This window comes from Dendrobates tinctorius, unplaced genomic scaffold (genome assembly GCF_039654945.1).
Source record: "Dendrobates tinctorius isolate UK_male_01 unplaced genomic scaffold, ASM3965494v1 ptg000126l, whole genome shotgun sequence".
NCBI classification, from domain to species: domain Eukaryota; kingdom Metazoa; phylum Chordata; class Amphibia; order Anura; family Dendrobatidae; genus Dendrobates; species Dendrobates tinctorius.
The window spans coordinates 3,330,016-4,440,224 of NW_027361794.1; the positions used below are offsets into that span (position 1 = coordinate 3,330,016).

Consider the following 1,110,209-nt stretch of genomic DNA (forward strand, 5'->3'; position numbering starts at 1 on the left):
GTGTTAGGGTGGCAGAGGACACTATTATGGGTCTGGGGCAAGGGAAGCACTCAGCCGAATGGTACAGCTCCGAATTCCGTTGATGGTCCACTGAGGTGTCCTGGGACGACTCCGCACTGAGATGTCTGTTCAGGAAGGGACTGTCGGATTGCTTGAAGGACACTCTGGCTCTCCATCCACCTCCCAGCTCATTGGAAGAGGCGATGACTCAGGCTATCCGTATGGATCGGAGACTGCGGGAGAGAGGTGTTACTCAGCGAGAAAAAGAATGCCTCGATTTTTGAGAACTGAATAAAATAACCATAAGAAACGCCTACCCTCTCCCACTGATACCTGATTTGTACAATCAATTGTCGGGGGCCAGGTGGTTCTCTAAGTTGGACCTCAGGGGAGCATACAATCTCATCCGTATGCGGGAGGGGGATGAATGGAAAACTGCGTTTCTCACCTCTGAGGGTCTATTTGAAAATTTGGTTATGCCCTTTGGTTTGACTAACGCACCAGCGGTATTCCAGAATTTCATTAACCATGGTTTTTCTGATTTTATTGGACGCTTTGTAGTTGTTTATCTTGATGACATACTCATATATTCTTCTGATAGACAAAGTCATATGGGTCATCTTCATGCTGTTCTCCAGAGGCTCAGGGAGAACTCACTCTTTGCCAAATTGGAGAAATGTTCATTTTTTACTCAAGAATTGTCCTTTCTAGGGGTCATCCTGTCCGCTGAGGGGTTTCATATGGACCCTAGGAAGGTACAGGCCATTGTGGATTGGGTGCAACCCAGAGATCTCAAGGGTCTTCAGCGATTTCTGGGTTTCGCCAATTATTACAGAAAATTCATCAAGGGGTTCTCTCAAGTGGTCAAACCCCTCACTGATCTCACCCAAAAGGGGGCGGATCTCAAAAACTAGTCAGCTCCAGCTGTGGCGGCGTTTTCTTTGTTAAAAGAACGTTTCATGACTGCTCCGGTACTGGTTCAACCTGACTTATCTAAACCATTCATCATAGAAGTGGATGCCTCTGAGGTGGGAGTGGGGGCTGTGTTGTCCCAGGGGCCCACCACCTTAACTAACTTAAGACCCTGTGCCTTCTTTTCTAAAAAATTTTCCTCTGCTGAAAGAAATTATGATGTGGGTAACCGAGAGTTGTTGGCCATTAAATTGGCTTTTGAAGAATGGAGGCATTTTTTGGACGGGGCTGTCCATCGTATCACTGTCATTACAGATCACAAGAATCTGTCTTACATCGAATCCGCCAAACGTCTGACTCCGAGACAGGCAAGGTGGCCACTTTTTTTTCCCCAATTTCAGTTTTCCATCACTTTCAGACCAGGTTCCAAGAATGTGAAGGCGGATGCCTTGTCTCGCAACCTAGATCCGGTATCGCCTCCTGAGCCTCCTTCCTCCATTCTTCAGCGCGGGGTGGTGGTGGCTGTGGTGTCGCCGATATTGGAGCAAGAGATTTGTGAGGCCCAATCTCTTGCTCCTCCGTCCATACCTTAAAATAACCTCTTTGTGCCTGTCCAGTATCGGTTAAGGGTGCTTCGGGAGTTCCACAACTCAGCTCTGAGTGGGCATCCTGGAATCTCGGCCACTCGTAAAGTCATCGCTAGGCTGTTCTGGTGGCCCTCGTTGACTTCTGACGTCACTGGTTTTGTGTCCTCCTGTGAAATTTGTGCCCGCGCTAAACCCTCCCACAACTAGCCAGCCGGGGAATTGGTGCCACTGCCAATTCCGGATAGACCGTGTACTCACCTGTCCATGGATTTTATCACCGATCTCCCACCCTCTATTGGCAAAACCGTGATCTGGGGAGTTGTGGATAGGATCAGTAAACAAGCACATTTTGTACCCTTAACGGGCCTTCCTATTGCTGAGACTCTATCTAAGCTATTCATTGAGCATGTGATTCGGTTGCATGGTGTGCCTGTCAGTGTGGTGTCTGATAGAGGGGTGCAATTCATGGCAAAATTCTGGAGAACTTTTTGTAAAAGGCTGGGCATCAGTCTGACCTTTTCATTGGCCTACCATCCCAAGACCAATGGTCAGACTGAAAGCACCAGTCTTTGGAGCAGATCCTGTGGTGTCTTGTCACATCCAGACAGGATGATTGGTGCTCTGTGATACCTATAGCGGAATTCGCCTTCAATAATCGTGTCAATCAGTCTACTGGTACTTCTCCTTTCTTCTGCAACTATGGGTTTCACCCTCATTTTGGTGAATTCTCCAGACTAGATTCGGAGTGTCCAGTGGCTGATTCGGCCTTTTTGCGGTTGGAGGAGGTTTGGAGGGAGGTTCAGAGAAACATTGGGGAGGCTCAGGGCAAATATACATTTTTTGTGGATAAACGACACTCGGTGGGGCCGACTTATCAGGTGGAGGATAAGGTATGGTTATCCATCAAAAACATAAGGCTGAGAATTCCCTCTGCTAAGTTGGGTCCCAAGTTTATTGGTCCGTATGAGATTTTAGAGGTGATTAATCCTGTGGCCTTTCGCCTGCGTTTGCCTCCGTCATTACGGATTCCTAATGTCTTCCATAAGGTGCTTCTGAAGCCGTCGTTGCCTTCCTCTGATGAGTGTCCCTCGCACCCGCCACCTGTTATGGTAGATGGTTAGACCGAGTACGAGGTGGAACAGGTGGTGGATTCTCGTATGCTCCGTCGTCCACTTCAGTACTTGGTCCATTAGATAGGATACAGTCGTGAGGATCGGTCATAGGTGCCAGCGCGTTCGGTCCATGCGGATCGGTTGGTCCGGGCCTTTCACACTCGTCATCCAGGGAAGCCTGGGGGTCCAGTGGCCCCCCCATTGTAGAGAGGGGTACTGTCATGGTCCAGTCCGGAGTTTATCTTCTGCTGTCTTCACTCTGGACTGGTCATGTGGGGGTTAATCTCCTCAGCCTCGTTCTGGGGCTAGCTGTGCTATTTCAATCTCTCACAGCCTGCTGACCAGTGTTAGTGATAGCTCAAGCTTGCAGTTTAGAGCCTCTGACCCTTGTACCTTGGTGATCCTCCTGCCTTTGACTGATATTCACGTGTATGACCCGGACTGATCTCTGACCCCGTCTCTTGGTATTCGTCTCTGCTGTTACGTTCCCTCTCTGGCATCTGACTCCCCGGTTTGTACCCCAACCACGTATTTTGCCTCACGTTTTGGACCCCATGCTCATGTTCTGGCTTTCTGACTCTCGGCTTTGGTATTTTGACTGCGTGTATTGCTGCTCCTTCTGATACGTCTGCTCCTGCTAGTTTCTGACTCGGTTCGTCTGACTATTCTCTCTCGTCACCTGTGGCACCTGTGCTGTTGCTCATGGTTGCTGCTCTTAGTGTGTAACCTCTCTTCCCTCACCAGCTCCCCCTGGTGGAGGTTTCACTACAATATAGTTATCTATCAGATTAACTCCAGCAAAATCAGTTCTAAATGCAAGCTGCCTCTGTCATCTCGGGAAATATCTACATCTGCAAGGAGTTTGTATGTTCTCTCCCTGTTTGCGTGGGTTTCCTCCGGGTACTCCGGTTTCCTCCCACATTCCAAAGACATACTGATAGGGAACTTAGATTGTGAGCCCCATCGGGGACAGTGATGATAATGTGTGCAAACTGTAAAGCGCTGCGGAATATGTTAGCGCTATATAAAAATAAAGATTATTATTATTATAAACATAGTCGGCTCATCGTATGTTTTTTGAGCTTGTCACCACCATTGAATTGAACTTACTCTACTGTTTGATCTGATTTAAAGAAGAAAAATGTCCTGACAGTGTATCAATCATCCAAATAGATTCTGCTATGTGTGTGGTTTTTTTACACCAAAAGGCCAAGTACGTTCGATCACTCATGATATTAAAAAGATGTACCAGATTTACTTTAAGTATCCACTTGATCAAGACAAAAGTTGGGCCCCTCATGTGATATGCTCAAGTTGTTCAAATGGTCTTCGTGACTGGTGGAATATGAGGAAAGTGGCTATGCTATTTTCTGTTCCCATGATTTGGAGAGAATCCAAAAATCATAGTGATGACTGCTACTTCTGTTTTGTCAAGCTGAAGGGCTTTTCTACAAAGAACAAGCATAAGATTAATTACCTTGAACTTGAATCTGCAATTAGGCCACATGATGGTACCTTGTCTGTCCCTGTACCATCGTTGTCTGGATTGGATGAAAATGAAGTACAATATGAAGACTATGGAGCTGAAGTTACTGGAGACATGGAGACCTCAAGTCAAGATGAGTATGTACCTGATGGAGGCAGTTTAGAGCCTCTGACCCTTGTACCCTGGTGATCCTCCTGCCTTTGACTGATATTTACGTGTATGACCCGGACTGATTTCTGACCCCGTCTCTTGGTATTCGTCTCTGCTGTTACGTTCCCTCTCTGGCATCTGACTCCCCGGCTTGTACCCCGACCACGTATTTCGTCTCACGTTTTGGACCCCATGCTCATGTTCTGGCTTTCTGACTCTCGGCTTTGGTATTTTAACTACGTGTATTGCTGCTCCTTCTGGTACGTCTGCTCCTGTTAGTTTCTGACTCGGTTCGTCTGACTATTCTCTCTCGTTACCTGTGGCACCTGTGCTCTTGCTCGGGGTTGCTGCGCTTAGTGTGTAACCTCTCTTCCCTCACCAGCTCCCCCTGGTGGAGGTTTCACTACATTATCACTAACCAATACATTTAAACGGGATTTTGCACTTTTTTTTCTTTGGTCATGGATCTGCTGCATAACTTGGCAGATCAAGTGTCCAGTTTGACGCAGATGGCGCAGGACTTTTCTGTGAATCATCAGTCCCTTGTCATGTCTCATACCCACTTACAGAAAGAACTGACTGAGACTATTAAGACCATGCAGGGAAACACCTCTCATATTGTTTGTCCACCAGGTGACTCTGTAGATGTTATTTTGCACTCTCCTGAACCCTCAGTTAAACCTCCTGACACATTTTCTGGCGAAAAGGATAAATTTCACATATTCAAGGAGAGTTGTAAATTATGGTTTTCTCTTAGACCCCGATCGTCTGGGGATGAGACACAGCGGGTGGGGATTTTTATCTCCTTAGAGAGGGTCCCCAATCCTGGGCTTTCTCGTTGCCCCCTACTGCCCCTGAACGGATGTCAGTAGATAGGTTCTTTGAGGCCCTAGGACTTATCTATCACGAACCGGACCGGTTAGGGTGGAAGAGGACACTATTATGGGTCTGGGGCAAGGGAAGCACTCAGCCGAATGGTACAGCTCCAAATTCCGTTGATGGTCCACTGAGGTGTCCTGGGACGACTCTGCACTGAGATGTCTATTCAGGAAGGAACTGTCGGATTGCTTGAAGGACGTTCTGGCTCTCCATCCACCTCCCAGCTTATTGGAGGAGGCTATGACTCAGGCTATCCATATGGATCGGAGACTGCGGGAGAGAGGTGTTACTCAGTGAGGGTTTCCGTTTTTCCCTGCTAACCCTGATGTTTTGCTTCCATCTGAACCTATGGAGGTGGGAGCCACCAACCCCCAGGAGAAGGAGAGGAAACGGCGACGTGATGGAAAGTTGTGTTTTTACTGCGGAGATCCCGGACGTGGGAAAAAAGACTGCCCCTCCTGTCCTCCGACTAACAAGTGGCTGAGTCTGGGTGATAATCGTGGAGGTCACCCAGACTCTCAGGTACCTTTTTCTTCATTTTCAAAGATACTGCTAAAGGTGGAACTTGGTGTTGAGAACGGCTTTTTCCATATGTCGGCTTTTGTAGACTGTGGGTCATCCCTGAACCTGATTGAATCTAAGCTGGTGGCTCGCTGTAGATTAGGGAACATTAGGTTGGGCACTCCTTTAAAAATTGTGGCTATTGACTCTACACTTCTCACTAAGGATGGTCTCCATTTCATTTCTAAAGAGTTCACCCTCAGGGTGGGGGCCCTACACCAGGAGCGCATGTCATGCTTTGTTTTGGATAACCTCCCTGCTGGCCTGGTGTTAGGGTTTCCCTGGTTGCAACGGCATAACCCGGTTATTGACTGGGGGTCCCGGGATATTGTTAAATGGGGACCTGGTTGTTCTGAAAATTGTCTTGCTACTGTGTCTATGTCATCCGTCAGTCTGGAGAGTATTCCGGAGTACCTGAAGGATTTTGAGGATGTGTTCTCCAAAAAGGAGGCTGAGGTTCTACCACCACACCGCCCATTCGATTGTGCCGTGGATCTTGTTCCCGGTGCCAAATTGCCCAAAGCCCGGGTGTACAATCTCTCCAGCCCTGAGCGGTCTGCTATGAAGGAGTATATCTCTGAGAGGGCATATACGGCCATCTGTCTCTCCCGTGGCAGCGGGGTTCTTTTTTGTAAAAAAAAAAAAGGATGGTGGTTTACGCCCATGCCTCGATTTTTGAGAACTGAATAAAATAACCATAAGAAACACTTATCCTCTCCCACTGATACCTGATTTGTACAATGAATTGCCGGGGGCCAGGTGGTTCTCTAAGTTGGACCTCAGGGGAGCATACAATCTCATCCGTATGTGGGAGGGGGATGAATGGAAAACTGCGTTTCTCACCTCTGAGTGTCTGTTTGAAAATTTGGTTATGCCCTTCGGTTTGACTAACGCACCAGCGGTATTCCAGAATTTCATTAACCATGTTTTTTCTGATTTTATTGGACGCTTTGTAGTGGTTTATCTTGATGACATACTGATATTGTTGTGAACTCATTTTCTGGTTTACCTCTGGCTTCTGGTGAGGGTGGTGGAGATGGCTGTGTTGACAGAGGAGTCGTGAGTTCTCTATCCGGGCTCCCTCTGGTGGTGACAGCAGGTAATGAAGCTGATCTAAATTGCAGAGACCTGCCAAATGAGGAGGAGGACTGTGATTGGACATCAGGAGTCTCTGACTGGATTTAAGACAGCCGACTCCCTAATTATGTGCTGGTGATTTTCTCCTGCCCTGAGGTTCTGGTTTCCAGTTGTGTTCCTGCCTTCTCAAGCTAAGTGTGCTCTGCTATTTTTCACATGAGATTTGGTCTGGTTTACTCAGTTTTTGTGGTCAGCCAGCCCCTGCTGGGGCTGTGCTGAATTTCCATTCTTATATCTCTGTTTATGCCAGTTTGCTTTTTGTCCCTGATCAGATTGTTCTCTTTTTGCTCTGTCTTCAGAATATACCAGAGTGCTGATATAGGGAATTGAAGTCTAGCGACTTCAGTGTTTTTGTTATCAGAAAGTGTTGGACATTTTTTGGCAGGGTTTTGTGCGTGATTGCAGACAGCATCTTTCCTTTCCTGTCCTTTCTAGTTAGTGTGGGCCCCATCGTTTGCTCAGCCTATTTTTCTATCTGTGTTTGTGTTTTCATCTTGTCTCACCGACAATACATGTTTGGGGGGCTGTCTATTGCTGTGGGGTCTGCTCTTGGGCAGTTTAGATTTCCCCTTTTCTTCCTTTAGGCTTATTTAGTTCTCCGGCTTTGACGAGGCATCTAGGATCATCGTAGGTACGCTCCACAGCTACTGCTAGTTGTGTGGATAGGATCAGGGGTCTGCAATCCGCTTAGTTACCAACCTCTCTGGTTTTCTGGGGCTTAGCTTGTTTTTGTTTTTCCTCCTCGGTGACTCATTCATAACAGAATCACCAGCCATACCGCAGATTGTAGAGTACTCAAAAGCAGGAAAACAAATTGTAAAAAAAAAAAAAAAAAAAGTGTCAGAATTTTTTTTTTTATATGTATTTTTTCCTCTTTTTCTCTTGGGCCATAGGAAGATTTTTTCCTTAATGGAGATTAAGCAATTGTCTGATCGTGTGGATCGCTGCTGAAGTGCGGGGAATTTCCGCCTATCTTGCTCAATCACATGCTGTTGAATCAAAAGTCCCTACTCCTGATGTGTTTTCTGGGGATCGGTCTAAATTTTTGAATTTTAAGAATAATTGTAAATTATTTCTTGCCTTGAAGCCTAACTTATCGGGGAGCTCTGCGCAGCAGGTTAAAATTGTCATCTCCTTGTTGCGCGGCGATCCCCAGGATTGGGCGTTTTCTTTGACACCTGAAAATCCTATTCTGACTAATGTGGATGCATTTTTTCAAGCCTTGGGGTTGTTCTATGATGAACCTAATGCTATTGATCAAGCTGAGAAAGCCCTATTGGCATTGAACCAGGGTCAGGATTCTGCAGAGTTATATTGTCAAAAATTCAGAAAGTGGGCGGTCCTTACTAAATGGAATGATGATGCCCTAGCAGCTCTCTTTCGGAAGGGTTTATCAGAAACTGTAAAAGATACTATGGTGGGATTTCCTGTTCCCTCTGGTCTTGACGATTCTATGTCATTAGCCATTCAAGTTGATCGGCGTTTACGTGAACGTAAAACTACACGAGAGGTGTTGCCACCTTTTCAACAAATGTCTGAACCTATGCAATCAACAGCCGCGGAGACACCATCACATGTTTCTCAACGCAAGCAATGACTAGCCAGGTCTTTCCCCGGGAAGGAACAACCACGGGAAGGGCAGTCTCCAATGAAGGAAACCACCTATGCCAAAACATGGTATCCATCCACAGACAGCTGTTTCGGGGTATTGCCCCTCATCAGTGTGGAGTAGGAAACTGGCTAGTAGGAGCAATGCCTAGTGAAAGGCTATGAACATAAGGATGAGTGACCTCATGGAGATCAACATCCAACACTGCGGAGACACCATCACATGTTTCTCAACGCAGTGATCTAGAGCAATGCCCCCATCCCTTATGGGAAATATGCAAAAGCATGTAAATCAACAGCCGCGGAGACACCATCACATGTTTCTCAACGCAAGCAATGACTAGCCAGGTCTTTCCCCGGGAAGGAACAACCACGGGAAGGGCAGTCTCCAATGAAGGAAACCACCTATGCCAAAACATGGTATCCATCCACAGACAGCTGTTTCGGGGTATTGCCCCTCATCAGTGTGGAGTAGGAAACTGGCTAGTAGGAGCAATGCCTAGTGAAAGGCTATGAACATAAGGATGAGTGACCTCATGGAGATCAACATCCAACACTGCGGAGACACCATCACATGTTTCTCAACGCAGTGATCTAGAGCAATGCCCCCATCCCTTATGGGAAATATGCAAAAGCATGTAAATCAACAGCCGCGGAGACACCATCACATGTTTCTCAACGCAAGCAATGACTAGCCAGGTCTTTCCCCGGGAAGGAACAACCACGGGAAGGGCAGTCTCCAATGAAGGAAACCACCTATGCCAAAACATGGTATCCATCCACAGACAGCTGTTTCGGGGTATTGCCCCTCATCAGTGTGGAGTAGGAAACTGGCTAGTAGCCAGTAGGAAACTCCTACTAGCCAGTTTCCTACTCCACACTGATGAGGGGCAATACCCCGAAACAGCTGTCTGTGGATGGATACCATGTTTTGGCATAGGTGGTTTCCTTCATTGGAGACTGCCCTTCCCGTGGTTGTTCCTTCCCGGGGAAAGACCTGGCTAGTCATTGCTTGCGTTGAGAAACATGTGATGGTGTCTCCGCGGCTGTTGATTTACATGCTTTTGCATATTTCCCATAAGGGATGGGGGCATTGCTCTAGATCACTGCGTTGAGAAACATGTGATGGTGTCTCCGCAGTGTTGGATGTTGATCTCCATGAGGTCACTCATCCTTATGTTCAGAACCTATGCAATGTGATAGAGTTTTGCCTAGGGTGCAACGTCAGGAGTATAGAAGGCGCAATAAGCTGTGTTTTTTCTGTGGAGATGCCTCTCATATTATTTCTGTCTGCCCTAAACGAGAGAAACGTTTTGCACACACATTTGCTGTGGGTGGCGTACAACCTAAGTTTCTTTTGGCAATTACTCTGATCAGCTCCTTATCCACATTTTCCGCCAAGGCTTTTGTGGATTCAGGAGCGGCTTTGAATCTGATGGATTTGGATTTTGCTAAGCGTTGTGGTTTTCCCATGATACCTCTGCGGACGCCTATTCCTTTGAGGGGTATTGATGCTACTCCTTTGGCGGAGAATAAACCTCAGTTTTGGACCCAGGTGATAATGCAGGTGGCCCCCAGGCCACCAAGAAAATTGTAGATTTTTGGTACTGCATAATTTGCATGATAATATTCTTGGTTTCACCTGGTTGCAAATCCATAATCCAGTTTTGGATTGGAAATCTGTGTCTGTGGTGAGTTGGGGCTGTCGGTGTGCTCTTGGTGACACTCCTGCTTTCTCCACCTCTCCCCAGTCTCATGATTAGTGTTGAGCGATACCATCCGATATCGTGAAATATCGGATCGGATTGAATCGGACCGATACCCAAAAAGTATCGGGTATCGCCGATTCCGATCCCGAAAGCCCCATTCATGGGACAGAAATATCGGAATTAAAAAACCCCTTTCTATCTTTGTAGGTTAATTCTACATGAAGAAAAACAACTAAGAATAATGTAGAATGTATTGGGGGAGGTGGAGGAGACATTAAAGGCATAGAGGTTTAGCCCAATCAAATGGAATAGCGGGAATTAATTTTTTTTAAAGACGTTCGGAGTTACAAAGATATTGACTATGTTAACCTTTTTTATATTTTGTCAGATATGTATGTTTCACTACTTCCATGCTCTTCACCTTCTTTTTTACTTCTCCCACACTTTCTCCTTCATGATCCTCAGCAGCAGCCGCATCTTTTTCATCAACTTCTTCTTCGCCTTATTCATCTTCTTCTTCTTCACCTTCTTCCTATTATTCTTTTTTTGTACATTTTTCATATTCTTCTTATTCAACGATTATTCTTCTTCATATTCTACTTCTTCATCTTCTTCCTATTCTTCTTCTTCATCATATTCTTATTTGTGACAGGCATTCCTGTTGTTGTTATCTATAAAAGTTTGAAGATTACACCTTCCGTTCTGCCTGTCACAAAAGATTTACAACAGGATTTGTCCGCGTTCAGTTTGGCCTGCAGTAGCAGGCATTTTCCAGGGGCACCACGAGGAGGAACGGACTCACCCCCATACACTGCTTAGTCTTCTTCTGCTTATAATTTAGATAATATCTTTTGCTCTGATTTTTAGTCTTATGCTTAAGGTTCTTCTGCTTTTGGTTCTTCTGCTTTTTGTTCTTCTGCTTCTTGGTCTTCTGTATCTTGTTGTTCTGCATCTTGGTGGTTGTCTTCATCTTCTTTGTCCTCTTGGTCATCTTCTTCAGGGTCATCTTTTTGGTCTTCTTCGGTGTGGTCTTCAGGGTCGTCGTCTTCAGGGTCGTCGTCAGGGAGATCCAGAGTGAGAACCAAAAACCATTTCCACAAGCTTGAACTTGGAAAAGTAGCAGAAGGTACAAGAAGGCTGAGGAACTGTCGAGAACCAGCTGACGGTACTGGAACCCGGATGGGTAGCAGAAGGAACAAGAGCAAATGGAACTAGCGAGGACCAGCTGACGGTGCTGGAACCCGGAGGGGCAGCAGAAGGAACAAGAGCCAATGGCACAACCGTGGACCAGCTGACGGTGCTGGAACACGGTTACTAAGCAGGAGGTACCTGTGCTAGAAAGCACTACCAAGGTCCAGCAGACGTTGCTGGAACTCGGAAACCGAGAAGGAGGCACCTAGGCCAAAGGCACTGCCGAGAACCAGCTGTCGGTGCTGGAATCTGAATGGGTAGCAGAAGGAACAAGAGCAAATGGAACTAGCGAGGACCAGCTGACGGTGCTGGAACCCGGAGGGGCAGCAGAAGGAACAAGAGCCAATGGCACAATCGTGGACCAGCTGATGGTGCTGGAACATGGTTACTAAGCAGTAGGTACCTGTGCTAGAAAGCACTACCAAGGACCAGCAGACGCTGCTGGAACTCGGATACCGAGAAGGAGGCACCTAGGCCAAAGGCACTGCCGAGAATCAGCTGACGGTGCTGGAATCCGGATGGCTAGCAGAAGCTGCAAGAGCAAATGGAACTAGCGAGGATCAGCTGATGGTGCTGGAACCCGGAGGGGCAGCAGAAGGAACAAGAGCCAATGGCACAACCGTGGACCAGCTGACGGTGCTGGAACATGGTTACTAAGCAGCAGGTACCTGTGCTAGAAAGCACTACCGAGGTCCAGCAGACGTTGCTGGTACTCGGATACCGAGAAGGTGGCACCTAGGCCAAAGGCACTGCCGAGAACCAGCTGACGGTGCTGGAACCCGGATGGATAGCAGAAGGAACAAGAGCAAATGGAACTAGCGAGGACCACCTGATGGTGCTGGAACCCGGAGGGGCAGCAGAAGGAACAAGAGGCAATGGCACAACCGTGGACCAGCTGACAGTGCTGGAACACGGTTACTAAGCAGGAGGTACCTGTGCTAGAAAGCACTACCAAGGTCCAGCAGACGTTGCTGGAACTCGGATACCGAGAAGGAGGCACCTAGGCCAAAGGCACTGCCGAGAACCAGCTGACGGTGCTGGAATCTGGATGGGTAGCAGAAGGAACAAGAGCAAATGGAACTAACGAGGACCAGCTGACGGTGCTGGAACCCGGAGGGGCAGCAGAAGGAACAAGAGCCAATGGCACAACCGTGGACCAGCTGATGGTGCTGGAACATGGTTAATAAGCAGTAGGTACCTGTGCTAGAAAGCACTACCAAGGACCAGCAGACGCTGCTGGAACTCGGATACCGAGAAGGAGGCACCTAGGCCAAAGGCACTGCCGAGAACCAGCTGACGGTGCTGGAATCCGGATGGCTAGCAGAAGCTGCAAGAGCAAATGGAACTAGCGAGGATCAGCTGATGGTGCTGGAACCCGGAGGGGCAGCAGAAGGAACAAGAGCCAATGGCACAACCGTGGACCAGCTGACGGTGCTGGAACATGGTTACTAAGCAGCAGGTACCTGTGCTAGAAAGCACTACCGAGGTCCAGCAGACGTTGCTGGTACTCGGATACCGAGAAGGTGGCACCTAGGCCAAAGGCACTGCCGAGAACCAGCTGACGGTGCTGGAACCCGGATGGATAGCAGAAGGAACAAGAGCAAATGGAACTAGCGAGGACCACCTGATGGTGCTGGAACCCGGAGGGGCAGCAGAAGGAACAAGAGGCAATGGCACAACCGTGGACCAGCTGACAGTGCTGGAACACGGTTACTAAGCAGGAGGTACCTGTGCTAGAAAGCACTACCAAGGTCCAGCAGACGTTGCTGGAACTCGGATACCGAGAAGGAGGCACCTAGGCCAAAGGCACTGCCGAGAACCAGCTGACGGTGCTGGAATCTGGATGGGTAGCAGAAGGAACAAGAGCAAATGGAACTAACGAGGACCAGCTGACGGTGCTGGAACCCGGAGGGGCAGCAGAAGGAACAAGAGCCAATGGCACAACCGTGGACCAGCTGATGGTGCTGGAACATGGTTAATAAGCAGTAGGTACCTGTGCTAGAAAGCACTACCAAGGACCAGCAGACGCTGCTGGAACTCGGATACCGAGAAGGAGGCACCTAGGCCAAAGGCACTGCCGAGAACCAGCTGACGGTGCTGGAATCCGGATGGCTAGCAGAAGCTGCAAGAGCAAATGGAACTAGCGAGGATCAGCTGATGGTGCTGGAACCCGGAGGGGCAGCAGAAGGAACAAGAGCCAATGGCACAACCGTGGACCAGCTGTCGGCACTGGAACATGGTTACTAAGCAGCAGGTACCTGTGCTAGAAAGCACTACCAAGGTCCAGCAGACGTTGCTGGAACTCGGATACCGAGAAGGTGGCACCTAGGCCAAAGGCACTGCCGAGAACCAGCTGACGGTGCTGGAACCCGGATGGATAGCAGAAGGAACAAGAGCAAATGGAACTAGCGAGGACCACCTGATGGTGCTGGAACCCGGAGGGGCAGCAGAAGGAACAAGAGCCAATGGCACAACCGTGGACCAGCTGACAGTGCTGGAACACGGTTACTAAGCAGGAGGTACCTGTGCTAGAAAGCACTACCAAGGTCCAGCAGACGTTGCTGGAACTCGGATACCGAGAAGGAGGCACCTAGGCCAAAGGCACTGCCGAGAACCAGCTGACGGTGCTGGAATCTGGATGGGTAGCAGAAGGAACAAGAGCAAATGGAACTAGCGAGGACCAGCTGACGGTGCTGGAACCCGGAGGGGCAGCAGAAGGAACAAGAGCCAATGGCACAACCGTGGACCAGCTGATGGTGCTGGAACATGGTTACTAAGCAGTAGGTACCTGTGCTAGAAAGCACTACCAAGGACCAGCAGACGCTGCTGGAACTCGGATACCAAGAAGGAGGCACCTAGGCCAAAGGCACTGCCGAGAACCAGCTGACGGTGCTGGAATCCGGATGGCTAGCAGAAGCTGCAAGAGCAAATGGAACTAGCGAGGATCAGCTGATGGTGCTGGAACCCGGAGGGGCAGCAGAAGGAACAAGAGCCAATGGCATAACCGTGGACCAGCTGACGGTGCTGGAACATGGTTACTAAGCAGCAGGTACCTGTGCTAGAAAGCACTACCAAGGTCCAGCAGACGTTGCTGGAACTCGGATACCGAGAAGGAGGCACCTAGGCCAAAGGAACTGCCGAGAGCCAGCTGACAGTGCTGGAACCCGGATGGGTAGCAGAAGCTGCAAGAGCAAATGGAACTAGCGAGGACCAGCTGATGGTGCTGGAACCCGGAGGGGCAGCAGAAGGAACTAGAGTCAATGGCACAACTGTGGACCAGCTGATGGTGCTGGAACACAGTTACTAAGCAGGAGGTACTTGTGCTACAAAGCACTACCAAGGACCAGCAGACGTTGCTGGAACTCAGATATCGAGAAGGAGGCACCTCAGCCAAAGGCACTGTCAAGAACCAGCTGACGGTACTGGAACCTGGATGGGTAGCAGAAGGTACCCATGAAAAACAAAGTTGCAAGGCCGCGAGCCAGCCGCAGTTACCGAAACCCACAGTCCTACAGGGGGTGCTTGTCCTATTGGCACTAAGGAACCAGCCTTTATTACCAGAATCAGCAGCCCACATAGGAAGCACCTAAACTGCAGGCACCATAGACTCGGCTAACCCGACCGCAACACGACAGGACAACGTATTGGTGGCAAAGTGACGTTGACACTACCCAGAAACAGCAGGTGTGCTGGAACCAGGCTGGACAGGAGGGAGTACCCGTGCCAAAGACACTGCCGAGAACCAGCTGACAGTGCTGGAACCCGGATGGGTAGCAGAAGCTACAAGAGTCAATGGAACTACCGAGAACCAGCTGACGGTGCTGGAACCCAGAGTGGCAGCTGACGGAGCAAGAGTCAATGGCACAACCGTGGACCAGCTGACGGTGCTGGAACATGGTTACTAAGCAGTAGGTACCTGTGCTAGAAAGCACTACCAAGGACCAGCAGACGCTGCTGGAACTCGGATACCGAGAAGGAGGCACCTAGGCCAAAGGCACTGCCGAGAATCAGCTGACGGTGCTGGAATCCGGATGGCTAGCAGAAGCTGCAAGAGCAAATGGAACTAGCGAGGATCAGCTGATGGTGCTGGAACCCGGAGGGGCAGCAGAAGGAACAAGAGCCAATGGCACAACCGTGGACCAGCTGACGGTGCTGGAACATGGTTACTAAGCAGCAGGTAGCTGTGCTAGAAAGCACTACCGAGGTCCAGCAGACGTTGCTGGTACTCGGATACCGAGAAGGTGGCACCTAGGCCAAAGGCACTGCCGAGAACCAGCTGACGGTGCTGGAACCCGGATGGATAGCAGAAGGAACAAGAGCAAATGGAACTAGCGAGGACCACCTGATGGTGCTGGAACCCGGAGGGGCTGCAGAAGGAACAAGAGGCAATGGCACAACCGTGGACCAGCTGACAGTGCTGGAACACGGTTACTAAGCAGGAGGTACCTGTGCTAGAAAGCACTACCAAGGTCCAGCAGACGTTGCTGGAACTCGGATACCGAGAAGGAGGCACCTAGGCCAAAGGCACTGCCGAGAACCAGCTGACGGTGCTGGAATCTGGATGGGTAGCAGAAGGAACAAGAGCAAATGGAACTAACGAGGACCAGCTGACGGTGCTGGAACCCGGAGGGGCAGCAGAAGGAACAAGAGCCAATGGCACAACCGTGGACCAGCTGATGGTGCTGGAACATGGTTAATAAGCAGTAGGTACCTGTGCTAGAAAGCACTACCAAGGACCAGCAGACGCTGCTGGAACTCGGATACCGAGAAGGAGGCACCTAGGCCAAAGGCACTGCCGAGAACCAGCTGACGGTGCTGGAATCCGGATGGCTAGCAGAAGCTGCAAGAGCAAATGGAACTAGCGAGGATCAGCTGATGGTGCTGGAACCCGGAGGGGCAGCAGAAGGAACAAGAGCCAATGGCACAACCGTGGACCAGCTGTCGGCACTGGAACATGGTTACTAAGCAGCAGGTACCTGTGCTAGAAAGCACTACCAAGGTCCAGCAGACGTTGCTGGAACTCGGATACCGAGAAGGTGGCACCTAGGCCAAAGGCACTGCCGAGAACCAGCTGACGGTGCTGGAACCCGGATGGATAGCAGAAGGAACAAGAGCAAATGGAACTAGCGAGGACCACCTGATGGTGCTGGAACCCGGAGGGGCAGCAGAAGGAACAAGAGCCAATGGCACAACCGTGGACCAGCTGACAGTGCTGGAACACGGTTACTAAGCAGGAGGTACCTGTGCTAGAAAGCACTACCAAGGTCCAGCAGACGTTGCTGGAACTCGGATACCGAGAAGGAGGCACCTAGGCCAAAGGCACTGCCGAGAACCAGCTGACGGTGCTGGAATCTGGATGGGTAGCAGAAGGAACAAGAGCAAATGGAACTAGCGAGGACCAGCTGACGGTGCTGGAACCCGGAGGGGCAGCAGAAGGAACAAGAGCCAATGGCACAACCGTGGACCAGCTGATGGTGCTGGAACATGGTTACTAAGCAGTAGGTACCTGTGCTAGAAAGCACTACCAAGGACCAGCAGACGCTGCTGGAACTCGGATACCGAGAAGGAGGCACCTAGGCCAAAGGCACTGCCGAGAACCAGCTGACGGTGCTGGAATCCGGATGGCTAGCAGAAGCTGCAAGAGCAAATGGAACTAGCGAGGATCAGCTGATGGTGCTGGAACCCGGAGGGGCAGCAGAAGGAACAAGAGCCAATGGCATAACCGTGGACCAGCTGACGGTGCTGGAACATGGTTACTAAGCAGCAGGTACCTGTGCTAGAAAGCACTACCAAGGTCCAGCAGACGTTGCTGGAACTCGGATACCGAGAAGGAGGCACCTAGGCCAAAGGAACTGCCGAGAGCCAGCTGACAGTGCTGGAACCCGGAGGGGTAGCAGAAGCTGCAAGAGCAAATGGAACTAGCGAGGACCAGCTGATGGTGCTGGAACCCGGAGGGGCAGCAGAAGGAACTAGAGTCAATGGCACAACTGTGGACCAGCTGATGGTGCTGGAACAGTTACTAAGCAGGAGGTACTTGTGCTACAAAGCACTACCAAGGACCAGCAGACGTTGCTGGAACTCAGATATCGAGAAGGAGGCACCTCAGCCAAAGGCACTGTCAAGAACCAGCTGACGGTACTGGAACCTGGATGGGTAGCAGAAGGTACCCATGAAAAACAAAGTTGCAAGGCCGCGAGCCAGCTGCAGTTACCGAAACCCACAGTCCTACAGGGGGTGCTTGTCCTATTGGCACTACGGAACCAGCCTTTATTACCAGAATCAGCAGCCCACATAGGAAGCACCTAAACTGCAGGCACCATAGACTCGGCTAACCCGACCGCAACACGACAGGACAACGTATTGGTGGCAAAGTGACGTTGACACTACCCAGAAACAGCAGGTGTGCTGGAACCAGACTGGACAGGAGGGAGTACCCGTGCCAAAGACACTGCCGAGAACCAGCTGACAGTGCTGGAACCCGGATGGGTAGCAGAAGCTATAAGAGTCAATGGAACTACCGAGAACCAGCTGACGGTGCTGGAACCCAGAGTGGCAGCTGACGGAGCAAGAGTCAATGGCACAACCGTGGACCAGCTGACGGTGCTGGAACACGGTTACTACGCAGGAGGTACCTGTGCTAGAAAGCACTACCAAGGACCAACAGACGTTGCTGGAACTCGGATACCGAGAAGGAGGCACCTAGGCCAAAGGCACTGCCGAGAACCAGCTGACGGTGCTGGAACCCGGATGGGTAGCAGAAGCTGCAAGAGCAAATGGAACTAGGGAGGACCAGCTGACGGTACTGGAACCCGGATGGGTAGCAGAAGGTACCCATGAAAAACAAAGTTGCAAGGCCGCGAGCCAGCCGCAGTTTCCGAAACCCACAGTCCTACAGGGGGTGCTTGTCCTATTGGCACTACGGAACCAGCCTTTATTACCAGAATCAGCAGCCCACATAGGAAGCACCTAAACTGCAGGCACCATAGACTCGGCTAACCCGACCGCAACACGACAGGACAACGTATTGATGGCAAAGTGACATTGACACTACTCGGAAACAGCAGGCGTGCTGGAACCAGGCTGGGCAGGAGGGAGTACCCATGCCAAAGACACTTCTGAGCAGCATCTGGCGATGTTGGAGCCCAGGGTCAATCAGGGTGTAGGCTGAGGCCTAATTTCATCAAGTTTATTATCTGTTGTAGGCTACTACTGATTTTAAACGTGCTCCAATTAGACCTCTGGCTCCACTCTGTCTCTAGTATTTCCCCTGGCCTCCAACACCGCCAGTTGCTGCTCAGAAGTGGCGTCAATCATGCAGTAGGCTGAGGCCAACTTGGAGCAAGTTGAAAATGTGATCTAGTTTGAATGTGGAGGCAGCAGGAGATATTGCCTTCCACACAGCAGGGGAGCAGCTGGAGTTACTGAACCCCACTAACACAGGAGCTAATGTTTTTCTCTGTGCGGACGGCACTTCCGAGTAGTAGCGGACGGCACTTCTGAGCAACAACTGGCTGTGTTGAAGCCCAGGGATTACAGTTCAGGTGGTAGAAACATGAACACAACAGGAGACCTGGATACTGTTACCAACCAATTATTTATTCTGGAAGAGGACTGGCAAATTCTGGCGAGATCCAGGCCTTGTTCATTTTCAGAAAAGTAAGCCGGTCAACGTTATCGGAGGATAGTCGCGTGCGACGGTCTGTTAGTACACCACCTGTGGCACTAAAGATGCGTTCCGATAATACACTGGCAGCAGGGCAAGCCAGCACCTCCAATGCATACTGGCTAAGCTCTGGCCATGAATCCAGCTCGGAGACCAAAAACTTGAAGGGGGAAGAGCCGTCTGGGAGTACACTGACAGGGCAAGACATGTAGTCTGTCACCATCTGACGGAAACGTTGCCTCCTGCTGACTAGAGTCATCTGTGATGGTGTAGACATTTGTGGCGGGCACACAAAACTTTGCCACATTTGGGCCATACTGGTCTTGCCTTGTGCTGAGGCGCTGCCGCTGCTCCCTCTTTGTGCAGAGCTTCCTCCACTGCCTCGACGCACAGAGCTGCTTTGTAAAGCACTAGCAGCACTGCTCTCGGGTGGAATGGAGAACATGATGGAATGCACCAGTGTCTCTTGGTACTCCCGCATTTTACGCTCCCGGTTCAACGGTGTTATGAGGCTTTGTAAGTTGTCCCGGTAGCGAGGATCTAGGAGGGTGTACACCCAATAATCAGCCGTGTTGAGAATGTGGGCGATGCGGCGGTCATTTCTCAGGCACTGCAGCATGAAATCAACCATGTGCTGCAGACTCCCAACTGCCCAAGAAACGCTGTCCCCTGCTTGAGGCGTCATCTCTGCCTGCTCTGCATCACCCCACCCTCACTGTACATACTGACTAGAGCATTGTGTACCTCCCTCCTCTGGAGAGATGTCTTCCTCCTCCATTGACTCCTCCTCATCCTCCTCACAAAGTGTCCACTGCCTAGGCCTTTGTGAGGAACCACGTAGCGCAGACTGTCCAGAAGCAGATGGCATTTGTGACTCCTCATCCTCCACCTCTTCCAAAACCTCCTCCCTTAGAGCTTGCTGTGTTTTTTGAAGCAGGCAGATAAGGGGGACAGTCATGCTGACTAGTGCATCCTCGGCACTCGCCATCCGCGTGGAATCATCGAAGGCACGCAAAACGAGGCAGATGTCCTTCATAGAGGCCCACTCAGTGGTGCTGAAGTGTGACCGGCGCACAGTGCGACTTGTTTGCGCCTGATGCAGCTGGTACTCCATTACTGCTGCCTGCTGCTCACACAACCGCTCCAACATATGTAACGTTGATTTCCACCTGGTGGGTAGGTCACATATGATGTGATGTTCCGGAAGGCGTAATCGGCACTGCAGAGCTGCAGTGCGCGATCTTGCCGTGCTTGAACGCCGCAAGTGAGCGCACTCTATGCGGACCTTGTGCAGCAGTGCATCAAGATCCGGGTAGTCCCTCAGAAAGCTCTGCATGACCAAGTTGAGCACATGTGCCAGACATGGGATGTGAGTGAGGTTGCCTAGGCCCAGACCTGCCACCAGATTTCGGCCATTGTCACACACTACCAAGCCTAGCTGGAGATTCACTGGCAGAAACCACACGTCGCTCTCCTGCTTGATGGCATTCCAGAGCTCCTTCCCTGTGTGGCTTCGATTCCCCAAAGAAATTTATTTCAGTACGGCCTGTAGACGTTTGGCCACGGCTGTGCTCATATCGGTCATAACAGGCTCCTGCAGCGCTGATTCTGAGGAACTGGAGTATGAGGAGGAGTCAATGTGTACAGACTGGATTACTGCAATCCTTGGAGTTGGCAGAACACGTACAGCGCCACTCTCAAGATCTGTACCCGGCTCTACAACATTGACCCAATGGGCAGTGAGGGAAAGGTATCATCCCTGTCCATGGGTACTGGTCCACGCATCGGTGGTCAGGTGGACCTTGCTACTGACGGCGTTTAGTAGCGCATGTTTAATTTTTCCCTCCACATGCTTTTGCAGGGCAGGGACGGCTTGCCTGCTGAAATAAAAGCGGCTGGGCACGGTGTATTGTGGGACTGCCAATGCCATGAAGTTCCGGAAGGTGTCAGTCTCCACCAGCCTGAATGAGAGCATTTCAAGGGCCAGTAATTTGGCAATGCCAGCATTCAGAGCCTGTGCTCGGGGATGGTTTGCTGAGTATGGCCGCCTTTTCTCCCATGCCTGTGCTACTGATGGCTGTAGAGTGGCCTGGGAGTGTGAGGATGAACGGGAATGTGGTGCTGTGGGTGGAATGTCACTGGGTCTCTGGACAACAGTGCCAGAGGTTCTTCCATGGCGATCCTGTGAGGAAGCCGAACCAGCTGTGTGTGAGCTGGAGGAAGAAGCTACAACACGAGCTGAAGAGGTGGTAGGTGGTGCTGTAGGTTGGCCTACGTCTTCAGTGTGACTTTGTAACTCCACCACGTGCTTGGTCCGCACATGTTTCCACATATTTGTGGTATTGAGGTTGCTGACACTTTTCCCTCTTTTGACTTTCTGATGACACAGCTTGCATTTGACAAAGCAAATGTCATCTGCAACTGTGTCAAAAAAGGACCACGCACTGCAAGTCTTGGGAGCGCCCGTTTTGGCTTTTGGAAGAGGAATGCTCCTAACGGGTGCCGAAGTGGAGGCTACAGGCAACCAAGTCTGCCCCCTCCATCCTGTTTTGGCCGTTCGGGGAATCTCTTCCTCAGAGCTGCTCCCACCACCTTCCTGTTCCTCACGCCATCATCTACACTCCCCTCTTCAAACACCTGCTTCTCCTGGGTAGTCTTGCCAGCACCGTACGCACCAGAAAGTGGCACCTGAGTCTCGTCATCATCTGATGCGTACTGAGGTGTGCTGACCATAGGCACTGGCCCACTCGCCTCTTCAGATTCAGAGGGACAAAGCAGTTGCGCATCACTGCATACTCCCTCTTCTTCACATTCTTGAATTCTGCTTGGCTGGCTCCCTCTTTCCAAGCCAACAGATTCAGAGAACAGAAGTAGAGACTGTGATGGCTCCTGTACAGGGCTCTCTGACTGCCTGGGCAATTTGGCAGGTGGTGAAGAGACAGATGGTTGCTCTTCAGTGCTCTGGCCCTGAGAGGACATGGAAGTCATTGAAGTCGATGCGTTAGCTGCCATCAATCCGACAACGGCTTCAATTTGTTCCTCCCGCAGCAGTGGGGTACGGCGAGGTCGTACAAAGCTGCGCATAAAGGACTGTTGCCTGGTAAAACTGGGGGATGCTGACTCACTGGTGCCCGCAGCAGGCACAGAATCCCCACGTCCTCTCCCTGCAGAATCCCCACGTCCTCTCCCTGCTGAAACTCCACGCCCACGTGCCTTACTCCCTGCCTTCTTCATCTTGGCAGACTGATAAAGATAGGCAGAAAAGCACAAAGGGGGGGCTTAGTGTGCTTATTCCTGAACAGCTGCTAACAGGTATAAGAAATACTAATTTTATAAAGTGTGTGGACTACACTTTAATATGTCAAATGGAGTGTTTGGTGAACTTTATTTTGTTTTGTTTTTTCAAAAAAACAAAAAGGATGTGACCAAAGATTTGAAAGCGAGAGTATCACAAACTTTTTGGAGCTATTACAATGCAGGAAGGTAACCTACAATGCAAAAGATGAGGCTCCAAAAAATAGGGTAATACTAATCTGGCTGCGGCTGAAGGGCACAAGCCAGAAAAAAGGCTCCTCTATCTACTCCTATATAGTGTTTGTAACCAACCAATGTAGATGGATACGGATGGATGCACACTAATAGGAGAATGAAAGATGAGCTGCAGTAAAAGAAAAATATGTATGAGGCAGTGACGCACGATGAGCAGCCTACAACCAGACGTAGCTGCAGGACACACTACAGCGTGAGCTGCACTCACACACAAAGACCTCTCAGACAGCCGTGTACAGTGCAGATAACTGGGCACTAGCACTGAAAGGCTACAAGGAGGCTCTGCTGTCTACTCCTATAGTGTTTGCAACCAACGTATATGGATACGGATGGATGCACACTAATAGGAGAATGAAAAATGAGCAGCAATAAAAGAAAAATATGTATGAGGCAGTGACGCATGCTGAGCGGCCTACAACCAGACGTAGCTGCAGGACACACTACACAGCGTGAGTTGCACTCACACAGACCTTGCAGACAGCTGTGAACACTGCTGCAAGGCAAAAGAAAGCTACAGTGGTGGATTATGTAGCCTGGGTAAAGCACAATATGATTTGGAAAATTGCTATCTCTAACTGTCCCTCAGAGTCTTGAACAGAAGCCTGTCCCTAACTGAATTCACAGCAGAGTGAACCCGAAATGGCAGTGACGGCTTTTATAGTGCATCATGACATCATTTCAGCAGCCAATCACAGCCATGCCATTACTTAACATGCATACATGCCTAACAGGATGTGCCCACACTTCTGAGGATTGTCATTGGCTGAATCAAATCAAACTGGCTCATAGCATTATGGGAACTTCCGATTCCGGTATTCGATATGCTAAAAGTATCGGAACTCAGCATCGGAATTCAGATACCGCGAATATTGGCCGATACCCTATATTTGCGGTATCGCAATGCTCAACACTACTCATGATGATCCTGACTATTTGGCTGATTTTTATGATGTATTTAGTGAGAGTAAGTCTGCGTCCCTCCCTCCTCATAGGAGTTATGACTGTGCAATTGAGTTGAGGCCTGGTTGTAAATTTCCCAAGGGTCGGCTTTTCAACTTATCTGTACCTGAACATGAGGCTATGCGATCTTATATTAAGGAGTCATTGGAGAAGGGTCATATTAGACCATCTTCTTCATCCTTAGATGCTGGGTTTTTTTCTCGTGGCTAAGAAAGACGGTTCATTAAGGCCGTGTATTGACTATCGTTCCCTTAACAATATTACGGTTAAATACCAGTATCCGTTACCCCTGATTTCTGATTTATTCTCCAGAGTTAAAGGTGCCTGCTGGTTTACTAAGCTTGACCTCAGGGGGGCGCATAATCTTATTCGCATCAAGCATGGAGATGAAAGGAAGACGGCGTTTAATACTCCGGAGGGACATTTTGAGTACCTGGTGATGCCTTTTGGGCTCACTAATGCCCCTTCTGTCTTCCAATCCTTCATGAATGATATTTTCCGGGACTTTGTGGATAAGTTTTTGATCATCTATTTGTATGATATTCTGATCTTTTCCAGTGATTGGGATTCTCATGTGGAACATGTTCGGACTGTGTTCCGGATTTTGAGGGAGAATTCCCTGTATGTTAAGGGATCGAAATGCCTTTTTGGTGTACAGAAGATTTCATTTTTGGGATTTATTTTGTCTCCGTCAACTATTGAAATGGACCCGGCCAAGATGCGGGCCATTTATGATTGGGTTCGGCCCACTTCTTTGAAGGCTCTCCAGAAGTTTTTGGGTTTTGCTAATTTTTAGCGTGAATTTATAGCTAATTTTTCTGGTATTGCCAAACCACTGACAGATCTGACAAAGAAGGGCGCTGATTTGCTGAATTGGTCTCCAGAGGCTGTTTTGGCATTTCAGGAGCTGAAGCGGAGGTTCACTTCTGCTCCGGTTTTACGGCAACCTGATGTCTCACTTCCATTTCAGGTAGCGGTAGATGCTTCGGAGATTGGTGCAGGAGCTGTTTTGTCCCAACAAGATCCAGTGACTTCTAAAATGAATTCCTATGCCTTCTTTTCCCGAAAGTTCTCCCCATCTGAACGCAACTATGATGTGGGGAATCGGGAATTGTTGGCCATGAAGTGGGCATTCGAGGAGTTGAGACATTGGTTGGAGGGAGCTAGACATCAAGTTGTGGTCCTCACTGACCACAAAAATTTGATTTACCTGGAGTTGGCCAAACACTTGAATCCTAGACAGGCTAGGTGGGCCTTGTTTTTCACGTGTTTTGATTTTGTGGTCTCCTTTCTTCCGGGCACTAAGAATGTTAAGGCAGACGCCCTTTCTAGGAGTTTCTTTGCTGATTCTCCTATTGTGACCAAACCTACTACCATCCTAGGTGAGGGGGTAGGTCTTTCTGCCATCTCGTCCGATTTGAAACGTGCCCTGGAAGAATTTCAGGAGGACAAACCTGAGCGTTGTCCTATGGGAAAATTGTATGTTCCTGACCAGTGGAGGAAGAGAGTGATGTCTGAAGTTCATTGCTCCGCGTTGGCTGGTCATCCAGGTATTTTTGGTACCAGAGATTTGGTGAGTCGGTCTTTTTGGTGGCCCGTCTTATCTCATGATGTCAGGAATTTTGTGCAGTCTTGTGGTACTTGTTCCCAGTCTAAACCCTGTTCTCGTTCTAGTGGGTTGTTGATGCCCTTGTCGGTGCCCAAGAGGACATGGACCCATATCTCAATGGATTTTATTTCTGATCTTCCTGTCTCTCAGTGAATGACTGTTATCTGGGTGATTTGTGATAGATTTTCTAAGATGGTCCATCTTGTACCACTCCCAAAGCTGCCATCTTCCTCAGAGTTGGTGCCCTTGTTTTTACAACAGGTGGTTCGGTTGCATGGGATTCCTGAGAACATTGTGTCGGACAGAGGAGTCCAGTTTGTCTCCAGATTTTGGAAAGCCTTTTGTTCCAAGCTGAGAATTCAGTTATCCTTCTCCTCTGCGTTTAACCCACAGACCAATGGGCAGACTGAGAGAACAAACCAGACTTCGGAGTCCTATTTGAGATGTTTTATTTCTGCTGATCAGGATGATTGGGTCTCATTTTTGCCCTTGGCCGAATTCGCCCTAATTAATAGAGCTAGTTCTGCCACATTGATGTCGCCCTTTTTCTGTAACTTTGGGTTTCATCCTCGATTTTCTTCAGGACAAGTGGAATCTTCAGCCTGCCCAGGTGTTGACACTGTGGTAGAGAGAATGCAGCAGATTTGGGACCAAGTGGTGGATAAGTTGTCCCTCTCTCAAGAAAAGGCCCAGCGGTTTTCCAACCGGCATAGGACCATTGGTCCCCGGTTTAAAGTGGGTGATATGGTTTGGTTGCCGTCAAAAAATATCTCTATGAAGATTGCGTCTCCAAAGTTCAAGCCAAGATTTATTGGGCCTTATAGGATTTTGGAGATTCTTAACCCAGATTCTTTTCGATTGGCTCTTCCAGTTACGTTCAAGATCCATAACGTGTTTCATAAGTCTCTGTTGAAGAGGTTTGTTGAGCCAGTGGTTCCTATGGCGGCACCTCCTGACCCTGTGTTGGTTGAAGGTAATGTGTCATATGAGGTAGAGAAAATACTGGATTCTCATCTGGCTAGATGGAGACTCCAGTATTTGGTCAAGTGGAAGGGTTATGGCCAGGAGGACAATTCTTGGGTCTCTGCCTCTGACATTCATGCCGATAGATTGGTTCGTGCTTTTCACCGGGCCCATCCTGATCGGTCTGGTGGCGTGGATGAGGGTTCGGTGACCCCTCCTCAAGGGGGGGTACTGTTGTGAACTCATTTTCTGGTTTAGCTCTGGCTTCTGGTGAGGGTGGTGGAGATGGCTGTGTTGACAGAGGAGTCGTGAGTTCTCCATCCGGGCTCCCTCTGGTGGTGACAGCAGGTAATGAAGCTGATCTAAATTGCAGACCTGCCACCTGAGGAGGAGGACTGAGTGGACAACAGGCGTCTCTGACTGGATTTAAGACAGCCGACTCCCTAATTTTGTGCTGGTGATTTTCTCCTGCCCTGAGGTTCTGGTTTCCAGTTCTGTTCCTGCCTTCTCAAGCTAAGTGTGCTCTGCTATTTTTCACGAGATTTGGTCTGGTTTACTCAGTTTTTGTGGTCAGTCAGCCCCTGCTGGGGCTGTGCTGAATTTCCATTCTTATGTCTCTGTTTATGCCAGTTTGCTTTTTGTCCCTGATCAGATTGTTCTCTTTTTGCTCTGTCTTCAGAATATACCAGAGTGCTGATATAGGGAATTGAAGTCTAGCGACTTCAGTGTTTTTGTTATCAGAAAGTGTTGGACATTTTTTGGCAGGGTTTTGTGCGTGATTGCAGACAGCATCTTTCCTTTCCTGTCCTTTCTAGTTAGTGTGGGCCCCATCATTTGCTCAGCCTATTTTTCAATCTGTGTTTGTGTTTTCATCTTGTCTCACCAACAATACATGTTTGGGGGCTGTCTATTGCTTTGGGGTCTGCTCTGGGGCAGTTTAGATTTCCCCTTTTCTTCCTTTAGGCTTATTTAGTTCTCCGGCTTTGACGAGGCGTCTAGGACCATCGTAGGTACGCTCCACGGCTACTGCTAGTTATGTGGATAACAGTTGTGTGAAAATTTTTTGTTTCTGATGAAGGTCAATTGTATGACCGAAAACGTTTAAAGAAGTAAAAGAAGTATATTTAACTGGATGCCTTTTACAATAAAGGAACTGTCAAATCAATTTTTCTTTTGAGTGCCAAGTTTTTGTACTACAGTATCGGTTAAGGGTGCTTCGGGAGTTCCACGACTCAGCTCTGAGTGGGCATCCTGGAATCTCGGCCACTCGTAAAGCCATCACTAGGCTGTTCTGGTGGCCCTCATTGACTTCTGACGTCACTGGTTTTGTGTCCTGTGAAATTTTTGCCCGCGCTAAAGCCTCCCACAACCGGCCGGCCGGGGAATTGGTGCCACTGCCAATTCCGGATAGACCGTGGACTCACCTGTCCATGGATTTTATCACCGATCTCCCACCCTCTAATGGCAAAACCGTGATCTGGGTAGTTGTGGATAGGTTCAGTAAACAAGCACATTTTGTACCCTTAACGGGCCTTCCTAATGCTGAGACTCTATCTAAGCTATTCATTGAGCATGTGATTCGGTTGCATGGTGTCTGGTAGAGGGGTGCAATTCGTGGCAAAATTCTGGAGAGCTTTTTGTAAAAGGCTGGGCATCAGTCTGACCTTTTCATTGGCCTACCATCCCGAGACCAGTGGTCAGACCGAAAGGACCAATTAGTCTTTGGAGCAGATCCTGCGGTGTCTTGTCACATCCAGACAAGATGATTGGTGCTCTGTGATACCTATAGCGGAATTCGCCTTCAATAATCATGTCAATCAGTCTATTGGTACTTCTCCTTTCTTCTGCAACTATGGGTTTCACCCTCATTTTGGTGAATTCTCCAGACTAGATTCGGAGTGTCCAGGGGCTGATTCGGCTTTTTTGCGGTTGGAGGAGGTTTGGAGGGAGGTTCAGAGAAACATTGGGGAGGCTCAGGGCAAATATATATTTTTTGCGGATAAATGACGCTCGGTGGGGTCGACTTATCAGGTGGGGGATAAGGTATGGTTATCCACCAAAAACAGAAGGTTGAGAATTCCCTCTGCTAAGTTGGGTCCCAAGTTTATTGGTCCGTATGAGATTTTAGAGGTGATTAATCCTGTGGCCTTTCTCCTGTGTTTGCCTCAGTCATTACGGATTCCTAATGTGTTCCATAAGGTGCTTCTGAAGCCGTCGGTGCCTTCCTCTGATGAGTCTCCCTCGCACCCGCCGCCTGTTATAGTAGATGGTCAGACCGAGTACGAGGTGGAACAGGTGGTGGATTCTTGTATGCTCCATCGTTCACTTCAGTACTTGGTCCATTGGAAAGGATACGGTCCTGAGGATCGGTCATAGGTGCCGGCGCGTTCGGTCCATGCGGATTGGTTGGTCCAGGCCTTTCACGCTCATCATCCAGTGAAGCCTGGGGGTCCAGTGGCCCCCCATTGAGAGGGGGGTACTTTCATGGTCCAGTCCGGAGTTTATCTTTTGCTGTCTTCACTCCGGACTGGTCATGTGGGGGGTTAATCTCCTCAGCCTCGTTCTGGGGCTTGCTGGGCTATTTCAGTCTCTCACAGCCTGCTGACCAGTGTTAGTGATAGCTCAAGCTTGCAGTTTAGAGCCTCTGACCCTTGTATCTTGGTGATCCTCCTGCCTTTGACTGATATTCACGTGTATGACCCGGACTGATCTCTGACCCCGTCTCTTGGTATTCGTCTCTGCTGTTACGTTCCCTCTCTGGCATCTGACTCCCCAGTTTGTACCCCAACCACGTATTTTGCCTCACGTTTTGGACCCCATGCTCATGTTCTGGCTTTCTGACTCTCGGCTTGGTATTTTGACTGCGTGTATTGCTGCTCCTTCTGATACGTCTGCTCCTGCTAGTTTCTGACTCGGTTCGTCTGACTATTCTCTCTTGTTACCTGTGGCACCTGTGCTGTTGCTCATGGTTGCTGCTCTTAGTGTGTAACCTTTCTTCCCTCACCAGCTCCCCCTGGTGGAGGTTTCACTACAATATAGTTATCTATCAGATTAACTCCAGCAAAATCAGTTCTAAATGCAAGCTGCCTCTGTCATCTCGGGAAATATCTACATATGCAAGGAGTTTGTATGTTCTCTCCCTGTTTGCGTGGGTTTCCTCCGGGTACTCCGGTTTCCTCCCACATTCCAAAGACATACTGATAGGGAACTTAGATTGTGAGCCCCATCGGGGACAGTGATGATAATGTGTGCAAACTGTAAAGCGCTGCGGAATATGTTAGCGCTATATAAAAATAAAGATTATTATTATTATAAACATAGTCGGCTCATCGTATGTTTTTTGAGCTTGTCACCACAATTGAATTGAACTTACTCTACTGTTTGATCTGATTTAAAGAAGAAAAATGTCCTGACAGTGTATCAATCATCCAAATAGATTCTGCTATGTGTGTGGTTCTTTTACACCAAAAGGCCAAGTACGTTCGATCACTCATGATATTAAAAAGATGTACCAGATTTACTTTAAGTATCCACTTGATCAAGACAAAAGTTGGGCCCCTCATGTGATATGCTCAAGTTGTTCAAATGGTCTTCGTGACTGGTGGAATATGAGGAAAGTGGCTATGCTATTTTCTGTTCCCATGATTTGGAGAGAATCCAAAAATCATAGTGATGACTGCTACTTCTGTTTCGTCAAGCTGAAGGGCTTTTCTACAAAGAACAAGCATAAGATTAATTACCTTGAACTTGAATCTGCAATTAGGCCACATGATGGTACCTTGTCTGTTCCTGTACCATCGTTGTCTGGATTGGATGAAAATGAAGTACAATATGAAGACTATGGAGCTGAAGTTACTGGAGACATGGAGACCTCAAGTCAAGATGAGTATGTACCTGATGGAGCAGCCGAGCAGCCAGAACGCTTTACTCAACATGAATTAAATGATCTCATCAGAGACCTTTCATTGTCAAAAGATAAAGCTGAACTTCTTGCATCTAGGTTGAAATTGAAGAGTCTTCTTCATGATGATATCAATGTGTGTTATTACCAAAACAGAAGTAACACTTCCACAAAAACTTTCACAGTTGATGGACTAATGGTGTACTGTAACAATATGAATGGCCTCTTTGAAGATCTGAATCAAGAGTATTTTGTTGCAGATTGGCGATTGTTTATTGACTCATCCCAGAGAAGTTTGAAAGCAGTGTTGCTTCACAATGGAAATATAAAACCATCATTCCCTATTGCTCACTCATGTCGTCTAAAGGAAAGTTATGAAAATCTGTCAGTTGTTTTGGATGCTATACGATATAAGCATCATCAATGGAATATCTGTGGAGATTTGAAAGTTATTGGTCTGCTAATGGGAATGCCAGGAGGTTTCACAAAATATTGTTGCTTCTTGTGTTTATGGGACAGTAGAAATACAGTAGAGCATTAGGTTTGTCTTGTTAGGGAGAGAAACATCTATGCTCCAGGTAAAGACAATGTTCAGCATAATCCTTTAGTTGCTCCAACAAAAATCTTTCTTTCTTTTTGGTTCTCTGAAAACTTCTTAAGAAAAAAAATTCTCCAGAATATGTTGAAGGTGTTGAGGAACTGCTAAATGCATAACAGTGTCTGGGATGTCGCATGTCTCTGAAAATGCACTTTTTTGCATTCACATTTAGATTTCTTCCCTCAAAATCTTGGGGATGTAAGCGGTGAACAAGGCGAACAGTTTCACCAGGACATTAAAGTAATGGAGCACCGTTACCAGGGTTTTTGGAATGACTCAATGATGGCAGATTACTGTTGGTTGTTATATAGAGACAACCCTAAAAAATCATATCGACAACAGTCTAATGTCAAGCATTTTTAATTTCTGCTCATATTTTGGTTTCCGTTTTGAATGTGAAATTATTTTGGTTCAATAAAAACTGTTTTGTAAGGTGAAGCATTTTTTTCTGATATGTAGATTACTGTTTTCTTAATGTCGCCAGTATATTTCCTATACCTTATAATAATGATGCTGCTCCATGGAAACTATACGCGCTACAGAAAAACTATATACTGTACATTTCTGAAATCAGGACAAAAAATGATTCAGAAAAGTACAAAGTCACTTGCGACGATTATAAAAAAAAATTTTTTGTAGACCTATGTTATCGGTTAAAACATTTATAACATTACAAAGAAGAGAAAGGTTTTTCCATGTGTGACTACTTTGAAGTTTATTAAGAATTGATTTATGTTTAAACATTTTTCATATTAAGAACAAGAAAAATGCTTCTTCCCTATGTGACTGCTCTGGTGACTAAGAAAAGATGATTTCTTCACAAAACATTTCCCACATTGTGAACAGATAAAAGGCTTTTTCCCTGTGTGACTTCTCTGATGTTTAATAAGAGCTGACCTGTCTACAAAACATTTCTCACATTCTGAACATGGAAAAGGCTTCTCCCCTGTGTGGGTTCTCTGGTGTATAGCAAGATTCCATTTATGGTTAAAATATTTCCCACATTCTGAACAGGAAAATGGCTTCTCCCCTGTGTGAATTCTAAGGTGGCTAGCAAGATTCCATTTCTGGTTAAAACATTTCCCACATTCTGAACAGGAAAATGGCTTCAACCCTGTGTGACTGCTCTGGTGACTAAGAAGAGATGATTTCTTCACAAAACATTTTCTACATTCTGAACAGGAAAAAGGCTTTTCCCCTGTGTGAGTTCGCTGATGTGTAACAAGATTTGATTTATTTACAAAACATTTCCTACATTCTGAACATGAAAAAGGCTTCTTCACTACATGTGTTCTCTGGTGTCTATCAAGATGTGCTTTCCGATTAAAACATTTCCCACATTCTGAACAGGAAAAAGGCTTCTCCCCTGTGTGAGTTCGCTGATGTATAACAAGGGCTGATTTATCTAGAAAACATTTCCCACATTCTAAACATGAAAATGGCTTCTCCCCTGTGTGAGATCGCTGATGTATAACAAGAGTCGATTTCTCTGTAAAACATTTCCCACATTCTGAGCATGAAAAAGGCTTCTCCCCTGTGTGAATTCTCTGGTGACTAAGAAGATTTGATTTCTGTACAAAACACTTCCCACATTCTGAACAGGAAAAAGGCTTCTCCTCTGTGTGAGTTCTTTGGTGGCTATCAAGATTCCATTTCTGGTTAAAACATTTCCCACATTCTGAACAGGAAAATGGCTTCTCCCCTGTGTGAGTTCTCTGGTGACGAACAAGATTTGATTTCTGGTTAAAACATCTCCCACAGTTGGAACAAGAAAATCTATTCTCTGCTGTGTGAATTATTTGATGTTTAAGAAAAGATTTTTCTAACGGAAAACTATTTCCATATTCTGAAGTTGAAAATCGCTTCCTTGCTTTAAGAGCAGTTAGTTTTTTAATGCTTATGTTGTGACTTTGATTTTCCTTAGTAGTTGATAATGAATCAGAAGACAGGACTTGTTTCAAAGGATCAGAGGACAGATCTTTGCTGTGAAGGGATGATTGTCTATGCGGAGTAATGGCTTTCACCTCAATTGTATCCTGTGTGATCTCAAGATCATCTGATTTAAAAATTGAAGAAGTCAGCTGTCCCTCTGATCTCCTGGTACAGTCATCTGTTAGGAATAAAACAAATTATAATTTATGAATAAAATATCCTTGAATTTTATGTTTTTTAACATTTCTACTTAAACTGTAAGTAAAAATGACAAGTTATGTAAAAATATTGGATTATTCACCAAAACAATGACAGTTCACAGTCTAATCGAAAAAACCATAGCATGAAACAGTGAAGTGTGGTGTTCAACTGCTTGTTCATTCTGCATTACACATATGGAATAAAAAGCCACCAATATTTAGGTGAAAATAATGGCAATAAATACTTTTTTATTTCTATTTTTCCATTAGGGTTAGAGTTGGGCAAAAGTTAGCATTGGGCTAAAGTTAGGGTTAGGCTAAACTTAGGGTTAGGTTTGGGCTAGGGTTAGGGTTAGAGTTGAGCTAAATTTAGGATTGGAGCTAGGGTTAGGGTTGGGCTAAAGTTAGGGTTGTGCTAAAGTTATTGTTGGGCTAAAGTTAGGGGGTGGGCTAGGGTTGTGGTTATGGTTGAGATTACGGTTATGGTTGGGATTAGGGTTAGGGGGGTGTTAGGGTTAGGTTTGTGGTTAGGGTTGGGATTAAGGTTGGAGTTAGAATTGGGGGGATTCCACTGTTTAGATACATAAGGGGGTCTCCAAACGTACATGGCACCACCATTGATTCCAGCTAATTTTGCTTTCCCCCACATACGGGGTATTGGCATACTCAGGAGAAATTGCAAAACAGATTTTATGGTCCATGTTCTCCTGATAACCTTGTGAAAATAAATTGGTTCCAAAGTAATTTTTTGTGAAAAAAGTAAAATGTTTATTTTTTCCTTCCACATTGCTTTAGTTTTCGTGAAGCACCTGAAGGGTTAATAAACATCTTGAATGTGGTTTTGCACACCTTGATGGGTGCAGTTTCTAGGATGGTGTCACTTTTGAGTATTTTCTGTTAGATTGACCCCCTAAACTCTCTTCAAATGTGACGTGGTCCCTAAAAAAATGGTTTTATAAATTTTGTTGGAAAAATGAAAAATCGCTGGTCAACTTTTAACCCTTATAACGTCCTAACAAAAAAAATTGTGTCCACAATTGTGCTGATGTAACGATGACATGGGGAAATATTATCTATTAACTATTTTATGTGACACCACTGATTTAAGGGTACAAAAATTAAAAGCTTGAAAATTACAAAATTTTCAAATTTTTTGCCTAATTTCCATTTTTTTCATAATTAAACGTAAGTATTATCGAAGAAATTTTACCATTAACATGAAGTACAATATGTCCTGAAAAAACATTCTCAGAACCAGTGGGATAGATTGAAGCATTCTAGAGCTATCACCTCATAATGTGACAGTGATTGTAAAAATTGGCTTGATCATTAAGTACCAAATTGACTCTGTCAATAAGGGGCTAATGTACGGTGTGTTTGTCTCCTGGAGCACAATGTGGACACTATGTGTTGGGCAATAAAATGGAAAATGTGTCATTTTCACCCTCCAACATCCATTGGTTGTTAATTCCAGAAAGTGCAGGTGGAGTCAAAAGTCACTGAGGGTAATAATTTTCAAAATGGAGTCACTTTATTTCTACTGGTCTAGTTTTCTGCCATTTTGACAAATTAGGGCTTCTCCAAATACTGTAGTTTTTCACATCTTCTCTGGGATTGGCTCCTGTGACATCTGCTTGTCATCAGGCACCACCTTATTCATTCTGCAGGTGGCGCTGGTAATGGAGGAATTGTCGGAACCAGAAGCTCTGTCCAGCCACTAAGATTAAGATGCCTGTGACCTGTAGTACCATCCAGTCTAGAAGTATAGGCGTGTGCTGTCCAGCTGCAGTAATCTGCTCCCTGTTTCAGCCATTTGGAAATCACCACACCCTACTAAAGCTCAAAGCATATTGCTGGAATCTGCCAGATACAGCCTTGTCTTGTGCATTTGTTTCCTGTTGTGATCCCGTCCCGTTTATGGACTACTCTTGCGTCTTCTGAATTTGTATTTTCTTTGGCCTCTTGGTTCTGACCCGCCTACCTGAATATTTTTCTTGCCATCTCATACCACAAAACAGCAGTTAACACAATGGTCCAAGCCTAGAGGTCTCTGTGTAAGTTCTGAACATTGTAGTAGAGTTAAAAGGTAAAGAGCAAGGCAATCACTGGTATCTGAAAAACGAAGAAGATAGTGCCAAGCCTGTTCGTGGTGGCCAACGTTTGAGCTGCCAGGTGACCATGAACAGTGCCCAAAATACATTGTGTCTGCAAACTATTCCAGCAAGATCTGCATTCAAATAGCTAAATGGCGCTCCTTCCCTTCTTTACCCTGCCATGTGCCCAGACAGTAGTGTACAATCGTATATAGGGTATTGTCAGATTCAAGAAAAGTTAGAAAATAATTTGTAAGGTCCATCTGTTTCCTATTATCCTTTGTAAAGAATTCCAAAGTTATCACAAAATAAAGTGACACAAGTCAGAATTGAAAAATGAGGCCTGATTAGGAGCACAAAAGTGGCTGCGGGAAGAGGTTAAATCATAGTATTTTGGACACTAACTACTGTAAGCAAAAATTGAATGTCGACAACAACACATCTACTGAAATGATCAAACTCAACAGTCTTCTTCAATAAAAAATGAGTAACTAGAGGTGAAACCTCTCTGGGGTAATTAGTGTAAGTGGCTCTTGGCTATCTAAACTATCGTAAGGGTAAATATTTTCTGTCAGAATTTCAAGAAGAAATATTAGACATTTAAAAAGAACTTTTTATAATAGTGCAGAGCTGAGGTGTCTTAAATTTAGATCTCATTCATTTGGCAGAGGAAATGGAGACCTTTTTTAAATATACCAGGGAGTTATAGACTCACATAAGTGAGGCAGGCCAATCCCACCACCATCGAACTATATACAGAATGAACCTGTAAGAACAAACAGAATAATGTTTGAGGGGGAGAGCTCCAACATTAAACCGGAGTAGCATTTATTTATGGTGGACGACTGGAGCTACCACGAGTCCTGATCAGAAGAGTGGAGAAAGTATTATTGCTCCCATTTCAGGAGAGATTGTGCAGTAATCTGAATTCCTTAGGACTGAAAACATAATGGAATTTATGACATGGAGTGAAACCATGAAACCAGGGCTCGAGCCTTGCCAACATATCTGCAGGCGTGAATAACTATATATTACAGCCATCAGTCACATACACTGTGTTCCAAATTATTATGCAAAAAATATTTCCTCACATTTTCTCTAAATTACCTATATGAATTGCAGTCATTGTTATTTTCCAGTCATCTAATATTCTAGTATAATTGCAATGTTTTTGAACAAACTGCCTATGAAAACAGTATATTTTTAAAAATAAGAAACACTCAAAATGCTTGTTCCAAATTATTATGCACAGCAGAGTTTTCAACCTTTTTATTTTTATTTTGAACAAAAAAATGGTCAATTGTGAAATTATAAGCATGATCAGCTTATTACAAAATGAAATCAAACAGTTTTCAAGTCAAAACTTTATTCTATGTGATGTTACATTTGCACATAGGACCCCTTGTTCGAAAGAAGCTTCTGGACTCTCTCGTCCATTGAATTTGTCAGTTTTCGGATGGTTTGTGCTTCAATTGTTTTGCATGTGGACAGAATACCCTCCCAGAGCTGTTGCTTAGATGTGAACAGCCTCCCGCCATCATAGGCACTCCTGATGATGCTCCAGAGGTTCTCAATGGGGTAGAGGTCAGGGGAAGATGGTGGCCACACCATAAGTTTGTCCTCTTTTATGCCCATAGCAGCCAGAGATGCAGATGTTCTATTTGCAGCATGAGACGGTGCATTATCATGCATGAAAATGATCTTGCTGCGGAAAGCACGGTTCTTTCTCTTGAACCATGGCATGAAGTGCTGTTTTAGAAACTCCACATAGATTATGGAGTTCATCTTTACCCCTTCAGTGATCCTAAAGGGGCCGACAATCTCTCTCCCCATGACTCCAGCCCAAAACATTACTCCACCTCCGACTTGTTGGCGCCTTAGCCGTGGTTTCATGGGGTGTCCATCAACCAGCCATCCCCCACTCCATCCATCTGGACCATCGAGCGTTGCACGGCACTCATCGGTGAACAAAACAGTTTGGAAGTCAGTCTTCATGTATCGTTTGGCCCACTGGAGCCGTTTCCGCTTGTGTGCAGTGGATAGAGGTGGTCGACAGGATGGCTTACACACAGCTGTAAACCTCTGAAGGACCCTGCATCTTGCTGTTCGGGGGACGTTGGAGGCACCAGCAGCTTCAAAAACTTGTCTGCTGCTATGACAAGGCATTTTTGCAGCTGCTCTTTTAACCTGACGCAATTGCCTGTTGGAAAGAGTCCTCAATTTTTCCTTATCAGCACGCACACGTGTGTGCTGGGAATCAGCTACATACTTCTTGATTGTGCGATGATCACGATGAAGTGTCTTGGCAATGTTGATTGTAGTCATGCCTTGACCTAAATACTCCACAATTTGTTGCTTCTCAGCAGCCGACACATCCTTTTTCGTTCCCATTTTGGCAAAAAATGTAGGCTGCTTAATAATGTGGAACAGCCTTCTTAAATAGTCTTGCCTTTATTTGGACACACCTGCCAAAGTAATTTGCACAGGTATCTGCAATTGCTTTCAGTGATATAAAGAGCCCTGACACACATCACCATCAATGAGTTTAAATGACAAACAAGAAAATTCTAATCTTATCACTCCTAAACTCTTTTTGCATAATAATTTGGAACACAGTTTACAGCTCAGAAATTTATCATGGCACAGGGGTAATGTTTATCGCAATCCTCCTTGAAGTTAGTCGGTTTGAAAAGAAAATTAAGTCAGTATAAAGGAAAACTCTTGTGATTGTACAAAATTCACATTTGGCCTCACTGTATATTTACTGTTGTTGATCATTACAGTAAAGTTTGGCCAGAAAGACTGGTCCTGGTCTTGTAGGGACCATATGAGCACATTCAGCAGCACAGAAGGGAGAGAAGGGAGATTCATCCAATAAAATATCATGGTTCTAGAAAGTCAGCAGCATCATTACCCTCCGCTTTCTTTTACAGGCCAATCATAATATTTTTCTTCAAGTAATTTTCTAACTTGTCAGCACATTCAATGTACGCTGTCATTTAACTTTGTAGTTTACAGTTCTGGGCAGGTAATGCAGATCAGCATCTTTTTATTTCAGTTGGTAGGTGGATCTGCCAGCTTGTAAGTTCTATAGAAAAGGGCTTTCAATGCCTAAAGTCATTTGAACCCTTTTGGGTAGTTGAATATGTCGTAGTCTAGACGCAAAATGCTGATCATACGATTGCGATGTAAGGGGGTGAAGTACAGAAGGAGCCGAGGAAGGGTTGCCTCCACTGCTCCATGCCCGGAAGCATTGAGCAGGGCAGCAGGTTCCCCAGGGAACACTTTAGGTTCAGCAGCCAGGAACAGGAAGGGAGGAGAGCTGAGAGTGGGAAAACAGAGCGCGCTTTCCTCAGAGCAGCGCAGACATCAGACAGGGGAGGACGCTGACGCAGGCGGGGAGAGAACTCTGGCACAGCTGTTAGGCTATGGGCCCACGTTGCGTGTTAAAACGCACACTAAAAACCGGACTCCTTCCCAGAAATCGCGCGGTTTTTTCCGCGCGATTTCACCGCGATTCTGTTCACGATTTTGCCGCGATTTTCTCAAGCACTTTCCAAGCGATTTGAAGCATCGCTTCAAAAAAAAATTTTTTTTTACAGGGGTATGGTACCCAGAGCCTGGAGGACAGTCTCCTCTCCTCCACACCGTTGGTACCAACCACACATGAGACGCTTAACTTCCCGCATGGTGGGCATAGCCACATGCGGGAAGTAAGCGATTCTCATGCATTCCTATGGGTGCGGAATCGCGGCAATTCTTTGCGATTCCGCACAAAAGAATGACCATGCTGCGATTTTTTCCGCGATGCGATTCCGCCGCGGAAAAAAGTGCAGCATTAGCACAGCATGTGCGGAATGCCATAGGAATGCATGGGGGGCGTTCTGTACACAATTTTTAAACGTTTTCGCAGCGTTTTTGCGCCGAAAATCGAGGCAAAAACGCTTAAAAATCGCATCGTGGGCACACAGCCTCAGAGTCAGAGAGACCGTAGACAAAAACTGCAGTCCGTGAGTACGTGAAGCCTGGGACTGCAGTGTCAGGAAGGTTGCGCACTCCCCCCTGTGACAAGACGCTCCACCGCAGAGAGACTGTATTATGTGAAAAGACGCTTCCCTGCAAAGAAGCTGCATTCAGTAATGGAGCTGTGACCTGTTTAGAGAGACTGAGCCACGTACAAGGTTGCGGTGACTTATGTGTTAATGCAGAGACCCTGATTCCGGTGAGAGAGCACCGCTGCGGAGTAAGAGAGAAGGACTTGGAGCAAAGGGGATAGCGTCAGTCTCATACCCCTCTGGCTCCCGCATTAACCCCTCGTACCCCGGCTGGACAACTTTAAAGGCCCAGGACACAGCGGACTACGGACTACAAGCACAGCTGGTGATTCGGCTCCAACGTTGGAGAAGAGTGACCCCTTCAATCAAGATCCCTGCAGACTGATACGTTTTCACCATAGGAAAATAACTTTTATTACCATTGAATTCTGTTTATGCTTTTCGGCTGTTTGCTAAACTCGTTCACATTATATTAATTTCTATACTGTTAACTTTACCAATATTATTCCCTGTAAATAAACCTCCCCTTTACCTGTTGGTCCGTCTGCTCCGTGGTGACATACCTATTCCTGCACGCTTCTTACATTTGGTGTAGTCAGCAGGATGTCACATGAAGGCACGGACGGAGCAGACCAAGCAGTCAGGGAAGGCCCCAAGAGTAGCATTTCCCTGGGAGCCATGTTGAATAATCTTCCGAGGTTTACGGTGGAGCAATGTGATGTTGTGGAACTGGACTGAGAGAATTCAGGGGTTACTGCAGATGCACCCCTTGGCACCAGCACTAGAGGCAGAGATAGCAGTGATGGCCCTAGAGGGGGAGGCACGGGACTCTGTCATGCATAGACCCCCCTGGGAAAGAAATACTCTGGACAAGGTGCTGCGTATTCTAGAGGAGACACATGGGGACCCCACTGACGCAGGGGAACTCTGTATTCGACTGTTTCATCGGGTGCAAAGAGAGGGGGAGACCGTGACTCAGTTTATGAACGCCCTACAAGAGCTCTACACTGCTATTAAACAGAAGGACGGGGTAGGCGTAGGGTCAGTAGACGTGGTGCTCAGAGATCAGATGGTGACGGGGCTGCATGACGGAATGATGAAGCAGGCTATGCGAGAGCACCTGCGGGTAAAGCCAGACATGACCTTCTCTGAAGTTGGTAGTGAGGCGCGCACGCGCAAGCAAGAACAGGACGCGACAGGGTCAGTAGGAAAGGTGCGGAGCGGGGAGGCAACCACTACTGCAGACAAAGTCCCCCGATGGGTAGAAGACCTGAGAATGGAGATCAGTCAGTTCCGCAAAGAAATGGCGGCTTCAAGGAGGACTCAGGTTGAGAGGCCCGATTCACTGGGGTGAGATAGAGGAGCTTTTCCCCAAAGAGAAGTGGCAGCCACACAGAGGAGACGTCCCCTCACCTGCTATACTTGTGGAGAGCCTTGTCATATTGCCCAGCAGTGCCCCCAGTGGAGCCGACCATCCCCGCTGCCTCTGTGAAACTAGGTGGCTCCGAGCATGAGGGACATTGCCCAGAGCATGAAGAGCAGAAGAGGAGTGAAAAGAGTCCCACCAGACTTGTTTCCATGTGCCCCCTCATCTGGGCCGAAATCAATGGGAGAGCTGTGCAGTGCCTGATAGACACCGGTTCGCAAGAGACCACCATACCCGAAAAATTTTTTCGTAGACAATTCACGGAGGCGCTGTGGCCTGAATGGGGCCCAGTCATTAGGCTTACGGCGGCCAATCACTTGCCTTTCCCGGTCGCAGGGGTGGTATGGCTGAACATAGAAGTCTGTGGAAAAGATGTGGGGAGAAAAGGAGTAGTGTTGGTAGATGGAGAAGCCGCTAGGGATCATACCGTAACCCTGGGTATGAACGTTCTTAAAGACCTCAGAAGAATGCTTCTCAATGAGTCCTCAGACTAATTCCTATGACAATGGAGCGACCAGACCCCACAGAAGAGGGTTTTTCAACAGCTGATTCAGACAGACCAGGTCCGGGAAATATGCAGCAGCGGAAAAGAACTAGGCAAGATCATGGTCCCCGCTTCTTTGTATCGAGTGTTGCCCCCTGGACAGACCATGCTTCCCCTGCCTGTGTGAGCGGGTGTCCCTCTAGATTGAGTGGAGGTACAAGTGGAGCCCAGCCAAGCTGATCAATTGCCATCAGGGATACTGGTCGCACGGACCTTGGCCACTGTGCGGGACGGCATCGTTCTCGTACGCTGTGTGAATTTGGGAGAGACTGACGTGACTCTGCCCCCCCAGAGGGGAAGTGGCCCACATCCTAGGTGTACCAGACGAGCTGGTGCCCTCCAAAAAAGTACATCTGACTGCAAAGCCAGAAGACTTGTGGCTGGTGACTGTAAAGGCAGAAACCACCCCAGATCCCAGGTTGCTGCAAGAAGGCCAACGGATTCTAGAACAAATGCGGGCAGAACTCTCAGAACTGCCTTCTCATCAAGTTCCTCAGGTGGAGGCCTTGTTAGGAAAGTACCAGGAGGTGTTCGCAAAAGATGAAGATGATTTTGGGCGCACGACGGCCATCACCCACGAGATACCCACTGGGGATGGGGCACCGATACGAGAGATATCGCCAGATACCCCCATAAATGTATCAAGAGGTAAAGGGAATGCTGTCGCAGATGCTGAAGAAGGGAGTGATCCGTGAGAGCCAGAGCCCGTGAGCTGTTCCCATTGTCTTGGTGCGAAAGAAGGATGGAACTTTACGCTTCTGTGTGGATTACCGCCGGCTCAACGCTTGTATGGTGCGAGATTCATATCCACTGCCACGGATAGAGGCATCCCTGTCGGCGCTGGGAAATGCCCATTATTTTTCTACGCTGGACCTGGCCAGCGGTTAATGGCAACTACCCATGTCTGAACAAGATCGAGCCAAGACAGCTTTCATTCTTCCGATGGGATTATATGAATTCGTCCGCATGCCTTTCGGGCTAGCCAACGCTCCGGGAACATTTCAGCATCTCATGGAGAGATGTCTAGGAGACTTGAACTTCAAAGTCAATCTGATTTACCTAGACAATCTCATCATCTTTGCTCCCACCGTTGAAGAACATCTACGAAGACTGGAGCAAGTTCTGAGTCGGCTACAAAAGTACGGGTTGAAAGTGAAACCCCAGAAGTGCCACCTCTTCCGGACTCTAATCGATTATCTGGGGCATGTTGTCTCTACCGAAGGAGTGAGGCCCTCTCAGGAGAAAATCGCTGCGGTGCAGGAGTGGCCAACCCCAAAAAACGTGAAGGATGTGCGAGCATTCCTGGGATACTTCCGGCGCTTTGTAAAAGATTTTACCCGCATCACAAACCCCCTCCTGAAATTGTTGAAAGGAGTACCCTCATGTGCGAAGAACAGGAACGTACATTGGGGAGAGCAACAGGAGAAAGCATTTCTGAAGAAAGGCCTGACCGAGGCCCCTGTGTTTGCCTTTGCTGACTTCACGCAGCCGTTTATCTTACATACTGATGGAAGTCTACAAGGACTCGGGGCGGTATTCTCACAGATGCAGGATGGAAAGGAGCATGTCATCGCATACGCCAATCGCTCCTTATATGACTCGGAAAGGAATCTGGATAATTACAGCTCATTCAAGCTGGAGTAGTTGGCGCTGGTGTGGGCAATGACTGAGAAGTTTGCTCGGAAGTCCACATGCGGACGGATAACAATCCGTTGGCTCACCTCGAAAAAGCAAAGTTGGGGGCCCTAGAGCAACGATGGGCAGCACGAATGGCAAAATTTCAGTACAAGATCTCCTACAGGAGGGGAGTGGAGAATACTCATGCTGACGCCCTTTCCAGAGTAAATTACCATCCGCCAGCGCCCAGTCGGGATGAAGAGTTGGAGGCTGTAGAGGTCCCAGTTTGGAGGAACTGCCAGGACAGTGGCAGTGACGCGGGAAACAGTTCAAGAGAGGACACAGGAGAATTTGTTGGAACAACCCCGTGATGAGTGGGTCCGAATACAGCAGGAAGATCGAGAGGTAGCTCAGCTGAGACGGTGGCTCGTAGCCGAACAAGTGCCTGGCCAGAGTGAGAGGACAGCTATGTCCCCTGAGATGTTACGGATGCTGCGCCAGTGGGAGTAGCTACAGTTGCGGGATGGTATCCTGTACAGGAAAGTGTACCTACAATCTGAACTGAGTTTCGTTTGGCAGACGATCATCCCCTCGTCCCTGGTAGAACAGGTGGCTAAGGAGGCGCATGAGAAAGGAGCACACTTCGGGCCAGAAAAAGCATTCCAGTGGCTGCAATGTTTATTCTATCATCCCCACTTGAGGAACATCGTGGAGCGAGTATGTCAGCAGTGCCGGAATTGTGAACTAGTCAAACCGCCGGAACAGCGAGCCCCCACAGAGACAGTGAGATCCTCTGCTCCCATGGAGCTACTGGCCATAGACTACTTGACGATTGGGCCAGCGCATCAGGGCTATGAGCATTGCCTAGTGATGATCGACCACTATTCCAAATTTGCTGTGGTCACACCCACTCGGGACCAGACTGCTGAGTCTGCGGCCTATGCTATCTATAAACATTTCATCCAAGTGTACGGGTGTCCCAAGCGAATCCATTCTGATCAAGGAGCCTGCTTCCCTGGGAAGGTTATGGAAGAGTTACATCAGCTGTACAAAATCGATAAGTCTCGGACCACCCCTTACCATCCACAGGGGAACGGAGCTTGTGAGAGATTTAACCGCACACTGATTCAGATGCTGAGGACACTAGAAAAAGACCAGAAAGTGCACTGGAGTCCGTCTCCGAATTAGTGTGGGCGTACAACAACAGTAAACACAGTACCACAGGATTCACACCCTATTCACTGTTCTTCGGCCGGCCTGAGAAGGGACTGACTGAATTGGTGCTGGAGCCTGAAGAGGACTACCTGCGGACAGGGGTGTACTCCTGGGTTCGAGAACATTGTCGTCGGCTACGGACCATTCAACGGCTGGTGCAAAACCGACTCCGTGAATTGGAACACCCTCAGGTCACTCCCCAGAAGGGGACAGCCCTATGATCGGAGGATTGAGTCTTAGTAAGGGAGATGCGCCCCCACAACAAGTTGGAGTTTCGGTGGGAGAAGAGCTCGTATAGGGTGATGCAACGGCTTGGTGGACGGGGACCCATCTATGAGGTTCAACCTGAAGCAGGTGAAGAGCATCCCACCCGTACACTATATCAGAATATGCTGCGTCCCTACTTGACTCGAGACCCTCCGGTGGTACCATCTACCCCAGTATCCCCGGCAGCTGAACCAATGATCGCTGCTGATGACGAAGATGAGGGAGACTCTCTACCCCTTCAGGGAAACCCAGAAACAGGGCTGGTGCCTGAAACTACGGAAGTAACCAAGGAAACCTCAACTTCCACATTCCCAGTGGCTGATTCCACAACCTCTACTGATCTAAGAAGCTCTGATTGGTCAACGGCAGGTGTACCCCCCATACGCTACAACCAGGACGAATTCATCTGGAAGCAAATTGTACAATGGAATGTACGTGGAATGGCGAGCTCACAGAGAGGGGGAATGTAAGAGGGTGAAGTGAACTTCCTGTTCCGGCGCCGCCATGTGCAGACACATGTGAGGGAGCTCCTGCTGACCACCGCAAATACTCTGCATTTACACAGAGCCCTGACTCACAAAAGGTACTGGGATAATCATGAGACCATCCGGGACCATCCGCAACATGGATCGGTTTGTCACGAGAGGCGCAGGGAAGGAGCAGAGGGAAGAAGAGGTCGGTGGAGGCCTGCAGAGTGGGAGCACAATAATGGTGACGGAGACACAGGCACAAACAGGGCAAGCACATGAGGAGATAGAATGGGAGGAGGAAGCCCCAGAGAAAGAAGGAAATTTCAGCCAGGGGGAGACAGTGGAGGCAAGAGGCACACTGAAAACGCAGCTACATGCTCATGGCTCATTAAACTTTAAACAGCTAGCAAAAGAAATGGCATCATACCTTGCTGAAGACTTTAAGCAGGCAGTGGCTGACATGATCCAATCTATCACTAAAGAGCTGCAAAGCAAGATGACTCATCAGGAGCAGAAACTGCAGGAAGCCGAGCAGAGAATCTCTGAGGCAGAGGACAAAGTTATTCAGCTTGAAAAACAAGTCAGTGACTTAAAGAAACAAGCTTCCTACACTGTGGATAAACTAGAGGATCTGGAGAATAGGTCCCGCAGAAGTAATCAGAAAATGATAGGCCTCCCAGAGACAATAAACACACAGCAGATAAATGATATCTATGAGGTGGAATTGCCAAAAGCACTGGGACTGTCACATAACTGCAGAGTGGAGCATGCACACAGGATAGGCCCCCCCAGAGAGGCCTCTGAGACTGAGAGGGGCAGGAATAAACAGAATAACAAGGAAGCTCAGAGACCACGCCAGGCAGTGGCAAAGTGTTATGAATGAGTCACCGTAGGAGGCAAAAACAGAAATACTAGCTAAGTCCAGAAAACGAGAGAAGTTGGCAGCTATCGGATTGCAGACCCCTGAACCTATCAACAACAACTAGCAGTAGCCGTGGGGGGTTCCTACGGTGCCCTAGACCCCTCGATCACAACCGGAGAACTAAATAGCCTAAAGACAGAAAGGGAAATCTAAACTGCCCCAGAGCAGACCCCAAAGCAATAGGCAGCCCCCAACATATAATGACGGTGAAGCAAGATGAAAAAACACTCACACAGATAGAAAGATAGGCTGAGCAAATGATGGGGCCCAAGCTAACTAAATAGGACAGGATAGAAAAGCTGCTGTCTGCAATCCGCCAAAAACCCTATCAAAACAAGAGCCAACAGACTGATAGGGAAAAAAGCCCTGAAGATGCTAGGCTTCAAAAAGACTATATCAGTACTCAGGTATTTTCTGAAGACAGAGCAAAAAGGAATTCAGCTCACCCCAGCAGGGAATGGCAGAAATCCAGAAAAACAAGGCAAAACAAAATCAAAACAAATGCAAAAAGCAGAGCAGAAAACTTAGCTTTTGAGGAGCAGGAATCAGACTGGTCTCCTAGAATCCCTCAGAGAAATCACCCGCAAGGCAGAAGGGCGTCGGCTGCCTTATATCCAGTCAGCAATTCCAGTCACCCAGTCATCATCATTCTGCTCAGGTGCTTGGTAATCAGCCTCACTACCTTCCTTCACCAGAAGAGGGAGTTCATCAGACCTCAATGGTCAAGGGGAAAATGAACTCACAACAGTACCTCCCCCTTGAGGAAGGGTCACCGAACCCTCATCCACGCCACCAGGGCGATAAGGGTGAGCCCGATGAAAGGCACGCACCAATCTTTTGGCATGAATATCAGAGGCAGAGACCCAGGAATTATCCTCCTGACCATAACCCTTCCACTTAACCAAATACTGGAGTCTCTGTCTAGCCAGACAGGAATCCAGTATCTTCTCTACCTCATATTCCATGTTACCTTCAACCAATACAGGGTCCGGAGGTGCCACCCCAGGAACAACTGGTTCAACAAACCTCTTCAACAAGGACTTATGAAACACATTATGGATTTTAAATGTGACAGGAAGAGCCAAACGAAAAGAGACCGGATTAATAATCTCCAAAATCTTGTAAGGTCCAATAAATCTAGGCTTAAACTTAGGAGAAGCCACATTCATAGCGATATTTTTTGATGATAACCAAACCATATCACCAACCTTAAACTGGGGACCAATGGTCCTATGTCGGTTGGAAAACCGCTGGGCCTTTTCCTGTGAGAGAGATAACTTATCCACCACTTGGTCCCAGATTTGGTGCATTCTCTCCACTACAGTGTCAACACCTGGGCAGGCAGAAGGCTCCACATGCCCTGAAGAAAATCGAGGATGAAACCCAAAGTTACAAAAAAAAGGTGACATCAAAGTGGCAGAACTAGCTCTATTATTTAAAGCAAATTCGGCCAAGGGCAAAAATGAAACCCAATCATCCTGATCAGCGGAAATAAAACATCTCAAATACGACTCCAAGGTCTGGTTTGTTCTCTCCGTCTGCCCATTGGTCTGAGAGTGAAAAGCAGAGAAGGACAACTGAATTCCCAGCTTGGAACAGAAAGTCCTCCAAAATCTAGACACAAACTGAACTCCTCTGTCAGATACAATGTTCTCAGGAATCCCGTGCAAGCGAACCACCTGTTGCAAAAACAGGGTCACCAACTCAGAGGAAGATGGCAACTTAGGGAGTGGTACAAGATGAACCATCTTAGAGAACCTATCACAAATCACCCAAATAACAGTCATTCTCTGAGAGACAGGCATATCAGAGATGAAATCCATTGAAATATGGGTCCATGGCCTCCTGGGGACCGGCAAAGGCATCAACAACCCACTAGAGTGAGAACAAGGTTAAGACCGGGAGCAAGTTCCACAGGACTGCACAAAATTCCTGACATCACGAGACAAGGCGGGCCACCAAAAAGACCGACTTACCAGATCTCTAGTGCCAAAAATACCTGGATGACCAGCCAATGCAGAGCAATGAACTTCATACATCACTCTCTTCTTCCACTGGTCAGGAACATACAACTTTCCACTGGGACAACGCTCAGGTTTGTCCTCCTGGAACTCTTCCAGAGCATATCTCAAATCGGGCGAGATGGCAGAAAGAACTACCCCTTCGCCTAAGATGGTAGCACGCTTGGTCACCACAGGAGAATAAGCAAAGAAGCTCCTAGAGAGGGCGTCTGCCTTAACATTCTTAGTGCCAGGAAGAAAAGAGACCACAACATCAAAACGTGTAAAAAACAAGGCCCACCTAGCCTGTCTAGGGTTCAAGCGTTTGGCCGACTCCAGGTAAATCAAATTCTTGTGGTCAGTGAGGACCACGACTTGATGTTTAGCTCCCTCCAACCAATGTCTCCACTCCTCAAATGCCCATTTCATGGCTAACAGTTCCCGATTCCCCACATCATAGTTACGTTCAGATGGAGAGAACTTTCGGGAAAAGAAAGCACAGGGATTCATTTTAGATGTTACAGGATCCTTTTGGGACAAAACAGCTCCTGCACCAATCTCAGAAGCGTCCACCTCTACCTGGAACGGGAGTGAGACATCAGGTTGCCGCAAAACCGGGGCAGAAGTGACCCTTCGCTTCAACTCCTGAAAGGAAGAAACAGCCTCCGGAGACCAATTCAACACATCAGCACCCTTCTTAGTCAGATCAGTCAATGGCTTGGCAATACTAGAAAATTTTGCTATAAATTTCCGATAAAAATTAGCAAAACCCAAAAACTTCTGGAGGGCCTTCAAAGAAGTGGGCTGAACCCAATCATAAATGGCCTGTACCTTGGCCGGGTCCATTTCAATAGTTGACGGAGACAAAATAAATCCCAAAAATGAAATCCTCTGTACCCCAAAAAGGCATTTCGATCCTTTGACATACAGGGAATTCTCCCTCAAGATCCGGAACACAGTCCGAACATGTTCCACATGAGAATCCCAATCCTTGGAGAAGATCAAAATATCATCCAGATAGATAATCAAAAATATATCCACAAAGTCTCGGAAAATGTCGTTCATGAAGCACTGGAAAACAGAAGGGGCATTAGTGAGCCCAAAAGGCATCACCAGGTATTCAAAATGTCCCTCCGGAGTATTAAACGCCATCTTCCATTCATCCCCATGCTTAATGCGGATAAGATTATGCGCCCCCTGAGGTTAAGCTTGGTAAACCAGCAAGCACCTTTAACTCTGGAGAATAGATCCGAAATCAGGGGTAACGGATACTGATATTTAATAGTAATTTTGTTGAGGGCACGATAATCAATACAAGGCCTTAATGAACCATCCTTTTTGGCCAAGAAAAAGAACCCGGCACCTAAGGGTGAAGAGGATGGTCTAATATGACCCTTCTCCAACGCCTTCTTAATATAGGATCGCATAGCCTCGTGCTCGGGTACAGATAAATTGAAGAGCCGACCCTTGGGAAATTTACACCCCGGGCTCAGTTTAATTGCACAGTCATAACTCCTATGAGGAGGCAAAGACGCAGACTCATTCTCACTAAATACATCATAAAAGTCCGCCAAATAGTCAGGAACATCATGCGACTGAGGAGAGGTGGAAAAAACCGGAGCCTCACTAAGGGCACACCGACAACCCCAACTCACCACAGACACAGATTTCCAATCCAAAACTGGATTATGAATTTGCAACCAGGGAAACCCCAGAACAATGGTATCATGCAAATTATGCAACACCAAAAATCTGCAATTTTCTTGATGGTCTGGGGCAACCCGCATTACCACCTGGGTCCAAAACTGAGGTTTATTTTTCGGCAAAGGAGTAGCATCAATCCCCCTCAAAGGGATAGGCGTCCGCAGAGGTGTCATAGGAAATCCACAACGTTTAGCAAAATCCAAGTCCGTTAGGTTCAGGGCTGCTCCCGAATCCACAAAAGCCTTGGCGGAAAATGTGGACAGGGAGCAGATCAGAGTAATTGCCAGAAGAAACTTAGGTTGAACACCACCCACAGAAAACGTGTGTGCAAAACGTTTCTCTCGTTTAGGACAGACAGAAATAATATGCGAGGCATCTCCACAAAAAAACACAGCTTATTACGCCTTCTGAACTCCTGACGTTGCTCCCTGGACAAAACTCTATCACATTGCATAGGTTCAGACACTTGTTCAACAGGTGGCAACACCTCTCGTGCAGTCCTGCATTCATGTAAACGCCGATCAACCTGAATGGCTAATGACATAGAATCATCAAGACCAGAGGGAACAGGAAATCCCAACATAGTATCTTTTACGGCTTCTGACAAACCCTTCCAAAAGAGAGCTGCCAAGGCATTATCATTCCAGGTAGTAAGGACCGCCCACTTTCGGAATTTTTGACAGTACAATTCTGCAGAATCTCGACCCTGGCTCAATGCCAACAGGGTCTTTTCAGCCTGATCAATAGCATTAGGTTCGTCATACAACAACCCCAAGGCTTGAAAAAAATGCGTTCACATTAGTCAGAATAGGATCATCTGGTTTCAAAGAAAACGCCCAATCCTGAGGATCGCCACGCAGCAAAGAGATGACAATTTTAACCTGCTGCGCAGAGCTCCCTGACGAGTTAGGCTTCAAGGCAAAAAATAATTTACAATTATTTTTGAAATTCAAAAATTTAGACCGATCCCCAAAAAACACATCAGGAGTAGGGATCTTTGGTTCAGCAGCATGTGAATGAGCAAGGTAGGCGGAAATTCCCCGCACTTCCGCAGCGAGCTGCTCCACACGATCAGACAATTGCTTTATCTCCATTGAGAGAAAAAAATTCCCCCTACGGCCTCAGAGATATAGAGGAAATAATATACACATTTTTTTTTTTTTACAATTCTTTCCTGCTATTGAGTACCCTAGGATCTGCGGTATGGCGGGTGATTATGTTATGAATGAGTAACCATAGGAGGCAAAAACAGAAATGCTAGCTAAGTCCAGAAAACCAGAGAAGGGAATGGCAGAAATCCAGAAAAACAAGGCAAAACAAAACCAAAACACAAATGCAAAAAGCAGAGCAGAAAACTTAGCTTTTGAGGAGCAGGAATCAGACTAGTCTCCTAGAATCCCTCAGAGAAATCACCTGCAAGGCAGAAGGGCGTCTGCCCTTATATCCAGTCAGCAATTCCAGTCACCCAGTCATCATCATTCAGCTCAGGTGCTTGGTAATCAGCCTCACTACCTTCCTTCACCAGAAGAGGGAGTTCATCAGACCTCAATGGTGAAGGGGAAAATGAACTCACAACAGCAAAGTACTTGAACTTTAAAGATAAGGAAGAAATACTCATGGCTTTTAAAGGAAGAAGGCGACCACTGATAATTCAGGGACATAAAGTCCTATTATTTGGAGACTATTCAGCAGAGGTGACACGGAGAAGAAGGGCATTCAGCGAAGCATGCACTCTGTTGTTTAAACGCAACATCAGATTCCAGCTAAACTACCCAGCAACGCTGCGTTTTAGGACAAGAGATGGTGTGGTAAGGTCATTTACAGATCCCAAGGAGGCCATGAAAATTATGTCCCAGCAGCAACCTTCATCTGACCAGCAATCACCTGAAAATACCAGCCCGCCGAGAGAGGAGACGGGGAGATACTGAGGACGAGAGGGGGAGACCCTATCCGGATAGCCTGAGTTCAGAATTGCATCTGGAAGGAGATAATGAAAGAGAGACAATGGCTAAGGAACAAAGAACCCCAATGACAAGGGCATTCAGGAAGAACCAAACAAGACAGAATACCAAATGATCTAATGCTTATGAGATTGCATCAAGATATATCCTGGGGTCAGCATAAGTGAAAAGTATGACTGGAATACCTCACATGATAATATGAAGATGAAAGGGAGAAAATTTTGTGGTCCAGGTTGAGCTACAGAAAGACTACTTACACGCCTAATCACCTAAAATAGGAAGTAACAAGGGATATCATCTGTGAACCACATGGTGGTGTATAAAACTTACAAATTTACAGGTATATTCACCCGACCGGGTCAATTTCAGACGGAACTATGTATGTTCAAGGAAGACTACAGGACAGCTGGTGGAAAGATCCCCCCTTCTCCTATTTCTTTTTTTTTTCCCATCTTACTTCTTTTCACAGGTTCTGTTGGACTGAATGTAGAATTTGGGATGCTGATTTAATTGGTCTACAAGCTGATCATACTGGCTGATGGTGAATTTGTGACTTCCCGGTTTATGGACATTGTGAGGTTTTCACAACAAAAAGACATATGTAAAGTTGGGATAATGATGACCAGATGTGATGTATATACTAGGTAGAAGACAAGATCTTCATTGAATGTTGATGGGAATATTTTGTGTTAAATTAAGATATCTTCCAGGGGGAAAGTTTCATACAAATGCTAGGCTCACATTGGGAGATATTGTTTGGGAGGATGAAGGGGTGGGAGTGAAGTATTTTTATACCTCTCTGACATCAAAAAGGAGAGATGGAGAAGGACTTTAAGATAATATGGTTGTGAATATTAAGATGTTAGGAAATTGATATGATAAATTAAGGGAAATGGATGTTGATCTAAGATTTTCAAGGTTAAATGAGGGTCAGAGCTCAGATAGAAAATGGATATAAAATAGGTACAACATGATAAATATGGGATAATAGGCGGGCGGGAAATTGTTTCTCTTTTGGTTTGGATAATGGCGGAAAAAAGAGGAGTCAACAAAGAGGTTGATATATGGAGAGAGGGTGAGATGAGAAGGGGGAATAAAGGGAGGGGGGAAAAAGGGAGGGAGGGAAGTTAAAGTTCATGAGCCCACTGCTATTGTACTAATTAATTTATTACTGACTGAGATGACATTGACTGGCAGTCCATACCTGAGAGGGAGAAGCTTCACACGCCCTCGCAGAAGAAACCATTTTGCAATTAATAATGGTTAGATTAATAACATGGAATATAAAAGGGTCGCGCTCACCACATAAAAGGATGATGATTCTTCGTCACCTGAAAAGATTGAAAGCAGATATAGCCTTGCTTCAGGAGACACACTTGGGTAAAGAAGACTTTTTTAGAATAAAGAAATTATGGGTGGGAGAAGTTTATGGTTCTAGCTCGGTAGACAGAAAAGCCGGAGTCCTAATACTGATACATAAAGCATTGGTACATAAAGTTTCATCCGTAGAAATGGACCAGGAGGGTAGGGTCATCCGTTTGAAATTAGAGATAAATAATGTAAGTATTACCCTGCACAATATATATGCCCCGAACATAAACCAAAAGAAATTTTTTATGTCCTTACAGAACAAAATACTGGCTGATAATGGTAACAACATAATCATAGGAGGAGATTGTAATGAGGTGCTTACGGAGGAAGAGGACAGGAAAGGGAGCTTAATAAGATTAAATCCAGGAGAAGGGAAGAGATAGGGGGAAAAAAGGTTATTTGGAAGACATGATATCGAATTGGCAGCTGAAAGATGCGTGGAGAACGTCACACCCTATGGATCGGGAATTTTCACATTACTCTCATGCACACAAGACCTGGTCGAGAATAGACATGTTCTTTGTGTCAGATAAGATACTACACAAAATGTGTGATGTCAATGTTGAGGACATGGTGATATCTGATCATAGTCCTATTATCTCTAGACTTAGCTGACGCACATCAGAAAGGGACGGACTATCTATGGCGATTCCCAGGAAACATGACAAAAGAGCAAGATTTTGTGAAACGGATGGGGGAATGGTGGACAGAGTTTGCAATGTATAATGAGGAGCACAAACCTAACCCTAGACTATATTGGGAAACAGCAAAGGTGGTGATAAGGTGAAACATCATGGCTTACACGCAGAGAATGAAAAAACGAATAAAAGAGCAGTACTTAGCAGCAAGCAGCAAAGTTAGGAGCACCTATACAAAATTTAAGGACTCACATTGTGAAGCTCACTGTTTGCCACATGGGATTTTTTTGCCTTCATCTGGATAAACATGTTAGGGCAGGTTAGGATAGGATATGGGTTGAACTAGATGAACTTGAAGTCTCCCTTCAACCTTAATAACTATGTTACTACTGCATGAGGATAAAGATAAATGGATGTGGGCCAAAAAAAATTTTGAAGAATGGGCGGAAAAAAGAACAATTATATAGAAATCACTGGGAGGTAGAAATAAATAGGTATGGTGAGAAAGCAGGGAGAATACTGGCTAATTTGGCTAGGGGGAGATATGTAGGTACATCTATAATGGCAATTAGAGATAAAAAAGGACAACGACTGACTAATCCCAAAGATATAAACAGAGTGCTGGGCAAATTCTATGCTAGGTTATACAAGGATGAGGATCATCAAGATGTAGCGGGAGAGACATGGCTGGGTAGAGTTGAGATCCCTAAACTGACGGAGGAGGAATTACAGGATTTAAATGGCTGCATCACGGAGGAAGAAATTAGTATGGCAATAAAAGGACTGGGGGCCAATAAGGCTCCAGGGCCTGATGGATTTAATGGTTCATTTTATAAGGCGCTGAGTGAGAAAATAGTTCCCACGCTTAAAGATTTATATAATCACATTTTGCAAGGGGAAGCTATGTCAGAAGGGATGAATACGGCCTACATAAAGCTTCTCCTGAAGGGAGGGAAGGATTTGGAAGACCCTTCAGGATATAGACCGATATCATTAATAAATCAAGATGTTAAACTTCTCTCACAAATAATGGCAGACAGGCTGGCTAGGATACTGCCTAGACTGATATCAAAGCAACAAACAGGCTTTGTGAAGGGAAGATCAGCCGTTACTAATATAAGGAAAGCCATGATATTGCTAGACAAGATTAGAGGGAAGCATTTGGATAAGGGAGGGGATCCAGCTATGGTCACACTGGACGCAGAAAAAGCGTTCGATAATGTGAGGTGGCCATGGTTGGGTCAAGTGTTGAATAAAATAAATCTGGTAGGTCCGTTTAGACAATTTTTGGCAGTACTATATCAGAATCCCAAAGCAAGGGTATACACGCCGGGATATCTCTCAGATGCCTTCGAGCTGAAAAAGGGAATGAGGCAGGGGTGCCCGCTGTCCCCCTTACTGTTTAATTTGTCGATAGAACCTATGTCGAGATATTTAAGTGATTGCAGTTCCTACAAAGGGATAAAGGTGGGAAATGAGACAGTCAAAAATGCCCTATTTGCAGATGACATAATTCTGTTCATGAACAACCCAGAGGAAGATCTCCCTATGTTGCTGCTTGAAATTGAAAAGTTTGGAAAATTCTCGGGCTTTCGTTTAAATAAGTCTAAATGTGAGATTCTGTTCATGAGGAGTGAGGTAAAATGTGGCCAGGAGAGTAATATAATGGGTATCCCGAAAGCGACAACATCTATAAAGTACTTGGGAATTTATTTGGGGAGAATGCCGAAACAGATTTATGATCTCAATTATAAGCCTATCATAGACAAAATAGAGAAGGAGTCGGAGAGTTGGGGAAATCTACCCCTCTCGCTGCTGGGTCGCTGCCACCTAATCAAGAGGACAAGCTTTGCAAGATTACTGCACCCAATGCAAACTATCCCAATGTTAATTCGTCACGCAGATGTTCTCAGATTAAACAGGGCCTTTTCTAAATTCATCTGGAGGGGTAAAAGGGCGAGATTGGCTATAAGAACTCTAATGCACGCAAAGGAGGGAGGGGGAGTGGGATTGCCAAATATTAGGGGATATAATTTATCGTGTTTAAGGAGGAATGTAATGGACTGGATTAAAAAAACGGGGCGATATACTGACTACAAATTGGAAATGGAATTTTGTAGTTTGTGGGACCTGATGGCACTGCTACATACGCCGCTGTCACATATACCGCCAAACATTAAATATTCGGTAATATGTAAGATACCATTGCCACATGGAAGGCAGTAAGAAAAAAACTAAAAATGTCGTGGAGAGTGTCGAAACACCTGAATCCTTGGGCATTTCCTGCCTTTAGATTAGGAAGAGAAAATAAATTATACACAGAGCGGTTGGGGAAAGGTATACAGACGTTAGGGGACTTACTACATCTACAAGAAGGTCGCTGGTTGACGGGATTGGAGGTGATAGACAAATATGAGCAGCCGAGATTTCATCTGATGTTATATAGTCAATTAAAGCATTATGTATTAGACCTCCTTCAGGATGTGAGGTGGGTCGCCCCCCCCAGGGCCGTTGGGTACTCGGTACCGGGCCGGTATCAGTGGGATGTGACACAGAAGCGGTGACCCGGACCGTGGCCCTGGGCACCCAAGTAATAGGAAGATGTGAATGGTGGAATGTAGTTAATGGAATAGTTCGTGACGCCACCTGTGGTGTTCGGCAAGGGAGGTGTTAAGCCGACGCTGCAGACAAATCCTCTGGGACAGATGGTGTGGTGCAGCAATGATGTTATAGCCCTCCACAGGCAGGGCTGTTGTCCCAGGGCAGGATAGGTGAAGAGACACTTAGATGGTGTAGTGTCCGGCGCAGGGGATGTAGCAGTGCCAGGCGGACGGACGCAGGATGGAATGGAGGACACCAGGGCATGTAGTTCCAAAGCTTTACTCACAGTCTGTAGTGCCTGCTTCTGTGCCGTGTCCTCCGGGTCAGGGACTCAGTCAACCTCCAGGCAAGATGGAATGCTCCCTTCCATGCTCAGCCATCTTATTTGCCTTTTCTGAACGTCTGATCTATAGCGCCTTTAAGTGTGAAGATCTCCTAGTACTGAGTTACATTGGAGTTCCTCCTGACAGATGTTCCCAAGAACTCTACTTGTACGGCAGACAGCTGTAGCCTGCTTCGGGGACTCTCTACCCCTAAGTCCTGGCTCTCTATCCGTGTTGCTGTTGTGCCCTCAAGTCTTAGATGGGAGTAGTGCATTTACAGCCCACTACTCCACCGGTGTCTGCTGCAGAACCATTAGTGTCCATACAACCTCGGGGACCGGGTCCCGGCCTTGCGCTTAGAACTTCTAGGCAGGGTTCTTCCTCTAACCCACGTCCTCTGTGTTCCCTTTCACTCCTACGTTCCGTACTTGTCTTTCTCTCCTGTGGAAGCTCAGGCTTTGGTTCAATGTCTTTCTCCTTCTTTCCATTCCCGTGCCAGCTGGCTCAGATCACTGAGGCAGCTGCAGCACTCCTTCCTCCATCCCTCTTCCAGGGATCCCCACTCCTCTACGAGTGGCTTCCTCTCTCCGACTCCCCTACTCACTGACTGACAGACTGACCTCTCTCCTAAACCATCCCGCTCTTTTATGTATTCTCAATTCCACCCACCTCCCAGCACGTTTAGTGTTCCAAGCAGGGAACCACCAAAGGTGCTCTGCTTCTCTCTAAGCAAGGAGCCGCAATGTGGTTTTGCTGAACTACTCTATTGTGTGGGGTGCGAGTGTTGGAGCATGGTCAGGAGTCCCCAACTTACCTGGATGGTGGGGCACTACACCCTAGGAGAAGGTGCAGTACCTCTGTGGCGACTAAGCCTCAGGGGCGCCCCAGAGGATGGAAATCGATTCAGAAATATGGGAGGACTTGGTTACCAAAGACATTGGAGAAATATCTATCACTTCAATATATGGGATGCTGAGGGACATATTACACCCTTCAGGGAAGGGCAAAATATTTCACAAATGGGAAAAACATATACATGATGAAGAACTTGAGCATAAGATTCTGCGGGACTGGGAATTGGTAAGAAAGCATATCATCAATGAACAATGGAGAGATAGTCAGTTCAGAATAATGCATAAAACAATATGTGGCTTCAATATACCTCCGACTCTGCAGAATCCTGATAGGCAGACAAGCTGCCCAAAATGTACAATGCCCAAAACAGACACAGAACATGGATTGTGGTCATGTCCCAGGACACAAGAACTCTGGTTAAAAGTCCAGGATATGTATCTGAAGATATGTGGGATATGGGTAGAAGTAGATCCATTGTGTTGGTTGTTTCACTTTACGACGGGTAAAACAAGAGGGGGACGGCTACATGACTTGTGTCACACCATTGCGATGGTGACAAAACGTCTAATTCTGCAACACTGGCTAGCTAAAACACTCCCAGGGATAAAAGAGATCAAGGAAGGTTTAACATCGGTCTTATTTTTGGAAAAAAGAGAAACAGAAAGAAATAAAGATAAAATGACGAAAAAATTTTTTTTTAAAAAATGGAGAGTGTTTATAGAAACGTCACTGACCACCAGAGAAACTCAAGACTTACTGAGTGCCATTGTGGATTCGGATTGGTATCTATTAGAGGATTTGAGTGGTAATCTGGGTAAACTGAAATGTGTTATATGAGCTATATGGAGGATAAGGTGGAGCTGGAGATAAGGTGTCTGATTTCAGTCAATGTAATCTATGAAAATGTGGATGTAAGGGGGTTCGATAATTTTATGTTTGTTAAGTTTATTTTTGCTTCTATTCAGGCTTAGGTGATAAGCATGGTTAAATATGTTCTTTGTAGCAATTCAATGCAACGTTTATAACTTGTAATATGCAACTTCATTACAAAATCAATGAAAATGAGGTTTAAAAAAAAACAGAGGGTGAAGTACAGAAGAAGCCGAGGGAGGGTTGCCTCCTCTGCTCCGTGCCCCGGAACCATTGAGCAGGGCAGCAGGTTCCCCAGGGGACACTTTAGCAGCCTGTTCAGCAGCCAGAAACAGGAAGGGAGGAGAGCTGAGAGCAGGAAAACAGCGCACGCTTTCCTCCGAGCAGCGCAGACATCAGACAGGGGAGGACACTGATGCAGGTGGGGAGAGACCTCTGGTACAGCCGCCAGAAAGACTTTTTGGACAAAGACTATAGACCGTGAGTACGTGAAGCCTGAGACTGCAGTGTCAGGAAGGTTGCGCACTCCCGTCTGTGATAAGACGCTGCCCTGCAGAGAGACTGTGTCCTGTGATAAGGCGCTACCCCTCAGAGAGACTGTGGCAAGACGCTTCCCTGCAAAGAGGCTGCATTCAGTAACGGAGCTGTGACCTGTTTAGAGAGATTGAGCCACGTACAAAGTTGCGGTGACTTATGTGTTAATGCAGAGCCCCTGATTCCGGTGAGAGAGCACCACTGCGGAGTAAGAGAGAAGGACTTAGAGCAAAGGGGATAGCGTCAGTCTCATACCCCTCTGGCTCCCGCATTAACCCCTCGTACCCCAGCTGGACAACGTTAAAGGCCCAGGACACAGAGGACTACGGACTACAAGCGCCGCTGGTGATTCGGCGCCAACGTTGGAGAAGAGTGACCCCTTCAATCAAGACCCCTGCAGACTGATAAGTTTTCACCATAAGAAAATAACTTTTATTATCGTTGAATTCTGTTTATGCTTTTCGGCTGTTTGCTAAACCCGTTCACATTATATTCATTTCTATACTGTTATCTTTACCAATATTATTCCTTGTAAATAAACCTCCCCTTTAACTGATGGTCTGTCTGCTCCGTGGTGACATATCTATTCCTGCACGCTTCTTACAGCGATACAGACGGACTACACCAACGATAAAGCAGCCACAGCCGGTGACTGAGAAGAATCTGTGACTTCCCTGTATTTAGTGGTTACTACTCACCTGGGTAGTCATATGTAGGAATCTCCTCTTTACACCGTGCATCACCCCTCACATATGTCTCTGTAGTATTAATATGGGTCAGATCTTCACCCTGAAACAAATATTGTAAAAGTCACAGACAGATGGAGAAGTCACATCTATGATCAGCTCTAATCCTGCCATCTCCACCGCTCTCATTACACAAGTATAAAACATACAATACTGGTGGATAAAACAAGACTGAGCACAAGACCTTCACAGCCGTCTACACATCATAGGGGAGATCTCATGACACCTTCTCTCCATCTACCTGATGATCCTGAGGAACATTGGGATCTTCTTGTTTATAGTCCTGTGAGAGAAGAGGACGGAGACATCTCTCTGGTGTTGTCCTCTTACTGGATAGATCTGGAGGAAACACAGACAGGGACTGAATTCATTCTTTACATAGAGATAATTATAGGCCATGTGTATTTAGTCCTGTCTATTACCTGGTGATGTGAGGGGCTGTGGAACCTCCATCATGACATCCTTGTACAGATCTTTGTGTTTTTCTAAATACTCCCACTCCTCCATGGAGAAATAGACGGCGACATCCTGACACCTTATAGGACCCTGACAGATACAATGATACCGTCAATCCCCCGATCCCTTCATAGCATTACTATATGATGTCCCAGAATTCCCAGCAGTGTCACCTCTCCAGTCAGCAGCTCAATCATCTTGTAGGTGAGTTCTAGGATCTTCTGGTCATTAATGTCCTCATGTATCAGGGGGTGAGGTGGAGGTCCCGTGATTGGGCTCAGGGGTCTTCCCCATCCCTCAGACACAGGGTCCTGACAGCGCTCACTAGAAGTCTTCTTCACTACTATGTAATCCTGGTAATGGAGAGACACATTAATAAATCTCACTACAGACATTTCCAGAGTCCTCACCTCTCCAGTTCTGTCCATCTGTTATTCCCACAGATAAGAATGATGTAATGTGACGTCATCAGAATCTCTCACCTCTCCAGTAAGCCGGAAGAGGATCTCTAGGGTGAGGTGTAATATCCTCTCCGCCATCTTGTCTCTGTCCATATCCATCTTTGATGGGTAAATTAGGAAAATTTTCTTATATGGAAGATCTTCACTGAGAGAATCTGATATTGTAGGAACCTGAGTGAGAAGAAGTCTATATGAATGTTTCCCGTCTTCCCGCACTGTAATCTTCTATCACGTTAGATCTTACTTAGGCTGGTTTCAAGCGTACCGGAGCTGTGCGGAAGGCTGCGTACTTCCTCCCTGAAGCGCCACCCAATTTCGCACTTCTTCTGTTTAGGTCCACCTACTTCTGTATGCATCCTGCGCAAAATGCAACTTTTTGCGTTCCCGTGAGGTCGACGGGCACGTCAAAACAATGCATCTTTATACATCCGCATGTCCTGCTTACCCAATGTTAAAGAGAGGTACAAAGGATGCATACAGAAGTAGGCGGACCTAAACGGAAGAAGTGTGTAAGTCGGCGGAGCTTCAGGGAGGAATTACACAGCTCTCCGCAGAGTCCCGGTATGCTAATGTGAATCTAGCCTTAGAGCTCATGTCTGATTCACACACAGAAGTTTGAGGCTTTTATTAAAGCTTTTTTGTTTGCACAAACACCGAGGACAGAAATTATTAAGCCTCCATGTACAGAGTATTATGGAGATTATTGCTGGCCTTAGACTTTCCTATATTACAGGAAAAACACCAGAAAAAGCAGATATTAAAATGTTTCTAAAGAAAATCGGCTCCAACAATTCTTGTAAAAAGAAAAAAACAAAACAGCAGAAGACACAGTTTGTTATTTTTTTTAAAATATTATACATTTCCACAGTGCTCGTACTGACGTCATATACTGTAGGTGAAGTGAGTTCATTGATAGTGAATTCGCAGGAACAGTGAGATGACACCAAGAGCAGAACTTTCTCACACTCGCGGTCCTGTCAGACAGGAAATAGCAGTTCACAGAGAGACGCTGAGCACATGGTGCTCAGTGATTACTGGATGACAGGCTGCATGGTCGCATCATGCAGCCTGCCATCTAGATGTAGCAGAGCTATACCCGTCGTGGGACTAAAGGATTATCTTCATTTCTGCAGAAAGGTGAGGTCTTTTGTTGTTTGTTTTTTACCTATTTTGCAGATGACGAGGGCATCGGTGGAATTAGGCGAGGTTGGAAGTATGGTTTAATTAAGATTATTAACCCCTTAACCCCCGAGGTTGGCCAATTTTTACAATTCTGACCACTGTCCCTTTATGAGGTAATAACTCTGGAACGCTTCCATGGATCCTGGTGATTCTGACATTTTTTTTATGACATATTGTACTTCATGATAGTGATAAAATTTATTTGATATGACTTGCGTTTATTTGTGAAAAAAATGGAAACTTGGGGAAAATTTTGAAAATTTTGCAATTTTCCAAATCTCCCAGAAAATTCAGATACAAACCAGACAGGCCTAAATGCATCTGCACTAATACAAGGTGCAGCGGACCCAAGTAAAATGGCAGCTGCACAGGTGCATAAATACCAAATGAAACAGCCAGCCTACAATCAGGGATTGGTCGTGTGGTACACCAGTGCAGAAGAAATAATCCGCATGTGGCAGTGTTCACACAGGGAATGCAGGGCTTCTGGTTCACAACCTCTTAGAAACACCATATAGGGGGGCTGCCCAGTGCCAACTAGAATGCATCCCGTGTGAACAGAGACCACAAGTTTGCAGAACCATTTGGGCCCAACTGCACCCCGAAAGAAATATAAAAAGTGCACAAAAAACATATCAATATATGTAAGGTATTGGTTGATCTTAAGGCCTTAATACGGAAGCTGGCAAACTGCGCCAAAGTTCCTTACACTTGCCAGTCCTACTCTAACATGAAAACCTCAAAAAGAGGAAAAAATCCTCCAGAAAATTCAGATACAAACCAGATAGGCCTAAATGCATCTGCACTAATACAGGGTTCCAAATCTGAATTTTTATGCCCTTAAATCACAGCGATATGGCACACAAAAAACTTAATAAGTAACATTTCCCACATGTTTACTTTACATCAGCACAATTTTGGAACCAACTTTTTTTTGTTAGAAAGTTATAGGCGTTAAAAGTTAAACAGTGGTTTATCATTTTTAATTTCAAAAAAGCTTTATTTAAACATTTTAAAATTGAAAATACAACTGTGCTTGAAAATATTTTCCTTCACAGGGGAAATTCAAATTTTCACAACAGAAACAAATATAAATCTGACATGGGGGAGACAAGACAAGGACAATGGGAGGGCAGAACAATAGGGAAGAAATGTCAAATCCGCAGTATCTAATTCAACAGTAGCTACATGTGCTCATTACCTTAACCTCAAAATTTGCTCTAGTCTGATCATATCTAGGTTGTAAGTCTAAAACAAGCAAGGGATAAATGTCTCCACCACCCCGAAGCACTATGGAGAGAGACGCAAAATTTGTTCCAGTTGTGCATTCGACTCTAGCTCCATCCAGGGGCTCCAAATCCTAAAAAAGGGATCCCACCTATCGCTCCTAGTAGCCTCAATGTGTTCATATAGCATAATACTATTAATTCTTTCTTTAACAAGCAATAGTGAAAGTGAGGGAGATTTCCATTTTGCAGCAATATGGATTTTGGCAGCCATAAAGAGAAAGTTTACCAATTTGTGAGGACCCTTAGAATGTAAAGGGTGTTTTGTTCCTAGGAGGAAGACAGCGGGATCCAAATCAATTTTCCTGCCTATCATCTGATCTACTAAGAGTTTCACTTTTTGCCAGAGATCCAGGATCACTGGGCAAGTCCACCAGATATGTTTCATATCCCCTTGTAAATTACATCCTCGAAAACATTGAGCAGAGATGTTTGGGTATATGCTATGAAGTTTAGTCGGAACGAGGTAGGTTCTGTGAAGAACCTTCAATGAGGTTCTCCACAAAAGATGATTGGTGGCTGCCCTTGGACAATGTATCACAGAAAAATCTCCAATCCTCTAATGACAAGTTGAAACCCATTTCTTCCTCTGATTGTGTCATGTATTTCAATTTTTTCTCATCATGAGGAGGGTTATTAATTGAGTATATCAAAGATATTGTGCCTCTTCCCATAGGATCATTTATGCATTTTTGTTATAAACTTGAGCTACAAAGAGGGTTTATATTAGGGAGGAGTCACTTAGCAAAATGAAATATTTGGTTCATGCGCATGAACTCTCTGACCGGAGGTTCATATTTTTGAACAAACTCATGTTTGTCTAGTAGTATGTTGAATGCAGAGCATAGATGTTTTAGTGTAGAGATCCCCTTTAAAATCCACCACGAGAAATGGCACGAGTCAAGACCAGGAGTGAACTTCGGGTTACAAAAGAAGGAGATCAGTGGAGAACGTACAGACTGCAATTTAAATTTAAATCTGGCCTTCCTCCAGAGAATTAGGGTCCCGTTTCACTTAGCGATGCACCAGCGATCCCTACAACGATACGACGCTGGTGCATCGCTAAATGGTCGCTAGTAAGCTGCCAAACAGGAAGATCTCTTCAGCGACGCAGCAACCGTCCAGCAATCCTCGCCGGTCATTGGTACCTTGTCACACAGCAGCTTTTTAGACGATTCCCGACAGTGTCCCTGAGTTCTGTGGTGCCGACGAGGTCGCTCGTCGGTGTCAAACACAGCGATGCGCGCTGGCTAGCAGGACGCCGACGATGAAAAAATGGCCCAGGACATTCAAGCACGACCAGTGATATCCAGCGGGGGGGCCGGTTACCGCTGTGTGTCACATGTAGCGAGATCGCTGGCGAGGTTGCTGTTGTGTCACAAAATCGGTGATGCTTCAGCGATCTCGCTATGTGAGAAGGGGGCTTTAGAGAATGGGCTGTAAAGGGTGCTGTAATATTTACACCTTTTGGGATCTTCTCTGTAGACCACATTAGGCCAGGTAGTGAAAGTGGTTTAAGGAAAAAAGTTTCCAAGTGAATCCATCTCGGTTTATTGTTGTGTAAACATATATTTGTTAATTGAGCTATTTGTGCAGATATTAAAGTACAATGCGAAGTTCAGTTGTGATACACCCCATAGTCTCCTATGGAAAAACATAAGCTTTTGTGAAATTCTAGATTTCTTTCCTTGCCATATGACTCAATATATTACGGTATGTATCCTAGAAAATGTTTTAGTTGGTATTGCTAGTGATCGAACTGGTATACGAAGCGGGCAATGACACCATTTTTATGGAATGTAGTCTACCAAGTCAGGATAGATTTGATGAAGACCATCTAATTAGATAAGCTTGGAGGCTCTGGATAAGTGGAATATAATTACGAGCAGCTCGGTGGCTCAGTGGATAGCACTGCAGCCTTGCAGCTGGGTTCAAAATCCCACCAAGGACATCTGCAAGGTGTTTGTATGTTCTCCCAGTGTTTGCGTGGGTTTCCTCTTGGTACTCTGGTTTCTTTCCACATTCCAAAGACATACTGATAGGGAATTTAGATTGTGAGCCCCATCTGGGACATTGATGATAATGTGTGCAAACTGTAAAGCGCTGTGGAATATGTTAGCGCTATATAAAGATTATTATTAGAAATAGTTTCAAAATCATCTGCAAAAAGACTGACCTTGTCAGTCCATCAGGTCACCTTCCCTACATACTGATCACCTAAGCCTGTGGGTCCTGTGATATTTGGATTTTTCCTAATGGTTTCCGCGAGGGGTTCCATAGCTAGTGCGAAAAAAGCCCGGGACAGCAGACAGCCCTGTCTGGTGCCTCATTGTATGTTTACAGGGATTGGCTGCACTGTTGGGAGCTTTAGGTATGCTGTCGGGCAGTCATATAGTAGTCTAAGACACAAGATAAGTTTAGGAGGAAATCCAAATCTAGAGAGAACCGAAAATAAATATGGCCATGATAATGAGTCAAAGGCCTTTTCAATGTCTAGGGCCAATCGTAGAAGTTGTTTTTGGCGCAAATTTGCTGAATGAATAATATTAAGATTTCGTCTAATATTGTCTGGTGCTTGCCTCGCAGGTATAAAGCCTACTTGGTCATGGTGGATAAGAGAAGGTAGTAAATTGTTCAGCCTACTAGTCATAATTGATGTGAACATTTTTAGATCGATGCTTAATAGAGAAATGGGCCTATAATTTTTTGTCAAGAGATGGTCTCTTTTAGGCTTGGGTATTACAGTGATGTGTGCCACGTAAAACTCTGGGAGCATTTGAGAATCATTTAGGAGGGAATTACAGAAACTTTTTATGTGGGGTGTAAGAGTCTGGTTACATTTTTTATAATAAATTGCTGTTAGGCCGTCGGGACCGGGAGCCTTTCCTTTTTTTAAGTTTTTGATAACTGATATTATCTCTTCTTCAGAAATGTTTGAATAGAGTTGTTGGGCCATAGATTCAGAAATTTTGGGCAGACGGAGGTCTCATAGGAAGTCATGCACGAGTTGTGGTGGTGGTGGTTGTGGCGTAGAATAAAGATTCTGATAATAGTTATGGAATATATTATAGATGGTGTCTGGGTATACAGACACCCGTCCTATAGAGTCGTTTATAGAGAAGATAGTACTGAACGATTCTCTCGTTCGTAGTTTACGTGCTAACATCCTACTCGGTTTACTGGCGTATTTATAAAAAGTAGCTTTAGTCCAAGTTAGGGCTTTTTCTGTCCTAGTGGTGAGAGTAGCATCTAACTGTAGCTTAGTTTCCTGAATTTGTTTGGAAAGGTAGAGAGATGTGGACAATTGATTTGCTAATTCTAGCTTTACGAGTTTATTTTCTAATGTAGTTTGGAGGGTGGTTCTAGCTTTTTTTTTGCTAGCTGCCAGTTTAATCAGAGAGCCAGTGATGTATTTTTTATGCGCTAGCCAGACTATTCCAGGGAAGGAGTCCTTTGTATTATTGATTTCAAAGTGTTTGGTAATATCTTCTTTGATTGCATTAATGGCTGCACGGTCTATTCATTTAGTCTCCATCTATATAACCCGGAAGTAGTGACATCAAATTTAAAAACCGAGATGGTAGCATCATGGTCAGACCAGGCTGAATGGACATGACATGACGTGTATATAAAACTGTTGGAAGTGAATTGACTTTTGTCATCTGGAGATCAATTCTGGAGTATGTTTTGTGTGCTGGAGAAAAATATGTATATTCCCTAGTACTCCCATGCAATTCCCTCCATATGTCAACCAGATGGTGCTCTTTCATAAGGCGGAGAATTTTTTCCTTTCTGTTTTGGTGATGTCAAAACGTCTCAGCGCACTACTATATAAAATTGGGTTTGTGGTAAAGTTGAAATATCCACACCAAATTAAATTATGAAATGAAAGCATATCAAGTTTAGACAATATTAATTGAAAAACTGAAAATTGTGGCGATGCAGGAAGATAACTGTTCACTATGCATACATTTTGTCCTTGCAGGGAGCCTTGTAATATAATGAATCTTCCTCCCTTGTCTAATATAGAATCAACAATTTGAAGTGGGAAGCTGTTTTTAACAAAAACAGCCACCCCTCTTGTCTTATTGTGACCATGATGATATAAAGAAACGGGACGTAAGGAATTAGAGAAGTGAGTTTCCTGGAGGCAGATGAAATCAGGATTCTGCTTCATATAATCGAGAAAGGCTTTTTTACGTTTTAGAGAATTGAATCTTCAGACATTATGAGATAGTACTTGTTAGGGACGGCGGAACGCACTAAATAATAAATAATAGTAAGTGTGTTCGCCGCCCGGGGTCCATCGTGCAGAAGGTGTTACTCTGCTGCTATCTAATGGCAGACGCACAATATGGCGGTATAATGCACGCGGGTTGAATGTCACCCGGAGTGCGCTGGGCGGTCTCTGTTGCTTCACAGATTTGTCGAAGTGTTAAACACAAATGTCGAACCTGCTGACGTCACAGGACTCAGCGGAATGCACGCACTGTATATGGTTACAGGACTCGGGCCCAAGACACAGGATCAGCGTCCTTCTAGACCTAACGTGCGCGCGGCGTCGCAACCGTGGACGCCAATAAGTGCTGCTGACTGCAGCATGGCGACAGACAATGCTGCTGTACGACAATGCCCGGTAGCAGGCATACTGTTGAACGCTAGTACCGTGGATGATATGCACTGTGGCCTGTAGCTTGCCACTGACTGGCACTGACTCTATCACTAGTTCCCTATCCACACACATACTATCAGAGGGAGGGGAATCTTAATGAGTCAGTTTCAAGTCCATGCATCCGTCATCATTCACACAGGTGGCAACTAGAGTCTATACTAGCGCATGGCCGAGAGGCCATGCAAACCTTTTATAGCCGGGACCTTCCGGAAGCTTCCAGATCCCTGAGATGGACCAATCAGATCTGGAGCTGGACCTGTGCATGTGACTCCCGATCTCCAATGGGAGATCGTCTCGTGAGCATGCTCAGTGGAGCGATGGAAGGACTTAGCCTCTGGAGTGGCTTGCTGCTGAGCAGCCTGCGTTGCTATTGCTGGCCCAGAGGTGACAGCAACAGCCAGACCCACAGAGCAGGTCTGAGCAGAGCATCGGGAACGACGGGGCTGCTGAGCAAGCTCCTCTGCGGTCGATGGAGAATGGGAGACCGCTGAATGCAAGGCTCTGGATTCCTGCTGTGCCGCTGCAGGAACCCAACGCCTAACATTACCCCCCTCCTAGGGCCCCGTCCCCTCTGAGCATCGCTACTCTCAAATGCCGCGATAAGGAGTGGGGCATAGATGTTCTCCACTGGTTCCCAGGTCCGGACCCCTGGACCATGACCCTTCCAATCCACCAAATAAAACTTTTTACCACGCATCACCCTGCGTCCCACAATGGTGTTGACCTCAAACTCATCCGAAGACAAGTCTGATGTCCCGGCAGATGACTCGGAAAACCGGGACATGTGAACAGGTTTGAAAAGGGACACGTGGAAGGCGTCGGAGATGGCCAAGTGTGGTGGAAGAGCAAGACGGTAGACCACCGAGCTGATCCGCTCAAGGATTTAGAAGGGACCAATGTATCGCAGCGCGAACTTGGTGGACTCGACCCGTAGCCTGATATTTCGGGCAGAGAGCCACACTAAGTCGCCAGGGGCAAAAGTAGGAGTGGGGCGCTGATGTGTGTAGGCGGACGCCCTCATTCTCTCCTTAGAGGCTAGAATGGCATGCTGGGCATGATCCCAAATGTCGCGAACCTCCACTGCCCGATCTGCCACCGGCAAGGGATACAGTAACCCAGCCGGCCTCAGCCTGGAGGACCTGTTCCAAGCACAAGAGGTGCATGCCTGAATGTATTCTTTCGTGTCCCGAGCCCTGTGGGGCCACCAATAAGACCTTGCCAGGAGTTTTGTGGTCCGCTTGTAGCCAAAGTGACCACCCACCCTGGACGCGTGTGCCCAGGCGAGGAGGGACAGAGGATCTTGCCCGGCGGCACTGACTCGAGGGCGACCGGAGCCACGGTCCTCAGATTCTCTGTGGGGGGTGCGGAACGATACGCGGGCATCTCCGCAGAGGCTACTTGGACGCTGCCCCCCATGCACCTTCCCACACAGTCCTTGCTCCATCCCAGTATTCTCCCCGAGGACCACTCTATATGAGGGGAATGGCAACGGAGCCAGGGAACTCCGAGGAGCACTTGGTCGATGCCCTCTGGCATAATGAGCAGAGACAGCATCTCATGGTGAGATGGTGGGATTGAAAGCCTAAGGGGTGCTGTCTGGTGGGTAATCTGGGACGATAAGGTCGAACCGTTGACCACCCTGATGGGCACGGGGTGAGGGAGTGGCACCAACGGGATTGCGTGCTGTTGGGCGAAGGCTGAGGACATAAAGTTCCCTTCTGCCCCGTAGTCCACCATGACCTCTACCTCCCAGGAGGAAGCACCGCTATCTAACGTCCCTCGGAATACTGGTTTAGGGGAGAAAGTCTCCATATCAAATAGACCCCCACCAACTACCACTGGACGTGATCGTTTTTTCGACCGCTGCGGGCACCTGTTAGCCAGGTGACCAGACTGTCGACACTGGTAACAGTGTGTAGAGATTTGTGCCAGGCGCGGCTTAGGACCGGGGCGAGACACCTCCATGGGCTCTGGAGGTATAATTTCCAGATCGGGAGGTTCAAGAGGTACAGAGAAGTCGGAAGCCAAGCTAACCTTCTGCCTGGATTGAGCACGCTCCAACCCGCGCTCTGAAAAACGGAGATCAATGCGGGTGGAAATAGCAAGCTCGCGGGGACTCCCTGCAGCCTCAGTGACGTCAGTGGGAGTCCCCGCAATTTAATACAATGAATTAACCCCTTAAATGAACCCCTACAACTCCAAAATTTTACCCACAAGCGCTCATATTATTAATAGTGATAGACATAAAAAAACACATGAAATGAAATGGTTAACTATATGTAAACCATGTGTCATTTCATGTCGGGCAGGAGAATGTTATACAAAAGCCGGCTAATGTTTCAGTGGCTATTCTGCAATTAAGAACTGTATGAATTAGAAATATATATATAAATGTGTCTCTATGACATGTATAAAATATATATACAGTATATATATATATATATTTTATACATGTCATATATATATATATATATATATATATATATATATAGAAATATGAGGAGATTGGGATCCAGCAAAAGATTGGAACAAACCAATTAAAAACATCTGAGTAGATGGTTGAAACTCAGTTCAAAAATGTTGCCATTTTTTTTTTTTTGAGAAGGAGGAAAAGAGGAAAGGGAGAGGAAAAGAAAAGGGATAGAGTTCATGTATGAATTTATAAAAGATTATATCTTTATCTTAAACCTACTCTATGACATTATACCTTCTGAGAGTTATTTTTGTGATTGTTTCTGATGTTTAGATCATGCCTACTATATGATGCATCTTTTCATATATGTTTATATATTGTTGCTTTTTGTGGCAGTTATTCCATATTATTGTTGATTCATTCCTAAATGTTTATATCATTTGTCTATGTATAAAACATGTTCAATATAGGTATTTTTCTGGCAACATTTTTGAACTGAGTTTCAACCATCTACTCAGATGTTTTTAATTGGTTGTTCCATTGTTTTTAATTAAGGGTCATTTGAATATGTTCCACAAAGGAGGATATATTGTTAGTGTTGGAGCTCAGTTCAAATAGGACTGTGAGGAAGGCACATAGTGCTGAAACATGTAGTCCCTTGCTGGAATGCTACTAATTGATTGGAGTTCCTCATACTTTTTATGACATAATGGATTAATAAAGAATACGTTTTTACAAATCTGGTGAACTTTCATCCTTTTGCTGGACCCCAATCTCCTCATATTTCTATTTGTTGGGGCATACTCCCTGCCTGGATCCGTGCAAAGCATAGGGTGAACACCGATCACTGCATCAAGAGGAACTCCTTTATGGTGAGCTGGCTATATGTTTTTCACATTGTTTGAATATATATATATATATTTATTTAATGTGTCTAGATCTATTAATTTGTTTCTTTATTTAACCGGACACTGTGATTTTACTGTATTTTGGAAAAAAAAATGCCGGCTTTTGGTGCGATTTTATCGCAACTCACACATCGGGTCCGTTTGCAATCCAATTTTTTCTCGCCCCCATAGACTTGCATTGTCGAATCCGATCCGAAAATCGGTGACAATCGCAGCATGCTGCGATTGTCTCGGTCCGAGGATCGGATCCGATCAAAAATCGCATGATGGGAGCTGCCCCATAGAATAACATTGGGACGAATGCAATGCGATTTTTTTATCGCATTGCATTCGTCCGTTTTAATCGCCAGTGTGACCCCGGCCTAAGTCCCTATCCACACACATAATATCAGAGGGAGGGGAATCTTAATGAGTCATTTGCAAGTCCATGCATCCCTGAGATGACCAAACAGATATGAAGCAGGACCTGTGCATGTGACTCCCAATCTCCAATGGGAGATCGTCTTGTGAGCATGCTCGTTGGAGCGACGGAAGGACTTAGCCTCTGGAGTGACTTGCTGCTGAGCAGCCTGCGTTGCTTTTGCTGGTCCAGAGGTGGCAGCAACAGCCAGACCCACAGAGCAGGTCTGAGCAGAGCATCGGGAACGACGGGGCTGCTGAGCAAGGTCCTCTGCGGTCGATGGAGAATCGGAGACCGCTGAATGCAAGGCTCTGGATTCCTGCTATGCCGCTGCAGGAACCCGACGCCTAACAGTACCTTACAAATAATCAAAAGGGTTTACTCTGCTATAGTAAAACTCACCACTAGTTTCCCCCCCATTGGCATAAATCCAAAGACACGATGCGACGTGAGCTCCAAAATCACTGAGAATGAGAATATAATAGGTATACACATTGTTGTGGTTAAACAGTAAGGGGAAGGGGGGCAGGGAAAGACACACATAACATACAATTACAATCAAATGGGTAAACTGCCCAATTAACATAGTGAACTGGAGACCCATATTAAAGGGGTGATCCAGGAATCACTAGAGCTAGGCAACATGAATGAACCCTGAGAGCCAAACCCCAGCTTGTATTGAATGTCTACGATGCTCAAGACCAGACAAAACTGTTGTGACTTGAATAATGCTCAACATTGTAGATGATAATGCATGAATAGTATTAGTGGAACTATAATATAATCATTTGAAAAATTATAAAAACCAGTAACTCCAATCCCACTTAACCCGTTCAATATAGAAGGCACATTAGACAAACTTGTTAATCTGTGACCCATTAAACAGGGGCCATATTCCCAAATAAGATCTAGATACTAACATCCCCGGGCCCAGAAGTTCCAGGCGCATATTCGAGGTAGGGTCTACAAGCCGAAAGTCAATCAGGTAACATTCGTACGCTGGCTTCTTGTTCTGGGGACTTCTTTCCACTCACTGGTTGGTCTTGACTTTCGTGATGGCAGGGAATGGATAGCTTCCAGGACCGAAATGCCAGCCTGATCCAAAATATGTTTGCCTTCATCCAAAAAGCACCACACAAAGATATTATTATTATATAAGGATAGGGCGAAGGGGAAACCCCAACAATATTTTATTTGTGCTGCTTGCAGGGCCATAGTAATTGGCCTACTGATAAGCATGGCAGGTGCAATGTCTGCAAAGAGGTGGACCGATTCTGGCAAGCCAGGCAGGGCTGGAGATTCTCGTGCAGCAGCCAGAATTAAATCTCTGGTTTATTCGTAGTGCAGCTTAAGCACCACATCTCTAGGGATGTCATCTGATCTTGGCTCACCCAGAGTTCTGTGTATAATGGTTATATGCAGCAAGGCTGGGTCTGTCAGTGGGAGCAGTGCTGTGAAAAGAGTGGTTGCTGTATCTTTAAGGGCTAAAATGTTTTCTGGGAGGCCACGTATGCGCAGATTGCCTCTGCGTGATCTATTTTCAAAGTCCTCACATTTAAGCTCCAGATCATTAATACGTTCCATGTGCTGCTTTATAATGTCCTGATCGTCCTCCAGTACGTCAGCTACTGAGTCCATTTTTTCCTCCAGTGAAGAGGTGCGCTGTATAATGTCCTGCAATTGTGATGTGACATTCTGCATGGCTGAGGTGAGCTCTGATCTGAAGGTCCCTGGAGTGTTTTTATTAATGCTGTCGTGGGCACTATGGCGTCCCCCTGAGAGGAGAGATCATCTCCTTCTGCAGCGGTATTCATCTGCATTGCAGGAGAGGAGTTGGCTGTTGTAGTGGCGGCCATTTTGGTGTTGACATCTGCGATGGAGCTGTTAACCGGCTGTGCAGGGCCTCCCCTCTTTGGCATTGTGGGTTGTGGGGTCCCCGGGTGAGTAGAGAGCTCACAGTTGGCAGCTCCAACACGATCCATGCGGTGGATGGTGCTATTTTTAGCGCAACAGGGAGCGGAGCTCAGTGCCACACGACCGCCATCATCGAGCCCCGAGCATACGCCAGTTTATCATTTTTACAACATCAGTCACTTTGAGGGGTCTATATGATAGAAAATGCCCAAAAGTGACACCCCAAGCTGTCAGATTCAGCAAGTCTGGTTATCAAGAAGAGAGAGGTCCCCACGCTGTTTTTTTTAAATTATTTTTGATGAGAGCCATGTTCAGCACCCGACCCCGGGGAACAGCGCTTACTATATTGCTTCTTCCCCGGCTCCGATGCGTTTCACATGGATGACATCCATGTGTGTTATGCGTATGCACGTGTGCTGGATGTTTTGTGACCCGTGCTGACATTTAAAAACGGACATGTCAGCTTGTTTTGCCCACGGACGCACAGTCCGTGGAAATACACTGAGATGTGTACAGACTTGAATAGGCAAATAGCGCTCCATTCCTTCCGAGTATCTCCGCATGGCTAAGTAGCCCTGTACAGCCACATATGGGGTATTACCACGTTCAGTAGAAATTGTGGGACACATTTTTGTGCCATTTTTACCCACTTCTTGTGTGAAAATATAAAATATTTGGCTAAAACAAAATTGTGGTGGTAAAAATGTAGTTATTTTGTCCTCACTGCCCAATGTTATAAAATTCTGTGCACACCCATCGGGTCAATATGATCACTGCACCCCTAGATGAACTCATTGAGAGGCGTAGTTTGTAAAATGGGGTCACTTATGGGGGGATCTGCTGTTTTGGCACCTCATGGGCTCTCCCAGTGGGTCATGGCATCTGCAAACCATGACAGTAAAATCTGGCGCTTCTTCCCTTCTGCGCACATATGTGGTATCAGCGTACTCAAGACAAATTGCACAATAATTTTTGTCATCCAATTTCTCCTGTTACCTTTGGGAAAATAAAAAAATTGGGGGCAAAAAGATAATTTTTGTGAAAAAAATATGATTTTTTATTTTTATGGCTTCACGTTATAAACTTCTGTAAAGCACTTGGGGGGTTCAAGTGTCACCACACATCTAGATAAGTTCCTTAGGGGGACTAGTTTCCAAAATGATGTCACTTGTGGGGGGTTTCCACTGTTTAGGCACATCAGGGGCTCACCAAATGCGACATGGCATCCAATCTTAATTCCAGCCAATTTTGCGCTGAAAAAGTAAAACGGCGCTCCTTCCCTTCTGAGCTTTGCCATGCGCCCAAACAGTGGTTTACCTCCACATATGGGGTATCAGCATACTCGGGACAAATTGCACAACAACAATTGAGGTCCTATTTTTCCTGTTACCCTTGATAAAATTAAAAAAATGGATCTGAACTAATTTTTTTGTGAAAAAAAGTTAAATGTTCATTTTTTTTAAACATTCCAAAAATTCATGTGAGGCACCTGAGGGGTTAATAAACATCTTGAATGTGGTTTTGAGCATCTTGAAGGGTCTAGTTTTTAGAATGATATCACTTGTGGGTACTTTCCTCAAAGTCACTTCAAATGTAATGTGGTTCCTAAATAAATGGTTTTGCAAATTTTGTTGTAAAAATGAGAAAATTGCTGGACAACTTTTAACCCTTATAACTTCCTAACAAAAAAAAAATGTTTCAAAAATTGTGCTGATGTAAAGTAGACATGTGAGAAATGTTATATTAACTACTTTGTGTGACATGATTTAAGGGCATAAAATTTAAATATTTGAACATTTCAAAATTTTCACCTACTTTCCGATTTTTTCACAAACATAAGTCAAAGAAATGTTACCACTATCATGAAGTACAATGTTTCATGAGAAAACAATCTCAGAATCACCGGGATCCATTCAAGCTTCCAGAGTTATTACCTCATAAAGTGACAGTGGTCAGAAATGAAAAGATTGGCCGGGTCAGGAAGGTGCAAACAGGCTTCGAGGTGAAATACACTCTATAGTGCAGGGGTCCCCAACCTGTGGATCAGGAGCCACATGCGGCTCATGACTGGCTGTCTTGGTGCATTAGCATCAGATCTAGCAAACAACTATGAAGAGCAGGTCTCCACATAATGAATTTTAGTAGTAGCCCAGTACAGAAGAGCTGATCTAAATGAGTATATTCTGGCCTTGGGAGCGTTACTTCTAATCCAGCTATAGCAACACTTGCTGGTCAGCAGCGAACAACTCCAGGGACTAAGTCCTCCTTTCAGTCCACTGAGCATGCCCGTGGGACGATCGCTCACTGGAGATCGGCGGTCACTTACTTAGGTCCTGATTGGATCATCAGGAGGGTCCCGGAAGGTCGTGGCTATAAAATCCTCGCATGGCCGCCCGGCTATGCGCTATGATAGACATTAGTTCTTATGTTTATAGTGGTGTGTGTGATGATGGATGGGAGATAGGTGAATGACTCATTATGAAACCCCTTCTGTTGTGAGCTCATTTTCGGGCTTGCCTCTGGCTTCTGGTGAGGGTTATGGAGCTGGCTGTGCTGACAGAGGAGTAGTGAGTTCTCTATCTGGACTCCCTCTGTTGGTGAAGGGAGGTAATGAAGTTGATCTAAATGGCAGAGACCGGCCACCTGAGGAAGAGGACTGTGATTGGACATCAGGAATTTATGATTGGATTTATGGCAGCCGACTCCCTAGTTTCTTGCTGGTGATTTCTCCTGACTGTAGCTTCTGGTTTCCAGTTTGGTTCCTGCCTTTTTAAAGCTAAGTTTTCTCTGCTATTGTTCATATGAGTTTTCGTTTGGTTTACTTAGTTTTTGTGTTCAGCCAGCCCTGGCTGGGACTGGGCTGAATCCCCATTTTGTCTCTGATCAGTTGATCTCTTTTGCTCTGTCTTCAGAATATACCTGAGTGCTGATATAGGGAATTGAAGTCTAGCGACTTCAGGGCCTTTTTCTATCAGACGTGTTGGACATTTTTTGGCAGGGTTTTTTGCGTGATTGCAGACAGCAGCTTTTCTTTCCTGTCCTTTCTAGTTAGTGAGGGCCCCATTGTTTGCTCAGCCTATCTTTCCATCTGTGTTTGTGTTTTCATCTTGTTTCACCGACAATACATGTTGGGGGCTGTCTATTGCTTTGGGGTCTGCTCTGGGGCAGTTTAGATTTTCCCTTTCTTTCTTTAGGCTTATTTAGTTCTCCGGCCGTGACGAGGCGTCTAGGACCACCGTAGGCACGCTCCACGGCTAATGTTAGTTGTTGTGGATAGGATCAGGGGTCTGCAATCCGCTAGTTACCAACCTCTCCGGTTTTCTGGGCTTAGCTTGCTTTTTGTTTTTTCCTCCTCGGTGACTCATTCATAACACCCTTCCCTTTGATACATGTGTTAGTAGGGTTTAGAGCACTTAGTACTGGTACTGCCTAGTGCTGCAGTGCATTCAGCGCACTCATCCGTTAGCGCCAGTGGGCGTCAGTCTGACAAAGATATAGAATAAACGGGCACCATCCACAATGTCAATTTAGGTGCATGTGGGGGTGCACGCATCACAGAAGCAAAGCGTCACGAAGATAAGCGTCGGGATACAGCAGTTATTACATGGCAGTTAGTCAGGGCTGGAGTCAGGTAACCCACACTCTGCTCTCCCTTTTAACCATGTGCTTTATTCCTATCCTCCTATGTTCTCTTGCAATCCACTTTCACCGACCAATCCCCCCTCCATCACAACTCGCATACATCAGCTCCTCTCTCTTTCCTTCTCCCATGTACAGCTCCCATGCACTTCTCACCTTCTTAAAAAACCTCAGCCCATCTTGCCCAAACACACTGCACAAAAAATCTTCATACAATTCCAAAAACTACTTGCTCTTTATCTTCCTGCTCCTACTGATTTCAGGGGACATCTCCCCCAACCCCGGTCCACCATCCCCCAACCTCAACCCCTACCCTACCTCACATCGAAACCTTAATAATCTTACTAATATTATTTGCACTCCTTCATCTCCTTCTTTCAATTGTGCCCTTTGGAATCCACGGTCTGTATGCAACAAGCTTCCTTTCCTACACAATTACTTTCTGAAAAACTCTCTGAATCTGTTGGCCCTCACGGAAACCTGGATTCAGGATTCTGACACTGTCTCTCCTGCTGCCATTTCCCATGGTGGCTTACAATTCTCCCATTCCCCGAGACCGACAAACAGACCTGGTGGTGGAGTCGGCATACTCCTGTCCCCACAATGCACTTTCCAGGTCATCCCCCCAGTTCCATCACTCTCATTCCCTTCTTTTGAAGTCCACACCATCAGGCTCTTTCGTCCCCTCTCCCTCAGAGTAGCGGTCATATACCGGCCCCCAGGCTCACCCACCCACTTCCTGGACCATTTCTCTGCCTGGCTGCCGCACTTCATGTCCTCAGAACTACCAACCCTTATCCTGGGAGACTTCAACATCCCCATTAACAGCCCCACTTCCACATCTGCATCCCAGCTTCTATCACTAACCACTTCTCTAGGCCTCTCTCAGCTCTCAACCTCTGAAACACACAAAGACGGTAACACCCTGGACCTGGTTTTCGCCCGGCTCTGCTCAATCTCCTACCTAGATAACTCACCGCTTCCCCTCTCTGACCACAACATTCTCTCCTTTACACTCACAAATCCTCGCTCACCCCAGCACCCTCCTACCTACCATTCAGTCAGAAATCTACAAGCCATTAACCCTCATACACTTTCAGACTCCCTACACTCATCACTGTCCCCAATCTCTTCTTTGTCCTGTCCTGATCTGGCTGTACATCACTTCAATGACACTCTTAGAAGCACCCTTGACCAAGTAGCTCCCCTCACCCTCAGAACCTCCAAACACAGAGTGAAACAGCCCTGGCTCACATCGCAAACCCGATTTCTCCAGCGATGCTCTAGGTGTGCTGAACGCTTATGGAGGAAAACACGCACACCAGAAGACTTCATACACTTCAAATTTATGTTAAGGACATATAACTCTGCCCTTCACCTCGCCAAACAGACCTACTTCACCACCCTGATCTCCACACTATCCAACAACCCCAAGAAACTTTTTGACACCTTTCACTCCCTCCTCAGGCCAAAAGCACAAGCCCCTATCACAGACATTTGCGCTGATGACCTTGCCTCCCACTTTATAGAGAAAATAGACAATATCCGTCAGGAAATCCGCTCCCAATCACCAAATTCAGTGACTCCCATCCCTCCCTGCATTTCCCCTGGCTCACTCTCCACATTCGATCCCATCACAGAAGAAGAAGTCTCCAGGCTCCTCTCCTCTTCTCGTCCGACTACATGCACAACCGACCCCATTCCCTCACATCTCCTCCAGTCTCTCTCCCCAGTCGTCACAACTCACCTAACTACAATCTTTAATCTCTCCCTCTCCTCTGGCATTTTCCCCTCCTCCTTCAAACACTCTATCATTACTCCATTACTAAAGAAACCCACCCTCGACCCATCCTGCACAAACAACTACAGACCAGTCTCCAATCTCCCCTTCATCTCTAAACTCTTGGAGCGCCTGATATACTCACGCCTTACCCGTTACCTCTCCACTCACTCCCTCCTAGACCCTTCACAGTCCGGTTTCCGCCCCCTACATTCGACAGAAACTACACTCATCAAAGTGACCAATGACCTTCTGACAGCAAAACGTAATGGTGACCACTCTCTGCTCATTCTTCTCGACCTTTCTGCAGCTTTCGACACTGTTGACCATCCTCTCCTACTCTCTAGGCTCCAGTCACTAGGCATTAAGGACACTGCTCTTTCCTGGTTCTCCTCCTATCTTTCCGACCGCTCCTTCAGTGTTCTGTTTTCTGGCTCCACTTCATCTCCTCTTCCTCTCACTGTTGGGGTACCTCAGGGCTCAGTCCTTGGCCCCCTTCTCTTCTCTCTCTATACGGCCCCAATTTGACAGACCATCAGCAGATTTGGCTTTCAGTACCATCTTTATGCTGATGACACACAACTGTACACATCATCCCCTGACCTTACCTCCGCTGTACTACAGAACGCCACTGACTGTCTGTCTGCAGTCTCCAACATCATGTCTGCTCTCTATCTGAAACTCAACCTCTCCAAAACTGAACTTCTTCTGCTCCCACCATCTACCAACCTCCCTAAATCTGACATTTCCCTCTCTGTGGGTGGCACCATAATAACACCCCGACAGCAGGCACGCTGTCTGGGTGTTATGTTCGACTCCGATCTCTCCTTCACCTCCCATATACAATCTCTTGCCCGCTCATGCCGCTTACACCTAAAGAACATCTCTAGAATCCGCCCTTTTCTCACCATGGAAACAACAAAAACTCTCACTGTCGCCCTGATCCACTCCCGCCTGGACTACTGTAATGCTCTATTAATTGGCCTCCCTCTCACTCGACTCTCCCCTCTCCAGTCTATCCTTAATGCAGCAGCCAGGGTTGTCCATCTGGCTAATCGTTACTCAGACACGTCCGCTCTTCGCCAGTCGTTACACTGGCTGCCAATTCATTACAGGGTACAATTCAAAGTACTTGTTCTCACCCACAAAGCTCTCCACAGTGCGGCACCCCCTTACATCTCCTCCCTCATTTCTGTCTATCGGCCTAACCGACCGCTGCGCTCTGCAAATGACTTTCGACTAACCTCTGCCCTAATCCGTACCTCCCACTCCCGACTCCAAGACTTCTCCCGTGCTGCGCCAATCCTCTGGAATGCTCTACCCCAAGATATTAGGATCATCCACAATTTGCATAGTTTTAGGCGCTCGCTCAAAACACATTTGTTCAGAGCGGCGTATCACATTCAGTAATCAAAGTCATGTTATGTTTGTGTGTGTGTAGCCCATTCACTATCTCCATCTAACCCCCACCCCCTGAAGATGGCTGGACCGTCATTGTAAATACATCATTGTAAATACAAACCTATGCTTTGTATCTCCCCCACCTCATTGTAGATTGTAAGCTCCACAAGCAGGGTCGTCTTATTTCGCTTTAATTATTGTATTGTTAACGTTGTTACTTATGACTGTTGTGTTTGAAACTGTTCAACTGTAAAGCGCTGCGGAATATGTTGGAGCTCTATAAATAAAGATTATTATTATTATTATTATTAGGTGGGATCACCTAGTGCATATAAATGGATTGACATGAAAACACATAAAGAAAAAAAGTATATGCACACAAATAGGGATCACCACAAGGATATGATAATCAAAAAGTATCAATTTTATTAATGGACACAACAAACAGACACTTTGTTTAAAAACAATTAAAAAGTCTGAACAACCAGACACTGATAACAAAACAAAGACAATGGGTCATTTTGATAAATAGTTAAATGCTATGGGTCCCAAGACCAACCATTCAGTATAATGCCAGGTATCTGCTAGTTACCATAACCTAGGGTCTATCAAATCAATTGTAATGACAATCATGACCTTGGATCAAAAACACCATATTATCAATAACTACTATGGTTACATAGAAATTCTACATATGCCATGAATAGAAAATTGAATGCTTATCATGTTGCCAACACAAATAAACATACATTAACAAGTCCCTTTCCCTAGCATGATATCACCTGGTTTCTGAGGATGAACAAGCTACCGGGTAGGTTAAATGGGACCCCCAAACCCACGTGCATCAACACAGTGATGTGTCTTTCTCAAGGTCAAGTGGGCGTCAGTCAGCACAGGCATCACAGTACCGCATATGTTGCAGTATCCATCTGTACGGCGCCGTGCACAGATAGTGTGCTTTCCAGCACTAAGCTCAGGCTGGTTAGTGGCGACCGCAAGTGCAGACGCAGTACACGCTCAGAGCAGTAGGGTAATACTTGCTGCACCCTGTGACATTTAACAGGGCACAGCGTTCCAGGGGGAACTTTCCCTGGCTCCGCAGTAGCGGTTCCAGGCGCTAGTGGGTCTAGAGGGGCACGCTTCTCGTGTATCAGAAGCAGTGTCCTGTGACCTCACGCTAGCGCTCCTCTAGCCGTAGCCTATAACAGGCTTCGGCATTGGTTTCTGCGGACTCTGTGCAGTAACAGAGCCCGTTTCCTATCACACCGGGTCAGTGGTTACCCACCGGCGTCAAGCGAGCATTTTACTACTCGCTGTCCATGGTTGTACAGCAGCAGTATACCATCTCTGCACGGTGGACCCCTGGTTGTGATTGCACCTTTTCATAATTTATATTTGGTGGGATCCACAAACCCTAACAGGGGGTTTGGAGATATGGTAATTTCAGTATGGTAAGCTGGAGACCAGGTGATGTGAAGTGTCAAGAGGAGATGCTTAAAGCTGGATGCCAGTGTGGTGGCGATGATTGATGCAAGAATACTGAAGGAAGGTCTTGTAGAAACCTCTGGCTCTTGGTAAAATGCTTGTGTCTAATTTCTATGGAAAAATGTTGGCTATCGTTATACCAGTAATGCGGCAATGTGTCGATATATAGTGAGGTGGGTGGGAGCTGCAGGTGGCTCGTGACCCTCTCTATAAGCTTAATGTGACTCTCAAGGCAGAAAGTTTGGGGATCACTGTATAGCGCCACATGAAAGACACTAAAGGATACAACTTGATAATACTTAGGGGGCTGACAATAATCTAAGTGCTCCCTCCTATAACAACTCCCCGAGCGGCCTCCTGAGGACGGTGTGCCGAGCATCGCGTCACTGGGTCTTCTATGAACCCGATAACGTGATGCGGCCGGACAGTCACAGTAATGTCAGGAGCCAACATGGCCCCAGTATTACCGTGTATGGGGGCAATCCCCGCATGGTTATTGGCTGGGCACTCGAGCATGGCGCTCCATCACCTGCTATAATCGAGTAACAAGCTTGTCCGCGCTCCCGATGCCTGATCGAGTAGTGGAGAGCGGCTCCCTCATCACTAGTGTCTACATTACTGTGCTGGAGCGGAGCGAGGAGAGAATCACATTGTGGGAGAACTTCTCTGGGCTTCTGTCCTCTCATCCTGCAGTTGTGTAAATGGGTCTAATGTGGAGCCGGGAACCAGCGAAGCCGCATTCTGTCCACAGCTGTTACCTCACTGTTCACACCACACAGAGAACCCAAAAGGGCTTCAGAAGGAGTTAATGTCCCTCGCGCCCAGTAATGGGGAATCTCTAGCACCTACCTCCTCCCGCAGAGCCGCACTCTACATATATGGCTGCTCTGTGCACACAGGACCTGTGATGAGGTCACAGGAGGGGAGGAGTCAGGGGTCACATGATCAGGGCCTCAGTGTATACAGGACTCTGCTGTGCTGTATTCCACTCCTCTGCTGCTGTTGCTCCTTTAAGAACAGGTAACATTGTGAACAGTAGAACAATTCCCCCCATTAAGTGATTGGAACCCCCCAGATCTTAGTGATATTACAGACAGGAGTTTTATGGTAAAACAATAATGTAACAATTTATTAAGATTACATCAGGTAATATCAGTTAATTAATTTCATGTGAATCATACAATTAATATGAATTATAGTACATAGAGAAATAAGCATCAATACATTACCAAGTATTGTAACATCATTTCTCCACTGCAGGGACCACAGTATCAGCGAGAAGGAAATACTCTGGTCTTGTCATCACAGAAACCGTGCATCCACGATACCTTCTGGAATGTCCCTACCTCGCTGACACAGGGTCCCTTTTTAATACACAGCCTCCACATCCTCCCCTATCACATCTGTGCAGTATGTTTAGGCCGAATCATCAGTATCTTGCCATTGCGCAATAGGTTGTCTTCTAACAATAGCACAATGCTTCAAGGTTGTTTGTTACTGATTACAACCCAAGATTTATTTGCCACTGGCATGTCTTCTAACAATAGCACAATGCTTCAAGGTTGTTTGTTACTGATTACAACCCAAGATTTGTTTGCCACTGGCATGTCTTCTAACAATAGCACAATGCTTCTAGGTTGTTTGTTACTGATTACAACCCAAGATTTGTTTGCCACTGGCATGTCTTCTAACAATAGCACAATGCTTTATGGTTGTTTCTTACTGATTACAACCCAAGATTTATTTGCCACTGGCATGTCTTCTAACAAAAACACAATGCTTCAAGGTTGTTTGTTACTGATTACAACCCAAGATTTGTTTGCCACTGGCATGTCTTCTAACAATAGCACAATGCTTCAAGGGTGTTTGTTACTGATTACAACCCAAGATTTGCTTGCCACTGGCATGTCTTCTAACAATAGCACAATGCTTCAAGGGTGTTTGTTACTGTTCAAAGTTCAACATATGTTGCTTGTCACAAAGTTAACTCTTCATGATCATAGCATAACGCTCTAAGATGGTAGCATATGGGCAGTATGACTTCCATAATCACCTATTCTGAAAACTGGATACCTATCGTGACCCAGGCACACACTCATACTTGTCTCATTTGTATCACAATCGGTCCTTGATTATTGATGTCATGCATGACCATTGCTACATGAGACCATCCAAACATTTCGGTCTCCCTAGTCTCTGAGCATCACACTATCATTGAACACATGACTTCCTTGTTCAAGCAACATAAATATTCACTATCTGTACGGTTGTTATTTTTCCTATTGTTTTTGTAATTTTTTCTAGCACATGTGTAAGAATACACCACACAACTCTTACCCCTATATATATTAAAATACCACACAGAATAAGTTGGAAAGCTCCTTGTAGATTTCCCATCATCCACCCCCCAATTCCTTTAAACCAATTGGCAGGGTTTAGAAAAGAGAAAGTAGTCCCCCCACCAGCTATCTTTATTTTCATCATTATCTTTTTGATATTTTTCCCTTAGCTTTTGTATACTGGCCAATTTTATTTGCAATTGTAATTCTCCTTGGGGATCTATGTAATGACAGCAGGCAGGTCCAATTATTTGACACGTCCTCCCTTGAGCAGCCGTAAGATAATCTAATACTAATGTATATTGATTAGTAACTGTCACTAATTGTTGTTGGACTGGTATTGTTGTATTGCGTATATCCCATATCTGGAAAATGTGCTCATCTAAATAATCTGTAGATTCTACCAATTGATCCCGCATCTGCATAATCATCTATAATAATAAATGCGCTAAGCAGCTTCCGGGTTGTAACAACTTCTGTCCAGTTGTAACTGGTGACGTCACAGCACACCTCTTGCCATGTTAACCCTCAACACACCACTCCTCCTCAACACACACACCTCCTCAACACACACTCCTCTCACCTTTCACCATCTCCACTCACGTCCAGTCACTCTTTCACTCCACATATGACCCTTTCTCTCACTCCGTCTCTCATACTCACGCCGTCATCGCCGTTGCTCCACGATACCGGACATCTTCCGCCGGCGCCATCATGGATCCAGATGTTGTCCACGCCAGCGACATGTTCTTGCGGCGACGCCAACTTGAGTATCGCGGGATTTCACGATACTCAAGATGGCGTCGCTGCAAGAACATGTCGCTGGCATGGACGACGTCGGGATCCAAAATGGCGTCAGCGAAATCTCACGAGATTTCGCTGACACCATTTTGGATCCCGACATTGTCCACGCCGGCGACATGTTCTTGCAGCGACGCCATCTTGAGTATCGCGGGATTTCGCGATACTCAAGATGGCGTCGCCGCAAGAACATGTCGCTGGCGTGGACAACATCTGGATCCAGGATGGTGCCGGCGGAAGAAGATGTCGGGGATCGTGGAGCAGCGGCGATGACGGCGTGAGTATGAGAGACGGAGTGAGAGAAAGGGTCGTATGTGGAGTGAAAGAGTGAGTGGAGATGGTGAAAGGTGAGAGGAGTGTGTGTTGAGGAGGTGTGTGTGTTGAGGAGGAGTGGTGTGTTGAGGGTTAACATGGCAAGAGGTGTGTCACTATCCTCCCGATGCGATAGCATCGGGCCTTAATCTAGTTGGATATATAAATAGAGTACTGGAAATCTTATTTGCAGTTCCCATTTGCACCACATGAGGTTGTCCTGACTCCCAAGGGAATATCATGTGTTTTGGTAATACCTTAGCATCTAACTGAGAATAGGGTACAATAGAGGTAGCTGGGGTTTACCAAGCTAATGCACATGTCCCTTGGATTCCCACAGGAAGCCATTTATATGCATTTTCCCCACCTACCCAATACATGTTATGTGGAAGATCCCACAATGCTGAATGTTGCAATACTAATCAATGAACTAAATCAATAAATAACACACACCAACTAGGACTTTGTCCAATAGGACTACAATAACCCACATCTGGATCGCCACAGGTTTCCTGTCCTGGCGTATATTCAGATGACTCATTACACATCACATTCCCTCGTCTATTACTATGAGATTCAGCAGTCCCATTCACAAACATCTTGGCAAATGTCCAAGAACTATTGTGAACTGATCGTTCCAGCAATATAGGGTTAAAAGCGTCCGCCGTGTTTAAGGTTGATTAGAAACTTATTTGTATGATGTCCATGGGTACAGTTCCCAATTTAGTTAATCCTACTTTATTTCTTGGCACCCATGATCCTCCTTTGAACGCCAAGTATTGTAAGCTTCCTTGCCACCAAGGAAGGTTTACCCATCCTACAATACGGATACAGTATGGGTGCGATCACGTTCCATATCCGAGAATTCCAAGTGTCATTGTTTGCGAAGGTATTGGAACAACTGTTCCATGTTAAAATATCCTCCATTGCCACAGGGATAGCTAGAAAAGGAATACTGGGGGCTGCTACCGGAGAATGGGTGCATAGCCAGCAATCCGTCTGTTGGCTGCTGTTCAGTGCCTCAAAAATCACTTGATGATGTTTTAAGAATCGAATGGCCATTGGCTCCTCCTTGTAGAAATGCTTCCATCATCCGCAAAAGGGAACACCATGACCCATAGCCACCACATCTCATACTTCACTTTCTAGATTGGCCAATAACTCTGCACCAAGGAGTCCATAAACTGACACAAGCATTATTCCCGCAAATAGCATTTTTCTTGGGGAACATACTCCCATTTCTCAACCCCCGGTTTCACTACTAATAGGGTAGGAATGACCTCAGCCTCAGAAGGTGCTCCTTGAACATTTTGGATCCAGATTTTGGCACCAACATTCGTGATATTTGAGGACCCAAAACCCTTGTCCCCTCTAAGGGCTCATTCAGTAGGAGTGCTTCCCTCCCCAGCCTGGGCTAAAGATACAGGTGTCAGCAGCATCTGGGCCATTCGCCGATCCTATGCAATGATCAGAGGCTCCTCTCCCATATTGATCATTATTACCTTAATTTCACCTTGATGATCTGCATCAATTACTCCACCCATCACCATGGCTCCTCTTAAGGCAAGACTAGATCTTGTAGCTATTTGCCCAGAGTGTCCTTTTGGAATCTGACGTCCCAAACCTGTGGGCATGACTCCCACCTTACCTGGTGCTATTAACCCAACCTTAGTGGAATGAAGATCCCATCCAGCAGAAAGAGGGGTAGATCGCTCTGGTACTACTGCTCCTCATCAGTTTCCAATACATGACGGTATCTATCACGTGTGCTGAGATTTGGTGTCAGCATTCTCCTCACTGCTGTCATGGAGTCAGTGGTTGGTCTGTTGTTAATAATCTGTAATGCTTCACTTACATTCTCTCGCCATTGCCCATATGGTGAATCAGATCCCGGATTTCATTTTCTCAGCATGGATTTTAATAATCCGTTCATTCTTTCCACCAAACCAGCGGCTTAGGAATAGTATGGCGCATGAAATGCCCATCTAATGTTATTCTGTGATTCTTTCTATCTAATCTTTCTAGCTATTCCCTCTTTCTATCTGTTCTTTCTATCTATTCTTTCTTTATATCTATCTATTCTTTCCATATATTATTTCTTTCTATCTATTCTTTCTCTCTATCTATTCTTTCTTTCTTTCTATTCTTTCTTTCTATTCTTTCTTTCTTTCTTTCTTTCTTTCTATTCTTTCTTTCTATTCTTTCTCTCTATCTATTCTTTCTATCTATTCTTTCTTTCTATTCTTTCTTTCTTTCTTTCTATTCTTTCTTTCTATTCTTTCTTTCTTTCTATTCTTTCTTTCTATTCTTTCTTTCTATCTATTCTTTCTATATATTATTTCTTTCTATATATTATTTCTTTCTATCTATCTATTCTTTGAATATATTATTTCTTTCTTTCTATCTATTCTTTCTCTCTATCTATTCTTTCTATCTATTCTTTCTTTCTATTCCTTCTATCTATTCTTTCTTTCTTTCTATTCTTTCTTTCTATCCTTTCTTTCTATCTATTCTTTCTATATTATTTCTTTCTTTCTATCTATTCTTTCTATATTATTTCTATCTATTCTTTCTATCTATTCTTTCTATTCTTTCTTTCTATTCTCTTTCTTTCTTTCTTTCTTTCTATCTATTCTTTTTTTCTATTCTTTCTTTCTTTCTATCTATTCTTTCTATCTATCTATTCTTTCTATCTATACTTTCTATCTATTCTTTCTTTCTATCTATTCTTTCTTTCTATTCTTTCTATCTATTCTTTCTTTCTATTCTTTCTTTCTATTCTTTCTATCTATTCTTTCTCTCTATTCATTCTTTCTATCTATTCTCTTTCTTTCTTTCTATCTATTCTTTCTTATCTTTCTATCTCTTCTTTCTATCTATTCTCGTTCTATCTCTTCTTTCTATCTATTCTTTCTTTCTATTCTTTCTTTCTATTCTTTCTATCTATAGTTTCTACCTATTCTTTCAATCTATTCTTTCTTTCTTTCTATTCTTTCTTTCTATCTATTGTTTCTATCTATCTATTCTTTCTATCTGTTCTTTTTATCTATATGCTATCTATTCTTCCTTTATTTCTATCTATTCTTTCTATCTATTCTTTCTATCTTTTATTTCTACGGATCCGTCAAAAAACGGATGAAATGGATGAAAAGTTGGATTTATCGAAAAAACGGATCCATCGCATCAGTTTTTCACAATCTGCGAAGGATCCCTCGAGCCGATGGATTGTGACTGACACCAAAAAACGGATGTGTGAAAGACGCCTTATTATAACGGCTCTTCTGTAGCTCTCTGCTGACATCATGTGGCGTATTCGTGTAACCACATCTCTATTTCCAAGTATAATTGATTATATCTACACAAACTGCGACAGCACTTTAATGGTCTTCACTATACCCTACTCTGCTATAAAGTTCCTAGAGCACAGGAATACCCGCATGCAAGAGAAAACAGACATGTAAGACACTAATTCTACTGCCCGGCAACAAAAAATAAGTGGGGCCACGCACTATTCCTTCCCCAAAACTAATGGGGAAAAAGACATCCGGGGGAAAAACTGGATCTCTGCAGACCTCATCAATTCTGGGACTTTAGACAACTTCCTCCGTAGACTTGACAACTCTCAAGGTAGGGAATCACTCCAAGGCGCTCCTCCAAGCGGATTAGCTCACTGACACGCCCTTCTAGTGCGCCGCTAAACCTTTCTCAGGACGGTCTCGAAACCTTGACGTCTTCTTCCACTGCAAAAATTACAGGTCCAACGACCCCAGGTATCATTGAAAAGGGGTGCAACAAAATTCCACCAAACATACAGCATGCTCTAGCTTCTCAGCAAGGGGGACCCTGAGACAGTGATACCTCAAATCTCTCTCCCTCCGCTCTGGAATTAACCCATTATTGGACAAGCTATGTCAGAAATCTGTCTATCTTCAACCGAAATAACTGGAAACCCTATGGCAGCAGAATCTCTTGATTCCAATATCCCTCCTAAACCACAAAGACCCCCATCAAAGGGTGTAAACTCTCCAAACCGAACTGTGTCCCCGGGAGACCTAGGGACTAGCCCATCCCTCTTTGGCCTTATGGAGGAATCTGAGTCAGGGAACAGTAACCTTGGCTCCACTTCTTCCATTACTAATTCTACATTAAAACCATCTTTTTCCGAGGAAACACATGCCTACGAGCAACATTAACCCACTCGTTTATAGGGGTAGGAACTCAATCCGGCTTATTTAACTTCGGCGCCGGAATCAACTCTAAAACGCGAATTCTACATTCCTAAAGAAATTTCTCCCTCTATTTTCTTACATTATTTCAATATATTTAAATTAAGCACTTTGCCTCATCATTATTCCACGGTCTACAGACCTCCGTTCCATCCTCCTTCGAGAGACTATGCAAGAACAGTTCAACAAGAGGTTGAATATCTAGTAGTTCCAATATTCTACCGGCTCCAGACACCTAATCCCTAACTAGACACTGTTGTATGCTCAAATGGGAGGAATAGCTGGGTCAAACACTGCCCATGGTAGAGTGGAGAAAGGCTTGGAGCAGAGCAGCCCAGACTGCATCTTGTATTTCATACAAAGAAAATCAGTACAAAATCCTTCATCTCCGCTACCACATGCCTGAATTTTTGCACAAAATGGACCCATCTATTCCTTCCCTTGCTGGCTTTGTGTCCTGTCGAGAGATTCTATATTTCACACTTTTTGGGACTGTCCACTGATTAAACTGTTTTGGGTGATAGTCCAACTCCTCACTAAGGCCGGTTTCACATTTGCCCTTCAGGGCACAGCGACGGCCTGAGCACGGCCGCCGCTAAGCCCCGCCTCCGCCAGTAGCTCCGCCTCCGGGCGCATGACGCTGCATGCGTCATGCGTCCCCTATCTTTATCAATGAGGACGCTGGCCATGCGCAGTATGCGTTTGGCAGCACCTGCGTCTTTTTGACGGTGCGCCGAGCGCAACCAAATTGCAACAGGTTGCGTTTGGCACTGGTCGGCGCACCGTCAAAAGCAACTTTTTGGAGTGGATCTCCCGTTGAGTCCTCGGCTCTTTCTATTAAATATTTTCCCTGAATCTATATCCAAGAGATCCATTAGATTGCTTTTACATATGTTAACAGCAGCACGCTGTGTGATTGTCATTGGAAGTAAACCTCTCCACCTTCCCAACTAGATCTATATTCTCGTATCAAGGATATCAGGAGCTTTGAATACTGCGCAGCCCTTAATGACAATACTTTAGAGAGATTTAACCTTGTTTGGTCTCCTTGGGATTCCTTTTGGTCCATGTTAAAAATATGACCTCTATGAGATGGATATTACTAGGTCATAACATTCCACCCCCCTTTCATTTTGTCTAAGGGCCCCGTCACACAAAGCAACTCACCCGCAATCCCGACAATGATATCAACTTGTCAGGATTGCTGGTGAGTCACTACATGATCGCTGGTGAGCTGCCAAACAGGCAGCTTCACCAGCGATCAGCACCAGCGACGACGAGCACGCGCGTCGCTGTGTACCTTAGATACCAGCGCGCTGGTGCAGGGAGCTGGTAACCAAGGCAAACAGCGGGTTTCTAAGCACCGTGCGGCTCTTAGAAACACGCTGTTTACCTTGGTTACCAGCTCCCTGTATCAGCGCACTGGTAACTAAGGTACACAGAGGGTTTCTAAGCGCCACACAGCGCTTAGAAACCTGCTGTTTACCTTGGTTACAAGCTCCAGCTCGCTGATCGCTGGTCTCTCCCGCCTGCCACACGCAGCGATGCATGCTGGCCAGCGGCAGATCAACGATCAAAAAAATGTCCAGGGAATTCCACAGCGATCAGCGATACCCGGCAGGGGGGCCGGTTGCTGATAGCTGTCACACACAGCGATCTCGCTGGTGAGTTCACTGTTGCATCACAAAACTTGTGACTCAGCAGCGATCTCGCTAGCGACATCGCTGTGCGTGATGGGGGCTTAAGTCTGTGTGTTTGTTTGTAAAATTTTACTCTTTATCTCCTAGAAAATGTTGAACTATTATAGTATGAGATTGGTTGTTATTGATTAGTTGTTAAGATTGAATGTAATTGAAAAATCTAAAATGCCTAATTATTTTCTTTTCCTGTAAAATTTGAAAAATTTCAATAAAAATTACTTATTTAAAAGAACTCTAGAATCATTGATGCACACACAAGGGAGGATATAAGTGAAGGGAATGAGGATGTCGAGTCCATATGGGTTGAAATAAATGGAGGAAAAACAGTAACAAAATTCTCATTGGGGTCTGTTACAAATCCCCAAATCTAATGTATAAAGGGGGGGTGGTGTGTGTATGTATGTCCGGGATTGGCATCCGCACCGTCACAGCTACAGCCACAAAATTTGGCACAGTCACACGTCTGGACCCCGAGAGCGTCCTAAGCTATGTTGTGAGGCAAAATTTTAACCCCGCACGTTCCAATTCACCAAACAATTTTGCCCCTATCTACGTAATGGGGAAAAAGTGAAAGGAAAAGTGTTGGAGGCAAATTGACAGCTGCCAGATGTGAACAAGGGGGACTTAAAGAATGAGAGCAATGGCGCCAAAGAGTATATATCATACAGTTGCTAAGGTGGGGCCCTGACATGGGATACTCACCACACACAGGGATATGAACACACACACAAAATGCGCCACACACTACCACGTACTTCAACACATATACCACCCTCAGTACACATTCCACCACACATACACCAACCTCGCCACATAAAAGTCAAAACACAAAAGTCGCCACTCAAAACTCGCCACGCTGTCCCAGAGCTGTTTAAAAGATGAAAAATAATCAGTGATTGCTTGCTATCAGCAACAGTTTTCTTTGTAGACAGTTGTGGTAACTGAGGCCTATTATTCTTATCATTTCTATGGTGTTATCGTCCTTCTGTAAAGCTGGAAATAACACAATTTATTACCGTGCCAACACAGACCATCCTCTGACACAGACTGCAGGGGGAGCCCAGTATCACACCGGATAGGAATAGATACATAGCTCAGCAGGCAGTATCACACAGGAGAGGATTAGATACACAGCTCAGCAGTCAGTATCACACAGGATAGGATACACGGCTCAGCAGTCAGTATCACACAGGATAGGAATAGATACACGGCTCAGCAGTCAGTATCACACAGGGAGAGGATTAGATACATGGCTCAGCAGTCAGTATCACACAGGATAGGATTAGATACACAGCTCAGCAGACAGTATCACACAGGATAGGATTAGATGCACGGCTCAGCAGTCAGTATCACACAGGATAGGATTAGATACACGGCTCAGCAGACAGTATCACACAGGATAGGATTAGGTACACAGCTCAGCAGTCAGTATCACACAGGATAGGATTAGACACACGGCTCAGCAGTCAGTATCACACAGGAGAGGATTAGATACACGGCTCAGCAGTCAGTATCACACAGGATAGGATTAGATACACAGCTCAGCAGACGGTATCATACAGGAGAGGATTAGATACACGTCTCAGCAGTCAGTATCACACAGGAGAGGATTAGATACACAGCTCAGCAGTCAGTATCACACAGGATAGGATTAGATACACGGCTCAGCAGACAGTATCACACAGGAGAGGATTAGATACACAGCCCAGCAGTCAGTATCACACAGGAGAGGATTAGATACACGGCTCAGCAGTCAGTATCACACAGGATAGGATTAGATACACAGCCCAGCAGTCAGTATCACACAGCACAGGATAGGATTAGATACACAGCCCAGCAGTCAGTATCACACAGCACAGGATAGGATTAGATACATGGCTCAGCAGACAGTATCACACAGGAGAGGATTAGATACACAGCTCAGCAGTCAGTATCACACAGGATAGGATTAGATACATGGCTCAGCAGTCAGTATGACACAGAATAGAATTAGATACACGGCTCAGCAGTCAGTATCACACAGGATAGGATTAGATACACAGCCCAGCAGTCAGTATCACACAGGAGAGGATTAGATACACGGCTCAGCAGTCAGTAACACACGATAGGATTAGATACACAGCTCAGCAGAAAGTATCACACAGGAGAGGATACTTTGGTAATCATTTAGCTAATTTGTGTTACAAATCTGTAGTGTTGAATATATGATGTGAAATGTTTTTATGTGCAATATAATCATTATAATTTGTTATAACTAACCACAGTTGGTTACTATGCCCGGGCAACGCCGGGCTCTTCAGCTAGTATACACAGAAATCATGGAAAGTCTACTACTAAGGCAGATAGATTAAGCTGCAACCCATAATGAGGTCCTTGCTATGAGGGACTTTAACTACCTGGATATTAACTGGTAATCAGAGACCTGCAAAACCAGGGTGGATAAAAATCAATGTTTTTTTAAAAAAAATCAAAAAAATCGGATTTTTTTGATTTAAATCGGATTTTTTTCAATAAACTGCTTTTTGAGGAAAATATTTTACCATCCAAAGGTTCTTCCATCATGAGATAAAGCTGAGTTGTTTAACTCAGTAGAATAAAGGCTGTATATGTGTAACATTCACAATGCCATGCTCTTCCAGAGGTTTCTGTAGGATTAGTGGGCAGTTTCTCTCCTATATTATCACAGACGCTCGCTTTACTTACGCAGTTCTCAAAACTGAATTTGACTCCGCAGAGGTCCCAGCCTCTTCTTCACGGCAAAAATCTTACAACATGAACAGAGTTGAGAAAAAGACCTTAATCCTATTGTTCTACAAACCTATGAATACAGAATAAACCCCTTCAGTGGCAAGTCCAAGAAGTTAGACAATATGTTTCTGATTGTTTGGAGTGGAATAGATCTGCACAACACAAGAAGAATGTGAATCTAAGTGTGAGGAGGAAGGGCAAGCAGACAAGAAAATGAAAGTGAAACTTTGAGCACAATACTGCAGCATAGCCACAGACAGACAAGTCTGGATCTGTTTGTGTGTACGATCTGAGGTTTATTACATTCTTTCCTTATAATGGCAGCAGGCCGTAAAAGAGACCCAGTTTGGGAATATTTTAATGAAGCTCCTTCGCCTATCGGTAAGGCAGGCATGCGTGCAAAATGCAAACGATGCAACAAAGAGATGCAAGGCCTGGTGGCGCAAATGAGGCAACATCATGAGAAGTGCGGTGATGAAGATGACCAAAGAAACACTTCTGAACAGGCAGGATCTTCAGGTTGGTAAACATTTTTATTGAATCCTATTTCTAAAGACTGAACTGTCATGTGTGAGAAAAATTATATTTCTTATTATTACTGCATGTTACTGTCATTTGGTACACTTATGAAGAAAAACAAATATTCCTTTTGGGGCAGGGGCAGTGATGTGTTGTGTACAATAAGCAGAAATTGTATAAACAATAAAATAACAGCATTGACATTTTTTGTTTAGGGGAATTCATGGATTCTGGAAACTATCCACCTCCAAGATCACCATCATCCTGTTCTACAGTTTCAGAGTTATCCATCCAGGATAGTGCTTCATTAGCAGCAGCAGCATCATCATCAGACACCCACAGCCACATATCACCATCACCCAAAAGGAAGAAAAAACCTTTACCTCCTGGAACCACCATAGATAGGTTTGTGATAAGAACTAGCAGATTAGAAAAAGAGTTGATTGATGAAAAAATTGCCCAGTTTATTTATGCAACGAACTCTTCTTTCCGTCTGACTGAGAACCCACATTTCATTAATATGGTTTAGTCACTGAGACCAGGATACAGTCCACCCAGCAGAGCTGATGTTGCAGGGAAACTGCTGGATCAAGTGTATGACAGAGAAATGGAGCAATGTGCAACAGCTCTAGAGGGTAAAATTGTTAACCTAAGTATTGATGGGTGGAGTAATGTCCACAATGATCCTATTGTATGTGCTTGTATAACAAACGAAGAAGGTAAAGTCTTCCTTGCACAAACAACTGATACGTCAGGAAATGCACACACAGCAGAATACTTACAAGAAGTGGCAGTAAAAGCTATAACGACATGTGAACAAAAATTCAAATGTCTAGTATGCAGTTTGGTCCAAGATGAGAAGAGATTTAGAAGAGCAGGGAGGGAATACAAAGCTGCTAATAACATATGGTTGCAGTGCTCATTTGCTGCACCTCTTAGCCAAAGACTTAATTGTTCCAGAAATAAAGGCTAATGTTGTTGAAATTGCTAAATACTTCCGTAATAATCATTTTGCTGCAGCAGCTCTGAAAAGGATGGGTGGAACCAAGCTAACGCTCCCACAAGATGTTAGATGGAACTCTGTGGTGGACTGTTTTGAGCAGTATATCAAAAACTGGCCTATTCTGATGACACTTTGTGAAGAAAATCGAGATAAAATAGATGGCACTGTCACGGCCAAAATCCTCAACATTGGGCTTAAGAGAAATGTTGAACATATGCTGAGCTTCCTGAAACCCATCTCTCAAGCTTTAAACAAAATACAGAAAAATAGCTGTTTTATTGCGGATGCTGTTGAAATTTGGAAGGAACTGAGTGAACACTTAAAAACAGAACTACACATGGACAGAATTAAATTACAAGCAGTAAACAAACGAATGGGACAAGCACTGACTCCAGCTCATTTTTTGGCAAATATTGTCAATATCCAATATCAGGGTCAAAACCTAAGTGCTGAGGAAGAGGAGTTAGCTATGACATGGGTATCCAGCAATCATCCATCTTTAATGCCAACTATAATAAACTTCAGAGCTAAGGGGGAACCATTCAAGAAATATATGTTTGCTGAAGATATTTTAAGGAAGGTCACACCAGTAAACTGGTGGAAGTCACTTAAGCGCTTGGATTTAGAGACTGTTCAAGTAATGATTTCACTTTTAACAGCAGTAGCTTCTTCTGCAGGTGTTGAAAGAATATTCTCTTCCTTTGGACTCATTCATTCTAATTGAGAAATCGGTTGGGACCCAATAAAGCAGGAAAGCTTGTTTTTCTTTTCCAGATTATGAATAGGAACAAAGAAGAAGATGATGATGAAGATGACGACAAGTGAGCTACAGAGGACAGCAGGGACAGTAGTATTTAAGTTTTTCATGTGTCGGCTGGGCTGACAGTCTAAGTTTCTTAAAATATATATATATTTTGTTTATCCAAATTAGTTAACAAACATGGATGTTTGTTTAAGCAAATAACTTATGCTGTAATGTTGTTATTGTTTCAGTTGAATAAATCTATTTAAATTGTTATTAAGGTCAGGATTATTTTTCTCCTTCCTAAGTACAACAGAACAGTGGTGTCCAAATATGAATGATTAACCCATTAAACTGGGGAGAAAAAAGTAATATAAAAAGTGATTCTAAAAATCTTCATCTACTTGCATGTTAAAGTAGCAAGAACTAGTTTAGATAGAAACTTTGATTTAAATCACTGATTTAAATCAAGCCTTACTGACTAGTGATTTAAATCGTGATTTAAATCGTGATTTAAATCAGTTAGATTTAAATCAAATCCATCCTGTGCAAAACCCATAAAGGCAACAGGTTTCTGCTAATAGCCAAGAATAATTATCTTTCACAATTGGTGCAGAATCCAACCAGAGGAGCAGCACTTTTAGACCTAATACTATCTAACAGACCTGACAGAACAACAAATCTGCAGGTTGTTGGGCATCTAGGAAATAGCGACCACAATATTGTACGGTTTCACTTGTCTTTCGCTAGGGGGACTTGTCAGGGAGTCACAAAAACACTGAACTTTAGGAAGGCAAAGTTTGACCAGCTTAGAGATGCCCTTAATCTGGTTGACTGGGACAATGTCCTCAGAAATAAGAATACAGAAAATAAATGGGAAATGCAAAAAGCATGCTTTTTTCCCCTATCTTTTGCATAGGAGCGCATACACATGCGTTTGTACGCGTTTGTATGCGCATGCGGTTTTTTGTAGTGTGCGCTCGGGCGCACAAAATGCATCCTGTTACATTTTTTTGTGCGTCCGACTTGCCCCAAAAAAACACATGCGCACGCAATGCGTTTTTTTACAGCCAAACACCGATTTTAGTCTATGGGTGCGCATACGTGCGCAGGGTAATGTGCATGTTTGCGCAAAAAATGCATGTGTTTTTTTTTTTTTTAAAATGCACCCAAACCCGCAAAAAACACGCACAAATGCATGATGCATTTTTATGTGCGTTTGCACTGCGCACGGTGCACAGCGCAAGAAAATGCAAGTGTGAAAGTAGCCTAAGAGGGGCAATTAACAGTAAAAAGAAAGTAAAGAGAATCTGTCACATTTTTGGCCTTTAAGCTGCTGCCACAGCCATCAGGGGCTTATCTACAGCATACAGTAATGCTGTAGATAAGCCCCCAATGTAACCTGAAAGATAAGAAAAAGAAGTTAGATTATACTCACCGGGGGGCGCGTGCGGTGGGTGTCGTGGCCCGGTCCGGCGCCTTCCATCTTCTAGAGATGACATCTTCCTTCTTACTTCTGCTGCGGCTCCTGCGCAGGCATCCTATATCTGCCCTGTTGTGGGAAGAGTAAAGTACTGCAGTGCGCAGGCGCCGGGAAAGGTCAGAGAGGTCCAGCGCCTGCGCACTGCAGTACTTTACTCTGCCCTCAACAGGGCAGATATAGGACGCCTGCGCCGGAGCCGCAGCAGGACTAAGAAGGAGGACGTCATCGCTAGAAGATGGGAGGCGCCGGACCGGACTGTGACACCCATCGGACCGAACCAGACGCCGGGGTGAGTATAATCTAACTCGTTTTTCTTATCTTTCAGGTTACATCGGGTTCCTATCTACAGCATTACAGAATACTGTAGATAAGCCCCTGATGGCTGTGGCAGCAGCTTATAAGCCACAAATGGGGTGACAGATTCCCTTTAAACTACTAAAGCAGGATGGCACCGTTGAAGCTCTAAAAAAAACTATAGCAAGAAAAATACTTTATCTAAAAAACTAATTAAAGCTGCCAAAAGGAAACCGAGAAGCACATTGCTAAGGAAAGTAACACTACTCCCAAACTGTCCTTTAACTACATCAATAGTAAAAGAATCAAGTGAAAGTGTAGGCCCCTTAAAAAATTGTGAGGAAAGTATGGTTGTAGATGATGAGGAAAAAGCCAATATATTAAACACCTTCTTCTCCACGGTATTCACGGTGGAAAATGAAATGCTAGGTGAAATGCCGAGAGACAAAGAAAACCCTATATTAAGGGTCACCAATCTAACCCAAGAAGAGGTGCAAAACCGGCTAAATAAGATTAAAGTAGATAAATCTCCGGGTCCGAATGGCATACACCCACGAGTAGAGTTGAGCGAAACGGGTCGGTCAGATTCAAAAGTCGCCGACTTTCGCTAAAGTCGGGTTTCGCCGAGCGAAACCCGACCATAGCGTTAAGTCGGCCATGCGGTCGCCAACCTGAGCGCCAAAGTCGCGTTTCCCATAATGCTTTCAGGCAACTTTTCTCTGCCAATGAGGAAGGACACACACTGTGGGCAACGCGATGACATGGGCAGCGGCCACCACCATCTTATAGAAGGGCATTGCAGTGATTGGCTTGCTTTGTGTGGCGTCACAGTGGCTATAAAAGCCCTGACCTCCGACCGCCATTTTACTTCTGCCAATCTTAGCATAGGGAGAGGTTGCTGTCGCTGTTTCTCATTAGGGAGAGTGTTTGTTAGGCAGGAAAGAAAACAGATAGGCAGGAAAGAAAAAACATTCTGTGCTTCTGCTGATTGCAATTGTGCGGCACAGTTAGTGTGCAGTGACAGGGGAGGATTTTTTTATGTGCAGCAGCGCTGGTTATTAGGCTGCCTTGCTGTGTGCACAGCAGACTACTTTTTTACACAGCACTCATACTTTTATTCTTTTGTTCTGTACAGTTACCGAGCGTTCATTTTTTCCCACACCGTCTAGAACTGTACGCTCCTCACACACTGCCGTGTACCGGCTGGTATCACGGACAAATACATGCTATCTGTGTGTGACTCTGGAAATAAATACAGAGATTTACATTTTTCCATACACCGTATAGAGCTGTCCGCTTCTGATACAGTACCGTATATCTGCTGTTTGGATTACGTTCAAATCCATACTGAGACAGTGTGTGAGTGTGACTCCGGAAATAAATATATGTAGATTTACATTTCCCCCTACACCGTATAGAGCTGTCCGCTTCTGATACAGTACCATATATCTGCTGGTTGGATTATGGTCAAATACTACATACTGGGAGAGCATCTGTGGCTAAGGAAATATATACGGAGATTTAAATTTTTCCTTACACAGCTGTACGTTTCTGATACTGTACCGTATATCTGCTGGTTGGATTACGGTCAAATACATACTGGGAGAGCGTGTTAGGCGTTGGGTTCCAGCAGCTGCACAGCAGAAATCCAGAGCCTTGCATTCAGTGGTCTCCCATTCTCCATCGACCGCAGAGGAACCTGTTCAGCAGTCCCGTCGTTCCCAACACTCTGCTCAGACCAACTCTGTGGGTCTGGCTGTTGCTGCCACCTCTGGGCCAGCAATTGCAATGCAGGCTGCTGAGCAGCAAGCCACTCCAGAGGCTAAGTCCTTCCGTCGCTCCACTGAGCATGCTCATGAGACGATCTCCCATTGGAAGTCGGGAGTCACATGCACAGGTCCTTCTCCAGATCTGATTGGTCCATCACAGGGATCTGGAAGCTTCCGGAAGGTCCCGGCTGTAAAAGTTTCGCATGGCCGCTCGGCCATGCGCTAGTATAGACTCTAATTGCTACCTGTGTGAATGATGACGGATGCATGGACTTGCAAATGACTCATTAAGATTCCCCTCCCTCTGATATTACATGTGTGGATAGGGAACTAGTGATAGAGTCAGTGCCAATCAGTGGCAAGCTACAAGCCACAGTGCATATCATCCATGGTACTAGCGTCCGACAGTGCGCCCGCTACCGGGCATTGTCATACAGTGGCAGTGTCTGTTGCCACTCTGCAGTCAGCAGTACTTATTGGCGTCCACGGTTGCGATGCCGCATGCACGGTAGGTCTAGAGGGACTCTGACCCTGTGTCGTGGGCCAGAGTCCTGTGACCATATACCGTGTGTGCATTCCGCTGAGCTCTGTGAGTTCAACAGGCACGGCAGTTGTGTTTAACGCGTCAGCATCTCTGTGAAGTAACAGAGTCCACCCAGCACACACAGGTGACGTTTAGTGTTGAGCGATACCATCCGATATCGTGAAATATCGGATCGGATTGGATTGGACCGATACCCAAAAAGTATCGGTTATCGCCGATTCCGATACCGGAAACCCATGCAAGTCAATGGGGCACAAATATCGGAATGAAAATAAACCCTTTCTTTCCTTGCACATCCAGTTCGGGAGGGGGGAAGAGTGTGGGCGGTGCGTGGATGGACACTGTGCGTGTCTGTGTGTGTGGGCGGGGTCTGTACGGGCCTCTCGGGGCTAATTGGCTAATGTGTCAATCACTGTCATTGTAGCAGGCATAGCCCGATGGGACTTGTAGTCCCATCGGACGATGCCTGTACACACGCACGCCCGCACAGACCCCCGGCAGCCCGCACAGACCCCTGGCAGGCCCGCACAGACCCCCGGCAGCCCGCACAGACCCCCGGCAGGCCCGTACAGACCCCCGGCAGGCCCGCACAGAGCCCCAGCAGCCCGCACAGATCCCGAAAGCCCGCACAGACCCCCGGCAGGCCCGCACAGACCCCCGGCAGGCCCGCACAGACCCCGGCAGGCCCGTACAGACCCCCGGCAGGCCCGTACAGACTCCCGGCAGGCCCGCAGAGACCACGCATCATGATGACATCATTTCAGCAGCCAATCACAGCCATGCCATTAGTTAACATGGCTAACACAACTGGCTCATTGCATTATGGGAACTTCCGATTCCGGTATTCAATATTGCTAAAATATCGGTACTCGTTATCGGAATTCCGATACAGCGAATATCGGCCGATACACGATATTTGCAGTATCGGAATGCTCAACACTAGTGACGTTCAACCCGCGTGCGTTATACCGCCATATCGAGCATCTGCCATTACGTAGCAGCAGCGTAACACCTCTGCACGGTGGACCCCGGGTGGCGAACGCACTTACTATTATTTATTATTTAGTGCTTCCGCCATCCCTAACATTATACTAGCTCCAGGGTCTGGATAGTAATTACAGACCAGCAGCAGCTACTGCAGTACATTCGGCAGCTGGAGGGCAGGTTGGCGGCTCTCGAGAGTCCCACCTCAACTGCGAAGGTTACTGCGGCTGCTGCCCAGGCAGTCGCAGAGGCTGTCTCTCGTGTGTCCATGTCCACGCCTGCACCCACAGTATCCCTTCTCCCTTTGCCTGATAAATTTTCAGGTGACAGCGCCACCTGTAGGGGTTTCATGAGCCAGTGCTCTATTCAGCTTGAGTTACTGGCCACGCGATTCCCTACAGAGCGGGCTAAGGTGGGGTTTATCGTCTCCCTCCTGTCAGGCAGGGCGTTAGAATGGGCCACGCCGCTGTGGGAACGTGGTGACCCCATGGTTCTGAGCGCTGGTCAGTTTTTGATGTCCCTAAAGCAGGTCTTTTTGGGGCCACGGGTCACTCACGACACCTCTCTCCAGTTATTAGCGCTAACACAGGGATCCCTCTCGGTCAGCCATTACGACGTCCGTTTTCGGACACTGGCTTCCGAGCTGGAATGTCCTGATAAGACACTCATCCCTGTGTTCTGGAGGAGTTTTGCGGAGCATGTCAAAGATGTTCTAGCTAGCAGGGAGGTTCCCGTAAGTCTGGAGGAGCTGATTGCTATTTCCACCCGCATTGATCTCCGTTTTACAGAGCTTGGGCTGGAGCGTGCTCAATCCAGACAGAAGGTTAGGTTGGCTCCCACCTTCGCTGAACCTCTTGAACCCCCCAATCTGGAAATTATACCTCCAGAACCCATGGAGGTGTCTCGCACCGGACCAAAGCCGCTCCCGGTACGAAGCTCCGCACACTGTTACCAGTGTTGACAGTCTGGTCACCCGGTTAACAGGTGTCCACAGCAGTCGAAAAAACGATCACGCCCAGTGGTAGTTGGTGGGGGGGTCTATCTGATATGGGAACTTTCTCCCCCAAACCAGTATTCCGAGGGACGTTAGATAGCGGTGCTTCCACCTGGGAGGTAGAGGTCACGGTGGACTCCGGAGCAGAAGGAAACTTTATGTCCTCGGCCTTCGCCCAAAAGCACGCAATTCCGATGGTGCTACTTCTTCACCCTGTGACCATCAGGGTGGTCAACGTTTTGGCCTTACCATCCCAGATTACCCACCAGACAGCACCCCTTGGGCTCTCAATCCCACCATCTCACCACGAGACGTTGTCCCTTCTCATTATGCCAGAGGGCATCAACCAGGTGCTTCTCGGAGTTCCCTGGCTCCGTTGCCATTCCCCTCATATAGAGTGGTCCTCGGGGAGTATACTGGGTTGGAGCAAGGACTGTGAGGGAAGGTGCATGAGGGGCAGCATTGAAGTAGCCTCCACAGAAGTGCTCACTGATCTCTCCGCGATTCCCAGTCACTACCAGCAGTACGCGGACGTCTTTTCTAAAAAATTGGCAGAGACGCTTCTGCCGTATCGCCCCTACTACTGTCTGATAGACCTTTTGCCAGGCGCGGAAGCTCCTAGAAGCCGCGTGTATCCTCTATCTCTCCCGGAGACGGAGGCCATGTCACAATATATCCGGGAGAACCTGGCAAGAGGGTTTATTAGGAAGTCGGTGTCGCCAGCAGGGGAAGGGTTCTTCTTTGTACAGAAGAAGAGTGGAGAGCTGCGTCCCTGCATTGACTACAGAGGTCTCAATGCTATTACAGTGAAAAACAAGTACCCTCTTCATTTGATGTCTGAGTTGTTTGAAAGGTTGTGAGGGGCCTGGATCTTTACTACGTTAGATGTACGGGGGGCTTATAACCTGATCCGCATACGCGAAGGAGACGAGTGGAAGACAGCCTTTAATATCAGGGATGGCCACTACGAGTACCTGGTCATGCCTTTTGGCCTCTGTAATGCACCTGCTGTCTTCCAAGACTTCATAAATGACGTCTTTCATGATATGCTCTCCACCTCGGTGGTGGTCTATCTGGATGACATCCTCATCTTTTCTCCAGATTTGACCTCTCACCGGAGAGATGTCTGCAAGGTCTTCGACCGTTTTCAGGCGAATTCTCTCTTCGCCAAGTTGGAGAAGTGCCAATTTGAGCAGGAGTCCTTGCCGTTCCTGGGCTATATCATCTCGGCCCAGGGGTTGGCTATGGATCCCGCCAAACTGCAGGTGGTAATGGACTGGCAAGAGCCCCATTCTCTTAAAGCGGTGCAGTGCTTTTTGGGGTTCATTAATTATTACCGTCAGTTCATTCCCCATTTCTCCACGCTGGTAGCTCCTTTGGTCGCCCTCACCAAAAAAGGAGCCAATCCCAAGGTTTGGTCAGAACAGGTCTGCGCGGCCTTCTCGTCTCTTAAAACCCATTTTGCTGGCGCTCCTATACTCCACCGTCTCGATGTGGATAGGCCCTTTATCCTAGAGGTGGATGCCTCGTCTGTCGGTGCAGGAGCAGTCCTTTTCCAGAAGGATGCTCAAGGTCGGAAGCATCCCTGCTTCTTCTTCTCAAAGACCTTCTCACCGGCGGAGAGGAACTACTCCATCGGGGACAGGGAGTTGCTGGCAATGAAGTTGGATTTTTCTGAGTGGAGACATCTCCTGGGGGGAGCCCAGTTCCCCTTTCAGGTGTACACTGACCATAAAAATCTGGTCTATTTACAAACAGCCCAGTGCTTGAATTCTTGTCAAGCTAGGTGGTCGCTCTTCTTCTTCCGCTTCCGCTTCACCTTCATCTGTCCGGTGAGAAGAACGTCCAGGCTGATGCTCTCTCGCTCGGTGGAGGAGGAGGAGGCTGAGCCTCGGTTAATCATCCCCACTGAGGACCGTGGCTCCAGTTGCTCTTGAGTCAGTGCCACCGGGCAAGACCTTTGTCCCTCCTCGCCTGTGGCCCAAGGTTCTCGCGTGGGCACACGTGTCCAGGGTGGGTGGTCACTTTGGCAATAAGCGGACCACAGAACTCCTGGCAAGGTCTTATTGGTGGCCGCACATGGCTCGGGACACGAAAGAATACATTCAGGCATGCGTCTCTTGTGCTCGGAGCAGGTCCTCTAGGCCACGGGTCCCCAACCACCGGTCCGCGGCCCAGCACCGGGCCGTTGCAGTGCCCGTGCCGGTCCGCGGACACAAGGAGAGCGGGCGGTGGTGCAGAAGCTGATACTCACCTAGCGGTCCCTGACGGCGCGGCGGCTTCATCCAGCGCTGAGCTGTCAAGTGTACCGCTCATTTAAGGTCATGAATATGGACGCCACTCATCTCCCATAGGTGTGGCGTCCATACTCATAGACCTTAATGAGCGGTAGCACGTGACCGCTCCGCACAGGAGCTGAAGCGCCGCGAGATGCAGGGAGGGAAGTTCAGCGACGGGAAGGAAGGTCAGCGATGTGAGGGTAAGTATGATGGGGGAGCCGAGCAGAGCCATATATACAAGGGAGGGAGAGTGGGAGCGGAGCCATATATACAGGGGAGGGAGCGGAGCCATATATACAGGGGAGGGAGAGTGGGAGCGGAGCCATATATACAAGGGAGGGAGCGGAGCCATATATACAGGGGAGGGAGAGTGGGAGCGGAGCCATATATACAGGGGAGGGAGAGTGGGAGCGGAGCCATATATACAGGGGAGGGAGAGTGGGAGCGGAGCCATATGTACAAGGGAGGGAGCGGAGCCATATATACAGGGGAGGGAGAGTGGGAGCGGAGCCATATATACAGGGGAGGGAGCGGAGCCATATATACAGGGGAGGGAGAGTGGGAGCAGAGCCATGTATACAGGATGGGAGGGTGGGAGCAGAGCCATGTATACAGGATGGGAGGGTGGGAGCAGAGCCATGTATACAGGATGGGAGAGTGGGAGCAGAGCCATGTATAAAGGATGGGAGGGTGGGAGCGGAGCCATGTATACAGGATGGGAGGGTGGGAGCAGAGCCATGTATACAGGATGGGAGAGTGGGAGCACAGCCATGTATACAGGATGGGAGAGTGGGAGCGGAGCCATATATACAAGGGAGGGTGGGAGCGGAGCCATGTATACAGCATGGGAGAGTGGGAGCGGAGCCATGTATGCAGGATGGGAGAGTGGAAGCAGAGCCATGTATACGGGATGGGAGGGTGGGAGTGGAGCCATGCATACAGGATGGGAGAGTGGGAGCAGAGCCATGTATACAGGATGGGAGAGTGGGAGCGGAGCCATGCATACAGGATGGGAGAGTGGGAGCAGAGCCATGTATACAGGATGGGAGGGTGGGAGCAGAGCCATGTATACAGGATGGGAGGGTGGGAGCAGAGCCATGTATACAGGATGGGAGGATGGGAGCGGAGCCATGTATACAGGATGGGAGGGTGGGAGCGGAGCCATGTATACAGGATGGGAGGGTGGGAGCGGAGCCATGTATACAGGATGGGAGAGTGGGAGCACAGCCATGTATACAGGATGGGAGAGTGGGAGCGGAGCCATATATACAAGGGAGGGAGGGTGGGAGCGGAGCCATGTATACAGGATGGGAGAGTGGGAGCGGAGCCATGTATGCAGGATGGGAGAGTGGAAGCAGAGCCATGTATACGGGATGGGAGGGTGGGAGTGGAGCCATGCATACAGGATGGGAGAGTGGGAGCAGAGCCATGTATATAGGATGCGAGAGTGGGAGCAGAGCCATGTATACAGGATGGGAGAGTGGAAGCAGAGCCATGTATACAGGATGGGAGAGTGGGAGCAGAGCCATGTATACAGGATGGGAGAGTGGGAGCAGAGCCATGTATACAGGATGGGAGAGTGGGAGCAGAGTCATGTATACAGGATGGGAGAGTGGGAGTAGAGTCATGTATACAGGATGGGAGAGTGGGAGCAGAGCCATGTATACAGGATGGGAGGATGGGAGCAGAGCCATGTATACAGGATGGGAGGGTGGGAGCAGAGCCATGTATACAGGATGGGAGAGTGGAAGCAGAGCCATGTATACAGGATGGGAGAGTGGGAGCAGAGCCATGTATACAGGATGGGAGAGTGGGAGCAGAGCCATGTATACAGGATGGGAGAGTGGGAGCAGAGTCATGTATACAGGATGGGAGAGTGGGAGTAGAGTCATGTATACAGGATGGGAGAGTGGGAGCAGAGCCATGTATACAGGATGGGAGGATGGGAGCAGAGCCATGTATACAGGATGGGAGGGTGGGAGCAGAGCCATGTATACAGGATGGGAGAGTGGGAGCAGAGCCATGTATACAAGGGTGGGAGCAGAGCCATGTATACAGGATGGGAGAGTGGGAGTAGAGTCATGTATACAGGATGGGAGAGTGGTAGCAGAGCCATGTATACAGGATGGGAGGATGGGAGCAGAGTCATGTATACAGGATGGGAGAGTGGGAGCAGAGCCATGTATACAGGATGGGAGGGTGGGAGCAGAGCCATGTATACAAGGATGGGAGCGGAGCCATATATACAGGATGGGAGAGTGGAAGCAGAACCATGTATACAGGATGGGAGAGTGGGAGCGGAGCCATGTATACAGGATGGGAGAGTGGGAGCGGAGCCATATATACAAGGGAGGGAGAGTGGGAGCGGAGCCATGTATAGAAGGATGGGACAGGGGGAGCCACAAAGAGCTGGACAGGACGGAGGGAACCACACATACATTTTCTGATGATTAGAAAATAATCAGCATGTACAGTACTCCAGTACAATTGTTCTTAAGTGCTCAGTGCTCCATTTCCTTGTAGGTTCCACTCATCATTAGCAGTGACGGTCATCAGTAGAAGTAGCCCGGTGCTCCCACTGAAACAGGGAAACAAGCCAGGTGCTCCCACTCATTCAAAACCTATGGTGAGTGGAATCACATTATAAATGTTATAACTAAATGATAAGTATGCACTGCTAAACTACAGCTGCGTCCATAGCCCCGCCCCCTTATGACCAAATCCCCGCCCCTGTCACACCTCCATCCCCGCCCTGCCGGGCCATGGAAGGATGGTCTTGCTTGAAGCCGTTCCCTGGTGCAAAAAAGGTTGGGGACCACTGCTCTAGGCAGTGGCCGGCTGGGTTACTGTATCCCTTGCCGGTGGCAGACAGACCCTGGGAGATGGTAGGCATGGATTTTGTGGTTGACCTGCCCAAATCCGGTGGCAGCACGGTCATCTGGGTGGTCACCGATCATTTTTCTAAAATGGTGCATCTGGTGCCACTTGCGTGGCTGCCTTCTGCTCGTGGTCTCACCGCACTGTTCATAAAGCACGTATTTTGTGTGCACGGTATGCCGGACAAAATAGTGATCGAGGTCCACAATTTGAGTCTTGGTTTTGCAGTCTACTCAGTATCGAGCTAAGCTTGTCCGCCTTTCATCCCGAAACGAACTGGTTGGTTGAGAGAGCCAACCAAACTCTGGTCACGTACCTGCGACATTTTGTCTCGGCCAGGCAGGATGACTGGACATCCTTACTACCGGGGGCCGAATTTGCCCTGAAAAATGGAGTGGCTGATTCCACTGGTCAGACTCCGTTTCTCCTTAATTACGGTCAGCATCCGCACGTCCCCATCCCAATGCCAGTGTCTTCCACTGGAGAAAATGAGGGCGTCCGCCGACACACATCGGCGCCCCGCTCCAACGTTTGCCCCTGGCGACTTGGTGTGGCTTTCTGCCCGAAATATCAGGCTGCAGGCTGAGTCCTCCAAGTTCCGCCACGATACATTGGTCCCTTCAAAATCCTCTAGCGGATCAGCTCGGTGGTCTACCGTCTGGCTCTTCCACCACACTTGGCTATCTCTGACGCCTTCCACGTGTCCCTTCTCAAACCTGTTCACATGTCCCGGTTTTCCGAGTCATCTGCTGGGACATCAGACTTGTCTTCGGACGAGTTTGAGGTCAACGCCATTGTGGGATGCAGGGTGGTGCGTGGCATAAAGTTTTATTCGGTGAATTGGAAGGGTCAAGGTCCAGAGGTCTGGACCTGGGAACCAGTGGAGAACATTCACACACCGCTCCTTATCACGGCATTTGAGCGTAGCGAGGATCAGAGGGGAGGGGGCCCTAGGAGGGGGGGTAATGTTAGGCATCGGGTTCCTGCAGTTGCACAGCGGGAATCCAGAGCCTTGCATTCAGCGGTCTCCCATTCTCCATCGACCGCAGAGGAACCTGCATTTTTTTCCACCGGGGACCCGGATCTCCTACACTACACGCACCAGGCCGACGGGCCCCCAAGACAGCATTGGCCACAGCACCCGCCGGAGTGCCGCAGTAATGTACCTTATATGCTTGTGTATAAGCCGACCCGTGTATAAGCCGACCCCCCCTAATTTTGTCACAAAAAACTGGGAAAACTTACTGACTCGCATATAAGCCTAGGGTGGAAAATGCCGAAGCTACTGGTAAATTTCAAAAATAAAATGGGCCCCATAAGATGCTCCATAAAGTTCATGATGGGTTTCATAAGATGCTCCATACAAAAATATGCCTAATAATGCTGCACAGTGAATAATGGTGGCCCTATAACATGCTCCATAATAACATATGCCCCATATAATTCTGCAGTGATTGGTGGCCCCTTATAATGCTGCACAGTGATTGGTGGCCCCTTGTAATGCTGCACAGTGATTAATGGCCCCTTGTAATGCTGCACAGTGATTAGTGGCCCCTTGTAATGCTGTACAGTGATTAGTGGCCCCTTGTAATGCTGCAGTGATTGGTGGCCCCTTATAATGCTGCACAGTGATTAGTGGCCCCTTATAATGCTGCACAGTGATTGGTGGCCCCTTGTAATGCTGCAGTGATTGGTGGCCCCTTGTAATGCTGCACAGTGATTATTACCCCCTTGTAATGCTGCAGTGATTATTGGCCCCTTGTAATGCTGCACAGTGATTATTGGCCCCTTGTAATGCTGCAGTGATTAGTGGCCCCTTGTAATGCTGCACAGTGATTGGTGGCCCCTTGTAATGCTGCATTGATTAGTGGCCCCTTGTAATGCTGCACAGTGATTAGTGGCCCCTTGTAATGCTGCACAGTGATTAGTGGCCCCTTGTAATGCTGCAGTGATTAGTGGCCCCTTGTAATGCTGCACAGTGATTGGTGGCCCCTTGTAATGCTGCAGTGATTAGTGGCCCCTTGTAATGCTGCACAGTGATTACTGGCCCCTTGTAATGCTGCACAGTGATTAGTGGCCCCTTGTAATGCTGCACAGTGATTAGTGGCCCCTTGTAATGCTGCACAGTGATTAGTGGCCCCTTGTAATGCTGCACAGTGATTAGTGGCCCCTTGTAATGCTGCAGTGATTGGTGGCCCCTTATAATGCTGCACAGTGATTAGTGGCCCCTTATAATGCTGCACAGTGATTAGTGGCCCCTTGTAATGCTGCACAGTGATTAGTGGCCCCTTGTAATGCTGCAGTGATTAGTGGCCCCTTGTAATGCTGCACAGTGATTAGTGGCCCCTTGTAATGCTGCAGTGATTAGTGGCCCCTTGTAATGCTGCACAGTGATTAGTGGCCCCTTGTAATGCAGCACAGTGATTAGTGGCCCCTTTTAATGCTGCACAGTGATTAGTGGCCCCTTGTACTGCTGCACAGTGATTACTGGCCCCTTGTAATGCTGCACAGTGATTACTGGCCCCTGGTAATGCTGCACGGTCATTAGTGGCCCCTTACAATGCTGCTGCCGCTGCCTCAATTAAAGAAAAAAAACCCCCTATATACTCACCTCGTCTCTGCAGCTGCAGCTGCTGCTCCTCAGCGTTGCCGGCCCTGCACAGTGACTGTTCAGGCAGAGGGCGCCTGGTAACTACGTCATGGCGCCCTCTGACCTGAACGTCACTGCCAGAGGAAGCAAGACAGCAGAGCGATGCACAGCGGTGGAACGGGGGACAGGTGAATATGGCTCCCTCCATTATACTCACCTCTCCTAGCATGTGTCTTGCAGCCCCCGTGCTTATTTAATCTCAGCGCTGCTCTTCCTGCTTTCAGTGTCCACGTGGTGCCGCTCATTACATATGCGCATATGTAATGAGCCGCTCATTACATATGCGCATATGTAATGAGCGGCCACTGAAAGCAGGAAGAACAGTGCTGAGAATATGGAATAAGCGGGGGGCCTGCAAGAGACATGCAGGAGAGGTGAGTATGTACTTAATTGCACTACCCGGGTAGTGCCAATCGGAGCCGGGGACCCGGGCCCCTATATAGGCCGGGCCCCAAAGCAACCGCTTCGGCTGCTACCCCGGTAGTTACGCCAGTGTCAGGAGCTCTCCAAAGGCAACATGACACCCGCAGACCATTCCATCAAAGTCTGCATTCCAAAACGTCACTACTTCCCTTCCGAGCCCTGACATGTGCCCATACCCCATATGTGGGAGAAAAATACTGTATCAGCGTACTCAGGACAAATTGGACAACAACTTTTGGGGTCCAATTTCTCCTGTTACCCTTGGGAAAATAAAAAAATTGATGACTAAAAGATCATGTTTGCGGAAAAAATACGATTTTTTTATTTTCACGCCCGGGCATTATAAACTTCTGTGAAGCACTGGGGGGTTCAAAGTGCTCACCACACATCTAGATAAGTTCCTTGGGGGCTCTAGTTTCCAAAATGGTGTCATTTGTGGGGGGGTTTCACTGTTTTGGTACATCAGGGGCTTTCCAAACGCGACATGGTGTCCGATCTCAATTCCAGCCAAAAACGTCAAATGGTGCTGCTTCCCTTCCGAGCTCTGCCATGCGCCCAAATAGTGGTTTACCCCCACATGTGAGGTATCAGCGTACTCAGGACAAATTGCACATTACCTTTTAGGGTCCTGTTACCCTTGGGAAAATAAAAATTGAAGGTGAAAAGATCATTTTTGTGGAAAAAATATGATTTTTTAATTGTACGGCTGTACGTTATAAACTTCTGTGAAGCCCTTGGGGGTTCAAAGTTCTCACCACATATCTAGATAAGTTCCTTGGGGGGTCTAGTTTCCAAAATAGGGTCACTTGTGGGGGGTTTCCACTGTTTAGGTACATCAGGGGCTCTCCAAACGTGACATGGCGTCCGATCTGAATTCCAGCCAAATTTGCACTGAAAAAGTCAAACGGCGCTCCTTCCATTCTGAGCTCTGCCATGTGCCGAAACAGTGGTTCCCCCCACATATCAGGTATCAGCGTACTCAGGACAAATTTCACAATAACTTTTCCAGTCCAATTTCTCCTGTTACCCTTGGTAAAATAAAAAAAAATTGAACCTGAAGTATTTAAATGTGAAAAAAGTTAAATGTTCATTTTTTTTTTTAAATATTCAAAAAAATTCCTGTGACGCACCTGAAGGGTTAATAAACTTCTTAAATGTGGTTTTGAGCACCTTAAGGGGTGCAGTTTTTAGAATGGTGTCACTTTTGGGTATTTTCTATCATATAGACCCCTCAAAGTGGCTTCAAATGTGATGTGGTCCGTAAAAATAAAATGGTGTTGCAAAAATGAGAAATCGCTGGTCAACTTTTAACCCTTATAACTTGCTAACAACAAAAAATTTTGGTTCCAAAATTGTGCTTATGTAAAGTAAACATGTGGGAAATGTTATTTATTAAGTTTTTTGTGTGCTGTATCTCTGTGATTTAAGGGCATAAAAATTCAAAGTTGGAAAATTGCAAAATTTTCGCCAAATTTCCATTTTTTTCACAAATAAACGCAAGTTATTTGAATGAAATTTTACCACTAACATGAAGTACAATATGTCATGAGAAAACAGTGTCAGAATCACCGGGATCCATGGAAGCGTTTCAGAGTTATTACCTCGTAAAGGGACAGTGGTCAGAATTGTAAAAATTGGCCCGGGAGTTAATGTGCAAACCACCCTTGGTAGTGAAGGGGTTAATATTATCATACCAGGATCATGGTGGTTACCCACCTCTTTTTCTGTACCTGTGGTACCTGTTTGGTCTTTTATCTTGTGATTTTTCTTAATAAAGATTTATTTTTAATTTTATTTTGCCTTGTGTGAAGTTTTGCTGTTGAGCTCTGAAATATGGCAAAACTGGTGTCAAATGGCATCTTGGCAGCTTCATGCTTGATTTTCCTCAATTCATGGGCAGTTATTTTGAGCCTTTTTTATCAACATGCTTCTTGCGACCCTGTTGGCTATTTGCCATGAAACGCTTGATTGTTCAGTGATCACACTTCAAAAGTTTGGCAATTTCAAGACTGCTGCATCCCTCTGCAAGACATCTCACAATTGTTGACTTTTCAGAGTCCGTCAAATCTCTCTTCTGACCAATTTTGCCAAAGGAAAGGAAGTTACCTAATAATTAAGCACACCTTATATAGGGTGTTCATGTCATTAGACAACACCCCTCCTCATTACAAAGATGCAAATCACCTGATTTATATAATTGACAGTTGGCTTTCAAGCCTATACAGCTTGGAGTAGGACAACATGTATGAAAAGGATGATGTGATCAAAATACTCATTTGCCTTATAATTCTGCACACAGTGTATAGGCCCATCATACACTGGAGCATCATCCATTGGGCCTATCATATACTGCAGCATCATATGGGGCCCATTATATATGGAGCATTATATAGGCCCATCATACAATGGAGCATCATCCATTGGGCCCATCATATACTGGAGCATCATATGGGGCCTATCATATACTAGAGCATCATATGGGGCCCATTATATATGGAGCATTATATAGGCCCATCATACAATGGAGCATCATCCATGGGGCCCATCATATACTGGAGCATCCTATGGGGCCCATCATATACTAGAGCATCATATGGGGCCCATTATATATGGAGCTTTATATAGGCTCATCATACAATGGAGCATCATCCATGCGGCCCATCATATACTGGAGCATCATATGGGGTTCATTATTTATGGGGTATCATAAAGGGTATGGAGCATTATATGGAGCACATATGGGGCCTATTCTGTATGGAGCATTATATGGAGCCCATTCTGTATGGAGCAATATATGGGGCCCATCATATACTGTATGGAGCTTTATATGCGACTCATTATACTGTATGGAGCAATATGTGGGGCTCATTCTACTCTATGGGGACCGTCCTATACTGTATGGCACATTATATGGAGACCATCATATACTGTAGCATTATGTGGAGCTCATCATATTCTGTATAGAACATTATATGGGACCAATTATTCTGTATGGAGCAATATATGGGGCTCATTATTCTGTATGACGCACTATGTGGTGGCCATAATATTGTATGGAGGAATATACTGTCTGGTTTTTGAGCTATTGTAGAATTTAAAATAGATATGAGTGATGTAATGTAAGAAGTGAAGTATTTGTCATTGCACTATACCAATATTTCTCTGCCGTATCGGAGCATCATGAATTGTGGTATCTGTTAAAGGGGCCCACTGACACTCTTTCACCCGGGGCACACGAAAACCTGGAGCCAGCCCTACCCCCCCACAACTTTAGCCAAATAACCCCCAGTTTTCAATGCGTAACTATTATTATAAAGTAAATTAAGGTTGACAAGCTTAAGTAATAAGAATTGATGTTGTTGGTATTGAAATGGGCACTGTAGGTGTATTTACTGTCCTCCTCTCCCTGATGACTTTGCTTCCCCATTGACTTGCATTGGGTTTCGTTTTTCAGTCGGACCTCCGACTTTTCCCGATAGTCGGCCGATTTCGTTCGACTCGACTTTTGAGAAAGTCGGGTTTGATGAAACCTGACTCGACCCTAAAAAAGGCAAAGTCGCTCATCTCTACCCACGAGTACTGAGAGAACTAAGTAATGTAATAGACAAACCATTATTTCTTATATTTAGGGACTCTATAGCGCCGGGGTCTGTTCCACAGGACTGGCGCATAGCAAATGTGGTACCAATATTCAAAAAGGGCTCTAAAAGTCAGCCTAGAAATTATAGGCCAGTAAGTCTAATCTCTATTGTTGGTAAAATATTTGAAGGGTTTCTGAGGGATGTTATTCCGGATTATGTCAATGAGAATAACTGTGTAACTCCATGTCATCATGGGTTTATGAGGAATCGCTCCTGTCATGCCAATCTAATCCATTTTTATGAAGAGGTAAGCTATAGACTGGACCAAGGTGAGTCATTGGACATGGTGTATCTTGATTTTTACAAAGCATTTAATACCGTACCACACAAGAGGTTGGTACACAAAATGAGAATGCTGGGTCTGGGGGAAAATGTGTGTAAATGGGTAAGTAACTGGCTTAGTGATAGAAAGCAGAGGGTGGTTATAAATGGTATATTCTCTAACTGGGTCGCTGTGACCAGTAACGTAGGGGTGGGTGTTGGGACCTATTCTCTTCAACATATTTATTAACGATCTGGTAGAAGGTTTACACAATAAAATATTGATATTTACAGATGATACAAAACTATGTAAAGCAGTCAATACAAGAGAAGATAGTATTCTGCTACATATGGATCTGGATAAGTTGGGAACTTGGGCCAAAAGGTGGCAGGTGGGGTTTAACTATGATAAATGTAAGGCTATACACATGGGAAGAAGAAATCAATATCACCACACTGAACGGGAAACCACTGGGTAAATCTGACAAGGAGAAGGACTTGGGGATCCTAGTTAATGATAAACTTACCTGGAGAAGCCAGTGCCAGGCAGCGGCTGCCAAGGCAAACAGGATCATGGGGTGCATTAAAAGAGGTCTGGATACACATGACGAGAGCATTATACTGCCTCTATACAAATCCCTGGTTAGACCACACATGGAGGACAGTGTACAGTTTTGGGTACCGGTGATCAGGAATGATATAATGGAACTGGAGAGAGTGCAAAGGAGGGCAACAAAATTAATAAAGGGGATGAGGGAACTACAACACCCAGAGAGATAAGCAAAATTAGGATTATTTAGGCTTCTTTTACACTTGCCGTGTTTTGCTGGCCGTTTTTGCGGCCCCAATGCATTTCTATGGGGGTGTAAAAACGTTTGGCCTGCAAAAATTAGTATGAAGGCCATGCTCCTTATGGCCGTGAGGGCCGTATTTGTGGCCGTGAAAAAATATTGAGCTTGGTCAATATTTTTCACAGCTTACGGACACGGCCGCAATGCATTTCAAAGATACAGCAAAAACAACGATAAGTTATATTTGCGGTACATCGTATTTGCGGATCGCTGTTTTTTTCCCTGCTATTTTTTTATAACAGGGAAAAACGGTGATCCGAGAAGGTTTTTTGTGGCCCGTTTTTGCGGAATACCGTGAAAATCATGGCAATATGGCCCGCAAAAATGGGCCACAAAAGACCCGGCAAGTGTAAAAGCAGCCTTAGTCTAGAAAAGATGACTGAGGGGCGATCTAATAACCATGTATAAGTATATAAGTGGACAATACAAATATCTCTCTGTGGATCTGTTTATACCAAGGAAGGTGACGGGGGCATTCTCTGCATCTGGAGGAGAGAAGGTTTTTCCACCAACATAGAAGAGGATTCTTTACTGTTAGGGCAGTGAGAATCTGGAATTCCTTGCCTGAGGAGGTGGCAATGGCGAACTCAGTCGAGGGGTTCAAGAGAGGCCTGGATGTCTTCCTGGAGCGTAACAATATTGTATCTTACAGTTATTAGGTTCTTTAGAAGGACGTAGATCTGGGGATGTATTCTGACGGAATATAGGCTGAACTGGATGGACTAATGTATTTTTTCGGCCTTGCTAACTGTGTTACTAGGTTACTAATATCAACAACGACAAATTGGTATCTGGAATCCGCAATAACCATGAAAGTTATTGAATAAAACTTTATAATTATAATACAGGGATCCACTATTGACAGGTTTCTAAATGCGGATTCGTTTCCTGTCCAAAGCACCAATGCAACTTGGTTGAATCTTTCAGCAATACTAAGCCACTGAGCAGAAGTTGGTTGTGGTTAAACGAGTGGCTGCAACTTCTCCCAAATAACCTCAACCCAACTGACAAATAGTTGGAATTCCTATGTGAAATTGATAATGTAGTGAGGTGAAGCTTTCTCCAGTAGCCAGGTGTCTATGACAAATATGAAAGGAATTATGCCACAAAAAAATAAATAAATAACAAAATGGCCGTAAATGGATGTGAATTTAATCTAATCTACTTCATTCAAGTGACAGATTTATAGTAAATTGCATGTGTTGGAAATTACAATATCAAAAAATTGTTACAAAATACTTTACCACATTGTAACTTCTAATCGTTGCTCTGGACTAATGCTTTTACGAAACGTTGTGTCCTGTTGCTGAATGTATTCATGTATATGGGATAACAGAGCATTAAAGGTTTCAATGGACATTCGAAGATCATTTTCAAATTTCTCCAGAAAAAAAAAATCACAATTGGTAATAAAGGGTGTGGAAAACACCATATCTTTGATGCACAGAGTTCACTGGATGCACCCAAGTTTGCCTTCTTCCACGACGTCTGATCTGCCTCCGACGCAATTACATTAAGCGATATTTCACAAGCAGAGACACAATTATGTTGCTGCTCGCAACCATTCCACCTGTTCAAGAATGTCTACCCTACTCTGACAAGAGAAATAAATAGCCACAGACACTGGTTAGTACCAGTTTAAAAAAACAACTTTATTATCCTATTAATAAAAGGGGACAAATGTATTGGATTACGTTTAAAGTACCGTATATGATTTTTTAGCTGACAAGATAAATATAGAAAAATTTCATACTCCATTTGACAGATATTTTTAACTTATATGTTAGACAGACTGCACTAACGTAATGTGAAAATACCCTTAGAGTTCGACTTTGCCAATTTCCTTCTTCTTCAGTGTCTAGGGTGCACAACAGCTCAAATACAATATGGTCACCAGAGACCCCACTATGATGTACCACCCAGAGCTCTCTTTGCAGTTTGGTCACCTCAGACTCCTATACAGTATGATGTTCCCACAGCCCCCATACAGTATGATGTCCCTACAGCCACCAGTATAATTTCTCCCACAGCCATCTTTACAATATGATTTCACCACAGCCCCCAGTATAACATCCCCCACAGATCCTTATACATTACGATGTCACGACAGACCCCAGTATAATTTACCCCACAACTCCCAGTATAATGTCCCCCAGAAAACTCTATAGTATGATGTCCCCACAGTCAAGGTACAATGCTAGTAATGTACACTAATTATGTGCAAGACTAGTGTGATGTAACAACCTTATGTGAGCCCCGGGAGTGCATGTCCTAACACCGCTGGAATGGCACCAGTATGGGAGGTATGAGGGGTTTTATTTTATTTAGTCCAAACATGAGGAATGACAAGGGGATGTCTTAGTTGTAGACAACCCTTTGAGAAGATTTTCAATAAATATTTTCCATCATTCTGAACATGGAAAAGGCTTCTCCCATGTGTAACTTCTCTGATGTTTATTAAGAGTTAATTTCCAAGTAAAATATTTTCCACTTTAAGAACATGAAAAAGCCTTCTCCTCAGTGTGAGTTCGTTGATGTTTAACAAGATTTGATTTCTGGTTAAAACATTTCCCACATTCTGAACATGAAAAAGGCTTCTCCCCTGTGTGGATTCTCTGGTGTTTAACAAGAGTTGATTTATCTAGAAAACATTTCCCACATTCTGAACATGAAAAAGGCTTATCCCCTGTGTGGATTCTCTGGTGGCTATCAAGATAGGCTTTCCAGTTAAAACATTTCCCACATTCTGAACATGAAAAAGGCTTCTCCCCTGTGTGAGTTCTCTGGTGTTTAACAAGAACTGATTTCCATAAAAAACATTTCCCACATTCTGAACATGAAAAAGGCTTCTCCCCTGTGTGGATTCTCTGGTGGTTATTAAGAGAGGCTTTCCGGTTAAAACATTTCCCACATTCTGAACATGAAAAAGGCTTCTCCCCTGTGTGAGTTCTATGGTGTTTAACCAAATCTGATTGCTGGTTAAAACATTTCCCACATTCTAAACATGAAAAAGGCTTCTCTCCTGTGTGTGTTCTCTGGTGTTTAACAAGAAGTGATTTCCATAAAAAACATTTCCCACATTCTGAACATGAAAAAGATTTCTCCCCTATGTGAGTTCTCTGGTGGCTATCAAGTTGCTCTTTCCGGCTAAAACATTTTCCACATTCTGCACATGAAAAAGGCTTCTCCCCTGTGTGGGTTCTCAGGTGCTTAACAAGATCAGATTTCTGGTTAAAACATTTCCAACATTCTGAACATGAAAAAGGCTTTTCCCCTGTGTGAATTCTCAGGTGCTTAACCAAATCTGATTTCTGGATAAAACATTTCTCACATTCTGAACAAGAAAATGGCTTCTCCCCTGTGTGACTTCTCTGGTGTCTAACAAGATGTGATTTGTGTTTAAAAACTCTTCCACACTTGGAACAAGAAAATCTATTCTCTGCTGTGTACATTTTTTGATGTTTAAGAAAAGACTTTTCGAGGGGAAAACTATTTCCATATTCTGAACTTGAAAATGGCTTCTTTGCTTTAGGAGCAGATTGTTTTTTAATGACTATTTTGTGACTATGATTTTCCTTAGTAGTCAGTAATGAATCAGAAGACAGGACCTGTTTTAAAGAATCGGATGACAGATCTTTGTTGTGAATGGATGATGGCATATCTGGAGTAACGGAATTCAATCCAATTGTATGCTGTAGGATCTCAAGATGATCTGATTTACAAATTGAAGATGTCAGTTCTCCTTCTGATTTCCTGGTACAATTATCTGTCAAAATGAAACCAATTATTATTTTTTAATAAAATATCCTTGAATTTTATATTTCTGAACATTTCCACTTAAGCTGTACATAAAAATTACAAGTTATGCAAAAATATTGAATTAATCACCAAGGCAATGACAGTTCACAGTCTAATAGAAAATGTCATAGGATGAACCCGTAGAGCGTGGTGTTCAACTGTTTGTTCATTCTGCTTCCCAAATATGGAATAAAAAGTCACCAAACAATGTTATGTAGGTGAAAATAATATCAATAAAAACTTCTACTCATCTCACAAAAAATAAATCCCCAGTAAGGTCAATTGTCTCTAAATGGAAAAACAGGTTTCCACATTATTAGTGTCTCAAAGGCTCCTGAAAAGTAACATGGCTTTCATAAACCAATCCATCAATATCAACGCTCTCCCAAAAGTCAAATCTCCCCCTTGCTTCTGAGTCTTGCAGTATGCACAAACCACATTTAGCAGCCATGTGTTTGGCATTACTAAATTGAGAAGAACCCACTTAATTTACGGTGGGTGTATCTCCTGGAGCACAATCTGAGCACTATGTGTAGTGTAATAAAACAGCAAATGTGCAATTCTCACTCTCCAACATCCACTGCATGCTAATTACCGGAAAGTGTCTGTGGAGTAAAAATATTCCCTACTTCGAATTCATTGAGGGTTACAATTTCCAAAATGGAGTCACTTTATAAAGGTTTTCTACTGCTGTAGTTTTCTGCCCTTTTGTCATATTAGGGCTTCTGCAAATAGTGTGCCAACTCCTTTAGGATCTGCTCTTGCAATGTCTGCTTCTGTCACCAGGAGCCACCTTATTAATTCTGCAGGCGGCTCTGGAAATGAAGGACTCTTGGGAACCAGAAGCCAAGGGAAGCACAAGGTCTGTCCAGCCAATAAGATTAGGGTGCCTGGGACCAGTAGTATCATCCAGTGTGGCAGCGCGGGTGTATGTGTGGAGCCCCTGAGGGTTCAGTCGCCACAGAGGTGGGCGCTACCTGTCTGGAGGAGTTATCGGAGGGCCTGGGAGCTGAAGCTACGCTCCTGCCTGTACCTGGCGCGGCTGCGCAGGTCCCACTGGAGACCCCTGCGGACCCGGAGCCGCCATGTGCTCCACCACCATCTCCAACCTTGGACCGGGCAGCCTCCATCACCACCGCTGCCACCGGTAACCGTCCAGAGCCTGCACCGGAGCCGATATCACCATGCCAGGAGGCTCCAGGTATGACCCCTGCCCCTGCACCCGGGAAGGCCTCGGGGCACACAGCTGTTGCAGCGTCCGGGCAGGTCGTGCTAGACCTGGTCTGGGACCGGGACTCGAGTCCTTGGGGGGAGGGGACACCTGACCCCCTAGCAGTGGTGCCACTGTCCACAGTGGGTAGAGGCCGATCCCGGGAGGAGGAGGAGACAGAGGCCAGATGCCAAGCGATCATCCGCCAGCTGGCAGCCGAGCAGAGAGAACGGGAACAGCGGAGACTGGCAGTGCTAGGCCCTGACCTGGACCGGAAGGAGAAGGTCTGTGCTGGTCACTATGGTCCCTGGGACTCAGCAGGATGGGGTCAGGTCCTGAATGTCAACCATGAGCGGGGGTTTGGTTTCATCTCAGACCCCCAGAGGATCTCTGACCTCTTCTTCAGCAGGACGGACGTGGAATCTCTCCTCCGGAGGGGACACCCTGCTCGTGATCTGCAACCGGGAAAATACGTCACTTTCACCCGGCATGAGGGGCTACGGGGCTGGTACGCTATGAACGTGCACCGTATTCCGGAGGATTTTATATCGGCTTATAAGAAAGAAAAAGCCTATGTTCCCCTGGCAGGAATACCTCCCACAGTGGTAATCGTACCTGCCAATGCACAGCAAACCACATCCACTCCAGTGCAGCACCCCATGGTACAGGTTGTGACCCCTGCTATACCACAGGCAGCAGTTACCCCAGTTGCCACTTCAGGAAGAGGATGTCCACAAGTTCTCTCCTGGAAGCAGCAAAAGAAACCAGCTTCCACCACCCCAGGAGGAGACCACTATTAAAGAACATGCCCAAACTAACTAAACTGTTACCCAGGAGGGTATTGGCACCGTCGTGCCCCATTGTTTACAATTATGTTCCAGTTTTTGACTAGTTGTGTTGGCAGCATTTTTACTGAACTGCATTGATCATGAACTTGGGAGTGAATCACAAACTTTCTTGTATATAGTTGCGCCTCTTTAGGTGCCCTTTCTTGGTTTTACGTAGGCTTTCTAAGAGTGAAGACTACCTCAACCTGGAGCATTGCTCCAACCTGAGCACACTGCAAGAAATCCCGGCTGGGAGCGGTGTCCAGCACTTACAAGAATTGTGATGTCTTAATATGAAGACTTATATAATGTGTCTTATGAGAGTATTCATAGTTATAGAATAGCTTTTATATAAAGTTTAAACTGATAGTAATGACTAAGTATCTGATTAGGAGTAAAGAAATAAAAATTTAAATAAAGAATATTCCGGTGACGAACCAGGTACCAGCGGTTGTCACTTATGGTTAAGAACAAGTGGAAATGTGAAATGTGATAAAGGGTATTGAATAGCACTTTAAAATAAGGTAATGCAATAAATCATAGTTAGTTAAGTTGTTTGCAAGGTTCATGAGTGAGTGCCTCTCACATTGGGAAGTTTAGATAAGAATTGTTTATCAGCATACCAAAAATTTTTGTATGTTCCCTTGTTTGTCTAACTTTGTTCACTTGCAGCCCGCGGATGTGCTGTGTTTAACGGGGGGGTATGTGGCGCTCCTGAGGGTTCAGTCGCCACAGAGGTACTGCACCTCCTCCTGAGGTGTGGTACTCCACCATTCAGGTAAGGTGGAGAAACCTGACCACACTCCAACACCTGCATCCCACACAACATAGTAGTGTAGCAAAGCACCCTTTGGTGGCTCCCTGCTTGGAACACGAAGAGTGCTGGGAGGTGGGTGGAGCTTAGTCTGCACAAAAGGATTGGGAAGAGTTTAGGATTGGGTCAGTTTGAATAGGTCAGTCTGGGAGAGAGATCCCCTGAGTGGGATGGATGAAGGAAGTGCTGCAGCGGACCGCAGTGAACTGGGTCTGCTGGCACAGGAAAGAGACATAGATGGAAAGCCTGACTCTTTATAAGAAAGATAGATTTGAACGGAATGTAAGGAGAAGAGGAGGACTGAAGATTAGGGTTAGAGCAGAACCCTTCCCAAGTTCACAGCGCAAGGCCGGGGTCCAGTCCCCGAGGTTGTATGGATACTAATGGTCCTGCAGCAGACACCGGAGGAATAGAAGTTGTCACCACTTTATTCCCACACAAGACTTGGGGGCACAACAGCAACGTGAGTGAGCCGGGACTTAGTAGCAAGGAGTCCCCGAAGCAGGCTACAGCTGTCTGCTGGACAAGTAGAGTTCATAGGAACATCTGACAGGAGGAACTCCAGTGTAACTCAGTATTGAGAGTACTTCACTATAGGCGCAAAAGGGAGACGTTCAGAAAAGGCACATATGTTAGTAGAGTGTTGGAACGGAGTACTTCATCTTGCCTGGAAGTTGGCTGAGCTCCTGACCCGGAGGACACGGCTCGGATGCGGGCACCTGTATGCACAACAGACTGAGTAAAGCTTTGGAACTACATGCCCTGGTGTCCTCCGCTTATTCCTGCGCCAACACCCTCAGCACTGCTACATCTCTGTGCCTGACATTGCACCATCTACGTCTCTCCCCTATCCCTTCACCTACACTGCCCTGGGACTGTTGCCCTACCTGTGGAGGGCTACAACATCATTGCTGCACCACACCATCTGTCCTAGAGGATGTGCCTGCAGTGTCGGCTTAACACCTTTATTGCCGAACACCACAGGTGGCGTCATGAATCATTCAATGAACATTTCCGCCATTCACAATGGACGCCCAGGGCCACGGGCCGGGTCATAGCTGCCGTGACAACAGAAATCCCCCTCTTGGAGATCCGCGGGCCCGGTACCGAGTACCCCACAGCCCTGGGAGGGCGACCCATATGTGCTGTCCAGATGAAGGAATCTGCTCCCTGCTTCAGTCAACTGGAAAGCACCACACTCTATTAAAGCATATTACCAGAAACTGCCAGATACAGCCTTGTTATCCTCTGGTTCATTCCTGTGCGCAGCTCCTGGCTTGTGTCTTTGTTTCCTCTTGTGACCCTGGCAGGTTAATACTTTTGCATCTTTTGATTTTGTATTTTCTCTGCCCTCCCAGTTCTGATCCAGCTATTATTCTTGACATCTCACGCCACTCTAGAGCACATAACACCATAGCCCAAGCCTAGCGCTCTCTTTCTAAGTCCAGATCTTTGTAGAGAGGTTAAATGGTGATTAACAAGGTAATCTCTGGGATCTGCAAATCAGGGTAGAAAGCACCAAACATGTTCATGGTTGCCATCTTTAGAGCTTCCAGGTTACCATGAACACTGCTCCCAATACATTGAGTCGGATTTCTGCATTTACTCAGCAGGGATCCAGATCCTCACATTGTGCACTCTCCTCCTATTTTTCCACTGCAGAGGAGATTGCCTTGCAGCAAATCTCTCCTGAGGCTAAGTCCTTCTGTCCTCCTACTGAGCATGCTCATGGGACGATCTCCCATTGGAGATCGGGAGTCATGTGCTCAGGTCCCGCTCCAGTTCTCATTGGTACATCTCAGAGATCTGAAAGCGTGCAGAAGATCCCGGCTGCTATAAAAGGCGCGCATGGCTGTTCTGCTATGCGCTAGTATAGACTTACTTGCTGCTGTGTGTATGAGGATGGATGTATGATTCTGGTGACTGACTCATTTGAAACCCCTTCCCTCTGATATTACGCATGTGGTTAGGGACTGAGTTAGAATCAGCGCCAGCGCGCCTCTGCTGCAACATCCACAGCTGCTAGCGTCCGACATTGCGCTTGCGCCTTGCCTTTGTCGTTTAGCAGCAGTGCCCACGACGCGCTGCAGTAGCAGCTCTCCTTTGCATTCGCAGTTGCAACACCGCGCACACGGTAGGTCTAGACGGACGTAGTGCCGCCGTATTGGGCTACTCCTGTGACCGTATACCGTGTGTGCGTTTTTTACTGAGTACTGTGACTACAACAGGCTCAGTCATTTGTGTTTGTACTTTCTGGCATCTCTGTGAGTTAACTGAGATTGCTCTGTGCACCTGGGTGAAGTTTAACCCTGTATGCAGTTCCGCCATATTGCTCCTGCCACCACTTACCAGCGGTTATATCACCTACTGCACGGTGGACCCAGAGTAGCGAACGCACTTTATTATTATTTTTATTTAGTGCGTTCCGCCGTTCCTAACAGTCTGCAAACTTATCCAGAAAGATCTGCATTCAAATAGCAAAATGGCGCTCCTTCCCTTCTTAACCCTGCCATGTGCCCAGACAGTAGTGTACCACCGTATGTAGAGTATTGTCGGATTCAAGAGAAGTTGGAAAATAATTTGTAAGGTTCATTTGTTTCCTATTATCCTTTGTGAAGAATTCCAAAGTTATCACCACATAAAGAGATACATCAGATTTAAAAAATGAAGCCCGATTAAAAACACAAAATTGGCTGCGGGAAGAGGTTAAATCAGAGTATTTTGGGCACTAACTACTGTAGTCAAAAACTGACTATAGACAATAACACATCTACTGAAATTATCAAACTCAACAGTCTTTATCAGTAAAAAATGAGCAATTAATGGTGAAACCTCTCTGGGGTAATTACAGTATGGGGCTTGGTGGCTTTTGGCATTCTAAACTATCGTAAGGGCCAATATTTTATATCAGATGAGTTTCAAGAAGAAATATTAGACATTTAAAAGAGAACTTTTTCTAATAGTGCAGAGCTGAAGTGTCTTAAATTTAGATCTCGGGCATTTGGAAGAGGTAGTGGAGACCTTTTATTAAATACTATCAGGGAGTTACAGACTCACACAAGTGAGGCAGGACAATCCCACCACAATCGAACTATCATAAAGATTTAACCTGTAAAAATAGATGTAGAATTGTAGAATAAAAATACAAGTTAGATCTCCAACAAGAAAGTATATATGAGGGGAGAACTCCCATACGAAACTGGAGTTGCACTCATTTATAGTGAGCCATTGGAGACAGTCAGAAAACTAAGCAGAAGAGTAGAGAAAGTATAAGGCTGGGTACTGTGAGAATCATGTGGGAATAGTGGATGAGGGCAGGTATATCTCGCCCAGATACCTTTCCTATGTGGCCTAGTCTGGTCAGTATCTCACCTGATTACTAATGAATAATGGGAGGGCGGATACAAAAGGATGCCAGGTGGTTGTGTGAGTGTTTCAGCCTGGGAACACAGAGAGCCTGTCTGTGTGAGAGACACACGTGAGTGAAAGCAGTGCCCACGGTAACTGTGGTTTGACTGGACGGGAGAAGCCCACCAGTTGGTAGTTAGGTTGTACTTTGTTTAGTTAGTGCCAGACAGGCAAGGATTTGTTTTATGTTTTTTTTCTTTATGCATTGCTTTCACCTTTAATAAACCTGACTCAGTGTCAGTTATACCCAGACCCCGGCTGTGCGCCTGAGTTTCATGCTGAACGCACGTGACCTTTGACCCCAGCAAAGGCGATCCCGGAGTGTTTTATCACATTGTGGTGGAGAACGCGGGCATCACATGGGAAGCATGAGCATGGAGGACGTGGTGAAAGCGCTGGTACAGTCCACCGCCGTCCAGCAAGAAGCTAATCGGGTGATGATGGCCCAGCTGAAGGAGTTGGTGGACATGACAGCTACCGATCGTTCGCTTCTCCAGCAGGTGGCGCAGCACCTGGCAAGCTTACCTGAGGTTAACCTGGAAGCAGAGTCGAGAGTGATTCACGTGAGTCGGTACTGGCAGAAGATGACGACCGAAGATGACGTCGAGGCATACCTGACCACGTTTGAACGGACGGCGGCGTGAGAAAAATGGCCGAAGGCACGATGGGCCGGCCTGATTGCCCCGTTTCTTTCCGGTGAAGCCCAAAATGCTTATTATGACTTAGAACCTGAAGCCGCGCAGGACTTTGACAAACTGAAAGCCGAGCTCTTGGCCCGGCTAGGAGTGACGACCGCTGTCCGTGCACAGAGAGTGCATCAATGGACTTATCAGCCGGATAAACCACCGCGGTCACAGATGTTCGACCTGATCCACGTGACGAAGAAGTGGCTACAACCCGAGGTGTTGACAGCGCCAGAGATAATCCAGAGAGTCGTCATGGACAAATACCTGAGAGCCCTACCGCCAGCCCTGAGGAAGTGGGTAAGCCATGGAAATCTTACGACGGCAGATCAACTGGTGGATCTGGTTGAACATTACTCCGTGGCGGAAGGACTCCGAGACGACGCTACCCCACCTCGTTCTTCATCATCTCCACGTGGATCCGGTAAGACTGTTCCAGGGAGTAGGGGAGAAGGAAAAATCCCTAAGACAGTGGGGGAGGAAAATGGGACTGCCAGCACTGCGAGGACGAGAGTAATGAACTATGGTCTAAGCAAGGGGCCCGTTAGGTGTTTCCGCTGCCAAGAGATGGGACACATTGCTGCGAACTGTCTGGTCACTACTGAACCCATGCAGTGCGACGTTACAGACTCTAAAAACAGCATGTCTATGGTTGCACGGGTAGTGAGTGTGAATGCTGGTCAGAAGGATGTGGAAAAACACTTGTGTGATTTAACTGTTGATGGCAAAAATGTGGTGGCATTGTTAGACTCGGGAAGTGTGGTGACTCTGGTGAAGGCCAGTCTGGTGTCAGTCCCGACTGGACCATCAGACAAATTTTCTGTAACGTGTGTGCATGGAGACACCTGCTCGTACCTCACCACGGTCATATGCATTACTACTTCCTATGGGTCTGTGCAACATAAAGTGGGACTCGTCCCTGCGTTATTGCATGATGTTATCTTGGGCCGGGATTTTCCCCACTTCTGGCAATTGTGGGAGAATCAGTTGATACCCCAGGGTAATAGTGTACATGATTCTTCTCCCAGGGTGCGTGTGGGTCCCGAACCCCTGTAAGAGGTCTCCCCGGAAGACTTGGGGGAAGAGTCTGCTGGAAATGACCTGCAGTTCCCGTTTTCAGTCATGGCGGGTGATACGGAGGAGACCGGGGAAGAGGAGGAGGCCGACAGCCGTCCACCTCCCCGTTTGCCGGATTTGGAAGTTCAGAAAGATGACTTCCAAAGCGAGCAAATAAAGGATCCTACCCTTTCTCAGGCTAGGACAAATGTAAAAGTGATAAGTGGGGTACCCGTAGAACCTGGCTCTAGGCTGGCATATCCTTACATGGTCCTGGAGAATGATTTACTCTATCAGATAGAGAAAAAGGGGGAAGATACGGTGCAACTATTAGTTGTGCCAAAACCCTACCGGCGGCAGGTGCTGGACCTGGCCCACGGACGTGATGGGAGGTCACCTGGGAGTTCAGAAAACCACCGAAAGGATATTACACTGTTTTGTTTGGCCAGGCATGCATCACGATATTCGTGTATATTGTGAGTCTTGTCCTGACTGCCAAGCCTCTGCGCCTAAGCCCTGGTTCTGTAGCCCTTTGGTACCCCTACCTATTATTGAGGTCCCGCTTGAGAGGATTGGGATGGATTTAGTTGGTCTCCTTCCACGGTCTGCACGTGGACACCAACATATCCTGGTCCTCTTGGATTATGCCACTCATTACCCGGAGGCCATCCCTTTGCATAACACGGCCACCAAGACGATTGCCAAGGAACTGGTGCATGTGTTTAGTCGGGTCGGTATACCAAAACAGATACTCACCGACCAAGGGACTCCCTTTATGTCCAGGGTAATGAAGGAGCTCTGCCGGTTGTTACAAATCGAACCGTTACGCACATCCGTGTATCACCCTCAAACAGACGGGTTGGTCGAACGGTTCAATAAAACTCTGAAGCAGATGCTGAGAAAGGCGATAGACAAGGATGGGAAGAACTGGGACTATTTACTTCTGTATTTACTTTTTGCTATCAGGGAAGTGCCCCAGTCTTCCATGGGATTCTCGCCTTTCGAGTTATTGTACGCCCGATGTCCTCGCGCACTGTTAGACATCTCCAAAGAAACCTGGGAGGGTCAGGTCACTCCGTTTAAAACGGTGATAGATCACGTATCCCAAATGCAGGACCGTATTGCGGCTGTTATGCCTATTGTCAAAGAACATGTGATGCAGGCTCAAGGAGCCCAAAAAAGAATCTATGATAGGGGTGCCAAGATCCGTACGTTTGCACCCGGAGATAGGGTGTTGGTCCTGGTTCCCACGGTGGACAGTAAGTTCCTAGCAAAGTGGCAGGGCCCCTTTGAGATTAAGGAAAGAACTGGTGAAGTAAACTACAAAGTATACCAGGCAGGTAAACGGAAACCTGAACAGGTTTATCATGTAAATCTGATAAAACCCTGGAAAGATCGGTCTGCCTTGTCAGCGGAGCTGGCCCGTCCCATCTGCTCACATACCGTACCGGAGGTACGGGTTGCAGAGACTCTCTCGGAGCGGCAAAAGACTGAGGTCAGGCAGTTTCTACTTCACAACCAAAAGTTTTTCTCAGAAAAACCCGGGCAGACTATGCTAATGAAACATGACATTGTAACGGAACCTGGTGTCACAGTTCACGTAAAGCCCTACAGAATTCCGGAAGTGCGCCGTGAAGCCGATTCCCGAGAAGTGAAGGTAATGTTAGAGTTAGGTGTCATTGAGGAATCGCACAGTGCTTGGTCCAGCCCGATTGTATTAATTCCTAAACCGGACGGCACCATCCGGTTCTGCAATGACTTCAGGAAACTGAATGCGGTCTCAAAATTTGATGCCTACCCTATGCCCCGGGTCGACGAGTTAATAGATCGGTTAGGAAAAGCCCGGTATATTACGACCCTAGATCTAACAAAGGGGTATTGGCAGATCCCTCTGGCGGAGGCTGCCAGAGAAAAGACGGCATTTGCTACGCCGGAAGGTTTATTTCAGTATGTGTACATGCCGTTTGGACTGCACGGGGCACCGGCGACCTTCCAGAGACTGATGGATCGAGTCCTGAGGCCACATAGGCAGTACGCTTCGGCCTATTTGGATGACATTGTCATTTACAGCTTGGACTGGGAGACTCATCTCCAGAAAGTACAAGCTGTGATTGACGACCTGTGGGAGGCAGGTCTAACCGCGAACCCCAAGAAATGTCATATCGGGCTAGAAGAAGCCCGGTATTTGGGATATGTAATTGGGAGGGGTATTGTTAAACCCCAGCTCGATAAGATTCAGGCGGTTCAGGACTGGCCGCAACCTGTCAACAAGAAGCAGGTGCAAGCCTTCCTGGGGATCGCCGCTATTATCGCCGGATCATACCCAATTTTGCAGCCATCGCTACCCCCCTGACGGATCTTACAAAAGGGAAAGACTCCGTCATGATTAAATGGAGTTTAGCGGCTGAAGAAGCCTTCCATAGCCTAAAACAGGCACTTTGCTCTCAACCAGTACTGGTGACTCCGGACTTCTGCAGCGAGTTTGTGGTCCAAACGGATGTTTCGGATACCGGTATCGGGGCCGTACTGTCACAAGTGAGGGACGGAGTGGAACACCCAGTCCTCTATCTCAGCAGGAAGCTGAATAAACATGAGCAAAAGTATGCAGTCGTAGAAAAAGAGTGCCTAGCCTTTTAGTGGGCTCTAGAGGCCCTCAAATATTACCTGGTGGGCCGAAAGTTCAGGCTGATCACTGACCATGCCCCTCTCAAGTGGATGCACTTGCACAAGGAACGGAATAGCTGGGTGACCCGGTGGTTCCTTGCCCTGCAGGCCTACACTTTTACGGTGGAGCACCGCCCAGGGGTACAGATGAGGAATGCAGATGCCCTGTCCCGAGTGCACTGTTTGGCGGCTGTCATTGCTCGACCGAAGTGATCTGAGCAGAGGGGGGGGATATATGAGAATCATGTGGGAATAGTGGATGAGGGCAGGTATATCATGCCCAGATACCTTTCCTATGTGGCCTAGTCTGGTCAGTATCTCACCTGGTTACTAATGAATAATGGGAGGGCGGATATAAAAGGATGCCAGGTGGTTGTGTGAGTGTCTCAGCCTGGGAACACAGAGAGCCTGTCTGTGTGAGAGACACACGTGAGTGAAAGCATTGCCCACGGTAATTGTGGTTTGGCTGGACGGGAGAAGCCTACCAGTTGGTAGTTAGGTTGTACTTTGTTTAGTTAGTGCCGGACAGGCAAGGATTTGTTTTATGCTTTTTTTCTTTATGCATTGCTTTCACCTTTAATAAACCTGACCCAGTGTCAGTTATACCCGGACCCCGGCTGTGCGCCTGAATTTCATGCTGAACGCATGTGACCTTTGACCCCAGCAAAGGCGATCCCGGAGTGTTTTATCACAGTACCCATTGCGTTATGGCCATGTATTTAACACATCTGTTACTTAGCGGCACTAACACTATGTAACGGATGCGTTAACGCACCCATTGGCCGCCATTATAATAACGCATCCAAATTTGGCATGCATTAGCGATGATGCGTTACTTTGTGACACACCCTCGAACACGGTCTACGGACACGTTCGCTGTGCATAGACCTGTACGGCTAACACATTGTAATGAAATGCTACCGTGCGTTAGCGTATACGTTAGCGCTAGGGGTAAAAAAAAATGTAAAAAATGACATCAACGCTGGCGCATCCATTTAACAGATGCCACTAACGCAATGGAAACCTAGCCTTAGTGCACCCCATTTCAAGAGAGATTGTGCAGTAATCGGAATTCCATATGATCAAACATTTAATGAAATTTGACATGGAGTGAATCCATAAAAGGATAAGGGAAAATCTGTGGTTATTGTACAGAAATTCACACTTGGCCCTCACTACACATTTTATGTTGTGGATTATAAAAGTGAAGTTTGGTCAGAAAGACTGGACCTGGACTTGTAGGAACCATATGAGCACATTCAGCAGCACAGAAGGGAGAGAAGGGAGATTCATCCAATAAAATATCAGGGTTCTAGAAAGCCAACAGCATTATTACTCTCTGCATTGTCTTACAGGCCCATGAAAATAATTTTCTTCAAGTGATTTTCTAACTTATCAGCACATTCTACATATGCGGTCATTTGGCTTTGTAGTTTACAGATCTGAACAGGTAACGGTCAGCATGTTCTAATCCCGGGGGGGGGGGGGGTTGGTGGATTTTCTCCAGGTTATAAGTTGTATAGAAGGGCTTCAATGCCTAGTCATTAGAACAGGTTTGGGTGGAGCACAATATTGTGCTCAAGGGGCAAAAATGGTGATCACACAATTGTGATATAGCTGGACTACACGACCGATAAGGCAGCCACAGCCGGTGACTGAGAAGAATCTGTGGCTTCTCAGTATTAAGTGGTTACTACTCACCTGGGTAGTCATATGTAGGAATTTCCCCTTTACACCGCTCATCACCCCTCACATATGTCTCTGTAGTATTGATATTGGTCAGGTCTTCACCCTGAAACAAATATTGTAAAAATCACAGAGGGAGAAGTCACATCTATGATCAGCCCTGATCCTGCCATCTCCACCGTTCTCATTACACAACATATAATACTGGTGGATAAAACGAGACTGAGCACAAGACCTTCACAGCCGTCTACACATCATAGGGGAGATCTCCTGACACCTTCTCTCCATCTACCTGATGATCCTGAGGAACACTGGGATCTTCTTGTTTAAAGTCCTGTGGAAGAAGAGGATGGGGACATCTCTCTGGTGTTGTCCTCTTACTGGATAGATCTGGAGGAAACACATACAGGGACTGAATGCATTCTTTATATACAGATAATTATACACCGTGTGTATTTAGTCCTGTCTATTACCTGGTGATGTGAGGAGCTGGGGAACCTCCATCATGACATCCTTGTACAGATCTTTGTGTCCTTCTAAATACTCCCACTCCTCCATGGAGAAATAGACAGCGACATCCTGATACCTTATAGGAACCTGACACATACAATGATACCGTCATCACCCCAGTTCCCTTCATAGCGTTACTGTTTAATGTCCCATCATTCCCAGCAGTGTCACCTCTCCAGTCAACAGCTCAATCATCTTGTAGGTGAGTTCTAAGATCTTCTGGTCATTGATGTCCTCATGCATCAGGAGGTGAGGTGGAGGCCCCGTGATTCGGCTCAGGGGTCTTCCCCATCCCTCAGACACAGGGTCCTGACAGCGCTCACTAGAGGTCTTCTTCACTACTGTGTAATCCTGGTTATGGAGAGACACATTAATAAATCTCACTACAGACATTTCCAGAGTCCTCATTTCTCCAGTTCTGTCCATCTGTTATTCCCATAGATAGGAATGATGTAATGTGACGTCATCAGAATCTCTCACCTCTCCAGTAAGCCGGAAGATGATCTCTAGGGTGATGTGTAATATCCTCTCCATTTTGTCTTTGTCCATATCATCCATCTTTGATGGGTAAATCAGAAAAATTCTTTTATATAGAAGATCTTCACTGAGAGGATCCGATATTGTAGAGACCTGAATGAGAAGATGAGCCGATGTAACATCATAAAAATCCTGTGTAATATAACTAATGATGAACAAACACTAAAATGCTTGGGTGCTCGTTGCTTGGGTCAAGCAAATTGGAATACTCGGGTACTAGCCCCGAGCAACAAGACCAATGTAAGTCTATGGGAAACCTGAGCTTTTTTGCTGCAACCTTCCCCCCCGGAGGTCTTTCTAGGGTATATAAACAGTGGAAATATTTGAGAACAGTGCACAAACAACATGGAAGCATCATGGGGAAGGCCTCTGGAAACATTTCTGACTCCTAGGTCACTTCTGTGAACTATGTTGTCAGAGTGTGATGCCACTTTTAAAGTCTTACTCTAGCACACTAAAACATACAAAAACAAAACCAAAATGGATTTTCCAGGGAAATATGTTAAGGGACATCCATTCCAGGGTAATAATCTGTATGTAAGGCAAAAGAAATAACCCCCAAAAATGCTCCTCCACCACTTGGGCTATGTTCACAAGTAGCGTTTTTGATTCATTTTTCAACCAATACAAATGTATTCACTGGCAAATGTCATATTAACATTTAAAAACCTTATTTGGCCATGTGGTGTGTGACACATCATCAGACACATCCTGTTTCATTTATGAAGGAGGGACCCTGAAAGTCACAAAGCCTATTTTTATAGGGCCATCAGTCGGCATTACTATTCTTAAAGGGTCATTATTAAACAGTGGGAATCCTATATTGTTATTGCCTAGGCAGTGAGTGGCTGGTCTGCCAAAAATTAGGATGCACCCCAGTACCCCTTTGCTGAGATGTACAGGAGGGCCTCATGAAAAAATGTTCCCATTATGAGAAAATGGGTCTCCAATAGTGTTAGCCTATGCATTGAATGCAAGGCCTGGCCTGCACCAAAGTAACACGCACCCCAATAAGACTTGGAATCCACGTACTGGATGTCCACATGAACACCAAGTTCCAAGTATTCATTTGGTACTCCCATACTGTTTGCTTATGCATTGAATGCAAGGCCTGGCCTGCTCCAAAGTAACACGCACCCCAATAACCCTTTCAACAGATGTACTTGAAGGCATCATGACAATTTTTTTTCCATTAGAAGAAAGCGTGTCTCCCATACTTTTTGCTTATGCATTGAATGCAAAGCCTGCCCTGCAAAAAAGTAACACACACCCCAATAACTCTTGGAACACTTGTTGAGTTCAGGAGTTGCAGAGGTTGTGTTTGTAAGAAAGGAAGATGCAGTTGGTACCTACAAAAAATACTACAACAGATACCTAGATGGACAACCAATGAAAGGCAATCTTCCTTTGAATGGTAGTGTGATAACATCAGAACAGCCCATACTTCTAACATCAAATTTTTTTTACATTTTTTTTACAGGCATCATAAAAACCCTTGCAAAAAAACTAGAGTGGCTGTTGCATCATGGAATACGTTCACCCTCGTGTTATAGTGGTGGTGTCTGAAGAAACATGGAGGAAGTCCTCCTATGACTCCTTTCCCAATTTAAAGGAGCGGGTCTCCTATACTTGGAGACAAACATTTCCCACTGCGGGGTAACCTTTTTTTTTTTTTAATTTTTTTGCGGGCATCATAATCACCCTTGCAAAAAGCTAGAGTGGCAGTAGCATCACGGAACATGTTCACCCTCGTGTTCTAGTGGCTGTGGATGATGAGGATGAGGCGGATAACACCAAACAGCCAAAGTCAGGAAGCGTATACCCATGAGGGGGTGTGAAGAGGTGCATGGAAATACACCTCTCAAAGAAAGACACTGTATTGGAGGTTAAGTTTCGCTGTTATCATTCGGTGGTTTAGAGAAGTCTGGCCCAATCCAGACCTTGTTCATTTTCATAAGAGTTAGCCTGTCTGCATTTTCAGTTGACAGGCAAATGCGCTTATCAGTTATAATTCCACCAGTGGCACTAAAAACACACTCTAACAAAACGGAAGCAGCAGAGCAGGCCAGGACTTCCAAAGCATAGAGAGCCACTTCAATGCCACATGTCCAGCTACCCAATAAGTAAAAGGCACAGAAGAATCACGGAGGACATTGGTACGGTCAGCATGGTACTCCCTCAGCATCTACCAAAATATTGCACTCCTTGTGACAGTACCCAGCGTCTCTGGGCCAGGGCGATGGGAGGGTCTGAGAAAACTCTCCCAGAACTTTGCCAGTGTTCCCGTGCCTCTGCTGGATTAGAGTTGTGTACTCCTTGGTTGTCCAACAAGCTGTGACGTCTGCTGCCAGCATTTTCAGATGGGCATTTTTTTAATAATACCGCAACAAGGGCCCTCTGATACTGCAACATTTTAGTAGACCTGTCTGCCTCTGGAAGAAGAGATTGAAAGTTATCCTTGTAGTGTGAGTCTAGAAGTGTCACCAACCAGTAATGAGTGTCACCAAACATTTTCATAATGCAAGGGTCATGGGATAGGCAGCACAACATAAAGTCAGCTATGCATTCCCGACTGCTAATAGGGAAGACTTCGGTGTCCTCACCAACAGGACAACTGACCATACTGTCTTCCCCCTCCTCCTTGTTCTCAGGCCATCCAGGCTGAACAGACGGTACGATAGTTGTGCTTGTAGAACCATCTATAGCGCATGAAAGTAGCTCCTTTTCTTCCTCCTCCTCTTCCTCATTGTCAACCAATCCACATTGGAATGTCATGAGGCTGGACTGTGTGTAATCTCCCTGTATGGTTCATTGCTCCATGTCCTCATGCTTCGTTTGCAATTCATCTTCTTTCATTGTGAGCAAAGAGCTTTTCAGAATGCAGAGAAGCGGGATGGTGATGCTAATTATGGCATCATCACCGCTCACCATCTTGGTGGAGTGTTCAACATTTTGTAGGATGGTACATATGTCTGACATCCATGTCCACTCCTGAGGTCTTATGTGTGGAGTCTGACCTGAATAATGACAGCCTTGTTGATGCTGTTAGTCAACAACTACCCTCTTCTGCTCACAAATCCTTTCCAGCATATGCAGTGTAGAGTTCCAACGCGTGGGGACATCACACACTAGTCAGTGAGCCGGAAGCTGCAAACACTGCTAAAGCACAGCAAGGGCAGCTGAAGCTATAGCTGACTTTCTAAAATGTATGCACCTAGGCGGCATACTTTCACACGCAGATTTGGCAGCTCCAGGTAGCTTTTGAGAAACCATTGAACAACGTGGTTAAGCACATGGGCCAGGCATGGAATGTGTGTAAGAGGGTCAGGACCTAGCCCTTTAAATGTTGATACGACTGTTTACTTGTAGATAATTGCTATATTTGAATGTGTCGTATTTACGTATCTGTACATTATGTGTAAGCTGTATATACGTGTTTATTGCCATATTGCTATATGTAGGTTAGGGACAGTGCAGTTAGGGAAAAGGCCACTAGATGGGGCACTGATTACATTACATAGGAAAGCATAGTTGTAGGACACTTTAGAGGTTAATTGTAGGAGTGGTAGCTGGGGAATAAGGTAGACAGATTTCCTGGTTATAGTCAGACAGGGGTAGACCCCTGGTGTGCTCAGATGGACTTGGGGCCCGAGCTGCTTAGCTGTCATACAAAGTTCCCAAGTAGAGAAACTCAGCCATCCATATAAAGGAGTGGAAGTACTCAGGAAGAAGGGAAGCGCGCAGTGCATGGTATTCGCAGCAGTGTAGTGAAGAAGCCAGTGAAGAAGTCACTGATGAAGTTACTGACAAAGTTTGGGTGCTGAAGTAGAAGAGTGGGCCACCAGCTAGTGCATGGGCAGGATAACCAAAAGGGGGTGGATGACTTAGTAGATGATTATTTCCGTGTCTGGGCTGAAGTTGGTTCCAGAGAAATAGGTTGAAGTGCCGTTTTCACCGGGCTCCTCGTTCCCATTATATCTTTGTGGCCTATTACTGTGTAGTAAAAGACGTCAGGGAAAGACGAAGAATAATGCATTGCTGGTACTGTGACAAGTGTGCTGGAAGTGTTATGGATGTGCTGTGTCCTGAAGAGAATAAATCCGTTATGTTTAAAGTTGCTTTGGACTCTGCCTCCTGTCCTTTAACTGAACAGAACGTGGAACACAGCAGGGAAGAAGCAGCTGACAGCACAGTGAGTATGGATTGTGCTGACAGGTTGACCACTCGGCCGTAGTTTTACAAGTGGCATAGTCGGCAGGATCTCACTGCCCCATATGGCGGTGAAAACAGCAGCGGAGGTGAAGAAAGAAGTGAAAGTGATTACAGTGACCCGTAGTGACCTGATTGAAGATTGTGACAATGAGCAAATAATACTGGACATGACTACTACACCGGATTTGACAAAAGAAGAACTGGGAAGTGACTTTGTGAACCCCAAGATGGCGACCGCCAAGATGGAGAGTTGTGGCGCCAAAAAGGACTGTCCCTGTCAACAAGGTGTGCTTCGTGGGCATGATAGTGTCTGGATGGCGCCAAAGAAGAGTTGTCAACAATGTCGGGTCCGCCCCTGGAGGGAGTGGTATGTACAGGTGGACGCCCTTTCCCACCTAATGCACAAAAATGGGTGGGAAGGCCCGAGAGGGCCCCACCCTGGAAAGCGAGTGGCTCTGCAGAAAGTGCTGAGTGCAGCTGTCTGGCATCAGTATGACATGGGACGTCGGACACGATGTATCGGTGCAGCTGCGGAGGTGTCGGGCGAACGGAATGGCAGTGGCGGCAGGACGAGGAATCCAGACGCCCCACCTGTAGTTGGGGAGAAATGCAGGTGCACACTGGCACTTACCTGGAGGGAAGATCCTGGACAGAAGATGGTACTCGTAACAGCCGGGCCCGCCGAGCCGGAGCCTGATAGCACACCAGAAAGGCATCCGCCCGCAGCATTGGTCTTATCGGAGCCACGGAGGGATGAAGCACCGCTGACTTCCCCCGAGGAACCAACGAGCCCGGAAGCTGTGCCTGTCGGACCGCTGGAGATGGAACACAAGTGCACCCCAGAAACAATTACCAGCAGTGACCGCGAGCTGATGGAGCCCACCCGACCAGAGGAGGACACCGCTGCCATGTCCGAGAGTGCTGCTGACATCATGAGGAAGTAGAGCCGGGAGAAACCCTGGCCTCCTGCATGAGGCAGTACCTGCAAAAGAGATGAGGGGCAGTCTGATCGGGACAGGGAGATCATTAGCAGTGAGTGAGCCTTTACCCCCAGTGAAAGACGGGTCACACAACTCCTGCACCATCGCTTACCTGGGGCAGCGCCGATGCTAGGCCCAGGATCACGCCACCTCACCCCCACACTCCCGTCAGGCGTCCGTAGAAGACACCTCTTACCCATCCGTGTGGATCTCGGATATTAGTGCCCAGAAAAAGGCCAGGGAGTATAGATATGGGCCCTCCTACACCAGAAGGGAGAGGACGCCATGTCTGCACATTGTACCTACGGTCAGCTCGTTTACACCAACGTCGAGCGGGGCTACGGCTTTATTGAGGAGGCCGACACTCACGACAAAGTGTATGTAAACGCCGCTTCTATCAAACATGGTAGAGCTTTGCAGCTCGGGGACTGGATCTCCTTCTAGAAAGAGGACTGCCCACGAGGCTACTATGCCGTGGCTGTTGTCTTGTGCCCACCCACTGGGGATGAAACGGATCCACGTACAGAGGCAACCGATGACACCTCTGTCCTTGACCATGCTTATCATCCCGGAGACTCTGCGGCTACAGAGTCCCCTTCAACACATGCCAGGGGCCGGGCATCAAGTGGAAAAAACGTGCAGGATGCGCGCCAATGAACTGACTGTGCTTTTCCCTTCAAGTGCCAGTGGCACATTTCAGGGACTGTTCCGCGTCCCCTCAGGATAAGGGAACCCTGCTACGCTCTATAAGAGAGCTGAAGACGGTCCTCAGGACCTGCTGAAAACTGTGTTTTTGTTGCGCCTGTTGCGCCCCCTTCTGCTGGATGGCAGAACTATGCCTGAAAAGATGGACTGTCTCGTGATGTCGGAGTGGAGCGTGTAAATATGATGTGCTCCCCTCAAAGGAAGGGGGAGGCACTTTTTTGTAAGAAGTTTTGATATATGGACACGTGTGTTGTCATACTAAAGAAGTGTGGACATTGCTGATTGCGGATTTCTACCCCATATTGAGAAAATGGACATTATCACTCCCTGTGTGGAGTATCCTTGTAAAATAAAGATAGTTTGATATGTTAATATATATGCTAATATAATAGCATAAGAGCGATTAATTCATTTCAAATAGAATGTTTAGAACCTTATCGGAAGTAAAAGACCGGTAAGGTATTTTGCAGGCCATAATGCAAAAATTAGAGCATAATAAAACTGGAATATAATAAATTAATAATTAAACTATATGCTTACACAACCTGCTTGCTAGAAATTCCTAAAAAGCATATAATTCAATATCGTGGTTAAGACCTTTTGGTTCTAGGCTGTCCAGCACAAAGGTCCATCTGGACATCTGTTTGAGAAAGTCACCACCCCTGAAGTTTTGGCAGACCAGCTGGATGCTGCGGAAGGAAACCCCCAAACAAGAGCGATTATGAATATCGCAAAAGTGGCAATAAAATGTTTCAAAAGAAAATTGGCTCCAACAATTCTTGTAAGAAGAAAAAAAACATGCGAAAAGAAGAAGACACATTTTATTAATTTTTAACACGCTAAACATTTCTTTAAAAAAAAAAAAAAAAACCCCTTTGGGCCCCAGAATATAGACGTACACCGCAGGGACGGCAGCGGTGTGACTGCAACAAAAACCCTGGCAGTTTAATCACTTGCTGCTGTCAAAAGCAAACATGGTACCTAAGAAGGTGTGATAGAGATCGACTCAATGCCCTACGCCCCCAAGCACTCGATAGTATGGGCTGGCCTAGTTACTAGGATACTTACATGCTTATTAATGGTGTCTGGGCCTGCAATGTACGAAGGTCTATTAGGCCGGGCCAGAGGCAGCGTCCAATAAGTTACCTTTTAACGCCCCCATACACATTAGACTAAAGTTACATGAAAGCACTGATTTTGGGGGTTTTGGGCGACCATATAATGTATTTGGGGGCCTCCCGACAGATGATGTCAGGGCAGAGAAGGATCTGGCATCCTGAATTTCAGAGGATAATCCGTTTGTTCTTCCTGTAGATAATCCTCCACTAGAGGAGTCTGGAGGCGACTCTCATACAGACCACAGGAAAGCTGAAATATTTGTGTGTATGGGGGAGTCGGGAGAGATAGCCGTCTGCCAAATGACCGTTCAGCCAACACTTATCTCATGTGTATGGGCTGTTGCTGAGATGTGTCATTACAGCTCCTCTTAGCTCCCTGTTGACCTGTCAGGACTAGTGATGAGCGAGTATACTCGTTGCTCGGGTTTTCCCAAGCATGCTCGGGTGAGCTCCGAGTATTTTGGCGTGCTCAGAGATTTAGTATTTGTGGACACAGCTGCATGATTTGCGGCTTCTAGACAGTCTGAATACGTGCGGGGGTTCCCCATTTGCCTGAATACATGTGTGGAATTCCTAACAATCTAGAAGCCGCAAATTATACAGCTGCGTCGACAAACACTAACTCTCTGTGCACGCTAAAATACTCAGCGATCACCCGAGCATGCTTGGGAAAAGCCGAGCAATGAGTATAATCGCTCATCACTAGTCAGGACCTCATTGGCTGAAGTGCATTGGTACGATTCCTCCCTAGTCCATTCCATGAGGGTCACACACTCCTTGCTGTGGCAATGCATCTTCAGCGCTCTGCAGGAGAACTTTTGTCGCAGTTTGGTGACGCTGTAGCTTTCTCTCTAAGGGCCCCGTCACAAATAGCGACTCACCAGCGATCCCGACAACGATATCAACTTGTCAGGATCGCTGGTGAGTCGCTACATGATCGCTGGTGAGCTGCCAAACAGACAGCTTCACCAGCGATCAGCGGCGTCGCTGTGTACTTTAGTTACCGGCACGCCGATGCAGGGATCTGGTGACCACGGTACACATCGGGTTTCCAAGGGGCGTGCGTCACTTAGAAACCCGATGTGTATCTTGGTTACCAGCTCCCTGCATCAGCGCGCCGGTAACTAAGGTACACATTGGGTTTCTAGGCGCTGCGCGCCCCTTAGAAGCCCTGCCTTTACACTAGTTACCAGCTCCTGGTCGCTGGTCTCCCGCCTGTCACACGCTGGCCAGCGGGAGACCAGCAACCCCAAAAATGTCCAGAGGTTTCCACAGCGATACCCGTCAGGGGGGCCGGTCGCTGATAGCTGTCACACACAGCGATCTCGCTGGTGACATCGCTGTTGCGTCACAAAACTTGTGACGTAGCAGCGATCTTGCTAGCAAGATCACTGTGTGTGACGGGGGCTTAACATAGACAATTGTTTGTCTATCGAATCCTTCCTTGTCTTAATCCCCTTTAATTAGGTCTTCTGCCCACCTACGACATTGTTCTGTACCCTTTAAATAGGCCTCCTGGCATGAGCTAAGGACTTCACCCTGCTGCTTTCTTTTACAACTTCCTATCTGACACTCCCTCCTGGCGCACAACTCCATATTAATTCAAGGCTGCTACCACATAGACCAAAGAGGAAACCTACAACACAACATGGGTCAAAAGCCCAAAGGAAAAGTTTTTTTCTGTGCCGTAATAAAACTTCTCACATATGAAGTGCAAAAAGTAATTATTTATTAACACACACATACACTCACTGGCCACTTTATTAGGTACACCTGTCCAACTGTGTGTTAAGACTTAATTTCTAATCAGCCAATCACATGGCGGCAACTCAGTGCATTTAGGCATGTAGACATGGTCAAGACAATCTCCTGCAGTTCAAACCGAGCATCAGTATGGGGAAGAAAGGTGATTTGAGTGCCTTTGAACGTGGCATGATTGTTGGTGCCAGAAGGGCTGGTCTGAGTATTTCAGAAACTGCTGATCTACTGGGATTTTCACGCACAACCATCTCTAGGGTTTACAGAGAATGGTCCAAAAAAGAAAAAAAATCCAGTGAGCGGCAGTTCTGTGGCCGGAAATGCCTTGTTGATGCCAGAGGTCAGAGGAGAATGGGCAGACTGGTTCGAGCTGATAGAAAGGCAACAGTGACTCAAATTGCCACCCGTTACAACCAAGGTAGGCAGAAGAGCATCTCTGAACGCACAGTGCGTCGAACTTTGAGGCAGATGGGCTACAGCAGCAGAAGACCACACTGGGTACCACTCCTCTCAGCTAAGAACAGGAAACTGAGGCTACAATTTGCACAAGCTCATCGAAATTGGACAGTAGAAGATTGGAAAAACGTTGCCTGGTCTGATGAGTCTCGATTTCTGCTGCGACATTCGGATGGTAGGGTCAGAATTTGGCGTAAACAACATGAAAGCATGGATCCATCCTGCCTTGTATCAACGGTTCAGGCTGGTGGTGGTGGTGTCATGGTGTGGGGAATTTTTTCTTGGCACTCTTTGGGCCCCTTGGTACCAATTGAGCATCGTTGCAACGCCACAGCCTACCTGAGTATTGTTGCTGACCATGTCCATCCCTTTATGACCACAATGTACCCAACATCTGATGGCTACTTTCAGCAGGATAATGCGCCATGTCATAAAGCTCGAATCATCTCAGATTGGTTTCTTGAACATGACAATGAGTTCACTGTACTCAAATGGCCTCCTCAGTCACCAGATCTCAATCCAATAGAGCATCTTTGGGATGTGGTGGAACGGGAGATTCGCATCAGGGATGTGCAGCCGACAAATCTGCGCCAACTGTGTGATGCCATCATGTCAATATGGTCCAAAATCTCTGAGGAATGCTTCCAGCACCTTGTTGAATCTCTGCCACGAAGAATTGAGGCAGTTCTGAAGGCAAAAGGGGGTCCAACCCGTTACTAGCATGGTGTACCTAATAAAGTGGCCAGTGAGTGTATATCATATTAAAAACATCATATCTGAATGAGTATAAATCTGGTGAAAGGTCAAGGGCAGAAATAGTGTACATAAAGCCCCAAATAGTAATCACAATATAAAGTCCAGAGGACATTGGTATGATAGGGATAAGTACAAAAGGGTTTTTTAGCTAATTACAATATGGCAGCAACACATAATTGTAATAGTACTGCTGTCAGCACAGTAATAGACTATAGAGGAAGAAGAGCCTGCGTAACAGTATAGAGGCGGTGCAAAGCCTCATATGCTAAGTATATTACAAAATGAGCACCCCCACTCAGTATAGAGGCTCTTAAGGGGGTTTTACACATAGCGATATCGCTAAAGCGTCACTGATTTTGTGACGCAGCAGCGATATCGCTATGTGTGATACTTAGGCTGGTTTCACATTTGCGTTTTTTTGCGCTGTAAAAAAACGCATACGTGCGCATGCGTTTTTTCCCCTATATTTAACATGGGTGCGCATACCTGCGCGCTGGTAAGCGCATGTATGCGATTTTCATGCGCTGCGTTTTTTTGGGGTGTGCGTTGGTATTTTCCAGACGCAGCATGTTGCATTTTTTGGCCCTGGAAAAAAGCGCATGCGCACGTATGCGCACGTTTTGCGCTAAAAATGGCCATTATAGACTATGGATGCGCATACGTGCGCACTGGCATGCGCATGTATGCGTTTTTTTAGCGCTGCGTTTTTTTGGTGGTGTCCACTTGTTGTCCTAGTTATAATCTTCTAAAGTCAAAAAAAAAAGTCTATATAAAGGAGGTGCCTGCCAAAACTCTGCCACTACTACACTGACAGATTGAAGAGCAGACAGTCAACCAAGAACCCATTATATCAGCGAAGAATGTGAGTATATTACATTATATGCCTGTCCTTTTAAATTATGTATGTACTAATGATTTTTATTATTTTTACATGCAGTATGTCTTCAGAATCCGAGTATTCCCCATCGCGGCAGGAATTGGCGCAAGCAGACCGTGAGGTGATTATTTTAGTGCATCTGGTAAGTATATCTGCTGCTTCTCCAAATCTCTTACGTTTTTTTCAACTTTTTTAAGACATCGTCATCATCATCTTCTGCGGACGGGACTAGTGAGGGCGAAGAGCAGGAGCAGCGAAGCCAAGTCCCGGTGGTGATACGGAATGTAAGTATCAAATGATTTGTAATGTTCTTTATTTTTTATCTTCTATTTTTACTCTTTTTTATGTTTATTTTTTTGTAACTTTTTATTCAATTTAAATTGGATTATTCTAATGAATGTGTTTTGTCTAGGTTCCACAACGGGATGAAGACGTCTACCTGGATAATGAGCAGCTCATCAGCCTGGTCCAGGAGCGTTCGCCGTTGTGGGACAGCCGTGACCGGCTGCACAAGGACATTGTGGTGACCCGGCGGCTATGGAATGAGGTGGCCGCAGCGTTGATGGATGGCTGGGACAGCGCCACAGCATCCTCCAAAAAGGCGTTTAGTGAGTATTTCCCTGCTCTGTATTGTGCCGCAGTGACTGTTGTCCTTGACGGCACTGTTGGGTTTCGTGCTAGGCGTATTCTAGCAGGAAACCCAACAGTGTCATCGGGGTCTACAGTGACTGCTTTGAGTATTGTATTGCTACATTGTGCCGCAGTGACTGTTGTCCTTGACGGCACTGTTGGGTTTCTTGCTAGGTGTATTCTAGCAGGAAACCCAACAGTGTCATCGGGGTCTACAGTGACTGCTTTGAGTATTGTATTGCTACATTGTGCCGCAGTGACTGTTGTCCTTGACGGCACTGTTGGGTTTCGTGCTAGGTGTATTCTAGCAGGAAACCCAACAGTGTCATCGGGGTCTACAGTGACTGCTTTGAGTATTGTATTGCTACATTGTGCCGCAGTGACTGTCGTCCTTGACGGCACTGTTGGGTTTCGTGCTAGGTGTATTCTAGCAGGAAACCCAACAGTGTCATCGGGGTCTACAGTGACTGCTTTGAGTATTGTATTGCTACATTGTGCCTCAGTGACTGTTGTCCTTGACGGCACTGTTTTTTTTTATCAACAGTGGACAAAGTCCGAACACGTTGGCGTTCGATCAAGGACCGCTTCAACAGTGATGTTCGTGCTGAGGGCCAGGTTCGCAGTGGATCTGCGTCAAGGACCAGAACTAGATACCGTCACTATCACGCGTTGCAGTTCCTAAGACCGGTCCTTGCCACGAGATCGTAAGTATTATAAATTTAGGGTTTTTATTTTTATTAATCTGTGTTTTTCTAATCCACAGCTGATGCTTCTTGTAAAGGCATGGTAGTAATGATTTTCCTTTCTTCCACAGCACCTGGAGCAGCACCCTGCAACCTGGCCCTGGAGCGGTCCTTCCTCGGACGTCCTCTGACCCGTCTCAGCCATCCGACAGCCAGGAAGCACCTTGCAGGTCAACCACACACACAGCTGGTGACCAGGAAGCTGGGCCATCAGGTGTTCCCCTGTCCCAGGTCTCTGCCACTGGTTATGCGGGCACTACCCGCCAGCGGCAGAGGGCCTTGGACAGGAATGTCTTGCCCGAGTTTATGCATTTGAGCGAGACATTTAATTCCAGCCTCAAGTCACTGTCCGACAGAGTTGAAAGCGGTTTTGCACTCATGGAACGTGGTTTTAACCACTTTGAACACCGCTTCAATTCTGTAGAACAGCGCCTTGACCGTCTGGAGGCCGACCTCAACAGACCAGCACACCATTTTTTTAGTAAGATTGAAAAGGGCATGGCGGAACACCTTAGTCCTGATCAACAGCTGAATGTGCTGCAGGCCTGCAACAATGCTTTCTTGCAGGCTATGCAGCATAATCGGTACGGTCAGCAGTCAGTGGTGTCCTTTCCACCTGTGCCACCATTGACTCGCTTCACCTCACTACCGACTTGTGCTGCATACCACTGCACGGACACCTCTATTCAAAGCCAGGACACCCACCGTTACACCACCACAAGTCTGAGTGCAGCTGGTCACTTCACCGACACCACCATGGCAAGCGCTGCTCCTGTCTGGAGCACCACCGCCACTCCCATGCATGCGTGGAGTTCAGCCACCACTAGGCAAACATGGAACAGCCCTGCCGCTACAACAACATGTAGTAGCCCTGCCACCACCACTCTGCAAACCTGGACCATCACTGCCGCCACCAGTCCTCCTGCAAGGACGAGCACTGACAACGAAGAGCAGCAGCAGCAGCCACCTCAGCAGCAGCCACCTCAGCAGCAGCAGCAGCCACCTCAGCAGCAGCAGCAGCAGCCACCTCAGCAGCAGCAGCAGCAGCCACCTCAGCAGCAGCAACCACCTCAGCAGCAGCAGCAACCACCTCAGCAGCAGCAGCAACCACCTCAGCAGCAGCAACCACCTCAGCAGCAGCAGCCACCTCAGCAGCAGCCGCCACCTCAGCAGCAGCCGCCACCTCAGCAGCAGCAGCCGCCGCCACCTCAGCAGCAGCAGCAGCCATACCAGCAGACGGGGGACCTACATTCAATATTTGCCCCTAGTTCAAGGCGAAATCTATCAAGGCGGGCATTGGGCCAAAGTCGGTCCAGGCACACAAGCCTACGGCGACATGCCATTACAACTAATGTACCTGAACAGATTTCCTCTCCTCCAAGTGTTCCTAGTTTAATTCCCTTAACTGGACTACCTTCCCCCACAAGTTTTGTTGCCCCTTCCCCTCAAACACCGTCTTCAACTGCAAGTGTTGCATATTCCCTGCACACCCCCAAATTGAAACCATCTGCCCCCAAACGCCGGAAAAAATAATTTTTTGGTTTATTTTTGTGATAAAAAATAAATTTACATTTGTGGTTCACCATTACTAAGTTTCATTAATGTTGTTTGCGCCGCTCACACACACTGATGGGTAAATACATGTTAAAAACCAACCCAAGGCCTAGTATAGTCATATGTGAAATAACACGGACTAGTATAGTCATTCCAAGGCCTAGTGTAATAACTCTAGTTTTACCAACTTGGATCTGGTTTCATGAAAAACAAACTGTTGAAACTTGTCTTAAAAATAAGTTTCTTTCTAGTTTCACCAGTTTGTTTTTTGTGAAACAAGATGCTAGTTGTTAAAAATCGAGTTATTACAGTAGGCCTTGGTATGACTATACTAGGCCGTGGTATTTCACATATTACTATACTACTAGCCCCAAGGCCTACTATACTCATATTTGAAATACCACGGCCTAGTATAGTCATTCCAAGGCCTAGTGTAATAACTCTAGTTTCACCAACTAGAATCTGGTTTCATGAAAAAAAAACTGTTGAAACTTGTCAAGTTTCACCCGTTTGTTTTTCGTGAAACAAGATCCTAGTTGGCAAAAATCGAGTAGGCCTTGTTATGACTATACTAGGCCGTGGTATTTCACATATGACTATACTAGTAGGCCCAAGGCATACTATACTCATATTTGAAATACCACGGCCTAGTATAGTCATTCCAAGGCCTAGTGTAATAACTTGTAAGTTGGAATGGAGCAGATTACATTCAGCCACTCAATGCTGACTTGTATTCCCCATGGACTTTCATTGGGGTTGGGTTTTGAGGGTTGTGTTTTGAGAAAATCACATACTTTGTTTTCAACTAGTTGCACAATTTTCTCTTGAAAAAAAATGGTTTCCTGATTCATGGCCTGCAGCTTTGCTCGTTCCAATATATTTCACGCAGACTAGCAATGCTGCATTTTAACTCATATGTGTATTTACCTGCCCAGGTGTGTGAACATCAAAAAATTCAGTTATACATGGGAAGTTTTTTATTTAATTGGAGTTTAAAAAATATAGTGCACTCAGTAATGGTATCAAATAAGGTTTTTTATTACCATAAACAAACAAAAACATTCTTACACCATTTCATCTTGCCAGTGCACCCGTCCTACATCAGAAATAAAGTAGGCCGCAAATTGGTCCCTCATTTGGCCAACTTCAACGGATGACCTGAGAGTGTGCTGAGTGAATTCAGGCAATGGGTTAGGAGCATCATCGTCCAGTTCAAAGGTCGGGTGCTCTTTAGCCATCACAAAGTTATGTAGAACCACACAGGCCTTCACCACCTCATCGACTGTTTCAAGTTTAAGATTAATGGCCGTGCCCAGAATTTGCCATCTGGAAACAAGAATCCCAAAAGCACACTCGACAGTTCTTCTGGCCCTGGTCAGCCTGTAATTAAATATTTTTTTGGTGTGGTCCAAGTCCCGGCTGGAGTAGGGTTTCAGTAAGTTTCCGCACATTTGAAAAGCCTCATCGCCAACCATTACAAAGGGCAGTGGCGGAGCTTCGGTGTGAGGAAGAGGCCGTGGCATAGGGAAATTAAATTGGTTGCCATACAACCTCCGGCCCATGTCTGAGTTTTTAAAAGCCTGTGAGTCATTACCACGGCCAAATGCTCCAATGTCCACTGCTACAAACATACATCCGGCATCCGCAATCGCCATGAGTACTATTGAAAAGTACTTTTTGTAATTATAGTACTCAGATCCCGTTCTTTGGGGTTTGATGATCCGTATGTGTTTACCATCAACAGCTCCCAAACAGTTGGGAAAATTGCATACTGTCCAGAATTTGTCAGCAATTTCCATCCACTTTTCAGCGGTGGGCAGGGGCATAAATTCTGGGCAAAGAACATTCCAGAGAGCCCGGCAGGTGTCAGCAACAATTCCAGACAAGGTAGAGATTCCAATACGGTACTGGAAGTGTAGTGAAGATAGGGTTTCTCCAGTCGCCAGGAATCTGTGAACAGACAAAGAAGTAAAATTAATATTTATGTATATTATTTTAAAAAACTATAAAATAAAATATTAGTACATTCACGAAAAATAATTACCCAAGGTTTTGAATACTAAATTTAAAAAAAAAACATCAGACCGCACCCCTTGGTTTTTAAAACATACCGTAATGTCACCAGTAGCCGTTCCTCAGGAGGAATCGCACGACGGAGCTGTGTGTCCTGTCTCCGGATGGATTGTTGGACACGAGCAAGCAAATCCATGAAACTTTCGTGGGACATCCTGATATAATCTGTAAATTTCTCCGGGTTTGCCTGGAGCTCGCTGTAGAGGGTGTGGTATGCCCCACGGCTCTCCCGGCGTTCAACAATCGGATGTATCCACATACGCCGCCGTCTTCGCTGCCTCTCTCTCTTCCTTTGTTCATGGCAAGCAACTGCATACGCCTGAGCCATCGCGATGTCCAAATCCAAGTTGAAGTGAAAACTCTTCCAGCGCAGATCCATGGTCACGAGAAGAATCAAGCAAATGTGAAGAATACTGTAGACAGGGTCTATATATTAACATACCACACCCACAATGAAGTCCCATTGGTCTTGTGTGTTGTTGAATGGTTGTTTTTTCATTTTTGTGGGGTTTTTCCAAAATCTGTAAAAAAACGCAAACGCACAAAAAACGCATACAAACGCACAAAAACGCTGCGTTTTTTTCCTGCATGCGCATAAAAATGCTTGAAAAAAACGCAGCGTTTGTATGCATTTGTATGCGTTTTTTTAATGCGTTTTTTTGCGGGAAAAACGCGCTGCAAAAAAAAGCAAGTGTGAAACTAGCCTTACCTCCGACCGGCTCCCCCGCTGTCTGTCGCTGATCGCGCGAGATCGTGCAGCTCCATTTCTCGTCAGGCGCTTCCTGCTGGCGCCGATGAGCGACGCGTGGACGCGGGCGGGAGGACGTCAGGATCGCCGCATCTGAAAGGTAAGTAACGACCGCTGCTGCGTCGCTGCGAGATCTGCCTGTGTGGCAGCTCACTAGCGACCATTTAGCGATGCACCAGCGATCCTGACCGGGTCTCATCGTGGTCGGGATCGCTGGTGCATCGCTAACTGTAAAGGGGCCTTTAGGCTGGATTCACATCTCGTTATGGCCGTGCGTTTAATGCATCTGTTACTTAGCAGCACTAACGCTATGTAGCGGATGCGTTGACGCACACATTACCCGCCATTATAGTAAAGCATCCTAACGCATGACAAATTTGGCATGCATTAGGGATGAGGCGTTACTTTGTGACGCACACTTCAACGTTAGACCTCACGCGTTGTAGGGTGCGTTAGCTCTAACGCACAGCGAGCGGATGCGTTCGCTGTGGATAGACCTGTACGGCTAACGCATGGTAACAAAATGCCACCATGCGTTAACCCCTAGCACTGACGTATGCGCTAAAAAGATGTCAAAAATTACATCAGCGTTAGTGCATCCATTTAACGGATCCACCTAACGCAATGTGGTCCAACCTTGCAGTCCACCACAGCCCTACACTCAGTGTAATGGCCCACACCAGCCATTCATTCAGGATGAGAGTCCCACAGCTCTTCACTTAATATGATGCCCACACAATTTCTGACATTTAATAAAAAAACACACACTCCCGAGGTGCACTGTGCGGTGTGAGCACCGAGGCTCCATACTGCAGGTGTGATGTGGCCTGCAGTGCTCGGAGTCTCAGACTCACAGGCGAAGGCTGAATGGTGGATCAGGAGCTTTCTACTACATGATTCACTATTCCATTCAATGGTTACACCGTCACGGGAATGTGGATATCACTGAAATTTTGAAGAGCAGGTGACCGATGCCGAGCCGCACGAGCCCTCTCAATTCACATGCGGGCCATTCCATGGTAACTTACGTTACATTCACAAGCCAAAAACTGAGTAAATAATGGCTACAGACTGTTCTTTAAAGGCAGGCACAAAAATGAGTGAATGTATAATGTACATTACACTATTCTCAATAGATTTCAACACAGTTTGATTTTTTTCAACAATACAAAAATTAAATACCAAATACAGTGTTATTACTTGGTAACTTACGTTACACAAAAAGGAAAGGCAATTGCCAATTTCATGAGACTGCCAAATTTTCTGTTCTGGTAAACAGGGGGAAGCACTATTTTTATTGTATTAAAACACCATAGTCCAAGCAACTTTAACAAATTTATTTTAACCTCTCAAGCTAAATGCAACAGGTTTTATTACAAGAAATGTAGGTACCCTATATACTCGTGTATAAGCCGAGATTTTCAGCCCATTTTGGGGGGGCTGAAAGTCCCCCCCCCTCGGCTTATACACGGGTCATATACCTGGGGGTCGGCAGGGGAGGGGGAGTGTCAGAGATCATACTCACCCATCCTGCCGCGGTCTCTGCAGTCTCACTTCTCCACTGTCTCCCTTCCTGTCTTCAGCGGTCACGTAGTAGCGCTCATTAGTCATGAATATGCGCATATTCATGACTAATGAGCGGTACCGCGTGACCGCTGAAGACAGGAAGGGAGACAGTGGAGATGCAAGGCTGCAGAGACTGCGGCAGGATGGGTGAGTATATCGATATTCACCTGTCCCCGGTCCATCACTGCTCACCACTGTCTCTGCTGCATCCTGTGTCAGTGACATTTAGGCAGCAGGGGGCGCAGTGAAGTGATTAATGCGTGCCACCCCTCTGCTGGCTGAACAGTCACTGACACAAGAAGCAGCAGACAGTGGCAATGGACCCAGGAGAGGTGAGTATGGCGTTATTTTGCAGCATATGGGGGCATATTCTATGGAGCAGCATATCGGGGCATAATCTATAGAACAGCATATGGGGGGCTTATTCTATGGAGCAGCATATGGGGGCATAAACTATGGAGCAGCATATGGGGCATATTCTATGGAGCAGCATATGGGGCATATTCTATGGAGCAGCATATGGGGGCATATTCTATGGAGCAGCATATGGGGGCATAATCTATGGAGCAGCATATGGGGGCATATTCTATGGAGCAGCATATGGGGGCATAATCTATGGAGCAGCATATGGGGGCATAATCTATGGAGCAGCATATGGGGGCATATTCTATGGGGTAGCATATGGGGCATAATCTATGGAGCAGCATATGGGGGCATAATCTATGGAGCAGCATATGGGGGCATATTCTATGGAGCAGCATATGGGGGCATAATCTATGGAGCAGCATATGGGGGCATAATCTATGGAGCAGCATATGGGGGCATATTCTATGGGGTAGCATATGGGGCATAATCTATGGAGCAGCATATGGGGCAGCATATGGGGGCATAATCTATGGAGCAGCATATGGGGGCATAGTCTATGGGGCAGTATATGGGGGAATAGTCTATGAAGCAGCATATGGGGGCATAGTCTGGCGCAGCATATGGGGCATATTCTATGGGAGCATATTCTATGGAGCAGCATATGGGAGCATATTCTATGGAGCAGCATATGGAGGCATATTCTATGGAGCAGCATATGGAGGCATATTCTATGGAGCAGCATATGGGGGCATATTCTATGGAGCAGCATATGGGGGCATATTCTATGGAGCAGCATATGGGGAATATTCTATGGATTCCACTCTCGGCTTATAGACGAGTTAATAAGTTTTCCCAGTTTTTTGTGGCAAAATTAGGGGGGGGGGTCGGCTTATACACGGGTCGGCTTAAACACGAGTATATACGGTAACTTACGTTACAACACAATATAGTAACGTATGTTACAAAACAAAGAATGTGTTCAACTTTGTCAGTGTTCATATTTGAGAAGGCAAACTGACTTTATTTAGACAAAACATAGGTTGCATGTGAATTCATTGGTGTGAACTTCAAATGTAGGCTAAAATTTTGTATAAAAATGTAACCAATCAATATTCATACTTCTTTTGATTACAAAATATGACCGTTGATCAATTACATAATGTAGACTAAATTTTAATCTAGGCCTACATATGTGGTCCAGTCCAATGAAGTCAGACACAGTCTGATCTCTGATTACTACTGAGCATGTGCATAAAGTGCAGCACAGATTCATCTCAACCACAACTCCCCAACACTGGCCACTACTGAGCATGTACATAAAGTACAGCACAGATTCATCTCATCTATGACTCCACAGCACTGGTCACTACTGAGCATGTACATAAAGTGCAGCACAGATTCATCTCATCTATGACTCCACAGCACTGGTCACTACTGAGCATGTACATAAAGTGCAGCACAGATTCATCTCATCTATGACTCCACAGCACTGGTCACTACTGAGCATGTACATAAAGTGCAGCACAGATTCATCTCATCTACAACTCCCCAACACTGGTCACTACTGAGCATGTACATAAAGTGCAGCACAGATTCATCTCCACTACGACTCCCCAACACTGGTCACTACTAAGCATGTACATAAAGTGCAGCACAGATTCATCACTACGACTCCCCAACACTGGTCACTACTGAGCATGTGCATAAAGTGCAGCACAGATTCATCTCCACTACGACTCCACAGCACTGGTCACTACTGAGCATGTGCATAAAGTACAGCACAGATTCATCTCATCTATGACTCCACAGCACTGGTCACTACTGAGCATGTACATAAAGTGCAGCACAGATTCATCTCATCTATGACTCCACAGCACTGGTCACTACTGAGCATGTACATAAAGTGCAGCACAGATTCATGTCATCTATGACTCCACAGCACTGGTCACTACTGAGCATGTACATAAAGTGCAGCACAGATTCATCTCCACTACGACTCCCCAACACTGGTCACTACTGAGCATGTACATAAAGTACAGCACAGATTCATCTCATCTATGACTCCACAGCACTGGTCACTACTAAGCATGTACATAAAGTGCAGCACAGATTCATCACTACGACTCCCCAACACTGGTCACTACTGAGCATGTGCATAAAGTGAAGCACAGATTCATCTCCACTACGACTCCACAGCACTGGTCACTACTGAGCATGTGCATAAAGTGCAGCACAGATTCAGCTCCACTACCACTCCACAGCACTGGTCACTACTGAGCATGTGCATAAAGTGCAGCACAGATTCAGCTCCACTACCACTCCACAGCACTGGTCACTACTGAGCATGTGCATAAAGTGCAGCATAGATTCATCTCATGTATGACTCCGCAGCACTGGTCACTACTGAGCATGTATATAAAGTGCAGCACAGATTCATCTCATCTCCGACCCCACAGCACCAGTCACTACTGAGCATGTACATAAAGTGCAGCACAGATTCATCTCATCTATGACCCCACAGCACCGGTCACTACTGAGCATGTACATAAAGTGCAGCACAGATTCATCTCATCTCCGACCCCACAGCACCAGTCACTACTGAGCATGTACATAAAGTGCAGCACAGATTCATCTCATCTCTGACCCCACAGCACCAGTCACTACTGAGCATGTACATAAAGTGCAGCACAGATTCATCTCATCTATGACCCCACAGCACTGGTCACTACTGAGCATGTACATAACGTGCAGCACAGATTCATCTCATCTATGACTCCACAGCACTGGTCACTACTGAACATGTGCATAAAGTGCAGCACAGATTCATCTCATCTATGACTCCCCAGCACTGGTCACTACTGAGCATGTGCATAAAGTGCAGCACAGATTCATCTTATCTATGACCCCACAGCACTGGTCACTACTGAGCATGTACACAAAGCGCAGCACAGATTCATCTCATCTATGACTCCCCAGCACTGGTCACTACTGAGCATGTGCATAAAGTGCAGCACAGATTCATCTCATCTATGACTCCCCAGCACTGGTCACTACTGAGCATGTACATAAAGTGCAGCACAGATTCATCTCATCTATGACTCCACAGCAATGGTCACTACTGAGCATGTACATAAAGTGCAGCACAGATTCATCTCATCTATGACTCCCCAGCACTGGTCACTACTGAGCATGTGCATAAAGTGCAGCACAGATTCATCTTATCTATGACCCCACAGCACTGGTCACTACTGAGCATGTACACAAAGCGCAGCACAGATTCATCTCATCTATGACTCCCCAGCACTGGTCACTACTGAGCATGTGCATAAAGTGCAGCACAGATTCATCTCATCTATGACTCCCCAGCACTGGTCACTACTGAGCATGTACATAAAGTGCAGCACAGATTCATCTCATCTATGACTCCCCAGCACTGGTCACTACTGAGCATGTGCATAAAGTGCAGCACAGATTCATCTCATCTATGACCCCACAGCACTGGTCACTACTGAGCATGTACACAAAGCGCAGCACAGATTCATCTCATCTATGACTCCCCAGCACTGGTCACTACTGAGCATGTGCATAAAGTGCAGCACAGATTCATCTCATCTATGACTCCCCAGCACTGGTCACTACTGAGCATGTACATAAAGTGCAGCACAGATTCATCTCATCTATGACTCCACAGCACTGGTCACTACTGAGCATGTACATAAAGTGCAGCACAGATTCATCTCATCTATGACTCCCCAGCACTGGTCACTACTGAGCATGTACATAAAGTGCAGCACAGATTCATCTCATCTATGACCCCACAGCACTGGTCACTACTGAGCATGTACATAAAGTGCAGCACAGATTCATCTCACCTATGACCCCACAGCACTGGTCACTACTGAGCATGAACATAACGTGCAGCACAGATTCATCTCATCTATGACTCCACAGCACTGGTCACTACTGAGCATGTGCATAAAGTGCAGCACAGATTCATCTCACCTATGACCCCACAGCACTGGTCACTACTGAGCATGTACATAACGTGCAGCACAGATTCATCTCATCTATGACTCCACAGCACTGGTCACTACTGAACATGTGCATAAAGTGCAGCACAGATTCATCTCATCTATGACTCCCCAGCACTGGTCACTACTGAGCATGTGCATAAAGTGCAGCACAGATTCATCTTATCTATGACCCCACAGCACTGGTCACTACTGAGCATGTACACAAAGCGCAGCACAGATTCATCTCATCTATGACTCCCCAGCACTGGTCACTACTGAGCATGTGCATAAAGTGCAGCACAGATTCATCTCATCTATGACTCCCCAGCACTGGTCACTACTGAGCATGTACATAAAGTGCAGCACAGATTCATCTCATCTATGACTCCACAGCAATGGTCACTACTGAGCATGTACATAAAGTGCAGCACAGATTCATCTCATCTATGACTCCCCAGCACTGGTCACTACTGAGCATGTGCATAAAGTGCAGCACAGATTCATCTCATCTATGACCCCACAGCACTGGTCACTACTGAGCATGTACACAAAGCGCAGCACAGATTCATCTCATCTATGACTCCCCAGCACTGGTCACTACTGAGCATGTGCATAAAGTGCAGCACAGATTCATCTCATCTATGACTCCCCAGCACTGGTCACTACTGAGCATGTACATAAAGTGCAGCACAGATTCATCTCATCTATGACTCCACAGCACTGGTCACTACTGAGCATGTACATAAAGTGCAGCACAGATTCATCTCATCTATGACTCCCCAGCACTGGTCACTACTGAGCATGTACATAAAGTGCAGCACAGATTCATCTCATCTATGACCCCACAGCACTGGTCACTACTGAGCATGTACATAAAGTGCAGCACAGATTCATCTCACCTATGACCCCACAGCACTGGTCACTACTGAGCATGAACATAACGTGCAGCACAGATTCATCTCATCGATGACTCCACAGCACTGGTCACTACTGAGCATGTACATAAAGTGCAGCACAGATTCATCTCATCTATGACTCCACAGCACTGGTCACTACTGAGCATGTACATAAAGTGCAGCACAGATTCATCTCATCTATGACTCCACAGCACTGGTCACTACTGAGCATGTGCATAAAGTGCAGCACAGATTCATCTCCACTAAAAGCCGAGATCCTCAGATCAGGAACAGAACAGACATTTATAGGACATTTCATAACTTTCCCAAATTCTTATGAAAATATTTACAGCACTTCCTGCGTTGTATACTTTCATCTCTTCATCTTTTCAGCTGGTGTTAAAGGGAATCTGTCACCTTATTTTCATGAGTTGTGGCCACCGCCATCAGGGGCTTATCTACAGCATTCTGTAATTCTGTAGATAAGCCCTCAATATAACCTGAAAGATAAGAAAAACGAATTAGATTATACTCACCCGGGGGTCCGGTCTGGTCCAATGGGTGTCGCGGTCCGGTCCGGCTCCTCCCATCTTCATACGATGCTGTCCTCCTCCTTGCTTCTGCTGCGGCTCCGATGCAGGCTTACTTTCTCTTCCCTGTTGAGGGCAGAGTAAAGTACTGCAGTGCGCCGGACCTCTCTGACCTTTCCCGGCGCCTGCGCACTGCAGTACTCTGCCCTCAAAAGGGGAGATAAAGTACTTCTGCGCAGGAGCAGAAGTAAGGAAGAGGACATCATCTCTAGAAGATGGGAGGCACCGGACTGGACTGCGACACCCACCGCCCCCGCCTTCCCCCCCCCCCCCCGGTGAGTATAATCTAACTTGTTTTTCTTCTCTTTCAGGTTACATTGGGGGCCTATCTACAGCATCACAGAAAGCTGTAGATAAGTCCCTGATGGCGGTGGCCGAATCTTATAGGCCAAAAATGGGGTGACAGATTCCATTTAATAGCATTGTGACTCTAAAAATACAAAGAATGACCTTACAATATAAAGTAAAATGAACATCAAGATTATGATAGTATTTAATTATTTCAAAAAACTGACTGTAAGGCTGTATGCCCACATAAGCGTTTTTTCATGCAAAAACGCTTAAAAAACGCATGCATTAAGCATCCCATTCTTATAATTCATTCTGCAATTTTTGTGCACACGATGCGTTTTTTCTGCATAAAAAAAATCGCATCGCGGTAAAAAACGCAGCATGTTCATTCATTTTGCGGTAAAAAAAAAACGCATTTCCAACTATATTCTATGAGACTGGGCATGCTCCGGGAAAAAAAGCATAATAAACGCGCGGAAAAAAAATGCATTTTTCCTGGGAAGGAGTCCGGTTTTTAGTCAGGAATTTTATGCATACGTGGGTCATAGCCTAAGCGTTGTACAAAAATTGAAAGGCAGGTAACTTACACTGAAAAGCTGAAGTAACTTACGTTACAATAAGTTTACTTCATGCAGAAACTGTGAAACTTTTAGCAGCAACATGAAACTTAGTGAATCGTTAATACATTATGCAACATAAGAACTCTGCAAGTTACAACTTAATTTATGCTTAGTTCTCAAGCCTACAAAAACTTTTTATCTTTTTGGCAACTTACGTTAGGGTAAACAATAATCTTACAGAACCAAAGATATTATAGTATTTTGGTTTCCTAACAGTACTTCTTTTATAGTTACTGAACTTAACTTATGCATGTTGCTAGTTAATAGTAATCCACTTACCAATATCGCCTGTTGCCACCTTATGCCATGTGTAATGAAGTACCAACTTACAAAATATTAACTATTTCCAAAATATTTGAAAATATTCCTTCTCAGCATGGAACTGCCCATGCATGATAATGGTCGTGTGGGCTGCCACTATGGATGATACACCCCTGACTATCCAACTATTGTGTGGTAAATATCTCATAGGTGTAGGGGCCAGGACTGTGGGAAAACCCCACTAAAATAAAATGTTAAACCATTATATATCTTGCTGTGGATGTATAGAAACAAATGGAAACAATGACGTTGAATAATTGATACAATCATTACCTTACCTGATCCCGTACCTAAACAAAGCTGATACTGCGCAACTTCAGAGGTTGGCACCCTAAGGATTGACAATGGCGCCCCCGCTCACTGGTGGGTGTCCCTTAGAAGCCCTAGATACCCTGATATATATAGGACCAGATATGTCTCAGGGTGAATATAAAGGAAAATGGCTTCTGTCCTCTCATCCTGCAGTTGTCTGAATGGCTCTAATGTGGAGCTGGGAACCAGCGAAGCCGCATTCTGTCCACAACTGTTACGCCACTGTTCACACAGAGACCCCAAAAGAGCCTCAGTACTGAAGGGGTTAATGTCCCCCACAAGCTCAGTAATTGGGAATCTCCACATATATGGCTGTTCTGTGCGCACAGGACCTGTGATGAGGTCACAGGAGGGGAGGAGTCAGAGGTCACATGATCAGGGGCCTCAGTGTGTACATGATTGGCCAACAAATATGGTAGGAGGCCACAGACTGTTTGCACTAACAGGACGGTTATCAGATAACTAACAGTGAGTGCATGGTATATACACCTCCACAATGTATATACCCCCGTACAATCACCGCTAACTCCCCAATAACCCCAGGCTACTCGATGACACAACCAGTCGTTTCTACAGGCACACTGGAGGCCTGGTTCTGGTAGCCCATGGCTCCGAGGTGCGGATACAGAACAAAACAATACAGCATATACAGTTACAGAAAATAAAAGCAATAAAACAGAAGAAACTTACTGCGCCACTCGCAGAGATGAGTCAGCTAGCGGATGGAAGTAATCCTGTTGAAAGCGTCTTGTTAGCTGGATCAACCTTACACTGTATCTTCCTCAGCACTGAGCACAGATCATAATTTGTCTTGACCTTTTATCAGCCCCTGAGTTACACACACACTCCCGCCACCCCCATGATTACCTCACGTGGGCTGGGCTGTGGGTGGTCCTCAGCCCTCCAGGATTTCATGAAATCCCAACTTCTGCTATAACTTCACTCCTGATGGTCACAGAAGTTAGAGATTGCCGCCATATTTTCCATCGGGACTTTAGCTTTCCATAGATAGTAAACATGACATAGCTGTTGTCAGTTATCTGTCCACTGTGGATTTGTGGCTCATAGGCAGGGCTCACAGATATGAAAAATTATGCATCTTGTTCCCTTGTTAGCCCCAGTGCTGAAAATGTACATTCCATCAATATTGGATTTATACTGATTTCGATATTTAATATTTCCTTTCGGAGACATTATGTCTGAGTGAAGCTGCTCTGATGAAAGGAATGTGTATACTGGGTGACAATAGCTCTAACAGGTGTGAGGTGTCTGCTTTAATCCACTCAAAACTTAAGACAGATAAGGCCCTTTAACTATTTGTCCAATCTGCATCTCTTTGTCCACACACAATGGACGTCCTCCTTAGTATGCCAGAGTCTATTGTAAATCTGAGTCTTTTTTACAGAAGCCATCTTCTTTCAGTCATCCAGGACTTCATGCACCCTAATTAAAGGTCCTGTCACACTAAGCAATCTCGCTTGCGAGATCGCTGATTTTGTGACACATCAGCGATCTCGCCAGCGACATCGCTGTGTGTGACGGGGATCAGCGACAGGCCCCCCTGCCGGTTATCGCTGATCGCGCTCCAGCGGCCTGGGCCGTTTTTCGATCGCTGGTCTCCCGCTGGCCAGCGTGCATCGCTACGTGTGGCAGCAAGAGACCAGCGATCAGCGACGCTGGACGCTGGTTGCTAATGTAAACGTTCACACTGGTTTTCAAGGTAAACCTTGGGTATCCAGGAGTCGCGCGGCTCCTGGATACCCGACGTTTACATTAGAAACCAGCGTCCAGCGTCGCTGGTCCTGATCGCTGGGGCTGTCTCTGTGACAGCTCACCAGCGATCAGCCTAACGATGTCCCAGCGATCCCATCATGTCGGATCGTTGGTGGGATCGCTGGGACATCTTTTAGTGTGACGGGGCCTTAAGATGGTTCACATCTCTTTGTCTACTGTATAATCCTGTATCTAAGAGTGTCAGCTGGTGGTCTTACTGGGAAACTCTGTGAGGTGTCTGCTTTACAAAGGGCGGCCTGTATGATAATTAGGCTGGCTCACTTCTCACTATAGGTAATTTGTACAGTCTATTGTCCAAGTTTAGGAGACTGTCAGCTTTTTGCCTCCTCTCTGGAAATTGGTTTGAGGAAAAAGGAGAGAGGGGGGTGAGAGGGGTCTTAGATATTAATATTTTCTATTACACCAATTTTCTATGACAATCAGCCTTTGGGGTAAATGGTTTTCTAACCTTGACCTTAGAGGGTCTTACAATTTGATACACATCATGAAGGGTGATGTTTGGAAAATATTTTTACCGTCTGAGGATTATTCGGAAATCTCGTCCGGCCATTCGGAGTCTCCAATGCACCAACAGGATCTCACAACTTTCTGAACGATATTTCTCTGATTACATTGGGAGATTTCTTGTGATTTACCTTGATCATCTGTGATTTTCTCTCCCGACTTGGATTCTCACCAGGAACATGTCCGTGTAGTATTACAAAGATTAGGGGAGAATTCTTTGCTAAAAATGAGAAATTTATTTTTTCTGTTCAGGAAACTTCATTCCTGGGGTTCATTTTATCGGCATGACTAGTATAGGATACCCACTCTGTAAGAAGGTGGACCGGACTGTGGGTACCTGCATGCCTGGTCCGGAACTGAAAGGGCTGAATCCTCAGTTTCCGGGGGGGAAGCCTGAGCAGGGGTGAGCCTAGCCTCTCTGCTGCCTGAGGCGAACAGCAAAATGACCACCCCCCCCCCGCACACAAAGTAAATTTTCATATCTATCTTGTAAAACTGAGTATAATAGTGGACATTTTGATTTAGATAAATAGAAAAAAAAGATGTCCAAACAAAAGGATGTCAGCGCCATCACACGCACATACAAGAACAACACAGAAGTATCCAGAACAAGGGTCATTAATGGCAATGGTAGGCCTGGCACAGGGCCGGACTGAGACAAAAATGCAGCCCTGCCACACAAATCCCACCAGCCCACAAACTATAAAAGTCCTCACCCCGATCAGTGAAGTTTTGCTATACTTTGTCGTCCCCTCATCACTCTCTTATAGGAGTTATTTGAAGAGCCACATGTGAATGGCGCCATAGTGCGTATGACTGACCATAGCTCCATTTACATGGTGCTCTTCAAAGCTATGTTTCCCAGGATCATGGGGGTCCCAGCGGTCAGATGCACAACAAACAGAAAGTCATCCCCTATCCCCACATAATGCTCCATACAGTATTATGGGCCCCATATATTACTGCATACAGTATTATGGGCCCCATATAATGCTCCATACAGCATATTGGGCCCCATATATTACTTCATACAGTATATCGTCTTTGAAGACAATGGAGTCTCCGAGACAAGGGTGAGAGGAAAAAAGGAGGGGGGTGCAGATCTAAGTGCAGAGTTTTAACTGCTTGGACCATTGCATTTTAATGGATTTATGAATAAAAAGACAATTTTTTTTAACAGCATCCTGGATTGCTCACGTTATTGCTAGACTTTGCTTTGCCGTTGTTCACATTTGTATGGATGGACTCCTACATCCAGATCCGGGCACAACGGAGTTAACCAGGTCAGCTGAGGTTCCAGGTGGTTCACAGGAGTGAGCTGGTCTACATTGTTGGATTTATATATATACATATATATATATATATATATATATATATATATATATATATATATATAATGTGTATGTATATATATAAATCATAGAATCATAGAATCGTAGAGTTGGAAGGGACCTCCTGGGCCATCTGGTCCAACCCCCTGCTCAAAGCAGGATTCGCTAAATCATCCCAGTCAGATGTCTGTCCAGCCTCTGTTTGAAGACTTCCATTGAAGGAGAACTCACCACTTCTCGTGGCAGCCTGTTCCACTCATTGATCACTCTAACTGTCAAAAAGTTTTTTCTAATATCTAATCTGTGTCTCCTCCCATTCAGTTTCATCCCATTGCTTCTAGTCTTTCCTTGTGCAAATGAGAATAAAGTTGATCCTTCTACAATGTGACAGCCCTTTAGATATTTGTAGACAGCTATTAAGTCTCCTCTCAGTCTTCTCTTTTGCAAACTAAACATTCCCAAATCCTGCAACCTTTCCTCATAAGACAGGGTTTGCAGACCGGTCACCATTCTGGTCGCTCTTTTCTGAACTTGCTCCAGATTGTTGATGTCTTTTTTAAAATGTGGTGCCCAAAACTGGACACAATATTCCAGATGAGGTCTGACCAAAGAGGAGTAGAGGGAAATAATGACTTCACGTGATCTAGACTGTATGCTTCTGTTAATACATCCTAGAATTGCATTTGCCTTTTTTGCTGCTGCATCACACTGTTGACTCATATTCAGTCTGTGATCTATTAGTATACCCAAGTCTTTTTCACATGTGCTGTCACTTAGACCTATTCCTCCCATTCTATATATGCTTTTTTCATTTTTATTGCCCAGATGTAGTACTTTGCATTTCTCCCTGTTAAAAACCATTCTGTTAGTTGCTGCCCACTTCTCCAGTTTATTTAAATCTTTTTGAATCCTCTCTCTCTCTTCTCTAGTATTAGCTATCCCTCCTAGCTTTGTGTCATCTGCAAATTTAATCAGTTTACCCTCAATTCCTTCATCTAAATCGTTGATAAAGATGTTGAACAATACAGGGCCCAGGACAGAGCCCTGTGGTACCCCACTTGAGACATTCTTCCAACTGGATGTGCAGCCATTTACGACCACTCTTTGGGTCCGATCACTAAGCCAGTTATGAATCCACCTAACAGTTGCCTTGTCCATTCCATACTTAGTCATTTTTTCAATAAGGATTGTATGAGAGACTTTGTCAAATGCTTTGCTGAAGTCAAGATATACTATATCTACAGCATTTCCTTGATCCACCCAATCAGTGATACCGTCATAGAAGGAAATTAAGTTAGTCTGACATGACTTATTAGTTACAAACCCATGCTGACTCTGTTTAATCACTTCAGTCTTATCCAGGTATTGACATACATGTTGTTTAATAATTTGTTCAAAGATCTTTCCTGGTATAGAAGTCAGACTCACCGGCCTATAGTTGCCTGGGTCCACCTTCTTCCCCTTTTTGAAGATAGGAACAACATTTGCTCTTCTCCAGTCTTCTGGCACTTCTCCTGTTCTCCAAGAATTTTCAAAGATTATGGAGAGGGGTTCAAAAATTTCTTCTGCTATCTCCTTCAGTACTCTGGGGTGTAATTCATCTGGACCTGGAGACTTGAATTCATTTAGGTTAGCTAAGTGTTTCCTCACTATCTTTCTGTTTATAGATATCCTGGATTCTTCTATTCCCTTAATAGGACAGTGAATAACAGTTGATGTTGCATTTCCTTTCTGAGAGAAAACAGATGCAAAATAGGAATTTAAAAGTTCAGCCTTCTCAACATCCTGTCTTACCATTTCATCATTTTCATCCTGTAAAAATCCTATAGCATCTTTGACTTTTCTTTTACTTTTGACATATCCCCAAAATCCTTTAATATTGCTTTTGACATCTCTTGCAAGCCTCAGTTCATTTTCAGCTTTAGATAATCTGATTTGTGCCCTGCAGGTTCTGCAGACAGCATTATATTCTTCTTTAGATATGCCTCCCTCTTTCCATTTTATAAACATTTTTTTCTTCCTTTTTAGCATGTGCTTAAGTTCTGTGTTCATCCATCCTGGTTTCCTTAAATGCTTCCTATTCTTCCCTCTTTTCAGAATTGTTAACAACTGTGCTTTGAGAATTTCATTTTTCAAGATTTCCCATCCTTCCTGGACATTTTTGTCTTTAAGGATATCCAGCCATTGGATCCCTCCAATTCTCTTTCTGAATCCCTTAAAATCTGCCTTTCTGAAATCTAACCTTGACGTCTGAGTCTTCACAGGTCTTCCGCCTGTGTATGTATGTATATATATATATGCGCATGTGTGTATATATGTATATATACATGTGTATATATATATATATATGTATATATAATTTAAAAAAAATTCTTTTATTTATCTCTTATAATCATTTCCCTGTTAGAGTACGGGGATTTTGCAATCGTGTTAAAGAAAGGAGAATTATATGAATAATTTTACCTAATAAAAAAAAAAACCTATAGAAAATGAGGTTTTTATTAGATTCCAAGTAATATAGATTCCACTTAAACTAGCCTCCCAACAGTTTGGAGAGGTGTGCATGTGTTTTTAATTGATGATAATCGATTGAAGGGTTGAACCCCTTTTTTTGCTCTATGTAAATGTGTCTTTTAAAGAAATGAATGATTTTACCTGATGAAGGCTAAATTTATGTATAGCCGAAACGCGTTGTATGGCTGACAATAAACTGGATATTCCTTGAAATATTCGGAGTAATTAATGAGTCAACTGGAAGACTGGAAGCGCTCCTTGACAAACTGGAAATCCTTTTCTTCATACAGTATAATGGGCCCCATATATTACTTCATACAGCATAATGGGCACCATATATTACTTCATACAGTATAATGGGCCCCATATATTACTTCATACAGCATAATGGGCCCCATATATTACTTCATACAGCATAATGGGCCCCATATATTACTTCATACAGCATAATGGGCCCCATATATTACTTCATACAGTATAATGGGCCCCATATATTACTTCATACAGTATAATGGGCCCCATATATTACTTCATACAGCATAATGGGCACCATATATTACTTCATACAGTATAATGGGCCCCATATATTACTTCATACAGCATAATGGGCCCCATATATTACTTCATACAGCATAATGGGTACCATATATTACTTCATACAGTATAATAGGTACCATATATTAATTCATACAGTATAATGGGCACCATATATTACCTCATACAGCATAATGGGCACGATATATTACTTCATACAGTATAATGGGCACCATGTATTACTGCATACAGCATAATGGGCACCATATATTACTTCATACAGTATTATGGGCCCCATATATTACTTCATACAGCATAATGGGCCCCATATATTACTTCATACAGCATAATGGGCACCGTATATTACTTCATACAGTATAATAGGTACCATATATTACTTCATACAGTATAATGGGCACCATATATTACTTCATACAGCATAATGGGCACCATATACTACTGCATACAGCATAATGGGCACCATATATTACTTCATGCAGCATAATGGGCACGATATATTACTTCATACAGTATAATGGGCACCATGTATTACTGCATACAGCATGATGGGCACCATATATTACTTCATACAGTATTATGGGCCCCATATATTACTTCATACAGCATAATGGGCCCCATATATTACTTCATACAGCATAATGGGCACCATATATTACTTCATACAGTATAATAGGTACCATATATTACTTCATACAGCATAATGGGCACCATATACTACTGCATACAGCATAATGGGCACCATATATTACTTCATGCAGCATAATGGGCACGATATATTACTTCATACAGTATAATGGGCACCATGTATTATTGCATACAGCATAATGGGCCCCATATATTACTTCATACAGCATAATGGGCCCCATATATTACTTCATACAGTATAATGGGCAACATATATTACTGCATACAGCATAATGGGCACCATATATTACTTCATACGGCATAATGGGACCCATATATTACTTCATACAGTATAATGGGCACCATGTATTACTGCATACAGGATAATGGGCCCCATATATTACTTCATACAGTATAATGGGCACCATGTATTACTGCATACAGCATAATGGGCACCATATATTACTTCATACAGCATAATGGGCCCCATATATTACTTCATACAGTATAATGGGCACCATATACTACTGCATACAGCATAATGGGCCCCATATATTACTTCATACAGCATAATGGGCACGATATATTACTTCATACAGTATAATGGGCACCATGTATTATTGCATACAGCATAATGGGCCGCATATATTACTTCATACAGCAGAATGGGCCCCATATATTACTTCATACAGTATAATGGGCACCATGTATTATTGCATACAGCATAATGGGCACCATATATTACTTCATACAGCATAATGGGCCCCATATATTACTTCATACAGTATAATGGGCACCATGTATTATTGCATACAGCATAATGGGCCCGATATATTACTTCATACAGTATAATGGGCACCATATACTACTGCATACAGCATAATGGGCCCCATATATTACTTCATACAGCATAATGGGCACGATATATTACTTCATACAGTATAATGGGCACCATGTATTATTGCATACAGCATAATGGGCCCCATATATTACTTCATACAGCATAATGGGCCCCATATATTACTTCATACAGTATAATGGGCACCATGTATTACTGCATACAGCATAATGGGCACCATATATTACTTCATACAGCATAATGGTGTTAGGGACGGCGGAACGCACCAAATATAAATAATAGGAGGTGCTTTCGCCGCCCGGGGTCCACCGTGCGGTAGGTGACTAGACCGCTGCTGGACAATGGCAGATGCACCAGAAAAAGAAGTAGTGCGCACGGGTTAACGTCAACCGAACGCTAGGAGCGGTTCTGTTCAGACACAGAGTCACTGGTCATACATAAATGTAACGCCGCTAGCCCTGTTAACGTCACAGGAGCCGGTGTGTGGCGTCGCAGCCGCGAACACCAATAGCTGAGGTTAATGCAGCGTAGCGGCAACTATAGCCGCAAGCGTCGGCGCCGTGAACCAGGCACCGACGGACGCTAGTGTAGGCGTGGAAAGCACAGTGGCGTGTAGCTTGCCACAATCTAGAGCTGACTAACCCAACACACAGTCACCATTCGTAATATCCAAGGGAAGGGGTTTCATAATAAGTCAGACACCAGCCCATGCATCCATCACCATACACACACAGCATAATATGCTACACTAGCGCATGGCCGAGCCGCCATGCGGGCTTTTTATAGCCATGCGCTTCCGGGACCTTCCAGTACCCTGGAAAGGACCAATCAGATCCGACACAGGACCTGAACATGTGACTCCTGCTCTCCAGTGAGAGGTCACCTTGCGGGCATGCCCAGTAGCACGGCATGAGGACTTAGCCTCTGGAGCGGTTCCCTGCAGAGCAGGTTGCGCTACCATTGCTGCACCAGAGGTGGTAGCAACACCCAGGCTGTCAGAGCGAGTCTGAGCAGTACGCCTGGCTCGCCATGATTGCTGAGCAACACCCGGAGCGGTCGGAGGAGAATGGGAGACTGCCGGATGTCTGGCTCTGGATTCCTGCTGTGCAGAGTCAGGAATCCGACGCCTAACATTACCCCCCTCCCCACTGCGCTCAAAAGCCGCGATCAGGAGCGGTGTGTGAATGTTTTCTACCGGTTCGAGCCCCGGGCCCATGACCCTTCCAATCCACTAAATAAAAATTTTTGCCACGGACAAACCTGCGCCCTACGATGGCATTAACCTCAAACTCGTCAGATGATAAGTCTGACGACACGGCCGCTGACTCAGAAAACCGGGCCATGTGAACTGGTTTGAGGAGGGACACATGAAACACGTCCGAAATGGCTAAATGTGGAGGAAGAGCCAAGCGGTAGACCACCGAGCTAATTCGCTCAAGGACCTTGAATGGTCCAATATATCGCGGCGCGAACTTAGGGGACTCGACCCATAGTTTGATGTTTCAGTTGGAGAGCCACACCATGTCGCCAGGGGAGAAGCTTGGAGCGGGTCGCCGATACGTGTCGGCGGACGCCCTCATCCTTTCCTTAGAAGCACGGATAGCATCCTGAGTGCGATCTCAAATGTCCCGGGCCTCCACTGCCCAGTCTGCCACCCTGGAGTCAGTGGAGGACACTGGCATCGGAACAGGAACGCAAGGATGTTGACCGTAGTTTAGGAGGAAGGGCGTCTGACCAGTGAAATCAGCCACCGCATTGTTTAGGGCAAATTCAGCCCAAGGTAGCAAGGATGCCCAGTCATCCTGCCTGGCAGAGACAAAATGCCGCAGGTAGGTAACCAAGGTCTGATTGGCTCTTTCGACCAAGCCGTTCGTCTCGGGATGGTAGGCAGAGGACAGATTTAGCTCGATGCTGAGTAAGCTGCAGAGCTCCCTCCGGAACCGAGACGCAAACTGGGGACCGCGGTCACTCACGATTTTGTCCGGCATGCCATGTAGACGGAACACGTGCTTTATGAACAAAGTGGCAAGACCACGGGCGGAAGGCAGCCGTGCGAGTGGCACCAGATGCACCATTTTGGAAAAATGGTCGGTGACCACCCAGATGACCGTACTGCCACCAGACTTGGGCAGGCCAATTATGAAATCCATGCCAACCATCTCCCACGGTCTATCCGCCACTGGCAGGGGATATAACAGCCCCGCCGGCCTCTGTCTAGAGGGTCTGTTCCGAGCACACGAAATGCATGCCTGCACGTATTCCTTAACGTCTCGAGCCATATGTGGCCACCAATATGTCCTTGCCAAGAGTTCGGTGGTACGTTCATTGCCAAAATGACCACCTAACCTGGAGGCGTGTGCCCAGACGAGGACCTCCGGCCGTAGCTGAGGAGGAACCAAGGTCTTGCCTGGTGGCAGTGACTCGAGTGAAACTGGAGCCACGGTTGTAAAACTGTCCGATGGGAGAATAAGCCGAGGCTCAGCCTCTCCCTCTTCCGCCGAAACCACTGAGCGTGAAAGAGCATCCGCACGGACGATCTTCTCTCCGGAGAGATAATGCAGGGTGAAGTGGAAGCGGGAAAAGAAAAGCGACCACCTAGCCTGACGGGAGTTCAGGCGCTGGGCCGTTTGCAAATAGACCAGATTCTTATGGTCCGTGTATACCTGGAAGGGAAACCGAGCCCCCTCCAGGAGATGTCTCCACTCAGAAAAGGCCAACTTCATGGCCAGCAGCTCCCTGTCACCGATGGAGTAATTCTTCTCCGCTGGTGAGAAGGTCTTTGAGAAAAAGAAGCAAGGATGCTTCCGACCTTGAGCATCCTTCTGGAAGAGGACTGCTCCTGCAGCGAAGGAAGAGGCATCTACCTCCAGAATAAATGGCTTGTTCACATCGGGACGATGTAAGATGGGAGCGCCAGCAAAGTGGGATTTGATAGACAAGAAGGCCTTGGAGACCTGTTCTGACCAAGCATTAGGGTTAGCTCCTTTCTTGGTGAGAGCAACCAAAGGAGCCACCAATGTGGAGAAGTGCGGTATAAACTGGCGGTAATAATTTACGAACCCTAAGAAGCGCTGCACCGCTTTGAGTGAATGGGGTTCTTGCCAGTCCATCACCGCTTGAAGTTTGGCCGGATCCATAGCCAATCCCTAGGCCGAGATGATATAGCCCAGGAACGGCAAGGACTCCTGCTCAAACTGGCACTTCTCCAGCTTAGCGTATAGAGAGTTCGCCCATAAACGGTCGAAGACCCTGCATACGTCTCTCCGGTGAGTGGTCAAATCTGGCGAGAAGATGAGTATATCATCCAGATAGACCACCACCGAAGTAGACAGCATATCGCGGAAGACGTCATTGATGAAGTCTTGGAAGACAGCTGGCGCATTACATAGGCCAAAGGGCATGACCAGATATTCACAGTGGCCATCCCTGGTGTTAAAGGCTGTCTTCCACTCGTCTCCCTCGCGAATGCGGATCAGGTTGTATGCCCCCCGTAGATCTAGTTTTGTAAAGATCCGGGCCCCTCGCAACCTGTCAAACAATTTAGAGATCAACGGAAGAGGGTACTTGTTCTTCACTGTTATGGCATTGAGACCTCTGTAATCAATGCAGGGACGTAACTCTCCGCTCTTTTTCTGAACGAAAAAGAACCCTGCACCAGCCGGCGACACCGACTTCCTGATGAAACCTCTAGCCAGGTTCTCCCGGATGTATTGTGACATAGCTTCTGTCTCAGGGAGTGATAATGGGTACACACAGCCTCTAGGAGGTTCTGTGCCTAGCATGAGATCTATCGGGCAATCATATGTGCGGTGTGGCGGAAGCGTCTCCGCAGATTTTTTGGAGAAGACGTCCGCGTACTGATGGTAGGGTTTAGGAAGTGCGGAGAGATCCGCAGGCACTTCAGTGGAAGCCACCTGAAGACTGCCCTTCAGACACTTTCCCTCACAACTTTTGCTCCTGGCCAGTATTTTCCCTGATGCCCACTCAATATGAGGAGAGTGGCAACGGAGCCATGGAAGACCAAGTAGCACCTGGTCAATACCGTCGGCAAAATGAGCAGGGATAAGATCTCTCGATGGGACGGAGAGATAAAAAGCCCGAGTGGGACTGTCTGATGGGTCACCTGGGTAGGCAAATGCGCCCCATTAACCACCATGATGGTCAGTGGTTGAGGCAGCAACACCTGAGGGATAGCGTGTTTCTGGGCGAAGGTTGAGGACATAAAATTCCCTTCGGCCCCGGAATCCACGATAACCTCCGCCTCCCAGGTGAGGGGACCACTGTCTAAGGTACCCCGGAATACCGGTTTGGGTGAGAAGTGTTTCATGCTGGACTGACCACCTCCTATGACCACAGGACGTGGGCGTTTTTTCGCCCGCAAAGGACACGTGCTGGCCGAGTGTCCAAGTTGTCGACACTGGTAGCAACGTACATAACTACGCACCGGTGGTGACTTAGAGTCGGTGCGGGACACCTCCATAGGTTCGGAGGGTACAGGCTCCTCTGCGGGGTATCTCAGCGGCTCGGTGAAGGTGGGAGCCAAATTAACCCTTCGTCTGGATTGTGCACGTTCCAGCCCGCGCTCCGTAAACCGGAGGTCATTGCGGGTGGAGACTGCAATCAATTCCTCCAGACTTGTGGGAACCTCCCTGGTAGCTAGAGCGTCTTTAACGTGCCCAGCCAACCCTCTCCAAAACACCGGGACTAAAGCTTTGTCCGGCCACTCTAATTCGGAAGCCAATGTCCGGAACCGGACGGCATAATGGCTGACCGAGAGTGACCCCTGTGTTAGGGAGAGTAATTGTAAAGAGGTGTCGTGCGTGATCCGCGGTCCCAAAAAGACCTGCTTCAGAGCCGCAAGGAACTGGGCAGCACCCTGAACCACCGGATCATCACGTTCCCACAAAGGTGTAGCCCACTGTAATGCCCGGCCAGACAAGAGTGACACAATAAAGCCCACCTTAGCCCGCTCTGTAGGGAACCGTGCAGCCAGCAGCTCGAGCTGAATTGAGCACTGGCTCACGAATCCCCTACAGGTGGCGCTGTCACCCGAAAACTTGTCGGGAGGCGGGACAGTGTCGGCGTGGGCAAAAGAGTAGGCACACGTGAGACAGCCTCTGCGACTGTCTGAGCAGCAGCCAGCGTGGTATTCGCAGCTGAGTTGGCGCTCTCAATAGCCGCCAACCTGCTCTCCAGCTGCCGAATATAGCGCTGCAACTGCTGCACGTCTGCCATTGCCAGCCAGACCCTGGCGCTAGTGTAATGTTAGGGATGGCGGAACGCACCAAATATTAATAATAGGAGGTGCGTTCGCCGCCCGGGGTCCACTGTGCGGTAGGTGACTAGACCGCTGCTGGACAATGGCAGATGCACCAGAAGAAGAAGTAGTGCGCACGGGTTAACGTCACCCGAACGCTAGGAGCGGCTCTGTTCAGACACAGAGTCGCTGGGCATACATAAATGTAACGCCACTAGCCCTGTTAACGTCACAGGAGTCGGCGTGTGGCGTTGCAGCCGCGAACACCAATAGCTGCTGTTAATGCAGCGTAGGGGCAACTATAGCTGCAAGCGTCGGCGCCGCGAACCAGGCACCGACGGACGCTAGTGTAGGCGTGGAAAGCACAGTGGCGTGTAGCTTGCCACAATCTGGAGCTGACTAACCCAACACACAGTCACCATTCGTAATATCCAAGGGAAGGGGTTTCATAATAAGTCAGACACCAGTCCATGCATCCATCACCATACACACACAGCATAATATGCTACACTAGCGCATGGCCGAGCCGCCATGCGGGCTTTTTATAGCGATGCGCTTCCGGGACCTTCCAGTACCCTGGAAAGGACCAATCAGATCCGACACAGGACCTGAACATGTGACCCCTGCTCTCCAGTGAGAGGTCACCTTGCGGGCATGCCCAGTAGCACGGCATGAGGACTTAGCCTCTGGAGTGGTTCCCTGCAGAGCAGGTTGCGCTACCATTGCTGCACCAGAGGTGGCAGCAACACCCAGGCTGTCAGAGCGAGTCTGAGCAGTACGCCTGGCTCACCGTGATTGCTGAGCAACACCCGGAGTGGTCGGAGGAGAATGGGAGACTGCTGGATGTCTGGCTCTGGATTCCTGCTGTGCAGAGTCAGGAATCCGACACCTAACAAATGAGCCCCATATATTACTTCATACAGTATAATGGGCACCATGTATTACTTCATACAGCATAATGAGCCCCATATACTACTTCATACAGTATAATGGGCCCCATATATTACTTCATACAGTATAATGGGCACCATGTATTACTGCATACAGCATAATGGGTCCCATATATTACTTCATACAGTATAATGGGCCCCATATATTACTTCATACAGTATAATGGGCCACATATATTACTTCATATAGCATAATGGGTCCCCATACCCGGCTGCTCTGGTCTCCTCAGTGTATTCTGATCCTCCGTACTGCTTGGCACAGGGACAACATTAACTTTACGTATATAACTGTCCACTTGGAGTGATAGTAATAGTGATTTGTTTGTACCCTGTTGTCTGGGGCTGGCCCACTTTATGGGGGTGCTCAGAGCATATGATTATACACCAGTAAAAAGTATGAGAGGCTCAATGTGACCAGTGCCACCTAGTTTCCTACCCTTCTTATTCTACTGGTACTGTGGGCACAAGATTAGAGAGAGAAAGAAAGAAAGATTCTATAAAGATACTAGCCCAGCTCCCATTGTAATGCCCACCTGAGCCTCCCGATGTAGGACATATCATGATCCGCTCACATGGCTGGCATCCCCGAGTCCAAGGCGATCCCGCTGTCCGCACTGTTGGAGGAGGACATGGTGATGGATCTGAAGCATTCCCTGAAGTGCCTCCATGGGTCCGTCACAATCTCCTCCCGAAATTACCTCATTTCCGGTCAGCTTCTAGCACGTCACTTCCGGTGGAACATCACGTGCGAATTTTAAAGTGCTCCTCTGGGCTCCACCGTGTAGTCCTGTGTCCGTTGGAAAAGTAAGCTCCTGGCTGGGGCAGACTCTCTCTCAAAATCGGGACTGCCCCGCTGGGAGGTATGAATGCTCCCCACCATACATCTTGTACACGTATGGCTCCGCACACCTCATACACACAAGGTTCCACTTTTTATGCCTCATACACACATGGCTCCGCTCTGTACACCTCGCACACACGGCTCCACTCAGTACGCACATGGCTCCACTCCGTAAACCTTGTACACATGCGGTTTGCTCAATACACCTGGTACACACGCGGCTCCGCTCTGAACACACTGCTCTGCTCCACTCCGTACATACAGGGCTCCGTTTTGTACGCCCCATACACATGCGGCTCCGCTCCATTCACCTGTGGCTCCGCTCGGTACACATCTGTGCTCCGTACACCTCGTATACGCGCAGCTCCACTCCGTACACCTCGTACACGCGTGGCTCTGCTCCGTACACCTCGTACACACACAGCTCTGCTCCGTACACCTCGTACACACGCGGCTCCGCTCCGTACACCTCACACACAAGCGACTCTGCTCCGTACACCTCACACACGCGCGGCACGGTTCTACACACATGGCTCTGCTCCATACACCTCGCACACGCGCGGCTCCACTACATACACCCTGTACACACATGGCTCTGCTCCGTACACCTCACACACGCGGCCCCACTCTATACACCCTGTACACGGGCGGCTCTGCTCCGTACACCCTGTACACACATGGCTCCGTTCCGTACACCTCACACACAAGCGGCTCTGCTCCTTACACCTCACACACGCGCGGCACGGCTCCGTACACCTCGCACACGCGCGGCTCCACTACATACACCCTGTACACACATGGCTCTGCTCCGTACACCTCAGACACGCGGCTCCACTCTGTACACCCTGTACACGGGTGGCTCTGCTCCGTACACCCTGTACACACATGGCTCCGTTCCGTACACCTCGTACACACAAGCGGCTCTGCTCTGTACACCTTGTACACACATGGCTCTGCTCCGTACTCCCTGTACACGCGCAGCTCTGCTCCGTACATCTTGTACACACATGGCTCCACTCCGTACACCTCACACACAAGCGGCTCTGCTCCGTACACCTTGTACACATATGGCTCTGCTCCGTACAACTCACACACAAGCAGCTCTGCTCTGTACACCTTGTACACACATGGTTCTGCTCCGTATACCTTGCACATGTGGCTCTGCTCCACACACCTCGTGCACACGGCTCTGCTACATCCACCCTGTAAACCCCCCCCCCGACCCCACACATAAACTTACTGATCCAGCACCATGACAACCAGCACAGCAGAGTCCTGCACACACTGAGGGCTGTGCCACAGGACCTGTGATGAGGTCACAGGAGGGGAGGTCACATGATCAGGGTGCCCTGACTCCTTCCCTCCTGTGACCTCATCAATTACAAGGCTCTGCACGCTACTGCAGCATGTGTGTGTATGTGAGTACTCACATACACACACAAGTATTCACATACACACACACGTACTCACATACACACACACGTACTCACATACACACACACGTACTCACATACACACACACGTACTCACATACACACACAAGTATTCACATACACACACACACGTACTCACATACACACACACGTACTCACATACACACACACATACTCACATACACACACAAGTGTTCACATACACACACACGTACTCACATACACACACGTACTCACATATACACACACGTACTCACATACACACACAAGTATTCACATACACACACACGTACACACACTTCCCTCCCAATGCGATAGCATCGGGCACACCTCTAGTTATAAAATAAAACAGAGCAGGACGCGTAAATCTGAAAATTTAACAGGTAGAGTAGAAACAAGCCCTCAACAATTCCTGTATTCGGGGGAAAATTAGGTTACACCCGAGTTGTATTCTTTGAATGTTGAAGCCAGAGCTTCCAGTCCAATAAGATGGCTTGAACTAGATCAGAGATTAATTCTTCCAGAATCTAAATCGGGGCTATGGAATGGAGGGTGAGTGGAGGAGAAGAAAATTTCTTGTGAAATAAATCCCAATTGGAGATTAAAGAAACTGTAGGGGATAGGGCAGGGTAGGGTCTTCTGGTGGCAATTAGGGAGGAGCAGAGAAGGGCCATCACACTTTTGGAATGTGTGAAATGTGATTCAATCTGTGTCCAGTGGCAGGACCCTTCTCCCTTATACCAAGATTTAATTTGATCTAGCTGAGAGGCTATGTACTAGTCCTACAGATCCACGAGAGTTAAGACCCTCAATTGTTTTGAACACCTCAATAGCCTGCTTATGGGACAAGTTTTTTTTCCCCATACAAACAAAAGAATGTGATTGATTGATTGTATGGGCAGGTGTCTTTTATACAGGTAATGAGTTCTAACAGGCGCAATTAATGCAGGTAATGAGTGCAGAGTAGGAGGGCTTCTTAAAGAAAAACTAACAGGTCTGTGAGAGCCAAAATTCTTGCTGGTTGGTAGATGATGAAATAATTAAATTGCATTTTGTTGCATAAAATAAGTATTTAAAATCATACAATGTGATTTTCTGGTTTTTATTTTTAGATTCTGTCTCTCACAGTTGAAGTGTACCTAAGATAAAAATTACAGACCTCTCCATTCTTTGTAGGTGGGAAAACTTGCAAAATTGGCAGTGTATCAAATGCTTAATTTCCCTACTGTATATAGGTTCTCCCTATCTGAGTTATTTCTGATGGTCAACAAAATAAGATTTTTCATTAATTAATTTTTCTCACTCTAGATATGATAATGTCTTCTCTCTGTGTGCTATTTTTTATGTTTAAAGGGAATTTCCACTACTTGGACGTCCCCTTCCCATTCCTCATGTTTGGTCCTGTTGAAATAAAAACAATTAAGCAAACCTCCTATACCGGCGCTGTTCCAGCACTGTTGGCATTTGCGTGCCCAGGGTTCACATGAGGATCTTACGTCATGTGAGCCTTGCGCCCAATCAGGGCTGATGACATGGTCCCAACTTTCAGACAAATCTAACATCATGAGTAGTGTTGAGCATTCCGATATTGCAAGTATCGGGTATCGGTATACTTAGTTCCGATACTTTTTTCATATCGAATACCGGAATCGGAAGTTCCCATAATGCTAGGAGCCCGCTCGATTTGATTCAGCCAATGGGGATCCTCAGAAGTGTGGGCACATCCTGTTAGGCATGTAAGCATGTTAACTACTGGCATGGCTGTGATTGGCTGCTGAAATGATGTCATGATGCACTATAAAAACCGCTGCAGCCGCCATTTCTGGTCACTCTGCTGTGAATTCAGTTAGGGACAGGCTGCTGTTGAAGACTGTGAGGGACAGTTAGAAATAGCGATCATCAAAAATATCTATTGCTCTACCCAGGCTACATAATCCACCACTGTAGCATTTTTGTAGCCCAGAAGTGCTGTTTTAATAGCTGTCTGCAAGGGCTGTGTGAGTGCAGACCCACGCTGCGTAGTGTGTCCTGCAGGCACGTCTGCTTGTAGGCCGCCCAGCGTGTGTCTCTGCCTCATACACATTTTTCTTTTATTGCTGCTTTTTTTTTCTCCTCTATAGTGTGCTTCCATACGTATCCATATACGTTGGTTGCAAACACTAAAGGAGTGGACAGCGGAGCCTTTCAGCAGCCTTTCAGTGCTATAGCCCATTTCTCTGCACTGTTTTTGGCTGTCTGATAGGTCTCTCTGTGTGTGAGTGCAGCTCACGTTGCAGTGTGTTCTACAGCCACCGCTAGCTGTAGTCCGCTCAGCATGCGTCACTGCCTCATACATAGTCCTTTTTTTGCAGCTAATTTAGCCAGATTTTTGCTCCTATATTAGTGTGCTTCCAACCGCATCCATTGTCATTGGTTGGTTGCAAACACTATATAGGATTAGATAGAGGAGACTTTTTGCTGGCTTGTGCCCTTCAGGGCCAGCCAGACTAGTATCACCCTATTTTTTGGAGCCTCATCAATTGCATTGTAGGTTAGCTTCCTGCATTGTAATCGCTCCAAAAAGTTTGTGATACTATAGCTTTCAAACTTTGGTCACATCCTTTTCCTTTCCCCCCCAAAAAAAAAGGATATAAAGTTCACCAAACACTCCACTTTACAGTTGTGTAGGCCATATTAGATCATATTAAAGTGTAGTACACACACTCTTAGCCAAATTAGTGTTTCTTATACTGTTAGCAGGTGTTCAGGAATAAGAACACTAAGCCACCCCTTTTTTACTTTTCTGCCTATCTTTATCAGTCTACCAAGGTGAAGAAGGCAGGGAGTAAGGCACGTGGTCGTGGAGTTTCAGCAGGGAGAGGACGGGGGATTCAGCAGGGAGAGGACGTGGGGATTCGGTGTCTGCTGCGGCCACCAGTGACCCGGCATCCCCCACTTTTACCAGGCAACAGTCCTTCATGCGCAGCTTTGTAGGACCTCGCCGTACCCCACTGCTGCGTGACGAACAAATTGAAGCCGTTGTCGGATGGATGGCAGCTAACGCATCCACTTCAATGACTTCCGCATCCTCCCAAGGCCAGAGCACTGAAGAGCAACCATCTGTCTCTTCACCACCTGCCAAATTGCCCAGGCAGTCTGAGAGCCCTGGACAGGAGCCATCTCAATCTTTACTTCTGTTCTCAGAATCTGTTGGCTTGGAAAGAGGTGGCCAGCCAAGCAGCATTCTAGAGCGTGAAGAAGAGGGAGTATGCAGTGATGCGCAACTGCTTTGTCCCTCTGAATCTGAAGAGGCGGGTGGGCCAGTGCCTATTGTCAGCACACCTCAGTGCTCATCTGATGATGATGAGACTCAGTTGCCAATTTCTGGTGCGTACGGTGCTGGCGAGACAACCCAGGACCAGCCGGTGCTTGAAGAGGGGAGTGGAGATGATGAGGTCCTTGATCCATCATGGCGTCAGCCACAGGAAGGTGGTGGGAGCAGCTCTGAGGAAGAGATTCCTCGAATGGCCAAAAGAGGAGGGAGAGGGCGGGGGCAGACTTGGTTGCCTGTAGCCTCCACTTTGGCACCCGTGAGGAGCAATCCTCTTCCAAAACACAAAACAGGCGCTCCCAGGACTTGCAGTGCGTGGTCTTTTTTTGACACAGTTGCAGATGACATTTGCTTTGTCAAATGCAAGCTGTGTCATCAGAAAGTGAAACGAGGGAAAAATGTGAGCAACCTCAATACCACAAATATGTGGAAACATGTGCGTACCAAGCACGAGGTGGAGTTACACAGACACACTGAAGATGTAGGCCAACCTTCAGCAGCACCTACCACCTCTTCAGCTCGTGTTGGGGCCTCTTCCTCCAGCTCACACACAGCTGGTTCGGCTTCCTCACTGGAACGCCATGGAAGAACCACTGCCACTGTTGTCCAGAGACCCAGTGAAATTCCACCCACTCAACCACGTTCGCAGTCATCAGCATACTCCCAGGCCACTCACCAGCAATCGGTAGCACAGGCATGGGAGAAAAAGCGGCCATACTCGGCAAACCATCCCCGAGCACTGGCTCTGAATGCCGGCATTGCCAAACTACTGGCCCTTGAGATGCTGTCATTCAGGCTGGTGGAGACTGACACCTTCCGGAACTTTATGTCATTGGCAGTTCCACAATACAATGTGCCCAGCCGCTTTTATTTCAGCAGGCAAGCCGTCCCTGCCCTGCAAAAGCATGTGGAGGGAAAAATTAAAAATGCGCTACTAAACGCCATCAGTAGCAAGGTCCACCTGACCACCGATGCGTGGACCAGTAGCCATGGACAGGGACGATACCTTTCCCTCACTGCCCATTGGGTCAATGTTGTGGAGCCGGGTACAGATCTGGAGAGTGGCTCTGTACGTATTCTGCCAACTCCAAGGATTGCAGGAATGCAGTCTGTACATAGAGTCCTCCTCCTATTCTAGTTCCTCGGAATCAGCACTGCGTGAGCCTGTTAGGCCAGATATGAGCACAGGTGTGGCCAAACGTCAACAGGCCATCCTTAAATTAATTTCTTTGGGGAATCGGAGCCACACAGCACAGGAGCTCTGGAATGCCATCAAGCAGGAGAGCGATGTGTGGTTTGTGCCAGCGAATCTCCAGCCAGGTTTGGTAGTGAGTGACAATGGCCGAAATCTAGTGGCAGCTCTGGGCCTAGGCAACCTCACTCACATACCATGTCTGGCACACGTGCTCAATTTGGTTGTGCAGAGCTTTCTGAGGGACTATCCGGATCTTGATGCACTGCTGCACAAGGTTCGCCTAGAGTGTGCTCACTTGCGGCGTTCCAGCATGGCAAGATCGCGCATTGCATCTCTGCAACGACGATTCCGCCTGCCAGAACATCGCATCATATGTGACCTCCCCACCAGGTGGAATTCAACATTACATATGTTGGAGCGGCTGTGTGAGCAGCAGGCAGCAGTAATGGAGTACCAGCTGCATCAGGCGCAAACAAGTCGCACTGTGCGCCGGACACACTTCACCACCACCGAGTGGGCCACTATGAGGGACATCTGCCAAGTTTTGCGTGCCTTCGATGACTCCACGCGGATGGCCAGTGCAGATGATGCACTAATCAGCATGACTGTCCCCCTCATCTGTCTGCTTCAAAAAACCTTACAAGCACTAAGTGAGGAGGTTTTTGAAGAGGTCGAGGATGAGCATTCAGAAATGCCATCTGCTTCTGGCAAGTCTGCGCAACGTGCTTCCACACAAAGGCCCAGGCAGGGGACACTTAGTGAGGAGGATGACGAGGAGTCAATGGAGGAGGAGGAACACATCTCTCCAGAGGAGGGAGGTACACAAGGCTCTAGTAGTCAGTGTGTACAGCGAGGGTGGGGTGATGCTGAGCAGGCAGAGATGCTGCCTCAAGCTGGGGACAGCGTTTCCGGTCCAGTTGGCAGTCTGCAGCACATGGTTGATTTCATGCTGCTTGTTAAATGACCGCCGCATCGCCAACATTCTCCACACGGCTGATTATTGGGTGTACACCCTCCTAGATCCTCGCTACCAGGACAACTTACAAAGCCTCATACCACAGTTGAACCGGGAGCGAAAAATGCGGAAGTACCAAGAAACACTTGTGCAGGCCATCATGTTCTCCATTCCCCCCGTGAGTGTTGCTGGTAGTGCTTTTCAAAGCAGCCATGTGGGTAGAGGCAGTGGAGGAAGCTCTGCACAAAGAGGTAGTAAAGGCAGTGCCGCAGGACAAGGCAAGGCCAGTATGGCCCAAATGTGGAAAAGTTTTGTGGGACCGCCACAAATGGCTACACCATCACAGACGGCTCCAGTCAGCAGGAGGCAACGTTTCCGTCAGATGGTGACAGACTACTTGTCTTGCCCTGTTAGTGTACTCCCAGACGGCTCTTCCCCGTTCAAGTATTGGGTCTCTAAGCTGGATACATGGCCAGAGCTTTCCCAGTATGCATTGGAGGTGCTGGCTTGCCCTGCTGCCAGTGTATTATCGGAACGTGTCTTTAGTGCTGCAGGTGGTGTGGTAACAGACCGTCGCACGCGACTATCGGCCGATAATGTTGACCGGCTTACTTTTCTGAAAATGAACAAGGCCTGGTTCTCACCTGAATATGCCAGTCCTCTTCCAGAATAAATAATTGGCTGGCAACAGGATCCAGGTCTCCTGTTGTGTTCATGCTTCTACGACCTGAACTTTATTTCCTGGGCTACAGCAACGCCCGAAGTTGCTCAGAAGTGCTGTCCACACAGACAAAACACTCGCTCATGTGTAAGTGGGGTTCGGTAACGTCAGCTGATCCCCTGCTGTGTGTATGGCAAAGTGTCCTGCTCCCTCCACAGTCAAACAACCTCAGATTTACACCTGGCTCCAAGTAGGCCTCGGCCTACTACCCGATTTTCCCTGGGCTCCGACCCCGCTAGTTGTTGCTCAGAAGTGCTGTCCGCACAGACAAAACACTCGCTCATGTGTAAGTGGGGTTCGGTAACGTCAGCTGATCCCCTGCTGTGTGGAGGGCAAAGTGCTGCTGCCTCCAAATTGTAACTACTTCAGATTTAAACATTCTCTGATTTGGCCTCTGTCTCCACTCTGTCTCTAGTATTTCCCCTGACCTCCAGCACCGCCAGTTCCTTCTCACAGTTGCCGTCCGCGCATTCCACACGTGTTCTTGTGTTACTGGGGTTCTGTAACGTCAGCAGATCCCCCAATGTGTGTCCGTCACTGTCTCCTGCACTGTCCAAGCAGTGGGAATGTGGACAGAGCAGGAGACAGTGGCAGACACACATCAGGGGATCTGCTGACATTACAGAACCCCAGTAACACAGGAACACGTGTGGATTGGGGAGACGGCTGCTGTACGCATAAACTGGCGGTGTTGGTGGTCACGTGAAATCCTGGAAACAGAGTGGAGACAGATGCCTAATTGGAGCACGTTGACAGTCTGTTGTAGCCTACAAACAATCTAAAACTGCCACCAAGTAGGCCTCGGCCTGCACCATGATTGTCCTTGGGCTCCAACGCCAGTTGGTGCTCGGCAGTGTCTTTGGCACGGGTACTCCCTGTTGCCCAGCCTGGTTCCAGCACGCCAGCTGTTTCCGGGTAGTGTCAAGGTCACTATGCCACCAATCCGTTGTCCTGTCGTCTTGCGGCCGGGTTAGCCGACTCTACGGTGCCTGCAGTTTAGGTGACTCCTATGTGGACTGCGGGAACTGGCACTGAAGGCTGGATCCGTAGTGCCAATGGGACATGGACCCCCTGTAGGACTGTGGGTTTTGGTAACTGCGGCCGGCTTGCGGCCTGGCTACTTTGCTTTGAATGGGTACCTTCTGCTACCCACCCCGGTTCCAGCACTGTCTGCTGGTTCTCGCCAGAGCCTTTGGCCTAGGTGCCTCCATCTCGGTATCCGAAGTCCAGCACTGTCAGCTGGTCCTTGGTAGTGCTTTTTAGCACAGGTACCTCCTGCCTAGTAACCGTGGTCCAGCACCGTCAGCTGTTCCTCGGTAGTGCCATTGGCTCTTGTAGCTTTTGCTACCCATCTGGGTTCCAGCACCGTCAGCTGGTTCTCGGCAGTGTCTTTGGCACGGGTACTCCCTGTTGCCCAGCCTGTTTTCAGCACGCCTGCTGTTTCCGGGTAGTGTCAAGGTCACTATGCCACCAATCCGTTGTCCTGTCGTCTTGCGGCCGGGTTAGCCGATTCTACGGTGCCTGCAGTTTAGGTGACTCCTATGTGGGCTGCGGGAACTGGCACCGAAGGCTGGATCCGTAGTGCCAATGGGACATAGACCCCCTGTAGGACTGTGGGTTTCGGTAACTGCGGCCGGCTTGTGGCCTGGCTACTTTGCTTTGAATGGGTACCTTCTGCTACCCACCTGGGTTCCAGTACTGTCTGCTGGTTCTCGCCACAGCCTTTGGCCTAGGTGCCTCCATCTCGGTATCCGAAGTCCAGCACCGTCAGCTGGTCCTTGGTAGTGCTTTCTAGCACAGGTACCTCTTGCCTAGTAACCGTGGTCCAGCACCGTCAGCTGTTCCTCGGTAGTGCCATTGGCTCTTGTAGCTTTTGCTACCCATCTGGGTTCCAGCACCGTCAGCTGGTTCTCGGCAGTGTCTTTGGCACGGGTACTCCCTGTTGCCCAGCCTGTTTTCAGCACGCCTGCTGTTTCCGGGTAGTGTCAAGGTCACTATGCCACCAATCCGTTGTCCTGTCGTCTTGCGGCCGGGTTAGCCGACTCTACGGTGCCTGCAGTTTAGGTGACTCCTATGTGGACTGCGGGAACTGGCACTGAAGGCTGGATCCGTAGTGCCAATGGGACATGGACCCCCTGTAGGACTGTGGGTTTCGGTAACTGCGGCCGGCTTGCGGCCTGGCTACTTTGCTTTGAATGGGTACCTTCTGCTACCCACCCCGGTTCCAGCACTGTCTGCTGGTTCTCGCCAGAGCCTTTGGCCTAGGTGCCTCCATCTCGGTATCCGAAGTCCAGCACCGTCAGCTGGTCCTTGGTAGTGCTTTTTAGCACAGGTACCTCCTGCCTAGTAACCGTGGTCCAGCACCGTCAGCTGTTCCTCGGTAGTGCCATTGGCTCTTGTAGCTTTTGCTACCCATCTGGGTTCCAGCACCGTCAGCTGGTTCTCGGCAGTGTCTTTGGCACGGGTACTCCCTGTTGCCCAGCCTGTTTTCAGCACGCCTGCTGTTTCCGGGTAGTGTCAAGGTCACTATGCCACCAATCCGTTGTCCTGTCGTCTTGCGGCCGGGTTAGCCGATTCTACGGTGCCTGCAGTTTAGGTGACTCCTATGTGGGCTGCGGGAACTGGCACCGAAGGCTGGATCCGTAGTGCCAATGGGACATAGACCCCCTGTAGGACTGTGGGTTTCGGTAACTGCGGCCGGCTTGTGGCCTGGCTACTTTGCTTTGAATGGGTACCTTCTGCTACCCACCTGGGTTCCAGTACTGTCTGCTGGTTCTCGCCACAGCCTTTGGCCTAGGTGCCTCCATCTCGGTATCCGAAGTCCAGCACCGTCAGCTGGTCCTTGGTAGTGCTTTCTAGCACAGGTACCTCTTGCCTAGTAACCGTGGTCCAGCACCGTCAGCTGTTCCTCGGTAGTGCTATTGGCTCTTGTAGCTTTTGCTACCCATCTGGGTTCCAGCACCGTCAGCTGGTTCTCGGCAGTGTCTTTGGCACGGGTACTCCCTGTTGCCCAGCCTGTTTTCAGCACGCCTGCTGTTTCCGGGTAGTGTCAAGGTCACTATGCCACCAATCCGTTGTCCTGTCGTCTTGCGGCCGGGTTAGCCGACTCTATGGTGCCTGCAGTTTAGGTGACTCCTATGTGGGCTGCGTGAACTGGCACTGAAGGCTGGATCCGTAGTGCCAATGGGACATGGACCCCCTGTAGGACTGTGGGTTTCGGTAACTGCGGCCGGCTTGCGGCCTGGCTACTTTGCTTTGAATGGGTACCTTCTGCTACCCACCCGGGTTCCAGCACTGTCTGCTGGTTCTCGCCAGAGCCTTTGGCCTAGGTGCCTCCATCTCGGTATCCGAGGTCCAGCACAGTCAGCTGGTCCTTAGTAGTGCTTTTTAGCACAGGTACCTTCTGCTTAGTAACCGTGGTCCAGCACCGTCAGTTGGTCCTCGGTAGTGCCATTGGCTCTTGTTCCTTCTGCTACCCATCCGGGTGCCAGCACTGTCTGCTGGTTCTCGCCAGAGCCTTTGGCCTAGGTGCCTCCATCTCGGTATCCGAGGTCCAGCACCGTCAGCTGGTCCTTGGTAGTGCTTTTTAGCACAGGTACCTTCTGCTTAGTAACCGTGGTCCAGCACCGTCAGTTGGTCCTCGGTAGTGCCATTGGCTCTTGTTCCTTCTGCTACCCATCCGGGTGCCAGCACTGTCTGCTGGTTCTCGCCACAGCCTTTGGCCTAGGTGCCTCCATCTCGGTTTCTGAGGTCCAGCACCGTCAGCTGGTCCTTGGTAGTGCTTTTTAGCACAGGTACCTTCTGCTTAGTAACCGTGGTCCAGCACCGTCAGTTGGTCCTCGGTAGTGCCATTGGCTCTTGTTCCTTCTGCTACCCATCCGGGTGCCAGCACTGTCTGCTGGTTCTCGCCAGTTTCTCAGCCTTCTTGTACCTTCTGCTACATTTCCAAGATCAAGCTTTTTGAAATTGTCTTTGGTAATCCTTATTGATCTCCATGACGACGACCCTGATGACGACGACCCTGAAGACCACACCAAAGAAGACCAGAAATATGACCCTAAATAATAAGACCAAGAGGACAAAGAACATGAAGACAACCACCAAGATACAGAACAAAAGATAGAAGAACAAGAAGCAGAAGAAGCAAAAGCAGAAGAACAGAAAGCATAAGACTAAAAATCAGCATAGAAGAAATCAAAATTATAAGCAGAAGAAGACTAAGCAGTAAATGGGGGTGAGTCCGTTCCTCCTCGTGGTGCCCCTGGAAAAGTCCTGCTGCTGCAGGCCAAACTGAACGCGGACAAATCCTGTTGTAAATCTTTAGTGACAGGCAGAACGTAAGGTGTAATCTTATAACTTTTATAGATAAGTACTACAGGAATGCCTGTCACCATAAGAAAATGAAGACAAAGAAGAATAGGAAGAAGATGAAGAAATAGCATATTAAAATTAATAATAGCTGAATAAGAAGAATATGAAGAATGGAAAAAAAAATTAATGGGAAGATGAAGAAGAAGAAGATGAATAAGGTGAAGAAAAAGTTGATGAAAAAAATGCTACTGCTGCGGATCATGAAGGAGAAAGTGTGGGAGAAGTACAAAAGAAGGTGAAGAGCATGGAAGTTGTGAAACATACATATCTGACAAAATATAAAAAAGGTTAACATAGTCAATATCTTTTTAACTCCGAACGTCTTGAAAAAAAAATTGGAATGAATGCTATGCCATGTGATTTGAATAAACCACTATGCCTTTAATGTCTCCTCCACCTCCCACAATACATTCTACATGATTCTTATCTGTTGTCAATTATGTAGAATTAGCCAACAAGGAAATAAAGGGCTTTTTTAAATTCCGATACCAGAAGTCCCATTGACTTGAATGGGACTTCCGGTATCGGAATCGGCGATACCCGATATTTTTTTCGTATCGGGCGATACCATCCGATACGATATTTTTGGGTATCGAACGGTATCGCTCAACACTACCCAGTTGTTGACCCGGATTGGCATCCATTGGGAGAAGAGGGTGCCGCTGGCAACAGCTCAGAAGAGGAGAAGAATCCGCAGCAGGCATCGCCATCACAGCAGCGATTATCTGGAAGGCCCGTAGCTGTCCAAAACGTGGTAAAAAAACAAAAAGAGTTGCAGGACAGCTTGGCCAGACGGTCAAATTAGCACAGCGTGCAAGCCCTGAAAATTTATACCATAGTAGGAAGAGTGCAGTGCGGCACTTTTTTGACCAAAATCCTATTGACGAGGCAAAGGTTATCTAAGAAGTGTGGAAGGACCTTTAGCCGAGGGAAAAATCTCCGAAATTTGAATACTGGTTGCATGCTTAGACATTTAACCACCATGCACTTGCAAGCATGGACGGACTACAAAACCTCACGTAGCACAGCAACGCTCTATCGCTTCCCCCACTGTAAGCCCACCAGTAAGCACACCACCAGGAAGAAATGTTGAGGTGTTGTTGCAAGGCCAAAGCAGTCAGGGAATCACAATGATATTTTTGGGTATCGAACGGTATCGCTCAACACTAATCATGAAGAAGTCAGGTGTCAGCCATAGCCCTGGCTTCCAGTTGATGTTCAATGAATCCGAAGACAGTGAAGTAGGCACCGATTAGGCGCAAGGCTAGGGTGATGTTTCAACCTCATGTAAACCCCAGAAACAAGAGTTCCTGCACCGCTGCAAGGGGACCAGCACGGGAGTGATGTAGGAGTGTTTTTATTTTAACAAGGCCAAACATGGGGAACAACAAGGGGTACTCCTAGTAGCGGACAACCTGTTTAAGAAGATACAATTTTCAGTTAAAACATTTCCAGACTTCCTGTTCCGGCGCCACCATGTGCAGACGCATGTGAGGGAGCTCCTGCTGACCGCCGCAAATACTCTGCATTTACACAGAGCCCTGACTCACAAAAGGTACTGGGATAATCGTGAGACCATCCGGGGCCGTCTGCAACATGGATCGGTTTGTCACGAGAGGCGCAGGGAAGGAGCAGAGGGAGGAAGAGGTCGGAGGAGGCCTGCAGAGTGGGAGCACAGTAATGGCGATGGAGACACAGGCACAAACAGGGCAAGCACATGAGGAGATAGAACGGGAGGAGGAAGCCCCAGAGAAAGAAGGACATTTCAGCCAGGGGGAGACAGTGGAGGCTAGAGGCACATTGGAAACGCAGCTACATGCTCATGGCTCATTAAACTTTAAACAGCTAGCAAAAGAAATGGCATCATACCTTGCTGAAGACTTTAAGCAGGCAGTGGCTGACATGATCCAATCTACCACTAAAGAGCTGCAAAGCAAGATGACTCATCAAGAGCAGAAACTGCAGGAAGCCGAGCAGAGAATTTCTGAGGCGGAGGACAAAGTTATTCAGCTAGAAAAACAAGTCAGTGACTTAAAGAAACAAGCCTCCTACACTGTGGATAAACTAGAGGATCTGGAGAATATAGGCCTCCCAGAGACAATAAACACACAGCAGCTAAATGATATCTATGAGGTGGAATTGCCAAAAGCACTGGGACTGTCACATAACTGCAGAGTGGAGCATGCACACAGGATAGGCCCCCCTAGAGAGGCCTCTGAGACTGAGAGGGGCAGGAATAAACAGAATACCAAGGAAGCTCAGAGACCACGCCAGGCAGTGGCAAAGTACATGAACTTTAAAGATAAGGAAGAAATACTCAGGGCTTATAAAGGAAGAAGACGACCACTGATAATTCGGGGACATAAAGTCCTTTTATTTGAAGACTATTCAGCAGAGGTGACACGGAGAAGAAGGGCATTCAGCGAAGCATGCACTCTGTTGTTTAAACGCAACATCAGATTCCAGCTAAACTACCCAGCAATGCTGCGTTTTAGGACAAGAGATGGTGTGGTAAGGTCATTTACAGATCCCAAGGAGGCCATGGAAATTATGTCCCAGCAGCAACCTTCATCTGGCCAACAATCACCTGAAAATACCAGCCCGCCGAGAGAGGAGATGGGGAGATGCTGAGGACGAGGGGGGAGACCCTATCCGTATAGCCTGAGGTCGGATTTGCATCTGGAAGGAGATAATGAAAGAGAGACAATGGCTAAGGAACAAAGAACCCAAATGACAAGGGCGTTCAGGACGAACCAAACAAGACAGAACACTAAATGATCTAATGTTTATGAGATCGTGACGAGAAGATATATCCTGGGGTCAGCATAAGTGAAAAGTATGACTGGAATACCTCACATGATAATATGAAGATGAAAGGGAGAAATTTTTGTGGTCCAGGTTGAGCTACAGAAAGACTACTTGCACTCCCAATCGCCTAAAATAGGAAGACGTACAGTAATAAGGGATATCATCTGTGAACCACATGGTGGTGTACAAAACTTACAAATTCACAGGTATATTCACCCGACCGGGTCAATATCAGTTGGAACTATGTATGTTCAAGGAAGACTACAGGACAGCTGGTGGAGAGATCCCCCCTTCTATTTCTTTTTTTTTCTTTTCCCATCTTATTTCTTTTCACAGGTTCTGTTGGACTGAATGGAGAATTTGGGGTGCTGATTTAATTGGTCTGCAAGCTGATCATACTGGCTGATGGTGAATTTGTGACTTCCAGGTTTATGGACATTGTGAGGTTTTTACAACAAAAGACATATATGAAGTTGGGATAATGATGACCAGATGTGATGTATATACTAGGTAGAAGACAAGATCTTCATTGAATGTTGATGGGAGTATTTTGTGTTAAATTAAGATATCTTCCAGGGGGAAAGTATCATTTTCATTCTCTACTCAACCCAAGAGTACAGGACCCAACCACGAAGCTCCGAGCTGATGATCTGGCCAATTATTTCAAAGAAAAAATTGGACCAGAATCGACAGGAAATTATCTCCAAATCACCTCATACCATGCACTGTCCTCCCTCCCCCACTGCATCTAGCTCACTCTCTGATTTTGAACCAGTCACAGAAGAAAAAGTAAGCAGGCTCCTTGCATCTTCTCGCCCAACCACTTGCATCAGTGACCCATTTCCGTCACATCTCCTCCAGTCCCTTTCCACTGCTGTCACCCCTCACCTAACTAAAATATTTAACCTCTCTCTCTCCTGGTATCTTTCCCTCCTTATTTAAGCATGCCATCATACATCCACTACTTAAAAAGCAATCCCTCGACCAAAACTGTGCCGCTAACTATAGACCTGCCTCTAATCTTCCCTTCATCTCTAAACTCCTGGAATGCCTGGTCCACTCCCGTCTTATCCGCTATCTCTCTGATAACTCTCTTCTCGACCCTCTCCAATCCGGTTTCCGCTCTTTACACTCTACTGAAACTGCCCTCACTAAAGTCTCTAATGATCTACTAACAGCTAAATCAAATGGTCATTACTCCATGCTAATTCTTTTGGATCTCTCTGCAGCATTCGACACTGGGGATCATCAGCTCCTCCTCACTATGCTCCGTTCCATTGGCCTCAAGGACACCGTTCTCTCCTGGTTCTCCTGCTATCTCTCTGACCGCTGCTTTACTGTATATTTTGCCGGTTCCTCCTCCTCTCACCTTCCCCTTACTGTTGGGGTTGCTCAAGGATCGGTTCTAGGCCCCCTCCTCTTGTCCTTGTACACTGCTCCTATTGGTCAAACAATCAGTAGATTTGGTTTCCAGTGCCATCTCTATGCTGATGACACCCAATTATACGCTTTTTCTGCTGACATCATGCCAGCCTTTCTAGAAAACACCAGCGATTGTCTAAACGCTGTGTCTAACATCATGTCCTCACTATATCTGAAACTGAACCTGTCAAAGACTGAATTACTTGTGTTTCCTCCCTCTACAAATGTACTTATACCCGACATTGCCATTTCTGTGTGTGGTTCCAATACTACTCCCCAGCAACATGCCCGCTGTCTTGGGGTCATACTTGACTCCGAGCTTTCCTTTGCACCCCACATTCGATCACTGGCTCGCTCTTGTCATCTGCACCTCAAAAACATCTAGAATTCGACCTTTTCTTACTTTTGACTCTGCAAAAACTCTTACTGTTTCTCTTATTCATTCTCGTCTCGACTATTGTAACTCTCTTCTAATCGATCTCCCTCTTACCAAACTCTCCCCTCTCCAATCTGTCTTGAATGCAGCTGCCAGGATCATACTCCTCACCAATCGTTACACCGATGCCTCTACCTTGTGCCAGTCATTACACTGGCTACCCATCCACTCAAGAATTCAGTATAAACTTTTCACCCTCACCCACAAAGCCCTCCATGGCTCAGCACCACCCTACATCTCCTCCATTGTTTCAGTATACCACTCTACCCGCGCCCTCCATTCTGCTGATGACCTAAGGTTAGCATCCTCAATAATCAGAACCTCCCACTCCCGTCTCCAAGACTTTGCACGTGCTGCGCCAATTCTTTGGAATGCACTTCCCAGGTCAATACGATTAGTCCCCAATCCCCACAATTTTAAGCGTGCCCTGAAAACGCATTTATTCAGACTGACCTATCGCCTCAACACATTAACCTAATCTATCACTGTGTGGCACAGCCAAAAGTTTTACCATAACCAGGCTCCCCGCATCATGTTCCCACATGCTTTATGCATCCATTAGCCCTCTGTGTCTGTACTGTTACACACTTAACATTATGGCTGGTCCATACAATCAGGGCAACTGTTACCACCCACCTTTCATGTCTACCTCTTTCCTCATAGACTGTAAGCTTGCGAGCAGGGCCCTCATTCCTCTTGGTATTTGTTATAATCTATGTGATTATTGTTATGCTGTAACGTCTATTGTCTGTACAAGTCCCCTCTGAAATGTAAAGTGCTGCGGAATATGTTGGCGCTATAGAAATAAAATGTATTATTATTATTATACAAATGCTAGGCTCACATTGGGAGATATTGCTTGGGAGGATGAAGGGGATGGGAGTAAAGTATTTTTATACCTCTCTGACATCAAAAAGGAGAGATAGAGAAGGACTTTAAGATAATATGGTTGTGAATATTAAGATGTTAGGAAATTGATATGATAAATTAAGAGAAATAGATGTTGATCTAAGATTTCGGAGTTTCAAGGTTACGTGAGGGTCAGGGCTGATAGAGAATGGATATAAAATAGGTACACCATGATAAATATGGGATAATAGGCGGGCGAGAAATTGTTTCTCTTTTGGTTTGGATAATGGCGGAAAAAAGAGGAGTCAACAAAGAGGTTGCTATATGGAGCGAGGGTGAGATGAGAAGGGGGGAATAAAGGGAGGGGGGAAAAAGGGAGGGAGGGAAATTAAAGTTCCTGAGCCCACTACTATTGTACTAATTAATTTATTACTGACTGAGATGACATTGACTGGCAGTCCATACCTGAGAGGGAGAAGCTTCACACGCCCTCGCAGAAGAAACCATTTTGCAATTAATAATGGTTAGATTAATAACATGGAATATAAAAGGGTCGCGCTCACCACATAAAAGGATGATGATACTTCGTCACCTGAAAAGACTGAAAACAGATATAGCATTGCTTCAGGAGACACACTTGGGTAAAGAAGACTTTTTTAGAATAAAGAAATTATGGGTGGGATAAGTTTATGGTTCTAGCTCGGTAGACAGAAAAGCCGGAGTCCTAATACTGATACATAAAGCATTGGTACATAAAGTTTCATCCGTAGAAATGGACCAGGAGGGTAGGGTCATCCGTTTGAAATTAGAGATAAATAATGTAAGTATTACCCTGTACAATATATATGCCCCGAACATAAATCAAAAGAAATTTTTTATGTCCTTACAGAACAAAATACTGGCTGATAGTGGTAACAACATAATCATAGGAGGAGATTGTAATGAGGTGCTTACGGAGGAAGAGGACAGAAAAGGGAGCTTAATAAGATTAAATCCAGGAGAAGGGAAGAGATATAGGGGGAACAAAGGTTATTTGGAAGATATGATATCGAATTGGCAACTGAAAGATGCATGGAGAACGTCACACCCTATGGATCGGGAATTTTCACATTACTCTCATGCACACAAGACATGGTCGAGAATAGACATGTTCTTTGTGTCAGATAAGATAGCACACAAAATGTGTGATGTCAATATTGAGGACATGGTGATATCTGATCATAGTCCTATATCTCTAGACTTAAGGCCACGTCACACACAGCGAGATCGCTGCTGAGTCACAAGTTTTGTGACGTAACAGCGACCTTACAAGCGATCTCGCAACGTGTGACATGTAGCAGCGACAAGGCCCCCGCTGTGAGATCGCTGGTCGGTTCTGAAAAGTCTGGACATTTTTTTGATCATTGAGGACCCGCTGGGTAGCATGCATCGTTCTGTTTGGCACCAAGCCAACGACCTCGCTAGCGACTTGATACGAGAAACAATAGGTGTGTTAAAGCGGTGCCTTTTCCGCGCCCCTCGGCTCAGATTGATGGTTACTACTACATTCTGATTGGCGCCCTTGTCCTAATAAAGTTTACACAGTGGCGCTTTTCTTCAGTGTTCCTGACCTCGTGAAGAAGGCAGCATAGCAGCGTTCTACTTTCTTGCTGATCACACATCAAGTACAGTTCTCTGGGTGCGATTCCACAATGCTACATCAATTCATCAATGGTTCTCCTGATCACAGTAGGTATCATTTGTGGTCTCTACAGCGTTTCCATTTTCACAACTTTACAGAACAGTACAAGTTATAAGCTTTCATAGCTCTTTTTGGAGGGAGGGTGTGGTTTCTTTGTCTGTGCGTATGTTTGCCTGGTCTGCCATTTTAGGTGGTCTTTTGTGTGCATGCACCCAACCCCCAACAAAACAACTATTGTATTATTTTTTTCTTTTTCAGCTTGCACCTTCCTGCTGGTCACAGATCAACCGTTCTCTGGCTGCGATTCCACACTGACCTTTCTATTCATCAACGGTTCTCCTGATCACAGTAGGTATCATTTGTGGTCTCTACAGCATTTCCATTTTCACCACTTTACAGAACAGTGCAAGTTATAAGCTTTCATGGCTCTTTTTGGAGGGAGGGTGTGGTTTCTTTGTCTGTGCGCATGTTTGTCTTGTCTGCCATTTTAGGTGGTCTTTTGTGTGCACGCACCCAACCCCCAACTTAACAACTAATGTTTTTTTTTTGTTTTTTCCAGTTTGCACCATCATGAATAATGCAGAGTGTGCTGTCGTGCAGGAGAGGCGTTCCAAAAGAAAGCGTCGCATGTGGACAAGGGATTGGCTGCAGAAGAGGTCCGAATTGTCTCACATGCAGTTGGTGAAAGAGCTTCAGGAAAAAAATCCGCATGATTTCCGGAATTATCTGCATATGTCAGAGGAATCTTTCGCATTTTTACTGGACAAAATTACCCCACTTATCCAATGCAAGGATACAGTCATGCGTACTGCCATCCCAGTAGATGAGAGATTGGCTGTCACGCTGCGCTACCTGGCCATCGGACGCTCCTTGCAAGATTTGCATTTTTCCAGGCCGCTGTTGAGCGTTCTCATTCCGGAAATGTGCAAGGCCATTTTTACTTGTCTTCGCAGCTATATGGAGTTTCCCAGCACGGAGGCGGAATGGAGCAAGATCGCCAATGATTTTGATCTTTTGTGGCAGTTCCCAAACTGTGGTGGGGCCTTGGACGGAAAACATGTCCGTATTACTCAGCCCCCCAACAGCAGATCATATTTTTACAACTATAAGGGCTATTTTAGCATCATACTGATGGCCCTTGTAAACGCCAACTACGAATTTTTGTATGTTGATGTTGGAATGAATGGTAGGGTTTCCGATGGTGGGGTTTTGGAGAATACGTTTTTTGGAGAGCGCTTGTTTAACTCCGAACTCCACCTGCCTCCCAACGCAAACACAACTGGAAACATGAACTTTGTGTTTATTGGCGATGAGGCCTTCCCGCTTCATCCAAATCTAATAAAACCGTTCCCTCAAAAAACTCTGACACCAGAACGGAGAATTCACAATTATCGGTTATCAAGGGCACGTCATGTTGTGGAGAATGCCTTTGGGATTATGGCTAATCGCTTTCGGGTTCTGCACACACCCATCAACCTCAAACTGGACTCTATTGACTATTTAGTTTTGACATGTTGTGTGCTTCACAATTACCTTCGCCGCCGGGATTCTAATTCATATTGTCCGCCCGGTTTTGTGGACTCTGTTAACCAGAATGGAGAACTTCAGCTTGGCGAATGGCAGTCAAACGAACAATCAATTGCTGGCCTTCGGCCGTTGGGACCTGGAAGAAGCACACAGGATGCGAAGACCTGCTGATGCACATCAGAAAGGGGTGGACTATCTATGGCGATTCCCAGGAAACATGACAAAACAGCAAGATTTTGTGAAACGGATGGGGGAATGGTGGACAGAGTTTGCAATGTATAATGAGGAACACAAACCTAACCCTAGACTATATTGGGAAACAGTGAAGGTGGTGATAAGGTGAAACATCATGGCTTACACGCAGAGAATAAAAAAACGAATAAAAGAGCAGTACTTAGCAGCAAGCAGCCAAGTTAGGAGCACCTATACAAAGTATAAGAACTCACTACTGGATGAGGATAAAGATAATTGGATGCGGGCCAAAAAAATTTTAAAGAATGGGCGGAAAAAAGAGCAATTATATAGAAATCACTGGGAGGTAGAATTAAATAGGTATGGTGACAAAGCAGGGAGAATCCTGGCTAATTTGGCTAGGGGAGATATGTGGGTACATGTACAATGGCAATTAGAGATAAAAAAGGACAACACTGACTAATCCCAAAGATATAAACAGAGTGCTGGGCAAATTCTATGCTAGGTTATACAAGGATGAGGATCATCAAGATGTAGCGGGGGAGACATGGCTGGGTAGAGTTGATATCCCTAAACTGACGGAGGAGGAATTACAGGATTTAAATGGTTGCATCACGGAGGAAGAAATTAGTATGGCAATAAAAGGGCTGGGGGCCAATAAGGCTCCAGGGCCTGATGGATTTAATGGTTCATTTTATAAGGCGCTGAGTGAGAAAATAGTTCCCACGCTTAAAGATTTACATAATCACATTTTGCAAGGGGAAGCTATGTCAGAAGGGATGAATACAGCCTACATAAAGCTTCTCCCGAAGGGAGGGAAGGATTTGGAAGACCCTTCGGGATATAGACCGATATCATTAATAAATCAAGATGTTAAACTTCTCTCAAAAATAATGGCAGACAGGCTGGCTAGGATACTGCCTAGACTGATATCAAAGCAACAAACAGGTTTTGTGAAGGGAAGATCAGCCGTTACTAATATAAGGAAAGCCATGTTATTGCTAGACAAGATTAGAGGGAAGCATCTGGATAAGGGAGAGGATCCAGCTATGGTCACACTGGACGCAGAAAAAGCGTTCGATAATGTGAGGTGGCCATGGCTGGGTCAAGTGTTGGATAAAATAAATCTGGTAGGTCCGTTTAGACAATTTTTGGCGGTACTATATCAGAATCCCAAAGCAAGGGTATACACGCCGGGGTTTCTCTCACATGCCTTTGAGCTGAAAAAGGGAGCGAGGCAAGGGTGCCCGCTGTCCCCCTTACTGTTTAATTTGTCGATAGAACCTATGTCGAGATATTTAAGTGATTGCAGTTCCTACAAAGGGATAAAGGTGGGAAATGAGACAGTCAAAAATGCCCTATTTGCAGATGACATAATTCTGTTCATGAACAACCCAGAGGAAGATCTCCCTATGTTGCTGCTTGAAATTGAAAAGTTTGGAAAATTCTCGGGCTTTCGTTTAAATAAGTCTAAATGTGAGATTCTGTTCATGAGGAGTGAGGTAAAACGTGGCCAGGAGAGTAATATAATGGGTATCCCGAAAGCGACAACATCTATAAAGTACTTGGGAATTTATTTGGGGAGAACGCCGAAACAGATTTATGATCTCAATTATAAGCCTATCATAGACAAAATAGAGAAGGAGTCGGAGAGTTGGGGAAATCTACCCCTCTCGCTGCTGGGTCGCTGCCACCTAATCAAGATGACAAGCTTTGCAAGATTACTGCACCCAATGCAAACTATCCCAATGTTAATTCATCACGCAGATGTTCTCAGATTAAACAGGGCCTTTTCTAAATTCATCTGGAGGGGTAAAAGGGCGAGATTGGCTATAAGAACTCTAATGCACACAAAGGAGGGAGGGGGAGTGGGATTGCCAAATATTAGGGGATATAAGTTATCGTGTTTAATGAGGAATGTAATAGACTGGATTAAAAAAACGGGGCGATATACTGACTACAAATTGGAAACGGAATTCTGTGGTTTGTGGGACCTGACGGCGCTGCTACATACGTCGCTGTCACATATACCGCCAAGCATTAAATATTCGGTAATATGTAAAGATACCATTGCCACATGGAAGGCAATAAGAAAAAAACTAAATGTCATGGAGAGTGTCGAAACACCTGAATCCTTGGGCATTTCCTGCCTTTAGATTAGGAAGAGAAAATAAATTATACACAGAGTGGTTGGGGAAAGGTATACAGACGTTAGGGGACTTACTACATCTACAAGAAGGCCGCTGGTTGACGGGATTGGAGGTGATAGACAAATTTGAGCAGCCGAGATTCCATTTAATGTTATGTAGTCAATTACAGCATTATGTATTAGACCTCCTTCAGGATGTGAGCAAGGAAATCGATTCAGAAATATGGGAGGACTTGGTTACCAAAGACATTGGAGAAATATCTATCACCTCAATATATGGGATGCTTCAGGGAAGGGCAAAATATTTCACAAATGGGAAAAACATATACATGATGAAGTGAAGAACTTGAGCATAAGATTCTGCGTGGCTGGGAATTGGTAAGAAAGCATATCATCAATGAGCAATGGAGAGATAGTCAGTTCAGAATAATGCATAAAACAATATGTGGCTTCAATATACCTCCAACTCCGCAGAATCCTGATAGGCAGACAAGTTGCCCAAAATGTACAATGCCTAAAACAGACACAGAACATGGATTGTGGTCATGTCCCAGGACACAAGAACTCTGGTTAAAAGTCCAGGATATGTATCTGAAGATATGTGGGATATGGGTAGAAGTAGATCCATTGTGTTGGTTGTTTCACTTTACGACGGGTAAAACAAGAGGAGGACGGCTACATGACTTGTGTCACACCATTGCAATGGTGACAAAACGTCTAATTCTGCAACACTGGCTAGCTAAAACACTCCCAGGGATAAAAGAGATCAAGGAAGGTTTAACATTGGTCTTATTTTTGGAAAAAAGAGAAACAGAAAGAAATAAAGATAAAATGACGAAATTTTTTTTCAAAAAAATGGAGAGTGTTTATAGAAACGTCACTGACCACCAGAGAAATTCAAGACTTACTGAGCGCCTTTGTGGATTCGGAGTGGTATCTATTAGAGGATTTGAGTGGTAATCTGGGTAAACTGAAATGTGTTATATGAGCTATATGGAGGATAAAGGCCCCTTTACATTTAGCGATGCACCAGCGATCCCGACAACGATACGACCCGGTCAGGATCGCTGGTGCATCGCTAAATGGTCGATAGTGAGCTGCCACACAGGCAGATCTCACAGCGACATAGCAGCAATCTAACGGTCGTTACTTACCTTTCAGATGCGGCGATCCTGACGTCCTCCTGTCCGCGTCCACGCATCGCTTGTCGGCGCCAGCAGGAAGCCCAGCAGGAAGCACCTGACGAGAAATAAAGCTGCGCGATCTCGCGCGATCAGCGATGGACAGCGGGGGAGCCTGTCGGAGGTAAGTATCACATATAGCGATATCGCTAGCGATATCGCTGCTGCGTCACCAAATCGGTGATGCTTTAGTGATATTGTTAGCGATATCGCTATGTGTAAAACCCCCTTAAGGTGGAGCTGGAGATAAGGTGTCTGATTTCAGTCAATGTAATCTATGAAAATGTGGATGTGAGGGGGTTTGATAATTTTATATTTGTTAAGTTTATTTTTGCTTCTGTTCAGGCTTAGGTGATAAGCATGTTTAAATATGTTCTTTGTAACAATTCAATGCAACGTTTATAACTTGTAATATGCAACTTCATTACAAAATCAATAAAAATGAGGTTTCAAAAAAAAACAAACATTTCCAATGGTCTAAACATGAAAAAGGCTTCTCCCCCTGTGTGACTTCTTTGATGTTTATTAAAAGTTTATTTCCAAATAAAACATTTCCCAGATTATGACTATAAATCGGCTTCTACCCTGTGTGACTGCTCTTGTAACTAAGAAGTTACAACATTTCCTACATTCTAAACATGAAAAGGGCTTCTTCCCTGTGTGGGTTCTCTGGTTGCTATCAAGACGGTCTTTCCGGCTAAAACATTTCCGACATTCTGAACATGAAAATGGCTTCTTCCCTGTGTGGGTTTTCTGGTGTCTATCAAGATCCTGTTTCCAGTTAAAACATTTCCCACCAGGGGCGGACACTGACAGCTTGGGGCCCCTGTGCAAAAAATGTGTCTGGGCCCCCTCCTTTTATGGCGACAAAGCTACGTACACTCCCTGACAGAAGTTCTGTCGCTTATCCTTGTTATGTAAATAAAAGCTTATAACCTGACGTTAAATTCATCCATTGGTTGTATAAATTATTCTTTTGAAAGCTGAAACCCTCCGAAATGTGGTTTAGGTTAAGAAAATAAATTGCCATCAATGCAGAAATATTGATCATTTATTGGACACAGAATGGTCAGATTTTGGCAAGAAAAAAGTTTTGTCGGCCGCAGAAAGTAATGTGTGTCATGATCCAGGATGGGGTTTGTCTTTGGCCCATCCTGGTCAGACAGGGGTTAATTGTTTCTGCCTCTCTCTGGCAGAGGGCGGCTATTTAATGCCCACTCGACCTAGGTCCGGTGTCAGTTATACTCCTGCCCTCGGCTGAGTTAGTTGACCTTGTGCGTACGTGTGCCTTGTGACTGTGATACTTTATGCTTGTTTGGTTTTGACCCGGTTCTGTCCCTGTTACGAGTTCTGCCTGCTCCTTTGGTACTGCTCTGCTATTCCCGTGTATGACTCTTTTGCCTTGGACCTGACTACTCTCTGACTGCCTCCGTTGTACCACGATTCTATCTCTGTGTATGACTCATTGCTTACGTTCTGACTATTCTCTGCTTGCACCTCTGGTATCACTCTGCCCTCTCTGTGTATGACCCCCCGCTTGTCTGACCTGAGTTCCCCTAATCTTCTCCAGGATTCCTGTAATAGAATCCTACAGTCATCTACTGCAGCAGGATGCTAAGCCACACCCCCTGTGGTCACATGATCGTAGGTCCTGGTACTCTATACTACCTTTAGTGTCGCAGGTCCCGTGCTCAGAACTTTCACTACAGTATTGGACCCCGTGCTCTCCCATAGTGTGGGTAAGTCACCCTGCTCTGCGTGGCAGTTTGCTGACGCTGACAGGGTCCTGACGTTAGAGTCCTGATAATGTGACATTCAAACAAATAATTAACTTAAAATACAAATATATGTTGCATAACATTGGTGAATGAAGTTGTGGAGCTACTAGAGTCATATTTAATATTTTGTGTGACTTTCATGAGCTTGAAGGATCGCATCTATGCGGTTTAACAATGATTCATACAATTTATTAATGAAGTCATCAGGAATAGCAAAGAATGCAGTCTTACATGCCTCACAGAGTTCATCTGGATTCTTTGATTTTGTCTTCCAAGCTTCCTCTTTCATCCTACCCCAAACATGCTCAATGATGTTCATATCTGGTGACTGGGCTGGCCAGTCCTAGAGCACCTAGATCTTTTTTGCCTGGAGGAACTTTGTTGTAGAGATGGGTGTATGAGATGGAGCACCATCCTGCTGAAGAATTTGACCCCTTTTATGATTTGGAATATAAGTGTGACATCCATCTGGTGCATGTCTGAGCTGCAAGTAAGACAGGACCCCAAGAAACCCAGAGACCCTTTACCCCTATACAGGGATCTGGAATTACAGTGGAGCCCAAGGGGTAGCTGCCTATGAGAGCAGCCGACCAGAGCAGGATGGTCACCAGGAAGGGATTAATAAACAGGACCGAAAGTGTAGTCAGGAGTCCAAGGCAAAACCGGGCGGGCAGCAGAGGTACAAAATCGGCAGCTGAAGAAAAGTTGAAAATCCAGGCTTAAGGTCAGAGTCACAATAGCAATATAAACACTAGCACACTGGGGAAACCAAGACTATATCTGGCAGCCTGCAGGACAGGGTCCAAAGTAATTTGAAGTATACGGCTATCCCTCACAGGCTCACAGTCTGATGACCTAAACAGGACCTCCCCCAGAACCAGGCCAGATGGCGATGCACCAACCCCTTCACCTCTGACAGAAGAGCGATGCCTGCGCCCACCAGACGCCTGCACAGGGGACCCTTCTCTGTCACCACCATCACCCACAGGAGAGACACGGCGATGCCCAATGACAGAGGCATGCGTCAAAGGAGCGGGACCACGTGAGGACATAGTCCTATCGCCGGCACCACCTGTCAAAGGAGTCCGGCGCCTCCCAGCGACCAAGGCAGGAACACCAGCCCCCGAGTCCGATGGCGACGTGACAGTCCGGCATCTCCCAGTGGCCGAGGCAGGAACACCAGCCCCCGAGTTGGACGGCAACGTGACAGTTCGGCGCCTCCCAGTGGCCTAGTCAGGAACACCAGCCCCTGAGTCCAACGGTGATGTGACAGTCCCCCCCTTCTTAGAGGCGCCTCTGGACCCTCAAAACTCAGTTTGTTGGGATGAAGGAGATGAAACTTCCTGATCAAACCTTTGGCATCAACGCTACTGGCAGGCACCCAGGACCTTTCCTCTGGACCGTAACCCTTCCAGTGCACCAGATACTACACGGAGCCTCTCACTAAGTGGGAGTCAAGGATTCTTTGGACTTCGTATTCCAAGGCACCCCTGATCAAAACTGGAGGCTGGAGGAGGAGGGGACTGGACAGGATGAATCGGAGAGCAGTACAATTTGAGAAGGGACTTATGGAATGCATTAGGCAGTTTAAATGATTGAGGGAGTTTCAGACGAAAGGCTACTGTGTTAACCACCTCAATAATTTCATATGGACCAAGAAACCTGGAACCCAGTTTGGCAGATGGCACTTTGAACTTAATATTCCTGGTAGAAAGCCAGACTTTGTCTCCAACTCCTAGTTGCGGGCCCTTGGAGCGCCATCTATTAGCAGAAGAAGCTTGTCTAGCCTGAGCCCCCTTTAAATTTACATTGACTTCTGACCAGATAGTTTTTAACTGATGTATGGATCTTTCTACCCCAGGAAGCTCTGACATCTTAGAAGAGAATGAACCAAAGCGCGGGTGCAGCCCATGATTACAGTAAAAAGGGGTAGTCTTGATAGACTCCTGGTAAAGATTATTCATGGCAAACTCTGCTAACGGCAGGTGTTCCACCCAATTGGACTGATGATCAGAGACACAACAATGGAGATACTGTTCAAGAGCTTGGTTGGTGCGCTCGGTTTGACCATTGGTTTCAGGGTGATAGGCAGAGGAGGACAATTCAATTCCAATCCGTTTACAGAATGCCGTCCAAAAATTCTAAACGAACTGGGTACCCCTGTTGGACACAATATTCACAGGAGCACCATGCAGTCGTACAACCTGAGTAATGAACAGTTTACTCAGGGTCTCGGAATTAGGTAATCCAGACAGAGGAACAAAATGACACTGCTTACTGAATCTATCCACCACCACCCAGATACACGTCTTCCCTTCTGAGAGCGGTAAGTCAGTACTAAAGTCCACGGAGATGTGAGTACAAGGACCCTCAGGGGTAGGCAAGTTGTGTAGCAACCCGACAGGGCGATTATGTGGGGACTTAGTGCGAGCACAGGTTTCATATGCCAGTACATAGTCCTTACAGTCCTTTACTATAGTTGGCCACCAAAAATTCCTGGTTACAAGTCTGATGGTGTTATTGATACCTGGATGCCCTGCAAGGACAGAATCATGCGATTCCTTCAGAACTTGAAGGCGGAATGTGGCCGGGACAAATAATTTTTTGGGAGGAGTAGTGTCAGGGGCTTGTGTTCTGGGGATCTACGGATTAGTTCCAGACGATCCGAAGACACAGCCGAAATAACAATCCCGTTAGCTAATATTGGAGTCGGTTCAGAGTCCTCGACCTGTGAGGGGCAAAACTTTGAGAAAGGGCATGAGCCCTTAAATTCTTAGTACCTGGTTGAAAGGTGAACACAAAATCAAATCTAGAGAAGAACAAGGCCCACCTTGCCTGTCTAGAATTCAGTCTTTTTGCTGACTCCAAGTAGGTCAGGTTCTTGTGGTCAGTAATTACGGTGATCTTATGTTTGGCACCTTTGACGAAGTGGCGCCTTTCCTCAAAGGCCCATTTGATTGCCAATAATTCCCTATTACCTATATCATAATTCCTCTCAGTGGAAGAGAATTTTCGGGAAAAGAAGGCACATGGACGAAGTTGATTGAGGGATGCAGTGCTTTGCGATAGCACTGCTCCTACTCCAACTTCAGAGGCATCTACCTCTACAACAAAGGGGCGGTCCAGATCAGGCTGAACGAATATCAGGTTAGAGGAGAAACATTCCTTAATACAGAAAATGCATGGAGTGCTTCAGGCTTCCAGGTAACCCCATCCGCCCCTTTCTGAGTCAAATCAGTGAGTGGTTTGGCTATCTCAGAAAAACCTGTAATGAATTTGCGATAGTAATTGGTGAAACCTAGAAATCGCTGCAGCGCCTTTAGGGACTTGTGTTGTACCCATTCCTTAATGGGTTGAATCTTAGCAGGATCCATGCGAAACCCTTTAGCTGACACAATGTATCCCAGAAACTGTACCTCCTCAGCCATGAAAACACATTTCTCTAGTTTGGCGAATAGAGAATGCTCTCTAAGTCTCCGGAGGACAGAACAGACATGTTGGACGTGCGTCATAAGGTCAGCAGAATAAATCAGGATGTCATCCAAATAAACAACTAGATATACCACACAGATGTCTCTGAAGATGTCATTCACAAAATTCTGAAACATTGCAGGTGCATTACTGAGCCCGAACGGCATTACGAGGTACTCAAAGTGGCCAAGGGGCGTGTTAAACACGGTCTTCCACTCATCTCCCTTTCTTATACGAACAAGATTATATGCTCCTCGGAGGTCAAGCTTAGTAAACCTATGGGCTCCCAACAGCTGATTAAGCAGATCAGGTATGAGTGGTTTTTCACAGTGATTGCGTTTAACTCACGGTAATCAACACAAGGTCTGAGACCACCATCTTTTTTTTCCACAAAAAAGAACCTGGCCCCAACTGGTGAGGTGGATGGTCTAATAAACCCTTTTCGTAAACTCTCTACTATGTAGTCTTTCATGGCCTGACACTCTGGACCAGAGAGATTAAATATTCTCCCCTTTGGGAGACGAGAATCCGATATCAAGTCTATGGGGCAATCGTACTCTCTGTGAGGGGTTAACTTCTCTCATTCTGATATAGAAAAGACATCCTCCTAATCCCTGAAAGCATAAGGTACAAAGGGGGGTTTGACTTTAACTTGGTTCACTGATAGTGATATACAGTTGTCCTGACACTTTGGGCTCCAGCGCACGATATCACCCAAGTGCCAGTCAATGACTGGATTGTGTTTGCATAACCATGGTATACCCAGAATAACAGCGGATGATAAATTATCGATAACAAAAAATGACACATGTTCAGCATGTAATGACCCCACTGACATTGATATTTCCACAGTGACAAACTCCACTCCACCCTGGACAATAGATGTGCCATTAATCGCAGTGGTTTTAATGGGGGCATTAAGGTTTAGCAGTGGTACGCAAAGATTCCTTGCTACCAGGAAATCTATGAAGTTCCCTTCAGAACCACTATCTACATAAGCCTCCAAACACACAGATTTCTTAAGGTAGGACAAAGAAACAGGTAAAAAGACTTTGGCCGCATCAGCGGGCAATACCTGGGCACCTGGGGAGGTATGACCAGAACTACCCAGGTGCTGATGTCCCGGGAGTGAAGACTTCTGACATCCAGCATTTTCCCAGAGGTCTCCAGACTGTGGCTTGTGCAGCATGTTAGTGCAAAATGATGGGAGTGATCCTCCACAGGGCTGAGCAATGAAGCTGGACACAGCTGTTTTAGCCACAGAATCAACTCAGAGAAAGCGAGGCAGGAGAGAAAATAAAATTCAGGGAAAAGGTAAGGTAAGGCTTTTACATATATGCTGGATATATTAAAGCGATTTTTGAGCCAGATATAATGTGACGTCCGTCTGGTGCAAGTCTGAGCTGCAAGTAAGACAGCACCCCGAGAAATCCAGAGACCCTTTAACCCTATACAGGGATCTGGAATTACAGCGGAGCCCAAGGGGTAGCTGCCTATGAGAGCAGCGGACTTGAGCAGGGCGGTATCCAGGAAGGGATTAATAAACGGGACCGAAAGTGTAGTCAGGAGTCCAAGTCAAAATCGAGTGGGCAGCAGAGGTACAAAATCGGCGGGCTGTAGAAGGGTAAAAAATCCAGGCTTAAGGTCAGAGTCACAATAGCAATATAAACACTAGCACACTGGGGAAACCAAGACTATATCTGGCGGCCTGCAGGACAGGGTCCAAAGTATTTGAAAGATACGGCTATCCCTCACAGGCTCACAGCCTGATGACCTAAACTGGAATGCCCCCAGAACCAGGCCAGATGGCGATGCACCAACCCCTTCACCTCTGACAGAAGAGCGAAGCCTGCGCCCACCAGACGCCTGTGCAGGGGCCCCTTCTCTGTCACCATCATCACCCACAGGAGAGTCACAGTGATTCCCAACAACAGAGGCATGCATCAAAGGAGCGGGACCACGAGGACATAGTCCTCCTATCGTCGGCACCACCAGTCGAAGGAGTCCGGCGCCTCCCAGTGGCCGAGGCAGGAACACCAGCCCCAAAAAGTCTGACGGCGACGTGACAGTCCGGCGTCTACCAGTGGCTGAGGCAGGAACACCAGCCCCCGAGCCCGACAGCGACGTGACAGTCCGGCGCCTCCCAGTGGCCGAGGCAGGAACACCAGCCCCTCCGAGTCCGATGGTGACATGACAATAAGAGGTAGCTAATACTTCTTGATATTTTAGGCTATTGATATTGCTTTCCACCTTGCAAATGTTTCGCACACCCCCATACTGAATGTAACCCCAGACCATGATCTTTCTGGGTGTGTTTTGGATCCATACGGGCTCCAGTAGGTCTCCTTCAGTATTTGCGGCGGCTGTGGTGTAATTCTACTGAAGATTCATCAGTGAAATCCACCTTCTGCCACTTTTCCAGTGTCCATCTGTTTAGCAGGCTGTTGGACTTTGCAAATGCCACACAGTTTTTTATTTGCCTTTTGTTTAGGGCTGGCTTCTGGGCACTGACTCAACCATGGAGGCCATTTCAAGACAGAATCCTACAAACTGTTCTAGTTGACACATGGACTTGAGGTGACCAGGCCTGTTGGAGCTCTGCTGCAGTGGAAGAGGGGCTAGGGGCTTGCTTTGGATTTTCTAACCAACAAACGTTCCTCCTGAGCAGTTGTCTTGCAGGGTCTGCCGGACCTGGGCTTGTCAAACACATCTCCAGTCTCTTTGAATCTTTTTTTAATTCTTTGTACTTGACGCTGAGACACATTGAAGGTGCCAGCCACCTCTGCAGTGGATCTAGTCTTCAGCCTATTGATAATCCAAGCTTTGGTCGAGGGGGTGGCTTTTTCCCGTGTTGTCAGAGCTCAAGTTGCAGCTCAAGTGAAGGTCTGGGGTGCTGGGTTTCCTTTTATACACACCCACTAATTAACCGATCATTTACTGAGCATAGGTGAGGATGTAAACTAGGATTGGGTGAATTATATGACCAGGCGACAAAACTTTTGTCTTGCCAAAATCTGACCATTCTGTGTCCATTAAATGATCAATATTTCTGCATTGATGGCAATTTATTTTCTTAACCTAAATCACATTTTGGAGGGTTTCAGTTTTCAAAAGTATAATTTATACAACCAATGGATGAATTTAACGTCAGGTTATAAGCTTTTATTTACATAACATGGATAAGCGACATAACTTCTGTCAGGGAGTGTATATATATCCACACACACATACATGTACAGTATATATATTATATAGTCTCCTTTATTATGTATATTGCTGCCCCTTATACAGTGCACTCTCTTGCTATGAACAGCACCGTCCCTTACATATTGGATTATATAGAGCCCTGTTTTTTATTACATACCATCCTCTCATGTTAGATATATAATGCAGTGATGGCTGATGGAGCATGGGGAAGCTTCTTTTCTAATGGAGGAGCTGATGGACTGCTAGTCTGGTCACTGGCTCCTCCATCAGCAGTCATTTTATATCTAACAAGAGAGCGGACTATGTAATAAAAGATGGCACAGTGAATAACAATAATAACAAGGATACACTTTGTAAGAGACAGCACTGTACATAACAGCAGAGGAAGCTGTATAAGAAAGGACAGTACCATATATAACTAGAGAGGATGGTATGTAATAAGGGATGGTGTTATACATGATAAAAGAGGAAACTATGTAACTAAGGATGGTGTTATACATACTAAGTGAATACACTATATACTAAGGGACTGTGTTAGACATAATAAATGAGTACACTATATACTAAGGGACTGTGCTATATATAAAAAGTGACTACACTATATACTGAGGGACTGTGCTATACATAATAAGTGTACACTATTTACTAAGGGTCTGTGCTATGAATAATAAGTCAGTACACCATATACTAAGGGACTGTGTTAAACATAATAAGCGATAATAACTTCCTCCACCTCCCCCTCTTCCTAAATCCATTATAAATCCCCCTTCCTTCCCAATCCCCCACACTCCTCATTGTCCTCCTCCCTCCTCTTCCCATTATTGTCCTCTCCCCAACCCCATCATTGCTTTCTCCCCAGCACCCCCATCATTGCCCTTTCCATCACCTCTATCATTGCTTTCTCCCCACCACCCCAATCATCACCAATTCCACCACCTCCATCAGTGCCTTCTCCCACACTACCCCCATCATTGCTCATTCCACCACCTCCATCATTTCCACCTCCCCTATCACCCCATCATTGCCCTTTCCACATTGTCCTTTCCACTACCACCATCATTGCCTTTTCCCCCACCACCCCATCATTGCCCATTCCACTACCTCCATCATTTCCTCCTCCCCCAGCACCCCCATTAATGCCCTTTGCACCATGACCATCATTGCCTTTTCCCCACCACTTCATCATTGCCCATTCCACCACATTCATCATTTCCTCCTCTCCAACACCCCATTATTGCCCTTTCAACCACGACCATCAGTGTCCTTTCCACCACCACGATTGCCTTTTCCCACCCCATCATTGCCCATTCTACCACCTCCATCATTGCTTTCTCCCCCACCACTCCATCATTGTCCTTTCCACCACCTCTATTATTGCTTTCTCCCCCACCATTCCATCATTACCCTTTCCATCACCTCCATCATTTCTTTCTCCCCACCACATCATTGCCCTCTCCCCCACCACCCTATCATTGCCTTCTTCACCACCACCTCCATCATTGCCCCTTCCCCACCATTGTCCTTTCCACTGCCACCATAATTGCCTTCTCCCCACCACCCCATCATTGCCCATTCGACCACCACCATCTCCTCCTCCCCCATCATCCCCATCATTGCCCTTTCCACCACCATCATCATTGCCTTTTCCCCACCACCTCATCATTGTCCATTCCACCTCCTCCATCATTTCCTCCTCCTCACCACCCTATTATTGTCCTTTCCACCACCATCACTGTCCTTTTCACCATCTCCATCATTGCCTTCTCCCCCACCATCCCATCATTGCCCATTCTACCACCTCCAACATTTCCACCTCCCCGCCTCCATTATTGCCCTTTCCACCACCTCCATCATTGATTTCTCCCCCACCACCCCCATCATTGCCTTCTCCCCATCACCCTCCTCCACCTACCCACACACACAGCACCATTCACATCTCTGCAGGTTCCCCCACAGCGCTATGTGCACACACACACCACCACTCATCTCTACCACTCACACGTACATACACACACCCACACACACAGCAGACAGCACCTCTCAATTCTCCGCATGCTCTCCTGCAGCCACAGCATCTCCTTCGCTGGCAGCTTCCTCTCACTGGCACAGCGCTCAATGATGATGTCATCCAGCCACACCGCTAACTGCTGTGTGAGACAGGAAGCGCGGGCAGGAAGCAGGACGAATCGCTGAAGCTCCAATGCCATTTTCTCTTGTAGGCAGCAGAGCTGCAGGTATCTCTACCTGCCTGCTGCACATGAGGGCAATTTGGACAGGGGCCCCCCCGGAGCCTCTGGGCTGTATAAACAGGTCAGATTTCCCTCATTATTAGCCACCCTGCAGGGGCCCCTGGAGTCTCTGGGCCCTGGTGCAGATGCACCAGCTGCACATGCGGTATGTCCACACCTGCAATTCTCATTTAATATAATTTGGGCTGTGATCCACATCCACAGTATTGGTAAGACCAATGTATGAAAGGATGCTGAGCAGAAGAAAAGTACATGTGTGTATGAACCGGAAGCTGCTAAAATAAAAATGCATATTAAAATCATAAAAACAATAACAGCAGACATATAAAGTGACTGTTCTGTCTCCAACATCTAATTTGCAATCTTTGATTATCTGTTTGTTAATATTTGCAATAATTTACCAGTAGAATATAGAGAAACTTACATTTTGTGAGGTGCCAAGGGGAGAGGTACTAGAAAACAGGTATATTTCTCCCCGTTTCATTTCATATGTCTCCCTGTACTGATGATGAAGCCAGTTTATTTCACTGTAATCCAGTCCTGGTTTTCTTAGTGATCAGCATGGAAAGGACTGGTAGTTCCCCCTCCACTTATTCAATCAAGGTTTTGGTTTCCTGACTGGTCCAGCTGATATAATCAGGAGGAGCTGGGATCTCTCAGTCTATCTCGTCTGCTGAGCTGGGAGCTGACACAGTAAGATTACATGGACTTGTTTGCTGTTATATAGGTTTATTTTGTAGTTAGCCTGCTATTGTTAGTTAGTGGCCAGGCGGCCTTAGATGTTTTATTTCATGTTTGGCATGTGTAACATTGAATAACAAGTGTGCACAATAAATATGCCATGTCCATATTCATGTGGAACTTGCCAGTCTGCTGAAGTGACTTCATTGCCACACGCTTGTGCCAAAGCAAAGATCCCAGCTGAGCTATCTATTCCCCACAATTTACATAGACTCTATTTGTTTGCAGTGTTCTGGCTCCCTCTAGTGGCCAGTGTCACATTTGCAGTCTTATCTTCGTATTTTCCATTTCAATGTCTGAATCTCCTTCCTTTTGCAAAGCATTATGGTAGCTTTCCCTCCACTTTCCCCCATTTTTTTCTTCAGCCTGTATCCAGGAAGGATCTCATTTATCTTTCCCCTTGTGATTGCATCGCCGGTGTGTACTCATGCTTTCTGTAGCTAATTCCTGTCCTAATATTAGCCCAGTTTAGTCAGTCCTGCTCCCTGGTCAGCTACTAGTGTGCAAATGTTCATTCATAATGTATGTTATGCATAAATGTATTTCTGCTGTACCCTGTCCTGATTATGCGTATTGTTTGTTTATAGTTTCATGGCGCCAATATATCAAGTTCAATAAAAGCACAGATTCAATCACAGTCTCCTTATTGGACCCCAGTATAGCGGTTTAACTGTCTGTATAGCTGCAAAAGTTTGCTTAATTCAGTGAGGACAGAACAGTGAATCGGCGGCCATCCAGCTAGAGGGATTTAGTGAAATGACAACCATCCAGCGTGCAGGAACTAGTGAAACTGCAGCCATCCAGCTAGTGAGATTCAAGTCAATGGCTACACAGAGACTTAATACAGCTGCAGCAATCTCTGCACAGCCAAGCATTCCCCAAGATACCATGTCCCACAAATCACACAGGACAAAATCTGTTACTTCCATCTCCTCAAAGACTACATCCATCAGCAGCGCGGTGGCCATTGCCCGCGCAAATGCTAAAGCCACCAAAATGCGAGCAAGCTTTGCTGAAGAAGAGATGCAACTTAAATTAGAGAAAGCACGCCTAGAAGACCAAGAGAGAAGGTCACGCATAGAGAGGGATGATCAAGAGAGAAGGTTACGCGTAGAAAGAGATGAGCAAGAGAGAAAGACGCAGTTAGAGAAGGCACGCGTGGATGCCGCCTTAGAGAGCCTAGCAGCAAAAAGAGAAGCTGCCGCAGCCCTAGCTGAAGCAGAATCGCTAGAAGCCGTGCAAAACCCTGAGCTGCATAGCAGAAGCAGTACGTCAAGTTTGGAATTTCCACTGCAAGATTCACCACAGCGCACATCCCAGTATGCTAATGAACTTCCTGATCCAAACTATAACCCTGAACCAGCATTGGAACAAGAACACGACATCTCCAGTGAAGCAAGCGAGAGTCATCATGATGCTCAGCTCCAGGAAAACGTGGAGCAAAACAACTCTGCTAATGACTACATTGCCCCCCACCAGGTAACCAATGTGAATCACCTTGCTGACACATCGCATGTGAGACCAAAGCAATATGACACCGGCTGGCGCCACCCAGAGGATACTAACAGGTACGAACGCACCTCACATCACTATCAGAGCGACCCATCACCAGTATACTCTGCTGACAACTGGTTCACAACAGAATTTGCTAAGTTCTTCACACAACGTGAACTGGTTACCCAGGGACTCATGAAATTCACTGACCAAGCTGAAGGTTACAGAGCTCAGAAAGCTTCCTTGCATAATGTCGCTAGAGACTTGGGGCTACAACACAGGGAATAGATAGACCTCTTAGTCAAATACCTGGGAGAAGAGTCAGTCAAACACGCAGTAAGGATCAGAGACATTAATATAAACAGCACTGAGACTGGCCTCAAAGAGATCTGGAAGAGGCTGGATGAGTGTTAGGCTCAGCAGGGGTAATAGAGAAAGCCTTGCACAAAAGAATCAATGACTTTCCTAAAATATCTAACAAAGGTCTCCAGAAACTTAGAAAACTAAGTGACCTGCTAAAGGAAGTCCAAGTTGCAAAATGTGAAGATGACCTACAAGGACTTACATTCCTTGACACAGCCAGAGGTGTTAACCCTATAGTCCAAGAGTTGCCCTACAATCTACAGGAGAGGTGGATCACACATGGTTCCACGTACAAATACAAACACAGCATTCCATTCCCTCCCTTCACCGTTTTTGTATACTTTGTACACCAACAAGCGAGAATTAGAAGTGATCCCAGCTTTGACTTTGCAATGTCATATGACACACTGTGACCAGCTGCAAATCCACGCAGAACGTCTGTGGCAGTGCACAAGACTTATGTTTCTTCTCCAGGTTCCACTAACAGGTCTGCTGGCTGCTCCCAATCAGAGACAAAGGTGCAAGACACTGACAAGCAGTGCTCGCTCCATCAGAAGCCTCATCCTCTCCTGAAATGTAGAGCCATCAGAGGAATATCTATGCCAGATTGCAGAAGCTTCCTGAAAGAGAACGGTATCTGCTACAAGTGCTGCCCATCCACAACTCACCTAGCCAAGGATTGCAAGGTCAGTGTAAAATGCTCAGAATGTGGTACCACAGGTCAAAACACTGCTCTACACCCTGGCCCAGCTCTATGGAGTACACAAAACACGCCAGCTGACAGTGAGCATGGCGTGGAGGAAAGGAACACGGAGGGATCCAATGGCTGGATATCCTTAAAGACAAAAATGTCCAGGAAGGATGGGAAATCTTGAAAAATGAAATTCTCAAAGCACAGTTGTTAACAATTCCGAAAAGAGGGAAGAATAGGAAGCATTTAAGGAAACCAGGATGGATGAACACAGAACTTAAGCACATGCTAAAAAGGAAGCAAAAAATGTTTATAAAATGGAAAGAAGGAGGCATATCTAAAGAAGAATATAATGCTGTCTGCAGAACCTGCAAGGCACAAATCAGATTAGCTAAAGCTGAAAATGAATTGAGGCTTGCAAGAGATGTCAAAAGCAATAATAAAGGATTTTGGGGATATGTCAAAAGTAAAAGAAAAGTCAAAGATGCTATAGGATTTTTACAGGATGAAAATGATGAAATGGTAAGACAGGATGTTGAGAAGGCTGAACTTTTAAATTCCTATTTTGCATCTGTTTTCTCTCAGAAAGGAAATGTAACATCAACTGTTATTCACTGTCCTATTAAGGGAATAGAAGAATCCAGGATATCTATAAACAGAAAGATAGTGAGGAAACACTTAGCTAACCTAAATGTATTCAAGTCTCCAGGTCCAGATGAATTACACCCCAGAGTACTGAAGGAGATAGCAGAAGAAATTTTTGAACCCCTCTCCATAATCTTTGAAAATTCTTGGAGAACAGGAGAAGTGCCAGAAGACTGGAGAAGAGCAAATGTTGTTCCTATCTTCAAAAAGGGGAAGAAGGTGGACCCAGGCAACTATAGGCCGGTGAGTCTGACTTCTATACCAGGAAAGATCTTTGAACAAATTATTAAACAACATGTATGTCAATACCTGGATAAGAATGAAGTGATTAAACAGAGTCAGCATGGGTTTGTAACTAATAAGTCATGTCAGACTAATTTAATTTCCTTCTATGATGGTATTACTGATTGGGTGGATCAAGGAAATGCTGTAGATATAGTATATCTTGACTTCAGCAAAGCATTTGACAAAGTCTCTCATACAATCCTTATTGAAAAAATGACTAAGTATGGAATGGACAAGGCAACTGTTAGGTGGATTCATAACTGGCTTAGTGATCGGACCCAAAGAGTGGTCGTAAATGGCTGCACATCCAGTTGGAAGAATGTCTCAAGTGGGGTACCACAGGGCTCTGTCCTGGGCCCTGTATTGTTCAACATCTTTATCAACGATTTAGATGAAGGAATTGAGGGTAAACTGATTAAATTTGCTGATGACACAAAGCTAGGAGGGATAGCTAATACTAGAGAAGAGAGAGAGAGGATTCAAAAAGATTTAAATAAACTGGAGAAGTGGGCAGCAACTAACAGAATGGTTTTTAACAGGGAGAAATGCAAAGTACTACATCTGGGCAATAAAAATGAAAAAAGCATATATAGAATGGGAGGAATAGGGCTAAGTGACAGCACATGTGAAAAAGACTTGGGTATACTAATAGATCACAGACTGAATATGAGTCAACAGTGTGATGCAGCAGCAAAAAAAGGCAAATGCAATTCTAGGATGTATTAACAGAAGCATACAGTCTAGATCACGTGAAGTAATTATTTCCCTCTACTCCTCTTTGGTCAGACCTCATCTGGAATATTGTGTCCAATTTTGGGCACCACATTTTAAAAAAGACATCAACAAACTGGAGCAAGTTCAGAAAAGAGCGACCAGAATGGTGACCGGTCTGCAAACCCTGTCTTATGAGGAAAGGTTGCAGGATTTGGGAATGTTTAGTTTGCAAAAGAGAAGACTGAGAGGAGACTTAATAGCTGTCTACAAATATCTAAAGGGCTGTCACATTGTAGAAGGATCAACTTTATTCTCATTTGCACAAGGAAAGACTAGAAGCAATGGGATGAAGCTGAATGGGAGGAGACACAGATTAGATATTAGAAAAAACTTTTTGACAGTTAGAGTGATCAATGAGTGGAACAGGCTGCCACGAGAAGTGGTGAGTTCTCCTTCAATGGAAGTCTTCAAACAGAGGCTGGACAGACATCTAACTGGGATGATTTAGCGAATCCTGCTTTGAGCAGGGGGTTGGACCAGATGGCCCAGGAGGTCCCTTCCAACTCTACGATTCTATGATTCTATGATTCTATGCAGCTATGCCAGAGATCACTTCATGATGTACTGAAGTCTGTAAAGGGACAATAGACAGTAGGTCCTGTTCAAAAATATGCCTTGTCAGAGTGTACCCAAAGGGCCATAGAGACAAAGCTGTAAGACTGTATGCTATCTTGGATGATCAAAGTAATCGATCCTTGGCTAGATCAACATTCTTTGACCTATTCAACATCAAAGGGACAAGCACTCCTACTCATTAAAGGTGTGTGCAGGTACTGTGACAACAGCAGGCAGGAAAGCTACTGACTACCAAATCGAGTCCTTAGATGGACAATTCTGCCTACCACTACCTACAATCATTGAGTGTAACCAGATCCCTGACAACAAATCTGAAATACCTACGCCAGATGTGGCAATCCATCACGCTCACTTGAAACGCATAGCACACCTTATACGCGACCATCAGGCCCAGATAATACTGCTGTTGGGAAGAGATATCCTACAGGTTCATAAAGTGAGACGTCATAGAATCATAGAATCGTAGAGTTGGAAGGGACCTCCTGGGCCATCTGGTCCAACCCCCTGCTCAAAGCAGGATTCGCTAAATCATCCCAGTTAGATGTCTGTCCAGCCTCTGTTTGAAGACTTCCATTGAAGGAGAACTCACTACTTCTCGTGGCAGCCTGTTCCACTCATTGATCACTCTAACTGTCAAAAAGTTTTTTCTAATATCTAATCTGTGTCTCCTCCCATTCAGCTTCATCCCATTGCTTCTAGTCTTTCCTTGTGCAAATGAGAATAAAGTTGATCCTTCTACAATGTGACAGCCCTTTAGATATTTGTAGACAGCTATTAAGTCTCCTCTCAGTCTTCTCTTTTGCAAACTAAACATTCCCAAATCCTGCAACCTTTCCTCATAAGACAGGGTTTGCAGACCGGTCACCATTCTGGTCGCTCTTTTCTGAACTTGCTCTAGTTTGTTGATGTCTTTTTTAAAATGTGGTGCCCAAAATTGGACACAATATTCCAGATGAGGTCTGACCAAAGAGGAGTAGAGGGAAATAATTACTTCACGTGATCTAGACTGTATGCTTCTGTTAATACATCCTAGAATTGCATTTGCCTTTTTTGCTGCTGCATCACACTGTTGACTCATATTCAGTCTGTGATCTATTAGTATACCCAAGTCTTTTTCACATGTGCTGTCACTTAGCCCTATTCCTCCCATTCTATATATGCTTTTTTCATTTTTATTGCCCAGATGTAGTACTTTGCATTTCTCCCTGTTAAAAACCATTCTGTTAGTTGCTGCCCCCTTCTCCAGTTTATTTATATCTTTTTGAATCCTCTCTCTCTCTTCTCTAGTATTAGCTATCCCTCCTAGCTTTGTGTCATCAGCAAATTTAATCAGTTTACCCTCAATTCCTTCATCTAAATCGTTGATAAAGATGTTGAACAATACAGGGCCCAGGACAGAGCCCTGTGGTACCCCACTTGAGACATTCTTCCAACTGGATGTGCAGCCATTTACGACCACTCTTTGGGTCCGATCACTAAGCCAGTTATGAATCCACCTAACAGTTGCCTTGTCCATTCCATACTTAGTCATTTTTTCAATAAGGATTGTATGAGAGACTTTGTCAAATGCTTTGCTGAAGTCAAGATATACTATATCTACAGCATTTCCTTGATCCACCCAATCAGTAATACCGTCATAGAAGGAAATTAAATTAGTCTGACATGACTTATTAGTTACAAACCCATGCTGACTCTGTTTAATCACTTCATTCTTATCCAGGTATTGACATACATGTTGTTTAATAATTTGTTCAAAGATCTTTCCTGGTATAGAAGTCAGACTCACCGGCCTATAGTTGCCTGGGTCCACCTTCTTCCCCTTTTTGAAGATAGGAACAACATTTGCTCTTCTCCAGTCTTCTGGCACTTCTCCTGTTCTCCAAGAATTTTCAAAGATTATGGAGAGGGGTTCAAAAATTTCTTCTGCTATCTCCTTCAGTACTCTGGGGTGTAATTCATCTGGACCTGGAGACTTGAATTCATTTAGGTTAGCTAAGTGTTTCCTCACTATCTTTCTGTTTATAGATATCCTGGATTCTTCTATTCCCTTAATAGGACAGTGAATAACAGTTGATGTTACATTTCCTTTCTGAGAGAAAACAGATGCAAAATAGGAATTTAAAAGTTCAGCCTTCTCAACATCCTGTCTTACCATTTCATCATTTTCATCCTGTAAAAATCCTATAGCATCTTTGACTTTTCTTTTACTTTTGACATATCCCCAAAATCCTTTATTATTGCTTTTGACATCTCTTGCAAGCCTCAATTCATTTTCAGCTTTAGATAATCTGATTTGTGCCCTGCAGGTTCTGCAGACAGCATTATATTCTTCTTTAGATATGCCTCCCTCTTTCCATTTTATAAACATTTTTTTCTTCCTTTTCAGTATGTGCTTAAGTTCTGTGTTCATCCATCCTGGTTTCCTTAAATGCTTCCTATTCTTCCCTCTTTTCGGAATTGTTAACAACTGTGCTTTGAGAATTTCATTTTTCAAGATTTCCCATCCTTCCTGGACATTTTTGTCTTTAAGGATATCCAGCCATTGGATCCCTCCAATTCTCTTTCTGAATCCCTTAAAATCTGCCTTTCTGAAATCTAACCTTGACGTCTGAGTCTTCACAGGTATTCCGCCTCTAGTTATCCAAAATTCTAAAATAGCATGGTCGCTACCTCCTAGGGTCCCAGCCACTTTTACCTCCTCAACCATTTCCTCCCTGTTTATAAGGATTAGATCCAAGGTAGCAGTTCCCCTTGTTTTCTCCTTTACCTTTTGGAAGATAAAGTTGTCAGCAAGAGAGGATAAGAATTTCCTTGACCTGTTAGTTTTGCCTGAGAGAGATTCCCAACAAATGTCTAGATAGTTGAAATCTCCCATGACAACTATGTCATATTTTTTGGAGAACTTGGCCATTTGATGCATAAAGAGTTCATCCATATCTTCAGCTTGCACAGGCGGCCTGTAGTAAATGCCTACAATGGTGTCCTTTCCATTGTTCTGTCCTTGTATTCTTACCCAAACAGTTTCCACAGAACTCCCAGTCTCTGAAGCTTCAATCTCTGTGCAGATATACGCATTTCTAACATACAATGCGACACCCCCTCCTCGTTTATCAAGTCTGTTTCTTGCAAATAAGTTGTATCCTTCTAGTCTTGTATTCCAATCATGTGTATTGTCCCACCAAGTTTCAGTGATTCCAATGACATCATATTTTTTTTCCTGTGTTAGTAGTTCCAATTCTCCTTGTTTGTTGCCCATGCTTTGTGCATTAGTATAGAAACATTTTAGTTTGTGATTGGTTTCTCTTTCTCCAATATTTTTATTAATTAGAATCTTTCGTCTTTGTTCTTCCTTTCCACTTCTAATAGCAGAGTTCTCAATAGCATTTGTCAGGTGTATGGCTTTTTCTGGTCTTTTGCTTCCCTTCCCATGTTGTTCTAGTTTAAAGCTCTCCTTACAAGTGTAGCAAGGCGACTTCCAAATACCTGCTTTCCAGTCTTCATAAGGTGCACCCCATCTCTAGCAAGTAGTCCATCGTATAAGTAGTTCACTCCGTGATCCAGAAATCCAAATCGTTGCTGACGGCACCATCGACATAGCCAGTTGTTCACCTGCAGAATCTTATTCCACCTCCTTGTTCCATGGCCATCCACTGGGAGGATGGAAGAGAAGACCACCTGCGCTCCCAGTTCTTTCACTTTCTTGCCTAAGTCTTCAAAGTCTCTGCAGATGGTTTCCAGGTCGTTTCTTGCTGTGTCATTTGTCCCCACATGTAGTAGCAGGAATGGGTATTCATCTGTAGGTCTGAAGAGTCCTGATATCCTGTCAGACACATCTTTAATTTTTGCACCTGGAAGACAGCACATTTCTCTTGAAGTTATATCCGGTCTGCAGATAGCGGCCTCTGTTCCTCTCAACAGGGAATCCCCCATGACCACCACTCTCCGTCATATCAATGGACTCCGCAATGCCCCCTATGCCCAAAAGTTAGACCTAGGATGGGTCATAATAGGAATCGTATGCTTGGGACGCATGCACGCCCCATCTTCTGTGACAAATACATTGGAGAAAGGACCCCCATCTCTGTTTCAACCTTGTAACAATGAGTTCCATGTCAGAGAACTACCACACAGCATCCAACTGCCCAATCATTTAATAGACATTACCCACAATAGCAGTATAGTGTCAGGAAGCTGAGGACCAGTTAGGGTGCACAGTGTTCCAGAGAACTAAGCAAGACAACCAAGTGGCAATGTCGGTAGAGGGCAAGCTGTTCTTAGAGGTAATGGACAAGGGACATGTTAAAGATGAGACCAAAAGCTGGGTCGCACCTCTCCCCTTCAGAACCCACAGACCACGTCTACCGAACAGCAGAAATCAAGCATTAAAACATTTCTCCCCTCTCAAACACAATCTGCAAAAGAAACCAGAGATGAAAGATCACTTTTTCTCCTTCATGGCAAAGATTTTCAAAAACTGCCATGCAGAGCTAGTTCCCACTCTTAAAGACTCTGAAGAATGCTGGTTCCTACCAGTGGCGGATTAAGTGGCCTATGGGCCCGGGGCTGTTCATAAAACCTGGGCCCCTGTACCCCCCTTCCCAGGAAAACATTTTCTGTCCACATTTTGTGGCTCTTCTCACAAAAACACTGCATATGCTGATATTTAGGGGCGGTGAATGGCCTGCTCGGATGCGGGGTCTGGAAAGGAATAAAATGGCCGCGCTTGGGAGGGGGTACCGCCGGCCTGGCCGGCTACTGGTTAGGGATGTTAATGATTAATCACACAGTCACCTGCCTCCATGCTCTGCCAGGTCTGCCTCTCCCCAGCCTCCCTGGCTGCTCCCTCCAATGCATTATGCGGCTGCCTCCATGCTCTGCCTCTCCCCAGCCTCCCTGGCTGCTCCCTCCAATGCATTATGCAGCTGCCTCCATGCTCTGCCTCTCTCCCCAGCCTCCCTCGAATGCATTATGTGACTGCCTCCATGCTCTGCCTCTCTCCCCAGCCTCCCTCCAATGCATTATGTGGCTGCCTCCATGCTCTGCCTCTCTCCCCAGCCTCCCTCCAATGCATTATGTGGCTGCCTCCATGCTCTGCCTCTCTCCCCAGCCTCCCTCCAATGCATTATGTGGCTGCCTCCATGCTCTGCCTCTCCCCAGCCTCCCTGGCTGCTCCCTCCAATTTGGAGGCAGCCGCATAAATTGCATAATGCATTGGATTGGAGTGGAGGGAGCAGCCAGGGAGGGAGGCTGGGGAGAGGCAGAGCATCCTCCAGTCCTCCCAAATGGTGACGCCGACGGTGAGTGTCAGGGACCCACCTGCCCTGCGCTAGCCGCTGCCAAAATCTCCTGGGCTGAGCGAGTCCTCCTCACTGTGCACTGCCAGTCGGCGCCGCCGCCTCCACGCTTCTCAGTCCCGGCCGGGCCGCCCACAGCACACAGAGAGAGGAGGAACTTCTGCTCTGCCTCCTGCCGTGCTGCGCCGCCCCCACACACGTGCTGCCTGGGACTGCCCGCCGCCCCCCTTCCAAGTTCCTACGCCACTGGGCGGCGGCGGGCGGCTGAGCGGCTCACACAGTGACAGACTGACAGATCATATGCGATGCCGACCGACCGATTGGCCCCTGCCCTGGGCCCCCTAAAAACCTTGGGCCTGGGGCGACCACCCCATCCGCCCCTATTAAGATCCGCCATTGGTTCCTACCCATGTTTGGAGTATACCACTCTAAGAAACCAGGTCAGATTAGAGTGGTGTTTGATTCCAGTGCTAAGTTTGATGATGTCTCCCTGAATGACCTTCTACTGACAGGACCAGACATCAATAACAAACTGCTGGGAGTACTTATGCATTTCTGCATCGCTTACATCCAGAAAATGTTCCATTGTTTCCTTGTGAGAGAGAGACAGGAACTTCCTAAGATTCATCTGCTACAGAGACAATGATCCTACTAAAGAAGTCACAGAGTATCACATGACAGTACACATCTTTGGCAACAGTACTTCACCTGCAGTCGCCAGTTATGGACTCAAAAGGTTGGCTCGAGAAGGAGAAACAGAATATGGAGCAGATGTCAGACAATTCATAGAAAAAGACTTTTATGTTGACGACTGTCTGAAAGTCATGTCTTCAAATGAGACTGCCATCAGTCTCCTCAGGAGAGCCCAAGAAATGCTTGCTTGCTCGAACCTCAGGCTTCAGAAAATAGCATCAAACAGCTAAGAACTAATGGAAGCATTCTCTTCTCAGGACTTATATAACGGTCTCAGAGACCTGGACTTGGGATCAGACCCTGCACCAATGCAACGCAGCCTCGGGCTTCCCTGGAATCTACAGACACTTTCACCTTTCAGGTCAGCCAGGAAAAAAAGTCTTTCACATGCAGAGGTGTCCTGTCTACCATCAACAGTCCGTATGATCCCTTGGGATTTGCAGCTGCTGTTACTATACAAGGCAAAGCCTAAGAGACTTAACTTAGGAAACATCTGACTGGGATGCACCTCTGCCACCTGATAAGAGAATCCAGTGGGAAGTATGGAAGAATTCTTTAGCAGCCCTCTCCAACCTGAACATGCCAAGACCATACACCCCTGTGCCGTCTACAGAAATTCAAAGCCAAAGACTGTACGTATTTGCAGATGCTTCTGTCAAAGCAATTGCCACTGTTGCCTATCTCAAAACTGTAGACTCCAAATGTCAGAGCCACACTGGGTTTGTTATGGGGAAGGCCAGACTTGCTCCACAGCCAGAACACACTATACCCAGGTTGGAACATTGTGCTGCAGTCTTAACCATTGAGTTAGCAAAGTTCATCGCATCCAAGATGGATATCGACCTGACACAAGCCAAGTTCTACTCAGACAGCAAAGTAGTCCTGGGATACATCCACAATGAAACTAGATGATTCTATGTTTATGTCAATAACAGAGTGCTACGAATTAGGAGATCACTTCATCCAAAACAGTGGTATTACCTTCCCATGGACAAAAATCCTGCAGATCACGCAACTAGAGCAGTTGATGCAAGTCGACTAGGAAGCACAACATGGCTCTCACGACCAAAACTGTTGTACACTGAGGAACGTTCTCCAGACACCTTTGAACTAGTAGCAGAGGACTCAGATGCTGAAATCCGCCCTCAGGTGTCTACACTTCATATAACGACCTCTGCTGTCCAGCTAGGATCTCACAGATTCAACAGATTTTCAAGTTGGAAGTCATTTATTCAAGCCATTAAGTGCCTGACTCATATAGCTCACTCATTCAGGACCCACAGAGCTTGTGACACAGAAAAATGTAAAGATTGGCATTTTTGTAAAAATACCTATGTTACCTCCGACTTAGAATTCTCTAGAAACCACATCATCATCACTGTTCAAAGAGAAACCTTCTTTGCGGAAATCCAATGTCTTATTAACAAAGCACCAATACCAGCGAGCAGCGTAAGGAGAATTCTTGACTCTATTCTTCTTCAAGAAGGAATAATTAACCAAGGAAGAAAGGGACTCAAACCCAGAGTGACAAAAAGTGGAATATTAATTATTTAAACAAGGTAAATCAAAGTATAAATAAAGTAAAATACCACGTTAATTGAGCACTACTGCGAAAAATGGACCATAGTAAAAATTGGACAATCGGAAAGTGACCAACAAAACCAAGAATCAAAAGAACCGACTAAAAAATGCCAAAATATTGCGAGTATAAAATATAAATTTTATTAGTATATCAGGATTAAAAAATGGTATGAGATCAACATGGCATAAATAATAATATAAATCTGTATACTATAAAAAGATGGGGAGCAACTATCCAGTAGTATAAAATTGACGTGGATATCTCTAATAGTACAAGGATATACAGTAGTTGTCAAAAACCATATAATATATTTAAAGTAATATAAAAAGATATATATAAAAATGTATATAAGATATACACTCACTGGCCACTTTATTAGGTACACCTGTCCAACTGTGTGTTAAGACTTAATTTCTAATCAGCCAATCACATGGCGGCAACTCAGTGCATTTAGGCATGAAGACATGGTCAAGACAATCTCCTGCAGTTCAAACCGAGCATCAGTATGGGGAAGAAAGGTGATTTGAGTGCCTTTGAACGTGGCATGATTGTTGGTGCCAGAAGGGCTGGTCTGAGTATTTCAGAAACTGCTGATCTACTGGGATTTTCACGCACAACCATCTCTAGGGTTTACAGAGAATGGTCCGAAAAAGAAAAAAAATCCAGTGAGCGGCAGTTCTGTGGCCGGAAATGCCTTGTTGATGCCAGAGGTCAGAGGAGAATGGGCATACTGGTTCGAGCTGATAGAAAGGCAACAGTGACTCAAATTGCCACCCGTTACAACCAAGGTAGGCAGAAGAGCATCTCTGAACGCACAGTGCGTCGAACTTTGATGCAGATGGGCTACAGCAGCAGAAGACCACACTGGGTACCACTCCTCTCAGCTAAGAACAGGCATCTGATGGCTACTTTCAGCAGGATAATGCGCCATGTCATAAAGCTCGAATCATCTCAGATTGGTTTCTTGAACATGACAATGAGTTCACTGTACTCAAATGGCCTCCTCAGTCACCAGATCTCAATCCAATAGAGCATCTTTGGGATGTGGTGGAACGGGAGATTCGCATCAGGGATGTGCAGCCGACAAATCTGCGCCAACTGTGTGATGCCATCATGTCAATATGGTCCAAAATCTCTGAGGAATGCTTCCAGCACCTTGTTGAATCTCTGCCACGAAGAATTGAGGCAGTTCTGAAGGCAAAAGGGGGTCCAACCCGTTACTAGCATGGTGTACCTAATAAAGTGGCCAGTGAGTGTATATATACTAGCTGAAGAGCCCGGCGCTGCCCGGGCATAGTAACTAACTGTGGTTAGTTATAACAAATTATAATTATCCTACATCCCATAGGCCCGTGCCCATATACCCATCATACATATCCTCCATCCCATAGTCCCGTGCCCATATACCCATCATACATATTCACCATCCCATAGGCCCGTGTCCATATACCCATCATACATATCCTCCATCCCATAGACCCATGCCCATATACCCATCCTCCATTCCATAGGCCCGTGCCCATATACCCATCATACATATCCTCCATTCCATAGTCGAGTGCCCATATACCCATCACACATCCTCCATCCCATAGTCCCATGCCTATATACCCATCACACATCCTCCATCCCATAGTCCCATGCCCATATACCCATCATACATATTCGCCATCCCATAGTCGAGTGCCCATATACCCATCACACATCCTTCATCTCATAGTCCCATGCTCATATACCCATCATACATATCCTCCATCCGATAGTCCCGTGCCCATACATGTGAAAAGGGGAAATATAGATAAGTATAATAAACATGTGTAAGACATGGGACACACAAGTACATAAGGAGAGGGGACCCTGCCCGCGAGGGCTCACAGTCTACAGGGATGGGTGAGGATACAGTAGGAGAGGGTAGGGCAGGTCATGCTGTGGTTCAGTAGACCGAGGATCATTGCAGGCTGTAGGCTTGTCAGAACAGGTGGGTCTTCAGGTTCTTCTTGAAGTTTCCGTTGATGGTGAGAGTCTGATGTGTTGCGGCAGAGTTCCAGAGTATGGGGGAAGCACGGGAGAAGTCTTGTATGCGGTTGTGGGAAGAAGAGATAAGGGGAGAGTAGAGAAGGAAATCTTGAGATGATCGAAGGTTGCGTGTGGGTAGGTACCTGGAGACCATGTCACAGATGTATGGAGGAGACAGGTTGTGGATGGCTTTGTATGTCATGGCTAGGGTTTTAAATTGGAGCCTCAGGGCATTAGGAAGCCAGCGAAGGGTCTGGCATAGGGGGGAGGCTGGGGAATAGCAGGGAGACAGGTGGATTAGTCGGGCAGCAGCGTGTAGGATGGACTGGAGTGGTGCCAGAGTGCTAGAGGGCAGGCCAGAGAGTAGGAGGTTGCAGTAGTCGAGACGGGAGATGATAAGAGCATGCACTAGTGTTTTTGTGGTTTCGTGGTTGAGGAATGAGCGGATCCGGGAAATATTTTTGAGTTTGAGGCGGCAGGAGGAGGCGAGGGCTTGGATATGTGGTTTGAAGGAGAGCGCAGAGTCGAGGATCACCCCAAGGCACCGAGCGTGCGGGACTGGAGAAAGCGAGCAGCCATTGATATTGATGGATAGGTCTGGTGGAGGGGTAGAGTGAGATGGGGGAAAGATGATGAATTCTGTTTTGTCCATGTTCAGCTTGAGAAAGCGAGCAGAAAAGAAGGTTGAGATAGCAGACAGTCATTGTGGGATTTTGGTCAGTAAGGAGGTGAGGTCGGGTCCAGATTGGTAGATATGCGTGTCTTCGGCATAGAGGTGATACTGCGAACCATGGGATTTTATGAGCTGTCCCAAGCCAAAGGTGTAGATGGAGAATAGTAGGTGTTATGAGGGGGAAACCGAGGAGGAAAAAAGACAACAAGCTAAATCTCAGAAAACCAGAGAAGTTGTTAACTATGCAGATTGCAGATCCCTGATCTTAACCGCACAACTAGCAGCAGTCGTGGAGCGTTCCTACGTTGGTCATAGACGCCTCATCACAACCGGAGAACTACATAAGCCTAAAGCAGGAAAAGAGGAAAACTAACTGCCCCAGAGCAGCAGACCCCAAAGGAAAGACAGCCCCTCACATGTATTGACGGTGAAACAAGATGAAAATACAAAGGCAGGAAAATAGGCTGAGCAAACGATGGGGCCCGGCTAACTAAAAAGGACAGAAAAGGAAAGACACTGTCTGCAATCTGCCAAAAAAACCTACAAAAATATTGTCCAACACTTCTGACAGCAAAATTAACCCTGAAGTCACTAGACTTCTAAACCTATATCAGCACTCTGAAATATTCTGAGACAGAGCAAAAAAAGAGGCCAATCTAATAAGGGACAAAAAGCAGATTGGCAAATACTGAGTAATAGGAGTGGAATTTCAGCATAGCCCCAGCAGGGGCAGGCTGATTACACAAAAAACTGAATTGACCAACAAGCGCAAGTGTGAACAATAGCAAAAAACAAACTTAACTTGAGAAGGCTGGAAGAGAGCTGAAGTCCATGACCTGAGAAGCAGACTGAATCACCAGCACCCGGATAGGGCGTCGGCTGTCTTATATCCAGTCTGATACTCCAGAGATCCAATCGTTATCTTCCTCATCAGGTGGCAGATCACTACCACTTAAATCACTGCCCCTCTAAGGCTACTTTCACACATCAGGTTTTCGGCGTCAGGCGCGATCCGGCGTCATGCCGGAGCGCCGGATCCGGCAAATATTTCGTAAAACCGGATGTGACGGATCCGTTTTTCTGCCGGATCCGTCTTGTTCTTGACAGACAAAACCGGATCCGTCTCATCCGGTTCATCCGGTTTTTGTTCCGTTTTTCGACGGATTACGCCGGATCCGGTTTTTAAAATCGCCCCTTGTGGCCTTCCGAACGGGATTGGCTACTGAAAAACTATATATAGCGTGTTCCTACAGCCCTTCTTTGACAGGTTGTAGAGGAGAAAGTGCAGGTTGGAGAGAAGAGCAAGTTACTGGCGAAGATGGATGTTGTGATTGGAAATATTTTGAAGAATTTGGCGGATTTTACAGCACAGGCGAATCGTTTGAGGGTGATTGTTCTGGAGGAGAGAGCGAGACAGCAGCGCATCAGGCATCGTAGACGACGTTTGTGGATCCACCCCATCACAGCCAAGAGAATGACGCGTGGGGTCTATTCTACACTCTGCATGGACCTTAGACGAAACCCGGATAAATTTTTTGGATATGTTCGGATGAAAATGGAGAATTTTGATTACTCGGTGGAGCGCATTGCACAGCTCATAAGAAAAGCGGACACCTATTGCCGCTTCTCTGTTTCACCCGCAGAGCGTCTGATGGTGACTTTAAGGTAAGCCACATTTATTGGATGTGCTCGCATCAGAGCACACTTTCACTGCAATCTTGTTGGTGGTAGTTTGTATCTCCAAGTGTTATAGCTGAGTTTTGGTATGTAATGCTGTGATTTTAAACTAATTGTTTTTTAATTCCCCACAGATTTCTTGCAACTGGAGAATCCCTTTCGTCACTGCATTTCCAGTACAGACTCGGGATTTCCACCATATCTGGAATAGTGAAGTACACATGCCGTGCACTGTGGGACTCCTTAGCTGAAGAGTTTTTACCAGAGCCCACAACAGAGAGGTGGATTGAAATTTCAGAAAAGTTTCAACAGATATGTCAGTTTCCGAACTGCTTGGGCGCTGTGGACGGGAAACATATCCGCATTGTAAAGCCAGCCGGATCGGGATCGGAATATTTCAATTACAAGATATATTTTTCAATTGTCCTCATGGCCATCGCTGACGCGGAATACAAATTTATTGCTGTTGATATTGGGGCCTATGGCCGCTCCAATGACTCTCAAGTTTTCAAACTGTCTGCCATGGGGAGTAAACTGTATGGAAACACCTTCCAGTTCCCACCCCCTAGACCGCTGCCGCAAACATCTGGTCCACCTATGCCATTTGTCTGTGTAGGAGATGAAGCCTTCCAGCTGTCAGAACACCTTTTGAAACCGTACGGTAGCAGAGGATTGTCAAGAACAAAACGCATTTTTAATTACCGCCTCACAAGAGCAAGAAGAATGGTTGAATGTACCTTTGGTATTCTGACAGCCAAATGGTGGGTCCTATTGACTGCGATCAACCACAAGACAGAAGAGGTGATCAAAGCTTGCGTGGTACTCCACAATTTTGTTATCTGCAAGGAACCCATTTCCATTGAGGACACCTCTGAAGAAACCACCTTGCAAGATTACCATGACATTACCACTAGAAGTTCTGTGACGGTTTCAGTAATGAGGGACAATTTTGCACTATACTTTATGTCACCTCAAGGCAGAGTACACTGGCAGGATGACAGAGTGTGAAAGATTTGTGCCCTTAACCAAACTTGTGTACCTTCTGTACCAACAGTATATACCTTTGCCAACCAAACAAAGGTGTACCTGGTTGTGTTTTATGCAAAGTATTTCACCTTTTAACAAAAGTTGTGTACATTGTTAGGAAATCACCAACAATAAACACAACTTTTTAGGTGAAATACTTTGCTTCAAACACAACCAGGAACACAACTGTGGCAAAAAGCTAAAATGTACCCACAGTTACATACCTGGTTTTGAATACCTTTTTACCTTTGAAATACCCTGTATTTAACCTTTTTTTTTAAACATAGCTCGCCGCAGAAAGAAATGACAGACAACCATTGTGAAACGATAATTTAACTTTTATTTAAAATTTTTTTTTTTTTTGTAAAATGTTTTTAATGTGCAAAAAACTTTTTTAATAAAGGTTTTAAACCCAATGGGCATTTTTATTAAAAAACACATTATAAATCTGTGTAGTGTGGGGTGGAAACACTGCTGGAGGGGCTGCGGGACACTTCGACACTGGGAGTGTGGAGAGAGGACTGGGATCGTGGTGGGGAAGGAACAGTTAGAGGTGAAGGTGTGGAAAAAGCTACAGAATGGGTGGACATTAAGGTAAAAAAAGAAAATTTTTTCAGCTCACCCCAAAGAAGACAGCTATAAGTCCGATCGGTGCACGGAATGTGGAAACAGGATCCCTCTGCAGCAAAGCGTAATATGGAAAAAAATTCCAGCATCCAGATCAGTAATTAGGTTAAAAAATTTTTTATTCCTTTATTCCAAAATTTAAAAAAATCATAAGATTCTCCATCATGATAAGAGACGCATCAGGACGTGTAGTTGGACGCGTTTCGGACAAAAAACCAGTCCTTATTCTAAGACAACACATAATACATCTGAACACATGCTTATAAAGGGAAACAAAGGAAGTCAAGGAACAATCAAGACTAAACATAGCCAGCTGATTAATAGGAGGTAGTAAGTCAAAATCACACTTACAAAACACTCAAAATCTCATTCCTAATATTCATACCTGTTGGAACTCTGCTTTGTAACAATAACATCCATTTTGCCTCTCGGCGTAATAATAAATCATTTAAATTTCCACCTACCCTTTTTGTCTGCACCTTCTCTATGGCATTAACCCTAAAGTTGCTGAGATCTCCTTTATGTATATGCAAAAAATGTCGAGAAGCAGCAGACAAACCTAATTACTGATCTGGATGCTGGAATTTTTTTCCATATTAAGAATGGGTGGACATGTGGGAGGCAGAAGAGGTGGTGGGCGGTGGAGAGGAGGGTTGGGCAGGGACTGTAGGAGCAGATGATGTTGATGGCAAGTTGTATGGGGAAGGAGTTTGGTACGGGGAAGGAGTTTGGTACGGGGCTGGTTGCTGGAAGTGGGGAGATGTCTGGTACTGGGGAGGTTGCTGGTACTGGGGAGGTTGCTGGTACTGGGGAGGTGGATGGTATGTAATAGGAGGGGGAGGATGGAAAGTGGCTGGAGGGGGTGCAGGTGGAGGAACTACTGTGGTGGGAGGAGGAGGTTGGGAGGTAACGTGCTGGAGAGCACCGTGGCATGAATGCATTACATGCATCTGCTGGGTAGGAGAGAGCGTTTCCATGCGCTCCACAACAGACCTGAAAAAGGTGGGGTTTGGCGAAGATCTTGCTTCTGAATGCATGGTTTGCAGAAGTGTCTTCACCTCCAGAATGCTGGAGTTGATCTGCTGAAAGCCTGCGGAGATTTGCTCGGACAAGACTTTTAGACAGTTCTGGAAAGATGCATTCAGATGCAAGAACTCTGGCGCATAAGTCTTTTCCTGACCCCTCTGCCGCTGCCGCCCAGTACCCGCAGGTGTACTAGAGGTGGCAGGGGCAGAAGGGTGGGGTAAAGGGAAAGCGATCTCCTCACCAGCAGCTTCATGTAATGTAGGCGGCCACGATGCTCCTGTGCTGGTGGATGGGACAGATGGGTCGAATGTGTGGGAAGGCTGGGAAGGTGCAGATGTACCGGGGCGGTCGAAGTGTCCCTCGGTGCCGGTCTCCTCAGGGATCGCCTCAGAAGGGTCCAATCGTGCAGGCTCCCGAGTGCTGCTCACCGTGCTGTGGAATAAAGAGAAAAAAAAAAACAATTAAAATAGTGACATGGCATGGCCCTGGCTGAAAAAAAATTGTTACATCTGAACATTTTTTTTCACATGTGGTGTGTAATATTTACCTTCTGGTGACCATTGTATCCCGGAGGAACGACAGGGCTCGTGCGTAATTGTACTTGCTCCTGCGTCCTCCAGATCCACTCGGGGCCCGCATCTCTTTATTGAACTCCTTCTTGAAACGATCCCTCACAGACCGCCACCGCTTCACAATTCTGTCCCCTGAAATGAGAAAGAACAAAGTGGTTAGTATACAACATCAGTGTTTCCCAAACTCCAGTCCTCATGGTCCCCAGGGGTCATGTTTTCAGGATTTCCATAGTAAATAGAAATCCTGAACACATGATCCGTGGGGACCACGAGGACTGGAGTTCGGGAAACACTGCTTTACATCAAGCAACCGGTACTGTATATACTTACGCTCTTTAATCTGGGCCCGAGCATCGAGGTCCTCCCAGCGGTCCACAAGGAGCGAACAGATTTCCTCTCATCGGGTAACGTTCAGGTCAGCATGGCGGCGGTCAGCCATATTCCATAGCAGCTCCCTTTCTCTGACGAGATCGATGAGGTGGTCCACATCAATTCCTCCATCCTCACCGTCTGAGTCGGGAGCACGCTGTGATGGCTGTTAAAGTAAAAGAGAAAAATGTCAAAATTAGTCACCACACTTAAGACATGAAATAAAAAGTGTACCAAAATTTCACTTAAATATTATACTTACACGCTGGTGACCGCCGCGTTGCTGTCGCCGACGACCCTGGGAGGCACTGCGAGGACCTCTTGGCCGAGCACCAGATTGGGAAGACTAGAGAAGAAAAGAAAAAAATTTATGTGTTTGGATGTAGGCATTTGTTTGCTGTGTGTGGTCTGCAGAATATTGTTTTCTATGTGTTGTGTGTAGCGTGATGTTGTGTTTCTGCGTTTGATGCAAAAAACTTACCAATTATGAGCCCACTCCAGGTGTCTGTCCACCCCTTCCTTCTTCTTCTGGGAGCTCCTCTTCAGTTTGTGATTCCTGTTTTGAAATAAAAGGCAATGAATAGACATACAGTTGTGGCCAAAAGTATTGACACCCCTGCAATTCTGTCAGATAATACTCAGTTTCTTCCTGAAAATGTTTGCAAACACAAATTCTTTGGTATTATTATCTTCATTTAATTTGTCTTAAATGAAAAAACACAAAAGAGAATGAAGCAAAAAGCAAAACATTGATCATTTCACATAAAACTCCAAAAATGGGATAGACAAAAGTATTGGCACCCTCAGCCTAATACTTGGTTGCACAACCTTTAGCCAAAATAACTGCGACCAACCTCTTCCGGTAACCATCAATAAGTTTCCTACAGTGCTCTGCTGGAATTTTAGACCATTCTTCTTTGGCAAACTGCTCCAGGTCCCTGATATTTGAAGGGTGCCTTCTCCAAACTGCCATTTTTAGATCTCTCCACAGGTGTTCTATGGAATTCAGGTCTGGACTCATTGCTGGCCACCTTAGAAGTCTCCATTGCTTTCTCTCAAACCATTTTCTCGTGTTTTTTGAAGTGTGTTTTGGGTCATTGTCCTGCTGGAAGACCCATGACCTCTGAGGGAGACCCAGCTTTCTCACACTGGGCCCTACATTATGCTGCAAAATTTGTTGGTAGTCTTCTGACTTCATAATGCCATGCACACGGTCAAGCAGTCCAGTGCCAGAGACAGCAAAGCAACCCCAAAACATCAGGGAACCACCGCCATGTTTGACTGTAGGGACCGTGTTCTTTTCTTTGAATGCCTCTTTTTTTCTCCTGTAAACTCTATGTTGATGCCTTTGCCCAAAAAGCTCTACTTTTGTCTCATCTGACCAGAGAACATTCTTCCAAAACGTTTTAGGCTTATTCAGGTAAGTTTTGGCAAACCCCAGCCTGGCTTTTTTATGTCTCGGGGTAAGAAGTGGGGTCTTCCTGGGTCTCCTACCATACTGTCCCTTTTCATTCAGACACCGACGGATAGTATGGGTTGACACTGTTGTACCCTCGGACTGCAGGGCAGCTTGAACTTGTTTGGATGTTAGTCGAGGTTCTTTATCCAACATCCGCACAATCTTGCGTTGAATTCTCTTGTCAATTTTTCTTTTCCGTCCACATCTAGGGAGGTTAGCCACAGTGCCATGGGCTTTAAACTTCTTGATGACACTGCGCATGGTAGACACAGGAACATTCAGGTCTTTGGAGATGGACTTGTAGCCTTGAAATTGCTCATGCTTCCTCACAATTTGGTTTCTCAAGTCCTCAGACAGTTCTTTGGTCTTCTTTCTTTTCTCCATGCTCAATGTGGTACACACAAGGACACAGGACAGAGGTTGAGTCAACTTTAATCCATGTCAACTGGCTGCAAGTGTGATTTACTTATTGCCAACACCTGTTAGGTGCTACAGGTAAGTTACAGGTGCTGTTAATTACACAAATTAGAGAAGCATCACATGATTTTTTGAACAGTGCCAATACTTTTGTCCACCCTCTTTTTTATGTTTGGTGTGGAATTATATCCCATTTGGCTTTAAGACAATTCTTTTTGTGCTTTTTCATTTAAGACAAATTAAATGAAGATAATAATACCAAAGAATTTGTGTTTGCAATCATTTTCAGGAAGAAACTGCGTATTATCTGACAGAATTGCAGGGGTGTCAATACTTTTGGCCACAACTGTATATTACAGAGATGATGGATTTTGGAAATAAAAACTTACCGTCAAACACTGACGATGCGAGGGAGGGCTCCCAGAAGAAGATGTGCTGTCTTCCTGCTGGCCAGACTCCATGCCTGTGGGTGGTGTTACTGCTGCTGCCAGTGCTGCCAGTGCTGCCACTGTTGCTGCATCTCTTGGGTGGCTGTTGAATAAAGAGAAACAAAGGGCCAATGAATATCTTGATATTCCATGGCCCTAGTTTGGAGGAATGGGGGATTTGATAATTACCGTCTCTCATCTGCTGCTGGACTCCCCTCCCGTTGTTCAGCATGCTGCTCCATTTGGGGTGGTGGTGGTGCTGATGGTGCTGCTGCAGGGGTCTCCTGCCTTCTCCTGCACCTGGTTGCTGTCTTGGGTGGCATGTTGGGTGTGGCTGAGGGTCCCACTGTCATGCTTTTATATATGTGTCTTGTGGGCAGAGCTACTGAGCATGCTCAGACCAAAAAAAACGGATCCGGCCACCGGATCCGGCGCATTGCGGCGCTCATAGGCTTTCAGTGGCTCGATCCGGCTCTAATGCAAGTCAATGGGGGGGAACCGGATCCAGCATTGCATTTCGCCGGATCCGGTTTTTGTCAAAAGTGCCGGATCGCGCCTGACGGCGAAAACCTGATGTGTGAAAGAGGCCTAAGAGCGACTCTTTGGGCGCTGTCCCTCTAAATCTTTAAGACCTTTTGGGCAACAACTGTTGTTTTGCATTTGGTGGCCAAATCTCTTGAAGAGATGATATTTTGAGTTTTAATGTTAGGACGCCTATCTGTTGGTAGCATAGGGGTGAATCTGGGAGTAACAGAATCCAACCAGATTGCCCGGTGAGAGTGCTCCTTTAAAGCGCTATGTTGACTGAAGTGTATTATGGGTCAATTATATATATGCACTCAGACAGTAATGATGGTCCTCACAGGCATCCACAAATGGTATGACTGTTCTCACAGAGCCCCACACATGGTATAATGGTTCTCAAGGGCCCCTATACACAGTATAATCCCCCACAACACCCCAAAAAGTATTATGGTCACCACAGCCCCCTATATAGTATGAGTCTTCACATGCATAGCCATTTATATACACTCACAGCCCCCTATATACCGATGAGATCCCACACACGAAAGAAAAATACTCGCCTTGTTCCCATTCTCCACAGCAGACGCAATGTAGTGACATCAACACATCTGCTGTCAGTCGCTTGTGCCGAATATTGGGAGGAGCCAGTGGCTGCCTTCTTCTCCAATAGATTTACACAGGAAGGGTTGTCTCCTCCACCATATATTGGGACGCCTCCTCTCTCTCTCTCTATATACTGTATATAATGGGCCATTTATATGGATACACCTAAATAAAATGGGAATGGTAGGTGATATCTTCCTGTTTGTGGCAAATTAGTATATGGGAGGGGGAAAACTTTTCAAGATGGGTGGTGACTAGAGTTGAGCGAAACGGGTCGAAAAATTTCAAAAGTCGCCGACTTTTGGCAAAGTCGGGTTTCATGAAACGAAACCCGACCCTAGGATGAGGTCGGCCACGAGGTCAGCGACTTACGTGCCAAAGTCGCGTTTCAAAAGTTTGTTTTGCGCTCTTTTTCAGCCAATCAGGATCCACGGACACTGTGGGCAACGTGATGACATAGGCAGGGGTCACCACCATCTTTCAGAAGGGCATGCAAGTGATTGGCTTGCTTTGGTGGGCGTCACAGGGGGTATAAAAGGGCGTGCACGCCGACCGCCATCTTACTTCTGCCGATCTCAGTATAGGGAGAGGTTGCTGCTGATTCTGTAGGGAGAGCGTTAGGCAGGGAAGACAAAAAAACTGCTTCTGCTGCTAGCGATTTGGCCTGCACAACACACCAGTCACTGTGTGTGCAGTGCAAGGGGAGGCTATATAGTGGTGTATCAGTGGTGTTGGTTGTTGGGCTGCCTTCTAAGGCTTCCTGACATTCCTGCATTGCTGTTTACCCACTGCTCCGCAAACTGCTTTTTTAAAAGCAATCCCAACTTTTTTTTTTGTCCTGCTGAGAAGAAAAAAAAACTGCTTCTGCTGCTAGCAATTTGGCCTGCACAACACACCAGTCACTGTGTGTGCAGTGCAAGGGGAGGCTATATTGTGGTGTATCAGTGGTGTTGGTTGTTGGGCTGCCTTTTAAGGCTTCCTGACAGGCTGGCATTGCTGTTTACCCACTGCTCTGCAAACTGCTTTTTTAAAAGCAATCCAATCTCCCTTATCCTCTAGTCACTTTTGTCACAGCTGTGCCATCGAGCCTGTGACATAGCGCTCAGATATCAGTGGGCCTCACACAATCCAAAAGTGTCCAGTGTCCACAAGTGTCTGCAGAAATTCAAAATCTCCCTTATCCTCTAGTCACTTTGGTCACAGCTGTGCCATCGAGCCTGTCACATAGCGCTCAGATATTCATTGGGCCTCACACAATCCAAAAGTGTCCAGTGTCCAAAAGTGTGTGCAGAGATTCAAAATCTCCCTTATCCTCTAGTCACTTTGGTCACAGCTGTGCCATCGAGCCTGTCACATAGCGCTCAGATATTCATTGGGCCTCACACAATCCAAAAGTGTCCAGTGTCCAAAAGTGTGTGCAGAGATTCAAAATCTCCCTTATCCTCTAGTCACTTTGGTCACAGCTGTGCCATCGAGCCTGTCACATAGCGCTCAGATATTCATTGGGCCTCACACAATCCAAAAGTGTCCAGTGTCCAAACGTGTGTGCAGAGATTCAAAATCTCTCTTATCCTCTAGTCACTTTGGTCACAGCTGTGCCATCGAGCCTGTCACATAGCGCTCAGATATTCATTGGGCCTCACACAATCCAAAAGTGTCCAGTGTCCAAAAGTGTGTGCAGAGATTCAAAATCTCCCTTATCCTCTAGTCACTTTGGTCACAGCTGTGCCATCGAGCCTGTCACATAGCGCTCAGATATTCATTGGGCCTCACACAATCCAAAAGTGTCCAGTGTCCAAAAGTGTGTGCAGAGATTCAAAATCTCCCTTATCCTCTAGTCACTTTGGTCACAGCTGTGCCATTGAGCCTGTCACATAGCGCTCAGATATTCATTGGGCCTCACACAATCCAAAAGTGTCCAGTGTCCAAAAGTGTGTGCAGAGATTCAAAATCTCCCTTATCCTCTAGTCACTTTGGTCACAGCTGTGCCATCGAGCCTGTCACATAGCGCTCAGATATTCATTGGGCCTCACACAATCCAAAAGTGTCCAGTGTCCAAAAGTGTGTGCAGAGATTCAAAATCTCCCTTATCCTCTAGTCACTTTGGTCACAGCTGTGCCATCGAGCCTGTCACATAGCACTCAGATATTCATTGGGCCTCACACAATCCAAAAGTGTCCAGTGTCCAAAAGTGTGTGCAGAGATTCAAAATCTCCCTTATCCTCTAGTCACTTTGGTCACAGCTGTGCCATCGAGCCTGTCACATAGCGCTCAGATATTCATTGGGCCTCACACAATCCAAAAGTGTCCAGTGTCCAAAAGTGTGTGCAGAGATTCAAAATCTCCCTTATCCTCTAGTCACTTTGGTCACAGCTGTGCCATCGAGCCTGTCACATAGCGCTCAGATATTCATTGGGCCTCACACAATCCAAAAGTGTCCAGTGTCCAAAAGTGTGTGCAGAGATTCAAAATCTCCCTTATCCTCTAGTCACTTTGGTCACAGCTGTGCCATCGAGCCTGTCACATAGCGCTCAGATATTCATTGGGCCTCACACAATCCAAAAGTGTCCAGTGTCCAAAAGTGTGTGCAGAGATTCAAAATCTCCCTTATCCTCTAGTCACTTTGGTCACAGCTGTGCCATCGAGCCTGTCACATAGCGCTCAGATATTCATTGGGCCTCACACAATCCAAAAGTGTCCAGTGTCCAAAAGTGTGTGCAGAGATTCAAAATCTCCCTTATCCTCTAGTCACTTTGGTCACAGCTGTGCCATCGAGCCTGTCACATAGCGCTCAGATATTCATTGGGCCTCACACAATCCAAAAGTGTCCAGTGTCCAAAAGTGTGTGCAGAGATTCAAAATCTCCCTTATCCTCTAGTCACTTTGGTCACAGCTGTGCCATCGAGCCTGTCACATAGCGCTCAGATATTCATTGGGCCTCACACAATCCAAAAGTGTCCAGTGTCCAAAAGTGTATGCAGAGATTCAAAATCTCCCGTATCCTCTAGTCACTTTGGTCACAGCTGTGCCATCGAGCCTGTCACATAGCGCTCAGATATTCATTGGGCCTCACACAATCCAAAAGTGTCCAGTGTCCAAAAGTGTGTGCAGAGATTCAAAATCTCCCTTATCCTCTAGTCACTTTGGTCACAGCTGTGCCATTGAGCCTGTCACATAGCGCTCAGATATTCATTGGGCCTCACACAATCCAAAAGTGTCCAGTGTCCACAAGTGTGTGCAGAAATTCAAAATCTCCCTTATCCTCTAGTCACTTTGGTCACAGCTGTGCCATCGAGCCTGTGACATAGCGCTCAGATATTCATTGGGCCTCACACAATCCAAAAGTGTCCAGTGTCCACAAGTGTGTGCAGAAATTCAAAATCTCCCTTATCCTCTAGTCACTTTGGTCACAGCTGTGCCATCGAGTCTGTCACATAGCGCTCAGATATTCATTGGGCCTCACACAATCCAAAAGTGTCCAGTGTCCACAAGTGTGTGCAGAAATTCAAAATCTCCCTTATCCTCTAGTCACTTTGGTCACAGCTGTGCCATCGAGCCTGTGACATAGCGCTCAGATATCAGTGGGCCTCACACAATCCAAAAGTGTCCAGTGTCCACAAGTGTCTGCAGAAATTCAAAATCTCCCCTGTCCTATAGACACCTTGTACCTTGTTTTACATTACTATATAGTTTGTTGGATTTTGTCTACATTTCTACCAAAAATGAGGAAGGCTGGTGGAAGAGGCCGTGGAATTGGGCGGGGGTTGGCAGCTGGTAATGATGGTGTTGGTGGTGGATCTGATGGTAGTGGCAAGAGCAAAATAGGACCGAATGCAGGAGGTGTTTAGCCTGCGTCATCGTCTGGCTACATAAGGCCTTGAACGCTTAGTTTTCTAGGAGTTGGCAAACCGCTTTTAAAGCCAGAGCATCAGGAAAAAGTTTTGTCTTACATTGCTGACTCAGCCTCCAGCTCTATCGCCTCCTCTTCTTCAGTTGTAAAAAGTAAAAGCACTGAGTCGTCATTGGAGGCTCATGTTCATGAACCACACCTTTCCTTGTGTCCTTCACCCCAACCAAGATTGAAGGATGACGCAGGCCATACTACTGATTACTCCATGGAGCTGTTTTCACATACCATGCCTGGATTATCAAGTGAAATGGTGAATTACCCAGGCCAAGATGAATCTGACATGGAGTGCACTGATGCACAGCCGCTGATGGATGATTCTGCTGGTACATTCACTCAGAGCACTACATTGTCCTCGCAGTGTACAGAGCCAGATTCTGACCCTGATGAGACTCAGGTGCCCCTTCCCGCACACTATACCACCATACACGGTGACACAGAGGAAGGTGCACATGACATAGAAGAGGAGGTGATGGATGACCCAGATTGGCATCCATTGGGGGAAGAGGGTACTGCTTCCAATAGCTCAGATGAGGAGCATCCACAGCAGACATCGACATCGCAACAGCTGTTATCTGGCAGGCCCGGAGCACTCCAAAGACAGGTTCCAAACATCAAAAGAGTTGCTGGACAGCTTGTCCAGAGGGTCAAAAGATCACAGCGTGCTAGGCCGCAAAATGTCTGCCAAAGTAGGAAGAGTGCAGTGTGGCACTTTTTTGAACAAAATCCTCATGATCAGGCCAAGGTTATCTGTAAGAAGTGCGCAAAGACCTTTAGCCGAGGGAAAAATCTGAAAAATTTGAATACCAGTTGCATGCTTAGACATTTAACCAGCATGCACTTGCAAGCGTGGACACAACACCAAACCTCAAGTGCCACATGTGCAACTGATCACAACGAAGGTAGTCAGCAACGCTACATTGTTTCCCCCACTGTAAGCCCACCGGTTAGCACAGCAGCAAATGTTGAGGTGTCGTTGCAAGGCCACAGCAGTCAGGGAATCCCACTGTTATATCAACGAAAGACTGATTCTAGGCCATCAGAAAGAACACCAACTCCATCACCATCATCAACCCTCTCTCAGTCCGCCCTGTCCACCGCTACTTCCACCATATGCAGCTCTCAAGTCCAGCTCACCCTCCCAGACACTATGAGTAGGTCAAGAAAGTACTCAGTCTCTCATCCGCGTACACTGGGTTTGAACGCCCACATTGCCAAACTAATCTCGTTTGAGATGATGCCCTTTCGCTTGGTGGAAAGCACAGCTTTCCGCGAACTCATGGCCTATGCAGTACCACGCTATGACCTACCCAGTCGCCACTTCTTCTCTCACAAAGCCATCCCAGCCCTCCACCATCATGTGAAAGACCGCATTGTCCATGCACTCAAGCAGTCAGTGAGCGGAAAGGTGCACCTCGCAACTGATGCATGGTCCAGTCGGCATGGCCAGGGCCGTTACGTGTCCATCACTGCGCACTGGGTTAATGTGGTGGATGCAGGGTCCACAGGGGCCAGCGGTGGTGGGACAGTGCTGCCTAGCCCACGGTATAGGAAACAGTTGGCTGTAGGCGTTTGACCTTCCTCCTCCTCCTCCAGAAGCGAAAGCTCGTCCACAGAGCGCAGTCGTACGAGCACTCCATCTGCAGCTGCCACTGTTGCACACGATGTGTCCCCCTATCGAGCAGCTAGTGGAAAGCGTCAGCAGGTTGTGTTGCAGATGATGTGTTTGGGCAACAGACACACCGCCGAGGTGCTGGCCGAGTACTTGAAGCGACAAACTGAGTCATGGCTGGGCAGTGTACATCTTGAGGCAGGCAAGGTAGTTAGTGATAACGGCCGTAATTTTGTGGCAGCCATAGCCCTTTCAAAACTCAGCCACATACCTTGCTTGGCTCACACCTTGAACCTGGTGGTGCAGTGCTTCCTCAAAAATTATCCGGAGTTAACAGCCCTGCTCCAGAAGGTGCGAAGACTGTGCGCGCACATCCGCCGGTCGCCTGTACACTCCGTTCGTATGCAGAAGCTGCAGCGATTGCTCCACCTTCCCAACCACCGCCTCATTATCGACATTGCAACAAGGTGGAACTCCACCCTGCACATGGTGGAGCGGCTGTGCGAGCAGAGGCAGGCCATAATGCATTTGTGGGAGGATACACGGCCAGGCACTTTGAGAGCAGACATGGAGTTGACAGGTGTGCAGTGGTCGAAGCTGAAAGACCTCTGTAAAGTCCTTCAGTGTTTTGAGGAATGCACACGGCTGGTAAGCGCAGACGACGCCAACCTAAGCATGAGCATCCCACTTATGCGTCTGGTCATGCAAACTTTGACGCACCTTAAGGAGCAGGCGTCTGCAGCCAATGTTGATGAGGAGGAAGAGGAGGAGGGAATCCTTGATGACATTCAGCCATTGTCTGCTCAGGGACCTCTCCTGGACGAGGTGGAGGAAGAAGAGGAGGAGGAGGAGGATGATGGGGATGATTACTTAGGGGAGGAGGATGCATCTCGTGGGGCAAGTGAAAATGTTGGCGTGGCAAGGTCTGGTACATGGTTTGTGCATGACTGGAGGGATGTGGATTTGCCAGAAAGTGCTCCTCCAACCAGCACTCGCAGTGCATCATTGACACCGGGAACATTGGCCCACATGTCAGATTATGCCTTGCAGATCCTAAAAAGGGACCCACGCATTGCCAAAATGATGAACGATGACGACTACTGGTTGGCCAGCATCCTGGATCCACGCTATAAAGGCAAATTACAAAACATCATGCCACAGGAGAACCTTGACCTAATATTGGCTAATAAACAAGCAACTCTGGTAAATCGGTTGCTTGAGGCATTCCCAGCACACAGCAGCGGTGATGGTTCTCACACGAGCCATACGGGCCGGGGGCAGCTTGGCAGAGGTGTTCGTGGTGCACACAGCAGAAGTGGCGTTGGAGACAGGGGTTTCATGACAATGTTGTGGACTGATTTTTCAAGTACCGCTCACACAACTGGTAATACTGCATCGATGGAAAGTGACAGGAGACAGCAGTTGTCAACTATGGTTACAAACTACTTTTCCTCCCATATCGATGTTCTCCCACACAGGTCATTCCCCTTTGACTATTGGGCCGCTAAACTGGACACCTGGCCTGAATTGGCACAATATGCCTTACAGGAGCTCGCTTGCCCAGCTGCAAGTGTGCTATCGGAAAGAGTCTTCAGTGCAGCTGGATCAATCCTGACAGAAAAAAGGACCCGTCTGTCAACCCAAAATGTGGATGATCTAACCTTCATTAAAATGAACCACGCATGGGTTTCCAAGGATTTTGTCCCACCTTCCTCTGATGACACATAGGGTGACAGAAAAATGGCTTGCTTTGGTCCACCTCTTCCTGGGACTTGACCTATTTCACCTTTTGCATCAGCTGAATGTCCAACATCAACATATGCCACTTTCTAAAACTCCCTAACTGTGCTGCCTCCCCCCCCCCATGGCCGGGGTCACCACCTAGCGCACGACACCGTGCGAGTGCCGTTGCCCTGGACAGGTGGGTAGGCCGACTCTTGGGCGCGGTCCTTCATAGTGCAATCAAGTGTCTCTGACAGTGGTGGTGCACACCCGCCGTCAGACACACCGCCGTACTATGAGGGGCCCAGTGCCAGTATCGACGCCCACGAGTGGGCCCCCCTTGCTTGGGCAGGGCCCCAGCATTTGCAATCTTTACCTCTCCCTGCTCCTCCGCTGTGTAGTCTGGGCCGTCAAATCCATACTGTGCCTGACACCGTCTGAGCCTGCCTCCTGATGTATAGACATATATTTTGAATGTGTACACTATCCATACATGTTATCCGGGGAAACGGTACCCTTTCTAACCTTTGTGCAATCACGTGCAATCCATACTGGGCCTAACACCGTCTGAGCCTGCCTCCTGAGACATATATTTTGAATGTGTACGCTATCCATACATGTTATCCGGGGAAACGGTACCCTTTCTCACCTTTGTGCAATCACGTGCAATCCATACTGGGCCTAACACCATCTGAGCCTGCCTCCTGATGTATAGACATATATTTTGAATGTGTACGCTATCCATACATGTTATCTGGGGATACGGTACCCTTTCTAACCTTTGTGCAATCACGTGCAATCCATACTGGGCCTAACACCGTCTGAGCCTGCCTCCTGAGACATATATTTTGAATGTGTACGCTATCCATACATGTTATCCGGGGAAACGGTACCCTTTCTAACCTTTGTGCAATCACGTGCAATCCATACTGGGCCTAACACCGTCTGAGCCTGCCTCCTGAGACATATATTTTGAATGTGTACGCTATCCATACATGTTATCCGGGGATACGGTACCCTTTCTAACCTTTGTGCAATCACGTGCAATCCATACTGGGCCTAACACCGTCTGAGCCTGCCTCCTGAGACATATATTTTGAATGTGTACGCTATCCATACATGTTATCCGGGGAAACGGTACCCTTTCTCACCTTTGTGCAATCACGTGCAATCCATACTGGGCCTAACACCGTCTGAGCCTGCCTCCTGATGTATAGACATATATTTTGAATGTGTACGCTATCCATACATGTTATCTGGGGATACGGTACCCTTTCTAACCTTTGTGCAATCACGTGCAATCCATACTGGGCCTAACACCGTCTGAGCCTGCCTCCTGAGACATATATTTTGAATGTGTACGCTATCCATACATGTTATCCGGGGAAACGGTACCCTTTCTAACCTTTGTGCAATCACTTGCAATCCATACTAGGCCTAACACCGTCTGAGCCTGCCTCCTGAGACATATATTTTGAATGTGTACGCTATCCATACATGTTATCCGGGGAAACGGTACCCTTTCTCACCTTTGTGCAATCACGTGCAATCCATACTGGGCCTAACACCGTCTGAGCCTGCCTCCTGATGTATAGACATATATTTTGAATGTGTATGCTATCCATACATGTTATCTGGGGATACGGTACCCTTTCTCACCTTTGTGCAATCACGTGCAATCCATACTGGGCCTAACACCGTCTGAGCCTGCCTCCTGATGTATAGACATATATTTTGAATGTGTACGCTATCCATACATGTTATCTGGGGATACGGTACCCTTTCTCACCTTTGTGCAATCACGTGTAATCCATACTGGGCGTGAGAATGGCTGGCGAGCTGTTAAGCAAGCTACAGCACCTGTGGTTTGCACACGTAAGTTTTTCATTTTTTCAGGAATGACGGTTAGGCCTAATTCCGGAACTGCGGTTGACCTGCACTTACTGGGAAATCATTGTTCGCGGGTAATAATTGTAATCAGTGATCCCCATCACTAACGTTGTTCAGCGGGTTATCTGCACCTGTAAGCGACAAACGCTGGCCTTTTCAGTGTAGCGCACATGCAGCCACGGACATGTAAGGGCATGACACACCAGTTATTGGCCAATCTCATGTGCCAGAGCCTCACGTGTCCCTCTAGTAAGCCGGACTCGGACCACGGGGCATGACGGAGTCTCGTTCGTTAACGGAATTAAGCTTGCAATGTGTGCATCTGTTCTGTAGCTGGCATGGTTGAGGTTTCCCAGGTGGAGTCGAATTTAACCGTAGGCTCCACTCCTGGTGGTGCCCTTCTGGACATTCCTTTAAGGTTCAGCTTTGCAACCATACTGCCCACGTAAAACAAACACTTTGCCTTCATGAACGCTGTTTGGAGGGTCATGACTCGTGGGAATAACGCCGCCCAATCAGTTAACCTGCTAGAGAGATCCTTCGTTGCTCCCAAGCATGACATCACACTCTCTAGGAAGAAGGTAATGCCACTGTGGCGACCGTACTCCTGGGGGCGACACAAGTGCACTGATGCCCAGCCACTGCTCGATGAATCTGCTGGTACATTGACCCAGACCACTACATTCCCCTCGCACGCTACACGACCTGAATCTGACCCTAATGAAACTCAGGTTACCCTTCCCATATACAGTTCCATCTTACACGGTGACAAAGAGGAAGCTGCAGATGAAAGTGCAGGTTCGGCCCACCCGCCATCAGACACACCACCGTACTATCAGGGGCCCTGTGCCAGTGCCGTCGCCAATGAGTGGGCCCCCCCTGCTTGCACAGGATCACAGCACTTGCAAAGTTGAAATACTGTGCAGTGAGATGGAAGATGGGGACGACGAGGAATCCAGACAAGTACAGGGATTCCCTAGCGAGGAGACTTATTTGATTGTTTTCAATGTTGGGACAGCAATTTTTGGGGAGCACTATACTCTGGAGAATGATAGATGGGGCCCACCATACACTGGAACATTCCAAAGGTGGACATCAGACACTGGAGCAGCATTTACAGGGCCCATTATACACTAGAGCATTAGAAATGGGGCCCATTATGTTTGGAGCATTATTTGGGCCCATAAGACAGTGGAGCTTCATCCATGGGGACCAACATATACTGTAGCATTATGTGGAGCTCATCATATACTGTTTCAAACATTATATGGGACCAATGATTCTGTATGGAGAAATAGATGGGCCTCGTCGTGAGATGTAAAAAGTGAGGTATTTTTCATTGTACTATACCGCTATTTCTCTGCCGTATCGGAGCATGATGAGTTGTGGTATGTGTTAAAGGGGCGCTCTTTCGCCCAGGGCACATGAAAACCTGCAGCCAGCCCTCCCCCCCCACAACTTTAGCCAAATAACCCCCATTTTTCAGTGCGTAACTTGTATTATGAAGTTAATTAAGGTTGACAAGCTTAAGTAAGAAGAATTGATGCTTTTGGCATTCAAATGGGCACTGTAGGTGTGTTTCCTGTCCTCCTCTCACTGCCGACTTTTATTCCCCATTGACTTACATTGGGTTTCGGGACGACCCCGACTTTTCCCTATAATCGGACGATCTTGCTCGATCCGACTTTTGGAAAAGTCGGGTTTCACGAAACGAAACGCGACCCTAAAAAACCAAAAGTCGCTCAACTCTAGTGGTGACCATGGTGGCCTTTTTTGAAGTTGGCCATTTTGGATCCAACTTTATTTTTTTCAATGGGAACAGGGTCATGTGACACATCAAACTTATTGAAAATTTTCACAAGAAAAACAATGGTGTGCTTGGTTTTAATGTAACTTCACTCTTTCATGAGTTATTTACAAGTTTATGACCACTTATAAAATGGGTTCAAATTGCTGCCCATTGTGTTGGAATGTCAATGCAACCTTCTTCTCCCACTCTTGACATACTGATAGCAACACCGCAGAAGAAATGCTATTCTAAAGGGTCAGACTCCCAGACTCAATGGGCAGCACTTTGAACACATGGCAAAAATTTTTAAAATTTTGCAATTTTTAAACTTTTAATTTTTATGCCCTTAAATCAGAGAGATAAGTCACAAAAAATAGTTAATAAATAACATTTCCTACATGTCTACTTTACATCAGCACAACGTTGTAACCAACATTTTTTTTTGTTAGGAAGTTATAAGGGTTAAAAGTTGACCAGCGATTTCTAATTTTTCCAACAAAATTTACAAAACCATTTTTTTAGGGACCACCTCACATTTGAAGTGAGTTTGAGGGGTGAATATAACAGAAAATACCAAAAGTGGGGGTAAACCACTATTTGGGCGCATGGTAGAGCTCAGAAGGGAAGCAGCGCCATTTGACTTTTTTGGCTGGAATTGAGATCGGATGCCATGTCGCGTTTGGACAGCCCCTGATGTACCAAAACAGTGGAAACCCCACACAAGTAACACCATTTTGGAAACTAGACCCCCCAAAGAGCTTAGAGCTTATCTAGATGTGTGGTAAGCAATTTGAATCCCCAAGTGCTTCACAGAAGTTTATAACGTAGAGCCGTGAAAATAAAATACCGCTTTATAAGACGCACCTGTTTATAAGACGCACCCCCAAATTTGGTGAAGAAAAAGGCAAAAAAATTTTTTTTATGTTAAATGGAGGTGTGTCTTATAACGCTAGTGGCCGTCTTTCAAATCATATACCGTATATGTCCCTCATCCTGGTATCTATATAACCCCCATCTTGGCACATTGCCCCCTTGTGCTGGCACATAGCCCCCCCCGTCCATCCTGGATATTCCCCCTCCGGTCACTACATACCCCCTGCTGGCATTCATATGGCCCCCCTCTCTCTATATGCCTCCCTGCTGGTACGCACATGGCCCCCGCGTCCCTATATAACTCCCTGCTGGCATTCACATGGCCCCCCCCTGCTGGCGCACATTGTCCCCCCGTCCCTATAGTCTCCCCTGCTGGCACACATTGTCCCCCCGCCCATATATTCCCCCCTGCTGGCACACATGGCCCCCCGTCCATATATTCCCCCCTGCTGACACAAATTGTCCCCTTCGTCCCTATATTCCCCCCTGCTGGCATTCACACGGCCCCCCGTCCATATATTCCCCCCTGCTGGCATTCACACGGCCCCCCGTTCCTATATTCCCCCTGCTGGCACACAATGTCCCCCAGTCCATATAGTCCCCCCTGCTGGCACACATTGTCCCCCCCGTCCCTATATGCCCCCCTGCTGGCACACATGACCCCTCGTTCATATATTCCCCCCTGCTGTTACACATTGTCCCCCCCGTCCCTATATTCCCCCCTGCTGGCACACATGGCCCCGTCTCTATATTTCACCCCTGCTGTCAAGCACATGATAAAATAACAAACACTTAAGGCTAAGTGCACACGTACCGGAACTCTCGCGGAAATTACCACGAGAATTCCGGAATTCCATTCCGCGGGAAAATTGCATTTTAAATTCCCGCGATTTTCCCGCGGAAAAACTAGCATTTTGCAAGCGTATTTAGCTTGCAAAATGCTAGCGTTTTCCAAGCGATCTGTAGCATCGCTTGGAGAACTGATTGACAGGTTGGTCACACTCGTCAAACATAGTGTTTGACGAGTGTGACCAACTTTTTACTACTGAGGCCGCCTATGCGGCATCAGTAGTAAAAGATAAAATGCAAAAAAAAATAAAAAATGGTTTTATTCTTACCTTCTGACGTCCCGCGCAGCCGTTCCCAGTAATCCTTTGCGAAAATGCCCGCGATGACGTCAGTTCTCGCGGGATCGCGATGTCTCGCGGTAATTCGTGATGACGTCGCGCAAATGACCGCGAGACTTCGCGATCCCGCGAGAACGGACGCCATCGCGGGCATTTTCGCAAAGGATTACTGGGAACGAGAGCGTGGAGAGAGGCGGGAATGCTGCGCGGGATGCCGGAAGGTGAGAATAACAATACTTTTTATTTTAAATTCTATTTTTTACAGGGATATGGTACCCAAAGCCCGGAGGACAGTCTCCTCTCCTCCGGACCGTGGGTACCATCCACAAATGTTCTGCTTACTTTCCGCATGGTGTGCACAGCCACATGCGGGAAGTAAGCGGAACAATGCATTCCTATGGGTGCGGGATCGCCGCGATTCCGCAAAATTAATGAGCATGCTGCGGTTTTTACCGCGAAGCGATTCCGCCGCGGTAAAGACCGCAGCATTAGCACAGCATTGCGGAATCCCATAGGAATGCATGGGATGCTTATTTTTCGCGTTTTCGCGGCAAAATCGCGCAGTTAAAACCGCCGCGGAAACGCGAAAAAAAACGCCAAGTGTGAACTCAGCCTTACTCAGCTTCCGATGATGGCTCCTGCTCCCAGCTCCCCCGTGGCTTTCCTGTGTCTGTGCCAACATCCTCCTCCTGCAAGGGTGCGCGCAGGAGCTGCTTATTCAGGCATCTCATTGTAGCCACAGGACCTTCCATGATGTGACCAATAGGACCTGTGGTCACGTGACTCGCAGTGCACACTGGGAGTCACGTGACTACAGGTCCTATTGGTCACATCATGGAAGGTCCTGAAGCGATGAACTGCCTGAATGAGCAGCTGCTGCATGCGCCCTGCATGAGGAGGATCTCAGCAGACACAATAAAGCCACGGGGGGAGCTGGGAGCAGGAGCCATCATCAGAAGGTGATTATAGTGACGGGGCTGGGGGGAGAGTGCAGGCACCTGTCTACCAACTCGGCGCAGCTTCAGCACCGAGGTGATGGACAGCAGGTGCAGTGAATATTACATGAGCTTAATAAGCGGGAGCACAGGATCTCCCACTATCTCTGCACCCCACAGCCAGCCCCCTGACACCACTCCAGAGCCGTCCTCCCTCTATAGCACAGCAGCACAGATTATAAGACGCACCCCCCACTTTCCTCAAAAATTTGGGGGAACAAAAGTGTGTCTTATAATCCAAAAAATACAGTAATCATTTTTTTCCACAAAAATGATCTTTTTGCCCCCAAATTTTTATTTTCACAAGGGTAACAAGAGAAATTAAACCCCAAAAGTTGTTGTGCAATTTGTCCTGAGTACCCTGATACCCCATATGTGGAGGGGAGCCACTGTGATCGCCTTACTGCGATCTTTGGGAGGCAGAATGAACAAATCCACAAAAGAATTGGTTTTATTTTTTATGCTGTTCCTCGTGCAGTATTAGTGATATGGCGACTTTATTCCTCGGGTCGGTGCGATTACAGTGATACCAGATTTATACTTTTTTTCATGTTTAGCTTCTGTCACACACTAAAAGACGCCTTTTTTGGAAGAAAATTTTGCATCACCACATTTTGAGAGCTATAATTTTTCCATATTCCGTCCGACAGAGTCATGTGAGGGCTTGTTTTTTGTGGGACGAGCTGATGTTTTTATTGGTACCATTTTCAGGCACATATTTCTTGAACGTTCTATTCTGATTTTTGTGGAGGCAGAATGAACAAACACCAGGAATTCAGGAATTGTTTTTCTTTCTCCATTTCGCGTGTGGTAAAATTAGTATGGCAGCTTTTTTTCTTCGGGTCACTACGATTACAGCGATATCTCATTTATATCTCTTTATGTTTTGGTGTTTTTTTCCACAATAAAAACTTTTATAAATTAAAAAAAAATATTTTTGCATCACTTTATTCTGCGAGCTATAACTTTTTTATTTTTCCGCTGATGGAGCTGTATGGCAGCTTGTTTTATGCGGGGCAAGATGACGTTTTCAGCGGTACCATGTTTATTTATATCCGTCTTTTTGATCGTGTGTTATTGCACTTTTTCCAAGTCGTATGATGATACCACTTGGAAAAAGTATAATTTGCTACTTTTTTGTGCTTTTCTTCTTACAGCGCTCACTGAAGGGGTTAACTACGGTGACACTTTTATAGATGGGATTTTTACAGATGCGGCGATACCAAACATGTGTACTTTTTTAAGTTTATTTAATTTTTTTTTACATAAAAATTGTATTTTTAAAAGAATTTTTTTAATTCTTTTTTAAAAAATTTTTTCTTACATATTGCAGGTATAATACATTGCACTGCTCCAGCATTGCAATGCTTTATACCTTTGGAGAAAGCTGCTGAGACCATGCTGTGAGCATGGTCTCAGCGGCTTTCCGTAGCTGGATGACCTGGAGGTTGTGATGAGCTACGTCAGAGGGAGCCCCCAACCCTCTGCCTCTCACTGAATGCTGCAATTGCGCTCAATCGCAGCAGTCAGGGGGTTAACAGTCATCGGGCAGGAGATGCTGAAATTTCAGCATCTCCTGCCCAATTGTGCTGTGTTTGGTCAGATTGACTAACCAATCACAGTGTTCTGGTCGTGGGGACTGACTGCAAGGGTCCCCGCACCACATCCTGTGCCTGTCAGCTGTCATAGACAGGAGATGCAATTATCACCTGGGCAATACTAAGGAAATCCTGAAAACATGACCTGTTGGTGGGCCTTGAGGACCGGAGTTGGGGAACCCTGAACTATAGGATTAATGGATAGGTGTCTTATTTACACCTCACCATTGCTAAACTGGGCTTGATGTCACCTTACAAAACAAAGGTGACATCAACACCCCAAGTACTATCCCATATGCCACCTCTACAGGGCAGTGGGAAGAGAAAGGCTAAGTGCCGGAATTGGGGCAGTCTAGAGACGCACCATTTCTGGGGCGGTTGTGAGCTGGTGTTTGTGGGGTGACCAATAACCATGGTCCCTTCCTAGGTTATGAATATCAGCCCACAGCTGTCTGCATAGTCTTTTCTGGCTATTAATTATAGGGGGACCCCATGTCATTTTTTTTGGGGGGTCCCCTATTTTAATAGGCAGTAAAGGCTAAATATACAGCTGCGGGCTGATATTCATAGACTGGGAAGATCCATAGGTATTAACTCCTTCCTAGGCTATAAACATCGGCCCCAGTCACTGGCTTGGAAAATTGTGCTGGAGCCCACGCCATTTTTTTTTTCTCCAAAAGAATCTTTTATTAAATACTGTGAGGTAGCGCTGTCATTTGCTTAGGGAATTCTCGCTTGCAGTGAACAAAAACCAGTTCCGGCACGGATTTTCCATCAAATCATACAGTCCTTGCGGTTTATTCACGCCTCATAAACCACAGCAGCAACAGAAAGTTCACTTAATAGCATTACCAGCATAGCGTCCATTATAATGCTTCACTCTTATTATCAATGTCCTGTACGCAGGCTCACTTAGCCTCACAATTATCTCACCCACGTCAGGGTTCCTCATGCGGCTGCAGCATTCCACACAAGTTCGTTCCCTCCAGGGAACTCTCAGGCACACATCGCCATTGCTCCCAGCCACTTCACACGTGCTGTCTGGGAGGAAGCTCCATCTCTGCAGGACCTTCCACACTGGACCAACCAGGTCCCAGCATTCACCCCATTTGACCTACCCTGGCCACATTATATGGTCCATAGTCACGCCCTTTGAGATACACAACCATCCTTCAGGATTCTGCCACTCATCCTCTCCCTTGGAACCTCCACACAGTGCCCCCTAGCGGACATAGTGGTTACTACACCACATACCTCGCCCCTCTGTTCAAACTTGTGGGGTTGAAAACACAACATTACATCAGGCTCTCGAGACCGGGCACTCATCACACCTTGCCCTACAGGTCGAGAGAACCTTTTCCACCTTTCATACGGCCTCCTCTCTACATTAGGCCTCCCCCGCCCCCAGCGGTCAGAATATCGGTCCTGCTCTTTGACCCTCCAGTTATAGTCTGTCTGCGTCATCAGACACGGTCCAGTCACCACCTTCCTCTCTCTGTTGTTCTGTTCCCTGACCAGCTCCCCCGGTTGGTACGGTCATCAGTCCTAATCAGGCCTACTGTCTGGCCTGAGTCTGATTCATTCAGGGTCTCACAGGAACTACGGTCTCTCCACGTCATCCTGCCAGTCGAGCTACCACTTGCTGACATCCTTCGGCCATCTGCCCTGTCACTTCTTGGTGGCACTCTTCGGGTCCTTACATCTTGTTGGGTTGCAGGCGGCCGCCACCTGGTATTCTGTACTTCTTTATTAATTCGCCGGCGGTCCTGCCTCAACTGCTCGATCTCTTGCAGGTACCTCACTCGATACTCCAAGAGCATCTGAAAGTCTCTCAGGCTCTCCCCGGAGGCAACCACCAGGATGGGAATCCTACCCAGCTCATTGGATACTTGGTTTTCATCATCAGGAGGGATCCTCACTCTCACCACACCGGAGATATTCACAAGGTCTTGCATTACTTTCCCGGATTTTCCAATGATCCTCCCAATCAGAGCTTTGGGTACCGGCACCACATCTTTCCGCAAACCCAGCTGATCCATAGCCTCCCTTGCTAACTCTAGGCGTCGAGCAGCCTTCACATTACTCTGCCTGACCCGCTGTTTGGTGTGGAGACATTGTAGATGCATCTCTTTCAGGACAGCTACTCGGTTTGATGTATCTTCTCTGTCCGATACTATCACCAACTGCTGAGTCTAAGGTGCCCAGCGCACCTTACACGGTTTGACCGCTTCTTTGAAAGCCTCATACACACCTTCCTCCGCACAGGCTTCTTGCATGTCCTCTGGTACATCAATCGCAAACTGGAAGGTTGTGGTCTTGCTCTCTTCCTGGACTGAATGCTCTAGCTTTACCACGGACACTTCCCTTACTGCCATTGACCCGACCGGGTGACTGTCTTCTTCCGTTCTTAACTCATCAACTTCATGACTTGGTCCATTCATGACCCATTGCCCCGAGGGCTACTGGCCGTTCTGTCCTGTTATCACTTGCGCTCACCCGCGGTAAGTCTTCATCCAACTTCTCCCGCAGAAGACTTTTAACTACTCCTTTGAGTTCTTCCATTTCTTCTGTAAGGGTCTTGTTCACATTTTGCCACGTTGACAGGTGTCTTCTGAGCACCAAGACTTCTTTCTCAAGCCCTACCACATCCTCTCTTAAGGTGTTGTTCACACTGTGCCACGTTGACAGGTGACCTCTGAGGTTCAAGACTTCTTTCTCGAGCTCCTTCACTCTGTGCTCGGCCGTTTGTCTCATCACACTTTCACGTTCGAGATGATCCCTTACTGTCTCTTTTATTGACTGTATCTCCTGCTCTAGTTCTCTTTTGGCCAGTATGTGTTTAACTACTACTTCTTTAATCATATCGTCAAAAGGTAACCCTGGGTTAGTCCCGTCAGTCGAGTGAACCCCCCAGTTACCCTCTGACTGTGTCTCTACTCCTGTTATCTTCTCGACCAGGTTACCATCCATCCTGTCATGAGTTTCAGTCAGCACAGCACTAGATTCTGTCCTAGGGGTGGCTACTGGTAATAACACGTCACAGTCACACCACACCGTCCGGTGAACCCTCAAGGAAATCTCTTTCCGTGTGTCAGCTCTGCTCTTTTGGTTTACCACCTGTTACAGAACCACTCAGCACCCAGAATATGTTGTGCAGTTATATGGATGTATAAAAGGTTCTATGAAAGATGCATGTCCCTAATGTATCAGCATTCCCCTTTTGTCCGCCCTCCCCCCACCTTTGTAATTTCCACAGTAAACATGGCAGGCTCCGGTCACCTGCGGATTTTGTAATGCATGTCTGGCCTGCCCTCTGTATCTGTGTGATATATTCTGTGTCCTGTGAGTAAAGTGTTGTCAGACTGGAAATACATGGAGAAGCAGTGATGTTTTATATGTGTCCATGTAACCCAGGGATTCCAGCCAGCGTCATTCATTCAGACTCCAGCCAACGCAGAGCGGACCTCCGAAAACACGGGGTGGTACTAGAAGAGGTACCCCAGCTTGGTAGACCCCGTTACACTGGTGGCAGACAGCGGGATTTGATACCCCTTCTACAGGAGGAAAGGAATGAATGGAAAATAACTACCAGAAGTTAAAGAGGACTACATTAAAAGATCTGGTCAAAGCCTGAGGGTTGATCGCCAGCAACAAAACAAAAGCGGATTTGATAGCAGCCATCATGGAACACGCCAGTGCAGCGCCCCCCAATGTGAACATGGAGGAGACCGAATTCCAGAGGGAGGTAAAGAACAGACTGGTGTTCTATGGCCCAAACCCTGCGGTAGAGATCATACGAGAGGTGATGGCTGACGTGCGTACTGATCTGAATGAAAAGATGGCCGAGCGGACCAGGATAGAGCTAGCCAAGATGGAGATGCCAGAGCGGACCAAAGTGGAGCTGGCCAAGATGGAGATGGCAGAGCGGAGAGAGGAGAGCCAGCGAGCAGGGGGAGCTCTGGCCTTCGACCAGGTACCTTCAACAGTAAGCCACAAAAAGATCCAGTATAATGCCTTCCGACAGTTGGGGGAGGCAGAGGAAGACATTGATGGCTTTCTGCAGGACTTTGAGCGGCAGTGTGCCCTTCATCAAGTGAAGCCGGAGGAACGGGTTCAGATTCTGGCCAGCAAGCTGACAGGCCGGGCAGCGGACGCCTATCGCACGGTACCTGATGAGGACTGTATGGACTATGAGCGGATCAAAGAAGTGATCTTGGCCCGGTATGCGCTGACACCAGAGGCCTATCGCCAAAAGTTCCGCGGACTTATAAAATGCGTAACCGATACCCACGCTGAATGGGCCTGTAAATTACGGCGGTCACTGATACAGTAGGTACAAGGGAGCCAAGCAACCACTAAGGAGGACATCCTCCAGCTATTCCTGTTAGAACGATTCTTTAATGGACTAAACCCCGAGACACAGGAATGGCTTCGGGACAGGCGGCCAACGACTCTTGAGGAAGCCGCTCGTCTGGCCGATGAACATCATGATGCCAGGAGGCCGCAGTTCTCCGGATCAAAGTTGGTCACTAGGGTCCCACCCATGGACCTGGAGGGCCCCAAACCACTGAAGATTGTACGGGGATCAGCTAGAAACCCGGCCTACCACAGTCCCCCTGGGGCGCGATGCCACACTTCCCGTCAGCTGGGCCACCTGCAAAGACAATGCCCCAACCGGACTCAGCATACCCAGTGGCCAAAGGCGGGAACAGATACCTTCAGCCGGGCTGCTGTACACTGCTACCAAGGTGAAGCTGACCCGGCATTGGGGGCTACGACTAACCAAGGGGTGGAAGAGATGGAGGAAGTGCTGCATGAAGTAGACCCCATGCAGGCAGCCCGGGCAGATAATCGACAACAGCATCGACAGGTCGTGTGAGTTAATGGGAAACGTATGCAGGGACTAAGAGATTCCGGAGCAACTTTGACCCTTGTGAAGCCTCATCTCGTCCAGGACCAAGAGAAGACGGACCGGACAGTGGCAGTCCGTGTAGCAGGGGGAGCTATACATCGACTACTGTTATGATTGAGTCAACGTAGGAGGCAAAAACAGAAATGCTAGCTAGTCAAAAAAAAGGTGACATCAAAGTGGCAGAACTAGCTCTATTATTTAAAGCAAATTCGGCCAAGCGCAAAAATGAAACCCAATCATCCTGATCAGCGGAAATAAAACATCTCAAATACATAGTAACATAGTAACATAGTTATTAAGGTTGAAGGGAGACTTTAAGTCCATCTAGTTCAACCCATATCCTATCCTAACTTGCCCTAACATGTTGATCCAGAGGAAGGCAAAAAAAACCCATGTGGCAACAGTAAGCTTCACATTGGGGGAAAAAATTCCTTCCCGACTCCACATACGGCAATCAGACTAGCTCCCTGGATCAACGCAATATTAAGGAGACTAGTGTATATACCCTGTAATATTATACTTTTCAAGAAAGGCATCCAGTCCCTTCTTAAATTTTAGTAGTGAATCACTCATTACAACATCATATGGCAGAGAGTTCCATAGTCTCACTGCTCTTACAGTAAAGAATCCGCGTCTGTGAGTATGCTTAAACCTTCTTTCCTCCAGACGTAGAGGATGCCCCCTTGTACCTGTCACAGGTCTAAGAGTAAAAAGATCATTACAAAGGTCTTTGTATTGTCCCCACATATATTTATACATTGTAATAAGATCACCCCTAAGCCTTCGATTCTCCAAACTAAATAACCCCAAGTGTAATAACCTGTCTTGGTATTGCAGACCCCCTAGTTCCCTAATAACCTTGGTCGCTCTTCTCTGCACCCGCTCCAGTTCAGCTATGTCTTTCTTATACACCGGAGACCAGAACTGTACACAGTATTCTAAGTGTGGTCGCACTAGTGACTTATATAGAGGTAAAATTATGTTCTCCTCATGAGCATCTATGCCTCTTTTAATGCATCCCATTATTTTATTTGCCTTTGCAGCAGCTGCTTGACTCTGGCCACTAAATGTGAGTTTGTCGTCCACCCATACACCCAGGTCTTTTTCAGTGACTGTTTTGCCCAGTGTTTTACAATTAAGCACATAATTATACAACTTGTTCGTTCTACCCAAGTGCATGACCTTACATTTTTCCCAATTAAAGCTCATTTGCCATTTATCAGCCCAAGCTTCTAGTTTACATAAATCCTCCTGTAATATAAAATTGTCCTCCTCTGTATTAATTACCCTGCAGAGTTTAGTGTCATCTGCAAATATTGAAATTCTACTCTCTATGCCCCCTACAAGGTCATTAATAAATATGTTAAAAAGAAGCGGGCCCAAAACTGACCCCTGTGGTACCCCACTGCTAACCGTGACCCAGTCCGAGTGTGCTCCATTAATAACCACCCTTTGTTTCCTATCCCTGAGCCAGCTCTTAACCCACCTACACATATTTTCCCCTATCCCCATTGTTCTCATTTTATGTATCAACCTTTTGTGTGGCACCGTATCAAAAGCTTTTGAAAAGTCCATGTACACCACGTCCACTGCATTCCCTTGGTCCAGTCCGGAACTTACCTCTTCATAAAAGCTTATCAGATTAGTCTGACAGGAACGGTCTCTTGTAAACCCATGTTGATATTGGGTCATAAGGTTATTCTTCTCCAGATACTCCAGTATAGTATCTCTTAGAAAACCCTCCAGGATTTTACCCACAGTTGAGGTTAAACTTACTGGCCTATAATTTCCAAGTTCAGTTTTTGTCCCCTTTTTGAATATTGGCACCACATTTGCTATACGCCAGTCCTGTGGTACAGACCCTGTTATTATGGAATCTTTAAAGATTAAAAATAGTGGTCTATCTATGACTGTGCTTAATTCCTGCAGTACTCGGGGGTGTATCCCATCCGGGCCCGGGGATTTGTCAATTTTAGTGATTTGTAGACGCCGCCGTACTTCCTGCTGGGTTAAGCAGGTGACATTTAATGGAGAATTTTTATCCCTGATTATGTTATCCGTCATGGGATTTTCTTGTGTAAATACTGTTGAAAAAAAGTCATTTAGCATATTGGCTTTTTCCTCATCCTCATCCACCATTTCACCCAGACTATTTTTAAGGGGACCAACACTATCATTTTTTTAGCTTCTTACTATTTATGTAGTTAAAGAATATTTTGGGATTATTTTTACTTTCTCTGGCAATGAGTCTCTCTGTCTCAATCTTTGCTGTCTTGATTTGCTTTTTACAGAATTTATTTAATCTTCTGTATTTATTTAATGCCTCATCACTACCTACTTGCTTTAATTCTCTAAATGCTTTATTTTTATCTCTTATTGCGCCCCTTACAGCTCTATTTAGCCATAGTGGTTTCCTCCTATTTCTCGCATGTTTATTCCCATACGGTATATATTGTGCACAGGTCCTATTCAGGATGCTAATAAATGTCTCCCATTTTCTTTGTGTATTTTTATGTCTCAGGATATCGTCCCAGTTAATTGCACCAAGATCATCTCTCATCCGTTGGAAATTTGCCTTCCTGAAGTTTAGTGTCCTTGTAACCCCTCTACTACACATCTTATTAAAGGATACATGAAAACTTATTAATTTGTGATCACTATTACCCAAGTGACCCTCAACCCTTACATTTGATATGCGGTCTGGCCTGTTGGTTAATATTAGGTCTAGCAGTGCCCCCCCTCTTGTTGGGTCCTGAACCAGTTGTGAAAGGTAATTGTCTCTCATCGTTGTCAGAAACCTATTACCTTTGCTGGAACTGCAGGTTTCGGTTCCCCAATGTATTTCAGGGTAGTTGAAGTCCCCCATAATAATGACTTCTCCTTGAGTCGCTGCTTCATCTATTTGCTTTATGAGGATATTCTCTGTAGCTTCCATTATTTTTGGAGATTTATAACAAACCCCTATCAGTAATTTATTATTTTTCCCCCCTCCCCTTATCTCTACCCACAGGGACTCTACATTTTCATTAGATTCATATATATTATCACGAAGGATGGGTTTTAAGGATGATTTTACATATAAACACACGCCTCCCCCTCGCTTATTTGTACGGTCATTTCTGAACAGACTATAGCCCTGTAAATTAACAGCCCAGTCATGGCTCTCATCCAGCCATGTCTCAGATATCCCCACCATGTCATAATTATGTTCCAACAACATTAACTCCAATTCCTCCATTTTGTTGGCGAGACTTATGGCATTAGTATACATGCACTTTATGTATCTCTCTGTACCTCTATTCTTTCTTAAATTATTAACTGTTCTAACCCCACCCCCCATGCCACCTCCACACCCAATGTCATTATTTGTGCCCAGGTCTCTATCTGCACTGTCTTCCCCTCCTATAAAAGGAATACCCTCCCCCCCGTCCCTAGTTTAAACACTCCTCCAACCTTCTAGCCATTTTCTCCCCCAGCACAGCTGCACCCTCCCCATTGAGGTGCAGCCCGTCCCTAGCGTAGAACCTGTAGCCAACTGAGAAGTCGGCCCAGTTCTGCAGGAACCCAAACCCCTCCTTCCTACACCAATTCCTGAGCCACTTATTAACCTCCCTAATCTCCCGTTGCCTCTCTGACGTGGCACGTGGTACAGGAAGTATTTCCGAAAATACCACCTTGGAGGTCCTTGCTTTAAGCTTACAGCCTAATTCCCTGAAATCATCTTTAAGGACCTTCCACCTACCTCTAACTTTGTCATTTGTGCCAATGTGCACCATGACCGCTGGATCCTCTCCAGCCCCTCCCAGTAATCTGTCAACCCGATCAGCGATCAGTAATCTGTCAACCCGATCATACGACTCCAAGGTCTGGTTTGTTCTCTCTGTCTGCCCATTGGTCTGAGGGTGAAAAGCAGAGGAGAAGGACAACTGAATTCCCAACTTGGAACAGAACGTCCTCCAAAATTTAGACACAAATTGAACTCCTCTGTCAGATACAATGTTCTCAGGAATCCCGTGCAAGCGAACCACCTGTTGCAAAAACAGAGGCACCAACTCAGAGGAAGATGGCAACTTAGGGAGTGGTACAAGATGAACCATCTTAGAGAACCTATCACAAATCACCCAAATAACAGTCATTCTTTGAGAGACCGGCATATCAGAAATGAAATCCATTGAAATATGGGTCCATGGCCTCCTGGGGACCGGCAAAGGCATCAACAACCCACTAGTGCGAGAACAAGATTTAGACCGGGAGCAAGTCCCACAGGACTGCACAAAATTCCTGACATCATGAGACAAGGTGGGCCACCAAAAAGAGTGACTCACCAGATCCCTAGTACCAAAAATACCTGGATGACCAGCCAATGCAGAGCAATGAACTTCAGACATCACTCTCTTCTTCCACTGGTCAGGAACATACAACTTTCCACTGGGGCAACGCTCAGGTTTGTCCTCCTGGAACTCTTGCAGAGCAAGTCTCAAATCAGGCGAGATGGCAGAAAGAACTACCCCTTCGCCTAAGATGGTGGCAGGCTTGGTCACCACAGGAGAATCAGCAAAGAAACTCGTAGAGAGGGCGTCAGCCTTGACATTCTTAGTTCCAGGAAGGAAAGAGACCACAAAATCAAAACGTGTAAAAAACAAGGCCCACCTAGCCTGTCTAGGGTTCAAGCGTTTAGCCGACTCTAGGTAAATCAAATTTTTGTGGTCAGTGAGGACCACAACTTGATGTTTGGCTCCCTCCAACCAATGTCTCCACTCCTCAAATGCCCATTTCATGGCCAACAGTTCCCGATTCCCCACATCATAGTTACGTTCAGATGAAGAGAACTTACGGGAAAAGAAAGCACAGGGATTCATTTTAGATGTTACCGGATCCTTTTGGGACAACACCACTCCTGCACCAATCTCAGAAGCATCCACCTCTACCTGGAACGGGAGTGAGACATCAGGTTGCCGCAGAACCGGGGCGGAGGTAAATCTACGCTTCAGCTCCTGAAAGGAAGCAACCGCCTCCGGAGACCAATTCAACACATCCGCACCCTTCCTGGTCAGGTCAGTCAATGGTTTGGCAATACTAGAAAATTTTGCTATAAATTTCCGATAAAAATTAGCAAAACCCAAAAACTTCTGGAGGGCCTTCAAAGAAGTGGGCTGAACCCAATCATAAATGGCCTGTACCTTGGCCGGGTCCATTTCAATAGTTGACGGAGACAAAATAAATCCCAAAAAAGAAATTCTCTGTACTCCAAAAAGGCATTTTGATCCTTTGACATACAGAGAATTCTCTCTCAAGATCCGGAACACAGTCCGAATATGTTCCACATGAGAATCCCAATCCTTGGAGAAGATCAAAATATCATCCAGATAGATAATCAAAAATTTATCCACAAAGTCTCGGAAAATATCGTTCATGAAGCACTGGAAGACAGAAGGGGCATTAGTGAGCCCAAAAGGCATCACCAGGTACTCAAAATGTCCCTCCGGAGTATTAAACGCCGTCTTCCATTCATCCCCCTGCTTAATGCGGATAAGATTATACGCCCCCCTGAGGTCAAGCTTGGTAAACCAGCAAGCACCTCTGACTCTAGAGAATAGATCCGAAATCAGGGGTAACGGATACTGATATTTAATAGTAATTTTATTGAGGGCACGATAATCAATACAAGGCCTTAAAGAACCATCCTTCTTGGCCACAAAAAAAAAACCGGCACCTAAGGGTGAAGAGGATGGTCTAATATGACCCTTCTCCAACGCCTCCTTAATATAGGACCGCATAGCCTCGTGCTCGGGTACAGATAAATTGAAGAGCCGACCCTTAGGAAATTTACACCCCGGGTTTAGTTCAATTGCACAGTCATAACTCCTATGAGGAGGCAAGGACGCAGACTCATTCTCACTAAATACATCATAGTAGTCCGCCAAATAGTCAGGAACCTCATGCGACTGAGGAGAGGTGGAAAAAACCGGAGCCTCACTAAAGGTACACCGGCAACCCCAACTCACCATAGACACAGACTTCCAATCCAAAACTGGATTATGAATCTGCAACCAGGGAAACCCCAGAACAACGGCATCATGCAGACCATGCAATACCAAAAATCTGCAATTTTCTTGGTGGTCTGGGGCGACCCGCATGACCAACTGGGTCCAAAACTGAGGTTTATTTTTAGCCAGAGGGGTAGCATCAATCCCCCTCAAAGGGATAGGCGTCTGCAGAGGTGTCAACGGAAATCCACAACGTTTAGCAAAATCCAAGTCCATTAGGTTTAGCGCTGCTCCCGAATCCACAAAAGCCTTGGCGGAAAATGTGGACAGGGAACTGATCAGAGTAATCGCCAAAAGAAACTTAGGCTGAACCCCACCAACAGAAAACGTGTGTGCAAAGCGTTTCTCACGTTTAGGACAAACAGAAATAACATGTGAGGCATCACCACAGAAAAAACACAGCTTATTACGCCTTCTGAATTCCTGACGTTGCGCCTTAGACAAAACTCTATCACATTGCATAGGTTCAGACGTCTGTTCAACCGGTGGCAACACCTCTCGTGTAATCCTGCGTTCACGTAAACGCCGATCAACCTGAATGGCTAAAGACATAGAATCGTCCAGACCAGAGGGAACAGGAAATCCCACCATAGTATCTTTTACGGCTTCTGACAAACCCTTCCGAAAGAGAGCAGCCAAGGCACTATCATTCCAGGTAGTAAGGCCCGCCCACTTTCGGAACTTTTGACAGTACAACGCTGCAGATTCTCGACCCTGGTTCAATGCTAACAGGGTCTTTTCAGCCTGATCAATAGCATTAGGTTCGTCGTACAGCAACCCCAAGGCTTGAAAAAATGCGTTCACATTAGTCAGAATAGGGTCATCTGGATTCAAAGAAAACGCCCAATCCTGGGGATCGCTGCGCAGCAAAGAGATGACAATTTTAACCTGCTGCGCGGGGCTCCCTGACGAGTTAGGCTTCAAAGCAAAAAATAATTTACAATTATTTTTGAAACTCAAAAATTTAGATCGATCCCCAAAAAATACATCAGGTGTGGGGATCTTTGGTTCAACAGCATGTGAACGAGTAAGATAGGCAGAAATTCCCCGCACTTCAGCAGCGAGCTGCTCCACACGATCAGACACTTGCTTTATCTCCATTGAGAGGAAAAAAAAATTCCCCCTACGGCCTCAGAGATATAGAGGAAAGAATATACACACACCCTTTTTTTTTTTTAAACACAATTCTTTCCTGCTATTGAGTACCCCAGGATCTGCGGTTTGGCGGGTGATTCTGTTATGATTGAGTCACCGTAGGAGGCAAAAACAGAAATGCTAGCTAGTCCTGAAAACCATAGAGGTTGGCATCTATCAGATTGCAGACCCCTGAACCTATCAACACAACTAGCAGTAGCCGTGGGGGGTTCCTACGATGACCTAGACCCCTCGATCACAGCCGGAGAGATACATAGGCCTAAAGAAGGAAAGGGGAAATCTAACTGCCCCAGAGCAGACCCCAAAGCAATAGGCAGCCCCCCACATATAATGACGGTGAAGCAAGCTGAAAACACTTACACAGACAGAAAGACAGGCTGAGCAAAGACGGGGCCCAAAAACTACCTAGATAGGAACGGATAGGAAGGCTGCTGTCTGCAATCTGCCAAAACCCTAACAGAGACAAAAGCCAACAAGCTGATATAAAAATGGCCCTGAAGCAACTAAGCTTCAAAAACTAAATCAGCACTCAGGTACCTTCAGAAGACAGAGCTCTGGGAACACTGCACACTCCAGCAGGGAGTGGCAGAATCCAAAAAGCAAGAAAAACAAAAACAAATCTTAGATGCAAAAAAGGCAAAACAGAAAACTTAGCTTTAGGAGAGCAGGAATCAGACTGGTGTCCACAGAGAAATCACCCGCAGGGCAGAAAGGGCGTAGGCTGCCTTAAATCCAGTCAGTGACTCCACTCAGCCAATCATCTTCATTAGTCCCAGGTGCCTGATAATCAGGCTCACTACCTTCCTTCACTAGAATAGGGAGTTCACCAGGCCTCAGTGACGGAGGGGAAAATGAACTCACAACAGACTACCCACTGCCAGGATTCACCTGAACTGGGGAGTCGGGGATGGCCTTGTTGAGGTCGGCTTGATGGAGGATTTGCCTGCAGACGTCTTGCTGGGAAATGACTAGGGGCCCATGTTGTCTGCATTCTCGGTGGCCCCTCAGGCTGAGACCTATCCTGTGACCACCCGCAGACAAGCTCGAGCTGCGGAGGCGGAATCACACTCAGAGGAGGCCCAGGTAAGATATCCCAGCCCTGCACATATTCCCATAGCCAGACACATTTCTTGGGCCACCCCAGATGAATTTAAGAGGGAGTTACTTGAGGATCCTTCATTAGAGGGATATCGTGGGAAGGCACAGGAGGGGAGAGGAGTACTGGAAGGGGAACAGTTTGTATGGAAGCAGGGACTCCTCTACCGGATCACAGAGCAGCACCACACAGGGACGAGCCCCACTATAAAACAACAGCTGGTAGTTCCCAAGAAGTATAGGCAGGAGCTACTGCGAATCTCTCATGATATACCCTTGGCTAGGCACTTCGGCGTCAGTCGCACCAGGCATCGTCTAACACAAAACTTCTTTTGGCCGGGGGTATCCTATGATGTTCGTCAGTACTGCCAGACCTGTGACAGTTGTCAGCGCATTGGCAAGAGGGGAGATCGATGCAAGGCCAAATTACGCCCCCTCCCCATTGTGGAGGAACCATTTAGCCGAGTAGCGGTCGATCTGATAGGGCCGTTAGCCAAACCCAGTCCGTCTGGGAAAAAGTATATATTGACAGTGGTAGATTATGCCACACGGTATCCAGAGGCGGTTGCGTTACCTAACATACTGGCAGAGACGGTGGCGGCCGCCCTGCTCCAGGTTTTCTCACGGGTTGGATTTCCCCGGGAGATTATCTCGGACCAGGGTACCCAGTTTACAGCAGAGGTGACCAACCAACTGTGGAATCTGTGCGGCGTAAAGTCCATTAGAAGCTCCCCGTACCACCCGCAAACCAATGGGTTGTGTCAACGCTTTAACGGGACATTAAAACAGCTCATTGGGACTTTTACCAGGACCTACAGGGACTGGGAGAAATTCTTGCCACACCTCCTGTTTGCCTAACGGGAGGTGCCCCAAGAATCCACGGGATTCTCCCCGTTCGAGCTGGTATACGGGAGACAGGTAAGGGGACCCCTAGACTTAGTGCTGGAACACTGGGAAGGGGAGGGCCTCATAGAAGGGGTACCTATTGTACCCTATTTGCTGGAATTCCGGGACCGCCTACAGGAGCTGACTCAGGCTGTACGTAAGAACATGCAGGCGACCCAGCGGCGCCAGCGCATATGGTACGATCGGAAGGCCAGAGAGTGCACTTTGGAAATAGGACAGAAGGTCCTGCTGTTAGAGCCCACTAAACAGAATAAGTTTCAAGCTGCATGGCAGGGGCCCTACCAGGTAGTGGGGAAAATAGCCGACACAACCTATAATGTAGCCGATTGTGACGACCCCAGGGTTATCCGCATGTTCCACGTGAATATGCTGAAGCCCTACCGGGAGCGCCCTGAAGAGGTAGTGGCCATCTGTGCACCTGAAGCAGAGGATTAAGCCGGAATTCCCTTGCCGGATGTCTTAGGGGAAAGGACTCAGTCTAAAACATGGGACCAGGTACACTTGGGTGAAGACCTAGGCCCCCGGGAGAGACAGCAGGCGGAGGCGTTGTTGAGGCTGCGACAGAGGATGTTTTCAGAGAGACCGGGGTACACTCGCCTGGCACAACACAAGGTTGAGACCCAGGATCAGACCCCCCTGCGACAAAACCCCGTCCGCGTCCCTGAGTCTGTACGAGAGGGGATGCGACAAGAGATACAAGAGATGTTGCGTTTAGGGGTCACTGAAGAGTCAGATAGTCCCTGGGCATCCCCCGTAGTGTTAGTGCCCAAGAAGGATGGGACTACACGGTTTTGTGTAGACTATCGTAAGCTCAATGAGAAAACAGTGACGGATGCATATCCCATGCCGCGTGTGGATGAGTTGTTAGACCGGCTGGCGGGGGCAAAGTATTTGACCACCATCGATCTATGCAAAGGCTACTGGCAGATTCCCCTTAGTCCTGACGCTATTCCCAAGTAGGCATTTGTCACCCCGTTCGGCTTATTCCAGTTTCAAGTTATGCCATTCGGGATGAAGAATGCCTCGGCGACCTTCCAAAGGCTGGCTGACCGGCTTCTGGATGGTCTCCAGGACTATGCTTGTGCCTACCTGGATGATATCGCCATCTACAGTGCGACATGGGAAGAGCATCTAAATCACCTAGAGACGGTATTGGACAGGATCCACCAGGCCGGAATCACCCTGAACCCAAATAAGTGTCACGTGGGCAAAGCAGAGGTTCAGTATTTAGGGCATTGGGTGGGAAGTGGGAAACAGCGACCAGAACCAGCCAAGATTGAGGCCATAGCCAAATGGCCCATCCCACGCACTAAAACCCAGGTCATAGCGTTTCTAGGGACAGCGGGGTATTACAGGAAATTCGTTCCCAATTACAGCAGTGTAGCCAAGCCCCTCACTGATTTGACCCATAAGAACCAACCCCGCCAGGTAACCTGGACCTCAGAGTGTGAGGAAGCCTTCCGCCAACTTAAGGACGCCCTCACCAATACCCCTGAATTGGCCGCACCCAATCCAATTAAACATTTCCTGGTTCACACAGATGCTTCTATGTTTGGATTGGGGGCAGTGCTGAGCCAAGTCGGGCCGGACGGCCAAGAACACCCGGTAGCTTACCTGAGTCGGAAACTACTGCCCCGTGAAGTAAGCTATGCGGCCATCGAGTCGGAGTGCCTGGCGGTAGTATGGGCACTCAAGAAGTTGCAACCATATTTGTATGGACAACAGTTTTCCCTCCTAACGGACCATAATTCCCTAGTCTGGCTTAATCGGGTCTCCGGAGACAACGCCAGATTGCTGCGGTGGAGTTTAGCCCTACAACCTCTGGACTTCACCATCCACTACAGACCCGGCAAACAAAACAGTAACGCCGATGGACTAAGTCGACAAACGGAACTTGTACCAACCCCATAAACTTCGGTCATCCCCAAACCGATCCGTTGAGGATCAGACTGTGTATGCCGATCGCGTCGCTGAAAAGGGGGAGCCGTGTTACAGAACCACTCAGCACCCAGAATATGTTGTGCAGTTATATGGATGTATAATAGGCTCTATGAGAGATGCATGTCCCTTTTTTTTTTTTAAACCAGTTATTTTTATTTAGGTTTCAAAAGATTTTAAACAATAAATAGTGGATATCAATATACATGTAACAATTCACATATCTTGTAGTAATACAATCAAAGCCATCCCCCCCTCCCCCCTCCCCCAATACTCCTTATGCCGGGTATACTTGAGAGTCTTAGCAATCATATCACCGCCATCCAGGCGGACCATATTTTTTCGAAAGTTCTTTCACCATGCCTTCGCCTGTAAATGCTTTCCTCTAAATGCATTACCGTACGTGTCTGAGCAATAAATTCCCTCCTAGTGGGGGGCTCCGAATCCTTCCATTTTCGTGCTATTAGTTTGCGTGCCACATACAGCAACCTCGCTATTGCCACTTTGTAATGTTCTGAGACAGGTATCCCATCCACCTCCCCCAAAACACACAGCACTGGATTCCTGTCGAGTGTACATGCATAAGCTCTCTCAATTTTGTTCATAACGACCAGCCAGTATGCCACCAGCCGCGGACACGACCATAGCATGTGTAACAGTCCGGCCTCGTCTGTGCCACATCTAGGGCAGCTAGAGTCTCCCCTCAAGCCCGCCTTGAATAGGACCAGCGGTGTTTTGTATGTTCTATGCATTACATATAATTGGGAGAGCCGTGCCTGCTCGCTTAGAAAGATCTTCGGGACATATTCAAGAATAGCCTCCCATTGTTCTGTTGTGAGGGTACCCACCTCCCTCTCCCATTTACTCTTTGCAGTGAGGTGATTGTCCCCCAGATAGGAGTGTAGTAGATCATGATATATGCTCGATATAACTCCCCTCGTCCCTCCCTTCATACACACAAAGTCTAGTACAATGTCGCCCTGAACCGTCATGGCTCCCAATCTACACTGTGCCCTCCAAGCATGTCGAAGCATATAGTATTGAAACCCCCATACCGAAGGCAAATCAAATTCCTCTCTCAATGTCTCAAAGGTCTTCAGGTCCGTTCCACTCTGCAGCTGGCACACATATCTCACTCCTTTCACCTTCCAATTGCCCATTTGACGCAGTTTATTAAGTTCCGGCAGATGCTCATTGTCCCACACCGGTGAGTACCTAGTCAGCTCATCCACCCCTCTGATCCTTTTAATGGTGTCCCATACCTTCTGAATCATGCCTATGGTAGGATATGGTGCTCCCAGTTTCTTAAAGGTACCATCCTCTAGACCCTGGATAAGTGGGCGTCTCCCCGTCACATGTACCAGCACCCGGTGAGCTGCTCCTCCACAATCGAGCTCTCTCCATCCCCTGACATGCTGGCCCTGTACTGCCAAGAAATAGACCCATGGATTTGGTGCGGCCAGTCCTCCCTCTTCCTTTCCTTTTTGCAGAGTTCCAAATTTAATCCGTGCCTGCTTCTTGCCCCATATCAAGGATCTGAAGATAGAATCAATGCCCCGAAACCGTTTTTTTGGTAGCCATATCGGCGAATTGTGCAAAACATACATTAGTTGTGGCATAAGGACCATCTTAATCAGGTTAGTTCTACCCGTTACCGTTAAAGTCAATTTGCACCAAGCACCTATTTTCCCTTTAAATTTCTCTAGCAGAGGAACCAAATTCAGACCCGTGAATTGGGACAGTGGAAGAGCTACCCATATCCCTAGGTATTTAAACTGTGAAACTAGCTGGAGTTGTTTCCCCCTCTCATCTATCTCCTCCGCTTCTATTGCTCTATCCACAGCCATGACATAAGACTTGTGCCAATTTATCTCCAGTCCCGAAATGCACCCAAATTGTGTAATTACATCCATCGTGCACCCCAGTGTCTCTCCTGCACTTTCCAAAAACAACAGGATGTCGTCGGCATACAATGATATTTTTTCTTCCAGCTTCCCAAATTTAAATCCGACCACTCCCCTCTCAGCTCTGATCTTGGCCGCCAGGGGCTCCACTGCCACCGCGAACAATAGCGGGGACAGCGGACACCCCTGCCTTGTGCCCCTATGCAAGTCAAACATCCCGGACTGTTCTCCATTCACCTTAACTACCGCCTTTGGGGATGAGTACAATAACTTCACCCAGGCCATGAACGCGGGGCCGAATCCCATCAGTTCCATGATTTTCCATAAGTATTGCCATTCCACGCTATCAAATGCTTTCCTAGCGTCCAATGACATCACTATTCTCCTGCCACCATTATCAGCAGGCAGTTGCATATTAAAAAATAATCTTCTTAAGTTAACAGCCGTGGTGCGGTTAGGCATAAAGCCCGACTGGTCCTCGTGTATAATGGTATGCGCAACCCCGGTGAGCCGGGTGGCCAGGATCTTAGCGAGTATTTTGACATCCGTTGTCAACAACGAAATGGGCCTGTACGACTCCGCATCCATGGGATCTTTTCCCTCCTTCGGCAGAACTACTATCACCGCTTCCTCCATTGATCTCGGCAGTGCCCCCGTCACTAAAGCCTCATCAAACACAGATTTCAATTTCGGAGCCAGCAGTTCCACTAACTCCCTGTACACATCCCCAGGTAGACCATCAGCTCCCGGTGATTTGTTATTGGGCATAGACAGTATTGCACATTCCACCTCCTCCACACTCACAGGTTCTTCCAACCTCAACCTATCTACCTCAGACAATTTAGGTAGTGAAATGCCTTCCAAAAATTTCTCCACATCCCCCTCTGTGTCCCGTGCTCTCGAAGTGTACAGTGCCATGTAATATGCCTTGAAGACCTCCAGTATGTCCTTTGTGTCTGTCAGAGTCGCCCCTGTTTGATCTCTCAGTTTATACACCCTGGAAGACTCCCTTTGTGCCGCAGATATCACCGCCAACAAGTGACCCACTCTCTCTCCTTCTTCAAAGAATTGGGCTTGCTGAAATGCCCTTTTCCTCTCAGCTTGCATCATGTGCAGTTTATCAACTGCCTCCTGAGCCAATTTTAGTCTATTGTGAGCTTCACTCGTTGGCGCCAAAATCATGTCTGCCTCCGCTCTTGTCAGGTCATCCTTTATTTGTTGATCTGCCAATTTAGTTTTGGTCTTACACCTCGCAATCTTACTTATAAAAAGTCCCCTCGTAAACGCCTTCATGGCATCCCATACCGTTGTGGCCTCAGTACTCCCTTCGTTCATTTGGAAGAAGTGCTCTAGCTCTTTGGTTATGCAACCCATGTCCACCACTTTAAGCCACGTCGGGTGAAGACGCCAACCTCCCCTCTGACCCTGAGCAGATCTCACCAGAAGCGTGACCACCATAGGACCATGATCCGAGAGAGTCCTCTGTAGGTATTCCACCTCCCCCACCATCCCGTCCATATGAATGAAAAAGTCCTCTTACCCTCATTTCGTACTCTCCACAGATCTACCAGCCCAAGTTCCCCTACATACTTGCCAAAGGCAGTCATCCTGTCCTGTCCAGCTTCCGTACCTGCTGGTCTTACTTTATCCCAATAATCATTCATAGTGTTGTTAACATCTCCCATAATCAACAACGGAGTATCCCCCCATCTGCCCGTCAGTTCCAGTACTGCTTGTAATTTCTTTTTAGAGTAAGGTGGAGGGATATATAAAGCCACTAAAATCATTTTGTGTCCGAACAATCTGCAAGCAATCCATACATACTGCCCTTCACTGTCTACATGCACTTCCAGCTCTTCATAATGTGTGTTTTTGTGTATTAGGACTGACACCCCCCTGGAGTACGAGGAATAAGTAGAATGATATGTCTTTAGTATCCAGGCTCTTGACAACCAGTGCATAGTGTCTCTAGTGAGATGTGTCTCCTGCAAGCACACGATCATAGGTTCACAGGATTTGATATGATTCAGAACAGCCGCCCTCTTAACCTTATCAGATATACCACGCACATTCCAACTTAACATCCGAACAGTACGGTTACTCATTGTGCATTAGAAAGAACAATCCATCATCATCAAGTAACATCATTATATTGTGGTCCCAATCATACCCGGTCAAACAGCATGAAAACCCCCATCTCTCTACAAATCCGCCCCACCCACCTCCCCCCATCCCTCTCCGCTTCCCCTCCCCCCACCCTTCCCCTTTTGCAGTTGTCACTCTCTCCCCAACGTGAGAGTGGGAGCTCAAAGAACCTGAGCAACTTCTCAGTATTTCGCACTTCAACATGCGTCGTGTCCTCCTCCATCATTGGCAGCCTCTCCGCTATATTGTCAACAGTATGCATAGTCCCGAACCATTAGTCAAACAATTAACCATAATACGTAGATCCCAGTGGGGAGTTCTCCCCCTCCTCTGCGCTCCTATTTCGCAGAGTAAAGCCGCGCCACAACCCTGTCCAGTGAACAGTCTAGCAGGGTCATGTGGTCATATTGCCATTATCTTCTCTCAATTTGCTCCGGTTGCGCTCCAACCATGAAGCAGCCTCAACCGGTGATGGGAAAAAATGACCTTTCCAAAAGCTTCCACTCTTAGTTTAGCAGGATAAATTGTAGAGTATTTCAAATGCAAAGAGCGGAGCTGTTTCTTCACTTCGCCATACCGCAGTCGCAACTTTTGCACCTCGGCTGAGTAATCCGGGTATATTTCGATTCCTTTGCCCTCCAGGTTAAGATCTGTCAACTTTCCAGCCTTTCGTAAGATAGTGTCCCTGTCTCTGCAATTCAGGATTCTGGCTAGCATCGTGCGAGGTCCATCTCCCGGCACTGGGGGTCTCATGGGTACGCGATGGGCCCGCTCCACCGCAAACACTCTTGACAAGTTATCAGCACCAAACTTGTCCAGCAACCAGGTTTCAATAAAGGCTGTGGGGTCAGCACCCTCAGCTCTCTCAGGGATGCCCACAATGCGCAAATTGTTCCTACGTGACCGGTTTTCCAGGTCATCATTTTTATTGGCTACTACCGTGATCCTCTGAGTGTGCTGTTGTTGTGTCTTTTGCACTGAGGTTAAGTGATCTTCTGTTACACCAACTCTGTCCTCCACCTCAGTTAATCTGGCTGTAACTTTCTGCATAGATGTTTTTATGCCTCCCATTTCTTCTTTCAAGCAATTCACCTGCTTTGTTAGAGAAGTTAAGGCAGTCTTGCAGTATAAGACAGCTTGGAATACATCCCGCAGGGTGGGCTCTGCTACATCTGCACTTTCAGCTAACTGCACAGTGTCACCATCCCCCTCTTCCTCCTGCTCCAGCTCTGCATTCAGCACAGGCATCTCCTCATCGTCTTCCTCCTCATCTCTGTGCTTCTCACTCCCTCCATTTCCTTCTTCATCTGTCTCTATGCCCCTCACATACCTGTTTAGCCGGGCTGAGACTTCCAGCCTCTGTGCAAAGGCTGTGTTTCTTCTTCCCGCCTCCTCCTCTCTCTCAGCACCATCTTGAACTGAGGCACTGCTGCAGGCTCCGACATCTTCCTGCCTTTTGCGGCCCATGTCTGTCTCTCTGAGTCTGGCAGAAGCTCGCCCCTGACTCCTGGGACCTTCAGACATCTGATCCTGGTAAAGGAATTAGCTGGTTCGGGCTCTGTGCAGGATAATTGAGGCTAATGGTGGCAGAGAAGCACAGCCACCCGACTTCTCACATCAAGAGCTAGGCCCCGCCCCCCGAGATGCATGTCCCTAATGTATCAGCATTCCCCTTTTGTCCGCCCTCCCCCCACCTTTGTAATTTCTACAGTAAACATGGCAGGTTCCGGCCACCTGCGGGTTTTGTAATGCATGTCTGGCCTGCCCTCTGTATCTGTGTGATATATTCTGTGTCCTGTGAGTAAAGTGTTGTCAGACTAGAAATACATGGAGAAGCAGTGATCTTTTATATGCGTCCATGTAACCCAGGGATTCCAGCCAGCGTCATTCATTCAGACTCCAGCTAACGCAGAGCGGACCTCCGAAAACACGGGGTGGTACTAGAAGAGGTACCCCAGCTTGGTAGACCCCGTTACACCACCCCCTTCTCCTTCGCACTGAGGTACCCTTCAGGTGACGTCAGGTCAGTAAATTCGTCCGACGCCATCCTTTCTCCGGTTGCCCCTACGTCTGTCCTGTCCACATTAGGAGGCATCAGCGTCTCAGTGTCTGCTAGCCCTTCAGTAGACACGTCTCTATCCTCCTGCCCCACATCATCAAATATGACAAAGTCCCGGCGTCTCTCAAAGGTATGCACTAAGTTTGGTGGCATACTACCACCCCCTTTCGGGATCTCCCCATGTCCGTTAAACCGGTCTTCTCAGACCACAGTTCACACAACACAGTTTATGACTTAACGACACCACACAAGTCCTTGTTGGCACCACCACAGCTCCTGCTGTCACCGATCACCGACACCACCGGCTGCTGTTCACACACACAGCGGCTGGAGTCACTGCAGCTCCTGCTGCGCCGTTTTCGTGGACCCACCGATCCACCGGAAGCCGCTTGTCACCTTCGTAACCCGCGCCGAGTTACCGGAAGCCGCTTGTCACCTTCGTGACTCCACTGAGCCACATCAAGCCGCTTGTCACCTTCTTGACTCCCACTGAGCCACCGCAGGCTGAGTTGAGAAAAGAAGAAAAGAAAAACACCACATAAAAACTCAAAAAACTCACGTGTCCTTTCTGTGTGCTATTCAGGACGTACCGTCTCCGCCTGAGACCGTCCAACACACAGGGCGCACCGGGTGCTATTCAGGGAGTGACCCTCCTCCCAGGGTTTCCCAACACGCCGGCCACACCAACACAAAACTCACGTGTCCTGTCTGTGTGCTATTCAGGACGTACCATCTCCGCCTGAGACCGTCCAACACACAGGGCGCACTGGGTGCTATTCAGGGCCGACCCTCTTTCCAGGGTTTCCCAACACACCGGCCTCACCAGGTCCAGGGGCATAGCGGGTGCTATTCAGGACATCCTTCTCGGCCTGAGACTGCCCAACACTTACGCTTCACCAGGTCCAAGGTCAGACCACATGCTCCAGGGCTCTTCCCAACACTGACCCTCCAGGACCTTGCTCACTGAACCCTCCAGGAACAGTCTTTACCACTGACCCAGGTCAGTACCACACGAACACCAGTCCGTTGCCTGTGTCGTCCACACAGGTTCTCGGTTACCTCTTATCCGCAGAGGCACCCTACAGCAATCCACAGTCTCTTTCTCACTGAGGAAACGGCAGCACTGGGCTCACCAATTTGGAGAGTGCCTTACTCACTAGGCCACCCCACGGTTCCAGAACCACAGCCGGGCAGTGGCTTCCTCGTCAGCCTTCCTGGCTCAGCGTTGCCAGCACTGCAACATGCACTTTTTGGAAACCGTTGCCCTTAGCAACAGACTTTGCAGTCCTCTTCCGTTGCTCCCAGCAGCAAGGCTACAACAATGCCCATAGCTTTCTCCACCAAATGTGAGGTAGCGCTGTCATTTACTTAGGGGATTCTCGCTGGCAGCGAACAAAAAGCAGTTCCGGCACAGATTTTCCATCAAATCATACAGTCCTTGCGGTTTATTCATGCCTCATAAACCACAGCAGCAACAGAAAGTTCACTTAATAGCATTACCAGCATAGCGTCCATTATAATGCTTCACTCTTATTATCAATGTCCAGTACGCAGGCTCACTTAGCCTCACCATTATCCGGCCTTGGTCAATTATCTGCATAAGTTTCTTCAGCTTAAAAAAAAAAATCATGGCCAGCTTAAATTTTTTTTACAGACAGGTGAAAAAAAATTGCCATGTTTTCATAGACTGTCCTGGAACTTCTGGACGGTTGACAACCTTGGTCGCCAGGAGGACAACTGCACGGTGCAACCCGTGAGCCGCAATTTTCAGGCCCTATGGCGGCCTCAGTCCACATGCCAGACAGGAACAGCCAGAGGGCCGAATCTCCAGCGTGCTGCACTATGCCCAGGTCTAATGTATACTATGTACATAGATTTGAGTTACTGCAAATTATGTCAATCTTGGCTAAAAATACTCTTCAAAATTATTAAATGGAGTATTAGGAGTATATAGGAAAAAATATTTTTTATAAAATGAGGTTCTTACAGTCCGTATTTACGGTAGCTAACATGGGGAGTGGTGGATTAGAGGTCACAGGCGGCCGGGTCGGTGATGCACGTAACCAGCAGAGGCGGTGCTGCAGGCCCTGGGTGGGAGGAGAAAGTGTCCCAGTGCTGCAAGGCTGCAGGTCCTGGGAAGGAAAAAGTGGTCCGGCTTCAGGAAGATGGCCATTTCAGGTGGAGCGTGCGCAGATTGGGATCTCGGCTGAGGTCCTTCAGCCTCGTCCCACTTCTGCTGCTGGCTTCCTGCATCAGGGACCCTGCCTCTTGTGACCCTGCTCCACAACTGTGCCACCCATAAGCTATATTCGGACTATATGACACACCATAATTTTCCTCCCAAATTTAGATGCAAAAATTGCCTCTTCTAGTCAGAAAAATATGCTAAATGCTGCTGAGGACAGGAAATAGAGAGCTGAACAATTTAGTGTGGGTCTACTGGTGAGGACTTTGCTGCATATTGTTTCCCCAACAAAATTGCAATGAGTGAAAATACCCTGAACTTTAGAAATGAAAATTCAACCCATAGTTCAAAAACAGTTTTATTAAAAACATACCGTATATACTCGAGTATAAGCAGCAACCTGAGGCCACTAATTTTACCACGGAAAACTGGGTAAGTTTATTGACTCGTGTATAAGCCGGATATGCATTGTCCCCTCATTCCTGTCCTGGTATGTGTGGCTCCCCCTGCTGTATGCATGGCTCCTGCGTCCTCCCCCTATTGTATGCATGGCTCCTCCGTCCTCCCTCTGCTGTATGCATGGCTCTGCGTCTCCCCCCCCCGTATGCATGGCTCCTCCGTCCTCCCTCTGTTGTATGCATGGCTCTGCACCCCCCCCCCCCCGTATGCATGGCTCCTCCGTCCTCCCTCTGTTGTATGCATGGCTCTGCGTCCTCACCCTGCTGTATGTATGACTCCTCCATCCTCCTCCTGCTGTATGCATGGCTCCCCTGTCCTCCCCCTGCTGTATGCATGGCTCCCCTGTTCTCGCCGTCATACTCACCCCCTCCTGTCGCGGTCTCTGCACTTCCCTGCTTCTCTGATCGTCTCCGGCGCCAGCTGCTCTTCCTGTGTTTAGCGGTCACGTTGTACAGCTCATTAAAGTAATGAATATGCGCTCCACGCCTATGAGAGTGGAGTTGCGTGCATATTTATTACTTTAATGAGCAGTACGTGACAGCTGAACACAGGAAGAGCTGCTGGCACCAGAGACCATCGGAGAAGCAGGGAAGTGCAGAGACCGCGCCAGGAGGGACTGAGTATGATGTGACAGCCGCCGACTCCTGCCACTTCCCCTCCCCTGCCGACCCCTGGGACAGTGACTCGTGTATAAGCCAAGAGGGAGATGTTCAGCCTAAAATAATGGGCTGAAAATCTTGGCTTATACTCGAGTATATACGGTAAATAAGTCTAACAAAAGGAGAAATATAAATTTATACATACAAGTCTATAGCAACAAACTTTACAAAACAATATGTAGAACTAAGCTGCGTTAGAGATAACAAAAAGCACACGAGTGACAGGACCCTCTTCCCCCCTCACAGCACGAACTGTTAGGAGTGGCGGAAGGCACTAAATAAAAATTATAAATAAAGTGCCTTCGCCACCCGGGGTCCACCGTGTGGCAGATGGTAAGTCCGCTGCTAGGAGATGGCAGAATATAAGGCGATAGAATGCACGGGCAAGCTCAATTAAACTCACAGAGCTGCCAGCATAAATGGAGAAATAGAAAAGCGCTGAGTCTGTTTAGCTCACAGGGACTCAGCGACACAGACACGGTAAATGGTCACAGGAGAGGTGAAGGCTGACGGCACCATCTCCGTCTAGACCTACCGTATAAGTCTGTGGCAGAGACGTCGCAACTGCGGACGTACACTGCAACTGCAGCGCGGCAGGAATGCAGCCGCAAATAGGACGCTGCTATCAGGCAAGCGCAATACTGACGCTAGGCTGCTGTGGCAGGGATGAGCTGGCGCTGTAACTGACTAGATCGACACTCTGTCACCATTCGTATTAACCAAGGAAAGGGGTTTCTTAATGAGTCAGTCACCAGTCCATGCATCCATCACCATACACACACAGCATAATATGCTACACTAGCGCATGGCGGAACGGCCATGCGCACATTTTATAGCGCACGGGACCTTCCGGAAATCTCCAGGAGTCCAGGAAGAGCCAATAGGATCCGGAGCGGGACCTGAGCACCTGACTCCCAAAGTCCAATAGCAGCTCGTCCCGTGAGCATGCCCAATAGATGGAATAAAGCCTCTGGAGACAGTTGTTGTGAGACAGTCTCCTCAGCAATCCCTTCTGCTTCAGCAGATGGGCAAGAGACTGCAGCATGTGAGAATCTGGGTTTCTGTATAGACGTGTCAGAAACCAGATTCTTAACACGAACATTCAGCTTCACGAGTGACATTGCCCACTTGCCAACACAGCCACACAAAATTTAGTGGAGAAAATCCAGCTTTTTGAAAATTGCTAAATTTATTGGAAAATAGATAAAAAATGAAAGCATGCTAAATTGCAGAGACAGCATAGAAACAGCCCCTCATCATCCCCCTTTTCCACACAACCCATCATCCCACCATTCCCCACACAGCCTCTAATCATCCCCTTCCATAGCCCCTCATCATTCCCCCATTCTCCACACAGCTCATCATTCCCCACATTGCCCCTCATCATTCCGCCAATTCTCCACACAGCTCATCATTCCCCACACTGGCCCTCATCATCCCCCCCTTCTCCCCACAGCTCCCCTTCACCCCCCCTCTCCTCTCATAATCCCCCCCATTCTCCACACAGCCCCTCATCATCACCTTCACTATGCAGTTCCACTCTAGTAACATCAACCATTTCCAAACAACATCCTCAGAGCACTCACACCAAGTTCTGGTTCCTCATTCACATTTGTACAAGGGTCCATGGTGCAGCCCCTCGGTCCTCTCCTCACACAGCTCCATGGTGCAGCCCCTTAGTCCTCTCCTCACACGGCTCCATGGTGCAGCTCCTTGGTGCTATCCATCTACAGCTCTATGGTGCAGCCCCTCGGTCTTCCCCTCACACGGGACCATGGTGCAGCCCCACGGTCTTCCCCTCACACGGCACCATGGGGCAGCCCCTCGGTCTTCCCCTCACACGGCACCATGGGGCAGCCCCTCGGTCTTCCCCTCACACGGCACCATGGGGCAGCCCCTCGGTCTTCCCCTCACACGGCACCATGGGGCAGCCCCTCTGTCTTCCCCTCACACGGCACCATGGTGCAGCCCCTCGGTCTTCCCCTCACACGGCACCATGGTGCAGCCCCTCGGTCTTCCCCTCACACGGCACCATGTTGCAGCCCCTCGGTCCTCTCCTCACACGGCACCATGGTGCAGCCCCTCGGTCCTCTCCTCACACAGCTCCATGGTGCAGCTCCTCGGTCCTCTCCTCACACGGCTCCATGGTCCTCCTGCTCTTACAGCTCCATGGTGCAGCCCCTTGGTCCTCTAATCTCACACAGCTCCATGGTGCAGCCCCTCGGTCCTCTAATCTCACACAGCTCCATGGTCCTTTCCTTTTACGGCTGCATGGTGCAGCTCCTCGGCCCTCTCCTCACGGCTACATGGGGCAGCTCCTCGGTCCTTCCCTCACACACGGCTCCATGGTACAGCCCCTCAGTCCTCTCCTCACACAGCTCCATGGTCCTTTCCTTTTACAGCTCCATGGTGCAGCCCCTCGGCCCTCTCCTCACACAGCTCCATACTGCAGCCCCTCGGCCCTCTCATCACGGCTACATGGGGCAGCCCCTCGGTACTCTCCTCGCACGGCTCCATGGTCCTTTCCTTTTACAGCTCCATGGTGCAGCCCCTCGGCCCTCTCCTCACACAGCTCCATACTGCAGCCCCTCGGCCCTCCCTTCACGGCTACATGGAGCAGCCCCTCGGTCCTCTCCTCGCACACGGCTCCATGGTACAGCCCCTTTGTCTTCTCCTCACATGGCACCATGGTGCAGCCCCTTAGTCCTCTCCTCACACAGCTCCATGGTGCAGCTCCTCGGTCCTCTCCTCACACGGCTCCATGGTCCTCCTGCTCTTACAGCTACATGGTGCAGCCCCTCGGTCCTCTAATCTCACACTGCTCCATGATGCAGCCCCTCGGTCCTCTAATCTTACACAGCTCCATGGTGCAGCCCCTCGGTCCTCTAATCTCACACGGCACCATGGTGCAGCCCCTCGGTCCTCTAATCTCACACGGCTCCATGGTGCAGCCCCTCGGTCCTCTCCTCACACGGCTCCATGGGCCTTTCCTTTTACAGCTTCATGGTGCAGCCCCTTGGCCCTCTCCTCACAGCTACATGGGGCAGCTCCTCGGTCCTCCCCTCACACACGGCTCCATGGTACAGCCCCTCAGTCCTCTCCTCACACGGCTCCATGGTCCTTTCCTTTTACAGCTCCATGGTGCACTGCAGACCCTCGGCCCTCTCCTCACGGCTACATGGGGCAGCTCCTCCCCTCACACACGGCTCCATGGTACAGCCCCTGAGTCTTCTCCTCACACTGCTCCATACTGCAGCCCCTCGGCCCTCTCCTCACACAGCTCCATGGTGCAGCTCCTCGGTCCTCTCTTCACACAGCTCCATGGTCCTCCTGCTCTTACAGCTCCATGGTGCAGCCCCTCGGTCCTCTAATCTCACACGGCTCCATGATGCAGCCCCTCAGTCCTCTAATCTCACACAGCTCCATGGTGCAGCCCCTCGGTCTTCTAATCTCACACGGCACCATGGTGCAGCCCCTTGGTCCTCTCCTCGCACACGGCTCCATGGTGCAGCCCCTAGGTCCTCTTCTCACACGGCTCCATGGTCCTTTCCTTTTACAGCTCTATGGTGCAGCCCCTCGGCCCTCTCCTCACAGCTACATGGTACAGCCCCTCAGTCCTCTCCTCACACGGCTCCATGGTCCTTTCCTTTTACAGCTCCATGGTGCACTGCAGCCCGTCGGCCCTCTCCTCGCGGCTACATGGGGCAGCTCCTCGGTCCTCCCCTCACACACGGCTCCATGGTACAGCCCCTCAGTCCTCTCCTCACACGCACACGGCTCCATGGTCCTTTCCTTTTACAGCTCCATGGTGCACTGCAGCCCCTCGGCCCTCTCCTCATGGCTACATGGGGCAGCTCCTCGGCCCTCCCCTCACACACAACTCCATACTGCAGCCCCTCGGCCCTCTCCTCACGGCTCCATGGTCCTATCCTTTTACAGCTCCATACTGCAGCCCCTCGGTCCTCTCCTCGCACACGGCTCCATGGTACTGCCCCATGGTCTTCTCCTCACATGGCACCATGGTGCAGCCCCTCAGTCCTCTCCTCACATGGCTCCATGGTGCAGCCCCTCATTTTCCGCTTTTCCTCCTCTCCAGCAGCCTCAGAACAACGCAGCTTCTTGCTATCAGGTCTTATATGGACGGAAGGAGGCTCCTCCCCTTCAGGTGACATCTTTCCTGAAAAAATCAACTCCATTCTAGTCTCTACCCAAGATATTAGTGATGGGCAGTCCGGCTCTTTTTAGTGATCTGGCTCACTCGGCTCCGCTCACCAAAAAGAGCCGGCTCTTTTTGGCTCAAAAAATGTCTCTTCTTGCAAAAAGTGCTACTTTCCCCACTTTTATCACTCCAGTCTCTTAACTGTAAAGCCTGGGCCTCATTATACAGCTGTACAGGGGTCTAGTGAAGGCTTTTAAGCCCTTTCCTCAGACTGTAGCTCCTGGAAAAACAGGCCCTCACTCCTGTCCCTTCACTATAAAGCCTGGGCCTCATTATACAGCTGTACAGGGGTCTAGTGAAGGCTTTTTGGCTCTTTCCTCAGACTGTAGCTCCTGGGATCAGGCTCTCACTCCTGTCCCCTCACTATAAAGCCTGTGTCTCATTATACAGCTGTACAGGGGTCTAGTGAAGGCTTTTTAGCCCTTTCCTCAGACTGTAGCTCCTGGGATCAGGCCCTCACTCCTGTCCCTTCACTATAAAGCATGGGTCTCATTATACAGCTGTACAGGGGTCTAGTGAAGGCTTTTAGCCCTTTCCTCAGACTGTAGCTCCTGGGAACAGGCTCTCACTCCTGTCCCTTCACTATAAAGCCTGGGCCTCATTATACAGCTGTACAGGGGTCTAGTGAAGGCTTTTTAGCCCTTTCCTCAGACTGTAGCTCCTGGGAACAGGCCCTCATTCCTGTCCCTTCACTATAAAGCCTGGGCCTCATTATACAGCTGTACAGGGGTCTAGTGAAGGCTTTTTAGCCCTTTCCCCAGACTGTAGCTCCTGAGATCAGGCCCTCACTCCTGTCCCTTCACTATAAAGCCTGGGCCTCATTATACAGCTGTACAGGGGTCTAGTGAAGGCTTTTTAGCCCTTTCCTCAGAATGTAGCTCCTGGGATCAGGCCCTCACTCCTGTCCCTTCACTATAAAGCATGGGTCTCATTATACAGCTGTACAGGGGTCTAGTGAAGGCTTTTAGCCCTTTCCTCAGACTGTAGCTCCTGGGAACAGGCCCTCATTCCTGTCCCTTCACTATATAGCCTGGGCCTCATTATACAGCTGTACAGGGGTCTAGTGAAGGCTTTTTAGCCCTTTCCCCAGACTGTAGCTCCTGAGATAAGGCCCTCACTCCTGTCCCTTCACTATAAAGCCTGGGCCTCATTATACAGCTGTACAGGGGTCTAGTGAAGGCTTTTTAGCCCTTTCCCCAGACTGTAGCTCCTGGGATCAGGCCCTCACTCCTGTCCGTATTGCTGATTTGTGTTCTCCTCTAATATCTGACATTTGTCCATGTGGTTTCTACATTAGTCAGTGCTGTGACATCTGCCGGCACTGATTATTCTAAGGCTATGTGCACACGTTGTGCATCCACAAGTGATTTACAGTACAATGCTATTCTATGGGGAAAAAAACCCGCTGTGTACATGCTGCGGAAAAATCCATGCGGAAACGCAGCAGTTTATTTTCCGCAGCATGTCAATACTTTGTGCGGATTCCGCAGCGTTTTTACACCCATTCCATTATAGGAATCCGCAGGTGTAAAAACGCAGGTCAAGTCCACACAAAATCCACAATAAATCTGCATAAAAACCGCACGGATTTAGACCTGCGGATTCTGCCAAGATATGCAGATTCCGCACAGAAAATTCCACACAGCAATCCGCAACATGTGCACATTCCCTTATAAGTAAATCCTTGGAGACATGTTCCAGGTTCTTACAGAGTAACTCTGATATCTGCACCACACATGGCACCCCTTACCTACCAATTCTGGTATGCATGGTCCTCGCATCCCCAATCCTGGTATGCATGTTCCTCTCAACCCCAATCCTGGTATGCATGGTCCCCTCACCCCCCAATCATGGTATGCATAGTCCCCTCACCCCCCAATCCTGGTATGCATGGTCACCTCACCCCCCCAATCCTGGTATGCATGATCCCCTCATCCCCAATCCTGGTATGCATGGTCCTCTCTCACCCCCCAATCCTGGTATGCCTGGTCCCCCCTCATCCCTATCGTAGGATGCATGGTCCCCTCATCCCCAATCCTTGTATACATGGCACCCCTTACCTACCAATTCGGGTATGCATGGCCCCCTCACCCCCCTATCCTGGTATGCATGGCCCCCTCACCCCCTATCTTGGTATGCATGGCCCCCTCACCCCCTATCCTGGTATGCATGGCCCCCTCACCCCCTATCCTGGTATGCATGGCCCCTTCACCCCCCTATCCTGGAATGCATGGTCCTCTAATCCCCCTATCCAGGTATGCATGGCGCCACAACCCGCCCTCTACTGACTTCAAGGTGAATACCTGATCGGTAATCTTTTGTGCCGTGATGTGAGGGCAGGTTGTTGGGCCGGAATTCCGCTCTTTCTGGCGCCATTTTCTTAAAGACACACTGCAGTGTCTTCCACAAAATGGCGCCGGAAAGCGCGGACTGCGCATGCGCCGATTCCGGCCCAACAACCTGCCCTCTCCTGTCATCACCACCAGATGCAACAACCTGCGGCAACACCGAATCGGTAAGCTGTTGTGCTGGAGATCGCGGTAAGCATTCAGTGCTTACGCATACCGCGATCGCCTGGGGGGAGTGCGTCTACCGTGATCTCGTGGGGGGGGGCATCACTCTGTCTGGAGCCAGACTGCGCAGGTGCGTCGCACTTGTGCAGTCTATAAAGGCTTTGGACAGAGTGATGCTTAGAGCATTATGTTATACATATACCCGGATCTGTCCAGAGTTTCTCTGCCTCAGATTTATATTATTACTTTCCCACTGTAGAGCAGCAGGAACTACAGAAAATAATGAGAGGGATAAGATGGCTCTCAGTGCCTGACCTCAGCGCCTCTGCTCATCCTGCAGCTGCCGGACATCCACTGTTATGTCAGTGACAGTCTGTGTGACTGCACATTGTGATTTATCACAGATCATGTGTGTGCACTCACTGCACTGAGCAGCCAATCACAGTACAGCTATGTGTCATGTGGGAGGAGCCCAGTCGTAAGTCAAAGCCTTGCCAGTCACTTCCCACTTGAACTCACTGCTTTACGTCTCCTCCTCAGCTCCTCCCAGCCCCCAGCCAGGCAGGAAGAAGCTACACAAACAGCAGAGGAAAAAAAAAAAAATTGGCTCAGCTCCCAGTGGTGAGCCGACTCCCATCGGTCACATGAAAGAGTCGGCTCTTTGTCTCGGTTCGTTCACGAACGACACATCACTACAGGATATTGTGTTGTGCTGAAGGAGCTGGTGAGTAGACTATTGAGAGGCCGCACAATGTATACAGCAGGGAGTGAGGACACAGGACTCGGTGTGAGGAGAGGAGTGAGGGGCCGCACACTGTATACAGCAGGGAGAGAGGACACAGGACTCGGTGTGAGGAGAGGACTGAGGGGCCGCACAATGTATACAGCAGGGAGAGAGGACACAGGACTCGGTGTGAGGAGAGGACTGAGGGGCCGCACAATGTATACAGCAGGGAGAGAGGACACAGGACTCGGTGTGAGGAGAGGACTGAGGGGCCGCACAATGTATACAGCAGGGAGAGAGGACACAGGACTCGGTGTGAGGAGAGGACTGAGGGGCCGCACACTGTATACAGCAGGGAGAGAGGATACAGGACTCGGTGTGAGGAGAGGAGTGAGGGGCCGCACACTGTATACAGCAGGGAGAGAGGACACAGGACTCGGTGTGAGGAGAGGACTGAGGGGCCGCACAATGTATACAGCAGGGAGAGAGGACACAGGACTCGGTGTGAGGAGAGGAGTGAGGGGCCGCACACTGTATACAGCAGGGAGAGAGGACACAGGACTCGGTGTGAGGAGAGGACTGAGGGGCCGCACAATGTATACAGCAGGGAGAGAGGACACAGGACTCGGTGTGAGGAGAGGAGTGAGGGGCCGCACACTGTATACAGCAGGGAGAGAGGACACAGGACTCGGTGTGAGGAGAGGACTGAGAGGCCGCACAATGTATACAGCAGGGAGAGAGGACACAGGACTCGGTGTGAGGAGAGGAGTGAGGGGCCGCACACTGTATACAGCAGGGAGAGAGGACACAGGACTCGGTGTGAGGAGAGGACTGAGGGGCCGCACAATGTATACAGCAGGGAGAGAGGACACAGGACTCGGTGTGAGGAGAGGACTGAGGGGCCGCACAATGTATACATCAGGGAGAGAGGACACAGGACTCGGTGTGAGGAGAGGACTGAGGGGGCGCACACTGTATACAGCAGGGAGAGAGGACACAGGACTCTGTGTGAGGAGAGGACTGAGGGACCGCACACTGTATACAGCAGGGAGAGAGGACACAGGACTCGGTGTGAGGAGAGGACTGAGGGGCCGCACAATGTATACAGCAGAGAGAGAGGACACAGGACTCTGTGTGAGGAGAGGAGTGAGGGGCCGCACAATGTATACAGCAGGGAGAGAGGACACAGGACTCGGTGTGAGGAGAGGAGTGAGGGGCCGCACACTGTATACAGCAGGGAGTGAGGACACAGGACTCGGTGTGAGGAGAGGAGTGAGGGGCCGCACAATGTATACAGCAGGGAGAGAGGACACAGGACTCTGTGTGAGGAGAGGACTGAGGGGCCGCACACTGTATACAGCAGGGAGTGAGGACACAGGACTCGGTGTGAGGAGAGGACTGAGGGGCCGCACAATGTATACAGCAGGGAGTGAGGACACGGGACTCGGTGTGAGGAGAGGACTGAGGGGCCGCACAATGTATACAGCAGGGAGAGAGGACACAGGACTCGGTGTGAGGAGAGGACTGAGGGGCCGCACAATGTATACAGCAGGGAGTGAGGACACGGGACTCGGTGTGAGGAGAGGACTGAGGGGCCGAACAATGTATAAAGCAGGGAGAGAGGACATAGGACTCGGTGTGAGGAGAGGACTGAGGGGCCGCACAATGTATACAGCAGGGAGTGAGGACACGGGACTCGGTGTGAGGAGAGGACTGAGGGGCCGAACAATGTATAAAGCAGGGAGAGAGGACATAGGACTCGGTGTGAGGAGAGGACTGAGGGACCGCACAATGTATACAGCAGGGAGTGAGGACACAGGACTCGGAGTGAGGGGCCGCACTGTATACAGCAGGGAGAGAGGACACAGGACTCGGTGTGAGGAGAGGACTGAGGGGCCGCACACTGTATACAGCAGGGAGAGAGGACACAGGACTCGGTGTGAGTAGACTATTGAGAGGCCGCACAATGTATACAGCAGGGAGAGAGGACACAGGACTCGGTGTGAGGAGAGGACTGAGGGGCCGCACACTGTATACATCAGGGAGAGAGGACACAGGACTCGGTGTGAGGAGAGGACTGAGGGGCCGCACAATGTATACAGCAGGGAGTGAGGACACATGACTCGGTGTGAGGAGAGGAGTGAGGGGCCGCACTGTATACAGCAGGGAGAGAGGACACAGGACTCTGTGTGAGGAGAGGACTGAGGGGCCGCACACTGTATACAGCAGGGAGAGAGGACACAGGACTCGGTGTGAGTAGACTATTGAGAGGCCGCACAATGTATACAGCAGGGAGAGAGGACACAGGACTCGGTGTGAGGAGAGGACTGAGGGGCCGCACACTGTATACATCAGGGAGAGAGGACACAGGACTCGGTGTGAGGAGAGGACTGAGGGGCCGCACACTGTATACATCAGGGAGAGAGGAAACAGGACTCGGTGTGAGGAGAGGACTGAGAGGCCGCACAATCTATACAGCAGGAAGAGAGGACACAGGACTCGGTGTGAGGAGAGGACTGAGGGGCTGAACAATGTATACAGCAGAGAGAGAGGACACAGAATTCGGTGTGAGGAGAGGACTGAGGGGCCGCACAATGTATACAGCAGGGAGAGAGGACACAGGACTCGGTGTGAGTAGACTATTGAGAGGCCGCACAATGTATACAGCAGGGAGTGAGGACACAGGACTCGGTGTGAGGAGAGGACTGAGGGGCTGAACAATGTATACAGCAGAGAGAGAGGACACAGAATTCGGTGTGAGGAGAGGACTGAGGGGCCGCACAATGTATACAGCAGGGAGAGAGGACACAGGACTCGGTGTGAGTAGACTATTGAGAGGCCGCACAATGTATACAGCAGGGAGTGAGGACACAGGACTCGGTGTGAGGAGAGGAGTGAGGGGCCGCACTGTATACAGCAGGGAGAGAGGACACAGGACTCGGTGTGAGGAGAGGACTGAGGGGCCGCACACTGTATACAGCAGGGAGAGAGGACACAGGACTCGGTGTGAGTAGACTATTGAGAGGCCGCACAATGTATACAGCAGGGAGAGAGGACACAGGACTCGGTGTGAGGAGAGGACTGAGGGGCCGCACACTGTATACATCAGGGAGAGAGGACACAGGACTCGGTGTGAGGAGAGGACTGAGGGGCCGCACAATGTATACAGCAGGGAGTGAGGACACATGACTCGGTGTGAGGAGAGGAGTGAGGGGCCGCACTGTATACAGCAGGGAGAGAGGACACAGGACTCTGTGTGAGGAGAGGACTGAGGGGCCGCACAATGTATACAGCAGGGAGAGAGGACACAGGACTCGGTGTGAGTAGACTATTGAGAGGCCGCACAATGTATACAGCAGGGAGAGAGGACACAGGACTCGGTGTGAGGAGAGGACTGAGGGGCCGCACACTGTATACATCAGGGAGAGAGGACACAGGACTCGGTGTGAGGAGAGGACTGAGGGGCCGCACACTGTATACATCAGGGAGAGAGGAAACAGGACTCGGTGTGAGGAGAGGACTGAGAGGCCGCACAATCTATACAGCAGGAAGAGAGGACACAGGACTCGGTGTGAGGAGAGGACTGAGGGGCTGAACAATGTATACAGCAGAGAGAGAGGACACAGAATTCGGTGTGAGGAGAGGACTGAGGGGCCGCACAATATATACAGCAGGGAGAGAGGACACAGGACTCGGTGTGAGTAGACTATTGAGAGGCCGCACAATGTATACAGCAGGGAGAGAGGACACAGGACTCGGTGTGAGGAGAGGACTGAGGGGCCGCACAATGTATACAGCAGGGAGAGAGGACACAGGACTCGGTGTGAGGAGAGGACTGAGGGACCGCACAATGTATACAGCAGGGAGAGAGGACTGAGGGGCCGCACAATGTATACAGCAGGGAGAGAGGACACAGGACTCGGTGTGAGGAGAGGACTGAGGGGCCGCACAATGTATACAGCAGGGAGAGAGGACACAGGACTCGGTGTGAGTAGACTATTGAGAGGCCACACAATGTATACAGCAGGGAGAGAGGACACAGGACTCGGTGTGAGGAGAGGACTGAGGGACCGCACAATGTATACAGCAGGGAGAGAGGACACAGGACTCGGTGTGAGGAGAGGACTGAGGGACCGCACAATGTATACAGCAGGGAGAGAGGACACAGGACTCGGTGTGAGGAGAGGACTGAGGGGCCGCACAATGTATACAGCAGGGAGAGAGGACACAGGACTCGGTGTGAGTAGACTATTGAGAGGCCGCACAATGTATACAGCAGGGAGAGAGGACACAGGACTCGGTGTGAGGAGAGGACTGAGGGACCGCACAATGTATACAGCAGGGAGAGAGGACACAGGACTCGGTGTGAGGAGAGGACTGAGGGGCCGCACAATGTATACAGCAGGGAGAGAGGACACAGGACTCGGTGTGAGGAGAGGACTGAGGGGCCGCACAATGTATACAGCAGGGAGAGAGGACACAGGACTCGGTGTGAGGAGAGGACTGAGGGGCCGCACAATGTATACAGCAGGGAGAGAGGACACAGGACTCGGTGTGAGTAGACTATTGAGAGGCCGCACAATGTATACAGCAGGGAGAGAGGACACAGGACTCGGTGTGAGGAGAGGACTGAGGGACCGCACAATGTATACAGCAGGGAGAGAGGACACAGGACTCGGTGTGAGGAGAGGACTGAGGGACCGCACAATGTATACAGCAGGGAGAGAGGACACAGGACTCGGTGTGAGGAGAGGACTGAGGGGCCGCACAATGTATACAGCAGGGAGAGAGGACACAGGACTCGGTGTGAGGAGAGGACTGAGGGGCCGCACAATGTATACAGCAGGGAGAGAGGACACAGGACTCGGTGTGAGGAGACTATTGAGAGGCCGCACAATGTATACAGCAGGGAGAGAGGACACAGGACTCGGTGTGAGGAGAGGACTGAGGGACCGCACAATGTATACAGCAGGGAGAGAGGACACAGGACTCGGTGTGAGGAGAGGACTGAGGGGCCGCACAATGTATACAGCAGGGAGAGAGGACACAGGACTCGGTGTGAGGAGAGGACTGAGGGGCCGCACAATGTATACAGCAGGAATAGAGGACACAGGACTCGGTGTGAGGAGAGAACTGAGGGGCCACACAATGTATACAGCAGGGAGAGAGGACACAGGACTCGGTGTGAGGAGAGGACTGAGAGGCCACACAATGTATACAGCAGGGAGAGAGGACACAGGACTCGGTGTGAGGAGAGGACACAGGACTAGGTGTGAGGAGAGGACTGAGGGGCCGCACACTGAATACAGCAGGGAGAGAGGACACAGGGCTCGGTGTGAGGAGAGGACTGAGGGGCCGCACAATGTATACAGCAGGGAGAGAGGACACAGGACTCGGTGTGAGGACAGGACTGAGGGGCCGTACAATGTATACAGCAGGAAGCGAGGACACAGGACTCGGTGTGAGGAGAGGACACAGGACTAGGTGTGAGGAGAGGACTGAGGGGCCGCACACTGAATACAGCAGGGAGAGAGGACACAGGACTCGGTGTGAGGAGAGGACTGAGGGGCCGCACAATGTATACAGCAGGGAGAGAGGACACAGGACTCGGTGTGAGGAGAGGACTGAGGGGCCGTACAATGTATACAGCAGGAAGCGAGGACACAGGACTCGGTGTGAGGAGAGGACTGAGGGGCCGCACAATGTATACAGCAGGGAGAGAGGACACAGGGCTCGGTGTGAGGAGAGGACTGAGGGGCCGCACCCTCTATACAGCAGAGAGAGAGGACACAGGGCTCGGTGTGAGGAGAGAATTGAGGGGCCGCACAGTGTATACAGCAGAGAGAGAGGACACAGGACTCGGTGTGAGGAGAGGACTGAGGGGCCGCACACTGTATACAGCAGAGAGAGAGGACAGAGGACTCGGTGTGAGGAGAGGACTGAGGGGCCGCACACTGTATACAGCAGAGAGAGAGGACACAGGACTCGGTGTGAGGAGAGGACTGAGGGGCCGCACAATGTATACAGCAGGGAGAGAGGACACAGGACTCGGTGTGAGGAGAGGACTGAGGGGCCGCACAATGTATACAGCAGGGAGAGAGGACACAGGACTCGGTGTGAGGAGAGAATTGAGGGGCCGCACAGTGTATACAGCAGAGAGAGAGGACACAGGACTCGGTGTGAGGAGAGGACTGAGGGGCCGCACACTGTATACAGCAGAGAGAGAGGACAGAGGACTCGGTGTGAGGAGAGGACTGAGGGGTGTCGGGATCCCTCAGATTACTCTTTCATCTGAAGGACCGATGTTCTTGGGTGTGAAGCATCATATGTCTCTAATTAAATCAGCTCCGTGGAGAAGAACTACACAGACACCAGCTGTATGGTACAACTCAGGATGCCTCCAAGACGCCTCTGGCTTATCAGTTAGGCTTCCGTCTTTTATAGTAAAGAATTTAAACATTTTACAGACATGCGCAGTACAAATGATTTTACAACTTGTTTTAGACAAAGAAAGTCATTTAGGCGAAAAAGCAGAGGTATTTGACCTTGGTTCACAAGGGAGATGTCTGAGACATCTCCTCGAAGAACAGATAAGGTTTTAAACAAGAGAATGCAACATAGACAGAACTCAATTTAACTCCTTCAGTTCCTATCATTCCCCCCTTTGACATCTTCATTTTCCACAATCTGGAACACTGGATCCTGCAACAACAGCTGATAGTGGCTCGTTCACCAGGTACTATCCCAGGCCGACGGGTTGCCTGAGGGAGACAGGTCTTCTACCTTCTCCATCCCCCAGATACTGAAGCCACGTCCATCATTGCAAGAGTACGCTCCTTCATGCCAGAAATGAGATGTCAATCTAGGACTCAAAGGAATAATAGTTAAATTCTTGTTGTTTACAGTCAAACTTCCTTATCTATTTCTACATCTTTTCTTGCATACAGAGATACACCAAAAAACAAGTTTCAATAGCACATATATTACGAAGATACAAACAACAATGATTTTGGACAGCAACGGTGGTGTTCAATATATCCAATATATCCCATATTTGGTCATCTAAGTAATCTGTAGCCCTGACTAATTTATCCCACATTTGAGTAATCATAGGATAAATAAAAATAGAGCTGACAATTTTATTAGCCACACTCATCTGCACTATATGTGGTCTCCCAGAGAGGCGAGGTGTATTGTCAGCAGCTCTTTTGTACAACGTGTGTTTAGGTATGCTCTGAGTATTCAACTGGTCATTCGGAATAACAAAGGTAGCTGGAGTCAAACGACCCAGAGTACAAGCACCTTTTACCCCTACTGGCAACCATTTATATGCATTGTCTCCACATACCCAGAACATGTCACTAGGTAGGTCCCATAGGGCTGAATGTTGTAATACCAGTCTATGAACTAAATCTATGAACACAGATACATTCTGAACCATACACCAATTTGGAAGTTGTCCTAAAGGGCTACACTACCCTACATCGGGATTTCCACAGGTGGGAGTTCCTTTCTCATATCCAGATGACTCGTTGCAAGGTATATTACCTGAAATATTAAAACAAGTTTCATTATTGCCCTGGGGAAATAAATTGGAATACTCCCAGGACGTATTATGCAACCTTCTTTCTAGCAGTATTGGTTTGAAGGCATCAGTAGAGTGGGAAGTTACATTAAAACTAACTTGTAGGCCATACATTGGAATTTGCCCCAGGTAGGTTAATCGAGTTCTATTCCTGGGTACCCAAGCCCCCCCTTTATATGCCAGATATTGAAGGTATGTATTACTTCCTGAAAGATTACCCTGCCACCAAGGGTATCCTACCCATCCCACAATAGGTATACCAACAGTTGTGTTCCATAACTTCACATTATTTGTGGCATTATTAGCAAGTGTATCAGAACAACTGGTCCAGGCAAATAATTCCTCGGGTGGCATAGGAATAACAAGGAACGGAATACTAGTGGCTGATACTGGTGAATGTGTGCAGATCCAGCAAATGATTTGACCAATCATTCAGTAATTTTTCATGATGTTGTATAAACTTATTATTCAAGGACATTGGAGAATTTAGATTGTCCCACGCAGCTACCATTATTACAGATAATGCAACAAAACCAAACCAAAACATTATGCACTCTTATGCTTTGTTAACTCCTGTGGCTAGTTTGCAATGCGATGCGTGGATCCAGGTTGGTCGTCCTTCCAACTTAACAGAAGTAGGCGTTATTAGGAGTACTTGGTAAGGTCCTTGATATCGGGGTTCAAGGGTCTTTCTGGAGTGTTTCTTGACATATACGTAATCACCAGGTTGTAGACAGTGATTCCTTCCACACTATCTGGATCTGGAATGGAAGAGAAAACTAGAGAATGCATTTGAGTTAAATGCTTTTGCAACTGAATTACATAACTTGTCAAATTATCCACATTGAGTGTTAAGACCTGTGGGTAGTACAACCCTGTGTTCGGTGGTCTTCCAAACAGTATCTCGAAGGGTGACAGTTTAGTTTTCCCCGTGGGTGTGTACCTTACTGAGAATAATGCTAATGGGAGACACTCTGGCCATGGTCTATGGGTCTGCTCCATGGTTTTCTGTATTTTCAATTTCAGTGTCCCGTTCATTCTTTCTACCTTCCCTGAACTCTGTGGGTGGTAGGGTGTATGAAATGCCTGTTCTACACCTATCATTTGCATTATATTTTGCATTACCTCAGCAGTAAAGTGTGTACCTCTGTCTGATTCAATTGTTTCAGGGACACCGAATCGTGGTACTAGTTCCATCACCAGTTTCTTTGCAGTGGCTCGAGCTGTAGCCGTTTTCACCGGGTAGGCCTCTGGCCATCCAGAGAAGAGATCTACACATACTAGGATATTTGCATACACTCCTACCTTGGTAGCTGTATGTCGTCAATCTGCCGTCTCTGAAACGGGTAGAGAGGCCTAGGTGTCGCTTTCTTAGGGACTTTTACTGTTTTACCTGGGTTGTGCTGTGCACAGATGAGGCATGATTGTACAAGTTTCGCGGCTGCGCAACTGAAGCCAGGAGCGATCCAGAAGGCATCTACCATGGCACACATGTGACTTTTTGAGGTGTGATTGGGGCCATGTGCTGCTTGCGCCATGATTGGGAACAGGGACTTTGGTGGGCACATTTTATCCTTATTCTCCCATACTCCATTTGAGTTCAGCTCAGCTCCCAGTCTCCCCCGGTGTACCTTCTCTGTTTGGGCAGCCTTTTGCTGGAGGGATTTCAGGACATCTAGACCCAATGTGGCTGGAATACGCTGACTCCCCGCCACCGTCCACTGCTCTCTCTAGGCCGCCTTGTGCTATTTTAGCAGCCTCGTTCGCCCTTCTATTGCCCTCTACCTCCACGGAGTCACCTTTGTGTGTGCTTTTACCTTGACAATGCCAACCTGGACTGGTAACATCAATGCCTCCATCAATTGTTTCACCAGCTCTGCATTTTTAATGGGCTTCGAATCTGTGAAAATATTAGCGACTTTACCTGCAGCGGCTCTACACGCCTCAGTGAGTGCCTTCAACTCTGCCTCCTGCGCCGACATGTGAGGAGAGAGTGGTTCCGCTCGGATTACCTCATGTGAGGATACTACTGCATATCCAGTGTAGAATCGTCCATCCTGGTGGTATCTGGGGCCATCTACAAAAAAGAAACTCAAAGTCTGCATTAGGAACAGGTTTTTCATGAATGTGTGCAAACCCAACTGTCTCCTGACTCATCAGTTCTATGCAGACATGTTCATGCGTCATGTCAAAGTATCCTTCCTCACTTGCCAATACGGTCACCAATTCCCCCTTTTCTGAATCCACAGGCAGGAGGGTGGCTGGATTCAGAACGTTACATCTTTTGAGGAGTGACATACTCAGGAATTAGTAGAGCACACTCAAGTCGGAGCTGTCTGGCCCTAGACAGATGTTTTGGTTGAACTTGTAGGAGTATGGCATGGATGTCATGTGGGGAATAGATTGTCAAAAGAAACGTCAGTGTCATCTCACATGCCTTCCCTATTACGTCTCCACTTTTTTCCTTGTGCTCCAGCATACATGACAGGTCATTTTATTGTCCTTGTTTGCTCAATTTCTTTAGCTACCTTAAGGAGGTCTTTCGGATCTACATGTCTCCATTCAGGTCTGGCTGTCTGTACTGCGTCTCGTAAGTCTTTGTTCATACCGTCAATGAATGCATTCACCAGTATTCTAACATCAAGTGGGTTTATGCAAATGTACCCCATGTCTGCCCATTTCAGCTGTAACCGTCCAAGGTATATCTCTACCCTCTCTCCTCTTTGCTGTGTCACATTAGTCAGGAGTACAGACTGCTCTGATTGTTCCACTGCAGCCCATTGTCTTAGTGACTCACAGTACGTCTCCCCAGATCGTGCAGATTTATCATCCATGCCCCAAGCCTGATTCTTTGTCACATCTGTGTGTCTTAATTATATGATCTAGTGCGTCACCTGCCTTTAAACTCACCAACCTCTCTAAGTCTGCCCAGGTACACTTATATGTTTGCTGTACTTCCTTTATGTGTCTGTAAAACGGGAATGGTTGGTCTTCAGGGGCAGGTAGCTGCTTCAGCAAAGCTAGCTGGTCAGAGGGGCTCCAGGGATAATACACCTGTATCTTTCTTATTCTAGTCACACTTCTAGGTCCTGATGGGGTTGGCCGTCTGATGTCTACTGTCAGCTTACTCCTCAAGGGCCAATGTCCCCACTACCCACTATCCACACTATTATGTCAGCTTCTTATGATCTTGTCTGGATAGGATTTAGTGCAATTCTCTTAGGTCAGTAGCACAGGTCACACAAGTAGCTATTCAGTCTGGGTTTGTCTGAGTCTGACCACAGTGTTTACAAGTCCATCTGTTTTGTCTGGGTCTCTGGTTACACTTTGTCAATCAAACATTCATAATACACCTTCCACACTGCTGCACATTCTCAAGCATCATTTATTCACTTGCTATTTTCTTCCCTTGTCTGTGCCTTTTTGTACATCCAAACATTCACACTCTGGTATTTTTGCCTTTTTCAATATTTGTCCCACTTGTTTTACTGCTTCCTTCCTTCTCTGTCTCTTGTAATTTGACACAATTTGCTATACAAATCAATCACACAACTAGAAGCAGGTTCAAACACATTAATGACCAAGCAATCACTTACAATTCCCTTCTAAATTAGGCACCATATCTTACTTTTAACTTCCAATCTTCAATTAAGTACTGTTGCTTTAAAATGCACAAATCTTTCAGCGTGTACCTTACGGATAGAATTACAGAGAATTTTGAGCACAGCTCACACTCAGCAGAGATAAGAGCGAAGGGAGAAGAAAAACTACGCAGCGGTATCATTCCCCCCTCCCATCAGAATGCAGCGTCGTCCTTCACAGAATTCTGTAGTTCTTTAGACTTATCAAAATCAATTTCTACAAAGAAACTCAAAATCACGGGATTTCACTGTAAGAGCAGATAACTGTATAATGAGATTAACCATGTCTTGCCCTTTTTCTGGCCACATGCATTCAGGAAACTTTACAATGTAATGCCACATATAACACGAACTATATCATTACTCAATTCATTCAGTCTCAGATGTAGATTTGAAATATCTATAACGCATCTGTCCGGGATTCCACCACAACTAGAAAGGTCACAAATCTCTTGACACAAAAATGATGTGTGATGATTCATTCATACGTGCTCATTCACTGATTTTTTTTTACTCAATTACTCATCTTTCATCTTATTCAGAGGTTCTCATAGACATATATACAAGGATTCACACAGCCTGCCTATCTTGCACTTTGGATTTGATTAATACTTTTTCCAGGTTCTTTGCTGCACTACTTCCATATCTATCCTCAATTATATCACATAACCGATTTCCTTCTTCAGGTATCTTTCCCTGACTGTTCCCCATCTTATCTTTTATTCTTATCCTGTCTCTCTTGTTGTCTTCCTGTTAGTCCCCTGCCTTAGGTGGTGTATTGGGTAAGCTCAAGACTAGGCTCTACTATACCTCGTTACCTTCTTCCTAAGGTGCTAACAGGCTAAATGGAGTGTCTGTTCCTCGGTGTACTACGTGTTTCGTGTACTTATATGCTATGTAGCATCCGAACAGAAATACTCCCACAACACACAGGATTGTAAATAAAGTGTCCATCTACTGGGGTTCTTCAGTCATATCCTGTCACAGGCTCATTTCACGGTCCTGTGCTCATTCGGTCACACTCTTATCTGTCACAAGGTTTATTCGTAAAGGGTGTTGATTTAAGCTTAGGCGGTGACCTCCCCGAAAGGACGCTGTCACATGGCCCAGTTAGGCAATATCACCACTCTTTGAACGAATACCTACTGTGCAGCTTATTTTTCTACTTTCCACAACCTTTCAAATCAAAGTAGCCATTCAACAACCTCCTCTATTTCTAGTGCGGAATCGTCTATTGTGAAAAACTTGTCCGTCCGGGCTGCGCAGTATGAACTGTTCACCCAGCCTTATATTCCATAATGTCAGACCTCTCCCATTTTGATTTGCATCAGCTCTTTTTCTAAAAATAGCTGTGCACACACAGAACCTACAGTAACCTCTCATTCGAGCAGAAATTACATATGCGTGTCACACCCGATTTCCTCAGAGTTCTTATATGGACCTGATTTTACGGCCCCCTCCTCTACTAGATTCCCCTTTATACGGACCTTAGTTATAATGATAGATTATGAAGAGCAGAGAAGAGAAAAATTGATCTCTTACCTGGCCAGGTGTTTAGGTCTGCTGTTCACAATTTCATCAGTAACTGGTGTGGTCTGTAGATCGGGTAGTCTTGGAGAGGTGCCTATATCAGGTCCCTGTTTCGGGCGCCAGGAAACTGTCGGGATCCCTCAGATTACTCTTTCATCTGAAGGACCGATGTTCTTGGGTGTGAAGCATCATATGTCTCTAATTAAATCAGCTCCGTGGAGAAGAACTACACAGACACCAGCTGTATGGTACAACTCAGGATGCCTCCAAGACGCCTCTGGCTTATCAGTTAGGCTTCCGTCTTTTATAGTAAAGAATTTAAACATTTTACAGACATGCGCAGTACAAATGATTTTACAACTTGTTTTAGACAAAGAAAGTCATTTAGGCGAAAAAGCAGAGGTATTTGACCTTGGTTCACAAGGGAGATGTCTGAGACATCTCCTCGAAGAACAGATAAGGTTTTAAACAAGAGAATGCAACATAGACAGAACTCAATTTAACTCCTTCAGTTCCTATCAGGGGCCGCACACGGTATACAGCAGGAAGAGAGGACACAGGACTCGGTGAGAGGAGAGGACTGAGGGGAAGCACACTGTATACAGCAGGGAGAGAGGACACAGGACTCGGTGTGAGGAGAGGACTGAGGGGCCGCACAATGTATACAGCAGGGAGTGAGGACACAGGACTCTGTGTGAGGAGAGGACTGAGGGGCCACACAATGTATACAGCAGGGAGAGAGGATACAGGTCTCGGTGTGAGGAGAGGACTGAGAGGCAGCACAATGTATACAGCAGGGAGAGCGGACACAGGACTCGGTGTGAGGAGAGGACTGAGGGGCCGCACAATGTATACAGCAGGGAGTGAGGACACAGGACTCGGTGTGAGGAGAAGACTGAGGGGCCGCACACTGTATACAGCAGGGAGAGAGGACACAGGACTCGGTGTGAGGAGAGGTCTGAGGGGCCGAACAATGTATAAAGCAGGGAGAGAGGACATAGGACTCGGTGTGAGGAGAGAACTGAGGGGCCGCACACTGTATACAGCAGAGAGAGAGGACAGAGGACTCGGTGTGAGGAGAGGACTGAGGGGCCGCACACTGTATACAGCAGAGAGAGAGGACACAGGACTCGGTCTGAGGAGAGGACTGAGGGGCCGCACAATGTATACAGCAGGGAGAGAGGACACAGGACTCGGTGTGAGGAGAGGACTGAGGGGCCGCACAATGTATACAGCAGGGAGAGAGGACACAGGACTCGGTGTGAGGTGAGAATTGAGGGGCCGCACAGTGTATACAGCAGAGAGAGAGGACACAGGACTCGGTGTGAGGAGAGGACTGAGGGGCCGCACACTGTATACAGCAGAGAGAGAGGACAGAGGACTCGGTGTGAGGAGAGGACTGAGGGGCCGCACACGGTATACAGCAGGAAGAGAGGACACAGGACTCGGTGAGAGGAGAGGACTGAGGGGAAGCACACTGTATACAGCAGGGAGAGAGGACACAGGACTCGGTGTGAGGAGAGGACTGAGGGGCCACACAATGTATACAGCAGGGAGAGAGGATACAGGTCTCGGTGTGAGGAGAGGACTGAGAGGCAGCACAATGTATACAGCAGGGAGAGCGGACACAGGACTCGGTGTGAGGAGAGGACTGAGGGGCCGCACAATGTATACAGCAGGGAGTGAGGACACAGGACTCGGTGTGAGGAGAAGACTGAGGGGCCGCACACTGTATACAGCAGGGAGAGAGGACACAGGACTCGGTGTGAGGAGAGGTCTGAGGGGCCGAACAATGTATAAAGCAGGGAGAGAGGACATAGGACTCGGTGTGAGGAGAGAACTGAGGGGCTGCACACTGTATACAGCAGGGAGAGAGGACACAGGACTCGGTGTGAGGAGAGGACTGAGGGGCCGCACAATGTATACAGCAGGGAGAGAGGACACAGGACTCGGTTTGAGGAGAGGACTGAGGGGCCGCACAATGTATACAGCAGGAAGAGAGGACACAGGACTCGGTGTGAGGAGAGGACTGAGGGGCCGCACAATGTATACAGCAGGAAGAGAGGACACAGGACTCGGTGTGAGTAGAGGACTGAGGGGCCCCACAATGTATACAGCAGGGAGAGAGGACACAGGACTCGGTGTGATGAGATGACTGAGGGGCCGCACAATGTATACAGGAGGAAGAGAGGACACAGGACTCGGTGTGAGGAGAGGACTGAGAGGCCACACAATGTATACAGCAGGGAGAGAGGACACAGGACTCGGTGTGAGGAGAGGACTGAGGGGCCGCACAATGTATACACAAGGGATTGAGGACACAGGACTCGGTGTGACGAGAGTACTCAGGGGCCTCACAATGTTTACACAAGGGATTGAGGACACAGGACTCGGTGTGAGAAGAGGACTGAGGGACTGCACGATGTATACAGCTGTAAGTAAGGACACAGTGCCCAGTGTGAGGAGAGGACTGAGGGGCCGCACAATGTATACAGTAGGGAGTGAGGACACAGGACTCGGTGTGAGGAGAAGACTGAGGGGCCGCACAATGTATACAGCAGGGAGAGAGGACACAGGTCTCGTCGTGAGGAGAGGACTGAGGGGCCGCACAATGTATACAGCTGGAAATGAGGACAAAGGCCGCAGTGCTGAGGAGAAGACTGAGGGACCGCACAATGTATATAGCAGGGAGAAAGGACACAGGACTCTGTGTGAGGAGAACTCGAGGGGCCGCACAGTGTATACAGCAGGGAGAGAGGATACAGGACTCGGTGTGAGGAGAGGACTGAGGGGCAGCACAATATATACAGCAGGGAGAGAGGACACAGGACTCGGTGTAGGGAGAAGACTGGGGAGGACTTAGGGGCTGCACAATGTATACAGCAGGGAGAGAGGACACAGGACTCGGTGTGAGGAGAGGACACAGGACTCGGTGTGAGGAGAGGACTGAGGGACCACACAATGTATATAGCAGAGAATGAGGACACAGGACTCAGTGTGAGTAGAGGACCAAGGGGCCGCACAATGTATACAGCAGGAAATGAGGACACAGGACTCAGTGTGAGGAGAAGACTGAGGGACTGCACAATTTATACAGCTGCAAGTAAGGACACAGTGCCCAGTGTGAGGAGAGGACTTAGGGGCTGCGCAATGTATAAATCTGGGAATGAGGACACAGCGTGAGGAGAGGTCTGCGGAACTGCACAATGTATACAGCTGGGAATGAGGACACAGGGCCGTGTGTTAGGAGAGGACTGAGGGGGCCGCACATTGTATACAGCTGGGAATGAGGACATAGGATTCGGTGTGAGGAGAGGACTGAGGGGCCGCACAATGTATACAGCTGGAAATGAGGACGCAGGACACGGTGTGAGGAGAGGACTGAGGGGCCACACAATGTATACAGATGGGAATGAGAACACAGGACTCGGTTTGAGGGCTCTCAGGATGTATTTTGGAGACAGGGCTGATGTTCTCTATGGGGCTGCATGTTGAAGGGTTACACAGGGAAATGTCCGTTGTTACTTGTATGGGGCTGCTTATTGTGGGGTACTGAATGGGAAAAGGGTTGATTATACTTATGAGTTGCTGCATGGGGAAGGGGGGATGATGAAGAGGGGCCGCACGCAGACGGGGGATGTTGATGAGGGTCTGTTTTTTTTTTTTTCCTGCAGCTCCATTGAGAATGACCGGAGTAGTAGACATTTCTCTCTCACCCATGACAGCACCACGGAGAGAGGGGATCTTCCCTTCAGGGACAGGAACCTACAGATAAAAAGGGCGGTACCTCTCCTCCGCCTTCAGTTGGGTTCCTGTCCCTGACGGAGGGACCCACAGTACGGCGTACCTGCGTATCCAAGGAGCCGGGGCTGGCCTGTCCGGTAATCGGCAGCGGGGAGGCCCCTGTCGCGGCAGGTGCGGTGCCCGAAGCCGCCACCGCTGGGGCCGATGCGGGCTGCCGGGTGAGCGGGGGGGAGAGACGCTGGAGTCGCCTCTCCGGAAAGGAGTTTGGGGCTCATCGGACCCGGTGAAGCGGGGCAGCGCCATAGTACAGAGAGTACCAAGATGGCCGCTGCCCCGGAAGTAGAGGAGCGACTTCCGGGTCCCGGAACCATGCGCAGGAGCGCGCTCCCCGACCAGCGCGATGCAGGATGGGAGCGGTGACGTCACACGGGCGGCAACTTTAAAAAGGGTGAGGCGCAGAAACTCCTGGCTGGAAGCGATCCTAATAATGGACGATAGCGACCATCAACAGGAGCAGCATGCCAGGCAGCAGCTGAAGCAGCAGCAGCACCACCAACACCACCACCGACAAAAGGAACGAAACATAGAGGGCCGTTCCAGCAGTCACTCCACGCGGCGTAGTACGTCAGCGGCAAGGAGCAAAGCGCCACCAGGAGATCAGCCTATACAGGACCTGACTCGTCTCCCGAACCGGTACCAGCAGACGCGCACCTTTTTCGGGTAAGTGATCTTCGTGAATGTCACCCTTGTAATACAATTCCTCTCCCTTATTAGGGAAAGAAGGCAAAAAAGAACAGGGAATGTCTCACTTGCACTAGATCCCTACCTGTATCATGGGAGAAAAACTGCACAAAAGAAATTGTTTGTCAGGAGACTCCAGATTTCGCATCTGACCTAAGGGCCGCAATTAAATCAGAGGTTCAGAGTGCCCTCGAATCCTTTAAACATAGGGATAAAATGAGGAAAAAAGACACGGTAGAAACCTCCCAGTCAGACTCTTCCACATCGGGAGAAATCTCGTCTAAATCCTCAGAATCCGGCTCCTCAGATGAGGAAACAGGAGGACGCCATTGTTTTCCCCTACAAGAGGTAGACAAACTAGTGAAAGCTGTAAGGTCTACCATGGGGGTATTGGACCCGAGGCCGGATAAAACAGTCCAAGACATAATGTTCGGTGGACTAGGCCAGAAAAAGCGGAGAGTATTTCCGCTTAACGAAATTGTCAAGGGTCTAATCTAAAAAGAATGGGATAAGCCAGACAGGAAAAATACTACCGTCCCTTCCCTTTAAAAGAAAATATCCCTTAGAGGAGGAAGCATCCACGTCTTGGGATAAAGCACCGAAACTCGATGTAGCAGTCGCTAAAGCCTCAAAAAAATTCGCCCTTCCCTTTTGAGGACATGGGCACCCTCAGGGACCCCCTAGATAAAAAGACGGATACCTTTCTAAAGGGGGCTTGGGAGTCGGCAGGCGGTAACCTCAGGCCAGCGATAGCGGCGACATGTACCTCAAGAGCCCTAATAGTATGGGTGGACCAACTTGAGAAACAGCTGAGGGAAGGGACACCAAGAGATAAAATCTTAGATTCTATCCCAGTAATAAGGGGAGCGGCTGCATTCCTAGCGGACTCATCGGCCGATTCAGTCAGGCTATCGTCCAAAACAGCAGCACTTTCAAACGCGGCCCGAAGGACACTATGGCTTAAAAGTTGGCCAGGGGACCTACAGACCAAATTGAAGTTATGCTCAATTCCCTGTGAAGGGAAATTCCTTTTTGGGGAGACGTTAGATGACATCCTCCAGAAAGCAGGGGACAAGAAAAAAGGATTCCCAAATTTAGGGCCAGCGGCATTTAAGAGGCCCTTTCGAAATAGGAGGTTTTTTCAGAGGAGACCACCAAGGGAACAAAAGTGGGATGACAAAAGAAGAGATAGACGCTTCTTCTTTAATAGCTCTCCCCCAGACAAAAAGCCCTCCAAGTGACAGTGCGCCCAGGGTGGGGGGAAGGGTTAACCCTTTTCCTTCCAGCCTGGAGGAGAATTTCAAACAACCCATGGATAATAAAACTAATCCAGGAGGGCCTAAGAATAGACTTTCTCTCTCTCTCTCTCTCCCGGCTCAAAAATATGTAACAACGCCGCTGAGATCCAGTACGCGAGAACAAGAAGCGCTAGAAAGCGAGGTCCTGGGCCTAGTAAAAAAAGGAGTCCTCCAGGAGGTTCCCCTGCAGGATATAGGCAGAGGGTTCTACTCCCCCCTTTTTCTAGTGATCAAACCAGACGGCGTCAAGAATCAGAGCTTCAAAATGGAGTCGATCAAGTCTACCACCAAAGTCCTGTTTCCAAACTGCTACATGACGGTGTTGGATTTCAGCGACGCCTACTATCACGTCCCTATCCACAGAGACTCCAGGAAATATCTGAGGTTAGCCGTCTCAATAAAGGGCAAGGTGAAAGAATTCCAGTACAGAGCCCTGCCGTTCGGAATATCGATAGCCCCGCGGGTATTCACCAAAATAGTAGCGGAAATGATGGCTCATATAAGGGAACAAGATATAATAATAATTCCATATCTAGACGATTTCCTAATAACAGGCAGCTCGGCTCAAAAATGCAGGGAACAGAGAGACAGGGTGATGAACACTCTACAAGACCTAGGCTGGCTTCTAAATCTAAAAAAATCAAGATTAGAGCCCAACAGGGTACAAGAATTCTTGGGCCTAACACTAGACTCAAACATTCAGGAGTGTCGCCTCCCAGACCACAAAAAGGAGAAGATCGCTCAAATTACAGCAAGAGCAATCCAAAATCCCTCCATGACACTAAGGAAGGCTATGTCACTGCTGGGTTCCCTATCCGCTTGCCTGCCAGCAGTTCAATGGGCTCAGTTACACACGAGAGATCTCCAGTGGGACGTATTGGCCAACCAGGCAGCAATAGGGGGACACCTAGAGGGTCGCATTACCCTAAATTCAAGAACTACTCATTCTCTAGCTTGGTGGGGAAACCAGGAAAATCTGTCCAAAGGGATCCCCTGGGTAACAAAGATAACACACATAGTGACAACGGATGCCAGTCCCACGGGATGGGGAGCGCACACGAACAACGAGGTGACTCAGAACGTATGGGGAAATCAAGAACTAAAAGCCTCCTCAAATCAAAAAGAGCTTTTAGCAGTAGGTTATGCCCTGGCACACTTCCTACCCCGGCTCCAAAATCACCATGTCCGCATTCTTTCGGACAATCGAGTCACAGTGGCCTATATAAACCATCAGGGGGGAACCAGGTCCCAAACCCTAATGGACACATCCGCCAAAATCCTCAAACTGGCAGAGGCAAACCTGCTATCTCTGACAGCCCTACACATCCACGGTACAGAGAATCAAAGGGCAGAATTTCTGAGCCGCACCCGATTACGACAGGGGGAATGGGTACTAAAACGGTCCATTTTTCGGCAGATTGTAAAAATGTGGGGGACCCCAGACATAGATCTGTTTGCCAATTTCAAAAACAAAAAAGTAGACTCCTTCTGCTCCCTAGATCCCAGGGGGAATCCTCTAACCCTGGACGCGCTTATGATCCCATGGACAAAGCGTCTAACATATGCCTTTCCCCCAATCATGCTCATTCCAGCGGTCCTAAGGAAAGTCAGGGAGGACGGGGCAAGAATGATACTGATAGCCCTTTTCTGGCCCAAAAGAACCCGGTTTTCCTGGCTAAGAATGCTCTCAGTAACCGACCCATGGATCCTACCGGATCTCTCGGATCTGCTATCGCAGGGCCCAGTGTTATATCCTCAAGCACCGAACCTCCATTTAACAGTATGGAATTTGAGAGGGCACTGATGAGGGACAGGGGATTTTCAGAGAACCTGATAACTACACTACAAAAAAGTAGGAAACCGGTTACCATGAGTGCTTACGGCAGAACATGTGAAAAAATTTCTATCCACGTCTAGGGCAAAGGTTCAGGACGGGGTTCAGATTGATAAGATCCTAGAATTTCTACAAAAGGACCTAGAACAGGGTCTGGCGGTCAACACATTAAAAGTACAAATAGCGGCGTTAGGCACCCTCTATAACCATGATGTGGCAGATGACCCCTGGGTAGCACGGTTTATTAAAGCCGCAACCAGATCTAGGCCAATAGCCAGTCAAAGGTTACCGTCTTGGGACCTGAATCTTGTACTTTCAACACTGACAGGCCCTCCGTTTGAACCAATTCACTTGGCACCCCTAAAAATCCTATCACTTAAAACGGTGCTTCTGGTGGCACTAACATCAGCTCGAAGAGTGAGCAATATTCAAGCCTTGTCAGCAAGGCCTCCTTTTACAAAAATTCTAGAGGATAGAGTCATCCTAAAACCTGACCCAGCCTATTTACCTAAAGTATCATCACATTTCCACAGGTCCCAGGAGGTAGTCCTTCCTTCCTTCTGCCCAAATCCAAAAAATAAGGGGGAAGAAAAATTCCACACTTTAGATGTTAAAAGGTGCCTAGTACAGTACTTAGAGGCCACCAAAAAGTGTAGGAAGGAAGGCTCTCTCTTTGTGTGTTTCCAGGGTCCTCGGAAGGGGCTCAAAGCATCCAAGAGTACCCTGGCAAGGTGGATAAGGGATGCGATTGCCCTGGCATATTCATCCAGCGGGAATACCATCCCAGAGGGGCTGAGAGCTCATTCCACAAGGGCAATGGCGACCTCATGGGCTGAAAAATCTGAGGTATCAATAGAACAAATCTGTAAGGCGGCCACCTGGTCATCACCTTCGACCTTTTTTAGGCACTATAGATTAGATCTAGCCTCTACGTCTGACCTGACCTTCGGGAGAAGGGTCCTTCAGGCGGTGGTCCCTCCCTGAGCTACCAATCTCTGTAATTCTCTCCGTGGTGCTGTCATGGGTGAGAGAGAATAGCTTAGTTACTCACTGATAACGGTGTTTCTCGGAACTCATGACAGCACCCGCTTATTCCCCTCCCCTTCACGAGTATGGTGAGCACGTTTTTACTGTTAGTGTTTCTGTTTAGGCACGGTGCTTTGATAAGTAAGCAGTATTATACCATTGTGTATATATTTCTGTTGTCTAACCTGGAGACCCTCTGATGCTCTGTAACCAACTGAAGGCGGAGGAGAGGTACCGCCCTTTTTATCTGTAGGTTCCTGTCCCCGAAGGGCGGATCCCCTCTCTCCGTGGTGCTGTCATGGGTTCCGAGAAACACCGCTATCGGTGAGTAACTAAGCTATTTGTAACCAGGATGGAAACTCCCTGTTTTTCACATCAGTCCATGCCCCAGCTGTCGCACACTCATTGATCGGTAAGTTATCATCTATTAAAGTGACTGTCAGCACAGAATGACTATTCAAACCAAGCACAGGCGCTCAGTGCACACTTTGTGTGGCCAATCATTTCGGCAAAGCTGAAAAGCAGTAGTGCGCATGTGACGATGAACTTGTCCCAGAACACAGAAATGGCAGCGAAATACTTCCGGGACATTGTTCACTGGCGCATGCGCACTACTGCTTTTCGGCTTTGCCCCCAGCTGGGCAAAGCATGCTGCGCACGCGCAATAGGATATTGCAATGCTCACGCACGTAATCTGGATGCCAACTACAGAAATTCCAAGAAAGATTGCGTACAGTGGCCAAGTAGGGGTGGAGGGAAGGAGCCACAACACTGCCCATCGGACCGGACACAGCTCATTTACAAACCGTGCCCAATTGAGGTGGCAGATTCTCTCTTAGTGCTCCTTCCATCTACTTGTTTTTTTCCCATATCTCTGCCCTCCCTCTATTTTGATTGACAGCTTTGGCTTTATAGAACCAGAGAAGGTCAGACATAGATGGAAAACAAGTAGGTGGGAAGGAGAACTAACTTTTTGGCCACACCAAGGGTACATTGCGTGAATGTGCTTGGAACAGTCATTCTTTGCGGACAGTCCCTTTATGGCCCTCAACATATTACAGTTGTGGCCAAAAGTATTGACACCCCTGCAATTCTGTCAGATAATACTCCGTTTCTTCCTGAAAATGATTGCAAACACAAATTCTTTGGTATTATCTTCATTTAATTTGTCTTAAATGAAAAAACACAAAAGAGAATGAAGCAAAACATTGATCATTTCACACAAAACTCCAAAAATGGGCCCGACAAAAGTATTGGCATCCTCAGCCAAATACTTGGTTGCACAACCGTTAGCCAAAATAACTGCGACCAACCGCTTCCGGTAACCATCAATGAGTTTCTTACAATGCTCTGCTGGAATTTTAGACCATTTCTTCTTTGGCAAACTACTCCAGGTCCCTGATATTTGAAGGTTGCCTTCTCCAAACTGCCATTTTTAGATCTCTCCACAGGTGTTCTATGGGATTCAGGTCTGGACTTATTGCTGGCCACCTTAGAAGTCTCCAGTGCTTTCTCTCAAACCATTTTCTAGTGCTTTTTGAAGTGTCTTTTGGGTCATTGTCCTGCTTGAAGACCCATGACCTCTGAGGGAGACCCAGCTTTCTCACACTGGGCCCTACATTATACTGCAAAATTTGTTGGTAGTCTTCAGACTTCATAATGCCATGCACACGGTCAAGCAGTCCAGTGCCAGAGGCAGCAAAGCAACCCCAAAACATCAGGGAACCTCCGCCATGTTTGACTGTAGGGACCGTGTTCTTTTCTTTGAATGCCTCTTTTTTTCTCCTGTAAACTCTGTTGATGCCTTTGCCCAAAAAGCTCTACTTTTGTCTCATCTAACCAGAGAACATTCTTCCAAAACGTTTTAGGCTTTTTCAGGTAAGTTTTGGCAAACTCCAGCCTGGCTTTTTTATGTCTCGGGGTAAGAAGTGGGGTCTTCCTGGGTCTCCTACCATACAGTCCCTTTTCATTCAGACGCCGACGGATAGTACGGGTTGACACTGTTGTACCCTCGGACTGCAGGGCAGCTTGAACTTGTTTGGATGTTAGTCGAGGTTCTTTATCCAACATCCACACAATCTTGCGTTGAAATCTCTTGTCAATTTTTCTTTTCCGTCCACATCTAGGGAGGTTAGCCACAGTGCCATGGGCTTTAATCTTCTTGATGACACTGCGCACGGTAGACACAGGAACATTCAGGTCTTTGGAGATGGGCTTGTAGCCTTGAGATTGCTCATGCTTCCTCACAACTTGGTTTCTCAAGTCCTCAGACAGTTCTTTGGTCTTCTTTCTTTTCTCCATGCTCAATGTGGTACACACAAGGGCACAGGACAGAGGTTGAGTCAACTTTAATCCATGTCAACTGGCTGCAAATGTGATTTAGTTATTGCCAACACCTGTTAGGTGCCACAGGTAAGTTACAGGTGCTGTTAATTACACAAATTAGAGAAGTATCACATGATTTTTCAAACAGTGCCACTCTCTTTTTATGTTTGGTGTGGAATTATATCCAATTTGGCTTTAGGACAATTCTTTTTGTGTTTTTTCATTTAAGACAAATTAAATGAAGATAATAATACCAAAGAATTTGTGTTTGCAATCATTTTCAGGAAGAAACTGCGTATTATCTGACAGAATTGCAGGGGTGTCAATACTTTTGGCCACAACTGTAGATAACCCTCTGCCCTACAGCAGTTTGGCCAACAGCTCTCTCCAGACTATCACACACAAAAGGGAGCACTCTGACAAACGTTCATGTGCTGTTAATTAGCAGATGTCTGTCTACTGTCGCGGCAGCTTATCTGCAGAGAGAACAAGAGGATCAACCATTGGAATTCCAACACGCTGGTTCCTTCCCTCAATGCACTAATTATGGAAGGAAAGCTGAGAGACCTCATGCACGTCAGATTGTGGTTGAACCTGCCGACTTTAACCTGTGCATGGAAGCCTTAGTGTGACCAGTAGAATAGATATTATGGTGTGCACATAAATCATGAGCCTTAATGCAGTAACTCCGATCTACTCACCTTTGTAGTGAGACAGCTAGAATGGAGTTGCTGTACAGAGGATGTCCTTATAGACAGTACGGTGTGCCCAGAAATCATGAGCCTCAGTTCAGCAACTCCTGTCTAGTCACCTCTGTAGTGAGACAGCTAAAATGGAGTTGCTGTACAGAGGACGTCCTTATAGACAGTACTGTGTGCCCAGAAATTATGAGCCTCAGTGCAGCAACTCTGATCTACTCATCTCTGTACTGAGACAGCTAGAATGGAGTTGCTGTACAGAGGACATCCTTATAGGCAGTACTGTATGCACATAAATCTTTAACCTCAGTACAGTAACTCCAATCTAGTCATCTCTAGTGAGACAGCTAGAGTGGTGTTGCTGTCTGAAGGATGTCCTTATGGACAGTGCGGTGTGTACAGGAATCATGGACCTTAGTGCAGCAACTCAGCAATGGAGTTGCTGGAAGGAGCTGAACAGGAACCTCCAATCTAGGCGCAACCATACTGGTATCAGAGCTGCACTCAAGGAGGCCACGCTCCTTCTGGTGACATCTCGCATGGTCAAGTGGGCATGACGTCAGCAAAGGTCCTTTAACCTATGTGGAGTCAGCCTGACCTGGTATGCGGCGCTGTAGGTGGAGGACTGTATAGAGTCTTCATTATTCTCTGGATTATTTATTCCTCTTCGTACTATATCACCTCCTTGCTCTGCATCGCTGTACACACATCACACTCGCTATAGTCCTTATTCACACCTGTGCTTCCTGTCTGTATCTGCAGTGATGCGTTTTCCTCTTTGCCTCCAGACAATAATGTCCTCCCCTTTGTCCCGGCCACTGTAATAATTCTCCCTTCTTCCCCCACATCACAATATTCCCATATTCACCTGCATGTGGCCATAATTCCTTCTATGAGCCCCTAAATAGTATTAATGGTCCATGTGTGTCTCCATATATTAGTAATGTCACCTATGTGCCCTCCATATACTAGGAATACCACCTATGTGCCCCCATATATTAGTAATGTCACCCATGTGCCCCCATAAATTAGTAATGCCACCTTTGTTCCCCATATATTTGTAGTGCCAACTATGTGCCCCCATATATTAATAATGTCACCTATGTGCCTCCATATATTAGCAATGTCACCTATGCGTCCCCATAAATTAGTATTGTCACCTCTGTGCCCCATATATTAGTAATGCAAATGCAACCTCTGTGCCCCATATATTAGTAATGTCACCTATGTGCATCCATATATTAGTAATGTCACCTGTGTGCCTCCATATATAGCCACCATATATTAGTAATGTCACCTGTGTGCCCCCATATATTAGTAATGTCACCTATGTGCCCCATATATTAGTAATGCCACCTCTGTGCCCCATATATTAGTAATGTCACCTGTGTGCCACCATATATTAGAAATGTCACCTATGTGCCTCCATATATTAGTAATGTCACCTATGTGTCCCCATATATTAGTAATGTCCGTATGTGCCTCCATGTATTAGTAATGTCACCTATGTGCCCGCATATATTAGTCACGTCACCTATGTGCCTCCATATATTGGTCATTCCATTGCAATTTTCTTCTGTTTTTATTTTGAGCTTTTGTTCTCTGGTAATAGTGTGTTAGAAAATGCATCATGTGTAGAAAAAAAATTCTGTATACGTTCATTTTGCTAAGGTGAGCAACAGGATGAGGTCCTTAGCTCAGGGCACGAGGCCTACTTAAATGGTACCGATTAAAGTTGAGCGACTTTGGTCGGATCGAGTTTCATGAAACAAAATTTGAGTCGGATGAAACTGGTCCGACTAGGGCAAAAAAAAGTCGGAGTTTTGTCCGAAACCCGACCCCAATGCAAGTCAATTTGGGATAAAAGTCGGCATTGAGCGGCTGACATTCATCCACTCAATGCCGACTTTTATTCCCCATTGACTTGCATTGGGGTCGGGTTTCGGACGAAACTCCGACTTTTTTTGCCCTAGTCAGACCAGTTTCATCCGACTCAAATTTTGTTTCATGAAACCCGATCTAACCAAAGTCGCTCAACTCTAGTACCGATTCCAGTGTCGGTAAGCGAGATGAGAATTAGCATTAAGGAAGATGAGTCTATGAGAAGCGTATTTAGCTGCTGACTCTGACGAAGAAACTGCTTGGTGTTTGTGGCTTAAAATATATAGGTTTTATTAGTAGATGTCAGGAAGAAAACTAAATACTGTAAAATAATAAATCTCCTGATATGTTTCCCTTATTATCTCCAGTAATTGTATTATTGCACAGGATTTTTATGATGTTACATCGACTCATCTTCTCATTCAGGTCTCTACAATATCAGATCCTCTCAGTGAAGATCTTCTATATAAGAGAATTTTCCTGATTTACCCATCAAGGATGGATATGGACAGAGACAAGATGGCGGAGAGGATATTACACCTCACCCTAGAGATCCTCTTCCGGCTTACTGGAGAGGTGAGAGATTCTGATGACGTCACATTACATCATTCTTATCTATGGGAATAACAGATGGACAGAACTGGAGAGGTGAGGACTCTGGAAATGTCTGTAGTGAGATTTATTAATGTGTCTCTCCATAACCAGGATTACACAGTAGTGAAGAAGACCTCTAGTGAGCGCTGTCAGGACCCTGTGTCTGAGGGATGGGGAAGACCCCTGAGCCCAATCACAGGGCCTCCACCTCACCCCCTGATACATGAGGACATCAATGACCAGAAAATCCTAGAACTCATCTACAAGATGATTGAGCTGCTGACTGGAGAGGTGACACTGCTGGGATTGCTGGGAAATTATACAATAATGCCATAAAGAAGTCGGTGTGATGACGGTATTGTATGTGTCAGGTTCCTATAAGGTGTCAGGATGTCGCTGTCTTTTTCTCCATGGAGGAGTGGGAGTATTTAGAAGGATACAAAGATGTATACAAGGACATCATGATTGAGGTTCCCCAGCCCCTCACATCACCAGGTAATAGACAGGACTACATACACACGACCTATAATTGTCTGTATGTAAAGATTGAATTCAGTCCCTGTATGTGTTTCCTCCAGATCTATCCAGTAAGAGGACAACACAAGAGCGATGTCCCCGTCCTCTTCTTCCACAGGACTGTAAACAAGAAGATCCCAATGTTCCTCAGGATCATCAGGTAGATGGAGAGAAGGTGTCCGGAGATCTCCCCTATGATGTGTAGACGGCTGTGAAGGTCTTGTGCTCAGTCTTGTTTTATCCACCAGTATTATATGTTTAATACTTGTGTAATGAGAACATTGGAGATGGCAGGATTAGAGCTGATCATAGATGTGACTTCTCCATCTGTCTGTGACTTTTACAATATTTGTTTCAGGGTGAAGATCTGACCCATATTAATACTACAGAGACATATGTGAGGGGCGATGAGTGGTGTAAAGAGGAGATTCCTACGTATGACTACCCAGGTGAGTGGTGATCACTAAATGCAGAGACGTCACAGATTCTTCTCAGTCTCCGTCTGTGGCTGCTTTGTCAGTGGTGTAGACTGGAGGTACCACAATCACCATTTTGCTTCTAGACTACGGCATATTCATCCACCCAAAACTGTTCAAATGAATTTGGGCATTGAAATCGCTTTTCTATTGCACTTACCACCTGGAGAATCCAGTCCAGTCTTTCTGACCAAACTTCACTTTTATGATCAACAACATTAAATGTGCAGTGAGGCCTAGTGTGAATTTCTGTACAATAACAAGAGAATTTCCCTTTATCCTGATTTTTCAATGTGTTCTATAACAGACACACAGTAGCTCCAATGGTCCACCATAAATAAGTGCAATTCCGGTTTAGAGTTGGAGTTCTCCCCCAAACATTATTCTGTCTTTTTTTCAATCTGTATGATAGTTTGATTGTGGTGGGATCGGCCTGTCTGATGTATGTGAGTTTACAACTTCCTGGTATCTTTGAAAAATGTCTCCATTTCCTCTGCCAAATGACCGAGATCTAACTTTAAGACATCTCCGCTCTTCTCAGACATTTAAAAATAACTTTTTGAAACAAAGATTTCTTTTTGAAATTCATCTGACACAAAATATTGTCCCTCACCATAGTTTAGATTGCCCAGAGCCACCGAGCCTCATAATCTAATTACCCCAGAGAAGTTTCACCACTAGTTACTCATTTATTACTGATGAAGACTGTTAAATTTGATCATTAGATGTTAATGTCTATAGTCTGTTTTTTACTACATTAGTTGGTGCCCAAAATCCTCTGATTTAACCTCTTCCCGCAGCCAGTTTTGTGTTCCTAATCAGGCCCCATTTTTCAAATCTGATGTGTCACTTTATGTGGTGATAACTTTGAAATTCTTTACAAATAATAATAGAAGACAAATGGACCTTAAATTATTTTCCAACTTCTCTTGAATCTGACAATACCCTATATACAGTTGGGCACATGGCATGGTTAAGAAAGGAAGGAGTGCCATTTAGCTATTTGAATGCAGATCTTGCTGGAATAGTTTACAGACACAATGTATTGGGGGCACTGTTCGTGGTCACCTGGCAGCTCAAAAGATGTCCACCATGAACAAGATTGGTACTATCTACACCGGTTTCCAGATCCCAGATATTGCCTTGCTCATCATCCTATAGCCCCTCTACATGGATCTGGCCTTACAGAGAGACCCCTGGGCTTGGGCCACTGTGTTACCTGTTGTTCTGTGGTGTGAGATGGCAAGAATATTCATGTTGCTGGGTCAGAACCAGGAGGACAGAGAAAATACAAAATGCAAATATACCATTTTATTACCCAACACACTGTGCCTGTATTGTGCTCCAGGAGACACATGCACACCGTAAATTAAGTGGGTTCTTCTCCCTATAGTAATGTCAAATATTTGAATGCCAAATGTGGTTGGGCACGCTGCAAGGCTCAGAAGTGAGGAGGATATTTGACTTTGGGATAACGGATATTACTGGATTGGTTTGTAGAAGCCATGTTGCTTTTCTGGAACCTTTGAGCCTCTAATAATGTGGAAACCTCTATTTTTCCCCTTCTTCCATGACCGCATCACCTGAGAAAGGGTATCTGCCCACCAAGTACAGGAAACCTACTGAATAAAAGGGTAGTATCTCTCTTCCATATCAGTTGGTTTCCTGTCCTTGAGGGAACCGAAGGAAGAGCAGTACCCTAAAGACTCCTGGTCCGGAAGCTGTTCAGGACAAGATGCCTTTCGGATGGGGGATGCACATCCACTGGCTAGGTAGTCGGCGCAGCGCTGTGCAGGCAGAGACCTCTTGGAAAAAGTCTCCTGCTGACACGAGGTCCCTTGTCTGCGCACTCTGGGGCTGCAGGACTACCCCGTGATGAGTGCTACGAGACATGCTTCAGGAGCTGCGGGGTGCGCTGGTGGAAGTTCCGGCGCACCCCAGTGATGAGCACACTGGAAACATGGCCGCCCAGGTCTGCGCAGGTCGTGGGAGTCTACCACTTCCAAGGGACAACATTCATGTGAACCAATCCTATCTTCATCTCCGGTACCCTAGACTGAACCTCAGAATGGTGAGTGATCTTCATAAAAGTTAACCATGTCAAATAGGTCCTTTTCTCTATGTATTTTTTACTAGGGAAGGCCCATGAGGTGTAGCGCCAAGCAGAATAACAAAGAATGTGTCTTGTGCAGGGACAACATATCCAGCACATATATAACACAAAAAACTTCCCCAATTGTATTCAGAAGACCATCTCTAAAGAAACCCCCAGTTTTTCTATGATTTAAAATCCTTAATAAAATCAGAGATCCAGGACTCCTTAAAATACCTGATGAAGCAGGGAAAGGTGAAAAAGAAACCGAAGTAGCAGGCATCTGATTCGGATGGGTCAGTAATATTGGAAGATAGGGACAACTCGGACTCATCTCATGGCTCCTCCCCCCCTTCCTCCTCTGACAGTGACATAGGGGTAGGCCGTCTAGGCCGGCGGAAGACGCTGACAAATTGGTAAGGGCCATTAGGACAACCATAGGCATCGCAGATTCTAAAACCCCTAGAACAGTTCAGGACATCATGTTCAGGGATTTAGATCAGAAAAAGAGTCGCTCATTCCCAGTCAATGAAAAAATTAAAATGCTCATTGACAAAGAATGGAAGAGACATGATAAAAAGGGTCCGATACCATTTGCATGAAAAAGGAGGTACCCTTTTGACGAGGAGAAGACCCCTAAGATTGATGTAGCAATAGCAAAATCCTCCAAAAAGGCCACCTTAACTATTTAGAATCTGGGAACTCTTAGGGACCACCTGGACAATAAAGCTGAAATTATTTTAAAACAAACATGGTAAACTGCAGAAGGGGCATTAAAGCCAGCAATAGCAGCAACCTGCACGGCCAGATCCTTGATGGTCTGGTTACAATAACTAGATGATCAGATCAAGAATAACGCTCCGAGAGAAAAGATGCTGACAAATCTCCTGCTAATACATGGTGCTGCTTCCTTCCTCGTAGACGCTTTGTCGGACGCAGTCAGGTTAGCGGCCAGTTCAGCGAATGTATCAAACGCTGCATGCAAAGCATTGTGGCTCAAATCTGGCCAGTGGATATCCAATCTAAGCCAAAGTTATGATCAATGTCGTGAGAGGAAATATCTCATTGGGCAAGCACTAGATGACATTCTAGATAAGGCAGCAAACAGGAAGAAGGGGTTTCCCAGTGTCTCCTTTCTGCAATCTAAAAGTTCCTTTCACAAGGGAAGATACAACAGGAACAAGTCCCTCAGAGAACAGGTGAAGGACAGGAAGTCAAGGAGTGGAGGCTTCATGTTCGGAGGCACTTCCTCTGAGACTAGAAAGCCTTCTAAGTGACAGGCTTCCCCAGATAGGAGGAAGGCTTTCCCACTTCCAGCATGCCTGGAAGAAAATTTCTTCCAATACCTGGATTCTGAAGATTAGATGGTCAGCGCTAAAGTTAGAATTCAGGTCTGCTCCCTGACACACCTTCAAGAAATCATCACCAAGAAGTCCTGGAGAACAGTTAGCCCTGGAGGCAGAAGTACTAAGCTTAGTACAAAAACAAGTGCTGACGGAGGTGCCAGTACAGCATCAGGGGAAAGGATTCTATTCTCCACTATTCCTGATAAATAAAACACAGCACTGTGACGATCTGAGGTTGTGGGTTGTAACTATCACCTGGGAATGTTAACGATGCAGCTCACTTTATTTCTTCTGTCCACGGTTGCACAGCAAATCCTGGTTGATGGACAAAATACAATGTCCTCAGTCCACAAGTTCCCAACCTGAGATCGGTAGTTCCACTGCCCTGTACCAGGCGATATCCACTGACTTCCAACTTTTGGTTGGCCCACAGCTTTTGGTATCTCCAGCCGGTATAATGTGCAGTCACAGCCTATGTTCCTCCAAACGATGGCTATCCTGACTGAAGATCATGGATACCTTTTCAGCCAAAAACAACATTTCCTCATCAGTCCTCGATACCCCAAGCCGCCCTCCTCCAGAATTGAGCCTGACCTTCGGGAAACCCTCCCCTCCCAAAGCTAACTGTGCCTTGTGGGGTTGTATCACTCAGGCTGAGATCTATCAACTGGGATTGCATGTGAGACCCCCTGTAGTGAAGGTTCCCCTGGGTCTACTATCCCCATTCATGCAATGGGCCTAGTTCCTGGCAGCACAATGGATTGAGACCTTGAGATACAGTTGAGATTGATAGAATGATTGCTTTACATTTACCTTTAGCAATCTTCTGTCTGGCCTTTGGTTTAGATAAGATCTGTCGAGCACGTCCTCCTCTGCATGTAGTCACTGAATGAAAACATTGATTCCTGAGGCTAAACTGATGAGCAAGCTAATCACTAATAAAACACATTAATAAAATCACTAATAAAACAACAATATCGACGCTTCCGGTGCTCCGTGCTTTAAAAGTCTGCATCCCAAAGATCAGTGGACTCTGCTCCATGGGTATTGGTCCAATAGTCTTTAGTCTGTGGCCAGTTCTTCACAGGACGATAATCAACCTGAAGGAACTGAACAAGTTTCTGGTCTACAGATCCTTCAAGATGGAGTCCATAAATTCAACTATCAAATTACTGTTCCCAGACTGTTATGAGTGTCCTGGACTTAAATGATGCTTACAACCATGTCCCAATCCATCTGGAAGACCAACAGTACCTGAGAGTAACCTTGTACATAAACAAGCAAGTAGCAAGTAAAGCACTTTCGGTACAGAGCTCTACCCTTTGGGCTTTCCATGGCCCTGAGGGTATTTACAAAGGTTATTCAAGAGGTTACAATACATCTTCGGGAAGGGAATGTTTTAATAATTTCATACTTGGACAATTTTTTGGTGTGGACAGATCGATAGAAGAATGCAATCACCAACTGATGCAAGTCAGAACCAGCCTATCCCAGCTAGGATGGATATTAAGTCTAGAAAAGTCAAAACAGGAACCACTAAGGATTCAGTCTTTCTTAGGGCTTATCTTGGACACAGGGGAATAGATGTGTCGGGTACCAGAAGAAAAGAAGACAAAGGTCATAACCCTAATAGCAGCAGTGACCAGACCAGATATGACTCTAAGGAAGGCAATGTCACTGCTGGGGACAATAACTTCCTGTATTCTGGCAGTCTAGTGGGTCCAGATACATTTAAGATACATTGCAGGTACTTACAGCAGAACATCCTGAAAGGAGAAAAGAAGCTCAAGGGCTATTTAGAAGGGAAGATTGCACTTTCCCGGGTGACTATCAATTCCATGGCCTGGCTGGAGTTGGAGAATTTATCACAGGGAATTTTTTGGTCCTATCAGATTATGGATGTGATCACGACAGATACCAGCTCTGAAGTTTGGGGAGCACATCTCCGAGATTGCATAGTCCAGAGAGTCTGGTCAGAGACAGAAAAACATTTTTCTCGAACATAAAAAGAAGAATGCAGTTGTGAAGCTCCTTCCACATCTAATGCAGCAGTGAAGAATGCAGTTGTGGAGCTCCTTCCACATCTAATGCAGCAGTGAAGAATGCACTTGTGAAGCTCCTTCCACATCTAATGCAGCAGTGAAGAATGCACTTGTGAAGCTCCTTCCACATCTAAAGGGTCATCATATTAAAATTATGTCAGACAAGTGGACACCGGTTGCTTACATCAACCATCGGGGCGTACAAAATCTTATCCCCTGATGTTGACAAAACAAATCCGTTGATTCGTAGAACAGTATCAATTAGTACTAACCACACTGCACATGAGAGGGAAGGAAACGAGAGAGAAGACTTCCTCAGTCCGAATACACTAAGGCACAGAGAATGGCAGCTGAATCCAGTAATATTACAGCAATGCTGGAACGCTGGGGACAGCCAGAAATAGACTTCTTCGCTAACGTGCGAAACATAAAAACAGAAAGCTTCTGCTCTCTGAATCCGAAGGAAAGTTCCCATGTAGAGAATACACTAGACATTCCCTGGAACTTCAACCTAACCTATGCTTTCTCCCTGTTAATGTTGAATCCGGCAGTATTGAAGAAGATTCGGGAAGAGAGATCAAGCGTTATTCTAATTGCACCTTTTTGGCTCGAGAGACCATGGTTCACGTGGATGAGGATTATGTCTGTATTGGATCCTTTTATCCTCCAAGATATCGCGAATCTCCTCACACAGGGCCCAGTTTGTCATCCTCCGACTTCAGGCCTGGAGTTTGAAAGGTCGCAATTAATCCAAAAGGGCTTCTCGCCTTAGTCCCTACCCTTCTTCAGAGCAGGAAACCAATAAAGACTAGAATATATGGTAGGACTTGGACATAATACACTGTGTTCCAAATTATTATGCAAAAAATATTTCCTCATATTTTCTCTAAATTACCTATATGAATTGCAGTTATTATTTTCCAGTCATCTACTATTCTAGTATACCGTATATACTCGAATATAAGTCGAGATTTTCAGCCCAAAAAATTGGGCTGAAAGTCCCCCTCTCGACTTATATTCGAGTCATATACAAAGGGGTCGGAGGGGCCGGATGTTTCAGGTCATACTTACCCGTCCTGACGCTGTCTTGAGCCCCCAGCTTCTCCCCGTGCTCTCTCTTCCTGCCTTCAGCGGTCACGTGGTGCCGCTCATTAAAACTCATCAATATGCGCATATTGATGAGTTTTAATGAGCGGCACCACGTGACCGCTGAAGGCAGGAAGAGAGAGCGCGGAGAAGCTGGGGGCTCAAGACAGCGTCAGGACGGGTAAGTATAGCGATACTCACCTGTCCTGCGTCCACGGCTGCTTGCTGCTGTCTGTCATCGGTCAGTGACTTCAGACAGCAGAGGGCGCGGTGACGTGGTTAGTGCGCGCCGCGCCCCCTGCAGTCTGAACGTCACTGACTGATGACGTGCAGATAGCGGTGAGCAGCCATGGACGCAGGACAGGTGAGAATCTGACACCCAGCGACGGAGAGGTGAGTATGTCATTTTTTTTATTTTTACATGCAGCAGCAGCAGCAGCACATGGGGGAATAATCTAAGGAGCTTCTTATGGGGGCAGCATATGAGGGAACAATATGGAGCTTCTTGTGGGGGCAGCATATGGGGGAATAATCTGGAGCTTCTTGTGGGGGCAGCATATGGGGGAATAATCTGGAACTTCTTGTGGGGGCAGCATATGGGGGAATAATCTGGAGCTTCTTGTGGGGGCAGCATATGGGGGAATAATCTGGAGCTTCTTGTGGGGGCAGCATATGGGGGAATAATCTGGAGCTTCTTGTGGGGGCAGCATATGGGGGAATAATCTGGAGCTTCTTGTGGGGGCAGCATATGAGGGAACAATCTATGGAGCTTCTTATGGGAGCAGCATATGGGGGAATAATCTATGGAGCATTTCCCACCCTAGACTTATACTCGAGTCAATAAGTTCCCCCAGTTTTTTGTGGCAAAATTAGGGGGGTCGACTTATACTCGGATCGACTTATACTCGAGTATATACGGTAATTGCAATGTTTTTGAACAAAGTGCCTATGAAAACAGTATATTTTTAAAAATAATTAGCACTCAAAATGCATGTTCCAAATTATTATGCACAGCAGAGTTTTCAACCTTTTTATTTTTATTTTGAACAAAAAAATGGTCAATTGTGAAATTATAAGCACTATCAGCTTATTACAAAATGAAATCAAACAGTTTTCAAGTCAAAACTTTATTCTAGGTGATGTTACATTTGCACATAGGACCCCTTGTTCGAAAGAAGCTTCTGAACTCCCTCGTCCATTGAATTTGTCAGTTTTTGGATGGTTTGTGCTTCAATTGTTTTGCATGTGGACAGAATACCCTCTCAGAGCTGTTGCTTAGATGTGAACTGCCTCCCGCCATCATAGACACTCCTTTTGATGATGCTCCAGAGGTTCTCAATGGGGTTGAGGTCAGGGGAAGACAGTGGCCACACCATAAGTTTGTCCTCTTTTATGCCCATAGCAGCCAGAGATGCAGATGTGTTATTTGCAGCATGAGACGGTGCATTATTATGCATGAAAATGATCTTGCTGCGGAAAGCACGGTTCTTCCTCTTGAACCATGGCAGGAAGTGCTATTTTAGAAACTCCAAATAGATTATGGAGTTCATCTTTCCCCCTTCAGGGATCCTAAAGGGGCCGACAATCTCTCTCCCCATGATTCCTGCCCAAAACATTACTCCACCTCCTCCTTGTTAGCGCCTTAGCCGTGTTTTCATGGGGTGTCCATCAACCAGCCATCCTCCACTCCATCCATCTGGACCATCGAGCGTTGCACGGCACTCATCGGTGAACAAACCAGCGATCAGCACCAGCGACGCTGAGCGCCCGGCGTCGCTGTGTACTTTAGTTACCAGCGCGCTGATGCAGGGAGCTGGCAACTAAGGTACACATCGGGTTTCTAAGGGACGTGCGTCACTTTAGAAACCCGATGTGTACCTTAGTTACCAGCTCCCTGCATCAGCACGCTGGTAACTAAGGTACACAGAGGGTTTCTAAGCACAGCACCGTGCTTAGAAACCCTGCGTTTACCTTAGTTACCAGCTGATCGCTGGTCTCCCGCCTGTTACACGCAGCGATGCGTGCTGGCCAGCGGGAGACCAGCGATCAAAGAAATGTCCAGGGCTTTTCAAGAGCGATCAGCGATACCGGCAGGGGGGCCGGTCGCTGATCGCTGTCACACACACTGATCTCGCTGGTGAGATCGCTGTTGCGTCACAAAACTTGTGACTCAGCAGCGATCTAGCTAGCAAGATCGCTATGTGTGACAGGGCCCTAAGGCATCGACATGGTCTTCTCTTTCTACCTTCTATAAGCATTATCGACTTATTCTGTCTTCTTTTGATGACCTGTCCTTTGGGAGAAAGGTGTTACAAGTGGTGATCCCTCCCTAAGGTCCTTTGGCCTATATAAATCTCTCAGGTGATGCTGTCATGAGAAGGGGAAAAATCTTAGTTATTTACCGGTAACAGCATTTTACAGAGCCCATGACAGCACCCTTGTATTCCGTCTCTTTTTATCACTAGTTGGTGTACACTACATAGGGGTATTTAAGAAGAAATGTTGATTGGTGATGGTAGTGTTAATAACTGTCTAGAGGACCGCTGATGCTCTGAAACCCAACTGATGCAGAGGAGAGGTTTTATTCTTTTATTCAGTAGGCTTCCTGTCCTTGATGGGCGGATACCCTCTCTCAGGTTGCGATGTGATGAACTCTGTAAAATCCCATTACCGGCAAGTAATTTAAGATTTTTCCACTGACAGATGATGGACCTGTGTGGGGATTTTTGTTTTGCGGGATTAGAAAAAAATTTTGTTGCTATTATTTTCATCTACATAACCTTGTTTGGTGGATTTTTATTCCACATTTGGGAGGCAGAATGAACAAACAGTTGAACACCACGCTCCACTTGTTCATCCTGCTCTATTAGACTGTGGACTGTCATTGGCTTGGTAATTAATTCAATATTTTTACTTAACTTGCTATTTTAATGGACAGTTTAAGTAAAAATGTTAAAAAATAAAAAGATCACGGATATCTTATTAAAAATTTTTTTTTTTATTCTTGGCAGATGACTGTACCAGGAGATCAAAGGGACAGCTGACAACTTCAATTTTTAAATCAGATGATCTTGAGATCCCACAGAACACAGTTGAAGTGAATTCCATTACTCCCGATATACCTTCATCCCTTCATAGCAGAAATCTGTCATGTGATCTTTTGAAACAGGTCCTGTCTTCTGATTCATTACCGACCACTAAGCAAAACCAATTTCACAAAACATGCATTAAGAAACAAATTGCTCCTAAAGCAAAGCCATTTTCTCATTCACAATATGGAAATAGTTTTCCTGTCGAAAAGTCTTTTCTTAAACGTGGGAAATATTCTAACCACAAATCAAATCTTGTTAGTCACCAGAGAACACACATTGGGGAGAAGCCTTTTTCATGTTCAGAATGTGGGAAATGTTTCACAAAGAAATCAAATCTTGTTAGTCACCAGATTATTCACACAGGGGAGAAGCCTTTTTCATGTTCAGAATGTGGGAAATGTTTTTTATGGAAATCAAATCTTGTTAGTCACCAGCGAACTCACACAGGAGGGAAGCCTTTTTCATGTTCAGAATGTGGGAAATGTTTTAACCAGAAATCAGGTCTTGTTAGTCACCAGATGATTCACACAGGGGAGAAGCCTTTTTCATGTTCCGAATGTGGGAAATGTTTTAACAAGAAATCAAATCTTGTTAGTCACCAGCGAACTCACATAGGAGGGAAGCCTTTTTCATGTTCAAAATGTGGGAAATGTTTTTTATGGAAATCAAATCTCGTTAGTCACCAGCGAACTCACACAGGAGGGAAGCCTTTTTCATGTTCAGAATGTGGGAAATGTTTTAGACAGAAATTAGGTCTTATCAAACATCAGAGAACTCACACAGGGGAGAAGCCTTTTTCATGTTCCGAATGTGGTAAATGTTTTTATTGGAAAGAATATCTTGATAGGCACCAGAACACTCACACAGGGGAGAAGCCTTTTTCATGTTTAGAATGTGGGAAATGTTTTGTAGATAAATCAACACTTGCTACACATCAGAGAACTCACACAAAGGACAAGACCTTTTCCTGTTCAGAATGTGGGAAATGTTTTAACTGGAAAGCACATCTGGATAGACACTATAGAATCCATACAAGGGAGAAGCCTTTTTCCTGTTCAGAATGTGGAAAATGTTTTAACCGGAAAGGGTATCTTGTTATACACCAAAGAACCCACACAGGGGTGAAGCCTTTTTCTTGTTCAGAATGTGGGAAATGTTTTATAGAGAACTCAAGTCTTATCAGACATCAGAGAACTCACAATGGGGAGAAGTCTTTTTCATGTTCAGAATGTGGGAAATGTTTTACACGTAAATCAGCTCTTAATAAACATCAGGTAAGTCACACAAGGGAGAAGCCTTTTTCCTGTTCAGAAGGTTGGAAATGTTTTAATCAGGAATCAGCTTTGGGTAACCACCAGAGAACCCACTCAGGGAAGAAGCCTTTTTCCTGTCCAGAATGTGGGAAATGTTTTAAGCAGAAATGCCATGTTGTTATACACCAAAGAATCCACACAGGGGAGAAGCCTTTTTCCTGTCCAGAATGTGGGAAATGTTTTAAGCAGAAATGCCATGTTGTTATACACCAAAGAATCCACACAGGGGAGAAGCCTTTTTCATGTTCAGAATGTGAAAAATGTTTTATAGAGAATTCAAGTCTTATCAGACATCTGAGAACTCACACAGGAGAGAAGCCTTTTTCATGTTCAGAATGTGGGAAATCTTTCACACAGAAATCAACTCTTAATAAACATCAGAAAAGTCACACAGGGGAGAAGGCTTTTTCATGTTCTTAATGTGGGAAATGTTTTACACCGAAATCAACTCTTAATAAATATCAGGGGAGAAGCCTTTCTCAGTGTTCAGAATGTTTTAAGTGTTTTAAACAAAAATTGTATCTTAAAGGGGTTGTCCACTACTACTGGGACAACTTTTTGTCATTCCTCAGGTTTGACCTTGATAAAGTAAAAACACTCATTCTCACCTCCTGTTTTAAGGCCGTTCCATTGGCACTCACTTTCACAAGGCACAGGTCAAGTTGTTAAATCACACAATGTATGCTCCCAATCATTGATCGCTTCACTGTCCCCACCTTCAGATGTATTGAGCATCAACAGAAAGCCTGGGCTTCGACTACTCTGACTCCCTCTTATTGTTCAATTTGTCTAAAGGTGGGAACAGTGATGCCAGCATTGGTTGGGCACAGTGCTCACATGATACAACAACCTCACATGAGACCCAGGAATGCAAGTGCCAACACCGCTGGAATGGCGGCAGCATGGGAGGTGAATAGAAGTGTTTTTCTTTTAAAAGGACCAAACAGGAGGAATGATAAGGGGTTGTCCAATTAAACTTCAAAAATCCCACACAGAGAGAAGTCATTATCATACCTAGAGTATCAAAAATGAATTACTGGTAAATCATATTTCGTTGACCATCAAAAATAACTGACAGGGAGAAACTATATATGTTATTGACAAATTGTACAAAAAATATAGCAGACAGTCATATAATTAAATTAGAAAGGGAAATTAGAATGTGCCATATTTTTGGACTATAAGACACACTTTATCAAGAAAAAAATCTCACTCTTTTGTCATTCTCTCCGCCCATCAGTGCACCCGTGACGTGATTGTTGGTCACAGATGTGTTGTCATGACAGCTGGGGGTCAGCTGATGACCCCCGCACTTGTCATTATAGAGCTCCTTCGAAACCCTGCCGGTGGCTGGGCTTCAAAAGAGACCTTGATTTCTGCTATATGCATATAGCACAAGTGATCAATCGCATTTTCAAGTCCCCCTAAGGGGGCTAACAATTGCAGTAAAAGATAAAAAATTATGGTTTAAAAAAAAAAACATTTTAACGTTCAAATCAAACCCCTTTTCCGTCATTGAAAATAAAGATATTTAAAGAATGAAAAAAATACATGTGTTATCGCCAAGTTCAGAAAAGTCAGTTCTATCAAAATATAAAGACAATTAACTCGATTGGTTTACACCATAAAATGAAAAAAATAAATATTAAAGAGCACCAAGATTACTTTTTTTTTTGGTCTCCGCAATTATTCCACAAACAAAGCTATAACAAGCAAATAAAAAGTCACATCAATCTCAAAACAGAACTAATAAATACATTATCTCACTCCGCAAAAAATAAGCCATCATACAGCTCCATCGGCTAAAAATTAAAAATGCTATGGGTCTCGGAAAATGGCGACACAACCCCAAATTTTTTTTTTACAGCTAAAATCATTTTAAAAATGGACACGTTTTGCATTGCTGTAATCGTATTGAATTGTATTTTTTTTTTTTTCGCATTTTCACTGAGCCTTGAATTTTTCCCCTTTCTCCAGTACACTGTGTGGTAAAATGAATGGTGTAATTCAAAAGTACAACTCATTCCACAAAAAAAGAATGCTCTCATATGTCTATGGGGACAGAAAAGTAAGGCCAGGGTTACACTGGCGAGGAATACGGACGAGTGAGACACACGGACAAATTATTCTCTATGGGTTTGCTCCCAACAGCCGTATATTTCACCGGCGTATTCTACGGTCCGTGCCAATCGCAGCATGCTGCGATTGTCATCGTACTACGCCCGTAGTACGCCAATGAAAGTCTATGGGTGCGCAAAAAATACGCATTACACACGGACCACACGTGTGACTTGCGAGAAATACGCACCCGATGTCTTTTAGAAAAGCCGTCAATTCAGTGCGCTATACAGTAAACTCACACTGACAGGTTTAATAAAGAAACGAAAGAATAGATATATACACAAAGAATACATATAGAATATATATACATACATACATACATGTCATTGTGACAAACATATATATATATTTATATTTCACAGAGTTCTTCATAGCAGAATAGCCGCTAATTAAATTGCTGGCTTCTATCAAATCCTTCCTCAACCCCACATGAAATGACACATGGTTTACATTCAGTAAAGCATTTAATTTCATGTTTTTTAATATGGCCCTGACTAATAATTAGATGAGGGTTTGTGTACAAAATTTGGGAGTTGTAGTTGTAATTTTAAGGGGTTAATTCGTTGTTATAAAATGCGTGGGCTTCCCATTGCCCTATAGTGGTGGCGAGTGGGTTAATCTAACAAAGGGTTAATGTCACCATTCGATTGTAAGGTGACATTAACCCTTTGTTAGATTAACCCATTCGCCAACGCTACAGGGCAATGGGAAACCCACACATTAATTAACAACGAATTAACCCCTTTAAATAACAACTACAACTCCCAAATTTTGCACACAAACCCTCATCTAATTATTAGTCAGGGACATATTAAAAAACATGAAATGAAATGCTTTACTGAATCCGCAGGTCAAATGTGCACCGTCTGCACAGACCCTAAGTGTGGTCGCACTAGTGACTTATATAGAGGTAAAATTATGTTCTCCTCATGAGCATCTATGCCTCTTTTAATGCATCCCATTATTTTATTTGCCTTTGCAGCAGCTGCCTGACACTGGCCACTAAATGTGAGTTTGTCGTCCACCCATTCATCCAGGTCTTTTTCAGTGACAGTTTTGCCCAGTGTTTTACAATTAAGCACATAATTATACATCTTGTTTGTTCTACCCAAGTGCATGACCTTACATTTATCCCCACTAAAGCTCATTTGCCATTTATCAGCCCAATCTTCTAGTTTACATAAATCCTCCTGTAATATAAAATTGTCCTCCTCTGTACTGATTAACCTGAAGAGTTTAGTGTCATCTGCAAATATTGAAATTCTACTTTCTATGCCCCCTAAAAGGTCATTAATAAATATGTTAAAAAGAAGCGGGCTCAAAACTGACCCCTGTGGTACCCCACTGCTAACCGTGACCCAGTCCGAGTGTGCTCCATTAATAACCACCCTTTGTTTCCTATCCCTGAACCAGCTCTTAACCCACTTACACATAATTTCCTCTATCCCCATTGTTCTCATTTTATGTATCAACCTTTTGTGTGGCACCGTTTATCAAAAGCTTTTGAAAAGTCCATGTACACCACGTCCACTGCATTCCCTTGGTCCAGTCCGGAACTTACCTCTTCATAAAAGCTTATCAGATTAGTCTGATAGGAACGGTCCCTCGTAAACCCATGTTGATATTGGGTCATGAGGTTATTCTTCAGATACTCCAGTATAGTATCTCTTAGAAAACCCTGCAGGATTTTACCCACAGTTGAGGTTAAGCTTACTGGCCTATAATTTCCAAGTTCAGTTTTTGTCCCCTTTTTGAATATTGGCACCACATTTGCTATACTCCAGTCCTGTGGTACAGACCCTGTTATTATGGAATCTTTAAAGATTAAGAATATTGCTCTACCTATGACTGTACTTAATTCCTGCAGTATTCAGGGGTGTATCCCATTCGGGCCCGGGGATTTGTCAATTTTAGTGATTTTTAGACGCCGCCGTACTTCCTGCTGGGTTAAGCAGGTGACATTTAATGGAGAATTTTTATCACTGATCCTGTTATGTGTCATGGGATTTTCTTGCGTAAATACTGTTGAAAAAAAGTCATTTAGCATATTGGCTTTTTCCTCATCCACCATTTCACCCAGACTATTTTTAAGGGGGCCAGCACTATCATTTTTTAGCTAGGGGTTACAATTTTTTAGTTGTCTCTTGTTTCCATGATATCAAAGAGTTTTACTTTTACTTCTACATATAATTAAAGTTTTAGTACTTTGAAACATTATTACTTTTGCAAATATAAAGATGCAGAATATTTTGTTATGCCAATTTTCTGATATGTATTTACTGGAAACTTAGCAACAATTCAAATAACTAAAACCTGTCTAAACAGTATTGCAAATAATAAACAGATACAGAAATTGCACTACAACATTTGCTCCTCATTCATTAACAATTTGTTTTTTGCTCGTCTCTTGTACTCCTGCATCGGTTCATCTGTTAAAATTCTCCAACAGTAATCTGCAATCATTGATGGATTTCATTTTCCTTGATATCTTTTCTCCACAGCCACAATTTCTTGGGGAAATCTTTTACCGTGCTCGTTGCTCACTTCTCCACAGTTTGGTGCAAAGAAAGTCTAGATGTGAATGTAAGAAATGAATCTTGATGTAATGTAAGAAATGAATCTTGAAGGGCATGTTACATCCAAGATCCTTGTTTTGAGGAGATTTTCGACCAACTCTTCATAGTTATCTGCTCTTAGAGTTTCCTGAAAAATGAGTTACCACTAATGTCATCGCTACCTATGCAGCCTTTTTTTTCCCATACAACAAATGGAGAAACTCCTCCTCTAGAAAAGCTTACGAATCTGAGGTCAATAAATAATCCTTTCTTCATCTTTTCTTCACTTAACCTTGGAAATTTATCATTGAGATACTTGACTGCTTTTGCATTTTTGTCCATTGCCTTTACAAAGTTCTTCATTAGGCCCAATTTGATATGCAATGGTGGTAACAAAATCTTATGTGGGTCAAGTGAATATTGGAGAGGACAGTCTCTTTTATTGTAGTGATATTCTGTTGCAATACTTTCCCACTCACACAGAAAGTAACAGTACTTTGTTTATCCACCCTGGAAACCAAGTAAGAGGGCAACCACCTTGACGCCATGTGAGAACAAGCAGATAGAGAAGCTCCTGCCTAACTGCTAGCTATTTTTCCAGGACCTGAGGATCATCCTGAAAATCGCCATACATTTGAGGTACTTTGCTCCAGAGTAAAAAAAATAGAAAATTCTTACAATTTGAGAGTCCTCAGTGGCTGATGCCATATTTTCAGTTAGCCCTTAAAAGGTAACAAATTGCCAGCATTCGAGACTACTCAGGTCACTTCATCAGGCATAGCATAACACAATCTGAAGTCTCATATTTATTCACAAGAGGATATAGGAATAATGCAATAGATAAGACAAGTGACACGAAGCAGAACTGTCAATTTGGGAAGGGGATAAAACAGCTTTGGCCATAATTATTGGAACAATTCATAGATAAGAAGTGTGAAAATTTTATTTTCCTGTGATTGAGGTTTGCTCCATGATTGTGATGCCCCCAAATAGCTTCTTAGTTTATGTAGAAAAACATAAATCCATGTGACACATTCATTCTTAAGTTTGGCAAAGGTTGTCATAAGTTTTTACTCTGTATTTTTTCTCTCTTAGATTTGAAGTTACCTTTTCAATACAAGTACTTTCATATCCATGGTGCTTTGATCAGGTATGCAAAAATGTTTGTCCACAGGTAGACCTATTCTTTTTTTTCTTTTATTTTGTGGCAATGAGAAGTAAGCCTTGTACTTAGTTTTTGCCCTGTCTCCCCTACATACAGACACCCAGCTGAGCATTTGGTACATATAATTAAGTATACTACATTAGATGTGTTTCAGCTGACAGTACTTGGGATTGTGCAGTCCTAATGTGAGTAGTGGATTTTTATTTTGTCCATGGTCATTATAAATGGACAGGTTTTAATTTTTTTCTGGTTGCAGAAAAGGTACCATTTATCTGTTGGAGAGGACAGGGAGCTTTTGACAATACTGCTTCTTAGATATGGGCTCTGTCTAAAACACAGAAGTAGGGGATCTGGAAATATAGATTGTAATTGGGCATCTTTTTCTAATAAAGGTTGTAGTTTTCATGAAGCTCCCCTTAGTACCTCCAGATTTGCCTTGTAGACGACTGCTAGAGGCACCTGGTTGCTTTCTTGTCTAGTTTTGTAATATAGAAGATGATCCCTTGATATTCTGGTGGCTCATGCAATCTTGTTTTCAATTATTTTTGGATGGTAGACCTGGGTCAAAAAAGTTTTCCGAGGCTACCAAGGTGTTTGTCCATTGGGTTGTAACATATCCGATTGTATCTAATGACTTGGCTACAGACAATCTTTTTTTTTTCTTTTTTTTTTTTAAACTCGCTGAAATTATTAATCAGGTCTTATACCTTAGCCTCTCCCCCTGTAGGCTGTAGAACGAACTCATATTGTGCCGACTTGTCCTCTTCCTCCTGGGATTCCACCAAGATCTGTGCTGGCTGGGACAGACGTATTATCCTGTGACAGGCAAGAGATCACCCAGATCTAATGATTAATGGATCCAAAATTTCCATCTTTCCAGATTATTCTATGGAAGTGTAGAAACAAAGAGCCACATTCTTTATGATCAAAAAACATCTAAGAGAGATGCACATTCCATATTTGATTATATACAATGCCTAGATAAAAGGTGGTTGCCGGATGTACTGTGCACTTTTTTTCAAGATTCAAAAGAAGCCATTCACTGCATGGATATTAATGAGTGTTATGACCTGACATGGGTTGGAGTAGTGATATTGCAACCACTAAGGGTCACCACCAGGAGGTTGCGTAGTCAGGAATCACCCAGAGGCCGGTACATGGGAGCAGCAATATAGTTTGATGAGGCTCAATAATCACGGCAAGGAAGGAAGTGCAATTCCAGATTTATGTAGGGAGTTCAACTAAGGGTGTCATGGGGCAGTAGTGGGAAAACAGGAGACGTGGAACCTGGGCCCCTGAACTGCCCCTCAGGCTAAGGAGGTGCCCTGACTTTCCTTAACTTGGGGGTATACTTGATGGTAGTGAGGCCCAAGTCCCCGACCTGTCCCTATCTCCTGTTTAGCCCTGAGCTAAACCCTCAATCCCCTCCCCAGGAGGTGAGCCAGGGAATAAAGTGAACTGCACCAATAACACAAAAGGAAAGATAAAACGGACACCACGGGGTTAAAGCAACTAAAAACCAAAACTTAGCTTTATCTGCTGACAATACTCCAAGCAGCAGAGTAAGGCACCCGATCAGCATCCAGCAGCAACACCACTGCTCCAGATAAGCTGAACCCCCTCTGCACCAGGTAGGTCCAGTCTTCACCAAGGTTGGTTAGCAAATGACCAGTATTACCAACAGTGAATTGCAGCACCAGGTGGCCTTATAAAGGGAAGTGGGAGTAGTCACCACCTGCTGACTAACTAAACATGTAGTAACACCAGCGGCCACCGGGGGTAAAAACCAAGCAGCTGACCAACTACAGTTGTAGTAACACCAGCGACCACCGAGGGCAAAAACCCTCAAGGGCCAGAAAGGAAAAAGGTTTATATAAGAGAATAAATCAAATAATACATATTGCCTGTTAATTTGTACTTCCAATATACACATAAAAAACAAAGAAAAACCGGAAGCTTTTTACCATAGAATTTATCCAAAGTTTATTTTACTCAATATTATGCAACAATGCAAAAAGGGGACAACAAATACAAAAAAAAGCCTCAAAAATTCATGGTATAGACAGACAGAAAATATTCCTTGCACAAAGTGACATAAAAAGGCCAAATAGTAGAATAAATAGTAGTTATAAGGTGCAAAAAAATGCCTCCTAATCTTACATTCACATGCCTAAACAAAAGAATAGCTGGTAAATTGTGGCACTAGGTTCCCATTATTTAATAAATAAGGTGCATGTGCAGCAATAAGAGAAATTCTCAAAAGTAGATCAATTAAGGGGTTAATCCCTTCTTAGAAAGCTTATGTCATTAAATATAGTGCATATACTAAAAATAAGAGAAAGTCTCGAAGGTATCTAGTGCAAGAGTAATAGAGGGGTTAATCCCTTGTAAAAATGCTCATATTAAAACAGACTTTAGTAAGTCAAAGGGTTAATGTGCTAAAATAGAAGTCTCTATCTCTACCTGAGAGCAGCAAGCACCCCAACGCGCGTTTCACACATCCCCTGGACAAAGCCAAGTGCATGATTATTCTGTTATGAATTGACCTGGGTTGGAGTTATGGTATTGCAACCACTAGGGGCAGAACCAGCAGGTAGCGAAGTCAGGAATCACCCACATGTCAGTACACAAGAGCAGTAGTATATTGGACAGGGAAGCAGATGAAAGGAGAGCTTGACTAAAGGCTGGAGCTCAATAATCTCTCAAGGAAGTGCAATGCCAGGTTACGTAGGGAGTTCAATCAAGAGATTACAGGGTGGATCCAATCAGGAGTGCAGGGTGTAGGTGATCAGAATGTTGCGACATCTTGTGCTTGAGGTAGATCAAGACAAAAAAACAGGGTTAATTACGGCGACCGCCTTTTATGGCTGAATGAACCTAGGGCCTAGTTTCCTAGAAGGAATCGTCAATTTAATTTTCCTGCTGAACAGTCAAACATAAACATTCACGCACAGGTCTGGTTTGTCTGAACCTGACAAACATTTTTTTTAATCACGCACTTGAAGAGCGAAGTCTTATTCTTTCCATGAACGAACAGCTCCCGGATTGCCACTGACCTTTCCACCAAGACCTCTGCCACGATCGGGTGATTGTCTTGTTCCGCGCTTAGCACACACTCTTCCTCAGCTTTACACTCTTCAAGACCCCTTGCTAAGATGGGCATTTGCAGCTCCGCCTTGTTACCACTCGGGCACGGCCACTGTAAGTCTTCCACCACCAACTTCTCTTGCAGAAGACCTCTTAATGCTTCTCTGAGCACTTTCACATCTTCCCTTAAGGCCTTATTCACATTTTGCCATGTTGACAGGTGACCTCTGAGCTCAGAGACTTCCTTCTCCAGCTCATCCACTCTGTACTCAGCCGCTTGTCTCAGGGGCTTTTCTTATTCGACATTCTCTTTTATTGTCCCTTTAAGCATCTCTAAAGAATCACTGTTTTTGTTCCTAGACCCCAAAGCTGTGTTTTCCTCAGATTTCTGGTCTCTCAGATGCTTTAATTCGGCCGGTAAAACTGTCACCTTTTGCTTCTCACGAGACAACTCTTTTAGCGAGGTCCTGGAACTCCTGTGTTTCCTTCTCTCCAAGTTGAGCCTTGACTGCCGAGAGCTCGGCCTCCAGGTGATGCGCCTGATCCAACTGCGCGGAGTTGGCAACTTCCATACTCATGACCTTCAAACTCTCATTCGCCAGCTGTTGACAGACCTCATCGCGTTCTTTCTCCAAGCTTTGGACGTGCACTTCTACCTGGCGGATACTGTCGGCTCGCTCTTTGCACGTGCACATTTCCTTGCTCAGCTTGTCGATTTGATCCTCTGGTTGTCGGGTGATAGCGGTCGAATTGGACAGTTTCCCCTGCAGGCTCTCTATTTTGTCTTGGAGTTGTTCTCCAACTGCGACTTTAGCTGTTGGAACCCTACCACCACCCTGGGTCAGTTTTATATTTCACACGTCCTCGACTACCCCAGTGCTGGGTTTTGTCAGTGGTAAAGTGACCTCTTTCTCAAGGACATTATCCTTGTTGGCACCTGTCCCTGTCTCCTCTTTATTTATCTTCTCAGAGGGTGCCATTTGTTCATCCCCTTTTCGTCCTTTACGTCTCCGGCAACGGGAGGAAGACTTGTCATTTGTACTTGAGTCAGCCTTACTGCCCTCTTTTCTGCTTGCATCACCGTCTGAATGGGAGTAACCCCCACCCGATCGGTCATCCTGGAACCAGCAGTCCCCACTGCTAATGGTGTCGGACCCCATTCCTGGAGGTTCCCCTTCTTCAATGGTCACACTTTTTGTCACCTCTGCCAAGTCCCAGAGTTGGTCAGACCCACACTTCCGTCCGGTCATGCTTTCTGGAATGGCTGCCACCGTCATCCTGACTTCACCTTGTGGAGCACTGTCATTCCACTGTGTCAGTGCTTCTGACCGCACAACATCGTACTCAGCCCTAATGGTTGCTACTGGCAATAGCACATCACAGTCACCCCCGGAGTCTGTCTCATCAATTTTGGGAGGTATTCCTGCCTTAAACTACGCAACCCCATCAGCAGAGAGCCCTCCATCCTCCTGTTGTAGAGGAGCTCCCCTTTCCCACAAGTCTGAGAACAACCTAGAGTCCCCCCACCTACTATCACCGGACAGGTTAAGTTCGGGACTATAGCGACATCATGGAATGCAATGTCCCTGGTAGTCTCAAGGATCAATCTGGCCACTGGGTAGTCCTTAGTGCCCCCATGGACGCAGATGACCTCGATCTTCCTTTGGGGTATTACCCATCTAGTGGGCGCAGCCCTCACTAGGGTTAGCAAGCTCCTAGAGTCGACCAGACCTAACATATCAAAAAAAAAGACGAGAAGCCAGCATTGCCAAGGTCAGAACGCATAACATAAAGTGCATTTGCACATAACATCTAACTGTATTCAAAATGAGATATTTAGCAAAAAAATTGATCAATTCAATTGAGCCACCCCGCCCCGCCAAGGCAATCTCATGTGGGGGGTCCTACTCTACGTTTTTAATAAACACTGTGCCATTACGGCCTCCTAGATACATTAAAAGCAAGACCACTTTAAATGCAATCCGTACCTGAGCATTTCTGGATCGCTCCCATGATGCCAGAAAAGGCAAGTGCGGATGAAGGCCAACCAGGTCTGAATGCAGACGTGTCAGGTTTAGCCTCCACACTTTGCCTGACCAGCAAGCATAGATGAAGGGCAATGCAGGTTCAGATACAGGTGCACAATTAAATAAAGCTTGGGGCAGGGTGGGGCTGCTGTGTATGTGTGCACAGCAGCCTAGATCCATCACAGTGAACACAGAAAAAATGGCGAACACAACCCAGCGCGCACGGCAACAGTGGTGGTCAGCCACATACCAATGTACAAAAAAAAAAAGAGAAGCCAGCGTTGCCAAGGTCAGAACGCATAACATAAAGTGCATTTGCACACAACATCTAACTGTATTCAAAATGAGAGTAGGACCCCCCCACATGAGATTGCCTTGGCGCGGCGGGGTGGCTCAATTGAATTGATCAATTTTTTTGCTAAATATCTCATTTTGAATACAGTTAGATGTTATGTGCAAATGCACTTTATGTTATGCGTTCAGACCTTGGCAACGCTGGCTTCTCTTTTCTTTTTTTGTACATTGGTATGTGGCTGACCACCACTGTTGCCGTGCGCGCTGGGTTGTGTTCGCCATTTTTTCTGTGTTCACTGTGATGGATCTAGGCTGCTGTGCACACATACACAGCAGCCCCACCCTGCCCCAAGCTTAATTTAATTGTGCACCTGTATCTGAACCTGCATTGCCCTTCATCTATGCTTGCTGGTCAGGCAATGTGTGGAGGCTAAACCTGACACGTCTGCATTCAGACCTGGTTGGCCTTCATCCGCACTTGCCTTTTCTGGCATCATGGGAGCGATCCAGAAATGCTCAGGTACGGATTGCATTTAAAGTGGTCTTGCTTTTAATGTATCTAGGAGGCCGTAATGGCACAGTGTTTATTAAAAACGTAGAGTAGGACCCCCCACATGAGATTGCCTTGGCGCGGCGGGGTGGCTCAATTGAATTGATCAATTTTTTTGCTAAATATCTCATTTTGAATACAGTTAGATGTTATGTGCAAATGCACTTTATGTTATGCGTTCTGACCTTGGCAACGCTGGCTTCTCTTTTCTTTTTTAGACCTAACATATCCTCCTCATTCACCCACAGGGCACACTCACGTAAACTTGCCAGGTGGGTAGTTCATATAACAGACGGGACACACATAGTACACTTGCACCTGGCAACAGTTCATCTGCGCCATCCCTTTAACTTTGGGATGCTCTGCCCCTTTTGGGTAACTACCATTCCCCGGGACTCCTCCCCCTTTTGGGCAACTTCTCTTTTTGGATACCGCCCCCTTTTGGACTCCACCCCTTTTTTGGCAACCATTTCTGTTTGGGTCACTGCTCCCTTTTGGGACACAACCCCTCTTAGAGACAGGTACATCACCCCTCTCTGGGAACACCCTGTGGACTCCCCCACGGCACTTTCAAGCCCCAGTTTGCACAGTACACCAATATGTCTCTGGGCTTGCACTGGCCCTTTAAGAGCTCGTATGACCTGGACCACTAATGTCCTTATGACATCTCAACAGCTCTTACTGGCACTGCCATAGCTCCTGCTGCAGTCACAAACCGCCTGCACCTCCGGCTGCTGATCACAAGCCGCTGCTGCTACTGCAGCTCCTGCTGCTGCAGAACCTCTTGCTTAAGCCACTGAAACTGCAGCTCCTGCAGAACCTCTTGCTGCAACTTCAGCTCTTCTCCACAAGGCTCTGCATGGCTCCACACCGCGTTCTTTTGGACCCGCCGAACCACAGCAAATCTTCATAACCCCGCCGAGTTACCGCCAGAAGCTTGTAATCTTCGTGGACCCACCGATTCACAGCAAACTTCAAACTTCATAAGCCTGCCGAGTTACAGCCAGATGCTTGTAATCTTCGTGGCCCTGCCAAGCCACAGCAAGCTGTCCTGAAAAAATTTTCGTGCTTCCTGGACCATGCCCACTGGTTAGCACCACATGTAAGACAGTGCTTACTGCATGTGTTGGGGGACACTAGCTTGGCAGCGGGATGAAGGCACACAGTAATGGTTTTCTCACATAAACAAGTCCATGCGGTTTATTATGCAATCATAAACCGTACCACAAAGAGTCCATTACATACATCACCGGAACATAACATTAAGCTTGGAGTTCTCTAAACATGCTGGACCATACGCCATCCAGTTCTCATGGGTGACCGCACAGTTCATTAACTGAACTTTGTCAATGCACACAGTTTCCCCATACTCTGGGTTACCTTTCAGGAGCTCCTCCCTATGCTGACTCATCAGTCCACGAGGAAGCTGCCTAACTTGGATCACCGTCCTGGACAGGGCCTTGCTCACCAGGCCACCCGACAGTCCAGATCCTCAGCAGGTCAGTAGCTCCCTCAACGCAGTAGCCATCACAGGCTCTGCACATACATGGTCTTGAGGTCCAAGGCCTCTCCATGTGCTATTCAGGAAGTTAGGACCTTCCAACACACAGGCCTTCCAGGACCTTACTCACTGACCATTCAGGTCCATACACTCTCCACATGTGACCAAAACCCAGGTCACATTATGTACCTGTAACCACCCCTACAGGTAGGCGGTGTATGTGTGGTTAGTCATTCTCGCCCCACTCTCTGACCAACCCTATAAGCCCCCCTATTATAACTAAGCAAAACATAAACTCTTGTGGAACTACAAGTCCCAGAGCAACTACATTTCGGGCTTACAGTGCAGACTTCCTCTGCGACACATTCCGGCCATTTACAATAATGCCAGTCCCTATCTCACCATCACAATTATGCCTCCGTGCATATCCTGAGATGCACATACAGCGCCCCCTAGCTGTAACGGGTCACTGCCTCACAACACTTTTTTTTAACACTTTGTCCCATTACATCACCTCTCTTAGGATTCTTCACTTCACCTCATGCACTTTGTTATACGTGTTTAGCACTTGGTGTCACTTTTACTTTAGTTAATTTTTTGTGGGATCACATTTGGTACTTTTCATATTCCATGTTTCTTGTATTAATATTAGTTTATTTTTTCAGTATATCCCTTAGTTATTTTTGTATTTTTTTTCTGTTCTCTAAGTATGGGGCTCACATGAGAGGTGTATATGGTAATGAATATACAGGTCCTTCTCACAAAATTAGAATATCATCCAAAAGTTAATTTATTTCAGTTCTTTAATACAAAAAGTGAAACTCGTATAATATATAGAGTCATTACATAGTGATCTATTTCAAGTGTTTATTTCTGTTAATGTTGATGATTATGGCTTACAGCCAATGAAAACCCAAAACTCATTTTCTCAGTAAATTAGAATACTTTATAACACCAGCTTGAAAAATGATTTTTAAATCTGAAAAATCTTAAATGTAGTGATGATATATCAATAGCCATACTATATATAATGGTGTTATAATATTGAATGTGGTCCTCCATTTGCATACTCTGTTTAGGATCTATTTGTTTTTAATATTCTAATTTAATTAACTTTGTATTATCAAAACTTTTTTTTTTTTGTGGTATTCAAAGCATTTCCTTAGCTGTCTATTTTAAAGCAGAAAAAAATGGCAGCTCCTAAACCGCTCCTAAACCATAATTCAACTCCAATTGGGCATAAAAATTGCAATATAATCATAACAGAACCTGGAGAAAAAAAAGAATTTGTAAAGAACTGTCCAAGAAGCAGGGACACACTTCTTCCCATATACTCATGGATCACTGTGTTTTTGAAGAATTACGTGTGCCTTATAAACTGTGTCTTTATGTGTTATACCGAGGTTGCCATGGCAGGGGACGGCCATGTTTGAGGATGGGGGAGTATAAGGAGGCGGCAGGCCCCCTCTGTGCACCCTATCCTCCTCCCGTATGACCCCTATGCATTTCATATACATATATTCAGCACCTATATGTTCTATGTGTCGTTATGCTGTATTCCTATTACAATGTAATGTATTGTGTTGTTTCCCCTTTAAATGTATTAGAGCTAGGAAAATAAAGTGTTGAAAGGGGGCTGGGCCAGCAGCAGAGAGAGGAAGCTGCTGTTTTACCTCCAGAACTGCCTGGATCGTTGGACAGGGCAGACGTACATTATTCCCAGGGCAATGCCAGGCCTCCGGACAGGAGGGAACTGTTTCCCTGGTTCCGAAGAACTACTAAATAATGACTAAAGGACTGGACCACGGGTCTCCAGGACTTCGAAAGGGCCCCACGCTGAAGGGGTCTCAGGCACCCAGATACCAGTGTGTGTGGATTTTTGTGATCTCCAGCTTCTGCAGCCATTGTGGGTACGGATGTAGCCAGCATCAGTGAGAGATCAGGAAGTCAGTGATGTATTGTCATTTTATTCCTTATATCCTGTTACATTAAACAAGTTGTTTTCCCCATTGGACAACGGTTGCCCTCTCAGACTCTGATTTGCCTGGACTGCTGTGGCTGGAGAGAGAGAGAACAAGATATGCCGCGAGGAAGGTTGTGTTGGTCCCATCTGTTTATGTGCAAGGGACCCAAGGGGTGCTTGCTGACAGTCTGCTCAGTGAACTCTATTTGTGGACTGTACCTTTAAATAGCCCAGCTCTGACACCCCCATCCCGGTTGCCCTAGTTACAGTACCACAGGATCTTCAACATGTAACATCCCAATTTGATCCTGGCATATTTGTCTCTCATTCATATCCAGCGAGAGAAGGGCTTTTTTTGAACAGTACCTATGGCTTCCACCCTTAACTTGGCAGGGTATATCAATGATTATGAAACATACAGATCTCTCAGAAGTTTATTTCTGCACTTCTATAGATTAATCTGGAAAGATCGAGATTTTGGATCCATTAATTGTGAGATATGAGTGATCCCTTGCCTGTCGCAGGATATCTCTGTCCCATTAGTGTCAAATTTTTGCCAGCACAGGTCTTGGTGGAGGACCAGTAGGAAGAGCATGGGTCAGGACGCTATAAGCTTGTTCTACATCCTATAGAGGGTTAAGGTTATAGACTCGATTATTAATTTCAGCCTGTTTTCAAGGATTCCAGTAGGAGAGGAACCAATACATCGTATATTATCGCACATTGATCTATTTTCAAGATCATCTGTTTTCGCCAGCAGTGATGATACTTGCTGTCCTGCAGACCTGTTCTCATTGCTTGTATCGGCTATCTGATCCTCAATGGCGTTGACTCTGCCTTCCACTGCCCATATTTTGTTTTTTTGCAGTTTGTGACTTAAGCTGGAGTCCCACATAGCGACTTACCAGCAATCCCGACAACAATATCAAGGTGTCAGGATCGCTGGTAAGTCACTATGTGATCGCTGGTGAGCTGTCAAACAGACAGCTTCACCAGCGATCAGCACCAGCGACGCCGAGCGCGGCATCGCTGTGTTCATTAGCGCTAATGCCATGGATCCATGTAAAAAATAGAATTAAAATAAAAAATATTTGCGAGAATGACGTCCGTTCTCGCGGGATCGCGAAGTCTCGCGGTCATTCTTGCAAAGGATTACTGGGACCGGAGCGTGGAGAGAGGCGGGAAGGCTGCGCGTGACGTCGGAAGGTGAGAATAACAATATTTTTTACATCCTAGTACAGCTGATCGCTGGTCTCCCACATGTCACACGCAGCGATGCGTGCTGGCCAGCGGGAGATCAGCGACCAAAAAAATGTCCAGAGGTTTCTTGCAGCGATCAGCGATACCGGTAGTGGGGCCGGTCGCTGATCGCTGTCACACACAGCGATCTCGCTGGTGAGATCGCTGTTGTGTCACAAAAGTTGTGACTCAGCAGCGATCTCGCTAGCGTGATTGCTATGTGTGACTGGGCCCTTACAGTATATCTGATATCTCATCTTTAAGACCACCAAACTATACATTCAAAGCAGATAGAGAGGATTTACAATGTACCACTGCCATGAAAATGTCTTTGAAAGTAGGTTCCTCAGGTACCTGTATGTCCTCTTGGTGCAGATTAGGTTGTGCGACAGAGAGTACTGTGCCACATTCAGTTTTCCCCATTAATGCGGCTGCCTCTCCCATCTCCTCCTCTCCCGGCTCCTGCACTTCGGAGTGCATGCACAGCTGTGGGGTATCTGCTATATAAAGGGCACCATCACCTGCTGAGACTTGTGTTTTTGTGTACTGGAAAATCACTCCAACCTGGCCACTACTTCCCTCCTCGTCTTACCTGCTCAATTTGTCTCCAGCGGGATGACCGCGGTGTCATCTTAGAGCTGAGAGCCCGCTTCTCCTACCGTCTTTCTGTGGCTTTTCCTGGTCACTTTTTTTTCCCCAGAGAAAAGTACCTCCACAGTCAGAAAGTTATCTGGTGGATGTATGGCGATTTTCAGGATGATCTTAAGGTCCTATATCAAATAGATAGCTACTTTAGATGCTTGGCAGGTTGACCTCATACTTCGTCTCCAGAGTGGACACACATAGTACTGCTGTTTTCCTTGTGAGTGAGATAGTCGTGAAAGAGGATATCACTACAATAAAAGAGACTGGTGTCTCCGACATTCACTTCAGTAAGGGAGTAAAAAAGTTTTGCATCCAGCACTTGTTGACGCACATAAGATTTTGTTACCAGCATCACCATATCACATTTGGTCTAATGAAGAACTTTGCTTTTTCATCTTTATCCATTGACTTTACATTCAAGTATCTCATTGATACATTTACAAGTTTAAGTGAAGCAAAGATAAAGGAAGGAGTCTTTATTGGACTTCAGATTCGTAAGCTTCTTCAAGATGAGTTTTTCTGTTTGTTGCAGAGCAAAGAAAAGGCTGCATGGGTAGCATTCACATTAGTGGTAATTAATTTTTTGGGAAATTCTAGAGCAGATAACTGTAAAATCTCAAAATATATAAGGATCTTGGCTGCAACACGTACTTAAAGATTCATTTCTTTCGCATCTAGACTTTTTCCACCAAACTGAAGATTGCTTGAAGATTACTACTGGACAATTGTAAGAGATGATCCCGTGCAGAAACACAAGAGAAAAGTGAAAAAGAATTGTCACTGAATGCCGACCAAATTTTGTAGTGCAATTTCTGTAACGGTTTATAATTTGCAATAGTGTTTAGACAGGTGTGGAGACACGGCAGTCAGCAGCTGATCCGGTCCACTAGCCAAAACTGCATGGACCAGGGCACATCCTACCGAACTCTTGCTTTCCTTTTACTGTGGACGTAATACTACTCAGACAATGCAGGGTGAGGCTTAACCAGTGCGGCAATCCTTTATTGAACCACAAAAACAGACAGATAACACATAACAGTCTCCGTAAAATACCCAAGATGGTGCACAATTATAAAGTCTCACCCTTCCGTTTCGAGATAAGAGCAACTGTTAAGAGCTTCCAGGGCCAACTACCCCACCTGTGGCATACACAGAGAGGAGGTAACAACAAGCTTAGGAAGATGACAGTCCATTGAGGTACACAGCCAGTGAAGAGTCACAACCTGGCTTCTCCAAACATCTCCATGGAGCCTGGTGACCTGTGGGTCCCATTCCTGACTTTCACAAACGTATTCATGGGACTCAGATGACCAGTGCGTTCAAATTCTGACTACCCCAAATGTATCCATGGATTCAGCGATGGTCAATTGAGCAGGTCTGCATTCTTTCAGCCAGGGCCTTGGTAAGCTGGTATCCTGTAGGACACAAATCTGTGTCCCTTGTCATGGAGTCATAATGTCTTGGCTGCTGTCCTGTAGATAGTCTCTGGTTCTTTGAATGTTGGATGTCTGGATGTCTTGGCTGAATATCTGTCTGATGCTACAGAGGCACATAACCTATTTTTATAGTTAACAAACATCTTTCAAGCCAGCATTCACAGGTAAAGGGGAAGAATGGTGATGAGATGAACTCGCATTACTTATTTAATCTATTTGCATTGTTTTCCTCTGTTTTGCAAGTCAACAAACTGGCTGACCTGGACAATGTGTAATCAATACATCAGCAAGCATCATTGTTCAATGACCCTGTACCACTAGTCATTCAGGATAACAGCAGAATATATTACATCAAATGTAAATGTACAAGTCATTATTACAGGCCTATATGAACAAAAGTCTATGGTTTCTTGACCAACAAGAAAGAAACACAAATTCAAAAGTCAACATATAGCTAATACTCCTGGCTTACTGAAAATAGACTTCTGGTTAATTAAGATAAAATGCTGTGTCATTTCCAACATGTTCTATTTATTTGAATTGTTGCTAAGTTTCCTTTGTGTTTACTGATGTTTATAAATAGTTGATTTCCAAGTACAACTTTTCCCACATTAAGAATATAAGAAAGGCTACTCTCCTGTGTGACTGCTCTGGTGACTAAGAAGAGATGATTTCTTCACAAAACATTTTCCACATTCTGAACATGAAAATGGCTTCTCCCCTGTATGAGTTCTTTGATGCATAACAAGATGTGCTTTTTGGTTAAAACATTTTCCACATTCTGAACATGAAAATGGCTTCTCCCCTGTGTGGGTTCTTTGGTGTATAACAAAATGTGCTTTCCGGTTAAAACATTTCCCACATTCTGAACATGAAAAAGGTTTCTCCCCTGTGTGGGTTCTTTGATGCATAACAAGATGCGCCTTCTGGTTAAAACATTTTCCACATTCTGAACATGAAAAAGGCTTCTCCCCAGTGTGAATTCTCTGGTGCATAACAAAACCTGATTTCTGGCTAAAACATTTCCCACACTTGAAACAAGAAAATCTATTCTCTGCTGCGTGAATGTTTTGAAGTTTAAGAAAATACTTTTCAAGGGGAAAACTATTTCCATATTCTGAATGTGAAAATGGCTTCTTTGCTGTAAGACCAGTTAGATTTTTAATGCTTATATTGTGACTTTGATTTTCCTTAGTAGTCGGTAATGAATCAGAAGACAGGATCTTTTTCAAAGGACCAGATGACAGATCTTTGCTGTGAAGGGGTGATGGTATATCTGGAGTAATGGAATTCACTTCAGTTGTATCCTGTGGGATCTCAAGATCATCTGATTTAAAAATTGAAGATGTCAACTGTCCCACTGATCGCCTGGTACAATCATCTGCTAAGATAAAAAAAAAACATTTATAATTTTTGAATTAAATATTCTTGAAATTTATATTTTTGAACATTTTTACTTAAACTTTCCATCAAATAGCAAGTTGTGTAGAAAAATTGAATTATTTACCAAGAAAATGACAGTTCTCAGTCTAATAGAAAACCTCATAGGATGAACCAGTAGACCATGGGGGGTCAACTTTTCGTGCGTTCTGCCTCCCAAATATGGAATTAAAAGCCACCCATCAATGTTATGTAGGTGAAAATAATACCAATAAAAATTTCTACTCATTTCACAAAAGCAAGCCCCCACTCAGGTCCATCATCTGTCAGTGGAAAACAGAGGTTTCCATATTATTAGTGGCTCAAAGGTTCTTGAACAGTAACATGGATTCCATAAACCAATCAAGCTATATCCGCTCTCCCAAAGTCAAATCTTCCCCTCGCTTCTGAGTCTTGCAGTGTAATTAACCCCTTTCTGACATTGGACGTATTATTCTGTCTGCTGTAGAAGCGATTAGCATGCAAAAAATGATAGTCCCATATTGGGACAAAGTAAAAAAGAATAAAGTAAAACAAAATTTTTAAACAACTGTAAAAATATTATGTTAGAAGAATCAAAACTAATTAAAAAATAAGAAATTGTATCTCTAAATATTTAAATGAAAACAAAAAATCAATAAAGTACACATATTTTGTATCTCTGCATCCAGACCCGACCTATAAAACTGTCACACTAGTTATCCCCTTTAGTAAACACCATAACAAAAAGGAAAAAACAAGGCCAAAAAACAGTGCTTTATCGTCTTACCGCCCAACAAAAAGTGGAATAAAACGGCATCAATAAGACATATATAAAAAAAATTGTACTGCTGAAAACATCATCTTTTCCTACAAAAAATAAGCCATCATACAGCTCCATCAACAGAAAAATACAGTTAAAGCTCTCAGAATAAAGTGATGCAAAAATTATTATTTTTTCCTATAAAATAGCCCTTTTTTGGTGTGTGAAAGTGCCCAAACATAAAAATATAAATGGGGTATTGCTGTAATCGTACTGACCCGAAGAATAAAACTGCTTTATCAATTTTACCACACACGGAACGGCATAAACCCCCCCAAAAGAAATTCCTGAATTGCTGTTTTTTGTTCGTTCTGCCTCAAAAAAATCAAAATAGAAAGCTAATCAAAAAATGTCATGTGCCTGAAAATTGTACCAAAAATAACTTCAGGTCGTCCCGCAAAATAAAAGACCTCACATGACTCTGTGGGCCAAAATATGGAAAAATTATAGCTCTGAAAATGTGATGCAAAAACTATTTTTTGCAATAAAAAGTGTCTTTTAGTGTGTGATTGCAATCAAACTTAAAAACCTAATATAAATCTGACATCACTGTAATCGCACTAATCCGAAAAATAAAGTCGCCTAATCACTTATACTGCATGAGGAACGTCGTAAAAAATAAATAAAACCAATTGTTCACATGCTGTTGATTTTTTTCATTCTGCCTCCCAAAGATCGCAGTTAGACTCGGTGCACATTTATCCTATGCTCTGCGTTGAGCAATTGCACGGGGATTTCCGTGTAAGTTTCTGAAATACGTGATTCAGATGGAACCTCTGGTGGAAGATTCCGCATAATGCGGCAATGGAGGCACTTTGGACACAGTGTGACCTGTGATCTGGCCGTAATGGCACAGCATTTATTAAAAATATATAGAGTAGGACCCCCCATATGAGATTGCCTTGGCGCGGCGGGGTGGCTCAATTGAATTGATCAATTTTTTTGCTAAATATCTCATTTTTGAATACAGCTAGACATTATGTGCATATGCACTCCAATTTATGCGTCCTAACCTTAAGCAGTGCTGGCTTCCCCCCCTATTTTCTTGTTGGTTTGTGGCTCACCACCACTGTTGCCGTGCACGCTTGGTTATGTCCGCCATAATTTTTCTGTGTTCATTGTGATGGATTAGGCTGCTGTGCACACACACGGCAGCCCCACCCTGCCCCAAGCTTTATTTAATTGTGCACCTGTGTCTGGACCAACATCGCCCTTCATCTATGTTTGCTGGTCAGGCAATGTGTGGAGGCCATTCCTGATATGTCTGTGTTCAGACCTGGTTGGCCTTCATCTGCACTTGCTCTATCTGGCTTCATGGGAGCGATCCAGTAATGTTCAGGTACAGATTGCACTTGATGTGGTCATGCTCTAAATGTATTTAGGAGGCCGTAATGGCACAGCATTTATTAAAAATATATAGAGTAGGACCCCCCATATGAGATTGCCTTGGCGCGGCGGGGTGGCTCAATTGAATTGATCAATTTTTTTGCTAAATATCTCATTTTTGAATACAGCTAGACATTATGTGCATATGCACTCCAATTTATGCGTCCTAACCTTAAGCAGTGCTGGCTTCCCCCCCTATTTTCTTGGTGTCCTTTTTAGGATTGCATAATAGTGCTGTCTGCCACAGTTTTGTGTACTTCTGAAGAAAAGAACACCACTGAACAGAAACCAGACTGAGTCCAGAGTAACTCTGCTGCCTCATTATAGTGAATGGTTCCCTTGGGGGTTTCATCTGAATCGCGTGACTTGGAGGTTTAGATGGAAACCCCAAAGAAAGTGGTCAGTGTAGAGTGCCAGATAAACGTGATCCTAAACATTATGTAAAATTTTCCCAATAAAAGCTTCAACTCAATCCACAAAAAAAACAAGCCCGATCTCAGGTCCATCATTTGTTAAGGGAAATATAGGGGGGCTTCCATGTTACTGATAGCAAAAAGGCTCTTGAAAAGTGAAATGGCTCCTCACTCGCCAAAAGAATTCAGCAAATTCTCTGTTCCCAAATCCAAAAGCCCCCTTCCCTTCTGAGCCCCAGTGTAGTGACCTAAAAAACATAATGCGTCCACGTTTGGCATTTCTGAAGTGATGAGAACCAGCGTAACTTACGGGTGCATGCCCCCAGAAGCACGGGCTGGGCATAACGTACTGGTGACTGCAATGTACTGGTTACTACAGCATACTGGCTAATACAAAGGCAGTTTGCACTCAACAACATTCATTGCTGCTTGTTTCTGGAAAATACCCATGGAGTCAAAACCGTCACTACACCTGTAGATAAATGCTCCAAGGGGTATAATTTTCCAAATGAGGTCACTTGAAAGCAATTAGGGGTTCTGTATATGTTGTCCGCAAAGTGTTGTAGGAAAATCTGCGCTCCAGGAGGCAAATAGCTCTCCCGAGTCTCTCCAGTAGTAAAGTATAGCCACATATGGGGTATTACAATGTTCAGTAGAAATTGAGGGACAAATTTAGGTGTCATTGTTTCCAACTTCTTGTGTGGAAATGGGGCTAAAACATCACACTTGTGGTAAAAAAGTAGTTATTTTGTCTTCAATGTCCAATGGTTATAAAATTCTGTGACACACGCATGGTGTCAATATGATCATTGCACCCCTAGATGAATTCATTGAGAAGTGTAATTTGTAAAATGAGGTCACTTATGCGGGGGTTCTGCTGTTCTTGCACCTCATGGGCTCTTGCAGTGGTCATGGCACCTGCAAACCAAAACAGTAAAATCTGGCTGACAAACATTTAACCCTTGGGGGTATACATGAACATTCTGTATAACCATTTTTGTATGTATGGGCATCATAAACACCCTTTAAAAAAATTATGTGGGTGTTGCATCATGGACCACGGTCACCCTGGTGATAGGGTGGTGGAGGATGAGGAGACGAAGGAGGACAAGCCAAAATCAGGAACCGTATACCCATGTGTGGGTGTGAAGAGGTGCATGGAAATAGACCTCCCAAAAAAAGACACTGGATTTGAGTTTTACGCTGCTATCATTCGGTGTTGTTGAGAAGTCTGGCCCAATCCAGCCCTTATTCATTTTTATAAGAGTCAGCCTGTCGGCTTTTTCAGTTGACAGGCAGATGCGCTTTTCAGTTATAGTTCCACTAGCGGCACTAAAAACCCGCTCTGATGTTGGTACGATCAGCAAGGTAATCCCTCAGCATCTTCCAAAACCTTGCACCCCTTGTAAGAGTCCCACACACCTCAGGGCCTGTATGATGGGAGGGTCTGACAAAACTCTCCTAGAACTTTGCCAGTGTTCCCCTGCCTCTGTTGGATTGGAGTTGTGTCTCTCTCGCCTGTACTCCTTGGTTGTCCAATGAATTGTGACCTCTGCCGCCTGCGTTTCCAGATGGGAGGTTTTTTAACAATTCTGCAACATTGGCCCTCTCTTACTGCCCTATTTTAGTAGACCTCCCTGCCTCTGGAATAAGAGATTGAAAGTTCTCCTTGTAGCGTGAGTCTAGAAGTGTCTCCAACCAGTAATGTGTTATGAGCTCATTTTCTGCTCCACCAGTTGAGAGTTCTCCTTCCGTTCTCCCTCTGGTGGTGACAGGAGGTAGTGAGGTTGGTTTAATTGGTAGTGATCTGCCACCTGGTGAGGAAGATAACTATTGTATCTCTGGAGTATCAGACTGGATATAAGACAGCCAACGCCCTATCCTGGTGCTGGTGATTCAGTCTGCTTCTCAGTTCTTGGACTCTGCTCTGTTCCAGTCTTCTCAAGTTAAGTTTGTTTTTGTTAATGTTCACAGTTGCTCTTGTTGGTCAGGCAGCCCGGCTGTGCTGTGCTGAATTTCCACTCTTATTTATCTGTATTTGCCAATTTGCCTTTTTTGTCCCTTATTAGATTGGCCTCTTTTTGCTCTGTCTCAGAATATTTCAGAGTGCTGATATAGTGGGAGAAATCTAGTGACTTCAGGGTTAATTTTGCTATCGGTTGTGTTGGACATTATTTTTGGTAGGGTTTTTGGCAGATTGCAGACAGTTTCTTTACTTTCCTGTCCTTTCTAGTTAGTTTGGCCCCATCGTTTGCTCAGCCTATTTTCCTGCCTTTGTGTTTTCATCTTGTTTCACCGTCAATACATGTGGGGGGCTGTCTTTCCTTTGGGGTCTGCTCTGGGGCAGTTAGTTTTCCTCTTTTCCTGCTTTAGGCTTATTTAGCTCTCCGGTTGTGACGAGGCGTCTAGGACCACCGTAGGAACGCTCCACGACTGCTACTAGTTGCGTGGTTAGGATCAGGGATCTGCAGTCTGCATAGTTACCAACCTCTTTGGTTTTCTGAGACTTAGCGTGTGTTGTTTTTTATTTCCTCCTCGGCGACCCATTCATAACAGTAATGATGGTACTGCAACATTTTGGTATACCTGGCTGCCTCTGGAATAAGAGATATAAAGTTCTCCTATTAACGTGGGTCTAGAAGTGTCACCAATCAGTAATGCCTGTCTGACATCCAAAATTTTGAGAATAAGTGGGTCACGGGAAAGGCAGCGTAACATAATGTCATCCATGCGTGCCAGACTGCTAACAGGCAAGACTTCCATGTCCTCACCAAGAGGATGACTGACCATGCTTTCTTCCTCCTTGTCCTCTGGCCTTCCACGCTGAACAGGTGGTATGACAGCTGTGCAGGTAGTACCGTCTATAGCGCATGAAATTAGATCCTGATCTACCTCCTCCTCTTCCTTATTGTCACCCAATCCATGTTGGGATGAGATGAGGCTGGGCTGTGTGTAATCACCCTGTATGATTCCTTGCTACATCTGACCGTGCTCCACCTGCAATGCATCCTCTTTGATTCTGATCAGAGAGCATTTCAGAACACATTGAAGCGGGATGGTGACGTTAATTATGGCATCACCGCTCACCATCTCGGTGGAGTCCTCAAAGTTTTGTTGAAGGATCGTGCATATGTCTGACATCCATGTCCACTCCTCAGGTCTTATGTGTGGAGTCTGAACTGAATACCGATGGCCTTGCTGATGCTGGTAGTAAACAACTGCCCTATTCTGCTCACAAATCCTTTCCAACATATGCAGTGTAGAGTTCCAACGCATGTGGACATCACACACCAGTCGGTGAGCCGGAAGCTGAAAACGCTGCTGAAGCATGGCAAGGGCGGCGGAAGCTGTAGCTGACTTTCTAAAATGGGCACACAGGCGGCGCACTTTGACAAGCAAATCTGGCAGCTCTGGATAGGTTTCTAGAAACCACTGAACCATGACGTTAAGCATATGGGCCAGGCATGGTACGTGTGTGAGCTCGCCTCGCCTCAGAGCCGCGACCAGTTTCGACCATTGTCACACATGACCATGCCTGGTCAGGTCAGGCGGTGTCAGCCACAGATCTGCCTGCTCTTTCAGAGCTGTCCACAACTCTTCAGCATTGTGCGGTTTGTCATCTAAGCGTATTATCTTCAGCACAGCCTGTTGCCGCTTGGTTGAGGCAGTGCTTCCAGCTTGTGCCTGATGTGGTCATTTCGGAGATAAAGGCTGAGGAGAAGGATGAGGTGCAGGAGCTGTAGACTGGGGGCAACCCTGATTGACGGTTTCGGAAAGACATGTTCCATCCCAAGGTCTGACTGGATCCCGGCTTCCATTATGTTACCCAGTGTGCCGTCAGCGAGATGTACCATCCTTACCCACAAGCCCTTGTCCACGTGTCCGTGGTTAGGGGGACTTTCTCAGTAACTGCATTGTTGAGGACACGGCAAATGTTGTGGGACATGTCCTTGTGTAATGCGTGGACGGCACACAGGAAGAAATAGTGGCAGCTGGCGACTGAGTACCGAGAGACAGCCGCTGCCATCAGTTTGCGAAAAGCTTCCATCTTCATGAGCCTAAAAGGCAACATTTCGAGCGCAAGCAGTCGCGAAATGTGTGACTTTAGTAGTGTTGGCTGAGTATTTGTAATGCGTTCCAAGGACTGGGGTATGGATGACTGACCGCTGCACTGGGACAAGGACGTGCTTGCTGATGGTGCAAGTTGAGTGTATGCAACGACAGGTGCAGGGCAGGAGGCATCTTGGCATGCATCATGGACAGAGGATTGGCTTGCATGCACAACAGCGGAAGAAGCAGTGGTGTCACCCGCAGACACTGTTCCTGGACCCTGGGGTTCGGCCCACAAATTGGGGTGCTTTGCTGCCATGTGCCTGATCATGTTGCTGGTGGTCAGGCTGGTAGTTTTGATACCCCTGCTGATGGCCTGGCAGGTGTTGCAAATGGTCTTTTTGGGGTTATCGGCGGTTTTTGAAAAACAACCGGACTCTGGAAGACCTAACAGTTGGACTGGCAACTTCCATCATGTTGGTGTTACGAGGAACGGTTGCCCTCCTGTCTGCGGCCACCACAAGGTTTCTTCCTGCCTGTTGGGGTGCTATACCTCCCTCCCCCTGTGTGCTGCTGTCCTCGCTCTGCATGTCTTCCTGCCAGCTTGGGTCAGTTACTATGTCATCCACCTCCTTGTCCTTCACTTCCACACCCTGATCCTCCTCCTGACTTCCTGGGAATTGTGTCTCATCATCATGCACCTCTTGTGACACTTTCCCACCATTACCTTCATGTGACCATGGCTGCTCAAATATTTGGGCATCACTATAGGCGATTTTCTCTTCCCCCGCTTCAAGTGAACCGGGCGAGAGGCCCAAATCTATAAATGAAAAAGTGAACAGCTCTTCGGAGTGTCCACCTGTGGGATCAGTTGTCTTCGGGCACTCGGCATGGTGGGAGGAAGGAGGATAAGGGTGAGGAATATGCGCTCCAAACTCATGGCTACTGAGACTTAAACGTGTGGAAGACAGGGTGGTGGTGGCAAAGTAACTGGAAGCATTATCAGCTATCCAACCAACAACCTTTTGACACTGCTCCGAGTTATAGTGGTGTGCTGCTGCGGTCCCCTAGTAATTGGGACAGGAAGGTGGGGGAGAAAATGTGGGTGTTTGTTGTGGTACAATTTCAGCTTGCCCATGGCCTCGGCCTCTGCATGCACCATCACCATCACATCCAGTTCCCCGTCCCTTGCCACACGCCTTGCCCATTTTAAATGGAGTAAAATATTTTCCACGTTCACTACAAATGACTGAATTTGGAGTGAACTTATATGTGATCTGTATGAAGGAAAACCACAGTTTAAAATATCTGGCCTGTAGTTAACTATTTTTTTTCATCAAACTGGTGTCAATAACTTGGCCTCCTTGTCTTGAGAAGAGTGAGAGACAAACACAAGAGAGGCAAGACACAGGTGAGAATGCTAAATATGTAAGACACTGGCTGCAGTGGTGGGATTCAGGGGGCTCTTACCTGTTCAGTGACACCGTTTGTAAAAAATAGCAGGCGGTTGCCCGAATCTTTACGAAGCGGTGCCGCAATCTGGTTTCCTGGCCCGTAATTTTCAACTAAATGTGCATCTGAGGATGCACATTCAGTTGCAATATATTGCGGTTCAGAAAGCCACTGGCTTTCTGCACAGCAATAGTTGCCAGCTGCCTGCCAATCACAGGCCGGCAGCTGACATTGGCGCACATGTCGCCGGCATATGATGTCACTGTCATGTGCCGACATGTCTGCACCTCAAATAAATGAGGGAGAGGGAACCAGGTAGGGAGAATTTTTTTTTACTTTCTTTTTATAGTGAAAGCCACAGGATGGGAGCTCATATGGAGGCAGGATGGAAGCTCATATGTGGGCAGGATGGGAGAACATATGGCTTGAGCCAGGAAAGAGACACAAGGGGGTCAGGATGGGGAATATTATTACTGTAGAGACTAAGGGATATTATTACTTCAGAGACTAAGGGATATTATTACTGCAAATAAATTCAATACTTGAAAAGCGAAGATGGAGGACTTCACCTCGAGATGTCACTGGTGAGTCAGTCTATTACATGTACATGCACAGTATACACTGTATATTATATAAAGAGCTACTGTATAATGTCTCCAGTGATCACTATATTACCTGTGCACTGACACTGTATACACATCTCCGGTGTATGTCACTAGTGAATCCCATATTACCTGTCCACAGACTCTATATACAGAGCTCCTGTGTATAATGTCCCTGTATTACCTGTACACTATACACTATATACAGAGCTCCTGTGTATAATGTCACCGAAGATCCCTGTATTACCTGCACCTTGACACTATATACAGAGCTCCTGTGTATAATGTCACTGTTGATCACTGTATTACCTGTACCCTATATACAGAGCTCCTGTGTATGTCACTGATGATCACTATTACCTGTACACTGACACTAAATACAGAGCTCCTGTGTATAATGTCATCAGTGATCTTGTATTACCTGTACACTGACACTATGTACAGAGCTCCTGTGTATGTCACTGATGATCACTGTATTACCTGTACACTGACACTAAATTCAGAGCTCCTGTGTATAATGTCATCAGTGATCTTGTATTACATGTAGACTGACACTATATACAGAGCTCTTGTGTATAATGTCACTGGTGATCACTGAATTACCTGTACACTATATACAGCTCTCGTATGTATAATGTCACTGGTGACCACTGTATTACCTGTACACCATATACAGAGCTCCTGTGTATAATGTCACCAGTTATCACTGTATTACCTGTATATGGACACTGTATACTAAGTACAGATCTCCTTCCTGTGTATAATTGCACTTATGGTAATATTATTATTGTTTTTTTTATTGATCATCAATATTGTAGTATTCGATCATGGTGTGGTGGTATTTATCCCTTGTATGTGATATTATTGACATTTTAAAAATTGAGAAATAAAAAAAGATATATACCTAAAATGTATTGGATATTTTAACAAATGTTTAAAAAGTTACAGTAGAGTAGAGCCTGGCCAAAAGAGTCTACAAAAGCTGCTGGCTATGTATGTGATCTGGTGATGGGAATTGTTAGGCTGCGTTCACACGTTGCGTTTTTTTCGCGTTTTTGCGGAGGTTTTTAACACGTGTTTTTGCCGCGAAAGCGCAACAAAACAGCATCCCATGCATTCCTATGGGATTCCGCAATGCTGTGCTAATGCTGCAGATTTTCCCGTGGCGGAATCGCATCGCGGAAAAATACACAGCAAGCTCATTAATTTGCGGAATCGCGGCGATTCCGCCCACATAGGAAATAATTGTTCTACTTACTTTCCGCATGTGGCTGTGTCCACCATGCCAAAAGTAAGCAGAACATTTGCGGATGGTACCCACGGTCCGGAGGAGAGGAGATTCTCCTCCAGGCTCTGGGTACCATATCCCTGTAAAAAATAGAATAAAAAATAAAAAAAATTGAGTTATATTCACCTTCCGGCATCCCGTGCAGCCTTCCCGGGCCTCAGTGATGCTCCTGTTCCCAGTAGTGCCTTGCGAGACCTTTGATGACGTTGCGGTGTCGCGATACTGTAGCGGTCCCTATTCCTCGCGAGACCGCTACAGCATCGTGAGACCGTGACGTCATCAAAGGTCTCGCAAGGCATTACTGGGAACGGGAGCATCGTTGAGGCCTGGGAAGGCTGCGCGGGGCGCCGGAAGGTGAATATAACCCGATTTTTTTTTTTATTTTTTTAATTATTTTTAACATTAGATCTTTTTACTACTGATGCTGCATAGGCAGCCTCAATAGTAAAAAGTTGATCACACTCGTCAAACATTGTGACCAACCTGTCAATCAGTTCTCCATGCGATGCTACAGATCGCTTGGAAAACGCTAGCATTCTGCAAGCTAATTACGCTTGCAAAACGCTAGTTTTTCCGCGGGAAAATCGCGGGAATTTAAAATGCGATTTTTCCCGCGGAACGGAATTCCGGAATTCTCGCGGTAACGTCCGCGGGAGTTCCACAACATGTGCACATAGCCTTAATGTGTGATTGGTGAGGATGTGGTGCATAAGTGGAAGGGCGATGGGAATGTGGAAGGTTTGAGGGCTGGAGGAAGGGCTGGGGTGGAGCCTGTGCGGAGTCTCAAGGGGGCCCCGAAAATGTTGCCAGTATGGGGTTCCAAAATTCCTAGTGGTGGCCCTGATTATATATATATATTATACCCACACTACGTACAAAGCAAACAAGTCTCTCCCTAGCTCAGCAGCTACTCTCTCTACACTGGCTGATTCCGTAGCAGACTGTGACGAGCATGGCGGTGACAGGTCTGATATAGACCTGATGACACTGTGTGGCCAGCCAATCACTGTAATGCCACAACCAACATGGCTGCGGCATTACAGTGTGTGGCAGACAATCCCTGCATGTTCATTGGCTCTCTAAAGAGCGCCAAACTTGCAGGGCAGGGACCCGAGCTCCCGCCTGACAACCCCAGAAATACTCTGCGATCTCCAAGCATCTCGAGTAGTGAGATACTCAGGGGAGCACCGAGTAGTGGGGAGCATGCTGGCTCATCACTAATTACTACTCACCTGGGTAGTCATATGTAGAAATCTCATCTTTACACCACTCATCACCCCTCACATATGACTCTGTAGTAATAATATGGGTCAGATCTTCATCCTGAAACAAATATTGTAAAAGTCACAGACAGATGGAGAAGTCACATCTATGATCAGCTCTAATCCTGCCATCTCCACTGTTCTCATTACACAAGTATAAAACATATAATACTGGTGGATAAAGCAAGACTGAGCACAAGACCTTCACAGCCGTCTACACATCATAGGGGAGATCGCATGACACCTTCTCTCCATCTACCTGATGATCCTGAGGTACATTGGGATCTTCTTGTTTACAGTCCTGTGGAAGAAAAGGATGGGGACATCTCTCTGGTGTTGTCCTCTTACTGGATAGATCTGGAGGAAACACATACAGGGACTGAATTCATTCTTTACATACAGATAATTACAGGCCTAGAATTAAGTCCTGTCTATTACCTGGTGATGTGAGGGGCTGGGGAACCTCCATCATGACGTCCTTGTACAAATGATTATGCCCTTCTAAATATTCCCACTCCTCCATGGAGAAATAGACAGCGACATCCTGACACCTTATATGAACCTGACACATACAATGACAACATTACCCCCCAATCACTTCATAGTGTTACTGTATAATGTCCCAGCATTCCCAGCAGTGTCACCTCTCCAGTCAGCAGCTCAATCATCTTGTAGATGAGTTCTAGAATCTTCTGGTCATAGATTTCCTCATGTATCAGGGGGTGAGGTGGAGGCCCCATAATTGGGCTTATTGGTCTTCCCCATCCATCAGACACGGAGTCCTGACAGCGATCGCTAGAGGTCTTCTTTACTAACGTGTAATCCTAGTTATGGAGAAACATATTAATAAATCTCACTACAGACATTTCCAGAGTCCTCACCTCTCCAGTTCTGTCCATCCGTTATTCCCATAGATAAGAATGATGTAATGTGACGTCATCAGAATCTCTCACCTTTCCAGTAAGATGGAGGAGGATCTCTAGGGTGAGGTGTAATATCCTCTCCGCCACCTTGTCTCTGTCCATATTCATCCTTGATGAGTAAATAATAAAAATTCTCTTATGTAGAAGATTTCCACTGACAAAATCTGATATTGTAGAGACCTGAATGAGAAGAAGATGAGCCGATGTAACATCATAAAGCATTTTGTGTAATAATAAAATTACTGGAGATAATAAGGGAAACATATGAGGAGATAGAACGTGTAGATGTTGTATTCTCTAGTTTTCTATGAACTGTAGCATAAGTTGAATTGCTGACTAAGACATCTCCTCCATGGTCCCAATCACTGGCTATGTTACTCACTGCTTCGGCAACTGATTGGCTGTAGGAATCACAAGTTCAATGGAACTGACCAGGAAATACAGAGACTGGCGGGGGACCCGAGCAGCAATGGTATTTTTATTATTTTACAACATTATGTATTTTTCCCTGACATCTACTAATAAAACCTACATATTTTAGGCCACAGACAACAAGCAGTTTCTTCCTCGGAGTTGGCAGCTGAATACATTTCTCATTGACTCATCTTCCATAACGCTAATTCTCCTCATTTATCGACACTGGAATCGGCATTTGTTCACTAACAATATCACCACCGGCTGTCTATGTGAACGTCTTCCTTCTTTTATCAGGTTAGTAAATATAATAATCATATCTGATTCACACACAGAAGTTTGAGCAGAAGTTTGAGGAATTTATAAAAGTTTGTTTGTTAGAACACAAAGACTGGAGTTATTTTACAGCAAAGTCTCCATGTACAGTGTTTTCATTTTTCCTCACTGATGTATGTTCCCCCAAAAAATGAGAAAAATATTCAAGGATTGATACCTTTATTGGCTTTCCAGAGAAACCACCATGGTTACTTACCGGTAGCCGGTTTTTCCGGAACCCATGACAGCACACCTGAGAGAGGGATCCGCCCCGCCAGGACAGGAACCTACTGAGACATAAGGGGTGGCACCTCTCCCCCCGCTTCAGTTGGGTTACAGAGCATTGAGAGGACTTCCCGGTTAGTTACATGTTTAATCCAACACCACATCACTCAAAAGCACCCTACTAATTGTGCACACCCATACGGTGAAAAGGGAAAAACCGGATACCGGAAAGTAACCATGGTGGTTTTCCCTTCACCCATGACAGCACACCTGAGAGATTTTTGGAGACTTCAAAACACCTTAGGGAGGGACCACCGCTTGCAGCACCCTTCTACCAAAGGTTAAGTCAGCAGGAGGATAGATTTAATCTATAGTGCTTAAAGAAGTTTGAAGGTGAGGCCCAGGTAGCGGCCTTACAAATCTGTTCAATCGATACCTCTGCCTTTTCAGCCCAGGAGGTCGCCATGGCTCTGGTGGAATGAGCCTTGATGCCGTCAGGAATCGGGATACCACTAGCTGAGTAGGCTACACTAATGGCCTCCCCAATCCATCTAGCAATAGTCCCTTTCGAAACCCCATAGCCTTTCCTGGCACCCTGAAAAGCTACGAATAGGGACTCGGACCTCCTCCACTGGCTAGTGACAGATATGTATTCTAACAGAGCTCTCTTAACATCCAAACTATGGAATTTTTCCTCCCCCAAATTTTTTGGATTCTCGCAGAAGGATGGGAGGACAATCTCCTGATCCCGATGGAAATCTGATGCTACCTTAGGTAGATATGCGGGGTCTATTCTTAACACCACCCTATCCTGAAAAACTTGTATATAAGGTGGATTTACCGAGAGAGCCTGTAAGTCGCTTATTCTGCGGGCCGACGTAAGGGCCACTAAAATGATCATCTTTAGGGTCAGAAACTTTAGGGGTAGCTGGTGTAACGGCTCATATGGTTCCTTTGTAAGGGCCTCTAGCACTAGGTTTAAATCCCAGGGGGCTATTCTGGGTATTGGGATAGGCCTAGCTCTATGGCAGGATTTAATGAATCTGGCTACCCATCTATTTGATGCCAAGTTGCAGTTGTAGAGCGCCCCCAGTGCAGACACCTGAACTTTAAGCGTGTTCACCGCTAACCCCAGCTGCAACCCTGATTGTAAAAACTCCAAGATGGCACTAATCGGGGGTTCTTTTTCTAACGGCTTACCTAGGAACTGTAGGAACTTATTCCATGTTCTGCCGTAGATGTTAGTCGTCACCGGTTTCCTACTCTTTAGCAGGGTGGCCACTAACCCGTGGGAGAACCCTCTATCCATTAAAAGAGACCTTTCAAATTCCACGCCGTCAGATGGAATCCCTTGACCTGCGCGTGGAATATTGGGCCTTGAGCTAGTAGGTCTGGGATTTCTGGCAGAACCCATGGATCGGAGAGGGACATTCTTTGTAGTAGAGAAAACCAGGGCCTTTTCGGCCAAAATGGGGCTATTAGAATCACCCTGGCTTGATCGTTTCTGATCTTCTTGACAACTGTTGGGATCAGAGCCACTGGGGGGGAACGCATAAGCTAGCCTGAAGTTCCACTGAATGTGCAATGCCCATGGCTTTTCCCTCGGGTTTAGAGAGCAAAACCTTTCTGTTTGCCTGTTGCGCTTGTTGGCAAAGAGGTCTATTACTGGTTTCCCCCAAAGCTGCGTTATTTTTTGAAAAATGGACCGATTTAGCGCCCATTCTCCTTGCCTCAGGGCATTGCGGCTCAGAAAATCCGCTTCTATGTTTTCTGCCCCTTTTATGTGTAAGGCTGTCAAGGAGTGTAGGTGTTGCTCTGCTTTGTTCAGAATGTCGCTCGCCACTTTCATTAGGGAATGTGATCTTGTCCCTCCTTGGTGGTTGATGTACACCACTGTTACCTTGTTGTCTGACATGATGCGTACATTGCGACCCCTGAGTAGCGGAGTGAAGTGGCTTAGGGTCTTGTTCACTGCCCATAGTTCTCTTAGGTTGGAAGATGCCTCCCTTTCTTGAGGTATCCAGGAGCCCTGGCCCACGAGGCCCCTTAGGTGTGCTCCCCACCCCGAGGAGCTTGCATCTGTTAAAATCACATCTGTCGTCTGTCTGTCCCAAGGTATTCCTGAGGTCAGATTTGTACCGTCCAGCCACCAGTTGAGAGAGTCTCTGGTTTTTAAGGAAAGCTCCAGCTTTCCTTCTAAACGCCCTCTTAGCGATCTTTGTGCTGATATCGCCCCCTGGAGTTGTCGGGTGTGAAATTGAGCCCACCTGACCGCCGGAATACAGGACGTTAGGGTACCTATTAGGGACATCGCCTTTCTCAATGTCATACATGGTTGATTTCGGGCCGCCAAGGCCAGATTCTGTGCCTTCTCTATTTTGGTCTCTGGGAGCAGACACGCCTTCTCGTTCACTGGAAAGGTCAATTTTTTCCTCTCTTGAAGCCCCCAAACATGACATCATCTAGGATTTTAGCCACCTTCTCTTCCTGTAGGCCCATAGTGGTTCTAATGGCCTTTAGGAGAGCATCTGTGTCTTCTACAGGGAAACATGGCTTACCCCCTGTGTCACTCACTGAGGAGTCTGAGGAGGATGCCTGTTCCGCATGAGACGAGGCTGATGAGGAATCTGAGGGAGAACTAGGGGGGTTCTTCCTACTTTTCTTCCCTTTTTTCAATAGGGTCTTAATTGAACCCTCCATTTCTGACCTGAGGGCAGATATCAAATTGGCTGCGAAACTAGGCGCTTCCTCCACCATGGTTCGCTGAATGCAAGAGGCGCAGAGATCTTTCTGCCAGTCTCTTGCTAGGGGAGTTTTACATATAGCACAGTCCCTATTATTCTTCTTGCTTCCTGCTTTTTTGGGCCTTTCCTACAGGGTAAAGCATACAACAGAGAATCCCTATTAACATAAATGCTAGCATTCACGAAGATCACTCACCACCCGTAATCAAGGGTACCGGACTCGGAGGCTGCGTCGGAGCACGTGACTGTGACGTCCGTCCGCGGATCTGGAGTGCAGTAGGGATAGCACCCCGAGAAACCCAGAGACCCTTAACCCCTATACAGGGATCTGGAATTGTAGCAAGGCACAGAGGGTGGCTGTCTGGTGGAGCAGTGCGCCAGAGCCGGACGGTCGCCAATAGGGAAGAAGGCGGGGAACCAAAAACGTAGTCAGAAACCGGGAGAGCAGCAGAGGTACAGAAACAGCTTGAGCTATCACTAACACTGGTCAGCAGGCTGTGAGGGATTTAAATAGCCCAGCTAGCTCCAGAACGAGGCTGAGGAGATTAACCCCCGCATGACCAGTCCGGAGTGAAGACAGCAGAAGATAAACTCCGGACTGGACCATGACAGAGTGGTTCTGTAACAACTACATAGACTTTTTCTGCAAAAAAGTAAAATCTGACGTTTTGGACAAACACCTCAAAATACCACACAATATTAGCATGGAGGAAAGAAGAGCCATAAAATCCTTAAAATTCAACAACAATGTCATCATTAAACCAGAAGATAAAGGAGGAGCTGTAGTAATTATGTCAGATAACATCCAGGAAGCACACAGACAACTCCTGGACAAAAAAATACTACACCCCCTTTAGGAAGATGCCACCAAAAAATACAAAGAAGAATTAACAAAGATCATCTATCAGTTTGACGCTATGTCATCCTCCCTAGTGGACCTAATACCAGACAACCCCCAAATAGGTACCTTCTACATGTTACCTAAAATACACAAAGAAGGTAATCTAGGGAGACCCATCATCTCTGGTATTGGGACATTAACTGAGAATATCTCTGGCTGGGTGGAGAACATATTAAAACCCTTGATGAAACAAACACCCAGCTACATCAAGGACACCACAGACATTTTCTGCAAATTGTCAGCTGGGTCCACTTCCAGAGGGTACAATATTGGCCTCCATGGATGTAGAGTCCCTGTACTCTAACATTCCTTACAAAGATAGGATTGCTGCATGCAAATATTTCCTCCAAAAAAATAATCTGGCCATGGAACCAGCCTTGCAATTCATCATTTTTTCATTGGGAACAATATATACTAACAGTGTATGGCCAATGCCATTAGAAGCAAAATGTCGCCACAGTGTGGTAACCTGTTTATGGATAAACTAGAGCAAGACTTTTTGGCATCCTTCACTATCAAACCTCTATCATACTGCCATACATTGACTGTGGTGTGACTGGTGGTCGCCTGGTTAATGGAAGGTATGTGTCACGGGGATGGTAGCTCCCTGTGATGTAGCCCGGAGTGTTTTCTTAAGTAGTTGTTGTTCACATTTGGGTCCGGACTACGGGTAGCTTGGAGAGTTGGGAGGGTCTGGCTACCCATGTACCACTCACTGTGGTGAGGGGGCTCACTGTACCCCATTTTGTCTGAAGATATGTGTGTGGTTGTGAATTTGCAGGACCTATGATGAGGTCAGGATCATGTGACTAGCCATGTGGTAGGTAACTGGGAGTGGTTACAAGCTATCTAAGGCAGGTGTGCTGCACATGGAAGAGAGTGTGGTGGAGTCTGTCAGCCCAGGCAGGGCTCCCATGTTCCAGGCTCGGATGTCGCATAGCCTGGGGAAGCCGTGCCTCCGAGCCAAAAGGAGCGGACAGTCTTGAAAACCGTGTGATACTGACCGGGGTCAGAAAGAAACTGTGTGTGAATGGACATTTATTGGATGCTTCTGATGACAAGAGGAATCTGAGAACCTGTGTGGCGATCCAACAGGTAACGATCTTGACAACCGTGTGTTATACCGACCGGGGTCAGTGGAAGACTGTGTGAGAAGTGGCTATAGGGTGCCTCTGTGGATAAGAGGTACCTGGGAACCTGTGTGGCCGACACCAGCAGGTAATGGACAGGTGTCCGTGTTATACTGACCGGGATCAGTGAGAAGTATTTTCAGTGAGAGACTGTATTTGTATTCATGTGCTAAAACTGAATATTTAACAGACGGTGCAAATGGCTGCTGGAACTGTCTTAGTAATAGGCTGAATAGCTTCATTTTAAACCCTGAGCGTGCCAGTGTTTACCTCAAAGACCTGCAAAGTGAGTAATCCCAGTTCACTCACATGGTGGAACGTTACATGACCTACTAATAATCTGGACAGGCACAAAGGAGGATCTGCTTACCTTCCACTAAAACTTCAACAAGTTCCACTTAACCATCCAGCTCACCCACAACTTTTCAAAGTCCCAAATTTATTTTCTAAACACGACCATATAAGACAATGCCGTGCAAACGTCTATTTAACATAAACCCACAGGACGTCCGGCATACCTGAGATGGAACTGCTTTCATCCAAGACACACAAAAAAATCCATAATCTACAGTCAAGCTCTTAGGTACATTCTGATCTGTTCAGACAATGAGGATAGAAAACAACACCTACTATCACTGAGGAAAACATTCCAGTGTTTACCTCAAAGACCTGCAAAGTGAGTAATCCCCGTCCACTCACATGGTGGAACGTTACAATTGGTGCTAGACTGCGGGCAGCGGTCCAAGGAGCACGTGTGCAGAGGTTTTGCTGTGGATCAGTGGGTCCATGAACTTTTTCTTTTTTTTTCTCTTCCCAACTTGCTGTGGCTCAGTGGGGTCATGAAGTTTTTTTTTCTCAAGTCTGCTTGTGGTGGCTCGGTGGGGCTACGAAGGTGACAAGCATCTGGCTGTAACTCGGCGGGGTTACGAAAATTGCTGTGGATCAGTGGGTCCACGAAGACCGCGCAGCAGGAGTATGCACGGACTTGTGGCAGCGGGAGCTGCAGTTGCAGCAAGAGGCTCTGCAGCAGCAGGAGCTGTGGTGACAGTCGCAGCAGCTTGTGAGCGGCAGCCGGAGGTGCCGGGGGTTTGTGGCTACAGCAGGAGCTGTGGCACTGCCAGCAGGAGCTGGTGTGGTGTAGTAAGAGGTTATCCGAGTGTTCAACTTCTTAAAGGGCCAGTACAAGCCCGAAAGACAAACTGGACTGTGTGAACTCGGTCCTGAGAGTGCTGTGTGGGAGTCCATGGAGTGTACCCCAGAGAGGGGTGGTGTCCCTAAACGGGGTGGTGTCCCAAAAAAGGGGGTGGTAACTCAAAACAGCGATGGGTGCTAAAAAAGGGGTGGAGTCCCAAAAGGGGGCGGTATCCCAAAAGGGAGTAGTTGCCCAAAAAGGGGTGGAGTCCCAAAAAGGGAGGTATCCCAAAAGGGAGTAGTTGCCCGAAAAGGGGTGGAGTCTCAAAAGGAGGAGGTATCTCAAAAGAGAGTAATTGCCCAAAAAGGGGTGGAGTCCCAAAAGGGGAGGTATCCCAAAAGGGAATGGTAACCCAAAAGGGGGCGGAGCATCCTGACGTAAAAGTGGATGGGTTTTAAATATTAATTGGATATGTATTTATATTTCTTATTACACTCAGTTCTGTACTGAACATATGGCCTTCCGCTGACACTACATATGTTATTTCTGTAAGTTTAGCTCATGGTAAATGTCAACCCCATATATAGAGGCCATGTGCTCTGAGAGACGTGTATATATAAGGGGGGGGCTTACTATAGGGCGCGCTTCTTCACTACCATGAGACACACACTCGAGGGGACATCTCTGTTCGGCCACTACGTTGAATGAACAGCTGGTATGTAACTTAATCACCACGTGTTGCCTCAAGAGAAGCCTATGACAGAGACAGACTTAACAGTTCCTTGCAGATTTCCAGGAAAGAAGGATACAAGCTTTGCTATGAACAAATGGACAATCTCTTTATAATCATTTCACCTATTTTAAGGTTTTTCTGTAATAATCTATTTTGATGGAAGAATCCAAATAAACCACTACATTTTTTATAAGAACATTGTCATATTTTAGAGTATCACATCTGGTAACAAGTCCTGAATGAATAAATATACAAGAATATGTATATTTAACAATGGGTCAGATGTAGGAGAGGCCAGATGAAAGGGTGGGTCTGACCAACTCGGAGACTTAGCAGAGGGGTCCGACACCGTTAGAAGTGGGGACGGCTGGTTCCAGGATGACCGATCGAGTGGTGGTGACTCCCATTCAGATGGTGACACGAGGAAAGGGTACGTCTCCCCAACTTAGGGACCTGATGTCTCTTGACATGTACCACAGAATGACTGACAGTGTTGTGGTATATAAAACGTCTGGAAGGGACACCCAGTTGGAGGGCAACTGGAGGGTTCATTCTCCTGTGGGGTGTGACTCAGACTCTGGGTGTGACTGTGACTCTAAGTTAGAAAGGGAGTACAGTGAGGAAGGTATAAAAAGTCGAGAGGTACCTGAGGGTGCCTGGGCAGAGCCTCAAGAAGGTTTGAAGGAGTCTGAATTCTTGGCAGGCAAGGCCCGGCTTGGAGAGAAGGAAACGCAGGCGTTCCAAGACCACACTAAAGAGTTGTCTCGAGAGAAGCACAAGGTGGCAGGTTTAAAGGCCATATTAAAGTTAAGGAAAGAGTATGTAAACCAAGAACGGTCGTGAGACAGGCGGCTGAGCACAGAGTAGATGAGTTGGAGAAGGAAGTCTCTGAGCTAAGACGTCACCTATTATTATGTCAAACCGAGATGAAGGCCATATTGGGAGATATGGAGGTGCTCCGGGAAGCATTGGGAGGTCTAATGCAAGAGAAGAAGCTGAAGGTTGCAGAATTACAGCGGCAGTGCCAGAGTGATAATAAGGCGGAAAAAGACAATCAACCAGTCGTGGCAGATGACTTGATGGAAAGCTTTATGACAAACCGGGAGCCATCTGTCCATGAAGAGAATGAGACCTCGCTCTTCAAGTGCATGATAGAGGTACCTGAGACAAGCATGTGCCAGGGAGTCTATGCATGAAGATTTCAAGAAGGCTGTGGGGGCGTGTAAGGTGTATTGGACCCTGGAAGATAAACAGTTAGTGGTACTGTCAACATCTAGTGTAACAGCAAAAAGAGTAGCTGTCCTGAGTGAGCAGCACTGGAGATGTGTGCGGATGAAGTGGTTGATCCAGTTGAAGACTGAAGAGGCTGCTAAGTGGATGGAGCATGAAAGGAAAGCTCGGAGGCTTCTGGAAGATGAAATACACGCACCTATTCCTATGGTGAAGAAAGTCTTTGGGAAAAATGGTCGAGCCATGCAAGAGATGGTGAATAAGTCTGGAGGAGTAAAGCTAAGTATTCCAGGTGACCATGAGGATCAGATACCCAGGGAAAAGGGTATGGTACCACTCTTTGTCTTAGGTATGGTGGAGAGTCTTGGAAATATACGGACTCTGCTGGAGTATCGTATGGCGCATCTAAAGGAGGTGGAACAGTTAAGGCTGGAAAGATGACGCCTTACGGGACTGCTAGTCCAAATCGGTGAAAGAAGATGGCGACTGCTTCCGGCCCGAGATATTGAGAAGTGAGAGACTTCTATAGAGACTGGCAGTATGCTGTCTGAAGCACAGAGGGGTAGAGATAGTGACTCCACTGTTAACTCAGCTGAGTAGCAAAGGCAGGAGACCCAGTAGAGGACGTGGTAAAAAGAGGATTAGACTCAAATCGGCCAGTAGGACTGACGGGACGTGGGCTCACGACCGCAACAACCGTGGGAGGTGGCCATGGAGAGAGAGGTCACGTGAAGGGACACTTTTGGGAAGTGTGGTAACTAAAAAGGGTCTGGTGACAGACAGAATGTGACTCAAGTACTGATGTCCAAGGCTGACATTCCGACTGCTGGGTGCGGGGGAGGCCTGACAAAGGGGTGATGGTGAATGATGCCCAAAACCGACTGAAGCGATTTTCTCGACGGATGGGGCAAGGTAATGTGTTTGACCTGTTTCGAGGTCCCGGGTATATAAGTGTTCAACCCCACAAATTTGAACAGAGGGGGGAATATGTGGTGTGACTGGTGGTCGCCTGGTTAATGGAAGGTATGTGTCACGGGGATAGTAGCTCCCTGTGATGTTGCCCGGAGTGTTTTCTTAAGTAGTTGTTGTTCACATTTGGGTCCGGACTATGGGTAGCTTTGAGAGTTGGGAGGGTCTGGCTACCCATGTACCACTCACTGTACCCCATTTTGTCTGAAGATATGTGTGTGGTTGTGAATTTGCAGGACCTGTGATGAGGTCATGATCATATGACTAGCCATGTGGTAGGTAACTGGGAGTGGTTACAGGCTATCTAAGGCAGGTGTGCTGCACATGGAAGAGTGTGGTGGAGTCTGTAAGCCCAGGCAGGGCTCCCAAGTTCCAGGCTCGGATGTCGCATAGCCTGGGGAAGCCGTGCCGGCAAGTCCGAGCCAAAAGGAGAGGACGGTCTTGAAAACCGTGTGATACTGACCGGGGTCAGAAAGAGACTCTGTGTGAATGGACATTTATCGGATGCCTCTGAGGACAAGAGGAATCCGAGAACCTGTGTGGCGATCCAACCGGTGACGGTCTTGACAACCGTGTGTTATACCGACCGGGGTCAGTGGAAGACTGTGTGAGAAGTGGCTATAGGGTGCCTCTGTGGATAAGAGGTACCTGGGAACCTGTGTGGCCGACACCAGCAGGTAATGGACAGGTGTCTGTGTTATACTGACCGGGGTCAGTGAGAAGTATTTTCAGTGAGAGACTGTATCTGTATTCATGTGCTAAAACTGAATGTTTAACAGACGGTGCAAATGGCTGCTGGAACTGTCTTAGTAATAAGCTGAATAGCTTCATTTTAAACCCTGAGCGTGCCAGTGTTTACCTCAAAGACCTGCAAAGTGAGTAATCCCAGTCCACTCACATGGTGGAATGTTACATGACCTACTAATAATCTGGACAGGCTCAAAGGAGGATCTGCTTACCTTCCACAAAAACTTCAACAAGTTCCACTTAACCATCCAGCTCACCCACAACTTTTCAAAGTCCCAAATTTATTTTCTAGACACGACCATATAAGACAAGGCCGTGCAAACGTCTATTTAACATAAACCCACAGGACGTCCGGCATACCTGAGAAGGAACTGCTTTCATCCAAGACACACAAAAAAATCCATAATCTACAGTCAAGCTCTTAGGTACATTCTGATCTGTTCAGACAATGAGGATAGAAAACAACACCTACTATCACTGAGGAAAACATTCCTACAATAAAGGTATCCTCCACTTATAATTGATGAATAGATACACAGAGCTACAAAGATCCCAAGAAGCAGCCTCCTGGATTACAAACATAAGGAGGACAACAAAGGGGGGCCCCTTGTGGTCGCATACAACCCTCACATGACCATCTTAAGGAAAATTGCTGCTGACCTCCAACCCATATTCCACAGAGACTACAGATTGAAAGCAATATTCCCAGAACTGCCACTGCTCTCCTACAAACAGCCTCCCAACCTAAGGAATATCCTTGTCAGAAGTGTCCTCACATCACCATCAGAGACAGGCACAGTCCCCTGTAACAGTAAGAAATGCAAGACCTGCAGCCACATATCACCAAGAGATAAAATCTCCATACCTAACACAAATCAGGACTATAAGATCATGGACTCTTTTTCATGTACATCCTCCAATGTGGTGTACATGATACAATGTACAAGGTGCAATGCAGAAAACAAAACAAAAACTACAAACAAGGATGAATCTGCATAGCCATACCATAAAAAATGAGCTGGACACACCTGTAGAAATACACTTCTCTAGACCTGGACACAGCTTGGCAGATCTAAAAGTCCTAATATTGAAAGGTCATTTTAATAGTGACAGAGAAAGAAAAATCTGGGAGTTCAAGTTCATAGATATGTTTTAAACTCTAACAATAGGACTCAGTTTGACACCTGGATTCATGATTCATTACATGGACACAGTTCACACCTCCACAAGAAGGTCTCCTGATGTCTGACAGAACACTTCCACCTCATCTGCATGTATAACAAAAACCTTGTTTGATTTCCTTGGCCTATCTCTAGCAAGCATCACCTCATGTCCTTGTGTAATTCCTATTTAAATATTGCCATCTCTTCTTAGTAATTCACTTGTAATTTAGCCTGATGAAGGGGTCTTTTGAGCCCTGAAAGCTTGTAAATATAATTTCTCTGGTTAGCCAATAAAGGTATCACTCCTTGAGTACTTTTCCCTTTTTTTGGGGACATAAGCATTTACATCGATTTTTCTGGCTAGCACGGTACCACAATATTATTTTATCTTGTACTTCGTAATTTTTCCTCATGATATGATGTTTTGGGGGGACATTTTCCCTTAGGCTTCAATATATTACATGATAAACACCAAACAAAAACTCAGATATTAAAAAGTTAGAAAATAAAATTGAAGATGGATGTTCTGTGGGAACATTATACTGTTTGTGGGGGGCAAATAAAGGGGAACTGTAGTATGTGGGCAACACGTTTCCTCGGTCTTTCATAGTTGGGTCGTTTGTATCTATCAGCGGAAAATAAACAAAATCATTGTGATTCTTATAAGGAGACAACACAAAACCCCCTAAGTATAACATTTTTTAACAACCCCACAATCTGTGACTCTTCGGGGTAAATCACTCTCTCACCATTGGATTAGAGCTGATACTATGAAGCTAAAGTGACTAAACAGACTTTCTGTCCCCTCCATAAAGGGGCACTTTTTCGTGTTTGTCAAAACTGTCCGAGGATTATTAGAGGGGATAGTTTCCCCCCAATTAGAAGGGACACCTGTGGATATTGGGGTCTTTACCTGCTACAGTGCTGGAGGGATTTACTCGGTTAAAGTGTCTTGTGGTAAACTCGACGATGGACATCAATTAACATCAGACTGATAGAACATCGCTTCTCTATTCAGCTTTATGGATCTAGGATGAAATCCACTGTGGCCCCTGCAAGAAAAGAATAAGAAATAGAAGAATTTTGGTTAGACCACTGTGGCCAGACAATTCTCGGAGATGGTGCTAAAAGTTCTGATCTCTGATGGTTGGTGTTAGAAGAGGTGACCTCATCGGATTCACAATCACAACGCAGGAAACGTCTACAGAGAGGCGTTCTGGACTTACTCCATGGAATCACTTTCCCCAAAGAGTTAAATAGCGTCTGTAACTTCAATGTCTTTCTATGAAGCTTCCTCTCTGAACTTTTCTTCCTCTGTTTTCTGCCGTATTTCTATTACTCTCCGGAATCAGGAATGTATTAAGTCCTCTAGAAACTGCAGACAAAGAATCATTTCTAATTCTGTTTCCAGGATTTTTCTTCTGGGAATTGGCTGCGATATCCCCTGTGCAATAGATTTCTAGTATTAATGCGTCAGGAATGGGGATTCTCCAGCATCGACCTAGACCTGCAGAATCGCACTCCACATACAGAATAATGGAGCCTCCAGCACCGACCTCCATCCGCAGAGCCGCACTCCAGAGAATAATGGAGCCTCCGGCACCGACCTCCACCCGCAGAGCCGCACTCCACATAGAGAATAATGGAGCCTCCAGCACCGACCTTCACCCGCAGAGCCACACTCCACATAGAGAATAATGGAGCCTCCAGAACAGACCTCCACCCACAGAGCCGCACTCCACATACAGAATAATGGAGCCTCCAGCACCGACCTCCATCCGCAGAGCCGCACTCCAGAGAATAATGGAGCCTCCGGCACCGACCTCCACCCGCAGAGCCGCACTCCACATAGAGAATAATGGAGCCTCCAGCACCGACCTTCACCCGCAGAGCCACACTCCACATAGAGAATAATGGAGCCTCCAGAACAGACCTCCACCCACAGAGCCGCACTCCACATACAGAATAATGGAGCCTCCAGCACCGACCTCCATCCGCAGAGCCGCACTCCACACAGAGAATAATGGAGCCTCCGGCACCGACCTCCACCCGCAGAGCCACACTCCACATTGAGAATAATGGAGCCTCCAGCACCGACCTCCACCTGCAGAGCCGCACTCCACATAGAGAATAATGGAGCCTCCAGCACCGACCTCCACCCGCAGAGCCACACTCCACATAGAGAATAATGGGGCCTCCAGCACCGACCTCCACCCGCAGAGCCGCACACCACATAGAGAATAATGGAGCCTCCAGCACCGACCTCCATCCGCAGAGCCGCACTCCAGAGAATAATGGAGCCTCCGGCACCGACCTCCACCCGCAGAGCCGCACTCCACATAGAGAATAATGGAGCCTCCAGCACCGACCTTCACCCGCAGAGCCACACTCCACATAGAGAATAATGGAGCCTCCAGAACAGACCTCCACCCACAGAGCCGCACTCCACATACAGAATAATGGAGCCTCCAGCACCGACCTCCATCCGCAGAGCCGCACTCCAGAGAATAATGGAGCCTCCGGCACCGACCTCCACCCGCAGAGCCGCACTCCACATAGAGAATAATGGAGCCTCCAGCACCGACCTTCACCCGCAGAGCCACACTCCACATAGAGAATAATGGAGCCTCCAGAACAGACCTCCACCCACAGAGCCGCACTCCACATACAGAATAATGGAGCCTCCAGCACCGACCTCCATCCGCAGAGCCGCACTCCACACAGAGAATAATGGAGCCTCCGGCACCGACCTCCACCCGCAGAGCCACACTCCACATTGAGAATAATGGAGCCTCCAGCACCGACCTCCACCCGCAGAGCCACACTCCACATAGAGAATAATGGGGCCTCCAGCACCGACCTCCACCCGCAGAGCCGCACACCACATAGAGAATAATGGAGCCTCCAGCACCGACCTCCATCCGCAGAGCCGCACTCCAGAGAATAATGGAGCCTCCGGCACCGACCTCCACCCGCAGAGCCGCACTCCACATAGAGAATAATGGAGCCTCCAGCACCGACCTTCACCCGCAGAGCCACACTCCACATAGAGAATAATGGAGCCTCCAGAACAGACCTCCACCCACAGAGCCGCACTCCACATACAGAATAATGGAGCCTCCAGCACCGACCTCCATCCGCAGAGCCGCACTCCAGAGAATAATGGAGCCTCCGGCACCGACCTCCACCCGCAGAGCCGCACTCCACATAGAGAATAATGGAGCCTCCAGCACCGACCTTCACCCGCAGAGCCACACTCCACATAGAGAATAATGGAGCCTCCAGAACAGACCTCCACCCACAGAGCCGCACTCCACATACAGAATAATGGAGCCTCCAGCACCGACCTCCATCCGCAGAGCCGCACTCCACACAGAGAATAATGGAGCCTCCGGCACCGACCTCCACCCGCAGAGCCACACTCCACATTGAGAATAATGGAGCCTCCAGCACCGACCTCCACCTGCAGAGCCGCACTCCACATAGAGAATAATGGAGCCTCCAGCACCGACCTCCACCTGCAGAGCCACACTCCACATAGAGAATAATGGGGCCTCCAGCACCGACCTCCACCCGCAGAGCCGCACACCACATAGAGAATAATGGAGCCTCTGGCACCGACCTCCACCCGCAGAGCCACACTCCACATTGAGAATAATGGAGCCTCCAGCACCGACCTCCACCCGCAGAGCCACACTCCACATTGAGAATAATGGAGCCTCCAGCACCGACCTCCACCCGCAGAGCCACACTCCACATAGAGAATAATGGGGCCTCCAGCACCGACCTCCACCCGCAGAGCCGCACACCACATAGAGAATAATGGAGCCTCCAGCACCGACCTCCATCCGCAGAGCCGCACTCCAGAGAATAATGGAGCCTCCGGCACCGACCTCCACCCGCAGAGCCGCACTCCACATAGAGAATAATGGAGCCTCCAGCACCGACCTTCACCTGCAGAGCCACACTCCACATAGAGAATAATGGAGCCTCCAGAACAGACCTCCACCCACAGAGCCGCACTCCACATACAGAATAATGGAGCCTCCAGCACCGACCTCCATCCGCAGAGCCGCACTCCAGAGAATAATGGAGCCTCCGGCACCGACCTCCACCCGCAGAGCCGCACTCCACATAGAGAATAATGGAGCCTCCAGCACCGACCTTCACCCGCAGAGCCACACTCCACATAGAGAATAATGGAGCCTCCAGAACAGACCTCCACCCACAGAGCCGCACTCCACATACAGAATAATGGAGCCTCCAGCACCGACCTCCATCCGCAGAGCCGCACTCCACACAGAGAATAATGGAGCCTCCGGCACCGACCTCCACCCGCAGAGCCACACTCCACATTGAGAATAATGGAGCCTCCAGCACCGACCTCCACCTGCAGAGCCGCACTCCACATAGAGAATAATGGAGCCTCCAGCACCGACCTCCACCTGCAGAGCCACACTCCACATAGAGAATAATGGGGCCTCCAGCACCGACCTCCACCCGCAGAGCCGCACACCACATAGAGAATAATGGAGCCTCTGGCACCGACCTCCACCCGCAGAGCCACACTCCACATTGAGAATAATGGAGCCTCCAGCACCGACCTCCACCCGCAGAGCCACACTCCACATAGAGAATAATGGAGCCTCCAGCACCGACCTCCACCTGCAGAGCCGCACTCCACATAGAGAATAATGGAGTCTCCAGCACCGACCTCCACCCGCAGAGCAACACTCCACATAGAGAATAATGGGGCCTCCAGCACCGACCTCCACCCGCAGAGCAACACTCCACATAGAGAATAATGGAGCCTCCAGCACCGACCTCCACCCGCAGAGCAACACTCCACATAGAGAATAATGGAGCCTCCAGCACCGACCTCCACCCGCAGAGCAACACTCCACTTAGAGAATAATGGAGCCTCCAGCACCGACCTCCACCCGCAGAGCAACACTCCACATAGAGAATAATGGAGCCTCCAGCACCGACCTCCACCCGCAGAGCAACACTCCACATAGAGAATAATGGAGCCTCCAGCACCGACCTCCACCCGCAGAGCCGCACTCCACATAGAGAATAATGGAGCCTCCAGCACCGACCTCCACCCGCAGAGCCGCACTCCACATAGAGAATAATGGAGCCACCGGTACCTACCTCCACCCTCAGAGCCGCACTCCACATAGAGAATAATGGAGCCTCCAGCACCGACCTCCACCCGCAGAGCCGCACTCCACATAGAGAATAATGGAGCCTCCAGCACCGACCTCCACCCGCAGAGCCGCACTCCACATAGAGAATAATGGAGTCTCCGGCACCGACCTCCACCCGCAGAGCCACACTCCACATAGAGAATAATGGAGCCTCCGGCACCGACCTCCACCCGCAGAGCCACACTCCACATAGAGAATAATGGAGCCTCCGGCACCTACCTCCACCCGCAGAGCCGCACTCCACACAGAGAATAATGGAGCCTCCAGCACCGACCTCCACCCGCAGAGCCGCACTCCACATAGAGAATAATGGAGCCTCCAGCACCGACCTCCACCCGCAGAGCCGCACTCCACATATATGGCTGCTCTGTGCGCACAGGACCTGTGATGAGGTCACAGGAGGGGAGGAGTCAGGGGTCACATGATCTCCGGAGTGCAGACGCTACATGGAAACTTCTCCTCAGTCAGTGACACTCCCGCCATTATTTCCCCTCACTACTGTGTGATTTCTCTGCTTGGAGACAAATAGACCGCACACGAGGGAATTATCACCAGCTACCGGACGGCTACTATATGGCGGCATATGATTGTGCTATCGACTCCATACCAGGAGGTAAAATGCAGAAAACTCATCTGTTTAACCCCTTCCAGGCAGAGCGGCCTTCACAGAATATATTGAGAGTCCGCCTAAGAGCGCTTTCACATCAGCCTTTTATAAATGCTCTGATGTTCATCCCGGATAGTTGGACGAGAGTCATGTGACTGTGGGATGTTTTATCTCCTACCGTCCACATACAATGCGTTTCTAACATCATCTGTTACTTATTATAAAGTTGCATGTAACGTAAAGCTGTTTACAGAACCAAAAAAGCAATGTTATATACAGAACTAAGAGAGCAATATCATATACAGGACTAAGAGCAATCTTATATACAGGACTAAGAAAGCAATCTTATATACAGGACTAGGAAAGCAATCTTATATACAGAACTAAGAGAGCAATCTTATATACAGGACTAGGAAAGCCATCTTATATACAGAACTAAGAAAGCAATCTTATATACAGAACTAGGAAAGCCATCTTATATACAGAACTAAGAAAGCAATCTTATATACAGAACTAAGAAAGCAATCTTATATACAGAACTAAGAGAGCAATCTTATATACAGAACTAGGAAAGCCATCTTATATACAGAACTAAGAAAGCAATCTTATATACAGGACTAAGAAAGCAATCTTATATACAGAACTAAGAAAGCAATCTTATATACAGAACTAAGAAAGCAATCTTATATACAGAACTAAGAAAGCAATCTTATATACAGAACTAAGAAAGGAATCTCATATACAGAGCTAAGAAAGCAATCTTATATAGAGAACCAAAAAAGCAATATCATATACAGGACTAAGAAAGCAATCTTATATACAGAACTCAGAAAGAAATCTTATATACAGAACTAAGAAAGAAATCTTATATACAGGACTGAGAAAGCAATCTTATATACAGGACTGAGAAAGCAATCTTATATACAGAACTGAGAAAGCAATCTTATATACAGAACTAAGAAAGAAATCTTATATACAGAACTAAGAAAGCAATCTTATATACAGAACTAAGAAAGCAATCTTATATACAGAGCTAAGAAAGTAATCTTATATATAGAACTCAGAAAGAAATCTTATATACAGAACTCAGAAAGCAATCTTATATACAGAAGTAAGATACCAATCTTATATACAGGACTAAGAAAGTAATCTTATATACAGAACTAAAAAAGCAATCTTATATACAAGGAGAGATGATATAAGATTAGAGTTGAGCGATACCGTCCGATACTTCAAAGTATCGTATCGGATGGTATCGGCCGATCTTTAAAAAAAGTATCGGTATCGCCGATTCCGATACCGGAAGTCCCATTCAAGTCTATGAGACTTCCGGTATCGGAATAAGAAAAACCCTTTCCTGCCCTTGTACAGCCTCTCTGGGGTCTGTACGGGCCTTTCGGGGGGCTGTGCCGGCCTGCCAGGGGGTCTGTGCAGGCTCCGGTGGTCTGTGCCGGCCTGCCGGTGGTCTGTGCAGGCTCCGGGGGGCTGTGCCGGCCTGCCGGGGGGCTGTGCCGGCCTGCCGGGGGGCTGTGCAGGCTCCGGGGGGCTGTGCCGGCCTGCCGGGGGGCTGTGCCGGCCTGCCGGTGGGCTGTGCCGGCCTGCCGGTGGTCTGTGCAGGCATCGTCCGATGGGACTACAAGTCCCATCGGGCGATGCCTGCTACCATGACAGTGATTGACACATTAGCCAATGATGGGACAGTAGTAGTCCCATCATCCGGCTAATGTGTTAAATGTAAAAAAAAAAAAAAAATTACATGCTACATACATACTACATGCATGCTACATACATACTACATGCTACATACATACTACATATATACTACATGCATGCTACATACATACTACATGCTACATACATACTACATATATACTACATGCATGCTACATACTACATGCTACATACATACTACATATATACTACATGCATGCTACATACATACTACATGCTACATACATACCACATACATACTACATATATACTACATGCATGCTACATACATACTACATGCATGCTACATACATACTACATGCTACATACATACCACATACATGCTACATATATACTACATGCATGCTACATACATACTACATATATACTACATGCATGCTACATACATACTGCATGCTACATGCATGCTACATACATACTACATACATACTACATGCTACATACATACCACATATATACTACATACATACAATACATTCATACAATACATACATAGACATACAGTACATATAACATAGAGTAACATACTTACCAATACTTGTCACATTGTTCCCCGAAGCCATTGTCGTCTACGGAATAAATATTAACATAACAAACCACAAAAATACTCACCCACGATCCGAAGCAGTCCACGAGTGTGTCCCACGACGATCTTGGGTAGAGAACTGCAGCATCAGCTGTTGCTGCCGTTCTCTACGGGCTGCAGGAATCCAATGACGGAAGGTAGGTATCCTTCCGCACTGTATTCCTCCGCCACTTAAAAAAAAAAAAGTCCCTAGTCTCACTTTATGCCATTGCTGTGTGGGAAATTCCCACGCAGCAATGGCATAAAGTGAGACTAGGGACTTTTTTTTTTTTAAGTGGCGGAGGAATACAGTGCTGAAGGATACCTACCTTCCGTCATTGGATTCCTGCAGCCCGTAGAGAACGGCAGCATCATCTGATGCTGCAGTTCTCTACCCAAGATCGTCGTGGGACACACTCGTGGACTGCTTCGGATCGTGGGTGAGTATTTTTGTGGTTTGTTATGTTAATATTTATTCCGTAGACGACAATGGCTTCGGGGAACAATGTGACAAGTATTGGTAAGTATGTTACTCTATGTTATATGTACTGTATGTCTATGTATGTATTGTATGAATGTATTGTATGTATGTAGTATATATGTGGTATGTATGTAGCATGTAGTATGTATGTAGTATGTATGTAGCATGCATGTAGCATGCAGTATGTATGTAGCATGCATGTAGTATATATGTAGTATATATGTAGCATGTATGTGGTATGTATGTAGCATGTAGTATGTATGTAGCATGCATGTAGTATGTATGTAGCATGCATGTAGTATATATGTAGTATGTATGTAGCATGTATGTGGTATGTATGTAGCATGTAGTATGTATGTAGCATGCATGTAGTATATATGTAGTATATATGTAGCATGTATGTGGTATGTATGTAGCATGTAGTATGTATGTAGCATGCATGTAGTATGTATGTAGCATGCATGTAGTATATATGTAGTATGTATGTAGCATGCATGTAGTATATATGTAGTATGTATGTGGTATGTATGTAGCATGTAGTATGTATGTAGCATGCATGTAGTATATATGTAGTATGTATGTAGCATGTAGTATGTAGCATGCATGTAGTATGTATGTGGTATGTATGTAGCATGTAGTATGTATGTAGCATGCATGTAGTATATATGTAGCATGCATGTAGTATATATGTAGTATGTATGTAGCATGCATGTAGTATATATGTAGTATGTATGTAGCATGCATGTAGTATGTATGCAGCATGCATGTAGTATGTATGTAGCATGTATGTAGTATGTATGTAGTATATATGTAGTATGTATGTAGCATGTAGTATGTATGTAGCATGCATGTAGTATGTATGTAGTATTTTTTTTTTTATTTTTTTTTTTTTAACATTTAACACATTAGCCGGATGATGGGACTACTACTGTCCCATCATTGGCTAATGTGTCAATCACTGTCATGGTAGCAGGCATCGCCAGATGGGACTTGTAGTCCCATCGGACGATGCTTGCACAGACCCCCGGACATCAGCACAGCCCCCCGGCAGGCCGGCACAGCCCCCCGGCAGGCCGGTACAGACCCCCACAGGGTGCACAGACCACCGGCAGGCCGGCACAGCCCCCCGGCAGGCCGGTACAGACCCCGGGCAGTCCACACAGCCCCCCGGCAGGCCGGCACAGCCCCCCGGCAGGCCGGCAGAGACCCCCGGAAGGCCCGAAATGACGGCGCATCATGATGCGCACACACCGCGCATCATGATGACGTCAGGCCGTCAATCAACTGAACTTCCGATTCCGATGCCGAATTCCGATATTGAAAAAATATCGGAAGTCGGTATCGGAATTCCGATACAGCAAGTATCGGCCGATACCCGATACTTGCGGTATCGGAATGCTCAACACTATATAAGATACATAATTGATAGAATAGATATCGTATAATTTCACAACCCCCTGCATATTATAAATTTGCACTCTTTAGAGCCATTTATGTGGCACTAAGGGAATTTACCCTTGTTTAACATAATGGGTAAATTATTAAAAAATTGTGCAAATCCAGATTAGGAGAAAAAATTAAAAGATCATCAAGGTATACCACAATAAACCTTCCAAAACAATTAGAAAAAAATATTGATCATACAATTTTGAAATACCAGTGGTGCATTAGTTAACCCAAACAGCATGATGAGATTTCCAAATTGGCCCTCAGATGTTAAAAATGCAATTTTCCACTCATCACCCTCTCACATGTGCATTACATGTGGTGACACCAATGGTGTCACTGGCGCAGGCTAGGGAGCGCTATCAGGGGGCACTTAAAAGAGTGCAGGGAGTGGAGGAACCAGGCACGCAGTGCACAAGGACCTGAGACTAAACCATGAGCACAGGACCTGGAACTAAGCAGTCACATGATCGGGGGGTTGTAGTCACCACGCATGAGGACAGGGAAAGCAACTGAGCGCGGAGTACAGGTACAGAAAGTAAACGCTGTCAAAGGAGAGCCGAGGGTCAAATGCCAGACGAGAGCGAGGTACCTAGGGATAAGAGAATGCAAACGGAGACAAGCCAAGGAGTCAGATTACCGGGAAGGACAGAGCAGTACAAAGCAGAATGCAGAGGCAAAAGTCAAGGGACAAACCAGGTCATACATAGCAAAGCACACAAGCACAGAGGCACAATGTTTACGGATGAGTAACCTGGGTCAGCAACCACAAACCAAGTATACAGCAAATTCAGGAACTGCCAACATTAACAGCTGCTCCAGAACCAAAGAGATTCGAACTAGAACTAACCCTGACCTGACCGGGATGGAAGCGGAACCATCCTGTCCAGAGTCATGACAGTACCCCCTCTCAACTGGGTGCCACCGGACCTCCAGGTTTTCCAAGAAACCGGGCATAAAAGGAGCGCACCAGATGATCGGCATGAACCGATCGGGCAGGAACCCAGGATCGGTCCTCCAGACCATACCCTTTCCAGTGCACAATATACTGGAGGGAACGGCAGATCAACTGATGCACTCCAGCTCGTACTCCTGACTATCCACCAATACAGGCGGTGAGGGACCCAATGATGCCTCATTCACAGCCCTCAATGGTTTCAGCAAAGCCCTATGGAATACATTAGGGATCTTAAAAGACACCGGGAGGCGCAAACGAAATGCCACTGGGTTAATCACCTCCGTAATCTCATAAGGGCCAATAAACTTAAGTCCCAATTTCGTTGAAGAAACTTTAAGCTTAATGTTCCTAGTAGACAGCCAGACTTTATCCCCATCCCGAAGGGGGGTCTCGCCGTCCATCTCCTGTCTGCAAAAGCCTTAAACTTCTTCTGAGCTTCCCCTATATTCTTTTGGACCTCCCGCCATAAATTCCCCATCTGCTGTACAGCAATATCAGCCCCCCGGGCAACCAGAGTCCAGACGAGAAAACTCAAAATGTGGATTAAACCCATAATTACAGAAGAAAGGGGAGGTACCTGTAGAGTGGTTAAGATGGTTATAGAACGTAAATTCTGCTAAAGGCAAGGCATCGGACCAATCCTCTTGACTGGAAGTGGCAAGACAGCGCAAAATTTGTTCTAAGGACTGATTGGTCCATTCGGTTTGACCATTGGTCTCCGGATGATATGAAAAGGACAACTCAAAAACCCAACCTTTTACAAAATGCCCTCCAAAACCTGGACACAAACTGCACTCCACGGTCAGACACCACATTCAAGGGTACACCATGCAAAAGAACCACATGTTGAACGAACAACCTAGACAAGGTCTTCGCAGAAGGTAGTGCCACTAAGGGTACAAAGTGTGCTTGCTTTGTAAACCAAATGTCACGTGGACCCGTCCTGTGTGACGCAGCTCGCAGGCCGGTAACTAAAACAACAGGACGTGGCACATGATACTGTCCTGTGTGACACGGCTCGCAGGCCGGTAACTAAAACAAGACAAGGGGTAGGGAAACAGTTACAACGGTGGGCCCTGCGATAGGGAAAGGGGACATGGAGACCTCCTGCACTCCCCTGAGTCAGTGTCCCTAACGCTCCTAACGTTCCCTATGCCGGTTCCGCACCGGGCGCCAATCACGAACCTGTCGCCCTAGCACACTCTACACCTATCCCTTGCTAGGGAGCTGGGTGGCGCAGGCACTGGCCCCACCGCTGTACTAATAAACACTAAGGAGAAAACAAACGGAGAAACACAACTTAGCCTTACTCTGTTGCACCTGCTCCCGGCAACAGAGTCCACCACCAGCATGCAGCTCTTCTCCTGAATCGCTGCCACCAAGCTCTGTCAGAGTTAAGGAAATCCCCTATGACTCCTTTCACACCAGGCTCTGTCAGAGCTGCTCTCCAGCTCCTTCCTCCACCAAGGATGGTTGAAATGAACACTATCACCAACACTGATTGCAACACCTGTGACTCTTTTATAGCAGAGCCAGCAATCATACCTGTATTACAATGATGTGCACTTAACTAAACAAACAAGAGTGCAATGATGCTCCCCACCACCGGGGGGGAAAACTTAGAACAAACGACACCACAGTGCAATAATCCTAATGACCACCGGGGGCAAAAACACCTTAAGCACAGCTTAGGGAAAAAAAAGGTTAGCTGTGCTTTATATCAGTCCTAATCCAGCATGGATCATGACCCCTAAGTAGTACAAAGTCAAGGTCCAACTTGCGCTCAAAATCGTGAGTATGGTGCTTAGAGGAAATATAATAATGGCAATATTACGAAGACACCTCTAGCACTCAAAACATGAGAAAAGAATCCACATGATATAACTCCAAAAAAAATGGTTTATTTATTTCATTTCATCATTTCTTTCATTACAAACTGGGAATTCACAGCCAATATACGAAAATATGTAGGCAGAACATGTTGTCCCCAAGTTTTGCCCTATTTGGCCTTTATCAAGGGTTAATTCTAATAAACAAAGTAGAAAAGAATCACAAAATAAGAAAAATACAACAGCTCAATTCATCATCATCGTAGCACGACTAATTATACAGACACATATAAATGAAGATATAGCTCAATCGCCACAACCTTTGGCTTGTAGAAACCCTTTATATTTACTATATAATCAAAAAACAAAGACCATCATATATATACATATATATACACATATATACATGCATACATGTCTCATGAAAGCAGAGAATGAAAGAAAAAAGAGGGAACAAAACATAACTGCCATGATAGGGAAAAATGCTAAGGTCTAAGGACCCCTGTCACTACCACAAGGAAACATAATCTGTTGTCCATATTTGCAAAGATAAGCAGCCCATGAATGGAGAAATACCCCCTACTGGGGAGCAGATCCGAGACAAGGTGACGGGAGCAGATACAAAGAAGGGTTAAAGTGAGGAAAGACAAAATAATAGGTAAGTAAATGTTACAAAGTTAATAATTACCTGCAGCCATGGAGAGCAGCGTGCATGGTGTATCCCAGAAGAGCGCTACCTAAATAGTGCAACCAGGACCTGTTATAGTGAGGTGACGTCAGATCACATGACCAGTGTCAGGCATTTGCAGCTGAAGGCAGAGGCAAAAGAAGGGAGTGCGCACGTGCATATAGCTCGTGTTATTCCGTGTGTGTAGACGAAACAAGCCGATTCTGACGGTCTTCACATGCATGGGAATTGCATCCACAAGCAATGTGTATGAGCCAATGTACATGCCACTACATACAAAGAAGCTCAATAGATGTGAGTCATGCATTCATTAGTGAAAGAAGAAAGAGGAGTTGAATAAAGAGGATCAAGGAAAGAAAAAGCAAAAAGAGGGCAAAAAGGAAAATAAAAGGACAAAGGAAGAAAAGAAAAGGGGAGGAAAAAGAAGGAAGGGGGGCAAAGCCCTGTTCCCTACATGATCTGCAAAAAAGAAGAATAATATTAGCGTTAATATAAACATGCATATAGAGGGGCGTGGCCTGGTTGAGGATGTGAGCAGACGCAGGGAGGGAGCGCTCCGGGAACTTATCCTGAACTCCACTGGGCCGTAACGGAGTTAATTTTCAGCCTCATTACCTCCAGAGTCTATCCTGCTCGCATCGGTACCCACAGAAGGCGGTTTTATGGCCGGGGGAGCAAACAAAAAGCCAAAAGTGACAGCGGCGGGAAAACAAGGAGATTTCCAAGATGGCATCACGGCCGTCCACTCCAGGTACTCGGAGGGCGGCAGCAATACATGCAGCGGAGAAGCTGACAGAGTATGCCAGGGGAGCAGATAGGAGCTTCCAGGCCCCATACAAACAGCTGCAGGAGAAATCTGACTCCACACAGATTAACTCCCAAGACGTCATTAGGGAGAATGGGGGGAGTAGTGCTGACTCCCATCCACCGCAATCCTGTACACAGGACAATCCTGAAATCTCAGCCACATTCCAACAGAGTACAGAGCCTACACTGAAGAACATCCTAACTGCTGTAAATCATTATTGCACAGTCTTGTCATCCCTCAGCACTCAAATGGGACAAATTAAAGAGGAAATTTCTGGCATGAGGCAGGGCCTCCAGAAAGTTAATGATGGTATGGCAGCCTCAGAAGGGAGGATTAGTGACCTTGAAGATAAAATGCCACAGATATCGCAAGTTTCCCATAGACACGAGCAGCAGCTGTCAGCTCTGTTTAACATTTATTATTATTATTTATTATAGCGCCATTTATTCCATGGCGCTTTACATGTGAGGAGGGGTATACATAATACATACAAGTACAGTAATCTTAAACAATGCAAGTCACGACTAGTACAGGATGAGAGAGGACCCTGCCCGCGAGGGCTCACAATCTACAATGGGATGGGTGAGGATACAGTAGGCGAGGGTAGAGCTGGTCGTGCAGCGGTTTGGTGGATCGGTGGTTACTGCAAGTTGTAGGCTTGTCGGAAGAGGTAGATCTGAAAACCCTTTGTTGGCAATGACTGCCTGAAGTCTTGAACTCATGGACATCACCAGACGCTGTGTTTCCTCCTTTTTAATTCTCTGCCAGGCCATCACTACGGTGGTTTTCAGTTGCTGTTTGTTTGTGGGCCTTTCTGTCTGAAGTTTAGTCTTTAACAAGTGAAATGCATGCTCAATTGGGTGGAGATCAGGTGACTGACTTGGCCATTCAAGAATATTCCACTTCTTTGCTTTAATAAACTCCTTGGTTGCTTTGGCTTTATGTTTTGGGTCATTGTCCATCTGTAGTATGAAACGACGACCAATCAGTTTGGCTGCATTTGGCTGGATCTGAGCACACAGTATGGCTCTGCATACCTCAGAATTCATTCGGCTGCTTCTGTCCTGTGTCACATCATCAATAAACACTAGTGACCCAGTGCCACTGGCAGCCATACATGCCCAAGCCATCACACTGCCTCTGCCATGTTTTACAGATGATGTGGTATGCTTTGGATCATGAGCTGTACCACGCCTTCGCAATACTTTTCTCTTTCCATCATTCTGGTAGAGGTTGATCTTGGTTTCATCTGTCCAAAGAATGTTCTTCCAGAACTATGCTGGCTTTTTTAGATGTTTTTTAGCAAAGTCCAGTCTAGCCTTTTTATTTTTGATGCTTATGAGTGGCTTGCACCGTGCAGTGAACCCTCTGTATTTACTTTCATGCAGTCTTCTCTTTATGGTAGATTTGGATATTGATACGCCTACCTCCAGGAGAGTGTTGTTCACTTGGCTGGCTGTTGTGATGGGGTTTCTCTTCACCATGGAGACTATTTTGCGATCATTCACCACTGTTGTCTTCCGTGGGCGCAGAGGTCTGTTTGCATTGATTAGTTCACCAGTGCTTTCTTTCTCAGGATGTACCAAACTGTAGATTTTGCCACTCCTAATGTTGTAGCAATTTCTCGGATGGGTTTTTTCTGTTTTTGCAGCTTAAGGATGGCTTGTTTCACCTGCATGGAGAGCTCCTTTGACCGCATGTTTCCTTCACAGCAAAACCTTCCAAATGCAAGCACCACACCTCAAATCAACTCCAGGCCTTTTATCTGCTTAATTAAGAATGACATAACAAAGGGATTGCCCACACCTGTCCATGAAATAGCCTTGGAGTCAATTGTCCAATTACTTTTGGTCCCTTTAAAAACAGGGTGGCACATGTTAAGGAGCTGAAACTCCTAAACCCTTCATCCAATTTTAATGTGGATACCCTCAAATGAAAGCTGAAAGTCTGAACTTTCAACTGCATCTGAATTGCTTTGTTTAAAATTCATTGTTGTAATGTCTAGGACCAAAATTAGAAAAATGTGGTTTCTGTCCAAATATATATGGACCTAACTGTAGAAGGTATCTCATTGCCCACACTTTCAGACACGGACAGGATCTATTTAAATAGTCCAATACAGTTGGAAGAATTACAATACGCGGTTGCCTCTATGCCCACTAATAAATCACCAGGTTCGGATGGCATACCTGCGGAAATCTATAAAAAGTTTGCAGATATCTTGCTTCCCCAGCTCCTTAGGACCTTCCAGGGGGCGGCTGGGACTGGCTCTCTACCCCCATCAATGCAGGAGGCTCTATTTGTAGTTATTCTTAAACCAGACAAAGATCCTTTATCGCCTGATTCTTACAGACTTATATCCCTATTGCCTACAGATGTTAAAATTATTGCCAAAGTATTGGCCACCAGACTGAACAGAGTGATATCTTCCCTGATCCATACAGATCAATCTGGATTTATGTCCTCCAGATCAACAGCGGTGAATATTCAACGAGTATTTCTTAATATACAATTATCGGCCGACAACTCGGGAGATAGAGTGGTGTGCTCTCTTGATGCCGCTAAGGCCTTTGATTCTATAGAATGGGAATTTCTCTGGGCTGTACTACATAAATTTGGGCTGGGGGATTCATTTATCTCTTGGGTAAAGCTCCTATATTGCTCTCCTAAAGCTAGAATTAAAGTTAATGGCCATCTCACTACTCCGTTTCACTTGGGCAGAGGTACCCGACAGGGATGCCCCTTGTCACCATTGTTATTCGCCATGGCCATTGAACCTATGGCAGCAATGATTAGATCTAATTTAAAATTAACGGGGTTTCAACGAGGGGGACTAGAGGAAAAGGTTGCCTTATATGCCGATGACACATTGCTTTTTCTGGCTAACGCATCTCATGCGCTGCCAGAGGCCATGAGGGTAATTCAGGAATTTGGGCAATATTCAGGGTTGAGGATCAATTGGGGCAAATCAGCACTTCTACCGATGGATAATATGGCTAATACATCCAATTATGATTTATCAGGCCTACGGGTGGTCTCACAGTTTAAATATTTGGGGATACAGATTACCCCGCGGGTCAGTGATTATGAGAGCCTCAATCTCCTCCCCATTCTTTCTAGGTTTAAGCTTAAAAAAGATATCTGGCTACGTTTGCCTTTATCGGTGGTGGGACGAACTAACCTAGTCAAAATGATTTGGATGCTTCAATTACTATATATGCTACACAATACACCACAATGGATTCCGCAGAGATTTTTCCATAAGATAAATTCACTATTTAGAGAGCTAATATGGGGTAAAGGACCTCCACGGATTAGATTGGAAACTTTGCAAAGAGAAAAGTGCAATGGGGGTTTGGCTGTCCCTAACCCATGGGTGTACTACACGGCAGCACAGTTACAACACATACGTGGTTGGGATGATCCAGTGGGAGGTCAGCGTCAACTTTTGCAACAATACTTTGACTTAGATAGTCTGTACGAGGTATTGGACTCGGGGTTTTGGCACAAAAACACATGGATTCCCTAATACACAAATTATGGGAGAAAGTTAAAAAAAATGCAGGATATTTATGGGGTGACTCAGTAGACTTTTATATGGAATACCCCTTCCCTTTCTAGTCTCAGCCACTTGGAGGGTTTTGAAAGTTGGGCCCGAAGAGGGATACGCAGATTTGAACATATATTGGAGGGAGATAGAATTAGAGATTTTACTTATTTACGTATGGAATTTGGGATTCAAAATTCAGAATTTTACAAGTATTTACAACTCAGACACGCGTACCAAGCAGAAAGTCTCATTGCAGGAAGATCCATACCACAGAATAAGATTATACAGCGTATTGAAAAATCCACAGGAACAGCTGGGATGGTTTCTCATTTATACTGGAACATGCTACATTTGGTGCTTCTGAATCATCCTGTACGTGCGAAGGAGAGGTGGGAGCGAGATATTGGTCCTATTGAGGACAATTTATGGTCAGAAATATTAGAAAGAGTTCCCGAACTCTCGCTGGGAGAAGCAGTTTATCACATTTACATGTAATTCATCAAGTTTATCACACCCCCAAGTTTTTATTCGATATTGGAGTTAGGTCCGATCCTCTTTGCCCAAGATGTCGAATGGACACAGCCTCCCTACTGCACATGTTATGGTCATGTCCAAATCTTGATGTGTTATGGAGAGGAGTAATAGGGATAATTAATAGAGTATATTCGGTTGAGCTGAGCAGAACCCCTTTGTATGTATCCTAGGATATATAGAAGACTTGCCAACAGAAGAGGTTGGGAAGTTAGCTGTGTCTAGAATGCTTTTTATGGCGAGAAAATTAATAGCCCAGTACTGGATCTCCCACCAAACCCCCTCAATTGCAGAATATGTAATCAAAATTAACTGGCTAGTTAATTTAGAAAAAGGTATTTATCGCAAGAGAAATTCTATTCCCAAATTTGAAAAAATATGGGCATGTTGGATTGATCATTTTGGTCTTGCTTCGACAGAGCTGAGCAGGTTCAGGTTGGGTCTATCTTAGTACGAAGATATAAAGTTGGAATAAGATTTGACTCTGACAGAGATTAAGTGATAATTTGGTCTAGCTTACAATAAGGAGACTTTAGATATGTAGCTCTTTAACCGAGACTTATATTAACCTGTTTTTGTGATCTTCCGTTGTACTATTGTAACAATTCTGGGAGTGGCACTATTTGTAATCAGCTATACCATTTAACTATTAAAATATTGTTTGTAAGGGGAGAATAGGGTTAGAGGCATATATACAGTGGGGAAAAAAAGTATTTAGTCAGTCAGCAATAGTGAAAGTTCCACCACTTAAAAAGATGAGAGGCGTCTGTAATATACATCATAGGTAGACCTCAACTATGGGAGACAAACTGAGAAAAAAAAATCCAGAAAATCACATTGTCTGTTTTTTTTTCATTTTATTTGCATATTATGGTGGAAAATAAGTATTTGGTCAGAAACAAGCAATCAAGATTTCTGGCTCTCACAGACCTGTAACTTCTTTAAGAGTCTCCTTTCCTCCACTCATTACCTGTAGTAATGGCACCTGTTTAAACTTGTTATCAGTATATTAAGACACCTGTGCACACCCTCAAACAGTCTGACTCCAAACTCCACTATGGTGAAGACCAAAGAGCTGTCAAAGGACACCAGAAACAAAATTGTAGCCCTGCACCAGGCTGGTAAGACTGAATCTGCAATAGCCAACCAGCTTGGAGTGAAGAAATCAACTGTGGAAGCAATAATTAGAAAATGGAAGACATACAAGACCACTGATAATCTCCCTCGATCTGGTGCTCCATGCAAAATCCCACCCCGTGGGGTCAGAATGATCACAAGAACGGTGAGCAAAAATCCCAGAACCACGCGGGGGGACCTAGTGAATGAACTGCAGAGAGCTGGGACCAATGTAACAAGGCCTACCATAAGTAACACACTACGCCACCATGGACTCAGATCCTGCAGTGCCAGACGTGTCCCACTGCTTAAGCCTGTACATGTCCGGGCCCGTCTGAAGTTTGCTAGAGAGCATTTGGATGATCCAGAGGAGTTTTGGGAGAATGTCCTATGGTCTGATGAAACCAAACTGGAACTGTTTGGTAGAAACACAACTTGTCGTGTTTGGAGGAAAAAGAATACTGAGTTGCATCCATCAAACACCATACCTACTGTAAAGCATGGTGGTGGAAACATCATGCTTTGGGGCTGTTTCTCTGCAAAGGGGCCAGGACGACTGATCCGGGTACATGAAAGAATGAATGGGGCCATGTATCGTGAGATTTTGAGTGCAAACCTCCTTCCATCAGCAAGGGCATTGAAGATGAAACGTGGCTGGGTCTTTCAACATGACAATGATCCAAAGCACACCGCCAGGGCAACGAAGGAGTGGCTTCGTAAGAAGCATTTCAAGGTCCTGGAGTGGCCTAGCCAGTCTCCAGATCTCAACCCTATAGAAAACCTTTGGAGGGAGTTGAAAGTCCATGTTGCCAAGCGAAAAGCCAAAAACATCACTGCTCTAGAGTAGATCTGCATGGAGGAATGGGCCAACATACCAACAACAGTGTGTGGCAACCTTGTGAAGACTTACAGAAAACGTTTGACCTCTGTCATTGCCAACAAAGGATATATCACAAAGTATTGAGATGAAATTTTGTTTCTGACCAAATACTTATTTTCCACCATAATATGCAAATAAAATGAAAAAAAAACAGACAATGTGATTTTCTGGATTTTTTTTTTTCAGTTTGTCTCCCATAGTTGAGGTCTACCTATGATGTAAATTACAGACGCCTCTCATCTTTTTAAGTGGTGGAACTTGCACTATTGCTGACTGACTAAATACTTTTTTTCCCCACTGTACATCTATTGTGGGTTCTTGTTTTTCTGTTTTACCTTTTTCTATTGAAAATCTCAATAAAGATCACTAATTAAAAAAAAAAACATGCACATAGAAAAAAGGTATACATATACAGTACAGACCAAAAGTTTGGACACACCTTCTCATTCAAAGAGTTTTCTTTATTTTCATGACTATAAAAATTGTAGATTCACTCTGAAGGCATCAAAACTATGAATTAACACATGTGGAATTATATAATTAACAAAAAAGTGTGAAACAACAGAAAATATGTCTTATATTCTAGGTTCTTCAAAGTAGCCACCTTTTGCTTTGATTACTGCTTTGCACACTCTTGGCATTCTCTTGATGAGCTTCAAGAGCTAGCCACCGGAAATGGTTTTCACTTCACAGGTGTGCCCTGTCAGGTTTAATAAGTGGGATTTCTTGCCTTATAAATGGGGGTGGGACCATCAGTTGTGTCGTGCAGAAGTCTGGTGGATACACAGCTGATAGTCCTACTGAATAGACTGCTAGAATTTGTATTATGGCAAGAAAAAAGCAGCTAAGTAAAGAAAAACGAGTGGCCATCATTACTTTAAGAAATGAAGGTCAGTCAGTCCGAAAAATTGGGAAAACTTTGAAAGTGTCCCCAAGTGCAGTGGCAAAAACCATCAATCGCTACAAAGAAACTGGCTCACATGAGGACCGCCCCAAAACTTGGGGTAAAGGTACAAAACTTGGGGTTAAGTTACAAAACATACAAAACTTTGGGTAACAAGCTACAAAACATTGGTTAATAGACAAAAGAACATGGTATAATCATGGTATGACAACTGCAATAAGTTTGGTACTCCAACATGCATTATATCAAAGATATCAAACCATATCATACTGCCATTCTAGTCTTCCTTGATGTGACATAAAGTACTCAGCAAATTTGTCCCTCATGCTTGAAACTGCTACAGGACTCTGAAAAGTGATATTTTGATAATCACACAAGGTGGTTTCAACCAAATTGTCATCCATGGCAACCTGTTCCTTGCATATTAGAAAATTGTGCAGGACCACACAAGCTTTCACCACCTCATCCACAGTCTAAGTCTTCAGGTTAATAGCGGTCAACAGAACTCGCCATTTGGATTTTAGAATGCAAAAGCACACTCATCCATTCTTCTTCACGCTCGTGTTAGATCTTCACAATGTTCGCAATAACACCTTCCATTTTGGCCACTTGCTCTATGACCTGTCAAAGATGGGGTGTAGAAACACTGTATATATACGTTTTCAGTAGCCAAAAACGTTTGGGAGCCTCCCATTTGGCGTTTTTAAAAAATGTAAAAAAAACGGAAGAAATGGATGAAAAATCTGAAGCTTTGGATCCGTTTTTTCGCAGGATCCGCTAGTCGATTCTGTAGAAATAACGGATCCGTCGCATCAGTTTTTGCACAATCTGCAACGGATCCGTCGAGCCGACGGACTGTGACTGACGCCAAAACACTGATATGTGAAACCAGCCTTACTTGGTGTAACACTTGTGGATGTGGACCCACTGATCCACAGGCTGGGTTTACCCTGGAGGGGCGTAACTAGGTGTCAACCAGGTCTTCACTAGGCCTACTGGTGGAGAGGATAGGCTGGACAGCCGGTAGACATCAGATACTACTCCAGGGTAGTCCACAGGACTGCAGCAGCTGATGGAAGAGTCAGAGACACAAGTGTGAGGTACAGCAGGAGAAATAAGGCTAGTTTCACACTAGTGTATGGAGGAGCTGCAGACGGCTGCGGACTTCCTCCATGAAGCTCCACTCCCGGCCGGACCTCCTCCCGTCAGCTCCGCCTCTGTCGGCCTGCGTACCCTATCTTTAGCATTGGGTACGCAGGCCATGCCGATCAATGCGGATGCCTGCGCATGCGATTTTTTGAAAGTGCGGCGACCGCCCCAAAATGCAACATGCTGCGTTTGGTGCAGGTCGCCACACCATCAAAACGATGCATGCGGATGCCTCTGCATTCATCGGCATGGCCTGCGTACCTAATGCTAAAGATAGGGTACGCAGGCCGCATGCCGAAAGAGGCGGAGCTGACGGGAGGAGGTCCGGCCGGGGGCGGAGCTTCACGGAGGAAGTCCGCAGCCGTCTGCAGCTCCTCCATACGCCAAACTGGACACAAGCAGAGTGATCTGCCCATGAACCAACATTCAGCAGAGAGCGGTGGGGGCAGCTGACTAATATTAGACCTAAACATCTGATAATTTGGGCAAAAATATTAAGTTTCCCAACCAATAATTAAACTATCCTACAAAAACACTTAGGAAACTATTAAAAAAATAGATAATTCTTTATTTAATATAATGACATATAATAAAACACGCACACTAAGAATGGTACATGATTAGACAACACGTGGTACGTCCTTTTAAAACGTGGTATCCATTATACAGATTTTTTCAGGACACAATTATCCTCCCATAAAGTCGTCCTTAATTCAAATATATTAACCTCTGGAAATTAATTATCCACATCAATTAATAGAAGGATAAACCATGTGCATTTTATAAATATCTCTCGTTATTTACATAGTTTTATTAAAAATTATTTGAAAAAATGCATCATATAGTCTTATATATATTCTTTATTGTTATGCTGCCACCTAATGGTGCAAAAATACATTATCCTTCAAAAAATTCATGAGTGTCCAACTTCATTTCTTTCCAACTGTCGGGATCCCTCAGATACTTCTTTCATCTGAAGGACCGATGTTCTTGGGTGTAGGACACCATATGTCTCTAATTGATTGCCCCGTCGAGAAGAATTACACAGACACAAGCTGTATGATACAACTCGGGATGCCTGCTGAGCGCCTCTGGCTTATCAGTTAGGCTTCCATCTTTTATAGCAAAGAATTTAGACATTTACAGACATGCGCAATAAAGAAAAGAAAAATAGTTACTTCTACAACAGCTTTGCCATGTAAGCAGGAAATATTTGACCTTGGTTCACAAGGGAGATGTCTGAGACATCTCCTCAAAGAAAAGATAAAGTTCAGCAGAATTCATTTAACTCATTCAGTTCTTATCATTCCCCCCTTTGACATCTTCATTTTCCACAATCTGGAACACTGGATCCTGCAACAACAGCGGATAGTGGCTCGTTCACCAGGTACTATCCCAGGCCGACGGGTTGCCCAAGGGAGACAGGTCTTCTACCTTCTCCATCCCCCAGATACTGAAGCCACGTCCATCATTGCAAGAGTACGCTCCTTCATGCCAGAAATGAGATGTCAATCTAGGACTCAAAGGAATAATAGTTAAATTCTTGTTGTTTACAGTCAAACTTCCTTATCTATTTCTACATATTTTCTTGCATACAGAGATACACCAAAAAACAAGTTTCAATAGCACATATATTATAAGGAGACAAACGGCAATACGTAATAAACTTAGTATAATCCCAGCTATCCAGCCTCCAATACCCTTAAACCAATTAGCTGGATTAAGAAAGGAGAAAGTGTCTGACCACCAACTATCTTTAGTACGATCATTGTCTTTATCATACTGATCTCTAAGTCTCAGGACTTCAGAAGGAGACAAGCCTGTGTTTCTATTTGGAGTGTGTCTGACTGAAAAGAGTGCAAGAGGCAAGCACTCCACCCAGCTCTTTCCTGTGTCTGCCATGGCCTTTTGAATTTTCAGTTTGTGTCCCATTTAGTCTTTCCACTTTCCCACTACCTTGTGGCCTATATGGTGTATGAAATGTTTGCTGTACACCCGGGGCCTGCATGACTTCCCTCTTTATTTCTCCCGTGAAGTGTGCACCCCTATCTGTTTCTGTGGTTTCTGGGACACCATACCTGCAGATCACTTCTTTCATCAGTTTGTCTGTAGTCATTTTAGCATTTGCACGTTTTACCGGATAGGCTTCCGGCCAACCAGAGAAGAGATCTACACATACTAGGATATTTGCATACACTCCTACCTTGGTAGCTGTATGTCGTCAATCTGCCGTCTCTGAAACGGGTAGAGAGGCCTAGGTGTCGCTTTCTTAGGGACTTTTACTGTTTTACCTGGGTTGTGCTGTGCACAGATGAGGCATGATTGTACAAGTTTCGCGGCTGCGTAACTGAAGCCAGGAGCGATCCAGAAGGCATCTACCATGGCACACATGTGACTTTTTGAGGTGTGATTGGGGCCATGTGCTGCTTGCGCCATGATTGGGAACAGGGACTTTGGTGGGCACATTTTATCCTTATTCTCCCATACTCCATTTGAGTTCAGCTCAGCTCCCAGTCTCCCCCGGTGTACCTTCTCTGTTTGGGCAGCTTTATGCTGGAGGGATTTCAGGACATCTAGACCCAATGTGGCTGGAATACGCTGACTCCCCGCCACCGTCCACTGCTCTCTCTAGGCCGCCTTGTGCTATTTTAGCAGCCTCGTTCGCCCTTCTATTGCCCTCTACCTCCACGGAGTCACCTTTGTGTGTGCTTTTACCTTGACAATGCCAACCTGGACTGGTAACATCAATGCCTCCATCAATTGTTTCACCAGCTCTGCATTTTTAATGGGCTTCGAATCTGTGAAAATATTAGCGACTTTACCTGCAGCGGCTCTACACGCCTCAGTGAGTGCCTTCAACTCTGCCTCCTGCGCCGACATGTGAGGAGAGAGTGGTTCCGCTCGGATTACCTCGTGAGGATACTACTGCATATCCAGTGTAGAATCGTCCATCCTGGTGGTATCTGGGGCCATCTACAAAAAAGAAACTCAAAGTCTGCATTAGGAACAGGTTTTTCATGAATGTGTGCAAACCCAACTGTCTCCTGACTCATCAGTTCTATGCAGACATGTTCATGCGTCATGTCAAAGTATCCTTCCTCACTTGCTAATACGGTCACCAATCCCCCTTTTCTGAATCCACAGGCAGGAGGGTGGCTGGATTCAGAACGTTACATCTTTTGAGGAGTGACATACTCAGGAATTAGTAGAGCACACTCAAGTCGGAGCTGTCTGGCCATAGACAGATGTTTTGGTTGAACTTGTAGGAGTATGGCATGGATGTCATGTGGGGAATAGATTGTCAAAAGAAACGTCAGTGTGATCTCACATGCCTTCCCTATTACGTCTCCACTTTTTTCCTTGTGCTTCAGCATACATGACAGGTCGTCTTATTGTCCTTGTTTGCTCAATTTCTTTAGCTACCTTAAGGAGGTCTTTCGGATCTACATATCTCCAATCAGGTCTGACTGTCTGTACTGCGTCTCGGAAGTCTTTGTTCATACCGTCAATGAATGCATTCACCAGTATTCTAACATCAAGTGGGTTTATGCAAATGTACCCCATGTCTGCCCATTTCAGCTGTAACCGTCCAAAGTACATCTCTACACTCTCTCCTTTTTGCTGTGTCACATTAGTCAGGAGTACAGACTGCTCTGATTGTTCCACTGCAGCCCATTGTCTTAGTGACTCACAGTACGTCTCCCCAGATCGTGCAGATTTATCATCCATGCCCCAACCTGATTCTTTGTCACATCTGTATGTGTCTTAATTATATGATCTAGTGCGTCACCTGCCTTTAAACTCACCAACCTCTCTAGGTCTGCCCAGGTACACTTATATGTCTGCTGTACTTCCTTTATGTGTCTGTAAAACGGGAATGGTTGGTCTTCAGGGTCAGGCAGCTGCTTCAGCAAAGCTAGCTGGTCAGAGGGGCTCCAGGGATAATACACCTGCATCTTTCTTATTCTAGTCACACTTCTAGGTCCTGATGGGGTTGGTCGTCTGATGTCTACTGTCAGCTTACTCCTCAAGGGCCAATGTCCCCACTACCCACTATCCACACTATTATGTCAGCTTCTTATGATCTTGTCTGGATAGGATTTAGTGCAATTCTCTTAGGTCAGTAGCACAGGTCACACAAGTAGCTATTCAGTCTGGGTTTGTCTGAGTCTGACCACAGTGTTTACAAGTCCATCTGTTTTGTCTGGGTCTCTGGTTACACTTTGTCAATCAAACATTCATAATACACCTTCCATACTGCTGCACATTCTCAAGCATCATTTATTCACTTGCTATTTTCTTCCCTTGTCTGTGCCTTTTTGTACATCCAAACATTCACACTCTGGTATTTTTGCCTTTTTCAATATTTGTCCCACTTGTTTTACTGCTTCCTTCCTTCTCTGTCTTTTGTAATTTGACACAATTTGCTATACAAATCAATCACACAACTAGAAGCAGGTTCAAACACATTAATGACCAAGCAATCACTTACAATGACCAAACAATCACTTACAATTCCCTTCTAAATTAGGCACCATATCTTACTTTTAACTTCCAATCTTCAATTAAGTACTGTTGCTTTAAAATGCACAAATCTTTCAGCGCGTACCTTACGGATAGAATTACAGAGAATTTTGAGCACAGCTCACACTCAGCAGAGATAAGAGCGAAGGGAGAAGAAAAACTGCGCAGCGCCATCCTTCCCCCCTCCCGTCAGAATGCAGCGTCGTCCTTCACAGAATTCTGTAGTTCTTTAGACTTATCAAAATCAATTTCTACAAAGAAACTCAAAATCACGGGATTTCACTGTAAGGGCAGATAACTGTATAATGAGATTAACCATGCCTTGCCCTTTTTCTGGCCAAATGCATTCAGGAAACTTTACAATGTAATGCCACATATAACACGAACTATATCATTACTCAATTCATTCAGTCTCAGATGTAGATTTGAAATATCTATAACGCATCTGTCCAGGATTCCACCACAACTAGAAAGGTCACAAATCTCTTGACACAAAAATGATGTGTGATGATTCATTCATACGTGCTCATTCACTGATTTTTTTTTTTTTTTTTACTCAATTACTCATCTTTCATCTTATTCAGAGGTTCTCATAGACATATATACAAGGATTCACACAGCCTGACTATCTTGCTCTTTGGATTTGATTAATACTTTTTCCAGGTTCTTTGCTGCACTACTTCCATATCTATCCTCAATTATATCACATAACCGGTCTCCTTCTTCGGGTGTCTTTCCCTGATTGTTCCCCATTTTATCTTTTATTCTTATCCTGTTTTTCTTGTTTCTTTCCTGTTGGTCCCCTGCCTTAGGTGGTGTATTGGGTAAGCTCAAGACTAGGCTCTACTATACCTCGTTACCTTCTTCCTAAGGTGCCAACAGGTTAAACGGGGTGTCTGTTCCTCCTTGTACTACGTGTCTCGTGTACTTATATGCTAGGTAGCATCCGAACAGTAACACTCCCACAACACACAGGATTGTAAATAAAGTGTCCATCTACTGGGGTTCTTCAATCATATCTCGTCACAGGCTTATTTCATGATCCTGTGCTCATTCTATCACACTCTTATCTGTCACAAGGTTTATTCGTAAAGGGTGTTGATTTAAGCTTAGGCGGTGACCTCCCCGAAAGGACGCTGTCACATAACCCAGTTAGACAATATCACCACTCTTTGAACGAATACCTACTGTGCAGCTTATTTTTCTACTTTCCACAATCTTTCAGATCAAAGCAGCCACTCAACGACCTCCTTGATTCCTAACGCGGAATCGTCTATTGTGAAAAACTTGTCCGTTCGGGCTGCGCAGTATGAACTGTTCACCCAGCCTTAGATTCCGTAATGTTAGACCTCTCAACGTATCATTCAATGGGATATGTGTATTTAATGCTAGTAATATCCACCATTCATCTCCCTTACGTACGTGGTGAAATTTTTGTATATTCAACCCTGGGACTGTTCCCGCAAACGTCCATGCACCATACCCATTTTGATTTGCATCAGCTCTTCTCCTAAAGATAGCAGTATACAGGCAGAATCTACAATAACCTCTCATTCGAGCAGAAATTACATATGCGTGTCACACCCGATTTCCTCAGAGTTCTTATATGGACCTGATTTTACGGCCCCCTCCTCTACTAGATTCCCCTTGATACGGACCTTAGTTATAATGATAGATTATGAAGAGCAGAGAAGAGAAGAATTGATCTCTTACCTGGCCAGGTATTTAGGTCTGCTGTTCACAATTTCATCAGTAACCGGAGTGGTCCGTAGGTCGGGTAGTCTCGGAGAGGTGCCTATTTCAGGTCCCTGTTCAGGCGCCAGGAAACTGTCGGGATCCCTCAGATACTTCTTTCATCTGAAGGACCGATGTTCTTGGGTGTAGGACACCATATGTCTCTAATTGATTGCCCCGTCGAGAAGAATTACACAGACACAAGCTGTATGATACAACTCGGGATGCCTGCTGAGCGCCTCTGGCTTATCAGTTAGGCTTCCATCTTTTATAGCAAAGAATTTAGACATTTACAGACATGCGCAATAAAGAAAAGAAAAATAGTTACTTCTACAACAGCTTTGCCATGTAAGCAGGAAATATTTGACCTTGGTTCACAAGGGAGATGTCTGAGACATCTCCTCGAAGAAAAGATAAAGTTCAGCAGAATTCATTTAACTCATTCAGTTCTTATCACTACTATTCCTCAAATGTGGATTGTAAAGGGCCGGACACTACTCAATGCATAAAAAAAATCAATAACGTGCATAATGGAAAAATAGTTTATGGAAAAGTGCATGCATAGTGCAGAAACGCTTGTTATACATAGTGCCAGGCAGTCTACACAACACAAACATACATGAGCCTCAGAACAACCTACCACAGGTTAAATGCTGAAGGACAGGGGCCTAACTACCACAGTCGCAGAAGTCGCCACTGCCACCGGGCCCGACACTGCACTGAGCCGCCATGCACCCCCATGCACCCCATCCTCGCCTTCCCACAGAGACTCAACGCACTGACAGCAGCCCGTCACTAGGCTGTCTTCTCCAATGTGCACACAGGCTCTGCTCCGTACACCTCGTACGCACACGGCTCCGCTCCGTACACCTCGTACACACAGCTCCGCTCCGTACACCTCGTACATATACGGCTCCGCTCCGTACACCTCGTACACACGCGGCTCCGCTCCGTACACCTCGTACACACGCGGCTCCGCTCCGTACACCTCGTACACACGCGGCTCCGCTCCGTACACCTCGTACACACGCGGCTCCGCTCCGTACACCTCGTACACACGCGGCTCCGCTCCGTACACCTCGTACACACGCGGCTCCGCTCCGTACACCTCGTACACACGCGGCTCCGCTCCGTACACCTCGTACACACGCGGCTCCGCTCCGTACACCTCGTACACACGCGGCTCCGCTCCGTACACCTCGTACACACGCGGCTCCGCTCCGTACACCTCGTACACACGCGGCTCCGCTCCGTACACCTCGTACACACGCGGCTCCGCTCCGTACACCTCGTACACACGCGGCTCCGCTCCGTACACCTCGTACACACGCGGCTCCGCTCCGTACACCTCGTACACACGCGGCTCCGCTCCGTACACCTCGTACACACGCGGCTCCGCTCCGTACACCTCGTACACACGCGGCTCCGCTCCGTACACCTCGTACACACGCGGCTCCGCTCCGTACACCTCGTACACACGCGGCTCCGCTCCGTACACCTCGTACACACGCGGCTCCGCTCCGTACACCTCGTACACACACGGCTCCGCTCCGTACACCTCGTACACACACGGCTCCGCTCCGTACACCTCGTACACACACGGCTCCGCTCCGTACACCTCGTACACACACGGCTCTGCTCCGTACACCTCGTACACACACGGCTCTGCTCCGTACACCTCGTACACACACGGCTCTGCTCCGTACACCTCGTACACACACGGCTCTGCTCCGTACACCTCCTCGTACACACACGGCTCTGCTCCGTACACCTCCTCGTACACACACGGCTCTGCTCCGTACACCTCCTCGTACACACACGGCTCCGCTCTGTATACCTCGTACGCACACGGCTCCGCTCTGTACACCTCATACACACACGGCTCCGCTCTGTAAACCTCCTCGTACACACACGGCTCTGCTACATCCACCCTGTAAACCCCTCCTGACCCCACACAAACTTCCCCTCATCCAGCACCATGACAACCAGCACAGCAGAGTACTGCATACACTGAGGCCCTGATCATGTGACCCCTGACTCCTCCCCTCCTGTGACCTCATCACAGGTCCTGTGCGCACAGAGCAGCCATATATGTGGAGTGCGGCTCTGCGGGTGGAGGCTCCACACCAGGACTGTAGCAGGTAAAGACCCCAATATCCACAGGTGTCCCTTCTAATTTTGTGTTGTCTCCTTATAAGAATCATAATGGTTTTGTTCCTTTTCTGCTGATAGATACAAACGACCCAACTATGAAAAACGGGAACCAAGGAGACATTATTACTCCTACACAATTTTATTTTGTTACATGTAAATACCTGCTTTTCATGTTTTTCATGTAATATAAGGAAGCCTACTGGAAAATGCTAAAAAAAAAATTATATCCAGAGGGAAAAAAAATACTGTACACGGAGACATTGGCCTCATATCTCTGATGTCTTGTTCTTATAAACAATAAAAGCCTCAAACTTCTGTGTGTGAATCAGACCTGAGATCTAACGTGATAGAAGATTACAGTGCGGGGAAGACGGGAAACCTTCATATAGACGGCCGGTGGGGATGGAGTCAGTGACGGACTCTGGACAAATATGTTTCTAGAGCCGTAGTAGAAGATGAAGATGTCGTCCTCACCATGAAGTAGTTATTTCTCCTGTCCCGTGTAATGAATATCTCCTGCAGTATTGCTAATGCCGATTCCAGTGTCGGGAAATGAGACGAGAATTAGCGTTATGGAAGATGAGTCTATGAGAAACGTATTCAGCTGCCGACTCCGAGGAAGAAACTGCTTTGTTGTCTGTGGCCTAAAATATATAGGTTTTATTAGATGTCAGGGGAAAAGACAGAATGTTGTAAACTAATAAAAATACCATTAGTGCTTGGGGTCCCCACTAATCTCTGTATTTTCTCGTCAGTCCTAACGAACTTGTAATTCCTACAGCTAATCAGCTGCTGAGGCAGTGAGTAGAGAATACAACATTTACACGTTCTAGCTCCTCATATGTTTCCCTTATTATCTTCAGTAATTGTATTATTACACAGGATTTTTATGATGTTACATCGGCTCATCTTCTCATTCAGGTCTCTACAATATCGGATCCTCTCAGTGAAGATCTTCTATATAAGAGAATTTTCCTGATTTACTCATCAAGGATGGATATGGACAGAGACAAGATGGCAGAGAGGATATTACACCTCACCCTAGAGATCCTCTTCCGGCTTACTGGAGAGGTGAGAGATCCTGATGACGTCACATTACATCATTCTTATCTGTGGGAATAAGAGATGGACAGAACTGGAGAGGTGAGGACTCTGGAAATGTCTGTAGTAAGATTTATTAATGTGTCTCTCCATTACCAGGATTACATAGTAGTGAAGAAGACCTCTAGTGAGCGCTGTCAGGACCCTGTGTCTGAGGGATGGGGAAGACCCCTGAGCCCAATCACAAGGCCTCCATCTCACCCCCTGATACATGAGGACATCAATGACCAGAAGATCCTAGAACTCATCTACAAGATGATTGAGCTGCTGACTGGAGAGGTGACACTGCTGGGAATGCTGGGACATCATACAGTAACGCTATGAAGGGATCGGGGGGGATGACGGTATCATTGTATGTGTCAGGTTCCTATAAGGTGTCAGGATGTCGCCGTCTATTTCTCCATGGAGGAGTGGGAGTATTTAGAAGGACACAAAGATCTGTACAAGGACGTCATGATGGAGGTTCCCCAGCCCCTCACATCACCAGGTAATAGACAGGACTAAATACACACGGCCTATAATTATCTGTATGTAAAGAATGAATTCAGACCTTGTATGTGTTTCCTCCAGATTTATCTAATAAGAGGACAACACCAGAGAGATTTCACTGTCTTCTTCTTCCAGAGGACTATAAACAAGAAGATCACAATGTTCCTCAGGATCATCAGGTAGATGGAGAGAAGGTATCATGAGATCTCCCCTATGATGTGTAGACGACTGTGAAGGTCTTGTGCTCAGTCTTGTTTTATCCACCAGTATTATATGCTTTAGGCCGGCGTCACACTAGAGAGGAATACGGACGAGTGAGTGGCGATAAAAAAAATGCAACGCACTCGGACCAATGATTCCCTATGGGGTAGCTCCCATCAGCCGTATTTTTCTTGCGTATTTTCTACGGTCCGTGCCAATCGCAGCATGCTGCAATTGTCAGCGTATTACGACCGTAGTACACCAATGCAAATCTATGGGTGCGCTAAAAACACGCATTACACACGGACCACACGTGTGACTTGCGAGAAATACGCTCCCGGTGTCTTTTAGAAAAGCCGGTAATTCAGTGCGCTATACAGTAAAATCACACTGACAGGTTTAATAAAGAAACGAAAGAATAGATCTAGACACATAGAATGCATGTATATTATTATTATTATTTATTATTATAGCGCCATTTATTCCATGACGCTTTACATGTGAGGAGGGGTATACATAATACATACAAGTACAGTAATCTTAAACAATACAAGTCACGACTGGTACAGGACGAGAGAGGACCCTGCCCGTGAGGGCTCACAATCTACAACGGGATGGGTGAGGATACAGTAGGCGAGGGTAGAGCTGGTCGTGCAACGGTTTGGCGGATCGGTGTTTACTGCAAGTTGTAGGCTTGTCAGAAGAGGTAGGTCTTCAAGTTCTTTTTGAAGGTTTCCATGGTAGGCGAGAGTCTGATATGTTGTGGTAGAGAGTTCCAGAGTAGAGGGGATGCGCGGGAGAAATCTTGTATGCGATTGTGGGAAGAGGAGATAAGAGGGGAGTACAGAAGGAGATCTTGTGAGGATCGGAGGTTTCGTGCAGGTAAGTACCGGGAGACTAGGTCACAGATGAACGGAGGACTCAGGTTGTGGATGGCTTTGTATGTCATGGTCAGGGTTTTGAACTGGAGTCTTTGGGTAATTGGGAGCCAGTGCAGGGATTAACAGAGGGGAGAGGCCGGTGAATAGCGGGGGGACAGGTGGATTAGTCGGGCAGCAGAGTTAAGAATAGATTGGAGGGGGGCGAGAGTGTTAGAGGGGAGGCCACAGAGCAGGAGGTTGCAGTAGACAAGGCGGGAGATGATGAGGGCATGGACTAGGGTTTTTGCAGATTCTTGGTTGAGGAATGTACGGATCCGTGAAATATTTTTGAGTTGAAGTCGGCAGGAAGCGGAAAGGGCTTGGATATGTGGTTTGAAAGAGAGATCAGTGTCAAGGATAACCCCGTGGCAGCGAGCTTGTGGGACTGGAGAGAGTTGGCAGCTGCTTACTTTAATGGATAGGTCTGTTGGGGGGGTCACGTGAGATGGGCGAAAGATGATTAATTCTGTTCTGTCCATATTAAGTTTTAGAAATCTAGCGGAGAAGGATGAAATAGCAGACAGACATTGAGGGATTCTGTTCAGTAGGGAGGTGATATCTGGTCCAGAGATGTAGATCTGTGTGTCATCAGCATAGAGATGATACTGAAAGCCATGAGATTCTATGAGCTGTCCGAGGCCGAAGGTGTAAACGGAGAAGAGCAGGGGCCCTAGGACTGAACCTTGCGGGACTCCCGACGGATAGGGGGCGCGGTGAGGAGGTGGTGTGCGAATGGGAGACGCTGAATGTCCGGTCTGCTAGGTATGACGCCATCCAAGATAGGGCCAAGTCTGTGATACCAAGAGATGAGAGGGTCTGTAGTAATACGGAATGGTCCACTGTGTCAAAGGCAGAGGACAGGTCCAGGAGGAGGAGGACAGAGTAGTGTCGCTTGGCCTTGGTGGCTAGTAGGTCATTGGTGACCTTAGTTAGGGCAGTTTCAGTGGAGTGGTGTGGCCGGAAGCCGGCTTGCAAGTGGTCAAGGAGGGAGCAAGAAGAGAGGTGGGAGGATAGTTCAAGATGGACGTGTTGTTCTAGTAGTTTTGAGGCATAGGGGAGAAGTGATATAGTGCGATAGCTAGATACAGAGGATGGGTTAAGAGAGGGCTTTTTGAGGATAGGTTTGGTTGAGGATTGGTTCGTTGTAAAAAAATGCGTGGGCTCCCGCTGTAATTTGTCAACCAGAGAGGTAAAGCAGGTGAGTGAGGGCTATTAAAATCTGCCCTCACTCACCTGCTTTACCTCTCTGGTTGACAAATTACAGCGGGAGCCTACGCATTTTTTTACAACGAACCAACCCCTTAAATTAACACCTACACCTCCCAAATTTTGCACACAAGCCCTCGTCTAATTATTAGTCAGGGACATATAAAAAAAAAACATGAAATGGTCTACTGTATGTAAACCATGTGTCATTTCATGTCGGGTTGGGGAATGATTTGATGGAAGCCGGCAATTGAATTAGCGGCTATTCTGCTATGAAGAACTCTGTGAAATATAAATATATATATGTGTCTCAATGACATGTATATGTGTGTGTGTGTGTGTGTGTGTGTGTATATATATATATATAATATGTGTGTGTGTGTGTGTGTGTGTTTAGATCTATTCTTTCGTTTGGATTTCAAAACCTGTCATCGGGCTCCATTATATGTCCGTTTTGCAAGCCTGCGAGAAAAAAACGGAATACGGATGCCATACGGATGCGTACATGAGAAAAATACGCGGCCACACCCTGACAACGGATGACATACGGAGCACCATTTGGGGACCATTTATGCGTATTACGGCCATACAATATGGTCCGTATTTTTCTACGTTGTGTGTGACTCCAGCCTTATACTTGTGTAAGGAGGACGGTGGAGATGGCAGGATTAGAGCTGATCATAGATGTGACTTCTCCATCTGTCTGTGACTTTTGCAATATTTGTTTCAGGGTGAAGATCTGACCCATATTAATACTACAGAGACATATGTGAGGGGTGATGAGCGGTGTAAGGAGGAGATTCCTACATATGACTACCCAGGTGAGTAGTAACCACTAAATACAGAGAAGTAAATAAGTAGTTCAGTCGTATCACAATCGTGTGATCACAATTTTGCTTCTATACCACAATATTCTCCTCCACCCAAAACTGTCCAAATGACTTTGGGTAGAATATGCTGACAAGTTAGAAAATCACATGAAGAAAAATATTATAATGAGCTTCTAAGAGAAAGCGGAGGGTAGTGATGTTGTTACCTCTGTGATGGCAATTCTGATGTCCAAGTGTGGTCCTTCTCCCTCCTGCCAGCAAGGAAGCCAACATCCTCAATGTCCCGGCCAAGCGGCGGTGCACTTGTTCCCTGTTGTGCCTTCCTGCTTCTCTGTGTACACCCAGTCCGATTCTTAAAGGGGCAGCGCTCGCACTTTCAGAATGCCTCCAGCCAAAAGCTAGTAGGCATCAGGTACAGGTGCTTCTCACAAAATTATAATATCATTAAAAATTTAATTTATTTTTTAATTTATTTAAGTTCAATACAAAAAGTCGAACTCATATATTATATAGAGTCATTACAAACAGAGTGATCTATTTCAAGTGTTTATTTCTGTTAATGTTGATGATTATGACTGACAGCCAATGAAAACTCAAAAGTCATTATTTCAGTAAATTAGAATAATTAACAACAAACACCTGCAAAGGCTTCCTAAATGTTTAAAAAGGTCCCTTATTCTGTTTCAGTAAGCTCCACAATCATGGGGAAGACTGCTGACTTGACAGCTGTCCAGAAGGCAGTAATTAACACACTCCACAAGGAGTTCAAGCCACAAAAGGTCATTGGTAAAGAAGCTGGCTGTTCACAGAGTGCTGTATCCAAGCATATTAATGGAAAGTTGAGTGGAAGGAAACAGTGTGGTAGGAAACTGTGCATAAGCAACTGGGATAACCGCAGCCTTGAAAGGATTAAGAAAAGGCAATTCAAAAATTTGGGGGAGATTCACAAGGAGTTGGCTGCTGCTGGAGTCATTGCTTCAAGAGCCACCACACACAGATGTATCCAGGACATGGGCTACAAGTGTCACATTCCTTGTGTCAGGCTTCTCATGACCAATAGACAACTCCAGAAACGTCTTACTTGGGCCAAGGAGAAAAAGAACTGGACTTTTGCTCGGTGGTCCAAGGTGTTGTTTTCATATGAAAGTAAATTTTGCATTTCATTTTGAAATCAAGGTCCCAGAGTCTAGAGGAAAAGAGGAGAGGCCACAATCTAAGCTGCTTGAGGTTTTGTGTGAAGTTTCCACAATCAGTGATGGTTTGGGGAGCCATGTCATCTGCTGGTGTAGGTCCACTGTTTTATCAAGACCAAAGTCAGCGCAGCCGTCTACCAGGAAATTTTAGAGCACTTCATGCTTCCCTCTGCTGACAAGCTTTGTGGTGATGGAAATTTCATTCTCTAGCAGGACTTGGCACCTGTCCACACTGCCAAAAGTACCAATACCTGGTTTACAAACAATAGTATCACTGCTTGATTGGCCAGCAAATTCGCCTGACCTTAACCCCATAGAGAATTTGTGGGGTATTGTCAAGAGAAAGATGAGAGACACCAGACCCAACAATGCAGACGAGCTGAAGGCTGCTATCAAAGCAACCTGGGCTTCCATAACACCTCAGCAGTGCCACAGGCTGATCGCCTCCATGCCACGCTGTGTTGATGCAGTAATTGAGGCAAAAGGAGCCCCAACCAAGTATTGAGTGCATTTACTAAACATACATTTCAGTAGGTCAACATTTCAGATTTTAAAATCATTTTGAAGCTGGTGTTATAAAGTATTCTAATTTACTGAGATAATGACTTTTGGGTTTTCATTGGCTGTAAGCCATAATCGTCAACATTACCAGAAATAAACACTTGAAATAGATCACTTGTTTGTAATGACTCTACATAATATATGAGTTTCACTTTTTGTATTGAACTGAAATAAATTAACAAAAGGTTTTCAACCAAGTACTAGAAATGAACATTTTATTTACAATTATTTAATCTGTCCAATTACTTTTGGTCCCTTTAAAAACAGGGTGGCACATGTTAAGGAGCTGAAATTCCTAAACCCTTCATCCAATTTTAATGTGGATACCCTCAAATGAAAGCTGAAAGTCTGAACTTCAACTGCATCTGAATTGTTTTGTTTAAAATTCATTGTGGTAATGTCTAGAACCAAAATTAGAAAAATGTTGTCTCTGTCCAAATATATATGGACCTAACTGTATATCTGGTCTACCAACATCCGAATCCTGTACTGCCAGTGACTCTGAATCCAAGTCCTTGACTGCTGTCCTAACCCAGCTGCTGCAGTACTGGGGACTGCCCAGGAGTGGTACTCCATTATGAGGAGCTCCAGCAAAAACCAAGTAGCCACTCCTGGGTAAGCTCGTCTTGTGGCACAGTAGGTCCACGATCCATGTGTGTAATAGTTTGCTCAGGCCATGAATACGTCTAATCCCAATGCCCCTTTGCATTTAGCATTATACCAAGAGATGCAGCAACTGGTGCCGTGACTAAAAAGTCTGCAACTTAGTAGTCTGTAACTTTGGGTTTCATCCTCGATTCTCTTCAGGGCAGGTGGAGTCTTCTGCCTGCCCAGGTGTTGACACAGTGGTGGAGAGAATGCACCAGATTTGGGACCAAGTGGTGGATAAGTTGTCTCTCTCCCAGGAAAAGGGCCAGCGGTTTTCCAACCGGCATAGGACCATTGGTCCCCGGTTTAAGGTGGGTGATATGGTTTGGTTGTCATCAAAGAATATCTCTATGAAGGTGGCTTCTCCAAAGTTTAAACCTAGATTTATTGGACCTTACAAGATTTTGGAGATTATTAATCCGGTCTCTTTTCGATTGGCTCTTCCTGTTACATTCAAGATCCATAACGTGTTTCATAAGTCTCTGTTAAAGAGGTTTGTTGAGCCAGTAGTTCCTGCGGTGGCACCTCCTGACCCTGTATTGGTTGAAGGTAATGTGGAATATGAGGTTGAGAAGATACTGGATTCTCGTCTGGCTAGACGGAGACTCCAGTATTTGGTTAAATGGAAGGGTTATGGCCAGGAGGATAATTCTTGGGTCCCTGCATCCGATATTCATGCCAAAAGATTGGTTCGTGCTTTTCATCGGGCCCATCCTGATCACTCGGGTGGCGTGGATGAGGGTTCCGTGACCCCTCCTCAAGGGGGAGGTACTGTTGTGAGTTCATTCTCCCCTTCACCTTTGATGTCTGATGAACTCCCTCTGCTGGTGAAGAGAGGTAGTGAAATTGATTGGGATGGGAAGAACCTGTCATCTGAACAGGCGGAGTGTGATTGGACATCTGAAATTTCTGAGTGGATATAAGGCAGCCGATGTCCTGCAGGGCTGCTGGTGATCCTTTCTGCTCTGAGCTCTTGCATCCAGCTTAGTTCCTGTCTACTAAAAGCTAAGTTTTTGCCCTGCTATTATTCCATGAGATTTTGTCTGGTTTCCTTAGTGTTGGTATTCAGCCATTCCTGGTTGGGACTGGCTGAATTCCATTTTTGTCTCTGATCAGTTGATCTCTTTGCTCTGTTTTCAGAATATACCTGAGTGCTGATATAGTGATTTTGAAGTCTAGCGACTTCAGGGCCTTTTTCAGACGGTTGGGACATTTTTGGTAGGGTTTTTTGCGGATTGCAGCCAGCATCTTTTCTGTCCTGTCCTATCTAGTTAGTTGGGTCCCATCGTTTGCTCAGCCTGTCTTTCTGTCTGTGTTTTCATCTGTTTTTCACCGGCAATACATGTTGGGGGCTGTCTATTGCTTTGGGGTCTGCTCTGGGGCAGTTTAGATTTCCCCTTTCCTTCTTTAGGCTTATGTAGTTCTCCGGCTGTGACGAGGGGTCTAGGGCACCGTAGGAACCCCCCACGGCTACTGTTAGTTGTGGTGTATAGGATCAGGGGTCTGCAATCCGATAGCTACCAACCTCTCCGGTTTTCTGGACTTAGATTGTATTTTTGTTTTCTCCTCCTCCGGTGACTCATTCATAACAGGTATCTATTAGAGGATTTGAGTGGTAATCTGAATAAACTGAAATGTGGTATATGAGCTATATGGAGGATAAGGTGGAGCTGGAGATAAGGTGTCTGATTTCAGTCAATGTAATCTATGAAAATGTGGATGTAAGGGGGTTCGATAATTTTATATTTAAGTTTATTTTTTGAGATCCCTGAGGAAGAGACAGGAGTCTCTGAAACATGTAGGATAGCTTTTTGGTCCTCATTGCAATCTCTAGGCTGCAGCCCAGTGCATCACGTGTCTCTGACTTCACACAGGTCCTGTGCTGACGAGCATAGTGTGAAGTTCAGGCACCTAGTTCAGTGTGTTTTCCCACCCAGCCTGCCATTAGAGCCACTGCTGCCACCGGCCGGGGTAGCATCGCTAACAGGATTACTGCAGTTCTTAAGCAAGAAGCATTTAATCAGCAACCCACCAGATGAGTGTTATTACTTACAGAAGGACTTTTGGGATCTCCAAACACAGAATCAGTGTTCACTTGTGAGACTGAGCCCTCCTTCCCCCTCTGTGGCTGTTAACCCCTACTGCTTTACAAGGTAATCTTGGTTTCTTGCACTACAATTGGCATTAAGCATCTAAAGGGATATATATGACTTTTTTAGTGTTACTTATTGTTGTTTTCTGTCCAAACCTGGTTCTTTTATTGTGCTCTGGACTTTGATTTTTTTTTTTTTCTTCTCTTCAAATCCATTTGAGTAAGACAATAGATACCAGTGACTCTAAGCGCAGTAGTAATTCATTTATCTATACAAGTTTATTTTTGCTTCTATTCAGGCTTTGGTGATAAGCATGTTTAAATATGTTCTTTGTAGCAATTCAATGCAACTTTTATAACTTGTAATATGCAACTTCATTACAAAATCAATAAAAATGATGTTTCAAAAAAAAAAAAATCAGCTCTCAGCTGCCCCAGAAATGGCGCATCTTATAGATGGGGGAGCCCGACGAAGGCACACTGCCAAAACGCGCGTAAGGGAAGTGACCCCATCGCATGGTTGTAGGTAAGACATGTATAGTACATTTACTAGATCTACAGTCATATGTTAAAGTTTGGGCACCCCTATTAATGTTAACCTTTTTTCTTTATAACAATTATGGTTTTTGCAACAGCTATTTCAGTTTCATATATCTAATAACTGATGGACTCAGTTATATTTCTGGATTCAAATGAGGTTTATTGTACTAACAGAAAATGTGCAATCTGCATTTAAACTAAATTTGACCGGTGCAAAAGTATGGGCACCCTTATCATTTTCTTGATTTGAACACTCCAAACTACTTTTTACTGACTTCCTGAAGCACTAAATTGGTTTTGTAACCTCATTGAGCTTTGAACTTCATAGCCAGGTGTATCAAATCATGAGAAAAGGTATTTAAGGTGGCCACTTGCAAGTAGTTCTCCTACTTGATTCTCCTATCAAGAGTGGCATCATGGGCTCCTCAAAACAACTCTCAAATTATCTGAAAACAAAGATTATTCAACATAGCTTTTCAGGGGAAGGATACAAAAAGTTATCTCAGAGATTTAACCTGTCAGTTTCCACTGTGAGTAACATAGTAAGGAAATGGAAGAACACAGGTACAGTTCTTGTTAAGCCCAGAAGTGGCAGGCCAAGAAAAATATCAGAAAGGCAGAGAAGAAGAATGGTGAGAACAGTCAAGGACAATCCACAGACCACCTCCAAAGACCTGCAGCATCATCTTGCTGCAGATGGTGTCACTGTGCATCGGTCAACAATACAGCGCACTTTGCACAAGGAGAAGCTGTATGGGAGAGTGATGCGAAAGAAGCCGTTTCTACAAGCACGCCACAAACAGAGTCGCCTGAGGTATGCAAAAGCACATTTGGACAAGCCAGTTACATTTTGGAAGAAGGTCCTGTGGACTGATGAAATAAAGATTGAGTTGTTTGGTCATACAAAAAGGCGTTATGCATGGAGGCTAAAAAACACAGCATTCCAAGAAAAACACTTGATACCCACAGTAAAATTTGGTGGAGGTTCCATCATGCTTTGGGGCTGTGTGGCCAATGCCGGCACCGGGAATCTTGTTAAAGTTGAGGGTCGCATGGATGCAACTCAGTATCAGCAGATTCTTGACAATAATGTGCAAGAATCAGTGACGAAGTTGAAGTTACGCAGGGGATGGATATTTCAGCAAGATAATGATCCAAAACACCGCTCCAAATCTACTCAGGCATTCATGCAGAGGAACAATTACAATGTTCTGGAATGGCCATCCCAGTCCCCAGACCTGAATATCATTGAACACCTGTGGGATGATTTGAAGCGGGCTGTCCATGCTCGGCGGCCATCAAACTTAACTGAACTGGAATTGTTTTGTAAACAGGAATAGTCACAAATACCTTCATCCAGGAACTCATTAATAGCTACAGGAAGCGACTAGAGACTGATATTTTTGCAAAAGGAGGATCTACAAAATATTAATGTCACTTTTATGTTGAGGTGCCCATACTTTTGCACCAGTCAAATTTTGTTTAAATGCAGATTGCACATTTTCTGTTAGTACAATAAACCTCATTTGAATCCAGAAATATAACTGAGTCCATCAGTTATTAGATAGATGAAACTGAAATAGCTGTTGCAAAAAACAAAATTGTTATAAAGAAAAAAGGTTAACATTTAATAGGGGTGCCCAAACTTTTACATATGACTAGATGTAGGACACTATGGGTTTAATACTTTTGCTCCAGAATTTCATCTTATGTATATTGTAGGCACTTTAGCCATTATTTTGAGAGATATGGGATTATAATCCTTATGCTATATGATTTTTTTCATCTTCTGGATGCAAGCTTTACTTGTGTTTGTACCTATTTGTGTATTTTCAATTTTGACTACATTGTTTATTAGCACTACATCTTGCTTTTGCCTGCCATCTGGTGGGGCCACTTATTTACTTTGGCTCATCACTATGCACTATATTGGCACTTTTTTTAACAAGTTGTCTGTCTCTTTTTAAGTGTTTCTAATAACATATTGTAATTTTATTGTTCATCTTACGCCTTTCTTGATATGCTCTTGATATTTCCTTTGTATTGTCAGGTGACATCAAGCCCCCAGGTTAGTAATGGAGAGGCCTCTGTAAGACACCTATCCATTACTAATCCTATAGTTGTATGGTAAATAAAGACACAGCAAGAATAAAGTCCTTTATTTCAAATAATCACACAGACTCCTTTATTGAATCTTAATTTACTGAGTGCCTAATCCCTGACTCCCTCGTTCTCCTGCAACAAAATGACTGCTCTACCCGGCCTCAGGCAATACACTGATAGGAGGTAATTGCTCCTGCAGTGTATCACTGTGCTGCTGTGAGAGTTCACCGGAGTTCATCAGCTCTGGTGCTCTCACGGCACTACCGCTGTGTGAGAACTTTCCCATGCAGCGGTGCCGTAAGTGACAACACCGGAGCTGATCAGCTGATACTCTGACAGGAGGTAATTGCTCCCGCAGTGTATAACCGAAGGCCGGGTAGAGCGGTCACATCTCCTGAAGTGACTGTTCTACACGTGAGATCGCAGTGGGACAATCTGGATTACCTGGACTACAGCAGTCAGGAGTATATGTTGGTTTATTATTTTACATTATTTTTAGAAGACGAGGGCGTTGGGGATTTGGAGTGAGGTGAGTATAATGGGTTTTTAATTTTACGTGAATATGTATGTAATTTTACTTTTTTTTTTTTTTTTTTTTTTTTTTTTTTTTAGCTGTGAGCACAGGTGTCGGCAGACACCTGCACACATACGAAGACACGCAGACAGCCGCACACACCCGCAGACAGCCGCACACATATTCTCTGCTCACACACATTCTCCGCCCACAAACATATTCGCCGCCCACGCACACTTTCTATTTTTGACATCATTTCCTTTTCTGCAGCGTTTTTGTCAGCAAATCCCCAAACCTTTTTACAACTGCGGTTTTACTGCAGATTTGACTGACTCGGTGGAATTCAATGGGTGCAAAAATGCTGCAGATCAGCAAAAAGAATTGACATGCTGCGGAAAATAAAACGCTGTGAATAAGGAAAATTTCTGCAGCATGTGAACAACAATTCAGGAATGCCATTGCTTACATAATGGGTTAATGAAGCTGCACACACATCAGGGAATACGGGTGCCACTTCCAAGGAAAATAGTCTCTATATCCATAAAGAAGAAAGTGGATAAGTCATGACCTGTTGAAGCGCAATGTAAGCGCGAAACGATCGTCGTCTGTACTTGCTCCATGGTTTTTTATCTGCCTGCTGTTGGTAACTTGATGCCACAACAAAGGATTATTTTGCACGGGACGGAATGTGCCTATCCACTTTCTTCTTTATGAATGCCATTGATTAACATTGCTTTAGTAATCCAGTGCGGTTTTGTAGCATATCTGTGAGGAAAAAACCCTCCAGGATTTTACCCACAGGTGAGGTTAAACTTACTGGCCTATAATTTCCAAGTTCAGTTTTTGTCCCCTTTATGAATATTGGCACCACATTTGCTATACGCCAGTCCTGTGGTATAGACCCTGTTATTATGGAATCTTTAAAGATTAAAAATAATGGTCTATCTATTACTGTACTTAATTCCTGCAGTACTCAGGGGTGAATCCCATCTGGGCCCGGGGATTTGTCAATTTTAGTGATTTTTAGACGCTGCCGTACTTCCTGCTGAGTTAAGCAAGTGACATTTAATGGAGAATTTTTTTTTTCAGCACTGATCATGTTATTCGTCATGGGATTTTCTTGTGTAAATACTGTTGAAAAAAAGTCATTTAGCATATTGACTTTTTCCTCATCCTCATCCACCATTTCACCCAGACTATTTTTAAGGGGGCTAACACTATCATTTTTTAGTTTCTTACTATTTATGTAGTTAAAGGATACCGTATATACTCGCGTATAAGCTGAGATTTTCAGCCCATTTTTTTGGGCTGAAAGTCCCCCTCTCGGCTTATACATGAGTCATATAGCAAGGGGGTAGGAGGGGGAGCGGGGGTGTCAGATCATACTGACCCCCCCGATGCGTCTCTGCATCACATGGTATTGCTCATTAAAGTCATGAATATGCGCATATTTATGACTTTAATGAGCGGTACCACGTGATCCCTGAAGGAAGGGAGAACGGGGCTGGAGAGACGTGCCAGGGGGAGGTAAGTATATGCTATAATTCACCTGTCCCGGTTCCAACGCTGCTCGCCGCTGTCTGTCCGCCGGGTCCCTCTGTCAGTGATGTTCAGGCAGCAGAGGGTGCGATGATGTAGTCAGTGCACGCCCTCTGCTGCCTGACATCACTGACAGAGGGACCTGGCGGGCAGACAACGGCGAGCAGCGTTGCAACCGGGACAGGTGAATATCTCAGGTGCCGAGTCCTGAGCCAGCGGCGACACCTGTCCACCATAGCTTGCCGGTGTCTGCCTGCTCAGCACACCGGCACCTTGCCCCCAGGGACAAGAGGTGAGTTTTTTTTTTTTTTTTAATACCTGCAGTAGCGGCAGCAGCAATATATGGGGACATAATCTATGGGGCATCTTATGGGGGCAGCATATGGGGCATATTCAATGGAGCATCTTATGGGTGCAGCATGTGGGAGCATATTCAATGGAGCATCTTATGGGGGCAACATATGGGGGTATATTCAATGGACCATCTTATGGGGATAGCATATGGGGGTATATTCAATGGAGCATCTTATGGGGGGCAGCATATGGGGGTATATTCAATGGAGCATTTTATTGGGCAGCATATGGGGGTATATTCAATGGAGCATCTTATGGGGGCAGCATATGGGGGTATATTCAATGGAGTATCTTATGGGGGCAGCATATGGGGGAATATTCAATGGAGCATCTTATTGGGGCAGCATATGGGGGTATATTCAATGTAGCATCTTATGGGGGCAGCATATGGGGGCATATTCAATGGAGCATCTTATGGGGGCAGCATATGGGGCATAATCTATGGAGCATCTTATGGGGCCTATTCTATGGAGTATCTTATGGGGGCAGCATTGGTGGCATAATCTTTATGGAGCATCCTATGGGGCCTATTCTATGGAGCATCTTATGGAGCAGCATATGGGGCATAATCTATGGAACATGTTATGGGGCCATAACCTTTATGGAGCAGCATATGGGGCATATTATTCTATGGAGCATCTTATGGGGGCATTATTAACCTTTGTGCAGCATTATATGTGGCGTATTTTGTATGGAGCATCTTATGGGGCCATCATGAACTGTATGGAGCATTATATGGGGCTCCTGATTCAATATGGCTATTCAAAAACATTTAACATACTGATGTCTCAATTAATTTTGCTTTTATTGGTATCTATTTTTATTTTTGAAATTTACCAGTAACTGCTGCATTTTCCACCATAGGCTTATACACGAGTCAATAAGTTTTCCCAGTTTTTTGTGGCAAAATTAAGGGAGTCGGCTTATACATGGGTCGGCTTATACACGAGTATATATGGTATTTTGGGATTGTTTTTACTTTCTCTGGCAATGAGTCGCTCTGTCTCAATCTTTGCTGTCTTGATTTGCTTTTTACAGAATTTTATTTAATCTTCTGTATTTATTTAATGCCTCATCACTACCTACTTGCTTTAATTCTCTAAATGTTTTATTTTTGTCACTTATTGCTCCCCTTAAAGCTCTATTTATCCATAGTGGATTCCTCCTATTTCTAGCATGTTTATTCCCATACAGTATATATTGTACACAGGTCCTATTCAGGAAGCTAATAAACGTCTCCCATTTTCTGTGTACTTTTATGTCCCAGGATATCATTCCAGTTTATTGCAGTAAGATCATCTCTCATCTGTTGGAAATTTGCTTTCCTGAAGTTTAGTGTCCTTGTAACCCCTCTACTACACATCTTATTAAAGGATACATCAAAACTTACTATTTTGTGATCACTATTAACATAGTGACCCCCAACCCTTATATTTGATATGCCGTCTGGCCTGTTGGTTAATATTAGGTCTAGCAACAGTTCGTGATCCCAACAGGAAACAATTAAACAAGCCGGGAGCTGAGCACAGAGGACTGAACAAGAGGAGAGCAAGATTGTGTCTGTCAGCTTCCGTCAATAAGCTTTGCACTTTAGTATGGTGTGGTGCTTTCCAATTGGCTGAAGTAGGATTATTTCAGCTGGACAGCACACATACTCATACTGCCAGACTGGTATTACAGGTCCCAGACACCCCAATCTCAGTGGCTGGACAGAGCCTGCGCCGCCCAGACCTGGTTCCGACATCTCCTTCATCACTAGCGCTGCCTACAGAATAAATAAGGCTGCTCCTGGTGATAGAAGCAGACATCATGCTAGCAGATCCCAGAGGAGAAGGGACACAGTATTTGCAGAAGCCCTTACACAAGAAAATGGCAAAAAACCAGAGCAATAGAAAACCCCATAAAAAGACTTTGTTTTGGAAATGATAACTTTCATTGAATTAATTGATAGGTCTAGTGACTATTTTGACTCCAAAGACATTTTCTGGAAATTAGCACGCAGTGGATGTTGAAGAGTGAAAATTGCACATTTGCCATTTTATTGCCCAACACATAGTGCCTAGATTGTGCTTCAGGAGACACTAATGCCGTAAGTTAAGTGGGTTGGTCTCACAATAGTAATGCCAAATACATTAATGCTAGATGTGGCTTTTGGGCACACTGCAAGGCTCAGAAACAAGATGGAGATTTGACTTTGGGAGAGCAGATATTGCTGGATTGGTTTATGGAAGCCATGTTATTTTTCAAGGCCTTTCAGCCACTAATAATGTGGAAACCTCTGGTTTTCCATTGACAGATGATGGATCTGAGTGAGGACTTACTTTTTATGGGATAAGTAGATGTTTTTATTGGTATTATTTTCGCCTACATGGCTTTTTATTGCATGTTTGGGTTTCTGTTACACTGTGAACTATCATTGTCTATGGGAATAATTCAATAATTTTACATAACTTGCCATTTTTACTAACCGTTTAACTATAAATGTTAAAAAACATAGCATTCAAGGACTTTTTATTGAAAAATCATAATTTATTTTATTCTTTGCAGATGACTGTACCATGAGATCAAAGCAACAGCTTACATCCACAATTTTTAAATCAGATGATCTGGAAATCCCACAGGACACAACTGAAGCGAATGCCATTACTCCAGATATACCATCATCCCTTCACAGCAAAGATCTTTCATCTGATTCTTTGAAACAGGTCTCATCTTCTGATTCATTACCAACTAATAAGAGAAATCAAAGTCACAAACTATGTATTAAAAAGCGAAATGCTCCTAAAGCAAGGAAGCCATTTTTACATTCAGAACATGGAAATAGTTTTCCCCTAGAAAAGTCCTTTGTTAAACATCAAAAAATTCAAGTAGTGGAGAATAGATTTTCTTGTTTCAAGTGTGGAAAATGTTTTAACCAGAAAACATTTCTTGTTAGTCACCAGAGAAGTCACAAAGGGGAGAAGTCATTTACATGTTCAGAATGTGGGAAACATTTTACACATAAATCAAATTTTGTTAAGCACCAGAGAACCCACACTGGGGAGAAGCCTTTTTCTTGTTCAGAATGTGGGAAATATTTTAGCCAGAAATGGAATCGTACTATACACCAAAGAACTCACACAGGGAAGAAGCCTTTTTCCTGCTCAGAATGTGGGAAATATTTTAACCAGAAATCGGATTTGGTTAAGCACCAAAGAACCCACACAGGGGAGAAGCCATTTTCCTGTTCAGAATGTGGGAAATATTTTACACATAAATCAAATTATGTTAAGCACCAGAGAATTCATACAGGGGAGAAGCCCTTTTCTTGTTCAAAATGTGGCAAATGTTTTAGCCAGAAATGGAATCTTGTTATACACCAAAGAACTCACACAGGAAAGAAACCTTTTTCTTGTTCAGAATGTGGGAAATATTTTAATCGGAAATGGAATCTTACTGTACACCAAAGAAGTCACACGGGGAAGAAGCCTTTTTCCTGTTTAGAATGTGGGAAATGTTTTAACCAGAAATCAGATTTGGGTAAGCACCAAAGAACCCACACAGGGGAGAAGCCTTTTTCATGTTCAGAATGTGGGAAATGTTTTAATCAGAAGGCACAACTTGATCGCCACCAGAGAACCCACACAGGGGAGAAGCCTTTTTCATGTTCAGAATGTAGGAAATGTTTTTTGAATAAATCGTCTCTTCTTAGTCACCAGAGAACTCACACAGGTATGAAGCCTTTTTCATGTTCAGAATGTGGGAAATGTTTTAACCAGAAATCAGATTTGGTCAAGCACCAGATAATCCACACAGGGGAGAAGCCTTTTTCATGTTTAGAATGTGGGAAATGTTTTTCAAGGAAATCAACTCTTAATAAACATCAGAGAAATCACACAGGGGAGAAACCTTTTTCATGTTCAGAATGTGGGAAATGTTTTAACCAGAAATCGCATCTTAAACGCCACCAGAGAATACACACTGTATAGAAGCCTTTTTCCTGTTTAAAATGTGAAAAATGTTTTGCAAATTATCTCTTCTTATTCACCAGATTAGTCACACAGGGGAAAAGTCTTTTTCATGTTTAGAATGTGGGAAATGTTTTACATGGAAATCAACTCTTAATAAACATCAGAGAAATCACAAAGGGGAGAAAACTTTTTCATGTTCATAATGTTGGAAAAGTTTCAACCGAAAATTGTATTTTCTTGAAGGGGTTTTCCACTACTTGGACAACCTCTTGTCATTCCTCTTGTTGGCTCTCATTAAAATAAAAACACTCATACTAACCTCCCATGCCAATGCCCCTCAAGCAGTGTCAGGACTCATGTTTCCGGGGCTCACATGAGGTTCTTACATCAAACGACCCCTGAGCTCAGACACTGCCTGCTTCAATGTCCCTGCCTTCTGATGTATTGAACATCAACAGGAAGCCAGGGCTGCTGTGGCTGTTCTCCGACTTCCTCTTATTGTTCAATTTGTCCAAAGGAGGGGGACATTGATGCTAGCACAGGGCTTGCATGATTTTACAAACTTCCATGAGTTGCGGGAACACAAGTGCTGACACTGCTGGAACGATGCATGCATGGGAGGTAAATATAAATGTTTTTATCTTAACTGGATCAAATATGAGAAATAAGAATGGTTTGATCAAGTTGTGGACAGCCCCTTTAAATATCAAAAATTCCACACAGAAGTCATTATCATACCAAAAGTGTGAAAAAAAAGAATTACTGGAAAATCGTGTTTTGTTGACCATAAAAAATAACTTGGACAGGAAGAAACTATATTTGTTATTGATAAATTTGTACAAAAATAAATATCACATAGTTCTATAACTAAATGAGAAAGGGAAATAATTTGTGAACTTAACGTATTTTTTGGTCTATAAGATACAGTTTTAGCAAAAACGAATCTTGCTAATAAGTGAGTGCATCTTATAGACTGGAAGCAGCTCCTGTGACAGAGGAGAATGCGGAGACAGTGTCCTTCTTGATCACTGAGAGAACTGCTTTCTCTCCTCCAGCCCCAAACTTATCTAACTGATTGGTGCAGAGCAGAAAAGGAAGGTACCGAGATCTCCACAGTGATGCTCACTGAAGAACTTTCCACCCGACTAGCTCAAGGAAGTTCCAGATCATATACGGTAATAAATCACATGATATGGAAGGAACTGCAAAATGGGTTAATCTTTATATAGTGGGGGTAATAAGTGTTTGATGCACTGCTGATTTTGCAAGTTTTTCTCCTACAAAGAATGGAGAGGTTTGTAATTTAGCGTAGGTATACTTCAACTGTGAAACATAGAATCTAAAAATAAAAAAGAGAAAATCACATTGTAATTAGAGATGGGCGGACACCCAGTGGTGTCAGCCGAACAGTTACAAAAGTTTGGATTTTGGTATCAGAACAGTAGCCGAACCTGGAACCCATTCACTTGAACATCCAGTGATTGCCACGCTGTCATGTGCATGACAGCGCGGCAAAGACCGCTTCTGATCAGCATTGAAATCATCCCCACTTGTTAGAGAACCATGGTTCCTACACTGTCAAAAGACAGCATGAGCTCGCAGCTGTGATCAGAAGTATAAAGTTCACCTCTGGTCATTGGTGTCCGCTGATGAGACTACTGCTCCCATCAGCTGAACCTGCTGCCACTAAGAGCAGTGAGATCTGGATCGGCTGATGGGAGTATTCATCAGCAGGCTCATGGCCTGTAAATACATAATAAAAAAAATGGCGTGGGTTCCCCCGTATTTTTGATAACCAACCAGGCACAACTGATAGCTAGGGGTTGCAATCTGCAGCTGTCAGCTTCAGCAAGGCTTGTTATCAAGAATAGAGAGGTCCCTACGCCATTGTTGTTAATTATTTAAATAAATAATTTTAAAAAAATGTTGTAGGGTCCCCCTATTTTTGACAACCAGCAGGGGGCTGGTATTTTCAGGCTGGTAAGGGGCCATGTATATTCGCCCCCTAGCCTAAAGATAGCAGCCCGCATCTATTAGATGCACCAATTCCCATTTGCCCTGTAGCGGTGTCAAGTGGGGGTTTATATTTGTGAGGTTGATGTCACCTTTGGATTTTTTGGTGACATCAAGCCCATGGATTATATTAATTGAGAGGTGTTTATAAAGATGCCTCTCCATTACTAATACTATAGTTGTATGGTAAATAAGCACACAGCCCAGAATAAAGTCCTTTATTAAAATAAAGCAAAACACACTTTTACTTTTTTATTTAAAAATGACAAACACTTATACTCACCTAATGCCCAATTCCACTGAATCCCTTGTCTCCTGTATGAAAATAACAAAACAGTATCCCTCACCTGTCCATCATTCTGTCCCACGGCGTAATCCACGTCTGGGATAAACAGTTTTCATCTTGGATGGTGCCAAGATGCGACCGCCCAGGCTGAGAACCACTGATGATTGAACTGCTGCAAGCCCAGCCTAAGTGACTAGCGGTGACGTCATTGAGGTTACCTCCAGTCACTGACGCTACGTTCCCAGCCTGGCTGAACTGTGGTGACCTCGGTGAGATCCCCACTAGCATCGTGAGAATGTCTCATGGTGCAGAGGCGAGTTCACCGCAGTTCAAATTCACCGCAGTGAAATTCTCCTTAGATGATACAATATGGGGTGATCTTCTCGGTTCCCCGTCATCTCTTGTCAAAAGGCTGCATCTGTCTGGACCTCAAACTACTAGGAGAAATCCGGTGCCACCAATACTGCCTGTTTACACATGGCCAGTTTGAGTTCCTGGAAGGCCCTCTCAGCTTCTGGGGACCACTTAGCCATAGCTTACATGGGCGCTTTTAGGGAAGGCCGTCAGAGGGGCAGCTATCATGGCAAACTTAGAAATGAACCGGGAGTAGTAGCTCACGATGTGTCAGGATTCAAACCCAGCAGCTCCTGTGCACCAGACGGCAGCTCTTCCCTCTGAGATATTCAGCTCGCTGGACAGTTCCATGCTAACCTGTTTCCTGTTGGTTCCCACCCTGAGTTCCTGATTGGCTCATCCTGATTGCACTCCCTATTTAAACCTGGTCTTGCTCTCCTTTTCATGTGTGATTATTGAGCTACCAGCCTCTAGTCAAGCTTCCTTCCACCCTCTGCTTATTCCTTCAAACGACACTGCTGTTCCTGATATCGACCTCTGGCTTTCCTGACTACGATTACTGCTTATTCCTTAAAATGACACTGCTGTTCCTGATATTGACCTAATGCTTTCCTGACTATGAGTACTGTTTATTCCTTCAAACTACATTGCTGATCCTGTGTATCGACTCCTTGGCTACCCCTGACTACACTACCTGCCATTGCTGCTCCTAGTAGTTGCAATATCACTACTCCAAACCAGGTCATTACAGAACATGATGCCTAGGAATGACCTCACCTGCTTTTGAGAGAAGTTGTGGCCAACTATGGTTCACATTAACTTTATTTGGGGCTTTTTTTACCCCTGCCCAAGAAGTGGCCCAAGTATTTTGCTTCCTCTATGCCCATGGCACATTTATTTGAGATTATAAAAACCTTGCCGTCCGTAGGGCATCGAGTATCTCCTAGACTTTGTTCAGCTTACTTCCCCAATCAGGGCTGAAAATCACGATGTCATCCAGGTAGGCCGCTGTATACTTTTTTGGGGAGCTAGGATCTGGTCCATGGCTCTCTGGAAGGTGACCAGAGCTCCTTGCAACCCAAACGGCATACTTATGTAGTGGAAACCTCTATCTGGCCTTGAGAAGACTGTACTCTTCTTGGCATCTTGGGACATGGGAATTTGCCAATACCCTTTTGAAATGTCAAGGATGGTAATGTACCTGGCTGTCCTAAGCCTTTCAATCAGTTCATCAACCTGGGGCATTGGATACGTATCAAACTTAGAGACTTTATTCAGCTTCCTAAAGTCATTGCAAAACCATTTGGTTTCTGCACCTAGACTATGGGATTGGACCAGCCAATAAATCAATAAATCCCAGGCCCAGCATCCCCTTCACCACTTTCAAGATCACGGGTTTCAGGAATCTGATACGGCTTCAAGTTCACTCATGCTCTATGACCTGAGTATAATTCGGTAATTCTGAGAACAGGTCTCTGTTCTGATGTAGCAACTCTCTGCACGGCAGCTTTTGGGCATGTGACAGCAACTGTGCTGCCTTGACCTCGCTCACTGACCTCAGCTTCAGACTTAGCCACCAAATATTGAGCTTCCATAGCCTCCCTATCTTGCTGTGGCTTAATCAGGTTGACATCGTACTCCTGGTAGTGCTTTCTTCTCCATAGTTGCTGGACTTTATAATTGACATTGCAAACCTTTTCAACTACATTATAGGGGCCCTGCAACTTGGCCAGAAACTTGGTGTCCACAGTAGGCACCAGCACCATTACCCGATCCCTAGGGTTGAAGTGTCTCACCCTCGCCGATCTATTGTACACCCCCAACTGTGCATCTTGTGCTTGTGGGGGGGGGGGGGGTTCCTTCACAATGAGCATCACCTTAGAAATTTTGTCTAGCATGTGGACCATATGTTCGCTTACACTCGTGTAGAGTGTAGACCAGTGTTTCCCAAACTCCAGTCCTCACAGCCCCCAACAGGATTTCCTTAGTATTTCACAGGTGACGGAAGTATCATCAAGGCATCAGGAATTCTCTCACATGTGTAACACTATGGAAATCCTGAAAACCTGACCTGTTGGGGTCCGCGAGGACTGGAGTTTGGGAACCACTGGTGTAGACTCTGACTCTCAGATCTCCTTTGCTACATCCAGAAGTCCACGCGGATGTCAGCCATATAACAATTCAAAAGAGGAGAAACCAATAGAGGCCTGCGGAACTTTACTGATAGAGAATAAAGGGTTTGTCAGTAGACAGTTCCAGTCTCATGTGTCCTTCTTTATGACCTTCTTTAACATGGCTTTCAAGGTTTATTAAAACTTTCCACCAAACTGTCCATCTGTGGATGGTAGACTGAGGTCCTGAGTTGTGTAATTTGAAGGGTTTTTCACAATTCTGTCAGCACCTTTGACATAAACTGAGTACATTGGTCCATTAGGATCTGCTTTGTCAACCCCTAACTGGGTTGCTGTGACCAGTGGGGCACCGCAGGGGTCAGTGTTGGGACCTATTCTCTTCAACATATTTATTAATGATCTGGTACTGGTTTACACAGTAAAATATCGATATTTGCAGATGATACAAGTAAAGCAGTCAATACAAGAGAAGATAGTATTCTGCTACAGATGGATCTGGATAAGTTGGAAACTTGGTCCAAAAGGTGGCAGATGCGGTTTAATAATGATAAATGTAAGGTTATACACATGGGAAGAAAGAATCAATATCACCATTACACACTGAATGTGAAAACACTGGGTAAATCTGATAAGGAGAAGGACTTGGGGATCCTAGTTAATGATAAACTTACCTGGAGCAGCCAGTGGGAGGCAGCAGCTGCCAAGGCAAACAGGATCATGGGGTGCATTAAAAGAGGTCTGGAGACACATGATGAGAGCATTATACTGCCTCTGTACAAATCCCTGGTTAGACCGCACATGGAGTACTGTGTACAATTTTGGGCACCAGTGCTCAGGAAGGATATAATGGAACTGGAGTGAGTACAAAGGAGGACAACAAAATTAATAAAGGGGATGGGGGAACTACAATACCCAGAGAGATATAGAAACCAAAAAAGGGAAGTAGAAGACAGAGTAAAATATGAAATTTTATTAATCACAATTAAAATGTACAATATGTAGAAAATTAATGTAGAACAAGGCAGAGTGTACCCATTGTCACCATACAAATTAAGCCAAGTGGGCAGGTATAGCGAACGGTAAAAACACTACATGAATAACGGACCAAAATTATAACCACTGATTACACAATAATAAATCCATGTGGATGCATAAGTGGTAAACTAGAATCCGTGTAGGATACAACATGAAATCAAGATATAGTATACAAAGTGCATAGTGCCAAAATAAGGTGTCTAATATCATGAACTCATGCCAAAGTGCATGGCGCTAAAGAATTTGCAGTACTAAAATGAAACAATCTCATAAATTCATGCCAAAGTGCATAGTGCTGAAGGACTATAATTGTAGTACTGAAATAAATCTGTGAACCCTTAGATTTAACCCAAATGATAAGGCTTCAGCTTCAAAAAAAGAAAAGTGCTGAGGAAAACATATATTGAGGGCCAGTGATCACAGATCAGCCAAAAGGCTACCCATAGCAGAATGCAGCAAGTACCTGTCAGATGGTGACACAGGGAGGAGGACCCCTATGCGCGGTTCGCTACTGTCGCTTCTTCCAAGGGGGCGTCAATGTATGTAGCGATAGTGACAGCTATATATAGGGTGTAAAAACCCTGCGTTCATCTTGGCACTGATGACGGCAATTCAGAAACCCAGAAGCGGCGGGTCCAGTGTCTCACGTAATCAATCCCCGCCCCTCTCTGACGCGCCAGAAGAGGGGAGGGAGAGACAACGCTCCGAGACGCCTTTCCACGGCAACCGGACCCTGTAAGCCCGCACAAGCGCACAACACGGTGTGAGAGATACGCCTTGATTGAAAAGGGTAAAACCCCATAAATGTGAAAAACTACAAGTGAAATGTAAATGTGCAAAATTAGAACGATTGTTATGCATGAATGACATAGTGACAAATATAGAACAATTGTTATACATAAATAATATGGTGATAAATATATATATAAAAGCGCAAAAAAGGAAAAAGTGTCAGTGCCCACATGTATGAATAATATATATTGTAGGGATTCGCTCTGGTAGGCAATAGCCGGGCGGCAGTAACGAGGCAACACACAGGCATAAAGTCCAATTCCAGTGGTTTTAATGTCACTCAGGAACCAGCAGCTTAACAAAACATAAGGAAAACCAAACACATACTCCAGCTTGGAGAACCACTGGTCCCAGACTCACCCCTTGCACGGGACAGGCGTAACTAAGCGGCTGCCAGGTCCTGCGGAATCCGCCAGGTGCAATTCCCGGGGTTCTTCCGAGTCTTGCTGCTATAGTCCTGGAGCACGGGAATCCTGCATACAAGTTTCAGGCTGAGTCCACACATGTTCCTGTAGCTTCCAGAAACACACTCACTCTGTGGTAATTACCAACCTCCATTACATAGGGCCTAACCCCTCCCACCAGTGAGGTAGACATCACATGGGCTGATCACGTGACCCTGACATCATCGCAGGTCCCGTCTTTAGGGAAAAACCCGGCCAAACATTAATCTGCTGGGAGAAACATATCTTCCATCCAGTAAAACACCCTTTACTGTACCACAATATAAACATATGTAAATGACATAGTGAGATATATAAATATAAAACCTGTGTACTGTTATATATAGGAAAACACATATACAATATATGAGTATACAAATAACATGATATTACTGTACTTAAAAATATATTTTATTTAATAAGGTGCAAAATATAATGTGAGCTTGACACGAAGAGCACTTGGAGCCAAAAGACACATGCCAATCCGAATGGAAAAGAAAGTTAGCGACATCAATTCCCATCAACGGCCGGAGTAGTGCTAAAAATAATAATACAAATATTAAAATCAATAAAAAATGCAAAGTAAATAAAAGCTAAAAACACCATCAGCATAATAATGTTATTTTCTAGAGAAAAGGAGCAAAACTATTCACTTCATTAAGACCACAAGGCTGTACCGAACCTATTTTAGAAATCCAGCGGGTTTCCAGTTGGGCCAATTTAGTTCTCATATCACCACCCCTTGAGTCAGCCAGAATACGGTCGATTCCAATCACACGAAGCAAATTGGAATTGCAACCATATACCTTCTTGAAATGACGAGGTATTATTTTTAACATTGTCAAGTCATTAACCTCACGGGCATGTATGATATCTCGTATGTGTTCACGAGTGCGTACTTTGAGTGGGTGAGTGGTCATGCCCATGTACACCAAAGGGCATGAACAGGCCGCATAATAAATAACATGATCAGTGGCACATGTGATGTTGTGGGTGATCTGGAAAACCTTGTCACCCTGGGTACATTTAAATTGTGTGACTTTGTCCATGTTGGTACAGGCCAGACAATTTTTACATGTGAAAAAACCCCATTTAGGTCCTTTTGTGCCAAAGTGAATTCCCGTGGTCATACCTTTGTAATGACTGTGAACCAATTCGTCCCTCAAGTTCTTGGCTCTTCTGTACGTAATAGATGGTGAGACACTAAGGTTCTTGGCTAAGACTTGGTCACTTCTGATGATTGGCCAAAATTTGGACAAGGCCTGTTTCATAAGACTCCACTTTTCATTGTATGTGGAAATGAATCTAACTTCAGTCGATCCTGGTTTCAGTTTCCTTTTTTGTAACAGGTCTGTTCTTATATTTCTTCGTGCAACCCTGATTAATTAACCGATTAGAATATCCTCTTTGGGAAAATCGTTGTGCCAACTCAGAGGCCTGAGTCTCAAAGGAGAGGTCACTGGAGCAAATTCTCCTTGTTCGTAGAAACTGGACATATGGAATGCTATCTTTGAGTGCTTTTGGATACCCAGAGAGATTAGCAAAATTAGGATTATTTAGTCTAGAAAAAAGACGACTGAGGAGCAATCTAATTACCATGTATAAGTATATAAGGGGACATTACAAATATCTCTCTGAGGATCTGTTTATGCCAAGGAAAGGAAAGGTCGCAAGGGGGCATTCTCTGCGTCTGGAGGAGAGGTTTTTCCACCAACATAAAAGAAGATTCTTTACTGTTAGGGCAGTGAGAATCTGGAATTCCCTGCCTGAGGGGGTGGTGATGGCGAACTCAGTCAAGGGGTTCAAGAGAGGCCTGGATGTCTTCCTGGAGCGTAACAATATTGCATCTTACAGTTATTAGGTTCTTTAGAAGGATGTAATCACAACATTTTTCCCAATAAATCACATAAATCCCAATCAAGGGTAATATACCACCAAAAATTCAATATCACCTTATGGTAACCAAATTAATCTTATTCAAAGAAGTCTGGTACCACACAATGGTATAAAGTTATAAAAATACATCTTTATTGATATAAAATACAATACAACAAGAAAGGTGTCAGACAAGGAATAAGGGACGGAAAAAGTCCATAGAAAATCCCACTATAGCAGATTTCCAGCGACATGAAACAAACCCACATAACATATAGTAACAAGGAGGGACTTAAAGACACATAGCACCTATATAGCAATTGTTATTGTCCATAACAGACATATATAAATACTAATGGCTGAATGAAATGGCCCCCTCTAAATATATTATACCCGAACAGCGCTAGCCGCAGGAAGGGTGAGCAATAAGGATAAAATACCTTGTGAGTGTCAGCTTGGTGAGGATTCCTGGATGTCCCTTCTGCCCCGACGCACTGTTTCTTCCGGAGGCGTGTCAGGGCAGGGGGCACTCAGATCTAAATACCTGACCTATTTCCACCATTGGACAGAACGTGTGACGTCAATCATGAATATAAATGATGCGCCATGTCAGCGCCTGCGCAATAAAGACCCGAAGGTCCTGTGTATCACTATGTGTGAAGAAGCATAGATGGCGCATGCGTCAGATCACATGAGACTCACCAGCAAATAAGGGGAATAATTAGCGGTCACGTGGTTCAGCAACGACAGGTCCTATATGGGACATGTTGAGACCGCAACTCACAGTAGATCACGGCATAAACCCTGGGTGGCTCTGTAGATCAGCATGCGCTCAGCCTCAAAAGATTATAGATTCTCCTATTATAGTAAATTGAAGTGAATGTGCCTATATATAAAAACTAGAACTTATGTAGGTGCAATGTAACTACCACATGTAATGAACATAACAGAAATACAATATATAATGAGACAAGCATTTGGAGACCATATTGACACAAAAAGGAATATACTAAAATATATATACAATATCCATAAAAAAGTGCATAATGCATAATTTATAATTTGTATTTGGAGTCATAATATTATAATAAATACCAAACAAATGATTACCACTAATCCAATATTTTATAATTTTTATATATAAACCTAGTGCAAATATGTGAGGACAATTTACCCTATAATAGTCACACATAATGAAAAATAGCTGGATAATGGTCACACAAGGATCAGAGAGACTAACTGAAGAAGAACATAATGTAATATAATAATAAATATAATGACAGCAAGGAACTTCACAAAAAATCTTCTTCTAATACAGGACCAAAACTTCATGTTCCAGAACGACCTATCGGGGATGGCACACATAATCAGACCATGGATGAAGTAACTAGAATAAACAAATAATAGTGAAGAATGATTAAAACACATAATTAAAGATAAAATTAAAAATTAAAAACAACCCCCCACCCATCACTATTAAGGCTACTATAAGAAAGCACCAAATCCTGTACTTTCATTCAACCCTTGGGGAGGTAAAGTCCCCAGTCGGAAAATCCATTGGCATTCCTTTTTAGCCAACCGTTTGGACAAATCCCCCCTCTAGGACCCAAATCAATAGTATCAATTCCCTTAATGGAAAGAAGCCTAGAATTGCACTGGTGATGTTTACTAAAATGTCTATGAAGGGTTTTCAAAGTTGTAACATCCGTGACAGTTTTGGCTTTATCTATATCAAGGCAATGTTCACGTACCCTCACTCTGAGTTCATGGCTCGTCATACCTATGTAGATTTTCCCACACGGGCACTCGGCATAGTAAACTACACCTTTTGTCGAGCACGTAATGTGTGCCCTGATTTCAAATTTTCTTGATTGATCAAAATTTAGGAAAGTGAATGCTTTCCTCATATTGGCACAGCCCTTGCAGAGACCGCAAGGTAAAAACCCTTTACATACTGGGTTTCTACTGATTCTCTCTTTGTTCTTAGTGTCATAAGAGCTGTGAACCAAAATGTCACGTAGGTTCGGAGTCCTTTTTGCCACGAACAAAGGAGAGGGCGGCAAACATTGCTTAAGGATCGGATCAGTAAAAAGAATTTTCCAATGCTTTTCAAAGATTTTTATGAGATCACACCATCTATTGTTGTAATTCGTTATAAACCTTACCTGGTTGTCACCATCTTCCCTAGATGAGATAAGTAGATTTTTATGTAAGAGTTGATCCCTTGACATATTTTTTGCTCTTCTATATCCTCTTTGGATGGCACGATGTCCATAGCCACGATCTTGAAAACGTTTTTAGAGAATTTGTGAATGTTCCTCAAACTGTGATTCCTCGGAACAAATCCTTTTTGCATGTAAAAACTGTCCAATTGGAATACCAGATATTATAGATTTGGGATGAGCAGATGAGGCATGCAGAAAAGAATTGGTTGAAGTAGGTTTCCGATAGATAGATGTAGACAGAAGGCCGTACGGAAGTACTGAAATTGATAAATCCAAAAAATCAATTTGGCATCCAAATTTATAAGTCAATTTGATATTTTGATCATTCACATTAAGATGACCCATAAAAGCCTCAAGGTGGGGCACAAGATGCCCCCATAGCAGTGCCTCTCTGTTGCTAGAATATTTTACCATTGAAAATGAAGGCATTGTGGGTAAGAATGAATTTCAACAACACCAAAATGAAGGATGCTATCTCACTGCTTAAATTACTATGTCTTAGGTACTTTTCAACAGCTCTTAAGCCATTCGCATGTTCAATTGAGGAGTACAATGCCTCAACGTTGGCGGTAAATTACTATGTCTTAGGTACTTTTCAACAGCTCTTAAGCCATTCGCATGTTCAATTGAGGAGTACAATGCCTCAACGTTGGCGGTAACTAGAACCATCTCCTCTGTTAGTAACAAATTTTCCAAATGACCTAAAGCCGCAGTGGTGTACTTTTTTAAAAGATGGTTGTTGTACCACAAGTGGCTTCAGAAAATACTCCACCACATCACAAATAATCTCGCAAAGACCTTCATTGGCAGCAATTATTGGTCTTCCAGGAGGGTTGAGGGGGTCCTTATGCACCTTTGGAATTAAATAAAAGGTGGCTAATCTGGGGTTAAGCTTCTCATAAACCTCCAAGAGTTTTTGGGATGATGTTGTCTTCATACGCCTTCCTCAAAATGTCAACCAATTCCATTTGGAATTTAGTCATGGGGTTATAGGTAAGTGGCTTATACTCGATGGAATTGTCAAGAATTTTGCATGCCTGGGCCTCATATATGGTGTTCGGCCAAATGACTATATTACCCCCTTTATCAGCCATTTTGAAGACAACATCATCCCATTCCCTCAATTTCTGCAAGGCCTCCCTCTCTATCTTAGTCAAATTATTGAATGACATGTTTTGGATTTCCTCAACTCTTCAATATCAAGTGATGCCATTTCAGTGAAGATATCCACTGCAGGTACCGTAGTTAGAGGAGGAAATTTTTTTGGACTTATTAAATAACTTCATAGGAAAAACAGTACTTACTGTGGAAGTATTCTCCTCCATTAATGATTCCAAGATTTCAATGGCCTGTAATTCCTCTCTATTAGAAATACCATCATCAATTTCTCCTCTGCAATGCATCCTTTTCAAGACCAATTTTCTCGAAAAAAGATAAAGGTCTTTTATGACCGTGAATGGGTCTAGATCAAATGAAGGTGAAAAAGTCAATCCTTTAAACAATAAATATTCCTGTGCCTCAGTCAACTGATGTGAGGATAAATTAATTACCTTGACACCATCTTATTCCGGTTTCCTCATAGAGGCATTTTTCTTATATGCTTGTCTCGTTTTAGGGCCATATCTTCCTTCAAAATTAGATCCCCCACTTTCACTCATGGATGAGATGGAAATCATAGAGGAACTTCTAGAGAAATTTCTCTTAACTGATTCTTTCTTGAATTGCCAACGAAATATCTTATTTGATTCAAAATCTCCCAAATCTCTTTCATATTTCTTTTGCTTGCCCTGGCTGATATTGCTCTCCTATTTCTCAACATCTTTTTCCAGGCTTTTTATCATTTCCTGAAATTAATCCATACCAAGTTCTTGTTGAAGGGATTTTTGAAGGGCATCTATTTCAGCTTCAATAATCTTTAATGATGAGGTATTCTTCTCAATAATAATGGCAATAAACTCCAAAGAGCATGTATTTGCCGCCTTTATCCACCGATTAATCAAACTCTCATCACCCAAATCAAATGTGGTAAAAATATTTATTCTCAATCCCCTTGGAATAATTTTTTGGACAACATAATTTTCCAGGGTAATTTTAGTCCACCAAATTTTTATTTTTTTATGTAAAACATTTTTGTACTTTTTAATGTTCTCATTGTAGCCATTATTAGTGAAAGTAGGATGTCCAGTACATTTCTGAAAAATATTTGAGGCCTTAGCCTGCCAAGAACTCTCTTTTGCTTTAAAGTCCATACTTTGTAGGGCTCTGTTCAAACAACAGCAATGACAATGTAATCACAAAATTTGCCCAATAAATCACATAAATCCCCCAATCAAGGGTAATATACCACCAAAAATTAAATATCACCTTATGGTAACCAAATTAATCATATTCAAAGAAGTCTGGTACCACACAATGGTATAAAGTTATAAAAATACATCTTTATTGATATAAAATACAATACAACAAGAAAGGTGGCAGACAAGGAATAAGGGACGGAAAAAGTCCATAGAAAATCCCACTATAGCAGATTGTCAGCGACATGAAACAAACCCACATAACATATAGTAACAAGGAGGGACTTAAAGACACATACAGCCAATATAGCAATTTTTATTGTCCATAACAGACATATATAAATACTAATGGCTGAATGAAATGGCCCCCTCTAAATATATTATACCCAAACAGCGCTAGCCGCAGGAAGGGTGAGCAATAAGGATAAAATAACTTGTGAGTGTCAGCTTGGTGAGGATTCCTGGACGTCCCTTCTGCCCCGATGCGCGTTTCGCACTGCTTCTTCCGGAGGCGTGTCAAGGCAGGGGGCAATCAGATCTAAATACCTGACCTATTTCCACCATTGGACAGAACGTGTGATGCCAATCATGAATATAAATGAAGCACCAAGTCAGCGCCTGCGCAATAAAGACCCAAAGGTCCTGTGTATCACTATATGTGAAGAAGCATATATGGCGCATGCGTCAGATCACATGAGACTCACCAGCAAATAAGGGGAATAATTAGCGGTCACGTGGTTCAGCAACGACAGGTCCTATATGGGACATGTTGAGACCGCAACTCACAGTAGATCACGGCATAAACCCCGAGGGCTCTGTAGATTGGCATGCGCTCAGCCTCAAAAGATTATAGATTCTCCTATTATAGTGAATTGAAGTGAATGTGCCTATATTTAAAAACGAGAACTTATGTAGGTGCAATGTAACTTCCACATGTAATTAACATAACAGAAATACAATATATAATGAGACAAGCAATTGGAGACCATATTGACACAAAAAAGGAATATACTAAAATATATATACAATATCCATAAAAAAGTGCATAATGCATAATTTATAATTTGTATTTGGAGTCATAATATTATAATAAATACCAAACAAGTGATTACCACTAGAGTTGAGCGACTTTTGGTTTTTTAGGGTCGCGTTTCTTTTCGTGAAACCCGACTTTTCCAAAAGTCGGGTCGAGCAAGATCGTCCGATTATAGGGAAAAGTCGGGGTCGTCCCGAAACACGAAACCCAATGTAAGTCAATGGGGAATAAAAGTCGGCAGTGAGAGGAGGACAGGAAACACACCTACAGTGCCCATTTGAATGCCAAAAGCATCAATTCTTCTTACTTAAGCTTGTCAACCTTAATTAACTTCATAATACAAGTTACGCACTGAAAAATGGGGGTTATTTGGCTAAAGTTGTGAGGGGGAGGGCTGGCTGCAGGTTTTCATGTGCCCTGGGCGAAAGAGCGCCCCTTTAACACATACCACAACTCATCATGCTCCGATACGGCAGAGAAATAGCGGTATAGTACAATGAAAAATACCTCACTTTTTCCATCTCATGACGAGGCCCATCTATTTCTCCATACAGAATCATTGGTCCCATATAATGTTTGAAACAGTATATGATGAGCTCCACATAATGCTACAGTATATGTTGGTACCCATGGATGAAGCTCCACTGTCTTATGGGCCCAAATAATGCTCCAAACATAATGGGCCCCATTTCTAATGCTCTAGTGTATAATGGGCCCTGTAAATGCTGCTCCAGTGTCTGATGTCCACCTTTGGAATGTTCCAGTGTATGGTGGGCCCCATCTATCATTCTCCAGAGTATAGTGCTCCCCAAAAATTGCTATCCCAACATTGAAAACAATCAAATAAGTCTCCTCGCTAGGGAATCCCTGTACTTGTCTGGATTCCTCGTCGTCCCCATCTTCCATCTCACTGCACAGTATTTCAACTTTGCAAGTGCTGTGATCCTGAGCAAGCAGGGGGGGCCCACTCGTTGGCGACGGCACTGGCACAGGGCCCCTGATAGTACGGTGGTGTGTCTGATGGCGGGTGGGCCGAACCTGCACTTTCATCTGCAGCTTCCTCTTTGTCACCGTGTAAGATGGAACTGTATATGGGAAGGGTAACCTGAGTTTCATCAGGGTCAGATTCAGGTCGTGTAGCGTGCGAGGGGAATGTAGTGGTCTGGGTCAGTGTACCAGCAGATTCATCGAGCAGTGGCTGGGCATCAGTGCACTTGTGTCGCCCCCAGGAGTACGGTCGCCACAGTGGCATTACCTTCTTCCTAGGGAGTGTGATGTCATGCTTGGGAGCAATGAACGATCTCTCTAGCAGGTTAACTGATTGGGCGGCGTTATTCCCACGAGTCATGACCCTCCAAACAGCGTTCATGAAGGCAAAGTGTTTGTTTTACGTGGGCAGTATGGTTGCAAAGCTGAACCTTAAAGGAATGTCCAGAAGGGCACCACCAGGAGTGGAGCCTACGGTTAAATTCGACTCCACCTGGGAAACCTCAACCATGCCAGCTACAGAACAGATGCACACATTGCAAGCTTAATTCCGTTAACGAACGAGACTCCGTCATGCCCCGCGGTCCGAGTCCGGCTTACTAGAGGGACACGTGAGGCTCTGGCACATGAGATTGGCCAATAACTGGTGTGTCATGCCCTTACATGTCCGTGGCTGCATGTGCGCTACACTGAAAAGGCCAGCGTTTGTCGCTTACAGGTGCAGATAACCCGCTGAACAACGTTAGTGATGGGGATCACTGATTACAATTATTACCCGCGAACAATGATTTCCCAGTAAGTGCAGGTCAACCGTAGTTCCGGAATTAGGCCTAACCGTCATTCCTGAAAAAATGAAAAACTTACGTGTGCAAACCACAGGTGCTGTAGCTTGCTTAACAGCTCGCCAGCCGTTCTCACGCCCAGTATGGATTACACGTGATTGCACAAAGGTGAGAAAGGGTACCGTATCCCCAGATAAAATGTATGGATAGCGTACACATTCAAAATATATGTCTATACATCAGGAGGCAGGCTCAGACGGTGTTAGGCCCAGTATGGATTGCACGTGATTGCACAAAGGTTAGAAAGGGTACCGTATCCCCAGATAACATGTATGGATAGCGTACACATTCAAAATATATGTCTATACATCAGGAGGCAGGCTCAGACGGTGTTAGACCCAGTATGGATTGCACGTGATTGCACAAAGGTTAGAAAGGGTACCGTTTCCCCGGATAACATGTATGGATAGCGTACACATTCAAAATATATGTCTATACATCAGGAGGCAGGCTCAGACGGTGTTAGGCCCAGTATGGATTGCACGTGATTGCACAAAGGTTAGAAAGGGTACCGTATCCCCAGATAACATGTATGGATAGCGTACACATTCAAAATATATGTCTATACATCAGGAGGCAGGCTCAGACGGTGTTAGGCCCAGTATAGATTGCACGTGATTGCACAAAGGTTAGAAAGGGTACCGTATCCCCAGATAACATGTATGGATAGCGTACACATTCAAAATATATGTCTATACATCAGGAGGCAGGCTCAGACGGTGTTAGGCCCAGTATGGATTGCACGTGATTGCACAAAGGTTAGAAAGGGTACCGTATCCCCAGATAACATGTATGGATAGCGTACACATTCAAAATATATGTCTATACATCAGGAGGCAGGCTCAGACGGTGTTAGGCCCAGTATGGATTGCACGTGATTGCACAAAGGTTAGAAAGGGTACCGTTTCCCCGGATAACATGTATGGATAGCGTACACATTCAAAATATATGTCTATACATCAGGAGGCAGGCTCAGATGGTGTTAGGCCCAGTATGGATTGCACGTGATTGCACAAAGGTTAGAAAGGGTACCGTATCCCCAGATAACATGTATGGATAGCATACACATTCAAAATATATGTCTATACATCAGGAGGCAGGCTCAGACGGTGTCAGGCACAGTATGGATTTGACGGCCCAGACTACACAGCGGAGGAGCAGGGAGAGGTAAAGATTGCAAATGCTGGGGCCCTGCCCAAGCAAGGGGGGCCCACTCGTGGGCGTCGGTACTGGCACTGGGCCCCTCATAGTACGGCGGTGTGTCTGACGGCGGGTGTGCACCACCACCGTCAGAGACACTTGATTGCACTATGAAGGACCCTGTACCAGTGCCCGCGCCCAAGAGTCGGCCTACCCACCTGTCCAGGGCAACGGCACTCGCACGGTGTCGTGCGCTAGGTGGTGACCCCGGCCATGGGGGGGGGAGGCAGCACAGTTAGGGAGTTTTAGAAAGTGGCATATGTTGATGTTGGACATTCAGCTGATGCAAAAGGTGAAATAGGTCAAGTCCCAGGAAGAGGTGGACCAAAGCAAGCCATTTTTCTGTCACCCTATGTGTCATCAGGGGAAGGTGGGACAAAATCCTTGGAAACCCATGCGTGGTTCATTTTAATGAAGGTTAGATCACATTTTGGGTTGACAGACGGGTCCTTTTTTCTGTCAGGATTGATCCAGCTGCACTGAAGACTCTTTCCGATAGCACACTTGCAGCTGGGCAAGCGAGCTCCTGTAAGGCATATTGTGCCAATTCAGGCCAGGTGTCCAGTTTAGCGGCCCAATAGTCAAAGGGGAATGACCTGTGTGGGAGAACATCGATATGGGAGGAAAAGTAGTTTGTAACCATAGTTGACAACTGCTGTCTCCTGTCACTTTCCATCGATGCAGTATTACCAGTTGTGTGAGCGGTACTTGAAAAATCAGTCCACAACATTGTCATGAAACCCCTGTCTCCAACGCCACTTCTGCTGTGTGCACCACGAACACCTCTGCCAAGCTGCCCCCGGCCCGTACGGCTCGTGTGAGAACCATCACCGCTGCTGTGTGCTGGGAATGCCTCAAGCAACCGATTTACCAGAGTTGCTTGTTTATTAGCCAATATTAGGTCAAGGTTCTCCTGTGGCATGATGTTTTGTAATTTGCCTTTATAGCGTGGATCCAGGATGCTGGCCAACCAGTAGTCGTCATCGTTCATCATTTTGGCAATGCGTGGGTCCCTTTTTAGGATCTGCAAGGCATAATCTGACATGTGGGCCAATGTTCCCGGTGTCAATGATGCACTGCGAGTGCTGGTTGGAGGAGCACTTTCTGGCAAATCCACATCCCTCCAGTCATGCACAAACCATGTACCAGACCTTGCCACGCCAACATTTTCACTTGCCCCACGAGATGCATCCTCCTCCCCTAAGTAATCATCCCCATCATCCTCCTCCTCCTCCTCTTCTTCCTCCACCTCGTCCAGGAGAGGTCCCTGAGCAGACAATGGCTGAATGTCATCAAGGATTCCCTCCTCCTCTTCCTCCTCATCAACATTGGCTGCAGACGCCTGCTCCTTAAGGTGCGTCAAAGTTTGCATGAGCAGACGCATGAGTGGGATGCTCATGCTTAGGATGGCGTCGTCTGCGCTTACCAGCCGTGTGCATTCCTCAAAACACTGAAGGACTTTACAGAGGTCTTTCAGCTTCGACCACTGCACACCTGTCAACTCCATGTCTGCTCTCAAAGTGCCTGGCCGTGTATCCTCCCACAAATGCATTATGGCCTGCCTCTGCTCGCACAGCCGCTCCACCATGTGCAGGGTGGAGTTCCACCTTGTTGCAATGTCGATAATGAGGCGGTGGTTGGGAAGGTGGAGCAATCGCTGCAGCTTCTGCATACGAACGGAGTGTACAGGCGACCGGCGGATGTGCGCGCACAGTCTTCGCACCTTCTGGAGCAGGGCTGTTAACTCCGGATAATTTTTGAGGAAGCACTGCACCACCAGGTTCAAGGTGTGAGCCAAGCAAGGTATATGGCTGAGTTTTGAAAGGGCTATGGCTGCCACAAAATTACGGCCGTTATCACTAACTACCTTGCCTGCCTCAAGATGTACACTGCCCAGCCATGACTCAGTTTGTCGCTTCAAGTACTCGGCCAGCACCTCGGCGGTGTGTCTGTCGCCCAAACACATCATCTGCAACACAGCCTGCTGACGCTTTCCACTAGCTGCTCGATAGGGGGACACATCGTGTGCAACAGTGGCAGCTGCAGATGGAGTGCTCGTACGACTGCGCTCTGTGGACGAGCTTTCGCTTCTGGAGGAGGAGGAGGGTCGAACGCCTACAGCCCAACAACCAACACCACTGATACACCACAATATAGCCTCCCCTAGCACTGCACACACAGTGACTGGTGTGTTGTGCAGGCCAAATCGCTAGCAGCAGAAGCAGTTTTTTTTTCTTCTCAGCAGGACAAAAAAAAAAAATTGGGATTGCTTTTAAAAAAGCAGTTTGCGGAGCAGTGGGTAAACAGCAATGCAGGAATGTCAGGAAGCCTTAGAAGGCAGCCCAACAACCAACACCACTGATACACCACTATATAGCCTCCCCTTGCACTGCACACACAGTGACTGGTGTGTTGTACAGGCCAAATCGCTAGCAGCAGAAGCAGTTTTTTTTTCTTCTCAGCAGGACAAAAAAAAAAATTGGGATTGCTTTTAAAAAAGCAGTTTGCGGAGCCGTGGGTAAACAGCAATGCAGGAATGTCAGGAAGCCTTAGAAGGCAGCCCAACAACCAACACCACTGATACACCACTATATAGCCTCCCCTTGCAATGCACACACAGTGACTGGTGTGTTGTACAGGCCAAATCGCTAGCAGCAGAAGCAGTTTTTTTGTCTTCTTCCCTGCCTAACGCTCTCCCTACAGAATCAGCAGCAACCTCTCCCTATACTGAGATCGGCAGAAGTAAGATGGCGGTCGGCGTGCACGCCCTTTTATACCCCCTGTGACGCCCACCAAAGCAAGCCAATCACTTGCATGCCCTTCTGAAAGATGGTGGTGACCCCTGCCTATGTCATCACGTTGCCCACAGTGTCCGTGGATCCTGATTGGCTGAAAAAGAGCGCAAAACAAACTTTTGAAACGCGACTTTGGCGCGTAAGTCGCCGACCTCGTGGCCGGACTCATCCTAGGGTCGGGTTTCGTTTCATGAAACCCGACTTTGCCAAAAGTCGGCGACTTTTGAAATTTTTCGACCCGTTTCGCTCAACTCTAATTACCACTAATCGAATATTTTAAATTTTTTATAAAAAATTTTTATAACATTTTTCTTATATGGCCCTAAAACGAGACAAGCATATAAGAAAAATGCCTCTATGAGGAAACCGGAAAAAGATGGTGTCAAGGTAATAAATTTATCCTCACATCAGTTGACTGAGGCACAAGAAAATGTATTGTTTAAGGGATTGACTTTTTCACCTTCATTTGATCTAGACCCATTCACGGTCATAAAAGACCTTCATCTTTTTTCGAGAAAATTGGTCTTGAAAAGGATGCATTGCAGAGGAGAAACTGATGATGGTATTTCTAATAGAGAGGAATTACAGGCCATTGGAATCTTGGAATCATTAATGGAGGAGAATATTTCCACAGTAAGTACTGTTTTTCCAATGAAGTTATTTAATAAGTCCAAAAAATTTCCTCCTCTAACTACGGTACCTGCAGTGGATACCTTCACTAAAATGGCATCACTTTATATTGAAGAGTTGAGGAAATCCAAAAACATGTCATTCAATAATTTGACTAGAATAGAGAGCTCCCCTCTCCCAATTGAGGGAATGGGATGATGTCGTCTTCAAGATGGCTGATAAAGGGGGGAATATAGTCATTTGGCCGAACACCATGTATGAGGCCCAGGCATGCAAAATTCTTGACAATTCCATAGAGTATAAGCCACTTACCTATAACCCCATGACTAAATTCCAAATGGAATCATTTGACATTTTGAGGAAGGCGTATGAAGACAACATCATTCCAAAAAAGACTCTTGGAGGTTTATGAGAAGCTTAACCCCAGATTAGCCACCTTTTGTTTAATTCCAAAGGTGCATAAGGACCCCCTTAACCCTCCTGGAAGACCAATAATTGCTGCCAATGAAGGTCTTTGCGAGATTATTTGTGATGTGGTGGAGTATTTTCTGAAGCCACTTGTGGTACAACAACCATCTTTTAAAAAAGTACACCACTGCGGCTTTAGGTCATTTGGAAAATTTGTTACTAACAGAGGAGATGGTTCTAGTTACCGCCGACGTTGAGGCATTGTACTCCTCAACTGAACATGCGAATGGCTTAAGAGCTGTTGAAAAGTACCTAAGACATAGCAATTTAAGCAGTGAGATAGCATCTTTCATTTTGGTGTTGTTGAAATTCATTCTTACCCACAATGCCTTCATTTTCAATGGTAAAATATTCTTGCAACAGAGAGGCACTGCTATAGGGGTATCTTGTGCCCCCACTTATGCCAATTTGTTTATGGGGGCATGGGAGTGGTCAATTTTTCAGGAGGGGGATATTACCAATGTTGATCGGGTCCATAACTGGATCCGTTAAATAGATGACATACTGTTCATTTGGGAGGGTCCAATTATGGACCTTGAGGCTTTTATGGGTCAACTTAATGTAAATGATCAAAATATCAAATTGACTTATAAATTAGGACGCCAAATCGATTTTTTGGATTTATCAATTTCAGTACTTCCGAACGGCCGTCTGTTTACATTTATCTATCGGAAACCTACTTCAACCAATTCTTTTCTGCATGCCTCATCTGCTCATCCCAAATCTATAATATCTGGTATTCCCATCGGACAGTTTTTACGTGCAAAAAGGATTTGTTCCGAGGAATCACACTTTGAGGAACAATCACAAATTCTAAAAAAACGTTTTCAAGATTGTGGCTATGGACATCGTGCCATCCAAAGAGGATATAGAAGAGCAAAAAATACGTCAAGGGATCAACTCTTACATAAAAATCTGCCTATCTCGTCTAGGGAAGATGGTGACAACCAGGTAAGGTTTATAACGAACTACAACAATAGATGGTGTGATCTCATAAAAATCTTTGAAAAGCATTGGAAAATTCTTTTTACTGATCCGATCCTTAAGCAATGTTTGCCGCCCTTTCCTTTGTTCGTGGCAAAAAAGGCTCCGAACCTACGTGACATTTTGGTTCACAGCTCTTATGACGCTAAGAACAAAGAGAGAATCAGTAGAAACCCGGTACGTAAAGGGTTTTATCCTTGCGGTCTCTGCAAGGGCTGTGCCAATATGAGGAAAGCATTCACTTTCCTAAATTTTGATCAATCAAGAAAATTTGAAATCAGGGCACACATTACGTGCTCGACAAAAGGTGTAGTTTACTATGCCGAGTGCCCATGTGGGAAAACCTACATAGGTGTGACGAGCAGTGAACTCAGAGTGAGGGTACGTGAACATTGCCTTGATATAGATAAAGCCAAAACTGTCACGGATGTTACAACTTTAAAACCCTTCCTAGACATTTTAGTAAACATCACCAGTGCAATTCTAGGCTTCTTTCCATTAAGGGAATTGATGCTATTGATTTGGGTCCTAGAGAGGGTATTTGTCCAAACGGTTGGCTAAAAAGGAATGCCAATGGATTTTCCGACTGGGGACCTTAACTCCCCAAGGGTTGAATGAAAGTACAGGATTTGGTGCTTTCTTATAGTAGCCTTAATAGTGATGGGTGGGGGGTTGTTTTTAATTTTTTAATTTTATCTTTAATTATGTGTTTTAATCATTCTTCACTTTTATTTGTTTATTCTAGCTACTTCATCCATGGTCTGATTATGTATGCCATCCCCGATAGGTCGTTCTGGAACATGAAGTTTTGGTCCTGTATTAGAAGAAGATTTTTTGTGCAGTTCCTTGCTGTCATTATATTTATTATTATATTACATTATGTTTCTTCTTCAGTTAGTCTCTCTGGTCCTTGTGTGACCATTATCTAGCTATTTTTCATTATGTGTGACTATTATAGGGTAAATTGTCCTCATATATTTGCACTAGGTTTATATATAAAAATTCTAAAATATTGGATTAGTGGTAATCACTTGTTTGGTATTTATTATAATATTATGACTGCAAATACAAATTATTAATTATGCATTATGCACTTTTTTATGGATATTGTATATTTTAGTATATTCCTTTTTGTGTCAATATGGTCTCCAATTGCTTGTCTCATTATATATTGTAATTCTGTTATTTTCATTACATGTGGTAGTTACATTGCACCTACATAAGTTCTAGTTTTTATATATAGGCACATTCACTTCAATTTACTATAATAGGAGAATCTATAATCTTTTGAGGCTGAGCGCATGCCGATCTACAGAGCCACTCGGGGTTTATGCCGTGATCTGATGCATTCGCCATCTATGCTTCTTCACACATAGTGATACACAGGACCTTTGGGTCTTTATTGCGCAGGCGCTGACTTGGCGCTTCATTTATATTCATGATTGACGTCACACGTTCTGTCCAATGGTGGAAATAGGTCAGGTATTTAGATTTGAGTGCCCCCTGCCCTGACACGCCTCCGGAAGAAGCAGTGCGAAACGTGCGTCGGGGCAGAAGGGACGTCCAGGAATCCTCACCAAGCTGACACTCACAAGGTGTTTTATCCTTATTGCTCACCCTTCCTGCGGCTAGCGCTGTTCGGGTATAATATATTTAGAGGGGGCCATTTCATTCAGCCATTAGTATTTATACATGTCTGTTATGGACACTAACAATTGCTATATTGGCGGTATGTGTCTTTAAGTCCCTCCTTGTTACTATATGTTATGTGGGTTTGTTTCATGTCGCTGACAATCTGCTATAGTGGGATTTTCTATGGACTTTTTCCGTCCCTTATTCCTTGTCTGACACCTTTCTTGTTGTATTGTATTTTATATCAATAAAGTTGTTTTTTTATAACTTTATACCATTGTGTGGTACCAGAGTTCTTTAGAAGGACGTAGATCTGGGGATTTATTCTGACGGAATATAGGCTGAACTGGATGGACAAATGTCTTTTTTCGGCCTTGCTAACTAAGTTATTATGTAACCCCGCTCTGAAAAAGACATGGACCAACTCCCAATCTATTAAAATAATTGGTGGAGGAGTTTCATAGTGATATGGCCTCCGGATACCGGGTAACATAGTCCAGAATCACCAGGATATACTGATGCCCTTTGGCAGACTTGACCAGGGGTCCTACTAGATCCATGACTATGCAATCAGTGGGAACCTGTCACAAAATGTAACGACCCAACAGGGGGTCGGTCGATTGACAGCACAACACACTCAATGGGAAGGAAATGGGGAGAGGAAGGCCATACTGATAGGGAATGAGGGATGGACACCTCCTGAGCTCCAACCTGAGCCTGCCCCTGTACTCCCCTAATGCCCTAAGTGGGTCCTTCACCCCGTCACTGTCATGAACCTTGTCCTTCGCTGTCCCCTCACACTGCTCTAGCTAGTGCACTGGCTGGCAAGAGTGCTATCCTCACAACTGCAGATGGTACAACATGGGGGGAAGGGTGACAAGCACAAGACAGACAAGGAAAAAACACAACACTTAGCTTCCAGACTCCGCTGCCGAGCTCCACACCACAGAAGACATGGAAACAGAACCCCGAACTCCAGAAATAGCTGATACAGCACTGACACCAGAGAGCTGCAACTACAAGGCTGGTCTCAATAGAATAACTCTATCACTAACAGTCAGCTGATGCATCAGGTGACCATTTAAAGGATGATGGGAGTGGTCACCACCCACATCAGCTGACTTAGCATCTCTGCAGTTGCAGCAAGCTGTCAGCAAGGGAAACTGACATTAACCCCTGCTGGCCTAAAAGGAAAAAAGCTACATTCAAATCATAGTGGAACCAGAGCTGCCACACAGCAAAAAATGGATTGTGACAGTACCCCCCTTTCAACGAGGGGCCTCTGGACTCTTAACACCAGACTTCACTGGAAACAACATATGGTGAGGACACCTCCATCCACTAGGATTCACCTGGGTAGTCACCTGATCTTCAGGTTTAGGGCAAACGCAGCCCAATGGAGATGGCAATAACGTAGGCTTCAGAGGCACAACAAATCTCCAGAGTTCCGATCTGTGCAATGCATTGTATACGTGCATTACTGGGGGTAACTCGAGCTGAACAGTCCCCGGGCTGAGACTAGCCGACACCCGATACGGCCCAATCACCCAATGTAACGTGGTGACTGTCACGAAGTGACACGACCCAACAGATGGTCGGTCAGCAGATGGCACAACACACAACGGGGATGGAATAGGTGAGAGGAAGGCCCTAAGAATAGGGAATGAGGGATAGTGATACCCTGAGCTCAAACCTGTCCCTGCACTCCCCTAAAGCCATATGCGGGTCCTTCCTCCTGCCACCATCAGGATACCTCATCCCTATTTGTCACCTAGATCTGCCCTGGCTAGTGCATTGGCCAGCAAGTAGTACTAGCCTCACTTCTGCAGATAATACACCAAAGGGGAAGTGTTAATCCTACAAAAAACCACGGAGATATAATCCGAAATATATGTAATAAAAATATATATTTTATTAATATGATCTGAATAAAATCACACGTAGTACAGGCAAAAGACAAAGCACTTAAACAAAGCTCATGTATGGTAGCCACAACATCACACTAAATAGCAGAATGGATATAGACAAAACTACTCTAAGTGATTTAATTGATAACAGACTATCATAAGATAAATTTCAAAAAGTACATAGTGCATAATGAGTAACCATAATAGGCAAGCAAGGCTGAGTCACTCAAGGAACCACAGTGACCTAAAAGATATCTGTCAACAGCATGTCATGAGTAAAAAGTCACTGTAGAAAAGATGGATGTCTTACCCATAAATATCTGCAGGTGAGCGTGGCACGAAAAAAGCAGCCCCGACGCGCATTTCGAGGAAGCCCACGTGAAACGCGCGTCGGGGCTGCTTTTTTCGTGCCATGCTCACCTGCAGATATTTATGGGTAAGACATCCATCTTTTCTACAGTGACTTTTTACTCATGACATGCTGTTGACAGATGATATGATATGATATGATAGTCTGTTATCAATTAAATCAGTTAGGGTATTTTTGTCTATATCCATTCTGCTATTTAGTGTGATGTTGTGGCTACCATACATGAGCTTTGTTTAAGTGCTTTGTCTTTTGTCTGTACTACGTGTGATTTTATTCAGATCATATTAATAAAATATATATTTTTATTACATATATTTCGCATTATATCTTCGTGTTTTTTTGTAGGATTAATATTATATTGCAGTATCCGACCATGTCCAGTGTAGTGGTTTATTGACCTGTATAGGTAATGGATTTGTATCAGTGGATTGTATTACCAAAGGGGAAGTGACAGACACCAAAGGGACAAGGTAACAAAAATACAACACTTAGCTTTCTCTGCTGCAAAGCACCACACAACAGAATAAAGGCACCAGATCAACGAACTCAGCAGAAGTACCACTGCACCCAGAGAGCTCCTTACTCCTGCTTTGTCACTGCAGATTGCTCAAACACCGACAGTCAGCTGATGCATCGGGTGACCTTTTAAAGGATGGTGGGAGTGGTCACCGCCCACATCAGCTGACCCAGCAGACACGCAATTACACCAGCTTGCCAATGGGGAAAAACTGACATTTAACCACCACTGGCCTGAAAGGAAAAAAGGTTTAACACCATAGTACCAGATCTGCCACAAATCCAAAAATGGATTGTGACACCCTAGAACTTCAGGTCCCAGATGCAGACTTCCACCTGATGTTTTTGGTGTACACCCACACATACTCATTCACACACATTTTTCCATGTATGCGTATCTCAAAGGATGGTGAACTCTTTGAGTAACCGACAATGTAGGCGACCCCCTGTGTCACCAAACTCATACACTCACTACATACAGAGGGAACCACCACCCTCCCCTGGTCCCTCCTCCTGAGAGGACACCGAGACTCAGGGTTTACTTGTGAGGGTCGAATCCTGCCCCTACTCCCTGGTAGGACCTTAGCTACCTCCACCAGAGAAGAAGTGGTAGGTTTGAGAAGGACGGTTGAGATCGTAGCTCCCAGGCAGTAGTAGACTGGTCCCAACTGACTACTTCCCTGGACCTCCAGTTTATGACCAGGTTGTGTCTCTTCAGCCAGGGAAGTCCTAGGACAATGGGAGTTGGCATACCCTCAAAGATGTAGCACGATAGGGACTCCTCATGAAGAGTCCCTATACGCAGGTTAATATTGTCTACGACTTGGGTGACACTCCTCTGGCTGAGAGGAACAGAACCAATGGCCTGAACGGTAATGGGTCTCGCCAGTGACCAAGGGTCTGAACAAAGTGAGAATCCATCAGATTGACCCCAACTCCACTATCCACAAGCACTGGTATGGTCTCAGTTACCAGAGTGCTGCAACTACAAGTCTGGTCTCAATAGAATAACTCAATCACCAACAGTCAGCTGATGCATCAGGTGACCATATAAAGGATGGCTGGAGTCGCTGTAGAATGACTGTCAGTGTTAGTTCATTCTACAGTGACCAAGCTGCAGGAAGGAGCTCTCTGGGTGCTGGTGTGCTTTGCTGAGTTCGCTTGTCTGGTGCCTTACTCTGCTGTGTGGTGCTTTGCAGCAGAGCAAAGATAAGTTGTATTTTTGTTACCGTGTCCCTTTGGTGTCTGTCACTCCCCCCCATGTGTATGTTATCTGCAGAGGTAAGGCTAGTCCTCCTTGCCGGCCAGTTCACTAGCCAGGGCACATCTAGGTGACAAATAGGGAAGAGGTATCCAAACGTCGGCAGGGGGAAGGACCTGCATAGAGTGTTATTTGAGATCAGGGACAGGCTCAGGTTGGAGCTCAAGAGGTGACTGTCCCTTATTCCCTATTGTCAGGGCCTCCCTTTCCCCTTTTTTCATTGGCGTTGTGTGGTTGTTCCATTTGGTGACCGACCAATCGTGGGGTCGTGTCACACCGCTTCGGTCATCATGACATTAACATCGACCATCACATTTTTTTTCTGGTGAGCCATGGCCCAAATGCAGGCCTTTGCCCAACTGCTTCAGATCCACACCGATGAGCTTAAGGTGCTGTGTGGTTAGGTGGTGCAGCAGCTGCAGCAATTGGTGGGGTTCTGGGTCTCGGCTCAGGTGCAGGCTCAACCAAAACCCAAAATATCTCTCCCTGACAGGTTCTCTGGAGGGAAAGATAAATTTTTGTTTTTTTAGGAGGCCTGCAAGTTATACTTCAGGCTCTGCCCTCGTTCATCAGGGAGTGAGGAACAATGGGTGATCATTGTTTCCCTTCTTAAGGGTGATTCCCAATTCAGGGCCTTCTCCCTGCCGACTGGTTCTCCATCGTTATGGTCAGTGAACAAGTTTTTTTGCGGCTCTGGCGCTGGTGTATGGAGATCCTGATGGCATCACCCTGGCGGAATCCCGACGCCGTAAAATCAAGCAGGGGGATCGGCTGGCTGAGGAGTTCAGGAGGTGGGCCACTGTCACACAGTGGAATGACCCTGCCCTTAGGAGCCATTTTATGCAGGGTCTGTCCCCAAGGTTGCAGGATACTCTTGTGCGGTACCCCGCACCCAGGTCGTTGGAGGCCGCCATGTCCCTTGCCATCTGGGTGGATAGACACTTGAGGGAGAGGCATACACCAAATGTGCCCCCTGTAGTCCTTACTAGGGAGGAGGACACACCTGAGCAGGTGGACAAACCCATGCAGGTGGGAGGAGTTGGTTCCCAAACGGGGTTGCCTGCGGCTCGCCGTGGAGTGGGGGCATGTTTTTACTGTGGGTAGACTGGTCATTTTATCAATGTCTGCCCAGCACGCACCAAAGTACCTGCACCATCTAAAAAGCCGCGTCCCCCTGGTCATGTTGTGGCAGGCAACCAAGGTGTGTATATTTCCTCCATTTTCTTGTCTCAGTGTACCTTACCTGCTGAGGTGGTTGTTGGTGGGGTAACTGAGAATATTCTGGTGCTTGTGGACGGTGGAGCGGGAGTCAATTTGGTGGATGCACATTTTGTCCATACACCCATGGACTGATGAGTAGGACCCTAGCAAGACCCCTAAGCATCCAGGCCATTTACTCTGTTCCACTCAGCCAGGGGAGTGTTACCCAAGTCATAGACCATATACATCTGTGAAAAGGGGATTGGTATGAAGAGTCCCTGTCGTGCTACATCTTGGAGGGTATGCCTATTCCCATGGTCTTAGGACTCCCTTGGCTGAAAAAACACAACCCGGTCATAGATTGGCGGACCAGGGAAGTAGTCAGCTGGGGTCAGTCGAGTAAGGACTGCTGTCCAGGAGCTACGATCTTTGCTGTCCTTCTACAACCTACCCCTTCTCCGGTGGGGGCAGCAGAGGTGCTGCCAGGGAGTAGGAGCAAGACTCTACCCTCATTACAAGCTAACCCTGTGTGTCAGTCCTCTTAGGAGGAGGGGTCAGGGGAGGGTGGTGGTTCCCTCTGTGGATAGTGGGGGTGTGAGTTTGGTGACTCAGGGGGGACGCCTGTGTTGTCAGTTCTGTAAAGAGTTCACCATCTTGTGCCAGATGCATGGGTGGAAATAAACGTTCAGGTCTGGACCTGTGTGTGAATGAGTACATGTGGTGTCCACCAAAAACATCAGGTGGAAGTGTAGTTCTGGGACCTGGAGTTCTAGGGTAATTGGGCTGTATCGGGTGTCGGCCATTCTCAGCCCAGGGACTTACCAGCTGGAGTTACCCCCTGTAATGCCCGTACACAACTAATTCCACAGGTCGGCGCTCTGGAGACTTGTGGCGCCTCCGGAGCCTATGTTGTTGTCATCTCCATCGTGCTGCGTTCGCCGTAAACCTATGGGTCAGGTGACTGCAGAGGTGAACTCTGGTGAATCGAGGCATCCTCACCGTAGGTTGTTTCTGGTGAGGTCCGGTGTTGAGGGTCCAGAGGCCCCTCATTGAAAGGGGGGTACTGTCACGATCCATTTTTGGATCCGTGTCAGATCTAGTTCTTAAAGTAAAACTTTTTTCCTTTCAGGCCATCGGGGGTTAATGTCCATTTTTCCCCCCGCTGGCCTGATGGTGTAATTGTATTGTTGCTGAGTCAGTTGATGTTGGTGGTGACCACTCTCACATCCTGAAAAAGGTCACCTGGGTGCTGGTGTGCTTTGCTGAGTTCGCTTGTCTGGTGCCTTACTCTGCTGTGTGGTGTTTTGCAGCAGAGAAAAGCTAAGTTGCATTTTTGTTACCTTGTCCCTTTGGTGTCTGTCATGTCCCCCCCGTGTGTGTTATCTGTAGAGGTGAGGCTAGTGCTCCTTGCCGTCCAGTTAACTAGCCAAGGCAGATCTAGGTGACAAATAGGGATGAGGTATCCTGCCTGCGTTTGTGTTTTCATCTTGTCTCACTGACAATATATGTTTGGGGGCTGTCTATTCCTTTGCGGTCTGCTCCGCGGCAGTTTGGATCTCATCTTTCTTGCTTTAGGCTGAGTTAGTTCTCCGGCTGTGCCGAGGCGTCTAGGGCATCGCAGGTACGCTCCACAGCTACTGCTAGTTGTGTGGATAGGATCAGGGGTCTGCAATCCGCTTAGTTACCAACCTCTCTGGTTTTCTGGTGGCTTACCCTGGTCCTGCTATCCTCCCCGGTGACCCATTCAGAACAGAATCACCAGCCTTACTGTAGACTCTAGGGTACTCTAAAGAAGGAAAGAATTTTAAAAAAAAGTGTCAGATTTTTTTTTTTGTATATTTTTTCCTCTTTTTTTTCTGGGGCCGTAGGAGGATATTTTTTGTCTAAATAGAGACTAAGCAATTGTCTGATCGTGTTGAGCAGCTCGCTGCTGAAGTGCAGTGAATTTCTGCCTATCTCGCTCAATCATCTGCTGTTGAACCAAAAATCCCTAATCCTGATGTGTTTTTTGGGGATCAGTCAAAATTTTTGAATTTTAAGAATAATTGTAAACTATTTTTTGCTTTGAAACCTAACTCATCCGGGAGCTTTGTGCAGCAGGTTAAAATTGTCATCTCCCTGCTGCACGGCGATCCCCAGGATTGGGCCTTTTCTTTGACACCCGGAGATTCTATTCTGGCTAATGTGGATGCGTTTTTTCAAGCCCTGGGGTTGTTGTATGATGAACCTAATGCTATTCATCAAGCTGAGAAAACCTTATTGGCATTGAACCAGGGTCAGGATTCTGCAGAGTTATATTGTCAAAAATTCAGAAAGTGGGTGGTCCTTACTAAATGGAATGACGATGCACTAGCAGCTTTCTTTCGGAAGGGTTTGGCAGACACCATAAAAGATGTTATGGTGGGATTTCCTGTCCCCTCTGGTCTTGACGACTCTATGTCATTGGCCATTCAAATTGATCGGCGTTGACGTGAACGTAAAACTACACAAGAGGCATTGCCGCCTTTCGAACGAACTTCTTAGCTGTCTTAATAGCTGACTTAATAGCTGTCTACAAATATCTAAAGGGCTGTTACATTGTAGAAGGATCAACTTTATTCTCATTTGCACAAGGAAAGACTAGAAGCAATGGGATGAAGCTGAATGGGAGGAGACACGGATTAGATATTAGAAAAAACTTTTTGACAGTTAGAGTGATCAATGAGTGGAACAGGCTGCCATGAGAAGTGGTGAGTTCTCCTTCAATGGAAGTCTTCAAACAGAGGCTGGACAGACATCTGACTGGGATGATTTAGCGAATCCTGCTTTGAGCAGGGGGTTGGAGCAGATGGCCCAGGAGGTCCCTTCCAACTCTACGATTCTATGATTCTATGATTCTTTGATTCTGAACCCATGCAATGCAATAGGGTTTTGTCTAGGGTGCAACGTCAGGAGTTTAGAAGGCATGATAAGTTGTGTTTTTTCTGTGGGAACGCCTCTCATACTATTTCTGTCTGCCCTAAACGAGAAAAGCGTTTTGCTCACGCATTTGCGGTGGGCAGTGTACAGCCTAAGTTCCTTTTGGCGATTACCTTAATCTGCTCCTTGTCTACATTTTCCGCTAAGGCTTTTGTTGATTCAGGAGCAGCTTTGAATCTGATGGATTTTGACTTTGCCAAACGTTGTGGTTTTTCCATGATACCCCTGCAGACTCCTATCCCTTTGACGGGTATTGATGCTACTCCTTTGGCGGAGAATAAACCCCAGTTTTGGACCCAGTTCATTATGCGGGTCGCCCCGGACCACCAAGAGAATTGTAAATTTTTGGTGTTGCACAATTTGCATGATACTATTGTTCTGTGTTTTCCTTGGTTGCAAACTCATAATCCTGTTTTGGATTGGAAATCTGTGTCTGTGGTGATTTGGGGTTGTCAATGTGTTCTTAGTGACACTCCTGTTTTCTCCACCTCTCCCCAGTCTCATGATATTCCTGACTATTTGGCTGATTTTTCTGATGTATTTAGTGAGAGTAAGTCTGCGTCTTTGCCTCCTCATAGGAGTTATGACTGTGCAATTGAGTTAATGCCCGGGTGTAAATTTCCCAAGGGTCGGCTTTTCAAATTATCGGTACCCGAACATGATGCTATGCGATCTTATATCATGGAGTCGTTGGAGAAGGGTCATATTAGACCATCCTCTTCACCTTTAGGTGCTGTTTTTTTGTGGCCAAGAAAGATGGCTCATTAAGGCCATGTATTGACTATCATTCCCTTAACAAAATCACTGTTAAATATCAGTACCCGTTACCCCTGATTTCTGATTTATTTTCCAGAGTTAAAAGTGCCTGTTGGTGGGGGGCGTGGTTTGCAGGGGAAGGGAGCGGACCTGTTTACCAGGAGCTCCTGCAATTCCCCTTATTAAGCAGCTATAGCTTACTAAAAGTGGAATAATTATCCTGGAATCCACCTGGAATATGCCTGGACAAAGCACTAAGAAGAAAGAAGCTGTTGTAGGAGGAAGAGATATTTTTCTGGGACTAAAAGAATGCGGGGAGAAGTCAGGCGGGGGCCTTCTCTTTCGGAGGAGTGAGGAAGCCTCGGACTCAAGCTGCAATCTTCTGCAAAACCCCGGTGAAGCCCGGTGTCCGAGGACTACAATCAAAACATCAGAGGCCAGATGAGAAAGTTCCTGCATCCATAGTAGCTCCAGGAACAGCTGCTGAAGATCTTAAAAGCGGTCGGGTGACAGCAAGAAGCTCTGACGCTGTGCCCCTGCAGAGAGGAAAGCAGAGGGAATCAGCAGTTTCAGTGCTGCATGGCTTGGAGGTGACATCGCTGGCAGAGCAACATGCAGGAGCAAGATTAAGACATGATGCGCCAGGATTTGTGCCAATGTCGGATGGTGGGGCGAGAGGTAGAATAACGGAGATGGTGAGGAAGGAGGATGGGAGTGCGGAGCTGTCACAAAACCTCTCCAAGGAACCCCTTCCTGGACAGATGGTGGGAAAATCTGCCAGAGCTAAATTAAGACACAAAGATTTAGGGAAAAAATCCCTCACAATTAAGCCAAATAAAAAATGGGAGATAAAGGACATTGGGAATGAAGCTGCTGGGCTGACATCTAGAGCAGTAAGCAAAGTACGGCTTTTTAAACATGCAATTTCTCAGTCACCATCTAACAAAAGAAGATATGCCGCAGCTAATCTGCCGTATATAAGTCCGAAGAAGACAGCCATTAATAACTCAAATGAAATATTTGGTACTAAGGGGGTAGCACACCAGATTTCTGTGAATAATGAGGGTTTAGATTATAACTCAGCAAATGGAGGGATACAGCTGAAACAGACTAAGGCTTCTTTCACACATCCGGCTTTGTGTCTCCGGCGTCGTGCGGCGAAAAGCCGTAGGGGCGGATCCGGGATGTGCCGGAGACACCGGATGCCTGTGTGGCCGGATACGGTGGCGCCCACATTTTAAAGAGCAGCGCGAGACTCACAGTCTTCACGCATGCGCTGTGAGAAAAACCAGTCCGGCGCTGTCAAAAAACGTTGCAGCGAACGCTTTTTGCAGACGCCGGACGGCTACTTCTTGCCGTATCTGGCAAAAACCGGATGCGCCGCATACCCATCCGGCACGGTGCGGCGACAATAGAACTCTATGGGACAAAACCGGATCCGGTTGTTCCAAATTTCGTCGCATCGTGCCGGATTCAAAAAGCCGGATGTGTGAAAGCAGCCTTAGTGTTTCACCAATGATAAAAAGGAGGGTTCCCGAAATGGTCACTTAAAGGGAGGAGGCACCCTTTATGAATCTTATAATGCTACTTCAAATGTCATGAAGAATAATAATAAAGATCCTGACTCCTATCTTCATTTTACTAGAGATGATCAGAATATATTTGAAAACCGTAGTGATTCAGATGATCTAACGGATTACTCAGACAATTCTTTTAATTCATTGGAAGCTTTGGAGAAGATACATTCAGAATTCATTGAAGTGATGGACTCTCCTGATTGCAGGAAAACTGACCTCTCGAACTACTCTGACGAAACTTTATCTTCCTTAGAAAAAACATCTACACGCGACAATTCTGAATATGCAGAAACTACCCGACAGAGGGAGTCATGCTGAAATTATGTAAAGCCCTACTAGTATCGTTGGAAAATTTGGGAAAATACACCATTAATGGGGGAAATTCAGAAGGTGTGCTTGAAATTAAATCTAGAATGACTGATACTAAATATTTAAGCAAAACTAAGGCATCTGAGACTTTTATTAAGAAACTATTTCGGAATACACTGTCCATTATTGCCGACAAGTCTCGCTCAATCTATTGAAGCTTCTAACAGTCTACATCAGGACTCAAAAATTACTGAATCTCTACACTCTAATCGTAAATCCTTTTATAATAAGGAAATTCAGAGTTGTTCAACCCTTTCTGAAACTGTGGAAAAGATTCAAAAGGATATTGACTCTTTAAAAAATAATTTGGCAAACTTTGAAGATTTTAAAAGAAGAGCAAATGTGAAGATTAGAGGGATTCCGGAGTCGGTCCCGTCCTTTCAATTAAAGAGTTATATTTCTAAGATGATTCTTTCGTATTCTTCAAAACACTGAGGAACCAAATCTGATTGAAAAAGTCTTCAGAGTTCGAAGACCTCCCTCACTTCCACCTGACATAGCTAGAGACGCTATTGTTACTTTTTTCCCTAATAGGATAAGAAACGTGCTCCTTGACATATCAAAGGACACTAATTTCCTTGCCTCTCCATACAGTCATCTATTGTTTTTTAAAGATCTGTCTAAAGAAACTCTACAGAAAAGGAAATCTCTTCAACATATTCCCCGTGAGCTCCGATGCGCTGACATTCCCTATAATTGGTCTCAGCGCTGCACTCTACAAGTAAAATTTACAGCGAAAATATTCAACATATCTTCTCCGGAGGGAGGAAAGGACTTTTTGAGATCTGCTGGACTTGGACTAGTATTTTCAACGGTCACCACAGGACTCTCCTCGTTATCAAAATTAAACCCTCTTCCTTATTGACAGTCCTGAACCATAACAGTTGCCTTTCTTACTGGAACTATCACAATTGGAATACGGCAGGTTCCTGGTGGATAAAGATATATAGTGTATTTTTAGTTTTTCCTTTTACAATTTAAGCTTATAGGATATATGTTCCATTTTATTTGCCTTTAAAAAAACGAACATTACCTCCACTGGGTCTTAGGGTCACATTTAAGTGTACCCGGACGGGACGGGTTCACATATAGTTTTCAAAATGTGTTGCGGAATTTTAACGTATATCTGATGCATACTATATGCACAGATTTTATCTGCATTTATAAAAAGCAACATTGTCATAGCGCAAAGTTAATCTTATGTTACTTGATATTGTATTATACTACATCTCCTCTACTCTATGTAAAATGTAATAGTATTTGTATGTATATGTCTACCTGTCTATTCCCCCATCTTTTGGGGGCTTTCCCTGTCTTTACAGGGAATTCTCTTTCCTATTCCCTTTTCCCTTGTTTTACTTCCCTTTCCTCCCAACAGTTTATTTTCCCACCTGTTGTTCCTCACCCTGTATCCATACCCTTTAATATGTTTAAAACATTAATAAAAATTATTGGAAATAAAATTCCTGTTGGTTTACCAAACTTGACCTCAGGGGGGCGTATAATCTTATTCACATCAAGCATGGGGATGAATGGAAGATGGCGTTTAACCCCTTAACGACCGCCGATACGCCTTTTAGCGGCGGCAGTTAAGGGTACTAAAACCACAGCGCCGTTAATTCACGGCGCTGTGATTTAAGTGAATAGCGCCCCCCAGTGTCGGATTTTTTCCGGGGTCTCGGCTGCCAGGGGTAGCCGAGACCCCAGAGAACATGAATCGGTGCTTTTGTGATCGCCGTTATTAACCCTATAACGGCGACCGCAATAAAAAAGAAGCCGCGATTATGCATTAAATTTCTCTTTCCTCTGATGTGATCGCACATCAGAGGAGAGAGAAATAGGGTCCCCGATCCCCCCCCCGGTACCTCTCCATGGTCCTCCATCTCCTCCCGGTGATCCTACGTCCCGCCGGCGTCCTCCGATGGGCGCCACCATCTTGAAAATGGCGGGCGCATGTGCAGTGCGCCCGCCGGGAATCTGCCGGCTCCGGCTGGCAGATTCCATTCATTATTTTGATCACTATGATAAACGATCATAGTGATCAAAATAAAAAAAATGCTGAAGGCAGGACTGGAGTAGGATGGCAGGAACACTGGAGACAGGACTGGAGTAGGATGGCAGGAACACTGGAGACAGGACTGGAGCAGGATGACAGGAACACAGGAGGCAGAACTGCGGAAGAGAACAAGGAACACGGGTAGCAGGACTGAGAGGCTGCTGCAGAGAGCAGCCGAGAACGGAACTGCAGGAGCAGATAGCACACGATGAAGCGAGGCCAGAGTGATAGGAAACACAACGATCAGGCGCCTCCCTCAGGGGGAAGCGGCCTGATATGGCCCCGTCTGGTCGGCCATTGGTCCAAAGGTGCTTCCGGGTCAGGGCACAGCCGGAGCATAAGAAGCAGGAAGGAGGCGCGGCCGCGGCCTATGCGTATAGCATGCAGGGAGGGCATCAGTCGTGAGCTTGTCTCAGGTGACCGCCGCTGCCGTCGGGTGGAGAGAAGCTGCGGCGTGGGAGCGGAGGCCGACTGCGGCGTGGGAGCGGAGGCCGGTGAGTATGGCGGAGCGGTGTAACAGCCTTCTGGAGATAAGCATCTTCAGCTGCGGCTCTCAGTTATTTTTTATTAGTTTTTATGAGGGGAAATTACAGTAAAATGTCCCCAATCCCTTTTCCTTTCCCCCAATCCAGAAGGTTGGTGTGAGATTATCTCTCCAGAGACCCCTGTACAGGAATATTAGGGTCCCAGTGTCATGCCCCATTATACAGAAGAATAGCATCTCCATAGTTCTTACACAGGACTCAGAGATCAGACAAGGTCTCATATTCAGGCAGTTTCTATTTTATTCCAACCCTCTTTATATGACCGAGATCAGAGTCTCATTATACCGAGTAGAGAAGCTCCAGGGACAAAGACCCCGTCTGGTCCTAACACACTGGGGGCCAGGAGTATCCAGCCACAGGGCCCGGATTCTCTCATTTGCGTTTGGCGCAGGTTGCCACACTGTCAAAAAGACGCCTGCGGCGGCATCTGCATTCATCAGCACAGCCTGCGTACCTAATGCTAAAGATAGGGTACCCAGGCCGCATGCCGACAGAGGCGGGGCAGAATGGAGGAGGTGCAGCAGGGGGTGGAGCTTCATGGAGGAAGCCCGCAGCCCTCCGCAGCTGCTCCATACACTAGTGTGAAACTAGTCTAAGGCTAAGTGCACACATTGCAGAAAATTTCTGCTCAAAAACCTGAATCCCTTCCCAGAAAACGCACCTATTTTTCCGCGGCGGTTTTTGCGCATTTTTTGCGCAGTTTTGATGCGTTTTTGATGAGGTTTTTTTCGCAGCGGTTTCAAACCGCATGGAAGAAGCCTAAACTGCGGAAAAATCTGCAAAATTAATATGCATGCTGCGTTTTTTTTACCGCGATGCATTTTTTTCGCTGTAAAAAAACGCATCAATGTGCACAAAAAGTGTAAAATGCATACAAATGAATGGGAAGCTTATTTTTAGTGGTTTTATAGCGGTTTTATAGTGAAAACCACGGTAAAAACCGCTAAAAAAACGCTGTGTGTGAACACAGCCTTAGTGTGGGGTCTACCATCCTAAATACATCCAGCTAAACCAACAGTCGTTCTAAGGACTAATTCCAGAGTAAATAGGTTCCAGCTATAGGCAGGCAGGGTAGTGTAGGTCACTGTATACACATCAGTGTAAGGCCCATTCCCTTCATGTGTTCTGGTGCTGCTGCTGCTACCTGTAGGATATATTAGCCATAGCCCCAGGTGTAATTGGAATATAGGCCACACATTTTTTGGTGTGGTATCTCCGTGCCGGATCATATCTGTGCGTGTTAAAAGTTTGGCCAGTTTACGGCTTTTTTCTCTTTTTTACCTGGCTGTCAGTTTTGTTTAAATACACTAGTATTTAGGCCAAAAAAAACCATACTGGCCACACATTTTTTGGTGTGGTATCTCCGTGCCGGCTCATATCTGTGCGTGCTAAAAGTTTTGCCAGTTTACGGCTTTTTTCTCTTTTTTGCCTAGCTGTCAGTTGTGGTTAAATACACACGTATTTAGCCCCCCCCCCCCCCCCCCCAAAAAAAAAATATACAGGGCACACTTTTTTTTTTGTGTGTGGTATCTCCATGCCAGCTCATATCTGTGCATGCTAAAAGTTTGGCCAGTTTACGGCTTTTTTCTCTTTTTTGCCAGGATGTCAGTTTTGGTTAAATACAGCAATATTTAGGCCAAAAAAAACCCATACAAGCCACACATTTTTTGTCGTGGTATCTCCGTGATAGCTCATATCTGTGTGCGCTCAAAGTTTTGCCAGTTTACAGCTTTTTTTCTTTTTTTTGGCCTGGCTGTCATTGTCGTTACATCCTGCAGTCTTTTGTATCAAAAAAAAAAAAAAAAAATTAATACAGTCTGTGTTATCTCAGGCAGAGGCCTGGTTTTAGGGTGGTGTAAAAATCTTTGCTTCGCAGGCATATGTTACATAGTTCTGTCTGCTAGCCTTGTTCTACTCATTATTTTGTCTTTTCAAAAAATAACACCAACCCCCCAAAAAAGTTAATACAGTCTGTTATCTCAGGCTGAGGCCTGGTGTATCTGTGGTGGAAAAATCTTCGCTTTGTAGGCATTCTTATCACATCCAATTGTTCTCCAAATAAATCCATTTGTATTGAGCTTTTCAAATATTTCAGTAGTCCATTTAAAATGGGCAAGGCGAGGGGCAAGGGACGGGGAAGTGGACGTGATGCTGATAGTGCATGCAGAGGACGAGGCCGAGGCCAAGCTGAAAGTGGGCCACAGCAAAGACCCACATCTTCGCACTCGACCTTTCTCTCCCAGTTTCTAGGGGACCGCACCACACCACTATTGAAGCCAGAGCAGTGTGAAACGGTTGTTGGTTGGATAGCGGATAATGCTTCCAGTCACTTAGCCACCACCACCACCATGTCTTCCACACGGTCAAGTCTGAGTAGTCGTGAGTGTGGACCGGATATTACTCACCCTGATCCTCCTTCCTCCCACCATGCCGAGTGCCCTGAGACAACTGATCCCACACTCGGACACGCCGAAGAGCTGTTCAGTTTCCCATTTGGAGATTTGTGCCTCTCGCCCGCTCCACGTGAAGCGAGGCAAGATGATATTCCATGTAGCGATGCACAACTCTTTGAGCAGCCATGGTTACAAGAGGTGGACGATGATGAGACCTAATTGCCGGAAAGTCAGGAGGAAGAGCAGGGTGCATATGTGGAAGACAAGGTGGTGGGTGACAGTGATTGACCCAACCTGGCAGGAGGACATGCAGAGTGAGGACAGCAGCACACATGGGGGAGAAGGCATATCACCCCAACAGGCAGGAAGAAGCAGTGTGGTGGCCGCAGACAGAAGGCGTGCATCTGTTCCCCGTAACACCAACAGGACGGAAGTTGCCATTCCTACTGTTAGATCTTCCCAAGTCTGGTAATTTTTTAAAGAATCTGCCGATAACCCCAAACAGGCCTTTTGCAGCACTTGCCATGCTCACATGAGCAGGGGTAGCAAAACTACCTGCCTGACCACCACCAACATGATTAGGCACATGGCAGCAAAGCACCCGACTTTGTGGGCTGAACCCCAGGCTCCAGGAACACTGTCTGCAGGAGACAACACTGCTTCTTCCACTTTTTGCATCCAAGCCAATCCCCAGTTCACCGTGCCTGTGAAGATGCCTCGGGCCCTGCACCTGTTGTTGCCCAAAGTCAACTAGCACCATCATCAAGCCCGTCCACATCCTTGTCCCAGCCCAGCCTTCAGTTGTCTATACCCCAGTCATTGGAACGCAAGTGGAAATACCCAGCCAATGCCCCACAGGCCACAGTACTTAATTTGCACATTTCTCTTCTGCTTGCGCACAAAATGTTGCCTTTTAGACTCATTGAGCCGGAAGCTTTCCGCAACCTGATGGCTGCGGCCGTCCCAAGGTACTCGGGCCCCAGTCACCACTATTTTTCCTGTTGTGCTGTAAAGGCATTACACCAGCATGTGTCCCACAACATTACCCGTGCCCTCAACAATGCTGTTACTTGGATAGTCCACCTAACCACGGACACGTGGTCAAGTGCCTGTGGACAGGGATGGTACATCTCACTGACGGTACACTGGATTAATATAGTGGAAGCTGGGACCCTGTCGGACCTTGGGATGGAACACATCCTCCCCACGTCGAGGATTGCGGGCCCTACGTCAATCAGAGTTGCCCCCACAGCCTACAGCTCCTACACCTTCTCCTCTTCTTCAGCCTCCATCTCTGAAATGAACACATCAGTCAGAAGCTGGAAGCACTGCAGCACTACCTCAGCCAAGCGGCAACAGGCTGTGCTGAAGCTAATCTGCATAGGTGACAAACCGCACAATGCAGAAGAGTTGTGGACAGCGCTGAAAGAGCAGTCAGATATTTGGCTGACACCGCTGAACCTACAGCCAGGCATGGTCATGTGTGACAATGGCCGGAACCTGGGGGCGGCTCTGAGGCAAGGTGAGCCCACACACATACCTTGCCTGGCTCATGTGCTTAACCTCGTGGTTTTCTCAAAAGCTACCCGGAGCTGCCGGATCTGCTAGTGAAAGTACGCCGTCTGTCTGCCCATTTTAGAAAGTCAGCTACAGCTTCAGCCGCCCTTGCCGGGTTTCAGCAGAGTTTGCAGCTTCCTGCTCACCGACTGCTGTGATGTCTCCAGCATTGGAACTCTACACTGCATATGTTGGAAAGGATATGTGAGCAGAAGAGGGCAGTTGTTGACTACCAGCATCAACAAGGCTGTCGATATTCAGTTGCGACTCCACACATAAGACCTCAGGAGTGGACATGGATGTCAGACATATGTACATCTTCCAGTCCAGAACTTTGAGGACTGCACCAAGATGGTGAGCATCGATGACGCCATAATTAGCATCACCATCCTGCTTCTCAGCATTCCAAAAACCTCTCTGCTCACAATTAAAGATGATGCATTGCAGGCAGAGCATGAGGACATGGAGCAAGGAAGCATACAGGGTTATTACACTCAGCCTAGTCTCATGTCATTGCAACATGGATTCATAGAGAATGAGGAGGAGGAAGAACAGGAGCTACTTTCATGCGCTATAGACGATACTACAAACACAGCTGTCATACCGTCTGTTCAGCGAGGATGGCCTGAGGACAGGGAGGAGATGGAGTATGGTCAGTCGTCCTGTTGGTGAGGACACGGAAGTCTTGCCTGTTAGCAGTCTGGCACGCATGGCTGACTTTATGTTACGCTGCATTTCCCATGACCTTCGCATCATAAAAATTTTCGGTGACACTCATTACTGGTTCGTGACACGTCTAGACCCACACTACAAGGAGAACTTTTAATCTCTTCTTCCAGAGGCAGAGAGGTGTGCAAAAATGTTGCTGTACCATAGGGCCCTTGTAGCGGAATTGCTGTAAAAATTCCCATGTGAGAACGCTGGCAGCAGACGTCAGAGTTTGTTGTACAGCCAAGGAGTTCAAGCAATAGAGACAGAAGTACAATCCAGCTCAGGCAGGGGAACAATGGCAAAGTTCTGGGAAAGTTTTCTCAGATCCTCCCATCATGCCGCCACAGAGGCAAGGGGTGGTGTCAAAAGAAGTGCAATGTTTGGGAAGATGGTGAGGGAGTACCTTGCAGATCGTACAACCGTCCTCTGGGATTCCTCTGTGCCATTTAATTATTGGGTATCCAAGCTGAACATGTGGTATGAACTGGCTCTCTATGCCTTGGAGGTCCTGGCCTGCCCTGCTGCTTGCGTTCTGTCTGAGCGGGTTTTTAGTGGCACTGGAGGAATTATAACAGAAAAGCGCATCCGCCTGTCAACTGACAATGCTGACAGGCTGACTCTTATAAAAATGAACAAGGGCTAGATTGGGCAAGACTTCTGTACACCACCGAATGAAAACAGCGAAACATAACCTCAAATAAAAAAATTGTTTGGGAGGAGGTGTATTTTCATGCACCTCTTCACAATCACACATGGGTATCCGCTTCCTGATTTGGTCTGTTTGGTGTTATCCTCCTCCGTATTCTCATCCTCATCATCCACAACCAGTATAACACCAGGGTGAACGTATTCCGTGATGCAAAAGTCACTCAATTTTTGCCAAGGGTGTTTTTATGATGCCCGTTATTAATTTTAAACCAAAACAAATGTTACTAAAAATGAGATATACGTATATTCTTCCCATTTATTCTTATATTTTACATTTTTCCTATCTGTGGAACATCCTCTCATGACCTAGTGTATACCTCTCCAATATAAAAATAGTGAAATCCTATTATATTATATTTTTATTTATATCTCTGTCTCTGAGCTGTTGATAGAGACGAATATATCTCGTTGAACACATTCTGGCTTCATATTTATGAACCTGTGTTCGCCCCTCCTTTTAGTTATTTTCTTTCATAGGTGGATTCACATTGTTTATTTATTTGTTTGATTTAAGTGTGATTTATCATTATGTCTTCTCATTCCCCAGTAGATGACCAGGGATAATGTGTTCTGTGCTGCTACAGCCAGTCCAATTTTTGACAAAGGTGTCTATGTTGCCCATAGTATATTTTGTAAAAATTTACCCCCATGGGGACATTTTTGTCAGCCCATGCACCGAGTGTATGGGCATTACAAGTCTAGGAGACCCGATCCTTAATATTGGGCCTATATTTTAATGAGGCCTTCATCAATGTCTCCTCATTTTCCACCACAAGATCACCAGGATTAACGTGTTCTGTGATGCTACAGTCAGTCCAATTTTTGCAAGGGTGTCTGATGCCCATAGTATATTTTGTCAAAATTTACCCCCCATGGGGAAATGTTTCTCAGCCCATGCACTGTGTGTATGGGCATTACAAGTCTAGGAGACCCGCTCCTTAACATTGGGCCTCGTTTTTAATGAGGCCTTCATCAATGTCTCCTCATTTTCCGACACAAGATCACCAGGATTAACGTGTTCTGTACTGCTACAGCGAGTCCAATTTTTGGCAAGGGTGTTTTTATGATGCCCGTTACTAATTTGAAACTAAAACAATTGTTACTCTCCCAGGGGGAAATCTCATAAAAATTAGATGTACGTATATTCTTCCCATTTATTCTTATATTTTCCATTTTTCCTATCTGTGGAACATACTCTTATGACCTAGTGTATACCTCTTCAATATAAAAATAGTGAAATCCTATTATATAATATTTTTATTTATATCCCTGCCTCTGAGCTGTTGCGAGGGACAAACATATCTCGTTGACCACATTCTGGCTTCATATCTGTGAACCTGTGTTCGCCCCTCCCTTTTGTTATTTCTTTCATAGGTGGATTCACATTTTTTAGTTGTTTTATTTCAGTATGATTGATCATTATGTCTCCTCATTCTCCACCACTAGATCACCAGGGTTAATGTGTTCTGTGCGCTACAGGCAGTCCAATTTTTGGCAAGGGTGTTTATCATGCCCATAAAATATTTTTAACAATTTTACTCCCCCAGGGGGAAATATTTGTCAACCCATGCACTTAGTGTATGGGCATTACAAGTCTAGGAGACCCGCTCCTTTTTAATGGGACATTTTTTGTTAAGAGACCCTCCTACATGTTTCTTCCAAGGGGGGATTGGGGTTATTGGGGTGCATATGACTTGGTAGCAGGGCAGGCCTTGCAGTCAATCCATAAGAAAACAGAATGGGAGTACAAAATGAATAATGTGAAGTGGATTTTCCTGTGCCCAGCCAGTATGTGGGTTCAAAGGCTTATTGGGGTGCATATGACTTGGTAGCAGGGCAGGCCTTGCAGTCAAAGCAACAGTTTTAGGGAAGCCCTCCTGGACCTCTCGTGAAAGGGGTATTGGGGTGCGTCGTAATTCTTGGCAGCCCATCCACTCACTGCATAGGCTATAACAGTTTAGGAGACCCATTGTTTAATAATGGCCCTTTAAGCAGATTAATGCTGACTGATGCCCCTGTAATAATAGGCTCTGTGATTTTAAGAGTCCCTTCTTCATAAATGAATCCAGATATGTCTGCTTATGTGTCACACACCACATGGCAGCTAGGGTTGGTAAATGTTATAATAACATTTCCCAGTGAATGCTTTTGTTTTGGTTGAAAGCAATGCTAAAGTTGAAAAACGCTTCAAAAACGCTGCGTCTGAACATAGCCCAAGTGGTGGAGGAACATTTTGGTCTGGGGTTATTTATTTTGCCTTAGATACAAGTCATTAACCTGGAAAGGATGAACCTTAACATATTTCCCAGCAAAATTCGTTTTGATTTAGTTTTGGTATGTTTTTTGGTGCACCGGTAAAAATGGCATGAAACTCTGACAACATTGTTTAAAGCTGTGACCTAGGAGTCAGGAATGCTTCCAGGGGTGATCCCCATGATATTCCCATGTCATTTGAGCAGTGTTTCCATCATTTTTAGCCATTTTTAGACCTTACAAGCACCCCCGGGGGATCGCGGTAAAAATACTCGGGTTTCCCATAGACTTACATCGGGCTCGTTGTTCTGTCCGAGTACCCGAGTATTCCAATTTGCTTGACCCGAACAACGAGCATCCGAGCATTTTAGTGCTTGCTCATCACTAGTCCTGACCCCACACATAAATTTCCCCTCATCCAGCACCATGACAACCAGCACAGCAGAGTCCTGCATACACTGAGGCCCCTGATCATGTGACTCCTGACTCCTCCCCTCCTGTGACCTCATCACAGGTCCTGTGCGCACAGAGCGGCCATATATGTGGAGTGCGGCTCTGCGGGTGGAGGTAGGTGCTGGAGATTCCTCACTACTGGGCGTAGGGGACATTAACCCCTTCAGCACTGAGGAGACTCTTTTGGGGTCCCTTTGTGGTGTGAATAGTGACGTAACAGCTGCGGACAGAGGGGTCAGACTGATTATAGACCGTCATCTATTGGAGCTTTCTGGTAAGCAGCGTTTCCTCTCATATATGGAGATTTTGGGGTCACCGCGCCAAAACAAGCAGCGTAGAGTTCCCCATGTGACCTCTGCCCCCAGACTCCTGCGGCTCCTGTCAGTGATTGACCTTGTGCTTTGTTTCTGCTCATAGTAAATACAAGTTGGATTGGAAATTGCAGACATCTATAATTGGGGACCTGTCGCTTGGTAACGAGGGGGGATACGTGGAATGGAAACATTTCCCCCTTAGTTTCCCATAAGAATAGTGGCCCCACTACCTTGTGCCGTTACATAATTTGTTGTGAAGGTTCCTCAGTAACATTATCAGAGCTCCTATCCTTATAGTGAGCCCCTGCGGTGACATCCAGGAGACCCCACAGAATTCAGGAACTCCAATGGGGACATTCCGGGTCCCCAATCTCCCTGACTGAAGCAATGGACCTGTCTGTGGTCTCTGGGTCGGGCCGTCTCCCCTGTATCTGTAGATTATGGAGCTGACACTGTTGTGTTTAGGTGCTAGGATTGTGCAATCACAAAGCCGCTGATGGGTATAATAATTGTTACAAATATCAGGAAAAACTTGGTCAGTGACCTCCAGTGCCGAGGACGACATTCTGCAAAAGTCTTCTGGGAAGGAAATTAAGCCAGTAGTGGAATCAGTAGTTTTCGAGGCAAAGTAGATGGCGGGTAAATTTGTCCGCAGTAGTATTTCCCATCACGTGAACTTGCATATTAGGAGTCAGAGTTAGATTCTGAATATGTCTCCATAGAGAAAAAGATGTTATACAGCCGTTCAGCTCGTCTGCTGGAGTTGCTCCATAAAGAACAGGTAACGTTTGGTAGAAGTCACCTGCAAAAAGTACAACAATTCCCCCATTAAGTGATTGGATTCTTGCAGATCTCTCAAGGTGCAATCAAGGACCTCAACCGCTTTGTTGTGCCCCATGGTACATTCATCCCAATTAATTTGCAGGGCTGTAATATTTATCTTTCCCTGAGCCCTTAGTGATATTACAGACGGGAGTTTCGATGAGTGCTAGATTCAGGGGTGATCCTAGTGCTGAATGAGCCATGCGGCCTCCATCTAAGAGAGCGGCCACAATCCCAGACGATGCAGCGGCCGGAGCAATATTATTGATTGAGCAAATTTCTGCTAGAAGCAAATTAATGTTTTACTGGTTCCTCCTGGGGCATCATGGAAAAACAGTCTCCCATTTCCACTTGGAATCTGAGCCATAATTTCCAAATACGCCGATCTGTGGTCATCAACCAAAAGAGGCTTATTTATTGTGACAAATTTAGAGATTGAGAAATGGAAGCACCCAAACTTCCACCAGAACCCAAACCCTATTGAAAATAATGGATATCCAAACTGCTAAGAAGGAAAAAAAGTTTTCACTCTCCTCTCCACCACCACCACCACGGACTTCTCCTGAACACTGCCCTGGACTTAAGCAGAAAGTTTGTATTCTGCGTTCAGGCCTGAGCAGTGACTGTCCTGTCCAAACACCGAACATTTCAGTTGTGTTCACACATCTCTAGACATTCTTTCAAGTTTTCCAGATCAGAGCTTTTCTCTTGCAGAATATCTCTGTCCAAAACACCAAAGGCTTGTAGAGCTGGTGCTGGTAAACACTACCGTGTGTGATGCGAGAAACTTGCATGAGTCTCTCGCATCCAACACCCGGCGCTGCTGCCGGCACTCAGAACCGGAGCTGCGGCTGCATGCATTTCTATGCAGCTGCCGTTCCAGTACTGAGTGATGGTGGCAGCGCCGGGTGTTGATGCGAGAGACTTGTGCGAGTTTCTCGTATCACACAAGGTAGTGTGATCCCTGCCTAATTCTATTAGTTTTACTACTGATACATTCGCTCCTTTCTTCTGGAGTCAGGAGGACTTTGTTGAATATGTGGGCAGTGACATTTATGTCTATGTCTGGATTATCTCTCCTGTGCTCTCTATGAATATCTTCTCTAGGATATTCTCAGTCCCATAGAGCCCGGGGATTGGAAGGTACACAGGTTGGAGTTATTATAGGGACCAGGCTTTGAGGGTGAGGTGGAAAGTGAGTGAGGGACGCCTCCTGCAATGTCCCAGTGTGGACCATCCTCCATCAGACCTCGCTTTTGGCCTCACTGTAAGTTTAGCACAGTTCACCATCAACTGTTTTTAAGTGTGTGAAAGACGTGGGACAGCGGACAGCATGAGGCAATAAACGTAGGTAGTAACACTCTGCGTTGTTTGGATGAATTGTATACACGCATCTAAGAGCATCACTGGAACATCTGTCCCATCCTTGGACCTTTTGCACCTTGTTTACTCTTGCAAAATACTTTTTTCAAATTATTTTTAGAAAGTCTAAATAGAATAAACTCCTCTCAAATGGATCTGCGTGATGCAGGAGAAAAAAAGCTGTTAATGTATTAGGTGGTCGAGCAGCTCTTTCCTCTGTATTGTTGGTTGTGAAATAAAGTTGTCCTTTTTCAAGATGGACGCTGAGATAAATTAAAGTCTGATGTCTTTCATGGATGGGAAAATTTTATAATTGCCACACGGATTTCTTACTACTTATACACCTTCTCATCTGATAGAGCATACTATCAGATGCACACTTTTAATTGTGTAGATTAACAACTGCCATATCACTGCCCTAATTAGCAAATTCAAAATAATGTCCTTGACTTCACAGAATTACAATATACTACATCAGACCTGGGCAAAGTGCGGCCCGCGGCCCACATCTGGCCCTATGGCTGTCCCAGTCCGGCCCATGGACTGAGACAGCTGTGGGGCTGGAAAATAGGAGGTCCACGGGCCGCACTGTGCCCTCCTGATCGCTGTCTCCATCTGCACTGCGCCGCTGACTCCACCATTCAGCTTGTGAAACAGCTGATGCGATGACATCATTTCATTGCATCAACTGTGTACTCCGGAGAGTCTGTGCACCGGAGGCAGAGAGAGAAGCAGAGATCCGGGGAATGGGACCGAGGTGAGTTTATGGTGGTCTTTTTTTTCCCCATGTGTATGGGATGTTTGGGTGACATGGTGCTGTACATGGGAGGGGTGACATGTTGTTGCGCATGGGAGGGGTGACATGGTGCTGCGCATGGGAGGGGTGACATGGTGCTGAGCATGGGAGGGGTGACATGGTCCTGAGCATGGGAGGGGTGACATGGTGCTGCACATCGGAGGGGTGACACAGTGTTGCACATGGGAGAGGTGACATGGTGCTGCACATGGGAGAGGTGACATGGTGCCCATAGTGTTAAATTATGTCCATCAGAGAGACCCTGACTATTCAGAAGCTCTTCCCTTATCTCTAGCCAAGTTGGATTGCACGTAACTTTAAGGCCGAGATCACACATGTGAGAAACTCGGACGAGTCTCGCATGTTAAAACCTGGCACTGCCACCGGCACTCTGGAGCGGAGCGTGCAGCTGCATGTATTGCTATGCGGCCACACGCTCCGATACGAGTGCCGGTGGAGGTGCCAGGTATTAACATGCGAGACCCGTCTGAGTACAGTTCATTGTGAAAGTATTCGGCTCCCTGTAACTTTTCAACCTTTTCCCACATATCATGCTTCAAACATAAAGATACCAAATGTAAATTTTTGGTGAAGAATCAACAACAAGTGGGACACAATTGTGAAGTTGAACGAAATTTATTGGTTATTTTAAATATTTGTGGAAGTTCAAAAACTGAAAAGTGGGGTGTGCAATATTATTTGGCCCCTTTACTTTCAGTGCGGCAAACTCACTCCAGAAGTTCATTGTGGATCTCTGAATGATCCAATATTGTCCTAAATGACTAATAATGATAAATATAATCCACCTGTGTGTAATCAAGTCTCCGTATAAATGCACCTGCTCTGTGATAGTCTCAGGGTTCTGTTTGATGCAGAGAGAGCATCATGAAGACCAAGGAACACAACAGGCAGGTCCGTGATACTGTTGTGGAGAAGTTTAAAGCCGGATTGGGATACAAAATGATTTGTATTTGTAGCCATTATATTTGTTTATATGTTGATTTAACTTTTTGTGATATTGATGTCAGTAAAATTTTGCATTTAACTTTTAATGGCATAAATTTACTCTTTGTTTCTCCTTTTCATATCGGATCCTCTCAGTGAAGATCTTCTATATAAGAGAATTTTTCTGAATTACCCATCAAGGATGGATGTGGACAGAGACAAGATGGCGGAGAGGATACTACACCTCACCCTAGAGATCCTCTTCCGGCTTACTGGAGAGGTGAGAGATTCTGATGACGTCACATGACATCATTCTTATCTATGGGAATAACAGATGGACAGAACTGGAGAGGTGAGGACTCTGGAAATGTCTGTAGTGAGATTTATTATTGTGTCTCTCCATAACCAGGATTACACGGTAGTGAAGAAGACCTCTAGTGAGCGCTGTCAGGACCCTGTGTCTGAGGGATGGGGAAGACCCCTGAGCCCAATCCCAAAACCTTCATGTAACCCCCTGTTATATGAGGACGTCAATGAACAGAAGATCCTAGAACTCGCCTACAAGATGATTGAGCTGCTGACTGGAGAGGTGACACTGCTGGGAATGCTGGGACATTATACAGTAACGCTATGAAGGGATCGGGGGGATGACTGTATCATTGTATGTCTATAAAGAACTCGGCACTCAACTTAATGAACTTAATGATGAATTTTTAATGTCATCCAGTGGTTGTAGTGAACAGACAAAAACGTTTCGGTCAGTTCAGACCTTCATCAGTTACTACAAATAATCAAATTAATAAAATTAACAATAAAATAACAAAGCAACAAAAGTATATACAAAGTATAAACATGGTCAATATGTCAATAGTATGATAATACAGGTAATTGAGACCACATAACACCCAGTTCAGTATAACAGAATGGTGATGTAGAAAAAAGTGAGAAGAATGGAATAACAGGAATAATATATCCCAATAGTAAGATGTAATATGGACACCCATTAAATAAGATTGGAAAAATGGCTATTAGTGAATCATTATAATATACAGTGGGGCAAAAAAGTATTTAGTCAGTCAGCAATAGTGCAAGTTCCACCACTTAAAAAGATGAGAGGCGTCTGTAATTTACATCATAGGTAGACCTCAACTATGGGAGACAAACTGAGAAAAAAAAATCCAGAAAATCACATTGTCTGTTTTTTTTTCATTTTATTTGCATATTATGGTGGAAAATAAGTATTTGGTCAGAAACAAGCAATCAAGATTTCTGGCTCTCACAGACCTGTAACTTCTTCTTTAAGAGTCTCCCGAAACTGAATTGTATCCTATGAAAACTTACAATCCATTATCAGGGACAAATAGATCTGTATATAGAATCATATGATTAGGAAGAGAATCTCTATATATTGTGTATATTACTTATATTAAGTACCTACCCCATTAGGAATAAGGTACACTTATGCACCTCGAGATGCACGTAAAATTTAGGGAGAGAGGGTATCCTGACTCGATTCTGAATGAATCCAAAACAGTACGGACCACTATACTTGAAAGATCCACGAATAGGATCCCATTCGTACACTCATTTCATCCCTACGCTTACATTTTACATAAAGCGATTCGGAAACACTGGCCCCTACTACATACGGCCTAGCCTAATATTGCAGAGCTTAGTCAACCATTCTTACCGTGTTTCAGACAAGCACAAAATTTAAGGGATTCCCTAGTTAGGGCTGATATTGGCGGCAACCATTCCAAACAGTCACAGCTCTTTCTACATCATCCCAGGTCAGGCACCTTTCCATGCCTCAATTGCAGTCAGTGCAGCAAGGTCTCTAAAGGCAATACAGTTTATTATCACCCACAAACAGGAAAGCCCTTTAAAATTCATGGCTATTTTACCTGTGAGACATCTTTCATTGTATATGTCATAAGATGCCCCTGTGGCCTTTTATATGTAGGGGAGACTACACAATCAGTTAAAGACCGTATATCAAAACACAAGTCTACGATTCGTTGTAAAAATCTTCTGTTACCTACAGTATCCCCCATCACTTCATCACACAGGGCCATAGAATTAGCCAACTAAAATTTCAAGTTCTTGAGCAGGTTCCTCCACCCAGACGGGGTGTTGATCTGATAGGACCACTAAAAAGACGGCAAGTTTATTGGATCCACACACTGGATATTCTGACCCCCAAATGTTTAAATAGGGAGTATGATCTATAATCCTTTTATTTGATCAATTTTATTGACATGGAAAACCGCATGATTCTCTGTGGTCTTAATTATGTACTATCACATATTATCCTGGTTTTTCATTATCATATGTACATGACCATTGGAATAGTTATTCCTGTGATTCTATTTTAACATAACAGATTACTAACATATATTCTCTTCTCCTCTTGTCTAGAGCCGTATTTATTGAATACTTAAAGAAATTTCCTGTTCTTCGTGACCTATTTTTCACACAGCTATACCTGCATATCTCTGCACTTTACTATTTACTGCCGCCTTTGTATGCATCGTTACACATCATAGGGACCATTTTCTCCAGTACTTCAGGTCTTTGGAACACTATGACACGCATAGACCTGTTGGTGGAACGCAGAATAGAACTTCCGGAACGCACAGCCATTTTCTTCCGGTAACGTCCCATCTGGGTCTCCTTACCCGTCGGTGATTTGCTCCAAGCCGTCATCGGTCCCGCTTCTTCCCCTTTTCTTTACCATGGGAGCATACAGTCAGACACCGACGACCTGCGGTGGACGCCACGTCGGGTGTGGACACCCTCTCAAAAGGATGCAAAGTCTGCTATACTTTAATTATTGGCCTCTATCTGGATGCATATATATTTATATATGTTTGTTTATTTTTTCTTACCTGTTCTGTAGATCCCCATTATACCACCAATGGTGCCATTGTGCAGGAGTGTACCTTATTCCTAATGGAGTAGATACTTAATATAAGTAATATACGCAATGCATAGAGATTCTCTTCCTAATCATGTGGTTCTATATACAGATCTATTTGTCCCTGATCATGAATTGACAATTTTCATAGGATACAGTCCATTTAGTGAACCTGAATGAGTACCCCCTTTCTTTTTACTCCATTTTTTACTTCCATTCTATTTTTCCTCACTCTTCAGTATGATTATATATATTGTAATGATTCACTAATAGCCATTTTTCCGATCTCATTTAATGGGTGTCCGTATTACATCTTACTATTGGGATATATTATCCCTGCTATTCCATTCTTCTCACTTTTTTCTACATCATCATTCTGTTATACTGAACTGGGTGTTATGTGGTCTCAATTACCTGTATTATCATACTTTTACCATATTGACTATGTTCATACTTTGTATATACTTTTTGTTGTTTTGTTATTTTGTTGTTCATTTTATTAATTTGATTATTTGTGGTAACTGAGGAAGGTCTGAATTGACCAAAACATTTTTGTTTGTTCAATACAACCACTGAATAACATTAAAAATTAATCACTAAGTTCATTAAGTTGAGTGCCGAGTTCTTTACAGATTAATCTATGGTGTGGGAACCTACTTTGGCACCTTCCATAGCAGTGTACATGGTGATATATCACTACTGGTATCATTGTATGTGTCAGGTTCCTATAAGGTGTCAGGATGTCGCCGTCTATTTCTCCATGGAGGAGTGGGAGTATTTAGAAGGACACAAAGATCTGTACAAGGACGTCATGATGGAGGTTCCCCAGCCCCTCACATCACCAGGTAATAGACAGGACTAAATACACATGGTCCATAGTTACCTGTATGGAATTAATGAATTTAGTCCCTGTATATGTTTCCTCCAGAACTATCGAGTAAGAGGACAACACCAGAGAGATGTCCCCGTCCTCTTCTTCCACAGGACTGTAAACAAGAAGATCAAAATGTTCCTCAGGATCATCAGGTAGACGGACAGAAAGTGTCATAAGATCTCCCCTATGATGTGTAGTTGGTTGTGAAGGTCTTGTGCTCAGTCTTGTTTTATCCACCAGTATTATATGTTTTATACTTTTTTAATGAGAACGGTGGAGATGGCAGGATTAGAGCTGATCATAGATGTGACTTCTCCATCTGTCTGTGACTTTTACAATATTTGTTTCAGGGTGAAGATCTGACCCATATTAATACTACAGAGACATATGTGAGGGGTGATGAGCGGAGTAAAGAGAAGATTCCTACATATGACTACCCAGGTGAGTAGTAATCACTAAATGTAGAGAAGTCGCAGATTATTCTCAGTCACCGGTTATGGCTGCTTTATCGGTGGTGTAGTGCGGCCGTATCACAATTGTGTGATCACTATTTTGCCTCTAGACCACAACATTCTCCTTCACCAATAACTGTTCAAGTGACATTGGGCTTCGAAAGCCCTTCTATAAAAATTTCAACCTTGACGATCCACCTTCCTAAATTCGAAGACGTTACCTGCCCAGATCTGTAAAATTGAAAGCCAAATGTCAGCTGTAGTGTGGCAGTGTTCACACCATGCAGCAATGACGCAGTGACCCAGTAAAGTTCAAAGCAAAATTTCTTTACTGTCCAACACTTACAAAGGCAAAGCATACGACATCCTCTGGATCGCAGCCGAGACGTCAAAATAGTCCGTAACCGAGACCTTTTGCTGTGGGCGACTGCAGCGCCGTGTCACTCTGAGGGTTGCCAAGCATTTTTGCTTCCATTGTGTGAAGAAACCAGAGTATATCTTAATTTCCCAAACCTAGAAGAATTGCGCCTTTTTATCTGTATATTGGCTTGTGGTTTTAAATGATTATTTCTGATGGGTCAAGAAGACAGACTTGCAGCTGATATACCATTTAGCGTACTGTGTAAGTCTGTAATAGTGACTTGTATATAGTGTGTGTGTATCTTTGTTTACTGATGTGTGCTGATGTGCTAATTGTGCATTGTATTCTGGAAGCAGTTTGTTGACTGAAGGACACTGGGTAATTCTACAAATAGTGTACATGCCTCGGGTATAAAAAGATTGAGAGAGGAGTTCTCATCACACAGAGCTACTAGTCGGCCCTTCTGCAAAATACTCAACGAACGAGAGACAGGACTACAGCAGATTCATCATGGCACCATCACGAGGGACAAGGATCCATGATTCTATAGAAATCAACCTAGGGGTTTCCAGCTCCGGTTGTAGGACTCAGATCTGATCCAGTGACCATCTCTGAACCATGGATATGTTTGGAGAAAGCCACATTTGGGACCCGCTGGTCCTGGTCGCCTGGTTCCATGGAGATGGTCGGATAAGCCAGGTGGTGACTCTCGTGTCAACTGGCCTTGTATGGACTGTTCTCGGTCATCTTTCTACGTTTGTCGTTACCTCTTCTCTGTGTGTGTGTATCACAGGTGGAAATAGTGACCCTGGGAGCTCTGACATATCATCTCCCATTATCCCGGCGAATTCTTCAGGATCTCAACTGAGGGTATATCGGACCGGCTGAAAGAACACAGGACTGTTCTCTGTCATCTCCCTATGCTTGTCATTACCTGTTTTCTGTGCGTATCACAGGTGGAATAGCGACCCTGGGAGCTCTGACGTATCATCTCCCATTATCCCGATGAGTCAGCAGAAGGGTGAGACCCTGTAATGTGCACCATCTTGGGGGTAATTGCTGGGATTGTTCTGTTTGCTATTGGGTGTTGTGGTTCAATAAAGCATTGCCACACTGTTTTACCCTAACCCTGCATTGTCTGTGTAGTGTATTGCCCATGGGGAGATACAGCGGGCGTTCAGTGGTATGAGCCCTGGTCCTTGCAGTCTTGCTAAAGGCAGCTGGGTCAGCAGACAAGAGCACCCACTGACCGCGTTTCTCCACAATTGGTGGCAGCAATGGGATACTACTCAGCCCAGCGGAACCGGGGGGAGCTGCAGGGGACTGTGTTGTGAACACTTTTGACCTGACTTCTGAGTTTGGGCTCCCTCTGGTGGTTGCTGCAGGTAATGGAGCTGGTCCGGTTGACAGAAGTCAATCACCTGAAGAGGATGATTGGAGGTCAGGTGTTACAGACTGGGAAGATTTAAGTCAGCAAGCTTCCCTCAGTTGTTGCTGGTGATTTGGTTTTCTTCCTGTGCATTTTGAAGTCCACTTGCCCCCTGCTTGGTCCTGCATCGTTCAGATAAGTTATTTGTTTGCTGGAATCTTTTGCATTTGATCCAGTTTTTGCCTTTCTCAGCTTTCTGCTTTGCTGTGTGGGTTCAGCATTGTTCCCTGCTGGGATCAGTGCTGGACCCCGTTCCATATGCCACAGCTTATGTCAGTCTGTTCAGTATTGCTAGTCCTCTGTTATATCAGTATCTTTTGTTTTGCCTCCAGTTCACACCAGAATTCTGATCTAGTGGGGGAGAGGTCGTGTGGCCTCAGGATTTTTGCATGTCAGACATGTTGGATTTTTCTTAGGGTTTTTTGCGTGATTGTAGACAGTATCTTTCCTGTCCTATCTAGACAGTTTGAGCCCCATCATTTGCTTTCTCTATTTTCTGCTTGAGTTTGTGCTTCATCTTGTCTCACCGGCAATATATGTTTGGGGGCTATCTATTCCTTTGGGGTTCTACTCCGGGGCAGTTTAGCTTTCCCCTTTCTTGCTTTAGGCTTAGTTAACTCTTTGGCTGTGCCAAGGCGGCTAGGGCATCGTAGGTACGTCCCACGGCTAATTCTAGTTGTGTTGTTAGTTTTTGGGGTCTGCAATCCGCTTAGTTACCAACCTTTCTGGTTTTATGGTTGCCTAGCTTATTCCCCGGCTATCCTCCTCGGTGACCTAATCATAACAGAATCACCAGCCTAAAAACTGTAGATTCTAGGGTACTCTAAAGAAAGGAAAAATTGTAAGAAAAAAAGTGTCAGAATTTTTTATATATTTTTTTCCTCTTTTTCTCTGGAGGCCGTAGGAGGATTTTTTCTTTAATGGAGACTAAGCAATTGTCTGATCGTGTTGAGCAGTTGGCTGCTGAAGTTTGGGGAATTTCTGCCTATCTCGCTCAATCATCTTCTGTAGAACCGAAAATCCCTATTCCTGATGTATTTTCTGGGGATTGGTCTAAAATTTTGAACTTTAATAATAATTGTAAACTGTTTTTTTGCCTTGAAACCTAATTCCTCGGGGAACTCGGTACAGCAGGTTAAAATTGTCTTCTGTTGTGCGGCGACCCTCAGGACTGGGTTTTTTCTCTGACACCTGGGGATCCTATTCTGGCTAATGTGGATGTGTTTTTTCAAGCTCTGGGGTTGCTGTATGATGAACCTAATGTTATTGATCAAGCTGAGAAAACTTTATTGGCATTGAACCAGGGTCAGGAAGCGGCAGATTTATATTGTCAAAAATTCCGAAAGTGGGTGGAACTTACTAAATGGAATGATGACGCCCTAGCAGCTCTTTTTCGGAAAGGTCTGGCAGAAAATGTAAAAGATATTATGGTGGGATTTCCTGTCCCCCCTGGTCTTAACGACTCTGTCATTAGCCATTCAAATTGATCGGCGTTTACGTGAACGTAAAACTATGCGAGAGGCGGTGTTGCCTTTCCAACAAACTTCTGAGCCCATGCAATGTGATAGGGCTTTGTCTAGGGCGCAACATCAGGAGTTTAGGAGGCGTAATAAGTTATGCTTCTTTTGTGGGGACGCCTCTCATATTATTTCTTTCTGCCCTAAGTGGGAAAAACGTTTTGCTCATGCATTTGCGGTAGGCAGTGTACAGCCTAAGCTCCTGTTGGCAGTTACCTTGATCTGCTCCTTGTCTACTTTTTCTGCTAAGGCCTTTGTTGATTCAGGAGCAGCTCTGAATCTGATGGATCTTGACTTTGCCAAGCGTTGTGGTTTCCCCATGGTGCCTCTGAGAACCCCTATTCCCTTGAGGGGGATTGATGCTACCCCTTTGGCAGAGAATAAACCCCAGTGTTGGACCCAGGTGGTAATGCGGGTCGCCCTGGACCATCAAGAGAATTGTAAATTTTTAGTGTTGCACAATTTACATGATACTATTGTACTGGGTTTTCCTTGGTTGCAAACCCATAATCCTGTTCTGGATTGGAAATCTGTGTCTGTGGTTAGTTGGGGTTGTCAATGTGTTCTTAGTGACACTCCTGTTTTCTCCACCTTTCCCCAGTCTCATGATGTTCCTGACTATTTGGCTGATTTTTTTGATGTATTTAGTGAGAGTAAGTCCGCGTCTTTGCCTTCTCATAGGAGTTATGATTGTGCGATTGAGTTAGTGCCCGGTTGTAAATTTCCCAAGGGTCGGCTTTTCAACTTATGTGTACCTGAACATGATGCTATGCGATCTTATATCAAGGAATCATTGGAGAAGGATCATATCAGACCGTCTTCACCTTTAGTTGCTGGGTTTATTTTGTGGCCAAGAAAGATGGCTCATTAAGGCCATGTATTGACTATCGTCTCCTTAATAAAATCACTGTTAAATATCAGTATCCGTTACCCTTGATTTCTGATTTATTTTCCAGAGTGAAAGGTGCTAGTTGGTTTACCAAGCTTGACCTTAGGGGGGCTTATAATCTTATTCGCATCAAGCCAGATGATGAATGGAAGATGGCGTTTAATACTCCTGAGGGATATTTGAGTACCTAGTGATGCCTTTTGGGCTCACTAATGCCCCTTCCGTCTTCCAATCTTTCATGAACAATATTTTCCGAGACTTTGTGGATAAGTTTTTGATCGTTTATTTGGATGATATTTTGATTTTTTCCAGTGATTGGGATTCTCATGTGGAACATGTTCGGACTGTGATCCGGATTTTGAGAGAAAATGCTCTGTATGTTAAGGGATCAAAATGTCTCTTTGGCGTACAAAAGATTTAATTTTTGGGATTCCTTTTGACCCCGTCTGCTATTGAAATGGACCTGGCCAAGGTCCAGGACATTTATGATTGGATTCAGCCCACTTCCTTGAAGGCTCTCCAGAAGTTTTTGGGTTTTGCTAATTTCTACCATAAATTCATAAGTAATTTTTCTGGTATTGTTAAACCACTGACGGATTTGACCAAAAAGGGTGCTGATGTGGTGAATTGGTCTCCAGAGGCAGTCTCGGCGTTTCAGGAGCTTAAGCGGAGATTCACTGCTGCTCCTGTCTTACGGCAACCTGATTGTAGTGAAACCTCCACCAGGGGGAGCTGATGAGTGAAGAGAGGTTGCACACTAAGAAGCAGCAACCCTGAGCAACAGCACAGGTGCCACAGGTAACGAGGGAGAATAGTCAGACGAACCGAGTCAGAAACTAACAAGAGCAGATGTACCAGAAGGAGCTGCAATACACGTAGTCAAAATACCAAGCCGAGAGTCAGAAAGCCAGAACATGAGCACGGGGTCCAAAACTAGAGGCAAAATACATGGTCGGGGTACAAGCTGGGGAGTCAGATGCCAGAGAGGGAACGTAACAGCAGAGACGAATATCAAGAGACGGGGTCAGAGATCAGTCCGGGTCATACACGTGAATATCAGTCAAAGGCAGGAGGATCACCAAGGTACAAGGGTCAGAGGCTCTAAACTGGAAGCTTGAGCTATCACTAACACTGGTCAGCAGGCTGTGAGAGACTGAAATAGCCCAGCTAGCTCCAGAACGAGGCCGAGGAGATTAACCCCAGCATGACCAGTCCGGAGTGAAGACAGCACAAGATAAACTCCGGACTGGACCATGACAGTACCCCCTCTCAATGGGGGGCCACTGGACCCCCAGGCTTCCCTGAATGACGAGCGTGAAAGGCCCGGACCAACCGATCCGCATAGACCGAACGCGCCGGCACCCATGACCGATCCTCAGGACCATATCCTTTCCAATGGACCAAGTACTGAAGCGAACGACGGAGCATACAAGAATCCACCACCTGTTCCACCTCGTACTCGGTCTGACCATCTACCATAACAGGCGGCAGGTGCGAGGGAGACTCATCAGAGGAAGGCACCGACGGCTTCAGAAGCGCCTTATGGAACTCATTAGGAATCCGTAATGACGGAGGCAAACGCAGGCGTAAGGCCACAGGATTAATCACCTCTAAAATCTCAAACGGACCAATAAACTTGGGACCCAACTTAGCAGAGGGAATTCTCAGCCTTATGTTTTTGGTGGATAACCATACCTTATCCCCCACCTGATAAGTCGGCCCCACCAAGCGTCTTTTATCCGCAAAAAATTTATATTTGCCCTGAGCCTCCCCAATATTTCTCTGAACCTCCTCCAACCGCAAAAAGGCCGAATCAGCCCCTGGAGACACCGAATCTAGTCTGGAGAATTCACCAAAATGAGGGTGAAACCCATAGTTGCAGAAGAAAGGAGAAGTACCAGTAGACTGATTGACACGATTATTGAAGGCGAATTCCGCTATAGGTATCACAGAGCACCAATCATCCTGTCTGGATGTGACAAGACACCGCAGGATCTGCTCCAAAGACTGATTGGTCCTTTCAGTCTGACCATTGGTCTCGGGATGGTAGGCCGATGAAAAGGTCAGACTGATGCCCAGCCTTTTACAAAAAGCTCTCCAGAATTTTGTCACGAATTGCACCCCTCTATCAGACACCACACTGACAGGCACACCATGCAACCGAATCACATGCTCAATGAATACCTTAGATAGAGTCTCAGCATTAGGAAAGCCCGTTAAGGGTACAAAATGTGCTTGTTTACTGAAACTATCCACAACTACCCAGATCAAGGTTTTGCCATTAGAGTGTGGGAGATCGGTGATAAAATCCATGGACAGGTGAGTCCACGGTCTATCCGGAATTGGCAGTTGCACCAATTCCCCGGCCGGCCGGTTGTGGGAGGCTTTAGCACGGGCACAAATTTCACAGGAGGACACAAAACTAGTGACGTCAGAAGTCAACAAGGGCCACCAGAACAGCCTAGTGATGGCTTTACGAGTGGCCGAGATTCCAGGATGCCCACTCAGAGCTGAGTCGTGGAACTCCCGAAGCACCCTTAACCGATACTGGACAGGCACAAAGAGCTTATTTTCAGGTATGGACAGAGGAGAGAGAGATTGGGCCTCACGAATCTCCTGCTCCAATCTCGGGGACACCACAGCCACCACCACCCCGTGCTGCAGAATGGAGGAAGGAGGCGATACCGGATCTAGGCTGCGAGACAAGGCATCCGCCTTCACATTCTTGGAACCTGGTCTGAAAGTGATAGAAAACTGAAATCGGGAAAAAAAAAAGTGACCACCTTGCCTGTCTCGGAGTCAGACGTTTGGCGGATTCGATGTAAGACAGGTTCTTGTGATCTATAATGACAGTGATACAATAGACAGCCCCCTCCAAAAAATGCCTCCATTCTTCAAAAGCCAATTTAATGGCCAACAACTCTCGGTTAACCACATCATAATTTCTTTCAGCAGAGGAAATTTTTTTAGAAAACAAGGCACAGGGTCTTAAGTTAGTTACTGTGGTGGGCCCCTGGGACAACACAGCCCCCACTCCCACCTCAGAGGCATCCACTTCTATGATGAATGGTTTAGACAAGTCAGGTTGAACCAGTACCGGTGCAGTCATGAAGCATTCTTTTAACAAAGAAAATGTCGCCACAGCTGGAGCTGACCAGTTTTTGATATCTGCCCCCTTTTGGGTGAGATCAGTGAGGGGTTTGACCACTTGAGAGAACCCCTTGATGAATTTTCTATAATAATTGGCGAAACCCAGAAATCGCTGAGGACCCTTGAGATTTCTGGGTTGCACCCAATCCTCAATGGCCTGTACCTTCTTAGGGTCCTTACGAAACCCCTCGGCGGACAGGATGACCCCTAGAAAGGACAATTCTTGAGTAAAAAATGAACATTTCTCCAATTTGGCAAAGAGTGAGTTCTCCCTGAGCCTCTGGAGAACCGCATGAAGATGACCCATATGACTTTGTCTATCAGAAGAATATATGAGTATGTCATCAATATAAACAACTACAAAGCGTCCAATAAAATCAGAAAAAACATGGTTAATGAAATTCTGGAATACCGCTGGTGCTTTAGTCAAACCGAAGTGCATAACCAAATTTTCAAACAGACCCTCAGAGGTGAGAAACACGGTTTTCCATTCATCCCCCTCCCGCATACGGATGAGATTGTATGCTCCCCTGAGGTCCAACTTAGAGAACCACCTGGCCCCCTACAATTGATTGTACAAATCAGGTATCAGTGGGAGAGGATAAGTGTTTCTTATGGTTATTTTATTCAGTTCTCGAAAAATCGAGGCATGGGCGTAAACCACCATCCTTTTTTTTTTACAAAAAAGAACCCCGCTGCCACGGGAGAGACAGATGGCCGTATATGCCCTTTACGGAGTCTCTCAGAGATATACTCCTTCATAGCAGACCGCTCAGGGCCGGAGAGATTGTACAACAGGGCTTTGGGAAATATGGCACCGGGAACATGATCCACGGCACAATCGAATGGGCGGTGTGGTGGTAGAACCTCAGCCTCCTTTTCAGAGAACACATCCTCAAAATCCTTCAGGTACTCCGGAATACCCTCCAGACTGACGGTTGACATAGACACAGTAGCAAGACAATTTTCAGAACAACCAGGTCCCCATTTAACAATATCCCGGGACCCCCAGTCAATAACCGGGTTATGCCGTTGCAACCAGGGAAACCATAACACCAGGCCAGCAGGGAGGTTATCCAAAACAAAGCATGACATGCGCTCCTGGTGTAGGGCCCCCACCCTGAGGGTGAATTCTTTAGAAATGAAATGGAGACCATCCTTACTGAGAGGTGTAGAGTCAATAGCCACAATTTTTAAGGGAGTCCCCAACCTAACTGTCCCTAATCTACAGCGAGCCACCAGCTTAGATTCAATCAGGTTCAGGGATGACCCACAGTCTACAAAAGCCGACGTATGGAAAAAGCCGTTCTCAACACCAAGTTCCACTTTTAGCAGTATCTTTGAAAATGAAGAAAAAGGTACCTGAGAGTCTGGGTGACCTCCATGATTATCACCCAGACTCAGCCGCTTGTTAGTCGGAGGACAGGAGGGGCAGTCTTTTTTCCAGTGTCCGGGATCTCCGCAGTAAAAACACAACTTTCCATCACGTCGCCGTTTCCTCACCTTTTCCTGGGGGTTGGTGGCTCCCACCTCCATAGGTTCAGATGGAAGCAAAACATCAGGGTTAGCAGGGAAAAACGGAAACCCTCGCTGAGTAACACCTCTCTACCGCAGTCTCTGATCCATATGGATAGCCTGAGTCATAGCCTCCTCCAATGAGCTGGGAGGTGGATGAAGAGCCATAGCGTCCTTCAAGCAATCCGACAGTCCCTTCCTGAACAGACATCTCAGTGCAGAGTCGTCCCAGGACACCTCAGTGGATCATCGACGGAATTCGGAGCTGTACCATTCGGCTGAGTGCTTCCCTTGCCCCAGACCCATAATAGTGTCCTCTGCCACCCTAACACGGTCCGGTTCATCATAGATAAGTCCTAGGGCCTCAAAGAACCTATCTACCGACATCCATTCAGGGGCAGTAGAAAGCCCAGGATTGGGGACCCTCCCTAAGTAAGGAGATAACAATCCCCACCCACTGAGTCTCATCCCCAGACGATCGGGGTCTAAAGGGCCTGTCACACTAAACGATATCGCTAGCAATATCGCTGTAACGTCACTCTTCTTTGTGACGTAGCAGCGATATTGCTAGCGATATCGCTATGTCTGATACTTACAGTACCTCCGACCGTCTCCCCCGCTGATTATCGCTGATCGCGTGAGAACGTCCTGGACCGTTTCTCGTCATCAGCTTCCTGTGGCGCCGACGAGCGACGCGTGGACGAGGGCAGGAGGACATCAGAATCGCCTCGTCTGACAGGTAAGTAGCGACCCCTGCTATGTCGCTGGTGAGATCTGCCTGTGTGGCAGCTCACTAGCGACCACTTAGCAATGCACCAGCGATCCTGACCGCGTCATATGGCTGGTCGGGATCGCTGGTGCATCGCTAAGTGTGACAGTGCCTTAAGAGAAAACCATAATTTACAACTCTCCTTGAATATGTGAAATTTATCCTTTTCACCAGAAAATGTGTCAGGAAGTTTAACTGAGGGTTCAGGAGAGTGCAAAATAACATCTACAGAGTCACCTGGTGGACAAACAATATGAGAGGTGTTTCCCTGCATGGTTTTAATAGTCTCAGTCAGTTCTTTCTGTAAGTGGGTCTGAGATATGACAAGGGACTGATGATTCACAGAAAAGTTCTGCGCCATCTGCGTCAAACTGGACACTTGATCTGCCAAGTTATGCAGCAGATCCATGACCAAAGAAAAAAAAAAGTGCAAATTCCCGTTTAAATGTATAGGTTAGTGATAATGTAGTGAAACCTCCACCAGGGGGAGCTGGTGAGGGAAGAGAGGTTAAACACTAAGAGCAGCAACCCTTAGCAACAGCACAGGTGCCACAGGTAACGAGGGAGAATAGTCAGACGAACCGAGTCAGATACTAGCAGGAGCAGACGTACCAGAAGGAGCAGCAATACACGTAGTCAAAATACAAAGCCGAGTGTCAGAAAGCCAGAACATGAGCACGGGGTCCAAAACGTGAGGCGAAATACGTGGTCAGGGTACAAGCCGGGGAGTCAGATACCAGAGAGGTAACGTAACAGCAGAGACGAATTCCAAGAAACGGGGTCAGAGATCAGTCTGGGTCATACTCATGAATATCAGTCAAAGGCAGGAGGATCACCAAGGTACAAGGGTCAGAGGCTCTAAACTGGAAGCTTGAGCTATCACTAACACTGGTCAGCAGGCTGTGAGAGACTGAAATAGCCCAGCTAGCTCCAGAACGAGGCTGAGGAGATTAACCCCCGCATGACCAGTCCAGAGTGAAGACAGCAGAAGATAAACTCTGGACTGGACCATGACACTGATGTTTAACTCCCATTTCAGGTGGAGATAGATGCTTCAGGAGCCGTTTTGTCTCAAAGAGATCCAGTAACCTCTAAGATGAATCCCTGTACCTTCTTTTCTCGAAAATTTTCCCCATCTGAACGTAGCTATGATGTGGGGAATCGGGAATTGTTGGCTATGAAGTGGGCATTTGAAGAGTGGAGACATTGGTTGGAGAGAGCCAGACATCAAGTTGTGGTCCTCATTGACCACAAGAACTTGATCTATCTCGAATCAGCCAAGCGATTGAATCCTAGACAGGCTTTCTGCTGGGCACTAAGAATGTTAAGGCGGATGCCCTCTCTAGAAGTTTCTTTGCGGATTCTCTTGATGTGACCGAGCCTACTACCATTCTAAATGAGGGTGTGGTTCTTTCTGCCATTTCACCCGATTTGAGACTTGCCCTGGAGGAATTTCAGGAGGACAAACCTGAACGATGCCCTATGGTGAAATTGTATGTCCCTGACCAGTGGAGGAGAAGAGTAATGTCTGAAATTCATTGCTCCATGTTAGCTGGTCATCCTGGTATTTTTGGTACCAGAGATTGGGTGAGTCAGTCTTTTTGGTGGCCTGCTTTATCTCGTGATGTAAGGAATTTTGTGCAGTCCTCTGGGACTTGTTCTCGGTCCAAACAATGTTCTCGTTCTAGTGGTTTGTTAATGCCCCTGCCGGTGCCCAGGAGGCCATGGACCCATATCTCAATGGATTTTATTTCTGATCTCCCTGTCTCTCAGAGAATGACGGTTATCTGGGTGATCTGTGTTAGGTTTTCTAAGATTGTCCATCTTGTACCACTCCCGAAGTTGCTATCTTCTTCTGAGTTGGTGCCCTTGTTTTTACAACAGGTGGTTCATTTGCACGGTATTCCTGAGAACATTGTGTCTGACAGAGGAGTCCAGTTTGTTTCCAGATTTTGGAGAGCTTTTTGTTCTATACTGGAAATGTAATTGTCTTTCTCCTCTGCATTTCACCCTCAGACCAATGGGCAGACTGAGAGAACAAACCAGACTTTGGAAACCTATTTGAGATGTTTTATATCTGCTGATCAAGATGACTGGGTCTCATTTTTGCCCTTGGCTGAATTTGCTCTAAACAATAGGGCTAGTTCTGCCTCTTTGATGTCTCCTTTTTTCTGCAACTTTGGGTTTCATCCTCAATTTTCTTCAGGGTAGGTGGAGGCTTCGGCCTGCCCAGGTGTGGATTCTGTGGTAGAGAGAATGCAGCAGATTTGGGCTCAAGTAGTGGATAAGTTGTCTCACTCTCAGGAGAGGGCCCAACGGTTTGCCAACCGCCATAGGACCATTGGTCCCCGGTTTAAAGTGGGTGACATGGTTTGGTTGTCCTCAAAAAATATTCCTATGAAAGTTGCGTCTCCAAAATTCAAGCCAAGGTTCATTGGACCTTATAAGATTTTGGAAATCCTTAATCCTGTTTCTTTCCATTTGGCTCTTCCAGGAACGTTTAAGATTCACAAAGTTTTTCATAAATCTTTGTTGAAAAGGTTTGTGGAGCCAGTAGTTCCCATGGCTGCGCCCGCTGATCCTGTATTGTTTAAGGGTAATCTGGAGTTTGAGGTAGAGAAGGTGACCTAATCATAACAGAACTGGTGTTCTCACACGCCGTCCAGAGCTCCACAACCAGAGAGGCATACAACCAGACCCAGCAGACCAGTGATGAGGCATGCACAGCAGGTTTCGAATGCCACCATGTCCAACCTCACCAACTCAGCCTTGGGAAGAGGACCAGAGTGGATTTATAGTCGTAACAAGAAACGACAACTACGGGAGCTGTGCCAGCTTCAATGGATTGAATGGGATTTAATCCAGGAACCATGGAATGCGGAGGAAGCCATGCGTGGACCCAATGGACACCAGATGTTACTCTTCAATTTCGTGAGGAGTTTATTTCGTAAAGAGCACATGGAATATGCTCTAAGGAAACTGGATGATCGGAATCCTATCACATCTGGCTAATTAAGATTTTGGAGCAATGTGAAGAAACCAAAGTATATTAGTGATCGGACCCAAAGAGTGGTCGTAAATGGCTGCACATCCAGTTGGAAGAATGTCTCAAGTGGGGTACCACAGGGCTCTGTCCTGGGCCCTGTATTGTTCAACATCTTTATCAACGATTTAGATGAAGGAATTGAGGGTAAACTGATTAAATTTGCTGATGACACAAAGCTAGGAGGGATAGCTAATACTAGAGAAGAGAGAGAGAGGATTCAAAAAGATTTAAATAAACTGGAGAAGTGGGCAGCAACTAACAGAATGGTTTTTAACAGGGAGAAATGCAAAGTACTACATCTGGGCAATAAAAATGAAAAAAGCATATATAGAATGGGAGGAATAGGGCTAAGTGACAGCACATGTGAAAAAGACTTGGGTATACTAATAGATCACAGACTGAATATGAGTCAACAGTGTGATGCAGCAGCAAAAAAGGCAAATGCAATTCTAGGATGTATTAACAGAAGCATACAGTCTAGATCACGTGAAGTCATTATTTCCCTCTACTCCTCTTTGGTCAGACCTCATCTGGAATATTGTGTCCAGTTTTGGGCACCACATTTTAAAAAAGACATCAACAAACTGGAGCAAGTTCAGAAAAGAGCGACCAGAATGGTGACCGGTCTGCAAACCCTGTCTTATGAGGAAAGGTAGCAGGATTTGGGAATGTTTAGTTTGCAAAAGAGAAGACTGAGAGGAGACTTAATAGCTGTCTACAAATATCTAAAGGGCTGTCACATTGTAGAAGGATCAACTTTATTCTCATTTGCACAAGGAAAGACTAGAAGCAATGGGATGAAACTGAATGGGAGGAGACACAGATTAGATATTAGAAAAAACTTTTTGACAGTTAGAGTGATCAATGAGTGGAACAGGCTGCCACGAGAAGTGGTGAGTTCTCCTTCAATGGATGTCTTCAAACAGAGGCTGGACAGACATCTGTCTGGGATGATTTAGCGAATCCTGCTTTGAGCAGGGGGTTGGACCAGATGGCCCAGGAGGTCCCTTCCAACTCTACGATTCTATGATTCTATGATTCAATTTCCCAGATGGCTATGTTTTTGCAAACCAAGAAGAATTGCCTTTTTGTCTGTATATTGACTTGTGGATTTAAATGTTTATTTCTGGTGGATGAAGAACACAGACTTACAGCTGATGTACCATTTACCTACTTTGCAAGTCTGTAATAGTAACTTGTACATGATGTGTGTGCATCTTTGTTTACTGTTGTGTGCTGATATTTTAATTGTGCATTGTATTCTGGAAGCGGTTTGTTGACTTTGAAAGTAGATAGGGAAAGGCTGTGATGCTGGACTGAACTACACTGGGAAATTCTAAAAATAGCTTACATGTCTTGGGTATAAAAAGACTCAGAGAGGAGTTTTCATCACACAGGGAGCTACCAGTCGGCCATTCTACATAACACTCAACAGATGAGAGACAGGACTGGAGCAGATTCATCATGGCACCATCACGAGGGACACGGATCTAAGATTCTGTAGAAATCAACCTAGGGGTTTTCGGCTCCGGTTGGAAGGACACAGATCTGATCCAGTGACCATCTGTAAACCATGCATATGTTTAGAGAAAGCCAAGTTTGGGACACGCTGGTCGTCAGGTTCCATGGAGATAGTCGGATAAGCCAGGTGGTGACTCTCGTGTCGACTGGCTATGAACCTTGTATGCACTCTATGAACAGTTCTTAGTCATCTTCCTACGCTTGTTGTTACCTCTTCTGTGTGTGTATCACAGGTGGAATAGCGACCCTGGGAGCTATGACATATCATCTCCCATTATCCCGGCGAGTCAGCAGAAGGGTGAGACCCTGTAATGTGCACCATCTTGGGGGTAATTGCTGGGATTGTTCTGTTTGCTATTGGGTGTTGTGGTTCAATAAAGCATTGCCACACTGTTTTACCCTAACCCTGCATTGTCTGTGTAGTGTATTACCCATAGGGAGATAGAGTGGGTGTTCAGTGGTATGAGCCCTGGTCCATGCAGTCTTGCTAAAGGCAGCCGGCCAGCAGACAAGAGTACCCACTGACCCAATTTCTCCACATCTTCGCGCTGTGTTACTTCACACAAGCCGGATGTTGCAGAGTCACTTGCTCTGCAGTTTGCAAACCAAGACTGACACACACAACCCTTTGCTGCAGGGTCTTTAAATGGAATCTGTGGCCATGGGCCACTTGTAAGACCTGGCTGGAGGGAGTGAACTGCACCACTACCATCCTGTAGTTCGCTCCAAAAATAAAAGACCATGTCGGGTTTTCTTAGATCTGCCTTGAACAAATAGCTTGTCCAAGACCAAACTTACTTTTATTCTGCACTGCAACCACAGCTATTCCCGTGACTGCAATGCACTCCAGCGGTCTCAATGTGCTTTTATGCGCATTTTGGGGGATACATATCGACCCTCGCATATGATCTCCCTTACTTCCTCATATATCCCCCCTCTGTTCAAACTTGTGGGGTTGAACACTTGTCACCATACAGGGTGCCCACGACAGGGCATCCCCATTCACTTGCGCCTTCCCTGCACGATGTTCTACGGTGAAATTGTAATTTTGCAGAGAAAGAAACCATCGGGTGACCCGAGCATTCTTCTCTTTGTCATTTCTCATCCAGACCAAGGGTGAATGATCGTCACCAAGCCAAACGGTCGACTGAGCAAATAAATGCGTTGGGACTTCAAGGCCCATTTAATGGCCAGGCACTTCTCCACTATGCTATAATTTTTCTCGGCCGGGGTGAGTTTCCTACTCAGGTAGGTGACCGGATGTTCTTCTCCGTTCACCTCCTGCGACAAGAACGTTCCTAGGCCAATGTTATATGCATCCATCTGCATGATGAACAGTTTCTGGAAGTTGGGGCTAATGAGGATGGGCTGTCCACGCAGCGTCAACTTCATGGATTGGTACAATTCCTCCGCCTGAGGGTTCTACCGAACCATGACCAACTTCTTTCCCTTTAGGAGATCGGTTAGGGGTGTTGTTCTCCCAGTGAAATTAGGTATTAACCTTTGGTAATACCCGGTGGTGCTGAGAAACTGTCTCACCTGTTTGGTGGTAACAGGTCTGGGCAAGTTTTGTATGGCCTCGATTTTATTTATTTGGGATTTAATAACCCAACAGCCAATCACATACCCTAAGTACTGGGCTTCCTCAAGCCCTATCGCACATTTCTTCGGATTCGCCGTCTGTGCGAATCTACTACCGCTTGTACCCAGAACAAGTGGGTATGCCAGTCATTACTAAAGATGATGATGTTATCCAAGTACACTGACGCAAATGTCTGATGGGGACACCATGTTCAACTTGCGGAAATCATTACAGAACTGTAATGATCCGTCCGGCTTCAGGATCAGTACAATGGGATTAGTCCACTCACTCCGGCACTCCTCAATTACTGCTAGCCGGAGCATTTGTCTTGCCTCACTCACGATGACTTGTCTCTGGACCACGGGCACACGGTACGGTTTCATTTGCACCCTTACATGAGGCTCGGTGACAGTGTCATGCTGGACCACTCTTTTGAGCATGTACATAAGGGTCTTAATAAATCTTTTGACCAACCCGTCAATTTGTGGGTGGTACACCGACGTGCGTAGCTGTTTAATCCAGAGCAGCTTAAATAGCTCGTTGGTCACCTTAGACATAAAAAGAGTCCCCTGATCTGTAAGGATCTCTTTTGGTAGCCCAAAGCGACAAAACATTGCAGACAGCTCGTGGTCGATTAGTTTTGCCGAGGTGTGGCGAAGTGGTATCGCCTCTGGGTACCTGTAGTGCTAAAATGTTAATGGCTATCAGGAATCCATATTGGTAGCCTGTCTTTAAGTAACCTTTAAGATATTAGACTGTAGCAGTTCAGCTTACATTAGTCTTGTATTTTCTGTAATTTTCCCAACACCTGGACCGCATAGCTTTTTTATCAATGTTTGGTTGGAAAGCATATGTTTATAGTATTATCTAAGGCCGGTTTCACACTAGCGCATTTTCAGCGCGCGCACGGCCGGGGGTAGCTCCGCCCCCGATCCGGCTCTCTGCCCGGCGTGCCCGCCCCTTCCTTGTAGCGCCGCCTCCTAGCACACAGCGGCGCCTGCGATCGGCGCACCCTATCTTTAGCATAGGGTGCGCCGATCGTGCGCAGGCCGTGCGCTAGTTGCGCTTTGACCTGCGCTGCGCACTTTTGACGGTGCGCCGTGCGCGCCAAAATCAAACTTTTCGGATTTTGGCGCGCACGGCGCACCGTCAAAAGTGCGCAGTGCAGGTCAAAGCGCAACTAGCGCACGGCCTGCGCACGATCTGCGCACCCTATGCTAAAGATAGGGTGCGCCGATCGCAGGCGCCGCTGTGTGCTAGGAGGCGGCGCTACAAGCAAGGGGCGGGCACGCCGGGCAGAGAGCCGGATCGGGGGCGGAGCTACCCCCGGCCGTGCGCGCGCTGAAAATGCGCTAGTGTGAAACCGGCCTAATTACTGCATAGTTCCATTATCAATGTTTAGTGATAAATTTTGTGTTTATAGTATGGTAGAACATTTGGTACTAGAGGAGCCTTTGGCATGTTTTATCCGGTGATGTATTTGTCCGATGTTGATTGACGTCTGAAGAGTTGGCCTGTCATGCAGAGGAATAAGATATTGGACAAATAGAACTTGTTAGGGCTTGTGTAATACTTGGTTACACAAGCATTTGTTTCTAAGCAAATTATAAGCTGGGGAAGACTTTCACTAAAGGTACTGTCACACTTAGCGATGTACCAGCGATCCCGACCAGCGATATGACGCGGTCAGGATCGCTGGTACATCGCTAAGTGGTCGCTAGTGAGCTGCCACATAGGCAGATATCACTAGCGACATCGCTGGGGACGGGGATCGCTACTTACCTGTCACACCAGGCGATCCTGCGTCCTCCCGCCCGGCTCCACGCGTCGCTCGTCCTCACACAGCAGGAAGCGCCACAGGAAGCTGACGACGAGAAACAGTCCTGAACGTTCTCGCGCGATCAGCGATAAGCAGCGGGGGAGCCGGTCGCTGGTAAGTATCAGACACAGAGATATCGCTAGCAATATCGCTATAACGTCACTAGTTATAGCGATATTGCTAGCGATATCTCTTAGTGTGACATGCCCTTAAGACAGAAGCCCTGTTAACCTGTGGACTAAAAAGGGGACACCCGTGCCGCCACAGTGTGGATCCCAGGAATTCCTCTGTCTTCGCTGTTCTGCTTCTCACAGTTAATGTTCCTGGACAGATGATGTGCTATTCCTAGTTGTCACAGTCCAATTCTTGGATCTGTGTCAGATTCGGGATTCCCTCAGGTAAACCCTTTTTTTTTTCCCTTTCAAGTTTGGGGACTTAATATGGGTTTTTGCCCCCCGGTGCCCTAGGTGTAATTACATCTCTGTTGTTTTCCCTGCTCATGTGACCACTCCCTTTTCCTATATAAGGTCACATAGTGTATCAGCAGGTGTTGGTGATAGCAAGTCCTTTTTGGATTCCAACCATGGTGAAGTGAGCAGCTGGCTCTGAGGTGTCGAGCCACTGCTGAAACTGGTGCTGAACTCTGCCTGCCCGGTGTTTGCAGCAGAGAAAGAGGTGAAGGTGGCTACTGGCTCTGAGGTGTCGAGCCACTGCTGAAACTGGTGCTTAACTCTGCTGCCTGGTGACTTCAGCAGACAAAGATAAGTGTTTTGGTGTTTCAGCCTTTTTCCCTGGTGTGTATTAGTGCAGCGGTGGGACCAGTGTCCGCACTATCCAGTTCCCTAGTGAGGGATAGGTGCAGGGATAGTGAGGGACTCAGGTATCCTGACCGGCGACAGGTGAAGAGCCTGTATAGGTAACGTTAGGAGTGTTCAGGGACACTGCCTCAGGGGAGTGCAGGAGGTCTCCACGTGCCCGTTCCCTATTGCAGGGTCCACCGTTGTAACTGTTTCTCTGGCGTTTCCCTTTTGTCTTGTTGTTTTAGTTACCGACCTGCGGGTCGTGTCACACAGGACAGTTACACGTGACACTGGTGATGTTTTTCTGTGTAGTGTGCAATGTAGGTACTTTACCTATATGATTTATATTATGCAAAAGTGTACGCAACATCACACTATTTCCTATTTTCTGTAATTTAATTATTAAAATAAAATTAGTCGCCTTCTTTAAAGCCGTATCCGATCCCTTTAAATACTTGGCAAAACAGTACCGTGTGGCTTAATCCACTATGACCAGAATATGTTGATGGCCACAGGTGGATTTCACTATAGGTCCCACCAAATCCATTGCTATCCGCTCAAATAGTACCTCTTTAATAGGCAAAGGTACCAATAGACTCCGGTAATGGGTAGTGGGTATGGTCAGTTGACACTCGGGAGATGATTCACAATACCTCTGTACCTCAGTATAAATCCTGAGCTAAAAGAACCGCTGCAGGATATGTTGGGTTTTATTTGCCCCTAAGTGACTCCCAGCATGTGTGAGTGTGCCATCTTTAGCACTACTCTACAGTACATCTGGGGCACTACCAGCTGTTCCACCACTTCATCCCAGATTTTATCCACCCTATATAAAAAATCGCGGTGGACAGCCTTGCGGGGGAAAACTGCCTCTGCACCCGCTTGCTGAGTTACCCCATTAATTACTATCACCGTTTCTCATGCCCGGGCCAGAGTGGTATCCTGGAGCTGAGCTGTCCCGAGTGTACTAGGGGACACTTCCATCACAGGGATTGACGGGGTCTCTTCGACATCTCCTGCCAAAACCTCTAGGGTAAACCTATCGGGGTTACACTTTGTCCCTAGGTTGGGAACCCCCTACGACAGGTATCCCTGACTTGGGATCTTTGCGTTCCGCACCTGGAATAACATTTGCCCTGGGAGGGTTAACCCTGTTCTCCCACAGGGACAGTCCCATATGGAAGGGTCTTCACCACTCCCACCACATGTTTTATCTCTCCACAAGGAGTGGAAAAAATAACCTCCGCGGTCAGGTACTCTCAAAGTTCACAATGTATACAAACCTCGCCCATATTCTTTCCAGTGGGTTCCAAGCCTGAAATCAACGACCCATGCTAGGCTTCCTGAGTCCAGGAGGACCTTGGCCTGGTGTCTGTCTGTTTATTCTTAGCTGGAACAGATGAGGTTCACCCAGCACAGATGAGGAGCAATGTCATGTATAAAGTCGTGAGTGGCCGTATACTCCTCAATCAGTCCAGCCACCTGGTCCGGAGTGCCCAGGTTCCTCTGCCCCACCCAATGCTGTATGGCTGCTGGCTAAGCCCTCACCAGCCAGTCAACCACCACCCTCTCTTACAATCTGGAAAGGGGTTAAGGTCTCAGGCTGAAGCCATTTTTTACCAGCTGCAGCAAGTCATATGCCTGATACATGGTGGGGCAAGACTCCACAAAGCCCGCACATATGCATTAACCCCCAGTTGATCAAAGATCTTGCCTCTCAGCTTCTCATAGTCAAATGCATCGTCCCGACTGAGGTCCAAGTAGGCCTTCTGAGCATTTCCCATTAGGAAGGGTCCACCACTTCAGCCGACTGGGACATCGGCAAGCTCTCCCATTCTATTTTGCATTCAAGCACAATGAGGAAAGCCTCCATATCATCCTCAGGGCCCATCTTCCTCAACGCTGACTGGGCTTTGTACCAGGCCTTAGAATGGATCAGGGTCGCTGGTGAGGGCACCTCCCGCAGAGCCGCAATCTGTTGCAGAATTTGTTGGTCTGCTGCTGCTGGTACAACTCCTGCTGCTGCCGCTGACTAAGGACCAGTTGCTTCAACAGCTCCTCCATTTTGTCGGCTGGCTTGGGCTGCAATGTTGCAGGCCTATTAACTGACATGCAATGGGCGTTGGGGTATGCCTCAGTTCACACTGCCCGCGTTCTCCACCAAGTTGTAGTGCAGCACCAATGAGGCAGCGACCCAGTAAAGTTCAAAGCAAAAGGTCTTTACTGTCCAACACTTACAAATGGAAAGCAAACGGTATCCTCTGGGTTGCAGCTGGGGAGTCAAAACAGTCCTTATCCGAGACCGGTTACCTTGGGCAACTGCACCGCCGTGTTACACCGAGGGCTGCCAGGCATTTTTGCTTCCCTTCGCTCCGTTTTACTTCACACAAGCTGGATGATGCAGAGCCACCGCTCTACAGTTTGCAAACCAAGATTGACACACGCAACCCTTTGTTGCAGAGTTTTTGGCCATGGGCCACTTGTAAGATCCTGCTTGAGGGAGTGAACTACCCCACTACCATATTATTGTTGTTCGCTTCAAAAATAAAAGCCCATGACAAGTTTTCTTAAATCTGCCTTGGGCAAATAGCTTGCCCAAGACCAAACTTATTTTTATTCTGCACTGCAACCACAGCTATGCCTGTGACTGCAATGCACTCCATTGGCCTCAATACGCTTCTATGTGCATCCTGGGGGATTCATATCGACCCTCACATTTGATCCCCCTTACTGCCAGATGTAGCGTACGTAGAATGTGTTGACAAGTTAGAAAATCACTTGAAGAAAAATATTATGATGGGCCTGTAAGAGAAAATGGAGGGTAATGATGCTGTTTCCTTCCTTGTAGAACCCTGATAAATTTATGGATGAATCTACCTTTTCTCCCTTCTGTGCTGCTGAATGTGCTCATACGGTCCCTACAAGGCCTGGTCCAGTGTTTCTGACCAAACTTCACTGTTATGATCGAGAACATTAAAGCGAAAACTGATTAAAATTATATTTTGGTTGATGACATCAGTCTTATGGTTGTTGTTTAAACTGTATTTGAAGTTTTCAGTTAATAAGATCCTCGTGCTTTGGGCCGACTTGTGGGCGGAACTTTATTAGGTTCTTTATTCTCATATTCATCCTTATGGGCTTAACTGACAGGTCACTGAGCTTTCAGTGACCTGCCTCCTATTTTAACCCTTTTCCAACATCGGGTGTAATGGTACACCGATGTCAGACTCCCTCCCTCCCTTTGATGTGGGCTCCGGCAGTGAGCCCACATCTTTCCCGGCACATGTCAGCTGTTTTGAACAGCTGACATGTGTCCAGAATAGCTGCGTGTGGAATCGCCATCCACCCGCGGCTATTAACTAGTTAAATGCCGCTGTCAAACGCTGACAGCGGCATTTAACTCGAGCTTCCGGCCATCGGGCCAGAAAACCGCCCACCGGTGACCCCGTCACGTGATCGCGGGTGTTAGGGTTCTAGGTAGAAACCCGAGAGTGGACCCTCTGGGTCGTGGCTCAAGAGCCCCCGAGGGCGAGCGGCCCAGGTGATGACCACCCCCTATACAGGGAGTGTTAGGGGCAGGCCCAAAGGGGATGGGACCACGACAGCCGGAACCAAAGGGACGACCCGGGGAGTATACAGAAGAGCAGATCAGAGAATGAGAGGGTATATGAGGAATTGAGTGGACCCGGGACGGGAGGAGACAGGCTGCGGAAACCGGGCAGGATCAGGACGGAGCCGGGACCAAAAGCTGGAATGGAAGGACACAAGGAGATTAGGAGACACTGACCTAGGGGTTCGGACAGAACACCAGAGAGGGGAAGGAAGCGAATTATGCCGGAGACAGACAGTTACTGAGACAGAGGACCAGGCGGGGAACAGGCACCGGGGAATACAGGATGGCGAAACAGAGGACCCGGGGAGAGAAGTAGGAGGACAGAACGAAGAGGAAGGCAACTGCAGGGAGAACTGGAGAGAGATCCCAGACGGAAAACCGGGCAGAGAGCAGAGCGCAGCAGGGGGTGCGCAGGGACCTGAGAGTCGGGGGTGACGCTGCGCAGGAACGCTAAGCGCCACGGATCATGACAAACAGGCGTCTTACCTGTCAAGACGCCACGCAGAAATACCCGGTGGGCGCCGCCATGATGGGGCGGAGCCACCGGGTCACGTGCTCCCAGGATGCCCAGCGGTCGGTGACAGGCGAGCGCGCATGCGCGGGCCTCTGACGCGCCGTGACCCTGCAAAGCCAGACAGGGGACGGCGCGAGACTGAAGAGGGAGGGCGCCGGGAGGAGGAGGACCCCAGGTGAGCGTCGAGGAGTGTAACAGCGGGTCACCGGTTCTTTGGCATGACAGCCTGGAGATCTCTATATTTGTCAGTGCCGGCTTGCTGTGAGTGCCACCCGGTGATCAGCACTCATGGCAAGTGAGCAATTCTGCTATATAGAGGCGATCTTATCATCGCCTCTATGTAGCAGAGCCGAACGAGCAATGGCAGCTTATATTCTCTCATGGAGACTATTGAAGCATGCCCAAAGTAAAAAAGGTCTTAAGTTACTTACCGGTATTTTTCGGAAGCCCATGACAGCAGCACGAGAGAGGGGATCTGCCCTTTAGGAACAGGAAACCTACAGATACAAAACGGCGGCACCTCTCCCACGTATCAGTCGGATTACAGAGCTTGAGAGGACCGCCTTGGTTAATGGCAAATAATATGTACAATATTTAAACCCGAACAATTTCACACACGTAAAAACTTATAAGAAGAAGAAGTGCGCACCCACACGTGAAGGGAGGGAAACTAAGGGTGCTGTCATGGGCTTCCGAAAAATACTGTTACCGGTAAGTAGCTTAAGACATTATTTGGACTCCCATGACAGCACCACGAGGGAATTAGAGATATATCTTAGGGAGGGACTACAGCCTGCAGTACCCTTAGTCTGAAGGCAAGATCTGAGGAAGCACCCATGTCCAGCCTATAATGATTATAAAAGGTGGAAGGAGAGGACCACGTAGCCGCATTACATATGTGGTTGATGGAAACTCCTGGTCTTTCCGCCCAAGAGGCTGCCATGGCTCGAGTGGAATGCGCCCTTAAATTCTGTGGAGCCGAACTGCCACCTGATGTATAAGCTAAAGAAATAGCCTCCCTAATCCACATTGCTAACGTACACTTTGACACTCTAAGGGTACCGTTACACCTAGCGATGCACCAGCGATCCCGACCAGCGATATGTCGCGGTCAGGATCACTGGTGCATCGCTAGGTGGTCGCTAGTGAGCTGCAACATAGGCAGATCTCACTAGCGACATCGCTGGGGACGGGGATCGCTACTTACCTGTCAGACGCGGCGATCCTGCGTCCTCCTGCCCGCGTCCACGCGTCGCTCGTCATCACAGCATGAAGCGCCGCAGGAAGCTGACGACGAGGAATGGTCCAGCAGCTTCTCGCGCGATCAGCGATAACCAGCGGGGGAGCCGGTCGGAGGTAAGTATCACATTCAGCGATATCGCTAGCAATATCGCTGCAACGTCACAAAATCGGTGACTTTGCAGCAATATTGCTAGCGATATCGCAGTGTGTAACGGGGGCTTAAGACCCTTCCTAGTGCTCTGGAAGGATAAAAACAAGGCATTGTCTTTTTTCCAACGATTAGTGAGAGAGAGATACTCTAGCAGATATCTCCTAACGTCTAACGTGTGAAGCTTCTTTTCCTTCTGGTTAGTTGGGTTGGGGAGAAAAGAAAGAAGGACTATCTCCTGTGAGCTGTGGAATTCTGAAGCAACCTTGGGCAAGTAAGCTGAATCTGGCCTCAAGCACCACCATGTCGTCCAAGAACTGCATATAAGGAGGAAGTCTAGAGTGCCTGAATATCACTTATTCTCCGTGCTGATGTTATTACGACCAAAAAAGCTACCTTGAGGGATAGAACCTTAATTGAGGCAGATGCCATGAGCTCAAACGAGGCCTCAGCCATAGACCAAGTTCAAGTCCGACGGTACGCACCTTACTTTGTGTATGGGCCTAGATCTGCCAGCTGCCTTAATAAACCTGGAAACCCAGTAATTACTAGCAATATCACCGCTAAATAAGGCACCTAGGGCTGATACTTTAGTAGTAGTTTAAGGGGACTAGTGGAAAGACCCAATTCAAGACCTCTCTAAAGAAATTCCAGAATCTGACCTATAGGTACCCCCTCTTCAGCTTTAAACTCAGAAGTGGCTAAGAATTTTCTCTAGATCCTAGTAATAATAATAATAATAAATTTTATTTCTATAGCGCCAACATATTCCGCAGCACTTTACATTTCAGAGGGGACCTGTACAGACGATAGACATTACAGCATAACAATAATCACATAGATCATAACAGATACCAAGAGGAATGAAGGCCCTGCTCACAAGCTTACAATCTATGAGAAAAAAGGTAGACACGAAAGGTGGGTGGTAACAATTGCCATGATTGTTTGGATCAGCCAAAATGTTAAGTGTGTAACAGCACAGACACAGAGGGCTGATAGATGCATAAAGCATGTGGGAACATGTTGTAATTACCTTCTTACTTTTAAGAAGGGTGGTTATTAAATTCGGGGAGACACTTCTATCCCTCAACAATGCCTTTTCAAATTCCACGCCATCAGGTAGAGTCCCGCTACTTGAGAATGGTTGACTGGACCTTGGGAGAGGAGATCCGGAAGATCTGGTAGTACCCAGAGACCGCAGACTGACATGGTCCTTAGCCATGAGAACCAAGCCCTTCTGAACCAAAAGGGAGCAATTAGTATAGTCCTTGCCCTGTCCTCTCTGACTTTCCTCACTACCTGAAGCAACAGGGATAATGGAGGAAATGCGTAGACCAGGTTGAAGTCCCACTTTCTCAGAAATGCGTCCACCATTAAGATTTTCCCAGGGATCCAGAGAACAGAATTGTCTTACTTGGTGGCAAAGAGGTCTATGTCCGGTTGACCCCACATGCGCACAATCTGGTCGAAGATGGCACCATTTAGTGACCATTCTCCTTCTCAATGTGTTGCGGCTTAGAAAGTCTGCTTTGGTATTGTCCTTTCCTTTTATGTGTAGCGCTGTCAAAGATAGAAAATGCCTTTCCGCTATCTGAAAAAGGTGCTCTGCCACTTCCATCGGGGCCCTGGATCGGGTCCCCCCTTGGTGGTTGATGTAGGTCTCCGCCACCTGGTTGTCGGAGAGAATTCTTACATGGTGACCCTTTCTTCTTTTTGTCATCCCACTTGGCTCAGTCCCTGGCAGGCCTTCCTGACAGAACCTTCTCCTGCTGAAGGGACGCCGGTAGGAAGAGGTCGACAGGCTGGGAAATTTCTTTTTCTCATCTCCCGCTTTATCCAGAAGCTCGTCCAAGACCGGACAAAAGAGGTATTCTTCACATGGGATAGCACAAAGTCTATATCTAGCCTGGATATCCCCCGGCCAACATTTTAACCGCAAAGCCCTACGAGCCGCGTTGGAAAGACCTGCTGCCCTAGCAGCCATCCTGACCGAATCCACTGAAGCATCGGACAGGAATGCTGCGGCCACCTGAATTACTGTAAGGGCTCCCAGAATAGTCACAAGAACTTTAACTGAGACTCAAGTTGGTCAAGCCAGACCATCATTGATCTGGCCGCACAAGTGGATGCCACTGCTGGCCTCAGGGAATTGGCCGCCATCTCCCAAATCCCCTTAGGAAAGTGTCCGCCTTCCTATCCAGAGGATCCTTAGGGTCCCCAGGTCCTCAAAAGGTAAGGATGATTTTTTGATATCTTAGCTACTGCTGCATCTAGCTTTGTGGCTTTATCCCAAGAACTAACAGCTGGGTCGTCAAAGGGGTATCTCTGCTTAAGGGCCAGAGGCAAGGAGCCCCTTTTTTCTGGCCTCTTCCATTCCTGGAGAATCAGACTCTGAATTTTTTCATTCAAGGGAAAGGATCTACGTTTTCTCTGATCCAATCTCCTAAACATGACGTCCTGGATGGAAAGTTCTGGCCTGGGTTCTACCATCCCCATTGTTCCTCTAACCGCCTTTACTAATTTGTCCAGGGGGAAGCAGAAGTGGACCGAGTCTTCCTCAGATGAAGATGATGAGGGAGATGAATCAGAGGAATCTTCATTCCTCCTCCAATAAGCAGAAGAATCTGATCCCAGAAAGTCTGTCTTACGCTCCTTCCCTTTGGAACTTTTCCCTTGAGTCAGGGACCTCATGGATTCCATTACTTCTGTTCTAATGATGTCTTTTAAACATGCGGCGAAGCTGGGAGTTTCTTCTGCAACCTAAGGGGGATTAAGTGAGAGGCAATGTAATCTATCCTAGAAACTAATGCTGTTCCCCCTTCCGGAGACCTCACCGTCTGCTGGACACTGGGGAAACATAACTTTTTCGGACAAGAGTCCGGTAGGGGGCATCCACATAGGTCGCATTCCCTGTGCTTTGACTTAACTGTGCACTTCTTCCCCTGGTAAATTGAAAACATAAGGGGAAGACTGCATCTCTGAGTGAATATTCACGAAGATCACTTACCAGTGTCTGCAGGAATAGGTACCGGATCATGAAGGGAGTATTTCTCAGCCGATGCTACTGACTCCTGCCTGGAAGAACTTCTGTGGCTGGATCAATCACTCATCTGGCCACGACCTGTACATCACAGGATTTTTGCCGGGCCATACGAGGCTTCTGAGTAGTGTGCTGACCTGCAGTTATTTCCTGCTGCAGTAGCTGCTGCTGCTCACTAGTCTCCATCATAGAAAATGGACTTAGAAGCATGGACTCCATATGGAGCCATCCATATATGCACTCACCCGCGGTATCCGGGTCAGTTGGTCATGGCCAGATGCCCCGCCTCTCCAGGATCTCCCGACCCCAGCACTCGTGGCCTGATCCCAGAACGCTGGGATCAACCCTGCCCAGGGCTCTGGAGACTCCTGAGAACGGCTGCCATCAGAGGACCCGCCGTGTTCGCAGTTGAGCGCTTCCGGAGTCGGTGACCCGGACGCACTCATAGGTCCCGCCCCCCCGACATCACCACGGCGACCCTGAGGACGCCGAACGCATCAGAGTGCCGCCCAGGAAAACCAGAGGACGAGCCCCAGCATGCCCACGGACCCGGACACCGCCGGACCCAGAGCACAGAGTCCCGCGCAAGTCGCACCCGCCGGCTGCTGCAGAGATCCTAGAGGGATACTTATCTCTGGCGCAGGCCCCATCCGGAGATGGAAATCCTCCGGACACTGGCCGTGGCCGGGGACCCCCACTACCTGAACCGAACGGCCGGGCCTGGGATCTGATGCTCCTCGCAGGTAACTGTAGGAACTGAGTCCCATCAGGAACAGGAAACCAACTGATGTGTGGGAGAGGTGCTGCCCTTTTGTATCTGTAGGTTTCCTGTTCCTGAAGGCGGATCCCCTCTCTCTTGGGAGTCCGAATAAAAAAATGTTTAAAATATTAAAACCATAAAAGAAATAAAAGTTAAAATCGCCCTCCTTTTGCCCCATTCAAAATAAAACAATAAAAAAATCAAATGTATACATATTTGCTATTGCCGTTTTCAGAATTTACCGATCAATAAAAAAAAGGATTAAATGTCGTAGCGAGAAAAAAATGTCAAAACGCCAGAATTACATATTTTAGTCGTCGTGACATTGCATTAAAATTCAATAACGGACATTCAAAAGCTTGTATCTGCACGAAATGGTATTATTAAAAACATCAGCTCGGCATGGAAAAAATAAGCCCTCACCCAACCAGAGATCACAAAAAATGGAGAGGGAAGTTTGGAATTTTTTTTGACCACTTAGAGAAAAAGGAACATAGACAAGTTTGGTGTCTATGAACTCGTAATGACCTGGAGAATCATAATAGTAGGTCAGTTTTAGCATTTATTGAACCTAGTAAAAAAGCCAAACAAAAAACAAGTGTGGGATTGCACTTTTTTTTGCAATTTCATCGCACTTGGAATTTCTTTTCCTGTTTTCTAGCACACGACATGGTAAAACCAATGGTGTCATTCAAAAGTACAACTCTTCCCACAAAAAACAAGCCCTCACATGGCCATATTGACAGAAAAATAAAAAATGACTCTGGGAAAAAGGGGAGCGAAAAACGGAAAAAAAAAACAAAACCGAAAAAAGCTCCATGGGTTAAGGGGTTAAATACTGCATATAATAATGTTGACTTTGAAAAGAAATCTACCTCTACCAAAATAGCGCTGTAGATGCTACTATGCATGCGCCGCTGCCATCTTGCTGGAGCCTTTTTTTTTCCGCTCCAAAAAAATGGCGCCGGCACATTAACAACGATCACTTGCAGGTGGACAGTGCTTGTGGAGATTGAGGGCATTGTTTGATGATAGATCCTAATGCGCCATTGATCGCTTGCAGGTGGACAGTGCTTGTGGAGATTGCTTGATGATAGATGCTAATGTGCCATTTTTTTGGAGTAAAAAAAAAAATAAATTGTCTCCAACATGGTGGCGCATGCGTAGTAGCATCTATCGGTAAGCGATGGATGCTACTGTGCAGGCTCTCCCACCTGCGTCATTTGGTTTGAGGTAAAAAATATTTTAAAAGCCAACACTATTATGCAATATTTAAAATAGGAGGCAGGTCCCTGAAGGATCAGTGACCTGTCAGTTAATCCCATTAGGATGAATATGAGAACAGAGCACCACATAAAGCCCCACCCACAGCACCCTCCACAGGCTTCCCCGGAGCATGAGAATCTCATTAGGCTTGTTTCACACATCCGTTTGTGTCCATCAGTCAAAATCTGCCGTTTTGCAAAAAAAATGGATCCGCCATCTTTCTTGGCGGCTGAAAAATTCTCTCTCTCTGGGGTCACACTAGCGAATGGCATCGGATGTGATATGCTAATGACCCTTGACTCCTGCCCTGCTGTGAGCGGGAGCCGAGTGTCATGCTACTGTGACCCGAGTCTCTCTCACAGAGCGGATCCAAGCACAGCTGCGGAGGAGGCAGAGAAACTAATTTCTCTATCTCCCCTGGCGTCGGCGTATATCGCACAGCACTCGGATGATATCCGAGTAATATGCGCTGTGTTACTCACACCCATAGACTTATATGGGCGCGAGTGCGCTGAGACTCGGCTGAGTCTCTGTGCCAATCGCATCATGCTGTGATTTCACTTGCACACTCAATACGCCCGAGAAAAAAACAGTGATGGGAACTGTCCCATAGATTAATACTGGTCCGAGTGCTATGCGATGTTTTATCGCATAGCACTCATCCGCAGTCAACGCTAGTGTGACTCCGGCCTAGCTGAAAACTACAAATGCAGATTAAACAACAACCACAAGATGGATTTCATAAACCAATATATCATTTTAATTAGTGTAATGGCGCTAACCTGACGATGCCTGTAGTTTACTTGGCAATATCTTGATGACAGGTTTGCTTTAAATGTGCAGTGAGGCCAAGTGTGAATTTCTGTACAATAACAACAGAGTTTCCCTTTATCCTGACTTTTCAATTTCTTTAAAAAAACAACAAATTTCAAACAGGATTACTATAAACTACAAAAAACATTACACCTGTGCCATGCTATATCTCTAATCTGTATGTGGCTGATGGCTGTAATATACATATGTACCACCGCCTCTGGGGGCAGTGTGTTTGGCCTCCACCCGAATCTTGCTGGGAATTGTAGTGGGATGCAGGAGGGTCTTCCTCTTCTGCCAGGGGTTGACTTGGGAAATCCCTGTACACACGTGGTATACACTCACAAAGAGATGAAGTTGAAACAGGTTTGTTGTGGAGGAAGGTAAATGGTAATTATGGTAAGGGGGAAGGCAAGTAATAATGAACAAAAAGTATTCGCAATTTACACATATAGAGATTCAGTTAAGGATTTGCAGTTAACTCGAACGTTAGGGACGACACATTCATTTTATAATAACAATAATAATCTTTATATAGCGCTAACATATTCCGCAGCACTTTACAGTTTGCACACATTAGCATCGCCGTCTCCAATGGGGCTCACAATCCAATTTCCCTATCAGTATGTCTTTGGAATGTGGGAGGAAACCCACACAAACACGGGGAGAACATGCAAACTCCTTGCAGATGTTGTCCATGGTGGGTTTTGAACCCAGGACCCACTAAGCCACCATGCCGCCCATTTATGTAGCAACATAAAACTCCTAGCTAAAACTGCTTAACTATGAATGGCTGCAGCCTAAAAAAACAACACAATTCACTGTTGTGGCCCAGTTGCCATGGATGATGGAGCTCTTGAAGACTTTATTGGTGCACATAACAAAACAAAACTTCCTTCACAGATAGTCCTATTATAGCTTCATCTGTGTAGAACCACTAGTCTCAGCAAGGCTCTCTTATAGAAAGTTATATATCTGTCTACAGTGGAACCACAATCCCCATCAATCAAGTCACTCTTTGAAGTAGCTGCTCTGTAGTCACACCGTTTTCCAGCCTTCAGCTTTAGGAACAACTCCCTTAGGAATGGGAGACAGAATTCTCCTTCTGTCTGTGAAGCCAGGGGGAGGAGAGCATTGCCGGACCATCTGGCTAGTCTGAGGTTCTTGTGCAATTACAAGGCTCACAGTCCTTCCACAGAGATTAGCAGAAGCATCAGTCTGCTCCTGTGGTGTTCTGGTCTCTCCTCAGTAATGGCTGACAGCCCTTATGTCCACTGGTCTCCACCAGTCTTTCCATCTTGCCCAGCTTGTTCCCCCCAGTCAGTCTCTTCCTCTGCTGTGCCTCCTCTCCTATGATGCAGATAGGAGCAATGTCTACTGGGAGTTGTAGTGCAACAAGGGATTCATTAACTTCTGCTGCTGTGAATGTTTGTTCAGAGACACAAGCTGCAGGGATTACACCCATGGGTCTCACTGCAGGTGTTACATATATACAGTGGGGAAAATAAGTATTGATACACTGACGATTTTGCAAGTTTTCCCACCTACAAAGAATGGGGAGGTCTGTAATTTATTTATTAACATTATTTTTAGCATCTATAATTATACAATAAAATTATATACAATTAATTTACAAACTGTCAGATTTACCTTATTTTTCAGACAATAAGACACACCGGACCATAAGATGCACCTAGGTTTTAGAGAAGGAAATTAGAAAAAAAAATTAAGCAAAAAGTGTTGACCATTTTCTACTTAATATCCCCTATCCTGGTATATATATGGTCTGCTCATCCCTATCCTGGTATACATGGCTCCCTCATCCCTATCCTGGTATGCATGACCTCCTCATCCACATCCTGGTATGCATGGCCCCCTCATCCCCATCTTGGTATGCGTGGCCCCCTCATCCTTATCCTGGTATGCATGCCTTCCTCATCCCTATAATGGTATGCATGGTACCCCTCATCCCTATCCTGGTAGGCATGGCCCCCTCATCCCTATTCTGGTATGCATAGCCCCCTCATCCCTATTCTGGTATGCATGGCTCCCTCATCCCTATCCTAGTATGCATGGCCTCCTCATCCCTATCCTGGTATGCATGACCCCCTCATCCCTATCCTGGTATGCATGGCTCCCTCATTCCTATCCTGGTATACATGGTCCCCCTCATACCCATCCTGGAATACATGGCCCCCTCATCCCTATCCTGTTATGCATGGCCTCCTCATCCCTATCCTGGTATGCATGGCCTCCTCATCCCCATCCTGGTATGCATGGCCCCCTCATCCCTATCCTGGTATGCATGCCTTCCTCATCCCTATAATGGTATGCATGGTACCCCTCATCCCTATCCTGGTAGGCATGGCCCCCTCATCCCTATTCTGGTATGCATGGCTCCCTCATCCCTATCCTAGTATGCATGGCCTCCTCATCCCTATCCTGGTATGCATGGCCCCCTCATCCCTATTCTGGTATGCATGGCTCCCTCATCCCTATCCTAGTATGCATGGCCTCCTCATCCCTATCCTGGTATGCATGGCCCCCTCATCCCTATTCTGGTATGCATGGCTCCCTCATCCCTATCCTAGTATTCATGGCCTCCTCATCCCTATCCTGGCATGCATGGCCCCCTCATCCCTATTCTGGTATGCATGGCTCCCTCATTCCTATCCTGGTATACATGGTCCCCCTCATACCCATCCTGGAATACATGGCCCCCCCTCATCCCTATTCTGGTATGCATGACTCCCTCATCCCTATCCTGGTATGCATGCCCCCCTCAATCCCTATAATGGTATGCATGGTACCCCTCATCCCTAGCCTGGCCCCCTCATCCCCATCCTGGTATGCATGGCCCCCTCATCCCCATCCTAGTATGCGTGGCCCCCTCATCCCCATCCTAGTATGCATGGCTCCCTCATCCTTATCCTGGTATGCATGGCCCCCTCATCCCCATCCTGGTATGCATGGCCCCCTCATCCCCATCCTGGTATGCATGGCCCCCTCATCCCCATCCTGGTATGCATGGCCCCTTCATCCCTATCCTGGTATGCATCGCCCCCTCATCCCTATCCTGGTATGCATGGCCCCCTCATCCCTATTCTGGTATGCATGGCCCCCTCATCCCTATCCTGGTATGCATGGCCCCCTCATCTGTATTCTGGTATGCATGGCCCCCTCATCCCTATCCTGGTATGCATGGCCTCCTCTTCCCCATCCTGGTATGCATGGCCCCCTCATCCCTATCCTGGTATGCATGGCCCCCTCATCCCTATTCTGGTATGCATGGCCCCCTCATCCCTACCCTGGTATGCATGGCCCCCTCATCCCTATACTGGTATGCATGGCCCCCTCATCCCTATCCTGGTATACATGCCCCCTCATCCCTATTCTGGTATGCATGGCCCCCTCATCCCTATCCTCGTATGCATGGCCTCCTCATCCCTATACTGGTATGCATGGCCCCCCTCATCCCTATTCTGGTATGCATGACTCCCTCATCCCTATCCTGGTATGCATGCCCCCCTCAATCCCTATAATGGTACGCATGGTACCCCTCATCCCTAGCCTGGTATGCATGGCCCCCTCATCTCTATTCTGGTATGCATGGCTCCCTCATCCCTATCCTAGTATGCATGGCCTCCTCATCCCTATCCTGGTATGCATGACCCCCTCATCCCTATCCTGGTATGCATGGCTCCCTCATTCCTATCCTGGTATACATGGTCCCCCTCATACCCATCCTGGAATTCATGGCCCCCTCATCCCTATCCTGTTATGCATGGCCTCCTCATCCCTATCCTGGTATGCATGGCCTCCTCTTCCCCATCCTGGTATGCATGGCCCCCTCATCCCTATCCTGGTATGCATGCCCCCCTCTTCCCTATAATGGTATGCATGGTACCCCTCATCCCTAGCCTGGTAGGCATGGCCCCCTCATCCCTATTCTGGTATGCATGGCTCCCTCATCCCTATCCTAGTATGCATGGCCTCCTCATCCCTATCCTGGTATGCATGGCCCCCTCATCCCTATTCTGGTATGCATGGCTCCCTCATCCCTATCCTAGTATGCATGGCCTCCTCATCCCTATCCTGGTATGCATGACCCCCTCATCCCTATCCTGGTATCCATGGCTCCCTCATTCCTATCCTGGTATACATGGTCCCCCTCATACCCATCCTGGAATACATGATCCCCTCATCCCTATCCTGGTATGCATGGCCTCCTCATCCCTATCCTAGTATGCATGGCCTCCTCATCCACATCCTGGTAGGCATGGCCCCCTCATCCCTATTCTGGTATGCATGGCTCCCTCATCCCTATCCTAGTATGCATGGCCTCCTCATCCCTATCCTGGTATGCATGGCCCCCTCATCCCTAGTCTGGTATGCATGGCTCCCTCATCCCTATCCTAGTATGCATGGCCTCCTCATCCCTATCCTGGTATGCATGACCCCCTCATCCCTATCCTGGTATCCATGGCTCCCTCATTCCTATCCTGGTATACATGGTCCCCCTCATACCCATCCTGGAATACACGATCCCCTCATCCCTATCCTGGTATACATGGCCTCCTCATCCCTATCCTAGTATGCATGGCCTCCTCATCCCCATCCTGGTATGCATGGCTCCCTCATCCCTATCCTAGTATGCATGCCTCCCTCATCCCTATCCTGGTATTTATAGTCCCATCATCCCCATACTGGTATGCATAGTCCTCTCATCATCAGTTGCAGGACGCCGGCGACTGCAGCTAACACTGTGCTCGCTGCTAAAGAGCAATGAATATTCACTGCTTTCCATTCCCATGGGTGTGGAATGGAGTGAATGTTCATTTCTCTTTAGTAGAGGGCACAGGATTAGCCGCACCAGCTGGCTCCCGTCTCTTGTGACCAGCTGCTCCTCCGCTGTTGCTCCCCCACCTCCCTACCACAGCCAGAGCAGGGACATCCAGACTATGACACACCCCAATTTTCCTCCACATTTTTGGAGGAAAAAAGTGTGTTTTATAATCTGAAAAAATATGGTAGTCTCCTTTCTTCCATTTTCAAAATGAAAGGATCATAAACAGAGTAATTGAAAAAGAAAATAAACAAACATATAATTTCCCAACTTCCTTCCTTCTCCCCAGACATGCAAGATATACTATACTTCCAGTGTTCACTTCTATCCTATCATTCTCTTGATCACAGTAGCCCCACGGATGTTGTACTTGCTTATTTAATCTCTATACAATGTTCTGTTAGCCAGTATCTCAGCTCCCCCTTTTCCCTCCACCTTCTGATCAGCTTTTTTTTAAGCTCCGCAGTGTTCCACCCAAGTCTTCCAGTAAATACCAACTGGTCTGGTCAAAGGGCCTCATGAATTTATGAAGTTCCTCCTATGTATAATAAGTGAATAAAAAGCCTTCCCGTTTTATCATAAGTGATTTTACATATCTCTCCTTATCACATGTAGTGTCCTTCCTTTCCAAGTGGAATATGGCCGTCACTCTTTCACTTGGCTGATTATCTCCTTCCAATTTGGAACAGATTCAGATAACTAATGTTGTAACAAGCTTCTTGTGGAAATTAAACAGATAGTATTGAATATTGGGGTTGGTTTTTCCTTCTCTTTTTGTTGTACATCTTCCTCACTCTTCCAGTAATGGAAAAGAAATGGTAACATAGTCATAGAATGGTAGAATGGTCAGAGTCAGAATGCTGGAGTTGGAAGGGACCTCCTGGGTCATCTGGTCCAACCCCCTGCTCAAAGCAGGATTCACTAAATCATCCCATACAGATGTCTGTCCAGCCTCTGTTTGAAGACTTCCATTGAAGTCTTCAAACAGCCTGTGGTAGCCTCTTCAAACAGTGGCAGCCTGTTCCACTCATTGATCATCCTCTCTGTCATAAAGTTTTTTCTAAGATCTAATCTGTGTCTCCTATTCAGTTTCATCCCATTGCTTCTAGTCTTTCCTTGTGAAAATGAGAATAAAGATGATCCTTCTACAATGTGACAGCTCTTGAGATATTTGTAGACAGCTATTAAGTGTCCTCTCAGTCTTCTTTTTTACAAGCTAAACATTCCCAAATCCTGTAACCGTTCCTCATAAAACATGGTTTGCAGACCAGTCACGATTCTGGTCGCTCTTCTCTGAACTTGCTCCAGTTTGTTGATGTCTTTTTTAAAATGTAGTCCCCAAAACTGGACACAGTATTCCAGATGAGGTCTGACCAAAGAGGAGTAGAGGGCAATAATGACTTCACGTTATCAAGGCTGTATGCTTCTGTTAATACATCCCAGAATTGTATTTGCCTTTTTTGCTGCTGCATCACACTGTTGACTCATATTCAGTCTGTGATCTATTAGTAAACCCAAGTCTTTCTCACATGTGCTGTTGCTTAGCCCTATTCCTCCCATTCTGTATATGCTTTTTTTCATTTTTATTGCCCAGATGTAGTACCTTGCATACTAATTATAGAAGGACCCCACGTCGATTTTTTTTGGGGGGGTCCCCTATTTTAATAGCCAGTAAAGGCTAAATATACAGCTGCAGGCTGATACTCATAGACTGGGAAGATCCATGGGTATTATCCCCTTCCTAGCCTATAAACATCATCCCACAGTCACTGACTTTCCCTCTCTGGTGCAAAAAATTGTGCAAGAGCCCACATCATTTTTTCCCCCGAAAAGATTATTTTATTAAATACATACATGTTCCCTAATTTGCACACACACTGTACTAATTGTATTGGTCACACACATCTATATATCTAACTATTCTGCATGGATTTACTCTATGTAAACCATGTCTTCTATCCTGTTGGCTCCTGCAGTGATTTTACAGGAGCCAACAAATGAATTAACGGCTATACTTCTATGTATCTCTCTATGCAATATATTATATATACACATACACCTATTCTGTGTATTCTACACCTATCTATTGTATTCTAACAGGTCAGTGTGATTTTATTGTACACCACACATTAATTGCCGACTTTTCAAAGGACACCGGTGCGTATTTCTCGCAAGCCACACAGATGGTCCGTGTGGTGGGCGATTTTTTTTTTTCTCGCACCCATAGACTTGCATTGGCAAGTCTCGGCCGATATACGCATACAATCACAGCATTCTCCGATTTCACTCGCACGTATAATATGGCCGAGAAAAAAAACTATGTTGGGAGCTGCCCCATAGATTAACAGTGGTCCGAGTGCTATGCGATTTTTTTCTCGCATAGCACTTTTCTGTATTCCTATCTAGTGTGACTCCAGTCTAATGTACGGTGGCTCAGTGGATAGCACTGCAGCCTTGCAGCGCTGGGGTCCCACCAAGGACAACATCTGCAAGGAGTTTGTATGTTCTCCCCGTGTTTGTGTGGGTTTTCTCTGGGCACTCCGGTTTCCTCCCACATTCCAAAAACATACTGATAGGGAATTTAGATTGTGAGCCCCATTGGGGACAGTGATGATAATGTGTGCAAACTGTAAAGCGCTGCGGAATATGTTAGTGCTATATAAAGATTATTATTATTACAGAACTTAATATTTGGTACAGAAACCTTTGTTTGCAATTAGAGGTCAATTATAGACACTTCTCCATTCTTTGTAGGTGGGAGCTCTGGTTTCATGGGAGTCACTCCATGTGATAAATTGCATTATATTTTATATCCTAAGGAATTCAGATTACTGCACAATCTCTCCTGAAATTTGGAGCACTAATACTTTCTCTACTTTTCTGGTTAGAACTCATAGTAGCTCCAATGGTCCATCATAAATTATTGCAACTCAATTTACTTTTGGACATAAGCGACATACTGTAAGTCTTTGTTGAGGATGTAACGTGTTTTTTGTATTTTATATCTTATTTGTTTACAGTTTTTCATTTGGTATGATTTGTGGTGGGATTAGCCTGCCTCCCTTATGTGAGTCTGCTGTCACGCTCAGACACGAGTATGTCCAGCGGACAACACAGCATATAAATACAAATGGAACGGGAGACGGGACACCTCCTGACACCGACCTGTGCCTGTCCCTAAGCTTCCCTAAGGCCTCTTTCAGACTTCTGTCTTTTGACGTCAGTTCCAAACCGTCAAAGCGTGAAAAGACGGATCCGTTGCAGATTGGCAAAAAAACTGATGCATCGGATCCGTTTTTTGGACGGATCCATTGCAGCAGCCAGTGTATGAAAGAGAGAGAGAGAATTTTTTTTTTTTCTGTGCCAGAACGGCTGTTAGGGTTAAATTACATGAATGGAAATTCTTCCGGGCATGCTCAGTTTAAAAAAGCGGGTCCGCCGCAGACAAAAAACGTTACTATGTCCGTCTACTCAAGACGGCGGGCGCTGAAATTCCAACGGATCCGTCAAATAACTGATTCAACGGATGACCATCTGTCGCAATCCGCCGCTACTGCAAGTCTATGAGAAAAGAACGAGTTCCCCCCCCAAAAAAAGACAGATCCCTTTTTTTCAAAAAAGGGCGGATTTCGACTGACGTCAAAAGACTGAAGTGCGAAAGAGGCCTAACGCCCTATGCGGATCCTCCCCCCACCCCGCTGCCGTCACATGCCTAGTTCCTCCTGACTGTCACTTCTACCAAACCAGGCTAGTGCACTGACTGGCAAGGATGCTAGCCTCGCCACTGCAGATGTTATAACACAGGGGGAGACACAAACAAGGGACAGACAAAAAGGATACTACTCAGCTTAGGATCTACTGCTAAGCTCCACAGCAGCAGAGTAAACACCACCAGGATAACAGAATTCCAGCAGCAGCAGTACCACAGGCAGAGGCGAGCTCCACACACCTAGCTTGTCTGCATAGAAGAAAACTCCAGCTGATGTTTCATGTAACTGTTTAAAGGGAGTTGAGAGTGGTTACCAACCAACATCAGCTGATGAGCCTAAAAGAATCTGCCAACAAGAGACTGACATTATCTCTTGGCTGGACCAAAGGAAAAAAAAATCATTTAAATTCCAACAGACCCAGAGCAGCTACGAATCCCTTAAGAATTTGGGACATCTGCAACTCACAGGTGGTCTTTAACCCCTTTACCCCCAAGGGTGGTTTGCACGTTCATGACCGGGCCAATTTTTACAATTCTGACCACTGTCCCTTTATGAGGTCATAACTCTGGAAAGCTTCCATGGATCCCGGTGATTCTGACATTATTTTTTCGTGACATATTGTACTTCATGTCAGTGGTAAAATTTCATTCATATAACTTGCTTTTATTTGTGAAAAAACGGAAATTTGGCGAAAATTTTGAAAATGTCACAATTTTCCAACTTTTAATTTTTATGCCCTTAAATCACAGAGATATGGCACAGAAAAAACTTAATAAGTAACATTTCCCACATGTCTACTGTACAGCAGCACAATTTTGGAACCAAATTTTTTTTTGTTAGGAAGTTATAAGGGTTAAAAGTTGACCAGCAATTTCTCATTTTTACAACACCATTTTTTTTAGGGACCACATCACATTTGAAGCCACTTTGAGGGGTCTATATGATTGAAAATACCCAAAAGTGATACAATTCTAAAAACTGCACCCCTCAAGGTACTCAAAACAGCATTCAAGAAGTTCATTAACACTTCAGGTGCTTCACAGGAATTTTTTGAATGTCTTAAAAAAATGAACATTTAACTTTTTTTCACAAAAAAAATTACTTCATGTCCAATTTTTTTTTATTTTACCAAGGGTAACAGGAGAAATTAGACTGCAAAAATTATTGTGCAATTTGTCCTGAGTACGCTGATACCTGATATGTGGGGGGGACCACTGTTTCGGCGCATGGCAGAGCACAGAAGGGAAGGACTGCTGTTTGACTTTTTCAGCGCAAAATTGGCTGGAATTCAGATCGGACGCCATGTCACGTTTGGAGAGCCCCTGATGTACCTAAACATTGGAAATCCCCAAGTGACATCATTTTGGAAACTAAATCCCCCCAAGGAACTTATCTAGATATATGGTGAGAATTTTGAACCCCAAGGGCTTCACAGAAGTTTATAACGTACAGCTGTACAATTAAAAAATCATATTTTTTCCACAAAAATGATCTTTTCACCCCCAATTTTTCTTTTATCAAGGGTAACAGGACCCCAACAGTTATTGTATAATTTGTTCTGAGTACAATGATACCCCATATGTGGGGATAAACCACTATTTAGGTGCATGGCAGAGCTCAGAAGGGAAGCAACGCCATTTGAATTTTTTGTCTGGTATTGAGATCGGACGCTATGCTGCATTTGGAGAGCCCCTGATTTGCCTAAACAGTGGAAACCCCCCTCAAATGACACCATTTTGGAAACTAGACCACCCAAGGAACTTATCTAGATGTGTGGTGAGCACTTTGAACCACCAAGTACTTCACAGAAGTTTATAATGTAGAGCCATAAAAATAAAAAAAATCATATTTTTTTCCACAAAAATAATATTTTTGCCCCTAATTTTTTATTTTCCCAAGAGTAGCAGGAGAAATTGGACCCCAAAAGTTTTTGTGCAATTTGTCCTGAGTAGGCTGACTTTTTCAACCCAGAATTGGCTGGAATTGAGATCAGACGCCATGTTGCGTTTGGAGAGCCCTTGATGTGCCTAAACAGTGGAAACCCCCCAATTCTAACTCCAACCCTAACCTCAACACACCCCTATCCCTAATCTCAGCCCTAACCCTATCCCTAACCCTAATGTGTAAATGGAAATGAATACTTTTTTTTTTAAATTATTTTTCCCTAACTAAGAGGGTGATAAAGGAGGGTTTGATTTACTATTTTTAGCGGGTTTTTATGTTTGGCAGCTGTCACACCCTAAAAGACGCTTTTCATTGTAAAAATAGTTTTGCATAACCACATTTTGAGAGCTATAATTTTTCCATATTTTGACCCACAGAGTCATTTGAGGTCTTATTTTTTGCGGGACGAGTTGACGTTTTTATTGGTATTTTTGGGATTTTCGAGACGCGGAATGAACAAAAACCAGCATTTATTTGCATTTACACCGTTCCGTGAGTGGTAAGATTGATAAAGCGGTTTTATTCTTCGGGTCAGTACGATTACAGTGATACCTGATTTATGTCTTTTTTAATGTTTTGGCGCCTTTTATTTTTTTTCGCTGATGATGCTGTATGGCGGCTCGATTTTTGCGGGACAAGCTGACGTTTTCAACGGTACCATTTTTATTGATATACGTCTTTTTGATCGCGTGTTATTGCACTTTTTGTTCAGCTGTACGATGATAAAGCATTGTTTTTTGCCTAGTTTTTTTTTTTTTTTTTTAAGGGGTTCACTAAAGGGGTTAACTAGTGGGACAGTTTTATAGAGCGGGTCGTTACGGATATGGCAATACTAAATATGTGTATTTTTATTGTTTTTGTTTAAAAAAAAAAATTATTAGAGATTTTTTATTATTATTATTTATTTAAGGATTTTTTTTATAAATTGTTTTTACACTTTTTTTTTCACTTTATTTTATTGTCCCAATGTGGGACATTACAATAAAGTGTCAGATCAGCGATCTGACAGGCACTGCAGAGGCTTTGTCAGCGCCTGCTCTCAGCAGGCACTGAGGAAGCCGCCTCCCTGCAGGCCCCCGAAGGCCCCCACGGCCATATTGGATCCGGGGGCCTGCAGGAAGGAGACCCTCGGAGCAGCGCAGCACATCACGCTGCTCTGAGGGTCTCAGGGAAGCACGCAGGGAGCCCCCTCCCTGCGCAATTCTTCCCTAATCCCCTGGTACACTGCGATTGTGTTTGATCGCAGTGTGTCGGGGGCGGTCCGTGACTGACCACCCCTGACACATAGTGCCAGGTGTCAGCTGTGATAATCAGCTGACAACCGGCCGCGATCAGTGGCGCTCCCACCGTGAGCGCCGCTGATCGCTATGATGTACTATCCCGTCCCCGGTCATATGGGCCCGGGTACCGCGGACGGGATAGTACGTCAGATGTCAGGGGTTAAAAGAAGGTTTCCGCTGTCTCTTCCGAATGCCGGAGATCTAAAGTTACTAGTTGTTTGGTGGTGTGAGATGGGAAGAAGAATAGTCAGATAGCTGAGTCACAACCAAGAGGGCAGAGAAAATACAAAATCAGAAGACGCAAGTAGTTATTAAATGGGCCAGGGTCACAACAGGAAACAAATACACAAGCCAGCAGCTGAACACAGATGACTGAACCAGAGGAGAACAAGGCTGTATCTGGCAGTTGCCAGCTATTTGCTTCGAGCCTTAGTAGGGTCTGATGCTTTCAAATTGACTGAAGTAAGGAGTAGATTACTTCAAATAGCCAGCACATACACTCAGGCTGTCAGACTGGATGGTACTACATGTCCCAGGCACCCTAATCTTAGTGGCTACACAGTCTGCACCGATCTGAGCTTTTGGTTCCGATGTCTCCTACATCACCAAGCTGCCTGCAGAATGAATAAGGCGGTGCCTAATGGCAGAAGCAGACGTCGAATGAGCAGGTCCCAGAACAAATGGGGCAAGGGACACACCATTTGCAGAAGCCCTAGTATGACAAAATGTCAGAACATGAAAACAATTGAAATCCCCATAAAGTGATTCCATTTTGTAAATTATAACCCACAGTGAATTAATCTATAGGAGTAGTGACTATTTTGACTCCACAGGCACTTTCCTGAAATTAACATGCAGTGGATGTTTGACAGTGAAAATTGCATATTTGACAATTTATTACTCAGCACATAGTGCCCAGATTGTGCTCCAGGAGACCAACAATGTAAATTAAGCGGGTTCTTCCCACTGTAGTAATGCCAAATACATGGATGCTAAATGTGGTTTGGGCACACTGCAAGGCTCAGAAGTGAGGAGCAGATTTGAGTTTGGGAGAGCAGAGATTGGTGTATGGAATCCACGTTGCTTTTCGAGAGCCTTTGAGCCACTAATAATGTGGAAACCTCTGTTTTTCCATTGACAGATGATGGACCTGAGTAGGGGATTGTTTTCTTTGTGAGATGAGTAGAGATTTTTATTGGTATAATTTTCACCTACATAACATTGGTTGCTTTTTATTCCATATTTGGGAGGCAGATTGAACAAACAGTTGAACACTGCGCTCTGCTAGTTTATCCTATGAGGTTTTGAAGAATTCAATATTTTTACATAAACTGTCTGTAAAAATGGCAAGTTAGGTAGAAATGTTAAATGACATTCAAAGATATTTTATTGAAAATTAATAACTGGTTTTATTCTTGGCAGATGACTGTACCAGATCAGAGGGACAGCTGACATCTTCAATTTTTAAATCAGATGATTTTGAAATTCCACAGGATACAACTGAAGTTAATGCCATTACTCCAGATACACTATCATCCCTTCACAGCAAAGATCTGTCATCTGTTCCTATGAAACAGATTATGTCTTCTGATTCATTACCAACTGCTAAGGAAAATCAAAGACACAAAATAAGCGTTAAAAAACAAACTGCTCTTAAAAGAAAGAAGCCATTTTCTCATTCAGAATATGGAAATAGTTTTCCCATTGAAAACTCTTTTCTTAAACATCAAAAATTTCACACAGACGATAATAGATTTTCTTGTTCCAAATGTGGGAAATGTTTTAACCATAAATCAGATTTTGTTAAGCACCAGAGAACTCACACAGGGGAAAAGCCTTTTTCATGTTCAGAATGTGGGAAATGTTTTACCCAGAAATCAAATCTAGTTAGTCACCAGAGAACTCACACAGGGGAGAAGCCTTATTTCTGTTCAGAATGTGGGAAATATTTTACACTCAAATCAAATTTTGTTACACACCAAAGAACTCACACAGGGGAGAAGCCTTTTTCCTGTTCAGAATGTGGGAAATGTTTTAATCAGAGAGCATATTTGGTTAAGCACCAGAGAAGTCACACAGGGGAGAAGCCTTTTTCCTGTTCAGAATGTGGAAAATGTTTTGTGAAGAAATCATCTCTTCTTGGTCACCAAAGAATTCACACAGGGGAGAAGCCTATTTCATGTTCTAAATGCAGTAAATGTTTTTCACAAAAATAGACTCAATAAACTTTAGAGAATTCACATAGGGGAGAAATCTTTTCATGTTCAGAATGTTTCTGAACATGAAAGAATATGTTTTAACTGAAAATTGTGTTTTCTTAAAGGGGTTGTCCACTACTAGGACAACTCCTTGTCATTCTTCATGTTTGGCCTCATTAAAATAAAAACACTCAAACTCACTTTCCTTGCTAGCGCCGTTCCAGTAGTGTCAGCACTTGCATTTCTGAGGATCACATGAGGTTGCTACATTACACAAGCCCTGCACCCAATCAGCGCTGGTTTCACTCTCCTCTTCTTTGGAAGTTTTGAACATCAACAGGAAGGCAGGGTTGCAGCAGCTCTCTGCTTTCTTCCTGTTGTTCGATTTGTCCGAAGGTGGGGACAGTGATGCCAGCGCTGATCGGGCACAGGGCGTACATGACGTAACAAGCTCACATGAGAGCCGGGAACACAAGTGCCGACATCGCTGGAGTGGCGCCAGCATGGGGGTTCTGTTTAAGTGTAGTTGTTTTAACAGAAACAAACATGAGGAGTGATGAGGGGTTGTCCAAGTTGTGGACAACTTCTTTAAACATCAAAAATCCCATATCATATCTAGAGTGTGAAAAATGAATTACAGGAAAATCATATTTTGTTGACCAACAAAAATAACTCAAACAGAGAAGAAACTATTTGTTATTGACAAATTGTACAAAGTCATATAACAGACAGTCATATAATTAAATAAAAAATGGAAATTACTTTATAACTTACCTTATTTTTTGTACTATAAGACACCCTTTTAGAAAGAAAATATCTTGCTAATAAGTGAGTGTGCCTTATAGACTGGAAGCAGCTTCCTGTGAAAGAGGAGAACGCTGAGATTGTGTCCTTCCTGATCACTAATAAGAGAACAGCGCTCTCTACTTCTGCCAGATACTTATCTAACTGATGCAGAGCAGCACAGTAAGATATGGGGACCTGCACAGAAGCTGCACGTTTTGAGTGAGCAGCTGAAGAACCTTACATCTGACTAGATCAAGGACCTTTTCCGATCATGTAAGTGTAGTATGTTGGTGTTTTCTATTATAAACAATAATGATACAGTAATTCAATTTGGCCACCAGAGGTCACCTTTGAGTAACAGACAGAAAACTCTGGAAACAGGAAATGAAGACTCAGAGACTTTGCCTGGAAAATGAGAAGAAGGAGCTTGTTGGAGAGACTGAGTGAAATCCAGAGCTTGAAGGATTTTTGTTTGGACAGCGTGGTTCAAAGAAAGTGTCTCCTGTGAGTAAACTGAGAAGTGTGACCGGTCACCGACTGTGTAGTTAGGGATAGTTAGATAGAGATCGCAGCATATTCAAGGACACTCTGGTTACTAAGAATTGCCTATGAACTGATAAATACTGTATGGATTCCTGGATATCAAGACTCTGGCTTTGAAATATTACTGGAACTGATTGTGAACTTTATCTGTATCTGCAACAGAAGATTTGGTGACCTAGAAGGCTGTTTAGTCTGGTGGCTCAGTTGTTTACTATTGAAGCATATTCTGTGAAGGCGTATGCTCGGAACGCTCACTAATAAGACAGCATAAACACAGTATATACAGATTGCACTGTGTTAGTTTAAGTAATTTATAGGGTAGCTATATATTTTAAGGGGAAAAAGGGTACTAGTGTCTTATTGTAATTAAAGCGGGAGGCGGGAGTAAGATTGTATTCTGAAAGGACCACGTGTCACAGTCGCGGTAGAACCCCGTATAGGCCTGTTACGGATAAGGGAGGGAGTGGCATAGTCTTGGGGTAGTCTGATTCCTGTCCGTGAAGCTGGCACTTGGGGTCTATCAGGCTTCATAATTTGTTCTTTGTGGCCGTTGTGGCCCATATTTTGTTGAGAGAGAGAATTCTGTTATTCTTTGCATCAGTTATAAAGAAAAGTTGGTTTACTTTCATATTGTGTTCTGAGTCATTCATAGCAGCGCCGTATTCCAATCCCAAGCAACGACTGGCGTACCAGATGCTACATAATCACATGACCTGGAAGGAACGGCAAAATGGGGTAATGTATGTACAGTGTATGGGTATGAAATTTTGCCTATGTAGCAGAGCTGTGTGTATGTAAGTGTGAATATGTAGCAGCGCTGTGTGTGTGTGTAAATGCATGAGTAGCAGAGCTGTGTGTATGTAAATGTGCATATGAAGCAGAGCTGTGAGTGTAAATGTTTATATATAGTAGAGCTGTGTGTATGTAAATGTGCCTCAGTAGCAGAACTGTGTAAGTAAATGTGCGTATATAGCATAGCTGTGTGCATATTTAACAGAGCACTTCCTGTGTGCCTGCTGACACTCACAGCCAGAGAGCTGGAGTCCTCACCTTTGTATGTGAGAGTTAACCCTTACCTCCCTCTTTGCTCCCAGCTTGTGCTGTTGTATGTCCTGTGCAGGACAGGTAAGGGTTACGTCCCCCATAGTGCTCCCACTGTGATCTGTGGCTTATCACATCAACTTCATAGAATGCAATAAGGATTCTCACCCCCTCCTGTCCGCTCCTGCCCAAATGTGATGTGGATCTATGCATGTGGAATAGAGGTGGGAGAAAAACTTTTTTCCAGTGTTCCCAATTTATTGCTTGGTCAACTGCTCTTACTTGTTACAATAAGCTTCATTGCAACAAGTATTATCACGCTATAAATAAATGGAGGAAGGTACCACGCTCCAAATTGCATAATAGTAGAAATGAAAGTGAAAGGAAATGATCTGCACCTCACACATAGACTAGATACTCAGAGTGTGCAGGAGATAGACTGGGAGGAAGAGGTGAATGAGCTTGGATAATGGCCGACACTGTCCTGCACTGACAGCGTGTGACGTCACAGGCTAAGGCTACAGAGCCTTGCTGGGGCCAAAAACCTAGTGCAGTGCAGGACAGTGTTGGCCATTATTCAGCCAAGCATCCAGAACGCTACCGGCCAGAGCTGTCCTGACTCTGCCCGGCTCTATTTACTACTCGCACCCCAGTCATCCGAGCTCGTTCACCTCATCCTCCCAGCTGTCACACACTTATTGAGCGCCACTGTGGATTATTCACTGTGATCGGCACAGCACCTCCATTCAGCTAAAGCTAGGGTAAGTCTGCATAAGTTCCATCACTGTTCATTAGTTAATTATTGCTGGCTTGGTAGATTTCTATCTCCTGCACACTCTGACTATGGGGTCTATGTGTGAGGTGCAGATCATTTGCTTTCACTTAGAGTTGAGCGACTTTGGTCGGATCTGGTTTCGTGAAACCCGACTGAAACAAAATTTGAGTCTGATGAAACTGGTCTGACTAGGGCAAAAAAAGTCAAGTTTTGTCTGAAACCCGACCCCAATGTAAGTCAATGGGGAATAAAAGTCGGCATTGAGCGGATGACATTCATCCACTCTGCCGACTTTTATTCCCCATTGACTTACATTGGGGTCGGGTTTCGGACGAAACTCCGGCTTTTTTTTGCCCTAGTCGGACCAGTTTCATCCGACTCAAATTTTGTTTCAGTCGGGTTTCACGAAACCAGATCCGACCAAAGTCGCTCAACTCTACTTTCACTTTCATTTCTACTATTACTGAACTGTCCTATGCAGTTTGTACCTTTCTCCATTTATTCATTTAACCCTTTCCTGACAGTAGAAGCACAATTTCTGTCTAGGTACCAGCAGCCCTGTTTTTCTATTAGTAGCACCAGTGTATATTCCTTTAAATATTGTTAACACGCTATGTTCACATGACTGTAATATTTGTCCAAGTGCTGTCTATGAAAAAAATAAACCCGACCTCAGACAGAGCTCTAGGATCAATGTTATGGAATTGAGCTTTTTAGATTACTTGAAAATGTCTGTGTGAGAAACATCACAGCTCCCACCGGTCTCTTCTGTATTTTGGATCAGACTTGACTGTTGACGCCTATGGGTGGGCAAAATAAAAAAAAAAATTGGATGCCATATATATTCGTCCAATTTTTCCAAATACATTTCCATTACTAACACAGGACACGATTTCTTCTTTAAAATTTTATTCACTTCAGATGTATAAAAATGGATGCCATGCAGATGGAAAGTCGTCTTTTTCTGGATGAAAATAACAATTTTTTTATACACTCATGTAAACTTCATCACATAAGCAACTGCTTTTATAAAGTGATGAAATTAATATGCAGAATTAAAGGGTGATCCGAAACCAAAGGTGACTTTCATACTAAATTTAATTCATAATCTAATCACTTTTCTAATAGTTAAAAAATTTCTAACATTCCCTCCTACTCTAACTTCCTGTCTGCTTGTGTTTTTTTTTTTTTTTAATTCCAATGACATTTGTTTGAGAATCCCAGTGCATTTTGTGGTACTCACATCATCAGAGGTCAGAGGCTGCGGTCGCTGCCACAGCTGCTTTTCCCATCATGAAATAAAGCGTCATCTGTTTCAGAGACTGTACTGGTCACTACCGGGTCATCTTGTATCCTTAGAGCCAGCAAGGGAGCGCACTGTCACTACATTCAAAGGAATATTGCACAGAATACTCATACAGAGTATGAATCAGAATTTACAACCGACGCATTATCAGATGAGCAGGACTAGCTGAGCCTCCAAAACAGACATGACTGATGGCGCCTAACTTCAGAGAGGGAGCAGAGGCTATGGCAGTGTCCGCAGCGTCTGCCCCCTGATGACAGCTCATTCGAGTGTCCCAGCATGCACTGGTGAATCTGAAACAAAATGTCATGGGACATTAAAAAAAAAAAAAAAAAAGACGGGAAGTCACAATGTAGAGGGTACGTTAGGGAATTTTTAATTGAAGTATATTAGAAAACATGATTAGATTACACTGAATAGATATACATTTAATATGAAATTCACCTTTGGTTTCGGACCACCCCTTTAAGTTCAGCCAATTGGTTCGGCTCTCCACAACAGTGCCAGTTTCTCATGTGGCCCCTTGCGAAAATTAATTGCCCACCCCTGCTCTGGAGGAATTTTGATCCACTCGTCTTTGCAGAATTGTTGTAATTTTGCAACATTGGAGGCTTTCCAAGCATGAAGCTAATTTTTAAGGTCATGCCACAGGATCTGAATTGGATTAAGGTCAGGACTTTGACTAGACCACTCCAAAGACTTACTTTTCTTTTTCTTAAACCATTCAGAGGTGGATTTGCTGGTGTGTTTTGGATCTTTGTCCTGTTGCTAACCCAAGTGCTCTTCAGTTTGCGGTCACGAGCAAACAGCAGAACATTCTCCATCAGAATTTTTAGGTAGACAGCAGAATTCATGGTTTATTTTACCACAGCTAGTCTTTCAGGTCCGGAAGCAGCAAAACAGCTCCAGACCATCACGCTACCTCCACCATATTTTACTGTTGGTATGATGTTCATTTTCTGAAATGCTGTGTTGCTTCTACACCGGATATAATGGGCCATCTGTGTATAATGGCTCTCACTATGATTCACTGTAGTTCCAAGGCTTTAGAACTGGCTTTATAACCTTTTCCAGTCTGGATTTCAATTGCTTTGTTTCACATTTTTTCCAGAATTTCTTTGGATTGCTTCATGATGTCTAGCTTTTGAGGATATTTTTGTCTACATCACTTTGTCAGGCAGGTCCTATTTAAGTGATTTCTTGATTGAGAACAGGTGTGGCAGTAATCAGGTCTGGGTGTGGCTAGGAATTTGAACTCCGCTTCCCAAAGATGTGATAAACCACAGTTAATTTATGTTCTAAGGTAGGAGGCAATCACTTTTTTGCACAGGGCCCTGTAGGTTTGTATTTATTTTTCCCTTAATAATAAAGACCTTGGGAGCGTGGCTTGGCTGCTGACCAAAATGTCTGCTTGTGAAAAGAGCTCTGTCTTGCCCTGAGCTGTTATAGTGGCATTTCCAGCACCACTATCACATATTCGGTCCTCCCCTGTAACCCATCGGCTGGTATCATGATCCACGGGAAAAGAAGCCATGAGCACCAAGGAAAACTAGAGTTTTACTTCACGGATGACTGAGGCAAAGATGGTACTGACACCCCGAAACACTCAGAGATAAAAATCCGCCTGCGACCCGGACCTCACCGACGGGATCAAGATCACTTTCTTCAGTGAGTGCAGCATCATCCGTATCTCCCAAACTGCAAAATCAATCGCCAGGGTCCCGCTTTAGTCACTTGGCAGAGGAAAATACAGTTCCAGATGAAAATATAGTTCTGGCCTTCGGGTAGAGGGATATCATTTCACCCTCAATAAGCTCAGCTAAACATATCGAACAAAAAATGGGAGACTTTTTTAACTCTCAACAATCTTGATGCCCACAATGAGCTGTCAGATGAGCTGGAATATATACAAACTAAACTGGTAGACATGGAGGATCTCTACCGCCTGAATAAAAGCTGAGGGGGATACCAGAAGATGTGCTTCTCCAAGGCTTATGGGAGTACTTTCAAGATCTGACTAACTGTACCAAATTGCTCCTCAAATGATATAATTGATAGAATTCGGAGTACCACGTCCAAAACATCTATCGGACTCTGTACCCAGAGATGTGTTCACACACATACATTCCTTCCACATAAAGGAAGATTTGCTACTTTTCTCTAGAAAGAAGGGTGAACTCCCAACTCTATTCTAACATATAAAGATTTTTTCGAAAGTATCGGCAGCTACTCTACGTTTTCGAAGATTCATGACCCTCAGCTCTGAGAAAAAATGAAGTAGCTTATCATTGGGGCTATCCGATGAAGCTTCTAATTAATTATAAGGGAGAATCATAGAATCATAGAATCGTAGAGTTGGAAGGGACCTCCTGGGCCATCTGGTCCAACCCCCTGCTCAAAGCAGGATTCGCTAAATCATCCCAGTCAGATGTCTGTCCAGCCTCTGTTTGAAGACTTCCATTGAAGGAGAACTCACCACTTCTCGTGGCAGCCTGTTCCACTCATTGATCACTCTAACTGTCAAAAAGTTTTTTCTAATATCTAATCTGTGTCTCCTCCCATTCAGTTTCATCCCATTGCTTCTAGTCTTTCCTTGTGCAAATGGCACATTGTCATTTCTTTTGAAGAATGGGAGTCTCTTATGTGCAACTGGAATGTTAAAATACCAGACCAACCCTCGTCCGATGCTACTACTATTCCTCCCCCATAAGAAGAAGCTAGCCGAAACGTGCGTCGGGGCGCCTCCCTGCAAACCAGGTTATGTATACCCTTTATATTTAAGTAAAATTCTCCTCTCTCACCTATTATCGGACTGTTGCAATCTTTGGTAGCATGTTTGCACCTGAACTATTTACTATATCTGAGCATAGTTTGTCTCTCCTTTATTAATATAGTCGATTATTGTAACACTTAGTAGCGTGTTTGCACTTTGATCTGTATATTTTCCTTTAACACTATGGTATTCACCTTATAATTTTTGCTAAGGGATATATTTAATGAGCACTAAGCACTTTACTGCCATCTAGTGGAGATATAAAGCAAACTAATATATACAGTATGTATAAAAAACCTTTGTGGGGGCTACATACTTCTATATACTTCTTTGTACTAGGTTATAAGCTATAGTGTTACTAACATAGAGCTGTATTTGTAAAAATCCCTTTTTTAGAGGTTTATATAAACATTTTTACTCTGTTAAATACTACATAGTCATTTATCCCTAAATAGGGTTGGTATATAATTTATATGCTATTTTTGCAAAATTTTGAATACTGAGCTTTAAACTTTTTTTAAAAATCTGTATACTGAAATTTCCAAATGCGTTGACCTATATAAGCACTAATTGAATCTACAGCTGTGGAAACTCTCCTTTGTGGAATTTTGTGATTTTTTTCATTATATGCTCTGAATATACTAACTTTGTTATGAAACTTGAATATTAGCTTATAACGTGGGTATTTATTCCTGTGGTTTCAGGTCCATATTTGTGTGTTTTACCACTAAAGATGAAAATTCTTTTTAATTTGTGTGTTAATTTTTGTTAAATCAAAATGATTACATTTTTCTTGGCTTATGCTTCCGTTAATTTATAGGTGATATGGTATTTTGGAAGTGCCTTTTGTAGCTAGGTCATTCCTTTTGGTTTTTAGTATTCATAAGAAGTATACTCCTTCCCTGTCCTCAGCGCTAGGAGTGCCCTAGCTCACCCTCTTCCCTGCATTACTTCTGATAGTGAAGATGCATGGACCAAGTACCTTGCCTTATGTCCTGAATCCACCCTCAGTCTGTACTCTTCCCCCATAGAGGAAAGAAGGGAGTAGTAGTGTACCGTAATACACCAACCAGACTAACAAGGTAATACAAACAGGGATAAAGGAAAATATCAATCATAAATATACTCACACAAACAACAGAGGTAAACACCGGGGAGTGAAGGATGGGGTAAAACTAAAGTAGGAGAAGGAGGGGTATTAGCATACAACCAAAATCTAGCAACAGTCTCCGATAAATCCACCTAGCACCTTCACACATAACAACCACAAACCACCATCTCCTAACCATGCAGCATAAGCTAGCTCTGGCGATGAGTGTTTGCCGGTCCCAGAGTATATAGCATAGGGGATTGGCTAACTGTGAACACGTCACTCGTTTTTCTATCTTTCTCATTGTAAACAGCCTTCTCTAAGCATAGTTGGTAGCCACTATCTATGTCCTATGTCCTGTGTTCTATAGGTACGTTTGCTGTATTAAATAGGTACTGTACATACTTGTTTATAAGCCGACCTCCCTAATTTTGCCACAAAATACTGGAAAACTTATTGACTCATGTATAAGCCTAGGGTGGAATCCATAGACTATGCCCCCATATGCTGCTCCATAGTTTTTGCCCCCATATGCTGCCCCATAGACTATGCCCCCATATGCTGCTACATAGACTATGCCCCCATATGCTGCCCCATAGAATATGCCCCATATGCTGCTCCATAGACTATGCCCCATATGCTGCTCCATAGATTATGCCCCCATATGCTGCTCCATAGAACATGCCCCATATGCTGTTCCATAGAATATGCCCCCATACGCTGCTCCATAGATTATGCCCCCCATATGCTTCTCCATAGATTATGCCCCCATATGCTTCTCCATAGTTTATGCCCCCATATGCTGCTCCATAGACTATGCCCCCATATGCTGCCCCATAGAATAAGCCCCATATGCTGCTCCATAGACTATGCCCCCACATGCTGCTCCATAGACTATGCCCCCATATGCTGCTCCATAGAATTTGCCACCATATGCTGACAAAAAAAAAGCCATACTCACCTCTCCTGGGTCCATCGCTGCTGTCTGCTGCTTCTTGTGTCAGTGACTGTTCAGCCAGCAGAGGGGCGGTGCGCACTAACCATGTCACGACCGCTGCCAGCGCCTGTCAGGGAGTTGTGCGACGCTGACACACCATTGAACAGGACGCCGAGGGTCGTCAGGATGGATAAGTGACACATAGTAACTAAGGACTCGTGGTCGGCCATTCCTCGGCCCTATAGTGACCGGTCTTTGCCGGAGTAGTCGTGTTCTCCCAAGACTTGTTTATGTGTATTTGCTCCCTAACTACTGTTATTCTGTTGATTGCTTTGCCTTCGTCAGGCTGCATAATTATACAACGTTAACAGGCTGCAGAGGTACAATTGTACCTTCATATATACCTCCACTGTGGGAAGACTTTGTCCTTTACTTGGTTTCAGAAACTAAAGTTCATTCAGCTACAAATGTTATGCTGATATCTATTGGCCAGTGTTGTTACTGCTCACTTATGTTGCTGTCAATTAAGTTGATTCAAACTGGGAGTGGCTAAGGATAAAACTCAATGGTGTAATGATCCATTGCCAAATGCACAAACAAAATATCGTAATGTCCTACAACAAAGAGGTGGCCCTGCAGCAATCAGCAACCTGTATACAGCAAAAGAGATATTCAAGTCAATCATAACTCCCGAGATGTGTGACATCATATTACGAGAAACGAATGGAAAGGCCAAGAGAGTTTTTGATGCTTACAACAACGAACTGGTACAACGTTTTCCTGATTCTTCTGAACGGCCACCACAAAAACATTCAAGCAATTTACTGAAACTGAACTCCATGCATTTTTGGGCATACTGATTGCTGCTGGTGTGCACAGAGACAGCAAAGAGAATCTGGAGGAAATGTGGAATGTTGATGCTCTGCCTCTTATACGTGCAGCCATGTCTCGTGACCGCTTCAAGATGATACTCAGATTTATCAGATTTGATAACGAAAACACGTGCAGAACGTGTGCAAACAGATAAAGCTGCACCAATACGGGACATCTGGACCATGCTGAACAGAAATCTGAAGAGAGCCTACAAGCCATATAATTGTATCACCGTCGATGAGCAATTATTTCCATTTAGAGGCCATACTAAATTTACCCAGTATATACCTTCAAAACCAGCTAAATATGGCATAAAGATTTTCTGGGCTTGTGACTCATCAAACGCCTACCCATTACAAGGTCAGCTCTACACTGGGAAACCAACTGATGGTCCTCGACAAGTAAACATTGGTGAACGAACAGTATTGGACCTAGTGAGCTCGTATAAAGGCTCTGGAAGAAATGTCACCACCGATAACTTCTTTACAACCATGGAACTAGCTAAGGTATTGAACTCCAGGAACATGACACTAGTTGGTACAGTGAGAAAAAACAAAAGGTTCCGACCTAGCAACATGCAGCCTGCCAAAGAAAGGCCTGTAAACTCGACAAATTTTGCCTACAATCATGATGCAACAGTCTGTTCGTATGTACCAAAGAAGAACAAATCAGTCGTGATTCTATCATCTATGCACATGACGGGAGAAGTTGAAGAGACACTAGCAGCCAAGCCAGAGATAATAAAATACTACAACAAAACAAAAGGCGGAGTTGATGTTATGGATGAAATGTTGGGAGAGTACACTGTGAAACGACGAGCATTACGTTGGCCTCTGGCATTTTTCTACAATATGATTGACGTCACTGGGTTTGCATCCTACATCATCTACAGAGAACACAATCCAAGCTTCAGGACAAAGGATCAACGAAGAAAGTTCCTGAAAGATCTCGCAAATCAGCTGGGTATGCCTGCAATTGAAGATCGTAGTACAAACCAAATGATGAGAAACCATTTTCTTCGAGGTGCAGTAGAAATGGTGCTTGGACGATGCATTCTGGTAGCGTCGCAAGCAGCAGCTGGCCCTCAAATACCTCATGGTAATCGTGGACCCTCCCCTGTTGTTGGTAGTTGCTATGTCTGCCGAGACCTGAGGCGAAAACAACGTAAGACTAGAAAGTCTTGTGTGGTTTGTGTGAAACCCATTTGCGATGAACACTCGGTAGCAAAGACAACATGCATAACTTGCGAAGAAAATCAATGAAAAAAGTTTTACATTTTCTTTTATAATGTAAATGAACAGTTTTTTTACTTGTTTATAATAATAAAATAGCATTATCATTAAAAAAAAATATTATTCTTTTTTCCTTGCATTATCTTCATTCAAAATATATGAGGGTACATTTGAACCTATGCAGCTTGTTATGGATGCAAAAATATCTCGACCCCTTATCTCGGAAGGGGGTGGAGATATTTTATTGAAATTTGGCCAATATATTCTGGACCAAAACTGCAGAGATGTCACGAAATTTCAGCCCTCTACGGCTTTTCGAAAAAAGTTATTGCAATTTTAAAACGGAATAGGTACAATTGTACCTACTCAGCCGGACGAAGGTTAAAATAACCCTAATGGCATTTATCTATAAAAGTTACTGTATAAAGTTTGATCTGTCTCGCGTCTCGTCACTGCGTCCTGCGTACCTGCTATTACCACACCGCTGTAGAGAATGCGCCAGGACTTGTAAGTATGATCTCTGACACCCCCGCTCCCCCACTGACCCCCAGGTATATGACTCGTGTATAAGCCGAGAGGGGGACTTTCAGCCCCAAAAAATAGGCTAAAAATCTTGGCTTATACACAAGTATATACGGTAATCGTCAGCTTGTTTATTACCTCATGTTACTGTGTATTGTATTTATCTGTATTTTATGCACTGTTATACATTCTGAAATGCTCCTGTTATTGCATCTTATAGTTTCACCCTTTCCTGTCACAATCTACAATCCATAAAAGAAGGTTACCACTTTACAGCCTCTTTTCTTAAAGAAGACAGTCGGTATAGCTACATGTCTCATTACACACCGTGTTAACGTGTATGAGGACAGCACAACGCCGCATAGGGTGATTATGTGTTTTACTTTCCAAAAGGCAAATTAGAAAATTCGAGAAAGTCCCCATAGGTGGGGTGTAAATACCACAAGTGTCGGGCGGATGGAGAGCAGCCAATTGTCTCTTCCATCCCCAAGGTACTGATAGCCGACCATATTGGAGATAGGATGTGCCACAGTTTGTAGAGAGACAACCTCTGAAGGATTCAGATTAGGTGAAATATGAGGGATGATCTCAAGGGCCCAACTTTCCATCAGCCGAATATTATTGGAAAATGTATTTATTTGTAAAGAAGCATATGAGACATCGTAGAACAATGGTAATCTTATAAAATACAGCAATGAGGCTTCAGATGAGCAATGAGTTTGGGGGGACAGGGGTCTCCAATTTCACACTACTTCTGTTAGGAATTGTAATGGATAACGGGATAATTACGTTATAAAGATACAAAGCAGAAAAGGCAAAACTTTACCCCTCTGGTTACAAAGCCGAGACTAACACAACCTGATAGCAGATTTATTTTATTTTTTTGCCTTTTGATTATAACATTTTATTATTGGAACGGAGTGAAATCCGTCACATATTACTCATGTCACTTTTATATCACAAATACTTCTCAGGTTACAGACATATAAGATTATTAGTAATAAGCTGTAATATCAGTGCTATAAAGATACAACAAATACAGTAATAGTCTCAGGGCACAGGCCACATCCTACCAATTGCACACATCTAGGGCCGGTGTTAGCAGCAGGCAGACCAGGCAGCTGCCTAGGGCCCCAGCTCCTTCAGGGGCCCCAACCAGCAGTGTGACGCTAATAGTAGCACATCACGCAGCAGCTATGGGGCCCGTGAGTCAGGGGGCCTGCCTGCCGCCAGCTCTGACTCCCCCTGTGCTGCATTCAACTATACCGGCGTCTATGATGCTCACTCTCCCATCATTCCCCTCTGCCTCTGACACTATGGGTGCGCGATGATGTCACTTCATCGTGCATCCACTGTGTGCCGGTCAGTGCAGCTGCTGAGATCGAAGCTGAGATGGGAGCAGCACGGGGCACGAGGATGAGGTGAGGATTGTGTGTTTTTTATTTTTTAAATATATCAGTGAGTACTGAACTGTGGGGCCAATCTCGGGGGGGAGCTACATTATGTTCTATGGGGGCGCTGTATTAGATTTTATGAGGGAGGATTGCATCATACTCTTTGGGGCTATATTCTATTCTATGGGGAGGTGGGTTGTATTATATTCTATGGGGGCTACTTTATATTCTATGAGGGAGGATTGCATCATACTCTTTGATGTAGCTACATTATATTCTATGGGGAGGTGGGCTGTATTATATTCTATTTGGGGCTACATTATATTCTAATATTCTATGGGGGGCTGTATTATATTTATTATATTCTATGAGTGGTGATTGCATCATACTCCAGGAGAGGGCTACATTATACTATGTGAAGGGGGTACATTGTACTCTATGGGGGACTGCATTATATTCTATGGGGGGCTTCATTATACTCTATGAGGGGGCTACATTATATTCTATGGGGCTGCATTATACTCTATGAGGAGGGCTACATTGTATTCTATGGAGGGGCTACTGTTGTGAGTTCATTCTCTGGTTCACCAGTTGTGAATTCTCCTTCCAGACTCCCTCTGGTGGTAACAGGAGGTAGTGAGGCTGATTTGATCGGTGGAGATCTGCCACCTGAGAATGAGGATGACGATTGGACCTCAGGAGTCTCAGATTGGATTTAAGACAGTCGACGCCCTATTCAGTTGCTGGTGATTCCTTCCGGCTTGTCAGCTCTTGGTTTTCAGCTCTGTTCCAGTCATCTAAAGCTAAGTTTTTCTGCTAATGTTCACACTTGATTTTGTTGGTCCATTCAGTTTTTTTGTGGTCAGCCAGCCCCGGCTGGGGGCTGTGCTGAATTTCCACTCTTATTTATCAGTATTTTGCCAATTTGCTTTTTGTCCCTTACTAGTTTGGTCTCTTTTTGCTCTGTCTCAGAATATTTCAGAGTGCTGATATAGTGGGAGAAGTCTAGTGACTTCAGGGTTAATGTTGCTATCAGAAGTGTTGGACATTATTTTTGTAGGGTTTTTTCAGGATGCAGACAGTGTCTTTCCTTTCCTTTCTAGTTAGTTTGGGCCCCATCGTTTGCTCAGCCTATTTTCCTGCCTGTGTTTGTGCCATCATCTTGTTTCACTGTCAATACATGTGTGGGGGCTATCTATTCCTTTGGGGTCTGCTCTGGGGCAGTTTTCCCCTTTTCATGCTTCAGGCTTATTTAGTCCTCCGGCTGTGACGAAGTGTCTAGGAACATCGTAGGTACGCGCCACGGCTGCTGCTAGTTGTGTGGTAGGATCAGGGATCTGCAATCTGCATAGTTACCAACCGCTCTGGTTTTCTGTGACTTAGCTTGTTTTGCTTTTTTCTCTTCGGTGACCCATTCATAACAGGCTGCATTATACTATATAAGGGGGCTGCATTATATTCTATGGAGAGACTGCATTACATTCTATGGAAGGTTGCACTATATTCTATGGGGGCTGCATTATACTCTATGAAGGGGCTGCCATATATTCTATGGAGAGGCTGCATTAAACTATATGAGGGGGCTGCATTATATTCTATGGAGGGTTACATAATTGTATGGCGGGGCTACATTATATTCTGTGGGGTGGCTGCATTATGCTCTGTGGGGTTGCTGCATTATTCTGTATGTGTTCTGCATTATACTGTATTGAGGGCTATGGGTAATACATTATACTATATGAAGAACTATGGGGTGTATTATGCTATGGGAAGTGAATTGTACTACATGGATGACTATGGCGGTGCATTATACTATATGGAGCACTATGAGAAGTGTATAATACTATATGGAGGACTGAGTAGTGTATTTTAACCCCTTCACCCCCAAGGGTGGTTTGCACGTTCATGACCGGGCCAATTTTTACAATTCTGACCACTGTCCCTTTATGAGGTAATAACTTTGAAACGCTTTCATGGATCCCGGTGATTCTGACATTGTATTCTTGTGACATATTGTACTTCATTATAAAACTAAGGAAAAAAAGGAAGCGCAATAGGGTCTTATCTGGGTGGAAAAAGGAATAAATTCAGATGGAATCTACTCACCTATTCCAAGAAAGATATAAGCATATAAGTCTGTGTCAGCTTGCTGCACGCCCGAAGGTCCACAACGTGACCGCCAAATAGAACTCCTTTTGGATAAAATATTCAGGCTTACTGTGCGCTGCTGGACCAGGATAAAATCACCACATGAGAAGTTTAACTCTTTATTCCCAACGCGTTTCAAAGTGTGAACCACTTCTTCCTCAGGGGATGACATATAGTGAACAGTTACAGCTTGCTCTGGTTAAATACATAAAATGTTTGAATTCGGGCGCCAAAAGCACATGTGATGAAGGGACAGATGTCAAAGTTCAAGGGTTAATAGAGCGCAAAATTCTATTACAATTGTTAATAATGCTTGCAATTCTAACATTTTTGATTTCTATTACAGAGGAATAAATATAAAAAAAACATTTTCACATAAGAAGTGAAAGAAAAAAGAAGAAAAGGAGAAAGGGAGAAAAAAACGTTTTGCATGCTGAAAAAGTGCCAGTGAACAGAACCCATCAGTGGAATGTCACAATCCAGAGACGAAACCACTAGGCTAAAGAGGATTTCGTTTGGGAAAGGAACGCATCAGTCAGAAAAAGGAAGAATTCGAAAAATACATTGCGAAAGGATATTTGTTAAATTGCATAAAAGTATATAAGAATCTTTTTATTTATTAAAAATAGGAATATATATAATAAAAATATATAATAAAAATGTAAAAATACGTTGGGATAATGCATGTGTGAGTAAAAGTTCCTAGTCTGGGATTGGGAATATACCTGGATAAAACATCAACATAATTCATGGTACATGGAAATGAAAATGGACCTACAGAACTGACACTCAGAAATCATTACATGGAAATGAGTTCGCCTCCCGAAACCAGGGGCTGCATGAATTATATGAAAATATATAAAAATCTTTTTATTTATTAAAAAATGTAAATATATATGATAAAAATATATAATAAAAATATGTAAAAATACATTGGGATGGTGCATGTGTGAGTAAAAATTCTTAATATGGGGTTGGAAATATACCTGGATAAAACATCAAAATCATTTATTGGTACAAGGAAAAGAAAAAGGACCCACAGAAATGTCACTCAGAGATTATTACATGGAAATGAGTTCGCCTCCCGGAACCAGGAGCTGCATTTGGTATTAGCAATATTTTTTGAAAACAATTAATAATTCATAATTTGAATTAGAACGCTCTACTATAAAAAAGGAAAATCGCAAAGAGGTTTTTTTGATCTATAGACTAAATACATTGAAACCTAATGGTCTCAACGAAATTACAGAGGTCTTTCTATAAACTCTTTTTTCAATGGTATATCTTTTCTTCAACAATTATTTGGAGTATATTCAGAGTGAAGTCGTTTTATATTTTCCAAGGGTAACAGGACCCTAAAAGTTATTGTGCAATTTGTCCTGAGTACGCTGATACCCCACATGTGGGGGTAAACCACTATTTGGGCGCATGGCAGAGCTCGGAAGGGAATCAGTGCCATTTGACGTTTTTGGCTGGAATTGAGATCTGACACCATGTCGCGTTTGGAAAACCCCTGATGTACCAAAACAGTGGAAACCCCCCACAAATGACACCATTTTGGAAACTAGACCCCCCAAGGAACTTATCTAGATGTGTGGTGAGCACTTTGGCCCGGGCGTGAAAATAAAAAATTCATATTTTTTCCACAAACATGATCTTTTAGTCACCAATTTTTTTTATTTTCCCAAGGGTACCAGGAGAAATTGGACCCCAAAAGTTGTTGTCCAATTTGTCCTGAGTACGCTGACACCCCATATGTGGGAGAAAACTACTGTATGGGCACATGTCGGGGCTCAGAAGAGAAGTAGTGACGTTTTGGAATGCAGACTTTGATGGAATGGTCTGCGGGTGTCATGTTGCCTTTGGAGAGCCCCTAATGTACCTAAACAGTGGAAACCCCCCACAAATGACCCCATTTTGGAAACTAGACCCCCTATGGAACTTATCTAGATGTGGGGTGAGCACTTTGTTCCCCCAAGGGCTTCACAGAAGTTTATAATGCCCGGGCATGAAAATAAAAAAATCGTATTTTTTCCACAAACATGATCAATTAGTCCCCAATTTTTTTATTTTCCCAAGGGTAACAGGAGAAATTGAACCCCAAAAGTTGTCCAATTTGTCCTGAGTATGCTGACACCCCATATGTGGGAGAAAACTACTGTATGGGCACACGTCGGGGCTCGGAAGGGAAGTAGTGACGTTTTGGAATGCAGACTTTGATGGAATGGTCTGCGGGTGTCATGTTGCCTTTGGAGAGCCCCTAATGTACCTAAACAGTGGAACCCCCCCACAAATGACCCCATTTTGGAAACTAGACCCCCTAAGGAACTTATCTAGATGTGTGGTGAGCACTTTGAACCCCCAAGGGCTTCACAGAAGTTTATAATGCCCGGGCATGAAAATAAAAAATCGTATTTTTTCCACAAACATGATCAATTAGTCCCCAATTTTTTTATTTTCCTAAGGGTAACAGGAGAAATTGAACCCCAAAAGTTGTCCAATTTGTCCTGAGTACGCTGACACCCCATATGTGGGAGAAAACTACTGTATGGGCACATGTCGGGGCTCGGAAGGGAAGTAGTGACATTTTGGAATGCAGACTTTGATGGAATGGTCTGCAGGTGTCATGTGCTTTTGGAGAGCCCCTGATGTACCTAAACTATTGAAACACCCCACAAGTGACCACATTTTGGACACTAGACCCCCCACGGAACTTATCTAGATGAGTGGTGAGCACTTTGAACCCCCAAGTGCTTCACAGAAGTTTATAACGCCCGGGCGTGAAAATAAAAAAATCATTTTTTTCCACAAAAATGATATTTTTGCCCCCAATTTTTTATTTTCCTAAGGGTAACAGGAGAAATTGGACCCTAAAAGTTGTTTTGCAATTTGTCCTGAGTAGGCTGATACCCTACATGTGGGGGTAAAACACTGTTTGGGCGCATGACAGCTTGGAAGGGAAGGAGCACGATTTGACTTTTTCAACTCAGATTTGGCTGGAATTGAGATCAGATGCCATGTTGCATTTGGAGAGCACCTGATGTGCCCAAACAGTGGAAACCCCCAATTCTAACTCCAACCCTAACCCCAACACACCCCTAACCCTAATCTCAGCCCTAACCCTAGCCCTAACCCTCGCCCTAACCCTAGCCTTAACCCTAGCCCTGGCCCTAACCCTAGCCCTAACCCTAATGGGAAAATGGAAATAAATACATTTTCTTTTAGTTTTATTATTTTTCCCTAACTAAGGGGGTGATAACAGGGGGTTTGATTTACAATTTATGGCGGGGTTTTATGTTTGGCAGCTGTCATATGCTAAAAGACGCTTTTTATTGTAAAAATAGTTTTTGCATCACCACATATTGAGAGCTATAATTTTTCCATATTTTGACCCACCGAGTCATGTGAGGTCTTATTTTTTGTGGGACGAGTTGACGTTTTTATTGGTACAATTTTCGGGCACGTGACATTTTTTGATCGCTTTTTATTCCGATTTTTGGGACGCAGATTGAACAAAAACCAGCGTTTCATGAATTTCTTTTGGGGGGGTGCGTTTACACCGTTCCGCGTGCGGTAAAATTGATAAAGTGGTTTTATTCTTCGGGTCAGTACGGTTACAGCGATACCTCATTTATGTCTTTTTTTATGTTTTGTCGGTTTTATGCAACGAAAACTATTTTATATAAAAAATAATTAGTTTTGCATCGCTTTATTCTGCGAGCTATAACTTTTTTATTTTTTCTTTGATGACACTGTGTGGTGGCTCGTTTTTTGCGGGACAAGATGACGTTTTCAGCGGTACCATGGATATTTATATGCGTCTTTTCGATCGCGCGTTATTGCACTTTTTGTTTGGCGGTATGATAAATCATTATTTTTTGCTTCATTTTTTAGTTTTATAGGGCAGGTCGTTACGGACGCGGCGATACCTAATATGTGTACTTTTATTGCTTTTTTTTATTTCCAAAAAATAGATTTATTGGGGGAATATTTTATTTTTTTCTAATTTATTTGGTGATTTTTTAAAATTATTTTAACACTTTTTTTTTTTTAACTTTATTACATAGTCCCAGGTGGGACATCACTGTCCTGTGACAGATCGCTGATCTGTCACATCACAGATCACTGTGACAGATCAGCGATCTGTCACAGGCACTGCTGCAAACTTCCTCATGCCTGCGCTTTGCAGGCACTGAGGAAGCCAGCTCACTGCAGGCCCCCGAAGGCCCCGTCGCCATCTTGGATTTGGGGGCCTGCAGGGAAGCATGAAGGGAGCCCCCTCCCTGCCGATGCTTCCCTTTAACCCCCAGTACACCGCGATCATGTTTGATCGTGGTGTGCAAGGGGTTAACGAGTCGGGGCTGATCGCGCTAGACGTACTATCCCATCCATGGGCATAGGGGCCCGGGTCCCATGGACGGGATAGTACGTCTGATGTCAGGAAGGGGTTAATATATGGAGGACTATAGCGAGTGTATCATACTATATGGAGCACTATGGGGCACATTATATTATGTGGGGAAATACAACTTCATTGGGAATGTGAAATACCTATAAAGATGGCACTTATCAGATTGCAGATCACTGTGGGTATGTACAGTGCCTTGCGAAAGTATTCGGCTCCCTGGAACTTTTCAACCTTTTCCCACATATGCTTCAAACATAAAGATACCAAATGTAAATTTTTAGTGAAGAATCAACAACAAGTGGGACACAATTGTGAAGTTGAATGAAATTTATTTGTTATTTCAAATTTTTGTGGAAAGTCAAAAACTGAAAAGTGGGGCGTGCAATATTATTCGGCCCCTTTAACTTGATACTTTGTTGCGCCACGTTTTTCTGTGATTACAGCTGCAAGTCCCTTGGGGTATGTCTCTATCAGTTTTGTACATCGAGAGACTGTTCCAAATTCACCCATTTTTCGGCACATTATAAAGAAACATGAAGGGAGACTTTCATAATTACATTTCATCCTGCAAAAATGAGTCCTTCATGATAAAATAATATTTTATGATTTTTGGAAAGGAAAAAGGAAAGACATTGGAAAAATGAAAAATATCCCAATCTCCAAGGGGTTAGGAGGCATCACCTACAGATCCCAGGAATGTACATTGCACATCAGTAGTGTTTCCTACATCTCCTCGTTCCCTGCAGAGGTCGTTAGGATGGTCACCTAAGGCTCTTTCTAGCCTGGAGGGGATGGATCTGAGGAAACCGTATTGGAAATCCGGTGTCATAAACACATAAATGAGTGGATTCAGGCAACTGTTCAGACAAGCCAGGCTGGTAGTGATAGTGTGCAATGTATAGTATGTTATGTAATGCCAATAATAGGATGTTATGTAATTTACATAATACCGTAACATTAGTGGTGAGATGTAATATGGAAACCAGCAGATGAAGAAACACGATATTACAGCGGTGATGATCCTGGAGGATCTCTGAGATCTCTGGGATCTCTTACTTTTTCTAAGTTTGTAGAAAATGGTGACATAAGAGGTGACGATGATGAGAAACGGGATCACCCACATTATAACCAACCTGACCCACTGAATGGTCAGATGTAACTCTTCGTTATAAGGATATATGTAATAACGTACACACCATTCATCTAGAAGACGTACATGGTATCTATGTACATAAAACACTGCACCGGCCACAATGAAGCTCAGCCCCCAGATGATCACTGCGGTGATTCTCACCAGGCTACGAGATCTATGAACTTTGGCCCAGAATGGCCACATGACGGACACCCAGCGGTCAATGCTCATGGCTGTCAGGACGAGAACACTGGCGCTCATGTTCACATTAAACAGAACAATGTTCACTGTGCAATATGTAATGTCTGTGTGGTGGAAGAAATCTGCAGCCCACTCAGCAATTCTCAGGGGGAGAGATGTGCAGCAAAGGAAGTCCGCGATGGCCAGGTGGAGGAACCACACGGCACTGATTGTGTTCTTCATCCTGAATCCGGCAATCCAGATGACTAATCCATTACCGATAATCCCGAGAGCAAAAATAATGCTGAATAATGTAATGGACGACTTCATCATAATGTTCTCATAATAATCTCTCTTGTAGTATTCATCAGGTGATCTGAGAAGACAGAATATTAGGGAAATGGAGAATTTATAGTTTCATCAGTTTCTCCCTTGTACATGGAGGACGAGGAAGGACATCAAAGTGAGTTCATAATGTGGAGCTAGAGGTCACCCCCACCATATCCCCCATTGTATAACAGGAGGTCACAGGACTCAATATTCCTCATTATTTGCCCATAAACACCTAAGAACCTTTTACAATTCCTGTGAGAAAATGTAGGAAGGGTAATAAGACTAATCTGTAATATATATGACTGTACAGTGGGGCAAAAAAGTATTTAGTCAGTCAGCAATAGTGCAAGTTCCACCACTTAAAAAGATGAGAGGCGTCTGTAATTTACATCATAGGTAGACCTCAACTATGGGAGACAAACTGAGAAAAAAAAATCCAGAAAATCACATTGTCTGTTTTTTTTTCATTTTATTTGCATATTATGGTGGAAAATAAGTATTTGGTCAGAAACAAAATTTCATCTCAATACTTTGTGATATATCTTTTGTTGGCAATGACAGAGGTCAAACGTTTTCTGTAAGTCTTCACAAGGTTGCCACACACTGTTGTTGGTATGTTGGCCCATTCCTCCATGCAGATCTCCTCTAGCGCAGTGATGTTTTTGGCTTTTCGCTTGGCAACACGGACTTTCAACTCCCTCCAAAGGTTTTCTATAGGGTTGAGATCTGGAGACTGGCTAGGCCACTCCAGGACCTTGAAATGCTTCTTACGAAGCCACTCCTTCGTTGCCCTGGCGGTGTGCTTTGGATCATTGTCATGTTGAAAGACCCAGCCACGTTTCATCTTCAATGCCCTTGCTGATGGAAGGAGGTTTGCACTCACAATCTCACGATACATGGCCCCATTCATTCTTTCATGTACCCGGATCAGTCATCCTGGCCCCTTTGCAGAGAAACAGCCCCAAAGCATGATGTTTCCACCACCATGCTTTACAGTAGGTATGGTGTTTGATGGATGCAACTCAGTATTCTTTTTCCTCCAAACACGACAAGTTGTGTTTCTACCAAACAGTTCCAGTTTGGTTTCATCAGACCATAGGACATTCTCCCAAAACTCCTCTGGATCATCCAAATGCTCTCTAGCAAACTTCAGACGGGCCCGGACATGTACAGGCTTAAGCAGTGGGACACGTCTGGCACTGCAGGATCTGAGTCCATGGTGGCGTAGTGTGTTACTTATGGTAGGCCTTGTTACATTGGTCCCAGCTCTCTGCAGTTCATTGACTAGGTCCCCCCGCGTGGTTCTGGGATTTTTGCTCACCGTTCTTGTGATCATTCTGACCCCACGGGGTGGGATTTTGCGTGGAGCACCAGATCGAGGGAGATTATCAGTGGTCTTGTATGTCTTCCATTTTCTAATTATTGCTCCCACAGTTGATTTCTTCACTCCAAGCTGGTTGGCTATTGCAGATTCAGTCTTCCCAGCCTGGTGCAGGGCTACAATTTTGTTTCTGGTGTCCTTTGACAGCTCTTTGGTCTTCACCATAGTGGAGTTTGGAGTCAGACTGTTTGAGGGTGTGCACAGGTGTCTTTTTATACTGATAACAAGTTTAAACAGGTGCCATTACTACAGGTAATGAGTGGAGGAAAGAGGAGACTCTTAAAGAAGAAGTTACAGGTCTGTGAGAGCCAGAAATCTTGATTGCTTGTTTCTGACCAAATACTTATTTTCCACCATAATATGCAAATAAAATGAAAAAAACACAATGTAATTTTCTGGATTTTTTTTTCTCAGTTTGTCTCCCATAGTTGAGGTCTACCTATGATGTAAATTACAGACACCTCTCATCTTTTTAAGTGGTGGAACTTGCACTATTGCTGACTGACTAAATACTTTTTTGCCCCACTGTACATTCAGATACCTCCCAACTTTTGAACAACAGAAAGATGGATAGGCCATACACATTTTGACCACTCCCTAATCCACGCCCACTTGCCACTTCTTTCTCCCCAGGTAGGAGCAGTTGTCAGAGGGTCGCTGATAGTGAGGGACAGTTAGCAGATGCCCGAGACTGCAGGATGTAGACCCAAATCTGAGACTGTCTGCTGTATCTGGGACAGTTGTGACTAGAGATGAACGGATGGATTCCCAGGTCTCTTATCCAGGTCAGTGCTACCTGGTGGCTGGACAGGAGGCCGTGAATCTCTAACCTTCCAGCGTCCTCAGCGCAGCTTTTGATTCCCCAAGGCTGGAGCAACATCATCTGTGCGTCCTGCTCATATCTAGTTGGGACTTGGGGATTAGTTTTTGTTCCTTCGTTCACAGTGGGAGCCTCCAGAACTTTCTCATCCGTATGTAGCGACACTATACAACATCCGGCTTTTTTTTGTCTGTACGGTCGTGTTCACACCTTGTGGAAATACTTTGTTTTTTGTTTTCTGCAGGATCCGCACCAAACTACACAATAACAATCTTCTCCCCCTATTTGATGTGTTCTGGGTGCAGATGTGAAGCCGCGGTTTTAATGCGCTTTTTACAGTACAGAAAAGAATTAATTCTGCACTTAATACAGTAAAGTTTTTGCAGCTTTGTACCTGCGTTTTTATTAGGCTCCACATAGACTAGAGAAAAAAACCCCAAATTTGCACAGATCAGCCACGTCTTTGGGCTAACAGTGGTGCAAAAGCGTTGCAAAAATGCAGGTATTAGGTTTTGCTGAATTTTTGGTGCCAAAACCTGACGAAGTAGAATGACATTTGTTTTATGCACTGCATGGGCAAGAGACAAATGTACCCTGATAAAAATGCAGCAAAGAATGCAGCAAAAACTACGGTAAGCAAAACCTGATTTTTTTAAAGCACATTTCTCACTGCCAAGCAGAGCAGGTTTTGCCTGCAGAAAAAAAATGCATCAAAGATGCAACGTGTGAACATAGCCTAATACAGAAGCAAACAAGAACAAAATAAAAGCGTGTGGGGTCTGGCACGCATATTTCTGCAGCATAAGTATCACTGCAGCAAAAGTGTCTTGAAGCTGCAGTTATTTCAACGGATGAGAATTAAAGTCCACCTCCTCTCTTCACACAGGTACAATCTCTGCTACAATCCCTGCTTGCTGTCATCTGCTGCAACATTTCCTTTAATGGTATATAACAGTGCCTGCTGAATGTTTGCTAAATTCATTTGTTTGCATGTATTTACTCCATTCACTGCTAGCAAGCAGCCTGACTGGTACAACTTCCCACCTCTGTTGCCTCTATTTCTCTGCTGCAATATATCCAAATGGTACAACTCTGTACTTCTGCTGCTTTACCATTTTGCTGCATATTTTAATGTGCTTGCTAAAGCTTTGGTATAATTCATTTGTTGCACTGTATGTAATACTTACTGCTTTAGATCCGTGACTGGGGCCTCTCTAGATCTTATCAGGTGGAAGGCGCTATAGCATATTGACACAGCATGGTCTAGTGCCTTTGATCATATAACCATCCCCTGGTGTGCTGGCCCCAGCTGCCAAATTATACCCAATCAGCTCCCACAATCCCTCTCTCATGACCCTGTAGTGTGGCCTATATATGTAGTAGTTCCTAAGGGGAAGCATGCAGTGTGGGGTGCAGCACGCAAGCATCCCATAAGCAAGACATCACAGAAGCTAAGCATCAGCAAAACGGCAGTTATAGATCACAGAAGCTAAGCATCAGGAAAACGGCAGTTATACATCACAGAAGCTAAGCATCAAGAAAACGGCAGTTATACATGGCAGTTAGGGCAGGAGTCAGGTAACCCACACTTTGCTCTCCCCTTTAACCATGTGCTTTATTTTTATCCTCCTGTGTTCCCTTTCCATCCACATTCACCACCCTATCCTCCCTCCATCACGACTCATACACATCAGCCCCTCTATACTTCCCTCTCCCATGTACAGCTCCCATGCACTCCTCACCTTCCTGAGAAACCTCAGCCCATCTTGCCCAAACACATCGCAGAAAAAAACTACTTACAATTCCAACAACTATTTGCTCTTTATCTTCCTACTCCTACTGATTTCAGGGGACATTGCCCCCAACCTTGGCCCACCATCCCCCAACCCCTACCTTACCTCATATCGAAACCATAATAATCTTATTAATATTACTTGCACTCCCTCATCTCCATCTTTTAATTGCACCCTCTGGAATCCACGGTCTGCTTGTAACAAGCTTCCTTTCCTACACAACTACTTTCTGAACAACTCTCTTAATCTGTTGGCCCTCACTGAAACCTGGATTCAGGATTCTGACACTGTCTCTCCTGCTGCCATTTCCTATGGTGGCTTACAATTCTCCCACTCCCCGAGACCCACAAACAGACATGGTGGTGGAGTCGGCATACTCCTGTCCCCACAATGCACTTTCCAGTTCATCCCCCCAGTTCCATCACTCTTATTCCCTGCTTTTGAGGTCCACACCATCAGGCTCTTTCATCCCCTTTCCCTCAGAGCAGCGGTCATATACCGACCCCCAGGCTCACCCATCCACTTCCTTGACCACTTTTCAGCCTGGCTGCCGCACCTCATGCCCTCAGAACTTCCAACCCTTATCCTGGGAGACTTCAACATCCCCATTAACAGCCCTATTTCCACATCTGCATCCCAGCTTCTATCACTAACCACCTCTCTAGGCCTCTCGCAGCTTTCAACCTCTGAGACACACAAGGACGGTAATACCCTTGATCTGGTCTTTGTCCGCCTCTGCTCAATCTCCCACCTAAATAACTCACCGCTTCCGCTCTCTGACCACAACATTCTTTCCTTCACACTCACAAATCCTCGCCCACCCCAGCTCACTCCTACCTACCACACAGTCAGAAATCTACAAGCCATTAACCCTCAGACACTTTCAGACTCCCTACACTCATCACTGTCCCCAATCTCCTCTTTTTCCTGTCCTAATCTGGCTGTTCATCACTACAATGACACTCTTAGAAGCACCCTTGACCAAGTAGCTCCCCTCACCCTCAGAACCTCCAAGCACAGAGTAAAACAGCCCTGGCTCACATCGCAAACTCAACTTCTCCAGCGATGCTCTAGGAGTGCTGAACGCCTATGGCGAAAAACCCGCACACCAGAAGACTTCATCCACTTCAAATTTATGTTAAGAACCTATAACACTGCCCTTCACCTCGCCAAACAGACCTACTTCACCACCCTGATCTCCTCACTAGCCAACAACCCCAAGAAACTTTTTGACACTTTTCACTCCCTCCTCAGGTCAAAAGCACAAGCCCCTATCACAGACATTTGTGCTGATGACCTGGCCTCCCACTCTACAGAAAATATAGATAATTTCCGTCAGGAAATCTGCTCCCAACCACCAAGTGCTGTGACTCCCATCCCTTCCTGCATCTCCCCTGGCTCACTTTCCACATTTGATCCCATCACAGAAGAAGAAGTCTCCTGACTCCTCTCTTCTTCTCGTCCGACTACATGCACTACCGACCCCATTCCCTCACATCTCCTCCAGTCTCTCTCTCCAGTCGTCACAACTCACCTAACTACAATCTTTAATCTCTCACTCTCCTCGGGCATTTTCCCATCCTCCTTCAAACATGCCATCATTACTCCATTACTAAAGAAACCCGCTCTCGACCCATCCTGCACAAACAACTACAGACCAGTTTCCAATCTCCCCTTCATCTCTAAACTTTTGGAGCGCCTAGTTTACTCCCGCCTTATCCGTTACCTCTCCACTCACTCCCTTCTAGACCCTTCACAGTCCGGCTTCCATCCCCTACATTCGACTGAAACTGCACTCAGCAAAGTGACCAATGACCTTCTGGCAGCAAAACGTAATGGTAACCACTCTCTGCTCATTCTTCTTGACCTATCTGCAGCTTTTCGATACTGTTGACCATCATCTCCTACTCTCTAGGCTCCAGTCACTAGGCATTAAGGACACTGCTCTCTCCTGGGTCTCTTCCTATCTCTCTGACCGCTCCTTCAGTGTTTTGTTCTCTGGCAACACTTCATCTCCTCTTCCTCTTGCTGTCGGGGTACCTCAGGGCTCAGTCCTTGGCCCCCCTCTCTTCTCTCTCTACAGCCCTAATTGGACAGACCATCAGCAGATTTGGCTTTCAGTACCATCTTTATGCTGATGACACACAACTATGCACGTCATTCCCCGACCTTACCCCCTCTGTACTACAGAACGCCAGTGACTGTCTGTCCGCAGTCTCCAATATCATGTCCACTCTCTATCTGAAACTCAACCTCTCCATAATTGAACTTCTTCTGCTCCCGCCATCTACTTAATCGGACATTTCCCTCTCCGTGGGTGGTACCACAATAACACCCCGGAAGCAGGCGCGCTGTCTAGGCATTATGTTTGACACCAATCTCTCCTTCATATCCCATATACAATCTCTTGCCCACTCTTGCTGCTTACACCTAAAGAACATCTCTAGAATCTGCCCTTTTCTCACCATGGAAACAACAAAAACCCTCACTGTAGCATTGATCCACTCCCGCTTGGATTACTGTAACGCTCTATTAATTGGCCTCCCCGTCCCTCGACTATCCCCTCTCCAGTCCATACTTAATGCAGCAGCCAGGGTTGTCCATCTGGCTAATCGGTACTCGGACGTGTCCTCTCTTCGTCAGTCATTACACTGGCTGCCCATTCATTATAGGATCCAATTCGAAGTACTTGTTCTCACCCACAAAGCTCTCCACGGTGCGGCACCCCCCTACATCTCCTCCCTCATTTCTGTCTATCGGCCTAGCCAATCGCTGCGCTCTGCAAAGACTTTTGACTAACCTCTGCATTAATCCGTACCTCCCACTCCTGACTCCAAGACTTCTCCTGTGCTGCTCCTATCCTCTGGAATGCTCTACCCCAAGAAATTAGGACTAACCACAATTTGCATAGTCTTAGGCGCTCCCTCAAAACACATTTGTTCAGAGCGGCTTATCACGTTCACTAATCAAAGTCATTCTATGTGTAAGTGTGCGTGTGTAGCCCATTCACTATATCCATCCATCCTTCACTCCCTCAAGATGGATGGACCTTCATTGTAAATATACAATTGTAAATACACACGTGTACTTTGTATCTCCCTCACCTCATTGTAGATTGTAAGCTCTCACGAGCAGGGTCATCTTATTTCATCTTATTTTGCTTTATTTATTGTATTGTTAACGTTGTTACTTATGACTTGTGTTTTGAAACTGTTAAACTGTAAAGCGCTGCGGAATATGTTGGCGCTATATAAATAAAGATTATTATTATTTGTTGCATTGTACTCAATACTTACTGCTGTATATCCTTGTTGGGGTCAGTAGAGATGTTATCAGGTGCAAGGTGTTACCAGCATAAGGATGTAGCCAAGCCCTCTGCCTCTGATTGTCTAACCTCCCCTGGCATGCTAACCAATTGCTAATTTATCCCAAATTAGTTCCCACAATACCTCTCACCTGATCCTCTACTCAGTCCTATATATTTAATAGCATCTCAAGGGGTGCCCACACATGTGGGGTCTGGAACGCTTATTTCTGCAGCATAAGTATCTTGAAGCTGCAGCTATTTCAACCGCTGTTAGTCATGGCAGGAGTCAGGACCCCACACTTTGTACCTGTCTCTTTTGGGTATGTCTGCTGAGTAAGCACTTATTTCTTGGATCTAGCTTTTCTATTAACCCTCTTACTCCATCACCAGGCTTACATATGTCCTCGCAGTGTTTGCTCCATTAATCCTCACTGTCCTTCACTATCCCCAAACCCCAGCACCCTCTAACCAAATAATCATCTCCCCTTCCCTCTTTCCTCCCCACCTGACCTCCTCTGCTGACCTGCTCCTAAACCTCAAATCTGTCCAAATGAAACATAAAACAAGCCACCCACTCTCCTCCCATCTGCTCTCCCTTTCTCTGCTTCTCCTCACTGCTGGTGACATATCTCCGAATCCCGGACCCCCACAGCTCATACCCCCATTACTACCTGTCACGGTCACATGTGTCAGGACGCAGATGTTTCCGCAAGGCGGACCCATAACACATGTGACCCTGGATACACCGCCTCCAGTGGGGCGCATTTAAATAATAAAACGTGCCGGTGGATACGCCGCCTCCACCTGGCGAATTTAGGTATTACACGTTATACAATAATCAAATAATAAAGGGGGAACCTGGGTAACTTTAACAATGGTGGGCCCTGCGATAGGGAATGGGGGACGTGGAGACCTCCTAAGCTCCCCTGAGCCAGTGTCCCTGCACTCCTTACATTCCCTAAACAGGCTCCGCACCTGTCGCCGCACGCGTACCTTAACGCCCTTGCTCACCCTGACCCTAAACCCTCACTAGGGAATGGGTCGGTGCGGAGACTAATCCCACCACTGCACTAATAACACACATGAGGAAAGAGACAATACAGGGCAAACACCACTTAGCTTTGCTCTGTTGCGTGCGCTCCTAGCAACAGAGCCCACCACCTGCGTGCATCTTCTCCTCCACCCGGATCCATCACCATAACAGGACCCTTCACCTTAGTGCAGCCTTGGAGCAGAGTCCACCACCAGTTGCAGCTGCTTAGTACCAGAGTCCCAAGGATGAGTTCAGCTTCTGACACGAAGTCGAGCATGCTTGAGTCCAGCTCAGCGGCCAAGTCCCACATGGTGAGTGCCACTCTCCATAGTCGCCACTCCACCAGTCCATGCAGACACTTCCCGCTGACACCATCACTGCGACCCCACCACGCCATGCCAGCCCTTCGTCCAGACACAATAGCTGAAACACGTCCCCCCTGGCTAAGCTGCGCAGGACTCCTCACCAGCTCCATCCTTCCTCCAGGCTCTCCAACTCAAAGTGAACACAATCTCACAATATCACAGGCAGTGAGTGAACACCCTGAGCACACCTTTATAGGGTGTCACACCTGATCCATAATTAAGTGAACATTAACCTAAACCTAAGGTGCGATACCATTCCCCACCACCGGGCAACTTAGAATGAACGACACCACGTGATGATTCTAATGGCCACTGGGGGCAATCACGACACACTTTGGAACCAAAGGAAAAAAAGTTCACTTAATGCATTTAATACCGCCAGATCCAACACTGGATAATAACACTACCCCTTCCTACCGCTCCCTATCTAATAAGAACTACCGCAATCTTGCCAACGTAAAACCCGTGCCATTGACACCCACTCCCCTGCTCGCTCTCTTTGGAGCACTTTGGAATGCCCACTCCATCTGCAATAAGCTTCATGTGATTCATGACCTCTTTCTCACAATCTTGTCTTCCTTGGCCTCACAGAAACCTGGCTGACACCCTCTGACACCACCTCCCCTGCAGTGCTGTGTTACCACGGCCTCCACTTCACCCACACTCCTCGCCCTGGCAACAGACAATGAGGAGGAGTGGGTCTTCTCCTTTCTTCCAACTGCACCTTCAACCCAATCCCACCTCTTCCCTCCCTAATCCTCCCCTCTTTTGAAGTCCACTCTGTCCGCATCTACTCTCCCTCCAACCTACAAGTGGCCATCACATACCAACCTCCAGGCCCGACCACTGCCTTCATTGACCAGTTCTCTACCTGGCTTCTTCACTTTCTTTCAACTGACATCCCCACTATCATCATGGGTGACTTCAACATCCCCACTGATACCCTTCAGTCAGCAGCCTCCAAACGCCTGTCCCTTACTTCATCCTTTGGACTTACTCAGTGGTCCTCCTCAGCCACCCATACAGACGGACAAACATTTGACCTGGTCTTCTCCCGCCTCTGCTCTATTTCTAACTTCACCACCTCCCCTCTCCCTCTATCCGACCACCATGTACTCACTTTCTCATTCCTTAAAAAATAAGATCGACCAAACAAGGCAAGTCTTTGTTGTTATTATTATTATTATCTATTTATAAAACACCATTGGTTCCATGGTGCTGTACATAAAAAGGGATTACATACAAATTACAGATATCACTTATATTAAACAAGCTAACAATCACAAACTGATATAGAGGGGAGAGAGGACCCTGTCCTTGCGGGCTTACATTTTGCAGCAGCTCCAGTGATGGTGAGGCGGTAGCTCCAGTAGTGGTGAGGAGGCAGCGCGGATCATTGCAGGCTGTAAGCTTTCGAGTGTGGTTGATAATCGGACATGTTGGGGCAAAGAATTCCAGAGGATGGGGGATATTCAGGAGAAGTCTTGGAGGCGGTTGGGTGAGGAGCGAATAAGTGTGGAGGAGAGAAGGAGGTCTTGGGAGGAGAGGAGATTACGTGAGGGAAGATATCGGTAGATTATTTCAGAGATATATGGAGGAGACATGTTATAGATGGCCTTGTAGGACAGTGTTAGTAATTTGAGTTGGATACGCTGAGGGAATGGGAGCCAGTGAAGAGATTTGCAGAGGGGAGAAGTGGAGGAGTAGCAAGGAGAGAGATGAATTAGTCGGGCAGCAGAGTTAAGGATGGACTGAATGGGTGCGAGGGTGCTAGCAGGGAGGCCATAGAAAAGGATGTTGCAATAGTTGAGGCGGGAGATGAGGGCATGCACAAGCATTTTAGTAGATTGAGGGTTGAGGAAGGGATGGATTCTGGAAATATTTTTGAGCTGGAGGCGACAGAAGGTGGAGAGAGCTTGGATGTGCGGTTTAAAGGACAGGGCAGAGTCAAGGGTTACTCCGAGGCAGCGGACTTCTGGTACAGGGGAAAGCGTGATGTCATTAATTGTGATAGATAGGTCAGAAAAAGAAGATCTGAGAGATGGGGAAAGATGATCAGTTCAGATTTGTACACATTGAGTTTGAGGAAGCGAGAGAAGAAGGAGGGTATGGCTGATAGACACTCTGGGATTCTGGACAGCAGAGAGTTGATGTCTGGGCCAGAGAGGTAGATCTGAGTATCATCGGCATAAAGGTGGTACTGGAATCCATGGGACTTTAGTTGCCCCAGGCCAAGTGTATAGTTTGAGAAGAGTAGGGGTCCTAGAACAGAGCCTTGGGGGACTCCAATTGTTCAACCACCACAACCCCTTTGTATACCAGACCAATGCCCAAACCCCATAACCTCCCTCTCCAACATCACTGAAGGGGAGCTTAATTGTCTTCTCTCCAAATTGCACCTCACAACCTGTGCACTCGACCCCATCCCACCACCACATTTATCCCATAACTAACCCACCTCTTCAACCTATCACTAACTTTTGGTACATTCCCTTCTGCTTTCAAACATGCCACAATTACGCCTATCCTTAAAAAGCCAACCCTCGACCCAACCTGCTATGTCCAGGTATCGCCAATATCACTGCTCCCATTCGCTTCCAAACTCCTGGAGCTGCACGTCCACGCTGAACTTTCCCCCATCTCTCATCTAACTTGCTCTTTGACAATCTACCATCTGGTTTCTGCCCCCATCACTCCACTGAGACAGCCCTGACCAAAATTACTAACGACCTACTTACAGCCAAAGCAAACAGACAATACTCTATACTCCTCCTTCTAGATCTGTCCTCTGATTTCGACACAGTCGACCACTGCCTCCTACTACAGATCCGTTCCTCCTTTCGCATCAAAGACCTTGCTCTATCCTGGATCTCCTCATACCTTTTCAACCGCACATTCAGCATCGCCCACTCCCACACTACCTCCTAATCCCTTCCTCTCTCTGTTGGAGTCCCCCAAGGCTCTGTTCTAGGTCACCTACTCTTCTCAATCTATACACTTGGCCTGGGGCAACTCATAAAGTCCCACAAATTCCAGTACCACCTTTATGCTGATGACACTCAGATCTACCTCTCTGGCCCAGACATCACCTCTCTGCTGTCCAGAATCCTGGAGTGTCTATCAGCCATATCCTCCTTCTTCTCCTCTCACTTCCTCAAGCTCAATATGGGCAAATCTGAACTCATCATCTTTCCTCCATCTCACAAATCTTCCTTACCTGACCTATCGATCACAATTAATGATATCACGCTTTCCCCTGTACCGGAAGTCCGCTGCCTTGGAGTAACCTTTGACTTTTCCTTGTCCTTCAAACTGCACATCCAAACTCTTTCTACCAACTGTCGCCTCCAGCTCAAAAACATTTCCAGAATCTGTCCTTTCCTCAACCCTCAATCTACTAAAATGTTTGTGCATGCCCTCATCATCTCCCGCCTCGACTACTGCAACATCCTTTTCTGTGGCCTCCCTGCTAACACCCTAGCACCTCTCCAGTCCATCCTTAATTCTGCTGCCTGACTAATTCATCTTTCTCCTCGCTACTCCTCCGCTTCTCCCCTCTGAAAATTTCTTCACTGGCTCCAGCGTATCCAGTTCAAATTACTAATACTGACCTACAAGGCCATCTACACCGTGTGCAGAATTATTAGGCAAGTTGTATTTGAGAGGATTCTTTTTATTATTGAATATCAACTATGTTCTCAATCAACCCAAAAGACTCATAGATATCAAAGCTTAATATTTTTGGAAGTTGGAGTGGGTTTTTTCTAGATTTGGCTATCTTAGGAGGATATCTGTTTGTGCAGGTAACTATTACTGTGCACAATTATTAGGCAACTTAATAAAAACCAAATATATACCCATCTCACTTATTTATTTTCACCAGGTAAACCAATATAACAACACAAAATGTAAAAATAAACATTTCTGACATTCAAAATCAAAACAAAAAAAATCAGTGACCAATATAGCCACCTTTCTTTACGATGACACTCAAAAGCCTTCCATCCATAGATTCTGTCAGTTGCTTGATCTGTTTACGATCAACATTGCATGCCACAGCCACCACAGCTTCCCAGACACTGTTCGGAGAGGTGTACTGTTTTCCCACCCTGTAGATCTCACATTTTATGAGGGACCACAGGTTCTTTATGGGGTTCAGATCAGGTGAACAAGGGGGTCATATTCATTATTTTTTCTTCTTTTAGACCTTTACTGGGCAGCCACGCTGTGGAGTATTTGGATGCATGTGATGGAGGATTGTCCTGCATGAAAATCATGTTTTTCTTGAACGATACCGACTTCTTCCTGTACCACTGCTTGAAGAAGGTGTCTTCCAGAAACTGGCAGTAGGTCTGGGAGTTGAGCTTCACTCCATCCTCAACCTGAAAAGGTCCCACAAGTTCATCTTTGATTATACCAGCCCATACCAGTACCCCACCTCCACCTTGCTGGCGTCTGAGTCGGAGTGAAGCTCTCTACCCTTTACTGATCCAGCCTCGGGCCCATCCATCTGGCCAATCAAGAGTCGCTCTCATTTCATCAGTCCATAAAACCTTAGAAAAATCAGTCTTAAGATATTTCTTAGCCCAGTCTTGACGTTTTATCTTATGTTTCTTGTTGAAAGGTGGTCGTTTTTCAGCCTTCCTTAGCTTGGCCATGTCCCCGAGTATGGCACACCTTGTGCTTTTTGATACTCCAGTAATGTTGCAGCTCTGAAATATGGCAAAATTGGTGGCAAATGGCATCTTGGCAGCTTCACGCTTGATTTTGCTCAATTCATGGGCAGTTATTTTGAGCCTTTTTGTATCAACATGCTTCTTGCGACCCTGTTGGCTATTTGCCATGAAGTGCTTGATTGTTCGGTGATCACGCTTCAAAAGTTTGCCAATTTCAAGACTGCTGCATCCCTCTGCAAGACATCTCACAATTTTTGACTTTTCAGAGTCCGTCAAATCTCTCTTCTGACCCATTTTGCCAAAGGAAAGGAAGTTGCCTAATAATTAAGCACACCTTATATATGGTTTTGATGTCATTAGACCACACCCCTCCTTATTATAGCGATGCAAATCACCTGATTTACATAATTGGCAGTTGGCTTTCAAGCCTATACAGCTTGGAGTAGGACAACATGTATAAAAAGGATGATGTGATCAAAATACTCATTTGCCTTATAATTCTACACACAGAGTATAACCTGTGTCCCCCATATGTCTCTGAACTAATCTCCCGATACCTTCCCTCACGCAATCTCCAGTCCTCCAAGACCTTCTTCTCTCCTCCACACTTATTCACTCTTCACCCAACCGCCTCCAAGACTTCTCCCGAATATCCCCCATCCTGTGGAATTCTTTGCCCCAACATGTCCGACTATCAACCACATTCGGATACTTCAGACAGATCCTGAAAACCCACCTCTTCAAGAAAGCCTACAGCCTGCAATTACCCCGCTACCTCCTCACCACTACTGGAGATATCACCTCAACCAACACCGGAACTTCTGCAACCCCCCAACCTACTGTCTCCTTCTCCACCATCCTGTAGATTGTAAGCCCTCAAGGGCAGGGTCCTCTCCCCTCTGTATCAGTCTGTGATTGTTAGTTTCTTTACTGTAAGTGATATCTGTAATTTGTATGTATCCCCCTTTCTCATGTACAGCACCATGGAATCAATGGTGCTTTATAAATAAATAATAATAATAATAATAATAATAAAAAGCAAAAAATCAAAATTTAAAGGGATGAAATATATAGATAAAATAAAGGATGGAAAGGGTTAAGGATGAGAGGTGGGAAGAAAAAATATTTTTTATTAAGGAAAATGGGAAAAGGGCAAAGGAAAAAATTAAAATGATAGAAGGAAAATGAAAAAGATTGGTCTGTACAGGATAGAAAGGCAAAGGGGTTACGGTGCATGTATATTACCCTATATATAAAATATATAGGAGGTAGGAGGGAAGGAAAGAAATGGGAAAGGAAGAACAGCTGTAAACAGGCGGAGAGACGACACAGAGCAATACGACCTTTTCCCCTATCTTTAACATGGGTGCGCATGGTCTAGAGTTTGCACGCGTTCGTACACATTTTACGTGCGCATGCGTTTTTTGTAGTGTGTGCCCAGGCGCGCCGGACGCTACCTGTTGCATTTTTGGTCCGTCCGACCAGTCTCAAAAAAACGCATGCACACGTAATGCGCAAAAAAACACGCTACAGTCTACGGGAACGCAGACGTGCGCATGGACGTGCGCACATCTGCGTTAAAAACGCATGAGTTTTAAGAGTTAAAATGGCTAAAGACTGGTTAAAACACATACGCAAAAAAGCAGCAAACGCATGATGCGTTTTTTGGATGCGTTTGCACTGTGCAAAAACGCAGCGCAAAAAAACGCTAGTGTAAAACTAGCCTAAGATACTTTTTATTGGAATCTAATAGCGACGCTGTTACCATGAAATCACATCCACTTTGCATGGACAGTTAAACACAGCAGAATTTTTGCACAAAAACAGCAGCAGAAAATACACAGCATTTACTCTACATGTGAACAAGGTCTAAATGTCCAAGCAAAGTGGACGTGATTCCAGGAAATCTCCGCTCTCTGATGTGAAGACGCCGCTGAACTCTGCTGTTTTGGGCATTTTTTCTCTATATGCTTCTTCCGAAAAAAAAAAGCGCTGTTGCATTTTTAAGCAAAGAATCAAAGCTTTTATATACTATTAAAAAAGCGTTAAACTCTGCTTCAGATCTGCCCCACAATCGCATCAAATAAGGGACGAAACGCATTCCATTGTCCAGGTGTCAAACCGCAGGGGAAAACCACTGGCCAATCCGCAGTAAAACCGCAGGTCGCTTTACCTGCGGTTTTAACTGCGGATCCGCATGGAAAAATCCGCAGGTGAATCCGTAGCGTGTGCACATAGCCTTATGGTTTTATTACTTTTTTATGGGTTTAATAGCAAAAGATATCAATCACACCATTTTTTTAATATCATGTACTGATCCCCGTAAATAATCTCATCGCTGTGTTGTGCGGTTGGTCGTTACGATTGCAGGGACCCTAAATATGTGTTATATGCTGAATAGTCTCTTTTTACCCCACTAGAATACAAATACATCTGATTTACATAGAAATATGCTGCTATCAGTATAATCTGCCTGTAGTACAGATCAAGTTCACAGAATCCGCCCTGCGATATCATCAGAGCTTGTGGTTCAGCAGCTTAAAACGCCTTTCTGAAATGTTTTAACCCTTAGTGACAGAGCCATTTTGCTATAGAATGCTGCAGATAAGCCCAGAAAGGCAGTGGCTGTAGCTTATTATGGAAAAACGAGCTGACAGGTTCCCTTTAACCCAGCAGGAAGTGCGTCGGCATCTAAAAAAACACTAAAGTTGAGAAATCCCCGGGCCCGGATGGGATACACCCCCGAGTACTGCAGGAATTAAGCACAGTCATAGATAGGCCATTATTTTTAATCTTTAAAGATTCCATAATAACAGGGTCTGTACCACAGGATTGGCGTATAGCAAATGTGGTGCCAATATTCAAAAAGAGGACAAAAACTGAACTTGGAAATTATAGGCCAGTAAGCTTAACCTCAACTGTGGGTAAAATCCTGGAGGGTTTTCTAAGAGATACTATACTGGAGTATCTGAAGAAGAATAACCTCATGACCCAATATCAACATGAGATTTACAAAGAAAGAATTTTTGGATTTAAACGTGTGCTGCTAGACAAACGACTCCTTGCAGATTGTATGCTTATATACTTTTAATCCCAACGCGTTTCGAAGTTAACACTTCTTCCTCAGGGGTGATATGTACAGACAGCCAAAGTAGTTCCCGGTTTTATACAGACAAAATTCAAAAATTGGCGCCAAAGGTCACATGTTACAGGGAGAAAATGTCAAAGGCCATCAGTATTTAAAAATGTACAAAAGAGTTGTTTAAAACTATATTGTTTCCACCATAATAAATTCTCTTGAAACATTTATTTACAGATCACTTGAAAAAAAGAGAAGAAAGAAAAAGGAAAATGAAGAATATAAAATTATGAGAGGATAGACCTGTGTTAGAACTAAAAAAAAAAAAGAGACCGAAATGAGCAGCAGACAAGAAATCAGACGACCATCCTACGTGAGCTGACTAATGAAAATGAAGAAGGAAGAAGAAGGATAATGAATATATGTACATATATGTATTAAAAACGATTTTTATTCAGTGTTAAATAAAATAATAAAAATGTTTAATAAATATAAAAATATGTAGTTGCGTACTGAATACTTAGTAAAAATGTATGCATATATAAATAAAATGATGATTATTGGGAAAAAAAATTCTGTATACACTATATGAATATTTAAATAAAAAACTATGTTAATTAGACAGTTATTATTAGTGAATTGATAAAAGGTAAAATAATAAAAAAGGGGTTCATCATATGCTAATAAAAAATAATTATAATTATAGGCTCATGTAAAAGACACTTAGTGATGTCGATTTAGTAAAAAACTAAGGCGATCAGTGGCTCACAGATAAAGGAGAAAGCTCCCAAAAGAAGGGAGCGATCAGAGCACACAGGGACGAAGGATCGCATCCAAGAAGGAGAAAGACCAGAGGAACCGCACCTGTCCAGACCGCAGAAAACAATCTTCTGTCAGTGCGACTTTCTGCTGATCTTAGCTAATTGATTTATCCTTTGTCGGTGCGACTTTCTGCTGTTTTATGGTTATAACCCCTAATCCCTAAATGCTTTCTTCAGCTCTAATGGCTCAAAAAAAGCTTCTCTCTCTGTTTCTCTATATCAACACTTTTATACCGTCCTGCGGTCTGGACAGGTGCGGTTCCTCTGGTCTTTCTCCTTCTTGGATGCGATCCTTCGTCCCTGTGTGCTCTGATCACTCCCTTCTTTTGGGAGCTTTCTCCTTTTTCTGTGAGCCACTGATCGCCTTAGTTTTTTACTAAATCGACATCACTAAGTGTCTTTTACATGAGCCTATAATTATAATTATTTTTTATTAGCATATGATGAACCCCTTTTTTATTATTTTACCTTTTATCAATTCACTAATAATAACTGTCTAATTAACATCGTTTTTTATTTAAATATTCATATAGTGTATACAGAATTTTTTTTTCCCAATAATCATCATTTTATTTATATATGCATACATTTTTACTAAGTATTCAGTACACAACTACATATTTTTATATTTATTAAACATGTTTATTATTTTATTTAACACTGAAGAAAAATCGTTTTTAATACATATATGTACATATATTCATTATCCTTCTTCTTCCTTCTTCATTTTCATTAGTCAGCTCACGTAGGATGGTGGTCTGATTTCTTGTCTGCTGCTCATTTCGGTCTCGTTTTTTTTTTTTAGTTCTAACACAGGTCTATCCTCTCATAATTTTATATTCTTCATTTTCCTTTTTCTTTCTTCTCTTTTTTTCAAGTGATCTGTAAATAAATGTTTCAAGAGAATTTATTATGGTGGAAACAATATAGTTTTAAACAACTCTTTTGTACATTTTTTAATACTGATGACCTTTGACATTTTCTCCCTGTAACATGTGACCTTTGGCGACAATTTTTGAATTTTGTCTGTATAAAACCGGGAACTACTTTGGCTGTCTGTACATATCATCCCCTGAGGAAGAAGTGTTAACTTCGAAACGCGTTGGGAATTAAAAGTATATAAGCATACAATCTGCACGGAGTCGTTTGTCTAGCAGCGCACGTTTAAATCCAAAAATTCTTTCTTTGTAAATCTGATGATTTATGGTCACTGAGTGGCCATTTGGATGTGCAGCAGCTTGACCTCTATTCCTTTGTGACTGAAACTCTCCTGTTATTGGTGAGTATAATAGCTTGATTTATATCCATTTTACTTGGGTAAAACCCTATTGCGCTCTTTCTCTTTTAGTTTTAACCAATATCAACATGGGCTTACAGGGGACCGTTCCTTTCAGACTAATCTGATAAGCTTTTATGAAGAGGTAAGTTAGGGACTGGACCAAGGGAATGCAGTGGACGTGGTGTAAATGGACTTTTCAAAAGCTTTTGATACGGTGCCACACAAAAGGTTAATACATAAAATGAGAACAATGGGGATAGGGGAAAATATGTGTAAGTGGGTTAAGAGCTGGCTCAGGGATAGGAAACAAAGGGTGGTTATTAATGGAGCACACTTGGACTGGGTCACGGTTAGTATTGGGCCTACTTCTTTTTAGCATATTTATTAATGACCTTGTAGGGGGCATAGAGAGTAGAATTTCAATATTTGCAGATGACACTAAACTCTGCAGTATAATCAATACAGAGGAGGACAATTTTATATTACAGGAGGATTTTTGTAAACTAGAAGCTTGAGCTGATAAATGGCAAATGAGCTTTAATGGGGATAAATGTAAGGTCATGCACTTGGGTAGAACAAACAAGATGTATAATTATGTGCTTAATTATAAAACACTGGGCAAAACTGTCACTGAAAACAACCTGGGTATATGAGTGGACGACAAACTCACATTTAGTGGCCAGTGTCAGGCAGCTGCTGCAAAGGCAAATAAAATAATGGGATTCTCTAAAAGAGGCATAGATGTGTAGTGACCCAGTCCAGAGTGTGTCCGTCCCTTTAAGTAATCCTGAATTGTGTGTAGCTTCTGTACACTACAGCTCACTCTCTAACTGGCCCTCTACATTATTTGTGAGCTGTAATTCTCCATTTATAGTCACCTCCATTTTAGATGCAAAGCATTTCTCATTTTCTGTGTTCTGGAGCCATCTAATGGTGAAAGTGTACAATGACTCATAATTATTGTTTTGTAAGGATCTGAGATGTGAATTTGGTGTCCTATTGGCCAGTTCCCAGTCACATGATCAATAGGAGGAGCTGTTTTCCAGGCAAGTCTAGAATGTTCTGTAGTCTGATGGAGGTCTTCAGGGAGAGAAGAACGCATGTGGAGGCTGTTTTCACTACAAGATTTCCTACAGACCTAAAGCCTGAGTTCCCTCTTTAACCTTTACAGACGTAATTCTAAAGTCTTTCTGACTGGATTCACCACATCTAAAGTTTTTCTGACTGGATTCACCACAGTTTCTACATTCACCTTTAAGTACTTGCGCACTTGCCGTGACACACTGTGGAGATAACCCCAAGTACAGGTCTGTAACCTCTAATTGCTGCATCTACCTCCTGTAAAATACCAAAAGACACTGTCCAGTGCTCTTAAAGCTCCAGACATCAATCACATCTCGCATCTAAGTGCAAACTGTAATTGCCATGGATTACCCATGAATGACTGTTCCTTATTTGTTCCAAGTTATAATTCCCATTCCTGCTGAAGTAAAAGCAACTGTTATCCCCGAGACGGGTGTGTGTCATAATTCCTTTGGCTGCGGACACCGTGTGGGTTGGATAGCAGGGAGCGTTCAGCTACGTCGTTACAGATGCTCATGAGGAGAACATAATTTTACCTCTATATAAGTCACTAGTGTGACCACACTTAGAATACTGTGTACAGTTCTGGTCTCCGGTGTATAAGAAAGACATAGCTGAACTGGAGCGGGTGCAGAGAAGAGCGACCAAGGTTATTAGAGAACTGGGGGGTCTGCAATACCAAGACAGGTTATTACACTTGGGGTTATTTAGTTTGGAGAATCGAAGGCTTAGGGGTGATCTTATTACAATGTATAAATATATGCGGGGACAGTACAAAGACCTTTCTAATGATCTTTTTACTCTGAGACCTGTGACGGGGACAAGGGGGCATCCTCTACGTCTGGAGGAAAGAAGGTTTAAGCATACTCACAGATGCGGATTCTTTACTGTAAGAGCAGTGAGACTATGGAACTCTCTGCCATATGATGTTGTAATGAGTGATTCCCTACTAAAATTTAAGAAAGGATTGGATGCCTTTCTTGAAAAGTATAATATTACAGGGTATATACACTAGATTCCTTAATATTGCGTTGATCCAGGGAGCTAGTCTGATTGCCGTATGTGGAGTCGGGAAGGAATTTTTTCCCCCAATGTGAAGCTTAGTGTTTGACGCATGGGTATTTTTTTGCCTTCCTCTGGATCAACATGTTAGGGCAAGTTAGGATAGGACATGGGTTGAACTAGATGGACTTAAAGTCTCCTTCAACCTTAAATACTATGTTAAAATAAAAGTAAAAAAATCAAAATTTAAAGTGATGAAAGATATAGATAAAATAAAGGATGGAAAGGGTTAAAGATGAGAGGCGGGAAGGAAAAATATTTTTATTAAGGAAAATGAGAAGAGAGGAAAAGAAAAAATTACCCCTTCCCAACATTTGACATACTATCCCATCCATCTGCTCTGGACCTTAATGCCCATGGACAGGATAGTACGTCATAGCGATCAGCTGTGCTCACGGGGGAAGCGCAGCTGATCGCGGCCGGGTGTCAGCTGATTATCAGAGCTGACACTCGGCACTATGTGCCAGGAGCGGTCTCGGACTGCTCCCAGCACATTAACCCCCGGCACACTGGGGGCTCACTGCGTGCTTCCCTGAGACCATCAGAACAACGCAATGTGATTGCGTTGTTCCGAGGACCTCCTTCCTGCAGGCCCCTGGATCCAAGATAGCAGGCGCTAAGAAGCCTCCTGCACTGCTTGTGAAAAAAACAATAAAAGTACACATATTTAGTATCGCCACGTCCGTAATGACCTGCCCTGTAAAACTGTCCCACTAGATAACCCTTTTAGTGAACCCAAATAAAAAAGCAAGGCAAAACACAATGCTTTATCATCATACCGTCGAACAAAAAGTGCAATAACACGCGATCAAAAAGACGGATATAAATATCTATGGTACCGCTGAAAACGTCATCTTGTCCCGCAAAAAACAAGCCACCATACAGCATCATCAGCGAAAAAATAAAAAAGTTATAGCTTGCAGAATAAAGCGATGCAAAAATAATTATTTTTTATATAAAATTGTTTTTATTGTATAAAAGCGCCAAAACATTAATGAGGTATCGCTGTAATCATATTGACCCCAAGAATAAAACCGCTTTATCAATTTTACCACACGCGGAATGGTGTAAACGCACCCCCCCAAAAGAAATTCATGAAATGCTGATTTTTGTTCATTCTGCGTCCCAAAAATTGGAATAAATAGCGATCAAAAAATGTCACGTGACCGAAAATGATACCAATAAAAACGTCAACTCGTCCCGCAAAAAATAAGACCTCACTTGACTCTGTGGGTCAAAATACGGAAAAATTATAGCTCTCAAAATGTGGTGATGTAAAAACTATTTTTACAATAAAAAGCGTCTTTTAGCGTGCGACAGCTGCCAAACATAAAAACCGCCATAAATAGTAAATCAAACCCACCGTTATCACCCCCTTAGTTAGGGAAAAATAATAAAATTAAAAGAAAATGTATTTATTTCCATTTTCCCATTAGGGTTAGGGCTAAAGTTAGGATAAGCGCTAGGGTTAGGGGTGTGTTGGGGTTAGGATTGGAGTTAGAATTGGGGGGTTTCCACTGTTTGGGCACATCAGGTGATCTCCAAACGCAACATGGCGTCTGATCTCAATTCCAGCCAATTCTGCGCTGATAAAGTCAAACAGTGCTGCTTTCCTCCCAAGCTCTGCCATGCGCCCAAACAGTGTTTTACCCCCACATGTAGGGTATCAGCCTACTCAGGACAAATTGCAAAACAACTTTTGGGGTCCAATTTCTCCTGTTACTCTTGGAAAAATTAAAAGATGGGGGCAAAAATATCATTTTTGTGGAAAAAATATCATTTTTGGTTAGAATTGGAAAAATTGGCCCGGTCCTCATAGCGGCGCTGTTACCATGTAATCACATCCACTTTGCATGGACAGTTAAACACAGCAGAATTTTTGTGCAAAAACAGCAGCAGAAAATACACAGCATTTACTCTACATGTGAACAAGGTCTAAATGTCCAAGCAAAGTGGACGTGATTCCATGAAATCTCCGCTCTCTGATGTGAAGACGCCGCTGAACTCTGCTGTTTTGGACATTTTTTCTCTATATGCTTCTTCTGAAAAAAAAAAGCGCTGTTGCATTTTTAAGCGAAGAATCAAAGCTTTTCTGTACTATCAAAAAAGCATTAACCTCTTGCTTTATATCTGCCCCACAATGGCATCAAATAAGGTGGGAAATGCATAAAAGAACACGCAATCATCAGAAAAGATGGATATTGCATCGTCTGGCGAGTACACCTGCAGAAAAAAAAGCAGAAATAACGCAGCATTTACGCCACCTGTGAACACGGCCTCAGCATTAAACTGTGTTCCAAATTATTATGCAAAAAGAGTTTAGGAGTGATAAGGTTAGAATTTTTTTGTTTGTCATTTACACTCATTGATGGTGATGTGTGTCAGGGCTCTTTATATCACTGAAAGCAGTTGCAGATACCTGTGCAAATTAGTTTGGCAGGTGTGTTCAAATAAAGGCAAGACTACTTAAGAAGGCTGTTCCACATTATTAAGCAGCCTACACTTTTTGCCAAAATGGGAAAGAAAAAGGATGTGTCGGCTGCTGAGAAGCAACAAATTGTGGAGTATTTAGGTCAAGGCATGACTGCAATCAACATTGCCAAGACACTTCATCGTGATCATCGCACAATCAAGAAGTATGTAGCTGATTCCCAGCACACACGTGTGCGTGCTGATAAGGAAAAATTGAGGACTCTTTCCAACAGGCAATTGCGTCAGGTTAAAAGAGCAGCTGCAAAAATGCCTTGTCATAGCAGCAGACAAGTTTTTGAAGCTGCTGGTGCCTCCAACATCCCCCGAACAACAAGATGCAGGGTCCTTCAGAGGTTTTCAGCTGTGCGTAAGCCATCCTGTCGACCACCTCTTTCCACTGCACACAAGCGGAAACGGCTCCAGTGGGCCAAACGATACATGAAGACTGACTTCCAAACTGTTTTGTTCACCGATGAGTGCCGTGCAACGCTCGATGGTCCAGATGGATGGAGTGGAGGATGGCTGGTTGATGGACACCCCATGAAAACACGGCTAAGGCGCCAACAAGGAGGAGGTGGAGTAATATTTTGGGCTGGAATCATGGGGAGAGAGATTGTCGGCCCCTTTAGGATCCCTGAAGGGGTAAAGATGAACTCCATAATCTATGTGGAGTTTCTAAAACAGCACTTCCTACCATGGTTCAAGAGGAAGAACCGTGCTTTCCGCAGCAAGATCATTTTCATGCATGATAATGCACCGTCTCATGCTGCAAATAACACATCTGCATCTCTGGCTGCTATGGGCATAAAAGAGGACAAACTTATGGTGTGGCCACCATCTTCCCCTGACCTCAACCCTATTGAGAACCTCTGGAGCATCATCAAAAGGAGTGCCTATGATGGCAGGAGGCAGTTCACCTCTAAGCAACAGCTCTGGGAGGGTATTCTGTCCACATGCAAAACAATTGAAGCACAAACCATCCAAAAACTGACAAATTCAATGGACGAGAGAGTCCAGAAGCTTCTTTCCAACAAGGGCTCCTATGTGCAAATGTAACATCACCTAGAAGAAAGTTTTGACTTGAAAACTGTTTGATTTCATTTTGCAATAAGATGATAATGCTTATAATTTCACAATTGACCATTTTTTTGTTCAAAATAAAAATAAAAAGGTTGAAAACTCTGCTGTGCATAATAATTTGGAACATGCATTTTGAGTGTTTATTATTTGTAAAAATATACTGCTTTCATAGGCAGTTTGTTCAAAAACATTGCAGTTATACTAGAATATTAGATGACTGGAAAATAGCAATGACTGCAATTCATATGGGTAATTTAGAGAAAATATGAGGAAATATTTTTTGCATAATAATTTGGAACACAGTGTATGGTTTTATTACTTTTTTATGGGTTTAATAGCAAAAGATATCAATCACACCATTTTTTTAATGTCATTTACCAATCCGCGTTAATAATCTGATCGCTGTGTTGTGCGGTTGGTCGTTACGATTACAGGGACGCTAAATATGTGTTATATGCTGAATAGTCTCTTTTTACCCCACTAGAATATACACTCACTGGCCACTTTATTAGGTACACCATGCTAGTAAGGGGTTGGACCCCCTTTTGCCTTCAGAACTGCCTCAATTCTTCGTGGCAGAGATTCAACAAGGTGCTGGAAGCATTCCTCAGAGATTTTGGACCATATTGACATGATGGCATCACACAGTTGGCGCAGATTTGTCGGCTGCACATCCCTGATGCGAATCTCCCGTTCCACCACATCCCAAAGATGCTCTATTGGATTGAGATCTGGTGACTGAGGAGGCCATTTGAGTACAGTAAACTCATTGTCATGTTCAAGAAACCAATCTGAGATGATTCGAGCTTTATGACATGGCGCATTATCTTGCTGAAAGTAGCCATCAGATGTTGGGTACATTGTGGTCATAAAGGGATGGACATGGTCAGCAACAATACTCAGGTAGGCTGTGGCGTTGCAACGATGCTCAATTGGTACCAAGGGGCCCAAAGAGTGCCCAGAAAAAATTCCCCACACCATGACACCACCACCACCAGCCTGAACCGTTGATACAAGGCAGGATGGATCCATGCTTTCATGTTGTTTACGCCAAATTCTGACCCTACCATCCGAATGTCGCAGCAGAAATCGAGACTCATCAGACCAGGCAACGTTTTTCCAATCTTCTACTGTCCAATTTCGATGAGCTTGTGCAAATTTTAGCCTCAGTTTCCTGTTCTTAGCTGAGAGGAGTGGTACCCAGTGTGGTCTTCTGCTGCTGTAGCCCATCTGCCTCAAAGTTCGACGCACTGTGCGTTCAGAGATGCTCTTCTGCCTACCTTGGTTGTAACGGGTGGCAATTTGAGTCACTGTTGCCTTTCTATCAGCTCGAACCAGTCTGCCCATTCTCCTCTGACCTCTGGCATCAACATGGCATTTCCGGCCACAGAACTGCCGCTCACTGGATTTTTTTTCTTTTTTGGACCATTCTCTGTAAACCCTAGAGATGGTTGTGCGTGAAAATCCCAGTAGATCAGCAGTTTCTGAAATTCTCAGACCAGCCCTTCTGGCACCAACAATCATGCCACGTTCAAAGGCACTCAAATCACCTTTCTTCCCCATACTGATGCTCGGTTTGAACTGCAGGAGATTGTCTTGACCATGTCTACATGCCTAAATGCACTGAGTTGCCGCCATGTGATTGGCTGATTAGAAATTAAGTCTTAACACACAGTTGGACAGGTGTACCTAATAAAGTGGCCAGTGAGTGTAGATACATCCGATTTACATAGAAATACACTGCTATCAGTATAATCTGCCTGTAGTACAGATCAGGTTCACAGAATCCTCCCTGTGATATCATCAGAGCTTGTGGTTCAGCAGCTTTAAATGCCTGCGTGAAATATTTTAAGGTTGTGGGTTGGAAACCCAGGGAGACGCAGTGAAAACAAAATTTCCTTTTTTGTAATTGATTATTATTCTTACTACTTTTATAGGACCAAAAAATCTTGTTCTTCACCACAGTATACAAGGACCATAAATATACAGTTGTGCTCAAAAGTTTACATACCCCAGCAGAGTTTTTGCTTTCTTGGCCTTTTTTCAGAGAATATGAATGATAACACCAAATCTTTTTCTCCACTCATGGTTAGTGGTTGGATGAAGCCATTTATTGACAAACTACTGTGTTTTCTCTTTCTAAATCATAATGACAACCCAAAACAATCAAATGACCCTTATCAAAAGTTCACAAATCCTGGTGATTTTGGCCTGATAACATGCACGGAAGTTGACACAAATGGGTTTGAATGGCTACTAAAGGTAACATCCTCACCTGTGACTTGTTTGCTTGTAATCAGTGTGTGTGCATAAAAGCTGAGTGAGTTTCTGGGATCCAGACAGACTCTTGCATCTTTCATCCAGCCACTCACATTTCTTTATTATGAGTCATGGGTCAACAAAAGAGTTGTCAACGGATCTACGGGAAAAGGTAGTTGAACTGTATAAAACAGGAAAGGGATACAAAAAGATATCTAAGGAATTGATAATGCCAGTTAGCGGCATTCAAACTGTGATTAACAAATGAAAAATCAGGGGCTCTGTAAAAACAAAACCACAGTCAGATATACCAACAAAGATTTTGTCATCAACTGCAGGAAAATTGTTCGGGATGCAAAGAAAAACCCCATAAATAACATCAGCTGAAATACAAGAACTCTCTGAAAGCTAGCATTGTGGCTGTTTCAAGAGGCATTTGAAAAAAAATGGGCTGCATGGTCGATTCGCCAGATGAAAGCCATTACTGCGCAAATGCCACAAACTATTTTGCCTACAATACGCAAAACAGCAGAGACAAACTTTAAAACTTCTGCAACAAGGTAATTTGGAGTGATGAGACCAAAATTGAATTTTTTGGCCACAACCATAAACGTTACATTTTGGAGAGAGGTCAACAAGGCCTATGATGAAAGGAACACCATTCCTACTGTAAAGCATGGAGGTGGATCGCTGATGTTTTGGGAATGTGTGAGCTACAAAAGCACAGAAAATTGGGTAAAAGTTGAAGGAAAGATGAATGCAGCACGTTATCAGCAAATACTGGAGGCAAATTTGCAATCATCAGCACAGAGGCTGTGCATGGGACATACTTGAACATTGCAACATGACAACGATCCAAAACGCAAAGTCAAGTCGACCTGTCATTGACTACAGCAAATCAAAGTGAAGTTTCTGGAGTGGCCATCTCAGTCTCCTGACCTCAATATCACTGAGCCACTCTGGGGAGGTCTCAAGCACGCAGTTCATGTTAGACAGTCCCGGAATTTACAGGAACTGGAGGCTTTTTGCCAAGAAGAGTGGGCTATTACCATCTGAGAAAATAAAGAACATCATCCACAACTACCAAAAAAGACTTCAAGCTGTCATTGGTGTTAGCGGGGGCAATACACGGTATTAAGAAATTGGGTATGTGAAATTTTGATCAGGTTCATTTGGATGTTTTCAATTGTCATTATGATTTGAAAAGACAGTATTTTGACAATAAATTGCTTCACCCAACCAATAACCATGAGTGGTTAAAAAGTTTTGGTATTATATTCTCTGAAAAAAGGCCAAGAAAGCAAAAATTCTGCCGGAGTATGTAAACTTTTGAGCACAACTCTACATTTTTATACACAATGTATCTCTATTAACTTCTACCAACTGCTTCATGATTCATTGCCTGCAATATCATACCTCTCAACTTTTGAAGAAGGGAAAGAGGGACAAAGGCAAATTTTAGGCCACTCCCGACCACACCCATTTCACAACTAGTCCCACCCAGGTCCACACCCCAACCGCACCCATTTAGCACTGCTGATCACACTGACTGGTACTGAGGGCACAGTGGCTGGCATTATGGGCACTGTGGCTGGTATTATGGGCACAGTGGCTGGTACTGTTGGCATATTCACTGGTACTGAGGAAAAGAAAGAACAGAGAGAGAAAGAAAAAAGAAAACAGAGAGAGAAAGAAAGTAAGAACAGAGAGGGAAAGAAAGAGGGGAAAGAAAGAACAGAGAGAGAAAGAAAGAAAGAAAGAAAGAAAGAAATAAAGAAAGAAAGAGGGGAAATAAAGATAGAACAGATAAAGATAAAGAAATAGGGGAGAGAAAGAAAGAACAGCGCGAAAGAAAGAAGAAAGAAAGAATCAGAGAGAGAAAGAAAGAAACAGAAAGAGAAAGAAAGAGGGGACAGAAAAAAAGAACAGAGAGAGAGAAAGAAAGAGAACAGAGAGAGAGAAAGAAAAAAAGAGGGGAAAGAAAGAGAACAGAGAGAGAAAGAATGAACAGAGAGAAAGAAAGTAAGAACAGAGAGAAAGAAAGAACAAAGAAAAAAGATTAGAGAGAGAAAGAAAGAGAAAGAATGAGAAAGAAAGAGAACAGAGCGAAAGAAAGAACAAAGAGAAAGAGAAACAAAGAGGGGAAAGAAAGAAAACAGAGAAAGAAAGGGGACAGAAAAAAGAACAGAGAGAGACAGAAAAAAAGAAAGAGAAGAAAGAAAACAGACAGGGAAAGAACGAGGGGAAAGAAAACAGAGAGAAAGAAAGAGAAAGAAAGAACAGAGAGAGAAAGAAAGAGAAAGAGGGGAAAGAAAGAGTGGACAGAAAAATAGAACAAAGAGAGAGAAAAAAGAAAGAGAGAGAGAAAGAAAGAAAGAAAGAACAGAGAGGGAGAGAAAGAAAGAGGGGGAAAGAAATAAAGAACAGAGAAAGAAAGAAAGAAAGAAAGAAAGAAGGGAAAGAAAGAACAGAGAGAGAAAAAGAAAGAGGGGAAAGAAAGAAAGAAATAAAGAAAGAATGAACAAAGAGAGAGAAAGAAAGAATAGAGAAAGACAGGAAAGAACAGAGAGAAAGAAAGAAAGAGGGAAAGAAAGAACAGAGAGAAAGGAAGAACAGAGAGAGAGAGAAAGAAAGAACAGGGAGAGAAAGAAAGATTAGAGAGAGAAAGAAAGATTAGAGAAAGAAAGAGGAGAAAGAACAGAGAGAGAGAAAGGAACAGGGGAAATAAAGAAAGAAGAGAGTGAAAGAAAGGGGAAAGAAAGAAAGAAAGAACAGAGAGAGAGAAAGGAAGAGGGGAAAGAAACAAAGAAGAGAGAGAGAAAGAAAGAACAAAGAGAGAAAGGAAGAGAAGAAAGAAAGAAGAGAAAGAAACTGAGAGAAAGAAATAAAGATTGTATGAATATACTATAGCAGCCTGGCTCACATTGTAGTGCCCACCTGAGCCTCCTGATGCAGGACATATCATGATCCGTTCAAGGCAATCCCGCTGTCCACGTTGTCGGAGGAGGTCACGGTGATGGACCTATCAGGTTCCTGACAGCGCCAGCATGCAGCCTCCGCTGAGCAGGGACTCACCAGTGCTGTAGGGGTCCCGGGAACAGTAACAGCTGGAAAGTACAGATGCACAGGACCTGAACGCTGAAGTATTAGCAAGCAGGCACGGGACCTACGGTCACGTGACCACAAGGGGGCGGGGCTTAGCATCCTGCTTACTGAAATGGAAGAACACTCAGAGTCGGGCAAACCAGAGATCATACACAATACGGGCGAACAAGGCACAGGAGGGACAAGCAGATGGGAGGTCAGATGAAGCCAAAGGTCATACACAAGAGGGCGGTGCGGTACCAAAGGGAGGAGCAGAGAGCAGTCGAGTCACAAGCAGAGGGTCATACACGAGAGGACGGTGCGGTACAAGAGGGTCAGGCAGAACTCATAACAGGGACAGAACCGGATCACAACCAAACAAGCAACAAGCTATCAGGCACAAGGCACACGTATACAAGAGGTCACTTAACTCAGTCGAGGGCAGGAGTATAACTGACACCGGACCTAGGTCCAGTGAGCATTAAATAGCCTCCTTCTGCCAGAGAGAGGCAGCACAATTAACCCATAGTCTGACCAGGACGGGCCAAAGCAAAATCCCATCCTGGATCATGACAGTACCCTCCTCTCAATGGGGGCCACTGGATCCCAGGTCTCTCAGGGTACGTGGCGTGAAAGGCTTGGATCAACCAATCTGCATGAACCGATCGAGCAGGAACCCACGAGCGTTCTTCAGGACCGTAGCCCTACCAATATATCAGATATTGAAGGGCACGACGGACCAACCTGGAGTCGACAATTCGGTCCACCTCGTACTCCGACTGCCCGTCTACCAAAACCGGTGGCGGAGAAGCTGATGATCCCTCCCCACCGGACCTCACAGGTTTCAAAAGGGCCTTATGGAAAACATTAGGGATCCGTAGAGATGGCGGGAGACTCAACCGAAAAGCCACCGGGTTAACTGCTTCGGTAATTTCATAGGGACCTATAAACTTGGGTCCAAGCTTAGCAGAGGGGACCTTGAGCCTTATATTCTTGTTGGATAACCATACCTTATCCCCGATCTGAAACACTGGACCCGCGGATTGTTTTTTGTCCGCAAAAAAATTAAATTTGTCCTGGGCCTTCGTAATGTTATTCTGGACCTCCCGCCATACCTCCCCCAACTGCTGGATCGTCTCATCCGCCCCAGGACACCCAGAATTCAAACGGGAAAATTCTCCAAAATGAGGATAAAACCCATAATTGCAGAAAAATGGAGATGTACCCGTAGACTGGTTAATGCGGTTGTTAAATGCAAACTCAGCCAACGGTAACACAGAACACCAATCATCCTGTCGGGCTCAGGTCGAGCAACACAGAATTTGCTCCAGAGACTGATTGGTCCGCTCAGTCTGCCCATTAGTCTCTGGATGGTAGGAGGATGAAAAGGACAGACCAATACCCAACCTCTTACAAAAAGCTCTCCAAAATCTGGAAACAAATTGCACTCCCCTATCAGACACCACATTCAAGAGTACCTCATGCAACCGCACCACATGCTCAGCAAACAATCTGGACAATGATTCCGCATTAGGTAGAGCTGCCAAAGGTTCAAAATGTGCCTGCTTACTAAACCTGTCCACTACAACCCAGACAACGGTATTACCCTTGGAGGGGGGAAGGTTGGTGATGAAATCCATGGACAGATGAGTCCATGGCCTCTCAGGAATTGGCAGTGGTACCAATTCCCCGGCCAGCCGGTTATGGGGAGTTTTAGCATGGGCACAAACCTCACACGCAGACACATACTCCCCAACATGAGAGGCTAAAGAAGACCACCAGAAAATTCTAGCAATGGCCTTCCGGGATGTCCACCCAGAACTGAGTCATGGAATTCCTGGAGGACCTTGAGATGAAACTGAGCTGGCACAAAAAGTTTATCCACCGGCTTAGCTGGAGGTGCAAGAGACTGTGCTTCCCGAACCTCCCGTTCCAACACATTAGAAACACCTGCCACCACCACCCCAGGCTGAAGAATGGAGGATGGAGGTTCCAGGGGGGACACCGGATCTAGACTGCGTGACAACGCATCTGCTCTGACATTCTTGGATCCTGGCCGAAAAGTGATCGAGAAGTTGAATTGGGAAAAAAAAAGTGACCATCTAGCCTGTCTGGGAGTCAACCTTTTAGCTGACTCAATGTAAGCTAGGTTTTTGTGGTCCGTGATTACAGTTATAGGATGGACAGCCCCCTCCAAAAAATGCCTCTTCTTCAAAGGCCAATTTTACGGCCAGAAGTTCCCGATTCCCCACATCATAGTTTCTCTCCGCAGGGGAGAATTTCTTTGAGAAAAAGGCACAAGGTCTTAAATTAGTCAAAGTGGCGGGTCCCTGGGACAATACCGCCCCACCCCCACCTCTGAGGCATCTACCGCAACAATAAATGGTTCAGACGGGTCCGGTTGAATAAGAACCGGGGCAGACATGAAACATTTTTTCAAAAACTGAAATGCCGCTACCGCTGCGGTTGACCAATTCTTGATATCAGCCCCCTTTTGAGTCATGTCTGTGAGGGGTTTAACCACCTGTGAGAACCCCCTTATAAATTTACGATAGTAACTGGCGAATCCTAGGAAACGCTGCAGGACCTTCAAATCACAAGGTTGAACCCACTCGACAATGGCCTGCACCTTATTAGGATCCATGCGATACCCTTCAGCAGACACAATGAACCCCAGAAAGGACAGTTCCTGAACAAAAAATAAACATTTTTCAAGTTTAGCAAAAAGACAGTTCTCCCGGAGCCTTTGGAGAACTGCCTGAACATGACCAATGTGAGCCTGTTTATCAGGAGAGTAGATTAAAATGTCATCCAAATACACCACCATAAAAGGTCCAATCAAATCAGAGAACACATGATTTATAAAATTTTGGAAGACCGCTGGAGCATTCGTCAGGCCGAAAGGCATGACCAAATTTTCAAACAACCCTTCAGTAGTGAGAAAAGCGGTTTTCCACTCATCTTCGTCCCGGACTCGGATAAGGTTATACGCTCCCCGTAGATCTAATTTCGAAAACCACTTAGCTCCGGACAACTGATTGTATAAATCAGGAATAAGTGGAAGGGGATATGTATTCCTCACAGTTATTTTATTTAACTCACAAAAATCGAGGCATGGGCGTAAACCACCGTCTTTTTTCTTTAAAAAAAAGAACCCCGCCGCCACAAGAGAAACAGAAGGACGTATATATCCCTTACGGAGACTCTCGGAAATATATTCCTTCATCGCAGCCCGTTCCGGAACCGAGAGGTTATACAAGCGGGCTTTTGGCAATTTAGCATCAGGAACTAGGTCAATGGCACAATCCAATGGGCGGTGTGGTGGTAAAATCTCAGCCTCTTTTTTGGAGAAAACGTCCATATAGTATTTCAGGCACTCTGGAATACCTTCCAGACCCATGGACGACACAGACACAGAAGCAAGACATTTCTCAGAGCAATAGGGACCCCATTTAACAATGTCCCGAGATTCCCAGGATTATGCAAATGTAACCAGGGGAACCCCAACAACAGTCCCGCAGGCAGGTTGTTCATTACAAAACACGAAATATGTTCCTGGTGCAAGGAACTCACTTTAAGGAGAAACTCTTCAGTGCGAAACATAACGTCATTCTTAACCAGTGGTGTTTTGTCAATGGCAACAATGTGAATAGGAGTCTCCAACCTAACTATCCCTAACTTACACCTGGACACTAATTCAGAGTCAATAAAGATCAATGACGATCCGCAATCCACGAAGGCAGAAGTGGATGTGTAGACACTCCCACAACAAAGTTCCACTTGCAACAACATCTTAGAGAAGGCACAAAAGGGTACCTGAGAGCCTGGGTGACCTCCACGATAATCACCTGGGCTCAGTCACTTGATGGTTAGTGGACAGGAGGGGCTATCCTTTTTCCAATGTCCAGAATCGCCACTGTGAAAACAGCATTTTCCCACTCGCCGTTGTCGCCTTTCATTCTCTTTGAGGTCGATGGTTCCCATCTCCGTGATTTTCAATGTAGGACTGGCTCCCCTTCCTTGGGAGAATAATGATGTCTCTGTTTGCATCACTCCCCTCGCCCATAACCTGCGATCCATTCGGACGGCCTGTGTCATAGCCTCCTCCAGGGAATCAGGTGGGGGATGGAGAGCCAAGGCGTCTTTCAGATGCTCAGACAGGCCTCTATGGAACAACCGCCGGAGGGCGGCATCATTCCAGCAGACCTCAGCAGCCCAGCGTCTGAACTCGGAGCAAAACCACTCGGCTGCGTGCTTCCCCTGGCAAACACTCATCACCATGTCCTCAGCCATACGCATCCGATCAGGCTCATCATAAATATGCCCCAGGGCCTCAAAAATGCATCCACAGTCATACGCTCAGGGGCCGTGGTAGGAAGGGAGAAAGCGCAAGCTTGGGGGGCTCCCCTTAACAGAGACATAATGACCCCCACTCTCTGGACCCGTAGAAGCGAGTAATCGCGAAATGGCCGTTGTCCGGCACCTCCCTCCCCTAGCATTCCTCCACGTCCTGCATGTCCACACATTTGATGGAAACTATGTGAAATAAAGACTCACAGTTTTTCAGCTACATTGGTGAGTGCTGCATATTTATTCTTTTTTTGCTTCACATTGAAATTAATGTAACATCCCGAGCCCCCGATGAAAAAACCCCCTGCACAGTGTCAGCGATCAGCTGCTGAGACTGAGCCAGTACTCGTTGATCTCCAAGGATTTTCTGAGACATCTGCGTCAGGTGCTTAACCTGCTCAGAAAGAGCGTGCATAGGATCCATCACACACACAGGTGAATGGGAGCAGAGAAAAAAAAATGGTATGGGTCAGTTATAATATCAGGTTCCTGACAGCGCCAGCATGCAGCCTCCGCTGAGCAGGGACTCACCAGTGCTGTAGGGGTCCCGGGAACAGTAACAGCTGAAAAGTACAAACGCATAGGACCTGAACGCTGAAGTATTAGCAAGCAGGCACGGGACCTACGGTCACGTGACCACAAGGGGGCGGGGCTTAGCATCCTGCTTACTAAAATGGAAGAGCAATCAGAGTTGGGCAAACCAGAGATCATACACAATACGGGCGAACAAGGCACAGGAGGGACAAGCAGATGGGAGGTCAGATGAAGCCAAAGGTCATACACAAGAGGGCGGTGCGGTACCAAAGGGAGGAGCAGAGAGCAGCCGAGTCACAAGCAGAGGGTCATACACGAGAGGACGGTGCGGTACAAGAGGGTCAGGCAGAAATCGTAACAGGGACAGAACCGGATCACAACCAAACAAGCAACAAGTTATCAGGCACAAGGCACATGTATACAAGAGGTCACTTAACTCAGCCGAGGGCAGGAGTATAACTGACACCGGACCTAGGTCCAGTGAGCATTAAATAGCCTCCTTCTGCCAGAGAGAGGCAGCACAATTAACGCATAGTCTGACCAGGACGGGCCAAAGCGAAATCCCATCCTGGATCATGATAGATCTGAAGCATTCCCTGAAGTGCCTCCATGGTTCTGTCACAATGTCCTCTGTTATGAAGGAGGGAAAAAACAACAAACTAAGTCTCAGAAAACCAGAGAAGTTGGTAACTAAGCAGATTGCAGATACCTGATCTTAACCACACAACTAGCAGCAGTCGTGGAGCGTTCCTATGAAGGTCCTAGACACCTCGTCACAACCGGAGAGCTACATAAGCCTAAAGCAGGAAAAGAGGAAAACTAACTGCCCCAGAGCAGACCCCAAAGGAAAGACAGCCCCCCACATGTATTGACGGTGAAACAAGATGAAAATACAAACAAAGGCAGGAAAATAGGCTGAGCAAATGATGGGGCCCGACTAACTAGAAAGGACAGGAAAGGAAAGACACTGTCTGCAATCTGCCAAAAAAAACTACCAAAATAATGTCCAACACATCTGATAGCAAAATTAACCCTGAAGTCACTAGACTTCTCCCACTATATCAGCACTCTGAAATATTCTGAGACAGAGCAAAAAGAGGCCAATCTAATAAGGGACAAAAAAGGCAGACTGGCAAATACAGATAAATAGGAGTGGAAATTCAGCATAGCCCCAGCAGGGGCAGGCTGATCACACAAGAAACTGAATTGACCAGCAAGCGCAAGTGTGAACATTAGCAAAAAGCAAACTTAACTTGAGAAGACTGGAAGAGAGCTGAAGTCCAAGACCTGAGAAGCAGACTGAATCACCAGCACCAGGATAGGGCGTCGGCTGTCTTATATCCAGTCTGATACTCCAGAGATCCAATCGTTATCCTCCTCATCAGGTGGCAGATCACTACCACTTAAACCAACCTCACTACCTCCTGTCACCACCAGAGGGAGAACGGAAGGAGAACTCTCAACTGGTGGAGCAGAAAATGAGTTCATAACAGTCCTCCCAAAATTACCTCATTTCCGGTCAGCTTCCATCATGTCACGTCCGGTGGAACATCACGTGCGAATTTTAAAGTGCTCCTTGGGGCTCTGCTGTGTACTCCTGTGGCCACGGGAAAAGAAACTTCTCAGCCAGGGCAGTGGGGCAGACTTGCAAACACTGCTCTGCTTCGTGCACCTCATACAAACACGGCTCCACTCCGTACGCCTCGTATACACACACGGCTCCGCTCCATACACATCTCCACTCCGTACACCTCTGTAACGATAATGTAAAATATGATGTAAGATTCCCCTGATTATCACTATTTCTGGAACATTACAGACTCTTCTATTCACACTCACACATGCTGTAGATTCGACCCCACTTCCTTTCCCCCTGCCTGCATCTGCATTCACAGTTTGTAACACTACACTAGCTCTTTCCTGCCCCCCTTTCCTTCCTCAGGAATGTCTTAATTAGCAGAAAGAATTTTCTTTGTCCTCAACATGTGCTTAGCTACTCTCATAGACAATGATGAGAATCTAATCATTTGGTCATAAAAAGCTGCCAGATTGCGACAGAAACATGAAAATAACATATTGGGATGGGCTCTGAACGGGCTTAACTACAGTGGTTCTTGCTAAGTTCCAGCATCAACAGAACCAGAGAAATTGATTTCTCCTGCACAGTGTGGAATAACTAGTTCAAGTTTGGTTTTGGATGAATGCCAGTGACAAGCTGGAAAAGATGATATTATGTGCATTTCTATACAAGGTACCCTCTGTGAGTTATGATTATAAGTTTTTTAGCCAGATTGTAACTGTGAGAGCAGGGAAGGACTGTCACAAGCCAGCCCCTTTAGTGATGTCACAAGCCCAGACTTATAAGTCTGCAACTGAGCCCCCCCCAGTTAGTTGCTGCCTGGGAGCTGTTGCCACAAGACCTCATCCATGAATTATGATGTATGGCTCCACCCCTGGCATGGTTCTGCCTGAAATGATCAAAGCAATTTGTAAATTTATCTGTTTTTTTTAAATCCCTTTTATTTGTAGTTGCATTGTACATACTGTTATTGTCTCACATCGTAAAACCTTTTTATCTTCTGTAAACACTGCCCATCTTTGGAGAATAAACTATAAAATTTATTAGTTCAGTTTGCTCTGTGACGAATTCACATGCCTATAAGCTAATGATGCTACTAATTTGAGTTAGCTTTGAACCCCTCTATTAATTTTAAATAATGATAAGAGAAATCTGAAGCTGGTGGCAGCGAAGCGTGCTCTGGGTAGTTCTGCCAGCTGGCAGTGACGGAAAGGGTTTTATAAGCTGATTTGTCTGGCTGCGGCCAGGACTAGTTATAATTCCCTCACTGCAGCGGCCTAATAGCCAGTGCACAACAAGTAGCCGTCTGGCGACTAATTATCCTGGATGTAGGTCCCTGACTGACCTCAGGGTAAGGGGGCCCGGCGAGCTGCGAGTTCCAAAGTGGAACTGAAAGTGGGGATATACATAAAATCTCAGCAGCTTGCAACCTATTGGGGCAGTGGTGGGATAACCAAAATAAGCCTCCCTGCAGTAAATTGTTAGGGCAAGACTAGCTTGCTGTTTTTATCACATGGTGCCAGCAGTGGTATAACTAAGATAAGCCCCCCTGTGCCTGTGATAGCCATGTGTGGCCCAAGGTCACACCTCCTGTTCGTGACATTTTAGTGGCAGAGCAGTGGGACCATAGAGCATTAGTGATCTGGTTTGAGCAATCATTCCTCTCACTAAAGACTTGCACGGTTCTTCCGAGGACCCTGCAGTAAAAGTTTTGGAGACCGAAACTCAGTGTTTATTAGTCCTGAGACAATTGTGTGTACTTGCGATTACCACCTCCCTTCTCTGTTTTTCTTTCCTATCTTTTATTTGGCAACCATGACTACGAGGGGAGAATCTTATAATAAGCAGCTTAAGAAGGACGCCCTTAGGGCCTTGTGCACGGCAAACCAGATTGACGACACCGACAAAACCAAAGCCCATTTGGTCACGGCTCTGGTGGAATGTGAGCAGAGCCAGGGTGCAGAAGGCAGCACCAGTGCCGATGGTGCAGCCGCAGAGGTCCAGCTGGTGCAGGCTGGCCGGACCGGCAGCCAGGAAGTCATGGACCACTATCTGCAAATGGCCCTACAACAACTCCCTGCCGAAGACCATAACAGACGTCTGCAGCTGATCCTGCAAGCTCAAGAGATCTGAGCACCAAGCAGAGGCTGAGAGAGCCGAGCACCAAGCCCAGCAAGAGGCCCAGCAGCGGGAGGCCCAAGCTCAGAGAGACAATGAACTGGAGGTGCTCCGGCAAGGGGGAATACTCTCCACAGCCTGGAGCCGTGAGCCCAACAACGCTCAGAGTCCAAAACCCCGGCCAGAGCATTTTCCCCTGATGGAAAAGGACGGGGACTTGGACACTTTTCTGCGGGCTTTTGAGAAAGTCTGCAGACAGTACTGGCTGCCTATGGACCAATGGGTCAGGTACCTGACCCCAGGGCTAAAAGGCAAAGCTCTGGAGGCGTTTGCTTCTCTCCCGTCAGAACAAGATAGCAACTATGACTCCATCAAGCAGGCCCTGATAGCCAGATACCAGCTGACCCCTGAGGTATACCAAAAGAAGTTCTGGAACCTCCAATATGGCCCACACAACAATTATAGTGATGTGGTGCAAGGACTCAGGACCCACTTTGACCAGTGGATCCACAGACTATCAGTGGACACCTTTGAACTGCTGAGAGACCTGATGATCAAAGACCAGTTCTTACATCTTTGCCCAGCTGAGGTCCGACAGTTCATCCTGGACTGAGAACCAACGAATGCGGACAAAGCAGCGCAGATCGCTGACAACTATGAGGCCAACCGGAAACTGGAGATACCGAAGCCAGTCACCACCAGCTGGAGAGGGGCTAAGCCTGCAACCAACCCCAGCGTCCCTGCCAGCTGTCCTTCTGGAGGCCCTGTCCCATTTGCCAACGCCAGGCCTACATTAGACTCTCGCAAGTGTTTTTCCTGCAATCGGACTGGTCATCTCATTGCCACCTGTCCGGAGAGGCAGAAGAACCCCCAGCCAAGGCCTCCGGGCCCAACACCTCTGTTCTTTTGGTGGGTGGTGTGGTTGGGAGGATCGATGACAATGTGCAGCCCTCCAGGTGGGGGCCCCTCTGGCTACAGGCCTCAAGGACACCGGGGCTGAACGATCCCTCATCTGACCCAAACTGGCGACCCGTGAAGAGATGATTGAGGGGAAAATCCTGACCACACTCCACACCTGCATTCCACACACAGGATAGTTCAGTGGGGCCACCTAACAGCTTCAGGCTGGGGGGCAGCAGAGCACCCCTCTTGGAACCTGCTTCATAACACGAGATGTGCTGGGAGGCGGGTGGAGTAAGATTATACAAAAGAGTGGGAAGAGTGAGAGTTAGGGGGAGTAGCAGAACAGAGTTGTAGAGGAAGGAAGACGGATGTCTGAAGGATGTGCTGCAGGTCCCAGTGATCTGGGCTGCTGGCACGAGAAAGACAGAGAAAGAGACTGATAAGATTGATAACCTGACCTTCCATAAGAGAGATAGAACAGATCGGAATGAAGTAGAATAGAAGGACGGTGGGAAGCTGGTTGAAGAAAGATAGATAACCCTTCCAGTCCAGAGTGCAAAGGCCGGGGCCTGGTCCCCGAGGTTGATCAGATCTTTATGTCCAGCAACAGACACCGTCCCCGAGGTTGATCAGATCTTTATGTCCAGCAACAGACACCGGTGGAGTAGTGAGCCGCTAACGCCTTGCTCCCATTATAGACTTGGGACTCAACAGCACCTTAATAGTGAGCCGGGACTCTGGAGCTAGAGTTCCCTGAAGCAGGCTACAGCTGTCTGTCATACAAGTAGAGACTAGGAACATCTAGAGAGAGGCATTCCAGGCTAACTAAGTACTAGAGTGCTTTGCACCTAAAGGCGCATTGGAGGAGTCGTTCAGGAAGGTACATGTTGGCGGAGTGTGGGAAGGAGAATCCTATCTTTCCTGGAGGTTGGCTGGAGCCCTGACCTGGAGAACACAGTGCGGAGGCTGGCATGTGTGTGAACTGCAAACAGTGAGTAAAGCTTTGGAACCGCATGCCCTAGTGTCCTCCAGTTATTCCGCACCACTACATCTGAGTACCTGTACCTACACCATCTACGCCTCCCCGCCATTGCTTCTTCTACACTGCCCTGGGAATACAGCTCCACCTGTGGGGAGCTTTAACACCTTTGCTGCACACACCATCAGTCCCAGTGGATCTGCACGCAGCGTTGGCTTAACATCACACTTGCCAAGCACCACAGGTGGTGTCACAAACAATTCATATAAACTGTAATATAACTACATCTCCGGCCAATTCATTGGGCACCCAGGGCCACGGACCGGGTCATCGCTGCTGTGGCACATCCCCCTGACACCGTCCCGGTACCGAGTACCCCACAGCCCTGGGACGGGGGGTGACCCAGGGGCACCCGCTGTCCCTTGCCAATGGCCAGGGTTTTTCTTGATTGGGGTACTGGGAGCGGGGTGAGGGAAGTGGGAGTGTCCGAAGGCCTGCCCACTGATGTTTTATTGGGGACTGATTTGGGGAGGATGGTTGCATACTACATCCCTGACACCCCTCCCCAACCTGATAATAAGGGTAACGTTAACCCTGATGATGATGATGATGATGATGATGGGAAACTGAATGTGTTACCTGCCAATGCTTTGATGAGTAATGATGCAACTAATAACTATTCTTTCCCTAGGAATGATGCTGATGATGATGTAAATGTGCCAACTGAAAGTAACCATTCTTTCCCTAGGAAGGATGCTGATGATGATGTAAATATGCCAACGGAACCTGATAACCATTTTTCCACAAAGATTGATGTGTGCACAGGTACAGGAGTGCTCAGCCCCATCGCTCTGAGGAGTGAGACGGCTGAGGAACCCCTAAAAGGAGCAAGGGTCGGTGCTACAGGAAATGGGGAGGTACATAAGAGCCATGAGGAAGGTGATGCCATGCCACTAACCAGTGCCACCGAGGAAGGTAACTGGCCCATAAGTAGCACTGCTCCTGAAATGTTGGGGGTGGATGGGGAGGTAGCGCCCATAGCAGCACCGGCTGATGGGTCTGTAGGAATACCCGGGTAGACAGCATACGTCGCCGGAATGTAGGTAGCGTCCTTCCTTCTAGACCCTCCTCCGCTACTGGAGATACTGGACCAGAGGTGAGCACAGAGCAGGTTCCAGAGTGCCCCAGTGAGGAGGGGACCTTGACGTCACTTCTGGCTGCCTCCAGCCAGGAGTTCTTGGCCGCTCTGCACTCAGATGCGAGCCTGGAGAAATTGAGACACCTCGCCAAGACGCCCACCTTCATGTCTGATAAGGAGAGTGTGTTCTGGGAATGAGGAAGGTTGTACCAGGAGACAGTACCCAGAGAATCCCAAAAGGAGTGGTTGAGGGAAAGACAGCTGGAGGTCCCCTATCAATTTAGAGCTGAGTTGTTACGGATTGCCCATGAGATTCCACTCGCTGGACACTTGGGGATCAGCAAAACTAAGGCCCGGCTGTCTCAACATTTCTATTGGCCCAAGATGGGGACAGACGTGACCCAATAATGCCGCTCCTGTGCCACCTGTCAAGGAGTGGGGAAGGCGGGGCCTGCTCTTAAGGCTCCCCTGATCCCTTTGCCTGTGATAGAGGAGCCTTTCCATAAAATCGCAGTGGACATTGTGGACCCGCTGGCCGTCCCCAGCAGCTCTGGGAAACAATTCATTCTCACCATGGTAGACTACGCTACCCGGTACCCAGAGGCAGTAGCTCTGTCCTCAACCAGGGCGGATAAGGTGGCGGATGCACTTGTGACCATCTTTTCAACGGTAGGATTTCCCAGGGAGATGCTTACCGATCAAGGGACCCAATTCATGTCTCGCCTAATGGAGGCTCTCTTTAAGAAGATGCAGGTGACACAGCTGGTATCGAGTGCGTATCACCCACAGACCAATGGCTTGTGTGAACACTTCAATGGTACCCTCAAACAGATGCTCCGCATGCTGGTTGTGACCCAAGGGCAGTACCTTCCACACCTGCTATTCGCTTACAGAGAAGTTCAGTAGGCCTGGACGGGGTTCTCCCCTTTTCGAGCTCCTGTATGGCAGGCGAGTTCGGGGACCCCTTGGATTGTTAAGAGAATCATGGGAAGATGAGCCAAACCCCACTGATGTATCCATCGTGGATTATGTCATGCACTTCCGAGACAAGATGCAGACCTTGACGCAGTTGATGCATGACAACATGGTGCAGGCTCAGGCTGACCAGAAGCACTGGTATGACCAGAATGCCCAGAAGCGCACCTACCAGGTGTGTCAAAAGGTGTGGGTGCTGGTCCCCGTACCAAAGGATAAGCTTCAGGCAGCCTGGGAAGGCCCGTACGTTGTCCACCAATGGCTCAACCTGTTTACCTATGTGGTCACGCTTGACCACACTCGGGGTAGGCGCAAGGCCTTTCACATCAACATGTTGAAGGCTCATCACGAACGTGCAGCCTGCGTCCTACCGGTCTGCAACCTGCCCGAGGACGGGGAGGAAGACCCCCTCCTGGACATGCTGGCCCAAGCCAAGGCCAATGGGTCCATTGAGGACATGGAGGTAAGTGCCTCACTAACCGTACCCCTGCGGTGACAGTTGTTGTCAACCCTGGAACTCTTCCGGGCCGTGTCCTCCAAGCGACCCGGATGGACTGAGTTAGCGGTACACGAGGAATCACACCCCACTATGGCGAACACCTTATTGGATCTCTGAGGATGTGCAGCAGGTTATGCGCCAAGAGATCGATGAGATGTTACAGATGGGGGTGATTTAACGGTCCAAGAGCGCGTGGGCCTTACCTGTAGTTCTCGTGCCTAAAAAGGATCGGACCACCCTGTTCTGCGTGGACTACAGGGGGCTCAACACCATCACAACCTCTGATGCACACCCGATGCCGCGCATCGAGGATCTGCTTGAGCGGTTGGCGAATGCAAAATACATATCCATCATGGATTTGAGTCGGGGATACTGGCAGATTCCCCTGAGCCCTGTGGCGCAGGAAAGATCCACCTTTAGCACCCCCTTTGGACTGTACAAGTCCACGGTCATGCCCTTCGGCATGAAGAATGCCCCTGCCACTTTCCAGCGGATGGTCAACCACCTGCTTCAGGGACTGGAGAAGTACGACATGGCGTACCTGATCAACATTGCCATCTTCAGTTCCACCTTGGAGGAACACCAACAGCATCTCCAGGAGGTGCTCAAGCATATTCCGCAGGCAGGTCTGACCATCAAGCTGGGAAAGTGCCAAATGGGCATGAGCAAGGTCCACTACCTGGGGCATCGGATAGGCAGGGGTTCCATGAGTCCTGAACCGGAGAAAGTGGACGCAATCGTGTCCTGGCCCACACTCAGGACCAATAAACAGGTGATATCCTTCGGTGACAAACCCGCTGCGGTGCACATGGACGCATGCTGAGAGGTCCGGCCTCCTTAGCGCACTCTAAAAGGGGAGGTGTAACAATAATGTAAAATAGGACGTAAGATTCCCCTGATTATCACTATTTCTGGAACATTCCAGACTCTTCTATTCACACTCAAACACGCTGTAGATTCGACCCCCTTCCTTTACCCCTGCCTGCATCTGCATTCACAGCTTGTAACACTACACTAGCTCTTTCCTGTCCCCCCTCCTTCCTCAGGAATGTCTTAATTAGCAGAAAGAATTTTCTTTGTCCTCAACATGTGCTTAGCAACTCTCATAGACATTAATGATAATCTAATCATTTGGTCATAAAAAGCTGCCAGATTATGACAGAAATATGAAAATGACATATTGGGACTGTCATGATCCAGGTTGGATTATAACAGATAAAAGCACTAGTAACCTTTTTTTTTCCTTAAGCTGTGTGCTTAAAGTTGGTTTTGCCTCGGTGGCCATTAGGGTCATTGCACTGTGGTGATTTCAGTTCTAGTTTTGCCCCCGGTGGCCGTTAGAGTCATTGCACTCTGGTTATTTTAGTTTAGTGCACATGATTATGAAGCAGGTGTGATTGCTGGCTCTTACCTATAAAAGAGTATCAGGTGGTTGCAATCACTGTTGGTGATATTGCTCATTTCCAACCAAGTCTGGTGGAGGAAGGAACTACAGAGAGTTCCTTGCAGCTCAGGCAGAGCTCTGGTATAGTAGCTTCTGGTGGAAGCTGAATTCTGGTGGTGGACTCTGTTGCTGGGAGCAAGAGCAACTGAGCAAAGCTAAGTGGTGTTACCCCTGTTTTGTAACTTTCCTTGTGTGTGTTTCAGTGCAGTGGTGGGATTAGTTTCTGCACCATCCATTTCACTAGAAAGGGCTAGGTGCAAGGCGAGCTAGGGTTTTTAGGTTGCTGATCGGCGCCCGGTGCAGAACTGGAGTAGGGATCGTTAGGAGTGTAGAGATACTGACTCAGGGGAGTGCAGGAGGTCTCCACATTCCCTATCGCAGGGCCCTCCATTGTATCAGTTTCCCTGGTGTTTCCCTTTATTATTTAAATTCGCCATGCTGGAGGCGATGTATCCAGGGTCACGTGTGCCATAGAAATTCGCCCGGCTGGAGGCGGTTTGTCCAGTCACACTTTGACTATCACAGGGATGGGCTTCACTACAGTGGTTGTTGCTAAGTTCCAATGCCAAGAGAACCAGAAAAATGGATTTTTCCTGAATGGTGTGGAATAACTAGTTCAAGTTTGGTTTTGGATGAATGCCAGCGACAAGCTGGAAAAGATTATACTATGTGCATTTCTATGCGAGGTACCCTCTGCGAGTTATGATTATGATAAATTTTTTAGCCAGATTGTAACTGTGAGAGCATGGGGGAGGACTGTCAAAAGACAGCCCCTTTAGTGATGTCACCAGCCCAGACTTATGTCTGCAACTGAGCCCCCCAGTTAGTTGCTTGGGAGCTTTTTCCACAAGACCTCAGAGTCATCCATGAATTATGATGTATGGCTCCACCCCCGGCATGGTTCTGCCTGAAATGATCTAAGCAATATGTAAGTTTATCTGTTTTTTTTTAAATCCCTTTTATTTGTAGTTGCATTGTACATACTCTTATATCGTAAAACCTTTTTATCTTCTGTAAACACTGCCCATGTTTTGGGAATAAACTATAAAATTTATTAGTTCAGTCTCTTTGCTTTGTGACGAATTCACGTGCCTATAAGCTAATTATGCTACTAATTTGGGTTAGCTTTGAACCCCTCTATTAATTTTAAATATTAATAAGAGAAATCTGAAGCTGGTGGCAGCGAAGTGTGCTCTGGGCAGGTGGCCCAGCTGGCAGTGACAGAAAGGGTTTTATAAGCTGATTTGTCCATCTGCGGCCAGGACTGGTTATAATTCCCTCACTGCAGCGGCCTGATAGCCAGTGCACAATGAGTAGCCTTCTGGCGACTAATTATCCTAGGTGTAGTTCCCTGTCTGACCTGAGGGTAAGGGGCGCCAGCGAGCTGAGTTCCAAAGTGGAACTGAAAGTGGGGATATACATAAAATCTCAGCAGCTTGTAACCTATTGGGGCAGCGGTGGGATAGCCAAAATAAGCCCCCCTGCGGTAAATTGTTAGGGCAAGACTAGCTTGCTGTTTTTATCGCATGATGCCAGCAATGGGATAACTAAGATGAGCCCCCTGTACCTGTGATAGCCGTGTGCGGCCAAAGGTCACACCGACTGTTTGTGACAACCTCGTACACACAGGGCTCCGCTCCGTACACCTCGTACACATCTCTGCTCCGTACTCATACACACATGGCTCCGTTCTGTACACCTCGTACACACATGGCTCCGTTCTGTACACCTCGTACACACGCGGGTCCGCTCCGTACACCTCGTACACACATGGCTAAGCTCCGTACACCTCGTACATACATGGCTCCACTCTGTACACCTTGTGCACACGTGGCTCTGCTATGTACCCCTCGTACACACGCGGCTCCGCACAACTTGTACACACATGGCTCCGCTCCGTACACCTCGTACACACTTGGCTCTGCTCCGTACACCTCGTACACACTTGGCTCTGCTCCGTACACCTCGTACACACACGGCTCCGCTGCGTACACCTCGTACACACACGGCTCCGCTGCGTACACCTCGTACACACACGGCTCCGCTGCGTACACCTCGTACACACACGGCTCCTCTCCGTACACCTCGCACACACACGCGGCTGTGCTCCGTACACCTCGTACACACACGGCTCCGCTCTGTACACCTTGTACACACGCGGCTCCGCTGCGTACACCTCGTACACACACGTCTCCGCTCTGTACACCTCGTACACACACGGCTCTGCTCCGTACACCTCGTACACACACGGCTCTGCTCCATACACCTCGTACACACACGGCTCCGCTCCGTACACCTCGTACACACACGGCTCCGCTCCGTACACCTCGTACACACACGGCTCCGCTCCGTACACCTCGTACACACACGGCTCCGCTGCGTACACCTCGTACACACACGGCTCCGCTCCGTACACCTCGTACACACATGGCTCCGCTCCGTACACCTCGTACACACAGCTCTGCTACATCCACACTGTAAACCCCTCCTGACCCCACACATAAACTTCCCCTCATCCAGCACCATGACAACCAACACAGCAGCGTCCTGCATACACCGAGGTCCCTGATCATGTGACCCCTGACTCCTCCCCTCCTGTGACCTCATCACAGGTCCTGTGCGAGAAAAGCCTAGCGACGTCATTGCTGGCTGTGAGGGGTCTCTGGCAGGGCGAGGATGGGGTTCAGGGGGGGGGCGTGCGGCTTATTTCCCAGCAGTGCAGGAAAAATAGAGTCCCAGGTGGGACAGTGGGTGGGCGGGGCAAAAACTGGACTGTCCTGCCGAATCCAGGACGGTTGGGAACTATGTGCAATATAGGTCAAGATAACCAAATTCTCCAACTATGTCATAGTGGACTGTAGCTCAGTCGTAAAGCAACATCCTGGGAATGCAGAGATGCGAGTTTGTTTACTCGAGAGAGCAAATCACACTGTGTGATCTGAAATGTTCACCCAAATTCAGGAAACACTGTGATTGATCTCCTTCAATTTACGCAGAGAGCAGCCCAGCCCCCCAAGGAGGAACCACTGGGAGGGAGCGATGAAGCTGTCATAGATGTGACTATAGAAGCTAGGAGAAAAGCTGTGACATGGCGGGATTGAGCCTTCAAATCAGAACTGCCTGCCAAATCAGGGACGGTTGGAAACTATTCATCCATGAGAGTACCTACATATGTCTCCATTCTTAACTTTCCATTAACGTTAAAGATTCTACAACATAGATGTAATAGAATATTGCACCAGGCCAGAAAATCCCTGACAGGCTGCAATACACATCACAACCACTGGGTGTTCACAGAAGAAGACACAGTGCAGACATCTGCCAGATGAGAACTGCCAGCAGTGCACTTCTCATGCCACTCTAGCTCTCTATAATTGCTCTCCCCTACCTATTAGACTAACATCAGAAATAGAAACGTCCCCGCCACTATTTCCCTAATAACAGTTAAAAATACCTTTTCTAACCATTTATGTTTTAACAATAAATCCAAGACCATAAAGTAAATAATGTATTTTATATAATGCTGTCGTAACAATAAAAACTGATTTATATAGAAGCAGGCCACCACCCAGCTTGGCTAATGTAGGTAGGGGAACCGACTGGGGGGTGGTCCGCTCCTTGCTGCAAACAGACTCGAGACGGAGACAGAATTGTGTCCAACAGGTCTTCTTTATTGGCCGTCCTCACGACGACCGCAGCAGCTTTACAATCTCTGCACACAGGCCCGGGTACCTTCCCTTCCTCCTTACTCCTGTATGACGACCCTCGCGGCTCTTTCGCTACAGCTGCCCTAGGCCTACCACTGCAGCGCTTCACTAGTCCGAGTCCGTCCGTCTTGTGGTACCCCCAGGCTGTCTCGGTCTGTGGCTTCTATCGTCAGGGCCACCCCCTTGACCATCTCAGCTGCCAGTCCCCTCCAGAGCTTCTTCTGTCTTTCCTCCTTCGCAGAACTTCCTGTCTCCTGCGCTCCTCCCTCTGGTCTGACCACTTCTAGAACTCTCTCTCCCTCTTTTATCCCCCTAGAGTTCTGGTAACCCCGCCCCCCATGACTGTGCAGTTTCTTTAGCCATTGGCTGGTGTTCAGTCCTTTTCTCACAGCTCTCCACTGCCCTCTTGTGGTCAAACTCCAATATTACACCCATCACCTCTCTCTCCAGCTGTCTCCCATATGTAAATACAACAGTCCACCTGAAACACAATACACCTTAGGCTTGTTTCACACTTCAGTTTTTCACAATCAGTCAAGATCCACCGATTTGCCAAAAAAACGGATCCGCCATTTTAATTGGCGGATCCGTTTTTTTCCCCATTGACTTTCATCATCGGCGGATTTTGACTGATGATCGTCCGTTGCGTCCGTATTTGTGCGGATCCGCCAAAATTTTGGCGTCCGCTGAGATCACCGAACGGACCATGCAACTTTTTTTGCTGTCCGGATCCGCATTTTCCCCTTTTAACCCTGAATCAAGTCTCAATGCTGGATGATCTCTCTCTCTCTCTCCTTACCTGCCTCCTCCATTTCTCGCCCGATCTCCAACCCCATTTCTCACACCGTGCAATCATCCACGCCTCGCATCGCGCGATCTCCTCCCTCATGCTCTCGCATCGCGCGATCGCTAGTCACCCGCATTCCGCGATATGATCGCTCACCGCAGATGCCCGCTCTCTTCCGGATACCACTACATCCGCTGGTATTAATTTTTTTTTTCTTTTTCCGCAGGCGCGGTTCCTTTAAATTTTTACCATCGGCGGATCCGTACATCCACCGATCCGCTGTCCCCAGTTTCTGTCAGTCCGCCTGCGGATCCATTTTCCGCTATTTTGGCGGATTTAGACTGACAGAAAAAACTGATGTCTGAAACAGGCCTTACCCTCCATCTACAGACAGGTCCGTACGTCAGTCCACTTCCCCTACACTAACACAAGGAAGAACAGTGCTGATCATGAAGAATCCTCACAAAGGAACAGTTCCATCCAGCTACCGCCCAATAACCTGCCTCACAACAACATGGAAACTCCTGTCAGGCATCATAGCCACCAAGCTACAGAACCATATGAACCAGTACATGAATCCAGCTCAGAAAGGCATTGGGACCGACACCAGAGGCTCTAAGCACCAGCTCCTAGTAGACAGAACAGTTACTCAAGACTCAAGATTCAGACAAACCAATCTCAGCACAGCCTGGATTGACTGCAGGAAAACCTATGACTCAATGCCACAAACATGGATCTATGAATGCTTGGTTCTTTACTCAACAGGAAATTAAGACCCTTCCTCAAAAAGCACCATCAGCCACGTCCTCTACATGGATGACATAAAAAAAACGAATGAGACATCAATTCACTGATCCATCTGACAAGGATCTACAGCAAAGACATCGGGATGTCCTTCAGACTGGAGGAGTGCTGCCGGTTGGTAATAAAGAGAGGCAAGGTAGTCAGGACTGATGGAGTGGAATTACCAGCAGGGCACATAGCAGATGTATAGACATGCGACAAGTACCTCGGCAGCTCACAGGGATACGGCAACCATGATGAGGAGACAAGGAAAGCAGCAACATCCAAATACCATCAAAGGGTAAGACAGGCTTTGAAGAGCCAGCTCAATGGGAAGAATAAAATCCATGCCATCAATACATATGCCCTGCCAGTTATCAGATACCCTGCTGGCATAGTGTGCTGGCCAATAGAAGACATGGAAGTTGCAGAGGTGAAGACAAGAAAGCTCCTCACAATGCATGGAGATCTCCTCCCTAAGTCTAGCACCCAAAGATTGTAAACCAACAGAACGAAGGGTGGGTAAGGCTTGATAAGCATCCAAGCGACCATCATTGATGAAACAAGGAGTATCCAGGAATACATCAGAAACATGGCTGAGAGAAATCCTAAGGCATCAACAACAGATCAGACAGGTATCCCCGGTCTAGTCCCTCTTCTTACACTAGGAGCACTTGGAGCAGTGACTCCTAAATTGGGAAAATGGCTACAACAGATCCCAGGATCAACATCTGAACTCTCTGTCCAGAAAAGTGCAATGCTGAGAACAACTAAGATCCTGCGCAGAACCCTCAAACTCCCAGGCCTCTGGTAGAGGACCCGAGAATGAGGAAGGACAAAAAAAGACCTTCCCCATTGGGGGGTGAGGATTTTTTTTATATATATATATATATATATATTTAATATGTGATTGTATGGCTGAAGTGTGTGAATGTATGGGTGTAGTGTGTGTACAGTGTGGGATTGTATTGCTACAGTGTGTGTACACTATGTGATGATATGGATGCAGTGTGTACAGTGTGTAATTATATGGGTGCATTGAGCAATCCCCAACAGGCCATCTGCCTACTGGAAAAAAGATCACTGTACTGCAACACTGACCTGTTAAGCCAGCTGCTTTTTTTGACCACCGGCCCTTTAAGTGAAGACATCGCGTGCATACTCGTGATGCTGCAGATTGCACACAGGGACTTTACCATTACTGACACTGGCCACGAGTCAGGAAGTTATTCTTTGGGTAGAAATCGGGCTCTGCTCTGTTCCCGGCATCTTCATGGAATCTACTACACGCTGCCACGTCTCATCTTCCCCTAAACAGGATCTGGCTAAGTCCCAATATGGAGCATTTACTAATGTAAACAGCACTCAGCCTCCTATCATGTATATACAGTACTCGGCCTCCTATCATGTATATACGGCACTCGGCCTCCTATCATGTATATACATTACTCTGCCTTCTATAGTGCATATACGGCACTCGGCCTCCTATCATGTACATACGGCACTCTGCCTCCTATCATGTATATACGGCACTCTGCCTCCTATCATGCATATACGGCACTCGGCCTCCTATCATGTATATACGGCACTCGGCCTCCTATCATGTATATACGGCACTCGGCCTCCTATCATGCATATACGGCACTCGGCCTCCTATCATGCATATACGGCACTCGGCCTCCTATCATGTATATACGGCACTCGGCCTCCTATCATGTATATACGGCACTCGGCCTCAAATCATGTATATATGGCACTCATGCTCCTATCATGTATATACGGCATTCAGGCTTCCTATCATGTATATACAGCACTCGGCCTCCTATCATGTATATACAGCACTCGGCCTCCTATCATGTATATACAGCACTCAGGCTTCCTATCATGTATATACAGCACTCAGGCTTCCTATCATGTATATACAGCACTCGGCCTCCTATCATGTATATACGGCACTCGGCCTCCTATCATGTATATACGGCACTCGGCCTCCTATCATGTATATACGGCACTCGGCCTCAAATCATGGCACTCATGCTCCTATCATGTATATACGGAATTCAGGCTTCCTATCATGTATATACAGCACTCGGCCTCCTATCATGTATATACGGCACTCGGGCTCCTATCATGTATATACAGCACTCGGCCTCCTATCATGTATATACAGTACTCGGCCTCCTATCATGTATATACGGCACTCGGCCTCCTATCATGTATATACATTACTCTGCCTTCTATAGTGCATATACGGCACTCGGCCTCCTATCATGTAGATACGGCACTCGGCCTCCTATCATGTACATACGGCACTCTGCCTCCTATCATGTATATACGGCACTCTGCCTCCTATCATGTATATACGGCACTCGGCCTCCTATCATGCATATACGGCACTCGGCCTCCTATCATGCATATACGGCACTCGGCCTCCTATCATGTATATACGGCACTCGGCCTCCTATCATGTATATACGGCACTCGGCCTCCTATCATGTATATACGGCACTCGGCCTCAAATCATGTATATATGGCACTCATGCTCCTATCATGTATATACGGCATTCAGGCTTCCTATCATGTATATACAGCACTCGGCCTCCTATCATGTATATACGGCACTCAAGCTTCTATCATGTATATACAGCACTCGGCCTCCTATCATGTATATACGGCACTCGGCCTCCTATCATGTATATACGGCACTCGGCCTCAAATCATGGCACTCATGCTCCTATCATGTATATACGGAATTCAGGCTTCCTATCATGTATATACAGCACTCGGCCTCCTATCATGTATATACGGCACTCGGGCTCCTATCATGTATATACAGCACTCGGCCTCCTATCATGTATATACAGTACTCGGCCTCCTATCATGTATATACGGCACTCGGCCTCCTATCATGTATATACATTACTCTGCCTTCTATAGTGCATATACGGCACTCGGCCTCCTATCATGTAGATACGGCACTCGGCCTCCTATCATGTACATACGGCACTCTGCCTCCTATCATGTATATACGGCACTCTGCCTCCTATCATGTATATACGGCACTCGGCCTCCTATCATGCATATACGGCACTCGGCCTCCTATCATGCATATACGGCACTCGGCCTCCTATCATGTATATACGGCACTCGGCCTCCTATCATGTATATACGGCACTCGGCCTCCTATCATGTATATACGGCACTCGGCCTCAAATCATGTATATATGGCACTCATGCTCCTATCATGTATATACGGCATTCAGGCTTCCTATCATGTATATACAGCACTCGGCCTCCTATCATGTATATACGGCACTCAAGCTTCTATCATGTATATACAGCACTCGGCCTCCTATCATGTATATACAGCACTCGGCCTCCTATCATGTATATACAGCACTCGGCCTCCTATCATGTATATACAGCACTCAGGCTTCCTATCATGTATATACAGCACTCAGGCTTCCTATCATGTATATACAGCACTCGGCCTCCTATCATGTATATACAGCACTCGGGCTTCCTATCATGTATATACAGCACTCGGGCTTCCTATCATGTATATACAGCACTCGGGCTTCCTATCATGTATATACAGCACTCGGGCTTCCTATCATGTATATACAGCACTCGGGCTTCCTATCATGTATATACAGCACTCGGCCTCCTATCATGTATATACAGCACTCGGCCTCCTATCATGTATATACAGCACTCAGCCTCCTATCATGTATATACAGCACTCGGCCTCCTATCATGTATATACAGCACTCGGCCTCCTATCATGTACAGTGGGGCAAAAAAGTATTTAGTCAGTCAGCAATAGTGCAAGTTCCACCACTTAAAAAGATGAGAGTCGTCTGTAATTTACATCATAGGTAGACCTCAACTATGGGAGACAAACTGAGAAAAAAAAATCCAGAAAATCACATTGTCTGTTTTTGTTTCATTTTATTTGCATATTATGGTGGAAAATAAGTATTTGGTCAGAAACAAGCAATCAAGATTTCTGGCTCTCACAGACCTGTAACTTCTTCTTTAAGAGTCTCCTCTTTCCTCCACTCATTACCTGTAGTAATGGCACCTGTTTAAACTTATTATCAGTATAAAAAGACACCTGTGCACACCCTCAAACAGTCTGAATCCAAACTCCACTATGGTGAAGACCAAAGAGCTGTCAAAGGACACCAGAAACAAAATTGTAGCCCTGCACCAGGCTGGGAAGACTGAATCTGCAATAGCCAACCAGCTTGGAGTGAAGAAATCAACTGTGGGAGCAATAATTAGAAAATGGAAGACATACAAGATCACTGATAATCTCCCTCGATCTGGTGCTCCACGCAAAATCCCACCCCGTGGGGTCAGAATGATCACAAGAACGGTGAGCAAAAATCCCAGAACCACGCGGGGGGACCTAGTGAATGAACTGCAGAGAGCTGGGACCAATGTAACAAGGCCTACCATAAGTAACACACTACGCCACCATGGACTCAGATCCTGCAGTGCCAGACGTGTCCCACTGCTTAAGCCTGTACATGTCTGGGCCCGTCTGAAGTTTGCTAGAGAGCATTTGGATGATCCAGAGGAGTTTTGGGAGAATGTCCTATGGTCTGATGAAACCAAACTGGAACTGTTTGGTAGAAACACAACTTGTCGTGTTTGGAGGAAAAAGAATACTGAGTTGCATCCATCAAACACCATACCTACTGTAAAGCATGGTGGTGGAAACATCATGCTTTGGGGCTGTTTCTCTGCAAAGGGGCCAGGACGACTGATCCGGGTACATGAAAGAATGAATGGGGCCATGTATCGTGAGATTTTGAGTGCAAACCTCCTTCCATCAGCAAGGGCAATGAAGATAAAACGTGGCTGGGTCTTTCAACATGACAATGATCCAAAGCACACCGCCAGGGCAACGAAGGAGTGGCTTCGTAAGAAGCATTTCAAGGTCCTGGAGTGGCCTAGCCAGTCTCCAGATCTCAACCCTATAGAAAACCTTTGGAGGGAGTTGAAAGTCCGTGTTGCCAAGCGAAAAGCCAAAAACATCACTGCTCTAGAGGAGATCTGCATGGAGGAATGGGCCAACATACCAACAACAGTGTGTGGCAACCTTGTGAAGACTTACAGAAAACGTTTGACCTCTGTCATTGCCAACAAAGGATATATCACAAAGTATTGAGATTAAATTTTGTTTCTGACCAAATACTTATTTTCCACCATAATATGCAAATAAAATGAAAAAAAAAACAGACAATGTGATTTTCTGGATTTTTTTTTCTCAGTTTGTCTCCCATAGTTGAGGTCTACCTATGATGTAAATTACAGACGCCTCTCATCTTTTTAAGTGGTGGAACTTGCACTATTGCTGACTGACTAATTACTTTTTTGCCCCACTGTATATACTGCACTCGGCCTCCTCTCATGTATATACAGCACTCGGCCTCCTCTCATGTATATACAGCACTCGGCCTCCTATCATGTATATACAGCACTCGGCCTCCTATCATGTATATACAGCACTCGGCCTCCTATCATGTATATACAGCACTCGGCCTCCTATCATGTATATACTGCACTCGGCCTCCTATCATGTATATACTGCACTCGGCCTCCTATCATGTATATACTGCACTCAGGCTCCTATCATGTACTGTATATACTGCACTTGGCCTCCTATCGTGTATATACAGCACTCAGCCTCCTATCATGTATATACAGCACTCGGCCTCCTATCATGTATATACAGCACTCGGCCTCCTATCATGTATATACAGCACTCGGCCTCCTATCATGTATATACAGCACTCGGGCTTCTCTCGTGTATATACTGCACTCAGGCTCCTATCGTGTATATACTGCACTCTGCCTCCTATCATGTATATACTGCACTCGGCCTCCTATCATGTATATACAGCACTCAGGCTCCTATCATGTATATACAGCACTCAGGCTCCTATCATGTACATACAGCACTTGGCCTCCTATCATGTATATATGGCACTCGGCCTCCTACCATGTATATCCAGAAAAAAGAGAAATGTCCAGCTCAACGGAATCCGTGAAGATCAAATTTTATTCACACAAATTGTTACATAGAGGATAAAATCTTCAGTGCAGTAAATGACAGAAGCTGATATCAGCGCGTTTCTGGAGACTAGACTCCCTTAACCCCTTTCTGACACGTGACCTACTAGCCCGTCCATGGCCCCGGGCCAGTCTGACCGTTGACAGGGTAGTACGTCACCGTGATGAGCGGCGCTCACCGGGGGAGCACCGCTGATCGCGGCAGGGTGTCACCTGATTATCACAGCTGACACCCAACACTATGTGCCAGGGCTGGTCACCGACCGCCCCCGGCACATTAACCCCTGGAACACTGCGATCAAACATGATCGCAGTGTACCAGGGGCATAGGGAAGCATCGGCAGGGAGGGGGCTCCCTGCGTGCTTCCCTGAGACCCTCGGAACAGCGGACATTATCACGCTGTTCTGAGGGCCTCCTCCCTGCAGGCCCCTGGATCCAAGATTGCCATAGGGGCCTTCCGGGTTCTACAGGGAGGCGGGTTTCTCAGTGCCTGCTTTAAAAAAAATTCCCTAATAAATTCTTTTATTTGTAAATAAAATAACAATAAAAGTACACATATTTAGTATCAACGTGTCCGTAACGACCCGCCCTATAAAACTGTTCCACTAGTTAACCCCTTTAGTGAACCCCTTAAAAAAAAACAAAAACAAGGCAAAAGACAATACTTTATCATCATACTGCCGATCAAAAAGTGCAATAACGCACGATCAAAAAGACGGATATAAATAACCACAGTACCGCTGAAAACGTAATCTTGTCCCGCAAAAACGAGCCGCCATACAGCATCATCAGTGAAAAAAATAAAAAGTTATAGCTCGCAGAATAAAGCAATGCAAAAATAATTATTTTTTTGTATAAAATTGTTTTTATTGTACAAAAGCGGCAAAACATAAAAAAACGACATAAATGAGGTATCGCTGTAATTGTACTGACCCAAAGAATAAAACAGCTTTATCAATTTTACCGCATGCGGAGTGGTGTAAACGCACCCCCCAAAAGAAATTCATGAAACGCTTGTTTTTGTTCATTCTGCGTCACAAAAATCGGAATAAAAAGCGATCAAAAAAAGTAATGTGCCCGAAAATGGTACCAATATAAACGGCAACTCATCCCGCAAAAAATAAGACCTCACATGACTCTGTGAGTCAAAATATGGAAAAATTATAGCTCTCAAAATGTGGTGATGCAAAAACTATTTTTAACAATAAAAAGTGTCTTTTAGCATGTGACAGCTGCCAAACATAAAAACCACCATAAATAGTAAATCAAACCCCCCGTTATCACCCCCTTAGTTAAGGAAAAATAATACAATTAAAATAATGTATTTATTTCCATTTTCCCATTAGGGCTAGGGTTAGGGCTGAGATTAGGGTTAGGGGTGTGTTGGGGTTAGGGTTGGAGTTAGAATTGGGGGGTTTCCACTGCTTAGGCACATCAGGGGCTCTCCAAATGCAACATGGCATCTGATCCCAATTGCAGCCAATTCTGTGTTGAAAAAGTCAAACGGTGCTCCTTCCCTTCCAAGCTCTGCCATGCGCCCAAACAGTGGTTTACCCCCACATATGAGGCATCAGCCTACTCAGGACAAATTGCACAACAACTTTTGGGGTCCAATTTCTCCTGTTACCCTTGGAAAAATAAAAATTATCATTTTTGTGGAAAAAATATAATTTTTTTGTTTTTATGGCTCTACATTATAAACTTCTGTGAAGCACTTGGGGGTTCAAAGTGCTCACCACACATCTAGATAAGTTCCTTGGGGGTCTAGTTTTCAAACTGGGGTCACTAGTGGGGTTTTCCACAGTTTAGGCACATCAGGGGCTCTCCAAACGGGACATGACATCCGCAGACTATTCCATCAAAGTCTGCATTCCAAAACGTCACTACTTCCCTTCCGAGCTCTGACGTGTACACATACAGTAGTTTTCTTCCACATATGGGGTATCAGCATACTCATGACAAATTGAACAACAACATTTGAGGTCCAATTTCTCCTGATACCCTTGAGAAAATAAAAAATGGGGACTAAAAGATCATGTTTGTGGAAAAAATATGATTTTTTTTATTTCCACGCCCGGGCGTTATAAACTTCTGTGAAGCACTTGGGGGGGGTTCAAAACATTCCTGTGAAGCACCTGAAGGGTGTCTTGAATGTGGTTTTGAGCACCGTGAGGGGTGCAGTTTTTAGAATGGTGTCACTTTTGGGTATTTTCTATCATATAGACCCCTTAAAGTGACTTCAAATATTATGTGGTCCCTAAAAGAAATGGTGTTGTAAAAATGAGAAATTGCTGGTCAACTTTTAACCCTTATAACTTCCTAACGAAAAAAAAATGTTGGTTCCAAAATTGTGCTGATGTAAAGTAAACATATGTGAAATATTACTTATTAAGTTTTTTGTGTGCCATATCTCTGTGATTTAAGGGCTTAAAAATTCAAAGTTGGAAAATAGCGACATTTTCAAAATTTTCGCCAAATTTCCGCTTTTTTCACAAATAAATGCAAGTTATATGAATGAAATTTTACCACTGAAGTACAATATCTCACGAGAAAACAATATCAGAATCACCGGGATCCATGGAAGCGTTTCAGAGTTATAACCTCATAAAGGGACAGTGGTCAGAATTGTAAAAATTGGCCCGGTCATGAACGTGCAAACCACCCTTGGGGGTAAAGGGGTTAATCATGATATCCAGTGCAGAGAACGTGCTTTTATACTCAAATCTGGTGAGCACAGCGGTAGCATGAATAATTAGTTAGAGTAATTATGCTAAAGTGCAAGCACAAAACACAATAGACAAATACAAACCACAAAAAATTGCAAAGAGTTTCTATACGCACCAATAAAACATAGAAAAACATCATGAATATAATAAAAAGCTGTAAACAGGTAATATCATGTAAAGCAGGTGAATGGATATGAAAACTCAAATGAGAAACCTTTTTTTTTCCTCTTTTAGTTGACGCAGACAATTCAATGAACATGGGAAAAGCTGAGACCCCCCAAAAAACGCATATAATATGGAGTGGTGATTCAAATATAAGGGCTAATTATTTGTGACAGCATTTATGTGTGTTTCCTAAAAAAAGTGTATGAAGATGGGAGGTGCCGGATCGGACTGCGACACCCACCGCACCTGCCCCCGCCCCCCGGTGAGTATAATCTAACTTGTTTTTCTTATCTTTCAGGTTACATCGGGGGCTTATCTACAGCATTACAGAATGCTGTAGCTAAGCCCCTGATGGTGGTGGCCGCAGCTGATAGGGCTAAATTGGGATGACAGATTCCCTTTAATTATAATGATATCATGTGGACTACATTTCACTTGCAATTAAAGTGCATGAAATTTATGCCAAGCAATTAGTGGAGTAGTTTATAGATACCCTGAATGCAGGGCTGCCACTAGGAATTTTGGGGCCCCATACTGGCAACATTTTTTGGGCACCCTTGAGACTCCGCCCAGGCTCCACCCAGCCCCGCATCTACCCCTCGAACTGTCCACAGTCCCACCGCTCTCTCTTGGAAAAACTCCACTTCTCACCAATCACACATTAAGTTCCCATCTCCAGATCACACATATAGCCGGCAGCTTTTGTTTTTGCCAAAAGATTTTTTAAAGCCGCCACCATAACAGTGTAGACACTTTTGGCCAGGCCCTACTCTACTGTAACCTACTAAATATTTGTTAAAATATGCAATACAATTTAGGTATATTTTTACTTATTTTTCAATTTTTAAAATGACCAATAATATCACATACAAGGAACAAATACCGCTACACCATGTCCAGGCCACATATTACCAACACAGTGACCGAATAATATCACATACAAGGAACAAATACCACCTCACCATGACCAGACCACATATTACCACCACAAAGTGACCAAATAATAGCACATACAAGGGACAAATACCACCGTACCATAACCAGACCACATATTACCACCACATAGTGGCTGAATACTACAATACTGATCATTAATAAAAAAACATAATTCTATCACCATGTGTCTCATTTCTGGCTCCAGCCATATGTTCTCCCATCCCACCCTCATAAGTATCCATTCTGCCCCATATGATCTCCCCATCCTGCCTCATCTGTCTCCATCGTATCCATCCTGCCCCATGATCCTGTGCGATCTGTCTCCAACCCTGCCCCATCTGTCTCCAATCATGCCCCATATCTCCATTCTGCCCCATGTCTCCAATCATGTCCTGTGTCTTGCATTCTGCCCCATGTCTCACATTCTGCCCCCTCCTGTGTCTTACTGTCTGTCATGCTGCCCCTGTATACTCACCAGGCCTCCGCTCCCGCCCTGCAGCCCTCCGTCGTTCGGCAGCCGCAGTGGCCCCATCTGACAGGTCCGCAGCCGACGGCATCTCTGCATGCAATGCGTATTGCGCCGTAGGCCACGGTCGCGCCTCCCTCCTGTCACTTGTGCTCCGGCGGTGCCCTGACCCGGAAGCACCGTCAGACCAATGGCAGAGCAGGCAGGGGTATATCAGGCTGTCCTCCTTTGAGGGAGGTGCCTGATCGTTGTGTTTGCTAGCACACTGGGCCCTGCTTCCTCGTGTACTCTCTGCAGTCTCCCAGTCCTGTATTCCGTGGGTCCTGCTACCTATGCTCCAGTCCTGCAGTCCTACTCCAGTCCAGCCTCCTGTGTTCCTGCTCCGTACTCCTGTCTATGCTCCAGTCCCACAGTCCTACTCCAGTCCTGCCTCCCGTGTTCCTGCTCCATCCTGCTGTCTATGCTCCAGTCCCGCAGTCCTACTCCGGTCCTCTCTCCAATGATCCTGCTCTGTCCCGCTGTCGATGCTCCAGTCCCGCAATCCTACTCCGGTCCTCTCTCCAGTGATTCTGCTCTGTCCTGCTGTCTATGCTCCAGTCCCGCAATCCTACTCTGGTCCTACCTCCTACAGTCTCATGCTCCTACTCCAGTCCATTCTGAGCCGCCCCTCTCGGTACCGTCTGTTGTGGTACCCGAACCCCTGGGCCTGCTCCCAACGATCCCTGTATAGGGGTCAGCTCCACCTGGCAGCTCACCCGGGGCCCCTTGGTGCCATGATCCAGAGGGTCCACTCCTGGAGATTTTCCTCACCTGACCAGCCGTGGTAACAGTACGATCAGGCCATGGACTCCGCCGGTACTTCTGCTGTTACCCAAAAGGAGTTGCTGTTTTTACAGGAGAATCAGGGACGCATCATGTCTGTCATGAAATCTATGGACACCTGTCTGTCGGCCCTGCAGGTGGCTGATCCTGGAAATGCCACTCAACTAGCCAGTCTTCAATAGGAGCTGGGTCAGCAATGGGATACTCAAGCCCATATTTTGAGTTATATGGCCTCCGTTGATAGTCGTTTGTCAGGCCTTCAGCCTGCCGCCGCGATCCCGACTCCGCCCCCCCATGTCTACAGGTCTCCCAGCGCCCCGCCTCGCCAAGCCGCCTCGGTTTAGTGGCGATTCCAAACTCTGCCAGCGTTTCCTAAATCAGTGTAGCCTCCATTTTGAATGGTTGCCTCAGCAATATCCCTCTGACTGGGCCAAAGTGGCCTTCATTATGTCCCATCTGGAGGGAGAGGCCCTGTCCTGGATGAACCCTCTCTGGGAACGGGACGACCCCATTGTCTAGAGTCTTCCAGTCTTCTTGGATACTTTTTGCAGGGTTTTTGATGAGCCGGGTCGGTTAATCTCTCGTACCGAGTTTCTTTTTAACCTTCTTCAGGGTTCTCTCACAGTCGGGCAGTATGCGATCTGCTTTCTCACTCTCTCCTCTGAGCTGGGTTGGAATAACGCGGCATTGGTAGGGGAATTCTGGCGAGGTCTTTCGAGCAGAATAAAGGATGAACTCGTGGGTCGGGACACCCCGACTACCCTGGAGGACCTTATCTCGCTGGCCACCCGCATTGACCTGCGCTTCCAGGAGTGCACCCGAGAGCGAGAGACAAGAGGTCCAATAGACCGGCTCCCCTTTCCTACCGGTCTGCTAGTCCCTGTCCTGCCGGATCCTCTTCTCCCTCCTTGGTCGAACCCATGCAGGTGGACAGGGGTGGATTAAGGGTAGCCAGGGCCCGGGGCAGTTCAGACTCTGTGGGCCCCCCTCGTCACGTGACGGGGGTCACGAATCGTAGAGCCACACTCTACATAGAGAATAATGGGGCCTCCAGCACCGACCTCCACCCGCAGAGCCACACTCTACATAGAGAATAATGGGGCCTCCAGCACCGACCTCCACCCGCAGAGCCGCACTCCACATAGAGAATAATGGAGCCTCCAGCACCGACCTCCACCTGCAGAGCCCCACTCCACATAGAGAATAATGGAGCCTCCAGCACCGACCTCCACCTGCAGAGCCCCACTCCACATAGAGAATAATGGAGCCTCCAGCACCGACCTCCACCCGCAGAGCCCCACTCCACATAGAGAATAATGGAGCCTCCAGCACCGACCTCCACCCGCAGAGCCCCACTCCACATAGAGAATAATGGAGCCTCCAGCACCGACCTCCACCCGCAGAGCCACTCTCCACATAGAGAATAATGGAGCCTCCAGCACTGACCTCCACCCGCAGAGCCGCACTCCACATAGAGGATAATGGAGCCTCCAGCACCGACCTCCACCCGCAGAGCCGCACTCCACATAGAGAATAATGGAGCCTCCAGCACCGACCTCCACCCGCAGAGCCACACTCCACATAGAGAATAATGGAGCCTCCAGCACCGACCTCCACCCGCAGAGCCGCACTCCACATAGAGAATAATGGAGCCTCCAGCACCGACCTCCACCCGCAGAGCCACACTCCACATAGAGAATAATGGAGCCTCCAGCACCGACCTCCACCCGCAGAGCCGCACTCCACATAGAGAATAATGGAGCCTCCAGCACCGACCTCCACCCGCACTCCACATAGAGAATAATGGAGCCTCCAGCACCGACCTCCACCCGCAGAGCCACACTCCACATAGAGAATAATGGAGCCTCCAGCGCCGACCTCCACCCGCAGAGCCACTCTCCACATAGAGAATAATGGAGCCTCCAGCACCGACCTCCACCCGCAGAGCCCCACTCCACATAGAGAATAATGGAGCCTCCAGCACCGACCTCCACCCGCAGAGCCACTCTCCACATAGAGAATAATGGAGCCTCCAGCACTAACCTCCACCCGCAGAGCCGCACTCCACATAGAGGATAATGGAGCCTCCAGCACCGACCTCCACCCGCAGAGCCGCACTCCACATAGAGAATAATGGAGCCTCCAGCACCGACCTCCACCCGCAGAGCCGCACTCCACATAGAGAATAATGGAGCCTCCAGCACCGACCTCCACCCGCAGAGCCCCACTCCACATAGAGAATAATGGGGCCTCCAGCACCGACCTCCACCCGCAGAGCCCCACTCCACATAGAGAATAATGGAGCCTCCAGCACTGACCTCCACCCGCAGAGCCGCACTCCACATAGAGGATAATGGAGCCTCCAGCACCGACCTCCACCCGCAGAGCCTCACTCCACATAGAGAATAATGGGGCCTCCAGCACCGACCTCCACCCGCAGAGCCGCACTCCACATAGAGAATAATGGAGCCTCCGGCACTGACCTCCACCCGCAGAGCCGCACTCCACGTAGAGGATAATGGAGCCTCCAGCACCGACCTCCACCCGCAGAGCCCCACTCCACATAGAGAATAATGGGGCCTCCAGCACCGACCTCCACCCGCACTCCACATAGAGAATAATGGGGCCTCCAGCACTGACCTCCACCCGCACTCCACATAGAGAATAATGGGGCCTCCAGTACTGACCTCCACCCGCACTCCACATAGAGAATAATGGAGCCTCCAGCACTGACCTCCACCCGCACTCCACATAGAGAATAATGGGGCCTCCAGCACTGACCTCCACCCGCACTCCACACAAAGAATAATGGAGCCTCCAGCACCGACCTCCACCCGCACTCCACATAGAGAATAATGGGGCCTCCAGCACCGACCTCCACCCGCAGAGCCGCACTCCACATAGAGAATAATGGAGCCTCCAGCACCGACCTCCACCCGCAGAGCCGCACTCCACATAGAGAATAATGGAGCCTCCAGCACCGACCTCCACCCGCAGAGCCACACTCCACATAGAGAATAATGGAGCCTCCAGCACCGACCTCCACCCGCAGATCCGCACTCCACATAGAGAATAATGGAGCCTCCAGCACTGACCTCCACCCGCAGAGCCCCACTCCACATAGAGAATAATGGAGCCTCCAGCACCGACCTCCACCCGCAGAGCCCCACTCCACATAGAGAATAATGGAGCCTCCAGCACCGACCTCCACCCGCAGAGCCGCACTCCACATAGAGAATAATGGGGCCTCCAGCACCAACCTCCACCCGCAGAGCCGCACTCCACATAGAGAATAATGGGGCCTCCAGCACTGACCTCCACCCGCAGAGCCGCACTCCACATAGAGAATAATGGGGCCTCCAGCACCGACCTCCACCCGCAGAGCCACACTCCACATAGAGAATAATGGGGCCTCCAGCACTGACCTCCACCCGCACTCCACATAGAGAATAATGGGGCCTCCAGCACTGACCTCCATCCGCACTCCACACAGAGAATAATGGAGCCTCCAGCACCGACCTCCACCCGCACTCCACATAGAGAATAATGGGGCCTCCAGCACCGACCTCCACCCGCAGAGCCGCACTCCACATAGAGAATAATGGAGCCTCCAGCACCGACCTCCACCCGCAGAGCCGCACTCCACATAGAGAATAATGGAGCCTCCAGCACCGACCTCCACCCACAGAGCCGCACTCCACATAGAGAATAATGGGGCCTCCAGCACCGACCTCCACCCGCAGAGCCGCACTCCACATAGAGAATAATGGAGCCTCCAGCACCGACCTCCACCCGCAGAGCCACACTCCACATAGAGAATAATGGAGCCTCCAGCACCGACCTCCACTCGCAGAGCCGCACTCCACATAGAGAATAATGGGGCCTCCAGCACCTACCTCCACCCGCAGAGCCACACTCCACATAGAGAATAATGGAGCCTCCAGCACCGACCTCCACCCGCAGAGCCGCACTCCACATAGAGAATAATGGGGCCTCCAGCACCTACCTCCACCCGCAGAGCCCCACTCCACATACAGAATAATGGGGCCTCCAGCACCTACCTCCACCCGCAGAGCCACACTCCACATAGAGAATAATGGAGCCTCCAGCACCGACCTCCACCCGCAGAGCCCCACTCCACATAGAGAATAATGGGGCCTCCAGCACCGACCTCCACCCGCAGAGCCGCACTCCACATAGAGAATAATGGGGCCTCCAGCACCGACCTCCACCCGCAGAGCCGCACTCCACATAGAGAATAATGGGGCCTCCAGCACCGACCTCCACCCGCAGAGCCGCACTCCACATAGAGAATAATGGGGCCTCCAGCACCGACCTCCACCCGCAGAGCCGCACTCCACATAGAGAATAATGGGGCCTCCAGCACCGACCTCCACCCGCAGAGCCCCACTCCACATAGAGAATAATGGGGCCTCCAGCACCGACCTCCACCCGCAGAGCCGCACTCCACATAGAGAATAATGGGGCCTCCAGCACCGACCTCCACCCGCAGAGCCGCACTCCACATAGAGAATAATGGGGCCTCCAGCACCGACCTCCACCCGCAGTGCCGCACTCCACATAGAGAATAATGGGGCCTCCAGCACCGACCTCCACCCGCAGAGCCGCACTCCACATAGAGAATAATGGGGCCTCCAGCACCGACCTCCACCCGCAGAGCCGCACTCCACATAGAGAATAATGGGGCCTCCAGCACCGACCTCCACCCGCAGAGCCGCACTCCACATAGAGAATAATGGGGCCTCCAGCACCGACCTCCCCCCGCAGAGCCGCACTCCACATAGAGAATAATGGAGCCTCCAGCACCTACCTCCACCCGCAGAGCCCCACTCCACATAGAGAATAATGGAGCCTCCAGCACCGACCTCCACCCGCAGAGCCGCACTCCACATAGAGAATAATGGAGCCTCCAGCACCTACCTCCACCCGCAGAGCCCCACTCCACATAGAGAATAATGGAGCCTCCAGATCCGACCTCCACCCGCAGAGCCGCACTCCACATAGAGAATAATGGAGCCTCCAGCACCGACCTCCACCCGCAGAGCCACACTCCACATAGAGAATAATGGAGCCTCCAGCACCGACCTCCACCCGCAGAGCCGCACTCCACATAGAGAATAATGGAGCCTCCAGCACCGACCTCCACCCGCAGAGCCACACTCCACATACATGGCTGCTCTCAGTGCTCTGTGCTGTGCGCACAGGACCTGTGATGAGGTCACAGGAGGGGAGGAGACAGGGGTCACATGATCGGGGGCCCTGACACCTTACCTCCTGTGATCTCATCACAAGCCTTTGCACGCTACCAGCAGCATCAGCGTTCACGCTACTTGTAAATGCTGCTGGTAGCAGAGCACATAATGCCGCCCCCACGGTCACTCAATTTTAGGTGGGGAGAAGATGGAGTGCCATTGCAGCAGCCAGCACTAATGTGGTGGGGGACCCCTTAGAAGCTCTTGTGGTGGGGGCCCCGGGGCTGAAGCCCCGCCTGCCCTACCTATAATCCGACCCTGCGCGGTGGCGGATTATAATGGGGCAATTTACTGGCCTGGGCTGTGGGCCCCTTAACCCCACTGGGCCCGGGGCAACTGCCCAAATTGACCTCATTATAATCCGCCACTGCAGGTGGAACACATCAAGTTGGCCTAGTTGCGTCGGAGGGAGAGACGGTCACAAGGCCTATACCCCTATTGCGGGGGTTCGTCGCAGTTTGTTCGCACTTTTCCTGAGAGACCGGGAAACTCCTCCACCTAGGTCAGGTAAGAGAGGCTTCCCTAGGTGCTAATGATTCCTCTCAACCTCTTACTGTATCTGTTCTTGTGGTTTCAGGGCAGAGACGTGGGTCCGAGGTGGCCTACGTGGATTTGGGCTCGGCAGGTAACTTCATCCGGCACAAAGAGGTGGACAAGCATCAAATTCCCATGGTTACCTTATGTAATCCTCGCCTGATTGCCGCGGTGGATGGCAAACGGCTACAGGAGACCGTCACCTTGGTCACTGAGGAAGTGGAGTTGCAAGTTGGAGCCTTACATCGAGAGACAATAGCCTTTTACGTTTTGCCCAAGCTCTCCAATGCGATTCTACTCAGCCTCTCTTGGTTAAGAGCCTGTCCTTGACTGGTCGTCAGGGGAGGTACTCCGTTGGGGGTCACCCGTGCCAAGCTCGCTGCCTGACTCCTGTCCGCTTTGCGGCCACTCCTCGGCCACCTCCTGACCTTGTGGGCCTTCCTTCAGTCTACAGTTCCTATGCTGATGTCGTTGATAAGAAGGAAGTGGAGGTTCTTCCTCCACACTGGCCTTTTGACTGCCCAATTGAACTAATCCCTGGTTCGACCCCTCCTAGGGGCAGAATCTACCCACTGTCTCCCGCAGAGACCATAGCCATGTCCGAGTATGTCCGGGAGAACCTCACCAAAGGCTTTATACGGAAGTCCTCTTCGCCCGCGGGAGCCGGATTTTTCTTTGTCAAGAAAAAGGATGGGTCTCTACGGCCGTGCATTGACTATAGGGGTTTGAATGAGATCACCATCAAGAATAGGTATCCCCTTCCACTCATTCCAGAGCTGTTTGACCATCTCAGAGGGGCTCGGGTCTTCTCCAAGTTAGACCTTAGGGGAGCCTATAATCTGATCCGTATCCACGCAGGTGACGAGTGGAAGACGGCTTTCAACACTCGAGACGGCCATTACGAGTACCTGGTCATGCCCTTTGGTCTCTGCAATGCTCCTGCGGTGTTTCAAGAGTTCATCAACGAGATCTTCCGGGACCTCTTGTACTCCTGTGTGGACGTGTACTTGGATGACATCCTCGTCTTCTCTCCGGATCTCTCTTCCCACAGAAAGAGCGTTCGCCTGGTGTTACAGCGTCTTCAGGAGAATCGCTTGTACGCTAAGATAGAGAAATGTCTCTTTGAACAAACCTCTCTGGCGTTCCTGGGATACATTATCTCCGACACTGGATTAAGGATGGATCCTGAGAAACTGACTGCCATTCTCAAATGGCCTCTCCCCGTTGGAGTAAGAGCGATACAACGGTTTCTCGGATTGCCAATTATTACAGGCAATTCATTTCTCACTTTTCCGCAATAACCAAACCTATTTCCGCTCTCACCCGAAAGGGGACAGTTCCCAATTCTTGGACCACGGAGGCGGAGGATGCCTTTCAGACCCTAAAACGGGCTTTCTCCACTACCCTGGTGTTGCACCGTCCTGAAAGCAACCAACCCTTTGTACTCGAGGTGAACGCTTCTTCAACAGGTGTCGGGGCAGTACTGTCCCAGAGAACCGCCTCCGGTCATCTGCATCCCTGTGGCTTCTTTTCGAAGGCCATAAAATTGGCCCTGGAAGAATGGCATCACCTCCTGGAGGGGGCTGTCCATCCCTTTGTAATCTTTTCTGACCACAAGAACTTGGCCTATCTCCAGTTTGCCCAGAGACTCAATCCTCGTCAGGCCATATGGTCCTTATTTTTTGCCCGATCTGACTTCAAGCTCTGGTTTCGCATCGGCAATAAGAACACCAAGGCCGACACCCTATCCAGGGTCTTCTAGCCAATCGAAACAGTGGAGGAACCTTCGTACATTATTGAGCCCACTAAAATCATCACGGTGGCTCCAGTGAACTGGCTTTCTCCACCTCCCGGCAAGACCCTTGTGCCTGACAATCTCAAGCGAAAGTTCCTTCTATGGGGACACTCTTCCAGATTGGCCGGCCATGCCAGAACCAAGAAGATGCTTGCCTTTATCACGCGTCACTACTGGTGGCCTACGCTTCGCCAAGATGTGCTTGATTTTGTGGCCTCTTGTCCCTCCTGTGCTAAAAACAAAGAGCCGCGATGACTTCCATATGGCTTATTACTCCCGTTGCCTGTCCCTGCGGTTCCTTGGGAACACATAGCCATGGATTTCATCACCGACCTACCCCGTTCTTCTGGCTGTACAGTCATCCTGGTGGTGGTGGACCGTTTCTCAAAGATGGCCCACTTTATCCCTCTGTCTGGTCTCCCCTCGGTTCCTGACTTGGCCAAAGTCTTTATCCATCAGATATTCAGACTCCATGGACTACCGCAACATATTGTGTCTGACCGGGGGGTTCAGTTCCCCACCAAGTTCTGGCGGGCACTTTGTAAGCGCATGAACATTTCCCTCGACTTCTCTGCCTACCATCCACAGTCCAACGGGCAGGTGGAGCGTATCAACCAGACGTTGACTGGGTACCTATGCCATTTCTCCAACGCCCACCAGAACGACTGGGTTGACCTACTTCCCTGGGCAGAGTTCGCCTATAACAACCATACTGGCGAGTCCTCGGCCAAGTCTCCGTTTTTCATTGTGTTTGGCAGACATCCTGGTGTTCCACTTCTGGTAACCCCTGCCTCCGAGGTACCCGCGGCCAATGCCTTGTCCTCAGAATTTTCCAAGATCTGGGCTGAGACCAACACATCACTCAAGAGGGCAGCTGACCGGATGAAAAATTATGCTGACAAGAAGAGATTGGAATCCCCACCGTATCATACCGGGGACAAAGTCTGGCTCTCATCCAAATTTATCCAGTTGAAACTACCCTCTTACAAGTTGGGTCCACGCTACATCGGTCCCTTTGAAATTCTTGGACGTGTCAATGAAGTCGCCTACAAATTGTGGTTGCCTGCTTCGGTCCGGGTCCCGAACACCTTTCACGTCTCTCTCCTGAAACCTGTGGTACTGAACCATTTCCACCCCGTATCTGATCCTGTTTCTTAGCCGGTTGGTACCAATAATACCTTTGAGGTGGAAGATATAATCGCCATGAAAAAGGTTAGAGGTAGGCCCTTTTTTCTTATTGACTGGAAGGGCTTTGGTCCTGAGGAGAGATCCTGGGAACCCCGGGAGAATATCAATGCACCCCGCATTCTCAAGAGATTTTTTGCTAATCTCAGGGGAGGGCGGCTTAAGAGAGGGGGTACTGTCATGCTGCCGCTGTATACTCACCCGGCCTCCGCTCCCGTGCCGCAGCCCTCCACCGTTCGGCAGCCTTGGCAGCCCCATCCGACAGGTCCGCGGCCGACGGCATCTCTGCATGCAATGCGCATGTGTGACACCCCAGAGTCCTGTTGTCACAGTGACATTACCTCCCTCTAATGGGTAAAGTCATGCTTGGAGGCAGAAAGGGACCCCCATACCAGGCAACATAGATTTAATCACAATTTCCTGCTGCAGGTCAGAAAAGGGAGCTGCCTTATAAATTCTGGCCAGCAGAGGGGGTTGGTGAGTCAGCTAGAAGTCAGCTGAGGGAGTTGTCATGGAAACGTAACAGCTGTGAGCTGTGAGGAGAAATGATGACAGTTAAACGTGAGGACATGAGAGAGATATTTCTGGAAGATCCTGTCAGATGAAGACAGAGAGCTGATCTGTGAAGAGGGAAAGGACAAGAGCAGAGACTGAGAGACTCTAGGGAAGCTAAAATACTGCATATAGCAGACCCCTGAGTGAAGCGCTAATAAAGAAAAAAGGGACATCAGAGTCCTAGGCTGACAGGAGCTGTAAGTCCTGATAGCCGAATCTGAAAGTACAGGAGATTGTAAATTCCTGTACACATTAATCACCTGAGGGCACGGCAGCGGATAAGGAGCCCAGGGCCGACAGTGAACAGAACGGTACCCGTGGAATAGGCTCACGCTGACAGCCGTACAGGTTAGTGAAACCATCACGAATAGAGGGTCGCAGCATAGTTATATACAGCGGAGACCCACACACATAGCGCAGAAAGGACGGTCCTAAATCCCCACCTGGCAAGGTGGATCCCCTAAATGCCTCCAGGCGAGCCGGATTCATTCCATCACCTATATGTGGTACTCTGGAGTACAACCAATTACCACTTCTCTGTGTCTTTCTCTCATTTATCTGCACCCCAACGTTTACAGCCATTTTTACTATTTATTTAACATCTTTGCCTTGGGAGTATAGCCCTACCTGTGGAGGGCTACAACATCATAGCTGCGCCCAATATCCATCCCAGAGAAGCAACACCGCAGCGCTGGTCACCTCTGACCAGAATACCACAGGTGGCGTCATGTATTTCACCATCTAATAACTTTATTTTCATTTTTACCACAAAAATAAAAAATACCTTACAACTTTCCCCTATTTTATTACTGGACGCCTCTGGGCCACGGACCGGTTCGCCGCCGCCGTGACACCGTCACCCATGGAAGTCGACGGGCCCGGTACCGAGTACCCCCAGGCCCCGCGGGGAGCTCCATATGCGCCGTAGGCCGCAGTTTCGCCTCCCTCCTGTCACTTGTGCTCCGGCGGTACCCTGACCCAGAAGCACCGTCGGACCAATGGCAGACCAGGCAGGGGTATATCAGGCCATCCTCCTTTGAGGAAGCACACTGGGCCCTGCTTCCTCATGTACTCTCTGCAGTCTCCCAGTCCTGTATTCCGTGGGTCCTGCTACCTATGCTCCAGTCCTGCAGTCCTACTCCAGTCCTACCTCCCGTGTTCCTGCTCCATCCTGTTGTCTATGCTCCAGTCCCGCAGTCCTAATCCGGCCCTCTCTCCAGTGATCCTGCTCTGTCCTGCTGTCGATGCTCCAGTCCCGCAGTCCTACTCCGGTCCTGCCTCCAGTGATCCTGCTCTGTCCTGCTGTCTATGCTCCAGTCCCACAATCCTTCTCTGGTCCTACCTCCTACAGTCTCGTGCTCCTACTCCAGTCCATTCTGAGCCGCCTCTCTCAGTACTGGCTATCGTGGTACCCAAACACCTGGGTCTGCTCCTAACGATCCCTGTATAGGGGTCTGCTCCACATGGCAGCTTGCCCGGGGCCCCTCGGTGCCACGATCCAGAGGGTCCACTCCTGGAGATTTTCCTCTCCTGATCAGCCGTGGTAACGCTGTCACATTCTGCCCCCATGTCCTGCATTCTGCACTAGCATCCAGCATTCTGCCCCAGCGTCCAGAATTCTGCCCAAGTGTCCAGCATTCTGACCCCATGTCTGCATTCTGCCCCAGTGTCCAGCATTCTGCCCCAGCATCTAGCATTCTGCCCCACGTCTTGCATTCTGCCCCCATGTCTTGCATTCTGCCCCCGTGTGCAGCATTCTACCCCCGTGTGCAGCATTCTGCCCCAGCATCCAGCATTGTGCCCCAGTGTCCAGCATTCTGCCCCCATGTCTGCATTCTACCCCAGTGTCCAGCATTCTACCCCCATGTCTGCATTCAGCCCCAGCATCCAGCATTCTGCCCCCATGTCTGCATTCTGCCCCAGCATCCAGCATTCTGCCCCAGCGTCCTGCATTCTGCCTCAGCGTCCAGCATTCTACCCCAGCGTCCAGCATTCTACCCCAGCGTCCAGCATTCTACCCAACATCCAGCATTCTACCACAGCATCCAGCATTCTATCCCAGTGTCCAGCATTCTACCATGTCTGCATTCTGATCCAGCATTCTGCCCCATGTCTGCATTCTACCCCAGTGTCCAGCATTCTATTCCCAGTGTCCAACATTCTGCCCCAGTGTGCAGCAATCTGCCCCAGCATCCAGCATTCTACCCCAGTGTCCAGCATTCTACCCCAGCATCCAGCATTCTGCCCCAGTGTCCAGCATTCTACCCCATGTCTGCATTCTGCCCCAGCGTCTAGCATTCTACCCCCATGTCTGCATTCTGCCTCAGCATCCAGCATTCTGCCCCCATGTCTGCATTCTGCCCCAGCATCCTGCCCCACCATCCAGCATTCTGCCCCTGTCTCACAGACTGCCCCGGGCCCCCCAAATCGCTGCTCTCAAAAAAAAAAAAGAAAACAAGAAAAAACAAAAACAAGTTCTTCTTACCTGGCCACGCTCCAGCGGCGAGGCTCTGTCCCTCCTTGCTGCTGAAGCACGCACTCGCCGGTGACTGACAGTGATGTTCGACGCCGGCGATGTGTGCGCTGTGGCTGACGTCAGCTGCCAGCCTACGATTGGCTGGCGGCTGTTAACTATTGACGTGCGGGATGGCGGGCCCGCATGTCAATAGCGTTTAGCTGCCGCAGCGCTGCGCTAAGGACCCGGTTTACCTGCCGGTAGGGGCCCGGTGAGCAGAGGAGACCGGGCCCGATGGGGGCCCCCTCTGCTCACCGGGCCCCATACGCCAGTCATGGCAGTAATTCCCTGATGGCGGCCCTGCCTGAATGTGTTTCTTTAAATGGACTTATAGCAATGTTTTTTTTAAAAAAATCACAAATGTAAAAAAAAAAAACGCAGTAAAAAAGACCCCCAAAAAACTAGAAACTATAACATGTCGTTGTGATTGAACCACATGACCTGCATGTCACCAAATGTCAAGACGTGCAGAGCCACTAAAGGACAGTCAATGAAATTATTCAAAAATGCCCGAAATAAATTTATTCAAATGAATATTTTCAGAAATCTAATCCATAGATTTTTACAAATATAAAAAATACAGCATACAGCAATAAAGTGCTGCATGTCAGATTGAAAAATGACATGAGCTATTCAATGAACATAAAAGCCCCCCAAAAAACGCATGCAAAATATAGTGTTTTCAATATAGTAGGACTCAATGGGCTATATATTGCTAATCATTTAAATGCATGGAATTTTTTGCCAAGCAATTAATAAAGTAATTCAGGGTTGCCCCAAACATATTTACTTTGATAGACTTTACCGCTAGCACAGCACAGAGGCTCGAACTACATACAGGCATATAACGTGTGATGATGATTAAATCACATAAGATATGTGTAACAAACTATAAGAGTAAGCAAAATTTTTACATGATAATTAGTGGGATTATTTAAGATTACTCTGGATAAATTTATTTGAATAAATATTTCCAACAGTATTGTTCATGAATTACTGCAAACGCGATATGTGTTAATAGAACACTACATGACAAGTTAGACAATTGCACCTGATGCTGGGCAGTTGTAATCCTGCAAAACAAAATAATAAAAAAAAAATCTGCCCCCAGCCACCCCAGAAAAGGTGCATCTCTAAGATGCGCCATTTCCAGCACTTAGCCACTCTCTTCCCACTGCCCTGCGGAATGCTCTGCGGATTTTTCCGCGCTGATTTAGTAAAATCCACAGGTAAATCTGCAGGTCAGAAGACCTGCGGTTTATCTGCGGATTAGCTTGCGGGTTTGCCCTGCGGTTTATCACCTCTACAATGGAGGAGATGGAAAGCCGCAGTGGAATCTGCAGAAAGAATTGACATGGTACTGTACACCGCAGCAAAAACTGCTGCGGATCCACAGGACCAAAACCGCTGCGGATCTGCAGCAGAATCCGCAGCGTGTGCACACACCCTAAGGTGACACCAAGCCCGGCTTAGTAATGGAGGCGTCAATAAGACACCTATCCATTACTAATCATATAGTTGTGAAAGGGTTAAATAAACACACAGCCAGACTATAGTCTTTTAATGAAATCAAACACAACACAGTTTTGCCATCTTTATTGTACTCCTAATCCATGTGACGCCCTCATTCTCCTGTAATCAGGGCCGGCGTCAGCACCCGGCGCACCCGGGCAAGTGCCGGGGCGCTGGTGAGATGGGGGGCCCACTCACACTGTATGGGATACCATGACGCAGCCCCTCACAGCCAGCAGTCATCGCTACGGGCTGGCTGTGTTCTCTTGTGTGCGGCACAGGACCTGTGATGAGGTCACAGGAGGGGAGGAGTCAGGGATCACATGATCAGGGGCCTCTGTGTCTGCAGGACTCTGCTGTGCTGATGATCATCATCATGATGCTGGATGAGGGAAGTTTCTGTGTGGGGTCAGGAGGGGTTTACAGTGTGGATGTAGCAGAGCTGTGTGTGTATGAGGTCTACAGAGCGGAGCCATGTGTGTATGAGGTGTACAGAGCGGAGCCATGTGTGTATGAGGTGTACGGAGCGGAGCCATGTGTGTTGTGAGTTCATTTTCCCCTTCGTCACTGAGGTCTTGTGAACTCCCTATTCTGGTAAAGGAAGGTAATGAGTCTGATTATCAGGCACCTGAGTCTAATGAGGATGACTGGCTGAGTGGAGTCATGGACTGGATATAAGGCTGCCGACGCCCTTCTGCCCTGCGGGTGATTTCTCTGTGTACTTCTAGGACACCAGTCTGATTCCTGCTCCCCTAAAGCTAAGTTTTTTGCTTTGCCTGTTGCATTTGTGTTTTGTTTTTGTTTTCCTTGCTTTTCTGGATTCTGCCATTCCCTGCTGGGGTGAGCTGAATCTCCTTTTGCCTATTGCTCTGTCTTCAGAATATTCCTGAGTACTGACATAGCTTTTTGAAGCCTAGCATCTTCAGGGCCTTTTTCACTGTCAGTCTGTTGGCTCTTATTTTCATAGGGTTTTTCACGGATTGCAGACAGCAGCCTTCCTGTCCTTTCCTATGTAGTTAGCTTGGGCCCCATCTTTGCTCAGTCTATCTTTCTGTCTGTTAGTGTTTTCATCTTGCTTCACCGTCATTATATGTTGGGGGCTGCCTATTGCTTTGGGGTCTGCTCTGGGGCAGTTTAGATTTCCCCTTTCTTTCTTTAGGCCCATTTAATTCTCCGGCCGTGATCGAGGGGTCTAGGGCATCATAGGAACCCCCACGGCTACTGCTAGTTGTGTTGATAAGTTCAGGGGTCTGCAATCCGATAGCTGCCAACTTCTCTGGTTTTCTGGACTTAGCTAGCATTTCTGTTTTTGCCTCCTACGGTGACTCAATCATAACACATGTGTGTATGAGGTGTACGGAGCGGAGCCATGTGTGTATGAGGTGTACGGAGCGGAGCCATGTGTGTACGAGGTGTACGGAGCGGGGCCATGTGTGTACGAGGTGTACGGAGTGGAGCGTGTGTGTACGAGGTGTACGGAGCGGAGCCATGTGTGTATGAGGTGTACGAAGCGGTGCTGTGTGTGTATGAGGTGTACGGGGCGGAACCATGTGTGTATGAGGTGTACGGAGAGGAGCCATGTGTGTACGAGGTGTACGGAGTGGAGCGTGTGTGTACGAGGTGTACGGAGTGGAGCCGCGTGTGTACGAGGTGTACGGAGCGGAACCGCGTGTGTATGAGGTGTACGGAGCAGAGCCGTGTGTGCGAGGTGTACGGAGAGGAGCCGTGTGTGTATGAGGTGTACGGAGTGGAGCCGTGTGTGAGGTGTACTGAGCGGAGCCATGTGTGTATGAGGTGTACGGAGCGGAGCCATGTGTGTACGAAGCGGAGCCATGTGTGTATGAGGTGTACGGAGCGGAACCATGTGTGTATGAGGTGTACGGAGAGGAGCCGTGTGTGTACAAGGTATACGGAGCGGAGCCGTGTGTGTATGAGGTGTACGAAGCGGAGCCATGTGTGTATGAGGTGTACGGAGCGGAACCATGTGTGTATGAGGTGTACGGAGAGGAGCCGTGTGTGTACGAGGTGTACAGAGTGGAGCGTGTGTGTACGAGGCGTACGGAGCAGAGCCGTGTGTGTGCGAGGTGTACGGAGCAGAGCCGTGTGTGTGTACGAGGTGTACGGAGCGGAGCCGTGTGTGTACGAGGTGTATGGAATGGAGCCGTGTGTACGAGGTATATGGTGTGCAGCCGTATGTGTACAAAGTGTACGGAGCGGAACCGTGTGTGTACGAGGCGAGGTGTACCGGAGCCATGTGTACGAAGTGTATGGAGTGCAGCTGTGTGTGTGCGAGGTGTACAGAGTGGAGCCGTGTGTGTACGGAGCAGAGCCGCGTGTGTACGAGGTGTACGGAGCGAAGCCGCGTGTGTACGTGGTGTATGGAGCGGAGCCGCATGTGTACGGAGCGGAGCTGCATGTGTACGAGGTGTACGGAGCGGAGCCGCATGTGTATGAGGTGTACGGAGCAGAGCTGCGTGTGTACGAGGTGTACGGAGCGGAGCCGCGTGTGTACGAGGCGTGCGGAGCAGAGCCGTGTGTCGGGTGTGTACAATATGTACGGTGCGGAGCCCGGAGCTGCGTATGTATGATGTGTGCGGAGCGGAGCCGTGTGTGTACGAGGTGTACGGTGTGAAGCCTTGAGCCGTGTGTGTATGAGGTGTACGGAGCGGAGCCATGTGTGTATGAGTTATATGGAGTGGAGCCATGTGTGTACGAGGTATACGGAGTGGAGCCATGTGTGTACGAGGCGAGGTGTACCGGAGTCATGTGTACGAAGTGTACGGAGCACAGCTGTGTGTGTGTACGAGGTGTACGGTGCGGACCCCGGAGCCGTGTGTGTATGAGGTGTACGGAGCGGAGCCGTGTGTGTACGAGGTATATGGAGTGGAGCCGCGTGTACGAGGTATACGGAGCGGAGCAGCGTGTGTACGAGGTGTGCGGAGCAGAGTCGTGTGTGTAAGAGGTGTACGGTGCAGAGCCCGGAGCTGTGTATACGAGGTGTACGGAGCGAAGCTGTGTGTGTACAAGGTGTACAGAGCGGAGTCTTGTGTGTATGAGGTGTGCGGAGCGAAGCCGTGTGTGTACGAGGTGTTCAGAGCGGAGCCATGTGTATACGAGGTGTACTGAGCGGAGCCATGTGTGTATGAGGTGTGCGGAGCAAAGCCGTGTGTTTACGAGGTGTGCGGAGCAAAGCTGTGTGGAGTCTAGAGCTGTGTGTACGAGGTGTTCAGAGCGGAGCCATGTGTGTACGAGGTGTGCAGAGTGGACACGTGTGTACAAAGTGTACGGTGCGGAGGCCGTAGCCTTGTGTGTACAAAGTGTGCAGAGCGGAGCCCGGAGCCGTGTTTGTACGAGGTGTACGGAGCAGAGCCGTGTGTGTATGAGGTGTACAGAGCGGAGCCATGTGTGTATGGTTTTTTTATATCCACTCTTTCTTTCTCTCTCTGTTCTTTCTTTCTTTCTCCTCTTTCTTTCTCTCTTTCTTTTTCCCCTATTTCTTTTTTTCTCTCTGTTCTTTTTTTCTGTCCACTCTTTCTTTCTCTCTGTTCTTTTTCTTTCTTTATTTTTTCTTTCTCTGTTCTTTCATTCCCCTCTTTCTCACTTTCTGTTCTTTCTTTCCCCTCTTTCTCTCTGTTCTTTTCTCTTTCTCTCTCTAATCTTTTTCTTTCTCTCTCTGTTCTTTCTTTCCCATCTTTATTTTTCTCTCTGTTCTTTCTTTCTCTCTTTCTGTTCTCTCTCTGTTCTTTCTTTCTCTCTCTCTGTTTTCTTTCATACGTACACTACTAATCAATAGTCTCCTTCACATGAACGTGTTTTGCGACAGAGCGAGTGTCCGTGTGGATCACATGCGTGTCCGTGTGATCCACACGGAGACAAGTCTGTTTTTGGCCAGCACCACGGATGTCACATGGCAAGAATAGTGATATGTGTTAAACGGGGGGGCCCATTGAGACTCTTTCGCCTGGGGCCCTCAAAAATCTGGAGCCGGCCCTGCCTGTAATAAACATAAAATAATAAGTGCTGAACTCTTGAGCATGGGAAAATGCCAGTTCATTTTCCCATGCTGCAGAGTTCACTGTGGGTCAGGCTTTGAGGCATCGCAGCATCAGTGACATCACCGCTAGTCATCTCATTCATTCACCAGTGGTTTACAGCCGGGCGGTCGCATTAGCTCGGCTCCCGGTTGTAAACTGTACATTCCCCAGGTATGGATTACGGCGTGGGACTGAACGCCGGACAGGTATGGTATATTGTTGGTTTATTATTTTATGTTTATTACAAGAGAACAAGGGTGTCACCTTGTTTAGGAGTATAATAAAGATGGCAAAACGGTGTTGTGTTTGATTTCATTAAAAGACCTTATTCTGGCTGTGTGTTTATTTATCTCTTTCACAACTATAGGATTAGTAATGGAGAGGTGTCTTATTGACACCTCTCCATTACTAAGCCAGGCTTGATGTCACCTTACAATACAAAGGTGATATCAACACCCCAACTATTACCCCATATACCACCACTACAGGGCACTGGGAAGAGAGAGGCTAAGTGCCGGAATTGGCATATCTAAGAGATGCTCCCTTTCTGGGGCGTCTATGAGCTGGTGTTTGAAGCCAGAGTGCGGCCAATAAGCATGGTCCCTTCCTAGGCTATGACTATCAGCCCCCAACTGTCTGCATAGCCTTTTCTCGCTATTATAGGGGGACCCCATGTAATTTTTTTTTGGGGGGGGGGCATTTTAATAGCCAGTAAAAGCTAAATATACAGCTGCGGGCTGATATTCATAGTCTGGGAAGATCCATGGGTATTAACCCCTTCCTAGGCTATAGACATCGGTCTCCAGTCACTGGCTTTCCCTCTCTGGAGCACAAAATTGTGCTCGAGCTCACACCACTTTTCCCCCCAAAAAATTATTTTATTAAATACACATATGTTCCCTAATTTGCACACACACTATACTAAATGTATTGGTCACAGACATCTTTATATCTAACTATTCTGCATGGGTTTACGCTATGTAAACCATGTCTCCTATCCTGTCGGCTCCTGCAGTGATTTTACAGAAGCCGACAAATGAATTACCAGCTACTCTGCTATCTCTCTATAAAATCTAAAGACACATATATATATATATATATACTGTATATATATATATATGTGTCTCACTGACATATATCTATTATAACCTATTCCATTCTGTACTCGGCAGATCATTTGCCGACTTTTAATCTATCTATCTATCTATCTATCTATCTATCTATCTATCTATCTATCTATCTATCTATCTATCTATCTATCTATCTATCTAATACATATACTGTATATACAGTGGGGAAAAAAAGTATTTAGTCAGTCAGCAATAGTGCAAGTTCCACCACTTAAAAAGATGAGAGGCGTCTGTAATTTACATCATAGGTAGACCTCAACTATGGGAGACAAACTGAGGAAAAAAAATCCAGAAAATCACATTGTCTGTTTTTTTTTCATTTTATTTGCATATTATGGTGGAAAATAAGTATTTGGTCAGAAACAAGCAATCAAGATTTCTGGCTCTCACAGACCTGTAACTTCTTCTTTAAGAGTCTCCTCTTTCCTCCACTCATTACCTGTAGTAATGGCACCTGTTTAAACTTGTTATCAGTATAAAAAGACACCTGTGCACACCCTCAAACAGTCTGACTCCAAACTCCACTATGGTGAAGACCAAAGAGCTGTCAAAGGACACCAGAAACAAAATTGTAGCCCTGCACCAGGCTGGGAAGACTGAATCTGCAATAGCCAACCAGCTTGGAGTGAAGAAATCAACTGTGGGAGCAATAATTAGAAAATGGAAGACATACAAGACCACTGATAATCTCCCTCGATCTGGTGCTCCACGCAAAATCCCACCCCGTGGGGTCAGAATGATCACAAGAACGGTGAGCAAAAATCCCAGAACCACGCGGGGGGACCTAGTGAATGAACTGCAGAGAGCTGGGACCAATGTAACAAGGCCTACCATAAGTAACACACTACGCCACCATGGACTCAGATCCTGCAGTGCCAGACGTGTCCCACTGCTTAAGCCTGTACATGTCCGGGCCCGTCTGAAGTTTGCTAGAGAGCATTTGGATGATCCAGAGGAGTTTTGGGAGAATGTCCTATGGTCTGATGAAACCAAACTGGAACTGTTTGGTAGAAACACAACTTGTCGTGTTTGGAGGAAAAAGAATACTGAGTTGCATCCATCAAACACCATACCTACTGTAAAGCATGGTGGTGGAAACATCATGCTTTGGGGCTGTTTCTCTGCAAAGGGGCCAGGACGACTGATCCGGGTACATGAAAGAATGAATGGGGCCATGTATCGTGAGATTTTGAGTGCAAACCTCCTTCCATCAGCAAGGGCATTGAAGATGAAATGTGGCTGGGTCTTTCAACATGACAATGATCCAAAGCACACCGCCAGGGCAACGAAGGAGTGGCTTCGTAAGAAGCATTTCAAGGTCCTGGAGTGGCCTAGCCAGTCTCCAGATCTCAACCCTATAGAAAACCTTTGGAGGGAGTTGAAAGTCCGTGTTGCCAAGCGAAAAGCCAAAAACATCACTGCTCTAGAGGAGATCTGCATGGAGGAATGGGCCAACATACCAACAACAGTGTGTGGCAACCTTGTGAAGACTTACAGAAAACGTTTGACCTCTGTCATTGCCAACAAAGGATATATCACAAAGTATTGAGATGAAATTTTGTTTCTGACCAAATACTTATTTTCCACCATAATATGCAAATAAAATGAAAAAAAAAACAGACAATGTGATTTTTTAGTTTTTTTTTTCTCAGTTTGTCTCCCATAGTTGAGGTCTACCTATGATGTAAATTACAGACGCCTCTCATCTTTTTAAGTGGTGGAACTTGCACTATTGCTGACTGACTAAATACTTTTTTTCCCCACTGTATATATGTGATGACCTGTTGGAGTGCCGATACAGCGTGAAACGGCCGTTGTCAGCTCTTTTTCCACTCCTGTTAACACTGCCCCGGCCGACATGTACTGCATGTGCCAATAAACCAGCGTTTTCTTCACCAGCTCGTTGAGTGCGGTCCTTCTGTTTCTTCGTGGATCTATTCAGCATTGTGGATTTCCAAGACCAGCACCTGCAGCTGCCTGTCATCAGCGCTCCGAATACTGCACACAACCTGAGTTTGCATGGTAACAGCGGTGCCGTCTGCATTTTTTCTTTTCTTATTCACACATATATATATATACAGTATATGTTTTGAAGAATATTTTGTTTTAAAACGATGTGTACAGTTGTGTATTACAATGCTATTTTAACATGAGCTTTTACATGCAGAGAACTGCTGTATTGCGTACGGATGTCATACGAATACTAGATGCGAGGAAATCACATCATCGCATTGCAAACGGATTACATACGGATCACCTATCGTGGTACCCAAACCCCTGGGCCTGCTCCTAACGATCCCTGTTTAGGGGTTGGCTCCACATGGCAGCTCGCCCGGGGCCCCTCGGTGCCACGATCCAGAGGGTCCACTCCTGGAGATATTCCTCTCCTGATCAGTCATGGTAACACTGTCACATTCTGCCCCCATGTCCTGCATTCTACACTAGCATCCGGCATTCTGCCCCAGCGTCCAGCATTCTGCCCAAATGTCCAGCATTCTGCCCCCATGTCTGCAATCTGCCCCAGTGTCCAGCATTCTGCCCCCATGTCTTGCATTCTGCCCCCATGTCTTGCATTCTGCCCGTGTCTTGCATTCTGCCCCGTGTGCAGCATTCTGTCCCGTGTGCAGCATTCTGCCCCAGCATCCAGCATTCTGCCCCAGCATCCAGCATTCTGCCCCAGCGTCCAGCATTCTGCCCCCATGTCTGCATTCTGCCCCAGTGTCCAGCATTCTGCACCAGCGTCCAGCATTCTACCCCCATGTCTGCATTCTGCCCCAGCGTCCAACATTCTCCCCCATGTCTGCATTCTGCCCCAGCGTCCAGCATTCTGCCCCAGCGTCCAGCATTCTGCCCCAGCGTCCAGCATTCTGCCTCAGCGTCCAGCATTGTGCCTCAGCGTCCAGCATTGTGCCCCAGTGTCCAGCATTCTGCTCCCTTGTCTGCATCCTGCCCTAGCGTCCAGCATTCTACCCCAACATCCAGCATTCTACCCCAGCGTCCAGCACTCTACCCCAGTGTCCAGCATTCTACCATGTCTGCATTCTGACCCAACATCCAGCATTCTGCCCCATGTCTGCATTCTACACCAGTGTCCAGTATTCTATCCCCAGTATCCAACATTCTGCCCCAGTGTGCAGCAACCTGCCCCATTGTCCAGCATTCTTCCCCATTGTCCAGCATTCTACCCCAGCGTCCAGCATTCTGCCCCAGCGTCCAGCATTCTACCCCCATGTCTGCATTCTGCCACAGCATCCATCATTCTGCCCTCATGTCTGCATTCTGCCCCAGCATATAGTGTATCACATCATCGCATTGCAAACGGATTACATACGGATCACCATATGGAGAACATTTGTGCGATTCTCGTCTGTCAAAATCGGTCTGAATTTTAATACGCTGAGTGTGACTCCAGCCTTAGGGATATAAACTTACCGGTCGTTGTAGCGCAGAGTTTTATTAGATGTGGTCAGATTATCAGCAGCATCGTCCATTCTGAGGATTCACCTATAGTAATAATGATACAACACACCATGTAATCTCCGCATCTGTACAGTAGGATCTTGTGGTAAAGGAGCTCTCCAGCCTTTGTTTCCTCATTGTCCCCCTGTTATTAATCAGTAATGTGTGTAGCGAGTGTATTACATTACTGACGGTCACCATCTTTTGCCGTTTCCCGCTTTCCTTTCATCGTTCTGCATCTCATAGACTAACACTGAAAAGTGACCTCCGGCCACAGAGAAGTGGATTGGAGCCGGAGTAGACTGGAGCAGCGTTGGAAACGGCAGATGACGGTGGCGGGTAAGTAATGGAATACACTCTCTACACACATTACTGATTGCTAACGGGGGAACAATAAGCACATTGGAGGGCCTTGTAATCACTCGTGGCTCCAGCTTACACTATGGGGGGTTTATATCAGTGTCAGACTGAAGAACACTGGGCCCGCCAGAGGATTTGATTCTGAGGGCCCACCTCTCTTCCCCACTCAAGAGCCCAATTGCAGCAGCAAAGTTTGCACTATGTAATCTCCTGAAGGAGAAGTGAGGGCCCACCAGAGGATTCTCTGATTCTCTGGTGGACCAGTCCAACCCTGGTTTATATAAAGCCGGCTGGAGTAAGATGAGCGGCACGCTGTATAATTATAGCTCTTGGGAACAGGATCCAAAAATATTGATGCTGGGCAAAGCTCAGAAAATGTGTTGAATATTAATATTTTCTTATTTTATATGGAAGGCAGGGGCAATTTACCACAAATCGACCTATATTGTGGGCAGCAAACAGGTCTCAGAGGAAAGGAACCGGTTATTAACAAGGTGGATCCCATCACTGATAAAGACATCACTATCTGCTGTAGAATGACTTATTTCAGATTTATCATTATAGGGGGCGTGGCCTGAGCTGGCGATGGTGTAACACGCACGGCTAAGGATCTCTGAGGAGGCATCTCGTAAAGCGACAAATAAAGCAAAAGAAAATCGCTTTCTGCAATAACCCACGGAAGGATTGTTTTCTCGTTACTCAGAGGTACATTCTGATACCCCTTGTCTGAGCTTTGGACATTAAAAAAGACATTTTTGAAATCTGAGGCCTTTTCCCGCCATTTTACTGCAAGGTGACACCATTTTGAACCGTGGGTGAAAAAATCCTTTCCCTGCTCCCTTCATTACCCACCGGCTGTCCTTGTCCTCAGAAAAAGTATCTCCGCGCTTGTCTACCACATTTTAAAGATTTTTATTGTCTTTTGGAGATTTTTTTTACAAAAATCCTGTCATATACCAGCTGATTGGTGGAAGGATACAAAATAGTCCCTACCCTGTGCCTAATCTGACAGGATTTCTCTCGTTGCATAATTAAAAGACATTGACTTTTTTTTGGGAATCTCCTATTGTCTGTTTTAGACCCTTTGGAAGTCCCAGGGTGTCCTAATTTAGCTATATTCCCCTGCTCTGTGCGCAGCTGCGGCAGCTATAACGGCTGCGGAGGGATCTCTTTCATCTCAACGTCCTATCTCAAGTACGCCATTTTCCTGTCATAACAGATCTGTGAGGCGGAAGGACACAAAATAGTCCATGATTTGTTCCTATTTCTATGTTACCTCCGCTCCCCACCGCTCCTGTGTGGCTCCACTGGGGTGATCTGCCTTTCTTCAGCGGTGCCGTGTATCAGCTGCCGGCTCCCCTGTTGCATATTTTATGAGCGGGGACTGACGTCACTGAGCCCTGTGTGATGACTAGCCGCCTGTCACGGCTGCATTTAAAGTCACAGGGAGCGCGTCTATATCGGCGCGCAGTTAATAAAGGATTTTACTGTAGGCATCATACAATATTAAAAGTGCCATCTGATTCTGTGGTGTATCTCATTCCTCACGGTCCCTTTTATAAAAAAGGCATAGGAAGACACAAGAATTTTCTATATTTTTAACGTTTATTCAGTATAAACATCACCAATAATATCAATTCTAATATAATCCCTGCAAGGCAGGATTCAAAAAAGGGCACAAGATGAGACACAAGGCTACTCCAGTGTCCAAATCAAGGAAAGTGTCTAATATGACTCCTCAAAAAGCACAAAAATGTCTTACAATCCTCACTTTAAAGATCAAGTGGATATCATTAACTCATTTAAGGCCAGATCTCCTCATAAAGAGGTCATGGATACATCTCTCTCATCAAAAAGGAAAAATCCTGGTAAAACTTCTGAAAAATTCACATCGCCAGCCGACGCTTCAAGTCCTGATTCTGGAGATAATTCACCAAACTTTTCACTGGAAAGGTCAAAATTTAAGAAGGATAACACCAATCCTTCTCCTTCCTAAAATCTGGATGTTATATCCATACACTCTTACATGGATACTCTCGCCCAGAAAATCACGTCCAGTATGTCTCAATCATTTGAAAACCAAAATAAAATTTTACAGTCCACCTTGGATAAATTTAGCAGCAGGTTAGACAACCATGAAAAACGGCTAACTGTAGTGGAAGAACACAATGATGATTTATCAAAAGACACCCATGACCTCAAATCTGAATTTCACAGACTTAAAATTAAAGTTGCGGATATAGAAGACAGGAACAGACGAAACAACTTGAAAATAAGAGGAATACAAGAATCTATCTCACCGGATAAACTAGAAGACTTCGTCAAGACAATTTTCAAAAAATTACTACCGGCACTTACAGACCAAGATCTCATCATAGATAGGATCCACAGACTTTCCAAACCACAGATATCGATAAAGATCTACCTAGAGATACCATCTTAAGGGTCCACTTCTTCAAGATCAAGGAAAAAGTTCAAAAATCGGTTAAAGATCTAGGAGGTTTTCCAGAACACTATGCTCACCTTCAGTTATTCACGGGTCTTTCAAAGGAAACGATTGAAGGAAGAAAGTCTTTTAAGCCAGTCACCTCCACCTTAAGGGAAAATAATATCCCCTATAAATGGGGCTTTCCACTTAAACTTTTGGTATTCTACAAAGGAAAGACGACTGTCCTATTCTCGCCTAAGCAAGGAAGAGATTTCCTGTCCTACTGCAGGATACCCGATCGCCATAGAAACTCTAACTCTCAAGACCCCAGGCCCTCTTCAGAGATGGGATGATCCAACGAAAAGACCCTGCCTACATATTTTCTCTCCTGGTTAAAAGGCCTCTCTACACTTTTTGATTATTTGTTCAGTGTATTACTCTGCTTATTATTGTTCTTTCCACAGGTTTTCTTACATCTCTACTTCTTTATGGACTCATATATCACATGAGATTATTTTCCTTCTAGGAACAGTGCAGTTATGATTGACAGCTAAAGGATGCCTCTAATGGGATCCTTGCACAAACTTTCCCCACTAAGGAATTAGAGCCTACTGGCTAGGCTCTTTCTGAAGGACAATTTTGTTCTTACTGTTCTGTGTTTTTCTGTTTTCGGTTTTAAACAGGTCTTCAGTTTTAGGTTTGTTTTTTTTTGTTAACTAAGGCTTGTTTCACACTAGCATTTCTGCCATCTGCGCACGGCCGCTGATAAGCCCCGCCCCTCCTGACATCACCGCCTATTATCGCACATGGCCGCATGCGATCTGTGCACCCTATCTTTAATATAGGGTGCGCAGACCATGCGCTGACCGTGCGCTAGTAGGATTTTTGAGTGCGCTGCGCACTTTTGTAGGTGCGCCGGTGTGCACCGAACGCAGCATGTTGCATTTTGGCGCGCTCGACACCTTACGCTCAGAAACTCTACTTTTATTAGGTGACTTTAATATGGTGCCAGATAATACACTAGACTCCACCAGCAGACAAAGATCGCAATCCTTGAACAGTTGGATTTATAATCACGAGCTACTCAACTCATTCCGCTGTTTGAACACCACATCTAGAGAATTTACTCATTTTTCTGATGGCCATCAGTCGGCCTCTAGAATAGACTTGATACTCACAGATGTCTTCTCCTTGCCAAGGTTCTCCTCCGTCTCCATACTTAATAAATATATTTCAGATCATTCTCCGGTAACTGCAGAATTGACAATAGGGCCTCCAACTCACCCCCAATTCATGTGGAAATTCAACTCCTCTTTGCTTCATAACCCCTCCACCAAATCTGAAATCAGCTCAGCCTTACAGAATTATTTTAGTGAAAACGACTCTGTCCTCCTAAATCCATTTTCCTGTTGGAACGCTCACAAGGCGGTATTGAGGGGAGTTTTGATCCAAATTTCCTCCAGACAAAAAAAAGTTAACGGAGATAAAATCCTTAGGGTACCGTTACACATAGCGATGCACCAGCGATCCCGACAACGATATGGATCGCTGGTGCATCGCTAAGTGGTCGCTAGTGAGCTGCCACACAGGCAGATCTCACCAGCGTCATCGCTGGGGTCGGGGGTCGCTACTTACCTGTCAGACGAGGCGATCCTGACGTCCTGCCGCCCGCGTCCACGCGTCGCTCGTCGGCGCCACAGGAAGCCCAGCAGGAAGTGGGCGACGAGAAATGATCCAGGACCTTCTCGCGCGACCAACAATGAGCAGCGGGGGAGCCGGTCGGAGGTAAGTATCACATGCAGCGATATCGCTAGCAATATCGCTGCAACGTCACAAAATCGGTGACTTTACAGTGATATTGCTAGCTATATCGCAGTGTGTAACGGGGGCTTTACCCTACAACAGTCAATTAAATCTAAAGAAGAGGAACTATGTCGATCCTCTGTTTCTTCTAGCAAACAAGCTGTATTATCAGAACTTACCGATCTTAGAATGCAATTAAGGAAACTCATATTCAATTTTTGTGACTCAGCTATTAGATCAGCAAAATGCAAGCATTACTTATCTATAAATCGCCCTTCAAAATACATGTCAAACAGAATTAAGAATATACAGAAACGGAATAGAATTGACACTATAACTTCCTCTAATGGTACATCTCTGGTCCACCCTAAAGATACTGTAAAGGCTTTTGCCGATTATTACAAAAATCTGTATAATATTAATCAGGATAACCCTAATTTGCAGCCAACTACCTCAGAGATTGGATCATTCCTTTCCAGCATGAACCTTCCAAAACTCAACTCTGAAGACTTATCTTTTTTGTCTTCTCCCTTCACTGAACAAGAAGTCCTGGAAGCTATAAAAAAAACTTAAAACATTTAAATCACCCGGACCAGATGGGTTTAGTAATGATTATTTCAAGTCTTTTAGTAATTTATTGGAACCTCACCTTGTAAAAGTATTTAATTCAGCTTTCCAATCAGGTCAATCTCCCAAAGAGATGCTGGAAGTGACCATTGTTGTAATCCCTGTCACGGTCACGTGTGTCTGGACGCAGTGAGTACCGCAAGGCGAACCCATATGACACACGTGACCCTGGATACACCGCCTCCAGTTGGGCGAATTTAAATAATAGGATGTGTAGCTGGATCCACCGCCTCCAACTGGCGAATTTAGGTAGTCCACGTTATACATACAGTAGTCTGGAAACCCCGCCTCCAGTAAGGCGAATTTAAATAATAAAGGGGAACCTGGGTAACATTAACAATGGTGGGCCCTGCAATAGGGAATAGGGAAGTGGAGATCTCCTGAACTCCCCTGAGCCAGTGTCCCTGCACTCCTAAAGTTCCCATTGCCGGTTCCACACCGGGCGACGCACAGGAACCTAAAAACCCTAGCTCGCCCTGAACCTAAACCCTCCCTAGGGAACTGGTCGGTGCGGAAGCTAATCCCACCACTGCACTAAACACACATGAGGAAAGATGACAATACAGGGGAAACACCACTTAGCTTTGCTCTGTTGCGTACGCTCCTAGCAACAGAGCCCACCACCTGTGTGCATCTTCTCCTCCACCCGGATCCATCACCATAACTGGATCCTTCACCATAGTGCAGCCTTGGAGCAGAGTCCACCATCAGTTGCAGCTGTCCAGTAACAGAGTCCCAAAGATGAGTTCAGCTCCTGCCCAAAAAGTCAAGCATGCTTGAGTCCAGCTCTCAGCAACCAAGTCCCGCATGCTGAGTGCAACTCTCTCCATAGTCGTCACTCCACAAGCCATGCAAGCACTTCCTGCCGACACCATAAACTGTGACTCCACCTCGCCATGCCAGCCCTTCTTGCAGATCACATAGGTGCCACTCATCCCCTCTGGCTGGGCTGCGCAGGACTCATGTTCAGCTCCTTCCTCACCCAGCCTTGCTTCCCAAATGACGAACACAATATCACCAACAGTGATTGAACACACCTGGCTCTCTTTTTATAGAGCCTCACACCTGATTTATAATTACGTGCACTAAACCAAAGACACTAAAGTGCACTACCAACTCATCTCCATCTACGGTGGTTGCAAACACTATATAGGAGTACACAGCGGAGCCTTTCTGCAGCCTGTCAGTGCCAGTGCCCACTTAGCTGCACTGTTCACGGCTGTCTGAGAGGTCTCTGACTGTGTGTGAGTGCAGCTCACGCAGAGTAGAGTGTCCTGCAGCTACGTCTGGTTGTAGGACGCTCAACGTGCGTCACTGCCTCACACATATTTGTCTTTGAGTGCAGCTCATTTTTTCTTCTCCTATTAGTGTGCATCCATCCGTATCCATCAACATTGGTTGGTTGCAACACTATATAGGAGTAGATAGAGGAGCCTTTTTTTCTGGCTTGTGCCCTGCCGGCGCAGCCAGATTAGTATTACCCAATTTTTTTGGAGCCTCATCTTTTGCATTGTAGGTTACCTGCCTGCATTGTAATAGCTCCAAAAAGTTGGTGATACTATCAGTTTCAATTCTTTGTTCACATGCTTTGAGTTTGTTTCCAACAAAGAAACCACAAAAAAAGTTCACCAAACACTACATTTGGAACTTGTGTAGGCCACATCAGCTCCTATTAAAGTGTAGTCCACACACACACACTTCATAAAATTAGTGTTTCTTGTACCTGTAACCAGCTGTTCAGGAATAAGCACACTAAGGCCCCCCGTTGTACTTTTCTGCCTATCTTAAGCAGTCTGGCAAGATGAAGAAGGCAGGGAGTAAGGCGCGTGGGCGTGGGCGTGGGCGTGGAGTTTCAGCAGGGAGAGGACGTGGGGATTCTGCAGGGAGAGGACGTGGGGATTCTGCAGGTAGAGGACGTGGGGATTCTGGGCCTGCTGCGGGCACCAGTGGATCAGCATCCCCCAGTTTTAGCAGGCAACAGTCCTTTATGCGCAGCTTTGTAGGACCTCAACGTACCCCACTGCTGCGGGAGGAACAAATTGAAGCCGTTGTCGGATGGATGGCAGCTAACGCATCGACTTCAATTACTTCCACAGCCTCTCAGGATCAGAGCACCGAAGAGCAACCATCTGTCTCTTCACCACCTGCCAAAGTGCCCAGGCAGTCAGAGAGACATGGACAGGAGCCATCACAGTCTCTACTTCTGTTCTCGGAATCTGTTGGCTTGGAAAGAGGGGGCCAGCCAAGCAGCATTCCTGAATGTGAAGAAGAGGGAGTATGCAGTGATGCGCAACTTCTTTGTCCCTCTGAATCTGAAGAGGCGAGTGGGCCAGTGCCTATGGTCAGCACACCTCAGTACGCATCAGATGACGAGACTCAGTTGCCACTTTCTGGTGCGTACGGTGCTGGCGAGACAACCCCGGAGAAGCAGCTGTTTGAAGAGGGGAGGGAAGATGATGAGGTCCTTGACCCATCATGGCGTGAGGAACAGGAAGGTGGTGGGAGCAGCTCGGAGGAAGAGATTCCCCTACCGGCCAAAACAGGAGGCAGAGGGAGGGGGAAGACTTGGTTGCCTGTACCCTCCACTTCGGCACCCGTTAGGAGCATTCCTCATTCCAAAGGCAAAACGGGCGCTCCCAAGACTTGCAGTGCGTGGTCCTTTTTCGACACAGTTGCAGATGACATTTGCTTTGTCAAATGCAAGCTGTGTCATCAGATAGTCAAAAGAGGGAGAAATGTCAGCAACCTCAATACCACAAATATGTGGAAACATGTGCGCACCAAGCACGAGTTGGAGTTGCAGAGACACCCTGAAGACGTAGGCCAACGTACAGCACCACCTACCACCTCTTCAGTTCGTGTTGGGGCCTCTTCCTCCAGCTCACACACTGCTGGTTCGGCTTCCTCACAGGAACGCCAAGGAAGAACCTCTGCCACTGTTGTCCGGAGACCCTGTCAGATTCCACCCATAGCAGCACGTTCCCATCCATCACAGCCATCGGTAGCACAGGCATGGGATAAAAGGCGCCCTTACTCGGCAAACCATCCCCGAGCACAGTCTCTGAATGCTGGCATTGCCAAACTTCTGGCAGTTGAAATGCTGTCATTCAGGCTGGTGGACACTGACACCTTCCGGGACTTAATGGCATTGGCAGTCCCCCAATACAACGTGCCCAGCCGCTTTTATTTCAGCAGGCGAGCCGTCCCTGCCCTGCAGAAACATGTTGAGGGCAAAATAAAACATGCGCTACTAAACGCCGTTAGTAGCAAGGTCCACCTGGCCACCGATGCGTGGACCAGTAACCATGGACAGGGACGATACCTTTCCCTCACTGCCCACTGGGTCAATGTTGTGGAGCCGGGTACAGATCTGGAGAGTGGCGCTGTACGTGTTCTTCCAACGCCACGGATTGCAGGACTCCAGTCTGTACACATAGACTCCTCCTCCTACTCAAGTTCCTCAGAAACAGCAGAGCAGGAGCCTGTTACGACCGATATGAGCACAGCCGTGGCCAAACGTCAACAGGCTGTACTCAAATTAATTTCTTTGGGGAATCGAAGCCACACAGCGCAGGAGCTCTGGAATGCTATCAAGCTGGAGAGCGATGTGTGGTTTGGGCCAGCGAATCTCCAGCCGGGCTTGGTAGTGTGTGACAATGGCCGAAATCTGGTGGCAGCTCTTGGCCTAGGCAACCTCACACACATCCCATGTCTGGCACATGTGCTTAACTTGGTCGTGCAGAGCTTTCTGAGGGACTATCCGGATCTTGATGCACTGTTGCACAAGGTCCGCATAGAGTGCGCTCACTTGCGGCGTTCCAGCACGGCAAGATCGCGCCTCGCTGCTCTGCAGCGACGATTTGGCCTTCCGGAACATCGCATCATATGTGACCTACCCACCCAGTGGAATTCAACGTTACATATGTTGGAGCGGTTGTGTGAGCAGCAGGCAGCAGTCATGGAGTACCAGCTGCATCAGGCGCAAACAAGTCGCACTGTGCGCCGTTCACACTTCAGCACCATTGAGTGGGCCTCTATGAAGGACATCTGCCTCGTTTTGCGTGCCTTCGATGAATCCACGCGGATGGTGAGTGCAGATGATGCACTAGTCAGCATGACTGTCCCCCTTATCTGCCTGCTTCAACAAACACTGCAAGCACTAAGGGATGAGGTTTCGGAAGAGGTGGAGGATGAGGAGTCCCAAATGCCATCTGCTTCTGGACAGTCTGCGCTACGTGTTTCCTCACAAAGGCCTAGGCAGGGGACACTTTGTGAGGAGGATGAGGAGGAGTCGATGGAGGAGGAAGACATCTCTCCAGAGGAGGGAGGTACACAAACCTCTACTCAGTATGTACAGCGAGGGTGGGGTGATGCAGAGCAGGCCGAGGTCACGCCTCAAACAGGGGACAGCGGTTCTTTGGCAGTTGGGAGTCTGCAGCACATGGTTGATTTCATGCTGCAGTGCCTGAGAAACGACTGCCGCATCGCCCACATTCTCGTCTCGGCTGATTATTGGGTGTACACCCTCCTAGATCCTTGCTACCGGGACAGCGTACAAAGGCTCATACCAACGTTGAACCGGGAGCGTAAACTGCGGGAGTACGAAGAGTCACTGGTGCAGTCCATAATGTTTTCCATTCCACCCGACAGCATTGTTGCTAGTGCTTTACAAAGCAGCTCTGTGCGTCGAGGCAGTGGAGGAAACTGCACAAAGCGGGAGCAGAGGCAGCGCCGCAGCACAAGGCAAGACCACTATGGCCCAAATGTGGCAAAGTTTTGTGTGTCCACCACAATTGTCTACACCATCAGCGACGCCTCGAGACAGCAGGAGGCAACGCTTCCGTCAGATGGTGTCAGACTACATGTCTTGCCCTGTCACTGTACTCCCAGATGGCTCTTCCCCCTTCAAGTTTTGGGTCTCTAAGCTGGATACATGGCCAGAGCTTAGCCAGTATGCATTGGAGGTGCTGGCTTGCCCTGCTGCCAGTGTATTATCGGAACGTGTCTTTAGTGCCGCAGGTGGTGTACTAACAGACCGTCGCACGCGACTATCTTCCGATAATGTTGACCGGCTGACTTTTCTGAAAATGAACAAGGCCTGGATCTCCAAAGACTTTGCCATTCCTCTTACACACTAAATTAGTGGTTGGCAACTGTATCCAGGTCTGCTGGTGTGTTCATTTTTCTACCACCTGAACTATAATCCCTGTGCTTCAACACAGCCAGTTGTCGCTCAGATGTGTCGTCTGCACAGAGAAACACACTAGCTCCTGTGTTAGTGGGGTTCAGTAACGCCAGCTGATCCCCTGCTGTGTGGACGGCAAAGTCACCAGCTCCATCAACATTCAAACCACTACTGATTTTTAACTGTGCCCTACTTAGGTCTCTGGCTCCACTGTCTCTACTATTTCCCCTGACCTCCAACCCCGCCATCTACATCTCTGAAGTGGCGTCAGCACAATCTACACTTGTTCCTGTGTTCCTGTGGCTCAGTCCCATCAGTTTATCCCCTGATGTGTGTCCGGCAAGGTCTCCTGCTCTGTCCACATTCCCATAACCAGTAGTGGGAATGAGGACAGAGCTGGCGAACTTGCCGGACAAACATCAGGGGATCAACTGACGGGACTGAGCACCAGTAACACAGGAACAAGTGTAGATTGTGCTGACGCCACTTCAGAGATGTAGCTGGCGGGGTTGGAGGCCAGGGTAAATAGTAGAGACAGTGGAGCCAGAGGCCTAAGTGGAGCATGGTTAGAATCAGTAGTAGTCAACAACCTCCATAAAACCCGCTGCCCATTGGCCTCTGCATGCGGCATGCGTAATCCTGGGCTCCAACAGCGTCAGTTGGTGTTCAGAAGTGTCGTCTCCACAGAGCCAAACACATTCGTTCAAGTGTTAGTGGGGTTCAGCACTGCCAGCTGTTCCCCTGCTGTGGAGATGGCAAGTCTCCTGCTGCCTTCACCTGCCAAAATCCAGTAGGCCCCAGCCTGCTCCACGCCTAATCCTGGGCTCCAACAGCGTCAGTTGGTGTTCAGAAGTGTCGTCTCCACAGAGCCAAACACATTCGTTTGAGTGTTAGTGGGGTTCAGCACTGCCAGCTGTTCCCCTGCTGTGGAGATGGCAAGTCTCCTGCTGCCTTCACCTGCCAAAAGCAACAGGCCCCAGCCTGCTCCTCGCCTAATCCAGGGCTCCAACAGCGTCAGTTGGTGATCAGAAGTGTCGTCTCCACAGAGCCAAACACATTCGTTCAAGTGTTAGTGGGGTTCAGCACTGCCAGCTGTTCCCCTGCTGTGGAGATGGCAAGTCTCCTGCTGCCTTCACCTGCCAAAAGCAACAGGCCCCAGCCTGCTCCTCGCCTAATCCTGGGCTCCAACAGTGTCAGTTGGTGTTCAGAAGTGTCGTCTCCACAGAGCCAAACACATTCGTTCAAGTGTTAGTGGGGTTCAGCACTGCCAGCTGTTCCCCTGCTGTGGAGATGGCAAGTCTCCTGCTGCCTTCACCTGCCAAAAGCAACAGGCCCCAGCCTGCTCCTCGCCTAATCCTGGGCTCCAACAGCGTCAGTTGGTGTTCAGAAGTGTCGTCTCCACAGAGCCAAACACATTCGTTCAAGTGTTAGTGGGGTTCAGCACTGCCAGCTGTTCCCCTGCTGTGGAGATGGCAAGTCTCCTGCTGCCTACACCTGCCAAAATCCAGTAGGCCCCAGCCTGCTCCACGCCTGATCCTGGGCTCCAACAGCGTCAGTTGGTGTTCAGAAGTGTCATCTCCACAGAGCCAAACACATTCGTTCGAGTGTTAGTGGGGTTCAGAACTGCCAGCTGTTCCCCTGCTGTGGAGATGGCAAGTCTCATGCTGCCTTCACCTGCCAAAAGCAACAGGCCCCAGCCTGCTCATCGCCTAATCCTGGGCTCCAACAGCGTCAGTTGGTGTTCAGAAGTGTCGTCTCCACAGAGCCAAACACATTCTTTCGAGTGTTAGTGGGGTTCAGCACTGCCAGCTGTTCCCCTGCTGTGGAGATGGCAAGTCTCCTGCTGCCTACACCTGCCAAAATCCAGTAGGCCCCAGCCTGCTCCACGCCTGATCCTGGGCTCCAACAGCGTCAGTTGGTGTTCAGAAGTGTCGTCTCCACAGAGCCAAACACATTCGTTCGAGTGTTAGTGGGGTTCAGCACTGCCAGCTGTTCCCCTGCTGTGGAGATGGCAAGTCTCCTGCTGCCTACACCTGCCAAAATCCAGTAGGCCCCAGCCTGCTCCACGCCTGATCCTGGGCTCCAACAGCGTCAGTTGGTGTTCAGAAGTGTCATCGCCACAGAGCCAAACACATTCGTTCAAGTGTTAGTGGGGTTCAGCACTGCCAGCTGTTCCCCTGCTGTGTGGATGGCAGTCTCTCCTGCTGTCACCACATTCCAAATACAGTAGGCCTCTGCCTACACCCTCCTATTTCCTGGGCTTCAACACAGCCAGTTGTAGCTCGGGAGTGCCGTCCACACGGAAAGAGACACTTGCTCCCGTGTCTCAGTGGGGTTCAGTAACGTCAGCTGATCCCCTGCTGTGTGGATTGTAGTCTCTCCTGCTGTCTCCACATTCCAAATACAGTAGGCCTCTGCCTACACCCTCCTATTTCCTGGGCTTCAACACAGCCAGTTGTAGCTCTGAAGTGCCGTCCACACGGAAAGAGACACTTGCTCCCATGTCTCAGTGGGGTTCAGTAACGTCAGCTGATCCCCTGCTGTGTGGATGGCAGTCTCTCCTGCTGTCACCACATTCCAAATACAGTAGGCCTCTGTCTACACCCTCCTATTTCCTGGGCTTCAACACAGCCAGTTGTAGCTCGGAAGTGCCGTCCACACGGAAAGAGACACTTGCTCCCGTGTCTCAGTGGGGTTCAGTAATGTCAGCTGATCCCCTGCTGTGTGGATGGCAGTCTCTCCTGCTGTCACCACATTCCAAATACAGTAGGCCTCTGCCTACACCCTCCTATTTCTTGGGCTTCAACACCGCCAGTTGTAGCTCGGAAGTGCCGTCCACACGGATAGAGATACTTGCTCCCGTGTCTCAGTGGGGTTCAGTAACGTCAGCTGATCCCCTGCTGTGTGGATGGCAGTCTCTCCTGCTGTCACCACATTCCAAATACAGTAGGCCTCTGCCTACACCCCCCTATTTCCTGGGCTTCAACACAGCCAGTTGTAGCTCGGAAGTGCCGTCCACACGGAAAGAGACACTTACTCCCGTGTCTCAGTGGGGTTCAGTAACGTCAGCTGATCCCCTGCTGTGTGGATGGCAGTCTCTCCTGCTGTCACCACATTCCAAATACAGTAGGCCTCTGCCTACACCCTCCTATTTCCTGGGCTTCAACACAGCCAGTTGTAGCTCGGAAGTGCCGTCCACACGGAAAGAGACACTTGCTCCCGTGTCTCAGTGGGGTTCAGTAACGTCAGCTGATCCCCTGCTGTGTGGATGGCAGTCTCTCCTGCTGTCTCCACATTCCAAATACAGTAGGCCTCTGCCTACACCCTCCTATTTCCTGGGCTTCAACACAGCCAGTTGTAGCTCGGAAGTGCCGTCCACACGGAAAGAGACACTTGCTCCCATGTCTCAGTGGGGTTCAGTAACGTCAGCTGATCCCCTGCTGTGTGGATGGCAGTCTCTCCTGCTGTCTCCACATTCCAAATACAGTAGGCCTCTGCCTACACCCTCCTATTTCCTGGGCTTCAACACAGCCAGTTGTAGCTCGGAAGTGCCGTCCACACGGAAAGAGACACTTGCTCCCGTGTCTCAGTGGGGTTCAGTAGCGTCAGCTGATCCCCTGCTGTGTGGATGGCAGTCTCTCCTGCTGTCACCACATTCCAAATACAGTAGGCCTCTGCCTACACCCTCCTATTTCCTGGGCTTCAACACAGCCAGTTGTAGCTCGGAAGTGCCGTCCACACAGAAAGAGACACTTGCTCCCGTGTCTCAGTGGGGTTCAGTAACGTCAGCTGATCCCCTGCTGTGTGGATGGCAGTCTCTCCTGCTGTCACCACATTCCAAATACAGTAGGCCTCTGCCTACACCCTCCTATTTCCTGGGCTTCAACACAGCCAGTTGTAGCTCGGAAGTGCCGTCCACACGGAAAGAGACACTTGCTCCCGTGTCTCAGTGGGGTTCAGTAACGTCAGCTGATCCCCTGCTGTGTGGATGGCAAAGTCTTCTGCTGCCTACACAGTCGTACCACTACTGATTTTTAACCGTGCTCCAATTAGGCCTGTGGCTCCACTGTCTCTCGTATTTCCCCTGTCCTCCAACCCTGCCTGTTACAGCTAGTTATGGGAATGTGGACAGAGCAGGCGACATTGCCGGACACACATCAGGGGATTAACTGACCGGACTGAACACCTGTAACACAGGAACAAGTGTGGATTGTGCAGACGCCACTTCGGAGCTGTAACTGGCGGGGTTGGAGGACAGGGGAAATACGAAAATCAGTGAAGCCACAGGCCTAAGTGGAGCTTGGTTAAAATTAGTAGAAGTCTACAACCGATCTTAAAATTTCTTCAATGCAGCCTCAGCCTGCTCCGTGCTTGTCCCTGGGCTTCAACACAGCCAGTTGTTGCTCGGAAGTGCCGTCTTCACAGAATAACGTCAGCTGTTCCCCTGCTGTTTTGATGGCAATCTGTCCTGCTGCCTCCCAATTGACAGCACATCAGGCCTCAGCCTGCTAAGTGCTTGTCCCTGGGCTCCAACATCGCCAGTTGCTGCTCATAACTGACTTTGGCACGGGTACTCCCTCCTGCCCAGCTTGGTTCCAGCCCTGCCTGCTGTTTCCGGGAAGTGTCAATGTCAGTTTGCCACCCCAAGTTGCCATGTCGTGTTGCGGTTGGGTTAGCCGAGGCTAGGGTGCCAGCAGTTTAGGTGCTTCCTATGTGGACTGCGGCTTCTGGTAAGAAAGGCTTGTTCCGTAGTGCCAGTAGGACAAGCACCCCCTGTAGGACTGTGTGATTCGGTAACTGCGGCCAGGTTGCGGCATACCAACTTTGCTTTTCAGGGGTAACTTCTGCTACCCCTCCGGGTTCCAGCACCGTCAGCTGGTTCTCGTCAGAGCCTTTGGCCTAAGAGCCTCCATCTCGGTATCCGAGTTCCGGCAACGTCTGCTGGTCCTTGGTAGTGCTTTGTAGCACAGGTACCTCCTGCTTAGTAACCGGGTTCCAGCACCGTCAGCTGGTCCTCGGTTGTGCCATTGGCTCTTATTCCTTCTGCTGCCCCTCCGGGTGCCAGCACTGTCAGCTGGTCCTCGCTATTTCCATTTGCTCTTGCAGCTTATGCTACCCCTCCGGGTTCCAGCACCGTCAGCTGGTTCTCGTCAGAGCCTTTGGCCTAGATGCCTCCATCCTGGTATCCGAGTTCCGGCAACGTCTGCTGGTCCTTGGTAGTGCTTTGTAGCACAGGTACCTCCTGCTTAGTAACCGGGTTCCAGCACCGTCAGCTGGTCCTCGGTAGTGCCATTGGCTCTTGTTCCTTCTGCTGCCCCTATGGGTGCCAGTACCGTCAGCTGGTTCAAGAGGACAAAGAACAGGAAGACAACCACCAAGATGCAGAACAACAAGAGAGAGAAGACAAAGAAGCATAAAAAACAAAGCAGAAGAACATTAAGCATAAGACTAATACTCTGAGAAAATGATATTATCTTATTTATAAGCAGAAGAAGACTAAGCAGTGTATGGGGGTGAGTCCGTTCCTCCTCGTGGTGCCCCTGGAAAAGGCCTGCTGCTGCAGGCCAAACTGAACGTGGACAAATCCTGTTGTAAATCTTTTGTGACAGGCAGAACGGAAGGTGTAAACTTCTAACTTTTCTAGATAACAACTACATGAATGCCTGACACAAACAAGAATATGATGAAGAAGAATAGGAAGAAGATGAAGAAGTTGAATATGTAGAATAATAATTGTTGAATAAGAAGAATATGAAGAATGTAAGAAAAGGAAGAAGAATGTAAAAAAAGGAAGTAGAAGAATTTAAAAAAAGGAAGAAGAAGAAGAATGTAAAAAAAGGAATAAGAAGAAGAATGTAAAAAAAGGAAGTAGAAGAATGTAAAAAAAGGAAGAAGAAGAAGAATGTAAAAAAAGGAATAAGAAGAAGAAGAAGAAGGTAAAAAAAGGAAGAAGAAGAAGAAAGAAGAAGAAGACATACATGTCTGGCAAAATATAAATGAGGCTAACATAGTCAATATCTTTGTAACTCCTAACGTCTTTAAAAAAAAAGTTTAATTCCTGCTATTCCATTTGATTGGGCTAAACCTCTATGGCTTTAATGTCTCCTCCACCTCCCACAATATATTCTACATTATTCTTAGTTGTTTTTCTTCATGTAGAATTAACCTACAAGGAAAAAAAGGGTTTTTTTTAATTCCGATATTTTGGCCCCATTGACTTGCATTGGTTCCCGGTATCGGAATCGGCGATACCGATACTTTTTTTTAAGATCGGCCGATCCATTCCGATCCTATATTTTCAAGTATCGGCTGGTATCGCTCAACTCTAGTGGCCACCCATACACGCTCGTTCACACACAGGTCCGGACCTGAACGTTTATTGCACACATTTGTTTGTCATATATTTGGTGAGCTCCTTCTGGACACGACAACAGAGGGGTCCCCCTGCTGTCACCACACTAACAACCCCGCTATTCACCAAGGGACACCACCCTCCAACCCTTTCACCATGAGGTCTACCCTCCCAGGGTTGGTTAATGGCGAGGGTTGAGATTTGTCCCTACTCCCCCCGCAGCACACCTGCTGCACACACCTCGAGGAGAGGGGACAGGAATATGGAGGAAATATACACTCGCTGGTCACCTTCCTCCACACGACCAGGAGGGGGCGGCTTCTTCGGTGGTATTGAAGATTTGTCGTGAGCCCCGCGGACTATACACCAGTCTGCTCACTACAGGGACATACCACTTCACCTTGGGGAACCCCAGACAGCACCATGGGGATCACCAACTCCACCCACATGTCTGGTTACATCCACCTGTATGAACAAGTCCCGCTCCCCAGCAGCGACTCAAGGGGGCTTTTACCAAAGCCGCAATTTGCTAAAGCCGCCATTTTGATTTCCTGGTTGCCTGAGCAGAGGCCCCAGACCCTGATAACTGCTGCTGCAGCAGCTCTAACACACCTTGCCGCTCCCAACTCACCTCAGTGAGGCCCGGCAGCAATTACTCATAGGTCTCCACATGGCCAAAGCTCACCAGAAAAAAAAAAAGTAGGGTTGGTGATAATGTCACGGTCACATGTGTCTGGACGCAGCGAGTACCGCAAGGCGAACCTATATGACACACGTGACCCTGGATACACCACCTCCAGTTGGGCGAATTTAAATAATAAAGGGGAACCTGGGTAACATTAACAATGGTGGGCCCTGCAATAGGGAATAGGGAAGTGGAGACCTCCTGAACTCCCCTGAGCCAGTGTCCCTGCACTCCTAACGTTCCCAATGCCGGTTCCGCACCGGGCGACGCACAGGAGCCTAAAAACCCTAGCTCGCCCTGAACCTAAACCCTCCCTAGGGAATTGGTCGGTGCGGAAACTAATCCCACCATTCCACTAAACACATATGAGGAAAGATGACAATACAGGGGAAACACCACTTAGCTTTGCTCGGTTGCGTACTCTCCTAGCAACAGAGCCCACCACCTGTGTGCATCTTCTCCACCTGGATCCATCACCATAACTGGATCCTTCACCATAGTGCAGCCTTGGAGCAGAGTCCACCGCCAGTTGCAGCTGTCCAGTAACAGAGTCCCAAAGATGAGTTCAGCTCCTGCACAAAAAGTCAAGCATGCTTGAGTCCAGCTCTCAGCTACCAAGTCCCGCATGCTGAGTGCAACTCTCTCCATAGTCATCACTCCACCAAGCCATGCAAGCACTTCCTGCCGACACCATAAACTGTGACTCCACCATGCCATGCCAGCCCTTCTTGCAGACCACATAGCTGCCACTCGTCCCCTCTGGCTGGGCTGCGCAGGACTCATGTTCAGCTCCTTCCTCACCCAGCCTTGCTTCCCAAATGACAAACATAATATCACCAACAGTGATTGAACACACCTGGCTCTCTTTTATAGAGCCTCACACCTGATTTATAATTACATGCACTAAACCAAAGAAACTAAAGTGCACTACCACTCACCACCACCGGGGCAACTTAGAATGAATGACACCACATGTAATAATTCTAATGGCCACCGGGGGCAATCACATCACTTTGGCACCTAGCCAAAGGAAAAAAAGTTCACTTATCCATTTAAACTGTCAGATCCACGCTGGATCATGACAGTCCCTAAACCAAATTCTGACACTAGCCAAGTTTTTAATTTTAGACCTATATCCCTCATCAACACAGACGTAAAAATTTACGCAAAAATCTTGGCTAATAGACTAAATCAATTTCTCCCGACACTAATTTCCAACGATCAAATAGGCTTCATTAAAGGAAGACAATCCATAGATGGTACGACAAGGCTCATTAACATAATTAAGCTCATTTCCTCGAAAAACCTCAAAGCCACTGTTATCTCTCTTGATGCTGAGAAAGCGTTTGACCACCTTAATTGGTCTTATCTCGAAGCAACTCTCAAAAAATTTGAAATTAATTCTCGACTCATGGGAGGTATTATGGCTTTGTACTCCAGCCCTGGGGCGAGGGTATATTCCAACAATCATCTTTCCCCTACGTTTAATATAGCTAATGGGACTAGACAGGGTTGCCCCTTGTCACCATTGCTTTTCGCATTGGCCATTGAACCTCTCGCCCAACTAATCAGGAAAAGTACAAAGATCTCAGGAATTAAAACCTTGCATAGAGATTTTAAAATAGCGTTATATGCAGATGATATAATTCTTACCCTTACCGATCCAAGCAACTTTATCACTGCCTTACAAACTCTAATCCAGACTTTTTCCAAGGTCTCTTATTTTAAAATAAACAACTCTAAATCCAAAATACTTGGCTTTAACCTGGGAATAGACGAAGGAAAAATTGAGGGCCTCTCACCTTGGGGTTGGGCTACTGATGGGCTGACATACTTAGGCCTAAAATTTGTCAAAAATATAAACTCTCTTATAAAATTAAACTTAGAGATTCTTACCAAAAAGCTTTTTAATGAATATGGTATATCTAGAGATGATGGACTCTCTTGGTAGGGAAGAATCATGATGGTTAAATCCTACATCTTCCAAAAAATCCTATATCTACTTCGCTCTATTCCTTTAAAAGTTCCCACTTCTTCTCTTACACATCTCCAAGCCTCATTGAATTCCTTTATATGGAATAAACAAAAGACCCAGAATAGCAAAAAACATTCTCTACAGTCATAAATCTCATGGTGGAGCTGGTTCTCCAAATATCACGGCTTGTTACACTGCAAATTTAGTCAAACAAAGTGCATTCTGGTGGCCACATGATAAGACACCAGCTTGGCATGAACTAGAATTGTCTTTTAACAATTATAAACCTCTTCACCTACTAATTCTGAACCAACTCCTTCATAAAAAATTAATTGAAAACTCTCATCCAATTTTTCAAGCTATTTCTGAAGTTTGGAAAAAATTTTCTGTTCCAAAAAGAGGCTCTAATAAAGAAGTCACATTAAAAAATTTGACCTTATCAGTTATTTTTCAAGCATCCAATCAGACTATTGACCCCGTTTGGTCTGCACCTGGTCTCAAAAGACTCAAAGATTTATACAATGGTGCTCTTTGTACACATCAAGAATAGATTTCAATCTACTACTCCTGCTTTCTTACAATGTCATCCTTAACCCCTTCACGACCTTTGACGCCACGTAGGCGTCATGAAAAGTCGTGGCAAAATGACCCATGACGCCTATGCGGCGTCATGAAAAGATCTCCCTCCTGCGGGTCGGGTGAGCGGGTTCAATGAAAGTTCACCCGACCCGCCGGTACAGGGGGACCTAGGCTTGACCCCAGGGGATACGATCACTCCCAGTGACCTTTTTGTCACCCCCCTCGCATCTGATTGGAGCTAGCGTCCATGTGACGCTAGCCCTCCAATCAGATGTGGAGGGGCGGGGTAAAATCATGGCTGCCTCGTTCCTCAACTTCATCCTGTCCGTGGAAGCTGAGGAACGAGGTGCCAGACTGCCGCCCTGACCTGCGATCACCGCCGCTGTCACCTCTGTCATCGCCGCTGCCGCTGCCACCACTGCCTTCCGGTAGTATAACTTCCCCTCCACCGCCTAATTCCAGCCCCTCCCACCTCCGCTCACTCACCCCCGATCTCCCCCCAGCACCCCCGATCTCCCCCAGCACCCCCGATCTCCCTCAGCACTCCCGATCATCCACCTGCTGTTACCTCTTCTGCGCTCCTCAGCTGCCTACTGCCTCCTGTGACTGAGAGCCCCAGTAATCACCCTCATTAACCCCTGCCCCCCGATTAACCCCTGCCCCCAATTAACCCCTGCCCCCCTGATTAACCCCTGCCCCCCTGATTAACCCCTGCTGCTGCAGGTTCTTTTATTTCTTTATCTCCGCCACCTCCTGCCCCCCGGTGCCTGACAGCCCCCCTCTGCCCCTGGTGATCCCCCAGCACCCCTGATCATCCCCCAGCACCCTTGATCCTTCCCCAGCACCCCCAATCTCCCCCAGCACCCCCGATCCCCCCCAGTACCCCCCGATCTCCCCCAGCACTCCCGATCATCCACCTGCTGTTACCTCTTCTGCGCTCCTCAGCCGCCTACTGCCTCCTGTGACTGAGAGCCCCAGTAATCACCCTCATTAACCCCTGCCCCAATTAACCCCTGCCCCCCTGATTAACCCCTGCCCCCCTGATTAACCCCTGCTGCTGCAGGTTCTTTTATTTCTTTATCTCCTCCGCCACCTTCTGCCCCCCCCCCGGTGCCTGACAGCCCCCCTCTGCCCCTGGTGATCCCCCAGCACCCCTGATCATCCCCCAGCACCCCTGATCATCCCCCAGCACCCCTGATCATCCCCCAGCACCCTTGATCCTCCCCCAGCACCCCCGATCTCCCCCAGCACCCCCGATCATCCACCTGCTGATCCACATCTGCGAGCTCCTCAGCTGCCTACTGCCTCCTGTGTCTGAGAGCCCCCTCCTGTGTCCCAGTGATCACCCTCATTAACCTCTGCCCCCCCTGATTAACCTCTGCCCCCCCTGATTAACCCCTGCCCCCTGATTAACCCCTGATTATCCCCTGCTGCTGCAGGTTTTTTTATTTCCTTATCTCCTCAGCCACCTCCTGCCCCCCCGGTGCCTGACAGCCCCCCTCTGCCCCTGATCACCCCCCAGCACCCCTGATCACCCCCCAGCACCCCTGATCACCCCCACTGTTGCTGCCGCCGCTGGTTCCGTCTCCACCTAATTCTCCTCAGCGCCCTCCTGCGCCTGACAGCCCCTTTCTGCCCCCGCGCGCCTGACAGTCCCCTCCTGCTCCCCGCGCACCAGACAGTCCCCTCCTGCCCCCCGCGCGCCTGACAGTCCCCTCCTGACAGCCCATTCTCCAGTAAAAAGTTTCACCAAACACTCGCACATACACACGCACACGCACACTATAATAAAGGATTTTTACACACGCACACACACCACACGCACAATGTCCCGCTCATCCCAGTCCCAAAGGGTCTACTCAGTTGAGGAGGCATATGAAATTATTGCCTCTGATACTGATAGTGAGAGAGATGACCCCACCTTTCTCTATTCCTCCCACGCTTCCTCTTCCAGTGACACAGACTTGCCACCACCGAGATGTCGCAGGACGAGAAATCGTCCGGAGCCCAGGGAGGAAGAATCGGAGGCCTTAGAGGAAGAGTCGGGTATCTTGGAGGAAGTCTCACAGCCAAGTGTGAGTTTCCCCCAACCTAGTGCTAGTGACGCCCAACCTAGCACTAGTGCTCCCTCCTGGACCCCCGTCCCTGAAAATTTTGCTCCACGGATTCCTGATTTTGTTCCCCAATCAGGAATCCAGTTTGAGACTGCCAACTTCAGGGAAATAGACTTTTTCAAAGTCTTTTTCTCTGAGTCAATCGTCAGTCTCATGGTGGAGCAAACAAACTTGTATGCCCAACAATTTTTGGCGGAACACCCAATTTCTTCATTCTCTACTTGGAGTCCTGTGGACTCTGTAGAAGTGATTAAATTTTGGGGACTGGTCCTTCACATGGGGATTGTGAAGAAACCAGAAATTCGCCAATACTGGAGTACTGATATTTTATATAAAACTCCAGTATTTGGCAAGGTGATGACTCGGAAACGGTTTGAGGCTATTCATAAATTTCTTCATTTCAGGGACATCACTGTAATCCTTCCCCGCGATGACCCGAATTTTGATAGACTGTTCAAAATTCGGCCAGTCGTCGAACACTTCAACAACAAGTTTGCTGAAGTGTACATTCCCGAAAGGGAAATTTGTGTGGATGAATCCCTCATCCACTTCAAAAGGAGGCTTCAGTTCCGTCAGTACCTGCCCAGCAAAAGGGCAAGGTACGGGATGAAACTCTACAAGCTGTGTGAGAGTACCTCAGGGTGCACTCTCAGCTTTAGAGTTTACCAAGGAAAGGACAGTAGGATCCAGCCCCCAGAATGTCCACTTGCTTTGGGGGTGAGTGGGAAAATAGTGTGGGATTTGGTCCACCCTCTGCTTGATAAAGGTTACCATCTGTAAGTTGATAACTTTTATACAAGCATCACACTATTTCAATCCCTCTCTGCCAGAGCTACCGTCGCTTGCGGTACCGTGCGCAGAAACCAGAGGGGTCTCCCTTTGCCACTAATTGAGACTCGAGCCCAATGTAGCGGCAACATGCTTGTGGTCAAGTTCAAAGACAAAAGAGATGTCTTTGTCTTGACCACAATCCATGGTCCCGGCACCACGGCCACCACCATTCGAGGTACCCCAGTACCGGTCCACAAACCGGACTGTGTCCTGGCGTACAACCATCACATGGGGGGGTTTATCTTTCTGATCAAGTCCTCCAGCCCTATAGTGCCATGCGGAAAACGAAGGTGTGGTACAAAAAACTGGCTGTGTACCTCGTACAAATGGCACTGTATAACGCATGCGTGCTATCACGATGTGCAGGCCAGAACCACTCCTTCCTTGATTTCCAGGAGGTGGTGATAAAGGCCATGATTTTTGGAGAGGAGGACGGAGCGCGCCCCAGCACCCCTGGAACTCAAGTTTCCCGTATGGTACCAGGGCAACATTTTCCCCGTGAGGAGAGAAAAAAAAAACGATGCCGGGTATGCTATAAAAGGGGGACAAGAAGGGAAACTCGTTTCCAATGTGAAACGTGTCCCGACAAACCTGGACTGTGTTTGAATGAATGCTTCAGAATTCATCACACGTCCATGGACTAAACACATCCTGACACTCCACTACAGAACTCACCCACACCAGCCTGACATACACAACACCACACCACACACACCAACCTGACGTACACCACACCACACACACCAACCTGACGTACACTACACCACACACACCAACCTGATGTAGTATCAGGTTGGTATGTGTGGCGTAGTGTACGTCAGGTTGGTGTGTGTGTGTGGCATTGTGTACTTCAGGTTGGTGTGTGTGTGGTGTATACTATACCACACACAGCAACCTGACGTGCACTACACTACACCACACCACACACCAACCTGACGTACACTACGCCACACACACCAACCTGATGAAGTATCAGGTTGGTATGTGTGGCGTAGTGTACGTCAGGTTGTTGTGTGTGTGTGTGGCATAGTGTACGTCAGGTTGGTGTGTGGTGTATACTATACCACACACAGCAACCTGACGTACACTACACTACACCACACCACACACCAACCTGACGTACACTACGCCACACACACCAACTTGATGTAGTGTCAGGTTGGTATGTGTGGCGTAGTGTACGTCAGGTTGGTGTGTGTGTGGCGTAGTGTACGTCAGGTTGGTGTGTGTGTGTGTGGTGTGTACTACACCACACACACCAACCTGACGTACACTACACCACACACCAACCTGACGTACACTATGTATGTGTGGCGAAGTCTACGTCAGGTTGGTGTGTGTGTGTGTGGCGTAGTGTACGTCAGGTTGGTGTGTGTGTGGTGTATAATATAACACACACAACAAACTGACGTACACTACACTACACCACACCACACACCAACCTGACGCACACTACGCCACACACACCAACCTGATGTAGTGTCAGGTTGGTATGTGTGGCGAAGTGTACGTCAGGTTGGTGTGTGTGTGTGTGTGTGGCATAGTGTACGTCAGGTTGGTGGGTGTGTGGTGCATACCCTACCACACACACCAAGCTGACGTACACTACATACTTGTGTAGGCAAAAAGAAATTTTTTGTGAAAAAAAAGTACTTTTTCATTTTTACAGATCGATTTGTGAAGTACCTGGGGGTTCAAAGTTCTCACTATGTATCTAGATAAGTTCGTTGGGGTGTCTAGTTTCCAAAATGGGGTCACTTGTGGGGGTACTCCAATGTTTAGGCACACAGGGGCAGTCCAAACACGACATGGTGTCCGCTAACTATTGGAGCTAATTTTCCATTCCAAAAGTCAAATGGCGCTCCTTCCCTCCAGGGCCCTGCCGTGCGCCCAAACAGTGGTTTATGACTACATATGAGGTATCAGTGTACTCAGGAGAAATTGCCCAACAAATTTTAGGATCCATTTAATCCTGTTGCCCATGAAAAAATGAAAAAATGTAGGCAAAAAGAATTTTTTTGTGAAAAAAAAGTACTTTTTCATTTTTACAGATCAATTTGTGAATTACCTGGGGGTTCAAAGTACTATCTATGCATCTAGATATCTAGATAAGTTCGTTGGGGTGTCTAGTTTCCAAAATGGGGTCACTTGTGGGGGTACTCCAATGTTTAGGCACACAGGGGCAGTCCAAACACGACATGGTGTCCGCTAACTATTGGAGCTAATTTTCCATTCCAAAAGTCAAATGGCGCTCCTTCCCTCCAGGGCCCTGCCATGCGCCCAAACAGTAGTTTATGACTACATATGAGGTATCAGTGTACTCAGGAGAAATTGCCCAACAAATTTTAGGATCCATTTTATCCTGCTGCCCATGAAAAAATGTAGGCAAAAAGAATTTTTTTGTGAAAAAAAAAGTACTTTTTCATTTTTACAGATCAATTTGTGAAGTACCTGGGGGTTCAAAGTGCTCACTATGCATCTAGATAAGTTCGTTGGGGTGTCTAGTTTCCAAAATGGGGTCACTTGTGGGGGTACTCCAATGTTTAGGCACACAGGGGCAGTCCAAACACGACATGGTGTCCGCTAACTATTGGAGCTAATTTTCCATTCCAAAAGTCAAATGGCGCTCCTTCCCTCCAGGGCCCTGCCGTGCGCCCAAACACTGGTTTATGACCACATATGGGGTATCAGTGTACTCAGGAGAAATTGCCCAACAAATTTTAGGATCCATTTTATCCTGTTGCCCATGAAAAAATGAAAAAATGTAGGCAAAAAGAAATTTTTGGTGAAAAAAAAAGTATTTTTTCATTTTTACAGATCAATTTGTGAAGTACCTGGGGGTTCAAAGTGCTCACTATGTATCTAGATAAGTTCCCTGGGGTGTCTAGTTTCCAAAATGGGGTCACTTGTGGTGGTACTCCATTGTTTAGGCACACAGGGGCAGTCCAAACACGACATGGTGTCCGCTAACTATCGGAGCTAATTTTCCATTCCAAAAGTCAAATGGCGCTCCTTCCCTCCAGGGCCCTGCCGTGTGCCCAAACAGTGGTTTATGACTACATATGAGGTATCAGTGTACTCAGGAGAAATTGCTCAACAAATTTTAGGGTCCATTTTATCCTGTTGCCCAGGTGAAAATGAAAACATTGATGCTAAAAAAAAAATTTTGTTGGAAAAATTAAAATGTCCTTTTTTTCCTTCCACGTTGCTTTAGTTCCTGTGAAGCACCTGAAGGGTTAATAATCTTCTTAAATGTAGTTTTGAGTAGCTTGAGGGGTGCAGTTTTTAGAATGGTGTCACTTTTGGGTATTTTCTGCCATATAGACCCCTCAAAGTGACTTTAAATGTGAGGTGGTCCCTAAAATAAATGGTTTTGTAAATTTTGTTGTAAAAATGAGAAATCACTGGTTAACTTTTAACCCTTATAACTTCCTAACAAAAAAAATGTTGTTTCCAAAATTGTGCTGATGTAAAGTAGACATGTTGGAAATGTTATTTATTAACTAGTTTGTGTCACATAACTCTCTGGTTTAACAGAATAAAAATTAAAAAATTGAAAATTGCAACATTTTCAAAATTTTCGCTAAATTTCCATTTTTTTCACAAATAAACGCAAAAATTTTCAACCTAAATTTACCACTAACATGAAGCCCAATATGTCACGAAAAAACAGTCTCAGAATCGCTAAGATGCGTTGAAGCGTTCCTGAGTTATTACCTCATAAAGGGACACTGGTCAGAAATGCAAAAAATGGCCAGGTCATTAAGGTCAAAATAGGCTGGGTCATGAAGGGGTTAAAGACAAGCTCCATGAGTTCCTTGCTATTTCACCAAGAATTTCTGAACCAGCAGTTAATCTTATTTGTAATATAGACCATAATATTTTCTGGAGTTTTGAGCATACTTACAAGTGGTGTACTAATAGCTTTGCAGTGGTCAAGACTCAAAATATTACATACAATAATTGACCCTCCTGACCTTGAACAGGCATGCTCCCTCTCGTACGCCTCCACCATTTCCTTATCACTACAAGAGACCCACTTCAAACTTTTAACGAGATGGTATTAAACCCCTGTAAGACCCCATAGAATCAACCCTGACAATTCTCCGCTCTGTTGGAGGGGTTGTGGAAGGCCAGGAAATATTTTGCATATATTTTGGCAATGTCCCAAAATTGTTCCCTTTTGGAGAAAGGTTTCAAATCTTATCGATTTTATCTTAGGAACGCGACTTATTTTGTCTCCTCGTCTGGCCCTTCTTTCTCTAGACGCTGACAAAATTGACCCTACTAACAGGCTGTTGATTATGCACATTTTGCTAGTCTCCAAACACAATATCGCTTTCCTTTGGAAAAATCCAAAACCTCCACAAATTACCGATATTATAGGCAAAATTAGCCTTCATCATTTCTTTGAACTGAAATTTGCACATATGCATCATCAATTTGCCAAACATGCTAGGAAATGGTCTAGATGGCTGGAGCTGTTCTCGTAAGGTCTTCAACCAAAGTGCGCCTGCCTAGGCCCCTTTGGGGTTAGGGCTTTGGCTTGGAACAAATTTAATATATTATATGCTTAAATACTTACCTTTGTAATAGTTCATTGTATAATATGCTTCTGCATTAACATGTTACATTTGATGTCTTCTTTACATTTGGACATTGTTGTCCTTCCTCTTTTCCTTCTTTTCCTTTTCATCTTTCCTTCCCTCCCCTACACCTTCTTCCCCATTTATTAAAGCTCCAATAAAACGTTTGGAAAACAGATTTATCATTATCACTCATCACACGAGACATAACTCCCAAACCAATCAGGGCAATATCTTCTGGAGATGCCTCATGGGAATCTGTCAGCACAATCCTCTCCCCAACTGTGTATATGGTCGTGTTCCTCTGTGACAATACTGAGAAGACACAACACGACCATATGGACAGATTGGGGGTTGGGGGAATTGTGCCAGCAGATTCCCTATAAGAAAGAAAAGTCCATAAGGAGCAAATTACTGCTATAATAAGCTGCTGATATGTAAAAAAAAAATAATACATAGATAATACATAGATAACAGAGAGATAGATAGATAATAGAGACATAGATAGAGAGCTAGATAATACACAGATAATAGATAGATAATAGAGAGATAGATAATACATAGATAATGGATAGATCATAGATAGATAATAGATAGATACAGTAGATAGATAGATGATAGAAAGATAGATAATAGATAGATGACAGATAGATGGATAGATAGATAGATAGATGATAGATAGATAATAGATAGATAATAGATAGATAGATAGATAGGTAGATAGATAGATAATAGATAGATGATAGATAGATAATAGATAGATTGATAGATAGATAATACATAGATAATAGCTAGATAGATAATAGATAGATCTATAATAGATAGATAGATAATGGATAGACAGATAGATAATAGATAGATAATAGATAGATGATAGATGGATAGATAGATAGATAGATAGATAGATAGATAGTGTGCATATATATATATATATATATATATAGATAATATATAAATAGATAATTGATAGATAGTAGACAGATAATTTATAGATAGATAATAGATAGATGATAGATAATAGATAGATAGTAGATAGATATATAATATATAGATAGATATTTAGATAATTAATAGATAGATAGATTATAGATAGATAGATTATATATATAGATGGATAATAGATAGATGGTAGATATATATATATCTGAACAACGACAAAGCAAAGTCCAGCAATAACGTGAGCAATCCAGGATGCTGTTAACATTTTTTTTCTTTTTATTCATAAATCCATTAAAATGCAATGGTCCAAGCAGTTCAAAACAGCAATAACGCAGGAAAGTCGTGCAGATAGGACTACGCGTTTCAGCGGTAGAACCCGCCTTCTTCACGGTCCAGAATCAGAGATATGAAGCTGTCTGCAGACCTCATGCACATTAAAATATTTTTTTTTCTGTTGATAAACGTGATACAGCCCGCTATACCCAACCTTTTCATTTAGTGGCGTTGGAATTGTTCTGGGTGCAGAGCTGTGGCACATTAACCCCTTAGCGACAGAGCCAGTTTGCAGCTTAATGACCAGGCCAATTTTTACAATTCTGACCACTGTCCCTTTATGAGGTTATAACTCTGGAACGCTTTAATGGATCCCGCTGATTCTAAGACTGTTTTTTCGTGAAATATATTGTACTTCATATTAGTGGTAAAATTTCTTCGATAAGTCTTGTGTTTATTTATGAAAAAATGGAAATATGGCGAAAATTTTGAAAATTTTGCAATTTTAAAACTTTAAATTTTTATGCCCTCAAATCAGAGAGATGTGTCACACAAATTTCTTAATAAATAACATTTCCCACATGTCTACTTTACATCAGCACAATTTTGGAAGCAAAATTTTTTTTTGTTAGGAAGTTATAAGGGTTAAAAGTTGACCAGCGATTTCTCATTTTTACAACAAAATTTACAAAACCATTTTTTTTTAGGGACCACATCATATTTAAAGTCATTTTGAGGGGTGTACATGACAGAAAATAACCAAAAGTGGCGCCATTCTAAACACTAGACCCCTCAAGGTGCTCAAAACCACATTCAAGAAGTTTATTAACCCTTTAAGTGCTTCACAGGAACTAAAGCAATGTGGAAGGAAAAAATTAATATTTAACTTTTTTTTGCAAAAAATTTACTTCAGAACCAATTTTTTTTATTTTCACAAGTGTTAAAAGAGAAAATCAACCACAAAATTTGTTGTACAATTTCTCCTGAATACGCCGAAACCCTATATGTGGGGGTAAACCTCTATTTCAGCACACGGCAGAGCTCGCAAGGGATGGAGCGCCGTTTGACTTTTTCAACGCAGAATTGGCTGGAATTGAGATCGGATGCCATGTTGCGTTCGGGGAGCCCTTAATGTGCCTAAACAGTGGAAACCTCCAACAAGTGACCCCATTTTGGAAACTAGACCCATTAAGGAACTTATCTAGATGTGTGGTGAGCACTTTGAACCCCCAAGGGCTTCACAGAAGTTTATAACGTAGAGCAGTGAAAATAAGAAATCTATTTTTTTCCACAAAGATGATCTTTTCGCCCCCAAATTTTTATTTTTTACAAGGGTAACAGGAGAAATCATACCTGCACAGTTGTTATGCGATTTGTCCTGAGTACGCCGATACCCCATATGTGGGGGGGAACCACTGTTTGGGCACATGGGAGAGCTCGGAAGGGAAGGAGTGCCATTTTGGAATGCAGACTTTGATGGAATGGTCTGCGGGCATCATGTTGCGCTTGCAGAGCCCCTGATGGGCCTAAACAGTGGAAACCCCCCACAAGTGACCCCATTTTGGAAACTAGACCCATTAAGGAACTTATCTAGATGTGTGGTGAGCACTTTGAACCTTCAAGTGCTTCACAGAAGTTTATAACGTAGAGCCGTGAAAATAAAAAATCCATTTTTTTTCCACAAAAATGATCTTTTCGCCCCCAAATTTTTATTTTTACAAGGGTAACAGGAGAAATCATACCCGCACAGTTGTTATGCGATTTGTCCTGAGTACGCCGATACCCCATATGTGGGGGGGAACCACTGTTTGGGCGCATGGGAGAGCTCGGAAGGGAAGGAGTGCCATTTTGGAATGCAGACTTTGACGGAATGGTCTGCGGGCATCATGTTGCGCTTGCAGAGCCCCTGATGGGCCTAAACAGTGGAAACCCCCCACAAGTGACCCCATTTTGGAAACTAGACCCATTAAGGAACTTATCTAGATGTGTGGTGAGCACTTTGAACCTTCAAGTGCTTCACAGAAGTTTATAACGTAGAGCCGTGAAAATAAAAAATCCATTTTTTTTCCACAAAAATGATCTTTTCGCCCCCAAATTTTTATTTTTACAAGGGTAACAGGAGAAATCATACCTGCACAGTTGTTATGCGATTTGTCCGGAGTACGCCGATACCCCATATGTGGGGGGGAACCACTGTTTGGGCACATGGGAGAGCTCGGAAGGGAAGGAGTGCCATTTTGGAATGCAGACTTTGATGGAATGGTCTGCGGGCATCATGTTGCGCTTGCAGAGCCCCTGATGGGCCTAAACAGTGGAAACCCCTCACAAGTGACCCCATTTTGGAAACTAGACCCATTAAGGAACTTATCTAGATGTGTGGTGAGCACTTTGAACCTTCAAGTGCTTCACAGAAGTTTATAACGTAGAGCCGTGAAAATAAAAAATCCATTTTTTTTCCACAAAAGTGATCTTTTCGCCCCCAAATTTTTATTTTTACAAGGGTAACAGGAGAAATCATACCCGCATACCCTAGCCCAACCCTAACCCTAACCCTAACCCTAATCCTAGCCCTAACCCTACCCTAACCCTAACCCTAATGGAAAACTGAAAAAAAAAATATTTTCTTTATTCCATTATATTGGCCTATATAAGGGGGTGATAAACGGGGGGGTTATGTACTATTTTTTTATTTTGATCACTATGATCGTTTATCATAGTGATCAAAATAATGAATGGAATCTGCCAGCCGGAGCCGGCAGATTCCCGGCGGGCGCACTGCGCATGCGCCCGCCATTTTCAAGATGGCGGCGCCCATCGGAGGATGCCGGCGGGACGTGGGACCACCGGGAGGGGACGGAGGGCCACGGAGAGGTACCGGGGGGGGGATCGGGGACCCTATTTCTCTCTCCTCTGATGTGCGATCACATCAGAGGAGAGAGAAATTAAATGTAAAATCGCGGCCTTTTTTTTTTTTTGCGGTCGCCGTTATAGGGCTAATAACGGCGATCGCAAAAGCGGGGGTCGGTAAAAACCGACCGATTCATGTTCTCTGGGGTCTCGGCTACCCCTGGCAGCCGAGACCCCGGAGAAAATCCGACACTGGGGGGCGCTATTCACTTAAATCACAGCGCCGTGAATTAACGGCGCTGTGGTTTTAGTACCCTTAATTACCGCCGTTAAAAGGCGTATCGGCGGTCGTTAAGGGGTTAAAATGTTTTGTTTTTTTTTACAAATGTGATACAGCAGCCGAGATCTCATTTTGAAATTGTTTTGAGCCTATCTTCTTGATTATGTGCATCTTTGGCATCCAATTTCTCACGGGCATTTTATGCCTAGCTTGAGACGCGCATCTGTTACACCTATCTTCTGAAGAGCATCAAGCGCTCTCTGGAGACTGGTGTTGGGTACATGAGTAATCGTTGTAGACTGGATCCTGTATCTCATACCTCCCATAGCGACCCTGTTATCGATCCTGTTGTACGATCCCATTCCCACCGTCATCATGGCCCTTTTCCTGACCAGTTCATCTAATGACACGTTGGCCATATTTCTGCGGCAAACCTGCACCTTACGAGCAGCAACTGTAGGAAATAGGGCATTCCAACGCCACAGACAATCTTCTAGATTATACAGGCCTCATCCACACTAAAAAAAATTTTTTTATGTTACTAACGTGATACAGAAGGTGAGATCTCAGTTTGAAATTGTTTTGAGCCTATCTTCTAGATTATATGCATCTTTGGCATCCAGTTTCTCACAGGCATCTTTTATACCTAGCTTGGGCAGCGCATCTGTTACACCTATCTTCTGAAGCGTATCAAATGCTTTCTGGTAATTGCTGATGGGTACATGAGTGTTTGTTGTAGGCTGGATCCTGGATCTCATACTTCCCACAGCCACCCTGTTATTGATCCTGTAGAACGATCCCATTCCCGCCGTAATCTCATCCACACTAAAAATATATATTTTTTATTGTTACTAATGTGATACAGAAGGGGAGATCTCAGTTTGAAATTGTTTTGAGCATCTAGTCTATGTTAGACAGACTTCATTGACAGGGCCCAAAAAAATTCTTCTGTTAATAGCATAATACAATAGGGGACATCTCACATATAAATTCTTTTTCAACATGTAGTCTGTTAGGGCTGGCGGAACGCACCAAATAATAAAGATGGTAATAAGGTGCGTTCTCAGCCAGGGGTGCACCGTGCAGGGGTGGTAAACTGCTGCTCAGTAATGGCGGATGCTATATGGCGGTATACTAGAGAAACACATGCGAGTTAACGTCACCCGGTGTGTATAGCAGCGGACTCTATTGCTTCACAGAGCAGCGTTACCGCTGAACATAAACGCCAGAGCCTGTTTGTGCTCACAGAGCTCGACTATAGGAGCACTAGTGTATGGTCACAGGACTCGGCCCCTGAGACGCTGTTAAATATTAATCGGTTGTTAACTTCTTATTACACTGTTCCGTACTGAATGCATTGCTTCTGCTGACACTACATAGGTTATTTTTGTAAGTTTAGCTAATGGTAAATGTCAACTCCATATATAGAGACCACGTGCTTTGGGAGACGTATATAATTCATGGCTTACTCTGGGGGTGGTGGCTCCTTCCCTACCACCATGAGACACACATTTGAGGAGTCATCTCTGCTCGGCCACTACATTGAGTGGACAGCTGGTATGTAACTTAATCACCATATCTGACTTCCAGAGAAGCTGCGTACTACAAGACAGACGCCTTTTTCAGAGTTCCAGGAAAGAAGAGTACAAGCTTTGCTATGAACAAATGGACAATCTCTTTATAATCATGCACCTATTTTTATGTTTTTCTGTAATAATCTTTTCTTTGATGGAAGAATCCAAATAAACCACTACATTTTTTTATAAGAACATTGTCATATTTTAGAGTATCACATCTGGTAACAAGTCCTGAATAATATACAAGAATATGCGTTTTTAACAGACGCTGGGAGGAGTCCTTCTAGACCCACGAGTGCTCGACACCACAACTGCGGAGTCAGAAATGGCAATAATGAATATTAACTACACCAGGTGTGCACTGCACTGCCTCTGTGGACGCCACTAATCTCCAGAGCGGGGGAAAGCGCTTAATTTGCGCACGGCGCCGCTATAAGGACCGCGGCTGCTAGTGCGGTGCAAAGGTGCCTTGTGCTGAATGGCACTGTGACGCTAACACTCATGTTGAAAGCGGGGTGCTCAGTGGCACTGCTGGCACTGACTCTGACTACTAATTCCCTAACCACATTTGTAATATCCAAGGGAGGGGAATCATAATAAGTCAGTCACCAGTCTCATGCATCCATCTTCGCTCACACACACAATAACAAGGGTCTATACTAGCGCATGGCCGAGCGGCCATGCGAGTCTTTTATAGCCAAGACCTTCCGGAACCTTCCAGATCCCCCTGAAGGACCGATCAGAACTGGTGAAGGACCTGAGCACGTGACTCCCGATCCCCAATGGTGAATCGTCCCAAGAGCATGCTCAGTGGAGCGACGGAGCGACTTAGAGTCTGGAGTCTTTTGCTGCTGGCCAGGCTGCATTGTCAAGCCTGAACCAGAGGTGGCAGCAGCAACTGATCCTACACTGTTGGTCTGGGCAGAGCGCAGGGACCGACGAATCTGCTGAGCAGACTCCGCCGCAGCCGAAGAAGAACGGGAGACCGCCGAGTGCAAGGCTCTGGATTCCTGCTGTGCAGTGGCCGGAACCCGATGCCTAACAATACCCCCTCAGGGCCCCCTCACCTCTGAGCCTTGCTACGCTCAAACGCCGCAATGAGGAGCGGAGAGTGGGTGTTCTCCACTGGCTCCCAGGTCCGAGCCTCTGGACCATGACCCTTCCAATCCACCAAATAAAACTTTTTGCCCCGCATCACCTTGCATTCCACGATGGCATTGACCTCAAACTCATCCGAAGACAGGTCTGATGTCCCGGCAGATGACTCGGAGAACCGGGACATGTGAACAGGCTTAAGGAGGGACACGTGGTATGTATCAGAGATAGCCAAGTGTGGAGGAAGGGCCAGACGGTAGACCACAGGGCTGATCTGCTCAAGGACCATGAAGGGGCCAATGTAGCACAGTGCAAACTCAACCCGCAGCCTGATGTTTCGAGCGGAGAGCCACACTAAGTCCTCAGGGGCACAGGTCGGAGCAGGGCGCCGGTGTGCGTCAGCGGAGGTCCTCATTCTCTCCTTGGAAGCTCGGATAGCATCCTGAGTGCGATCCCAAATGTCGCGTGCCTCCACCGCCCAGTCTGCCACCCTAGAGTCAGTGAATGACATGGGCATGGGCACAGGGACGCGCGGATGCTGGCCGTAATTTAGGAGGAATGGAGTCTGACCGGTGGAGTCGGCCACAGCGTTGTTCAAAGCGAACTCCGCCCACGGCAGCAAGGATGCCCAGTCGTCCTGCCTGGCCGAGACAAAATGTCATAGATATGTGACCAGGGTCTGGCTGGCTCTCTCTACCAACCCTTTTGTCTCGGGATGATAGGCCGAGGAGAGATGTAGCTCGATGCTGAGCAGGGAACAGAGCTCTCTCCAGAACCGAGACACAAACTGAGGACCCCGGTCGCTGACAATCTTGTCCAGTATGCCGTGCAGGCAGAAAATGTGCTTAATGAACAATGCTGCCAGGCACCGTGCAGAAGGTAACCGGGAGAGAGGTACCAGGTGCACCATCTTAGAGAAATGGTCGGTGAGAACCCAAATGACCGTGCTGCCACTGGACTTGGGTAGCCCCACCACAATGTCCATACCGACCATCTCCCAGGGCCTGTCCGCTACCGGCAGGGGATAAAGTAGCCCAGCGGGCCGCTGCCGAGAGGACCTATTCTGGGCGAAAAAGACGCATGCCTGAACATAGTCCCTGATGTCACGGGCCATATGCGGCCACCAGTACGTCCTCGCCAGAAGCTCAGCGGTCCGTTTGGTCCCAAAATGTCCACCCACCCTGGACGAATGAGCCCAAGAGAGGACCTCCGGTCGCAGACGGGCAGGGACAAAAGTCTTGCCCGGAGGTCCAGACTCAAGGGCGACCGGATCCACAGTCCTCAGGCTCTCAGATGTGACTATCAGCCTCATCCTCCGATGACACCACTGAGCGGGATAGAGCATCGGCCCGGACGTTCTTCTCCCCGGAGAGAAAATGCGGGGTGAAGTGGAATCGGGAGAACAAGGACCAGCTGCGGAACCATGGGCTGGCTGCAGTGCTGAGAGAGGGCGGAGTACGGTGAGCCTGACAAACTGCTGGACCGTGAGAAAGGTGCAGGCAGAGATGTTATGGTGGATTGTAAAATTTGTGGTGTGCTCATTCTCTGAGATGGGTTTAAAACAGCAGGCATGTCCACTTCCGTTACAGCTGAGCCGGACTCTCAGTCAATGTGACTGGAGTGGGTAAAAAACCCGAGGTTCTGCGGTTGAAGACCTGCGTCTCAATAGTTGGCACGGTAACAGAGTAGGAAGAAGCAGCAGATGTGATTGATGGGGCAGCTGATGGTTGTTGAGGTCCTCAAATTAGCATAGTGAGATTCCCACAGTAACGCATGTTGCTTGCTCACTTGAAGGTTCATGCATGTAGTAGTCAAATTATTGCACTTTTTTACCTCTACTCAGTTTTTTTTTGCAAATTTGGCAGATTATGTGAGTTGGCTCATCCTTTGCAGTGTCAATAACGGACCTGGCTAGGCAAACATTGCCACCCCTGAGAGCTGCAGACCCGTGGACGCATGCTGGTCACAGCCACAGTTATGGCTGAAAATGCATTGTTCGTCATGGCTGCATCACTACGTGTCTGCGATGTATGGTGCAATCTAACCTACTCAGCTCTGTCCCTCTATTTTCACGCCAACTGGGATCTAACACCTCATCATCACCATCCTCTGTGTTATCACATTCCTCACCCTTGGATTCGCCTTCCTCCTCCTCTTCCTGCCCTAACAGCACAGTACAGTCCGTGTGAGCCTCAGATATCTGAGTATCAGAGGATCAGCTCCCCCCCAGCGGTTAACGTCTTATGATGAGGGTCAGGGTGCTGCTCAGACCCTACTTCATCCTGCCCCAGACGCAAGCGAAAAAAATGTTGGGCATCAATGCAGATTTCCTCCTCTTGACTCTGTGAAGCTTTTGAGTACACTTCTGATGACCATGGCATAGAATGTGTGAACTTCAGTGTCACCCATCTGTGGTCCCGTACAGTCAGTTGTACGGTTGGAGATTTGGGACGCGGGGGAAGCAAAGGTAATTGGGGTGCCACCTCTGGGGACTGTATTGGGTGTGATGTTGAGGTAGAGGAAAAGGAGGAGAGGCCATTTGAAGCTGCACTTGCCATCCACTCGAGTACATGCTCTTTCTGGGCATCATCGATAAGGAGTACCGCTGTGCATCTGCCAAATAAAAATAGAGGAGTAGCCCATCCAGTAACAGAAGTTGTCAGTTGCCTTTGCATAGGACGTGACGTTGTTGGTTCACTAGTGCTTTCACAAATATTACCAACTACCCCACGAACACCTTGAACAACAAGCCTACCTCACCTTCCACCACGGCCTTGCTTTTTCACAGGCATGTTGCTCAGATAGTGTGGTAGGAGCACAGTATTAGCAACTAATTTGATTTTAAACTCTGCCTCACCTCTGCAAACAGCTGAATTTCAGTGACAGTAAATTACAAGGTGAAACATGGAGTGATGTATCGCATTAGTCACAGAAAAAATAATTGTTTCCATGTGGATGAGGACTATATGACAAATACGATATGCTATAAACAATTTGAAAGTCAGGTTCCCTACTGTATGACGTTAGGAACAGAAGAATTTTTTTGTGGCCTCTGGATCAGGCCTCTATAACACACTAGATGCTGCAAACTATTTGAAAGTCAGTTTCCTTACTGTATGAAGTTAGGAACACGGTCTGTCTAACTTTTTGTAACAGAAAAATTATTTTTTTAATGTGTGATAGGTCAACAGATAGTTTCATATCACCACAGCAATGTGTTCAGAACAATAAAACATAATTATCAATGCAAATCAAAATGAATATCCCATGGAGGTCTGGATTTGAAATGATACTCAAAATCAAAGTGTAAAATCAAATTACAGGCTGATCCACCTTCAGTGGAATTGCCTCATGACAAGGAAAAGATGCTCAGTATTGTGTGTGGCCTCCACGTGCCTGTATGACCTCCGTGCTGTACAATGCTCCTGATGAGGCGGTGGATGGTCTCCTGAGGGATCTCCTCCCAGACCTGGACTAAAGCATCCACCAGCTCCTGGACAGTCTATGGTACAACGTGACGTTGGTGGATGGAGCGAGACATGATGTCCCAGATGTGCTCAATCGGATTCAGGTCTTGGGAACGGGCGGGCCAGTCCATAGCTTCAATGCCTTCATCTTGCAGGAACTGCTGACACACTGCAGCCACATGAGGTCTGGCATTGTCCTGCATTAGGAGGAACCCAGGGCCAACCGCACCAGCATATGGTCTCACAAGGGGTCTGAGGATTTCATCTCAGTACCTAATGGCAGTCAGGCTACCTTTGTTGAGCACATTGAGGGCTGTGCGTGTTAGGAATCTGTGTCCTGCCATACATATGCAGAGATCCAGATCCTCACATTTGTCTCCAGAGGCTAAGTCCTTTCAGCCAGCTTCTGAGCATGCTCGTGGAATGAGTTCCCATTGGAGTTCAGGAGTCAGGTGCTCAGGTCCTACTCCTGATTCCATTGGTTCAGCTCAGGGCTCTGGAGATTTCCGGCAGGTCCCGTATGCTATAAAAAGTGGGCATGGCCGTTCCGCCATGCACTAGTATTTTCATACTGCTGTATGTATGGTGATGGATGCTTGGACTGGTGACTGACTTATTATGAAACCCCTTCCCTCTGATATTACGATTGTGTGAGTGATTGGGCAGCCGCCAGTAGCAGCGCCAGCGCGCCTAGCTCCATCTTAGTCAGCAGCTTAGCGTCTGCATTGTGCCAGCCGTTTGCAGCGTCTTGCCTGCGGCTCTCGCCGCGCTGCAGTTGCAGCCTATACCCGTGTCCGCAGTTGCGACGCCTCGTGTCTTATCAAACGGTAGGTCTAGAGGGAGTAGTCCTGCTGCCTAAGGCTACTTCTGTGACTGTAAATACCGTGACACTTTCGCTGAGACTCTGTGAGTCTAAAAACAGACTCAGCGTTATTACACATGTATGTATGCTTGCAGCTCTGTGGGTGAAACAGAGTTTGTATGTGCTTCCAGCTCTATGAGTGAAACAGAGCTTGTGTATGCTTGCAGCTCTGGGAGTGCAACAGAGCTTGTCTTTGTGTTTGCAGCTCTGTGAGTAAAACTGAGCTCGCTCCAGCATTACTTTATATGTCTCTATGCTTGCAGCTCTGTGTGTTCAACAGAGCTTGCTTTCTGCATCTGGGTCTCGTCCAAACCCTGTGCACTTCACCGCCTGATAGCTCTGCAACCATCTAGCAGCGGTTTTACCAACTACCGCACGGTGGACCCCGAGCGGTGAACGCACTTTATTTATAATTTTATTTAGTGCGTTCCACCACTCATAACATAATACTAGCGCCAGGGTCTGGCTAGAGATGGCAGACCAGCAGCAGCTGTTACAGGTCGTGCGACAGCTCGAGGCTCGTCTGGCTACCCTTGAGAGGTCTCTCGCAGCTGCGCAGGCCACAGATGCTGCTGTTCAGGCACGCACTGGGGCGGTAGGGCGTATGTCCATGTCCGTCCCTGTGCCGACAGTTACCCGCCTCCCGTTGCCCGATAAATATTCTGGGGATGGTGCCTCCTGCAGGGGTTTCATCAGCCAGTGCTCGATACACCTGGAGCTGCTGGCTGCTCAATTCCCCATGGAGCGGGCTAAGGTGGCCTTTATTGTCTCCCTACTGTTGGGCAAGGCTCTGGAATGGGCTACGCCTCTATGGGAACGTGGTGATCCTGAGATTTGGACCGCTGCCAACTTGCTTACAGCCATCAGGCAAGTTTTTCTTGGTCCTCGGGTCACTCACGACACGTCTCTGCAATTACTCGCCCTTACCCAGGGGTCACTCTCGGTCAGCCAGTATGCCGTTCGTTTTCGGACACTGGCGTCCGAGTTGGAATGGTCTGACAGGGCCTTAATCCCCGTCTTTTGGTGAGGTCTAGCAGAGCACGTGAAGGATGCTCTCTCTACTAGAGAGATCCCCACCAGTTTAGAGGAGCTAATCTCCGTCTCCTCACGGATTGACCTCCGTTTTTCGGAGCACGGTATGGAGCAGGCGCACTCCAAGCGCAAATCCGTTTCAGCTCCCAAATTTTTTGAACCTCTTGAGCTGGCGGAGCCAGAGGTTCTACCTCCTGAGCCCATGGAGATATCTCGTACCAACCTTAATTCAGACTCCGACCAGGAATCAATTTGCGGTTGTCACCATGTTTGTGCAGTTTCTTCGGAAGCCGTCTCCAAGCAAAAGGTGGAGTCTGAACCGGTCATCGAGACTTTTGTGCCTCCTCATCTCAGGGCTCAGGTGCTCGCCTGGGCACATGCGCCCAACACGCACCATCATCGGGGCTATATGCAGGTCTCAAAGCTACTGGCTGGTGCGTATTGGTGGCCCCATAGAGCTCGGGACATTAAAAAATGTATTCAGGCTTGCACCTTTTGTGCTCAGCCTAACCATCCCAGGTAGAGTGTGGCGACATCTGCCGACACGCGGCGGCGTGCCTCGGTCATTCCCGCTCCTGCCATCTCCCAGGTGTCCCTCTTCAAACCTGGTGACCTCGATTCCACTGATGCCTTCCAGGTATCTCGGGTGACTGTTACATCTACCTGGACACCAAGCTCGTCCTCGGACGAGTTTGAGCCTTGTGCCATCATAGGGCATGGGTCAGTCGCCCGGAAGGTTCAGGGAGGAGGGGGCCTTAGGAGGGGGGGTAATGTTAGGAATCTGTGTCCTGCCATACATATGCAGAGATCCAGATCCTCACATTTGTCTCCAGAGGCTAAGTCCTTTCAGCCAGCTTCTGAGCATGCTCGTGGAATGAGTTCCCATTGGAGTTCAGGAGTCAGGTGCTCAGGTCCTGCTCCTGATTCCATTGGTTCAGCTCAGGGCTCTGGAGATTTCCGGCAGGTCCCGTACGCTATAAAAAGTGCGCATGGCCGTTCCGCCATGCGCTAGTATTTTCATACTGCTGCTGTATGTATGGTGATGGATGCTTGGACTGGTGACTGACTTATTATGAAACCCCTTCCCTCTGATATTACGATTGTGTGAGTGATTGGGCAGCCGCCAGTAGCAGCGCCAGCGCGCCTAGCTCCATCTTAGTCAGCAGCTTAGCGTCTGCATTGCGCCAGCCGTTTGCAGCGTCTTACCTGCGGCTCTCGCCGCGCTGCAGTTGCAGCCTATACCCGCGTCCGCAGTTGCGACGCCTCGTGTCTTATCAAACGATAGGTCTAGAGGGAGTAGTCCTGCTGCCTAAGGCTACTTCTGTGACTGTAAATACCGTGACTGTTGTGAGTTCATTTTCCCCTTCACCATTGAGGTCTGATGAACTCACTCTTCTGGTGAAGGAAGGTAGTGAGGCTAATTACCAAGCACCTGAGCTGGGAGAGGATGACTGGGCGACGGGGATCTCTGACTGGATATAAGGCAGCCGACGCCCTTCTGCCTCGCTGGTGATTTCTCTGTGGAATTCTAGGAGACCAGTCTGATTCCTGCTCCTCAAAAGCTAAGTTTTCTGCTTTGCCTTTTTGCATTTGTGTCTTGGTTTTGTTTGCCTTGCTTTTCTGGATTCTGCCATTCCCTGCTGGGGTGAGCTGAATTCCTTTTTGTCGCTTTGCTCTGTCTTCAGAAAATACCTGAGTACTGACAGTCTTTTTGAAGCCTAGCGTCTTCAGGGCCTTTTTCCCTGTCAGTCTGTTGGCTCTTATTTTGATAGGGTTTTTCGTGGATTGCAGACAGCAGCTTTCCTATCCTGTCCTATCTAGGTAGCTTGGGCCCCATCTTTTGCTCAGTCTATCTTTCTATCTGTGTTAGTGTTTTTTCTTCTTGCTTCACCGTCATTATATGTTGAGGGCTGCCTGTCATGATTGAGTCACCGTAGGAAGCAGACACAAAAATAGAAGCTACGTCCAGAAAACCAGAGAAGTTGGCAACTATCAGATTGCAGACCCCTGAACCTATCAACACAACTAGCAGTAGCCGTGGGGGGTTCCTACGATGCCCTAGACCCCTCGATCACAGCCGGAGCGCTAAATAGCCTAAAGACAGAAAAGAAAATCTAAACTGCCCCAGAGCAGACCCCAAAGTAAAAGGCAGCCCCCAACATATAATGACGGTGAAGCAAGATGAAAAAACACTAACACAGATAGAAAGATAGGCTGAGCAAACGATGGGGCCCAAGCTAGCTAAACAGAACAGGAAAGGAAGGTTGCTGTCTGCAATCTGCCAAAACCCTATCAAAGACATAAGCCAACAAGCTGATATGAAAAAGACCCTGAAGCAGCTAGGCTTCAAAAACTAAATAAGCACTCAGGTATTTTCAGAAGACAGAGCTAAAGGAATTCAGCACACCCCAGCAGGGAATGGCAGAAATCCAGAAAAACAAAGCAAAACAAAGTCTAAGCACAAATGCAAAAGGCCGAGCAGAAAACTTAGCTTTAGAGGAGCAGGAATTCAGACTGGTCTCCAAGGATCCCACAGAGAAATCACCCGCAGGGCAGAAGGGCGTCGGCAGCCCTATATCCAGTCAGCAACCCCACTCAGCCAGTCATCATCATCAGACTCAGGTGTTTGATAATCAGGCTCACTACCTTTCTTTACCAGAAGAGGGAGTTCCTCGGGCCTCAGTAATGAAGGGGAAAATGAACTCTCAACAGCTGCCTATTGCTTTGGGGTCTGCTCTGGGGCAGTTTAGATTTCCCTTTCTGTCTTTAGGCTAGGCAGTTCTCCGGCTGTGATCAAGGGGTCTAGGGCATCGTAGGAACCCCCCACGGCTACTGCTAGTTGTTGTTGATAGGTTCAGGGGTCTGCAATCCGATAGCTGCCAACTTCTCTGGTTTTCTGGACTTAGCTAGCATTTCTGTTTTGCCTCCTACGGTGACTCATTCATAACACCTGTTCCTCAAAAGCTAAGTTTTCTGTTCTGCTTTTTGCATTTGTGTTTTGGTTTTGTTTTGCCTTGTTTTTCTGGATTTCTGCCATTCCCTGCTGGGGTGAGCTGAATTCCTTTTTGCTCTTTTTTCAGAAAATACCTGAGTACTGATATAGTCTTTTTGAAGCCTAGCGTCTTCAGGGCTTTTTTCCCTATCAGTCTGTTGGCTCTTGTTTTGATAGGGTTTTGGCGGATTGCAGACAGCAGCTTTTCTATCCTGTCCTATTTAGTTAGCTTTGGTCCCATCATTTGCTCAGCCTATCTTTCTATCTGTGTGAGTCAGCCTATCTTTCTATCTGTGTGAGTGTTTTTTCATCTTGCTTCACCGTCATTATATGTTGGGGGCTGCCTATTGCTTTGGGGTCTGCTCTGGGGCAGTTTAGATTTCCCTTTCTGTCTTTAGGCTATTTAGTTCTCCAGCTGTGATCGAGGGGTCTAGGGCACCGTAGGAACCCCCCACGGCTACTGCTAGTTGTTGATAGGTTCAGGGGTCTGCAATCCGATAGCTGCCAACCTCTCTGGTTTTCTGGACTTAGCTAGCATTTCTGTTTTTGCCTCCTACAGTGACTCATTCATAACAGAATCACCAGCCATACCGCAGATCCTAGGGTACTCAATAGCAGGAAAGAATTGTAAATAAAAAAAAAAGGTGTGTATATTTTTTCCTCTATATCTCTGAGGCCGTAGGGGGAATTTTTTTTCTCTCAATGGAGATAAAGCAATTGTCTGATCGTGTGGAGCAGCTCGCTGCAGAAGTGCGGGGAATTTCCGCCTACCTTGCTCATTCACATGCTGCTGAACCAAAGATCCATACTGCTGATGTGTTTTTTGGGGATCGGTCTAAATTTTTGAATTTCAAAAATAATTGTAAATTATTTTTTGCCTTGAAGCATAACTCGTCAGGGAGCTCCGCGCAGCAGGTTAAAATTGTCATCTTTTTGCTGCGTGGCGATCCCCAGGATTGGGCGTTTTCTTTGAAACCAGATGATCCTATTCTGACTAATGTGAACGCATTTTTTCAAGCCTTGGGGTTGTTGTATGACGAACCTAATGCCATTGATCAGGCTGAAAAGACCCTGCTGGCATTGAACCAGGGTCGAGATTCTGCAGAATTGTACTGTCAAAAATTCCGAAAGTGGGCGGTCCTTACTACCTGGAATGATAATGCCTTGGCAGCTCTCTTTCGGAAGGTTTGTCAGAAGCCGTAAAAGATACTATGGTGGGATTTCCTGTTCCCTCTGGTCTTGACGATTCTATGTCATTAGCCATTCAGGTTGATCGGCGTTTACGTGAACGCAGGACTACACGACAGGACTGTTGAACAAGTGTCTGAACCTATGCAATGTGATAGAGTTTTGTCCTGGGAGCAACGTCAGGAGTTCAGAAGGTGTAATAAGCTGTGTTTTTTGTGGAGATGCCTCGCATATTATTTCTGTCTGTCCTAAACGAGAAAAACGTTTTGCACACACGTTTTCTGTGGGTGGTGTTCAACCTAAGTTTCTTCTGGCAATTACTCTGATCTGCTCCCTGTCCACATTTTCCGCCAAGGCTTTTGTGGATTCGGGAGCAGCCCTGAACCTAATCGACTTGGATTTTGCTAAACGTTGTGGATTTCCAATGACACCTCTGCGGATGCCTATCCCTTTGAGGGGGATTGATGCTACTCCTTTGGCGAAAAATAAACCTCAGTTTTGGACCCAGGTGGTAATGCGGGTCGCCCCAGACCATCAAGAAAATTGAAGATTTTTGGTGTTGCATAATTTGCATGATACCATTGTTCTGGGGTTTCCCTGGTGGCAAATTCATAATCCAGTTTTGGATTGGAAATCTGTGTCTGTGGTGAGTTGGGGTTGTCGGTGTGCCCTTATTGAGGCTCCAGTTTTTTCCACCTCTCCTCAGTCGCATGATGTTCCTGACTATTTGGCGGACTTTTATGATGTATTTAGTGAGAATCAGTCTGCGTCTTTGCCTCCTCATAGGAGTTATGACTGTGCAATTGAACTGAGCCCGGGGTGTAAATTTCCCAAGGGTCGGCTCTTCAATTTATCTGCACCCGAGCACGAGGCTATGCGATCCTATATTAAGGAGGCGTTGGAGAAGGGTCATATTAGACCATCCTCTTCACCCTTAGGTGCCGTTTTTTTTTCCGTGGCCAAAAAGGATGGTTCAATAAGGCCTTGTATTGATTATCGTGCCCTCAACAAAATTACTATTAAATATCAGTATCCATTACCCCTGATTTCGGATCTATTCTCCAGAGTTAAAGGTGCTTGCTGGTTTACCAAGCTTGACCTCAGGGGGGCATATAATCTTATCCGCATTAAGCATGGGGATGAATGGAAGACAGCGTTTAATACTCCGGAGGGACATTTTGTGTACCTGGTGATGCCTTTTGGGCTCACTAATGCCCCTTCTGTCTTCCAGTGCTTCATGAACGACATTTTCCGAGACTTTGTGGATGAATTTTTGATTATCTATCTGGATGATATTTTGATCTTCTCCAAGGATTGGGATTCTCATGTGGAACATGTTCGGACTGTGTTCCGGATCTTGAGGGAGAATTCCCTGTATGTCAAGGGATCGAAATGTCTTTTTGGGGCACATAGGATTTCATTTTTGGGATTTATTTTGTCTCCGTCAACTACTGAAATGGACCCGGCCAAGGTACAGGCCATTTATGATTGGGTTCAGCCCACTTCTTTGAAGGCCCTCCAGAAGTTTTTGGGTTTTGCTAATTTTTATCAGAAATTTATAGCAAAATTTTCTAGTATTGCCAAGCCATTGACTGATCTGACTAAGAAGGGTGCTGATGTGTTGAATTGGTCTCCGGAGGCTATTTCTTCCTTTCAGGAGCTGAAGCGAAGATTTACTTCTGCCCCGGTTTTGCGGCAACCTGATGTCTCACTCCCGTTCCAGGTAGAGGTGGACGCTTCTGAGATTGGTGCAGGAGCTGTTTTGTCCCAAAAGGATCCTGTAACATCTAAAATGAATCCCTGTGCTTTCTTTTCCCGAAAGTTCTCTCGGGAATCGGGAACTGTTAGCCATGAAATGGGCATTTGAGGAGTGGAGACATTGGTTGGAGGGAGCTAAACATCAAATCGTGGTCCTCACTGACCACAAGAATTTGATTTACCTGGTGGCGGCCAAACGCTTGAACCCTAGACAGGCTAGGTGGGCCTTGTTTTTTACACGTTTTGATTTTGTGGTCTCTTTTCTTCCTGGCACTAAGAATGTCAAGGCTTACGCTCTCTCTAGGAGCTTCTTTGCTGATTCTCCTGTGGTGACCAAGCCTGCTACCATCTTAGGCGAAGGGGTAGTTCTTTCTGCCATCTCGCCCGATTTGAGACGTGCTCTGGCAGAGTTCCAGGAGGACAAACCTGAGCGTTGTCCCAGTGGAAAGTTGCATGTTCCTGACCAGTGGAAGAAGAGAGTGATGTCTGAAGTTCATTGCTCTGCATTGGCTGGTCATCCAGGTATTTTTGGTACTAGAGATCTGGTGAGTCGGTCTTTTTGGTGGTTTTCCCTGAGGGATTCTAGGAGACCAGTCTGATTCCTGCTCCTCAAAAGCTAAGTTTTCTGCTCTGCTTTTTGCATTTGTGTTTTGGTTATGTTTTGCCTTGTTTTTCTGGATTTCTGCCATTCCCTGCTAGGGTGAGCTGAATTCCTTTTTGCTCTGTCTTCAGAAAATACCTGAGTACTGATATAGTCTTTTTGAAGCCTAGCGTCTTCAGGGCTTTTTTCCCTATCAGTCTGTTGGCTCTTGTTTTTGATAGGGTTTTGGCGGATTGCAGACAGCAGCTTTTCTATCCTGTCCTATTTAGTTAGCATTGGCCCCATCATTTGCTCAGCCTATCTTTCTATCTGTGTGAGTGTTTTTTCATCTTGCTTCACCGTCATTATATGTTGGGGGCTGCCTATTGCTTTGGGGTCTGCTCTGGGGCAGTTTAGATTTCCCTTTCTGTCTTTAGGCTATTTAGTTCTCCGGCTGTGATCGAGGGGTCTAGGGCACCGTAGGAACCCCCCACGGCTACTGCTAGTTGTTAATAGGTTCAGGGGTCTGCAATCCGATAGCTGCCAACTTCTCTGGTTTTCTGGACTTAGCTAGTATTTCTGTTTTTGCCTCCTACGGTGACTCATTCATAACACGTGACACTTTCGCTGAGACTCTGTGAGTCTAAAAACAGACTCAGCGTTATTACACATGTATGTATGCTTGCAGCTCTGTGGGTGAAACAGAGTTTGTATGTGCTTGCAGCTCTGTGAGTGAAACAGAGCTTGTGTATGCTTGCTGCTCTGGGAGTGCAACAGAGCTTGTCTTTGTGTTTGCAGCTCTGTGAGTAAAACTGAGCTCGCTCCAGCATTACTTTATATGTCTTTATGCTTGCAGCTCTGTGTGTTCAACAGAGCTTGCTTTCTGCATCTGGGTCTCGTCCAAACCCTGTGCACTTCACCGCCTGAAAGCTCTGCAACCATCTCGCAGCGGTTTAACCAACTACCGCACGGTGGACCCCGAGCGGTGAACGCACTTTATTTATAATTTTATTTAGTGCGTTCCACCGCTCATAACAGTGCGGCCCTCCAAAGAATTATCACCCCATACCATTACTGACCCACTGCCAAACCAGTCATGCTGAAGGATGTTGCAGGCAGCAGATCACTCTCCACGACGTCTCCAGACTCTGTCACATCTGTCTCAGTGTGAACCTGCTTTCATCTGTGAAGAGCACAGGGCAACAGTGGCGAATTTGGCAATCCAAGTGTTCTGTGGCAAATGCCAACCGTCCTGCACAGTGTTGGGCTGTGAGCACAACCCCCATCTGTGGACGTCGGGCCCTCAGATCATCCTCATGGAGTCGGTTTCTAACCATTTGTGCAGACACATGCACATTTGTGGCCTGCTGGTGATAATTTTGCAGGGCTCTGGCAGTGTTCCTCCTTGCACAAAGGCAGAGGTAGCGGTCCTGCTGCTGGGTTGTTGCCCTCCTATGGCCCCCTCCACATCTCCTGGTGTACTGGCCTGTCTACTGGTAGCGCCTCCAGCCTCTAGACACTACACTGACAGACACAGCAAACCTTCTTGCACAGCTCGCATTGATGTGCCATCCTGGATGAGCTGCACTACCTGAGCCACTTGTGTGGGTTGTAGAGTCCGTCTCATGCTATCACGAGTGTGAAAGCACAACCAACATTCAAAAGTGACCAAAACATCAGCCAGAAAGCATTGGTACTGAGATGTGGTCTGTGGTCCCCACCTGCAGAACCACTCCTTTATTGAGTGTGTCTTGATAATTGCCAATAATTTCCATCTGTTGTCTATTCCATTTGCACAACAGCATGTGACATTGATTGTCAATCAGTGTTGCTTCCTAAGTGGACAGTTTGATTTCACAGAAGTTTGATTTACTTGGAGTTATATTCTGTTGTTTAAGTGTTCCCTTTATTTTTTTGAGCAGTGTATAACCGCCTAGCTAGCTAGCTAAATCTTGCTGTTAACAGTGCCAGCATCAGGAGCAGCCTCTCTGAGCTGTTACAGTGTCAAAATGGCTATAAACCAAGATGTCCGCTCCTTATATGGAGAGGGACACGTGATTTCAGCAGCCAATTAAACAAGCCGTGGTGTTAGGACATTGTGGATGTGTCTTGCTCCCTGATTGGCTAGCCGCAATGTGCACACATAAAGTTAGGGGGGGGATTTACAAGAAGGCTGCGCCTCTGAGCTCTACAAACCCCTTCCCCTCAAACACATGCAAAACGCTCATGATACACCACCTTTATCGTTGTTAAAGTGCTGAAAATACTTTTGTGGCAACGCAAATATTTTCCAGCACTTTTTACCGAATGTTACCGATATTTACCGATTTTATAAAATTTTGCTCGTGTTTCAGATCACAAATCCGAATGGGCCATATTTGTGCAGAATTTGCTTTTGGTGATCTTTTTCAGAACAAATTCGCTTATCAATGATCACAGTAAAAAGAGCCAAATAAAAATTTTCATTTTCAAGATGTAAAAATCATAAAGAAATGTCACATTTAATAACTAAACCTGACAACTTTTGAAAATATGCGGAACAGTGTAATCTATCATCTATTTCTATACGGCGTAACACTGAAACAATTAATTTCCATAGAAATTATGGGTATCGTGATATTTCAAGTCACTTACCTTGTAGTTATTTCAAACTATTCGTTTCTGTAGTAGACGCAATATATCATGTTATCCCAAGAAATAACCAATAAAGTAATGAAAAATGTGACTTTATACAGAAAACTAAGTAACCGGATGCTGAGATTGTACAGCTGATTAATCAGAGAAACATTTACAGTTATCTCTCTGTGCAGTCACATACGGATGGCACCAGATATTACAGGAAATGATGACGTGTCTGATATAACATGGCCTCTATCATAGTTCTACATCTCATTATGGTTGCTAGTGCTGCAGATAAGGTTTTTTTCTATGGCAGGCTGATCTGATTTGTTTCCTGCTCAGCAACTAGATCCTTCCACTTCCAATAACATTATTGTGTCATAAGAGAGAGCTTGTGTCTGGAGCGCAAGGACCATTAACTACCATTGAAGGTCAATATAGAGGAACAATTGCATTGAGTTGAAGGTAGTAGTAAATATGCTGTCACGGATGTGTAAGTGGCTGCAGAACGTTGCGCTGCATCTTGAGCAGAAGGTCTCAGCAGTTTGTCACGGACTCTGTCATTTTGCGGTCTGGGGATTCTTTGATCTTGTGGACGAAGTTGTGGTGGTTCATCTATTTGGAAGCCCAGTCCGGAATTGCAAAAGGAGGGATACGAAGAGCTGCTGTGAAAGCCTGAATACCTCTGGGGTGACTCAATATGTGTGTTCTGCCTGCTTGCCGGACCCTCAAATGAAACGGGAACCCCACGTATAATGGATATTGTGTGATCGTAAGGTTTCCAATAGGGGTTTCAACACTTTTCTTTTTTGTAATGTCCATCTCGAGAGGTCTGGGAGTGTTTGAATTGTTCTCCATTGATGTTGTATAACCCCTACGGCACGTGCCTGTGCCATTACATCAGCTTTTTGTTGATATCGGTGTACCTGGCAGATCACATCCCTGGGGTGAACAAGGTCCATAGACCTGGGCCCCTGTGCCCTGTGGACTCTATCAAGTTCCAGAGGAGAATCAGGAGAGGCACCCAGAATGGAGTTGAATAAATGGCAGTGTTTTGTCCAGGTCTTTTTGTTCAATTGATTCGGGGAGGCCTTTGACTCTGATATTGTTTTGTCTGCCTCTGTTTTCTGCATCATTCATCAAATCAGCAAGATATTGCAGTTGATAAGTGTGATTTCCTGTTTCCTGGGACCGCATTTGTATAGAAAGTGTAGAAGTACTGCAGATGCCTCCACTGAAGTAATCCTCTCACCCCATTGTTGGACTTTATCCCTTAATATGGACAGTTCAGCCCGATATGAATTTTCAAGTTTTGCGACATAATGCTCCATGTTACGTGCTACAGAACCACTCAGCACCCACCCAGAATATGTTGTGCAGTTATATGTATGTATAATAGGTTCTATGTGAGATGCATGTCCCTAATGCATCAGCCCACAGGCTGCGCCCCTGGGCAGAGGGGACACGATATTCTCCTTTTGTCCGCCCTCCCCCCACCTTTGTAATTCCCACAGTAAACATCGGCAGGCTCCGACCACCTGCGGCTTTTGTAATGTATGTCTGGCCTGCCGCTTTTCTATTGGCCTGCCCTTTGTATCTGTGTGATATATTCTGTGTCCTGTGAGTAAAGTGTTGTCAGACTGGAAATACGTGGAGAAGCAGTGATCTTTTATATGCGCCCATGTAACCAAGGAATTCCAGCCAGCGTCATTCATTCAGACTCCAGCCAACGCAGAGCGGACCTCCGAAAACACGGGGTGGTACTGAAAGAGGTACTCCAGCTTGGTAGACCCCGTTACACTCCATATCTTCCCTAGTGGGAATATTTTTAATCCAAGCACTTAAATTACTCAGGTCTCTCAACAGGGATCCAGTGTAGGGTGCTTGTTCCTGTTATACAGAGCCCCCTTGCCCTGGCCCTTTAAGAACGTGAACAAGCGCAGACTGTGGAACACCATGAGTCTCTTCTGTTGTAAATGTTGGTGTACCCTCCCCCCTTACCAGAGCAGGAGACACTTCAGAGATTTCTACAATGTAAAGATCAGCTCTGCTCTGAGAAGTACAGGGTTGCTCCCTCCTCTGGAAACTTATCATGCAGTGTTTTGTTTGACCACTGTGCTGTGATCTGTGACTCACCTGCAGTAGCTGCTGAGGTCCCCATGTCTGTCACTTGGAAGGGTCTAGAGATAAAGCACTTAATACCTCCTGCAGCAAGTCCTGGAGTATCTGGGGTAAAGTTCTGTATTCCCTTCTTTTTTATCCTCATTTGTGGCTTTTCTGTTGTTTTCTGCATGTGTATAGGGTACTGTTTTCCTCTGCTCAGGACAGGAGTAATGTGAACACACATCTCTACTCCTCCATGGCCAGGCCATGCCCTCCCCCCAGAAAAAAAATTTTAAATGCTTTTTTAGGGAGTTAAATAACCAAAAAATGTAACCCAGACCATATAATAGTGTATGGATAGAAAATGTAGCCATGCTAAATTTTTGAATGCTTTTGTGGACTGTTATGTACCACCAAAATGTGACAGAAAGCATGTAATAATCAATGGATGAGTAATCTAATCAAGAAATACTTTTCAGCGCTTTTGTTAGTTTTACATACCACCGTAATGCAATAAGAACTGTGTTAAACTCTATGGATGACTCAATGAATCCGTAAAAAAATTTAGAACGTAAAAATTTTGAAAGTGTAGTTGATGTACTTATATATTCATAAAGGCTTTGTAGAAAGTGCAAAGTCAGGCAAAAATTATAAGGCGGGTCATCCATAGACAAATGAAAGGAAAGTAAGAACTTAAATATTAACCCCTTTCTGCCATCGGACGGGATACTACATCCAATAGTAGTACCCCCACTTTGATGTGGGCTCCAGCGATGAGCCCGCATCAAAGCCAGGACATGTCGCGATCCACCTGTGCCTATTAACTAGTTAAATGTGGCTGTTAGTCTCTGACAGGGCATTTAACGTGCGCTTCCAGCCATCGGGCTGGAAATACGCGCACCGCTGACCTCTGTCACATGATCGAGGTCATCGGTTCGTTGGCATAACAACCAGAGGTCTCCTTGAGACCTCTATGGTTGTTGATGCTTGATTGCTATGAGCGCCATCCTGTGGTCTGCGCTCATAGCAATGCAGTAATTCTGCTACATAGAGGTGATCTGAGCATCGCCTCTATGTAGCAGAGGCAAAAATTATAAGGAGGGTCATCCATAGACAAATGAAAGGAAAGTAAGAACTTAAATATTAACCCCTTTCTGCCATCGGACGGGATACTACATCCAATAGTAGTACCCCCGCTTTGATGTGGGCTCCAGCGATGAGCCCGCATCAAAGCCAGGACATGTCGCGATCCACCTGTGCCTATTAACTAGTTAAATGTGGCTGTTAGTCTCTGACAGGGCATTTAACGTGCGCTTCCAGCCATCGGGCTGAAAATAAGCGCACCGCTGACCTCCGTCACATGATCGAGGTCATCGGTTCGTTGGCATAACAACCAGAGGTCTCCTTGAGATCTCTATGGTTGTTGATGCCTGATTGCTATGAGCGCCATCCTGTGGTCTGCGCTCATAGCAATGCATTAATTCTGCTACATACAGGTGATCTGAGCATCGCCTCTATGTAGCAGAGCCGATCAAGTTGTGGCAGAGCAGATCAAGTTGTGGCAGCATCTAGCCTCACATGGAGGCTACTGAAGCATGTCAAAATTTAAAAAAAGTTTTAAAAAGCATGAAAAAAATTAATGAAAAAAATAAAAGTTTAAATCACCCCCCTTTCGCCCCATTTAAAATAAAATAAAAAAAATCAAACATACACATATTTGGTATCTCCGCGTTCAGAATCACCTGATCTAGCAATGAAAAAAAAGGATTAACCTAATCGCTAAACGGCATAACGAGAAAAAAAAATCAAAACTCCAGAATTACATTTTTTTGGTCGCCACAACACTGCATTAAAATGCAATAAGGGGCGATCAAGAGAAGGTATCTGCACAAAAGTAATATCATTAAAAATCCTCAGCCCGGAATGCAAAAAATAAGCCCTGACCGAACACGAGATCACGAAAAATGGAGACGCTGCGGGTCTCGGAAAATGGCACAATTTTTTTAATGCAAACTTTGGAATTTTTTTCAGCACTTAGATAAAAAAGAACCTAGACATGTTTGGTGTCTGTGAACTCGCAATGACCTGCAGAATCATAATGGCAGGCCAGTTTTAGCATTTAGTTAACCTACCAAAACAGTCAAACAAAAAACAAATGTGGGATTGCACTTTCTTGCAATTTCATCAGTCTTGGAATTTTTTTCCCGTTTTCTTTTACATGACATGGTAAAACCAATGGTATCGTTGAAAAGTACAACTTGTCCCGCAAAAAATAAGCTCTCAAATTGCCATACTGATGGAAAAATAAAAAAGTTATGGGTCTGAAAAGAAGGGGAGTGAAAAACGAAAACACAAAACTGAAAAAAGCTCCGGTCATTAAGGGGCTAAGTGATAATTTACCAATGACACCTCACAATACTGATGGTTGCAAGGGACACTCATTTGTTCATATGATGGAATAGGATCCTATAACCAATTTGGCGGTATTTTGGATGAAATGCTTCAGTCATGAGGCTGCTCAAATTCTATTGACAAGTCATTTTCAACGCATTAGTTGTCTGTTGGTACTCATATGGTGGAATTATGGGCATTGATATGATGTAGGGTCACATACTACTATATTTGGACCCAACCTTTTCAACCAAATTGGACTATGTCTCTTTGCAATAGCACTTGGAGCACTTTATGTCATGATATCCGACAAGTGGGGATATGCGCTACATGTGATCTCATGCAAATGGTATAAATATATTAGCTCTCTAACGGGGGTGTTAAATGAGACCCATTTATAGAAAATTAATATTGATCTGGGTATAAGATAAGAAATCCCACAGACAACAGTCGTGAGTCAACTCATCAGGTCAGATCGAATTATAAGACCTGTGACGCTGTCAATATCTTTTAACATATTTTCCTTGTTTATTTGTTGGTAATAGGGCACTTTTTTCTATGTGGTTCCCCTCCTTCTATTTTGCGTTTTTGTTGTTTTTGTAGGTCATACTTTGATCATTTTTAACATTATACCTAATAAAGGTTAAGATTTAGTACATCCACCTTGCTATATTGACATTTGATTTTGTGGACTTATTCCTGCTTATATATTAAACTATTGAGAATTGTTGAAAAATGTTACTTTTTAATGTTAGGCCGGTTTCACATTTGCGTTAAAGGCCGCAGCGCCGCCACTAAGCCCCGCCCCTGCCACACCTCCGCCGGTAGCTCCGCCTCTGGGCGCATGACGCTGCATGCGTCATGCGCCCCCTATCTTTATCACTGAGGACGCAAGCCGTGCGCAGTATGCGTTTTGGCATCGCCTGCGTCCTTTTGACGGTGCGCTGACCAGCGCCAAACGCAACCTGTTGCAATTTGGTTGCGCTCGGCACACCGTCAAAAGGACGCAGGCGCCGCCAAACACCTACTGCGCACGGCCTGCGTCCTCAGTGATAAAGATAGGGGACGCATGACGCATGCAGCGTCATGCGCCCGGAGGCGGAGCTACAGGCGGAGGCATGGCAGGGGGTGGGGCTTAGCGGCGGCCGTGCGCAGGCCGACACTGCGACCTTTAACGCAAATGTGAAACCGGCCTTATTCTTCAATAAAACGAAAGAAAAAACCCTCACAATTTCCATCAGCATAATTTCTTTCATCAGATGAAAATTTGCTCAAGGAACAAAAAAGCACATAGCCACAAATTGGTCAGAGATGTGGATCCCTGAGATAAAACTACCCCACCCCACCCCGACCTCCAAAGCATCCACCTCCGCAATGAGTGGTTCTAGGAGATCGGATGGGATCAGAACAGGAGCAGACATGAAATAGAAAACTATTCAAGTCCGGCATCCAAAAAATACGTCCTTTAATAGTCCAAGTTTATAAATTATTTCCATGATGGCGTCATATAAAACATGAGGAAAAAAATAGAAACAAACAGGAGCGTTTCGATCTATGCGATCTTAATCATTGTTGGAAGTAAAGGGAAAACAGTTTTTCCCGCCTCTGTTTGTTCTAGCTTTTCTCATGTTTTATAGGACGCCATCATGGAAATAAAACTTGTGAAATAAACATGGACTTTTAAAGGAGTTTTTCTGGATACCGGACTTTGACTGGTTTTCTGAATTGCTGCACAGTGAGCGTCCGTGCAATTAATACTCTCCAGGAAAGGTGAGCTGACAAATATATTAATCTTCAGACATAAAACAATCTTTACATATTTCTAAAGCCCCAAACCTTAACATCTGCCCCGTTACATGTGAGGTCAGTAAGAGGCTCTGAGAAAACCTTAATCCCTTAGGCCGGAGTCACACTACAGCGAGATACGGCCGAGTCTCGCAGGTTAAAACCAAGCTCTGGCACCGGCACTCCGGAGCGCAGCGTGCAGCTCCATGTATTGCTGTGCGGCTGCACGCTCCGCTCCGGAGTGCCGGCACCAGAGCTTGGTTTTAACCTGCGAGACTCGGCCGTATCTCGCTGTGTGTGATCCCGGCCTTAGTGACAAAGCCAATTTGATACTTAACGGCCATGCCAAATTTTACAATTTTGACCACTGTCAATTTATGCGGTTATAACTCTGGAACGCTTTAATGGATCCCACTGATTCTGAGATTGTTTTTTCATGACATTGTACTTCATGTTATTGGTAAAATTTCTTTGATACTTGCATTTATTTATGAAAAAATGAAAATATGGTAAAAGATTTTGAAAATTTTGCAATTTTCAAATTTTGAGTTTTTAATCAGAGAGTGGTGTCACAACAAATACTTACCTTAATAAATAACATTTCCCACATGTCTACTTTACATCAGCACAATTTTGGAAACAAAGTTTTTTTTTGTTAGGAAGTTATAAGTGTTAAAAGTTGACCAGAGTTTTCTCATTTTTACAACAAAATTTATGAACCCATTTTAGGGACCCCATCACATTTGAAGTCACTTTGAAGGGTCTATATCAGTGGTTCCCAAACTCCAGTCCTTGAGGACCCCAACAGGTCATGTTTTCAGGATTTTCATAGTGTTACACATGTGAGAGAATTCCTGATGCCTTGATGATACTTCAATCACCTGTGAAATACTAAGTAAATCCTGAAAACATGACATGTTGTGGGCCGTGAGGACTGGATTTTGGGATACGCTGGTCTAAATGATAGAAAATACCCAAAAGTGACACAATTCTAAAAACTGCACCCCTCAAGGTGTTCAAAAGTACATTCAAGAAGTTTATTAACCCTTCATGTGCTTCAGAGGAACTGAAACAACGTGGAAGGAAAAAAGAACATTTAACTTTTTTTCACAAACATTTTGTCAGAACCAATTTTTTTATTTTCACAAGTATAAAAAAAGGAAAATGAGCCACAAAATTTATTGTGCAATTTCTTCTGAATATGTGGGGAAAAAGCGGTGTTTGGGCGCACAGCAGAGCTCGGAAGGGAAGGAGCGCCCTTTCACTTTTTCAATGCAGAATTGTTTGGAATTGAGATCGGACGCAATGTAACATTTGGTGAGCCCCTGATGTGTCTAAACAGTGGAAACCCCCCACAACTCACCCCATTTTGGAAACTACAACCCTCAAAGATTTTATCAAAGGCTATATTGAGCAATTTGAACCCACAGGTACGACACAGAATTTGATAACATTGGGTCGTCATATTGAAAATGTTCGTTTTTTCACAAAAATCTTGTTTTAGACCTGAATTTCTCACTTTTGTCAGAGATTACACCAAAAAGTGGACCACGCAATTTGTTACCCACTTTCTTATGAGCGCAGCGATATCCCATATGTAGTCAAACAGTTGAGTTTGGATAAACAGCAGGGCTCAGACAGGAAGGAGCACAATGTGACAAATTTGGCTTTATTTGAAATAGATTGTCATATTTGCAGATACTGTGTGGTTCAAGAGCAACAGAAATCCCACATAAATGTCTTTCTAAATTGTACCCTATTGTAATCTATTTATCTAGGGAGGTTTTAAGTAGTTTGATACCACCATTTTTTATGCAGTTGATGCAACACAAGTTTGAAAATTTACAATTTGCATTTTTTTCACTGTCTCTTTTATGATTCTTTTTTGTACGTTCTGAGGAACACACCAAGTTTTATTGCACTAGTTTTTATGTGTTCAGAAATATATCCAATATGGCACCAACGTGAGTACTGGACATACGGCTGTGCCTATAATAGATGGCACATCATATGGTCTTTAAGGTAAAATTAAAGTGCCAGGACCCATTCAAAGCTTCTAGAGACATGGAGGAAACAAGAAAATCCTTCCAGGAATTATTACTCACAGAGGGAGGCATGCTCCTAAAAACACATTAGCTGATTATCAAACTTGGTCTTTCTAATAAAACAATTGCCCAGCATTTGCGTATATTGTAGCAGGAAAAATAAACTGTACTGTAATGAAGGGCAAAATGTGGAGGAAAATGCAGCCAACTATGTGGCAAAGCTGAGTTGGTTCCAAAGATGAAAGAACATCAGCAGGGCTAGAACGACAGAAACATTCAGAGACTGGTCGTACAACATCCTTTTAGTTCCATCAATCCCTATATGAGAGATGAATGTGCCAATAGACGTAGTGCACCATAGCAAGCTCCCACCCGCCAAGGTAGGAACCGCTATATGCACAAAACAACCAATTCTCTAAAGTACAGAATCCAAAAAGTATTGCCTGGTACCAGAGGTTCAGCAAGAACCATAATGTAAAGCCCATAGTGTATAAGTATTATTAATTATTATAGCACCATTTATTCCATGGCGCTTTACATGTGAGTAGGGGTATACATAATAAAAACAAGTACAGTATTCTTAAACAATACAAGTCACGACTGGTACAGGTGGAAAGAGGACCCTGCCCATGAGGGCTCACAATCTACAAGGGATGGGTGAGGATACAATAGGCAAGGGTATAGCTGGTCGTGCAGTGGCTTGGTCAATCAGTGGTTACTGCAGGTTGTAGGTTTGTCGGAAGAGGTAAGCTTGTCGGAACTTCCTCATTATTAGAGAGCCTCGAATAAAATGATCATGCCCGTATCACCAAGATAAATATCTAATATATAAAGCTCAATGTGGGTGTGTATGTACGTGTGTGTATGTCTGGGATTGGCATCCTCACCGTCGCAGCTACAGCCAAATGTGGGTGTGTATGTATGTGTGTGTATGTCCGGGATTGGCATCCGCACCGTCGCAGCTACAGCCACAAAATTTGGCACAGTCTCACGTCTGGACCCCGAGAGCGTCATAGGCTATGTTGTGAGGCGAAATTTTAAACCCGCGTGTTCCAATTTGTAGGATGGGTGGGCCGGGCTGGGGGATGGTCCCTCTGTATACCGCGCAGTAACGTACAGACACAAGATGGAGGTAGTTTTCAGGTGCAACAGGTCCAAGTTTATTTTCCGCCGTCCGACTGACGGCTCTGACAACACACCGCAATTCCTTCACGGCCCTCCGTTTCCAGGCGCCGGTACACACACACCGTACTTTCACTTGGGATGTAGATACACACACCGTACCTTTCTCAGCTTCGTGATGTTCCTGCCAGTTTGGTCACTGTGGCCGCCTTAGGCCTGTACACCAACAGTAATTTTACTGGTCAGCTGTCGTCAAATTCGGTATGCTTTCCCTCGGGACCTCGTCTGTACTGCGGTACTTCGTGTCAGGACCACCCCCCTGACTTCTTCTCTCCTCAGTCCCCTGGTTGAGCTTTCCTCACAATACCCACTTTGCCACAGGCTCCTCTCCTCTTGAGCTCCTCCTGGGGACTGGAACTTTCTGGAACCCTCCTGTCAAATTTATAACTTTTCCGATTCCCTGTAACTCCGCCCCCCATGACTAACGGTTTCTAAAGCCCTAAGCTGCTGTCAAGTCCTGAACTCACACTCCTCCCTTCCATCTTGTGGTCAACCCCAGGTACTGCACGTCACCTACACTTTCCTAGCTGTTTCCCCACTGTCATAACTGCTATCTGCCTAAAATGTGCAAACCCTCCTTCCTACTTGCTGACAAGTCCGTCCGTCAGGTCACCTTCCCTACAAATTCACCAAACAATTTTGCCCCTATCTACATAATGGGGAAAAAGTGTGTGTGTATCAAGCCCCGCCCCTCATTAGAATGTCAATGGTTGTCATGGCAATGATGATGTCATCATTGGTTGCAAGCCCCGCCCCTCATTATGATGTCATAATGGTTGCCATGGCGACGCTAATGTCATAATAGGTTGCAATGGCGAAGATGCTGTCACAATGGTTGCCATGGTGAGGATGATGTCTTAATAGGTTGCAATGGTGATGGTTATGTCATAACGGTTGCCATGGTGATGATAATGTCATAATGGGTATATGGGCACGGGACTATGGGATGGAGGATGTGTGATGGGTGTTTGGGCACTGGACTATGGGATGGAGGATATGTATGACAGGTATATGGGCACGGGACTATGGGATGGAGGATATGTATGACGGGTATATGGGCATGGGACTATGAGATGAAGGATGTGTGATGGGTATATGGGCACTCGACTATGGGATGGCGAATATGTATGATGGGTATATGGGCATGGGACTATGGGATGGAGAATATGTATGATGGGTATATGGGCATGGGACTATGGGATGGAGGATGTGTGATGGATATATGGGCACTCGACTATGGGATGGCGAATATGTATGATGGGTATATGGGCATGGGACTATGGGATGGAGGATGTGTGATGGTTATATGGGCATGGGACTATGGGATGGAGGATGTGTGATGGGTATATGGGCACGGGCCTATGGGATGGTGGATATGTATGATGGGTATATGGGCACGGGACTATGGGATGAAGGATAATTATAATTTGTTAAAACTAACCACAGTTAGTTACTATGCCCGGTCAGCGCCGGGCTCTTCAGCTAGTAAGTAATATAAATGGAAGCAAAAGTTTTGTGACCTGACGTTTCAAGAACATTTGTGGGGTCCACACTCGGGAGTGTACAGATGTGGGGACATGGATGAGAATTTGTTGGAATAGTAGTTTGGTATGTTATTAATCAAGTACTGGAATTAATTGTGAAATGGGGTAAAATGGCCTGGTTTGGATGGGCACCTTGGGCAAGAGTACTGGGAGTCACTCCATCTACCATGCTTCCTACAAACCAAGCATCTATTTTTTGAAGGTACTTTTGGATGGGAGTGACAGAGACAGTGCAAGGAAAATGGCACTTTGCAAGTCTTCAGACATTCTCAGACTCGAGGGCTTCCCACTATGCCATCGACTCAAATATGAGATCCTCAACAATTTTTTCCTGGAACTGGAGGAAAGTGGGCAGTCCTTGCAATTTTTTTGTACAGTACAAAACTATTATAGGTAACAATCTGAATGAGGTAGATTCCTACTTTTTTGTACCAGACCCTTGTCTTCTGCTTCACCAGGTATGGTTGCAGAACCTTGTCTGACAGGTCAACGCCACCCATAAATTTGTTATAATCTGTGACACAGATTGGTTTCTGTTTGTCCCTGGTGGCGCCCCTGTCACAGTGGTGTTCACCTGCAGTGGGGTCAGCATGTAGAAGTACTTCCTGTCATTCCACTTCACTGCAAGAAGTTGGTCACTTGTGAGAATGATACCCCCTTCTCCAAATGTCCCCACTAAGTTTTTCCTGACTGTCCCACAGGCCCCTGTATTTGCAGCGTGGAATGATTTGTATAGGGGAATGCTCGTGTGGTAGTTGTCAGAATATACGTGGTACCCTTGATGGAGAAAGGGCGTCATTAGCTCCCAGATAATTTTGCCTGGGATGCCAATTGTCTGGGGGCAGTTTAGGGGGTTGATTTGGGGGTCCCTACCTTCATCAATTAGGAAGGTGGAAGTGTACCTTGATGAGCTCTCACATGTTTTGTACAGTTTGATGCCGTATTTTGCTCACTTAGGCCTCTTTCACACATCAGGTTTTCGCCGTCAGGCGCGATCCGGCGCTTTTGACAGAAACCGGATCCGGCGAAATGCAATGCCGGATCCGGTTTCCCCCCCATTGACTTGCATTTGCGCCGGATGGCCATGCGGCAATGTGTCGCGATCCGGCGTCTGGAAAAAACGTCTACTGTAACGTTTTTTGTCTCCGGCGAAAAAGCCGGACACGCCGGATCCGGCGCGTCCGGCTTTTTCACACAATGAAAGCCTATGAGCGCCGCAATGCGCCGGATCCGGTTTTTTTGGTCTGAGCATGCTCAGTAGCTCTGCCCACAAGACATATATAAAAGCAAGACAGTGGGACCCACAGCCACACCCAACATGCCACCCAAGCCAAGAACCAGGAGAAGGCAGCAGACATCTGCAGCACCATCAGCACCACCACCACCCCAAATGGAGCAGCAAATGGAACATGCTGAGGAGGGGAGTCCAGAAGCAGATGAGAGACGGTAATTATCAAATCCCCCATTCCTCCAAACTAGGGCCATGGAATATCAAGATATTCATTGGCCCTTTGTTTTTCTTTATTCAACAGCCGCCAAAGAGATGCAGCAGCAGCAGCAGCAGAAATGGCATCACTGGCAGCAGCAACAGCAGCAGCAATACCCACAGCCATGGAGTCTGGCCATCAACAGGACAGCACATCTTCTTCTGGGAGCCCTCCCTCGCATCGTCAGCGTTTGACGGTAAGTTTTTATTTCCAAAATCCATCATCTCTGTAATATATGTCTATTCATTGACTTTTATTTCAAAACAGGAATCACAAGATGAAGAGGAGCTCCCAGAAGAAGAAGGAAGGGGTGGACAGACACCTGGAGTGGGCTCACAATTGGTAAGTTTTTTGCATCAAACACAGAAACACAACATCACACTACACACAACACATAGAAAACAATGTTCTGCAGACCACACACAGCAAACAAATGCCTACATCCAAAGACATAACATTTTTTGTTTTCTTCTCTAGTCTTCCCAATCTGGTGCTCGGCCAAGAGGTCCTCGCAGTGCCTCCCAGGGTCGTCGGCGACAGCAACGCGGCGGTCACCAGCGTGTAAGTATAAATATTTTTGCTTTGTTTTTTTGCACTTTTTATTTCATTTCTTTTGTGGAGGCTAATTATGTTATTTTTGTCTTTTTCTTTAACAGCCTTCACAGCGTGCTCCCGACTCTGACGGTGAGGATGGAGGGATTGATGTGGACCGCCTCATCGATCTCGTCAGAGAAAGGGAGCCGCTCTGGAATATGGCTGACCGCCGCCACGCTGACCTGATCGTTACCCGACGACTCTGGGAGGAAATCTGTTCTCTCCTTGTGGGCCGCTGGGAGGACCTTGAAGCTCGGGCCCAGATTAAAGAGCGTAAGTATATACAGTACCGGTTGCTTGATGTAAACCAGTGTTTCCCGAACTCCAGTCCTCGTGGTCGCCACGGATCATGTGTTCAGGATTTCTATTTACTATGGAAATCCTGAAAACATGACCCCTGGGGACCATGAGGACTGAAGTTTGTGAAACACTGATGTTGTATACTAACCACTCCTTTCTCGTTTCAGGGAACAGAATTGTGAATCGGTGGCGGTCTGTGAGGGATCGTTTCAAGAAGGAGTTCAATAAAGAGATGCAGGCCCCGAGTGGATCTGGAGGACGCAGGAGCAAGTACAAGTACGCACAAGCCCTGTCGTTCCTCCGGGAAACAATGCTCACCAGAAGGTAAATATTACACACCACATGTGAAAAAAATGTTAGATGTAACTTTTTTTTTTCAGCCAGGGCCATACCATGTCAGTATTTTAATTGTTTTTTTTTCTCTTTATTACACAGCACGGTGAGCAGCACTCGGGAGCCTGCACGATTGGACCCTTCTGAGGCGATCCCTGAGGAGACCGGCACCGAGGGACACTTCGACCGCCCCGGTACATCTGCACCTTCCCAGCCTTCCCACACATTCGACCCATCTGTCCCATCCACCAGCACAGGAGCATCGTGGCCGCCTACATTACATGAAGCTGCTGGTGAGGAGATCGCTTTCCCTTTACCCCACCCTTCTGCCCCTGCCACCTCTAGTACACCTGCGGGTACTGGGCGGCAGCGGCAGAGGGGTCAGGAAAAAAGAGTTATGCGCAAGAGTTCTTGCATCTGAATGCATCTTTCCAGAACTGTCTCAAAGTCTTGTCAGAGCAAATCTCCGCAGGCTTTCAGCAGATCAACTCCAGCATTCTGGAGGTGAAGACACTTCTGCAAACCATGCATTCAGAAGCAAGATCTTCGCCAAACCACACCTTTTTCAGGTCTGTTGTGGAGCGCATGGAAACGCTATCTCCTACCCAGCAGATGCATGTAATGCATTCGTGCCACGGTGCTCTACAGCAGGTTACCTCCCAACCTCCACCTCCCACCACTGTAGTTCCTCCACCTGCACCCCCTCCAGCCACTTTCCATCCTCCCCCTCCTATTACATCTGCACCCCCTACAGCCACTTTCCATCCTCCCCCTCCTATTACATCTGCACCCCCTCCAGCCACTTTCCATCCTCCCCCTCCTATTACATACCAGCAACCTCACCAGTACCAGCAACCTCCCCAGTACCAGACATCTCCCCACTTCCAGCAACCTGCCCCGTACCAAACTCCTTCCCCGTACCAAACTCCTTCCCCATACAACTTTCCATCAACATCATCTGCTCCTACAGTCCCTGCCCAACCCTCCACATCCACCGCCCACCACCTCTTCTGCCTCCCACATGTCCACCCATTCTGTAGCTTTTTCCACACCTTCACCTCTAAATGTTCCTTCCCCACCACTATCCCAGTCCTCTCTCCACACACCCAGTGTCGAAGTGTCCCGCAGCCCCTCCAGCAGTATTTCCACCCCACAGTACACAGATTTGTAATGTGTGTTTTTTGTAATAAAAATGCCCATTGGGTTTAAAACCTTTATTAAAAAAGTTTTTTGCACTTTAAAAACATTTTCCAAAAAAAAAAAAAAAATTAAATAAAAGTTAAATTATCGTTTCACAATGGTTGTCTGTCATTTCTTTCTGCGGCAAACTATGTTTTAAAAAAAGGTTAAATACAGGGTATTTCAAAGGTAAAATGGTATTCAAAACCAGGTATATAACTGTGGGTAAATTTTAGCTTTTTGCCACAGTTGTGTTCCTGGTTGTGTTTGAAGCAAAGTATTTCACCTAAAAAGTTGTGTTTATTGTTGGTGATTTCCTACCAATGTACACAACTTTTGTTAAAAGGTGAAATACTTTGCATAAAACACAACCAGGTACACACCTGTGGCCTAAAGGTAAAAATAGTAAGACCATGACAAGATAGCCAACTTTGGTTGGCAAAGGTATATACTGTTGGTCCAGAAGGTACACAAGTTTAGGGCACAAATCTTTCACACTCTGTCATCCCAGTGTACTCTGCCTTGAGGTGACATAAAGTATAGTGGAAAATTGTCCCTGAAACCGTCACAGAACTTCTAGTGGTAATATTTCCAATGACAACATCCATCTTCGCCAGTAACTTGCTCTTCTCTCCAACCTGCACTTTCTTCTCTACAACCTGTCAAAGAAGGGCTGTAGGAACATGCTATATCTAGTTTTCCAGTAGCCAATCCCGTTCGGAAGGCCACAAGGGTCAATTTTAAAAACCGGATCCGGCGTAATCCGTCGAAAAACGGATAGAAAAACGGATAGAAAAACGGATGAGACGGATCCGGTTTTGTCTGTCAAGAACAAGACGGATCCGGCAGAAAACCGGATCCGGCACTTCAGGTTTTACAAAACATTTGCCGGATCCGGCATTCCGGCACGACGCCGGATCGCGCCTGACGCCGAAAACCTGATGTGTGAATGTAGCCTTAGAGGGGATAAATTGGTGGAAAGACAGACGGACCTTGTAATTCATCAAGGACTCGCTGACTGCCACATTTTGCTCTGGGGTATAGGAATTTAGAAATGTATTTTGTAGGAGGGAAATTAGGGGTCTCAATTTATTTAGCCAATCATAGTTGGGGTCAGTTCTTGGGGGGGCTTGGGAATTGTCACTGAAGTGGAGGAATCTCATTAGGGCTTCATAACGGACTTTGGACATGACAGCTGCAAATACAGGGGTGCTGTGGACAGCTTTTGTTGCCCAGTAGGAGTGGAGTGTGTTGTTTTTTTTTTTTAACTAAACTCATATTCAGGGTAAGGCAAGGCCCAAAAATGTATTTATTTGGGGACATTTGTGGGGATCCAGGAACGGGATTGAAAAGCAGTGGATTTTTGGGAGATGTATTGACGGGCATATAAGTTTGGTGGGTGATCAATTGTAGGACTTCAGGGCTAATGAAAATTTGGAAAAAAAATCAATGGGGGTAAAATTGGTGACATCGAATTTTAAACCAGGGGCTGCAGAAAAAGGGGGAATTTGAGGGGAAAATGAAGTGTCATTATACCACAGCGGTGGGGGTACTGCAGTACTTGGTCCTATCTCTGAAGCTTCAGCAGTGACGACCGACTCCGCTACCATCGGGCTGTGGGATACCTTGGAGGAAGAGTCATCATCACTGTCTGAAAACTGCTCTGCTTCAGAGGCAGATTTCGTTTCACTGCCAGAGCTGCCGGAGCAAAACAGGCTGTACGCTTGCTCCGCACTAAATGTTCTGTGGGTCATTTATTTTATTGCCTGCCTAACGAAAAACTAACCCTAATCTAACACTAGTATTTTTTTTACTGCCTAACCATAATAAGCCTAACCTTAACCCTAATAATTCTATCCCTAACCCTAATAACTGTAAACCTAATACATGTAACCTTAACCCCAATACGTGTAACCCTAATACGTGTAACCCTAACCATAACCTAATAACCCTAACCCCAACCCTAAACACAAAAAAAGATTAAAAAAAATATACATATATTTTTATAATCTCCTGACTACGGGGATGCGGGAATTACGCAGAAAGGGGGTGGGTAATTGGAGGTTTAGGGGGTTTCCAGACTCAGAAATTATTATATTTTTGACCGGGCAGTGCTTGGATGTAGTGTATCTTTCTTCTCTCCTAGATGACTACAAGGAGATAAGAGAGTGGCACAGCCCAAGTGCTGCCATATTTACTAATAATAGGGTTTCTGATCACTGTGATAAGGTCTATCACAGCAATCAAAAGCCAGCAGCCAATGGGAAAATTCTCATCGGTTGCCGGGTGCAGGCAGACATATCGTGGCGGGCGCACTGCACATGCACCCACCATTTTCTTTCTGCCAGAGGAAGGAGAGGGGACGGGGGACCGGGGGACCACTGATCCAGTACATAAGGTACCGAGTACCATGGGGGGGTTCGGGGGAAATCTGACTTTTTTGGGGGTCACCGTTAATCCGTTCATAGCACCGGGGTTGCTAAAAACTGACCCGAATTATGCTCTCCAGTAGCCGAGATCCCGGAGAACTTCCGATGCTGGGGGGTGCTATACCCTTATTTTTCAGCGCCAATAAAAGCGACCCTGAGGAATAAGTACCCTTAACTGCTGCCGTTAAAAGGTATATTGGCAGCAAAGTCCCTATAGTGGGAGAGTAATATGTAAGAATGCCTACCAGTATGGTCACTTTCACAAGAGTATGGGGGCTTATTTACCATTGGGGATTTTCCTCTTTTAACGCCCCATACTCTTGTGAAAGTGAGGGACTTTGTCCCTTATTCACCATATAATATAATTATATCTGTTTTCCACCATAGAGACGTGCCTCACTAAATATCCACAGGATTCCCATGAATCCCTGACACGCCTGTATAGTTTGGTATGTTTCTTCCGCTTTCCTCCTTTAACTGATATAATGAGATATAAAGGTTGAGCATTGTATTTTGGACCTCTACATGTCAGTACTATTATATTTATCTGACTTGGACCAATATTACCCATCTTTGTGTATACTTTATTTTTGTTGCTCTCATTATGAATTTAATAATGATTATTTATTATTTTTTTCTGTTCTGTAGTAATTGATAAAGGCCAAATGCGGCCGAAACGTTTTGCCTTGACTACATTAAAAGACAAAAAATACATCGTTGAGTGCCTCATTTATTTTTTATTAAAAATCACTAAAATTGACAAATCCCCGAGCCCGGACGGGATACACCCCCGAGTACTGCAGGAATTAAGCACAGTCATAGATAGACCATCTTTAAAGATTCCATAATAACAGGATCTGTACCACAGGACTGGCGTATAGCAAATGTGGTGCCAATATTCAAAAAGGGGACAAATCTGTGGGTAAAATCCTGGAGGGTTTTCTAAGAGATACTATACAGGAGTATCTGAAGAAGAATAACCTCATGCCCCAATATCAACATGGGTTTACGAGACCATTCCTTTCAGACTAATCTGATAAGCTTTTATGAAGAGGTAAGTTCAAGACTGGACCAAGGGAATGCAGTGGATGTGGTGTACATGGACTTTTCAAAAGCTTTTGATACGGTGCCACACAAAAGGTTGATACATAAAATGAGAGCAATGGGGATAGGGAAAATATGTGTAAGTGGGTTAAGAGCTGGCTCAGGAATAGGAAACAAAGGGTGGTTATTAATGGAGCACACTCGGACTGAGTCACGGTTAGCAGTGGGGTACCACAGGGGTCACCATTGGGCCCGCTTCTTTTTAACATATTTATTAATGACCTTGTAGGGGGCATAGAGAGTAGAATTTCAATATTTGCAGATGACACTAAACTCTGCAGGGTACTCAATACAGAGGAGGACATTTGTATATTACAGGAGGATTTATGTAAACTAGAAGCTTGGGCTGATAAATGGCAAATGAGCTTCAATGGGGATAAATGTAAGGTCATGCACTTGGGACGAACAAACAAGATGTATAATTATGTGCTTAATTGTAAAACACTGGGCAAAACTGTCACTGAAAAAGACCTGTGTGTATGGGTGGATGACAAACTCACATTTAGTGGCCAGTGTCAGGCAGCTGCTGCAAAGGCAAATAAAATAATGGGATGCATTAAAACAGGCATAGATGCTCATGAGGAGAACATAATTTTAACTCTATACAAGTCACTAGTGCGACCACACTTAGAATACTGTGTACAGTTCTGGTCTCCGGTGTATAAGACATAGCTGAACTGGAACGGGTGCAGAGAAGAGCGACCAAGGTTATTAGGGAACTGGGGGGTCTGCAATACCAAGACAGGTTATTAACTTGGGGTTATTTAGTTTGGAAAATCGAAGGCTTAGGGGGATCTTATTACAATGTATAAATGTATGCGGGGACAGTACAAAGAACTTTCTAATGATCTTTTTACTCTTAGACCTGTGACGGGGACAAGGGGGCATCCTCTACGTCTGGAGGAAAGAAGGTTTAAGCATACTCACAGACGCGGATTGTTTACTGTAAGAGCAGTGAGACTATGGAACTCTCTGCCATATGATGTTGTAATGAGTGATTCCCTACTAAAATTTAAGAAGGGACTGGATGCCTTTCTTGAAAAGTATAATATTACAGGGTATATACACTAGTTTCCTTAATATTGTGTTGATCCAGGGAACTAGTCTGATTGCCGTATGTGGAGTTGGGAAGGATGGGTTTTCTTTCCCTTCCTCTGGATCAACATGTTAGGGCAAGTTAGGATAGGATATGGGTTGAACTAGATGGACTTTAAGTCTTCATTCAACCTTAAAAACTATGTTACTATAGCATGTCAAGTGAACCAATTAATTTTCCCTCTATATTTTTATTTCTTTTGAGATTTTATTCTCTAGTAATAGTGTTAGGGAATGCAAAATTTGTAGAAAAAAATTCTAAAATATTCTAAAATGTCCTCCAGTAATGGCTCTCCAAAATAAATCTTACATCATTTCAATGAGGCCATGGTAGATAGCAGAAGTTATAAACAGTGGATAACTGGTGGTAGACAGACTTTTGTCAATCTGTCTATAAGTACAGAAAACTTTGTAGAATGTTTTTGTGACCAGCTGATAGTCCTTTAAAGGGTAAGTCCAAAGCCCAAAAGTAAATTTCAATTACTAAATCTTTAAAAACTAAAAGCTTTTGTAATTCAAGTCATTGTTAAATTCCCCACCATTCACTCTGTGCTGAACTTAGGCCCACGTTACACATAGCGATATCGCTAGCAATATCGCTGTAACGTCACCGATTTTGTGATGTAGCAGCGATATTGCTAGCGATATCGCTACATGTCATACTTACTTCTGACCGGCTCGCCCGCTGCTCATCGCTGGTCGTGCGAGAACGTCGGGCGCTTCCTGTGGCGCCGACGAGCGAGGCGTGGACGCGGGCGGGAGGACGTCAGGATCGCCGCGTCTGACAGGTAAGTAGCGACCCCCGACCCCAGCAATGTTGCTGGTGAGATCTGCCTGTGTGGCAGCTCACTAGCGACCACTTAGCGGTGCACCAGCGATCCATATCGTTGTCGGGATCGCTGGTGCATCGCTAAGTGTAAAGGTACCCTTAGGGTTCTGATTATATTACTCACTTCCTATGATGATTCATTTGAGAATCCTCAGTGCATAATGCAATGCTCAAACAATTCATCATCTGCTAGCTGAAACTGCTGTCACTCCACTGTTCATCCTGAAATTGAGCGACATCGAAGGGGAGGGGGCTGGGACATTCCGACACTCCCCTTACTTTGTTTGCCGCCCTGAAATGAAGAGTCATCAGTGACGCTCACTACAGGGGTTGGTCCCTGTGGCGTCTCCTTTGTGCAATGTCTTCGCGAGTGCCCTGTGCGGTCTGTTGTCTGATTAGCTGAATAGTAATAAGCCGGCTCTGCTTAAAGTCAGAAATAAAATACAGCAATGTAGTTCTGATATCTGATTTGCTTACTTCATGATTCATAGCTGTTCATCTGTTCCCCCAAAAATTGATTTCAGTGATAATAACAGACATCCTACCAAGTTTGAACAAGGTCTACTACTTCTCGGATGGCTCTTCTGCACAGTATAAAAACAGGAAAAAGTTTATAAATGTCTGCCATCACGAGAAAGATTTTGGATTGGAAGCTGAATGGCCCTTTTCTTGCAACAGCTTATGGCAAAGGTGTATGTGATGGTTTAGGAGGCCCCGCGAAGCGTCTTGCACCTCGGGCTAGCCTCCAGAGGACATATTCAGACCAAATCACATCACCCCTGCAACTTTTCAACTGCAGTGAGAAAAATAGTCCTAACATCCAGATCATGTACTGTACAAACCAGGACTATGAAGTAGAGGAGAGTTTGGTCAAACATTGGTTTCTGTAAGCAGAAATCACTATAGGGACTCAGCAATACCGGACTGACAGTGAAGTCCATGAAGTGATTGAAGGTGGCAGACGATTGGCAATGGAGGACATGACCTGTGAAAATGATCGGCACTGGTGGCCAATGGACTCTCCAAAGATTAATGAAGAAGTAGAAGAGACTTTTCTGCACCCTCTGGTCCATCACTGCTCTTTGTGTAGCCAAGAAAATCAGATATTTTAGAAGTAACCACAAATCAGATATAACTCAGGTGGAGCCAAACCCCATAACATCTGGACAGACTGACACAAGGAAACGGCTATTGTTAGGAAGAGATTGCGGACAAGATCACATTTCACCCAGTAAAAGGGACAAAGTGATGGTAAATGAAAAAAATGCAAGAGAGAAATGGGGTCTTATCTAGTGTAAATTATTGGTACAGAAGTATTAGAACATCTCACCTAATAAGGTTGTGTGAGACACATATAAAGCTCTGAATCCAGATGCTGTGGCTTCCCGGGGACGTCAGAAATAGATCCCGGGAAAGGAAGTTGTTCTGCTCTCCCTGGAGTCACCACAAACCAGTAACAAGGATAAAAATGGAGGTTTATTTATCTGCGAGTTTCAGAGTCCACCGACTCCTTCCTCAGGACGACCATACATAACAATGAGATAATCAACATACATGGTATAAATAGAAAACTCTAAGAAAAAGGGTGGCAAGGAACAGAGCAAGGGATTTATACAGTCATACGTCTATTGCAACCACATGTCTACTACAGCCACATGTCTGATTACAGGCACTTGTCTATTGCAATCACAAGTCTGTTACAGTCACCTGTCTATTACAGTCATCTGTCTATTACAGCCACATATCTTATTACAGTCATACGTCTATTACAACCATGTCTATTACAGTCAATTATCTTATTACTGTCACAAGTCTATTACAGTCACAAGTCTATTACAGTCACATGTCAATTACAGTCACATGTCAATTACAGTCACATGTCAATTACAGTCACATGTCAATTACAGTCACGTGCCTTATTACGGTCATATGCCTATTATAATCATGTCTAGAGTTGAGCGACTTTTGGTTTTTTAGGGTCGCGTTTCGTTTCGTGAAACCCGACTTTTCCAAAAGTCGGGTCGAGCAAGATCGGCCGATTATAGGGAAAAGTCGGGGTCGTCCCGAAACACGAAACCCAATGTAAGTCAATGGGGAATAAAAGTCGGCAGTGAGAGGAGGACAGGAAACACACCTACAGTGCCCATTTGAATGCCAAAAGCATCAATTCTTCTTACTTAAGCTTGTCAACCTTAATTAACTTCATAATACAAGTTACGCACTGAAAAATGGGGGTTATTTGGCTAAAGTTGTGGGGGGGGGGGAGGGCTGGCTGCAGGTTTTCATGTGCCCTGGGCGAAAGAGCGCCCCTTTAACACATACCACAACTCATCATGCTCCGATACGGCAGATAAATAGCGGTATAGTACAATGAAAAATACCTCACTTTTTACATCTCATGACGAGGCCCATCTATTTCTCCATACAGAATCATTGGTCCCATATAATGTTTGAAACAGTATATGATGAGCTCCACATAATGCTACAGTAAATGTTGGTCCCCATGGATGAAGCTCCACTGTCTTATGGGCCCAAATAATGCTCCAAACATAATGGGCCCCATTTCTAATGCTCTAGTGTATAATGGGCCCTGTAAATGCTGCTCCAGTGTCTGATGTCCACCTTTGGAATGTTCCAGTGTATGGTGGGCCCCATCTATCATTCTCCAGAGTATAGTGCTCCCCAAAAATTGCTGTCCCAACATTGAAAACAATCAAATAAGTCTCCTCGCTAGGGAATCCCTGTACTTGTCTGGACAGGTGCTGTAGCTTGCTTAACAGCTCGCCAGCCGTTCTCACGCCCAGTATGGATTGCACGTGATTGCACAAAGGTTAGAAAGGGTACCGTATCCCTGGATAACATGTATGGATAGCGTACACATTCAAAATATATGTCTATACAGCATGAGGCAGGCTCAGACGGTGTTAGGCCCAGTATGGATTGCACGTCATTGCACAAAGGTTAGAAAGGGTACCGTATCCCCGGATAACATGTATGGATAGCGTACACATTCAAAATATATGTCTATACAGCATGAGGCAGGCTCAGACGGTGTTAGGCCCAGTATGGATTGCACGTGATTGCACAAAGGTTAGAAAGGGTACCGTATTCCCGGATAACATGTATGGATAGCGTACACATTCAAAATATATGTCTATACAGCATGAGGCAGGCTCAGACGGTGTTAGGCCCAGTATGGATTGCACGTGATTGCACAAAGGTTAGAAAGGGTACCGTATCCCTGGATAACATGTATGGATAGCGTACACATTCAAAATATATGTCTATACAGCATGAGGCAGGCTCAGACGGTGTTAGGCCCAGTATGGATTGCACGTGATTGCACAAAGGTTAGAAAGGGTACCGTATCCCTGGATAACATGTATGGATAGCGTACACATTCAAAATATATGTCTATACAGCATGAGGCAGGCTGAGACGGTGTTAGGCCCAGTATGGATTGCACGTGATTGCACAAAGGTTAGAAAGGGTACCGTATCCCCGGATAACATGTATGGATAGCGTACACATTCAAAATATATGTCTATACAGCATGAGGCAGGCTCAGACGGTGTTAGGCCCAGTATGGATTGCACGTGATTGCACAAAGGTTAGAAAGGGTACCGTATCCCTGGATAACATGTATGGATAGCGTACACATTCAAAATATATGTCTATACAGCATGAGGCAGGCTCAGACGGTGTTAGGCCCAGTATGGATTGCACGTCATTGCACAAAGGTTAGAAAGGGTACCGTATCACCGGATAACATGTATGGATAGCGTACACATTCAAAATATATGTCTATACAGCATGAGGCAGGCTCAGACGGTGTTAGGCCCAGTATGGATTGCACGTGATTGCACAAAGGTTAGAAAGGGTACCGTATCCCTGGATAACATGTATGGATAGCGTACACATTCAAAATATATGTCTATACAGCATGAGGCAGGCTCAGACGGTGTTAGGCCCAGTATGGATTGCACGTGATTGCACAAAGGTTAGAAAGGGTACCGTATCCCTGGATAACATGTATGGATAGCGTACACATTCAAAATATATGTCTATACAGCATGAGGCAGGCTCAGACGGTGTTAGGCCCAGTATGGATTGCACGTGATTGCACAAAGGTTAGAAAGGGTACCGTATCCCCGGATAACATGTATGGATAGCGTACACATTCAAAATATATGTCTATACAGCATGAGGCAGGCTCAGACGGTGTTAGGCCCAGTATGGATTGCACGTCATTGCACAAAGGTTAGAAAGGGTACCGTATCCCTGGATAACATGTATGGATAGCGTACACATTCAAAATATATGTCTATACAGCATGAGGCAGGCTCAGATGGTGTTAGGCCCAGTATGGATTGCACGTGAATGCACAAAGGTTAGAAAGGGTACCGTATCCCCGGATAACATATATGGATAGCGTACACATTCAAAATATATGTCTATACAGCATGAGGCAGGCTCAGACGGTGTTAGGCCCAGTATGGATTGCACGTGATTGCACAAAGGTTAGAAAGGGTACCGTATCCCTGGATAACATGTATGGATAGCGTACACATTCAAAATATGTGTCTCAGGAGGCAGGCTCAGACGGTGTCAGGCACAGTATGGATTTGACGGCCCAGTTTACACAGCGGAGGAGCAGGGAGAGGTAAAGATTGCAAATGCTGGGGCCCTGCCCAAGCAAGGGGGGCCCACTCGTGGGCGTCGGTACTGGCACTGGGCCCCTCATAGTACAGCGGTGTGTCTGACGGCGGGTGTGCACCACCACCGTCAGAGACACTTGATTGCACTATGAGGGACCCTGTGCCAGTGCCCGCGCCCAAGAGTCGGCCTACCCACCTGTCCAGGGCAACGGCACTCGCACGGTGTCGTGCGCTAGGTGGTTACCCCGGCCATGGGGGGGGAGGCAGCACAGTTAGGGAGTTTTAGAAAGTGGCATATGTTGATGTTGGACATTCAGCTGATGCAAAAGGCGAAATAGGTGAAGTACCAGGAAGAGGTGGACCAAAGCAAGCCATTTTTCTGTCACCCTATGTGTCATCAGGGGAAGGTGGGACAAAATCCTTGGAAACCCATGCGTGGTTCATTTTAATGAAGGTTAGATCATCCACATTTTGGGTTGACAGACGGGTCCTTTTTTCTGTCAGGATTGATCCAGCTGCACTGAAGACTCTTTCCGATAGCACACTTGCAGCTGGGCAAGCGAGCTCCTGTAAGGCATATTGGGCCAATTCAGGCCAGGTGTCCAGTTTAGCGGCCCAATAGTCAAAGGGGAATGACCTGTGTGGGAGAACATCGATATGGGAGGAAAAGTAGTTTGTAACCATAGTTGACAACTGCTGTCTCCTGTCACTTTCCATCGATGCAGTATTACCAGTTGTGTGAGCGGTATTTGAAAAATCAGTCCACAACATTGTCATGAAACCCCTGTCTCCAACGCCACTTCTGCTGTGTGCACCACGAACACCTCTGCCAAGCTGCCCCCGGCCCGTACGGCTCGTGTGAGAACCATCACCGCTGCTGTGTGCTGGGAATGCCTCAAGCAACCGATTTACCAGAGTTGCTTGTTTATTAGCCAATATTAGGTCAAGGTTCTCCTGTGGCATGATGTTTTGTAATTTGCCTTTATAGCGTGGATCCAGGATGCTGGCCAACCAGTAGTCGTCATCGTTCATCATTTTGGCAATGCGGGGGTCCCTTTTTAGGATCCGCAAGGCATAATCTGACATGTGGGCCAATGTTCCCGGTGTCAATGATGCACTGCGAGTGCTGGGTGGAGGAGCACTTTCTGGCAAATCCACATCCCTCCAGTCACGCACAAACCCTGTACCAGACCTTGCCACGCCAACATTTTCACTTGCCCCACGAGATGCATCCTCCTCCCCTAAGTAATCATCCCCATCATCCTCCTCCTCCTCTTCTTCCTCCACCTCGTCCAGGAGAGGTCCCTGAGCAGACAATGGCTGAATGTCATCAAGGATTCCCTCCTCCTCATCAACATTGGCTGCAGACGCCTGCTCCTTAAGGTGCGTCAAAGTTTGCATGAGCAGACGCATAAGTGGGATGCTCATGCTTAGGATGGCGTCGTCTGCGCTTACCAGCCGTGTGCATTCCTCAAAACACTGAAGGACTTTACAAAGGTCTTTCAGCTTCGACCACTGCACGCCTGTCAACTCCATGTCTGCTCTCAAAGTGCCTGGCCGTGTATCCTCCCACAAATGCATTATGGCCTGCCTCTGCTCGCACAGCCGCTCCACCATGTGCAGGGTGGAGTTCCACCTTGTTGCAATGTCGATAATGAGGCGGTGGTTGGGAAGGTGGAGCAATCGCTGCAGCTTCTGCATACGAACGGAGTGTACAGGCGACCGGCGGATGTGCGAGCACAGTCTTCGCACCTTCTGGAGCAGGGCTGTTAACTCCGGATAATTTTTGAGGAAGCACTGCACCACCAGGTTCAAGGTGTGAGCCAAGCAAGGTATGTGGCTGAGTTTTGAAAGGGCTATGGCTGCCACAAAATTACGGCCGTTATCACTAACTACCTTGCCTGCCTCAAGATGTACACTGCCCAGCCATGACTCAGTTTGTCGCTTCAAGTACTCGGCCAGCACCTCGGCGGTGTGTCTGTCGCCCAAACACATCATCTGCAACACAGCCTGCTGACGCTTTCCACTAGCTGCTCGATAGGGGGACACATCGTGTGCAACAGTGGCAGCTGCAGATGGAGTGCTCGTACGACTGCGCTCTGTGGACGAGCTTTCGCTTCTGGAGGAGGAGGAGGAGGGTCGAACACCTACAGCCAACTGTTTCCTATACCGTGGGCTAGGCAGCACTGTCCCACCACCACTGTCCCCTGTGGACCCTGCATCCACCACATTAACCCAGTGCGCAGTGATGGACACGTAACGGCCCTGGCCATGCCGACTGGACCATGCATCAGTTGTGAGGTGCACCTTTCCGCTCACTGACTGCTTGAGTGCATGGACAATGCGGTCTTTCACATGATGGTGGAGGGCTGGGATGGCTTTGCGAGAGAAGAAGTGGCGACTGGGTAGGTCATAGCGTGGTACTGCATAGGCCATGAGTTCGCGGAAAGCTGTGCTTTCCACCAACCGAAAGGGCATCATCTCAAACGAGATTAGTTTGGCAATGTGGGCGTTCAAACCCAGTGTACGCGGATGAGAGACTGAGTACTTTCTTGACCTACTCATAGTGTCTGGGAGGGTGAGCTGGACTTGAGAGCTGCATATGGTGGAAGTAGCGGTGGACAGGGCGGACTGAGAGAGGGTTGATGATGGTGATGGAGTTGGTGTTCTTTCTGATGGCCTAGAATCAGTCTTTCGTTGATATAACAGTGCGATTCCCTGACTGCTGTGGCCTTGCAACGACACCTCAACATTTGCTGCTGTGCTAACCGGTGGGCTTACAGTGGGGGAAACAATGTAGCGTTGCTGACTACCTTCGTTGTGATCAGTTGCACATGTGGCACTTGAGGTTTGGTGTTGTGTCCACGCTTGCAAGTGCATGCTGGTTAAATGTCTAAGCATGCAACTGGTATTCAAATTTTTCAGATTTTTCCCTCGGCTAAAGGTCTTTGCGCACTTCTTACAGATAACCTTGGCCTGATCATGAGGATTTTGTTCAAAAAAGTGCCACACTGCACTCTTCCTACTTTGGCAGACATTTTGCGGCCTAGCACGCTGTGATCTTTTGACCCTCTGGACAAGCTGTCCAGCAACTCTTTTGATGTTTGGAACCTGTCTTTGGAGTGCTCCGGGCCTGCCAGATAACAGCTGTTGCGATGTCGATGTCTGCTGTGGATGCTCCTCATCTGAGCTATTGGAAGCAGCACCCTCTTCCCCCAATGGATGCCAATCTGGGTCAACAACTGGGTCATCCATCACCTCCTCTTCTATGTCATGTGCACCTTTCTCTGTGTCACCGTGTATGGTGGTATAGTGTGCGGGAAGGGGCACCTGAGTCTCATCAGGGTCAAAATCTGGCTCTGTACACTGCGAGGACAATGTAGTGCTCTGAGTGAATGTACCAGCAGAATCATCCATCAGCGGCTGTGCATCAGTGCACTCCATGTCAGATTCATCTTGGCCTGGGTAATTCACCATTTGACTTGATAATCCAGGCATGGTATGTGAAAACAGCTCCATGGAGTAATCAGTAGTATGGCCTGCGTCATCCCTCAATCTTGGTTGGGGTGAAGGACACAAGGAAAGGTGTGGTTCATGAAGAAGAGGAGGCAATAGAGCTGGAGGCTGAGTCAGCAATGTAAGACAAAACTTTTTCCTGATGCTCTGCCTTTAAAAGCGGTTTGCCAACTCCTAGAAAACTAAGCGTTCGAGGCCTTATGTAGCCAGACGATGACGCAGGGTCAGCACCTCCTGCATTCGGTCCTATTTTGCTCTTGCCACTACCATCAGATCCACCACCAACACCATCATTACCAGCTGCCAACCCCCGCCCAATTCCACGGCCTCTTCCACCAGCCTTCCTCATTTTTGGTAGAAATGTAGACAAAATCCAACAAACTATATAGTAATGTAAAACAAGGTACAAGGTGTCTATAGGACAGGGGAGATTTAGAATTTCTGCACACACTTGTGGACAGTGGACACTTTTGGATTGTGTGAGGCCCACTGATATCTGAGCGCTATGTGACACGCTCGATGGCACAGCTGCCTGTGACCAAAGTGACGAGAGGATAATGGAGATTTTGAATCTCTGCGTACACTTTTGGACACTGGACACTTGTGGATTGTGTGAGGCCCACTGATATCTGAGGGCTATGTGACACGCTCGATGGCACAGCTGCCTGTGACCAAAGTGACGAGAGGATAATGGAGATTTTGAATCTCTGCGTACACTTTTGGACACTGGACACTTGTGGATTGTGTGAGGCCCACTGATATCTGAGCGCTATGTGACACGCTCGATGGCACAGCTGCCTGTGACCAAAGTGACGAGAGGATAATGGAGATTTTGAATCTCTGCGTACACTTTTGGACACTGGACACTTGTGGATTGTGTGAGGCCCACTGATATCTGAGCGCTATGTGACACGCTCGATGGCACAGCTGCCTGTGACCAAAGTGACGAGAGGATAATGGAGATTTTGAATCTCTGCGTACACTTTTGGACACTGGACACTTGTGGATTGTGTGAGGCCCACTGATATCTGAGCGCTATGTGACAGGCTCAATGGCACAGCTGCCTGTGACCAAAGTGACGAGAGGATAATGGAGATTTTGAATCTCTGCGTACACTTTTGGACACTGGACACTTGTGGATTGTGTGAGGCCCACTGATATCTGAGCGCTATGTGACACGCTCGATGGCACAGCTGCCTGTGACCAAAGTGACGAGAGGATAATGGAGATTTTGAATCTCTGCGTACACTTTTGGACACTGGACACTTGTGGATTGTGTGAGGCCCACTGATATCTGAGCGCTATGTGACACGCTCGATGGCACAGCTGCCTGTGACCAAAGTGACGAGAGGATAATGGAGATTTTGAATCTCTGCGTACACTTTTGGACACTGGACACTTGTGGATTGTGTGAGGCCCACTGATATCTGAGCGCTATGTGACACGCTCGATGGCACAGCTGCCTGTGACCAAAGTGACGAGAGGATAATGGAGATTTTGAATCTCTGCGTACACTTTTGGACACTGGACACTTGTGGATTGTGTGAGGCCCACTGATATCTGAGCGCTATGTGACACGCTCGATGGCACAGCTGCCTGTGACCAAAGTGACGAGAGGATAATGGAGATTTTGAATCTCTGCGTACACTTTTGGACACTGGACACTTGTGGATTGTGTGAGGCCCACTGATATCTGAGCGCTATGTGACACGCTCGATGGCACAGCTGCCTGTGACCAAAGTGACGAGAGGATACCACCATGGTTACTTACCGGTAGCCGGTTTTTCCGGAACCCATGACAGCACCACCTGAGAGAGGGATCCGCCCCGCCAGGACAGGAACCTACTGAGACATAAGGGGCGGCACCTCTCCCCCGCTTCAGTTGGGTTACAGAGCATTGAGAGGACTTCCCGGTTAGTTACATGTTTAATCCAACACCACAACACTCAAAACACCCTACTAATTGTGCACACCCATACAGTGAAAAAGGGGGGGAATGTACGGGTGCTGTCATGGGTTCCGGAAAAACCGGCTACCGGTAAGTAACCATGGTGGTTTTCCCTTCACCCATGACAGCACCACCTGAGAGATTTTTGGAGACTTCGAAACACCTTAGGGAGGGACCACCGCTTGCAGCACCCTTCTACCAAAGGTTAAGTCAGCAGAGGAGGATAGATTTAATCTATAGTGCTTAAAGAAGGTTGAAGGTGAGGCCCAGGTAGCGGCCTTACAAATCTGTTCGATTGATACCTCTGCCTTTTCAGCCCAGGAGGTCGCCACGGCTCTGGTGGAATGAGCCTTGATGCCGTCAGGAATCGGGATACCACTAGCTGAATAGGCTACACTAATGGCTTCCCTAATCCATCTAGCAATAGTCCCTTTTGAAACCCCATAGCCTTTCCTGGCACCCTGAAAAGCTACGAATAGGGACTGTGACCTCCTCCACTGGCTAGTGGCAGATATATATTCTACGAGAGCCCTTTTAACATCCAGACTATGGAATTTTTCCTCCCCCAGATTTTTTGGATTTTCGCAAAAGGATGGAAGGACAATTTCCTGACCCCGATGGAAATCTGATACTACCTTGGGCAGATAACTGGGGTCTGTTCTTAAAACTACCCTATCCTGAAAGACTTGCGTGTAAGGAGGATTTACTGAGAGAGCCTGTAAGTCGCTTATCCTGCGGGCTGATGTGAGGGCTACTAACAGGATTGTTTTTAGGGTCAAGAACTTTAGGGGTAGCTGATGTAATGGCTCATACGGATCTTTTGTAAGGGCTTCTAACACCAGGTTTAAATCCCAGGGGGCTATTCTGGGTATTGGAATAGGCTTAGCTCTATGGCAGGATTTAATAAATCTGGCTATCCACCTATCTGATGCCAGTTTGCAATTGTAGAGCGCCCCTAGTGCCGACACCTGAACCTTAAGTGTGTTTACTGCTAACCCCATCTGCAACCCAGATTGTAAGAACTCTAGGATGGCCCTAATCGGGGGTTCTTTTCCTAACGGCTTACCCAAGAACTGTAGGAACTTATCCCATGTTCTGCCGTAGATGTTAGTAGTCACCGGTTTCCTGCTTTTTAGCCGAGTGGCCACCAGCCCAGGGGAGAACCCCCTATCTATTAAAAGCGACCTTTCAAATTCCACGCCGTCAGATGGAATCCTTTGACCTGAGCGTGCAATATTGGACCCTGAGCTAGTAGGTCCGGGATTTCTGGCAGAACCCATGGATCGGAGAGGGACATCTTCCGTAGCAGAGCAAACCAGGGCCTTTTTGGCCAGAATGGAGCTATTAGAATCACCCTGGCTTGATCGTTTCTGATTTTTCTTACCACAGTTGGGATCAGAGCTACTGGGGGGAACGCGTAAGCCAGTCTGAAGTTCCACTGGATGTGCAACGAGTCCACTGCCCATGGATTTTCCCTCGGGTTTAGAGAGCAGAACCTTTCTGTTTGCCTGTTGTGCTTGTTTGCAAAGAGGTCTATTACCGGTTCCCCCCAAAGCTGAATTATCTTTTGAAAAATGGACCGGTTTAGCGCCCATTCTCCTTGCCTCAGGGTATTGCGACTCAGGAAATCTGCCTCTATGTTTTCTGCCCCTTTTATGTGTAGGGCTGTCACGGAGTGTAGGTGTTCCTCTGCACTGTTCAGAATGTCTGTTGCTGCTTCCATTAAGGAGTGTGATTTTGTCCCACCTTGGTGGTTGATGTATGCCACTGCTACCTTGTTGTCTGACATGATGCGTACGTCTCGACCCTGGAGTAGCGGAATGAAGTGGCTTAGGGCCTTGCCCACTGCCCACAGTTCTCTCAGGTTGGAGGATGCCTTCCTTTCTTGAGGTGTCCAGGAACCCTGACCTATGAGGCCCCTTAGGTGTGCCCCCCACCCCGAGGAGCTTGCATCTGTTAAAATTATATCTGTCGCCTGTCTGTCCCATGGTATTCCTAAGGTCAGATTTGTCCCGTTCAACCACCAGTTGAGAGAGTCTCTGGTTTTTGAGGAAAGCTCCAGCTTCCCTTCCAAACGCCCTCTTAGCGATCTTTGTGCTCTTAGTATCTCCCCCTGGAGTTGCCGGGTGTGAAACTGAGCCCACCTGACCGCCGGAATACAGGATGTTAGGGTACCTAGTAGGGACATTGCTTTTCTTAATGTCATACATGGTTGGTTTTGGCCCGCCAAGGCCAGATTTTGTACCTTCTCTATCTTGGACTCTGGGAGCAGACACTCTTGCCTTTCTGAGTCCAGTATAAATCCTAGGAAGGTCTGTTTCTTTAGGGGTTGTAATTTTGATTTTTTGAAATTGACTATCCACCCTAATTCTTGCAAGGTGTTGATCACCTGAGTCAACTGTGCTGTACAGTGGTCCTCTGAACTGCCCACTATAAGAAAATCGTCCAGGTATGGTATTATGACCGTATCGTGAATCCGGAGAAAGGCTGTCACTTCCGCTATGACCTTGGTGAAGACCCTCGGGGCTATGGATATGCCAAACGGAAGAGCCCTGAACTGAAAGTGCCTTAGTGTGCCCTGAATATAAAGCGCTACCCTCAGGTATTTCTGGTAATCTGGATGGATAGGGATGTGATAATACGCATCCTTTAAATCGACTACGGCCATGAAGCAATCTTGATGTAGCAGCTTTACTGCCGTAGTCACTGATTCCATCTTGAAGGTCGGGTTCCTTATCCAAAGATTGAGGCGTCTGAGATTTATGATTGTCCTGAACGACTGATCCGGTTTTTTTATTAGAAAAAGGGGTGAATAAAACCCCTTTCCTTCCTGTAAGCGTGGCACCTCGGACAGTACCCGCTTGTCTATCAGGCTCAGGATTTCTGTTTCTAAGGCCAGTTGTTCTTCGGTCATCTTCCTGATAGGTGTGATGACGACCACGGGTTTTGGCTGACGAATAAAGGGGATTTTCAGGCCTTCTTTTAGGATGCTCAGAATCCAGGTATTGGAGGAGATCTTTTCCCTGGCCTGGAAAAAGAGTGCCAATCTCCCTCCTACTGGAATACCGGCGTCATTGTGGTGACTTTTTTGAGGTGGAGGTGCCTCCACCAAACATAAACCCTGATTCTTTCTTTCTTTTATCCTCCCATCTTCTCCTGTCAGCGGGAGGACGCCCTCTATTGAATCTCCCCCTCCGAAAGGGCTGTCTCCTCTGATCCATAGGGAATCTGGGGAAGCCTTTTTTCTTATCGCCTGCTTTCTCCAGAATATCGTCCAAGTTCTTGCCGAACAGGAATCGACCATCGCAGGGGAGAGAGCACAATTTGGCCTTGGAGTGAAGGTCACCCGGACAGCCCTTAAGCCATAACGCGCGTCTAGCAGCATTTGATAGTGACGCTGCTCTGGCTGTCAATCGCATAGAGTCCGCCGAGGTATCTGCCAAAAAAGCCGCTGCCCCGTGCAAGAGATACATGTCTGATAAGATCTTCTCTCTTGGGACCCTTGACGCCAGCTTCTCTTCTAACTGCTGCAGCCAGATCATAAGGGAGCGTGCCGTGCAGGTGCCCGCTATCGCCGGCTTTAGACCTCCTGCTGTCGCTTCCCATGCGTGCCTCAAATATGAGTCCGCTTTTTTGTCCAACGGGTCTCTAAGAACCCCTGCATCTTCCAAGGGCAGGGCCGACCTTTTGGAAGATCTGGACACCGCTGCATCTATTTTTGGGACTTTGTCCCATACCTCCGTATCCTTGTATTCAAAGGGGTATCGTCTCTTAGAGGCGGATGGAAGGGCCCCCGATTTTTCAGGCTTTTTCCACTCCTTCTCAATAAGCGCCTGGATTTTCGCGTTTACTGGAAAGGTTCGTTTTTTCCTCTCCTGAAGCCCCCCAAACATGACGTCCTCTAGGGTTTTAGCCGCCCTTTCTTCCTGTAGGCCCATTGTGGTTCTAATGGCCTTTAGGAGGGCATCTGTATCTTCTACAGGGAAACATGGCTTACCCCCTGTGTCACTATCTGAGGAGTCTGAGGAGGATGATTTTTCCGCCTGAGATGATACTGACGCGGAATCTGAGGGGGAACTAGGGAAATCCTTCCTGCTTTTTTTCCCTTTTTTCAATAAGGACTTAATTGAGCCTTCCATTTCTGACCTGAGGGCAGATATTAGATTGGCTGCGAAACTAGGCGCTTCCTCCGCCATAGTCCGCTGAATGCACGAAGCACAGAGATCTTTTTGCCAGTCTCTTGCTAGGGGAGATTTACATATAGCACAATCCCTATTCTTCTTCTTGCTTCCCGCTTTTCTGGGCCTTTCCTACAGGGTGAAGCATACAATAGAAAACCCCTATTAATATACTGTTAACATTCACGAAGATCACTCACCACCCGTAATCAAGGGTACCGGACTTGGAGGCTGCATCGGAGCACCTGACCCGCGCTCTTTGGACCTTGAGGAGTGCCCCGACCTGCGGCTGGGGCGACTGCTGCTTGAATGGCTTCCATGCTTCCTGCCAGAGGGCTGTGAGGGAGGCAGGGACGCTGAACGTTCCTGCTCGGACTCCATTTTGCACCGCCGATCTACAGCTGTCTTCCTCCTTTTAAATTGCATGCCTCCGCCTGGTGAGCGTCTTCCTCCCCTCCCCCCTGCGACCGCCGGCTCAGCGCTTCAGAAGCCGGCCGGCGTCGCACCCAGCGCCATTACACCGTCGCCTTCTGCTGACGTCAGCCGGCGCACCCAGCATTCCAAGCGCCGCTGACGTCAGCGGCCGGAAGACGCCAGCGTCTCTCCCCTACCACGGGGATCGAGATGCGGCGTGCGCGAGGGGAGGGCGGTGCGGTGGGGGCTTCCCGGAGCCACCGGAATCCCATCCACGCCCGCACGAACCCGGAGCCCCAGGGACCCCGGGGACTGCGCTTCCAGGACCCGACGGCCGGCGCTACAGGTAAGCTACCTGTTCTTCCCGCGCCGGGACGGGCCTGGGTCTTATCTTTTTCTTCGCCCATGACAGGCACCGCCACAGTGGGATTCCTTCCAGGACAGGAACCCAACTGAAGCGGGGGAGAGGTGCCGCCCCTTATGTCTCAGTAGGTTCCTGTCCTGGCGGGGCGGATCCCTCTCTCAGGTGGTGCTGTCATGGGTGAAGGGAAAAATGGAGATTTTGAATCTCTGCGTACACTTTTGGACACTGGACACTTGTGGATTGTGTGAGGCCCACTGATATCTGAGCGCTATGTGACACGCTCGATGGCACAGCTGCCTGTGACCAAAGTGACGAGAGGATAATGGAGATTTTGAATCTCTGCGTACACTTTTGGACACTGGACACTTGTGGATTGTGTGAGGCCCACTGATATCTGAGCGCTATGTGACACGCTCGATGGCACAGCTGCCTGTGACCAAAGTGACGAGAGGATAATGGAGATTTTGAATCTCTGCGTACACTTTTGGACACTGGACACTTGTGGATTGTGTGAGGCCCACTGATATCTGAGCGCTATGTGACACGCTCGATGGCACAGCTGTGACAAAAGTGACTAGAGGATAAGGGAGATTGGATTGCTTTTAAAAAAGCAGTTTGCGGAGCAGTGGGTAAACAGCAATGCCAGCATGTCAGGAAGCTTTAAAAGGCAGCCCAACAACCAACACCACTGATACACCACAATATAGCCTCCCCTTGCACTGCACACACAGTGACTTGTGTGTTGTGCAGTCCAAATCGCTAGCAGCAGAAGCAGTTTTTTTGTCTTCTTCCCTGCCTAACGCTCTCCCTACAGAATCAGCAGCAACCTCTCCCTATACTAAGATCGGCAGAAGTAAGATGGCGGTCGGCGTGCACGCCCTTTTATACCCCCTGTGACGCCCACCAAAGCAAGCCAATCACTTGCATGCCCTTCTGAAAGATGGTGGTGACCCGTGTCTAGGTCATCACGTTGCCCACAGTGTCCGTGGATCCTGATTGGCTGAAAAAGAGCGCAAAACAAACTTTTGAAACGCGACTTTGGCGCGTAAGTCGCCGACCTCGTGGCCGACCTCATCCTAGGGTCGGGTTTCGTTTCATGAAACCCGACTTTGCCAAAAGTCGGCGACTTTTGAATTTTTTCGACCCGTTTCGCTCAACTCTAATCATGTCTTATTACTGTCACATGCCTGTTACAGTCACATGTCAATAACAATCACTTGTCTATTAGTCACATGTCTATTACAGTCACATGCCTTATTACAGTTACATGTCTTATTACAGCCACATGTCTATAACAGGCATGTCTTATTACGGTCACATATCTTTATTACAGTCACATGTCTATTATAATCATGTCTTATTACAGTCACATGTCTTATTACAGCCACATGTCTTATTACTGTCAGATGTCTATTACAGTCACATTTTCTATTACAGTCACATGTCTATTATAATCATGTCTTATTACAGTCACATATCTTATTACAGTCGCATGTCTTATTACAGTCACATGTCTATTCTATTACAGTCACGTCTTATTACTGTCAGATGTCTATTACAGTCACATGTCCTATTACAGTCACATGTCTATTATAATCATGTCTTATTACAGTCACATATCTTATTACAGTCACATGTCTATTCTATTACAGTCACATGTCTTATTACTGTCAGATGTCTATTACAGTCACATGTCCTATTACAGTCACATGTCTATTATAATCACGTCTTATTACAGTAACATGCTGTGGTGTAATGACCACTGTGTCCGCTAGGGGGCGCTGTGTGGATGTCCCAAGAGAGAGGATAAGTGGCAGAATATGGAATTACCGTTATATATCTCAAGGTGGGTGGCCTTGAGATGGAGACTTATGTATGTGTGTGGGATCAGCAATGACATTGCTGAGGTGTTGCTTCAATGTGTCAGGGAGAAGTCTCCAGGTAACTATGGAGATGGGCGGACCTGGTTACCTACAAACCCACCCAGGGGGTGTGTTTAAAGAACACTGTTGTAAAGAGTGTGAGTGGTTGAAGGACCTGTGATGAGGTCATAGTCATGTGAGGCGGTGGGCGTCGCTATGAACCATATAATGTGGCCAGGGTGAGTCACATGTGGTGAATGCTGGGACCTGGTTGGTCCAGTGTGGAAGGTCCCGTCTGAGTGAGATGGGGTTGCCTTCTGACTGCAAGTGAACGCTGTGTTAATGGCTGCACGTGTCTGAGAGTACCCTGGAGTTAATGGACGTCTGCCGCTTGATGGTGAAGGAACCATGAGTGACCCTGACGGGGTGAGATAACACTGAGGCTGAAGAGCCTGTGTAATGGACATTTGCTTGACCTGTGTGATATAAGGATAACCAGAGTGAAGCTATAATGGACGCTATGCTGTATATGAACTTTATGTTGCTTCTAAGGGTTTATGCTGCTGAATAAGCCGCATGGACTGTTATGAGTTTATGGAAAATCTGTGCCGGATCTGATTTTGTGGCTGCTGAGTGAGTATGACAACGCTACCTCACAATGCTTATTACAGTCTATTACAGTCGCCTGTCAATTATATTCACGTCTTATTACAGTCACATGTCTAAAAATGCGCCACCTGAAGATATTCAATTACAAGTGTTTTCTACCAGGTAAGGATAATAAACATATGGTGAAATGTGTCAGATCCCAAATAAATAAAATAGTGTTAAAATACATTAGTATCGAGGTCATGGGCTTTTAGAGATGCGATCTGGTAATAAGAGGAAAAAGAACCAAGAAGTGGACGACTACATGTAAAGCTATAGGTCGGTGCAAGTAACAGATGTGCTCGAGGGTTGATATGAGGTGAAATTACCTGGTAGCTAAGCATGGTGTAAATTATGGGATGGATGTTCTCGTATTCTAATATGTGTTTTAGTGGATTTATAAATATTTACATCTATGTTCATTTTATTTATTTCAAATTTAATAAAATTCAATAAAAAACACTTATTTGAATAAAAAGCATAGTGAACCCATACTTCACTGTCTGAAGAGCAGGCACTGAGAATGGAGAAAAAGATGCAGACCGCCACATTAGGGGGAAGCTCTGGGATGGGGTTCTCCTCAGTGCCAACCTCAAAGAGTACGGTCAACTCAGTTCAATAGTGTGAGAATTCAATTTGCTTACAACTAACAACATGAATAGGAGATCAGAGAGGTAATATACCAGGGTCATGGACAGGAAACCAGAGAGGTAAGATACCAGGGTCATGGACAGGAAACCAGGGAGGTAAAATACCAGGGTCATGGACAGGAAACCAGAGAGGTAAGATACCAGGGTCATGGACAGGAAACCAGAGAGGTAAGATACCAGGGTCATGGACAGGAAACCAGAGAGGTAAGATACCAGGGTCATGGACAGGAAACCAGAGAGGTAAGATACCAGGGTCATGGACAGGAAACCAGAGAGGTAAGATACCAGGGTCATGGACAGGAAACCAGAGAGGTAAGATACCAGGGTCATGGACAGGAAACCAGAGAGGTAAGATACCAGGGTCATGGACAGGAAACCAGAGAGATAAGATACCAGGGTCATGGACAGGAAACCAGAGAGGTAATATACCAGGGTCATGGACAGGAAACCAGAGAGGTAAGATACCAGGGGTCATGGACAAGAAACCAGAGAGGTAATATACCAGGGTCATTTATTTCCAGAGTCACACACAGACGCTCCCCCAGTATGGATTTGACCGTAATACAAACAGCAGATATACAGTACTGTATCAGAAACGTACAGCTGTATACGGTGTAGGGGAAAATTTAAATCTCCGTATTTATTTCCAGAGTCACGCACAGATAGTCAGCATGTATTTGTCCGTGATACCAGTCAGTCCACGGTAGTGTGTGAGGAGCGAACAGCTCTATACAGTGTGGGAAAAAATGAACGCTCGGTAACTGTGCAGAAAAAAAGAATAAAAAAGTATGAGTGCTGTGTAAAAAGCAGTCTGCACAGTAGTGTACACACAGCAATGCAGCTATCAGGCAGCCTAATTGTCAGGAACACCGCACTGCACTTGCTCACTGAGCCAGTGCACGTGTCCTGAATACAAAAACGCCGCTCAAAGATACCTGGGGAGCGGGGCAGCGGCAGTGAAGATGCGTGCTTCAGACTAACAGGGCCTGAAGCACGTGACTGCTGGGGGCGTGGCCTAAGCTCCACAGAGCTAGGAGCTGAAGGAAAACTCCTAGAAAGGTAACTGCGGGACAAGTTACCAAGGGGCATAGGCAGAGACGTAAACCAGATTAAGTCGGGGTCAAAGCATGAGATAGCACAACAATACCAAAGGGTTAGACAGAACGGATAGTCAAGACGTAGCAATAGATCAGAAAACCAGAACGGGCAATAGACGGTACAATAGGGACAAACTGTAACGGAGTAACGATAGCCAAGCCAGGAGGTCAGAACCGGAGAAGACGATAGTACCAAAACGTGAGACAGAGAACAGAGTGAGGGGACAGACCAGGTCATACATGGGAATCAAACAAGCAATGCAGTTTACCAGCACACCAGGGGGGTCAGACACACAGCCAGAATAACAGTACAGCTGACAGGGAATCCTAGTCTGGAGTGAGTATAAATACCCCTCCCAGATCCAAAGAGAGGCCGGCAAAAGTTAACCCTGTGAGAACAGGACATTAACCATGTCCTAACCATGACAGTACCCCCCTCTTAATGGGGGGCCACTGGACCCCCAGGTTTCTCAGGGTATCTGGCATGAAAAGCCCGCACCAGTCAATCAGTGTGCACCGAACTGGCCGGAACCTATGACCGATCCTCAACGGAATATCCCTTCCAATGAATAAGGTACTGAAGTCTCCGGCGCACCCACCGTGAATCAATGATGCGCCCTACCTCATACTCCAGTTGACCCTCTACCAACACTGGTGGAGCCACAGATGAGGGATCTTTTCTAACTGTCCCCACAGGTTTTAATAGGGACCTGTGGATGACGTTAGATATTTTGAAGGAGGTGGGCAACTGTAATCTGTATGCCACCGGGTTGATCACCTCTACAATCTTGTATGGGCCAATAAATTTTGGGCCCAACTTCATAGAGGGTATTTTAAGTTTGATGTTACGGATGGACAACCAGACTTTTTCCCCCACTGTTAACGCAGGACCCAACCCCCTCCCCTCCTGTCCGCAAAATGTTTGTACTTCTTCAGGGCTTTGGAGATGTTCCCCTGCACCTCCCTCCAGAGGGTTTTTAACTGTTGTACCATCCCCTCAGCACCAGGGAAATCCGAATCCATACGGGAAAATTCCCCAAACTGCGGAACAAACTCATAATTGACCTGAAAGGGAGACTTTCCGGTAGACTGATTAATATGACAGTTGAATGCAAATTCTGCCATAGGCAATACCTCACACCAGTCTTCCTGTCTGGAGGAGGCCAGGTATCTCAGAATCTGCTCCAACGACTGGTTGGTGCGTTCAGTCTGTCCGTTGGATTCTGGGTGATAGGCAGAGGAGAATGACAACGTGACCCCCAACTTCATACAAAACACTCTCTTAAACCTGGCCACAAATTGCACACCCCTGTCCGACACCACATTCATGGGCACTATATGCAATCGAACAATGTGCTGTACAAACAAGCGGGCCAAGGTTTCAGCAGATGGTAACGCAGGTAATGGCACAAAGTGGGCTTGCTTAGAAAATCTATCAACCACTACCCATACCACTGAGTTGCCCTTGGAAGATGGAAGATTAGTGATAAAGTCCATGGACAGGTGTGTCCATGGTTTATCCGGAATTGGCAAAGGCACCAATTCCCCGGCCGGCTGGACCTGAGAGCTTTTAGAGCGCGCACACACCCCACAAGTATTTACAAACCTTTTTATATCAGTACCCACAGAGGATCACCAAAAACCCCTAGCTACTGCCCCCCGGGTAGCTGCAATACCAGGGTGTGCACTTAACACAGAATTATGAAATTCTTGAAGGAGTGTGAGACAGAATTGTTCGGGTACAAACAATTTACCTGGGGGTTTATTCCTGGGAGCTTGTGCTTGTGCTTCCAGAATCTCTCTCTGTAACTCAGAGGTGATTTCGGCTACAACCACTCCCAGTTGAAGAATGGAGGAAGGAGGTTTGGAGGGGACACAGAATCAAAACTTCGGGATAAGGCATCCGCCTTTACATTTTTAGACCCTGGTCGGAACGTGATGGTAAAATGAAATTGAGAAAAAAAAAAAAAGTGCCCACCGAGCCTGTCTGGGGGTCAATCTCTTAGCAGACTCGATATAGGCCAGGTTTTTATGATCAGTGATGACTGTAATGGGATGAATGGCCCCCTCCAAAAAATGCCTCCATTCTTCGAAGGCCAGTTTAACCGCTAACAATTCCCTGTTATCGACATCATAGTTTCTCTCGGCCGAAGAGAACTTCTTAGAGAAAAAGGCACAGGTTTTGAGGTTAGTAAGGGTAGAGGGGCCCTGTGACAATACTGCCCCCACCCCCAAAGCGTCGACCTCGACAATAAAAGGTCTTGACGAATCGGGTTGTACCAACACAGGGGCTGTGGTAAAACACTTCTTTAATGTAAGGAAGGAATTTTTTGCGGCCACGGACCAATTTTTTTACATCTGCCACTTTAAAAGTGAGGTCCGTCAAGGGTTTCACCACCTACGAGAACAATTTAATGAACTTCCTATAATAATTAGCGAAGCCCAGAAATCGCTGCAACCCCTTCAGGTCATGAGGCTGCACCCAATCGGTAATTGCTTGAACCTTCCCTGGATCCATGCGGAATCCCTCCCTGGATACAATTACACCCAGAAAAGACAGTTCTTGAATAAAAAATGAGCACTTCTCCAGCTTAGCATACAAATGGTTCTCCCGGAGTCTCATAAGAACCATACGTAAATGGTGTCAGTGAGTGACTGTGTTCAGAGTATATCAAGATGTCACTGCAGTAATGATAGACCCTGTGGTTATAATATCCCCCATCCTAGCCCCCGTGTGTCTCATTCCTGGCTTCAGCCATATGTTTTCCCATCCCACCCTCATGAGAATCCAGTCTGCCTCATATGATCTCCCCATCCTGCCCCATATGTCTCCATCGTATCCATCCTGCCTGATGTCTCCAATCCTGCCCCTAGTGTCCATCGTATCCATCCTGCCTGATGTCTCCAATCCTGCCCCTAGTGTCTACAGTCATGCCCCCATGTCTTTGATCCTGCCCCCTGTGTCTCCAATCATGCCCCGTATCTCATTCTGCCCCTTCCTGTGTCTCACTGTCACATTCTGTCCCCGTGTCCATTCTGGCCCCTCCTGTGTCTCACTGTCACATTCTGCCCCCACAGTGTCCAGCATTCTGCCCCCACAGTGTCCAGCATTCTGCCCCCACAGTGTTCAGCATTCTGCCCCCCCACAGTGTCCAGCATTCTGCCCCCCCACAGTGTCCAGCATTCTGCCCCCCCACAGTGTCCAGCATTCTGCCCCCCCACAGTGTCCAGCATTCTGCCCCCCCACAGTGTCCAGCATTCTGCCCCCCCACAGTGTCCAGCATTCTGCCCCCCCACAGTGTCCAGCATTCTGCCCCCCCACAGTGTCCAGCATTCTGCCCCCAGTGTTCAGCATTCTGCCCCCACAATGTCCAGCATTCTGCCCCCACAGTGGCCAGCATTCTGCCCCCAACGTGTCCAGCATTCTGCCCCCACAGTGTCCAGCATAATGCCATCTGCCCCGTGCCCCCGGATCGCCGCTCTCAATAAATAAAAAGAAAAAAAAAAAACACAAGCTCTTCTTACCTGGCCGCGGTCCAGCGACGAAGCTCTGGGCATCCCTCCATGCAGAAGCGCTGCAGCGGACGTCAGCTGCCAGCCTCCGATTGGCTGGCGGCTGTTAACTATTGATGTGTGGGCGTGGGCCCGCATGTCAATAGCGATCAACTGCTGCAGCGCCGAGGGCCTGGTTTAGCGTGCCGGTAGGGCCCGGTGAGCAGAGGAGACAGGGCCTGATGCAGGCCCCCTCTGCCCACCGGGCCCCGTACGCCAGTCAGGGAAGTAATGCCCTGATGGCGGCCCTGCTCTCACAATGCCCTGCAACTACTCCTATTAACCTTTGTGTATGCCAACCATACCTACTAATGGCTCTGATGTTATTTTATGTCTCCATTCTGGCTAGAGTTCCCATAACGGCATCTCATTAGCTGCAAAGTTAGTTAAGAAAAGTGTTTCCAAGATGGCAGCTCAGTCCAACATGGCTGCTCAACATATTTAGTACTGATCATTCTAGTACAATGAATGTTTTTATTGTAACATAGCCAAACATGAGGAATGACAAGGGGTTGTCCTAATAATGTTCAACCCCTTTAAGAAGATACAATTTTCACTTAAATATTTCCAACATTATGAACATGTAAAAGACTTCTCTCCCCTTGTGACTACCCTGATGTTTATTATGAGTTGATTTCCATATAAACCATTTCCCACATTAAGAACATAAAAAAAGCTTCTCCCCCGTGTGAGTTCTTTGGTGACTAAGAAGAGATGATTTCTTCACAAAACATTTTCCACATTCTGAACATGAAAAAGGCTTCTCCCCTGTGTGAGTTCTCTGGTGACTAAGAAGAGATGACTTCTCCCCAAAACTTTTTCCACATTCTGAACAGGAAAAAGGTTTTTCCCCCATGTGACTTCTCTGGTGTCTAACAAAATTTGATTGATTGTTAAAACATTTTCCACATTCTGAGCAGGAAAAAGGCTTCTCCCCTGTATGAATTCTCTGGTGCTTAACCAAATTTGATTTATAGTTAAAACATCTCCCACATTCTGAACAGGAAAAAGGCTTCTCCCCTGTGTGAATTCTCTGGTGCTTAACAAAACTTGATTTATGGTTAAAACATTTCCCACATTCTGAACATGAAAAAGGCTTCTCCCCTGTGTGGGTTCTCTGGTGGCTATCAAGGCGCACTTTCTGGTTAAAACATTTCCCACATTCTGAACATGAAAAAGGTTTCTCCCCTGTGTGGGTTCTCTTGTGGTTATCAAGAAGCACTTTCTGATTAAAATATTTCCCACATTCTGAACATGAAAAATGCTTCTCTCCTATGTGGGTTCTCTGGTGGCTATCAAGAAGCACTTTCTGGTTAAAACATTTCCCACATTCTGAACATGAAACAAGTTTCTCCCCTGCATGATTTCTTTGGTGTAAAACAAGACTCCATTTCCGGTTAAAACATTTCCCACATTCTGAACAGCAAAAAGGCTTCTCCCCTGTGTGAGTTCTATGGTGCTCAACCAAATCTGATTTCCAGTTAAAACATTTCCCACATTCTGAACATGAATAAGGCTTCTCCCCTGTGTGAGTTCTTTGGTGCTTAACCAAAGTTGATTTCCGGTAAAAACAGTTCCCACATTCTGAACAGCAAAAAGGCTTCTCCCCTGTGTGAATTCTGTGGTGCTCAACCAAGTCTGATTTCTGGTTAAAACATTTCCCACATTCTGAACATGAATAAGGCTTCTCCCCTGTGTGAGTTCTCTGGTGCTTAACCAAATCTGATTTCTGATTAAAACATTTCCCACATTCTGAACAGGAGAAAGGCTTCTCCCCTGTGTGGGTTATCTTGTGCTTAACTAAAACTGATTTCTGGTTAAAACATTTCCCATATTCTAAACATGAAAATCTATTCTCTGCTGTGTGAATTTTTTCATGTTTAATAAAAGTCTTTTCGAGAAAACTATTTCCATATTTTGAATATGAAAATGGCTTTTTTCCTTTAGCATCAATTACTTTTTGAATTCTTATATTGTGACTCTGATTTTCCTTAGTAGTAGGTAATGAACCAGAAGACAGAACCTGTTTCAAAGAATCAGAGGACAAATCTTTGCTGTGAAGGGATGATGGTATATCTGGAGTAATGGCATTCACTTCAATTGTATCCTGGGTGATTGCAAGATGATCCCATTTAAAAATTGAAGATGTCAGCTTTTCCTCTGATCTCTTGGTACAGTCATCTGCTGAAAATAATAAAAAAGAAATATTAATTTTTAATAAAATACCCTGAAATTTTATACTTTTGAACATTTCTACTTAAGCTGTCCTTAAAAATTACAAGCTTTTTAAAAATATTGAATTATTCACCAAGACAATAACAATTCACAGTCTAATCTGGCAGTATGGATTTGTGTGCTGTCCAGCTTGAGCAATCTGCTACCTGCTTAAGCCAATTGTAAAGCACCAAACCCTACTAAAGCGTGAAGCATATTGCCGGAAGCTGCCAGATACAGCCTTTTTCTCCTCTGGTTCAGTCCTCTGTGCTAAGCTTCCCGCTAGTGTATTTGTTTCCTGTTGTGATCCCAGCCCGCTTACTGACTACACTTGCATCTTCTGATTTTGTACTTTCTCTGCCCTCCTGGTTCTGACTCAACTACCTGACTATTCTTCTTACCATCCTACACCACAGAGTAGCAGGTAACACCATGGCCAATGCCTAGGGTTCTCTGTGTAAGTCCAGATCCATGTAGAGGGGTTAGAAGGTGATGAGCAAGGCAATCCCTGGGATCTGGAAACCAGAGTAGACAGTGCCAAGCCTGTTTGTAATGGCCATCTTTTAGTCTGCCAGGTGATCACTAAGAGCACTCCCAATACATTGTGTCTGTAAACCATTACAGCAAGATCTGAATTCAAATACCTAAATGGCGCTCCTTCCATTCTCAAAACTGTCACGTGCCCAAAAAGTAGTATACAACCATATATAGGGTATTGTCAGATTCAAGAGACATTGGAAAATAATTTGGAAGATCCATTGGTTTCATATTATCCTGGTGAAAACTCTCTGGGTAGTTAGAGTATGTAGCTTGGTGGCTCTTGGCAATCTTAACTAAGGGCCAATATTTTCTGTCAGATGAGTTTCAATAAGAAATATTAGACATTCATAGAGAACTTTTTATAACTGTGCAGACATGAGGTATCTTAAATTTAGATCTCAGGCATTGGAAGAGGTAGTGGAGACCTTCTTTTAAAGGCTACCGGGTAGTTGCAGACTCACATAAGTGAGGCAGGCTGATCCCACCATCATCAAACTACCATACAAAATGAACCTATAAAAAAAGACATAGAATAAAAAGAAATGTTATATCCCCAACAACAACACATGTTTGGAGGGGAGCTCCATCACTAAATCAGAGTTGCAATTATTTATGGTGGACCATTGGAGCTACTGAGTTCTGAAATTATTTTTTGCTCTTCATATCGGGAGATATTGTGCAGTAATCTCAATTCTTTATGCTCGAAAACATAATGTAATTTATGACAATGGTTGATTCTGTGAAACCAGGGCTCGAGCCATGCCAACACATCTCCTGCAGGTGTGAATAAATGTATATTACAGCCATCAGCCACATACAGCTTAGAGATATATCATGGCACAGGGTAATGCGTTTTATGTAGTTTATCACAATCCTGTTTGAAAATAGTCAGTTTTAAAAGAAATTGAAAAGTCAGGATAAAGGGAAACTCTGTTATTATTATACAGAAATTCACACTTGGCCTCACTGCACATTTGATGTTGGCGATCATAAAGGTGAAGTTTGGCCAGAAAGACTGGACCTGGTCTTGTAGGGACCACATGAACACATTCAGCAGCACAGAAGGGAGAGAAGGTAGATTCACCCAATAAGATATCAGGGATCTAGGAAGCCAACAGCATCATTACCCTCCACTTTCTCTTACAGGCCCATCATAATTTTTTCTTCAAGTGATTTCCTAACTTGTCAGCACATTCTATGTACGCTGTCATTTGGCTTTGTAGTTTACAGATCTGGGGAGGTAACGGTCAGCATTTTCTATTTGAAGTAGGTGGATCTTCAATGTTGTAAGTTCTATAGAAAAGGGCTTTCAATGTCCAAAGTCATTTGAACTGAGTTTGGCGAAGGAGAATGTTGTGGTCTAGAGGATAACTGGTGATCGTACGATTGTGTTACGGCCTGACTTCATGACCAATAAAGCATTCACAGCCAATGACTGAGAAGAACCTGTGACTTATCTGCATTTGTAGTGGTTACTACTCACCTGGGTAGTCAAATGTAGGAGTCTCCTCTTTACACCACTCATCACCCCTCACATATGTCTCTGTAGTATTAATATGGGTCAGATCTTCACCCTGAAACAAATATTGTAAAAGTCACAGAAGATTCTCGTCTACTCCTCCTTGGTCAGATCTCTTCTGGAATACTGTGTCCAGTTCTGGGCACCACATTTAAAAAAAAAAAAAAAACATTGAAAAGCAGGAGAAAGTTCAGAGAAGAGTTACCAGAATGGTGAGCGAACTGCAAAGTATGTCCTATAAGGAACAGTTAAAGGATATGGAAATGTTTATCTTGCAAAAAGAAGGCTAAGAGGAGACTTAATAATGGGTGGTTCATATTGCGTTAGGGGCCATGCGTTGAGCAAATCCGTTATATAGCGGCACTAATGCTAAGTAACAGATGCATTAACACACCTATTGGCTGCAATTTGAGTAATGCATCCTAGCACATGCCAAAAATCGGCATGCGTTAGCTGCGATGCGTTACTTTATGACGCACCCTCGAACGCGGTCTACCGTTATATGCCCCTAATGTTTTGTGAACCTAGCCTGTCTACAAATATTTGAATGGATGTCACAGTGTAGAGGGATCATCCTTTTTCTATTTTACTCATGGAAACCCGAGGAGCAAACGAATATAACTGAAACTATGATTCTAAGTATAAAACATATAATACTGGTGGATAAAACAAAACTGAGCACAAGACCTTCACAGCCGTCTACACATCATAGGGGAGATCTCATGACACCTTCTCTCCATCTACCTGATGATCCTGAGGAACATTGGGATCTTCTTGTTTACAATCCTGTGGAAGAAGAGGACGGGGACATCTCTCTGGTGTTGTCCTCTTACTGGATAGATCTAGAGGAAACACATACAGGGACTGAATTCATTCTTTACATACAGATAATTATAGGCAGTGTGTATTTAGTCCTGTCTATTACCTGGTGATGTGAGGGGCTGGGGAACCTCCATTATGACGTCCTTGAACAGATCTTTGTGTCCTTCTAAATACTCCCACTCCTCCATGGAGAAATAGACGGCGACATCCTGACACCTTATAGGAACCTGACACATACAATGATACTGTCATCCCCCCGATCCCTTCATAGCGTTACTGTGCAATGTCCCAGCATTCCCAGCAGTGTCACCTCTCCAGTCAGCAGCTCAATCATCTTGTAGGTGAGTTCTAGTATCTTCTGGTCATTGATGTCCTCATGTACATGGGGGTGAGGTGGAGGCCCCGTGATTGGGCTCAGGGGTCTTCTCCATCCCTCAGACACAGCGTGCTGACAGCGCTCACTAGAGGTCTTCTTCACTACTATGTAAACCTGGTTATGGAGAAACACATTAATAAATCTCACTACAGACATTTCCAGAGTCCTCACCTCTCCAGTTCTGTCCATCTGTTATTCCCATAGATAAGAATGATGTAATGTGACGTCATCAGAATCTCTCACCTCTCCAGTAAGCCGGGAGAGGATCTCTAGGGTGAGGTGTAATATCCTCTCTGCCATCTTGTCTCTTTCCATATCCATCCTTGATGGGTAAATCAGGAAAATTCTCTTATACTGAAGATCTTCACTGAGAGGATCCGATATTGTAGAGACCTGAATGAGAAGAAGATGAGACGATGTAACATCATAAAAATCCTGTGTAATAATACAATTACTGGAGATAATAAGGGAAACATATGAGGAGATTTATTATTTTACAGTATTTAGTTTCCTTCTTTACATCTACTAATAAAACCTATATATTTAGGCCACAGACAACAAGCAGTTTCCTCCTCGGAGTCGGCAGCTGAATTCGTTTCTCATAGACTCATCTCCCATAACGCTAATTCTCGTCTCATTTACAGACACTGGAATCGGCATTAGCAATACTGCAGGAGATATTCATTACACGGGACAGGAGAAATAACCACTTCATGGTGAGGACGACATCTTCATCTTCTACTACGGCTCTAGAAACATATTTGTCCAGAGTCCGTCACTGACTCCATCCCCACCGGCCGTCTATATGAAGGTTCCCGTCTTCCCCGCACTGTAATCTTCTATCACGTTAGATCTCAGGTCTGATTCACACACAGAAGTTTGAGGCTTTTAGAAAAAATTGCTTGTTTCGACAAACACAACGAACAGAATGATCTGATCTCAAAATCGCCAGTGTTTTATGGGGTTTATTTCTGGCCTTAGACTTTCCTATATTACAAGAAAAACATCAGAAAAAGCAGATATTAAAATGTTTCAAAAGAAAATTGGCTCCAACAATTCTTATAAGAATTAAAAAAAGCAGAAGACTCATTTTATTATTTTTTAACAAGTTAAACATTTTTTTACAAATTAACTCTTTTGGGCACCAGAACATAGATGTACACCGCAGGGACAGCACAGGTGCGGCTGCAACACAATCCCTGGCAGTTTATCCACTTGCTGCTCTGAAAAGCAAACACGGCATCGAAGAAGGTGTGCATGGGTAGTGAGTGTGAATGCCGGTCAAAAGGATGTGGAAAAACACTTGTGTGATTTAACTGTTGATGGCAAAAATGTGGTGGCATTGTTAGACTCGGGAAGTGTGGTGACTCTGGTGAAGGCCAGTCTGGTGTCAGCCCTGACTGGACCATCAGACAAATTTTCTGTAACGTGTGTGCATGGAGACACCTGTTCGTACCTCACCACGGTCATATGCATTACTACTTCCTATGGGTCTGTGCAACATAAAGTGGGACTCGTCCCTGTGTTATTGCATGATGTTATCTCGGGCCAGGATTTTCCCCACTTCTGGCAATTGTGGGAGAATCAGTTGATGCCCTCGGGTAATAGTGTACATGATTCTTCTCCCAGGGCGCGTGTGGGTCCCGAACTCCTGGAAGAGGTCTCCCCGGAAGACTCGGGGGAAGAGTCTGCTGGAAATGACCTGCGGTTCCTGTTTTCAGTCATGGCGGGTGATACGGAGGAGACCGGGGAAGAGGAGGAGGCCGACAGCCGTCCACCTCCCCGTTTGCCTGATTTGGAAGTTCAGAAAGATGACTTCCAAAGCGAGCAAATAAAGGATCCTACCCTTTCTCAGGCTAGGACAAATGCAATAGTGATAAGTGGGGTACCCGTAGAACCTGGCTCGAGGCTGGCATATCCTTACATGGTCCTGGAGAATGATTTACTCTATCAGATAGAGAAAAAGGGGGAAGACACGGTGCAACTATTAGTCGTGCCAAAACCCTACCGGCGGCAGGTGCTGGACCTGGCCCACGGACATGTGATGGGAGGTCACCTGGGTGTCCAGAAAACCACCGAAAGGATATTACACTGTTTTGTTTGGCCAGGCATGCATCACGATATTCGTGTATATTGTGAGTCTTGTCCTGACTGCCAAGCCTCTGCGCCTAAGCCCCGGTTCTGTAGCCCGTTGGTACCCCTACCAATTATTGAGGTCCCGTTTCAGAGGATTGGGATGGATTTAGTTGGGCCCCTTCCACGGTCTGCACGTGGACACCAACATATCCTGGTCATCTTGGATTATGCCACTTGTTACCCAGAGGCCATCCCTTTGCGTAACACGGCCACCAAGACGATTGCCAAGGAACTGGTGCATGTGTTTAGTCGGGTCGGTATACCAAAACAGATACTCACCGACCAGGGGACTCCCTTTATGTCCAGGGTAATGAAGGAGCTCTGCCGGTTGTTACAAATCGAACCGTTATGCACATCCGTGTATCACCCTCAAACAGACGGGTTGGTCGAACGGTTCAATAAAACTCTGAAGGAGATGCTGAGAAAGGCGATAGACAAGGATAGGAAGAACTGGGACTATTTACTTCCGTATTTGCTTTTTGCCATCAGGGAAGTGCCCCAGTCTTCCACGGGGTTCTTGCCTTTCGAGTTATTGTACGCCCGACGTCCTCGCGGACTGTTAGACGTTGCAAAAGAAACCTGGGAGGGTCAGGTCACTCCGTTTAAAACGGTGATAGATCATGTATCCCAAATGCAGGACCGTATTGCGGCTGTTATGCCTATCGTCAAAGAACACATGATGCAGGCTCAGGGAGCCCAAAAAAGAATCTATGATAGGGGCGCCAAGATCCGTACGTTTGCACCCGGAGATAGGGTGTTGATCCTGGTCCCCACGGTGGACAGTAAGTTCCTAGCAAAGTGGCAGGGACCCTTTGAGATTAAGGAAAGAGTTGGTGAAGTAAACTACAAAGTATACCATGCAGGTAAACGGAAACCTGAACAGGTTTATCATGTAAATTTGATAAAACCCTGGAAAGATCAGTCTGCCTTGTCAGCGGAGCTGGCCCGTCCCGTCTGCTCGCATACCGTACCGGAGGTACGGGTTGCAGAGACTCTCTCAGAGCGGCAAAAGACTGAGGTCAGGCAGTTTCTACTTCACAACCAAAAGTTTTTCTCAGAAAAACCCGGGCAGACTACACTAATGAAACATGACATCGTAACGGAACCTGGTGTCACAGTTCATGTAAAACCCTACAGAATTCCGGAAGCGTGCCGTGAAGCCGTTTCCTGAGAAGTGAAGGCAATGTTAGAGTTAGGAGTCATTGAGGAATCGCACAGTGCTTGGTCCAGCCCGATTGTGTTAATTCCTAAACCGGACGGCACAATCCGGTTCTGCAATGACTTCAGGAAACTGAATGCGGTCTCAAAATTTGATGCCTACCCTATGCCCCGGGTCGACGAGTTAATAGATCGGTTAGGAAAAGCCTGGTATATTATGACCATAGACCTAACAAAGGGGTATTGGCAGATCCCTCTGGCGGAGGCTGCCAGAGAAAAGACGGCATTTGCTACGCCGGAAGGTCTATTTCAGTATGTGTATATGCCGTTTGGACTGCACGGAGCACCGGCGACCTTCCAGAGACTGATGGATCGAGTCCTGAGGCCACATAGGCAGTACGCTTCGGCCTATTTGGATGACATTGACATTTACAGCTTGGACTGGGAGACTCTTCTCCAGAAAGTACAAGCTGTGATTGACGACCTGTGGGAGGCAGGTCTAACCGCGAACCCCAAGAAATGTCACATCGGGCTAGAAGAAGCCTGGTATTTGGGGTATGTAATTGGGAGGGGTGTTGTTAAACCCCAGGTTGATAAGATTCAAGCGGTTCAGGACTGGCCGCAACCTGTCAACAAGAAGCAGGTGCAAGCCTTTCTGGGGATCGCCGGCTATTATCGCCGGTTCATACCCAATTTTGCAGCCATCGCTACCCCCCTGACGGATCTTACCAAAGGGAAAGATTCCGTCATGGTTAAGTGGAATTTAGCGGCTGAAGAAGCCTTCCATAGCCTAAAACGGGCACTTTGCTCTCAACCCGTACTGGTAACTCCGGACTTCCGCAGCGAGTTTGTGGTACAAACGGATGCCTCTGATACCGGTATCGGGGCCGTACTGTCACAAGTGAGGGATGGAGTGGAACACCCAGTCCTCTATCTCAGCAGGAAGCTGAATAAACATGAGCAAAAGTATGCGGTAGTAGAAAAAGAGTGCCTAGCCATTAAGTGAGCTCTAGAGGCCCTCAAATATTACCTGGTGGGCCGAAAGTTCAGGCTGATCACTGACCATGCCCCTCTCAAGTGGATGCACTTGCACAAGGAACGGAATAGCCGGGTGACCCAGTGGTTCCTTGCCCTGCAGGCCTACACTTTTACGGTGGAGCATCGCCCAGGGGTACAGATGGGAAATGCAGATGCCCTGTCCCGAGTGCACTGTTTGGCGGGTGTCATTGCTCGACCAGAGTGGTCTGAGCAGAGGGGGGGATATGTGAGAATCATGTGGGAATAGTGGATGAGGGCAGGTATATCTCGCCCAGATACCTTTCCTATGTGGCCTAGTCAGGTCAGTATCTCACCTGGTGACTAATGAATAATGGGAGGCGGATATAAAAGGATGCCAGGTGGTTGTGTGAGTGTCTCAGCCTGGGAACACAGAGAGCCTGTCTGTGTGAGAGACACAGATGAGCGAAAGCAGTGCCCACTGCAACTGTGGTTTCGCTGGATGGGAGAAGCCCACCAGTTGGTAGTTAGGTTGTACCTTGTTTAGTTAGTGCCGGACAGGCAAAGATTTGTTTTATGCTTTTTTTCTTTATGCATTGCTTTCATCTTTAATAAACCTGACCCAGTCTCAGTTATACCCGGACCCCGGCTGTGCGCCTGAGTTTCATGCTGAACGCACGTGACCTTTGACCCCAGCAAAGGCGATCCCGGAGTGTTTTATCACAGGGGGTACCGCTATTTTAATAGCCAGTAAAGGTTATGCAGACAGCTGTGGGCGGATATTCATAGCCTGGGAAGGGGCCATGGGTATTACTCTCTTCCCAGGCTACAAGTATTGGCCCTCGGCCATCTGCTTTCCCTCTCTGGCACAGAAAATTGCGCGGGAGCCCACGCCATTTTCTTTTTTTTTTAAATAAAAAATATTGTTCATTAATAAACATGGATGTGGATATATCTATGGATATATCTATGGGTAGATATACACTCACTGGCCACTTTATTAGGTACACCATGCTAGTAACGGGTTGGACCCCCTTTTGCCTTCAGAACTGCCTCAATTCTTCGTGGCAGAGATTCAACAAGGTGCTGGAAGCATTCCTCAGAGATTTTGGACCATATTGACATGATGGCATCACACAGTTGGCGCAGATTTGTCGGCTGCACATCCCTGATGCGAATCTCCCGTTCCACCACATCCCAAAGATGCTCTATTGGATTGAGATCTGGTGACTGAGGAGGCCATTTGAGTACAGTGAACTCATTGTCATGTTCAAGAAACCAATCTGAGATGATTCGAGCTTTATGACATGGCGCATTATCCTGCTGAAAGTAGCCATCAGATGCCTGTTCTTAGCTGAGAGGAGTGGTACCCAGTGTGGTCTTCTGCTGCTGTAGCCCATCTGCCTCAAAGTTCGACGCACTGTGCGTTCAGAGATGCTCTTCTGCCTACCTTGGTTGTAACGGGTGGCAATTTGAGTCACTGTTGCCTTTCTATCAGCTCGAACCAGTATGCCCATTCTCCTCTGACCTCTGGCATCAACAAGGCATTTCCGGCCACAGAACTGCCGCTCACTGGATTTTTTTTCTTTTTCGGACCATTCTCTGTAAACCCTAGAGATGGTTGTGCGTGAAAATCCCAGTAGATCAGCAGTTTCTGAAATACTCAGACCAGCCCTTCTGGCACCAACAATCTTGCCACGTTCAAAGGCACTCAAATCACCTTTCTTCCCCATACTGATGCTCGGTTTGAACTGCAGGAGATTGTCTTGACCATGTCTACATGCCTAAATGCACTGAGTTGCCGCCATGTGATTGGCTGATTAGAAATTAAGTCTTAACACACAGTTGGACAGGTGTACCTAATAAAGTGGCCAGTGAGTGTAGAAAGATATATGGATAGATATATCTATGTATCTATCCCATATGTATCCATCTTGTAAGGAATGGCGGAAAGCACTAAATAAAAATATAAATAAAGTGCGTTCGCCGCTCGGGGTCCACCGTGGTATAACCGCTGCTAGATAGTGGCAGAGCAATATGGCGGAGGTGCACACGGGGTTAGCCTTCACCTTGGTGCGCAAAGCAATCGCTGTTTAGTCACAGAGATGGCAAAAACATAAAGTACTAAGCCTGTTAGGGGCACAGGAGCTCAGAGCAATAACACACACGGTAAGCGGTTACAGTAATAGATCAAGATGGTTTCACTTAGTCCTTCTCGACCTACTGCGTGTGTCCGAGTATGTAGCGTCGCAGCCGCGAACGCTCAAGTGGGCTGCTACTGCAGCGCGGCGTGAATACTGCCGCTCAACGACACTGCTATGGCGCAGGCACAATGTCGGACGCTAGCAGCTGAGTATGGAGCAATAGCGCGCTGGCACTGGTAGTAACTCAATCCCTCACACCAGCGTATTATCAAAGGGAAGGGGTTTCAAATGAGTCATTCACCAGATCATGCATCCATCAAACATTCACTCAGCAGCAAGTATGTCTATACTAGCGCATGGCGGAACAGCCATGCGCGCCTTTTATAGCAGCCGGGACCTTCCGCACGTCTCCAGATTTCTGAGATGGACAAATGACCTCAGGTCATCAGCAGAACGGAGGGCGCGGGTAGGGTGGTATACTGAAACAAGGGAGGAGATGTAGGGTGGTGCTGAGCCATGGAGGGCTTTGTGAGTGAGGGTAATAAGTTTATACTGAATTCTGGAGTGGATGGGTAGCCAGTGTAATGACTGGCACAAGGTAGAGGCATCGGTGTAACGATTGGTGAGGAATATGATCCTGGCTGCAGCATTCAAGACAGATTGCAGAGGGGAGAGTTTGGTAAGAGGGAGACCGATTAGAAGAGAGTTACAATAGTCGAGACGAGAATGAATAAGAGAAACAGTAAGAGTTTTTGCAGAGTCAAAGGTAAGAAAAGGTCGAATTCTAGAAATGTTTTTGAGGTGCAGATGACAAGAGCGAGCCAGTGATCGAATGTGGGGGGCAAAGGAAAGCTCGGAATCAAGTATGACCCCAAGACAGCGGGCCTGTTGCTGGGGAGTAATAGTGGAACCACACACAGAAATGGCAATGTCGGGTATAGGTACATTAGTAGAGAGAGGAAACACCAGGAGTTCAGTCTTTGACAGGTTCAGTTTCAGATATAGTGAGGACATGATATTAGACACAGCATTTAGACAATCGCCGGTGTTTTCTAGAAAGGCTGGCGTGATGTCAGGAGAAGAAGCGTATAATTGGGTGTCATCAGCATAGAGATGGTACTGGAAACCAAATCTACTGATTGTTTGACCAATAGGGGCAGTGTACAAGGAGAAGAGGAGGGGGCCTAGAACCAATCCTTGGGGGACCCCAACAGTAAGGGGAAGATGAGAGGAGGAGGAACTGGCAAAAGATACAGTAAAGGAGCTGTCGGAGAGATAGGAGGAGAACCAGGAGAGAACGGTGTCCTTGAGGCCAATGGAACGGAGCATAGTGAGGAGGAGCTGATGATCCACAGTGTCGAATGCTGCAGAGAGATCCCTTAGTGTTTCTTAAAGCCAGAAAGTTGCCATTTGAAATGACTTTAGTTTTGTGCCATGTCTGTGATCTGCTTATTTTCTACAAAATTAACTGAATGAACATTATCCAAGGCCGGTGATTCCATAATTTTTGCCAGGGGTTGTATTTAGGGGCCTCCCGACAGATGATGTCAGGGCAGAGAAGGATCTGGCTTCCTGAATTTCAGAGGCTAATCTGTTTGTTCTTCCTGTAGATAATCCTCCGCTAGAGGAGTCTGGAGGTGACTCTCTCATACAGACCACAGGAAAGCTGGAATATTTGTGTGTATGGGGGAGTCGGGAGAGATAGCCGTCTGCCAAATGACCGTTCAGCCAACACTTATCTCATGTGTATGAGGACGTTAGTATTATACTGACAGGCAGTGATGATACACGGCACTACAGTAGTACAGTGCATCACAGGAGCCATCAGAGGCTTGTATGTTTTATGATCGCACTAATAAGAGGGGTTTAAAAAGGTTTAAACGTGAAAAAAAAATCACAGTTTTAGCAACAAGAAATATTTGTCACTATATGGAAAACCGAGTCCCTGCACAATGTTAGTTAAGTCAGGTCCATAAAAATTTTATTATACTGTACTATCCTATACACTGTGGTGTAGATAGAAATCACAGGTCCCAAAGCAATATCTAGAATTGGTCCCCCCCAAGTTAACCCCTTCCCGAACTTTGACACCACATAGGAGTCATGAAAGTCTATGCCAATACGACCCATGACGCTTATGCAGCGTCATGAATTGATTGCCCCCATGCGTGTCGGGTGACCAAGGTCACTGAAAGGTCACCCGGTCGGCACACAGAGTACACTTCATAGTTAACCCCTGGGGGCATGGCTTAGCCCCCACGTGCCTACGATTGCTTTGATTGGCTGTTAAAAGTGAAACTGCCGATCAGAGCGATTTGTAATATTTCACCAATGAACTTTGGTGAAATATTACAGTCCAGCCATCGCCGATGCTGCAATAGCTTCGGGCATGGCTGGAGACCGAGACCCGACCCCCCCACACTGACTGGCGGGGGCGATCGGCCCCCACCACCGACGGATGGCGGCTATTTGCCGCCGCCGTTACCATCAGCTCACCTCCCCCTTCCCTCTGCTCCCCCCACCTTCCAATTCCCCCCCTCTTACCATCCACGGTGCCTCCGACTTCTCCCTGGCCGTCCCGGTGTCCCGCCCTTCCGGATCATGGGCGCCGCCATCTTGGAAAATGGCGGGCGCATGCGCAGTGCGCCCGCCTGGACCTGCCAGCTGCAGATTCATTTTTTTCATTTTGATCACTGTGATAAAATCTCACAGTGATCAAAATAAAAAAAAGTAAATGCACCTCCCCTTTATCACCCCCATAGCCAGGCAGAAATAATAAAATAAAGAAAATATTTTTATTTTTCCATTAGGGTTAGAATTAGGGTTGGAATTAGGGTTAGGGTTAGAGGTAGGGTTAGGGTTAGAAATAGGGTTAGGATTGGAATTAGGGTTAGGGTTAGAAATAGAGTTAGGGTTGGAATTAGGGTTAGGATTAGGGTTGGAATTAGGGTTAGGGGAGAAATTAGGGTTAGGGTTGGAATTAGGGTTAGGGTTAGAATTAGGGTTAGGGTTAGAATTAGGGTTAAGATTAGGGTTAGGGGTGGGTTGGGGTTGGGATTAGGGTTAGGCTTGTGGTTAGGATTAGAGTTGGGATTAGGTTTAGGGGTGTGTTGGGGTTAGGGTTATGGTTAGAATTGAGGGGTTTCCACTGTTTAGGCACATCACGGGGTATCCAAACGCGACATGGCACTATCATTTATTCCAGCTAATCTTGCGTTCAACAAGTCAAACGGTGCTCCCTCCATTCCGAGCCCCGACGTGTGCCCAAACAGTGGTTTACCTCCACATATGGGGTATCAGCGTACTCAGGAAAAATTGCACAACAACTTTAGGGGTCTAATTTCTCCTGTTACTCTTGGGAAAATAAAAAATTGGGGGCTAAAAAAAATATTTTTGTGGAAACAAAATGATTTTTTATTTTCACGGCTCCGCGTTATAAACTTCTGTGAAGCACTTGGGAGTTCAAAGTGCTCACCACACATCTAGATAAGTTCCTTGGGTGATCTAGTTTCCAAAATGGGGTCACTTGTGGGGGTTTCAACTGTTTAGGCACATCAGGGGCTCTGCAAACGTAACATGATGCCCGCAGACCATTTCATCAAGTCGTTATTTCAAAACGTCACTACTTCCCTTCCGAGCTCCGACGTGTGCCCAAACAGTGGTCCCCCCCACATATGGGGTACCAGCGTACTCAGGACAAACTGGACAACAACTTTTGGGGTCCAATTTATCCTCTTACCCTTGTGAAAATAAAAAATTGTGGGTTAAAAATCATTTTTTGAGGAAAAAAAAATATTTTTATTTTCATGGCTCTGCATTATACACTTCTGTGAAGCACCTGGGGGTTCAAAGTGCTCACTATGCATCTAGATAAGTTCCTTAGGGGGTCTAGTTTCCAAAATGGGGTCAACTGTGGGGGAACTCCAAAGTGTAGACACACGGGGGCTCTCCAAACACGACATGGTGTCTGCTAACAATTGGAGCTAATTTTCCATTCAAAAAGTCAAATGGTGCTCCTTCCCTTCTGAGCCCTGCTGTGCACCCAAACAGTGGTTTCCCCCCGCATATGGGGTACCAGCGTACTCAGGACAAATTGCACCACAACTTTTGTGGTCCAATTTCTCCTGTTAGCCTTGTGAAAATAAAAAATAGCGGGCTAAAAAATCATTTTTGAGGAAAAAAAATGAATTTTTATTTTCACTGCTCTGCGTTATAACCTTCTGTGAAGCACCTGGGGGTTCAAAGTGCTCACCACACATCTAGATAAGTTCCTTAGGGGGTCTAGTTTCCAAAATGGGGTCACTTATGGGGGAGCTCCAATGTTTAGGTACACAGGGGCTCTCCAAACGCGACATGGTGTCCGCTAACGATTGGAGCTAATTTTCCATTCAAAAAGTAAAATGGTGCTCCTTACGTTCCAGGCCCTGCAGTGCGCCCAAACAGTGGTTTATGACCACATATGAGGTATCGATGTACTCAGGAGAAATTGCCCAACAAATTTTAGGATCCATTTTATCCTGTTGCCCATGTGAAAATGAAAAAACTGAGGCTAAAAGATTTTTTTTGTGAAAAGAAGTCCTTTTTTTTACGGATCAATTTGTGAAGCACCTGGGGATTCAAAGTGCTCACTATGCATCTAAATAAGTTTCTTGGAGGGTCTAGTTTCCTAAATGGGGTCACTTGTAGGGGAGCTCCAATGTTCAGGCACACAGGGACTCTCCATAGGCGACATGGCAACCGCTAAATATTCCAGCATATTTTCCATTCAAAAAGTCAAATGGCGCTCCTTCCCTTCTGAGCCCTGCCATGCGCCCAAACAGTGATGCTAAAAGAAAATTTTTGTTCCACGTTGCCTTAGTTCCTGTGAAGCACCTGAAGGTAGCTTTTGAGTAGCTTGAGGGGTGCAGTTTTTAGAATGGTGTCACTTTTGGGCATTTTCTGCCATATGGACCCCTCAAAGTGACTTCAAATGTGAGGTGGTCCCTAAAAAAATGGTTTTGTAAATTTTGTTGTAAAAATGAGAAATTGCTGGTCAACTTTTAACCCTTATAACTTCCTAGCAAAAAAAAATTTTGTTTCCAAATTTGTGCTGATGTAAAGTAGACATGTGGGAAATGTTATATATTAACTATTTTACAGAAAAAGCCATACACCTGACAAATGCTATTGAGAACTCTGCTATTAGAAGTGGAAAGGAAGAACAAAGACGAAAGAATCTAATTAATAAAAACATTGGAGAAAGAGAAACCAATCACAAACTAAAATGTTTCTATACTAATGCACAAAGCATGGGCAACAAACAAGGAGAATTGGAACTACTAACACAGGAAAAGAAATATGATGTCATTGGAATCACTGAAACTTGGTGGGACAATACACATGATTGGAATACAAGACTAGAAGGATACAACTTATTTGCAAGAAACAGACTTGATAAACGAGGAGGGGGTGTCGCATTGTATGTTAGAAACACGTATATCTGCACAGAGATTGAAGCTTTAGAGACTGGGAGTTCTGTGGAAACTGTTTGGGTAAGAATACAAGGACAGAACAATGGAAAGGACACCATTGTAGGCATTTACTACAGGCCGCCTGTGCAAGCTGAAGATATGGATGAACTCTTTATGCATCAAATGGCCAAGTTCTCCAAAAAATATGACATAGTTGTCATGGGAGATTTCAACTATCCAGACATTTGTTGGGAATCTCTCTCAGGCAAAACTAACAGGTCAAGGAAATTCTTATCCTCTCTTGCTGACAACTTTATCTTCCAAAAGGTAAGGGAGAAAACAAGGGGAACTGCTACCTTGGATCTAATCCTTATAAACAGGGAGGAAATGGTTGAGGAGGTAAAAGTGGCTGGGACCCTAGGAGGTAGCGACCATGCTATTTTAGAATTTTGGATAACTAGAGGCGGAAGACCTGTGAAGACTCAGACATCAAGGTTAGATTTCAGAAAGGCAGATTTTAAAGGATTCAGAAAGAGAATTGGAGGGATCCAATGGCTGGATATCCTTAAAGACAAAAATGTCCAGGAAGGATGGGAAATCTTGAAAAATGAAATTCTCAAAGCACAGTTGTTAACAATTCCGAAAAGAGGGAAGAATAGGAAGCATTTAAGGAAACCAGGATGGATGAACACAGAACTTAAGCACATGCTAAAAAGGAAGAAAAAAATGTTTATAAAATGGAAAGAGGGAGGCATATCTAAAGAAGAATATAATGCTGTCTGCAGAACCTGCAGGGCACAAATCAGATTATCTAAAGCTGAAAATGAATTGAGGCTTGCAAGAGATGTCAAAAGCAATAATAAAGGATTTTGGGGATATGTCAAAAGTAAAAGAAAGGTCAAAGATGCTATAGGATTTTTACAGGATGAAAATGATGAAATGGTAAGACAGGATGTTGAGAAGGCTGAACTTTTAAATTCCTATTTTGCATCTGTTTTCTCTCAGAAAGGAAATGTAACATCAACTGTTATTCACTGTCCTATTAAGGGAATAGAAGAATCCAGGATATTTATAAACAGAAAGATAGTGAGGAAACACTTACCGTAGCTAACCTAAATGAATTCAAGTCTCCAGGTCCAGATGAATTACACCCCAGAGTACTGAAGGAGATAGCAGAAGAAATTTTCGAACCCCTCTCCATACTCTTTGAAAATTCTTGGAGAACAGGAGAAGTGCCAGAAGACTGGAGAAGAGCAAATGTTGTTCCTATCTTCAAAAAGGGAAGAAGATGGACCCAGGCAACTATAGGCCGGTGAGTCTGACTTCTATACCAGGAAAGATCTTTGAACAAATTATTAAACAACATGTATATCAATACCTGGATAAGAATGAAGTGATTAAACAGAGTCAGCATGGGTTTTGTAACTAGTAAGTCATGTCAGACTAACTTAATTTCCTTCTATGATGGTATCACTGATTGGGTGGATCAAGGAAATGCTGTAGATATAGTATATCTTGACTTCAGCAAAGCATTTGACAAAGTCTCTCATACAATCCTTATTGAAAAAATGACTAAGTATGGAATGGACAAGGCAACTGTTAGGTGGATTCATAACTGGCTTAGTGATCGGACACAAAGAGTGGGCGTAAATGGCTGCACATCCAGTTGGAAGAATGTCTCAAGTGGGGTACCACAGGGCTCTGTCCTGGGCCCTGTATTGTTCAACATCTTTATCAACGATTTAGATGAAGGAATTGAGGGTAAACTGATTAAATTTGCGGATGACACAAAGCTAGGAGGGATAGCTAATACTAGAGAAGAGAGAGAGAGGATTCAAAAAGATTTAAATAAACTGGAGAAGTGGGCAGCAACTAACAGAATGGTTTTTAACAGGGAGAAATGCAAAGTACTACATCTGGGCAATAAAAATGAAAAAAGCATATATAGAATGGGAGGAATAGGGCTAAGTGACAGCACATGTGAAAAAGACTTGGGTATACTAATAGATAACAGACTGAATATGAGTCAACAGTGTGATGCAGCAGCAAAAAAGGCAAATGCAATTCTAGGATGTATTAACAGAAGCATACAGTCTAGATCACGTGAAGTCATTATTTCCCTCTACTCCTCTTTGGCCAGACCTCATCTGGAATATTGTGTCCAGTTTTGGGCACCACATTTTAAAAAAGACATCAACAAACTGGAGCAAGTTCAGAAAAGAGCGACCAGAATGGTGACCGGTCTGCAAACCCTGTCTTATGAGGAAAGGTTGCAGGATTTGGGAATGTTTAGTTTGCAAAAGAGAAGACTGAGAGGAGACTTAATAGCTGTCTACAAATATCTAAAGGGCTGTCACATTGTAGAAGGATCAACTTTATTCTCATTTGCACAAGGAAAGACTAGAAGCAATGGGATGAAACTGAATGGGAGGAGACACAGATTAGATATTAGAAAAAACTTTTTGACAGTTAGAGTGATCAATGAGTGGAACAGGCTGCCACGAGAAGTGGTGAGTTCTCCTTCAATGGAAGTCTTCAAACAGAGGCTGGACAGACATCTGACTGGGATGATTTAGCGAATCCTGCTTTGAGCAGGGGGTTGGACCAGATGGCCCAGGAGGTCCCTTCCAACTCTACGATTCTATGATTCTATGATTCTATTTTGTGTCATAAAACACTCTGGTTTAACAGAATAAAAATTCAAAATTTGAAAATTGCGGTCTCCTCACCCTCCAATCCTGATATGCATGGTCCCCTCACCCCCCAATCCTGGTATGGATGGTCCTCTCACCCACCCCCCATCCTGGTATGCATGGTCCCCTCACCCTCTATTCGGTATGCATGGTCCTCTCACCCCCTATCCTTGTATGCATGGTCCCCTCACCCGCCAATCCTGATATGCATAGTCCGCTCACCCCTATATCCTGGTATGCATGGTCCTCTCACCCCCCTTTCCTGTTATATTCATCACTGAATATGACTTTCATCCAGTCATCCACAGTCCACGATTGCTTTTCCTTAGCCCATTGTAACATTGTTTTTTTCTGTTTAGGTGTTAATGATGGCTCTCATTTAGCTTTTCTGTATGTAAATCCCATTACCTTTAGGCGGTTTCTTACAGTTCGGTCACAGACGTTGACTCCAGGTTCCTCCCATTCGTTCCTCATTTGTTTTGTTGTGCATTTCCTATTTTGTAGACATATTGCTTTAAGTTTCCGGTCTTGACGCTTTGATGTCTTCCTTGGTCTACCAGTATGTTTGCCTTTAACAATCTTCCCATGTTGTTTGTATTTGGTCCAGATTTTAGACACAGCTGTGAACAACCAACATCTTTTACAACATTGTGTGATTATTTACCCTCTTTTAAGAGTTTGATAATCCTCTCCTTTGTTTCAATTGACATCTCTCGTGTTGGAGCCATGATTCATGTCAGTCCACTTGGTGCAACAGCTCTCGAAGGTGTGCTCAGTCCTTTTTAGATGCAGACTAACAAGCAGGTCTAATTTGATGCAGGTGTTAGTATTGGGAATGAAAATTTACAGGGTGATTCCATAATTTTTTCCCTCAGAATTGAGTGATTCCATAATTTTTACCCTACGCTTGGTTTAAAAAAGCAACCATTACTGACTACCACATTTTTTGTTCTTGATTTCTTTTAGTGTTTCTTAAAGCCAGAAAGTTGCCATTTGAATTGACTTTAGTTTTGTGCCATGTCTGTGATCTGCTTTTTTTTTCTACAAAATTAAACAACTGAATGAACATCCTCCAAGGCCGGTGATTCCATAATTTTTGCCGGGGTTGCATATATTTCCGATATTGCCACTATTTTTAAGTACAAAATCTAGCGTGAGATCCGTTTGAATCTCGAGAGGCCCTCTTCTGCTTTGAGACTGAAACACATGTTGAACCCATCTACGGTATACTGATATAGATCCAACCCTGGGAACTGAAATTCCTCCTGTAACATTTCGTATGATTTAAGCTTTCCCCGGTAAATCAACTGACCTATCAAACTAATGCCCATCTCCTCCCACTCACCAAAACCCTTCATATGGCTGATGTAACAGCAGCGGCTGTGCCCGCCGCCATCCCACTGGCACTGGGTCCTCCCGCAGCAGTCGCTTACCCGGCCTGTCGCGCGCTTCCTCCTCCTCCTGTTTCTTGGGCAGCTGCTAGCCTGCACATGAGCACTAGGACGCGGGCGCGCACCCGTCGGGTTGTTTAACCCTGCGGTGGGCGGCGGCCGATTAGTGGTCAGCCAATCGCCTGCCAGCAGGGGATATATCAGGCGTATCCCATAAGGGGAAGACGCCTGGTTATTGTGTGTCCTCCTGCACTAATTTGGCCGCCTATGGTTAATCTATAGGTTCTCCCTCTGTCTTGTGGTTTCCCCTTGTTCCAGCCTTGCCGTCGCTGCCATTGTTTGTTCTCCCTGCCTGTCTTCCGTCCTGCCAGTCCGTGTTCCGCAATCTACGTTCCCTGTTCTCCGTTTCCGTGCCGCCCGCTAGTGTCTTCCTGTTCCCTGTCCTGTTCCCCTGCCTGCTGTCTGTCTGTCGTCCTACTTGTCTCTGGTACTAACAGCCCAGTATCTCTCCTCGCGCTCTCCTCACGGAGCCCCTACCTTGCTTCCGGTGCAGCCGTTCTGTCCTGCCTGTGGTCACTCTGGTCCTTCAAGCCGCCCCTCTTGGTTCCAGCTGTAGCGGTGTCTGACCCCCCGCGGGCCTGCCCCTAACGGTCCCTGTATAGGGGTCGGTTCCACCTGGTGCGCTCGTCCCGGGGGCCTCAGTTCCGCGACCCAGAGGGTCCACTCTCGGACGCTGCCAAACCCCTGAAGCATCACAGCTGAACTCCTGAAAGTAAATGTTATCCCAGATAGGCGAAAATCTATTGAAACCCGTTACCTCCTAATCTGTTTAATTTTCTGCTATATCTTATGAATAAGATTGATAGTATGGTATTGAGATCCCAATTTTTTTTAAAATTGGCAATAGTCAATGGCATAGTCTTCATTATATACCTCAAACTACTAGGTATTTGTTCCTTCCCTGACGTCTCCCAAGATCTTTTGAGGTGCTGGCATTGTACAGATCTAAAATATATCCATGGATTAGGGAGTGTAAGATCCCCCTCTTCCTTCGGCCTCTGCAATATTTCCTGTCTAACTCTCGGACTTTTCCCAACCATACTAATTCACCAAATAATGATTTTATCCTCCGAAACCTACACAATGGGCTCCTAATAGGGGAGTTATGTAATACATAATAACTGTGGCATCACAATCATTTTGGTCTATAAGACTCTGGCAGCTGCGGGTCTTTTTCCGCTTTGGGGATGACCACGACAATGGCCTCCCTTATATAAGCAGGCAACAATCCCCTCTCCAACGACTCATTGAAAACCCCTATCAATTTGGTTATTAGTTCTTCGTTGAGGAATTTGTATTCCTCAGTTGGGATGCCGTCTGCCCCCAGAGCCCTTTCCCCCACTGGACACCAAGGCCTCCCTCAGCTCCTCCTCTGAAAGCAGTTCATCCAGCGATTCCCTTTCCACATTACTCAGTTTGGGAAGGTAAACCTCCCCTAGAAACCTGTTAATCTCCCCTTCCACCTGCTATAGCTTCGAGGAGTATAACTTACTATAGGATGCCCGAAAGACTTCTAAAATTTGCTCCCCCTGCATCACATTTCCATTCTCTGATTTTAATGCACATACGTGCGCAGAGTCATGTTACGCAGAAGCCACCACTGAGAGCAAGTGTCCCACTTTTTCACCCTCCTCATAAAAAGCTTCCTTTTGGAAAGCCCTCAACCTCTCCACCCTCCTCATATGCAATTTGTTTACCTCTTCTTGAGCTATCTTCATGCGATTTTGTATTTCTCTTGAACATTGATTGCTCAGTGCTTCCTCTGCTGCCCTCAATTCCTCCATCACCGCTTTATCAGAGTTTCTAGAATTAGTCTTATGCCTTGAGACATCTCTGAACAAAATTCCCCTTAAGTATGCCTTCATAGTATCCCATATTATATGTTGCTCTGCAATAGCCTCATTTAACCTGAAGAAATCTTTCCCATATCCAGAAGTTGCAACCAAAAGAGTGAATTTTCCATCCCAATCCCACCGCATTTCTTTGGTCCTCGATTTGTAATGGCACCACTACCGGACTATGATTCGACAAAACTCTTGACAGGTACTCCACCTCCTGCACTAAATTATCCATCAAATCATTTCCAAAAGCTACATCAATACGAGACAGAGATCAATATGTTGCCGAGCAACAAGAATAACAATACTTATCCACGTTTCGTACTCTTCATAAATCCATCCAGGCTACATCTCGCAAATAATTACCAAATGCCGTCTCATTCCCTTCACTCCTCAACAAAGCATGTCTTTCCATGTCCCAGTGGTCATTAGCAATATTATTCACATCCCCCACTATAAGTAGAGGAACCCCTACCCACCTACCCGATATTTCTAAAATTTCTTGTAGCTTTTTTCTAGAATATGGTGGAGGAATATACACCGAAACAATACATAATAATCTATTTAAAATCTTATGCACTACAAACACATATTGACAGCCTTTGTCAATTACGCCCTCCACGTCCTCAAACAGAATACTTGTATGTACCGGCATTAACACCCCTCTGGCATAAGTTGAGAACGTTGAGTGATATGCCTTCCTCACCCATCTCCTCTGTAACACAGCTACTTTATCATTAACCAAGTGCATTTCCTGAAGGCATATCACGAGGGCCTCTATTTCAAAATATATTGCAATATTGCTGTACGCTTCGTGCTTTTAGATAAACTCCTGATGTTCCAGCTCAAAATTTTAACTCTACCTCCCATCTCATTCTATGACACCAGGATTTCGTTTCTCATCCCTCATAACCCTAACCCTCCACCCCCCCCACACCCCCTTCCCAACCACCCACCTTCCCTCCTTTCCTCATTATTAAATCTCAACTTAAACACCCCTCCAACTGCCCCCACCCACTCCCACAGCGTAGGTCCGAGATTCTGGACAAATAACTTTCCTTTGTAACACTCCACCACTACATCTCTCCCGCCCACCATTAACAGAATAAGAATGTTACAATACGTCTCATCACATCATAAAACAGTCACTACTTTGCTATTCAAAGTTAACAATCTTGATAACAACTAACGGTAATCAACTGTCTCACAAACACATAGAGCCGACTTCAGCGGGCCCTCTCCACTCCAATATGTTTAGCATTTTGGTCCAGCCAGTGTGTCGCCTCCTCATGGTTTTGAAAAAAATGAACCCTCTACATCGCCACCACCCTTAGTATGGCCGGATACATCATTGATTAAGCCTAGCCCAATCCACGCAGTCACCTCTTGACCTCTCAGAACTTCTTCCTGAGCTTTTGGACCGCCACAGAGTAATCAGGGTAGAAAGATATCAGGTTGCCATCTATATTAGTTCATCTAAATTTCTGGCTCTTCTAAGTAGAATGTCCCAGTCCCAATAATTCAGGATTTTTGCCAGGATAGCTTTCGAGGAAGACCCAGGGGGCAGAGGTCTAGAGGGTACTCGGTGTTCCCTTTCAACGGCAAACACTTTAGTAAGGCTGTCTCCTCTCACTTTAGTTTTCAGTCATGACTCAATATAATCTGTGGGGTTGCTCGTCTCCACCTTTTCAGGCATATCGACTATTCTTAAATTATTCCTGCGGGAACGGTTTTCAAGATCGTCAATTTTAAACTTCAGCTCCACAATACTTTGGACATATTTTTTCTCACTTTTTAACAGTTCGGTAATTTGGTCCTCAGCACTCCCCACAAGTTCCTCCGCCACCTCCACTCTCATCACCATTTTTTGCATGGCAGAGCGAAAAGCAGCAACCTCACCCTTTAAATCATCCACCTGCAGGGTCAAAGCCGTGAGTGCAGTTTTGCAAAATATTACCACTGAAAATACGTCTTTTAAAGTCGGTTCAACCATATCAGTTGCACATACATCCATAGACTGATTACCATGCATAGGGATGTGAGGGACTCCCACCGCAGGTGAGGAGTAAACTAAATCTGGTGCTCTATCTGAACGCATGTGGGACCTCTGAGCCTCCTCCCTGCCCTGTGCCCGGGTTCTTCCTTCCATCTGCTCCCTTGGGTCATCCACTTCTCCAGCCCCATCACCTCCAGCTCCCAGTCACATCTGCTTAGCCTCCTCCATCCTGGCAGATTTATCCAGCTTGGAGTTCACCTCTAGGTGCATTCTATATGCGGCGCTTGCCTTTGCTGCCTCCTCTTCTGCAGACTCGGCGCCATCCTGGGCCTGAGATTATCCAGCCATCCCCGGCACCTTCTGCCTCCTGCGTGTCACCGAGGGTTCAAAGATCTTCACCACTGTGCTCCCTCTGCTCACCGGGTAACTGGGCACACTAGCGGTAGCAGCAGGCGTTTGGCGGCGCCTCCGTTCAGCCTTTAGCACAGTAAATGCAGCGGGAGAGATTCAGCTCACGTCTTTTCATATTGCTCGATAGGCCACGCCCCCAACATTATATCTTTGCTTTCCTTCAGAACGTACTATCTGATGTCTCCCTCCTGGCACACAACACCATATCAATTCAGGTCTGCAATCAGGTAGACCAAAGGTCTGTATTTCTCACTTTCTATCTGACTCATCACAAAGAAATTGTTCTCCTGTGTGCCCGTGTAGCTCAGTATGAGGTCTCCCACAAACCCCACACAGTATGACGGCCCCCACAGACCCCACACAGTATGACGGCCCCCACATTACCTCACACAGCATCATGGCCACCACAACCTGCTACATAAAATAAGGACCTCCAGTCATTATGGAGGCCCTTACCGTCCAGCACAACCCCTTACTCAGCATAATGGCCTCTACCAGCCACACATTTAGTATGAGAGTCCCAACAACTCTTCTCTTAATATTAAGCCCACACAATTCCTGATATTTAAAAAAACAGACTCACTACTTACCCAACCCTGTTCCCGAGGTGCACTGCTCCAGTCTGTTAAATGTGAGTACTGAGGCACCATACTACAGGTGTGATGTAGTGACGTCATTGTGCCAGCAGTGCAGAGTCACAGACTCACAAGCAAAGGCTGAATGATGGATCCGGAGCTTTTGACTCCCTGATTGACTATTCTATTCAATGGTATCACCGTCATGGCAGTGTGGATATCGCTGAAATTGTGATGATGGGAAGGAGAGGATGGCCAATACTAAACCAGACAAGCCCTCTCAATTCTTGGGCAAAATAGCGACTGAGTGGGCAACCTTTACGGATAAGACACTCCTGCCTATCCAACTATTGTATGGTAAATATCCCATAGATCAAGGGTGGGGAACCTCAGGCCCCAGGGCCATTTACGGCCCTCGATGACCTTTTATCAGGCCCCCGAGCAGATTCGCAGGGACCGCATTCTTGGGCAGGGAGCTGTATTTTGATTGCCACAAGCTCATTAATTTCTTCTTGCTCTGTTAGCACACACACGCAGTGTTCACTACTGAACATTGAAGGGCATGCAATGAAAGATTAAGTCATGAAACCAGTGCCAGAGTCAGGATGCAGTTTGTGGGCGGAGTTTGTACGGCCACTGAAGGATGGTATAAATATCCAAATGGCCCTTGGCAGAAAAAAAAGATTCCACACCCCTGACATAGATCCTGGGTTGATTAGTATCTGCATCAAGAATAGGCTAAGTGAGTGTTTATTAATTAGCTGTGAGGATGTTCGTGGGGTGGATAGTACCATATTGTGCATGTAGGAGGCAGTACTGTGGGAACATTAGAAAGTGGGGGAAGGCAGTATTGTGAGAACATTATACTGTGTATGAGGGGGATGCCAGTCCTGTGGAAACATTTTCCTGCATGTATGGGAACCTGCTATTGTGGGAAAATTATACTACATAGGGAGTTGGCGGTACTGTGGGAACATTATACTGTGTGTGGTGGGATGATGGTACTATGGAAATATCATACTGTGTGGAGAGAATGGCAGTACTGTGAGAAGATTATACTGTGTGTGGTGGAATGGTATACTGTGAGAAGATTATACTATGTGTGGAGGGAACTTCGGTATTGTGAGAAGATTATACTAAATGTGGGTATGGCGGAACTGTGGAAATATCTTTTGTGTGAGAGCTGCCAATATTGTGGAAACTTTATTCTGTGTGAGGGGCATCATATATACTGCATAAGGGGTGTAAAATGGTGTGTCATAAGAAGAACAATTCCTCGGGGCTGTGCGACATTTGTACAAAAAGACTACCATCTACCATCCAGATGGGAGCCTACGGAATCAATGGAAAAAGGGAAACTTTCAGGAAGAAAGAGTCTAGAAGGTACACCAGGTCAGGTGACCTTGATGACACAGTTTCCTGTTATTGTGAAGGCCATAGCCTCAAAGCCAGAACAGATTTGGCGCCAAGCAAAACAATGGGGTGCCAGGGAAGAATTTGAGGTACCAGGCCATGGTAAAGAGCCCGAGGCAGCTGGTTGTGACGGCAGAACCCAGGCGGCATAGTCTCAAACCCCAGACTATACCAGCCAAGGTCCAAGAACCAGACCTGCGCTGGCCAAGACCCTTAGTCCAGAGTTTGCCTGTCAAGGCCCGAGAACCTAACCTGTGGCAGTCAAGACCCAGAGTATAGATTATGCCAGGCAAGAGCAGAGTCCCAGCTCTTACTACTTCTGGTACAAGAGACGGATATATACTGAAAAAGGGGCATAATGGGGGCATTATACTGTGGGGGCATCATGTATACTGAATAAGGGGCATAATGGAGGCATTACACTGTGTGGGGGCATCATATATACTGAATAAGGGGCATAATGGGGCATTACACTGTGTGGGGGCATCATATATACTGAATAAGGGGCATAATGGGGCATTACACTGTGTGGGGGGCATCATATATACTGAATAAGGGGCATAATGGGGGCATTACACTGTGTGGGGGCATCATATATACTGAATAAGGGGCATAATGGGGGCATTATACTGTGTGGGGGCATCGTATATACTGAATATGGGACATAATGGGGGCATTACACTGTGTGGGGGGCATCATATATACTGAATAAGGGGCATAATGGGGACATTACACTGTGTGGGGGCATCATATATACTGAATAAGGGGCATAATGGGGGCATCATATATACTGAATAAGGGGCATAATGGGGGCATTACACTGTGTGGGGGGCATCATATATACTGAATAAGGGACATAATGGGGGCATTACAGTGTGTGGGGACATCATATATACTGAATAAGGGACATAATGGGAGCATTACACTGTGTGGGGGTATGATATATACTGAATAAGGGGCATAATGGGAGCATTACACTGTGTGGGGGCATCATATATACTTAATAAGGGGCATAATGGGGGCACTACACTGTGTGGGGGCATCATATATACTTAATAAGGGGCATAATGGGGCATTACACTGTGTGGGGGGAATCATATATACTGAATAAGGGACATAATGGGAGCATTACACTGTGTGGGGGCATCATATATACTGAATAAGGGGCATAATGGGGCATTACACTGTGTGGGGGGCATCATATATACTGAATAAGGGGCATAATGGGGCATTACACTGTGTGGGGGGCATCATATATACTGAATAAGGGACATAACGGGAGCATTACACTGTGTGGGGGCATCATATATACTTAATAAGGGGCATAATGGGGCATTACACTGTGTAGGGGCATCATATATACTTAGTAAGGAGCATTATGGGGGCATTACACTGTGTGGGGGCATCATATATACTGAATAAGGGGCATAATGGAGGCATTACACTGTGTGGGGGCATCATATATACTGAATAAGGGGAATAATGGGGGCAATACACTGTGGAGGCATCATATATACTGAATAAGGGGCATAATGGGGGCATTACACTGTGTGGGGGGCATCATATATACTGAATAAGGGACATAATGGGGGCATTACACTGTGGGGGCATCATATATACTGAATAAGGGGCATAATGGGGCATTACACTGTGTGGGGGGCATCATATATACTGAATAAGGGGCATAATGGGGGCATTACACTGTGGGGGCATCATATATACTGAATAAGGGGCATAATGGGGACATTACACTGTGTGGGTGCTTCATATATACTGAATAAGGGGCATAATGGGGGCATTACACTGTGGGGGCATCATATATACTGAATAAGGGGCATAATGGGGGAATTACACTGTGTGGGGGGCATCATATATAATGAATAAGGGGCATAATGGGGGCATTACATTGTGTGGGGGCATCATATATACTGAATAAGGGGCATAATGGGGGCATTACACTGTGTGGGGGGCATCATATATACTGCATAAGGGGCATAATGGGGGCATTACACTGTGTGGGGGCATCATATATACTGAATAAGGGGCATAATGGGGGCATTACACTGTGTGTGGCATCATATATACTGAATAAGGGGCATAATGGGGGCATTACACTGTGTGGGGGCATCATATATACTTAGTAAGGAGCATTAGGGGGGCATTACACTGTGTGGGGGCATAATATACACTGAATAAGGGGCATAATGGAAGCATTACACTGTGTGAGGGGCATCATATATACTGAATAAGGGGCATAATGGGGGCATTACACTGTGTGGGGGCATCATATATACTTAGTAAGGAGCATTATGGGGGCATTACACTGTGTTGGGGCATCATATACACTGAATAAGGGGCATAATGGGAGCATTACACTGTGTGAGGGGCATCATATATACTGAATAAGGGGCATAATGGGGGCATTACACTGTGTGGGAGGCATCATATATACTGAATAAGGGGCATAATGGGGGCATTACACTGTGTGGGGGCATCATATATACTGAATAAGGGGCATAATGGGGCATTACACTATGTGAGGGGCATCATATATACTGAATAAGGGGAATAATGGGGGCATTACACTGTGTGGGGGCATCATATATACTGAATAAGGGGCATAATGGGGGCATTACACTGTGTGGGGGTATCATATATACTGAATAAGGGGCATAATGGGGGCATTACACTGTGGGGGCATCATATATACTGAATAAGGGGCATAATGGAGGCATTACACTGTGTGGGGGTATCATATATACTGAATAAGGGGCATAATGGGGCATTACACTGTGTGGGGGCATCATATATACTGAATAAGGGGCATAATGGGGCATTACACTGTGTGGGGGGCATCATATATACTGAATAAGGGGCATAATGGGGGCATTACACTGTGTGGGGGCATCATATATACTGAATAAGGGGCATAATGGGGGCATTATACTGTGTGGGGGGCATCATATATACTGAATAAGGGGCATAATGGGGACATTACACTGTGTGGGGGCATCATATATACTGAATAAGGGGCATAATGGGGGCATCATATATACTGAATAAGGGGCATAATGCGGGCATTACACTGTGTGGGGGGCATCATATATACTGAATAAGGGACATAATGGGGGCATTACACTGTGTGTGGACATCATATATACTGAATAAGGGACATAATGGGAGCATTACACTGTGTGGGGGCATGATATATACTGAATAAGGGGAATAATGGGAGCATTACACTGTGTGGGGGCATCATATATACTTGATAAGGGGCATAATGGGGGCACTACACTGTGTGGGGGCATCATATATACTTAATAAGGGGCATAATTGGGCATTACACTGTGTGGGGGGCATCATATATACTGAATAAGGGACATAATGGGAGCATTACACTGTGTGGGGGCATCATATATACTGAATAAGGGGCATAATGGGGGCATTACACTGTGTGGGGGCATCATATATACTGAATAAGGGGCATAATGGGGGCATTACACTGTGTGGGGGCATCATATATACTTAGTAAGGAGCATTAGGGGGGCATTACACTGTGTGGGGGCATAATATACACTGAATAAGGGGCATAATGGGAGCATTACACTGTGTGAGGGGCATCATATATACTGAATAAGGGGCATAATGGGGGCATTACACTGTGTGGGGGCATCATATATACTTAGTAAGGAGCATTATGGGGGCATTACACTGTGTGGGGGCATCATATACACTGAATAAGGGGCATAATGGGAGCATTACACTGTGTGAGGGGCATCATATATACTGAATAAGGGGCATAATGGGGGCATTACACTGTGTGGGAGGCATCATATATACTGAATAAGGGGCATAATGGGGGCATTACACTATGTGGGGGCATCATATATACTGAATAAGGGGCATAATGGGGCATTACACTGTGTGAGGGGCATCATATATACTGAATAAGGGGCATAATGGGGGCATTACACTGTGTGGGGGCATCATATATACTGAATAAGGGGCATAATGGGGGCATTACACTGTGTGGGGGCATCATATATACTGAATAAGGGGCATAATGGGGGCATTACACTGTGGGGGCATCATATATACTGAATAAGGGGCATAATGGAGGCATTACACTGTGTGGGGGCATCATATATACTGAATAAGGGGCATAATGGGGCATTACACTGTGTGGGGGCATCATATATACTGAATAAGGGGCATAATGGGGCATTACACTGTGTGGGGGGCATCATATATACTGAATAAGGGGCATAATGGGGGCATAACACTGTGTGGGGGCATCATATATACTGAATAAGGGGCATAATGGGGGCATTATACTGTGTGGGGGCATCGTATATACTGAATAAGGGACATAATGGGGGCATTACACTGTGTGGGGGGCATCATATATACTGAATAAGGGGCATAATGGGGACATTACACTGTGTGGGGGCATCATATATACTGAATAAGGGGCATAACGGGGGCATCATATATACTGAATAAGGGGCATAATGGGGGCATTACACTGTGTGGGGGGCATCATATATACTGAATAAGAGACATAATGGGGGCATTACACTGTGTGGGGACATCATATATACTGAATAAGGGACATAATGGGAGCATTACACTGTGTGGGGGCATGATATATACTGAATAAGGGGCATAATGGGAGCATTACACTGTGTGGGGGCATCATATATACTTAATAAGGGGCATAATGGGGGCACTACACTGTGTGGGGGCATCATATATACTTAATAAGGGGCATAATGGGGCATTACACTGTGTGGGGGGCATCATATATACTGAATAAGGGACATAATGGGAGCATTACACTGTGTGGGGGCATCATATATACTGAATAAGGGGCATAATGGGGCATTACACTGTGTGGGGGGGTATCATATATACTGAATAAGGGGCATAATGGGGCATTATACTGTGTGGGGGGCATCATATATACTGAATAAGGGACATAACGGGAGCATTACACTGTGTGGGGGCATCATATATACTTAATAAGGGGCATAATGGGGCATTACACTGTGTAGGGGCATCATATATACTTAGTAAGGAGCATTATGGGGGCATTACACTGTGTGGGGGCATCATATATACTGAATAAGGGGCATAATGGAGGCATTACACTGTGTGGGGGCATCATATATACTGAATAAGGGGAATAATGGGGGCATTACACTGTGGGGGCATCATATATACTGAATAAGGGGCATAATGGGGGCATTACACTGTGTGGGGGGCATCATATATACTGAATAAGGGACATAATGGGGGCATTACACTGTGGGGGCATCATATATACTGAATAAGGGGCATAATGGGGCATTACACTGTGTGGGGGGCATCATATATACTGAATAAGGGGCATAATGGGGGCATTACACTGTGTGGGGGGCATCATATATACTGAATAAGGGACATAATGGGGGCATTACACTGTGGGGACATGATATATACTGAATAAGGGGCATAATGGGAACATTACACTGTGTGGGGGCATCATATATACTGAATAAGGGGCATAATGGGGGCATTACACTGTGGGGGCATCATATATACTGAATAAGGGGCATAATGGGGACATTACACTGTGTGGGGGCATCATATATACTGAATAAGGGGCATAATGGGGGCATTACACTGTGGGGGCATCATATATACTGAATAAGGGGCATAATGGGGGCATTACACTGTGTGGGGGGCATCATATATAGTGAATAAGGGGCATAATGGGGGCATTACATTGTGTGGGGGCATCATATATACTGAATAAGGGGCATAATGGGGGCATTACACTGTGTGGGGGCATCATATATACTGAATAAGGGGCATAATGGGGGCATTACACTGTGTGGGGCATCATATATACTGCATAAGGGACATAATGGGGGCATTACACTGTGTGGGGGCATCATATATACTGAATAAGGGGCATAATGGGGACATTACACTGTGTGGGGGCATCATATATACTGAATAAGGGGCATAATGTGGGCATTACACTGTGTGGGGGGCATCATATATACTGAATAAGGGACATAATGGGGCATTACACTGTGTGGGGGCATCATATATACTGAATAAGGGGCATAATGGGGGCATTACACTGTGTGGGGGCATCATATATACTTAGTAAGGAGCATTAGGGGGGCATTACACTGTGTGGGGGCATAATATACACTGAATAAGGGGCATAATGGGAGCATTACACTGTGTGAGGGGCATCATATATACTGAATAAGGGGCATAATGGGGGCATTACACTGTGTGGGGGCATCATATATACTTAGTAAGGAGCATTATGGGGGCATTACACTGTGTGGGGGCATCATATACACTGAATAAGGGGCATAATGGGAGCATTACACTGTGTGAGGGGCATCATATATACTGAATAAGGGGCATAATGGGGGCATTACACTGTGTGGGAGGCATCATATATACTGAATAAGGGGCATAATGGGGGCATTACACTGTGTGGGGGCATCATATATACTGAATAAGGGGCATAATGGGGCATTACACTGTGTGAGGGGCATCATATATACTGAATAAGGGGCATAATGTGGGCATTACACTGTGTGGGGGCATCATATATACTGAATAAGGGGTATAATGGGGGCATTACACTGTGTGGGGGCATCATATATACTGAATAAGGGGCATAATGGGGGCATTACACTGTGGGGGCATCATATATACTGAATAAGGGGCATAATGGAGGCATTACACTGTGTGGGGGCATCATATATACTGAATAAGGGGCATAATGGGGCATTACACTGTGTGGGGGCATCATATATACTGAATAAGGGGCATAATGGGGCATTACACTGTGTGGGGGGCATCATGGGGGCATTACACTGTGTGGGGGCATCATATATACTGAATAAGGGGCATAATGGGGGCATTATACTGTGTGGGGGCATCGTATATACTGAATAAGGGACATAATGGGGGCATTTCACTGTGTGGGGGGCATCATATATACTGAATAAGGGGCATAATGGGGACATTACACTGTGTGGGGGCATCATATATACTGAATAAGGGGCATAATGGGGGCATCATATATACTGAATAAGGGGCATAATGGGGGCATCATATATACTGAATAAGGGGCATAATGGGGGCATTACACTGTGTGGGGGGCATCATATATACTGAATAAGGGACATAATGGGTCATTACACTGTGTGGGGACATCATATATACTGAATAAGGGACATAATGGGAGCATTACACTGTGTGGGGGTATGATATATACTGAATAAGGGGCATAATGGGAGCATTACACTGTGTGGGGGCATCATATATACTTAATAAGGGGCATAATGGGGGCACTACACTGTGTGGGGGCATCATATATACTTAATAAGGGGCATAATGGGGCATTACACTGTGTGGGGGGCATCATATATACTGAATAAGGGACATAATGGGAGCATTACACTGTGTGGGGGCATCATATATACTGAATAAGGGGCATAATGGGGCATTACACTGTGTGGGGGGCATCATATATACTGAATAAGGGGCATAATGGGGCATTACACTGTGTGGGGGGCATCATATATACTGAATAAGGGACATAACGGGAGCATTACACTGTGTGGGGGCATCATATATACTTAATAAAGGGCATAATGGGGCATTACACTGTGTAGGGGCATCATATATACTTAGTAAGGAGCATTATGGGGGCATTACACTGTGTGGGGGCATCATATATACTGAATAAGGGGCATAATGGAGGCATTACACTGTGTGGGGGCATCATATATACTGAATGAGGGGAATAATGGGGGCATTACACTGTGGGGGCATCATATATACTGAATAAGGGGCATAATGGGGGCATTACACTGTGTGGGGGGCATCATATATACTGAATAAGGGACATAATGGGGGCATTACACTGTGGGGGCATCATATATACTGAATAAGGGGCATAATGGGGCATTACACTGTGTGGGGGGCATCATATATACTGAATAAGGGGCATAATGGGGGCATTACACTGTGTGGGGGCATCATATATACTGAATAAGGGACATAATGGGGGCATTACACTGTGGGGGCATGATATATACTGAATAAGGGGCATAATGGGGGCATTACACTGTGGGGGCATCATATATACTGAATAAGGGGCATAATGGGGACATTACACTGTGTGGGGGCATCATATATACTGAATAAGGGGCATAATGGGGGCATTACACTGTGGGGGCATCATATATACCGAATAAGGGGCATAATGGGGGCATTACACTGTGTGGGGGGCATCATATATACTGAATAAGGGGCATAATGGGGGCATTACACTGTGTGGGGACATCATATATACTGAATAAGGGACATAATGGGAGCATTACACTGTGTGGGGGGCATCATATATACTGAATAAGGGGCATAATGGGAGCATTACACCGTGTGGGGGCATCATATATACTTAATAAGGGGCATAATGGGGCATTACACTGTGTGGGGGCATCATATATACTGAATAAGGGGCATAATGGGGGCATTACACTGTGTGGGGGCATCATATATACTTAATAAGGGGCATAATGGGAGCATTACACTGTGTGGGGGCATCATATATACTTAATAAGGGGCATAATGGGGGCATTACACTGTGTGGGGGCATCATATATACTGAATAAGGGGCATAATGGTGGCATTACACTGTGTGGGGGGCATCATATATACTGAATAAGGGGCATAATGGAGGCATTACACTGTGTGGGGGCATCATATATACTGAATAAGGGGCATAATGGGGGCATTACACTGTGTGGGGGGCATCATATATACTGAATAAGGGGCATAATGGGGACATTACACTGTGTGGGGGGCATCATATATACTGAATAAGGGGCATAATGGGGGCATTATACTGTGTGGGGGCATCATATATACTGAATAAGGGGCATAATGGGGACATTACACTGTGTGGGGGCATCATTTATACTGAATAAGGGAAATAATGAGGGCATTACACTGTGTGGGGGCATCATATATACTGAATAAGGGGCATAATGGGGGCATTATACTGTGTGGGGGCATCATATATACTGAATAAGGGGCATAATGGGGACATTACACTGTGTGGGGGCATCATTTATACTGAATAAGGGACATAATGAGGGCATTACACTGTGTGGGGGCATCATATATACTGAATAAGGGGCATAATGGGGACATTACACTGTGTGGGGGCATCATTTATACTGAATAAGGGACATAATGAGGGCATTACACTGTGTGGGGGCATCATATATACTGAATAAGGGGCATAATGGAGGCATTACACTGTGTGGGGGCATCATTTATACTGAATAAGGGGCATAATGGGGGCATTATACTGTGTGGGGGCATCATATATACTGAATAAGGGGCATAATGGGGGCATTATACTGTGTGGGGGCATTATATACACTGAATAAGGGGCATAATGGGAGCATTACATTGTGTGGGGCCAAGAAAGGGGCCCTGTACTATGAGAACAATCCGTTTCTCCCTTCCTGTCTTCTATAATTGGGTCGTATGTATCTATTAGGGTATGTGCACACGGTGCGGATTCTGCTGCGGATCCGCAGCGTTTCAGGCCCTGCGGGTCCGCAGCAGATTTAGGTGCGCTGTACAGTAGCATTGTTTTCAATGGTAAACTAGAAAACGCTGTGCACATGCTGCAGATTTTCCTGCGGTTTACAATCCGCAGCATGTAAATTCTTTTGTGCAGAAACACTGCGGTTTCACACCTCAACCATTATGAGGTGTGAAACCGCAGGCAAATCCGCAGAGCCAAAAAACTCTGTGTGCACATACCCTTACAGGAAACAGAACAAAAACACAATGATTCTTATAAAGTGGCAACAAAGACGCCAAAAGAGTATGAGTGCTGAATGGGTTAATGTCCCCCACGCTCAGTAATGGGGAATCTCCAGCACCTACCTCCACCCGCAGAGCCGCACTCCGCTCTGTGCGCACAGGACCTGTGATGAGGTCACAGGAGGGGAGGAGTCAGGGGTCACATGATATCCGGAGTGGAGACTTCAGTCAGTGACATTCCCGCCATTATTCCCCCTCACTACTGGCACAATTACCCCGCGCCGCCTTTTCTACACAGTGTTATGTGTGGAATGTAACATGTGATTTCTCTGCTTGGAGACAAATAGACCCCACACATATGACAGCAGGTTGCAGGATGCAATGACACAAGGAAGGCAGAGCAAGGGTTACCAATTTAATTGAACAGTAAAGATACTCCTCACAGGGAGATAACAGTTAAATTGTAAATGAAGGGCAGGTAAAAAATAACAATGTGACAGCAGTTCACTCAATAAACTTATCGTGTCCGTGGTTTCCTCGGCCGCAGATGATCCAATGAGGGTTGTAGTCCCAGCTACGGCCGATGTAATGTCCTCAGGGAAGATTGCACAGCTGACGGTACAACATCTGGAGGCAACAGGCGTTCTCCGGTTTTACCCGTTGAGCCCCTAGTCCATAAACTCGTGCGCTAAAGTCAAAGGAGTTCTGATAGCAAGGGAAGACGGTGGTGTGCTAAACGGCAGAGAGGACAACAGCGTCGGGTCCTGCCACAGTCCACACTCCTATGCCTGACTGCAGCGCTAAGCTTCATGGTGCTCACGGCTCTTTCTCTGCCCCTGGTCTCGGTGGCATGCCCGTGCGGAGCCAACCGTACACACCTGCTCACACGCTGTCGGCGGGAAACTGGCCATCGCTGCGTGCTCTATGTTTTGACACGCCTGCTCCTTAATGGGTCGGTCCGGTCCCTTATCTCTTCCCCCAGGCAACATGGGACGCAGCCTCAACAGATTCGGACTAGGCTCGGTACAGGTACCCGCAGCCCGGTCTTCCTCCTTACACAGGAGGGAATTATTATGTAAGGTTCTCATTCTCTTTTGCCTTATCTGATGTTTTTGAAACCTAGTGTAACGGGGTCTTCCAAGCTGGGGTACCTCTTTCAGTACCACCCCGTGTTTTCGGAGGTCCGCTCTGCGTTGGCTGTAGTCTGAATGAATGACGCTGGCTGGAATTCCTCTGAGTGCATGGGCGCATATAAAAGATCACTGCTTCTCCATGTATTTCCAGTCTGACAACACTTTACTCACAGGACACAGAATATATCACACAGATACAGAGGGGCGGCCAATAGACAAGCGTCAGGCCACACATGCATTACAAAAGCCGCAGGTGGCCGGAGCCTGCAGAGGTTTACTGTGGGAATTATAAAGGTGGGGGGAGGGCGGACACTGCTGATACATTAGGGACATGCATCTCACATGGAACCTATTATATATACATATAACTGCACAACATATTCTGGGTGCTGAGTGGTTCTCTAACAAGGCTCCCCTTTTCAGTGACGCGATCGGCATACACAGTCTGATCCTCAACGGATCGGTTTGGGGATGACCGAAGTTTATGGGGTTGGTACAAGTTCCGTTTGTTGACTTAGTCCATCGGCATTACCATTTTGTTTGCCAGGTCTATAGTGGATGGTGAAGTCCAGAGGTTGTAGGGCTAAACTCCACCGCAGCAATCTGGCGTTGTCTCCAGAGACCCGATTAAGCCAGACTAGGGGATTATGGTCCGTTAGGAGGGAAAACTGTAGTCCATACAAATATGGTTGCAACTTCTTGAGTGCCCATATTACCGCCAGGCACTCCTTCTCGATGGCCGCATAGCTTACTTCACGGGGCAGTAGTTTCCGACTCAGGTAAGCTACCGGGTGTTCTTCGCCGTCCGGCCCGACTTGGCTCAGTACTGCCCCCAATCCAAACATAGAAGCGTCTGTATGAACAAGGAAACGTGTAGTTGGATCGGGTGCGGCCAATACAGGGGTATTGGTGAGGGCGTCCTTTAGTTGGCGGAAGGCTTCCTCACACTCTGAGGTCCAGGTTACCTGGCGGGGTTGGTTCTTACGGGTCAAATCAGTGAGGGGCTTGGCTACGCTGCTGTAATTGGGAACGAATTTCCTGTAATACCCCGCTGTCCCTAGAAACGCCATGACCTGGGTTTTAGTGCGTGGCATGGGCCATTTGGCTATGGCCTCAATCTTGGCAGGTTCTGGTCGCTGTTTCCCACTTTCCACCCAATGCCCTAAATACTGAACCTCTGCTTTGCCCACGTGACACTTGTTTGGGTTCAGGGTGATTCCGGCCTGGTGGATCCTGTCCAATAGTGTTTCTAGGTGATTTAGATGCTCTTCCCATGTCGCACTGTAGATGGCGATGTCGTCCAGTTAGGCACAAGCATAGTCCTGGAGACCATCCAGAAGCCGGTCAGCCAGCCTTTGGAAGGTCGCCGAGGCATTCTTCATCCCGAATGGCATAACTCGAAACTGGAATAAGCCGAACTGGGTGACAAATGCCGACTTGGGAATAGCGTCAGGACTATGGGGAATCTGCCAGTAGCCTTTGCATAGATCAATGGTGGTCAAATACTTTGCCCCCGCCAGCCGGTCTAACAACTCATCCACACGCGGTATGGGCTATGCATCCGTCACTGTTTTCTCATTGAGCTTACGATAGTCTACACAAAACCGTGTAGTCCCATCCTTCTTGGGTACTAACACTACGGGGGATGCCCAGGGACTATCTGACTCTTCAATGACCCCTAAACGCAACATCTCTTGTATCTCTTGTCGCATCCCCTCTCGTACAGACTCAGGGACGCGGAAGGGGTTTTGTCGCAGGGGGGTCTGATCCTGGGTCTCAACCTTGTGTTGTGCCAGGCGAGTGTACCCCAGTCTCTCTGAAAACATCCTCTGTCGCAGCCTCAACAACGCCTCCACCTGCTGTCTCTCCCGGGGGCCTAGGTCTTCACCCAAGTGTACCTGGTCCCATGTTTTAGACTGAGTCCTTTCCCCTAAGACATCCGGCAAGGGAAGTCCGGCTAAATCCTCGGCTTCAGGTGCACAGATGACCACTACCTCTTCAGGGCGCTCCCGGTAGGGCTTCAGCATATTCACGTGGAACATGCGGATAACCCTGGGGTCGTCACAATCGGCGACATTATAGGTTGTGTCGGCTATTTTCCCCACTACCTGGTAGGGCCCCTGCCATGCAGCTTGAAACTTATTCTGCTTAGTGGGCTCTAACACCAGGACCTTCTGTCCTATTTCCAAGGTGCGCTCTCTGGCCCTCCGATCGTACCACATGCGCTGGCGCCGCTGGGTCGCCTGCATGTTCTCACATACAGCCTGAGTCAGCTCCTGTAGGTGGTCCCGGAATTCCAGCACATAGGGTACAATAGGTACCCCTTCTATGAGGCCCTCCCCTTCCCAGTGTTCCAGCACTAAGTCTAGGGGTCCCCTTACCCGTCTCCTGTATACTAGCTCGAATGGGGAGAACTCCGTGGAGTCTTGGGGCACCTCCCGATAGGCAAACAGGAGGTGTGGCAAGAATTTCTCCCAGTCCCTGTAGGTCCTGGTAAAAGTCCCAATGAGCTGTTTTAATGTCCCGTTAAAGCGTTCACACAACCCATTGGTTTGCGGGTGGTACGGGGCGCTTCTAATGGACTTTACGCCGCACAGCTTCCACAGTTGGTTGGTCACCTCTGCTGTAAACTGGGTACCCTGGTCCGAGATAATCTCCTGGGGACATCCAACCCGTGAGAAAACCTGGAGCAGGGCTGCCACCACCGTCTCTGCCAGTATGTTAGGTAACGCAACCGCCTCCGGATACCGTGTGACATAATCTACCACTGTCAATATATACTTTTTCCCGGACGGACTGGGTTTGGCTAACGGCCCTATCAAGTCGACCGCTACTCGGCTAAATGTTTCCTCCACAATGGGGAGGGGGTGTAATTTGGCCTTGCATCGATCCCCCCTCTTGCCAATGCGCTGACAACTGTCACAGGTCTGGCAGTACTGACGAACATCATAGGTTACCCCTGGCCAAAAGAAGTTTTGTGTCAGACGATACCTGGTGCGACTGATGCCGAAGTGCCCGGCCAAGGGTATATCATGAGAGATTCACAGTAGCTCCTGCCTATACTTCTTGGGAACTACCAGCTGTTCTTTTATAGTGGGGCTCGTCCCTGTGTGGTGCTGCTCTGTGATCCGGTAGAGGAGTCCCTGCTTCCATACAAACTGTTCCCCTTCTAGTACTCCTCTCCCCTCCTGTGCCTTTCCACGATATCCCTCCAATGAAGGATCCTCAAGTAACTCCCTCTTAAATTCATCTGGGGTGGCCCAAGAAATGTGTCTGGTTATGGGAATACGTGCAGGGCTGGGATGTCTTACCTGGGCCTCCTCTGAGTGTGATTCCGCCTCCGCAGCTCGAGCTTGTCTCCAGGTGGTCACAGGATAGGTCTCAGACAGAGGGGCCACCGAGAATGCAGACAACATGGGCCCCAAGTCATTTCCCAGCAAGACGTCTGCAGGCAAATCCTCCATTAAGCCGACCTCAACAAGGCCATCCCCGACTCCCCAGTTCAGGTGAATCCTGGCAGTGGGTAGTCGATGTATGGCTCCCCTTGCTACACGGACTGCCACTGTCCGGTCCGTCTTCTCTTGGTCCCGGACGAGATGAGGCTTCACAAGGGTCAAAGTTGCCCCAGAATCTCTTAGTCCCTGCATACGTTTCCCATTAACCCACACGACCTGTCGATGCTGTTGTCGATTATCTGCCCGGGCTGCCTGCACGGGGTCTACTTCATGCAGCACTTCCTCCATGTCTTCCACCCCTTGGTTAGTCGTAGCCCCCAATGTCGGGTCAGCTTCGCCTTGGTAGCAGTGTACAGCAGCCCAGCTGAAGGTAGCTGTTCCCGCCTTTGGCCACTGGGTATGCTGAGTCCAGTTGGGGCATTGTCTTTGCAGGTGGCCCAGCTGACGGCAGGTGTGGCATCGCACCCCAGGGGGACTGTGGTAGGCCGGGTTTCTAGCTGATCCCCCTACAATCTTCGGTGGTTTGGGGCCCTCCAGGTCCATGGGCGGGCCCCTAGTGACCACCTTTGATCCGGAGAACTGCGGCCTCCTGGCATCATGATGTTCATCGGACAGACGAGCGGCTTCCTCAAGAGTCGTTGGCCGCCTGTCCCAAAGCCATTCCTGTGTCTCTGGGTTTAGTCCATTAAAGAATCGTTCTAACAGGAAGAGCTGGAGGACGTCCTCCTTAGTGGTTGCTTGGCTCCCTTGTACCCACTGTAGCAGTGACCGCCGTAATTTACAGGCCCATTCAGCGTGGGTATCGGTTACAAGTCTTATAAGTCCTCGGAACTTTTGGCGGTAGGCCTCTGGTGTCAGCGCATACCGGGCCAAGATCACTTCTTTGATCTGCTCATAGTCCATACAGTCCTCATCAGGTACCGTGCGATAGGCATCCGCTGCCCAGTCTGTCAGCTTGCTGGCCAGAATCTGAACCCGTTCCTCCGGCTTTACTTGATGAAGGGCACACTGCCGCTCAAAGTCCTGCAGAAAGCCATCAATGTCTTCCTCTGCCTCCCCCAACTGACGGAAGGCATTGTACTGGATCTTTTTGTGGCTTACTGTTGAAGGTACCTGGTCGAAGGCCAGAGCTCCCCCTGCTCGCTGACTCTCCTCTCTCAGCCATCTCTCCTCTCTCAGCTCTGCCATCTCCATCTTGGCCAGCTCCACTTTGGTCCGCTCTGCCATTTCCATCTTGACTAGCTCTACCCTGGTCCGCTCGGCCATCTTTTCCTTCAGATCAGTACGCACATCAGCCATCACCTCTCGTATGATCTCTACTGCAGGGTTTGGGCCATAGAACGCCAGTCTGTTCTTTACCCCCCTCTGGAATTCGGTCTCCTCCACGTTCACATTGGGGGGCGCTGCACTGTCGTGTTCCATGATGGCTGCTATCAAATCCGCCTTTGTTTTGTTGCTGGCGATCAACCCTCGGGCTTCCACCAGATCTTTTAATGTAGTCCTCTTTAACTTCTGGTAGTTATTTTCCATTCATTCCTTTCCTCCTGTAGAAGGGGTATCAAATCCCGCTGTCTGCCACCAGTGTAACGGGGTCTTCCAAGCTGGGGTACCTCTTTCAGTACCACCCCGTGTTTTCGGAGGTCCGCTCTGCGTTGGCTGGAGTCTGAATGAATGACGCTGGCTGGAATTCCTCTGAGTGCATGGGCGCATATAAAAGATCACTGCTTCTCCATGTATTTCCAGTCTGACACACTTTACTCACAGGACTCAGAATATATCACACAGATACAGAGGGCCGGCCAATAGACAAGCGTCAGGCCAGACATGCATTACAAAAGCCGCAGGTGGCCGGAGCCTGCGGAGGTTTACTGTGGGAATTACAAAGGAGGGGGGAGGGCGGACACTGCTGATACATTAGGGACATGCATCTCACATGGAACCTATTATATATACATATAACTGCACAACATATTCTGGGTGCTGAGTGGTTCTGTAACACCTAGCTTTTCCGTCGGCCATTTTGCTTTCTGTCCTGCTGCAGCTACCTGGCCCTCAGTCAGTTTGGAGTTTCTAGTGTCTATGTTTCCACCCGGTTCTCTGCCTCTTGCCTTTTTAAGCAGCTTCAGCTGTTCAATCAGTGTTTCTGAATCCTGTCTGCAGTTAGCCTGTGACCTGGCTCCTGGAAGTCTTAGACTTAGTACTCCAGCCATCTCCTACTGTGGATCTTTGGGACACTTGTGGACACTGGAATCCTGCTGCTTGCCTAATCAGCATTTGCAAGGGAAGTAACAGAGAGACACTCTGAACCTGTTTCTGTGGTTTATGCTGAACTTAAAGTTTACTCTGGCCTGCCGTGTCTCCAGCCTCTGTACCTGCAAACTGTGTAAAACCTTTTCCCTGTGGCATACTTGTATGAAGTAATACAAGCACTTCTTAACCAAACCTGTGTCTCCTGTGTTTTCCTTGCACCCAAGCACAAATCTCTAAATAGACTATGTACAATACATCACAAGATTCAGAAGCCAACGTTAGTGCCTGCTGGGTCTGGGAACGCCGTGTCTGCTGTGGACCGTGGATGCAGATATCAGTTTATACCTTCTGTGATGACAGTGGTTGTGACTTCTCACAACCATTCCACATGAGCGCATTCCCTTCTTTCCAGTCTGGTGTGTTGCCACAGGTAATCACTTTTGTGCGCCCTTTTTTTTAAATTCCAGTACTTCTGCCTTAAAGGATCTAGAAGATGGGGGCTTGTGTAAATGAGTTGTGTGGAGTTACCAATACAATTCTTGCAGATATACAGGCTTTAAAAACCCCTTTTGCAGGCCTGCAGGATCTTAATAATCACAATCTGCAAGTTTTCGGACAAAATACTCAGTATTTACGAGCCAGGATTGAGGCTCTGGAGGAACGAGTCCAGGCACCAGTCATACCCCCAAGTTCTGGGATCCCCATGTTAACCCCTTTTCATTTTGGCGGTGAACATGAAAAATTCAGGGGATTTATTAACCAATGCAAACTGTTTTTCTCTGCACATTCTTCACAATTTTCCTCTGAACGATCCAAAGTGCTTACTATAATGTTGCTCTCCAACAAAGCTCTGATGTGGGCAAACCCTCTGAGACTGAGGATGTATGTTTAAATCATCTTGATGCTTTCATTTCAGCCACGGGGCAGGTGTTGTGATGACCCCAACTGAGGTGCAACAACTGAAGCAGCCATGTTAACTTTGCGCCAAGGTAAGCGCTCAGTAGCCGAATATGCCTTGGATTTTAAGAGATGGGCTCTCGATGCTAGTTGAGACAGTTCTGCCAAAAAATCTATTTTTCGGAAGGGTTGTCTCCTATGATTAAGGATGAACTTGCTCGTACCGACCCTCCCACTGCGTTAGGTGACTTTATTAACTACTGCATTCGTATTGATGCTTGTCTTACTGAACGCAGACAGGAGAGATGGTCCGAAAGTAATCACACTAGCTATTTTCTACCTTCTTCCTCAGCTAAGGAACCTTTGAGTAGGATCACATGGGAACCAAAACCTGAACCCATGCAAGTGGACTCTTTATAGAGATGGGACCCTAGAACGCATACCTGGGGCCTCGCAGGCCTGCTAGGTTAATTGTTTTCTGTTTTCTGCAAGATTACTTTAGTTAGAATTCTGAAACTCTAGGTATTCCTCAGGTATATAGTTGTTAGTAATTTCCAGTTGTTCATATATTTTTATGTTACAGGCATTTCGGTATAACAACTCTTTTTGGGAATACCCCATATCCACATACCAGGGGCCTTTTAGGCCTGTACTAGGTTTACATGTGATCCTCAGTCTTTTTGTCTGTACTGTTGCTGGGGAAGACTTTGTCTTTATGACTCTGCTATTGCTGTGAAGAGTTTGGATTCTGCCTGACTGCAGGGTCATGTGATCTTGGGAAGGCGGCTCCCTCACAAAGTCATGCGTCTCCGACATCATCACAGGTCCTGAACACACAAGACCAGGAGGACAGACAACATCCTGTTCGTTGTGTGCTACTTGCTGAAGAGACTTTGGAGGAAGGAGTCAGCTTTCTTGTTTCTGGAAAAAGAAACTTTCAGAGATACAAAAATCCAGAGGCTTCTACTGCACCTAAAAAAAGTGGTGACCTGCTGAAGGTGAGAGGAGGGGTCTGCACTTTACCCTTAGCACACACACTAACAAAGAGTGTACAACCCTGATTGTAATTATTATTATTTTTTTTCATTTTAGTTTACTGACTTCTAAGGTTACAATGGCACAGTCTACATCCAGGGGTTTGACTGACCATGAAATCAAAGCAATCATTTTTGATAGTGATGAAGACAGTGAACTTTCTTTGTCTGATGAAGAGTACATGCCACCAGCTAATGTCTCTACTTCATCGTCCAGTGATTCTTCAGATGATGAAGAAGTAATGGATCCAGCAGAGCGTACAAATAGAACATCCAAAACTAATGTTTTTTGGAACACTACTGTTGTGGTTCTTGGACGCACCCCATCACATAATATTGTAAGAGTTGCTCAAGGAACTGTAGGAATTCCACAATTCTTGTCCAAAAGAGATATGTTCTGTAAATTTTTTTCAGATGATATTGTAGATGAGGTAGTTTTGTGTACTAACTTAGAAGGAAAACGTATCGCTTCAGGAAGAAAAAAAACATGGAAAAATATAACAAAAGAGGAACTCTATGCTTATATTGCCCTTACTCTTCTGGCAGGGTGTACAAAATCATACGATGTTTCAATCAGAGAATTATTTCTGAACCCTTTTTCAGATCCACACTACAAAGCTACAATGTCAGTCCATAGATTTGAGAATATTTGGAGAAGCCTTCGTTTTGATGATAAGAGAACTTGTCCTGTGAGGTTGGAAACAGATAAATTAGCCCCTATTAGCTACATCTGGAATCTTTTTATCAGGGACTGTACAAAGCCTTACCATTCTAGTGACAATATGACAGTGGATGAGCAACTTCTTGCCTTTAGGGGACCTTGCAAATTCATTTAGTATATGCCCAGTAAACCAGCCAAGTATGGAATAATAATTGTCTGGATATGTGATTCTGCAAGCTATTATGGGATGAATGGTCTGATTTACTGTGGCAAAGAAGTTGATGCTCCAGTCCAGAAAGACCTATGTTCTGACGTAGTAAAAACACTTGCTGCACCAATTTTCAATTCTGGAAAAAATATATGCTGGGGTTCCGCCAGCCTTAGCTGGGGTCACCAGGAGGTCAGATCCATTACGGATCTCCTCCTGGCGGACCCCAGTGCTAGTGGGAAAGAAACCACTGGAGCCATAGGCGGAGGAGGACATGACTTGGGGATGGGTGGACCTTTACTCCTGCAGCTTTTTTGGTATAGTGTTGTAGATTTTTAAGCACGAGGGATGTTGCTTTCAGAGTAAGAAGCCCAGTATGTCTGTGCCTGGGGGTTACTGTGAGGAGAGTGGGCTTATATAGAGCAGGAAATCTGTGTCTCTCTCCCTCTTTCTTGCACAGGATGAACAGGAGGAAGCATGTCTGCAGTGTCAGGGAGTATAATACTGGGGATGTCACCTCACATTACAGATAATAGGAGCACATTCACCTCAGACACCATGTACTAGTGTAGTATCAGCTCCTACATTATGTATGGAACCAATATTACCTCAGCAATTCATGTAGCTGCCATGTCCCTCATGTGCATGCTACATTTTCCTCACAGAATGTGAGACAACTTCTGTGTGACCTCCCTGCAGACATGTTTGATAAACTACTCTGCATTCACCTCAGACATTGTGTAGTGTGTACTAGTGTAGTATCAGCTCCTACATCATATCTGGGATCAATATTACCTCAGCAATTCATGTAGCTGCCATGTTCCCTTACTTATTGCAGAGGCAGCTTTTGTGTGACCTCCCTGCAGACATTTCTGATATACCACATTACTGCTGTATTATACAGAGTCTTCATGAGTTCTGGGTTTATGTATGATAGGACAGAGCAGGGACACATACAGTGTCTGCCATTACTATGGTGGAGCTGGGCAGTCACATGTATTAGAGACACTGGTGAGAGGAGCAGTCGGGGGATGGTATATGTATGATGATGAGAGGCTGCACTTCATGTCAGTGCACTGTATACTGACCCTGCTGTGTGCGGATTACCCCCCTTCCCAGTTATGGAGTCTGATGATCTGTATGTGACCTCATCTCTGTTACATACTGTGAGGCTGGGTGTGCAGATCCTGTGTAACCAGGTTACTCACTATATGTGGTATATGTGTGAAGGCTCTATTCCTGTGCTGTATACTTAACCTGTACCACAGGCCTGTATACATGATATCACTCCTCGCTCTGCTATATACGGATCATGCTGAGTATAGACATCCTGTGTCTCCAGGTCATTTTCCTGGCTGTACATATAATCTGGACATGACTTCCAGCTTAGTGCTTGATTTCTGTAGCTATTGCTGCCTTTAGTCCTCCCCCTCGTATGTTGCATGATCAGAGTATACCCACCAAGAGTATTTTATATTACCTAAGATGGTGGATAGCAGAGGCCTGAATGGATTATGTTTTATCATGTGTAAAATAAATAATCGGGGAGTAACTCGGCACATTTGAGTGTGCACTAATAACTCAGCACATGGCGGGCAGTGAGTGGGCACTCCTAGTGTGAGGCTGCACATTGCTCTGGAGGACACATCATGGGCCCAGTTTTCAGCCCTGTCTCTCGTCTATTGTATGTAGTAGAGTGACTGACTGGGATACAGAACTTGCAGTTTTCTGCTCACACACCTATGGCTGCAGGCAGCTTATATTAGACCTACATATTTCTTACCATTTATGTGCAGCTGGTGATTAGAGTCTGTCTGTGAACATAAGGATGAGTGACCTCATGGAGATCAACATCCAACACTGCGGAGACACCATCACATGTTTCTCAACGCAGTGATCTAGAGCAATGCCCCCATCCCTTATGGGAAATATGCAAAAGCATGTAAATCAACAGCCGCGGAGACACCATCACATGTTTCTCAACGCAAGCAATGACCAGCCAGGTCTTTCCCCGGGAAGGAACAACCACGGGAAGGGCAGTCTCCAATAAAGGAAACCACCTATGCCAAAACATGGTATCCATCCACAGACAGCTGTTTCGGGGTATTGCCCCTCATCAGTGTGGAGTAGGAAACTGGCTAGTAGGAGCAATGCCTAGTGAAAGGCTATGAACATAAGGATGAGTGACCTCATGGAGATCAACATCCAACACTGCGGAGACACCATCACATGTTTCTCAACGCAGTGATCTAGAGCAATGCCCCCACCCCCCATTATAGAGTCTGTCTGTAACTGCTGTAGGGGAGCAGGCGGCTTCTCATTTATTGTGACAGCATATAACACAGCATTGCCCATCTCTGTCTATGTCTGGACCTTACGATGGGACATTTTCCATTATTAACCTGTTGTATACCTTGGTTGTAAACCTGCATGGTTTTCACCCTCACTTATCCCACATCTTATGCGGTTGGAGGGGTCCTTGAAGTTGGTTAAATATAGTCTTGGTGATCCATTGGGATATGGTTTCCTCCTTTTGGAATTCAATATGGTTCTGGATCTGGTGAAAGGTGGAGGGGAGTTTCGGCAAGGGTTTGTCGGATCCCCAGGAAATTCAAGTGAACATTGGAACCTTTGTGGTTTTGGTGCTCCCGAGCTGGTGGGGTAACGGCTGGGAGTAATGGTTGGTACATTTTATGTTCACTTTATGTTTGATAATCACCAGATTTTTGGGAGCTTCAAGGACTCCTACCAGCGTGTTTATATTATTTATGCTTTGTTGTTTTATGGTATGTTTGTTTTAATAAAGGTGTGAATAATAGTTATATTAAAAAAAAAAATAAAAAAAAAAATAAAGGGATCAGTGTATACCCACCAAGTGCTTATTTTATATTACTTAAGATGGTGGATAGCACAGGCCTGAGTGGATTACCTGGAGCCTGGTGGTTGGGGGGGGTCCTTGAAGTTGGTTAGAAATTGGTCTTGGGGATCCATTGGGATATGGATTCCTCTTTTTGGAAGTTAATATGGTTCTGGTCCTGGTGAAAGGTGGAGGGGAGTTTGGCAAGAGTTTGTCGGATCCCCAGGAAATTCAAGTGAACATTGGAACCCTTGTGGCTATGGTGCTCCCGAGCCAGTGGGGTAACGGCTGGGAGTAATTGTTGGTACATTTTTATGTTTGGTAATCACCAGATTTGGGAGCTTCAAGGACTCCCCCCCCCCCAGCGTGTTAATGTTATTTATGCTTTGATGTTTATTTTATGTTTATTTTAATAAGAACATGAATTGAAAAAAAAAAAAAAGTTGTTTTCATTTTAGTGGGTCCTTGGAAGTTATTTATAAATTGGTCAGTAGGGGTAACCATATTAAGTATGGACCTCTGGGGTGGGGTTCTTGGAGTTGACGCTGAATCAGCGACAAGGAATTGGAAGTTAAAATTCTGGATCTGGCTTTTGGTTACGGCTCTGGACGGGTAACTCTGGACGGGGGTTACCCGGGAGCTTTTGGTGGTTGGACTTCCCGGAACGGGATGTTTGGTGCCCTCGAGCTGGTGGTTTACGGCTGAAGGTAACATGGATTTTTAAGTTCTTGTGTTTTTGCCAAATATTTAGCCAGAATTTTTGGGGCTCCAAGAACCCTCCCCTCATGTCAAATAAGATTGTGTATTTAATACTTATTGTAAATGTTTATGTTATTTGTTAATAAACTGGCCGCTGACCCCTCCCTGGGTTTGGAAGGGTAACCATTTCAGGTATGGTACCCTGGTTTTGAGGGGTAATCATCTCAGGTATGGCCCCCTGGTGTGGAGGGTAACCATCTCGTGTATGGCCCCCTGGTGTGGAGGGGGTAACCATCATGGTATGGCCCCCTGGTCTCCAGAAGCATTTATATTTTATAGGACCCTGTTAGGGTAAAGTCCCTGGGGTCATGGCAATCATATTTTGCATGCCTACAGAATAAATTGGCTCCTCTGAGCCAGGAACAGTGGCTGGAGGGGAGAAGAGAACAAGGTTGTCGTCTGGACAATGCAGTTATCTAGTGCATGAAACTGAAGAGCAATGTATCTAATCTGTGTGCCCTTGAGTCAGTGGGAGTGACTAAGGGTAAAGTAATCAAGTGCGTTAACACAAAGGGCGATATGCCTATTCCTGATGCCCTTGAGCTGGGGGGGGAGAGGCTAAGGGTATAATCAAGTGCATTAACACAAAGGGCAGTATGCTTACTCCCGGTGCCCTTGAGCCAGTGGGAGCGGCTAAGGATAAAGTAATCAAGTGCGTTAACACAAAGGGCAATATGCCTATTCCCAATGCCTTTGACCCAGTTGGAGAGGTCAATAGTAAATGTTATCAAGCGCATAAAAAACAATTAACAATGGCGTGGCAGTTTTATTAATAATGCCTTTGTAGACTTTTTCTGCTTTAGGTTTATTTAAATTACTACTTCCAGATATTCTGAACCTTATTTTATGGTCGGTTATAATGTTGTTATATTGTGTATAGTTTTTAATTACTCCCTATTTATAATATCTTTCTATTGATATGTTCATCACTTTTCGGGTAGTGATAGTAAGTGGGTTTAAGAAATTTTACTGCACAGCTACTGTAGATAATGGTGGTTTCTAGAACTAAAATCTGTGATTTGGTGAATTATTAGAGCTGGCTACAATACGTGCGGTATAATAGTTTTTTGAGGCATGACAGATGTCATTATACAGGTATTCAGATTGTGGCTACGACCTTAATTATGGTTTACTTTCCACATTCCCCATTATGGGATCCTCATTGCAGGATGTTTAGCAACTGATGTTTTGCTGTAGTTACCGTATAATCGATCATAACTTGGTAGCATGGCATTGATAAAATTAATCTGTCAGAGCTCTGGAATTTTAATTTTATTACTTGTGTGCACAGACTTTCCATAGCATGTAGAAATGGTTGATGGCTTTGTTAGGCATGGTTGATGGGGGTCGAGTCCATTTAAGGTGTCAAATGGCCTCTCTGGTGGCGGTTTAGGAGTCAGGTGTAAGTTGCAGGCAAGTTAAGGTGGACTCATTTTAACTAATAGAGGATGTAAAACCTCATGGTGGTGAACAGGCTCGGCTTTGGTGGCCAGCCTCAAGGACGTTGTAATGGTAACGTCAGTCAGGGGCGGGCACAGTGGTTAAGCACAGGAGTGAGAAATAGGGTCATTGGTGCCCTGAAAGTTTACTGGCTCTGCTTGAATGGCAAGCCAGTGCGTGCCGCCCCTTTATGGCTGTCTGTCCTGGTTCTGTATGTCAGAGAGCTGGGGATATCACAGTACTTGTGAATCCCAATGTACTAGCACTTCACCTGACTCCTACTGTGATTGTTTTAATCCTGTGATTTAAATAAAGCTGTGGCCATTTTGACAACCAAAATAATGTGTTGTGTATTTATTCTAGTGCTTAGGTTTACTGTAGTTATGGTGGTTTTAAGATGGAGTGGGGGTCCGTCCCATATCCATAAGTCATGCATCCTTACTTACTTATTTGAGTTATTCCATGTTATTTGCACACAGGCCTAAAAGGCCCCAGGTATGTGAAAGTGTAGATTTCTATGGTTATGCGTTATAGGGTTAATGAAGCACGCAATGAATATTACCTAAAGGAAAACCTATGTTTCTATTGTGGTAAGTCAGGGCACTTCATTATAAACTGCCCCAGCCATTCTCGTAAGACTACTGCAGCAGTCATTCACTGTGAGTGTTGCAAGATGAGATCTGTCATGTCCGAACCTCAGGCCCCAGAAAGATCTGCAGCTATAGATGTTGATTTCTCTGACATAAACTCCATTATTTCTGAGGCCAATGACTGTGTAAATGCAGCAGTTTTTCAAGTTTCCCCAGCAGTGTCCCAGCTGAACTGTAAGAAGAACAATTCTCATTGCTTTTTTTCCATCAAGCTCTGGGTTGACCCGATCTGGGTGTTTAACTCTGCTATGATTGACTCAGGGGCAAGTGGCAATTTTATGGACATCTCCTTTGCTCAGAAACATGGGATACATTCAGTGAAGAAGGCTACTCCAGTACAGATGGAGACTGTGGATGGTTCCCTGTTAAACTCTGGACCAGTGGAACTGGAAACGGAGCCTTTGAAGGTCCTTATGGGCAAAGATCATCAGGAGAGACTGTCTTTTATGCTTTTCTCCTCTCCCCACTTCCCCATTATTTTAGGGCTACCATAGCTGCAGGCTCAGAAGCCTACAATTAACTGGGAGAACAAGGAGCTGCACTTTCCGGAGAAACAGATGGGCCCTGAAGTTTCAGCTTGTTCTGCTCCTAAGAGACCCATGTCAGTCCCTGAACTTCCAGCTATATACAAGGAGTATGCAGATGTATGTGACTAGAAGAATGCTGACCAGCTTCCCCCTCACTGTCCATACGATTGCCCAATTGAATTATTGTCCGGAGCAGGAATACCTTTTGGTAAGATCTACCCCCTGGCAGGCCTTGAGCTAAAGACTTTGAAGGACTATATTGACGAAAATCTAGCCAAGGGCTTCATACGCCACTTTTCATCTCCTGTAGGCGCACCCATCTTCTTTGTGAAGAAGAAAGACGGATCTGTTAGACCCTGCATATATTATTGGGAACTCGATAAGGTTACTATTAGAAACCGTTATCCATTGACATTGATCCATGAGTTATTGGAGAGAGTATGGCATGCCAAGATTTTTTTTCCTATACTGGATCTAGGTGGGGTCTATAACTTGGTCCCTATAAGACCTGGGGATGAATGGAAGACTGCATTCAGGTCACGCTACAGACACATTGAATATCTAGTTATGCCATTTGGTCTATGTAATGCCCCAGCCACTTTCCAGCACTTAGGCTGGTTTCACATTTGCGTTTTTTTGCGCTGTTTTTGCGCATACGTTCGTATGCGCTTTCCCCCTATATTTAACATGGGTGCACATAAGTGCGCGTTGGCATGCGCACATATGCGTTTTTCGTGCTCTGCTTTTTTTAAGGTGTGCGTCCTTACTTTCCAGACGCTACATGTTGCATTTTTTGGTCCGCCCAACCGCTTAAAAAAACGCATGCGCACGTATACGCAAAAAATTACCATTATGGTCTATGGGTGCGCATACGTGCGCATTGGCATGCGCATGTATGCAGTTTTTTTGCGCATGCGTTTTTTTGGTGTCCATTGGTTAGACTAGCTATAAAAATCCCCACCTAAAAAAACTTCATGTCTATATAAAAGGAGGTGTCTGCCAGCAATGTACCATAACTATAGAGACAGCCAGGAGAGCAGAAAGACTGCAAAAGAAGACCCCATTTTCAATTCCAGCTTCAGCGGCAAGAAAGTGAGTATTAAAACACAATAGGGTAAACGGGCACCATCTCAAATGATATCGTATGTGGGATCTCCCAATGCATATAGGACTATATAGAAGCAGACCAAGAAAAAGTATATGCAACAACTATAGGGATCACCAACCAATATTTATAATGCAAAAATAAATTTTATTTAATTCCAGCAAACACTACATACAAACACATGGTTAAAAACAATTAAAAAGTCTGTGCAAAAACAGACATTAGAAAGTGAACAAAGAAAATGGGGTCATAATCACATACAATTCAATATTTAAGGTTCCAAGACCCCAGGCAAAATACAAAAGTGCAAATGCTCATTAATTAACGAAGTCCCACTACATAGAGATACAGTATATATTATTATATTACAATATTTCAAGTACTGATACCTGTATGCATGCTGTTTACAAATAAATACTGTCATAGACATACAAAATGTGCTAGGCGCACGCTTACACAGGGAACCATCAGCAAATATTATTAATGGTACTCCAAGCTCTATTACCATACACCCTGGGACATTCAACTTGGTCTGCTTCAAGAATGTGAGAATTATTACATCTAAAAAATGTATGCCTGTCCTTTTAAATTGTATATGTACTAATGCTTTGTATTATTTTTACATGCAGTATGTCTTCGGAATCGGAATATTCACCATCCCAGCAGGAACTGGCGCAAGCAGACCGTGAGGTGATTATTTTTGTGCTTTTGGTAAGTATATCTGCTGCTTCTCAAAATGTCTAACGTTTGTTGTTTTTTTTTCAGATATCGTCATCTTCAGCGGATGCGACTAGTGAGGGCGAATGGCATGAGCAGCCAAGCCAAGTCCCGGTGGTGATGCGGAATGTAAGTATCAAATGATTTGTAATGTTCTTTATTTTTTATCTTCTATATTTCCTCTTTTCTGGATCTTTTTTGTAACTTTTTATTCACACAAAATTCGAATATTCTATTGAATGTGTTTTATCTATGTTCCACAACGGGATGAAGACGACTACCTGGATAATGAGCACCTTATCCGCCTGGTCCAGGAGCGTGCCCCGTTGAGGGACAGCCGTGACCGGCTGTACAAGGACAATGTGGTGACCCGGCGGCTATGGAACGAGGTGGCCACAGCGTAGATGGATGGCTGGGACAGCGCCACTGCATCCTCCAAAAAGGCGTTTAGTAAGTATTTCCCTGCTCTGGTATGCCGCAGTGACTATTGTCCTTGATGGCACTGTTGGGTTTCAAGCTAGATATATTCTAGCAGGAAACCCAACAGTGTCATCTGGCTCAACAGTGACTGCTTTTGGTAATGTATTGCTGTTTTGTGCCACAGTGACCATTGTCCTTGATGGCACTGTTGGGTTTCGTGCTAGATATATTCTAGCAGGAAACCCAACAGTGTCATCTGGCTCTACAGTGACTGCTTTGGGTATTGTATTGCTGTATTGTGTCGCAGTGACTATTGTCCTTGATGGCACTGTTGGGTTTCGTGCTAGATATATTCTAGCAGGAAACCCAACAGTGTCATCGGGCTCTACAGTGACTGCTTTGGGTATTGTATTGCTGTATTGTGCCACAGTGACTATTGTCCTTGATGGCACTGTTGGGTTTCGGGCTAGATATATTCTTGCAGGAAACCCAACAGTGTCATCTGGCTCAACAGTGACTGCTTTGGGTATTGTATTGCTGTATTGTGCCGCATTGACTCTTGTTCGTGATGGCACTGTTGGGTTTAGTGATAGCATACGTCGTGCATCAAACACAATTGTTAAATATTGTTTGTTTGTTTTTCCAACAGTGGAGAAAGTCCGAACACGTTGGCGCTCAATCAAGGACCGCTTCAACAGTGATGTTTGTGCTGAGGGCCAGGTTCACAGTGGTTCGTCTTCAAGGACTAGAACAAGATACCGGTACTATCAAGCGTTGCAGTTCCTAAGACCGGTCCTTGCTACCAGATCGTAAGTATTATAATTTTTTGGTTTTTATTTTTATTAATCTGTGTTTTTCTAATCCACAGCTGATGCTTCTTGTAAAGGCATGATAGTAATGATTTTCCTTTCTTCCACAGCACCTGGAGCAGCACCCTGCAACCTGGCCCTGGAACGGTCCTTCATCGGACGTCCTCTGACCCGTCCCAGCCATCCGACAGCCAGGAAGCACCTTGCAGGTCAGCCACACAGACAGCTGGTGACCAGGAAGCTGGTCCATCAGGTGTTCCCCTATCCCAGGTCTCTGCCACTGGTTATGCAGGCACTACCCGCCAGCGGCAGAGGGCCTTGGACAGGAATGTCTTGCCCGAGTTTATGCACTTGATCGAGGCCTTTAATGCCAGCCTCAAGTCACTGTCAGACAGAGTGGAAAGCCGTTTTTCACTCATGGAACGTGGTTTTAACCACATGGAACACCGCTTCCATTCTGTCGAACAGCGCCTTGACCGTCTGGAGGCTGACCTCAACAGACCAGCGCACCATTTTTTTAGTAAGATTGAAAAGGGCATGGTGGAACACCTTAGTCCTGAGCAACAGCTGAGTGTGCTGCAGGCCTGCAACAATGCTTTCTTGCAGGCTATGCAGCATAATCGGTACGGACAGCAGTCAGTGGTGTCATTTCCAACTGTGCCACCATTGACACACTTCACCTCACTACCGACTTGTGCTGCATACCACTGCACGGACACCTCTATTCAAAGCCAGGACACCCACCATTACACCACCACAAGTCTGAGTGCTGCTGGTCACTTCACCGACACCACCATGGCAAGCGCTGCTCCTGTCTGGAGCACCACCGCCACCCCCATGCATGCTTGGAGCACAGCCACAGTAACCACTCCTCAAACATGGAACAGCCATGCCACAAACACTACAACATGTAGTAGCCCTGCCACCACTACTCCGCAAACCTGGACCATCACTGCCGCCACCAGTCCTCTTGCAAGGACGAGCACTGCCACCGCCACCACAAAGCAGCAGCAGCATGCACAGCAGCAGGCACAGCAGCAGACAGGGGACCCACACTCCTTATTTGCCCAAATCAAGGTGGGCATTGGGCCCAAGTAGGTCCAGGCAGGCCAGTTTAAGGAGACAAACAGTTAGGACCACTGTCCTCTCCTCCTAGTGTGTCTAGTTCCATTCCCATAACTGGACTCCCTTCCCCCACAAGTTTTGTTGCCCCTTCCCCTAGAATACCTTCATCGACTATAAGCTGTTCCTCTTCACTGCACACCCCCAACTTGCAACCATCTGCCCCCAAACGCAGAAAAAAATAAAGTTTTTTATAATTTTTTTTGGTTAAAAATAAATTTAAATTTCTGGTTCACCATAACAAAGTTTGATTAATGTTTTTGGCGCTGCCTACACACACTGCGCCGTACACACAATGCGCCTTAAACTTTGCAAGGTGTCATAAAAAGTGTTTTAAGGATTGGCTGTTTTTACCATCCTCATTTCACTTATTGTGATACTAGGCAAGGGGGATTATTGATATACCTTGTAATTAACAACATACTCTTATTACGTGTGTTGAATCCACTGATGGGTAAAATACACGTCATATGTTAAATACCAAGGCCTAGTATACTAACTAGAGTTGACCGACTAGAAACTGGTTTCATGAAACACAAACTGGTGAAACTCGGGCAAAAAAAAGTCGAGTTTCGTTCGAAACCCTACCAAAATGTTAGTTAATGGGAAATAAAAGCCGGCATTGAGCGGATTACATTCATCCACTCAATGCAGACTTTTATTCCCCATTGACTTGCATTGGGGTCGGGTTTTGAACGAAACTCCGACTTTTTTTCCACTAGTCGGACCAGTTTCATTTGAAGCGAATTTGGTTTCATGAAACCCGATCCTACCAAAGTCGCTCAACTCTAATCATAGCTATTTATCAATCATGGCCTGGTTAATACACATATCATATTTAACCTGCAGCGTTGCTTACGTACCAATATATTTCAAGCAGACTAGCGATGCTGCAGTTTAACTAATATGTGTATTTACCTGCCCAGGTGTGAGAACATCATGAATTCACAGGTATACATGGGAAGTTTTTTATTTTATTGGAGTGTAAAAAACATAGTGCACTCGGTACTGGTATCAAAACAGGTTTTTTATTAACATACACACACAAAAACATTTTTACACCATTTCATCTTGCCAGTGCACCCGTCCTACACCAGAGATAAAGTAGGCCGCAAATTGGTCCCTCATTTGGCCAACTTAAACGCATGACCTGAGAGGGTGCTGAGTGAATTCAGGCAATGGGTTAGGAGCAACATCATCGAGTTCAAAGGTCGAGTGCTCTTTAGCCATCACAAAATTATGTAGAACCACACACGCCTTCACCACCTCATCCACTGTTTCAAGTTTAAGATTAATGGCTGTGCCGAGAATTCGACATCTGGAGACAAGAATCCCAAAAGCACACTCGACAGTTCTTCTGGCCCTGGTCAGCCTGTAATTAAATATTTTTTTGGTGTGGTCCAAGTCCCGGCTGGAGTAGGGTTTCAGTAGGTTTGCGCACATTTGAAAAGCCTCATCCCCAACTATTACAAAGGGCAGTGGCGGAGCTTCGGTGTGGGGAAGAGGCTGTGGCATAGGGAAATTAAATTGGTTGCCATACAACCTCCGGCCCATGTCTGAGTTTTTAAAAGCCTGGGAGTCATTACCATGGCCAAATGCTCCAATGTCCACTGCTACAAACATACATCCGGCATCCGCAATGGCCATGAGTACTATTGAAAAGTACTTTTTGTAATTATAGTACTCAGATCCAGGTCTTTTGGGTTTGATGATCCGTATGTGTTTACCATCAACAGCTCCCAAAAAGTTGGGGAAATTGCAGACTGTCCAGAATTTGTCAGCAATTTCCATCCACTTTTCAGCAGTGGACAGGGGCATAAATTCTGAACAAAGAACGTTCCAGAGAGCCCGGCAGGTGTCCGCAACAATTCCATACAAGGTAGAGATTCCAATACGGTACTGGAAGTGTAGTGAAGATAGGGTCTCTCCAGTTGCCAGGAATCTGCGAAACAGAGAAAGAAGTAAAATTAATGTTTCAGTTAGAGTTGAGTGAAACTGGTCGAAAAATTTCAAAAGTCGCCGACTTTTGGCAAAGTCGGGTTTCATGAAACGAAACCCGACCCTAGGATGAGGTCGGCCACGAGGTCGGCGACTTACGCGCCAAAGTCGCGTTTCAAAAGTTTCTTTTGCGCTCTTTTTCAGCCAATCAGGATCCACGGACACTGTTGGCAACGTGATGACATAGGCAGGGGTCACCACCATCTTTCAGAAGGGCATGCAAGTGATTGGCTTGCTTTGGTGGGCGTCACAGGGGGTATAAAAGGGCGTGCACGCCGACCGCCATCTTACTTCTGCCGATCTCAGTATAGGGAGAGGTTGCTGCTGATTCTGTAGGGAGAGCGTTAGGCAGGGAAGAAGACAAAAAAACTGCTTCTGCTGCTAGCGATTTGGCCTGCACAACACACCAGTCACTGTGTGTGCAGTGCAAGGGGAGGCTATATAGTGGCATATCAGTGGTGTTGGTTGTTGGGCTGCCTTCTAAGGCTTCCTGACATTCCTGCATTGCTGTTTACCCACTGCTCCGCAAACTGCTTTTTTAAAAGCAATCCCAATTTTTTTTTTTTGTCCTGCTGAGAAGAAAAAAAAACTGCTTCTGCTGCTAGCAATTTGGCCTGCACAACACACCAGTCACTGTGTGTGCAGTGCAAGGGGAGGCTATATTGTGGTGTATCAGTGGTGTTGGTTGTTGGGCTGCCTTTTAAGGCTTCCTGACAGGCTGGCATTGCTGTTTACCCACTGCTCTGCAAACTGCTTTTTTAAAAGCAATCCAATCTCCCTTATCCTCTAGTCACTTTTGTCACAGCTGTGCCATCGAGCCTGTGACATAGCGCTCAGATATCAGTGGGCCTCACACAATCCAAAAGTGTCCAGTGTCCAAAAGTTTGTGCAGAGATTCAAAATCTCCCTTATCCTCTAGTCACTTTGGTCACAGCTGTGCCATCGAGCCTGTCACATAGCGCTCAGATATTCATTGGGCCTCACACAATCCAAAAGTGTCCAGTGTCCAAAAGTGTGTGCAGAGATTCAAAATCTCCCTTATCCTCTAGTCACTTTGGTCACAGCTGTGCCATCGAGCCTGTCACATAGCGCTCAGATATTCATTGGGCCTCACACAATCCAAAAGTGTCCAGTGTCCAAAAGTGTGTGCAGAGATTCAAAATCTCCCTTATCCTCTAGTCACTTTGGTCACAGCTGTGCCATCGAGCCTGTCACATAGCGCTCAGATATTCATTGGGCCTCACACAATCCAAAAGTGTCCAGTGTCCAAAAGTGTGTGCAGAGATTCAAAATCTCCCTTATCCTCTAGTCACTTTGGTCACAGCTGTGCCATCGAGCCTGTCACATAGCGCTCAGATATTCATTGGGCCTCACACAATCCAAAAGTGTCCAGTGTCCAAAAGTGTGTGCAGAGATTCAAAATCTCCCTTATCCTCTAGTCACTTTGATCACAGCTGTGCCATCGAGCCTGTCACATAGCGCTCAGATATTCATTGGGCCTCACACAATCCAAAAGTGTCCAGTGTCCAAAAGTGTGTGCAGAGATTCAAAATCTCCCTTATCCTCTAGTCACTTTGGTCACAGCTGTGCCATCGAGCCTGTCACATAGCGCTCAGATATTCATTGGGCCTCACACAATCCAAAAGTGTCCAGTGTCCAAAAGTGTGTGCAGAGATTCAAAATCTCCCTTATCCTCTAGTCACTTTGGTCACAGCTGTGCCATCGAGCCTGTCACATAGCGCTCAGATATTCATTGGGCCTCACACAATCCAAAAGTGTCCAGTGTCCAAAAGTGTGTGCAGAGATTCAAAATCTCCCTTATCCTCTAGTCACTTTGGTCACAGCTGTGCCATCGAGCCTGTCACATAGCGCTCAGATATTCATTGGGCCTCACACAATCCAAAAGTGTCCAGTGTCCAAAAGTGTGTGCAGAGATTCAAAATCTCCCTTATCCTCTAGTCACTTTGGTCACAGCTGTGCCATCGAGCCTGTCACATAGCACTCAGATATTCATTCGGCTTCACACAATCCAAAAGTGTCCAGTGTCCAAAAGTGTGTGCAGAGATTCAAAATCTCCCTTATCCTCTAGTCACTTTGGTCACAGCTGTGCCATCGAGCCTGTCACATAGCGCTCAGATATTTATTGGGCCTCACACAATCCAAAAGTGTCCAGTGTCCAAAAGTGTGTGCAGAGATTCAAAATCTCCCTTATCCTCTAGTCACTTTGGTCACAGCTGTGCCATCGAGCCTGTCACATAGCGCTCAGATATTCATTGGGCCTCACACAATCCAAAAGTGTCCAGTGTCCAAAAGTGTGTGCAGAGATTCAAAATCTCCCTTATCCTCTAGTCACTTTGGTCACAGCTGTGCCATCGAGCCTGTCACATAGCGCTCAGATATCAGTGGGCCTCACACAATCCAAAAGTGTCCAGTGTCCACAAGTGTTTGCAGAAATTCAAAATCTCCCCTGTCCTATAGACACCTTGTACCTTGTTTTACATTACTATATAGTTTGTTGGATTTTGTCTACATTTCTACCAAAAATGAGGAAGGCTGGTGGAAGAGGCCGTGGAATTGGGCGGGGGTTGGCAGCTGGTAATGATGGTGTTGGTGGTGGATCTGATGGTAGTGGCAAGAGCAAAATAGGACCGAATGCAGGAGGTGTTGAGCCTGCGTCATCGTCTGGCTACATAAGGCCTCGAACGCTTAGTTTTCTAGGAGTTGGCAAACCGCTTTTAAAGCCAGAGCATCAGGAAAAAGTTTTGTCTTACATTGCTGACTAAGCCTCCAGCTCTATCGCCTCCTCTTCTTCAGTTGTAAAAAGTAAAAGCACTGAGTCGTCATTGGAGGCTCATGTTCATGAACCACACCTTTCCTTGTGTCCTTCACCAAAACCAAGATTGAAGGATGACGCAGGCCATACTACTGATTACTCCATGGAGCTGTTTTCACATACCATGCCTGGATTATCAAGTGAAATGGTGAATTACCCAGGCCAACATGAATCTGACATGGAGTGCACTGATGCACAGCCGCTGATGGATGATTCTGCTGGTACATTCACTCAGAGCACTACATTGTCCTCGCAGTGTACAGAGCCAGATTCTGACCCTGATGAGACTCAGGTGCCCCTTCCCGCACTCTATACCACCATACACGGTGACACAGAGGAAGGTGCACATGACATAGAAGAGGAGGTGATGGATGACCCAGTTGTTGACCCAGATTGGCATCCATTGGGGGAAGAGGGTGCTGCTTCCAATAGCTCAGATGAGGAGCATCCACAGCAGACATCGACATCGCAACAGCTGTTATCTGGCAGGCCCGGAGCACTCCAAAGACAGGTTCCAAATATCAAAAGAGTTGCTGGACAGCTTGTCCAGAGGGTCAAAAGATCACAGCGTGCTAGGCCGCAAAATGTCTGCCAAAGTAGGAAGAGTGCAGTGTGGCACTTTTTTGAACAAAATCCTCATGATCAGGCCAAGGTTATCTGTAAGAAGTGCGCAAAGACCTTTAGCCGAGGGAAAAATCTGAAAAATTTGAATACCAGTTGCATGCTTAGACATTTAACCAGCATGCACTTGCAAGCGTGGACACAACACCAAACCTCAAGTGCCACATGTGCAACTGATCACAACGAAGGTAGTCAGCAACGCTACATTGTTTCCCCCACTGTAAGCCCACCGGTTAGCACAGCAGCAAATGTTGAGGTGTCGTTGCAAGGCCACAGCAGTCAGGGAATCCCACTGTTATATCAGCGAAAGACTGATTCTAGGCCATCAGAAAGAACACCAACTCCATCACCATCATCAACCCTCTCTCAGTCCGCCCTGTCCACCGCTACTTCCACCATATGCAGCTCTCAAGTCCAGCTCACCCTCCCAGACAGTCTGAGTAGGTCAAGAAAGTACTCAGTCTCTCATCCGCGTACACTGGGTTTGAACGCCCACATTGCCAAACTAATCTCGTTTGAGATGATGCCCTTTCGGTTGGTGGAAAGCACAGCTTTCCGCGAACTCATGGCCTATGCAGTACCACGCTATGACCTACCCAGTCGCCACTTCTTCTCTCGCAAAGCCATCCCAGCCCTCCACCATCATGTGAAAGACCGCATTGTCCATGCACTCAAGCAGTCAGTGAGCGGAAAGGTGCACCTCACAACTGATGCATGGTCCAGTCGGCATGGCCAGGGCCGTTACGTGTCCATCACTGCGCACTGGGTTAATGTGGTGGATGCAGGGTCCACAGGGGACAGCGGTGGTGGGACAGTGCTGCCTAGCCCACGGTATAGGAAACAGTTGGCTGTAGGCGTTCGACCCTCCTCCTCCTCCTCCAGAAGCGAAAGTTCGTCCACAGAGCGCAGTCGTACGAGCACTGCATCTGCAGCTGCCACTGTTGCACACGATGTGTCCCCCTATCGAGCAGCTAGTGGAAAGCGTCAGCAGGCTGTGTTGCAGATGATGTGTTTGGGCAACAGACACACCGCCGAGGTGCTGGCCGAGTACTTGAAGCGACAAACTGAGTCATGGCTGGGCAGTGTACATCTTGAGGCAGGCAAGGTAGTTTGTGATAACGGCCGTAATTTTGTGGCAGCCATAGCCCTTTCAAAACTCAGCCATATACCTTGCTTGGCTCACACCTTGAACCTGGTGGTGCAGTGCTTCCTCAAAAATTATCCGGAGTTAACAGCCCTGCTCCAGAAGGTGCGAAGACTGTGCGCTCACATCCGCCGGTCACCTGTACACTCCGTTCGTATGCAGAAGCTGCAGCGATTGCTCCACCTTCCCAACTACCGCCTCATTATCGACATTGCAACAAGGTGGAACTCCACCCTGCACATGGTGGAGCGGCTGTGCGAGCAGAGGCAGGCCATAATGCATTTGTGGGAGGATACACGGCCAGGCACTTTGAGAGCAGACATGGAGTTGACAGGTGTGCAGTGGTCGAAGCTGAAAGACCTCTGTAAAGTCCGTCAGTGTTTTGAGGAATGCACACGGCTGGTAAGCGCAGACGACGCCATCCTAAGCATGAGCATCCCACTTATGCGTCTGCTCATGCAAACTTTGACGCACCTTAAGGAGCAGGCGTCTGCAGCCAATGTTGATGAGGAGGAAGAGGAGGAGGGAATCCTTGATGACATTCAGCCATTGTCTGCTCAGGGACCTCTCCTGGACGAGGTGGAGGAAGAAGAGGAGGAGGAGGAGGATGATGGGGATGATTACTTAGGGGAGGAGGATGCATCTCGTGGGGCAAGTGAAAATGTTGGCGTGGCAAGGTCTGGTACAGGGTTTGTGCGTGACTGGAGGGATGTGGATTTGCCAGAAAGTGCTCCTCCAACCAGCACTCGCAGTGCATCAGTGACACCGGGAACATTGGCCCACATGTCAGATTATGCCTTGCAGATCCTAAAAAGGGACCCACGCATTGCCAAAATGATGAACGATGACGACTACTGGTTGGCCAGCATCCTGGATCCACGCTATAAAGGCAAATTACAAAACATCATGCCACAGGAGAACCTTGACCTAATATTAGCTAATAAACAAACAACTCTGGTAAATCGGTTGCTTGAGGCATTCCCAGCACACAGCAGCGGTGATGGTTCTCACACGAGCCGTGCGGGCCGGGGGCAGCTTGGCAGAGGTGTTCGTGGTGCACACAGCAGAAGTGGCGTTGGAGACAGGGGTTTCATGACAATGTTGTGGACTGATTTTTCAAGTACCGCTCACACAACTGGTAATACTGCATCAATGGAAAGTGACAGGAGACAGCAGTTGTCAACTATGGTTACAAACTACTTTTCCTCCCATATCGATGTTCTCCCACACAGGTCATTCCCCTTTGACTATTGGGCCGCTAAACTGGACACCTGGCCTGAATTGGCACAATATGCCTTACAGGAGCTCGCTTGCCCAGCTGCAAGTGTGCTATCGGAAAGAGTCTTCAGTGCAGCTGGATCAATCCTGACAGAAAAAAGGACCCGTCTGTCAACCCAAAATGTGGATGATCTAACCTTCATTAAAATGAACCACGCATGGGTTTCCAAGGATTTTGTCCCACCTTCCTCTGATGACACATAGGGTGACAGAAAAATGGCTTGCTTTGGTCCACCTCTTCCTGGGACTTGACCTATTTCACCTTTTGCATCAGCTGAATGTCCAACATCAACATATGCCACTTTCTAAAACTCCCTAACTGTGCTGCCTCCCCCCCCCATGGCCGGGGTCACCACCTAGCGCACGACACCGTGCGAGTCCCGTTGCCCTGGACAGGTGGGTAGGCCGACTCTTGGGCGCGGGCACTGGTACAGGGTCCTTCATAGTGCAATCAAGTGTCTCTGACGGTGGTGGTGCACACCCGCCGTCAGACACACCGCCGTACTATGAGGAGCCCAGTGCCAGTACCGACGCCCACGAGTGGGCCCCCCTTGCTTGGGCAGGGCCCCAGCATTTGCAATCTTTACCTCTCCCTGCTCCTCCGCTGTGTAGTCTGGGCCGTCAAATCCATACTGTGCCTGACACCGTCTGAGCCTGCCTCCTGATGTATAGACATATATTTTGAATGTGTACGCTATCCATACATGTTATCCGGGGAATCGGTACCCTTTCTAACCTTTGTGCAATCACGTGCAATCCATACTGGGCCTAACACCGTCTGAGCCTGCCTCCTGAGACATATATTTTGAATGTGTACGCTATCCATACATGTTATCCGGGGAAACGGTACCCTTTCTAACCTTTGTGCAATCACGTGCAATCCATACTGGGCCTAACACCGTCTGAGCCTGCCTCCTGAGACATATATTTTGAATGTGTACGCTATCCATACATGTTATCCGGGGATACGGTACCCTTTCTAACCTTTGTGCAATCACGTGCAATCCATACTGGGCCTAACACCGTCTGAGCCTGCCTCCTGAGACATATATTTTGAATGTGTACGCTAACCATACATGTTATCCGGGGATACGGTACCCTTTCTAACCTTTGTGCAATCACGTGCAATCCATACTGGGCCTAACACCGTCTGAGCTTGCCTCCTGAGACATATATTTTGAATGTGTACGCTATCCATACATGTTATCCGGGGATACGGTACCCTTTCTAACCTTTGTGCAATCACGTGCAATCCATACTGGGCCTAACACCGTCTGAGCCTGCCTCCTGAGACATATATTTTGAATGTGTACGCTATCCATACATGTTATCCGGGGATACGGTACCCTTTCTAACCTTTGTGCAATCACGTGCAATCCATACTGGGCCTAACACCGTCTGAGCCTGCCTCCTGAGACATATATTTTGAATGTGTACGCTATCCATACATGTTATCTGGGGATACGGTACCCTTTCTAACCTTTGTGCAATCACGTGCAATCCATACTGGGCCTAACACCGTCTGAGCCTGCCTCCTGAGACATATATTTTGAATGTGTACGCTATCCATACATGTTATCCGGGGATACGGTACCCTTTCTAACCTTTGTGCAATCACGTGCAATCCATACTGGGCCTAACACCGTCTGAGCCTGCCTCCTGAGACATATATTTTGAATGTGTACACTATCCATACATGTTATCCGGGGATACGGTACCCTTTCTAACCTTTGTGCAATCACGTGCAATCCATACTGGGCCTAACACCGTCTGAGCCTGCCTCCTGAGACATATATTTTGAATGTGTACGCTATCCATACATGTTATCTGGGGATACGGTACCCTTTCTAACCTTTGTGCAATCACGTGCAATCCATACTGGGCCTAACACCGTCTGAGCCTGCCTCCTGAGACATATATTTTGAATGTGTACGCTATCCATACATGTTATCCGGGGATACGGTACCCTTTCTAACCTTTGTGCAATCACGTGCAATCCATACTGGGCCTAACACCGTCTGAGCCTGCCTCCTGAGACATATATTTTGAATGTGTACGCTATCCATACATGTTATCTGGGGAAACGGTACCCTTTCTAACCTTTGTGCAATCACGTGCAATCCATACTGGGCCTAACACCGTCTGAGCCTGCCTCCTGATGTATAGACATATATTTTGAATGTGTACGCTATCCATACATGTTATCTGGGGATACGGTACCCTTTCTCACCTTTGTGCAATCACGTGTAATCCATACTGGGCGTGAGAACGGCTGGCGAGCTGTTAAGCAAGCTACAGCACCTGTGGTTTGCACACGTAAGTTTTTCATTTTTTCAGGAATGACGGTTAGGCCTAATTCCGGAACTGCGGTTGACCTGCACTTACTGGGAAATCATTGTTCGCGGGTAATAATTGTAATCAGTGATCCCCATCACTAACGTTGTTCAGCGGGTTATCTGCACCTGTAAGCGACAAACGCTGGCCTTTTCAGTGTAGCGCACATGCAGCCACGGACATGTAAGGGCATGACACACCAGTTATTGGCCAATCTCATGTGCCAGAGCCTCACGTGTCCCTCTAGTAAGCCGGACTCGGACCGCGGGGCATGACGGAGTCTCGATCGTTAACGGAATTAAGCTTGCAATGTGTGCATCTGTTCTGTAGCTGGCATGGTTGAGGTTTCCCAGGTGGAGTCGAATTTAACCGTAGGCTCCACTCCTAGTGGTGCCCTTCTGGACATTCCTTTAAGGTTCAGCTTTGCAACCATACTGCCCACATAAAACAAACACTTTGCCTTCATGAACGCTGTTTGGAGGGTCATGACTCGTGGGAATAACGCCGCCCAATCAGTTAACCTGCTAGAGAGATCCTTCGTTGCTCCCAAGCATGACATCACACTCCCTAGGAAGAAGGTAATGCCACTGTGGCGACCGTACTCCTGGGGGCGACACAAGTGCACTGATGCCCAGCCACTGCTCGATGAATCTGCTGGTACATTGACCCAGACCACTACATTCCCCTCGCACGCTACACGACCTGAATCTGACCCTGATGAAACTCAGGTTACCCTTCCCATATACAGTTCCATCTTACACGGTGACAAAGAGGAAGCTGCAGATGAAAGTGCAGGTTCGGCCCACCCGCCATCAGACACACCACCGTACTATCAGGGGCCCTGTGCCAGTGCCGTCGCCAACGAGTGGGCCCCCCCTGCTTGCCCAGGATCACAGCACTTGCAAAGTTGAAATACTGTGCAGTGAGATGGAAGATGGGGACGACGAGGAGTCCAGACAAGTACAGGGATTCCCTAGCGAGGAGACTTATTTGATTGTTTTCAATGTTGGGACAGCAATTTTTGGGGAGCACTATACTCTGGAGAATGATAGATGGGGCCCACCATACACTGGAACATTCCAAAGGTGGACATCAGACACTGGAGCAGCATTTACAGGGCCCATTATACACTAGAGCATTAGAAATGGGGCCCATTATGTTTGGAGCATTATTTGGGCCCATAAGACAGTGGAGCTTCATCCATGGGGACCAACATATACTGTAGCATTATGTGGAGCTCATCATATACTGTTTCAAACATTATATGGGACCAATGATTCTGTATGGAGAAATAGATGGGCCTCGTCATGAGATGTAAAAAGTTAGGTATTTTTCATTGTACTATACCGCTATTTCTCTGCCGTATCGGAGCATGATGAGTTGTGGTATGTGTTAAAGGGGCGCTCTTTCACCCAGGGCACATGAAAACCTGCAGCCAGCCCTCCCCCCCCACAACTTTAGCCAAATAACCCCCATTTTTCAGTGCGTAACTTGTATTATGAAGTTAATTAGCATTTATGCACATGTAATCTAAATACATGTATCAAAGTACTTCTGGCAGTTATAACATGGATGAATGTGACACGCATCTCTATTCTCTTCATACAGGTAACCAGCTTTTCCAATCTCTGCTCTGAATCCACTCCTGTGTCTCCATTCAATGTCAGCAAGCAGTTAATCCTGAATGCTATCTATGTGTTTTCAACTCTGCAAGCTTATATCTGGTAACCAGCTTTTCCAATCTCTGCTCTGAATCCACTCCTGTGTCTCCATTCAATGTCAGCAAGCAGTTAATCCTGAATGCTATCTATGTGTTTTCAACTCTGCAAGCTTATATCTGGTAACCAGCTTTTCCAATCTCTGCTCTGAATCCACTCCTGTGTCTCCATTCAATGTCAGCAAGCAGTTAATCCTGAATGCTATCTATGTGTTTTCAACTCTGCAAGCTTATATCTGGTAACCAGCTTTTCCAATCTCTGCTCTGAATCCACTCCTGTGTCTCTATTCAATGTCAGCAAGCAGTTAATCCTGAATGCTATCTATGTGTTTTCAACTCTGCAAGCTTATATCTGGTAACCAGCTTTTCCAATCTCTGCTCTGAATCCACTCCTGTGTCTCCATTCAATGTCAGCAAGCAGTTAATCCTGAATGCTATCTATGTGTTTTCAACTCTGCAAGCTTATATCTGGTATATAGTTTTTTCAACTTACTCTGCTTGTCCCCTTATGTTGTGAGGTCAAGAAACTTTTCAAAGTGCTTTATGATCCATGTAGTGCTGGACATGTGTTTATTTGACCACAACATTTTATTGGGTCCTGGTGTCTCAATTTAGTGTGATTGATTAACGAGCAGAGAGAGCCACAAAAAAAAAAAAAAAAACTTAGCCTTAACCTCCTATATATTCAGACCTAGCTAGGGGGAGCATTTATGCACATGTAATCTAAGTACATGTATCAAAGTACTTCTGGCAGTTATAACATGGCAGTTAGACAGGGCAAGAGACAGGTAAGACATTTATATACATCTACTCTCTGTACATTTGGAGTACAACAAATATATACCATATGCATTTGTGTAATTTTTATCCTGGCCGCTGCATTCACACACATCCACCGCCCTGGCATTAACTCTCCACACTCCATCCATATTGGCCCCTCGCTTCTTTCCTCTCCTATGTATAGCACTCATGCTCTTTTCACATTGTTAAATTGCACAGATCCAGCCAGTCCCACCATTCAACATCAGAGACGCTCTCACAAATCACTTAACCATCTGCTCACTCTTTCTATCCTCCTTCTCCTAGTTGCAGGAGACATTGCTCCCAACCCTGGTCCCCCATGTTATAGAAAGTCAAACCCCCCCACTGCTACACTCAGAAACCCCTCTAATCTTATTAATATTCTCTGCATGCCATCTGTCTCTCTTAATTGTGCACTTTGGAATTCTCGCTCAGTGTGTAACAAACTCTCCTTCATTCATGACTTCTTCCTTTCTAATTCTCTTAACCTTCTGGCTCTTACTGAAACCTGGATCCAGCAGTCAGATACTACCGCTGCTGCTGCTCTTTCATACGGGGGGCTACACTTCTCTCATACCCCAAGATCAGACAATAGAGCTGGTGGAGGCGTTGGTCTGCTCCTATCACCAAAATGTACCTTTCAGGTTATCCCTCAAGTACCCTCACTTGTCTTCCCTTCTTTTGAGGTCCATGCCGTCAGACTCTACACCCCCTTCTCCATGCGAGTGGCGGTGGTGTATCGTCCTCCCGGCCCCTCCCATCAGTTCCTGGATCATTTTGCCACTTGGCTTCCACATTTTCTCTCCTGTGACATCCCTACCCTCATCATGGGAGATTTCAACATCCCCATTGCTCTTCCCCTCTCCCCATCTGCTACTCACCTTTTATCTCTAACCTCCTCATTTGGCCTTTCGCAGCTTACTAATTCTCCAACGCATGAAGACGGAAACTCCCTCGACTTGGTCTTCTCTCGGTTTTGTGCAGTGGATGATTTTGCAAACTCCCCTCTCCCGCTCTCTGACCACAATCTTCTTTCATTCTCTATAAAGAACTGCCAGGCTGCTCAGGTCACCCCCACTGTCCAGACTTATAGAAACATACAGGCCATTAACACCCAGAAACTTCTGAAGAACTTGCAGTCTTCATTGGCCCCTATCTCCTCCCTCTCATGTCCTGATTCTGCATTGAAGCATTACAATGAAACACTTCAAACTGCCCTGGATGAATTTGCACCCCCTATAAATAGAACACCACAACGCAGACGGCGACAACCCTGGCACACGGTGCAAACACGTTTCCTGCAGCAGTGCTCCAGGTGCGCCGAACGTCTGTGGAGAAAATCCAATCTACACGAAGATTTCATCCATTTTAAGTTTATGCTTAGAACATACAACACTGCCCTTCACCTCTCCAAACAAACCTATTTCAACACCCTCATCATCTCACTGTCCAATAACCCGAAACGTCTCTTTGACACTTTTCATTCTCTACTCAATCCAAGAGTACAGGCCCCAACCACGGAGCTCCGAGCTGACGATCTGGCCAATTACTTCAAAGAAAAAATTGACCAGATCCGACAGGAAATTATCTCCAAATCCCCTCATACCATGCACTGTCCTCCCTCCCCCACTGCATCTAACTCACTCTCTGATTTTGAACCAGTCACAGAAGAAGAAGTAAGCAGGCTCCTTGCATCTTCTCGCCCAACTACTTGCACCAGTGACCCATTTCCGTCACATCTCCTCCAGTCCCTTTCCCCTGCTGTCACCCCTCACCTAACTAAAATATTTAACCTCTCTCTCTCTTCTGGTATTTTTCCCTCCTCATTTAAGCATGCCATCATACATCCACTACTTAAAAAACCATCCCTCGACCAAAACTGTGCCGCTAACTATAGACCTGTCTCTAATCTTCCCTTCATCTCTAAACTCCTGGAACGCCTGGTCCACTCCCGTCTTATCCGCTATCTCTCAGAAAACTCTGTTCTCGACCCTCTCCAATCCGGTTTCCGCTCTTTACACTCCACTGAAACTGCCCTCACTAAAGTCTCTAATGATCTGCTAACAGCTAAATCAAATGGTCATTACTCCATGCTAATTCTCTTGGATCTCTCTGCAGCATTCGACACTGTGGATCATCAGCTCCTCCTCACTATGCTCCATTCCATTGGCCTCAAGGACACCGTTCTCTCCTGGTTCTCCTCCTATCTCTCCGACCGCTCCTTTACTGTTTCTTTTGCCGGTTCCTCCTCCTCTCACCTTCCCCTTACTGTTGGGGTTCCTCAAGGATCGGTTCTAGGCCCCCTCCTCTTCTCCTTGTACACTGCCCCTATTGGTCAAACAATCAGTAGATTTGGTTTCCATTACCATCTCTATGCTGATGACACCCAATTATACGCTTCTTCTCCTGACATCACGCCAGCCTTTCTAGAAAACACTGGCGATTGTCTAAACGCTGTGTCTAATATCATGTCCTCACTATATCTGAAACTGAACCTGTCAAAGACTGAACTCCTTGTGTTTCCTCCCGCTACTAATGTACCTACACCCGACATTGCCATTTCCGTCTGTGGTTCCACTATTACTCCCCAGCAACATGCCCGCTGTCTTGGGGTCATACTTGATTCCGAGCTTTCCTTTGCCCCCCACATTCGATCACTGGCTCGCTCTTGTCATCTGCACCTCAAAAACATTTCTAGAATTCGACCTTTTCTTACTTTTGACTCTGCAAAAACTCTTACTGTTTCTCTTATTCATTCTCGTCTCGACTATTGTAACTCTCTTCTAATCTGTCTCCCTCTTACAAAACTCTCCCCTCTCCAATCTGTCTTGAATGCTGCAGCCAGGATCATATTCCTCACCAATCGTTACACTGATGCCTCTACCTTGTGCCAGTCATTACACTGGCTACCCATCCACTCCAGAATTCAGTATAAACTTATTACCCTCACCCACAAAGCCCTCCATGGCTCAGCACCACCCTACATCTCCTCCCTTGTTTCAGTATACCACCCTACCCGCGCCCTCCGTTCTGCTGATGACCTGAGGTTAGTATCCTCAATAGTCAGAACCTCCCACTCCCGTCTCCAAGACTTCACACGTGCCGCGCCAATTCTTTGGAATGCACTTCCCAGGTCAATACGATTAGTCCCCAATCCCCACAATTTTAAGCGTGTCCTGAAAACACATTTATTCAGACTGGCCTATCGCCTCAACACATTAACCTAACCTATCCCTGTGTGGCAGAGCCAAAAGTTTTACCATAACCAGGTTCCCAGCATCATGTTTCCCACATGCTTTATGCATCCATTAGCCCTCTGTGTCTGTACTGTTACACACTTAACATTATGGCTGGTCCATACAATCAGGGCAACTGTTACCACCCACCTTTCGTGTCTACCTCTTTCCTCATAGACTGTAAGCTTGCGAGCAGGGCCCTCACTCCTCTTGGTATTTGTTATAATCTACTGTATGTGATTATTGTTATGCTGTAATGTCTATTGTCTGTACAAATCCCCTCTGAAATGTAAAGTGCTGCGGAATATGTCGGCGCTATAAAAATAAAATTTATTATTATTATAATTAAGGTTGACAAGCTTAAGTAAGAAGAATTGATGCTTTTGGCATTCAAATGGGCACTGTAGGTGTGTTTCCTGTCCTCCTCTCACTGCCGACTTTTATTCCCCATTGACTTACATTGGGTTTCGTGTTTCGGGACGACCCCGACTTTTCCCTATAATCGGACGATCTTGCTCGACCCGACTTTTGGAAAAGTCGGGTTTCACGAAACGAAACGCGACCCTAAAAAACCAAAAGTCGCTCAACTCTAGTTTCAGTATATGGTTTTTTAAAACTATAAAATAAAAAATTAGCACATTCACGAAAAATAATTAGCCAAGGTTTTGAATAGTACATGTAAAAAAAAAAAACATCACCCCACATCTTGGTTTTTAAATATTACGTACCGTAATGTCACCAGGAGCCGTTCCTCAGGAGGAATCGCACGACGGAGCTGCGTGTCCTGTCTCCGGATGGATTCTTGGACACGAGCAAGCAAATCCCTGAAGCTTTCTTGGGACATCCGGATATAATCTGTTAATTTCTCCGGGTTTGCCTGTAGCTTACTGTAGAGGGTGTGGTACCCCCCACGGCTCTCCCGGAGTTCAACAATCGGATGTATCCACATACGCCGCCGCTGCCGTCTTCGCTGTCTCTCTCTCTTCCTTTGTTCATGGCAAGCAACTGCATATGCCCTAGCCATCACGATGTCCAAATCCAAGTTGAAGTGAAAACTCTTCCAGCGCAGATCCATGTTGACACGAGAAAAATCAAGCAAATGTGAAGAATACTGTAGACAGGGTCTATATATTAACATACCACACCGCCACTGACGTCCCATTGGTCGTGTGTGTGGCAAGATTGTTATCTAGATTTTTTTTGGGTGAGGACAAACAATGTGCAAAAAACCGCAAATGCGCTAAAAACGCATACAAGCGCTGCGTTTTTTCCTGCATGCGCATAAAAATGCTTGAAAAAAACGCAGTTTGTATGCATTTTTTCATGCGTTTGTGTGCGCAAAAAACGCACCACAAAAAAACGCAAGTGTGAAAGTAGCCTTAGCTGCTTTTTTCTTGCCAAAATACAAATTCTAACACTCTATTCGGTAGGATTATCAGCTGCGTATCCACCAGACTTCTGCACAACACAGCTGATGGTCCCAACCTCATTTATAAGGCAAGAAATCCCACTTATTAAACCTGACAGGGCACACCTGTGAAGTGAAAACTATTTCCGGTGACTACCTCTTGAAGCTCATCAAGAAAATGCCAAGAGTGTGCGAAGCAGAAATCAAAGCAAAAGGTGGCTACTTTGAAGAACCTAGAATATAAGACATATTTTCAGTTGCTTCACACTTTTTTGTTAATTATATAATTCCACATGTGTTAATTCATAGTTTTGATGCCTTCAAAGTGAATCTACAATTTTCATAGTCATGAAAATAAAGAAAACTCTTTGAATGAGAAGGTGTGTCCAAACTTTTGGTCTGTACTGTAGATCTCACTTGCATATATAATCAACTCTGTAATCAAATTGCTCAGAATGACCTAGTAACCCCTGTGAGCCAGCCAGTGGGAACCAGACTGGCTCTTCAGTATTTTCTAGACATTGAAAACAGGAACTAACACCAGATGTTCAATGGGGATAACCGTACAGACAAAATCAGAAAAACAATAAGCAATTGAGGCTAGTAAGGAAAACACAAAACTAAGCTTTTGTGTCAAACTATGAAATTGTGTTTATGGCCTTATCTGCAGCCTCGGACTTAATGACAGCCCTCTCTCGGCTCAGCAGCCCTCTCTTGGAGTGTCTGGAACTTGTAGTCCACTCAGCAGCACAGCACATGTATATATTTTCTGTCCTACACATTTTCATTTGTTTTTTTCAGAACATTAATTGCTTTATTCTTCCCAGGAAGTAGTAAGGCTAGTTTCACACTTGCTTTTTTTTGCAGCGCGTTTTTCCCGCAAAAAAAGCATTAAAAAAACGCATACAAATGCATACAAACGCTGCGTTTTTTTCAAGCATTTTTATGCGCATGCAGGAAAAAAACGCAGCGTTTTTGCGCGTTTGTATGCGTTTTTTGTGCGTTTGCGTTTTTTTTACAGATTTTGGAAAAACCCCACAAAAATGAAAAAACAACCATTCAACAACACACAAGACCAATGGGACTTCATTGTGGGTGTGGTATGTTAATATATAGACCCTGTCTACAGTATTCTTCACATTTGCTTGATTCTTCTCGTGACCATGGATCTGCGCTGGAAGAGTTTTCACTTCAACTTGGATTTGGACATCGCGATGGCTCAGGCGTATGCAGTTGCTTGCCATGAACAAAGGAAGAGATAGAGGCAGCGAAGATGGCGGTGTATGTGGATACATCCGATTGTTGAACTCCGGGAGAGCCGTGGGGCATACCACACCCTCTACAGCGAGCTACAGGCAAACCCGGAGAAATTTACAGATTATATCAGGATGTCCCACGAAAGTTTCATGGATTTGCTTGCTCGTGTCCAACAATCCATCCGGAGACAGGACACACAGCTCCGTCGTGCGATTCCTCCTGAGGAACGGCTACTGGTGACATTACGGTATGTTTTAAAAACCAAGGGGTGCGGTCTGATGTTTTTTTTTTAAATTTAGTATTAAAAACCTTGGGTAATTAGTTTTCGTGAATGTACTAATATTTTATTTTATAGTTTTTTAAAATAATATACATAAATATTAATTTTACTTCTTTGTCTGTTCACAGATTCCTGGCGACTGGAGAAACCCTATCTTCACTACACTTCCAGTACCGTATTGGAATCTCTACCTTGTCTGGAATTGTTGCTGACACCTGCCGGGCTCTCTGGAATGTTCTTTGCCCAGAATTTATGCCCCTGCCCACCGCTGAAAAGTGGATGGAAATTGCTGACAAATTCTGGACAGTATGCAATTTTCCCAACTGTTTGGGAGCTGTTGATGTTAAACACATACGGATTATCAAACCCCAAAGAACGGGATCTGAGTACTATAATTACAAAAAGTACTTTTCAATAGTACTCATTGCGATTGCGGATGCCGGATGTATGTTTGTAGCAGTGGACATTGGAGCATTTGGCCGTGGTAATGACTCACAGGCTTTTAAAAACTCAGACATGGGCCGGAGGTTGTATGGCAACCAATTTAATTTCCCTATGCCACGGCCTCTTCCTCACACCGAAGCTCCGCCACTGCCCTTTGTAATGGTTGGCGATGAGGCTTTTCAAATGTGCGGAAACTTACTGAAACCCTACTCCAGCCGGGACTTGGACCACACCAAAAAAATATTTAATTACAGGCTGACCAGGGCCAGAAGAACTGTCGAGTGTGCTTTTGGGATTCTTGTTTCCAGATGGCGAATTCTGGGCACGGCCATTAATCTTAAACTTGAAACAGTCGATGAGGTGGTGAAGGCCTGTGTGGTTCTACATAACTTTGTGATGGCTAAAGAGCACCCGACCTTTGAACTGGACGATGATGCTCCTAACCCATTGCCTGAATTCACTCAGCACACTCTCAGGTCATCCGTTGAAGTTGGCCAAATGAGGGACCAATTTGCGGCCTACTTTATTTCTGATGTAGGACGGGTGCACTGGCAAGATGAAATGGTGTAATGTTTTTGTTTGTTTATGGTAATAAAAAACCTTATTTGATACCATTACTGAGTGCACTATATTTTTTAAACTCCAATTAAATAAAAAACTTCCCATGTATAACTGAATTTTTTGATGTTCAAACACCTGGGCAGGTAAATACACATATGAGTTAAAATGCAGCATTGCTAGTCTGCGTGAAATATATTGGAACGAGCAAAGCTGCAGGCCATGAATCATGAAACCATTTTTTTTCAAGAGAAAATTGTGCAACTAGTTGAAAACAAAGTATGTGATTTTCTCAAAACACAACCCTCAAAACCCAACCCCAATGAAAGTCCATGGGGAATACAAGTCAGCATTGAGTGGATGAATGTAATCTGCTCCATTCCAACTTAAAAGTTATTACACTAGGCCTTGGAATGACTATACTAAGCCGTGGTATTTCAAATATGAGTATAGTAGGCCTTGGGCCTACTAGTATAGTAATATGTGAAATACCACGGCCTAGTATAGTCATAACAAGGCCTACTCGATTTTTGCCAACTAGGATCTTGTTTCACGAAAAACAAACGGGTGAAACTTGACAAGTTTCAACAGTTTGTTTTTCATGAAACCAGATTCTAGTTGGTAAAAATAGAGTTATTACACTAGGCCTTGTAATGACTACACTAGGCCGTGGTATTTCAAATATGAGTATAGTAGGCCTTGGGGCTAGTAGTATAGTAATATGTGAAATACCACGGCCTAGTATAGTCATACCAAGGCCTACTGTAATAACTCGATTTTTAACAACTAGCATCTTGTTTCACAAAAAACAAACTGGTGAAACTAGAAAGAAACTTATTTTTAAGACAAGTTTCAACAGTTTGTTTTTCATGAAACCAGATCCAAGTTGGTAAAACTTGAATTACTACACTAGGCCTTGGTATGACTATACTAGTCCGTGTTATTTCACATATGACTATACCAGGCCTTGGGTTGGTTTTTAACATGTATTTACCCATCAGTGTGTGTGAGCGGCGCAAACAACATTAATGAAACTTAGTAATGGTGAACCACAAATGTAAATTTATTTTTTATCACAAAAATAAACAAAAAAATTATTTTTTCCGGCGTTTGGGGGCAGATGGTTTCAATTTGGGGGTGTGCAGGGAATATGCAACACTTGCAGTTGAAGACGGTGTTTGAGGGGAAGGGGCAACAAAACTTGTGGGGGAAGGTAGTCCAGTTAAGGGAATTAAACTAGGAACACTTGGAGGAGAGGAAATCTGTTCAGGTACATTAGTTGTAATGGCATGTCGCCGTAGGCTTGTGTGCCTGGACCGACTTTGGCCCAATGCCCGCCTTGATAGATTTCGCCTTGAACTAGGGGCAAATATTGAATGTAGGTCCCCCGTCTGCTGGTATGGCTGCTGCTGCTGAGGTGGCGGCTGCTGCTGCTGAGGTGGTTGCTGCTGCTGCTGAGGTGGTTGCTGCTGCTGCTGAGGTGGCTGCTGCTGCTGAGGTGGCTGCTGCTGCTGCTGAGGTGGCTGCTGCTGCTGCTCTTCGTTGTCAGTGCTCGTCCTTGCAGGAGGACTGGTGGCAGCAGTGATGGTCCAGGTTTGCAGAGTGGTGGTGGCAGGGCTACTACATGTTGTTGTAGCGGCAGGGCTGTTCCATGTTTGCCTAGTGGTGGCTGAGCTCCACGCATGCATGGGAGTGGCGGTGGTGCTCCAGACAGGAGCAGCGCTTGCCATGGTGGTGTCGGTGAAGTGACCAGCTGCACTCAGACTTGTGGTGGTGTAACGGTGGGTGTCCTGGCTTTGAATAGAGGTGTCCGTGCAGTGGTATGCAGCACAAGTCGGTAGTGAGGTGAAGCGAGTCAATGGTGGCACAGGTGGAAAGGACACCACTGACTGCTGACCGTACCGATTATGCTGCATAGCCTGCAAGAAAGCATTGTTGCAGGCCTGCAGCACATTCAGCTGTTGATCAGGACTAAGGTGTTCCGCCATGCCCTTTTCAATCTTACTAAAAAAATGGTGTGCTGGTCTGTTGAGGTCGGCCTCCAGACGGTCAAGGCGCTGTTCTACAGAATTGAAGCGGTGTTCAAAGTGGTTAAAACCACGTTCCATGAGTGCAAAACCGCTTTCAACTCTGTCGGACAGTGACTTGAGGCTGGAATTAAATGTCTCGCTCAAATGCATAAACTCGGGCAAGACATTCCTGTCCAAGGCCCTCTGCCGCTGGCGGGTAGTGCCCGCATAACCAGTGGCAGAGACCTGGGACAGGGGAACACCTGATGGCCCAGCTTCCTGGTCACCAGCTGTGTGTGTGGTTGACCTGCAAGGTGCTTCCTGGCTGTCGGATGGCTGGGACGGGTCAGAGGACGTCCGAGGAAGGACCGCTCCAGGGCCAGGTTGCAGGGTGCTGCTCCAGGTGCTGTGGAAGAAAGGAAAATCATTACTACCATGCCTTTACAAGAAGCATCAGCTGTGGATTAGAAAAACACAGATTAATAAAAATAAAAACCCAAAATTTATAATACTTACGATCTCGTGGCAAGGACCGGTCTTAGGAACTGCAACGCGTGATAGTGACGGTATCTAGTTCTGGTCCTTGACGCAGATCCACTGCGAACCTGGCCCTCAGCACGAACATCACTGTTGAAGCGGTCCTTGATCGAACGCCAATGTGTTCGGACTTTGTCCACTGTTGATAAAAAAAAAAACAGTGCCGTCAAGGACAACAGTCACTGCGGCACAATGTAGCAATACAATACTCAAAGCAGTCACTGTAGACCCCGATGACACTGTTGGGTTTCCTGCTAGAATACACCTAGCACGAAACCCAACAGTGCCGTCAAGGACAACAGTCACTGCGGCACAATGTAGCAATACAATACTCAAAGCAGTCACTGTAGACCCCGATGACACTGTTGGGTTTCCTGCTAGAATACACCTAGCACGAAACCCAACAGTGCCGTCAAGGACAACAGTCACTGCGGCACAATGTAGCAATACAATACTCAAAGCAGTCACTGTAGACCCCGATGACACTGTTGGGTTTCCTGCTAGAATACACCTAGCACGAAACCCAACAGTGCCGTCAAGGACAACAGTCACTGCGGCACAATGTAGCAATACAATACTCAAAGCAGTCACTGTAGACCCCGATGACACTGTTGGGTTTCCTGCTAGAATACACCTAGCACGAAACCCAACAGTGCCGTCAAGGACAACAGTCACTGCGGCACAATGTAGCAATACAATACTCAAAGCAGTCACTGTAGACCCCGATGACACTGTTGGGTTTCCTGCTAGAATATGCCTAGCACGAAACCCAACAGTGCCATCAAGGACAACAGTCACTGCGGCACAATACAGAGCAGGGAAATACTCACTAAACGCCTTTTTGGAGGATGCTGTGGCGCTGTCCCAGCCATCCATCAACGCTGCGGCCACCTCATTCCATAGCCGCCGGGTCACCACAATGTCCTTGTGCAGCCGGTCACGGCTGTCCCACAACGGCGAACGCTCCTGGACCAGGCTGATGAGCTGCTCATTATCCAGGTACACGTCTTCATCCCGTTGTGGAACCTAGACAAAACACATTCATTAGAATAATCCAATTTAAATTGAATAAAAAGTTACAAAAAAATAAACATAAAAAAGAGTAAAAATAGAAGATAAAAAATAAAGAACATTACAAATCATTTGATACTTACATTCCGTATCACCACCGGGACTTGGCTTCGCTGCTCCTGCTCTTCTCCCTCACTAGTCCCGTCCGCAGAAGATGATGATGACGATGTCTTAAAAAAGTTGAAAAAAACGTAAGAGATTTGGAGAAGCAGCAGATATACTTACCAGATGCACGAAAATAATCACCTCACGGTCTGCTTGCGCCAATTCCTGCCGCGATGGGGAATACTCGGATTCTGAAGACATACTGCATGTAAAAATAATAAAAATCATTAGTACATACATAATTTAAAAGGACAGGCATATAATGTAATATACTCACATTCTTCGCTGATATAATGGGTTCTTGGTTGACTGTCTGCTCTTCAATCTGTCAGTGTAGTAGTGGCAGAGTTTTGGCAGGCACCTCCTTTATATAGACTTTTTTTTTTGACTTTAGAAGATTATAACTAGGACAACAAGTGGACACCACCAAAAAAACGCAGCGCTAAAAAAACGCATACATGAGCATGCCAGTGCGCACGTATGCGCATCCATAGGCTATAATGGCCATTTTTAGCGCAAAACGTGCGCATACGTGCGCATGCGCTTTTTTCCAGGGCCAAAAAATGCAACATGCTGCGTCTGGAAAATACCAACGCACACCCCAAAAAAACACAGCGCATGAAAATCGCATACGTGCGCATGCCAGCGCGCAGGTATGCGCACCCATGTTAAATATAGGGGAAAAATCGCATGCGCACGTATGCGTTTTTTTCCAGCGCTAAGGCTGGTTTCACATTTGCGTTTTTTAGCGCTGGAAAAAAACGCACACCTGCGCATGCGTTTTTTCCCCTATATTTAACATGGGTGCGCATACCTGCGCGCTGGTAAGCGCATGTATGCGATTTTCATGCGCTGCGTTTTTTTGGGGTGTGCGTTGGGATTTTCCAGACGCAGCATGTTGCATTTTTTGGCCCTGCAAAAAAGCGCATGCGCACATATGCGCACGTTTTGCGCTAAAAATGGCCATTATAGCCTATGGATGCGCATATGTGCGCACTGGCATGCTCATGTATGCGTTTTTTTGCATATGCGTTTTTTTTTTTAAACCATGGAATTTAGGGGTTTGGGTTAGAGTTAGGGTTAGTTAAGGGGGTTTAGGGTTAGGGTTATGGTCAGGGTCAGGGTTAGGGTTGGGGTTTGGGTCAGGGTTAGGGTTAAGTATGGTTTTGTTAAGGATTAGGGTCATGGTTAGGGTCAGGATTAGGGTTAAGTATGGTTTTGTTAAGGGTTAGGGTCAGGGTTAGGGTTAGGGTTAGGGTCAGGGTTAGGGTTAGGGTTAGGGTCAGGGTTAGGGTCAGGATTAGGGTTAAGTATGGTTTTGTTAAGGATTAGGGTCATGGTTAGGGTCAGGATTAGGGTTAAGTATGGTTTTGTTAAGGGTTAGGGTCAGGGTTAGGGTTAGGGTTAGGGTCAGGGTTAGGGTCAGGATTAGGGTTAAGTATGGTTTTGTTAAGGATTAGGGTCAGGGTTAGGGTCAGGATTAGGGTTAGTATGGTTTTGTTAAGGGTTAGGGTCAGGGTTAGGGTTAGGGTTAGGGTTAGGGTCAGGGTTAGGGTCAGGATTAGGGTTAAGTATGGTTTGGTTAAGGGTTAGGGTCAGGGTCAGGGTTAGGGTTAGGGTTAGGGTTAGGGTCAGGGTTAGGGTTAAGTATGGTTTTGTTAAGGGTCAGGGTTAGGGTTAGGGTTAGGGTCAGGGTTAGGGTTAGGGTTAGTTAGGGTTTAGGGTTTGGGTTAGGGTTAAGTATGATTTGGTTAAGGGTTAGGGTCAGGGTTAGGGTTAGGGTTAGGGTCAGGGTTAGGGTTAGGGTTAGGGTCAGGGTTAGGGTTAGTAAAGTCATGGTTTGGGTAGTGTGAGGGGCCACCTAAAAATGTTGGAAAAAAACGCAAACGCGGTAAAAACGCGCTAAAAACGCATACAAACGCATAAAAACGCTGCGTTTTTTTAACCCAACTAAGAGAAATGCTAATCAGGTCTATGTAATACTGTAGATTCTTACCTTCTATTGTATCCTGCGGTGACTGCTCACACCATTGGCCCCTTCTCCAATCTCTTTAATTACTTGTTTTACGGCCTTGCCTCTTTCCACCCATATCATGACACGTCTGGTGTGGGCAGGTGGTGGTGATGGTGGACTCCAAGTCCTGTAATTCTGGTCTTAGCACAGCCAATGTGAGCGCTGCATTAAACCACCACCACTTCATTGGTCAGTGTTACAAGAAAGAGTAGGTGCTGAGAACCTAACATCACCCCTCAGAAGAAGCTGCAGACGAACCTCAGGTCATTGGTGATGCCTTCTGGTTCCTTTCAGGTTGCTGTCCTCTCCATTACCTCATTTATTCTCTTGCATTCTGCTCAGATTGTTTACACGTGTTCTTGTGTCTGTGAGCGTCTTTAGTGAAGGACTTTCTTCCTCTATTGTCTTTTGTATATATACACACGCCTTTTTTAACACCTCGTACCAGGTAATCCAACTATTACAACCTTACTTGTATTAATGATGACATTCATTATATTAGTATTCATGGGTTATTATTCACTGTGGATGCAATATTGAGTCTGATACTTGATTTTTAGGGTGAGTCCAAAGGGTAACGTTTCTCCTTGCGGAGAGTGATATGTCAAGCATGACATGCCAAGGTGAGGAGACTTCTAAGCTTTCGTTCTCCCTCTGGTGGTGACAGGAGGTAGAGAGGTTGGCTTAAGTGGTAGTGATCTGCCACCTGGTGAGGAAGATGATGATTGGATCTCTGGAGGATCAGAATGGATATAAGACAGCCGACGCCCTATCCTAGTGCTGGTGATTCAGTCTGCTTCTCAGGTCTAGGACTCAGCTCTGTTCCAGTCTTCCCAAGATAAGTTTGTTTTTTGCTAATGTTCACACTTGCTCTTGTTGGTCATTTCAGTTTTTTGTGTGGTCAGCCAGCCCGGCTGGGCTGTGCTGCATTTCCACACTTATTTGCCAAATCGTCTTTTTTGTCCCTTATTGGATTGGCCTCTTTTTGCTCTGTCTCAGAATATTTCAGAGTGCTGATATAGTGGGAGAAGTCTAGTGACTTCAGGGTTTATTTTGCTATCAGTTGTGTTGTACATTTTTGTAGGGTTTTTTGGCAGATTTCCTTTCCTGTCCTTTCTAGTTAGTTTGGCCCCATCGTTTGCTCAGCCTATTTTCCTGCCTTTGTGTTTTCATCTTGTTTAACCATCAATACATGTGGGGGGCTGTCTCTCCTTTGGGGTCTGCTCTGGGGCAGTTAGTTTTCCTCTTTTCCTGCTTTAGGCTTATTTAGTCCTCCGGTTGTGATGAGGCATCTAGGACCACCATAGGAACGCTCCACGACTGCTGCTAGTTGCGTGTTAGGATCAGGGGTCTGTAGTCTGCATAGTTACCAACATCTTTGGTTTTCTGAGACTTAGCTTGTTTGTTTTTTATTTCCTCCTCGGCTACCCGTTCATAACATGAGGCGTTCAATACTTATTTCATCTGCTGTATAATATTTTGAAGTATTGAATGCACATTGAATATTGCTATTTGGATTAAATATATTAGTAACTGGATATATTTTTCTTCAAATATACTGTATTCTTCAGACAATAAAACCCACCTTACCATAAGACGCATACAAGGTTTAGACAGCAGAAAAAAGGAAAAACATTCTTCTAATTATTCTTCCCTGATGGTGTAAAGTGGAAGGTTGTATGACGACTCAGCGTCACAGAAAAATCTGGCCACTTATGAGGGGGAAGGGGAGAGGGTTGAACTATTATTAATTATGCCAGACTTACTGTTCCCTTGACAAGTAAGTCAAGGGACAAGAGACATTTTTTTCATTTGAGAATGTCTGATGCCCCTATTTGTATGCTTATTTGTAGAATGTCTGCTGATTACGAATTGCACCAGCCCCCTGTGGTGTGCTAGTCTGCATCATTTGTAGGATAATTAGGCAATCTAATTGAATAATCAAACAATGAGGGACCAGCCATTACTATTTCCCCCCAATCATGTGGATAATGCCCTGAAATGGGATCTGAGGGACTTGCTCCTGTCTCCAGTGTGATTCCACAGGACTTCAGGCTATGGGCCATGGTTCCCGCTGGTGGATTAAAGAACTGCTCCACTGCCTAAAGGGGGCTTTACACATAGCGATATCGCTAGCAATATCGCTAAAGCATCACCGATTTTGTGACGCAGCACACTTATGCAGCATACTTACCTCCAACCGGCTCCCCCGCTGGCTATCGCTGATCGTGCGAGATCTGCCTGGTCCATTTCTCGTCGTCGGCTTCCTGCTTGCGCCAAAGAGCGAGCCATGGACGCAGGCGGAAGACGGACACCCTCGCCGTGTCTGAAAGGTAAGTGCGACCGCCGACCGCTGCTGCATCGCTAGTGAGATCTGCCTGTTTGGCAGCTCACTAGCGACCATTTAGCGATGCACCAGTGATCCTGACTGGGTCATATCGTGGTCGGGATTGCTGGTGCATCGCTAAATGTAAAGGGGCCTTAACATTGAACACACTCATTTCTTTGAATAACCTAGGCTGTGTCAATTCGGTCACTTTATCTGTGCTCAGTCAGCATGATAAGCTTGCCGCTACCGCCTGTCTGTGAGAGCTCGACAAAAGTGGGGTGCTGTTGATTAGGGTTGTTGTCCCTTTATGCCTCGAAGTTGCAAAGGTTCTAATCCCCTGCAAGCCAGCAGAAGGGGGAGACTCAGTGGAAGTGACAATCATGTGATGAAGCTATCTATTGATAGTGACATGCGTGGGGCGCTTCCCCACTGATTTGGGTATTGCATGGTATGCATGACTTCTTGCTTTAATATGCTGATATAATAGAGGTTGAACTGTTTTGGTTCAGGTGCTTTATGGGACCTTATGTGGCATTATTTTGTGCTTTTCCCATATTATTACTTAATTCTTAGAGTTTGGTTTATTTTGAGTCAGCACAGTTTTGCTTAGCACCATGTATGCCTTCTCATCGTATCCACTAAAATATTCAATTTTGAAGGTTTAGTTACGTGAATTTATAGCATATAATACAGGAAAGATGTACAGTATATCTTTGTACCGTGTTAGCCAGTAGATAGAAAAAGATTCAGAATTGAGAGTCCTCAGTGGTTGATACCTTTTAATGGCTAACTGAAAAGATGGTAACACATTGCAAGCTTTCGAGACTACTCAGGTCTCTTCTTCAGGGTAGACTAATACAAAATCTGAAGAGTCACATATTTATGCACAATACAACACAGAAAAAATGCAATGGATAAGACAAGTGACGTGAAGCACAACTATCAATATGGGAGAGGGAGAAACATAAATATTGGACCAGTGCATAGATAAGGAGTCCGGATGTTTTATTGTCCTCTGATTGGGGTCTCCTAATGTGTTGTGATGCCCCCACCAGGTCTTGAAAGCAAATTCCTTAATTGATGTAAAAAGACATAAATCCATGCGACACATTCATTCCAGCACTGAGAGTGTCAAAGGTCATCATAAATTTATACTCCCAAACACGTCTCTCTCTCTGAGATGTGAAGTTACCTTTCAATACCAGTAATTTCATATCCATGTTGCTGTGATGAGGGATACAAAAATGTTTTGCCACAGGTAGATCCATTCTTTTTTCTCTTATTGTGTGACGATGAGCATTCATCCTTGTTCTAAGCTTTTGCCCTGTCTCCCCCACATGCAGATCGCCAGTTGGACATTTAGTACAAATAATTAAGTACACCACATTAGATGTAATGCAGCTGAAAGTACCTGGGATCTTGTAGTCCTGATATGAGTTGGGGATCTTTATCTTGTCCAAGGTCATTATAAATGGACAAGTTTTACATTTTTTCTGGTTGCAAGGAATGGCTCCTGCAGCTGTTGGAGAGGACAGGGAGCTTCTGACAATGATGTGTTGTGAGTTCATTTTCCCCTTCACCGTTGATGTCTGATGAACTCCCTCTGCTGGTGAAGAGAGGTAGTGAAATTGATTGGGTTGGGAAGAACCTGTCATCTGAACAGGTGGAGCCTGATTGGACACCCGGAATCACTGAGTGGATATAAGGCAGCCGACGCCCTACAGGGGTGCTGGTGATCCTTTCTGCTCTGAGCTCTTGCAAATCAGTTCAGTACCTGTCTTCTGAAAGCTAAGTATTTACTCTCTTATTTTTCCATGAGATATTGTCTTTTTACTTAGTGTTTGTGCTCTGCCTGCCATTGTTGGTACAGGCTGAGATCCATTTTTGTCTCTGGTCAATTTGATCTTTTGCTCAGTCTTCAGAATATACCTGAGTGCTGATATAGTGATTTTAAAGTCTAGTGAATTCAGGGCTTTTTTTCTATCAGACGTGTTGGACATTATTTTGGCAGAATTTTTGCGGATTGCAACCAGCATCTTTTCTGTCCTTTCCTATTTAGTTAGTTGGGCCCCATCGTTTGCTCAACCTGTCTTTCTGTCTGTGTTTGTGTTTTCATCTGCTTTTCACCGGCAATACATGTTGGGGGCTGTCTATTGCTTTGGGGTCTGCTCTGGGGCAGTTTAGATTTCCCCTTTCTTTCTTTAGGCTTATTTAGTTCTCCGGCTGTGAACGAGGGGTCTAGGGCACCGTAGGAACCCCCCACGGCTACTGTTAGTTGTGTGAATAGAATCAGGGGTCTGCAATCCGATAGCTACCAACCTCTCCGGTTTTCTGGACTTAGCTTGTATTTTTTTGTTTTTTCCTCCTTCGGTGACTCATTCATAACAGAATCACCAGCAATACCGCAGATTCTAGGGTACTCAATAGCAGGAAAGAATTGTAAAAAAAAAAAAAAAAAGTGTCAGAATTTTTTTTTTGTGTGTATATTTTTTCCTCTATGTCTTTGAGGCCGTAGGGGGAATTTTTCTCTTCTTAATGGAGATGAAGCAATTGTCTGATCGTGTGGAGCAGCTCACTGCTGAAGTGCGGGGAATTTCCGCCTATCTTGCTCATTCACATGTTGCTGAACCAAAGATCCCTACTCCTGATGTGTTTTTTGGGGATCGGTCTAAATTTTTGAACTTTAAGAATAATTGTAAATTATTTTTTGCCTTGAAGCCTAACTCATCAGGGAGCTCCACGCAGCAGGTTAAAATTGTCATCTCCTTGCTGCGCGGCGATCCTCAGGATTGGGCGTTTTCTTTGAAACCTGATGATCCTATTCTAGCTAATGTGAACGCATTTTTTCAAGCCTTAGGGCTGTTGTATGATGAACCTAATGCTATTGATCAGGCTGAAAAGGCCCTGTTGGCATTGAGCCAGGGTCAGGATTCTGCAGAGTTGTACTGTCAAAAATTCCAAAAGTGGGCGGTCCTTACTACTTGGAATGATGGTGCCTTGGCAGCTCTCTTTTGGAAGGGTTTGTCAGAAACCGTAAAAGATACTATGGTGGGATTTCCTATTCCCTCTGGTCTTGATGATTCTATGTCATTAGCCATTCAGGTTGGTCGGCGTTTGCGCGAACGCAAAACTGCACGAGAGGTGTTGCCACCTGTTGAACAAATGTCTGAACCTATGCAATGTGATAGAGTTTTGTCTAGGGCGCAACGTCAGGAGTTCAGAAGGCGTAATAAGCTGTGTTTTTTCTGTGGAGATGCCTCGCATATTATTTCTGTCTGCCCTAAACGAGAGAAACGTTTTGCACACACATTTGCTGTGGGCGGTGATCAACCTAAGTTTCTTCTGGCAATTACTCTGATCTGCTTCATGTCCACATTTTCCGCTAAGGCTTTTGTGGATTCGGGAGCAGCTCTGAACCTGATGGACTTGGATTTTGCTAAATGTTGTGGGTTTCCTATGACACCTCTGCGGATGCCTATCCCTTTGAGGGGTATTGATGCTACTCCTTTGGCGAAGAATAAACCTCAGTTTTGGACCCAGGTGGTAATGCGGGTCGCCCCAGATCATCAAGAAAATTGCAGATTTTTGGTGTTGTATAATCTGCATGATACCATTGTTCTGGGGTTTTCCTGGTTACAAATCCATAATCCAGTTTTGGATTGGAAATCTGTGTCTGTGGTGAGTTGGGGTTGTCGGTGTGCCCTTAGTGACGCTCCTGTTTTCTCCACCTCTCCCCAGTCGCATGATGTTCCTGACTATTTGGCTGATTTTTATGATGTATTTAGTGAGAATGAGTCTGCGTCTTTGCCTCCTCATAGGAGTTATGACTGTACAATTGAGCTGAGCCCTGGGTGTAAATTTCCCAAGGGTCGACTTTTCAATTTATCTGTACCCGAGCACGAGGCTATGCGATCCTATATTAAGGAGTCGTTGGAGAAGGGTCATATTAGACCATCCTCTTCACCCTTAGATGCTGTTTTTTTTCGTGGCCAAGAAGGATGGTTCATTAAGGCCTTGTATTGACTATCGTTCCCTCAACAAAATTACTGTTAAATATCAGTATCCATTGCCCCTGATTTCTGATCTATTCTCTAGAGTTAAAGGTGCTTGCTGGTTTACCAAGCTTGACCTCAGGGGGCGTATAATCTTATTCGCAATAAGCATGGGGATGAATGGAAGACGGCGTTTAATACTCCAGAGGGACATTTTGAGTACCTGGTGATGCCTTTTGGGCTCACTAATGCCCCTTCTGTCTTCCAGTGCTTCATGACTGATATTTTCCGAGACTTTGTGGATAAATTTTTGATCATCTATCTGGATGATATTTTGATCTTTTCCAAGGATTGGGACTCTCATGTGGAACATGTTCGGACTGTGTTCCGGATTTTGAGGGAGAATTCCCTGTATGTCAAGGGATCGAAATGCCTTTTTGGGGTACAGAGGATTTCATTTTTGGGATTTATTTTGTCTCCGTCAACTATTGAAATGGACCCGGCCAAGGTACAGGCCATTTATGATTGGGTTCAGCCCACTTCTTTGAAGGCCCTTGTGGGAATGTGACTTGCTTAGGTGCAGCGGGAGACAAATATGAGACAGGTTCTTCAACAGTGCTTGCGGTTTATTCACATCATAAACGCACAAGGCAGCGTAACACCAAAAAGTAGCCTTTAGCTCGGGCAAAATAACACAAAATGTCTGTGGTTGTAGACTCCGAGCAGGAGTCTCAGCACACATGGGAGGCTTAGTCCTCCCCACATACAGCTCCCTGGTTCAGGAGCAGGCCACATTATAAGGCTGTAGCCACACCCACGATCCCAGCAGCTGACTGGTCACCTGACTGTGACCTCACCACAGGTCCTTCAAACAACAATAACCATATCTGGTATGCTTTACTTATGCCTTACATTATAGAGACAAGCCATTTATGAGGCACATATCTCCCATCGATTACACGACCCTTAGCCCTGCCACATACTTCCCCCCTCTGCCTAAAGCCATAGGGCTTGGCACTTTCACCTACCAGGCAAGGGATTATGGAGAGGGCATCGGCATTCCCATGTAGCTTCCCGGCCCTATGCTCTACATGGAAGCTGAAGTCTTGTAGGGCTAAGAACCAGCTGGTGACCCTAGCATTCTTGCCCTTTGCTTCCCTCATCCACCTGAGTGGGGCATGGTCGGATATTAACCAAAACTTCCATCCCACCAGGTAGTACCGTAATGTGTCCACTGCCCATTTTATGGCCAAACACTCCTTCTCTACAACTGAGTAATTTCTCTCACAAGAAGTCAACTTCCTAATCAAGTAGAGAACAGGATGCTCCTCCCCACGTATCTCTTGGGAGAGGACTGCTCCTACCCCGACATCTGATGCATCTGTCTGGAGGACAAATTCACGCTTAAAGTCTGGGGCCACCAAAACGGGTTGCTTACAAAGAGCTCCCTTCATTTCCTGGAAGGCTGACTCTGCTTCTTCGGACCAGCTGACCATCACTGACTTTGTCCCCTTTAGCAGATCCGTTAGAGGTGCAGCCATTGTGGTGAAGTTTGGGATGAACCTCCTGTAATATCCCACAATCCCCAGGAAGGCTTTAACTTGCTTCTTTGACAGAGGTCTCGGCCATGTTTGAATTGCCTCCACTTTATTAATTTGGGGTTTGATCTCGCCACGCCCCACTACATATCCGAGGTACTTGGCTTCTTCTCTCCCCAAGGCACACTTCTTTGGGTTTATTGTAAACCCCGCCTCTCTTAGAGCGTCAAACACTGCTTGGACCTTTTCCAGGTGAGTCTCCCAGTCCGGGGTAAAGATGACGATATCATCCAGATATGCGGCAGCATATAGCTTATGAGGCGCAAGGATTCTATCCATCGTCCTCTGTAAGGTTGCCGGAGCTCCCTGTAGGCCAAACGGCATCCGGACATACTGGAAGCACCCGTCTGGTGTGGAGAATGCCGTCTTCTCCTTGGCTTCCTGTGCCATGGGAATCTGCCAATATCCCTTTGTCAGATCCAAAGTGGTTATGTACCTGGCTGGTCCAAGTCTCTCGATGAGCTCATCAACGCGTGGCATGGGATAAGCGTCGAACTTGGAGACCTCATTCAGCTTCCGGTAATCGTTGCAGAACCTCCATTCACCATCAGGCTTTGGGACCAGGACAATCGGGCTCGACCAGCCGCTCTTGGATTCCTCAATGACCCCGAGCTGCATCATACGCTGCACCTCTTTGGAGATTACCTCTCGCCGGGCCTCAGGAATACGATACGGTTTCATGTTCACCCGCACATGTGGCTCGGTCAGAACTTCGTGCTCCACTACCTTCGTGCACCCCGGCACCTCTGAGAACAGGTCCCTGTTTTTCTGGAGTAACTCCCGGCACTGCTGTTTCTGGGCCTTCGATAGCGTCTCTGCTATGGTAACCGCTCCAACCTCCCCTTCTAGGTTGCCCAGCAAGCACGGAGTTACCGCTGGCTCTCTATCTTGCCACGGCTTGATGAGGTTGACATGGTAAACCTGGTATGGCTTCCGTCTTCCGGGTTGGTGGATCTTGTAGTTTACGTCTCCCAGCTTCTCCACCACCTCATATGGCCCTTGCCACTTGGCCAAGAACTTACTCTCCACCGTCGGGATTAGCACGAGAACGCGGTCTCCCGGATTGAACTGCCTCACTCTGGCTGACCGGTTGTAGACCCTGGCCTGAGCCTCTTGTGCCTGGCGGAGATGTTCTTTAACAATGGGCATCACCTTCGCAACCCTCTGCTGCATCAGTGCCACATGCTCAATGACGCTTCTGTGGGGCGTGACTTCGGCTTCCCAGGTTTCCTTGGCTATATCTAGGAGACCTCGCGGATGCCGGCCGTACAGAAGCTCGAAGGGCGAGAACCCCGTGGAGGCCTGGGGAACTTCACGGATAGAAAACAGTAAATACGGTAAGAGACAATCCCAGTCTCTACCATCTTCCTCTATGACTTTTCTCAGCATGCTCTTCAGTGTCTTGTTAAACCTCTCAACAAGGCCATCTGACTGAGGATGGTGCACTGAAGTCCTTAACTGGGAAATTTGCAAGACTCTGCACAATTCTCTCATCACCTTGCTCATAAAAGGTATCCCCTGGTCGGTCAGGATTTCCTTCGGCAAACCTGTCCTGGAAAACACATGGACCAGTTCGCGGGCTATACTCTTCGCGGAGGAGTTTCTCAGGGGAATGGCCTCAGGATAGCGTGTGGCATAGTCCAGGATGACTAATGTGGGGGCAGTTAACTGACATGTCGGGCAGGATCTGCAATAGTTTGCTATTTTCCGGTGACACCCAGGCCAATAGAACCTCTGTACAATCCGTTCCTGCGTTTTTTCCACCCCCAGGTGTCCCCCCAAGATGTGTGAATGGGCCATGTCCAACACTTTCTGTTTATAGGGGCCTGGTACTATTAACTGCTCCACCCCTTCCTCCCTTATTTTCGTGACCTGGTACAACAATTCCCCACTCAACATAAAATAGGGAAACCTTGTGTCTGCTCCCGGCTCTTGTGCAACCCCATTAATGACGGTGACATTGTTAAAGGCTTCCCTTAGCGTGGGGTCCCTATGTTGGGCAGTCCCAAAATTCTCCCCGGTCACCCCTAACTCCGGGATGTCAGGTACAGGGGACCCTTCCTCTTCATCCCCAACAAGGACACATAAAGGAAACCCGTCTGCCTCAGGTGGTGGCGATACCTCAGTGGAGTGGATTGGTTCCCTGCTGCAGTGCCTGGGACTGGACCAGGTGTTTCATGAGGTCCTCCATGATTCCAGGCTATGCTTGTTGCCCCGCTGCAAACTTCACCCAGGACATGCAGCAACTGTCTCAAGTCTCTGCTGGGACCGCTGCCCGCACGTCTACCACCAATTGTGGGGATGTGAGTCACTTAGGTGCAGCGGGAGACAAATATGAGACAGGTTCTTCAACAGTGCTTGCGGTTTATTCACGTCATAAACGCACAAGGCAGCGTAACACCAAAAAGTAGCCTTTAGCTCGGGCAAAATAACACAAAATGTCCGTGGTTGTAGACTCAGAGCAGGAGTCTCAGCACACATGGGAGGCTTAGTCCTCCCCACATACAGCTCCCTGGTTCAGGAGCAGGCCACATTATAAGGCTGTGGCCACACCCACGATCCCAGCAGCTGACTGGTCACCTGACTGTGACCTCACCACAGGTCCTTCAAACAACAACAATAACCATATCTGGTATGCTTTACTTATGCCTTACATTATAGAGACAAGCCATTTATGAGGCACATATCTCCCATCGATTACACGACCCTTAGCCCTGCCACAGCCCTCCAGAAGTTTTTGGGTTTTGCTAATTTTTATCGTAAATTTATAGCTAATTTTTCTGGTATTGCCAAACCATTGACTGATTTGACTAAGAAGGGTGGTGATGTGCTGAATTGGTCTCCGGAGGCTGTTTCTTCCTTTCAGGAGCTGAAGCGAAGGTTCACTTCTGCTCCGGTTTTGCGGCAACCTGATGTCTCACTCCCATTTCAGGTAGAGGTGGACACTTCTGAGATTGGTGCAGGAGCTGTTTTGTCCCAAAAAGATCCGGTAACATCTAAGATGAATCCCTGTGCTTTCTTTTCCCGAAAGTTCTCCCCATATGAACGTAACTATGATGTGGGGAATCGGGAACTGTTAGCCATGAAATGGGCATTTGAGGAGTGGAGACATTGGTTGGAGGGAGCTAAACATCAAGTTGTGGTCCTTACTGACCACAAGAATTTGATTTACCTGGAGTCGGCCAAACGCTTGAATCCTAGACAGGCTAGGTGGGCCTTGTTTTTCACACGTTTTGATTTTGTGGTCTCTTTTCTTCCGGGCACTAAGAATGTCAAGGCAGACGCCCTCTCTAGGAGTTTCTTTGCTGATTCTCCTATTGTGACCAAGCCTGCTACCATCTTAGGTGAGGGGGTAGTTCTTTCTGCCATCTCGCCCAATTTGAGACGTGCTCTGGAAGAGTTTCAGGAGGACAAACCTGAGCGTTGTCCCATTGGAAAATTGTATGTTCCTGACCAGTGGGGGAAGAGAGTGATGTCTGAAGTTCATTGCTCTGCATTGGCTGGTCATCCAGGTATTTTTGGTACTAGTGATTTGGTGAGTCGGTCTTTTTGGTGGCCCACCTTGTCTCGTGATGACAGGAGTTTTGTGCAGTCCTGTGGGACTTGCTCCCGGTCTAAACCTTGTTCTCGCTCTAGTGGGTTGCTGATGCCTTTGCCGGTGCCCAGGAGGCCATGTACCCATATTTCAATGGATTTTATCTCTGATATGCCTGTCTCTCAGAGAATGACTGTTATTTGGGTGATTTGTGATAGATTCTCTAAGATGGTCCATTTTGTACCACTCCCTAAGTTGCCATCTTCCTCAGAGTTGATGCCCTTGTTTTTGCAACAGGTGGTTCGCTTGCACGGGATTCCTGAGAACATTGTATCTGACAGAGGAGTTCAGTTTATTTCTATATTTTGGAGGACTTTCTGTTCCAACCTGGGAATTCAGTTGTCTTTCTCCTCTGTGTTTCACCCTCAGACCAATGGGCAGACGGAGAGAACAAACCAGACTTTGGAGTCGTATTTGAGATGTTTTATTTCTGCTGATCAGAATGATTGGGTTTCATTTTTGCCCTTGGCCGAATTTGCTTTAAATAATAGAGCTAGTTCTGCCACTTTTGATGTCATCTTTTTTTTGTAACTTTGGGTTTCATCCTCGATTCTCTTCAGGGCAGGTGGAGTCTTCTGCCTGCCCAGGTGTTGACACTGTGGTGGAGAGAATGCACCAGATCTGGGACCAAGTGGTGGATAGGTTGTCTCCCAGGAAAAGGCCCAGCGTCTCTGTTAAAGAGGTTTGTTGAGCCAGTAGTTCCTGTGGTGGCACCTCCTGACCCTGTATTGGTGGAAGGTAATGTGGAATATGAGGTTGAGAAGATACTGGATTCTCGCCTGGCTAGACGGAGACTCCAGTATTTGGTTAAATGGAAGGGTTATGGCCAGGAGGATAATTCGTGGGTCCCTGCATCCGATATTCATGCCGAAAGATTGATTCGTGCTTTTCATCGGGCCCATCCTGATCGTCCTGGTGGCGTGGATGAGGGTTCGGTGACCCCTCCTCAAGGGGGAGGTACTGTTGTGAGTTAATTTTCCCCTTCACCGTTGATGTCTGATGAACTCCCTCTGCTGGTGAAGAGAGGTAGTGAAATTGATTGGGTTGGGAAGAACCTGTCATCTGAACAGGTGGAGCCTGATTGGACACCCGGAATCACTGAGTGGATATAAGGCAGCCGACGCCCTACAGGGGTGCTGGTGATCCTTTCTGCTCTGAGCTCTTGCAAACCAGTTCAGTACCTGTCTTCTGAAAGCTAAGTATTTACTCTCTTATTTTTCCATGAGATATTGTCTTTTTACTTAGTGTTTGTGTTCTGCCTGCCCTTGTTGGTACAGGCTGAGCTCCAATTTTGTCTCTGGTCAATTTGATCTTTTGCTCAGTCTTCAGAATATACCTGAGTGCTGATATAGTGATTTTGAAGTCTAGTGACTTCAGGGCCTTTTTTCTATCAGACGTGTTGGACATTATTTTGGCAGAATTTTTGTGGATTGCAGCCAGCATCTTTTCTGTCCTTTCCTATTTAGTTAGTTGGGCCCCATCGTTTGCTCAACCTGTCTTTCTGTCTGTGTTTGTGTTTTCATCTGCTTTTCACCGGCAATACATGTTGGGGCTGTCTATTGCTTTGGGGTCTGCTCTGGGGCAGTTTAGATTTCCCCTTTCTTTCTTTAGGCTTATTTAGTTCTCCGGCTGTGAACAAGGGGTCTAGGGCACCGTAGGAACCCCCCACGGCTACTGTTAGTTGTGTAAATAGAATCAGGGGTCTGCAATCCGATAGCTACCAACCTCTCCGGTTTTCTGGACTTAGCTTGTATTTTTTTGTTTTTTCCTCCTTCGGTGACTCATTCATAACAATGATGCTTCTTAAATTTGGGGGCTGCCTAAAACACAGCAGTGGGGGGTCTGGAAAAATGGATAGTAATCGGGCATCTTTTTGTAGTAAAGATTGTAATTTCCGTGCAGCTCCCCTTAGCACTTCCAGATTTGGGTTGTAGGTGACTACTAGAGGCACCCGGTTATTTTCTTCTTTAGCTTTGTAATGTAGCAGGTGATTCCTTGACATTCTGATGGCTCTTGTAATTTGGTTTTCAATTGTTCTTGGATGGTAGCCCTGATTCAAAAAGGTCTTTTTGAGGCAACCAAGGTGTTTGTCTCTATCCATGGGGTTGGAACACATACGATTGTATCTGATGGCTTGGCTATAGATAATAGAGTTCTTTATGTGTTTTGGATGGAAACTGTCCCATTTAAGGTATGTTGGACGGTCGATTGGCTTTTGATACAGGGATGTCTCTCTTTCATTGTTTTTTAGCTTAATGATGGTGTCCAAAAAGTTAATCTCAGTGCTGGAGTAGTTGAGTGTTAAATTGATGGTGGGATGAAATTGATTAAACTGTTCGTGGAACGTCTTTAGCTGTTGCTCAGACTCCGTCCAGATGATTAAAATATCATCAATGAAGCGGTAGTAGGCCAGGGGCCTGATGGGGCATGAGGACAAAAAGTCGCTTTCAAGCTTGGCCATGAAAAGATTTGCATACTGTGGAGCCATTTTACTTCCCATAGCTGTGCCAGTCTCTTGTAGATAGATCTTGCTGTCAAATTCAAAGTAATTGTGGGTGAGGATGAATTGTATAAGTTTCACCACAGCATCAGCATCAGTCCCTGTGTTTTCCATGAAGAATTTGCAGGCATTTAATCCATCTTGGTGGGGGATATTAGAGTACAAAGATTCCACATCCATGGTGGCCAGGATGGCTCGTTCTGGTAGAGGACCTATTGCTGCTAGTTTATTCAATAGGTCAGTTGTGTCCTGAATGTAGCTAGTTGTATCCTTCACCAGTGGTTTAAGAATACCCTCTACCCATCCAGATACCTGCTCAGTAAGGGTGCCCACACACAAAATAATTGGTCTTCCTGGATTTCCAGACTTGTGGATTTTGGGAAGCATGTAGAATGTCCCTATTCTTGGAGTCTCTGGTATCAGGTCATCACTGGCTCTTATGGACTGGTCAGGCAGACAAAATACCAACTTGTTTAGTTCCTTGTAATAGTCCTGTGTAGGATCTGACTCCAATTTTCTATAGTAGCGTGTGTCCATAAGTTGTCTGTTTGCTTCCTTCATGTAGTCTGGCGTATTCATCATGACTATTGCACCTCCCTTGTCAGCAGGTTTAATGATTTCTTTGTTGGTTTTTAAAGACTGTATGGCCTTTCTCTCCTGGGCACTGATGTTGGATGCTTGTCTCCTGTTAGTGTCTTTAATTGTGGATTTTATCCAATGTCTGAAGGAGTCTATATATTTATCCAAATGAGGGTTGCGTCCAGGTGGGTGTCCAGTCTGACCTTTTCCTAGTTGTTAGGATCCCTTTTCCTTCGGTCTGAGTGTTTTCTGAATCTTCTGTATCACTGAAATATTCCCTCAGGCGCAGTCTCCTGAAATAATGTTCCATATCACTGCAGAGTTCAGTTTTATCTAGGGCCTTAGTGGGACAAAATGAGAGTCCTCTAGAAAGCACGGCCAGTTCCACTTTGTTGGGTTTATAATCTGAGAGATTGATGACACAGTTAGATGCTTTTGTGTCTGGAATGGAGTGTTTGTCCAAGTTGTCAAGTTTTGGATTGGTTTTGTATCTGTTTGTATAGAGTCCTGAATTGAGGCGCAGTCTGTGTAGTTTCTTTTCCTTATTATGAACCAGAAAGGTCCATAGTTTGTTGTAGTATTGTTGTAATTTTTGCTCTGTGCTTTCTGTAAGTGTTTTCCTCAGAGTTTCAAATTGCCCCTGGACTTTACTCCTTATGCTGTAGCAGACATGTAAAAGGTGGTTCCTTAGTCTCTCAGAAGTCTTGTGACAAAGGTTTTGTGCATAATGGGTATTGTAGGTATGAAGAATTGGGTTTGTAATCCAGAGTCCTTTGGGAATTAGATTCTCCTTTTTGCATTTAGATAAGAAAAAAATGTCGCTGTCCATTTGTGCACGTTTCTTCAGAAGTGGTTTTAGTTCCATAAAGATGCGGTACATTCTGGTATCCTCCATTTTGATACAGGAAAGATGTATATCTTTATACCGTGTTAGCCAGTAGATAGAAAAATATTCAGAATTGAGAGTCCTCAGTGATTGATACCTTTTAATGGCTAACTGAAAAGATGGTAACACATTGCAAGCTTTCGAGACTACTCAGGTCTCTTCTTCAGGGTAGACTAATACAAAATCTGAAGAGTCACATATTTATGCACAATACAACACAGAAAAAATGCAATGGATAAGACAAGTGATGTGAAGCACAACTATCAATATGGGAGAGGGAGAAACATAAATATTGGACCAGTACATAGATAAGGAGTCCGGATGTTTTATAGTCCTCTGATGGGGGTCTCCTAATGTGTTGTGATGCCCCCACCAGGTCTTGAAAGCAAATTCCTTAATTGATGTAAAAAGACATAAATCCATGCGACACATTCATTCCAGCACTGAGAGTGTCAAAGGTCGTCATAAATTTATACTCCCAAACACGTCTCTCTCTCTGAGATGTGAAGTTACCTTTCAATACCAGTAATTTCATATCCATGTTGCTGTAATGAGGGATACAAAAATGTTTTGCCACAGGTAGATCCATTCTATTTTCTCTTATTGTGTGACGATGAGCATTCATCCTTGTTCTAAGCTTTTGCCCTGTCTCCCCCACATACAGACCCCCAGTTGGACATTTAGTACAAATAATTAAGTACACCACATTAGATGTAATGCAGCTGAAAGTACCTGGGATCTTGTAGTCCTGATGTGAGTTGGGGATCTTTATCTTGTCCGTGGTCATTATAAATGGACATGTTTTACATTTTTTCTGGTTGCAAGGAAAGGTTGCTGCAGCTGTTGGAAAGGACAGGGAGCTTCTGACAATGATGCTTCTTAAATAACCGGGTGCCTCTAGTAGTCACCTACAACCCAAATCTGGAAGTGCTAAGGGGAGCTGCACGGAAATTACAATCTTTACTACAAAAAGATGCCCGATTACAATCCATTTTTCCAGACCCCCCACTGCTGTGTTTTAGGCAGCCCCCAAATTTAAGAAGCATCATTGTCAGAAGCTCCCTGTCCTCTCCAACAGCTGCAGGAACCTTTCCTTGCTACCAGAAAAAATGTAAAACTTGTCCATTTATAATGACCACGGACAAGATAAAGATCCCCAACTCACATCAGGACTACAAGATCCCAGGTACTTTCAGCTGCATTACATCTAATGTGGTGTACTTAATTATTTGTACTAAATGTCCAACTGGGGGTCTGTATGTGGGGGAGACAGGGCAAAAGCTTAGAACAAGGATGAATGCTCATCGTCACACAACAAGAGAAAAAAGAATGGATCTACCTGTGGCAAAACATTTTTGTATCCCTCATCACAGCAACATGGATATGAAATTACTGGTATTGAAAGGTAACTTCACATCTCAGAGAGAGAGACGTGTTTGGGAGTATAAATTTATGATGACCTTTGACACTCTCAGTGCTGGAATGAATGTGTCGCATGGATTTATGTCTTTTTACATCAATTAAGGAATTTGCTTTCAAGACCTGGTGGGGGCATCACAACACATTGGGAGACCCCATCAGAGGACTATATAACATCCGGACTCCTTATCTATGTACTGGTCCAATATTTACGTTTCTCCCTCTCCCATATTGATAGTTCTGCTTCACGTCACTTGTCTTATCCATTGCATTTTTTCTGTGTTGTATTGTGCATAAATATGTGACTCTTCAGATTTTGTATTAGTCTACCCTGAAGAAGAGACCTGAGTAGTCTCGAAAGCTTGCAATGTGTTACCATCTTTTCAGTTAGCCATTAAAAGGTATCAACCACTGAGGACTCTCAATTCTGAATATTTTTCTAGCATATAATAGTTATATTGTTTTTCAGCATGTGATGTCTCATATTCATTGGCACAGCATATATAATATTTGATTATAACAATATTGGAGACTAGTGATTTATCACTTTCTAATGCTATATTTCGATTAGCGTCATTTTGATAGTTGTGAGGACACAGCATTGTATCTTAATTAGCTAGACGTCTATTTTCAGCAAGCCAGGAAGAATAGACTGTCATCTACATGTTGACTTTTGAACTTATGTTTTTCTTTCTGATAGGTCATAAAAACAGACTGTTGCTCTGCTGTAACATAATGTGCGCTTATCCTGGATGACTAGTGATAAAGGGTAATTGAACAATGGTATTTCCTGATATGATGATTACACATTGTCCAGGTCAGCTATTTTGTTGACTTTTAAAATAGAGGAGAAAAAACTAGGCAAATTGATTAAATAATCAAGCAGTGACTTGATCTCATCACCATTCTTTCCCTTTTCTGTGAATGCTAGCTGAAGGACACCTGTTAACTATAGAAAGGGGTTATATGCCTCTGCAAGAGATTCAGCCAAGACCTCCAGACATTCAAACATCTAGAGACTTTCTGTAGGACAGCAGCCAAGACATCATGGCTCCATCACGATGGACACAAATTTGCCATTCTACAGGCTGCCAGCTTAGGGGACCACGACCCCAACTGGAATAATGTAAATCTGCTCTATTGAGTCTCAAATTAATGGATATGTTTGGAGAAAGACAGAATTGGGACCTGCTGGCTGCCTGGCTCTATGGAGATGTTCGGAAAAGCCAGTTTGGGACAGGACCGGTCAACTGGCCTTGTACTGTCATCTTCCTAAGCTTGTCATTACCTTCTCTCTGTGTGCCACAGGTGGGGTAGTTGGCCCTGGATGCTGATGCCAGGATGTGACCCTGCGGTCAACTGGCCTTGTTCCTGGATGGACTGTCATCTTCCTGAGCCTGTTGTTACCGCCTCACTGTGCTTGCCACAGGTGGGGTAGTCAGCCCTGGATGCTGAAGCCAGGTTGTGACCTGCAGTCAACTGGCCTTGTACCTGAATGTACTGTAATTTTCCTAAGCTTGTTATTACCTCCTCTCTGTGCATGCCACATGTGGGGTACTCGGCTCTGGAAACTCTGCAGTCACAGCTCCTCTTTTCCCAGTGAGTCAGCGGAAGGGTGAGACTCTGTAATGTGCATCGTCTTGGGTATTTGACCTGGACTGTTCTACATGTTATCTGTCTGTTTTTATGGTTCAGTTAAGCATTGCAACACTATTTTAGTTGTCTGAGTAGCGTTATGTTAAAAGAGCAGGGATTCGGTGTGATGAAACCCTGGTCCATGCGGTTTTGGCTAGCGGTCCAGGGTGCCCGCTAAACCCCTCATGTCTCCACATTAGTCTTATACATTTGTTGGGATACATTTTGCTTTTTAATTGTTTTTTACAGTGATTTGGTGCACTTAAGACTACACGTTTGAATTATGCAGGTGTTCTGGTTTATAGGTAATCCCTTTTCTTTTCTACTACAGGAATGTAATACAGTATATACTGTAACTATATGTGGTACCCTCACCGTATGTGGTCCGAGTTGTGTTCTGACAACTGAGGAGGAGTATGGGCGTGCAGTGGGATAAGACACAGCTTATGCTGTCTTTTTCAAAACAGCCAGGCCTGCGGACGAGAGCACCCATTCGTGACTCCACATTGTGAATATTACAAATTGTTATGTACTAGGGTAGAATATGGAAGTAAAAAATCTTGTTAGTGTTTCTCAGCACCATGTTTTATTTAGATAAAGCATCACAGCATGAACATTAATGAAAGCTCTACAGTGCACATGTATGCATACAACACTGCTGCATGGACAGTGCGCGCACACTCAGCTCTGCTACATCTGCACATTTGCATGCATACACTGTATATACATTATCCCATTTTGCAGTTCCTTCCAGGTCATGTGATTGATTACATGATCTGAAAGATCCTTGAGTTAGTCAAAAGGAAGGTTCTTCAGCTGCTCACTCAGGACCTGCAGCCTCTGTGCAGGTCCTGGTACCTTCCTCTCCTACTTTGCACCAATCAATTAGATAAGTATTAGGCTGGAGGAGAAAGAGCAGTTTTCTCAGTGATGAAGAAGGACACTCTCTCAGCGTTCTCCTCTGTCACAGGAAGTTGCTTCCAGTTTATAAGACACACTCACTTATTAGCAAGATTGCGTCTTACTAAAAGTGTGTCTTATAGCCCAAGATACATTACGTTCTAAAGAAATTTACTTTTCTCATTTAATTATACAACTGTCTCATTCCTTATGTTCAGTCCTGTTAAAATAAAAACAATAACACAAACTTCCAATGGCGGTGCAATTCCAGCAGTGTCAGCACTTGCGTTTCTTGGGTTCATGTGATATTGTTACATCATGTGAGCCCTGCGCCCAGTCAACTCTAATCTTACTATAAGAGGAAGTCAAAAAGCAGTAGCATATCTGGCTTCCTGTTCATCTTCAATATATCTGAAGGTGGGGACAGTGAAGCTGGCGCTGATTGGGCGCAGGGCTCGTGTTCTGTAACAACCTCTGCATTGTCTGCATTGTGATTGCTATAAGTGTGTGCTAGAAGTGTGAAGATTAATTTAAGAATTAAAACCAGAAGGATGTATACAGACTGTGCCCTGCTACCTGCCACCATCGCACTCTAACAAGCATCTCTATTCTTCCGACAGGTATGTCCATCCACCCAGCTCTCCTGCTCTCCTGCTGTCTGTCTATGAAGGACACACAGTGCGTCACCCAGCTTTGCACATAGACTTGCCTCTGCACCTAGCATTCACATGGTATGTCCATCCACCCAGCTCTCCTGCTCTCCTGCTGTCTGTCTATGAAGGACACACAGTGCGTCACCCAGCTTTGCACATAGACTTGCCTCTGCACCTAGCATTCACATGGTATGTCCATCCACCCAGCTCTCCTGCTCTCCTGCTGTCTGTCTATGAAGGACACACAGTGCGTCACCCAGCTTTGCACATAGACTTGCCTCTGCACCTAGCATTCACATGGTATGTCCATCCACCCAGCTCTCCTGCTCTCCTGCTGTCTGTCTATGAAGGACACACAGTGCGTCACCCAGCTTTGCACATAGACTTGCCTCTGCACCTAGCATTCACATGGTATGTCCATCCACCCAGCTCTCCTGCTGTCTGTCTATGAAGGACACACAGTGCGTCACCCAGCTTTGCACATAGACTTGCCTCTGCACCTAGCATTCACATGGTATGTCCATCCACCCAGCTCTCCTGCTCTCCTGCTGTCTGTCTATGAAGGACACACAGTGCGTCACCCAGCTTTGCACATAGACTTGCCTCTGCACCTAGCATTCACATGGTATGTCCATCCACCCAGCTCTCCTGCTCTCCTGCTGTCTGTCTATGAAGGACACACAGTGCGTCACCCAGCTTTGCACATAGACTTGCCTCTGCACCTAGCATTCACATGGTATGTCCATCCACCCAGCTCTCCTGCTCTCCTGCTGTCTGTCTATGAAGGACACACAGTGCGTCACCCAGCTTTGCACATAGACTTGCCTCTGCACCTAGCATTCACATGGTATGTCCATCCACCCAGCTCTCCTGCTGTCTGTCTATGAAGGACACACAGTGCGTCACCCAGCTTTGCACATAGACTTGCCTCTGCACCTAGCATTCACATGGTATGCCTTTCAGCTAACCCCAGCTTACCCCAGTGTTATTTATGACCTTGTTTACTCTGGCTTGATCATATACATCTGGTCCACTCTTAATTGTCTGGCCAAGATGAGCAGAGACCACTCCTCTCTGCTTCACACCTGACTGCACTTAGTTGTACATATATTGCAGAGTACAAGTCTGCATAGACTTCAGTCTGCATTGTGATTGCTATAAGTGTGTGCTAGAAGTGTGAAGATTAATTTAAGAATTAAAACCAGAATTGGAACTGAAGGTAACTGAAGGTAACTGGACACAGTCACTGTAAACAATGTTTCTGTTTGTTTTCACTTTCACCCCAATAATCCTTCACTTTCTGCTAATTCCCCTAATCCCTACTCCTAGTAAGGAACTGTTCATCTCTTCTTCAATCCTCCCCATCCACCTCACCTCCGCCTCAAAACTGTTCCTTAACATACAATCCTCTGTCTCCAAACACAGACAGCCCCCTCATGCCCTCTCCTGCTCCCACCTGGTAACACTTTCTCTGCTCCTTCTCACTGCTGGTGATATCTCTCCAAATCCTGGTCCTCCTCACCACATTCCCACAGTCATTTCTACCTCCCATCCACGCTCTATCACAACCTTCCGTAACCTCTCCAACCTTATACCCATTCACCCAGCCCCCGCTTCCCCAGTCCCACTAACAGGAGCTCTGTGGAACGCTCGCTCTGTCTGCAACAAGCTTTCCTACATCCATGATCTTTTCGTTACTACCAAACTCTCCTTCCTCGCCATCACCGAAACCTGGCTCACCCCTTCTGACACAGCCTCTCCTGCTGCACTTTCGTATGGCGGCTTCCACCTTTCTCACACCCCCCGCCCCAGCAGCAAACATGGTGGAGGAGTTGGTTTTCTCCTGTCAGATACCTGCTCCTTCACCCCAATCCCACTGCCACCCTCTGTTACCCTCCCTTCCTTTGAGGTGCACTCTGTGCGCATCTACTCCCCCTCCAACCTCCAACTGGCTGTCATCTACCGCCCCCCAGGGCCAGCCACCACCTTCTTTGACCACTTCACCACCTGGTTACTTCATTTCCTTTCCGCGGACATCCCTACTATCATCATGGGCGACTTCAACATCCCCATTGACACTTCCCTCTCAGCTGCCACTAAACTTCTATCTCTCACTTCCTCCTTCGGCCTCACTCAATGGTCTTCTACAGCCACCCACAAAGATGGCCACACACTGGACCTCATCTTCACCCGCCTCTGCTCCCTATCTAACCTCTCTAACTCACCTCTTCCTCTCTCTGACCACAACCTGCTCACATTCTCTTCCCTCTTCACTCCATGTCTACAATCCCCACCCCACAAACTTTCACACCCTCGCAGGAATCTTAAACAGCTTGACCTACACTCATTCTCCGAATCCCTCCTCCCTCTTACAGATATAAGTTCCTTACACAATGCGGATGACGCTGCCACTCTATATAACACCACAATAGCTGTAGCTTTGGAATCCGCTGCCCCACTTACACATACCAAAACTCGCAAAATCAACAGACAGCCCTGGCACACCAGCCTGACCAAAGAGCTGAGGCGAGCTTCCAGGGCTGCTGAGCGCAGATGGAAAAGATCCCACTCCAACGAGCATTTCATCGCATTCAAACAGTCCCTCACTACTTTCAAGACCACACTCGCCACAGCTAAACAAACCTACTTCTCATCTCTCATATCCTCCCTGTCTCACAACCCTAAACAGTTATTCAACACCTTCAATTCTCTCCTCCGCCCCCCAGCACCTCCTCCCTCCCCACTCATCTCAGCTGAAGACTTTGCCTCATTTTTCAAGCAGAAAATTGATAACATCAGGGACAGTTTTGGTCAACAACCCCCAGAGCCCTTCCTCCCGACTTCCCAGCCCTCCACCTTCAAAACCAACTTCTCCACCATTACAGAAGATCGACTCTCCACTCTACTCTCAAGATCACATCTCACCACCTGTGCACTCGACCCGATCCCATCCCACTTCATCCCAAACCTCACCACAGTCTTCATCCCAACCCTAACCCATCTCTTCAACCTATCACTAACAACTGGTGTTTTCCCCTCAAGCTTTAAACATGCCTCCATCACACCTATCCTCAAAAAGCCCTCTCTTGACCCATCCTCTGTATCTAGCTATCGCCCTATATCACTTCTCCCATACGCCTCCAAGCTACTGGAACAACACGTCTACCTTGAACTGTCCTCCCATCTCTCTTCTTGCTCCCTCTTCGACCGCTTACAATCTGGCTTCCGGTCACACCACTCCACTGAAACTGCCCTTACTAAGGTCACCAATGACCTCTTAACTGCCAAGAGCAAGCGACACTACTCTGTCCTCCTCCTCCTGGACCTGTCGGCTGCCTTTGACACAGTGGACCATTCCCTATTATTACAGACCCTCTCATCCCTCGGCATCACAGACTTGGCCCTCTCCTGGATCTCATCATACCTAACAGACCGGACATTCAGCGTCTCCCACTCACACACCACCTCCTCACCTCGCCCCCTATCTGTCGGAGTCCCACAAGGTTCAGTCCTAGGGCCCCTGCTGTTCTCTATTTACACCTTTGGCCTGGGACAGCTCATAGAATCTCATGGCTTTCAGTATCATCTTTATGCTGATGACACACAGATCTACATCTCTGGACCAGATATCACCTCCCTACTAACCAGAATCCCTCAATGTCTGTCCACTATTTCATCCTTCTTCTCCACTAGATATCTGAAACTCAACATGGACAAAACAGAATTCATCATCTTTCCCCCATCTCACGTGACCCCCCCTACGAACCTATCAATTACAGTAAATGACTGCCCACTCTCCCCAGTCCCACAAGCTCGCTGCCTCGGAGTAATCCTTGATGCTGATCTCTCCTTCAAACCACATATCCAAAGCCTTTCCACTTCCTGCCGACTTCAACTCAAAAATATTTCACGCATCCGTTCATTCCTCACCCAAGAATCTGCAAAAACCCTAGTCCATGCCCTCATCATCTCTCGCCTTGACTACTGCAACCTCATGCTCTGCGGCCTCCCCTCAAACACTCTCGCACCCCTCCAATCTATTCTAAACTCTGCTGCCCGACTAATCCACCTGTCCCCCCGCTATTCCCCAGCTTCTCCCCTCTGTCAATCCCTTCACTGGCTCCCAATTGCCCAGAGACTCCATTACAAAACCCTAACCATGACATACAAAGCCATCCACAACTTGTCTCCTCCATACATCTGTGACCTCGTCTCCCGGTACTTTCCTGCACGCAACCTCCGATCCTCACAAGATCTCCTTCTCTACTCCCCTCTTATCTCCTCTTCCCACAATCGCATACAAGATTTCTCTCGCGCATCTCCCCTACTCTGGAACTCTCTACCACAACATATCAGACTCTCACCTACCATCGAAACCTTCAAAAAGAGCCTGAAGACCCACCTCTTCCGACAAGCCTATAACCTGCAGTAACCACCGATCGACCAAACCGCTGCACGACCAGCTCTACCCTCGCCTACTGTATTATCACCCATCCCTTGAAGATTGTGAGCCCTCGCGGGCAGGGTCCTCTCTCCTCCTGTACCAGTTATGACTTGTATTGTTTAAGACTATTGTACTTGTTTTTATGTATACCCCCCTCACATGTAAAGCGCCATGGAATAAATGGCGCTATAACAATAAATAATAATAATAATAATAATAATAATAATAACCTCACATAAGCCCCAGGAACACGATTGCTGACGTCGATGGAACGGCACCGGCATGGAAGGTGAGTAACAGTGCTCTTATTTTAATAAAGCCAAACATGAGGAATGACAAGGGGTTGTTCTAGCAGTGGACAACCCCTTTAAGAAATACAATTTTCGTTTAAAAGATTTCCAACATTTTGAACATGAAAAAAAGCTAACGTGTGTGACTTCTCTGATGTCTATTAAGAGTTGATTTCTGTGTAAAACATTTCCCACATTAAAAACATGAGAAAGGTTTTTCCCATATATGAGTTCTCTTCTGGTGCCTAACCAAATCTGATTTCTGTTTAAAACATTTCCCACATTCTGAACATGAAAATGGCTTCTCCCCTGTGTGAGTTCTCCGATGTATGACAAGACTTGATTTCTCTGTAAAACACTTTCCACATTCTATACATGAAAAAGGCTTCTCACCAGTGTGAATTCTCTGGTGCTTAACAAAATTTGATTTCTTGTTAAAACATTTCCCACATTCTGAACAGGAAAACGGCTTCTCCCCTGTGTGAGTTATTTGGTGCGTTACAAGATTCCATCTTTTGTTAAAACATTTCCCACATTCTGAACATGAAAATGACTTCTTTGCTTTAGGAGCAGTTTTTCTTTTAATGCCTCTTTTGTGACTTTGATTTTCCTTAGTAGTCGGTAATGAATCAGAAGACAGGACTTGTTTCAAAGGATCAGATGATTGATCTTTGTTGTGAAGGGATGATGGTATACCTGGAGTAATGGTATTCACTTCAGTTGTATCCTGTGGGATCTCAAGATCTTCTGATTTAAATAGTGAAGATGTCAGCTGTCCCTCTAATCTCCTGGTACAGTCATCTGCCAAGAATAAAGCAAATAAATAATTTTTTTAATAAAATATTCTTGAATTTTATATTTTTGAATATTTTGACTTAAGTGGTCACTAAAAATGTCAAGCTATGTAAAAATATTGAATTATTCACCAAGACAATGACAGTTCACAGTCTTAATAGAAAACTTCATAGCATGAACTAGTGGTGATCAAATCTTTATTCATTCTACGTCCCAAGTATGGAATAAAAAGCCACCAATGTTATGTAAGTGAATATGATAGTAATAAAGTCCCCACTCAGGTCCATCCTCTGGCAGTGGAAAAACAGAGGTTTCCATATTATTAGTGTCTCAAAGGCTCTTGAAAAGAAATATGGCTTCCGTAAACCAATCCAGCAATATCCGCTGTCTCAAAGTCAAATCTCACCCTTGCTTATGAGCCTTGCAGTGTGCAGAAACCGCATTTAGAAACCATGTATTTGGCATTACTATAGTGAGAAGAACCCACTTAATTTATGGTGTGTGTCTCCTGGAGCACAATCTCAGCACTATGTGTTGGGCAATAAAATGGCAAATGTGCAATTTTCACATCGCAATATCCAGTGCGAGCTAATTTCCGGAAAGTGCCTGTGTAGTCAAAATAGTCACTACTCCTATAAATTAATTCATTGAGGGTTATAATCTCCAAAATGGAGTCACTTTATGTGGATTTCTACTGCTCTGGTTTTCTGCCATTTTGTCATTGGAGCTTCTGCAAATGGTGTGTGTCTCATTTTCTCTGGGATCGGCTCCTGCGACATCTACTTCTGTTACCAGGCAAGGCCTTCTTCATTCTGCAGAATGGAGGAAACGTCAGTACCAGAAGCTCTGGGCGGCGCAGGCTCTGTCCAGCCACTAACATTAGATTACCTGGGACCTGCATTACCATCCAGTCTCGCAGTATGGGTGTGAGTGCTGTCCAGCTGAAGTAATCTGCTCCCTGCTTCAGTCAACTGGAAAGCACCACACTCTACTAAAGCTTGAAACATATAGCTGGAAGCTGCCAGATACAGCCTTGTTCTCCTCTGGTTCAGTTCTCTTTGCTCAGTTCCAGGCTTGTGTATTGTTTCCCCGTTGTGACTCCAGCAAGTTTACAGACTACTCGTGTCTTCTGATTTTGTATTTTCTGTTCCCACTTGCTTCTGTTCGGGCTATCTCACTCCACAGTACAGCAGGTCACACTGTGGCCCAAGCCTATGGGTCTCTGTGTAAGTCCAGATCCATGTAGAGGGGTTAAAAAAGTTAAAGGGTGACGGGCAAAACTGTGACTTTAGACAATAACACATCTACTGAAATGATCAAGCTGAACAGTCTTATCCAGGAAAAAAAAAAGTAACTAGTGGTGAAACCTCTCTGAGGTAATTACAGTATGGGGCTCGGTGGCTCTTGGCAATCTAAACTATCATGAGGGCCAATATTTTTCATCAGATGAGTTTCCAGAAGAAATATTAGTTAAAGAAAGCTTTTTATAATAGTGTAGAGCTGAGGTGGCTTAAATTTAGATCTCGGGCATTTGGAAGAGGTAATGGAGACCATTTTTTAAAGACTACCAGAAAGTAACATACAATGAAGGAAATAAGTATTGGATCCCTTGCTGATTTTGTAAGTTTGTGCACTGACAAATACATGAACAGTCTATAATTTTCAAGGTTAGGTTAATTTTAACATTGAGAGATAGAATATCAAAAATAAAATCCATAAAATCACATTGTATAAATTATATAAGTTTATTTGCAATGAGAAATAAGTATTTGATCCCTCTGGCAAACAAGGCTTAATACTTGGTGGCAAAATCCTTGTTGGCAAGCACAGCAGTCAGTCATTTTTTGTACTTGATGATGAGGTTTGCGCACGTCAGTAGGAATTTTGGTCCACTCCTCTTTACAGATCATCTCTAAATCATTGAGATTTTGAGGCTGTCGCTTGGCAACTCGGAGCTTCAACTCCCTCCTTAAGTTTTCTATAGGATTAAGGTCTGGAGACTGACTAGGCCACTCCATGACCTTAATGTGCTTCTTTTTGAGCCACTCATTTATTACCTTGGCTGTATGTTTTGGGTCATTGTCTTGTTGGAAGACCAAGCCACAACCCATTTTTATTGTCCTGTGGAGGGAAGGAGGTTGTCACTCAGGATATTACGGTACATGGCTCCATCCATTCTAATGTGGTGAAGTAGTCTTGTGCCCTTAGCAGAGAAACACCTCCAAAACATGTTTCCACCTCTATGCTTGATAGTGGGGATGGTGTTCTTTGGGTCATAGGTAGCATTTCTCTTCCTCCAAACATGGCAACATGAGTTAATGTCAAAGAGCTCAATTTTTGTCTCATCTGATCACAGCACCTTCTCCTATTCACTCACAGAATCATCCAGGTGTTCATTGGCAAACTTCAGATGGGCCTGCACATGTGCCTTCTTGAGCATAGGGACCTTGTGGGCACTGCAGGATTTTGAACCTTTACGGCGTAACGTGTTACCAATGGTTTTCTTGGAGACTGTGGTCCCAGCTGCCTTGAGATCATTAAAAAGTTCCCCTATCTAGTTTTAGGCTGATCTCTCACCTTGCTCATGATCAAGGAAACCCCATGAGGTGAGATTTTGCATGGTGCCCCAGATCAATGTCAATTGACAGTCATTTTGTTTTTCTTACATTTTCTTACTATTGCACCAACAGTTGTCTCCTTTTCACCCAGCGTCTTACTTATGGTTTTGTAGCCCATTCCAGCTTTGTGCAGGTCTATGATCTTGTCCCTGACATCCTTAGAAAGCTATTTGGTCTTGCCCATGTGTAGAGGTTAGAGTCTGACTAATTAGTTGAGTATGTGGACAGTAGTCTTTTATAAAGGTGACTATGTAAGACAGCTGTCTTTAATGCAGGTAACGAGTTGATTAGGAGCGTCTAACTGGTCTGCAGGAGCCAGAGCTCTTAATGGTTGGTGGGGGATTAAATACTTATTTCTCACTGCAAAATGCAAATAAATTTATATAAATTTATACAATGGGATTTTATTTTTGATATTTTTTCTCTCAATGTTAAAATAAACCTACCCTTAAAATTGTAAACTGCTCACTCATGTCATTGTCAGTGGGCAAACTTACAAAATCAGCAAGGGATCAAATAATAATTTCCTTCCTGTAAGTGAGGCAGGCGGATCCCTCCACAATCATACTATAAAAAAGAAGACAGAATAAAAAAACAAGTTACATTTTCAACATCGTATGTTGGAGGGGAGAACTTCAACAATAAACCGGAGATGCACTCATTTATGGTGGACCATCGGAGCTACAGTACTATGAGTTCTAATCAGTAGAATAGAGAAAGTATTTGTACTCCCATTTCAGGAGAAAATGTGCAGTAATCCGAACCTTTAGAATTTAAAACATAATGGAATTTATGATGTGGAGTAAAGCCATGAAACCAGGGCTCGAGCCATGCCAACATCTTTTGCAGGCATAAATAAATATATATTACAGCCATCAGCCACGAGATATATCATGGCACAGGTGTTATTTTTTTTTTGTGTAGTTTATCACAATCTTCCTTAAAGTTGGTGAATTTTAAGAGAAATTGAAAAGTCAGGATAAAGGGAAACTATTGTTATTGTACAGAAATTCACACTTGGTCCTCACTGCACATTCAATTTTGCCAATCTTAAAACAAAGTTTGGCCAGATAGATTGGACCTGGTCTTGTAGGGACCATATGAGCACATTCAGCAGCACAGAGGGAGAGAAGGTAGATTCATCCAATAATTGTTATTTATATAGCGCCATTGATTCCATGGTGCTGTACAAGAGAAGACTGATATCAATCATATCAAAAATGTCCAGGAAGGATGGGAAATCTTGAAAAATGAAATTCTCAAAGCACAATTGTTAACAATTCCGAAAAGAGGGAAGAATAGGAAGCATTTAAGGAAACCGGGATGGATGAACACAGAACTTAAGCACATGCTAAAAAGGAAGAAAAAAAATGTTTATAAAATGGAAAGAGGGAGGCATTTCTAAAGAAGAATATAATGCTGTCTGCAGAACCTGCAGGGCACAAATCAGATTATCTAAAGCTGACAATGAATTGAGGCTTGCAAGAGATGTCAAAAGCAATAATAAAGGATTTTGGGGATATGTCAAAAGTAAAAGAAAAGTCAAAGATGCTATAGGATTTTTACAGGATGAAAATGATGAAATGGTAAGACAGGATGTTGAGAAGGCCGAACTTTTAAATTCCTATTTTGCATCTGTTTTCTCTCAGAAAGGAAATGTAACATCAACTGTTCTTCACTGTCCTATTAAGGGAATAGAAGAATCCAGGATATCTATAAACAGAAAGATAGTGAGGAAACACTTAGCTAACCTAAATGAATTCAAGTCTCCAGGTCCAGATGAATTACACCCCAGAGTACTGAAGGAAATAGCAGAAGAAATTTTTGAACCCCTCTCCATAATCTTTGAAAATTCTTGGAGAACAGGAGAAGTCCCAGAAGACTGGAGAAGAGCAAATGTTGTTCCTATCTTCAAAAAAATGGAAGAAGGTGGACCCAGGCAACTATAGGCCGGTGAGTCTGACTTCTATACCAGGAAAGATCTTTGAACAAATTATTAAACAACATGTATGTCAGTACCTGGATAAGAATGAAGTGATTAAACAGAGTCAGCATGGGTTTGTAACTAATAAGTCATGTCAGACTAACTTAATTTCCTTCTATGATGGAATCACTGATTGGGTGGATCAAGGAAATGCTGTAGATGTAGTATATCTTGACTTCAGCAAAGCATTTGACAAAGTATCTCATACAATCCTTATTGAAAAAATGACTAAGTATGGAATGGACAAGGCAACTGTTAGGTGGATTCATAACTTGCTTAGTGATCGGACCCAAAGACTGGTCGTAAATGGCTGCACATCCAGTTGGAAGAATGTCTCAAGTGGGGTACCACAGGGCTCTGTCCTGGGCCTTGTATTGTTCAACATCTTTATCAATGATTTAGATGAAGGAATTGAGGGTAAACTGATTAAATTTGCTGATGACACAAAGCTAGAGGGATAGCTAATACTAGAGAAGAGAGAGAGAGGATTCAAAAAGCTATAAATAAACTGGAGAAGTGGGCAGCAACTAACAGAATGGTTTTTACACAGGGAAAAATGCAAAGTACTACATCTGGGCAATAAAAATGAAAAAAGCATATACAGAATGAGAGGAATAGGGCTAAGCAACAGCACATGTGAAAAAGACTTGGGTATACTAATAGATCACAGACTGAATATGAGTCAACAGTGTGATGCAGCAGCAAAAAAGGCAAATGCAATTCTAGGATGTATTAACAGAAGCATACAGTCTAGATCACGTGAAGTCATTATTTCCCTCTACTCCTCTTTGGTCAGACCTCATCTGGAATATTGTGTCCAGTTTTGGGCACCACATTTTAAAAAAGACATCAACAAACTGGAGCAAGTTCAGAAAAGAGCGACCAGAATGGTGACCGGTCTGCAAACCGTCTTATGAGGAAAGGTTGCAGGATTTGGGAATGTTTAGTTTGCAAAAGAGAAGACTCAGAGGAGACTTAATAGCCATCTACAAATATCTAAAGGGCTGTCACATTGTAGAAGGATCAACTTTATTCTCATTTGCACAAGGAAAGACTAGAAGCAATGGGATGAAACTGAATGGGAGGAGACACAGATTAGATATTAGAAAAAACTTTTTGACAGTTAGAGTGATTAATGAGTGGAACAAGCTGCCATGAGAAGTGGTGAGTTCTCCTTCAATGGAAGTCTTCAAACAGAGGCTGGACAGACATCTGACTGGGATGATTTAGCGAATCCTGCTTTGAGCAGGGGGTTGGACCAGATGGCCCAGGAGGTCCCTTCCAACTCTACGATTCTATGATTCTATCACAGACTGATATAGAGGGGAGAGAGGACCCTGCCCTTTCGGGCTTACATTCTACAGGATGGTGGGGAAGGAGACAGTAGGTTGGGGGGTTGCAGCAGCTCCAGTGATGGTGAGGCGGTAGCTCCAGTAGTGGTGAGGGGGCAGCGGGGATCATTGCAGGCTGTAGGCTTTCCTGAAGTGATGGGTTTTCAGGTTCCGTCTAAAGGATCCGAGTGTGGTTGATAGCCGGACGTGTTGGGGCAAAGAATTCCAGAGGATGGGGGCTATTCGGGAGAAGTCTTGGAGGCGGTTGGGTGAGGAGCGAATAAGTGTGGAGGAGAGAAGGAGGTCTTGGGAGGATCGGAGATTACGTGAGGGAAGATATCGGGAGATTAATTCAGAGATATATGGAGGAGACAGGTTATAGATGGCCTTGTAGGTCAGTATTAGTAATTTGAACTGGATACGCTGAGGGAATGGAAGCCAGTGAAGAGATATGAGGAGAGGAAAAGCGGAGGAGTAGCGAGGAGAGAGATGAATTAATCGGCAGCAGAGTTAAGGATGGACTGGAGAGGTGCGAGGGTGTTAGAAGGGAGGCCACAGAAAAGGATGTTGCAGTAGTCGAGACGGGAGATGATTAGGGCATGCACAAGCATTTTAGTAGAGTGAGGGTTGAGGAAGGGACGGATTCTGGAAATATTTTTGAGCTGGAGGCGGCAGGAGGTGGAGAGAGCTTGGATGTGTGGTTTGAAGGACAGGGCAGAGTCAAGGGTTACTCCGAGGCAGCGGATCTCCAGTACGGGGGAAAGCATGATGTCGTCAATTGTTATACATAGGTCCGGTAAGGAGGATGTGTGAAATGGGGGAAAGATGATCAGTTCAGATTTGTCCACATTCAGTTTGAGGAAGCGGGAGGAGAAGAAGGAGGATATGGCTGATAGACACTCCGGGATTCTGGACAGCAGAGAGGTGACATCTGGGCCAGAGAGGTAGATCTGAGTGTCATCGGCATAAAGATGGTACTGGAATCCGTGGGACTTTATGAGTTGCCCAGGCCAAGTGTATAGATTGAGAAGAGTAGGGGTCCTAGAACAGAGCCTTGGGGGACTCCAACAGAGAGAGGGTGGGAGAGGAGGTAGAGAGGGAGTGGAAGACACTGAATGTGCGGTTGGAGAGATATGAGGAGATCCAGGATAGGGCAAGGTCTTTGATGCCAAAGGAAGAGAGGATCTGTAGTAGGATGCAGTGGTCAACTGTGTCGAAAGCAGAGGACAGGTCTAGAAGGAGGAGCATAGAGTATTGTCTGTTCGCTTTGGCTGTAAGTAGGTCGTTAGTAATTTTGGTCAGGCCTGTCTCAGTGGAGTGATGGGGGCGGAAACCAGATTGTAGATTGTCAAAGAGCAGGTTAGATGAGACACGGGAGGAAAGTTCAGCGTGGACGTGCTGCTCCAGGAGTTTGGAAGCGAATGGTAGCAGCGATATTGGGCGATAGCTGGACATAGCGGTTGGGTCGAGCGTTGGATTTTTGAGGATAAGCGTGATTGTAGCATGTTTGAAAGCAGAAGGGAAGGTACCGGAAGTTAGTGATAGGTTGAAGATGTGGGTTAATGATGGGATAAGAATGGTGGCGAGGTTGGGGAGGAGGTGGGATGGGATGGGGTCAAATGCACAAGTGGTGAGGTGTGATTTGGAGAGAAGATGAGCAAGCTCCCTCCAGTGATGTTGGATAAGGTTATGGGGTTTGGGCATTGGTCTGGTATACAAAGGGGTTGTGGTGGTTGAATAATAAAGACATGCTGTGTTTGGTCTATCTTGTTTTTGAAGTGCATGGCGAAGTCCTCAGCAGAGACAAGGGAAGTTGGAGGGGGCAGTGGTGGGCGGAGGAGGGAGTTAAAAGTATTGAACAACTGTTTGGGGTGGTGGGATAAGGAAGATACAAGGGACATAAAGTAGGCCTGTTTAGCAGATGTGAGAGCTGATTTGAATGCAAGTGTTGCTTGTTTGAGATATCAGGGTTCTAGGAAGCCAACAGCAACATTACCCTCCGCTTTCTCTTACAGGCCCATCATAATATTTTTCTTCAAGTGATTTTCTAACTTGTCAGCACATTCTACATACACTGTCATTTGGCTTTGTAGTTTACAGATCTGGGTAGGTGAGAGTCAGCATCTTCTAATCCAAGGGGGTAGGTGAATCCTCCAGGTTGTAAGTTATATATGAAAGGGCTTTCAATGCCCAAAGTTTTGAATGGAGGAGATTGTTATGGTCGAGAAACAAAATGGTGATTGCACGATTGGGATATAGCTGACTACACCACCGATAAAGCAATCACAGTAGGTGACTGAGAAGAATCTGTGACTTCTCTACATTTAGTGGTTACTACTCACCTGGGTAGCCATATGTAGGAATCTCCTCTTTACACCACTCATCACCCCTCACATATGTCTCTGTAGTATTAATGTGGGTCAGATCTTCACCCTGAAACAAATATTGTAAAAGTCACAGACAGATGGAGAAGTCACATCTATGATCAGCTCTAATCCTGCCATCTCCACCATTCTCATTACACAAGTATAAAACATATAATACTGGTGGATAAAACAAGACTGAGCACAAGACCTTCACAGCCGTCTACACATCATAGGGGAGATCTCATTACTCCTTCTCTCCATCTACCTGATGATCCTGAGGAACATTGTGATCTTCTTGTTTATAGTCCTCTGGAAGAAGAAGACAGTGAAATCTCTCTGGTGTTGAACTCTTACTAGATAGATCTGGAGGAAACACATACAGGGACTGAGGGACTGAATTCATTCTTTACATACAGTTAACTGTAGGCCACGTTTATTTAGTCCTGTCTATTACCTGGTGATGTGAGGGGCTGGGGAACCTCCATCATGTCTTTGTACACATCTTTGTGTTCTTCTAAATATTCCCACTCCTCCATGGAGAAATAGACGGCGACATCCTGACACCTTATAGGAACCTGACACATACAATGATACAGTCATCCCCTGATCCCTTCATAGTGTTACTGTATAATGTCCCAGCATTCCCACCTCTCCAGAGAGCAGCTCAATCATCTTGTAGGCGAGTTCAACAACCTTCTGGTCATTGATGTCATGTATCAAGGGGTTAGGAGGAGGTCCAATGATTGGGCTCAGAGGTCTTCCCCACTTCTCAGACACAGGGTCCTGACAGTGCTCACTAGAGGTTATCTTCACTACTGTGTATTCCTGGTTAGAGAGACACATGGATAAATCTCACTACAGACATTTCCAGAGTCCTCACCTCTCCAGTTCTGTCCATCTGTTATTCCCATAGATAAGAATGATGTAATGTGACGTCATCAGAATCTCTCACCTCTCCAGTAAGCCGGAAGAGGATCTCTACGGTGAGGTGTAATATCCTCTCTGCCATCTTGTCTCTGTCCATATCCATCCTTGATGGGTAATTCAGAAAAATTCTCTTCTATAGAAGATCTCCACTGAGAGGATCTGATATTGTAGAGACCTGAATGAGAAAAATGGATAAGCAGGGAGATATGTTATTCCTCAACCCTCAATCTACTAAAATGCTTGTGCACGCCCTCATCATCTCCCGCCTCGACTACTGCAACATCCCTTTCTAACACCCTCACTCCAGTCCATCCTTAAATCTGCTGCCCGACTAATTCATCTCTCTACTCACTACTCCTCCGCTTCTCCCCTCTGCAAATCTTTTCACTGGCTTCCATTCCCTCAGCGTATCCAGTTCAAATTACTAATACTGACCTACAAGGCCATCTATAACCTGTCTCCCCCATAGGTCTCTGAACTAATCTCCTGATACCTTCCCTCACGTAATCTCTGGTCATCCCAAGACCTCCTTCTCTCCTCCACACTTATTCGTTACTCACCCAACTGCCTCCAAGACTTCTCCTGAATAGCCCCCATCCTCTGGAATTCTTTACCCCAACATGTTTGCTATCAACCACACTCGGATCCTTCAGACGGAACCTGAAAACCCACCTCTTCAAGAAAGCCTACAGCCTGCAATGACCCCACTACCTCCTCACCACTACCGGAGATATCACCTCAACCAACACCGGAACTGCTGCAACCCACCAACCTACTGTCTCCTTCCCCACCATCCTGTAGCATGTAAGCCCGAAAGGGCAGGGTCCTCTCCCCTCTATCAGTCTGTTATTGTAAGTTTGTTTACTGTAAGTGATATCTGTAATTTGTATGTAACTCCTTCTTATGTACAGCACCATGGAATCAATGGTGCTATATAAATAATAATAATAATACCCAAAAATAATATTTATGCTAGTAGCCGTTTGGGAATAGAGAATTATAAAACGTAACCTTTATTAAATGATTTTATAAATTCACAGCCAAAAATGTAAAGTGCACTACTGCTGGAAAAAAAAACAAATCAGTGCAATTTTTAGAATCATTTAATAAAAGGTTACATTTTCTATTACTAAATGAGATGAGCCGATGGAACATCATAAAAATCCTGTGTAAGGCTGGTTTCACATTAGCGTTTGGAGGCGCAGCGGACGCTCGCCATGAAGCTCTGCCCCCTGCCGCGCCTCTTCCGGTCAGCTCCGCCTATGGGCGCATGCCGCTGCATGCGGCCTGCGTACCCTATCTTTAGCATTGGGTACGCAGGCAGTGCGCAGGTATGCTTTTGCCACCGCATGGGTTCTTTTGACATAAGATCTCATGTCTGATTCACACACAGAAGATTGAGGCTTTTAGAAAAGATTTTTTGTTTTCACAAACATCATGGACGTAAATGATCTGATCCCAAAGTCTCCATGTACAGTGTTTTTTTCTCTCTGGATATGATGTTTTTTGGAGGCATTTTCCCATTGGCTTCCTTATATTACATGAAAAACATTAGACTGTGTGGAGACCCCATACTATGAGAGTAATACATGTTTCCTTGGTTCCCGTCTTTCATAGTTGGGTCGATTGTATCTATCGGCGAAAAAGGAACAAAACAATTGTGATTTTTATAAGGAGACAACACAAAAACCTCTAAATATAACATTTTTTAACAACCCCACAATCTGTGACTCTTCAGGGTAAATCGCTCTCTCACCATTGGATTAGAGCTGATACTATGAAGTTAAAGAGACTATACAGACTTTCTGTCCCCTCCATAAAGGGGCACTTTTCCGTGTTTGTCAGAACTATCCGAGGATTATTAGAGGTGATAGTTTCCTCGCAATTAGAAGGGACATCTGTGGATATTGGGGTATACCTGCTACAGTCCTGGTGGGATTTACTCTGTAAAGTGCTGGAATCACTTTCTCCCAAAGGAATAAATGGCGTCTGTAACATCAATGTCTTTCTATGAAGCTTCCTCTCTGAACTTTCTTCCTCTGTTTTCTGCCGTATTTCTATTACTCTCCGGAATCAGGAATGTATTAAGTCCTATAGAAACTGCGGAGAAAGAATCATTTCTAATTCTGTGTTTCCAGGATTCTTCTTGTGGGAATTGGCTGCGATATCCCCTGTGCAATAGATTTCTAGTATTAATGCACCAGGAATGGGGAATCTCCACATACCTCCACCCGCAGAGCTGCACTCCACATAGAGAATAATGGAGCCTCCAGCACCGACCTCCACCCGCACTCCACATAGAGAATAATGGAGCCTCCGGCACCAACCTCCACCCGCAGTGCCGCACTCCACATAGAGAATAATAGGTATTAGACCTACCGGTAATGATGTTTCCAGGAGTCCATCCTGACAGCACCATGGAGTACGTCCTCCTTACAGGGACAGGAAAGCACACGAGAGGTTAAAAGGCCCCGTCCCACCCCTTTCCCTCAGTGACTTAACAAGAACCACAGCGTGGATAATGCTATAACTCTTTTAATGGTATCATCATATTACATCATATGACATAACTTAACATAACAACCTATCCGGGAGGGAACTACCCGTGCTGTCAGGATGGACTCCTGGAAACATCATTACCGGTAGGTCTAATACCTATTTTCCAGGACGTCCAGCTGACAGCACCATGGAGAGTACCAAAGCACCTCCTCAGGGTGGGATCACCGCCTGGAGAACTTTTCTCCCAAATGCGGTATGTTGGCCTGATAGCACGTCAAGTTTGTAGTGCTTGCAAAATGTATTCAGGCTGGCCCAGGTTGCCGCTCTACAAATCTGCTCGACTGAGGCGCCTGCGCGCTCGGCCCAGGAGGCTGAAACTGCCCTAGTAGAGTGGGCCCTTAAGGTATCTGGTGGGTTGGCGCCTTCCGACTGGTAGGCGTCTGAAATTACTGATGTGATCCATCTTGCGATGGACGCCTTAGAGGCTTTTCTCCGCCTATTTTTACCCCCGAAGAGGATGAACAGGTTTGAGTCAATACGCCAGTCATTGGTGGCCTCTAGATAGCTTATAACTGCCCGTCTTACGTCTAGGGAGTGGAGACGCTGTTCTTTCTCATTGCGGGGATTGCTGCAGAAGGATGGTAGCACTATCTCCTGATTTATATTCTGGTAAGAGGCTACCTTGGGGATAAAAGCCGGATCTAATCTTAAGGTTATATGATCGTCTCTGATCTGGAGATATGGATCCTTGATGGACAGGGCCTAGATCTCCCCTATTCATTTGGCCGTGGTGATGGCTATGAGGAAAGCAGTCTTTCGAGAGAGAGTCGAAATGGACATTCTATCACTAGGCATGTATGGGTCCCTACATAAAGATCTGAGTACCAGGCCGAGGTCCCAGGGCGGGGTGAGCTGCCTAATTGTGGGGCGAAGACGCTGCGTGGCCTTTATGAATCTTACCACCCAAGGATGGGAGGCTAAAGGGTAGTCGAAGAAGGCGCTCAAAGCCGAGATCTGGACCTTTAACGTGCTGGGTTTAAGCCCCTTATTATATCCCGACTGCAGAAAGTCTAGGACACTAGGGAGGTCAGGGGTACCTGCCGAGAGGTCGGACCTGCCACCTTCCAGGCAGAATCTCTTCCATATTTTTCTGTAGATTGCGGATGTTACCGGTTTCCTGCTGGCCAGTAGAGTGGATATGACCTGCTCAGATAAGCCCTTTGCTCTCAGGATGTCCCTTTCAGGATCCATGCCGAGAGGCGTAGCCTTGCTGGGTCTGGATGGCGAATCGGCCCCTGGTGGATAACATCTCCCTTCAGGGGTAGCTGGACTGGGTTTCCTACTGCCATGGCTCCTAGCAGCGGAAACCAGCTTCTCTTTGGCCAGTATGGCACTATTAATATCACCGACGTGCGGTCTTCGCAGATCTTCCTGAGTGCTGCCGGTATCAGCGCCAGTGGTGGGAATGCATACAAGAGGGGTTCCGTCCAGGCCTGGCTCAGGGCATCTACTCCGTCCGGGTAGTCTGCTGGGTTCAAGGAGTAGAATCTGGCGACCTTTGAGTTCTTCCGGTTTGCAAACAGGTCTATACTGGGGGTCCCCCAACGCTGACAAAGCTGATGGAAGATTTCTTCTTTTAGTTCCCACTCTGTCGGGCTGACCCGCTGTCTGCTTAGATAGTCTGCTACTACGTTCTGAGAACCCTCTAGGTGGATTGCCGTTATGGAGAGGACCACCTCTTCTGCCCAGGCGAATATTCGTCCTGCGAGTGCCTGGAGTGGTCGATGTCTCGGACCTCCCTGGTGCTTCAGGAATGAGACTGCCGTTGTGTTGTCGGACAATATCCGGACATGTCGATTTCTCACTACCGACCGGTTCTGACGCAGGGCTTCCCAGACCGCATAGAGCTCCCTGAAGTTGGAGGATCTGCTTCTGATGCTGACCGGCCATCTTCCTTGAATAATTCTCCCTTCTACGTGGGCTCCCCATCCCCACGTACTGGCGTCTGTGGTGATTACCACGTACGGCGAGGTTGTCCATAGCACTCCCACCTGTAAGTTCTGGGGCTGTATCCACCACCGCAGGGATCTTCTTACCGTGTCTGGTAAGGATATGGGCCCGTCGAGAGAATCCTGACGCCTGTTCCATCCTGCGAGGATTTCCTTTTGCAGGGGCCTCGAATGGGACTGGGCCCATCTGACGCATGGAATGCAAGCCGTCATCAGACCCAGAACTTCCATTGCACCTCTTATGGAGGAGCGGTGTCTCAGTAGTCCCTTGACTCTGTCTTGAATTGTCTGCTGCTTTTTTCTCGGTAGCCGGGATATTCTGCCTCTTGAATCCAGAAGGACTCCCAGGAAGATCTTCCTGCTTTCTGGTTTTAGGTCTGATTTCTGGTCGTTGATCAGCCAGCCGAGATACTCCAGAGTTCTGATCGTTCGGCTCCTGTCCTGGATGAGCCTTTCTTCTGATCCTGCGACTAGGAGAAAGTCGTCTAGATACGGTATTATAATGACTCCCTGCTTTCTCAGGTAGGCTACCACCTCCGCTACCAGCTTTGTAAATATTCGGGGGGCCGAAGCCAGCCCGAACGGAAGGCACTGGAACTGGAAGTGGCAGGTCCGGGATGGTAGACTGATTGCGAATCTTAATAGGCTTTGAGATGCGGGATGGATGGGGACCTGATAGTATGCACTCTTCAGGTCCAGAGTACACATGACAGCATCCCTGTCTATAAGTTGAATCGCTGAGCGTATTGATTCCATTCGAAACCTTTTGTATACCACCCAGGCATTTAGGGGTTTTAAGTTTATAATTGTTCTGGCCTCACCAGATGGTTTTGTAATGGAGAATAGGGAAGAGTAATGACCTTTTCCCCTCTCCTGCTGCGGAACTGGCACTATGACCTCTGACTGGAGCAGGTCATGTAGGTCTGCCCACATGGTAGAGTCTTCCGGGACTACGGTGGGGGCGATGTATCTGTCGGTGGGAGGGGAATAACATTCTATGCTGTACCCTTCTGTGATGGTTCTGAGGACCCACCGGTTCTGGGTTACCTGGCGCCACCTTGCAGCGAATCGTCGCAGTCTTCCCCCGACACCTATGGCGTCATTGCCTTCTAGACCTGGAGGATGACGCGAAAAGAGGGGCCTTGCTTCTCCCCCCTTGGCTCTGAGTGTTTCTAAAGGAGCCCCTGTTGGATCTACCCTGGCTCCTAAAATCGGTCTGTCTCCTGAAAAAGGACCCTCTACGAAAGGACTGGGGACGCTTGGGTTTTTCTTCTGGAAACCCCTTGTTTTTGTCAGACACCTGCTCTAGGATGCTATCTAGAGCTGGCCCGAACACCCTTGAGCCTGAAAAGGGGATGGAGCAAAGCTTTGCCTTTGAAGCGTTATCCCCAGACCAAGACTTCAGCCAAACCGCTCGCCTAGCTGCGTTGGAAAGGGAGCTGTTTCTGGCTGCGAATCTTACTGACTCGGCCGATGTATCTGAAAGGAACGCAGTGGCTGATTTCATCAGAGGGAGGGAAGCTAGGATCTCAGATCTAGGGGTCTTGTTGGATAAATGCTCTTCCAACTGCCCCACCCATAGGAACATGGACCTGGCCACTGAGGTGGCTGCTATGTTAACCTTAGTAAGGGCAGCTGCCGATTCCCATGTTCTCTTTAACAGAATATCTGCCTTCCGGTCCATCGGGTCTCTGAGACTTGATGAGTCCTCGAAGGGGATGGCGGTCTTTTTGGTCACCCTAGCTACAGGAACATCGATTTTAGGAATTTCCTCCCACAATCGTGTTTCCTCTGGGTCAAAGGGCAGTCGGCTCTTAAAGTCCCGAGACAGTACAAGTCGCCGTTCTGCCTCTTTCCATTCTTCTAGGACCATTGTCTTAATGTGTTCGCTTACGGGGAACACAGTTTGTTTCCGAGCGACCAGTCCCCCAAACATCAGGTCCTGTCGGGACTGCGGTTTTGGAACATCCTCTATCTGCATGGTGTTCCTTACCGCCTGCACCAAGTCCTCGGTGTCCTCTAACTTAAACAGGTATTTCCTGCCTTGGTCCCTCCTGTCAGTCGGGATCTCCCCCTCCTCGGGATCCGAGTCCCGGGGGTCTGACCCTTCAGGCGAACTTGTCTCCGAGGCTAGCTCCATCTCCCACCTCGGCCGCTTCCGGCTTGGCCCCGGACTAGGGGGCTGCTGCTGTGAGAGACTGGATCTGGAGGCCTGTACTTCCTCCCGACTCAAGGATCGCATCTCGGCCAGGAGGGACGGCTGCTCGTCTCTTACGGCCCTTGAAGTGCAGGGTCTGCAGAGAGTCTTGGTATAGTTGTCTGGCAGCTTTACCCTGCAAACCGGGCATCTGACAGACTTAGATGTGGCCTTTACCGAGTCCTTAACCTCTGTCGGGGGGGCTGGGGTACCCTTCTCCTGTACGATACAGAACAGGGATAGTCGGGTCAGTTGTCCTGGGCTGCGGGGAAGGCCGTGTGGGGGTTGAATTGCGCCAGGCACACTTACCCCTCTGTCGGCTGGCGCCTCTGGGTCCATACCACTGAAGCAGCTGTTGCGTGCGGTGAGCTGCTAGCGTGCAGTGAACTCCTGGTGTGCGGTGAGCTGCTGGCGTGCGGTGAGAGCTGCTGGCGCGGCGAGCTGCTGGCGTGCGGTGGGCTGCTGGCATGCACTGAGCTGCTAGCGTGCCCAGGCTGCTGGCACGCTGTTTTCAAATCGGCGCGTGACGTCATCGCCGCGCGCCGGCCACTTCCGCTTCCTGTTCTGAAGCCCCGCCCACCGAGTGTCCTGCAATGGCGGCGCCCATCCGGCTCGGGGACCCGGCTCCAGCTGCCCCGGGTTCTCTCTCGCCGGCGCCCACACCGCCGGCTGCGTGCAGGGCAAGCGCTTCCAGCCGCAGGCTCCGCACGGTCTGTATGTCGCGCCGGCATCGCTCGCTGCCTGCGGGGACCCAGGCGACTGCCGCGCGGCCTGGAGCCAAGAGCCTCCCACCGGGAGGAGCGGCTTCCTCCAGGAGCGACGTCCTGCTCCTGGCTTTGGGGCAGAGGGACTCCCCACCGGGAAGTGTCGGCCCTGGGCATCCTGACAGGTGGAAGGATTGGACCGGCCGCCCGATCCCCCTGCGCCCTCAGGTAATCTTCCTGCTCCTCTCTTATGTCCCTCCGTGCAGGGACAGGAAAGACACTGAGGGAAAGGGGTGGGACGGGGCCTTTTAACCTCTCGTGTGCTTTCCTGTCCCTGTAAGGAGGAGGAGGACGTCCTCCATGGTGCTGTCAGGTGGACGTCCTGGAAAATGGAGCCTCCAGCACCGACCTCCACCCGCAGAGCCGCACTCCACATAGAGAATAATGGAGCCTCCGGCACCGACCTCCACCCGCAGAGTCACACTCCACATAGAGAATAATGGAGCCTCCGGCACCGACCTCCACCCGCACTCCACATAGAGAATAATGGAGCCTCCGGCACCGACCTCCACCCGCAGAGCCACACTCCACATAGAGAATAATGGAGCCTCCGGGACCGACATCCACCCGCACTCCACATAGAGAATAATGGAGCCTCCGGCACCAACCTCCACACGCAGAGCCGCACTCCACATAGAGAATAATGGAGCCTCCGGGACCGACCTCCACCCGCAGAGCCGCACTCCACATATGGAGAATAATGGAGCCTCCAGCACCGACCTCCACCCGCAGAGCCGCACTCCACAGAGAATAATGGAGCCTCCGGCACCTACCTCCACCCGCAGAGCCGCACTCCACATAGAGAATAATGGAGCCTCCAGCACCGGCCTCCACCCGCAGAACCGCACTCCACATAGAGAATAATGGAGCCTCCAGCACCGACCTCCACCCGCACTCCACATAGAGAATAATCGTGCCTCCAACACCGACCTCCACATAGAGAATAATGGAGCCTCCGGCACCGACCTCCACCCGCAGAGCCGCACTCCACATAGACAATAATGGAGCCTCCGGCACCAACCTCCACCCGCAGAGTCACACTCCACATAGAGAATAATGGAGCCTCCGGCACCGACCTCCACCCGCAGAGCCGCACTCCACATAGAGAATAATGGAGCCTCCAGCACCGACCTCCACCCGCAGAGCCACACTCCACATAGAGAATAATGGAGCCTCCGGCACCGACCTCCACCCGCAGAGCCGCACTCCACATAGAGAATAATGGAGCCTCCAGCACCGACCTCCACCCGCAGAGCCACACTCCACATAGAGAATAATGGAGCCTCCAGCACCGACCTCCACCCGCACTCCACATAGAGAATAATGGTGCCTCTGGCACCAACCTCCACCCGCAGAGCCGCACTCCACATAGAGAATAATGAAGCCTCCGGCACCGACCTCCACCCGCAGAGCCACACTCCACATAGAGAATAATGGAGCCTCCAGCACCGACCTCCACCCGCAGAGCCACACTCCACATAGAGAATAATGGAGCCTCCAGCACCGACCTCCACCCACACTCCACATAGAGAATAATGGAGCCTCCAGCACCGACCTCCACCCGCAGAGCCACACTCCACATAGAGAATAATGGAGCCTCCAGCACCGACCTCCACCCGCACTCCACATAGAGAATAATGGTGCCTCTGGCACCAACCTCCACCCGCAGAGCCGCACTCCACATAGAGAATAATGAAGCCTCCGGCACCGACCTCCACCCGCAGAGCCACACTCCACATAGAGAATAATGGAGCCTCCAGCACCGACCTCCACCCGCAGAGCCACACTCCACATAGAGAATAATGGAGCCTCCAGCACCGACCTCCACCCACACTCCACATAGAGAATAATGGAGCCTCTGGCACCAACCTCCACCCGCAGAGCCGCACTCCACATAGAGAATAATGAAGCCTCCGGCACCGACCTCCACCCGCAGAGCCGCACTCCACATAGAGAATAATGGAGCCTCCAGCACCGACCTCCACCCGCAGAGCCACACTCCACATAGAGAATAATGGAGCCTCCGGCACTGACCTCCACCCGCAGAGCCGCACTCCACATAGAGAATAATGGAGCCTCCAGCACCGACCATCCGCAGAGCCGCACTCCACCTAGGGAATAATGGGGAATCTCCAGCACCTACCTCCACCCACAGAGCCGCACTCCACATATATGGCTGCTCTGTGCGCACAGGACCTGTGATGAGGTCACAGGAGGGGAGGAGTCGGGGGTCACATGATCTCCGGAGTGCAGACGCTACATGGAGACTTCTCCTCAGTCAGTGACATTCCCGCAATTATTCCTCCTCACTACTGGCACAATTACCCCGCGCCGCCTTTTCTACACCGTGTTATGTGTGGAATGTAACGTGTGATTTCTGTGCTTGGAGACAAATAGACCCCACACATGAGGGAATTATCACCACTTACTGGAAAGATGTATATCTTTGTACCGTGTTAGCCAGTAGTAGTAAAAGGAACATCTATTAGATGCGCCAATTCTGGCGCTTTGTCTGGCTCTTCCCACTTAACCTGTGGCAGTGGCAAGTGGGATTCATATTTGTGGGGTTGAGGTCACCTTTCTATTGTCTGGTGACATCAAGCCTACAGATTAGTAATGGAGAGGCATCTATAAGGTACCTATCCATTACTAATCCTATAGTTATCTGGTAAACACACAGCCAGTATGAAGTCTTTTATTTGAAATAAAAACAAAACACACTTTTCCATTTTTATTTAAAAATAACAAACACTTATACTCACCTAACGCCCATTCCATTGAAGCTTTGGTCTCTTGTAATAAAACAAAAATAAACAACCATATCCCTCACTTGTCTGTCGTCCTGTCCCACGTCGTAATCCATGTCTGGGTTGTAACAGGTCTCCCCTACCTGTGGACGGGGAGTACTCACTTAGCTGGTTGTTGAGGAATATACCAGGACACTCAGGATTAAAAAGTCCACTTGGTTTATTAACACAGCATAAGCCTTTCTTCATGAACTTGGCAACATACAGCACCTCGAGCCTAATATGACTTAGCGTCTGTCAACGGTCTGCGACGATCGCCCAGGTTCCTGGATACCTCTTATCCTCAGAGGCATCCTCTACGGAGGTATATCACAGGCCTCCCCTCACTCTGGCTCAGACTAGCCAGCACTGCCACCCGCACACAACACAGGCTCCATCTTGGGGCTTGAGACACACCCCCTGGGGGTGGGGTATGTAGGTGACTGGACCCACCTATCTCTCCAAGTCACCTGGAAGCCTTCCCAATATATAGTAAACCTTAGTAGCAGATCTGCTGAGCAAAACAAGCCCAGGCTTCCCTCACAGGGCCACCCACCTCTGTGATAGATACGCCTATTAATCACATGACCAGTCGCTATACCACAGGTGATAAACAATTTTCAAACTGGAAGGTGCCAAGATATGACCATAGAGGCTGAGAGCCACTGGAAGAATGAGCAGCATCAATGACTAGTGGTGACATCACCAAGGATACCGCCGTTCACCGAGGCTGAATGGGATGGAGGGATGAGGAATGGATAGATCGATGAATGGCTGAGGGATGGATGGTTAAGGGAGGGAGGGTTGGATTAGGGATAGTGGATGGATGTATGAATGAGTGATAGATGGATGAGGCATGAAGGGATGAGGGAGAGATGGATGGGGTGGCAGGATGGAGGGACGGCTAGAATACATAGTGTCCCACGGCATAATCCATCTGTATGACATGTGCTCTTCAAAATGAATAGTGGCATCATGCGACTGTTCATGCTGCGAAGCAAAGAAGAATGAACTGCAGCAAGCAGGCCCCTGAACTATGGTGATCACTGCTAGCACAATGAGAAAAGGTCTCACTGTGCAGCAGTGAGTTCACAATGAGAAATTTCTTCCGGTGAACTCACCGTTGTACTGTGTGAGCGGTGATCTCACCGAGGTCACTGCACTTCATTGGCATGGTTGAGAACTCAGCCTCAGTGACCTGTGGTAACCTCAATGACGCCACAGCTAGTCACTGATGCTATGCTTGCAGCAGCTCACTCCCAAGTGGTTCTCAGCCTAGACGGTCACATCTTGGCACTGTCCAGGTTAAAAATTGTTTATCCCCAGACACGGATTATGGAGTGGGAGAGAAAGTTGGACAGGTGAGGGATATTGTTGTTTTTTATTTATTATTTTTTTACAGGAGACATTGGCTTTAGTGGAATTGGGCATTGGGTGAGTATTTTTGTTTATTATTTTATGATTTTTACAGGAGACGATGGCTTCAATGGAATGGGTGTTAATTGAGTAGAACTGTTTTTGTTATTTTTAAATAAAAAATGTGTCTTTCTTTCAAATAAGACTTTATACTTGCTGCGTGTTTATTTAGATGCCTATCCATTACTAAGCCATGGGCTTGATGTCACCTGGACATTACAAAGGTGACATCAACCCCAAAAAATATGAACTCCACTTGCCAACTCCACAGGGCAAGTGGGAAGAGCTGGGCAGAGTCAGAATTGGTGCATCTAATAGATGCACCTTTTCTGGGCAGCTGCGGGCTGTTATATTTAGGTTGGGGGGGAATATCCATGGGCCCTTACTAATCTGAGAATATCAGTCCCCAGCTGTCTGCTTTAGTTTGACTGGTTGTCAAAAGTAGAGGGGACCCCATAGTTTTTTTATATTATTTATTTAAATTTAGATAAACAGCGTGGAGACCCCTCAATTCTTGATAACCAGCCTTGCTAATATTGGCAGTTTAGGGTTGCAGCACACAACTGCCGGTTTTGCCTGGCTGGTTACCAAAAATACAGGGGAATCCACACCATTTTTTAAAATTATTATCTTTTTGGAGCGCAGGTACTGGCTGATGAATACTCCCATCAGCTGCTGTCTGTTCTCGCTGTTATTAGCGACAGCAGGCATAAGCTGGTTGGAATAATAGTCCCATCAGCCAATGCCAGTGACCAGAAGTAAACTTTTTATAGCTAGGGGCTCATCCTCTCATCTGACCCGCAGTAAAATCAGAAATAGTTTTTGCCACACTGTCATGAACACTGGATGTTCGGGCCCCCCATTCAAGTGAATAGGGTCAGGGTTCTGTTCTGATACCCAAACCTGAACTTCCTTTATCTGATCGGCCAAACTCACCAGATCTGAACATCCAGGGGTCTGCCCATCTAAACTTTTCATGTATTTATTATTAACAAGGAATTTTTATCTGTCAGCCTTGTAAGCTGAGTTTATTCCTTTCTAAATAACAACCTCCCTATCTTTTTTCTGTATGATTATATCTGTTTCATTTAAATTATGTAATAATTAGCCATATGTAAATATTTGTGGATATCACATCGTCACCAACAAATAATCCCTGTATGGAAATGTTTGTTCTTTTTCCATATGAACATTGGTTCATATTTATATATATTGCTGTTTATTTAGACATTACACTCCCACCGGCACATATTTATATATAGATGTATATCTGTAGACACTACACTCCCACCGGCACATATTTATATATAGATGTATATTTGTAGACACTACACTCCCACCGGCACATATTTATATATAGATGTATATCTGTAGACACTACTATCCCACCGGCACATATTTATCTATAGGTGTATAGCTGTAGACACTACACTCCCACCCGAACATATTTCTTATACAATAATGGTTTATGTATGAATATTGGTGCATGTTTGTATATAGGTGTATATCTGTAAATACAGGAAAGATATATATCTTTGTACTGTGTTAGCCAGGAGATAGAAAAATATTTAGAATTGAGAGTCCTCAGTGGTTGATACCTTTTAATAGCTAACTGAAAAGATGGTAACAAATTGCAAGCTTTCGAGACTACTCAGGTCTCTTCATCAGGCTAAGACTAATACAACATCTGAAGAATCACATATTTATACACAACACAGCACAGAAATAATGCAATAGATAAGACAAGTGACGTGAAGCAGAATTGTCATTATGGGAGAGGGATAAACATAAATATTGGAACAGTTCATAGATAAGGAGTGTGAAAGTTTTATTGTCCTCTGATTGGGGTCTGGTACTGTGTTTTAATGCCCCAAGAAGGTCTGAAGAACAAATTCCTTAAGTGATGTAAAAAGACATAAATCCATGCGACACATTCATTGCTGCACGGAGTGTGTCAAAGGTTGTCATAAATTTATACTCCCAGACCCTCCTGTTGTTTTAGTCTTCAAGGGCATGGGCACAACTTCTGAGAGTTCCAAGGCGAATCTTGTAGAGAACAGATCATTGTCTCCCACAGCGCCAACTACTCAGCCATATGGTCAATCCAGACTACCCTGAGAGCAGATGTATGATGGTTATGCGGTGATAAAAGGATAAGAGCCTTATACCACATGATTCCCGAGGGGATTGTGTGGTGCTCCAGCTAATCATGCAGGCCCACCTGTTGTCAACAGGGATATGGCCAAAGGTACATAGTGGGAAGAGACAGAAGCGTGAAACCCCGCAAGGATCCTTCCATTCTTGCATCTACATAGATGACATTGGAGTTCCCAGGGGAGTGGTCAACGAGTACAAGGCTAGGAACCAGGTAGCAGCCGGGTGGTAATCCATCATTTGGTGGGTGATTATAAAAAAGAATGTAGATTGGATAAACTACTTATACTACAACCAACAGAGATTTGTTAATAATATCTGAGATGCAGTTAAAGTGATAGCTGAGTAATTAGGGCCAACTTCTCTCATGGCTTGGCAGAATAGGATGGCATTAGACAAGTTCTTAGCAGAAAAGGGAGGTGTGTATAAAATGTTTGGAGGAGTTAGTTGCACCTTTATCGCTAATAATGCAGCTTCTGATGGCAGTATCTCCAAAGCTCTTGATGGACTGACTGCCCTGTCTACAGAATTAGCTGGAAACTCTGGATATGACGACATATTTTCTTCCTGCATTGAAGGATGGTTTAGGAAATGGTTCGAATCATTCATTTCTGCGTTGATATCTCTTACCATCGTGGCCAGTGTGCTGATATTTTGTGGTTGCTGTGCTATTCTAGGCATTAGAGGACTTGTTCAAAGACTGATAGTTTTTGCTATGGCAGAGTCAATGTATCAAGAAGGAATGGAGACTTTGGAATCCAATGAAAGAATGGAAATTTTAGGACTCAATTATAAATATTCTGAACATTATATTTTCCCTCAAGATTATATGAAGATCTTCTGTGAAATCTGTCCCCGATGTGTACAGATAAATAATTTTATTACAAGATAAATGTTATAATAATTGTAATAAAGTCCTTTTTTGTATGTATACACATATGATTGCATGCATGACATTTAAGCTTCTAGACCTAGCAACTCTTTTCAGCTGACGTATTGTGAAGGAAGACATAGGTGTAACTTTTGTGAATGCTTAGTTACTGTAGCTTTTCTAGTCTAACGTACAAATAAAGTGTCATCCCTTTCTCTTCTCTGGTAACGTAGATAAGGATTTCTGACAGCTAAGCATATTCCAACATATGTACTATTCTGCAAACTTTGTATTTTAAACGACCCTCTCTCGTTCTATTTAAACTCAAAGAATCTGTATTGGGGCAGACAGGTGCCTGTCACATCTGGTGTGGCCGTCATTCTCTATCCATGCCGGCATGATGAATAAAGAACAAACCATCTTTCTTATTCAGGTGTGGACGATTTCTATTTGGAAGACTAAAACTCCACTGACAGTCACAGTAATGTCAGTAGCCAACATCCATAATCACATAAGGACATCTTTGGGCTTCTGTCCTCTCATCCTGCAGTTGTCTGAATGGGTCTAATGTGGAGCCGGGAACCAGCTAAGATGCATTCTATCCACAGCTATTACGTCACTGTTCACACGGAGACCCCAAAAGAGCCTCCTTGCTTAAAGGGTTAATGTTCCCCTCCAAGGCGTGCCCAGTAATGGGGAATCTCCATATCCCTCCACCTGCAGAGCCGCACTCCACATAGAGAATAATGGAGCCTCCAGCACCGACCTCCACCCGCAGAGCCGCACTCTACATAGAGAATAATGGAGCCTCCAGCACCTACCTCCACCCGCAGAGCCGCACTCCACATAGAGAATAATGGAGCCTCCAGCACCGACCTCCACCCGCAGAGCCGCACTCCACATAGAGAATAATAGAGCCTCCAGCACCGACCTCCACCCGCAAAGCCGCACTCCACATAGAGAATAATGGAGCCTCCAGCACCGACCTCCACCCGCAGAGCCGCACTCAACATAGAGAATAATGGAGCCTCCAGCACCGACCTCCACCCGCAGAGCCGCACTCCACATAGAGAATAATGGAGCCTCCAGCACTGACCTCCACCCGCAGAGCCACACTCCACAAAGAGAATAATGGAGCCTCTAGCACTGACCTCCACCCGCAGAGCCGCACTCCACATAGAGAATAATGGAGCCTCCAGCACTGACCTCCACCCGCAGAGCCACACTCCACATAGAGAATAATGGAGCCTCCAGCACCGACCTCCACCCGCAGAGCCGCACTCCACATAGAGAATAATGGAGCCTCCGGCACCGACCTCCACCCGCAGAGCCGCACTCCACATAGAGAATAATGGAGCCTCCGGCACCGACCTCCACCCGCAGAGCCGCACTCCAAATAGAGAATAATGGAGCCTCCGGCACCGACCTCCACCCGCAGAGCCGCACTCCACATAGAGAATAATGGGGCCTCCAGCACCTACCTCCACCCGCAGAGCCGCACTCCACATAGAGAATAATGGAGCCTCCAGCACCGACCTCCACCCGCAGAGCCGCACTCCACATAGAGAATAATGGAGCCTCCAGCACCGACCTCCAACCGCAGAGCCGCACTCCACATAGAGAATAATGGAGACTCCAGCACCTACCTCCACCTGCAGAGCCGCACCCCACTTAGAGAATAATGGAGCCTCCAGCACCTACCTCCACCCACAGAGCCACACTCCACATAGAGAATAATGGAGCCTCCAGCACTGACCTCCACCTGCAGAGCCACACTCCACATAGAGAATAATGGAGCCTCCAGCTCCGACCTCCACCCGCAGAGCCACACTCCACATAGAGAATAATGGAGCCTCCAGCACCTACCTCCACCCACAGAGCCACACTCCACATAGAGAATAATGGAGCCTCCAGCACCGACCTCCACCCGCAGAGCCACACTCCACATAGAGAATAATGGAGCCTCCAGCACCTACCTCCACCCACAGAGCCACACTCCACATAGAGAATAATGGAGCCTCCAGCACCGACCTCCACCCGCAGAGCCACACTCCACATAGAGAATAATGGAGCCTCCAGCACCGACCTCCACCCGCAGAGCCGCACTCCACATAGAGAATAATGGGGCCTCCAGCACCTACCTCCACCCGCAGAGCCACACTCCACATAGAGAATAATGGAGCCTCCAGCACCGACCTCCACCTGCAGAGCCACACTCCACATAGAGAATAATGGAGCCTCCAGCACCGACCTCCAACCGCAGAGCCGCACTCCACATAGAGAATAATGGAGACTCCAGCACCTACCTCCACCCGCAGAGCCGCACTCCACATAGAGAATAATGTAGCCTCCAGCACCGACCTCCAACCGCAGAGCCGCACTCCACATAGAGAATAATGGGGCCTCCAGCACCTACCTCCACCCGCAGAGCCGCACTCCACATAGAGAATAATGGAGCCTCCAGCACCTACCTCCACCCGCAGAGCCGCACTCCACATAGAGAATAATGGAGCCTCCAGCACCTACCTCCACCCGCAGAGCCGCACTCCACATAGAGAATAATGGAGCCTCTGGCACCGACCTCCACCCGCAGAGCCGCACTCCAAATAGAGAATAATGGAGCCTCCAGCACGACCTCCACCCGCAGAGCCGCACTCCACATAGAGAATAATGGAGCCTCCAGCACCGACCTCCAACCGCAGAGCCGCAGTCCACATAGAGAATAATGGAGACTCCAGCACCTACCTCCAACCGCAGAGCCGCACTCCACATAGAGAATAATGGAGACTCCAGCACCTACCTCCACCCGCAGAGCCACACTCCACATAGAGAATAATGGAGCCTCCAGCACCTACCTCCACCCACAGAGCCACACTCAACATAGAGAATAATGGAGCCTCCAGCACCGACCTCCACCCGCAGAGCCGCACTCCACATAGAGAATAATGGGGCCTCCAGCACCTACCTCCACCCGCAGAGCCACACTCCACATAGAGAATAATGGAGCCTCCAGCACCGACCTCCACCCGCAGAGCCGCACTCCACATAGAGAATAATGTAGCCTCCAGCACCGACCTCCAACCGCAGAGCCGCACTCCACATAGAGAATAATGGGGCCTCCAGCACCTACCTCCACCCGCAGAGCCGCACTCCACATAGAGAATAATGGAGCCTCCAGCACCTACCTCCACCCGCAGAGCCGCACTCCACATAGAGAATAATGGAGCCTCCAGCACCGACCTCCACCCGCAGAGCCACACTCCACATAGAGAATAATGGAGCCTCCAGCACCGACCTCCACCCGCAGAGCCGCACTCCACATAGAGAATAATGGGGCCTCCAGCACCGACCTCCACCCGCAGAGCCACACTCCACATAGAGAATAATGGAGCCTCCAGCACCTACCTCCACCCGCAGAGCCGCACTCCACATAGAGAATAATGGAGCCTCCAGCACCTACCTCCACCCGCAGAGCCGCACTCCACATAGAGAATAATGGAGCCTCCCGCACCGACCTCCACCCGCAGAGCCGCACTCCACATAGAGAATAATGGAGCCTCCGGCACCGACCTCCACCCGCAGAGACGCACTCCACATAGAGAATAATGGAGCCTCCGGCACCTACCTCCACCCGCAGAGCCACACTCCACATAGAGAATAATGGAGCCTCCGGCACCGACCTCCACCCGTAGAGCCGCACTCCACATAGAGAATAATGGAGACTCCAGCACCGACCTCCACCCGCAGAGCCACACTCCACATAGAGAATAATGGAGCCTCCAGCACCGACCTCCACCCGCAGAGCCACACTCCACATAGAGAATAATGGAGCCTCCAGCACCTACCTCCACCCACAGAGCCGCACTCCACATAGAGAATAATGGAGCCTCCAGCACCGACCTCCACCCGCAGAGCCACACTCCACATAGAGAATAATGGAGCCTCCAGCACCTACCTCCACCCGCAGAGCCACACTCCACATAGAGAATAATGGAGCCTCCAGCACCTACCTCCACCCGCAGAGCCGCACTCCACATAGAGAATAATGGAGCCTCCCGCACCGACCTCCACCCGCAGAGCTGCACTCCACATAGAGAAAAATGGAGACTCCAGCACCGACCTCCACCCGCAGAGCCACACTCCACATAGAGAATAATGGATCCTCCAGCACCGACCTCCACCGGCAGAGCCACACGCCACATAGAGAATAATGGAGCCTCCAGCACCTACCTCCACCCACAGAGCCGCACTCCACATAGAGAATAATGGAGCCTCCAGCACCGACCTCCACCCGCAGAGCCACACTCCACATAGAGAATAATGGAGCCTCCAGCACCTACCTCCACCCGCAGAGCCACACTCCACATAGAGAATAATGGAGCCTCCGGCACCGACCTCCACCCGCAGAGCCGCACTCCACATAGAGAATAATGGAGCCTCCAGCACCTACCTCCACCCGCAGAGCCGCACTCCACATAGAGAATAATGGAGCCTCCAGCACCTACCTCCACCCACAGAGCCGCACTCCACATAGAGAATAATGGAGCCTCCAGCACCTACCTCCACCCGCAGAGCCGCACTCCACATAGAGAATAATGGAGCATCCCGCACCTACCTCCACCCACAGAGCCGCACTCCACATAGAGAATAATGGAGCCTCCAGCACCGACCTCCACCCGCAGAGCCGCACTCCACATAGAGAATAATGGAGCCTCCAGCACCTACCTCCACCCACAGAGCCGCACTCCACATAGAGAATAATGGAGCCTCCAACACCGACCTCCACCCGCAGAGCCGCACTCCACATAGAGAATAATGGAGCCTCCGGCACAGACCTCCGCCCGCAGAGCCACACTCCACATAGAGAATAATGGAGCCGCACACCACATCTATTTATATAATTTTCTTGTAATATTTTCATTTCCTGTTCTGTCTAGATGTCACCGTATCACAGAATTCCATGCGGAGGAAGTTCACCGACCGCCATATTGGGACACCCAAGTGATGGGTGTCCCAATATGGAAACTGCTGCTGGTACCAACCTATTGCGCGGTACCACCAGGGGAACACAGTCGCACCACACACACTCATGCGGCCTCTTGCACGATATCACTAGCGGAACACCGTCACACTGCACCTGCGTGAATTCCAGCGGTAGATGCGCGACATGTCTACAGGCAGAGGAAGCCGGTCAAATTAAAGGGGTTTTCCCAGGAAAGAAAGTTCATTTTAAAAATTGTCTGTGTCTGACCATGTATGGAGCATACCACATCTCCTGGGCAGGGGAGGAAGCAAATGACAATACTGACATTACAGCAGGGGATCGCAGAGGATTCATTTTGTGAGGTAAAATATTTCACTGACTGTTTTTAAACAATATTTTACCTCACAAAATGTATCCTCTGCGATCTCCTGCTGTATTGTCAGTATTGTCTTTTGCTTCCTCCCCTGCCCAGGAGCAGTGGTATGTTTTGTACACAGTCAGACACAGGGGTGAGAGAGACAGAGCACAGGGAGAGACAGCTCAAATGGGACAGCACATGAGGGGAGAACACAGCACAGGAAGGAGAGAGACAGCAGACAAGGGGGATAGCACATGGGGTAGACAGGTCAAAGAAGAGAGCACAGAGGGGAGAAGTCAGCACATAGGGAAAGAGAGAGTGGATAGGTGGGTGAGCACATGGGGGGGAGAGATTCTCAACGCTGCAAAGCCTGACCCCAACATGACATTACCACCCTTCATCTAGTAATGAATACTGGAGCCTCCAGCACCTACCTCCACCTGCAGAGCCGCACTCCTCATATATGGCTGCTCTGTGCGCACAGGACCTGTGATGAGGTCACAGAAGGGGAGGAGTCAGGGGTCACATGATCAGGGGCCTCAGTGTATGCAGGACTCTGCTGTGCTGGTTGTCATGGTGCTGGAAGAGGGGAAGTTTATGTGTGGGGTCAGGAGGGGTTTACAGGGTGGATGTAGTAGAGCCGTGTGTGTGTACGAGGTGTACGGAGCGGAGCCGTGTGTGTACGAGGTGTATGGAGCGGAGCCGTGTGTGTGTACGAGGTGTACGGAGCGGAGCCGTGTGTGTACGAGGTGTACGGAGCGGAGCCGCGTATGTACGAGGTGTACGGAGTGGAGCCGTGTGTGTATGAGGTGTACGGCGCGGAGCCGGGTGTGCGAGGTGTACGGAACGGAGCCGTGTGTGCGAGATGTACGGAGCGGAGCCGTGTGTGAACGAGGTGTACGGAGCTGAGCTGTGTGTGTATGAGGTATATGGAGCAGAGCCGTGTGTATACGAGGTGTACGAAGTGGAGCCGTGTGTACGAGGTGTATGGAGCGGAACCGCGTGTGTACGAGGTGTATGGAGCGGAGCTGTGTTCGCATGAGCTGTATGGAGCAGAGCCGTGTGTGTATAAGGTGTACGGAGCAAAGCTGTGTGTACGAGGTGTACGGAGTGGAGCCATGTGTGTACGTGGTGTACGGAGAGTAGCCGTGTGTGTTAGGGGTGTACCGAGCGGAGCTGTGTGTGTACAAGGTGTACGGAGCAGAACAGTTTGTATGGAGCAGAGCCGTGTGTGTACGAGGTGTGCGGAGCGGAGCCGTGTGTATGTACGAGGTGTACGGAGTGGAGCCGTGTGTGTCAGGGATGTACGGATCAGAGCTGCGTGTATGGAGCAGAGCTGTGTGTGTATGAGGTGTACGGAGCGGAACCGCATGTGTACGAGGTGTATGGAGCGGAGCCGCGTGTGTACGAGGTGTACGGAGCGGAGCTGTGTTTGCATGAAGTGTACGGAGCGGAGCCGTCTGTGTATGAGGTGTACGGAGCAAAGCTGTGTGTGTACGAGGTGTACGGAGCGAAGCCATATGTGTACGAGGTGTACGGAGAGTAGCCGTGTGTGTTAGGGGTGTCCGAGCAGAGCCATGTGTGTTAGGGGTGTACCGAGCAGAGCTGCGTGTGTACAAGGTGTACGGAGCAGAACAGTTTGTATGGAGCAGAGCCGTGTGTGTACGAGGTGTACGGAGAGGAGCCTTGTGTTTGTACGAGGTGTACGGAGTGGAGTCGTGTGTGTCAAGGATGTACGGATCAGAGCTGTGTGTATGGAGGAGAGCCGTGTGTGTATGAGGTGTACGAAGCAGAGCAGCATGTGTACGGAGCAGAGCTGCATGTGTACGAGGTGTACGGAGCAGAGCCATGAGTGTAAGGTATGTACAGAGTGGAGTCGTGTGTATAAGGTGTAGGGAGCAGAGCCATGTATGAGGTGTACGGAACGAAGCCATGTGTACAAGGTGGATGGAGTGGAGCTGTGTGTATACTACGTGTATGGAGCAGGACCATGCATGTATGACATGTACAAAACGGAGCCGTTGTAATTGCATGGAGTGGTTACGGCATTACTGTGTATGGCAGGAAATCAGCAGCGAGCTACTTCAGGGACTAAGTCCTCCTTTCGGTCCACTGAGCATGCCCGTGGGATGATCTCTCATTGGAGATCGGAGGTCATATGCTCAGGTACTTCTCCAGCTCGGATTGGATCATCAGGAAGGTCCCGGAAGGATGCTGCTATAAAATGTTCGCATGGCCGCTCGGCCATGCGCTAGTATTGACTCTAATTGTATTTTGTGTGAGTGATGATGGATCCAAGAAACTGGTGACTGACTCATAAAGACTCCCCTCCCTTGGATACGCATGTTATAGGGTTATAGAGTTAGAGTCAGCACCTACTAGTGGCTTGGTCTGCGCCACTATGCTTCCACATCTCAGCACCTCACTCAGCGCCATATGGTGCTGTCCAGCTCTGGGCACCTTCTGTACCGCACCTAGCGGCTGCATCTGCAAGTGCGACGCCGTGCGCGCGTCTAGCGCTTTCCTCCCTTGTCCGGGTGGCTAGTGGCATCCGCCAGAGTGGAGCAGTTCACACGTATTGCGCTTTATTTACTAATTTGTGTCTTCCTGGCACACAGTTCCGGTGCCAAGCACTAGTGTGATTAGAGGGACTCTAACCCAGTGTCTCAGGAGTAGAGTTCTGTCTATACACCAGTCCTCACATTGCCGAGCTCTGTGAGCATAAACAGGCTGCAGCATTTGTGTTCAGGTGGCTCTGTGAGGTAACAGAGTCCGCCTCTGTACACACTAGGTGGAGTTAACCCCGTGTGTTCCTCTATTGTACCGCCATATAACGTCCGCAGTTACCGGGCAGCAGTTACCATCACTGCACGGTGGACCCCGGGCTGCGAACGCACCTTATACCTTCTTTATTATTTGGTGCGTTCCGCCAGCCCATAACACCATAACATAAAGATACCAAATGTAAATTTTTGGTGAAGAATCTACAACAAATGGGACACAATTGTGAAGTTGAACGAAATTTATTGGATATTTTAATTTTTTGTGGAAAGTCAAAAACTGAAAAGTGGGGCGTGCAATATTATTCGACCCCTTTAACTTAATACTTTGTTGCACCACCTTTTGCTGCGATTACAGCTGCAAGTCACTTGGGGTATGTCTCTATCAGTTTTGTACAATGAGAGACTGAAATTCTTGCCCTTTCTTCCTGGGAAACAGCTCGAGCTCAGTGAGGTTTGATGGAGATCGTTTGTGAACAGCAGTTTTCAGCTCTTTCCACAGATTCTCGATTGGATTCAGGTCTGGACTTTGACTTGGCCATTCTACCACCTGGATACGTTTCTTTGTGAACCATTCCATTGTAGATTTTGCTTTATGTTTGTAATCATTGTCTTGTTGGAGGACAAATCTCCGTCCCAGTTTCAGGTCTTTTGCAGACTCCAACAGGTTTTCTTCAAGAAAGGTCCTGTATTTGGCTTCATTCATCTTCCCATAAATTTTAACCATCTTCCCTGTCCCTTCTGAAGAGAAGCAGCCCCAAATCATGATGCTGCCACCACTATGTTTGACAGTGGGGATGGTGTGTTCAGGGTGATGAGCTGTGTTGCCTTTACGCCAAGCATATCGTTTGGCATTGTTGCCAAAAAGTTCGATTTTGGTATCATCTGACCAGAGTACCTTCTTCCACATGTTTGATGTGTCTCCCAGGTGGCTTGTTGCAAACTTTTAACGTCACTTTTTATGGACATCTTTGAGAAATGGTTTTCTTCTTGCCACTCTTCCATAAAGGCCAGATTTGTTCAGTGTACGACAGATTGTTGTCCAATGCACAGACTGTCCCACCTCAGCTGTAGATCTCTGCAGTTCATCCAGAGTGATCATGGGTCTCTTGGCTGCATCTCTGATTAGTCTTCTTCTTGTTTGAGATTAAAATTTAGAGAGACGGCCGGGTCTTGGTAGATTTGCAGTGGTTTGATATTCCTTCCATTTCAATATGATCGCTTGCACAGTGCTCTGTTGTGAATTCCCTGGCTCAGACTCCTGAGCCGAAGCTCCCCCTTCTCCCTCCGGTGGTTACTGGAGGTAGTGGAGCTGGCCAGATTGACAGAGATCAGCCACCTGATGATGATGATGATGATTGGAGATCTGGGGTTACGGATTTAAGTCTGCAGACTTCCTGCAATCCCTGCTGGTGATTGCTTCCTGTGCATTCAGAGGTCTGATGTCTCCTGCCCTGTTCCTGCATTGTTCAGCTAAGTGATTCATTTGCTAATCTTTTGCATCTGATCTGGTTTTGTCTATCTCTGCTTGTTCTGCGAGTTCAGCTTGCTCCTGCTGGGGGCTGTGCTGGACCACCGCTCCTTATGTTACTGCTTGTGTCAGTTTGTCCAGTCCCCTGTTATATTGGTCTCTTTTGCTTTGCTTCCAGTTAATACCGGAGTGCTGATATAGTGGGGGTGAAGTCGTGTGACTTCAGTGTTTTTTGTACATCAGATGTGTTGGATTTTTCAGGGTTTTTTGCGTGATTGCAGACAGTGTCTTTCCTTTCCTATCCTGTCTAGTCAGTTTGGGCCTCATCATTTGCTCAGTCTATTTTTCTGCCTGCATTTGTGTTTCGTCTTGTCTCACCGACAATATATGTTTGGGGGCTATCTATTCCTTTGGGGTCTGCTCCGGGGCAGTTTAGATTTCACCTTTCTTGCTTTAGGCTTAGTTAGGTCTCCGGCTGTGCCGAGGCGTCTAGGGCATCGTAGGTACGCTCCACGGCTACTGCAATCCGCTTAGTTACCAACCTCTCTGGTTTTCTGGTGGCTTAGGCTGGTTTCACACTTGCGTTTTTTTTGCGCTGTATTTTAGCGCTAAAAAACGCATGCGTTTTTTTCCCTATATCTTGCATGGGATGTGTGACGAACAGCCCACCGCCGTTCGTCCACTTACGGGCGACTAACGGGGGTCCCGCTGCCACCAAAATGCGACGGACAGCGGACCCTGTGTCACCACTATGTCACAATCCCACCACTGACACGGTGTATCAGCGGACGGAGGGACGTGACACAATGCCGGCACACGGCTATCACAGGCGCAGTGGGGCTTATCTTAGTTATCCCACCACTGGCACCATGTGACCAAAAATATCCAGCAAGCTAATCTCCCTCTACAATTTGCCGCAGGGGGAGGGGTTAATTTGGATGCCCCACCACTGCTATCAATCTTCCAAGTGCTGCGGGGATTTATGTATATCCCACTTTCTCAGTTCCACTTTGGAACTCGCAGCTCTCCGGCACCCCCCTTACCCTCAGGTCAGTCAGGGAACTGCACCTAGGATAATTAGTCGCCGGACGGACTGCCTGTTGTGAACCGGCAATTGGGCTTCTGCAGTAAGGGAATTATCAATGCTGTGGCCGCAGCCCCTTATTCAGCAATATAAGACCCTTCTGTACTGCCAGCAAGCCGCAATAGCCATACACAACGCGCTGCCACCAGTCATGGTTACTTAATTCACAGTGTTAAATTAAGAGGGTCCGTGGCAAACCCCTTGAATTAGTAGCGATTATCTATCAAAGGCGTATAGTTCGATTCTTAGAGCATGGAGACAGGCTAAATATTAAATCATTTATTTTCCGAAAGAGGACAGTGATTACAGATAAAAGTTGCTATAAAATTGAGACATAAAATATGTACATTAGACAAGTATAAAACAAAGTGGATGAAAGAAGAAGGTACACTCACATTTAGTCAGTTGTTGTTAGGCATCCCATGTGGCTTTAAGGGGGGTGGAGGCGGAGCTGCACGTCTCCACTCATCTGGGTTCTGCTCAGCACAAGGATTGGAGCTCTTCTGAGCTGGTTTTGCCAAGGGAAGGCCTTATAGGCTTTGCTTTGTGACATCACGGAGAGATGCATTCTGGGTTGATCCCACCTCTCTCATCCAAGTTATGTTTTGGCTACAAAACTTAGATTAGCTATAACTTTATGGGAGAAGCTGGTATGGACTCATCAGTGGTATCATGTTTCCCAGCGTAATGAGCCCATCAAGAAAACATCAAACATCTATGCGATATGACCGTCCATTTGGGAACAAATCATATCTCATGTTCTAGACAGGGCAGAACTTTGAAAGATACGCGGTATCGAAGCTGGGACCACTCCAGTTACAAAAATATGATTTTCATATCTCTACTTGGTACGGTTTTCGCAGGGCAGGCTCTTAAAGGTTTACTTCTAACTCCTGCTTTCAAACAAAGAGTTTTCCTTTCCCGCACTTTTTTCCCTCTTTCAGCTGAGGCTGAGAGAAGCCAAATGGTGTGGCAGGAAGTTGATTTATAACACCTGGGGGGGAAGGGAAGCTGCTGCAGTGTGCAATGTAACTGAGACACTGGCAGGCAGCTTCTTACAAAATGGAGGATTTTTAGCACATTGCAACAGAAAACATATCTTGCAGACATTGTACATCACACCTCCCCCCTTAAGAGGGCGCTAAGGAGGCATTACCTCTCGGTAATCGGCCATGCGCACCTCAGCGGGTTCGCCCTGGCGGGACAACCCATCGGCATTGCCGTTTTCACTGCCCTTCCTGTGTTTTACAGTAAAGTCGTACTGTTGAAGGGCAAGGCTCCAGCGGAGCAACCTTCCATTGGTTCCGGACACTGTGTGCAACCAGCTCAGAGGGTTGTGGTCAGTTACCACCGTGAAGGCGCGCCCGTACAGGTTGGGCTGCAAACGCTGCAGTGCCCACACCATGGCCAGACACTCCTTCTCGATGGTCGAGTATGCCACTTCCCTCGGCAAAAGTTTCCGGCTCAGATACAACACGGGGTGCTCTTGGTCCCCCGAATCGACCTGGCTAAGCACAGCACCGAGGCCAAACTCGCTGGCGTCGGTCTGTACCAGAAACGGGTGACTGCTGTCGACTGCTCTCAACACTGGAGAGTTGCACAGGGCTGCTTTCAAAGCCGCCTCACAGTCATCTGTCCAGTTGACTGTTTGGGGTAGCCTCTGCTTGGTGAGGTCAGTCAAGGGTTTGGCAAGGGCGCTATAGTCCTGTAAGAACCGCCTATAGTACCCTGCAGTGCCCAAGAAGGACTTCACCTGTTTCGTGGTCCTGGGGGTGGGCCAGGACACGATTGCGTCCACTTTTTCTGGCTCCGGACTCATGGAACCCCCGCCTACCCGGTGCCCCAGGTAGTGGACCTTGTGCATGCCTATCTGGCACTTCCCCGGCTTGATGGTCAGGCCTGCCTGGTGAAGACGCTTGAGCACCTCCTGGAGGTGCTGAAGGTGTTCCTCCCAGGTGGAACTGAAGACGGCAATATCATCTAAGTACGCCACCGCGTACTCCTCCAGTCCCCGAAGCAGGTGGTTGACCATCCGCTGGAAAGTGGCAGGGGCATTCTTCATGCCTAAGGGCATGACCGTGGACTCGTACAGTCCAAAGGGGGTGATATAGGCAGATTTCTCCTGCGCCTCAGTGCTCAGGGGAATCTGCCAGTATCCCCGACTCAAATCCATGATGGATATGTAGTTGGCATTTGTCAACCGCTCGAGCAGATCCTCGATGCGCGGCATCGGGTGGGCATCAGAGGTTGTGATGGCGTTGAGCCCCCTGTAGTCCACGCAGAACCGGGTGGTTCGATCCTTTTAGGCACGAGGACTACAGGTGAAGCCCACGTGCTTTTTGACCGTCGAATCACCCCCAGCCTTAACATCTCATCGATCTCTTGGCGCATGACTTGTTGCACCATGTCAGAGATCCGATAAGGTGTTCGCCGTAATGGGGCGTGATTCCCGGTGTCCACCTCATGAACCGCTAACTCCGTCCTCCCCGGTTGGTTGGTGAACACGGCCCGGAAGGGTTCCAGGGTGGCCATCAACTGCAACCGCTGGGATACGGTTAGCGAACCACTTATCTCCATGTCCTCAATGGACCCATTGGCCTTGGCCTGGGCCAGCATGTCCAGGAGGGGATCTTCCCCATCCTCTGGCAGATTGCAGACCGGTAGGACGCAAGCTTCGCGTTCGTAGTGCGCCTTCAGCATGTTGACGTGAAAGGCCTTGCGCCTACCCTGAGCATGGTCAAGCGTGACCACGTAGGTGACCGGGTTGAGCTGTTGGTGGACGACGTACGGGCCTTCCCAGGCTGCCTGAAGATTATCCGTTGGTACAGGGACCAGCACCCACACCTTTTGACCCACCTGGTAGGTCCGCTCCCGGGCGTTCTGGTCGTACCAGCGCTTCTGGTCAGCCTGAGCCTGCGTCATGTTGTCATGCACCAACTGCGTCAAGGTCTGCATCTTGTCACGGAAGCGCATGACATAATCCACGATGGACACTTCTGTGGGGTTTGGCTCATCTTCCCAGGATTCTCTTATCAACCCAAGGGGTCCCCGGACTCGCCTGCCATACAGGAGCTCGAAGGGGGAGAACCCGGTCGAGGCCTGCGGAACTTCTCTGTAAGCGAACAGCAGGTGTGGGAGGTACCGCTCCCAGTCGCGCCCTTGGGTCTCAACCAGTATGCGGAGCATCTGTTTGAGGGTACCGTTGAAGCGTTCACACAAACCATTAGTCTGTGGGTGATACGGACTCGATACCAGGTGCGTCACCTGCATTTTCTCACAGAGAGCCTCCATTAGGCGAGACATGAATTGGGGCCCTTGATCGGTAAGCATCTCCCTGGGAAATCCTACCCTTGAAAAGATGGTCACCAGTGCGTCAGCCACCTTATCTGCCCTGGTTGAAGACAGAGCTACTGCCTTCTGGGTACCGGGTAGCGTAGTCTACCACGGTGAGAATGTATCGCTTTCCGGAGCTGCTGGGGACGGACAGCGGGCCTACAATGTCCACCGCGATTCTCTGGAAAGGCTCCTCTGTCACCGGCAAAGGAATAAGGGGAGCCTTAAGAGCAGGCCCCGCCTTACCCACTTTTTGACAGGTGGCACAGGAGCGGCAGTAGTGTGTTACATCTGTCCCCATCTTGGGCCAATAGAAGTGTTGAGACAGCCATGCCTTTGTTTTGCCGATCCTCAAGTGTCCAGCGAGTGGAATCTCATGGGCAATCCGCAACAACTCAGTTCTGAACTGATAGGGGACGACTAACTGTCTTTCCCTCAACCACTCCTTTTTAGGATCTCCGGGTACTGTCTCCCGGTACAACCTTTCTCGTTCCCAGAACACCATCTCCTTATCAGACTCGGAGGTGGGCGTCTCGGCGAGACCTCTCAATTTCTCCAGGCTGGCATCTGAGTGCAGAGCAGCCTGGAACTCCATGCTGGAGGCTGCCAGAAGTGACGTCAGGGTACCTCCTTTACTGGGACCCTCTGGAACCGGCTCTGGGTTCACCTCTGGTTCAGTCTCTCCTGTAGCAGCAGAGGGTCCAGAAGACAGTGCGTTACCTGCGATCTGGGCACTCTGACTGCGTGTGACAGCTGCTATGTACGCTGCCTCCCTGGGGATTTCTACAGACCCACCAGCCGGTGCTGCCCTGGGCTCTACCTCCCCATCCACCCCCAACACTTCAGGAGCAGGGCTACTTATGGGCCAGTTACCTTCCTCGGTGGCACTGGTCAGCTGCATGGCATTACCTTCCTCATGGTCCCCATGCACCTCCCCATTTCCTTGAGCACCGTTGCTTGCTCCTGCCAGGGGTTCCTCAGCCATCTCACTCCGCAGAGTGACGGGGCTGAGCACCTCGGTACCTGTGGACACATCTACCGTTTCAAAGAAAGGGTTAACGGGTTCAGTCGGCACAGATACATCAACATCATCATCATCATCCTTCCTAGGAAAAGAATGGTTATCAGTTTGCTTTGGCACATTCACATCAGCATCAGCATCATACCTGGGGAAAGAATGGTTGTTAGTTGCATCATTACTCATCAAGGCATTAGCGGGTAACACATACAGTTTCCCATCATCATCATCATCATCATCAGGGTTAACGTTACCCTTATCAGTTTGGGGAAGGGTGTCAGGGACATAGTATGCAACCATCCGCCCCAAGTCAGTCCCCAATAAAACATCAGTGGGCAAATTTTCAGACACTCCCACCTCCCTCAACCCGCTCCCAGCACCCCAATCAAGAAAAACCCGGGCCACTGGCAAGGGACAACGGGTGCCTCCAATCCCGGTGACAGTCAGGGTTTTCCCCTCAACAAACTCTTCAGGGGCCGCCAGTCCAGGACGGATGAGGGTTCGTTCAGCCCCGGTGTCCTTGAGGCCTGTAGCAAGACGGGCCCCCACCTGAACAGGTTGAACGTTGTCGTCAGCCCTCCCAACCACACCTCCCACCAAAAGAACAGAGGCGTTGGGCCCTGGGGCCTTGGATGGGGGGTTCTTCGGCTTATTCGGACAGGCGTAAAAGAAGTGACCAGGCCGCTGGCAGTGGTGACACAGGCGACTGTCAGTAGCCGGCCTGTTGTTGGCAACAGGGACAGGGCCTCTGGAGGGACGGCTAGCTGGGGCATTGGGGTTGGTTGCAGGCTTACCCCCTCTCCAGCTGGTGGTGACTGTCCTCCGCGTCTCTGGCTTCCTGTTGGCCTCATAGTTGTCGGCGATCTGCGCCGCTTTGTCCGCATTCGTTGGTTCGCGGTCCAGGATGAACTGTCAGACCTCAGCTGGGCAGAGATGCAGGAACTGGTCTTTGATCATCAGGTCCCGTAGCTGCTCAAAGGATTCAACGGACAGTCCATGGATCCACTGGTCAAAGTGGGTCCTGAGTCCTTGCACCACATCACTGTAGCTATCGTGTGGGCCACGTTGGAGGTGCCGGAACTTCTTTCGGTATACCTCAGGTGTCAGCCGGTATTTGGCGATCAGCGCCTGCTTTATGGCGTCATAGTCGTCATCGGCTTCTGGCGGGAGAGAAGCAAATGCCTCCAGGGCTTTGCCTTTTAGCCCTGGGGTCAAGTACCTTGCCCATTGGTCTCTAGGCAGCTGGTACTGTCTGCAGGCTTTCTCAAAGGCTCGCAGAAACGTGTCCAAGTCCCCGTCCTTTTCCATCACGGGAAAATGCTCTGGCCGGGGTCTAAGAGTCTGGATGCTGCTGGGCTCACCGCTTCGGGCTGTGGGGGCATTCTCACCCCGCTGGAGTACCTCCAGTTCATGGGCCCTCTGCGCCTGGCGCTCGGCTCTCTCAGCCTCTGCTCGACGCTCAGCTCTCTCAGCCTGGGCTCGACGCTCGGCCCTCTCAGCCTCAGCTTGGCGCTCACGTTCGGCTTGGGCCTCCTGCCGATATTGCAGGATCAGCCTCACCCGCCCATCACTGTCTTCGGCGGGGAGTTCATCCAAGGCCATTTGCAGATAGGGGTCCACCCCGTTCTGGTTGAATGTGGGGCCAGCGCTCAGGAGTGGAGCCTCTGCTGCAGCCCCATTGCCACTTGGGCCAACTTCTGCGCTCGCTGGATTCTGGTCGTTGTCCAGCTGCACTAGATCCGCGATCATTTGAGCTCTGTTTTTGTTCGTGGCATCAAGGCCTTGGTACGTGCATAACCCAGCAAGAACTTCCTTTGTCTGCCGTTTGTACCAAGGTTCTCCTTTTGCCGCCATGGTTGCCAAATAAGAGATAGAAAAGAAAAATGGAGAAAAAGGGAGGGAATACTTGCAAGTACACACTAATGTCTCAGGACTAGTAACCACTGAGTCTGTTCTCCAAAACCTATGATGCAGGATTCCCGCAGGAACCGTGCAGGTTTTTAGTGAGAGGAATGATTGCTCAAACCAAATCACTAATGCTCTAGGATTATCCCACCGCTCTGCCACCAATATGTGACGAACAGCCCACCGCCGTTCGTCCACTTACGGGCGACTAACGGGGGTCCCGCTGCCACCAAAATGCGACGGACAGCGGACCCTGTGTCACCACTATGTCACAATCCCACCACTGACACCGGTGTATCAGCGGACGGAGGGACGTGACACAATGCCGGCACACGGCTATCACAGGCGCAGTGGGGCTTATCTTAGTTATCCCACCACTGGCACCATGTGACCAAAAATATCCAGCAAGCTAATCTCGCTCTACAATTTGCCACAGGGGGGGTTAATTTGGATGCCCTACCACTGCTATCAATCTTCCAAGTGCTGCGGGGATTTATGTATATCCCACTTTCTCAGTTCCACTTTGGAACTCGCAGCTCCCCGGCGCCCCCCTTACCCTCAGGTCAGTCAGGGAACTGCACCTAGGATAATTAGTCGCCGGACGGACTGCCTGTTGTGAACCGGCAATTGGGCTTCTGCAGTAAGGGAATTATCAATGCTGTGGCCGCAGCCCCTTATTCAGCAATATAAGACCCTTCTGTACTGCCAGCAAGCCGCAATAGCCGTACACAACGCGCTGCCACCAGTCACGGTTACTTAATTCACAGTGTTAAATTAAAAGGGTCCGTGGCAAACCCCTTGAATTAGTAGCGATTATCTATCAAAGGCGTATAGTTCGATTCTTAGAGCATGGAGACAGGCTAAATATTAAATCATTTATTTTCCGAAAGAGGACAGTGATTACAGATAAAAGTTGCTATAAAATTGAGACATAAAATATGTACATTAGACAAGTATAAAACAAAGTGGATGAAAGAAGAAGGTACACTCACATTTAGTCAGTTGTTGTTAGGCATCCCATGTGGCTTTAAGGGGGATGGAGGCGGAGCTGCACATCTCCACTCATCTGGGTTCTGCTCAGCACAAGGATTGGAGCTCTTCTGAGCTGGTTTTGCCAAGGGAAGGCCTTATAGGCTTTGCTTTGCGACATCACGGAGAGATGCATTCTGGGTTGATCCCACCTCTCTCATCCAAGTTATGTTTTGGCTACAAAACTTAGATTAGCTATAACTTTATGGGAGAAGCTGGTATGGACTCATCAGTGGTATCATGTTTCCCAGCGTAATGAGCCCATCAAGAAAACATCAAACATCTATGCGATATGACCGTCTATTTGGTAACAAATCATATCTCATGTTCTGGACAGGGTAGAACTTCGAAAGATACGCGGTATCGAAGCTGGGACCGCTCCGGTTACAAAAATATGATTTTCATATCTCTACTTGGTACGGTTTTCACAGGGCAGGCTCTTAAAGGTTTACTTCTAACTCCTGCTTTCAAACAAAGAGTTTTCCTTTCCCGCACTTTTTTTCCCTCTTTCAGCTGAGGCTGAGAGAAGCCAAATGGTGTGGCAGGAAGTTGATTTATAACACCTGGGGGGGAAGGGAAGCTGCTGCAGTGTGCAATGTAACTGAGACACTGGCAGGCAGCTTCTTACAAAATGGAGGATTTTTAGCAAATTGCAACAGAAAACATATCTTGCAGACATTGTACATCACAGGATGCGCTTATGTGCGCATACACATGCGTTTGTATGCGTTTTTCCGCGCATGCGTTTTTTTGTGGTGTGCGCTCGGGTGCACAAAAAGCATCCTGTTGCATTTTTTGGGCGTCTGACTTGCCTCAAAAAAACGCATGCGCGCAATGCGTTTTTTTACAGCAAGACACCCATTATAAGTCTATGGGTGCGCATATGTGCGCATTGGAATGCTCATGTATGCGTTTTTTTGCTCATGCGTTTTTTTTGTTGACCATTAGTTAGACAATGGAATTTAGGGGTTTGGGTTAGAGTTGGGGTTAGTTAAGGGGGGTTAGGGTTTGGGTTAGGGTTAGTATGGTTTGGTTAAGGGTTAGGGTTTAGGGTTAGTTAGGGTTTAGGGTTAGGGTTAGGGTTTGGATAGGGTTTGGTTAAGGTTTAGGGTTAGTATGGCTTGGTTAAGGGTCAGGGTTAGGGTATGGTTTGGTTAAGGGTTAGGGTTAGGATCAGGGTTAGGGTTAGTAAAGTCATGGTTTGGGTTAGTGTGAGGGGCCAAATAATGTTGGAAAAAAACGCCAACGCGGTAAAAACGCACTAAAAACGCATACAAACGCATAAAAACGCTGCGTTTTTTTCAGGGCATGCTCATAAAAATGCTTGAAAAAAACGCAGCACTTGTATGCGTTTGTATGCGTTTTTTCTATGCGTTTTTTGCAGGAAAAACTCGCTGCAAAACAAAGCAAGTGTGAAAGTAGCCTGAGCCTGTTCCTGCCATCCTCCTCGGTGACCCATTCATAACAGTGCTCCTTGGGATGTTTAAAGTTTTGGAAATCATTTTGTATCCAAATCCAGCTTTAAACGTCTCCACAACAGTATCATGGACCTGCCTGTTGTGTTCCTTGGTCTTCATGATGCTCTCTGAGCATCAGACAGAACCCTGAGACTATCACAGAGCAGGTGCATTTATATGGAGACTTGATTACACACAGGTGGATTATATTTATCATCATTAGTCATTCAGGACAACATTGGATCATTCAGGTATCCACAATGAACTTCTGGAGTGAGTTTGCTGCACTGAAAGTAAAGGGGCTGAATAATATTGCACGCTCCACTTTTCAGTTTTTGACTTTCCACAAAAATTTAAAATAACCAATAAATTTCATTCAACTTCACAATTGTGTTCCACTTGTTGTTGATTCTTCACCAAAAATATACATTTGGTATCTTTATGTTTGAAGCATGATATGTGGGAAAAGGTTGAAAAGTTCCAGGGGGCCGAATACTTTTGCAAGGCACTGTTTGTTTGGTTCTCCTCCAGGCTATGCCTATGGCTGTCCTTGGGAATGTGGATGGTCCGTCCACTAGCTGAACAATACACCATACAGTAGATAGGGATACAGTTTGCACTACACTTGGTATTATATAGTTAATAGTGTTGGGATTAGCCCACAGTTTGGGAGGGGTTAGATGAGGTTTTAGAGAAAATGTTTTCAAGCTGACAGTCAGTTAGAGACCGTCAGTCAGACAGTCTAGATAGAGTCTAGCAAGTTATCCAGTAGATGTATGGCGATTTTCAGGATGTTCTTCAGGTCTTGGATAAATAGGTAGATGCTTGGCCAGAGCTCTTCCATCTGCTTGTTTTCAAATGCCTTCAAGGTGGTTGCACTCTTACTTCGTCTCCAGGCTGGACAAACTACTGCTGCTTTCTGTGTGAGTGGGATAGTTGTGCAAGAGAATATCACTGTGCTAACATAGTAACATAGTTAGTAAGGCCGAAAAAAGACATTTGTCCATCAAGTTCAGCCTATATTCCGTCAGAATAAATCCCCAGATCTACGTCCTTCTAAAGAACCTAACCGCTGTAAGATACAATATTGTTACACTCCAGGAAGACATCCAGGCCTCTCTTGAACCCCTCGACTGAATTCGCCATCACCACCTCCTCAGATAAGGAATTCCAGATTCTCACTGCCCTAACAGTAAAGAATCCTCTGCTATGTTGGTGGAAAAACCTTCTCTCCTCCAGACACAGAGAATGCCCCCTTGTGACCGACACCTTCCTTGGTATAAACAGATCCTCGGAGAGATATTTGCATTGTCCCCTCATATACTAATACATGGTTATTAGATCGCCCCTCAGGTGTCTTTTTTTCTAGACCAAATAATCCTAATGTTACTAATCTCTCTGGGTATTGTAGTTCCCCCATCCCCTTTATTAATTTTGTTGCCCTCCTTTGTACCCACTCTAGTTCCATTATATCCTTCCTTAGCACCGATGTCCAAAACTGTACACAGTACTCCATGTGCAGTCTAATCAGGGATTTGTACAGAGGCAGTATAATGCTCTCATTATACCCTTTTCATATGCTAGGAGGGTATAAATAAGGGATTGCTAGTGTGAGCATATTTAAAACACAAACCTAAAGAAAACCTTAGTGCACAAATTAAGTGATGGACTGACTGATAATTAAACAATATACTATATTAATTGGTGTTTCTATAAACCATTTCTTTGAGACAGTCAAATGTATTCCAATAGAGACCCACAATAATGTCTCCTCCTACTTACACCATACCATAAGTGGAGGGGATGAAGAGTAGCAGGAGAGACAAACGGGCTAGATGAATACTCGAACCAACAATGTGTTGGGTGGAGGGCGTCAGAACTATTTATTGTTGGTTCGACTAGACTCCTTGAAGCTGGTATGCATCACTTTATGTGATATCTTTCATGAGTTTTTTCTCTATATCCTATTTCGTCTTACACTATCTAGTGGTAGCATTGATAACCGATTAAAGGAAACCCCGGTCCCATCCGCTTTATCCCACCCACCATGTACGAATCTATTTATTTGACATCTATTACCCAACCACTCACTCCTAGATCGGAGTGTGCTGAAAAATGTATTTTAATCATTGCAATGTGACCTCCTTATGCCACATTCACATCTGCAGTCTGCTGAGCTTACACATCTTGATGGATCAGCGCAGTCTCCCTCAACTTCTTCAACTCTGTTCTTACATACCTAAGTGTTCTTTGTCTTGCGTTCCATTCTGGAACGCAAGTACTTCCGGCAGTCAGCGGAAGTAAAAAATCTTTTCTGCATGTGCACTGAGCATTTCGGCGCTCCAACCGGGAACGTAAGCACTTCCGGTATCCGGCAGACACATCGCATCGGCACCGGAATAAAACATCACTACATCAAGCATCTACCTAGTACTCCAGATAGACAAACCTGTGGGAGAGGTATAAGCTGCCCCACATTGGAAATGATGGGGGATCACTGACATGGGGGATCTTTAATGGTCATTAGTGTACGGGAGGGGTTATACAATGTAATACAACCTCCTTTCCATTTAACCAATCAATGTTTTTTGTTTTGGGTGGGTTGTGTATGGGACCTATCAATCCACACAGTGGGTGGTTACCCAATTTGTGTGACCATATTTAAGAGCACTTTCTGTTTGGCCCAGGTACACCACCATGGGCTTCTGATCATCCTCCAGCATGTATACCTCTTATGAACATATTGTAGCCTCCTGATGAACCACCTAAGAAGAAACCTGTAGAGGCAGAGGCATAGACGCATCCTTTATCAACATGCATCAGAATGGTAAGAAATATACATCTTTACCTACCACATTAGACCCAGCATCCTTCTCCACTTTTAGCCTAGTTGTTTTCTGTCTGGTCGAGGCTACCTGCATTTATATCAGCACAAGGCCTGCAGGGTAAGTGAAGGTCAGCCGCCATGGAGCGGGTGTGCCAAATATCGCATTTTAGGGTGCCAACCTTCGCTGGCAGACAGGGATGCTAGTGGATAAGTAGGGTTTCCTAGGCCATATGTGATTCTACCTGGCATATTCCGTTAGAGCTCATCTAGCCCGTTTGTCCCTCCTGCTACCCTTCATCCCCTCCACTTATGGTATGGTGTAAGTAGGAGGAGACATTATAGTGGCTCTCTATTGAAATATATTTGACTGTCTCAAAGAAATGGTTTATCGAAACAGCCATTAATGAAGTATATTGTTTAATTATCGGTTAGTCCATCACTTAATTTGTGCACTGAGGTTTTCTTAAGATGTTTGTTTGAAATATTTTTTCTAATAAACATATATTTTAAGACTTGTATGTTCACACAAGAGAATATCACTACAATAAAAGAGACTGGCCTCTCCGACATTCACTTCAGCCAGGAAGTAAAAATGTTCTGCATTAAGCAATTGTTGACTCACAAAAAATTTTGTCACTACCATTGTACTTTGTGCCAAATGAAGAATTTTGCAAACACAATGGACAAAAATGTAAAAACATTCAAGTATCTCATTGATAAATTTACAAATTTAAGTGAAACAAAGATAAAATAAGGATCTTTATTGGATCTCAGATTCGTAAGCTTCTTCAAGATGAAAAGTTTCTCCATTTTGTTGCAATGCAAGGAAAAGGCTGCATGGGTAGCATTCACATTAGATGTAACTAATTTTTGGGGAAACTCGAGCAAATAACTATGAAGAGTTGGTGGAATATGTTCTCAAAACATAAGGATCTTGACTGTACCATGTCCTTAAAGACTAATTTCTTACTTTCGAATCTAGACTTTTTTCCACCAAACTGTGGAGCAGTGAGCGACAAGCACGGTGAGAGATTTCACCAAGATATTGCAGCTATGGAGAAAAGATATCAAGGAAAATGGAATTCATCAATGTTTGCATATTACTTTTGGACAATTGTAAGAGATGATCCGATGCAGGAGTACAAGAGACAAGCAAAAACGAGTTGTCACTGAATGAGGAGCGAATTTTGTAGTGCAATTTCTGTAACTGTGTAAAATTTGCAATATTGTTAAGACAGGTTTTAGTTATTTAAATTGCTGATAAGTTTCCTCTAAATAAATATCAGAAAATTGGCATGACAAAATATTCTGCATCTTTATATTTGCAAAAATAATAATGTTTCAAAATACTGAAACTTTTATGCATTAATTATATGTAGCAGAAAAAGGAAAACTCTTTGATATCAAAGAAACAAGAGACAACGAAAAATTTTCATTGTTAGATTTGAATTCAGGAGGTCAAAAACATTAAAAAGTAGGCATTAGACATACTGGTAATAGGTTTTCCAGGAGTCCATCATGACAGCACCATGAGGAGGTTGTCCTTCTTATCCTTAATAGGGACAGGAACAAACAAGAGGTTAAAAGGTCCCTCCCTCCACCACCCTTTCAGTGATTTTTCCAAGTACCACACCAGGATGGATGCAACTCTATTTTATTTCATATTCCTTCTACATACGTTACCGTCACATATCAGACAGGAATTTTTAAGGGAGGGAATGTAATTGGTGCTGTCATGATGGACTCCTGGAAAACCTATTACCGGTAGGTCTAATGCCTACTTTCCAGGATGTCCCTCCTGACAGCACCATCAGGAGAATGCTAGAGGATACATTTAGGGTGGGACTACTGCCTGGAGTATCTTACTCCCAAAGGCCAACTTTTGGCCTGCTATCACGTCCAGTTTATAGTGTCTGCAAAAGGTACTCAGATTTGTCCAGGTTGCGGCCCTGCAGATCTGGCCTACTGAAGATCCTGCTTGCTCTGCGCCAGAATTGGCTATCACTCTTGTGGAGTGGGCTCTAAGGGGTACTTCACACTAAGTGAGGTCGCTAGCGAGATCGCTGATGTGTCACCGATTTTGTGATGCATCAGCGATCTCGCTAGAGATCTCACTGTTTGTGGCACGCATCAGCGACCGGCCCCCCCACGGGTATCGCTGATCGTGCAGGAATGTCCTGGGCCATTGTTTGATCGTTGGTCTCCCGTTGGCCAGCACGCATCTGCGTGTGGCAGCGGGAGACCAACAATCAGCGAGCTCCTAGCGCTGTAAGCAGACGGCAGACGCTCTGAGCTGGTATCCAAGGTAAACAGTGGGTAACTAAGCGCCGTGCGCTTAGTTACCCACTGTGTACCCTGGATACCAGCGTGCTCGCGCTGGGAGCTGGTATCCAGGGCAAACAGCGGGTAACTAAGCGCTGTGTACCCTGGATACCAGCTCCCAGCGCGAGCACACTGGTATCCAGGGTACACAGCGGGTAACTAAGCACGCGCAGCGCTTAGTTACCCACTGTTTACCTTGGATACTAGCGTCCTATCTTGTCCTGATCGCTGGTGAGATCTGCCTATTTGACAGCTCACCAGAGATCATGAAGTGACGCACCAGCGATCCTGACCAAGTCGTATCGTTGTCGGGATTGCTGGTACGTCGTTTAGTGTAACGGGACCCTAACATTGACCAGGGGGAGACTTGCCTTCAGATTTGTAGGTCAGGCTGATTACTGATCTGACCCATTGTGCCAAAGTTGCCTTTGACACCTTTTTTCTTTTATTCATCCCCCAAAATTGCACAAACAGATTAGAATCTACCCGCCAATCCTTTGTGGCCTCCATGTACCGGAGGACTATCCTTCTGACGTCTAGGGAGTGAAAAGACAGATCCAGAAAGGAAGGCAAGACTACTTCCTGACTCATGTGAAAAGGGGTCACTACCTTTGGTAGAAAAGCAGGGTCTAATCTAAGAATAATGCAGTCATCTAGAATTCTCTAGAGTTCTCGGAGGTTGGATGATCCGGACGGATCTGTACTCTGCCAAGTGCCCTGTATGTATTGATCCTGAACCTGTGCCCCTCAACCTCTGCTGCTTGCATCTGTGGTAATTAGTACGAATGGAGACTGTCTCCACATAACCCTTTTCTTCAGGTTGCTTGTGGACGTCCACCAGGTCAAAGACTTTTCTGTTAATGCCAAAACTCTTAATTTCTTGTCTAGTCCGTCCGTCCTACTGTTCCAAGTTGACAGGATTTGATGTTGTAATTGCTTTGAGTGAAATTGACACCACAGGACTGCTGGAATAGAAGCTGTCATCACTCCCACTATTCTCATAGCCTCTCTGATGAACACCTGATATTTTCTTTTGAAGGTTAAGACTTTGTATCTCAGTTCTTCCTGCTTTTTCCTCGGAAGGAAGGACATCTGCCTCTCGGAGTCAAGGAGAATTCCTAGGAAGACCTTTTGTTTCGATGGCAATAGGTCCAACGTTTCCCAGTTTATTATCCAGCCTAGGTTGTTTAATAATAACATGGTCGATGTTAAACTGGCTTTCAGTTGCTAGGGAGACTCTGCCATCAAAAGGAAATTCTCCAGATACTGGATAATCACTATTCCCTGTTCTCTGAGAAAGGCCATTACTTCTGACATCAGTTTGGAAAAAATGCGTGGTGCCGAGGAAAGACCAAAGGGGATGCATCTGAACTGGTAATGTCGAGCTTCCTTCCCTTCCATTACCACAAATCTCAGATATCGCTGGCTGTGAGTGGGTCGCCCTCCCTGGGGTACTCGGTACCGGGCCGGTATCAGCGGGATGTGTCACAGCAGCAGTGACCCGGTCCGTGGCCCTGGGCTCCCAAGTGATGGGGAAATTTGCATTGGTGTAAATGTAGTTAATTGAATGAATAGTTCGTGACGCCACCTGTGGTGTTCGGCAAGTGAGATGTTAAGCCGACGCTGCATGCAGATCCTCTGGGACTGATGGTGTGCTGCAGCCAAGATGGTAAAGCTCCCCACAGGTGAGCTGTAGTCCCAGGGCAGTGTAGATGTAGGGGTGAGGAGAGATGCAGGCAGTGTAGAAGCTGGTGCCCAGATGTAGCGGGACCAGGTGTGTTGGCGCAAGAATGAATGGAGGACACCAGGGCCTGTAGTTCCAAAGCTTTACTCACAGTCTGTAGTACACACAGGTGCCTGACTCCGTGCTGTGTTCTCCGGGTCAGGGACTCAGTCGACCTCCAGGCAAGATAGGATGCTCCCTTCCAACACTCCGCCAACATGTGCCTTTCTGAACGTCTCCTCTATAGCGCCTTTAAGTGTGACGTACTCCTAGTACTGAGTTACACTGGAGTTCCTCCTGACAAACGTTCTTATGAACTTTCCTTGTACGGCAGACAGCTGTAGCCTGCTTCGGGGACTCCTTGCTTCCTAAGTCCCGGCTCACTATCAATGTTGCTGTTGTGCCCTCAAGTCTGAGATGGGAGTAGTGCATTTACAGCCCACTACTCCACCGGTGTCTGCTGCAGAACCATTAGTGTCCATACAACCTAGGGCACTGGGCCCCGGCCCTGCGCTTAGAACTTCTTGGCAGAGTTCTCTCCTAACCCACGTCCTCTGTTCCCTTTACTCCTACGTTCTGTACTAGTCTTTCCTTCTTATGAAAGATCAGGTTTCTGTTCAATGTCTTTCTCCTTCTTTCCTTTCCCATGCCAGCAGACCCAGGTCACTGAGATCTGCTGCAGCACCTCCTTCCTCCTTCCCTCTCCCAGGGATCTTCTCTCTCCACTCTCCACTGACTGACTGACCGACTGAACTGAAATCCTAAACCTTCCCACTCTTTTATGTATTCTAACTCCACCCGCCTCCCAGCACATTTCGTGTTCCAAGCAGGGAGCCACCAAAGGTGCTCTGCTACACTCCAAGCAGGGAGCCGCAATGTGGCTTTGCTGAACTACTGTGTTGTGTGGGATGCGAGTGTTGGAGCGTAGTTAGGAGCCTCCAACTTACCTGGAAGGTGGGGTAACACACCTCAGGAGGAGGTGCAGTACCTCTGTGGCAACTGAACCCTCAGGGGCGCCACACGAGGATGGATTGGCACGTGATAATACGCCTCTTTTAAGTCTAGCGTGCACATTACAATATTCTGTTTGATAAGTGGGGTTGTAGATTTCATAGACTTCATTTTGAATCTTTTGTATGCAACCCACTTGTTTAGAAATTTTAGATTTATTATCATGCGATAATCTCCCGATGGTTTTTTGCAGTCTTTTGGTAACCTGGGGAGACTGGACAGCTGTCAGGTGAAATCTTCACTAGGGTATCTATGTGAACTGAATTTTGTAGCCTTCCGCTACTGTCTGCAGTATCCATGGATTCCTGGATACTCCTGATCAAGCTGGGAGAAAATTCTGAAGTCTTCCCCCTACCCTTCTGGCGTCATTGTCTTTGAGAGCCACTTGTTGAACCATAAAGGGTACTTTTCCCCTAACTGTCTTTCGGGTAGCTCCATCTGCCAGACTTTCCCTTCCCTTTGTATTCAGGTGTCTGATGGGAATGAGGTTTTCAAAAGGACAAAACTTTTTTAGGTTTATCTTCCGGGAAACCTTTTTTTGTCATCTGATGCCCTCTCCAGCATATCGTCCAGTACTGGACCAAAAACTCGAAGGCCCGAAAAGGGAATGGAGCACAATTTATTTTTTGAGATATAGTCCCCTCACCAAGTTTTCGGCCATATTGCTCGCCTTGCCGTATTTGTCAGGGTTTTGTTCCTTGAGGCGAATCTAATGGATTCCGCAGAGGCATCCGCCATAAATGCTGTCGCCATTTTGAGCGACCGCATAGATTCCAGGGTCTCTTCTCTAGGGGTCTTATTCCTTAAATGGGCTTCCAACTCCTCTAACCATATATTCATGGACCTAGCCACTGAGGTTGAAGCTATATTTGCTTTAATTACAGCAGCAGTGGATTCCCAAGATTTTTTTTGAAGACCTTCTGCCATCCGATCCACAGGATCTTTCAGGCACGAAGAGTCCTCAAAAGGGATAGGCGTTTTCTTCGCTACCCTCGCTATTGGGACATCTACTTTTGGGGTTTCGTCAGAGCTGGACTCCATCTCGCACCGTTATCTCTTTGGTCTAGGGCCCATTCTGGAGGGATGTGGTGTAACTACGGTAACTCTGTTACGGTACTCTGAACCTCTTCCCTTATTATAGTTCTTATGTCCGACATAAATGAGGAGTGTTCATCTTTGACCACTTTGGCGATGCACTCTGGGCACAATTGTTTCCCATAGGCATCTAGCATCTTAGTGTTACACATGGCACATTTATTCCCCTTCTTTTTAGGTGCATAGGGTGCCATGGTCCTTCTAGAGGTTTACTTGTCCTATAACGGAACAAAGGAATACACCAACAATTAAACCCCCATCTAAGCGGTGTGACCAAGTAACAGCGTGACAGTGTGAGGCAAAAAACGCAGAGAAAAACTCTTGTACTGGGATTTCAGTAGGGGCGTCAGACCGGTTAGTGGATTGACCTTCCATAGCTGGCTGACCTGATGAACTGGAACTCCTGCTACACATTAAATAGTATTGCCTCACCTGTCTTCCATCTGAATCGTCAAAAAAGGTGTTCCCATTTAAATCACGATTCGGCGCCCTTTTTTTTCAAATAGATCGGAAGTGCGTTCCACGGTGGAACGCACGCCGGCCCTAGAGGCCGTGCGTCCCCTCTTGAAATCGGAATTCACTTCTGTGAGTATTGAAAATACACACCAAGACGTGTCACGCGAGCCAAGAGCCCCTCTGGAGGGGAAGCGGCTCCTTCCAGGGTCCATCGCCGTGGACCAGGCTGAGGGACCCCTTGTTCGGCGGGGTGTCGGACTCCGGACCTCCGGCAGAAGGGATCATGAGGATCCCATTCCTATCCTCCTGCGTCCGGTCACCAGAGCTCCTGCTCCCTGGAAGTTTTAAGGTAATCCTCTTCTGCGTCCATCCCTGTTAGGGAAAGGAAAAACACTGAGAGGGTGGTGGAGGGAGGGGACTTTTAACCTCTTGTGTGTTCCTGTCCCTATGATGGATAAGAAGGACAACCTCCTGATGGTGCTGTCAGGAGTGACGTCCTGGAAATGACTCATTTCATGACTGAACCTGACATCTTTTGATAATATGTAAAACAGTGATACATGATGTGAAAGGGGCTTGAGCTAGTCAGGTGGAAAGTTCTTCAGCTGCTCACTGTTAGGCGTCGGATTCCTGTAGCTATACAGCAAGAGTCCAGAGCCTCACATACTGCTTTTCAGCAAGTCATTCCTGAGGCTAAGTCCCACTGCCGCTCCACTGTGCATGTGTGGCGCCCCCAGGAGTATGGTCGCCACAGTGGCATTGCCTTCCTCCAGGGAGGGTGATGTCAGGCTTGGAAGCAATGAAGGGTCTCTCTAGCAGGTAACCATGACATGCAACACGGTTCCTACTCCAGGCCAGCAGAGGGAGCTCTGAACCAATACTAAGGGGAGGAGTGCTCTCTGAGGGCCAGGAGGGGAAATTAGTCAGTTAGTGTGAGAAGGCTGAAGTGTGTAGACGTGTAGAGAGAAGCTGGAGGTTGAGCTGAGGATAGCGCATGATCTGGAGCCTGGTCTCCACGGTTGTATGGATACTGAGGGTCCTGCAACAGAAACCAGAGGAGTAGGAAGCTGTAAATGCTCTAATCCCACCTAAGACTCGGAAACACAACAGCGACAGGTGAGCCAAGAGAAATAGAGGGCTACAGCTGTCTGCCATATGAGGTAGTTCTAAGAGAAGTTAAGAAGGAGGAACTTTAGTGTTACACAGTACTGCATGTACCTCAACTAAGCGCTAGGAAGGAGACTACACAACCTATCTGCAGAGAGAGATTCCTGAGTTGCTTCCAGGCTAGCCTGCTCCTGTGCCATCTGTAATCAGGACCCTGTACTGCATTTGCCAAGTAAAGGTAAAGAAACTGCACCCTGTTGTGTCTTTGCCTTCTTCCTACAAACTCTCCGACACTGCTACATCCTTGTGCCATACACTGCACCCTCGTCCCCAACACCTATCTACACTGCCCTGGGACCAACAGCCCTGCCTGTGAAGGGCTATAACATCACTGCTGCACCCCACCATCTGTCCAAGAGGATCTGTCTGCAGCGTCGGCTTAACATCTTCATTGCCGAACACCACAGGTGGCGTCACGAATCATTCATAAACTTTATTCAACCAATCAACCCCTTTACATGGGCGCCCAGGGCCACGGACCGGGTCACCGCTGCTGTGACACCTCCCTCTGAGAGACCGGCCCGGTACCGAGTACCCCACAGCCCTGGGAGGGCAACCTACATGCTCATGAGACGATCTCCCATTGGAGCTCGGGAGTCACGTGCTCAAGTCCTTCCCCTGATCTGATTGATCCATCTCAGAGATCTGGAAGGTCGAGGCAGCGCATGGCTGTAAAAGGACCACATGGCCGTTCGGCCATGCGCTAGTATAGACATTACTTGCTAGATGTGTGAATGATGATGGATATATGATTCCGGTTTCTGACTCATTTGAAACCCCTTCCCTCTGATATTACACACGTGGATAGGCGATTAGTTCACCAGTCAACGCCAGTCAGTGGCAAACCTTAGGCCACTGTGCACACCGCGCCTCTACACTAGCATCCGATTGTGCTGCTTCACAAGGCACTATCATCTCGCGGCAGTGTCCTACGCCGCGCTGCAGTTGCAGCTCCCTTTGGCGCTGCAGTTGCGACGTCGCACACATGGTAGGTCTAGACGGACGCAGTTCCTTCTGCCTTTGGTCCTGCACCTGTGACCTGATACCATGTTTGCATATATCAGAGACCTGTGACGCTAACAGGCTCAGCCTTTTTGTGTTTACCCTTACTGGCTTCTCTGTGATTAAACAGTGATTGCTCTGCGCACCTGGGTGACGTTTAACCCCGTGCACATTATACCGCCATATTGTGCGTCTGCCATTACCCAGCAGCAGTTATAACACCTTCTGCACGGTGGACCCCGAGCGACGAAAGCACTTTAATATTTATTTATTTAGTGCGTTCCACCATTCCTAACACTCACTCAGTACGGTGCAGGTCCCGGTACCTTCCTCTCCTGCTCTGCACCAACCAGTTAGATAAGTGAGGTGCTGGAGGAAAGCGAGAACTATATGTGTCCCAAAGAGTCCAAACTGCATTGAAACGATCAATAGTATTATTCAATGTAGCATTGAGACATTCCATACCTCGAATATCTTGTATTTGCGGTTGTAGTTCAGTGATCGATGGGGGATGAATCGACTTTCACTTAAAGGCTAACAAACATCTGGCAGCTGTTATATGTAATAAAAGCTGTCTGACTTAATGACCTAGTTGAAATGGTGATATATTGAGTAAATAAAATTTTGGACCTAAGGGAATCTGGTGGCCAGTAACATTACTATTCAAGGACTTGACATATTCCCAGAAGACTATAATATTTGGGCATGACCAAAACAAATGGGGCAGATCACCTTCTGCATTCCCACATTTTCAACAACTAGGGATGGCAGAGTTGAGTTTATGCAAGAAGGAAGGAGTATGATACCAGAACAGGAGTAGCTTATACTGGTTATTCCTGTAGGTGTAACATGTAGAAGTTTTGACTGCATTTCTCCAGATCTCCTGCCAAATACAGGGTGGAAGAAGTTCTTAAAAAAACCTTCTTATTTACTCATATAAAAGTATGTGGGGTGTTCATATGGATAAGGATTAATTAATATCTGGTAACTATCCAATATAAGTCCCTTGGTTGAAACACCTGCTCCACACAATCTTTCAAAATGTGTGGGATAAGAAACTTTAACCCCTTACCTACAATTGACGTAATATTCTGTCCATGTGACCATGGACCTAATTACCATGGACGGAATATTACGTCATCGCGATCAGCGGCGCCCACGTGGTGAGCGCTGCTGATCGCGGCCGAGTGTCAGCTAATTATCATAGCTGACACCCGGCACAATGTGTCAGGGGCGGTCACGGACCGCCCCCGACACGTTAACCCCTTGCACACCGCGATCAAACACGATCGCGGTGTACCGGGGGTTAAAGGGAAGCATCGGCAGGGAGGGGGCTCCCTCCGTGCTTCCCTGAGCCCCCCACGGCAGCGCAATGTGCAGCGCTGCTGCGGGGGGCTCCTTTCCTGCAGGTCCCCGGATCCAATATGGCGACGGGGACCTCCGGGGGCCTGCAGGAAGCTTGCTTCCTCAGTGCCTGCAAAGCGCAGGCATGAGGAAGCCTCTGCAGTGCCTGTGACAGATCGCTGATCTGTCACAGTGATCTGTGATGTGACAGATCAGCGATCTGTCACAGGACAGTTATGTCCCCCCTGGGACATTGTAATAAAGTAAAAAAAAAATAAAAAAAAGTGTAAAAATAATTTAAAAAAATCGCTAAATAAATTAAAAAAAAAAAAAAATATTCCCCAATAAATTCATTTTTTGGAAATAAAAAAAACCCAAAACAATAAAAGTACACATATTAGGTATCGCCGCGTCCGTAACGACCCGCCCTATAAAACTGTCCCAATAGTTAACCCCTTAAGCGAACCCCTTAAAAAATAAAAATAAAAAACGAAGCAAAAAATAATGATTTATTATCATACCGCCAAACAAAAAGTGTAATAACGTGCGATCAAAAAGACGCATATAAATATCCATGGTACCGCTGAAAACGTCATCTTGTCCCGCAACAAACGAGCCACCATACAGCATCATCAGCGAAAAAATAAAAAAGTTATAGCTCGCAGAATAAAGCGATGCAAAAATAATTATTTTTTATATAAAATTGTTTTCATTGCATAAAAGCGCCAAAACATAAAAAAACGACCTAAATGAGGTATCGCTGTAACCGTACTGACCCGAAGAATAAAACCGCCTTATAAATTTTACCGCACCCGGAACGGCGTAAACGCACCACCCAAAAGAAATTCATGAAACGCTGGTTTTTGTAAATTCAGCGTCCCAAAAAACGAAATAAAAAGCGATCAAAAAATGTCACATGCCCGAACATGATACCAATAAAAGCGTCAACTCGTCCCATAAAAAATAAGACCTCACATGACTCGGTGGGTCAAAATATGGAAAAATTAGAGCTCTCAATATGTGGTGATGCAAAAACTATTTTTACAATAAAAAGCGTCTTTTAGCGTGCGACAGCCGCCAAACATAAAAACCGCCATAAATAGTAAATCAAACCCCCCGTTATCACCCCCTTAGTTAGGGAAAAATAATAAAATTAAAAAAATGTATTTATTTCTATTTTCCCATTAGGGTTAGGGCTAGGGTTAGGGTTAGGGCTAGGATTAGGGCTAGGGTTAGGGTTAGGGCTAGGGTTAGGGTTAGGGCTAGGCTTAGGGCTAGGATTAGGGTTAGGGCTAGGGTTAGGGTTAGAATTGGGGGTTTCCACTATTTGCGCACATCAGGTGCTCTCCAAACGCAACATGGCGTCTGATCTCAATTCCAGCCAATTCTGCGTTGAAAAAGTCAAATGGTGCTCCTTCCCTTCCAAGCTCTGCCATGCACCCAAACAGTGTTTTACCCCCTCATATGGGGTATCAGCCTACTCAGGACAATTTGAAAAGCAACTTTTGGGGTCCTATTTCTCCTGTTGCCCTTAGGAAAATAAAAATTTTGGGGCAAAAATATCATTTTTGTGGGAAAACATTTTTTTTTTATTTTCACGCCTGGGCGTTATAAACTTCTGTGAAGCACTTGGGGGTTCAAAGTTCTCACCACACATCTAAATAAGTTCCTTGGGGGGTCTAGTTTTCAAAATGGTGTCAATTGTGGGCGGTTTCCACTGTTTTGGTACATCAGGGGCTTTCCAAACGCGACATGGTGTCCGATCTCAATTCCAGCCAAAAAAGTCAAATGGTGCTGCTTGCCTTCCAAGCTCTGCCATGTGTCCAAATAGTCATTTACACCCACATATGGGGTATCAGCGTACTCAGGACAAATTGCACAATAACTTTTAGGGTCCTGTTACCCTTGGGAAAATAAAAATTGGGGGTGAAAAGATCATTTTGTGGAAAAAATATGATTTTTTAATTGTACCGCTGTACATTATAAACTTCTGTGAAGCCCTTATGGGTTCAAAGTTCTCACCACATATCTAGATAAGTTCCTTAGGGGGTCTAGTTTCAAAAATGGGGTCACTTGTGGGGGGTTTCCACTGTTTAGGTACATCAGGGGCTCTCCAAACGCGACATGGCGTCCGATCAGAATTCCAGCCAATTTTGCATTGAAAAAGTCAAACGGCGCTCCTTCCCTTCTGAGCTCTGCCATGCGCCGAAACAGTGGTTCCCCCCCACATATCAGGTATCAGCGTGCTCAGGACAAATTGTACAATAATTTTTGCAGTCCAATTTCTCCTGTTACACTTGGTAAAATAAAAAAAATTGAACCTGAAGTAATTTTTTTTGTGAAAAAAAGTTAAATGTTAATTTTTTTTAAATATTCAAAAAATTCCTGTGACGCACCTGAAGGGTTAATAAACTCCTTGAATGCGGTTTTAAGCACCTTAAGGGGTGCAGTTTTTAGAATGGTGTCACTTTTGGGTATTTTCTATCATATAGACCCCTCAAAGTGGCTTCAAATGTGATGTGGTCCGTAAAAATAAAATGGTGTTGCAAAAATGAGAGATCGCTGGTCAACTTTTAACCCTTATATCTTACTAACAAATAAAAATTTTGGTTCCAAAATTGTGCTGATGTAAAGTAAACATGTGGGAAATGTTACTTATTAACTTTTTTGTGTGCCATATCTCTGTGATTTAAGGACATAAAAATTCACATTTGGAAAATTGCGGAATTTTCAAAATTTTCGCCAAATTTCCGTTTTTCTCACAAATAAACGCAAGTTATATGAATGAAATTTTACCACTAACATGAAGTACAATATGTCACGAGAAAACATTGTCAGAATCACCAGGATCCATGGAAGCGTTCCAGAGTTATGACCTCATAAAGGGACAGTGGTCAGAATTGTAAAAATTGGCCCGGTAGTTAAGGTGCAAACCACCCTTGGTAGTGAAGGGGTTAAAGGTGGAGTAAAGAGAATGCATATGGTGTCTGATCTGCAAGTATCTGTAGTGAGAGCTAGCCGGTAGACTATGCCTGGTCTGTAACATGTTAAATGGTAATAGGGTTCTAGAGTACATAGCCACTGTATCTGCAACCATGGCTTTGCCTCATTACCTCTCAGACTATCCGGCATCGCTGGATAAAATAGGAATGAAGTCAAAGGGGAATATTCTGATATTAGTGGGAGTGTTTTGGAGCATTGATCCCAAATTGTTTTGGTAAAGGTTATTGTGCCCAGCTTGTGTGAATATAACTTATTGGAAGCGGTTCCCCAAAGGTAGGCGTTAGGATGTACTGGGGCTAGCCAGAGTTTATCAACCTCCATCCATCTGGAAAATGCTCTATGATTAGACCACGCTGGGATATGATGAAGATAAGCCGCCCAGTAATACTTAATGACATCAGGAACACCCAGCCCTCTTCTAGATTTACTATGTTCAGGTGGTATCTTTCCATCTTTAATTATAGTTTACTTTTAATGGATTTAATGCAGAATCTGGGACATTTAGAGAAAGCACTTCTGTTTGATATTGTTCACTTTGTATCCTGATAATTGTCCAATCCTTCCCAGCAGAGCGGGCAGATTATGGAGGGTGATATGTAGTTGTGTTATTGTCAGTAGAACATCTTCTGCAAATAGAGATAGTGAGAACTCCATGTCCCTCACCACTACTTCATGAATGTTTGGGTCATGGCGAATGGCAGCAGCCAGGGGTTCAATACATAAAACATAATAGGAGGACAGGGGGCACCCCTGCTGGGTACCATTATGAATTAAAAGAGGTCAAGAGAGTGCGTGTGGGAGTTTAACCGATGCCAACGGTTGTGAATACAGACCCTGCAGGCCTCGAAAGTCCAAATTGGTTCAAAGTTTCAAACATAAATGACCACCCAAGGCGGTTAAGGGCCTTTTCGGCATCTAGTCTGAATAGCAGTGCTGATCCCTTCATCCTGTTTACAACCTCAATGAGGTTTATTACCTTCCTTGTATTATCCCCTTCTGCCTACACGGTATAACCCCCACTTGGTCCTTATGGATAAGATGGGGAAGCCAAAAAAGACAATCCAATGCCAATATTTTAGTGAAGATTTTTAAATCCGCATTAAGTAACGCAATAGGCCTGTAATTAGCACAATCTTGTCCTTCCTGAAGAGAGTATAATTTGGATAAATAATTATTTTTTTCAACATTAAATTTTTTATTCAAAAAAGTCGTATAACAGTCCAAACAAATTGGATATTATAGGAATTGGAGGGAAAGAAGACTCACACAGAAGGAAAGGCCGCTGTTATAGAACACAAAAGGTAAATTAATGGATAGTGGGAGGGGGAATGAACTTTAGGTGCTTTGATTTAAACATTTTTGTGTACCAATCTAACCATTCTGATTATGAGAAGACCATAAGAACCTGAAAAATATTAAAAACCATCTAAGTGTGAGCTATCGCCAATCCAGAAGCCTCCCAAATCTCCCACTGGCGACTGACTGGTTCTTTTAGCTTTATTGAGTGAACCAAACAACATTCATGTAGATAATGAGAATTTATCCTACCAATGAGTTCCTCCTGTGTGGGGGGAGTAGCTTCCTTCCAGGGCCTTGCCAAGCTCTGATGGACCGCTGTCAAAACATGGGTTATCACTGGAACTAGGTTTGGGGGAAGAAGGTCCAACCCAATACTTAAGACTGTCAAGGGCCCCTCTCGGGTTAAAGGGAAACCCTTTCAAGGTCCCGATTAAGTCTGACACTCGATTCCAGAATTCTCTTTTCTTGGGGCACCACCACCATACATGACCTAAATCCCTTTTTTTACCAAATCCCTTCCAGCATAAAGAGGAATATGATTTATTAAAGTTGGAAATGTTATAAAGGGTCAGATACTAGTTCATATGTATCTTCTTTAGTTGTTCAAGATGGTTAATGCAGGAGGAGTACCTTTTAGTAAATGTGGCCGCAATCCACCAGTGTTCGGGGGTGGAAGAGAAAGATAGTGCTTTCTCCCAGGCAATCATATAAGGGAGTTTGACCGACTCCGCTGGCGAATTAAGAGTCCTATAACACAGAGACAATCCATGTTTATTTGAATATGGGTCGCCCTCCCAGGGCCGCGGGGTACTCGGTACCGGGCCGGTATCAGTGGGACGTGTCACAGTGGCGGTGACCCGGACCATGGCCCTGGGCGCCCAAGTAATAGGAAGATGTGAATGGTTTGAATGTTATTAAATGAATAGTTTGTGACGCCACCTGTGGTGTTCGGCAAGGGAGGTGTTAAGCCGACGCTGCAGACAGATCCTCTGGGACAGATGGTGTGGTACAGCAAGGATGGTATAGCCCTCCACAGGCAGGGCTGTTGTCCCAGGGCAGTGAAGATGTGGTAACACTTAGATGGTGTAGTGTCCGGCACAGGGGATGTAGCAGTGCCAGGCGGACGGACGCAGGAAGGAATGGAGGACACCAGGGCATGTAGTTCCAAAGCTTTATTCACAGTCTGTAGTGCCTGCTTCTGTGCTGTGTCAGGGACTCAGTCAACCTCCAGGCAAGATGGAATGCTCCCTTCCACACTCCGCCAACTTATGTGCCTTTCCTGAACGTCTCCTCTACAGTGCCTTAAGTGTGAAGATCAACTAGTACTGTGTTACACTGGAGTTACTCCTGACAGATGTTCCCAAGAACTCTACTTGCATGGCAGACAGCTGTAGCCTGCTTTGGGGACTCTCTACTCCTAAGTCGCGGCTCTCTATCCGTGTTGCTGTGGTGCCCTCAAGTCTTAGATGGGAGTAGTGCATTTACAGCCCACTACTCCACTGGTGTCTGCTGCAGAACCATTAGTGTCAATACAACCTCGGGGACCGTGCCCCGGCCTTGCGCTTAGAACTTCTAGGCAGGGATCTTCCTCTAACCCACGTCCTCTATGTTCCCTTTTACTCCTACGTTCCGTACTTGTCTTTTCCCTTCTATGGTAGCTCAGGCTTCAGTTCAATGTCCTCCTTCTTTCCTTTCCCGTGTCAGCTGGCTCAGGTCACTGAGGCAGCTGCAGCACTCCTTCCTCCATCCCTCTTCCAGGGATCCCTACTCCTGCCGAGTGGCTTCCTCTCTCACTGACCTCCTGTCAGACTGACCTGTCATCCTAAACCATCCCGCTCATATATATATTCTGAACTCCACCCACCTCCCAGCACGTCTAGTGTTCCAAGCAGGGAATCACCAAAGGTGCTCTGCTTCTTTCTAAGCAAGGAGCCGAAATGTGGTTTTGCTGAACTACTCTATTGTGTGGGGTGCGAGTGTTGGAGCGTGGCCAGGAGCCTCCAACTTACCTGGACGGTGGGGCACCACACCTTAGGAGAAGGTGCAGTACCTCTGTGACGACTGAGCCTCAGGGGCGCCACAAATATTCTACTTTAAAGTATTTCTGCATCATGTCTGTTGGGTCAGGACTCCACCAAGCTGGAAATGTACACGAATGGATAAAATGGCGAATTTGGAGGTACTGGTAAAAGCACGTTTTGGGAATCCTGTAAAGTTGGAACAAATCTGCAAAGGAGGGAAATACAGGGCCATCTAAGAGTTTGTCAAGGGTGCTAACACCTGATTTCACCCACAGGTCCAGTGACAACCCAGAGATGTGTGCCTCTATCGCTTTTACATAAATGCATGGAAATAGGGATTTTGTCAGTGTTCTATCAAGGTTATCCCAATAAGAAATCAACTAGGACATCATATGTAAGGGAAAATTCAAATTCAGGGGCTTCAGTAGTTCGATCTCTAGCAAAAGTCTAGTAGACCTATGGGGAGCAAACTGTCTTTCTATTTGGAGCCATCTATAATTAAGATCCCCAGCCCACCAATCCTTTGCGGCCTCGAGTATGGCTGCCTTGTAGTACAAAGATAGATTTTGTACGCCCATGCCAACACGGGAATATTGGAAATGCAGATCCCCGACTGCCACCCTTGCTTTTTTGTTTTTCCAAATAAACTTACACAATAGGGATTGTAGAAGCCCTATCTATCTAGATGAGAACTTGAGGAGGAGGCATCTAAACAAGTAAGTAATCTTAGGCAGCAACATAATTTTTATCATTTGTATTCTGGCAACCCATGACAGTGGGAGAAGGGTCTGCCTCTCCAAGTCCCCACGAACCTCCAAAATCAGCGATTCACATTTCAACTTAGATTTCCAAATTTTGAAATTAATTCCCAAATATGTAAATCCCGCTTCCTCCCACTTAAAGGGAACATGCTCTAGAATTCTATCCTTTACCAAAGGTGTAATATTTATGGGGAATATGATAGATATGGGGAATATGATATGATTCTGGAGAATTCAGTTAAAGTATCCATGACATCCACCAGGGATCCCTACACGCCGGTGAGATGTAATATCACATCATCTGCATATAATCCCACCACATGGTCCATATCTCCCACACATACTCCATGTATGTTTTGATTAGTTCTAAGAGACTCTGCCAGTGGCTCTATTAGCAAAGCAAAGATAACCAGCGAAAGAGGGCAGCCCTGCTGGGTACCATTGTATATCACAAACCGGTCTCAGGTGAAGCCAGACGCACTCACCACCACGTTCGGATTAGAATATAGGGCCAGTATAGCCCTTTTTAATAGCTCCCACAAATCCAAACTTATCAAGAACTTCTCCCATATAACCCCAATGCACTTTGTCAAACACCTTCTCAGCATCAAGAGACAGCAGTACACCGGGGAGTTTACTAGTCTCCATTATCTCCAACAAATCTATTACTCTTCTAGTGCCGTCCTTGGGCTGTCTCCCAGGGACAAACTCAACCTGATCAGGCACTATCAGAGAAGAAAGAACTGACATTATTCTGGCCGCCAGGATTTTAGAAAATATTTCTAGATCACAGTTAATTAAGGAGATAGGCCTAAAATTACCAGGAGTGTTCGGGGGTTTCCCTGGTTTAGGGATGGTTGTGATTATAGGTTTTCATGGCTTATTGAAGAACTACATTTCCAAAAATTAAAAGTTTTTAGGAGGTAAGGAGCTAAAGTTTTGACAAAACAATGATAATAGGTGTTAGAAAATCTGTGCGGGCTCGGAGCAGAGGACTTTTTAGTAGAATGGATTATTTGTTCTATTTCACTGATAGATAGGGGAGTATTAAGGTCACTTAGTTGAGCTGCCGATAATTTGGGGAGCGAGATTCTTTTTAGGAAGTTAGGTTGTAGGTCCTCTTTTAGGTTGTATAGTGTATAGTAAAATCGCCTAAATTCTTTAGCGATGTCGATCGGATTTAGAACTTTTGTCCCATCAGGTTTATTCAAGCATGCAATCCTATTTTTTTATCTCCCATTTGTTGATTCTCCTAGCTAGAATCTTTCCTGCTCTGTCATTGCATAATATTTTGTTTTGGACTTTTTAAGAGCTTTTTCGTACTGGAATAAAAGTAGAGCACGCAGCCTTATTCTATGTTCCGTTATTTTTTGGGACAACTGTGGGGTGGGGTTTATCTTGTAGATTTGTTCCAGATTGTTAGAGTTAGTAGGTCCGTCCGACACTGCCGCCTCTCTCCTTTTCTTTTCAACTGCTGCCATTTTAATAAAAATACCTCTCGTATATGCCTTGTGGGCTGACCATACCACTTCGTCTGAGGTGGAGTTATTATTTATGTCAAAGAAGTCTTTTAATTTGGTCTCTATTGACTCAATGTTTTGTTTGTTGGTTAGTAAAAAATCTTTTAAACGCCACCTATTACTTTTGAACGAGGAATCACTATCAGATATGGTGAGCGAGACAGGAGCATTGTCAGACCACGAGATGGCACCTATCGTTGCCTCAAGTGGACAACCTAGAATACTACCATCCACAAGAATATAGTCTATCCTGCTATAGAAATTAAATCTAGAGGAGAAGTGAGAGTAATCTCTCTCAGAGCTGTGGAGATATCTCCAGATATCATGTAAATTATATTCTGAAACAAGAGATCTCATCTCCTCCCTAGAGGTACGTCTTTTTGAGGAATCTAACACGGCAGACATGGGGAGGTTGAAGTAGTATCATACAATTTAAAAGATAGTGAGTCTCTAATAAAAATAGACACTCCAGCTCTTTTAGTCTTGTTGTTTGCAAAGAACTGGTGTGAATATTGTGGGTTATTTAGTAGAGCATTATCCTGCGCCAACAAGTGCGTTTCTTGAACACAAATTACATCAGCAGTTTCTTTGCAAATATTCTTCCAAAAGATGAATCATTTACCTGGCGAGTTCAAACCATTGGCATTTAGAGATAAAACCGTAATATGCATTGTTAATACTATGCATTGCTTTATGTGAGACCACTGCTCCTAAATGAGTGACAAACAGGCTCGGTCTGGCCTGGCGGGGTGCTGGGGAAATCCCCGGTGGGCCCTTGGAGAAGAGCAGGACAGGGGAGGAAGGAAAAAAAATAGAGGTCGTGAGCCCTTTAAATGCTCGCATAGAGCAGAGGAATGCTGGGCCAGGGAGCAGGAAGCAGCAGGGGTCGCATGCCCAGCAGAGTCACAGCAAGCAGACTGCTGTGCTAAAAGTGACATGACTCCCTGCGCCCTGCTGCTTCCTGGTTTAGAAGTGCGGTGCTTCAACAAAGGCTGTGCCGGACCAAAGACAAGGCAAGGTAGGATACTAACAGCCTTAATATGTGTGTATGGTTATAAATTAATTGTGTGTGAATGTGTATGCCTGTTTATATGCATTGTGAGAATCATGTGGGAATAGTGGATGAGGGCAGGTATATCTCGCCCAGATTCCTTTCCTATGTGGCCTAGTCTGGTCAGTATCGCACCTGCTTGCTAATGAATAATGGGAGGTGGATATAAAAGGATGCCAGGTGGTTGTGTGAGTGTCTCAGCCTGGGAACACAGAGAGCCTGTCTGTGTGAGAGACACATGTGTGTGAAAGCAGTGCCCACTGCAACTGTGGTTTGGCTGGACGGGAGAAGCCCGCCAGTTGGTAGTTAGGTTGTCCATTGTTTAATTAGTGCCGGACAGGCAAGGATTTGTTTTATGTTTTATTTCCTTTTGCATTGCTTTCACCATTAATAAACCTGACCCAGGGTCAGTTACACCCGAATCCCAGCTCTGCGCCTGAGTTTCATGCTGAACTCACGTGACCTTTGACCCCAGCAAAGCCGATTCCGGAGTGTTTTATCACATTGTGGTGGAGGATGCGGGCATCACGTTGCAAGCATGAGCATGGAGGACGTGGTGAAAGCGCTGGTACAGTCCACCGCCGTCCAGCAAGAAGCTAATCGGGTGATGATGGCCCAGCTGAAGGAGTTGGTGGACATGACAGTTACCGATCGTTCGCTTCTCCAGCAGGTGGCGCAGCGCTTGGCAAGCTTACCTGAGCTTAACCTGGAAGCCGAGTCGAGAGTGATTCACGTGAGTCGGTACTGGCAGAAAATGACGACCGAAGATGACGTCGAGGCATACCTGACCACGTTTGAACGGACGGCGGTGCGAGAAAAATGGCCGAAGGCACGATGGGCCGGCCTGATTGCCCCGTTTCTTTCCGGTGAGGCCCAAAAGGCTTATTATGACTTAGAGCCTGAAGCCGCGCAGGACTTTGACAAATTGAAAGCCGAGATCTTGGCCCGGCTGGGAGTGACGACCGCTGTCTGTGCACAGAGAGTGCATCAATGGACTTATCAGCCGGATAAACCACCGCGGTCACAGATGTTCGACCTGATCCACGTGACGAAGAATTGGCTACAACCCGAGGTGCTGACAGCGCCAGAGATAATCCAGAGAGTCGTCATGGACAAGTACCTGAGAGCTCTGCCGCCAGCCCTGAGGAAGTGGGTAAGCCATGGAAATCCTACGACGGCAGATCAACTGGTGGATCTGGTTGAACGTTACTCCGTGGCGGAAGGACTCCGAGACGACGCTACCCCACCTCGTTCTTCATCATCTCCACGTGGAACCGGTAAGACTGTTCCAGGGAGTAGGGGAGAAGGAAAAATCCCTAAGACAGTGGGGGAGGAAAACGGGACTGCCCGCACTGCGAGGCCGAGAGTAACGAACTATGGTCTAAGCAAGGGGCCCGTTAGGTGTTTCCGCTGCCAAGAGATGGGACATATTGCTGCGAACTGTCCGGTCACTACTGAACCCATGCAGTGCGACCTCACAGACTCTAATAACCGCATGTCTATGGTTGCACGGGTAGTGAGTGTGAATGCCGGTCAAAAGGATGTGGAAAAACACTTGTGTGATTTAACTGTTGATGGCAAAAAGGTGGTGGCATTGTTAGACTCGGGAAGTGTGGTGACTCTGGTGAAGGCCAGTCTGGTGTCAGCCCCGACTGGACCATCAGACAAATTTTCTGTAACGTGTGTGCATGGAGACACCTGTTCGTACCTCACCACGGTCATATGCATTACTACTTCCTATGGGTCTGTGCAACATAAAGTGGGACTCGTCCCGGCGTTATTGCATGATGTTATCCTGGGCCGGGATTTTCCCCACTTCTGGCAATTGTGGGAGAATCAGTTGATACCCCAGGGTAATAGTGTACATGATTCTTCTCCCAGGGCGAGTGTGGGTCCCGAACCCCTGGAAGAGGTCTCCCTGGAAGACTCTGGGGAAGAGTCTGCGGGAAATGAACTGCAGTTCCCGTTTTCAGTCATGGCGGGTGATACGGAGGAGACCGGGGAAGAGGAGGAGGCCGACAGCCGTCCACCTCCCCGTTTGCCGGATTTAGAAGTTCAGAAAGATGACTTCCAAAGCGAGCAAATAAAGGATCCTACCCTTTCTCAGGCTAGGACAAATGTAAAAGTGATAAATGGGGTACCCGTAGAACCTGGCTCTAGGCTGGCATATCCTTACATGGTTCTGGAGAATGATTTACTCTATCAGATAGAGAAAAAGGGGGAAGATACGGTGCAACTATTAGTCGTGCCAAAACCCTACCGGCGGCAGGTGCTGGACCTGGCCCACGGACATGTGATGGGAGGTCACCTGGGAGTCCAGAAAACCACCGAAAGGATATTACACTGTTTTGTTTGGCCAGGCATGCATCACGATATTCGAGTATATTGTGAGTCTTGTCCTGACTGCCAAGCCTCTGCACCTAAGCCCCGGTTCTGTAGCCCTTTGGTACCCCTACCTATTATTGAAGTCCCGTTTGAGAGGATTGGGATGGATTTAGTTGGGCCCCTTCCACGGTCTGCACGTGGACACCAACATATCCTGGTCATCTTGGATTATGCCACTCGTTACCCGGAGGCCATCCCTTTGCGTAACACGGCCACCAAGACGATTGCCAAGGAACTGGTGCATGTGTTTAGTCGGGTCGGTATACCAAAACAGATACTCACCGACCAGGGGACCCCCTTTATGTCCAGGGTAATGAAGGAGCTCTGCCGATTGTTACAAATCGAACAGTTACGCACATCCATGTATCACCCTCAAACAGACGGGTTGGTCGAACGGTTCAATAAAACTCTGAAGCAGATGCTGAGAAAGGTGATAGACAAGGATGGGAAGAACTGGGACTATTTACTTTCGTATTTGCTTTTTGCCATCAGGGAAGTACCCCAGTCTTCCACGGGATTCTCGCCTTTCGAGTTATTGTACGCCTGACGTCCTCGCGGACTATTAGACGTTGCAAAAGAAACCTGGGAGGGTCAGGTCACTCCGTTTAAAACAGTGATAGATCACGTCACACAAATGCAGGACCGTATTGCGGCTGTTATGCCTATCGTCAAAGAACACATGATACAGGCTCAAGGAGCCCAAAAAAGAATCTATGATAGGGGCGCCAAGATCCGTACGTTTGCACCCGGAGATAGGGTGTTGATCCTGGTCCCCACGGTGGACAGTAAGTTCCTGGCAAAGTGGCAGGGCCCCTTTGAGATCAAGGAAAGAGTTGGTGAAGTAAACTACAAAGTATACCAGGCAGGTAAACGGAAACCTGAACAGATTTATCATGTAAATCTGATAAAGCCCTGGAAGGATCGGTCTGCCTTGTCAGCGGAGCTGGCCCGTCCTGTCTACTCGCATACCGTACCGGAGGTACGGGTTGCAGAGACTCTCTCGGAGCGGCAAAAGACTGAGGTCAGGCAGTTTCTACTTCACAACCAAAAGTTTTTCTCAGAAAAACCCGTGCAGACTATGCTAATGAAACATGACATAGTAACGGAACCTGGTGTCACAGTTCACGTAAAGCCCTACCGAATCCCGGAAGCGCGCCGTGAAGCCGTTTCCCGAGAAGTGAAGGTAATGTTAGAGTTAGGAGTCATTGAGGAATCGCACAGTGCGTGGTCCAGCCCGATTGTGCTAATTCCTAAACCGGACGGCACCATCCGGTTCTGCAATGACTTCAGGAAACTGAATGCGGTCTCAAAATTTGATGCCTATCCTATGCCCCGGGTTGACGAGTTAATAGATCGGTTAGGAAAAGCCCGGTATATTACGACCCTAGATCTAACAAAGGGGTATTGGCAGATCCCTCTGGCTGAGGCTGCCAGAGAAAAGACGGCATTTGCTGCGCCGGAAGGTTTATTTCAGTATGTGTATATGCCGTTTGGACTGCACGGGGCACCGGCGACCTTCCAGAGACTGATGGATCGAGTCCTGAGGCCACATAGGCGGTACGCTTCGGCCTATTTGGATGACATTGTCATTTACAGCTTGGACTGGGAAACTCATCTCCAGAAAGTACAAGCTGTGATTGACGACATGTGGGAGGCAGGTCTAACCGCGAACCCCAAGAAATGTTACATCGGGCTAGAAGAAGCCCGGTATTTGGGGTATGTAATTGGGAGGGGTGTTGTTAAACCCCAGGTTGATAAGATTCAGGCGGTTCAGGACTGGCCACAACCTGTCAACAAGAAGCAGGTGCAAGCCTTCCTTGGGATCGCCGGCTATTATCGCCGGTTCATACCCAATTTTGCAGCCATCGCTACCCCCCTGACGGATCTTACAAAAGGGAAAGACTCCGTCATGATTAAATGGAGTTTAGCGGCTGAAGAAGCCTTCCATAGCCTAAAACGGGCACTTTGCTCTCAGCCCATACTGGTGACTCCGGACTTCCGCAGCGAGTTTGTGGTACAAACGGATGCCTCTGATACCGGTATCGGGGCCGTTCTCTCACAAGTGAGGGACGGAGTGGAACACCCAGTCCTCTATCTCAGCAGGAAGCTGAATAAACACAAGCAAAGGTATGCAGTCGTAGAAAAAGAGTGCCTTGCCATTAAGTGGGCTCTAGAGGCCCTCAAATATTACCTGGTGGGCCGAAAGTCCAGGCTGATCACTGACCATGCCCCTCTCAAGTGGATGCACTTGAACAAGGAACGGAATAGCCGGGTGACCCGGTGGTTCCTTGCCCTGCAGGCCTACACTTTTACGGTGGAGCACCGCCCAGGGGTACAGATGGGAAATGCAGATGCCCTGTCCCGAGTGCACTGTTTGGCGGGTGTCATTGCTCGACCGGAGTGGTCTGAGCAGAGGGGGGGGATATGTGAGAATCATGTGGGAATAGTGGATGAGGGCAGGTATATCTCGCCCAGATTCCTTTCCTATGTGGCCTAGTCTGGTCAGTATCGCACCTGCTTGCTAATGAATAATGGGAGGTGGATATAAAAGGATGCCAGGTGGTTGTGTGAGTGTCTCAGCCTGGGAACACAGAGAGCCTGTCTGTGTGAGAGACACATGTGTGTGAAAGCAGTGCCCACTGCAACTGTGGTTTGGCTGGACGGGAGAAGCCCTCCAGTTGGTAGTTAGGTTGTCCATTGTTTAATTAGTGCCGGACAGGCAAGGATTTGTTTTATGTTTTATTTCCTTTTGCATTGCTTTCACCATTAATAAACCTGACCTAGGGTCAGTTACACCCGAATCCCAGCTCTGCGCCTGAGTTTCATGCTGAGCGCACGTGACCTTTGACCCCAGCAAAGCCGATCCCGGAGTGTTTTATCACAGCATGCTATATGTGTGTATATATATATATATCCGTACATGTATGTGTATGCCTGTATATATGCATGGTATATATGTGTCTGTGCTCTGTACACCTCATACACGCTCGGCTCTGCTCCGCTCCGTACACCTCGTGCACGCTCGGCTCCGCTTCGTACACGTGCGGATCTGCTCCGTACACCTCGTACACACGTGGCTTTGCTCCGTACACCTCGTACACAAGCGGCTCGGCTCCGTACACCTCGTACACACGCGGCTCTGCTTTGTACACACAAGGATCCACTCCATACACCTCGTACACGCGCGGTTCCGCTCCATACACTTCGTACACGCACGGCATTGCCCGTACACCTCATACACACGCGGCTTGGCTCCGTACACCTCGTACACATGCGGCTCTGCTTCGCACACACGAGGCTCCGCTCCATACACCTCATACACACGCGGCTTTGCTCCGTACACAGGCGGCTTTGCTCCGTACACCTCGTACACACGCGGCTCAGCTCCGTACACACGTGGCTCTGCTTCGTACACACGCAGCTTTGCTCGGTACACATCATACACACACGGCTTTGCTCTGTACACCTCGTACACAGCTGCTCCGCTCTGTACACCTCGTACGCACGGGGCTCTACTCCATACACCTCTTACACGCGCGACGCGGCTCCACACGCCTCGTACACACATAGCTCCGCACGCCCCATACATACACGGCTCCGCTCCGTACGCCTCGTTCACACACGGCTCCGCTCTGTACACCTTGTACACACGGTTCGGCACCATACACCTCGTACACACGCGACTCGGATCCGTAGACCTCGTACACGCACGGCTTTGCTCCGTACACCTCGTACACAGCGGCTTGGCTCCATACACCTCGTACACATGCGGCTCTGCTTCGTACACACGAGGCTCCACTCCATACACCTCGTACTTGCGCGGTTCCGCTCCATACACTTCGTATACGCATGGCATTGTCCGTACACCTCATACACACGCGGCTTGGCTCCGTACACCTTGTACACACGCAGCTCTGCTTCGTACACACGAGGCTTCGCTCCGTACACCTCGTACACATGCGGCTTTGCTCCGTACACCTCGTACACGCGCGGCTCCGCTCCGTACACCTCGTACACACGTGGCTCCACTCCGTACACCTCGTACACACACGGCTCCGCTCCGTTCACCTCGTACACACACGGCTCCGCTCCGTACACCTCGTACACACACGGCTCCGTACACCTCGTACACACACGGCTCCGTACACCTCGTACACACACGGCTCCGCTCCGTACACCTCGTACACACGCGGCTCTGCTCCGTACACCTCGTACACACGCGGCTCCGCTCCGTACACCTCGTACACACACAGCTCCGTACACCTCGTACACACACGGCTCCGCTCCGTACACCTCGTACACACACGGCTCCGCTCTGTACACCTCGTACACACACGGCTCCGTACACCTCGTACACATGCGGCTCTGCTCCGTACACCTCGTACACACACGGCTCTGCTCCGTACACCTCGTACACACACGCCTTTGCTCCCTACACCTCGTACACACACGGCTCCACTCCGTACGCCTCGTACACACACGGCTCTGCTCCGTACACCTCGTACACACACGGCTCTGCTCCGTACACCTCGTACACGCACGCCTTTGCACCGTACACCTCGTACACACACGGCTCTGCTCCGTACACCTCATACACACACGGCTCCGCTCCGTACACCTCGTACACACGCGGCTCCCTGCATCCCCCCCCTGTAAACCCCTCCTAACCCCACACAGAAACTTCCCCTCATCCAGCACCATGACAACCAGCACAGCAGAGTCCTGCATACACTGAGGCCCCTGATCATGTGACCCCTGACTCCTCCCCTCCTGTGACCTCATCACAGGTCCTGTGCGCACAGAACACCCATATGTAGAGTGTGGCTCTGTGGATGCAGGTAGGTGCTGGGGCCTCCATTACTGGGCGATTGAGGGTAGGGACATTAACCCTTTCAGCACTGAGACTCTTTTGGGGTCTCTGTGTGGTGTGAAGAGTGATGTAACAGGTGTAGCTATGGTTTTGGTTCAGGAGGGAGGGAGTTGAAACTTCTCAGTGGGCCCCTAACCAGGTAACCTTGATTACAACTGGTTGAGGCACCCTAACAGTGGAGGAGAACCTCAGTAGATGACCGCGTTACTGAAAATAATCAATATATATAAAATTGAATGTATGTGTGTATGTATGTGTGTGTATCACCAACCAATCATGAAGCATCTTTCATTTCACCAGAGATGGTTAAAAGAAGCTGAGCTGTGATTGGTTGCCATGAGCAACAGTTTTAATTGCAACCAATCACTAAGCATCTTTCATTTCACCAGAGCTGTGATTGGCATCTTTCGTTTCACCAGAGATGTTTAAAAGAAGCTGAGCTGTGATTGGTTGCTATGAGCAACAGTTTTCCCACTCCACAACACCTCTGCAGACAGTGACCGGGTGGGAGAAATCTAGCATCCCCGGGAACATAAGCTCCCAGCCATTGTCTGTCCTCCAGAAAGGAGCAGCGAGCACAGGACAGAAATGAATCCCTGCCTCCCGTGCCCATATACCCATCACACATCCTCCATTCCATAGGCACATCTTCCCTCTTAAAGGGATCATTGGTATGGAAGTCAGGGCAAATCCATCCAGCGCTTTGGTTTTGATCCCAGGCCTCTCTTAAAGGGATCCCCAGTATGGAAGTTAGGACCGTTTCACTCAGCTCTGTGGTTCTGATGCCAGGGTCTCTTAAAGGGATCATTGGTATGGAAGTTAGGGCAAGTCCACTCAGCACTCTGGTTCTGATCTCAGGCCTCTCTTAACCCCTGTCTGCCATATGACGTACTATCCCATCCATGCGACTTGGGACATAATTCCCATGGATGGGATAGTATGTCATATTGATCAACGGTGCACCGCTGATCGCGGCTGGGTGTCAGCTGATTATCACAGCTGACACCCGTCACTATGTGCCAGGGGCGGTCACTGCCCCCGACACATTAACCCTTAGCACACTGCGATCAAACATGATCGCAGTGTTTCGGGGCGTAGGGAAGAATCGGGCAGAGAGAAGTCTCCTTGCGCCCTTCCCTAAGATCCTCGGAGCATCGCGATGTGCTTGCGCTGCACCAAGGGTCTCCTCCCTGCAGGCCCCCGGATCCAATATGGTTGCGGGGCCTTCGGGATCCTGCAGGGAGACAGCTTTCTCAGTGCCTACTGAGAGCAGACGCTGAGAAAGTGTCCTCAGTGCCTGTCAGATCGCTGATCTGACACTTTACAGTAATGTCCCCCCTGGGACATTATAATAAAGTGTAAAAAAAAAAATGTATAAAAATAATTTATAAAAAATTCCTAAATAAAATAAATTCCATAATAATTTTTTTTTTGTAAATAAAAAAATAAAAATACACATATTTAGTATCGCTATGTTACATTATCTATAGGGCGTCCGTAACGACCCGCCCGATAAATCTGTCCCATTACTTAACCCCTTTAGTGAACCCCTTAAAAAATAAACATAAAAAAAGCAAAAAACAATGCTTTATCATCATACTGCCGAACAAAAAGTGCAGTAACGCGTGATCAAAAAGACGTATATAAATAACCATGGTACCGCTGAAAATGTCATCTTGTCCTGCAAAAACCACCACACAGCATCATTAGCGAAAAAATAAAAAAGTTATAGCTCGCAGAATAAAGCGATGCAAAAATAATTATTTTTAATATAAAATTGTTTTTATTGTACAAAAGCGCCAAAACATAAAAAATTATATAAATGAGGTATCGCTGTAATTGTACTGACCCGAAGAATAAAACCGCTTTATCAATTTTACCGAACGCGTAACGGTGTAAACGCCCCCCCAAAAGAAATTCATGAAATGCTGGTTTTTGTTCATTCTGCGTCCCAAAAATCGGAATAAAAAGCGATCAAAAAATGTCACGTGCCCGAAAGTGGTACCAATAAAAACAGCAACTCGTCCCGCAAAAAATAAGACCTCACATGACTCTGTGGGTCAAAATATGGAAAAATTATAGCTCTCAAAATGTGGTGATGCAAAAAATATTTTTACAATAAAAAGCGTCTTTTAGCATGTGACAGCTGCCAAATATAAAAACCGCCATAAATAGTAAATCAAACCCCCCGTTATCACCCCCTTAGTTAGGGAAAAATAATACATTTTTAAAAAATGTATTTATTTCCATTTTCTCATAATGGTTAGGGCTAGGGTTAGGGCTAGGGTTGAGATTAGGGTGTGTTGAAGTTAAGGTTGGAGTTAGAATTGGGGGTTTCCACTGTTTGGGCACATCAGGGGCTCTCCAAATGCAACATGGCGTCTGATCTCAATTCCAGCCAATTCTGCGTTGAAAAAGTCAAACGGTGCTCCTTCCCTTCCAAGCTCTGCCATGCGCCCAAACAGTGTTTTACCCCCACATGTAGGGTATCAGCCTACTCAGGACAAATTACACAGCAACTTTTGTAGTCGAATTTCTCCTGTTACCCTTGAGAAAATAAAAAATAGGGGCTAAAATATCATTTTTGTTGAAAAAAAAATGATTTTTCTTATTTTTATGGCTCTACGTTATAAACTTCTGTGAAGCACTTGTGGGTTCAAAGTGCTCACCACACATCTAGATAAGTTCCATGGGGGTCTAGTTTCCAAAACGGGGTCACTTGTGGGGGTTTCTACAGTTTAGGCACATCAGGGGCTCTCCAAAGGCAACATGACACCCGCAGACCATTCCATCAAAGTCTGCATTCCAAAACGTCACTACTTCCTTTCCAAGCCCCGACGTGTGCCCATACAGTAGTTTTCTCCCACATATGGGATATCAGCGTACTCAGGACAAATTGCAAAATAACTTTTGGAGTCCTGTTACCCTTGGGAAAATAAAAATTGGGGGTGAAAAGATCATTTTTGTGGAAAAAATATGATGTACAGCTGTACATTATAAACGTCTGTGAAGCCTTTGGGAGTTCAAAGTTCTCACCACATATCTAGATAAGTTCCTTGGGGGGTCTAATTTCCCAAATGGGGTCACTTGTGGGGGGTTTCCACTGTTAGGCACATCAGGGGCTCTCCAAACGTGACATGGCGTCCGATGTGAATTCCAGCCAATTTTGCGTTGAAAAAGTCAAATGGCGCTCATTCCCTTCTGAGCTCTGCCATGCTCCGAAACAGTGGTTCCCCCCATATATCAGGTATTGGCGTACTCAGGGCAAATTGCACAATAACTTTTGCAGTCCAATTTCTCCTTGGTAAAATAAAAAAATATGGACGTGAAATAATTTTTATGTGAAAAAAAGTTAAATGTTCATTTTTTTTTAAACATTCAATAAATTCCTGTGAAGCACCTGAAGGGTTAATAAACTTCTTGAATGTGAATTTGAGCACCTTGAGGGGTGCAGTTTTTAGAATGGTGTCAATTTTGGGTATTTTCTATCATATAGATCTCTCAAAGCGACTTCAAATGTGATGCGGTCCCTAAAAAAAATGGTGTAAAAATGAGAAATTGTTGGTCAACTTTTAACCCTTATAACTTCCTAAAAAAAAAATTTTTTTGTTCCAAAATTGTGCTCATGTAAAGTAAACATGTGAGAAATGTTACTTATTAAGGTTTTGTGTGCTAATTTAAAACATTTTCACCAAATTTCCAGTTTTTTCACAAATAAATGCAAGTTATATGAATGAAATTTTACCACTATCTTGAAGTACAATATGTCACGAGAAAACATTGTCAGAATCACCAGGATCCATGGAAGCGTTCCAGAGTTATTACCTCATATAGGGACAGTGGTCAGAATTGTAAAAATTGGCCCAGTCATTAACATGCTAACCAACCTTGGAAGTAAAGGGGTTAAAGGGATCATTGGTATGGAAGTTAGGGCAATTCCACTCAGCACTCTGGTTCTGACCCCAGGCCCCTCTTAAATGGATCCCCGGTATGGAAGTTAGGGCAAATACACTCTGCGCTTTGGTACTGAACCCAGGCCCCTCTTAAAGGGATCTCCGGTATGGAAGGGTAAATCTCAGTGCTCTGATTGTTTAACTGTTTATATGTTTCATGTTTTTGTTCAGCCCAGGAGTGTTGACTTGCACTAGGGGGGGAGTGTGGCGCCCCCAGGGGTATGGTCCCCACAGTGGCTTTGCCTTCCTCCAGGGGAGGGTAATGCCAGGTTTGGAGGCAATGATGGGTCTCTCTCACAGTCAATCTATGCATGCAACACAGTTCCACTCCAGGCCAGCAGGGGGAACTCTGAACAAGGATTAAGGGGAGGAGTGCTCTCTGAGGGCCAAGAGGAAGGGGTGGTTAGTTAGTTAGTCTGCGGAGGGTGAAGTGTGCAAACGTGTGGAAGGAGCGCTGAGATAGAGCGGAGAGGACGAGCTCATCTCTGGAGAGAGCGCATGAACTGGAGCCTGGTCTCCACGGATGTACGGATACTAACGGCCCTGCAACAGACACCAGAGGGGTAGGAGGCTGTAAGTGCCCTACTCCCATCTAAGACTTGAGGGCACAACAGCAGCTTGCATAGTGAGCCGGGACTCAGGAGAGAGTAGTCCCCGAGATAGGCTACAGCTGTCTGCCGTGCAAGTGAGGTTCTTGAGAACATCTGACAGGAGGAACTTCAGTGTAACTCGGTACTGGAGATCCCGCAAATAAGCGCTAGTAAGGAGACTGCCGAACCCATCTGCTGAGAGAGAATCCCTGAATTGCTTCCAGGCTAGCCTGCTCCAATACCATCTGTAATCAGGACCCTGGACTGCAGTTACCAAGTAACGGTACAGAAATTGCACCCTGCTGTGTCTTGTCTGCTTCCTACCTTTCCGGCACCGCTACATCCTCGTGCCGACCACATCTACACTGCCCTGGGACTATAGCTTCACCTGTGGGGAGCTTTTACATCTTTGCTGCACCATACCACCAGTCCTAGCGGATCTGCATGCAGCGTCTGCTTAACACCTCCCTTGACGAACACCACAGGTGGCGTCACGAACTATTCATCTAACTACATTCCACCATTCACATCTTCCTATTACTTGGGCGCCCAGGGCCACGGTCTGGGTCACCGCTGCTGTGACACATCCCACTGATACCGGCCCGGGACCAAGTACCCCACAGCCCTGGGAGGGCGACCCACCCGCAATTTGTGGTAACCAGCCAAGGTAAAGCAGTCATCTGGGGCTGATAGGAAAGTCAATGCATATTGGTCCCTACCCAGCCTAAAAATACCAGCCGGTAGGAGCCCCAAAATTGGCGCATCACATTAGATGCACCAATTATGGCATTTTGCCTGGCTCTTTCCGGGTGCATTGGCATTCGGGGTAATATTTTTGAGGGTTGATTTCAATAGTGTAGTTATCAAAAATGGGAAGGAACCCCACGTCATTTTTTTAAATTATTTATCAGCGACTTTGGAGTCTGATATGCATCCAGGCATCTTCACCATGCTGTTCCCATTCCATTTGAGTGCTGATTCCATCCATTTCAACAATTTTCCTGCCCCCCAAGCCCTCCTGTTTGAATCTTCTGTTAAAATGCTTTCTCATTGACTTCCGTTAAAGTCGGTACTCTAGTCTGAACGTCCGACCTGCTTGATTTAACCCCTTAATGATCCCAGCTTTTTTCGGCTTTGTGTTTTCATTTTTCGCTCCCCTTCTTCCCAGAGCCATAACTTTTTTATTTATTTGTCAATATGGCCATGTGAGGGCTCATTTTTTGCTGGACAAGTTGTACTTTTGAAAGACATCATTGGTTTTAGCATGTTGTGTACTCGAAAACGGGGGGAAAAAAGTGCGGGGAAAATGGAAAAAAAAGTGCAATCTCACGCATGTTTTTTGTTTGTCTTTTTTGCTAGGTTCACTAAATTCTAAAACTGACCTGCCATTATGATTCTCCAGGTCATTACGAGTTCATACACACCAAACATGTCTAGGTTCTTTTTTATCTACGTGATGAAAAAAAATTCCACAGTTTGCTAAAAAAAAAAAAAAGATTGTGCCATTTTACGATACCCGTAGCATCTCCATTTTTTGTGATCTGGGGTTGGGTGAGGGCTTATTTTTTGCATGCTGAGCTGTCGTTTTTAAGGTTACCGTTTACGTGCAGATACAATCTTTTGATCGCCCATTATTGCATTTTAATGCAGTGTCGCGGCCACAAAAAAACTTAATTCAAGCGTTTTGATTTTTTTTTCTCGCTACGCCGTTTAGCGATCGGGTTTATCCTTTTTTTTATTGATAGATCGGGCGATTCTGAATGTGGCGATACCTAATATGTGTATGTGTGATTTTTTTTTTCAATTGTTTTATTTTGAATGGGGTGAAAGGGGGGTGATATAAACTTTTATATATTTTTTTTTTTAAATTTTGGCATGTTTCAATAGTCTTCATGGGAGACTAGAAGCTGCCATAGCCTGATAGGCCCTGCTACATATAGGCGATGAGCAGATCGCCTACATGTAGCTGAATTACTGCATTGCTATGAGCGCCGACCACCGGGTGGCGCTCATAGCAATCCGGCAGCAACAACCATAGAGGTCTCTAGGAGACCTCCGGTTGTTTTGCCTACGCATCGTTGACCCCCGATCACGTGACGGGGGTCAGCGATGCGTGTCATCCGGCCCGGCGGCCGGAAGCGCTTGTTAAATGCCGCTGTCAGCGTTTGACAGTGGCATTTAACTGGTTAATAGGCGCAATTCCACATACGTGACATAAAGATAAAACAAACCACCACCGCACATCTATAGAGTGACAGGATTATTACTTATTAAAGCGAACCTGTCACCAGGTTTGGCCAATACAAGTTACGGCCACCGCCTTTCAGGGCTTATCTACAGCTTTTATTAAAGTCACCTACGGGACGGTCTGGTCCGAGGGATGTCGCAGGTCTTAGTCCGGCGCCTCCCATCTTCTTGCGATGCCTCTCTCCTGCTTGCTTTATGGCTCCCTGGCATCACACTCCTGCATATGCATACTCACTGCCCATACTTATCTGCTGACCTTTCCCGGTGCCTGCGCACTGTTGTACTTTGCTCTGCCCTCAACAGGGCAGAAAAGTACGCCTGCGCAGGAGTGCGATGCCTGGAGCCATGAAGCAAGCAGGACGGTGGCATCACAAGAAGATGGGAGGTGCCGGACCAAGACCTGCAATATCCCTCGGACCACCCCGCAGGTGACTATAATAAAAGTTATTTTTCTTCTCTTGCAGGACGGATTGGGGGCTTATCTACAGCATTATAGAATGGTGTAGATAAGCCGTGAATGGCAGTTGCCGTATCTTATATCGGCCAAACCTGGTGACAGGTTCCCATAATACTAGAAATCTATTGCACAGGGGATATCGCAGCCAATTCCCACACGAAGAATCCTGGAACCACAGAATTAGAAATTATTCTTTCTCCGCAGTTTCTATAGGAGTTAATACATTCCTGATTCCGGAGAGTAATAGAAATACGGCAGAAAACAGAGGAAGAAAGTTCAGAGAGGAAGCTTCATAGAAAGACATTGAAGTTACAGATGCCATTTAACCCTTTGGGAGAAAGTGATTCCAGCACTTTACCGAGTAAATCCCACCAGGACTGTAGCAGGTGAAGACTCCAATATCCACAGGTGTCCCTTCTAATTGGGGGAAACTATCCCCTCTAATAATCCTCGGACAGTTCTGACAAACACGGGAAAGTGCCCCTTTATGGAGGGGACAGAAAGTCTGTTTAGTCTCTTTAGCTTCATAGTATCAGCTCTAATCCAATGGTGAGAGAGCGATTTACCCCGAAGAGTCACAGATTGTAGGGTTGTTACAGAAATGTTATATTTAGGGGCTTCTGTGTTTTCTCCTTATAAGAATCACAATGGTTTTGTTTCTTTTCAACTGATAGATACAAGCGACCCAACTATGAAAGACGGGAACCAAGGAAACATGTATTACACCCCTTTTTTGGCCCCCTCACAACGTATAATGTTCCCACAGTACCGCCATCCTCAATATTATTTTTGTAATCAAGATAACAAAATGGAGAAAGCCAACACTCACCCCTTTTATAAGATAATTCAGTCCTTCTACTGGTTCATATTCATAGACCATTGGAACACAGGCGAGTAGAAGCGCAAATTAAGCCCGAAACGTTTGTTGTCTGTCATGTCTATTTTTGGAAATCGCTGCGCCTGCCACCACGCTGCTAGCACTGTTGCACTTTTTGTCATTGTTCTGAATCAAATGAAAAAGGACTGCGGTATCTTCTAAAATGGGTGAGTGCTGACTTTCTTCATTCCGTTGTCTTGATTATAAATAGTCTCACGTCTATGCACCACCCTGAAGATTTATTATAGTGGAGGTTGTAACATTGGTTCAAGGTGTCCATATCCTGGGTAAAAACTTTCTATTTGGTGCCTCAACACTTCACTATAATTATTTTTGGAATATTTTCACACCTGTTTATTTGTGTGTTTTTCATGTAATTTATGGAAGCCTACATGGAGACATTGGCATCACATAATCCTGTCTTGATGTTCTTACAAAAAAATCTTTTATAAAAGCCTCAAACTTCTGTGTGTGACTCCGACCTGAGATCTAACGTGATAGAAGATTACAGTGCGGGGAAGACGGGAAACCTTCATATAGACGGCCGGTGGGGATGGAGTCAGTGACCGACTCTGGACAAATATGTTTCTGGAGCCGTAGTAGAAGGTGAAGATGTCGTCCTCACCATGAAGTAGTTATTTCTCCTGTCCCGTGTAATGAATATCTCCTGCAGTATTGCTAATGCCGATTCCAGTGTCGGGAAATGAGACGAGAATTAGTGTTATGGAAGATGAGTCTATGAGGAACGTATTCAGCTGCCGACTCCGAGGGAGAAACTGCTTGTTGTCTGTGGCCTAAATATATAGGTTTTATTAGATGTCAGGGGAAAAGACAGAATGTTGTAAACTAATAAAAATACCATTAGTGCTTGGGGTCCCCACTAATCTCTGTATTTTCTCGTCAGTCCTAACGAACTTGTAATTCCTACAGCTAATCAGCTGCTGAAGCAGTGAGTAACATAGCCAGTGATTGGGAGCATGGAGGAGATGACTTAGTCAGAAATTCAACTTATGTTCCAGTCCATATAAGACTAGAGAATACAACATTTATACGTTCTATCTCCTCATACGTTTCCCCTTATTATCTCCAGTAATTGTATTATTACACAGGATTTTTATGATGTTACATCGGCTCATCTTCTCATTCAGGTCTCTACAATATCGGATCCTCTCAGTGAAGATCTTCTATATAAGAGAATTTACCTGATTTACCCATCAATGATGGATATGGACAGAGACAAGATGGCAGAAAGGATATTACACCTCACCCTAGAGATCCTCTTCCAGCTTACTGGAGAGGTGAGAGATTCTGATGACGTCACATTACATCATTCTTATCTATGGGAATAACAGATGGACAGAACTGGAGAGGTGAGGACTCTGGGAATGTCTGTAGTGAGATTTATTAATGTGTCTCTCCATAACCAGGATTACACAGTAGTGAAGAAGACCTCTAGTGAGCGCTGTCAGGACCCTTTGTCTGAGGGATGGGGAAGACCCCTGAGCCCAATCATGGGGCCTCCACCTTACCTCCTGATACATGAGGACATCAATGACCAGAAGATCCTAGAACTCACCTACAAGATGATTGAGCTGCTGACTGGAGAGGTGACACTGCTGGGAATGCTGGGACATTATACAGTAACGCTATGAAGGGATCGGGGGGGATGACATTATCATTGTATGTGTCAGGTTCCTATAAGGTGTCAGGATGTCGCTGTCTATTTCTCCATGGAGGAGTGGGAGTATTTAGAAGGACACAAAGATCTGTACAAGGACGTCATGATGGAGGTTCCCCAGCCCCTCACATCACCAGGTAATAGACAGGACTAAATACACACGGCCTATAATTATCTGTATGTGAAGAATGAATTCAGTCCCAGTATGTGTTTCCTCCAGATCTATCCAGTAAGAGGACAACACCAGAGAAATGTCCCCGTCATCTTCTTCCACAGGACTGTAAACAAGAAGATTCCAATGTTCCTCAGGATCATCAGGTAGATGGAGAGAAGGTGTCATGAGATCTCCCCTATGATGTGTAGATGGCTGTGAAGGTCTTGTGCTCAGTCTTGTTTTATCCACCAGTATTATATGTTTTATACTTGTGGAATGAGAACGGTGGAGATGGCAGGATTAGAGCTGATCATAGATGTGACTTCTCCATATGTCTGTGACTTTTACAATATTTGTTTCAGGGTGAAGATCTGACCCATATTAATACTACAGAGACATATCTGAAGGGTGATGAGCGGCGTAAAGAGAAGATTCCTACATATGACTACCCAGGTGAGTAGTAACCACTAAATGCAGAGAAGTCACAGATTCTTCTCAGTCACCGACTGTGGCAGCTTTATCGGTTATATAGTCTGATCGTATCACAATTGTGTGATCACCATATTGTCTCTAGAGCACAACATTCTCCTCATCCAAAATTGTTCAAATGACTTTGGGCATTGAAAGCCCTTTTCTGTAAAACTTAAAACCTGGAAGATTCACCTACCTAAATTAGGAGACACTGACCTTTATCTTCCCAGATCTGTAAACTACAAATCCAAATGACAGCGTACATAGAATGTGCTGACAAGTTAGAAAATAATTTGAAGAAAAATATTATGATGGGCCTGTAAGAGAAAGCGGAGGGTAATGATGCTGTTGGCTTCCTAGAACCCTGATATTTTATTGGATGAATCTACCTTCTCCCCCTTCTGTGCTGCTGAATGTGCTCATATGGTCCCTACAAGACCAGGTCCAGTCTTTCTGGCCAAACTTCACTTTTTTGATTGACATTAAATGTGCAGTGAGGGCCATTTCTGTACAATAAGAACAGAGTTTCCCTTTATCCTGACTTTTCAAATTCTTTTAAAACTCATTAAATTCAAGGAGGAGTGTGATAAACTACATAAAAAACTTTACCATGATAGTTCTCAAAGCTGTGCGTGGCTGATGGCTGTAATATACATTGATTCTCGCCTGCAAGAGATGTGTTGGCATAGCTCGAACCCTGGTTTCATGGATTCCCTCCACATCATAAATTTCATTATATTTTTATTCCTAAGGAATTCAGATTCATGCACAATCTCTTTTGAAATGGGGAGTACTATTACTGTCAAGATTCTGCTCTCTGGTATCCCGGGTCCAGGCGCTCTTTCCCTGTTTCTAATGCCCTAGATATCCCTTTTCCCCGTATTACTTCTAATGGTGAAGATGACAGGGCAATGTACCTTGCTGAGCTTCTGAATCCACCCTCAGTCTGTTCCCTCACTGCCACCCAGCGAAGAGGGGAGCAGTAGTGTATGGTAACACACCAACCAGACTAATAAGGTAATACATACAGAGATAAATGAAAATACCAATCATACAAATTTGCGCTCACAAACAACAGAGAGAAACACTGGGAGTAACGGAAGGGGAAACCAAAGTAGGACAAGAGGATTTGCACACAATCAAAACCAAGCAACAGTCTTTAGCTAAATTCACCAAAAACACAAAACTCCACCAAGTCTTGAACCATGCAGCATGAAGCTAACTCTGGCAATGCCTGCTTGCCAGAGGCCAGTATGAATTGGAGAGGTGTCATGACTCTGTTGTCAGGTGTCCCAGGACCAGGGGTTCATTCCCTGTCCCTAAGGCTAGGGGCACTGATTAGTTCTGATGGTGAAGATGTCAGGGCCATATACTTTGCCTTAGCTCCTAAATCTCCTCTCAGTCTGTATCCTTCCCCCACCCAGGGAAGAGGGGACTAGTAGTGTACACAGCCAGACTAACAAGGTAGTACAAACAGGCATAAAACAAAATACCAATCATACAAATATACACACATAAGCAACAGAGGTAACACCGGGAGTGGAGGATGGGGTTAAACCAAAGTAGGTAAGAAACGGAATTATCATACACTCAAAACTGTTACACCGCTCCGCCATACTCACCCGGCCTCCGCTCCCACGCCGCAGTCGCCCTCCGCTCCCACGCCGCAGCCTCTCTCCACCCGACGGCCGCGGCGGTCACCTGAGACAGACCCGCGACCGATGCCTTCCCTGCATGCTATGCGCATGCGCCATAGGCCGCGGCCGCGCCTCCTTCCTGCTTCTTATGCTCCGGCTGTGCCCTGACCCGGAAGCACATTTGGACCAATGGCTGACCAGACGGGGCCATATCAGGCCGCTTCCCCCTGAGGGAGGCGCCTGATCGTTGTGTTTCCTGACACTCTGGCCTCGCTCCATCGTGCACACTCTGCTCCTGCAGTTCCTGTCTCGGCTGCTCCTCACAGCATCTTCTCAGTCCTGCTACCCGTGTTCCTGTCGTCCTACTCCAGTCCTGCCTTGTGTTTCTGCCGTCCTACTCCAGTCCTGCCTTCACTGTTCCTGCCGTCCTACTCCAGTCCTGCCTTCACTGTTCCTGCCGTCCTACTCCAGTCCTGCCTTGTGTTCCTGCCGTCCTACTCCAGTCCTGCCTTCACTGTTCCTGCCGTCCTACTCCAGTCCTGCCTTGTGTTCCTGCCGTCCTACTCCAGTCCTGTCTTCAGTGCTCCTGCCGTCCTACTCCAGTCTCAGTCTTACTCCGGTCCATCCTGAGCCGCCCCTCTCGGTACCGACTACCGTGGTACTCGAACCCCTGGGCCTGCTCCTAACGGTCCCTGTATAGGGGTCGGTTCCACCTGGCAGCTCGCCCGGGGTCCCTCGGTGCCACGGTCCAGAGGGTCCACTCTCGGAGCTCCCGCTCCTGACCACCCACGCTAACAAAAACCTTGCAACAGTCACAGAAAAATCCACCAAACGCCTACTCTGAATACCACCAACTACCTCCAGCAATGCAGTATAAGCTATTAGTGATGAGCGAGCATACTCGCTGCTCGGGTTTTCCCGAGCATGCTTGGGTGTCCTCCAAGTATTCTGGTGTGCTCAGAGATTTAGTTTTTGTCGAAGCAGCTGCATGATTTGTGGCTGCTAGACAAGCTGAATACATGTGGGAATTCTCTAACAAACAGGCATTCCGTCTCTCCTCCAGCAGTCACTCACAAATTTTCTTGATAGCAAACCGCCTGTATCTGCACAGGATAAATGTTTTCTGTTGCTTTTCAGCTCAGCATAGGAGGGACTCCACAGACCTCCACAGTCACACAGCTCTCAAGAATGCTCTGTACTTGTTCGACAGCAGAACCACAGGTTCACAAGAGGAAGGGGTTAGCACAGTTTTCTGGGATTTTACTCTCAGCTCAAACGTGCAGAAACAGCAGGGTCCTAATGCTCTCCTGATGTTATCACAGCTCACCCTCTTACATGCAACCCCACTAGAGGTTGGCGTCACCGACATACCTCCCCACTCAAAATCGTCCTGAGCATAGCGCTGAGGTGGTATTCCCGCCTTAGATTGGGTAGTTCTCCTGAGACCTACTCCAACAGGTTCTGTCCCAGAGGGAGCCGAAGTCTCTTCCATGGTATCATCCGAAGGGGCAAATGGGGTTGCTTCCTCCTGAGGTGTGGCGCCATGTGACACAGCTCCCGGGTCAAGTAACTGACTTGACTCTCCCTCCTCAGCAGGACATACCACATTCTCAACACTCTCTCCACATGGGATACAGATTGATCAAAGGGAGCAAGCAAGTGCAGGAGAAGGCACACCATCAAATTCAAGAGCACTAGGAGTATTATTATTTATTTATATAGCATCATTAATTCCATGGTGCTGTACATGAAAAGGGGTTACATACACAGTTATAGACATCTAATATAAACATATGGGAACAATAGGGTTACAGTATACATATTAACCTATAGGATACCCTCCAACAATACCATGCAAATCATCTGAGAAACAGAGAGTTTATATAATCCCATTAACAACAATGTATTCAAAATCCTTCAATAATCAAAAAGACAAACTTTCAAAAAAAGTGCAAAATCTGTCTTTATTAAGTGTTACAATATCTTATATATCAAAACAATCCAATGCTAAAAATTAGCGTAATAAGGAACAGGTGGGCATTGATACAACCATAATGCCATGGAGGGCGTCATAGTAGATGTAAATAGGCGTGCACAATCACATATTAAAGTGCATAGTGCAATCAACAGTAGTATTTAGCACAACCAATTCATATACAAATACAGCAATAGGCCAGAGTAAGGAGGATGGGAGGCATAAAATATCATCACACTACTCACACTGAACAAAGTATACCAAAATTAGTGCATTAGCAACAAAATCACGCTAGGTAACTAACAGTGTACAGTAATAAATTGTATAGTACATGGCCCAAAACAATCCTTACCCATGCCAAAAAGAGCCCAAGCCCAACCAGAGCGCAAATGCCCCGACGCGCGTTTCGCTGTAGCTTCCTCGGGGGGCACTGTTGCAGTAGTCAAGGCGGGAGATAATGAGGGCATGTACAAGAGTTTTAGTAGATTGAGGGCTGAAGAATGGACGGATTCTGGAAATATTTTTGAGTTGAAGGTGACAGGAGGTGGCAAGAGTTTAGACGTGTGGTTTGAAGGACAGGGCAGAGTCGAGAGTTACTCCAAGGCAGCGGATTTCAGGTGCCGGAGACAGCGTGATGCCGTTTACCATAATAGATAGATCGGGTAAGAAAGATACATGAGATGGAAGAAAGATAATGAGTTCAGTTTTGTCTACATTGAGTTTTAGGAAGCGAGAGGTGAAATAGGAGGATATGGCTGATAGACACTCCGTGATTCTGGACAGCAGAGAGGTGACATCTGGGCCAGTGAGGTAGATGAGTGTCATCAACATACAGGTGGTACTGGAAGCCATGGCACTTTATGAGTTGTCCTAGACCAAGAGTATAGATTGAGAAAAGTAGGGGCCCCAGGACAGAGTCTTGGGGGACTCCAACAGAGAGAGGGCAGGATGAGGAGGTAGTGTGGGAGTGGGAAACGCTGAATGTGCGGTCAGAAAGGTATGAGGCAATCCAGGACAGGGCAAGGTCTTTGCTGCCAAGGGAAGAAAGAATCTGTAGCAGTAGGCAGTGGTCGACTGTGCTGAAGGCAGAGGACAGGTCGAGAAGGAGGAGGATGGAGAACTGTCTCTTAGCTTTGGCTGTAAGTCATTAGTAATTTTGGTCAGGGCAGTTTCAGTAGAGTGGTGGGGGCGGAAGCCAGATTGGAGGATGTCAAGGAGGGAGATAGATGAGAGGTGGGAGGAAAGTTGAGCATGGACATGCTGTTCAAGGAGTTTAGAAGCAAACGGGAGCAGTGATATGGGGCGATAGGTGGGCATAGCAGTTGGGTCAAGGTTTGATTTTTTGAGGATGAGTGTTATGGTGGCATGTTTGAAGGCAAAGGGGAAGGTACCAGAAGATAGGGATAGGTTGAAGAGATGGGTTAGGGCTGGAATGATCATGTTATTGAGGTTGGGGAGCAGGTGGGAAGGGATGGGGTCAAGTGCACAAGTGGTGAGGTGTGATTTGGAAAGGAGGTGAGTAAGCTCTCCTTCGGTGATGTTGGAGAGGGAGGTTATTAGGGAAGGGCAGAGGTCTGGTATGTGGAGTGGTTGGGGTAGTGGAGCAGTAAAGGTTTGCCTTGTGTGGTCGATCTTGTTTTTGAAGTACTGTAGGTGGCAAAGTCCTCAGCAGAGATGAGGGGAGTTGGAGGTGGCAGTGGTGGGCGGAGGCGAGAGTTAAATGTGCTGAACAGTTTTTGTGGGTTGTAGGATAATGAAGATACAAGGTTTGTGAAATAGGTCTGTTTAGCAGAGGTGAGGGCTGATTTGAAGGCAAGTGTAGCTTGTTTGAAAACAGTGAAGTCGTCTGGTAGGCGTCTTTTCTTCCAACGCCGCTCCGCGACCCTGGATGCTTGTTGAAGTTTTTTGGTGAGGTTGTTGTGCCAGGGTTGCCTATTGATTTGTCGCACTTTGCCATGCATGAGAGGGGCGACTGAGTCTATGGCTGATGTGAGGGTGACTTTGTCGAAAGCAGTGGCACTGTCCATGTTGTGGAGTGAAGATATGGAGGACAGAGGTAGAAGAGAGTCTGAGAGTCTGTGAATGTCTAGGTGTGCGAGGTTTCTACAGGGACGTGCTAGTGGCTGGACATGGGGGAAGGTGAGAAGGACAATGATGAGAAGGTGAGTAGATGGTGGTCAGACAGGGGGAAGGGACAGGTTGTAAGATTGGGTAGGGAACAAAGGTGGGTGAAGATGAGGTCTAATGAATGTCCATCTGTGTGGGTGGCTGTGGAGGACCACTAAGTCCAAAGGATGAGGTAGGTGCCTGGAGTTTGGAGGCTGCTGGCTGGAGGGTGTCAATGGGGATGTTGAAGTCCCCAATGATGATGGTGGGGATGTCAGCAGAGAAAAAGTGGAGGAGTCAGGTGGAGAATTGATTGATGAAGGCAGTGGCTGAGCCCGGTAGTCGGTATATGACAATCATTTGGAGATTAGAGGGAGAGTAGATACGGACAGAGTGAACCTCGAAAGAAGGAAGGATAAGAGCGGGTGGGGGGTGGATAGGGTTGAAGGAGCAGTTTTTAGATAGGATGAAACACACTCCTCTACCATGTCTATTGCCAGGGCGAGGAGTGTTATGAATGGGTCACTGAGGAGGAGAGCAGGCCCGAGCTGAGCCACAGAACACCAGAGAGGTTGGTAACTAAGCAGATTGCAGACCCCTGATCCTATCCACACAACTAGCAGTAGCCGTGGAGCGTACCTACGATGATCCTAGACGCCGCTGCACAGCCGGAGAGCTAACTACGCCTAAAGCAAGAAAAGGGAAAGCTAAACTGCCCCAGAGCAGACCCCAAAGGAATAGATAGCCCCCAAACATATATTGTCGGTGAGACAAGATGAAAACACAAACGCAGGTAGGAAAATAGGCTGAGCAAATGATGGGGCCCACAATGACTAGACAGGACGGGAAAGGATAGATACTGTCTGCAATCACGCACAAAAAAACCCTGCAAAATGTCCAACACGACGGATGCACAAAAACCCTGAAGTCACACGACTTCGCCTCCCACTATATCAGTACTCTGGTAGATTCTGAATGCAAAGCAACAGAGACCAATATACCAGGAGGGAAAAACAAACTGGCACAAGCAGCAACATAAGGCAGTGATGCAGCACAGCCCCAGCCGGAGCTGGCCGACCCGCACAAAGCAGGAATAGACAGAACCTGAACAAATACAAACAGAAAAGCAAATGAATAACTTAGCTGCACAATGCAGGGAAAGAGCTGGATACGTCAGACCTCAGGAGGCAAGGCAGCAAAAATCACCAGCAGAGATAGAGGGCGTCGGCTGCCTTAAATCCCATTCTGAAGCCTCAGATCTCCAATCGTTGTCCTCATTATCAGGTGGTAAGCCTCTGTCAATCAAATCAGCTCCACTACCTCCATTAACCACCAGAGGGAGCCCAGAAAGAGAATTTACAACAGTGGAGTGTGGGTAAAGTGGGGGCCATGTCAGGGGGTGTCAGCCAGGTTTCAGTGAGGGCCAGGAAGGAAAATTTGCGGGATATAGAGGTTGTGGATCACCTAGAGCTTGTTGCAGACGGAGCGAGCATTCCAAAGTGCTCCGGAGAGAGGGTGCGGGAGGGTGGAGGTCAGTGGCACAGGTTTTAAGTGTGAGGGATTGCGGTAGTTTCTCTTACTGTGAGGAAGATAGGGGTGAGGATTAGTGGGATATATGAGGCGGGGGGGCCAGGATTGGGGGATATGTCACCAGCAGTGAGAAGAAGCAGGGAAAGGGAAAGCAGGTGGGTGAGGGAGAGTGATCATCTTGTATTGTATTTTAGTAGGAGAGGTCTGAGGTTAAGGAGTATGTCTGCAAATGAAGCGAGGTGGGGGGTAAGAGAGAGGGGGAGATAGTTATTTGGTTCAAGGGTGCAGGTGTTTGGGGATAGCGAAGGAGAGTGAAGATTAGTGGAGAAAAAATGGTGAGGGCAAATGTAAGCATGGTTAAAGATCAGGGTAAGGAAAAGGCAATTAAAATTAGGAAGCAGTGGTTATTCTTACCTTCTGACCAATTAAGTACCCATCCCTTGCGAGTAATGCAAGCTTAAAGCAAGGACCTTCAAGGTGGTATTTTCTGAAACACTGCCTGTACTGCGTCCCACTTCAGAGAGATTAGGGACGTTTATAGCAGGTTTTTATGTTTGGCAGCTGTCACACTCTAAAAGACGGTTTTTGTTGCAAAAAATGGTTTTGCATCACCACATTTTGAGAGCTATAATTTTTCCAAATTTTGACCCACAGAGTCATGTGAGGTCTTATTTTTGCGGGACGAGTTGACGTTTTTATTGGTACCAATTTCGGGCACATGACATTTTTTGATCGCTTTTTATTCTGATTTTTGGGACGCAGAATGAACAAAAACCAGCAATTCATGAATTTCCTTGGGGGGGGTGTTTACACCGTTCCACGTGCGGTAAAATTGATAAATCGGTTTTATTCTTTGGGTCAGTACGATTACAGCGATACCTTATTTATATAATTTTTTATGTTTTGTACAATCACTTTATTCTGCGAGCTATAACTTTTTATTTTTTTTAATTTTTTCACTGACGATGCTGTATGGCAGCTCATTTTTTGCGGGACAAGATGACGTTTTCAGCGGTGCCATAGTTATTTACTGTATATACATCTTTTTGATCGAGTCATTGCACTTTTTGTTCGGCAGGTATAATGATAAAGCATTGTTTTTTGCTTTGTTTTTTATTTTTTTTTAAAGGGCTTCACTAAAGGGGTTAAGTAGTGGGATAATTTTATAGGGCGGGTCGTTACGGATGCGGCGATACTAAATATTTGTACTTTTATTGTTTTGCTTTTTTTAATTTACAAAAGAAAAGAATTTATTAGGGGATTTTTTTTGGTTATTTATTTAGGATTTTTTTAAAAATTATTTTTATACATAATTTTTTTTTTTTTTTTAACTTTGTTATATTGTCCCAATGTGGGACATCACTGTAAAGTGTCAGATCGCTGATCTGACACTTTGCAGTGCACGGTGTCAGATCAGCGATCTGACAGGCACTGAGGAGGCTTTCTCAGTGCCTGCTCTCAGCAGGCACTTAGAAATCCGCCTCCCTGCAGGACCCCGAAGGCCCCCGCTGCCATCGTGGATCCGGGGGCCTGCAGGGAGGAGGCCCTCGGAACAGCGCAATCACATCGCTGTTGTGAATTCCCTTGCTCAGACTTCTGGGCTGGAGCTTCCTCTGGTGGTTACTGGGAGTAGTGGAGCTGGCAAGTCTGATGGAAGATTGCCACCTGACAATGATAATTGGTAATCTGAGATTGCTGGCTGGGAGCATATAAGTGAGCAGGCTTCCCTTGGTGGTTGCTGGTGATTTTCCTCCTTGTGCATTTTGAGCTCTTCAGTCTCCTGCCGGATCTGCATGGTTCAGTTAAGTGATTCTTTTGCTAATCCTTTGCATCTAATCTGGTTGTGCCTTGTTTTGCTTTCTGCTTTGTTGCTAGGGTTCAGCGTACTCCCTGCTGGGGGCAGCGCTGGGGCCCACTCCATATGTTACAGCTTGTGCCAGTTTGTTCAGTCCCCTGTTATATTAGTATATTTTGCTTTGCTACCAGTTCACACCAGAGTGCAGGTTTTTGTATATCAGATGTGTTGGATTTTTAGGGTTTTTGCATGGTTGCAGACAGTATATTTTCTGTCCTATCTAGACAGTTTGAGCCCCATCACTTGCTCAGTCTATTTTCTGCCTATGTTTGTGTCTCATCTTGTCTCACCGACAATATATGTTTGGGGGCTGTCTATTCCTTTGAGGATCTGCTCCGGGGCAGTTTAGATTTCGCCTTTCTGGCTTTAGGCTTAGTTAGTTCTCCGGCTGTGACGAGGCGTCTAGGGCATCGTAGGAACCCTCCACCGCTACTGCAAATGTGTTGTTAGGATCAGGGATCTGCAATCCACTGAGTTACCAACCTCTTTGGTTTCCTGGTGGCTTAGCCTGTTCCTGCCATCCTCCTCGGTGACCCTTTCATAACACATCGCGCTGTTCCGAGGGTCTCAGGGAAGCACGCAGGGAGCCCCCTCCCTGCCCAATACTTCCCTGTGCCCCCGGTACACTTCGATCATTTTTGATGGCAGTGTGCCGGGTGCGGTCCGTGACCGCCCCTGGCACATAGTTCCGGGTCTCAGCTGTGATAATCAGCTCACACCCGGCCGCGATCAACGGCGCTTCCCCCATGAGCACCGCTGATCACGGTGACGTACTATCTCGTCCCCGGTCATTGGGTACCGTGGATGGGATAGTACCTCAGATGACAGAAAGGGGTTAATCAAGCTACATGGATCTGGACTTAAACAGAGACCCCTAGGTTGTGGCCATGGTGTTACCTGAGATGGGAGGTAGAATAATCAGGTAGCCGTGTCAGAACCAGGAGAACAGAGAAAATATGAAAACAGACACGAGTAATCAGTAAATGGGCCGGGGCCACAACAGGAAACAAAGTCACAAGCCAGGTATTGAGCAAAGAGGACTTAACCAGCGGAGAAAAAGGCTGTATCTGGCAGATTCCCAAAATATGCTTTGATCTGAAGTAGGGTGTGGTGCTTTCAAATTTGCTGATGCAGGGAGCAGATTACTTCAGCTGGACAGCACACACTTCCATACTGCCAAACTGGAAGGTACTACAGATCCCAGGCACGCTAATCTTAGTGGCTGGACTGAACCTGCGCCCTAGAGCTTCTGGTTCCAACATCTCCATTACCATCACTACCTGCAGAATGATTAAGGCGGCAGCTGTTGACAGAAGCAGACTTCGTAGGATCAGATCCCAGAGCAGATGGGACACATTATTTGTAGAAGCTCTAATATGATTAAATGGCAGAAAACAAGAGCAGTAGAAATCTACATAAAGTGGCTCCATTTTGGAAATTATAACTCTCAATGTATTAACTATAGCTGCATTGACTATTTTGACTCCACAGTCACTTTCCAGAAATTAGCACGCCATACATGTTGGAGAGTGAAAACTGCACATTTGCCATTTTATTACCCAAACACATGGTACCCTGATAGAGCTCCATGAGACACACACCATATATTAAAGGAAATCTGTCACCGATTTTTTCGCATATAAGCAGCCGGCACTGCCATCAGGGGCTTATCTACAGCATTCTGTAATGCTGTAGATAAGCCCCGATGTAACCTGAAATATAAGAAAAACAAGTTAGATTTTTCTCACCCGGGGTCCGGTCTGTTCCGATGGGTGTCGCGGTCCGGTCCGGCGCCTCCCATCTTCTAGCGATGACGTCCTCCTCCTTGCTGCCTGCCGCGGCTCCTGCACAGGCATACTTTATCTGCTCTGTTGAGGGCAGAGTAAAGTACTGCAGTGCGCAGGCACCGGACCTCTCCGACCTTTCCCGGCACCTGCGCACTGCAGTACTTTGCTTTGCCCTCAACAGAGCAGATAAAGTACGCCTGTGCAGGAGCTGCGGCAGGCAGCAAGGAGGAGGACGTCATTGCATGAAGATTGGGAGGCGTTGGACCCAGACTGCGACACCCATCGGACCGGACCTCTGTGAACCGCCCCCTGGGTGAGTGTAATATAACTTGTTTTTCTTATCTTTCAGGTTACAGAATGCTGCAGATAAGCCCTTGACGGCAGTGCCGGCAACTTATATACGAAAAAATAGGTGACAGATTGCCTTTAAGTGAGATCTTTTCACTATAGTAATGTCAAATACGTGGCAGTGTAAATGTGGTTTGGGCACAAGGCTAAGAAGCGAGGGGGAAATTTGACTTCGGAAGTGCGGATATTGCTGGATTAGTTTATGGAAGCCATGTTACTTTTTGAGCCTCTAATAATGTGGAAACCTCTGTTTTTCCACTGGCAGATGATGGACCTGAGTGAGGACTTGTTTTTTTGTGAAATGAGAAGTTTTTATTGGTATTATTTTCACCTGCATAACATTGGTGGCTTTTTATTTCATATTTGGAAGACAGAAAAAGCAAACAGTTGAACCCCACGCGCTACTGCTTCATGCTATGAGGTTTTCTATTAGACTGTGAATTTTCATTGTCTTCGTGAATAATTCTATATTTTTACATAACTTGCCATTTTTACAGAAAGTTTAAGCAGCAATATTCAAAAATATAAAGTTCAGGGATATTTTATTCAAAAATAATAATTCTTTTTATTCTTGGCAGATGACTCTACCAGGAGATCAGAGGGACAACTGACAACTTTAATTTTTAAATCGGATGATCTTGAAATCCCAAAGGATACAATTGAAGTGAAGGCTATTACCCCTGATATAACATCATCCATTCACAGCAAAGATCTTTCAACTGATCCTTTGAAACAGGTCCTGTCTTCTGATTCATTACTGACTACTAAGGAATATCAAAGTCACAAAATAAGCATTAAAAAACAAACTGCTCCTAAAGCAAAGAAGCGATTTTCAGATTTAGAATATGGAAATAATTTTCCCCTCGATAAGTCTTTTCTTAATCAAAAAAATCACACAGGGGAGAAGCCTTTTGCCTGTTCAGAATGTGGGAAATATTTTAACCATAAATGGAATCTTGTTATACATCAGAGAACTCACACAGGGGAGAAGCCATTTTTATGTTCAGAATGTGGGAAAAGTTTTAATGGTAAATCAGATTTTGTTAAGCACCAGAGAACGCACACAGGGGAGAAGCCTTTTGCCTGTTCAGAATGTGGGAAAAATTTTAACCATAAATGGAATCTTTTTATGCATCAGAGAACTCACACAGGGGAGAAGCCATTTTTATGCTCAGAATGTGGGAAAAGTTTTAATGGTAAATCAGATTTTGTTAAGCACCAGAGAACCCACACAGGGGAGAAGCCTTTTTCATGTTCAGAATGTGGGAAATGTTTTAACGGTAAATCAGATGTTGTTAAGCACCAGAGAACCCACACAGGAGAGAAGCCTTTTTCATGTTTAGAATGCGGGAAATGTTTTAACCAGAAAACATATTTTGTTAGGCATCAGAGAACCCACACAGGGGAGAAGCCTTTTTCATGTTCAGATTGTGGAAAATGTTTTAAGCAGAAAACCTATCTTGAAAGACACCAGAGAACCCACACAGGGGAGAAGCCGTTTTCCTGTTCAGAATGTGGAAAATGTTTTAACCGGAAATCAAATCTTCATAGCCACCAGAAATCCCACACAGGGGAGAAGCCATTTTCATGTTCAGAATGTGGAAAATGTTTTGTGAAGAAATCATCTCTTTTTCATCACCTTAGAATTCACACAGTGGAGAAGCCTTTTACATGTTCTTAACGTGTGAAATATTTTAACTGAAAATTGTATCTTAAATATTTTTAAACATTATAATTTTTTTTTTAACTTTATTACATTGACCCAGGTTAAGGCATTACTATATAAAGTCGGATCTCTGATCTGACACTTTGCATAGCAATGTGTCAGATCAGCAATCTGACAGGCAGTGTAGGATGCTTGCCAGCGCCTGAGAGCAGGTGCTGACAAGCCACCTCACTGAAGGACCCGCGGCCATCTTGGAGCCGGGGGTCTCCATGGAGACCACAGGAACAACGCAATTGCATCGCGTTGTTACGGTGAGAGAGGCGATTGTTCTGAATGCCACTGTCAGTACATCAGAGGGGTTAAATGCCCACGATCGGTGCTAGCACCGATCATGTGCTTTGCTGCGGGGTGTCAGCTGTCACATACAGCTGACGCCCACACCCGATCACCGCTGTACTAATACTGCTGCGGTTGGAAATGCAGTTCCCGCAGAGCAGTACTAGTACGGCGAGGGCCGGGAAGGGAAATCCATATATAAGTAAACAGGGGATATCAATAAATTCTAATAAAGAAATAGCAAAAAAAAAACCAGAAAGAAATAATAATTTTTTTATTATTTTTATGAAAATAGAAATGAAAAATAAGGAATGAACATAATAGTAATCACCATAATGATGCATAAAATCTAATAGAATTGTATTTTAATTTTGAAAGGCAATATAAGCCAGCAAGGGTCCACAAAAAAAAACAAAAACGTAAGATGTGAAATATATACCCGTTAGGTGTATATGAGTAAAGATCTGCATATGAAAATCTGGCTGAACCAGGCAACCAATAAACAGAGAAGGACCCAAAAAATTTGGCCATATTTTCATTTGCAGATTTTTATTCATATACACCTAATGGGTACATATTTCACATCTTACTTTTTTTCATTTTGTGGACCCTTGCTAGCATATATTGCCTTCCAAAATTAACCCCTTCATGACCAATGACGCCACATAGGCGTCATGAAAACTGGTGCCAATCTGACCAGTGACGCCTATGTGGCGTCATGACTTTAAAGCCCCCCTGCGGGTCGAGTGACCTAGGTCACTGAAAGATCACCCGACCTACAGATACAGGGGGTTTTGTACTTCACCACGGTGGGCGTGGCTTCGCCCCCACATGGCTACGATCGCTCTGATTGGCTGTTAAAAATGAAACAGCCAATCAGAGCGATAGTAATATTTCATCAATGAAAATTGATGAAATATTACAATCCAGCCATGTCCGACGATGCTGTAGCATCGGACATGGCTGGTGACACCGATTCGACCCACCCCCCCACCGGTTAACGGGGGCGATCTGCCCCCTGCCACTAAATGACAGCGGCGATGTGCCGCCTCTGTCATCATCTGCCCCCCCGCCTTCCCTCCGCTCCCCCCGCCTTCCGATCGTCCCCCCTCCCACCCCCCGGTACTTACCGAGTGCCGCTAAGGCTCCCGGTGCCCCGCGGTCCCGGACCATGGGCGCCGCCATATTGAAAAATGGCGGGCGCATCGGCTGCAATTTCCTCATTCATTTTGATCACTGTGAAAAACTTTCACAGTGATCAAAATAGAATGAAAAGTAAATAAACCCCCTGTTTATCACCCCCATAGGCAGGAACAACTAATAAATTAAAGAAATTATTTTTATTTTTCCATTAGGGTTAGGGTTGGAAATAGGGTTAGGGTTGGAAATAGGGTTAGGGTTTAAATTAGGGTTAGGGTTGGAATTAGGGTTAGGGTTGGAATTAGGGTTAGGGTTGGAATTAGGGTTAGGGTGGAATTAGGGTTAGGGTTGGAATAAGGGTTAGGGTTGGAATTAGCGTTAGGCTTGTGGTTAGGGTTATGGTTAGGGTTGGGATTAGGGTTAGGGGTGTGTTGGGGTTAGGGTTATGGTTAGGGTTGGGATTAGGGATGTGTTGGGGTTAGGGCTGTGGTTAAGGGTGTGTTGGGGTTAGAGTTAGAATTGAGGGGTTTCCACTGTTTAGGCACATCAGTGGGTCTCCAAACGGGACATGGTGCAACCATTGATTCCAGACAATTTTGCGTTCAAAAAGTCAAACGGTGCTCCCTCCTTTTCAAGCCCCGACGTGTGCCCAAACAGTGGTTTACCCCAACATATGGGGCATCAGTGTACTCAGGAAAAATTGCACAATAACTTTGGGGGTCTAATTTCTCCTGGTACCCTTGGGAAAATAAAAAATTGGGGGCTAAAAAATTATTTTTGTGGAAAACAATTTTTTTTTTAATTTTAACGTCTCTGCGTTATAAACTTCTGTGAAGCACTTGGAGGTTCAAAGTGCTCACCAGGCATCTAGATAAGTTCCTTGGGGGGTCTAGTTTCCAAAATGGGGTCACTTGTGGGGGGTTTCTATTGTTTAGGCACATCAGGGGCTCTGCAAATGTAACGACGACCGCAGACCATTCCATCAAAGTCTGCATTTCAAAAAGTCACTACTTCCATTCTGAGCCCTTACGTGTGCCCAAACAATGGTCCCCCCCCTATATGGGGTACCAGCATACTCAGGACAAACTGGACTACAACTTTTGGGGTCCAATTTATCCTGCTACCCTTGCGAAAAAAAATTGCTGGCAAAAAATCATTTTTTTGAGGAAAAAAAAATATTTTTTATTTTCACGGCTCTGCGTTATAAACTTCTGTGAAGCACTTGGGGGTTCAAGGTGCTCACCACACATCTAGATAAGTTCCTTGGGGGGTCTAGTTTCCAAAATGGGGTCACTTGTGGGGGGTTCCACAGTTTAGGTACATCAGGGGCTCTGCAAATGTAACATGATGCCCGCAGACCATTCCATCAAAGTCAGCATTTCAAAATGTCACTACTTCCCTTCCAAGCCCCGACGTGTGCCCAAACAGTGGTTCCCCCCCCACATATGGGGTACCAGCGTACTCAGGACAAACTGGACAACTTTTGGGGTCCAATTTTTCCTGGTACCCTTGTGAAAATAAAAAATTTTCACGGCTCTGCATTATAAACTTTTGTGAAGCACTTGGGGGTTCAAAGTGCTCACTATGCATCTAGATAAGTTCCTTAGGGGGTCTAGTTTCCAAAATGGGGTCATTTGTGGGGGAGCTCCAATATTTTGGTACACAGGGGCTCTCCAAACGCGACATGGTGTCTGCTAACGATTAGAAGTAATTTGCATTTCAAAAAGTCAAATGGCGCTTCTTCCCTTCTGAGCCCTGCCGTGCGCCCAAACAGTGGTTCCCCCCCCACATATGGGGTCCCAGCGTACTCAGGACAAACTGGACAACAACTTTTGGGGTCCAATTTATCCTGGTACCCTTGTGAAAATAAAAAATTGCGCACTAAAAAATAATTTTTTGAGGAAAAAAAAAAAAATTTTATTTTCACGGCTCTGCGTTATAAACTTTTGTGAAGCACTTGGGGGTTCAAAGTGCTCACTACACATCTATATAAGTTCCATAAGGGGTCTAGTTTCCAAAATGGGGTCACTTGTGGGGGAGCTCCAATGTTTAGGTGCACAGGGGCTCTCCAAACGCGACATGGTGACCGATAACGATTGGAGCTAATTTTCCATTCAAAAAGTCAAATGGTGCTCCTTCCCTTCCGGACACTGCCGTACGCCCAAACAGTGGTTTTTGGCCACATATGAGGTATCGGTGTACTCAGGAGAAATTGCTCAACAAATTTTAGTATCCATTTTATCCTGTTGCCCATGTGAAAATGAAAACACTGAGGCTAAAAATTTTTTTGTGAAAAAAAATTACTTTTTTTTTTACAGATCAATTTGTGAAGCACCTGGGGGTTCAAAGTGATTATTATGCATCTAGTTAAGTTCCTTGGGGGGTCTAGTTTCCAAAATGGGGTCACTTGTGGGGGAGCTCCAATGTTTAGGCACACAGGGGCTCTCCAAACGCGACATGGCAACCGCTAAATATTCCAGCATATTTTTCCATTCAAAAAGTCAAATGGCGCTCCTTCAATTCTGAGCCCTGCCGTACGCCCAAACAGTGGTTTATGACCACATATGAGGTATCTGTGTACTCAGGAGAAATTGCCCAACAAATTTTAGGATCCATTATATCCTGTTGCCCATGTGAAAATGAAAAAATTGATGCTAAAAGAAAATTTTTGTTGGAAAAATTTAAATGTCCATTTTTTCTTTCCACGTTGCTTTAGTTCCTGTGAAACACCTGAAGGGTTAATAATCTTCTTGAATGTAGTTTTGAGTAGCTTGAGGGGTGAAGTTTTTAGATTGGTGTCACTTTTGGGTATTTTCTGCCATATAGACCCCTCAAAGTGACTTCAAATGTGAGGTGGTCCCTAAAAAAAATGGTTTTGTAAATTTTGTTGTAAAAATGAGAAATCGCTGGTCAACTTTTAACCCTTATAACTTCCTAACAAAAAAATATTTTGTTTCCAAAATAGTGCTGATGTAAAGTAGACATGTGGGAAATGTTATTTAGTAACTATTTTGTGTCACATAACTCTGGTTTAACAGAATAAAAATTCAAAATTTGAAAATTGCAAAATTTTCTAAATTTTCGCCAAATTTCCAATTTTTTCACAAATAAATGCAAAAATTATTGACCTAAATTTACCACTAACGTGAAGGCCAATATGTCACGAAAAAACAATCTCAGAATCGCTAGGATCCGTTGAAGCGTTCCTGAGTTATTACCTCATAAAGGGACACTGGTCAGAATTACAAAAAATGGCCTGGTCATTAAGGTCAAAATAGGCTTGGTCATGAAGGGGTTAAAATATAATTATATTAAATTTTATGCATTATTATGGTGATTACTATTATGTTCATTCTTTACTATTTTTAACTGAGTAGTGTCGCCAAGAGCAAGCGACACTACTCTGTCCTCTTTCTCCTGGACCTGTCTTCTGCCTTCGACACTGTGGACCATTCCCTCCTGCTACAGATTCTCTCATCTCTTGGCATTACAGTTTTGGCCTTAGCCTGGATCTCATCATATCTAACAGACCGAACATTCAGTGTCTCCCTCCCTCACCACCTCCTCACCTCGCCCCCGTCTGTCAGTGTTCCTCAAGGCTCAGTTCTAGGACCCCTACTCTTCTCCATCTACACCTTCGGCCTGGGACAGCTCATAAAATCCCACGGTTTGCAGTATCATCTCTACGCCGATGACACGCAGATCTACCTATCTGAACCTGACCTCACCTCCTTACTGACCAAAATCCCACAATGTCTGTCTGCTATTTCAGTTTTTTTCTCTGCTCGCTTTCTAAAACTGAACATGGACAAAACAGAATTCATAATCTTTCCCCCATCTCACTCTACCCCTCCACCAGACCTATCCTTCAATGTGAATGGCTGCTCACTTTCCCCAGTCCCGCATGCTCGGTGCCTCGGGGTGCTCCTTGACTCTGCCCTCTCTTTCAAGCCACATATCCAAACCCTTGCCTCCTCCTGCCATCTCAAACTCAAAAATATTTCCTGGATCCGTGCATTCCTTGACCATGAAACCACAAAAACACTAGTGCACGCCCTTATCTCCCGCCTCGACTACTGCAAGCTCCTACTCTCTGGTCTCCCCTCTAGCACTCTGGCACCACTCCAATCCATCCTGCACTCTGCTGCCCGACTAATCCACTGTTATTCCCCAGCCTCTCCTCTCTGCCAAGCCCTTCATTGGCTTCCTATCGTCCAGAGGCTCCAGTTCAAAACCCTAACTATGACCTACAAAGCCATCCACAACCTGTCTCCTCCATACATCTGTGACATGGTCTCCTGGTACTTACCCACACGCAACCTTTGATCCTCTCAAGATCTCCTTCTCTATCCCCTCTTATCTCTTCTTCCCACAACCGCATACAAGACTTCTCCCGTGCTTCCCCCATACTCTGAAACTCTCTACCCCAACACATCAGACTCTCACCTACCATGGAAACCTTCAAAAAGAACCTGAAGACCCACCTCTTCCAACAATCCTACAACCTGCAGTGATCCTCAGTCTACTGAACCACCGCACGACCAGCTCTACCCTTTCCTAGTGTATCCTCGCCCATCCCCTGTAGACTGTGAGCCCTTGCGGACAGGGTCCTCTCTCCTTGTGTACTTGTGTGTGTCTTGTATTGCTCATGTTTATTGTACTTGTCTATATTTGCTCCTTTTCACATGTAAAGCGCCATGGAATAAATGGCGCTATAAACATGTATAATAATAATAATTTTTCATCTTTAGTTTTTACACAAATGAAAAAATTGTATAATTTTTTTATGTTTTTTGCTATTTCTTTATTAGAATTTATTGATGTCCCTTGTTTACTTATATGTGGCCTCCCTTGCAGGAATTTAAAGTCCTCTTGCATCTGACTCAGTCATTTTTTATAGTCTTTATGTATGATATACTTTGACTATGTCCACCTGGTGGGACACACCCCGAGCTCTTTTGGAACGCAACGATCTCATTGCGCAGTTGCGGTGACATTTTTTCAGCCATTGAAGTGCATCCCGCTGTGTGTTTTCTCTGTGTGGAATGCATATTGACTGATTGCGCTTGCGCGGTCTCCACTTCCGGCCGATGGAACGCATACACAGCCGACTGATTTGGAACGCATGTCAGCTGCGCTTGCGCACTGACAATACTTCTCGAGTGGATACACATGGCCGGTACTTTATGTATAATGGACGCCGCACCTAGTGAGCAGGCATTCTATTAGTAATTGCTGGACCAAGCGTTCTGTGATTGCCGATAACTGGTGTCTGCGATCATTAGAACTGCAGTACAGTAAGTGCACTTACTAGGGTATATAAAACTAACATGACGGATCTTTTTCTGGCTTTCCCTGACGAAGCTACATGTGTCAGTGACACGCGTTGGGACTTTTTGAGCCTCATTACACTCCGGGTTGTGGCAAGTATATGTCTGATTGTGTACATTTTCTGTAGCTATCAGCATGGGTCAATGTGTGGTGATGCAAATTGTTTACAGCAATTGTTTACCAACTCTGGTGTCTCTTTTAGACTTTTAATTATTTGGTATTTTTCCTTTCCCCTCTTTCCTTTTTTCCATGATTGTGCAATATCTGTGCTGCTATAAATTTAGGGCTCATACTCTCTTGCGAGAAAAAAAACGGTCCAATTTCCAGACCGAAAAAACGGACGAGTGCTATGCGAGTGTCATGCGAGTGTAATGCGATTTCCGTGCGATTTTTCCATGGAACATGCGTATGACATGCATATGTTAAATCTCATGTTAAAATAGCATTGTAAAAAAAAACTGTACACATCGTTTTAAAACAAAATAATCATATATATGTGTGTGTGTGTGTGTGTGTGTGTAAAAAATAGATATGTGGATAGATATAGTAAAAGACGGCAGATGCCGCATACAGTAAAGAATAGAATAGATTTGAAGAAAATAGATAGACAAGATATTTACACATAGTATACAAAATATATATATATATTTTGGAGAGAGAGCTAGATAGCAGGATAGCTGTTAACTCATTTGTTGGCTTTTGTAAAATAATTGCAAAAGCCGACAGGATATGACAAATGGTTTACATACAGTAAACCATTGCATATCAGTTAGATTTATATATGTCCCTTACTAATAATGTTAGTAGTGTATGTGTGTAAAATATTGGGGCTGTAGGTGTTAAATTAAAGAATTCACGGAAAAAAATTCTGTGGGCTCCCGCGCAATTTTCTCTGACAGAGAGGGAAAGCCAGTGACTGAGGGCAGATACTAATAGCCTAGAAAGGGACCATTGTTATTGCCCCCTGGCTAAAAACATCTGCCCCCAGCCACGCAGAAAAGGTGCATCTGTAAGATGCGCCTGTTTCGGCACTTAGCCTCTCTCTTCCCATTGGCCTGTAGCGGTGGCATATGGGGTAATAAGGGGTTAATGTCACCTTGCTATTGTAAGGTGACATTAAGCCTGGTTAATAATGGAGAGGTGTCAATGAGACACCTATCCATTATTAATCCAATAGTATGAAAGGGTTAAAAAACACACATTAAGAATAAAGTCTTTTAATGAAATAATTAAACACCCAATTTTTCCATCTTTATTAAACTCCCAATCCAATCGAAGACCTTGTTCTACTGTAAAGTTCAAAATAAAAAAGCAACAATATCCCATACCTGTCCGCCATACAGTCATGTCCCACGCTGCAATCCATCTGAAGGGTTTAAATAGTTTACAACCGTGAGCGGTGCTAATGCGACTGGCCCAGCTGTATACCACAGAGGAATGAATGAAAAGCTGCCTGCACAGCCTCCCCTCCTGACCGGACATGAACTGATTAGCGTGGGAAAGTTTCTGAAGATTTTGCCACGCTGTCAGTTCACCGCGGGTCAGGCAGTGAGTCTGCGCAGCCTCAGTGACGTCAGCGGTAGTGACTGAGGCTGAGCAAACTCCCCGCCTGACCCGCTGTGAACTTGACAGCATTGGAAAATATTGAGAAACTTTCCCACCCTAATCAGTTCATGTCCAGTCAGGGGGGAGATTAATTCCTCCGTAGTTTACAGCCGGGGTGGTTGCATTGGCACTGCTCCCGGTTGTAAACTATTTAACCCCTTCAGGTTGATTGCAGTGTGGGACATGACTGTGCAGCAGACAGATATGGAATATTGTTGCTTTTTTTATTTTTGATTTTTTACAGGAGAACAAGGGCTTTGATCGGATTGTGAGTGTAATAAAGATGGCAAAAATGTGTGTTTAATTATTTCATTAAATGTCTTTATTCTTAAAATGTGTGTGTTTTTTTAAACTTTTTCATACAAGTGGATTCAAAATGGATAAGTGTCTTATTGACACATCTCAATTATTAACCAGGCTTAATGTCACCTTACAATAGCAAGGTGACATTAACCCCTTATTACCCCATATGCCACCACTACAGGGCAATGGGAAGAGAGAGGCTAAGTGCCTGAATTGGCGCATCTGTAAGATGTGCCTTTTCTGGGTTGCTGGGGGCAGATGTTTTTAGCTAGGGAAGGCCAATAACTATGGTCCCTTTCTAGGCTATTAATATCTGCCATCAGTCACTGGCATTCCCTCTCTGGCAGAGAAAATTGCTTGGGAGCCCACGCCACTTTTTTTCCATGAATTAATCCTTTAATTTAACACCTACAGCTCCAAAATTTTACACACATACACTACTAACATTATTAGTCAGGGACATATATAAGTCTAACAGATATGCAATGGTTTACTGTATGTAAACCATGTCTCATATCCTGTCGTGTTCTGTAATGATTTTACAAAAGCCGGGCAAATGAATTATCACCTATTCTACTATGTATTTGAGACATATATATATATATATATATATACAGTCATATGTTAAAGTTTGGGCACCCCTATTAATGTTAACCTTTTTTCTTTATAACAATTTTGGATTTTGCAACAGCTATTTCAGTTTCATATATCTAATAACTGATGGACTCAGTTATATTTCTGGATTCAAATGAGGTTTATTGTACTAACAGAAAAGGTGCAATCTGCATTTAAACAAAATTTGACCGGTGCAAAAGTATGGGCACCTCAACATAAAAGTGACATTAATATTTCGTAGATCCTCCTTTTGCAAAAATAACAGCCTCTAGTCGCTTCCTGTAGCTATTAATGAGTTCCTTGATCCTGGATGAAGGTATTTGTGACCATTCCTGTTTACAAAACAGTTCCTGTTCAGTTAAGTTTGATGGTCGCCGAGCATGGACAGCCCGCTTCAAATCATCCCACAGATGTTCAATGATATTCAGGTCTGGGGACTGGGATGGCCATTCCAGAACATTGTAATTGTTCCTCTGCATGAATGCCTGAGAAGATTTAGAGCGGCGTTTTGGATCATTGTCTTGCTGAAATATCCATCCCCTGCGTAACTTCAACTTCGTCACTGATTCTTGCACATTATTGTCAAGAATCTGCTGATACTGAGTTGAATCCATGCGACCCTCAACTTTAGCAAGATTCCCGGTGCCGGCATTGGCCACACAGCCCCAAAGCATGATGGAACCTCCACCAAATTTTGCTGTGGGTAGCAAGTGTTTTTCTTGGAATGCTGTGTTTTTTAGCCTCCATGCATAGCGCCTTTTTGTATGACCAAACAACTCAATCTTTGTTTCATCAGTCCACAGGACCTTCTTCCAAAATGTAACTGGCTTGTCCAAATGTGCTTTTGCATACCTCAGGCGACTCTGTTTGTGGCGTGCTTGCAGAAACAGCTTCTTTCGCATCACTCTCCCATACAGCTTCTCCTTGTGCAAAGTGCGCTGTATTGTTGACCGATGCACAGTGACACCATCTGCAGCAAGATGATGCTGCAGGTCTTTGGAGGTGGTCTGTGGATTGTCCTTGACTGTTCTCACCATTCTACTTCTCTGCCTTTCTGATATTTTTCTTGGCCTGCCACTTCTGGGCTTAACAAGAACTGTACCTGTTTTCTTCCATTTCCTTACTATGTTCCTCACAGTGGAAACTAACAGGTTAAATCTCTGAGACAACTTTTTGTATCCTTCCCCTGAAAAGCTATGTTGAATAATCTTTGTTTTCAGATCATTTGAGAGTTGTTTCGAGGAGCCCATGATGCCACTCTTCATAGGAGAATCAAATAGGAGAACTACTTGCAAGTGGCCACCTTAAATACCTTTTCTCATGATTTGATACACCTGGCTATGAAGTTCAAAGCTCAATGAGGTTACAAAACCAATTTAGTGCTTCAGAAAGTCTGTAAAAAATAGTTAAGAGTGTTCAAATCAAGAAAATGATAAGGGTGCCAATACTTTTGCACCGGTCAAATTTTGTTTTAATGCAGATTGCACATTTTCTGTTAGTACAATAAACCTCATTTGAATCCAGAAATATAACTGAGTCCATCAGTTATTAGATATGTGAAACTGAAATAGCTGTTGCAAAAACCAAAATTGTTATAAAGAAAAAAGGTTAACATTAATAGGGGTGCCCAAACTTTTACATATGACTGTATATATGTGTCACTGATATATATACTGTGTATGTATATATATATATACCTATTTTATGTGTATACATGTATTCTATCTTTTATATTCTAACATGTCAGTATGATTTTCCTGTATAGCCGCATATGAATTGCTGATTTTCAAAGGACACCGGTGCGTAAAAATTGGACAGCACTCACATGGTGCGAGTGCTGTCCGATTTTTTTTCTCGCACCCACTGGCTTGCATTGGCGAGACTAGTTCGAGAATTGCAGCAATACGCAGCATGCTGCGATTTTTTTCTCAGTCCAATTTCGGCTTAGAAAAAAAATCGCAAATAAGATGTCACCTATTGAATAAAATACTGCACTCATCCGTATTTCTCGCAAGTAAGTATGAGTCCTTAAAGGGGTTTGCTTAGGAGACATACATATTGCTACTGTTCACACAATGGCGGGATGGTTTTGTATTTAGGCACCATTTTTTCTCTTGACACTTCTAGCTTATTTGCATGGGAGTTGTACTTATTGAATTGAGGATTTCTTATTTTTGTCAGCCCATTTATATACACTCTATTGGGAATTTTGTGCATGTCTTTACATGCTTTTAGTGTTATGTTTTCTTTTAAATATTTTTATGTTTTTTGCACTTTGTGTTCTCAATAAAGCCTTTTTCACTTGTTATGTGGTATGTGCACTTTTATTTGCGCTGTCTTTTTCATATACCTCTGTATACAGATATACATCCAAAGAACCAGATACTCTCTACATTACAGCTTGGCTTCATCACGAGGGACATAGATTTGTCATTCTACAGGATGCCAGCTTAGGGGTCCATGGCACCAGCTGAAAAAAAACAAGTAGTGTAGCTTTCGTGTTATTCGTCAAACTTAATCTGACAGGTGCCACACCCCTATCAAAGTGTATCAAAAAGTGTGTGTTCTGTCCCCCCTCTCCAAACACACTCCCCTATCAGACCATCTGTTGTGCTGTTCCCTGTATTTTATATAAGTTTGATATCTTGTATCCGTATAGTAGCATAGCATAGTAATTAAGGTTGAAGGGAGACTTTAAGTCCATCTAGTTCAACCCATATCCTATCCTAACTTGCCCTAACATGTTGATCCAGAGGAAGGCAAAAAAAACCCATGTGGCAACAGTAAGCTTCACATTGGGGAAAAAAATTCCTTCCCGACTCCACATACGGCAATCAGACTAGCTCCCTGGATCAACGCAATATTAAGGAGACTAGTGTATATACCCTGTAATATTATACTTTTCAAGAAAGGCATCCAGTCCCTTCTTAAATTTTAGTAGTGAATCACTCATTACAACATCATATGGCAGAGAGTTCCATAGTCTCACTGCTCTTACAGTAAAGAATCCGCGTCTGTGAGTATGCTTAAACCTTTCCTCCAGACGTAGAGGATGCCCCCTTGTCCCCGTCACAGGTCTAAGAGTAAAAAGATCATTAGAAAGGTCTTTGTATTGTCCCCACATATATTTATACATTGTAATAAGATCACCCCTAAGCCTTCGATTCTCCAAACTAAATAACCCCAAGTGTAATAACCTGTCTTGGTATTGCAGACCCCCTAGTTCCCTAATAACCTTGGTCGCTCTTCTCTGCACCCGCTCCAGTTCAGCTATGTCTTTCTTATACACCGGAGACCAGAACTGTACACAGTATTCTAAGTGTGGTCGCACTAGTGACTTATATAGAGGTAAAATTATGTTCTCCTCATGAGCATCTATGCCTCTTTTAATGCATCCCATTATTTTATTTGCCTTTGCAGCAGCTGCTTGACTCTGGCCACTAAATGTGAGTTTGTCGTCCACCCATACACCCAGGTCTTTTTCAGTGACTGTTTTGCCCAGTGTTTTACAATTAAGCACATAATTATACAACTTGTTCGTTCTACCCAAGTGCATGACCTTACATTTATCCCCATTAAAGCTCATTTGCCATTTATCAGCCCAAGCTTCTAGTTTACATAAATCCTCCTGTAATATAAAATTGTCCTCCTCTGTATTAATTACCCTGCAGAGTTTAGTGTCATCTGCAAATATTGAAATTCTACTCTCTATGCCCCCTACAAGGTCATTAATAAATATGTTAAAAAGAAGCGGGCCCAAAACTGACCCCTGTGGTACCCAACTGCTAACCGTGACCCAGTCCGAGTGTGCTCCATTAATAACCACCCTTTGTTTCCTATCCCTGAGCCAGCTCTTAACCCACCTACACATATTTTCCCCTATCCCCATTGTTCTCATTTTATGTATCAACCTTTTGTGTGGCACCGTATCAAAAGCTTTTGAAAAGTCCATGTACACCACGTCCTCTGCATTCCCTTGGTCCAGTCCGGAACTTACCTCTTCATAAAAGCTTATCAGATTAGTCTGACAGGAACGGTCTCTTGTAAACCCATGTTGATATTGGGTCATAAGGTTATTCTCCAGATACTCCAGTATAGTATCTCTTAGAAAACCCTCCAGGATTTTACCCACAGTTGAGGTTAAACTTACAGGCCTATAATTTCCAAGTTCAGTTTTTGTCCCCTTTTTGAATATTGGCACCACATTTGCTATACGCCAGTCCTGTGGTACAGACCCTGTTATTATGGAATCTTTAAAGATTAAAAATAGTGGTCTATCAATGACTGTGCTTAATTCCTGCAGTACTCGGGGGTGTATCCCATCCGGGCCCGGGGATTTGTCAATTTTAGTGATTTGTAGACGCCGCCGTACTTCCTGCTGGGTTAAGCAGGTGACATTTAATGGAGAATTTTTATCCCTGATCATGTTATCCATCATGGGATTTTCTTGTGTAAATACTGTTGAAAAAAAGTCATTTAGCATATTGGCTTTTTCCTCATCCTCATCCACCATTTCACCCAGACTATTTTTAAGGGGACCAACACTATCATTTTTTAGCTTCTTACTATTTATGTAGTTAAAGAATATTTTGGGATTATTTTTACTTTCTCTGGCAATGAGTCTCTCTGTCTCAATCTTTGCTGTCTTGATTTGCTTTTTACAGAATTTATTTAATTTTCTGTATTTATTTAATGCCTCATCACTACCTAGTTGCTTTAATTCTCTAAATGCTTTATTTTTATCTCTTATTGCGCCCCTTACAGCTCTATTTAGCCATAGTGGTTTCCTCCTATTTCTCGCATGTTTATTCCCATATGGTATATATTGTGCACAGGTCCTATTCAGGATGCTAATAAATGTCTCCCATTTTCTTTGTGTATTTTTATGTCTCAGGATATCGTCCCAGTTAATTGCACCAAGATCATCTCTCATCTGTTGGAAATTTGCTTTCCTGAAGTTTAGTGTCCTTGTAACCCCTCTACTACACATCTTATTAAAGGATACATGAAAACTTATTAATTTGTGATCACTATTACCCAAGTGACCCCCAACCCTTACATTTGATATGCGGTCTGGCCTGTTGGTTAATATTAGGTCTAGCAGTGCCCCCCCCTCTTGTTGGGTCCTGAACCAGTTGTGAAAGGTAATGGTCTCTCATAGTAGTCAAAAACCTATTACCTTTGCTGGAACTGCAGGTTTCGGTTCCCCAATGTATTTCAGGGTAGTTGAAGTCCCCCATAATAATGACTTCTCCTTGAGTCGCTGCTTCATCTATTTGCTTTATGAGGATATTCTCTGTAGCTTCCATTATTTTTGGAGATTTATAACAAACCCCTATCAGTAATTTATTATTTTTCCCCCCTCCCCTTGTCTCTACCCACAGGGACTCTACATTTTCATTAGATTCATATATATTATCACGAAGGATGGGTTTTAAGGATGATTTTACATATAAACACACGCCTCCCCCTCGCTTATTTGTACGGTCATTTCTGAACAGACTATAGCCCTGTAAATTAACAGCCCAGTCATGGCTCTCGTCCACCCATGTCTCAGATATCCCCACCATGTCATAATTATGTTCCAACAACATTAACTCCAATTCCTCCATTTTGTTGGCGAGACTTCTGGCATTAGTATACATGCACTTTATGTATCTCTCTGTACCTCTATTCTTTCTTAAATTATTAACTGTTCTAACCCCACCCCCCATGCCACCCCCACCCCCAATGTCATTATTTGTGCCCAGGTCTCTATCTGCACTGTCTTCCCCTCCTATAAAAGGAATACCCTCCCCCCCGTCCCTAGTTTAAACACTCCTCCAACCTTCTAGCCATTTTCTCCCCCAGCACAGCTGCACCCTCCCCATTGAGGTGCAGCCCGTCCCTAGCGTAGAACCTGTAGCCAACTGAGAAGTTGGCCCAGTTCTGCAGGAACCCAAACCCCTCCTTCCTACACCAATTCCTGAGCCACTTATTAACCTCCCTAATCTCCCGTTGCCTCTCTGGCGTGGCACGTGGTACAGGAAGTATTTCCGAAAATACCACCTTGGAGGTCCTTGCTTTAAGCTTACAGCCTAATTCCCTGAAATCATCTTTAAGGACCTTCCACCTACCTCTAACTTTGTCATTTGTGCCAATGTGCACCATGACCGCTGGATCCTCACCAGCCCCTCCCAGTAATCTGTCAACCCGATCAGCGATGTGTCGGACTCGAGCGCCAGGTAGGCAGCACACCGTTCGACGATCCCTGTCTTTGTGACAGATTGCCCTATCTGTTCCCCTAATAATTGAGTCCCCCACTACCAGAACCTGTCTGGCCTGCCCTGCTCTCCTATTTCCCCTCTTACTGGAGCAGACACTCCTCCGGCTTTCAGAGGACATGCCTTGCTGCAGCAGTGCTACTCCTGCACTAACACTCCCCTCATCTGCCAACTTAGCAAACTTATTGGGGTGTGCCAGATCAGGACTAGCCTCCCTGGTGCTCTTCCCTCTACCTCGCCTTCTAACTGTCACCCAGCTAGCTGCTTCATTGTCCTGCAGCTCCAACCTAGCATCCCCCCCCTCATCTATCCCATTGAGCGTCTGCTCAGTGAGCAGAAGACTCCTTTCCATATTGTCTATGGATCTCAGTGTTGCCAGCTGCACATTTAGATCCAGTATCTGGGCTTCCAAATGCACAACGTGCTCACATCTTGCACAGCAGTATGCACCCTCGACCGGCTGTTCAAGGACTGCATACATGCGGCAAGACGTGCACTGGATGGCATTGGCAATAGTGGAGCACATCCTAATGGGGATTGCACCAGACAATAAGATAAGCAAAAAAAAAAAAAAAAGTATTACTATAACAGCAATTCAGTAAGACCTCCCTTGGAAACTCTCTGAATCTAAAGTCACTGAATTTCAAGTCACACACTTACCACAGTTCGCACTTACGCTCAGGTCACACTCAGCTCGTTTTTTATATCGTATTTTATATGAGTTTTATATCTCATATCACTCCCTATATTTTATATGAGTTTCATATACCCAGCAGATCATTTATTTGTCATTATTGTTTGATAGCATGTTTCTCATTGATTGGGTCTGTATTCACTATATATGCAGTATTTATGAGTTTGATATCCACATTAGATCATTTCATTTTTGTCATTCTTATTTGATAGTTTGTTTCTCTTTGATTGGTCATATTATTTATGTCATAGCTGTTTGCGTTCTGACCCAATGTCAGATATGCCAGATCACCAGTGAGGCAGTGAAGCCAAATTAGAAGGTGTGAGAATCATGTGGGAATAGTGGATGAGGGTTGGTATATCTCGCCCAGATGCCTTTCCTATGTGGCCTAGTCTGGTCAGTATCGCACCTGGTTACTAATGAATAATGGGAGGCGGATATAAAAGGATGCCAGGTGGTGGTGTGAGTGTCTCAGCCTGGGAACACAGAGAGCCTGTCTGTGTGAGAGACACACGTGAGTGAAAGCAGTGTCCACTGCAACTGTGGTTTGGCTGGACGGGAGAAGCCCGCCAGTTGGTAGTTAGGTTGTCCATTGTTTAGTTAGTGCCGGACAGGCAAGGATTTGTTTTATGTTTTATTTCCTTTTGCATTGCTTTCACCGTTAATAAACCTGACCCAGGGTCAGTTACACCCGAATCCCAGCTCTGCGCCTGAGTTTCATGCTGAACACACGTGACCTTTGACCCCAGAAAAGGCGATCCCGGAGTGTTTTATCACATTGTGGTGGAGAACGCGGGCATCACGTTGCAAGCATGAGCATGGAGGACGTGGTGAAACCGCTGGTACAGTCCACCGCCGTCCAGCAAGAAGCTAATCGGGTGATGATGGCCCAGCTGAAGGAGTTGGTGGACATGACAGCTACTGATCGTTCGCTTCTCCAGCAGGTGGCGCAGAGCCTGGCAAGCCTACATGAGGTTAACCTGGAAGCCGAGTCGAGAGTGATTCACGTGAGTCGGTACTGGCAGAAGATGACGACCGAAGATGACGTCGAGGCATACCTGACCACGTTTGAACGGACGGCGGTGCGAGAAAAATGGCCGAAGGCACGATGGGCCGGCCTGATTTCACCGTTTCTTTGCGGTGAGGCCCAAAAGGCGTATTATGACTTGGAACCTAAAGCTGTGCAGGACTTTGACAAATTGAAAGCCGAGATCTTGGCCTGGCTGGGAGTAACGACTACTGTCCGTGCACAGAGAGTGCATCAATGGACTTATCAGCCGGATAAACCACCGCGGTCACAGATGTTCGACCTTATCCACGTGACGAAGAAGTGGCTACAACCCGAGGTGTTGACAGCGCCAGAGATAATCCAGAGAGTCGTCATGGACAAGTACCTGAGAGCTCTACCGCCAGCCCTGAGGAAGTGGGTAAGCCATGGAAATCCTACGACGGCAAATCAACTGGTGGATCTGGTTGAACGTTACTCCGTGGCGGAAGGACTCCGAGACGACGCTAACCCACCTCGTTCTTCATCATCTCCACGTGGAACCGGTAAGACTGTTCCAGGGAGTAGGGGAGATGGAAAAATCCCTAAGACAGTGGGGGAGGAAAACGGGACTGCCCGCACTGCGAGGCCGAGAGTAACGAACTATGGTCTAAGCAAGGGGCCCGTTAGGTGTTTCCGCTGCCAAGAGATGGGACATATTGCTGCGAACTGTTCGGTCACTACTGAACCCATGCAATGCGACGTCACAGACTCAAAAAACCGCATGTCTATGGTTGCACGGGTAGTGAGTGTGAATGCCGGTCAAAAGGATGTGGAAAAACACTTGTGTGATTTAACTGTTGATGGCAAAAATGTGGTGGCATTGTTAGACTCGGGAAGTGTGGTGACTCTGGTGAAGGCCAGTCTGGTGTCAGCCCCGACTGGACCATCAAATTTTCTGTAACGTGTGTGCATGGAGACACCTGTTCGTACCTCACCGCGGTCATATGCATTACTACTTCCTATGGGTCTGTGCAACATAAAGTGGGACTCGTCCCGGCGTTATTGCATGATGTTATCCTGGGCCGGGATTTTCCCCACTTCTGGCAATTGTGGGAGAATAAGTTGATGCCCTCGGGTAATAGTGTACATGATTCTTCTCCCAGGGCACGTGTGGGTCCCGAACCACTGGAAGAGGTCTCCCCGGAAGACTCGGGGGGGGGGGGGGGAGAGTCTGCTGGAAATGACCTGCAGTTCCCGTTTTCAGTCATGGCGGGTGATACGGAGGAGACCGGGGAAGAGGAGGAGGCCGACAGCCGTCCACCTCCCCGTTTGCCGGATTTAGAAGTTCAGAAAGATGACTTCCAAAGCGAGCAAATAAAGGATCATACCCTTTCTCAGGCTAGGACAAATGTAAAAGTGATAAATGGGGTACCCGTAGAACCTGGTTCTAGGCTGGCATATCCTTACATGGTTCTGGAGAATGAGTTACTCTATCAGATAGAGAAAAAGGGGGAATATACGGTGCAACTATTAGTCGTGCCAAAACCCTACCGGCGGCAGGTGCTGGACCTGGCCCACGGACATGTGATGGGAGGTCACCTGGGAGTCCAGAAAACCACCGAAAGGATATTACACTGTTTTGTTTGGCCAGGCATGCATCACGATATTCGTGTATATTGTGAGTCTTGGCCTGACTGCCAAGCTTCTGCACCTAAGCCCCGGTTCTGTAGCCCTTTGGTACCCCTACCTATTATTGAAGTCCCGCTTGAGAGGATTGGGATGGATTTAGTTGGGCCCCTTCCACGGTCTGCACGTGGACACCAACATATCCTGGTCATCTTGGATTATGCCACTCGTTACCCGGAGGCCATCCCTTTGCGCAACACGGCCACCAAGACGATTGCCAAGGAACTGGTGCATGTGTTTAGTCGGGTCGGTATACCAAAACAGATACTCACCGACCAGGGGACCCCCTTTATGTCCAGGGTAATGAAGGAGCTCTGCCGATTGTTACAAATCGAACCGTTACGCACATCCATGTATCACCCTCAAACAGACGGGCTGGTCGAACGGTTCAATAAAACTCTGAAGCTGATGCTGAGAAAGGTGATAGACAAGGATGGGAAGAACTGGGACTATTTACTTCCGTATTTGCTTTTTGCCATCAGGGAAGTACCCCAGTCTTCCACGGGATTCTCGCCTTTCGAGTTATTGTACGCCCGACGTCCTCGTGGACTGTTAGACGTTGCAAAAGAAACCTGGGAGGGTCAGGTCACTCCGTTTAAAACAGTGATAGATCACGTCACACAAATGCAGGACCGTATTGCGGCTGTTATGCTGATCGTCAAAGAACACATGATACAGGCTCAAGGAGCCCAAAAAAGAATCTATGATAGGGGCGCCAAGATCTGTACGTTTGCACCCGGAGATAGGGTGTTGATCCTGGTCCCCACGGTGGACAGTAAGTTCCTGGCAAAGTGACAGGGCCCCTTTGAGATTAAGGAAAGAGTTGGTGAAGTAAACTACAAAGTATACCAGGCAGGTAAACGGAAACCTGAACAGATTTATCATGTAAATCTGATAAAACCCTGGAAAGATCGGTCTGCCTTGTCAGCGGAGCTGGCCCGTCCCGTCTGCTCGCATACCGTACCGGAGGTACGGGTTGCAGAGACTCTCTCGGAGCGGCAAAAGACTGAGGTCAGGCAGTTTCTACTTCACAACCAAAAGTTTTTCTCAGAAGAACCCGGGCAGACTACGCTAATGAAACATGACATCGTAACGGAACCTGGTGTCACAGTTCATGTAAGCCCTACCGAATCCCGGAAGTGCCGTGAAGCCGTTTCCCGAGAAGTGAAGGCAATGTTAGAGTTAGGTGTCATTGAGGAATCGCACAGTGCTTGGTCCAGCCCGATTGTGCTAATTCCTATACCGGACGGCACCATCCGGTTCTGCAATGACTTCAGGAAACTGAATGCGGTCTCAAAATTTGATGCCTACCCTATGCCCCGGGTCGACGAGTTAATAGATCGGTTAGGAAAAGCCCGGTATATTACAACCCTAGACCTAACAAAGGGGTATTGGCAGATCCCTCTGGCGGAGGCTGCCAGAGAAAAGACGGCATTTGCTACCCCAGAAGGTCTATTTCAGTATGTGTATATGCCGTTTGGACTGCACGGGGCACCGGCGACCTTCCAGAGACTGATGGATCGAGTCCTGAGGCCACATAGGCGGTACGCTTCGGCCTATTTGGACGACATTGTCATTTACAGCTTGGACTGGGAGACTCATCTCCAGAAAGTACAAGCTGTGATTGACGACCTGTGGGAGGCAGGTCTAACCGTGAACCCCAAGAAATGTCACATCGGGCTAGAAGAAGCCCGGTATTTGGGGTATGTAATTGGGAGGGGTGTTGTTAAACCCCAGCTTGATAAGATTCAGGTGGTTCAGGACTGGCCACAACCTGTCAACAAGAAGCAGGTGCAAGCCTTCCTGGGGATCGCCGGCTATTATCGCCGGTTCATACCCAATTTTGCAGCCATCGCTACCCCCCTGACGGATCTTACCAAAGGGAAAGACTCCGTCATGATTAAATGGAGTTTAGCGGCTGAAGAAGCCTTCCATGGCCTAAAACAGGCACTTTGCTCTCAGCCCGTACTGGTGACTCCGGACTTCCGCAGCGAGTTTGTGGTACAAACGGATGCCTCTGATACCGGTATCGGGGCCGTACTCTCACAAGTGAGGGACGGAGTGGAACACCCAGTCCTCTATCTCAGCAGGAAGCTGAATAAACACGAGCAAAGGTATGCAGTCATAGAAAAAGAGTGCCTAGCCATTAAGTGGGCTCTAGAGGCCCTCAAATATTAGCTGGTCGGCCGAAAGTTCAGGCTGACCACTGACCATGCCCCTCTCAAGTGGATGCACTTGAACAAGGAACGGAATAGCCGGGTGACCTGGTGGTTCATTGCCCTGCAGGCCTACACTTTTACGGTGGAGCACCGCCCAGGGGTACAGATGGGGAATGCAGATGCCCTGTCCCGAGTGCACTGTTTGGCGGGTGTCATTGCTCGACCGGAGTGGTCTGAGCAGAGGGGGGGGGATATGTGAGTATCATGTGGGAATAGAGGATGAGGTCAGGTATATCTCGCCCAGATACCTTTCCTATGTGGCCTAGTCTGGTCAGTATCGCACCTGGTTACTAATGAATAATGGGAGGCGGATATAAAAGGATGCCAGGTGTTGGTGTGAGTGTCTCAGCCTGTGAACACAGAGAGCCTGTCTGTGTGAGAGACACACATGAGTGAAAGCAGTGCCCACTGCAACTGTGGTTTGGCTGGACGGGAGAAGCCCGCCAGTTGGTAGTTAGGTTGTCCATTGTTTAGTTAGTGCCGGACAGGCAAGGATTTGTTTTATGTTTTATTTCCTTTTGCATTGCTTTCACCATTAATAAACCTGACCCAGGGTCAGTTACACCCGAATCCCAGCTCTGCGCCTGAGTTTCATGCTGAACGCACGTGACCTTTGACCCCAGCAAAGGCGATCCCGGAGTGTTTTATCACAGAGGTTACGCCTTAATTTACAAGCGCGCCTGGAGACAAAAGAGACCACACACAGGTCATGGGCAAATCACTTTATCTGACATGATGAAACACGAGGCAAATTTTATACCATTTACAACTAATGTAACTCATGTACCCCCTCCATTACCCAGAGTCACATTTTATTTACCATGTACCCCGAACATGTTGTTACTGACTATTGAGATATTGAGAATATATAAGATAAGAAGTGCAGTCTCCTTGAATAGGAGCCTACCAGACCCTTCTATATCAATTTCCCCCATTTGTAAATGGTATAACCCTTGCCGCAGGGTCAGCTGATGTCCACAAAGGAGCTACTGTCTCATGGGTCTAGTACCCATAAGGGGGCTTTCTACCTGCTTCGCCCATCCACCTTCAGTGTGGACACTCACTTCTCAATCACCAGTGGTTATCTGGGGTCTATGATGCACTACGGAAGGTACAGCCTTAGATTTTTTTTTTCCCATATATACATTATTCAATAGCTTAGGTAATGCATATATTAGCGCTTTTACGGCAACATAAAATAATAAGCAAAACAACAAAATTTGCATACAATACCCGAAATCCATCCTGCTAGGCCATTAAACCAATTTTCTGGATTTAAAAATAGGGGGAGGGGAATAAAAAGGAGTCTCTACAGCAAGGAGTCTATATTGCATTAGTCTCATTAAGAGCCTCAAGGAACCTGGAAAATCAGAGTCCAGGTGTCATTATGTATGCAGTGTGGGGTTAATACCTTCCATGGCTCCAAAGGTAAGGCTAAGTATGGCATAGTCCTTTCAGATACTGGGCTGTGTGTACAGATCCAACAGTCTTGGTTTTTGTCCTTCCATATCCTTAATGAGAAGAGCATGATATTGAATAAGTTGGTTGTCCCAGTCAGCATTTAAGAGTTTATCCTGTGTCTCTGTAGAGTGCAGTAACCCTGCCACTGCCAGAAAGGTGATTAGGAGAACAGTCATTCTGCTGGTGAAAGGACCTTTTTGCAGTGACTGGCATGGATCCAGGTGGGCTTTCCCTCAAGCTTTACTGAGGTGAATGTGGTCAGCTGAACTTGGAAGGGGCCGTCAAACCATGGATCTAGGCTCCTTCCCACGTGTCTGCGTATAACCACCCAATCACCTGGATTCAGCTGATTCACATCTGCACTTTCATTAGGATCTGGGATGGATGAGAACACATGTTTATGTACCACATTTAGGCTATGTGCACACGTAGGAAAAGTGGTGCATAATTTTCTGCACAAAATCCGCATCTCCTGGCAGAATCCGCAGCCACGGATTTGCCGCTGTTTTTATGCGGATTTTGTGCGGATTTGCCGTGGAATTGATGCGGATTTTCTGCAGTATTTGCCACTGCAGATTTTTATCATGGAAGGGTCCTGAAACGCTGTAGATCCGCACAAAAGAAGTGACATGCACTTCTTTTAAATCCGCAGCAATTCCGCACTGATTTTTCTGCACCATCTGCACAGCTTTTTTTTTCCATTGATTTACATTGTACTGTAAATCACAATGCGGATCTGCTGCGTTTCTGCGCGGAAAAATCCGCTGCGGATCCGCAGCAAATCTGCATCGTGTGCACATAGCCTAAGTCTTTCCTGCAAGGCCTGGATATAAGCTGTCATAGCACCGTGTTGCATTTGTAGCACCTGTGGGAAGTACAGACCTGTCTTTGGTGCACTACCAAACAGGGTTCAAAAGGAGACAAGACTGCCTTTCTATTTGGAGTGTGTCTGACTGAAAAGAGTGCAAGAGCAAAGCACTCTACCCAGCTCTTTCCTGTCTCTGCCATGGCCTTTTGAATTTTCAGTTTAAGTGTCCCATTTAGTCTTTCCATTTTCCCACTACTTTGTGGTCTATATGGTGTATGAAATGCTTGCTGTATTCCTAGGACCTGCATGACTTCCCTCATTATTTCTCCTGGGAAGTGTGTACCCCTATCGCTTTCTATGGATTCTGGGACACCATACCTGCAGATCAGTTCTTTCATTAGTTGGCTGCAGTTGTTTTAGCATTTTCACATTTTACCGGATAGGCTTCCGGACAACCAGAGAAGAGATCTACACATACTAGGACATTTTTCATACACTCCCACCTTGGGTAACTGTATGTAGTCAATCTGCAGTCTTTGAAATGTGTAGAGAGGCCTAGGTGTCACTTTCTTAGGGACTTTTACAGGTTTTCCCTGAGTTGTGATGTGCACAGATGACGCATGACTGTACTAGTTTCGCTGCTGTCTAACTGAAACCAGGAGCGATCCAGAAGGCATCTACCATGGCACACATGTGACTTTTTGAGGCGTGAGTGGGGCCATATGCTGCTTGCGCCATTACTGGGAGCAGAGACCTCGGTAAGTACAAATTATCCTTATTCTCCCATACTCCATTTGAATTCAGCTCAGCTCCCAGTCTCCCCCAGTGTACCTTCTCTGTTTGGGCAGCCCGTTGCAAGACATCTAGGCTCAGTGTGGCTGGAATACGCTGACTCCCTGCCACCGTCCACTGCTCTCTCTAGGCCGCCTTTTGCTACTTTAGCAGCCTCGTCAGCCCTTCTGTTGCCCTCTACCTCCACGGAGTCACCTTTTGTGTGCTTTTACCTTGACAGTGCCAACCTGGACTGGTAACATCAATGCCTCCATTAATTGTTTCACCAGCTCTGCATTTTTAATGGGCTTACCGGCTGATGTAAGAAATGCTCTGCTTCTCCAGATAGGGCCATGATCATGATATTCCCCATGCATAATTAGAATCTATGAAAATATTAATGACTTTACCTGAAGCAGCTCTACACGCCTCAGTGAGTGCCTTCAACTCTGCCTTCTGTGCCGACATGTGAGGAGGGAGTGGTTTGGATTACCTCATGTGAGGATACTACTGCATATCTAGTGTAGAATCATAGAATCATTTATCCTGGTGGTATCTGGAGCCATCTACAAAAAAACTCAAAATCTGCATTAGGAACAGTTTTTTCATGAACATGTGCAAAAACCCACTGTTTCCTAACTCATCAGTTTTATGCAGTCATGTTTGTGTGTCATGCCAAAGTACTCTTCCTCACTTGCTAAGCTGTCGCCAATTCCCCCTTTTCTGAATCCACTGGCAGGAGGGTGGCAGGATTCAGAACATTACACCTTTGAAGGTGACGTATTCAGGAATTAGTAGAGCACATTCAAGTCTGAGCTGTCTCGTCATACAGATGTTTTTGTTGAACCTGTACGGGTATGGCATGGATGTCATATGGGGAGTAAATTGTCAAAGGAAAAGTCAGTGTGGTCTCACATGCCTAGCAGTAGTGCAGCAGCTTCTACAGCACGGACACACGCGAGACCGGGTCACATCTGCATGTGTCTTAATTATGTGTCCTATTACGTCACCTGCCTTTGAACTCACCAACCTCTCTAGGTCTGCCCAGGTACACTTATATGTCCGCTGTATTTCCTTTATTTGTCTATAAAATGGGAAAGGTTGGTACTCAGGATTACGCAGCTTCAGCATAGCTAGCTGGTCAGAGAGGCTCAAGGGATAATACTCCCGTATCGGTCTTACTCTAGTTATTCTTCTACGTCCTGATGTAGTTAGTCGTCTGGTGGTGGAGGTGACCGGATGATCAGTGGGGGATGACATACTGTTTTACACTTCCTCCCTCTCTGGACTACTGTCAGCTTACTCCCCAAAGGTCAATGTCCCCACTACCCACTAACCACACTATTATGTCAGCTTCTTATGTCACTACATGTGATCTTGTGCGGACAGGATTTAGTGCAATTCGCTTATAATTCCCTATACTGACTGCCTGGTGTGAACTGGCCTCTGGCTAGTGACATGATAAAGCCTGTATATATAGGACGATAGGAACCAAACATGTGATAGAATATACAGGCTTTATCATGTTACTAGCCAGAGGTCAGTTCACACCAGGCAGTCAGTATAGGGACCCATTCAATCTGAGATCACCTTGTCGTTGGTGAATGGGCTCACATCTTTTGGCCAAATTTTGTGCTAAGTATCTCATATGTTTTTCAAGATTACAAAAGCCATTATGCTATTCATATATCACTTATTTCATATTTGATATGCCTTACAAAAGCCATTATGAAATTTATTACTAAAGCCATTTTGCTATTCGTATTTCACATATTTCATATTTGTTGTGCTACCATTTTCTAATTTAATATGAAAAAATAGCAATGGCATGAAGGTGCTGGTCAGTAATTCAAGCTGGGCATAGTAGTCCAGACAAAAACCTATGAGGTTTTGAAAATGGACCCAACAAAGGATTACAGATTTAGACTGTCTAAGATTCTGAAGGAGGTTTTGGAAGCTAAGCTGATTTCAAAAAGTGAATTCAATTTTTTGCTACCAAAATGGCCAGTCATTACAACATTTTATGCACTGCCAATAAGGGTACATAAGGGTGCCATAAGGGCACCAGTCCCTTGAAAGGAAGACCTATAGTTTCTGGAATTGATGCCCTTTGTCAAAACTCTAGTGTATATCTTGACAAACTGCTGAGACCATTTGTGTTGGCCCTTCCCTCCTACCTTAGGGATACCATGGACCTTCTTAATAAACTTGAAGGGATAACAGTTGACCCAGGTACCATTCTGGCATCGATTGATGTCGAAGCATTGTACAGCAGTATTAAACATGCGGAAGGCCTCAAGGCTGTTAACTATTTCCTTAAGGGTAGGGGGGGTCCATCTGGGTACACATAACAAATTTATTTTGCAACTGTTGGAGTTTGTACTCTGTCACAATTGTTTCATGGCAAATACTTCCACCAACTCAGGGGCACTGCGATGGGGAGCCCTTGTGCCCCCACTTATGCAAATTTGCTCCTGGGTTGGTGGGAGGATACAATGGTCTGCAGTGATGAGCATGTCATCTGGTCCCCCAATATTCTTTTCTGGGGACGTTACATCGACGACATCCTCGTCCTATGGGCAGGCAGTGGAGAATCCTTTGGGTCTTTCGTTGACTCTTTGAACAACAATGAAATGGGTCTGTTTTTTACACGAGATAGGGGGAGATTGCATTACCTTTCTGGACTCCACAATTTCCATTGCCAAAGATGGATCCCTGAAAACATCCCTGTACCGGAAACCCACCTCAACGAATAGCCTCCTAAGATGGGAGAGCCATCACCCTCCTCCTTTGAAATGGGAGGGTGATGGCTCAGGGTGAGGAGAAACTGCTCTAACTGGGGTGACAGACACAGGCACGTGACCTTTGGGGGAGGTTTAGGGATAGGGGTTACCCTATGAATGTCATTGAACCTGCCTATAGGTCGGCTAAACAAACAAGGAGATCATCTTTGCTGGTCCCCAGGGAGAGGAAAGATTCCGATAATTTGACAAGACTAATTGGCACGTTTTGATGACCAATGGGGGAAGATCATGGAGATTTTGAAGAAACATTGGGCGATACTCAGGACGGACCGGGATATCTGTGAGATGATCTCACCAAGACCCTCAGTGACCTATAGGAAGGGTAAATCAGTCAAGGATAAATTGGTAAAAAGTCATCTTGAACCTCTAAAGAGTGAAGGAACATGGCTACAAAACAGGGATGTCGGAACATTTAGATGTGGACATTGTAGTTTTAGCAAATTTATTACTCAATCAAAAACATTTACCAGTGCCCATACGAAAAGAACTCATAATATGAATTTTTTGAAAACTGTAAAACTGTAGGGGTTGTATAATTATGCACTTGTTCCTGTCCCCTTGACTATGTGGGAAAAACCAAGCGTGAGTTGCGCGTTCGCATTGGCGAACATTTGGGTGATATTAGACATAACAGGGACACCCCGCTTGCCCGCCATGTTAATCTAGTCCATGGGGGGATGAGAAGCAGATCACATTCCGCGTAATTGAGAGAATTCAGCCCGCAGTAAGGCAGGGGGATTGGGACAGGAAGATCCTACAACGGGAAACACGTTGGATTTTCTGGCTCGAATCGCATAGCCCAAATGGCCTTAATGAGCAATTCAATTTTACGAGTTTTTTATAATATGTGGTACCTGACAGATCCAACATACCTGATTTTGGCTCACTTTGTGAGCGGTGACAATTATGTCTTTTACTATGATGTATGATATTGATTTATATATATCTATATCTGGATACATGGATGTGTCTCTCCTTAGGGGTTAAGTAACATTTTGCTCTATTATTTATAATAAAGATCTCGCTGTATAGCTTTATTTCCCCATTGGGATAATATACTGTTGGCCCATGGAGATAATGTGCGCTCCACTGTATTTACATCACAGAGTTTTTCCTTACTGTATTATCACCATTTAGAGGGGGGGTTCTTATTGTTGCCATCATGCCTCCCCCCTTTCTGATACTTCTGTTGCTGGTGTGCAAGCTGCGGTTCACTGACATCACTGTTCCATCACATGTGACTGGAAGTGACGCCGCTAGCTTGCCTTAGTATGATCTAACATTTGGAATGCTTTCTTGACGTGATCCGCCCCTTTCTCTGACGTACCTCCGTTGCATGGAACGCCGGGTGCGTTCCACTGGCAGTACATCCCCATTACATGAGACCGGAAAGGACATCGCTATCTGGACGCCGTAAATATGAGCGTCTGAGACACAAGGAACACGCTGCACATTGCACTGTCCTTTCGGCCGGGGTAATGAGACCCCACCTTTTCTGCCCCTGATGAACCCTCAGCATCGTGGAGGGGGAAACGCGTCGGGCTGGGCTTCCTATCTACCAATGGCTGATAAGTATTGACCTTTTGTATGCTGACAGACCTAACATTTTTTGGCAACATGCATATTATTTGTATTAGGGCATTATACCTTGGATTCTATGGGGTATTTATGTTGCATTTTGTGTTTTTGTCTGGTCTACTATGTCCAGCTTGAATTACTGACCAGCACCTTCATGTCATTGCTATTCTTTCCACCTGGTGGATTATTTTGATATGTGATTAATCTTGAGTGAATTAATCGTGCAATATCTAATATTGTCCATGAGACTATTGCTCCATTTTCTTTCTTCTTTTTTGTCTCATGTTTTTTTTATTTTCTGTAGACTTTTTTTGAGCTTTTTTGTGTGTGAAAATTTTTTTTATTTCATGGTCTGTCATTGTTTGCAGCATAAGCTCTTTTTATTCTGAGATAAGATATGTAAGCTGCACTATTAAGAATTTTTTACTTTTACTCCGAGATAAGTCTACCTCATTGTTAATATTGTGGGTTGAGTGCCCATTGTTGCTACTACGAGATAAGTTCTCAGCACTTTTGTACTTTTTTTAAACCCCTCTCCACTAGGGGTTTTTCCGGGTGTATATGTTTGTGTTTTTCTGTGTATCCTTCTCTGTTGAGCAGGGACTATTAGGGTGTTCTAGGGCTACCAACGGTGAGCGGGGGCACCACATCATCAACTAGGGTGCCAACCTCCACAGTCAGGAAGGGACCTATTAGGGCCCAATAGGGCAAGCGTAGCTGCCTCTGGTATCTTGATTATATTGATTTTTTGGTGATATATTGCCCTGTACCCTATGAGTTGGGATTGTCTAAAGTTTTTAATTATTCATTTAAAAGTTAGTTTTTAGGGGTCATAATTTTGGTGCTTTCTTGGTGTATTCACTTTGCATACCAGTTGGTGAGCTGGCACTTACATCTGCTGCTGAAGCACTGCCAGATCAGCAGCAGCTGTAGCAGACTTGCAGAAATGAGCACTGACTCGGTGTACCTTGATCAGAGGCTGTGACAAATCTTGCTGAACACTGTGCTGGGAATTGCCTATTGATGGTGCATCATAATGTGCAAGGACAGATTCAGGACAGGAGCTATCTCCACCAGTGTCATGAACAAGTGATTGTGAAGCACCTAGCACAGGAGAAGAGGCAGTGGTGTCACCCGCTGGCACCAATCATGGACCCAAGCATTGGATGCTTAGGTGACATGTGCTTGATCATGCTAATGGTGGTTAGGCTCTTAGTGGTCTGGTCTCAGAACTGTCTTTAAAAAAGGCCCAGACAGGGGAACTCCTAACTCTTTGACGGAGAAATTCATGAGTGTCGGTACTCTACGAAACAGCTGCCTGCCTTATACCCCTGGTCACCCCACTGCTTCTTTCTGCCTGTTTCGGTGCTGCTGATCCATCACCATCAGCACTTCTGGCCTTGCTCTACATGCCACCTTGGGTCAGTGAATTCGACATCCACCACCTTGGCTACCACCGCTGCATCCTGGTCCTTCTGACTTTGTGACTTAACCAGTCCAACAGTGCCTCATCATCATCTTCCTCCTTAGACAAAATGTGGGTGCTCTAAGTTTTGTGCATCATTAAACAGAATGTCCTCTTGGAGTATGCAGGTTGAGAGGCCACAATCAAGAAATTATGTTGTAAAGAGCTTCTCGGAGTGTCCTCTTGTGGGATCACTAATCTCCTGGGAAGCAACAAGGAAGGAGGATCAGGGTGAGGATTAAGTGATCCAGACTGTTGGCTGGTGAGACTGGACTGTGTGTAAAACTGGGTGGTGCTGCCAAGCATGCTGGAAGCATTATCTGCTAGTCAACCGACCACTTGTTCGCACTGTTCCGGTTTCAGAAGTGGTGTACCTTACCTTTCTGCAAAGTGAACAGAAACCTAGGTGACGTGGATGGGTGGGATTCTTATGCTTCAGCAACAGGTGTAGTTGCATCTGCCCCATGTTCTTGGCATGCACGTACACCATCATTAGCACTTCCACTTCCCAGCCCCTTACCGCTCGCATTATGAATTTTCAAATTGCTATGTGTCTGGAAACCAAGTTTATTTTTGATTAACCCCTTCACTACCAAGGGTGGTTTGCACGTTAACTACCGGGCCAATTTTTACAATTCTGACCACTGTACCTTTATGAGGTCATAACTCTGGAACGCTTTCATGGATCCTGGTGATTCTGACATTGTTTTCTCGTGACATATTGTACTTCATGTTCGTGGTAAAATTGCATTCAAATAACTTGCATTTATTTGTGAAAAAAACGGAAATTTGGCGAAAATTTTGAAAATTTCGCAATTTTCCAACTTTGAATTTTTATGCCCTTAAATCACAGCGATACGGCACACAAAAAACTTAATACATAACATTTCCCACATGTTTACTTTACATCAGCACAATTTTGCAACCAAAATTTTTTTTTGCTAGGAAGTTATAAGGGTTAAAATTTGACCAGCGATTTCTCATTTTTGCAACACCATTTTATTTTTAGGGACCACTTCACATTTGAAGCCACTTTGAGGGGTCTATATGATAGAAAATACCCAAAAGTGACACCATTCTAAAAACTGCACCCCTCAAGGTGCTTAAAACCACATTCAAGAAGTTTATTAACCCTTTAGGTGCGTCACAGGAATTTTTTGAATATTAAAAAAAAATGAACATTTAACTTTTTTTCACAAAAAAAATACTTCAGGTTCAATTTTCTTTATTTTACCAAGGGTAACAGGAGAAATTGGACTGCAAAAGTTATTGTGCAATTTGTCCTGACTACGCTGATACCTGATATGTGGGGGGGAACCACTGTTTCGGCGCATGGCAGAGCTCAGAATGGAAGGAGCGCCGTTTGACTTTTTCAATGCAAAATTGGCTGGAATTCAGATCGGACGCCATGTCACGTTTGGCGAGCCCCTGATGTACCTAAACAGTGGAAACCCCCCCAAGTGACCCCATTTTGGAAACTAGACCCCCCAAGGAACTTATCTAGATATGTGGTGAGAACTTTGAACCCACAAGGGCTTCACAGAAGTTTATAACGTACAGCGGTACAATTAAAAAATCATATTTTTTCCACAAAAATGATCTTTTCACCCACAATTTTTATTTTTCCAAGGGTAACAGGACCCTAAAAGTTTTTGTGCAATTTGTCCTGAGTACGCTGATACCCCATATGTGGGTGTAAATGACTATTTGGGCGCATAGCAGAGCTCGGAAGGGAAGCAGCGCCATTTGACGTTTTTGGCTAGAATTGAGATCGGACACCATGTCGCGATTGGAAAACCCCTGATGTACCAAAACAGTGGAAACCCCCCACAAATGACACCATTTTGGAATCTAGACCCCCCAAGGAACTTATCTAGATGTGTGGTGAGAACTTTGAACCCCCAAGGGCTTCACAGAAGTTTATAACGTACAGCAGTACAATTAAAAAATCATATTTTTTCCACAAAAATGATCTTTTCACCCTCAATTCTTATTTTTCCAAAAGTAACAGGACCCTAAAAGATATTGTGCAATTTATCCTGAGTACGCAGATACCCCACATGTGGGTGTAAACCACTATTTGGGCGTATGGCAGAGCTCGGAAGGGAAGCAGCGCCATTTGACGTTTTTGGCTGGAATTGAGATCGGACACCATGTCGCATTAGGAAAGCCCCTGATGTACCAAAACAGTAGAAACCCCCGACAAATGACACCATTTTGGAAACTAGACCCCCCAAGGAACTTATCTAGATGTGTGGTGAGCACTTTGAACCCCCCAGTGCTTCACTGAAGTTTATAACGTCCGGGCGTGAAAATAAAAAAATCGTATTTTTTCCACAAACATGATCTTTTAGTCCCCATTTTTTTATTTTCCCAAGGGTAACAGGAGAAATTGGACCCCAAAAGTTGTTGTCCAATTTGTCCTGAGTACGCTGATACCTCATATGTGGGAGAAAACTACTGTATGGGCACACGTCAGGGCTCGGAAGGGAAGTAGTGACGTTTTGGAATGCAGACTTTGATGGAATGGTCTGCGGGTGTCATGTTGCGTTTGGAGAGCCCCTGATGTACCTAAACAGTGGAAACCCCCCACAAGTGACCCCATTTTGGAAACTAGACCCCCTAATGAACTTATCTAGATGTGTGGTGAGCACTTTGAACCCCCCCAGTGCTTCACAGAAGTTTATAACGACCGGGCGTGAAAATAAAAAAATCGTATTTTTTCCACAAACATGATCTTTTAGTCCCCATTTTTTTATTTTCCCAAGGGTAACAGGAGAAATTGGACCCCAAAAGTTGTTGTCCAATTTGTCCTGAGTACGCTGATATCTCATATGTGGGAGAAAACTACTGTATGGGCACACGTCGGGGCTCGGAAGGGAAGTAGTGACGTTTTGGAATGCAGACTTTGATGGATTGGTATGCGGGTGTCATGTGCGTTTGGAGAGCCCCTGATGTACCTAAACTATTGAAACTCCCCACAAGTGACCCCATTTTGGAAACTAGACCCCCCACGGAGCTTATCTAGATGTGTGGAGAGCACTTTGAACCCCCAAGTGCTTCACAGAAGTTTATAACGCTTGGGCGTGAAAATAAAAAAAACATTTTTTTCCGCAAAATTATATTTTTGCCCCCAGTTTTTTATTTTCCTAAGGGTAACAGGAGAAATTGGACCCCAAAAGTTGTTTTGTAATTTGTCCTGAGTAGGCTGATACCCTACATGTGGGGGTAAAACACTGTTTGGGCACATGGCAGAGCTTGGAAGGGAAGGAGCACCATTTGACTTTTTCAACGCAGAATTGGCTGGAATTGAGATCAGACGCCATGTTGCCTTTGGAGAGCACCTGATGTGCCCAAACAGTGGAAACCCCCAATTATAACTCCAACCCTAACCTCAACACACCCCTAACCCTAATCTGAGCCCTAGCCCTAACCCTAGCCCTAACCCTAGCCCTAACCCTAACCCTAGCCCTAACCCTAACCCTAGCCTTAACCCTAGCCCTAGCCCTAACCCTAGCCCTAACCCTACCCTAACCCTAACCCTAGCGGGAAAATGGAAATAAATACATTTTCTTTTAGTTTTATTATTTTTCTCTAACTAAGGGGGTGATAACGGGGGGTTTGATTTACGATTTATGGCGGTTTTTATGTTTGGCGGCTGTCGCACGCTAAAAGACGCTTTTTATTGTAAAAATAGTTTTTGCATCACCACATATTGTGAGCTATAATTTTTCCATATTTTGACCCACCGAGTCATGTGAGGTCTTATTTTTTGCGGGACGAGTTGACGTTTTTATTGGTACCATTTTCGGGCACGTGACATTTTTTGATCGCTTTTTATTCCGATTTTTGGGATGCAGAATGAACAAAAACCAGCTTTTCATGAATTTCTTTTGGGGGGTGCGTTTACACCGTTCCGCGTGCGGTAAAATTGATAACGCGTTTTTATTCTTCGGGTCAGTACGGTTACAGCGATACCTCATTTAGGTCGTTTTTTTATGTTTTGTCGGTTTTTTGCAATGAAAACAATTTTATATAAAAAATAATTATTTTTGTATCGCTTTATTCTGCGAGCTATAACTTTTTTATTTTTTTGCGGATGATGCTGTATGGTGGCTCGTTTTTTGCGGGACAAGATGACGTTTTCAGCGGTACCATGGATATTTATATGCGTCTTTTTGATCGCGCGTTATTGCACTTTTTGTTCGGTGGTATGATAATAAATCATTATTTTTTGCTTCGTTTTTTATTTTTATTTTTTAAGGGGTTCGCTAAAGGGGTTAACTAATGGGACAGTTTTATAGGGCAGGTCATTACGGACGCGGCGATACCAAATATGTGTACTTTTATTGTTTTGTTTTTTTTTTATTTTCAAAAAATGGATTTATTGGGGAATATTTTTTTTTTTTTAACTAATTTATTTAGCGATTTTTTTAAAATTATTTTTAACACTTTTTTTTTTTTTTTTTTACTTTATTACCTTGTCCCAGGTGGGACATCACTGTCCTGTGACAGATCGCTGATCTGTCACATCACAGATCACTGTGACAGATCAGCGATCTGTCACAGGCACTGCTGCAGACTTCCTCATGCCTGCGCTTTGCAGGCACTGAGGAAGCCAGCTTCCTCAGGCCCCCGAAGGCCCCCGTCGCCATCTTGGATTCGGGGGCCTGGAGGAAGGGAGTCCCCCGCAGCAGCGCTGCACATTGCGCTGCCGTGGGGGGCTCAGGGAAGCACGGAGGGAGCCCCCTCCCTGCCGATGCTTCCCTTTAACCCCCGGTACACCGCGATCGCGTTTGATCGCGGTGTGCAAGGGGTTAACGTGTCGGGGGCGGTCCGTGACCGCCCCTGACACATTGTGCCGGGTGTCAGCTATGATAATTAGCTGACACTCGGCCGCGATCAGCGGCGCTCACCACGTGGGCGCCGCTGATCGCGATGACGTAATATTCCGTCCATGGTAATTAGGTCCATGGTCACATGGACGGAATATTACGTCAATTGTAGGTAAGGGGTTAAAAAAAGTTACCTGCAGCAGTCAAAGCATTTTTGGGGGAGTTTAATATCACCATAATGTAACACAAAGCATGTAAAAGTGTTTGAATGACAAATTAAATCCAGAAAAATTTCTCAACACTTATTTGGAGTGTTGTGTACCACTGAAATGCACCACAAAGCATGTAATACACTATGGATAACACTATAGTCTATTTTTTCACCCCCCAAAAAAAAGAATGTGGTCAACTGCAACTGCTATATATTTAGCAACGGAATGCATAGCACTAAGTCCTGCCTAGGGACTGTATTCAGCCACTTCCCCTGCTCATGCAACTGGCACTTGGTAGGCTAAATGCAGAATGTATCTGGTACAAACAACAAAGCACAAGACTAGCCCTTACAAGGACTGTTAATATGATGGTTCAGCTTCAGCACCAGTATCAACACTACAGGACTCTGATTCTTTACACTATGCACACACAGGCCTGTACAACCACTCTCTTCCTGCAATAACAACTGTCCATGAGCTGTGCATTTGTGTCAGTGTTCCGAACATTGTGGTGCCTGTTCTTTTATAATCCCTGATTATATAATACGGTCAGCCAATCACAGTAATGTCACTACCAAGATGTCTACGGTATTACAGTGACTGGTGGGCAATCACCTGCATGATTATTAGGTGTGTAACAGACACCAAACTGTTTGAATTCTCTTACTTCTGAGTCGGGGCTCCCTCTGGTTGTTACTGTGGGTAGTGGAGCTGGCCGGATTGACAGAGGTCTGCTGTTATGAATGGGTCACCGAGGAGGAAAGCGCAAAAGGCTATGCCACCAGAACACCAGAGATTGGTCACTCAGCGGATTGCAGACCCCTGATCTTAACAACACAACTAGCAATAGCCGTGGAGCGTTCCTACGATGCCCTAGACGCTTTGTCACAGCCGGAGCACTAACTAAGCCTAAAGACAGAAAGGTGAAATCTAAACTGCCCTGGAGCAGATCCCCAAAGGAATAAACAGCCCCCTAACATATATTGTCGGTGAGACAAGATGAAACACGGACACAGACAGAAAATAGACTGAGCAAATGATGGGGCCCACACTGACTAGATAGGACAGGACAGAAAAGGCACTGTCTGCAATCACGCAAAAACCCTACAAATTCCAACACGAATGAAGCACAAAAATACTGAGGTTAGCACAACCTCGCCCCCACTATATCAGCACTCAGGTGGGAACTGGCAGCTAGCAACAGGCTAATAAAGTAGGGGACTGAGCAAACAAACACAAGATACAAAAATACAGGGCAGGAGCCAGCAGCCCCAGGGGGAGCCAGCTGACTCCTGACAGCAAGGCAAAATCAGATGCAAAGGATTTAGCAAAAGACACTTAGCTGGAAAATGCAGGATCAGGCAGGAGACAGATATCCTTACTATGCACAGACAGGAGTATCACCGGCAGCCACTGAGAGAAGCTTGCACGCTTATGTACTCCCAGTCACTACCTCCACTTCTCCAATCATCATCTGCAGCTGTTGGATTAACATCCTGTTTACCAGCTCCCCTACAGCAGTGTCCACCAGAGGGAGCCCTGCCACAAAAGTCGGATGAATAGAGTTCACAACAGTACCCCCCTTGAGGAGGGGTCACCGAACCCTCATCCACACCACCAGGCCGATCAGGATGGGCCCGGTGAAAAGCACAAACCAATCTCTCGGCATGAATATCGGAAGCAGAGACCCAAGAATTATCCTCCTGGCCATAACCTTTCCACTTGACCAAGTACTGGAGTCTCCGTCTAGCCAGACGAGAGTCCAATATTTTCTCTGTCTCATACTCCAAATTACCCTTAACCAATACAGGGTCAGGGGGCACCTCCACAGGAACTACTGGCTCCACAAACCTTTTCAACAATGATTTGTGAAAAACATTATGAATCTTGAATGTACCTGGAAGAGCCAAATGGAAAGAAACGGGGTTAAGGATTTCCAAAATCTTATAAGGTCCAATGAACCCTGGCTTGAATTTTGGAGATGCAACCTTCATCGGAATATTTTTTGAGGACAACCAAACCATATCATCCACTTTGAACCGGGGACCAAAGGTCCTATGCCGGTTGGAAAACCGTTGGGCCTTTTCCTGAGAGTGGGACAACTTGTCCACTGCTTGGTCCCAAATCTGCTGCATTCTGTCCACCACAAAATCCACACTTGGGCAAGCAGAAGCCTTCACCTGCCCTGAAGAAAATCGAGGATGAAAACCAAAATTACAGAAAACGGAGACATCAAAGTGGCAGAACTAGCTCTATTGTTTAGAGTGAATTCGGCCAAGGGCAAAAATGAGACCCAGTCATCCTGATCAGCAGATATGAAACATCTCAAATAGGATTCCAAAGTCTGGTTTGTTCTCTCAGTTTGTCCATTGGTCTGAGGATGGAATGTAGAGGAGAAAGATAACTGAATTCCCAGTTTAGAACAAAAGGCCCTCCAAAATCTGGAAACAAACTGGACTCCTCTGTCTGACACAATGTTCTCAGGAATCCCGTGCAAACGAACCACTTGTTGTAAAAACAGGGGCACCAACTCAGAAGAGGATGGCAACTTCGGGAGTGGTACAAGATGGACCATCTTGGAAAATCTATCATAAATCACCCAGATAACAGTCATTCTCTGAGAGACAGGGAGATCAGAAATAAAATCCATTGAAATGTGGGTCCATGGCCTGCTGGGCACCGGTAGGGGCATCAACAAACCACTAGAATGAGAACAGGACTTGGACCTGGAACAAGTCCCACAGGATTGCACAAAATTTCTGACATCACGAGACAAGGCCGGCCACCAAAAAGACCGACTCACCAAATCTCTGGTACCAAAAATACCCAGATGACCAGCCAGCATGGAGCAATGAATTTCAGCCATTACTCTTTTCCTCCACTGGTCAGGGACATATAATTTCCCCACAGGGCATCATTCAGGTTTGTCCTCCTGAAATTCCTCCAGGGCAAGTCTCAAATCGGATGAAATGGCGGAAAGAACCACACCCTCACCTAGAATGGTAGTAGGCTCGGTCACATCAAGAGAATCTGCAAAGAAACTCCTAGAAAGGGCATTCACCTTAACATTCTTAGTGCTCGGAAGAAAAGTGACGACAAAATTAAAACACGTGAAAAACAAGGCCCACCTAGCCTGTCTAGGATTCTAGTGATTGGCTGATTCAAGATAAATCAATTCTTGTGGTCGGTAAGGACCACAACTTGATGTCTAGCTCCCTCCAACCAATGTCTCCACTCTTCAAATGCCCACTTCATGGCCAACAACTCCCGATTTCCCACGTCATAGTTACGCTCAGATGGGGAAAATTTTCGAGAAAAGAAGGCACAGGGATTCATCTTAGAGGTTACCGGATCTCTTCGAGACAAAACGGCTCCTGCACCAATCTCAGAAGCATCTTGACCCTGTTTTAATGCCAATAATGTTTTCTCAGCTTGATCAATAGCATTAGGCTCATCATACAATAACCCCAGGGCTTGAAAAAATGCATCCACATCAGCCAGAATAGGATCTCTAGGTGTCAGAGAAAAGGCCCAGTCCTGGGGATCGCCGCGCAGCAGGGAAATGACAATTTGAACCTGCTGCACCGAACTCCCTGAGAAGTTAGGCTTCAAAGCAAGAAATAGTTTACAATTATTCTTAAAGTTCAGAAATTTAGACCGATCCCCAGAAAACACATCAGGAGTAGGGATCTTAGGTTCTACAACAGATGATTGAGTGAGATAAGCAGAGATTTTCCGCACTTCAGCAGTGAGCTGCTCAACACGATCGGACAATTGCTTAGTCTCCAATAAGGAAAAAAAAAAATCCTCCTACGGCCCCAGAGAAAAAAAGAGGAAAAAAATATATAAAAAATTCTGACACTTTTTTTTTTAAATTCTTTTCTTCTTTTGAGTACCCTAGAGTCTGCAGTTTGTGGCCGGTGATTCTGTTATGAATGGGTCACCGAGGAGGAAAGCGCAAAAGGCTATGCCACCAGAACACCAGAGAGGTTGGTCACTCAGCGGATTGCAGACCCCTGATCTTAACAACACAACTAGCAGTAGCTGTGGAGCGTTCCTACGATGCTCTAGACGCTTTGTCACAGCCAGAGGACTAACTAAGCCTAAAGACAGAAAGGTGAAATCTAAACTGCCCTGGAGCAGATTCCCAAAGGAATAGACAGCCCCCAAACATATATTGTCAGTGAGACAAGATGAAACACGGACACAGACAGAAAATAGACTGAGCAAATGATGGGGCCCACACTGACTAGATAGGACAGGACAGAAAAGGCACTGTCTGCAATCACGCAAAAACCCTAAAAATTCCAACACGACTGAAGCACAAAAATACTGAGGATAGCACAACCTCGCCCCCACTATATCAGCACTCTGGAGTGAACTGGCGGCTAGCAACAGGCTAATACAGCAGGGGACTGAGCAAACAAACACAAGATGCAAAAATACAGGGCAGGAGCTGGCAGCCCCAGGGGGAGCCAGCTGACTCCTGACAGCAAGGCAAAATCAGATGCAAAGGATTTAGCAAAAACACTTAGCTGGAAAATGCAGGATCAGGCAGGAGACAGATATCCTCACTATGCACAGACAGGAGTATCACAGCAGCCACTGAGAGAAGCTTGCACGCTTATGTACTCCCAGTCACTACCTCCACTTCTCCAATCATCCTCTGCAGCTGTTGGATTAACATCCTGTTGACCAGCTCCACTACCAGAAGTGTCCACCAGAGGGAGCCCTGCCACAAAAGTCGAATTAAGAGAGTTCACAACATTCTGCCACCTGAAGATGATGACTGGAAATCTGGGGTTACTGATTGGGAGTATTTAAGTGAGCAGGCTTCCCTCAATTGTTGCTGGTGATTAGTTCTTCCTGTGCAACTTGAGGTCTGCTGTCTCCTGCCTGATCCTGCATTTTTCAGTTAAGCTATTTGCTAATCCTTTGCATCTGATCTGGTTTTGCCTCTTTCTGTTTTGCTGTGCGGGTTCAGCGTGCTCCCTGCTGGGGCTGTGCTGGACCCCGCTCCATATGTTACAGCTTGTGTCAGTTTGTTCAGTCCCCTGTTATATTAGTCTCTTTTGCTTTGCTGTCAGTTTACACCAGAATGCCGATATAGTGGGGGAGAGGTCGTGAGACCTCAGTGTTTTTTTGTACATCAGACGTGTTGGATTTTTTAGGGTTTTTGAGTAATTCCAGACAGTGTCTTTCCTTTCCTATCCTATCTAGACAGTTTGGGCCCCATCATTTGCCCAGTCTATTTTCTGCCTGTGTTTGTCCCTCATCTGGTCTCACCGACAATATGTTTGGGGGCTATCTATTGCTTTGGGGTTCTACTCCAGGGCAGTTTAGATTTCACCTTTCTTGCTTTAGGCCTAATTAGTTCTCCGGCTGTGTCGAGGCGTCTAGGACATCGTAGGTACGCGCCACGGCTACTGTTAGTTGTGTTGTTAGGATTAGGGATCTGTAATTCGCTAAGTCACCAACCTTTCTGGTTTCCTGGTGGCCTAGCCTATTCCTGCCATCCTCCTCAGTGAGCTGTTCATAACACCAAACATGCGGAGTGGGGATTCGAACTTCAGATCCAAGCAACGGCTAATGCTCACTGAGTATTTCCAAGCACCGAGATACTCAAGTGATATTAGATTATTACTGAGCATATTCGCTCATCCCTAGTAATTACCTTTTCTCTTTTAATTATACGACTATCTGTTATGTTATTGACAAATTGTACAAAAACACATGTAGTGTTTCCCCATCTGAGTTATTTTTGATGGTCTACAAAATATGATTTTTCAGTAATATATTTTTCACACTCTACTGTAGGTATAATGGTTTCTATCTGTGTGGGGTTTTTCAGGTTTAAAGGGGATGTCCACTTCTTGGACAACCACTTCTCACTCGAAAGGAAAAGATTTATCCAGCTTCTACTCCACAATTCCAAGACATGTTTAAAACGATATTTTTGTTTTCAAAATTAAAATTTAGTCATATCAAAAAGTAATTTTTCATTCTTGGTTGAAACATGTAGGAAAAATGTATTTAGACTAACAGAATATCAAACACGTTTCGAAAGCAAATGCATTCTTAAACTTGATTCACTGTCTCCACTTTTGGACATATCAAACAATAAGAGTAAGGCAGAGAGCAGCAGTGGCCCTAGCTTCCTGTTGATGTTCAATGCATCTGAAGGTAAGAACAGTGAATTGGGCGCAGGGCTCTTATTATGCAATAACCACACATGAGCACTGGCAACGTGAGTGCCAAGACCACTGGAACGGCGCTGGCACGGAAAGTGAGTATGAGTATTTTTATTTCAAATAGGCCAAACATGAGGAATGACAAGGTGTTGTCCTAGTAATACAATTTTTGGTTAAAACATTTGCAACATTCTGAACATGAAAAAGGCTTCTCCCCTTTGTGACCTCTCTGATGTTAAAGAGTTGATTTTAGTGTAAAACATTTCCTACATTATTAACATGAAAAAGGCTTCTTCCCTGTGTGGGTTCTTTGGTGTGTAACAAGATTACATTTCTTGCTAAAACATTTCCTACATTCTGGACAGGAAAAAGGCTTCTCCCCTGTGTGGGTTCTTAGGTGTGTAACAAGATTACACTTCTTGTTAAAACATTTCCCACATTCTGAACAGGAAAAAAGCTTCTCCCCTGAGTGGGTTCTCTGGTGCCTAACAAAATCTGATTTCTGATTAAAACATTTCCAACATTCTGAACAGGAAAAAGGCTTCTCCCCTGTGTGTGTTCTCTGGTGGCCAACAAGATGCGCTTTCCGGGTAAAACATTTCCTACATTCTGAACATGAAAAAGGCTTCTTCCCTGTGTGGGTTCTTTGGTGATTAACAAGATTGCATTTCTGATTAAAACATTTCCCACATTCTGGACAGGAAAAAGGTTTCTCCCCTGTGTGGGTTCTCTGGTGGGTAACCAAAGCTGATTTCTGATTAAAACATTTCCCACATTCTGAACAGGAAAAAGGCCTCTCCCCTGTGTGAGTTCTCTGGTGCTTAATCAAATCTGATTTCTGTGTAAAACATTTCCCACATTCTGAACATGAAAAAGGCTTCTTCCCTGCATGAGTTCTCTGGTGGTTAACCAAATCTGATTTCTCTGCAAAACATTTTCCACATTCTGAACAGGAAAAAGGCTTCTCCCCTGTGTGGATTCTTTGGTGTCTAACAAGATATGATTTGAGCTTAAAACATTTCACACACTTGGAACAAGAATATATTTTCTCCGCTGTGTCAATTTTTGGATGCTTCAGAAAAGACTTTTCAAAGGGAAACCGGTTTCTATATTCTGAAAATAAAAATGGCTTCTTTGATTTAGGAGTTTTTACGTTTTTAATGATTATTTTGTGACTTTGATTTTCCTTAGTCATCGGTAATGAATCAGAAGACAGAACCTGTTTCAAAGGATCAGTTGACAGATCTTTGCTGTGAAGGGATGATGGTATATCTGGAGTAATGGCATTCACTTCATTTGTATCTTGTGGGATCTTAAAATCATCTGATTTAAAAATTGAAGATGTCAGATGTCCCTCTGATCTCCTGGTACAGTCATCTGCTAAGATATAAACCAAATATTATTTTTGAATAAAATATCTTTGAATGTTATTTAACATTCCTACTTAAACTGTATAGAAAATATCATAGGATGAACCATTGGAGAGGGGTGTTCAACTGTTTGTTCATTCTGCCTCCAAAATATGGAATAAAAAGCCACAAAGAAATGTTATGTAGACAAACATAATACTAATAAAACATCTATTCATCTCACAAAAACAAGCCCCCAATCAGGTCCATCATCTGTCAGTGGAAAAACAGAGGTTTCCACATTATTAGCGGCTTAAAAACTATTAAAAAGCAACATGCTTTCCATAAACCAATCCAACAATAACCACTCTACCAAAGTAACATTTCCCCCTTGCTTCTGAGCCTTGCCGTGTGCCCAAACCACTGTGAGGGGTCGACACAATCAGCTGTTTCCCAGGGTAGACACAGGAACGTTTCTTGTAGCAGATCACCTGCTGGTTTGGTCTAGACAGCATAGACCATAGCAGGGTTCAGCAACATAAACAGAGCCTTTCTGGCATAACGGCAAAACAAAAAGAAAATAACATATGACAAAGTCCACTTGTCTGAGGGATTCGGCTGCTCCACCTGGAGTTGCCGTTTGGAGACTCGCTCTCTCCAAAAACCACAACTATACTGACTCTCAAGTTAAGCTATTTAAGCCAGACGATGTGATGATCACCTGACTGTGACTTCATCTCAGGTCCTGCCAGCACACATGTCGGTGTAGGCTCTGCAGGTGGAGATATGGTGGGCACCCTCCTACCCACACTATGGGTGCCCACATCTGTAACTTTAATTTAGCCCTGCCAACACTTAGTGTGCTGGAGGAAAATATCTGCTGTTATTGTACAGAAATTCACACTTGACCTTCTATGCACATTTAATATTGTTGATCATAAAAGCGAATTTTGACCAGAAAGACTGGACCTGGTCTTGTAGGGACTATATGAGCACATTCAGCAGCACAGAAGGGAGAGAAGATAGCAACAACATCATTACCCTCTGCTTTCTCTTACAGGCCCATCGTAATATTATTCATCAAGTGATTTTCTAACTTGTCAGCATATTCTAAATACACTGTCATTGGCTTTGTAGTTTACAGATCTGGGCAGGTAAGAGTCAGTCATCTTCTAATTCAAGGGGGTAGGTGAATCCTCCAGGTTCTAAGTTCTACTGAAAAGGATTTCACAATTTCACAAAGTAATTTCAACATTTCCAAATGGAGGAGAATGTTGTGGTCTAGATGCAAAATGGTGATCACAAGTGTCAGGAACACCGCACTACACTCGCTCACAGAGCCAGTGCGCGTGTCCTGAGTACAGAAACAGTGCTGTTATGATTGAGTCACCGTAGGAGGCAAAAACAGAAATGCTAGCTAAGTCCAGAAAATCAGAGAAGTTGGCAGCTATCGGATTGCAGACCCCTGATCCTATCCACAACAACTAACAGTAGCTGTGGGGGGTTCCTACGATGCCCTAGACCAGGGGTCCCCAACCGCCGGTCCGCGGCCCAGCACCGGGCCGCTGCAGTGCCCTTGCCGGTCCGCGGACACAAGGGGAGCCAGGGGTGGTCAGTGGCGTAGCGGGGGCTGGGGCGGCGCGCAGCAGTTCTTAGCGGCGGCCAGGGAGCGATCCAAGCAGCTCCGCTGCCTGCAAGAGGGAATAGCAGGAGCGGAGCTGCAAGGACCCGTCCAGCTTCCTGCCCGCCGCCCGCACTTCCTGTCTCTGACACAGAGAGGAGCGCTCCGCTGCTGTGTCAGAGCGAGGAAGCGCGGGCGGCGGGCAGGTGAGAGGAGAGAGGTGGTGTCTGTGTGTGTGTGTAGCCTGGCCCTGTGTGTGTGTGTTGTGTGTGTAGCCTGGCCCTGGAGGAGATGGGGACATGAGGAGAAGGCCATGAGGGGAGTGATGGAGAGACGGGAGTGATGGGGTGAAGGCAATGATGGGGTGACGGCAGTGATGGAGTGAAGGCAATGATGGGGAGAGGGGAGTGATGGGGTGAAGGCAATGATGGGGAGAGGGGAGTGATGGGGTGAAGACAATGATGGGGAGAGGGGAGTGATGGGGTGAAGGCAATGATGGGGAGAAGGGAGTGATGGGGTGAAGGAAATGATGGGGAGAGGGGAGTGATGGGGTGAAGGCAATGATGGGGAGACAGCAGTGATGGGGTGAAGGCAATGATGGGGAGACAGCAGTGATGGGGTGAAGGCAATGATGGAGAGAGGGGAGTGATGGGGTGAAGGCAATGATGGGGAGACAGCAGTGATGGGGTGAAGGCAATGATGGGGTGAAGGCAATGATGGGGAGAGGGGAGTGATGGGGTGAAGGCAATGATGGGGAGACAGCAGTGATGGGGTGAAGGCAATGATGGAGAGACGGCAGTGATGGGGTGAAGGCAATGATGGAGAGACGGCAGTGATGGGGTGAAGGCAATGATGGGGTAAAGGCAATGATGGGGAGAGGTGAGTGATGGGGTGAAGGCAATGATGGGGAGAAGGGAGTGATGGGGTGAAGGCAATGATGGGGAGACAGCAGTGATGGATTGAAGGCAATGATGGAGAGATGGCAGTGATGGGGTGAAGGCAATGATGGGGAGAAGGGGGTGATGGAGCACTCATTCAAAACCTATGGTGAGTTGAGTCACATTATAAATGTTATTTAATTATAAGTATGCACTGCTACACTACAACTGCGTCCATAGCCTCGCCCCCTTATGACCAAAGCCCCACCCCTGCCACACCTCCATCCCCGCCCTGCCGGGCCATGGAAGAATGGTCTTGCTTGAAACCGGTCCCTGGTGCAAAAAAGGTTGGGGACCACTGCCCTAGACCCCTCGATCACAGCCAGAGAATTAAATAGGCCTAAAGAAAGAAAGGGGAAATCTAAACTGCCCCAGAGCACACCCCAAAGCAAAAGGCAGCCCCCAACATATAATGACGGTGAAGCAAGATGAAAACACTAACACAGACAGAAAGACTGAGCAAAGACGGGGCCCAAGCTAACTAGATAGGAAAGGACAGGAAGGCTGCTGTCTGCAATCCGTGAAAAACCCTATGAAAATAAGAGCCAACAGACTGACAGTGAAAAAGGCCCTGAAGACGCTAGGCTTCAAAAAAGCTATGTCAGTACTCAGGAATATTCTGAAGACAGAGCAACCGGCAAAAGGAGATTCAGCTCACCCCAGCAGGGAATGGCAGAATCCAGAAAAGCAAGGAAAACAAACACAAAACACAAATGCTATCAGGCAAAGCAGAAAACTTAGCTTTAGAGGAGCAGGAATCAGACTGGTGTCCTAGAAGTCCACAGAGAAATCACCCTCAGGGCAGAAGGGCGTCGGCAGCCTTATATCCAGTCCGTGACTCCACTCAGCCAGTCATCCTCATCAGGCTCATTACCTTCCTTTACCAGAATAGGGAGTTCACCAGACCTCAGTGACGAAGGGGAAAATGAACTCACAACAGTACCTCCCCCTTGAGGAGGGGTCACCGAACCCTCAACCACGCCACCAGGGCGATCAGGGTGAGCCCGATGAAAGGCACGCACCAATCTTTTGGCATGAATATCAGAGGCAGAGACCCAGGAATTATCCTCCTGACCATAACCCTTCCACTTAACCAAATACTGGAGTCTCCGTCTAGCCAGATGGGAATCCTGTATTTTCTCTACCTCATATTCCATGTTACCTTCAACCAATACAGGGTCTGGAGGTGCCACCCCAGGAACAACTGGTTCAACAAACCTCTTCAACAAGGACTTATGGAATAGATTATGGATTTTAAATGTGACAGGAAGAGCCAAACGAAAAGAGACCGGATTAATAATCTCCAAAATCTTGTAAGGTCCAATAAATCTAGGCTTAAACTTAGGAGAAGCCACCTTCATAGCAATATTTTTTGATGATAACCACACCATATCACCAATCTTAAACTGGGGACCAATGGTCCTATGTCGATTGGAAAACCGCTGGGCCTTTTCCTGGGAGAGAGATAACTTATCCACCACTTGGTCCCAGATCTGGTGCATTCTCTCCACCACAGTGTCAACACCTGGGCACGCAGAAGGCTCCACCTGCCCTGAAGAAAATCGAGGATGAAACCCAAAGTTACAAAAAAAAGGTGACATCAAAGTGGCAGAACTAGCTCTATTATTTAAAGCAAATTCAGCCAAGGGCAAAATTGAAACCCAATCATCCTGATCAGCGGAACTAAAACATCTCAAATACGACTCCAAGGTCTGGTTTGTTCTCTCTGTCTGCCCATTGGTCTGAGGGTGAAAAGCAGAGGAGAAGGACAACTGAATTCCCAGCTTGGAACAGAAAGTCCTCCAAAATCTAGAGACAAACTGAACTCCTCTCTCAGATACAATGTTCTCAGGAATCCCGTGCAAGCGAACCACCTGTTGCAAAAACAGGGGCACCAACTCAGAAGAAGACAGCAACTTAGGGAGTGGTACAAGATGAACCATCTTAGAGAACCTATCACAAATCACCCAAATAACAGTCATTCTTTGAGAGACCGGCATATCAGAGATGAAATCCATTGAAATATGGATCCATGGTCTCCTGGGGACCAGCAAAGGCATCAACAACCCACTAGAGCGAGAACAAGATTTAGACCGGGAGCAAGTCCCACAGGACTGCACAAAATTCCTGACATCATGAGACAAGGTGGGCCACCAAAAAGACCGACTCACCAGCTCTCTAGTACCAAAAATACCTGGATGACCAGCCAATGCAGAGCAATGAACTTCAGACATCACTCTCTTCTTCCACTGGTCAGGAACATACAACTTTCCACTGGGACAACGCTCAGGTTTGTCCTCCTGGAACTCTTGCAGAGCAAGTCTCAAATCGGGCGAGATGGCAGAAAGAACTACCCCTTCGCCTAAGATGGTAGCAGGCTTGGTCACCACAGGAGAATCAGCAAAGAAACTCCTAGAGAGGGCGTCTGCCTTGACATTCTTAGTTCCAGGAAGAAAAGAGACCACAAAATCAAAACGTGTAAAAAAACAAGGCCCACCTAGCCTGTCTAGGGTTCAAGCGTTTAGCCGACTCTAGGTAAATCAAATTCTTGTGGTCAGTGAGGACCACAACTTGATGTTTAGCTCCCTCCAACCAGTGTCTCCACTCCTCAAATGCCCATTTCATGGCCAACAGTTCCCGATTCCCCACATCATAGTTACGTTCAGATGGAGAGAACTTTCGGGAAAAGAAAGCACAGGGATTCATTTTAGATGTTACAGGATCCTTTTGGGACAAAACAGCTCCTGCACCAATCTCAGAAGCATCCACCTCTACCTGGAACGGGAGTGAGACATCAGGTTGCCGCAAAACCGGGGCGGAGGTAAATCTTCGCTTCAGCTCCTGAAAGGAAGCAACAGCCTCCGGAGACCAATTCAACACATCAGCACCCTTCTTAGTCAGATCAGTCAATGGCTTGGCAATACTAGAAAATTTTGCTATAAATTTCCGATAAAAATTAGCAAAACCCAAAAACTTCTGGAGGGCCTTCAAAGAAGTGGGCTGAACCCAATCATAAATGGCCTGTACCTTGGCCGGGTCCATCTCAATAGTTGACGGAGACAAAATAAATCCCAAAAATGAAATCCTCTGTACTCCAAAAAGGCATTTCGATCCTTTGACATACAGGGAATTCTCCCTCAAGATCCGGAACACAGTCCGAATATGTTCCACATGAGAATCCCAATCCTTGGAGAAGATCAAAATATCATCCAGATAGATAATCAAAAATTTATCGACAAAGTCTCGGAAAATATCGTTCATGAAGCACTGGAAGACAGAAGGGGCATTAGTGAGCCCAAAAGGCATCACCAGGTACTCAAAATGTCCCTCCGGAGTATTAAACGCCGTCTTCCATTCATCCCCCTGCTTAATGCGGATAAGATTATACGCCCCCCTGAGGTCAAGCTTGGTAAACCAGCAAGCACCTCTAACTCTAGAGAATAGATCCGAAATCAGGGGTAACGGATACTGATATTTAATAGTAATTTTATTGAGGGCACGATAATCAATACAAGGCCTTAAAGAACCATCCTTTTTGGCCACAAAAAAAAAAAACAGCACCTAAGGGTGAAGAGGATGGTCTAATATGACCCTTCTCCAACGCCTCCTTAATATAGGACCGCATAGCCTCGTGCTCGGGTACAGATAAATTAAAGAGCCGACCCTTGGGAAATTTACACCCCGGGCTTAGTTCAATTGCACAGTCATAACTCCTATGAGGAGGCAAGGACGCAGACTCATTCTCACTAAATACATCATAAAAGTCCGTCAAATAGTCAGGAACATCATGCGACTGAGGAGAGGTGGAAAAAAACGGAGCCTCACTAAAGGCACACCGACAACCCCAACTCACCACAGACACAAATTTCCAATCCAAAACTGGATTATGAATTTGCAACCAGGGAAACCCCAGAACAACGGCATCATGCAGACCATGCAACACCAAAGATCTGCAATTTTCTTGATGGTCTGGGGCGACCCGCATGACCACCTGGGTCCAAAACTGAGGTTTATTTTTAGCCAAAGGAGTAGCATCAATCCCCCTCAAAGGGATAGGCGTCTGCAGAGGTGTCATCGGAAATCCACAATGTTTAGCAAAATCCAAGTCCATTAGGTTTAGCGCTGCTCCCGAATCACAAAAGCCTTGGCGGAAAATGTGGACAGGGAGCAGATCAGAGTAATTGCCAGAAGAAACTTAGGTTGAACACCACCAACAGAAAACGTGTGTGCAAAGCGTTTCTCTTGTTTAGGACAAACAGAAATAATATGCGAGGCATCTCCACAGAAAAAACACAGCTTATTACACCTTCTGAACTCCTGACGTTGCGCCTTAGACAAAACTCTATCACATTGCATAGGTTCAGACGTCTGTTCAACCGGTGGCAACACCTCTCGTGCAATCCTGCGTTCACGTAAACGCCGATCAACCTGAATGGCTAATGACATAGAATCGTCCAGACCAGAGGGAACAAGAAATCCCACCATAGTATCTTTTACGGCTTCTGACAAACCCTTCCGAAAGAGAGCAGCCAAGGCATTATCATTCCAGGTAGTAAGGACCGCCCACTTTCAGAACTTTTGACAGTACAACTCTGCAGAGTCTCGACCCTGGTTCAATGCCAACAGGGTCTTTTCAGCCTGATCAATAGCATTAGGTTCACATTAGTCAGAACAGGATCATCTGGTTTCAAAGAAAACGCTCAATCCTGGGGATCGCCACGCAGCAAAGAGATGACCATTTTAACCTGCTGCGCGGAGCTCCCTGACGAGTTAGGCTTCAAGGCAAAAAATAATTTACAATTATTTTTGAAACTCAAAAATTTACATCGATCCCCAAAAAATACATCAGGTGTAGGGATCTTTGGTTCAACAGCATGCGAACGAGCAAGGTAGGTGGAAATTTCCCGCACTTCCGCAGCGAGCTGCTCCACACGATCAGACAATTGCTTTATCTCCATTGAGAGAAAAAAAAAAATTCCCCCTACAGCCTCAGAGATATAGAGGAAAGAATATACACACTTTTTTTTTTTTTAAAAACACAATTCTTTCCTGCTATTGAGTACCCTAGGATCTGCGGTATGGCGGGTGATTCTGTTATGATTGAGTCACCGTAGGAGGCAAAAACAGAAATGCTAGCTAAGTCCAGAAAACCAGAGAAGTTGGCAGCTATCGGATTGCAGACCCCTGATCCTATCCACAACAACTAACAGTAGCCGTGGGGGGTTCCTACGATGCCCTAGACCCCTCGATCACAGCCGGAGAATTAAATAGGCCTAAAGAAAGAAAGGGGAAATCTAAACTGCCCCAGAGCACACCCCAAAGCAAAAGGCAGCCCCCAACATATAATGACGGTGAAGCAAGATGAAAACACTAACAGACAGAAAGATAGACTGAGCAAAGATGGGGCCCAAGCTAACTAGATAGGAAAGGACAGGAAGGCTGCTGTCTGCAATCCGTGAAAAACCCTATGAAAATAAGAGCCAACAGACTGACAGTGAAAAAGGCCCTGAAGACGCTAGGCTTCAAAAAAGCTATGTCAGTACTCAGGAATATTCTGAAGACAGAGCAACCGGCAAAAGGAGATTCAGCACACCCCAGCAGGGAATGGCAGAATCCAGAAAAGCAAGGAAAACAAACACAAAACACAAATGCTAACAGGCAAAGCAGAAAACTTAGCTTTAGAGGAGCAGGAATCAGACTGTGTCCTAGAAGTCCACAGAGAAATCACCCGCAGGGCAGAAGGGCGTCGGCAGCCTTATATCCAGTCCGTGACTCCACTCAGCCAGTCATCCTCATTAGGCTCAGGTGCCTGATAATCAGGCTCATTACCTTCCTTTACCAGAATAGGGAGTTCACCAGACCTCAGTGACGAAGGGGAAAATGAACTCACAACACAGTGCTAAAAGATACCTGTGGAGCTGGGCAGCAGAGGTGACAATGCGTGCTTCTAACTATTAGTGTCAGGGTCCAGTCAGCGCCGGAAAGTAAAGAGGCACAGGACCAGCGAACACTGAAGTTAGCAAGCTGGCACAGGACCTATGGTCAGGTGACTGCAAGGGGGCGGGGCTTAGCGTCCTGCTTTCAGATATGACAGGACACCATACAACTCAGAGTCAGGCAAAACGGAGGTCACAACAGTACAGGAAAACGAGGCACAGGATGGACAAACAGACGGGTAGTAAGACAAAGCCAAAGGTCATATACAAGAGGGCGACGTGGTACCAAGGGGACGAGCAGAGAGCAGTCGAGTCACAAGCAGAGAGTCATACACGAGAGGTAGCGCAGTACAAGAGGAGCAGGCAGAACTCGTAACAGGGACAGAACCGGATCAAAAGCAAACAAGCAAGCAAGATATCAGGCACAAGGCACACGTACGCACAAGGTCAACTAACTCAGCCGAGGGCAGGAGTATAACTGACACCGGACCTAGGTCCAGTGAGAATTAAATAGCCGTCCTTTTGCCAGAGAGAGGCGGAACAATTAACCCCCAGTCTGATCAGGACAGGCCAAAGCGAAACCCCGTCCTGGATCATGACAACAAGATTGTAATACAGCCGGACTACACCACCGATAAAGCAGCCACAGCCGGTGACTGAGAAGAATCTGTGACTTCTCTGTATTTAGAGGTTACTACTCACCTGGGTAGTCATATGTAAGAATCTCCTGTTTACACCGCTCACCACCCCTCACATATGTCTCTGTAGTATCAATATGGGTCAGATCTTCACCCTGAAACAAATATTGTAAAAGTCACGGACAGATGGAGAAGTCACATCTATGATCAGCTCTAATCCTGCCATCTCCACTGTTCTCATTACACAAGTAAATAACATATAACACTGGTGGATAAAACAAGATTGAGCACAAGACCTTCACAGCCGTCTACACATCATAGGGGAGATCTCCTGACACCTTCTCTCCATCTACCTGATGATGCTGAGAAACATTGAGATCTTCTTGTTTACAGTCCTGTGGAAGAAGAGGACGGGGACATCTCTCTGGTGTTGTCCTCTTACTGGATAGATCTGGAGAAAACACAAACAGGACTGAATTCATTCTTTACATACAGATAATTATAGTCCATATGTATTTAGTCCTGTCTATTACCTGGTGATGTGAGGGGCTGAGGAACCTCCATCATGACATCCTTGTACAGATCTTTGTGTCCTTCTAAATACTCCCACTCCTCCAAGGAGAAATAGACAGCGACATCCTGACATCTTATAGGAACCTGACACATACAATGATACCATCATACTCTGATCCCTTTATAGCGTTACTGTATAATGTCCCAGCATTCCCAGCAGTGTCACCTCTCCAGTCAGTAGCTCAGTCATCTTGTAGGTGAGTTCTAGGATCTTCTGGTCATTGATGTCCTCATGTATCAGGGGGTGAGGTGGAGGCCCAGTGATTGGGCTCAGGGGTCTTCCCCATCCCTCAGACACAGGGTCCTGACAGCGCTCACTAGAGGTCTTCTTCACTACTGTGTAATCCTGGTTATGGAGAGACACATTAATAAATCTCACTACAGACATTTCCAGAGTCCTCACCTCTCCAGTTCTGTCCATCTGTTATGCCCATAGATAAGAATGATGTAATGTGACGTCATCAGAATCTCTCACCTCTCCAGTAAGCCGGAAGAGGATCTCTAGGGTGAGGTGTAATATCCTCTCTGCCATCTTGTCTCTGTCCATACCCATCCTTGATGGGTAATTGAGAAACATTCTTTTATATAGATCTTCAATGAGAGGATCTGATATCGTAGAGACCTGAATGAGAAGAAGATGAGCCAATGGAACATCATAAGAATTCTGTAATAATACAAATACTGGAGATAATTAAGGAAACATATGAGGAGATACAACATCTACACGTTCTATTCTCTAATCTTGTATGGACTGGAACATAAGTTGAATTGCTGACAAAGACATCTTCTCCATGCTCCCAATCACTGGCTACATAACTCATTGCTTCACAAACTGATTAGCTGTAGGAATCACAAGTTTGTTGGTACTGATCAGGGAGAACAGAGACTAGGGGACTCAAGCAGCAATGGTATTTTTATTATATTACAACATACTGCATTTTTCCATGACATCTACTAATAAAACCTATATATTTTAGACCACAGTCAACGAGCAGTTTCTCCCTCGGAGTCGGCAGCTGAATACGTTCCTCATAGACTCATCTTCCATAACGCTAATTCTCGTCTCATTTCCCGACACTGGAATCGGCATTAGCAATACTGCAGGAGATATTCATTACACGTGACAGGAGAAATAACCACTTCATGGTGAGGACGACATCTTCAACTACAGGTCTAGAAACATACTGACTCCATCCCCACCGGCCGTCTATATGAAGGTTTCCCGTCTTCCCCGCACTGTAATCTTCTATCATGTTAGATCTCAGGTCTGAGTCACACACAGAAGTTTCAGGCTTTTAGAAAAGATTTTTTTAAGAACATTGAGACAGGAGTTATGTGATGCCAATGTCTGCAAGTAACATGTTTTTTCTCTGTGGAAATTATATGTTTTTTTAGCATTTTCTCATAGGCTTCTATATAGTAGATGAAAAACAAACAAAAAAAAATTGGGGATGGTGGTACTGTGGGATCATTATACTGTGTGTGGGGGCCAAGAAACTGGCACTGTATTATTAGAGTAACATGTTTCATCCACAAAAAAAACCCTAAATATAACATTTTATAACAACCCCACAATTTGTGACTCTTCAGGGTAAATCACTATTAGTGATGAGCGAGCACTAAAATGCTCGGATGCTCGTTGTTCGGGTTGAGCAAATTGGAATACTCGGGTACTCTGACAGAACAACGAGCCCAATGTAAGTCTATGGGAAACCCAAGCATTTTTACCGCAATCCACCCGGGGGTCCTTTTAAGGTCTAAAAACACTGCTCAAATGACATGGGGACATCATGGGGATCATCACTGGAAGCATTCCTGACTCCTAGTTCACAGCTTTAAATAATGTTGTCAGAGTTTCATGCCATTTTTACCGGTGCACCAAAAACATACCAAAACGAAATCAAAAGGGATATTGCTGGGAAATATGTTAAGGTACATCCTTTCCAGGTTAATGACGTGTATATAAGGCAAAATAAATAACCCCAGACCAAAATGTTCTTTCACCACTTGGGCTATGTTCAGACGCAGCGTTTTTGAAGCGTTTTTCAACTTTTACATTGCTTTCAACCACAACAAATGCATTCATTGGGAAATGTCATTGTAACATTTAACAACCCTAGCTGGCCTTGTTTCATTTATGAAAGATGGACCGTTAAAGTCACAGAGCCTATTTTTACAGGGGCATCAGGCAGCATTAATCTGCTTAATTAATCTGCATTATTAAATAGTGGGTCTCCTAAACTGTTATAGCCTATGCATTGAGTGGATGGGCTGCCGAGAATTACGATGCACCCCAATACCCCTTTCACGAGATGTCCAGGATGGCTTCCATAAAAAATGTTGCACTGAATGCAAGACCTGGCCTGCTACCAAGTCATATGCACCCCAATAAGCCTTTGAACCCACATAGTGGATGAACACAGGAAAATCCACTTCACATTATTCATTTTTTGCTCCCATTCTGTTTTCTTATGGATTGACTGCAAGACCTGCCCTGCTACTCATCATATGCACCCCAACAAGTCTTTGAACCCACATACTGGATGGGCACAGGAAAATCCACTTCACACTATTCATTTGTTACTCCCATTCTGTTTTCTCATGGATTGACTGTAAGGCCTGCCCTGCTACCAAGTCATATCCACCCCAATAAGCCTTTGAACCCACATACTGGATGGGCAGAGGAAAATCCAGTTCACATTATTCATTTTTTACTCCCATTCTGTTTTCTTATACATTGATTGCAAGGCCTACTCTGCTACCAAGTCATCTGCAACACAATAACCCCAATCCCCCCTTGGAAGAAACATTGAGGAGGGCCTCTTAACCAAAAATGTTCCATTAAAAAGGAGCGGGTCTCCTAAACTTGCAAAAACACTCACCCTTGTTAGGATTTTGACAATGGCTATAGCAGCACGGAACACATTAATGCTGGTGATCTAGTGGTGGTGGATGATGAGACGTGGAGGAAGGCCTGATTACAAACTATGCCTAATTTTAATGAGCGGGTCTCCTAGACTTGAAATGCCCACACACTAAGTGTGTTGGCTGTCAAACATTTTCCCCTGTGGGGTACACCTCAACCTTTTCCATAACAAGTCTTTTACGCCGAGCAAAACCACCCACCCTTGTTCATGTGACGACTCCTGGAGTGGACCCTCTGGGCCGTGATACCAACCCACCAGGCGAGCTGACCTATTGTGGACCACCCCCTATACAGGGAGCGTCAGGGGCAGGCTCAGGGGAATAAAGTACCACAACTGTTGGAACCAGGTGGCCAGCTCAAAGAAGGCAAGAGAGACTGTGATTAGCAGGGTGAAGATGGGGGTATGCATGGTACAAGAATATGTAAAGCGTGTACACGGGGGCACGCAGGGTACAGGATGGTGCAGGACGCATACTGGGAAGCACGCCTAGGTACAAAACAGAGCAGAGCGTGTGCTGGGAAGCACGCCAGAGTACAAGGTAGTGGACCTGAGTACAGAGAGCCACCATGCAGGCACTAAGAAGGCCTTGCAAGGAAGCAAAAGCAATAATCAGGCGCCACCTACAGAAGAGGTGGCCTCATATAGGGAATGCACGTCGGGACTTCCGGGTCAGGTCCTCCAAGACCATAGAGACATAAGAGGTGGAGAATGAGGAGACATAATGATAAATCATACTGAAATCAAACAAATAAATAAAAAATGTGAATCCACCTCTGAAAGAAAATAACAAAAGGGAGGGGAGAACACAGGTTCATAGATATGAAGCCAGAATGTGTTCAGCGAGATATGTTTGGCCCTAGCAACAGCTCAGAGACAGGGATATAAAAAAAATCTATAATATAACGCTGTAAGCGTCACTCTGTCCGAAGCCTTTATAGACTGCGCAAGCGTGACGTGCCTGCGCAGTCTGGCTCCAGACAGAATGAGGCAGCCAGCGGTGAGGAGTGTGCATGGCGCCGGAGATGGCGGTACCGTACACACTGCATACCGCCATCTCCGACGCCATACTTACCTGACCGGGAGGAGCGTTGCCGCGGCGCTTCTCTTTTGCCCAGAGATCGGGGCGGGAGTGCGGCCGGAATCACGCATGCGCATTGCGCGATCCGGCGCCATTTTACACTTGCAGTGTGTCTTCAGCAATATGGTGCCAGACAGCGCTATGGGCATGCACGTACTCTGGCGCCAGACTCCTCCCCCGGCCTCCAGCAGAACGTGGTGACAGCGCTGGAGCACAGGAAAGAAAAGTGAGTATAAATGTTTTTTTTTGTATGTGTGTAGTTTTAATAGGAGTGAGGGGACCATGCATACCAGGATAGGTGAGGTGAGAGGACAATGTATACCAGGATATGGGAGGTGAGAGGACCATGCTTACCAGGATTGGGGGATGAGGGGTACCATGCATACCAGGATTGGGGGATGACAGGACAATGCATACCAGGATTGGGGGATGAGGGGTACCATGCATACCAGGATAGGGGAGGTGAGAGGACCATGCTTACCAGGATTGGGGGATGAGGGGTACCATGCATACCAGGATTGGGGGATGAGGGGTACCATGCATACCAGGATAAGGGAGGTGAGAGGACCATGCTTACCAGGATTGGGGGATGAGGGGTACCATGCATACCAGGATTGGGGGATGACAGGACCATGCATACCAGGATAGGGGGGTGAGAGGACCATGCTTACCAGGATTGGGGGATGAGGGGTACCATGCATACCAGGATTGGGGGATGACAGGACCATGCATACCAGGATAGGGGGGTGAGAGGACCATGCTTACCAGGATTGGGGGATGAGGGGTACCATGCATACCAGGATTGGGGGATGAGGGGTACCATGCATACCAGGATTGGGGGATGAGGGGTACCATGCATACCAGGATAGGGGGGTGAGGGGTATCATGCATACCAGGATAGGGGGTGAGGGGACCATACATACCAGGATTGGGGGATGAGGGGTACCATGCATACCAGGATTGGGGGATGAGGGGTACCATGCATACCAGGATTGGGGGATGAGGGGTACCATGCATACCAGGATTGGGGGATGAGGGGTACCATGCATACCAGGATAGGGATGAGGGAGTACCATGCATACCAGCATTGGGGGGGTGAGAGGACCATGTATACCCGGATAGGGGGTGAGGGGACCATGCATACCAGGATAGGGGGGTGAAATGACCATGCATACCAGGATAGGAAGGGGTGAGAGGACCATGCATTCCAGGATAGGGGGGTGAGCGGACAGAGAACCATGCATACCAGGTTTGGGGGGTGAGGGGGCCATGCATGCCAGGATAGGGGGGGGTGAGGGGTCTATGCATACCACGAAAGGGGGGCGATGGGACCATGCATACCACGAAAAGCGGGGTGAGGGGACCATGCATACCAGGATGAAGAATTGGGTGCCATGCATACCAGGATTGGGGGGTGATGGGACCATGCATACCAGGATGAAGAATGGGGTGCCATGCATACCAGGATTGGGGGGTGAGAGGACCATGCATACCAGGACTGGGGGATGAGGGGTACCATGCATACCAGGATAGGGAGTGAGGGGACCATGCATACCAGGATAGGGATGAGAGAGTACCATGCATACCAGGATTGGGGGGTGAGAGGACCATGCATACCAGGATTGGAGGATGAGGGGTACCATGCATACCAGGATTGGGGGATGAGAGGACTATGCATATCATGATAGGGGGTGAGGGGACCATACATACCAGGATAGGGGGTGAGGGGGCCATGCATACCAGGATTGGGGGTGAGGGGACCATGCATACCAGGATAGGGGGTGAGGGGACCATGCATACCAGGATAGGGGGTGAGGGGACCATGCATACCAGGATAGGGATGAGGGAGTACCATGCATACCAGGATTGAGGGGTGAGGGGACCATGCATACCAGGATGAAGAATGAAGTGCCATGCCTACCAGGATTGGGGGGTGTGAGGGTACCATGCATACCAGGATAGGAATGAGGGGTGCCATGAGTACCAGGATAGGAGGGTGGCAGCACATACCAGGATGGGAGACCATATACCAATTAAAATGCTCGCCACCCGGGCATAGAATGGGTTCATAGCTAGTATAATATAATAGGATTTCACTATTTTTATATTGGAGGTATACACTAGGTCATAAGATGTTTCACAGATAGGAAAAATGGTAAATTGTTATGAATGAGTCACCGGAGGAGGAAAAAACAAAAATGCAAGCTAAGTCCAGAAAACCGGAGAGGTTGGTAGCTAGCGGATTGCAGACCCCTGATCCTATTCACAACAACTAACAGTAGCCGTGGAGTGTTCCTACTGTGGTCCTAGATGCCTCTTCACAGCCGGAGAACTAAATAAGCCTAAAGTAAGAAAGGGGAAATCTAAACTGCCCCAGAGCCGACCCCAAAGCAATAGACAGCCCCCAACATGTATTGTCAGTGAAAACAGATGAAAACACAAACACAGACAGAAAGACAGGCAGAGCAAACAATGGGGCCCAACTAGATAGGAAAGGACAGAAAAGATGCTGGCTGCATTCCGCAAAAACCCTACCAAAAATGTCCCAACACGTCTGATAGGAAAAACGGCCCTGAAGTCGCTAGACTTCAAAATCCCTATATCAGCACTCCGATATATTCTGAAGACAGAGCAAAAGAGATTTAATCGATCAGGGACAAAAATGGAAATTCAGCAGAACCCCAGCCGGGGCTGGCAGAACACAAAACTAAGCAAATCAGACAGAATCTCTTGGAACAATAACAGAGCAAAACTTAGCTTTAGAAGACAGGAACTGAACTGGAGGCCAGAGCTCAGAGCAGAGAAATCACCAGCAACCCTACAGGGCGTCGGCTGCCTTATATCCACTCAGAGATTCCGGATGTCCAATCGCAATCCACCTGTTCAGGTGACAGGTTTCTCCCATCCAAATGAGCTTCACTACCTCCTTTCACCAGCAGAGGGAGTTCATCGGACATCAAAGGTGAACGAGAAAATGAGCTCACAACAGTAAATATAAGAATAAATGAGAAGAATATATGTACATCTAATTTTTATAAGATTTTCCCCTGGGGAGTAACATTTGTTTTGGTTTAAAATTAGTAACGGGCTTCATAAAAACACCCTTGCCAAAAATTGGACTGGCTGTAGCAGCACAGAACACGTCAGCCCTGATGCTCTTGTGGCAGAGAATGAGGAGACATTGATGAAGGCCTCATTAAAAACAAGGCCCAATGTAAAGGAGCAGGTCTCCTAGACTTGTAATGCCCATACATGCAGTGCATGGGCTGACAAACATTTCCCCATGGGGGGTACATTTTTTCAAAATATACTATGGGCATCATAGACACCCTTGCCAAAAATTGGACTGCCTGTAGCAGCACAGAACACATTAACCCTGGTCATCAAGTGACAGAGAATAAGGAGACATTGATGAAGGCCTCAGTAAAAACTAGGCCCAATGTTAAGGAGCGGGTCTCCTAGACTTGTAATGCCCATACACTCGGTGCATGGGCTGACAAACATTTCCCCATTGGGGTACATTTTTTCAACATATACTATGGGCATCATAGACACCCTTGCCAAAAATTGGACTGCCTGTAGTAGCACAAAACACATTAACCCTCGTCATCTAGTGGAAGAGAATGAGGAGACATTGATGAAGGCCTCATTAAAAACCAGGCCCAATGTAAAGGAGCGGGTCTCCTAGACTTGTAATGGCCATACACGCAGTGCATGGATCTGCAAACATTTCCCCATGGGGGGGAACATTTTTTCAAAATTTACTATGGGCATCATAGACACCCTTGCCAAAAATTGGACTGCATGTAGCAGCACAGAACACGTTAAACCTGGTCATCTAGTGGCGGAGAATGAGGAGACATAATGATAAATCATACTGAAATCAAACAAATAAAAAATGTGAATCCACCTATGAAAGAAAATAACAAAAGGGAGGGGCGAACACAGGTTCATAGATTTGAAGCCAGAATGTGTCCAACGAGATAGGTTTGTCCCTAGCAACAGCTCAGAGACAGGGATATAAATAAAAATATAATATAATAGGATTTCACTATTTTTATATTGGAGAGGTATACACTAGGTCATAAGAGGATGGTCCACAGATAGGAAAAATGGTAAATATAAGAATAAATGGGAATAATAAACGTACATCTCAGTTTTATGACTGTTCCCCCTGGGGGAGTAACATTTGTTTTGGTTTCAAATTAGTAACAGGCATCATAAAAACACCCTTGCCAAAAATTGAGTGACTTTTGCATCACGGAATACGTTCACTCTGGTGTTCTGCTTGTGTATGATGAGGAGGATAAGGAGGAGGATAACACCAAACAGACCATATCAGGAAACGGATACCTATGTGTGATTGTGAAGAGGTGCATGAGAATACACCTCCACAAAAAAGACAATGTATTTGAGGTTATGTTTCGCTGTTTTCATTCGGTGGTGTACAGAAGTCTTGCCCAATCCAGCCCTTGTTCATTTTTATAAGAGTCAGCCTGTCACCATTGTCAGTTGACAGGCGGATGCGCTTATCTGTTATGATTCCACTAGCGGCACTAAAAACAGAACGCTAGCAGCAGGGCAAGCCAGGACCTCCAAGGCATAGAGAGCCAAGTTCATGCCACGTGTCCAGATTGGATACCCAATAATTAAAAGGCACACAGGAATCCCAGAGGACGTTTGTACGATCTGCAAGGTACTCCCTCACCATCTTCCCAAACATTGCACTTCTTGTGACAGCACCCCTTGCCTCTGTGGCATTACGATGGGAGTCTGAGAAAACTGTCCCAGAACTTTGTCATTGTTCCCCTGCCTGAGCTGGATTGTACTTCTGTCTCTCTCTCGCTTGGACTCCTTGGTTGTACAACAAACTCTGACATCTGCTGCCAGTGTTCTCACATGGGAATTTTTTCTGTAATTCCGCTACAAGGGCCCTGTGGTACAGCAACTATTTTGTACACTTCTGCCTCTGGAAAAAGAGATTGAAAGTTCTCCTTGTAGCATGGGTCTAGATGTGTCACCAACCAGTAAGGAGTATCACCGAAAATTTTTATATTGCGAGGGTCATGGGAAACGCAGCGCAACATAAAGCCAGCCATTTGTGCCAGACTGCTAACAGGCAAGACTTCCATATCCTCACCAACAGGACAACTGACCATGCTGCCCTCCTCCTCCCTGTCCTCCGGCCATCCCCGCTGAACAGACGGTATGACAGCTGTGCTTGTAGTCCCGTCTATAGCACATAAAAGTAGCTTGTGTTCTTCCTCCTCATTGTCTACCAATTCACGTTGTGACGACATGAGTCTGGGCTGAGTGTAATCACCCTGTATGGTTCCTTGCTCCATGTCCTCGTGCTCTGCCTGCAATGCATCCTCTTTAATTGTGAGAAGAGAGGTTTTCAGAATGCTGAGAAGTGGGACGGTGACGCTAATTATGGGGTCATCGCCGCTCACCATCTTGGTGCAGTCCTCAAAGTTCTGGAGGATGGTACATATGTCTGACATCCTTGTCCTCTCCTGAGGTCTTATGTGTGGAGTCAGAACTGAATATCGACGACCTTGTTGACGCTGGTAGTCAACAACTGCCCTCTTCTGCTCACAAATCCATTACAACATATGCAGTGTAGAGTTCCAACACGTGGGGACATCACACACCAGTTGGTGAGCCGGAAGCTGCAAACGCTGCTGAAGCACGGCAACACGGCTGAAGCTGTAGCTGACTTTCTAAAATGGGCAGATAGACAACATACTTTCACTAGCAGATCCGGCAGCACGGGTAGCTTTTGAGAAAATGTTGAACCATGAGGTAAGCACATGGGCCAGGCAAGGTACGTGTGTGAGCTCACCTTGCCTCAGAGCCGCCACCAGGTTCCGGCCATTGTTACACACGACTATGCCTGGCTGTAGGTTCAGTGGTGTCATCCAAATATCTAAGGAACAATAGAAGAAAAAAAACAAACAAAAAAAAATGTAGAAGCGAGTAATCGGGAAACGGCCGTTGTCCTCTCTCCCCCGCAGTTCTTACAAGTCCTGCTTGTCCACTTGCTGCCCATGGCACTTATGTGAATAAAAGACTATTGGAACTGATTTATGCTGGTGAGTGCTACATTTTATCTTCTATTGTACCTTGGATCTCGTCTGTTTTTGTTAAGCACCATTACCAGCTATGCTTTGCGTGGTGTTCAGATTCATTTGGTTCCTGGTCTGTTAAGTGGTGATTTGTGTTCCCTAGTGCCGTTCTTTCTTTTTTTTTCTCTTTGCTTCAGAGATTCATCCAAATATCTGACTGCTCTTTCAGCGCTGTCCACAACACTTCTGCATTGTGCGTATTGTCATCTATGAAGATTAGCTTCAGCACAGCCTGTTGCCACTTGGCTGAGGCAGTGCTGCAGTGCTTCCAGCTTCTGACTGATGTGTTCATTTCAGAAATGGAGGCTGAAGAGGAGGAGGAGGTGCAGGAGCTGTAGAGTGTGGGGGCAACCCTGATTGAGGTAGGGCCCGCAATCCATGGTGTGGGGAGGATGTGTTCCATCCCAAGGTCCAACTGGGTCCCGGCTTCCTCTGTGTTAACCTAGTGTGCCGACAGTGAGATGTACTGTCCCTGCCCTCAAGCACGTGTCCACATGAGTAATAACCAGGGTGAGTATTATCAAGTCCACACTCATGGCTACTCAGACTTTACCGTGTGGAAGACATGGTTCTGGTGGTGGCTAAGTGACTGGAAGCATTATCCGTTATCCAACCAACAACCGTTTCACACTGCTCTGGCTTCAATAGTGGTGTGGTGTGGTCCCCTAGAAACTAGGACAGAAAGGTCAAGCGTGAAGATGTGGGTCTTTGCTGTAGCCTACTTTCAGCTTGGCCACGGCCTCGTCTTCTGCATCTGCATGTACCATCAGCATCATGTCCACTTCCCAGTCCCTTGCCCATTTTAAATGGACTACTGAAATATTTTAAAAGCTCAATACAAATGGATTTATTTGGAGAAAAATTATATGTGATCAGTATGCCTGCAAAACAAAGATTTTTCCACCACAGATACACCAGGCCTCAGCCTGAGATAACAGACTGTATTAATTTTTTTGAGGTTTTGCGTTCACTTTTGAAAACCCAACATAATGAGTCGAACAAGGCTAGCAGACAGGACTATGACATGTTTGCCTGTGAAGTTTGCCACCACAGATACATCAGGCCTCAGCCTGAGATAACAGACTGTATACTTTTTATTTTTTGGCTAAATAGTGCTGTACATAAGTACAGTTTCACCCAGGACAAAAAAAGAAAACCGCCGTAAACTGGCCAAACTTTGAGCACGCACAGATATGAGCTGGCACAGATATACTACACCAAAAATGTGTGGCCTGTATTCCAATTACACCTGGAGCTAGCTATATACGGCTAGTATATCCCACAGGTAGCAGCAGCAGCACCAGAACACAGGAAGGGAATGGACCCTCGTGATGTATGCAATGCTCTATATACACTCATACAGTGCCTGCAGGCCTTGCACTGATGTGTATAGAGCGACGTAGACTACCCTGCCTGCCTAAGGGTATGTGCACACGTAGTTTTTAGCTGCTGCGGATTTCCCCCCGTGGATTTTGTAAAATCCGCAGGTAAATTTCAGGTCAAAAGACCTGCGGTTTATCTGCAGATTAGGCTGCGGTTTTTCCCTGCGGTTTATCACCTCTACAATGGAGGAGATGGTAAACCGCAGCGGAATCTGCAGAAAAGAACGACATGTCATTTCTTTCTGCGGATTTGAAACCGCAGCAAAACCGCGCGGAAAATTCTGCAGCATGTGCACTGCGGTTTCCATTTTACATAGAGTAAATGGTACTGTACAACGCAGCAGATTCTGCTGCGAACCCGCAGGGCCAGAAACGCTGCAGATCCGCAGCAAAATCCGCAGCGTGTGCACACACCCTAACACTGGAACCTTTATACTCCAGAATTAGTCCTTAGAAGGACTGTTGGTTTAGCTGGATATGAGTAATTAGGATGGTAGACCCCACACTGACTAATAAATCCCCAATTCTGACCCTATCAAGGCAGCCACTCTCCCTACACTCTCTCAATCCAGAGCTGAATGTGCCAAGCAGGGCGGCGTCCGGTCTCTTAAACCACTGATGATGCTGTTTGGCCAGCCAATCACTGCACAACCACAACAAAGGTGGCTGCAGCTTTCATAGCCTGGCAGACAATCCCTGCAGCGTTATTGGGTCTCTAAAATCTGCCAAAAATGCTGGGTGGAGACCCGAGTTCCCGCTGAGTAATCCTGGAAATGCTCGGTGCTTGTCGAGTACAACAAATACCGTGATACTCGCGCATAACGAGTAGTGGTGAGCACATTCGCTAATCACTAATCACTACCTCACCATTGGATCATGGGAGAACGGTGGCTCAGTGGTTAGCACTGCAGCCTTGTAGCGCTGGAGTCCTGGGTTTGAATCCCACCAAGGACAACATCTGCAAGGAGTTTGTATGTTCTCCCCGTGTTTGCGTGGGTTCCTCCGGGTACTCCGGTTTCCTCCCACACTCCAAAGACATACTGATAGGGAATCTAGATTGTGAGTCCCATCGGGGACAGTGATGATAATGTGTGCAAAACTGTAAAGCGCTGCGGAATATGTTAGCGCTATATAAAAATAAAGATTATTATTACAGCTGATACTATGATGCTAAAGTGACTAAACAGACTTTCTGTCCCCTCCATAAAGGGGCACTTTCCCGTGTTTGTCAGAACTGTCCGAGGATTATTAGAGGGGATAGTTTCCCCCAATTAGAAGGGACACCTGTGGATATTGGGGTCTTTACCTGCTACAGTCCTGGTGGCATTTACTTGGTAAAGTGCTAGAATCACTGGCGTCTGTAACCTCAATGACTTTCTATGAAGCTTCTCCTCTGAACTTTCTTCCTCTGTTTTCTGCCGTATTTCTATTACTCTCCGGAATCAGGAATGTGTTAAGTCCTAAAGAAACTGCGGAGAAAGAATCATTTCTAATTCTGTGTTTCCAGGATTCTTCTTATGGGAATTGGCTGCGATATCCCCTGTGCAATAGATTTCTAGTATTAATGCGCCAGGAATGGGGAATCTCCAGCACCGACCTCCACCAGCAGAGCCTCACTCCACATAGAGAATATTGGAGCCTCCGGCAGCAACCTCCACCCGCAGAGCCGCACTCCACATAGAGAATAATGGAGCCTCCAGCACCGACCTCCATCCGCAGAGCCGCACTCCACATAGAGAATAATGGAGCCTCCAGCACCGACCTCCACACGCAGAGCCACACTCCACATAAAGAATAATGGAGCCTCCAGCACCGACCTCCACCCGCAGAGCCACACTCCACATAGAGAATAATGGAGCCTCCAGCACCGACCTCCACCCGCAGAGCCTCACTCCACATAGAGAATATTGGAGCCTCCGGCAGCAACCTCCACCCGCAGAGCCACACTCCACATAGAGAATAATGGAGCCTCCAGCACCGACCTCCACCCGCAGAGCCACACTCCACATAGAGAATAATGGAGCCTCCAGCACCGACCTCCACCCGCAGAGCCGCACTCCACATAGAGAATAATGGAGCCTCCAGCACCGACCTCCACCCGCAGAGCCACACTCCACATAGAGAATAATGGAGCCTCCAGCACCGACCTCCATCCGCAGAGCCACACTCCACATAGAGAATAATGAAGCCTCCGGCACCGACCTCCACCCGCAGAGCCGCACTCCACATAGAGAATAATGGAGCCTCCGGCACCGACCTCCACCCGCAGAGCCGCACTCCACATAAATAATGGAGCCTCCAGCACCTACCTCCACCCGCAGAGCCACACTCCACATAGAGAATAATGGAGCCTCCGGCACCGACCTCCACCCGCAGAGCCGCACTCCACAGAGAATAATGGAGCCTCCAGCACCGACCTCCACCCGCAGAGCCGCACTCCACATAGAGAATAATGGAGCCTCCAGCACCAACCTCCACCTGCAGAGCCACACTCCACATAGAGAATAATGGAGCCTCCAGCACCGACCTCCACCCGCAGAGCCACACTCCACATAGAGAATAATGGAGCCTCCGGCACCGACCTCCACCCGCAGAGCCGCACTCCACAGAGAATAATGGAGCCTCCGGCACCGACCTCCACCCGCAGAGCCGCACTCCACAGAGAATAATGGAGCCTCCAGCACCGACCTCCACCCGCAGAGCCGCACTCCACATAGAGAATAATGGAGCCTCCAGCACCGACCTCCACCCGCAGAGCCACACTCCACATAGAGAATAATGGAGCCTCCGGCACCGACCTCCACCCGCAGAGCCGCACTCCACAGAGAATAATGGAGCCTCCAGCACCAACCTCCACCCGCAGAGCCACACTCCACATAGAGAATAATGGAGCCTCCAGCACCAACCTCCACCTGCAGAGCCGCACTCCACATAGAGAATAATGGAGCCTCCAGCACCAACCTCCACCTGCAGAGCCGCACTCCACATAGAGAATAATGGAGCCTCCAGCACCAACCTCCACCTGCAGAGCCACACTCCACATAGAGAATAATGGAGCCTCCAGCACCGACCTCCACCCACAGAGCCGCACTCCACATAGAGAATAATGGAGCCTCCAGCACCAACCTCCACCTGCAGAGCCGCACTCCACATAGAGAATAATGGAGCCTCCAGCACCAACCTCCACCCGCAGAGCCGCACTCCACATAGAGAATAATGGAGCCTCCAGCACCGACCTCCACCCACAGAGCCGCACTCCACATAGAGAATAATGGAGCCTCCAGCACCAACCTCCACCCGCAGAGCCACACTCCACATAGAGAATAATGGAGCCTCCAGCACCGACCTCCACCCGCAGAGCCGCACTCCACATAGAGAATAATGGAGCCTCCAGCACCGACCTCCACCCGCAGAGCCGCACTCCACATAGAGAATAATGGAGCCTCCAGCACCAACCTCCACCCGCAGAGCCGCACTCCACATAGAGAATAATGGAGCCTCCAGCACCGACCTCCACCCGCAGAGCCGCACTCCACATAGAGAATAATGGAGCCTCCAGCACCAACCTCCACCTGCAGAGCCACACTCCACATAGAGAATAATGGAGCCTCCAGCACCGACCTCCACCCGCAGAGCCGCACTCCACATAGAGAATAATGGAGCCTCCAGCACTGACCTCCACCTGCAGAGCCACAGAGAATAATGGAGCCTCCAGCACCGACCTCCACATAGAGAATAATGGAGCCTCCAGCACCTACCTCCACCCGCAGAGCCGCACTCCACATAGAGAATAATGGAGTCTCCGGCACCGACCTCCACCCGCAGAGCCGCACTCCACATAGAGAATAATGGAGCCTTCAGCACCGACCTCCACCCGCAGAGCCGCACTCCACATAGAGAATAATGGAGTCTCCAGCACCGACCTTCACCCGCAGAGCCGCACTCCGCATATATGGCTGCTCTGTGCGCACAGGACCTGTGATGAGGTCACAGGAGGGGAGGAGTCACAGGTCACATGATCAGGGGCCTCTGTGTATGCAGGACTCTGCTGTGCTGGTTTCAGAGGCATACCTAGGGTTTTGGTTGGAGGGGAACATCTGAGTTGGCCCCTAACCTTGATTACAACTCTTTGACGCACCCTAACAGTGGATGTACAAGAACCTCACTGTATATATGCTGACCTCTCCCCATAGGCATACTCTATAGCATAATGCACTCCACATAGGAAGACCTTATAGTATAATGCAGCCCCCATAGGCAGATTGTAACATAATGCAGCCTCCTATAGACAGACTCTATAGTATATTGCAGCCCCCATAGGCAGATTGTAACATAATGCAGCCTCCTATAGGCAGACTCTATAGTATATTGCAGCCCCCCATAGGCAGACTCTAATATAATATTGCACAGACAAGAAGAAAAGAAATGGAGCACTCACCTGGTCTTTCTTGTTGAATTCATTTAATCCATATTAGATGAGATCAACATCTCCATAAAATGCATGGTGTGGTGTGCAGGAGACAGGGGAGTGAGCAGGTGAACAAGCCTGAAGGACGACGGCCATTTCAGGGAAGGGTTCTTTAAGACTTATAAGACACATACAAGAAAAGCACAATTCAAATCCCGAGACAATGAGGTTTGCAGGTCTCGAAGTAGTGCAATGTCCACCACAAGGTGGTAATCATATTTAAATTTTATTAAAACTGGAAGCACAATGGGTCTCGAAAATGAACGCACAGGGTCCCTTGGGCTTAAACGATACAACAGATTTATCAGTTTTCCTCTAATATTCAATAATTTTTTCTGCCGTCTGTGATAGAATGTTAGCCCCCCCCCGTTGGCCAAAAGAAAATAAAGGGGGGGACTCATGGCCGCATAGACCCCTCGTTTTATGTATAACCTTCTGTTTTGATGGGGTTAATATTGGGTCAATTGAAGGTCATTAAGGCTCAGTCAGGTGAAGCTATGTAAATATAAACAAGCTAGAACTGGTTTAACCGGTTCTTGGCGCCCAATTCTATTTGAATATTGATTGGTTGTGGCATTTTGGCGGGCTTATTGTGTTTTCTATAAATAGCCCGTGCTTATCTCTGTGTGGCATTACGTCAGCATCTGAAGAAAGAAGATTCATTACCTGATGGATGACCTGCTTCAGCAACTCATCGCTAGGGCTGGCAGTGAGGATGGAGAGGATTGGCTAAGGAGCTGCTTAGCTATAAAACCTGTCGTGGCGGCTCCGGTAGTCGTCCCTCCTCCTCATGAGTCATGTTCTTAGGCACAGCCCCCGTCTACAAGCACTGCACCCTCTCCGGTTCACGGTGGTTCCTCCCGGGTCAGGAGACCCCCGAGCTCCTACTCCCCGGCAGCGTCGCCTCCGAGATCCAGACGCGCACAAGAAGTGTGTTCTTCAGCCAGAGGGCGGCCAGCGAGGAAGTCCCGGAGCCCAACGCGAGACCTTCCCTGAGATCAGCAGTCCTTGTCGGCTCCGGCGGCCGGGTCTTCTTCCGGTACAGGTGCCCGCCGCGGCCGTAAAAGCGCCCCTGCGGCGGGTTCCTATAGTACCGCAGCGGCTCCGGTTGAAGTCTCCAGCGGGTGTTCGCCTCCCCGTGGGTCTCAGCACCGGGGAACGGAGGATGAAGTCCTTTCAACCGGCAACTGGCAGCGGCACTCCCCTGTTCCACAGGGTTCGAGGGCTGGCTCCTCTCCTGCGCAGACCGTGGAGGACATCGCTTCCAGAAGGGGTGAGAACATCAGTGTCCCCCTGTCTGTCCCACAGGATATTGATTTTAAAACGCTATTTAAAAACCTTTTATCTGAGGTTTTTGGGGAATCTACTAAAGCTAATGCTTCCTCTGTAGACACCCCAGTTATTATTGAACAGCGCAGTGTCAGCACAGCTGCAACCCCCCAGAACCCATTTAAAGAGGCTCTTACATGCGAGCTATCTCCATTGGGTTTCCACTTAAGCACCTCCACAAAAGAGCAGATTTGGGAACATAAATACGTAGATTTATTTTCCCTTCTCCCTCGCAGGGACCAGCCGAGCAGGGTTGAGAGGGACAAACCTGAACAGGATGACATCAGGCGTGTTTCCTTGAGGTCGTTCAACAATTGGGTTCAGGCCTTTTCAATATACTCGGCTGTTCTCGGAGAAAAGTTTCCTCATCTCTGTAGTATGCTGTTTCAACATTTGGATATAATATTGGAGGCTTATAGGAATTTTGGAGGCTTCGCTTGGTTAAACTACGACGAAGCTTTCCGCCAAAAATTGGCTGTACACCCTGAAGTTAAATGGGGTGTGAAAGATGTAGGTTTGTGGTTGAATGTAATGCTTCCACAAAGGCAATATGTTAATAGGCAATCCCCTAATACGACCGTGAGGAAAGGTTTTTGCTTTGCCTTTAATGATTCTGTATGTAAGTGGAGTAGTAGTTGTAGATTTCGGCACGATTGCTCCTTCTGCGGTAACGGTCACCCCGTGTTCAAATGTTTTAAGAAGCAGTCCTCTCAACAACCACCCAGAGACTTTAATGCAAAGGGCTCAGACCCCAGTGAGACTGGAAAAAATGCTCCCATGGTTAGGCAGATACCCAAATCAGGAGACCAGTAACCTTTTATTCCGTGGTTTTGCCTTTGGGTTCCTTATTCCTACTTTTCAAGGTTCCGGCTGTGTAATATCCAAAAATTTGGTTTCTTTATCTACATATCCTGAGGTGGCGAGAGAAAAGATTTTTCACGAGGTATCGTTAGGCAGAGTTGCTGGCCCCTTTTTGTCCCCTCCTTTTGTTAATTTTCGTATTTCTCCCCTTGGTGTAGTCCCTAAGAAAGAGGTTGGGTCATTTCGCTCAATTCATCACTTGTCATATCCAAAAGGATTATCTTTAAATAATGAGGTGGACAAATCTGTATGTTCTGTTCATTATTCCTCCTTTGATTTAGCTCTGGATTTGTTGAGGAAATTTGGTCGTCTTGCTTTGTTATCAAAGTCTGATATAAAATCAGCTTTCAGGCTTCTTCCAGTCCATCCAGATGGTTTTAATTCTCTGGGTTTTTTCTTCGATAACAAATATTTTTTTGATAGATGTCTCCCCATGGGATTCTCCCTTTCGTGTTTTTATTTCGAGAGCTTCTCAACCTTTCTACACTGGGTATTGGAATCCAGCTGCAGTGAGTCTGGTATATTGCACTACCTAGATGATTTTTTATTTATTGGTCCTCCTGATTCTGATTCCTGCTTAATTGCACTTCGTAAATTCATTGATATGTGTAGCTATTTTGGGGTTCCAATTGCTCACGATAAAACAGTCCTTCCTTCTCATTCTATCGAATTTTTAGGTATTACATTGGATACCGTAAAAATGGAGTGTAGCCTCCCAATTAAAATATTGTTGAAGATTCAGTTTTCTCTCACAGCGATTTTGTCTCAGGAAAAAACTACTTTGAAAGAATTACAATCGGTGCTAGGTTTGTTAACTTTTGCTCTGCGGATTATACCTATTGGTCGAGTTTTCTCCAGGCGTCTTTATGATGCCACTAAGGGCCTTTCCTCCCCTCACACTCACGTTAGAATTGGTTCTGAATTGAAGGAAGACATAAAAATTTGGCTTTCTTTTTTGTCAAATTTCAATGGCAGATCTTGCCTACAATCTAATTTCGTTATGGCTACTTCTCTTCCTCTGTTAACCGCTAGCGATGAGCTTTCTGGCTGCGCAGTCTTATTTCTTTCTCACTGGTCGATTCAGCATTGGCTCAAGGCTTGGTTGGATTCGAAGCTATCCAGTAACGCAGTTGTGACTGATCTTTTTTCAATATTTTTAGCTATCCTTCTTTGGGGCTCTGACTTACAGAATAGTAGATTACTTTTTCTTTCTTCTAATCAAGGTGTGGTTTTCGCAATTAACACTTTATCTTCAAAGAACATCTGGGCGTCAAGAATTCTGAGACAATTGGTTTTACTTTGCCTGAAGTTCAATATTTGGTTAAAAGCGAGGTTAGGTTGTATTGAGAAGGAATTGTCGGTTAAATCTTTACTCTCTGGTGAACGGTCATATTTTTATCAGCAGATTCCCAACGCGGACCCAGAAGCGACTCCTTGTCCACCATCGGTTTGGGGCTTATTGGAAAGTTAATTCCTCAATTTATTGAGCAGTCCGTCTCTAAGAGAACATGGGCCGATTATTCGGCTGCATGGCAGGTTTGGATTGAATTTTGCCAATGGCATAATATTGATTTTATGGTATCCAGTCCTAATGCAGGTTTACTATTTGCAGAGATGTTAGTCGCAAAAGGTCTTTCCGTCGCAGCGGTGGCAAAATACTTTGCTGGAATTTCATTTTTCTTAAAATTATCAGGTAATCCACCTTTAACAGGCTTATTTCCCATCAAACAATTTTTAAAAGGTTTCAAAAGGAGTAATTTTACCCCAGATTCCAGACGTCCTATCTCCATCTGCTTATTGCCGATATTACGGGCCTGAAGCAGTCTTTTCCAGACATTTTCTTTGTATTTTCTGAAATCATCCCCAGATTAGTGTGGTCTCAGCGTGAATACTTATTTATAGAAAAAATTCGTAAGAGAGTCAATAGAGGGATGTTTAAATTTTTACCGCTCGTTGGCGGTTTTTCATTCAGGCACGAGGACTTGGAGGGTTTCTTGCCCGGCTTTTATCGAAGCGATTCGATTCATCTTTCAGACATAGGTTTGGACATTTTTAATTTGAACCTCCAATCAATTGTGGAGAGATGGCTGTGTTGTTTTGGGGGGCCATGACCCTTCGTGTCGTGGCGTTTGGGAAATCGCCCAGGTATTGGGTGGATTGGTGTTGTTATTTGGAGTATGGTGATTTTATGGTGGTATATATTTATGGAGTTAATTTATTAAAAGTTATTTTTGTAACCCTAATAAACAGCACAGCCATTTTCTGCCAAGTTTTTCTGTGTCAAGTCTTTTATTGTATGAGTGGGTTTTGTGCGGCCATGTTAGCCCCCCCCCCCGTTGGCCAAAAGAAAATAAAGGGGGGGACTCATGGCCGCATAGACCCCTCGTTTTATGTATAACCTTCTGTTTTGATGGGGTTAATATTAGGTCAATTGAAGGTCATTAAGGCTCAGTCAGGTGAAGCTATGTAAATATAAACAAGCTAGAACTGGTTTAACCGGTTCTTGGCGCCCAATTCTATTTGAATATTGATTGGTTGTGGCATTTTGGCGGGCTTATTGTGTTTTCTATAAATAGCCCGTGCTTATCTCTGTGTGGCATTACGTCAGCATCTGAAGAAAGAAGATCCCTCCCACCCTCCCGTTAATTTGACTTTTTTTTTATTTTTAGTCGTGTTGTTTCTTGTGGGGAAATCGCCCAGGTATTGGGTGGATTGGTGTTGTTATTTGGAGTATGGTGATTTTATGGTGGTATATATTTATGGAGTTAATTTATTAAAAGTTATTTTTGTAACCCTAATAAACAGCACGGCCATTTTCTGCCAAGTTTTTCTGTGTCAAGTCTTTTATTGTGTGAGTGGGTTTTGTGCGGCCATGTAATTAATAAGTGCATGTTGAACTTTGTTCACGATATAGAAATATATTATTGCTTGTTGGAAATTGTTATTCTCCCCGCATGCCTCCTTGACCTGCACGTCCATTTCATGGTCGATGCCACTAAAAGTGAAAAAGCGGACTTTGAAAAATCAGAATCAACGTGGTGAGTGTCGCATTTTCTTCTTTGAACATTGATTCTACATGTGATTTTTTTCACAGAGAGCACCGCATACCCATTGATTACTCTGCTGTATCCCAGAAACTAAGGGATCATTCATCTTCAGGTGTTATAATATATATACAGTTGTGGCCAAAAGTATTGACACCCCTGCAATTCTGTCAGGTAATACTCAGTTTCTTCCTGAAAATGATTGCAAACACAAATTCTTTGGTATTATTATCTTCATTTAATTTGTCTTAAATGAAAAAACACAAAAGAGAATGAAGCAAAAAGCAAAACATTGATCATTTCACACAAAACTCCAAAAATGGGCCAGACAAAAGTATTGGCACCCTCAGCCTAATACTTGGTTGCACAACCTTTAGCCAAAATAACTGCGACCAACCGCTTCCGGTAACCATCAATAAGTTTCTTACAATGCTCTGCTGGAATTTTAGACCATTCTTCTTTGGCAAACTGCTCCAGGTCCCTGATATTTGAAGGGTGCCTTCTCCAAACTGCCATTTTTAGATCTCTCCACAGGTGTTCTATGGGATTCAGGTCTGGACTCATTGCTGGCCATCTTAGAAGTCTCCAGTGCTTTCTCTCAAACCATTTTCTAGGGCTTTTTGAAGTGTGTTTTGGGTCATTGTCCTGCTGGAAGACCTATGACCTCTGAGGGAGACCCATCTTTCTGACACTGGGCCCTACATTATGCTGCAAAATTTGTTGGTAGTCTTCAGACTTCATAATGCCATGCACACGGTCAAGCAGTCCAGTGCCAGAGGCAGCAAAGCAACCCCAAAATATCAGAGAACCTCCGCCATGTTTGACTGTAGGGACCGTGTTCTTTTCTTTGAATGCCTCTTTTTTCTCCTGTAAACTCTATGTTTATGCCTTTGCCCAAAAAGCTCTACTTTTGTCTCATCTGACCAGAGAACATTCTTCCAAAACGTTTTAGGCTTTTTTAATGTCTCGAGGTAAGAAGTGGGGTCTTCCTGGGTCTCCTACCATACGGTCCCTTTTCGTTCAGACGCCGACGGATATTATGGGTTGACACTGTTGTACCCTCGGACTGCAGGGCAGCTTGAACTTGTTTGGATGTTAGTCGAGGTTCTTTATACAACATCCGCACAATCTTGAGTTGAAATCTCTTGTCAATTTTTCTTTTCCGTCCACATCTAGGGAGATTAGCTACAGTGCCATGGGCTTTAAACTTCTTGATGACACTGCGCACGGTAGACACAGGAACATTCAGGTCTTTGGAGATGGACTTGTAGCCTTGAGATTGCTCATGCTTCCTCACAATTTGGTTTCTCAAGTCCTCAGACAGTTCTTTGGTCTTCTTTCTTTTCTCCATGCTCAATGTGGTACACACAAGGACACAGGACAGAGGTTGAGTCAACTTTAATCCATGTCAACTGGCTGCAAGTGTGATTTAGTTATTGCCAACACCTGTTAGGTGCCACAGGTAAGTTACAGGTGCTGTTAATTACACAAATAAGAGAAACATCACATGATTTTTCGAACAGTGCCAATACTTTTGTCCACCCTCTTTTTTGTGTTTGGTGTGGAATTATATCCAATTTGGCTTTAGGACAATTCTTTTTGTGTTTTTTCATTTAAGATAAATTAAACAAAGATAATAATACCTAAGAATTTGTGTTTGCAATGATTTTCAGGAAGAAACTGAGTATTATCTGACAGAATTGCAGGGGTGTCAATACTTTTGGCCACAACTGTATGTGTGGATGATATCTGTGCTGCTGTGACGAATCAAGATATAGTTGTAATACACTCTGGTGGTTTACTCAACGCGTTTCAAAGCCTATGGCTTCTTCTTCAGGAAATTACCACAGAGACAACTGATGTCTCTGTGGTAATATCCTGAAGAAGAAGCCATAGGCTTTAAAACGTGTTGAGTAAACCACCAGAGTGTATTACAACTATATCTGGATTCGTTTTGTCACAGCAGTGCGGATATCATCCACACATATATTATAACATCTAGGAGAGGTCGTTTGTTGACCTGTGGATCTGCAGCAGCTGACATCTACATGCTTTCACTCTGCACCATCAGGTGAGAAGTTCTCTAACATTGCTTGGAATAATCCATGGGATAAGACCCTATTGCGCTTTTTTGTTTCTTATTATTCTATCATCTTCAGGTGTGACACAAGTTCTCCACTGGTGTAGTTCTATTTTTCCTCTTTAACAATAAACATTTACTTAAAGGGAATCTGTCACCCCATTTTCGGCCTATAAGCTATGGCCACCGCTATCAGGGGCTTATCTACAGCATTCTGTAATGCTGTAGATAAGCCCCTGATGAAACTTGAAAGATAAGAAAAACACGTTAGATTATACACACTGGGGAGCGGAGTCGGGTGCGGTGGGTGTCGCGGTCTGGTCCGGCGCCTCTCATCTTCATACGATGATGTCCTCCTCCTTGCTACTCCGTCGGCTCCTGCGCAGGCCTACTTTCTCTGCCCTGTTGAGGGCAGAGTAAAGTACTGCAGTGCGCAGGAGCCGGGAAAGGTCAGCGAGGTCCCGCGCCTGCGCACTGCAGTACTTTACTCTGCCATCAACAGGGCAGAAAAAGTACACCTGCGCAGGAGCCGAGGGAGAAGCAAGGAGGAGGACATCATCGTATGAAGATGGGAGGCGCCGGACGGGACAGCGACACCCATCGGACATGACTGAACGCCAGGTGAGTATAATCTCTTTTTTTCTTATCTTTCAGGTTACATCGAGGGCTTATCTACAGCATTACAGAATGCTGTAGATAAGCCCCTGATGGCGTTGGCCGCAGCTTATAGACCAAAAATGGGGTGACAGACTCCCTTTAAAGAAAAGAACTAACACAGGGAGCAACTCACAGTATTCCAATATTGGAAACTGATGAAATCATATACCCTTCTGAACAAACAGCTGACAGAAGAGGACTCTTAGCAGGACGTGAGGATGTGGGAGTTTTTCGCAGACTGCAACCGAAAAGATGAATTACAAATTATAAGTACAAAGACCCTAGAGACCAAAAATATATTTTTTAACGGAAAAAGAAATATGGCTTTTTTGGACAATAAAATCACTAAAATCTTATACTGAATGTGATCGAGTACCACAAGGTCTTCGAGTATTCAAGGAAATTTCACAATTTCACGATGACAGACATAACTTTTCAAAGAGAATGGAAACAAATTCTTTTAAAATGCTCCCAAAATTTGCTGCTCTTAGTAGCATCCAGAAATGAACAAAAACACACAAGCCTCAAAGAAGCAATTGGAAAAAACTAAAATTGAATTACTATCTCATTTAACTGAAAGACAAAATCTCAATTTAAAAAAAAAAAAAAAAAATTTGGAAAGAAAATTAATCTTAACCCAGATTGAGATAAAGCAAAAGAAAAAAAGGAAAATTTCTACGAGACAAAAATGACTATGACTAACATTTTTTCTTGGAATAAAAAAACTCTTAAACCAGAAAAGAAACCGCAATCAAAAATTGTTTAAAAATAAACACACTGATGTGGATGGGTGAACCACGGATTCTGATTCCAGCACCAATGAGGAACAGATGGAAGCAAGTAGCAAAACCCAATCACCCAGCACACAATCATCGCTCCCTTTACAAGAAATGGCGGTAAAACCGCAAATGTGGGAAAAAAGCGGAAACAAGTCTCATGGAAGAAATAATTATACCAAATAAAGAAAATCAAATTGTGAATTCAACTGAGAGATGCTTAAAGGGAACCTGTCACCCCCCCAGGGCGTTTTTAAGTTAAAGAGCCACCTTCAGCAGCTGCATTCTGTGAAGGTGGCTCTTACGTTTCTGACCCCTAGTAACGCTGAAATATCGACTTTTATAAATAGCTCCTCATACCTCTAATGTGTCCCATAGGTATGGTGTGTCCTCCTGTATCAGCCGCCTACCATACGTCCATCATGCCTCTGTCCTGTGTCTGGGCGCCGCCTACCATCCGTCAATCATGCGCCTGTGCTTCGCCGCCTCCTCTTGTTTTGAATGCCGACGCCTCCGGCATGCGCAGTGCACGCTGCCCGAGCACCGACATCAGGCTATTGCGCCTGCATGTTGCGAAGGCCCCAGATCCCGCTCCACAGTGTGTTATGATGTATTCACACTGCAGGGCTGGGGCCTCCGCAACACGCAGGCGCAATAGCCTGATGTTGGTTCTCGGGCAGCGCGCACGCCCGAGAACTCTTGTCACAGCGCAGGCGCCGGAATACAAAACAGGAGGAGGTGGCGGTGCACAGGGGCATGATTGACGGATGGTAGGCGGCGCCCAGACACAGGACAGAGGCATGATTGATGGCGGGGAGGCGGCTGTTACAGGGGGACACACCATACCTATGGGACACATTACAGGTATGAGGAGCTATTTATAAAAGTCGATATTTCCGCGTTACTAGGGGTCAGAAACGAAAGAGCCACCTTCACAGAATGCAGCCTTAGTGGTGCTGAAGGTGGCTCTTTAACTTAAAAACGCCCTGGGGGGGTGACAGGTTCCCTTTAACAACAGGTCACCTGACAGTTTTATCTAAAGGATTGAATTATTGTTTACCAGAACCCTTAGATCTGACTGAGTTTAAAATTATTTTTTTTTAAAAGTATAAGAAAGTTGCATATATGTAAATCTTTTTCCGCTGTCAAAATGAATGATGCCTCGCTTTGCACAGAAGGAGAAATTCCTACATCTATAAGTAATTTAGGCTTTATGGTTAACTCTTCTGCATTAACACTGATAAGCCTAATTGAACCAAATGTCCCCCAATTAGGCTGGTTTCACACTAGCGTTGGGCAGAGCTGCGGAGGGCCGCGTAGTTCCTCCATGAAGCTCCGCCCACTGCGGCACCTCCTCCTGTCAGCTCCGCCTACATCTGCATGCGGCCTGCGTACTTATCTTTAACATTGGTACGCAGGTCGTGCAGATGTATGCGGATGCCTCTGCATGCATCGTTTTGACGATGCGGCAACAGCAACAAATTGCAACACGTTGCGTTCGACGCTGGTCGCCGCAGCATCAAAATGTTGCAAGCAGACGCATCCGCATACATCCGCACAGCCTGCGTACCCAATGTTACCGGATCGGAGGAGGTGCGGCAGTGGGTGGAGCTTCACAGAGGAACTACACAGCCCTCCGCAGCTCTGCCGAAAGCAAATGTGAACCGGCCTAAGATCCAGTCTTGGATTCTTCTGCACATTATAAACCTTTTAAAGGGGGCATGAAATCTATCTATATGTCACCCATTTTACCAGGCAATGTGATAGATTTATTCCATGACATGGCAATAAAGGATGTAGAAGCATTATACTACAAATTGCCGCAAAAAAATTTAAACATCGCCGAACTGAAAGCTTTAGAAGAAATGAAAAAGTTTTATAACAATTAAATGATCAATTAAGTGATAAATCACTTATCTCCCATTAGATAAGGATCCGACACAGAAATTTAAAAATAAAAAATGTAAAATCTTTACTCAGAAAATATGTGGGAAAAGGGACTCTCTCTAAGAAGAGGGCAGAAAATCTAATACTTGTGAATACCCAGAAAAACCTCATTGGTACAGCATACCCAAAATCCATAAATCTAGACAACAACCTCCTGGTGGACCAATTATATCGGGCATGAATTCCCTCACAGAACCTTTGTCACAATATGTAGACTGGTTGCTTAAAGATTTAATGGAACAAATACCATTTATTTTTAAAGAGTTTTCTTGAAGGCTTTACAAGATATTGATTGGCAAACAAGATTTTCTTTAGTATCGATAGATGTAGAAAATCTTTATACTCGCATACTACAGAAAATAGGTACCGATGCTATAGGTAGAATTTTAGTAAATCCTTATGAAAGCGCAGATTACATATCGTTTGCATTGGAAGCCTTAGAATTTGTCTTATCACATAACGCCTTCAAGTTCCTGTCGCATGCGTTTTTGCTATTTTTTTTTTTTTGAAACGCGTTGAAAGATGCCTGTACTCTTCTTTGTGAACACACGATTTTAAGCTTTGCTTCATGTACCTTGGAAAATAAAATGCACTTTTTTGGACTTCATCTGTGAGCTGGATTTTTCTGCTTTCTTCATAGTAAAGTAGACTGCACTACTACATACAATAGTATATTAGGCCATGTTCACACTGCGCTACTGGAGTGCTTCCGGGGGCTCTGCTTGAATCCCCCCAAAATAGGATTCACATAAATCCCTGACGGGGCCACAGACTGCACCGACACAAGCAGAGGTTATGATTATTTTTTTTTTCTTAAAATTGACTGATTTATTTTCTTAGGGTAGGTGCATGCGATCAGGAATTGGCAGTGCTTAGGACGCAACACATGTCCGCTACTGGCTATTGAACGCAGGTGACTCCGCATGTGGGCACTGAACCGTGCGGAATCACCACGCCCAATACATTGTATGGGTGAAATGTATCTTGCGGAGGGTCATGTCTCCGCAAGATAAATAGGCATGCTGCGGTCTGGAAAGACGCGCCGCATGTCCGTCTCCGCAGGGAAGCCGCGGGCGTAAGTGGATGCATAGTGGGCATGGGACTTCTTGAAATTCCATCCACTGTGCTCTAACATCTGGACGTTGTAAAAGTACACAGCGTCCAACCCGCAGTGCTTACTGACCATGTACACATTCCCTCAGAGTCTGTTTCTGTTTTTTCATCTAAAAGTGTCCACTTTTCTGTGGCCGTTGGAACAGACGGACCAGAAGTGTAGCTACGAGGGGGGGCAGAAGGGCAAGAGTTACGCCACAGTAACTGTATTGGCGTGCACATCGCATCGATACAGTTACACTCTGCGGCAGTGGAAGGAGACAAGATCTCCCTGCACTGCCACCCGGTTGCTATGGAGCCCCTGAGCAGGCAGAGATGGACCCAGTGCCAGCAGTGGACACCCCGCCCGTCATCACAAGTTCAACTGTATCGGCTGGACCGCATTGATGATAGGAGCGTTACACTCCCTCTCCCATCATTCCCCTCTCAGCGTCACCAACACTGACAGGGGTCGTGATGAGGTCACTACCCGGGGCCTGTTGTCTGGAGATGCCCGAGCACTTGGAGCAGTGGATGAACAAGCAGGAAGAGAGGTGAGTATTGTAGTTATTGTTTTTATGGGACTGCATTATACTATAGAGTCTGCCTCTGGGGGGGTGCATTATGGAGTCTGCCTACTATAAAGTCTGCCTACGGGAATCTGCCTGTGGGGCTGGGTGCATTATGGAGTCTGTCTACTATAGCATCTGCCTACGGGGGGTGATGTATTATACTATAGAGTCAGACTGTGGGGGGTGCAGTATGAAGTCTGCCTACGGGGTGGCTGTATTATACTATAGAGTCTGCTTGTGGGGGGTGCATTATGGAGTCTGCCTACTATAGAGTCTGCCTACGGGGGGCACTGTATTATACTATAGTGTTATGAATGGGTCACCAAGGAGGACAACAAAAAGCTAAGTCCCAGAAAACCAGAGAGGTTGGTAACTATGCAGATTGCAGATCCCTGATCCTAACACACAACTAGCAGTAGTAGCGGAGCGTTCCTACGATGATCTAGATGCCTCGTCACTGCCGGAGGACTACATAAGCCTAAAGCAAGAAAAGGGAAAAACTAACTGCCCCAGAGCAGACCCCAAAGGAATAGACAGCCCCCACACATGTATTGATGGTGAAAAAAGATGAAAACACAAACACAGGAAGGAAAATAGGCTGAGCAAACGATGGGGCCCAAACTAACTGTAAAGAATAGGAAAGGAAAGACACTGTCTGCAATCTGCCAAAAACCCTACAAAAATAATGTCCAACACTTCTGATAACAAATCTGCTGCTGTGTGAAGACATCAGTGACACAGAGCTGTCTCACTCAGCAGAGGATTTGTCACACAACAGATTACACCAGTGACTTCCATCCCCTGTGCAGATTAGAAGCTGCAGACCCCCATCACTGGCCATCACACAGTCTGTTCTCACTGCTGCCAGCAGCCTGGGACAGTGAGGGAAGGAATTACTGATAATGAGTTATGTATTGTAATCATGGAGTGTCCCAGAATACAGGACGATTTTCACTCCTCACTGGTTTCACTTTCCATAGATCACTGTTCAGTGTGTGTCTGGGGGAGGAGCAGCTCTCTGCTCTCTGCACTGCTTCATGTGGACAGGGAGGGCCTGTAGCTATGGAGGGTGGGGTTGTTGCTATAGAGGGCATGTTTGGAGTAGAGTAGGAGGTTACGACTAGTTCTCATTTCAATGCCATAACACCCCCCCTTGGATGTTCTGTTCAGAATATCTAGAAAACCGTGCAAACTAGTGACAGAAAGTAAATTACTTATTGTCATAATTCTGCAGCCCAGATATGTACTAAGATTATGTGAAAAGCCCGGACAACCCCTTTAATTTTATCACTTTATAAAAAGCAATTGCTTATGTGATGAAGTTTACCGTACAAGAGCATATAAAAAAAAATCATGATATTTATCCAGAAAGAGACGATTTTCCATCTGTATTGTCATCTGCATGGCATCCATTTTTAGACATCAGAAGTGAATAAAATTTAAAAGAAGAAATACAGTGTCCTGTGTTAGTAATGGAATTGTATTCATAAAAATCGGATGCTATACGGATGATTCATATGGCATCCAATTTTTTTTATTTTTGTACACCCATAGACTTCAACAGGGGAGTCTGATACGAAATACTGAAGAGACCGGTGGGAGCTGTGACATTTCTCACACAGACATTTCAAAGCTGTAATCTAAATAGCCCAGTTCCATAACATTGCTCCTAGAGCTCCGTCTGAGGTCGGGTTTAGTTTTTTATCACGGACAGCACTTGGACAAATATTACAGTCATGTGAACATAGCCAGATAATACTTGTTACAATAAAGCTTATCGTAACACGCAATAGAAGTTGATCAAGCAATAAATTGGGAACATTGGAAAAAAGTTTTTCTCCCACCTCTATTCAACATGCCGAGATCCGTATCACATATGGGGCAGGAGGTGACAGGCAGGGGGTGAGAAATCCTTGTTGCAGTCTATGGAGTGGATGTGATAAGCCACAGAACAAATGGGGGAGCACTATGGGGGACATAACCCTTACCTCTCCTGCACAGGACATACAACAGTACAAGCTGGGAGCAAAGAGGAAGGTAATGGTTAGCCCTCACATATAGAGGTGAGGAGGCAGCAGAGTACATGGTGAGGCAGCAGCTTTGATGACGTAAAGTCTCGCGATACTGTAGCGGTCTCGCGAGATCGCTACGTCATCACAGGTTCTTGCTGCAAGGCATTACTGGGAACGGGAGCATCGCTGAGGCCCGGGAAGGCTGCGCGGGACTCCGGAAGGTGAATATAACCCGATTTTTTATTTTTTATTCTTTTTTAACAAGGATATGGTACCCAGGGCCTGGAGGAGAGTCTCCTCCACTATTAGGGTGCGTCATCAAGTTGTAATCAAGGTTACCTGATTAGGGGCCCACTCAGAAGTTTCACCCCCCTCCCGAACCAAAACACTAGCTCCGCCTCTGAGACGGACGCATTAAAAAAAAAAAAAAAAAAAAAAATCACATGTGGAATTCATGTGAACTCCATTCCTGTCATTGCAATCTATGGCTCTATAGGGGATTCAGGCAGAACCCACCGGGCGCAGTAAAGAGAGACAGTGTGAACAAGCCCTAAGGTAAGACACAAACATTAGACATAAACTGCTGATCCCTATTATGATGACACTACGATTACAGAACTATAGGCAGTACATATACACTATACATGTACTCACATCATATATACTTTATAAATATAGAAACATACACTATATGCAAGCACATAAATAAGGTTTATACAAATAGAAACATTCAGTTTATTTACAGTATATACAGTATGCTCACATACATAGACACTTTATACATATATTTACACAATATACTGCGCACATGCTGTATACATATATAATATACACAGACACATAAAATCAAATTATACTCTCCTAAGGATTATTCTGGGCACACAGATACGGAATGATGAAATGAATTAAATCTATAGTATTATTCAGACAAATTATATATAATTATTTACACTAATTTATATATAGGTAACAAAATAAAAAAATAAAAAATATATCATGAAATTTGTCATCATGCACAATATTATTATATATCATATTCCTCACCAGATGAAGACATGCTGCAATAAAAAAAAAAAAAGAGACATAAGTACATAGAAATGTATTGAAATTTCAGCCAGACATTAGGTTTTTCATACTTACATTGGTGCAGCTTGTGCTGTGTGTCCACTCGTGAGCAATCCTTAAAGTATTGTGGAATCCCAGTGCCCACACCATTTTATCACCTTGGTTTAATTTTTTTTTTTACTGTCTAGACCACATTTCAGTCGTGTTTATCTTAAAAATGCATGCGCATAAAAACGCAAGCGTGCGCAAGACCATGCGCACGCATGCGCTCCCATAGGCTCCAATGTGGTGTTTTTGCGCATTCCGTGCGCATGCGTTTTTTTGACGAGACAGGGCAGAACCAAAAATGCAACATGTTGCGTCTGACGCGCCTGGCGCGAAAGACAAAAAAACCGCATGCGCACGAAAGCGCAAGACCATGCGCACATCATGTTAAATATAGGTGCACTGGTGCGCGCGCTGCGCACAAAAGCGCAAATGTGAAACCAGCCTTATATAGACAGGTATGTGCCTTTCCAAATCAAGTCCTATCAGTTTAATTAAACACAGCTGGATTCCAATGAAGGAGTAGAACCATCTCAAGGAGGATCACAAGGAAATGGACAGCATGTGACTTAAATATGAGTGTCTGAGCAAAGGGTCTGAATACTTATGATGATGTCATATTTCAGTTTTTCTTATTTAATAAATTTGCAAAAATGTCTACATTTCTGGTTTTTTTCAGTCAAGATGGGGTGCAGAGTGTACAATAATGAGAAAAAAATGACCTTTTTTGAATTTACCAAATGGCTGCAATGAAACAAAGAGTGTTAAATTTAAAGGGATCTGAATACTTTCCGTACTCTCCGTATGTGCACATATACTATATACACATATTCAGACACACACACTGTATACTGCACATGTACACACAGATACACATATATATTTAAACTTCACTTGTGCAGATCTCAGGACGAGGCTGAATTTGGTTTCTTTTTCGTCCAGTTTCTTATTCGGCAATAAGTGGGCATCAAAGTGGGCAGACAGTCCGGTTCAAGTGCCGGCGGCAGTACCGGGAATTGAGGTGCGAGACTCGTCCGAGTTTCTCACAAGTCTGACCCCGGCCTATATGTGATCCTATCAGATATATGAGTATGGTGCGCCACCTTGTGGTAGATTCAGAGTATGTATCAACTGGGGAATGGTTTAGGGACTTCTGGCATACACTGAGGCCGCTGATCATGTGACCCCCTGACTCCTCCCCTCCTGTGACCTCATCACAGGTCCTGTGCGCACAGAGCAGCCATATATGTGGCAGACGCTCCTGGATCTTCACCTTTCTGGGCCGGTTCCTCCTGTGAGTCCTATTAACCCTTTTGCTCCCTGTATTCTCCTTCCTGACAGGACAATATCTGAATACGGGTAGTGTGACAGGAATTTTAGCAATGTGGAAGGAAAAAAATGACCATTTTACTTTTTTTCCCTCACAAAATTTTTATCCGTGTTTCCGATCACGACTCCGAGGGTGGCATATTCATGCTGAATTTATGTTTGGCGATAGTTTTTCGAACAAATTTGCTCATCACTAGTAATAACCCTTATTCAGCAGTGGGTGCAGCAATTCCCACCCAATTTTCCCACTCACCCTCAGGACAGGGTGGCATTCAGGGGGTTAGTCTGGGTGTCCTTACCCTCGTAGACCCTAAATGTGCGGGTGTACCCTCGCACAATTTCTACAGTTTTATTCCGTACCTGGCCCTCTTACTGGGCAGGTATTGTTGGAATTTTAGCCTCCCTTTGACATTAACCAGAGATTCATCACTATCGATATTTCTTTGGGGGTTGTAGGCCTCAGCAAAGTTTCTGCTGATGTGTTCAACCACTGACCGAATATTATATAGATGATCAAAGTTCGGATTGTCTCGCGGAGGACACTGTACATTATTTTAATGTAAAAATTTTTGGATCGCTTCAAATCGTGTCCTTGCCATGGACACACACAATACCGGTGTACTATAGAGTATATCAGTCCTCCAGTATTGCCAAAGCTCTGGTTTTCGGATTATGCCCATATGCAGCACAATTCCCCAAAATGTCATCATCTCTGCTGCGCTTACAGGGGACCATCTGGCGTATGATGACGTGGGATTTTTGGTGAACAATAGATGGACTTACAAGTTTGTCTGGGCCACCATAACATTATTTCCTCACTGACAAAGAATTTGAAGAAGTCAGTGTCAGTGAGGCCGGTGGTGTCAAACTGGATTCCTGAGCTGCAGATGAAATCCGGAATGACGGGTTGATAATTTTCAGGAGATCCGTATGGGATCGATTGCTGCAGGGGTTACCTGGGTCGAAGGGTGCCTTGTTTGGGGTTCCTCCGAACTAGATGAGGCTGAATCTGTGTCGGAAGCAAGGAAAGCGTATGTCTTCTCTGGTGAATAGTTTTCTTGACTAATGGGCCATTTTTTATTTTATATTTCAAAACCCCCGGGAATGTGTGTGCAAGTGGTGATTTACACATGTAATGTGTGGGGCTTGAGTATAGGATACTAATTAATATTTTAAAAAAAAACAGGAAAAAAGTAGAGAGAAAAAATTTAGAAGTAAGGCTAGTTTCACACTAGCGTTTATTTCCTCCCGGCTCCCTGCCCGCCCCATCCGGTCATCGCCGCCTACTAGCGCACATGGACGCTTGCGTTCTGCGCACCCTATCTTTAGCATAGGGTGCGCAGATCGTGCGCTGGCCGTGCGCTAGCAGGATTTTGCCGTGCGCTGCGCACTTTTGAAGGAGCACCCGTGTGCGCCGAACGCAGAATGTTGCATTTCGGCACACCTTCAAAAGTGCGCAGCGCACGGCAAAATCATGCTAGCGCACGGCCAGCGCACGATCTGCGCACCCTATGCTAAAGATAGGGTGCGCAGATCGCAAGCGCCCATGTGCGCTAGTAGGCGGCGATGACAGGATGGGGCTGGCAGGGAGCCGGGAGGGGGCGGGGCTTAGCGGCGCCGTGCACTGCAGGAAATAAACGCTATTGTGAAACTAGCCTAACAGAGGAAAAAAATGAAAAGAAAAATCAGATGTAAAAAAAAAAAATGGTCGGAATAAAAAAAGATGACATGTTCACTACACTAATGCCCTCCCTATAAATTTACCTGGCTTACTATTCTTTTTTTTTTTTTTTTTTTGTAAAAGAAAAACGGACGAAAACCGACAGAAATAATTCTTTTTTTTTTTTAGAAAAGAAAATCGGACGTCACCAACAATACAGCGTACGCTCCCCTAATGCACTGGCTAAAAATTTACTCGACGCAAATAATTATTTGTTTGAAAAAGAAAAATGAATGTCGCCAACAATGTGACGTACGCTCCCCTAATGCACTAGAAATTACTTGGCGATAACATTTTTTTTTTTTATGCAAAATAAAGAAGCCAGCTCCCTATCTATACAACTACTCTGCACGATTTTTTTTTTTTTTTTTTAATAACAAAAATCGGTTATTAGCAACCACTCCAGCACGCTACCTATAAATTACTGTGCACCATTTTTGTTTTCTCTAAGGCCGGGTTCACATTGCGTTTAACCAGCCCGTTCAACGCATAGCGTTGACGGGCTGGTTAAACGGTATAGCATAACTCGATCGCATTATGCTATACCCGCTAGCGCAGATGATTCATCTGTGCTATTGGTGATGGAGCCTCAGACGCTGCAGCCCGCGTCCGAGGATCTGTCACTGAATGACGGCACGTCGCGAACACTTGCCGCTTTATGGAATGTGTCGCGATGCGCCCGACAATGGGGCTCTATGGCAGCGTTAACTGACTGCGTTACACCGCAGTGTAAAGCAGTCCGTCTAACGGACTACCTAAACGTAAAGTGAACCCAGCCTAAAACAAAATCAGACGTCACCAAACACTGTGACATCCACTACACTGACGTGCTACCTCGCTACCTTTAAAACTACTGTGTTTGATTTTGCTTTTTCTATAAAACAAGATCGGAAGTCACCAAACACTGAGACGCCGGCTACTCTAACATACAACCTATGAAACTACACTGTAATAACTACTATTATTAGAAGCACTTGCTGTGCGAAACGCGCGTCGGGGTCTGGAGAATCAGCTTTTCACTAGACATTCATTCGGTGGGGACCACCATCTCGAGTAGGAGCAATTGAAATGGGCTTTTTCACTATTTTGTGGCTATGCAGCTAGATTGAGCATTGCATGGGCTCTCTTTGCAGGCTAGAGATGCATGATATGTCACAGATAGTCAGCTCTGGTCATATGGAGGTTACTAATATACGGTGAATTTTGCATTTGCACTTTTTGCTAATTATTCTATCATTTTGAGTCACTAACTTTATAGTCAGAGCTCTATTAGTCTATTCAGCATATTTTGTGCAATATTTTGAACATAAAAAAAATTCTTTTTTTAGTAATATGTGCATAAAGCATGAAGCCCTGATCCTTGTGAAGTGTGGTTGTTCCCCTCAATCTGATTCCTTTATGTTGTCTGGCTTGAGGCACCAATATATAATTTTTTCTTGTATGAATTTTAATGATATTTTTCAATAAAAATCTATTTTTTAATATTTTTGGGTAAGACACTATTTGATCTTATCTATGGTGTAGCAACTATGGGATCAGTATTTTTATCTGTTTTTTTTTTTTTGTTTTGTTTTTTTTAAAAAAAAATAATAATCAGACATTGCAGTGTAAGCTACGCTAACTAGCTTAACAAAAAGTCCCTTGGCGCAGTCTCTGATCAGCAGTGATACCGATCAAAGGGCCGCTGGACACGAGAAGAGCACGAACGCTCAGCGCAGGATGACACACACGAAGCAAAGCATAAAAAAATTGCCCTAAAAATTCAATTGGAAGGGGAGTTGCTGCTGCTGGAGCAAGCAGCCAGCACATCAGTCAGATCACAAGAGGATCTTGCATAGGAGGACGCAACTTCAGGAGGCACTGATCACAGGAAGGATAGCATGCAAATCAGTGATCGCTATTTTAATCAGGAAAGGTGGCGTTGTGATCAACCCACCCATTGTTACGGCTGTGATTGGTACTGTGTCAAACAGCACTAATCACAGCATGTCACTTTTTTTTAACCTTATTAACACAGTGCCGATGCGGGGAGGGGGGGGACAGACCCCCAGGGCAACATGTAGGGATGGTCTGCTGTCAGGGACATCAGCCATTTCAACACGGTCACCACACGATGCAGCACGGTGACCTGAAATAGTGGCGCTGTACATATACTCGCTTTACGTAACGCAGCATCCACAAAGCTGTATATATACGTGGCATGTCTGGAAAGGGTTAGCTTTTTTAACTCATTAGAGACCCCGCCCGTTTTCATTTTTGCCTTTGTTTTTCCCTCCGCTTCTTCCCAGAGCCATAACTTTTTTTATTTTTCCATCAATATGGCCATGTGAGGGCTTGTTGTTTGCGGGACGAGTTGTACTTTTGAACGACATCATTGATTTTACCATAATGTGTACTCAAAAATGGGGAAAAAATTCCAAGTGCAGTGAAATTGCAAAAAAAAGTTTTTTGGGATTTTTTTACCATGTTCACTATACACTAAAACTGACCTGCCATTATGATTCTCCAGCTCATTATGAGTTCATAGACACCAAACATGTCTAAGTTCTTTTTTATTTAAGGGGTTAAAAAAAATCCAAAATTTGGCTTAATGTAAAAAAAAAATTGCGCCATTTTCCGATACCCGTAGCATCTCCATTTTTCATGATCTCGGGTTGGATGAGGGCTTATTTTTTGTGTGTTGAGCTGACATTTTTATTGATACCATTTTGGTGCAGATACGATCTTTTGATCGCCTGATATTGCATTTTAATGAATGGGGCAAAAGGGGATGATTTGAACTTTTATATATTTTTTTTAATACTTTCAAAAACATTTTTTTTTACTTTTGGCATGCTTCAATAATCTCCATGGGAGACTAGAAGTAGCCATAACCCAATCGGCTCAGCTACATACAGGTGATGCTCAGATCGCCTATATGTAACAGAATTGCTGACTTGCTATGAACGCCGATCACCGGGTGGCGCTCATAACAGTCCGGCACTGACAACCATAGAGGTCTCCAGGAGACCTCTGGCTGTCATGCCAACCCACCGGTGACCCGCAATCACATGACGGGGGTCACCGGTGGGAGGATTTCCGGCCCGATGCCTGGAAGTGCGCATTGAATGCCGCTGTTTGAGTTTGACAGTGGTATTTAACTATTTAATAGTCGTGGGTGGATCGCCCACTGCTATTCTGGGCACATGTCAGCTGTTCAAAGCAGCTGACATGTCCCAGGAATGATGTGGGCTCAGTGTTAGCACCCACATCAAAGGGAGGGAAGCGACCTCCGCCGTACTAGTACGGCGGAAGTCACAAAGGGGATAAGCCTATTAAATAATTAAAAAACTGATGTGGGTCCCCACTATTTTTTATAACGAGTCAAGATAACACAGACAGGGGCTGATATTATCAGGCTGCGAAAGACCAAGGATATTGGTCCCCTGTCCCAGCCTAACAATACAAGCCACCCCAGAATTGGCACATCACATTAGATAATAAATAAAACAGCAAACAACAAAAAAGGGGAAAAAACAAGCAACCACTGCATGTCCATTAAGTTACAGTTTTATAACCTATTAATACTAAATATATTGCACAGGGGATAAGAAATACGCAGAACGCATTGATCACCTTTAAATGTTTATTAATTATTCCACAACATACATGCAAACCACAAGAAAATTTCAAAACAAATAAAAAATCCAAAGGCTAAAAAGAACTGGACCAAATGATAAGATCCACCCCAAATGACCATCTAACGGTGAAAGGGTAAACCGTCTGAACAATCTGTGAGTAGAGTCAGTTTGCAGTTGTTATATGAAATATCCTTTCTGACATCGGATGTAATATTTCATCCATGTTCCCTGGGCCTACTTGACCAGGAACGGAATATTAAGTCATTGCAATCGCCTGCGTACACGGGGAGTGTGCGGGCGATCACTGCCGGGTGTTAACTGATTCTAACAGCTGACACCCGGCATTAGGTGCCAGGAGTGGTCACAGACCATAAATAGAGCTTCACTTTTATTCCATGCTTGTTAAAATAAGGACTTGTTGGCACACCGAAGAGATCTCGGGAGGGGGGGCTTGACCGATGCTAGAGAACATTTTTTTATTTTTCTGCTTCAAGAAACCTATTAATCCCCAGACATGGATTACGGCTTCACTAAAGAGACTATAGGAGAGAAAAAGCGCAAATGGAGTCTTATATGAGGGGGATTCAAATATATATGATCATATTGCACTCACCAATTACTTCTTTAGAACAGGGCATATAAACTCGATAGAGTTGACCTTTGCTGCAGATCCACAGAACAAAGCGACCAAAGCACTAAAAATGGAAATTTGTGGATAACATCCGTGCTGCTGACGAAAGTCCAGGCGTATTGTAGAAAAATGAGGGTGGTTTATTCTCAGTGCGTTTCAAAGTCAGAATGACTTCTTCCCCAGGAGATACCATAAATGGCATTTGTCATCGTCTTTCATCAGCAGTGCGGATGTTATCCACAAATTTTTCGTGCTTATGAATTACGGCTTGGGACAGAACGACGGACAAGTGAGGGATATTGTTTTTTATTTTAGTTTTATTATATGAGAACGAGGCCTGTGGTGGAATTAGGTGTTAGGTGAGTATAACTGTTTTGTTGTTTTTAAATAAAAATGGAAAACTGTGTTTAGTCTAATTTCTATCAAAGGACTTTATTCTAGCTGTGTCTTTATGTATAATACATCTATAGGATTAGTAATGGATTGGTGTCTTATAGACCCCTCTCCATTACTAAGCCGTGGGCATAATGTCACCTGACAATACAAAGGTGACATCAACCCCACAAATATGAACCCCTCTTGCTACTGCTACAGAGCAAGTGGAAAGAGCCCGGCAGAGTGCCAGAATTGGTTCATCTAATAGGTGTGCCTTTTCTGGGCAGCTGTGGGCTGCTATTTTTAGGCTGGGGGTCAATATCCATGGCCCCTTACCAGCCTGAGAATACCAGCCCCCAGCTGTGAGCTTTAGCAAGGCTGGTTGTCAAAAATGGTTGTCAAAATGCATTTATGTATTTATTTAAATAATTAAGAAAAACAGGGTGGGGAGCTCTCTATTCTTGATAACCAACCTTGCTGAAGCTGACAGCTGAGGGTTTTGCCTGGATGGTTATAGAAAATACAGGGAAACCCACACTGTTTTTTTCCATTTATTTATTTATAGCTCAGGCGGCGACTGATGAATACCCCCATTAGCCGCTCCTGCTGTCACTGTTATTAGCGGCAGCAGGGGTAGGCTGATGGGTGTAATAGTCCCTTCAGCCTCAGCCTGCTGTCTCTTATCACTTAAATATAACTCTCGACATTCTCCCCTGCTCACGCTGATCGTCAGCAGATGCGTGTCACACAGATGACGTTCATGTGTGTTATCCATGTGCACGAGTGTGGACATTTTGCGGCCCATGCTGATGTTAAAAAACAAAAATATAAAAAGTTGCGCACTCAGCATTGTCGATATTGGTGCTGGCTGGACTGGGGTGAAACCTCATAGCTAAGAGTTGTATGGAAAGAGAAAAAGGAATCCTATGGAGCAATTCTTTTAAAAAAAGAATCGCTCCTTAGGATTCCTTTTTCTATTTCGGATACAATCACTACTTAACACTGTGATGAACTTGGAATAAACTTTATAACATAATTCAATCTCCCCGAGTGCGGCTGTTTTCCATACAACTCTTAGGCCAGTTTCACACGTCAGTGGCTCCGGTACGTGTAGTGACAGTTTTCTCACGTACCGGAGACGCTGACACACGTAGACACATTCTAATGAATGTGTCTATGCAGATGTCAGCATGTTTTCACGGACCGTGTGTCCATGTGCAAAATATGCTGATATGTCCGTTTTTGTGCAACAGCACGGATCACACGGACCCATACAAGTCAGTGGGTCCGTGTAAACACGTACCGCACACAGATGGCATCCGTATGCCATTCGTGTGCGTTTTTAGAAGTCATAGGGTTAACATTGAAACCAATTTTTTCTATACATGGACACGGACAGCACACAGATCACACACGGATGGTACACACGGACATACGGATAGCACACGGATCACACACGGATGGCCTACGTATCCACACGGACACGGAGAGCTCTGGTACCAGTTTTTAAGGTACCGGAATTATCTGGACATGTGAAACCGCCCTTAGACATTAAAAAACAGACACATCAGCGTGTTTTGCCCATGGACACGCGGTTCATGTAAACACACTGACATGTGCACAAACCTATTCACTTGAAGGGGTCTACGTGTGTGTGTCTCTTGTACGTATGAAAACTGTCATCACACGTACCGGAGACACGAACGTGTGAAAGAGGCCCAAATCATTGCTACAGTAACTTTTACATGTCATTGTTACAGTAACTTTGTCACTTACAAAATACCTTGTAACTGATGTTTGAGACGCTCTTTCCTCCTTCTTTGCCTGGCGGGAAGTGCTGGTTTCTTGGTGCTGCTGTGGTCTTTTTCAATCACAGCTTTTTAAACTTCTGGGTAGCAGCGATTTAAATATATTTTTAGATTGGAAGCTCTTGAAGGAGCATTTTTATCACTGCATGAGTATGCACTGATTTTGGCATCACAGCATTTGTGTTCATCCGGGTCACTTATACAGCGACACACAAAATGTTTTTTATCTTGAGTCACTGTGAAATGCTCAAATACAGCTGACTTCATAAGATGCTTCTTAAACATTTTGCAATTATGTAAATTCACTCTCAAAATAGTTTTGTCCTGTAAAAAAATAAGGTATATTGTAATTCTTTCAAGAATAGGGAATCATGCACTGTATAATTTAGGATAGAAATAAAATAATCTTTGCATAAATCAATAGGAAAGATGATAAGTATAAAGTTTGTAAAATATGTTGTTAGATAGCTTTACTCTGAACTTTCAGGCTGTGTGCCCACACAAGCGTTTTTTCGTGGTTTTAAGCATTTTTTCCATGCAAAAATGGTTTAAAAATGCATACATTAAGTATCCCATTCTTATAATGCATTCTGCAATTTTTGTGCACATGATTGTTTTTTTTTCTGCATAAAAAAATGCATTGTGGTAAAAAACGCAGCATGTTCATTAATTTTGCGGTAAAAAACGCATTTCCAACTATATTCTATGAGACTGGGGATGCTCCAGAAAAAAACGCATAAAAAATGTGCGGAAAAAAAACACATTTTTCCCTGGAAGGAGTCCGGTTTTTAGTCAGGAATTTTCAGCATACTTGGGTACATAGCCTCAATGTCAAGTTTGTCTCAGGGTACAGCTCACTAAATGATTCACATCACATTTCTTCACAGTCTATGAAGAGGGGAGGAGGGAGGGAGCATGTTAATGCTGAATCATATCCCAGAACACACACACACAAATATATATGTCCTCGTTGATCCTGTTACTGTATTTCCAAATTTGAGATGTTAAACAGTTTTTCCCCTTATAGTCTATGTATAGTGTATAGAAGTCATCAGAGCAGCTAATTTCTCCAAACATGAGCTAAGGCTAGGTTCACATTTGCGGTTGAGTCTGCAGTGTATCATCGGCAATGATGAACGCATGCAAACGCCTAAAAACGCAGCGGTTTTTAGCCGCATCATCTTATGCTACACGTCAAAAAAATGCTGCATTTTTATGCGCTTGCATGCATTTGTGTTTTTTTATGCGCATGCTTCCCATTTGGAAAAATTTTTTCCAGGAGATATTCTGGGACACAAGCCATGCAAATGGGCGTGTCTCATGGGATTTCGTTATATAGACTCTTGTAGTGCTGAAAACAGCAGATTTTGAGGCTGTATCCTGCGTCAAGATGGATATACCCAAGGAGAATTTCTTGTTTAAAGTGGATTTGGATATCAAATTGGCTCTTGGCTTTGCTTGTGAGCAAGAAAGGGAAAGAGAAAGACGGAGAAGAAGACGGCATCGGCGCTTTTGGCAACACCCCATTCTTGAAGTCCAGGAGAGCCGTGGAGCCTACCACTCCTTATTCAGTGAGCTCCGTGAAAACCCGGACAAATATTTTGATTACACGAGGAGGTCTCAAGAGAGCTTCCAGGATTTGCTGGGTCGTGTAGAAGGAGCCATCAGCAGACAGGACACCCAGCTTCGTAGAGCGATTCCAGCTGAGGAACGTCTGCTGGTTACACTAAGGTATGTAATCATTAAAAATAAACACATGCCTGTCATAATTAGTATTGTTCTGCAGTGTCTTTTTTTTTTTGGCAAAACCCCTGTCATTAATATTATTATTCCTAATATTTTTTTCTTTCTCCGTTTGGCAGATTCCTGGCTACCGGAGAGAGCCTATCATCGCTCCATTTCCACTTCCGGATAGGCCTTTCCACCCTTTCTGGGATAGTTTCAGACACTTTCCGGGCTTTGAGGGACGTGCTTCATCATGAATTTATCCCCCTACCCACCATGGAAATATGGCAGGAAAATGCTGAAAAATTCTGGGAAATTTTAAATTTCCCCAACTGTGTGGAAGCAGTGAATGGGAAACATATTAGGATAACAAAACCGGCTCAAAGTGGATCTGAGTACTTTAACTATAAAAAAATACTTCTCCATAGTGCTGATGGCCATAGGAGCTGTAGACTGCAGTTTTATTGCCATCGATATTGGTTCTTTTGGCCATGGAAATGACTCCCAAACCTTTAAAAACTCGGACATGGGCCAACGGTTGTATACCAATACTTTTAATTTCCCCCTTCCATGACCTCTTCACAACACTCAAGGCCTGCCAATGCCATTTGTTGTGGTAGGGGATGAAGCTTTTCAGATGTGTGGAAACCTACTCAAGCAATACTCCAGTCGGGACTTGAACCACACAAAAAGGATTTTTAAGTACCGACTGACCAGGGCACGAAGAACTGAGTGTGCCTTTGGTATTCTTGTCTCAAAATGGCGCATTTTAGGGACAGCAATTAGGCTGAGTTCACACGTGGCGTTTTTTTCGCGTTTCCGCTGTGGTTTTAACCGCGCGATTTTGCCGCGAAAACGCGAAAAATAAGCATCCCATGCATTCCTATGGGATTCCGCAATGCTGTGCTAATGCTGGTTTTTACCGCGGCAGAATCGCTTTGCGGTAAAAACCGCAGCATGCTCATTAATTTGCGGAATCACAGCGATCCCGCACCCATAGGAATGCATTGTTCCGCTTACTTCCCGCATGTGGCTGTGCACACCATGCGGAAAGTAAGCAGAACATTTGCGGATGGTACCCACGGTCCGGAGGAGAGGAGACTGTCGTCCGGGCTTTGGGTACCATATCCCTGTAAAAAATAGAATTTAAAAATAAAAAATATTGTTATTCTCACCCTCCGACGTCCCGGGCAGCCTTCCCGCTTCTCTTCACGCTCTCGTTGCCAGTAATCCTTTGCGAAAATGCCCGCGATGACGTCCGTTCTCGCGGGATCGCGAAGTCTCGCGGTCATTCGCGCGACATCATCGCGAATGACCGCGAGACATCGCGATCCCGCGAGAACGGACGTCATCGCGGGCATTTTCGCAAAGGATTACTGGGAACGGATGCGCGGGACGTCGGAAGGTAAGAATAACAGTATTTTTTTTTTTTTTTTTTTTTACATTCCATCTTTTACTACTGATGCCGCATAGGCAGCCTCAGTAGTAAAAAGTTGGTCACACTCTTCAAACACTGTTTGACGAGTGTGAACAACCTGTCAATCAGTTCTCCAAGCGATGCTACAGATCGCTTGGAGAACGCTAGCATTTTGCAAGCTAATTACGCTTGCAAAATGCTAGTTTTTCCGCGGGAAAATCGCGGGAATTTAAAATGCGATTTTCCCGCGGACTGGAATTCCGGAATTCTCGCGGTAATTTCCGCGAGAGTTCCGGTACGTGTGCACTTAGCCTTACTCTTAAAATTCAAACAGTTGATGAGGTGGTCACGGCGTGTGTGGTTCTCTACAATTACATAATGGCTAAAGAGCGACCATCCTTCAAACTAGATGAACCAGTTGCTAACCCATTGCCAGATAACCAGCATCAACCTCTGAGGACAGCAAGGGAAGTTGCTGAAATGAGGGACACATTCGCGGACCACTTTGTTTCTGAGGTTGGACGTGTGGCATGGCAAGATGCAATGGTTTAACTTTTAAATTGTATGTAATGTTATGGCCTTTGAATGTTTACCTGTATTTTAAATGTTTTATGCTACATAAAAAAAATTTGTACAACATCTGTTTGCTTTGGTTATGTCCCCATGCTTTACACTTCACTTGTTCTATGTGTCAGTGCTATGGTTGGTTCTCATGAGCTCAATCATCTCTTCAGTCTGCATTAATCGATAGTCCAATAGATTAATGCACACTGAAGAGATGATGGTGGAAATGTACCTCATATCTTTACTCACCAGCCTGTGTGTCAGAACTACTGCACTCAGGATGCAAAAAAAACAGCATCCTGAGAGTAATAGTACTGACTCCTGGGCAGGTAAGTATTGCAGACCCCTGACCATTTCTGTTGTTTACCTTTTTTTTGTGGTGAGGAGTATCAGGCCTCTTTGTTTTTATCCACCTCATAGCTTTTCCATGACAGAGACAATACCGTAAAAAAAAATTGTTTCATGGAGCTATGAGGTGGAAAAAACAGAGTGTGTGTATATGGCGATTTGTGTGTTGATGGCGCATGGTGTATGTTGCCGGCGACGAAAGAGACAAAGAACAAACAGTGGTATGGGGCAAACAACAAAATTTTTTATTTACAATACAAAAATTTTTTTTTAAATACTGAGGGGGAAATGTTTCGGACCAGGGGGGTGTGCAGACGGGAGGATTGGCTGGGGTGGATGCTGAAGGGGTTCCAGGGGAAGGGGCTAATAGATGTGTGGGGTCTGGGAGATCAAGGATGGAGGTGGACACATTAGGAGTGGAAACAAGGGAAGGGAGAGACACATTAGAAGGGAGGGACAAATTGAACATAACAGACACATTGGGAGGTGAGGGTGGTGGAGGGACCACGACTGTCCTGTCCCGCCTCTGTTCCCTTTTCTTTTTTTCTCTCCCATGTGTTGGGTGGCTGCTTGACCTTCTTCGCCTTTGAGTGTTGGGTTGAGAAGGCACGTGGCGGTGGATGCAGTAGGACCCACAATCTGTGAGCTGGTGGACGGCCTTGATGTAGCAGGAACCTGCGTGCTTGTGGTGGTGGATGGCTGGGCATGATCAAGACTCCGGGACATGGTGGTGGTGAGAATCCACACAGGAGCAGGACTAGGCATGGTGGTGGCTCTGTAGTGGAATGCGACAGGACTGGGCATGGTAGTGGCCATACAGGGGTACAGTATGTAGCAAAACCCGGTAGAGATGTGAAACGGGTAACTGGTGGCACAGTGGGAAATACCGGTGCCAGCGGGTACAACCAAGTCTGCTGCATAGCCTGAACGTATGCAGCATTGCAGGCCTGTATCACATTCATCTGACGTTCAGGCGCAAGGTTTTCCGCCATGCCCCATTCAATGGCTGTAAAAAAATGATGTGCTGGCCTCTGTATGTCGGATTCCAGATGGTCAAGTCGCTGGTGGACAGACTGGAAAAGTGTGTCAACATGGTTCCTAACACTATCCAGTCTATCGACCATCGACTTCATGCCATCCTGGAAAACCGAACTCAAGAGTAGAAACTCAGGCATGAGTGTCCTCTCCTAGGCCTTCTGCTGCTGTCAGGAAGACCCACCATTAAAAAAAGAGGCGGAGGAGGCCTGGGACAGGGGAAGACCTGATGGGCCAGCTGCCTGTTCTTCAGCCTTTGATGCCGGCCTACTTGCTGCGTCGCTGGTGGATGGCTGGGACTACTCCAGGGCTGTTCGTTGAAGGACCGCTCCAGAGGACGAACCAGGTTCTAGGGTGATGCTCCAGGTGCTGTGAAAAGAAAAGCCAAACATTAGTACCACAAAACAATTAATTGTACAAGCGTCATCTCCTGTGGAATAGAAAAAAGCAGATTAGGGAACACAACACAATGGAATACAACACAAAAATACATTCTCTGAGCAAGGACAGGCCTCAGGAAAGCCAGCATACAGTGATACTTGTACTTCCTGAGCCTTGCGGCACCACCACCACTGCCATTGCGAGCCTGGTTCTTCTGTCTGAGGTCCTTATTGAAGCGATCCTTCAATGAACGCCACCGGGTTCTGACTTTGCTCACTGTGAAGGGGGATAAAAAAGGGGTTAAACAATGCACTTTATGCCGGGATCACACAACCGCATCACACACGGTTGTGTGATCCCGGCCTTTACAGGTTTACTGCCGTGCCAGACAACATTGCAATACTTACGAAAGTCCTTTCTGGCTCTTGGTATAGCGTTGTCCCAGTCATCCATCAGCTCTTTGGTCACCTCATTCCACTGCCGCCGAAGCACCACCACGTCAGAGTGGTCACCAAGCCGTGTGTCCCACAGGGCGACTCTCTCCTCAATGAGGGAGATGAAGGGGTCATTATCAATATAGTCCTCCTCCCATTGTCAAGATAAAACAAGGAAAACTAGCAACACTCAAAGAAGAAAAAAAAAAACTTACACGCCATCTGCCCAGCGGTCCTTGTGCCTCCCTCTGGTCTGGTTCCTGGGCACTTGATGAAGTGTTCTGTAAAAGAAAAAACATGATTTTGGCACATATGTTCAGTGATACTTACCAACCATAGTTGCAAAGGTACTTACTTCAGAATCCTGTCCTGTGTGCTTAGGGCTAGAGGCCAAGCTCAAGAATGCTGCAAGAAAGAAACAGAACATTACAGACTGCAGGGAGTAAAATTACAGAAGACACACAGACATTAGGTTTTATACTTACATTTGCCTGGAATTCAGTGATGTCTTAAAGTCATGCTGTCTCTGTGATTTCTTGTCTTGCTGTCTCCAGTGTCTTGAGAGTAATGGACAATGACTGCCCAGCCCCTCTTTTTACCTATCTTGTGTGGGGGTGGCTAACCAGTGTCTAGACAGGTTTAATTGGGAAAAACACATGGGTATGGAAATGCTAGCGAACACGTGTACTAGCGTTAGAATGTGTTCTCATAGACTGTAATGCATTGTTTCGACGCATTCCTTCCGCAAGCAGCCGCATGCATATGGCGGCAGAAAATTGCCGCTTCCAAAATTGCAACATGTTGCGTTAGCCGTGCCCCGCCGCAAAACCCATAATGACCCATGCGAAACGCGGCTGAAAGCATACAAACGCATATACCTGCGTCCTCAACATTATAGATAGAAAAACACGACCCATGCAAATGAATGTGGCATAAATGCTGCGGACACAACCGCAAATGTGAATCCAGTCTAAGAGGATAAACAAACTAAAACATCAAGCATACAGACAACATATACTGGACTATTGATATATGCACAGTTTATAGAAAGTTTTAGATAAGGTTTAAGAAGTACTTACCTTAATCCTGCTTTCCCGTTTACTCCAGAAGTTCTGAGATGAATGCAGGCATTTCTTCCCTGTGTATTTGTAATTTTTTCCCCTTATCTGTAGAGGAGGTGCTTCACTACTTATGATGAACATTAACTGCAGCACAGATTCATCTCAGCTAAAAGTCTAGACCTTAGATCAGGAATAGAACATTTCATAACTTTCCCAAATTCTTATGAAAAAAATATTCCCCACAAACTGCCTTGAACTACTGTACCCAATTTATTATATATTTTAGGAGTCCAACTCTGACTCCACATCCCACATCCCTGGTTGTCTGTGGCCTTAAATATGTTTTATTAGTAGATGTAAAGAAGAAAACTAAATACTGTAAAATAATAAAAATATCTGCTGCTTGGGTTCCCGCCAGTCTTTTTTTTTTTTATTTTTTGGTCAGTCCCAACCATCTTGTGATTCCTACAGCCAATCAGTTGCCAAAGCAGTGAGTAACATATTCAGTGATTGGGAGCATGGAGATGTGTTAGTCAGCATTTCAACTTATTTTCCAGTCCATACAAGACTAGAGAATAAAATATCTACACTTTTTATCTCCTGATATGTTTCCCTTATTATCTCCAGTAATTGTATTATTACACAGGATTTTTATGTTGCATTGGCTCATCTTCTCTTTCAGGTCTCTACAATATCGGATCCTCTCAGTGAAGATCTTCCTGATATATCCATTAAATATGGATATGGACAGAGAAAAGATGGTGGAGAGGATATTACACCTCACCCTAGAGATCCTCTTCCGGCTTACTGGAGAGGTGAGAGATTCTGATGACGTCACATTACATCATTCTTATCTATGGGAATAACAGATGGACAGAACTGGAGAGGTGAGGACTCTGGAAATGTCTGTAGTAAGATTTATTAATGTGTCTCTCCATAACCAGGATTACACGGTAGTGAAGAAGACCTCTAGTGAACGCTGTCAGGACCCTGTGTCTGAGAGAAGACCTTTGAGTCCAATCACTGGGCCTACTCCTCATCCCTTAATACATGAGGACATCAATGACCAGAAGATCCTAGAACTCACCTACAAGATGATTGAGCTGCTGACTGGAGAGGTGACACTGCTGGGAATGCTGGGACATTATAAAGTAACGCTATGAACATATTGCGGGAATGACAGTATCATTGTATGTGTTAGGTTCCTATAAGGTGTCAGGATGTCGCAGTCTATTTCTCCACTGATGAGTGGGAGTATTTAGAAGGACACAAAGATGTTTACAAGGACGTCATGATGGAGGTTCCCCAGCCCCTCACATCACCAGGTAATAGACAGGACTAAATACACACTGCCTATAATGATCTGTATGTAAAGAATGAATTCAGTCCTGTATGTGTTTCCTCTAGATCTATCCAGTAAGAGGACAACAACAGAGAGATGTTCCAGTCCTCTTCTTCCACAAGACTGTAAACAAGAAGATCCCAGTGTTCCTCAGGATCATCAGGTAGATGGAGAGAAGGTGTCATGAGATCTCCCCTATGATGTGTAGATGGCTGTGAAGGTCTTGTGCTCAGTCTTGTTTTATCCACCAGTATTATATGTTTTATACTTGTGTAATGAGAACGGTGGAGATGGCAGGATTAGAGCTGATCATAGATGAGACTTCTCCATCTGTCTGTGACTTTTACAATATTTGTTTCAGAGTGAATACCTGACCCATATTAATACTACAGAGACATATGTGTGGGGTGATGAGTGGTGTAAAGAGGAGATTAATACATATGACTACCCAGGTGAGTAGTAACCACTAAATGCAGAGAAGTCACAGATTCTTCTCAGTCACCGACTGTGGCTACTTTATTGATTGTGTAATTCATGTCATAATCAAGTGATCACCATTTTGCCTCTTGACCACAACCTTCTCCTCTACCAAAAAGTACTCAAATAACTTTGGTCATTGAAAGCCCTTTTCTTTAGAACTTACAACCTGGAGGATCAACCTACCCTCTGGGATTAGGAGACGCTGATTCTTACCTGCCCAGATCTGTAAACTACAAAGCCAAATGACAGCGTACGTAGAATGTGCTGATAAGTTAGAAAATCACTTGAAGAAAAATATTATGATAGGCCTGTAAGACAAAGCGGAGGGTAATGATGCTGTTGGCTTCCTGGAACCCTGATATCTTATTTGATGAATCTAACATCTCCCTTCTTTTTATCACGCTGCTGCAATGCAGGTAGAAGCAAGCTCCACTAGATGGCGATAGAGTGGAAGGGGGGGTCCTGCACACAGCTGGAGAAGACCTGCCGTGCAGCAACGAGGCTACCTCCAGGTGGCAGCAGAATAGTCAAACAAGCCGGGTCACATCCTAGACTGTAGCCCAATATCAAAGGAATAAGCAAACTCAGGGTCAGAGACAAGCCAAAGGATCATTAATGGTTAGGAGTTGTGAGAATCATGTGGGAATAGTGGATGAGGGCAGGTATATCTCGCCCAGATTCCTTTCCTATGTGGCCTAGTCTGGTCAGTATCGCACCTGCTTACTAATGGATAATGGGAGGTGGATATAAAAGGATGCAAGGTGGTTGTGTGAGTGTCTCAGCCTGGGAACACAGAGAGCCTGTCTGTGTGAGAGACACACGTGAGTGGAAGCAGTGCCCACTGCAACTGTGGTTTGGCTGGACGGGAGAAGCCCGCCAGTTGGTAGTTAGGTTGTCCATTGTTTAGTTAGTGCCGGACAGGCAAGGATTTGTTTTATGTTTTATTTCCTTTTGCATTGCTTTCACCGTTAATAAACCTGACCCAGGGTCAGTTACACCCAAATCCCAGCTCTGCGCCTGAGTTTCATGCTGAATGCACGTGACCTTTGACCCCAGCAAAGGCGATCCCGGAGTGTTTTATCACATTGTGGTGGAGAACGCGGGCATCACGTTGCAAGCATGAGCATGGAGGACGTGGTGAAAGCGCTGGTACAGTCCACCGCCGTCCAGCAAGAAGCTAATCGGGTGATGATGGCCCAGCTGAAGGAGTTGGTGGACATGACAGTTACCGATCGTTCGCTTCTCCAGCAGTTGGCGCAGCGCTTGGCAAGCTTACCTGAGCTTAACCTGGAAGCCGAGTTGAGAGTGATTCACGTGAGTCGGTACTGGCAGAAGATGACGACCGAAGATGACGTCGAGGCATACCTGACCACATTTGAACGGACGGCGGTGCAAGAAAAATGGCCGAAGGCACAATGGGCTGGCCTGATTGCCCCGTTTCTTTCCGGTGAGGCCCAAAAGGCTTATTATGACTTAGAGCCTGAAGCCACGCAGGACTTTGACAAATTGAAAGCCGAGATCTTGGCCGGGCTGGGAGTGACGACCGCTGTCCGTGCACAGAGAGTGCATCAATGGACTTATCAGCCGGATAAACCACCGCGGTCACAGATGTTCGACCTGATCCACGTGACGAAGAAGTGGCTACAACCCGAGGTGCTGACAGCGCCAGAGATAATCCATAGAGTCGTCATGGACAAGTACCTGAGAGCTCTACCGCCAGCCCTGAGGAAGTGGGTAAGCCATGGAAATCCTACGACAGCAGATCAACTGGTGGATCTGGTTGAACGTTACTCCGTGGCGGAAGGACTCCGAGACGACGCTACCCCACCTCGTTCTTCATCATCTCCACGTGGAACCGGTAAGACTGTTCCAGGGAGTAGGGGAGATGGAAAAATCCATAAGACAGTGGGGGAGAAAAACGGGACTGCCTGCACTGCGAGCCCAAGAGTAACGAACTATGGTCTAAGCAAGGGGCCCGTTAGGTGTTTCCGCTGCCAAGAGATGGGACATATTGCTGTGAACTGTCCGGTCACTACTGAACCCATGCAGTGCGACGTCACAGACTCTAAAAACCGCATGTCTATGGTTGCACGGGTAGTGAGTGTGAATGCCGGTCAAAAGGATGTGGAAAAACACTTGTGTGATTTAACTGTTGATGGCAAAAATGTGGTGGCATTGTTAGACTCGGGAAGTGTGGTGACTCTGGTGAAGGCCAGTCTGGTGTCAGCCCCGACTGGACCATCAGACAAATTTTCTGTAACGTGTGTGCGTGGAGACACCTGTTCGTACCTCACCACGGTCATATGCATTACAACTTCCTATGGGTCTGTGCAACATAAAGTGGGACTCATCCCGGCGTTATTGCATGATGTTATCCTGGGCCGGGATTTTCCCCACTTCTGGCAATTGTGGGAGAATCAGTTGATACCCCAGGGTAATAGTGTACATGATTCTTCTCCCAGGGCACGTGTGGGTCCCGAACCCCTGGAAGAGGTCTCCCCGGAAGACTCTGGGGAAGAGTCTGCGGGAAATGACCTGCAGTTCCCGTTTTCAGTCATGGCGGGTGATAATGAGGAGACCGGGGAAGAGGAGGAGGCTGACAGCCGTCCACCTCGCCGTTTGCCGGATTTAGAAGTTCAGAAAGATGACTTCCAAAGCGAGCAAATAAAGGATCCTACCCTTTCTCAGGCTAGGACAAATGTGAAAGTGATAAATGGGGTACCCGTAGAACCTGGCTCTAGGCTGGCATATCCTTACATGGTTCTGGAGAATGATTTACTCTATCAGATAGAGAAAAAGGGGAAAGATACGGTGCAACTATTAGTCGTGCCAAAACCCTACCGTCGGCAGGTGCTGGACCTGGCCCACGGACATGTGATGGGAGGTCACCTGGGAGTCCAGAAAACCACCGAAAGGATATTACACTGTTTTGTTTGGCCAGGCATGCATCACGATATTCGTGTATATTGCGAGTCTTGTCCTGACTGCCAAGCCTCTGCACCTAAGCCCCGGTTCTGTAGCCCTTTGGTACCCCTACCTATTATTGAAGTCCCGTTTGAGAGGATTGGGATGGATTTAGTTGGGCCCCTTCCACGGTCTGCACGTGGACACCAACATATCCTGGTCATCTTGGATTATGCCACTCGTTACCCGGAGGCCATCCCTTTGCGTAACACGGCCACCAAGACGATTGCCAAGGAGCTGGTGCATGTGTTTAGTCGGGTCGGTATACCAAAACAGATACTCACCGACCCGGGGACCCCCTTTATGTCCAGGATAATGAAGGAGCTCTGACGATTGTTACAAATCGAACCGTTACGCACATCCGTGTATCACCCTCAAACAGACGGGTTGGTTGAACGGTTCAATAAAACTCTGAAGCAGATGCTGAGAAAGGTGATAGACAAGGATGGGAAGAACTGGGACTATTTACTTCCGTATTTGCTTTTTGCCATCAGGGAAGTACCCCAGTCTTCCACGGGATTCTCGCCTTTCGAGTTATTGTACGCCCGACGTCCTCGCGGACTGTTAGACGTTGCAAAAGAAACCTGGGAGGGTCAGGTCACTCCATTTAAAACAGTGATAGATCAAGTCACACAAATGCAGGACCGTATTGCGGCTGTTATGCCTATCGTCAAAGAACACATGATACAGGCTCAAGGAGCCCAAAAAAGAATCTATGATAGGGGCGCCAAGATCCGTACGTTTGCACCCGGAGATAGGGTGTTGATCCTGGTCCCCACGGTGGACAGTAAGTTCCTGGCAAAGTGGCAGGGCCCCTTTGAGATCAAGGAAAGAGTTGGTGAAGTAAACTACAAAGTATACCAGGCAGGTAAACGGAAACCTGAACAGATTTATCATGTAAATCTGATAAAGCCCTGGAAGGATCGGTCTGCCTTGTCAGCGGAGCTGGCCCGTCCTGTCTGCTCGCATACCGTACCGGAGGTACGGGTTGCAGAGACTCTCTCGGAGCGGCAAAAGACTGAGGTCAGGCAGTTTCTACTTCACAACCAAAAGTTTTTCTCAGAAAAACCCGGGCAGACTATGCTAATGAAACATGACATCGTAACGGAACCTGGTGTCACAGTTCACGTAAAGCCCTACCGAATCCCGGAAGCGCGCCGTGAAGCCGTTTCCCGAGAAGTGAAGGCAATGTTAGAGTTAGGAGTCATTGAGGAATCGCACAGTGCGTGGTCCAGCCCGATTGTGCTAATTCCTAAACCGGACGGCACCATCCGGTTCTGCAATGACTTCAGGAAACTGAATGCGGTCTCAAAATTTTATGCCTATCCTATGCCCCGGGTCGACGAGTTAATAGATCGGTTAGGAAAAGCCCGGTATATTACGACCCTAGATCTAACAAAGGGGTATTGGCAGATCCCTCTGGCTGAGGTGGCCAGAGAAAAGACGGCAATTGCTACGCCGGAAGGTTTATTTCAGTATGTGTGTATATGCCGTTTGGACTGCACGGGGCACCGGCGACCTTCCAGAGACTGATGGATCGAGTCTTGAGGCCACATAGGCGGTACGCTTCGGCCTATTTGGATGACATTGTCATTTACAGCTTGGACTGGGAGACTCATCTCCAGAAAGTACAAGCTGTGATTGACGACCTGTGGGAGGCAGGTCTAACCGCGAACCCCAAGAAATGTCACATCGGGCTAGAAGAAGCCCGGTATTTGGGGTATGTAATTGGGAGGGGTGTTGTTAAACCCCAGGTTGATAAGATTCAGGCGGTTCAGGACTGGCCACAACCTGTCAACAAGAAGCAGGTGCAAGCCTTCCTGGGGATCGCCGGTTATTATCGCCGGTTCATACCCAATTTTGCAGCCATCGCTACCCCCCTGACGGATCTTACAAAAGGGAAAGACTCCATCATGATTAAATGGAGTTTAGCGGCTGAAGAAGCCTTCCATAGCCTAAAACGGGCACTTTGCTCTCAGCCCGTACTGGTGACTCCGGACTTCCGCAGTGAGTTTGTGGTACAAACGGATGCCTATGATACCGGTATCGGGGCCGTACTCTCACAAGTGAGGGACGGAGTGGAACACCCAGTCCTCTATCTCAGCAGGAAGCTGAATAAACACGAGCAAAGGTATGCAGTCGTAGAAAAAGAGTGCCTCGCCATTAAGTGGGCTCTAGAGGCCCTCAAATATTACCTGGTGGGCCGAAAGTTCAGGCTGATCACTGACCATGCCCCTCTCAAGTGGATGCACTTGAACAAGGAACGGAATAGCCGGGTGACCCGGTGGTTCCTTGCCCTGCAGGCCTACACTTTTACGGTGGAGCACCGCCCAGGGGTACAGATGGGAAATGCAGATGCCCTGTCCTGAGTGCACTGTTTGGCGGGTGTCATTGCTCGACCGGAGTGGTCTGAGCAGAAGGGGGGGATATGTGAGAATCATGTGGGAATAGTGGATGAGGGCAGGTATATCTCGCCCAGATTCCTTTCCTATGTGGCCTAGTCTGGTCAGTATCGCACCTGCTTACTAATGGATAATGGGAGGTGGATATAAAAGGATGCAAGGTGGTTGTGTGAGTGTCTCAGCCTGGGAACACAGAGAGCCTGTCTGTGTGAGAGACACACGTGAGTGGAAGCAGTGCCCACTGCAACTGTGGTTTGGCTGGACGGGAGAAGCCCGCCAGTTGGTAGTTAGGTTGTCAATTGTTTAGTTAGTGCCGGACAGGCAAAGATTTGTTTTATGTTTTATTTCCTTTTGCATTGCTTTCACCGTTAATAAACCTGACCCAGGGTCAGTTACACCCAAATCCCAGCTCTGCGCCTGAGTTTCATGCTGAATGCACGTGACCTTTGACCCCAGCAAAGGCGATCCCGGAGTGTTTTATCACAGAGTGGATATGCCAAAGACAGGAGACAAAAAGCAGGTCAGGGTCCAAGCCAAGTTCAAGTACCAGGAATTTCAAACACAAAGGGGAAAACAGAGTTGGGACAGGGAGAGGGGAAAAACACAGACATGGGTCAAGTCGGGAATGACAGCAGGACAAATCGAGATGAACGAGAGTCAGCTACTCACGCCATAGACAGAACTATAACTGACATCGCCTGCAGGAAGCAGCAGCGATAAATAGCAAACCTGAACCCAGACTGAGACTGAGAAAGGTTAACCCTGACATGACCAGAACGGAAACATGGAAAGACAGGACTCAAAACCCGATCTAGATCATGACAATGGGAATGCACTAACCAAACAGACAAGGGGAAGATGGATAGGGATAAATGAAAATAACAATCATATAAAATACACTCACTAAAGAATAGACTGGAACACAGGACATTTAAAGGAAGGAGAAACCAAATAGGAGACGCAAACAAAACTCCAAGCAACAATCTCCTGACAAAATCTCCAAATGCCAACTTCAATCACAGACAACACCTGCAACTCCACACCAGGTAGTAAGAACTAACACTGGCACTCCTGTAATTCCTGACTTGACTCGTGTCTGTGTTATTCCCCTCTCCCTGTCCCGATGTTATGGAAATTTGGTTAGGATAAATATATCCCTGTGTTTGCTGCGGCCGTTCCCAAGTATTTTGAGCACTCAAAGAATGACACAGTACACCAAAGTGTCAGAATAGCATTCAATCAATACACTGAATGTTTATTGTACATACATGGTTTTATAATTACGGATAGAAAGGGGTGGTTAGTTAATTACCATATTGTCAAGCTTCAATGTTATTGGCTGTTTGAGTATATGGAATATATCATGATCAATTCATGGCAAGAGGCTGACTAAGTAACTAAAGTGTAATATCTTGAAACCAGGACAAAGTTGAGATATCTACTCATCACTTTAGCACATCTGCTGTTCTTGTTTTCTTATCTTGGAAAGCCCCAAAGAGCTGCGGGTTCGTGGCAGCCATTTTAAAGCAGTGGATTATAGTGTATATATTAGCTGTGAGTATATATATAAGTATATATGCAAGTGAGATCTATATGAGATACATATATATTTCCATCACACCGATTCTTTGTGTTTGGACTTCCTGGTACCTGAACTCGGCTTGGACCCTGACCTGCTTTTAGTCTCTTGTCTTTGGCATATCCGTTCCTGACCGTTTACTCATCCTTTTGGCTTGTCTCTATTACCCTGAGTTTGCTTATTCCTTTGGTACTGCACTACAGTCTAGGATTTGACCCGGCTTGTTTTGACTTTTCTGTTGCCACCTGGTGGTAGCCTCGCTGCTGCACGGCAGGTCTGCTCCATCTGTGTGCAGACCCCCTTCCACTCTTCCACCATCTAGTGGAGCTTGCTTCTACCTGCATTGCAGCAGCGTGATACCTATACACTAAATGTTTCCACCCTAGGGACACAAAGGGTTAATCTAGGTGCTTAGTAGGGTACATGGACCCGGCGTCTCCACCTTCAGGAGTAATGCGGGGGGGACAGAGAAAGACCAGGGTGTCCCTAGTTCTTGCGACCTGGTTAGCACCCACAGTCCCTCAGAATTGCTTGACACTGTTTTTCCAATGACAGATCATGAACCGGAGTGCGGATTTGATTTTGCGAGATGGATAGAAGTTTTAATTGGTATTTTCACCTACAGAACATTGTTTGGCTACTTTTTATTCCAGATTTTGGAGGTAGAATGGACAAACAGTTGAACATCACAGTCTACTGGTTCATGCTATGCAGTTTTCTATTATAGTGCAGCAAATGTGGAGCAGTAACAGTACATAAGAGTTTTAAGGGTAGCCAAAACACCAACATAAATTAAACTATCCAAATAATCAATAAAAATATTTAATCTTTATTAAATATATCATAATAAAATATACTGTTAAAAAACTGGAATAAAAGGGGTACATTTATACAGAGACTGAAGTGGTAATCGATCATATATACATCTCAGTAACTGCAATATGTCACAAAATTGGTATCCACACAGTGCGAAAATGAGCAAATACAGACTACTGTCCAAAGGAAAGAAGGGGGCTGGGGAAGGGCACAGCCTAGGGGAAGCCCCCCATGACTGCTATGGGCGGGAAGTTTGAACTAGTGTTGTGCCAGTTTGAAATGGTTGGCCGGGACGGGGGCCGGGGGAGGGGTTTAAGGTGGGGGCAGCCTGTATTAGGGAAAAAGTGCGGGAAAAACCGCACTCGCCAGCCAGGAGCAGAGGAGAGAAGTCCTACCTGAATCGATGGACGACGAGCAGCAACTTTTCGCCAGGCTGCAGGATGTGGCCAGGTCCAGGAGGGGAGGATGGCTACAGACCCAGCTTTCCTCCCTCCTCAGCGCTGCGGAGCAGGGAACCAGCCGGCGTTGAAGGAGGACCCGTCCCCCCGAAAGGCTGTCACCGGAGGTGTCAGCCCGCAGCAGGCGGCGGCTGCGGAGCCCCTCCAGGGACCCTGCGGGCGGCGCAACAGATGGGGCTGCATCCCCTCCCTGCGCCCGTCCCGGCAGGAATCCGCCCAGCCGGCCGGTCAGAGCGGGCGGCAAGCGTGGGGGAGCAGGACAGGAACAGCAGGCCGGACCGGAAGTGACGTCGCGGGCAGGAGCCGAAGAGTCGCTCAGCAGGGAGGAGAGTGAAGGCCGCGGCAGGCCCTCACAGCGGCGAGGCCGGCGCCGGGCAACACAGCGGCGGGAGGCAGGATCGAGGGCGCCCCCGGGGATGAGGACCGCTCGGGGGCGTCTGCCAGCCAGGGCGCCAGACGTGGCGCGGCGGGCAGGAGGGGGCGTTGCGGCAGCGCCCTGCCTGGCCCCACCGTCAGCAGAAGGACTGGAGGTGAGGCGGGCGGGAGGGTGCCGGATGCTGCCGCCCTGCCTTCCCCCATTGCAGTCCATAGCGTGAGAGCGGCGGTCGGGAGGGGGCAGCACGAGGACGCCCTGCCCGGTCCCAGCAGCATGTGGAGCCCCGACCGATCGGCGGACAGGAGGGGGCTCAGCGGGGACGCCCTGCCTGGTCCCAGCAGCACGTGGAGCCCGGACCGGTCGACGGGCGGGAGGCGACTTAGCGTGGTCGCCCTGCCTGGCCCCTATCCAGCAGACGAGGCATCAGGCACCTGGGGGCATTTATCCGGGAGTCGCCCGGAGGGTGCTACGGACCGGCCAGTCGGGCATGGGTCCAGGGACTGTCACGGGTCCCGCTCAAGGGGGAGTTCTCGGGAGCGGCGGGTATCACATGCTCGGGTCCCCCCTGGTGACGAGGAGGCCAGGGGCGCGGGCCTGGAGCAGCAGTGCCTGCATCAGGATCTTCGAGGACGTCAGGATTCCGGATTTCCAGCTGGCGGGGACACAGCACCCGCGCGGCTTTGTGAGTATGGCTCCATGTCGTGTTTGTCGCCCGCAGGGGCTGTATTGCAGGATGATGGGGGCAGGCAGGGAGATGGTAGGGAGCGGATGGGGCGTAGTGGGCCTAGCGGGGCTGAGGTGCCGGGGCTAAGGGACATTTTGGCAAACATGTCGCAAATATTGAGACTGGAGGGGGGGGTAATTGGGGAGGCAGCTCCGTCCCCAGCGGGGGCATGGATAGTGAGTCGCGGTTCGGGCACAGAGTCGGGTGGTGACGTGTTACGCGCGGTAGAATGCGATGAAGGAGCTGCGGCAGGAGTATCTGTTTCAGTGCAGACGGAAACGGATAAGGGGGATAGGATAAAACTGGACGATAGGGCTAAGGGAGAGGTTTATGTGTGCTTTGAGGGGCCGCTGGGGGCCCATTTAAAGAAAGAAGTGAAGGAGAAGATTTGGCGGGACGAGTATGTGGAGATATTTTCATTGCTGCCGTTGGAAAAGTTTAACCTGGATAAGGGGAAGAAGGACGATAGTAAAAAAGAGGAGGAAGAAAAGAGGAGGTGGCGTCTGATCCCGCAGACTTTTGTGAATTGGATGCAGGCATTCGCTATTTTGGCTAGTGTCATAGGGGAGAAGTCTCCGGATAATTGTTCTGGCCTTTTTTGTTATTTAGATGCTATCGGGGAGGCGCATCGTATTTATGGGGGCCAGGCGTGGCTGCGATATGACGAGCAGTTTAGGCAGAGGAAGGCGGTACGGCCGGAGATAAAGTGGGATCAAAAGGATATCGGGCTGTGGCTGAAGGTGATGGCCCCAGTGAGGTATGGGCAGTCCTTTCACGGGAGCGGGGGCAGCAGCAGTCAGCAAGCAGGTCAGGGTAGCAGTGCTCAGGCAACCCAGGGAGGAAGAGAGAAGTCGGGAGCGTGCTGGCAATTTAATGACGGGCAGTGCAAGTACGGGGCGGGCTGCAAGTTCAAGCACGTGTGCTCCCACTGCAACGGTAGCACACACGGCGCTTCCAAATGTTTTAAGAAAGGGAAAGGAAAGCCAAATGTGGGTGCCGGTCAAGGGGGAGAGCCCGGTGAGGGTTCAAGAGATGGCCCAATTTCTAAGTAGGTACCCGGCTCGGGCAGAGGCCAGCGTGCTTTTGAATGGTTTTGTTGACGGTTTCAGGATTCCACCTCCTGGCCATGTGGTTCCTTTTTCTGTTAAAAATTTGCGGTCGGCAATAATGCATGCGGAGGTAGTAGATGAGAAGTTAAAAAAGGAAGTGGATTTGGGCAGGATGGCCGGTCCGTTCCCCACGGCTCCTGTTGCGGGCGTGATTGTTTCCCCGTTGGGGGTTGTGCCTAAGAGGGAGCCGAATAAGTTTCGTTTGATTCAGCATTTGTCTTATCCAAAAGGCTTGTCAGTTAATGACGGTATCGATAGGGAGTTGTGTTCTGTGGAGTATACCTCTTTTGATACGGCGGTTAAGTGGGTGCGACGTTATGGGTCAGGGGCTTTGTTGGCAAAGACAGACATTGAGTCCGCTTTTCGGTTACTACCGGTTCATGCAGATAGTATCCCGCTGCTGGGATGTTTTTGGAGGGGGAATTTCTACCTCGATAGGTGTTTGCCGATGGGTTGCGCAATTTCTTGTTCCTTGTTTGAGACGTTTAGCACTTTTCTGGAGTGGGTGGTAAGGGATGTTACAGGAATGCAGTCGATCATTCATTATCTGGATGATTTTCTTTTTATTGGCCCCCCGGATTCGCCGTTGTGTAGGAACGCGTTGGCAGGCATGGTTTGGGTGGCGGAGCATTTTGGGGTGCCGCTGGCATCTGAGAAGACGGAAGGCCCTAAGGCTGTTATAAGTTTTTTGGGCATAGTTGTCGATTCGGAGAGGATGGAGTGTCGGTTACCAGAGGACAAGTTGACATTGTTGAAACAGGAGGTAGACAGGATTTCGAAGTTGCGCAAAGTGACCCTCAAGGAATTACAATCCCTATTGGGGAGATTGAACTTTGCCTGCAGGATCATGCCTATGGGTCGAATTTTTTCTCGTCGTTTGGCTAGCGCGACGGCGGGAGTGAAGGCTCCGCACCATTACGTTCGCTTGACGAAGGAGCATAGGGACGATTTGATGGTTTGGCAGCGGTTTTTGCGGAATTACAATGGGCGGTCGCTGAAGCAGGAGGAGACATTGAGCAATTTTGATTTTGAAATATTTCCGGATGCAGCAGGCGGCTTTGGTTACGGCACCTACTGTAAGGGTAGGTGGAGTGTGGGGCGGTGGCCTCAGGCGTGGAAGTTGTTGGGCCTTACCAAAAACTTGGCACTATTGGAGCTGTTTCCTATCGTGGTAGCTGTTTTGGTGTGGGGTCCCATGTTCGAAAATAGGAGAGTGCGCTTTCATTGCGACAACGCGAGTGTTGTAGCGGTCATTAACAGTTTGTCGGCCTCCTCTCCCCCCGTAGTTAGATTGGTTAGGGTTTTGGTTCTTCGCTGTCTGGATTTGAACGCAGGGATTTCTGCAGTGCATGTGCCCGGGGTTACGAATTCAATAGCAGACTCTTTGTCTCGTTTTCAGTGGGGCCGTTTTCGAGAATTGGCGCCAGGAGCGGATGCCACGGGCATGGAATGCCCTTCCTTTCTGTGGAAGGTGATTACGGAAGAGCAGGAAGACTGATTCGGGAATCCTTATCGCAGCAGACATGGTCGGCCTACGATTCTTCGTGGCGAGTATGGCAGAGTTGGTTGGCAGAGTGGGGTGGGGTCGAAAGTGATGAGGATAGGATGTTGGCGGTATTGTTTTTAATTGGGAAGGCAGCTGACCGCGGTTGGTCTGCTGCTAAGGTAAACAAGTTTGTAGCGGGTTTAGCTTTCGGTTTCAAGTTGCAAGGGGTGGGGGACGTTACGAAGAGCTTCTTAGTGAGTCAGGCGTTAAAAGGGTTTCGGAGGGGTAACAAAGCCGGGGACAAACGAAGGCCTATTTCGTTTAGTACGTTGGAAGGCTTAGGCAGAGTCCTTGGGGGTATTTGCACGTCAGTTTTTGGCCTTTTTTGGGGCAATGCGCATTGGCGAGGTGGTGTCAGGCAGCAGGGTTTCGGCGGGAGGGGTGTTGGCAGAAGATGTGGAATTTTGGGCGGGGGGCATTGTTTTTTGGATTCGGCGTTCAAAAACTGATCAACAGGGTAGGGGCAGACGGGTAGTTTTGGGGCGAGTTGATGGGGCATTAATGTGCCCTAGTGGCTGTTTGGAAGCATATTGGGGCGTATGGGCGGGTAGGACGGGTCCTCTCTTGTGCCATGCGGACGGCACCTATTTGTCTCGGTTCCAGTTCATTGCGGTTTTGAAGAAGGGATTGGTAGAGTTGGGCCTTCCCCAGGACATGTATGGGTCTCATTCATTTAGAATTGGTGCTGCGACCGAAGCGGACAGCCTTGGGTTGGGGGCTGATGCGATTAGGAGAATTGGCAGGTGGCAGTCGGATCGGTATTTACTGTATGTTCGGCGTTAGCTGCGTGGTTTGCATGTCCTCGATGTGTTTTTCCTATATTCTGTTGTGTTTTTTCCAGGTGGCGACCCCTTTCTTGCATGGATATTCGGACACTCTTACGTTTATTGGGGTGCGCTACGAGCCGACGCGAGGCCAGATGGTAGGCAATTGGGCTTTGGGAGGGAGCAGGTGCTGGTCCGTTGGTTGGGTTTCCAAGGAATGGTATGGAGCAGGGTGCTCCTGGAGTTAACCAAGTCCACTCGCTTGGATAGAACCCCCGACATTATTGTTTTCCATGTGGGGGGCAATGATTTAGGGGTCAGGCCGGTGAGAGAATTAATTAGGGACATACGTTCCGATTTTTTGAGGTTGTGGACATCGTTCCCGAACGTGGTGACGGTATGGTCAGATGTGGTACCCAGACAGAGGTGGAGGCAAGCGAGATCGTTGAAAGGGATTAACAGGGCAAGGGTGAAATTGAATCGCGCGGTGTCGGCGTTTGTGTCCAGGAATGGGGGCATTAGTGTTCGTCACTTTGAATTGGAGACAGGTGCCGGTAATTTTTGGTTGGCCTATGGGGTTCATTTAAATTCTATTGGTATTGATTTATGGGCACTGTCAATACAGGAGGGGATCGAGAGGGCCTTGGTGGTTTTGGGGCACTCACGAGCCTGAGGTGGTCAGGGCTGTTCGTGGTTGGCGGGGTGTGGGGTTCTTGGAGTTGACGGTGATTGGTCGGGGAAGGATTCGGAAGTAACATTCCCGACAGTTTAAAATGGTATGGGGATCTGGCTTTTGGGTATGGGCTCTGGACGGGGTTTTACCTCGGGAGCTATGGTGGTTGGTCTCCCAGAAGGGGAGTTACGGTGCCCTCGAGCTGGGCTGGACGGCTGGGGGTAACATGGTGGAAATAAGTTTATAGCCAGATCTTTCTAGCTCCAAGAACCCTCCCCTCATAATTTTGAATTATTTAATGTTTATTGTTAATGTTTGTTAATAAAATTGGCCGCTGTGGCCAAAATTATCCAAAGAATTTAAATTGTACCGTGTCTTATTCTCAGGAGAAAGGAAAGAGGGGGATGATAGGAGGCGGTGAGGTATCGAGGAGAAGGTAAAACTGAAGTCGCCATATGCGGTCAAGAAGGGGGCTGGGGAAGGGCACAGCCTAGGGGAAGCCCCCCATGACTGCTATGGGCGGGAAGTTTGAACTAGTGTTGTGCCAGTTTGAAATGGTTGGCCGGGACGGGGGCCGGGGGAGGGGTTTAAGGTGGGGGCAGCCTGTATTAGGGAAAAAGTGCGGGAAAAACCGCACTCGCCAGCCAGGAGCAGAGGAGAGAAGTCCCACCCACCCTCCCTGTTTTGGGTAGCATGTTGGGGGCTGCTAGGGGATGTTCGTTTTAAAAAAAAAAAAAAAAAAAAAAAAAGGTGATCGGTATATAGATTCTTGTCAGGGTCTATACGAGGCGTCGTTGTTGCTGTTGTCACAGTGGCTGTGGGGCGGGGGGTGGGGTTCTTGGAGTTGACGGTGATTGGTCGGGGAAGGATTCGGAAGTAACATTCCCGACAGTTTAAAATGGTATGGGGGATCTGGCTTTTGGGTATGGGCTCTGGACGGGGTTTTACCTCGGGAGCTATGGTGGTTGGTCTCCCAGAAGGGGAGTTACAATGCCCTCGAGCTGGGCTGGACGGCTGGGGGTAACATGGTGGAAATAAGTTTATAGCCAGATCTTTCTAGCTCCAAGAACCCTCCCCTCATAATTTTGAATTATTTAATGTTTATTGTTAATGTTTGTTAATAAAATTGGCCGCTGTGGCCAAAATTATCCAAAGAATTTAAATTGTACCGTGTCTTATTCTCAGGAGAAAGGAAAGAGGGGGATGATAGGAGGCGGTGAGGTATCGAGGAGAAGGTAAAACTGAAGTCGCCATATGCGGTCATGAATTATTACCAAGGTTAGTAAAGAGGCACGTATATAAGGTGTTATAGCTCCACTGGGGTTATAGAAAAAATGGCACATAGAGGATATATCAAGTATATGAATTTAACAACCAGTACACCATATTCATGGAAAATAAGGTAAGTTAAGATACTTGTCTATAAAAAAAATATAAGAGCTATAACCCCTTTTATATGTGCTTCTTTACTAATTTTGGTAGTAACCCATTCCTACCCCTTCCCGACCTGTGACACAGCGTATGCGTCATGAAAGTCGGTGCCAATCCGACCTATGACGCATACCCTGTGTCATGAATTCAAAGCCCCCCTGCGGGTCGGGTGACCGGGGTCAATGAAAGGTCACCTGACCCGCAGATACAGGGGGCTTTGTAATTCACCACAGGGGGCGTGGTTTCGCCCCCACGTGGCTACGATCGCTCTGATTGGCTGTTAAAAGTGAAACAGCCAATCAGAGCGATAGTAATATTTCATCAATGAAAATTGATGAAATATTACAATCCAGCCATGGCCGATGCTGCAGTAGCATCGGACATGGCTGGAGACACCGATTTGACCCCCCACCGGCGATCGCCCCCCCGCCACTGAATGACAGCGGCGATCTGCCGCCGCTGTCATCATCTGCCCCCCTCCCATTCCCTCCGATCCCCCCCTCACCCACTCTCACCTCCCCCGGCACCTTCTAAGTCCCCTTGTCGCTCCCGGTGTCCAGCGGGTCCGGTTCATGGGCGCCGCCATCTTAGAAAATGGCGGGCGCATGCGCAGTGCGCCCGCCCGAATCTGCCAGCTGCAGATTCCATTATTTCATTTTGATCACTCTCACAGTGATCAAAATGAAATAAAAAGTAAATGAACCCCCGATTATCACCTCCATAGGTAGGCATAACTAATAAAATAAAGAAAATATTTTTATTTTTATTTTTCCATTAGGGTTAGGGTTGGAAAGAGGGTTAGGGTTAGGGTTGGAAAGAGGGTTAGGGTTAGGGTTGGAAAGAGGGTTAGGGTTGGAAAGAGGGTTAGGGTTAGGGTTGGAAAGAGGGTTAGGGTTGAAAAGAGGGTTAGGGTTGAAAAGAGGGTTAGGGTTGAAAAGAGGGTTAGGGTTGGAAAGAGGGTTAGGGTTGGAATTAGGGTTAGGGTTGGAATTAGGGTTAGGGTTGGAAAGAGGGTTTGGGTTGGAAAGAGGGTTAGGGTTGGAATTAGGGTTAGGGTTAGAATTAGGGTTAGGCTTGTGGTTAGTGTTATGGTTAGTGTTGGGGTTAGGGGTGTGTTGGGGTTTGGGTTATGGTTAGGGTTGGGATTAGGGTTAGGGATGTGTTGTGGTTAGGGTTGTGGTTAGGGGTGTGTTGGGGTTAGGGTTGGAGTTAGAATTGAGGGGTTTCCACTGTTTAGGCACATCAGGGGGTCTCCAAACGCGACATGGTGCAACCTTTGATTCCAGCCAATTTTGCGTTCAAAAAGTCAAACGGTGCTCACTCCCTTCCAAGCCCTGACGTGTGCCAAAACAGTGGTTTACCCCCACATATGGGGTATCAGCGTACTCAGGAAAAATTGCACAACAACTTTTGGGGTCTAATTTCTCCTGCTACCCTTGGGAAAATAAAAAATTGGGGGCTAAAAAATTATTTTTGTGGAAAAAAAAAAGTTTTTTTCATTTTCATGTCTCTGCATTATAAACTTCTGTGAAGCACTTGGGGGTTGAAAGTGCTCACCATACTTCTACATAAGTTCCTTGGAAGGTCTAGTTTCCAAAATGGGGTCACTTGTGGGGGGTTTCCACTGTTTAGACACATCAGGGGCTCTGCAAACGTAATGACGACTGCAGACCTTTCCATCAAAGTCTGCATTTCAAAACGTCACTACTTCCATTCCGAGCCCTGACGTGTGCCCAAACAATGGTTCCCCCACACATGTGGGGTATCAGCATACTCAGGACAAACTGGACAACAACTTTTGGGGTCCAATTTATCCTGTTACCCTTGTGAAAAAAAAATTGCGGGCTAAAAATAATTTTTTTTGAGGGAAAAAATGATTTTTTATTTTCACGGCTCTGCGTTATAAACTTCTGTGAAGCACTTGGGGGTTCAAGGTGCTCACCACACATCTAGATAAGTTCCCTGGGGGGGTCTAGTTTCCAAAATGGGGTCACTTGTGGGAGGTTTCTACTGTTTAGGCACACCAGGGGCTCTGCAAATGTAACATGACGCACGCAGACCATTCCGTCAAAGTCAGCATTTCAAAATGTCACTACTTCCCTGCTGAGACCCAACGTGTGCCCAAACAGTGGTTCCCCCCCACATATGGGGTACCAGCGTACTCAGGACAAACTGGACAACAACTTTTGGGGTCCAATTTCTCCTGTTACCCTTGTGAAAATAAAAAATTGCGAGCTAAAAATTCATTTTTTGAGGAAAAAAAAGATTTTTTATTTTCATGGCTCTGCGTTACAATCTTCTGTGAAGCACTTCGGGGTTCAAGGTGCTCACCACACATCTAGGCAAGTTCCTTATGGGGTCTAGTTTCCAAAATGGGGTCACTTGTGGGGGGTTTCCACAGTTTAGGAACATCAAGGGCTCTGCAAATGTAACATGATGCCCGCAGACCATTCCATCAAAGTCAGCATACCAAAACGTTACTACTTCCCTTCCGAGCCCTGACGTGTGCCCAAACAGTGGTCCCCCCCCACATATGGGGTACCAGCGTACTCAGGACAAACTGGAAAACAACTTTTGGGGTCCAATTTATCCTGGTACCCTTGTGAAAATAAAAAATTGCCGACTAAAAAATCTTTTTTTAGGAAAAAAAAAAGATTTTTTATTTTCACTGCTCTGCATTATAAACTTCTGTGAATCACCTGGGGGTTCAAAGTGCTCACTATGCATCTAGATAAGTTCCTTAGGGGGTCTAGTTTCCAAAATGGGGCCATTTGTGGGGGAGCTCCAAAGTTTAGGCACACAGGGGATCTCCAAACACGACATGGTGTCCGCTAACGATTGGAGCTAATTTTCATTTCAAAAAGTCAAATGGCGCTCATTCCCTTCTGCGCCCTGCCGTGCACCCAAACAGTGCCCCCCCCCACATATGGGGTACCAGCGTACTCAGGACAATCTGGACAACAACTTTTGTGGTCCAATTTCTGCTGTTACCCTTGTGAAAATAAAAAATAGCGTGCTAAAAAATCATTTTTGAGGAAAAAAAAATGATTTTTTATTTTCACTGCTCTATGTTATAAACTTTTGTGAGGCACTTGGGGGATTAAAGTGCTCACTACACATCTAGATAGGTTTCTTAAGGGGTCTAGTTTCCAAAATGGTGTCACTTGTGGGGGAGCTCCAATGTTTAGGCACACAGGGGCTCTCCAAACGCGACATGGTGTCCGATAACGATTGGAGCTAATTTTCCATTCAAAAAGTCAAATGGCGCTCCTTCCCTTCCGGGCCCTGCCGTGCACCCAAACAGTGGTTTATGACCACATATGAGGTATTGGTGTGCTCAGGAGAAATTGCCCACCAAATTTTAGGATCCATTTTATCCTGTTGCCCATGTGAAAATGAAAAAACTGAGGCTAAAAGATAATTTTTGTGAAAAAAAGTACTTTTTTTTTTTTTTACGGATCAATTTGAGAAGCACCTGGGGGTTCAAAGTGATCACTATGCATCTAGATAAGTTCCTTGGGGGGTCTAGTTTCCAAAATGGGGTCACTTGTGGGGGAGCTCCAGTGTTTAGGCACACAGCGACTCTCCAAACGCGACATGGCAAGCGCTAAATATTCCAGCATATTTTCCATTCAAAAAGTCAAATGGCGCTCCTTCCCCTTCTGAGCCCTGCCGTACGCCCAAACAGTGGTTTATGACCACATATGAGGTATTGGTGTACTCAGGGGAAATTGCCCAACAAATTTTAGGATCCATTTTATCCTGTTGCCCATGTGAAAATGAAAAAATTGATGCTGAAAGGAAATTTGTGTTGGAAAAATTAAAATGTCCATTTTTTCCTTCCACATTGCCTTAGCTGCTGTGAAACACCTGAAGGGTTAATAATCTTCTTGAATGTGGTTTTGAGTAGCTTGAGGGGTTCTGTTTTTAGAATGGTGTCACTTTTGGGTATTTTCTGCCATATAGACCCCTCAAAGTGACTTCAAATGTGAGGTGGTCCCTAAAAAAATGGTTTTGTAAATTTTGTTGTAAAAATGAGAAATCACTGGTCAACTTTTAACCCTCATAACTTCCTAACAAAAAAATATTTTGCTTCCAAAATTGTGCTGATGTAAAGTAGACATGTGGGAAATGTTATTTAGTAACTATTTTGTGTCACATAACTCTCTAGTTTAACTAGAATAAAAATTCAAAATTTGAAAATTGCGAAATTTTCAAAATTTTCGCCAAATTTCTGATTTTTTCACAAATAAACGCAAAAATTATCGACCTAAATTTACCACTAACATGAAGACCAATATGTCACGAAAAAACAATCTCAGAATCGCTAGGATGCGTTGAAGCGTTCCAGAGTTATTACCTCATAAAGGGACACTGGTCAGAATTGCAAAAAATGGCCAGGTCATTAAGGTCAAAATAGGCTGGGTCATGAAGGGGTTAAATAGTAGTCTGCATTTGTTCCTTTTTGCAATGTGTCTCTTCATGGAACACACAACACATGGATACCAATTTTGTGACATATTGTAGTTACTGAGATGTATATATGATTGATTACCACTTCAGTCGCTGTATAAATTTACCCCATTTATTCCAATTTTTTAACTGTATGTTTTATTATGACATATTTTATAAAGATTAAAATATTTGTATTTATTATTTTTATTGATTATTTGGGTACTTTAACTTATGTTGGTGTGCAATTTTCTAATAGGCCGGAGTCACACTGGCGAGGAATACGGGAGAGTGAGAGGCGCAAAAAGCACGCATTAGAGACGGACAAATGATTCTCTATGGGGTCACTCGCACCGGGCGTATATTTCTCCTCAGTATCCTACGCTCCGTGCCACTCGCAGCATGCTGCGATTGTCAGCGTACTACGCCCGTAGTACGCCAATGCAAGTCTATGAGTGCGCAAAAAATACGGATTACACACGGACCACACATGTGACTTGCGAGAAATACGCACCAGGTGTCTTTTAGCAAAGCCGGCAATTCAGTGCGCTATACAGTAAACTCACACTGACAGTTTTAATAAAGAAATGAAAGAATACATATATACACATAGAATACATGTGTGTATATATATATATATATATATGCATTCTATGTGTCTATATCTATTCTTTCATTTCTTTATTAAAACTGTCATAGGGCTCCATTATATGTCCATTTTGCAAGCCTGTGAGAAAATCTCACCATACGGATTACATACGGATGCTGACATGCGCAAAATACGCGACCACACCTTGATTACGGATGAAATACGGAGCACTGTTTAGGGGTCTGTCATCCGTATTACGCATGTAAAATACTGACCGTATTTTGCGCAGGTTAGTGTGACTCCAGCCTTAGACTTTGATCTGTCATTGTCATGATGAATAATATTTTTTTTAAGTAACTTGCCACGTTCATGGACAGTTTAAGTAGAAATGTTCAAAAAAAAAAAAAATCAAGGATATTTTATCCAAAAATAATCATGTTTTTTTTATTTTTGGCAGATGACTGTACCAGGAGATCAGAGGGACAGGTGACATATTCAATTTTTAAATCGGATGATTTTGAGATGTCACAGGATACAATTGATGTGAATGCCATTACTACAGATATACCATCATCCCTTCACAGCAAAGATCTGTCATCTGATCCTTTGAAACACGTCCCATCTTCTGATTCATTACCAACTACTAAGGAAAATCAAAGTCACAAAATAAGCATTAAAAAACTAACTGCTCCTAAAGCAAAGAAACCATTTTCATGTTTAGAATATGGCAATAGACTTCGTCTCGAAAAGGATTTTTTCAAACATCAAAAAATTTACAGAGCAGAGAATAGATTTTCTTGTTCCAAGTGTGGGCAATGTTTTAACCAGAAATCAAAACTTGTTTGTCACCAGAGAAATCACACAGAGGAGAAGCCTTTTTCATGTTCAGAATGTAGGAAATGTTTTAACCAGAAAGGAAATCTTGAAAGCCACCAGAGAATCCACACAGGGGAGAAGCCTTTTTCATGCTCAGAATGTGGGAAATGTTTTAACCGGAAAGGAAATCTTGAAAGCCACCAGAGAATCCACACAGGGGAGAAGCCCTTTTCATGCTCAGAATGTGGGAAATGTTTTGCAGAAAAATCAGTGCTTATTAAACATCATAGAACTCACACAGGGGAGAAGCCATATGCATGTTCAGAATGTGGGAAATGTTTTAACTGGAAAGGAAATCTTGAAAGCCACAAGAGAAATCACACAGTGGAGAAGCCTTTTTCATGTTCAGAATGTGGGAAATGTTTTAACCGGAAAGGAAATCTTAAAAGCCATCAGAAAATCCACACAGGGGAGAAGCCTTTTTCATGCTCAGAATGTGGGAAATGTTTTGCAGAAAAATCAGTGCTTATTAAACATCAGAGAACTCACACAGGGGAGAAGCCATATTCATGTTCAGATTGTGGGAAATGTTTTAACCGGAAAGGAAATCTTGAAAGCCACCAGAGAAATCACTCAGTGGAGAAGCCTTTTTCATGCTCAGAATGTGGGAAATGTTTTAACCGGAAAAGAAATCTTGAAAGCCACCAGAGAATCCACACAGGGGAGAAGCCTTTTTCATGCTCAGAATGTGGGAAATGTTTTGCAGAAAAATCAGTGCTTGTTAGACATCAGAGAACTCACACAGGGGAGAAGCCATATTCATGTTCAGAATGTGGGAAATGTTTTATACAGAAAGGAAATCTTGTTAAACACCAAAGAACTCACACAGGGGAGAAACCTTTTTCATGTTCAGAATGTGAGAAATGTTTTGCAGAAAAATCTGTGTTTATTAAACATCAGAGAACCCACACAGGGGAGAAGCCTTTTTCATGTTCAGAATGTGGGAAATGTTTTAACCAGAAATCACATCTTAATAGACATCAGATATGCCACACAGGTGAGAAACTTTCTTCAAGTTCAGAAAGTGAGAATTGTTTTGCAAAAAAATTGGTGCTTTTTAAACATCAGAGAACCCACACAGGGGAGAAGCATATTTCATGTTCAGAATATTGAAATTTTTTTAACCAAAAATGTTACCTTTGAAAAGGGGTTGTCCACTAGTCGGACTTATCTTTGTCATACCTCATGTTTGGCATTGTTTAAAAACACTCATATTCACCTTCCGAGCAAGTGCCATTCCAGTGGTGTCAGCAATCGCTTTCCCGGAATTCATGAGAGGTTGTTGCATCACACAAGCCCTGCACCTAGGCAGCTCCAGCATCACTGTCCCCCGCCTTCCTACGTATGCTTTCTGATGTCCTCTTATTGTTCGAGTATCCAAATGTGGGAATAGTCACACCAGCGCTGATTGACCAAAAATAAGGAATGATAAGGGTTTGTCTAAGTAGTGAACAACCCATTCAAAGATCAAAAATCCCACACAAAGAAATGGTTATTATCATACTTGGAGTGTAAAAAATGAATTTCTGGAGAATCAATTTTGTTAACCATCCAAAATATCTCAGATGGGGAGAAACTATATATGTTATTGAGAAATTGTACAAAAACATATCACAGACAGTTGCATAATTAAATTAAAAAATGAAATTATGTTAGAACTTATTGTATTTTTGGACTATAAGACACACTTTTAGCAAGAAAACATCTTGCTAATAATTGAGACAGCTTCCTGTGACAGAGGAAACCCTGAAACACTGAGATCCTGATCAATGAGAGAACTGCTCTTTCTCCTCCAGCCCCACATTTATCTAACATCCAACAAGACAGAGGAAGTTTAGCCAAAAAATAAATAGCCTTTATTACTGCATAATAGCAAAAGTATAAAAACACTTTAAAAGGAGATACATGTCCAATACAGACTTACAAGGTAAATATGTTAATATACTGCCATGTGGCAGATAAACACCATAAAGGAGCATCAAATGTGCAAATGAAGACGAGTGTAACAATATAATGATCGCATGGAAATAACTTCCTCAATGGTGTTATCTATGACTCCTCTGCAGATATGGCCTGCATCATGGCTAGCGTTATGATTGGACTGACCTAACTGATACTAATTGCATTCGGGAGGCTTAAGTGCTTGTCCACTATATAAGCACTTGGCATTTAGCATTAGACTGTCTGTTAGAACAAAGAATAGTCTAGGCGTTTCCCGTTATACTATGCACTGCCATTAGCTATGTTGGATGTTATTTTGGTCCCCTGAGGATTCTGCAAATATGAAATGCGTTGGGACGCACTTGAGGGGAGGAGGACTCCCATAGGGTGACTGGACCGGAACTAAGGGGACCGCCATCAGGGTTCCTGAAGAAACGACATCGGGGGGGCAACAAAGGGAGAGAGACGACTGAAGGTTGCCGGGCGACTGAGGGCGGGGCAGGGATAAAAGGAGAAGGGGGCACGCTCAGTTGGCAGTTGGCAGAGAGGCTGACAAGGGACAAGACTCCGTGCTTGACAGAGGAAAACAGTGTAATGGGCGTAGTGGTGTTGAGAGGCCAGCAGGGGTCTGTGAAGGGTAAGCGACTCACTGACCGTCAAGTTACGTGTGCACGACCCCCACCGGGAGTCGCCTGTCATTCACGTTCAGAAACAGCCGGGCTCGCTCTCACCACGTCGCGGCTGGTCCGCGACCCCCAGCCGCTGCTGTAACTGCGCACCGACAGGCGTCGGCGGCCTGGACACTACCTCCCTGTCTCCGCCCACGGCTGCGGCCCTTCCATCACCGGCTTCAGTGGACACCTTCTCACTGTCGGCGACAGCAGAGGCCCACGCCCCGTCCGCAAAGGGACCCTGAACAGAGGTTGGTCAACGGTCACCTGAGCGACTGCGACATTCCTGCGCACTGGGGACTAGAGCCGACTCAGATTCCTTCAGGGCCTGTTGCACCCCAACAGCACAGATCCTTCAGGGCCTGTTGCGCCGCAACAGCACAGATTTTTCAGGGCCTGTTGTGCCCCAACGGCAACGATCCTTCAGGGCCTGTCGAGCCCAATCATCCCTGGATATCGAGGCGCCAGGGCAGCAGCCTCAGCAACCTCTATGCGGCCACGTTTGTGTTCCTGAAAGACCCCTGGAAGGATAAGTTTACTATAGGAAATAAGGACCCATAGTTTGGCCATACGTGGCCTATAGCACCGGGTTAGTTGCATTTATAATAGGAAAGTGTTGTTAATATTGTTGGGTCCCTGCGTGGACCGGTTGTTGTTGACCCCTTTTGTTTGCTCAATATAGCTACAATTTATAAAAGTTAATTTTACAAACCACACTCAGTCTCGTGTCTCGTCACTGCATCCTGAGAACCTGCTGTACCCTACACTTGGCGTAGTCGGCAGGATGCAGTCTCCGAGCACGGACAGTGGTGCCCCAGATCAGGGCAGAGCTGTGAGCTCTACAAATAATGAGGGTCCTCATTACAGCATTTCATTGGGGGCCATGCTGAACAACCTGCCTAGATTTTTCGGCTCCAATACTATGCTATGGAGCTGGACAGAGCGGATGTGGGGGCTCTTTCGAATGCACCCAATGACCCCTGATCTGGAAGCCGAAGTGGCTCTCATGGCACTAGACAGGGAGGTGAGGAGGTCAGCGATGTTGAAACCTCCGGGGCACCGTAACACTTTTGATAAAGTTTTACAGATAGTAGAACAGACCCATGGGGACCCAACTAATGTGGGAGAGTTAAGGACCCATTTGTTCAGTCGGATGCAGGGAGAGGGGGAGACAATCACTCAGTATATGAATGTCCTCCAAAAATTGCATACAGCCATTGAAAGAAAGGACAGGGTATGGGTAGGACCTGTTGACATTACCCTATGCGACCTACTGTTGACTGGACTGCAAGATCCATTAATAAAGCAGGCATTACGGGAAAAGATCAGAATGAATCCCCGAATAGACTTTTCAGAAGTGGGAAGTCAGGCCCGGGCTCGAGAGCAAGAGCAGGGGATGGCGGTCTCCGTGGGGAAGATACGAGGCGTGAAGGCCTCAATGAACGCAGTCGAGGAACCTCAGTGGTTGGAGGAGATGAAGCAAGAGTTGAAGAATATTAAGGGCGATTTGGCCAAAGTATAGAGAAGAACTGAGACCGGGACTGGATGACCTAGCTTTAACCCCGGCCCATGGGGATCACGCCCCTGCGGGGTGACCAGTCTGCACAGGCCCGGTGTTATGAGTGTGGAGAACCAGGCCACTTCGCCCGAGAGTGTCTGCAGCGTGGGAGATGCCCACCCCCGCGGCCATTAAACAAAAGGCCTCCTCACTGGGGGGACGCCGCTCGGAGCCGAAAACCACAACTAGGGGTGGTGGAAGTCCCGAAGATTTGGTAGCAAAATGTCCGGTGGTTTGGGCAGAAGTGGAGGGCCGGGCATTCCGGTGCCTGGTGGATACGGGGTCGCAAGTAACCACGATGCCCGTAACGTACTTTCAACAACACTTCCCAGAGGCAGCAAGACCTCAATAGGAGCCCATGATCAGACTAGTAGCCGCCAATCAACTGCCGGTCCAGGGTTGCCGGGGTGGTGTGGGTGCAGGTGATGTTGTGCGGTAAATCCCTTGGTCGCAGAGGGGTGGTACTGACTCAAGGAGAGACTGATAAACAGCACCCTGTCAACCTAGGCATGAATATTCTGCGAGAGTTCAGCAACCTACTGCTCAATGATCCTACACAGAAGATTCTGAAGCAGTGGGGTTTTCGCACAATTTAGGGACAGGTATTCCAGCAGCTGGTGCGGGGAGCACGGGTACATCAGGACTGCCAGGAAGGCGAGGCTCTGGGCAAGGTCATCGTGCTGGCGGCTCCCCTGCTTGTGTTACCTCCTGGGCAGACTGTGATGGCCCTGCCAATTCGAGCCCCGATACCCTTGGAGGGCGTGGAAGTACAGGTGGAGCCGTGCCACTTGGAGCTCTTACCTCCTGGCATACTGGTGGCCCGTTCCCTGGCTACCGTGCAAAAAGGGACTGTCCTAGTGCGCTGCGTCAACCTTGAAGACCGAGACACCGTTCTGAAAGCACGGACTGAACTGGACAAACTAGTAAAGCCTTTAGAGGAAGTGCTGCTAGCTCCTGCGGTTCAATTGCGAGTACACTCCGAGGATCCTTGGGAAGGAACGATTCGAACCCTACAGGCCACCGAGGTCTCGGCTCAGGAGAAGGGTCGAAATATTCTGGAGCAGATGCGAGCCGAGCTTTCCGGGTTAAATTCAGCCCAACTCTCACAGATAAAAACATTGCTTAGACAGTACCATTAAGTATTTGCTAGTCATGAGGAGGATTTTGGGTGTACCACAGCTATCACTCATGAAATTCCCACCGCAGGAGCAGCCTCTATCTGGGAACGATACCGACAGATCCCTCCACAACTCTACCAAGAGGTGAAAACTTTGTTGGCCCAGATGTTGCGAAAAGGGGTGATCCGGGAAAGCCAAAGCCCCTGGGTGGCTCCAATCGTGTTGGTCCGGAAGAAAGATGGTACATTACGATTCTGTGTGGATTATCGGAAACTGAATGCTTGCACTATTAAAGACTCATACCCACTGCCCCGCATAGAAGAATCCTTGTCTGCCTTGGGGAAGGCAACATGTTTTTCAACACTGGACTTGGCCAGTGGGTACTGGCAGGTGCCCATGTCAGAAGAAGATAGAGCCAAGATGGCGTTCATATTGCCTATGGGACTATTTGAGTTCAATCGAATGCCGTTTGGGCTGGCCAACGCCCCCAGGACCTTTCAGCGGTTGATGGAATGGTGTCTGGGAGATCTCAATTTTGAGGCCACGTTGATCTACCTGGACAATATCATCGTCTATGCCACCACATTCAAGGACCACCTAAAGCGGTTGGGGCAGGTACTCAGCTGGTTGCAAAAGTACGGGCTGAAGGTAAAGCCTCAGAAATGCCACCTGTTTCGCTCCCAGATTGAGTACCTGGGTCATGTCGTTTCGGCAGAGAGTGTGAGGCCATTCTGGGGGAAGGTTGCTGCTATCCAGGAATGGCCGACCCCGAGACGGTAAAAGATGTGCGGGCTTTTCTGCGGTTGGCTGGATATTACCTTCGTTTCGTAAAGAATTTTGCAAGTCAAGCTTGAGCCCTGCACGACCTGCTAAATGGGGCTCCCGCTGAGGCCAATGGACGAAGAATCCAGTGGCAACACCCTCAGGAAGAGGCCTTCCGAGACCTCAAGGCTGCACTCTCGGATGCCCCAGTGTTGGCTTATGTGGACTTCTCACAGCCATTCATACTGTACACTGACAGGAGTCTTCACGGGCTGGGGGCTGTGTTGTCACAGGTTCAAGACGGCCGGGAGAGAGTGATCGCGTACGGAAGCAACTCACTCCATGACTCCGAGCGCAACCCGGACAATTACAGCTCCTTCAAGCTCAAGCTCCTCGCGGTTGTGTGGGCCATGACTGAGAGATTCGCAGAGTACCTAGCGGGCTCCGAGGTGGTGGTGCGGACTGACAATAACCCGCTGGCCCATATGGAAAACACCAAGTTGGGGGCTCTGGAACAGCGGTGGGTGGCCCGGATGGCGAAGTGCACTTATAAGATCATTTACAAAAGAGGGGCCGAAAATGTCCATGCTGATGTCCTCTGCAGGATCCGACATACAACTCCAGGGAAGAATCGAGACGAAGAATTAGAAGGAGAGGAGATACTATTCGCCCTCACGGCTGCTGTATCCACAACTGACAATCAAAAAATACCTTTCCCTGAGACCCCAAGGGGCATACTGGAACAATCGCGGGATAAGTGGATACAACAGCAACAAGAAGATAAAGAAGTGGGACTCCTCCGGACGTGGGTCGCCACTGGCAAATTACCCACTGACTCCCAACGACAAACTTTGACTCCAGACCTATCACTGATGCTACGACAATGGGAGAGGTTGGTTATACGAAAGGAATAAATGGAGTTTGATAACTACCTTCTGTCATTCGAGATCAATTGTACGTAAATTGCTGGAGAAACATTGGTTCATCCTACAAGGATATCCTCTTTTGGCCCCAATGATTCCCGATAAACCAAATATTATTTATAGAAAAAATAGAAGTTTAAAGAACTTGGTAGCACCAAGCAACATAACGCGGAATTATAAAACATCATATGAAAATGATAATGGCAGCCGGGACTGTTTTGCATGTAAAGTACCCAAATGCTTGTGTTGTGGAGGGATTCAGGATAATGCGAGGGATTTTCATTCTAATACTACCAATGAGACATTCCAGATGAAGCACAAGGTTACACAGTGTGTCCCGATATTTTGCAGGGAGTCACAATAAGGATCCAGGAAAGATAAGATTGACCATTATTGACCATATCAAGGAGCTTGGTGAAGAGAGGCTGAGTAACCTTATTAGAAGAGAAAGCTACTGGATGTTTAAGTTGGGTACGTTATATCCAGAGGGACTGAATCTCACTATAGAGAAAGTTTCCAGGTAGGGTTAATAGATTAAGTGATTATGATTGATTTCTCTTTTTATGTGCATCATGTAGTTTTTTTTAAAAAAAAAAAAAAAAAAAATTTTTTTAGAAAAGTTTTTTCCTTTTGTTGGGGTTTTTTTTATTACTTGGACAGGGTTTATTATCAGTTTTTTATGGAATATTGATGAGGTTGAATGTCGTAACATGCAAAATGTATGATTGTTTAACGAATGTTTTTTCACAATGTTTTTATTGGGGATGTAAGGGTTAACGCGTAACATCAAGGGGAGGTCGCATAGGATTGTGGGTTGTTCCAACTAGGGCTACCTATAAAGGCTGTAATAATTGATGCTTCCTTCATTCCACCTGAGGAAGACGGTTGTGGCCATAGAAACGCGTTGTGGGTATTGGAGGAGGAATTAAAGCTGAGTTTTTTACCCTTTTTCTGGTTTCTGCCTCTCCTTTAGCGCTCCTATAGACCGCTTTTTTTGTTGTTGCTTCACATTGAATTGTCCTCTCTGAGGATCAGCGGCAGGAGCAGCTTGGAGGGCAGTTGCTTGTGGGAGAACCTGCATTTGCTGGGCAGTGCTGGGAAGCTCCGGGATCCTTGGTGTTCACTTACGGCTGGGATCGGTCTCAACTTCACATCCGGAAGCCGGTGAGAGATGGACTGACTAGAAGAGCGGAGGTTGCTGACAGCCACGTACAGTGCCCTTCTGGGTTGCGAGGACAAGCTCCCCAACTACCATTCACGTTCACACCGTGGTTGTGCAAGGGTGGCATAACTGTTATGATTGAGTCACCGTAGGAGGCAAAAACAAAAATGCTAGCTAAGTCCAGAAAACCAGAGAGGTTGGCAGCTATCGGATTGCAGACCCCTGATCCTATCACAACAACTAACAGTAGCCGTGGGGGGTTCCTACGATGCTCTAGACCCCTCGATCACAGCCGGAGCATTAAATAGGCCTAAAGAAAGAAGGGGGAAATCTAAACTGCCCCAGAGCAGACCCCAAAGCAAAAGGCAGCCCCCAACATATAATGACGGTGAAGCAAGATGAAAACACTAACACAGACAGAAAGATAGACTAAGCAAAGACGGGGCCCAAAACTACCTAGATAGGAAAGGACAGGAAGGCTGTTGTCCGCAATCCGCGATAAAACCCTATGAAAACAAGAGCCAACAAACTGACAGTGAAAAAGGCCCTGAAGACGCTAGGCTTCAAAAAAGCTATGTCAGTACTCAGGAATATTCTGAAGACAGAGCAACCGGCAAAAGGAGATTCAGCTCATCCCAGCAGGGAATGGCAGAATCCAGAAAAGCAAGGAAAACAAACACAAAACATAAATGCAAACAGGCAAAGCAGAAACTTAGCTTTAGGGAAGCAGGAATCAGACTGGTGTCCTAGGAGTCCACAGAGAAATCACCCGCAGGGCAGGAGGGCGTCGGCAGCCTTATATCCAGTCAGTGACTCCACTCAGCCAGTCATCCTCATTAGACTCAGGTGCCTGATAATCGGGCTCATTACCTTCCTTCACCAGAATAGGGAGTTTCCCAGACCCCAGTGAAGAAGGGAAAAATGAACTCACAACACATAACCCTGTAAGGTGAGCACCCTGTCGATTCAGTTAGGGAATTAAGTTAAACAGAGGTACACTCATTGCGCCTCTCTTTGCATTTTATTATTCATCTTGAATTTCCTTGGCTCACTCTACACAATCCTTTGGTAGACTGGAAGACTCGGGAGGTGGTAAAGTGGAATGAGTATTGTCAAGGACACTGCTTGGGTACCCGGCTTGCAAGGGTGGATACCCAGTCTGTGCCTACATACCTGTCTGACTTTGGGGATGTGTTCTCAGAACAGGGGTGCCAAGAACTTCCCCCATCGTCCTTATGACTGCGCAGTAACCATTTTAACCCCTATAGTTGCTGGATGATTCTAAATCAACAGTTCAACTTCTATCTGTCACATTTTGATGCAATGTAGTTAGTCTTTACCCCAGCATCAATATTGAGGTATCACTTACCTGCAGACTCCTCACCCTCCACAGCTGCAGGAGCTGAGACAACTCACTGCTGTATGTGTGTGAGAGATAGGAGCGTTCACAGGTCAGCTACTGCTGCTGACTCTTCACCCCTCACTGCTCCTTCCCCCTGCCTCCTGTCCTCGGTCTTCTCCTATAACTGCGCGGCTCCTGCGATTATAGAGGGAAAGTGGAGCTAACGGTATACACTGTGGTCTCCAAAAAAATGGCACTGATCTCCGCCCTCCTCTGTGATCTGGACGGCTCAGGTGGCATGCCCAGATCACAGCAGGGTGCAGCTCAATTCTAAGTATGGGGTCGGCGGGCGACTGCTGTCTCCTATGCCCAGGGCAGCCATGTTTGCAGAGTGTAAGTGTCTCTTACACTCCTACAAAGCAAAATGGCAACGCCCAGTGGCTGCAAAAATAATAATAAAAAAAACTATTAAAGTTAAAAAGTTTTCATTTTGTATTAAAATAATTATTTATAAATCATTTTTAAAACAATAGACAAATTGCAGCACCTTCCCTTTAGGAGTTTTACAAAGAAACGCCTCCTGTTCACACCCTCAAACACACTCCATTACACACCCTCCACGAGGTTGGCTAGTGTGCTAACTAAACTCTATATATTTTTGGTGAAAACAAGCGAACGTGGCTGCAACTTCTGTCATTTCTTTTTATCTAAACATGACTCCTATCAGCATTCCGCAATGCTGTAGATAAGCCCCCGATGTAACCTGAAAGATAAGAAAAACGAGTTAGATTATACTCACCCGGGGGTCCGGTCTGGCGCCTCCCATCTTCTAGCGATGACGTCCTCCTTCTTACTTCTGCTGCGGCTCCGGTGCAGGCGTACTTTATCTGCCCTGTTGAGAGCAGAGTAAAGTACTGCAGTGCGAAGGCATCGAACGTCTCTGACCTTTCCCGGCGCTTGCGCACTGCAGTATTCTGCTCTGCCCTCAACAGGGCAGATATAGTACGCCTGCGTAGGAGCCGCAGCAGAAGTAAGGAGGACATCGTCGCTAGAAGATGGGAGGCTCTGGACCGGACCGCAACACCCACCGCACCCGCCCCCCTGGTGAGTATAATCTAACTTGTCTTTCTTATCTTTCAGGTTACATCTAGCTAGCTACAGCTACATTGTAGATAAGCCCTGATTGCGGTGGCCGCAGCTCATAGGGCTAAAAATAGGTGACGGATTCCCTTTAAACAAGAGTGGTGCATCTGTTGCTCGCTCATTTGAATAATGTTTGAAAGTGATCAGCGTATACCGCAGAAATTACAGACAGATCATGGACATTAATTTATAAATAGTAGCATAAAGAGTGTTTGTAAATCACATAAAATACATCATTCTTTTTACTAACAATATGGTAAAATCAGCTCTGGTTGAACGGTATAATCGCACACTAAAACATGAATGTGGCGCTATGATCTCATCAAACATAATACTTATAGGTACATCGATATTTTACCGGATCTGATGTGTAGCTACAATCATACTTACCATACTACAATTCGTTGCATGCCGGCTGATGTGACAAAGCATACAGTAACTCACTGGAAAGACATTTTCTTTTGTCAAATGGCGCTGCTACCCATCAAAATTCAACAGTTGGATTTCAACGGCCCAGCTCTCGGATATATAACATGGAAGACAAATCATTTGGCCTTTTGCAGCTTACTAATTCTCCAACGCATGAAGACGGAAACTCCCTCGACTTGGTCTTCTCTCGGCTTTGTGCAGTGGATGATTTCACAAACTCCCCTCTCCCGCTCTCTGATCACAACCTTCTTTCATTCTCTATCAAGAACTGCCAGGCCGCTCAGGTCACCCCCACTGTCCATACTTATGGAAACATACAGGCCATTAACACCCAGAAACTTACAAAGAACTTGCAGTCTTCATTGGCCCCTATCTCCTCCCTCTCATGTCCTGATTCTGCACTGAAGCATTACAATGAAACACTCTAAACTGCCCTGGATGATTTTGCACCTCCTATACATAGAACAACATGACAAAGACAGCGACAACCCTGGCACATCCAGCAAACACATTTCCTGCAGCGGTGCTCCAGGTGTGCTGAACGTCTATGGAGAAAATCCAATCTATACAAAGATTTGATCCATTATAAGTTCATGCTTAGAACATACAACACTGCCCTTCACCTCTCCAAACAAACCTATTTCAACACCCTCATCACTTCACTGTCCAATAACCCGAAACGTCTTTTTGACACTTTTCATTCCCTGCTGAACCCAAGAGTGCAGGCCCCAACCACAGAGCTTCGAGCTGACGATCTGGCCAATTACTTCAAAGAAAAAATTGATCATATCCGACAGGAAATTATCTCCCAATCATCTCATACCATGCACTGTCCTCCCTCCCCCACTGCATCTAGGTCACACTCTGAGTTTGAACCAGTCACAGAAGAAGTAAGCAGGCTTCTTGCATCTTCTCGCCCAACCACTTGCACCAGTGACCCATTTCCTTCACATCTGCTCCAGTCCCTTTCCCCTGCTGTCACCCCTCACCTAACTAAAATATTTAACCTCTCTCTCTCTTCTGGTATCTTTCCCTCCTTATTTAAGCATGCCATCATACACCCACTACTTAAAAAACCATCCCTCGACCAAACCTGTGCCGCTAACTATAGACCTGTCTCTAATCTTCCCTTCATCTCTAAACTCCTGGAACGCCTGGTCTACTCCCGTCTGATCCGCTATCTCTCTGATAACACTCTACTGAAACTGCCCTCACTAAAGTCTCTAATGATTTACTAACCGCTAAATCAAATGGTCATTACTCCATGCTAATTCTCTTGGATCTCTCCGCAGCGTTCGACACGGTGGATCATCAGCTCCTCCTCACTATGCTCTGCTCCATCGGCATCAAGGACACCGTTCTCTCCTGGTTTTCCTCCTATCTCTCTGACCGCTCCTTTACTGTATCTTTTGCTGGCTCCTCCTCCTCTCATCTTCCCCTTACTGTTGGGGGTTCCTCAAGGATCAGTTCTAGGCCCCCTCTTCTTCTCCTTGTACACTGCCCCTATTGGTAAAACAATCAGTAGATTTGGGTTCCAGTACCATCTCTATGCTGATGACACCCAATTATATGCTTCTGATCCTGACATCACGCCAGCCTTTCTAGAAAACACCGGCGATTGTCTGAACACTGTGTCTAACATCATGTCCTCACTATATCTGAAACTGAACCTGTCAAAGACTGAACTTGTGTTTCCTCCCTTTACTAATGCACCTATACCCAACACTGCTGTTTCCGTGTGTGGTTCCACTATTAATCCCCAGCAACATGCCCGCTGTCTTGGGGTCATACTTGACTCCGAGCTTTCATTCACCCCCCACATCCAATCACTGGCTCGCTCTTGTTATCTGCATCTCAAAAACATTTCTAGAATTCGACCTTTTCTTACCTTTGACTCTGCAAAAATTCTTACTGTTTCTCTTATTCATTCTCGTCTGGACTATTGTAACTCTCTTCTAATCGGTCTCCCTCTTACCAAACTTTCCCCCCTCCATTCTGTCTTGAATGCTGCAGCCAGGATCATATTCCTCGCCAATCGTTACACCGATGCCTCTACCTTGTGCCAGTCCTTACACTGGCTACCCATCCACTCCAGAATCCAGTACAAACTTATTGCCCTCACCCACAAAGCACTCCATGGCTCAGCACCACCCTACATCTCCCTTGTTTCAGTCTACCACCCTACCCATGCCCTCCATTCTGCTGATGACCTGAGGTTAGCATCCTCGATAATCAGAACCTCCCACTCCCGTCTCCAAGACTATACACATGCTGCGCCAATTCTTTGGAATGCACTTCCCAGGTCGATACGAGTAGTCCCCAATCCCTACAATTTTAAGCGTGTCCTGAAAACTCATTTATTCAGACTGCCCTACCACCTCAACACTTTAACCTAACTATCTCTGTGTGGCACTGTAGGGAAGGGGACCTGATGGATGGATTGACTGGTCAGAGTTCAAAAGGGGTTTGCACTTGTCAGGCAGGATGACAGTTATGGCCGAAGGGAAAACAGCTAGGAAAGTGTAGGTGACATGCAGTACCTTGGGTTGACCATTAGAGGGCAGGGAGGAGTGTGAGCAGAGGACTTGACATCAGCGTAGGGCTAAGAAACCGTTGGTCATGGGGGGCGGAGTTACAGGGAACCGGGAAAGCTATAACTTTTGACAGGAGAGTTCCAGAAAGTTCCAGTCCCCAGGGGGAGCTCAAGTGACGAGGAGACTGTGACAGTTGGCGCACTGTGAGGAAAATCCAACCAGGGGGACTGAGGAGAAAGGAAGTCAGGGGGGTGGTCCTGACACGAAGTACCGCAGCATAGATGAGGCTCTGGCTGTAGGACACCATGTTTGGAATGACGTTTGACCAGTAAAATTACTGCTGGTGCACAGGCCTACGGCGGCCACAGTGACGGAGCTGTCAGAAGTGTCGCAGAGTGTAAAGGGGATGGTACGTACATATACGTCCCCGGAGAAAGTACGGTGTCATAATGTGTTCTGTAACCGGAGAGCTGTGAAGAGAAGTGAGGTGTGATGTGAGGCCGTCTGGCGGACGGCGAGAGAGATAATAAACTTGGACCTGTTGCACCCGAAACTTGCCTCCAGCTTGTGACTGTACATCATTGCGCGGTATACAGAGGGACCACCCCCCAGCCCGTCCCACGACCCTACAGCACAGTCAAAAGTTTTACCATAACCAGGTTCCCCGCATCATGTTCCCACATGCTTTATGCATCCATTAGCCCTCTGTGTCCGTACTGTTACACAATTAACATTATGGCTGGTCCAAACAATCAGGGCGACTGTTACCACCCACCTTTTGTGTCTACCTTTTTTCCTCATAGACTGTAAGCTTGCAAGCAGGGCCCTCATTCCTCTTGGTATCTGTTATGATCTATGTGATTATTGTTATGCTGTAATGTCTATTGTCTGTACAAGTCCCCTCTGAAATGTAAAGTGCTGCGGAATATGTCGGCGCTAAGAAATAAAATGTATTATTATTATTATTATTTTATATAACATTACTGTGTAACGCATAAGCAAAAATATACCCTGAGAATAGTAGTAAATAAAAGATTTCCCTTTTTGGGGCTTCTGGAGGACAAGGATGGTTAAAGATGAGATATTTTGCTTGATATCGAATTTATTAGGACACTTTGCTAAGAACAAACAACACGTTTCAGCCTGCAATGGCCTTCATCGGGTATAATATATGCACTTTTTTTTTCAAAATTATGTCTTTATAGAGTAGAGACTGCTAACACTTCAAAGGGGTGTGTTTTCATCAAATAGGATCAACACCACACCCCAATTAGGTTAGTATATCAGAATAATATATTAGTATACATAAGTGCATGGAAATATAATATAAATATATATATATATATAATATATAAAGCTCAAGTGTGTGGACGTAAGTATGTATGTGTGTATGTCCGGGATTGGCATCCGCACCGTTGCAGCTACAGCCACAAAATTTGGCACATTCACACGTCTGGACCCCGAGAGTGTCCTAGGCTATGTTGTGAGGCGAAATTTTAACCCCGCGCACTCCAATTCACCAAACAATTTTGCCCCTATCTACATAATAGGGAAAAACTGTGTGTGTATCAAGCCCCGCCCCTCATTATGATGTCATAATGGTTGACTATGGGATGATGTGTGATGGGTATATGGGCACGGGACTATGGGATGGATGATATGTATGACGGGTATATGGGCACGGGACTATGGGATGGCGGATATGTGTGATGGGTATATGGGCACTCGACTATGGGATGGCGGATATGTGTGATGGGTATATGGGCACGGGACTATGGGATGGAGGATAATTATAATTTGCTATAACTAACCACAGTTAGTTACTATGCCCGGGCAGCGCCGGGCTCCTCAGCTAGTATATATATGTATGAAGAGCCCGGCGCTGCCTGGGCATAGTAATCAACTGTGGTTAGTTATAACAAATTATAATGATTATATTGCACATAAAAACATTCACATCATATATTCAACACGACAGATTTGCAACACAAAGTAACTAAGCGATTACCCAAGTATTGATAGTATTTTATTTTTAACTCATTCAAGATTTATGGTTTTTCCTTTCGGTGCAAAGATGAACAGATTTTTGGTAGTTCCAATTCTTGAACAGACCACATAAAGTTGACCATGAGAAAAGCATGGAGATTGCAAATTGATCCTTACTACTTTCAAGGACTGTCCCTGAGCATTGTTAATGGACATTCCAAATAGCAGTTGAACTGGATACTGGAGGCGTTTAAAATCAAAAAACAAATCAGATGGAATGAGTGGAATTCTTGGAATGAAAATGTCCTCTCCTTTGGCACATCCTGTTTGTGAGCTGCGTATCTAACCCTATCCTGTGTGATAATGTCTGCTGAGCTGTGTACCTAATCCTCACCTGTGTGATACTTTCTGCTGAGCCGTGTACCTAATCCTATCATGTGTGTTACTGACTGCTCAGCCGTGTATCTAATCCTATCCTGTGTGATACTGACTGCTGAGCCATGTATCTAATCCTATCCTGTGTGATACTGACTGCTGAGCCGTGTATCTAATCCTATCCTGTGTGATACTGCCTGCTGAGCCGTGTATCTAATCCTATTCTGTGTGATACTGTCTGCTGAGCCGTGTATCTAATACTGTTCTGTGTGATACTGTCTGCTGAGCTGTGTATCTAACCCTATCCTGTGTGATATTGACTGCTGAGCCATGTACCTAATCATATCATGTGTGTTACTGACTGCTCAGCCATGTATCTAATCCTATCCTGTGTGATGTCTGCTGAGCCGTGTATCTATTCCTATCCTGTGTGATACTGACTGCTGAGCTGTGTATCTAATCCTATCCTGTGTGATGTCTGCTGAGTCGTGTATCTATTCCTATCCTGTGTGATACAGTCTGCTGAGCCATGTATCTAATCCTATCATGTGTATTACTGACTGCTCAGCCATGTATCTATTTCTATCCTGTGTGATACTGACTGCAGAGCCATGTATCTAATCCTATTCTGTGTGATAATGTGTGCTGAGCTGTGTATCTAACCCTATCCTGTGTGATACTGACTGCTGAGCCGTGTACCTAATCCTATCATGTGTGTTACTGACTGCTCAGCCGTGTATGTAATCCTATCCTGTGTGATACTGACTGCTGAGCCGTGTATCTAATCCTATCCTGTGTGATACTGACTGCTGAGCCATGTATCTAATCCTATCCTGTGTGATACCGTCTGCTGAGCTGTGTATCTAATCCTCTCCCCTGTGATACTGACTGCTGAGCCGTGTATCTAATCCTATTCTGTGTGATAATGTGTGCTGAGCTGTGTATCTAAGCCTATCCTGTGTGATACTGACTGCTGAGCTGTGTACCTAATCCTATCATATGTGTTACTGACTGCTGAGCCGTGTATCTAATCCTATCCTGTGTGATACTGACTGCTGAGCCATGTATCTAATCCTATTCTGTGTGATACTGTCTGCTGAACTGTGTATCTAATACTATTCTGTGTGATACTGTGTGCTGAGCCATGTGTCTAATCCTATCCTGTGTGATACTGTCTGCTGAGCCGTGTATCTATTCCTATCCTGTGTGATACTGTCTGCTGAGCCGTGTATCTATTCCTATCCTGTGTGATACTGACTGCTGAGCTGTGTATCTAATCCTATCCTGTGTGATACTGTCTACTGAACCATGTGTCTAATCCTCTCCTGTGTGATACTGACTGCTGAGCCATGTATCTAATCCTATCCTGTGTGATACTGTCTGCTGAGCCGTGTAGCTAATCCTATTCTGTGTGATACTGACTGCAGAGCCATGTATCTAATCCTATCCTGTGTGATACTGACTGCTGAGCAGTGTATCTAATCCTATCCTGTGTGATACCGTCTGCTGAGCTGTGTATCTAATCCTCTCCTGTGTGATACTGACTGCTGAGCCGTGTATCTAATCCTATTCTGTGTGATAATGTGTGCTGAGCTGTGTATCTAACCCTATCCTGTGTGATACTGACTGCTGAGCCATGTATCTAATCCTATTCTGTGTGATACTGTCTGCTGAGCTGTGTATCTAATACTATTCTGTGTGATACTGTGTGCTGAGCCATGTGTCTAATCCTATCCTGTGTGATACTGTCTGCTGAGCCGTGTATCTATTCCTATCCTGTGTGATACTGTCTGCTGAGCCGTGTATCTATTCCTATCCTGTGTGATACTGACTGCTGAGCTGTGTATCTAATCCTATCCTGTGTGATACTGTCTACTGAGCCATGTGTGTAATCCTCTCCTGTGTGATACTGACTGCTGAGCCGTGTATCTAATCCTATTCTGTGTGATACTGACTGCTGAGATGTGTATCTAATCCTATTCTGTGTGATAATGACTGCTGAGCTGTGTATCTAATCCTATCCTGTGTGATACTGTCTACTGAGCCATGTGTCTAAAGGCCCTTTTACATTTAGCGATGCACCAGCGATCCGACCAGCGATCCGACCCGGTCAGGATCGCTGGTGCATCGCTAAATGATCACTAGTGAGCTTTCACACAGAAAGATCCCACAGCGACGCAGCGCACGATACTTACCTTTCACACACAGCGATCCTGGCGTCCTCCCGCCCGCATCCAGCGTCGCTCGTCGTCACAGCAGGAAGCCCAGCAGGAAGCTGACGACGAAAAATGGAGCCGCCCAATCTCGTGCGATCAACGACACATAGCGGGGGAGCCGGTCGGAGGTAAGTATCACACATAGCGATATCGCTATAACGTCACAAAATCAGTGACGTTTTAGCGATATTGCTAGCGATATCGCTATGTGTAAAACCCCCTTAATCCTCTCCTGTGTGATACTGACTGCTGAGCTGTGTATCTAATCCTATCCTGTGTGATACTGACTGCTGAGCCGTGTATCTAATCCTATCCTGTGTGATACTGACTGCTGAGCCGTGTACCTAATCCTCTCCAGTGTGATACTGACTGCTGAGCTGTGTATTTAATCCTATTCTGTGTGATACTGACTGCTGAGCTGTGTATTTAATCCTCTCCTGTGTGATACTGGGCTCCCCCTGCAGTCTGTGTCAGAGGGTGGTCTGTGTTGGCACAGTAATAAATTGTGTTATTTCCAGCATTACAGAAGGACGATAACACCATAGAAATGATAAGAATAATAGGACAAATTGTTTGGTGAATTGGAACGCGCGGGGTTAAAATTTCGCCTCACAACATAGCCTAGGACGCTCTCGGGGTCCAGACGTGTGACTGTGCAAAATCTTGTGGCTGTAGCTGCGACGGTGCAGATGCCAATCCCGGACATACACACACACACACACACACACACACACACATTCAGCTTTATATATTAGATAAAAAGATGTATACAGATCGAAATAGTGATTGTAAAAATAATCTAAAAATATATATATATAAATATGATAAACAATATAAAAAAACATACCAATTATAAATTGCATAATGCTTATAAATCTTATCATATAAGTTCATAAGACAATAATGTAGTATATTGACTTAACAAAAAAAGAGAGGGAAAGAAAAAAAACTGGAAGAATAAAAAAAAACTTGAAAAAAAAAACCATCGAAAATGAAAAAAAAGATTAAAAAATCTAAAAACTTGCGCTCTCTCTTTTCTCTATTAACCCCTTCACCCCCAAGGGTGGTTTGCACGTTCATGACTGGGCCAATTTTTACAATTCTGACCACTGTACCTTTATGAGATCATAACTCTGGAACGCTTTCATGGATCCCGGTGATTCTGACATTGTTTTCTCGTGACATATTGTACTTCATGTTAGTGGTAAAATTTCATTCACATAACTTGCGTTTATTTGTGGAAAAAGCGGAAATTTGGGAAAAATGTTGAAAATTTTGCAATTTTCCAACTTTGAATTTTTATGCCCTTAAATCACAGAGATACGGCACACAAAAAACTTGATAACTAACATTTCCCACATGTTTACTTTACATCAGCACAATTTTGGAACCAAAATTTTTTTTTTTGTTAGGAAGTTATAAGGGTTAAAAGTTGACCAGCAATTTCTCATTTTTACAACACCATTTTATTTTTATGGACCACATCACATTTGAAGCCACTTTGAGGGGTCTATATGATGGAAAATACCCAAAAGTGACACCATTCTAAAAACTGCACCCCTCAAGGTGCTCAAAACCACATTCAACAAGTTTATTAACCCTTTAGGTGCGTCACAGGAATTTTTTTGAATATTTAAAAAAAAATGAACATCTAACTTTTTTTCACAAAAAAAATACTTCAGGTTCAATTTTTTTTATTTTACCAAGGGTAACAGGAGAAATTGGACTGCAAAAGTTATTGTGCAATTTGTCCTGAGTACGCTGATACCTGATATGTGGGGGGGGACAACTGTTTCGGTGCATGGCAGAGCTCAGAAGGGAAGGAGCGCCGTTTGACTTTTTCAATGCAAAATTGGCTGGAATTCAGATCGGACGCCATGTCACGTTTGGAGAGTCCCTGATGTACCTAAACAGTGGAAACCTACAAGTGACCCCATTTTGGAAACTAGACCCCCCAAGGAACTTATCTAGATATGTGGTGAGAACTTTGAACCCACAAGGGCTTTACAGTTTATAACGTACAGCGGTGCAATTAAAAAATCATATTTTTTTCCACAAAAATGATCTTTTCACCCCAATTTTTATTTTCCCAAGGGTAACAGGACCCTAAAAGTTATTGTGCAATTTGTCCTGAGTACGCTGATACCCCACATGTGGGGGTAAACCACTATTTGGGCGCATGGCAGAGCTCGGAAGGGAAGCAGCGCCATTTGACGTTTTTGGCTGGAATTGTGATCGGACACCATGTCGCGTTTGGAAAGCCCCTGATGTACCAAAACAGTGGAAACCCCCCACAAATGACACCATTTTGGAAACTAGACCCCTAAGGAACTTATCTAGATGTGTGTTGAGAACTTTGAACCCCCAAGGGCTTCACAGAAGTTTATAACATACAGCCGTACAATTAAAAAATCATATTTTTTCCACAAAAATGATCTTTTCACCCTCAATTCTTATTTTTTCAAGGGTAACATGACCCTAAAAGTTATTGTGCAATTTGTCCTGAGTACGCTGATACCCCACATGTGGGGGTAAACCACTATTTGGGCGCATGGCAGAGCTCGGAAGGGAAGCAGCGCCATTTGACGTTTTTGGCTGGAATTGAGATCGGACACCATGTCGCGATTGGAAAACCCCTGATGTACCAAAACAGTGGAAACCCCCCACAAATGACACCATTTTGGAAACTAGACCCCCTAAGGAACTTATCTAGATGTGTGGTGAGAACTTTGAACCCCCAAGGGCTTCACAGAAGTTTATAACATACAGCCGTACAATTAAAAAATCATATTTTTTCCACAAAAATGATCTTTTCACCCTCAATTCTTATTTTTCCAAGGGTAACAGGACCCTAAAAGTTATTGTGCAATTTGTCCTGAGTACGCTGATACCCCACATGTGGGGGTAAACCACTATTTGGGCGCATGGCAGAGCTCGGAAGGGAAGCAGCGCCATTTGACGTTTTTGGCTGGAATTGAGATCGGACACCATGTCGCGATTGGAAAACCCCTGATGCACCTAAACAGTGGAAACCCCCCACAAATAACACCATTTTGTAAACTAGACCCCCTAAGGAACTTATCTAGATGTGTGGTGAGCACTTTGAACCCCCCAGTGCTTCACAGAAGTTTATAACGCCCGGGCGTGAAAATAAAAAATTCATATTTTTTCCACAAACATGATCTTTTAGTCACCATTTTTTTAATTTCCCAAGGGTACCAGGAGAAATTGGACCCCAAAAGTTGTTGTCCAATTTGTCCTGAGTATGCTGATACCCCATATGTGGGAGAAAACTACTGTATGGGCACACGTCGGGGCTCGGAAGGGAAGCAGTAACGTTTTGGAATGCAGACTTTGATGGAATGGTCTGCGGGTGTCATGTTGCCTTTGGAGATCCCCTAATGTACCTAAACTGTGGAAACCCCCCACAAATGACCCCATTTTGAAAACTAGACCCCCTAAGGAACTTATCTAGATGTGAGGTGAGCACTTTGAACCCCCAAGGGCTTCACAGAAGTTTATAATGCCCGGGCATGAAAATAAAAAAATCGTATTTTTTCCACAAACATGATCAATTAGTCCCCAATTTTTTTATTTTCCCAAGGGTAAGAGGAGAAATTGAACCCCAAAAGTTGTTGTCCAATTTGTCCTGAGTATGCTGATACCCCATATGTGGGAGAAAACTACTGTATGGGCACACGTCGGTGCTCGGAAGGGAAGTAGTGACGTTTTGGAATGCAGACTTTGATGGAATGGTCTGCAGGTGTCATGTTGCCTTTGGAGAGCCCCTAATGTACCTAAACAGTGGAAACCCCCACAAATGACCCCATTTTGAAAACTAGACCCCCTAAGGAACTTATCTAGATGTGAGGTGAGCACTTTGAACCCCCAAGGGCTTCACAGAAGTTTATAATGCCCGGGCATGAAAATAAAAAAATCGTATTTTTTCCACAAACATGATCAATTAGTCCCCAAATATTTTATTTTCCCAAGGGTAACAGGAGAAATTGAACCCCAAAAGTTGTTCTCCAATTTGTCCTGAGTACGCTGATACCCCACATGTGGGGGTAAACCACTATTTGGGCGCATGGCAGAGCTCGGAAGGGAAGCAGCGCCATTTGACGTTTTTGGCTGGAATTGAGATCGGACACCATGTCGCGTTTGGAAAGCCCCTGATGTACCAAAACAGTGGAAACCCCCCACAAATGACCCCATTTTGGAAACTAGACCCCCCAAGGAACCTATCTAGATGTGTGGTGAGCACTTTGAACCCCCAAGTGCTTCACAGAAGTTTATAACGCTCGGATGTGAAAATAAAAAAATCATTTTTTCCACAAAAATGATATTTTTGCCCCCAATTTTTTATTTTCCTAAGGGTAACAGGAGAAATTGGACCCCAAAAATTGTTTTGCAATTTGTCCTGAGTAGGCTGATACCCTACATGTGGGGGTAAAACACTGTTTGGGCGCATGGCAGAGCTTGGAAGGGAAGGAGCACCATTTGATTTTTTCAACTCAGAATTGGCTGGAATTGATAGCAGACGCCATGTTGCATTTGGAGAGCCCCTGATGTGCCCAAACAGTGGAAACCCCCAATTCTAACTCCAACCCGAACCCCAACACACCCCTAACCCTAACCCTAGCCCTAACCCTAGCCCTAACCCTAGCCCTAGCCCTAACCCTAACCCTAGCCCTGGACCTCACCCTAGCCCTAACCCTAACCCTAATGGAAAAATGGAAATAAATACATTTTTTTTATTTTATTATTTTTCCCTTACTAAGGGGGTGATAACGGGGGGTTTGATTTACTATTTATGGCGGTTTTTATGTTTGGCAGCTGTCGCACGCTAAAAGACGCTTTTTATTGTAAAAATAGTTTTTGCATCACCACATATTGAGAGCTATAATTTTTCCGTATTTTGACCCACCGAGTCATGTGAGGTCTTATTTTTGCGGGATGAGTTGACGTTTTTATTGGTACCATTTTCGGGCACGTGACATTTTTTGATCGCTTTTTATTCTGATTTTTGGGACGCAGAATGAACAAAAACCAGCGTTTCATGAATTTCTTTTGGGGGGGTGCGTTTACACCGTTCCGCGTGCGGTAAAATTGATAATGCGGTTTTATTCTTCGGGTCAGTACGGTTACAGCGATACCTCATTTAGGTCGTTTTTTTTATGTTTTGTCGGTTTTTTGCAATGAAAACTATTTTATATAAAAAATAATTATTTTTGCATCGCTTTATTCTGCGAGCTATAACTTTTTTATTTTTTCGCTGATGATGCTGTATGGTGGCTCGTTTTTTGCGGGACAAGATGACGTTTTCAGCGGTACCATGGATATTTATATGCATCTTTTTGATCACACGTTATTGCACTTTATGTTCGGCAGTATGATAATAAATCATTATTTTTTGCTTCGTTTTTTATTTTTATTTTTTAAGGGGTTCGCTAAAGGGGTTAACTAATGGGACAGTTTTATAGGGCGGGTCGTTACAGACGCGGCGATACCTAATATGTGTACTTTTATTGTTTTTTTTTTATTTTATTTCCAAAAAATGGATTTATTGGGGGAATATTTTTTTTTTTTTCTAATTTATTTGGCGATTTTTTTAAAATTATTTTAACACTTTTTTTATTTTTTTTTTACTTTAATACATAGTCCCAGGTGGGACATCATTGTCCTGTGACAGATCGCTGATCTGTCACATCACAGATCCCTGATCTGTCACATCACACATCACTGTGACAGATCAGCGATCTGTCACAGGCAGTGCAGAAGGCTTCCTCATGCCTGCGCTTTGCAGGCACTGAGGAAGTCAGCTTCCTGCAGGCCCCCGAAGGCCCCCGTCGCCATCTTGGATTCGGGGGCCTGCAGGAAAGGAGCCCCCCGCAGCAGCGCTGCACATTGCGCTGCCGTGGGGGGCTCAGGGAAGCACGGAGGGAGCCCCCTCCATGCCGATGCTTCCCTTTAACCCCCGGTACACCACGATCATGTTTGATTGCGGTGTGCAAGGGGTTAACGTGTCGGTGGCGGTTCGTGACCGCCCCTGACACATTGTGCCGGGTGTCAGCTGTGATAATCAGCTGAAACCCGGCCGCGATCAGCGGCGCTCACCACGTGGGCGCCGCTGATCGCGGTAGACGTACTATCCCGTCCATGGGCATAGGGGCCCGGGTCCCATGGACGGGATAGTACGTCGGATGTCAGGAAGGGGTTAAAATTCGCTACACGTTCTCCACTATCATTGAGGTCGTCGGGATATAAGGTTTTCAACCAAAAAATCCAGTACGACTCTTTTTGTGATGAAGGCTAAAATGCGTTGTTTGTTCTTAGCAAAGTGTCCTAATAAATTCAATATCAAGCGAAATATCTCATCATTAACCATCCTTGTCTTCCGGAAACGCCCAAAAAGGGAAATCTTTTATTTACTACTACATTCACATGCAGACCTTGCACCAAGGCTGGCATAGTTCCCACAATCGTGCTGCAGACCGGAGCATTACAAAGAGCTGATCCACTACGCGGATCATTTGAGCGAATATACAAAACATCCAAAGGGTGTGTGCAAAAACCATAATCTGTTACAGCAGATATAAACATATACCTACACTTAGACTCTGCGCCCCTTGTCTCCCCTTTTATCTTCCTCTATGTTCTTGTGATACCCCGAGAATACAATTGCAACTTATGCGACTAAATTAGCAAAGCCCGTTCAACTTTCTGGGCCCTTTGAGGTTGCACTCAAAGATTGAATACCTCCATATTTGGAACACCTTTGAACAGGATGATGTTTTTTTTTATTGGTCAGTACTCTGACGTGATGCGGGTGTATTACGTGAAGTCAGCGTTTTATTCAACAATCAACGAGCTCATAAGAGTCATTAATGAACACATTGATATTCTGAAAATCATAGGTGTTGAATCTACTAAGCTTCTGCGGTATGATGAGGTGAAGCGTGTTCAAGGTTGGACTGGCCCACCAGAGATCTGGAGAATCCTCCGGTGGGCCCTGGCTTCTACTTCAGGAGAGTTCATAGTGCAAACCTTGCAGTTGCTATGGGGCTCTTCAGTGGGGGAGAAAGGTGGGCCTCCAGAATCAAATTCTCTGGTGGGCCCAATGTTCTTCAGTCTGACACTGAGCGTGTTGTTACCCTATCGCATTCACAGACGATACAATTTGCACCTGGACAAAAATTGGCGAATATTTTAGGGCCCCAGCCCTATAGCAGATGACCGCTTGCTAGAGCAAAAGAATACTTATGCCGATATAAAAGCTGGCTTTTATACACTATTTGTGTATTCAGATATCATACAGCACCAACTTGTGGGGGATAGCTATGTCCAACTGCTGCGCACGGTGCAGGTAGCCGGTACGAGTGGTGAATTTATCAAACTCCAGTACACAAAATCCTATTATGTAGCTTTATGCAAGCAACATTTTGATTCTGTGACAATCTCTATTCTATCAGACCCGTTAAATTGAAGTACCGGGAAAAAGTATTGTGAGTTTACATTTTAGACCGCGACGGCATTGACACGATAAAATGGTGTCTCACCGGATGTACAGGGACCACACCATTTATGCCCACTACTATATTGTCCAATCTGGTTATGGCATAAAGGGATTCCAGGGGGCTCCTTTCATGTATGGGTCCGGACACGCCGGCATCTTTAGAGGTTTATTTTGATGAGCTATGCCGCTTTTCAGAAAAGGCCTAGAATTATTCAAACCGCATGTGAAGACAGCTGTCAAAAACATTGCTAATGAGGCTGTCACTACGGTCTCCACAGCCGTTATGAATAAGATAAACAACACTCCACAGGATAGTTCTGGCATAGTTTATGTAGGTAAAGAGCAACAGAAAAGAAAAAGGCATGCGCGTTATTCACAGCCACCGATGGTCATGCGTAAAAGCATTTCCAAGAGCCGGCACTGCCAGAAAAGAGTAAGATTCTCTGTGGAAGACATCTTCTAATCATGGCTTTCGTAAACGATGGCTCTGTAGCGTGCGCAATGTCTGAACTGGATATTTTTGACATTCCGCCAACACAAACAAGTATTGAGAAATCTTTCTTTGTATAAGTTCGACCTATTTCAGCCCTGTCAGACAACGCGCCTCTGGAATTCTACATATCGGGTAGTGGTGAATATTATTATGATTTGAACAACAGATTGCTGTATATAAATTGCCGTATCGTCAAGCCTGATAATGTGGTTATTCCCGTGTGTCGCATAAAAACTACCCGATAGCCACTCTTTTTAATCAGGTCTACATCACTCTGGGGGATCACCTTATCTCACAATCAGATCTCTCTGGCTAGAAAGCTTACATCGAGACCATTTCAAATTCTAGTTCATCAACACTGGCATCACAGTTTACTGCAGGGTTGTTCTATAAAGACACCGCCGAGCATCATAATGATCGGAGCTAAGGCCTGTTTCACACATCAGTTTTTCCAGATCAGTCAAAATCCGCCAAAATGTGAAAATGGCGGATCCGCTAAAAATGTGTCAAAACGGATGCAAGCGGATGGTACGGATCCGGTTTTTGACGGATCCGCTAAACGTATTTGTGTACGGATCTGTCAAAAACGGGTCCGTTCCATCCGCTTGCATCAGTTTTTGCTATCCGTTGGGTCCGTTTTCTGACGGATCCGTTTTTACACACCTTCCAAATGGGATGCTCCCAAATATGATTGGCTCTTGGAAAATGGTCCCAAATGTGATTGGATCCTGGAAACTAGGGAAAAATATATCTATGGTGTTGTAAAACAATATCTTTGAAAGGTTGTAGAGCTAGTGGCAGAGATGGAAGGAGTAATAGCGAATATTAACACCCTCTGTGTGGAATTTGATTTTCAATGCAATCGTTTGGCAATTATTGCTCTGCAGAGGGAGAAAAGAAGACTGCGAATCCTGCGTCGGAGGAAGAGACGGCAGTGGATTGATCCTATAAAGGCACAGAGGTTTACCTTTGGCGTGTTTTCAACACTTTATCTGGAATTGAGGGATAACCCGGACAAGTTCTTTAATTATGTGCGCATGAGACAGGACTTGTTTGAGATTTTGGTGGAGCGTGTTGGAGCGCAAATTTAAATGAAGGGACAACTACATGCGCTTTTCTATTTCACCGGCGGAGCATTTGATGGTGACCCTTCAGTAAGTTATCTATTTTTTTTAAAGTTTTCAGATTTTGCAGACTTTTATTGTCATGTTCTTGCTTGTAGTTTGTATTATTTTTACTTTTTACCCTTTTTTTCACAGATTCCTGGCAACTGGAGAATCCTTCACCTCCCTCCATTACCAGTTCCGGCTTGGGATATCGACAATCTCTGGAATAGTCCAACAGACATGCCGGTCATTGTGGGCTTGTCTACACGAGGAGTGCATCCCACAGCCAACACAGGAAAGGTGGCTGGAGATTGCTGACAACTTTCAAGAAATCTGCCAGTTTCCGAATTGTGTTGGTGCAGTTGATAGGAAGCATATAAGGATTGTGAAACCCATTGGATCTGGATATGAATTTTCCAACTACAAGAAATTCTTCTCAATTGTATTGATGGCCATTGCAGACTCAAAATGCAAATTTATTACGGTCGACATTGGTGCGTATGGTCGATCCAATGATTCGCAGGTATTCAAGATGTCCGCAATGGGCCGTCGTTTGTATGGAGACAATTTTGAATTCCCACCTCCAAGACCACTCCCTGGAACAACAGGCCCACCAATGCCATTTGTATGTGTTGGAGACGATGCATTTCAACTCTCTAATCATCTTCTCAAGCCATATGGAAGTCATGGATTGACACACACCAAAAAAATCTTTAACTATTGATTGACAAGAGTGCGAAGAGTGGTGTAGTGCGCTTTTGGGATTTTAACTGCCAAATGGAGAGTGCTGTTAACTGCCATTAAAATGAAATCAGAGACTGTGGATGAGGTGGTGAAGGCGTGTGTCATCCTGCACAACTTTGTAATTTCAAAGGAACCTGTTTCCATGGAAGAAAATGTTTGTGAAACCACCTTGTGTTCAGAGTACTTTGTCAGTGTCAAGAATGAGGGACACATTTGCTGATTATCTTCTGTCACCAGAAGGAAGAGTTGCCTGGCAAGATGACAAAGTATAACTTTTTTTTTATTTTCTACCAAGGTTCCAGAAACCACTGGAGCCATAGGCGGAGGAGGACATGACTTGGGGATGGGTGGACCTTTACTCCTGCAGCTTTTTTGGTCTAGTGGTGTAGATTTTTAAGCACGAGGGATGTTGCTTTAAGAGTAAGAAGCACAGTATGTCTGTGCCTGGGGGTTACTGTGAGGAGGGTGGGGCTTATATAGAGCAGGAAATCTGTGTCTCTCCCTCTTTCATGCACAGGATGAACAAGAGGAAGCATGTCTGCAGCTTCAGGGAGTATAATACTGGGGTTATCACCTCACATTACAGATGATTTTAGGAGCACAGTCATCTCAGACACCATGTACTAGTGTAGTATCAGCTCCTACATTATGTATGGGATCATTATTACCTCAGCAATTCATGTAGCTGCCATGTCCCTCATGTGCATGCTGCATTTTCCTCACAGACTGTGAGCTTCCGTGTGACCTCCTGCAGACATGTTTGATCTACTACTCTGCATTCACCTCAGACATTGTGTAGTGTGTACTAGGGTAGTATCAGCTCCTACATCATATCTGGGATCAAGATTACCTCAGGAATTCATGTAGCTGCCATGTTCCCTCACTTATTGCAGAGGCAGCTTTTGTGTGACCTCCCAGCAGACATTTCTGATATACCACATTACTGCTGTATTATACAGAGTCTTCATGAGTTCTGGGTTTATGTATGATAGGACAGAGCAGGGACACATACAGTGTCTGCCATTACTATGGTGGAGCTGGGCAGTCACAGGTATTAGAGACACTGGTGAGAGGAGCAGTCGGGGGATGGTATATGTATGATGATGAGAGGCTGCACTTCATGTCAGTGCACTGTATACTGACCCTGCTGTGTGCGGATTACCCCCCTTCCCAGTTATGGAGTCTGATGATCTGTATGTGACCTCATCTCTATTACACACTGTGAGGCTGGGTGTGCAGATCCCGTGTAACCAGGTTACTCACTATATGTGGTATATGTGTAAAGGCTCTATTCCTGTGCTGTATACTTCACCTGTACCACAGGTCTGTATGATATCACTCCTCACTGTGCTGTATACGGATCATGCTGGGTATAGACATCCTGTGTCTCCAGGTCATTTTCCTGACTGTACATATAACCTGGACATGACTTCCAGCTTAGTGCTTGATTTCCATAGCTATTGCTGCCTTTAGTCCTCCCTCTCGTATGTTGCATGATCAGAGTATACCCACCAAGAGTATTTTATATTACCTAAGATGGTGGATAGCACAGGCCTGAATGGTTTATGTTTTATCATGTGTAAAATAAATAATCGGGGAGTAACTCGGCACACTTGAGGGGGCACTAATAACTCAGCACATGGCGGGCAGTGAGGGGGCACTAATAACTCAGCACATGGCAGGCAGTGAGGGGGCACTCCTAGTGTGAGGCTGCACATTGCTCTGGAGGACACATCATGGGCCCAGTTTTCAGCCCTGTCTCTCGTCTATTGTAATTGTATGTAGTAGAGTGACTGGGATACAGAACTTGCAGTTTTCTGCTCACACACCTATGGCTGCAGGCAGCTTATATTAGACCTACATATTTCTTACCATTTATGTGCAGCTGGTGATTAGAGTCTGTAACTGCTGTAGAGGAGCAGGCGGCTTCTCATTTATTGTTACAGCATATAACACAGCATTGCCCATCTCTGTCTATTCCTGGACCTTAGGATGGGATATTTTCCATTATTAACCTGTTGTATACCTTGGTTGTAAACCTGCATGGTTTTCACCCTCACTTATCCCACATGTTTTTGTGCGGTTGGAGGGGTCCTTGAAGTTGGTTAAATATGGTCTGGGGATCCATTGGGATATGGTTTCCTCCTTTTGAAATTCAATATGGTTCTGGATCTGGTGAAAGGTGGAGGGGAGTTTCGGCAAGGGTTTGTCGGATCCCCAGGAAATTCAAGTGAACATTGGAACCCTTGTGGTTATGGTGCTCCCAAGCTGGTGGGGTAACGGCTGGTAGTAATTGTTGGTACATTTCATGTTCACTTTATATTTGGTAATCACCAGATTTTTTGGGAGCTTCAAGGACTCCTACCAGCGTGTTAATATTATTTATGCTTTGATGTTTTATGGTATGTTTGTTTTAATGAAGGTGTGAATAATATATATAAAAAAAAAAAAGGATCGGTGTATACCCACCAAGTGCTTCTTTTATATTACTTAAGATGGCAGATAGCACAGGCCTGAGTGGATTGCCTGGTGGTTGGGGGGGGTCCTTGAAGTTGGTTAGAAATTGGTCTGGGGGATCCATTGGGATATGATTCCTCTTTTTGGAAGTTGATATGGTTCTGGACCTGGTGAAAGGTGGAGGGGAGTTTCGGCAAAAGTTTGTCGGATCCCCAGGAAATTCAAGTGAACATGGGAACCCTTGTGGCTATGGTGCTCCCGATCTAGTGGGGTAACGGCTGGGAGTAATTGTTGGTACATTTTATGTTTGGTAATCACCAGATTTGGGAGCTTCAAGGACTACCCCCAGCATGTTAATGTTATTTATGCTTTGATGTTTATTTTATGTTTATTTTAATAAGAACATGAATTTAAAATTTAAAAAAAAAAAAAAAAAAGTTATTTGTTTCCCTTTTAGTGGGTCCTTGGAAGTTATTTATAAATTGGTCAGTAGGGGTAACCATATTAAGTATGGACCTCTGGGGTGGGGTTCTTGGAGTTGACGCTGAATCAGCTAAAAGGAATTGGAAGTTAAAATTCTGGATCTGGCTTTTTGGTTACGGCTCTGGACGGGTAACTCTGGACGGGGTGTTACCCGGGAGCTTTTGGATCTGGCTTTTTTGGTTACGGCTCTGGACGGGGTGTTACCCGGGAGCTTTTGGATCTGGCTTTTGGTTATGGCTCTGGGCGGGTAACTCTGGACGGGGTGTTACCCGGGAGCTTTTGGATCTGGCTTTTGGTTATGGCTCTGGACGGGTAACTCTGGACGGGGTGTTACCCGGGAGCTTTTGGTGGTTGGACTTCCCGGAACGGGATGTTTGGTGCCCTCAGGCTGGTGGTTTACGGCTGAGGGTAACGTGGATTTTTTAAGTTCTTGTGTTTTTGCCAAATATTTAGCCAGAATTTTTGGGGCTCCAAGAACCCTCCCCTCATGTCGTATAAGATTGTGTATTTCATACTTATTGTAAATGTTTATGTTATTTGTAAATAAACTGTCCGCTGACCCCCCTGGGTTTGGAAGGGTAGCCATTTCAGGTATGGCACCCTGGTTTTGAGGGGTAACCATCTTAGGTATGGCCCCCTGGTGTGGAGGGGGTAACCATCTCGGGTATGGCCCCCTGGTATGGAGGGGTGACCATCAGGGTATGGCCCCCTGGTCTCCAGAAGCATTTTTATTTTATAGGACCCTGTTAGGGTAAAGGCCCTGGGGTCATGGCAATCATATTTTGCATGCCTACAGAAGAAATTGCCTCCTCTGAGCCAGGAACAGCGGCTGGAGGGGAGAAGAGAACTAGGTTGTCGTCTGGACAATGCAGTTATCTAGAGCATGAAACTGAAGAGCAATGGGGCAGTATGCCTACTCCCGGTGCCCTTGAGCCAGTGGGAGCGGCTAAGGGTAAAGTAATCAAGTGAATAGAGGTCAACAGTAAATGTTATCAAGCGCATGAAAAACAATGAACAATGGCGTGTCAGTTTTATTAATAATGCCTTTGTAGACTTTTTCTGCTTTAGGTTTATTTAAATTCCTACTTCCAGATATTCTGAACGTTATTTTATGGTCGGTTATAATGTTGTTATATTGTGTATAGTTTTTAATTACTCCCGATTTATAATATCTTTCTATTGATATGTTCATCACTTTTCAGGTAGTGATAGTAAGTGGGTCTAAGAAATTTTACTGCACAGCTACTGTAAATAATGGTGGTTTCTAGAACAAAAATCTGTGATTTGGTGAATTATTAGAGCTGGCTACAATACGTGCGGTATAATAGTTTTTTGAGGCATGACAGATGTAATTATACAGGTATTCAGATTGTGGCTACGGCCTTAATTATGGTTTACTTTCCACATTCCCCATTATGGGATCCTCATTGCAGGATGTTTAGCAACTGCTATTTTGCTGTAGTTACAGTATTATTGATCATAACTTGGTAGCATGGCATTGATAAAATTAATCTGTCTGAGCTCTGGAATTTTAATTTGATTACTTGTGTGCACAGACTTTCCATAGCATGTAGAAATGGTTGGTGGGGGTCGAGTCCATTTAAGGTGTCAAATGGCCTCTCTGGTGGCGGTTTAGGAGTCAGGTGGAAGTTGCAGGCAAGTTAAGGTGGACTCATTTTAACTAATAGAGGATGTAAAACCTCATGGTGGTGAACAGGCTTGGCTTTGGTGGCCAGCCTCAAGGACGTTGTAATGGTAACGTCAATCAGGGGCGGGCACAGTGGTTAAGCACAGGAGTGAGGATAATAGGGTCATTGGTGCCCTGAAAGTTTACTGGCTCTGCTTGAATGGCAAGCCAGTGCGTGCCTCCCCTTTATGGCTGTCTGGCCTGGTTCTGTATGTCAGACAGCTGGGGATATCACAGTACTTGTGAATCCCAAGGTACTAGCACTTCACCTGACTCCTACTGTGATTGTTTTAATCCTGTGATTTAAATAAAGCTGTGGCCATTTTGACAACCAAAATAATGTGTTGTGTATTTATCTAGTGCCTAGGTTTACTGTAGTTATGGTGGTTTTAAGATGGAGTGGGGGTCCGTCCCATATCCATAAGTCAAGAAACCACTGGAGCCATAGGCGGAGGAGGACATGACTTGGGGATGGGTGGACCTTTACTCCTGCAGCTTTTTTGGTCTAGTGGTGTAGATTTTTAAGCACGAGGGATGTTGCTTTAAGAGTAAGAAGCACAGTATGTATGTGCCTGGTGGGTTACTGTGAGGAGGGTGGGGCTTATATAGAGCAGGAGATCTGTGTCTCTTCCTCTTTCATGCACAGGATGAACAAGAGGAAGCATTTCCCGCCCTCCCGCCCTGTATATAATCATTGTCCTAAAATGTTTTAATTAATGCTTGTCCGATGAATGCTTTATTGTATTTTTGAACTTACCATTGTATATTTTGTTCCAGGTTCAATTTTATCATGGCTATAAAGAGTTAACAGCATTAACCTTCTAAGCCCAAGGGAAGGGCCATCCTTCAGCCATGGTTCCCTAGAGCTTTCCTCCACAGGGGGTTTTTCCTCTCCTGAGTGCTGTAGGATGACTCTGTGTGAGTCGGAGGTTTGCCAAGTTAGTCCCCTTAATGCTTTTGCAGGGACTTCTAGCCTATAAGTTTACTAAAGTGATTTATAAAAAAAAAAAAAATAAAAAATAAAAGGTGTCAAATGTGAATTTATAACCCGTCACAGCTTTGCGGTTTAGGAGTCAGGTTGAAGTTGCAGGCAAGTTAAGGTGGACTCATTTTAACTAATAGAGGATGTAAAACCTCATGGTGGTGAACAGGCTCGGCTTTGGTGGCCAGCCTCAAGGACGTTGTAATGGTAACGTCAATCAGGGGCGGGCACAGTGGTTAAGCACAGGAGTGAGGATAATAGGGTCATTGGTGCCCTGAAAGTTTACTGGCTCTGCTTGAATGGCAAGCCAGTGCGTGCCTCCCCTTTATGGCTGTCTGGCCTGGTTCTGTATGTCAGACAGCTGGGGATATCACAGTACTTGTGAATCCCAAGGTACTAGCACTTCACCTGACTCCTACTGTGATTGTTTTAATCCTGTGATTTAAATAAAGCTGTGGCCATTTTGACAACCAAAATAATGTGTTGTGTATTTATCTAGTGCCTAGGTTTACTGTAGTTATGGTGGTTTTAAGATGGAGTGGGGGTCCGTCCCATATCCATAAGTCATGTTGTGTTTTTTACCTGTACACAACCGGTGTACTTTCAACCTTTACCAAGTGTTGTGGGTTTTTTTTACCTGTACACCACCGGTGTACTTTGAACCTTTACCAAGTGTTGTGTTTTTTTACCTGTACACCACCGGTGTACTTTCAACCTTTACCAAGAAGTGTTTACAATAAAGAAAAAATTAAAACTACACAATAAAATTCTTTTGAAACAAAAACATTTATTTTATTAATTTTTTACAAAAATAGATACCGATATTTTAAATATGAGAAAATTAGAGATGCCGGTATTGTTGGGTGGAGATATCATCGGAGGGGTTAACAGGGTTGACCACATCGAGGGGGGTGGAGGACTGGGAATGGAGTTGGTGAGGATCAGAAGTGGAAGGGGGGTTGAAAACATGAGGTTGGGACGGGAGTTGAACAGAGGATGTTTGTGGGAACATTGAAGGTGTGTGTGGGGGTGGGTATGGTGAGGGCATTGGGGTATAATGCAATGGAGAAGGAAGGTAATGGGAAGAATGGAATGAGGAGCTAGAGAAAGGAGAAGGAGTGATAGGAGGAGGGATGGTGGTAGGAGGATGGATGGTGGTAGGAGGATGGACGGTGGTAGGAGGATGGACGGTGGAAGGATGGACGGTGGAAGGATGGACAGAGGGAGGATGAACGGAGGGAGGATGGACGGTGGAATGAGGTGATGGAGTTGGGTCGCCCTCCCAGGGCTGTGGGGTACTCGGTACCGGGCCGGTGTCAGGGGGATGTGTCACAGCAGCGGTGACCCGGTCCATGGCCCTGGGCGCCCAAATCAATGGTGGTTGTAATGTAGTTTATGTGAATAGTTCGTGACGCCACCTGTGGTGTTTGGCAAGTAAGATGTTAAGCCAACGCTGCTTGCAGATCCGCTGGGACTAATGGTGTGATGCAGCAAAGATGGTATAGCTCCCCACCGGTGGAGCTGTAGTCCCAGGGCAGTGTAGGCGCTATGGATGAGGAGAAATGCAGGGTGGTGTGGATGCTGGTACCCAGATGTAGCAGTGCTGAAGGTGTTAGCGGCGAATGAACGGAGAACACCAGAGCTTGCAGTTTCAAAGCTTTACTCACATTTCGTGGTACACGCTGGTGCCTGCCTCTGTGCCGTTTCCTCCGGGGTAGAGACTCAATCAACCTCCCGGGCAAGTCAGGGCTCTCCTCTCCAACACTCCGCCAACATGTACCTTCCTGAACGACTCCTCCAATGCGCCTTGTGGTGTTAAGCACTCCAGTACTTAGTTACCCGGGAATACCTCCTTTCTAGATGTTCCTAGAACGCTACTTGTATGACAGACAGCTGTAGTCTGCTTCGGGGATGCTCCTGGATCCCGCCTCTCTATCCGTGTTGCTGTTTTGGATGGGAGTAGTGCATTTACAGCCAACTACTCCACTGATGTCTGCTGCAGAACCATAAGTGTCCAACCTCGGGGACCGGGCCCCGGCCTTGCGCTGAGAACCTATAGGCAGGGTTCCTATCCAACCCACTCCTCCTCTCTGTTCTCTTTACTCCTTCGTTCCGTACTTGTCTCTCTTCCTTATGGATGCTTAGGTTACAGTTCTACATCTCTATCCTTCTCCTCTGACCCATCCTCAGACTCTCCTGACTGACTGTCCTTCTCACTCCTCTGGGACTCACCCCAGACTGACCTCCCGTCAGACTGACCTGTAATTCTAAACCTTCTCAACCTTTTATATGGATCTAAACTCCACCCACCTCCCAGCACATCTCGTGTTATGAAGCAAGGACCCACGAAAGGTGCTCTGCTACCCTCTAAGCATGGAGCTGCAATCTGGTCTTTTGCTGAACTATCCTGTGTGTGGGTGCAGGTGTTGGAGTGTGGAAAGGAGCCCCCAACTTAGCAGGGTGGTGGGGCACCACACCTTAGGAGAAGGTGCAGTACCTCTGTGGCGACTGAGCCTCAGGGGCGCCACACAATAGGTGCATGGGTAGAATAGGATGCTTCGGATACTGCAGTAACTAGAGCATTGTGACAGGCTTGCATCACATGCATCTGCAGGTGAGTATTTAAACCTTCCATTTGCCGGACAAGTGAATGAAAAAAATATGTCTCGGCGTCTGGCTGACTCTGCATTCATCCGTTCCATGTAACTTCTGAGTTCCATGATACTTTGATTGATCATGTTCAACCCAGAAGTTAACTGTTGCCCCAAAATACAGAATGCATTCTGAATGGTTGAATTCAGATTCAACAGTCAGACAAGGTCATCCTTTCCAGACCTCTCAGACGCTGCCGTCCAGAACCAAAAGTTGGTTGAGATGTTGCAGCAGTGACAGAGGGGTGGGGGTAAAGGGAACTCTAAATAGTCACCTGCAGATTCATGTGATGAAGACTGCCCTGCTGCTCCAGTGCTGGTGGAGGGGAAAGAGGGACGAGACAAGAGGGAAGGTACAGAGGGGTCGGATACCTCGATGTGGTCCCCGGTGGTGGTCTCCGAAGGGATCCCTCCAGAGGGAGGCAACTCAGAAGCAGGCTCCCAAGTGCTGCAGATGGTGCTAGAAAAGAGAAAAAAAATATATTAGTATATTGATATTTCATTTGGCATTGCTGAAAAAAAAATTAGGTTAAACATGTCAACATTTGTACTACAGAAATGGTGTGTGGAATATTTACCTTCTGCTCACCATCGTCGACCGGAGGAACGACAGGGCTCTGTAATGTTTATACGGGGTGCTCCTGCGTCCTCTCGATCCACGAGGGGCCTGCATCTCCTTGTTGAAGTCCCTCTTGAAGCGATCCCTGAGCGACCGCCACCGTATGATAACCGTCACCTGTGAAGGAACAGAAAAAAAAAAAGTGGTTGGTATTAAAAACTTCACATGCTGGAATATAAGTTACTGAAATTGGAATACTTACTCACATAATCCCTGGCCCTCGCATCGAGCTCACATGTCAACATTTGTACTACAGAAATGGTGTGTGGAATATTTACCTTCTGCTCACCATCGTCGACCGGAGGAACGACAGGGCTCTGTAATGTTTATACGGGGTGCTCCTGCGTCCTCTCGATCCACGAGGGGCCTGCATCTCCTTGTTGAAGTCCCTCTTGAAGCGATCCCTGAGCGACCGCCACCGTATGATAACCGTCACCTGTGAAGGAACAGAAAAAAAAAAAAGTGGTTGGTATTAAAAACTTCACATGCTGGAATATAAGTTACTGAAATTGGAATACTTACTCACAAAATCCCTGGCCCTCGCATCGAGCTCCTCCCAGTTCTCTACAACCTCCGAACACACCTCTTCCCATAGCCGTCGGGTGCTTGGTTGGTCGGCATGGAAACTGTTTGCCATGTTCCACAGCGGCTCCCGTGGTTGCACAACCTCTGAGGGCGTCCACATCTATTATAAGAGACTCTTCCACTGGTCTGTGGGGAGCACGCTGTGAAACCTGTGAAGAAGAAAAAAAAAAAGGAATATTAAATTCAAACACATGACGTTCAATAATCAATCACCCAAATAAAGGGTTACTTCCTGTTCGCCGACCACCAGAGACATCACCTCGATGACGCTGGGATGTCCTGGGAGTCGCTCTAGTGCGGGCACCGGATTGTGAAGACTGTAAAACAAAAAAAAAAAAAAAAGTTTTTTGGTTGGATGGATGCGTAGTTATTGTGTGTGCTGTGATGAATGTTTGTGTTGGGTGTAGCATTATGTATGTATGTATGTGAGTTTTTGTATCTGCTAAACTTACTCTCTGCGTGCCCCCTCCTTGCATTTCTCCACCCTCCATGTCTCCTCCTGGAAGCGCCTCAGATTCAGCTTCCTGTGAAAACATAATACATGCATATTTTGTTAAACAAAAATGTGTAAAATAAGAGTAAAAAAAAACATTATTTATATAACCTCAATTCGCTGATGATGTGAGGGGGAGCTCCCAGAAGAAGACATTATTGCTCCGGCGTAGCTTGCGGGTTTGCTGCGGTCTGGCTGGTGGGTTTGCTGCGGCCTTGCAGGTCTGCTGATGCCTGGAGGTGCTGCTGCGGCCTGGCGGGTCTGCTGCGGTCTGGCGGGTCTGCAGTCCTTCCTGAACTGATCTGCAAGTATAAAAACACTTGTTAAGCTACTATACAAAGGATAACAAAAGCTTTCAGGACTTTATACTTGTCAGGAACACTGCACTGCACTTGCTCACTGAGCCAGTGCGCGTGTCCTGAGTACAAAAACAGTGCTCAAAGATACCTGTGGAGCGGGCAGCAGCGGTGCCGATGCATGCTCCAGGACCTGAAGCACGTGACTGCTGGGGGCATGGCCTAAGCTCCACAGAGCTAGGAGCTGCAGGGAAACTCCTATAAAGGTAACTACAGGACAATGTTACCAAGGGGCATAGACAGAGACAGAAACCAGATCAAGCCGGGTCAAAGCATGAGATAGCAGGACAGTACCAAAGGGTTAGACAGAGCGAATAGTCAGGACGTAGCAATAGATCAGAAAACCAGAACGGGCAATGGACGGTACAATAGGGATAAAGTGCAACGGAGTAACAATAGCCAAGCCAGGAGGTCAGAACCGGAGAAGACAATAGTACCAAAACGAGAGACGGAGTACAGAGTGAGGGAACAGGCTGGGTCATACACGGGAATCAAACAAGCAATGCAGAATATACGCACACCAGGGGGGTCGGTCAGACACACAGCCAGAATAACAGTATAGCTGACAGAGAATGCTAGTCTGGAGTGAGTATAAATACCCCTCCCAGATCCAAAGAGAGGCCGGCAAAAGTTAACCCTTTGAGAACAGGACTTTAACCATGTCCTAACCAAGACAGTACCCCCCTCTTAATGGGGGGCCACTGGACCCCCAGGTTTCTCAGTGTATCTGGCATGAAAAGCCCGCACCAGTCGATCAGCGTGCACCGAACTGGCCGGAACCCATGACCGATCCTCCACGGAATATCCCTTCCAATGAATAAGATACTGAAGTCTCCGGCGCACCCACCGTGAATCAATGATGCGCCCTACCTCGTACTCCAGTTGACCCTCTACCAACACCGGTGGAGCCACAGATGAGGTATCTTCTCTAACTGTCCCCACAGGTTTTAATAGGGACCTGTGGAAGACAGATATTTTGAAGGAGGTGGGCAACTGTAATCTGTATGCCACTGGGTTGATCACCTCTACAATCTTGTATGGGCCAATAAATTTTGGGCCCAACTTCATAGAGGGTATTTTAAGTTTGATGTTACAGGTGGACAACCAGACTTTTTCCCCCACTGTTAACGCAGGACCCAACCCCCTCCTCCTGTCCGCAAAATGTTTATACTTCTTCTGGGCTTTGGAGATGTTCCCCTGCACCTCCCTCCAGAGGGTTTTTAACTGCTGTACCATCCCCTCGGCACCAGGGCAATCCGAATCCATACGGGAAAATTCCCCAAACTGCGGAACGAACCCATAATTGACCTGAAAGGGAGACTTTCCAGTAGACTGATTAATGCGACAGTTGAATGCAAATTCTGCCATGGGCAATACCTCACACCAGTCTTCCTGTCTGGAGGATTCCAGACATCTCAGAATCTGCTCCAACGACTGGTTGGTGCATTCAGTCTGTCCATTGGATTCCGGGTGATAGGCAGAGGAAAATGACAATGTGACCCCCAACTTCAACTTCATACAAAACGCTCTCCAAAACCTGGCCACAAATTGCACACCCCTGTCCAACACCACGTTCACGGGCACTCCATGCAATCGAACAATGTGCTGTATAAACAAGCGGGCCAAGGTTTCAGCAGACGGTAACGCAGGTAATGGCACAAAGTGAGCTTGCTTAGAAAATCTATCAACCACTACCCATACCACTGAGTTGCCCTTGGAAGATGGAAGATTAGTGATAAAGTCCATGGACAGGTGTGTCCATGGTTTATCCAGAATTGGCAAAGGCACCAATTCCCCGGCCGGCAGGACCTGAGAGCTTTTAGAGTGCGCGCACACCCCACAAGAATTTACAAACCTTTTTATATCAGTACCCATAGAGGGCCACCAAAAACCCCTAGCTACTGCCCCCCGGGTAGCTGCAATACCAGGGTGTGCACTTAACACAGAATCATGAAATTCTTGAAGGAGTGTGAGACGGAACTGTTCGGGTACAAACAATTTACCTGGGGGTTTATTTCTGGGAGCTTGTGCTTGTGCTTCCAGGGGACACAGAATCAAAACTTCGGGATAAGGCATCTGCCTTTACATTTTTAGACCCTAGTCGGAACGTGATGGTAAAATGAAATCGAGAAAAAAAAGTGCCCACCGAACCTGTCTGGGGGTCAGTCTCTTAGCAGACTCGATATAGGCCAGGTTTTTATGATCAGTGATGACCGTAATGGGATGAGTGGCCCCCTCCAAAAAATGCCTCCATTCTTCGAAGGCCAATTCAACCGCTAACAATTCCCGGTTATCGACATCATAGTTTCTCTCGGCCGAAAAGAACTTCTTAGAGAAAAAGGCACAGGGTTTGAGGTTAGTCAAGGTAGAGGGGCCCTGTGACAATACTGCCCCCCACCCCCACCTCCGAAGCGTTGACCTCGACGATAAAAGGTCTTGACAAATCGGGTTATACCAACACAGGGGCTGTGGTAAAACACTTCTTTAATGTAAGGAAGGAATTTTTTTGCAGCCACGAACCAATTTTTTACATCTGCCCCTTTAAGTGTGAGGTCCGTCAAGGGTTTCACCACCTGCGAGAACCCTTTAATGAACTTCCTATAATAATTAGCGAAGCCCAGAAATCGCTGCAACCCCTTCAGGTCATGAGGCTGCACCCAATCGGTAATGGCCTGAACCTTCCCTGGATCCATGCGGAATCCCTCCCCGGATACAATTACACCCAGAAAAGACAGTTCTTGCAAAAAAATGAGCACTTCTCCAGCTTAGCATACAAATGGTTCTCACAGAGTCTCATAAGAACCGTACGTAAATGGTGTAAGTGTGACTGACTGTCCTCAGAGTATATCAAGATGTCATCCAAGTAGATGACTACATAACGCCCAATCAAGTCAGAAAAAACAACATTAATGAAGTTCTGAAAAACAGCAGGAGCATTAGTGAGGCCGAAGGGAATAACCAGGTTTTCAAACAGCCCCTCATTTGTCAAGAACGCTGTTTTCCATTCGTCCCCCTCCCGGATCCTTATAAGGTTATAAGCCCCTTGTAGATCGAGCTTAGAAAACCATTTGGCCCCCGTGAGTTGGCTGCATAGATCAGGAATCAACGGGAGAGGGTACGTGTTCTTAACAGTAAATTTGTTCAGTTCCTGAAAGTTGAGGCACGGTCGCAACCCACCATCTTTTTTCTTTACAAAGAAAAACCCCGCTGTTGTGAACTCATTTTCTGGTCTACCTGTTGTGAGTTCTCCTTCCGGGCTCCCTCTGGTGGTAACAGGAGGTAGTGAGGTTGATTTAATTAGTAGAGATCTGCCACATGATGATGAGGATAACGATTGGATCTCTGGAATCTCAGACTGGATTTAAGACAACCGACGCCCTATTCTGGTGCTGGTGATTCCTTCTGGCTTTTCAGGTCTTGGTTTTCAGCTCTGTTCCAGTCATCTCAAGCTAAGTGTTTCTGCTAATGTTCACACATGATTTTGTTGGTCTATTCAGTTTTTTGTGTGGTCAGCCAGCCCTGGCTGGGGCTGTGCTGAATTTCCACTCTTATTTATCTGTATTTGCCAATTTGCTGATATAGTGGGAGAAGTCTAGTGACTTCAGGGTTAATTTTGTTATCAGAAGTGTTGGACATTATTTTTGTAGGTTTTTTTGGCAGATTGCAGACAGTGTCTTTCCTTTCCTGTCCTTTCTAGTTAGTTTGGGCCCCATCGTTTGCTCAGCCTATTTTCCTGCCTGTGTATGTGTTTTCATCTTGTTTCACCGTCAATACATGTGTGGGGGCTGTCTATTCCTTTGGGGTCTGCTCTGGGGCAGTTAGTTTTCCCCTTTTCTTGCTTTAGGCTTATTTAGTCCTCCGGCTGTGATGAGGCGTCTAGATTCATCGTAGGAACACTCCACAGCTGCTGCTAGTTGTGTGGTTAGGATCAGGGGTCTGCAATCTGCATAGTTACCAACCTCTCTGGTTTTCTGTGGCTTAGCTTGTTGAGTTTTCCTCCTCGGTGACCCATTCATAACAGAATCACCAGCCATACCGCAGATTCTAGGGTACTCAAAAGCAGGAAAAGGTTGTTTAACCCCTTTCCTTCATTGTACGTAATATTCCGTCCATGTGCCCTGGGCCCTAATTACCATGCACGGAATATTACGTCATAGCGATAAGCAGCACCCACGTGGTGAGCGCCGCTTATCGTGGCCGGGTGTCAGCTAATTATCATAGCTGACACCCAGCACAATGTGTCAGGGGTGGTCACGGACTGCCCCCGACACGTTAACCCCTTGTACACCACGATCAAACACGATCGCTGTGTACCGGGGGGTTAAAGGGAAGCATCAGCAGGGAGGGGGCTCCCTCCGTGCTTCCCTGAGCCCCCCACAGCAGCGCAATGTGCAGCGCTGCTGCAGGGGGCTCCTTTCCTGCAGGTCCCTGGATCCAATATGGCGGCGGGGACCTCCGGGGGCCTGCAGGAAGCTGGCTTCCTCACTGCTCGCAGAGCGCAGGCATGAGGAAGCCTGCAGCAGTGCCTGTGACAGATCGCTGATCTGCGATCTGTGATGTGACAGATCAGCGATCTGTCACATGACAGTTATGTCCCCCCTGGGACATTGTAATAAAGTAAAAAAATAAAAAAAAGTGTAAAAATAATTTTAAAAAATCGCTAAATAAATTAAGAAAAAAAAAAAATTCTCCAATAATTTAATTTTTTGAAAATTAAAAAAAAACAAACAATAAAAGTACACATATTTGGTATCGCCGCATCGGTGGGTCAAAATATGGAAAAATTATAGCTCTCAATATGTGGTGATGCAAAAACTATTTTTACAATAAAAAGCGTCTTTTAGCGTGTGACAGCTGCCAAATATAAATACCGCCATAAATAGTAAATGAAACCCCCCGTTATCACCCCTTTAGTTAGGGAAAAATAATAAAATTTTAAAAATGTATTTATTTCCATTTTCCCATTAGGGTTAGGGCTAGGGTTAGGGCTAGGGCTAGGGCTAGGGTTAGGGCTGGGGTTAGGGTTAGTGGTGTGTTGGGGTTAGGGTTGGAGTTAGAATTGGGGGTTACAGCCAATTCTGCGTTGAAAAAGTCAAATGGTGCTCCTTCCTTTCCAAGCTCTGCCAAGCACCCAAACAGTGTTTTACCCCCTCATATGGGGTATCAGCCTACTCATGACAATTTGCAAAACAACTTTTGGGGTCCTATTTCTCCTGTTTCCCTTAGGAAAATAAAAAATTGGGGGCAAATATATCATTTTTGTGGGAAAAAAAATTTTTTTTATTTTCACGCCTGGGCGTTTTAAACTTCTGTGAAGCACTTGGGGGTTCAAAGTTCTCACCACACATCTAGATAAGTTCCTTGGGGGGTCTAGTTTCCAAAATGGGGTCATTTGTGGGGGGGATTCCACTGTTTTGGTACATCAGGGGCTTTGCAAACGCGACATGGTGTCCGATCTCAATTCCAGACAAAAAAGTCAAATGGCGCTGCTTCCCTTCCGAGCTCTGCCATGCACACAAATAGTGGTTTACCCCCACATGTGGGGTATCAGCGTACTCAGGAAAAATTGCACAATAACTTTTAGGGTCCTGGTACCCTTGGGAAAATAAAAATTGGGGGTGAAAAGATCATTTTGTGGAAAAAATATGATTTTTTAATTGTACCGCTGTACGTTATAAACTTCTATGAAGCCCTTGTGGGTTCAAAGTTCTCACCACATATCTAGATAAGTTCCTTGGGGGGGTCTAGTTTCCAAAATGGGGTCACTTGTGGGGGTTTCCACTGTTTAGGTACATCAGGGGCTCTCCAAACGTGACATGGCGTCCGATCTGAATTCCAGCCAATTTTGCATTGTAAAAGTCAAACGGCGCTCCTTCCCTTCTGAGCTCTGCCATGCGCCGAAACAGTGGTTCCCCCCCACATATCAGGTATTAGCGTACTCATGACAAATTGGACAATCATTTTTGCTGTCCAATTTCTCCTGTTACCCTTGGTAAAATAAAAAAAATTGAACCTGAAGTATTTTTTTTGTGAAAAAAAGTTAAATGTTCATTTTTTTTTTTAAATATTCAAAAAATTCCTGTGAAGCACCTGAAGGGTTAATAAACTCCTTGAATGTGGTTTTGAGCACCTTAAGGGGTGCAGTTTTTAGAATGGTGTCACTTTTGGGTATTTTCTATCATATAGACCCTTCAAAGTGACTTCAAATGTGATGTGGTCCGTAAAAATAAAATGGTGTTGCAAAAATGAGAAATCGCTGGTCAACTTTTAACCCTTATAACTTCCTAACAAAAAAAATTTTGATTCCAAAATTGTGCTGATGTAAAGTAAACATGTGGGAAATGTTACTTATTAAGATTTTTGTGTGCCATATCTCTGTGATTTAAGGGCATAAAAATTCAAAGCTGGAAAATTATGAAATTTTCAAAATTTTCACCAAATTTCCATTTTTTTCACAAATAAACGCAAGTTATATAAATGAAATTTTACCACTAACATGAAGTACAATATGTCACGAGAAAACAATGTCAGAATCACCAGGATCCATGGAAGCGTTCCAGAGTTATGGCCTCATAAAAGGACAGTGGTCAGAATTGTAAAAATTGGCCCGGGAGTTAACGTGCAAACCACCCTTGGTAGTGAAGGGGTTAAAAAAAAAAAAAACAAAAGTGTCAGAATTTTTTTTTTATGTATTTTTTCCTCTTTCTCTGGGGCCATAGGAGGATTTTTTTTTCCTAATGGAGATTAAGCAGTTGTCTGATCGTGTGGAGCAGCTCGCTGCTGAAGTGCGGGGCATTTCCGCCTATCTCGCTCAATCACATGCTGTTGAACCCAAAATCCCTACTCCTGATGTGTTTTCTGGGGATCGGTCTAAATTTTTGAATTTTAAGAATAATTGTAAATAATTTCTTGCCTTGAAGCCTAACTCATCGGGGAGCTCTGTGCAGCAGGTTAAAATTGTCATCTCCTTGCTGCACGGCGATCCCCAGGATTGGGCTTTTTCTCTGACAACTGAAAATCCTATTCTGACTAATGTGGATGCATTTTTTCAAGCCTTGGGGTTGTTGTATGATGAACCTAATGCTGTTGATCAAGCTGAGAGAACCCTGTTGGCATTAAACCAGGGTCAGGATTCTGCAGAGTTATACTGTCAAAAATTCCGAAAGTGGGCGGTCCTTACTACATGGAATGATAGTGCTTTGGCAGCTCTCTTTTGGAAGGGTTTATCAGAGACCGTAAAAGATGTTATGGTGGGATTTCCTGTTCCCTCTGGTCTGGATGATTCTATGTCATTAGCCATTCAAGTTGATTGGCGTTTATGTGAACGTAAAACTACACGGGAGGCGCTGCCACCTTTTGAACAAACGTCTGAACCTATGCAATGTGATGGGGTTTTGTCTAGAGCGCAACGTCAGGAGTTTAGAAGGCGTAATAAGCTGTGTTTTTTCTGTGGAGACGCCTCTCATACTATTTCTGTCTGCCCTAAATGAGAGAAATGTTTTGTACACACATTTGCTGTGGGCAGTGTACAACCTAAGTTCCTTTTGGCAATTACTCTGATCTGCTCCTTATCCACATTTTCCGCTAAGGCTTTTGTAGATTCAGGAGCAGCTTTGAATCTGATGGATTTGGACTTTGCTAAACGTTGTGGTTTTCCCATGATACCTCTGTGGACACCTATTCCTTTGAGGGGGATTGATGCTACTCCTTTGGCGGAGAATAAACCTCAGTTTTGGACCCAGGTGATAATGCGAGTTGCCCCAGACCACCAAGAAAATTGTAAATTTTTGGTGCTGCATAATTTGCATGATACTATTGTTCTGGGTTTTCCCTGGTTGCAAACTCATAATCCAGTTTGGATTGGAAATCTGGGTCTGTGGTGAATTGGGGTTGTCAGTGTGTCCTTAGGGACGCTCCTGTTTTCTCCACCTCTCCTCAGTCTCATGATATTCCTGATTATCTGGCCTATTTTTCTGATGTATTTAGTGAGAGTAAGTCTGCATCTTTGCCTCCTCATAGGAGTTATGACTGCACAATTGAGTTGATGCCTGGGTGTAAATTTCCCAAGGGTCGGCTTTTCAACTTATCAGTACCCGAACATGATGCTATGCGATCCTGTATTAAGGAGTCGTTGGAGAAGGGTCATATTAGACCATCCTCGTCACCTTTAGGTGCTGGGTTTTTTTTTGTGGCCAAGAAAGATGGTTCATTAAGACCGTGTATTAATTATCGTTCCCTTAACAAGATGAAGGCTAAATATCAGTACCCGTTATCTCTGATGTCTGATTTATTCTCCAGAGTTAAGAGTGCCTGCTGGTTTACTAAGCTTGACCTCAGGGGAGCGTATAATCTTATTCGCATCAAGCACGGGGATGAATGGAAGACGGCGTTTAATACTCCGGAGGGACATTTTGAGTACCTGGTGATGCCTTTTGGGCTCACTAATGCCCCTTCTGTCTTCCAGTCCTTTATGAATGATATTTTCCGAGACTTTGTGGATAAGTTTTTGATCATCTATCTGGATGATATTTTGATCTTTTCTAGTGATTGGGATTCTCATGTGGAACATGTCCGGACTGTGTTCCGGATTTTGAGGGAGAATTCCTTGTTTGTTAAAGGATCGAAATGCCTCTTTGGTGTACAGAGGATTTCATTTTTGGGATTTATCTTGTCTCCGTCAACTATTGAAATGGACCCGGCCAAGGTACAGGCCATTTATGATTGGGTTCAGCCTACTTCTTTGAAGGCTTTCCAGAAGTTTTTGGGTTTTGCTAATTTCTATCGTAAATTTATAGGTAATTTTTCTGGTATTGTCAAACCACTGACTGATCTGACCAAGAAGGGCGCTGATGTGCTGAATTGGTCTCCTGAGGCTGTCACAGCATTTCAGGAGCTTAAGCGGAGATTTACTTCAGCTCCAGTTTTACGGCAACCTGATGTCTCAATTCCATTTCAGGTGGAGGTAGATGCTTCTGAGATTGGTGCAGGAGCTGTTTTGTCCCAAAAAGACCCTGTGACTTCTAAGATGAATCCCTGTGCCTTCTTTTCTCAAAAGTTCTCCCCATCTGAACGCAACTATGACGTGGGGAATCGGGAATTGTTGGCCATGAAATGGGCATTTGAGGAGTGGAGACATTGGTTGGAGGGAGCTAGACATCAAGTTGTGGTCCTCACCGATCACAAGAATTTGATTTATCTGGAGTCGGCCAAACGCTTGAATCCTAGACAGGCTAGATGGGCCTTGTTTTTCACGCGTTTTAATTTTGTGGTCTCTTTTCTTCAGGGCACTAAGAATGTTAAGGCAGACGCCATTTCTAGGAGTTTCTTTGCTGATTCTCTTAATGTGACCGAGCCTACTACCATCCTAGGTGAGGGGGTAGTTCTTTCTGCCATTTCGCCTGATTTCAGACACGCCCTGGGGGAATTTCAGAAGGGTAAACCTGAGCGTTACCCTATGGGAAAATTGTATGTTCCTGACCAGTGGAGAAAGAGAGTGATGTCTGAAGTTCATTGCTCCGCATTGGCTGGTCATCCAGGTATTTTTGTACCAGAGATTTGGTGAGTCGGTCTTTTTGGTGGCCTGCCCTATCTCGTGATGACAGGAATTTTGTACAGTCCTGTGGGACTTGTTCTCGGTCTAAACCCTGTTCTCATTCTAGTGGGTTGCTGATGCCCCTGCCGGTGCCCAAGAGGCCATGGACCGATATCTCAATGGATTTTATTTCTGATCTTCCTGTCTCTCAGAGAATGACTGTTATCTGGGTGATTTGTGATAGATTTTCGAAGATGGTCCATCTTGTACCACTCCCAAAGCTGCCATCTTCCGCTGAGTTGGTGCCCTTGTTTTTACAACAGGTGGTTCGGTTACATGGGATTCCTGAGAACATTGTGTCGGACAGAGGAGTCCAGTTTGTTTCCAGATTCTGGAAAGCCTTTTGTTCCAATCAGGAAATTCAGTTATCCTTCTCCTCCGCGTTTCATCCCCAGACCAATGGGCAGACTGAGAGAACAAACCAGACCTTGGAGTCTTATTTAAGATGTTTTATATCTGCTGATCAGGATGATTGGGTCTCATTTTTGCCCTTGGCCGAATTCGCGCTGAACAATAGAGCTAGTTCTGCCACTTTGATGTCACCCTTTTTCTGTAATTTTGGGTTTCATCCTTGATTCTCTTCAGGGCAAGTGGAATCTTCGTCCTGACCAGGTGTGGATACTGTGGTTGAGAGAATGCAGCAGATATGGGACCAAGTGGTGGATAAGTTGTCACTCTCTCAGGAAAAGGCCCAGCGATTTTCCAACCGGCATAGGACCATTGGTCCCCGGTTTAAAGTGGGTGATATGGTTTGGTTGTCATCTAAGAATATTCATATGAAGGTTGCATCTCCAAAATTTAAGCCAAGATAAGATTTTGGAGATTCGTAATCCTGTTTCTTTTTGATTGGCTCTTCCAGTTACGTTCAAGATGCATAACTATTTCACAAATCACTGTTGAAGAGGTCTGATGAGCCAGTAGTTCCTATGGCAGCACCTCCTGACCCTGTATTGGTTAAAGGCAATGTGGAATATGAGGTAGAGAAAATATTGGATTCTCGTTTGGTTAGACGGAGACTCCAGTATTTGGTCAAATGGAAGGGTTATGGCCAGGTGGATAATTCTTGGGTCTCTGCCTTTGATATTCATGCCAATAGATTGGTTTGTGCTTTTCACCGGGCCCATCCTGATCGGCCTGGTGGCGTGGATGAGGGTTCGGTGACCCCTCCTCAAGGGGGGGTACTGTTGTGAACTCATTTTCTGGTCTACCAGTTGTGAGTTCTCCTTCCGGGCTCCTTCTGGTGGTAACAGGAGGTAGTGAGGTTGATTTAATTAGTAGAGATCTGCTGCCAGATGATGAGGATAACGATTGGATCTCTGGAATCTCAGACTGGATTTAAGACAGCCGACACCCTATTCTGCTGCTGGTGATTCCTTCTGGCTTTTCAGGTCTTGGTTTTCAACTCTGTTCCAGTCATCTCAAGCTAAGTGTTTCTGCTAATGTTCACACTTGATTTTGTTGGTCTATTCAGTTTTTGTGTGGTCAGCCAGCCCCGGCTGGGGCTGTGCTGAATTTCCACTCTTATTTATCTGTATTTGCCAATTTGCTTTTTGTCCCTTATTAGATTGGCCTCTTTTTTGCTCTGTCTCAGAATATTTCAGAATGCTGATATAGTGGGAGAAGTCTAGTGACTTCAGGGTTAATTTTGTTATCAGAAGTGTTGGACATTATTTTTGTAGGTTTTTTTGGCAGATTGCAGACAGTGTCTTTCCTTTCCTGTCCTTTCTAGTTAGTTTGGGCCCCATCGTTTGCTCAGCCTATTTTCCTGCCTGTGTTTGTGTTTTCATCTTGTTTCACCGTCAATACATGTGTGGGGGCTGTCTATTCCTTTGGGGTCTGCTCTGGGGCAGTTAGTTTTCCCCTTTTCTTGCTTTAGGCTTATTTAGTCCTCCGGCTGTGACGAGCCATCTAGATTCATTGTAGGAACGCTTCACGGCTGCTGCTAGTTGTTTGGTTAGGATCAGGGGTCTGCAATCTGCATAGTTACCAACCTCTCTGGTTTTCTGTGGCTAAGCTTGTTTAGTTTTCCTCCTCGGTGACCAATTCATAACACCCTGCTGCCACGGGTGAGACCGAGGGCCGAATATGCCCCTTGCGAAGGCTCTCTTAGATGTACTCTTTCATAGCTTGGCGCTCAGGCCCGGACAAATTAAACAAACGAGCCTTGGGTAATTTGGCTCCAGGTACTAAATCGATAGCACAATCAAATGGTCTATGTGGTAGGAGCGCCTCAGCCTCGCTTTCAGAAAATACATCTTCAAAGTCTCTCAGGTACTCCGGAATACCCTCCAGACTGACAGATGACACAGATGCAGATCTTATCGGATTGACAAAAGGAACCGGGTTACAACACAGACCATTATCATTACATCCCCATCGGATGATCTCCCCCTTCACCCAATCAATGAGAGGATTGTGGCGTTGCAACCAGGGCATCCCCAATACCAGTCCTGCAGGCAGATTATTCATAATAAAGCAACTTAACTTCTCCACGTGAGTGGAACCCATTTTCATAGAAAAAGCTTCAGACATAAAGCAAATTCCATCCCGGGTAAGAGGGGATGAATCAACAGTAGTGTTGAGCATTCCGATACCGCAAGTATCGGGTATCGGCCGATATTAGCGGTATCGGAATTCCGATACTTAATTCCGATACTTTTTTCATATCGGATTCCGGGATCGGAATCGGAATAGGAAGTTCCCATCATGCTATGAGCCTGCTTGCTTTGATTAAGCCAATGGGAATCCTCCGAAGTGTGGGCACATCCTGTTAGGCATGTAGGCATGTTAACTATTGGCATGGCTGTGATTGGCTGCCGAAATGATGTCATGATGCACTATAAAAGCCACCGCAGCCGCCATTTCTGGTCACTCTGCTGTGAATTCAGTTAGGGACAGGCTGCTGTAGAAGACTGTGAGGGACAGTTAGAAATAGCGATTCCACCAAACATCTAGTGCTTTACCCAGGCTACATAAACCACCACTGTAGCGTTCTTTGCCCTAGCAGCAGTGTTCACAGCTGTCTGCAAGGGCTGTGTGAGTGCAGCTCACGCTGTGGAGTGGGTCCTGCAGCCACGTCAGGCTGTAGGCCACCCAGTGTGATCACTGCTGCCTCATACATCTTTTATTTTTTGAGCTGCATTTTTTAAATAATTTCAATCTAGTGTGCTTCCATCCGTATCCATATACGTTGGTTGCAAACACTAGTAGTAGACAGCGGAGCCTTTCTGCAGCCTTTCAGTGCTAGTGTCCACTTTGCTGCACTGTTCACGGCTGTCTGAGAGGTCTCTGACTGTGTGTGAGTGCAGCTCACGCTGAGTAGTGTGTCCTGCAGCTACGTCTGGCTGTAGGACGCTCAGCGTGCGTCACTGCCTCACACATATTTTTATTTGAGTGCAGCTCATTTTTTCTTCTATTAGTGTGCATCCATCCGTCTCCATCTACGGTGGTTGCAAACACTATATAGGAGTACACAGCGGAGCCTTTCTGCAGCCTGTCAGTGCCAGTGCCCACTTAGCTGCACTGTTGACGGCTGTCTGAGAGGTCTCTGACTGTGTGTGAGTGCAGCTCACGCTGAGTAGAGTGTCCTGCAGCTACGTCTGGTTGTAGGACGCTCAACGTGCGTCACTGCCTCACACATATTTGTCTTTGAGTGCAGCTCATTTTTTCTTCTCCTATTAGTGTGCATCCATCCGTATCCATCAACATTGGTTGGTTGCAAACACTATATAGGAGTAGATAGAGGAGCCTTTTTTTCTGGCTTGTGCCCTGCCGGCGCAGCCAGATTAGTATTACCCAATTTTTTGGGAGCCTCATCTTTTGCATTGTAGGTTACCTGCCTGCATTGTAATAGCTCCAAAAAGTTGGTGATACTATCAGTTTCAATTCTTTGTTCTCATACTTTGAGTTTGTTTCAAACAAAGAAACCACATAAAAAGTTCACCAAACACTACATTTTGAACTTGTGTAGGCCACATCAGCTCCTATTAAAGTCTAGTCCACACACACACACTTCATAAAATTAGTGTTTCTTGTACCTGTAACCAGCTGTTCAGGAATAAGCACACTAAGGCCCCCCTTTGTACTTTTTTGCCTATCTTAAGCAGTCTTGCAAGATGAAGAAGGCAGGGAGTAAGGCGCGGGGGCGTGGGCGTGGGCGTGGAGTTTCAGCAGGGAGAGGACGTGGGGATTCTGCAGGGAGAGGACGTGGGGATTCTACAGGTAGAGGACGTGGGGATTCTGGGCCTGCTGCGGGCACCAGTGGATCAGCATCCCCCAGTTTTAGCAGGCAACAGTCCTTTATGCGCAGCTTTGTAGGACCTCAACGTACCCCACTGCTGCGGGAGGAACAAATTGAAGCCGTTGTCGGATGGATGGCAGCTAACGCATCGACTTCAATTACTTCCGCATCCTCTCAGGGTCAGAGCACCGAAGAGCAACCATCTGTCTCTTCACCACCTGCCAAAGTGCCCAGGCAGTCAGAGAGACATGGACAGGAGCCATCACAGTCTCTACTTCTGTTCTCGGAATCTGTTGGCTTGGAAAGAGGGGGCCAGCCAAGCAGCATTCCTGAATGTGAAGAAGAGGGAGTATGCAGTGATGCGCAACTTCTTTGTCCCTCTGAATCTGAAGAGGCGAGTGGGCCAGTGCCTATGGTCAGCACACCTCAGTACGCATCAGATGATGACGAGACTCAGTTGCCACTTTCTGGTGCGTACGGTGCTGGCGAGACAACCCCGGAGAAGCAGCTGTTTGAAGAGGGGAGGGAAGATGATGAGGTCCTTGACCCATCATGGCGTGAGCAACAGGAAGGTGGTGGTAGCAGCTCTGAGGAAGAGATTCCCCTACCGGCCAAAACAGGAGGCAGAGGGAGGGGGAAGACTTGGTTGCCTGTACCCTCCACTTCGGCACCCGTTAGGAGCATTCCTCCTTCCAAAGGCAAACCGGGCGCTCACAAGAGTTGCAGTGCGTGGTCCTTTTTTGACACAGTTGCAGATGACATTTGCTTTGTCAAATGCAAGCTGTGTCATCAGAGAGTCAAAAGAGGGAGAAATGTCAGCAACCTCAATACCACAAATATGTGGAAACATGTGCGCACCAAGCACGAGTTGGAGTTGCAGAGACACCCTGAAGACGTAGGCCAACGTACAGCACCACCTACCACCTCTTCAGTTCGTGTTGGGCCCTCTTCCTCCAGCTCACACACTGCTGGTTCGGCTTCCTCACAGGATCGCCAAGGAAGAACCTCTGCCACTGTTGTCCGGAGACCCTGTCAGATTCCACCCATAACAGCACGTTCCCATCCATCACAGCCATCGGTAGCACAGGCATGGGATAAAAGGCGCCCTTACTCGGCAAACCATCCCCGAGCACAGTCTCTGAATGCTGGCATTGCCAAACTTCTGGCAGTTGAAATGCTGTCATTCAGGCTGGTGGACACTGACACCTTCCGGGACTTAATGGCATTGGCAGTCCCCCAATACAACGTGCCCAGCCGCTTTTATTTCAGCAGGCGAGCCGTCCCTGCCCTGCAGAAACATGTTGAGGGCAAAATAAAACATGCGCTACTAAACGCCGTTAGTAGCAAGGTCCACCTGACCACCGATGCGTGGACCAGTAACCATGGACAGGGACGATACCTTTCCCTCACTGCCCACTGGGTCAATGTTGTGGAGCCGGGTACGGATCTGGAGAGTGGCGCTGTACGTGTTCTTCCAACGCCACGGATTGCAGGACTCCAGTCTGTACACATAGACTCCTCCTCCTACTCAAGTTCCTCAGAAACAGCAGAGCAGGAGCCTGTTACGACCGATATGAGCACAGCCGTGGCCAAACGTCAACAGGCTGTACTCAAATTAATTTCTTTGGGGAATCGAAGCCACACAGCGCAGGAGCTCTGGAATGCTATCAAGCTGGAGAGCGATGTGTGGTTTGGGCCAGCGAATCTCCAGCCGGGCTTGGTAGTGTGTGACAATGGCCGAAATCTGGTGGCAGCTCTTGGCCTAGGCAACCTCACACACATCCCATGTCTGCACATGTTCTTAACTTGGTCGTGCAGAGCTTTCTGAGGGACTATCCGGATCTTGATGCACTGTTACACAAGGTCCGCATAGAGTGCGCTCACTTGCGACGTTCCAGCACGGCAAGATCGCGCCTCGCTGCTCTGCAGCGACGATTTGGCCTTCCGGAACATCGCATCATATGTGACCTACCCACCCGGTGGAATTCAACGTTACATATGTTGGAGCGGTTGTGTGAGCAGCAGGCAGCAGTCATGGAGTACCAGCTGCATCAGGCGCAAACAAGTCGCACTGTGCGCCGTTCACACTTCAGCACCATTGAGTGGGCCTCTATGAAGGACATCTGCCTCGTTTTGCGTGCCTTCGATGAATCCACGCGGATGGCGAGTGCAGATGATGCACTAGTCAGCATGACTGTCCCCCTTATCTGCCTGCTTCAACAAACACTGCAAGCACTAAGGGATGAGGTTTCAGAAGAGGTGGAGGATGAGGAGTCCCAAATGCCATCTGCTTCTGGACAGTCTGCGCTACGTGTTTCCTCACAAAGGCCTAGGCAGGGGACACTTTGTGAGGAGGATGAGGAGGAGTCGATGGAGGAGGAAGACATCTCTCCAGAGGAGGGAGGTACACAAACCTCTACTCAGTATGTACAGCGAGGGTGGGGTGATACAGAGCAGGTCGAGGTCACGCCTCAAACAGGGGACAGCGGTTCTTTGGCAGTTGGGAGTCTGCAGCACATGGTTGATTTCATGCTGCAGTGCCTGAGAAACGACCGCCGCATCGCCCACATTCTCGTCTCGGCTGATTATTGGGTGTACACCCTCCTAGATCCTCGCTACCGGGACAGCGTACAAAGGCTCATACCAACGTTGAACCGGGAGCGTAAAATGCGGGAGTACGAAGAGTCACTGGTGCAGTCCATAATGTTTTCCATTCCACCCGACAGCATTGTTGCTAGTGCTTTACAAAGCAGCTCTGTGCGTCGAGGCAGTGGAGGAAACTCTGCACAAAGAGGGAGCAGAGGCAGTGCCGCAGCACAAGGCAAGACTACTATGGCCCAAATGTGGCAAAGTTTTGTGTGTCCACCACAATTGTCTACACCATCAGCGACGCCTCGAGTCAGCAGGAGGCAACGCTTCCGTCAGATGGTGTCAGACTACATGTCTTGCCCTGTCGCTGTACTCCCAGATGGCTCTTCCCCCTTCAAGTTTTGGGTCTCTAAGCTGGATACATGGCCAGAGCTTAGCCAGTATGCATTGGAGGTGCTGGCTTGCCCTGCTGCCAGTGTATTATCGGAACGTGTCTTTAGTGCCGCAGGTGGTGTACTAACAGACCGTCGCACGCGACTATCTTCCGATAATGTTGACCGGCTGACTTTTCTGAAAATGAACAAGGCCTGGATCTCCAAAGACTTTGCCATTCCTCTTACAGACTAAATTAGTGGTTGGCAACTGTATCCAGGTCTGCTGGTGTGTTCATTTTTCTACCACCTGAACTATAATCCCTGTGCTTCAACACAGCCAGTTGTCGCTCAGATGTGTCGTCTGCACAGAGAAAGACACTAGCTCCTGTGTTACTGGGGTTCAGTAATGCCAGCTGATCCCCTGCTGTGTGGACGGCAGAGTCACCAGCTCCATCAACATTCAAACCACTACTGATTTTTAACCGTGCCCAACTTAGGTCTCTGGCTCCACTGTCTCTACTATTTCCCCTGACCTCCAACCCCGCCATCTACATCTCTGAAGTGGCGTCAGCACAATCTACACTTGTTCCTGTGTTCCTGTGGCTCAGTCCCATCAGTTTATCCCCTGATATGTGTCCGGCAAGGTCTCCTGCTCTGTCCACATTCCCATAACCAGTAGTGGGAATGAGGACAGAGCTGGCGAACTTGCCGGACAAACATCAGGGGATCAACTGATGGGACTGAGCACCAGTAACACAGGAACAAGTGTAGATTGTGCTGACGCCACTTCAGAGATGTAGCTGGCGGGGTTGGAGGCCAGGGTAAATAGTAGAGACAGTGGAGCCAGAGGCCTAAGTGGAGCATGGTTAGAATCAGTAGTAGTCCACAACCTCCATAAAAACCGATGCCCATTGGCCTCTGCATGCGGCATGCGTAATCCTGGGCTCCAACAGCGTCAGTTGGTGTTCAGAAGTGTCGTCTCCACAGAGCCAAACACATTCGTTCAAGTGTTAGTGGGGTTCAGCACTGCCAGCTGTTCCCCTGCTGTGGAGATGGCAAGTCTCCTGCTGCCTTCACCTGCCAAAATCCAGTAGGCCCCAGCCTGCTCCTCGCCTAATCCTGGGCTCCAACAGCGTCAGTTGGTGTTCAGAAGTGTCGTCTCCACAGAGCCAAACACATTCGTTCAAGTGTTAGTGGGGTTCAGCACTGCCAGCTGTTCCCCTGCTGTGGAGATGGCAAGTCTCCTGCTGCCTTCACCTGCCAAAATCCAGTAGGCCCCAGCCTGCTCCTCGCCTAATCCTGGGCTCCAACAGCGTCAGTTGGTGTTCAGAAGTGTCGTCTCCACAGAGCCAAACACATTCGTTCAAGTGTTAGTGGGGTTCAGCACTGTCAGCTGTTCCCCTGCTGTGGAGATGGCAAGTCTCCTGCTGCCTTCACCTGCCAAAATCCAGTAGGCCCCAGCCTGCTCCTCGCCTAATCCTGGGCTCCAACAGCGTCAGTTGGTGTTCAGAAGTGTCGTCTCCACAGAGCCAAACACATTCGTTCAAGTGTTAGTGGGGTTCAGCACTGTCAGCTGTTCCCCTGCTGTGGAGATGGCAAGTCTCCTGCTGCATTCACCTGCCAAAATCCAGTAGGCCCCAGCCTGCTCCTCGCCTAATCCTGGGCTCCAACAGCGTCAGTTGGTGTTCAGAAGTGTCGTCTCCACAGAGCCAAACACATTCGTTCAAGTGTTAGTGGGGTTCAGCACTGTCAGCTGTTCCCCTGCTGTGGAGATGGCAAGTCTCCTGCTGCATTCACCTGCCAAAATCCAGTAGGCCCCAGCCTGCTCCTCGCCTAATCCTGGGCTCCAACAGCGTCAGTTGGTGTTCAGAAGTGTCGTCTCCACAGAGCCAAACACATTCGTTCAAGTGTTAGTGGGGTTCAGCACTGTCAGCTGTTCCCCTGCTGTGGAGATGGCAAGTCTCCTGCTGCCTTCACCTGCCAAAATCCAGTAGGCCCCAGCCTGCTCCTCGCCTAATCCTGGGCTCCAACAGCGTCAGTTGGTGTTCAGAAGTGTCGTCTCCACAGAGCCAAACACATTCGTTCAAGTGTTAGTGGGGTTCAGCACTGTCAGCTGTTCCCCTGCTGTGGAGATGGCAAGTCTCCTGCTGCATTCACCTGCCAAAATCCAGTAGGCCCCAGCCTGCTCCTCGCCTAATCCTGGGCTCCAACAGCGTCAGTTGGTGTTCAGAAGTGTCGTCTCCACAGAGCCAAACACATTCGTTCAAGTGTTAGTGGGGTTCAGCACTGCCAGCTGTTCCCCTGCTGTGGAGATGGCAGTCTCTCCTGCTGTCTCCGCATTACAAAGACAGTAGGCCTCTGCCTACACCCTCCTATTTCCTGGGCTTCAACACAGCCAGTTGTAGCTCGGAAGTGCCGTCCACACGGAAAGAGACACTTGCTCCCGTGTCTCAGTGGGGTTCAGTAACGTCAGCTGATCCCCTGCTTTGTGGATGGCAGTCTCTCCTGCTGTCACCTCATTCAAAATACAGTAGGCCTCTGCCTACACCCTCCTATTTCCTGGGCTTCAACACAGCCAGTTGTAGCTCGGAAGTGCCGTCCACACGGAAAGAGATACTTGCTCCCGTGTCTCAGTGGGGTTCAGTAACGTCAGCTGATCCCCTGCTGTGTGGATGGCAGTCTCTCCTGCTGTCACCTCATTCAAAATACAGTAGGCCTCTGCCTACACCCTCCTATTTCCTGGGCTTCAACACAGCCAGTTGTAGTTTGGAAGTGCCGTCCACACGGAAAGAGACACTTGCTCCCGTGTCTCAGTGGGGTTCAGTAACGTCAGCTGATCCCCTGCTGTGTGGATGGCAGTCTCTCCTGCTGTCACCTCATTCAAAATACAGTAGGCCTCTGCCTACACCCTCCTATTTCCTGGGCTTCAACACAGCCAGTTGTAGTTCGGAAGTGCCGTCCACACGGAAAGAGACACTTGCTCCCGTGTCTCAGTGGGGTTCAGTAACGTCAGCTGATCCCCTGCTGTGTGGATGGCAGTCTCTCCTGCTGTCACCTCATTCAAAATACAGTAGGCCTCTGCCTACACCCTCCTATTTCCTGGGCTTCAACACAGACAGTTGTAGTTCGGAAGTGCCGTCCACACGGAAAGAGACACTTGCTCCCGTGTCTCAGTGGGGTTCAGTAACGTCAGCTGATCCCCTGCTTTGTGGATGGCAGTCTCTCCTGCTGTCACCTCTTTCAAAATACAGTAGGCCTCTGCCTACACCCTCCTATTTCCTGGGCTTCAACACAGCCAGTTGTAGTTCGGAAGTGCCGTCCACACGGAAAGAGACACTTGCTCCCGTGTCTCAGTGGGGTTCAGTAACGTCAGCTGATCCCCTGCTGTGTGGATGGCAGTCTCTCCTGCTGTCACCTCATTCAAAATACAGTAGGCCTCTGCCTACACCCTCCTATTTCCTGGGCTTCAACACAGCCAGTTGTAGTTCGGAAGTGCCGTCCACACGGAAAGAGACACTTGCTCCCGTGTCTCAGTGGGGTTCAGTAACGTCAGCTGATCCCCTGCTGTGTGGATGGCAGTCTCTCCTGCTGTCACCTCATTCAAAATACAGTAGGCCTCTGCCTACACCATCCTATTTCCTGGGCTTCAACACAGCCAGTTGTAGTTCGGAAGTGCCGTCCACACGGAAAGAGACACTTGCTCCCGTGTCTCAGTGGGGTTCAGTAACGTCAGCTGATCCCCTGCTGTGTGGATGGCAGTCTCTCCTGCTGTCACCTCATTCAAAATACAGTAGGCCTCTGCCTACACCATCCTATTTCCTGGGCTTCAACACAGCCAGTTGTAGTTCGGAAGTGCCGTCCACACGGAAAGAGACACTTGCTCCCGTGTCTCAGTGGGGTTCAGTAACGTCAGCTGATCCCCTGCTGTGTGGATGGCAGTCTCTCCTGCTGTCACCTCATTCAAAATACAGTAGGCCTCTGCCTACACCATCCTATTTCCTGGGCTTCAACACAGCCAGTTGTAGTTCGGAAGTGCCGTCCACACGGAAAGAGACACTTGCTCCCGTGTCTCAGTGGGGTTCAGTAACGTCAGCTGATCCCCTGTTGTGTGGATGGCAGTCTCTCCTGCTGTCACCTCTTTCAAAATACAGTAGGCCTCTGCCTACACCCTCCTATTTCCTGGGCTTCAACACAGCCAGTTGTAGTTCGGAAGTGCCGTCCACACGGAAAGAGACACTTGCTCCCGTGTCTCAGTGGGGTTCAGTAACGTCAGCTGATCCCCTGCTGTGTGGATGGCAGTCTCTCCTGCTGTCACCTCTTTCAAAATACAGTAGGCCTCTGCCTACACCCTCCTATTTCCTGGGCTTCAACACAGCCAGTTGTAGTTCGGAAGTGCCGTCCACACGGAAAGAGACACTTGCTCCCGTGTCTCAGTGGGGTTCAGTAATGTCAGCTGATCCCCTGCTGTGTGGATGGCAGTCTCTCCTGCTGTCACCTCATTCAAAATACAGTAGGCCTCTGCCTACACCCTCCTATTTCCTGGGCTTCAACACAGCCAGTTGTAGTTCGGAAGTGCCGTCCACACGGAAAGAGACACTTGCTCCCGTGTCTCAGTGGGGTTCAGTAACGTCAGCTGATCCCCTGCTGTGTGGATGGCAGTCTCTCCTGCTGTCACCTCATTCAAAATACAGTAGGCCTCTGCCTACACCCTCCTATTTCCTGGGCTTCAACACAGCCAGTTGTAGTTCGGAAGTGCCGTCCACACGGAAAGAGACACTTGCTCCCGTGTCTCAGTGGGGTTCAGTAACTTCAGCTGATCCCCTGCTTTGTGGATGGCAGTCTCTCCTGCTGTCACCTCATTCAAAATACAGTAGGCCTCTGCCTACACCCTCCTATTTCCTGGGCTTCAACACAGCCAGTTGTAGTTCGGAAGTGCCGTCCACACGGAAAGAGACACTTGCTCCCGTGTCTCAGTGGGGTTCAGTAACGTCAGCTGATCCCCTGCTGTGTAGATGGCAAAGTCTCCTGCTGCCTACACAGTCATACCACTACTGATTTTTAACCGTGCTCCAATTAGGCCTGTGGCTCCACTGTCTCTCGTATTTCCCCTGTCCTCCAACCCCGCCAGTTACAGCTCCGAAGTGGCGTCTGCACAATCCACACTTGTTCCTGTGTTACAGGTGTTCAGTCCGGTCAGTTAATCCCCTGATGTGTGTCCGGCAATGTCGCCTGCTCTGTCCACATTCCCATTATGGGAATGTGGACAGAGCAGGCGACATTGCCGGACACACATCAGGGGATTAACTGACCGGACTGAACACCTGTAACACAGGAACAAGTGTGGATTGTGCAGACGCCACTTCGGAGCTGTAACTGGCGGGGTTGGAGGACAGGGGAAATACGAAAATCAGTGAAGCCACAGGCCTAAGTGGAGCTTGGTTCAAATTAGTAGTCTACAACCGATCTTAAAATTTCTTCAATGCAGCCTCAGCCTGCTCCGTGCTTGTCCCTGGGCTTCAACACAGCCAGTTGTTGCTCGGAAGTGCCGTCTTCACAGAGTAAAACACTAGCTCCTGTGTTTGTGGGGTTCAGTAACGTCAGCTGTTCCCCTGCTGTTTTGATGGCAATCTGTCCTGCTGCCTCCCAATTGACAGCACATCAGGCCTCAGCCTGCTAAGTGCTTGTCCTGGGCTCCAACATCGCCAGTTGCTGCTCATAACTGACTTTGGCACGGGTACTCCCTCCTGCCCAGCTTGGTTCCAGCCCTGCCTGCTGTTTCCGGGAAGTGTCAATGTCAGTTTGCCACCCCAAGTTGCCATGTCGTGTTGCGGTTGGGTTAGCCGAGGCTAGGGTGCCAGCAGTTTAGGTGCTTCCTATGTGGACTGCGGGTTCTGGTAAGAAAGGCTTGTTCCATAGTGCCAGTAGGACAAGCACCCCCTGTAGGACTGTGTGATTCGGTAACTGCGGCCAGCTTGCGGCATGCCAACTTTGCTTTTCAGGGGTAACTTCTGATACCCCTCCGTGTTCCAGCACCGTCAGCTGGTTCTCGTCAGAGCCTTTGGCCTAGGTGCCTCCATCTCGGTATCCGAGTTCCGGCAACGTCTGCTGGTCCTTGGTAGTGCTTTGTAGCACAGGTACCTCCTGCTTAGTAACCGGGTTCCAGCACCGTCAGCTGGTCCTCGGTTGTGCCATTGGCTCTTATTCCTTCTGCTGCCCCTCCGGGTGCCAGCACTGTCAGCTGGTCCTCGCTATTTCCATTTGCTCTTGCAGCTTATGCTACCCCTCCGGGTTCCTGCACCGTCAGCTGGTTCTCGGCAGAGCCTTTGGCCTAGGTGCCTCCATCTCGGTATCCGAGTTCCGGCAACGTCTGCTGGTCCTTGGTAGTGCTTTGTAGCACAGGTACCTCCTGCTTAGTAACCGGGTTCCAGCACCGTCAGCTGGTCCTTGGTTGTGCCATTGGCTCTTATTCCTTCTGCTGCCCCTCCGGGTGCCAGCACTGTCAGCTGGTCCTCGCTATTTCCATTTGCTCTTGCAGCTTATGCTACCCCTCCGGGTTCCAGCACCGTCAGCTGGTTCTCGTCAGAGCCTTTGGCCTAGGTGCCTCCATCTCGGTATCCGAGTTCCGGCAACGTCTGCTGGTCCTTGGTAGTGCTTTGTAGCACAGGTACCTCCTGCTTAGTAACCGGGTTCCAGCACCGTCAGCTGGTCCTTGGTTGTGCCATTGGCTCTTATTCCTTCTGCTGCCCCTCCGGGTGCCAGCACTGTCAGCTGGTCCTCGCTATTTCCATTTGCTCTTGCAGCTTATGCTACCCCTCCGGGTTCCAGCACCGTCAGCTGGTTCTCGTCAGAGCCTTTGGCCTAGGTGCCTCCATCTCGGTATCCGAGTTCCGGCAACGTCTGCTGGTCCTTGGTAGTGCTTTGTAGCACAGGTACCTCCTGCTTAGTAACCGGGTTCCAGCACCGTCAGCTGGTCCTTGGTTGTGCCATTGGCTCTTATTCCTTCTGCTGCCCCTCCGGGTGCCAGCACTGTCAGCTGGTCCTCGCTATTTCCATTTGCTCTTGCAGCTTATGCTACCCCTCCGGGTTCCAGCACCGTCAGCTGGTTCTCGTCAGAGCCTTTGGCCTAGGTGCCTCCATCTCGGTATCCGAGTTCCGGCAACGTCTGCTGGTCCTTGGTAGTGCTTTGTAGCACAGGTACCTCCTGCTTAGTAACCGGGTTCCAGCACCGTCAGCTGGTCCTCGGTAGTGCCATTGGCTCTTGTTCCTTCTGCTGCCCCTCCCGGTGCCAGTACCGTCAGCTGGTTCAAGAGGACAAAGAACAGGAAGACAACCACCAAGATGCAGAACAACAAGAGAGAGAAGTCCAAGAAGCATAAAAAAAACAAAGCAGAAGAACATTAAGCATAAGACTAATACTCTGAGCAAATGATATTATCTTATTTATAAGCAGAAGAAGACTAAGCAGTGTATGGGGGTGAGTCCGTTCCTCCTCGTGGTGCCCCTGGAAAAGGCCTGCTGCTGCAGGCCAAACTGAACGCGGACAAATCCTGTTGTAAATCTTTTGTGACAGGCAGAACGGAAGGTGTAAACTTCTAACTTTTCCAGATAACAACTACAGGAATGCCTGACACAAACAAGAATATGATGAAGAAGAATAGGAAGAAGATGAAGAAGTTGAATATGTAGAATAATAATTGTTGAATAAGAAGAATATGAAGAATGTAAGAAAAGGAAGAAGAAGAAGAAGAATGTAAAAAAAGGAAGTAGAAGAATTTAAAAAAGGAAGAAGAAGAAGAATGTAAAAAAAGGAATAAGAAGAAGAATGTAAAAAAAGGAAGAAGAAGAATGTAAAAAAAGGAAGTAGAAGAATGTAAAAAAAGGAGGAAGAAGAAGAAGAAGAATGTAAAAAAAGGAATAAGAAGAAGAAGAAGGTAAAAAAAAGGAAGAAGAATAAGAAAGAAGAAGAAAGAAGAAGAAGACATACATGTCTGGCAAAATATAAATGAGGCTAACATAGTCAATATCTTTGTAACTCCTAACATCTTTAAAAAAAAAGTTTAATTCCTGCTATTCCATTTGATTGGGCTAAACCTCTATGGCTTTAATGTCTCCTCCACCTCCCACAATACATTCTACATTATTCTTAGTTGTTTTTCTTCATGTAGAATTAACCTACAAGGAAAGAAAGGTTTTTTTTTAATTCCGATATTTTGGCCCCATTGACTTGCATTGGTTCCCGGTATCGGAATCGGCGATACCGATACTTTTTTTTAAGATCGGCCGATCCATTCCGATCCGATATTTTCAAGTATCGGCTGGTATCGCTCAACTCTAATCAACAGCCACAATTTTAACAGGGTCTTTTAACCTGACTGTCCCTATCTTACTAAGAGTCACAACTTGGGCATCAATCAGATTAATGAAGGAACCACAGTCAACAAAGGCGGTAGTCATAACAGGACCGCCAGCAAGTTCCAATTCAACCTGGAGCACCATCTTTGTACATGAGAAAAAATGTACCTGGGAGTCTGGACAACCTCCTCGATTGTTGCCCAGACTCAGTCGTTTCTTTAATGGTTTCTCTGAAGAAGGGCAGGAGGGGCAATTCCTTTTCCAATGTCCAGAGGCTCCACAGTAAAAGCATAGTAGGTTGTCTCTACGGTGCCTTCTCTCTTGCTCCTTAACCGAGACTGACCCAACCTCCATGGGCTGAGATACAGGTGCAGTGTCACACAGTGCGGGGTACAAGGGAGACTCTTTTTGCATCATTCCTTTAGCACCGAGTCTCCGGTCCATACGGACTGCCTGCATCATGGCATCCTCTAGGGTATCAGGGGGAGGATGAAATGCCAGAGCATCCTGCAGACGGTCAGACAGGCCCCTGCGGAACAACCCCCTCAGGGCGTCGTCGTTCCAGGATACTTCGGCGGTCCAACGCCTAAACTCTGAGCAGAACCATTCAGCAGAGTGCCTCCCTTGTGTCACACTCATCACCATATCCTCTGCCAGACGCACTCTATCAGGCTCATCATAAATGTGCCCCATTGCCTTAAAGAACAAATTCACAGACATACGTTCCGGTGCAGAGGAAGAGAGTGAGAAAGCCCATTCCTGTGGAGCCCCCCGAAGTAGAGAAATGACGACCCCCACCCTCTGGAACTCATCCCCGGAGGAGCGGGGCCTCAGAGAAAAAAAAAGCTTGCATCCTTCTCTGAACGACCTGAACTCCCTTTTATCCCCTGAGAAAGGGTCTGGCAATTTGACCGGAGATTCGGGGGATGCCAATGACACATCTCTATTCCCAGCACTAGAAGCCCCTGCAGTGACAGCACAGTATCCACCAACTGTTGCTGGGCATGAGCCATCGTGCGCTGTTCCACATTAAGTTTGTGGAACATTTGGGTCAGGTTCTTGACCTGATCAGCCAAAGCTTGTATGGGATCCACAAGGATAACACACTTTATTTATTTTTTTCTTCAGAGAAAAAAAAACTGAAATAGTCAGCTATAATGTCAGGAACACCGCACTGCACTTGCTCACTGAGCCAGTGCGCGTGTCCTGAGTACAAAAACAGTGCTCAAAGATACCTGTGGAGCGGGCAGCAGCGGTGACGATGCATGCTCCAGGACCTGAAGCACGTGACTGCTGGGGGCATAGCCTAAGCTCCACAAAGCTAGGAGCTGCAGGGAAACGCCTAGAAAGGTAACTACAGAACAATGTTACCAAGGGGCATAGATAGAGACAGAAACCGGATCAAGACGGGTCAAAGCACGAGATAGCAGGACAGTACCAAAGGGTTAGACAGAGCGAATAGTCAGGACATAGCAATAGATCAGAAAACCAGAACAGGCAATGGATGGTACAATAGGGACAAACTGCAATGGAGTAACAATAGCCAAGCCAGGAGGTCAGAACCGGAGAAGACAATAGTACCAAAACGAGAGACTGAGTACAGAGTGAGGGAACAGGCCGGGTCATACACGAGAATCAAACAAGCAATGCAGAATACACACACACCGGGGGGTCGGTCAGACACACAGCCAGAATAACAGTATAGCTGACAGAGAATGCTAGTCTGGAGTGAGTATAAATACCCCTCCCAGATCCAAAGAGAGGCCGGCAAAAGTTAACCCTGTGAGAACAGGATATTAACCATGTCCTAACCATGACAATACTTACTGGGAAAACTGAAGACTTTTCCTATGCTGCTCTGCTGCGGTCTGGCGGGTCTGCTGTGGCCTGGTGGGTTTGCTGCGGTCTGGAATTCCTGAACTGATCTGCAAGTATAAATAAAGTTTTAATAACAGAAAAAAAAACTCTTCATTGATATTTAATGTGCGTAATTCCCTGACAATTTCTCACTGACAGTATACCCACACTTTTAAGTGATTGCATGTGTGTAATTCCCTGACAATCTCTCACTGAGAGTATACCCACACTTTTACGTGATTGCATGTGTGTAATTCCCCTGAAAATCTCTCATTTAGAGTATACCCACATTTTTACGTGATTGCATGTGTGTAATTCCCCTGAAAATCTCTCACTGAGAGTGTACCCACACTTTTACATGATTGCATGTGTGTAATTCCCTTGCAATCTCTCACTGAGAGTATACCCACACTTTTAAGTGATTGCATGTGTGTAATTCCCCTGAAAATCTCTCACTGAGAGTATAACCACACTTGTATACTAAACACCAACACTTAATGTTCAAATGCTTAATTTTATCTGGTTTTAAAATAATACTACGGACTGTTTTTATATACAGTTTTTATTAATTTTTATTTTTTTTTTTTTCACTAGTGGGAGCTACCCTGCTCTTTATTTTAAATACCACAATAAATGAAAAATAAAAAAAATCATGAGACCCTACAACACCACATACAATACCACAGTGACACCACATACAATACACATAACACATTCACAGTAGACTTGCAAATGTGCAAATAAAATTACAGTAGTATGAAAATAAAATTCAGTAAAGATGCAACAGAAAAAAATTAAAGTATGAAAAAAAACAAAATAAAAATACACACACACAAACATGCAACACTGGGAGGCCACGGACACAGGCAGAACACACAGGCAGGCAATACACTGCCAGGCCACGCACATACACAGGCAGGTGAAACAAAACCCACACACACGCAAATAAGTTTTATACTCACACAATTGCAGGCTTTGCTGGCAGGCTGTTGGTGCTAGCTGGCACTGGCAAGCCTCTCGGTCGTCGTGGCTTGGTGCTGGGCAGGTGCTCCTCTCGGTCCTGGCTTTTGCTTGCAGGGGTCTTGCTGCTGGGCAGTTGATGGCAGGCTCTCTCTCTTTATCTTCTCTTCTGTCTTGCTGGTGCCAGATGTCTGGGCCCAATGATTAATTAGCCCACCTTTATATAGTTTTTGGACTGTCTGGAAAAGTATGGTTTTTTTTGAGCATGCTCAGTGCGAAAAAGCGGATTCCACCGGCAGATTCCGCTAAATAGCGGATCCCGGCAGATCCACCGCCCATAGGCGGTCATTCTATCAAATGGCGGACGACGGCGGATCCGCCGTCTCCCGCCATTTTGACGGCACCAAAAAACGTTGCAAAGTCCGTTCACCTCAGACAGAATCCGCCAAAAATCTGGCGGATCTGCCGAATAGCGGACGTAACAGACGACCATCCGCCAAAATCCGCCACTAATGTATCTCAATGGAAAAAAACGGCGGATCCGCCACAAGAAAAGCGGATCTGCCATTTTCAAATTTTGGCGGATTTTGACTGATGGTGAAAAACTGATGTGTGAAACAGGCCTTGGATGGTGCAAATGCCAGCTTTATCAAAAGATCCAGGGCAGCGGCAGGTTTTGACCTGTCGATCTCTTGGTCCCCATTTTTAGATATAGTGGGGAAAAAAAGTATTTAGTCAGCCAGTGCCACCAATTGTACACGTTCTCCCACTTAAAAAATGAGAGAGGCCTGTAACTGACATCATAGGTAGACCACAACTATGAGAGTCAAAATGAGAAAACAAATCCAGAAAATCACCTTGTCTGATTTGACAAGATTTATTTTGCAAATTATGGTGGAAAATAAGTATTTGGTCTTTAACAAAAGTTCATCTCAATATTTTGTTACATATCCTTTGTTGGCAATGACAGAGGTCAAACGTTTCCTGTAAGTCTTCACAAGGTTGGCACACAGTTGATGGTATGTTGGATCAATTCTCCATTCAGATCTCCTCTAGAGCAGTGATGTTTTGGGCCTGTCACTGGGCAACATGGACTTTTAACTCTCTCCAAAGGTTTTGTATGGGGTTGAGATCTGGAGACTGGCTAGGCCACTCCAGGACCTTCATATGCTTCCTACGAAACCACTGATTTGTTGCACTCGTGGTGTGCTTGGGATCATTATCATGCTGAAAGACCCAGCCACGTTTCATCTTCAATGCCCTTGCTGATGGAATGAGGTTTGCACGCAAAATCTCACAATACATGGCCCCATTCATTCTTTCATGTACACGGATCAGTCATCCTAGTCCCTTTGCAGAGAAACAGCCCCAAAGCATGATGTTGCCACCCCATGCTTCACAGTAGGTATGGGGGTGTTTGGATGGAACTCAGCATTCTGTCTCCTCCAAACACGACTAGTTTTGTTTCTACCAAACAGTTCTACTTTGGTTTTATCAGACCATATGAAATTCTCCAATACTCCTCTGGATATTCCAAATACTCTTTAGCAAATTTCAGTTGGGCCCAGACATGTACTGACTTAAGCATGGGGACACGTCTGGCACTGCATGATCTAAGTCCCTGGCGGCGTAGTGTGTTACTGATGGTAGCCTTTGTTATGGTAGTCCCAGCTCTATGCAGGTCATTCACTAGGTCCCCTCATGTGGTTTTGGGATTTTTGCTCACCGTTCTTGTGATCATTTTGACCCCACAGGGTGAGTCTTGCATGGAGCCCCAGATCGAGGGAGATTATCAGTGGTCTTGCATGTCTTCCATTTTCTTATTATTGCTCCCACAGTTGATTTCATCATACCAGGCTGCTTGCCTATTGCAGATTCAGTCTTCCCAGCCTGGTGCAGGGCTACAATTTTGATTCTGGTGTCATTTGACAGCTCATTTGTTTTCACCATAGTGGAGTTTGGAGTGTGACTGTTTTAGGTTGTGGACAGGTGTCTTTTATACTGATAACAAGTTCAAACAGGTGCCATTGCTACAGGTAATGAGTGGAGGACAGATGAGCCCTTAAAAAAGAAGTTACACGTCTGTGAGAGCCAGAAATCTTGAATGTTTTTAGGTGACTAATACTTATTATCCACCATAATTTACTAAATAAATCTTGCCAAATCAAATAAGGTGATTTTCTGGATTTGGTTTCTCATTTTGACTTTCATAGTTGTGGTCTACATATGGTGTCAATTACAGGCCTCTCTCATCTTTTTAAGTGGGAGAACATGCACAATTGGTGGCTGACTAAATACTTTTTTCCCCACTACATTTAAGCCCCCGTTACACACTGCGATATCGCTAGCAATATCGCTGTAAAGTCACCGATTTTGTGACGTTGCAGCGATATTGCTAGCGATATCGCTGCATGTGATACTTACCTCTGACCGGCTCCCCCGCTGGTTATCGCTGATCGCGCAAGAAGCTCCTGGACCATTCCTCGTCGGCCACTTCCTGCTGGGCTTCCTGTGACGCCGACGAGCGACGCGTGGAGCCGGGCGGGAGGACGCAGGATCGCCGCGTCTGACAGGTAAGTAGCGATCCCCGTCCCCAGCGATGTCTCTGGTGAGATCTGCCTGTGTGGCAGCTCACTAGCGACCATCTAGCGATACACCAGCGATCCTGACCGTGTCATATCGCTAGTCAGAATCGCTGGTGCATCGCTAGGTGTAACGGTCCCCTTAATCAACCGAAGCTAACATTGAATGGCCTTGACCTTAAGGTCAAGTTAACGAGAAATAAAGATGCTTTCTGTCTCATGTCAGCAGAGGCCAAACAATTTAAGGTACAAATCTCACAAGCCGCTCTCTATGTAAAGAGGGTGCAAGTCTCCCTAGCTGTCCGTATAGACCACAGCCAGGCATTACAGCAAACGCCAAATATGCGCTTAACCGGGCTTGTTTTAAAGTGTACAGCATTCCGGCCGGCACCCGTGTAACCGATCATGAAAATATCTCGGACACCTACCTAAAACTGTTATATTAGGTTTTGTCAATAATGAAGCATTTAGCGGCGCGGTTAATAAAAATCCTTTGCTGTTCCACCATTATAATATTATGAATGCTGCGTTATACATGGATGTCAACAGATACCTGCAAGGCCTTAAATCCCCAATTTTAATGTTGATTTAGCCATCAGGGAATATATGGCCCTTGTACATTTATCCGGCAAGTACAAGTCTGATAGCTGGTTATCAATAGACCGTGAAGAATTTATGGATGTGTTCACCTTGTTTGCATTTGATTTATTACCCGATCAAGAACTGGGTGATCATTTATCCCTCATTAAAACAAATAGCCTGCGTGCTGAAGTGCGCTTTGTCCTACCGACGCCCCACATGGTTAGCATGATTGTATATTCGGTCAGCACCGCCATTCTGAAGCTAAATAACCGCCGAGAGGTCTTGTACAATTTTAACTGATGATGGATACTCTAGAAGTCACCGCTCTGCTGAAGTCCGACCGCTATACAGAACGCATATTTGCAGGCGTGCTTCCATGTGATTTGCTGCCCTCAGAGAGAGTGACACAGAGACAAACAGCCTATATTGTTAACACGGATACATCAGGCCAGAGTGGTCGGCAATGGATATCGATAGTACTCTGCAATGATAAAAAGGCCATATTTTTTTGACAGTTACGGAATCGAGCAAGATAATGTTTTATTCCCACGTGATTTTGTGACATTCTTGAATAGGAACTGCGTGTTCTATTCCTATCAAAATCGACAGTTGCAAGATACATATAGCCGTGTGCGCGGACTTTTCTGTGTTTTGTTTCTGTATTATTTTTCCCGGGGCCTGACCTATAACAACATATTGAGCTTTTTTAATGATGACTTTAAACACAAATGATTAGTTTAAATTGTGTTTAACCGTGCGTTCCTTACCAAATATATAGAGAAAGGACTTATCGCAAGAGGACTGAGAGTTCAGGTATTCCCATCATTCACAGTTGAGGATGCTAATATACGAGAGACGTGGGAAGATTTGGTCAGTGGTTGTTCCAAGAGCTTTATGGAATAACTTGTTCAGATGAACAAAGATAGTTTGGCAATCCTGGACTGTGAAATTGAAGAAATACAAATTAAATTGAGGAAAGAAATGTCTGGGGACGATTTGACTGCCCTTAACCATGAATTGGATAATGATCTCGTTACGAAAAAGAGACCGGTGAAACTAAAATCAAAAAGTTTCAGAGGGATCTCGGGGATCGACAATCCAATACTGATTGATCAAAGTACTTTAGAGGTACCTCAAGAGGGAGATGCATGTCCATCACATCCCATGCATCTAGTGAAAGTTCATCTAGGTCTAGTTCCAGATTCATGGAGCAACGTAATGAAGGCACTAAGATAGAAACTCAGGCTACAAAACGTAAGACCCCCCAACCAACCAATAACAACACAAAGAGTACTAATGCCGTGGAGGGGATTAATTTATCTAGTTATGATATGACACCAATCCAAATAGATGTGCTCTCTAAAGGACTCCCATTCTCTCCTACTAATTATTTTAATCTTTTTACAGCAGTAAAGGATTTATACTTATTTTTGAGAAAGTTGGTCCTTAAGAAATTATATTCTGGTGGGAAAAGCGACTCGTCTATTGATGGCCAATCTGAGGAGGAAGTGTTATGGGCATTGGAGGAGCTCCGGAGGGAACAGGAAAATGACAATCCAGGTATGTTACCCTAATCTGCATATCCGCGGTCTAACAGGTTCCCTCCTTGCCTCTATGCCCTGCAATGGAAATTTTTACTAAATTGGTTGTTGAAGACTTCTGCCAAATATCAACCTGGCGGAGATTTGATAATCTTATGGCAAAACAACGTCTGTCAATAAAGGAATTGCAGTTGTACACTGATATTGTCATAAAACCTGCAGACAAGGGAGGAACAGAGTGGTATGGCCTCAGGATATACACAAAAAGGAAGCCTACCGTCAACTGAGGGACAAGAGTACCTATAAGTGATTGGATCATAGCCTCCTAAGGGTCTTCTCGGATGACCTGTAGGACATCCTGATTAGAGTCTTTGAGAGGGGTATTATCCCTAAAAAGATCCTAGAGGGTCTCCTAATTAGGTCCCCTAAGATCCCTACCATCTATTTCCTACCTATGATCCACAAGGATCCAGTGGAACCACCAGGGCATCCCTTTGTGTCCGGCAAGGGGGGATTGTGTGAACCAGTTTGTAAATTCATTGATAACTATCTCAAACCTTAAGTTGAATCCCTGCCCTCCTATGCTCGTGACACAATGAACATCTTGGCTAGGTTAGATGGGATGACTCTGGAAAAGGACATGCTTTTGGCAACTGCCGATATAGAGTCTCTGTACACTTGCATCCATCACAAAGACGGGCTGGAAGCATGCAGATTCTTTCTATTGGGCAGCAACAGGGATGGCCCTACTTGTGATCTGATTTTGGAATTACTGGATTATGTTTTGACACATAACTTTTTTGTTTTTCGTGATGTTTTTTATTTACAGTAATGCGGCACTGCCATGGGAGCAGCCTGTGCCCCGTCTTTTGCTTGCCTTTTCTTCGGCCTTTGGAGAGGGAGGTTTTTGGCAAGGACAAGATGCCGGCCGCTGACCATGTGCAGTGCTGGTTACGTTACATTGATGACGTTTTCATTGATTGGCAGGGATCACAGCATCAATTTCACAAGTTTATGGATGAATTGAACATTAATAGATTTAAAATCAAGCTTACTCATACAGCCAGCTGTGCCGAGGTGGACTTCTTGGACATCAAGATTATGGTGGATCCTTATACGCAATTACAGACTGATGTCTTTAGAAAGCCCACCTCGGTAAATGCTTTGTTGCATGCTGATTCCTGCCATCCATATGCAACCATTAGGGCCATCCCAGTTTGTTCAATTTTTGCGCACGAGATGCATTTGTTCTTCTGAGGAGAGGTTTCACCGATTCGTGGTGCCTCAGGATATCAGTGAAACGCACGTTGGGGTGGGAGACACGTCAAACTCTTGGCTTACCACTGAGGTAAAATGACTAATGTGTACCTTTGTCATTTGGTCCCTTTCTTTTGCTGCTAGTTTAGGTTAACATTTTGTTTACATGCACTGAGGCGCTTTATGACTAAGTGGTCAGCTCTATCCACTTGGACAGAGATTTAAATTCTGATCTACGTCTATATTTACCTTTGCCTCTTTGCACTGCACTTGCCTAGTGTTAGGAGTGGCAGAAGACACTAAATTAAAAATAAATAAAGTGCCTTCGCCACTCGGGGTCCACTGTGCGGTGGATGGAAAAACCGCTGCTAAAAGAGGCAGAGCACTAAGGCGGTAATGTGCACAAGGGTTTGACGGCGCCCAGTGCACAGAAGCAAGCTGTTATACTCACAGAGCTGCAGGCACACAGCATAAACTAAACGCTGAGTCTGTTCAGGGTCACAGACTCTCAGCGATACAGACACGGTATTAAAAGTCACAGGAGTAGCCTTAAACCACAGGACTACTCCTTCTAGACCTACTGTAAAGTAAGGCGCGTGGCGTCGTAACTGCGAACGCCCGGCAGAACTGCAACCGTAGCGCGGCATGAACTGAGCTGCAGAGAAGGCACCGCTATGTCGCAAGCACGATCAGGATGCTAGCTGCTGAAGTAGATGGAGCTTAAGCGCGCAGGCGCTAGCACTGCTACTGGCCGATACCCAAACACTCACACAGACGTATTATCAGAGGGAAGGGGTTTCTTAATAAGTCAGTCACCAGTCCAAGCATCCATCACCATACACACAGCAGCAAGTATGAAATACTAGCGCATGGCGGAACAGCCATGCGCACTTTCTATAGTGAACGGGACCTTCCGGAAATCCCCAGAGCCCTGGGAAGAACCAATGGAATCTGGAGCAGGACCTGAGCACCTGACACCTGAAGTCCAATAGGGGCTTATCCCACGAGCATGCTCAGAAGAAGGGACGAAGGACTTAGCCTCCGGGAAGAGATGCTGTAAAGCAATCTCCTCTGCATTCTCCTTTGCATTAAACGCAGAGCAGGAGACTGCTGCATGTGAGGATCTAGATTCCTGCCCAGCAATGGCCGAAATCAGACTCCTAACACCTAGTATGCATATATAAGAAAGGAAAAGGCATCCTAGTAATATCAATCACCATTTATTTACTCTATAGAAATATACAAAGGTGATCTTTGGTTCTTTTCAATGCATAATTTACAGTATGTATGGAACCATTTAGGCTTATCTAAATGTAAAAACTTTTGCAACCAGTGGGCATCGTTTATTGCCTAGTCTTTGCTTGACATGAGGCATCCTTTTATCAATTTGTATTTGTATGTTTAATAAAATGATTTTTTTTTAATATACGCTCCTTTTCCCTTTCGTTGTGTGTGATGGTATGTTGGATGAAATGATCTTTGGAGCAGGAAAGTTTTCCCTGAATGGTATATATTGGGCCGTCTGAAAACTGAGTTTAGTCTAGGAAAATTTATCCTCACTACTAATTGACAGCTGTTACAATACCAAACTAAGTCCCTATAAGAGAAAAAAAACACAAAATAATTATACTGTACTTTCACATACTTTCTATTCCTGACTGACCGCCACAGGAGTGGCTTATAAACTTACAAAGTATATAGTTTGAAGCAGGGTCGGACTGACCCACCGGAGAACAGGATTCTCCGGTGGGCCCAGGCACTGACACCCGCTGGCATATTGGCCAGCAGCTGCTTAGGGCCCCCACTTCTCCAGGGGACCCCAGCCAGTGGCGTGTCGCTAATAGCAGCACACCCAGCTGCTATGGGGCCCCTGAGTCAAGGGGGGCCTCCCAGTGCCAGCGTAGCAGCAGTCCCAGCTGCTAAAGAGAAATTAATATTCATGCTTCCCCACGCCCCCCATGGGCGTGGCAGAGTGAATACCGCAGGCTGAGGCTATCACTGCCTGCATGTAAAGCAGGTGCTGCCGAATCGGGGCCCCGGAGGTGGGCCCCTAAATGGCAGCGAACCCCGATTGCGATCCCTGCAGTTTGGGACCGGAGCTGATCTGTAGGTATCCGATGCAGTCCTGCTTCCTGCACGCCTGCCCAGCACTTCCTGTCACAGGAAGTCATCATTCAGCGTGGCTGTTTCAGAGAGGAAGCTGCTGGGATGTGCTGCGAAGAACATGCGGAGTGGTGACTGGGTGCTGTGTGTGTCTGCCTGCGTGTATGTGGTGCAGTGCTTTGTGTCTGTGTGTGAGTGGTGCGGTGTTGTCTGTGTGTGGTGCTGTATGTGTGATAGTGGTGCTGTGTGTGTGTATTGGAGATTGGCAATGAGGTACCCACTGGAGAGAGCACTGGTGGGGGAGAAGGCAATGTTGTTGGTGGTGGAAAGGACGATAGGGGTGATGGGGGAGGAAGCAATGATGGAGGTGGTGGAATGGGTAATAATGGGGTGGTGGGGGAGAAGACAATGATGGTAGTGGTGGAAAGGACAATGGAGTGGGGGAGGAGGCAATGATGGAGGTGGTGGAATGGGCAAAGATGGAGGTGGTGGGTGAGAAGGCAATGATGGAGGTGGTGATGAGGACAATGGTGGAGGGGGAGAACAATGATGGAGGTGGAGAGGGGCTGCATTATACCCTTTGGGGGGCTGCATTATACCCTATGAGGGGGCTACATTATATTCTGTGGGGGGCTGCATTATATTCTGTGTGTTTACAGTATTCTCTCAGGGGGCTACATCATGCTATACGAGAGGAGCTGCATTATGCCCTATAAGGGGGTTACAGTATATTCTATGGGGGGTCTGTCTTATGAGTCAATGCATTATACTCTGAAGGGGCTACATTATATTCTGTGGAGGAGCTGCATTATACTATATGTGGGGGGGCTGCATTATATTCTGTGTGGGGGCTGCATTATTTTCTCAGGGGGCTATATAATACTATATGAGGGTAGCTGCATTATGCCCTATGAGGGGTCTACAATATATACAGTATGCTATGGGGGCAGCCTTATGAGGGGGTTGCATTATACTCTGAAGGGCTACATTATATTCTGTGGAGGGGCTGCATTATACAATATGAGGGGGTTGCATTATATTTTGTGGGGTGCTGTATTATACCCTATGAGGGGGGCTGCATTATATTCTATGAGGGGGCTGTATTTTATTCCATATTGGAGGCTACATTATTTTCTATGTGGGGGTTACCCCAACCTTTGCTACATAATTAAGACGTGTACTACCATATAT

The 1,110,209-nt window shown here is 46.1% G+C and overlaps 12 protein-coding genes and 1 long non-coding RNA gene across 23 annotated transcripts; 6 read left to right on the forward strand and 7 right to left on the reverse strand.

Moving 5' to 3' along the window:
• Window positions 1–31,263: 31,263 nt before the first annotated feature.
• Window positions 31,264–832,979, reverse strand: LOC141047266 (uncharacterized). Its single transcript, XM_073542273.1, has 8 exons — window positions 832,692–832,979; window positions 131,493–131,642; window positions 131,184–131,363; window positions 130,976–131,099; window positions 130,795–130,892; window positions 130,518–130,608; window positions 116,893–118,122; window positions 31,264–32,379 (listed from the first exon to the last, which is right to left on the reverse strand). Exons 1-8 carry the CDS (start codon window positions 832,962–832,964, stop codon window positions 31,328–31,330), a joined length of 3,198 nt encoding a protein of 1,065 aa, XP_073398374.1. The 5' UTR covers window positions 832,965–832,979; the 3' UTR covers window positions 31,264–31,327.
• On the reverse strand, window positions 32,541–60,192 carry LOC141047026 (uncharacterized). The gene is made up of 8 exons (XM_073541934.1): window positions 60,127–60,192; window positions 59,858–60,007; window positions 59,549–59,728; window positions 59,342–59,465; window positions 59,161–59,258; window positions 58,872–58,962; window positions 52,284–52,312; window positions 32,541–32,685 (listed from the first exon to the last, which is right to left on the reverse strand). The coding sequence occupies exons 1-8, from the start codon at window positions 60,190–60,192 to the stop codon at window positions 32,653–32,655; spliced, it is 771 nt and encodes a 256-aa protein (XP_073398035.1). The 3' UTR covers window positions 32,541–32,652.
• Window positions 280,074–319,624, forward strand: LOC141047228 (uncharacterized). Its single transcript, XM_073542186.1, has 7 exons — window positions 280,074–280,287; window positions 307,017–307,166; window positions 307,296–307,475; window positions 307,556–307,679; window positions 307,763–307,860; window positions 308,059–308,149; window positions 317,754–319,624. Exons 2-7 carry the CDS (start codon window positions 307,089–307,091, stop codon window positions 319,565–319,567), a joined length of 2,385 nt encoding a protein of 794 aa, XP_073398287.1. The 5' UTR covers window positions 280,074–280,287; window positions 307,017–307,088; the 3' UTR covers window positions 319,568–319,624.
• LOC141047259 (uncharacterized) lies at window positions 337,270–376,628 on the reverse strand. 4 transcript variants are annotated; one of them, XM_073542262.1, is made up of 8 exons: window positions 376,546–376,628; window positions 363,944–364,082; window positions 351,358–351,507; window positions 351,049–351,228; window positions 350,843–350,966; window positions 350,664–350,761; window positions 350,375–350,465; window positions 337,270–339,114 (listed from the first exon to the last, which is right to left on the reverse strand). In XM_073542262.1, the coding sequence occupies exons 3-8, from the start codon at window positions 351,433–351,435 to the stop codon at window positions 338,360–338,362; spliced, it is 1,326 nt and encodes a 441-aa protein (XP_073398363.1). In that variant the 5' UTR covers window positions 351,436–351,507; window positions 363,944–364,082; window positions 376,546–376,628; the 3' UTR covers window positions 337,270–338,359. The 4 variants fall into 4 exon arrangements, with proteins under 4 accessions (XP_073398363.1, XP_073398364.1, XP_073398366.1 ...); XM_073542263.1 differs by lacking the exon at window positions 376,546–376,628 and adding an exon at window positions 368,460–368,607 and having other exon boundaries at window positions 351,358–351,436; XM_073542265.1 differs by lacking the exon at window positions 376,546–376,628 and adding an exon at window positions 368,460–368,607 and having other exon boundaries at window positions 337,270–339,111.
• Window positions 393,739–412,312, forward strand: LOC141047040 (uncharacterized). Its single transcript, XM_073541966.1, has 7 exons — window positions 393,739–393,882; window positions 394,817–394,966; window positions 395,096–395,275; window positions 395,360–395,483; window positions 395,567–395,664; window positions 398,543–398,633; window positions 410,734–412,312. The coding sequence occupies exons 2-7, from the start codon at window positions 394,889–394,891 to the stop codon at window positions 412,152–412,154; spliced, it is 1,992 nt and encodes a 663-aa protein (XP_073398067.1). The 5' UTR covers window positions 393,739–393,882; window positions 394,817–394,888; the 3' UTR covers window positions 412,155–412,312.
• Window positions 462,140–511,960, forward strand: LOC141047041 (uncharacterized). Its single transcript, XM_073541967.1, has 6 exons — window positions 462,140–462,268; window positions 462,398–462,577; window positions 465,627–465,750; window positions 465,834–465,931; window positions 466,130–466,220; window positions 509,228–511,960. Exons 1-6 carry the CDS (start codon window positions 462,191–462,193, stop codon window positions 510,019–510,021), a joined length of 1,365 nt encoding a protein of 454 aa, XP_073398068.1. The 5' UTR covers window positions 462,140–462,190; the 3' UTR covers window positions 510,022–511,960.
• On the reverse strand, window positions 530,217–531,478 carry LOC141047354 (C3a anaphylatoxin chemotactic receptor-like). The gene has a single exon (XM_073542407.1). The coding sequence runs from the start codon at window positions 531,474–531,476 to the stop codon at window positions 530,499–530,501; it is 978 nt and encodes a 325-aa protein (XP_073398508.1). The 5' UTR covers window positions 531,477–531,478; the 3' UTR covers window positions 530,217–530,498.
• LOC141047237 (uncharacterized) lies at window positions 706,834–776,452 on the reverse strand. 5 transcript variants are annotated; one of them, XM_073542223.1, is made up of 7 exons: window positions 776,435–776,452; window positions 712,094–712,243; window positions 711,785–711,964; window positions 711,578–711,701; window positions 711,397–711,494; window positions 710,617–710,707; window positions 706,834–708,560 (listed from the first exon to the last, which is right to left on the reverse strand). In XM_073542223.1, exons 2-7 carry the CDS (start codon window positions 712,169–712,171, stop codon window positions 707,038–707,040), a joined length of 2,094 nt encoding a protein of 697 aa, XP_073398324.1. In that variant the 5' UTR covers window positions 712,172–712,243; window positions 776,435–776,452; the 3' UTR covers window positions 706,834–707,037. The 5 variants fall into 5 exon arrangements, with proteins under 5 accessions (XP_073398324.1, XP_073398322.1, XP_073398323.1 ...); XM_073542221.1 differs by having other exon boundaries at window positions 706,834–708,563; XM_073542222.1 differs by lacking the exon at window positions 776,435–776,452 and adding an exon at window positions 744,096–744,224.
• On the forward strand, window positions 754,747–764,211 carry LOC141047263 (uncharacterized). Of its 2 annotated transcripts, XM_073542269.1 has the most exons (6): window positions 754,747–760,935; window positions 761,578–761,638; window positions 761,714–761,794; window positions 761,939–762,115; window positions 762,735–762,894; window positions 763,005–764,211. In XM_073542269.1, exons 4-6 carry the CDS (start codon window positions 762,070–762,072, stop codon window positions 763,990–763,992), a joined length of 1,194 nt encoding a protein of 397 aa, XP_073398370.1. In that variant the 5' UTR covers window positions 754,747–760,935; window positions 761,578–761,638; window positions 761,714–761,794; window positions 761,939–762,069; the 3' UTR covers window positions 763,993–764,211. The 2 variants fall into 2 exon arrangements, with proteins under 2 accessions (XP_073398370.1, XP_073398369.1); XM_073542268.1 differs by having other exon boundaries at window positions 754,747–761,638.
• LOC141047271 (uncharacterized) lies at window positions 786,143–788,033 on the reverse strand. The gene is made up of 3 exons (XR_012219764.1): window positions 787,626–788,033; window positions 787,302–787,497; window positions 786,143–786,610 (listed from the first exon to the last, which is right to left on the reverse strand). It is a non-coding gene; the product is annotated as an uncharacterized lncRNA (long non-coding RNA).
• Window positions 832,980–888,311: 55,332 nt separating the features above from the next.
• Window positions 888,312–911,915, forward strand: LOC141047247 (uncharacterized). 2 transcript variants are annotated; one of them, XM_073542244.1, is made up of 7 exons: window positions 888,312–888,442; window positions 897,747–897,896; window positions 898,026–898,205; window positions 898,290–898,413; window positions 898,497–898,594; window positions 898,793–898,883; window positions 910,718–911,915. In XM_073542244.1, the coding sequence occupies exons 1-7, from the start codon at window positions 888,437–888,439 to the stop codon at window positions 911,818–911,820; spliced, it is 1,752 nt and encodes a 583-aa protein (XP_073398345.1). In that variant the 5' UTR covers window positions 888,312–888,436; the 3' UTR covers window positions 911,821–911,915. The 2 variants fall into 2 exon arrangements, with proteins under 2 accessions (XP_073398345.1, XP_073398346.1); XM_073542245.1 differs by lacking the exon at window positions 888,312–888,442 and adding an exon at window positions 895,930–896,107.
• Window positions 911,916–953,205: 41,290 nt separating this feature from the next.
• Window positions 953,206–979,597, reverse strand: LOC141047250 (uncharacterized). Of its 2 annotated transcripts, none has more exons than XM_073542250.1 (8): window positions 979,357–979,597; window positions 976,987–977,149; window positions 964,641–964,787; window positions 964,332–964,511; window positions 964,126–964,249; window positions 963,946–964,043; window positions 963,657–963,747; window positions 953,206–954,487 (listed from the first exon to the last, which is right to left on the reverse strand). In XM_073542250.1, the coding sequence occupies exons 3-8, from the start codon at window positions 964,740–964,742 to the stop codon at window positions 953,385–953,387; spliced, it is 1,698 nt and encodes a 565-aa protein (XP_073398351.1). In that variant the 5' UTR covers window positions 964,743–964,787; window positions 976,987–977,149; window positions 979,357–979,597; the 3' UTR covers window positions 953,206–953,384. The 2 variants fall into 2 exon arrangements, with proteins under 2 accessions (XP_073398351.1, XP_073398350.1); XM_073542249.1 differs by having other exon boundaries at window positions 953,206–954,490.
• A 33,201-nt stretch (window positions 979,598–1,012,798) lies between these two features.
• Window positions 1,012,799–1,035,925, forward strand: LOC141047255 (uncharacterized). The gene is made up of 6 exons (XM_073542257.1): window positions 1,012,799–1,012,891; window positions 1,013,021–1,013,194; window positions 1,013,278–1,013,401; window positions 1,013,484–1,013,581; window positions 1,013,780–1,013,870; window positions 1,034,239–1,035,925. The coding sequence occupies exons 1-6, from the start codon at window positions 1,012,814–1,012,816 to the stop codon at window positions 1,035,768–1,035,770; spliced, it is 2,097 nt and encodes a 698-aa protein (XP_073398358.1). The 5' UTR covers window positions 1,012,799–1,012,813; the 3' UTR covers window positions 1,035,771–1,035,925.
• Window positions 1,035,926–1,110,209: the final 74,284 nt, after the last annotated feature.

Bases quoted from the DNA above. Each gene is read 5' to 3' on its own strand.
- LOC141047259 (XM_073542262.1), bottom strand. From the start codon at position 351,435: ATGAATATGGACAGAGACAAGGTGGCGGAGAGGATATTACACCTCACC. The intron at 350,762-350,842 runs GTAATAGACAGG...TGTTTCCTCCAG, and splicing joins CCAGCCCCTCACATCACCAG to ATCTATCCAGTAAGAGGACA. The intron at 350,466-350,663 runs GTAGATGGAGAG...TATTTGTTTCAG, and splicing joins ATGTACCTCAGGATCATCAG to GATGAAGATCTGACCCATAT.
- LOC141047263 (XM_073542268.1), top strand. From the start codon at position 762,070: ATGGATGGCTGGGACAGCGCCACTGCATCCTCCAAAAAGGCGTTTA. The intron at 762,116-762,734 runs GTAAGTATTTCC...TTTTTCCAACAG, and splicing joins ATCCTCCAAAAAGGCGTTTA to TGGAGAAAGTCCGAACACGT. The intron at 762,895-763,004 runs GTAAGTATTATA...TTTCTTCCACAG, and splicing joins CCGGTCCTTGCTACCAGATC to CACCTGGAGCAGCACCCTGC.
- LOC141047255 (XM_073542257.1), top strand. From the start codon at position 1,012,814: ATGGATATGGACAGAGAAAAGATGGTGGAGAGGATATTACACCTCACC. The intron at 1,012,892-1,013,020 runs GTGAGAGATTCT...CTCCATAACCAG, and splicing joins TCTTCCGGCTTACTGGAGAG to GATTACACGGTAGTGAAGAA. The intron at 1,013,195-1,013,277 runs GTGACACTGCTG...TGTATGTGTTAG, and splicing joins TTGAGCTGCTGACTGGAGAG to GTTCCTATAAGGTGTCAGGA.
- LOC141047041 (XM_073541967.1), top strand. From the start codon at position 462,191: ATGGATGTGGACAGAGACAAGATGGCGGAGAGGATACTACACCTCACC. The intron at 465,751-465,833 runs GTAATAGACAGG...TGTTTCCTCCAG, and splicing joins CCAGCCCCTCACATCACCAG to AACTATCGAGTAAGAGGACA. The intron at 465,932-466,129 runs GTAGACGGACAG...TATTTGTTTCAG, and splicing joins ATGTTCCTCAGGATCATCAG to GGTGAAGATCTGACCCATAT.
- LOC141047247 (XM_073542244.1), top strand. The intron at 898,595-898,792 runs GTAGATGGAGAG...TATTTGTTTCAG, and splicing joins ATGTTCCTCAGGATCATCAG to GGTGAAGATCTGACCCATAT. The intron at 898,884-910,717 runs GTGAGTAGTAAC...TATTCTTGGCAG, and splicing joins TCCTACATATGACTACCCAG to ATGACTCTACCAGGAGATCA.
- LOC141047237 (XM_073542221.1), bottom strand. From the start codon at position 712,171: ATGGATATGGAAAGAGACAAGATGGCAGAGAGGATATTACACCTCACC. The intron at 711,702-711,784 runs GTGACACTGCTG...TGTATGTGTCAG, and splicing joins TTGAGCTGCTGACTGGAGAG to GTTCCTATAAGGTGTCAGGA. The intron at 708,564-710,616 runs GTGAGTAGTAAC...TATTATTTTCAG, and splicing joins TCCTACATTTGACTACCCAG to CAGATGACTGTACCAAGAGA.
- LOC141047266 (XM_073542273.1), bottom strand. From the start codon at position 832,964: ATGTGGAGTGCGGCTCTGCGGGTGGAGGTCGGTGCCGGAGGCTCCATT. The intron at 130,609-130,794 runs GTAGATGGAGAG...TATTTGTTTCAG, and splicing joins GTGTTCCTCAGGATCATCAG to GGTGAAGACCTGACCAATAT. The intron at 118,123-130,517 runs GTGAGTAGTAAC...TCATTTTGACAG, and splicing joins TCCTACATATGACTACCCAG to ATAATTGTACCAGGAAATCA.
- LOC141047026 (XM_073541934.1), bottom strand. From the start codon at position 60,192: ATGCATACAGAAGTAGGTGGACCTAAACAGAAGAAGTGCGAAATTGGG. The intron at 60,008-60,126 runs GTACGCAGCCTT...CTTCTCACTCAG, and splicing joins GGTGGCGCTTCAGGGAGGAA to GTTCCTACAATATCAGATTC. The intron at 59,466-59,548 runs GTGACACTGCTG...TGTATCTGTCAG, and splicing joins TTGAGCTGCTGACTGGAGAG to GGTCCTATAAGGTGTCAGGA.
- LOC141047250 (XM_073542249.1), bottom strand. From the start codon at position 964,742: ATGTTTCTCAATTACCCATCAAGGATGGGTATGGACAGAGACAAGATG. The intron at 964,512-964,640 runs GTGAGAGATTCT...CTCCATAACCAG, and splicing joins TCTTCCGGCTTACTGGAGAG to GATTACACAGTAGTGAAGAA. The intron at 964,250-964,331 runs GTGACACTGCTG...TGTATGTGTCAG, and splicing joins CTGAGCTACTGACTGGAGAG to GTTCCTATAAGATGTCAGGA.
- LOC141047228 (XM_073542186.1), top strand. From the start codon at position 307,089: ATGGATATGGACAGAGACAAGATGGCGGAGAGGATATTACACCTCACC. The intron at 307,476-307,555 runs GTGACACTGCTG...TGTATGTGTCAG, and splicing joins TTGAGCTGCTGACTGGAGAG to GTTCCTATAAGGTGTCAGGA. The intron at 308,150-317,753 runs GTGAGTGGTGAT...TATTCTTGGCAG, and splicing joins TCCTACGTATGACTACCCAG to ATGACTGTACCAGGAGATCA.
- LOC141047354 (XM_073542407.1), bottom strand. From the start codon at position 531,476: ATGATGAAGTCGTCCATTACATTATTCAGCATTATTTTTGCTCTCGGG.
- LOC141047040 (XM_073541966.1), top strand. From the start codon at position 394,889: ATGGATATGGACAGAGACAAGATGGCAGAGAGGATATTACACCTCACC. The intron at 394,967-395,095 runs GTGAGAGATCCT...CTCCATTACCAG, and splicing joins TCTTCCGGCTTACTGGAGAG to GATTACATAGTAGTGAAGAA. The intron at 395,276-395,359 runs GTGACACTGCTG...TGTATGTGTCAG, and splicing joins TTGAGCTGCTGACTGGAGAG to GTTCCTATAAGGTGTCAGGA.